The following is a 981,861-nucleotide window of genomic DNA, read 5'->3' as shown; positions in this document are numbered from 1 at the left end:
GCCATATTTCCACCTCAGCCTCCCAAGTGCTAGGATTACAGGTGCATAACTACCAATCCTGGCTAAGGTGTGTGTGTGTGTGTTTGTAGAGACGGGGTCTCACTACGTTGCCCAAGTTGGTCTTGAACTCCTGGGCTTACGTGATCTTTCTGCCTCAGCCTCCAGAATCATAGTTGTGAGCCACCATGCTGGGGCTGAAAACCTTTTACAGAAGAAAGAAAAGTGATGACATGAAAAATGGTATGTCTGTTGGACAGAGCTCAGTAATATGACCTATGAAAAATAAATATATTTAAAGCAGACAAGAGAAACACCTGAGAGAAAAATAATTCCTAGGATAATAGAATAAAGCTTCTTGTTGATTTCTTAATCTAAGTTTGTCAATTAAGAGTTTTCTCTACTCCAGACTAAGCTTTTATCATCACTTTTTCGTATTCATGTGTCCACATCTTAAAAAATGTTATTTTCATTACTGTGAAACAAAGCCTCCTGAGTTGGACTATTGCGTGAGAGGGAAGGAAAGTATATTTTGAGTTTAGTATTCTTGCATTCATGCTAACATTATTTAACCCATCCTAGAGCAGCTTCTTACTTTTCCATTTCCTAATCTGTTTGATAATTTTTTAAGCCACAGCAAAATTATGAGTCCTAAAGAGGAAAGAGAGTGGAAGAAAATATTTTTAAATTATATCTTTGGTAAGGGAATTATATACAAATAATAAAGTACTCTTCTAATGCCACAACAATGAAAAGACAGCTCTATTGAAAAATGGGCAAATGACTTGAATAGACATTTCTTCAAAGAAGATATAGAAATAGGCAATATAAAATATGTTATCCAGTAAAAAATACATATCAAAACCAGTATAAGATAGCTTTTCCTACCCATTATGATTGTGATAATAAAAAAGACATGACAACAAGTATTGGTGAGAGAGTGGAAAAACTGAAGCCCTTATACATTGCTGGTGGGAATGCAAAATGATACAGCTCCTACAAAAAATAGTTTGGCAGTTCCTCATAAGCTAAACCTAGGATTACCATATTCCCTAGCAATTTCACTACTAAGTGTATACCTAAAAGAAATAAAAGCATACATCTATCCAAAAACTTGTATATAAATGCACATAGCAGCGTTATTCTTAATAGACAAATTGTAGAAATAACCAGAATGTCAATTAACTGGTGAGTGGCTAAATGTATGTGGAGTAACCATACAGCGGAATATTATTCAGTCAAAAAAAGTGAAATACTGATACATACTGCAATATTGATGAATTTCAGAATCATGCTAAGGGTGCAAAGAGCTATTCATCAACCACCACACACTATATTCTTCCATTTAGTAAGCGGCTTAATGATTGCCTATGGCTAGAGTGGGGAATGGTAGAGGGTTGGGAGAAAATCAGAATGATTGCTGATGTGTATGGAATTACTTTCTGGAGTGATGAACATGCTCTAAAATTGATTGTCGTGATGGCTGCACATCCTAGAGCAGTTATGAATAGGTGAATATATTAAAAACATCTAATTGTATAATTTAAATGGATGGATTGCATGGAAGTATATGAATTATATCTTAATAAAGCTGTTTTTAAAAAGGCATATCTTAAATAGGTAGATTGATTGAAAGACAGATATAGATTAGTTTCTGGGTTTCTGATGGAGTTGAAAAAAAAGGATGAGGCTTTCTTATAGTGTTATACCAATTAAGCATAAAATTTTAAATGCTTAGTTTAATAATTCTCTTTCAAAGTGTGTTTTCACTCTTTCTAGAAAATGCATACATTTTCAATTTTCTGATAGCTTGTTGATTTGTAATTGCTTACATATAAGTAAGGAGTAGGGTCCACCATTACATATGTACATAACCTGAAATATATTTTATTGATTTGCTTCAAGAATACATTCATTACAGCTTCATTTCAAGATCCAAACAACTTTGCGTACTTCTCACCTGTCAGTTCCAAATCTCCAGCTGCCTCCAGAACATTTTAATTTTACTATTTTAATTCTATAATCCTAAACTACATAAATCTATGTGTCATAACTTAGTGTTCCCACTTAGATTCTATTTCATAGTAAGTTCTGTTGTACTCCAAGGTAGTTACCTCCTGAGACCCTACCCATCAATAATAGAGCCTGCCTCCCAAACCATGGTAGAGGGGTTAGATATATGCAAATTCTATCAACTATCTGCCTATCCCAAATCATCCACCAGGAACCATAGATTCTCTCTTGACAACTATCCTAGTTTCCTACTATGCTCTGGGCAATATCTGAACTCCAGTCCAGTTTGGGATTCTCCATTTAATAGCTGCATGATGTCGGAACATCACTTACGCTCCCTGAGTCTCAGTGAACTGGAGAATAGAAAGTGTCATTTCTTCTCTTCCATCCTAACAGAGCTGTTATGAAGACCAATGAACATAGCAGCAGTTTATGGGCCACCATTTTAAAAAAATTAAATGAATTTTTAACAAAAGTTATTACATGTGACATTTAATCATTTTACCTAGTAAGTACTTTAAAAATTTATTCTTTCTTTAACAAAAAATATAGCCACATAGATTAATAGGGAATTTGAACCAGGATAACAAATACAAGAAAGGGGTAATGAGGTTTAAGAATAATTTACAAGAAAACCCATATGAGTAGCAAGGGCACAGTTCTCAAATGTGTCACTATTGTGTCACTGAGAAAGGTAGAAAGATTTTCTAACTAATCTCTATGAAATCTATACTTATAGTTATCAAATATAATATTTTACACTTATATAGTACATATTCTATGCTACCCTGTATTCTAAGTGTTTTGCATGCATTACATACATTTCACCCTCTATCACCAAGTCATCCTTTAGTTAAGTAATTTAATCATGATGGGTGGAGAATAATGAGCTAAGAGTTTGAAAGAATATATAAAAATAATGTTTGAGGGAAATCATATACATTTTAAAAGATTATTATGTTTTTAAAGTGTAACCCAACTTTTCAGAGAATATTTCATTTTTAGACTATCATATACTACATTTTAATAATAGGTTACTACTTGAACTATGTAATGCATAGGTAGTCATATGGTATGCATTATACACATAACATAGTTCATACAGAGCTTTTTACCACTGCTAATTCTCAGCTATGCCTTTCTCCATTAAATATATTTGTTTACGTATTCTAAAAAGAAGGAGGAGAATTGTTGGTCATCCCCTCCAATCTTGTTTAGTACTTATGCTGAAATGTGGCTTATCTATCAATTAAGTTTGGTCCAGTATTTGAGCTGCTAGTTTCAACTTAATTCCCTCATTTGTTCCCCTTTTATTCAAGCAAACTGCCATTTAATTTATGGCTCCTTTTCCTTCCCTCTAGCCTAAGCTTCTTAGAAAATAAATGAGGCTATAAGTCCTCATTTAGCCTTTCTTAGTCCTGTGGATTCTGGCTGAGGATTTGAGTCTCGTCAGTCATTCACCACGCTATGCCTTAGGTCACTGTGCTCTCCTTATTTGGCTCTTTCAATTTTCTCTTTGTAGAAACCTGTAAAGATGTTTTTATAGAAATTTCAATATTATAGCAGCTACACATATTTTGAATCAGAATAATTTTCTTTGAACACCATGGAATGCAAGCTCACTGGCAACCTTGAGATCACTTGGAAAATAACCGGGGATGGAGGAGAGGTTCTTAAGCCACCCCTTAGTTGTCATTAGTCTGCTCAATTTGGAGAGTATGTTCATGGGCCATTGTGCATTGGCTGGATGCATATGTTGAGCAATGGGGACAACATGTAATTTTTTTCACTTGCCACAATTTTATTTATTTATTTTAATTTTTTCTTTGAGATGGAGTTTTACTCTTGTCACCCAGGCTGGAGGGCAGTGGTGCAATCTCGGCTCACTGCAACCTCTGTCACCCTAGTTCAAGCAATTCTCCCGCCTCAGTCTCCCAAGTAGCTGGGATTAAAGGTGTACACCACCATGCCCAGCTAATTTTTGTATTTTTAGTAGAGGCGGGCTTTCACCATATTGACGAGGCTGATCTCGAACTCCTGACCTCAGGTGATCTGCCCGCCTCAGCTTCCCAAAGTTCTGGGATTACGGGTGTGAGCCACCACACCGGGCCCACTTGGCACAGTTTTGAGTTGAGGTAAATATTAATCTACGTTTTGTTTAAATTCCTGTGGACAGACAGAGAAAATGTATAATGTTAGAATTCTTAGCTAACAAGGGATACTGCCAAATGATAAAATATTAATTCTATTACTTTGTATGCAGATATGTGAGAACTAGAAGCAATTACCCTGACTCTAATTGCTTCATAGATGAATACAATTATGATGTTACACTCATTCTGTCTGTATTCGCAGTATAAAATAACATCCACATAAGACAGTCAGAAATTTCATTTAAAAGTAAACCTTACCAATGTGAAATATATTAAGGCAATAAACCAAGAGATTAAACTTTCATAAACAGTAAGAGCTCATTGTTTTGTAAATGAGTGTATAATAATATCTTTGCAGCTCAAATGAAACCATAAAACTGACTGGGGGCCTCACTTTTTTCAGCAAACTTTTGATTTATCTTTTTAATCTGTTCTTAGCATTGTATAGCAATTAAACACTGGAAATGGGCTTTACACTTCTTGCCACATTGCTCTTCTCCCATTTCACTTCTGTCATTTCTTTTATAATGACAAGCAATTTAGAGGAACAAGAAACAATTAAAATATAAGTAGCTCCTGCTGTTACAGGTGTTCTCCACTAATGAATAAAAATGACTGGGATTATAGAAAGTTGAGATTTAAGGAAAGATCTCTTTTGGGCATTAGAAGATTTAAAGATTTGTGGACAAATTCAGAAGGTAAGCACAGATTCCCAAGACATAATTATATCAGGGCAATTTGATGAAGTCTGAGTTAGTTGTTGAAAGTACCTTATGCGGAGGCTGGCCAAATGAAATTGTCAGTAGTTTTAATGGGCATCAGAAATGTGTGATGTGCCTGACCCAGAGTTACAGATTCAGACAAAATGGCATGAAGCCAATAACTTACATTCCAGCAAGTTTCTGGTTGATTGTGACACCACTGATCCAGGGACCATACTTTGAGAACCACTGGTCTAACAGAGGCCAATGACTTGTGCATTCTTTCTGTCCACTTCCTCTTGAAAAACACTCAATGCTTGACAGAAGCACTTCAAGGCTGTGACGGTTTGACGCTGGTGTGTGGTAGACTCCTATAGGGTAGTAGTAGATAGTAGTAGACTCACTTGCGATAAATAAATTCACAGATAATCAAATGTCTTACAAAAGGTTATATACTTGAACATACTGGAAACCCAAGACTCTTTCCCTTCTAATTCAGTGCTATGCTGTCTTCAGTAATCCATGTCCACGACAAAGAAGTTTCTGGGACGTTGGTCACTCTCCTAAAGGCAACAGTTTAAGGAATTATAATTTTGTTTTAAATTATGAGTCTGACTTAATAAAGAACAGATGGGTGACTTAGACAACATGGTACTTATGCAATTAAGTAGACCACTTAGACTTTACTTTCCTGAGTCACCCCAGTGTCTATATAATACAAAGGGGGCCAAACAATTTCTTGGTTATAAAACCTCAGTTCTAAATGTTGACATTTTATTCAGCAAAGACTAGATTCATTTAGGTTAATGAGATAGTTATGACTATACACTATATAGCTCTATGTGTAAGTTGTAAAAACAACTTTACAAATTGGAACATTTTCATTGTATTCTGAATATTACACAAAATATATTTCTTGTAAAGATGACACATGTAAAGATCATATATGCTCTTGTAAAGAGCCTTATCTAAAGACTCCAAGTGCTAACTTAACAGTTTCCAGTATATACAATAGTTTCCAGTATAACAGGTATACACAAAGGGAAAGGGAAAAAATGTCATGTAAATTGTAAAAATTAGCCTCAACTTTAAGTTAAGTAGATAATAACTCCTCTCTCTGTATGATATGATTTCAGCCAACGTCTTCTATCCTCAACATTTCTCTTCCAAATAATCTGTTAGATAACTAAGTTTGCTTTAATGTGAGCTGAAATATTTCATTCAATTTTTGAAGTTTTAGTTCCTGTCAAAAAATACGAATGCCAGCCACTATGACAGACTTCGAACTTACATATTCTTAATACGAAGTGTATGTAATTAAACAGAGAACTCCTGTGGAAAGCAAGTTTATTCCAGAAAGTGTGAGTGAGGATGAATTCACTCTACAGATAGTTACTGAGTACCTACTGTGTTTCAGATACTCTTTTCTGTGAGCTTGAGCTAAATCAGAACAAAACCGACAAACCAAAGATCATGACCCTTATTTTAAGCTTCCTGTTTGGGGAGCATGTGTAGAGATAAGCAGTAAACAGCAAGGTAGTTGTAGGGAGCTGAGAATAGAAGCAAGGAGATAGCTAGGAAACCTAGATGTAAGGCAGGTGAGAGATGATGACGGGTCCATCAGAGAGGTGCCTGTGGACTTAGTGAAGGGTGGTTGAATTCTACACATGTTTTGAAGGTATCAACAACAGGATTTATCAATGCATAGAACAGGTGCTGTGAGAGCAAGAGAATAGGAGGGAAAGTGAAGACAAAAGAAAGTAGAAATATATTCATTTAAAAAGGACAACAGATTGTATTGATTTACTTTAGGTCCTGCAACTCTTTGAAAAACTATCAGTCTTGTAACTACCTGGCAAATCCGCCTCTCCCTTCTTTCCACTCCTCATATCTAAATACATTGGATTCTCAGCCAAGTCAGATGGCTACCTTCCTTGCCCTGCAAATTAAGGATAGAGTTCCCAGGGTCAGTGACCATATGCATTTCCATTTCTAATATTGTGAATCAGGATGAAGAGAAGTTTACAAAATGTGATTAGTGAGTAAGTTTTCTTAATTTCAGTTAAGACTTTCTTTAAATTCAGTTTGCATAATGAAATGCTCTTATTTCAAATCTTAGGACTTTAAGGGCCATGGTATGAAATGTGGATGTCTGGCTCTCACCGACTCTAGGGTATAATTTAAAATACAGTGGCAGTGATATCTGTAATTCATAAGCAAGACACCCTTCCTCCCTAAATGAGGTACCTGTGGCAGCCACTTCTCGTCCCCCATCAAAATTTCTCTAGTTGTTTCTGCCTGAATCTGGAATATTTGCACATACGTGCCCACTACCACTTCTCCATTTCTGCCCTGCTCTACGGCCTCTATTGCCAGTTACAAGCCCCGTGCAGGAGGCAACTGACAGCTGCCAGCACTGTCCACTCACTCTGTAGGAATGCTGCTTGGCTGCCTGAATTCTGTTTGCTGGTGTTCGCAGTAGTCTCTACTTTCTAGGAAGTACCTGGAGTTGTATTCTCTTGGTCTTTACTGCAGTGGGGCCTACCGTGTGTGTGTTTAGTTGGGATCTTTAACTTAGAAGCCCACTTTTGTACCTGGCCCCAGAGAAGTTTCAAGTAAATAAGAACTGCTCAACTTTAATTTATATCCCTTGCTCTTTCTGGACCTCAGATCTCTTCCATGGGGAAAGACTCAGCATAGACACTAAACTGGTCTCTGAGTTCCTTGCTTTTCTCAGACACCCATCCAAAAAATCTTTGTTCTTAAAGAAAGCTCCCCGACCCCTCCTTCCCTATGCCTATTGTCTCAGGCTGGTGGCCCACCAGTGTTTTAATCATACACAATTTAATTCTGAATCTCTGTTACGCTTAGCTGACACTCACAGGACATGTCTAATTTTGTCTTAAGAAAGAAAAATAACTTTGTTAACTTTGTTGTAGAAACAGCTTCAGACGATTTGGAAAGCATTTAAGAGTCAATAGCTACATTGAGTCCATTTCACCATATTCTCATCTGGACACTGTTCTGTCTGTCACTTTTCTAGATGAAATGGAGCTGTCCCCATTGTTGTGTTGTAGGTCATCTTAGATTTCTACACAAACCCAGATGGGATAATAGAGGTTCAAGCACGTGATGACTGGAAATAGACTTGAAATGGTTTCAGTCCTGACTTTGAAGTTGCTTTTGTTCAAACGTGACTATTGTTTGTTTTTTAGGAGGCCCATTGACCGTATGGCTGCTTTGAAATTCAGATGAAAGGGATGACATTTTCTTGTGGGAGAGCTAAACTAGTTGATAAATTGTTATTGTGCTACCTTTCAGGGGATGGCCCGTAATTAAACCACAAAAAAAGGGCATTAAAGAAATGTGATAGATCTGATTCACCTCTTAAAAGTAAAGAAATTCAAAATTAATGCCCAAAATCCAAAGCTAAGTGTGCAATATTAAGTGTTGTGGAATATTTTGCTCTTGGGGAAAACATTAGCTGATGCCTGGATCTGCAAAATATCACAGCAGGATATATAACAAAAGCCAGGATTTGCTTTAAGTTTTTATTCATCTTATATAGATACATATGTATATTTTCTTACTTACATACTTTTGATAAGAAGAAGGGTTTATAACCAGTTTGCTTAATGTTGTTTTATCTTCACATATCTGAACCTGACTGCATGGTCATATTCAAACCATTTCAGAAGAAATGCTTCCTCTTTCCATGAGCAGTGATTTATGTATTTGATTTTGAAGTCAACAACTGTGTAGCACTTAACGCCAAATCAAATGCAACATCAAATTACCTTGAATTCATTTAAGTGAATTTGCAGATTTATGGCGGATGGGCACAGATTCAGGAAACTGGGGAAAGGACAGTCACCCCAGATGATTGTACAGAAGGAAAATGAAGTAAATATCTGGCAATTAATTACTTAAGAGGTTAAGGTCTGTTTTTGAAAAGAGTCAGGAGCAATTTATTCCACAATCAATTTGCAAGCACCCAGAGTGTAACAAAGTGGCAGGGAACATGGACTGCTCAAAAACAAGCCATGCCCAACAAAACTAATTTCCCTCGTTGACAGAGTGATTGATCTTATAGACTGAAAGATCCACTGGTTACAGCCCAGTTTGATCTTCACATCATTGTCAATGCTATTTCACACGGAGTGGTCATTGACAAGCTTGCAAAAAATGGCTTGGGTAGAATCATAATCAGGTAGCTATTGAACTGGTTAAGAAAATGTTCTTAGATTTGGTCAGTAAATAGTGTGAGGACAAGGCTTTGCTTACTTAGACATTCCCCACAAGCTTGACTGTGGATCAGAATTTTTTTTTTCTTTCTAACAAATGGTTTCATGAGAGAATGCAAAGCGTATTCATGGAGATTGAGGCAGAGTCAGCTTTTTTAGAGCCTCTTTGCCAGAATTTCTGCAAAGAAGATTGAGAATGCAAAGTGATTTTAACTAATTAAAATTATGATCTAAATTAATTGGGAAGGAATTGCTGTGTGATTAATGCTAAAAAATATGTGTAAGAAAACAAAAAGAAACTATTAAATCCCATACATGCAAAATGTGAAAATAAAACTGCTGTGTGCACATCAGTATGAACTACTTTCCCTGCCTCATATTGCATCTCTACCCTGCAACCGCACTTCCTGTTATAAGAGAAAGATACGAGGCATATCTGAGCTGACCTTGGCACCAACATGTATCAACAATGTCATTTGATTACCGAGAAGGGAAAGCCATTTTATATATTCAGTGAAGTAGTGTTATATTTAGGTCTCAGCCACTGAACGACCATAAAGAGGGAGTTCTGGGCCGGGCGCTTTGTCTTATACTGTAATCCCAGCACTTTGGGAGGCCTAGGCGTATGGATCACAAGGTCAGGAGTTTGAGACCAGCCTGGCCAACATGCTGATATGGGATCTACTAAAAATACGAAAATTAGCTGGGCGTGGTGGTGGGGACCTGTAGTCCCAGCTACTCAGGAGGATGAGGCAGGAGAATTGCTTGAACCCAGGAGGCAGAGGTTGCAGTGAGCCGAGGTCATGCCAATGCATTCCAGCCTGGGTGACAGAGCAAGACTCAGTCTTGGAAAAAAAAAAAAAAAAGGAAGATCTGATAATTACATACTAGCCCACGTATAGGGGAGGGTGTTTGATCAACTCAAAAGAGAGTGAAGGATATACAGTTTTTAGAAGAAAATGTTAAATTTCCCTTAAATTATTTTTCTGATCCAAGATATCACATAACACATTCCATCTACTTTTGTTACCAAATGCAATTTTTTGACTTCTCTTAATAAAGATACTTCAGAAGACCCCATTTAACTGATATCCTGAGAAAAGTAATGTTTATCTTTTTTATGCCAAGATACATTCTAAATGGATAATAATGACCAAGGGTGTTTGTTATTAGCAAGTGTGTCATTCTTGAGAAACCAATAATAACTGGTAATTATAGAGTGCTTACTATGTGCTGTGCCACACACTCCCCTAATTGCTTCATGTATATCATGTCATTCTCACAACACTCTGTCAGGAAGGGACTATTATTGTTTGCATTTTAGAGATGAGAAAACTTAGGTCAAGAGTACTGGTATATGCCTATCTCTCAACTTTTGATAAAACCAAGAGAATCAGGATTGTCAGTAATTGTCAATAATGCATCATTCCACTTGTGTTGTGATATGTACATAGTCGTATTCAGAGGCTGTGTTTGGGCATCCATCTTTCCTCTTATACAAGACTGCTTTAGATATTTAGCACTACTGTGAGCTGACATTTCCACTGCACGGGGAAAGTAGTATATACTTTGGTAGTTCCTGTATCTCAGTAAAAGATAATCATTTTAAGTTCATAAAATGTATATTACCAGATAAATGAAAAAATTGAGTGATTCACAAGGTCAAGAGTTTGAGATCAGCCTGATAAACATGGTGAAACCCTATCTCTACTAAAACTACAAAAAGTAGTGGCGCATGGTGGCAGATGCATGTAATCCCAGCTACTCAGGAAGCTGAGGTAGGAGAATTGCTTAAACCTGGAGGTGGAGGTTGCAGTGAGCTGAGATCATGCCACTGTACTTCAGCCTGGGCAACAGAGCGAGACTCTGTCTCAAAAAAAAAAAAAGGAATGATTATTCTAAAAGTTTTTAAAAGTAAACATCTTTAAAGGAATTTAATTAACATTTTCTAATTTTGCATAACTTCTGGGGATAATTTAATCTCGGATTTATTTGTAATAAGAATTTGCTGTAGATTTTTTTCCAGCTGCAATATTGAAATGAAATAGCAAAAGAACCCTGCTAAATATTCATCTTAAAGATACAATTGATTATAATTGTTTTATTTTAAAAGCCTCATTTAATTAGTAAAAAATAGTAAGGATAATTATTTGTTATTGATTTAAGAATATCTTGAGGAAAAGGGGATGACCATGATATTTAAAATAAAGAAAGTATTGGTAACCACAAAGTTCTCTTTTAATGAAGGATTATTTAGATGTTAAATGACTTTTTACAATTTAGGTATGTATCATATATAAATTTGATTTTCTCACTTTACAAGATAATATAGTTTATCAAGTGTATGTCTTCTTTGAAAAAAATGAACAAAACTTTTATACTACCTTGAAAAAGGAGCCTTAATCATTTAAGAAACAAATTAAGTATAAAGATGATCATATATGTATCATCAATATCATGTGCAGTGGTATATAATTATTAATGTTCTTTAGATTTTAATGTTTTATCTCTTATAATAGTTTTGCCAGTGGTATCTTATTGGTGACTAACACATTCTAGGTGTGTTCTTAATATGAAACTGCTTTGGGTTTTTCTTTTCCATTTTCTTATTAGGAGGTATCTGCAGGCTCGTATGTGGCAGAAGGTAATTTTAAATAACGAGAAGATAGTGGACAGGAGAAACACGTGGAAACTTTTGTTGAGGATTGCTCATTGCTATTTGAGGAATCGCTTTTATTCCTGGTCCTTCACTTCATATTTATACAAGGTTTATTTTAGATTTATGCCATTAACAAATATCATTTGACATATTTCTAGAAAAACATTAAGCAGATATCCACAAAGTATTTTTAAAAGCACATGTTTTAATTGTTGATTTTTATTTTCATTAGATATTTATTTGTAATAAAATCTCTAATCTTTTCAAATTTATATTTAAGGATCACCATACCAGCATTTATACTAAATCATTGGTATTTTCAACATGGTCAGCCTTGATTTGTCTTTTGAGTACATTAGGTATGACTTAAGCAAAATTAAAATTATTGGCCAAGAGGGTTTTTTCACATGAACTAAAATAGTGTTATTCCCAACTTTTCCTGTTGGTACTTTGGAACTGTAGGCTTTGGGGGCTTTGGGGACCCACTTAATTTGACATCTTTGGCACACTGAACCAGAACCTGGCTTGGAAAGATACAAAAACTACTTTGGCAAATGATCTGTCAAGTGACCCATGAACAAAAGCGAGATTGGGTTGCCCTTTGAAATAAACCTATTTGAATTTTATTATCTCCACAGCACCTTGTGTCTCTAATCTTGTGAAAGGTTAGAATTCTATCCATCAGAGCAAGATTAGAGTGCTGGTTGATGTCTGCTCTTGATGATAACTGAATGCAGCAGTTGGCGCTGGAAGAGGGAGATTCATTACCATCAGCAGTTCAGAAACAGAGGGGAGAGATGGGCACAGAGGGAGTCACATTTACAACATAAGCTGCCTATTCCCAGGTCAAGGTATTTAAAAGAGAACAAAACAAAACCAAAAAACAAAAGACTGCTGTTTGGGCAAAGCTTTGCTGAGATTTTTAAATAAGTTACCTCCCCAAAAGCGGAGCTGTATGAAGGCTATATTTTGCAGAAATTACCAGTTTTGAATATTTAGATATCTTCTTGTAAACCATGCTGCTTGCTAATGGGTGGCTTTTATGACACTCATCAGAGGAAAAAATAAGAATGATATTATATCACTATATAATGTACAACTAATAACAACAAAAAATATAGAACATCCACTAAAGTGTGAAATAATAAGCCTGTGGCATGAATTTTTTTTTTCAAAATTACTGAATTCTGAACTGAATGTCCTTTGGGGGGACTTTTGTGAATGATCCATATAATTCGGGAATTGAAATATAAACAATTTGAAATTTGTAAAATATGTAACTGTATCAAAGTAAGCATATTCCTATCTAGAACTGAATATAATTTTAACATGATGAAAAACAACCTGCATACATTCAACCCTGTACAATTTCAAATAGGTACTGGCAGTCACTAATTGATATTTTATCAAATGATTAAAGATGATCGTTTTTTGTTTCTTGCATTCCAAATGACAATGTTATGAAAGTAAAATAGCCTTCCAAGAACATGAAATTAATGAATTTGACATTTTTCTTTGAGGACTATACTGTAAATAACTGACAAAATCCATTTAATCAATGTTAAGCAAATTAGATTGACATTAAATTTATTCCTTTTCATTTAGGTCTTACACAATAATACTTTGTCTCATTATGTAACTATATCAGGGTATCTATTGTTTGTTTATTCATCAAAAGTATATTCATTACCTTTGAATTAAGACATCTGTGATAGATTTAAAGACTAAAATGATTTCTAAGACATGGCTTGGGGACCTGAGCCATCTGCAACTCCTGACATCAATAAGCACCAAGTGTATGGTAAGGGACAAAGGTGGTTAAAAGGTGACTTAATTTTCTTTTTTTTAATTTTTTATTTTTTATCCTTTTTTTTATGCTTCATTTTTTTGAGATGGAGTCTCGCTCTGTCACCCAGGCTGGAGTGCAGTGGCGCCATCGCGGGTCACTGCAAGCTCCGCCTCCTGGGTTCACGCCATTCTCCTGCCTCAGCCTCCTGAGTAGCTGGGACCACAGGCGCCTGCCACCATGCTCGGCTAATTTTTTGTATTTTTAGTAGAGACAGGGTTTCACTGTGTTAGCCAGGATGGTCTCGATCTCCTGACCTTGTGATCCACCCGCCTCAACCTCCAAAAGTACTGGGATTACAGGCGCCCGGCATAAGCGGTGTCTTAACTTTCTTTACTTTGGTTATTGTTTTCAAATTGTTTGTAGAAACATTCATAGAATTACACAGTTAATCATCTTATTCATCAGATCCGCACCAAAAGCTCTGTAGAGAAAATGAGCAACGACTTTCAATTCATAGAATCATTTAAATCTAAGATTGATTTTTTTTCTTTAGTTTGGTCTGACATCTGTAATAATGAACAATGAAATTTTATTGTCTCCTGATTACATCAATTTGGGAAATCCTTTCTCTGCCAAGAAGTAGATAGAAATTATCTATATTTTAAAAAGCATTCTTTAGAATACCAAAACTGCAGATGATCATATTATCAATTAATAATTACCAAACCATACTGGGGACTATTATTTTATAGCCAGCATGCTGTGCTTTAGAGACTTCTTGTTACTTCTTCTGTTTATTAAATCCTTTTTACTAATCAGTATTAATTTACTATATTTAGAGTGAAGAGACCCAAATTCTATTCCACTCTATGTTGTTACATTCTGTGATTTTGAGTAAATGACTTGTTTACCTTCTGCCCTCTTTATGGTTTTTTTTTTTTTTTTTTGGCTTGATTATTAGATTCTCTATGATAGATTTATTAGACAAAATACTTCCTATATTTTTAGATCTTTTAAGTTAAATAATATTTCTTTTTTAACTATGAAAATAATTTATTGCCATCTACTTAAATTTTCCATGCCTCTGTTTCCTCAAATGTTAATTTTGAAGAATAAGCAATGTACAGAGAGAAAACGAAACACAAACTATATTCTTCAACCAATAGTAAATCGTTATTATGTATTTTCTTTTGATTTTTCTTCTTAGGCATATTTACAAATTATTTACAAAACTGAGATTGTACTGGATTTATACTGTTACATCTTTTATTTCTATCTTAGCATACCATTATGGTATTATATTTTATATTAAAGGTGGATTTCATGTGAATCTGGTGAAGCTTATCTTTCAGGTACCTTCCCATTAATAGACCCTTTCGAAAGCTCTGTACCCAATTGTGCCTACTCGTAATTGTGTATAATATTTGTTAAAGGGAGTCCTATAAATTGCATCAGCATCAATCCTCATAGAATCTGGGTCTATCACTGTAGGCACTAAACCTGGAGGAAGGCTGCCTGGATTTGAAATCCCAGCTCCATCACCTTGGAAGTTACGTAAATTTGCTGTGCCTCTGTTTCCCTAAATGTAAGACAATGATAATAACAACTACCTCATAGGGTTGTTGACAAAATGAAATCAGTTCATGTAAGACTCCCTTGGAATAGTAGCTGACTGATAGTGTTTGGTGTTAGCTTTCAAATATTCTTTAAAAATAATTGTAAACATAAGTTAATATTTTGCAGTGTAGATTTATCCTTCTTGGGAGATTTTCAAATCCTTTCTCATTTTAGCTGATATAAATAATAATGGGATGGATATCTTTGTACACAAATATTTCACCTTACCTTTGTAATTGAACTATTTCCTTCTATTAGTGTTATTTTCTACTGACACATCCTTCATGTCACTATTTATTAAAAAAATACTTTGGCAATAAATATCAAAGAAGTTAAAACTTTTGTTTTTAAAAATATAAGTAGTTTAGACTGGGTGCAGTGGCTCACGCCTGTAATCCTAACACTCTGAGAGACTGAGGTAGGCAGATGGCTTGAGCTCAGGAGTTCCAGATCAGCGTGGGTAATTCAGTAAAATACTATCTCTGCAAAAAAGACAAAAAATTAGCCCAGTGTGGTGGCGTGCACCTGTAGTCCCAGCTACCCAGGAGGCTGAGGTGGGAGGATCCTGGCAGCCCCTGGAGGGGGAGGTTGCACAGAGCCGAGATGGTGCCACTGCACTTCAGCCTGGGTGACAGAGTGAGACCCTGTCTCAAACAATAATATCGATAGATAGATAGATAGATAGATAGATAGATAGATAGATAGATAGATAGAAATTTATTAAAATTATACCTATAATATCTATTATAGGTATACTTTATTAATTATACCTATATTTATAATACATAAATATATAAGTATATATAAAATAAAAATATAAATTATATACTTATATATTGTAGATATATTTATTTATATAGTATATATAATTTTATATGTTAATATAAATCATATATATTTATTATGCATCTTATATATAATTTATATATTATATATAATAATTTATATATAGACACACACATAGTTTAAAACAACTCAGAAATGAAGGTGGGATGTAGTAGAATATACAAAAATATTACTTTTCAATTTCTTTTTTTAAACTTTCATAATGTTCTACTTATTTGCTCTTATTTAGACATCTGTGGAACAAGGTAAATTTTTTTATTCTGTGAATTTTTATATTTTCAGTATTGCCAGTTTTAGATGGACCAGAAACATATAACCTAAAAACTTAGCTTTAAATTAAGATGTAGTATTTTCACAAAATGTTTATATCTAATTATGCTTTTACAACAGCATTTCTCAATACCTTCAGTTTTTGTTGTCTGTGTTGGGTGCTTAAATGCACCCTAGGTGGGCTGTGGCTGGCATTCCTTTTCCCCGGTCCTTAATTAGCTGGGGGATTATCAAGCCCTGCTCTTTCCTCTTCCCATGCTATACCCATCCTTCCGTCTTCGGGGGGAGAAGCCCATTGTCCTGTAATTGATGTAGGCAGAGGGAGAGTTGAGAGACAGTGCTGGGTGCTGATAAATGGAAAAGAAATGGAGGAGAAAGGAAAAGATTCAGCACAGTCTTGTCCTCAGAAGCACTGCTCGTGTTCCTCACATACTCCTGATACTCTTTAATCAATGAAACTCTCTCCTCTCAAGATTGCAAATACTGGCTGTCTACAGGGAGTAAAGAGAGAAGGGAAAGGAAATGAAGGAAAGAATAGAATTGGGGGTTTTGATGATGTATAAAGTGGCTCCATCCCCATTTCTCCTTCCACTGCCCATGGAACTACCATCATACATCAACTAAAATGAAAGTGTTGGAGAACGAAGAGCTGCAGTGATTCTCAATCTCGGCTGCACACTGGGATCACCTGGGGAGCTTGAAGACATACTGGTACCTGGATCCCGCTCCCAAAGAAAATGAATGCAGCCTGGGCATCAAGATTTTTAAAAGTGATTTTAATGGGCACCCTGGGTTGAAAACCGCTGAACTGTGTGAAGAAGGAAGGCAAAAGTAAACTCCATTTGCCTGTTCCTCTTTAGTCTCCTTAGAGCCTACACAATCTCTTGTTCCAACAGCCCCAGGTCCTTATCACTGGCTTTTAGCAACAAACTAGCTTTGGGTTCATATCCCAGATTTGATCCTTGGTGGTTTGTTGTTGGAGAAGTTTTTCCATCTTCTGGCCCAACAAATGTTTAGGTGAAGAAGGAACAGGAGCTGGGGAAAGAACTGGGTTTGTGAACAGAACAATATATATTGTTAAAACTACCATTATGATTTTGAAACCTCATTGCCTCTTACAGTTGAGAAAAAAATAAGCTGGAAATGATTTTAAGTTACCTTTAATACAGTTCTATACTTTAGGTGCATAAAGGATTAAACAGGCTGTGGTTAATGTCATTTCTGAAAGAAAAATGGAAGCAGATTTGCGGGCCAGGCCCAAAGGCCGTTGTCTTTAGACCAATGCTAGGAAACTGCAATGATGAAAGTGAACTGCGAAAGCATCTCAGCTTTTAATTTTATATTCAGAGCTTAGGGTGAGATAGAAATGCAGTCCACAGGCTCAAAGCTGTTGTTTGCTTTTAGCAGCAACCATCAGCACATTTCGAACTTAATTCATGATTCTGGGAATTAATAGTTTATCTATACCACCATGAGAACATAAATGGCCTAATCAGTCTTTCTTACTTTAAAAGATATCTTTGGGAGAAATAACCTACCAAGAAATAAAACATTTATCAATCTAATGTGTAAAAGATCACTAAGTACAGAAAAAGTTTAACCTTGTGAAATGTGGATTCAAGTCAACATTTCTACAAACTGCTTTATTGCTTCAAATCTCCTTATATCAACCAATTACATAGTGTTGCTTTTCGGGAAACTTTCATTTTTGCAACTGAATTACACACTTGATTCTGAAAAATCTGGCATTTGGTCTCTTCAGCTGACTTTAATGGTATTAAATTGAAGTACTTTGGTGTAAGGTATTGATTCTTTTTAATGAACATTCATGGCTGTAAACTGATGACTTTTCATTAAAATTTCTTCATGGAAAAGTTTATTAGATTAGACACATTGGAAAAACATAAACTGGTGATGTAAAATTGACCTGAATAATGCATTAAAATGCCTTATTATATTCTTGATTTACTTGACTTATTGGATAGGGGTATTGCTCTAGAACTCCTGTTTCTACTTACATATAATTTAAGTAAATTTAATTTTTAATGTTTACGAGTTTCCAATACACATTGAGAGTAATATAATACAAAGTAATCCTTGGGTTAAATATTGTGAACATTTTTTGAACTACATATTATAGTATTTTTAACAGCCAGTTTACTTAAGATTTTCTGAAAATAATTCTCCTTGTTTTGGGATGAACATTGTATCTTGTTGCAGGGCCTTTGATAGTTTTTGTAAGATGTTAAAAGACAGTTTACATTTCTATTTTTATTAATTGTCATGAATGGAAAGTTTAAAAAAAGGAAATTGTAATAACAATAGTTTTTCTTAACCCAGTATGAAAGTAGGCTTTTTCTTTTTAATCCTTCTTTTTCATTTCTATACTCTTTTAAATGTCAGAGTTACTGTGAGATTTTTTTAAGTCCCCTGGGACTCATTAGACTACAGCCTTAGAAAAATTTAGGAGTGTCTCACTTTAAAATCACTAAATTCACCTGAATCCTCCAAATCATTTACATGATTTAAGGAGTTACTTTTAGATTTTAGCTACCGTGCAAAGGAATATAAAGAGATGAGTGCGTTGTGGCGTTTTCAGAGCACATTTTAACATATAAAAATAATGAAAGAAAAGGAACTTTTATTCTAGTGTTTATGAGAGAGTTAACAGACTAATAATTACACTGTGTTCCTGACTACAAGAATTTAAAGGCATGATATGTTTTGTTGGATTAATTTATCTTTGAATGTCTCACTTAAGATTTTGACCTGCCCTGCTAAGGATTGGCAAAAGTGTTAGTAAAGGACTAGATATTAAATACTTTTGTCATTTTATACCACATAAAGTCTCTGTGATATATCATGTTTTGTGGTTGATTTTCTTCTTTGTTTGTATTCAAACACAGAAAAATGTGAAAACCATTCTTAGCTCACAGGACTTACAATAGGTTGCTGACCAGAAGCAATCCCTTCTTGAAACTGTTATGGTATTTCCTAAAGTATTTTCTCTGAAACATTTGTTTTCAAGCTATTTAATAATGTTGTAGGGATAAGGCTCCTGAAGAGGAAGTAGGCCTGGAAAATACTCATATAGGAAAGGTAGGCAGATTCTCTGCTGGGGACATTCAGTACTAGAGGCATTGTCCTGGGTGCTGAACCTCTCCAACCTCTCCAGGGGCCTGGGATGCACATCAGGCTCACATTCTTTTCCCAGGCCGGTCAAATGTACCTAGAGAAGCACAAATTTAGGACATTGGGATTTTTAAGTCTTGCAATTATAATCATTTGTAACCACAGCACTAAACTGTAAATAACATCCTTTATTAGAACTCCATTTTGGAAGTGGAAACACATATCTTTTCTGTATTGTTTTTGGACAATCACATCTCACAGTAGATGTACTCTGTGATCAGCTTTTTTTCTTCTTCCTCAGTTTCTCTAATTTGTCTTTCCATTGAGATTGCTGAACAAAGTCAGGGCCCCCTATCTATGAGTCTCCCTGGTTGAAACAAATAACATTGCCAGCTCTTATTTTAAGGACACTCATTCCCTTAAAGGATAACTGTTACAGAGAATTTTAAGAAAATGTTAAGATTTACAACTGAATTACTTATTTAAGTATATTATCTAATATGAAAATATGATTTCTATGTAACTTGTCAGGGATATGTGAATGTATTCACCTATATGTATAATTGTTACATATATATACATATATACATAATATGTATACACATAATATGATATACATAAAATACATAATATTTTACATAAAATACATATGATATATGTAAAATGATTTACACAATATTGTCTGTGTATACACATATATGTATATACATATTATTATGAATTATGATTTACACAATATGTTCTGTGTGTACAAATATCATAAAATGAGGCACCATTTTGGTCAAACATTTTAACCATCCTTTTGTATGCCAGTCACTGTTCTATACACTGTAGTGATAATCCCAGGTTCTGTGTTTGATTTTCTTCTAGTGGAAGCCCCTACTTTGAGGGGAAAATATACCAATCCCAGAGGTTCAAGCATGCTCTCCAGGCTCAGTTATCTGCATTAACTAATTAGTATTAATGGGACAATAATCACACGTGAAAATCATTATTTTATTACACTTCAAGTTCTGGGGTGCATGTATGGGACATGCAGGTTTGTTCCATAGGTATACATATGCCATGGTGGTTTCCTGCACCCATCGACCCATCACCTACATTAGGTATTTCTCCTAATACTATCCCTCCCCTAGACCCCCACCCCACGATAAGCCCCAGTGTGTGATATTACTCTCCCTGTGTCCATGTGTTCTCATTGTACAACTCCCACTTATGAGTGTGAACATGCAGTGTTTGGTTTTCTGTTCTTGTGTTAGTTTGTTGAGAATGATGGTTTCCAGCTTCATCCATGTCCTGCAAAGAACATGAACTCATCCTTTTGTATGGCTGCATAGTATTCCATGGTGTGTATGTGCCACATATTCATTATTAGTATTATTATTATTTTCTTTGAGATGGAGTCTCGCTCTGTCACCCAGGTTGGAGTGCAGTGGCATGATCTCAGCTGACTGCAACCTCTGCCTCCTGGGTTCAAGCAATTCTCTTACCTTAGCCTCCCAAGTAGCTGGGACTACAGGCGCCCACCACCACACCAGGCTAATTTTTTGTATTTTTAGTAGAGACAGGTTTTCACCGTGTTAGCCAGGATGGTCTCGAATCTCCTGACCTCGTGATCCACCCGCCTTGGCCTTTCAAAATGCTGGGATTACAGGCTTGAGCCACTGCACCTGGCCGAAAATTATTTTCATAAATAATTTAGGTATGACTTTAGAATGCATTTTGCAATTTATATTTAAATATGAATTTATCCACTGTCCTAGGAGTTTATAATGCTTCCCATTAATTATTCATATCATGGTCTGAAAATCTGACTAAGGATAAACTACAATGCCACCCTGCTGTCCTGTTCTTTCCTAGAACTATTTCTTGTCTGTCATCGTTTTGGAGCTCTGGGTTGCATTCTGGTTCTGTTGGTCTAGGGCAACTCACTTAACATTTTAAGCCTCAGCTTTCTCGTCCTCAAATTAGATCAACTAATAACTGATTGCCATGCAAGTATGTAAAGCCTGTAATAAAATATCTGATGCCCACTGGAAATCAGGCAACATCTTAGGTACTATCTCTGGTTTTACTTAAAATTAGCATCATTCACTGTTTCAAATCCACTTTTTGTCTCCAGTTAAAGAGTGGTGTCTTTACTTTTCTCCTAAAATATAACAAAGACAAATGGAAATGATGGAGATGTTCTATTGCCACATTACTGGCATTTTTAATTAGTTTGTGTATATGGAGGGGAGGGACATTTACTTGAGGGTTAAAAATTTGGTTCTAATAGCCTCTCAAACAGGAAAGATGTGAATTCCTACTGTGAGATCACTTTGAAATTATATAGGCTTCTATTAAGTCCTAGGAATAATTAGTTGAATAAATAATAATACTTATAATAAACTTAATTTATAAAAGCATACACACACACACACATTCAGAGCAAAAGAAAGTGTGAATTATGAGATGCAGAAGTGGCAAATCCCAAAGGAATTACTGCTTAAAGCAATATTGTCTTTTAATAATCACAGATTTTTATTTCTCCCTTTTTAGATAAACTGTAATTTTAAAAATATCTTTATATAACTTCAACCTCAAAATCTAAAAAGTGCATTCAAAGAATCAGCTTTTTACACACAAAAAAATGCAAGTGATGTTTAAGAAAAAAAATACTGAGACAATATTATCTATTGGAAATAGTTCTTTTCATTTTTCCCTTATGTAACTGCTCTTTAAAAAAAACTGTATGAATGAGGAAATAAAGGATGCCATAGTCTTGCTTATTAAAAACAACACAGCAAAGCTTCAATGTGAGTTTATTCAATACAGCAGATTATTTATTGAGTGGAAGAAGGCTTTCTGTGTGAGACTGCAATGTGTGAGACTCGAAAGTGGTTTGGGAGTTAACTCTAATGTAACATGCTGGGCATTGCTTAAATGTAGTATGTGAGTGAATGTGAGTGCAATCAGCTTGGTGAGAAAATGCACTATGAAGTCATGTCCCAGCAGGGATAGAACAGCAGAAGCAATCATTAAGCCAGGCAAAGAATGGCTCAGGACAGGCAGAGTTTGGAGAGAACGTCAAGCTCTGGCAGAGCGATATTGATAGCCAACATTTTTTTTTTTAAACAAAGGCACAATATTTTATGCACAGGTACACATGAACTTGGAGCATGGGAGGTTATACATGAATATTATATGTGTATGAATATATGAGAATTTGCAAGATGACAAGAGGGCAAATCAGTTATGTCCTGTTCTAAGATGTGATTTGTGGTATCTTTCTTTCTCTGAGGTGGGCCCACAAAATCATCACTATCAAAGAGAAGTCCAAAACCAATGGAATCAGTATGTATTTCACTGGATGGTCATGTTCATCCATCGATCTATTCGTTCATTCACTATTCACCACGTTTTAAGGCACTATCATGTGACAGGCACCATACATGGAAATGGCAGTATTGACCACTGAGAATCTTACTGTGAATACAACCCGTATTTCAGTTCCTTCTATTTAAGACACAGCACCTCAAAGTTGTGTTACAAATAAATCATGGGGTTGATGAGATGAGGTCTAGAAATAGAAAAAATATTCTCTGAATGTTTTTAATTTTCTATTTGTAGACCTTAGAATCTATCAGTAGAAGGGTGGCTCTCAGCAGGTGGGGGTAAGGAAGGGAGTAAGAGTGGTCTCATCCCCAAGAGGACATTTGATAATGTTCGATGACATTTTGGTTGTGACTACTGAGAGAAGGATGTGCCACCGGCATCTAAAAGGTAGAGTAGAGGCCAGGCATGCTACTTTATAATTTACAATATACAGCACAGTGCTCCCCAAACCCCTGTCCAAGGAAAGAATTATCCAGCTCAAAATGTTCACAGTGCTGAAGCTGACACCTGAGATAGACTAGGATCATCTACTGCTCAATAACACACAAGCTACAGCTTGCAAAGGACACCGCCTCATGTGGCAAGGACAGACATCCTGAGCATTGTCCATCTTTACTGCTACTTACTTTCAAGGTCCCAGCCCCTGGGAAGTGGGAAGAGATAGGCCATTTGGGACCATGTTTTCCCTCCCCCACAGTCTGATGCACAAGAGTATAAATGGCACTGTGGGTGTGCCTTCATTAATGCTTTTCATTAATTCAGCATTTTCCTGCAGATTATATCAGGCTATTACATAAGGAAGATGCTTTTTGAAAGGAGAAATGATTTCAAAAGATATGTCTGAAAGCTGACATATGTATGTGGAATGAGAAAGAATACTCCTCATTTCACCTTGAGAAATGCAGGAAGAGAGGCAGGCTAGGAAGTTTATTGAGTGTCTGTGGATCACAACCCTTATAGGATGTCAGCTTTCATCTTTTATTTTTTTATTTTATAATTTTCATTGTTATTATTATTATTTTGGGGGGGGGGGATGGATCTTGCTTTGTCCCCCAGACTGAAGTGCAGCAGCAGGATCTCGGCTCACTGCAACCTCCACTTCCTGGGTTCAGGTGATTCTCCTGCCTCAGCCTCCTGAGAAGCTGGGAGCTACAGATGCCTGCCACCATGCCCGGCTAACTTTTGTATTTTTAGTACAGACAGGGTTTCAGCATGTTTTCCAGGCTGGTCTCAAACCCCTGACCTCAGGTGATCTGCCCACCTCGACCTCCCAAAGTGCTGGGATTACAGGCCTGAGCCACTGCACCTGGCTGGATGTCAGCTTTCAGAACCAGTTTATCCTCCATGTCAGCGCCTCCTATGGAATATTCCTTACCCACAATTTGGCTGAGCTGACCAAACTGATTTAGCATACTGTTGTTGAGGAAGAGTAGAAATAAAGAGATTAGCAGAGAACTATACAAACGTACACCCTTGCATGCACATGTGTGTATTTCCGGGTTTAAGGAAGGAAACAGCATACCTGCTTCCCACAGTAGGACAAGTGCTATCATCTCGACTGACTAATGACCAAAGCTTTTCACTCCTTGGGTTCCGAAAGGATATAGATACACACCACCATGCTGCAACATTCATTTTAAACAAGCTTTTAATAGGAAATGTCTCTGAGAGCATGAAAAAAGAAGAGGAAAAAGATGTTATACAGTACTTAATCTAATCCCGTACCTAATCCAGCACAGAACGTGTTTATCTATGTAGTATTAATAAGACATTTCTGAGTTGAATGGGACCAGTTTTTGTTGTGTGATGTAGACTGTAGAGAGCCTCTCGTCTGCCTTTTTCCTCTTTCTGTGCTTCCCTTTGTCCCTCTGTGCCATCTTACCTTTCAGTCCATTTATTTGGGGGCTTCATTTGGAGTCTTTCTCAGTTATCCTTAGGGCACCTCTTGGCTCCTTGGGGTTGGTTTCTGCCCCTTAAGAGATCTCTCCAAGTGATCAGGCCACATCACACAGACTTTCTTTTTCATTTTCCAACAGTGGTGGTTTTTATCTACAAGACTGTTCTCCCACTTGAGACAGTCTGCCCTGAAGCAAACAGATGTTTACATTGAGATCTCTCCTCTAGATGAATAAAATCATCCCAGAGGCTAATGCTGGCTAGGAAAGGTTTTTTGTGCACCTATGAAGCGTAACTGAGCCCTAAGCAACCACCTTTGATGTATATTTTGTGATTGGGGAAGAAGGAAAAATCAAATAGCGTTTCTTTCTGCCAAACTGTTTTTTGCAGATAAAAATTTTTGTTGACTGAAGACTTTATCCAATGTGTGCTTTGCCCTCTTCCATTAAAACGAGTTCAGTTGAGATTGCTTTTTCTTATATTGTCCTTGAATTTTGTTCTCTCTGATGTTGCTTGCACATGATACTTCATCAGTAAAATGGATCACATAACTGTCTTCTAAATCTCCATCTTGTTTGGTTTGCTGAGAAACAATTTTCATCCAAGCATAAAGTAATTTGTTCAAAGAGTCAGACTTCAAAAGGTGGAAGTCTACAGTCATGCTGAAAATGAAATGAGAACCCTTATTTTTGGAGGACATTAGCTTTGCCTCAGTACCTTGGATCTCCATTATTCATAAGATCTTAGATCAATGTACCTTAAGGTAGCAACATTTATCATAATTGGCTGATACATTAGCGTCTTTCAATACCAAATATTAACTTTGACTATGAGATCAGTAAACCATATAATGATTTTCAACAAGAAATAATAATAACTTGACTTTGAGGATCAGTGAAGCTAATATCAAACTTTTGAGACAATGACATACTCTTAGACAACCATGTAAGCTTGGAATCTATGGAAATGTTTCTTGAGCCACATTTATTGAAATGTGATAACTTGGTTTCTATACTGAATCATAAATACTAATTTAAACGTAAGAAAAACCACAAGACACAGTGACCACTCACTTTCAAAGTGGGCATGGCTCAATATTTGGAGTTCTCATATCAGGAGAAGAAGAAGAAGAAGAAGAAGAAGGAGGAGGAGGAGGAGGAGGAGGAGGAGGAGGAGGAGGAGGAGGAGGAGGAGGAGGAGGAGGAGGAGGAGGAGGAGGAGGAGGAGGAGGAGGGGAGGAGGAGGGGAGGGAGGAGGAGGAGGAGGAGGAAGAAGAAGAAGAAGAAGAAGAAGGGAAGAGGAAGAGGAAGAGAAGAAGAAGAAGAAGAAGAAGAAGAAGAAGAAGAAGAAGAAGAAGAAGAAGAAGAAGAAGAAGAAGAAGAAGAAGAAAAAAATATCTAGGGAGGTGTTACATTCAGTAAAAGAGAAAATGCCATTTTTATCCCTAACACACAAGACTTTGGAGAGCAATGAGTATCAGAGAAATTTTTTTCTTCTCTTTCTCTTTTTTTAAAGCTCTTTGCAAATCCAGACCACACTATTGATTACTGACTATTCATTGCTGAAGGCAGTACTCTGTATTCAATAAATTAAGCTTTAATTCCCAAGTCCAACAAAATAATTGACCTCAAAAAGAAGATAAATGAATAGGCTGTCCAGAGCTCATGATTAGAATCCACTTTCCAGTCTCATTATATTAGTATTTCTCAATTCAGTGATTTTTCCATTCTTTTTTATCTTCTTTCACAATCTGTTATGCCTTCCACCCTGTTCCTGTATCAGCAAGGTCAAGCTCCTTTCATTCTGAAGGTTTAACTTATGATATTCTCATACTTTTATATTAGTAATTTAATATACTTTCCATTTTAGGACAAACTAGATAACTAGTATTTTTGAAAAAAGTATGAAATGCTCTTGATTTCCTAAAATCATAAGTAACATCAGCATACAGCATATATAAGTATTTTGATAAATTTATGCTTCCCAATTTTGCGAATTTTCCCCTATCTGCTTCAACAGTCATTTTCTTTACCAAATCCTTAAAGATTCAGAGAGATTTAATAATATTTACCTTTATTTTACATTTAGTAAAAATAAAAATAAAAACCATTTGGTGACGTGAACAAAATTACACAGTATTTATAATCCCACAGTTTTTGCTGCCACTGTAGCAACAGAATTTGTATTTTTTTAAATATATATATATATATATTTCATAGAAAGGAGGTAAACAAATGAAAAGTACTTTCATTGATGCTTTGGTCTGGTTTAAAAACAAATATAAAGTAGTTATCATTATTACAGACACCATTTAATTATCAAGACAATGGTTTGATTGTATATTAATCAGAACTGAAGTGGCTAAACCAAGCACTTCTTCAGCCAACTTTTAAGAATACACAAGTAGCTTCCATGGAATTAATGGAGAGGTGTTCATCACTATTTCCTTTCTGTATCTTAGGAGAGAATACCCAGAACCCCAGAAAGGAGCAGAGTCCTTTTTAAAAATTCCTGGAGCTTTTGAAGTATGCAGAACTTGATTTGTCCCTGCATTTCTGAGAGGGGGCATAATTTCAGGGAATAAAAGGGGACTACGAAGAGGTAAAGCAGAATCATTTTGCTCTTAGGAACTTAGATTGATAACCTCAGGAGCATTATCTTTCCTTAGCTCTTTCCCCACCCCAATTTACAATCTCTAAATGAGATAAAACTTCAGCTTGCTCTACCCAAGCTTATTTGTGCAAAAGGATAGGTGCCCTACACACACAAAGTGTGTCTTGAGGGAGCCTAGCATGAGGGCCAGTGAAGCTAATGATACCCAATGGCTTTAATTTATGTCTTATTTTTTTGCATCCTGTAAGTGATCCCAGTAACATTCAAGCGCTGTTGCAAAGTGGAAGATTTGAATTATTGATGTGCATTTTTTAATTTAGAACCTCACAACCAGAAAGTCCAACTGTCAATATTTTATTCAAGTTCTGTAACATGATGGTTTATATTTGTAATGATGATCCAAGATACTTTATGGCTTTCTGACTCATTATGGCCACCTAAATTATGCTCATTATAGCTTTATTATGAAATGAATTTAATTGCATTATGAATATCTGAACATTGCTAATTGATTGCTATATATGGAAACTAGAAAGAGTCTAAAATATGACATTAATTTGAACATCTCATTTGTGGAGTATTTCAAATAAAAGCAATTTAATGGAATTTAGTGTTAGGACAAATTTATAAATAAACTGAAGCAAATGTGTTTATCATTATGTAAACAACAATACTCTGCACATTATATTTACAGCAGATTTTGATTTGAGTTTGTATCAAACCGTAGGATTATTTAAGATTTAACAAGAAATGGTAAAAGAATGGAGCTATTTTGGAAGAGGATTACATGGTAGACTCCTAATGTTAATGGAAATCATGGGGTATTCTGTTTTGAGTCATACAGGATCATAGATGGAGGTCAAATCCCATTGAGAATATGATTTTTATCTGTCCATTAACACCATAATCACAGAATATGTTTTTCCATGAAAATGTCAATTAAAAGCAGTTGTACTTAAGGTAAGTAGGTGCCTTGGGCTTTCTAGATTTCATGAATTTATGACTTCTTTCTGTTTTATCTGCAGAATTTTTCCGAGAGCTCCTGGAGAATGCAGAAAAGTCACTAAATGATATGTTTGTACGGACCTATGGCATGCTGTACATGCAGAATTCGGAAGTCTTTCAGGACCTCTTCACAGAGCTGAAAAGATACTACACTGGCGGTAATGTGAATCTGGAAGAAATGCTCAATGACTTTTGGGCTCGGCTCCTGGAACGAATGTTTCAGCTGATAAACCCTCAGTATCACTTCAGTGAAGACTACCTGGAATGCGTGAGCAAATACACTGACCAGCTCAAGCCATTTGGAGACGTGCCCCGGAAACTGAAGATTCAGGTCACCCGCGCCTTCATTGCTGCCAGGACCTTTGTCCAGGGGCTGACTGTGGGCAGAGAAGTTGCAAACCGAGTTTCCAAGGTAATTGAAAATGTGTTGTCTTTCTAGTTGGTCTTCCTTGTTTACTCTTTTTTAAAACCAATGTTTACAAAAAAAAAAAAAAATCAAGGTAAAATTTCTTAATTGGTGGTCCTTGCTCTTAGAGAAATCAGCTAAATATCAAAGTATAATTCTGGCTTTCTTTTCCTTGCTTTGTGTGAGAAAAGACAGGATTTTAAACCTTTCTATGTGGTTGGAAAATTAATGTTAATACTTGTCAACAGTAAAGCAGAGAAGCTTTAGTATCAATAGTGCAAAAGCAGGTGCGTTGCAACTATGATCATTTGGTATTTCTGATGAGGGTTTTAAGGATGATAAATACTCATGAAACAATCCATTTAGAGGTTATAATCCTCTAGGGAGTCAAGATGACAGTCTTCATGGACCTGCGAGTAGAGACAAGTTATTGTTCAGGACATCAGCACCTGGCACTTCTTCTTTATCATCATGTGTCAATGTGGCCTAATTCCTTCATGGTAAAAGAAGAGCCCTTTGCTGACACCTGTATTACTGGATTAGGAAGCACTAATGAATACCAAGTATAGATTCTTGCAGAGAATTTCTTTTGTTACCTCTTATCTTTGTAATTTCATACCATGCATTGCCTTGGGCTTATGAATAAGATCAATCATGAATCTACTTTTGGGTCTTTATTGAGGATAACATCTCTATACCTTGGATGTAAGGGATAATTCTACATTCCACTACTTAAACATTGAATATTTCCTGTGTAGGGGATGTCTGCTTTTGTTTAAGTTCTTTCTTGACATTTAAGGCACTTGTGAGGTCAGTCCTACAAATAAAATGAAAGATAATTACTTAAAGAAGTAAAGTTAAAAATAATACGTAACAGGAATCTGGTATTATGTCACTCAAAGAAGGTATATTTGTACAAGGGTTATTCCCAAACACTACTTTTCTATTGCAGGGCTGTGCGAAAGAGCCACATTATTTTTTTTAACTATTGGTACTGTCCTGTAATGCTTCTTTTTTTTTGACACGTTGATCTCCTCAATATTTACATCCTAGCATAAAGATTGTGTATACCCTTAAAAATGTTTCTCTATTGCACTGTCAATAAAATCCATAATAGCCCATTTTCAATTGTTAATTTCCTAAACATTTATTTGAGCATACAGACAGGTTATTTGCAGGAAGGCACTGAAGGAAATAATTACAAGGGCTTATTTAACAATATAAAGGGCATGTGATTCTAATGTTTAAAATAATATCTTTACATTGAATCTCAACAATGTTTTAGATACCAAAGAAACTAGAGCCCCAAAAAGGAATTTATAAGGAATTAGCTAAGTAGAATAGCAAGAGGAAATATATCACCTGAGGACTGTCAGTAAAATATGAATAAGTATAGAAAATGAATATGCATTCCATATTTCCTTGAGTAGATGCAGTTTGTTGTAAAATAAGTGTAAATTAATTTAATAAGTTAAACTCAATAATAGGCTTAGTTACAGAGGCTGCAAGCTGAAGCTTTTGATTTTGTTGAAGGATGAAACATGTAGCCAGCCTTTGAGAAATATGAATTTAAGAAATTCAAAGTATGGATGGATATATTCCTGATTATGTGTATTTATTCTAATTGAGTGTTAATAAGGTTCAGATGTGTGTATTATGATCTGGCAAGTTTCCAGTGAGATAACAGAATATTTTCTAGCAAAGTGTCTACAAAGCCATGGGGGAGGCTGCTGCTGGCTCTCCCTCCTGCTTTTCACAGAGTGGCATTCACAACTGCCCAGAGATGGTGTCTCCCCTTGGTCACTCTCTGACTGTCTCAACTGAAGTCTTTGTTGACCAAAGTCTAACATGCTCTTCCTTCTAGGGAAGGATGACCTCATGAGCCAACCATCAGTAGAGTATGACCTTTTTCTCTAGAAGTGGTGAGAAATGCATCTTCTAACACTGTATTATCTCTGCCACTGATCCCTTCAGGACCAACAATCCCTAGTCAGTTAAAATTATAAGCCCCATCTGACATTTGGGCACTGCCTTTTGGAGATGGGTAGACAGATAGAAGGATGGATAGATAGATAGATAGATAGATAGATAGATAGATAGATAGATAGATAGACGATAGAGAGAGAGAGAGAGAGAGAGATAGATAGATAGATAGATAGATAGATAGATAGATAGATAGATAGATAGATAGATAGATGATAGATAGATAGATAGATAGATAGATAGATAGATAGATAGATAGATAGATAGATAGATAGATAGATGATAGAGATAGATAGATAGATAGATAGATAGATAGATAGATAGATAGATAGATAGATAGATAGATAGATGATAGAGATAGATAGATAAATAGATAGATAGATAGATAGATAGATAGATAGATAGATGATAGAGATAGATAGATAGATAGATAGATAGATAGATAGATAGATAGATAGATAGATAGATAGATAGATAGATAGATATGGTGTATGTATATATAGACTTGGTTTGAAAGAAGTTGAGAAATGTTTTTGCAAATAATTTATGTCTCAGGAATTTGAGTATTTTACCAATGAACTTCCTTACCTATGATTACAAGATGGTCTAGAGCTGACTAAACTAGCAATTTGTGATCTACTGATACTATGATGATTTTCAGCACCCAAAGTGTTTTTGTAATAAGAATAAAGAATCACAAAGACTAAATATACTAAAAAGAGAAGCAAGAATTGTGTTTGAGGTTTAAGCCCTTCATAAACCTGAAGCCTCTTTATGGTCTATTAATTGAGTGATTCAGAGTTGGAGAAATGATGACAGAAGAGCAGAATTCCCAAATGGAGATCAGCAAACTGGCTTGTCTCCTGCATCCTGATTTGGGTAATTTTTTTTTTTTTTTCTCTTCAGTTTCTCTCTACACTTATGGTGACTTCTTAATCTTGAAAGACATCATGAATATCTTCTAATTAATTGCTTTGACTGGAAAATTTACCTCTTTGGCAGAACACAGCAGTTTGACACAAATGTTTTGACATAATGTTCAGAACATTATTGGGAAATTTCTTACCAGAAAAATGGAGGTCTAAATTGTAAGCATCAACAGAATTATTTTTAAAACTTCTGCTTGCCATCTTATGAATGCAAACACTGTCTTCTTCTAGCCTTCAGATGGGGCCAGTTTATTTTAAGTAACTATTACTCAAGGTCTGACCGCAGAAGCACTATGTGATTCTGTAGTGAATATATGTGGGCAGTCACCCAGGATTCATTTTCTGTGTGAGTGACTGTTTTGAGCACGTCAAGTGTTAATGAGAGGTGGAATATCAGGAAGCTCCATGCTTTGCTGGTGGAATTATCAATTGATATGCTCACTTTAGATTATAATCTGAAAATACCTGTTTTGCTGAAGATGCACATATTCTAAAACTTCAATTTCATCTGGATAAACTGTTACACGTGCATACAATTAGACATATAGAAGAATTTTTGTAGCAGCATCTTTTAGAGTGATATAGAAAGTAGAAACGTCACAAATGGCCCATCTACCTAAATGGTGATCTCTTCACCTTATGAAATTTTCCAGAGCAGAGAAAGTGCTCATGAAACGAGTCACAGACACCTCATTGTGAGAGATAAACATCAAGTCACCTAAAATACATACATTTGTATAAAGTTCAAAAATGTAAAACTAAGCAATACGTTATTTGGGAAAAAAATATATGTAGTAAAACTCCAAAGAAATTTCAAAGAGTGATAAAAGGAAAATCAGATGGTGGTTACCTCTGGAGATGCAGTTTGGAGGTAAGATGAAGGAGGGATACATAGAGATTTTTAAGTTATCAATAACATACTATTTCTTAAGCCAGGTGCTTGAGGAGTGTGTGTGTGTGCGCGTGTGCGTGCACGCGCATGTATGTGCATGCATGCATACATGCATGTATTGTGTAAAGCTTTTTAATGAAATAAATTAAGATGTAGAAAGACTTTACCATTGTCCATGTCTTTTTCTACCTGTGTAACTACAATTGAGTCCCTGAGCTACCCTCAGTTGTTTGTAGTACTAACTACTGTTTATGGACCTGCTAACAAGTCAGTTTCCATGTTCCATATTGTGCTACGGGATGTCAGAAAGGCATGAAAGGCAGAGCTCTAAAATGAAGAAAAAATAAATTTTGATAATGTAGTCACCTTGACAGAATGGATTTGGACTATTTTTAGCACTGTCCCTTTATTAAAATACCACCCTTATTCCCTTATCTTCCACCACTAGTGAGTGGAAACATGGATACCGGCAGTCACTCGAAGGCTTGTGAAACATTGTGAGGAAGAGAGAGGGCTTCATAAAGAGATATTAACAGATTGTCTGCTTAAACTAGTCTTTATTTATTAGAAAGGCAAATGTGGAAATGACTATAGTGTCTTCACTAGTCCATCATGATGCCATTTACACTAAGAAGGCATGATTTTTATATGTTTTTCTTTAATAAAAGTGACTTCTGGCATGGCATGGTGTCTCATGCTTGTAATTCTAGCACTTGAGGAGGCAGAGGCAGGTAGATAGCTTGAGCTCAAGAGTTCAAGACCCAGCCTAGGCAACATGGTGAAATCCCATCTCAACAAAAAAAATAGAAAAATTAGCCAGGCATGGTGGCATGCACCTGTAGTTCCAGCTATTCGAGAGGCTGCAGTGTGACAGTGGCTTGAGCCCAGGAGGCAGAGGTTGTAGTGAGCTGAGATCGTGCCAGTGCACTTCAGCCTGGGCAACAGAGCCAGATCCTGTCTCAAAAAAAGTGACTTCTGGCCAGGCGCATGGCTCACACCTGCAACTTGAGCACTGTGGGAGGCCAAGACAGGCACATTACCTGAGGTCAGGAGTTCAAGACCAGCCTGACCAACATGGAGAAGCCCTGTCTCTGCTGAAAATACAAAATTAGCCAGGTGTGGTGGCACATGCCTGTAATCCCAGCTACTTGGGAGGCTGAGGCAGGAGAATTGCTTGAACCTGGGAGGCAGAGGTTGCAGTGAGCCAGGATCACGCCATTGCACTCCAGCCTTGGCAACAAGAGCAAAACTCCATCTCCAAAAGAAAAAAAAGTGACTTCTATGAGTAAAAGCTGTAAATTATGTCAGGAGCAATCATTTCCACTTTGCAAGTCATCTCATTGATTTATTACAGATAAATAGGGGAGGTAGTAGAGCTGGGATCCATATAACTTGAACTATTGACAAATACTGTCATCTATTTCTCTATCCATCTATCTATCAAAAATCTTTCTTCCTGTGAGTCATGACTTTGAAAAGTCTGGCTTTTAGTCTTTAGTAAGACCAGAATATTTTCATCAACAGATACCCACCTATGTCTGCTACATAGACTGATGTTTTTGCTCAAAGAGCCTTTTTAAGTGGTTCATTCCCAACTAAACAGCTTTGCATTAACAATGTGTGCCTAGAAAGCAACAGACAAAGTCAACTTTCAATAAATGTGGTTGATGCACTGTAAGGAAAAATGGTATCATCAAATTTAATGCAACAGAGGCTATGAAATGCCTCTGAAGTATTCTCTGATAACAATGGAAAACCATTCTGAAGAATCTACCATGGATGCAATTTACAAGAAAAATTGTTTTCTATTTAAGTGTTTGCTTTTGAGAAAGAATTGAGAATACAAAGATCACCTGTTGTCGTTATCACCTGAATTATTGATTTTGTTCCTTCTGTGGTGGTTTTTGGATTGGAGTTAATTTTGGGGGGGCATTCCAGAAATGAACACAATCACAAAAAGGCCACAGGTGAATGAAAGTTTTTTTGTAGTTCATGTGTGATTTGCATATCACCAACATATAAATGTTTGTGGGCAAAGGATAGTAACATTTAGCTAGAGAAAGAAGAATCAGAATCAGATGAAATGTCAGAGACTGTACACATTTAAAGAGCGTTCCGAAAACAAAGACAAATGACAAGAACCAGCAAAGCATGCCCTCCTGAAAGTAAAGGGAGGGAGAATTCAAGAAATAGACTAATCAATAGCATCAACTGTGGCAGATAGTTAAGTAGAAAGGGCAGAGAAAACAGACCTTAGGATCTGGCCATTAGGATGTTACTGACTTTAGCAAGTGCAGGTTGACTTGAGTGGTTTAATTGGTTGAGAAGTTAACTCTTCTTCCCCTACACATTCTAGAACAAGGTATGCAAATCTTGGTTCATGGACTGGTGCACGTTCATAAATAGGCTGTTACTGTTTTGCAACAAGATACGTACAAAAATTGAAAGTTAAAAAAATTCTTTACTGCAATTTCACATTGCTCTGACACCATCAGTGGGACTTTTCCTGGGATGTTGAATTTGCATGGTGAGTCTCCTATGTGTGAGCAGCATATGAGTTGTACTCCATGGGATCAGGCATCAGGTCATGATATATTGGTTTTTAATTCTGTTTATGCAGTGTATTGCATTTATTCTGTTTATGTGGTGTATCACATTTATTGTGAATGTGAACTGTGACTTATCAAAGTTTACACTGTTGTGTAAACTTTGTGCAGCAGTCACATCATCATCACTTACACATGTACAAGTGAGGCAAGGTGTGTGATACCATGGGCCCAACTTGAAAGTTTGAAGGATTTCTCTTTTATTGTCCTGTCTTCAGAGATTCAATGTCATGAGGACGTTCCCTGTTGCAATATCAGTGCACTATAGAAGTTTATGAGCCAAGATCTTGCATATGTTAAAACATCCCTGCATCCCTGGTATGAAACCCACTTGATCATGGTGGGTTATCTTTTTGATATGTTGTTGAATTCGGTTAGCTAGTATTTTGTTAAGGATTTTAGCATCTATGTTCATCAAGGATATTGGTCTGTAGTTTTCTTTTTGGGTTGTGTCCTTTCCTGGTTTTGGTGTTATGGTGATGCTGGCTTCATAGGATGAATTAGGGAGGGTTCCTTCTTTCTCTATCTCGTGGAACAGTGTCAAAAGGATTGATACCAATTCTTCTTTGATGTCTGTAGAATTCTGCTATGAATCCATCCGGTCCTGTACATTTTTTTTGTGGGTAATTTTTAAATTACCATTTCAATCTCACTACTTGTTATTGAACCTGGTTCTTTGAAAAGATAAATAAAATTGATAGACTATTAGCAAGATTAATCAATAAGAGGGAAAATCCAAATAACCACACTAAGAAATGAAACAGGAGATACTACAGCTAACACCACTGAAATACAAAAGATCATTCAAGGCTACTATGAACACATTTATGCACATAAACTAGAAAACCTAGAAGAGATGAATAAATTCCTGGAAAATTACAACCCTCTTAGCTTAAATCGGGAAGAATTAGATACCCTGAACAGGTCATGGTATATTGGGAAAAATCCATCAACCAGAGATTGTTCAGATAATTTGAACCCCAAACAGATAACTTGAAATGTACTAATTCTAGAATAATGCTAAAAACAGGAAAATAATGAACATATTTTGGTTGATTTTGTTGATATGTTTGGGTTTTACCGTTCCTGTGTTCAGCTCCTCTTTACCTGTTTTTGTACCTTCCTACCCTAGCAGTTTTTCCCTAGGGTATATTCTGGGCATTTACAACCGTGATGAGCTTTCAGAAAACCCATCATGATTGGCATGTCTACTGTTTGCCTATCCCCCTCAAATACAAGAACTTCCCTGGGGCCGTGGAAAATGTATACTACAAGCAGACGAGACGTCTTTGTTACTAATAGGGAACATTCACGAGTGAAATATGCCAATTAAGGTACAGCACAAATGAAAAAGACCCAAGGATAAAACTCCAGTGCTATAACTCAGAGAATGCTGCTTGTAAAACAGCTTTACGAAGGAAAACGAACCTGATGTTTATCCCAGTCTCAATGCTGCTCATTTTTGGACATTTATCTCTGAATGCAGTTATGCTCTTCCTACGAGAAGGTTCTGTGAAACAAGGTTTGCACAGCAGGCACACCATAATCACTTACACATGTACAAGTGAGGAGAGTAGGCAAGGTGTGTGATACCATGGGCCCAACTTGAAAGTTTGGAGGATTTCTCTTTTATTGTCCCATCTTCAGAGATTCAATGTTACAAGGACATTCCCTGGTGCAATATCAGTGCACTATAGAGGTTTATGAGCCAAGATACACATCAAAAAGAATTTTAATAAAGCTTGACAGATATATTGCCTTAATAGTGCTGACATAGTGAAGTGGGACTTATGTAGGGAGCATGACATCCTAACATTTTTAAAAATGAGATATTAGGTCATACAGATATTTGTAAGAAAGGGGGGGGGTACATTATTACATTTTATAGATTTCCTCCATTGTTATCTTTCTCATTGCAAGCAAGGGTTATTCCCTTGCATCTATTTGCTTTATACCTCTTTGTCTAGATGAGTGATATTCAGCACAAACACAATGGATCAATCCCAGATACTTAGAATATAGTAATCATACCAAACAATGTTGAAACTCTGCATTTTTGGGGTCTAAATCAAATAACCAAGAGTGAAAATGGACAGTTCAGAGTGTCAGTAATAGGATAATGGTGACTCTAACATTCAGATGTAAGTAAAACTATAGCCGAAATCTATAGATCCTGCAAGTTAACATCAAATGACACTTAAGTGGCTTGCATACACAGAATTTTTTAATTCCGTTTTGCCCTTGCAGGAACATGCTGCATGTCAAAAATGCCACTGTCATATTTAATACTGAACAGAGAACAGTGGATTTTATATGGAAATTTTAACCTTTTCAGATCGTAGTATCTGAAGAAGTGAGGAAAATCTACTTTTCTATGTTAATTTTGTATAGAATTTTGGCAATCAAAAAGTACATTCAGTGAATATTTTAAACTTTCATAAATACATTAATTATGGAAACATTATGCATACTATTTTTATAGTAGGTACAAATACAAGTCTTTTCACACAGAAATATATTCATTTATAAATAATGGGTGTTAAAATTTTCATTTGCTCTTGGCTTTCTAAAAACACATTCTCTTACTAAAAATGTATCAAGACATAAGGAAATATTTATTTCATTGTTTTTGAATGAAAATGGACAACATTTAGTAAGAAGTACTCAATTTTATAGTGCTTTAAAAATTAGCAGAGAACCAAGCACTTTGCAGAAGTCTTTGTTCTTTCCATCTTAGAATTTTGTTGCACAAATCAAAGACTCGGCCAAGGAGAATTCAACTGTACTTGCAATAAAGCGTTTTATTGGAAAGACGAACCTTGCAATATTCTATTACATTGGTAGAGAGAGGATAACTATATAAAATATTTATGCCCCATTTTCCATAAAATATCAAAAATATCTATTTGGAATGGAGAAAAAAGTACCCTGACATTTTTGGCTAGGATGGAAGATAGAATCCAGATTGAAAGTCCTTTTTATTTGTGCAGGTTTTTTCTTCAGTGTTAATGTGATAGTACTTTCCCAACTATGGTCTGTTATACTAAATGTTTAACAAATTTTAAAACCTTTCACTCCCGGCTGTTCAAGACTTCCCTATTGATTGCTTGTGTTTGTCACTTGGGTTGTGATTTTGCAGTAGAGAACTGGAGAAATGAAATAATATTATGACTCATCCTAGCCAAATGGACGTTTATTTCCTTCAAATTACTGAGAAAGTTTAAATTGTTGCTCCAGCTTAAATCACCAGGATATTTATTTTTTGTTGGTGGTAAGAACAATAATTTTATGTATCTTCATATATTTTTTTTCTTATCCTAAAATCAATATGTGTGTTCATCTGAATTTTTTTGAAGAAGCAGAAAAGTACAAAGAAGAAAATAAAATAATTCTAAATTTGACATACCAACAGATAATTAAATGTCAAAAGTTTGTATTTCCAGTGTATCTGTAATATCATTTTATATTGCCAAATTATGTGAGATGTTTGATATTAAATTCTACTTTCATCATTTTAACATCACATGCATTTCCCCACCTTGTTGACACTTTTCTTTTTTTTTAGTACTCCTATATCTTAAAATTTTTCTTTTACAACCTAAGAGATTTGTCTGCTGCCAATATATCTGGGTATCTCTTACAAAAAAATAATTCCCTAAACAGCCTTACCTAGAAAAGAAAACAGTTGGCTCGCATCGTTCGTTTGCGTGTGTGGGTATACATATGTGTGCATGTCTAGCCTGACTCGCTTTTCACTCTGAATTCCGAGGTGCATGGGAGCTCCATGGCTCTCTTATTTAACTGCTGGAATTTACTGATCAATTTGTACCTACTCCATATAGTTCCATAACTTGGAAAGTTTTCATTCAAAAGGGAAAAGAAAGGGTGGGTATATAAAGGGGAGGTAAGGAATGAGGCTGACAAAAAATGTTTGGTAGAAATCCATGAACAGTACTTTCCATTGGGCCCCAAATCTGAATCTATGTCAGATTAAAAACTGGTGGACCTTGGTCCAAACTGGCCCAGTTATATAAAAAACATAATTTATTTGGCATGAACTCTTTAAGATTTCGAGCAATGATTTTAAGTTGGGCGGATTGACGTAAAATATGGGTTTCTACAGTTTCTTGGAAGATACAACAACCCTGAGTCGGCAATTGCATAGCAAAGATTAGCTGGAGTTAGTGTTTAGACTGAGCTTTTTTTGCCTTAGCATCCATGTTCAGTTTAACGCATGTCTGAACACTGCTGGAGTTGGCCTGATCCTGAATTCAGTGTTAGTTGCCATTTAGCTTGGTGCTCAGCTCTTTTGTTCATAAAAAATAAATATTTTTCTGTACCTATTTTTTAACCAAAAGTGAAAACGTGTAATCCAAATAAGCCATGTGTCAAGAAAAATAGTGCTTAAAAAATAATGCTATTTTTTTTTTTTGTTTTGGAAGTACACAATGTTAAATATTTAAAATACAAATAGCATCTATGGTTAAAGAACTCACTCAGTGAACTTCACTCACAGTTATTGTTCATCTCCCTAGCCTATGAACTTGCAAAGTCTCCTTTAAGCTTTATATTGGCCATCATTTGGTGTAAATACTCTCTTTTTCTTTTTTTTAGACAGAGTCTCGCTCTGTTGCCAGGCTGGAGTGCAATGCCACGATCTCAGCTCACTGCAACCTCCACCTCCTGTGTTCAAGAGATTCTCCTGCCTCAGCCTCCTGAGTAGCTGGGACTATAGGCATGCACCACCATACCCAGCTAATTTTTGTACTTTTAGTAGAGATGGGGTTTCACCATGTTGGCCAGAATGGTCTCGATCTCTTGACCTCATGATCTGCCCATCTCAGCCTCCCAAAGTGTTGGAATTACAGGCATGAGCCATCACGCCTGGCTGGTAAACACTATTTCTTAGTTAAATGAAAGTAAACCAAAAGCTAAGAAAACTCTACTATTTCTGATGTTGGGACCAGGGAAGAATCCCCCCTTCAATTAATGCCCTCAAAAACATCCTCGTAATATATACAACTAGACACTGAAGTCAAAGTGTACGAAAATTTATAGCAAGCACAGGCTAAGAATTGTTCCTATTTTATGTCATTGTAACATCGTCACCATTATGAAAATTCTCTTTCTGTTTAATGTGATGCAAGCTAACAAATGATTACTTGCCAGCCACTATGCTGTTCTTTTTGCACCTTGCCATTTAGCCCTTACATTAAACCTAGGAGATAGATATGGTTATCATTCCACTTAGTAGATAAGAAACCTAAAGCAGAATGACGCAGACCCTGTGCTATAATATTCCACACTGCTTCACACACAGTTGAAGTTTTTGTCTTTAAACACATCGACCTAATATAAAACTCCTTGGTCTACGGCAGTGCTCTTCGACAGGAATATGATTTGAGCCATGTATGTAATTTAAAATTTTCAGGCTGGGCACGGTGGCTCACACCTGTAATCCCAGCACTTTGGGAGGCCGAGGCAGGTGGATCACCTGAGGTCAGGAGTTTGAGGCCAGCCTGGCCAACGTGGTGAAACCTGTCTCTACTTAAAGTACAAAACAATTAGCTAGGCATGGTGGTGGGCACCTGTAATCCCAGCTACTCAGGAGGCTGAGGCAGAAGAATCACTTGAACTGGGGAGACAGAGGTTGCAGTGAGCTGAGATCACGCCGTTACACTCCAGCCTAAAATTTTGGTGTGTGTTTTGCGCTTAGAGCACATTTGGAGTTGGACTAGCCACATTTCACATGCTGAAAAACAGCTTGTGGCTATAGCTAAGGAATTAGTGTGGAGATAATGTTTTAATACATTATTCTCCTATTTAAGATAAGAAAGTTTAAAATATCTCCCTAGGAAGCCAAACTCTTGTGGATGATTATTCATACACTTTCTGATTATTTCATGATTATTCATACACAAGGAAAATGGAGAAATATTCTGTATTTTCATAATGCATTTTTGTCTGTGATTGGAACTGTAACATAAATAACATAGACACTTTATTGAGGGATTTGTTCTTGCCATTGCCTCAAAGGCCCTACAAGTGTAATGGCTGCGAGGAAGGTTGCAAGTCATCATGGATGAACTACTCTGTGATTTTCAATCTGCTCTGGGGAAGTGAAGGAGACGCATTATACAGGAGTTGGCAAGTGTCCGTGGATGTTAGTATCAGCAGTAAACAAAATAAATAAATGCCCAATTATGACCATGGGAAGGGGCTCTCTGAGATGTTTAACTCTTTAAAAATAGTCGTAATACTCATAAAACTGGCCCATCACTGGGTTAAATGACTCAAAACCACATGACTCATTTGCGTTCAAATAGATTTGAGGGTATTTCACAATCTTTGGGTAAAGAAGGTTCTTTTCAGGTAACAGCTCTGAAGCGTTGGTTCTATTTGATTTGTCATTAAACATTTTAGAATATAACTTTTAAAAAAATATGAAATTACAATTTTAGTGAATTATTACTTGGGTGCATATGGTGATACACTAAGTAAGTTAACCAAATTGACATTCCTTGTCCCAAAATGCCTGGAACGAGCTTCTCATGAGATGGGTTGTATTTAGTAATTCCTATTAATTTTTAAGTGTGCATTATGGAACTGATACTTTCATCGCCATGCTGCAAATTGTGATTTGTAATTGGGTTTCCTTTTGTAATATAGAGAGTCAGATCAACCTGGCAGAAGTATATGGCTCTGTGGCAGCAACCATGTTCTGAATACACACAACTTTCTCCTGGGCTCAAAGTATCATGGTGCTAAAGAGCTGAGTTTGGGCTTATTTTGTAATTCTATTTGTTAAATTAATTTAGAATATGCAAATGGATTTATTGTGAGATTTAAAGTCCTTTCCCTCAAGGGAGCCCAGAATATTAGTTTAGCAGTTTTTTGGACACAACATTAACTCAATTTCAGGGGCCAGCCAATATAATGTCAGCATCCCATAATCTTAGCTGCACAGTGTCATTTTCTCTCTATTTTTCACTTCTGAGTCAAAAATCTTTTTGAGAGATTACAAGTATGTCAGAGTATTTCCAACAGAGAGAAAGTTTGTAGATAGCTTCTATCTGCAGCCTCAAATTCTTACTTTTTCTTTATTCCAGCATCTACGGTTTGCCCTTTCTCTTGGGTACTCAGAAACCCTACCAACTACTGAAAATTGAGTTTAGAAATTTCAAGCAACACAATCACTTTGTAACTTTCCTTTTGTGTTGCGTTCTTTCTGTGTTGCTTCCTGTCTATATTTCTCCCTTTCCCATGCCTTGGTTTCTGCTGAAATCTACCATCTTGATGACTCCAAGAATAGGCTGTTGCCACCTTAAGATAACCCTCCCAGTCATTACGCTGTGTACCTTCTTTTGGGCATCCTAAGAATATCTTCATCAAATACCACTTTGATGAGGGTACTGTCCTGTTTACAAGTCCTGACAGTATATTACTTATCCATTCCTTTAAAAAATCTGGGGTATTTACTAAGTCCTTGACTCTCTGCTAGGCATGGACTTGAAATGTCATATCCCTATCCTCAAGAGATTGACAAGTCTGAAGTCGGCAGCCTTGCCTTCAGGTCTTCCATCTCTTAACTCACCTTGTTGCCTAGTATCATTAGCCCCAACTCAATAACCAATTTCTCAAGCAAATGTGTCTTGCCCACCGTTCCCGGCAACCAGTATAATTTTTATGAGAGTTTCTCTGCCATTTTCCTTACTCATCGTACCTTCCTCTCCCCTTTCTTTCAAACCCAGCTCGCTTACCTCCCTCAAAACTTGCTAAAATCCACTCACCACCACATCTTGTGTATCCAGGAAGCTCCTTACGGTTGAACCAGTCTTTTACTCACCCTCTTTTCAGAACCCCTGTACTAAGATTTCAGCATGTCTGTTGCCTCAGAATTTTCACATTGTTCCATACAGTGGGCCTCCCCAACCTGAAGATTGTAAACTAGTGCTCAAGAAAAGAACATGCCTTCCATCCCTAACATTCCTCAGAGCAAGAACTATTGCAATTTGGATATAGTAGACATTCAATAAATATTACTTCTATTATATTACTTTTTTCTTTCTTTCAGTCACACCATGTTGGGATGAAGACAGGTAATAGTCATATGTGTTAAACATCTCCCACTTTATTGTAAATAGTGCCCTGAATACTTGATGGTTTTGGAAAAGGATGTAATATAGGTCTTTCTAAAACCGTGCTTTCTCACAAAAGAGATAAAATTAAATACTCATGGCATGTGGTTACCCAACAGAGTGGTAGCTTCTTTTTAGGTTTTTTGGAACATCCAGCTCGACAGACATTGTAGATGAATGAAAGATGAATGACTGAATATAGGCTGAGAAGGCACATCTCCCTCTAGCTCTCACCTAGATGTAGTTGCAGCTCGAGATCTGCTGAAGAGTGATGAATCTTTGTACTCAGACTTCCAAAACACCTTTATCTATACTGTCTACCTATACATAGATAAAGATATCTATACTGTTTCCACAGTTAATGGAACAAGTCTTCTTTCCCTCAGATTTTCCCTTCATGTCTTAGAATTCAGCTCATCTTTCCAGAGGCTTGTTGACTTATTTATTGCAATTTAGTTTGGTAAATTATTAGTGGGGGGGAAGTGTATACCAGTGGTTTCATAGTCTTCACACGTGAACATTGTACGTTTCCCTAGGTGTGGGTAAACAGAAGAGAAAGATGTACCAAAATGCTAAAATGATGGGAACCTTTTTACAATGAATTATTAGAATTATTAAGGAGAAAGGAAAGAAATAAAGGGAGAAGCAACGGAAAGAAATAAAGGGAGAAGCAACTAATCTCTTTTGTAAAGTGCTCACATTGCACATTTACAATTAAGCTGTTCTGATTTCTGTAATTAAAATAATTTCCTCTGAGAGGTCTTAATCATTCATGCCCATGAGTAAAAAAAGGCTGTTGTCATGAATGAACGATTAAAAGGAAGATCTTATTCAGATGCATTAGTTCCTATGAGAAATCTTTGAAAACAAACCACGCATGAAAAAGACAATCAGTGGGTTTGGCCAGGGTAATTTTGGCAATCTGTAGAAAACACCATTGCATGTGTTTATTCATCCCTTCATTCAGCAGTATTTATTGAACACCAACTCTTTGGCAGGTGCAGTGGGTGCGATGGTAAATAACACCTAGCCCAGCCTTAGAATTCCCGTTCTAAAGTGGATCTCAGACAAACGAGTAGTAGAGGTCAATGAGGGCTAAGATAGGTATTCATGAATCATAATAACTCGGGTGACCATTGATACAAGCTCAACCTATGGGGACCCTTTGGCCTTAGACCATTTTATTTTGCCAGTCACAAATTTTGTATCAACAGAAGCATAAATTCTAATGAAGATATGAAAATTCACTGTTTATTGAGACAATAAAACTCCATAAGCAACTAGTTAATATTCATTGACTAGTCACAAAGTATATGCAACCGCTGCTGGAGATAGTTAACTGTAATTATATATGTATGTAATATAAATACATGTTAATATCATGACCATAATATGAAAATAGTATAGGAGAAAATGTAAAGAGAGGAGAAACTTGATGTAATCCAAAGCTCATTAGACCAGAAATAGGAGATACCTGGAATTGAATTCTTAGTTTGACCCTAATTAGTTGTCTGAATAACTTAAGTTCTTTGCTCTTCGATGAAGTGAGGAGATTAGACCACATGAAATGCTTTTTGGGAATGAAATTCCCAATGTGGCGGTTATTGAAGTCTTAGACATATGACTGAGAAACTGAAGTATAGATTCAGGACTGCACCTTTGAGCATTTAGATCTGCCTGGGAAGGGGTTGGCCAAGTAATGCACTAGCAGTTAATTTTAAAGTTGTAGGCTGTACTTCATTGTATGTGTGTTTGAATATGGCTTGGGAATCTAACTGCGTCTGATTGTCATCCTTGTAATTGGGCTTAATTCTAATTCTGGGGTAACACAGCTTAATATTATAATAACAGGATTTTTTAAAAAATCACTTCAAATTCCAAAGACAGTGTTGAGCAGCTGGATACTTGTATACCTAATGGATCTCCATGGCCTCCTAGAATTCAACGTGTTTTGCTGGCAGAGCCAGACATCTACATCTACTATACTATGTTTTTGTACATAATTCATAATTTTAATTTTGGCACTCATGATGTATTTGGTGTTAAATACACATTACTGCCAGAGATAATGGATGTCCTCCTAAGGAAATGGCATTTGCAATGTTCTCTATTGCATCTCACATTTGATTGGCATGTGTATCCTAGAAAAGTTGGCATAGCACTTTGTTAGAGGGCACAGTGCCATCTAACAGTCGGGGAGGAATACAGGCTGAAAAGTGATCACAAATGAAGTCAGCTAGGAGTGTTCAGGAATGAAGATTTGGCTCACTGCAGTAGAAGGAAATAAGTACTCTTATGAAAATCTTCTTTTATATGAAAGTTTCTACCGACTATAACCTTTAAATATATCTCAGGAAGATTGGAAGGCACTTTTGCTAACTTGGAAGAATTATGTTTAAAATTTAATTGTATAATAATGTTGAAAAACAGCATTATGTTTGTATTTACTGTACAGTTTGTTAAATCAATATGCAGGTGAGTCTAGTATATCAAATCACATAGTCAACAGGCTTTTGTTTACTGAGTAAAATGAGTAGAGGATTATATCCTTCTGCCACTTGTTACTTAGTGAAATTCTCCAGTTACTGAGATTCTGTTATCTCATCTTCAAAGTGGGGATAATAGGAAGTGGAAATGATGTACTTACCTGAAGTTTTTATGATGGTTGTGTGAGACAAAAATATGATAAAAGTGTTTTGTAAGCAATAGCAGATTGCTAAGACTAAGAATAGTCTATAATATCAAAGTTTTACATAGAAGTGAAAAAAGCAAAATGTATTCCAAAGTAGTTGACGACAAAAGCCTATGACAGAAATATCAAATTTAAACACTGTAATATTCTGTATTATAAATATGATGATGCTAATTATGGAATACTATACTGGTTCTGAGGAATAGGCTCTCTTTATGTCTACTCTAGTCTCATTACATTGCAGTAGGCATTGGCAAACAAAGGAACACACATGGAAGTCATCTCAGTTTTTCTTCATTTCTAAAGTTTATACGTATGTGCACAATGTCTTTTGGAAGCACATACTTTGTAGACTGCACATAAGATACACATGGGGTTTAATCAATAAAGTTCAGCAGACATCACATTCCTATTCTGTTCTTTGTATTCTCTCCAAAGTCTCATTAAGGCTACAGTCAATGATAAGATTTTTGTTGTAGATGATCAATTAAGGCCGAAATAAGCACTCCAAATAATTTCGTGATTTCTACTGGAAATTTTAAGGACTTAGTAATTTGTGGCACAATATGTCTAAAATAAATACCACCAGCTCTTCCTAAATTAGAGTCATGCAGTATAAAGTTAAAAGTAAAAACTTTCTGATTAATTATTTATCTCTCTCTCTCCAATTAATAGTGGAAAACCACTGAAAAGAGACTTTTTCCCCACAAACTCTCAATTCTTGTACACGTGGTTTTATTATTGATTGTACATGGGAACTGACTGTGATTCTGTTACTTGAACTTTTATTGTTCCTTGAGTGTTGACTTCAAAATTACATTTCTTCTCTGTTGGATCTTCTGAATGGCTATGATCCAGTTTCCAATCTAGATGGATATTCCATCCTCTCTCTTATTGGCCAGTATTATTCCCAGAAGGGAACTGTCTTTTGTGCTTATTAAAGTTTATTTTGTACAAAAGTTTATGCCCCTTATCTTGGTATTTAATCAGTATTTTAATGTTAAGCAGGCAACATATGTATCCATTTCAAGGGGATAAAATGGTAATTAAAAATCCAGTGTAAAAATAATTACAAATATTTCTGGGGAAATATAGAAGAAATGTTATGAACATTGTTCTATGTTTGCTATTTCCTCTTCTGACGTTGTCATTAGTAATGAAAATAAGTTTTATTTAAAAACCAAAACATGGCCAAGGAATACTCTAATTAAATGGTGGGGATAGTTTTAAAAATTCAGCCAGGCTCCGGTAGTATAATTCAAGTAGGTTAGGTAACATCTATTTGTCTTTCCCTGCTTCTTGCCTATATGTAATCTTTTCTTCTTGGTACAATGCATTGGTGTGAACAAGGGCTTAGCACCACTATGGCAAAGGAACCATTGGATTTATAAATAAGGTAAAACAATCAGTTTATTGTCATTTTACCATTCTCCTCAACAATTTCATTATCTTTTCAAAAACCCAGTAGAGGTTAAAGTATATAACTGACTCACTGGGTAAAGCTTGTAAAATCATTTGCAAGTCTTTAATCAAATTTTTACATTCAGGATAAATTGTTCTAATAGACCGTTCTATAAAATGCCTTAATTACTGTATTTTCACTCCTAAAACCTTCAATTGAGATGGAATAAAAAATATGAATTTTAAAATTTGACTATATTTAACACCTGTAGACAATTTGTGTCTTATCCTTGTGTTAGTCAATCCCCTTTTAAACTCACATGGTGGCAATAATTGTGTCTTTTTGAAGTAGTATAGTTGATCAAACTCAAACTGCCTTCCCCAGGTAATGATACACGTTAATGTGTTTTCTGAATTTCTTTACTGATGCTCCAGAAAGGAAGACAAGTTCATTTTTATAATTTGATTTTTAATATTAGAGTTATTGTTGTCCTCGTGAGAATATTTAAGTACTATATATTAACACTATTAAAATTCACAAAGCTACTCAAGTCAATGAAACACAGTAACATGTTCGCAGGGACAAGATAAAATGACTGTAACTCTTGTCAGATGTCGGAATTGCTGTAGCCTTTTCCATAAATCATGGTGGGAGTATCATTATCATACGTGATTAATGACACTTCACATCGTGCATCTGATTACAACCACAAAACAAAGAAAATAAAGAGGAAATCACTCAGGAACACCTTCTGTGCAAAGGTTGGGGTGTTTCTTTCAAATTACCATAATTTGCTTACTCAACAAGTCTATTAAACACAATTCATTGGAACCCACAGAGACCTAACAGAGATTTTCCTGATGATATTCAGATATCTTTCACAAACACTGAGTGAGCAGTCTGGGGAACAGCAGTCATCTTTTTTCCTTCATCCCATTTCTTGTTTGGAAATCTCTGAATCCCTATTTATTGATCCAAGTCACCTTACATTGAAAAACGATTTTTTTCACAATAGTAGTATTTGATTTATTTAAAGATAACCTTAAACCTCATGATTCTGCAAAATGTTAGGGTTTTTTTTCCCCAAAACTCTACTTTTTAGTTCTCTGTTCTCAAATCACACTTGTTTCTTAATAGAATGAACTTACATGTTGTATTTTCATTTAGAATATGTTGTTAGATTTTCACTGGTGATCCACTGAAATCACAAGTGAAGATTTTCTTTGAAATACATGTTAAAATTATTTTAATACAAAACGTATTTTATAAAGTTGAGATATCTTCTGATTTTAAGAAGCATCTATATATATGGAATAACATGTTTTAATTATAGACTACAGAGTATTCTTACTCATTAATCAACTAACTAATCCATCAATATATTCTGCTTGATAACACGTTATTTGTATCACTTTTTGTTATTTTTAGAAATTTACAACAATGAACTTTCTTTTATTGAATAGTCTATCCTTAAGATACCTAATTTACTTTCCCACCTAAAAGAATCTAAGTAAGATTTTTTAAAAAGAATAGACATTCTTTTTCAGAGCAGTTTTAGGTCCACAGCAAAATTGAGTGGAAGGTCCAGAGATTTCCCACATAACCTTTCCCCTCCTGCCTGCACCCCCCCCCCCACCCCCACCTCATGCACAACCTCCCCTGGTATCAATGTCCCCACCATAGTGGCACATATGTTATGACTGATGAACCTCATTGACACTTCATTATCAAAAAGGACCATAGTTTACATTAGGTTCACTCTTGGTGGTGTACATTTTGTAGGTTTGGAAAAACATCTAATGACATGTATCCACTTTTACAGTATCCTGCAGAATAATGCTGCCCTGAAAACTCTCTGTGTCCCACCTGTTTATCTCTCCATCCTTACTAATCCCTGGCAATAACTGATATTTGTATTGTCTCTATCATTTTTGCTTTTGCAAAATGGCATGTCGTTGGGAATCCTACAGTATGTAGCCTTTTCAGATTAGCTTCTTTCACTTAGCCATATGTTTGTAAGGTTTCTCCAGTCTCTTCATGGCCTGGTAGCTTATTTCCTTTTAAGGTTCGATAATATTCCATTATCTGGATATAACACAATTTTATTTCTCCATTCATCTACTGAAGGATATCTTGGTTGCTTCCAAGTTTTGGCAATTATGAATAAAGCTCTCATAAATATCTTCATGGAGGTTTTTGTGTGGATATAAGTTTTCAGCTCCTTTGGGAAAATATCAAGGAGCAAGAATGCAGGATAGTATTTATAGTTTTGGGAGAAACTGACAAACTGTCTTCCAAAAGTGGCTATACCATTTTTCATTCCCACCAGCAGTGAATGGGAGTTTTTGTTGCTCTACATTCTCACCCGCATTTGGTGTTGTCAATGTTCTGGATTTTGGTCATTCTAATAGGTGTGTAGTGTATCTCATTGTTGTTTTCCTTTGCATTTCCCTGGTGACATATGATGTGGAGCATCTTTTCATATGCTCATTTGCCATTTGTTTGCATAGTTACCATTTGTATGCCGTTTGTATGTCAGCGAGGTGTCTAAGTCTTTAGACCATTTTTTGATTGTTGTTTTCTTATTGTTGATTTTAATTATTCTTTCTATATTTTGGATAACAGTCTTTTATCAGATATGTCTTCTGCAAATATTTTCTCCCATTCCGTGGCTTCTCTTTTCATTCTCTTGACAGTGTCTTTCACAGAGCAGTTTTTAATTTTGATAAAGTCCAGTTTATTGATTCTTTCATGGATCATGCCTTTGGTGTTTGTTCCTCAGATGCATGTGAATTGGAGAGAGAGTATATATCAGCACTCTTGCACTGTCATCTCAGTTCTTTCCTTCAGGCTCAAGAGGCTACAACACAGCCTCCTACAAACCGTGCTTCCCAAAATAGTCTTATTTGGGTGAAAATTGCCTTCCCTATGGGTCTACTCAACAGCAGCTGAAAGTTGAGAGTTAAGCAGAATATCGTGACTCCCAACTGATGTCAAGTGGGTTGAGGATAAGGCAGGATGTCCAAAGAATGTTTAAGTCCTCTGGACATTGACAATCAGCAAATATTAATGGAGCACTTATCTTTTATCCGGTGCTGTGGTAGGCAGAGTGTACTGAGAGGTCCAGAAGGCATGGATCCTCACTACAAAAATCTCAGAATAAGAGACAAAGGAACATAGACAAATGAGAAATTTGTAGGGAAATGTGTGTAGGAAAAGTATTTGCACAGTTTACTCCAAAGCATAAGTAAGAAACTGTGTCTTAACGGTGCAGTGGGTAGTTGGTGGACAGGCTTCAGAAGAACCTAAATATCCTGATGCCTGAGTTAATTTTACAAACATATAGATACTTTCAAGGTGGACGATGTGTAGAACATCGTTCTATGCAGATGGGACTGTGATGGACATGTTTGAGGTGGCTATAGCTTCAATTAAAATAAATTAGTACCTTGGAGAAACAAACCAGGATTGGATTGTGAGTCAGAACTTCGATCATGGATCCTCTTGCTGACCTCCAGACCTGGTTCATTGTGCCTCCATTTAAGAAACATGGTTAAATAGGCAAAGCCAAATTTCTTGTGGATGTAATAAAATCAGAAGTCAAAGAAAAATAGCAGTAACTACCATTTCTCATTACCACTGTCTGGTGCCTATTTCTTGATGTAGATTCTTATTCAACATTTCCTATATTAAAATGGCAATACAATACAATATTTACAGTCACATATCACTTATTTAGTACCAAATGGATGAAATGTACTTTGTCACTAACATCACTTGAAGACATTTTTCCCACTGGTCACTATTAGAGGGGGTATACAATTCATCCTTATTGGAAAAAGAAAAATAGATCACAATAAATTGCAAACACATCAGGGAGTTTACTCCTAAGCATCAGGAGAGAATCAAAGAAAGTTTTTGTATAGAAGGAAGGCGGCAGAATGCAAGAATCACTCTGTGGGAGATGACAAATCATAAAAATATCAGAGGTGTTGCAAAAGATTTGGAAATGGTCAGCTATGTCAACCCATTGTGAATTTTATAGGTAGCTCAAGTTTTGTACAGATGTTATCCAGAATAATTTGATCAGGTCCTGGCTTGTTTGGAGAATAATAAAACAGTGCCTTTGTCAGCATGTGCAAGTGATATAACAACGGTTTATTTTTATTCCTTGAGAACTGGAAATTTTCTTTGTCTCTGAATAAAAAGAATAAGGTCAGAGATTCAGCCCACTTTCAGGTCTTTGGAATATATACAAAGTAAGGTAGAAAAAAAAAAGAAACTTTAAATGGAAATCTATTTAAAATATTGAGAATATCATATGTTATTTATAGGACTATTGGTAACTGTTACTTTGCTTTCTGAACACATTGTTTTCAACAAATGCGTTAAAGCAAAGGGCTAGTACTACTAAGGGCTAGAGAAAGTGGAATGGGAGAACTGACCTTTAAGTTACTAATAATTTTTCCAAATAGAGAAAATGTACACGTACGCCCAGAATAAAGAACAACACAGAAATATCAGTGCCAAACCATGTAGTACAGACTGTACATAATATATACGGTCAAAGAGAGGAATAATCTTTGTGGACCATAGATAATGGGGAAGAGGAGAGAACTGAATTCTACCATTAGTATTTATTTTCTTTTTTCACTTTGAGAGTGGATCAACTGCTGCTAACATATATTAATTACACATTACAATTCAAATTCTACCATATAACAAAAAATCTACAACTACCCTTTAAAATAATTTATTTTAAATAATATTAATTATAATGTAAATGCATGGGTTGTCTACCACTTAACTGTTTGACTGGTTAGTTGCTATTGATATTTTTCAGTGCTGAAAGTGCTTTTTATTCCCAAACCTTTATTCGTGCAATTAAGTCTTTTTTGATGTGGTCAAGTTAATCCCAATTACTATCTGTTGTTTTGTTAATAACATAATATTTCTACACTGTTGTTATGTTATTAATAGAGCTTGTATAAATAAATAATGACTAATTGATTATGTTTTTATGTGGGGTCTATTGGTTATGAAATTTTAGTTTGCCCTTTTAGGTCCCATACATAATTTGGCATCAACACCTTATTATTGCAATTTGGCATCAACACCCCTTATTATTGAAAACAAGTAGAAAATTTAAAACCTATCTCCAATGGAAGCTGGAAGTCTGGATGAGATCACCAAGGAAATGAGTGCATGTAGGGAAGAGTAGAGATCCAAGAACTCCAGCTTCAGAAAACTCAAAGAAATGGACAAATCAGCAAAGAGGATCGAGAAAAAGAACCAATGAGATAGAAAGGACACCATGAAAACATGACGTTCTAGAATTCAAGTGAAAAAACCTGTAGGGCGGAGGAGGGAAGGAGGAAAAGCAAGTAACAGTTTGCAAATGAGTCAATGTAAACTGAGGCTGAGAATGGCCTATCAAATTAGCCATGCAGAGCTCATCCGTGGTATCGACCAGCAGTGTTGTTGGAGTAGTGGGGGTGAAAGTCTAAGTGGCTTTAGGGAAGAATAGGAGGAGAGTCACTGTGGGCAGCAAATATTAACAAGACTTTTGAGGTATTTTGTTATAAAAAGGGAAGGGAGACATTGAATCTAACTTCAAAGTAGAATCAAGGGAAAGAGGATCATTATCTGATACTACTACTAATAATTATTATTATGTTAAGATGGAAGAAATGAGAATTTGTATTGTGCTAATGGGAGTCAACACAGAGAAAACATTGTAATAAACACTTCATTAACTTAGGTAATCTCTTTAACATCTCTGTGGGGTCTATACTATTATATCTTCAATTTAATAGAAGCAGTAAGGTTACATAACTAGCATGTGGGCAATCTGGTATTTTATTCTTGGCAATATTGTCCGGTCTTAGGTCTTAAGCACTTTCTCTTAAACAGTATCTATCTTTTAAAAATGCACACACACTTATACCAGCTAAATTATAGTGTATCCACATAACATTTTCTTTAGGAAGTTTCTTAGTGATGTGTCTACTTGTTATTTAATTTTCATTTATTTTACTGAAAAATAAACTACTCAGTGTTATAGTGGTTGATACAAGTTCTCATCCATTTCTCAAATGAATATAACTGCTTTATTACCAAGAAATGATTTTATAATCTGTAAATATTCATTTGACAGTTTTTATCTTGAATTGGCTTAAAGTAAAAGAAAGGAAGATTTGGTTTTAAACTGAGAAAAAACTTGGGTGATTTTTGTCTTAATTTACAGATAAAACTTTCTTTTGTAGTAGTTCTGATTTTACCATTGTCTATCATTTTGACCAAGAGAAAGATAGCACGTAGAATTACGCATCAGTAGTTTTCCCTTTGTACATATCTTTTTTGGGGAGAGCGGAGAGCACAATTCAACTCTTAACAACCATGTAAGCATTTTATGTGGGTTTTGATTTCTGTGAGCTGGATTGGGAACCGTAGAAGGCATCTAAAGAGTTCAGTAGCCTCATGACTGACTGACTCATGCCCTTCCACTCAGTCTCCTGACCACCCTGGAAATATGTGAACTTGGAGAAAATGCTACAGCAACTAATAAATCAGTGGGTTCCCACTCATCTTAGAATAAAACACAAGGCCCCTTAACATGGCCGCAAGGATCTCAGTTGTACCATCTCAGTCACAATACTGGGACCTTCTGTGCCAGCACATCTGGCTGTATTTTATTTCTTTACATGATCAGTCTTCCTACTTCCTCTTACCTTAGGGTGTTAGCCTGTGCCATTTGTCCGCCCTCTTCCTTCCCCTCAACTCTTAGCAGACATTTACTCATTCTTTAGACACTAGCACCAGCATTGCCTACTCATGGAGTCATCTTGGGCCACCCTAAATCAAATTCTTTCTTCAGAGGTTCTCAAGCCAAAATTTACTTCTTTTAATTATATCACATTGCAGTTTTGTACTTGGTGTGTGTGGCTATGTGGTTGACATATACTTCTCATAGACCCTTAAAATAGGGACCATGTATCTCCAAGGCCTTATTAGCGCCAGGCCCACAGTAGATATTAAATACTGTCATGCATTTTTTTTTAAACAGGAGGTACATTAAATTGTTGGATTCATTACTTCCACTCTCTCAAATGTGAGAAATAAAAAGCTCATTTTCATCTTTTCTTTGAAGTAGGGTAGTTTTTGCTGGATATAATTTCAGTTTACTCATAGACCTAAATTTGGTGTTTAGCAATCTTTTACACAACTTTATGTGGGTGACAATGTGTCAGAATGAAGAACTTTGAAATTTCTGTGCAGAATGTCTCAGCATCATCCATCCTTGGAAGTAATGATGCTCTTGGGGGCTTTTTCTATATGATATTCTTATGTTTGCCTTACAATATTTTCCCAGACTTCAAGGTGGAAGTGGGATAGGCATTCCACATTAACTTGTGTATGTGTTATACAAAAAACCGTAAATTAGAATAATGAAGACTCTTGATCCTTAACTATCTTTATAGCTCGCCAGAATCTGTCACAACTAATTCTATTGCACAAAATAACTATTATATAACAGTAATTTTGAATCTCATCTTTTCTTAGTTGCTCTCACTATAACAAAATGAAAATATAATAACTCACTAAGTCATTTTTATCGTTAAAAGGGTGGGCTCAGGGAACAGGCATTCTGGGTTTGCATGCAGGACTTGGAACTTCTACCTTCTAGTTGGGGACTGTGTTGCAGTTACATAACAGCTTTGTGTCTTGGAGGGTTTTTATGTGTAAAATTGGAATACTAATACTACCTTGTAGGATCGTTTTGAGGATTAACAGAGTAGATCCATGTAAACCTCTTAGAACATTGTCCATAATACACATTAAAAATACTAGCTGTTATTCATAATAATATTATTATTACAACTTGTGAGAACTTTTTCTATTTCACAGTAGTGAAAAACAAAAAAGAACTCTTTTGTATAAATTTCATGAAGGTTTGTTGAGCACTTATTGTATGCCAGACAGTGCATGTTTTGTGAATATAAGTGAATAAGACATTCATTTCAAAATGTAGGCAAGAATATGTATAATTTTGGACAGTGTGAATTTAGCGAAATCTTCAAGTACCTGGAGTTGTATATGTTAAAAAAAAAAAAGAAAATATTCATCTCTAACTTTTAACTACAGAAAAATATTATAAACCCTGATTTTATCCAAAAACCCATGAGAAGACAGCCACTAAATGTTGATAGGAGGGACAAATAACAGGAAGCTCAGAGCCTAATTCTCTCCCAACAAAATGTTTCGAGCTTTCATTTTAAGCCCATTTCTGGCACCTGGTATGATTTGCCCTGGAAAGGTTTTGCTTTTATTGCAGCTGGTTTGCTCTGTGCTGTCTTTTGATGAATTTCATTATCTCACGTTGTCTCTTTAATTTTACATTGGTATATGAGCACAAAGTAGAGAACTATTGGAAAACAGTGAAAAGAACTCTGGTCTAAAATCAGCCCTTGCCTGACTGTGACAGCACCCTCTGACCTCTTTACTGGTGGAGTTACTTCATCTTTCTGGACCTTAGTTTACATTTTCTGTGAAACAAAAAGGTTGTATTAGGTGATCTAAAGTGTTGGAAGGTTGTGCTTGCCTCTCTGCGCATCACTGTGCCCTGTCAGTAAGGTAAGGAGACCTGCCTGCCCTGACCTGCTGCTAGGATTTCATGAGTCACCATGTCTGGAAGTGCCTGGGACATGACAAACCCTCTCTCTATCAGTGTTGTTTTTCATGGAATGACACTAAACCCACTTAGGAGTTCTTGTGGGTGATTATAGAAGTTTCTGTGCAATTTGGTTTTCAGAAATGACAGCACAGTAAAAGCAATGTGCTCTAGTGCCTAGGAAGTTCACCAAGATTGAATGAAGAGCAAATGTAATTCTATCAGTGCTGAAGTTTTCTTAAGTTCTCTCCCACAGTAACAGCTAAATGCCAATTCTAAAGTATTTAGGAAGGCAGTGTCATAGAGTTTTCAGCACTCACATTAAAGTTTAGCTGACTTCTGGGGAAAATAAGCCAGCCTGAGAATGGACTTTCCTCCATGCAGGGGAGATATTGCCAATTCTCTACTGCTCCATGAGTTAATATTTAGGGGGTTACATCGGGGGCTACCAGAGTGGAAAGGCCTTTAAGTATTGCATCTGATTCAGCCAGCAAGTTGAGTCACAAAGTGGATTACATAAAAGGAGGAGGAGGAGTTTGTGGTGCATGTGTCCCAGAAAAGATTTAATTCATCTCAAAATCTCAATTCTGAAGATAAATACTGCCCTAATATGCATCCCTGGAAACCATATATATACAACCCCCATCACATATAAGAAAGTAACTATAAAGAAAATAGTGTAAGCCTAAATATTTTGGACAAATGGGCTTAGTTGCCACTGTATATAAAGGGGCAAATCCCATCACGAAACTTCCAGAGTAATATCCCCATTGACAGTTATTATTCCCTATGTAGCCACTGTAGTATATTCTGTTTGTTTCTCTGCTTTCTTTCCCTATGAGGTTTATGGCCTTCCAAAGTATGTGCCATTTGTTTTATCATTTTTTCTCTCTTTCTCTGGTGAGACCCACTCTTTTGATAACATCTTTTAAGATACAGAAAAGAGTGATAGCTTTTTCAACTCTGTATTCTCACTCATAACACTGTATCTGGCCCAAAGAATGAATCCTCACATGCTGTGTGACCTATAGTGAAGAAAATATAGGAACAAGGATATGGCCCTTCCAGTTTTGGCCTCTCCTTGTTTATTTTAATCAAGGTGATATATGTGCTGTAAAAACAAATACCCAAAGCTACAAGACTGACTAGAGATAACCAAATAGTAAGCTTTTCTTTTCAAATTAATGTAGTGTAGACACAGATCATCAAACTGCAGCCTGAAGACCAGAGCCATCCTGCGTTCTGTTTTTGTAAAGAACATTTTATTTGAACATTGTCACACCTATTTATTTTCGTATTAGCCACGACTTCTGTCTCCCTACAGAGTTGGGTAGCTTCAACAGAGACCATATGGCCTACAAAGTCAAAAATATTTACTATCACGTTCTTTACAATTCATGTTCACCAATTTCTGTTGTAGACTATTTATAAGTAGAAAATGAAATAATTATCATTTCTCTTAGTAATTTGTTAAATCCAAAGAAAACATGTTTTTATGTTAGAGTTAGCCAAAGGCCTTATGTTTTTTCAGACTTTTAATATTCTCTAAGCATATTCTTCATACATTATGTGTTAGTGAAAACAGTAAACTGATTAGGCTCGATTTATGGTAAATGAAAATCTACCGTTATAGCTAAAGTCACGTCCATCACTGGACAGTCATAAATATACAACTCCACTTCTCTTCTGTAGTTTACCCTGATGTAAATTGTACTCCACCTGGTATTTATGACCTACAGTTTCCCAATACCAGAGTGCAGTTTATGAGACAAATGAGTCTAGTCCTCCACTGTCATTCTTAGATTGACAGAGTCCTATATTAAACAGGGATCAACTATATATGATGTGCATTTGTGTTGCAAAAAGATACAGCAGTCTGCTGGATTTATCAGGAACGTTTTGGGAAATAAACATCCATGCCCTGGGTAAATAAAAGATGAAATCAGTACTAGTCAAAAAAGTCTTAAAATATGACTGTTCTGTTTCTAAAATGTTTTTCCATCTTGCCTTTGTAGGGAACACTCTTAAAATGCATTGCTCCCTGATAATGAGCTCAATTTAATGAGTAAACTTTCCTTAATTTTCCCTTGTATTTTGGATATACCATAATCCTGCCTAATTTCAAATTAGATACAATGGCAGATACTTAGGCATTGTGAATAAAAATGCCCACCTTATAATAACCAAATTAATATTTGAATACTTAATTTTATGTAATTATGTACTAGTTAAGTATAAGGTGATAACTGCCTTTCTCCTGCTTCTTGATGTGTGAAAGCTCTGCTCAAATCCTCCCTCTACTGAGCAATCGTCCCAAACAAACCCAGTGCTGCTGCAACTGCTGTTGCACTAAATGATTGTTCTACACAGTTAACGCCGCACGTTATACTTCCCATGAATATGTGACACATCATTTAAACCTGACTTCTACCAGTGTAAAATGCTGATAGCATACATTACTGCCTGGTACCCGCCTTGTGTCATTTCTCTGTAGGCTTCCCCATGCCACCTCTCAGCCATATGAAATGATTCTTATGGAAGGAGATCTAACCCTGTGCTTATTTCTTTTAGACTCCAGAGGATCTAACAGGGCAGTAATAAAAGCTACTATTTATTGACCACTTGCTCTGTGCCAGGTATTTGTTATCTCATTTTCTCTTCACAATGACCTTATAAGATAGCTACTTTCTTTATAGTGTCATTCTAGTTTTACAGACGGTAAACCTGAGGCACAACCAGGGTAAGCTAGTTGCATAAGGTCACAAAGCTAGCAAGAGGTAAAGCTAGAATTTGGCCTCTATGGGCTGAACCAAATAGAGAACTCTAATGACTGCACCACACTGTAGGTGTCCAGGGGACAAATCCTTTGTTGACAGGGTCACAAATGATGCATAGAGATGGCTTTTGCAGTGTAAAAACTGATGACTTAAGTTATCCAAATTTTGTGTAAAGGTAATCAAAATATACATTTCAAAATACACTCAGAAATAGGTTCATTTGTTTATGTTAAATGTATTAAAAAGAGCTTAGGACATTAAGTTCCTCCATGAATGGGCATTTCATCAGAATTGGATTGCAGTGGGTGACACCATAAAAAAGTAAAATCAGTCAGGGAGATGTTTTAGAAGATATGATTTGTAAAAGTTCCTTTGAGGCCCTTAGACTAGGCAGTAAATGTACTGGCCCCAAATCCTTCTCCTCTCCAGTTGGAAGATAAAATTGCTATTATAATCATGGGTCACTTCAAGTTCAATGGAACTTACTCTCTGGGGAAAAAAAAATGGCCAAATAAAAAGCAAGTTTTCTATCTATTGTCAATGATAAACGTCTGACCTACTTCAAGATCCTTTTGCCAGGGTTCAACTCATTTCTATGCAGCCAGGCCCAACATGCCAATAATGATGGAGAGCGTGAGACACCAAAGGATTCTGCGGATTGTCACTTCTGCTCTGCAGACAGACAGCACTTCGTTTAAGTGGCTTTCCAGATATTTCACTGTGGATCTGATGGAAGGATTTAGTTTAAAGCCAGAGGTTGTAACCTTTTGTCTGTGAGATGGAGCCTTTGACCAAAGGTGTAGCACAGAAACTGCCACCCTGTGTCATCCGTATTATGCAGCCAGCTTTGCAAGACTCCACTGAATTTCACATATTTATCTTCTATCATCAAGGCACATGATAATAAAGGTATTGATTCTCACGCACTGCAATTTTCTTTTCAACTAATTCAACATGTTTTCATTGCCTGTGGGAAAGAGAGCTAATTCAAAGACAGGAGTCCATTAATTTTAGAAATGTAAGGCAAAAGAAGAACTGATGGATAATTTTGGAAAATTGTCCTGTCCTCTGCTTACTGCTACCATAATACCTTCAACTCCTGGTGACTGGATTGAGATATTATTTTAGGTCAATTTAGATAGGTGAGATTCTCTGAGGTCACATGATTTGAATCAAACCAAAAGCCATAGACCAAAATTGGGTAAGTGCCATGCGGAAACAGAGGGCATGAGTCCATGCTTAAGGGTACTGATGAGCAGAGGCAGAGTCCTTGACGCCAGAATCAATGGCCTGATGTGTCCAAAAGGAAAGAGTGGTGAACTCTGCAAGCTTTGAAAAGCAGCTAAGCGGTGGGATGATTCATTGTAGCATTCTTCTAAAGAGTGAGTGCCTATATGCCTTTTTGAAAGTAATGTTATTTACAGCCAACAACTAGAAACAACCTAACTATCCCTCAGTAGGAGACTGCGTAAACAATTGTAGTGTAGCCATACAAAGGAATACTACTGAACAGGAAAAAGGAACACAAAGCTGATACATAAATTGACATGGATGAATCTCAGAGATATACAGAGCTGAAGTGTCCAGAAACATGTATCTTTATAACAGAATGATTTATATTTCTTTAGGTATATATTCAGTAATGGGCGTATGTTCACTGCAATGCTGTTCACAATAGCAAAGACATGGAATCAACCTAAATTTCCATCAGTGATAGACTGAAAAAAGAAAGCGTAGTATACATATATACCATGGAATACTGTGCACCCTAAAAAAAGAACAAAGATCATGTCATTTGCAGGGACATGGTTGGAGCTGGAGGCCATTATCTTTAGCAAACTAACACGGGAACAGAAAACCAAGTAACGCATGTTCTGACTTATAAGTGGAAGCTAAATGATGAGAACACGGACACATAGAGGGAAACAACACACAATGGGGACTTTTGGAGTGTAAAGGGTGGGAGTAGGGAGAGAATTAGGAAAAATCATTAATGGGTACCAGGCTAAATACCTGGGTGATGCAATAATCTATATCACAAACCCCCATGATATATGTTTACCTATGTAACAAACCTGCACGTGTACCCCTGAACTTAAAACAAAAGTTTTTTTTAAAAAAATGGTTAGTCAAAAAATAAACATTTCTAAAAATATGTAATGTAAATAATTGTTAGCAAAAATTAAAGTTCAGAACCAAAGGAACATCTTTTGTATTACTCCTTTACTTGAAGTGCAAAACCAAAGTTTCTCTAGCCTAGCAGAAAACACCTCAGTGCTTGCCCAGGGCCAGTGGTTGGGGTAGGAGATGACTGAAATGTATATCTCAGTATGTTGATTTTTTTTTAAGTGAGGCTATTTCCAAAAATTTCCTTTACATGGAATAATTCCAAGATATACCCAATTCATGAAACAAGGTTGCTTATATTATGGTGAAATGTCTTTGGGCATCAGTGTTATGTGTTGCATTTTGTTCTAGAAAACGCTTTGTAGAAAACTTGAAGCATTTTATAGTTAGCTTAATAAACCCTGTTTGTTCCTTTGAAGTCTCCCTGACATTGAGGTAGGGCATGACAGCCTGTGTGTGAGCTGACAAGTCTGCGGACTGGAGTTTGACATTGGACTTTGCCACTATTTAGCTATGGGATGTTGGACAAGCTACTGAACATCTTCAAACCTTAGTTTCCTTATCTCTAAAATAGGGTTATTATTAAAACCCTCTTCATAATTCATTGAAAAGAGTAAATTAGAATGATTATAAAGCCCTCAGAACCATGTGTATCCTGTAATAAGCTCCCGCAAAAGGCTAGTCATTCCATTTGTATAAACTCTGCTTGGAAACCCTTGCCAACATGCCCCTAATGGAGGGAATCAACACTCCGTCTATTACAGCCTTAACCACTGACATCACTGGTAACCTATTTGCTTCTCCTGCTCCATTATGAGCTTTTCAAGATGATTAACTCTGGATCCTTTTCATCTCTCTATTCCCAGAACCTAGCACCACAACTTTTATAGAGTTCACTCTCCATCAGTGCAGAAACTTCATTCTTCAAGCTTAAATAATCAACATTTATTTCACTCTCACGCTTTTCTTCAGAATGAGCTGCAACAGAATCCATGCCCTGTTGTGGGACCCAGCTCTAAAGCCTGTATGGACCTGAAGGATTACACAAGGGCAGCAGGGGTTACACAGAGACGAGCTAACATATTTTTACGTCTCTCCTCTTCGCATTAGAAACATGAAAACCAGATTGAAGTCCCTGATATTACTCTGGAGAATGCCCGGGTAAACCTTGCATGGATTTTTTGTGGAGTAGGATCAAGTGAAGAATGTTTCCACACTTGAGAGTGACTTCACAAATGCTGAAAGTTTGGTACATAATATTTTTGGGTTAGACCACAGTGCTCCTTCCCATGGTGCCCGCTTGTCATATTCATAAACGTGGACTTCATTTACTAGCTTTTGTCCTCTGCCAAACCTCATCCCATGCTTTTTCAGTAATGTTAGCTAGGATGTCTGCACACTTGAATATTTAGGATTAGACCCTCAATCCCAATAGCCTATATTACAAATTTTAAGATTTCTGTTTATATAGTTTTATCTCCTTATGCTTCTTTTATTAAGTTAATAATTCAGTTAATGATTATGATAGGTACATAATAAAATTATAAAATAAGTTAATTTTGCTTACAGCATTGCTTAACTTAAATGTACAATTTCACATAGAAATTTTTGATAACATGTTCCTTTCCTCATGAGTGATATTTTAGCTTTGGATACTTATGGAGAAAAGGAAGGAGTTAACTGGGATACAGGATTTATGTAAAGGTCTCTCTTTCCCTCTCTTTCACTGCCAAAAGGACAAAGAAATCCCTAGGCAAATATTTGGTACTACCTAGAAGTGTTTATCTCACCAAGGTGTTGCTGAAGGGCACTTTGCATACTATTAATATTATTTGAGAGAGGAGCAGACAAACCAAACCAAACAGAATCCAAGACAAAGAAAATGGATTGATGTAAGATTTTAACCTGACTGAACCCTCTTCTGAATATATCTAAGTGGTATCTCCTTGGCCAACAACAACAACAACATTAAATGCAAATATTTCTCTCTATTCCCTTTCCCTTTTTCACAACCCACAGATACTGTTGGCTGCAGGTAGGAGGAGAGAAGTTGTGAACTGCTTTTATACCTTATGTGTTCTCAACTGAGTAAGGCAGTCTTCATGCACCATTTTAAAACTTAATTTTTGGTTGGGGTACAAGATCTTGAACAATTCCGCTCCTTTTAATATACCCGTGCCATAAGTGATGTAGCAAAATACATTGAAAGTGATAATCCCTTTGATACTGGACACCATCTGCTTCAAGTCCCTTTCTTTTTACAACCCACAGTTGGAAAATGTTTCACACATCCCTACTCATTGCCAGTTGATTGGCTGATTCTCCAGTTTAACTTCAAAAGGGAGAAACAGGTTCAAATCAGTACAGAACACTGATGACCTTTGAGAAAATGATTTCCCTCAGTTGGAGCTTAGATAGAGCAGAGATGTGGCATTTGTTTACAGTTCAACTAACCTGTCCAGTTTTCTCAGCAGTGGTAGACTTCTATCTGGCACGGTCCATCTGCCACCCCACAAGGCTGTCATAGCTAAGAAGGAGAGGTATGAAACACAAAAATCCTCTGCTCACATGATAGTATCAGGAATCAGTCATACGATATAGAACAAAGATCCGGTGATTTCTTTCCTTGGTGCTACTGTCAAATGTTACTTCTAAAATGCAAATGCTTCTTAAGGAGTTCACTTAAAATGGCATTGCAGTCACTCCAGAATCCATGCCTGGCCTTACATCCCTATGTTTTCTTAGAAACTTGACATATTAATATATTCATGGATGTCCCTGCATCTGAATATTTCAAATACAGGGCAATTTAAAGAGGTGAACCAATAATTTTCCTAGCATGTTTCTTAACTGAGGGGTATTTTCTGCATACGTAATGCTACATTCTCTCTAAATATGTTCTTTCCAGTGAATGGTATGGCTTTATAATTTTTCAGTACAACAGAGGAATGAAAGAGATAAGGAAATGAACACATTTTTCCTGGTATACTCCATAGCTAGTTTTAAAAGAATGTTTTTAAAAAGAGGACCATTGCGATGAAAGGAGCACAGTAACCTGAGGCTGAAGATAGCAATTTTGATCTCAGCTCAGCCTCACCTGAGCCTTACTTGACTTTAGACAAGTCACTTATATGATGTTTCTCAAGATAAAAGTGTTGGGAAGATTCAGGATTTGAATCCTTAACTGCCTGCCAAGTGAAGCACCCTGACTTTCTAAGGTTTTAGGACACCACTATCTTCGTTATCTCTTGTTCCTTCTATTTTCACATAGCCTCAAGTTGTCTTGACTATAACCCAAAGATGATACTACTTTTCTGTTACATTGTTGTAAGAATTAAATGAGATCTTGTCTGTCAAGTACTGAGCAATTAGTGTGGCTCACAGACATGTCTTGATACATGAAGGCGCTCATGATTCTTCTTGTGTTATTTTTTATGAGGATGCATACTGCAAATACAAAGTACTGCTACTATTTTTCCAACCACAATTGCCTTGTGCTCTACTGACATTAGTATATTTCCTACATAAATATGCTGGAGAATATGAATTTGGCTAGTTTTTATTATAAAATAGTCTGTTTTTCTAGTTATATATTGCTGCATAACCAGGTACCCCAAAAACTTACTGTTGTGGGCTGAATTGTGTAACCCCAAAATTCATATGTTGAAGCCCTAACTCTAATGTCTCAGGATGTGACTGTATCTGGAGAGAGGGCCTTCAAAGAGGTAACTAAAATAGAGGTGTCAGGGTTAGCCCTAATCCAGTATGACTGGTGTATTTATAAAAGAGATTAGGATACACACACACACAGGGAGAGAGAGAAAACTGTGTGAACCTACACGGAGAAGACGACAATCTACAAGCCAAACTAAGAGGCCTCAAAATGAAACCAACTCTGCTGACACCTTGATCTTGAACTTCTAGCCACCAGAATTTTGTGGAAAGAAATTTATGTTGTTTAAGCTACCCAGTCTGTAGCATTTTGTTATGGCAGCCTTAGCAAACTAATACAAAATCAATATCTATCTTTCTCATGAATTTTCCGTTTGAGCAGGGCCCACAGGGATAGCTGGGTTCTGCTTCACTCAGTGTCTTCACCTGCTACAGCTCAATAGCAGGGGGTTGGAGTCATCCGAGGCCCAGCCACTCACACATCTGGGTGGTGACTCTGGTGGTTGCCTGGGCCTTTGGCAGATCTGTCGGCCATAAGACCTGCATGTGGCCTGTGTTTCCATACTGTGTGGTGCCCGGTTCCAAGGGCCCCCAAATGAGAGTGAGGCAGAAACTCTACCACCTTTTCTAACCCAGCTATAGAAGACATGTAGCGTCAATTCTGCCACATTCTACTCATCAGAAGCAAGTCATAGTAGCCAGCGCAAATCAAGGAAAGATCAATTAGTCTCTAATGTTTACATTTTAAAACATCTAGAATTGTTAAATAAAAATATTCTAACTCAAATAAATTAATTTTATGTTATTAAGTGTTAACACATTTAAAATTAGACCATCCACGTACTTTTTAATGGAATATCTATGGTGGTTTTTTTCTTTTTAAATCAGTCTCACTCTATCACTGCCAGAGTGCAGTGATGCAGTCACCGCTTGCTGAAGCCTCAGACTCCCTGGGCTCAAGCGATCCTCCCACCTGAGCCTCCAGAGCAGCTGACTACAGGCACACACCACCATGCCCAGCTAATTTTTGTTTTTTTAGAGATAGGGTTTTGCCATGTTGCCCAGGCTGGTCTTGAACTCCTGGGCTCAATTGATCCTCCTGCCTCTGCCTTCCAAAGTGCTGAGATTACAGGTTTGAGTCACCACACATGTCCTTTATGATTACTTATTTGGATTTACTCCGATATTTTAAAATATTTAATTCAGCTATTCATCTTTTTTTAAGTGAAAGCAGGACAGTTAAAAATTTTTTCACTATTACTTTGAGGTTAGGTTTTGTATGACATCACTATCCTTTAGCAGTGGTATACGATGCCTCTAAAATGAGGAAGAGGCAGGGAATAACGGGAGGCACAAGGTATAGCCAACAACACATGCTCTAGCATGAGACAGACTCTGTCTGCATCTTTCTGAATTCTGACTTTGTCACTTACAACTTGTCTGACATTTGGCAAATTATTTAAATACCAGAGCTCCAAGTTTTTCAACTACCGAGTGGGGTGACTAACACCTACCTCAAGGGGGTGCTGTGAGGATTAAATAAGATATTATTTGTAAAGTTCCTAGCTTTGATCTTAGCCTGTTAATTATACTCCCCTTAGCTCTTTAAGGTAATACAACACAGATCAAAATGTCACGCTTCGAGTATATTAAACTGTAATGACTTCATAGAGGATGATAATCAGTTGTCCCTAAAATAACCTGTTTGATCTGTGCTCATCGTCTTTTCCTAAAGTGTTTGCATGACACCAGACTAAACATCACACTGGGATTTCACAATAACACTTCACTATAGAGTAAATTTTGATATCAGACACATTTTGCCTTTTTTCCAAAGCCTCTCATGTATCAAAACAGATTGGAAGTCAGGTGTTAAAGCACATCTTCAGTGAGTTCCACTTTTTAGTCCAAGAAGAATGTACAAGTTTATAGTATTTTTCCCTTGTAGAGACTACTGGTTTTACTTATTGTAAGTCAACACTAACAGTACAAGGAAGTGAAATATCCTTTTAATTTCTAAATGAGAATCAGTTTGAGTGAAGGAAAGCAGAAACACAAAATTATGGTGATGGAAATTCAAATGTTAGACTTTTTTTTTCCACTTGTATACTTGAAATTTTACCCCCAGTGTATTAATGAACACTTTGCATTTCATTTTCACTGCATTTATTTTTTGATTAATGTAGTTTCTATTTTTCTAGATAAGAGGCACAAAAGAAATAAATAAAACAATTTTCAGACTGATTGCTAATTTATATGAATTCATGTATTCAAATTTATGATCTTTGAATCAAATAGAAGTGCTCAATGCTGTTTTTCAAATCTCTGACATTATTTCCATAAAAGCCTTTTTGAAATATCAAAAGAGATTATTTGTCATTGAGGAAATTTCAATAGTACCCTGATGCTTCCTGAAGATATTCTGAAGTATGTGAGAACAGAAAGCCATTTGGAAGTTAAAATTTACCAGTAAAAAACATTTATGAACAGAAACACCCAAATGGATTTTTCATAGCTTTTTAGTATTTGTCAAACTGTGATACAATGGTTAATCCAAAGATCTGTTTTTATAATTAAGAATAACAACTTTATAGTAAAGAACAGTTTACTCTGTAACCTGTATTCTCATAAAGTAATGCATCCATTTCTTATAACTGCTGTAACAAATTACTGCAAGTATGGATTAAAACAACACAGATTTATCCTATTACAGTTGTGGAGGTCAGAAGTCCAAAATGGGCCTTACTAGGCAAAAATCGTGTTCTCAGTGCTGCGTTTCTTTCTGGAGGCTCTAGGGGACAATCCATTTGTTGGCCCCGTCCAGCTGCTGGAGGACGTCAGCAGTCCTTGTCTAGTGCCTTTTTCTCCCATCTTTGCCACCAGCTTCCATCATTTAAGCATTCTTCTAATTACATTGGGCCCACCAATGTAATCCCACATAATGTCCTCATCTCAGGATCCTTAATTGTTTCACCTCTGCAAAATCCTTTTGGCCATGCAACACAACCTACTAACAGATTCCAATGACTAAGATATGGACATCCAGAAAAATGGGGGTGCATAGTTCTGCCTACCGCAGTAGCCACTTAGAAATGATTTGTGTTTGTTTCCAAAAATACCTTCTTAATTAATTTTTAAAATACAGAAAAAATATGCCATCGAATTTCAGATTTATTTTTCAAAATCTGAAACTTAAGTTTGTGCTAAAAACTCTCCACCCCTTCTCAAAACCCTAAAGGCTGGCGTAGATTCAACAAAAGCTGCAAAATTGTAGCTTCATGTAAAACAATAATACAACAAAATGTAGCAGAAAATCCAACCATTTGCTAAACATGTACCCTTTAACTACCTTTTTTTTTTTTTTTAGAGAAAATGACATTTTGTGATTTTTTTTTTAATAAATGAGGGAGGTCATATGGTCACCCACTTATGTAAACAGTCACTGAACTGTTTACTGTACACATTGCTATTTGCCACAGGATTTTCTGTTAGAAAGCTTAAACATTGCAAAATTCTTTCTAATTCTAATTTACAAACTACTGGCAGTTAATGCACTACATTTTAATTCTGTTTAACATTGCCTCTTTTTGGTGGGAGGAGTGACTAGCAGCTCATCTCTGTTATAGTCAGAGAAGCGATTTTCCTTGGACTAGAGAAGAGATCTGTCCTGACTTTGGAACAGAACGGAACAGAACAGTGGTTCTCAACTGGGGAGATTTTATATTTCACAATATCTGGAAACCTTGTTATATGTTCCAACCTGAGGGGTACTATTGGCATCATTTGGGTAGAGGCCACAGGGATGCTACAAGGCATCCTACTGTGCACAGGACAGCGCCTCTGACAAATAATCATCTGGCCCCACCTGTCAATAGTGGCACACTTATGAGACCTTGATGCAGACCGATCTGGAGCTTGAGATGAAAAAAGAATCTGTCAATATTTCATTAGCATAATGAATACAGACTATTATTTTAAACCAGAGTCTATCTGAAGCCTTTTCAGATTTCATCTGTTCATGAAACCAGTTCCTACCTCAGGCATCCCTAATTCTAGTAAGGCGTCACTATCCATGAAGTGTTAATAAAAAAGAACCCAGAGGCACCTTTGATTCCTCTTTCTCTCATTGTGCATGCTCTGACACGTTTGCCTTCAGAATCTATCCTCAATGTGAACATTCCCACCTCCACTGCTCCACCCTACTCGCAGCCATCATCATGTCTTGCCTGGATTCTGCAGTAGCCTCCTACCTAGTCTCCCTGCAGCCTTTCTTGCTTTTGGCAATGCACTGTCCGGCAGCCAGATTGTAAAAAGCTTTTATTATAGGTTCAGGGATACTTGTGCAGGTTAGTTATATAAGGTAAACTCGTGTCACAGGGGCTTGTTGTACAGATTATTATATCACCAGGTACTAAGTCTAGTACCCAATAGTTATTTTTCCTGATCCTCTCCCTCCTCCCGTCTGCTACCCTCAAGCAGGTTCCATTGTTGTTCCTTTATTTGCGTTCATGTGTTTTATCATTTAGCTCCTACTTTTAAATGAGAACATGCGCTATTTGGTTTTATGTTCCTCATTTATCTACTAAGGACAGTGGCCTCCAGCTCCATCCACGTTCCTGCAAAGGACATGACCTTGTTCTTTTTTATGGCTGCATAGCATTCCATGGTGTATATGTACCATATTTTCTTTATCCAATCTGCCACTGATGGACGTTTAGGTTGATTCCATGTCTTTGCTACCGTGAATACTGTAGTAGTCAGATTTTAAAGTTAGCATCAGGTCATGTCATTGTATCTCAGGGCTTCTCATTGCAAATAGAAAGGGATCCACACTTCTTACCAGGGCATACCAGGTCCCACCTCATGGAGCCCCACATAACTCTATATTCTTACCAGTAGTGACTCTGTCTGTCCGACTGGATAGACTCTTCTTCTGTAGGTCTCGTGGACACACTAAACTTGTTCCTGACACAAGCTCTTGTCCTTGCTGTTGTTCCCACCTGGAATGCTCCACATCTCCTCCTTCATATCTCCTAGTACCTGGTGTTCTCAGATCATTTCAGTAGCATCCTGTGACATGACCTTATCCTAGTTACATCTCCTCTACCATTTTATTTTCTCCTTAGAATTTGCCATTATCTAAAATCGTCACATATAATCTTGTGCTTATCTTAACATACTTCACTCCCTCTACCCTGACTCACACACCTAGGAGGGAAGAGATTTAGGTCTACGTTGCCACTGCATCTCTTGCATAATATTAGAGACTATAGTAAGTTCTCGAAAGAGAGAAAGAGAGAGAGAATAAATGAGTTAGTTGATAAATTGATTCAATTGATAGTGTTGGGCTTTTTTCCATGCTAAGGATTCTAGAGTGCATCAGAATAAAGCAGAGTTTTCAAGTTTGGTGAAGGCCCCTCAAGTATTCAGAGATACTTGCATATGGGGCCTCAATTTCCATTTTGTTTCCCAAGACCACTCTGCAAAACTATCCTGGCCTGCCATCTACTTTTCTCTTTTTTCTCTTTCCAACACCGAATTCTACTTCTGTTTATCCCCAAAATAAGGCTTTGTTTTAGATGACTCTTCTCAGAAGGATCTCAACAGAAGTTTTCACTTCGCTGTTGCAATTAGGTTTGATGATAACCATCACAATCTTCTTAATAACTTTTTTTAAAAGAACCTTATCTTGTCTCAGTTACAAAAGCAATATATGGTGTGATCAATTCAAATGATCCAGAGGTGTGTAAAATTGTAATCAATAGTCTCTACCAGCCCACCTGCTTTAATTACCATCCATACCATGTACAAAGGTAAGATGTGTCAGGTCCCTGAGGAAAGGGAATGTGTTTTTCTTGTTTGATACTGTGTTTTTGTTCTGAGAGAAGTGCTGGGTCTTTTAGTAAATATCCATAGCATGAATGAGGTAATATAGAAAGAAAGCACTTAGCTTAGTATGTGACACCTGGCAGGTGCCCAATAAATGATTCATATGGCATGGGAGAGATATTCAAGTTAATCATCTGCCTCTTGCCAGTAATGAGGCCATCTGGGGAACCCACTAGAGGAACCAACATGGAGAAAGAAACAAGCTTCAGGGAACAGAGGGCCAGTTCCTTCCCCAGACAGAGATTCAATGGCAGTACTGAATGGGTCTTGTGAGGAAGGCTGGTGTCAAAATTAATAACATCTTTATAACAAGGCTCAGGCATTTAATTAAAATGAATTTAACACCAAAGCTAGTCTGCAGTATTAAGGCGCCACAGGCAAAAGCTGACCAGTAGTTGGACCCAGCCAGTGATAAGAGTCAGCATGCAAGTGCTGCTTACAGGGACCTTAGAAATCAAACAAATAGCTTGCCTCAGCTGGAATTAGTAAGAATTATACTAGGAATAGGTATGATATTTGTAAGTTTCTAAAAAGTGCCTATTTGCACTCTTTTTGTGCATTGCTTAAAACTGAAGAATGGAGGATTCATTATATTGTTAATTTTTAGGAAAGCCATGATTATGCACACAAAAAAAATGACTATAAACTTGATATCTGAATTTAGGGGGAAAAACCTAACTTTTGTCCTGAGCAACTCTAAATCAAATAATACTCTTTTGCTTATTTAAAATAATAAAGCTGCAGATAATAGGCTACTAAAAACTAACATTTGAAGGTAACTTCTTTGTGATAAGCACACACATCACTGTTTCATGACCTGGTTTCTCTGTGTGAAAGACATATGGTCTAGATTATAGAGGGCACGAAATACTTTTTGCTGCCTAAAAATGAGAGTTTCAGAATGAGTTAATACTTATTTCTCTTACCTATCTAAAAATTTCTTTTTAATATTTTTAAATTGCTGTTAGAATCTGATAGTTGCCCAAAGGTAATTTTAAAACACTTCTTTCATTTTAGTCCAACCTGTTTATTTCCTTTCTTGTCTTGAAAGAAAAGGGATTCTTTCTTCTAGAATTATCCAGGAAGAAATTTTTTTCTCTTGTTTTTAATTTTTAATATATTTTCAAAAGTGAAATCTGGCAACCATTTTGCTCTTATACTAAATGCAAAATGAAGGGCTCATTTAATATTGCACATGGTTTTCACAAGTTCATCCTGGATATGTTGCACAGGTATGTAAGCCTCCAGTACTCAGGTTATACATCTCCAAACACTCGTAATACATTCCTCTTATTGGAGATCATTTCCAACAAAGTCTAAAATGTTGGTATATTTGGACATTGCCAGAAACTCTGTAGTTAAAATGAAGGTAACATCATCCTAACTTCAATATGACAAATTGTAGGAATGGATGTATCTCCCTGAGGGAAATATAACACTTTATAAATTTGATTCCATAGGCAGTAGAAATATATCAACTAAGTAAAATGGCTATGGATTGAATATATTACTAGCACTAAAATTTAAGTATAAATTGCTGATCGACACATTTAATTAGACGAAGAAGAATTTATTATACTACTACATATGGATATGGCCTATTTTACAGTTAACCCTTGTAACATGATCTGATGAATTCCTGTAATCAGTGAATTGAATCCCAAAGTAAAAGGCATGTACCTAGAACATAAGTTGTTATCCATGGGTATTTTGGGAGGCATTATTTATAAATCCACTGCAAATATTTTCTAATTACCCCTTTAAAATTTTTTAGACATTTAAAAATAAACATTTTAATTTAAAAAATCTAATACACAACACAAATGAGGAATAACTTCACATAAATTTCAAATGTATTCCTCCTTCACATTCCTATTTCAATGATGTTGTGAATTTTACACAGATACTATATTGTTTTTTAGCTTCATAAGTTGGTGTATGATAGACTCGTAAATCCCTAAGTCTGTGTTAAGGAATACAACCCGTTAGTCTGTATAAATCAACAAATGCTTGCTTTATCGAGTTTGTCTTTAATGGTTCATAACAATCAGTATTTCAAAGATAAAGATCCATTTTATGTAATCACTAGGAGTTCTAACTTTGTTAGAAGAGCTGGAAATTTAGGGTTTGTGATAGTGGAGATAATCAATGCCCTTTCTTTCATGTATAGATTCCCTGTAGTTGATTACATTGGTGGAGACATAATAGCATGGGGTGTTGATACTCATAAATGACTCTGGGAGGCTTGAGGAACTGTGATAGCATTAATAAACAGAAAAGTCAGAGGGTGGAGCTAGTGTCAGAGGGAACACTGTAAATTTGGTTTGAAAAGCGGTAAATTTTAAAGTTATCTAGTAGGGACATGAAAATGTGCGAGTTTATCTTCAGGACAGTATTGATGCTGAAAAAATAAGTTGTTATTTGCCTTTTTATAAAAGTGGTGATTGTGAGAATTTTGGGTTGAATGAGTTTACAGAGAGGGATGGGGAGATAGAAGAAAAGAGGCGCAGTACTGTGGTTTGAATGTTTATGTTCCCTCTAAAATTAATATTGAAACTTAATCACCAGTACAATAGTATTAAAAGGTGGGGCCTTTAGGGGGTAATTAGGCTGTGAGGGTTCTGTGTCTGGAATTGGTGGGTTCTTGGTCTCGCTGACTTCAAGCATGAAGCCGCAGACCCTTGTAGTGAGTGTTACAGTTCTTAAAGATGGTGTGTCCGGAGTTTGTTCCTTCAGATGTTCAGATGTGTCCACAGTTTCTTCCTCCCGGTGGGTTCATGGTCTCGCTGGCTTCAGGAGTGAACCCACTGGCTTCAGGAGTGAAGCTGCAGACCTTCCCAGTGAGTGTTACAACTCATAAAGCCCATGTGGACCCAAAGAGTGAGCGGCAGCAAGATTTATTGTAAAGAGCAAAAGAACAAAGCTTCCACAGTGTGGAAGGGGACCTGAGCGGGTTGCCGCTGGCTAGCTGGGGCAGCCTGCTTTTAGTCCTTTATCTGACCCCACCCACACCCTGCTGATTGGTCCATTTTACAGAGAGCTGATTGGTCCATTTACAAAACTTGAGCTAGACACAGAGTGCTGATTGTGCATTTACAATACTTTAGCTAGACACAAAAGTTCTCCAAGTCCCCAGTAGATTAGCTAGACACAGAGCACTGTTTGGTGCATTTACAAACCTTGAGCTAGACACAGGGTGCCGATCTGTGCGTTTAAAAACCTTGAGCTAGACATAAAAGTTCTCCAAGTCCCCAGGGGACTCAGGAGCCCAGCTGGCTTAAAGCCTAGTGGATCCCACAGGGGCCGGGCTGCAGCTCAACCAGTCCCGTGTCTGGCACCCGCACTCCTGCGCTCCTCAGTCCTTGGGCGGTAGATGGGACCAGGTGCCGCAGAGCACGGGGCGGCACCCATCCGGGAGGCTCCCCGCTGCGCGGGAGCCGGGGGACGGGGGGATGGGTGCTCAGGCATGGCAGGCTGCAGGTCCCAAGCCCTGCTCCATGGGGAGGTGGCTGAGGCCAGGTGATAGGGCGCAAGTGGTGGCGGTGCTGGGGGACCAGGCGCACCCTCCACAACTGCTGGCACAGGTACTAAGCCCCTCACTGCCCTGGGCCGGCGCCGCCCGCTGGCTGCTCGGAGTGTGGGGCCCGCCCAGCCTGTGCCCACTCAGAATTCGCCCTGGCCCAGGAGTGCTGTGTAGCCCCTGTTCCCGCCCACCTCTCCCTCCACACCTCCGCACAGGCAGAGGGAGCCGACTCTGGCCTCGGCCAGCCCAGACAGGGGCTCCCACAGTGCAGTGTTGGGCTGAAGGGCTCCTCAAGCTCGGCCACAGTGGACCTCGAGGCTGAGAAGGTGCTGAGAGCTAGCTAGGGCTGCTAGCACGTTATCACCTCTCAATTCCACCTTCATGGATGAGATTATAAAGCTTGAGGGAATGAATTCGGTCCCTGTAGGTTCTGCTCTTCCACCAAGTGAGGACGCAGTATTCATTCTCTCTTACCCTTCAGACTCTTTTTTTTTTTTTTTTTTTTTTTTTTTTTTTTTTTTTTTTTTTTTTTAGAGGGAGTCTCGCACTGTCACCCAGGCTGGAGTGCAGTGACACCATCTTGGCTCACTGCAACAACCTCCACTTCCTGGGCTCAAGTGCTTCTCCTGCCTCAGCCTCCCTAGTAGATGGGATTACAGGCGCATGTCACCACACCGGGCTAATTTTATATTTTTAGTAGAGATGGGGTTTCACCATGTTGGCCAGGCTGGTCTCAAACTCCTGACCTCAAGTGATCCACACACTTCGGCCTCCCAAAGTGTTGGGATTACAGGCATGAGTCACTGCTCCTGGCCTAACCTTCAGACTCTTGTGCTATGTGAAGACAGAGCCTTCAAGGCATCATCTTGGAAGCCGAGACTGGGGCCCTCGCCAGACACTGAACCTGCTGGTATTTTGAACTTGGACTACCCAGCTCTTTGAACGTGAGAAATGATTTTTCATTGTTTATAAATTACCCTGTCGGTAGTATTTTGTTATATCAGCACAAATCGACCAAGAGAGGCAGGGATACAGTTTTGGGTAAAGATATATTTAGAAGAGCAAGAATTAGGAAAAGCGAAAACAGTGGTCAAAGGAGAGAAGGAAGAAACAAGAAAGCAACTGCAGAGCAGACAAGTGATAAGAGTTTCTCAAAAGTGGGAGCCAGAAGAGTAGTCAAAAAAGCAAGAAAGATGAGAATTATGTGTATCCTTCAACCATAAAAAGGAAGGAATTTCAAAAAGGAAGAGGTCAACAGTATAAAAATCCAAGGCTCTTTAACCCTCAAATTCTTGTCAATTCTTGGTATAACAAGTCCAGCATCCTTCCTGCTATTTTGCTGCTCTTTGCTTGTTAGCCACAACCTTAAGAATCCTGAAACAATCTTTTGGATTTAATCTAATGGTGATGCAAGTTCATTTCTTACCTTGATGGTGGAAATAGAATGTGAGTAGAGCTGTTGTGGGGTGCAGTGGTGATAAAGCCTGTCTCTTTTTCCCTTTGGATTTTCATTTCCTTAGGTTTTATTTAAGTCATTGCCAGGACCCTAGAAAGCAATTTAAATGTAATTATTTCTTTGTAATGATAGGTGCTTGCAATTAATAGTGGACAAAAGAATTGTGTTGAAAAAGACTTGCAGATGTAATGAGTAGCCTTCTTTCCCTGCTTCTTAACACATGCTATCTAGGCACATTGGTAATAAACACCTAAATTATATTGGAAGCTAATTTTCCACATTTAAATGGCATAATATAATTTAGGGCCATTGTAGGCTTAAAAACGTTAGGCTTGACATTTTTCCAAGAAGCCTTGGTTTGTTTTACTGGAGAGTGATTACTTGGAATCAAGATCTGGACTCTAGGTGTATTCATTGCTAATGTGGTGTCACTGCTGCTAGGCCCTCTCTGTGGACAGAGCTAGGAAATGTGTGAGTGTTTAGTCACCCATGCATACATAATACTTGCAATTATCTCTGTATCCATCCGTGTTTGTATAAGCATATAGTTCAATATATATATGAAAATAAACATGAGTTCATACTGTCTGAAGCTAATCCAATATCCTAGTGTTCATTCTAGTCTCAATGCCTTGCTTATTTGCAGTTTTGTAACTTTCTCTGAGAGGGAGAAACCTGGCTTCTGTGATCTGCCATTTATTATTTTATTTGTTCAACCCTAGGGCACATACAATGTAATTTCAGAATTGTTAACTTGTGACTCTGTGAGAAACAAATTTACCAACGAGCGTATGGTCCTTAGGTATAGTTCTTTTGTCTGTAGCCTTATAGTTTTCAGTCAAAACATGGTTTCCCGATATTTTTTTTTTCTTACTTTCTCCTCCCTCCCTCCTTTCTTGTATTTTCTCTTCTTTCTTTTCTTTTGTTTCATGGTTTTTAATTTATTTTTGTTTATTTTTATTTTTTGTTTTTGTTTTGTTTTATTTTTGTTTTGTGTTTTTTGACAGGGTCTCACTCTTTCGCCAAAGCTGGAGTGCAGTGGCATGATCTCAACTCACTGCAGCCTTGACCTTCCAGTCTCAAGGGGCCTCAGCCTCCCGAGTCACTGGAAATACAGGCACGTGCCACTGCACCCAGTTAATTTTTGTATTTTGTGTAGAGACAGGGTTTCTCCATGTTGTCCAGGCTGGTCTCAAACTCCTGGGCTCAAATGACCCACCCCTCAGGCTCCCAAAGTGCTGGGATTAAAGGCATGAACCACCGCACCTGGGCATTTTTCCAAAGTTTAAATCACCTCCCAATCCCTTCAGTTTGTTTATATCATACATTAGTAACACTGTTAGATTTGTATGTTAGACTTTGTTCCAGTCTAGAATCCCTTGGTATCCTGGTTGATTTTTTTTTTAAATTATATACATTAGACATCATTTTGTGTGATGTAAAGTTCATGCATTTTGACAAATGCATAGAGTTATGTAAACACCACCCCAGTTTCAAACAAAACATTTTTAAAAGACCTGTATTTGAAATTTATATAAAGAGATTTAGATTGTAAAAATACGAAATAGAAATGAAAGCCCTGTTCTGTCTTAAACTAAACTACGTGTTTGGCTCAATTGGCATATACCAGATCTTTCTGGACACCTACAGTGAATTACCGTAAACCTCATGGAGGAGGTAGCCTTGGACTGACTCACTGAGAGTGGAATTTTAGTCTGTAATTTTTATTTTCAGTCATTTATTGCAGTATAGGCAAACTTCTAAGAAATGTCCCTTATATTATTATGTCAATCTTACAAGAAGTTTTTGATTTTATTTCCAGGGCCTTGAATCTCTCGTATTTTCTTTTTTTCTCCTGCTTCCTTAAATAAAATCCAAATTCCCCAGAGAATTTTGTAAAATTCCCAATCTTACTGCAGCTTCATCTTCTGTCTTTCTGGTCCTCTCTGTTCAATATGCACTGCTCAGTTTCCAAACCTGACAACTTTTTGTCTGGTAGCAAAAATAATGCATGATCAATAGTAAAATTGTAGAAAGAGTAGATCAGGGTAACCAGGCACCCAGAGATAAATGACTGGATGTCTAGAAGGAAACTTGCTGGATCAAAGGGTATGCAAGTTTTTACAGCTTTTACATCACCAAATTGCCCTGCAGAATGGCTCTATTAATTTACACTCTGCCAGCATAGTTAATGGGCTGTAGTGTAATTGTCTGTTTATCTATCTGTTTTCCTCATTAGGGTATAAGCTCTTCAAGGACTTTTTAATCTCTCAATGCCCAGCATCTAACATTTAGCCTGTTAGAGTAGGCATTCATTAACCCACTTCCCTTTCCCACCTCTAAATTCTTTGAAGCCCCAAACAAGTGAAGTAAGATCATAGAATATATGCATGAATGATAAGGTATGGAAAGCAGCAAAATATTCCAGAATTTTTCACTAAAAGTTAGCACACACATAAGCTCTTGTAACATTTCACGTCTTTGTTTAAAGTCTAACATACAAAATGCAGTATTCATTGAAGGTTGCTTTAGATAACCCTATGGCACGTGTTGTTCAAGTTAATTTAGCATTGAACACTGAAGTACTATAAATGTATGGGTATGGATGGATGGATGTTTTGAATAAATATCTTCCAAAATCCAACCATATTTGTAAATGACATTTCAGTAACTTCCTTCGGGGTGAAAATTTTGAGAGCATTTTACTAAATCACTTTAAAATATTATATAAGATTATAGTTTTGTTTCTGGGACAAAAATAAATAAATCTCTAAAAATCCTCAAAGAATGCATCTACTTTGAATGTGAAATCTTTAGTAAAGTTATGAAGTAAATATTGTAATGCTTTTTTTTTTTAAGAACGAGAGCTTATAAAGATAACGATCCATGATAGTTTGCTTAAACATGACTAGAACAATTATCTATGATTTGAAGAAATGCATTACGGTAAGGATACAAAGATTTAATAAGATGAACAACAATTGATAAACCCTTATTCTACATGCTGTACAAAAATGATGGGCATATGAAGAGATAAGTTAAAATATGGTAAGACGACTGCTATGATAGAGATTAAAAATAAAATTCTATGGGGAAAAGAGGAAACAGTTCGCCTTAGAATGATTTCATGTGTCAAGGTCCAGTTGAGATGTCATTTCCATTTCAAACATTTTTCTAATGATCCCTACTGGGAATGATGCTCATAACTACATGAGTAATTTAGCTGCACCTTTTCTTACATGAAAAACATTTATTGAGTATGTGCCATGTGCCAAATACATAGCCGTGGACAGATACTTCAAGCTGACAAAAAACTTCAGTGTCCTTTGTTACAGATTTTCTATGTAACAATTTAAGTTTAGCCTATGGTTTATCAGTATTTACATATATTTTATGTGTTCATGAATAACATTGAAAATATGGATTGTTTTTGTTTTATACTGTGCTTAATAAATATATTTTGAATTAATAAATAATTGATTAGTAGTGAATTTAGATATTCAGTTATTCATAGAGAGCCAAGTTATGTTATTTACAAAACAATGAATCTAAGCCACAGTCACCTGATAGTCAAAAAATATTTGGCAAAACCATAGTTGGGTCAAAATTAGAAGATGAACAAAATGATAAGAAGGACGAAAATGGTTAAGAAATAAAGAAGAAAACAAAGAATCTCATCAAAAAGTAGGCTAAGGACAGGAATAGACAATTCTCAAAAGAAGATACACAAATGGCCAATAAACATAAGAAAAAACACTCGATATCACTAATGATTAGAGAAATGCAAATTAAAATCACAATGTGATACCACCTTACTCTTGACAATACTGAATTATGGCAAATATTATCAAGAATGGCCATTATCAAAAATTAAAAAGAAATAGATGTTGGCATGGATGCGATGAAAAGGGAATACTTCTACACTGCTGGTGGGAATGTAAACTATTTATATATTTTTTTTAATATATATGTATATATACACATACACACACACACGCATACACACACACACACTATGGAATACTACTCAGCCCTCAAAAAGAATGAATTACTGGCATTCACAGCCACCTGGATGGGATTGGAGACTATTACTCTAAGTGAAGTAACTCAGGAATGGAAAACCAAACATCATATGTTCTCACCAATATGTGAGAGCTAAGCAATGAGGATGCAAAGACATCAAAGTGGGTTCAGTGTCTACAAATTGGGTTCAGTACATACTGCTTGGGTGATGGGTGCACCAAAATCTAACACATCACCACTAAAGAACTTACTCATGTAACCAAAAACCAAAAACCACCTGTTTCCCAAAAACGTATGGAAATAAAGAAAATAGTTGAAGAAAAATTTTTATTTCTTAACAGTATCACTAGGAATAGGAACATAGACCTAAACTGTGTCTCTGCAATGTACTCTTTATTCATTTTTGGCCAACTCTGTGTAATAAAGAAAATGTTGTTTTTAGTGCTGTTTTTAATGAAGGTTTGCCTTCCCAAGTAAGGCATGCATTAGGCTTAATTTAAGCTTCTTCATTGGTATGGTGTAGCAAGTTGTCAGTCCATGACTGATATAATCCAAATTAATCTCTTCAATAGCACTTTTATTATATGGGCACTGGAATAGTAGAATAGGAATGGTAGTTTAGTACTATTTGAATTTCTTTTTTCTTTCAAAGATAGGTTCTTGCTGTGTTGTGTATGCTGGAGTGCAGTGGCATGATCATAGCACACTCTTACTTTTGGGCTCAAGTAATCCTCTCAAGTAACTGAGACTACAGCAGGAGCCACCACGCCTGGCTAATTGGCTAATTTGTTTGTTTGTTTGTTTGGAGAAACAGCATCTTGCTATGTTGCCCTTGAACATAGGGCTGGGCTTGAACTTCTGGACTCAAGCAATACTCCTGCCTTGGCCTCCCAAAGTGCTAAGATTGCAATCATGAGCCACTGTGCCTGGCCAGCATCTTTAAAAGAGTGAAATAACAGTAAATATGAAGCACCATCAGATTCTTTTAAGGGACATGAAAAAAGTACAAAAGTGTTTAATTGGACTAGTAAGGAAATAAGATGGATAGGTAACAGTAAGTAAAATAGAGGAAACCAAAACAAAACAAAACAAAATGTGACGCACTAAAAGTGCTTGAAGAGAGATGAGATTTATGCCAGGGATGCAGCTGGTTGGTATATTCACAGTCAATTTGCTTTTAGTCATGGGAAAATATAGATAAGGCACTGTGTTTTATTTCAGTTAGGAGAACATATAGAAGGCTTTGCATAGTTATTTTAATTTGAATGTTATTGAAATAGTTCTGTGTGCATTCTTACAAAATGAATAAAATATTGGATTTAACTATAAAAATTATGGCTATGCCAAAGTTTTGGGGTTTTAAATTGGTGAAAATATTCACAACTGTCATTATCAACACATTTTATTATAAAAATTTCTCTGGATTTTAGAATGTGGTCTTGTTTTGGACTTCAAAATGTGTGGTTGGAATAATTGGAAGGCTAGAATGGCAAGATTACATTGTTGAAAAGGCCCCAAAAATCCAAGCTAGGATACTAGGAACTTAGAAAGAGCTTTAAAAATCAGTGGTGGTATGTGTAGGATTGCCACAGTTTGATTATTCCTGGAGAAAAGATGTTGAGTGGCTGTCCCCAGTGCAGATCCCAATGGCTGTTTCCCACTCTGTTAAGTCTTGCAGCATAAAAGCCATTTGGAGGTACCAGGGTTAAGGCAAAAAAAGAAGAAAAAATTATTCTGACCTTGAAAATTTTGGCTATATTGAAGCATTTTGTAGTCTCTGTCCTTTTACCTCTTGTTCTGAATGATGGCTAGCAGAACAGGGGTAAAGTACATTACCCATTCATATTGAAACTGACCTCTCCTTCATTGCATAATGTCTATGTGACTTTTGGCCTCTTTTAACATTGATGGACAGGCGTGCAATATTTGTAGATAGTTTGATGTTCTTACGTTGCCATTTTGAGCATCTGTCTTTTTTTTTCTTATTTTTAATCCTAAAATGATATTACTAATAAAATTTGAAATAGTGTATGTTTGATTCTCAAACTTCAGTTTTAGTCAGTCCATTCTGTTAACTGAGAGAAAGAAATTGTATGATTGATTATAATTGTTTTGTTTTGTTTGATGTGGAATACATGCTTCTAACTGGACCTATGTGTAAATATTTTTTATACTATTGAATCACATTCTAAGTTAATTTCCTATAAAAATTTGTATACATACACATGGTACATGCATGATTCACTTTTTTTGTTTAACTCAATGATAATAAGAATGCATGTTTCCAAAGTGGAAGAGTCCAAATGTTTAGACACTGAATTATATGTTTAGAATTCAGAAACCACAGAAAATATATTCTAAACATATGCAGTCATATTTTTAAATATGACGAACACAACAAAGATACATGCATAATCTGAAATTTATTTAATTTCAAAAAGTCATTTGAGTCATTAAAGGTAATTATATTTTTATTTTTAACGTATCAATAAAATGAGAAGAGACTACCAAAGTAATAGGGAACAATAATGACTGAAATTTAGCTTGAATAAATATAGCCAAAAGTGATCTCAAACATGACAATTGATTGTCATGTAGCTTTGGAACTTAAGTATACATCTAAAAAGTAATTTTAATACTTATTAATCAAATTGTTATTTAATTAATAAGAAATTCGAAAATTGAAGACTGAAAGTTACTGAACACAGAGATAACACCCACTAGAATTATTCATGACTGAATTTGAGATGATTCTCTCTTATGTGCTATATGGTATTTGCTTTGGAACATCTCACTGATACTGATACCTCTTATCAGTGAAGATAGCTGCATTGACCTTAGAAGTAAAGAGACAATTTGGGGGAAATTATAGTAACACTTCAGTGATCCCTCTAAATACATCTTTCACTGTAACAAAAGAGCCTCTGTGGGAAATTAGTGACTTCATGCCATGATTTCTGAATCATGATACAATCTTACTGAATTTATGAAGGATGAGGTCAGAAAACCAGACATAACTTCTAGGCTTAGTAATCAGTTTGGATTTCTCATTGTGTAGACAAAACAAAAATGCAGTTGATTCCAGAGGTAGCAAAATTTTCTATCTAAAACTAAAAATATAATGGGCCCGTAAATGAACATAACTAGATCTAACCACCAAATGGCATCAGGACATTCTGACTATGGGTTGTGGCTCATGGCCGGCAGTCCATCTGGGGACCACTCCATAGCCTAAGTCACATGACCTGTGTAAAGCAGCTGACAGAAAAGCAAAACCAAGAATGCCTTACATTTTATGAATAAATACTAGGAAGTCCTTTTTGTTTTCCTGTGCTTTGGTTGGTTTTAGGTATTTCAAAATCTGTTAAACAGGTGAGGCTGACTAGGGAAGCCAACAAATATAGTTTGTGATTTTGGACAGCTGCGTTTACAAGTTGAGGGCACTTTCTTTGATCAGCTTCCAATCATTTATAAAGCGAAAGATAGTATACAGTTAGCTCACTTTTATGAAGCTTGTTTTATATTACATGGGGATATCATAAAGAAGCATAGTTTTCATTACTGCTGAGTACGGCCTGTAAGATATGCAGAGCCTGAGGGTCATCATTCATTCCTATAGATATGATGCCTCTTGGCACATCTCTTAGATGAAAGTGTTTCCCTTCTGGTAATGTCCTAGGGCAATAGGACACTTTGTGTCCAGGAGATTAAAACCAACATTAACTTCTACAATATGTAGAGGACAGGTTAGTCTTGGAAAACACTTTTTAATTATCTGATCATGTGGCTAGAATATGTAGGCTGATAATTAGACTACCTTGCTATCTGAACACCAGAAATCTCCCCTGAGCCCAGGCTGAGATACAGTACTTTCTTCTCTCAGATGCTTTTGGTTATAAGTTTTTTCTTGACGTTGACAGGAACATAAAAACTACACAACATTTAATTTTTCCTTGACGAAGTGCTTATATTTTCAGAACGCATAGTCCCTAATTAGAGTAAATTACTCCTGATGGAATAAGCATTCTGCAAAAGCAGGAAAGAAACCAAATTTAATTTCCCAGTGCCATAGGGAGGTCTTGACTATTCAAAAACTGTCTCTAAATCTTAGGAACTATGCTTTCAAGGGCTAAACTAATAGAACTGAGCAGAAAATAAGCCTGATTAGCATTTTGTAAGTAATTTTGAGCACAAAAGATATATTTTCAATAATAGCCAAGATTTATCATCTACAATTGAACCCGAACACTAGCAAAAAGGAAAAAGTCAATTGAAACCATTACAATGACATCAAATAAATTATGATATTCATTTTCTTGTACACTGCTTATCACTTTTTAATTTTTAAAAAATATGGTTGATATGTCTAGATCCTAATAAGGGGAATGGGTTAGCACTGATGTGGATGGCTTATGAAACATTTATATACTTGCTGTTCACTTCTTGTTCTTCATTCATAACACAGCTTTCTCAAGGCCCTCACTTTAATACAGCTTGTCAATTGCTGCTATCTATAATCAGGAGGCTTGGAGGTACGTATAGTTTTTTCCCAAACGATTTAAACGTCTAACCTCTGGCTTTTTTCTAACGCACTATTTTGCATCCTTCCACTTGGCAAAGGGTGTTAGAAGTGATTCTAAATGTGGCTGGAAACACAGAGTACTCAGCAAATGCAATCTAATAACCATGTTATTCACCAGTTTTGGAAAGGAAACAAGTATTTTATGGAGCTATGGTTATCATTAAAGGAACAAAAAACCCTTTGGAGTAGAATTTTAATATGGGCTTTCCCCCATTTATAGCACGTACAAGATATCACTAAGACGACACTATTACGGGTGTCTGTGGTACTTCATAGTAAAGCTGAATTTGTTGAAGAGAGCAGGACTTTCGTTTTCCGTTGAGCACCTGTTCTCGTCTTGAATTTTCAATAAGCAGTCAGTGAAAAGTCAAAGGTTTCTTTTTTTCTGGCCCCATGGGGGAAGATTTGCCATTTGATAAGCACAGTCTGCTTTTCTGTCTCTACTTGGAGCTTGCTATGGCCATGTGGAGTCACTCCTCTGAACACTGATCTCTGCCTCTTGCTTTTATCTAAGGGTAATCTGCAAAGGTTTATTTCTACCAACAAACCACACATTTCACTGTTTTGAAGAAACCAGTAATGCAGTGACATTCATAAAGATGCATACCATTCCATAAAATCATTAAATCAGAAAAAAATTATATGCAGGAAAAAAAAATAGATGGCTTTTGCGGAGAAACCAAAGAATGCAGAAATCAAGATGGTTACAGTAAAACCAGTTATCACTTAGTGCCCAAAGTGTTTTCACATATGCTAGCTGTCTGTCTTACAGAATTAGGAATCCGAAGATTCCAGAGACTGTGTCCCAAATATTTGCTGTGGTTCCTGATGGTTTCTATGCCAACAGAAGATTATTGTATTGCTCTGGAACTAATCTCTTTCTTCTCCAAACCACTGGGATGCTTTACACATCTCCTTTGTGGTACTTAACTCTGTAGGTTTACTTTAGGTAATTTCTTGTAGCCATGCACAGGTTCCTTATCTTAATAGTCTATCACAGAGGAAATAAGACAGAGTAGCTCTCTTGAGGGACTTGTGCATGCCTTTGTATACCTTCAGTCACTTGTTTACTGTAATCAATCAATATTTGTTCATGGATGGGTGACTGGGTTTATGGATCCAGTTTTGAGTCAAAAACAGATTACACATAAGTTGTTACATCGAGTGCCTTTTGTTGTTATCTAAAGGGGTGCCATCATGGGATAGTTCTTAGATGAAAATTTAGGATAAGGGTTAGGGCAATGATTTGCTTTGCTCTTTAAGTTCATCTGTGTGTATGATTTCTATGCATGATATACATCAGTAATTTGTACCAGACTGCTTGAATAGCAAGCATATTACAAATGTGAATGTTGTTTTCTGTTATAAATTTTACTTAATTTTTTTTTTTTTTTTTTTTTTGCTTAGAAAGTTATATTTTTCCTGGTAGAAAAACTTCTCATTCCTTTCCTCTGCTGCATAATTCCCCACGCTTTCTGGATGTTTTTTTCCATTACTAATAATGGAGACTCAATTTCTTGAGTACTAAGATATATGTGCCATAGTTTATTATATAACTGGAAAAAAATAAAATAATGTAGAAACCTAAAATTGTTAATGGGCATTTGTTTTCTGTTAATCAAATTTATCTCATTTAACCTTCTAACACTAGCAAGACATGTCAAAAGATACAAAGGGGAGAAACAACTAAAATATGAACCTACCAGTGCAAATACAAAGGTATAATTTTTAAAAAGCTTTAAAACATAAAAAGAATATTAACAACTTTTTTAAAAAATGCATGCTCAAGTGGCTATTTGACAAGTATACTACACTTTCAGTCTTCCCTATTACTTTAATGTTCACAATGTATACTGCTATGTTCATTTTATTATTCACAGTAATACCTAAAAAAGAAATAAAAAAAAGCAAATTATGCTGATGTTCTTATGTTTAGTAGTGTTTTATGCTGTGAGTCAACTGCCAACAAATATTTTTTCTCATTTTATTTCAAACGTAGGTGAGGTTACTTTGTTTGGCTTTCATTCTGTGTATCTCTATTAACATCTGAACCTCAGGAGAAATTACCTTTAAATTGGCAGTTAGACCTTGGCCATGCAATATGCTGACTCTCCTTCTTCATAGCCCTTCATCCATCAGAGAAAGATTTGCTCAATCAAGTCCCCCCTGCAGAAATACAGCTCTGGTAACCAGCTGTTCAAGGCAATGGATTGAAACAGTTGAAAGACTCTAAGAATTTGGTCTCTATAAAATTTATTTAAAATCAATTGCTTCTTGAAAACATATATACTTTGTTCATTGACCGTTTATATACACACACACACTATGTACACACACACCATGCACACACAATATATATACACATATATAGTATGTGTATAGTGTGTGTGTGCATAGAGTGTGTGTGCATGTATACATACACATGTATATATAAATGGTCAGTGAACAAAGTATATGTTTTCAAGAAGTATACAGATGGCTTAGTATATCTGTCATACACATACTATATATGTGTGTGTGTGTATATAGTGTGTATGTGTATATATGGTGTGTGTATATTGTGTTTATAGTGTGTGTATGGGTGTATGTATAGAGTGTGTCTGTGTAGTGTATGCATGTGTGTATGTATATATATTGTCAATGAACAAAGTGTATTGTGTATGTTTTTAAGAAGTATAGAGATGGCTTAGTATAGCTGTCATACACACACATGTGCACACACACGATATATACATGCACACTATATATACACATGTACACACTATGCATACACACATATATGGTGTGTATGTATATACATATATATAATGTGTTTGTGTATACATAGTGTGTGTGTGGGACAGATATGCTAAGCCATCTCTATAATTTGAAGAAGCATATCTGTAAGTCACACTCATACTTGGTCTAGAGTGAACATAGACATGAGAAGCCCCAACAAAAGCATTCCAAAAATATTTACAGTGAAAGTTCCTACCTAACGGGTAGCAAAGAAAATGATAGTGCTTTGAAAATCAGAGTGCTATGTTCTTACATACCCTTTTATGACTTTTCTACATACTATTCCATGAGCTCATATGGATTTAATAATCAGGAAAAAAAGTAGATATTTTGTTAATATGGATCTGAAATGGGACACTGCCCACATGTGATCTCTGTGATTCTGTAAGTACTTGTTTGACTATTTTAAATTTAGTTTGCCATTTAGTTATACAAATTATTAATTAGCAGTAAAACACACAGACACCCATAATTGCAATCAATATTTTTGTGCATAACATAACATACTCTTTTATATATACAATGCCCATTATGTAATCACATGATATAGGTATAGCTATAGATACCAAGAGACAAACAGATAAATACAAAAGAATCCACTCTTCTGTAATCTATTTTCTTCACTCAACAACGTGTCATTAACCTCTTTCCATTTCTCTAAATCAGAATCTAGAATGAATGATGGCTCTTAAAATCTGTACAGAGCTTCCCTAAGGAGATGTGTTCTTCATAAGCCACTCAGCCTCTCCAGCACTCTCATAATTACGCACAAACATATTTAAACATATTTGTGATTGTTTAGGGGACATTTCTAAATATAAATTTGGAAATGCAAAGTATAAATATCAAAAATATATACGTTTTAAAAGCATTTAATGCATATTGTCATATTGCCCTTCAGCAACAGGTGAGAAATACCTGAATTTTTGCCACTAATGGCAATTAAAATTGTTTTCTTTTTTTTTTTTTTTTTTCGAGATAGAGTTTTTCTCTCATCGCCCAGGCTGGAGTGCAATGGCACAATCTCCGCTCACTGCAACCTCCACCTCCCAGGTTCAAGCAGTTCTCCTGCCTCAGCCTTCCAAATAGCTGGGATTACAGGTGCCTGCCACCATGCGCAGCTAATTTTTTGTATTTTTAGTAGAGACAATGTTTCCCCATGTTGGCCAGGCTGCCCTCAAACTCCTGACCTCAGGTGATCCGCCTCGGCCTCACAAAGTGATGGGATTTACAGGCGTGATCCACCATGCCTGGCCATTAAAATTCTTTTGATTTTTGACAGTTTATCAAAAAAGTAGCTTGATTTAATTTCCTTTTTAAAAAATCACCAGCGACGTAGAAATATCTAAAACAATCTATTAATGCCTCTTTCAGTTGTAATAGAAAATTAAGGGAATATAGGCCTGGGATTACAGACATGAGCCACGTGCCAGCCAACAAGGCTGTTATTTAACCCTCTTGTGTTCAAGCTGTCCATTCAGCATTAAATTCACCTAACATTACTGTTATTCATCTAACGTTTCTTCAGCTCACCCACAAGGATTTCCTGATACACATTATCAAATGCCATGTTGAAATCAGTTTCAGGTGGAAAAAGGATTCAACACAAAAATCAGAAAATCTGAGCTTTCGTCTCTCTTCCACTGTCACTGGCTGTTTAATTTCTCTATTGAGATTCAGTTGTCATCTCTAAAATATAAGACTTCTCTTAATTAATTTTTTCCATCATCTTTCAATTTTAGCAGCAGATCACTTCAATCTATTTTCCAAAGCCCATGATAACACTCTTCCACAGAAAAAAAAACAGTTTTCAATAACCATTATCCAAGTCCTCTCACCTTTTCCTCAAGAACACGGGTCCACGTGCAGCTCATGTAAATATCAGATGCTTTACACAGGAAGACAGACTCCATGATGGCATTCATTCGGTGCCCTAGACAGAAAGGCAAGTGCAACACATACCCTGTGGTCACTATGATGATACTACCTCTTTAGTAATAAATTGATTCATATTTTTTTGTTTCTTCTGGATGACTAAGTGATTGCTGCATATGTTTTTCCCCAGATTTCTGGATTTGGGGTGCCCTTTAGGAATTCCTGCTGGGTCTTAACTCTAGCATTCTGCTTAGTCCCAGGTCATAAATTTCAATTCTGTGAATATTACAATCTGTAGTTACTTCAGCCTGTGAAAGAATTTTAAAAGAGAAGTTCTACGCTTGTTTGTACTATTGGCTTCCTCATGGGATTAAGGTGTATATGGCCTTCCAAGGTGATGGTATATACAGGGCACTTATTTTGCTGAATCATTAACCTTTTATTTTGTAAGCTATTTATACTTGAAGGTCATACATCTCATTATGTTCATCAAACTACTTATTTTCTACATATGCATTGCAAACTAAAAAAAAAATATGAGCATGTAAGAAAAATAAATGTATGCTATGTATTTATGGATAGCTGGGTGAAACGATTTTGTTCACAGTTGAAGTAATGCTGTTCCATGCTTTATTTAATATTGACTCATAGCTCCAACTTTGCTTGGTCATTGACTCTTATTCAGAGAAGATTCCTGGTTGTGGTTTCCCCCAAGCCTGAGCACCTTAACTAATAGATTTGTAGCTGTTAATCAAATTCATTGCAGTTTCATAGGTTGGGAAAGGAAAATGGCCATTAAAGGTCACCAATTTATATTAATGCAATAGGATTTGGGAATACACATAAAAATTCAAATTGAACCCCTGTTTTTTTTTAAACTAATATATAAAATGATGTGTTATCTTGGTTTTTCATTTGAACTCCCAGTTTTTGATTTATGATAATATTATTCTGAAATACCTATTTCTCAACCATTTTTTGAGTAATATTTTAAAGGTACTGAGTGCATGTAGAGTAGTTTATAACCTTCCTAATGTTGAGAGAAAGCCACTTTCTCTTTTTAAGGTGTATCCTCCCACAACAACGTCATATATATATATATATATATATATATATATATACACACACACACACACACATATCTGTTCACACAAGAGTTTTTAGTATGAACCCTGCATGAATTTGAGGCTGTGCTGGGCAATCATCTGTCAGGATTTATGAGGTAAATAAGTTAGAGAAATAGAGGCACATTAAAAACATAATGGTTCCTCTGGGAGTCACTTCATTCTGGCTATCAATGTGGTTAGACAAAATAACTCTTTTTTTTTTAATATCATTACTGTTTATTTGTATGTTTTGGTTATAATAATTCTGTTCATTTTAGCCAAATATTTATACCAGCATGCTAAACATACATTGTATTTTGCCATCATTAATTTTCTACCCAAACGTTATTTTCTCTATAACATACTTTTTAAACTCCTACTTTATTTTTTCTATTTTATTTTTATTAACACATTCATAGCTGTGCAATACATGTTAGATGAATTCAATTGTTAAACAAAGATGGCAGAATGAGACCTAGTGCAATGGCTCATGGCTGTGATCGCAGCACTTTGGGAGGCCAAGGTGGGTGGATCACTTGAGGTCTGGAGTTCGAGACCAGCCTGGCCAACATGGTGAAACCTCATCTCTACTAAAAATACAAAAATTAGCTGGGCATGGTGCATGCCTGTAATCCTAGCAACTCAGAAGGCTGAGGCAAGAGGATCACTTGAACCTGGATGACAGAGGTTGCAGTGAGCCGAGATTTTACCACTGCCCTTCAGCCTGGGCAAGGGAGTGAGATGCTGTCCCCCCCACCCCCACCCCCAAAAAAAAGCATGGCAGAATGAAAGCTCCATGTGGGCAGGGATTTTTCTCTGTTTTGTTAACTCGTATATCCTTGGCACTTTTAAGAGTGCCTGGTACATATTACACACTCAATAAATATGTGTTTAATGAATGAAAAAATAAAAATATAGACAAAATAACTCTTTAAATTAAATGGAAGCCTTGCTTGGGAACTGATTCAAGTAAAAAGAGGAGCAACAGAAAATATGTTTTAATTTTTAGTATTTTTCTTCCTTTGATATTTCTTCACACCCCGTCTCACCATCATCTATTTTAAGGCAAGTGCATTTATATAAACCTCAATATTTTTCAGTGTTGTTTAAATCCGACAATATCTTGTTTTTGTTATTTTAATGAAGCCAAATAATGAATCAGAACATTACATGCCACTTAAAGATAATGTTATGGAAAAGTAACCTGCTATTGCTATTCCGTAGGAAATAATTCTCTCTTACAACATAACCACCTACAGGTATGATCTGATGGATGGATTCAGGTTTGATTTTTGTGCCCAAACTTTTAAAATCTTACCAGAATCTTTAAGAGATAGAGACTAGAATGATGGTTACCAGAGGCTGAGAAGAGCAACAGGGATTGGGGAATACAGCGGGGTTGGTTAAAGGGTACAAAAGTCCAGTTAGATAGAATAGAATGAATATAATCCAGTATTTGGTAGCTTAATAGGATGACTGTAGTTAGCAATAACTTAGTGTATATTTAAAAATAACTACAGGTGTGGAATTGGAGCATTCCTAACACAAAGAAATGATGCATGCTTGAGGTGATAGCTACCCTAATTGTCCTGATGTGATCATTACACATAGTATGCTTGTATCAAAACATCACATTTACCGCCATAAATACGAACAGCTATTACGTGGCCATAAAAATTAACTATGATATGCTTTAAGACAGCTTTCAGGGAAGGAAATATTTCCCATTAAACTTATGAAACACATTTCCCCCTCAATAGACATGGAAAAATATTCTACAGTGGAAAAAAATATTTAAGCCATACAGACTCTTTTTTTCACCTCTAAGTCCTTATAGAAATAATCCCCCATATAAGTTGAGTTTTTAGTAAGACATAAGAAACCACATTTTTAACCTCCAAAATTCTTTTAGATTCAGATCATTCCTGACTTGTTTGTGAAATCAAATGACTAGTATAAACTTCAACAAGCAAGAAGGGAAAAATGATAGTCTCCCCAAACTTTCAAAAATTGATTTTTGTCCACAAATGGATAAAAGATGTGTAGCAGAAAATGTAGTTTGATATGTAAATGTTATTTTTCAGAATGAGGATAATGATTACCTATACACAAAATTATCATTTAAGTTGAATTTTAAATAAGGCAGACCAATATATTAATATTTTTTCTTTTAAATTTTGTTGAGTTGATTTTGAAAGAAACAAAATATGTATTTCCTGTTATAGCCTCTTACTCACACATCAGGTTCATTTCATGTGACTATCACCTGGCTCAGCTATCTTTTTAAGTCAACAGAAAAACTGAGAATTTACCATGAATCCTGGAAACACCAAGAGAAACAAAATAAAAAATAGAGAGATGTAAAACATCTGTAGATGTCTGCCTCTACGTCAAACTTTTATTTACAGCTCATACTCCACTATTGAGAACTCAGAGTGAGGCTGGATAGAATGTGGGTTTAAACCTCATTATGCTTTTTTTTTTTTTTTTTTTAACATTTTCTATTGTAAATGATCATTTTCTCAAGTATTTGCTGTGTGGGTGTGTGTGTTTTTTCAGCCAATTTTTTTTTTATTTAAAAAAATAAAAAGCATGACTAGGAGCTTAAAAAATAAAGTGGACCTCACAAAGTCAGAGAGATTGGTGGTTACCAGAGGCCATGAAAGGTGGCAGGGAGGAGAGTGATGAGGAAAGATTGATTAATGGTTTATTTAAATAAACAGTTAAATAGAAGATAGAAGACCTGGTACTCAATAGATCAGTAAGGTGACTGTAGTTAGTATTCACTGATTACACATTTCAAAATAGTTAGGAAAGAATAATTCAAGTGTGTGTGTGTGTGTGTGTGTGTGTGTGTGTTTTAGCAGAAAGAGAAGATAAGTGTCTAAGGTGTTGGAGAGTCCAGTTACTCTGATTCGATTATGTGTATGTATCAAATTATCACATGTGCCACAAAATGTGTGTATCAATAATAAAGAACAATCAAATGAAACATTCAATATCTTTAAAAAGCCCACAAAAATTTAAAATGTAATTACAGCATATACCAGTTAATAAATGACTTAAAAAACTAGCCTCTTCATATTCACCATATAATTTTACATAAATGTTTCTCTTAAATATTGAAAGCATATATCTATGTGCCCCAGATATATGACATACCTTCTTAAATGGTGGCACATCTAGCATAGGCCCCTTCAACATTGAAAACAATTTGCTATAAGACACTAGTCTTCTGTTCCCCCCATCTGTTAAAAATCACCCACCAGGAGTGAGAGACTTAGTTGTCAGATGATTATATGTGGTACATAAGTGATATCCTCAAAAAGTGCCTAATAGGTTACCTTGTCAAAAATTCGCTCATTCTCTTTTTAACGTATTTATTAGTTCACGTATTTCACTACACTTTCCCAATTTCCTACATCTATCCTCGCGTTGCTTTCAGTCATATCATCTAAAGCTTTAGTGTACTTATCACAAAAATGTGAGGAATATAAGAAGCATAAATAGCAAGATGGCAGCTGGGGGAGGTTGTTCTGCCATCAGAAAATATTGTTTATTAATTTACTGTAATTAAAAAACTACAGTTGAGCCATCAGACTGTCTTTCTTGATCTCTACAATTGAAGCAATTATGTGAATATTTGGAGATTAGTGACTGGCTTATTGGATCATATGGTCATATTAATGGTTCTAATAATGATCTAAGTTTGAGTTCAGAGTGTCCATTTATTCATTCGGCTATCACTGTCCTTATTGGTCATCGTGTTGACACCATAATGGCACAGTAAATACAGCACTGAGGAAAGCAACACAGTTCCTGCCTCTATGGGCTTACATTCTAGAATAAATAGACATAAGCAAATACTGATGAATGTAATCATTTTTGGACAGGAAAATGCCATGCCATAGGGAAATATGTAAGAGTCAGGAAGCCACGGTTGCCTTGGTGATGTTTACTTGAAGGCCACATGGATGAAACTGTGCACGAAGCCTATTGTTGTTTAAAGCATGAAATGGAATCTAGTCCTGTACCTAAGCAGATTAATCAGCAGACTGTAACATTTGATGTAGGGGACTCTGAAGCCAGCAACGTATCAAACCAATTTCTAAAGCTTATATAATTTTTCCAAGTAACCATATTGTGTTTGTTTTTTGTTGTTGTTAAGGCGGTTAAATCTGTTGTCTAAATATTATCTGAGGGACATTTTCCTCAGCTAAAAACCAATGAAATTGACTAAGTTGTGAAGAAATATGGCCAAGTTTTATGTAAGAAAGAGTGGGATTAGGCAGGACAGATGTCACAGAACACGGCTTAGGAAGGACAAGCCCAGGTGAGCCCCAGGAAGAGGAAAGCAAGCATTGCTTGGAGTGAAAGTTTCTGCAGTGAACACTACATTTTAACATTTCTCAACACAGCAGATTTGGGATATATATATATATATTTGGGATAAATATACATAGTTTTGCTTTTAATACCTATCTCCTAGTTTATCAACACCGGTGTTTCCCAGATGTAAAAATGTGCTTTAATGACTTATGTGCTTTAATGACTTCTGGGCAGCCACTCAGATTCATTCTTCACTGTCAGTCATTCGACCATTTAATCATTCTTTCTTTCATTCAACACATAATCTTGAGCCTTAAATATTCACTGTTGTTAGTGCTGTGCAAAAAGCACTTCATAGGGTCCCTAACATGGAGCTTGCCAACTGGTAGACAAATAAGATGTATTTGACAAGGGAGTTAAGTAATTGTATAAGTCAGTTAAAAAAGAGTAACTCAAATTTAGTGGCTAAGATCAGTGGTAGTTGGAGTGGTCAAAAACCAAAGTGGAACCAGAGCGAAACTTAAGCAGAGTCTTGAAGGATGGGTAAGAAGAGATAGTTGGATGAAGGAAAAAAAAATAGGAAATTCCATAGAGGGAGAGACATTTGTAGTGAAACTTGAGTCTGGTATAGCCAGGAAGCGGGGACATCAACAATATGGTATATATTACCTGGAATATGTTAGATGTTTAATGAAAGAATGAATTAATGCGTATACATACAGAGGAACTGGAAGAAAATTTGGAAAGGGAAATGGTTGGCAGTACAATTTTCATGAAGAAGCACTCATAAACAACATGATTGACAGAGATCTATACCATAATAAAAAGGCCTGAAGAGGTTATTTCACGTTTGATCCAAAACAACCAGTTTTCATCTGCCATCAATTTTATTTGTGTCTGTCAAGGCCTTTGAGGAAAAATCGTATTATTTATCTAGCAAATATAAATATTAGGACAACATATTTTAATTAAGGAATGTTGATCAGGCAATTGTGCTTTAAAAACATGTTTCCAATTATGTGGAAGTTACAGGTTAATCAAGTAGTTTGGAAAATAATAAATTAGATAATTATGCAGGTTAAATCATATTGTCAGTCTCTCCCAGCCACACTAATGCACCACTTTTGCTTCTGAAAATGGTTTGTGGACTCAAACAAAATTTCTCAGTTTCATCCTTCACCTGTGAGTCTGAGATAGCTGATGAAATTTGTGTCCTAAATCTCTCTTCATTTTGCCGGACTATCTGTATGATTTAAGCACTTGCTTGTTTTTTTAAGTGACTTAAGAAACTTCAGCATTCACGTAAAAATTATTATTCCATTAACTCTCAGATCTAAAGAGAATGAATGGCTTCATGAATCATAATTAAGTCTTCTAGTTTAGGGCATATAAAAAAAGCCAAACACTCAATTGGCTTCTTCCATATCTAGTTGATTTGCTTTAGTGATTCATTTTTCATCTTCCTCACAATTAGACTCAAATATCTGGGCTGACTTTCTAAATTTGAGTCTCTAAGGTTGTAAATTCTGTAGCCATAGAACAAAAGTGACATGGAAACACAAGGTAACACAATTGCATCTTTGAATGAAAACATATATATGTTGTTTGGGCCCTGTTACCATTTTATAACTCTTACGTAAAGAAATCACCAAATGTTTAAAAAATAGAATGCTGATGAATCTTTTCTTCTTCCCTAACCTTTATGTTTTTCTGCTGCAGTTTTATCTCAGTAAGAGTTATGGTCATAACTTACTTATTCAGAAGTAATATGCTTGTTTTCATCACAAAGATTTTCTTAACAGAAAGTTTCTTTACATAATATTTGGAAAAATTTGAATACTCTATGAAGGAGAATGCAATAGAGGTATGAGTACAGAAAATTATCATGAGCAAATTAAGATGAGTGTGAAAACTAAATAAAATTTTTAAAAATTAACTGTAAGCTAGTTTGCAGTTAGCAAAGCATCAGAGAAGAATCTCTGTGGAGAAACTGTAAATATTATTTTAAGGGAAGGAAGTCCCATATGACACGGTTGTTTTTTGTTCAATAAGGCCCAGCTGTTCTATCCAGTTATTTGTCATAGCTAATGGAAAAAGCTCATTCTGATCATTTTCTAAAATCCCTACTCTAACTACGTACTCACAAAAGTAAAGAAATATACTTTCCTGAAATAGAGGTCTGTGCAGACTTTTTTATATTCATATTTGCAATTTTAAAAATGATGATCAATTGACTAAATGCCCAACAAAGATTTAGACATTGTTAATAAGGATCTCAATATATATACTGATTTCTCTGCTTAGAAGTTCATCTTTCAAATTATGCAAAAAAAATACTCTACTGCAGAAAAATTAATACTAGTATTGTTTCTTTGTGAAATATGGCAAGCAAAATAAAACAAAAATCCATGTATTTCTAAATATTATACTTTTATTCTTATGGCCACACCTCACTACTTTTTTTGTGTGATCTGAAATGACTTTCATAATGTTATGAAAGGTTATTAAGGGGCAGAAACTGGAACAAAAACCTTGAGAAGACTCCCATTTAGAAAATATTTTTCAGTATTTTTTAATACTGATTTTGTTCTGAAACCAATTGCTTAAAAATTCTGAATCAACAGGATGTTTTTCAGTCGGGTAGAGTGCAGACCCCTTTAACAGATCAGAAAAGACATAACTCTTTAAAAACTTTTTAAAGGCTGGGCACGGTGGCTCTCGCCTGTAATCCCAGCACTTTGGGAGGCCAAGGTGGATGGATCATGAGGTCAGAAATTTGAGAGCAGACTGACCAACATGGTAAAAACCCGTCTCTACTAAAAATACAAAAATTAGCCAGGCGTGCTGGCGTGTGCCTGTAATCCCAGCTACTCAGGAGACTGAGGCAGGAGGATCACTTGAACCCAGAAGGTGGAGGTTGCAGTGAGCTGAGATCACGCCACTGCACTCCAGCCTGGGCCACAGAGTGAGATTCCATTTAAAAAACAAAACAAAACAAAAAAACTTTTAAAATGTTTTCATTGACACATAATAATTATACATATGTATGGAGTACAGTGTGTTTTGATACATGTATATATTGTGTAAAAATCAAATCAGGTCAATTTAGCGTGTCTATAAATTATACATTTATAATTTCCTTGTGTGGAGAACATTCAAAATTCTCTCTTTTAACTATTTTAAAACATACAATTATGGTATCATTATCCATAGTCATCCTACTGTGTAACAGAACACTGGAACTTATCCCTCCTGTCTAACTGTAACTCTGCACCCATGGACCATTCTGTCCCCGTTCCCCTTCCCCTCTCCCCTCCTCAGCCTCTGTTCTATTCTACTTCATGAGAACAACTTCCTTAGATGCCACATATGAGTGAGATCATGTGACATTTGTCTTTCTGTGCCTGGTTTATTTCATTTAACATAATGTCCTCTAAGTTCATCCATGTTTCTGTAGATAACAGGATTTCACCCATTTTTAATGGCTGAATGGTGTCTCATTGTGTATATATACCATGTCTTCTTTACTCATTCATCCATTGGTGGACAGACACTTAGGTTGATTCCCTATCTTGACTATTGTGAATAGTGTCGCAATAAACATGGAGGTACAGATATCTCTCACACTGATTGTCCTTCCTTTGAATCTATAGCCAGTAAGTGGGATTGCTGAATCATATGGTAATTCTATTTTTAATTATTTGAGGAAACTTCATCCCATTTTCTATAATGGATGTACTAATTTATATTCCCACTAACAGTTTCCCTTTCTCCACATCTCCACCAGCACTTCTTAATCTTGTCTTTTTGAGAACAGTCAACCCAACAGGTGTAAGATAGCATTTCACAGTGGTGTTCATTTGCATTTTGCTGATGATTAGTGATGATGCACATTTGTTCATAAAACCGTTGTCCATTTGTGTGTCTTCTTTTGAGAAATATCTTTCTGGGTCTTCGCTCATTTTTAAATTGGATTATTTGGGTTTTTTTGCTGTTGAGTTGATAATGCAGACATAAATCCATGCACTTATAGCCTGCTGGTTTTCGACAAAAGTGCCAAGAACATACAATGGAAAAAGGACAGTGTGTTCAATAAATTGTGCTGCAAAAACTGGATATTCACATAACTAGACCTCTATCTCTCACCATATACAAAAATCAACTCATAATGGATTAAAGACTTAAATATAAGATGTGAAACAATAAAATTGCTAGAAGAAAACACAGGGGAAATGAACATGACATTGGTCTGGGCAAGGGTTTTGTTTTGGTTTTTGTTTTTGTTTTTGTTTTGAATACAGACCCCAAAAGCATAGGCAACAAAAGCAAAAGGAGATAAATGGAATTACAATCATCAAAGTAAGACATAACCCTTTGCCTGTTCTTTTTCAACAGCCTAAACAGGTTCCATTTTCTCTTCACTTCCTACAGTAACCTCATGGTTTGCATGAATATTGTTGCTTTTACTTGATCTTTATAACCAGTAATTTTCCTCCTTCAGTTTTTCCAAATCTTTCTTTCCTCATATTCTTACCTTGCTGCAGAACTTTCAAAGATATCCATCCAACTTCTTGTAGCAGGGTCAACTGCAAATTGTTTCTACTTTTCTTAATGCTCTTACATTTGAAAATGTGTTTTGCATATTTTTTCCATATCTTTGCTCAGACTATATATTGTAGCATAAACTTTAAGAGCATGAAAGATCTGTGTTTAAATTCCTATTCTTCCACAGGACAAATGACTTAACAGTCATTTAACAGCCTCTGCTGCTTATCTGTAAAAGTGGAAATTATTAATACAAACAATATGTTGTGGGGACTCATGCAGATGATGCATATAAAGTCCTTAGGACAGAGGCTGGGGCCTAAGAAGTTTTTCTCAAGTAGTAGCTTCTATATGCCCTCTAGTCTTCCTACCCCACCCCAACTGTTTTTAAAATCCTACTCATCTTTCAAAACAAGTTCATTTCCCACATTCTCTGTGACCCTTTATGTGATCAGTTATTAGTGCCACTCATTTGGCTTGTATGTTGTCTCTCCCTGTGTGTAGTATCATCCCCCCAGTGAAATCACAAAGAAGAACATGTCCTGTCCTTTAACACTGTGTCTTGCACATTTTGTGTTGATTAATAGATTAAAGTGATACTTGTCATAACAGTTTTTCAGGGTTGTCCAAGCAGAGAATATGGATGACAACAGGCTGCCCAAACAGCTGTTACAGGATGAGGTTAAGTGCAGTGACCACAGGAGGTTTATACAAACTACCTCAGAAAATGGAGCACAGCAACAGAATGCTGGGCGCTCACCATGTCTGGCAGATTACAGTGCTGTGCAGCAAGCAGAAATGGGACATCTCATTTTAAACAAAGACTTTGGGTAGATTATGAGGTTCAAGAGCAGAACTGTAGACAGAAACAAGCCTTACTTACAAATAGCAACCGCAGCTGCAAAGGAAAAGATCCATCTTTATGAGAACCTATTGTAGGAAGGCATGCAGGTTACAAATCCATTTTTAGTGACATTTACACCCCCAAAGAGCTCTGGCATTAGTAATGTTATCATCCGCTAGGGTTATAATATAGTGTGCAATGATAGCCTGTTATGATCTGTCACAACTGGAAAAACTAAGTTTTATTTTTAGAGCGGTCCAGTAAAAATGTTACACTCTCTGGGAGCACCAGCCTGGGCGATATAGAAAAACCCATCTCTAGAAAAAATACAAAAATTAACCCAGCATGTTGGTGCATGCCTATTGTCCTAAATACTAGGGAGGCTGAACTGGAAGGATCACAAGCCAGGGAGGTTGAGGCTGCACTGAGCCATGAGTGTGCCACTGCACTCCAGCCTGGGTGACAGAGTGAGACTCTGTCTCAAAAACAAAATTAAATATAACTGTTATCTCTGCTTTTACATTTATGTTAGCTTTTCTCAGCATTCTTTTTTTTTTTTTTTTTTTTTTTTTTTTTTTTTTTTTTTTTTGAAGGGGGATGCTTTCCAGATTGAGGAAAATTTTTTTTGTTTTTTCCCTCTTATTCATTGTAGAATAAGTAGGGATGATTAATTATTTAGAAACTGCATCGTACGGTGGGGAAAAAAGCACCTTAATGCTGAAATTCAGAGGGAATTGGATTCAAATCATAGCTTTGTTTCTTACTCTGTATTCTTGGTAAACCTCTCTGTGAATCCTCACAGGAAGTTTTCAGTGCTATGTGAAAAATGCTCAGAATTATACCTAACCTATATGAGGCACTCAAGAAAGGTAGCTATTATTATATGTAACTAATAAGAAATTGGGTAATTTTGCAGCCAGTCATATTGTTTAAAAGGCTGGCACAAGTTACAATTTCCTGTAATTGTCTTAGAAACCACAGCTTTCTAAATAGGAATGGGTATGCTTTCAGGTCAAGTACCTTATTTGTTCAACTTGCATCTATCTGATTCTCCATGATATAGTTGGCTGATCAGAACGGTCACGAGGATAGAAGCTAATTTAATGAATAAATATGTTTTGGAATTTGGTTTTACAACACCAGAGTCTTGCAAAAAAAATGCAAATAAATTGTTTCCTCTCTTTGGGATTAGGTGAGAATAACCCAATTTGAAGGATCAGGTTTTAATAACCTAATGAATGAATCCTGCTAGGAGTGCTGAATTTCATGTTTGGTCAAGACTGACAATGACGAAATAAGCAGAAAAAGCCCAGGCAAAGAGAAAAATAAATAGTGAAAGCCTGAGATAAAGTATCAAGAAGGTCTATGAACAATATCACCCATGGACAGTGGTGTTACAAGTCATGGTTTATTTGTCTGACAGGATATCTGAAAATTAAAAATCAATGAATCTTAGAGTAAATACTGACTTTGAGTTATCTGTGACATGTTTCATTAGAAATCTTTGGTTGGAAGCAACAGAAACCAAATTTGTTCACTTCAGCAGGCAAAAGGGGAATGTATTTTAAGGATACAGGGGTGTCTCACAGAACCTCAGTGCAACAGGGCAGTCTGGCTCCTGGACCCACAAAAAGTTTGTCTTTCTCTCTCTCTCTGTAGGTCATCTTCATCTTTTCACTCTTGGTTTTGACAAATCATCTTCATTAGTTACTCAGTTCATCTACTAAAAAAAGGTCATAGCTCTAGATTTTGCATCTTCTCTTGCCAAGAGACCAGCCCTCACTATAATTGAAACCTTCCAGTCCCAATTCCAAACTCTCAGAGATGAAACCCCAAAATGTTCGCTGCATATACTGAGCAGCTTATTGTCTTTGGGAATCAAATGATAATGCTGAAATAAATGCTCATGACAGTGTCTTACAAAGAGTCATTCATTTTCAAGCATGTTACCCAATGGTCCAAAATCCAATGCTCATTGAGATATCACTAAGATTATCATTATACATGACACAAAACTTTCTATTGATAATATCATTTTGTATTGAATATTGTGTTATCAGATACTTAAGGCAACTGAGTCATCATCTTGATGTCTTTATACGGAAAAGGATTCAGATTAAATTCAGAGGTAAGAAATAGAAAATGTAGAGGGAGAGGAGGGGTATTCAAATAACTTTTATAGCTCTAAGCTACTCAAATGTGAACACAAAAGTGGATAAAACTCTGAATGAAAAAGATGAAGGATTCTTTGGTAACTTTAACAAACTCAGATATGAACACAAAGGTAGATAAAACTCTGAATGAAAAAGATGAAGGATTCTTTGGTAGCTTTTACAAACTCAAAGAGCTGAGCCTAACAAGGAATTTGTTTTGTTAACTAGTTGATACATATACATTATCTCCACTCCCCTTTTAGTCACTAATGTGTTTTGAATGCTGTCAAAAAATTATATTCAAAGATGTAAACATGTGGACATAAGAGCTAGAGTTAACTTTTCAAATTGTGTCACAGTGTTCTGATGAGACTAAAGATAGGAGAAACTTAGTAAAAAGAAATAATTCGTTTTGTAAGAAAATAAAAATCTACAAGTTTCTTCTGGGAAATTTAGGTTTGAAATGATAAGTAAGTTCTACAATCCTTCAATTATTGAACATAAATACCTCCAAAAAGAAATGTGCCTGCAGACCTGCTATAATCCTTTTTTATGTATATCCCTTAATAATAAAATTTAACAACCAAAAATCCACTTATTATTCTAATAATCCACTGACTTAGCAATCTTGTTGACGTAATGTGGTGCAAAAATAAAATTTTCTCTTCCATTTTCAATGGGATACATTATAGTTTTATTCAGATTGTTGTCTAGTTCTAGTTTTCCACTTAACATTAAAGACACTTGACCTGTACTTCTTTTTAAGTTATTTTATTTTGAAATAATTGATAAGCTATCTGTATTCCTTAATCACTTATTTTTTAAAGTACAGTTTTGTGTCGGATTGTTTTTAATAACTGTTTACAGACATCTATGGTTGGAATCTTCCTTTATCGAATAATACTTGGATACTACTAAAATTTTTAAATTCTATTAACATTTGTAGGTGAAGAAGTGGGCAGAGATTAATAATTAGTTTAAGGATACCCAGCAAGACAGAGGTGCCACCAGACTAAGTCAGATCTCTGAAGTTGTGACTCTATTTAGTAGTTTCATCAGACTAATAAAACCAGGTAAATTTACTTGCCTTTGATAATCAGCATCAAAATTAAGAAACAATTTGCTGTTTAATCATATTAGTTATACGGTTTTTGTCTTAGTTACTGTCACTACCTATATTGTATATGTATTTATTAACGTCTTGTCTTTTCCACTAGAATGAAATTTATGCAAAGGCAAGCACCCGAGTGTCTTGTTTGCCTATCTATTGGTATGACAGGAATTCCTTCTTAAATGTAAGTTTATGGGAATTATGATGTCTTTACTGTCTTACAGAAAAAACAAAAATATACTGAAATCTTTGATAGGCGACAAGAAGTGGCTATAGAGAATAAAAATATAAATTAAAAAGAGAGAGAGAGAGTGACTCTTACGGCCCAAGAAGATTTTCCCCATAAAAATTAGCCAGTTAAAAGTTTTATCACAGCAGTTTGTAGCCACATAGATTTCTGCCTAAAGGTAAAGGCAGATTAACTGAGTATGAACAACAGTTCAACCAATAACTCAGATTAAAAGAGAAAGGAATAAATTGCAGGCTGCATAAATGTTCTCAGTATGTCAAGGTCAGATAAGAACAAGGGTCTGAATAGAGATGATTTTCAAAGTCTGTGAATAGTTGTGATACTATGTGATTAGAGCACAAATGAGTCCACCTACTGTATTTCGGAAATGACAGGTCATGTTCTGACTAAACTGCAGAATTCCCAGATGATTTGGTATATAAATCTCCCAAAGCCAGTGCAAAATCAAGCAACTAGAGTGGCAGGGGTTTCCCTTTGTGTTTGTAGCATTTACACTTGTTTGTGTTTGCGGTAATACTACAATGATGATGACTTAGATGGTGATCCTAATTCTCTCCTTCCAAGACCTTGTCAGTGGCTGATAGGTGGGGGAAGGAGTAACAAATGCTGCCTCAAAGTTGACTTACCTAACTCATTTTCTTGTATGGCTGGCTCCAGAGAATGTGACCCTCTCAGAAATTCTCTCCTGCTATTCTCAGGCTTTATTCTTCCATTTCTTTCTACTCCAGCTTTCTTACTGTTTCTTGAACAATTCAACCTTTTCCTGCCTTGCCTTTGTGATTCCTAGTCCCATCGCCTGAGATGTTCTCTTTGCTGAGACCACTAGCTGGCCCATTCCATCTTGTCCTCCTGGTATCTGCTTAAATATCACCTGGCTAGAGGAGCCTTCCTGATGCTGCTATATAAGATAGATGACCCACTCCCTTCTCATCACTCTCTAACCTCTTCTCTTGCTTGGGTGTTTGTCTTAGCAATTGTCTTTACCTATATTGTATATATATTTATTAACTTTCTGTCTTTTATGCTAGAGTAAAAGTTATGCAAAGGCAAGCACCTGAGTGTCTTGTTTACCTATTTCCAGAGCCCATAACTGTGCCTAGCATACAATCAATATTTTCCAAATAAATGAGTGATCCTTGTGGTTTTGGCAAAATATACAGGTACGGATAACTTCAAGTTCTCTAGGAGCCCTCTGCAAAGTAAATGCTTGAATCATACAAAAACACACTCTATTCAAAGTAAAACATAAAGTATAATATTGATCATGATCAGGAAGCCTATTATGGAAAGTTTAGCCAGGATGAGTTATATCATTTTCATGAAATATTATATAAACTCGTTAAGTGAAGAAAATAAGAAAAAGATGAAGAACAAAATGAAAGGCAGGATATAGCACTGCACATATTAGTATCACACACACATACATAAATGGTAACTATTAAAAAAAAAGAAAAATCTCAAGGGAAATTACTCTAGAAAAAGACATGCGAAAACTGTGAGTAACAAATGGGAATTTCCAGCCAAGCCAGTTATCGGAATAAAAGTTCATTGTTATCCTTCTATCTGATCAAGCCCTGTTTGAAGTGGCTGACCCTCTAGAGGAGGTCCTAGTTATTGACACCAGCCCCTTTGATTTGACCCATGATTGGGTGCTCAGATATATTGAATGGAAGCAGAAGGATTTTAGGAAAAAAAAAATCGTAAAGTCAAATTTCTTAACCTTTGGTTTAGAAGCAACTATAAAGTTACTTTCACACTGTCATTCTGATGCTTTCCAGTTTTCACTTTCCAAAAAAATATTTTTGGATTTATATATAATTTCTCTCCCTCCTCTTCTTTCTCCCTCCCTGCCTCCCTCCTCTGCTCTCAGGTTCTACCCAATCAACAATGTAGATTCCTCCACCTCCCCGCTCCTACCCACCCCAGGGCCAGGGTACAGTAGCTTTTGTTGAACTTTCTGTGGGTTAGTTTTGAGAGGAATTCAGGGAAATAATCAATGACAAAACTCTAAGAATTTATAGCTCGTGTGTGTGTGTGTGTGTGTGTGTGTGTGTGTGTGTGTGTCTTTGTGGGTGTGTGATATGGTTTGACTGTGTTCCCACCCAAATCTAATCTTGAATTGTAGCTCCCACAATTCCCATGTGTCGTGGGAGGGACCTGGTGGGAGGTAATTGAATCATGGGGGTGGGTGTTTCCTATGCTGTTCTTGTGATAGTGAAGAAGTCTCACAAGATCTGATGGTTTTATAAAGGGGAGTTTCCCTGCACAAGCTCTCTTTCTCTTGCCCACCACCATGTGAGAAGTCCCTTTGCTTTTCCTTCATCTTCTGCCGTGATTGTGAAGCCTCCCCAGCCACATGGAGTTGTGAGTCCACTAAACCTCTTTCCTTTATAAATTACCTAGCCTCAGGTATATCTTTATTAGCAGCATGAGAATTAACACAATGTGTGTGTGTGTGTGTGTGTGTGTGTGTGTGTGTGTGTGTGTGTGTATTTTGAGATTTATTGCAGTGGAGGGAGTGATTGAGGGATAGATCCAGTGAAATGTTTACCTCACCTCTAGGGGAATCACCTGGGATATTTTTGTCCATGGCTTATCACCACTGGCCCAGATACTAGATTGGCCTCATTGACTAATTCAATGTGGTGGTCCAAAACAGCCCAGTCAATGGAAGATATAAAATACCTCAAAGTTCTAGAATATGTATGAAACATCAAGACGGGGAGGGATTCAGCCTCCCAAAAGCCTTGCCCTCCACCCTTAACCGTTAAATACGTCACCAACCCTGACAGTATCAGTAAATTCTAATGAATTATTCAGAATACTTATTTGTTCTCAGGTAAGATAAGCTCGGTTTCACAGACAGTATGGAAGCCCCAAAGGAACCCCTATAGTACCATAGATCACAGTTCTCATAACCGAGAGCAATATATCAATTACCAGCTGCTGCAATTCAGCCCTGTGCTGTAACCTAAAATACTGCGTGTACTTAGACCTGGCTTTCTTTGACAGCAGAATCCAATATTGTCTCTGAGAGATGATTTAATAGAGAGTATGAAGATGCTCTATTTCAAACTCAAATATCTTTTTAACTTTTAATGAAAGGTATAAAGAAGTGGTAGATGGGAAATCTTAATTAAATTCTATACAAAGAGGAACAGAGTTTAGAGAGGCATTCACAGGCAAAGTCATAATGATCAGAAAAGAGATCTGATGGAATTTCTTTACTAGAGATTCTATTTGTCAACCTCAGGTCTCATATATGTATCTGCCAGATCTAACAAGATCCACATGAGATAGCCACACCTTAAGAAAATGGAAGAACTGACCAAGGAAAGAGATTCAGTCACAATTGAGTGTCCACAGAAACTTTATAGAACATAGCTACCATGAATAGAGATAATTGACTGTGTGTGTGTGTGTGTGTGTGTGTGTGTGTGTGTGTGTGTGTCTATTTCCTTAAATCTTTTTCCTTGGTCAATCACAAGATATGTAATCATAATTACAAGGATGTGAGGCATGATATTGAGATATCAACAGTGACAACAGCAGCCTAGAAGCACTGCCTGGCAGTGTTTGGAAAACTTCCTGCTAAGGCTTGAAGGATGCCATGCAACTCAACCAAAAAAAAGGAAAGGGTAGACATGGGCTTAGTTATTACAAAGTTCTAGATTCAGATCAAGATTTACTAACTATTTGACCTTGGGCATATTGCTTAACCATTACGACTGTTTCCCCACTTGTAAAATGGAAGTCATAACATGTATCTTTCAGTGTTGTTATAAAAATTCAATGAGGAGCTTGTAAGTTAATGGAGTAAATATCTGCCTTATTAACTGGTTGGTTAATGATAGAAGCGATATAAGTGGTTACTTATATTAACTAATAGGTTTGGGTCACATGAGAACAGTATGCAGAAAGGCATAGTGATGTGAAGTGTAATGTACAAGTGATTTCATACAGCTGAGTGCAGAGAGTAGTTGAGGGAGTGATGGGAGATATTACAGGAAGAGAAACATCATCCAAGTCACAGAGACTAAGACTTAGCCTGTGACACTAAGCATGAGAGCTTTATCCTGTAGTACAGAGAGAGCCCATGAAGGATTTGTTTGTTAATTACAATGGGATCATTCTTAGGCTTGCATTAAAACTCATTCTGAAAATATATGGGTATATGAAAATATTCTAACACTATTCTTTACCATATCAGAAGCACTTTTCCTCCAATTAGTTCAAACTAGTGATATTTTGCTTGGAATGTTTATAGCCAAGCATTTACACATTGGTTTCTTTCAAAATTACTTTCTTTCCAGCTCTAAATACTCTCGTGATTCCAGAAGATAAAATACAGTTAATGGCCTTTTCTGTTTTCTCCAAAAACATATTTTTAATTCTTGTTAATGATAGGGTGTATTAGTTTCCTACAGCTGCTGTACCAAGTTATCACAAATTGGGTGGCTCAAAACAAGACAAATTCTATTCTTCTGCAGTTCTAGAGGCCAGAAGTCCGAAATAAAATGTTGGCAGGGCTGTTTGCTTCTGGAGGCGCTGACGGAGAATCTAAGTCCCTATCTGCTGGTGACGTTGGGTAATCCTTGCCTTTCTTTGGCTTTGTAGCTGTATCACTTTAATCTCTACCTCAGTCCTCATAGAACCTTCTTCCCCATGTGTCTCTGTGTCTATTCTTCTCCTTTCTCCTATAAGGACACCAGTCATTGTATGACCTCATTCTGAGATCCTTAATTTATTGACTTCAGCAAAGACCTTCCGTCTAAGTAAAGTCATGTTCACAGATGTCAGGGGTTTAGGACTTGGACATATCATTTTGGGGGACACTATTCAACCTACATAGAGAATGAATTAAAACATGATTAAGAATCTCTTATTACATGTTTCAGTTATCCTGCTGTATGTCTGCTGTATGTCTCTGCTCTGTTGAAAAGGCCAAAGGCGAGGAATGTGCTAGAAGATGGTGTTTGTTGAACAGCCCTTGGTCTCACTCCCTTTGCATAGAGGCCTTGGCTTTATTATGCCCCACAAGGGAAAAGATTAGCTTCACCTGAGAAAGGATGTTGGTGGTCCCTTCTATGCAAAATACAGCAAGAGAACCACATCCTTTACAAATCCTGGGCCAATTTGAGAACACCTTCACTCTCACGATGTTGGTTTTTTGTTTTTTGTTTTTTTCTATAATGTTTTTGGAACTCCACCTTTAAATTTAGCCATTTTCTCTCATAGCTTTGCTTTTTGTCTGGAAATAGGAATTCCAATTTCTGCTACGGAAGGTTTCCAGTATTTCCTCTTTAACAAAATTTCATGTGGGAATTAAATTATTGTGCATTTTCTTCTTTCCTCTGTTTTTCTTTTCTTTCTTTTTTTTTTTTTTTTTGGAATGTATAAGGTAGAGTTATTATTTTTACACTGGTAAAGGAGGGTAATGGCAACAACCGTTGGTCGTTCAGATGACTCACTATTGAAGGATTAACACTCATTTTGGAGCTTCAAGATGTTTTAAGTATGGACTGAGTACCCTACCTCCTCCTCCCAGGTAGAAGAGACAAACAAACAAAAATTTAGTTGACTGCTGACAGGGTTCACTCCACTGTTTCTCCATTGTCTACTTTAAGCTCCCCAAACATTCCATTTCTAGATTTTTTTTCTTTATTCTATGAATACCAGTTGGCTGTGTTGTCCAGTTTTACACTTAATCTCACTGTTTTATTTTATTATTGATGTATATTGTAAGTAAAATTTGTATCCTTTCTCATAAACTCTTAAACTTCTGAAGATCAGAAATGGCATTGATCTTTTAAGTAAATTTATTCTTACTACACTCTGTGGGAGCTATTCACGAAGCTTTTATGGAATCCATTGAAGATGCAAATTTATTTGAAATTTTCTCATCAGTCTTATTCCCAAATAAAGCATTGACCTCTGTGTTATTAGAATGCCATTTTATAACATCTGCTAATTAGGATCAGGCCTCTCCTTTATTTATTCTACTTAACTAATAAACAGCAAGAAGAGTATAGTTATCCAGGAGAGGAGGAAATAAACGGGGTGTAAATGAGTAAACATTCAATGCTGGAAAAGTCAGATAAGAGAAAAAAATTAAGGACTGGGAGAATTTATGAGATTAGAGGAGAAATTTCATAACTCAATAGAGAAAGTCAGCTGTGTTCACCCTATACTGAAGCAATGTGTTAATAATTCAAAAATTTGAAATTTTCAAGATGCTTTTTAACCACAAAGAACTTGGATCCCCCAACCTCAATTTCCAAGCATATTCTCAGTATTGAACATTTTCACTTAAATCTCTTTTTGATCTTCCAAACGCAGTATGTCACAAACTGAAATAATCTTCCCTTTCAATGCAGACCTTCCTGATGATGTTGGTAAAGGTACTCTATATTTTCTTCGCCTCCCATGCTTTCAATCTTGGAATTTCCCTGGGCTGTTCTCTCTCTTTCTCTGCCAAACTAGTGAAGAGTCATTAGCTGTCATTTATTGACCTTCAGATCTTATGTCTCTAGAATTTTCTATAAGCTATTTTGTTTAATTCTTGTGATAACCCTATGTAGTACATACTAATATCCCCAGAGAAGTTGTGAAACTCACCCAGAGCATAAGTGGTGCTATAAATGTACCAAAAGTGCCTTTCAGAGAATGAACATTGTGGGACACTGGATGAAGGCCATGATAGGTACTCTTTTCCCTGTACACATTAGCATTTATCACACCTTCACTGCCTTGCCAGCCCCCCTGTGCCATTTACCAAAACATGCTTTGTCATCAAATCATTATCTAAAACTGAAGGGTCGAAAAACAGTGCAATGAAACCTATTATTTTATTTACTATGAATGAGAACACTATTTATATTTACGTAGTGGCAGTGTTCCATTGGAAAAAATTCTCTGTGACTCAGTATCAGGAATGGCTGTATTCAGAGCAACCAGCTGGATCTTATTTAATGGATATCATGAATCCTATTGCTCATCATGCTTCTTCCTGTTTTGTCTGTTGGGAATCTCAGAACCACCTCTTTGACCTGAATCTAAGAGTTGACTTGTACCCAATGGCATACCTTCTGAGGTTCCCTTACCACCTTCTTCTTTTTCTCTTGGCTGCTCCCCCCACATAAGCCGTATTGCTCTCTTTTTCTGAATTTGAATGGAGGACCTCACTGCACAGATTGGATTTAGCTTTGTGAGTGGCTGCAGAGGAGCCAGAAGCATCCTGGAGGTGCCGGGAAAAGAGCTCCCCTTAGGTGAGCCATGACACGGGTGACTAGAAGAAGCCAGGCCAAGATGCCGTCTCACTGCTGTCTTCTGTGGACCTCTCCAGGAAATGTTTTCCCTGGGAGTCCTTCCCTAGAAGCCCAGCATCACGGTGAGTAGGCAAGCCTTCAGAGGGACCTGCTCAGCCTCTTGGTGGCTCACTTTGACACCGTAGTCAGTGCAGTGATGTGTCACATCACATTCTTTGCTTACTTCTGTGTCTCATTTCTCCTTGATTCCTCAGTCTCCTTGCTTCGGGTTATCTCTCTGAAATAAAATGTTAGCACCTTGATCCATGTTTCAGGCTCTGCTTCCTGGAAGACTTGGACTAAGACAAATGTAAAAGTGTTTGTTACAGGCATAAATCTGCACTTCTTGCTGCTTTTTGGTTGGTGGCTTGATGTTAAGGGTAGTAGTGACCACCTTTTTTGATCACTGAATTGGAGCTACATTGCCAAGAGTTTGTGTTTGGCAGAAACTTTCCTTCATATGCCTTTCTCAAGAGAAAACTGACAGTAAGTGTAATTCCAGTGTCATCCCCCAAACTCCAACATTGTGACCCTTATGAAATCATTGGTACTGTAGGAATGCCAGAAAACACAAAAGAGCAACTGCCTGTAGCCTGCTGTTAATATAGTTGAAATAACTTGTCAGACTTCCACTATGAAAGCAGATTTTTTTTTTCTGCTGGCAGAAACTAGAAGAGGTGCCATAAAATCAGAAATAAGCTGTGAAATGCACTTTAAGTTAATACGAAACTGTGTTGTTCTATTGACCTAGCACTCTGAAAAACAAGCAGTGTTGTCTTTTGAAGGATCATAAAACTGCAATGAGGATTTCTTTGTGGCATGGGGGAGAGGAGGGGTGGGTTTATTTTATTATTATTATTTTGTTGCAAAATGAAAGAGACAGTTCTCTGTGACCTCAGTCAGAAATAAATCTTAAAACAGAATGTTAGTGATTTTGATGGTATTTCCATCTTAGCCATCCTAACCATAAACTAGTTGCAGCTTTATGTGTATCATAAGCTCCCTTTTTGCCCCAAATATGTTTTCCTTGTAGTTTTTCTAATTATTTTCTTCCATAATAAGTTAACAAGACATCTCTTTCATAAACAAATGTGTGTGTTTGACATAAGAAAGGCTTTACTTTCATCTCAGAGGACTCTTTTTGGTCAAAGCAGAATAAGGCTTTGTACTGAGTCTTCTTCCCAAAGACTATTTTAATTTTATTACTTTTTTAATATTCAAAAACAAGTCATGGCAGGGGAATAATCAGCTCATTTTTAAGTGAGGCCAATTTTTCTTCTTATTTCTCATTCACTCTTATGAAAACTCAGTCAGAAATTGAAAAGAAAGAAGTTAGAGACTATCTACAAAGCAACATAGAGCAGCCGCAGCGTGGAAAAACCGAGCACTATTTTTTTCAAGTTTCAAATCCTGCCACACACACACACAAAAAGCATTGTATGGAGTTCTATTTTCATGAATTATAAGTCTTTTGGATGCACCATGAAATCTAATATAAGCTGGTAAAGAGAATTCACCTTGACCTTGTCTCCTAAGGTACCATTTTGAGGAGAGACTGCTGAGCTTAGTGAAGAAATGATGGGATGGGGAGGTCTGTTCAGGCCTGAGGGCATTTGGAGCAAAGAGAACCTGAGAGAGTTGTTAGTTCTGACTCCGTGACCCTGTGATTAGACTTTGTTTCAGACCCACACATTGAAAGCTTGAGAAGCAGTGAGTCTGGCTTTGGAGTGAAAGGTCTGGGTGCGACCCCAGCCACATGACAACCCTGGGACATGTCACATCATAAATCTGCCTAAGTATCAATTTTCTCAGCTGTTAAAAAACAAAAATATTCTGCCGGGCGCGGTGGCTCACACCTGTAATCCCAGCACTTTGGGAGGCCGAGGTGGGCAGATCACAAGGTCAGGAGTTCGAGACCAGCGTGTCCAATATGGTGAAACCCCGTCTCTACTAAAAATAGAAAAATTAGCTGGGCGTTGTGGCACATGCCTATAGTCCCAGCTACTTGGGAGGCTGAGGCGGAAGAATTGCCTGAACCCGGGAAGCAGAGGTTGCGGTGAGCTGAGATTGTGCCACTGGACTTCAGCCTGAGCGACGGAGGCTCCATCTCAAAAAAAAAAAAAAGAAAAAAATTCACACTAACTCATGATGCACTTGGAGATTGACAAGATGACTAGTGTAGCTGATAGGCCATCATAAGTTCATAGGATGCTGGTGGATATTTTGTCTTATTTTTTATCAGTGTATTTTCAGCACCTAATATGTAGCGTGACTTCAAGATTTATTTATCAAATATTTTAAAGGACTTAGGATTACCCTGGACTGACCTATGTGCCAGGCAATCTTCTATTATTACTGGGAATATTCAAGCACTATTTTGTTCAGCATTTGATTAGTTTCTTAGGGATGATCAAAGAGGGCAGTTTTAAAACTCCTTCAGAGCTAGCTCAAAGTCACTGCTAGCAATTAAAAGAAGGCTAAAAAAGAAAAATTGGGACACTGATCCTCTTTATTCTCCTGGACATTAAAACGTGCCTCAACTTGTATCCTCCAATGTCCCACGTTAAAGTTTAGCTGATAAGAGAGAGTTCCAGTGCTAAAACACAATTTGGAAGTTTCTCATCTCAACCACATCCATGTTGTACCAACTGATGACCCTCTCAGAAACAACACCCTCAGTTTTTGGATGTCTGTAGTGTTCAGCTCTGTCAACAGGGCTTAAGAAGGGACTCTAGCCCCTGAGAACATCTGGAGAATCTGGACACCATCTCCATTAACCTGATTCAGTAGCTGTTCCCATCACACATATCTATTTCAAAATCTGCATTGGGAGAGGGACCATCTTTCAACTGCTCCAAGTTATGGTCCATTTGCCAACCATTAGTAAAAGAAAGTGCTTGTCTTCATGAATCCTGAAGTATACACACTCAGTGGTCTGTGATATGGTTTGGATATATATCCCATCCAAATCTCAAGCTGAAATGTGATTCCCAGTGTTGGAGATGAAAACTGATGGGAGGTGATTGGATGATGGGACAGATCCTTCATGAATGGCTTAGCACCATCCCCTGGTGACAAGTGAGTTCTTGGTCAGTTAGTTCACGTGAGATCTGGTTGTCTAAAAGAGTCTGGTACCTCCTCCCTCTCTCTCTTCCCTTGCTCTTGCCATGTGGCCTTTCGTCATGACTGTAAACTCCCTGAGATCTGACCGGAAGCTGAGCACATGTTGGTGCCACGTCTGTACAACCTGCAGAGCCGTGAACCATTAAACCTCTTTGCTTTATAAATTACTCAGTCTCAGATATTTCTTTATAGCAGCACAAGAAAGACCTAACGCAGTCTGTTGTTAAGGAAGGATGGGATTAGGCACCTCTATGGCCATCCTAGCCAAGCGCCTTTTCAATCTATAAAAAACACTGTTTCTATGGCACTGCTGACAGCTTCATTCAGTAAATTAGGAGATGGTTCACTAATGTGGGTCTTACCACATTACACCATGTTCCTAAATCTCCTTTAAAATTATAAAGTTTTCTTTGGCCTGCCTCCTTTCATAAAAATGTCAGACACGTCAGATTCTTCAGACATTTGTTTGGAGTAAAGAGTATCAGAATCTAGGAAATGGGTCTCTGAAAGGAATCATTAATGAATGCTTTGATTAATGAATCTGGAAGTTTAGAAGTGATAGCAAAAAAACTGTCCTTGCCTTATTTTTTATACTATAAACTTAAAATGCTGATATTCCTGTGTCCATGTTTAACTTTGCTGCACTTGGTTATGTTTCTTCTCATTTCTGTTTTCCATGTTCAGATTTTGTTTTTCATGACCACAGGTCAGGAATAAAAGGGAAAAGAAAATAGAAGGCCAATGAAGATGTAGCTTATTATTAAGAGTCAGTGACTTGGGCTCTTTTCTTGCTGTGCAGAGACTTATTTAGAAGCCTCTAACCTAGACGCACACTCACTGCGCAAGCTTCCTTTCTTTGTCTCCTCTGTTTCCTTTTTCAGCATTTATGCCCTGTTGCATCTCTCTCTACAGATTTTACAACCCAGCCTCTCCCATAATCATCTACAGTTAACATTCCCTCTGTGGTCCCTGGTAACTTCCTACTCATCCACCCACTGACCTTTCCTTAGCCTTTGTCCTCCTTGACCCTTCCTTAGTTTTAACTACTCCCTAATTTCTTCAAGTCTAATCTTTGCTTGGTTTTTATCTCACAGTTATGTCCTCATTCTTCAGCAATCACTCTAATTCTTTTCTGTCTCTCTTTTTTACTTGTTTCTGTTCTATTTTCATGCCTTCAAATGAGAGCATCCCCCAAGGTCCTGTCCACTTTTCTCTCCATTCTTTCCCTCTGTAGTCTCATCCAGTTTCTGTGGCTTTAACTGTCATCTTCCTATAAATGACTCACCTTACCCTAAATTACATCCTCATTTCTAACCTCTCTTTAGCTTCATTCTAATATTCTGAATTTCACAATAGAAATGTCTACTTGAAGTTTTCCCTAATATCTCAAGTTTAACAAGTTCAAAACTGAACTCATTATATTTCCCCTCTACTGTTCTTCCTTCTGAATTTGGATTTCTTTTAATGAGTCCCCATCCTCTAAGAAGCCTTGAATCACCTCTGATTCAATCAGCCTTGTTTTTCACTCTCTGTTTGTAGTCCAGGGCCATTCTAACAACGTCTTCACAGTCTCACTTACTAATCCTCCTTCATCTTCCCCAGTGCCAGCCCCCTAGTTCAAGCTCCTATTCCCTCACTAGTCCTCCTGTCAATTTTCTCTGCTCTCCACTGCATTCTGTCCACCGCTATCTATATCAATCTTCCTTACAGACCTAAGTGCTTGTGGCAATCCCTTGCTCTGAAATCTTCAGTGTTTTTTTCTTCTCACCTAACAAAGTAGAAACTCTTTCATTAGCCTTAGGTCCCTCCATGTTCTCCATCCAACTATAGTTAAAGACTCTTGTGGTCTTTAATTATCAATAGTTTCCAATGCTGCCCACAATGCAAATACAACACCATAAGCCATTCTCCAAGGATGCCCTCCCTTTTGCTTAACACTGAACTTCTGCTCATCAGTTGTCTCTATTAGTCCTGCCAGAAAACCCTAGTTCTCCACCTATTTACATTTTTTAAAAGTCACTCTAGTCATGTTGAAATGGCAGAGTTCCCTGACCCCCCTTACAGGACATGTGAAAGGGGTATGGCTCAAACTCTTAAGGGAGGATGAACATGCAGACAGATGCAGGAGTCAGGCCAAGTGCTTTTCAGCCCCACAGTAGTATCTAGGGGTGGATGCTGTAACTCCTGAAGCCCCAGTGGGCATGTTACAGTGCTCTTTTAGCTCTGCTGTCTGCTGACAGCTTAAGTGTTAACCAGCTCAGTGCCCTCTTGGCACCCAGGTTCTTGTCCGACATCCAGGAAGAATCGGGTCTCACAGACAAAATGGAAGATAGTAAATGTAGGGGATTTTATTGCCAGGTGGAGGCTCTCAGCTGGATGAATGGGGAGCTAGAAAGGGGATGGAGTGGGAAGATGACCCTCCCCTGGATTTCAGCCATACTGTGGCCGATCTTCTCTCTGACCTTCCCCAGCCGAATTCCTCTCAATATTCAGATCCTCCTCTTCTCTCCTTCTCTGTTGCACTGCTCTTCTGTTCCTCTGCTCTTCTGCTTGTCAGCTCATGGAGTCTGGGGCTTGGGATTTATATGGGTACAGGATACAGGGACGTGGTAGGCCAACAGTGTTTGGTTTCACACCCAAACACTTGGGTGCGAAAACAAGCATGCCTGTTTTCATTTAGAGCCATTTACATTACCAGGTTTCCAGGCTTGGGGTGTGAAAACAGGAATGCCTGTTCCCATTTAGGGCCACAGGTTTCCAGGCTTGAGGGTGGAGCCTTTGCTGGGGAACTGCCCTCTTCTGACCAGTATTTCCCTGTCTCCTGTCTATATCAATATGCTAAGTGCCTATGGGAGAAAAAAAAAAATCTTCCTTGAGGGATATAAAATACTCAATAGATACTTGTTACATAGAATTCAAATGAATACAATTGGCCTAAGAAAATATTTTGAACTTGCATGTTGAATCACATCAGAGGGATCAAGAAAGAAAAAGCAAAAGAAAAAAAATGAAGAAGAAAGAGGGCTCGTGATAGTGAAAGGGTGTGGGAAAGAGATGGAGTATTAACTTTTATTTGATGAATATGAAATTTCATCCTTAGCATCTTGGCCCAATAAACAAATGCCTCCTTGATTCTATCTCATTAGGGAGGCTACCATGGAAAGAACTCTCCCTAGTGGTTTCAGAGTGTCACAAAAGGCTGTGTGTCCTCTTAATAACGGAAACAAACATAAATAGCAAGATTCAAATAAGCGTATGGAGTGAGCTATCTGTTGTTGAATTTAGTACTTGAGGAGTTAAGATTATGAAAGAAAAGGACAGTAGTTCCTTCTTCATATTAAATAATTATACCACATATCTCAATCAGGATTTATCAAACTTGACACTGTTATCATTTTGGGGGAGATAATTGTGGGGGGATTCCCTGTGCCTTGTAAGGTGTTCAGCTATGTTCCTAGTCTCTACCCACCAGATACCAGTAACAGCCTTACTCCTTTTCCTCCCAGCTATGCCAAATAAAAATGTCTCTAGACATTGTGAGATGTCCCCTGGGTAGCAAAATCTAAATTTACATAAAGATACATATGGCTAAAATGCATATAATTTTCCTGAAGCAGTGAATACAACCATGCTAACATATTTTCCCATGGAAAAGCAACTGACTCTTTTTTGGGTTCTCATTCCAAAACTCCTCCTGTTTATATTCCTTTGGGCTAAGCTTCTAATCAATTTGTATTCTGTAAAATTATGCATAATTCTCTGACATCCATAATAGTTGATGGCTATGAAACAGACAAGACTCGCAGACACCATTCAAAACCACCTCTTCTAATGAATATACAAATACGGAAGGAAAGAACTCAATGATCCAAACTGTGATAACTCTTGATTGGGGTCTGGTGAACAATTCAGCCATAAACATCTTCTTGTTATGACAGACCAGACAGATGCAAAGAAAAAAAAAGACATCATGCTAAAAGACATGACTAGAACTAGGTTTCCTTTTGAACAGCCTCTCACATTAACTGTTCTGTGTACCAGAAGCTTCTTTTTTGTTGTGTTTTCATTTTGCCTTTATGCAAACACAATACCAGGCTACAAATGCACTTAATCATTTTCAATGGTAGTAGCGTTATCATTTGTAATACTCTCCTAAGGGGTAGAATGAATCTAAAATATGAAATAAATTTCACGTAGAGTCATAGACAGGCAGTAATTGTTCTGGAAAAGGGGCAGTTGTTTCCTCCTCATATCCACCTGCTGAGTGACAGATGATTTGGTGACTGGGTAAAACTTTGATTCTCATTTTACAAAATCCCGATCTTACAGGTTACCAAAATCCCTTGGAGAGGTTACTACTTTTGTTCAGTTACAGAAAAATAAAGCAAAAAAAAAAAAAAAAAAATTTAACTACCATTCTAGGTACCTGTCTATTTTTTAAAACAATCAATAGCCACCTTCCCCAGTCTTAGCAGACATAATACCTTTTCTCGTAGCAGACAAATTTCTAGAATTTGAGTCTTAATTTGCTCTTTTTGCATAACTTACCCAAAGAAACCAATCTCAGTTTTGATTAAGGCAATAAAATACGTTTTCACTATTCAGATAAAAGATTTGTTGAAATAACCCGTGGTAGAATGGTCAGTGGCAGCTGTGCTAGTCTGGAAGGTAAGGTTGTTACATGTACTTTACACAATTACTGTCAGTATTGGTTATGTGTCAAAGTTATTTAAACTCAACTTCCTTATTTAGCATGTATTTATTACAGAGCAAGGCTAATTTATTACTCATGATCTATCCTCCTTAGTTATTATTCAGCTTCTTATTTGTGTATAAAGTGATGTAGCTTCAAATTTGCGAATCCATACAAAGTGACATTGTGCAGTGCAACAGCAGTGTGCCTGAGGCCTCATTTCATTTTCTACTTTCTGCATTGCTGATTAGTCTACTGGCAACTTTCTAAATTACAGGGTCTGTGAACTCCTAAGTTATGATGGTTCTTTGGATGTTAATTATCCCCATTCATATATCGTCTTTATTATACATTTGATATACAGTGTATGGCTATCCTTTGTATTCTGAGAGAATGCCACTAATGGCAATTCCCAGCTCTGTGGCTGCTGGTGCCAAAAACAGTGGTATGTGCCTGGTAGCCCCTCTGTCACATGCCCAGGACATTCAGGAGTGGACAGCACACAGCCTGCATGGAGCTATTACAATTGTCTGCATTTTCTCCTCCATCAAAGCCACCAAGTTTATGGTGTTTTAACAAACATTTTATGCTAAGGAAAAGGAAACCAAATGCTTTTTTCCCCCTTCAAGTTCTATTATGGATTTAGGCGGGGGGGGGGGGGGGGTGGGAAGCATTATTGTAAATCCTGAACCTGACTTCGATTCTTCTTTCAACTCTCTATTCATTAAAAAGGAAGCAATTGATACCAGTTTCTTTTGAATTCAGGGTTCAGGATAACAGCTTTTATTCTTAAGTATAAATACCTTCTTTGACTCTGGTTAATTGATACATTAGAGTGATGGTTTTCTTTTATCTTTTTCTTTCTTTTTTTTGATAACAAATTACCCAAAAAGTAGAATAAGGATACCTATACTTTTCCTTCTGAATTGAGTCACATTTGTTAAGTTATAATGTCCAGGTTGTTTTATGTTAATTTACTTTTTAATTGACACCAAAAATTTGTATACATGTGTCATATACATATTTTGAAATGTATATGTACTATGAAATGGCTACGTTGAGCTCACTAATATACTATTACATCACAGTGGCCAGTTTGGATTACTTTAAGAGGTCTGTGAAAAACACGAAAAGAGTTTGAAGTAGAGAAACAAAGATGTAAAAGCCAACATATTTAAAAGGTTATCATTTATTACACATTTATTACGCACAGCACAGTGCTAGTGTGCATTTTACCTACTTTGTCTCATACTAACCCTCCCAACAAACATATAAGTTAGGCATCATTACCCCCCATTTTATAAGGGCAGGAACTGAAGATCATTGAGATTTACAAACTCACTGAAAGCCATAGTTTTAAGCAGCAGAGTTGAAATTCAAATTGAGGTCAGAGGTCTCCTTAACTCCAAAGCCTTTTCTATTTTTTTTTTAATCCTAGTGTAAAGAAATGCAGATGATGATTTAAGAATGACCTTTAAATATAAAATGTGTTATTTTGTAAAAGTCTGCAACTATATATTCTTTTTATTCCTGGGAATAGAAGAAGAGAGATAAAAAGAATGAATCTATTTGTACCATGAAAAATTTGAGTTGGTTATAAGAAGTACTTTCTTGATAAAAGTTGTATGTAAAACTGGCCTTCCCTTGAAATGGAGAAGTCCAAAAAGAATAGATTCCACATTGGGCCTTAAATTGTAGCATAAATCCACATTTACCAGTATTTAGGGCAGAGATAAAAGCCTAATCTAGTAATCTATTGCTGTGTAACAAACTGTCCCAAAACTCTGTGACATAAGACAACAACCATAATATTCTGTGACATAAGACAACAACCAAAAATATTCTGTCCACAGGCTGTCCTATGTGATGCGCTGTACGAAATAGATAAATGTTTCTAAAGTACGTGAGAAGTGAACTATCTCACTCTTATGCTTATGATTCTCTGTGCCTGGAATTTGGGCATTGTACAGCTGTGAAGACTTGTCTTTACTTCCTCATGTCTGAGGCCTCAGCCAGGGTGGCTTGAATGTCTGGAGAAGGGCAGAATGGCTCAGTTGAGGTACTGTTTCTAGGGCTTCTTTCTGGCTGTTGGCTGAGTTCCTTGGATCGTCTCCACATGCTGTCTTTGGGGACTGAAATGGGCAAGATGGTTTCCTTACTCACGTGTTCGTCCTCTCAGCTGAGATGGCTGGACCAGTTGAAAGATGCCAGTCATCTCTTACTCTTTCTCTAGTTCTTTGCATAGCCTCACCATGTGGGTATCTTGGACATCTTCACAGCATGTAGATATCGGAGTAGTTGAACTTGTTACATAGTGACTGACTGCCAGCAAGCATTCCAATAGAGCAAGGTGGAAGCCTTACTGATTCCAGTAACCTAGTCTCAGTAGTCACACAGTGTCATTTCCATTACATTCTTTTGGTCACACAGATGAGCCCAGATGCAGTGCGAAAGGGGCCTAGATAGGGAAAACATGGCTTATTGCAGGCTATTTTTGGAGACCAGATACAACAAACCACATAGAGTTCTAGGGCTGAAAGATAAACAAGTAGCTGGTTAAATATGCTCTACACATAAACCATTTATCTAAGGGAGAAAAAAGAATATGCTAGAAATAGACAAATAGTCTTCTTGGCCACCAAGGACAGTTTTGTATATGGATTAAAGGTAATGTGCCCCCATAATGTTCTGACGTCTCCCTAGGCAGGAAAAATGTCAGAAGTCTCAAGCGAATTACATATTAATAATTTGTATTTTCCCATATATATGGGTAAAAATTGCTTAGGTCTATAACTTGTAGCTTTCAATTTGCATCTTCATTGCACCGAGGGAAGGCTGCTGTGTGACACATATGTTTGACTATCCTAGCTGAAAACAAAGTAGTCTGGGTTTAATTCTATTGGCAAGAGACCAGCTTTTCATAATTTTAGCCTAGTGAATTGTTATGGGCTATAATTCAAATGTAATGATCTGACTCATTGAAATGATAAGATCCCAGCTTTAGGCAGGTATATTGTTTCTCCTCCTAAGAAAGTCAATTATTTTAGACATCGGGTACCCCTCAACTTTTCTTTGAATAGAAGACAGATATTGTTAACAGGTCCTAGTTAGGGCAAATGTTTGAGTCATCAGAGCTTATGCGAACATGTGTAGTTCTGTATTTGAATCTAGTGAGCCCATTGCTAATGATGGCGTACAGTTCAGAGATTTCACTGTTGGCAAAGACCATATGTTCCCCTAGCAGTTTCCTGTGTGATGTTCTATTTACTGTATATTCAGCTGAGGATCTGAACAGCTTCACCTGGAGCAAAATATTCTGTCCACAGGCTGTTCTATGTGATGTGCTCTATGAAATAGATAAATGTTTCTGAAGTAAGTGAGAAGTGAACTGTCTCACTAAGACAGCCTTGAATGAAGTAACTTTGCTGCTGAGATACAGTATCTTAGCCTGTCTGTGGAGACTAGGAGAGAATTTCATTGAGTCTCAAAATAAACAAAACAAATGAAAAGCTAAGACTAATTTTAAAGTTAACCAAACGTCTTCTGTGAAAAGATAAAGGCTACGAATAATGACTTTGTTTTCTTCTATTTATTCATGGTCACGAAGGATATATTTTCCTTCCTTAATAGCATCTTGCTGTCAAATCTCTTGAGGTTAACTTGGTTATAGAGTCTTTTACTTGAAAAGGAGAGTAGTTAAATCTGACCAATTTAATTAATCAGAAAATATGGAAACAACAGGACAGGTTCCCATAGTGGTTTGCTTCCTTATCCCTCTGTTTTGACCATTCAAGACCAAAGATATGCAGAGTTCAATGGAGGTAGTGGTTAAGAGAACACATCCTTAAAAAGTATTCATCAGGGTGAGATTCTGGATCTACTGCATAGTAAAATACAAGTTTGCCAAGTTACTTAATCTCTCTTAACTTCAGTTCCTCCTTTGTGGAAAAAAAAAAAAAAAAGAATGGGGGCATGATAACAGCATTATATACTTCCTTAGATAGCTGTGAAGATTAAATGGTATGATTCATTCAAGAATTTAACACAATTCCTGTTATAAAAGCACTGAATAAGAATGAGCTCCTATTAAAACCATTAGCATATTTTTTCTTACTTATAAATGAACTGTGAGTCTTATTATTCAAACTTATAATTACTAGACTAAACTGAAAATTGAGAGGATGAAAGTCAGAATCCAGGTGTGTCATAAAGTAAATTATGTTAGAGTATTTTGAGATGATACAGGTCTGATTTTTTTTTCCCCATAATAAAAAAGTATGGGCAATTAGTGGGATTCGTCTCCTTTATCGATTTCCTGCACACTCTTACAGTTAAAGATCTGACTTTCACTTTCCCTGTGGAATCAGCAGCACAAATTCCAGTGGTGGCCAGTTCAATTTCATGCCACTACAGAGTAAACTTAGGATAAACTGGATAATGGGGGTATAGGTGGATAAGCATCAAGATTACCACAACTGTATACCCTGAATAATTAACCTGTATTGTAAAATAAAATGTTGTTTCTTGGTTTTCTTGAAAGAGCAATGTGAGAATGAAATTATTTATTTTCAACTACAATCCATGTCTTAGGGTTTTTTGAGTTGTTTTAATGAAAATGTATGTAAAGCATAGCTCTTTCTATGTAGCTTATATAGCAATTCATATGTAAAATGTAGCTATCCTTTTCAGTTATAGCAACATAATACAATATTTACAGAGATGCGGTAGGATGAAACGTTATGTTTCAAGTAGTTCATGAGCTTAGAAGACAATGGTTTAGGTTTAAACACTCTTAGCCACAGAAGTTAGGAAAATAAGGGGAAAAGACCTTCAAACCTTCATGTGCTTCCGACTGACAAGGCCTCTAAATAACTGGAGTTGCCCCAAACAGTGCATTTTCATCCTTCACTTAACTGAAGCCAGTAGATACTCATTTTCTAGAACTTGGTTCTGAGACATCACTAAGGTCCAGAGAAAGATTATTCTGTACCAGTCACAACGAGGTAGACAGGTGATAAATAAGAAATGGAGATTCATTTTGCCTCTGACTGTTTCATTTTGCCTGATTGTTTCAAAAAGGGTTCTCTTCATTGAAATATCCCGAGAGAGGGCTTTCTATTTGATCCCTGTGTGTTACACACATACACACACACATCTATATAGTAGGTGTGTGTGTATATGTAGGAAAAAATGGATATTTAAAGTACAAGTACTAGAAACAGTAGAATGTGTTTCCACCTTATCCGGGGTGTTACCTTTTCAGTGCCAGCAAAGCTTTCACGAGGGAGAGAACACTGTATTCTGTGGAGTGTGCTTGTCATTGACAATCTCATCACCCCTGGATACTTCAAAAAGTTATGTCAGATCTTCACTGTCTATAAGGGTTTGCTTTCATGATTCAGATCTGGCCCTTTCACTGCTTGCCTTTCAGGTCAAAAGCCGGAAAGTCAGCCTCTCCAGAAGTCTGATTAGCACTTGAACTTCAGGAGATTTATGGCCACAAGGCTTGATTTTTAAAGCAGTTTTATCCAAGTACAGATCATTTATTCTGTGGTATTTATCTTCCACATTTTCCATACATTTTGTGCCAAAAATATACAACTTAGCTTTTATTTTTTGTTGTTGTTGAGAGTACATTTATTTGAGAATGTTAATGCCATCATCCTCAAGTGGATTATATCATCAGCTTAATCAGTTTAATGTGAATTTTTTAAAAATCTCTAACATTTTATACAAAATTAGAGAATCCTGACAATATATACGAATTGTGTTCTGAGTTTATGACCTCTATTTTAAAACTTGGGATCTACTATTTCCCCTACATTTATTATGTCTATTATAAAACAAGCAGTATTCGCAAGTATGGAAATTACAATGGGAATTAGACCTTCTTGCCCTGAAGGAGTTCAGGGTCTAGTTCAGCACTGTCCCATAGAAATATAATGTATGTTGAAATGTCTAATAGTCCCATTAAACAAAGTAAAAAAAATTAATTTAAATAATGTATTTTTAATTCAATGCATTTAAAGGAAAGAAGGAAGGAAGGAAGGAGAAAGAAAAGAAAAGAAAATTTAAACAAAAAAGGTATAGTTCAACAAGTATGGCACAATCTTGATCACTGTCAAATACTGAAGGTAAATATACAGAGATTCATTGTACCACTTTCTCCTTTTGTTGATGTTTTCAAACTTTTTTTAATTAAAAAAAATAATATTTTTTTAAATGCCAAGACAAAACGCACACTACTTCTTGAACCCAGAGATTCTATTCGAATTCATTTGGGAAAGTTCCTAGGGACTAGAGCATCGCTATTTTTAAAAGCTACTGGGATCGTTCTATTATATAGCCACTGTTAACAGGTATAAGCAGGTACTGATGCTGACAGGACAGGAGTCTGGAGAGGAAGGTTTTTAAAGGTTATTGGAAACCAAAGGTTTTTTTTTTTTTTTTTTTTTTGGAGGCAGAGTTTTACTCTGTCGCCCATGCTGGAGTGCAGTGGTGCGATCTCAGCTCACTGCAGCCTCTGCCTCCCAGGTTCAAGTTATTCTCCTGCCTCAGCCTCCCGAGTAGTGGGGACTACAGGCACCTGCCACCACACCCGGCTAATTTTGTATTTTTTTTTATTTTTAGGGGTTTCACCATGTTGGCCAGGCTAGTGTCAAACTCCTGACTTCAAATTATCCACCCACCTTGGCCTCCCAATGTTCTGGGATTACAGGGATGTGCCATTGCACCCAGCCTGAAAACAAGGTTTTTATTATTATTTATTTATTTATTTATTTATTTATTTATTTATTTATTTGAGACGGAGTCTCGCTCTGTCACCCAGGCTGGAGTGCAGTGGCGAGATCTCCGATTGCTACAAGCTCCGCCTCCCGGGTTCACGCCATTTTCCTGCCTCAGCCTCCCGGGTAGCTGGGACCACAGGCGCCAGCCACCACGCCCTGCCCATTTTTTGTATTGTTAGTAGAGACGGGGTTACACCGTGTTAGCCAGGATAGTCTTGATCACCTGGTCTCGTGATCCGCCCCCCCCCCCGCCCCGGCCTCCCAAAGTGCTGGGATTACAGGCATGAGCCGCCGCGCCCTGCCCCAAGGGTTTTACAATACAGTACAGTATGACTGTACACACATATTACCAAAAAAACCACTCTAGCGGGGCATGGAGAATAGGTGACTGACGGGCAAATTGAAAGCAGGAAAGTCACTCCAGGAGACTGAGAAGAAATGATAGAGTCTGAACTCACACAAGGAATGGAAAGATTTAAGATGGGCACAGAGTATATGTATTAGTCCATTTGTGGACTACTATAAAGAAATTCCTGAGACTGGGTAATTTATAAAGAAAAGTGGTTTAATTGGTTCACAATTCTATGGGCTACACAGGAAGCGTGATGCTGGCATCTGGTTGGCTTCTGGGGAGGCCTCAGGAAACTTTACAATAGTGGTGGAAGGTGAAGGGAAAGCAAGCAGATCTTATACAGCTGGAGCAATGTGCATGGAGAGGTGCTACACACTCTTAAAACAACCAGATCTCGCAAGCACTCACTCAGTATCACTAGGGCAGCACCAAGGGTATGGTGCTAACTCATTCATGAGAACTCAGTTCCAATGATCAAGTCACCTCCAACCAGGCCCCACCTCTAACATGGGGGATTACAATTCAGTATGAGATTTGATGAGGACACAAATCCAAACCATATCATAATAACTAGCTATGAGGTAGAACATAATGAAATTGTTCAGATTTGCAGTGAAGGTGGAAGACTGGTGATCAGAAACCAGAGGAAAGAGATTTTCATGACAACTGGATTTGGGCAATTGGATAAAGGGATGGAGGTAACATTCATTAAAATAGCGAATACAGGCAGATTTTCAGGGAGCACAGAAGGAAGGCATGGATTCAGTTCTGAATAGCATAGTTAGAGGCCACAGGGGGGAAAAAATGTAAAAGATCAGAAGGCGGCCCGGCGTAGTGGCTCACGCCTGTAATCCCGGCACTTTGAGAGGCCGAGACGGGTGGATCACCTGAGGTCAGGAGTTCGAGATCAGCCTGACCAACATGGTGAAACTGCGTCTCTACTAAAAATACAAAAATTAGCCAGATGTGGTGGTGGGCGCCTGTAATCCCAGCTACTTCAGGAGGCTGAGGCAGAAGAGTCGCTTGAACCTGAGAAGCAGAGGTTGCAGTGAGTCAAGATCACAGCCACTGCATTCCAGTCTGGGCAACAGAGCAAGACTCTGTCTCAGAAAAAAGAGAAAGAAAGAAAAGAAAAAAAGATCAGGAGGTATTCGGAGTAACCAGACACTGTGCTCCATGGTTTCTTCTGTGCTGTCTCCGGAATCTTCACTGTAGCCCTCTGAGGCAGCTTCTATAATTATGTCCATCTGATTTAAAGTAGTTGAGTATATTGCTCAGGAGCACACAGCTAGTAGGTGCGGGATCGAGGACGTGGAGCTACAGCTGTCCAACTCCAAAGCCTTAATCATCATGTTATAGAACCATCATAAACATACTTCTGATAAAAATACCTTTGCATAATGAGAACATTTATATTGAATATGATATTACTTCAAGGATTTATTCATGACTTTGTCAGTATTTTAATTGTCTGGCAAACAGGACACATAGGTCAGATTAATCTGCTGCTTAATCATAATGCTAAAAAGAGTGCTGATTGCAAGCCTAAATTTTGTTACTTAGATTTTTTTCAAAGAAATTTTGTGCAGATGGATTTTCCCAAAAGTTTAAAAATGAATAGGCTAGTCAAAATAATTAGCACCAGTGGTAACACAGCTGCTTAAGGACACTGGTCTGCAGTGAAAGAATATTTATTCTATTTTCTCTCTCCAAATCTCCAAGAATCTCTATTCCAGATTGATGTGGAAATCACCAGAATCCTCTCCTCCGGTGTCACTAACAATTGAGATAAAAAAGGAAGATTATCTTTAGCATTACTTTTTTACAAGTATTTTTCTATACCTGGAAATGGATGTCTGTTTCCAGATGCCCTCCCAAAAGAGTGTTATCTATGTTCTACATCTTGAAGTAGTCAAAATTAAATAAATATTGTATTATACCTGAGTGTTGGGAAAATAAGTGAAACATCTCATGGTGGGTGGGAAAAACCCAGATTTTGCAGTAAAATGGCCCTAGTTTAAATCTTTGTTCCACCCTTCCTGGCTCTGGGACCATGGGCCCAGTTACTTAAAGTTTCTGGTTTGCAGTCACCTAATCATGGATGTAGGAATAAGAAATCCTGACAGAACTGTGATGAAATTTGGCCACACCCTGTATTTATTTTCTAGTGCCGCTATAACAAATGACCATAAACTTAAACTAATGGCTTAAAACAACCCAAATGTATTTTCTTTGAGTTTAGGTCAGAAGTCCAAAATGAGTCTTACTGGGCTAAAGTCAAGGTGTTAAGAGGGCTGTTTTTTTGTTTTTTTGTTTTTGTTTTTGGTTTTGTTCTTTGTTTTTTCTGGAGTTTCTAAAGGAAAATTGGTTTTCTTGCCTTTCACAGCTTCTGGAGGCCACTTACAATCCTTGGCTCATGGCCCCTTCCTCTCATCACTCTTTCCTCTTGCTTCTGTTGTCATATCTCATACTAGAAGGCACTCAGTGCACTTTTGTACATGGTACAGTGAGGCAGTTAATATAAAGCAGTGGTTCTCAGCCAGAGATGATTTTGTTTCCCAGGGGCCATGTCGAAATCTCTGGAGACATTTTTGGGTTGTGCTTTACACCTTTGAATGATGAGGTCCTACTGCATCTACTTAGTAGAGGCCAAGAATTCTGCTAAACATTCGCCAATGCTGGGATAGACTCCTACAACAGAGAATTACCCACCACTAAGTGATAGTAGTTACAAGGTTGAGAAACTCCAGCATAAATGTTAGGATTACTCACCCCAGAATCCAACGGCCTAGCTTTAAACCGGGTTCCACTGCTCATTAAAGTGGCCTCAGAAAGGTAATACCATCTTTCTGGGCCTCAGAGTTTGTTTTGCTTCCATTTGTTTATTCATCTGGAAATAGGAATAATAATAGTAACTATCATATCGGACTATTGTGAGGATTAAATGAGATAATGTATATAAATCCCTTAGAAGAATGGTTGGCATATATTCAGTACTGTTAGTTCTTGTTAGTACTGTTATTGTCACTCAGCAAATAATAATTAATTTTGTCTGTGCCTTTCTAAATGCCTTTCAAAATATAAACTTTCTTAGTGTTTTCTAAGTAGAGTACGTTTAAATCCAAGAGTAGACCAAATTATTTTACCAACCATTGTTTAGAAAATCAAGAATTTTGCAGAATTTTAATGCCAGCTAATGAGACGTCTAAACCCCAGCCTCCTCCATGGATTCTGTCTTCTTTCATAAAATTTCACTTGGACCTCAGAAAAGGGCTTTCAAGGAAACAGCTTCGCATCCCACACACGTGTCTCAGGTAATCAAACAATGGCAACACGACTTAGCTCAATGCACTTCTAGCTATCATAATATTCCCTGTGACTTTGGTGGATACACGTAAATTAACAAGCTATTCAAGTCACTAGTTTTGCCGTAGTGAGATGTATTTTTTTTTTTTTTTTTTTTTTTTGTGAACACACTGGTGTGGTTTTTAGAAAATGTATATGCAAGGCTATGCTATATAATATATAATATATAATAACCTTATGCTATTCAATTTGATAACCATTTGCCACAGGTAGCTATTGATCATTTGAAATATGGCTGTTTTGAATGGAGGTGGGCTGCTAAGTATAAGTTATAGGCCAAATTCTGAAGACTTAGTATGGAATAAAGAATATAAGGTATCAGGCCAGGCGTGGTGGCTCACGCCTGTAATCCCAGCACTGTGGGAGGCCGAGGTAGGTGGATCACGAGGCCAGGAGATTGAGACCATCCTGGCTAACACAGTGAAACCCCATCTCTACTAAAAATACAAAAAATGAGCCGGGCGTGGTGGCGGGCGCCTGTAGTGCCAGCTACTTGGGAGGCTGAGGCAGGAGAATGGCGTGAGCCCAGGAGGCGAAGCTTGCAGTGAGCCCAGATCGCGCCCCTGCACTCCAGTGTGGGCAACAGAGCGAGACTCCATCTCAAAAAAAAAAAAAAAAAAAGAATATAAGGTATCTCAATATTTTTCTATGACTACATAGTGAAATGATGATATTTTGGATTTATCGGGTTGGATAAAAGGTATTATTAAAATCAAAGTCACCTATTTTTTTCCTCTCCTTTCATTTTCATTTACTGAGGTAAAATCCCCATAACAAAAACTGACCACTTGACACTGTGCAATTCTATGGCATTCAGTACATTTTCAGTGTTGCAACCACCACCTCTACCTAGTCTGAAAGATTTTCATTGCCACAACAGGAAACTGCATTTCATTGAGCAGTCACTCCCCTTCCCCTTATCCCATCCAGCCTGAAACAAAGTTCAGTCTGCTTTCTGTCTTTTTTAATTTCCATCATCTGAATGTTTCATATAAATTTATTCATACAATATGTGACCTTTATGTTTGACTTTGTTCGCTGAGCTTCATATTTTTTTACATTTATATTGTAGCACATATCAGTACTTCATTCTTCTTTATGGGTGAATAATATTGCAACATATGGACATACCACATTCGTTGGTGGACATCTGCAGTGTTTTTACCTTTTAGTTGTTAATACAGCCTCTATGAACACTTGTGTACATGTGTTGTTGCTGTTTTTTTAATTTTAGATTTGGGTGGTACATTTGCATGTTTGTTACATGGGAATATTACATAATGGTAAGGATTGAACTGCAAGAATACCCATCACCCCAATATTGAACATTGTACCCAAAAGATAATTTTTCAACCCTTAGCCCCCTCTCATCCTCCCCACTTTTGGAGTCCCCATTGTCTGTTCTTTCCATCTTTATATAGGTACTCATTTTTTAATTCTCACTTATAAATGAGAACATGATATATTTGATTTTCTGTTACTCAATTTACTTGAGATAATGGCCATCAGCTCCATCAGTGTTGCTCAAAGGACATGCTTTTATTCTTTTTTATGGCTGCATAATATTCCATGGTGTATATGTACCACATTTTCTTTATTAATCAATCATCATGGACACTTAGGTCGGTTCTATGGCTTTGCTACTGTGAATAGTGCTGTGATGAACATATGAGTGCAGGAAATTTCACCTATTTCTTTTTAATTTTTTAATATGAAGCTATTATAAAGTTTAAAAGTACATATGCAATGCACATTATATTTCTATTGGAGAGCACTATTTTTTTTTTTTTTTTTTTTTTGAGACAGAGTCTCGCTCTGTCGCCCAAACTGGAGTGCAGTGGCCGAATCTCAGCTCACTGCAATCTCCGCCTTTCGGGTTCATGCCATTCTCCTGCCTCAGCCTCCCGAGTAGCTGGGACTATAGGCGCCCGCCACCTCGCCCGGCTAGTTTTTTGTATTTTTTTAGTAGAGACGGGGTTTCACCGAGTTAGCCAGGATGGTCTCGATCTCCTGACCTTGTGATCCGCCCGTCTCGGCCTCCCAAAGTGCTGGGATTACAGGCTTGAGCCACCGCGCCCGGCCGGAGAGCACTATTCTAAACTTTGTTCTGTTTTGACATTCTGAGGCAGACTGTGAACCAGCCTGTCCTAAATGAGCAGAGCATGCCAACATACATGAGAAGAATTACAAAGAAATGAATATAAAGAGATTTCAGATCCCTCGGGCAGTGTTTGTCAAAGGTAGTTCTTGGACCATCTGCTTCAGTCACTTGTGGTGCTTGTGAAGAATGCAGATTCCTGGGTTCCATTCCAGCTGTAACTATGCAGAGTCTCTGTGCCCAGGACTCTGGATTTAGCTTCCCTCTTGATATTTATTTGCATTAAATTTTGAGAATCAATGATAAATTTAACAATATTAAAGGAATAAAAAAGATCAGACAACAATGATACACAGACGCAAACAACAGTAAAATACCTAATGTAATATACATGCTATCACTCACCACTACACATAAGAACCAAAGCATTGGGCATCAGTGAGTGTTATGTTTGGATTGTAGAAAAACAGTATCATTCAATGTTGCAATATCATTCGCTTCCATATTATGTCATAATACTTGGTAGCTTTCTGAAATGACAAGTCATTTTATTCAGAAGATAAAATGGAATTTAGCCATCTCTATGTTTACCCTATGTTATCCATATACCAATCTGCAAGAAAATATTAGTTATATGTTAGTGGAAAATGCCAGTTGTGAAGTGTCCCTTTGAAAATATAAATTTTCTTGTGGGAAGGGGAATATGTGTGTGCGTGTGTGTGTGTAAACATACACATCTGTATGCATACACATATATATGCATATGTGTATATATTTCTTTATTATTGAATTAGCTAAATAAACTCCATGTTAGAAATTCAAAGAAATCATTTGTGTGGTAAATAACGTTGCTTATTACTGAGATACTATGATTATAGCAGTTTTATGAAATTTTAATTACATTATGCACCTACTCAAATATTGATTCTGAACATTAATTGAGTTACTTGAGAAACATTTCATGGAATGGGAAATAAAAATAAAATGGCTTATTTACTTATCCCAATGCATTAAAGATGAAACTCAGTAGGGAAACTCATAAGAAAAAATGAGAGCCTTACTCAGAAGTCTCATTCAATAGAAACCACGGGTGTGTTTTCAGAATCTGTAAATTATCTTCAGTGATAGAATAACACGTAGTTATGCTGACAAGACAATGCTTAAATTGCAGTATGTATGACCTAATGTATGTTATGGCCTGCTACTTCTTGCAGCTTCCTAAGTTTAGAAACCCATCAGATATTTTGTGGTTACTAGGTGGACGAAATGCCTCTTAATTCCTTTCAAAGCCAGTGCTGTTTGTCAAGTCCAGCAACCGATAGAAAGAATGGGCAATAAGGTAGTGAGAAAGCAGAAGAAGCAGAGAGAAAGGAAGGCATTTGCCTTGGTTAGCCAGAGACTGACACTGAATTGATGTGACAGCTCCACACTGTGCTATTGCATATGTTTTCTGTCCCAGTGATTTCTTTCCTGTTACAAATTACATGGGATGATGACTTAGCTAAAACCTAGATGTCAAATTGTTGTACACTTCATATATACTTATTTTTAAATTATTCTCCAAAATATCCAAGATTCAAGTTAGTAGCCCAGGCTGAAATGAAAATTTCAAGGGATGGCCAAGTGTTCATTTTATACAAGAACAGCCTTTAAACAAGCACAGTCAGCTGTATAGTGGCAATAGACTTTTGTCAGTTTTCAAATTAGTCATATCATTAGACACACGGGGAAATGTCTTCTGGGACATAACTGGGACATCTCTGAATTAGCTCTGTATTTATCTACAGTCGGAAATTATAACCTTAAAAATACATTCAGAGAAGTTTCCACCTACATTTAGTACTTTCAAAAGTTGAGAAATCTTTGTATATTATTACTTCTTATTTTATTTTTATTTTTATTTTTATTTTTATTTTTATTTTTATTTTTTTGAGATGGAGTCCTGTTCTGTTGCCCGAGCTGGAGTGCAGTGGCTTGATCTTGGCTCACTGCAACCTCTGCCTTCCGGATTCAAGCGATTTTCCTGCCTCATCCTCTTGAGCATCTGGGATGACAGGCATGTGCCACTGTGCCTGGCTAATTTTTGTTTTGTTAGTAGAGATGGGGTTTCACCATGTTGGTCAGGCTGGTCTGGAGCTCCTGACCTCAAGTGATCCTTCCACCTTGGCCTCCCAAAGTGCCGGGATTACAGGCATGAGCACCGTGCCTGGCTATTACTACCTTTTAGTGTAACTTCTAAGAAAGAGTAATTGATAGAAATACTTCCAGCAATCAGTACTAAACAATTTCCAATAAATCACTTTTAATTTTCAAATACATAATTGCCTTACTTAAAAAAGAAATTATAATACTCTTAATTCGTTTGACCCCTAATTAGTTGACCAAAAATACCTCTTATGATCTTAATATTGGGAAGCAACTCTTTAAGACAGTTTTCTTGGCAATGCAAGTTTATTCTAAATGCTGATGAATACTGTAATACCTTCTAAAAATTAGTAGCAAGCATAGCCAATTTTTCCTGATAATAGTCAAACAAAACTCTGGAACAAAAGCAAACCTAATATGATGCTGAATTCACAAATGAATTCATTTTTAAATGTTAGTTAACTCTAGTCCATAAATAATGTACTTAAGCATTAAAGCCTAAAATATTACTTAAATTCAACTAGTTTCATTTCAGTTTAACTTGAACTTCAATGATTCTTTATTAATTTGTAGAAGTAAGGTTGAAATGCTAGAGTGGGCTATTTCATCAATTAATGTTCATAGATTGTTAAGGCTTTAGAGACCCTACCATGTTATTCTAACAATTAATTGTTTAAAACATCAAATATATTGGGATAGCTGAGAAATGGTATGAAGAATATAAAATTTCAATGCCAAGATGTTTCAGACACAATAAAAAGACACAAATAAAAGAGAGAAATTTAGAAAGACATCAGAAAATTGAATGACAAAGAAAATCTTCCTTGATGTTCTAAGAGCTTTTGGAGGTTATAAAGGTGACAGATTCTAAATTAGAAGCATTCAACTCACACATTAAAAGAATTGGAACAGGATTTTCTTGCAGGAAAAGAAGAAACATCAGGACTTATGAAAAGAGATCTTGCTGTTGAGTCCTCACCAAGTTGTAATTAAAAATGAAGGTGCAGGGCTGGATGCAGTGGCTCACGCCTGTAATCCCATCACTTTGGGAGGCTGAGGTAGGCAGATCATGAAGTCAAGAGATGGACACCATCCAGGCCAACATGGTGAAACCCTGTCTCTACTAAAAATACAAAAATTGGCTACGCATGGTGACACATGCCTGTAGTCTCAACTACTTGGGAGACTGAGGCAGGAAAATTGCTTGAACCCGGGAGGTGGAGGTTGCAGTGAGCCGAGATCATGCCATTGGACTCCGGCCTGGTGATGGACGGAGACTCTGTCTCCAAAAAAAAAAAAAAAAAAAAAAAAAGGAGCAGTTGAACATGTCTGAAAACATTAGATTCTGTATGTATTGGACATGCCTGAATAGTTTTAATTGTCAAAAAAGAGAAATTCTTCTTTAATGTTTTGAGAAAAATATTTGCCAAATGTATATTGGGAATAAGTTAAAAAAATGTAAAATTATTTAATATAAAACTAGAATTTCGGCTTCCTGTATTGTATCTCACTTGTTTACATTTACATAGGAGAAGAAAATGCCTTCTTTATTCAAAGAAAGGCTTAGAGTTACGTTTTTTTTTCCCCCAGTTATTTATCTTAGTTCATATTAGCTGAAATGATGGATGAGCCACAGAAAAGCAAGAATACTAAAATTTTTTGAGATGGAGTCACACTATGTTGCCCAGGCTGGTCTTGAGCTCCTCAGCTCAAAGAATCCTACTATTTCAGTCTCCTGAAGTGCTAGGATTACAGGCATGAGTCACTGCGCCCAACCAGAACACCAGCATTTTAAGGGCACTAAACACTCTTTCTTTTTTTTAAATGACTGTTTAATGAGCAAATATATACTGCTAAATGTGTTATACACATTATCATATTTAATCTTCACAAGATCTAGAAGCTTTTTTTACAGAGAGAGAAACCAAGGCACAGAGGCAAAAAGTTACATAATAGAACTCAGGTAGATAAATGTCATAGCTGTGAATGCTATATGTCTGAATGCTAATTCTAATTTTCTTTTTTATGTAGATTAGGTTATATGCATAACATTATGAAAAATAGTTGAAGAAAGTAAGTCTTTAATCCTTACTCTGAGCTCCCAAACCACTTTATTTCAACCTGTTTTGACCCTTATTTTCTACCTTGCATCATTATTTGCACACTTTTCTCACATCCTTGTTATTCTTTAAAATTCTCCTTAGTAATTAGTAGTTTCTTGACTTTGTTCCTTTTAATGCATCTGTTTTTAATTTAATAGAAGCCATTACTTTTTTATAACTATGAAAATTAGGGCTATTAAGTTGCCTTCACAATGCTGTCTAGAATTTTGTAAAGTTTGTAAAAGAGAAGACCTCTTCTTTGTAACCTCTACAGAGAAGGTACTAGATCTAGTGTGGCAGAAAGGATGGAAGGATGGATGGATGGATGGATGGATGGATGGATGGATGGATGGACTGAATGGATGGGTGGATATCAGACATAATGAATCACATCTCAACTGATTAAGGCCTCTAGGTATAAATACCAGGTACAAGAAATAAATGGCATGAAAAAGGAGTGAGTGAAGGAACTGTTACAGATTTAAAGAGACCCAGTAGATACACCAAACAACTGGAATGTGTGAACGTTGTTTGTATCCTGATTTGAACAGGTGAACTGTAAAAGTATACTTACGGGAAAAAGGATAATTAATGAGAATATTGGGAGTTTGTTTTAACTTTTAGGTAGAATAAAAGTGTTGTGAGTTATGTTTTTTAAAGAGTCCTTATCTCATCGACACACTAAAATATTTATGGAGGAAATAAGAAGATGCCTGAGATTTGCTTTAAAGTAATTGATCATGGCGGGAGGGGTGGCGAATAGGAAAACATGAATGGCTTTATATTAATAATTGCTGAGCTGAATGATAGCTGTACGTTCTCCCTTTTTTCTCTAGATGTTTGTAATTTTCTAAAATCACAAGTAAAAAAAAAAAGTTTTTGGCACATAATTGGTATTGCATTAACAATTTCTTTCCTTCTCATAAAACTTAATCATTAAATATGGGCAACAGGCTTTAGAAGATGTGCTGCAACATAAATGTCTGTCATACTTCTTATGATGAACCCATTGAGTATTTAAGACAGGCTGTAGGAAACTTCTGTTCTATCCAATAGTAAAAAACCCTTGAGCAGCAATATAAAATAGAAATCACCACCTTTAAATTGAATTGTGTGATGAGTAAATAGAAACTGAAGAGCATATTTTAAAGAACACTGGCTAGTAGATGCAGCAGATTTTTTTTCTCATTAGTAAAATGCTGGGCCTGGTACAAGTGACTGATTATATGAGGTGATCTATGACATCCCTTATAACTCAAAAATTCACTGATATTTCATATCCACTAGCCCTCCATATAAATTCATCAGAGGATGGCAATTGTGGCATGTGATTAAGCAGCAAGCCAATTGCATGACATGTTGACAGTGGCAGTGTAGTACGTACTGCTCCCAAGATAAACTTTGACACACTAGTCACTAGGGGATTTTATTTATATTTTCAAAACCTTGTATAAAACATAGAATAGTCAACTGACTTGTGAAGCAGTCAAGATATCAACTTCTTCCACATGAATGAACCAAGGCACACATTTGTGCAGATTCTTTGACCGTCCTTAGAGAGACATGATATGCCAATCATCCTAACACTAATAAGACTATCCAAGAACTAGTATACTTATCAAAATAGATACTTATATAGACTTATTTTGTAGGACATTGTCTCAAGTCTCCAGAGCATTATCCTAGAGAGAAGGCATTATATCCTTAGCTTGGTAGTATCCAGCACCTGAAAACATAGATTTAAATTAGTCTTTTAAAATATACATAACTTTCCTATGGTGCAAAATGAAGGTAATATCAATTTTGACTCTTGTTATTTGTAGAGTTAGAGGTACCTGGTATACAGAAACCTGTCACACAACACCAACTGTGTTGGTCCAGCCTTATGCAGGGAAGGTATTCCAGTACTACATAAGAAAAATTTTATCTAAACATGAACCTGATCTAATACCCTGATTCATGGTAGTAGAAAACATTTCACACAGAGTAACTATGCTAAATGAATTAGTTATCTATTACTTCATAACAAATTACTTTGAAACTTAGCAGCTTAAAGCAACACACATCTATTTTCTCAAGGGTTCGGTGAGTCAGGAATCTGGGTAAAAGTTAGCTTCGAGCCTTGCCTCAGGACATCTCACAGCAAAGCAGTCAAGGTGTCATCTAGGTCACAAGGATCTACTGTGGTAGGATCTGCTTCCAACCTCACTTCCGGGTTGTTGGCAGAACTCCGTTCCTCATGGGCTCTTGTACTGAGGGCCTCAAGTTCTCATCAGCTGTGGATTGGAGGCCTCCTGTAGTTTCTTATCACAAGAGCTTCTCTATAGGGCAGTTCAGAATACATCAGGTACCTTCCACAGAGCAAGTGAGCAAGAGAAGGTGAGCAAAAGAGAAACCACAGCTTCGTGGATTTTTTGTTTTTGCTTTTGCTTTTTTCTGAGCCAAGGTCTCGCTCTGTCACCCAGGCTGGAGTGCAGTGGTACAAACATGGCTCACCGCAGACTCGACCTCCCAGGCTCTGGTGATCCTCCCACCTCAGCCTCCTGAGTAGTTGGGACTACAGGCGCCTGCCACCATGCCTGGCTAATTTTTTACAGAGAGAAGGTTTTGCCATGTTGACCAGGTTGGTCTCGAACTCCTGGGCTCAAGCGATCCACCCACCTCGGCCTCCCAAAGGAGTGGGAATACAGGTGTGAGCCACCACACCTGGCCCACAGTGTCTTTTAATCTGATCATGAAAGTGGCATTCCATCACTTTTGCCATAGTCTATTCATTAGAAGCCAGTCCAGCTCATTCTCAAGAGGAGGGATTACACAGGGAGGGGAACCAGTGTCAGAAGGTGCAGATCTTTAGGGGTCTACATACTGCCAACTACACTAATAGTATATTCAAACTTCTTGACAAATGTTACATTAAATTAGCAGTATAGGGATATAACTAGATTCAGATGCTAACAGAAGGCTATTCTGTGTTGCTCAGATTTTTCTCTTGTTCATTCGGCTCCCCCAGTTGGGATTGCCTTGCTCCATTCCATTTGTCCAATGTGCACAAATATCTACCCCTCTTTCCAAACTCAACTCAAGCATATGGCCTCTATGAGATGGAGCTGACCTCTTTGCCTTCATGGTACCCCCATAACACTCTGCTGCAGGCTTTTCAATAGCACTTTATTGCACATATCCTCAGTGTCTCTCCATTCAACTAACAGATTGTAAGCACCTCAAGGCAAGGACAATCATTAGATACTGTTTCATGAATGAATTATACATTATCTCTCAATTGCTCTTCAATTCTATGTACAGTATACTGAATTATAGTATAGTATACTATGTATACTATACCTAATCCCATCCTAGAGGGGGAGTAGGGTCTAAAGTGCATAAATAAGGTGATAACTGCTTAGAGTCAAAATCAAAATGTCTTAACCCAGTGAGATGCATACCCAAGAGAAGACTCTCAAAACCAACAACACACCGATGACAGAACTAGAAATGTATATCCCTCATCTCACTCTCACTCTGGTGCTTAACTTTATTAAGTGGAATCACTTGCATCCCAATTCTGGAGTCCCTTATAGGATTGACTGAGGTCTCATTGCAGCCATACATTGCAGCAGTTCAGCTCTGCCCTCTGCTCAATCTCATTTATCTACTGTCTCACACCCCAATAAACCTTATACGCACAATTTCTGCCTCACAGTCTGTTTCAAACAACAAACAAAGAAATCCAATGTGAAGATGCCTACTTGCTCTCAAACACAAGTTTCAAAATCCTTTTTAAATTTTCTTCACCCTCCTGGATCTCTTTAGTCCTGTTTCTCACTACCTGTTCTACTCTCCTACACTAAAAAAGCAAAAGCCCTGAGAAATGGGCAGGCACTCACTCTTTCTAAGGATGATTTAGAGGGAATAGCTGAGGACAAGCTGGGAAGGAGGCAAGGCTCTAATCTCTTCTCTGTTAATAATTGCTGTTTCTGTCATAGTACTATGGTTTGATTAAAATGTATTTTATGAATGGTGCGTGATTTTTTTTCCCTCAAAATGGCAGAGTCAGTCACAGATCCCACACCTGAACTCTCCCATCACTCAGCATCCCCTCTCTAGGGGGTTCTCTGAAGCACCTGCTAGTGCTACGTGCTTCTCCAATAGCCAGGCAGTCCAGTGGCAGTTTACTGGGTGAAATGCCTTTTTATAAAGGGCTTCTATAATTGCAGTCAAGTCTATATAAGCTGAAACAAATTCCAGTTTCTTCTAGCACCTTAGTAATTTGAAGAAAGACCTAAACGTAAGATACCTACCTGTTATTTTGCTTGTTTTACAGCCACTAGGCAGTTAGAAAAGAAATCCCAGTCACATGTATACTCCATCTATAAAAAGGTTTTATAAATATGATGTTTACCTTGTTCTTATATTTCAAGGAATTTGTTAGTTGCAATATATCCTGCTGTTTATCATATTTGTTTACTCATGGTTATATTCTTTGCATGTTTGATTATGGGCACATCTTCAGCAGGGCTGAATAGTAGGTGTATTGGAATTGGGAGTATTCCTGTAGAAAGGGTTTGTGTTGGCCTCCACCAGTCTCCTCAAAGTTATCATTGACGGGGACACTTATATGTTAATTTCTTGGCATGTGTGTTGGGGTGGGGAGGAGATTTTCCTTTGACCACATAAGCGATGTAAATTTGCGTCCCAAACTCAGGTGCGAGAAGAACCAAGACTATTATTTTCAGGGGAATCAGGCTTGTTTGTCTTTTCCTATTCAGAGACTAGGTCTCCCCTGTGCCAGTGGGTTGATTTTTTTTTTTTCTAATCCATATTTCACAGAGTATAAGTCCAGTGGTGTGCTAGTAAATGTTTAACAACCAACCCTTTGAATACGAAAGTATGTATATATGTCCAAACTTAGGTTTATTATAAATCTTACTGACCCAAAGGATTATATAGTACACCTGTTACTACTAATAATATAATGTAAAATACTCTATTTGCAGTTTAATATAGTCGATTGATTGTCATAGAATGTATTTGTGGATGTAAAAGGAGACTTTACCCAACTGAGAATTCAGAGCTTCTGGTTGCAAGGGAGTCAGCCATCATCGCTTGTATTTGGCAGAGTCAAAGTCAGGCAGGGCAGAAGGAGAGCTTTATAATTAAAAAATGGTGGGAAGCACAGGAATGCTCCAACTGGAAGTTGTTGGCAAGGGGAAGTGCAGGCAGGCTAACTAGAATCAGGACACCTTACATGGTGAGATTGGACAGTGTATTTTGGCTTTCCCTGGTTCCTCCTGAATTGGAAGCAGAGACAACTAAAAAAAAAAAGATAGGGAAGCTGAAAGACATTGACCAAGTTCTGACTGTTTTGCTGCAGAGGTTGCAGTTTGACTTCCTGGACTCCCTGTTGCAGAAGTTGTGGATGAGAGTTCTATTGTCATATATGACTTGGCCACTGCCCATTTGTATATTTAGTCCCACATTTTCACTGATTGTTGCTGAACTCTTATATCTGTAGCCTGTCTGTGGTTGTAATTGACAAATGAATGTAGTTCCAACATGAGTGTTGGTTGATATTTTTGTTTTTGTTAATGGGTAGCAACAAGATGTTGAAATTTCGTTTGTTCACCAATGATGTCAGTCACTACTGAATTGCATAATAGATTTCAAAATACTCAACTTTTTTTCTTTGCTACTCACAATATAACTACAGACATGCCACACATTAAAGTGAATCTGCATTAGTAACAACATTCCCATCATTTTCTTAAGTCCATGTAATCAAAACAATTAATGAAGTCTTGTAGCATTTGCTGATCTCCACAGTATAATAATTCTATCATGACCAATTTCTAGCTAACAGTGTGACATTAATGAACATGAAGTTGGGAAGCAATGTGCAAAAGAATAATAGCATTATGTAATATTTCCACTATAGAGATACAATTCACACAGACAGGCTCAAAAACGTAGGTAATGGTAAAGTGTAACAAATAATTGGGAAGTCCTAAGTTTTGAGCATTTATTAGTTTATTTTTGGAGACATGAGGTCTTGCTGTGTTGCCCAGACTGGTCTTGAACTCCTGGGCTCAAGCAATCCTCCTGCCTTGGCCTCCAAAAGTGCTGAGATTACAGACATGAGCCACTGCTGTCACCCCAAACTTTACTTTTAATATGACTTATTTAATTCAAAATTTACCTAATTTTAAATAATGACTCTATTTAACAACAAGCTTACAAAATTCATGAAAATTTAACAATTGGTATAAAGTGGTATAAGGACACACAGTTTACATCCATAAATAAATTCTTAATGCCTCAGTCTTCTGGTTTTTGAGAATTTGAGTATGAATTTTTATTCCACTTCACACGGGCCAAGGCCTCATCTCTTTTCCTAGAGAGACTGTTAAAATCCCAAACTCTTAAATACTAGACTATCAACCCCGAGCTCATCCATTCTGCTGGGAAGCTAGGGCATCAGTCTGAGTGCTGGCTTTTAGTTTCAACTTGGGTTTTGGCTCCTGTGTATTTTCCTTACTTTTTTCCAGCTTATTACGCGTTTAAGTGAGTGTTTCTAAAACACTCACCTAGTACTTCTAAGTGTTTTCTCATGGGGAGGTTTTAAGATATCTGGTCATAATATTAGAATGAAAGGGTCCTGTCTTGTGTTAGCACTCTGTAGAAATTTCTGACCTTGAATCTGACTCTGTATAAAGAAGTTTTCCTGACTTTCAAAATTCAGCTTTTTAAGACTTGGTAATAACCAAGTTCAGTTTGTTTTATGCATGAAAACTTGTGGTTCTTCAATGATTCTTATACTTTTTGACCTTCAAGAAGTATGCTTTGATTGCAAAAAAAGAGGACTAGTCCTTCCTAGATGTGCCAGCAGTAAGAAGCATGCTGTTAAGTGCAGGGTTGCCTGCTGGATGCTTGATGTATGAGTCTTCAATGTGTAGATTTCAGAAGATGTGTGAAGGCAAGACAGTGGCACATTCTTCCAAACTACAGCATGAAAGAGTTGCTCCCTAACTTAGAACATTCACATAAATCCATGAAAGAAAATGTGATAAACTGAAGTAGGACAAACCATCCATAGGACAAAAAACAAAGAGGTGAATGGTAATGTTTCACTGACTTCTGAAATAGTCCTCTAACTATACAAACAAACAAGATGAAACCAGAGTTTACTGTGAAAAACAGTTGATGGATAGATACGCAACATACAACATGCAATTTTAAAATTTACCAACATGAGCAGCAATATGTTGACCTAAAAAAAATTGAAAGATGCCTGAATTGAATGATGCCTAATTTCCCAAAGTTGCTGTGCCATGTAAAAGGCTGTAGAGGAGGAAGTACACATATTAATAAACACAATCAAAGACATATATGGGAATTAACACTGCTTTACATCAAGATTGACTCCCTATACAAAAGTGGTTTCTTTTTTTTTTTTCCTCTTTAACCCCTTTTTTTTTTTTTTTTTTTTTTTTGCCACCACAATCAAAAGTTTCTGTTACAGTACTGGCTCTGTTATTTTTATAGATTGTGGAAACCCTGGTAAATTCTTTTGAGAATTAGCTGGCTCTTAAAAGAATCTCTTTGTTTCAGCAGAAAATATAGTCTGAGCACGTAAGCCTCCGTGATAGAAGGGCAGATGCTCCTGTGGCTGTTTTTCACTTTTCTTTTTTTTTTTTTTTTTTTTGAGACGGAGTCTGGCTCTGTCGCCCAAGCTGGAGTGCGGTGGCCGGATCTCAGCTCACTGCAAGCTCCGCCTCCCAGGTTCACGCCATTCTCCTGCCTCCGCCTCCCAAGTAGCTGGGACTACAGGCGCCCGCCTCGTCGCCCGGCTAGTTTTTTTTTTTTGTATTCTTTAGTAGAGACGGGGTTTCACCGTGTTAGCCAGGATGGTCTCGATCTCCTGACCTTGTGATCCGCCCGTCTCGGCCTCCCAAAGTGCTGGGATTACAGGCTTGAGCCACCGCGCCCGGCCTGTTTTTCACTTTTCAATTTCCCTTTTTGTTTTTCAATTTAAGTGACATACTTAATTTTACTACCCTCATTATTTGGAAATATTATTATATCCTGTGTTGTAACTTGCAGGATACTCTTCCAATAATAATGTATTTCCCATAAATTTAAATTAAGAAACAATAAAGTTACTCATCAGTTACGTAATTTTAACTTGTCCAGTCCAGAATTAGCTTTGTCTTGGAGTGGTAACAACAGACACTTTTCTCCTTACCAAAATAAGTATTTAACTGTCAACCGTGTATTAAAAGAGCCCTCCATTAAATGATTATATTCCTCCTGTCGTATTTTCTCCAATTCAAATACATATTCATGTAGTATAAATTTCATTTTGTGCAGGAATGACAGCCAGTTGTGTCAGGCTAGATTGATTTGATTGATTTGCTTAACAAATGTTTTCTTTCAGAAGATCCAATTATTCTTATAGGCCATCTTGGGGAATGCACACTTGTTCTACAGCTTGATTCCTAGTTGTGGATTCATTTAATCATGTTTCACTATAAATTCATGAACTGTAGATAGTGGTGTCCAGGCAACTTTTTCTTAAATTATTAATAGATACATCCAATGTTAGGTATGGGTTTAAATTGTTGTCCCTGATACAAAGTATGTTTTATAGCAGAAATATGATTGAATGCATAATTTATTTAAGGTTTAGCAAAGATGCAGGAGGTGTTCCTTTCCAAATGCAAACACTCTGAAAATACTGCTAGATAAGTAAACACTGTGCTTTAAGAGAGAGTGTGTGAGGCAATAAATGTCATCCCCAACTCAGATAAACACTAAAATTATATTTATGTGATGATGGAGATGTTTTTGTGGCATCTAAGCACCTTTAAAACACAGCCAGGATTATTGATGAATATGCCCTTTACAGTCGCTTTGGTTTGCTTGTTTTTGGTCTGCTTTGTAGTGATCTTTGACAGATAAAATTGTTTTTCCATTAATCCCCCTTCATTGCAATGTTTTTAAATCCCCATATGTTCTGATATTTCCAAAACAGTGAGTTGAGATATAAAACTTATCTGAGGAGATGACAGGGTTTTCCTCTTCATTTTCAACTGACATTTATTATTGATTGGGTACTTACCTCTTCTCCCAACTTTGGGAACCTTCCGCATTATTGGGAACCTCCTACATTTCCAGTGGTAAAGGCACTCTCCCTGGCTCAAATTTAAGACCTCCAAAATAGTCCTTACTTTTTTTTCATTTCGAAAAATGTTTGTTTTCTTAATCAATGAAAGATTTCAATAATATTCTGAGAAATTTTCTTAGTGCCTATAACCTGCAATTTAGATAGTGAAGCAATTTATGACTATCCACTTACGTTCTGTTTTGCCTGGCACAGACAATGACATTTCTCCTTGCAGGAGTGAATAGGTTTTGTGTTGGTTTGTGCTCATGGTGATAGTGAATCTCTGTGCGTGTGTTTAATTATGGTTGATAGTCCAACAAGAAATAACCAAATGAATACAGCTCTGATATTCAAGTGGCATAAAATCTGAGATTTTCGAGGACCCCCACGTTCACAATAAATATATATATTATACATGAGAACAGATCAACAAAGTTGAATTGAAATGGACGTGTTCCCCTTTAACCTGACTTAATCATTAGTCACAGGACATCCCGTACCAGCCTGGCAGCTTGGTATATTTGAGCTGGGTTCTACAAAATAAAAATGTCTAAGAAAGTATAATAGAGGTCACCAGGTGGAGGGAGAGGGCAATGGGGAATTGTTTTCATTATTTTTTAAATATATATATATATGTTTTTTGTTTTTTGTTTTTGAGACTGAGTCTCATTCTGTCACCCAGGCTGGAGAGCAGTGGTGCAAACATGGCTCACTGCAACCTCCACCTCTGGGCTCCCATGATCCTCTCACGTCAGCTTCCCAAGTGGCTGGAACTACAACTGTGTGCCACCACTCCTGGCTGATTTTTGTATGTTTTGCAGAACCAGGTGTTTTGCTGTGTTATCCAGTCTGGTCTCCAACTCCTGAGCTCAAGTGGTCCACCCGCCTTGGCCTCCCAAAGTGGATTACAGACATGAGCTGCTGCACCCAGCCTGCTTTTTAATGAATACAGAATTTCTGTCTGGAATGATGAAAATTTTCTGAAAATATTAGAGGTGATGGTGGCATAACCTTGTGATTGCACTTAATGCCATTGAATTGTACACCTAAAAATAGTTCAAATGGCAAATTTTATGTCATATATATTTTACCATGATAAAAATTAAGTAAATAAGTGGATGTATTTAAATGTCCAAATTTCACTAAAAATTGAAGAACAACAACAAACAGGAAATACTGAAAACATTAAAAGCCTAACTGCCAAGACTCTGCCTTATTTATGATATTAACTAGTGATATTTATATCTAACTTTTAGGAGAAAGGGTACCTGTTAGTCTATTTCACTGAAAGCATAAACAAGTATAAAAGCTAAAGGAATATGCTATTTTTTTCACCTACGAGGCATCTAGAGTTATAAAGGATACCTTTTTAAGAATTCTGCAGGTCCTTCTGACCAGTATATTTAGATGTCTAGACCTCAAAATTACTAGTGATGAGGATGATAAATTATGATACATTTATGCTAATCCCACTTGTCCTTAAGGGTCACAATGGCTCCATCTGCTTCTTTGTCTCCCAGTATTTTCCCTAACCTAGCGATTAAGTGATGATAGCAGAGGGTCATTCTGTTCACTTTGATTCATCTGCAGACATCTGTATTTTCATGATTCTGGTTTTTTCGTGGTTTCATATGTGACCTTCTCTTGCCCTTGACAGAGTTGGTTGTGCATTCACAAATGAGTCTGAGGCCAGGAAAAAAGTTTTTTATTGTCAAAGCTCTTAGGTGATGGACATTCATAAAGCAGAAACCACAAGTTCTAAAAAGCAATTTGTGTCCTTCATGGTGACCGGGAAGAGTTACATATCATTTCCTTCCACCCTGGCAGACACTGCGCTAGACATCTCTCCTCTTTAGAAGAATTTGCCCATCTTGGTAGTCTGAGGTAGCAAAGGATGAATTTGGAAAGGTCATGTTGTTTTTCCAATCTGTAACAAAAACTTTCACAAATAATATTTTACCTTGTATTACATACAAGATACAGTCAAGTAAAATTCTGAATGTAACTTACATTTCTCAGGAAGATTATTTAGGTAGTAAGATTAGGTCTATGTTCTTTCATGCCTCCCCCGCCGCCCACCAGCCTTTTACCTTCCTGGAAAATTATTTTCATCTCCAGTAAAAGGTGACATGTTACTTCCTGCTTGATGCCTTCCTCACCTTGCTCAGATCAGCTTAATCTGTTCAACTTACCAAGCAAGCATAATTATTATTATGTGATTTTAGTTCTGTTATTCTCTTCAGCTTTTGGAGCCCTCTAGAGCAGGTCTGTGGCCTAACTCAATTATGCCATCTTCCTGATTCTATGCCAATGTCATTTTTGCTTCAGTTCTCCAGTAAATCTTTCATTCTTGAATGAATGAATACATGATGAATGAATGAATGAATGCTTAACCATATAAAAAATATCCAGGCCTATACGTTTTATTTATTTTTCTGTTTCTATTTTGCTAATAACCAATAATGGCTTTGGAGTCCGAGAAGGGTTCAGTTTTAATTTCTATCACTTAGAAGCAGTTTCACTTTGGGATAAATTACCCAACCCCTCTCAGCCTCAGTTTCTTCATCTGTATAGTAATGATTATAATAATGATGACAAAAAGATGGAAGTCAGGTGATTAACGTTAGGTAATAATCTCTCGACTAGAATTAATAGCGGCAGCAAAAATAGACATAAGCAAAATCTTGAATGTTTTTTATAAGAGACCTTTCACCAGAGAAATAACAGCCAGGAAGTTTCCTGGAGGTCATTAGAAACAAGGGATGAAACAGTGAACATGTTTCGTAGGCATTCTTCAACCTAAACTAAATGGGTTCTGTTTTAAAGGTTTGTTTCTGAGCCAATTGCCTTAGAGCTCAGAAATACATTCTTTCATACAAACAACATGCTAGTTGATGGCTCTGTTCTTAGCACAGCCTACAAAGTGTAGGTACCTTAGAAGATGCAGTAAATAAAGAATTAATAGTACCATTTCATTTATCATACCAACATCTTTCTAGAGGGCAGTGTATTCTGTGTTCATAATTTAAACTTCTAGGAACATAGGAAACATCTGGAGGGAGGAAGTTAGAGAAGAAAATGTGGCAATTAAACAGATCCAGAAAATAGAACTTATTGAAATCAGGTAAAAAAATTAAAATTAAATTTAAAAATAGGCTTGTATACCCATTTTCAAGATAATAATCAAAATTAACCAAAAATCTCAAAAATGAAACTTTAGGGAATATATTATATGGGAAAAAACTGTATGAATATTATTATTAAAAAGAACTAAATTAATATCCTGAGTTGATATATAGGATCCCAGCATTGTGAAAAATGTGTATAACTTCTTGAGTTTTATTTTCTTTATAGGAAAATGAGAACAATAATACTGGAAATAGTTGCCAAGAAGAATTATAATGCCCAAAGTTATTAGGAATGTCTTTCCTATATTATTTATCTTTTACTTTTGAACTCCAGCATTAGCTTGCATTCAAACACTTATATGTGTGTGTATGTATACATTCATGTATGTATGCATGTATGTGTCTGTATATATATGTATGTATATCTATGTGTGTATAAATATATATAGTATGTGTGTGTTTGTGCATATATATATCCACCTGTGTGTATGTATATGTGTGTGCATATGTGTGTGTGCGATGTGTGTGTATGTATGTGTATGGAGATATATGTATACACACACACACACACACACACACACACACACATATATAGTCCTTGAAACTTTGGTTAAAAGCATCTCTATTATTCAGTTTTTTCTTCTTATAGAATTCTCAAACTTTTCATATATTTTTCTTAAGCTGCTTCTTGCTCCCTGTCTCATCTTGCCCACGCTTAGATGCTGTCAGATCATTCATTTTGCTAGCTTCCATTCATTTTGTTGTCTTCACTCTGTCTGTGCCACCTTCCCTCGTGGTTTTGGATTTTCAGAACTTTTGCTGAGATGTCTTCACCTTTCTTTTCTTCCATGGTCTCCCTAAAACCCATCTGCCACTGTGATTATGTTTCTACTTCTATTGAACATTCTCGCTTTAAGGTTTTATGGAGCTTTTAAAATCCTTCTTTGAATGTTAGTTTTTCTTTTCTTTCCCCTTTTGACTCTTCAAATTGTCATCTTTATCATCCTGAATGGTTGCTTCCTACTTTCCCCTTCAGACTGGGGTTTTCAGTCCATCTTTAGTGGATTATTTAGTCTCAACTTATTTCATTTTTATTCGTTATTGTCCTGGTTTCATTTTTATTCATTATTGTCCTGGTGTCAGAATTGCCTCTCCATAAATAAGCCCTATTTCTCCTTTTGTAGAACAGTTTGTTTTTCTGTATTTGTTTCTCCACATCTTGTTCATTCTAGCAACTTTCTTTTTTTTTTTCTCTCATTTGACTTTTCTTCCAACATTTGAAATCGAACATCAATTTATTTTATAAGTATTTCTTTTGAATTGTCATGCAATATTCTAAACTCAAATCATAAAGTCAGAGAATTTTAGAGGTAGATGGAACCATAAGTATCACCTTGGTCAGACTGTATGTATTACCAAGAAGGAAAGTAACTGGAAAACGTCTTCTCAATGCCCAGCTCATAAGTGTTATCTTCCCCCTGCACCCCAATGAAACTTTAGGTTGAGTCATATTCTGTATTGATTATCAGTTCTACCTGTATAATATTGACTTTTTTCTCTTCAAAAATAGACTTATATATAGCATATATGGTTATCTGTAATTGCAGTAAATGATACATCACATAAAATTCACCGTTTTAAAGTGTACAATTCACTGACATCTGGTGCATTTATCATGTTGAGCAACCATCACTCTTATCTAATTCCAGAACATTTTTATCCCAAAAAGAAGCTCCTTGCCCAAGAAATCACTCCCTAGTCCTCCCTCACCCCTACCTCCTGGAAACCACCATTCTGCTTTCTGTCTCTAAGCATTCTGGATCTTTCTTCTAAATGGAATCATATAATATGTGGCCTATTGTATCTGGCTTCTTCCAACACATATAGTTTTATAATCTGCTATGTACAACTTGCTATGTATGGTTATATAACCTGAAAACATACATATATATCAAAAGTGTATATATAATTTTTGAAAAATAGTCTTCTACATACACAGTGCATTTTTTTTCTTTCTTTCTTTCTTTTTTTTTTTTCTTTGTTGTTGTTTTTTGTTTTTTTTTTTTTTTTAGACAAGGTCTCCTCTGTTACCCAGGCTGGAGTGTAGTGGCACAATCTTAGCTCCATGCAACCTCTGCCTTCTAGGCTCAAGCGATCCTCCCACCTCAGCCTCCTGAATAGCTGAGAGTAAATTAGTGTGCACCACCACACCCAGCTAATTTTTGTATTTTTTGTAGAGACGGGGTTTCACCATGTGTCCCAGGCTCACAATGCCTTTGTATATTCCCAAGTTTTACATGCTTTGTTTTTACCCGTGCAAGTACTGTGACATTTTTCCTACAACTCAAATAACTTTCCTGGTTTTGAGTTTAATTCATGGATCACAAAGAGAAGCATGTCCCAGTTGTCATGTGGAAAACTTGCCTGCCTGTCAACAGACCTGCATGGGAAGCTCGCAGCAGACACTCAGTCCCACTTGACAAACATTCTTCATTCATTCTGGTTTTTGGCCTGCAGTCTCTAAGTAAATATAAGATATAGACTGATAGGAAGCTCTCCAAAACTTCTCACTTACCCCAAGTTTAGTAACTCTATGTATGTCCACAACCAAAGGCCGTCTCCTTCAATACCCACCATCTTCTAGCATAGTGGAAACAAAGTTATTTGTCACACTTATGTTCTTGAGTTGTCCCCATGGCAACCACTTTATTTTTCCATCTTGGTTGCCTCTTCGCTCCACCAATGATGTCTGCCCACTTTTGCAGACTTCTGCCTTAAAGTCCTGCACCACTGTCCTCTTTAACAGTGGAGGAAGGCCCCTTCTGTGCCACTGACCAAGGGATGAATGGTGGCAGGTCACACTTATTTTTATCCCTGCCCTACCCTTTATTGTCTTTTTTGTTACTTCCACCACCACACCTTTCAACATCTTCTGGCCAGTGAAGTACAGAAGGAAGTTGGTTATTTGGGCATAACTCTTGAATGAACACACACACACACACACACACACACATATACCTGCCAAACACAAATTTGTTAATTTTCAGTAATGATACAGTCTAGATCTATATGAAGGAAGCAGACTTTCCCCAAATGCATTACCATCTGCAGACAGCATCAGCTTCAAAGAACACAGAGTTCAATATTCATTATTATGCAGATTGGTATCAATCACACATGCTCATTAACAAACAACAAAGTTTACCTTCTGCCACCAAGAGTGTGCCCAAGAAACTACCTACAGGAAAAAGAGTCATCTACTCATTGCTTTTCTGCCCTTAGCACAGAATCACATTTCTAGGCAACACTATACTACTTTTTGTGAGCAGAAGATGATTATACGAGCATCTCCTACACAAGTAAGAGCTGTTCACAGGAATGCTGAGATGCTGGAGGACGCTATTCTAGTAACATGTTCTTTGGATTCATCCCTATTTTAATCAACAGAGTCTTCACAATATTATTTTGTGTGGGGTAACTGTTTTACTCTTGCAAAGCAATAAAGCTTACTTTAAAAGAATTTAACAGATTTTTTTCTGTTAAATTAAATTCTTTAAAAGAATTTAACAGATTTTTAAAGAAAAAAAAAAAACTGCTTTAATCTTTTAACCTTCTTTCTTCTTTTTCTGCACCTTTATCCTGACAGAGAAGTTAGCACTAATTAATCTATTTTTTCCTCCCTCTCTTTTTTCCCCTGTGTGTGTCTTTCCTGCCTTTGTCTACCCCAGTGAATTTGTTCAGCGTTTTGGCTGACTCCTTCAGCTAACTACAGCTTTGCTACTACAGCCACCACTACTACAGCCATTCCTATCTCATCCTGGATGGTTGACAGAGATGAAAACATCTTGGTAAAGCAAATATACAGCTCGCCTTTCACTGGCTCTCCAGGTCTCCCGTGTCTTTGGTTGACCGCCTGTAACTGCTATGAAACCCCACCCTTTTTCTTCTCTCACTCTCTCCACTGTGGCCCTGATAGCTTCTTTCACATTTGCAAACACAGTTGTCAGACTCTTGTGACAATTCTGCAGGCAAGGTACAAGTACATAACATATGATACATAATGATTATCTTTTATCTTGGTGGATTACTGATTGAAAAGATTGGGCTTGAGAACCCTGGTCTCCTACTTCCAAATATGATTCTTTTTCTTTCCTATTGCTAGCAATATGGTGATATTTATCATGTCAAAGTTAAAACTCCTCAGACTGTGTTACCACAGAAATCCACATTAAATACAAGCTATGACTACTTGTTTCCCTGGGCCAAAAGTCAGGAAGGATTTTCTCCAAAACAGAATTGTGGAATATTTGAGGATTAGTATGTGCAGGCACAGCCTGCTCTTTCCACTTTCGGCCCCAATCCTAAATGGAGATGACACCATCAATTAATCAAACAACACATATTTATTCAGCACATACCCTTCACTAAATGGAATTAAAGCCAAAAGAGCCACATTTTTCAAATGATGTGAAAGACAAAAATATCTCTTTGTTCAACCGGGCATGTTTGTTCTAAACAGATGGCTAGGCACCCGCTCCTATTTATCTGCATTTCATTGACTTTCTTTCCAAATGCATACTCTGCAGCCACAGCCTCCTTTGGAAATTTCCCTTATTTTAAAATGGTTACAGAAAATCCTTCCACCACTTTGTTCTTTTCAGAATGACTCGTCTAGAATCTAGATAAAAACAGCCGCGAACAGGAGACAACTCTAAAACTATTACATGAATTACTGTATTTTCTTTCAAGGAATATCTATTGATATGGTATTCCCAAATTAGCCTAGGATCTAAACCCATTTGTAGGCAACCTGTGAAGGACAAAATGTCTGGGTCCTCAAGCATTAAGAATTGTAAATGGGATGAGAACAGCGGGTCTTCAGTGTTATTGCCCTAGTACATAACTATTTAGCTAGCTTATTATATGATCTGTAATAGTAAATAGCCATAAACTGTTTACTATTTAAATATTAATAGAAATAAATTATTTTTATGCTGCCCTCTGATGCTTTTATTGTTATTTTTAATTTCCAGTTATATTTTAGATATAGGGGGTACACGTACAGGTTTGTGACGTGGGTGTATTATATGCAGGTCATGAGCATAGTACCAAATAAGTAGTGTTAGAACCCATGCTCCCTTCCTGTCCTCCCCCTCTACTGGTCAGCAGTGTCTTTTTTTCCCATATTTATGTCCGTGTGTGTCCAATGTTTGGCTCCCTCTTACAAGTGAGAACATGAGGTATTTGGCTTTCTGTTCCTGCATTAGTTGGCTTTGGATTATGGGCTCCAGGCTCCATCCATGTTGCCGCAAAGGACATTATCTCATTTTTTTAATCACTTCATAGTATTCCATGGTATATATGTACCACAGTTTCTTTATTCAATTTGCCATAGATGGGCACCTAGGTTGATTTGATGTCTTTGCTTTTGTGATAGTATGGTGATTAACATATGAGTGCAATATCTTTTTGGAATTATGATCTATTTTCCTTTGATTATACACCCAGTCATGAAATTGGTATGTCAAATAGTAGCTATGTTTTATGTTCTTTGAGAAATCTCCAAACTGCTTTCCACAGGGGTTGAACTAATTTACATTCCCAACAGTAGTGTATAAGCATTCCCTTATCTGTGCAGCCTCAATTATATTTGAGTCTTTAATAATAGCCGTTCTGACCAGTGTAAGATGGCATCTCATTGTGTTTTTGATTTGCATTTCTCTGATAATTGTGATGATGAGCATTTTTTCATATGTTTGTTGGCTGCTTGTATGTCTTCTTTTGAAAAGTGTCTGTTCATGTCCTTTGCCTAATTTTTAATAGGGTTATTTGATTTTTTTTGTTTTGATTTGTTTAAGTTCCTTATACAGTCTGGATACTAGACCTTTGTCTGATGCATACTTTACAAATATTTTCTCCCATTCTGTAGGATGTCTGTTTACTCTGTTGGTAGTTTTATCTGGCTATCCAGAAGCTCTTTAATTTAGTTAGATCTTACTTGTCAATGTTTGTTTTTGTTGCCATTGCTTTGGGGGACTAGTCAAAAATTCTTTGCCAGGGTCAATGTCAAGAAGACTATTTTCTAGGTTTTCTTCTAAGATTTTTATAGTTTCAGGTCTTACATTTAAATCTGTGATCTATCTTGAGTTAATTTTTGTATATGGTGAAAGGTAAGAGTCCAGTTTTTGCACATCGCTAGCCAGTTATCCCAGAACCATTTATTGAGCAGGGAGTACTTTCCCCATTGCTCGTTTCTGTTGGCCTTGTCAATGATCAGATGGTTATAGATGTTTGGCTTTATTTCTGAGCTTTCTATTCTGTCTCATTGGTCTATATGTCTGTTTTTACCAGTACCAGCTGTTTTGTTCACTATGTAGCCTTATAGCATAGTTCAAATTTGAGTAGTGTGGTGCCTCTGGCTTTGTTCTTTTTGCTTGGGGTTGCTTTGGCTATTTGGGCTCTTTTTTGGTTCCATATGAATTTTAGAATTTTTTTTTTCTAATTCTGTAAAGAATTATGTTGGTAGTTTTATATTTAATCCGTAAATTGTTTTGGGCACTGAGGCCATTTTCATAATATTGGTTCTTTCTATCCATGAGCATAGAATGTTCTTCCATGTATTTGTGTTGTCTCAGATTTCCATGTTATCATTCTCTTTGTAGAAATCTTTCACTTCTTTGGTTAGCTGTATTTCAAAGTAACTCAGTTTCTTTGTGGCTATTATAAATGGGATTGTATTCTTGATTTTATTCTCAGCCTGGACATTATTGGTATATAGAAATGATACTGACTTTTGTACATTGATTTTGTATCCTGAAATCTGATTAAAATTATTTATCAGTTCTAGTAGCCTTTTGACAGCATCTTTAAGGTTTTCAGCTTTTCTAGGTATAAAATCATATTGTCAGCCAAAAGAGATAATTTGACTTTTTTTTCCTATTTGTATGGTTGTTTTTTTTGTTTGTTCGTTTGTTTTCTGAGACAAAGTCTCACTCTGTCTCTCAGGCTGGAGTGCAGTGGTGCAATCTCGACTCACTGCAACCTCTGCCTCCCAAGTTCAAGCGATTCGCCTGCCTCATCCTCCCAAGTAGCTGGGATTATAGGCATGCGTCACCATGCTCAGCTAATTTTTGTATTTCTGGTAGAGATGTGGTTTCACTATGTTAACCAGGCTGGTCTCGAGCTCGTCACCTCAGGTGATCTGCCTGTCTCGACCTCCCAAAGTGCTGTGATTACAGACGTGAGTCACCATGCCCAGCCTATTTGTATGATTTTTATTGTTTCTTCGTACCTGATTGTTCTGGGAAGCACTTCTAGTACTATGTCGAATAAGAGTAGTGCATAAATAAACTACTGAGCTAGTTTATCATCTGATCTAATATTCAGAAATAAATGCTCCTACCTTTGGATTCCTTTAACGTATAAAGCTATCTCTGGACCCTCTTAGTCTATGCTAACTCACCTTAGTTGAGTAGGTGGCCTGTCACTATCCTGATGGACTACATCTCAGGGGTCAGCCAGAATCCTTCTTAGGAGCCAGGCACTATTCTAATTATTTTATAGATATTAACTCATTTACTCTTCACAATAACCCTATGACCCAGTCTTATCTTTATTTTAGAAATGAGGAAACTAAAGCATACAAATTTTAACTAAACTGCTCATGCAGTTAGTAAGTATCAAAGCTGGGGTTTAATTCCAGATAATCCAATTTCCTTTCTGCCTCTAAAATGCCTTGTGTGTTACAGATTTTGCTTCTGCCTTTCTTATATTATCTACTCTCATGAGGGAAAGAACGGCAAGTAATCTCCCACACTCTGAGGCATGTTTCTCTGTAGACTCCACATCTTCTCGGGAGGGAGTAAGAAGGTGGGAAAAATAAATCACTGATCTCTTCAACTTTGAGCAACATGTCCTCCTTGCTGGTATTTCCTCAAGCTGTAGACGGTGGACTTTCTCCTCTTGTGGGCTCCTGTGGCCCCTAGTCTTTCTAGAGAAAAACTATATTAATATGGTAGATAGTCATGGACGAAATATACACCAAAACATTTTTACAAATTGAGCACTCAGTTACTGATTTGAACAAGTCTTCCAGGGTAGGTTTGACTCTCTCATCTATATCATTCCCTGGAATCCTGCCCATAACCCATCACAGTCACTGATCTCCATAGGCAGCAGTGTGTTTTGCAATTGCAGAAAACCTCTCAATTCCTTCAACACCACAATCAGAAAGTCCTATGACTTAGGACTTAGTCCTCTGCTAAAATGTTCATAGGATGGAAGATGGAAGAAGCATGGCAGAAGGGAGTTACCAGAGAGTGAGGGGTATGGGCAGGAATGAACGCAACAAAAATGGCAGCCAGGATGCTGAGGTGTATAAGGTTCTCTTGTAGCTTGTCACTCCTTGGGGAGCATCTCTAAATATTTAAAAATACTAAAACACTTCACACATTGGAGCCCAAGTTTTTTTCTCTCTCATTTGGTTTTCTTCAGTAGCCTTAGACTCCTAGGTCTCTGTGATGCTGAAGCCATTGCTGTATTCATGTGGATTGTTTGACATCATGCAGAAAAATATAACCAGTTTGTTGCTGGATTTTTGTTTGTTTGTTTTTTGTTTTTTGTTTTTTTGAGACGGAGTCTTGCTCTGTCTCCCAGGCTGGAGTGCAGTGGCATGATCTCAGCTCACTGCAAGCTCCGCCTCCCGGGTTCACACCATTCTCCTGCCTCAGCCTCCCGAGTAGCTGGGACTACAGGCGCCCACCAGCACGTCCGGCTAAATTGTTTGTACTTTTAGTAGAAACGGGGTTTCACCGTGTTAGCCAGGATGGTCTTGATCTCCTGACCTCGTGATCTGCCCGCCTCGGCCTCCCAAAGTGCTGGGATGACAGGCGTGAGCCACCGCGCCCAGCCTATTGCTGGAATTTTTAATCTTCCCAACTGGTTGGTTGTTTCGCATCCTGTTGGGTGTCACTAGATGCCATTTAAAACAGATTACTTAAATCTAAATTTTAAGAGGAAATTTTAGAATCTAAAATGAGAACCTATAAATATCTCTTGAGTCTAAACTGGCTGGTCAAACTATAAAATAAACCTGTAATAAAATTCTGCACATGGAGCAACTAATCTCTACATTTAAATAACTATGGCATTTACCTCTAGCCAGGTGTTTGAAAAGTAAATAATGCAAAGCAGTGATTGAGATAAAATATGACTTTATGTGAAAAACAGTATTTTCACCTTCCTCTTTTTATATTCAAGTTAAAAGTAGCCCACTGAACTTTTAAAAGTTGAAATATATTTCCGAAAGAAAAAAGATTCATTATTTATTGTTATGTTGTTGACATACCAGAGTAACACAGAATAGCTTTTGAAATGCATAGACCATCACAATTACTTTTAGTGATGAAGAGAAACATTAACATGCATTGATTTGGCCATGATGTCCCATACATTGCTCGTCATTAGTAAATGGTTTAAAGATAGAAGCGATGATGAACTTCTACTAAAATTTCAGCGGAGACTTGAAAGTTTAGTTTGATTGCAATGCAGCCAACTTCGTATGTTTTGGTGCTATTTTAAGTTGAAATTTCTCCCCTCCTTTTTTGTAACAATAAATTTAAATAGTAGAGGTTTTAGGCAATTGCCAAGGTGTTTATTTGTTCAGTTAGCCATTTCTACTAAAATCTTTGAGCCATACTAGCCTCACCTACCTTGGAGCTAATATTAAGAGCAGCTGTAGTTGGTTGCTCTTTATTAAGACTCTCCTATTCATGAGGCTGTTCACCAAACATGTTCAACACACATAAATCATTCCTAGTCCTCACAACAGCCCATTCGGGTCGATATTATCATCTTCATTTAACAATTGAAGAAACAAGTTCAGAAAAGTTAAGATCACATGGCTGGTGAGTATTTGAACCATATTGCTTGCCTGATAAAATGTAGTCCATTATTATAAGTCCCACATAACATGGTTGTAAATTCCATTTCAACTAAAATAGTAGCAGGGCTGACAGTCCAACTTCAGCAAAGTTCCTGTATACCATATTTCATCTTGAATAAGTAATAGCATCTTTTTAACCCTTAATCATCTGATAAGGTTCTTTTGTTGAAATTAATTCTTGATAAGAATGGTCTTATGAAAGGATACAGAAAGACAGATGTTGTGAAAGTTACCTCAGATCATTTAATTCACTAATAGTAGTTAGCAAAAAAAAAAATATTTTCTTTCTCTAACCTGGATTCTGTCTTGCTCATACTACTCCCAGTTCCTTACCCAGGGCTCTCACATTCTAAGCAGCCTTGAAATATCTGCCAACAGGCTGAATGCAGAAATGAATTAGTGCTTGAAGGAATAAACACATAAGTAAGCAACAATACCTATATATGTGTTAGTTATTCTTAAAGTTCTATTATTTGATGACATGGATCAACATGTCCTTTGAAACTTGAATCCAAGTGGCAAAACCTAGAATAACAAGTTAGTCTATTATACAGATGCTGTTTCTGTCACCCCAAGAAATACTATAAAGTGGTTTCGATGTATTATTATAAATTAAATATGATCACTTTTTTGCTCTTTGGACAGAAAATGACTAAAAGATGAAAGTGTGTAAGCACACACAGTGGTGTCTGATAAACTTTTGTTGGATTGAGTGGAATATTTCACAGCAATGACAATAGGTACTTGTAACCAAACTCTCAAATATTGTGTGACAATTCTTCTGATTACCTCTATGTCATCATTAATTAAGATTTCTTGAAGCAAAATCCATTATGGAGAATTCATAATACCTTTTGTATCTGAATTTTAATGGCATTTTTTTTTTTATGTGAAGCTACCAGTCTCCTAAACTGTGTAGCATTTTTTAATGTTCTTTACTTTCTGCTTGGGTATTACTTTTACAACTGAATAATTGGCTATTTTTCTTGTAGATTTGTTCCCAATCCTCTAGATTTTCCAAGATCACTATGAGTATTTATTAAGTAAGCAAAATCATGAACTGTGGAGAAAAGTGCTTTTACAAAAGGGTTTTCATGGTCTTGATGACGTTCCATTTTTTTTTCTGGAATGATCACACATATTTTAGCTACTGAACAAAATCTGCAAAGAAACTCTTTTACTTATTTGTGATTACCCAATAAAATAGAAATGTGCAATGGTATAGGCTCTGATGGGAAAATTTTGTAAACACCAGGTGGAGAGGACACACAGGTAATGCAAACATCTTCCACATTTTCAAATGTCAGCTGTTCTCAAGAGAGGAAGCTTAAATAAACATCATTTATAGTCTTAGCAGATGTTATCGATGCATAACACTTTAATTGTAGTTTTCCAATATCAGTGCTGTTAATAACAGTTCAGAGAAGATCTGAGTGCTTTGATTTTAATCAGTGGTCATTTAAAAAATAGCTCTGCCGAATGGTGTATGTTCGTCTTTGAATCATCTCCGTTAGACAGATGGTATCTTTGGAATTGTTGTGACATTTCATTGTTGCTGGTGGCTGATGACTCATTGTAGGAAAATCCTTGTGTACACAATACGTGAAAATAAGATTGTTTGGTGTTCTTTCCTACAGCTAATTTTCAAACGGAATTTCAACAGATGTGACAATTTTACCAAGATGTTGTCAAAATAAGAGCAACCCACTGACAAATGAAATCTGGCTCATGTTCAGCCCGTTGGTACCATTCCGGTTTGTTTCAAGTGTCAGGAGACTTTGTATCAATGTCAGCCCTGATAACCTGATCATTTCAGATGGCACACTGTCAATTTTTTCATCCTTCCTAATGACTCACTTTGCAATCGAGATGCAACACTTCCTGGTTTTTCTTTTCTTCCACCTCCCTCCGCTCACATATTACCAAAGAAACAATGTTTGTAACTGATCTTTAGTTGTTTGGAAATAAAATGAGATCATCTACTAGAAAGACTTTTAGAGGTCATGGAGAAAGATGATCCATGATGAAGGAACTCACAGGTTCCTAAGGAATTTCAGGTTTAGCTGTGCATGTTAGACTGATAACCTTGCATAGTTAAAAATGTAACTCCTAAGACAATTCAGAGTCATCGCATCCTTGACTAATGTGATAGAACTAACCCTGAGAAAATGAGGCCCACACATGGTGATATCATGCATTAGTTTAAGTGTAAAAAAAGGCCATAAAAGGAGCCCATTATTATCAATGGCAACTGGATGAGCAATAATGTTAAAATACTGGGTTTCATTACAGTGAGCTGACACAACAGAATATTCAGAATCACTTAAAGTAGCCCAGCACAAAAGTCTTTAATGATGTATCATCTCCTAGGAGGGCTAATCAGAAACAGATAAAAGAGGGGAGACAATAACCCTTGTGCCCAGTAAATCCTATTTTAAAAGAATAATGGGATCAAGGTGTAATTTTTGTTTCTAAGAAGTGGATAGTGTGTATGGTAAAATGTTGTAACTGTGTTTTCTCTGAATAGCATATTTTATTTCTGACCAGCCTTCCAGAACTATCCAGAGGGCAAAAGTGTGACTGAAAGCAATACAATGAAAATTCTGTTGTTTCTCCTATTTCTGAAGTGACTGGTGTTGTAATCATATCACATTATTCACCTACTAGAAAGAGAAAATAGCCTAAAGTTTTCCATTTCCATTATGGCTCCAGTAATTCTCATTCTGTTCCACTGACTTCTACGTGGGAATAAAAGATGTTATAGCATTCCACACACTGTGGAAAATAGCTTACACTCAAAGCCCTTATCAAGAGAAGAAAGTTTCAATACCGTTGCTACCATATAAAAAGAGACAGCAGTCATTTAAAAAAAATACTTTTCATTTCATATTTAATAATTATCTCCTTAATTATTATGTTTTTGTAAATATATAGTTAGTAAGTATTTGGAAAACACTATGAGGTTTTTTTTTTTTATTTGTTTGTTTTTTGTTGTTGTTTTTCGCAAGGAAAGTTTGGTAGTTTAAAAATAACCACGAATACTTTGCAATTCATTCGGTCAAGAGGAGGAAAGTGTTTCTCTCTCTTTTGTTTGGGTTGACCTTGGACCTCGCTTTGACCAGCAGGATATGGTAGATGTGATGCCATGGGACTTCTGAGCTGAGGACTTGAGAAAGCTTGTGGCTTCTTTCTCTCTCACCCTCTTAAAACTGGGTCACCAAAAGGTAAACTGAACAGGCCTGCTGGCGAGGCCGGTAGAGAAGAACTGAGGTGTCCTCACTGCCAGTTCGTTATCTGCCAGATATGTGTAGACAGCCTACTTAGAATATGGAGCCCTTGTCAAGACACCAGATGACAGCAGCCTCATAGGTGACCTCAGAGGAAAGCAGCAGAAAAACTGACCAGCTGAGCCCAGCCAAAATCACCAACTCCTGGAATTATGAATGAATACGAGATGACTGTTTGCAGCCACATTTTGTGACAATATTTTGGGCAGGAAAATATTCTGAAAAAGTACAGTGAAAAATCAGATCTGGCCTGGCCAGCCCTATTTCCACAGCCCAGCACATCTATCAGCCCAATCTCCCCTGCTATGACAACAGGCCCGTTATGAAAGGAAAGAGCACCATGATCTTCTGACCTCAACTCTGTGCTGTCATGTCTCCTGAGGAAAATTATTCCACTTAGGTCATAGACTGACTTAAATTACAAGCTGAGGGATCTCCTCCTGGGGCACCTTTGCTTGTATGATCCACCTTAATGCCAAATGATTCTGTCCTTTTTAGTGTCACTGGTTGCAGGCAAACCTGCTTAACTCAAATAAACTTGACATAATAGGAATAAGAATGTAACCATTGTGCAGCAAGCCAGTGATAGAACAGATCCTCTAAGATTGGAGTGGGTCTCCATCTCCTGCACTTGCCTAAAACAATATAAAAAAGTGAGCCAAGGTATATGTGTGTGACTGTATATTTCCTTTACAGGGTAGACTTTTCTTTTGCTTCATATGGGCTACCAGCCCTCTGCTTTTGAGCACACCTCTGATGGGTAACTCACTTATGCTTTTGATCTTCTGTGTATACTTTGCTGTGTTTGTTTCCTGGAACAAGAGCTAACAAAAGTATAAGCAACTTTACCCCAGCCAAAGTCACCAACTTGGACAGTCTTTGTTGCCTAACCTAGAACAGATATTAAATTATTTAGGAGCAAAGGAGCCTTTACTATCAGTTTTGTTTCCTTCTTCTTTTTTTTTTTTTTAATTTGAGATGTGGTCTCATTGTCACCCAGGCTGGAGTATAGTGGCATGATCATGGCTCAATTGCAGCCTCAACCTCCTGGACTCAAACAATCCTCCCACCTCAGCCTTCCAAGTAGCTGGGACTACGGGCACGTGCCACTATGCCTGGCTAACTTTGTAAAATTTTTTTGCAGTGATGGGGTCTTGCTATGTTGCCCAGGCTCATCTCAAACTCCTAGGCTAAAGCAGTCCTCCTGTCTAGACCTCTCAAAGTGCTGAGACTATAGGTGTGAGCCACTGCACCTGACATGTTTCATTATTTTTTAAAAGTTTAGACTGAAGGTGATGTCACAGATTTTAACAGTCTCTCCCTAACCAAAATTTGGATGGTAAGGCAGAAGGAAGTGTGAGAAAGGGAAACTTGAGGGAAGGTCTCCAAATGCAGAAAAGGATGATGATGAAAAATATTCACACATGTGGTGGTTTTGCTACTTTTTTCTCCATTTCATTTACACAAGCATTTGTTGAGCAACTGCAGTGTGACAGTGACTTTGCTGAGTACTAAGGGGACTGAGATGAGTAAAGTGTGACATTTTCAGTCAGAAGTTTACAATCCACTGGTGAAGACAGACAATATAAGTGAATAATTATAATTCAGTGCTACATATACTATGATTAAAGTATTTGCCATGATGTACAGAAGTAGTAGTTTCAATTTTGAATAATGAGAGAAAAGAACAGGCGCAACCTCTAAAAACTACTGTTTCCCAGCACCAAATATGCTTACATGTTGGAAATGATTTGTTTGCCATACCTACATGCTCATGCTTGCTTAAAAAGACTGAAAATGCTGCGTATCTCTTTTTATTTACCATCCTCAAGCACACAAAGAAACTCAATAAATATTTGTGATTCCTGGTGCAACTAATGTTTCTGCTTCCCCTCACCTTCCTGAGTTATGCACCTGTAAAACGTCTTTCTGCTGTTCATTCTGCACTGTGCCTGTCATCGTTTGGACATAGGAAGACTTCTATCTGATTATAACCAAGTGAGATATGATGAATATTTGAAGAAAATTCTGGAGAAATCACTTAATGCATTAAATTGATTTTTCAGAAAAATAACGAATGACATGTGTTCTAAATTTTCTTATTCTCTTTACCAATGAGAATGCATTGTAAGCTCTCAGAACATAGATATCATAACTTATTACTACCTCAAAGACTACACACATCGTAACCCTTTAATAACTGTTGGTAAATTGACTGAATAGATCTTCTATAAACATAATCTAATAGGTAATCCCCTGGGCATTGACTCAGTAAAATTAAATGTCATCTTTTCAGGCCTTTCTAGAAATGCTTATGAACATATGAGTAAAAACAAAGAATTAGAAGCTCTCATTTTAAGATAAAATTTGTAACTGAGTGTTTTCCTTTAATTCCCTTGAACTCAGATCTTTCAAAAGAACTTCAATATAAGGCATAGCTTTACTTTCTGGTGTACTTAGTAAAACGCTCATTGTAAGAAGAAATGAAAGTATGTACCCAATTGATATGGAAGAAAGAGTAGTCCTTCAAGAGTGTCGGGCATTAATAAAACCAAAAATTATTAGAAAATAATTGCTTAATATATTTAAAATTTAATTTTAAAGAAAAATATAAAGTGTCGATGATTAAAGGTCTTTAAAATTTTAAACTTCTGTAGCTTTATCCAAAGGCATTTCTACAATCACTTAATTCTGTTTCTAAGTAATTGGCTAACAAAATTAGCTTTAAAAAGTTTTTAATATTCACAAATCAGTTCACTTGTATTATACTCGTTTTTTTCTTTAATGGAATGCATTCTGTTAATATAAGACAATATTCAGAGAGTGCTTTCTTATTTGTAGCAAAATCCTATTCTGAAGAAGCACATTCTTACACATTGGTACAAGCCACCTGAAATCAAAGACTTAGAGAAAAGTCACTTTTAATCCAATTAAAATAGCCATACACTTTCATATCCTTTTTAAACAAAATTTCAAATTAAAAACCCTTATAGGTTTCCTTAGACTGGCTATGGAATACATAAAAGTGATTCCATTAGATCCTATTCTAATGCACAGGGATTATGAAAATTTTCATAGATCTCTTCTTAGTCCCATTTAATAGGAAATATATATTACATACATATTTATGGAAATAACAAATTAGAGTTTACTGTATGCTGTACTGTCAAGGATCAATGTAGAACTATTTGGAATGACATGGGAACTAAGAGGCTTGAGAAATTTTTGATGCTTGACATTGGTATAATATTTGACTTTATTTCCCCAGTCTCTCAGTATTTCTAGATTCCACCAAGATCCAGTCATCTTCTGAAGATAATGGTTTCTTACTAGGCAAAAACCCTTGGGATGTCTTGATGCTAAATATTTGGAAGATGCTCAGAAGCATGAAGAATAATCTAGCACCAAGCGAAGAGATAATAAAAATGTGGTACACACTGTAGTCATCTTGCCAACTATGTTCTACTTCTCCCCAGTTTTATGGCAGCTGGGTAGTTTGAAAGGGGTTGATATCAACTGTGGGTTGATACTAACTGTATTGGTTCTATCAGCAAAGCCCATTCAGTTCAGCATAGAAAAATGCAGAGAGATATGAAGGGGCTTTAGTAAAAGGTTCCCTTTTGTCCTGCAGCGAGAGCTACTAGAAAAGACCCTCACTATCCCTGGGAGTAGAGAAGGAAACCTAGGATCCCAACTGTGCTTAGCATCATGTAGAAAACTTAAGATGAAGTGTACCCCAGGATGCCTAAGCAGACAGAGAAAATGCATCCAGTTCCTTGGTGATATCATTGAACTGCAAACCCAAGCAACCATGAAGCAATCCTTACCGCTGCAACTCCCTGTTACTCTGTGCTCCATTGTGCAGTTGAAGGCCTCCTGGCTAATACCATTAACAAACTAAGACTTTTTTTACACTCTTCAAGATTGAGGTTAAATATACATATAAAATATACTATCTTTACCCATTTTTAGTGTATACTTCAATGGTCATAAATACATTTACATCCTTTTAATTTTTCCTTCATCCTTCCCTCCCCTCTATTCTTCCCGGCCTCTGGTAGCCACCATTCTACTCTCTATCCTTATGAGATCCATCTTTTTAGCTCCCACATGTGAATGACAGCATGTGGTATTTGGCTTCCTCTGCCTGGTTTATTTCATTTAACATAATGGCCTCAAGTTCCATCCATGTTACTGCAAATGACAGGATTTCATTTCTTACGGCTGAATAGTATTCCATTGTTTATGTGTACCACACATCACCAGGTGTAATTATGTTCATTCTCCAGCTGAGTTTAAGGGACTTGCTGAAATTCTGTATGGTCTGTGGCCGTACCATGCTGAATGTGTCCAATCTCATCTGAAGTTCTGTAGAGTGATTGAACCACATGTTGCAGCACAATTAAAAAAATAAAAATCTTAAGAGCCCTCTTAATATTTACTCTTTTGAATTTTTCCATAGAGTGTGTACCTAAACTAAATCTCTACGAATGACGATAAACTGGTGATCCTTGCAGCAGGGCTATTTTGTAGCCTGTATACTCGTGATTAACCTGTCATGAAGAAAATTTGGGGTGCCATAAATCAGCTCTACTTAAGGAATGAGTATGCATAGACAAACAAACCCTGACTAACAAAAATTGAGAAGTAGCATTTTTATCCCATGTTAAAAGAAGGCTGTAGACAGCGAGCGGTAATTCAGAGTTGCTCACTGAAAGAAGTGCTTTTTCTGTTCTTCCTGAGGTGGCCAACTGCATCTAAGATGTAATTATGCTTCTTACTGTTTATGTTTTTCCCCAGACTTACACCTCTGTCCTAGCAGAACATTATCAGCTGGGCCAGAAGACCCTTCCATGCCCACTGTTGCTGCTGCTGGAAATCTAAGGTTAAATGAGTAAGGAGACACCAATGATATGACACTGTGTTAGACCATGGAACCTCCGGTCACTCATGTTTATCACCCCATTAATTAGGTGCTAATTGCAAAAGCTCCTTAAAAGTAGTTTTCTGCCTTACTCAGTGCCCTGACAACCCAATATTAGGATGAAACTCACATCAACACCAATGCCCCAGAGACACAGGCCTAATATTTGTACTGTTCAGGTTACAGAGTTTAGCCTCAAAGGAAAGATGTGCAGAAGCTCAAGTTTTTATAGCAGGGTTAATGCCCTCATTATATATTCAACATGCTTTTAAAAAGACAAGATACAACGTGACAAAATTATCTTTCCTACAAGGACTTGCATTTTGATAGTTATCTATTAATGTTATCCAGAATAAGTCATGTAATTTAAAAAAAAAATGCTACTCAAAAGCAAATTAGATTTCTCATAAGACAACTTCTTTTAAAACATTTTTGCTATTTCAGTAATAAATTATACCACACTGAGGATCAGTTTCATGAGGACATTCAACTTTAATAAATCACGTATTTCTGCCTGGTTTTGTTCAAAACAAATTATTTCATTTCCTTAAAGCCAAGGCACTCACTCTTTTACTTTACATGACTCAGACATGGCTGGACATATTACAGAAATCTTCTAAAATAATTCATTATTGAATATGTAATTTATTGGTAAAATAACTAGAGAATACTTATATTCTCTATATAATAGAAATGTGAAGGAAAGAACTATGTGTGGTGAACTTTGGAAGTTTCTTTTACCAATCTAAAATATTTTATTTTCCCTGAAAAACCGTAGTCTAAGCTCAGGCCAATAAATTACAAATAAAATTTTGAAATACAACTTGTTAAGGGATTGCCAGTCATCTTGTTACACTCAATACATATTGCTGAATGCCATCAAAAAATTAATTGATCATGGTTTTTATTTTGCACTTGGAACAAAAGGAAACTCTCCCACATTAGTGATAAAAATCCATTGAAAATACATCTGTTGACTATAGATCAATGTGATGCTACAGACTGTCTTTTCCTTTAAGGAAAGTGTAACTTAAGATGGATAATGCCTGCAACTCAGAAGGATAAAACACATGTAGCCAGTATGGCTTTTGTCTTTTCCTCGTCAAGCTTACCCTTAGTGACAGGCTTGCAGAAGAGAGAAGCTAGAAACAAGAAAGGCCAGAGCCAGAAGAAACCACTGAACTTTGGTACTGCTCCTTCCCCGCAACCCCAAAGAATGATCACCAGCTCTAATGACCATGCCCCAAATTTCTTATCTTCAATTTTGACAGCGAAGATGACTTGACAAAGCTAGGCTTATGCTGGACAGCAGGAGTATCCAACCTCAGGCTAGTGGCAGCATGGGGATTGGGAAGCTCAGCCTGGTTGCATGACCCTGATGTGCAGAACAGATCCATCCCTTAGGCAGAGAAGGCTGACAAAATCAGACGGGATGTCTGGAGTCCAGCCTGGACTGTAGAACCCTGGTCCTGGCCTACAAATGAAGCCACACAAAGGCTTGGTCCAATCCCATACATTAAGCAAATGAAGCCTGGCAGCAAAATGGTAAACCCTCCCCAAGCACACTTCATTTTGGATTGGCAAGATTTATTTGCCACCCGCTATCAAATGACTGAGCTGCTCACTAAAACTGGTTTATTGGCTCAGGGCAAAGCCTGGTAGATTAAAGTCTTCAGTGACTGCCATCGAGCAATCGTAAGAAAAAGAACAGGGATTGACAGCCCTTGCGTATATAGATTTTTCATTTGGCATTATTTAGTTTCTTTGGGGATGCTGTGTATGTCCCTAGAGATCTTTATAAATAGAATATTCATTAGTAAGAAATGAGTAAGGGGAAATCAATCATTTCTGGAGATGTTTTGTATCCTAACGTGCTTTCAGGTTCCCCCCCCCCCCCGCCACCATGTAGACTTTTCCATTGCTGTGTGTTGGAATGTGCAAACCTTCATGAGGTAATGTCTCTAAGAGCATGAATCCAGAGTAGACAGTTACTGTGAGTTCTCTCTTCTACTTTATGAAGCTACTGAAAGCCCATGTTTGAAAAATAAAAGACTTTAGGAAGTTGTGTCCTACTGCATCATTTTCCTTCTAAATTAGAGTAAGGTATTCGAAATCTTGTGATGAGCCAAGAAAGGATAATAGGCCCCTTGACCCCAGTGAGATGCGAATTCCAGGTGCTTGGCTGGAATCATTCACTAGCTAAAGGAGTCTTCCAAAAAGCCTTGCATTTGTATCTCAGCAAAATGGAAAATTTCTGTAGATTGTGAAACATGGTCTCTCTCTCTCTCTCTCTCTCTCTCTCTCTCTCTCTCTCTCTCTCTCTCTCTCTCTCTCTCTCTCTCTCTTTCTCTCTGACTCTCTCTCCCTCTCTCAGTCAAATCTTCTAAGTGGAAGTCCACAATGTCAAGATTCTACTGCACTACAGGTATACATTGCTTAATGACAGGAATACCTTCTGAGAATGTGTCATTAGGTGATTTTGTCCTTGTGTAAACATCGTAGAGTGTGTTTACATTTACTCAAACCTAGATGGTATAGCCTACTACACACCTAGGCTACGTGGTATAACTTATTGCTCTTTGGCTACAAACCTGTACAGCATGTGGCTGTACTGAATAGTGTAGGCATTTGTAACACAGTGGTATTTGTGTATCTAAACATGCCTAAACTTCAAAGGTAAAAATATGGTGTTAAAATCTTATGGGACTGCCATAATATATGCAGCCCATCATTGACCAAAACGTCCTTAGGCTGCACATGAACGTATTTCCATTATCATATTTGGTCTGCAATTTAAGTAAATTACTTCCAAGTGACAACAGGGTTAGAACTTTCTAGTCTTAATAATCAGATGCCCCTTGATAAGGTTAATTAAGCCAAAAAAAAGGCATGATCTCTCACCTAACTCTGATTTATATAAAAAAAAAAAAAAAGAGAGAGAGAGAGAGAAAGATAAGGGTTTTGTTTTGTGGTGAGACAACAAAGCATAGTCACTGTAGAATAAATTAAAATAATGTGTTTATTAAAAAGTTTGATGAAAATGGTAATATCTCTAAAGATTTGAGTGCCTTTCTCACTAATATTTACCCCATTTTAGTTATTTTATACCAAAGTTTCTTAACTGAGGACATAAAAGATCAACTTTTAGAGAGATGATTGATCCTCCCGTCCAAAAGTACGGATGCATGTTTTACTGAGAAGGTCCTATACTTTTTAGGAGGTTCTCAAAGGGGTACATGATCTAAAAAAGACAAAGAACTAGATTTGAAATGACTTTCCTGCCCTGTCTGCCCCTCCTCGCAAAAGTAGTTTCAGACAGAGTAGTACCTTTCTTTCAACTCAGCTCTCCCTGAAACTTTTTAGGCATCTAGGTCAGGTTTGTCACTTGGCTCTGGAGTAGTCTAGCTTTCAGAGGAGCTTTTCTTCTAATTGCTTAAACATCGTTTTCTACTTTAGCTCCAAGGTCCTTGGCAGGCTCGTGGTTACCCAAGAGAAGTGAAACTTTCCCCAGTGCCTTCTTTTGGCAGGTCTCCCTGCCCCAACACACAGACAGTTTCTCTGAATTCCTGGTAATATACAAGCGTTACGCAGCAGCATGATGCCTTGAGAATTTTTGGTCCCTAGGCATTGTTAGTTTCATTAACATTTTTCTAAGGTCTTTCTGTGATTAAAAAATAATACCCACTTCTTACCTGCTACAAAAAACCTGGAATACAGAGAAAAGGTCAAAATAATATAACTGTTTATCCAGAAATGCAGAAATGATGACTTTCAAGGATTTTTTCTTTTCATAATATCTTGCACACTACTATAATGTTATGTATACTTCCAGAATGTATTCACTTATTATCTATCGTTACACATATTAATGTCAATGATGATCTGTGTAACAAATCTTAATAATTAAGTTTTAAGCAAAACACAAAATATCTAGGTGGCACTGTATAAAGTTTTATCCTCAGTATGGAACTTGGGCTATTTTATTTTTAATAGAAAAGATAATCCACTTCCTGCAACTAATAGGATATTTGATTTTTTTTCTTGAATAGAAGTATAGTATTACTCAGTAATACATAACTTTCTTAAAGGAAAACTATGTTTGAATAGGATGCATGGAAATGTTTCCTTTTACTCCATTTCCTTTTTTTTTTTTTTTTTTTTTTTTTTTTTTTTTTTTTTTTTGCCACATCCTATTTGGAATCTAAGCTATTATTAGACATTTACTATATTCTAAGGAATTCACATGCATTTTTCTCCTTTATTTTATGCAAAATCCTGTGATGTAAACGTTGCTTTTATCCTCACTTTATAGAAGAAGAAACTAAGACTTAGGGGAAATATCTTATCCAAGGTCGGAAAGGCAGGAGGCAGAGTCAGGCACGTCCAGCTCTCTAACTTGGAAGCTCATGCTCTTACCTACAATGCTAGTGATTCCAAAGTGTGGTCCCTGGACCAGCAGCGTCAGCATTGCCTAGGAATTGGTAGAAATGAAAACTCTCCTGGACATGTTGAATTGGAATAGGGCCCGATTATCATTACTTTAACAAGTCCGCCAGTTGTCTCTGATGCATGCAAAACTATAAGGATCACTTCTTTCTAATAAACTGCCTCCAAATTTTAAAAGGTAACTGATACAAAAATTTTTTACATCTCTATTTTTTAAAAAGAAATTATATTAAACTCTTGCCAAAGGAGTATTATGTTAGGGTTTTATTGCTTAATCTTTCAGAATTTTACTTTGGGGATTTCTTGAATTTTATGCATTAGAGATCATAATAATTGAAGTGAAATTGAGGGGTGGAGCATGGTGAGTGAAAGTATGGAAGCACTTCCATACTTTCTTCAGGTTATTCATGAATGATGACCTGGGTTACAATTCAAGTGAACAGATGACTACAAAACAGATGCTGTTATGCAATTCAGACTTGCTGATTGTCAAGAGAAATGAAAATTATTTTAAAAACAGGTCCAATTTTTAAGACATATTTTTTAAATAAATGAGTTCTTTATTGAAAACTGCAGCAGCTTCACAATCTTAGTTCTGTTGACCCGATGCAGATTTTGTTCCCCAAGACCTGCTGTCCTGATCCTGGCTTATATGTTTCATTTTTCCCCTTTACTCTGCATGTGACTGCTGATGCAGAGAAACCCATACATTTAGAATGCCATTTACATATTTCTCAAGTCCAGGGCATTTTGGTGTTAAATGTATTAGAGTTTTAAAAACGTAGGCGTGATTAGGTGTAATTTAATATAAATACGGCCAGCCTCAGTGTCCCTGGGTAGCCAAAACGCAATTTTTTAAATTAGTATTTGAAAGGGAAGGCCTCCCATAGCCATCATAATCGTATTTTCAGTGTATTTTTATTCCTTTCCAGATCTGACTGTCTTAAAATTTAATTACTGTTAGCAAGACCTTTATGGGAAGAATAGAAATATTCTTGTAATAGTGTTAGCATATTAAATGTAATTTTCAGGTGGTCCTCCTAGGATTCCAGCACTCCTCCACTGAGCCAATTTAGCTGCCTTTTTTCTGCCCTGACAGTTCACATGCATCCAACTCAGAAATAGATTCTTTCCCTGTCTCCTCTGATGCTTTTGGAACTTTGTTGCCCTAGTATATTAGTGTGTTCATTCATTTGTGATGAACCTATCAAATCTGATATGCATTTTAATGCTGTTCATATGCGTAATACTAAACATACTAATTATAGCCCTTCTATGTCTTAAGGTAGACTTTTATTAGTTTGTTGTTGTTATTTATCTTTAAACCCTGTTAATCATTTTTAATTTAATAGAGGAGGTTTTGAAAAAGAAATCAAACATTGCTAGATAAGGACATAAAGGAAAAATATACATTTTTGCCTAAAAACCAAGGACCAATGACCAAAGAATTAATACGAGTGCCTAAAAAAATGTAATTGCGGCCAAATTTTAAAAGAAATATGTAAAGGGATGTTACAGCTGCAGTCTGAAGAAATTTGAGAGATTGCTTCTTAAACTGCAGTCACTTGTCTGGGACAACGTAGGAGACAAGTGACTGCAATTTAAGAAGCAATCTCTCGAATTTCTTGCTGTGACTAGAAGCTCAGGGCACCCCCCTCCCTTGGTGGGCCATCTCAGTTCTGGTAGGAGCAGCTGATTCTCATTGGCTCAAGTACTCTTAGGCAGCTTGTGGCACTTCTGACAGGAGAAGGACAGCCACCTGCAGGCTTTTGCTTGCCCCAAGAGGTTATTTGTCAGCCTGTATGCTCCTAATTACTTAGAATTAACATATCCATATTTCTATGCTTGGTCTTGATTGGGACGTTTATTCCCCAAATCAGAAACAGCGTAAGAATATAAACAAGTGGTACTTCACATTTTAATTATCTCTAATAGCATTTCTTCCTTTTTCTTGTAACAAATATAGAGCATTCTGTTAAATTATAATAAGTGACAGCTCCTAGCCTGCAGTTGGTGGGATTTAAATTTCTACTTTCGAAAACTGACACCCATAGATTTCAGCAGAGCTAAGTGCCTGCTTTTAGTGCTCAGAGTTCAAATTGTTTTCATTATTCAGTTTTTAGCCTTTCCTTAAAAGCGAAGCTGTGCCCAAAACTTGCTGACTGCTAACTCAGGACTAGACCACCTTTTCATTCCATTATTTTAAAAACATGACAGTAAATAATCCAAGGGGTCAAGTTCATTGCTGCATTTGGTTTCCTGTCAGAGAAAGAAACAGAGAGACAATCAAATGGGTTTCATTGCCAGATGACAGAATCAGCTAATGAATTTCCAGTTATCATTGCATTTATGCTTTATTATTTAAATTTTCAGAAGTGTGTGCTGTCATTTCAAGCCAAATTGGTTTTCTGTGATTTGCCAAGATGGCAAGGGGTGTGTGTGTGCATGTGTGTGTCTGTGTGTATCTTTCTTTGTGGTTATTTCATTATATGTGCTGCTTTTTTCCTCTTGATTCATAACAGAACTTGTTGGAGACAGCCAATACATGATATTAGCATGTTTAATGTAACAATCTCTTGAAGTGAATGATTTGTGGTTCAGAATGGAAGAGAAATTCATAGCTAGACATATGCACATCCTTCCTGCCTTCTGCTTCAGCCTGACTTTCTCAGCATTGGTACATACCCTTGTCCTTCCTAAGGACTGCTGTGACTTCTTTGATTTGTAGACAATTCCCTGAAATTGCAATAGGATACGTACTAAAAAGAAAGTCCATAGCTGTGAAAAAGAAGCATTACAAAATATACACAATTTACTGTTTGCTTTCTCCATGCATAATTAGTAAAATAGAAGGAAAGTAAAGAATGGAGAGCTTTGATTACTGTCTAAAATATCTTATGCTGAAGAGAAATAGCCATAGAGTTGCTTTCAGATGACCTTAACACAGAGAGACTATTCTGGATTATCCAAGTGAACTCGATGTAATCACAGGAGTCCTTAAAAATGGAAGAAGATGGTAGACAAGAAGGTCAGATGGTGTTATGTGAGAAAAACTTCAACTTTATTTGGTTTTGAAGATGGAGGAAGTGGTCATCAGCCAAGGAGTGCAGGCAGCTTCTAGAAGCTGAAAAAACAATGAAGCGGATTCTCCACTAAAGCCTCCAGAGAGGAAGGCAGCTCTGCTGATACCTTGGTTTTAGCCCATTGAGATCTATGTTGGACTTCTTATCTCCAGATGAGATAGGTAATAAATTTGTTTTGCTTTATGCTACTGAAAAATGAATAGCCGAGATTTTATATATTCAGGAAGAACACCAGAACTTACCCATTTTAAGTAAGGAGAGGACATATTAAGTGGATTTGTTTTCCATTTTAGTAGTTCTCAATACAGAATTTTGAAACACGGTCTCCAAATATAATCAATACTGAGACAGGGATATACATAGGAAGATATACAAATGTATGAATATATGCATCTACATATACATATTACACACATACACACACACATATACACATGTATACATACATATTGTGTTTCTTCTCCTTCTTAGTCAATTTGTACTCTTCCTCCAGTAGCATCTTAGGTCTCATCCTTCAATGTGAGGTTTTTTTCCATGATTCTAGTCTACAAGATGCACTCCCTTCTCTCAACTGATGTTTTTCCTATAACCTCAAATAATTCATAATCTCTCCTACAAAGGTAAGACTTCTTATGTATTTAAAATGCAGCTAAAATCACTTTGTGTGTTTAATTTCTACATATTACTGACTCCCTCACCAGATCATAAGTACTTTGAATACACAAACTAGTATTTCATTTCTTTATTTTGAATGGTTATAGTCAATACAGTGCCCTATGAATAATTGTGTTTAATACTGACACCATATTGATGAGAAGATGGACAGATTTCCTTTGTGAACTGGGAGATAAATCTAGAATACTACAAACGATACAGAATGTTACAGGAAGTACCCAAAACATACCAGCATTGAAATTGCAGATTAATGAATGGCAATTCTAGGGCAGCACTATCCAATAGAACTTTCTGAGATGAGGGAAATATTCTGTATCTATACTCTTCAATATGGTACTCACCAGCCACATGTAGCTATTGAGCATGGGGTATGAATTTATTACTTTAATATGTCTACATATAAATACAGAAATTGAAAGTAAGCATTTAGAAGCTTTACAGCCACTTGATACTGACATAGCATTCAAATGTGGAGTCAGTGAACTCACCTCATTAAACAAGGTACTTTGAGTATTATTAAACCTGCTCAATATCATCTGGCATATAGCAGTAGGGCCAAATATTGGTCCTTGGAAAATTGGAAAATTTGTAATAGCTGTCCTCGTATAGGATAGCTACAGATAGTTTAAAAAGTCCATGTATAGAGAACTAGAAATCAGAGGCCAAAAATATAGCCTATTCACCATAAATCAGCCAAGTTTTGTAGACCAGACCTTTCAGAAAGATATGATTTAAAAATACAAGCACTCTTATAAACTATAAACTCCAGTCTTCTCAATTTACAAATTAAAAAGAACAAGTACTAAGAAGGATGTGACATACTCAGCTACTTATATCAGAGCTTGAAGAACTTTCATTCTGGCTGTCAGGCAAGCTGTTTTTCCACTATGCTAAATGGATTTGGACCAAGAGAGATCTTACGATTCCCTCCCACATCAAATGGAAATCTGAGAACATTACTTCAACACTTCCATAAAATCCACCATACAGTCAGCTTGTGCCTGTACCAACTGAGGCTTTTCTCCCCTTTTTAATGTGTTGTCACGTGATGAATTTTAAAAAAAAATCAATGCAAACAAGGTTTCCACATGGCTCAGTGCACATGGAAAAATGAATCAATGAAAACCACCCTTATACTAAACTTTTAGATTTGAACAAGGTATTGATTAGTTTTCTTTGTTTTGCTGAGCCATAAAAGGATGCTTTGTATATTTATTTCTGTCTTTGAAGTGTTCCTAGATAGTGGGCAAAAATGGTAATAAATTGGTAACAACTTATGACTTCCTAAAAGGAGCACAGAAAGAATCCAGCAAAGCAGTATTCTTTGTATTGGAAATAGGGCAGGGCTTAGTATTGAATGTGTAAGGGATGGCATTGGCACTCCAGCCAGATCTCCTTTATAAGCAGGTGCTTTCAATTCCCAGCCACACCTTTCTCTGAAAGATTACCTTGGGCCACAGGAGCTATCTGGCATATGAAGTTATACCTCTTTTCCTTCCCCTCTTTCCAGGAGGTAGGGGCATTCTGCTGCCAAGAATGGACTGATCAGGAGTTTCAGATCTCCTGTGTCTTTTGTGTGTTTGGATATGGGGGTACAAATATCTGGCCCCTTTGCCCAGAGGCAAGATTTACTGTGTGGTGCTCTGGAGCTCCTCCTTATAGGATAAGGCTGAAACCCTGTCTGTGCTGGCCCTATCCCTTTCCTTTTTCTTCTTCCTCTCACTTACTTGCAGATTTCTCCTAAGAGCACACCCTCAATAAATCACTTGCACAAGAATCCCCATCTCAGGGCTCTATTTTTAGAGAATGTGACCGACAACAGTGTATGCCAACTGAAGACCTTAAAAAACTATTTTTCTATGACCTCAAATATTTTGTCCTCTGGCTTGATTCACGTTCAGAATATTTAATTATCTTATTCTTCAAAAGGAGAAAACTAAGCGATATCTGAATTTTTAGATGCTTTTGAAAAGACTCTTATCTCCTAAGTTTGGACTCCTTATTATCTTTGATCACTGATTTCAGAGCAAAACTTCTGCTCTATTATAGAACGTGTAGCTATTTCTGAGCATGTGTTAATTGCTATTTCTTATATGATGAGCCCATTGTAAAAGTTTTTTTTGCAAGAACTTAAGAAATTTCAAGTACATAAGTTATGTCTTATGCAAATACAAAGTACTTCATAGTTTTAAATCTATGGAAAGTTTTAATTATGTTATTTGGTGAAAGAGTTAATCAAATGTTTGCCCTTTGGGGGCATGCAAGGGAGCCTGCTTTATTAAAATATGATAAATAAAAACTTGTATGAAATAACAAACTTGAGAAAATATAATTTTCAATTTTATATTCAAATCATATCAGTGGCTCGGAAAATGGAATTTATTAGGAAAAACGCTATAGCTGTTTCCATAATTTTCTGGTGCTGAAACATGAGGAAAATCTGGCTGCTCATTACTATATCCTGGTTTAACATTGCTTTCAAATGCTCATTCACCAGCCTAAGCTTTCTTCTTTCCTCTATCTCTGTGGAGTTCTCATAAAATATGCACTTAAGCTAATGTAAAAATAACACATTCTCCCATTACGCTCCAAATCATTTCACAGTCTCATGTGTTTGTTAATAAATTCAGTTGTCAGTCATCTCCTTTGGTAGCTATTTCCATTAGAGATTTAGCTACCATTTACTAGTGGTAGAGTCCCTAAAATTCCAGTCACTATCTTCAATAATGTTTTATTTCTCTTTATTTTATTCATCCATGTGACCCAATTTCTTATTTCATCAAGAAATATCTAATAAATGATGTCTTTTTTCCTCTATTTCTTCCTGAAATCATAATAGCACTGCAGAACCTCTTCTTAGTTTGCAGAATTCCCAGAATAAAATTCTGTGGAATGCTCACTTTGGGTATATACCACTGAACAAGAAATTTTCTATGGTGTTGAATAAGAGCAGAATCATTTGTGATCATTTTTAACTTTCATTCTGTGCTGATGGGGCCTATGGTCTTTCTAATATCGAAACAGAACAAGACTTTCCCACAGAGAAAATATGAAATATACACTTTGTGGATGATAAAACAAATATTTATTGTTAGCTAACGTGATTCAAAAAATGCAGTCTCTACATTCAAATGGATCATCAGAACAGAGAAGACAAAAAGACATAAGCAATCCTAATACAATGTGATTAGTTCCAGATGTCTGGACAGGATTCTCTGGAAGCAGAGAGGTGACGAAAACTTGCCCATTTGCTGTTTGGAAGAGACTGAGGGAAAGGTCACGGAAGATTACTAGTTGAAGTGGTTTGTATACTTTAATTGAAAAGGGCAGTTTTAAAGATAACAACCCTAAATTATTTAATTCCCACGTCTATCCTTACACTACTTAGGTATCTCTCTGTCAAGAATCAAACTTGTTCGAATTTTTTTTCCTCTCTTCTAACTACTTCTCTTCCATATCCACCAACTTACTAAGGATTAGGTAAAATCTACTACTGAGAGGAAACCCAAAAATAACAATGGCTTAAATAAGATGGAACAGATTTTCCCAGCTGGTGGGTCATAAAATGAACTGTTCATCAGAATCTGTAACACTAGCTTTTCCGTCAGCATTGCCTCCCCTGCCAAATGGTGTTGAGTTGGGTTTGTACAAAGACAGTCCTTTCTGTTTCTAGGGTCAGACTGCAGCTCTACTTCCCATGGCTATACTCAAAAGATTATAAGATGGGCCATTCAGAATGTTTATACCTATATTTGGGAAATCTAATTCCTACTAAAGTCTAAAGAGATCTATGTCAGTTCTAGGTGCTCTCTTTTGATGGGCTGGATTTGGCAAATGTACATTCTAATCTGGGTTGAGGCTGGGGTTTTTGTCGTTGAAAAGGAAATAAAATCTGGGGCCTTTTGCAAACTTTGACCAGAGTTTATGAGGGAATAAATATATATTTATAAGCAATGATTATGCATTAGCTGATGTTCAGAAAATTAAGAGAAGAGCAGAAAGGACTTTCACACAAAAGAAAAACTTGTGCAAAAACTGAACCTTGAGAATGTACACGTTAATCATTGTAAATGCAAATTCCCAGTGCAAAGAGGAAAAATCAACTTTGGACAATATTTATTACCATAAATATGGATGTTTTTCTCCTGATCACCAAACTGGATCGTATATGTAATGTAGTTGATTCTGAGGGTTGATGATTGAGTGATCAGCTTTCTGGTATGTTGGAGAAATCATGCATTTAAAACATAACACTGAGTTTATTAAATTCGTAGTATTTTTTTACATTATTTTTTAGAGATGGGGTGTTACTGTGTTGATCAAGCTGGAGTGCAATGGTGCTATCACAGCTTACTGCAGCCTCCATCTCCTGGGCTCAAGTGATCCTCCCACATCATCCTCCTGAGTAGCTGAGACTGCAGGCATAACCCCACTCCTACTGTAAGTTTATAGTTTAATTAGTAGCAAAGGCATTCATAGGCCCTTAAAATTACAAAGCGATATATAATTGTTAAACAAGAAAAAGGAGAGATAGACAGACAGACAGAGAACTATTCAAACCTCCAAACTTCCAATGTTGAACACCTCTGGATGTTTGTGGATACTGTAAGTTTTTCACCTTTTTGTTAAATAAAAAGCAAAAATCACTAACGAGGAAGATATTTCCAAAGAGTTATGGACTGATTAGAAATCTAGAGAGTAGCTGATTCTTGCCTCATATGAACTAGAACAACTTTGAGGAACTAACACTGAATACAGTTTTTCCTGAAATCACATGCCTGTTTTTTCATAAGAGAACAATTAAAGAAAAAAATTGAAAAGAAAAAAAATGGTAGTTTGCATCATTCTTTTGGAATTTTGAGAGTTGAATATATTTATTTGTTTGTTTGTTTATTTATTTATTTATTTATTTATTTTTGCTAAAGAGTTGTCAGAAGACACTGTCCATTTTTTCAAACACTGGAGCCTCCTGCAGCTCAAAATTATGCTGGCCTCCTGTGGCTCCCAGGATTCTGCTTGATCTTAGCTGTCCTGTTTTGATTCAGTAGCTCCCAGAACAATCCCAAATGCACATCATCACAGGGCTCTGAAAGTGCCATAATTAATGAGGAGGTGGGTGCTATTTTTCTTTCTCTACATGTTTTGACATTATTCTGGGCATGGTTTGATGCATGAAGTAGGCTTTACATAAATAGTGAAAAAGCTGTTTTAGTTTATTGTCACTCAGTTTTTATCCTTGTAATAAAACAGTAATGCAGAATGAATGGCTCAAAACTGAAATGAAATGAGGGTGGCAAAGTAAAATAGTATCACAAAGGCTAGAAAATTCATTCACTTGGCATGACGTAATTATTAAACATTTTACAGAAGCTTCTTTTTGCGGTGAAGAAATAGTCAAATTCAACTGTATCATAAGACTTTCCTTAGATGACACGTAAAGATACATGTGCCAAAAGTATGATCTATGTAAGTAAAGACTCTGAGCAGAGAAATTAAACATGTAGCTTTTATTTTTGTTAAAGGATCCTCAAAGAGAATTTCACTGAAGCTAGGTGAATGTAACATAGGAGAAAAAGTATTTCTAAACATGTGCAAACTAAAAGGCGTACTTAGGAATTTCTAAACATGTGCAAGTATTTCTAAACATGTGCAAACTAAAAGGCGTACTTAGGAATCATCTGTACAAACTAAAGCAAAAAATCTAAGGTTTTCATCTTTGTATCATTATTTGAACATATAAATATTTTTAATGGGAGGAAGCTATCTTAGATAACTGGCTCTGAATTCATTGGAATAATTATATATAGTTTTAAAAAGGGTTTCTTCATTTGAATAACTGAACTAACAATAAGTGAATCAAAACAAAACGTATTTTTCTTATGTAAACCAAGCCCTGCAGTGAGCAGTACGGAGCTGATATGGTAGCTCTGTAATCAGTGTAACCCAGGCTCTGTCTTACTGCTCTGCCATCCCGTAATGTGACTACCGATGGGCCAGGTGTTTGAGTGAGCTTGTCCATCACATCTTTCCAGCCAGAAGTAAAAAAAGACACCAAAAGGAGGTTGTCCAGCCTGGGCCACAAAGCGACACCACGTTGCTCTACAAAAATTAAAAAAAAAATAAAAAATAAAATAAAAAAAAAAAAAAAGCGAGGTGTGGTAACACATACCTATAGTCTCAGCTACTCAGGAAGGTCAGATGGGAGGATCCACTGAACCCAGGAATTCCAGGGCGCAGTGAGCCATAATTGCTCCACTGCACTCCATCCTGCGTGGCGAAGCAAGATTTGGTCTCAAAAATAAAAATAAAAATAACAAAGGAGGTTGCCCTTACCTTTAAATGCGCTTCTCAGAAATTGCATACTCACTTTCTGCTTATATAGAATCTGGAACGCAGACAGCCATGCCAGGGTACGGGAAATGTGTCTCTCCTCTGAGTAGCCCAGGGCCAAACTAAAAATCAGGGCTTCTATTACAAAGAAAGAATGGAGTTAGAAAGTGAGGACTGCCCATTCTCTATGTCTCAGTTACTGTTGTTTCTTTTTCCCCAGTTGTGGTATTTTCCCCTTTTATGCAAATGACTGAATGTATTTTAGTTTTATAAATAATAATAATACTTCTGTTACCAGATAGACACAGATCCTCATACAGTAAAAACATGAAATGATCCATTACTCAACCCAGTTTCACTTTAAAAAACAAAAATTTAAATGTTTTGTGATATAGTTTGAAGGATAATATTCTTTCTGTCTTTTATTTACTTATACCTAGAGTTTTGTCAGAATTTAAGGCACATAACAACCTCTCTGACTTTCATAGTTACTCACTCTATTTACTTATTCATTCTTTTATTTATCATTTAATGATATCTACTAAATTTGAGACACTCTCTTAGACATTAAGCTCTGTGATCTTACAGATAGTTCCTCAAATACATTTCAAGGCCAATGAAGGATATTAACAAAAATTAAAGCTTGTGTGATAATTTCATTGGAAAGTTTAATCTAAACAAAGATGAAGCAGGGTCAGTGCAACCCTTAGGGTTGTTATGCAGAAGATGAGAAAAAAGAAAAAGAGGAAATAAAATAAAGATATTTCGGTAACTTTGGAATAACAGGAGTTCAGATGTATTTCAGAATAGGGCCAAGAGAAGAAAAGTAAAGGCTGTATATTATCAACTTCCATTATCTACTTGTTTAAACAACTATTACACTTTGAATATTTTCCCTCTTATTAATAGTACTGGAACCAATGAATTGTGGAAAAATACAAAGAAGAGTATAAAGAATAAAATGATTACTATTCACCATTCTCTTACCCAGGAGAAAACCACTAACTACTGTTAATATTTTGTTATGTGTTATTTTAGTATTTTACATGCATTTACCCTTGTGCGTATTTTAGGAGTTAATATTTTACATGCTGTTTTGCAAGTCAACTATTCTTTTTGCAAATTATTCTTATGTTTTGCAAGTAACATAAGAAAATTCTGAAAATACAGTACTGATATTTTTGTCTTACAAAGCGTTACTTAATGATTGCATTATATTTTACATATGTCCATTTCATAATTAATTGAGCTCCGTATTGGAGAAACTGGGTATCATTGTGTCTAGAATGCATGATGCCATTTTTACTTTAAGTGATTTTAAATCAAACTTAACCCTCAGTTTTTTTCATTTGTGAAATCGGCTAATACCCTCTCTCATGAGAATATGATAAGGATCAAAAGCAGTGCCTAATGCATAATAAAGACTCAATATCTACTAACAAATTTCTTTGGGCATAAGAATGTTTTTATTTTTGTGTTATCCTAAACAACTCATTGGACCAGAACATTGTTGGATAAGGTGAAAACTTTCATTGTGTTCAATTATACATCTATACATCTATTTATTCAAGGAATATTTATTAAACATGTATTGTTTGCCAGATAATTTTAAATTTTACAGTAAGCCTCTTGTGCACTTAATAAGAACCAGTTATTAAAGTTTTGACTAAAATTTTTAACTGCAATTATAATGATGTCAACTAGTCAAATAAATGTTGTTTAACACATCCAGTAAAGATTCTATGAAAGGATCAGATTCTAGAAAATGTGAAATAATTTTAAACTTGACTGTGACTATGAAAATATTCTTTCTACAGATATTTCCTAATATTCAAATTCTTGTTTTGATCATTTAGATGACTTAAGTGTCACTTTCCTATGTGTGTCAGGGCAAAATGCAGTGGAGTAAAAGTGTCACTTTCAAAGCTATTTCTACACGATTACAGTGCTTTGGAGCTTAGACACTGTGCCCCATTCTTTTACTACTCCTAATCATCTGTTTGAAAGCTCTGTCAAGAGAAAGGAATCAATATAGTACATTTATTCTTTGCTTTATTGTTATTGTTTTTTGCATAAAGAGATAGGTTCCTTAGAAAATCTGCAAATGTCTGATCAGATCTCCAGGGTAGAATGTTTAATAATGAATAAAATGACTTCAGGGTGGAGGTTTCATCTACAAAGGGTCAAACACCTCCTTGCCTCTTGTTCTGCTACCTTGCCTAACCTCTCCCACACTGCAGAGGGGTCTTTCTGAATCTCACATCCCTCCATGACTCTCTTTGGAGGATCCCATCTGATACTCCTTCTTCGCTAACTCTCTAGCTGATTCCAAAACGTGACTTGGCCTCAGAATTACCACGGGTGGTTTTTAAAGACACAGATCCCCAGACTCCTGCCAGAAACATTGAATCACAGTCATCATGTGTGGGGCTTGGGAATTGTTATTTCTAAAAAGTTTTCTAGGTGATTTTGATGTGGTACAAAGACTTAACATTTGTAAAGTCTTGGGCTATTGTCAGGGCCTGTGATCCTGACAGGTCTTCAGGCTATTGTCATGGCCTGAAAACTGCCTCCTTCATCTGTTGCTATCCCCAGACCCTTTGTACCACCTGCATGCCACCCTTAGTAATGAAAAATGGCACTTCTCCAGTGTACCTTTCGGATAGGACTTCTACTATATAGAGAAGCACTATATGAGTTAATATACTTAATGTATTACATTAAATGATTCTTATAATCTATTTTGGCTAAGATAACAAAGTAGCCTAAACAGCTAGGAGGCTGGGAACAAGATCAAGGTGCTAGCACATTGCGTCTAGTGAAGGCTTTCTTCCATTTTAATAGATGGATTCTTTTTTCTGTGTCCTCATATGGTGGAAGGGGGAGCAAGCTATTTCTGGGGTCTCTTTTACAAGGGCACTAATCCCACTCATGAGATCCCCACCCCCATGACCTAATTGTCTCCCAAAGGCTCTACCTCCTAATATTAAGACCATTAAATTGAAGATTAGGTTTTAATATGGGGATTATAGGGGACACAAACATTCAGCCTATGGCAATAACATGTATACAATGTGTTAGAATCATGTCTGATGCATAGGGAAACATAAAGAATGTTAATGCTAAAATATGTTAAAGGTAAAAATAAATTGATAAAGATGGACAGAAAGATAGATAGATAGATAATAGATCAATAATACATGTATTATTTTAGTTAATCCTCATAGCAACCCTGTGAAGTACATACCATTATTTTCCCCATTTTATAGAGTAGGAAACTAAAATCCTGTTCATACAATTGGAAAAAAAGTGTAATCTAATGCTGGATATTTGTAATTCCTTAAATGTCTAATGCCTTCTGTTACCTGGGCGATAAAGGTGAGAAATTCATGTGATGCCTTCTCTCTCCTAACTCCCTGACAAGTGTCTTTCTATGTAGTCCCTATTCACACCTCATAGGTTGTACATAACTGTTTTATATGTCGGAATGACCCATAGTCATTTCTTGAGTGCAGGGACCATGTGTTATTGATAAATACGTTGCCGAAACCTCTATTGAGTCTGATACAGCGTTTGTGTTGAGTTATTGTCACATAATAAAAGGAGCAACTACTCTCAAAGCCACCGCTGCTCACCTGCTGGTAATTCCAGCCCCAGGCATAGAACCTCAAGAAGAACTCATGACAGAGCAAGCAGATTCTCCAGCACTAGCCTCAGCCATTCATAATGACTTTCTAGAACACAGTTTTTAAAAGGATTCTGAGATAAAATCTGGGCTCAGTGCCAAAAAACTGTATCACCCACCTAACCTATGGTGTGCAGATGGGGGGAGATGAAGATATACGTGCTATGCAACTGCCGTCCGTCTATGGTTAGTCTTTGAAAAGCAGCAAAAATGTCAGACTGGCATTTCAATTACTTCAGACAGAGCAACCTATGGTGATCATTAAATTGAATATTGGTCTTTCTTTAGGCTGTATTTATGAGGAGGCTTGGTTAAAGTAGAATCCAATACTCTGATTTAGTCAAAGTTCCTTTGATATTTGGTGCCAGTCCTAAATGAAGTGGAATTTGAAGAATGCAAGTACAAAGAGTCAGTTTTCCACAGAACTATATATATATATATATATATATATATATAGAGAGAGAGAGAGAGAGAGAGAGAGAGTGTGTTTTCCACAGAAATATATATATAATATATATATATATTTTTAGTATACAATATGTAAACAAATGGTGTGAAAAAGTACAGGTGTAAATAAATGTAAGGCACACCTTTGAAAGGCACACACACATGACATGAATTTTTATATCATGGAAATGTACATTTTTGGTTTAAAATACACCAGGAAAAATGTGCAATGACACTGTTATTGACAAAATATGATAATATGTTTTATGCTCAAATGAATTCTAGCACTCATTTCATTAAAGAAGAACAAATTTGGATTATGTTATTCAGATCAAAACATAATTCTGCCCTCATGATATTGAAAGGACAGTAATGTCTGCCTTATTTTTTTTTTAATTTGCTTTGTCCTCTGCCCTTCATGTGCAGTGGAATTTGATATTTACACAGGAGCAAAGAAAGAAAAGTGCTATTTTTTGATGAAACACTGTGACTTTCAGGGCCTGCATGTGTGTGAATTAGGCCAAGCTTTTAGGGACACATCTAGGATAATGTCTCATGAGGATAAAATGTACAGTTGGGAGAAAAACATAGGATGTGAAATTTTGTGTCATGTCACAGAAGTACTATTTGCATATCTTTCATAAGTGGAGATGTGGCCTATGGTAACATCTTGTCAGTAAAGAAACCATAAATGGGCTTGGCACAGTGGCTCACACCTGTAGCCCCTGCGCTATGGGAGGCTGAAGTAGGAGGATTGCTTGAGGCCAAGAGATCCAGACAAGCCTGGAAAACATAGCAAGACCCATCTCTACAATAAATTTTTTTTTTTTTTAATTAGCCAAGTATGGTTGTGCATGCCTATTCCTAGCTACTTGGGAAGCTGAGGTGGGAGGATTCCCTGAGCCCAGGAATTTGAGGCTACAGTAAGCTATGATCATGTCACTACACTCCAGCCTCCATGATAGATCAAGACCCTGTCAAAAGAGAGGGAGAAAAAAAAGAAAGAAAGGGAGAGGGGAGAGAGAGAGAGAGAGAGAGAGAGAGAGAGAGAGAGAGAGAGAGAGAGAGAACACTAAATAGGGAGGAAGAAGGAAGGAAGGAAGGAGGAAGAAGGAAGGAAGGAAGGAAGGAAGGAAGGAAGGAAGGAAGGAAGGAAGGAAGGAAAGAAGTTAGTTCTCAGTGCATGAGCATTTGTTATATTTTACTGATATTTTAAAAAAGCTTATTACTTCATTGATTTTTTTCTTCTTTACTGAAATCAGAATGGACACAATAGAAAGATGAACACATTTCATTGTGCATTCTCATCTGACTGACTAAGCATCCTTAAGAACTCAGAATAGAACAGTGAAAAAATTCCAGATCACTATCACATTTCAGAATAAAAGGGAATTATATGATGAAATTATTAGAAAATATTTTAATTTTATTCACCCAGTTTAAGAAATATTACTTAGGAAGAAAAAATAGACATTATTCTCCTGCTTTCTTCTAGAACAAATAACTCTAGAATACAAAGTTTATTATGTATGAGGTCACTGTACTTTATTTCTAATATCCTTAACTATTAATAAAGCATCATAACCATTGTTTTATCTACCACACTATTTTATCCTTTGTTTGAGAGTAGATGTTCAACAGATAAATTATTTTACAACTTTATGAAGCTTCTTCCAATTGTATATCAACAACTTTTTCCTTCCTTTTGAATTCCAAGCATGTCTTCTTAATTTCTATTCACACTTGATTTATAGGAAGATCCATAAAGTATTTTTTTTTTGCAGTTCTGTAGTGGTAGTCAGGTTTTAGGGGCTGTTTCCAAGGATATGAGGTAATTGTCAAGGTACACAACTGTAGCCATCAGAGCACTTTTCACCACACAGGAAGTAGTAAAGAAGGAAGAGAAGGGTGATTACTGAGATGTGTTCTCAAGTTCTGTCAAGTGAAATTGCTTGGATAAATCACCGTTACCCATCACTTATGGGATAATGGATGCCTTAGTATGTGTAATGATATAACATCACTCTTTATAAATATTAAACTTAGAGTTGACATGTTTTTTAATTTCATAAGTCTGAAGATTTTAAAAACATTCTCTCTGTACCTAAGTCCTAGAGCTAGCTTTGTGTATTTCCATAAAACTATATATACATACATGTGGCATATACATAAACATGTAATAATACATCATATTTATATAGTTTATATAGACACATCTTTATGGTATCTTTACACATATACCCCACTTATACATGCATAGTTTACATAATTTATATATGTATAGTTTATATGCATGTACATGTGTTTTTATGAATAGATTCATAAGTAAATGTATTTTTAGTTTACAGGGATATGTGTGTATATGTGTGTGTGTATGTGTGTGTGTGTTTTATATTTTTTATAGATCCTGCATTAGATCAACATACTTAATTTTATGTTTTATTTTTGTATTTAAGATAATGTTCATTATTAAAATTAGAATCTACTATATAAACAAGTTGAGAAAGAATGTACCTTTTCAGTGAAATAGAAGGGTAGAGCTGGTTCTTTCACATAGAGGTATAGCTTGTTTGATTAGGTCAATGTAATTAATTACTTTTTTGTAGAGTCAGGACTTTTTATATAACTTTACATAATATTCTACTTTTGGTTCTATATCCATCAAAGCGATTAGAGAAGTTTGTTGATTTCATATCCTAACAGAGTATTTTCCTTGCTTTTATTTTAGACCGATGGTTGCACTCAAGGTTAATTCAAGATATCAGGAAGGTGTGACTGTGACAATATTTAGTGATGACAGGGGCAAATTAATGCAAGATCAGTGGTCTGGATATTGATTCTTATCATGAGATCTTGGTGAAATGAAGTCATTATTTAATTAGACTTTTAGTTATACTAATAAATGATTCCCAGAATAGACTGTCCTTAGCTCTGATGTTAGCAGTTCCATCATCAGTTATAAATTTAAAAGGACAGTGTATAGAAAATGTAGAGAAATGTTAGAATAGACGCATAGGAAAATTGTAAGTGTTAAGCTTCGTTTTCTGTGCAAGGAACACAAGTAGTTTGTTTCTAAACTCATCATTTCTCAGATCTCCTTGGTTAATATTAGCAGGCCTCGTTGAGAATTGTAGAAAATTACCATGAAGATGATCACATCTGATTTCTTTTATGGTGGAAAATACTTAGTAAAGTTAACTCTGGTTTTGGAGCAATTTCAGTAAGCCCTTAGAACTAGGAAATGGTAGTTGATTAGATTTTTTCCCTACTCATAGCTTTCAAATGCTAAGACTGAAGACTAATAATGAAATTTCTCACCTGCATTATGGCATAGAAAACAAGTCCTGTGTATCTGTACAGCTACTTTTGCTATGTAAATAGATGTATTTGCATTCGATTCTTTTGTCATACCTATTTTTTAAAGTAATTAAAAGAAATTCTAACTCATGAACATTCTTATTTTTTCTTCTTTTTTTTTTTTTTCCTGAGATGGAGTCTTGCTCTGTCGCCCAGGCTGAGAGTGCGGTGGCGCAATCTCGGCTCACTGTAACCTCCGCCTCCTGGGTTCAAGTGATTCTCCTGCCTCAGGCTCCCGAGTAGTTGGGATTACAGGCATGCACCTCCCGGGTAATTTTTATGTATTTTTACTACAAACGGAGTTTCACCATGTGGGCCAAGCTGGTCTCAAACTCCTGACCTCAAGTGATCCACCCACCTCAGCCTCCCAAAGTGCTGGGATTACAGGTGTGAATCAGTGTACCCAGACTCTTATTTTTTCAAAATAAACTATTTTCTCCTTTACTCATGAAGTATAAAAGTAAACATCTCATCTATTGAAATTTCTGGTTCAAATTTCATTTGCTTCTAAATCACTATTCCTATGCATTCTGTGAATTAGTGCTATGAAAATTTAGTTGGACACATATTTCTAAAATAATTCCTACTGTCCTTAAATCTAATTTAGCTATTACATGATTACTATAGTTTTATGAGGGAAAATTTATTTTGGCTAAGTTGCCAACATTTTAAAAATAACGCACTGTACAAAAAAGTACAAGAAAACCCCATATTGTATGTGGGAATATTAATTTTTTTCTAAATATTGAGTAAATTCAAAGTAGATAAGTCACTTTATTTTGTTTCTCAGGTATCAAATGATGTGTTCTTTCTTTATTTTAATTAAAAGGCCACAGCAGCTTAGTACAGTGAAAACAAAATACTTATATTTACAAGTTATTGAAAAACTGAAGAAGGCTTTTATTTTAAGAATACTCACAGGAGAGAGGATTTTTCAAGTTAATATAAATGAATTATAATTTTTTCATAGAATAATGCAAGGATCACACTTGTGTTTTCCTGTTTACAAATTTAAAATTTCCATTTAAGTAAGGGCGTGAATCCAATCTATGCAACTGTTTACTCTTGGTAAGGTTTATTGCTATGTCATAACCTCTTGCCCTGGGAATATAATTACATCTATAGGAATATTTTACCATTACAAAATTACAATATTGCCTCATAGTTTTAATCTCAACTAATGAGTTTAATATTTCTGAATAGATTTTGTTCTTCAGAAATTATAACATTGTGGATTGATTTTTTGTCCATATAGAGCACATTTTTGGTTTTGCCCTGTTCATTCAATTCCCATTTATTTTCCCAAAACCAGGTCAGGAATTATTGCTCATTGCTTATTCTAAAAGAGAGACTTTGATCCTGTTTTCCTTCTTTCTTTAAGGCAGAGGAGATGGAAATTAGGATATGTTCCATTAATAGCCCCACAAGCCAGGAAAGCACGGGTGAAAGCCTTGCAGCTGTGACTGAAGACAGTAGTTCTGTAAGACTGACTCCAGTGTTGTCTATTGCTGGTCTTTGAGTTCAAAGAAGAGAGTTTTTCTCACTTGTTTAGCTGTTTTTTGTTTCCCTAAACTTTCCTACAGGTTCATAGTTTTGGTGCAATATCCAGAACCATTTTTAAATGGGCACTCTTATTCATTTATTTCTTCATCTAATAAACTTTTATCAAACATATACTGTAAGTCAGTTTCTCCACTGTATGCTGAGAATTCATAGTCTGTGCCCAGGCAAAACTAACATTTTAGTGGTTCTGTAGGGTAGGTCTACTTTTGCAAAGGTAAATAACCTGTGGGCTTTCAGCAGAAATGTCTTCTATATACCTGTTTTTGCCTGATTTCAGTTTGTTAGAACATGAGGTTGATATAATTTTTACTTACCAATTTTTAAAGTATTGCCATGATACACAAAATCATGGCCCCTGCATACCTTTCCTGTTTTGTCACTCACCTGGCATCTTTCACATAGCACCCAGTACTTCAACTTTTTTTTTTTTTTTTTTTTTTCTGTTGATTCTGAGTCTCGCTCTGTCCCCCAGGCTGGAGTGCAGTGCCACAACCTTGGCTCAGTACAACTTCTGCCTCCCGAGTTCAAGCAATTCTCCTGGCACAGCCTCCCGAGTAGCTGGGATTGCAGGTGTGCACCACCACGCTCAGCTAATTTTTGTATTTTTAGTAGAGACAGCATTTTTCCATGTTGTCCAGGCTGGTCTCGATCTTCTGACTTAAGTGATCCATCCACCTTGGCCTCCCAAAGTGCTGGGATAACAGGCATGAGTCACCGCACCTGACAGCAACTATTCTTAATCACTTGCATTTTCCATCAAGTTCTGTTGCCTCAGATCATCTGACCTTTCCCATACATGAAGTATGACTAACTTGATATATGTTAATATCAAGTTGTTAAATTGTTCTAGGTACCAGTGAACTTAAACTTCAGTAATGGTATCAGAAACTTATCACATAATCATACAAATATATTTTCAATTATAGTTACATAATGATAGTATAAGAATTCAAAATATTTTTCTCTGAAAAATATTTTATAAAGATACTTTCTGAATATGATTCATAAACCTCATAAAAATTACCTTGACAGTGGCACTGGGGATAGTAAGTGAATGTTTTTCTTGGGATTCATAATTCTACCCTAGCAGAGCAAATCTTAGGTAAAAATTGCCCCTTTGGAAACCTAGTGTGTGCCTATATTGTAGTCATTCCCAGGAAAGATGAGTGAAAAAGCAAATGAATGTGTTCCATTATGTTGAGATATCCTGAGAAAAATTGGATTGTTTTCAGAAGATAGTTAAGGAATAATTTTAATTTTATAATTTCCAATGTGGTAATTTTAATCAATACACTGAAATTATCACTTGTTATTTTTCTGCCATTTTTTACTGGAACCATTTTTATTTGAAATCTGACACCTTTCCACAATCCCTTTGAAGATGTAGTACACAAGTGAATAGTCTACCATTAAAACTGTAATTTCCTTTAAAAATTCTTGGAATAGTAGAATGGTGATTGTGTAATTAAAATTTCAAGGTACACAAAGAGCCTACTACAGAAAACACACTAAGACTGAATTATGAATGCAGGCCCCTTTGGGAAAAGCTTCTGATCATTTCAGCTACTTCATTGTGTGGTTTGAGTATTTACTCTGCAGAAAAGATCATTCCTTTATGTCACACACTGTCCTTCAGATTATCAAACTTGGTTTCAATACAACTTTTCGAACGGTGTAATGGCCCTCCTTTGTAGGCAAGTACAGTGACATTCTAACATTGAGGCTTCGAATCCTTAGGTGCATGGACCCAGGAGAATATTTTTCTCAGTGGTTAGTGCTTTCTTGTCTACACTCACCTCTACTTTTTCAAAACATTTAATAGTTGAAAAAAGCAAACTGCTCTGCTTATTAACTAAAACCACTCCAGGTCACAGTAGGAAGCCAATGTTATAGACAAAATAATGTTTCAGAATTCTGTAAAGTCCATGGCAACTGGTCTGAGAGGACAACTTAAAATAATAAAAGAGCATTCAAAGATCCATGAGCTCATTTGGAAGCATGCTTTTACTCTTGAAATTGCATTTCTTTTTCTATGGTATTTACTGAGGTGGAAGTTTGTAGACTTGTCACTTTTCACAAAAATAGTTATACGTATAGAATTGGGATTATAGGACTTCTAAATTAGAAGAAAATAACCTGGTTTCTGATCTTGGACTTGGCCACTAACTTTTGAGTGAAATCATCTATCTGTTGGCAAACCACAATTACCTCATGAGTAAAAGAATGGAATTGCCTTAGAGATGCGGTGTTTAAGCTATAATCAACAGACACCTACTTCTTAGCAGAGGATCAAGGTCAAGTAGCTTCACAAGGGTGCTCCAAATTCCTATACCCGTGTTATCCTGAACTCCTCCATTTTTCCCCTCTTTTTAAAAAGTTCTCCTTTTAAGTAACATCTTTTAGCAGTAGGTTTTGATGGATGAATAAGTGAATGAATTAATGTTTTTATTGTGTCTTAAATGCCATAGAAGACATCATTTTGAGTTACATCTGTGCCTTTCATGTACAAAAGAGGCTAGAGTGTATTTGCTACTCTCCTATTTTATGTATTAAATTCAACCAAGTTCTTCTCTTTGGTAGTATTACTAGAAGAAATTGGACTTTCCTCCAAGCATCTTACCCCATTGGCTATGCAGCTACTTTACTCAATTAGTCCCAACATAAAATAATGACTTGGTTGGGGGAAACTGAGGGCTGCTCTACTCTTCGTATCCAGAGCCCTAAGGCTATGGTAGAAGACCTCCTCTCCAAACCAAAAGAAGAAGGGTCTTTACCTCTTTTCTTATCCATTATCACATTAGCGTAAAAAGACATAACGTGTGTGTGTGTGTGTGTGTGTGTGTGTGCATGCACACGTGTGTATGAAACTTAGGAATCTACCAAGATTGCAATAATTTTGATGAAAGAAGGTGGGGCAATATCGTGACTTTTTAGCAATATAGTAGTGAAGAAAGAGGCGATAATTAAAATGAGTTGTTATAGATATTTCCATGTTTCCTTTATACAGGGTAAATGTTCCGTAAATGTTGCTGATAAATGAGAGATTCTAAATGAGGAGACTGCAAGGGTCCTGCTGCGTTAGCAATACATGAAGTTAAACATAAGGGAAAATCAAGAGAATCAGAGTTGAGACATGGTTACAATGATGAATCCTTCCCTTTCTTATCTCCCAAATTTTCGTCTCAAGTTCTGTGTTAGACTTTAACATACTTCCTGGCCATGTTGATTTCAGGTGTGACCACATGACTTGCTCTAGCCAATGACTGTGAGTAACGTGATCACAAATTTTGAGGAGTATTCCAAAGCACTGATTTATAGAGTTTTCTGATTTCTGTAGTGTAAATCATCTTGAAATGATGTGACGTCACTGAACTTGTAATTTGAAAGAGATATGCAGTAGCATGCTATTGAATATTATTTCCATCATACAGATACAACAGATGTAAATAACCTTAAGACCATAGATGACAATAAAATATAGTAAACTAAGAGTTGGTGAGTTTTAAGTATTCATTTTTAATGAAATTTCCTTGCTTGTAAGTTTATATAATTTAATTGTTATTAATGGCCATCTTTAACCACTTGCTCATCAAATTTATAAAAATTCAACATTGGTTCTTGCAAACCAATATGCAGAAACTCCAGCACACCACTAATTAAGCAAAAGGGAGCCCAGTTCCTTCCAGCAAAAGCTTTAAGGTAAAGCTTATGGTTCTCCTTGGCTTCTCTACTTCCCTCTGTCATAGCTGAATTGTTCCAGAAAGAAGCTGTTACTGTCAGATGTGGTCTCAGAGTAAGGAGAGAATGGAACAGATTGAGAGCTAGAAATAAAACTTTTTGTTGTAAGTCAATGAAATTTTGAGGTCGATAGTTACTATTGTATAACTCTGGCTAGACTGAGTAAAAACTCTAACTTATAAGATTTTTTTAAAAATTTCAATTAATTTTAATTGAAAAAAATGTATACATTATATACAGTATGATGTTTTGAAATATATATCTGTGTGTGTGTATATATATATATAATGGAATGACTAAATCAAGCTAATTAACATATGCATTATCTCACATATCTATGTTTTTTTGTGGCAAGAACACTTAAAATCTACTGTTAGTGATTTTCAAGAATATTATTAACTATAGTCACTATGTTGTATAATAGATCTCATGAGCTTATTCCTCCTATCTCACAGAAATTTTGTATCTCTCAACCAACACTTCAACTCCCAACACTGCTGGTAACCATCATTCTACTTTCTGCTTCTATGAGTTTGAATTTTTTTTATTATAGTTTAAGTTCTGGGGTACATGTGCAGAACGTGCAGTTTTGTTACATAGGTATACACGTGCCATGGTGGTTTGCTGCACCCATCAACCCGTCACCTACATTAGGTATTTCTCCTAATGCTATCCCTCCCCTAGCCCCCCACCCCTTGACAGGCCCCGGTGTGTGATGGTTCCCTCCCTGTGTCTAAGTATTCTCCTTGTTAAACTCCCATTTATGAGTGAGAATCTGCAGTGTTTGGTTTTCTGTTCTTGTGATAGTTTGCTGAGAATGGTGGTTTCCAGCTTCATCCATGTCCCTGCAAAGGACGTGAATTCATCTTTTTTTATGGCTGCATGGTATTCCATGGCATATATGTGCCACATTTTCTTTATTCAGTCTATCATTGATGGGCATTTGGATTGGTTCCAAGTCTTTGCTAGTGTGAATAGTGACACAGTAAACATATGTGTGTGCATGTCTTTATAGTAGAATGATTTCATACATAAGTGAGATCACAGGTAGTTGTGTTTTGTGCCTGGGTTATTTCACTTACCAGTGTTCTCCAGATTCATCTATGTCGTTGCAAATGGCAAGATTTTCTACGTTTTAAAGGCTGAATAGTATTCCATTGTGTCTATCTACCACATTTTTTGCTCATCAGTTGATGGGCACTTAGGTTGACTTCATATCTTGGCTATTGCAAATAATAAGGGAGTACAGACATCTCTTATAAGATATTTTTAATCACCATGATTCCTCTCATAGAGGGATTCTGTTAGAGATTTTCCTACAAGGTTGAGTAAGTCATATATCCTGGGGTCTAAGAAAATAAATAACAAAACCAAACATTTATACTTCTTGGCATATATTGAAAGCAAGGCAATAAAGTTTCATTTTCTCACAAAATACCTATCAATTTGATTTTTTCATTATTTGGCAATTTGTCCTAAATTCTAATTTATACTTGATTCACAAAGAATTTGGGAACCTGCAAATACTGGTGGTGCTTAGAGTACTTGCTCTGCAATGATTTTGCTTGGATATTTTATACATCCCTGTGTCTGTGCTTTTCCTTGTTTGTTTCTCTTCTTCTGGAATACCCTGTCAGACATCCCTATCTTTATGGCTCCTACCCACTCTTCCCTGAAACCCCAACTAAACATGTAGATAGTATGTTCCATGAACTGAAATATCCCAGTCACTGTCCTCACTACTCTATTTGTAGCACCTGACAAATACTTTGTATTCAATTATGTTCATTAAATAACTTACTGAAAATAAACCACCTTTGAAATCCATTTATACTCTGACATGTGTGTTGTTATATTTCTTATTCTATATTACATTCAGAGGACTTGTGTCTGTGTGCTAGCATAAACTAAGACGCCTGGAGACCAGCATCACTGCCATCTTTCTGTACAAAACCATGGCAATGCTTAGAACTCATAGCAGGAACTTTTGAAATATATATTTTTATTTGAACATCTTCTATAGCTTCTCTATATAGCAATGAAGTGTCTCTTCATGAATGTAAATTTTATCCAAAGTTAGACAGTTGGAACTAGGGGCTTAGAAATGGCAGAAAGACTAAAAATAGGTGCTGATGATGGAGTATTGCCATAAATTATCTACAAAATAGACCTGGTAGAAACTTAAAAAGGCACATAAATTCAGTTATTATTAAAAAGGTAATCACCTTGCATTTACATAGCACTTTGCAGCTAAATGAATTTCAAAGAAATTTGCCAAACAGTTTTACAAAGGATCATTCGGCTGAGTCACAAAGTGTCTTCTGGTGTGGGACTCAACAGCTGTTCACAATGCACACCAAGACGCCAACGAGCTGGCTTACTGATCTCAGCAGAAGGGGATTTACTAAGGAGCACCTGCTGGAGCTTGCATAGTTTTTGGGGGATGCTTAGCGTTACTTGGTTCTGGGATTTCTTCTCCCTCAAGTAAATGCCACCATTTCTGAGAAAACATGGCGCAGAGCTTTTTACCTCTTATAAAAAGGCCTTAAAACAGCCATATTACCTAACTTAAAAGACAAAATAGGCAGAGTAATTGATTTAGTACCCAGAAGATAACCTAAGTCATTACAATTCAAACAGCAAACATTTATTGAACACCTTAGGCAAGTTACTTATACTCTCTAAGCCTCAGTTTCCTTACTTGTAAAGCTCTTTTCTCAGACGTTACTATGAGGATTACATGAGGACTGAATGTAAAATATTTATCAGATGGCATGCCGCATGTTAAATTTACCTAGCATTATTTTTATTATCTCTAATTCAGTATCTTACATGTCATTATGTTGATTAAAACTAGAAAATTACATTTTTAAAGATTTTTAAAAATGTTTATTTCATTTTTGTAATTTTAAATATCTTGAACAATGCCTTTAGGTTTGTAAAAAATGAATGATAGGTAAATTGTTAAAAATCAATCTAATGAAACGATGTATACACTAAATTCTTATATGAATATAGGCCTTATTGATATTGTGCATAGAATTACAGCTGAAATCTAGTGATTATGAATTATGATTATATTTAAACAAGTTTAAATAAATAGCATACCCAATCTCTAAATTGTTGTACAATTTTTTTTTAATACTTTAAGTTCTAGGGTACATGTGCACAACATGCAGGTTTGTTACATATGTATACATGTGCCATGTTGATGTGCTGCACCCATTAACTCATCATTTACATTAGGTATATCTCCTAATGCTATCCCTCCCTCCTCCCCGCTCCCCACAATAGGACCCGGTGTGTAATGTTCCCCTTCCTGTGTCCAAGTGATCTCATTGTTCAATTCCCACCTGAGTGAGAACATGCGGTATTTGGTTTTCTGTTCTTGAGATAGTTTGCTGAGAATGATGGTTTCCAGGTGCATCCATGTCCCTACAAAGGACACAAACTCATCCTTTTTTCTGGCTGCATAGTATTCCATGGTGTATATGTGCCACATTTTCTTAATCCAGTCTGTCACTGATGGACATTTGGGTTGATTCCAAGTCTTTGCTATTGTGAATAGTGCCGCAATAAACATACGTGTGCATGTGTCTTTATAGGAGCGTGACATAATCCTTTGAGTATATACCCAGTAATGGGATGGCTGGGTCAAGTGGTATTTCTAGTTCTAGATCCTTGAGGAATTGCCACACTGTTTTCCACAATGGTTGAACTAGTTTACAGTCCCACCAACAGTGTAAAAGTTTTCCTATTTCTCCACATCCTCTCCAGCACCTGTTGTTTCTGATTTTTTAATCATTGACATTCTAACTGCTATGAGATGGTATCTCATTGTGGTTTTGATTTGCCTTTCTCTGATGGCGAGTGATGATGAGCATTTTTTCATGTGTCTGTTGGCTGTATGAATGTCTTCTTTTGAGAAGTGCCTGTTCATATCCTTTGCCCACTTTTTGATGGGGTTGTTTGTTTTTTTCCTGTAAATTTGATTGAGTTCTTTATAAGTTCTGGATATTAGCTCTTTGTCAGATGAGTAGATTGCAAAAATTTTCTCCCATTCTATAGGTTGCCTGTTCACTCTGATGGTAGTTTCTTTTGCTGTGCAGAAGCTCTTTAGTTTAATTAGATCCCATTTGTCAATTTTGGCTTTTGTTGCCGTTGCTTTTGGTGTTTTAGACATGAAGTCCTTGCCCTTGCCTATGTCCTGAATGGTATTACCTAGGTTTTCCTTTAGGGTTTTTATGGTTTTAGGTCTAACATTTAAGTCTCTAATCCATCTTGAATTAATTTTCGTATAAGGAGTAAGGAAAGGATCCAGTTTCAGCTTTCTACTTATGGCTAGCCAATTTTCCCAGCACCATTTATTAAATAGGGAATCCTTTCCCCATTTCTTGTTTTTCTCAAGTTTGTCAAAGATCAGATGGCTGTAGATGTGTGGTAATATTTCTGAGGGCTCTTTTCTGTTCCATTGGTCTATATCTCTGTTTTGGTACTGGTACCATGCTGTTTTGGTTACTGTACTTGTAGTATAGTTTGAAGTCAGGTAGCATAATGCCTCCAGCTTTGTTCTATTGGCTTAGGATTGTCTTGGCAATGCAGGCTCTTTTTTGTTTCCATATGAACTTTAAAGCAGTTTTTTCCAATTCTGTGAAGAAAGTCATTGGTAGCTTAATGGGGATGGCATTGAATCTAAAAATTACCTTGGGCAGTATGGCCATTTTCACAATATTGATTCTTCCTATCCATGAGCATGGTATGTTCTTCCATTTGTTTGTGTCCTCTTTTATTTCATTGAGCAGTGGTTTGTAGTTCTCCTTGAAGAGGTCCTTTCCATCCCTTGTAAGTTGGATTCCTAGGTATTTTATTCTCTTTGAAGCAATTGTGAATGGAAGTTCATTCATGATTTGGCTCTCTGTTTGTTACTGGTGTATAAGAATGCTTGTGATTTTTGCACATTGATTTTGTATCCTGAGACTTTGCTAAAGTTCCTTATCAGCTTAAGGAGATTTTGAGCTGAGAAAATGGGGTTTTCTAAATATACAATCATGTCATCTGCAAACAGGGACAATTTGACTTCTTCTTTTCCTAACCGAATACCCTTGATTTCTTTCTCTTGCCTGATTGCCCTAGCCAGAACTTCCAACACTATGTTGAATAGGAGTGGTGAGAGAGGGCATCCCTATCTTGTGCCAGTTTTCAAAGGGAATGTTTCCAGTTTTTGCCCATTCAGTATGATATTGGCTGTGAGTTTGTCATAAATAGCTCTTATTATTTTGAGATACGTTCCATCAATACCGAATTTATTGAGCGTTTTTAGCATGAAGGGCTGTTGAGTTTTGTCAAAGGCCTTTTCTACATCTATTGAAATAATCATGTGGGTTTTGTCTTTGGTTCTGTTTATATGCTGGATTACATTTATTGATTTGCGTATGTTGAACCAGCCTTGCATCCCAGGGATGAAGCCCACTTGATCATGGTGGATAAACTTTTTGATGTGCTGCTGGATTCGGTTTGCCAGTATTTTATTGAGGATTTTTGCATCGATGTTCATCAGGGATATTGGTCTAAAATTCTCTTTTTCTGTTGTGTCTCTGTCAGGCTTTGGTATCAGTATGATGTTGGCTTCTTAAAATGAGTTAGGGAGGATTCCCTCGTTTTCTATTGATTGGAATAGTTTCAGAAGGAATGGTACCAACTCCTCCTTGTACTTCTGGTAGAATTTGGCTGTGAATCTGTCTGGTCCTGGACTTTTTTTGGTTGGTAGGCTATTAACTATTGCCTCAATAGACTGCTATTGGTCTATTCAGAGATTCAACTTCTTCCTGGCTTAGTCTTGGGAAAGTGTAAGTGTCCAGGAAATTTTCCATTTCTTCTAGGTTTTCTAGTTTATTTGCGTAGAGGTGTTTATAGTTGTTGCGCATTTTATGGCACAATGAAAAGTACCCCAAGAAAATCAAAACAGGACCAAAATAGATTGGTGAATTCACAAGTTACATGTTACATACATGAATGAAAATACGGTTCATTTCATTGAAATCTGTAATGTATTGAGTCAAAGTAAAAGAACCATCAAAAAGAATCTGTACCAGATGGAGTTAAACAGTCATGGAAGATTTTGTTCAAGACTATTGCAATGGGAGAGAGAGACCATTGCAGTACAGGGAAAAAAATAAACTCAACTCCACTGAAACAAAAGGCTGGAGAGGTTTTAGCATTGGAGTGAACTATTGGAAAAGTGCTGGAGAAGATTAAGAGGGAGGTTGGTCAATGTGATTAAGCCACATGTGTTTGCTAATTGGTGCTTGTTAAAGTTACACTCCTACCCTCACATAGAGACTGGACAATAGGGGCCCTATCTTATTGATTATTTTTCAAACAATTGGCTCCCAGTTCCTTGAGAATAATATTTTTGAGTTGTAAAGGTGAAAAGAGGCTTGCAGAAGATTTACATCTCAAAGAGGCAGAGAAAGAATTTACAACTTTTCTAAGGTAAATGCACTACGAAAAGAGAAGTCACAGCCTGTAGTTAGAAAGAAACCTGTCTAAAATTTAGTCAAGCAGAAGGGGCCATGGGGGTGCTGCCGTGTTGGTCAATACCCCCATGAAACTTGGTCAGCTTAATTTTCCGGAATTGTGTTAACACAGTTAAATGGATCAAAACCTATTAGTCAAGAATATTTCGTTAGTTTTTCTATGCCTACTGATCATGCAGCTGGGAGAAAGAACATAACAGATAAATGTATTGGCATAAGTTATTAGATTATCTCAATATTGACCTAGATTTATCTTAATTTATTCTAGAAATTAATCCACTTTTTCTTTGCCAGAACATTTCCTTATTACACATGAATTATCAATATATTAGAGAGACACACTTAAAGTAGGGATATAAAAGCAAAGGGAATTACAGCATTAAATGTTTGATTGAAATTAAATGTCAGGAATCCTGAATTATGTTGACAGTTCCACGTTTCAGTGTATATTCAGAAGGTGAAAAAAAGATCTCACTGTCTTGAAATATGTAAAATGTTAAAATTTTAGCAAAAGATTTTTGCCTATAATTAGTGGCAGCCCTGAAGGGAGCACAAAGATCTCAAAAGAAGTTAGTAGAGTTTGACCCTAAGTTATCTCAGTTGAGTTGAAAATATCCTACTGAAGCCTGAAAAAGGGAAAGGGCCAATTACAAAGTACTTTAATTTCTCCGAAATGGCTTTTGCAAAGCACTAATGAAAAATCCTTTTCTATGGACTTTTGATAGGCTCCTGCTATTGTTCAGATTCAGACAGTTAAAATAAATCAAGAGTCACACAGTCATCTTGAAAGAGGCAAAAATTGACCAAGGAAAAGTGAATAATTCGCATCTAACTGTGAATGAAAATAGTCTGAAGGCACAGCTAACTAAACCACGTGCTCCTTTTCCAGTGTCATGGTCAATAACAAGTCTCAGGTAGGAGCGTGGCGTGTGCTTTCTCCAATGTTGACAACTCCAGTCAATAAAGTATAATTGGAACCTGCCAAGAAGGTAGTGTGTCAAAGGTGTAGTTAAGCAGAAACTTAGATGCTGAACTGTTTGTGTAAAAATTGAGCACATAGTCTAATTATAAGTTTAAGAACTTAAAAAAGTTTGAACATTGTAAATCAGCCCTGTGAATGATGCACGCTGCTGGAACATGACAGCTGCATCAATAGAGCTCAGTCAGAATAGAGGAAGAAGTGTCAAAATCACAAGAGGAGCACTACTCTTAGCAAATAATTAAAGGGAGGATTGAGAGAGATGGGCTGTGTGTCTTTGAGTGGGATAAGCAAAAAGGTTAAAATATCATTTTAATTTATTTCCTTAAAAGACACACAAGTGAAAAACAAGACCTTTTTTGTTAAGTCAATAAATAGGAGTTTGATTACCTTATGCTTGTTAGGCATTTTGATCTACCATCATACAGCCTACTATTTAAACTTTCTTGACACTCGGGAAAAGATTCTATGATATTACAAACAGAATGGAGGTAATATACACAGTCCACTTTACTGTTGATTGGATAAGTAGAGTGTGGAGTAAAAGTTCAATCAGTTCTAATGACCGTAGACATTTTGGTAATTATAATTGCCCCTCAATGTGACTCCAAATTCAGAGACTTCAAGAGGCTCACTGCATGCCTTTCTCTGGCAGTCTCACTTTTGAAATGGAAAAGAAGGTTATATCTGCATATCTGAGCTCTGCCCTGCTCTGAGAACCATTGATTTCAATGGTAGATGTGTCATTCAAAAACTATATTTTACTGCTAATAGTACATAATCAAAGATACAGAGAAATTAATGAACTGGTTTCTTAGTAGAATAAAATAAAGTATTGCTTAGGATCACCTTCACACATGTAACTTAGCATTTCATTGGCAAAATTGCATTACTCATTCCAGTACTTCCATAGAGTAATCTCGATTTTCCTCAGCATCGTTTTGTTGTTAGATTGAACCATGGTCTATTGTGAATCCTGCTTTGGAGAGGAAATTTTTTTCTATACCACAAATTAATTTGACATGTATTCATGTAGAGAAAGCAAAAAGTAAGTTGTTTGCATATTTTTCTTTTATTTGCATCTTGATCCATTTCAGGAAATTAAAGAGATAATCACGTGGTATACTAGATAGACAGTATCAAGGACCAACTTACTGGATGATACTTAACAATGTCTGAATGCTGTGATGTGACCCAGCCAGGCACCACTCCAGTACAAGCCCTCCATCCCATCTTTTTGTTTGTTTGTTTGTTTGCATTTGTAACAACTTAATAATTTATATGTCCCATTATGATTTTAGTGGAATGTTTTAAAGCCAAGGCATAATTCACTGCAAAGATAAACTTGAAAAAGCAAACAAACTTTCGAATAGTATGTTATGACCTAGACAAAACAGATTATCAACTAGTAATACTCATAATTAGCACATGCAACACAATGAGAAATTAAGGCCTGTGCTATGTACTCTTAAGTATTGTCAGACATAGATATCCTTAAATGTTCTATCAATTGCATTCCTTTCTGCACATACACTATTTTAAACAAGAAAACAATTGTCTTTCCTCCAGATTCTCATGTTTACCGGTGCAAAACGGTGCAATCTCAGTAAAAATGGTTTATTACGATGTTATTTTAGAAAGGCTTAGTCCTCAAACTGTCAAAAATGTACTTAAAAAATGTCCAAATCATGAGAATGATCAACTTCAGTGACTTCCTCTGAATCCAACTTGGCTTCTCCATGTCCTTCCTGTGACTCATCAAGAGAGGCCAAGGCCTCATTTGTGTCACTTGTAAAAGTTTCTCGTGATGTGTCATCATCTTCTTGAAAATTTAGACTTTTAATAGCTTGTTTCATCTTTTTTCCCAACACTTGTCTTCTCCTCTTCCTAGCAACTTTTTTATTTTCATATTCCTTTTGGTTTTCAATGTAGAAAATGTCCTTAATTTGTTCCTCGCTGATACTAGGAATATTTTTCAAGAGATTCAGAAAAACTCCCCCTGGTGTTCTTCTTCGACTACCATTCATTATAAAGAGACCACCATTTTGTTCAACTTCAGCAGTTTCCATCAGAAGTTCAATTGCCTTTTTGTTCCCAGTAATCCTCACTACTCGAGCTATCAGGTCTTTCTTTGGTTCCTGTAACCTGAATGAAATTTCATCAGCCACTTTCTCTTGAGAATCTTCCTCTGTGATCTGACGTCGACCTTTATAGTTCATTTCTGGTCTGTTCCCCAGCCTGTCTTTGACAGGTCGTTTCCTTTTGAGATGACCTCGCCCATTTTCCTCTTCCTTTGATCCCATTTTTTTGCCGCCGTGCATATATTCATCTAGTTCCTTGTCTAGATCTTTTGTGTGTTCTTGAGATTCCCTCCTAAGTTTCTTAGCAAGCAAATAATCGTAGGTCTCGGATTGTCTGCTTCTGTCAATAGTGCCCTCCATTCCCAAGATACCAGGTTCAGTGGCCACTGCATCTTGATTCTGTTCCTGCAGCACAGCACCCCGTATGTTGTTAATCTTCTTTCCTCCAGCAACAGGTGGTTTCTGACTGCTCTGGCCAAACGGAAAAGGCTCTGGTTTGGGAGGAGGGTTAAAACATTTCTGTCGTTTGCATTTCCAAAGACAGCTATCATCATCTGAATCAGAAAATCTCTCTTCACTTGAATCCACACTTTCAACAGCTCAATCATGTGATACATGGAGTTGCCGTATTCTGGAAGGCCCTCATAGCACTGTCGCCACCTACCACTTTCGGCAATTGCAGCGGCCTGTCGCTGGGTGCAACCCTCATGTCGGAATCCGAGTCGGAAAGCTGCCCATCTTCCATGTCGCCGACCTCCAACACCATCTTCCCGCAGTGCCCCTCCATCCCATTTTCATGTCTGAAAATTCAAGGGCTGGATTGGCAAACTGACAAACAGCACTTGGAGCATATTGGAGAATGTAGATGTTTTAATTAGACTTAATTAATTCTTTTAATGTTAAAGAACACAAACCTTATAATGAAATGACTGGTTTTTAATGCTTTTTTCAAAATTATTTACTGTTTCCTTTTACCAGATTTATCAGTAAAGAAAACCCAACGTCAAGTTTTCAATGAAAACTCTGTATGTACAGTTTGACTTCTTACTATGTCACAATGTAAAATCAGACTTAAGATTTGTTGCAATGCGTGATGACCTGTAGCTCTTTAAATCTGAATAGACTGCCAGACACAGTGGCTCATACCTGTAATCCCAGCATTTTGGGGGGCCGAGGCAGGCAGATCGCTTGAAGTCAGGAGTTTGAGACCATCCTGGCCAACATGGTGAAACACCCTCTCTACTAAAAATACAAAAATTAGCTGGGCGTGGTGGTGGGTACCTGAAATCCCAGCTACTTGGGAGGCTGAGGCAGGAGAATCGCTTAAACCCCAGGGGGAGGGGGAGGTTGCAATGAGCCAAGATTGAACCACTGCACTCCAGCCTGGGTGACAGAGAGAGACTCCATCCCCCACCCCCCTAAAAAACCTGAATAGACATCAGGCCCACATGGACTAATAACTCCTTGAGTCTAATTAGAAAGACAGAATAAATTGGGATTTAAGGAGGTATGGGAAATGACATTGGAATTTCAACAACATGAAACTGATTTTTCTTAAGATTAATCTGTATACATAATATATTCTTCCCCTGAGTTTTAGAAAGCTAATTTGTAGAACTACATCCCAGTTTGTTTGGATTTTATTATGTCAATTGATATCATAGTTTTCCAGGCCTCCATTGATAATCCCTGTAGAGAGTTCTGCAATAATCTGCATAAAAAAGTAGCCTCTTTGAAATCCAGACATTTCTTGAATTCTAGACTCGTTGTCCAGGCTAAGTACTTATTCAAGTCTTTCAGCCTCTCTCTTCTTTAAAAGGTATAACACAGGGTCCCTATATGCTGGCTCTTTCCAAGTTTGGAAACTTGCATGTAGTGACATTGTATGAAGAAAAAACATATCAGGAGACATGAGCTGTTTCTTTAGTTGCACAACTACTGATCCGTCACATGACATCAACAAGCCACTTTAGTTCCTAGGGCTCAATTTTCTCATGCCTTGATTCTGTACTTTTTGCAGTGAGACTGTATTCTAAAGTGTTGCCCAAAATATGCAGCTGCAAAAATGAGCCCTAGAATATTAAACATGTTTATTATTTTATTCCCATCCCGTTTCATCTGGCTTATCTCCTTCTGCCTCTTCTGATGCCATTTTCTCAAGGAAAACTGCGTATTTTCTCAAGATATATCATTTTCTGAGGGCATGATTTATTTCTGATAAGTGTCTAAATTAGATCAGTTATTTTTTCAATAATCTTTAATACTCTGTGCTTTAAAAAAAGACTTATTATGCTGAGTACTTTGATTTAGAAATGCAAAGGATATTGAAACTCTTTCTTTCCTAAGGGTAAAAATGATATTAAACACCCACTTGTTTATGGGCTCTAGTTAATAGCTACAGTAAATGAACATGACAGATAGGAACAAATTTCAGTGTTTTAACATTTTTATATAAGCAAAGTTGGCATGTTAAGCCAGAATCCCCATTAAACTATTCCATGTCACACACATACTCCTCAAAAACAAAAATGTGTGTTTATTTGAGTATATTCAAATGATGCTTTTCCATGGAAGGGCCATGTATGCAAAGTGACCCCCAAATCCTGAAGGAGCTAAGGAACCAAAGAAGGAGGCAGACAGATTCAGTTTGTCGATATTGGGTGATGTATTGAGGGAACTTAAAGACAGAACCGTGGCCTTGGATAGCAGTAAGACAGGCAGATCCCCACACTGCTACTCCTCAGACCCAAGGCTTAGACAGCTCCAGGAAAGCAGATGTGCTCTTCAGCAAGACAATTAAAGGCAACCTTCCAGAACAGACAAAAATGTGGTGTGTGTCATAGCCTGTACTTTGTATGACATCATCAAGGTTGCTTTGGTCTTAACGTCAGTTGAAGTAAACGTTAATAAAGTAAAAACCAGGAGGCAGTCATGAGGCTAATCAGAAGTCAACATGGCAGATTAGCATTCAAAGTGGAGTCACTTTTGCCTTCACTGGTGCTGACATTGAAATGGGTCAAACCACCGAGTTTTGTTCTAGGCACCACCAGTTACAACTTGCATGACTTTGGACAAGGTATGGCCTTTCTCATTTCCATTTCCAGAGATGAAATGGATCTCAAGGGGCATTTTAAGGAGTAGTTTCAAGTTTTAAAGGAGATTAAATTTATTAAAGTTTTTCAAGAACTGCAAAGTACTGTATAAAGAACTATTACTGTTTGTGTTTATGTCAGTAATTGGACTTATTTATTCTTTATGTTGGCATGAGAAATTTTCCTTCTCTTGTTTTCCATTTTCTGGGAAAAAAATAAAAATAAACAAAACACCTTCCTTGAATCTTAGTTCCCTCCTTAGTCTGTGTGCTATTTCTCTGCATAACTTGCAAACTAATTTTTAAAGCAATAGACTTCAAATATTAATTTAAAATTCTCCAAAATGATCTCCTAAATCTTAGATCCAGTCACCTTCCTTCAAATTCCTGAAATCCACCTCATGTCATCTCACACGAGCGGTTATAACACTCTTGAAGTTCCTCCCCTGACTTTCATTAATCTGAAACTAAGTACTCAGATCACTCATTCATTCATTCAAACACTCATCCATCCAGTGATTCAACACATGTTTATTTATCCTTTACTGTGGTTAGGCACTGTTGGGAAGCACTAGAAATAAAGCAGTGAACAGTGAACACAGCAGGAGAAATCCCTGCCCTCATGGAGCTTATAGTCCATGTGGGAGACAGAGAGTAAACACATAGATATTGATAGATATTGCGTGACTAGCATTCTTACATGCTGCCTATGGGTGACACACTGTTGCTGCTGCTGACCATGGACAACATCTGGATGGTAATACCAAGAGAAGAGCCCTCGGGAATGCATTAAGTCTCACTGTCCCCTCTTCTTTCCTACTGCCCTAAAGTGAACATTATGTGTTATTTGGTCTTTGTCATCCTTTGGCCCCTTTAAGTCTTTTTAGCAGTTTATTTTTTTAATTAAAAACAATTTCCATGGCTAGATTAAATCATTACGACCTATCAGTATGCTTATGACCTCTGTTTGAGAAACTGGACTTCTAGTCCATTGTGAGTACTAGCTCTTTACACTGTGGTTTCATTTGTGGTAAATGTTGCCAATAACTTATGTATAAGTTGTCTATTTTTTATTGTTTCCAGGGACATTTTTCTATATGTGAATCTAACATACATTTTATGGAAAAAATTCAGATAATATATGCATAAAAATCACTTAAAAAAAGAAAGAAAATTTATTGATAATACCATCCCCCCAAACAAAGCATCTATTTTTATTTTTCTAGACTCACTTTATGTATTTGTCAATATTCATTCCAAAATATCATAAATATTTTTTCTAGTCCTGGTAAATTATAACAGCATTCAATTTCTTGCTCCTCTGTTCTGCCTTCCACATTTTAACAGGAATTTTCTTCTCAAACGCAGCACATTTTCACATCTCTCACACATGCTCACATGGTCACAATCATCCTGAAGCCTTCAATGACTCTGAAGTCTTCAATGACTTTGTAATTGCACAGAAAACATTGAGAATCTGTCTCTTCAAGAAGTAACCAAAATTAGAATTACAGGCAGAGATCCAGTACAATCATCTTCATATTTTTTGTTTATGTCCTCCCTAAAATAAATTTGAAACTCTGTATACACTCCTCAACATTTGTACGTTATCTAAAATTTTTATCATAAGTTTAAATAGATGCCAGTAATCCCAGCACTTTGGGAGGTTGAGGTGGGTGGATCACTTGAGGTTGGGAGTTTGACACCAACCTAGCCAACATGACTGGTGAAACCCTGTCTCTATTAAAAATACAAAAATTAGCCGGGTGTGGTGGTGCACACCTGTAGTGCCAGGTACTCGGGAAGCTGAGGCAGGAGAATCGCTTGAACCCAGGAAGCAGAGGTTGCAGTGAGCCGAGATCATGCCGCTGAACTCCAGCCTGGGTGACAGAGCGAGACTAGGCCTCTAAATAAATGAATAAATAAATAATTGCAAAGGATGCATTTGGTGCCACATTGTAAATATTGACAGTTAAAACAACATTACATTGCTCTTATAAACACTTCCAATGAACTAAATTTCTCTTCAATTTGCAATCCATTATTATCCATTTAAAAAGACATAAGCAAGTTTTTCTTTAATGGTTGTTTTCCTTTTTCCTGAACTTGTATTTCCATTATAGTTCCCCTACAGAAATTTATGCTAATATAATACAAATTTATACTTTGAAAAATTTAATAACCACTCTATCATTTCTGCAAACAAACACATGTGTATAATTAAATTAATTTTTGTTTAATTTCCATAATTGTAAGGCTCCAAGTGCTAAGATATTCCTTCAGATTGAGTTATCATTACAATTATTATTGATATTAAATGGATCAAAACTATGAAACTAAATTTTTTGATAATTAAAACTTAAGAGTAAAGTTTTGTTACAAATTCTTTCCTTAATGAAAGTGTAGGATTTTCCCCCTAATAGGTGAATAAATCTTTGGGTGAATATTACTTATGGACAGAGTCCTACTCCTTTTTGTGTGTATACGGTATGTATTGAAACACATTATTCAAATAAATGGGTTGCTTGGAATAAATGGAATATCGTTATAGGAAAGTCACTCAATTCATTGAACATCTTCCAAACTGTAAGTCAAAAATAGTATAGTAGCAGTCCTGCTTGCAAAGGATCTTGGATATTAGAATAATTTGTTTCTCTCCATGCATAATCATGTTTTTGAATTGTTCCTAGCATCCCACTCCAATTTCTGGTCCTTAGCTACTTAAATGCTGGCATTATGCACCATGTGACATTTAGGATAGATGAGAATAATGTCCTTTTTGTGACTTGTAAGAAGTTGGCAGTGAAATAGATGACCTTGACAGTGGACTCAGTCTTAGATCAATTTTAGGAAATAATTCACCTAAGATGAAGAAATTACCTCTGTACATGTCCCCCTAAGAAAAGCCTCCCGTGTCCTGCTTAAGGCCATAGCCTTAGATAATAGGAGAACAGAACTATATGTCTATATTTAAAAACTGGATAGTGGCCTGAGGTCTACCACCTGTGGGCAGAGAGTGGAAATGGGACTCAGGAAGGCTCTCCAGAGAGTCATGTATGTTTAATGAAGTTTGATATAGAAGAAAGTACCATTTTTCCAGTACAGGTCTGCATGATCTTGCTGCTGAGGCTCAGCACATATTACTCAACTATTCATGACCAAAAGCATAGGAATTCAGTTGGCATTGCTTTTGGAGTTGTTATTACATATTCTGACCGGAAATTTCAGAAAAAATAAAGCTCTATAGATTATAGTCTCCTTGATTCATTTTCCCCGGAGCACAGTAAACAGACAGCGTTTGAATCATTTAAAATACCTTCAAAGCCTGCAAAACCAAATCCAAATTGAACATGAAATAATCTATGCTTATATATGAGAGAAAATGTATTTTCTGTTAGTCAAGTACATTATGCTAACATGGCCCTCCTGATGAAGTCTGGGGAAAAAAATGTTGAAAAAGTAAATGCCAATGAAAATTATAAACTCCTCGTAAAACTTCCTCCAAAAAGGACTTGAAAATATTAATTTAATTGTTCTTCCTAAATGTGATAAGTATATTTAATATTCCTTTACTTTAGACAGACATTAACATCAGAAGGCCAACGGTAATGAAAATGCTGACTAAAAGACTGTAAAATCCCATTTATACTGTATTGAAGCTTTTCTGTATTAACAAAGTGGTATTTCTGTAGAAGGTGAATTAACTCTTTCAACTTGCAGGCGTTTAATTTAGTATCCTGAAAGACACACTTTATAATATGCAAAATGTTTAATTACCAAAGGACTCTACTTAGGTGGGTGAGGGGATAATTTCTTTGGTGTTAGCACTTTTATGGCAATATGCAATAAACTCGTTGATTTTGTTACTAGATTTCTATACCATCTGAACTATTTAACATTGTGTCTGTGCACAGCAAAGTTCTTGGGAATATCCATAAATTATATTTTTTAGTAATTATACGAATTACTCCCTACATAAGGCAATGTAGGGAGTATCCTGAGAACTCAGTAAAATTATGCTTAATATTTTTATTTAAGCTTTGACCTAAAACTTAATCAGTGGCTTTATATAATTCTTTTTAGATGCAGAAATCAATGGTGGATGATGTTCCTAGAATTGTCACTGTGAATTGAAATAAGTCTACTAGGATTTTTCATAGGAAAATGGGATCATGGATGATATATCCTTAACATGGTCTCATTGGCTACAGTAGAAATGGACAAGAGCATCATATCTGAAACACCTACAAAGGATATTAAAGTTTTCTAAAATGTTTTTGTGCCAAATAAGTCATCAATAACATAAAATCACATCTATTGAGATACTATCATGATATGCTAAAAAGCATTCTCATTTAACTTCAGAATTTTTTCCTTTTCACTAAAGGAGAAAAGCATCAGTGCCATGGAATTCAGGGGGATTTTTTCAGGGAAAAAATTTTAGTGAAGTTGGAAGGGATGTCAGGAAAAATGTAGTCACTTTTTGTATTTCATTATTCTTTTAAGTAATTACTGTAAGTAACACTGCTTTCCTCCATATCACATGTTTTATAATTTACAAATGAGACTGGTGTCAAACCCCTTCCAAAACTAATGATTTGTTCAAGCAACCATGCATTATTTGGGGGAACTATATTTTATGTTGCCTTGACACAAGAAAATTAGGAACATTATTTTTGTATCAACCTGCTACAAATTGCCCCCGTGATTTATTTTAGGAAAATGTGCTTTTGTTGGTATATTCTCTCCTCTCTCACCCATCCCAAGAACTCTTGGAATACTGAAAATACTGAAAGGCACCACATGCCCAGTAATCCTACGTAAACTTTTATTATGCTGTTCTTGGAATATGTTTACCTAATATAAAAATAAAGACACGTTAAATCAGTCAAGAGTCCAAGGATACTGAATTCCTCCATGTTCCCAATATTCCACTTTGAGTTTCTTTCCCTGTTCTCCTGGCATTTGCAGCAGTGGGAATTCCCTATGGTGTGCTTCCCACTAGCCTGTTATTCATGAAATCAGTTCTGCACTAGCTGTGTTTTACAGCCATTCATTCAAACAAATTCTTACCTGTTATTCTTCTGCTGTAAATCTTGCTCCCTCGTAACTTTGAAATTCACCATTCATTTTCATTATAGCACCTCAAGTAGTGCCAGCACATGATGATAAACATTAAATATTTTTTGAATGAACTTGAAATAAATTCAGTCATAGCGATCTATTCCATTAAAACTGGAAAAGAGGGAATAAAAATATTTTTTCTTGATGCAGTGCTGTCTCTTTTTCCCCTCTCAAAGACCACCATCTTACTTGTCTTTGTCCTTTAATTTTATTATTTTTGAAGGGTAGAGACATCGCTGGCCTCTCTAGAAGGATCTCTACCCAATCAGATTCTTCATGCCCATGGAAGTTTCCAAGTAATGTTCCCTTCTTTGCTAATGACAGTCCATGGCTTAGTTGTCAGCCAACTGATTAGAGCATCACCAAACTAGTGTATAATCTCCCCTAAACAGATATTTCTCTTTTTTTTTTCTTCTTCTTCTTTTTTTTTTTTTTTTTTTTTTTTTTTTTTTTTTTTTTTTTTGAGACGGAGTCTCGCTCTGTCACCCGGGCTGGAGTGCAGTGGCCGGATCTCAGCTCACTGCAAGCTCCGCCTCCCTAGGTTCATGCCATTCTCCTGCCTCAGCCTCCCGAGTAGCTGGGACTACAGGCGCCCGCCACCTCTCCTGGCTAGTTTTTTTGTATTTTTTTAGTAGAGACGGGGTTTCACCGTGTTAGCCAGGATGGTCTCGATCTCCTGACCTCGTGATCCGCCCGTCTCGGCCTCCCAAAGTGCTGGGATTACAGGCTTGAGCCACCGCGCCCGGCCTTTTTTTTTCTTCTTTGAGGCTTTTCAGAAAAGGTCCATGCTAGTACTTTGCAGAGTGAAGTTGAGAATGGGCATTATTCATGGAATCCTGCTGTTGCTTTGAGCCAGGAAGACTTTCTCATAGGGCTCATCAGGAATTAGAATCACTGATGTGAATCCATATGTGTGCTAACAACTAGGTGGTCCATAAACTAGATAGCATTAATGTAACTGACAGGAAGCCATCATTGTGCATAGAGTGGCGATTGATTAATCGATCGATCAATCAATAAACAATACTAGCACAAATTTGATATTTATGTTTTGTACATCCAGAATTACCAAAACACCATAATATGTTGTGTCTGTCCATGATCCTGTGTGTATAGGGCATATTTTAACATTATTCACCTCTTACCATATGCCAGCTACTTATACTAGGTGTTTAAAGCTGTACATGTTCCTGAGAGAGTGATTGATTAGGTTTTATATTCTTGAAAATGGCACATCCCCTTACTTTAAAGGCAGATTGTGTGTATTTCAAAGCAGATCCATTATAAGTATGTAAATATTCCTGTACAGAGGCTAGAAATTCATAGCTTTTACCAAAGTGGATTCTCACTTCAGTGACTCATATTTAAACTCACTGCTAAAATGTTTCTTCTAAATGAAGTAATATTTAAGCTATAATTTCTAGCTGAGGAAGACAACTATTTCCTGATGAGACACTTAGGGATCTTGTTTTACATTCTGCGTGCACATACTGAAAATTCACATTTGAGTAAAGTTCGGAGTGTCAAGCACACTACCCAAATAAAAGGCAAATCCTCATAATGGTACAGCAAGGTAAAATTTAAATGATGTGTTCAACTGGGTAAACACATTAGAAAGCTGTCCGAAATATGTATTTAACTAGTAGAAAGAGCTATTTTATTCTAATGAATGAAAAATATACATTCTTGTGTGTGCATTTGTGTGTGTGTGTGTGTGTATATATATATATGCCTGTGTATACTTTAAATGCTAAATTTGGAAATATTCATCTTTCAAATGATTGATAACATACCTTTACTAACTTCTATGGCAGTTTTATTTAATTGTTTTTGTTTTTTGCTTTTTTTTTTTTTTTTTTCTGAGATGGAGTTTTGCTCTTGTTGCCCAGGCTGGAGTGCTATGGCACCATCTCAGCTCACCACAACCTCCACCTCCCGGGTTGAGGCGATCATCCTGCCTCAGCCTCCCGAGTAGCTGAGATTACAGGCATGTGCCACCACACCTGGCTAATTTTGTATTTGTAGTGGAGACGGGGTTTCTCCATATTGGTCAGGCTGGTCTCGAATGCCTGACCTCAGGTGATCTGCCCAGCTTGGCCTCCCAAAGTGCTGGGATTACAGGCATGAGCCACTGCACCTGGCCTTATGTTTTCAGGAATGAAATTAAATGTAGAAACTGAATCTATGTGACACTGAATTTGTAACATATGCTGACAAGTACTAACATAGGACTGGCAGGAACAGACACAGACCTTAAATAACCTTATTTCCTATGTCCTGCTTTTGTTGTGTAAGTGTTCCACAGCATTGATGTTACTTAAACTTGGCTTTGGAAATTCTGCGGTTATAGTTATTAGATATGCAAATTATGTCTATTCCTTTTATCCCAGACTCAGAAAGTTCTGTCATTTTATGGCTTGCAAATGCTTCATAAGCCTCGTGCTTTTCCGGGGAGGTTCCTAGTTAATAAGTAAATTAAATTTTTAAAAATAGGCTGAATATTTTATCACAGTGGCATTATAAACATTTGTCATCCATGTAGGGAACATTTTTCCTTCAGGCTCTGATTTGCAATTCGTAATTATTTCCTGTCTTATCCTTGTTCTCTCTCAATGGTACAAGATGGAGAAAAGATAGTTTTAGAGTATACACATTTTAATCAATATTCAAATGGAATTAGAAGGCCCCAAGGTTTTCTGTGTGTGTGCATGGAAATTCATCTCCACCAATCACCATTAGCAACAGTTGAAATAATAGGTGACTTCTCAAGAGAGACGGTATGAAAATATCATTCAGGTCATGCACGTTGAGCTAATTTTGGCATCATGTAATTCAGTGTTGATATTATTTAGATAGTTTCTTTTTTGGTATAACTACATGGGTAAATACAGCCTCTAGTTAGTGTTAAAGAATTGTGTCTTTAGCGCTGAAATCCCTTCACACTCAAATATGGCAGTAGGAATTCATTTGCTGGAGGAACTGTTCTTTCTCTTTTTAAACAGCTTTATCAAGATACATTTTATGTAACATAAGAGTTCACCCGCCGGGCACGGTGGCTCAAGCCTGTAATCCCAGCACTTTGGGAGGCCGAGACGGGCGGATCACGAGGTCAGGAGATCGAAACCATCCTGGCTAACACGGTGAAACCCCGACTCTACTAAAAAATACAAAAAAGTAGCCGGGCGACTCGGCAGGGGCCTGTAGACCTAGCTACTCGGGAGGCTGAGGCGGGAGAATGGCGCGAACCCGGGAGGCGGAGCTTGCAGTGAGCTGAGATCCAGCCACTGCACTCCAGCCTGGGCGGCAGAGCGAGACTCCGTCTCAAAAAAAAAAAAAAAAAAAGAAAAAAAGGTTCACCCATTTGTAGAGGCCAGGTTTTTAGTATATTTACAGTGTTAGCAAGCACCACTGTTCCCATAATCTAATTATGGAACATTTTTGTCACACAAAAAGAAAACTTAGGCCCATCAGCAGTCATTCTCCAGCCCCCACACCTGCTTCCATCACTCCCTTGCCCTGTGCGCTGACAACCGCTAACCTACTTTCTGTCTCTATGGATTTGCCTATTCTGGACATTTTATATAAATGGAATCATACAATATGTGGTCTGTGAGTGGCTTCTGTCATTTAGCATAATGTTTTCAAAGTTTATCCATGATGCAGTATGTATCAGAATTTTATTCCTTTTAATTGGTGAATAATATTTTGCTATATAGATATACCACATTCTGTTTAATCATTCATCAGTTGGGGAATTTTTGGATTATTTCCAGTTTGGAGGTACTATGAAGGATGCTATAAACATTTGTGTAAAACGTTTTGGGTGGTGTATATTTTCATTTCTCTTGAGTATGTAACTAAAAGTAGAATTGCTGGATCACATGGTAGTTTTATGTTTAATCTTTTGAGGAACTACCAAACTGTTTTTCCAATGTGGCTGTACTGTTATACATCCCCATTAGCAACATATAAATGTTTGAATGTCTTCACATGTGCACCTACACTGGTTATTATCTTTTTTATTATTGTCATCTTAATGGTACGAAGTAGTATAATATTTTGATTTGCATTTCTCTAATAATTAATGATGTTAAGCATATTTTGTTGAATCTGTTAGCCGTTTGCATTTCTTCTTTGGAAAAGTGTCTACTCAAGTCTTTTGCCTGTTCTTTAATAGGGTTGTTTGTCTTTTTGTTGTGGGGTTGTGTATATGCTGGATACTAGACTCTTATCAGATGTATGATTTACAAATATTTTCTCCTATCTGTTGGTTATCATTTTACTTTCCTGACAGTGTCTTTTGATACACAAAAGTTTTCATTTTTATGCATTTTTATGAAGTCCTATTTATTTTTTCTTTGGGTGTCATACTAAGAATTCATTCTTAAATCCGAGATCATCAAGATTTACCCCATATGTTTCTTTCATTTGCTCTTACATTTAGGTCATAGATTCATTTAGAGTTAGTTTTTGTAGATGGTATGAGGTAGGGTAGGATCCAACTGCAGTTTTTTGCATGCAGGTATCCAGTTGACCCAATATGAGTTGGTGAGGATATTATCCTTTCCTCATTGAATGGTCTTTGCACGCTTGTTGAAAATCAATTGGCCATAAATGTGTGGGTTCATTTCTGGTGTCTCAGTTCTGTTTCACTGATCTGTATGTCTATTCTTGCACCAGTACCACTGTGTCATTGTTGCTGTTTTACAAAAAATGCATAATGCTCTTACATTTTTTTGACAGTACATTATCGTTAACTGTCTGCACATTGTCATGCAGCACTTCTCTAGAATATTTCCATCTTGCATGACTAAAACTCTATATCCATTGAATAGCAACTCCCATTTTCTTCTCCCTCTATCCCGTTAACCATCATTCTGCTCTCTGCTTCCATATGTTTGTCTACTCTAGATACCTCATATAAGTAGAATCATGCAGTATCTGTCTTTTTGTGACTGGCTTATTTTATATAGCATAATGCCCTCAAGGTTCATTCATGATGTAGCATATGATAGAATTGCTTTCTTTTTTAAAGCCAAATAATATTCCATTTATTATAAACCATATTTTTTCTCATTCATTCTTTGATGGACATTTAAGTTGTTTGTACCTCTTAGCTATTGTGAATAATGTTTCAGTAAATGAGAATCTAATGCCTCCACTGATCTGACAGGAGATGGAGCTCACACAGTAACAATTGAAGCATTGTTTTCCATGTTCTCTCTTTGAGAGCCTGTTTTCAATTTTTGGGGATAAATATCCAGAAGTGGCATTGCTAGGTAGTACTACATATTAGTTACTTTAGCTTTGGAGTACATTTGAAATCAGGAAATGTGAGTCTTCCGACTTAGCTCTTCTTTTTCAAGATTGTTTGACTGGGCATTTGCAATTTTATGTGAACTTGAGGGAAAGCTGTTAGAATTTTGACAGAGATTGCAATGAATCTATAAATTGCTTTAAGTAGTATTGCTATTTTAATAAAATGTGTCTTCTAGTCCATAAACATGGGATGCCTTTCCATTGAATTAAGTCATTTATAATTTCCTACATCGATGTTCTGTAGTTTTCCATGTAAAATTCTATCACTTCTTAGTTGATTTATTCCTAGGTATTTTTAAGATGCTAATGAAACTTATCTTAATTTTTTTTTTTTTTTTTTTTTTTTTTTTTTGAGCTGGAGTTTCACTCTTTTTGCCCGAGCAGGAGTGCAATGGTGCTATCTCAGCTCACTGCAACCTCCGCCTCTGGGGTTCAAACGATTGTCCTCCCTCAACCTCCTGAGTACCTGGGATTACAGGCTCCCGCCACCACGCCCAGCTAATGTTTGTATTTTTAGTAGAGATGGGGTTTCACCATGTTGGCCAGGCTGGTCTCAAACTCCTGACCTCGTGATCCACCTGCCTCGGCCTCCCAAAGTGCTGGAATTACAGGCGTAAGCCACTGCGCCTGGCCAGTTTTCTTAATTTTCTTTTCATGTTGTTCATTGCTACTGTATAGAAAGCCAACACATTTTTGTGTGGTTAATCTTGTACCCTGTAACTTTGCTGGATTTATTTATTAGCTCCAGCAGGTTTTTTTGTGGATTCTTTGGGATTTCCTATATATACTGTATTAGTCCATTTTTATACTGCCATGAAGTAGTATGACTGGGTAATTTATAAAGGAAAGAGGTTTAATGGACTCACAGTTCCACTTGGCTGAGGAGGCCTCACAATCATAGCAGAAGGCAGAGGAGAAGCAGAGGTACATCTTACATGGTGGCGGGCAAGAGAGCTTGTTCAGGGAACTCCCACTTATAAAACCATCCAATCTTGTGAGATTTATTCACTACCACGAGAACAGTATGGGGAAAATCATCCCCATGATTCAAAATTATCTCCTTGTAGGCCCGCCCCTGATATGTGAGGAGTTTTACAATTCAAGGTGAGATCTGGGTGGGGACACAGCCAAACCATATGTTATAGGATCACGTAATCTGTGAGTAGAGACAGTTTTTATAGTTTTTATTGTTGTTGTTGTTTTGTTTTTGTTTTTTGAGACAGTCTCACCCTGTCACCCAGGCTGGAGTCCAGTGGCATGACCTTGGCTCACTGTAACCTCTGCCTCCCCGGTTCAGGCAATTCTCTACCTCAGCCTCCCGAGTAGCTGGGATTATAGGTGCCCACCACCATGCCTGGCACATTTTTGTGTTTTTAGTAGAGACAGGGTTTCACCATCTTGGCTAGGCTGCTCTTGAACTCCCAACCTCGTGATCCACCTACCTAGGCCTTCCAAAGTGAAGTAGAGATAGTTGTAAGCCTTTCTCTTGAGTTTAGATACTTTATTTTTCTTGCTGAATGACTGTGGCTATAATTTTGAATACAATGTTAAATAGCAGTGGTGAAAGCAAGCTTCCTTGTCCTTATCTTAGAGAGAACTCTTTCAGTCTTACATCATTGACTATGATGTTAGCTGTGAGATTTCATAAATGCACATTATCATGCTCAGAGAATTCTCTTCTATTCCTACTTTTCTGTATATTGTTATCGTAAAAGTGTGGTGGATTTCATTAAATTTCTTTTCTGCATAATTCAGATGATTGTGTGTATTTTTCCTTCATTCTATAACTAGGCACGTATTATATTGACAGAGTTTCTTATGTTGAATCAACCTTAACTTTCTGGGAGAAATCTCAGTGGTTAGTGTGTCTTATAATCCCCTTTTTTTTTTTTTTTTTTTTTTTTTTGAGATGAAGTCTCACTCTGTTACCTAGGCTGGAGTGCAGTGGCGTGATCTTGGCTCACTGCAACTTCCGCCTCCGAGGTTCAAGCAATTCTGCCTCAGCCTCGCAAGTACTGTACCTACAGGCATGTGCCATCACACTGGCTAACTTTTTTTAAATTTTTATTAGAGATGAGGTTTCACCATGTTGGCCAGGCTGATCTTGAACTTCTGACCTCAGGTGATCCTCCTGTCTCGGTCTCCCAAAATGCTGGGATTACAGGCATGAGCCACTGCACCAGGCTATATAATCCTTTTAATATGCTCTTGGATTCGCTTTGATAGTGTTTTGTTAAAGACTTTTTTTAATCAACATATATAAGGGGTATTGGTCTATAGCAGGAGTCCCCAATCCCCGGGCCATGGACTTTGTCTGGCTTTGGTATCAGGTAATGCCGGCCTGTCAGAATGAGTTAGGAAGTATTACCTCATCTTCTGTTTTTTGGAAGAATTTAAGAAGGATTTTTCTTCCTTCTTCTTTAATGTTTGGTGGAATTTACAAGTCAAGCCATCTGGTCCAGAGTTTTTCTTTGTTCAGAGGTGTTTTATTACTGACTCCATGTCTTTACTTGTTATAGGTCTATTCATGTTTTTTTATTTCTTCATGATTCAATCTTGGTAGGGTGTATGTTTCCAGGGATTTTTTGTATCAAGGTTGTATAATTTGTGGGTGTATATATTATATGACCACAAACTGGGTGACTGAAAACAACAGAAATTATTTCATAGTTTAGGAGTTTAGAAGTCTGAAATCAGAATGTCAGAAGCCAAGAAGTCAGAACTCAGGTTGTCAGGTGGTTCTTTCTGGATGCTTGGAGGGAAAGACCATCCCATGCCTCTCTCCCAGCTTCTGCTGGGTGGTTGCCAGTAATCCTTCCTATTCTTTGCTTATCAATGCATTGCTCCAGTCACTGCCTCAATCTTCATATCACCTTCTTCTTTGTGTCTCTGGGTGTCCTTTTCTGTCTCTTACAGGGACACTTTCGCTGGATTTAGGGCTTATCTGAATCAAGTGTGATCTTATCTAGATCCTTACGTTATTTACGTTGGCAAAGACCCTATTTCCAAATAAAGTCTCATTTGTAGGCTCTGGATGGACATGCATTTTGTCAGGATGCTATTTAACCCACCACAGTATACAATTGTTCATAGCATTTTTATATAATCGTCTTTGTCTCTGTAAGATTGAGAGTAATGTTCCTTCTTTCATTTCTGATTTTAGTTACTTTTTCTTTTCTCTCTTTGATAGTCAGCCTAGCTAAAAATTGGTCAATTTTGTTGATCTTTTCAAAGAACCAGTTGTTGGTTCCATTGACTTTCTCTGCTGTTTCTCTATTTGCTTTTTTGTTTATCTCCACTCTAATTTTTACTATTTCTTTTCTTCTGCTAGCTTTGGGCTTAGTTTTCTCCTTTTTTTTTTTTTTTTTCTAGTTCCTTAAGGTATAAAGGGAGGTTATTGATTTGAAATCTTTCTTCTCTTTTAATGTAGGCATTTATGGCTATAAGTTTTGGCATGTTGCGTTTTCATTTTCATTCATCTAAGTATTTTCTATTTTCCCTAGTGATTTATTCCTTAACCCATTGTTTGTATGAAAGGTATGTGGTTTAATTTTCACATCCTTGTGAATTTTTCATTTTTCCCTCTAATATTGATTTCTAGCTTCATTCCATTGTGGTCAGAGAATATACTTTGTATGATTGCAGTCTTTTCAAATTTAAGACTTGAAAATTAGCAATGCTTTTTCGACTGAAATTTATCAGTCTCTTTCTTGACTAAGCACTCTTCTGGTTGCTGTATGTGTTTATTAGATTCCGGTGTTCTGAAAAGTTGATTCTGTCATGTCATTTTTTTTTTTTTTTTTTTGCTAATTTTGCTGTTTTCTTCAGTGGCGGGACTAATTCTTGGCACTGTGTCTGCTGCTTGTGTGACATCACTCATCTTCTGTGCTTATCTTACAGACCTCTGTTACATGGCTTCCTTCAGGAGCCCTCCCTGTCTAGTCTGGCTTCTCAGTCCTGAGCTAATTTTCCTTTTATGAGTTCCCTTTACATTGCGTCTCCCCAAGATAATAATTATTTCCCTGAAATGACTGAACATGAACATATTCTGGGCATCCCAATAATGGCACAAGATTTCTTCCTTCATCCCAGCAAATGGATGAATGAAAGTTGCACAAATGAATAAAGATGAAATAAATTCAATTTCCCATGAGCTTACTTCAAAACCTATTTATGGGTTACTATTAAAGAATTATAATCAAAAATACTTAACACAAAAGATACTTTACATGTAATTTAATCATTCTTTAGGATCTGGTGATATAATAAGATTATGAGTAAAGTCAAAAGATCATAATCACAAGAGTCATCTTAAATGACATATTATGACTCATTATGACTGTTATGAGTCATCATTTAATATGACTGTACATTAGAAACTGTGGAAGAAGGCCTCAACTCTTGCCCAAAAGGACATTTAGAATTTCTTAGCTGAATGTTTTATTTACATTAATTTATTTACCTTTCGAGCGCAGAAGATAGATATGTTTATTTGATTATTTTGGTTATATGATTTTCATAGAAACCTCACCTACTAGGTATATGTTCATTGTGTGTATATATGGACTTTTAACTTTCACATATTGTCTTGCTTATTTAATATTTTAAGGAACAGTCACATGTTACATTGGCTACTGTTAGGAATAGCTAATATGAGCCTGAATGCTGGTCCAGATATAGAAATCTTCAGTGTATTAGAGACCTGAAATGAAATGTTATTGCATGGCTAAGAACACGTTATACCTCAAATCCCATGTAGAAAACATAAGAATTACTTGCTATAACATTTTGACATACATGGCTAGCCGGGTAGATAAGTCTTTGTCCTACCTGACAATACAGCTTTATTAAGGGTTATTTTTGTATTCCTTGTTATGTTTCAATGTGTTGCACTTTAACCTTAAAAAATAAAAAAATCAGTGAGTTTCCAAACTAAGAACTCAATGATTTTTGTTATTTTATTTACTTTTTGTTTATTTTACAAGGATCCTTGGTTATAAATTTTACTATATTTTCAAAACTGGTAAACTATAATATCAATTACAAAATAATAATGTATGTCAATCATTATACACAAACAGAAATTTTAAGAAGGACTAAATCCAAGATGCCATTAATTCATATCACAATCTTACTTAGTTGGCTCACAAATTTGTGTCTATCTTTTCATGAGTGGGAAAATAAAATTGGAACCATTGACGATTTTCTTGTTTCCCAACTAATATTGTAAATTCTTGACAAAAGATTATTATTTTTAAAATAAATTTTATTGTTTATATTTAAGGTATATATCATGATGTTTAATATATGTGGACATAGTAAAATTGTTACTGTAGTGGAACAAATTAATATACCCGTCATCTTATATAGTCACTTGTTCCCTTTCAGAGAGCAGCTATAACCTTTTTCTTTAGCAAAAGTCCTGAATACAATACGCTAGTGTTAACTATAGTCTTCATTTTGTACGAGATCTTTCAAATTGTTCATCCTACATAATTGTTACTTTTCATCCTTGACTTATATTTCCCCATTTCCTGCCCCAATCCTAACTCTTGTAACCACCGCTTATTTTATTCTCTATCTCTATGTAATTGACCCTTTTTTTCCCCAGACGCCACATATATTTGAAATCATGCGATATTTTTTTTCTGTGTCTGGCTTTTTTCACTTAGGATAATGTCCTACATGCCCATTCATGTTGTGGCAGATGGCAGGAACTCCTTTTTTTAAGATCAAATAATATTTTATTGTGCATATATACCAGCTTCTTTATCCCTTCTTCCCATGATGCATACCTATGTTATTTTCATAATCTTGGCTATTGTGAGTAAAGCTGCAATAAACATGGAAGTGCAGATATCTTTACAAGGTGGTGATTTCATTTCCTTTGGGTATATATAACCAGAAAAGGGATTACTGGACTTTATACTGGTTTTATTTTAGTTTCTTTAGGAACCTCCATATTGTTTTCTTTTTTTTTTTTTTTTTTTATACTTTAAGTTCTAGGGTACATGTGCATAACGTGCAGGTTTGTTACATATGTATACTTGTGCCATGTTGGTGTGCTGCACCCATCAACTCGTCAGCACCCATCAATTCATCATTTATATCATGTATAACTCCCAATGCAATCCCTCCCCCCTCCCCCCTCCCCATGATAGGCCCCGATCTGTGATGTTCCCCTTCCCGAGTCCAAGTGATGTCATTGTTCCGTTCCCACCTATGAGTGAGAACATGCGGTGTTTGGTTTTCTCTTCTTGTGATAGTTTGCTAAGAATGATGGTTTCCAGCTGCATCCATGTCCCTACAAAGGATGCAAACTCATCCTTTTTTATGGCTGCATAATATTCCGTGGTGTATATGTGCCACATTTTCTTAATCCAGTCTGTCACAGATGGACATTTGGGTTGATTCCAAGTCTTTGCTATTGTGAATAGTGCCGCAATAAACATATGTGTGCATGTGTCTTTATAGCAGCGTGATTTATAATCCTTTGGGTATATACCCAGTAGTGGGATGGCTGGGTCATATGGTACTTCTTCTACTTCTAGATCCTTGAGGAATCGCCATACTGTTTTCCATAATAGTTGAACGAGTTTACAATCCCACCAACAGTGTAAAAGTGTTCCTATTTCTCCACATCATCTCCAGCACCTGTTGTTTCCTGACTTTTTAATGATTGCCATTCTAACTGGTGTGAGATGGTATCTCATTGTGGTTTTGATTTGCATCTCTCTGATGGCCAGTGATGATGAGCATTTTTTCATGTGTCTGTTGGCTGTATGAATGTCTTCTTTTGAGAAATGTCTGTTCATATCCTTTGCCCACTTTTTGATGGGGTTGTTTGTTTTTTTCTTGTAAATTTGTTTGAGTTCTTTGTAGATTCTGGATATTAGCCCTTTTTCAGATGAGTAGATTACAAAAATTTTCTCCCATTCTGTAGGTTGCCTGTTCACTCTGATGGTAGTTTCTTTTGCTGTGCAGAAGCTCTTTAGTTTAATGAGATCCCATTTGTCAATTTTTGCTTTTGCTGCCATTGCTTTTGGTGTTTTAGACATGAAGTCCTTGCCCATGCCTATGTCCTGAGTGGTACTACCTAGATTTTCTTCTAGGGTTTTTATGGTATTAGGTCTAACATTTAAGTCTCTAATCCATCTTGAATTAATTTTCATATAAGTAGTAGGGAAAGGATCCAGTTTCAGCTTTCTACTTATGGCTAGCCAATTTTCCCAGCACCATTTATTAAATAGGGGGTCCTTTCCCCATTTCTTGTTTCTCTCAGGTTTGTCAAAGATCAGATGGCTGTAGATGTGTGGTATTATTTCTGAGGACTCTGTTCTATTCCATTGGTCTATATCTCTGTTTTGGTACCAGTACCATGCTGTTTTGGTTACTGTAGCCTTGTAATATAGTTTGAAGTCAGGTAGCGTGATGCCTCCAGCTTTGTTCTATTGGCTTAGGATTGTCTTGGCCATGCGGGCTCTTTTTTGGTTCCATATGAACTTTAAAGCCGTTTTTTCCAGTTCTGTGAAGAAACTCATTGGTAGCTTGATGGGGATGGCATTGAATCTATAAATAACCTTGGGCAGTATGGCCATTTTCACAATATTGATTCTTCCTATCCATGAGCATGGTATGTTCTTCCATTTGTTAGTGTCCTCTTTGATTTCACTGAGCAGTGGTTTGTAGTTCTCCTTGAAGAGGTCCTTTACATCCCTTGTAAGTTGGATTCCTAGGTATTTTATTCTCTTTGAAGCAATTGTGAATGGAAGTTCATTCATGATTTGGCTCTCTGTTTGTCTGTTACTGGTGTATAAGAATGCTTGTGATTTTTGCACATTAATTTTGTATCCTGAGACTTTGCTGAAGTTGCTTATCAGCTTAAGGAGATTTTGGGCTGAGACAATGGGGTTTTCTAAATATACAATCATGTCATCTGCAAACAGGGACAATTTGACTTCTTCTTTTCCTAACTGGATACCCTTGATTTCTTTCTCTTGCCTGATTGCCCTAGCCAGAACTTCCAACACTATGTTGAATAGGAGTGGTGAGAGAGGGCATCCCTGTCTTGTGCCAGTTTTCAAAGGGAATTTTTCCAGTTTTTGCCCATTCAGTATGATATTGGCTGTGGGTTTGTCATGAATAGCTCTTATTATTTTGGGGTACATTCCATCAATACCGAATTTATTGAGCGTTTTTAGCATGAAGGGCTGTTGAATTTTGTCAAAAGCCTTTTCTGCATCTATTGAGATAATCATGTGGTTCTTGTCTTTGGTTCTGTTTATATGCTGGATTACATTTATTGATTTGCGAATGTTGAACCAGCCTTGCATCCCAGGGATGAAGCCCACTTGATCATGGTGGATAAGCTTTATGATGTGCTGCTGAATCCGGTTTGCCAGTATTTTATTGAGGATTTTTGCATCCATGTTCATCAGGGATATTGGTCTAAAATTTTCTTTTTTTGTTGTGTCTCTGCCAGGCTTTGGTATCAGGATGATGTTGGCCTCATAAAAAGAGTTAGGGAGGTTTCCCTCTTTTTCAATTGATTGGAATAGTTTCAGAAGGAATGGTACCAGCTCCTCTTTGTACCTCTGGTAGAATTCAGCTGTGAATCCATCTGGTCCTGGACTTTTTTTGGTTAGTAGGCTATTAATTATTGCCTCAATTTCAGAGCCTGCTATTGGCCTATTCAGGGATTCAACTTCTTCCTGGTTTAGTCTTGGAAGAGTGTAAGTGTCCAGGAAATTATACATTTCTTCTAGATTTTCTAGTTGATTTGTGTAGAGGTGTTTATAGTATTCTCTGATGGTAGTTTGTATTTCTGTGGGGTCGGTGGTGATATCCCCTTTATCATTTTTTATTGCATCTATTTGATTCTTCTCTCTTTTCTTCTTTATTAGTCTTGCTAGCGGTCTGTCAATTTTGTTGATTTTGTCAAAAAACCAACTCCTGGATTCATTGATTTTTTGGAGGGTTTTTTGTGTCTCTGTCTCCTTCAGTTCTGCTCTGATCTTAGTTATTTCTTGCCTTCTGCTAGCTTTTGAATGTGTTTGCTCTTGCTTCTCCAGTTCTTTTAATTGTGATGTTAGAGTGTCAATTTTAGATCTTTCCAGCTTTCTCTTGTGGGCATTTAGTGCTATAAATTTCCCTCTACACACTACTTTAAATGTTTCCCAGAGATTCTGGTCTGTTGTATCTTTGTTCTCATTGGTTTCAAAGAACATCTTTATTTCTGCCTTCATTTCGTTACGTACCCAGTAGTCATTCAGGAGCAGGTTGTTCAGTTTCCATGTAGTTGAGCGGTTTTGATTGAGTTTCTTAGTCCTGAGTTCTAGTTTGATTGCACTATGGTCTGAGAGACAGTTTGTTATAATTTCTATTCTTGTACATTTGCTGAGGAGTGCTTTACTTCTAATTATGTGGTCAATTTTGGAATAAGTGCGATGTGGTGCTGAGAAGAATGTATATTCTGTTGATTTGGGGTGGAGAGTTCTATAGATGTCTATTAGGTCCACTTGGTGCAGAGATGAGTTCAATTCCTGGATATCCTTGTTAACTTTCTGTCTCGTTGATCTGTCTAATGTTGACAATGGAGTGTTGAAGTCTCCCATTATTATTGTATGGGAGTCTAAGTCTCTTTGTAAGTCTCCAAGGACTTGCTTTATGAATCTGGGTGCTCCTGTATTGGGTGCATATATATTTAGGAGAGTTAGCTCTTCCTGTTGAATTGATCCCTTTACCATTATGTAATGGCCTTCTTTGTCTCTTTTGATCTTTGATGGTTTAAAGTCTATTTTATCAAAGACTAGGATTGCAACCCCTGCTTTTTTTTGTTCTCCATTTGCTTGGTAGATCTTCCTCCATCCCTTTATTTTGAGCCTATGTATGTCTCTGTATGTGAGATGGGTCTCCTGAATACAGCAGACTGATGGGTCTTGACTCTTTATCCAGTTTGCCAGTCTGTGTCTTTTAATTGGAGCATTTAGTCCATTAACATTTAAGGTTAATATGGTTATGTGTGAACTTGATCCTGCCATTATGGTATTAACTGGTTATTTTGCTTGTTAGTTGATGCAGTTTCTTCCTAGCCTCGATGGTCTTTACATTTTGGCATGTTTTTGCAATGGCTGGTACCGGTTGTTCCTTTCCATGTTTAGGGCTTCCTTCAGGGTCTCTTGTAAGGCAGGCCTGGTGGTGACAAAATCTCTAAGCATTTGCTTATCTGTAAAGGATTTTATTTCTCCTTCACTTATAAAACTTAGTTTGGCTGGATATGAAATTCTGGGTTTAAAATTCTTTTCTTTAAGAATGTTGAATAGTGGCCCCCACTCTCTTCTGGCTTGTAGAGTTTCTGCCGAGAGGTCTGCTGTTAGCCTGATGGGCTTCCCTTTGTGGGTAACCCGACCTTTCTCTCTGGCTGCCCTTAAGATTTTTTCCTTCATTTCAACTTTGGTGAATCTGGCAATTATGTGTCTTGGAGTTGCTCTTCTGGAGGAGTATCTTTGTGGCGTTCTCTGTATTTCCTGAATTTGAATGTTGGCCTGCCCTACTAGGTTGGGGAAGTTCTCCTGGATGATATCCTGAAGAGTGTTTTCCCACTTGGTTCCATTTTCCCCCTCACTTTCAGGCACCCCAATCAGACGTAGATTTGGTCTTTTTACATAATCCCATACTTCTTGCAGGCTTTGTTCATTTCTTTTTCTTCTTTTTTCTTTTGGTTTCTCTTCTTGCTTCATTTCGTTCATTTGATCCTCAATCGCTGATACTCTTTCTTCCAGTTGATCGAGTCGGTTACTGAAGCTTGTGCATTTGTCACGTATTTCTCGTGTCATGGTTTTCATCTCTGTCATTTCATTTATGACCTTCTCTGCATTAATTATTCTAGCTATCAATTCTTCCACTCTTTTTTCAAGATTTTTAGTTTCTTTGCGCTGGGTACGTAATTCCTCCTTTAGCTCTGAGAAGTTTGATGGACTGAAGCCTTCTTCTCTCATCTCATCAAAGTCATTCTCTGACGAGCTTTGATCCGTTGCTGGCGATGAGCTGCTCTCCTTTGCAGGGGGAGATGCGCTCTTATTTTTTGAATTTCCAGCTTTTCTGCCCTGCTTTTTCCCCATCTTTGTGGTTTTATCTCCCTCTGGTCTTTGATGATGGTGACGTACTGATGGCGTTTTGGTAAAGGTGTTCTTCCTGTTTGATAGTTTTCCTTCTAATAGTCAGGACCCTCAGCTGTAGGTCTGTTGGAGATTGTTTGAGGTCCACTCCAGACCCTGTTTGCCTGGGTATCAGCAGCAGAGGTTGCAGAAGATAGAATATTGCTGAACAGCGAGTGTACCTGTCTGATTCTTACTTTGGAAGCCTCCTCTCAGGGGTGTACTCCACCCTGTGAGGTGTGGGGTGTCAGACTGCCCCTAGTGGGTGATGTCTCCCAGTTAGGCTACTTAGGGTTCAGGGACCCACTTGAGCAGGCAGTCTGTCCCTTCTCAGATCTCAACCTCCGTGTTGGAAGATCCACTGCTCTCTTCAAAGCTGTCAGACAGAGTCATTTGCGTCTGCAGAGGCCTCTGCTGCTTCCCCTGTTGTTTTTTAGCTGTGCCCTGTCCCCAGAGGTGGTGTCTACAGAGACAGGCAGGTTTCCTTGAGCTGCTGTGAGCTCCACCCAGTTCGAGCTTCCCAGCGGCTTTGTTTACCTACTTAAGCCTCAGCAATGGCGGGCGCCCCTCCCATAACCTCACTGCTGCCTTGCGGTTAGATCGCAGACTGCTTTGCTAGCAATGAGGGAGGCTCCGTGGCCGTGGGACCCTCCCGGCCAGGTGTGGGTATAATCTCCTGGTGTACCCGTTTGCTTAACGCGCAGTATTGGGGTGGGAATTACCCAGTTTTCCAGGTGTTGTGTGTCTCAGTTCGCCTGGCTAGGAAAAGGGATTCCCTTCCCCCTTGCGCTTCCCAGGTGAGGCAATGCCTCGCCCTGCTTCAGCTCTCGCTGGTCGGGCTACAGAAGCTGACCAGCACCAATTGTCTGGCACTCCCTAGTGAGATGACCCCAGTACCTCAGTTGAAAATGCAGAAATCACCGGTCTTCTGTGTTGCTCGCGCTGGGAGTTGGAGACTGGAGCTGTTCCTATTCCCATATTGTTTTCTATAATGACCACATCAATCTCTTTTCTCACCAAAAATGTACAAGGGTTCCCTTTTCTCCACATCCTTGCCAACACTTGTTATCTTCAGCTTTTATCCTAACACGTGTGAGATGGCATCTTATAGTGCGTATCTCTGATTACTAATGATGTTGGGAACCTTTTCATGTTCCTGTTGGCCATTTTTATGTCATCTTTGGAGAAATGTCTACTTAAGCCCTTGACAAAAGATTATGAACAGCGTGTAAAACTTAAGTGAGAGCTCAAATAAGTACAAAAAAGAATGTCATCATCATCAGCTTATTCTTTTACCCAAGTTTATTTCCCAGTTTACTATGAATATCTGGAAAGTTACAGCTACATTCTTTAAAAAATAAACAAAAATCTACATTACCAACTAAAAAAATTAATCTCAGCTTTTTATTTCTAAAGAGGTATTGCGTTCTTTATTGTTGCTAAAAGAATACATTTTTTTCAGTAATTTTTTTCTTATGGTCCATAAATTTACAAATAGTCCACATAAGCATTCTCAGCTTGAGGTATTATTCTATTTTAAATTTTAAATATGAGTATTTAGAACTCATTCTTTATTTTGGTTTTGCTAAACATATAGACTTAGCTAATATTTCAGAGGTTTTTTTTTTAATGGTGGATGTTTTACACAGACCAGTTGGTGGGTCATTTTGGATCATTGACATCTACTCAGACTTAAATACTGGTATAAATATTGTCCAGAGGAAACTCATGATAAAATTAAAAGTACACGATGCACCCATGGAAAGGCTAAAATAGTGACGGCCACGTACACTGTAAAAATTTGGATAAAACTGGAGGTCTCACATATTGCTGGTAGAAATGTAAAATGTTACAAACCAGCTGGAAACAGTTTAGCAATTTCTTACAAAACTAAACATACTCTTACCACCATATGATCCAGCAATCGTACTCTTGGGCACTTCTTTCAGAGAAATGAAAATTTATATTCCTACAAAAACCTGTACATAAATAGCACCTTTATTCCTAATAAGAAAGTACTGGAAACAACACAGATATCCTTCAGTGGGTGATTAGTTAAATAAATTCTGATACATCCAAATAATGGAATACTACTCAGCAATAAAAAGAGATGAACGATTAATATATGTAACAAGTTGGATGGACCTTGAGGGCATTATGCTCAGAAAAAAAAAAGTCAAGCTCAAAAGGTTACGTATTGTATGGTTTTATTTATATGACATTCTTGAAATGACAAAATTATAGAGTTGGAAAATAGATGAGTGATTGTCAGGTGATAGGGACATTAGATGAGGCAAAGGTAGCAAAAAGGAGTTCTTTTATGGTGATAGAACAGTTCTGTATGTTGATTGTGGTGGCGGTGGTTCCACAAATGAATACATGATATAAAATAGCATAGAACTGTACACACACACACACACACACACAGAAATGAATACAGGTTCATAAACTCTAAAATCTGAATGAGGTCTACAGACTAGTTAATAGCAATGTACTAATGTCACTTTCCTCATTTTTATATTATACCACAGCTATATAAAATGTCGCTATTGAGGCAAGTTGAAGGAAGGATACACAGGAGTTTATTATTTTTAAAACCATTTTTGGGTGTATATTAATTTCAAAATGAAAAAAATTTTAGAGTATCTATTGTGCAATTATAAAACACTGTGAAAAATAGAGATGTCTCCTCACACAATTGGCATTTAAAGCAACATTTTCAGAAGCTTACTTTTAAAAGTCTTCAGTTTGAAGTGATGATTTTTATTTTAATTCAAGCATGCAGTTGTGTAAGCTCAAAAGATGTGATTTGTGAACATGAAAGCTTCAACTCTGATCCCCTGTGCTCCATTTTCTTCTTCTTCAACCGCCCTTTATTTGACCAGGAAGGATGTCATTTCCAGAAGTACTCGGAGACCCACATTTAACTTGAACAACATTGTTCTTTCAGATTATTAAGGCTGTTCAATTTTCTCTGTTGGTTGCTACCCCGAGTTGGAGACTCTTCTGAAATGTCAGACTGAGAAAATAGTACTGGTTCCAACACAATGAAAAAAAAAAAAAGGAAAAGCTTTGGAATGAATGCAATCAATAGCCTTTGAAAACAAAGTTAAAAAGCAACAATTGAATGCTAAGATGTATAAAACCATCTTGTTCTTTTTTTAATTTGAATATCAATGTGGCCAAGAAATGGGGAAGCACAATGGAGTGTTTGATTCAATAAGCACTTAGCAAATACCCAAGTCATCATTGTAATACCTTATATGATGTGCATGCTGTGCATAGCACAAAGTTATAAAATGCATAGCAGTGAAAGTTATAAAAATGGATGGCACAGTCCATGCCGTCCAAGAGATCTCAAATTTATGTCACCAATATTGGCAAATGCTCCAGGTTCTAATACCAGAACACTGAGTGAGAAGCACAGCATCATATAATACCAATGGTGAGAAAACAAAACCCAACAGAATCAAAAGTAGAAATACTTTAGTTAGCCCAAGTGAAAATTGGGTAGTCTCTGGAGAAAAGCATCAGTCAGGAGAGAGATTGCAAGGCTATAGAAAATAAAATCCTGTGGTAAAGGTTTGCAAGATAGTAACCACACCCAGTAAGTTTGCAAGATAGCAACCATGCCAATAAGGAAAATGTGTACGAATTTTAAGTTTCACATTAATATTGTCTGAGGAATGCAAAATTGTTTTTCCTGTTTTTTTTTTAATTTTTTTTATTTTTATTTTTTTGGTGAATGGCTTGGGATACATGTAGATAAAGGAAAATTTCGAAACAGTGCTGCTCAGTTACGGGTAAAACTTGGCACTATCTCCCATCCAAGTACTAACCAGGCCCAACCCTCCTTAGCTTCCAAGATCAGGTGAGATTGGGTGCATTCAGCATGGTATGGCCTTAAACAAATTTGGCTCTGTCCAAAAAATTGCCTGTCTGGAGATGACATAATGGCACTAATATGTCCTTAAAAGAAAAGTCAAAAGACTCCTCACCTTTTCCCCCATTTATTGTTTCTGTTTTGTTGTTGGAAAATGAGCTTTAGAATTAATCGATAAGACACCATTCTATGAATACCTTTTTAAAGAAAGGCCAATTATATTTTACTTCACTTATTTGACTTAGAGTATTTTACTCACTGACTTTCTATTGTTGATCATGCTGATTCTATTTTATTCAAGCCAGTATTAAATTACCAGGAAAAGTAAAAATTAAAAAGATATTAGTCTGGGATAAAAAAATTAAAGGATATTACTTTGGCATGAAAAATGAGGTAGGTTAATGGATGGGTAGAAAGATGGATAGATGTGTGAAAAAGCAAATGTAGAAAAATTGTACAATCTAGGAAATGTGGCTGTGAACTATAAAAGTCTTTCACCTATTCTGCATGTTTGAAAACTTTCATAAAATTCTTGAAAGAAAATGCAAAAAAACTCAAAACGACAACTAGAAATTTTAGTGCCTAAATACATACACAGCTTTATTTCCTAAAATAATTTTTTAGTGATTTTGTCAACATACTGGGTAAAATTAAGAAAATGTTACAGAAACCAAAGGCTTGCATTAAAAATCTCAAAATTGATTCTAAGTAAGGGATAGAATCATAGAGAAATAGCTATAATAATTTAAAGTATCCATTTATGTGGAAATATTTCTTGTTGTTCCATCAATACACTGGTGTTATGTTTCTTCAGCATCGGAATGTTCTTGTTACCTGTGAGCTCAAGTCCACCACTCTCCAAGAGGGCCAAATGATACAAATTAGATTTGTTTCCCTCAGATCTAGAATGCAAGTACAGCAATGTATAGTTACTTGACTAAAACATCAAAGTGATGCGGAACCAACCAAATGAATATGGCAAAAATTTTTACTTCTAGTCACGAAAAAGAGTAGTTTTCTGTATTTGTTTTCTAATTTTGGTCACTACTATCTTATATTAGTTCATTCTCACACACTACTATAACGAACTGCCCGAACTATAATTTTTAAAGGAAAGAAGTTTAATTGACGCACAGTTCAGCATGGCTGTAGAGTTCTCAAGAAATTACAGTCATGGCAGAAGGGGAAGCAAACACATCCTTTGTCACATGGTGGCAGCAAGGAGAAGTGCCAAGCAAAAGGGGGAAACGCCCCCTGTGAAACCATCAGATCTGGTGAGAACTCACTCACTATCACGAGGATAGCAGGATGAGAGTAACTGACCCCATGATTCACTTCCCATGATGTGGGGATTATGGGAACTACAATTCAAGATGAGATTTGGGTGGGGACCATATCATGTCTTAAATATTCCTTCCTCTTGAAGTCAAATTAGAATTTTTAATGAGTCTACAAAAAGCCCTTATTGGTTTAGAATCGATTAATTGAAGAGCACTGATTTTCTGATCCAGGGCAAATAGCATTTCATTGTCAGTGGATACGTAGCTCCTCTGAACTACTGCAAGGATTGCTTCTCACATTTAACACTGGTCCTTGAAATTTTCCAGAAGTGCAAAAGCTGCAGATGCCCAAAGATGGTACCTTGGCAGTTCCATTGCTTCTAAGCAGGCCTGGATCTCAAAGATCTCAGACAAGTTGATATTGATCTTTGAAGAAAAGTTATGTACAAAGGAAATATAGATATATTTATACCTCCTTTAGAGACAGGGTCAAATAGCCAGTTGGAAAATTTTCTAAAGGTGTCACATTAAACTTTAACAATACCTACATTTTTATGGGGCTTTTAACTTTGCAAATTTCTTTCACATGCATTATCTCATTCCCTGTTCTATGGCAATGAAACAGTGTCTAGGCTTTAGGGCTGAATTACAATGACATCGATATGAAAATGTTGACAGGGATGTGCAAAAAAGTTATTACCATGCCACGCAGAAGATTTCAACAGGAATTGACTGGATGCAAGATCAGTAATTACAAAGGTTAAGCTTCTGCTCTAATGCTGTGGTTTATCACTGCTATTTTGTCTTTTTTAAAAAAGAAGAAAATGCCTTATTTCTTTTTTTCCTCCTTTCATCCTTCTTATTTTCTATTTTCTTTTTCTTTGCAATAAATCTGCAGGTCAGCCCAACCCCAGGGTGCATCCGTGCCCTTATGAAGATGCTGTACTGCCCATATTGTCGGGGGCTTCCCACTGTGAGGCCCTGCAACAACTACTGTCTCAACGTCATGAAGGGCTGCTTGGCAAATCAGGCTGACCTCGACACAGAGTGGAATCTGTTTATAGGTAAGAAGTGTTTAAATGGATCCGAGAACAGAGACGGGACAACAGCAAGTGTTTATGGGGCTTGATGGGTGGGTCAGAAGTTGTCAGAAACCAGACACGGTGGTTCACATCTGTAATCCCAACACTTTGGGAGGCCAATGCAGATGGATTGCTTGAGCCCAGGAGTTTGAGGCCAGTCTGGGCAACATAATGAGACTCCCATCTTTACACAAAACAAAAAAATAAGCTGGGCATGGTAGCACACACCTATGGTCCCAGCTGTCTAGGAGACAGAGGTGAGAGGATTGCTTGAGCTTCGGAGGTCGAGGCTATAGTGAGCTGTAATTGCGCCACTGCACTCCAGCCTGGGTGACAGAGTGGGACCCTGTCTCAAAAAAATAAAATAAAATGTTATGATGATTTTTAGAGACTAGGATGATTTTTAAAACCATGTTTAGCAAATTATAAACATTATTTTACATTTTCCTTATGTTTTTCCTTATATTATATGGGACAGTCCTGTTAAAGATTGTGCTACCCAGCTATATTGAGCTAACTGTTCTCTCTGAAGAAAACAAAAGTAAGCTTGTTGAAGTTACATACACTCCCGTGAGAAAGGACGCTTTAGAAAAGAATCTTGTAAAAAACAGTCCACTGTATTATTTCTTTGTCATTTGTATTACTTCAACATAGCCACACGTATTAGTAAACAACTTTTTCCTTGAACTCCTAGAATGAAAATAGATCAATATTATGGCTAAAATATGCAAATTTTCTATCTCATTCTGTGGAAAAGAAGGCTTTAAGCACACAGGCATGAAACAGCCTTCCAGTCCCTAGAAGGCAGGAGGCCGGGAGGTGGGGAGAATGAAGGGGAAGGTTTGTGAATCAAGGCTCTGTTCTTGGGTTGCAGAAATTATTCAAAGGGTTGCATGGCCCAAAGATAGTTCCCAAATTGCCATCCAAGGATAAAAGGACAAATTTTATAGGCAGACTTCTCCCAGGAAAATACACAGGCCTTGAAAGAGTAAATGTGTTTTCTTCCCCTCTGTCAGATAGCCTTCAAATAAAAGTACTTTCAGTTGCATTTACTGCAATTACACGGTGACAAGCAGAGTGGTGAAAATAGCAGTGGCATTTGTCAGCCTCTGAGGGCCTTCGTCATTTATGCAAACCTCTAAAGGAGCATGCACGAGTAAAGTGTTCTGACAACTAAGATTTGCGTAGGATAGAAAAAAAGATGTTAGAATTCAGAGAAACTGAAGCTCACTGTACAAAGATGTGCTTAGGTTACAGGCCTCAGCTCTGACAATGAAACCCATAAGCTAATTCACCATTTTGCTTAGGAAGGCCAGAGGAAATTGTTTTGAGCAAAAAAAAAAAAAAAAAAAAAAGAAAGAAAAGAAAAGAAAAAGAAAAAGATTTTACAGTGAATAGATTCAAATGGAAATCATCTAACAAAACCTTAGAATTATTTCAGAAAGAATAAATTGAAGTGCTGTTACCTCTCCCAACAGTGGGAGGATAAAATCTGTTTGTATGATCATGAGTTACTTTATCTGAAAAATGAAGGAATTTTTAAAAGTTGATCATTAAGGGATCCTTCTGACACAAAATGACATGATTCTTTACTAAGATTTTTGTTCTTTGCTGAAATTGTGGAAGGGGTATGAATTTTTAAAAATAAACTTGATCTTAGAAGATCTAGATTTTTTTAGCAAAGACAGAATACCCAAATAATGCTGATAAAAAGGTACACTCGTCAGAAAATCTAAAAAGATTTGCTTATTTTAAAGTCAGGTTAAACCTCATAGCATCACTTGGAGTCATATAGTCATCCATATTTTGGGTTGCAACTACGCTAATACCTAGCACAGTTCAGTTGACTTCAGTCAACCTGCAAGTTATTGAAGAAGATGGGCATGTGGATTTTGTTGCTTAGAGCAGGACATGATTAAGAATCAGAATATAGGCTTTTCAACTTGTAAGAGCAACAGTGACTTCTTAATTTGCTTTTTGTCCTCAGTGCTTACTGGCTGTTTTAACCGAAAACAAATCCTTATACTTTCGATCAATTGGGTTTCCTAGATACCGATTTGATATGAAATTGAATGTCTGGAAAATCATTGGATTCAAAAATGAAAGTTTGAACCCACTATGTGTTGCTGGATGTACTTTAATGAAAAGCAAGCGTGATGGTTCGTCCTATGTGAATGTATTTCATACCCTTTCTTCCTGTCTCTCTCTCTCTTTTTTTTTTTTTTTTTTTTTTTTTTCTTTTTGAGACGGAGTCTCACTCTGTCGCCCAGGCTGCAGTGCAGTGGTGCGATCTTGGCTCACTGCAAGCTCCGCCTCCCGGGTTCAGCCATTCTCCTGCCTCAGCCTACTGAGTAGCTGGGACTACAGGTGCCTGCCACCACGTCCAGCTAATTTTTTGTATTGTTAGTAGAGACGGGGTTTCACCGTGTTGGCCAGGATGGTCTTGATTTCCTGACCTCGTGATCTGCCCGCCTCGGCCTCCCAAAGTGCTGGGATTACAGGCATGAGCCACCGTGCCTGGCACCCCCCATCTCTTTTTCTATTAGTCCTAGATGTCTCTGAGAAAATTCTTCCAGTTTTCCTTCTTTGGTTTGTGCTATGGCATTGAGAATTGACCACCAACATAGACTTATGGAGAAAAATGTGTTCTTGCTAATACTTGTCTGGGTGTGAAGTGTTAGTTCACAAATTTATGGCATGAATTAGTCAAATGTGCCAACTCCATTTTCCACACAGATACATCTCAGATGACAGTGTTACAATGTTCATAAATGCAGCAGCAAAGATCAGTGAGCAAATCGGTAATCCAACAAAAATTATATATAATAGCCCTCTCTCTGGATAGCACCTGCAGCCCATCACCTCGGGCTTCTGGCATCTCTTCATCAAAACCTTCACTCCTGTTGCTGTCAATTGCATGTGCCTTCCCTGCCAGCCACACAAATGACCCAGTTTATATATTTTATAGATGTTTTTCTTTAATTATGAAGTGCCTATCTAAAATGTTAACAGTGGTATGCAATCGACCGTCAATAAAAACAAGAGTCAAATTGGGGGCACATCCTCCCAGTCTTTACAATGTCACAAATTAATTGAAAGTGATTAGTGACTGTTTAGAATTCAGTCGGTGTCTGGATCATGTCAAAAGAAAGTGAAGTGTTTTAAACATTCCAGTGAAAACCTCTGTAGTATTCCAACCACTACTGAAGTTCTGTAATTGGGATGTGTGTGTGTGTTCTTTGAAAACATCAGGAGTCTATTTAGGATGCATTTTCATAGTCCTCCTCCAGGAATTTTAACTCAGTTCCCTGCACAGAGGAAATGCTCAAAAGATTCTTACCAAGTAACTGTTATAAGAAAAAGAAACTCCATTTTTACATGAAGAACTTTTCTTTGAAAACTTCCTTACAGCATTGAAAAAATGCACCTAGACCTATTTTAGAGTACTTAAAAATCCTCATCAGCCTCAGGCCCCCCTCCTTCACTTACTTTGTGATAAGTAGTGTATGGGGTTCCCCAGGATAAAGCACAACCCAGATTCCACTTGCTGCGTCCAGATGAATGGTGTATTACATAGCACCCCTGAGCTAGGCAGGACCAGAAGAAACAGGAGAGTGGCTTTTAGCCTATTCTCACTATTAGAAACTATGCAACACGGTAGGAGAAAACCCTGATTTAAGGCATTAACAGTCTCTGCTCAGGCACTTATCCAGAAACTGTTTGTGGGCAGAACTTGCTTCAGTAATTTCCTGTGGTTATTTTGAGTGTTTGGCATTGTTATCAACACTCCATAGATAAGAATTGTTCTATTTCACAAGAGGCCATGTTGCAGATTACAACTGGCTCATGAACACAAAAGTCAAGGCTGAAGTACATTTATATAGCTATAATAAATCTTACATCTACTTTAGAATTGAGGATGTGTGGGACAGCCTCCTGCAAACATCTGGTACCTTCTAAGATTTTATAGACTATGAGAACCAGAGAGAGATTTCTAAAAGATGTTACCAGTGAGGAGAGGCAAAGTTTGATGAGACGAAGGCAGGGATTCTGTATTATCACATACTACTTTTTATCCCTAAATGTTATAGAATGCTTCTAACAGCAAGTATAAAAGTGAGACCTGAGTGTTTTTGTCCCAATTATGTAACCTAATTTTTTAGGCTACCCCAGTTAGCAAAGACCCTAATAATCCAACTCACTATATTGGGTGAGCTAGGCATATACATTTTTTGCCCTTAGGAAATTTAACATAGTTAAAATAATTATAGTAGACTATGACAAAGTGTTAGGTTAATGGAAGCATGGGATGCTAAGCCTTTACTTGGCTGGGGGACTTAACTTAGTCTGGGGCAGGGGGTTAGAGAAGCCCTGCTTTGTCAATTATAGAATAAAAAGCAAATAAGATCGTATTGTATTGGCATTGTCAAACATAATTGATGTTACATAGCCACAGCATGTATAATTGTTACACCATAGCCCTCAGACAGTTTCCGTTTCCCGTGTCACTCTCAATAGGTTTAGCATGATTTGTCAGTGGTTCTTAAATGCTCGTTTGTTTTACTTTTGACACTTTCTATTATCAGGTCTCACCTCCCCACTACCATGACTTGAACTGATGAGATTTGTGTTATTTTTCATTAGACAAAAGTTGAGTTATCTTGACTTAGATGCCCTCCAAAGGGCGTTATGCGGGAAGCCAGCAAAGCAGCTAGTATTTTTAAATTTAAGCCTTGGGCACTTATAGACCAGATACACCAGTGATATAAAACTTTCTGGACTTCTTCGTTTCAAACTTGCCAATTATTCAGTTGTCAGGCAGCCCAAAGACTGAAAACTGGCATACGAGTGTCGAACATGTCGTGCCCAAGGTGGGCACGACATCTGTGGCAGACCAAGAGACCCTGCAGTAGGCACTATTCACTGATTCTCTCATGTATACATTAGTCCAACACGTGTTTACTAAGTGCCTACTGTAGACTTTGCTTTGGTTTAGGCATGGGGATGGAATTGAGAACAGAAAAGACCCCTGTTTACTGAGAACAGTACTCAGTATATGTTCTTTGAATGGAATAAATGGACCCAACTGTACAGAGAAATGGAAGGGAATATTCTAAGAGGCCATGCTATTTTACTTTGTAATTCTATTCTTTTAATGGAAGTATGACTAATTGAGTAATTTAAAAATCACATATCCCTGTTGTTAATGGACTCATGAGTGCAGGGATGGCAGAAACAAATCAGATACTGTACCTGATTCTTTCATTGTGACAGCTGCTATCAAGTTGTAAATAAGAGCCAGCTGCAAGGAAGCTGTGTTAGGTCAGTCCAATGACTAGTGTCATGTAATAAATGGCTACTTGGTGGTGCACAAATGACTTTCTTGGAAACTACAAGAGTTGTCAATTCTCATGGTAATTTGTGCATTCGTAACTTTGTGTTTGGGAAAATGTTGCTAGGTAAGTCTTATTGGATATTAGATAATAAACATTTATTGTTTCTACTGAGGAAACTCAGATTTTCTTTTATAAAATGTACAAGACTGTGTTATGTTGCATTTCACGAGATAAAATAGGCAGAATGAACAATTTCAAGCATTTGTGTAAGATACTGTTCTTTCAAAGACCTTCTCAAGCATAAAAGTCCATAATATAAATCTGACAAGAAACTCTTTTAGTTACAAATAATTCTATAATAAATATTATATGACACCGGCTGATATTCCTGAAATACCATGTTACAAAAACCTCTAGACTCTAAACGTAGAAAATGATTTCCTTTAAACCAAAGAAAAAGAAAAACCCAAGAGCTGTATATAGCAGCAAACTTTCAAGGCTTCTTCATCTCTACTTTATGTAATACAAGAGCCTATTTAATAATACAGTCCAGAAATGCAACCCTGAAATTGAGGAACAAAGCCAAAGCAATTATTTTAAAATCTGTTCTGTTAGCTAGAGGACTCGCATTTGCCCTGTGCATTCCTGAAAGCACCAGGAAAGACTTTTGTAAAAAAACAAAGAACACTGTTTTCTGTCAGGTGAAATCTAACACCATCCAACCCTCTGTCTTTCTTTTATAGTCAATGACTCAGTATTTCTCATTTCTTGTGGACATTTATCATATGTTGTGTTCTCATGTAATGCTGGCAGAATGCATAAACAGTACTAAATACTTGCTGAAAAAAAGAAAAGAAAGAGAAAGAAAGAGAGAGAGAGAGAAAAGAAAGAGAAAGAAAGGAAGGAAGGAAGGAAGGAGGGAGGGAGGGAGGGAGGGAGGGAGGGAAGGAAAGAAAAGAGAAAGAAAGAAAGGAAGGAAGGAAGGAAGGAAGGAAGGAAGGAAGGAAAGGAAAGGAAAGGAAAGGAAAGGAAAGGAAAGAAAGAAAAGAAAGAGAGAGAAAGAAAGGAAAGAAAGAAAGAAAGAGAGAGAAAAAGGAAGGAAGGAAGGAAGGAAGGAAGGAAGGAAGGAAGGAAGGAAGGAAGGAAGGAAGGAAGGAAGGAAGGAAGGAAGGAAGGAAGGAAGGAAGGGAAAGAAAGAAAAAGAAAGAAAACAGTTGGCTGGCACCCAACAGCCTGTTACTGGCTACATTTGCTATCAATTACCTAAGTTTAGAAAACGGTTTACTCTGAACTCTGTATATGTGAAAGTGTTTTTATGTTATACAATAGGGTTAATGCCTTAAGGTTCAGCAGTTATCGAGACAGGCATTTCTTAACCTCTGAACACTTACTAATGTTGATCTTGAGGCAACAACTCAAAGGATTCACAGAACCACAATTTCTATTTTGACTCAAGCAATTTTCCCATGGATCAAAGGAGGTAACATACATCAGACCTAAAATTGCTGGATATAATAGTCAAGTCGTCATTCTAGGGGATGTGTGTGTGGGTGTGTGTATTTCCTTTATGCCCAATTCCAACTTTTGTTCATCCATTTATTTCTAGTTCCTGTACACCCAACTTCTATGCAATTAATAATTGTAATTGTTCCATTTCTTATTTACTGATTACTGTAAATGATATTGTCTAATCGAGATTTTCAAGATGAGATTTATGGTACAAAATAATACGGCACAAACCAGTGGTCTGAAATGAGGCATACCTATTGGGCAACTAAAATTCATTAGGAAGCAAAATGTTTCATGTATAATAGGAAGTTTACTAAATATATATATATATATTTAGTATAGATTAAAATATATATAATATAATAGGAAGTTTACTAAAGTACCTCTTATGCCTTATCAAGCTTTCTAATTTCTACGAGAACCAACAACAGAAGAATTTAGTTGACAAAGGGAAAGCAGAGCACATTAAAACTATTCAAGGTGGCTAGAGAATGTGCCTTTGAATTTGGAATTTTGCATTTTGATTTTAGTTTACTCTTCAATATATTTTATAGAGAGAGTTTAATTTACTTATATATAAAACGTACTTGTTTTTAGTAATTGACATTTGACTTTAATAACATGTTACAGTTTTCAGTGTCATGTTTTCAACTTCAAGCTATGACACAGGTACCTGACTTTTGTCATGCCAAAAGAAAATATTTGATGATTCTTTACAGTGGAATTAAATCTATTCCAAAAGGCCCAGAAACCCAGGCAAAAATCTTAACACTCTGCACATTAGCCCAATGACATTCTTAGCTGTTCCAATTTTAGGAGATAAAAGGAACATGTGATAGAAGTAATTATTGTGATATAGAACTAGAAAATAAGGAACACAGAGCTAAGTAACTGGATCGTTAAAGAAAACATCAAACCACATAGCTATTCACAAATAGCAAAGTTGTAACAAGTCCCACGGCCACCATAACCAGAGCCCTTCATGTGGTGACCAATTTAATAGAATGAAGGAAGGCAGTTTACCTCCTGAGACATTTAGATCACTTTAGAAGTCTCAAGATTAGCAGCGAAAAGTGAAAATTCTTATTTTAACCCAAATAATAAATGAACACATCTTTGTGCAATATGGCAGCATTTTATTAAAATATTTTAATTATAGAAGTGTTCAATGATGGCACTTAGACTTCTTTTCCCACAAATATAATATTTACTTTGAATATGTGTGTGTGGATATATATATTTCGGTTGCTCTAAAACCTCCTTTAATTCATAATTATCTCAAAAGCAGAACTGCTAATCATGTCTTTACATTTGAGTCACTTTTGAAATGAGTTTTCTTTTTCCTCAGGGTTGTTTCTTTAACAGTTATAAAGAGACTTCTGTAATCTCTTCATCTGACTGTCTTTGTGACTTGTTTATTGTGAACAACTCTCGAAGGAACCAGGGGTGGAAACCAGGTTAGAAGAGATGGCCTCAGTGACTTATTTTGGTGGTTAAATAGATCTTTTCCTTTTGTTCCTCTAAAGAGGGAATGGGTAGAGAAGTATTAATGGAAGTAATTTAAGCTTTTGGGAACCTTCGTGGTATATGAAAACTTGTGCTTGTAACTCATTTAAAAATATTGTGTCCATAGATACTTGGTCAGATAGCAAGAAGAGAATTTAAATTAAAATAGAGCATGAAATATGCCTTGTCCTTCAAATAACAGCTTATATATAAATCCCACATGAAAAAAGATATGTCCTCAATTTTTTTCTTTGCATAGATTTAAATAATTTGCTACGCTAAGAATTTCCTTTATTGTAACCTCTGAAGACATGAAAATTAGAGAGAAATGAAAAGTAAGTAGTTGAATAGATGGCATTACCCCAAGCAGGGATATGTCTGGATGCATCACATTTTTATTATTTAAGAGGCAGGAATCTTCTAGAAAGATAACACCGATAATTATATGTCAAATGAAGCTGTCAATATTCACCACTAAAATCTCAATGCTCAGGAAATTGGCTGATTTGATAAAGGGCCTAATAATTCCCCTGGGTAAAATGAATAAGTCTGCACATGTGAGAAAGTTTTGGAAGTAACAATGGCTACCCGTTTGGTCGCCAGAGCTGGTACACTTTTCAGACTGAATGAATCCCAGCAGTGACCCTCTCCTACCTCAGCGCTACATTTATCTTTCTGATTGTTTCACACCAGCTTGGAGAGATTAGTTATCTCACAGGAAGCAAAATCTGTCTTTTCTACGTGAGTTCTTCGGGAGAAGGGTATTCTCAAAATCCACCACAATCGTTCAGCTAAACAGCTCTTTGTAGCCCTTGGTATTATCCCTGGTATATGTGTCTCCTGGTTCTTTAAATTTAGTGCCTTTAGTTATTGTTAGATCAGTTTCCTGTCTTTAAAATAGTTGAGTGTTCCAGTCTTCTGAGTTGAACGTACATAGAAATGTATTCTGTAGTCCAAAGCCTATGGCTATGACTCAACCAGATGAGAAAACTAAAATCATCAATAGTCCTAAGAGGACTTCAGGAATAATTTTGCAATTATTACACAGCACTTGGAGGATGAGGATCAGGCATAGGAGCTTACTTATAAAAAGGAGTCTGCACTAAATGAAACACATAGGTCCATTCATTAGCCAGCCTTGCAGTATTTTTCAAGTAAATCCCTGTGGCTGAATTTAAAATGTTCAGCAAGTTCTTGGTGACTCAGTTTAACATGTGCCTAATACCACACTTTATTAATTAAACATCCAGATATGCACTTCCCGAGTTTGTCCCGGAGAGAATGTTTAAATGTATCTTGCTACTCACTTGCAACCATAATATCTAAATTATAAAATTAAGCGAGAGTTATAAGAAATTTTATTCTTCTATTTCTATGGTTCTGGATCTCATTAGGAGAACATTATGTAAATAGAAATAATACCTAATAGTATTTATTGAGCACTTACTTTATACCAGACAATATTGTGATTACTTTAAACTTTTAATCCTAAAACAACTTTATTAATTAGTTAATATTATGATCTCCATTTCACAGATGGGAAAACTGAAACCAGAGAATTTCAGTGACCTGTTCAAGGTCATACAACTTGTAAGTTGCAATTCAAGGTTTTTGCTTCAGTATCTGGGTTATTAATCACTTTACCAATGAACTCCTACCGAGCATTTAGGATGTAACTGTTAGTCTATGGCTATAAGGATTGATAAGCTATATTGGGAGAAATTGAGAATCTGATATTGCCAGCACTGTCTAATAGAATTTTCTGTGATGATGGAAATGTTCTATGTCTGTGATACCAACATAGTCGCCACTAGTCACATGTGGTGGTTGAACGCTTGACATATGTCTAGTAAGACTGATCAACTCAATTTTTCATTTTATTTAATTTTAATTAATGTAAATGTAGTTGCATGTGGCTGTTGACAATGTGGCTAGTGTGCTTTAATAACTAAATTTTTTTATTTTGTTGACTTATTTTTTTCCAGTTTTATTGAGGTAGAAATAAATGACAAATAAAATTTGTATATATTTAAGGTATACAATGTGATGAGTTGATATACATATACATTGTGAAGTAATTACCACAATCAAGCTATTTTAATTAAATTTCAATCACTATATGTAGCTACTGGCTACTCTATTGGACAGGTAGGCTTAGACAATTAAAACATCTATGATTTGCTTGACATGGCTCAACCTCTGAATATATTTCATTTTCCTGACAAAAACTTTATTGGATGGTTTCTTTTTGCTTAGATCTAGACTAGGCACATACATGGTAAACACACCAAAAATAAAAACCACATAACCTGGACCTGAGATCTGAGAAATTATCATTTTCCAAAGAGATTAGATGTGTGCTTTCAAAGTGAACGCTGGTTAAATGAAGAAGACATAAGTAAGAGCACCAGTCCTTGAGTCACTGCATGAGTTTGAATCCTGACTCCACCATTTATAATCAGTGTGACTTGGGGACCATAATTTTGCCTGCATAAATCTCAGTTTTCTCATCCAGCAACTGGAGATAATAGTACCTACCTCTTAGCATTGTGAGGATTAAACTAGATAATTCATGTAAATCACCAAGGGATAAGGCGCATTCACAGAGCACTGAGGGCAGAAGCAATGTGGGCTCCTGTGCAGGTGAATAACCTGTGAAGGTATGAACAGAAAGTAGAAAGGAGGAAGCAAGAGAGTAAGCAAGCAAGTAGGAAAACATCAAGACACTTGTAACATGTTACATGTTACATGTTAAGAAACATGTAAGCCAAACACATAACAAAGGCAAGCTGGAAACCAATGGAGAATTATCAGTTAGTTGTTAATCAGTCAGAACTGAAGTGACAAGAGTAGAAATGCACTTCATCAAGCAAGCTGCTTCTTATCCCTGTTTCTGGATTTGCCTTAGTTCCTGAGATACAGGACCCATCCCAGCAGAGATGGCCTTGCCCCTGCTCAAATGAATAAGTGCTTGGTGACACCAGGAGGGAAAACAATGGTAGGAAGGTAGGAATACGTATGATGTGCTTTGGAGCTTTTGAGGAAACCAGCTCAGCTGGAATAGACTTACTTGCTGTTGTGTACGGGGAGGTAAGGTTAGGTGGAATTGAACTGTGGAGGTTTTAGAAGTCAAGCCAAATGCTTGACCTTCTTTTGTCTTGTAGGCAATGACAAGGCACAGGGCTTTTTTATGCAGGGAGTGTCAGGATCTAAGTAGTAATCTGGCAGCTAAGTAAAATATGGATTCAGATGGATAAGGCTTGTGATAGTAAGACTAGATAGGTCATCTAAGTGTGGCACAAAAGAAGAAAGGGAGACACCAATAATGGTAGAGTTGGACATAAAAATTTATAGGACTCCGGGTCGAAATAGAGATGACTAAAAGAAGAGGGGAAAGAAAGAAATACATCAGATATGACTGAGATAAGTGCCTGAGAGAAAGACAGTGCTGTTAGCAAACAGGAAGCTAGTGCGGGGAATGGCAAACATGGATTTATTCTATCTGTTTAGGTCTTGTTGGATTTGAGAAACAGTGGGACCAAAAGTGGAAACACCCAATTGAATACTGAAAATAGTGGTGTTCTATATTCCTGGAACAAGAGCTGGGATGTCACGAACCATTGGAGGGTTTTCACAGCCCAGGTGTGGCCAACTTAATCAACTCTGACAGTTTGTAGCCAGAATTCCCCATCTTGGGCTCCACACAGGTGCCTGCATTTTTCTTCCCTGTGAAATCATATTGCCTTTACCCCTAAATGTTAAACATTCGACAGCCTGCTAATCACTGTGTACTCTAAGAATGAGCCTTTGTCTATATGCTCCAACCTCTTTAATTAAATGCAGCTAGAATGTTAACGGTGCCAATATGAGAATGCTTAACATAATGATTTAAGAGAGTCATGCCTCAATTGCTCCCCAAAATATGTTTTTAGACTCAGAAACCCTTTAATAATTACATTTATCATGCACTTTGACATTTCATAATTGCAGTCGGTTCAAGAGGAAATTGATTTTCTATTGGTTTTGACTTTTTGCAATCCTCAATGCACGAAATCTAGAATTAGGTTCTTCTGACCATTAGCAAGTTCTAGATTATAAGCTGAAGAATGAAAGTTGTTAATTTTACAAAAACCTTCCCCAAAAGGCATTCATTTCCTTCACTGGCAAGAATATCATGATCACAAAGCAGCCCCTTGCTTCATTGCATGTCCTCTGGCATGATTATCACCAACGAAAACATACTATGTAAGGACCAAGGTAATTATTCATTGGTTTCTGGACATTGAGTCCCCAAGGAACAACACAAATATACATGATGCAGCTTTTGCAATGAAACATTTGAGAGAGCAGTGACTTTTTTTGAATCCCATATTGCCAAGTAACTGATTTAAAAATGCCCTAGAGTATAAATTATTTCCCCAAGCCTCCATAGTGACTTTTGTTGAATGCCTTCTGCTTAGCCCATTAAAGGTGAAAGCCATGAAATATTATTTGATTTGTAACACAAGAAAATGCCCTAAAACCACCTGTCCCTCTTTGGAAAGCTGCCAGAACAAAGTGAGAGGAAAGGTCAAGCCTGAGAACAATGATTTCAGGTTGCAGCATGTGGCCATATCAAAAGCTGAGCCTATAGGCTGCATTCAGTCTTCCAGTTTCTTCATAGAGGATTTACATTTATTTTTTATGACCCATATGGGAGTCTTGGGTTTTGAGATCAAAATTTCAAACAGTTTAATAGTGGCCATGCAACATTAAAAAAAATTGACAATGAATTGTGTTGAATGGTTACTACGTGTCCTTACTACATTTCCTTTGAATTCGATTTGGAGAAGTTATTTCAGGATTCATTTAATTTACATGTGGAATTGATAGATATTAAAATCCATTTCTTCTAAGTGTCTCACGATTGAAAAACATTATTTTAATTCTGTTGTGCCATGCATTGATTCCTATGCATTTTGATCTGTGATCACTGGACATCAGTTTGCTTGTGAATTACCATTGAAGGTATGAACATCACAAACTTGCTACATCAACCTGTAAAATGTAAGAAAAGTTTAACTTAGAGTTACATCTGGACATTTATAAGATGCAGACATTGATAGCTTGAAAGCAACATGATAAAGTATATGCCTCATTCAGCAAATCAATTACAGGATGAAAGTCAAATTATTTAATCTGAAACTTCTTAATTCAGCAGAGGAACAGCCACTTGGGAGCTATGATGGCAGTTTATAAAAGTGTCTGTGATCCTTCTTGATAAATCTGTATCCATTTACACAGAGAAGTCATAGTAATCTGTACTAATTGAGAGAGCAAGGATGCAAACACCAAATTATTGCCTTCTAGAAGGCATTAGGGGACTTACTATTTTTTTTTATTATTATACTTTAAGTTCTAGGGTACATGTGCACAACATGCAGGTTTGTTACATATGTATACATGTGCCATGTTGGTGTGCTGTACCCATTGACTCATCATTTACATTAGGTATATCTCCTAATGCTATCCCTTCCCCCTCCCCACGATAGGATGCAGTGTGTGATGTTCCCCTTCCTGTGTCCAGGTGATCTCATTGTTCATTTCCCACCTATGAGTGAGAACATGTGGTATTTGATTTTCTGTTCTTGAGATAGTTTGCTGAGAATGATGGTTTCCAGCTGCATCCATGTCCCTACAAAGGACATGAACTCATCCTTTTTTATGGCTGCATAGTATTCCATGGTGTATATGCGCCACATTTTCTTAATCCAGTCTGTCACTGATGGACATTTGAGTTGATTCCAAGTCTTTGCTATTGCAAATAGTGCTGCAATAAACATGCGTGTGCATGTGTCTTTATAGCAGCATGACTTATAATCCTTTGGGTATATCCCCAGTAATGGGATGGCTGGGTCAAATGGTATTTCTAGTTCTAGATCCTTAAGGAATTGCCTTAAGGCTGTTTTCCACAATCGTTGAACTAGTTTACAGTCTAGGGGACTTATTTTTAAATTTAAGTTTGACTTTTTATTGGCTACCTATTGTCTGTCAGGTAATACCACATGTGATCTTTTTATGCTTCCAGAAATAAGAATGAGCTTTAATTAGTATATCATTTTTGCTTAAAGTGTTTCTCTATTTAATTTAGAAATCTTAACATTCTCCTGAACATACAGAATCTTTTCTGAAGATCACTTAAAATGAGACTTTATCTGAATGAAGAAAATTTAAAATTAGAAAATTCTTACTTACCAGGGGTTTAATATATATGCATTAAACTTGACATATAAGCTTTATATCCCAGGGACTTTGGTAAAGAAGTAGCTTTACCAAATGTTATTCTTTAGTCTCTATCTTCCTAAAGTCAAATTATTTTTTAGCGTTTATTTTGAAATGATTTTCAACTTACAAAAAAGTTGCAAAAGTAGTACAAAATTTACATATACCTATCACTCACTTTATTCTAATGTTAACAACATACATACGTAACTGTATGATATGGTTCGGATTTGTGTCCCCACCCAAATCTCATGCTCAATTATAATCCCCAGTGTTGGAGGTGGGACCTGGTTGGAGGTGATTTGATCATGTTGACAGTTTCCCGTGAATGTTTAACATCATCACCCTTGCTGTTGTCATCATGATAGTGAGTTAATGAGTGAGTGAGTGAGTGAGTTATTCTGATATCTGATTGTTTAAAAGTATGTGGCACCTCCCCCTTCCCTCTCTTCCTCCTACTCTAGCCATGTAAAATATGCCTGCTTTCCCTTTGCCTTCCACCATGATTGTAAGTTTCCTGAGGCCTCCCCAGAAGCAGAAGCTGCCGTGCTTCCTGTACACCCTGCAGAACTGTGAGCCAATTAAACCTCATTTCTTTATAAATTATGGCATTTCTTTATAGCAATGTAAGAACTTACTAATACACCATACTACAACAATAAGACCAATAAATTGGTATAATACTATTAACTAAATTGCATACCTCATTTTAATATCACTAGTTAATCCCCTATCTTTTTCATGTGTCAGGATCCAATCCAGGATTCCATGTGCCTGTAGATGTTATGTTTCCTTAGTCTTCTCTGATCTGTGAAACTTTCTCAACTTTCCTTATCTCTTAGGACCTTGACACTATTGATGAACACTAATCAGTTACTTTTGTAAAATATTTCTTGATTTGGGTTTGTCTGATATTTTCTAGTGTCTGCTGGTATTTTTCACTGTAGAATTACTATATTTTATCCCATTATTGGTGATACATTTTTTAAAGAAAGTGTTTGAAGTCTATGCTAATATCCTGTTTCTCCTCAACCTTTCACCTATGATATTAGCATCCATCAAAGGATTTTGCCTGTAGCAGCTATTACTGTAGTATTTGCATACTGGTGATTTTATATTTCCTTTTTTCCCTCTTTATATATTAATTGGAATTCTTCCTCCAAAAAAGTGGATCTTTTTTCTCTCCCAACTACTTATTTGTTTAGTTATGTATTTATATCAGTATGAGCTCATGGTCATTCATTATATTCTGTGGGTATAATCCAATAATGTCATTATTTATTTTGTTGCTCAAATTGTTCCAGATTTGTACATTGGGAGCTCCTTACTTTGGGGTCCTATATCCTTCTAATATGGTCCCCATCATCTTTGAAGCAATTACTCATTTTTACCATTACAAGATATACCAGGATCATTTTGTATTTTTCCTGCATCAGTCCTAAAATCGACCTGTTCTCCAGGGAGCACCAGTTCCTTTTGTTGGAGAATGGTGTTAGACACCAAGGTCTGGGCACTAGATGTGCTCAGTGCTACTGGAGTGTCATTGCTATGCAGTCCTGTCTCCAAAATATGCCAGGAAATATATGTATGTGTGCTATTCCATATAAACTGACAATTTTTATTTACTTATTTATCAAATATATGACTAACATTGATTTTGAAGAATTTCACTTACAAAAATGTTTCAAAAATAGTACCAAATTTGCACATACCTGTTACTCACCTGATCCTAATGTTAACAACATGCATACATAACCATACTACAATAATAAAATCAGGAAATTAACATTGCTATAATACTATTAACTAAACTATATACCTCATTTTATAGGTATATTTTGTGTGTATATGTATATGTATATGTCTGTCTGTGAGTTCATACTGATGCCAGCTAAACACCACAAAGTTCATTCTAGCCTTCTCTTTCCTTATTTGTGCAACATCTTTCTCCAACAATGAGAAATCTGGTTTTCATTATCTCCAATATATTAACATATTTGTTAAAGACATAAGTTGAAGTTGCTAACCCAAACCCCTTTAAGAAATATATTGACCAGCTAGAGCGCAGTATTTCTGTACAGTTTGTTTTGCCTTTAGGTTTGTGGTATCCAGTCAAAATAGTCTTTCAAAGTTACTTAGGTTAATTATTTTCTTAGTTACTTAGGTTAGTAATCTTCTTGAATGTTGTTACATTCATTGGTAATAGAATTAAGTTTCCTTGTTACTGTTAGGATTTTATGTTAAGTTCTCCTACATCTTGGTTTATTTTCATCATTTCTTTATTTTGGAGTAGGATATGAAGGATTACTGTAGTTCTAAGTGTCAAAACTATACAAAAGTTATGTATTTAGCTATGTCCCCCCACCTTTATCCATACTAACTTAGGACCATAATACTCTTCTTTCTCTCCTTTTCCCACCCACTCCCTGTAGGTTGATCAATCTCTTTAGTTTGTGGTTTATCTTTCCTGTACCTCTTTTGCACGTATAAGTGGATATGTGTGTATTTAATTCTATCTTCTTTTATCTTACAAGAAGGGTAGCATACTATTGATATTATTTTATACTTTTTTGTTTTCACTTAAATTTATGCCTACTGTTCCACTGTTGGAATGCTAATCATGTAGGAGTTATTTCTATCCTACCGCTCAAGGTCATCGCCAAGGTCTGCTTGCAAAAATTCAAAAAAATTGCACCATCGGGCATAAATGGGTTAATTGTAGAAATTATTCCAGATCAGTTCATAGAGATCTCCATATTACTAATAGCTGTGTAGTACTTCATTGTTGAATGCACCTTGGTTAATCAGTATTGTTTCCAATATTTTGCTATAAGAAATACGCTACAATGATTGACTTAGTGAATGTGTATTTTTGTATTGTTAAGGATGTATCTTCAGAATAGATTCCTAGAATTGGGATTTTTGAGTCAAAAGATAAGTACATAGGTGGTTTTGTTAAGTGTTATCAAATTTTCCTCTGGAAGACTTGTATCAATTTGCATTCCTACCAGCTACTTATAAGAGTCCATATTTCCCCAGAATCTCATAAGACAAGGTGATGTGAGATTTTTAGAGTTTTTCAGATAAGAAATGGTATCAAGATCTTTTTAGTTTAATTTTTCCACCTATTCATTTTGATATTATTTAACTGAACAAATTAACACCCTTTTTTTTTTTTAACATGCCATGAGTATCATATAAAGGATTTTTAAAAACTGGAATATTCTTGCTAATATAACTAAGAAAACTTCATAATGGGCTAACTATAAGAGTGAGGTGTATATTTATGAATAGCCTCTGTTACTACAGCAGATAAGTATAGGTACGTTTATTTTTAAATAATATTTTTTAATGTTAGGGAAACATTTTCCTTGTTTCCTAAACTTCCATGATGTATCTGGACTCCATCACAATTGTCTTCCTGTTACAGAATTCTGAGAAATAAGTAGGAGCATATGAAGAGGTCTGTAATTACAGCAATTATGGAAAAGTAATTTACTGATTGTATAAATTGAACAGATTTCAAATCGAGTAGATAGACCATGAAAAGCAAGTAGGATATTGAAAATAAATATTTTGGGAGCCAGGAAATTGCTTGTTAAATTCACAGACAAAATGTCAATATTTTGCTAACATTTGTATAATTTAGTTTCTTAGTACCTAAAACCGTACTTTTTTTTTAATTTAAAAAAATTCAAATAGATGCTAAGATGATCTTCCTCTTGTCCACCTGGCAGTATGAAACACTGACATAGAAAAACTTTTGTTTTGTGATCAGTGAATTAAAATACAGCAAGACAAAGTGACTTGCAGAATTATTTCTACATCGAGAAAAAGGTAGAATCCATTAGGGAATGAACCTTGTTGAAAATATTTAAAACAGGTAAGGAGCTGGATATAAAGAAAGGACACAGACTTTGGTTCTAGGCAAAAATAAGGTGTGGCCGTAACTCAGCCACTTGTTAGCAATATAGAAACCAGAGGCTTCCGGCATTCATGGATTTAAAAAGAAAAAAAAAAAAGGCCTACCATGACACACACTCTCTACCATTGCCATACCCACATCTGCTCAAGCAAAACCTTCTGTTGGCCCTGTAAGTTTCAGAAGAGAATGTCCATAATAGTTAATAATATTAATAACAATAAATTATTCTCATGCATTATTCTATTGAACCACCAAAACAGTCCTAACAGAAAGGTGTGATTATTGTCCCCATTTCACAGAAGAGGAAACTGAGTCTCAGAGAGTCTGAGATCATGCCACTAGTAAGTGGCAGAGCCAAGAAACAATGCTAGATTTGGCTCATACAAAGTCCATGCTTTAACTCAGAGACTACACTCCCCACCAGCTCTATCTTCCACTCAGCAGACTGCCAAGAAAAAATAGATTTACTGTGAAACAGAGACTGGAGTAACTGATCTCCATGTCCCACCCACAGCAATAACCATGAACTTGCTTTTTGTTGGTTCTTGATTTTTTTAGAATTACATTTATAAAATGTTGTACATAGGGCACTCATTCTTTCAACTTGGTTCTAAAATGTTTCCCTGAATGATAGTGCTAAAGCCTGGGCCACATTGCTTTGAACGTTTGTAGAATTGCTTTTGCCGAATATACTCTGAAGTGTCACCAGCAGTCAACACTATGGAGTCTTACAAGAAGACCTCACTACTGAACTTGAGCTCACTATTGAACTTATTGTGTGGACATGCCCTGGAGAGGAGAAAGAACTTCACTGTACCACCCAGGATTCCCTTTGAAGGGCTCAGAACAGAGCCAGGAAAATCTAGTTCCCAAGCAACTAGTTTGACTAAATTTAATGGAAAATGTAATTTTCATAAACAGTCATTTTCCCCTCATTGACCAATATGACTGTCAGAGTGGCTCACCTTTATTTCTTATAACATGAAATTCTTATTGTTATACCTTATTCCCGGAGTCATCTCATTTTCTACTTTTCTGCATTTCTCTTTTATTTATGTTGTTTTCCTGTGTGTGTGTCTATATGTCATTTAAGTTCAGTTTTCAATGAGGTTACATTTAAATAAACCTGCTCCACATGTCCTTGGACAAGTTGCTTAAGATTTCTGAATCTTGCCTTATTAGTTAAAAGGTACTGCCTTTCTTAGTTGTTAGAACTAGAAGTAGTGTGTGTAAAATGTACAATATAAACTTGCAATGAATACTAACTATAGTTCGCCACTACTGCGAAGTTGGAGGATTATACTCCTTTAAAATAAGTTTAAAGGTGAGGAAAGAACTTTAAGTCTATAGTGGTTTTTAGGAATTCTGAATTATATTATCATTACTCTATTTGAATAGAATGAATCATTGCAAAAGTCTAATCAGGAAGCCAAGTACTAGTTTCTCTACTTCAGAGTACCAAACAGGTCCCCTTTAGTATGTCACTGAATATTTTTAAATGTGCTGTTATTCTCAAATAATGTTAAAGGACAGTAACATCAGGAAAACAGCACCAATAATTGCTAAAACCCACAAATTTCCAAATGACAACCAATTAAATATTACTAAGACATTTGAATATGCTGCTCTTTCCAATGCTCTGAGACGGGGTGAGTGGAAGAAAGGGGAATGTCAGCCTTTACTCAAAGCTGGTTGCTGAATACACTGAGTAGAGAATAAATTCATGATCTCAAAATCATCAGTGACAACCTTATTCTTTCAGTATCCACCTGTTTTCATTCCCAGGAAGGGACAAGAAATCAGTTAATGTTGCATTCCCTGATCTTTCTTCTTTCTCCTACAAAAAAACAAGAAGTATGGAAGGAAAAAAAAAAAAAGATCAAGGATCTTAATGATCCAGTTAAAGCAAATAATGTACAGTAGTTTCTGGAATCATGCATATTGAAATATCTCCACTCGGATTTGCAAATTACTCTTGGCACATGCCAAAGTAGAAACTACAAATATTCATTGTAATAAAGAAAAATGGTTTTCAAGGTGAAAATGGTCTTTGCCAAACAGATTTAACCAGTCTAACTTAAAAGGCTCTTTAAATTACCAAAACCAGAGCAGTAAAATATCAACACTACGCATTTATATAACATTTTGTTTAGTGACATTTCTTCATTGAATTCTCAACTACTCTAGAAACTAACCGAGCCTGTGAATTTGAGTGTTTGGCCAAATCTCACAGCATCTGACTCCAAATTTGCAGTTGATAGATAATCCTCAAATTTAGTTAATGCGTTTCTGAAATAAACATTTATTTCACAGATTTATTTCACACACAAAGGGAAGCAACACTTGAGAAAGATTTGAAATAATTTTCTCTGAGAAAAGTTGGCAATTAAAAAAAATTAACTCATGGTAAAAAAATCCGGGAAGAAATGGCAAAGTTAATTTGGTTAGCGTCATCTATAGAAAGAAAAGAAAGATACAAGAGCTCTGAGGAAAACATATAGGCTATGAATGAGTGGGAAAATGAAAAGATGCTTAGCCTTTTCACACCTTCAGGCATAAGAATACATGAAGGGCCCATGACAAGGAAAACAGATAGTATTGAGTGTAAGAGCGAAGGGTTATAAATATATTTTTGCAGTCTTGGGAGCAGCCATAAGGATGACATGGTAATGTCAAAAAGAGCAGTTAATTAAGAAATGGCATTGATTTTCCCATACTACTAGAGGCACAGAAATTAGAAACCAGGATAAATGAAGTTGGTGTTGGATGACATAGTAAAAGCCTGACTTGCAAATTAAAAAAAAAAAAAAGAAGAAGAGAAATAGTTGAGGATGAGCAGTGAGTGCCATTTGCTTCTTTGTTGTGAAATATTCACGCTTGAGCTTCAACGCTAATTTGTTAATTCATTGAAGCTTCCTTAGCCATTTCCTCTACACCTAGCACTGGATTAGCTGCTATGGGGTTAAGAAAAAAAAAATGAAGAGACAGAAATCCTACACTCAGGGACCTCAGAACTTAGTAGGGGACAAGAAAAACATTGTCATTTTGGTCTGGTCCCAGGAGGCAATGTCTAGGAGTGCAGCAGATTGCAGGGGTGGGCAGATGGTAGTAGGGAGACTTGATTCCCTTCTGACTTAGTTCTCACTGCTTTTTTCTATCACCTTCCCACCATGGACGCCATGACCCTTGCATTGCCCTGGAATGGTATTCTTGTTCAGTGTTTATCTGAACCTACTTCTGGATGCTATTTCCTCCTATGTATTTATGTTCTCTGCTCCCCTTTGGCCATTGTATCTATGAAGAAGGCATTGTCACCAGGTGCCATGGCTCACCCCTGTAATCCCGGCATTTTGGGAGGCTGAGACAGGAGGATCACTTGAACCCAGGAATTTGAGACCAGCCTGGTCAACATGGCAAGACTCTATCTCCATGAAAACAATTTAAAAATCAGCTAAGCGTGACAGCCTGTGTCTGTAATCTCAGCTCTTGAAGGCTGAAGTGGGAGGATCCTTGAGCTCAGGGAGCTGAGGCTGCAGTGAGACATGATTGCATCACTGCACTGCAGCCTAGGTGACAGAGGGAGATCTTATCTCAAAAAAAAAAAAAAAAAAAAAAAAAAGGCATTTTCCCTGTGGTCACTATCTCCTCTCTCCTTCCCAACCCCCCACTGACCCTAGCAGTGTTCTCCACATCATGGACTGACCGATTCATAATTATGAGCAATGATTTACTGATTGAAGAGTGGCTTCTATGGATTGAGGACGTTGAAGATACACTGGTCGTAACAAATAATTTGCCTTGGATACCTGAGACCTGGTTGAGCAAATAAGACTGTGAAATCAGAAGATATGAGATGGGCTTCCTAAGACCTCCTCACTGTTCCTCAAACCCTCCAGGCATCATCACACCTCAGAGCCCTCACACTTGCTGTTCCCCGCTCCTGCACTGCTCTTGCTGCAGAAATTTACATGGCACTTCCCGTCATTCCATTGAGATTTCACTCAAAATGCACCTTCTTAGTGACTCTTTCCCCTGTTACTTCATATAAAATATCTTTTTTTTTTTTTTTTTTTTTTTTTTTTTGAGACGGAATCTGGCTCTGTCGCCCAGGCTGAAGTGCAGTGGCCGGATCTCAGCTCACTGCAAGCTCCGCCTCCCGGGTTTACGCCATTCTCCTGCCTTAGCCTCCCGAGTAGCTGGGACTACAGGCGCCCGCCACCTCTCCCGGCTAGTTTTTTGTATTTTTTAGTAGAGACGGGGTTTCACCGTGTTAGCCAGGATGGTCTCGATCTCCTGACCTCGTGATCCGCCTGTCTCGGCCTCCCAAAGTGCTGGGCATATAAAATTTTAATCATCCTCCCCACCACCGTTTATTAAGGAGCTCCTCTCTTTAATTTATCACAGTGTGCTTTACCTATCTGTTTGTTTGGGTGTTGATGTGGTTTGGCTGGGTCGCCACCCAAAATTCATCTTCAACTGTAGTTCCCATAATCCCCACGTGTCGTGGGAGGGCCCAGGTGGAGATAATTGAATCATGGGGGCAATTCCCTCATACTGTTCTGATGCTAGTGAATATGTCTCAGGAGATCTGATGGTTTTATAAGGGGTTTCGCCATTCGATTGGTTCTCTCTCATTCTCTCTTGTCTGCCACCATGTAAGATGTGCCTTTCACCTTCACCATGATTGTGAGGCCTCCCCAGCCACATGGAACTGTGAGTCCATTAAACCTCTTTTTCTTTATAAATTATCCAGTCTCAGGTATGTCTTTATCAGCAGTGTGAAACCAAATACAGGTATTTTTTGTCTATCTCTTGAACTAGGGGTTTGGTCTGTTTTGTTTTGCCATATTCTCAGTAACAATTCCTGGAACGTAGTAGATGCTGTGTAAATATTTGTTGAATAAATTACTGAATAACAGAGTGCTGTTAGCTTCTGCTTTCTCCTCTGTATTGTGGATTTAATAACACTTCCCCACCTATCTCACCAATTTTTGTGAAAATCAAATGGAATTGTGAGAGTATGGGTGTGTTTTGAAAACTTTATCGTGCTTCCCATGATATTAATAGTAGTAGTACTGTCCTTATTATACATTACTCAACATCATTATAATCTTCCAGCATTACTGACATCCTAGAAGGCTTCCAACTGTTCGACTGTGCTGTTCTAGAATATACCGCCATCTCATCGTGAGACTGTCACCAGCAAAAGCTAGCCTGCTAAGCAGGCACATAGAATGTGCACCAGTAGAAGTTATTGCTAGACCCAGACTTCTGGGTGAACTCCTGGCACCAGCGCTAAGATGCCAGGTTGACCTTCAGAGAGCAAAATGATTTTTCTACTCTCCTTATCTCTTTAGGGAGATAGGCCAGGAGAAGTAGCAGAACTTTGCCAATCCTCTTACTGAGAGGGTAAAACAGGCTTCCTGACAGCTCTTGTTATGTTATTACAGTTCAGCCTGGTTCCTGGTTCCTGGGTCCCTCTGCCAGTGAAGTCACTCCTTCAGTGCCTACCAGAAAGAGGCAATTTGCAACTAGCACCATAAATGGCATTTGTAATCTAGCTAGTAGTGTCGTAAGTGCATCCTATTGGTCATGAGTGGAATCAGGGCAATCTAATGTCCCTGCCAGATAATACACTTTAGGAATATGATTAGCATTGTCTTCATTGACAGATGGCAAAAGATTCTGACTTCCATCACATGTATAAGTTCCGACCCTAACAAGTTGTATATGAACCTAATTTCTCAAAGATTTTTCAAGGTCTTAGAGCTCTGTAATGGAATATTACTAGATTGATTGCTCTGCCTTAATAATTAGAAAGTCTTAATAAGCTGCTTACCCTTGATAAATAGGATTGTTGAAACTTCCTTGCTTCTGGTGGGCTAATAAGGTTGAAGTGTCAAGTTTCCAATGCATTATAATCTTAGCACAACAGGATCCTTTAAACCTATCCATCATCTGCCCTTAAAATCCACTACAGTCACATCTTACTTTAAACAGCCTATCTTGCACACTCATTTTTTTTAAGTTAAGGTGCTACTTTAACAGCTTGACAGGCTGTTTTGCATTATGCGGTACATATGATTTTAAACTTCACTTATCCACAAGCTTCCATATGCATCTAAGGCATATACTCTTGTTGCTTTTTGGATTTTCTCTTTGGCAATTACTCAGCTTGGTTTGTGTTTCCCAAGATACAGAGCACTTTATCAAAGTATGTATTTGTTTCCAAATTCCATATTGCTGGATGTGTTCAAAACGTATCCATTAAGTATAATAGCATACATAATGGAAAGTGTAAGGATATATTCTGGACAAAAGAGTACATAATAATTACACAAAATTAAAGGACTCTGGTTAAAGGATATAATTGTTTCTTTTATATATATAAAAAAGGATAACAATCTTGCACAGATTATGTGGCACTTTCAACATGACTTCAAAGAGATTTTTGCCTTACTCTTTAGTTTCACTGCATAGAATTTTGGGTTAGACGTGATACAAACTATAGAGACACCTTTCTAGTGAATTTTAGAAATTTTAAAAACATTTATATTTCTTATTAAAGATAGTAAAGCATCATTAAATATATGGAAGGGTTTTGATTCAGCAATATTCAGTAAATATCTAGAGTACCTGCTAGATATTCTACCACATAAGGATGTGGGAATACCACGGAGTGTCTCCATGTAAGGTAGTGGAAATAAAAACATAAATAAGACATGGCCTCTGTTATACAGAGTTCCCAGTCTGGTGGGAAGAAAGATGCATAAACAGTTAAAGAGAGCATCATGTTAATCAGTCTGTAGTCTGGCTGCATATGTTGAAAATGCTATAGCAAAACAGATGACTGTGATTAGTGTTAGCTAGATAAGGTCAAGGAAGGCTTTCCTTAGGAAGTAGTATCTGAACTGGGTCTTAAAATGTGAAAGGAAATTGATCAGGGATTTGGGCCAGGTCATGCATTATAAGCAGAGAGGACAGCAAGAGCAAAGAAATGGTGCAATGAAGGTACTTAGTTTGTCTAAAAAATGGTCTAACTAAACCAAGGCATGTAGAGGTGGGTTGGTAGGGAAGGAAAAGGAAAAGGGGTGAAAATGCCTAACTGTATCATTATTGAAAGTTTGGTTGGGGCCAGGTTATGAACTGCTTCATATGCTATGCTGTGGAGTTGATATATTTATGCTTTGGAGATTCATCTTCATGTTGTAGGACAAGGAAACCATTTATTTTATTTCAAACTGATGCACCTCCTTTGAAACTTCTCTAAAGATTTCAATTCCTCTATACTCCTCTCAATGTTACATCCCTCCGTTTATGCTTTACATCGTTTAACGATGAAGTCTGTACCAATTTGTACACGGTGTTTTTGTTTCATTTGTTTCATTTTTCCCTAATGTCCTCTTCCAAACTTAATTTTAAGCTTCTTGAGGGCCTGCCTTAGCCAGGCAATTAATTTTGTGTCCCTTAATCTCAATCAAACTAAGGTCAGGAGCCCCTTATTAAAGGTTCTCTGTTAAAGCTATACCCCTTGGGACTCTGGCTTACTGGACTCTCAGGAAGTCCCTTAGGAAAGTTTCCCTTTCTGCACTGCCTTTGCCCACCCTCACCACCATGGGACCACTACTGTGGGACTCCATTCTCTCTCACGTGGCGTCTTACAAATACAACCACCGTAGGCAGCTGTCACATCGTCTCTCATTTTCTTAAGCTCAGCTTCTACCAAATAAGCATGTCAGAAAGTGTTTTAGGGGAGCTAACATCAGTGACTTCATTTTTGAAGAGAATGACTGTCATGGGTAATTGACAGAATTACTGCATCTTAGCCATAGAAGCACTGGAAATTGTGCAGAAGCTAAATGGTTTTTGCCGCTCAATATAGTTAAACTCTGGAATGACTTTGGGGGGATATGTGATGAAAGTACTGTGTTTTTCTTTAACCCTGGCTACTGAACTGGAATTCTGGAGGGTTGCTGGCATTTTTTCAAAGCTCTGTAGGCAATTTGAATAAATAACCAGAACTAAAACTCTGGAGTAGACAGTTAGACCAACTTTTGAAATGTAACAGGGACTAGGGTTGTCACCTTCCACATAAAATCATGAGCTTTTGGGGACTAAAAGCCCAAAGGTAGTAATTGTCAAAATTATATTTTAAAATTTTCACCTAATTCTTTTAGGTGTTACCCAATAAATTCACAATAGAGTGTGAAGGTAGAAATAGATGCTGCAGTGAACTATGATAGTTCCTTAAATCTGACCCCCTGTCCAATTAACTGACAACAATCCCACTTACCCAACATAACTATAGCCACCCCCTCTTTCACTTTCAAAAGTATTCCTGTTTGGGTGGCAAATGCTAAACTCATCCCATCTCTGTGTAACTCCAGGTCTGTAACCGCCCATTTTCTGGGTAGTTCATACTTAGTGAAACAATTAGATATTTCTTTTCCAGGATGATTAGAAGGAAAGAAAAACAAAATAGTTTCCTGTGTTAAATTAGTAAATCAATACAGATAATATTCTTACTTCAGAGATATAGATACTTATATTTAGAAAAGCTACCTAGTTTAACCAGGTATTATAGTACATCTGTTTTTAAAAGATATTAGCTGAAATGGATGGTCGAGCTGAAAAAAGAGTGCTTCAGAAAAGCAAATTTGGACAGGCATGTATTGGTGGAAAAGGTGCTGAATGAGAGGAACGGGAATACTCTGCTAATAATAAAAAGGATTAAAAGTCCTAGAAGTCACCTTTCTTAGTTTCTTCTAATGCTTTGTTCACCAGATGGCATTCTGAGTCCTAATATAAGCTGCTCAGATCCTATGATCAAAGAAGAGGGGACTCTAAACAGAGGAAGTAAATCTTACTAGCTCTGGAAAAGAATACCCGCCCCGCCATTCCTATTTAAAACTTGACTTTTTGGTTAATGCATCAGCCCATGTGCTTGTGGTTAGGGCCGGTGTCATGGAGGATGGCTGATTGTCACTCACAAAGCCGAGCCTCTGTGTCAGCAGAGCTGAGATGTGAACCTGAACAGTGGTAAATTCATTTAGATCAGTGGAGTCACCTGGAGTGCCTGTTAAACCACAGAGCGCTGGACTCCGCTGCCAGGGTTTCTAATTCAGTAGCTCTGGTGTAGGGAATGTGTGTTTCTAACAAGTCCCCAAGTGCTGCTGATGCTGCTGATACTGGGCCACACTTTGGATAACCACTGATCCAAATAATCCCACCTTTTGACACCTCCTGACAGCCAGCCCCCGGCCTCCTTAGAGCCTCAAGGTCAGCCTTTCCCTCTTTTTGAAAACTCAGAAATCATCTTACCTACCTTCAAGCCTGCCTTTCAGAAAAGAGAGTTCAGAAGAGGTCATCTAATCCACATGGCTCTTAAAGCCAATTATGCCATTATTTGTTTGCACTTTATAAGGATGCATTTACCGAGTGTGTTAGGAGACCTGTGGGAAATTCACTGAATTTCTTATATTAATCTGTCAGTGTAAATCACGGGGGAGTGATTTCGACTTTAAAGCAAGTACTTCTTGTATGCTCTGTCTTAGAGAGCTTAGAGAGCTGTGGACTGATCTGAGTTTCAAACCCGAATTAATCTTACTCTCTGCACACCTGCACTCACACACACACATATCCACACCTAAAAAACTCCACATTCCAAATACACAAAACACATTTGAAAAATGACTAGAAGTAATAATTACCATGTGTCTCAGAAGGTTTGTATGACTAGATTCATATGCCAGCTTTATTCTCATCCTGTGTTTGAATGTTGTCGTCTAACAGGGAGGGAAGCTGGTTTTCGGATTGTGACTGTTAGGCCCCCACTTAGGTGAGAGAAAATCGGGCTCAGCGAAGACTCTGAGGGAGCTGAGAATCAGCCCTGGTGAAAGTATGAGGGTCTGTTTTTTAATTAAACACTGGGTGAAGCAGTTATGTACTTTAAATGTATGTTACAATTCTACAATTGCAAGAGTGGCAAGAATGATATTGCCAACAGTGGTCACTAGCAAAGAAAGGAGGGGAAAGAAAAGGTAATCATCTAGAGTAGGACTGGCCAAAAATCCTACTCACCAAAAGCTTAGAGCAAATCACTACAGAAAGAACAACAAATTTAAAGTTTAAATGTAAATCTATTATAATAAAATGAAATGTTATTATTTTACCAGATTTTTTTTAGGTCTTCTGACCCAAGGCTGGTTAGAGTACTTGAAAAGAATAGTTTATAGTTTGAAGAGAAATGTGTCATTTAACTGAATAAACTGTAAGTAAACCAAATTAATGGGTGTACATTTTAGCAAAGAACCTTTATCACTTGGAGTCTTAGCAGTAATTGTTGGATGTAGTCAAATAAAGTTTTTGCAACCTGGAATTTACTGATTCTCCAATAAGCCCAACCCAGTAGATTTAACTAGTTTGGAATCATGGATTCCTTTGGGAAGTCTTTGAAAGATAAGTGCCCTTTTCCAAAAAAACAAAAAGTAAAAAAATAGACAAAGCTACACAGATACAGAATTTTGAGAATATGGCGGGTGTCCCTGGATGTTTTGAAACCTACTATGTGGTTCCACTTGAGGATCCTGTCCACAATTACAAGCAGGGAGGCTGATCTTGAAGGTAGCTGTCCTAACTTCTGTCTGATCATAGCACCAGCATCAAACAGGCCTCTGACTCATCCAAGACCCAGCCCCTCTTAGCTTCCTCATCAGCTAAAACGAAGAGCTGGACCAGAGGACTGGTTTAGTCCTTACTGTATCTCCAAGTGTGTGATTTGTCAGTCGTCTGTGATAAATCCTGAAGGCTGGTTCTTTTCCTTTTACTTGTTTCTTCTTTCCCACAGCCATTTCTAGAGTTTTGGGCACACATGTCTTATAACACTCTCCAACCCCTTTTTTGATTAATTTAGGAAAAATCTCTCCCCTATTATTCCCCCCCCCCCCCCCCAGCATTTCACCACCTTCTTCTTTTTCTTTAAGGTCTAACTTCTGATATTAATCATTTAAAGGGAAGAGGAAAAATATTTTTGAATGAGTATATAGTCCTATAAACCATATTAGTGAGTTACTCAAGGATTAATAAAACTGAATAAATAATTAAGAAATTATGCAAGCAAATTCAGTACACATGGAGAATGTCACTTTGAAAACATGTTAAGGAATGGTCATCTTCCCTTACAGACTAGGCCTTGGAAAGCAATAGTTTGTCCCTGTTGAGTCAACTCTGAGGCTCTGGGTAGGACTGGGAGCTAGAGAATAAAGTCAGTGTCTGAGAATCTGGAAGACACCTATCAGATAAGATAAACAAATCTCTTATAATTATCCTCATGAGTGGTAGATGTATATTTAATTACTGAAAAATTCAGTAGAGATACTAATGATCAATAATGGAAAAACCATTACTCCAAAGATAATTTCTCCCACAACACCTAAATCCAATCTGAGGGGTCATGGAGTTAAAATATAAAGCATGTCTTCCAAATCAGCAATTATTTTCACTTTCATGCAACAATGACGTTATTCTTCATAAGACAGAATCATCAAAAGAGGAGTGGCTGTAAGCCTGTTCTGTATGTCATTAACATTACCTGAAATTTCAGTAACGAGAAAAGCGTGCTTATAGTTATCTATAAATCAGCTGATATATATCTATAAATCAGCTGATTTTGTTGCATTTTTCTATCATGACCACTCATATTTACATCAATGGCATGGTTTATTGAAACGAAGCTATTTAATATTGACTTGTAAGGGTTTTTTTTTTTTTAATCTATTCTCTTTTGCCTTTTGCACATCACATATTCAGAATGTGTGTTTGCCATTTGAAAAATAAACTCCATGTTACCTAGTGAATGAAATTTAGGGGTTGGTTATGTTCAACTTATTAGCCCTGTGGTTAACAGAGAAGAATTGGAAGAAAGTATATCATATTTGGGAAATACGAGTGAAATACCAGACTATTGTTGCTTACAAGTGTACTCTAATCATATGCAGATTGTTTAAAATCACTTCTTCAAATTAGTTCTATTCAGGAGTGAAAACGCTCAGATTATTGAAACTTTAATTTTATCTGAAGATAATTGTCCAGTGTTCACTGAGACTATTGTTACAGTCACAAAATATTTGAAAATCTCAGTGTTTGCTGTTGCAGTACTAACGAGGATTATGTTTTCCCATTTCATTAGTTTGTTTAAAATGGCAAGTAGCATAAGGTGAAAGAATTGAATACAGCAAAGGGAATAAAAATCTCTATTTCTTTTAACTATACTTTATTGTTCTCCATTACTGGGAAATAAAAGAGAGGAAGTACCTTCAAGAAAGGACATATATGCACTGGAAACCACCGTTGTGAAATATGTACCATAATTATACTGTTTTACGCATCTGTACTTTACTGAGGGGGTTTAAATAAGTGCTTGAATTTGTGACCTTCAAAAGAAGCAGACTTACTGGATGAAAGAGAGTTGACAGAAACCAAGTGCTTCTAAGAGAGCACATGGTCTTAATCGAAAAAAGGCCAGCAGAAATTAAACAGGACAGCTGATAAAAGACAGAAGATCATTTAGATGTATAGATTTAAAAAGGAAACATGCTGTATTCAAACTCACTATAGATTCATCTTGAGAATAAATTAATTTCATAACTGTACTCATTATCTGAAACATACCCCCAGAGATTCTGGTCATTACCCCAAAACCCTGTAAGGGAAGTTTAATTTATATCATAAGCAATTCAAAGGAATGTCTTAGTAAGAGTCCCACTAATTCTTAAAGAGCTGGGAAATAAACCTAGACTACTATTACAGAAAACATTTGCCTTGATGGAAACAAGAGCCTAATGCTCAGGACTTCCCCAAAATTCCATTTACCTGGTTTTAGAAAATCAGCAATAGTACTTAATTGTTATGTATACTTATTTGATTTTATAAGCTTGAGAATGGAATGTTGGGACATACATATTTACAGTAGGGAAATCAAGATGATTCCTGGCCTTCTATTTTTTCCGTCTGCCAATGGAGAGACCTAGTCCAGTGCCAATGTTCACTTACCTTTCAATTGCTTATTTGCTAGCTAAGGATTATTCATGCATTCATGCATTCATTTATTCATGCATTCATCCATTCAAATATAACTTTGGTGTGCTTGAACTGACCTAAGCTAATTTGGCCGTTAAGCAATTGTCAGGATCTTTTGGTAGCTCCCAGAAGTTCTTTTGGTGTTTATTAAGACACATCCCACACCATAGCCCCCTAGGTGGTTACAATGAAAGCCAAACCCAGACCAAGTTTGGACAAACTACATTTACTAGCAAATAGGAATAAAAGCATCAAAGCCTGTTTTTATAAGCCTGGGGCAGTTCCTCTCTGCCCTCAGAAGATTTCAATGGTTTCTTGTATGAATGGCTCACTCCAGGTATAGAGAGCAGTAACTGGTGAAAGCAGACTAGCTACTGTCATTGAATGATGAGTTTCCTTCTCATGCATCTCCTTTTATTTTGGATGTTAGGGCAAAAGTTTGGTAGGTGAAGCCACACATCTAGATTCAGATAAGTTAGAATCAGATATGTTAGGTTCCAATAAGTTAGAATAAATGTAGACAAGTCCCTGAATGCTTGCTACTCAACAATTTCTTCATCATTCTTTCAATCATGATGGTATTATCCAAAGTTTATGTTCTAAGTGTTTTTAGAATTCTTTTTCCTGTTAAATAGAAATTTCCATAGTTAACTTTTTTTTTTTTTTTTATACTTTAAGTTCTAGGGTACATGTGCATAACGTGCAGGTTTGTTACATATGTATACTTGTGCCATGTTGGTGTGCTGCACCCATCAACTCGTCAGCACCCATCAATTCATCATTTATATCATGTATAACTCCCCAATGCAATCCCTCCCCCCTCCCCCCTCCCCGTGATAGGCCCCAGTGTGTGACGTTCCCCTTCCCGAGTCCAAGTGATCTCATTGTTCAGTTCCCACCTATGAGTGAGAACATGCGGTGTTTGGTTTTCTCTTCTTGTGATAGTTTGCTAAGAATGATGGTTTCCAGCTGCATCCATGTCCCTACAAAGGACGCAAACTCATCCTTTTTTATGGCTGCATAGTATTCCATGAGGCAAGAGCAAACACATTCAAAGGCTAGCAGAAGGCAAGAGAGGTGTTTTTAGAATTTTAACCACAAAGGTTAGCTAGCATTCTTGGCTCAACCCTAGTGTTTTCTTGATTAAAGGTTACAAAATGAAAACCAAAAAAAAAAGAGCTTTACATTGTATTTATAGAGGTTTTTTGTTTGTTTGTTTGTTTGTTTGTTTTTTGAAGGCAAAATCTCTTGCTCAGCTTAACTTTGAAGGCTAAGCTCAGGATTAGGCATTAACATGTTGTTCATGTTGTTCACTTACACAAATACACTTGCAGCCAGGAAAGCATTTTTCTTTTTTTTCTTTTTTTTTTTTTTTTTCTTTCAGTAATCAGATGCTGTTGTTTAGGCAAAAATAACAATTGCTGGGTGTGAATTAATGTGTATTGTTCCCAAGCTTGTGCATCTCTTGAAGGAGTGCCTGCATGGAAGGAAATGTTTTCTCTCACTTTCCCTTTCTGCTATCTTTCCCCAACACTTACCCTCCTGCAGCTCCTCATTCTCATCTTCTTGGCTGAGCCACAGAAGTGCTATTTGTAACACCCACAGTCAGCCTGGAGGTGCAAACAGGGAGCAGGAGAAAGAGATTCAAGGACAGGAATGGGTTTAAAACCCATGAACATGAATGTGGTCTGGTTTCTCCTTAGTTTTTTAGTCTGTTTGGTTTGCTATAACAAAAATGCCATTTATGGGTAGCTTACACACAACAGACATTGACTTTTCACTGTTCTGGAGGCCGGTAAGTCCAAGATCAAGGTGCTAGGAGATTTGGTGTCTTGTGAAGGCCCACTTCTTGCTTTATATAAAGATGGACATCTTTTTTGCCATATCCTCACATAGTGGAAGGGAGAGCAAGTTCTCTGGGGCCTCTTTCATAAAGGAGTGCTAATCCCATTCATGAGGGCTCCTCTTTCATGACCTAGTCCTCCCAAAGGCCCCACCTCCTCATACCATTGCTTTGGGGTTTCATTTTCAGTATCTGAATTTTGGGAGGACATAAACATCCAGTCTACAGCAGCCTCTTTCCCTACTCCCAGCTGCTAAACATCTGCCATCCTTCAGGCCAGACACAATACTCATGCATCTCTACTGTTAGTTCTCTGACCACCTCTTCTCACATATAATCTTCTCTTTTTGGTTTTCAAATTTATTATACAGAGAAAAACAATTTCAGCCTTCTAATGATCATTTTAAAAAATGTGGAGGTGGAAAGAACACCCTTATGTCTCCCAATACTGTGATTTTAACCTAACAAATAATGCTGAAATGTACCTACTTAAAATTGCAATCTGCCCTGACTCCAATCACCTGTACCATACTCTGCTGTTTCTTTTATCCATAGTACATATCCTCTCCAGTCTACATGATTTACTTATTCTTTCTTTGGAATTTTTATTATCTCCCACCCCTGCTGAAATATAAGCTCCATGAGTGGGAGGATCTTTGTTGTGTTCCCTGATAAATTCCAGGTGCCTAAAACAGTGACTGGCAGGCACATAATAGGTGTTCAGGAAATACACGCTGAATTGAATTAAAGAGAGTTCCTAAATTAGTTTCAAATCCTCTCTTAATTGTTCATTTCACTTGCCGCTTAGGCCATTTAAGGTCTGAGAAATTGCAGTGGTCTCTAAGAAATCCCCATACCCTAAAAGGATGATAAAATATGTACTTTAGTCGTAGGTAGTTTCACTACAAACATTCCATTGTGTTTGAGCTTCCAGAAGAACTCAAAAGCCAACAAGAAAGGTGCAAAAATAAATCCCAAGTTGTATCTGAAAACTACCTTTCATAATTAAGGTTTTAGAGGTCATCACTCAATCAAGTATAATCCTGCATTAGTATTAAAGCCTAATATTTAGGAGTAATAATAGAGTCAAGTGTCTTCCTGGGAGTGCATTAATATCAGACAAACTTTTTTAATTTGCCAAACCATCTGATTAAAATTATTAAGTAGCTCTCTTTTGCAAGGTGCTGTTGAAAGTAATTGTACATGCAACACTCACAGAGTATTTTTTTCATCTTGTAAAAGGATAATTTGCTAAACTTGATTAAAAATCAGACATAGAACTAGATATATCTGACATTGTCACATATACTATTGAGCAACTTTAATCAAATTCAGCATTATTATCTTTTTATTTGCTTTTACTCTGCCTGCAGGTATAATAAAATGAAAATATGTAAGCAATGGAGCATATTTATAATACTAGTCTGTGTGCCAGGTGGGTTGTAAAATAAATGTAATTGTTTTCAAAGATTGAACCAGATTAGCATGGATTAACACATTCATTTTGAAATCCATGGCAGGAAGTATTCTAAACATGCCTTCAAACAGCCCTTGTTACTCTGTTTGTATCCCATCTTAGTACTACGAAATCACTGCCCCATAAACAGGGAGCATTTTAACTGTTTATTTTCATATGAAAGAAACACAATTTATTAAACAAGACAAGAAAGCAGTTGTCTGCCATATTGAAGGCCAGATTTGCAGTGATTTGCACTCTAGCTTTCAGCAGATGAACAACAGTGACAGACATGGAAGCCAGAGTTGTGGCTGCAATAAATATTCATAACTGCTCCTGCTCAGGGAGCAAAGGGAGGGGTCTGAATTTGCAGCACATGGTTAGCAGAGGATGAATCAGGACTAGACTGTCCAACACACACAGGCATGGAAGCCCTGAGCAATGCAAGGCTGAAATTCCTCACCGAGAAGGAGCGCTGTGTTACTGGGTGATTTTGCAGTACCCTTGACTAATGGGAGGTGAAATCTTTCAGATATGCCCTGCTGATGCCATTATCCCTCCTCTCTAACCTTAAAATAAACCTGCTTGAGAAAGTGTATTGTTGATGTATGGCATCCAGCAGGGGAGAGTCAGCCCTGGGGGGAAAAAAAAGAAAAAACGTAGTTTCTGATGCACTTCAAGACCGAAGGCCCACTACAAGAAACCTACCCAATTGTGAAAGAAATTAGTCTTTGGTGAATTATGCTCAGTGAAGCTGAAAGAAATGTGTACTATACAGTTTGTCTGGACGATGCTGGGTACTGGCAAATCTCGGTTCTCTTACTCCAGTCCTAAGGATCTCTTTATTTTACATTGAAAGAGGCTGTAATTCATTTCTATATTTAATGCAGGGATCTTGCCTGCTAGGAAATTTAGCATCACTCATGGAAGAAATCTCAGTCAGATTTCCCAAACAACTGGTGAGTGTTCTAAACTAATATTTCTTTTTTTGTTTGTTTGTTTTGTCCACTAGGAAACTTACACTAGCAAAATTTGTGTCCCAGATTATTTAGTAACTATGTAAGATCTTACCCTCTACACTTCTTTTTTCTGTTTATTTATTTATTTATTTAGAGACAGAGTCTTACTCTGTCACCTGGGCTGGAGAGCAGTGGCACAATCTTGGCTAACTGCAACTTCTGCCTCCGGTTTCAAGCAATTCTCCTGCCTAAGCCTCTTGAGTAGCTGTGATGACAGGCATGTGACACCATGCCTGGCTTATTTCTGTATTTTTAGTAGAGACCGGGTTTCATCATGTTAGCCAAGCTGGTCTCTAACTCCTGACTTTAAGTGATCCACCTGCCTCGGCCTCCCAAAGTGCTGGGATTATAGGCATGAACCACTGCGCCTGGCCTTACCCTCTACCTGTCTATGTCCTATTTCCTCTCCGTTTTCATCCTAATATCTTACCATTGTTTCTTTAGCTTGATTTTTAAATCTTCATTATGTATATATTTTTAAATAAGGCTAAATTGTTTATGGAAGGCACACATTCTCCAACACATATATTGACTAATGAAACTGTAAATCATATGAAAAACTGGCTAAAATTGAGGAAGTTTGCGTTATTAAGCAGAGGATATTTAATCTTCTGTCGGTCAGAATCATAGATATTCAAACATCACTCGGTACCTTATATATAGAGAGGGAGACAGATACCAAACATTTCTGAAATCTTTAACTGGATAAATACCCTACAGTGACTGACTAATATCTAAGTAATTTAGTGGGGTGAAATACTACCAATTTTACAAGAGAAATAATGCATGGGGATGTTTTCCAGATGCTGTGCACGGGGTCAGGTGTCATTCTCCTGGACGTTGGGTCACTGTGTGAGGTTTGGCCCACTGGTGGCTGACCTGTTTGTTTTTCAGTGGTGTAATTGGTCACTCTAGAGATGAATACTTAGAAAGCATTAGCTTTTAGACTTTCACTGAATCTTCCAGCTTGCCAGAACAATTGTGAGTGAGACATCTCTTCAAGAATGAAATCATTTCCCCCTGCCCAGCTGCCATGAGACACTCATATGTTCAACAAATGTAAAACATGCTTGACTCTGCCTGAGGAAGTAGATTTTGCAGTGCCAGGCTTTGTTTGGGAATCCCTTTGTGATCCAAACAGAGAATTCTTCAACCAATTATTCGGATGTTGCTGCAAGGGAGGGCTGTTAGGTTTTACTATGTAGCTCTGCTTAGCTGTGGTGTAGAATGCTAGAGAGTGAAAACAACAGATTCTATTGCCTCAGACTGCTAACGTAGGAATTTTTAAAAATCTGATTATGAAATACTATTCTCAGGATAAATCACTTTGTTAGTGCTTTGTTCTATGCTTGGTTTCGTTTGTTTGTTTGTATTTTCGTCTACATTGAGTCTTCTCACAGTGTCCAATGGAGAAGACGATGAAGTAATATATTCAAAAACAGATAAAATAGCCTAAGTTTGTCCTCTCTCAAAACCCAAGCCTTCCTAGCTCATCTTTCATGCTAGGAGAACTGATTACTCACATCAGGAAAACACTGATTCAGTACTACAAGCAAAGAGGGGTGACTCTGAAATTGTTTTCTCCAGAGTTGTTGGCTAGACTAATACAAAATATGGATAAAGGAGACTTCACATATCAGCATTATATTCAGTTTGTTTATATCATTATCTCATTTGCCTCTAATTCTTTCAAAAAAAAAAAAAAAAAGATGCCACCACCAATTTTTTTGGAGCTTTCATGGTTGGAAGATTTTCTTAAGGGTTAGACCTAACGCCATGCACCAGGGAGAGCTGAGTATATTAGTTGGATAACGTGCATCATAAAGCATATGCCACCACCCTTGTCTTGCTCAGAGGAGAGTGAGCTGTCTAGTTAGTATGGTTAGTACGTAGATGAGAATCAAGACACCCTGGTCTCAGTCTCAGCTTTCACTCTTACTGTGTCACCTCAGCTGCATAATGTAGCTTCTCTGGGTCGTGTTTATCACATATGTAAGTGAGGAGGTGGTACTAAATTATCTCCAAAGTGTTTCTAAGCTCAAGCTGGCTATTATATTCACATTTCAGTTCGTCTATCTCAAACATACTTACCTTGATTAATTAGTCTTTTAGAAGAATGGAATAAAAATTACAAGCTTTTCCTTCTCATTTAATCCCCATTTTCCTCTATCACCATTTCTCCATCCCATTTTCATTTCAACACTCTTGAAAAAGGCACTACCCTCCCAACTGGGATACCAGCTGCATAGCTCGAAGTGGGTACAGCATGGGGCTGGCCCAGGGAAGAGTTTTAATTTTGGACAGAGAAAGAAAACTTGTATTAAATAAAGCCCCCAGTTGCCCATTATGTGTCTTAACAGGGAAACTTGTTCTTGTGCTTATGACCAGGACTCGTCTTGAGTTTCCAAAATGGCCATGATCATGTTTATTTCAAAGCCATAAAGCAAAGTCCCCAAGGCCTGCCTGCCTGCCTCACCAGAACCTTTGAATGCAGTCATTCTCTGCTTATGTTTTTTGGAACCCACAGTTAGCACTGGATTAAAATCACCCCTTTTTAGCATATGCATCTTGCAAGATTTGTCTACTCTTGCCTGAATCCCTGACACAAACCAAATTGTGGATTATCTTCAAATAGACATTGTCATAATTGATTAATCCTTCTTTAAACCTCCCAAGTACTCTTGGCATCTTCTCAAATGCTCTCATTCTGCTATGTATTTTTCTTTTAAATTAATCTTTACAAGTAAGTATTGTTTACTTCTTATTTACCTCGTAATATTTAAACATGGTTGTGAGACTTCACAGAAAAAGGATCAGAGAATTTTAGCATTTTCATAAACACCTAAGTATATGTGGATTAAGTGACACCAATCTTTAGAAATATGACAACTTTTGATCTTTACACCCATTTTTTTGTGATGCGTCACCTCAGTAGTAAATCCTCACACGGCTTTGAAGATGATACACTAGCAAAACGCATGGCATATGCTTTGCCCATTAATCTTTCCTCTGCCAATTTGCAATGGAAAAGGATAAGCATCAGCCAACTTTTACAGTAAGGAAACCAAGGCAGTGTGATCAGTCCCAGGCTAATAGGTCAAAGGAGAATGGAGTTAAAAATGAATGCCGGGCGCTCAGTGCTCACTCTATGATGAGAGTATGCTGCAGAGCCCTGAGATGAAATCCACAGGCACAGTTAACTGACCTTTAGGAAGTTTGATGGCCCAGTGGGAGGTCTTGCGTGGTATTCCTGTATTTATTACAAAGAACAGCTGAAATGTCATTATTACACAACAGAAATAATGCAAAATTAAATGCATTTTCTGCAGTCGACAACATTAAATAGTGCTGTGATTTTACTCTTCTCATATTTTCTAACACTGCTCTATAAATTTCTTAACATTCAAGTACAGAATATGATAGGTAGAACCTCTGAATTTTGACTACCTAGCAAAGGTTAGTGCTTCACTTGACTCAGGAAACCAAAATTATGGTTCTGGTTCTAATGCTTACCAGGCCCCTAGCCTTGGGCAAATGACCTAATCTGATTACACCCCACCATCTTTCTCTGTATAATTAAGTAGTGATGTGTAGCATCTTGAGATCTGATAATTTATTCATTCAGTATCTACTGAGTGCCCATTAGAAGACAGGCAGGCACTGTTAGAAATGAGAATGAGCTCGGCTGTGTATCCTTCAGTCTTCCAGACAGCCTGAATGACTCACTCAAGTAACACTTCCATCTCTGTGAATCAGCAAAGAGTTAAACCAAGTTGAATGCTTGAGATATTTCATTAGGTCTTTTGAAGCATAGTTCCCTGTTATTTCTTAACCTTTTTATTTGCTCTTAATCTTATTTCCTACACATGATCGAGTTTGGTTTCTCAGATGGTGCTCAGTGAATTAAAATAGACAGTATAAATTAATTTTGTGAATAAAATTTTATGAGACACTACATCAAATACTTCAGTAAAATCAAGATATATTTTTATACCCATTGTAGATATTCATGGTCTAATCTTGTAATTATATTTTTTTAAATTGGATTTGTACAGTCTTATTATCCAGTTATTCACCCTATGCTGTTCATAGGTACAGCTATGTTCCTTAATGTTGGTTCATTGTATTTACTAGAAAGGATAATGTCAGAAGGAATTTTCATGATGGTTCTACTTTCTCTACTGTAAATATATGACTCATGTATACTTTTTCAATATTATTTCTTTAGATTAAAAAAACAGACGATCATATATACAGTGTTTCCCCAGTGCAGAAGATTGGGTGCTAGTAAGCCATCATTTTGTACATTGTGTATCATTTTGTACATCGATGTACTTACCTTTAGCATTCAACTGGTAATAAAAGGAACATTTTTAAGTGTAACTCAATCTAAAGCTAACGTTGTCCTCACTAAGCCAGTTCTCCATGCTCTAAGGAGATTGTGAGACCCAGAGAAGAAGCCTAAGGTGCATATGACCAAGTCAGTATTTTCTCATAAAAAGTTTTGAGTGTCTACCCTTTGCTTGGCATTGTAAACTCTGAGAATCCACAGGTGTATATGACACATCCCTTTCTTCAAGGAACACACAACTTTATTTAACTACCAACCACTTTCCCTTTATAAGGTAGGTATAAAAGCTAAGTATCTGAATATAAGTATTAATTCTCTTTCTGAGAAAGCTACCTGAGAGAGATGCTTGATAACTTTAACTCAGTTCCACTTGGCAACCTTGCATGGAATGCAACTGGGTAGTTTGAATATTTTCTATGAATATGTATTGGTGCATCTTTGTGATTACCAAAACATTACATTTTTTAACTTTCAAGGTATTTTTGAACTGTTATGTAAATTAAGGCATAAGCACTTTTAGGTAATAAGTAAGTTTAGGTCACTAGACCTTCTTTGTGGCTAATGAGGAATATACTACATAACTGTAAGATTCTTCTTAATTGAAAAATGTCTCCTACTCAAATTCCAAAGTTATCAGGGACTGAACTCAATATTGGGGTAAATGTGGAATCTATAATAACTGCTTATGTATCAGATTGAAGCTTGAATAACTTATTCATACATCATAAAATTTGGGATTAGAAGTTTAACTCACTCCTTTATTTTACTGCTGAAGAAAAAGAGATCTATAGAAGCAAAGATATTTGATCAAGATACGTGAAAGAACTGAAGCTACAATCCACATCTCCCATTCCACATCTGATATTCTTTTTATTATGCCGTATTCTGCTACAAAAATTAAGGATGGTCATGACACATAGGCCTCTCTCTCTCTCTCTCTCTGTGTGTGTGTGTGTGCGCGCGCGCGCACGTGTGTGTGTGTGTGTGTCTATGTATAGAGAGGCAATGTGGGGTGTGCTTAATATTCATTGAAGTCCATGGGAGATAGAGATAGATGATAGAATAGATTGATAGATAGATAGATATAAATAGACAGATAGATAGATAGGAAAGAGGGAGAAAAGAGATATTTGTGTTCCTATCCATATATTCTGGCAATCATTAGCATATGAGACAAATAATCTGTGTATGGCTAAAAAATGTGAGTAGAGAGTATGTTTATGTGTTTGCAACAGCAGATATGAATCAGTACCACCTTAGTGGTCAAATGGATAGGGTGGAAGCAGAACTCATACAATCCTCTGGTTTTCTGGCCTTAGCAAAAGATAGGGATACTAATGAATATGCTTAAATGTAGAGAACAAAGATGATCTAAGTTCACCTCAGATTCACCATTGTGTTCAATTTTATGTAGGAAAGATGGACTCCTCGGTGGTGCTTCTTTAATTATTCTTAAAAGATGTACATTGATAAACAAAATTAAATAACATACCATTATTTTTTAAAGCTCTGGATATGTCTGTATTAGTTGGTTTTCATGCTGCTAATAAAGACATACTCGAGACTGGGCAATGTACAAAAGAAAGAGGTTTAATGGACTTACAGTTCCACATGGCAGGGGAGGCCTCACAATCATGGTGGAAGGCAAGGAGGAGCAAGTCACATCTTTCATGGATAGCAGCAGGCAAAGGGAGAGAGAGTTTGTGTAGGGAAACTCCAGTTTTTAAAACCATCAGATCTCGTGAGACTTATTCACTATCACATGAACACCATGGGAAAGACCTGCCTCCCTGATTGAATTGCTTCCTACCAGGTTCCTCCCATGACATGTGGGAAATGTGGGAGTTAAAATTCAAGATGAGATTTGGGTGAGACACAGCCAAACCATATCATTCCACCTCTGGCTCCTCTCAACTCTTATGTCCTCACATTTCAAAACCAACCGTGCCTTTCCAGCAGTCCCCCAAAGTCTTAACTCATTTCAGCATTAATTCAGAAGTCCACAGCCCAAAGTCTCATCTGAGACAAGGCAAGTTCCTCCTGCGTGTGAGCCTAGAAAATCAAAAGCGAGTTAGTTACTTCCTAGATACAATGGGAGTATAAGCATTGGTTAAATACAGCCGTTCCAAATGGGAGAAATTGGCCAAAACTAAAGGGCTACAGGCCCCATGCAAGTCTGAAATCCAGCAAAGAAGTCAAATCTTAAAGCTCCAAAATGATCTCCTTTGACTCTATGTGTCACATCCAGGTCACACTGATGGAAGAGGTGGGCTCCCATGGTCTTGGGCAGCTCCACCCCTGTGGTTTTGCAGGGTACAACCTCCCTCCTGGCTCCCTTCATGGGCTAGCGTTGAGTGCTTGCAGCTTTTCCAGGTGCACAGTGCAAGCTGTCAGTAGATCTACCATTCCGGGATCTGGAGGACAGTGGCCCTTTTCTCACAGCTCCACTAGGCAGTGTCCCAGTAGGGACTCTGTATGGGGGCTCTAACCCCACATTTCCCTTCTGCACTGCCCTAGCAGAGGTTCTGCCTGAGGGACCCGCCCCTGTGGCAAACTTCTGCCTGGGCATCCAGGCGTTTCCATACATCTGAAATCTAGGTGGAAGTTCCCAAACCCCTATCCTTGACTTCTGTGCACTTGCAGGCTCAACACCATGTGGAAGCTGTCAAGGCTTGGGGCTTACCCTCTCTGAAGCCACAGCCAGAGCTGTACCTTGGTCCCTTTTAGTCATGGCTGGAGCAGTTAGGACACAGGGCACCAAGTCCCTAGGCTGCACACAACATGGGGACCCTGGACCTGGCCCATAAAACCATTTTTTCTCTAAAACCTTTGGGCCTGTGATGGGAGGGGCTGCATCAAAGTTCTCTGACATACCCTAGAGAAATTTTCCCCATTGTCTTGGTGATTAACATTCACCTCCTCATTACTTAGGCAAATTTCTGCAGCCAGCTTGAATTTCGCCTCAGAAAATGGGATTTTCTTTTTTAGTGCATTGTCAGACTGCAAAGTTTTCAAACTTTGATGCTGTTTCCCTTTTAACACGGAATGCCTTTCACAGCACCCAAGTCACCTCTTGAATGCTTTGCTGCTTAGATATTTCTTCTGCCAGATACCCTAAATCCTCTCTCTCAAGTTCAAAGTTCCACAGATCTATAGGGCAGGGGCAAAATGCTGCCAGTCTTTTTGCTAAAACAACAAAAGTCACCTTTGCTCTAGTTCCCAACAAGTTTCTCATCTCCATCTGAGACCACCTCAGCCTGGATTTCATTGTCCATATCATTATCAGCATTTTGGTCAAAGCCATTCAACAAGTCTCTAGGGCGTTCCAAACTTTCCCACGTTTTACTCTCTTCTTCTCAGCCCTCCAAACTGTTCCAATCTCTGCCTGTTACCCAGTTCCAAAGTCGCTTCCACATTTTTGGGTATATTTTTAGCAGCACCCCACTCTACTGGTACCAATTTACTGTATTACTTTGTTTTCAGGCTGCTGGTAAAGACATATCTGAAACTGGGCAATTTACAAAGGAAAGCAGTTTAATTCACTTACAGTTCCACATGGCTGCAGAGGCCTCACAATCATGGTGGAAGGCAAGGAGGAACAAGTTACATCTTACGTGGATGGAGACAGGCAAAGAGAGACAGAGCTTGTGTAGGGAAACTCCAGTTTTTAAAACCATCAGATCTCATGAGACTTATTCACTATAATGAAAACAGCACAGGAAAGACCCACCTCCATGACTGAATTACCTCCCACCAGGTTCCTCCTATGACACGTAGGAACTGTAGGAGATACAATTCAAGATGAGATTTGGGTGGGGACACAGACAAACCTTATCAATGTCTAAATGCAGAGAACTCAGAGGATATACAGTCTTTATCCTTTGTCACTTTGTTTTTTGCTGCTTAAAAATAGTATTCTACTAGATGGAGAATATGTGAATTAAAATATTGATTGTAACTGTTTACTAAAAAAGAATAATTGTCCTTTTGAGATGGAAATGGGTCTGGGAACTATGCTACGTCAGGTACCATGGAAGCATTTAAATATATTTTCCCGGAAGAGCGGACTAGAAAGAGAAACTATGAGATAATTCAGTGTTGAATACTTAAAGTCTATCCTTTCTAGAGTTACTCTATGAGAACATTATGGAAAGACATATTTTGAATCAACACAAGGAATAGTTTTCTAACCTTTTAAGACTTGTCTGAAAGTAGTGTGTTGCTAATGAGGCAGGGCTCTCTACTCCTAAAAGTTTCTAATGGAGGTGACACCTTTTCTGGGTGATTCTGCAGGAATTGTTTAAAGCAGGTGGTCTCTAGTGCTTCTCAACAATGAGTCTATAACTCTGCTAAGACATCACTGAGCAATTATACCAATAAGAATTCAAAGGAAATCTAAAAACAGAGGTGGTGTTTGGTTTAATTGATCCAGTAGAATAATTGTGGCTTCCCAGAGTGCTGTGTTGAAAAGGATCCTGAGGTCACCTCTGGGCTCAGTATGATTGAGGATTGTAATTGATTAATGGTGCTATACAGGGAAAGAAGTGAAGGAATAATTTCATTCTGATACACGTGCCTTGCATGTGCCATCTTGACCTTAAAAGATAAAGAGAAAAGTCTTCTCTCCATTTTCCAGTATTTGATTATTCATTATAGTCCTTTGTTCTTTATGCACCTAAGCATATTTGGTTAACTCAGTTTTGAAATTTCAGTGATGAATAGTCTTTCGTGTAGAGGGTTTTTAAAATTAACTGAAAATTATACATTTATAACTTAGAATAAAGCATGTGGTGTATATTATAGTATCTTTTAGGATGACATGATTTGATTAAAGATTATAATGAACAATCAGAGGATTTAACTAATCCAAATTGGCCATTTAAATTATTGAAAATCTATCTGTCTTCATGTTTTGGGAAGCTTTGTGTCTGACTTCCACATGCCCTTTGTTCTTTTTAAAGTTTGCCTGGCTTAAAGGAAATTATTCAGTACAGAGCTCAATTACAAATGTGCTTTGACAATCAGGAGGCTGTATCTGTGGTTTTATCTGGAACTTCAGCAGAGGTGATAAAGAAGTTCCATGGCCTGGAATATAAATTCATGCATCTGCAAAACAGCAATGCCTTTCCTTAGTGTAAAACTTCAGAGAAGACAAAATTTCTGAGTGCTTCTGGTTCAGAAAAGCAGCAATACTTACAGGAATTTTTTTCCTACTCTGATCTTGTCTTAAAAAATATGCAATGAAGTTCACGTAAATTTTTTGTTGTGCAGCCACAATAAAAAGTTACAAATAAAAAAGTGGTAGCTAACAGTATTTTGCCTTTTGCCAAACATACAAGTGTCATAGGACACCCAAAGTGTAATGACCTTGAGAAAAGTATAGGGCTTGAATTTTCATACAGATGGACTTTCCTAAATGATTTTTTGCCATAATACACACAGTTAAGCATTTATTCAGCATCAATCACAACTAATGTTTTTTACTACCATCTATTTCCCCTTCTAAATAAGTTTATTTTAATCATGCTCTTTAGTGAATTATTTTCCTCTGAAGACGTTGTACAGACAAACTAATAAACTAAAGAGAACCTAAAAACTGAGGAGTCACTGATTTGAATTTTTAAAAAAGTTACCATCTAATTGTGCAACTGATAGTTTACATGTGTCTATTTTGAACATTTTGTATATAACCTATGCACAATTATCCTAAAATGAATATTTAATGAAGATGGAAAACTATAACACAAATGTTTCAAAGTGTAACATCTTTTGCTTTTTGGATAACTGCTTTTTGGATGGAATGATAAAGCCCTGTGTTTTTGTTTGCTTGTTTCTTTGTTTTTGAGACAGAGTCTCACTCTGTCTTCCAGGCTGGAGTGCAGTGGCATGATCTCAACTCACTGAACCTCTGCCTCCTGGGTTCAAGCAATTCTTCTGCCTCAGTCTGCCGAGTAGCTGCGACTACAGGCACGTGCTGCTACGTCCGGCTAATTTTTATATTCTTAGTAGAGATGGGGTTTCAGCATGTTGGCCAGGATGGTCTTGATCTCCTGACCTCATGATCTGACCACCTCGGCCTCCTCTCCCAAAGTGCTGGGATTAGAGGTGTAAGCCACTGCACCCGGCTGCCCCTAGTATATTGACTTATTCTCTACCTTTTAAAGCACTAGAAAAGCAACAATGAATGTTACAATGGCACCAGTTTCTGTTCTGAAGATATTTGCAGTCTGTAGGAGTAAGACAGATGAGTCAAATAGCAATGACAGGGCAATGTGGCATGTGATTAATGTACATTGGGGTCCATAGGATGTTGTCTAATCCAGACTAGAGAGGTGATGCCCAGGGCCTTGCGTGAGAGTGGCACTTGGACAATACATGGGAGCAAGATGAAGGGTGAGTAAGGTCAGGAGAGTAGAAGGCATGCTAGAGAAAGAAAGAACACGTGCAAGAGTCCTGAAATGAAAGAATACTCAGCCCCATTCAAGAAATTGCAGTTAGAAGAAAAAAAGAGTATCTTTATGTTAGAGAGAGGAAGAGAGTCATGTCTACACCTAATCATTTTCCGACTCACACACAAACTCTCCAGACAGCCCTCTCCCTCCTCGACGTCTGCATTGAATGGCCAAAAATAAGAGTGCCAGCCCTGCACTAAAAGAAGTAGTTTAGTAATGATTCCGAAGTAAAGCAGTGGTTTGATTCTGATCCAGGAATACCATCGTTATTACTCTCTCCCGAAGTATTCACAGATGAAAGCAGTACAGTCATGAAATGTGCAAGCTTCTTTACATAAGCTTCTTTTGTAAAAAATGGTTCCTTTGATCCCATCTCACAATCTACTTAAAATAAAATACTTTCAAGATTTTGCAGTGACAGACCTCAGCACAAAAACGGAGCTACCATAATGCCAGCAAGAATATAAAATTTTTTAAGGGGCTGCTGGATATATTTCCATTGGCCTGTACTTAGCTCTAGGGGTAGTACTGGACATAAGCACAAATAATTTGCCATTTTAACATCCTTCCTCTGCAGCAGGAGATCTTTCCCAACATGAACCTCGGGTTACAGAAGAGAGTCATTGGGGATAAAGGTGTCAGATTACATGGAAATTCTGGTGGTGAGACCTATTTCACAGGTCCAAATATCAGGTGGTTCTATGTGTTCATCCTGTGGTCTTTCTCTCCTGGACCACTAGGAGACCAAAGGACCCTCTAAGATGAGCCTTTAAATAATCTTGAATTTTTAAAAACTAAAATAATAGTAATAATCTTGAATTTCTCACTAGAGGTTTGTTTCACTTTTAACAAAAATAAAAATGACATAAATGATGCTTGGGAAAATAAGACGTCACAGTCAACCATCCAAACTGCACTAGGTCCCATCTCTTTGCCACTTAGGAAATGGCACTATTAGGAAGAATAAATACAATAATGTCATTTAAGAATGAAGGTGAAGCCATGAGTTACTATGTAAGAGAAATCTTTGCATCTGGCAGAGTTGCTGTTGTTTTAGGAATCAGTGTGTATTAGAAAACCATATATTAGCTGTGCATATTTTCCCAGAAGTACAAATCCCTTCGGTCCAATAGTAAATACTGAGCAGGAAAACATCATACTTTATTTGACAAAAATCTTCAATAGCCTCCATGCATTTTTTTTTTCAGAATAGCAGTCATCATGGGAAAGTACAGATTAAATAATTCATATTCAATAGCTCAGTAAAAAAAATTACTTTTCAAAATGGGGGCAAATATGTTTGCTCATTCCTCTGTTCCAAGAGCATATGTGGTGTAAAATTTTCGGAAGACTATTATGTGCACTATAGACAAGGTTATGTTTTAAACATTACAATGAAGGTTTAAAGATGATTTTCAACAGATTTCAGAAATCACATTGGATTTAAACTACTTGAACCCCTTCTGCTAACTTACAGCTCTCAGAAATTCCTCCCCTTCAGGATGCCTCTTCTCGATATTATACCACTTGAATTTTATCACCCTTCAGGGTTTGTTCCTACACTAGCAAATATGTTTTGTGTACCCATGACCTCAGATAGAAAAGTCACCAATGGTTGTCCTTTGATGCACAATGTTGAAGATGGGAAGCACAGCAGACAATTACACCAAATCACCTGACTTTCAGTACCTCAACACCAGCTGCCTCCCTAATATTTTGGAAGCAATTTGGTAGGGGTCTCTTGGAATTTGGTCACCAAAATGACTACATTTCTGCCTTCATAGGAAGAGATCTACATAACTATGACTGAAACAAAAGTTTTATCTCCCCGTCATTTTTGTATTCTTTCCTTAGTTAAATGTTGATTATATCACAGTGAGTCTGGTGTAACATATGAATATGATACAGTGAATTAACATCAGGGAAAATGGAAATTTTATAGCCTCTTTCTAGAACTGAGGTGGTTATATACATTTTTTATCTGGGCAACAAATAAAGTGGCTGGCCTATCAGATGTTTTTACTCCTAGACCTTAAACTTTTTTTATGCTCATTATGATTAGAAATTTGTATAAACCCGTAAGTTATAACACGTGGGAGAAATATCTTTGTATTTATCATGTGATAGTAGCTATACACAATCATCTGCATTAATGGTGTGTGAAGTTGTAACCAATTTATGAATATAACAATACAGTAATCTTTAAAACATAATTAGAGTCTTCAAACTTTAGCATGGTAAGTGTGTGTGTGTATGTGTGTGCGCATGTGTATCAACTTTACTGAGATGACACTGATATATAAAACACTGCATGTTTAATGAACACGTTACCCTTGATGAGTTTGCACGTATGCATACACCCATGATACCATAACGCAATCAAGGTAATAAACATTCATCACCCCCCAAAATTTCCTTGTGTCCCTTTGTGTTTTATTTTTTGCAACCTTGTGTGTATGTGTGTGCTAAGAATATTTTACATGAGATCTACCCACTTAATAAATTTTAAGTGCACATTACCATGCTGTTAATTGTAGGCGATATATTGTACAGCAGCTCTTAAGAACTTACTTATCATGCGAAACTGAAACTTTAAACCCATTGAAGAACAGCTCCCCAATTTATTCTTACCATAGACCTTGGCAACTGCCATTTATTCTATTCTCTGCTTTTTGACTATTTCAGGATACCTCCTGTCAGTGGAATGATGCAATCAGTATTTGTCCTTCTATGCCTGGCTTATTTCACTTAGCATAATGTCGTCAAGGTTTATGACAAGGTTTATTTTTATGACAGGATTTCCTTCTTTCTAATGCTGAATAATATTCCACTGACTGTATATACTACATCTCTTTATCCATCAGTCCATGGACATTGGGGTTGTTATCTTGGCTCTTGTGACTACTGCTATAATGCACATGAGACTGCAGATACCTCTTTGCAGTCTTGTTTTATCAATTCTTTTGGACATATACCTGGAATTGGTGTTGCTGAATTATATGTTAGTTCCATTTAAATATTTTGAGGAACCTCTTTACTGCTTTTCATAGTAGCTGTAATATTTTACATTCTCACCAACAGAGTGCAGGGGTTCCAATTTCTCCACTTCCTGTCCAACACTTATTATCTTTTTTTTTTTTAATAATGACTATCCTAGCAGGTGTGAGGTGATAATTTACTGTGCTTTCATTACATTTTCCTGATGACTAGTGATATTGAGCATCATTTTATTTACCTGTTGACCAGTTATATGTCTTCTTTGGAGAAATGTCCATTAATGTCCTTTGCCCATTTTTAAATAAGGTTATTTGTCTTTTTCCTATTGACATGTGATTGTTCCTTATATACATTTGATATTATCTATCTATCTTACTATCTATATCAGACAAAAGATTTGCAAATGTTTTCTCCTATTATGTAGGTTGTCTCTTCACTCTACTCACTGTTTTCTTTGCTGCACAAGAACTTTGAGTTTGATGTAGTTCCACTCCATTTTTGCTCTTATTGCCTGTGCTTTGGGTTTGACATCCAAAAAATGTATTGCTAATACCTATGTCAAAAAGCTTTTCCTGTGTGTTTGCTCCTAGTTGTTTTAAAGTTTCAGGTCTTATGTTTAAGTGTTTAATCAATTTTGGGTGGGATTTTATATACAGTATAAGATACAGGCCTAATTTCATTCTTTTTAATGTGAATGTCCAGTTTTCCCAACACCACTTGAAGAGACTATCTTTTCTCTACTGTGTATTTTTGGCACCTTTTTTGAAGATAAGTTAATCATATACATGTGGTTTTATTTCTGGCATGTCTATTCTGTTCCATTGGTCTATATGTCTGTCTTTATGCCAGTGTCATACTGTTGTAATTACTGTAGCTTTCTAATATATTTTAAAGTCAGGAATTGTGATGCCTCCAGCTTTGTTCTTTTTCCTCAAGATTGCTCTGGTGCTTCTGGGTTTTTTGTGGCTTTATATGAATTTTAGGATTTTTTTTTTTTTTTTTTTTTTTTTTTTTTTTTTTTTTTTTTTTTTGAGACGGAGTCTCACTCTGTCGCCTGGGCTGGAGTACAGTGGCACAATCTTGGCTCACTGCAAGCTCCACCTCCCGGGTTCATGCCATTCTCCCTGCCTCAGCCTCCCAAGTAGCTGGGACTACAGGCACCCGCCACCACACCTGGCTAATTTTTTGTATTTTTAGTAGAGACGGAGTTTCACCATGTTAGCCAGGATGGTCTTGATCTCCTGAAGGTGATCCACCCGCTTTGGCCTCCCAAAGTGCTGGGATTACAGGCATGAGATGCTGCACCTGGCCAGAATTTTTATTCTATTTATGCCATTGGGATTTTGATGGGGATAACGTTGAATCTGTAGATCAGTTTGGGTACTATGGACATTTTAACAGTATTAAGTTTGCTAATCTATGAACACAGGATATTTTTCCATTTAGTTGGGTCTTCTTTAATTTCTTTCATCAACATTTTGCAGTTTTCAGTGTACAAGTTTTTCAACTCTTTGGTTAATGTATTCCTGAGTATTTTATTTTTTTGATGCTATTGTTGATGGGATTACTTCTTAATGTTTTTTCAGATAGCTCATTGTTAATGTATAGAAACATGACTATTTTTTTAATGTTGATTTTGTATTCTGCAACTTTACTGAATTTGTTTGTTAATTTCAACAGTTTTTGGTGGAGTTTTTAGAGTTTTCTATATATAAAATCATGTCTTTTGCATATAGAGACAATTTACATTTTTCCTTTCCAATTGGAAGCCTTTTATTTATTTATTTATTTTTCTTGTTTAATTGCTCTGGCTAAGACTTCCAGTGCTGTGTTTAAGATAAGTAATAAGAGCATTCCTGCCTTGTTCCTGATCTCAGAGGAAAAGCTTTCAGCTTCTCATCTTTCAGTATGATGTTAGCTATAGGCTTGTTATATATGGCTTTTATTATGGTGAGGTACATTTCTTCGATACCCAGTTTATTGCGCATTTTTCATTATCAAAGGGCATTAAATTTTGTCAAATGCCTTTTCTGCATTTATGGAGATGATGATATGCTTTTTATCCTTCATCTCCTTAATGTAGTATTTCATATTTATTGTTTTGTATATATTGGACCATCCTTGCATCCCAGGGATAAATCCCACTTGATCATGGTACATATTTTTAATGTGCTATTGAATTTGGTTATCTAGTATTTCCCTGAGGATTTTTTTCATCTATGTTTATCAGGGACCCAAAAGACATATACAGAACATTCTACCCAACAGTCACAGAATACACATTCTTTCTAAGTGCATGTGGAACATTCTTCAAGATGGATCACGTGTTAGGCTACAAAGCAAGTCTTAACAAATTTGAGAAGATTGCAATCATGTCAATTATCTTTTCTGAACACAACGGTATAAAAGTAGAAATCAATGACAGGAGGCAGATTGGAAAATTCACAAATATGTGGAAATTTAATAATACATTTTTGAACAACCAATGGGACAAAGAAGAAATCAAAAGGGAAATCCAAAAATATCTTGAAACTGTGAGAATAGTAGTACAACAGAGCAAAACATATGGGATACAACAAAATTAATACTGTAAGAGAAGTTTATAGCAATAAACATGTACATTAAAAAGGAGAATGATCTCAAAAAACCTAATTTTCTACCTCAAGAAAGTAGAAAAAGAACAAACTAAGCCCAAAGTTAGCAGAAGGAAGGACACAATAAAGATTAGAGTAGAAATAAACAAAATAGAGATTGGAAAAATAATCTAACAATTAACAAAACTAAGAGTTGGTTTTTTGAAAAGGTGAAATTGACAAACTAAGAAAAGGTAGACTAAGATAAAAAGAGAGAAGCAGCAAATAAATAAAATTAAAAATGAAAGAAGAGACATTAAAAATTGATGCTGCAGACATACTAAGAATCATTGCACTACAGTGAACAATTACACACCAACAAATGGGATGTCCTAGAAAGAAAATGAATAAATTTCTGGATACATACAACCTGCCAATACTGAAACATGAACTAAAACAAAATCTAAACAGAACACTAACAAGTAACAAGACTGACACAGTAATAAAAAACCTCTCAACAAAGAAAAGTTCATGACCAGATGGCCTCATTGGTGAATTCTACTGAACATTTAAGGAAGAATTAATGCCAGTCCTTCTCAAACTCTTTAAGAAATTTTGGGCCGGGCGCGGTGGCTCAAGCCTGTAATCCCAGCACTTTGGGAGGCCGAGACGGGCGGATCACGAGGTCAGGAGATCGAGACCATCCTGGCTAACACAGTGAAACCCCGTCTCTACTAAAAATACAAAAACTAGCCGGGTGAGGTGGCGGGCGCCTGTAGTCCCAGCTACTCGGGAGGCTGAGGCGGGAGAATGGCGCAAACCCGGGAGGCGGAGCTTGCAGTGAGCTGAGATCCGGCCACTGCACTCCAGTCCGGGCGACAGAGCGAGACTCCGCCTCAAAAAAAAAAAAAAAAGAAAAAAAGAAAAAAAGAAATTTTGAAGAGAAAGGAATCTTTCCAAACTCATTTTGTGAGCCCAGCATTACCCTGATACCAAAGCCAAACAAAAACACTACAAGAAAAAAAAAACATTATAGGTAAGTATATTTTTACACCTTACCCATATCCATGGGTTCTGTATCTGTGAATGCAACCAACTGGGGATTGAAAACACTTTTTAAAAATAACAAGAAAAATATACAAATAAAAAACAGTACAATATAACAACTATTTACATAGCATTTACATTGTAGGGTAGAGATGATTTAAAGTATGGGGAGGATGTGCATAGACTGTACGCAAATATATATGAAGGATTTGAGAATTGGCGGATATTGATGTCTCACGGGTCCTAGAACCAGTCCCGCAAGGATACAGAGGAAGGACTGTACATATAAAATTTTCCCAGGAACATTTTGCTATAAGGCTGCATGAGATAGAACTGCCAATTAAATTCTGTTATCCTTTCCATTTCAGAAGTAAACACAGTGATATTTCAGAGATGTCTAACAAGGTAGTTTAAAGTGTGAGGTAAATATAAAGACAGGGCCATGCTGTTATTTAGCAGTGCTAATAGATCCATATTGAAGGTGTTTTTCATATCTATCAATGTTTGTAGAGTCACTGGGATCTCTGCAGATGATGTATTTGAGTTTGTTGAGGACAGGTATTTCACCCATGGTGAGCTTAATGCAAAAATGTTTCTGCAAGGTTGCTTTACACTTTAATATTTCTAACTAATAGGACATTTCAAGTGTATGTCCCATGGTTGTACATACGCGGGAACCTATATTCCTCCTGACAGCCTACATTTCAAAAATTGTGAGTAACATAGGCACTACTTCCACAGAGTTCCATAACCATTGTAAAATCTGTCTCCATCATTGCTCGTCACATTGCTGTGCAATTATTTCTTTGTGTCTGTTTCCTGCATTAGACTTTTAAGCTACCTGGATGACAGGGTCCAGTAGTATTTACCATTCCTTCCCCAGCTCACATCACATTGCCTGACACATAAAAGTGCTGCAACAAATATTTGCTAATTAAATAAATTACATGGTTGACACATTTGGTATCCAGACTGTTGAGAGAGCACAATGTCCTGATGCTTTTTGTTATTTTAATGAGTCATAAGAAATGCCATAAACGATACCATTTGTTCTACACTTTCCCTCTTTCTGGGACAACATAATGCAATTATTTACAAGAATCCCAAAGAGATTTCATTTCTCATAGAAAAGAAAACCAGAGACCAGTCATTTGAAATTCATCATCCCAAGATTCAATTTTAGAAGAGCCCAATTCCCCAACCCCTAGGTGAAACTTTTTAAGAAAAACAGACTGCCTTAGTGTCTGGAAATTTAGGGTTTGTGAATCTCAGCTGCTAGACTGCCTAAAACATTTATTTCTTTTGCGACATCACCTTATCAATGAAATTTAAAAGCTGAGAATTTGAAGAAAAAGCTGACAAGTAATTTTAATTATATTTGGGGAAAATTGCATTATTAGAGTACATAACACAGAGAAATCTACTCCAAGCTATTAATCTGGAAAAATCATTTAAAGGCATTAGGATTATTATTCATTACCTTAGTAAACCCCAGTGGTAATAGGAAGAATTATAATCAGTTTAATAATTTTTTTCATTTTAAGGGCATGTTTAATTACTTGGGCAACTATAAAAAATGTCATAGACTGGGTAGCTTAAACAACAGACATTTATTTCTCACAGTTCTGCAGGCTGGCAAATTCAAGATTAAGGTGCCGGCTGACTTAGTTCCTGGTGAGGGCTCTTCCTGACTTGACAATGGTCACCCTGCTATGTCCTCACATTAGGAAGAGAGAGCAGCTTCTCTCTCTCTTCTTACAAAGCCACTAATCCCACCATGATGGCCTCCTTATGACTTCATCTAACCTTAATTTCTTTCCCAAAACTTGATCTCCAACCCCAATCATATTGGTGGGTTGAGCTTCAACATATGAATTTTTGAACGATACAAATCAGTTCATACCAAAGGGAAAATATTTCACCATTTTAGTTGTGTTTAGCTCATCAATGCCAAAGATGTTCTCTTAGAGCCTTCTGATGAACCTCATTGGTAGGAGCTAGCAACGTAACAGAATGTTTAGGACGCTAACAAGTTCTAATGGAAGAAAAGACCATGGTGTCTGTGGTAGCTGCTGGGGAAAAGTGTTAATGTGGAGGATTCTGGGCACAGTCTCAAGCAATAGGCTTATCACCAGGTATTGCTGCTCATGCTGGCTAACTATAAAAGACTCATTAAGAAGTAAAAGAAATACCTCCAACTTCATAATAGTTGTATCAGCCAACCATTCAATTCATTTCTAAAACTGTTGTATTATGTTTATCAAACTATTTTTCCAGCAGTGTTACTACTACCATTTAATTGTCAATGATCCTAAATTATCTTTTTACCAACTCTCTGGAACTCAAAGACATATTTTCTCTTCAGTTACTCTCCCACTGGTTTGTCATGAACACTGAAATTCCCATATTTAATGTCTCTCTTTAACACAAAGGAGTATAACAACAATGGCTTTGTTAACTTGTTAAGAGAATGCATTGAACTACTACTATCCATAAAATACTACTACTCAGAATTACAAGAAATGGACACAGGAGAGAGAAGTTTAAATGGGAAAAGGATCTGAAGGACAGTTCAGAATTAAGTGGCACCTCATTGCAAGCAGGAGTTCTACAAAAGCTCTCCATATGTAGACAAAGTTGACATTGGAAAGGAAGAAGCTGGAAGTCCTGGAAAACAATGAGGCTAAAAGGAATGACTCAGGTTGCAAAGCCCAATTATATATATTTAATTATCATGCTAGGTCCAGGCACTGTGCAATAAATATGGTTGCTAAATAACCTCTTATTATGCACAAACTGGACCCATAGCTCCCAATTATATTGCACAGATCCTATCTACCTTTTGAATCTCCTTCCCAACTACTCCATGTCTATGCCTTCTACTACTTTCCTTTTTTTTTTTTTTTTTTTCTTTTGTGAGACGGAGTCCCCCTCTGTCACCCAGGCTGGAGTGCAGTAGCATGATCTCGGCTCACTACAACCTCCACCTCCCGGGTTCAAGCAATTCTCCTCTCTCAACCTCCCAAGTAGCTGGGACTACAAGCGCCCACCACCACACCTGGCTAATTTTTATATTTTTAGTAGAGACAGGGTTTCAGTATATTGGTCAGGCTGTTCTTGAACTTCTGACCTCAGGTGATCTGCCTGCCTTGACCTCCCTAATTCCTGGGACTACACACATGAGCCACCACGCTTGGCCTACTTTCCCTTTTTAAAAATCTCTTAACAAAAACCAATGAGACTTGCATATCCTTACTCTCCTACAACCAACATGTCTTCATGTCCTCAAATTCACACTTTACTCTCCAACCCCTCTGTGTCTACTCAAAATCAGAATTAAGACTTCCTACCTGGGTTCCTTCTCTTCAATAGTTTCCCTATTTCAGGCCCCAGACGCACTTCCCTGAAAATACCTTGCACTCATGTTATCAATCCAAACTTATTTCTTTCCACTCTCCAAAACATTAACTTTACAAGGTGGCCAGTTTCCTCACTATCCCTTGTGTTTCCCCTTTAGAAAGGATAAGGTCTTCCGCTTTTCCTCTCTAAAGATCTTATCCTCTCTAAACTTAACCAACCCTTCAGATAGTGACATCTCGAGTGTTGTTAGAGAATTCAAAGAAATAACCTCACCACCCACATTCCGCAGGGCCCAGGGTTCCAGTGGCCCTCAATCGACTCTCCCCTCTTCTGCCCCACTCCATGCCTTTTCTCACCCTTTACACTCACTGACTGTGTTGCTCATGAATTATTTCCTAGCATCCTCAATTTTTTTTCCCTAGATTCTTTTGATATGTAGTAGTAGAGGATGTATCCTCTGTGAAACTTCTCCCAGATCCTCAGCAAATCCTGCAACATTTCATCTGTAGACCCATCCTGTAAGCAGTCATGGACATGCAGTTTATCATCAATTATTCTCTAGTAATTCTATGAATTCTGGGCCAGTCTTTCCACCCAGAATGTAGTATTCTAAATGCTGGATCCTCTGTTTCTTCTAGAACTTAGCACAGAGTAGAATGCTTAGTATTGACCATGGCATATCTATCTGATTCACGAATTGAGTCATGATCTGTCAGAGATTTTCCCATAGGTCCCTGCTGGAATGTCCCCTGCTCAGAGGGACTTCTCTGACCTATCACTCTGCACTTTTATCCTGCTCAAGGGTTGTTTTTTTTTTTTTTTAAACCGAGTCTTGCTCTGTCGCCCAGGCTGGAGTGCAGTGGCACAATCTCAGCTCACTGCAAGCTTCGCCTCCCGGGTTCACGCCATTCTCCTGCCTCAGCCTCCCAAGTAGCTGGGACTGCAGGTGCCCACCACCACGCCTGGCTAATTTTGTGTATTTTTAATAGAGATGGGGTTTCACTGTGTTAGCCAAGATGGTCTTGATCTCCTGACCTCGTGGTCTGCCCTCCTCAGCCTCCCAAATGCTGGGATTACAGGCGTGAGCCACCACGCCCAGCCAGGTTTCTTTTTTAATAGCACTTATCTCTACTTTGCTATATGTGAATTATTTGTTTATTTTTTACTGTCTGTCCCATTCCCATAAAAATGCAAGTTTCATGAGGTCAGGCACTTTGTCTTTATCACTGCTATAGCCCTGAAGACCAGAGGAGTGCCTAGCACGTGATAGACATTGATCAAGTGTTGAAAGAATGAGTGAATCTGTTCAAGATTCAGTTTTCTGATAGACAATAAACAGTTTTGATTTTGACTCAAGTCCTAGTTCAAGCACATAAGTGTAGATGTCATATATCACTAAGATTAATAAAGGACTAGTATTAATAAACGCTTATGTGACAGCTTTAATAGGAAGACAGGATATCCCCCCATAACAAGGGAAATCTTAATGAGTAACTGAGTCCTGTCCTCTTACTTTTCTGATAAAACACAGGACCCAGAGATGAATGTCTTTCTACCAATCTTTGTCTACTGACATAAGAATAAACAGAGCACAGGGCTATGTAATGCTTGTCAGTTACCTAAAACAAGAATTTAACAAGAGAAAGTGGAATAAAGAGTAATTTAAACCATTTTATCCAAACAAAAATGGCTTTCACATTCATTGCCAATGACTTGAACCTCATATTACTATGTAATGGCTATAGTCCTTCCATCTCCCAGGAAGCTAAGGTTTATAAAGTGTGCATCTTAACAAAATTATTTCATGTCAGTATTTAGTTATCATTGTGAATGAAAATACGTGTAGCACTTTTAGAGAGTTGCATCCAAGGCCAAAAACTGAATCATCATTAGAAAACCTGCTGAATCCAAATTCTTTCTCTATGTGCTTCTCCCTTCTACACAGGGTTTCAGTTCCTTGCCTAGTAATGCAACTTCATTATGTATATTCTATTTGAGAAAGGAGGAAATGGATAGGAAAACTTTTACTTAGCTATGATTCATGATAGAAATCAATTGAAATTCATATGAACCATTATCACAAGAATATGAATTTATATCCCCAGGTGGACAGTTATGCAAGTGGGATTTATATGCAAATGAATTCAAATGTCAGTTAAATGCTTCATATTAGGGTAAGCAGTATTTGTGACAAAGAAACTTAATACTCTTAGAACTTCTTTCAACAATATGTGGAGGCAATTTGTTTGTTTGTTTTGCATGTCCTGAGTTGAAAGGGAATTGAGAATTCTCTTTTCCAGACCTTGGGAATCTTATTTTCCCTTCTTAAGTTGATAAAGTTTAAGTCTAGAGAGTTTAGTTAACTTGCTCAAGATCACAAAGCTTATTTGGTAGCAGAAGAAAAGCTGGAAATCAAATATTATGCTTTTTGTGCAGTGCTGAGTCACTTGAAGATGCTATGTTGAAAATCAATCTTGAAGGATAGGTAACACCACAAAGAGGCAGAGAAGTTGGAAATCTCATGGCAGGATTATAGGCAGTTAGAAGAATGGTTTGGCTCAGGTGAGGTGAGAGTTTATGTCAAAAGTAAAATTGGAAAGAGATAACTATATCATGAATCTTATACTTTTATCTAGCAATGGTACAATTCATGTATAAAAAGAGCTTGTGGCTGGGCGTGGTGGCTCACACCTGTAATCCCAGCACTTTGGGAGGCCAAGGCAGGCAGATCACGAGGTCGGAATTCGAGACCAGTCTGGCCAACATGGTGAAACCCTGTCTCTACTGAAAATACAAAAACTGACCAGGCGTGGTGGCATGCACCTGTAATCCCAGCTACTCAGGAGGCTGAAGCAGGAGAATTGCTTGAACCCGGGAGGTAGAGGTTGCAGTGAGCCGAGATCGTGCTACTGCATGCCAGCCTGGGTGACAGAGCGAGATTCCATCTCAAAAAAAAAAAAAAAGAAAGAAAAAGAAAAAGAATTTGTCTGTCTTGGCCTTGTTTTTGCTTTTGAGCAGGAAATGTCATGAGCAAAGCAGTGTTTTGGATGACCCAACTAGCATTGTCAGTTTTTGTTGAGTAAGACAAGGTATAACAAGGAAGGTGAGAGATGGGTTAGGAGACTACCTGCAGCAGTCTCTTTGGGATATAACAAGAGTCTATGTACAAATAATAGTATCTCGCATTTTTATGACCTTATTTTTTTCAAACAACTTAACTTCTTACAAATATGATTATATTTAATCCTCACAAACCTGTGAGAAATGCGGGAGTAATCATAGCCACTGTATGAGATACAGAAAGCAGCAGCCTCAAGAAAATAGGTAACTTGTTCTCAATGCTAATCTGGAGCAGTTGAACTGAGAGTTAGATCTTTAATTTATGTCTGAAAATCCAGTGCCCTTCTCACTATATATGTTGCTCTTCATTCCCTTAAATAATTATATAATGGAAATATTTATGTAAAAAAAAAAATACACTGAGTTTTCATTAGTTACCCATCTGTTAGACTTTAATTTATATAATATATAGTCAACTTACTCCTTAACACTCAAAGAGTGACTTCTCCTAATGGATTATTGAAGAAGAGAATATTCCTTCTGTTCTGTAAAGACACTGAATATTCATGTTCCTTTCTGGTTTTTTTTCTTTTTTTCTTCCCTTTTTGATTTTATTCTTTTTTTGTTTCTAGGTTAGAGATTCAAATAGAACTTTTTCTGCTTCTGTGAATTTTTAAAATTGGTTTATACATTTGACAAAGCTACTTACATGCATTTTGTATTGAAAAAAAAAGGTTTAGAAAAGAGGATTACATAAAGATTCTCACACTGCATGCAGCCAACAGCATTTGTGAAGCACTGTTTTTCAGAGCTCTGTCTTGAGTGCTGCTAAAGCAGGTGACAAAATGGCTCGAGTAAGAGTGAAATGGGTTCACCTCCCCCAGGAACAGGCTGAGAGAGCCTGTGGCTAAAATGAGATCAGATGAGGGAAATGAAATACTATCTGGACCTTCCAGCATTGCACACCCCAGCCATAGCACCCCAAGGACTGGGGAGAGGCAGATCACATTCAAATTAATTTTCTACGTGACTGAAAAAAAAACTGTAGAAATGTGCATGGTTTCCTAAGTAAATATGGGTCTTATAAATTATAAGTGGAAGCGCATGACTTAGTGAATAGAGCTCTAGAAACCAGGAACAGAAGTCTTGTTCCTAGTTCTTTCACCACTTCCCAACACAGCATTAATGATGTGGCTCTGTTTCCTTAAGTTGAATATGGCAGGTCCTCAGGCTATCTTAAGAGACATGATTGATTGTAAATCAGATAACTGTATTTTAACACTGATTGTATAAAATGTAACAACATCACTAGAAAACCAAAAAGTCTTCGTTTTTAAATAATCTTTTTTAAAAGCTTTTTCAGGATAAAAGAAGGAAAAGGAACTATTTTTAATAAAACACAATTTTTCTCGTGAAGAATTCTGAATAAAAGGACATGTGTCTTTATTTGGCAGACTATCTTATTAGTGGTTCAAAAGTAAAACTGGTAGTCGCCTTGCCTTAAAAACTGGCTACTTTAGTTTTTTCGGGAAGCATAATGTTATGTGAGGTGCTGTGAAAAATTAGAGAAACTATGACTTTTAATTATTAACTAATTAGACAAAGAGGTAAGATTTGGTTAAGGAAAAGCTCTCAGTGGTGCTTTATGAAATATCGTGAAGAAAGCTCCAATCCCACTTTATTTCATAGATTTAAATGGGATTTTGATGGTGTTCATACATGCTCCCTGCTGGGGAAAGCCGCTGAATGAACAGATCTAAGAAATTCTGCCTTTCATATTTGGAGATATGCCAAGAATCAGGGCAGAGACTTGCAAGCCGTTATAAGCATCAAAGCTTATGTGAGCTGGGAAACAGACCAGAATTAGGACATGTAAAACAACACCAGGGTGATTAAGTCACCTCTAAGGTGTAAAATGAAAGCCACGCCTTAAAACAGGAGCAAATCAGAACCAAGAATCTAGTTCTTAACCAATGCAAAGTGGAGAACAGAAGCATTACCCCACCAATTCAAGTATCATTGTTTGATCAGCTACTTGAAACAAAGGAATACAGACTGATGTTTATTAGGATCCCGGTATGTGTCAGGCACTGTTACCTCATCCACAGAATCTCATCAAGTGTGGACAGCAATCCTAACAGGTTATTGATAAAGATAATGACTGCTCAAGAGAGATTTAGTAACCTGCCAAAAGTCATTTAGTTAATAAACCATAAAATCAGATCCTGTATGACCTCAGAGCTAATGGTTCTTCATTACCTACTGCCTTTCAGTGGGGAAAAGTGAATACATAAGACACGTTCCACAGTTCTGGATTTAATTATGTAACGACCTCATAGTCATCTTTGAGCTTAGCTTGCTTTGGAGTCCAGCACTACTTTGAGTCATGGATCCTGTGAGCCTGAGAGCCTGATAAGATCTTTTGTATCCTTTGGAGAAGCACTGAGCAGCCATCATTTCTTTGTGGACATGGGTACCAGCCTACAGAATTCTACCGTGTAGGGTATGTTGGTCTCCATTCTTCTCTGGCTTTTAAACCTTTTGAAACTACTGTTATGCGCATTTTACTAATGCTGGCAGACCTCTTGCTGAGGCATAGATGTTTATAAGTTCCTCTGTGAGTTATTTTGCTGTACAAGGACAGAACCAATTTCATAACAGTTCAGAAATCCAAATACCAGAGGCTAGCAGGAACCTAAGTCTGTATTTCTCCTAGGAGTGCTAGTTCAATATTCACTAATTCAGTGTTCCTAGTGACTTTACACAACACAACAATGACAATGAAAGACAATTGACTTGCATAATTCACAGCCTGACACATGGTAAATGCCAGGACAATGGCAGCTATAATGCTTATAAGGAATTATAATAATTTAATTATTCTTGCACAGTCTTTGCATGGCCATATTAAGTTTTAAGGGTGTTCACAGAAACATCCTTAAGGAGAAAAAGTGGAGCCAGGCATGGTGGCTCACACCCATAATCCTAGCATTTTGGGAGGCCAAGGCAGGAGGATCACTTGAGGCCAAGAGTGTGACAAGCAGCCTGGACAACATAGAAAGACCCTGTCTCTATATAAAAAAGAAAAAGAGAGATGGAAGGAAGGAAGGAAGGAAGGAAGGAAGGAAGGAAGGAAGGAAGGAAGGAAGGAAGGAAGGAAGGAAGGGAGGGAGGGAGGGAGGGAGGGAGGGAGGGAGGGAGGGAGGGAGGGAGGGAGGGAGGGAGGGAGGGAGGGAGGGAAGGAAATAAATTTAACTCTATTGGCTACCGTAGCCTCTTCTCTCTATTAGCAGCAGCCAAACAAAAACCAGTCCTGATTCAATCAGGATTTCATGTTAAATATCACTATTAGTGCTGTCTTCTTATAATTTCAGTATGCTTTTAGACTCTAACAGAGTATAGCAGGATGTTGGAAAATAAAATTTGGGGACAAAAGTCCAGAAAGCTCTATTCATTGACTTTACACAATTATGTGATGGTTTCAGTGATCTCGGGACTTGATTAGGTATTAAGCATTTTTAACTGCCTGGAGGTCACTGATATAAAATCTCTATTTGACATATAATTGATTTGGTCAGAATTGATGAGATTATCGGGCATATTCAGTCTTGCCAGTGAAATGAAGAACTGGAAGCATACTAGGTGCAGGCTTAATCGGTTTTACGCAGCTGTGTTCGAGTACTTAATAAAGGACATGAAAGTTGGCACCAGGAAGATTCTCTGAGATACTCTTCCAATTCAATTGATTTAGAGCATGATTAAAAGCCCTTTGTACAGTAATCCAGGAGCTGCTGTATGCTAATGACTGTGCTCTTAAAGCCCATGGGTAAGAGGATGTGAAAATGATCACCACGCCTCTTGCAGACTCTGCACTGTGACTGGGCTGATAAGCCTGAGAGAGAGAGATGGATTAGGTCAGAGTCTCTACCAAGGAAACCCTCAATCCAGCCAAATACTTTCAATGACATTGCAGAAAAGAGAGAGATGTTTGTGATTTTGGTCATGCAAGGCTTCTCATAATCTTTTGGCTGTGCAATTTTCAGCCTAGGAAATCAGATAGAAAGGATTCTTACATCCTTTAGGAGGCTGGCAGCCTTGATATCAGCACCGTGGCTTCTGGCTTAAAAGCTGGGGCTCTTCTGAGATACCTGGACAAAACCTGTGTAATACACATATTTTCTTCCTAAAGCACATCACAGCTTTCTCGAGCTTAGGAACACTACATAGCACTTTACCGTATATTTGGGTGAAATTGCAAAAAAAAAAAAAAAAAATGCACACAAATGTGAGAAACATGGCACTAACTGTGAAAAGGACACTTGTTAACATTATGAGAGCTGAAACAAGAAAATAGAACTTCACTTTGTTCAACCTAAACTGAGAATGTATCCATTGTGTGACTCAGATTTTTTTCTCCACTCTACACAGGTGCATGTCCCTGAATAACTGCAAGTATTGAGTTGGGAATTAAAAATAAATTTTAGCAAGCAGGCAAATTTGCAAACACAGAATCTTTAAATGAGGTTGACTGTGTTTAAAAAAATAGAGACCACATGTTAGGTATACCTCAAGACCAGCACCCATAACCATATAGCCAAAACTAAGTCATCCTGATTTTCCTGAAATGCTAACCTTAATCGTAAATGAAACAAAACGTAAGCTATATGTGTTAGTCCATTTTCATACTGCTATGAAAAAAGACCCAAGACTGGGTAATTTTTAAAGAAAAAGAGGTTTAATGGACTCACAGTTCCACATGGCTGGGAAGGCCTCACAATTGTGGCAGTAAGGCAAAGGAGGAGCAAAGGCACATCTTACATGGTGGCAGGCAAGAGAATGTGTGCAGGGGAACCACCCTTTATAAAACCATCAGATCTCGTGAGACTTACTATCAAGAGAACAGCATGGGAGAACCCACCCCTGTGATTTAGTTACCTCCCACTGGGTCCCTCCCATGACATGTGGGGATTATGGGAGCTACATTTTAAGATGAGATTTGGGTGGGGAGACAGCCAAACTATATCATTGTACGTTTCTATTAGCATGAGACAGTGAAATGAAATCAATCAGCTATAGACAAGTCAGCTTAAACGGCTCTGCTTGCATTAAAAAGAATGTTGATGTGTAATAGCTGATCATGTAAACAGTCAAAATACTCTCTCCTTCATGCTTTATAAACTGGGCTGTCACTGCTGTGAGTGGGGCTTCTTACCACCTATAGTTTCAGGTCTCCTGATTTGCAAACTGTTCTTTTGTATAAACTAGTACAGATTTTTAATTTGATCTCATTTTATTTTTAATAACTGTTTTTAACAAGCATTACTTAATACATCAACTTCACAAAATGGATATTATTATGATGATCTCCATTTTATGGATAAGTTTGGGTGGGTGAGGAAATTGATCAAGCCCACATAGTAAGTGGAAGAACCAAGATTAAGACCCCAGCTGTCTCTGTAACCTATTTAGCACACAATTACTCTATCACTGTCACTCCTCACCTGTTAATATATGGCAATGTTTGAAATGATTAGATCATGTGGCATTAGATGTGGAAAGTTAGAACTGTTCATGGCTCTTTATAGGATCTCAAAATGGAAAGTGAAAGCCAATTCATGTTGCTTTGGGAGACTCTCTGCATTTTAGAGGCTTCCTACTAAGTCATAAAGTGTCAGTCAATGGGTGCTAATGTGTTTCTATCATTTCATCAAGATTCATCTATTCACTGCAGTGTAGCTAGAATCCACTTTTTGCAATGCTATGAAATACTGAACAAGAATAAATATAGAAATGTTTTATCAAATATAATACTTTTGTTTGCAAGTTGATTGAGAAAGTAATAATATCATCTACTTACCAGTTTATGAAAATGGTAAAAATGTAAAGAGAGAAATTCAAACTAGAAAAGCCACTCCAGGGGCCCTTGGATTCTTACCATTTCTGTACCAGGATATAAACATGCAGCTTGGAACTTCAGTTTTATTTAACTGAAACAAAGAAAACCAAGAGGATTCTTATCTTGTTCATATTCCTCTTCTTAAATGGCTTCAGCTACCTTGTGGAAATAGACTATGCCTTCCACTAATCTCATTCTACTTTTGCAAAGAAATCAATAAAGTATTTCAAAATTATAACAAAGATAATATTTTGATTCACTTTTGGGTAACAAAGCAGGCAGATATCTGTGGAGTTCTGCGAGAAACCACACAACAAAGTTTGTATTAGAAATATAATCAGATGTAGCCAGCCCAAGTCGACAAGCAATTAATTTTGCTTCTTAGACCTCTGGAGCCAGTGATCCATGAATTGGTATTCACTAGGTGGTTATTTAAATCTAATCTTTAAAACTTGGTGCAGTCCCTACCCATTAAAATATGAAAGATGATGATGACCAGGAGATACGGGTGTCTGGGATCATCAGTTTCAACTTGAATTATAGAGTTACTAAAATGAAAAGAACACAGGAGTCATAACCCCTTTTAATTCCTTTCCTCACTATGGTAACTGGTGAGGAAAAACTCACAAAACCTGAGATCAAATTCTGTGTGTGTGTGTGTGTGTGTGTGTGTGTGTGCGCGTGTGTGTGTATTTAAAGGCAGCCCAAATATATTTTATTTTCCAGCTTTATTGAGGTATAATTGACAAAAATTATATATATATATATATTTTTGCGGTATAAAATGTGATGTTTTGAGATGCGTATACAATGTGAAATGATTTTCGTGATTAAGGCAATTCACACATCCATCACCTCACATAGTTACCTGTGTGTGTTTGTGGGGCGGGGGTGGGGGCTGTTGGTGAGAACATTTAAGATATACTGTCTTAGCAGATTTCAAGTATACAATAGATTATTATTAACTATAGTCACCATGCTCTATATTGGAGCTCCAGAAATTATTCGCCTAGCATAACTGAAACTTTGTACCATTTGACTAAGCTCTCCCCATTTTCCCCACCCACTCGCCCCTGCCAACCACCATTCCATTCTCTGCTTCTGTGAGTTGGACTTCTTAAGATTCCCACATAAGTGAGATCATGCAGTATTTGTCTCTCTGTGCTTGGCTTATTTCACTTAATGTACTCTAAATTCATCTATATTGTTGCAAATAACAGAATTTCATTCTCTTTTAATGCTACGTAATATTCCATTGTGTGTATATACCACATTTTCTTTATCCGTTCATCTGTTGATGGATACTTAGATTGATTCCATCTTTTGGCTATTGTGAATAGTGCTTTAATGAACATGGGTAATACAGATATTTTTTGGAGATACTGATCTTTCCTTTAGATATAGACCTAGAACTAGGATTGCTAGACCATATGCTAGTTCTATTTTTAAGTTTTGGGGAACCTCCACACTGTTCTCTACAGTGGCTACACTATTTTGCATTTCTACCAATGGTGTAGAAGAGTTTCCTTTTCTCCACATCCTTGCCAACCTCATCTTTTGTCTTTCTGATAATAGCCATTCTGTCAGGTATGAGGTGATATCTCATACCTGTTTTGATTTGCATTTGTCTGATGATTAGTGATGTTGAACATTTTTTGTATACCTTTTGACAATTTGTATGTCTTCTTTTGAGAAATGTCCATTTTTTGCCCATTTTTAATTGGATTATTTGTTTTCTGGCTGAGTTAAGTTCCTTATATATTCGGGATAGGAATCCCTTATTAGATAAATGGTTTACAAATATTTTGTCCATTTCTTATATTGCCTTTTCACTCAATTGATTATTTCCTGAAGTGCAGAAAGTCTTTAGTGTGATGTACTTCCATTTGTCTATTTTTACTTTTGTTTCCTCATCTTTTTGTGTCATATTCAAGAAATCATTGCCAATATCAATGTCAAAAAGTTTTTTTCTTCTTTTTTCTTCTAATAGTTTTATAGTTTCAGGTCTTACATTTAAGTATTTAATTCATTTTTGAATTGATTTTTATATTGTGTGAGATAGTGGTCCAATTTCATTCTGCACATAGATATCCAGTTTTTCTAACACCATTTATTGAAGATACTTTCCTTTTCCCATTGTGTATTCTTGCCATGTTTTTGGAAGGTTAATTGACCTTAAAAGTGAGGATTTGTTTCTGGCCCTTATTCTGTTCTGTTGGTTTTCATATCTGTTTTTGTGCTAGTACCATGCTCTTTTGATTACTGTAACTCAGTAGTTTATTTTGAAATCCAGTAGTGCAATGCCTCCAGCTTTGTTCTTGCTCAAGATTGCTTTAGCTAAACTGAGTCTTTTATGTTTTCATATAAATTTTAGGACTGTCTTTTCTATTTCTGTATATAAATGTCATGGGAATTTTGATAGGGATTGCATTGAATCTGTAGATCACTTTGGGTAGTAGGGACATTTTAACATATATTTTTATGGCCGGGCGCAGTGGCTCACGCCTGTAATCCCAGCACTTTGGGAGGCTGAGGTGGGCGGATCACAAGGTCAGGAGATCGAGTCCCTCCTGGCTAACCCGGTGAAGCCCTGTCTCTACTAAAAATACAAAAAACTACCTGGGTGAGGTGGCAGGCGCCTGTAGTCCCAGCTACTGGGGAGGCTGAGGCAGGAGAATGGTGTGAACCCGGGAGGCAGAGCTTGCAGTGAGCTGAGATCCGGCCACTACACTCCAGCCTGGGTGACAGGGCGAGACTCCGTCTCAAAAAAAAAAAAAAAACATATATTTTTAATTCTAAGTGACTCTAAAGAATGACCACTTGCTTTCAGGATGCAGGAGTTACGTGAATTTATTGTTTGATGACCTGATGGCAGAAGTTGTAAAGTGAGACCATCTGGATCTGATCAGCACATCTAATCATAGGGAGAGCTCACTGACTATTCAGTGTACATGCAGAGTTCCTATGAAGTTTAAGATGATATAGCATAGACAAAAGCACAAGAAAATTGGCCCTGCAATCTAAATGTATTCATTTGAAAATGCAGTATTTCAATTAAATTTGAAAGAGAGTCCTATTACTGCTGAAAAATAATTAAGGAAAATAAATTCAGCAACAGGACTGTGCCTTTTTCAAAATGAATTTGTTTATCTTGGTGCCAAGTTTATATGAGGGCATCAGTCAAATTTACAGTGACACTGGAGTTAGTCACAGAGCTTGAGGGTGTTACTTTTGTTTTGTCTTTTTAAAAAATGAAACAGCTGAAGTCTTTCTTCCTACTTAGAATCTTCATAGAGTAATTGTACAGCTTTAACAGGGTATAGACAGGAGAGCAATAGTGCTAGATAAACAAATGATAGGTCTCTCAGAGTTCGAAAGCTTAGTCAGGTAACTTTAAACAAAAGTGTATTCATATCTGGGTACCAGTGAAGGAAGGTCTGTAACGGAAATTACTGGTACCTCTTGCTTTTCCTATTAGCCCAGCAGTACCACAAATCCTTCTAAATACAAAGGTAAAATATTATATATAAAACCTAGACATGGTTTGCTTCAAACTGATGAGTCATGAAAGAAAGATTCAGACATGTCTTCCCATTGGTGATGCCATTTCCCACTGCCTGTTACCAGGAATGTTTTCCATGCATTTTTTTCCAAATTTGCCTCGATATGTGAACACTGCTTTATAAAAGGAAAATTACAGTAAGATGTACTGTTACTTCTTATTAGCTCAGCTTTATGATTGTATTGTAATTATTGGTTTAGTTTTTAAGCAATTGTGAACCAGAAAGTTCATGAAGTAATCAGAGCTCTGTGTCACTCTTGCAGATTACTTTTTCCTTCTTTTAACTGTCACTTAAATATTTTATATGTATGCTTTCTAGTGCAATCATTTAATGAAGAATCATAGAATGCTTACTATGTAACTTTGCTAAATTTAGAAAATAAAACACAGAACACACAAATTTAAATTTCAGATAAATAATAGATAATTTTTAGTATAAATAGGTCATAAATATTGCAATATTAAATAATTCTTCATTTGCTATGCAAAATACAAATTTAACTTGGCATCCTCCATTGTATCTGGCAATCATATTATCTACAGGAAAAGAATCTTCCTAGGAGCTCAGAGGCATACAAATAAAAGTTTGATTTGTGTACTACCTTGAAATAAATATGTCTATAGAGTAAGATAGAAAGTAATAATAATTCCCCAAGGTATATATAGGTAAAATCAAAGGACCCAAAGAGAAAGAAGTATTTGGAAAGGAATGCATTGAAATCAGTGAGTTTTTAAAATTTTGCTAAGATATAGTATATAAAAAAGAGTAGTGGGAAGTAAAGATGAGGTTGGGAATTATACGAGGCCCAGAGATTTGAAATTGATTCTCTAGATAAGTGTCTTTTGATAGGAAAATAATGGGAACCAGTAATGCAAATCACAGATGTAATTTATAATTTTCTAGCAACCACATTAAGAAATGTAAAAGAAGTAAGTGAAATTAATTGTAATAATATGTTTTATTCAACTCAACATATCCAAAATTTTGTCATTTCCACATATAATATATATAAATCAATATAAAAATTATTGATGCAGTATTTCTTTTTTTAGTAACTATTCAAAATCTGCTGTGTATTTTACACTTTCAGGGTATTTTAATTTGGACCAGCCACATTTGAAGTGATCAGTAGTCACACGTGGCTACTGACTGACTTGTTGAATGGCACAGCTCTTGAGAGTAAGGATCTGCTCATCGTTTGTTAACCAAAGAGTCATGGGATCAGAGTGGAGCTTCAGATTTGCCATAGTATTACATGAGGTAGATGGAGAGGGGAGAAACTGGGCAGAGAGAGAACATTTAATAGGCTATTCCAATAATGTATTAAATTGAAAGAAAACTCGACCTATTATGGTAAATAGAAAAGGGGATCAGGGACGTACAGATAGGGATGATATTTACTAATGCTTATGATATACACTATTTTACTCTCAGGCCTGTGTGGATAGAAGTAGAAAACAGAGGAGGCATTGTTTCTGATAACTAAGAATGCCACCCAAATGTAGAAAGCCACACAGCTGTCAAAAGATATTCAAAATGCATACATTAATATGTAGGGGAAATAAGCAAAAGTTTTGCTGGAAAGGATTCTTCCTCTAATTTTTCACTTTTTCCCAGTTTCTGGAGCTAAACACAGAAAGATTAGTTTTAATAGAACAGAAATGTCTTAAACTTGGTTTTTACTGACAACCTAAAATACAGAATTCTACTTTAAAATACAGAATTCTACTTTAAAATACAGAATTCTATTTTATGGGAATTTGTAAACTGAGAAAAACAATTTTTAGTATTACAGGAGCAGAGAAGGGACTACATTACTGAACCTGCCATGGAATTAGAAATTTAAATATATCTCAGGACGCTTTTTTTTTTTTTTCTTTTTTTGGCTGGAAAAATATTTCCATGTGAGTTGTTAGGAAATTAATATTCTAGCTACAATGCTTCATACACATACCTTTTAATAATGGACCTGCCCTTTGCCGGGCTCCTGTGTATAAACCAATATATTTGAGAGGAGCTTTATTGTTTCAGAGTCTTTCTCATCCATTATCACAGATGATTTTTTCCCAATAACTCCTGAGACACAGCATTGTTGCCTACCTTTTTTAGATGAGAAATGAGACTGAGAGGAGAAGTAACTTGTCCTAAATCACAGAGCTCATGGTCCAGGTGAGAAATAAAAATCCCAGACATTTGTATCCAAGTCTTAATCTTTGGTAGTACACCATAACAGATGAGAGGACTAATAAATTGTGAGTTAGCCATGTCTCTAGTTACAGGCAAACAGAATATTCACCTAGATATAGCCATGTCTCTAGTTACAAGCAAGCAGAATATTCACCTGGATTTAAACAGCCAAGAGCAAATGAATTTTTAAATGTTAGACATGAAGAAGAACAAGTGCGAGTGTGTGGGAGAAAAAACCAGAAGGAAGTGAATTGGTGAGACCATTTTCCTTTAAACCTGGCTTTTGCAACAGTGAGTCTATAATATGACTGTGGCATGATACTAATCATAATATTCATTGTCACTAGTAAGATGCTGAAGAATGAGAATAAAATATAGGACAATTTTTTAAATGTCAATATAAAGAGAAGAATATTTTAAACTAAAAAAGCTATAAAGTTAGCATCTATTGAACTATTAATAATAATAGATTATTATACTTAATATTATATATACTTAATATTATTATACTTAATAATCTATTAATAAGTATAATAGATTGTTATATATAATATATAATTATATAATATATATTTCATATATAGATAATATACTTTATATTTCCTCTGGTAAATCATTTTTTAGAAAATGTTTTAGATTTCATATGAATGGAACACATGGAAATGTAAAGCTATCAACTCAGAAAAATGTAGTTCTCACAGTGATTCATTTGATATTGTTAATACCTATTCCTAGCACAATGCCCAACACACAGTAAGGGATCGAGTTTATCTAGCATCATTAACATTTTGGGTAAAGGAAATGCCAAATTAGGTAATTCATGTGTGTGAAAGTAGTTTAAAAACAATAAAACAATGTATGAATAAAGGTGTTGTTAAAATGAAGCAAGTGATTATTTAATAGATATAGAGTTTCAAATTTGCAATATGAAAAAGTTCTGGAGAACTGTCTCACAACAATGTGCATATACTTAACACTACTGAACCATACACTTTAAAATAGTTAAGATAGTAGATTTTATCTTACGTGTTTTTTTATCACAATAAAGAGAAATGCAACACAGCTGGGGATAAATTGTTAGGGATTTGGTTATAAACCATGTTACTGATTAACATATTATCAGTTATCCTTTCCTCCAGTAGCCGTCACATTTACACTAAAGTATCTTGCTCTTTTCTTCCACAGTTATTTTAATTTGAGACAATCAGCTGTCACAGACCTGTTGACTACTACAACGGTTCTATTTGCAGTCATTAAAAATATTGAAAAGAAAACAGAATCATCGCTCTGTAAATAGAAAACCACACCAGGAAATTGCTGTCATTCAAAAAACACTGCTAATATCAGAAATAACTAAAAGCACTGACACTAATTCTCAGGCTCTGAGAAAAAATGTAGGTAGATGAGAGCTCATGATCCAAGTCAGAAATAAAAACCCCAGGCATTTGTATGAACTCATGAAAATCAGACATGCTGCTCATTAAGAAATGTAATATGGAAACTCTTCATTGCGATTTAATTCTATTTTTAATGCATTTCATAGGATTCTTGTTTCATAGCTTTGGCTGTACAAGGCCAGGTAGTTTAATATAAACTGAAAAAGAGTCAGATGTTTTACCTATAGGATGTCAAGCAGTTAGACATTTCAGAAACAAATCATTGATTAATTGATATTTGACCCGTGTAGACCAATCCTGTTACTTTCCTTAGCCTATCTAGACAATTGTAAAACAATGTGTGAAGAGAAAGAAGCAATATAAATTGCTAGGTACATAGTTTCTTTAATATTAATAAATTTTAAGAGTATTTGTCAAAATCAATATCATCCTTTTCTTTTGCAGTCTACCAGAGCTCTTGTAAGATGAAATGCAGACAAGAGCATGCCAGGGACCTAGCTTGTTGGGAAGCTTCTGATTCTCCATTAAATAGGTCCATGTACACCACAACTGGACTTCACATTGGTCTCCTTTCATATGTTGGATTGTTTCTTTAGTGTATGCACCTGAGCCTGAGGAGTTTATAAATGATCTTCTGAATAGGAAAAAATGGGCGATTCAACTTTCTTATGCTGTAGTCTGATTTCCTAAGGGGCAGGTATTTAATCTTGCTGAAGTGTCCTGATGCACATTATTTGACTAAATGAGCAAGCAAAATATTTGACAGGACAATAAGAGTAATATATATATATATTATTTCTTGACATTTTGCACTGATTTGGGAATAAATCTGCAATTTTCTGCTCAATATAGTCAGTATGCATATCATATGGGGCTAGACCCATAGAAATAAATTTATGTACCCATGATCCTAAGAGAAGTCTGAAGCCCTTAGCAGTCTACATGAATGCATGATGACTGCAGTAAAATATATTTATCCCACAAGTTAGGAGAGAATTGATTACTCTAGAGAGCTAAAGCCATAACTAATTCACAGAGACTCTTTCTTATGACGAAGATAAATATTCCGTGTCATTCCGACCCATAAAATATACTGTTTTTATAACAGACTCATTGTAATAATTCATCTTAAATGTCTTATGGACATATTTTCTTAGGATTTCCAAATAGGAATCATTTGACATTCTTGTTTGCAAAATAACTTTAGGGATTCAAAATAGTAAGTAGCTTTAAGTAACATTGTTATGTTTGCTTCAGAAATAAAGAGATATAATGTATACAAGATGTAAATTTTCCCTCCTTGATATTTATCAAAAATATCTTATTGGTGCACATTAATGGGTATTTCACATTTTCATGGGTATTCATGGGTATTTTTGCGTATTATGGCTTGCTTCAGAAACTGAAGGTGTATATAGGAGACTCTATTTGCAAATGAACAAATAGGCAATAAGCTAATCACCCAGTGTGACATTTTACTTTGGGTAAAAATTACTTCCTATTTCTTCTCATCTACTGCTGTGCCAATTTGAAACTAGGTTTTTATTAAAAGGTAAAGGTATTTGCTTACTTTTATAAATGCATTGACACTTTTTTGAATCCACTATAAAAGTTTACCGTTTTGTCTTTTTTTATTGGAAGGTTGATGGCAGATAGGTGTACACCGAGGATCTTGGGACCAGGCTTTTATGAACGGGTTACAACACACCCTTTTTCTTATGGTTGATGTAAATTATCAGGTGGCTTAGAACATATTTTTGTCTTGTATATTATGTTTAATGTTGGTAAGAAGGAAAGATAAATTAAAGTATGATTTTCAATGGCCTGAGTTAGAAATATGGGTGTTGATATTTTCTTAGACTTGTGGACTTCACGTATGCTTAGCATGCATTAGAATTAAAACAAACTGCAGATACTTGAGGGCAGAGAGTGGGAGAAGGGAGAGGAGCTGGAAAGATAGCTATTGGCGACTGCGCTTAATACCTTGGTGATAAACTAGTCTGTACATGAGTACGTGGGTTTACCTATGTAACAAACCTTCACATGTACCCCTGAACCTAAAATAATTTTAATAAGGAACTGCAGATATTCATTGATGTAATGTTCCATATTTACAGATGAAGATGATCAGACTTAAACAGGTTAAGTTGCCCAAAGTCACAGAGATAATTCAACATAAATGAAGAAGAAAGCTAAGCAAATCGAGTTTTTATTCTTTTTGTTTATTTGAGGGAAATGGGGTAGCAAAGGAAAAAATCGAAGTAGCTGTATGAAATTTTTGAATACTTAGAATTTCTTCACATTTCAGTGTTTAATACATTAATCTAAAGGGGCAAACATGCTATTTTCCTTTATCTGAATGAAGCCAAGATTGTTATAATGTCCAGAAATATAAAGAAAAGGACTGGAAGATAGGTATTAGGTTCTGCATGGCTAGATTTGGGGTCACTTCAACAAAGACTGTCATTTTAAAAGTCTCAGCCCACATCTCCCAGTCCTAGAACCCTGCAGAGCTTCCTGTGGTTTTGCCTTTGGAGTTCCGTGTTTGGGTGGTCACCTTCAGGCTAGGTGGAGTTCCGTGTTTGGGTGGTCAGCCTGTGATTCCTAGCCTGGTGCTCCAGGTCTCATTTCTCTCAGCCCTTCTCTCCCTTTACTCTTGCTTCTCTTTCTTTCTGCCCATGCAGTGCAGCAGCTTTCCCTAGGGCCTATTTACCAGCCTTCCGTTTTAAACTATACATTATTTGTTCTCAGTTCAAGGGCAGCAGATCTTGTCCACATCCCTGTGGAAGAGCCTAATAAGCTCAGGTGCAGCGCAGCTCAACATTGGGAACAACAGTAAATGTTTGCACCATTAAAGGTACTGAAATGTTCCATGTTATCAACAGCAGCCTTTCAGTTATACTCGCCTGAAAAATGAAGCCTCTCTGAAAATCACCACTTGAACTTATGTCCATGGACTTTGATCACCTGTAGCCCCATCTTTAAGCCATCTGCAGTCCAGTATCTGTGTTGGATGTGATTTCATCTCAGTAGAGAGCAGTTTAGCACCTTATTTTGTCATGTATAGAACTCTAGTATATTAAACAAATAATAAAAGTGGAACTCGCTCATAAATGCTTTAGATATTCTCATTATATGAAAGGTCTTATAGTAACAGATAATTTTGTTCAACATCTACTGTGTTTTGAATAATGCAGGGAAAGAATGCTTCCTTAATTTTGGACTGATGATGAATGTATCTGTGAGTGAAAAAGCAATAATAAAAGGTCGGTCCTGGATTCTTCTCTATGCCATCTCTAAAATGTAAATGTTTGTTGATTAAATGCATCTTAATAGCACATTTGGGAACCAAAAAAAAAAAAACCCAGAAAATATTTATTTTCATGAGTCATGTGCTCATATTCCAAATGCAGGATAGAAAGTTCATGGGAAGACTCAAATATTGCTGTTTACCTTTATCATGCAAAACTCTGTGAGTTGTTTTTTCTTCATTTATTAATGCAAAAACACTGAGTTAGAAAAGAGACAATGGAATGAGCAATTATCAAATGGTTTCTGCAAAACGCATTTAAAATCTACTTTTTAAAAATGATTCTTTTGAAGCATATTAAAAAGTACACACAATAAATATATTATTGTGCCATTATATAATAATGATGCCATTATACTAGTGGCTCCACTCACTATATGAACTGGCAACAGGGAATAAAAATTTATCTTGGTGCTTCTCATCTTTTTCTTTTCTGGTAATTCGAAGTCACTTGGGGTTGTTATTCTTTAATAAATAGTCTAGGTAGGCAGCCAGGACTCTCCCAAAGCTGTGTTTAGATAGGAAGAACACATGTTACTGACAAAAGTGTCAAGTGAGTTAATTAAACCAGTCTTGGACCTTTCCATCCCTATTCTATAATCCTCCCCTGGGTGCTCAGCCCTGTAACCTTATGTGGCTCTCCAGGTGCCTACTTTTAAGACCTTCCCCCAAACCCACTCTTCTGATGCAAACGTTCCTTCCCAAGGCTTTCTGTGGTCCCTTAACCAACATGAGCCTCTCTTCTGACCCATTGTTTTTTTTTTTAATTTCATCCTGGACCTAGCTAAAACTAAGCCTTGTTAATAAGCCAGGGATGAGTTCCGGCATTATGCATCCTCAGTAAGACATAAATGTACATTAGGAAGCAGCCTTATGATTTCTATCTTATAATATTTATGCATGCTTTGTGTATTTAGGAAAAAAAGATGATAATATAAGATGCTACGATGATATTCCCAGTATAAAACGATATATTTCAGGTGACAGAAAGTAGAGTTATGTTTTCCTTTTTAAATGCAAATAGAATATTAAAATGAGAGTCAGAGGACCTGAGCCCTACTCTCAGCCCTGCCACTAACACGCCTTTTAATCCCATGCAACTTAATTAGTTATGTATCTCCCACAAGATTTTTAATTTCTTTTTTTTATTATTATACTCTAAGTTCTAGGGTTTATGTGCACAACGTGCAGGTTTGTTACATATGTATACGTGTGCCACGTTGGTGTGCTGCACCCATTAACTCGTCATTTACATTAGGTATTTATCCTAATGCTATCCCTTCCCCCCTCCCCTACCCCCCACAGGCCTCGGTCTGTGATGTTCCCCTTCCTGTGTCCAAGTGTTCTCATTGTTCAATTCCCACCTATGAGTGAGAACATATGGTGTTTGGTTTTCTGTCCTTGTGATAGTTGGCTCAGAATGATGGTTTCCAGCTTCATCCATGTCCTACAAAGGAGATGAACTCATCCTTTTTTATGGCTGCATAGTATTCCATGGTATATATGTGCCACATTTTCTTAATCCAGTCTATCATTGATGGATATTTGGGTTGGTTGCAAGTCTTTGCTATTGTGAATAGTGCCGAAATAAACATACGTGTGCATGTGTTTTTATAGTAGCATGATTTATAATCCTTTGGGTATATACCCAGTAATAGGATCACTGGGCCAAATGGTATTTCTAGTTCTAGATCCTTGAGGAATCACCATACTGTCTTCCACAATGGTTGAACTAGTTTACACTCCCATCAGCAGTGTAAAAGTGTTCCTATTTCTCCACATCCTCTCCAGCACCTGTTGTTTCATGACTTTTTAATGATCGCCATTCTAACTGGTGTGAGATGGTATCTCATTGTGGTTTTTGATTTGCATTTCTCTGATGGCCAGTGATAATGAGCATTTTTTCATGTGTCTGTTGGCTATATGAATGTCTTCTTTTGAGAAATGTCTGTTCATATACTTTGCCCACTTTTTGATGGGGTTGTTTGTTTTTTTCTTGTAAATTTGTTTGAGTTCTTTGTAGATTCTGTATATTAGCCCTTTGTCAGATGGGTAGATTGCAAACATCTTCTCCCATTCTGTAGGTTGCCTGTTCACTCTGATGGTAGTTTCTTTTGCTGTGCAGAAGCTCTTTAGTTTAATTAAATCCCATTTGTCTATTTTGGCTTTTGTTGCCGTTGCTTTTGGTGTTTTAGACATGAAGTCCTTGCCCATGCCTGTGTCCTGAATGGTATTGCTTAGGTTTTCTTCTAGGCTTTTTATGGTTTTAGGTCTAACAGTTAAGTCTTTAATCCATCTTGAATTAATTTTTGTACAAGGTGTAAGGAAGGGATCCAGTTACAGCTTTCTACATATGGCTAGCCAGTTTTCCCAGCACCATTTATTAAATAGGGAATCCTTTCCCCATTTTTTGTTTTTGTCATGTTTGTCAAAGATCAGATGGTTGTAGATGTGTGGTATTATTTCTGAGGCCTCTGTTCTGTTCCATTGGTCTATGTCTCTGTTTTGGTACCAGTACCATGCTGTTTTGGTAACTGTAACCTTGATAAACTAGGTATTGATGGGATGTATCTCAAAATAATAACAGCTATTTATGACAGACCTACAGCCAATATTATACTGAATGGGCAAAAACTGAAAGCATTCCCTTTGAAAACTGGCACAAGACAGGGATGCCCTCTCTCACCACTCCTATTCAACATAGTGTTGGAAGTTCTGGCCACAGTAATCAGGCAGGAGAAAGAAATATAGGGTATCAGTTAAGAAAAGAGGAAAATTGTCCCTGTTTGCAGATGACATGATTGTATATTTAGAAAACCCCATCATCTCAGCCCAAAATCTCCTTAAGCTGATAAGCAACTTCAGCAAAGTCTCAAGATACAAAATCAATGTGCAAAAATCAAAAGCATTTCTATACACCAATAATAGACAAACAGAGAGCCAAGTCATGAGTGAACTCTCATTCACAATTACTACAAAGAGAATAAAATACCTAGGAATCCAATTTACAAGGGATGTGAAGGACCTCTTCAAGGAGAACTACAAACCACTGCTCAATGAAATAAAAGAGGACACAAACAAATGGAAGAACATACCATGCTCATGGATAGGAAAAATCAATATCGTGAAAATGGCCATACTGCCCAAGGTAATTTATAGATTCAATGCCATCCCCATCAAACTACCAACAACTTTCTTTACAGAATTGGAAAAAACTGCTTTAAAGTTCATAGAACCGAGTAAGAGACCGCATTGCCAAGACGATCCTAAGCCAAAAGAACAAAGCTGGAGGCGGCACGCTACCTGACTTCAAAGATTTTTAATTTCTTGAGGGTAGAACTGAAGCATATAATCCCAGTACTGTGGGAAGCTGAGGCAAGAGGATTACTTGAGCCCAGGAGTTCAAGACCAGCCTAGGCAACATAGCAAGACCCCGTATCTACAAAAAATAAAAATAAATTTAAAAATTATCTGGATATAGTTTGTTGTACCTGTAGTCCCAGCAACTCAGGGGTCTGAGGTGGGAGGATTGCTTGAGCCCAAGAGTTTGAGGCTGCAGTGAGCCATGATAGAGCCACTGTACTCCAGCCTGAGCAATAGAGCAAGACCCTGTTCCAAATAAAAGGATAGAATTGATGTTCATTCATATTTATCTCCCACAGTGATTAGCACAATTCCATTTACATAATAGATCCTCAGTATACAGATATCTCCCATGATTTTCAAGCAAATGGAGAATTAAGGGTGGACCTTAGGAGAGAAGTCAAAGCCAAAAACATAGGTTTTTGTGTTATCAGCATGGAGGTATAACCTCAAGACCTTTGAATGGACAGGCTGAAGGAAGGTGAGAGAGAGCATATGGGAAGCGAAGACATTAAATGCAAGAACTTTGGAGCCACAAAAGTTTAGGGCGTGGTTGGAAGAAGAAAAGAAAATTAATTAGATTTTAAAGCACAACAGTTAAATAGAAAGCAAAGCAAGTTAGTACAATATGTAGAAGGCAAGAGAGGAGATCACTTAGAATGGTGAATCTTTACCAGGACAGTTTTGCCCCCGAGGAACATTCAGCAATGTCTGGAAACAGAAACACAACACAGTGGGTGTTAATGAATCTTGTAGGTAGGGGCCAGGGATGCTGCTAGGCATCCTACATTAAAAAGGGTAGCTTTCCATGACCAAGAATTATCCACCTGAAGATGTCAATAGCACCAAGTTTGAGAAATCACAATGTGTAAGGTCGTGATCAACAGTGTTAGATGCCCTGAGAATCTGAGAAAAGGTCACATTATTTGGTAATAAGTGATGACTTTTTTAAAAACAAGTTTCTCTGCGTTGTGAAAGGATAAGGTTGGTGAAAGTGGATCGTGAGACAGAGTTTAAAAGACATGATGATTTCTGAGAAGTTGGAAAATAAAGTGGAAGGGAAGCAAAGATTATTTTGTTTCTAAGAATCAAAGAGACTTGACCCTCTTTCTATATTAAGAAGAAGAGTTAAGAGAGTGAGGGAAGTGAGGAAGGATGGGAAGGAGAGAGAGAGGGAAAGAGATTAAAAGTGTGAAAAAGAGATGAGCAATGCATATTATTTCCTTATAATAATAAGGAAAGTAAAGGTTAAGAATGCAAAGAAGAGTTGGGGCAAGATTGTTTTGAGGATGAAGAAGGAAGAAAGGGATAGGTAAATGAATGGAATTTTAAAATGCAGACATACTGGAGAAGTTCACAAAACATGACCTTTCTCAGTGAAGTAGTAAAGTATAAATGGTCGAGATTAAAAGAGGGGAGCTTGGCAACTGGAAAACAAATTGATAGCAGTCTTCCTGGAAGATGAGTAAGGAATAGGCTGGTGATGACTGAAAGTTTTATGGAATGAAGTTGAAAACTCAGCTGACTTTGGAAAGCATAAGTAGTGGGTTCAGTCATCACATTTAAAGTGGCTCCTTTAGAAATGTCTAGTAGATGAAAGAAAAGCAAAGCAAACACGGATGTTCAGCTGGACTAAGGGTGAGGAGCTGGCAAGACCCAACTGTGGTATCAGATCAAGGGCATGAAAGGAGCAAAAAATGACACAGTTGAAAGGGTGCACCGTGTTTTGGGGCTGGGTCATGAAGACTCTCAGCTCAGAGGAAGGGAAGCTGATAAACTGGGGAAGGGAGGGACTGAAGAAGTGAAAATCTTGCAGAGGGCAAATAGCTGGTCCAATTTTAGGTGATGAGGAGGATAAAGGTGTTTCACTGTGGGGAACCTTCTGCAGTAAAGCAGCATAAAACTTGCCAGAAAGAAAAAATGTCATTTTTCTAGAGTCTCTGTTTTTAAAGTTAGGAACTGTCCCTGCTTTCAGGCAGCTTAAAGGAAAAATATTCTATGAGTTATTTCTACATTTGCTGGCCTGGGTTGATCATTTTCTTCAGATATTCACAAATCTATAATATGTAGGCAATCCATTCTTTTTGGCCTCAAATATACATTTAGTCCAGAATCTATACTTCACTCTACTCCTTACTAGATAAATAACCTCAGGCAAGACATTTCACCAAATCTTTTTTTTTTTTCATCTGCAAGATGGGACTCGTGAGTTCTAGCTTCGAAGGCTGTCCTGAGGATAAATCATGTATAACTATAAAATATGTTAGGTTTAAAATTAGCAAGAATAAACAAAGAATCCCATCAAACAACGGGCTAAGGACACGAATAGACAATTCTCAAAAGAAGATACACGAATGACCAACAAGCATGTGGAAAAATGCTCAACATCACTAATGATCAGGAAAATGCAAATCAAAACCACAATGTGATACAACCTTACTCCTGCAAGAATGGCCATAATCAAATTTTTTTTTAAAACAATTAGATGTTGGCATGGATGCAGTGAAAAGGGAACAATGTACTCTGCTTGTGGGAATGTAAACTAGTACAGTCACTATGGAAAACAGTGTGGAGATTCCTTAAATAATTAAAAGTAAACTACCACTTGATCCAGCAATCTCACTTCTGGGTATCTACCCAGAGAAAAATAAGTCATTATCCACAAAAGATACTTGCAATGCATGTTTATAGCAGCACAATTTGCAATTGCAAAAATGTGGAACCAGCCCAAATGCCCATCAATCAACGTGTGGATGAAGAAACTGTGGTGTATATATATATACATATGGAATACTACTCAGCCATAAAAAAGGAATGAATTAATAGCATTCACAGCAACCTGGATGAGATTGCAGACTATTATCCTAAGTGAAGTAACTCAGGAATGGAAAACCAAACATCATATGTTCTCACTCATAAGTAGGAGCTAAACTATGAGGATGCAAGGGCATAAGAATGAAACAATGGACTTTGGGGACTCAGGGAAAAAGGGAAGGGGATGAGGGTTAAAAGATTACAAATTGGGTTCATGTATACTGCTCGGGTAACGGGTACACTGAAATCTCACAAATCACCACTAAGGAACTTATGTAACCAAATGCCACCTATTCCCCAAAAACCTATGGAAATAAGAAATTTTTAAAAAATACATTAGGTACCAAGTGCAGTGGCTGATGTTTTTAATCCCAGCACTTTGGGATGCCAAAGCAGTTGGATCAACTGACGTCAGGAGTTCGAGACTAAAAATATAAAAAATTAGCTGGGCATGCTGGTCCATGCCTGTAATCCCAGCTGCTCAGGAGACTGAGACAGGAGAATCACTTGAGCCTGGGAGGTGGAGGTTGCAGTGAGCCAAGATGGTGCCACTGCATTCCAACCTGAGCAACAAGAGCGAGACTCCATCTCAAAACAAACAAAAAATGTTAGGTTTTTAATAATTTTAAAAATTCATATTTTTCTTTTCTCATCTGTACTAGTGGCCTCACTGGTGGCCCATCTTCTGCCTGACTTATCACCTCTTATTCTTCATCCAGCAGAAAATCCTATTCTGCCCGAGTTTTATTTTTCAAGTAAGATCACTCTTATTATGTTTTCGCATTCTTTAATCTACAGTGTTTCTCCTCTGAACACTGAATGTAAAAGCTTTACATCCCCTTAGGAAAATTGCTTAACTATGTGAAATTCTGATTTCCCCTCACATGGCTTTGCAGGATCTTTGCAACAGCAGAGATCATGTGCATAAAGGGCCTAGCGTTGGCCTGAATGTTGTCATGAATGAGTGCCCAGTGGATGGGTACTATGACAGCAGTGATTTTACAAGGATGACAGAATTCTTGTAACAATCCCAAAACCTCATTTCCCCAAGCATAGCTTTAACATTATTGGATTCTTGATAATCTATCACTTGTTATTATGATTGTGAGTAATCATAAACTGATTTATGGTTTCAATCAGCTTTTTCTGGTCCTCACTAGATGGTAAACTTCTTAAGACAGAAACTAGGTTTAAATTCTAACCTATATTTCAAGACTATTTTAGTCTACAATGAAGATTCAATGAATACTTATCCTAAAGTATGGCATGACAGACAGCATCATACCATGTAGATATTAATGAGAAGAAAAATAAACTTCTTAGGTAATTGTGTAATTCAGTAAGCAAAAACGCTACTATTTATGGAAATAGAGTCTGCAATTCAATTATAAGAGTCTTTTCGAATGTGGTCAGTACTGTGCCTACAAACCATAATTTGTGTGTATTATGGACAAAAATTCATCATAATTCTAATAGAATGGTTTTAAATCCAAGTCAGCTTGGAGTATTTATACAGCTTGTATTTACTTTTGCTAAAATAATTGAGTTTGTAACAATTATAAGGCTACCCAGATCTCTTTAGTGATGAGTATTGATTTTTACACTCAGAAGCTTTCCCTCATTAAAAATAAAGTGTTCTAGTCATTGTGGCTCCATCAACAGAACTTAGTGTCATTGTTACAGTAATCATGAGCTTGATGATATATTGGGACCTCTTTAAGGCTTCAGTTGTAACATAATGATTTGCAAAGCTTTCAAAAGTTAATTATCTTCTGTGTCCCAAATAGAAACAATTGTCTCATCACCCTGGACTAAAAACAAACAAACAAACAAACAAAAAACTGTAGTAAAAGGCAACGGTCACCTTATGAAGAGCATCTGCAGAAGTCTTAATGGCTTGTCTGTAATCCAGAGTTCAGTGGGACACGAGCATAGAAAATTATTCAAACATTTGGGGTGACAAATATCTGAGTAAATGTGAAATCATTGTCAAAGAATAGTGGAAGATGAGATCGAGAAGGGCCAGGTTATAGAAAACCATGACTTCCAGGAGAAGCATGTAGAATTATGGAGTACTCAGTAGAGAACACAAATGGTTCCTAAACAGGGGACTAATACCTTAATTTAGAAAAACTGTTCTGCCTATTACAGTAAGTAAAGTAGAGGGTGGAGGACTGTGTGAAGTGGAAAAATGGGGCTGAAGGGAGATCTTGAGGCAAGTAGAACAGTAGGAGAAAGATTTGATAGATGCCTGGCACAAATTCATAAGGGAGTGATCTTTTAAGACTGATTGGAGAAGGGGTTAGAAAATAATGGAGAGGGGATTTTGGACGTGTATGTGTCTATGTTTGGTGAGTGATCACATGTAAGGCAGGGAAGGCTGGAGTCAAAGAAAACGTTGAGGCTTGCAGTTTGGGTAATGTTTAAATAATTAATGGAATTAGTTAAATGAAAAATAGATCATTTAATAGTAACTGATGTTATAAAAGATTTAGATATGTAGACGTGAAAATACTAGCAGAAAAACCAAATAGAAATATTCATCAGAGAATTAAGCTATATATTATTCTACAGTACATTTCTCTTTGTGAAAATGTCCAAGAGTTTTTGTTTGTTTTATTTATTTTTACCATGGAATTACTGGCTCATAAGATATGACATTTTCAATTTTATTTGGTAGTGCTGACTCACTCTCTGAAGCAGTTGTACAAATATAAATTTCCCTTAGCTCTTTATGAGTTTTACTTCTCCAATGCTTCTTGTTATTTACATTTTGAACATTGTGCTAACAGCATCTCTTATTAGATAGCATTTCCCTGGTTGCTAATAAGAATGAGCATCCTTTTCATATGTTAATAGTAACTCAGAGTCCCTGTTCTCTGAATATCCTGTTCATATTCTTTGCCCCTTTTTTCTATTGTATTTTGTTTTTCTTGTTGTTATTATAGATGTTCTTTATATAATATGATGCTACTCCTTTGCAAGTATCTTTTTCCCGTCTGTCTCTTTTAATTTCACATATGTTCCTCTGTTTCTGAAATATAAATTTGATTATATTGCTTAGGTAAGGGGAGGGAGAGCATTAGGACAAACACCTAATGCAAGCAGGGCTTAAAACCTAGATGATGGGTTGACAGGTGTAGCAAACCACCATGGCACATGTATTACTATGTAACAAACCTACACATTCAGCACATGTATTCCAGACCTTAAAGTAAAAATAATAATAGTAATAATTAACTTCTTAATTTAAAAAAATTCTATTTACTTGTGGACATTTTATCCTACAAGATTCACCCAATATGTTAGTCCTCCTGTGAATTATTCTCTGATTTCTTATGTGAAAGATCTGTCTTTCCTTTCTTGTTTCTTATATACTTTGTACTCTATAATATAGAATCGTTATAGTACCTCTGATGATTAATTGTATTGGTTTATTTACATGACAATCTAGATTGTAAACTCCTTGATGGTTTTCTTCACCTTAGTACTCCCAGAAGCTGGCCCAGGGTCCGCGATAGAATGGGTATTCAGTAATTGCTTTTTGATGTGAATTCTCTTTGAAAAATGAAGATACCATTTACACTGACTTCTGAGAGATTTTCACCTTTTTGAAGCCATGGAGACTATCTCTCTCACTCATACTCATATTCCACTATGATGTCAATCCTCATATAAGAGATGCTGAATTAACATAACCATGATCTCAAGCTAATCAGCACACTTGAACCACTGTTTTTCTTTACTCTTCCCAAGAAAAGTAAACATCATAAAGAAAACAATTTTCATCTATACATCTTTAAAATTGTCGTTAAAAGATAAATATCACATTCACTAGGCATTTGCTGTAACTTTTAGAAAAAAATGAAAATGTTGATTACAAACTTTGATAGTGCCATGTTTTTTAATGAAGATGATTAAAATAACTTCGAGAAATAACTCCAAAGTAATTTAATAAGTTTCCACTCAAAATGTATTTGAGATTCAAATATATGCCTAGAGGGCTACGAATTCACAAAAATATATAGTTATTTCATTTGCTAAAGTACAGTTCTTCAAATTCTTAACAGTCCACCGCCTTCCTTGTAATGTGCTTGGGTGACCTAATTTGTTGGCAGCCTTCCCTAAGATGTGGTGGTGAGGTTGATCTTTGGAATTTGCACACACACTTATTAACCAGATGCAGGTGGTCAAATAACAGCTACCAGACTGACTCACTTTGAACTCCTTAAAACTTATGTTACACACTTTGGGTCCAAGTTCCCTTTCCATAGCATCATCTTAATGCCTGCAGGACAGTGACAGCCTAAAAAATTGCATAGTCTTTTCTTTTAGAATTTGCTTCCAAGCTTTCTTATCTTTGCTTTGCTGCATATTTTTAAGGTGTTATTTTTTTGTTAAGCATCAGAGCTATATTAAGTATGACTGGCACATCTTTTATGTGGCTCTGTAGCATCACAGATGATAGTTTTTGGAGCTGACAGTCTTCTTATTAAAAGTGCCATTTTCTTTTCTTTTTATTTTTGTCTGTAGATACAGATTACCGAAAGAAAGGACTTTTCTTTTCTTTTTTTTTTTGTTTTTTTTTTGTTTTTTTTTTCAGTTAAACTACTGCTACCTAATACCTAATTTTTATTGAGGATAGCACATGCAAAAATGGACTTTAATGCTCTGCTAGCTCCTCCTGGCTGTGGTGTTTAGAGTTGGGCCTATTAATTAGTTACCCACACTCACAGAGGATTCCATTAGATTCTTAATTCTCTCTGGCAACTCTTAGAGCCTGTCACAAAGTGTTTTTTGAAAGAAAGTGTACTCTTTTCACATAATTTCATTAAGAACTTTTTCTCAGGCCTTGGAATACATTGGCAATCTCAAATAAAGTTCAAAGAACACCATTCTGGTAGAGCAGGTCACTTTTCTAATTTTAACCTAAAATCTTTATAAACTCCATGTGACAGACTTTTCAGCCATAAAATGTTACCCATTGTCTGTGTTCTATGTGTAAAAAGCACAAGTGGGAATGCTCCAGTCCACATTTGAGAGCTGCTGAGTCTTGAATTTTTATTTTTAAATGGACTCTCAGGAGCCAAAAAAAAAAGTCGAGTTAATCATACTCTCAGTTCCTAGCTCATTATTATCATCCATTCCTGCAAGTCTTGTTTCATTTCCTTCTTCTTACCTGGTACTCCTATTTCCTAGCAACCCTCATTCACTCTAATGACTTTGATGAATGTCCTTAAATATGTGTGCACCTTGTACAATATGCAGCATTGTGAAGTTTCCATGTTTTCAAGGATAATAAGCTTTCCAGTGTCAGTAACCTTGTTTGCTATTACTTGAGCAAACCACAGCTTTGGCTGATGCATAAAATATGTAAATGAAGGAGCCATAGGATGTTAGGGAAAATATTCAAATCCAGCCAACTAGGAAGTGATTTCATGTTTGTGAGACGTTTAGACAGTGCTAGGTGGCCTTTATTAAACAGTGACTATAGGCTGGGTGTGGTGGCTCACCCCTACAATCCCAGCACTTTGGGAGCCTGAGGTAGGTGGATCACTTGAGGACAGGAGTTCGTGACCAGCCTGGCCAACATGGTGAAACCCTGTCTCTACTAAAAATACAAAAAGTAGCCGCACGTTGTGGCACGTGCCTGTAGTCCCAGCTACTCAGAAGGCTGAGGCACGAGAATCACTTGAACCTGGGAGGCAGAGGTTGCAGTGAGATCTTGCCACTGCACTCCAGCCTGAGTGACAGAACAAGACTCTGTCTAAAAACAAAAAACAAAAAGCAGTGACTATGACCCATTCACCCATTCATAGAACTAAGGTTTTTACCTTAGCTTTACAAAAAAAAAAAAAAAAAAAAAAAAGCAAGATGGTGTTCTAATTCCCAATTTCTAAAGAAAAAAAAAAAAAAAAAAAAAAAAAACAGTCTAAGAAAGGTAAAGTGACCAGCCAAATGGCACACACCTAAATTTTGGTTCTGGGATTAGATCCAGGTGTGTAGTCTTCTCTCTCAAAAATGGAATGTTTCTTGTCTTTGGAAACTCCAAGGACAAAAAGATGTCTTAAAGAGATTGGGAAAGATTTCATTGAGAAAGGATCATATGGCCTTGGCATTGAAGAATAGAGCTAATTTGATTAGACTGGTAGGAAAAATGCTTATTGTAAGGAAGCGGGCAGGGGTATCTTCAACAGACAGGAAACAGTTTCCCTTGGCTGAGCTGCAGAGATGACCATTAGAAAGTGGGAAAGGCAGACTGAACCTAAATCATTAGGCATTATCTATTAGGCTGGGAAGTTTGGTTCTGTCTAAAAAATACAGAATTTTATCTTGTACGATAGCTTAGGATAGTGGGTGGGGTTGGGAGTAAATTTATCCCTCAGGTGTACATATAGAAGTGTAAGCTATGACATACAACAACTAACCAGCTACATTACCATTGAAGCTTATATATTCCTATCTGGTTTCAAATTTTACACACCCAAGGTGAAAAAGATAAGACCAAGAACCAAAATAATCAGAAGAGAAAATATTGAAAATAATAGTTACTGAGGTCTTGTTAGAAGCCAGGCTGAATGCTTTTCCATGTATTGTCTCAATTAATCTTCATAATAATTCTAAATGGTAGTATTGTTTTTTTCCCATTTTGCAGATTTAGAAAATGACACGTAAAAGTAAGATGGCTGACTCAGAGTCAAAAAGCTAGTTCCTGGCCACAGGCCATGAAAACCAATGTGTGTCTGATTTTCAGCCATTAAACTCTACTGTCTCCAATAAGTAAATGGTTAAATATGTGATAAGAGCCAACTAGTTTAAACTCAAGGCAGTGTTGGGAATATTTTATCTGATTTCAACTGAGAAAATAGAAAGTGGACAAGTGCTCTCCAAGGAAACCAGACCATAAGTTTATAGAATGAAATCATCACTTTGAAGGATGTACTTCATCCTCTCCAAGTACTTAGGCAGATAGACCCGTACATTTTAATACAGTCATGTGGCTGCGAATGTCCTCCAGAGGGCCATTTAGCTATCTCCTTTTTGCACCTAAAGGTTTTGTAAAGATTTGAAACGCATTGGTAATGAGGTTTATGTCAGAGGCAAGGGGTGGGAGGGGAGGTCAAAGCTTTAGTATTACGTGGGTTCAACTGTTACAAAGGAGATGGTCCCAGCTGAATTTTTTCAGCAAGGGGAAATAAATCTCTTCAAACAAAGGGACTGCTTTTTCTTTCATTCAACCTGATTCCTCTGCCTCTGGGCTAGTCTTTCATCTTATGTAGTCACAGATAACAGACTCATTGACTCTTCCTCAGGTCCCAAACCAACTAGTCAGGGGCAGAATTTGGTGATCTGTAATCCAGATAGAAGAGATGTGAGGATTTTGTTTACGTGTACACTGGTAGCTCATAGAAAACTGTGTATTCTAGAGGAGAAATTCCTGGCCCAGTAATTGGAATTCCTAAGTTCTCAACACAAACCTGCGAACATTTCTATGTGGATGATTGATAAAGAATATTTATACCATTTCTAGTTTCTTAAACTCTAAAAATTAGATATGTTAACTTTATACAGTATGTGTAGTCCTATTTATAAATCACATTATAGTAAATAAGAATATTTTTTCAGTTTACAAAAATAGCTTAATATTTATAGAAATCCTATGGTGATTCTTTTCACTCTCTAAATTAGTTAATTTTATGTATCAAGATTTCTTAATGAGGGGCCTGTATTGCCCCTTACCTATTTCATGGAAATATTTTAAGGACTCAAGGTTTAGAAACCCCTAATTTTCTGAGATTGATATGAAAATGTGGGATAATTATAAATAATAAGTATCAGCATTAAGTGCTGTAGTAATTTAGTAATAATTTAGTAATTTAGTTATAAATTAGACATTTTAACAAATTGTGTATACTGGGGAGAGAAGACAAATAGTTAACTAAATAGTTCCTGGATGCTGGGAATTTCATGTATCTTAACTCGTTTAATCTATACAACACCCCCATTTACTGTGTCAGTGCACATGAATGAAATGCCTACTACATTCTGGAAGTTGCACTCGATATTGGGGTTACAGTGGTGAATGAGACAGATACAGCCTCCAAACTCAGGAAGCTAAAGAACCAGAGAAAATTAAAGAAGTCCCAATGGTCATATGTAAAGGTGCACAAAGGGTTGGGAGGGGACAGGGGACCTTACATATTAACATTTCAGTCTGAGCCCCTGAATACATTGAGCTCAGAATCCATGTGCATAAAAGGTGGGCAGGCTTTATAGTTAATAAATATGACCAGGTATGGCTGTCCAAAGCCCGTGGTTTCTTTCCTGTCATATTATCCTGCCTCCTTACAATAATTGATCGTTTCCCAGAAGATATCTTTCCATTTTAAGCATTGAAACAAGTATGCCTTGAATAAGCAAGTGTTCACATGAGCTCTTACGTTTGTATTCTACGATAGAGAATGAACTCATGGTCTTTTCTATTTCCATCTTCCCTGACGATGATTCTGTCGCTACAGTTGCCTAGACACTGCCTTCAAGGATATGTGAGTGAAGATGATAGCAATTAAAAGGAATAATGGTTTTAATGGTTTTCAAACAGCAATTGTTCTAACACGCTGCTGCCCAGGTTAGGTGAGCATGTTAACATCAACTTCTTTGTCAACCTTCAAGGCACTGGCATAATGAGTTGATATCTTATTGTTATTATTATTTTAATGAAAATGAGACGTAACAGAGTTTGGGGTTCTTTTCCCCCCCAAATACATTACTATGTTTCTGAAGCCCATGAGATTACTTGAGCATTGGAGTAGTTCAATTACCCTTGCAGTGCACTAAGGAGCAGCAACGTTAATATCTTATTAATTCCATAACAGTCATTGTTCCTTACTTGGTATCCAACATAGCTGCACAAGCATTCTGCCTAATAATAAGGCTGCATTCTTCCCCCAAATGATTTATAATGCACAGGGAAATGACTCATTATGTACTCCACCTCACCAACTCTGCTTTTAGCACCAGACACATAGTGTGGCTTGGTCAGAGAAACCCAGGGCTTAATTATAATTCCAAAGGTGTTGTATCCTGAATAATAATTCTATGTCATTAACAAATGGAAATCCCAGGCAATTATTTGAGTAGGTGAATAATATCAAGGGTAGATGTTATACACAACTTTTATTATTCCTGAAGAAGAAATGTCACTCGGAATTTGGCTTCTATCATTGATCATAATTACCACTTACAACATAGGGCTTAGAGAACAATTACTTAAATCACACATGCTCATAAAGAATCATGGGAAAAGGAAGCAGAGGTGACCAAGGCCAATCAAGTCATCCTGTTTATTCGAGTCGTTCATTTGTTGGCTCAGAACATATTTACCAAACACTCGCTCTATGCCATGTTCAGTGTTAGGACCTGCAGACAAGAAGAGAACAAAGTAAGCATTAGAGAAAGGAAAGAAGACTTAAACTTCAGCAGCCTCCGTGGACCACACGGCCAATTCTCAGTTCTGCATATAGGATGCCCCATTTTAGGCCAGCTTCCCATTTATTGCAATTACTCTTTGGGGCAAATGAATAACACAAATGCATCTGGTTTTTCATAGGTGAAGATGATTTCTCAATATAGTTGTGGAGGTTATTGGCATATGAGTAGGAACATGCTTGGAAAATTATTTTCCTGAGGACATGTAATTTGGAAACATCAAAAACTTTTTGAAATGAAGGTTGTAATGTTTGAGATATGTTTCTGCTTTAACATATTCAAAATGATTTCTGAAGTCCATACAAAAGGAAGATTTTAATGTAAAATTGCCTATTATTAGATATTAAAATTATTGAATATGGAAGAAATATGAAGAAGAATAGCGACTGATGTGGTTTGCCTGTGTCCCTATCCAAATCTCATCTTGAATTGTAGTTCTCATAATCCCCACGTGTCGTGGGAGGAACCCAGTGGGAGATAATTGAATCACAGGGGCGGTTTCCCACATGCTGCTGTTCTCATGATAGTGAGTGAGTTCTCACAAGATCTGATGGGTTTTTTTTTTTTTTTTGAGACGGAGTCTCGCTCTGTCACCCGGGCTGGAGTGCAGTGGCCGGATCTCAGCTCACTGCAAGCTCCGCCTCCCGGGTTTACACCATTCTCCTGCCTCAGCCTCCGGAGTAGCTGGGACTACAGGCGCCCGCCACCTCGCCCGGCTAGTTTTTTTTTTGTTTTTGTTTTTGTTTTTTTTTTTATTTTTAGTAGAGACGGGGTTTCACCATGTTAGCCAGGATGGTCTCGATCTCCTGACCTTGTGATCCGCCCGTCTCGGCCTCCCAAAGTGCTGGGATTACAGGCTTGAGCCACTGCGCCCGGCCGATCTGATGGTTTTATAAAGGCTTTTCCCCTTTGCTTGGCAGTTCTCCCTCCTGCTGACATATGAAAATTGATGTGTTTGCTTCCCCTCCTGCCATGATTTTAACTTTCCTGAGGTCTCCCCAGCCCTACAGCACTGTGAATCAATTAAACCTCATTCCTTTATAAATTACCCAGTCTCGGGAAGTTCTTTATAGCAGCATGAGAATAAACTAATACAGAGACGATCGGGAGAGCCTTAGACATTGTCAGATCTTCACTTTTGCCATTTCCAAAATCATCTCATGTGGATATATGGTGTTTCTCCTTCTCTTTTTCTATTTGCCCTTCATTGTTCTTTTCTTGTTTCTCATGTCTTGTGTCCCTGTTCAGGAAAACTCATACTTTCTCTTTTAGTCAAGGTTTTCATTGTTTTTTGAAGTTTATTCTCCCTTCTTTAGCTATAGCCACCTTTCTTGAACTAGTTTAAGTTCCTGCCTTGATTTCCTTCAGTGATGAGCAAATTTCCTGTCTCTAAGGGAGTTCAACAGAGTCAGGCTCCCGTATGTTGTTCTAGCGGAAAGAGAAACCTATTATATGCCAAAGAAACACTTCCCGCGCTTTACTTCTGCTTCAGAGAGTGTCTCGGGGCATAAGCGGGCTCCTCGACTAAAGCGCCAATAAGAAGTATCCATCAGCATCACAGCCATAACTCAAATCGAGATATTCAAATTCCTGGCTTTATATACATATATGTGTGTATATATGTATGTATATGTGTGTGTGTATGTACACTTGCATATATGTATATATACATTTAAAATGACAATATATATGTGTGTGCATATATGTATAAAATCAGAATTCTTGTTAATATCCTCCTACATTCACTCATCTATTCAATAATATTACTGAGCACCTACTATATGCAAGGCACTACTCCAGGTCATTGGTATCTAATGCACAAAACAAAGCCTGAGCTCTGTCGGAGCTTACATTCTGGAGGAAAAAAAGGGACAACAATGAAGTAAAAAGTAAAAGATGCAGTACGTCAGTTGGTGATAAGTGTTCGGAAGACAAATAAAGCAGAGGAGGGAGCCTAGGAGGGCCAAAGGAGGGGTAGGAGACGTTTGCTCCTTTAAATAGGGAAGGAGCAAACGGGGTCAGGGAAGGCTTCACTGATAAGGTGACCTTTGAGCAGACAATTGAAGGCGGTGAAGGAGCAGAGGGAGGGGCCCATAGGGCAGGGGATGTGGGGGAATAGCATTACAGGCAGGAGAAACAGCAGCTGCAAAGCCCGGAGGCAGTACTGTATTTGGCTTTGCCCAGACCCAGGAAGGAATCATTTCTCCAAATTACACAACTTGGCAGAGGGCAGTGGGCAGGAGAAGCACCATACACAGAAAACACTGTGACTAGTACCCCCTGGAGTTGTACAGTGGGTCTGCCCTTGCGAGGACACCAGTGTTGCTTGAGTAGAGGGAAGGGAGCCAGATCTCAGAGGGCCTTGTAGACCTGTGTAAGGACTTTGTTTTACTCAGCAGTGTGCTAGTAAATGTTTAGCAACTAGTTCTTGGGGGAATGAAGGGGAAGAGATTTGACTTTGATTTATAGCATTTGTCAATTGCTATAGTGGAAACAGTGGCACCAGGGCTGAGACTGAGCAGGACATTGCTGAATGTGGAACTGGGAAGGGAAGTGCAGCGGTACCAACACTCATGTAGTGTTTCTTACATATAGATAAAATAGATGTAAATAACTGTATGAGCATAGATAATAAAGTGTAATAATCAGGAAGGGATGAGTTTTGAGAATGAGTTACCTATGTTTGAAATATAATTTATATAATTATATGTTTATATAATTTAATTTTTAAGAATGACTGTGTTGCAAAATTTCTCAAAATTTGTCAGCTCTCTTGAGCTGGTATGAGCTGGCTTCAGCACACCACTGGTTTTCCTCAGAGTGAGGGCTCATAAGCAGTAGAGATACGTCACCAGACTTTGTAGAAGGATCGCTGTGCTGTACTGAGAACAGGTGATAGGTGGTCAAAGGCAGGAGCAGGGAGGCCAGTGAGGAGGTTTTCCAAAACCTTTAGGACTCAGCAGAAAACATTTGGACAAACGCTGCGCCTGCCATGGTTTCCCTCCCAAGTAGCTTAAGAGCATGAGAGTATGATCCTGGCCTTCGTCACGTACCTTCATTCCTCTATTCTTAAAGGCCACGTTTCTTCTCAGTTAATGTTTCTGAAATCAGGATTAAATTGGGATGCATCTAAGAACTGATCATGTATACTTAATACATATGGTTTCTTTTTTTTTTTCCCCCTGAAAAGCTGGTATGAAATCAATGTGGGTTTAGCAACTGATAGTATTTTACAACTGAGAAAACATTCTGTTTTGCTTTTTGAACCACAGAATTGATCGTAGTATTGTTTGTGCCCCCACAATTGAATAAAACTGATAAAGCCTTTGGAATATAAATATAGACTTTATAAATAAAGCCTGAGGAAATTGAGAGTGTTTTAATAGGAAAGATAAACACTGAGATGTGGGGAAAGGTATAAGAGGAATCAATGAATCAAGCATTCAGGGGAGCCTGTGAGTTCTTCTCTGATTAAGTAAGACAGACAGCCATCTAGGGATGTGATTTAAGGAGTGCTACCTCTCTTTCCCAGCAGCCTGCAAAGCCAGATTATATTCCCACTAGTTCAATTCTTTGGGCTTCAAGCATTGTCTCCAGGTGATCTCTGTTAAAATGTCTGAGAGTGACCCAGGAGGCATGGCACATTCACAGAGACCATCAAAACAATTAATGGGAGGGCAGCACCCAGAGGAAATGAGGCTGGAAAATGTTAATGGAGAGTCAGCGCTGGGTACAGATCTAGTGCAGTCTTTCAAAGCCGAGTCATAACTCAACCTCTTTCAACAGGTCCTTTTGACTTCAGCAAGCTTCTACCACCATGTGCTGCTGGGGTGCCATACCTCTACCCCACCACTTCCCTCCATCATAATGACTGCTTATCTTCATTCTTGTGCTCCCAGAGTGGGCCCTGTAGCAGCACAGGAATAAAGACGGTTGGCATTAGTTTTACACAAAACCACAGATTAATTCTACCTTTATTCTTTTCTCTCTAGTCAAGGATAATTACTTTTGTATATTATCCTATGGCACTTTGCAGTTTTTATAATGTCACATCCAAATCTCAGTTTATTGAATAACTCGAAACACAAAAGTCATTCAATAAAAATGTTTTTCAAGCAGTAATTATGCCTTAGGAAGAGAAGTTTCATTTCTATAACTGGTAAAAATAATTTGACATGAATATAATGGACATTGGATGATTATGGTCCTTGAAATTAGGATACACAGCAATACTTAACGATGTATTATCTGTTAAGCATTATCAATTTAGATGAGGTCTGGAAGCCAACATGATGGTGAACCCAAACAAAACATAGACACAGAGATATTTATAACTATCCAGTTATTAGTTTAGTCATCCAGATGATTTTTTAAAGATTATCATCCATACCTCTTCTTAATCTAGTTGTACATTGCACCTCTCCAGGGCCTGGGGATTTCTGTTGACTCAGCATTGTTCATGTTCAAGATTCTTCACACTCAGTAATACAGGAGTCGTTGGGCCACTGTACTCTTCCTACCCAACCACCCGTTCCATGCTTCAACACAACCGTTCTGATATGAGTCATATCTGTATCTACTAGGATTCAGTCTAAGATTTCATTTGGAAAAAAGAGCCTTGGTACTACCATTAAACAATTTTAAAACTACTGGTCTAGTTGACAGGGCATCCTAAAAGATGGACCAGGTCTGAATGGAATAGTGCTTGGAGGGGTAAGAAATAATGTGAAAGGTCCTTCTTACAGGATTATTATATATCAATAAAAAACAGTTTTCTATTTTTAAGGGGCATAAAAATGAAAGCCACAATTTTGTTTTAAATATAGAGAATACACCGGATTTTTTGGAAACTACTGTGTGCTGTGTTTTGTGTTGGGCACTTTGCGGGCTTTTCTCATTTAATCCTCTACGACATCTCATTTGACTTCATTTTATGGAGCAGGAAAATTAGATATTCAGATTGTTCTGCCTACATCTAAAGTCAGGTCCAGTCTTACTGCGTTTCAGACTCTTAGAACCGCTGACATTTACTCAATATTTTAAAGTGTGTATTATAAATAACTGTCTCCCTGAGGTGTGTGAGGTTGGCTTTGCCCAAAGTTAGTAATTAGGTTGGATGACCAGTCCTACAACTCTAGCCTGTTGGCCAACTTTCCTATTTGATCTGGGACTCGTTACAGGGCAGTTTTGGCGTGGGTGAGAAAGGAGATGAGAAATAGATGAAACCACACTGCAGGATTAAACCTGAAATGTTATTTGGTGGAAAAAGTATTCCCAGGCTAAACTCTAGTTCTTTCATTCACTACTCTACACACGTCGTAAATCAGCCAGAAGAGAGCTATTTCCATATTTTAAATTGCTGCAAAAATATCTCCGACTTCCTCATTTTGCAGATAAAGCTTCAACATTATATGAAGCAGTGTATGTTGAATTTTAATGCTCACTTCAAAAATCATACTTACTCACTTTGTGTGTTTTTGATGCTCTTCTGACATACAACCATGACCTAATTTGTTTGCAGCACATGTTTACTTCTGTAGTGGTTTATTATTAAAATGTTTCTAAGCTTCTGTCTTAGCTATTTAGAAAGCTAAAGAAAGAATCCCTGTTGCCTTTGAATAATGTATTGGTCCTTGCTAATATCTTACTGAAATAGCTCAAACCCAGTTTAAAAATGCATTTCACAATATTTTAGCCATTCTGATATATGAGTCATATTATAAATGTCATAAATCTTTTAAAAAAAACTTTAAAAAACTGTGAGACATAGACAAAATACTATTAGTAAATATTGAAGTATCAATATTTGAAGACATTACAGAAATATGCTTTAAAAATATCCACAATGACAAAAATATATAAGCTAGAAAATCCTTAAATTAAGTCTGAGCTATAAAATGTAGAGCCATATTAAATGTCACTTTGCTTTCAATTTGAAGGAAAAAATTAAGAAACCAAAACACTCTTTTAAATACAAACACTTCCCCAAAAAATATTTAACTCTTAATCATGTTAATATATATTTTAATTCCTCTTATGAAACAGGTGTATCAAACATAGTTGATTACTGGATATGTGAACTTAATTCATATACCTTGTTCTTTAATAGTCATCTCTTGTTGCATAAGGCATCTTATTTCTCTCTATTCCTAGTCTTGGTTACTAAGATATAGTGGTATAAATATCATCATGAGATAACATCTTATTTATCATTTTTCAGAAACCAAGAGTTAAAAGCTTCCCAAAATGTCACAAATCTTTGAGCTCTTAAGCAACCGTGTGTGTGTGTGTGTGTGTGTGTATATGTATGCATGCACGCATATGTTTGTATTTGAAAAAGGAGTAGGAGGGGGAGATAGCTATAATGCATGTTGTGATTTATTGGATGCTAATCTTGGGAACACAAGATTACATTTCAAAGGTCAGGTTTACAGTCATGAAAAACAAAGATTCTGCATGTTTGATACTAATGAGCCCTGTTTATCCAGTGTGTGGAGTAAGACAAATATTAGATTAAATGTAAATCACAGAATGTTCTTATTATAGCTAGAAGCCTCTCTGGGAGCAGATGTGCTAATAGTGAATAGAACACTGCTATAAAATGTTTTCCTGAATTACTGAAGTAAATAAAATACACTAATGAAAATGGGGAGGGGGAATCATTTATAAAATTAAAATTCATTTTAATCTGTAAAAGCACAATTAGGAGAGTCTACTACCTTTAAAGATGTGACTTTATAGCCCCATATATTCCTTTGAAAAATAAAGTCCTTCCTAAAACCATAATTTCTAAGTCCATAGGTTTACTTAGGTATTCTTTAAGCATTTCATTTTTACAACATGACTCTTGATTGACACCCCATTACTTACATGCCATTCAAGGTGTTCTCAGTTTCCCATTTCCTATTTTTTCCTTTTAGTTTTGTGAATTGTGTGCATCTTGGTCATTGGGCTCATTTATTCATTCAACAAATGTTTCCGAAAAGCCCATCATGCATTAAGTCGAAGCTCTGCTTGGCACCTGTGATGCAAAGATAATCAAGTCATGATTCCTGCCTTCAGTGAACTCATCATATGAAAACAAAGGAAGAAGTGAGTCCATGTGGACAAATCAGAGAAGGCTTTACGGTCTTGGAGAACAGGATTTTCTAGGCAGTAAAGGGGATGAAAAAGCACACAGTAGGGGATAGGGGAGAGGTAAACATTGACATTTGGGAGGAGGTATAGAGTAAAAGGGGGAAACAGGTCAAGAGAAGGCTAGTGAGGCAGAAAGAAGGTACATTGGGAATGCCCTCTCACTCACATCCAAGAGTTTGAACCTCATTTCACAGCAATCTCAGAGTCCCTGAAAAGTTTTTAAGAATTCAATTTGTGGAGGCAGAGATTGAAAGCAAGGACACAAGTCAGACTTTTCTAACTGTCTCTTTAAAGATAATATGAATAATATAAACACTCAACTCATCTTCTTCCAAAGCCTATAATTTTTCCATTTCTCCCCAAATGGAATGGTGAGAAGGAACACTAGAGGTGGAACTAACTCATCAGGAGAAACTGTACTTTGCCAGGCAATTTGTGTGATACACTGAAAAACAAGCAAGAAAACAAATAAACAGAAAAGGTAAAATATTAAAAAAAAAAAAACACACAGGCCATTCATAAATTAGGAGAGAATCTCTACTAACAGTATTTTCTGTATTTTTCCACTTAGCCTTAAATATGAGAGTGGAGCTAAGAGCCACCTATGTGCCTCTGATAAGTAAATTACTTTTACAAGACACTGTATCTGTGCTCTTTCTATATGTGTGTACCACTTTTTCTGTGTAAAATATAGTTATGTAAAATTCTATTTTATGAACCAATAATAGCAACATATAAACAAAACAGGTGTATTTTATGACAATGTCTTGTAGGAAACATATCATTTGTATCTCAAAAAAAGGAACCTGCCTTAACAGAAATTCCTTCTCTAGAATCTAGATGCTTTAAGTGTCAGAAATAGCTCATCTTGTGATCCTATGAAAGGTGCCATGTGCATTTTTTTTTTCCCAGACTGAGGTTTCTATCTATATCATGATATGTTCAGTTCAGTGAGAAGCATTCAATTTATCACCAAATACTACTGCTTTTAGGGAAAAGGGCTTTTAAAAATATAGTTATTCATTTTGAAGAATTCTCTCTTTCTGAAAACCACTAGAAAGTCAAATAATCTTATCTTTCAGGTCAACTTCATAGCCCTGGAAATCCTAGGAGCAAACCACCCAGGGAGAGACCTGCACTGCTGGCCCCGCCAGCCTGATTCTGAACACTGACTCATGTTATGTCTCTCAGATGTTGTCGAATTTTAAAGGCCAATTTCTTGTCTTTTTTTTTTTTCGTATACAAAATAGTTTAATGAAGTCAGCAAATAAATGAGCGTGGAGCACTGCTGTGTACCCACCAAACCTTAAAAGTTTCATTATCAACTCCAGACCTTTCTTACACATAATAAGCTTCATTAAATACTTGTTGAAAAATATGCATTTGTAAAAAATAAGCAACTTAAAAACCATTTCTGTGCAAGAGTATATCTTACATGATGAATATCAGTAACATCTCATGTAAATATATCTCCATGTAAAGGAATATATACACTATTTTATGTGTATGGAAAATTTTAAACAACTAAAGAAAAATACAAGGAGGGGATCATGGTAACAACCAAGGTGAGATTAGGACTACTCAAATAAAGCAATACCAGCTGGGCACCAGTGGCTCACGCCTGTAATCCCAACACTTTGGGAGAGGCAGAGGTAGGAGGATCACTTCAGGGCAGGAGTGGGAGCCCAGCCAAGGCAACATAGCAAGATCCCCTCTCTACCAAAAAAATATTGAAAGTTAGTTGGGTGCAGTGGCACTTGCCTGTATTCTCAACTATTCAGGAGGCTGAGGTGGGAGAATCACTTGAGCTCAGGAGTTTGAGGCTGCAGTGAGCTCTGATCATGCCACTGCACTCCAGCCTGAGTGACAGAGCAAGACCCTGCTGCAAAAAAATAAAAAAATAAAGCAATACTAGCATACATTTATCATGCCTGAGGCTGATTTCAAATGTGTACTTACTAGTACAAGTCTTTTTTAAAAAGCCAATATGAAAGTGGCTTTTAGTGACTTTCTATCAGGAGAAAGTTGAACTGCCAATTTGTTTTCAAAGAGTTGAGGTCCTCCAAAATTAATTTCTGGTTTATCAAATTATTTCCATGCATCCTAGGCACTTAATGTCATCTTCTCATCAATTAATAGAAGAGTAAAAATATGAGGAGTAATAAGTAACGGGGGTAATAGGAGGAGTACAGAAAATCAAATATTATTACCGGTTTCCTTCATTTCTTCCTTAATGTTTTTGGACCTGTACACTTTTTCTGTGTATATTGATAACATAAGAAGTTGGCTGAGCTTACTTCTCTCTTGAGGTACAAGTATTCACAGTTAAATCCTTGTTTTTCTAAGGAAAGTTGTGTTGTTCTGAAAATTGCCTTCAGGCAGCCGTTAGCTAGGGAGTAAATATCTATTTGCAGTATTTTATAGAAATGTTTTTGGTTATATAGATTAGAAGTGAAAATCTATAAGATTTTATTCATTTTTGATTTTTTAAGAAAAATATGTATCTACTAGTCATTTTTCAATATGGTAACTTTTCTTCCTACTCTAAATCTGGGCCTAGGATGTGACAACTGAACTGAACATTGAAAATTCAGAAACTCCAACATGTATCATTGCATAATCACCCTGTATTGTTCACTCTTAAAAGTGGTTTGAATCTATGAAGGAGAGTTTGCATCCACGTACATTGTTGATGTAGTTTGGATATTTGTCCCTGCCCAAATCGCATGTTGAATTGTAATCCCCAATGCTGGAGGTGGGGCTTGGTGGGAAGTGTTTGGATCGTGGGAGCAGATCCCTCATGGCTTGGTGCTGGTCTTGTGATAGTGCGTTTTTGTGAGATCTGGTCATTTGAAAGCACCTCCCCTCCCACTCTCTCTCTTGCTCCTACTTTCGCCATGTGACGTACCTGCTCCCCCTTTGCCTTCCACTGTGATTGGAAGCTTCCTGAGGCCTCCCCAGAGGCAGATGTCATTATGCTTCCTGTAAAGCCTGCAAAACTGTGAGCCAATCAAACCTCTTTTCTTGTCAATCACCCGTCTTGGGTGTTTCTTTACAACAATGCAAGAACTACCTAATACAGTGGTAAAAATCTCAAAGCCTAGAATCTTGTGCATCTGGACCAGCCCTGGTCATTGCCAATTACAAATGGGAAGACAATATTCTGCTAAATTATTGCTGCTTCAATTGTAAAAGCAAGAAGAGTGCCAGGGCACTGCTACTCAGGTGGCCACATGTGGATGAGATCGCCACGGGTGACTGGTTTAGTGTTACCAGGTTAGAAAATTGGTGTCACTTTTAAATTCATTTTTAGAGTAAGATGGGGGAATAATCATTTCTAGCTCCTGAATGTTCCTATCTGCTATCCAAGGCATATCAAGGTGTCTAGAAAGCCAAATTAGGAATTAGAAGGTGCTTAATAAGGAAAGGCTTAAGCAAAGGGAGTTAGATTGCTTTGTAGACAATGTTATACGGTCCACAGTCATGATTATTTCTGCTTCCCTACAGGGAATAGTAATCTATTTTATATCGTGATGTATTCTTTCCAACACTTATTATCAGCACTTAATTCTCAAATATTAGAATTTGTCTTCCCTTAGATTTTAAAATCAATGTGTTTATTTAGAAGGAAACACTTTAGACTTTTGATGAAAATTGAGGAAAGATTTATTTTACCAGTAACACTCATCATCTTTTGGGTGGGTCATTAACTAACTTAAGATTATGGTCTGGAGGAAAGTAGGAAAATTTTAATAATGACTCCACAGACAGCTGACTAAATAATGATCACTTGCAAGCTGATTTGGTGTAGTTGTGTACTTTTTATACACAGCACAATAGATCACTGTATCTGTCAGGATAAGCTAGTTGTGCGTGATAATAGACAACTTCAAAATCTCAGTGGGCTTGAAACAATGAAGTTTCTTTTCTTTCTGGCATTACATGCCTAATATGAGTCAGGTGGGGATGCTACACTTGTGTCCTCACTTTGGATCCAAGGCCACATAGCAGTTGCTGTGTGGAATTTTACCAGTCATTCTGACTGCAGGAAAGACAGAACTCTGCCTGGTCTTAATGGGCAATTAAATACTCTGGCTTGGAAGTGACAGAATGTTACAACTCGCTGGCCAGGACAATTTACTTGGCCCTGTCTAACCACAAGAGACCCAGAAATTGCAAGGCTGCCATGTGACCAGAAATGAAGAGAACTGGAAAGATCTGGCAAAGAGCACTGTGAGCCTCCTAATCATTTGTGTGAGTTTGCCATCACCCCTTATGTGAGCATATCTCTCTTCAGAAGGACGGAGAATCACAAGTGTGTCAAACAATGTCAATTACTACCATGATCATTTATTTTAGATCCCATTCTTCCTCCATAATTACTTTTTTCCAACACCCACGTTACTCAAATACAAAAACCACTATCTCTAAGCATTTTTCTGAAATTCATCTTAACTTCTTTGTTTCAACAACAATAAAAAAGGCTCAGAGTACAGTCTTTCTGATAAATTTTAAAATTTCATGATTACACTGTGAAGTTATTAAATTGTAGCATTTATAGTATTCAGTTATGTATATTTATAATGTGTGTTTAGCATTTTTTAAAACATGCTGTAGTTACTCAGTATTTGCAACAACCAATATAAATTGAAATAATGAGAAATCTTGGGATTATCCTAAACCACCACTTGAATGGAAACTGTAATGGACGAACCGTAAGCTGTGCTGGACAACTGCTGCTTGCTCTCAGATCTCTTCCTCTCATTTCCTCTACTCGCCTCTCTGTAGCAGGAAATTACATTTCCCAGGGTCCCTTGTTCTTTAGCTTCTGGGTCAGTTAAGTCAATCAAGGGACTTATGGAAGACCTGTCCCAAGGAGAGAAGCTGGAATATTTTTTCCTCCTCACTCCATTTTCTTTCCAAGTCTCCAGCGGTAGCAGCAGCAGTAGCAGCAGTAGCAACTGTATTTACCCTGTGGTTCTGCCTCCCACTCTTCTGTGACCCAATCCCCCATCAGAGACTTTGGCTTGTGTTTTTGGGTAATAGCTCCTCCTGTTATCCCATAAGCCCTAGCAGAGTGAGTGGCTTCCTTTGGTAATGTCTGGGTCATTGTTCTATCTTCTGTTTGGTTTCTCAGCTCTTCTGTGCCCTGTGTAACTATTTCCCTGTATTAAATACTTTCTGTTTGAAAACCACTCTGAACCTGGAGTGGTTTCTGGTTTTCTGGCTAGATCTTGACTAATAGAATAGCCCACTGTGAAACTGAAAGATTCTTTGAAAGGTTATGTTGATTCAAAGGCCACATAAGCAATTTTCTTTTTAAAATGAATGAGGTCAGTAGGATAAATGAAAAGTATAATGAACCAGGCAGGGTCTATATGTTACACCGAAGATCATATTACACAAATATGTTTATATTCATACCATTTTGCAGATGTTTTAAAATGTAGGATATACCTTTTTTCCATGTAAATATGAAAGTTCTGTTTCATGATGGAATCAGAATCATTGCACTGATGGAACAAGATGTATTTAATGCTCTCATTGATTAATGTTTAGGATCTGTTGGACTTTTGAGTACTATAAATAAAACTGAGATGAATACACATGCAATATTTTAAGGATTTAAAGTTTCTTTTTTCTTTTTTCAATAGAAGCTACTTCTAACCATTTTACTGTCCAAATTAACTTTTTCTGTATCACAACTAACCCTGTCCACCAGGCCTCCTAGCTTTTTTATTTTATCTTAGCTTCCTCAGTCAGTCAGGCAATTGATAGGATCCAAAAGGTACAGTTGTTATCTTTTATACTCTTAAGTATCTACAGTGAGGCAAAGGGAAATAAATCATAATTCAGAAAGAAAAGTACAAGAGCAAGTAAGTGTTAATGTCACAGCACCATGTTTTAGTTTTATAAATAAAAAATGTATTTAGTTTACTTAGCATATGCAAAAACCCAGCCTAAACCAGCATTCTGATTACAGAAGAGAACTTCAGGATTGTCAAGAGGAAAGGAGAATGGGACCAAGGCTTCCAATTTTTAATTTTGAAAGTAGAGTAGGAAACCTCTTTGGAAACTCTATTTAGTTACTATTAATATGAAGTCAAGTAACACACAGGCAGCTCATCTCAGAGAATCTCAAAAGTGCAAGACTCTGACAGCTCCTTTTTCTGCAGAGAAAATGACCATGAAGTCATTCTGCTTTATTAAGAGTCCTCATGGGAGTAGAGAAAAGTTTTAATAAGCTTATAGCTACTCTGACAGTGGAGTAGTAAATACTAAGCATTACTTCATAGGAATGAGTAAGTATAACACCTTCACAGGCTGTTTTTATAACATGGACTGTTAAGTGCTTGAGAAATAATTTGTTTGTTTTTGCAGCTCATAGTTTAATGTCATGAAGCAGTACTGAGTTGAATAACTAGACAAGAAACTCTTTAGTTATGGGGAATTATATTCTAAATTAATGAATTGCAAATTGTAAGCCAATCCAACTCCTATAAATATTATGAGGAAAGAAGTAGCAGTCTTACCTACACAAATTTTCAAGGCAAAGTTATTCTGTGATGAGAAAAAGATTTAGAGCATAATTAAGGTGCCTAAAATATAAGTACTTAAGAAGAAACTTACCATATGTTTAAAATTATCCAGGACTGCATTTATGATCTGTGATAAGTATATATTTTCTGGAATGCCGAAAATCTCTTTAAAGGTTTTCTGTTTTATTTTTATGGCTTTATTGTGCACTTCACCTCTAGCAATTTACAATGGGCTTTAAAAATTCAAAAAATAAAATAAAGATTTTCATTCTGTGCCTGTGATAGTTATCTCACTGTACGTAGAAAATACTAACTCATTGGTAAAAATACAAATAACTTAAAATGACAGATTTAATAAACCACATTCTGGGAACATTTTGTTAACACAGCTCTATTATACCAAATACAGAGCTTTTTTCAAGTTTGAATGTCAATTAATTTGGGAAATGATGGTCTTGAGAATCATCTTTAATTTCTGTATATATGAGATCATTAAGAAAAATATGTAATCTTAATGGGTCATTTTTTTTTCAAAAACTGACTTGAGAGTTCAAAAACAGAGATGACACGATAAATAGGGAAAGAAGCCGTGAGTCTGATGTTAAAAATCTTGAAACCTGGCTTCATCCCATAATAATTATATAACCCTGGCCAAGCTATGAACATTGGTGACTCTGTTTATTCATCTATCAAAGACGTAAAATAACATATAACTTGCCTTCTTCAAATGGTGGGCCTAAGGATGAGAGTAGCTAATACAAATGAAAGGGTTTTAGGCCGGGCGCGGTGGCTCAAGCCTGTAATCCCAGCACTTTGGGAGGCCGAGACGGGCGGATCACGAGGTCAGGAGATCGAGACCATCCTGGCTAATACGGTGAAACCCCGTCTCTACTAAAAAATACAAAAAAACTAGCCGGGCGAGGTGGCGGGCGCCTGTAGTCCCAGCTACTCCAGAGGCTGAGGCAGGAGAATGGCGTGAACCCGGGGGGCGGAGCTTGCAGTGAGCTGAGATCCGGCCATTGCACTCCAGCCTGGGTGACAGAGCGAGACTCCGTCTCAAAAAAAAAAAAAAAAAAAAAAAAAGGGTTTTAAAAATAATTTATGTGGTTACAAAAATGCTCTACAAGAAAAGAAAAATAAAGGATTTCATAGTCAAATAGTTTAAGAAATCTAGATTATTGTGCACATGAGGCAGAGAGAGAAATGATGACAGATTTCTCAGACACTTCAGTAAAGAGAGAATAGATTCTGCCTGTTACCTTATTTGACCTTGGAACCTTCCCTGGCTCCATTTCCTGTCACACATCTGTAGAACGCTGGTGGAGAAAGGTGATTCCAGAGCGCACGGAGGCCATGATGATTTTTCAATTAGAGTGTTGAAGAGTGAGGCACAGAAGACTCAATGGAGCAAAGCTACCACAGAATTGATGGCACTAATAACTTTTTGAGGGTGATTCTAGCTGAGTGTTTCTGCTTGTTTCTTATAAATGTATTTGGTGCAGGATCAGTGTAGTTACATTTCCCTGAAACTATTTCTTACACACGATGACCTCAGCAGGGTTGGGGTCTAAACACCAAAGGAATGCACATGCCTTCCTCAGATTTTGCCTCTCCATTTTGAATGTGTGTGAGTCTTGAAAATCCTTGTTATTGGGACCTTTCTGACCCCTGACCACAGCCTTGAGGTCTAAGACGCTGCAGCCTCATGGAACAGGGCATTTTCTCTACCTGTGGACTTGTTTTCTATATTCCTGAAGTGAAGAAAATAAAGAAACCTCAAGATCTCTTCCTTATTCAAAAATATGGACCAAATAATAGTACAGCATTCCCTCCCCAGCCTCCTGGGGCTTTTAAAGTTGCCCTCACCTCCCTCATCTAAATTAGTCCTTAAAGACTAGAGCATTATCTCCAAGAAACCCTATGAAAGGCATAGCATTACGTGGCGAAGGCCATTTTATCTCTCTCCTAGGTATTGATTAGTTTCTCAGATTAGATCACGGTCACGGAGTCAGATGCTGAAATAGAATAAACTCTTAGGACCCACCAAATACCTCCTCAGGACCCAGCCCATGGATAGACTTCCTAAAGTTAAAAGGCCATTTCAGAGTTAGTCTAGCATTGAATACGTATAGTAGACAGTACACATTAGAAGACAATTGCGGAAAAGTAAAAAATTATAAGGCTCCAGATATGTTAATGTTTTGTTTTTTAGTATTTTATCAGATTTTGATGTTCCTGTATGGCCATTGTAAAATGTACTGACGACTTGAAAGCATGTCTAGCTTCTGAAATATTATTCCTATAGAATGTTCATTCTCATTCTGGGATCTGAAGAGCAGTCTTTTCTGTCATTCATTCAGAAGATAGTTATTGAGTATTTACAATGGTCAGGCGCTGGACTAAGAAAAAAGATGGAAACAAGAATTAGACAATGACTATATGACTCTGTCTTGATTGCCACGTTTGTGAACCAGCAAGTACATGCCCACCATACAGATACTAACCAGTTTAAAATAAAAAAAACCTTAAGTGCTTTAAAAGCACATGGCTCTAAATAAAATAAAATTGTAACTCTTAAAATGTATGGTGTGAAATAGCAAATTATAAAAAGCACAGCCAAAATATCATGACTTAAAAACTTCACACTTAAAAACTAAAAAACCAAATTAAAAAATCAGAACAAACAGGGAATGTATTCATTTTATATTATACAAGATATCTTGGCAGAACTTTTAACCGAAGACCTCTGTTTCCCTTTGCAAAATAAAATTAAAATAGAGAGCATAGGGTAAATAAGAGCACTGAGAAATTCAGCTTTCCAGGTATGATTTCACCATCCAGGGCTTTCCTTTTTTTTTCACATTGAGGGTATGTACCGTTCCCTGAATGTAATTTGGAAGTAGAGAGGATGAGAAAGTGAATTTAGTATGCCTAAAAAGAACACAACAGCAGTTTTTTTTTTTTTTTTTTTTTGTCTCAGCTGAATGTTAAACTCATTAAAAGAACAAGAAACATTTCATGGATTACTGATAACAGTACCTCTGTCATAGACAGGAGGCCAGATTTGAGCCATAAATGGAGCCGTTGTGTGCAATAACAAAGGTGAGATATTCATCCTCAAAACTGATCCACCTCCTGCCAAAGACAGGTACACATAATGAATACACAAAAACAGCCTAGTTTTTTTCAGAGAGCTACACTAAAAAACAAGTTATTAGGACATTAATCATCAGTTGAAAACAACATTCCAGAAGAAAACTTCACAATCAACAAAAATATGTGTACTGCTGATATGCTTGCAAAGCTCAACACACCCTACAATGAGGTTAAACGCTAATATTTCTGAAACTAATCTCTGATTTCTTTTTCATTATCATAAAGGCAGTGACAAATTGGAAACAGTTGAATTCATATTCTTACCTTTGAATGCTGAATTACTAAATTTAGTTAAAGGCTGTGAGCATTAGACAGAGTCTTAATGATTGGGCATTCTGACCACTTCAGCCCATGAATGGGGAACAGGGGCCTAGAAAACCTAACTAATGGCAGTGCCAGAAGATAACACAGACCCCTGCTCCAAGTTCAGCATTATCTCCTGTACACTGTACTATTCTGTCTCTCGACCCAAATAGATCCTAGGAAGGACCACATTTCCAGAGTCTGGCAACTGCCTGGAAATTTAGATTCCCCCAGAAGAATGTGTCCCTCTCATGCTAAATGCCTCAGTTTTGCCTATTAAAGTGTTTTATTTATTCTTTAGAACCCTTTATGCTCATAAACATGCCCATTAGTTTTACAAATTGCCACATTACTCATAAATGAGTTGTCCTCCTAATATAGCACATAACTTCTTGTAGCATTTTATTGGACCATTTATAATAAAATTATGCAATGTGTTAAATAACCCTTAGAGAAAAAACGTATTCATCATCTCAGCAAAGACCTAAGTATTGCATTTTTTCTAAGGTCTCTGTAGGGAATCGATATTCAGAATATCATATTATTCCTCTAAGAAGACTTTTGGGTTTCTATTTGGGGTCACTTCTCTCATCCTTTTCACTAGATTTCCTGTAAAAGTCTAAGTCACCTGTAATGGTCTTATTTTCACAATCTAAAGACAAATGATTTACTTCTTCTAAATCACATAAGATCTATTTGTTGTTTAAGTTAGCAATTAAAGTTCAGCATCAAAGCCTGAAATCACCTCTTCTCCTTGTCACCCACTTGTAACAGAAACACTGCCACTAACACATGTGACCTTCAAAATAGCAGTTGCCTCTCATAAAATCTAACAGTGTTTTCTTCAGAAATAAGGACTATGAAGCCACAGACTTCAGGTCCCTTTGAGACTCATTGACATAGTACGTATCTAGCTGAAACCAAGGGTGCCCTAATCACAGGACACCTACAAAATTTCCTTTCTTTCTCTGTGACATTTACAGACATGGGCTACCAGGAGCTGTATTACAGATTAGCTTTATCTAATGTAAGCTAGTATGCAAAAGAAAATAAAAACTAAGGCAGACTGAATTAATTATATCTGAGATTTGACTTACACATTAGATGATTAAATATGTGCATTTGAAAAAAGTCCCTGAAGGTAATCTTGTTACTTTAAATAATTGTCCAGGGCCTTTTGGCTAAAGTGACTTTCCCCATGTAGCTTGCTTGTGTTATCTTAATTTTTCAGCAGTCTTAATTTTGCATTTTCTTTATGGCTCTACTTTCAATTTAATTCAGAAGGATTTATTGAGAGCAAAATCGGCAAAGAACAGTGCTAGAACCTGCAGGGAATGGAAAGTTGAAAAGACATGACCCACCTACCCTTCAGGGTTGTCTCTGTCATGTAGGACATAAATCCACATGGCTAATGCATCAGCCATTACACCAATAACTCCAGTCCAAATCCAGATTACCAGTACTTATTTTTATTATAAAGGGAATTTATCGAATCACTACTGAATTAGCAAGAATCAATACATTGGGAAAAAGAAGCCCTTGCTTGCAGCATAGCATGAAAATAAGACAAACAGCTAATTTCCAATGCAGGGTGGTAAGCACTGAGCCACTACTGGCCAGGGGTGCCACAGAAGCCCAGGAAAGGAGCTTAGGGCCTTCAGAAATAGTTGATTTTTGAATTAGATCCTAAAAAATTACAGGTTAGCTGGACAAAGAAGTTAAGCAGCTTCCAGGCAGAAGAATAGCACCTCTCAGCCTGCGGATCTTCCTATTTTTTTGACTATCATTGAGAAATCAAATTTCAAAAATTATTTAGGAAATGGATAAAAGGTAACCAAATTGTACTGTCATTTACAAAAAAGCAATTACTTTCATGATTTCTTAAAGCAAAGGATTAACACCAAAATATAGAAAAGGGAATAATCTTAGAATAAAGGACAATTCTTTAACTTGAATAAGCTTAGCATTTTCTTTTTTTTTTTTCGTTTGACTTCACTGGCAATCCTTTTCATACTGGACCGACTTCTGTGAACTACTGGTTGGAATATAGAGTCTTTGGGGGAGCTGCAAGCAGTTCCTAGAGAATACAGTACAAGAGAGCGGCAATAAAAGGCCAGGCTGGAAGGGTGTGCGTGGTCTGGATATGAAGGGCGTTGAGTGCTGTGTTACATTTGTTCTTTTTAATTCTAAATTCAGTGTGGAGTGATTGAAGGAATTTTAAAAGGGAATGCGCCATGAGATTGTGTTTCAGAATGATCATTAGGACAACAGTTTAGGAAATTAAGAAAAGACCAACTTTGCAGATAGGGAGAAAATAGGAAGCGATTAACAGATTCGAAGTAAAAAATCGTAGTGGCCATAGTGGATGAGTAAAGATGGTAGATGGATAGACATTTGGGAGATTTAAGGAGTTTAAGGATCAATAAGACTCAATGATTGATTGGATTTGGGGGCAAAGGAGAAAAGACAAGAATAATGGAAGATACCCTAAATTTCTGGCTTTCATAATAAAATTAATAGGTGGCAATGTCACAATTCTTTCTAGTTGAACAATTGAAGGAGAGCTGAGGAGTGAGAGAAATTTGATTTTAGATCGCTTGTACTTGACATAGCTGTAGGACATGTTGGAGATGATATCTAGCAATTGAAGACATGATTCCAGGGTTTGGGGAAAAGATCTTGGCTAGAGAAATACATTCAGAAGCCAGTAGAGGGGTGATCATTGAAGCCAAAGGAGTGGATAAGCTGTGTGGAAAGAATCTATTATTGATGAGAACAGGGCCCACGGTGAAATTTTGTCCAGCTGGGACATGTAGAAAATAAGCAGGGGATTTGTAACAATTGCTGCAATTGCTATAATTCAAGCAGAGTGCAGTGAGGATACAGAGAGGTGAGAGACTCTCAAAGTGATAGGGTCTGAGCTGAGCCTTAAGGAGTGGGATCTGGAACAGGCAACTAAAAGCAAGAAAGACTTTCCAGAGAGAGACAAGGGAAAATGTTTAATTTTTTTTTAACCTAAAACAGTAGTGCTAGGGGACTTGTTAAGAGCACAGACTGAGAGAAGGGAGCTGGAGGAGTCACATCAAATTTTTAATTTAATAAACTTAGGATGGGCTAGAAATTGCATGTCTAATAAGTTTCTAGGTGATAATGATGTAGTTGGTCCCTGGACGACATTTTGAGAAATACTTTCCATTTAAAAACAAATAAGAAACAAACAAAATCCCCCTTTCCATATTTAAGAGGCGTTCTTGAGACCTAATTGTACAGTGTTTGCTAAACATTTACATGTACAGGTTGAGCATCCCAAATATGAAAATCTGAAATATGAAATGCTCCAAAATCAGAAACATTTTGAGTACCAACATAACATTCAAAGGAAATGCTTATTGGAGCATTTTGGATTTCAGGTTTTCGGATTAGGGATGCTCAAGCAGTAAGTATAATGCAAATATTCCAAAATCCAAAAAACTCCAAAATCTGAAATACTTCTGATTCTAAGCACTTCAGATAAGGGATATTCAACCTGTATTTGTCCTGTCTATAGAAACTTTAATAATCACCTCACAACCACTTGCCTTTATTGTGGTAGCTGAAATGGATCCTATCAAGGCGATGGGAAGTTAGATCATACCCCGCCTGTCTGCAATGTACCAGATTGCTGAACCAAATTGTTTCGTTTATCTTTATGTCTCAAAGAACTTCCATTCCTGTAATCATTCCAGTCGTCTTTACAGTTATGATGCTTCATAAATTCCACCTCTTAGCATGTTCCAGGAAAGGCATAAATTTTGACCTGAGTGGAATGGTTTGCTTTGTCTTCTTTGAGACACTTTCAAGTACCTTCTTCATCTTTTCAGCCACAAAATGCAAAATGTTCTTGTCAAGATAGTAAAGCTCATCTGCCATTTTTATGTTTATTGATCTTACCATGTGAAATTTTACTATAAGCTTAAACCTAATTAAGGTATCGTTATTTTCTGGAAGGGCTGAAAACTTGCACTACAGGTCGCCCAGCCAGATGCCAGCCTGTAACTGTGACAATAGCAACAAGAATGGCAGAAGCTCTCCTGTACCCAATAATGTGTGTTATTAGGGGCCGCAGAGATGAAAGACATGTTTCCTGTTCTGAATTAAGTCTCCGTCTAGGGCATGGGCAGGCAACCAGATAACTTACCACATACTGGGATAAGGAATGTGATTATGGTAAGGGAATAGATAGCAGGGGCGCCTATCCCATTTAGTGAAGAGATCCAGGCAGACAGGTTCCAGGAGATGACGCTGGAGCTGACTTTTGAAGATATGGTATGAGCTAGCTGGAGAAAAAAAAAAAAAAAAAGCATGATACATTTGCTGGAGAGAGTGATAGAGAGGAGATAAGGCTAGGATCGGATGGTGAGGGACCCGCAAAACCTGTAGACTAGATAAGACTGAATCCACATTATGATATGACTCACAGGCAGCCAGCAATGGTATTTTGTTTGGGTGATAGGTAGCCCAAAAGCCCTCATATACACTATGCATGTAACAAAATTCTTCTTATACCCCATACATTTATGCAAAGAAAAATACACAACAGTAGTTCAGAAAGGAACTACAAAGAACATACAGGCATTTGTTCTGTATGTTCAAATAACTACAGCATTTGGCCTGTATCAATATCCAGTTCCCCCCACCTTAGGAATTGGAGACCTGTCAGGCAAATGAAGCTAAATAAATATCTCCAGATTGGGGCTCCTTGGATCTCTCATTTCTTCTATCATCTTGCTTCTACCACATCTGCCAAGTATCTTGTAGATCTAGTGCAAATCCATCTAAAGACTTGGCTTTATTGTGGTAGCTGAAATGGATCCTATCAAGGCGGTGGGAAGTTAGACAGTACCCCGCCTGTCTGCAACTGCTCAGACATCAAGCTTTAACCATGGTCCTCGTCAGTGCTATTTTCTGTACTCTGGCTGCCGCTTGGCTCATTTTCTATTGGACAGAGTTAGGTAACGCTGGTATATGATGAGGTTCAATCTCCTCTGACGACGTTCTGCAAACACAGCTTCTACCGGCTAGAGAGACCCCTGCCTGTTTCCTTGTCATATCTGATCACTCCACCAGCTGTAGCTTCCTGGGGCTGCAGTTTAACAACGTTGTTTTCTGATTATTGTTCACATTGACACATAGTAAGAACTACTGATTTTTTTCTATGGAAATGTTTATTTTTTATTTGACCCCTTCCTGGAACCCTCAGGAGAATGTAAAAGAGAATTTATATTTTGATGCAGTATATCATCATGAGAAAATTGTTTTTCTTTTTTTTTTTTTAAATAAGCCGATTCAGGTTTATATTTTTCTTTTCCTTTTATCAAATTTTCTTTGAATGTTAAGAGTCTATTATACCATATAGTATATTACTTCAAGGAATTCAGGAAATAAAAGACAGGCCAAGAAGCAAGTGCAGTACAAACCTTTGAGTGGGACCCATGTGAATGGTATTTACATAACATAAGATAGTACCGCAGGGATTGGCAGTTCCTCTGTGTTCATTAGCATGTTATGCTACTTCAATTCGCATTTAGTTTTAATTTGAACTAGTAAATGTTAATTCTCTCACAATACACTAAACTAGTTTGTATTTGGCACTGGAGGCCTGGATAACCAAAGTTGCATATGCCATGTTTAAAATATGTTTAGAATTGGAACCAGTAGTAAATTGTTCGTGAAAAAAAAAAAATTATGAAACTCCCATTTGTCTTCCATGAACTGTGTTCAGGGAACTGTTGGAAGAAATCACAAGCAATGACTCAGTTAATCCTCACAAAAATAGCTGGGAACTGTAATGTCCCTATCTTACAGATGAGGAAACTGAAATTCAGAGAAAATAAGAATGATGGAGCAGAGCAGGGATTGAAATTCAGACCCAAAGGCACTGTCTTCGACAATTTTATTCAGAAATGTGGCTCCTTTAACTAGATGGCTGTCTTCCAGGTCATTGTAAACCTCCAGAGGGGAGGATAGAATTAGGCGGAACTCCAAGCTGGCATTGTGGTTTGAGGCTACCAGGAGCAACTTTCATTTCTTTGGATTTTGCTTTCATAAACCACAGCCGTTTTCAAATCTGCCAGTGCCACCTTTGCACATTGTCAAGGGAAAGGACAAATAACAAAGCCAGGAAAAAATATTTCAAATGATGTAAATAGATGGAGGCATGTGTTAACACGAAAAATAAGCAAACAAAACAAAAACAGACAAACAAAAAACCTCTTTAAGATATGTTAAAGAGGCTTACTCTGAGCCAGTAGGAAGGACCCTGGCCTGTGGAAACACAGTCTGAAGAGGTCCCGAGAAATTGTGCCCGACGTGGGTGAGTTACAGTTTGGTGGGAGACGGGAGTGCAGGCAAAGATATAAATCAATACATGGAAGGCATGCATTGGTATCACCCAAAAAGGTGAGATATCTTGAAGCGGGGGCTTATAGGTGGATTCAGAGATTCTTTAATTTGCAATTGGTTAAAGTTTGCTTTGTCTAGAAATTTGGAATCAGCAAAATAGAATGCTTAATATAAGGAAGTCTGTTAACCAATACACTGAGACAGAGTGCCTTGTAAGGGAGTGTGGCTTAACTCTTGTCTGGCATGGCGTTAGGTCCTGTTTATAACTCGGTCTCTTAGTGTCACGAAGAGTCCATTTGGTTAGTCTGATGATCTCTATTTTAACATTAATGCTGGTCAGTTGTGCCTAAACTCCAAAAGGAGGTATCATGAGGCATGTCCCACCTCTCTTTCCATCACCACCACCGACTTCGTTTTTCAGGTTTCTCTGGGGCCCCCTTGACCAAGAGGGCTCTGTTCAGTTGGTGGGGAGCTTCAGATTTTAAGTTTACAAATATCTATTTAATAATTGAAAAATTAAAACAGAGAAAAGTGACAATAACTTACCCTCTCAAACATGTAAAATGGAGAAAAGAATCAGAATTTTTTTAACAATGATCTGTTCACTAAGACTCAGATTCATTGAGAATATGCACTGAATAACCAAAGGAATAGATGCTAAATGCACTCACTGGATAAAGGGGAAGAACCAAACACTCTCTTTCTAGCATGTTGCTCATTCTGGTGCATGTTTTAAATTGCAGTTGGAGAATTCTCATTAGAAACTGTTTATTTCCCTCTACTTCCCTCCCTTGTTGGTGTGACCACATGGATGAAAGCTGACCTTTTCTTTTTTTCTCTATGTATGTGTGATTCTGTATCCTCTTTTTGAAATCTTATTGAGTAGCCTATTGCCTATACTATCATTCAAAGTTAAATGTTCTAGAACGTGTTGCTTTTGCTCTTTTCTGGTCAACCCTCATGGGAATTTAGAATCTGTCCATGTGCCATGTGAAGATGCATTTAAAAGAATACACACTTATATACACATGTGTAATTGACTGTTGAGGATTTTTTAAAAAATACAAAACTTATAATTTTCCTTTGGCCTTGTATAATGATAAGAGAGAAAATCCACAAGTTCAGAGGGAGATTTCAAAGTGATGTATCAAAATAGATGACATGATTTATAGGTAATTTTAATTTAATAGGAAAGTCAGATAGCTTCTCAACATACACATACATACATCTTTTGATGACTATAAAAATAGTATATGTTCTAGTAAACCTTTTGGAGGATTCTGAAAAGTGTGATTAAAACTTTATCCATAATCTCACAACTCAGTTATCGCCACTTAATACTTTAGGATTTTCCTTTTTTTAAAAAAGTTATTTTGCTTTAAACAGCTAACCCAACTTATGTTTAAATGGAGAAAAGAACTTTTTAGCTAAATGTAGCTGAATGGATTTCAAAACAAAACAAAGCAAAACAGCCTTCTTTGAGTTATTGAGATCGGGTGTTGTCTTGCTTTTCCTCCCATACTTAGCTTACAGAATATTATCTATATATAATATAGATAGATAGATATAAAATATAGTATTTCCCCAGTCATAACTTAATGTCTATTCCCAAAAAATGTATATATATAGAGAGAGATAGAGAGGAACATTCTGGTCACCGATGGCTACCTTTTTTTTGTTTGTTTGTTTTTGAGACTGAGTCTCTCTCTGTTGTCAGTAAGGCTAGAGTGCAGTACACGATCTTGGCTTACTGCAACCTCTGCTTCCTGGGTTCAAGCAATTCTCCCACCTCAGCCTCCCAAGTAGCTGGGACTACAGGCATGTGCTATCACGCCCAGCTAATTTTTGTATTTTTAGTAGAGACAGGTTTCACCATGTTGGCCAGGATGGTCTCAAACTCCTGACCTCGTGATCCACCCACCTTGGCCTCCCAAAGTGCTAGGATTACAGGCGTGAGCCACCGTGCCCAGCCAGATGGCTATCTTTTAATGGAAAAAAAGATATATAAAAAACAACAAAATATAATTAGTATTTCTCATTTGTTTATTTTCAAGATTAGGTGAGATTGCCTCCCTTTGTAGTACTTTGTAGGAAGTTTAGCTATGTTATTTTTCATTGGACTTTTTATTACCACCAAAAAGAGAAAAGGTTTTAGTGTGAGAGAATTATTAATGGGTTTTATTTCAGTTTTAATTCAGACTTATGTCAAGGTTTTGACAGGGAGTATTTCTATATAGGTAGTGTTATTTTTCCAATGTATTTGATTTCTGGAATCTAGATTTTTAATATGATAGCCAAAAATCATATTAAATTTTTTGTCACTCTTTAGAATCATGACATTCTTTTCAGATACCTGATTATAGCTTTTTATTACAAAATCAGAAAGTGCAGAAAGATGCCATTTATGTGGTCCCCATTCCAGCCTGAAAGAAAGAGAGTATAAAGGGATAGCTGGCTGGGCACAGTGGCTCATGCCTATAATCCCAGCACTTTGGAGGCTGAGGTAGGTGGATCGCTTGAGCCCAGGAGTTTGATATGAGACTGGGCAACATGGCAAAACCCTATCTTTACAAAAAAATACAAAAATTAGCCAGGCATGCACCTGTAGTCCCAGCTACTTGGGAGGCTAAGATGGGAGAATTGCTTGAGCCTGGAAAGTCAAGGCTGCAGTGAGGCATGATCACTCCACTGCAGTCCAGCCTGGGTGACAGTGAGATCATCTCAAAAATTAATAAATAAATAAAAACATAGGCCAGGCGCGGTGGCTCACACCTGTAATCCCAGCACTTTGGGAGGCCGAGATGGGCGGATCACGAGGTCAGGAGACCGAGACCATCCTGGCTAACACGGTGAAACTCCGTCTCTACTAAAAAATACAAAAAACTAGCCGGGCGAGGTGGCGGGCACCTGTAGTCCCAGCTACTCGGGAGGCTGAGGCAGGAGAATGGCGTAAACCCGGGAGGCGGAGTTTGCAGTGAGCTGAGATCCGGCCACTGCACTCCAGCCTGGGCTACAGAGTGAGACTTCGTCTCAAAATAAATAAATAAATAAACAAACAAATAAATAAAACTATAGCAATTGAAAGTAAGGCTCACTTGATCTGGACATCAGTGATTGTCACGTGGTTTCAACACATTATAGCTTTATAGGCATGTATTTTGTTTTCACTGAAGCAGAGTTGTTAAACGTTTGATTTTGTCCTAATGGTGAAAAGAAGATGTTTCCTGAAGGAGATAGGATTGCATTATCATTACAAATGTATCCAGCCTCTGTCGCACACTCTTTTTTAATAGGGCTGTTGCCCTATATGCAAATATGTAAGAAAAAGACTGAGAGTCACCCAGCCACAAGCAAGTACCTGTAACCAGAGAGGGCAGAGTCTGTAACATCAGAGTTGATATGGAGACTATATTTGTTTTTTAATAATGGAGTGTGAACAGTCATTATCTTTTCCCAATTCATGACCCCAAAATATATGCCATCTGGATTTACTTCCCTGAATGGTCCATGATGGCTGCTGTCCATTCATACAACTTAGCCTCTACTCTTTGCCTCTTAGGTGCTTTTAACACACACACACACACACACACACACACACACCAGAAATGGAACACCCATTTTTCAAGAGTAATAATGCCAATCTTATCTCTTCAGTTCTTAGTTCCTTTGTAGGAGAAATCATTCTTTGGGAGTGTGTGTGTGTGTGTGTGTGTGTGTGTGTGTGTGTGTGTGTGTGTGTGTAAGACAAAGAGAGAGAGTGATATCTGTGTGCAAACACTAGTTTAACTAAAGGATATACTTTTATTTTACAAAGACTTGTCTAAAATACCTGTTCCTGGCACGCAAACAAAAATAGATAATTTGTTCTTTTATTCTTCAATCTATTTCATTTAGTGTAATTCAGAGTGATCTTTGAGGATAGAAAGATAATGCTCAACTGAAGTTAATATTCTTACTGCAGGGAATAAGAATAAAGAATTTTAACAGTTCTTAAAATAGGGAGCAGAGTATTAGAATACCTGCTTTTTATGAAAAACTTTACACATTTAAATTTATGTAATGAAAATCTTCAGGAATCAGACCCTAGGTAAACAGGGGAATCAATTATTTGTATTACTAAAGTTATTAACAAAACTTTGGAGACCTTATTGTTTATGGGCAAAAGCATAAAGTTTGAAATATTGATTAGAGAGTAAATTATTTAGGAGTCCTAGATTTTATTTTTTCTTGCTTACTGCCTAGAGCAATGCCTAGCACCTAGCAAACACTCAACAAATATTTATTAAATGACTGGATGGATTGGTAGATGGATGGACGGATGGATTAAGAATGGATGGATGGATGGATAAAATATATTAAAATCTATACTTGGCCATTTACCTAACATTCTATATCAAGCACTTTCTACATGGTAAGGCTCGTTATTGCATTTGTTGTCATTATTTTTTACATTAGCATAATGTTTTGACTTTATTGAAGCATATCAATTTAGGGTTACATTATATCCTCATCCATTAGGCCCTTTCCAGTAGACCAATGGTAAAGTGTCCACATAATTTTATTTTAGAATAAATAGGAATGTCAGCAGTCATATAGCCAGCTACTTCAATGTGTTAAAATATTTGTTTGGGAATTAAAAACCAAAGAGATTAACTGATTTGTTTAAAGCCTCATACATGTAACCCCAGAATCTAAAATAAAAGTTGAAAAAAAAATGGTAGCATGAGAAGTGTAAGCTTTGTATATATGAGAAGTTATGGCCAGATGATTCTATATTAAGTAATTTAATCGTTAATTCAGTAAACTCTTATGATGTGTTCCCATAGATGTGTGAACTTTTCCAAGTATGGGGGAATTCAAAGATGAGTGGGCCCCAAGCTCTAGGAGATACTGATTAAAGGAGTCATACTTACAAATAAGTAAATACGTAATTTAACAGAAGGGAACATGTGTTATGGTGGATGTGTAAACAAAAGGTTGAGTGAACATGAAGCATTAAGCAACTAAGCCAATCTGGAGGTTTGGGTAGAGAAAATCAGTATTAAGCTGCAACTGGACAGGTAAGAGGAGGATTCAATGGACTTCTCTGTGTCTGCAATGAAAGACATCTGAGCTAACATTTTATTTGGAACCAATTAAATGCTCATAAAAGGATCAGACAAATAATTTAAATGAGCAAGTAACCAATGACAGTCATTCAAAACTGCATAAGCGTATGCAAGAATGCATGTTTTCTGATATTTCTGCTTTGTGGAAACTCGCAGTGTGATCCATAATCATGTCACACGCTGTTTTCACCTTTGATACTGTGAGATCCTTGAAGGTGGAGTCTTCATGTTATCCACCTTTGTATCCTGAACACTCAGCAGGGTGCCTGGTACATTGTAGATGTGCAATATATGTTGTTCTGAATTGACTTACACCCACCAACCACTATATTAAAAATAGAAAATCAAAGAAAAAAAAACAAGTTGTGTGATTTCCTCTAGACACAGTTGTAATTTACTATCTAGGACAGTCTCACCAATCAAGCATTTATCTCCAGACCTTGAGAGGATAATTTACCTTCAACAATTATTATTAATACCTTTTGCCAACTTGGGACTATGGCAAAATTGAACTTAAGAAAAATGCCTCTCTTTTTTCATCCTTGAACCAATTATAGCGTTCAAAAAACAATCTTTCTCAGGTTTCCAGATAACAGTGTTTTTCAAATCTCAGGTTGCAAACATTGAATCATTTTATCAATAATGTGCAAGATAGAGACATGTCCAAGGTTACTGAAGCAGGATCATAAATCAACTCCTTGATGACATACCTCACAAGATTTAGAAAGAGAGATCATGTAACACTTTGCAGATGGAAAGTCCCATACCAGTTGTTGTGTATCAAAATGATACCAAAAAGCAATTTCTTAGAAATATATTAATTACATTATTGACCAGATCCAAAAGCATTTAGATAACTTGAGGATAAAATGAGTGTTGATAATTATTTTAACATACATTTTAGCAAAGTACTTGCATGTTTTAATTTGCCGAATAAAGAAATAGATTTATATATTTCCACTGTTAACAGAAAAGCAATAAAATACTGCAAGGGAATTTCTCATTTGTTCTTGAAATCTGCTTCCAATGTTCATTTCGCTCCCACTAAAAGCAGGTTATTATCTTGGATTTCCTAAAATCAGTGTATGCTTTAAAAGTGAATATTGAGAATTGTGGGTATTACTAAATTTAAAATACAAAATGACCAATGCCAGATGACCCTGACTGAAATAAACTAGAAAAGTGAAATGATTATAAAAATCATTTGCAGGTCAAAAATTAATTTCCCCCTCTTCTTAAATCCTTCATTTTCCTATCTCCTGATTCTGTCTTTCCTAGCTCAACTCTCCCTATTTTCTTAATTATTTGCACATAGAAAGATTTTGCTTTTCCTGTCACCTCTGTAACATGCATGCTCATGGGTACTCCAAACACCTTGCTTGATAATTTCAGCTCAGCACCATCATTACAGGATGTTAGGCTCTATAGCCTGGGTCAAATCTCAGGGCTACCACTCCCTAGCTGAGTGAGTTTTAGCAAGTTATCTCAATGCTCTAAGCCTCCATTTTCTCATAAATAAAGTATGAGTTCTAGCATTGTTTTGAAGGTTAAGTAAGGTGATACATATACCATGCTTACCAAACTTAAGCATAAACTGTTTTTGTTCACATGATTAACCAATACCTCTTCCTTCTGGTTTAGTGCAAAAAGTGTGGCACACTGAACTGACACTGGACCAAAGATTAGATCACTTACCCTGAGACCCTGGTTCTATGACCCTGGGCAAGTCATTTATTCCAGAACTCCAGTGTCTCATCCATAAGCTGGCAGGCACAGGCAACATTACATGAAAGAGCCCTTCCAGAACCACAATTCTGTGTTCTAAGTGAATACGTGCTCCACATTTTCACTCATAACATTCTTGTGGATCACTGGAACTGTACTCATTTATCTTAAAAATCATACAAGATATAGGAAGAAAAAGTGAACCCATGAAACCTGGTCATGTGGTCAGAGCCAAAGAGAATCCAATTTGATGTAAAGTTATTTTACTCAAGTGCTCTGTGGCAGCGATTCTGCTGAGGTAGAGTATTTGAACAGAGCACCTTGAGACCAATGTCACAGAAAATATTCCAGCAAATAATTAATGGTGTGTGTATATATATTGCCAGCCACTCTGCTGGAGCCCAGCAGTCTCTCAGAGGAGATTAGTGGTCCTTACCCATGTGTCCAACCATTTCAATACATGCTTTTCTCAATGATCATTATCCTGAAATAAATCCAAATTAAATTTTATGAACCAGGATTGAAATTATGTGCCTTCGGTATTGAGCCTTCTAATAGCAGTTATTTTTATTGAAGTATTAAAGCAATTGACTAGAGTCATCTTGGAAGCACTGCTTTCATATTTCAAATATGGTTAGGAGGCTGTCAGCACATATTACCAGGGATTGGAGATATTTGCTTATTAAATGATTTTTACCAGGAAAAACTCATTACAGGAAACATCTTGTTTACAAGGGTGTCCTGGGGATAGCAAATGAAAAGAAACATGTTACATTGAATTATAGAAGTAAAATAAGCTGATTCAGCTAATAGAGTCAATGGAAATATAATATATTATTTTGCAAGTCAAAGACAACTGTAATTTAATTTAACTGACAGATTTCTACTGTAGGATGTAAACATTAGATAAAAATATTTACTTGAAACTGTAGCAACCATTACATGTTATTTTGACGCTCTAGGCCTCTATATCCAATGATTTTTCAAACATTATTATTATTATTATTATTATTATTAGTTGTTTTGCCCATACAAAGAGAAAATAAAGCAGAAGCACTAATGATGTTTGATGGTGGGAAGGATAGAGGAGAGGTTAAGAAAACAAGTTTTCAATGAGATTAGTTCTGAGTTTAATCCCTGGCTATGTGGACTTTGGGTAGGGATTTAACCTCTTGGAGTTTCAATGACCTCATCTATAAAATGGAGATAAAATATATCTAATGGTTACTGTGGAGTCAATGGAGATGATATATGAGTGAAACTTAGCATGATGCCTAACACACACAGAAAAAAAAATTGAGTAAATGGAAATTTCACTACTTCTAACCATTCAGTTTATGCTTTCAGATCTTAGGACTTGGACCTGGCTTACAGATCCTGGAATTTGCAAAACACCTTCCCTTTTTCATGGTGTCTTTTCTACATGCCTGATTTCTTACATTTTTTATGGCAGCTGAAATAGCGTTTTAGTCACCTTCATGTGCCTTCCTCCCCAAATCCATGGACAGTGTAGGTACTGAAAACATTTGGGTGGATGAATGGAAGAAAACAAAACGAACAAAGAGAGCCCCAAAGTCCCCCAAGAGGACACAACAGAGATACCCACTGCAAAGCAGGCATCTGGGAATGCCAGCTCAGATGGCCTGCTTGTGCCCAGGAAAAGCTGTGAGAAAAGATATTATTGGCACCAGAAAAGTCTTACTAATGGCAATAAAGACAGAACTGGGGTCCAAGGCATTCTGTCAGTGTAATGGTGTTCACATATACCTTGTGTGCCTTTAGAACATAACTTAGGTGCGATAGTATGAACTGCTATGGTTCAAACCTTGTAGAGCATTGAACATCCATGCAGAACAGTTAGAAGAAGAGGGACTTCTGGTGCAACAGAGCCCACAATGAGGGTCAGAATGTCATGAGTAAGTCATCATATTTGGAATCATGCTGTTTCCTAATAAGAGGATCAAGCCCTGTTAAGTCTGAGCCTCGATTTTTACTCAGAATCCTAGAGAAAAATGCTTAATCAGAGACTAACAAGGTCTTAGCCTCCTTGACCCATAGAGAAGAAATACAAGAAGGGTAGGCACATCCCAGCTGGCCAAACCTGCAGAAGCAGTCACCCCCTCCCACTGTACCTTGTAGTTTGACCGTGGCACTTTGCACACTTCGCATATTCTACCTCCTCTTTGACTTTTCTGAGGGTGTTTTCTGTCCACACTAGACTGAATCTCTGAGACTGGAATGGCATCTTCATCATTTTTCTGGTGTCGCGTCACTCAGCATGCTGCCCTATTCCCTGTCGTCTCATGAAAAAAGAGGTATAGGTCAGGATAACAGGAAGTACATGGAGATTGGAGTCCCAGACACTCTGTATCATGAACTTCCTTCCCAATCCTCCCAACCAAGCCCTTCTTGGTGCCCCTTATCTCACAGAACAGTGCCATCTGCCTCTAAGTAGCTCAAGTATTAAAGGTGGACGCATCCAGGTGCCCTCTTCCCTTCCTACACAAATCCAGCCAATCACTTCCAGTCAATCATGTTCCCTTAGCATCTCTGAAACTGGTCCGCTTAATTCCATTTGCCATTTGCCTAATTTACACCACCATCATTTCTTGCCTGTATTATTGCAGCAAGGACTGACCTCCTTGTCCCTCCTTGTCCTTCTAGCCCACTCTTCAATTTGCAGCTAGCGTGATCATTTGTTGTCACAAATCTGACCATCTTTCTCCTTAGTTAGCTTTGAAGGAGAGTGTGTCTTCCAAACCCCTTCTTGTTCTGACTCCTGCTGACCTTCCAGCTTCATTTCTCACCTCAACCTACCTCCTTTCCCAGACGTACTGAGATATTCTTAGTTCCTTAAATGCAATATACTTTTCTCATTTGATGTCTTTTATCCTCTCCACCTGCAACATTTTTCCCTCTCTGCTCTCTGTCCTCTTTCTTTTTCTTTTTCTCCCTTCTCATAGGAAGCATTCTTTGACAACCACACTCCTAATAAATGTGCTTTAGCTGCTGCTCTTAAAACTACACTTTGGGACCAGCGTGGATTAGGGATTTTTTCCCTAGAAGAAGAGATGTCTAAGTTGAAACAAAAGAATGCGTAGGATCAAATGAAGCAGATAGAGATCTGCAGTTATATATGTGTACATATATATACACACATATATACATATATATATATGTATATATACACACACACACACATACTGAATGAGTAAATAAGCAAATGAATGAAGACAATTTGACAAGAAGCATCTGTAAAGCACATCACTGAGACCTTGGTGTTCTGTTGGTAGCTTCTCTTTCTGGAGGCATAAGGTAAAACCGCCCAAATATAAATTTCTCTCATAGTTTGCTCCCTCTCCAGAAAGCTCTGAGTATTTTGAAATATATTCTTATAAGAACTCATTTTATAACATAAGGAAACTAAAGCTGCCTGGCCTTATGAATGGAGCCACATAGTTATAGATAAGTCAGACACCAATATAAAGAGCATTTCCATGAAATGAGGTAGAGGCAGTTGTGGAATCCAAGCTTACTGAATGGTCTAATGCTGACTTTTTTACACCTAGAAAACCTTTGTGAAAATGAAATATATCAAGAAATGAGGACATTTAAGGAAGGCAGGCTGCAGAAATATATATATCAAAAAGCTGAAAGAATTGGATGAGCTATTCTCTATGAAAACCACATTTTTATCATAACCGGAATAGATCTCTTATAAACTGAATGATAGAGAAATGTTAAGACCTTTTATATCTGTCCCCCCGACACTCCACTGAGAGCTATCCTATTGTTATGTTTTCCAAATCCCTCTGTGGCTTCTCTTGTGAGCAGGACACTACAGAAGCTGATGTGCGAAGGGCCCTGATAAACCAGAATGTTTTTCCCATACAATAAATTCAAATGGTTACTTGAGCTCAACAGGGTTTTCTCTGGTGTTTGAAAGCAAAAATAGAAGGATCCACCAAACACTGCAAGTCATGGAAACTACAGACAAATTGGATGAGTTGGGGGCCTTATGATGGCAGAGAGATGCCTTTATCCCAGGCAATGGTGCGCAGGCAGACAAATACGCTACAGCAGCTCGGAGACATTTCCAGAGCCTTCCTTGGAAAGGCATCCCTAAACAACCTAAGTCTGTAGAGGTGGATAATGGTGTATGCATTATGAGTGTGCACACAAAGGAGAATGTCTGTTATCCTTAGTGCAGAGTAAGCGACATAAAGTCTAGTGGAAATAAAAATATATACATTTAATTGTATGGCATAACTTATTGGCTATAGACATTCCCTTTCACTTCTTTCTTTCTTTTTTTTTTTTTTTTTTTTTTTTTTTTTTTTTTTTTTTTTTGAGGCGGAGTCTCGCTCTGTCGCCCGGACTGGAGTGCACTGGCCGGATCTCAGCTCACTGCAAGCTCCGCCTCCCGGGTTTACGCCATTCTCCTGCCTCAGCCTCCCGAATAGCTGGGACTACAGGCTCCCGCCACCTCGCCCGGCTAGTTTTTGTATTTTTAGTAGAGACGGGGTTTCACCGTGTTAGCCAGGATGGTCTCGATCTCCTGACCTCGTGATCCGCCCGTCTCGGCCTCCCAAAGTGCTGGGATTACAGGCTTGAGCCACCGCGCCCGGCCCACTTCTTTCTTTTTTCATTTTTTCTTTCTTTTTTATTGACCCTCTTTTCCTCTATTCAGTGTGGAAGGATAAGCACTGAACAGAGCCATACTAAAGCAATCTACAAGGACTTGTTTCAAATTCAAAAATTGGGTGACCCAAGGCTCTAAAGTCTGTCAGATGAATTTGAATAATGCAGGTATTGACACTCTATGGCAGCCCCAAATGTGGCAGAGGTAATGAGTTTTGGAAGCTCCCCTGAGCCTCAGGCAGAATTACAATGTCAGTCAAGTTTATTTCCTTCCCAGCCTCCTTTTCTTTACCCACAGATGGATTAGCTTTAGTTGGATGTCCAAAGTTCTTGATGTACTATAAAGAAGTAAAAAGTGGATTGGATTTGGAGACATACAACATGAGTTTGAACCCAATCCAGTCAATCATTGCTTGGGTGATCTTGGGTAATTCACTTAAATTTGCTGCTTCTCAATCTCTTAACCTATAGATTTAAAAGTCATTCATTTATTCATCAAACAAATAGTTCTGAAGGCTTAGTACATGCCGGGTATTAGAACTGTATTTTTTATAATCTTTTAAAAATGTCATCTACCCCAAGAGTAAGTAGGTAAAATGTAAAGTATAATAGGAAGAGCATTACTGAGATGAAGTTAAGTGAGATAAAGTATCCAATCCTTACTTACTTCACAGTTAACACTTAAGGCATATTGCTACATCCTTAAGCCTACTTTTAAAAAGTGTCATTGTATTCCCCTTATAAGAATTAAACCTCCCATCTCTTCGGTGCTGCAACTCTCATTAAGGTATCAATCCGATTACCTAAGTAAAGAACAGAAATTTACCCTAAGGGAAATTTATGCTCCCATAAATAACTTACTATTTTTAAACAGGAGCTTTTTAGCTCTAATGGAAGTCGGTTCAAGGCAACCAATAATTACTAAGCACCTACTATGTTTTAAGTCCTGTGGAAGATGTAATCCCTACCTTCATGACTTTTGAAATCTATATGATTTGTAAACATCATGTATCAATCCATTAAAATTTAAAAAGCTAAATTTTTAAAGCAACAAAAGTTTTAAATGACTGATATGACAAAGGATACTATAGGACCCTATGTAATTTCCAGTAAGTTATGTGTTGTGCAACCATCACTGGAATAAGCGTTGAAAGAAAGGAGAAATCATTTTCTTGGCGGAAAATATTAGGGAGGCACAGGAGAGTTTAATGGATGTTGCCACCTAAGCAACCCACCCAGCTGTAGATTGCCCCACTTCTTTCATTAATACCCTCATATAGCTCTTCATGTAAGTCAAATTCCATTCACCAGTTCTCTTCTCACTTCATAAATTTTTTTCAACATCCTTAGCTTAGCAAAACAAAGATCATCACTGTTACCAATTATATAAATACTTAAAAGGCCAAAGCAAAGCTCAATCTTAACAAATAAGAGAATTATGAATCTATGAACTTGGAGGGAATCTTGTAGGTAAACACAAAGTATGATAAATAGCAACAAGTCTTTATGAAGCACATTAACATAAAATGACTTATTTGATCCCCTCACCAACTCTGAAAATGGGAAAGGGCGAAGAAAGGTCACTTTTCCACGACCCTCAGCTGGTAGCTAGTGGATATGGCATCCCCCCAATGCTTGGGTCCTATCTACCATTTAAAAATGTCATGTAGGAGAATAACTTGCTATGCTCTTTCTTAGAAATTGAGGGTCACAAAAAGGTATAGTAAGTATTAGTACAGGAGTTAAATCTGGACTAGGTTCTTACTACTCAAAGTGTGGCCCACAAACTAGCAGCATCCGCATTACTTGGGAGCTTGTGAAAACACAAACAATTGGCCCCATCCCAGAATTCCTGAACCAGAAGCAGCAGTTTAACAAGATCTCCAGGTGATTCTTATGTGCAATAAATCTGAGAAGCACTAGCATGGGTAATTTCTACATCTCTGAGTTGGATACAACACAACTCATAGAATTGTGCAAATAATGTAATATAGAAGAAAACACTTTTTGTATGAAAAAATACTAAGACTTCATAAAATAACAATTATTATTCTAATGTATAGTAACCCAATCATTCATATAAGCATTTTGTCCTACAGTTGGATATAAATAAGACAAATAGCTGGAACTCTTGGGAACTAGAAGGTAATCAACTAGACTTAGTTCAGGTATAATATTTATCCCAGACGAGATTATAAATTTATATTAAGATGCCAATTTTGAAAATATCCCACAATGCAGATTGTATTTTTACAGCTACTCTGCTCTTCAGGATTATTTTAAACAGTGTTGTTTTTAGGCCAGTAAGAAATACCAATTATAACATATTGTAACCGACTAAAATATGCCTTTTAAAATTGTAGATTCTCTTCCATGTTTTTTTTTTTTTTTTCTCCTTCACATTTACATGGCAAAAGGTTTGTATCTTGAAGATCTAAAACAAAAGGACACAGAAGTTAGCAAGAGCAGTGTGCAGCCCAAAGCCTGGAGTGCTAACCCTTCATTCAGTGCTCCTTCCTCCCCTCCACTGGGGCTAACAACTTGGCTAACATGTACCATGTGACTGCAACCGAACCTGCAATGGCATGCTTTGGTATTTTCACAGAGAGCAAGGCTATCGGCCTTGGAATCAAAAGACCTTGGCCAAAGTCCCAGCTTTGCTCATTTTAAACTTGGGTCTCACAGATCTTTGGCCCTTCCCACCTCAATTTCACAACCTGAGAAATGGGCACCAGAAACAATGGTATTAAGAAATAGAAGGGAAATTTTAAACTCTGCCTTTGAAGGTGTTCTGTAAAGGCCTTTGGTTTTCTCCCGAGATTTTAAAAGATTATGCCTATACTGATTATCAAACCCAAACTATTTTCCCATTCTTTTAAAGTATGTATCTTCTGTACCTGACATGATTTTGTTCAGTAAGCTTTCTGCAGATATTCAAAAAACTACCCCCCAAAAGCGCTGAGTATTTTTCTCCCTGTGTTCTCCTTCTCAGCCAACTTTGTGGCTCCTCTGCCCTTTCCTGTCCCTTGAGCGCTGGTGTCCCCAGGGCTTTGCATTGGCCCTTTAGTCCGGCTCCCTGGGGGTACCCCTCTAACTTATGCCTTCTAACTACCAAGAGTTTCCACTCTGCATCTGCAGGTCAAACATCTCTCCTGATGCCACTCCCACAAATCCACCTACCTACAAGGCATTTTGGTGGTACCCTATAGTCACCCCAAAACATGTCAGAAACTGAGCTCACCCTCTCATCCCACAACCCTGCTCCTCCTTCTTTTCTCTAGTTTTCTATTAATGACTTCACCATTCTCCTAATGACCCAAGCCACAAACGAGTTATCGTCTGGATTCTTCTCTCTCCTACACCTTTTAAATACCATTGAGCAAACACGCTGCAGGTTTTACCATGTAAATATCTCAAATTACTCTATACCTTTTCCACAGCTTCCATTCAGGCTTTTGTTAATTTTCACATGAACAATGACTACCTTTCTCTCTGCCTCCAGCCTTGCCTTCTCCTAAAATTGTAAAAAACCTAAAACTAATCTTCATGTTTTATCACATGTAGATCCCCAAACCCAAAACATTTAATTCAGTGCGGAGGGGGAGAGAATTTGCCTTTAACAACTGTGCTCCTGGGGCACTAATACAGGTCAGACCAGGAGAACTGACCTAGTCTGTTCTCTACCATAAAAGGAAAACTCTTCTGATACACAAATCTGTTTAATCATGCCACTTCCCTGCTTTTAACTCTTCAGTGACTCCTATTTCCATTTCGGATAAAGTCCAAAGTCCTTGACGTGACCGTTTGCCACCTGTCCTCTGCCTCCCTTTCGAGACTTGTCATCTGCCACACTCCCACCCATACATGCAATTGTGAGTGAGTGTTGCCTGCACAGGAACAAGAGGGGTAGAGAGAAAGAGGCAAGAGAGGGATCTAGTACTGACTGAGAACACACTTCACATTCACTCATTTGATCCTCACAGGTGCTACCATCTCCATTCGAAGGATGAGGAAAGATGCCCAAAGAAGTAGGGTAGCATGCCTGGGCTTCGGAGGCAGTGACAGAATCGAGACTAAACCCAAGATGATCCAACATCAAATACCTTTGGCTTTTCCGTATCTCTGCCATAAGACATACTTCAGAAAAACGGGATATGTCAAATTATATATTACACCAATTATGGCCAAATGAAACAGGGTAGACTTAAGTAAGATAAGAAGAAACCTGGCAAGTCCTAGCATTGCTGCAGACTGCTGAAAAACCAGAGAACAGATCAGGAGAACAGTAGTCGCAATGTAAAGATACTTTTAAAGCAGATCCATCAGAAAGATCATGAATGTCAGAGAATAAGTTATAGATCTGAAAATGGTTATGAATATGGATATAGGTATAGATATACATACAAATACAAAGATATAGATATAGATATAATATAGACTAGATATATAGATACTGCAAATGCCAAACATGTGATCCAACAGGTACACCTATAGAGTGAGAACAACTGCAATGTTGCAGTGTCTACCCAACCACACCCAGACCCAAATGTGATAGTACTGTTAGGCACACCTCACTGACAAAAATTCAGGATCTTTTCTGTTGCTGCAGAGTCTTCTCTGAATACTTTGTGAGGCTGCTCAAATCATATTTGCTCCAGGACAAATCAGTACAGGGCTCAGTGTCATGCCAACTAATTTGAATAAAACAATAAGTGTGCCTATTTATATTCAGACCCATGCCCAGGAGCTCCCAGAGGTGTGATAAAGTGTTGCTTTTGAAACAGACATAAAATATACATAGTTCTCATTTAAGCTACTGCATATTTTTCTGGTGCCTCTCACAGCTATATTGATAGCCATGGTTCTAAGTAATTAGATGCGTGCTGGGGAAAGGAACTAAGTGTTAACATTTTATATCCTCAGGTTGGTGAGGTTTTTTTCCAGGGCTAATTAAGTCAGTGTAATTCAATTCAGTTTTGAAAACATACCTATCCTGATTGCCCACTATGTGCAAGGAGCTGTGTTAGAAGCTATGGGGCACACGTGGATATAAGGTGGTCAGAAAGGCTGATGAGTGTAGTGGTTAAGCAAACGAGAAAGATCCTGGGGCCAAGACTTCTAAATCTGAAGCTCCATTCTGCCCCTCTCTATATGTATGGCTTTGGGCAAGGTGGTTTGACCTGCCTGGGCCTTAGCATTCTCATCTCTATTAAAGGGAATGTGTCCCTTGTTCATAAGGCTGAAAGGACTAAAGAAGTTACTGCCTATAAAACTGTTATTATAATTCCAACCCTCAAGCCATTTATTTTCTAGTGAGAGAGAAAAAGCTCAAAGGAAGGTAAAAATGGTCATTGCTTTTGGAACCTGGAGAATAAAGAGAAGGAACACCTCCAACTGGAGGCTGAATCAGAGAAGCCTTCGTGACAAGAGCCAAAGCCCAGGTGGGCTTGAAAGGATGGAGAGTGGGAGTAGAAATAGTCATGGAAGGAGACTCTAGGTGCAGAGAATGGGAGAAGTAAAGGCCCAGGGTGTATTCTCACAATGGTGGGCAGTGGAGACTGGCAGGAGCATAGAGGTATAAAGGAAACCAGGAAATAACTATGGCTGGAAAACCAAGTCGAAGCCCCATTGCAGAAGCTTCGGTGCCTTGCTAAATATTCCCAATAACAGAGGGCATTGAAGGACTTATAGGAAGAGGCTGGTATGACTCGTGCTATGACTTGGGAAGTTCCCCTTAATGGCAGTGTCCACACTACACTGGAGGAATGAAAACTGGAAGGCAGGAAGACAGTAGGCAGTAGGTATCACATCAGCCACGTGAGACATCAGTGAGCTTTGACTGGTTCAGTGATAGTTGAAAGAGGAAAGAGGTGTGAAAGAAGTTGCAGAATTGGGCCATGATTGCATGTGCACAGAGCAGGAAAGGGGGAGTCAAGGATAACTGAGAACTCAACATGGGGAGGCTGTGAAGATGAAAATTACCACGGACTAAGAGAGAGAACACAGAGTACCCATAATATGTAAGTCTAACAGCCATTCCCCACCGACCTGCCAATGCTGAGTTTACTGCCAAATCTTAAAGGCAGACAGCCATTTGGCCAATGGTCAGTAAGCCCAATTTCCTGCCAGATATTAGGGCCTGCTTAAGAGTTTGCCTCATAGTGTTTGAGAAATGATATGCAACCTCTCCATGGAACATGCATTTTGTAATAACAAAATTATCAAGAGCCTTTTCAGTGCTACAAATGAGATACTAGCTGTGAATCAATGTTCAAAAAAAACTTAATAAATTGTTTCAGTTGTTACTAGGAAGGATATTTCTGGAGTGTCAATTAGACACAATTATAGTTTGACTTGAATAATTACCCTTTCTTGTACATATTTTGATGATGCTTTAAAAAAAAAAAAATAAAAAAAATAAAACAGACTAATCCGAGAAGAAAAAGATGATAGCTCACATGCCATTAACTCCTTTAAAGAGAACACAATTCATAAATGAAATGCCTAATTTAAAAGCAATTTAGAAAAACATTCCCAAGGATAAGCATTCAAAATCCAGCCTAACTTTCAGCAAACAGAAAGGAAGGACAGGAGGAGGCAAAAGAGAATGAGTAACATGGGAAAAGAGAAACAGAAAATGAGAGCAAGTAATTAGGAGGTAATTAGAAGATTTAGGAGAGAATAAGAAGAAAAATAAGAAAGAGGGAGTGAAGATCAACTTGGAAAGTGGTAAAATTTTACCACTTCATATCTCAACTTAGTAGTGGCAGGTGAGATGTTAGTAAAGATCATACAAGTAGTTAGGTCTGGGTTCACAGCTCAGCGCATCCATTTGCTACTACATTCTTGGGCCTCTCCATTGACATGTGTGTAAAACAAGGATAATTACAACACGTAGAATATGGTGGCTTTTAGTAATACTCATCTTTAAGATGCATCTTATCTTTACCACTATCCCCCAATATTAATTCACCCTACTCTGTTCCATCCAGATGTTCCCTAACCCAGTACCACAACCCTTTCTCACTCCCACCTGTAGGTATGTGCTAGTGCTTTCCTCCCACCTGGCATCTATAATATATCTTGGGAGACATCTATGCAGATATACACATACCTAGGCAAAGATGATAAATGGAAACAAAATGTAAGAGTCTGTGTCTTGGAGTCAGATGATCTGGATAGGAATTCCACATCAACTACTTACTAGCCATGAGACATTGGTCACATTGCTCATTCTTTCTGAGCCTCAGATTCCTCACTTGTTGAAAAAGCGGTGGGCAGTAAAGATTAGTGGGAGCATAGAGGTGCAAAGGAAACCAGTGTATTCATCCATTTTCACACCACTGATAAAGACATACCCAAGACTGGGTAGTTTATAAAGAAAAAGAGGTTTAATGGATTTACAGTTCCATGTGGTTGGGGAGGCTTCACAATCATGGCAGAAGGCAAAATGCAAATCTTACATAGCAGCAGGCAAGAGAGAATGAGAACCAAGTGAAAGGGGAAACCCCTTATTAAACCATCAGATCTCATGAGACTTATTCATTACTACGAGAACTGTATGGAGGAAACTGCCCTCATGATTCAATTATCTCCCACCAAGTCCCTCCCACAACACATGGGAATCATGGGAGCTACAATTCAAGATGAGATTTGGGTGGGGACACAGCCAAACCATATCAACCAGTAAACAACTAAGGCTAGAAAATCAGGTTGAAGCTCCATTATGGAAGCATATGTGAGAATTACCCTGCCAATATATACTTATATGCCTAAGACAAGGTCTGTGCTCAATAAATGGTCAGTAGTACTAATTAAAAGGTAACTAATAATATATTCTAGGTCCTGGGAGAAATCGTCTCAAGCAAATCCTCCCTATACTAATGTCACCATTCTCTAAGACTTGCTATGCTTGTTACATTATCATCAACTATTAATTTAGCCTGTGCTGTCTTATGTCTTATCCACTGGCCTACCCATTTTGGTGCTTTATGACAGTGTATGTAGGCAATATATATTTAAATAATAATTCTGGTCATGTTTTATGTACAGTAATCCCCCTTTATTTGAGGTTTTGTTTTCTGCAGTTTCACTTTCTTATAGCCAACCATGGTCTGAAAATATTACATACAATAAGATATTTTGAGAGGGCGAGACAGAAATCACATTCACATAACTTTTGTTAAAGTATATTGTTGTAATTGTTCTATTTTATTATTAGTTACTGCTGTTAATCACTTACTATACCTAATTTATGCATTAAACCTTACCATAGCTGTGTATATACAAGAAAAAACATAGTATACATAGGATTTGGTGCTCTCTGCAGTTTCAGGCATCCACCAGGGGTCTTACGATGTATCTCCCCTGTGGATAAGGAGAGATTACTCTATGTATCTTATGGTCTTATGTCCTATATAAGTTACAGATAGGAAGTAAAGTATTTACAAGCACCAGAGGCAGCTACATAATTTTTGAGGGCCAATTCAAAATGAAAATGTAGAGCCCTTGTTCAACAATTATTAGGATTGTGAAGATGGCAACCACAGGATACTAAAGTGTGGAGCCCTTCCATGCATGGGTTGCAGGCGCATGAAACCAGCTCTGGTAAACACAGCGCCTGGTGAAGTGTTAGATATGTAATTAGCTTTCAGTAAACACTTAATGCTTCACTAATGAAAACACGCATAACCCGTTTTAGATGAAATCTTCACAGCCCCTCTAAGCCTCTTAGTCTGGATTCTCCAAATACTAAACATAGCCTTTTTTTCTTAATTTTGTTCATTTATACATGGGATTCAAAATAACTAACCTAGAAGCAAAACAAATTTGTCATAATTTTTTTTTAATTTTGGAACACCACTTCAAAGTTTTATTTTCACAAATAATTATAACAAAAAATATCTTCCCAGATGACTCAATTGGCATTCTTAACTTTTTACCCTTAAGTCCTCTCTATTCTAGGGAGACCAGTACTGTGATAAATCATATTTCATTCTCTGCCAGAAAGTATTGATTAATTTTACCAAGCCAGTGCCTGCCCCCACAGAGCTGTGTCCTGAAAATTATGCCCTTTGGGTTTATAATAGCAGCTGATGATGAGTTAAGATGTTTGTTTAAGGTGTTGGCCTCAGTAAATCATTTTTCATTAAATGCAAATATTCTCACCTCTACCACACATTTTGTAAGCTTCCTTACTCTTGCACACATAAGGCTCTTATACTTTTCTTTTTTCAAATCAGGATTCGAAGAGCAGAGAGAAAAATCTAACAAATGAAGCAGATGCATTAACAACCATTTTCTCATCTGTTTGCTCTTCCTTCAAAGATAGTAGTGTTTAAAAATCCCTTTAGGCTTCAGTTTATTTCTGATCTTTGTGTTTTCAGTCACTAACAGAGGTAGATTGGCATATGTCCTTGGTGTTCATAGACACAGTTCAAGTTTCCTACTTTTGCCGTATACAGTTAAGGGGTCTAATGTGCTGTGGCCATTGACATGTCATATTGGCATGTTGACATATACTTTTCACAAGATTTGGTTTTCTCAGTAATTGTCATTCACCTTCCTGAGCACCTGTGTACCAGAGCTCGCCAGATTCATCATTTAGTTAGGCCATCTGGAGTTGAACTGTGATGAAGTCTTATGCAGTAGACAAGAAGACATGTAAAGAGTATGGCTGTTCATCAGAAAACAGTAGTACTGTCTAAGGAGCCATGCACAAAACTAGGGTGTCAGATAGAATGTTCGGCACTTCAGTTTAAAAAAACCAGCTCAAACTAGCTTTCATAATTGTATTAGTCCATTTTCACACTGCTGATAAACACATACCTGAGACTGGGTAATTTATACGGAAAAAGAGGTTTAATGGACTCACAGTTCCACATGGCTGGGGAGGCCTCACAATCATGATGAAGGCAAGGAGGAGCAAAGGCATGTCTTACATGGCAGCAGGCAAGAGAAGAATGGGAGCCAAGCAAAAGGGGAAACCCCTCATAAAACCATCACATCTCATAAGACTTATTCACTACCATGAGAACGGTACGGGGGAAACCACCCCCACAATTCAATTATCTCCCACCAGCTCCCTGTCACAACACATGGGAATTATGGGAGCTATAATTCAAGATGAGATTTGGATGGGGACACAGCCAAACCATATCAATAATGAAAGAAATTTATTGCCTCTCAAAACTGAGCAGTCAAGACAGAAAGTAAGCAGCTGGTGAAGCTGGATTCAGTGGCTCAGCAATGTCACCCGGAACCGGTCACTCCACCTCTGCTCTGCTTTGTGTGAGGTGGTCTTTCCCTGAGACTGGCCACGCTGGGTTGCAAGCTGGCTGCCAGCAGTAACTGAGGCTAGTTGCTTCCTCAGTCATGTCCAGAAGGAAAGACAGTCTTGTTAAATTGCTCCTTGAGACCCAATCAGCTGCTTTGCAAAGATCCCTCGGCAAATGTTTCTTCTCATCTTTCTGTCTCAGAATGGGACTTTGCCCAGCCCTATGACACACTCAGTGGCTGGGGCTTGAGTGTGCTGGCTGGCTCACAACAGTGAGGGCTACCCTGGCACCTGAAGAATCAGTGTCACCCAAGCTGCTCTGCCTGGAAATCCAGGGTTCTGTTAGTAAGTGAAAGGAGGGAATGGGGAGGAGATGACCGCCATTTTTAGTTTCTCTTTTTAGTCACCTATTTGGATGTTAGGAAACTTAAGAATTTAGGAATTTGGGTCAAATGTTTTTCTCCTAAATCTGTTATATATATTCTTTCTTCTGCATTTTCAGTTAGACAACTGGACACTGAGCATATATATGTTGTGATTCTTAATTTGTTCAGGAAACAGTTCATTTTATGAATAGTTTAAGTAAGTTAAATTCAGTATTAAAACCACTCATATTTAATTTTCTTTAACGACAGCATGGACATGGACAATAAGGGTTACATGTGGGGGTACAGAGACCAGAGTTGTCCAAGAAATAGCCTCTTTCACCTTTGGTTGTTTCTCTCAGGATAGAAATAACTGACCACGAAGCTTACTTCTGGAGTGACAATTTTTTAAAACCTTTTCTTCCAAATAAAAAATTAATTTAAGATGATCGGAATCATTATATTTCTCACCATCTATTTATGACTTAACTAAAGCTACTGTATATAAAATATTGTGCCAGTATTGATGGGAGACATCAGTTTTCTTTTGTGTTAACTTTTTTTTGTTAATTTTTATTATGGGAATTTCTAATATCATATGCAAAAATAGGTGGAACAGTATCTGGCGAACTCCTATTTTCTTATTATCCTGTTTTGATAGTTATCTACAGTCATGCTGGCCAGTTTTGTTTCATCTCCATCCCCCTACTTCCTTCCACCTCCACCTAGGATTTTTTTCAAGCAAGTCTCAGACGTCATATCATTTTTCCCCTAAATTCTCATGTATGTATCTCCAAGGAATAGAAAAAGACAATAACCAAAATGCCATCATCGCATCTTTAAAACATTTTTAAAAATAATCCCTTAGTCTAATCCACAGTAAGTGTTCAAATTTTATGGGATGTATTTTTAAAAGGTAAATTTATTCCCTATTCTTGACTTGATAATCTAGTTCAGATGGATGAGAATTACATTCACAAAAGGATTAGAAAAGTTATATTCCAATCAAGCACTAGATTACCAAGTAGCAATGCACTGCTCTGCCAGGTCACTGAAGGGCTGAGTGGTTCAAGAGAGCCCTTGGAGAAAATGATGGCAGGACTACAATGCAACTTCACACTGAGCCTTGGAAAGGCATTGCATAATCTTAATTTTCTTAAAACTGGAGGCAGGATTTAGGACACTTGGAAAGGCATTGCATAATCTTAGTTTTCTTAAAACTAAAGACAGGAGTTAGGACAATCAGATACAGTATAGATGACTAGATAAAAATGAGAATAAATATGCAGTGTGTAGAGGGTGTTAGGAGAGTGATCTGACCTGTGATTGAGTGTGGAGCAATTACAGTGCTTAAATTTGCAAGAAAGATTTTAACTCTTATCTGTGAGATGCCACATAAAAAGCAGAGAAGCAAGGAAGAAAAATAAAGCACTTACAAGATGTTAGATCACTGACCACCTGGTTGGAGCCTTAGCTTCATCACATACCAACATGTGAACTCGAACAAACAGCTTGACAACTTTGAATACTCATTTTATCTTATCTATAAAACTGTATCTATTGAAATAATGTCATTAGTCCTGTATTACTTACATAGCACATTCCCAGTAATAAGCTACTTAATATTGGGATACAACTTTGTACTTTGCACATCACTTCCAGATTAATCACCTTGATTTTTTTTTCTTTATGCCCGGTAAGGTAGCTCTCAATGTCCCAATTTCCAAATGAGAAAACTTAGGCCTCAAGCATGATTGGTCACTGTCACATACGAGTTGTAATTGAAAGGTATTGTTATTGTTGTTCTTGTATGATTAAGCAAAAAGTCCAGAGAAAAGCAAAATACTGACATACATCTCTGGATAGAAGACTTTCTACAATGTGAAAGTGTAACAAGCAATAAAGAACCACATGAAAGTCACATCCAGTTAAATTTTCTGATTTAGGGTCTTAAATTGGCTATTAGTGCAAAATAAATCTCATAGTTCTTATACTGAGATCTTCCTCTTCCTGGGATAATAATTGGGATGATTTCTACAGTGATAGAGAGGATAACAGGGATAGAAGAACTTAAAGAATCGAAGAACTTAAAGAATCTCATCATAACTGTTATCTCTCACTCTACTGCCTATAGACAGGGCAAAATTCCTCCAAATGAGAAGTGAAAATAAATTGATTTTTTAACAAAATAAACTAACTAGGGATTTCTGGAAACATAATGAAGCAGAGAATTTGGTAGCATTTAATAATTCTATTTTAATATAGATAGGATTTAGAGTTTAAATAAATTAATACCATTGCCATTCTGTTCTTCAAAGTTGTTTTCATGAAAACTAATACAAGCACTATGCAACAGAGTGTGGAGATTCCTTAAAGAACTAAAAGTAGAACTATGATTCAATCTGGCATCCCCACTCCTGGGTATCTTCCCAGAGGAAAATAAGTCATTATACAAAAAAGGTAACTGCACATATATGTTTGTAACAGCACAATTCACAATTGCAAAAATATGGAACCAGCCCAAATGCCTGTCAGTCAATGAGTAGATAAAGAAATTGTGGTGTGTGTGTGTGTGTGTGTGTGTGTGTGTGTGTGTGTGTGTATAATGGAATACTATTAAGCCATAAAAAGGAATGAATATGGCATTTGCAGCAACCCGAATGGCATTGGAGACTACTATTCTAAGTGAAGTAACTCAGGAATGGAAAACCAAACATACTATGTTCTCACTTGTAAGTGGGAGCTAAGCTATGAGGATGCAAAAGCATAAGAATGACACAATGGACTTTGGGGACTCGGGGGAAATGGTGGGGGGAAGTGAGGGATAAAAGACTATAAATTGAGTTCAGTGTATACCACTCAGGTGATGGGTGCACCAAAATCCCACAAATCACCACTAAAGAACTTACTTATGTAACCAAATACCACCTATTCCCCCAAAAACCTATGGAAAGAAAAAAAAATTTTAAATTATATCCATGAATCCTTTTAGGTCTTGCTAGGTTTGCTATAGTGCTACAAAGCTAGCATTTATCACTATTTTTTACAAAACTAAACTCCAATTATTTGTACTTTAACAATAGTTTCTTTGACCAAAATTATATATTAGATCAGAATAATATGATCCTGTTGCAGGGATATAATAGCTACTTTTTTGATCAAATCATCTTCTATTCTTATTTTCTTCCATAGGGTATAATTGACCTCCTAATAGTAAATTTACAAATACATATTTTATGTATATGAATTTATTTAGTTATGTATACAGAAGAGCTTTCAGGAAGAAAATATTTCATGTATTCCTAAGTATAAGCTTTAAAAAGTAGGGGCATGTTAAATTTCTTCTACTAATTGATTCTTGGCTACTTCATACTCTACGACCTATGCAAGCAAAATTGATGTGAATGTGAGACCTACCTATTGATAATGGGATCCCTGCCTGACTCCTAACACTGGATAATGGAGGAACCCTTGGTTATTGTCATCCCATGTCGAACTTTGTGATTTCATACTTCATAATGCAAGAGTATTACTTTAAAATGCATTAAACTTCTAAAGATAGCAAATAGCCTTTGGATAATGCATTTTAAATAGACTCTAAATTCAGAATTTTAAAAAATGTTCATATTGTAAGACATCATAGTAGCTCTTATATCGCATCCTGTTGCAATGCCCTACTCTCTTTTCCTAGGCTTTGCCTTCCTCCTCAGGAGATAGCCTGTCACTGTAAACCCATTCATGTTGCAACCCGAGCCTGACTTCCACTATCCATAATAGGCCTGCGCCTCATCCTTTTTCATTTTTAGAAGTCATCCCTCTGTCAGTAGAGCTGATTGGGTATTGTTTAATATGTAGAGGTCTTATAAATAGCTTTCCTGGCTAAAAATTGAACATAGAGATTTCAAATCAGCCCCCTCCCCCTGCACCACACATTATAGCTATCTGTTTTGTAATCTTTTTTATTAGAGAAGATGACAGCACATCCTGACATAAATCATCACTCATATTAATACAATACATATTTTAATCTCCTCAGAAACATTAAGCTGTAGTACACTTGTGTGAAAGAATGCTGACATCCAAAGGACTGATAATAAATATTTGAAACCTGAAAACATTTAGTTTTAAATTTTCATTAAATATGTATTTAGTCCAAATACATTAAAATTCCATATCCAAGTTTAAGAACTTAATTATGAATTACCTACAATGATCAAAGTTAGTTTGGTAAAGTTGATTTCTCAGCTTCAAGTGCTAAATGGAATAAAATGAGCATGGACTTAATAGAATAATAAATTAAATAATCATCCATTTGGAAGTTGCTGTCTACTTCTTAATAAAATCTAGATTTCATCTCTTTATCAAGTGTTATGTAAAATTAGACTCTAGATGTTTTTTCCATTCATATTATCAGCCAGCCAAATTTTAGATGGTACATAGTTAATAATGTTATGGAAGTTTGAAGTCTTTCCAAATTTGGTCCATTTAATTTCTGACAACTTATGGTCCAAAGTATTTAGAATAAAGAATAGAAATATTTGGAATATTGCCTGGTTGCTTATAGGAGAAAAGCTGTTCTTGTGTAGTCATAACAGTGTAAGGGGGTGAACAGAGAGAGAGAGCGCCAAGAGGACGTGTCCCAAGTCAAGGTCCCTCTGAATGAAATTTCTGATTTTATTTTAGCTAAATGATTAAAGATGGACAAGAAGATTCTTCAAAATCTCCTTCTTTCACCCTACCTCATTATGTTTAAATGATCATCTAAGAAATTACAGATACTGTATTTAAATTCATGAGAACTAGATATAGGCACTTTTAAACAATGTCTTCATTTTTCAAGCTACATTACAGCAAGGAGAATGAAAAGGAATGTGGAATAGGGAAGAGTTGACGATAAAAGAGTGTATGGAAGGAGAAGGGTAGGAATTTTCTAGACAAACAAATGTGGAGGGAAGGGAGAGTGTTCCAGGCAGAAGGAACAGCATATGCAAATCACAGGAATGTGAGAAGGGCTGGAAGATTTGAGGAGCTGCAAGGCTTGCTGGAGCAAAATAGCGGATATAAGGGAAGAGGATGGTAACAGAAGGCTATCCGTCATATTTAAAGGGCTTTGTAAACTACAGGGGAGTTCTATATCTTAAGTCCTGTAAAAAGGAAATACCCATTCAAAAATTTGAGTGAGGAAATTGACCAATAATAGTAATGCCAATTGCTTATTCTGTACCTTTTATTTTACTGTCGATTCTTATCTATTCCATAACAGTTTTATTTATTCTCACTATGTCATAGGTTACACATAAAGTGCTTGCATAATATTTAGCTATGATAAGTGTTTGTACATAAATTATCTTCCAACTTACAGCAACTTGCAAGATAGGCATTATCGTCACTGGTTGTCATAGGATGTTCAGAAGAGTTAAGTGATTTGACCAAGACAACTTAGCCAGTAAATGACAGAGCCAAACATTGCACTGGGGTCTCTCTGGCTCCAAAACCTGCCCTCTTTACATTCTATGACAATGTCATTCTTGCATTCTATAAACATATATTGTGCCCCTTCTGTGATACTGGGGCTGGATGGAATCTTACCACTCTCTGCTATCTCGGAGATCCTATTTGGCTGTCTTTAGGTCAGCATGCTCACACATAGATTTGTTGGCTATTAAAGCAGGGTGAAGACAGCTTGAGGGAAACATTCCAGAGTGGGGGTGGAGCCAGTAATGTTGGGGGCCAGGGAGGAGACCATAAATGAAACAAAATCATCATTCCCCAAATAACATTTTTATGTCTTCCAAGTAGTGCTAAGTTCCCAGCATATTCTGGACCTACATAATAAGTAAATCCTTTTGGACCAGAGCCACATTATGACTTTCATAGGCCCTGGGCACTTTTGCCTTCATGGGCACCTTCCTCCATGAAGGAAAAAAGTATATATATTTATTTATTCTATTTTATCTACATATTTATTTATATTAACAAATATATTTATTTATAAGTCCATATATTATAAAGACATATTTATATATGCATTTATATATTTATAAATATATAAAATATATATAATTATATTTTACAACTGAATTGGAGTAAAGGCAAATATAATCTAGATGGGATTCATGATTATACATTAATTATTATATTCTTTTTTATTCTGATTTTAAAAGATGAAAGTGAAAACACTTTTGTGGGCCCTGGGTGCTGTGGGTAAGTAGGCCCTGGTGAAGACTGGAGTGTTATCTGTCTCTATATGGTAAAATAATGCAAAGTTAATGCCGGAAGGCATTACCCTCCGTGGACGTAGGGACAGAAGTTGGACCAGAGTAACTTCCACTTATGACAACAGTTTCATAAGAGGCTTAGGCAAGTGGGAGCCGCTATTAAGGAAGGCAGACTTTAAATTATTACACAATTTAGTTGTAGTTTTGGCTTTCACGAAGACTTCAGCAAGTTTAACTTTTTGACAAGCATATTTACTACAAGATAGGAGGCAACTTTTGCAATATCACTTTTAAAAGAAAAGCAACAGCTTTCAAGAAATGATTTCCTGTGTTGATGCAGTTGCAGTAATTTTCAATATCTCATTTGTGGTGCAGAAAAATGAAATACCTCAGCCTCGGAAAATGAACGCAGAGTGAGATCACGAATTGATCTGGGCAGGAAAGAGGCAGGCAAAGGGCTTTAAATACTTTAAAATACTCTGCACCTCCAAAACACTGTCACTCTGAAATTACACTAGTCAGGGGTGGTATTTAGAACGCCAAAAGACATACAAGAGATGGAGAAAGACAGTACTAAAATCTTGAAATACTAGAACTCAGAGGGTTAACTTCTGGAAGATTAAAAGGGTAGTTATTGTGTCTCTGATGAATACTTAATAGGGCCAGAAAACATGCAGAACCAGATATAAACAGATGCAAAGAGCATAGAGATGTGACCGACTCTTCCACCACAAATTACAAAGGCACATTAGAAAGCACTGGTACAAAGGAACGCCATCCCTTGCAGGATCCTGAGAAACACGCCATTGGGAGAGGAGTTGATTGGGCTAAGGGTCCTGGTTTTTGAGTCAGAGTCACACTCTCTGGAGATCCACAGAGAACGTCACAGAGAGAACACGTGGCTGCAGGAGCCTTATGTGCTGAGCCCAGTTTGATGTTGCTGGGGATTCCTACTTCATCCAGCATCTTCCTACTTTCTCAGTTCCAGAGAAAATGAAAAACAAAAAAAATGAACTTTTGCTGTAAAGTGAAGGGAAATTGGATGAGAAGTGAAGACTTGCAGGCGGAACCTCTGGGGATGAACTTTCACCTGTCACTGTTTCAAGTTATTTTTGTGGCACAGAGTTGATTAAAAGAGCTTTCCTTTGGCACTGCTACTGTTGGAGGCAAGAAAAGGAAATGCTAATTTCTGGAAACTAGAGTTGCTGCCCCCAAAAGAACAAGAAATAATGAGTGCTCTGAAAGAAAACACAGACAGGCATGTGGTCCTCAACCAGAAAGCAGTAACACACCAGCAATGACAACAGCAGTAACTGAAATCCTAGCCTCTTTTTCTGATGCCAAGGAAGAGCAGATAAAAATCAACCTATGTTCCTTGGATGGAAATCAAATTCTCATGCTTGATGGTTTTCACCGCTAATTTCATTGAAATGGCCCCATGCTAACTTGGGCTTTCTGAATGTATTCATGCCGGTAACTCAGCCTCTGAAGGGTGCCGGAGGGACTGAGCTGGTTGGGCTGAGTGATGAGTTTGTGAGGTGGCTGCTGGCTGCCTGGCAGTCTCAGAGCCGAGTGGCCGCTGTGTGCTGGCCATTGGGGAGAGATTCTGATGGTGACTGATACTGAGAGAGTGATTAAATCTGTTTGGAAAGTTAGCCAGAAGACAGAGAAATTGAAAAGGGAATGTAGTTCATTCCTTTTGGGCGCTGACTTTTCCCCATAAGTATTAACTCTTCGCTATCCCCAAAATCAGACTGGATTTTCACCTTTTCAGATTAGAAACTCATGGAAAATGCCTGACTAAAAACTATCTAAGTGTTTGCAAATGCTGAAGAGAATGGGAGTAAAGCCATGAGAGTTTTCAGGAAATTGAATTTGCTTAGGTAGATTGTAACAACTCTCTTGTGAGGGCATTTGAGCCATCACGTTTAATTTGGGCCATTTAACAAAGATCCTGGGAGTGGAGAATTGAAAAGGGTGGGACTTACAGGCTTTCTCTGGGATTGTGTTGTTTTCTACCTACTCCATGTCCAGAGCGCAAGGAAATAAATCTAGGATGTTCTTAATGTCTGGAGGCTCAGTTTCTTAAGACATTGGTTCTTTAGTTGCTTATTTGTGTAGTCCCTGTGAAAATAAGTGTGCCTTTTTAATTTAACTGAGTGTTATTTCATTGTCTTTGATTCTTTTCACCTGGGTATGGTTGGGTTTGCAGAATCCCAAGTGTACAACTTGTTAGCCTCTTTGGTCGTGCAGAAAAGCTGTTCACCACCATTGGGACCTAGCAGTACTGATTCTGCTACTGATGGTCTCAAAATCAATAAGACTGAATTTCTCATCCTATAGCAAATTTACCCTTACTCATACAACCATTGAAAACACAGCCAGGGCAACATAGATTTTAGACCTACTTTTTATGGTATGTTGATGTCATTTATTTTACCTGTGTTTTCTGGATGTTCTCAAATGAAACATTAGGAGACTTTTCGGGAAAAACAGAAAGCTGTTACATTTTGACTATGAGAACACCTGGGAAGAGTAAGGGTGCATAAGCGAAGCAGCTTTTTAAGTGCTTCAGTAAAAGTAAGGGAACTAATTTGTCACACTGCATGACATTCAAAAGAACAAATGCCTCCTAGACTAAAATGCTAAGGAAGGGAACTCTAGGGAGAATGGAAAATTCCAAAGTATATTCATGATAGGAGATGCCTGAATTGTAAAAAGGGATTTTGCTAGGGGGTAGAACCAAGACATTTGTCCTTTCCATGCATTTAATTGTTACCAGCTTGAGTTTCTTGAGGCCCTAGTTTATCATCTCAGATTTCCTAACACTTTTCATGGCATGTAGCTACAGATTAGTATGAAAAGCACAACTGTGTGCTTCAGTGATTCTTCAAATGACAGTGATCTGGAAGGAAGGAATCCCCTCTGTTACACCAAAGTGCAAAAACCATGAAACTCCAAAGTCCTGAGGCAGAAGCTCCTTATGGAAAGTGTACTAGCTGTACAGGAGTGAAGACCATAAGCGATTTTGTTAAGTGCTGAAAACGTGGAATTGATGAGCATTCTCAATTTTTTTTTAGGAGGCCAGGTATTTGGGTGAATAGTTTGGAAAGACAATGAGCATTGTTTAAATGCCCCCCAAATTGCACACACAGAGTCCTAACAGCAGCAACCTGCTGTCAGGCACAGGGGCAATGATTAAAGAAGTTTTTGTTAGATTGTAGTGTCATGGAATCATTATAATCAAATCTACCTGAGGAACATACCCACCAGAAGACAAAATAAAAAAGATACCACTGAAATCTTTTTTGTTTCCCAAATAAAAATGAATATCTCATAGATTCCATTTGGTGAGAAGGGAGATGATTTGAGAGATTATCTCAATAGTACGTATTAACTACTCTAACAAGATGACCGAGTGATCATATTCAGTACATTGCTAAATTTCTCTATCTGTAAAATATGATTAATAGCTTATCATTCATGGTAATGTTTAAAGATAATGAAAAAATAATAATCACAAAATGTTTTCAGATACTCTAAAGCAGAGGTCAGCAAAGTATAGCCATCAGCTAAATTCTGCCTGATACTTGTTTTGGTAAATAAAGTTTTACTGAAACACAGCCATACTTATTCATTAACATATTGTCTACAGGTCCTTTCCCAAGAGCTGAGTACTTGTGACATAGAACATGTGTCCCACAAAACTGAAAATGTTGCTATCTGGCTCTTTACATTGAAATGTCAATAAATCCTGCTCTTAGGAAAAGCAATTTTAGTTTTAGAAGCTGAACAAATGGACTTATGCACACTCTTACATAAATGACCAAATTACATGCATTTCTAAGCCTCTTAACATATATATATAGGCCTATGGAGCTCTTAATCAAGGCATGAGAGACAATATGTTCAGGCAAAAAGGCTTGAACTGAGTGAAGTTCAGATAGAAACTGCCAATGACTGTTCCTGGGCAATGGTCTGATAGAAGCTGTCAACTTATAGTATCTATAAGGGGTACACATGAGTACGGAGCGGTGGTTGAGAAGGACTTGGCCTTGGTTAGAGGATAAGCTCTCATTAGCCAACAGTGAGATGTGTTAACTAGAAAAGCAAGTTCTTAGACTGCACCAATATCTTGAATGAGGAAAGGGATACTTCAGCTTCATTCTGTGCAGGTCAGTCCACAACTAGAAGACTCTGTTCAGTTTTGTGCCCCCACATTTTTAAGGAATGAAAGATTGTTGAAGCTCATGGAGACTGATGAGAGTGACCAGGTCTGGCTGTGGACTTGAAACTACACTATGTAAAGAATGGCACAAGAAATTGCTATGTTTGACTCAAGAAAAGAAGGCTCAGGGGTACACACAAGCTGTGTTCAAATGTTTGAAGAGCTTACTATTCAGTGTAGCTCTTTGGTACAGTTGGAACCAAGGATAAGATAGCTTCATGGTTAGGGTGTGTACAGACAGAGCTGGTGGTCACAGGAGTTTAGAATGTTGTGGAGATGATTCAAGTATCAGTTGGGTGGTTGGATTGGTGACTTCGAGAATTCCTTCAAACCCTAAAATATTTGATTCTGTGAAAAAGATGACCTCAAGGGAGCACTTCACAAGTGTTTTCCAAGCTGATTCATTCCCAGGCATGTTGGTATAAAGGAGAAGTAGTGATTTTCCAGTTCTAGAAATATAAATATTTAGGTTTCAGTGTACGCCCAAGCTAGCACACCTCAAGGTGGAGCCCCAACTCAAGTTAAGATTTTGAGAGCATCATTAGCTCCAATCACTTATTTTTCTATTTGAACTGAAATTTAAAAGCATGTTTTGATTCCCCATCTAAATATCCTGCTTCTTCTATACAGCTGTTGATAAGCTGAGGGAAACTTGGAAAGCTCATGTACTTTCTGTTGCTCTCCTCTTCTATCTGTAACAAATGTTTAGTAGTTTTCCAATTACTACAGCAATGTTAAGAGGATCTGTGGTAACATAATTGCAAAGTGCTCAGGAATTCTTTAAAGGAAGCAGGCTTAATCTTTGATTATCATCTTGACTACCAACTATGGCAATAGCCTACTCCATTGATATCTTCTTATTGCTTTTCATTTTTGCTAATAGAAGAGGCTACTAGTTACATATGATTTTAGCTCTCTGGAAATAAGTGACAAGAAATGAATAAATCATGTACTACTGTAGGTTGGCGGGCAGGGCACAAGATTACTAAATTATGCACCATGAAAAAGAGAAAGCTATAAAGAAATCAATCTTTGGCAAAGCTTGAATAATCCATCCAATATAATTCAAATGCATGGGTTAGGGACCCTCTGTATAAGAGTTCTCATAACCTAGTTAGGTTGGTAATTAGGACACGGACAACCAAAAGGGGAAAAAATAAGAATGTTGAACAGCAGGCAAGTGAATTTTAGAATAATGAAGAAATATCAAATAGGGTAAATCAATGGAGTTAGAGGACACAATGGGGAAATGAAAAACGTTCAAAGATAAATTAATGTAGGCCCAAGGGTTATGCAAGCAATTTACTATAAATATACTAGGGAAAAGAGACAGATGTAGGTGAACAAGGAAGCACAAAATTGGTAATACATTGTTATAAGTAAGAAATGGCATAAAACAAATGGTGTGGCAAAGCAGAAGGTCAGTGAACAAGAAAGAAAAGCATGTAAGGAAAAATACAGACATTCTTTTGTAGATGACATGCTATTTAGCAAAAGTTTGTGCTCTTTCACAAGCACTGTAAACATCCTTATAAATGTCATGTAAAGTAAATTTGGCCAGCCTCATGAAAACTGAGCCTCAACTTCTTCCAAAGTCACAGAAAGCAGCAGGTTTTTACCTTTCAAGCATATATGGAGAGTTTCAGCCAATATGCCCATTTAAAGGACAGAAAATTCATGGTTCCATTAATTGTTTAATTTACCTATAAAAAAGTAAAGTGCACTAATCTCGTGTGTGCAGCTCAATTAACTTTTATGTATGAGTACAGGTTCCTGTAGCTATCTCTGAGATCAAGATTCAGAGCGTCTCCAGGATCCCTCAAGGCTGCCTTGTGTCTTTCTTGGTGTGTCTCCCAAATATAACCACTCTTCAGATTCCTAACACCATCAATTTTGCCTGTTCTGGAACTTCATATAAATGAAATTATATAGTATGTACATTTTTCTGTCTGTCTTCTTTCTCTCAACATCATATCCATGAGATTCATCTCATGTTCTTGCCTGTACCAGCAGTCTATTATTAGTCATTGCCTCTATTGCAGGACTGGCAAACTTTTTCTATAAAGGGTCAGGTGGTAAATATTTTAGGCTTTGTGGATAATATGATCTCTGTTGCAACTACACAATTCCGCCTTTGTAGCACAAAAGGAGCCATCCACAATATGTCAATGATTGAGTATAGCAGCTGTGTTCCAACAAATGTTATTTACTAGGATTTAGCCTTTGGACCATACTTTGCCAATTCCTACTCTATGGTGTTCTGTTGTATGAATACGTTACTATTTATCCATTTTCTTGTTGAGGAACATTTGGAGTGTTTTCGTCGTTTGCTAAAAAGACTGGGGGTTATGGTATTATGGTATTACCGGGTCATGGAATTGGTATTCTGATTGGGTTTAATAAACACTGTCAAACAGCTTTCCAAAGTAGTCGAACCAATTTATACTCCCACCAATAGAGTATGAGAGTCCTAGATGTTCTGCTTCTTTGCCAATATTTAGTATAGCTGGTCTTTTTAATTTTAATTATTCTGGATCTGGCTAAGGGATTCTCTCTATGGTTTTAATTTATATTTCCTTAATAAGCATGATATTAAGCATCTTTCATATATATAAGCATATGTACATATATGTAAAAGTATATCTATCTTTTATATAAATATATACATATGTGTACATGTAAGTATATATATTTATATAAAAGATGTTTATACTTTATTTGTATACATATACACACACACATATATATATTCCCAAAAGGGAGTATCCAAATGGGCCATATATATATATAGAGAGAGAGAGAGAGAGAGAGAGAGAGAGAGCATGTCCAATGGTGAATTTTTTAATTCACCACTTTTAAATGAGCTATTCATTTTATTATTGATTTGCAGAGGTTCCTTATGTATCTTGAAAATAAATAAGCTCCTTATATATACTGTGCATATCTCCTCCCAGTTAATATTTCATTCTTAAGGCAAGATAAGCAGTTAATCTCATAATTTTTTTTCAATAAGATGCTTTCACTTCATCAGTGAAGTCAGCACTGAGTGGGTTGCAGCATTAACTAGAACATAAGAACATCTCAGAAGTTCAGGAGCCTGTGGAAAGATCAGTACATTCGAAGATGTGAAAGAGGATCCCTTCTCTCCTGAGACTATGGTGATCTTTTATGCCTCTAAAGGGAGGCAGAGCACCAGGTTCTTGAAGGAACAGTAACCTTCAGGGAGGAAGGCAAAAGGGACTAATAGACATAGCAGAACTGATATTTGGAACTACACCCCCAAAGCAAAGCCTTTCCTAACTCATTCACCATTCCAACTTCCCTGTACCAAGCATGGAGGGAAATGAGTGACCTTGATGTTGTTATTTATAATCTTCTTTTCAAAAAGAAGCCAATCCACATGAACCTCTTTTTTTTTTTTTTTTTTTTTTTTTTGAGGCGGAGTCTCGCTCTGTCGCCCGAGCTGGAGTGCAGTGGCCGGATCTCAGCTCACTGCAAGCTCCGCCTCCCGGGTTTACGCCATTCTCCTGCCTCAGCCTCCCGAGTAGCTGGGACTACAGGCGCCCGCCACCTCGCCCGGCTAGTTTTCGTATTTTTAGTAGAGACGGGGTTTCACCGTGTTAGCCAGGATGGTCTCGATCTCCTCACCTCGTGATCCGCCCGTCTCGGCCTCCCAAAGTGCTGGGATTACAGGCTTGAGCCACCGCGCCCGGCCGAACCTCATTTTTAAATGCCTGGCAGATACCCTGGAACAAGCCAAGAATGTTTTTCAGAATTCTATGTTCTGTGCTACACGTTCGCTCTTTAGCTATGTATTCTCCTTCTATTAAGTTATTGCAACATAAAGGTGATTAATTAAGATGAGAAGCAGACATTGCTAAAACAGGAAGAAAAGCAAAAAAGAAATAAATGTTTTCTCAGAACCCACAAAGGAGAACAGATGTCAGCAGAAGCAGATGTATGCTTCTCCCGGGTGAAAGAAAGAATTCTTAATGCAATCAGAATCCCGGTAACATAAGTAACCAAGAAAGTAGAACATCCACAACTTCGCAGAACTTCCTCATGTGATGTTATGCATCCATAAGTACTACCCTAAGCGCACAAACTACCAATGACAAATGCTTTAAAACTATTTTTAAAAGAGAGAAAAATGAGAATAAACTAGCGAATGCAAGGTTACGTGTATCCTCTTTTTAGAATTAGAAACCCATTCAGAAGATTTGCCTTGAGGAAGAAGTTATCAATTCTGTATCCTATGTAACTCAATCAGCTAAATGGCTAATGTCTGCTCCTGACCCACATGTGACAGGATGAATGTTTAACTCCTTCCCAAATTTCAACATGTAAGAGAACACGATGTAAATTGTTTAGGTAGACATCTTGAGAAAAGTGACTGAATGAAATAACCAAAGTGTTTTCTTCTAAACCATAATATCAGGATAAAAACATTAGAAAATGTAAAACTTCTATGTATCAACTACCAAGATAAAGATACTGGGAAAATATTTGCAGCAAATATGACTCTTAAAAGCCTGATACCTTAGTTATATAAAAAGTTCCTATATATTGATTTTTCACAATGAACACTTTAACAGACAAGTTTTCAACAATTTTGAACTAACAATTTAGGAAAAAAATATAGAGAGTTAGCAAACATCAAAGTAATGTTAAACTTACTAGTTTGGGAAAATAACAAGATATACCAATTGTCACCAGTTAAATTAGTAAACAGTTTTGAAATAAATAATACACATGGTGGTGGCCTGATAAAGATGAAATATACACAAGCAATTACATATATTTGGACTATACATCATATAAGGCCTTTGGGAAGCATTAAGAATATTAATAATATTTATATGTTTTAACATAGCATTTTTAGTTATTTCAATATAATCTCCAGAAATAATCATATAAGTTGGCAATATTTTTAAATAGGTCATAATTTCCAATGACAAAATAATGATAATAAACCACATGACCAAGTATAAATACATTTTAATCATTGTCATCTTTCTCTGAATAAATATCTGTCCTTAATTTAAAAAAATAATTTTTATATTCTATCTGTCCAAAATTTCATATGTTCTTTTCTTCCAAATCTCTGTCTTTTGGTCTCTTAGTTTGAAATTTTCTAAAAGCATGTATCATTCTCTTTCAGTTGTCTTTAATTTCTTTTTTTTTTTTTTTTTTTTTTTGAGACGTCTGTTGCCCAGGCTGGAGTGCAATGGTATGATCTCAACTCACTGCAACCTCCGCCTCCTGGATTCAAGCAGTTCTCCTACCTCAGCCTCCCAAGTAGCTGAGACTACAGGTGCCCACCACTATGCTCGGCTAATTTTTGTATTTTTGTAGAGATGGGGTTTCACTATATTGGCCAGGCTGTTCTTGAACTCCTGTCCTTGTGATCCGCCCATCTCGGCCTCCTAAAGTGCTGGGATTACAGGCATGAGCCATCACGCCTGGCTGGTCTTTAAATAGTTTATCTTGTCCTCCTATCTCTCATTATCATTCAACTGTAGAGGCATAATAATATAAAGTGTGGCAAATCCATTCAATGAGAAGTGACTATAAATTGTATGCAAACCATAAAAAATGATTATGTGTAATATTAAACAGCAATTTCAACAATATCATTAAATGCCTACGCAAAGAAAAAGAAGCTAAAAGGAAATACACTAGACTATACCCAATTACTGTATTTTACTCATGGCACAGTGGGTTTTGCTTTTCTTTCTTGCTTTGAATATTCAAAACTTTTCACATTTCCTTTAATAGGATGTACTTTTTCCAGAATGAAAATGCAAATCATTAAAGTAATTGTTCTCTTCTTCAAAAGATCACTGTACTCACAACCTCTTTTAAGATTTATTTTTTTTAAAGAGTGTCTGGTTTCCTTCCCAACATCTCTGAACAGCAGTTCTCAGAGTCCCACTATTTATATTCATTCTTTTGTTGCATTGCAGCCAAGCAAACTTTTGGTCTGTGCAGCAGCAGAAAGGATGAAAGCAGATGAGATGATAAATCTAAATGGTTGGATGGATGAGTCCTCCTGCCTTGTTAGGAGGTATGGGCACCCAGTACATCAGCTCAGCAATTTTCAGATAGCAAGCACTTGGCTGGAGCTCAGTCCTCCTGCTTGTTTGCTACTCAGTTCCCCCTTTCTTGATCTTGAAGCCTGTTACAGGATGCACGCAGTCTAGACTTTTATCTCATTCCTGTTTCAGGCTTTGAATCTGGCTCAGATCATTTTGTTTCTATGGAAACCCCATGGTTGGCAGGCACAAATGACCTTGTCCTGATCGTGTATTCATCATCTCCAGTATCCTCACCCTCCTGCACATCTTTGCTCTTGAAGTGAGAAGTAGGTTTTAAAGCCAACGGAGGTTCTATTATTGACATCCTTCTAAGATGCGTCTTCTTCAGGTGTCGAATGACGCTGCATTTGTCTGTGCACCATCTCCTCAGAAATATCCTCTTGTGTCTTATTGGCATTTACTTGGAGATAGAGAGGGTGGATGGAAAGGTGAAATCTAAAAGGGCAGATGTTTACCCGTGATCACATAGCTCCTAGGTAGCAGGAAAACAAATTTACTCAGTTTCCTGACTCACAGGGGTTCCTGATTGCCTGCTTTATGTTTTTTTTTTTTTTCAATGATTCTCTATCACTGGTTGTATATATGTAATTATTAAAAATCTGTTTAACTTAGTTCATGTTTTTCTAGGAGATGCTCATCTCCGATAAATCTCAAAAAGTTAAAAAACAAATAAAAGTGATACCTACTCTAATTACAACCTATTCATTGAAAATAAATGGAAAAGCGAATTTAACTGCTGTTCACAAGCTTTTTGACAGGCTTTTTCTAAAAGTGACTATTTCTGTAGTTAGCTGAGAAAGCACAACAGGAGGAAAATTTTGCTTTTGATTACAAGTCTTTCCTGAGAGGTAATACCACTAGGAAATTCTCTTTTTTTCTATGTATTTTTCTTACCTTCTAACCAGGCCACTACTCTTGGGGTAATAATATGTCTGCAGGAAAATGGAAAATATGACCAGAAGATAAGATTATTTCACTCAATAGATATTTACAGGAACCTATCATGTCGCTATTTGTATTCAAAGAAAAAAAATGCCTGATGCCAAGGTGCTTACCATCCTAATAGGAAGGCATGTAAATGAAATAGTGAGATGAGTGACCAGGTACCACCGTGTGCAGGATTTGGTAAAGGCACAGGGAGAGGAAGATGTGGACATACCTACAGGATGGGACTCCCTACCCGAAGGCTGGAAAGGGAGTAGAGAGGGTGCAAGGTGGAAGATGACACTGCAGAGGCCTCATTGAAAAGAGTATTATTTGAAAGATAAGGGAGAACCATGGAGGGCTTTACACAGACGTGTCCTATGACCGCGACATTGGAAGTAGTTCTTAGTTCCTGAGTTCATCTGATGCTAAATTGCACGTGAACACTAACTCCTTAAGACATACGTTCTTTGGTTTGAGACCTTACCACATGTTTGGATCATGCTCTTCTGAATTGATAAACAGGCTGTTTAGTAGTGTCCATTTATATTTGATACCCTGCTTCAAATATGGCAATTTGATCAACTGAATGCAGTCTTTGAAGCCACAATAAATGTATTTTTTGCCTAAGTAGATAATGAAAATAGCAAGAGAAATCAATGAATGAAACCACTATTTGGAGGCATCCTTGTCGTATTAAAATATAAGATGTTTGGAGTGAGCTACATGCAGAGGGAGTGACTGTTCACTAAAGAGATAATGTGATAAGTGGCCTTCTTCTCCCTTAGCAATCAATGTTTATTTGTCCTTAGCAATTTTCTTAATTTTCTTCTGGGCATACATTTCTCCTTCAAAATAAAATAATCTACTGGAAATGAAGTTGATCAATAGGCAAGTCAGAGGATTTTTTTTGAAAATCTTGAAATTAATTGGGACAAGTTATTAAGGTGGAATAGATATCCTTATTGTAAATGTATGTATCATCTGAATTCAAAGTAACAGGTTTCCTGTGCATACGTGTGTGTAAGAGAGACATAGAGAGAGAGACTGAGAGAGAGAGAGACTGAAACAAGGATGCTTTCATGTATTACAGCAATGGTTCTCAATTTATCAAGCATCAGAAGCAGCGATTGGGCTTGTTAAAGCAACAGTTGCTGGACCCATCCCCAGAATTTTTACTTCAGTAGATCTGAGACAAAACCTGCACTTTGGCATTAGTTGATCCAGGAACCACATTTTGAGATCTACTCTACCAGAGAGCTCTGGACTCATCAATCGTATTTCCCCCTTATACCAGGTAGCCACGATGCTCTTACCAGCATGCAGGAGTGGACTCGTAAAACATCAATAGTTACATTCGCCATTCTTTGTACACTCCTCCCCTTTTGAAATCCCTAATAAAAACTTGCTGGTTTTGCGGCTCAGGGTCACCATCATGGTCCTACCAATATGTGATGACACCCCCAGAGGCCCAGCTGTAAAATTTCTCTCTTTGTACTCTTTCTGTTTATTTCTCAGACCAGCCGACACTCAGGGAAAATAGAAAAGAACCTATGTTGAAATATTGGGGGCTGGTTGCCCTGATATAGTTGGATGCAATATTTCTTGTTAATTTGTGAAGATTTTATTTATTTTTCACAAAGAATCAAAAATTTAGAGCTAAGAACGATTTGAAACAGTATCTGACTTAATCTATTATCTATGAAAGAAGATAGGCCCCAACAAATTAATTTATTTCATTAAGGTCCCATAGACACTTACTGGTGATGCCAGGAGCAAAATGTGTCTGTCTCTGAACTCCCTGACCACACAGTCTTTGCACTTTGCCACCTGGCTTTTGCAACTTTCAATTCCAGAGTCATTAATAAATCTGTTAGTTATTATACAATTTAGGGTGCTTCATATCAGTGAGACAATTGTTTAAATTCATCTGCCACATTTTTGACATGGTTGTAAATGAAAATTAGCCACCAGTACCTGTTATTTTTTTTTATTTTTTTATTTTTTATTTTTTATTTTTTTTGAGACAGAGTCTCGCTCTATCGCCCAGGCTGGAGTGCAGTGGCCGGATCTCAGCTCACTGCAAGCTCCGCCTCCCGGGTTTACACCATTCTCCTGCCTCAGCCTCCCGAGTAGCTGGGACTACAGGCGACCGCCACCTCGCCCGGCTAGTTTTTTGTATTTTTTAGTAGAGACGGGGTTTCACGGTGTTAGCCAGGATGGTCTCGATCTCCTGACCTTGTGATCCGCCCATCTCGGCCTCCCAAAGTGCTGGGATTACAGGCTTGAGCCACCGCGCCCGGCCATCAGTACCTGTTATTTATTGAGCACTCACTAAGTGCCTGGTGCTATACTTCACATCCATTAGTCCTAGTTCATCTTTAACTAGCTCTGAGGAACAGGTCACACATAGTTCTTACTTTTCTGATGAAGAAACTGAGACTCAGAGAGGTTGCATGGCTTAGTCCAATTCATGCAACTAGGAAGTGACATTAGGAGGTCAAGCATAAGTTGGGAGATAGCTGAGCCATGCAATATAGACCCAGTAGTCAGCTCCTCCTCTCCCAAATGAGAGTTGACTAAGGTATATGCCTTGGTTGTGTGGTAACAAGGCAGACCCTTAGGCAAAGAATAACCAGGCAGATTTCACTTGCTGAAACAGGGATACAGTGGAGTAACTTCCGTCTCAGATTTTTTTTTTTTTTTTTTTTAGATAAATGTTCAAGTCACTGGAATCAGGTTATGAAGTCAGAAACTGATTTGCATAAAGGCTGATATGATGGTTAATGATCTGAGTGTGACCTAAGAGCTGGACTGTTTTCCCAGGGCAGGTCAGGGCATCAGGTAGAGTTCAGGTGTTTCCAGGTGTTGGGACTATAGGATGGTGGCAAGAACATGGACATTGTTCCTGAGTTTTGCTAGGTATGGAGCTGACCTTTTGTGCTTCTGTAAGGAGAACATTATATGTTTCTGTTTTAAAACTGTAGATAATTGCACCATGATGTGTTTTCTGAGAGGGGAAGTTGGGTGAACATTATAACTTGGCTATCTCACAATTGAGAGTAATAGTAGACCACTGCTGTGTAATTTTTTTTCCTAAACCTTGAAGAAAAGTGGAAGTAAAAAGAGGAAGTTTAGAAAAGGAATAAACTATCTTGCAAGCAGATAAAGTCCAAAATGACCACACAGATAAAGTCCACACACAGTTTTTATTATTTACTTTTTTAATTATGGCAGATATATTTAATACTATTTTCCATTTTCACCATTTTATTTACGTATGTATTTATTTTTGAGCCAGGGTCTCACTCTGTCACCCAGGCTCAGTCAGTGGCACAATCAGGGTTCACTGCAGCCTCAACCCCTTCAGGTTCAAATGATCCTCCCACCTCAGCCTCCCAAGTAGCTGGGACTACAGGTGTGTGCCACCATGCTCAGCTATTTTTCTTTTTATTTTTTGTAGAGATAAGGTCTCACGGTGTTGCCCAGGCTGATTTCAAACTCCTGGGCTCACACAATCCTTCTGCCTCAGCCTCCCAAAGTGCTGAGATTACAGGCGTGAGCCACTGCACCCAGACTTCACCATTTTTAAATGCACAATGCAATAGCATTAATTATGTTAACAATTTTGTGCAACCATTACCTCTATCTGTTCCAAAATGTTTCATTAACCCAAACAGAAACTCTGTACCCATTAAGCAATAATTTGTCTTTCTTACTTACCTCCAACCCCTGGTAATCTCTGTTCTATTTTCTGTCTCTGAATTTGCCTATTCTGGGTACCCCATATAAGTGGAATCATGCAATATTTGTCCTTTTGTATCATGCTTTTTTCACTTAGCAAAATGTTCTCAAGGTCTGTCCGCATCGTAAAATGTATCAGAACTTCATTCCTTTTTAGAGCTGTATAATTTTTCATTGTATATATGTAATATATACCACATTTTGTTTATTAATTCATCTGTTGATGAAGCCTGGAGCTGTTTCTACCTTTTAGTTATTGAGAATAATGCTACTGTGAACATTGGTATGCAAGTATCTGGCTGAGTCCCTGCTTTCAATGCTTTGGGGTACATACCTAGGAGTGAAATTGCTGGGTCGTATGGTAATTTTATGTTTAACTTTTCATGAAACCACCACACAGTTTTCCACAGTGACTGTATCATCATATACTCCCACCGGAAATCTACGAGAGTTTCAATTTATCCACACCTTTTCCAACAGTAGTTGTTTCCTAGGATTTTTCCCTGCATTATAGCTATTCTAGCAGGTCCACATACACTGTCTTCAGCATGTTAAGTTGAAGACACCAAAGCATATGTCTAGTCTCTTAGTTGGTATTTGGGGAGATTATTTTTACTCAAACCAGGGGGAAGGGAAGAACAAGGGTTGAAGAATGTGATTCATAGACCAGGGTAACAAAATAAGAAACCCAGAAATAAAGCAACACACTTACAACTATCTGATCATCGCCAAGGCTGACAAAAACAAGCAATGGAGAAAAGATTCCCTATTCAATAAATGGTACTGTGATAGTTGGCTAGGCATATGCAGAAGAAAGAAACTTTCATTCTGCATATGGCTAGCCAACAACCATTACCTTTCACCATATACAGAAAGGAACCCAAGATGGATTAAAGATTTAATGGTTTTTTTATGCAACCATAAAAAACACAGATGGAGGTGGAGGACATAATCCAAAGACCTCACACTCTAAAAATCCTAGAAGAAAACCTAGGAAATATCGTTCTCAACATCAACCTTAACTAAGAATTTTTGGCTAAATCTCCCAAAGCAATTGCAACAGAAACAAAAATTGATGAGTGGGACCTAATTAAACTTTAGAGCTTCTGCACAGCAAAAAAAAACAAAGAAAAAAAAAACCTACTAAAGTAAATAGACAACCTACAGACTGAGAGAAAATATTCTCAAACTATGCACCCAACAAAGGTCTAATATCCAGAATCTAGAAGAAGCTTAAACAAATCAATAAGCAAAAACAAATAACCCCATTAAAAAATGGGCAAAGGACATAACAGATACTTCTCAAAAGAAGACGTACATACAACCAACAGACTTATGAAAAAAATGCTCATAATCACTAATCATCAAAGAAACGCAGATCAAAACCACAGTGAGATAGTATCTCACACCAGTCAGGAATGACCATTGTTAAAAAGCCAAAAACAACAGATGCTGATTGGGCTGCAGAGAAAAGGAAGCATTTACACACTGTTAGTGGGAATGTAAATTGTTTCAGCCTCTGTGGAAAGCAGTTTGGAGTTTTCCCAAAAAACTTAAAACAGAACTACCACTTGACCCAGCAATTCGATTACTGGGTATCCACCCAAAGTAAAATAGATCATTGTATCAAAAAGATGCATGCACTCATATGTCCTTTCCTGCACTATTCATAATAGCAAATACATAGGATCAACCTACTTGCTCATCAGTGATGGATTGGATAAAGAAGGTGTGGTACATATATATACCATGAAATATTATGCAACCATAAAAAAGAATAAAATCATGTCCTTTGTAGCAACACAGATGGAGGTGGAGGACATAATCCAAATGAATTAACACAGGAAGAAAAAAATCAAATGCCACATGTTCTCACTTATAAGTGGGAGCTAAACATTGAGCACCCGTGGATATAAACCTGGGAACAGTAAACACTGTCAACTACCAGAATGGGGAAGGAGGAATGGGGATAGGGTCAAAAAACTACCTATTGGATACTATGCTTACTACCTGGGTGCAGTATGCCCATGTGACAAACTTGCACGTGGACTCCTAAATAAAAGTTTGAAAAAAAGAAAAAAAAGAAGCCATTGGCCATCTATAAAATCAACCAACCATAAAATAACATTCTGAATTACCTGCCATGGGGCTCAAAGTCCTTTAGGTATCATCCTTTCATTACACACATTAGGGTTATCACCATAGTGTAATGGAAAGTCTACAAACTTTTGAATCAGGTAGCTTTATGACATAGGCAACGTGTTCATAGACAACATTATTTTCTCTGTGTGTCATCTTGAAATTCATATATATATATATATTCCTAAATATTGGTTTTCTCATTTATATAGCCATTGGGAATAATAAAACAATTTACCTCATTGAAAAACATTTTCAATGTGAGAATGCAAAGATATCATCAATGTAAAAAAAAAGAATGTGGTCATTAGTCGCAGTCTATGAAGAGATCTTCTATCACACCAAGAATCTCTTGTGTTTAGAAACATAATTTGGTCATCTTGGCATCCTCAGCATGGAGCTCAGTGCTGAAGATGAAGTATTCAACTATGAGAAATTGAAAGTTGAAGAGTTTATTTTAAAAAAAGGTTTTTAGCACTTTGGGAGGCCAAGGCGGGCAGATCATGAGGTCAGGAGATCGAGACCATGCTGGCTAACATGATGAAACCCTGTGTCCTAAAAATACAAAAAAATTAGCCAGGCGTGGTGGCAGGCGCCTGTAGTCCCAGCTACTTGGGAGGCTGAGGTGGGAGAATGGTGTGAACCCAGGAGGCTGAGCTTGCAGTGAGCCGAGATCGCGCTACTGCACTCCAGCCTGGGTGACAGAGCAAGACTCCGTCTACAAAAAAAAAGTTTTCTTACTGAGAAATTAAGTTAAGATATATGTTCACCTAGACCTTTCCAGAAGAAAACTGAAGAGAGGTAAAGTGTAGTCTAACTCACAAATGTAAATAGAGAAACATGATGCATATTTACTCGGCAATCTTTTCATATGAGATCATATTATTGGAATAGGAGTTTACCAATTGGAGTTCAGCATGATTTTTCTTGCACAAAACACAAAGCGATAACTGTAATTTCCACCTTTAGCTTTTGAAAAAATAAAATAACTTGATACTTGCAAACCAACAAGAGCAGAGTCCCATTTTCCCCCCCTTTCTCTTTACCAACATTTTCCAGCCATTCTACTTCACCCAGTCTTTCCAAAGTACTTAATTTTTTTTCTAAATTGATATGCAATGTATTGCTCAGTTTTACAAATAACGTAAGAAGGTTTGGGGCACCATAAGAGATTCTTTGAAACCATAAAATTCAACCCCTGGCTACTGATGTTGGCGGGGGATTAGAGAGTAGCCTACCAGCCTCAAGTGGTCAAAATGACACGGACATTCTCACAGGTATTTTAAAGAAAAACATGACAAGTTGGCTATATTTATGCATGCATAATGATTTTTATAGAATTCTATCTCGATAAAAACATAATTTAGTAGATTAAATATGCTCTCTTCTTTGAACAAGCTTTGGGAGACCAAGCTGCTGGTAGAATTATACCAGAGTTAGGATACTGCCCTCTGTGTACACCCAAATAGCAGGCCAAAATTCCAATAGAAAATGAGCATGCTTAGCTATGTTTCTGTAGTATGGAACTTATGAAGTTTCAGTTCTTGATTTCTCATATGAATCAGAGCTCTCTCTCTCCTTTCCAGTGTGACCCAGTTGTATTTTGAATAGGCAGATGGTTTGAAGGAAAATTCCAGATTATTAGCATTTGCATTGGAGCTTGGCAATCACCTTTATGAACCTGTTTTTGGAATAGCAGCTTGGAAGACCCCGGAGTCAATCTCCTTTTCTTTCAGATGAAAACTGACAAGAGGGAAAGAGTCCAGGAAGAAAGTTTCTATTCTCGGTGCCTTGGGCAACATGTGTACCCTCCCTCAAAAGAAGGCTTGGAGCAAAATGAACACTTAACAGGAAACTGAGGCTCATATGTTTTATGCAGTGAATCACTGGCATAACTGGAATTCTAACTTCGAAATTTTATTTCCAAATTTGACTGGCTCCACTCCTTATACATCAAATTGATCAGAGCAGAAATTACAGATTCAAATTTATGGTAGAACTAAGAAAAAGCAGAACGATGAATCAAAAGGTAAGAGGTCACATAACTCAATTTGTTTTAGCATAAAGCATTCATGAATTTTACTGGCACCTCAACTAAAATGATATTCCTTTAAAATAGTATCACTTGATTATAAACATCTTGTTTTCAAAATGGAGCATATAATCCACCGTCCCCCAAATTTCTAGACTAATTCAAACATAAGAGTTGATCTTAATATGGATTTAGGTATTCAACAAATACTTACAGAGCGTCCACTATTGGGCAAACATTGTTCTAGGTGCTGGAGTTACAACAATGAACAAATAGGCAAAACCTTTGCCCCCATGAGGCTTAGAGTCCAGTGGGAAGGAAAAGACCAAAAATAAGATAAGAAAACTTTATGGAAATATGTAAACATACATAAGTATGTCTATATAATACATTGTGATATACCTAGTAAGATATACACAGTTTTCAGAGAAAAACATGACTAACTTATTTGTGCCTTACCTTGTGATACAGAATTAGAATATTATCCATACTGAATCCCTGGGCCCAGCCCTGACCACTGTCTCTGCCATTTTATGGGGTGCATTATCTCTGCGGAGCTAAGTAATTGCTAGATCCACACTGGAGGCTGTGTGGGTAGAGAAGTGACACACTAGTTAACATGGTGAGAAATTAATGCAAATTAATTCTCCACCCTCCCAGACACTGCTCCCACTTTCTCGCCCTTCTCCATCCCCCTGCCAGTTCTCAGATAAAAGTATGAATATTACAAATGATGTTCACTTCATGTCTCAGTGACCTAGAAAGGAATATGTGCAGTAAGGCACAGCAGTGCTTTAATGACGCTGAGCCCAAAAGCAAGGCAGTGACACAAAGAGGGGAGTGGTGTCACTAAGAGGAAGGCCCAAGCACTTTTCCGTTCTACACCTCTTCCCAGGAGACAGGTGAGTAAAGGCAGCACAGGGTCACTGGGATAGCCTGAAGCTTGACCACAGGCACCAGTGCCTTTCCTCTTGGCTGGTACCATCTGTATAGGGGAATAGAAGATTTTTATCATAACAAAGGATATCTCAATGGAGTCAATTAGCCCAGCATGCCTCAGAGAGTTCTGTGATGTGAGTGGTCACTTCTTTGAACTAAAGTTGAATAAAGAAAAAAAGAAAGTGAAATCATTTCAGTTACAAAGAACCTAGCACTGCATTCTATAAGGTTTCATCATTCAGATGAGGAAGGAGAGGGGAGCCATGGTGGATGCTGTGAGGTGTCACCAGATCGCTTTGTGGGACTATATCCATCCCCCACCCTCCAGCTGTTCTGAGGATTGCTGCTCACCTCTGTCCCCTTCTTTAGGTACCTCTGTATCTGGAGGCACTTGTACCTCACCCCATCCCATAGCTGGTGACCAATTTGTTATCAGAGCTCCTTAATACTAAAGAAAGAGAGACAGACTCAAGCTGCTAAAGAGCTTTCCTCAAAGTCTCACAGTCTGGTCAGTCGTCAAAGCGGTCTCCTGACTTCAAATCCATCCTCTCTCCCCTCAATCGTATAGTTGCTGTATTCTCTTCTTCTGCTATGGAGAAACAGCCCCAGTTTGCCACTGAATAATAAGCGTCCCCACCATTTCCTTTCCGCATGGTTGTTATAGGGGTTCCTAATATGTGTTGCTAAGGCTTCACCTTATATCACTCAGAAGCTCTATCCTGTGGCTTCCTCCAGAGACATTGTCCATGAAAAAATGGGTAGAAATTCAGGAAACTGCTTACTTCAATTTCTCAGGTGGTGGTGGATGTTTTCTTCCTTATTCTTTGTTTTCTGCTTGGTAAGTCTGTGTGTAGGTGGTTTAATTGTGCTGAATAGACTCTTTCTTTCCTCTGTACAAAATGGGCTTTGAGGGTGGACAGGAGGAGGAAGAGAAAGATGTGAGTTTCACACAAGAGCGGAGGGATCCTTAGCCTGTCAACTGAGGCGGGAGGAATGTGTATTCCTGAGTGGTGCCTCCTCCCTTTCAAGCCTGGAAAGAGAAGAGGAGAGGGAGGCGTGCTCCCCACCCTGGGATGTTCCCTTTACTGCTACCATTTATTGCTTTACTGGATGTCATGAAGATTGCAAGATGGACGGAATTTATTTGGATAAAAAGCAGTGGATGTTGGATATAAGTAAATTAGCAACAGATGATAGATTCTGAACATAGGAAACCTCTAGATTGTTATATCAATCTACACATTCCTTGCAATGTCAAGGAAGGAGTAAATTTTCCAGATAAATTAAACAATTAAAAGAGTATCAAAACTTAAAAAAAATCATTCCATTTTGTGGAGATCTTTCCATGATCTAACATCTCTTCTCATTAAAATGAATGCAGAGCCAGGCCCAGTGGCTCACACCTGTAATCCCCACACTCTGGGAGACCAAGACGGGGGAATCACAAGGTCAGGAGATCAAGACCATCCTGGCTAACATGGTGAAACCCCATCTCTATTAAAAATACAAAAATTAGCCAGGCATGGTGGTGGGTGCCTGTAATCCCAGCTACTCAGGAGGCTGAGGCAGAATTGCTTGAACCCAGGAGGCGGAGGTTGCAGTGAGCCGAGATCGTGCCATTGCACTCCAGCCAGAGAGCAAGACTCTGAAAAAATAAAAATAGGGAGGGATTGCATTGGGAGTTATACCTGATGTAAAGGACGAGTTGATGGGTGCTGACGAGTTGATGGGTGCAGCACACCAACATGGCACAAGTATACATATGTAACAAACCTGCACGTTATGCACATGTACCCTAGAACTTAAAGTATAATAAAAAATAAATAAATAAAAATAAAAATAAAAAGTATGTGGAAGAAAATTTTACTTTTTCCTAGTGAAATGACATCCACATTATGATCATCTCATATGTGTTGTCTATTGAAAATACAGCAGCATTCTCCAGGCTGCTGAGGTATATGATCTACTGCCTGGCATACCAAATGGTCCATCACTTTAGTTGATGACAAAGAAAGACTAAGAAATTGCTCCAGATTAAGGGACACTGAGGACACATGGCAATGAAATAGAATACAGGATCCTATTCTTGATCCTGGGCTAAAGAAAATGCTATAAAGGATTTGACTGGATCAGTTGACAAAGTTGGAATTCAGACAGTAGGGTACATAAAAGTATTGTATCAATGTTCAATTTACTATAGTTAATAACTGCACTATGGGTGTGTAAGAGTTTATCCTGGTTCCCAGGAAATACACCCTGAAGTATTCCGGAGTAAAAGACCACAGTGTGTGTAACTAATTCTCAAATAGTGAGAATTATCTCAAAAGTTACATATATTAACATATGAGTATCAGCGTATGTATATTCTCATATATATACTCTCACATATTATTCTCCATTTGTATAAGTGATACATATTAGTATAAAAGTGATACATATTAGTACATAAGTAGTAAGGTGCACACCATCTCTCTCACATATATATGTAAGAGAGAGAGAGAGTGACAGCAAGCTGCAGAAACAAATGAGGCAAAATGTTAACAATATTTTGGATAAAGAGTATACAAATGTTTTTGTATCATTCTTATAAATTTTCTATGAGTTTTGTATTATTTCCCAAAGAGGGAAACAAAAGAGCTTTCTTTACCATGCCACAATGAAGTAACAAGACTGGATTTTACCTGCGGCACCTAAGAAGCTCTCTCATTTTTTATACATATGTATGATATTGCATCCTCACTGATAGACTTGAGCATTTCATAAGAAATGAGTTGATGCTAGAAAGGCTAGGTGAATACTGCCAATGTTAAAGCTGAATATAAATCTTCTTGGTGTTCCATGAGAGTCTGAGACTCCATTTTATGGGAGTTTTGGCAGCATGGGCTTGCTAAGTGTGGCTCAGGGATTACTGGCTTTAAATGACTTGAGCCAGTGTCAAGTTTGAGTTGAAGGCATTGGCAAGGTGTGGAATAAATACAAATGGGGATAGTAGAGGATCTTTGGAGAGATGAGACGGTGAACATACACTGCACGGCATCAGGACAGTGAGCAATGTCCTTGGAGATGACCTCTTTTTCCAATATGTCATCATTTGGATAAAGCTTAGATTAAAGCAGGAAACAAGAAATATCTTAAGCTGGAAAAAAAAAAAAATAGTAGAGGCAAGTTCGAAGGAAGTAAAAAAATTGAGACTTATCTTTCCATTTATATCAATCCAATCCTCCCAGCCCCAGCCTTTCCCGTCTCTTCTATTAATGACTGGGGCAGAGGATCTTCCCATGGGGAGCTCCTTTTCTGAGCTGGAGATGTTGAATTTCATCTCCAAGGGGAACTGGTGAAGGTAACAAATAGAGTGGCTATGGAAAGCATTAGAGAGCCAAACCCAGATAATAGCACAATGATGCTCATATGAACTAAGTTTCCTGGTGTACAGAGCAGAAGCTTGTGTGCTGGATTCATATGAAAAATATCCTCTTATACTTGAAGAGAAGACCTCTCATTAGCACAAAAATGAAACCTAGCCTCATATTTCACTCCTACCTTCATCTCTCACAATTCACAATTTTATGATTTTTATTTTTAAAAAAGTTAGTTTATAGGAAAATGCCCACTTGGTCATCAAATAATTTATCTTCTGTAGCATTTACTTACCTCAGCATGCTGCAATATTTTACACAGAGGTGGCTTAAATCCACTGCTGAAATGCAGGCACCTCTGGAAGAAAAAAAAATGTGTTAACAGATAAATGGCTCCCTACTTCATGCTAGTTAATCTTTGCAGCAAATAACAGAACGATCTATAAAGTATAGAAAGATGTTGAGTAGTTGGAACTTTACTCTCTGAGCTGGCATTTTGCCACATTGGGGATAAAGCCTCAGGTCTTCCTGAAAGCACCATGGGATCCGTAATAGCCCAGAGTGTGTGGCTCCTCATTTTTACATGTCATCAGAAAGATGGAATGCCAAGGGTGTGTCTGGGGTCCGGGTTAGTACTAGCTCAAGGGAAAGGGTACCACGTAGTCAATCACTTCCCGCATAAGCCAGATCTCCCCTAAAGATTAGTCAACATGCCAGTAAAATATGAGCCTGCATTTTCCATGCTATGAGGAGCTTAAGACAAGCAGGCTAAATGTTTGTGATGTTGACATGTGTTGGGGTGTTGTGATGTATGTACATTTGTATGCAGAGAAAGAGCCTGCCTTAGCCGTTGTTAGGTACTGGCCAAAACCGCTTCATGGGAAAGGGCAACTGAGAGAATGTGAAGGGCTGGCTGGTCAACACCATAGAGAACATGACTGTGCACCTCAGTTGCGCCCTCTGCTGGGGACTCAGTTTTTATATCAGGCAATGGAGTGGTGGGTGAGCCCCAGTTTGTTGGTACAGGTCCATAGTAGAGACATGCAGAGACTAAAGTTCAGTGGAGGGCATCAGTTTGCTGAAACCTGTGTTTATAGACACATGATGGTTTAGTGTGAGGTGACCCAGGGAATTTGTGGAATCCAAAAATGAAACCTTATTTTTGGGGATCAGAACAGTTAGACTAAGAGCTCTAAGGAAAAACATTCTAAGAAATATACTTCACTGTGAGACTCGTGTGTGCGTGTGTGTGTGTGTGTGTGTGTGTGTGTATTTCAACGTATATCTGTTTTATCCAACTCCAAAACTCTTGTGAATTCAGTCTTCTTTGCCACAATTAGAAAGGAAACTGTAATTTGAAGGGTTTGTTAGCAGATCAGCTACTGTTTCCTAATATTTTTTATAGTTTCTAATGACCGGAATGCCACCCAGGAGGCCTTTATAGTGGAGCTATGTCACCATAGGAGCCGTCCTAAGTGAATGTTACTTAATCACAGCCACCAAAGATGAAAAATGTAGTATTTCCTAAGAAAGCTGATGAGGCTGTAATTTTCAAATGCCACTAATGTAATGTGGAGTGGGAGGGGGCTGCCATTTCTGACCTCTCTTTTTTATCCTCTGCTTTGAATGGTTTTGGCAAAAATGAAAATTTCTAAATGGCACTCATAATAACAGAACTTGAGGCAAAGGGATACTCTTCGAGTGTGTTGTAGCATACGAAAACAGAACCTGGTGAGCACGCAGCATGACAGAAGGGTTCGCAGTGTTGCTTGGGGTATAGGAGAAATGTCCATGTGCAAAGTGCTGTTACCCAGTGGGCTAGCCCGACTACAAAGATAAAAAAATTTTTAACATGCTTATTCAAAATCACTGACATAAAGACACTGGAATGCATATGATCATTGTTGTCATGCAGTGAAAGTCCTTTCCATCTAGACCCCTTATCTCTTTCATGGTTTTCAGCAGCTGACTTTGGCTTTTGTCCACAGCTGAACAGGTCCTCTCTCTGCTTTTAATAGTGAGGTTGAACTTTTGGCTGAATTCCGGATGTGGGCTTTCACATTAATTCTGTGTTCTGTAGTTCATCCACTATGTTTTATGCTGGGGGTAAGTCTGCAGTAGCTGCAGTCATTGTGGAGCTTATGATATAGTGGGAAAAACAGGTACTGAAGATGAAATGACAAGTGTGATTACTTTGATGTGTGGGAAATTTAGGGTAAACGGGCATGTGTAAGGACAGGTTGCTAATCTCATTTGGGAAGTATTACACATCATTGCATATACAGTTATATAGATTTAAATATACTTGTAGCATATGTACAGTATATGTATACTCATACATGTACATATGTGTATACATACATGTACATATTTATTTATTAAAGTTGCCTGATTTAGCCAACAAAAGTATAGGATATCCAGTTAAATTTGAATTTCAGATAAACTAGTAGTTTTTGAGGATAGGTAAATGCCATATGATATCTGGACATAATTACAATAGGGAGAGTGGTGTTTATCTGAAATTCAGACTTAACGGAGTGTCCTGCATTTTTTTCTGGCAACTCTGATGTATGCATATGTGTGTGTGTCTGTATGTTTTTGCATATGTGTCTATACGTTGTGTTAATGGCATTTGCAGAAACCTAGATGGGATTGTAGACTATTATTCCAAGGGAAGTAACTCAGGAATGGAGAACCAAACATTCTAGGTTCTCACTCATAAGGGGGGGCTAAGCTATGAGGATGCAAAGGCACAAGAATGATACAATGGACTTTGGAGACTTCGGGGCAAAGGGTGGGAAGGGGGTGAGGGATAAAAAACTACAAATTGGATTTACTGTATACTGCTTGGGTGATGTGTTCACCAAAATCTCACAAATCACCAGTAAAGAACTTAGTTATGTAACCAAATATGACCTGTTCCCCAAAAACTTATGAAAATAAAAATTTTAAAGATGAAAAAAAAGAATACTTTAACTGAACCATTGAGGATCAGAGATGCTCGTAGTTCTGAAACTCTATACAGAAGCATGTGTTGTGTATCTGTATGTGTGAGTGTGAGTATCTGTAGATAAGTATGTTTATATGAGTATGTATTTATGTGTGTATGTACCCCTCCCACACACACACACATAACCAAGGACAAATCTAAGAGAGTGGATTATGAGAAGTATTATAAAAAGTATCTAGAAGTAAGGCCTGTGGAAGTGAGCACTGAAGTTTTATTCTTTTCAAAATAAGCCTGTTTTCATACCTTCTTTGTGACTGCTTTTCTATTTAAGTCTCTTTTGAACAGAGAGTGGTAAGTACTGGTGTCCCCACGTCCAGGTACAAGCACTTGATCTGCAGACGTCAAAGAAGCTAAAGCATCCCTGGTCTCCTTTGCTTCCTTCCCTGTTCTTCCAGCAGTTTCTTCCTAGTTAGGGCTTGGATAAGCCCTCTCCCCTCAACCAACCCCAGTAAGAAGCCATTGTGGGCATGGAAATTGGTTTGAAAATCCAAGGACATCACTTGGATTATAAGAATACTTTAATGCAACCATTGAGGACCAGAGATGCTTGCAGTTATGAAACTCTATACAGAAGCATGTATTATGGTTTTAAATAATACAATTGATTTTCTTCAAATCATATGCCATATCTAAACAGTTGATTTTCTGTACATAGGAGTCAGCTTGTACATGCATGTTCACATTATTGTTCTAGCTGACTTTGGGATTGTTCCTTAACACACAGATCCTCTGCTTCCTCATTCATAAAACAGAGTTGCTAAAGTTTATGCCCCATAGGACTGTCATGAGGATTAAATGAGATAATGCAGATAAAGAACTCAGTGCAATACCTGGAAGATGTAGTAAGAGCTATACGACTTAGGGGTGTGCAAACGTGGCTCCTGCCATGCAGCCTCTAATGCATCAACCACTGTCTCAGAAGTCAATTCAGACATTTCTCACATGTTCCGAGAAACATGGGGAAGAGTCCATACCAAGGTACTCACTCACATAAAGTTTGGGGGTAACTAAGGTTCAGCTTTGGAAGACAAAGGGGAACCCACAGTACCATAGTTCAAAGAAGACTCAGCAGGAATAAGTGTGGGCTTTCCTGAGATGTGGCCCAAAGCCAAAACCATGCCTGCTCAGAATGTTTGCTCAGTGTGCTGGGAGCATCTCGGGGCTATGAGAACAAATTTCTCTTTGATACTGACATATTAAAATAGATATCCCTCAATGTTCTTTGTAGTCAAAAGATAGACAGCCTTTGAGACACTTGTCACTAGTGAAATAGATTTTGTCATTATCAGAGGAAGCCAGGCCATACTGCATACCACAGTTAACTTGAATTACCTTTCAAGTTTTATTTTTTCTTAATTAGGGCTTACAGCACAAGAATATCTCTTACAAGGGGGAGGATTTTTTTAACTACGAAATTTTTTAAAAATTTTTGTTTTGGCTGCAAAAAAAACCAAGCTGTACATTTTTGTTTTCAAAGCCATCCTCCTTTTGAAAACCACAAAGCCAAGTGCATGCTATATAAAGATGTTATATTGTACCTTAACTTCTTGTTAACTGTCATTAACCTGTGACTTCCAAGCAAGAAATTAAAGTTTTGAAACGGTCTTCTAGTGAAATATGTCCAAAAGCAACAATAGAAAATATCGTTTTAAGATGCCAGGTGGTTTCAGACTCTCAACGCTGACCTTTTACCTTCAAGGCTATGTCTTGCATTACATCCACTTCTCCTTAAGGCTACAGTAAACCTGTCAAGTCAGATTGCTGTTTGAATTGAAACTAACGGGAACAAGCGGAAGAGTTTTACCCAAGTGATTAGTGGATTTCAGACTGCTTGTCAAAACCACTTGGTGTTATGAGAGCTGGCATAACCCCATAAGGCGTTTCTTAAACATGCCTTTATTTGGTTCATTTTCAATTTCTTCCTGTAATTGCCACACAAGCATATTTGACAGAAGAGGAACTTCAATTTCATGTTTGGAACTTTAACCTGAATTAAATGCAAAGTAGGAAATGCAAATATTTTTAAAAGAGACACTTATACTGGCTGTTATATTGGCTAATTTGTTTATGGATTTAGTCAGATGCATGGTAATACATCCGATCAATGATGGAATTTTCATATCTCTGATGGAATAAAAATATTTGTTGACTTCTACCATTCTACAACCAATGATGTCAAAATGTGGGGTTTGATACCCTTTTCTTTGGGCCTCATGTATGAATCTACAGGGAGAAAGGAAATTACCAAGGCTGCTAGGACTGGGGGAAGATGGAATGGGGTGAAGTAATAGGAGATTTGGGGCCAGTTCCATGGAATACTGTCATCTCTGAGAAACTCTACAGTATTGAGAAAATCCCACCTCATCTATAAATTTGCTAGGGCTCTTCCTCATATCTAGACCTTAGTCAAAACCTGCATACTTTAACATACCCTCCACTCCCTGCCAAGCATCATCAAGTTCTCACCTTTAAGAAGGGGAGCTGTAACGGAATTAGCCTGCTAGGGCTGCTGTAACAAAATACCACAAACTTGGTGGCTTAAACAACTGACATTTATTTCATTTCGAGAGACTAGAAGTCCAAGATCAAGGTTCTGACCAATTCAGTTTCTGGGAAGGATTCGCCACCTGACTTGTAGACAGTGGCCTTCTCTCTGTGTCCTCACATGGCAGAGAGAGAGTGAGCTCTCTGGTGTCTCTTCCTGTAAGAGTGCTAGCCCTATTGGATTAGGAACCCACCCTTATGACTTCATGTAACCTTAATGGCCTCCCTGAAGACCCTATCTCCAAATACAGTGAGACTGAGAATTAGAGCTTCAACGTGTGCCTCTTTAGGGGGATACAATTCAGCCCGTAACAATAACTAAGAACAAAAGATAGTATCTGTATTTTGGCAACTTACTATTATGCGTCTACTCTGTAAATGTTTTTCTGTCACCCACAACAAATATACATTTAGCATCAAAACAGTGAATAAACAATTTTACCAAGAAATGTAAAAATGTAGCAGTGTTAAAAAAAGCTCTATGCCCTGAAGGCCAAGTATTTGTAGCTGATGTTTAGCATGTTAAATGTTGACTTGTTTTTAGAATGCTGCTTTTTATGCAGATATCTTTGCAAGACAAATAATGTTTTGATTTTAATTGTACCCTATAAAATACTAATCATTGTTATATAGCATGACATCTAGCACTGATCAAATTATAGTTCTCAAAATATAATAAATACAAACAGGTGTTTCAGCTGTTAAGTACTTTTTTTCTGTTGCCATAATTAAAAAGAAATTTCATCCTAGATTTAACAGCTTAGACTCACAACCTAGAAGATGGTGGTTACAGGTTGTATATAATGAAAAGGTAATAAAAACTCAGGTGAAAGTCCTAATGCAGGTGGATTGAAAATCGATTGAAAAGCAGATAAGAGCTCTAATTCAGCCTCTCTGAGCCTTAGATTTCTTTTTATGAATAAATAACTTGGGCTAGGCAATCTTTTAGGGCCATTACAGGAACAAACTAGGAAGATAATTTGGTAAAATCAGTAAACAGATCTCACTTGGAAAAAAAGTAGTGAAAATGAGTCAAATTTCAAGTTATGTTAGTGGCAAACAGTCTTTGGATTGTAAGATTATGAACAAGCCTCCCACGTGAAATTATATAAGCTGGATTTTAGAAGATATTTTATATGAAAAACAAAATCTCAGTCTATGTCCATTCTGCCAGATGAAATAAACTTGGTGACCCCATCCAGCCTTTTTCCATCTCTAATTGCAATGCATCTGTAATTGAAAAATGTCTTTAGGGAAGTGTACTGTTGAACAGCCTTCTGCCTGAACAACATCATCCTAACACACATCTCATAAGAGATTTCACTGCTCTGACAAGTTACACATCCTAAGTGAAAAACCACAGTGATGATATTGCTGTTTGCTCAACCCCCTGCCGGAGCTGGGATTCACACCCTGAAGCTATATTTCATGAGTGAATTCAGATTAATTCTTTGTTCTCTTTCCGTCGTATGGCACAGCTGCCTTCAAATTCACCACCACCAACAGACAGAGGACTTCCTCGAGATAATGACCCACAGGAAATTTCTTTCATGAATCAGATAAGCCACTAGAACCAATCCACGATGGAGAGTTTAGGGCAGTGGCATGCCAGGTTGGCATTATAATCTCATTTGCCACATGTTTGTTGAAAAGCCTTTGTGCTGGAAACTATATTAGGCATTTGGGAAGGGGTAACCACATTATGCACTTCATCCCATGTTTGTGAAGAACTTTTCTAGACCTAATATCCTAGCTAAAATCTGCCTTATCTTTCCTTCACGACAGAGAGAAAGGATGGGAAAGTCAAAATATAAGTATATTACTGAGTCATCGACTCTTTTTATTAGTTAATTTGCTAAATTGACCTTGACTCAGCTTCTCTGGATTAGGGTTAAAATGCCTTGTCATCATTTTTGGATCTCTGCATCCTCGAATTGCATGGCAGAATAAAAAGAGGTAGACTAGACTGTATAACCAGCTGCTTTCACTTCCCCATCTTTAGTCATACAATTCGTAAGAGCTTCAGTTTCCTCATCTGTAAATTTGGAACAATAACAGCCACTCCACAGAGTGATAATGAGGTTTCTGATAGGCAAGATAACGCGGTGCTTTGGCTTGCATCCTGGTCTACCACTTGTTAACTGTTTGTCTTGCTTCCTGCTCTACCACTTGTTAACTGTTTGGCTTGCATCCTGCTCTACCACTTGTTAACTGTTTGGCTTGCATCCTGCTCTACCACGTGTTAACTGTTTGACTTGCTTCCTGCTCTACCACTTGTTAACTGGGAGACTCTGCTGTGTTTCCTCATCTGTAAAACAGGGATGATTTTTTTAAAACAGTTCTTTTTCATAGAGCTGTTCAAGGATTTAATGGGTAGACAATATATGTGAAGTATTCTGAACAGTGTTCGGTTCATGGCAAGCCCTCAATAAATGCTACCTCTTATTGATTGATAGGATGCACCTGCGTGCTCAATTAATGTTCCCTTCCTCTTCTCTTTTTCTCCTTTATTTGCCCTCCTTGACCACACACGGAAACTGGAAGGCAGAGTTTATCTTGTATTAAAAATATTCCAGGTCAGGCGTGGTGGCTCACGTCTGTAATCCAGTACTTTGGGAGGCTGGGGCGGGTGGCTCACCTGAGGTCAGGAGTTCCAGACCAGCCTGACCAATGTGGTGAAACCCCGTCTTTACTAAACATACAAATTTAGCTGGGTGTGGTGGTGAATGTCTGTAATCCCAGTTACTCGAGAGGCTGAGGCAGGAGAATCACTTGAACCCTGGAGGCGGAGGTTGCAGTGAGCTGAGATTGCGCCGTTACACTCCAGCCTGGGCAACAAGAGCAAAACTCTGTCCAAAAAAAAAAAAAAATCCCACGTTTCCAGGAGCCTTCCTCTGAACACTGTTCAGGAGATGCTCACTGGAAACTTCAAATTCATGGACAGCTAAAGCGTTGGAAAAGAATTTCTAAAATAATAAAGATACAAACTTACAAAGCTGAGTGGCCTCGGGCAAGTCCCTCAATCTCTCTGTTCTTTCCATGTTAAGCTATAAAATCAAGGAACTGGAATACATTATCTCTGGAATCTGTTTCAACCACAATAACACTGAAGTCTATCATTGTCAATGAGTAACAAATGTGTGCCTAAGTCCATTAACTCAGCTGGTGAAAGTATAGCACTGGGACTAAAGCTAACATTATGATATAAGCTGGCTTACTTCAAGGTATTTTAAGTCTGTCTCTAACACCAGCCAAGTGACTGGCATTTGTAAGCTGTGGGTGCTCTATAGAGCAGATGAGGATATTTAACAATGGATTATTTTCAAATCTGTTAGCAACTCAGAGTTCATGGCCTATTGCCAATGGGTGTGGAGCTTCATTTTCAACATACGCAGGACAGTAAATCTTCATATTGTAGAGAAGACTGTGTTGGAAGAAGAGACTTGGAAGGGTAGTCTGTCTTCTTTGTATTCAGTTCAACTAGCTGAAGTCTATTTTAATGGTGTCTCTATTCAAATAAAACTGTGATGGTGGAGAAAAGAGAGGCTAAGCAACATGGTAGGAATAAAAAAAGAGACTTTAAGTAGGGACATGATAGTTTGCATGGTTGGAGAAAAATTAACTCAATAGATGATTGAGTTGGCAGATTCGCTAATGTCCTACAGCATTCTTTGTAGAGGTGTAGGAGATTATTTGCATTGACTGGAACTGAAGAATAACAAAGTTGAAATGGTTTTTGAGGTATTTATTGTGTCAGTGACAAATGCCAAAATTAACTCAGCAGCCGCATTGGGTTTGAACTACATGGTGGTAATGTCAGAGGAGAGTGGAGTCCAAGTGGGATGACCAGGGCCTCAGTAAAGCCTGGAGTCTCAGTAATGGCAGGAAACAGGCAGCGCAAAAAGCAGCAGCACTTGGCACTTGACTGATTCTGTTGCAGGACCTAACAAAGTGATTAACATCAAATAAATGAAGATGCTCCTTGGAAAACTGTAACATTATCGGGGACTGTCAGGGAGGTTGCATGAAGTTAGCACACTGAAATGTGCCCCTCCTGGTTCACTTCCTCAGACAGAATGTTCTGGCTCTGAGTTTCACTATCAGGTGTGATTTGATCTCCAGGCCTCTCACAGGGACAGAGATATCAAGAAGTCAGGGGGTCTGACAGTGATGCATTAGGCGATAGGATGCAGAGGCTGATTATGATGCAGGTGACAGAAATGAATCGCCTACTGAATATGCTGACACTGGCGCTGCAGGAGGAGACAGAGCCAGCGCTCTTGCGATGTCAACAATGAAAAACAGGAAGACAACCCTGCCTGGAATCGTATGTTCCTGAAAGTGGGATGCTTAATGTTAGAGGTAACTTGACGATCCAAGCCACCATTATCCAGAAAACAGGACACACACCAAAAAAATATATATCTTAACACCTTTGGGGAATACGATTTATATATTGCCGCCTCTTTATCACTTTTTAGATCTTATTGGTTATAAATTATGATAAGATTAACAAATATATGTCATGACCACCTAAATACTTGCATTTGGAAGTGTATAATAAGCATCAGCTAATCAATGGAATCATCATTAAAATGTCTACATGGCAGCCGGGCATGGTGGCTCACACCTGTAATCCCAGCACTTTGGGAGGCCAAGGCAGGCCGATCACAAGGTCAAGAGTTTGAGACCAGCCTGGCCAATATGGTGAAACCCTGTCTCTATTAAAAATAAAAAAGTGGCCAGGCATGGTGGCAGGTGACTGTAGTCCCAGCTACTCAGGAGGCTGAGGCAGGAAAATCGCTTCAACCTGGGAGGTGGAGGTTGCAGTGAGCCGAGATTGTGGCACTGCACTCCAGCCCAGGCAACAGAGTGAGTCTCCATCTCAAAAAATAAAAAAGATGCCTACATGGCAATTGCTAAATAGGAGAAAACCCTTGATAATTCTCTGAATAGTGGACTCTGAAATGGTGATAGTTTCACCACTCCCCTAGCATTTATATATTGCCATGTAGCTCTAGTTTTCTTCAAATGAATTAACGTCCTGTCTTTACTCCTCAAATGGATCGTAAATTCCTGCAAAACAGGGGCCATTCTAACTTAAAATCCTTTGTAAATTCTCAGTGTTTCCAGCCCACAATCCTTTGCATGTGTTAGCATATCAAGAACTAAATGAAGTCATATTGATATATAATTTCACTAGATAAAAAGATGTATAAATTCTCTAAGATGCTTGTGGTACTCTGTTCTCATGCTGCTGATAAAGACATACCTGAGACTGGGTTATTTATAAAGAAAAGGAGGTTTAATGGACTCACAGTTCCATGTGACTGGGGAGGCCTCACAATCATGGTGGAAGGTGAAAGGCACGTCTTATATGGCAGCAGGCAAGAGAGAATGAGAGACACGTGAAAGGGGCTTCCCCTTATAAAACCATCAGATCTAGTGAGACTTATTCACCACCATGAGAACAGTATGGGGGAAACCACCCTCCATGATTCGATTATCTCCCACCGGGCCCCTCCTACAACACGTGGGAATGATGGTAGCTGCAATTCAAGATGAGATTGGGTGGAGAGACAGCCAAACCATATCAGTGCAAGAAAAAGTATGGGTTGTTTAGATAAGGAAATGCTGGAGCCTTGAGAAATGTTTGATGTCAGTAACTGGGGAAGTGGGTTAGGTGATGCAGACAGCTGTTAAGAATGGCCCTTCAGAGGGATGGAATGGTATTTAGGAAGGTGAAGTCAGCAGAGCCCAGGAGTAGGTGAGGAGGAGCCTGGTAAGGCCAAAAGTGAGAGGGCCCTTCAAAGGCCCTAAGAACATGGGCCATTTTCTAATGCAATAGGAAATCAAAATAAAAGTCTCTATGAAAGGTAGAAAATTTAATCCTGTTTTCAACACCTCTGTGCTGACAGCATTAGAGAAAAATCACCAGATTCCTTGATCAGATTATTCTTTTTGAGCAATTGTAATTTCAAATGCCCCAAAGGTGATAGATTAAAAAGGGTTTATAGTTTTATAAATATAAGACTCACTTATATTTTATTATTTCACTTATAGTGAGCCTTATATTTATAAAAGTATAAAACCTTTTTAATGTATCACTTTTGGGGCATTTGAAATTACAGTTGCTCAAAGTAGGACCTATGTTTATAGAACTGGAATTTGTACTGTTACCTTTAAAAAAAAATACTGACCCAGGTTTTACTAGACTCTATTTATCCTGTAAAATCAAAGAAAATAAACATGAAAAATTCAGAAGAAAAATTTGTATATATAATTATTGTGAGTAAAATCACTGAACGAATACATTTATATTGGTTCTGGAAAGTAATGAGAAGCTTTACACAATTACATTATCTCAAATCATGACTTCCTGTTGTTTTTCAGAGTTTGTAAAAAAATAAATGATGTGTCATATTTAATCTTCTTTGTCCTTAGATTCACCATAATAAATATTAAGGTAGTGCATTTATTATAGGACTTTTCACTTGAAAGACAATACCCATTAATTTTAAACCTTATGTTGACAGTCCCTCCAACACAGTATTAGAATACTTCTGTCTCTATTCTACATTATGTTTATTGAGACTGGGGAGGCTAACATCACAATTACTTTCAATCTCAGGAATCAGGATTTTCTTTACTTCGAAAATTCTCAACTATTGTTAAATCTGTACATTTCTTCTCTGCTATCTTCTCCATTGTTTCTTCTGGGAGTTCTATCAAATATATGTTGGAGCTTCCCAATCCTTACTCCGTGTCTGATAACTATTATTTCATATTTTGTATTGCTTCATCTCTATGGCTTTTTTATTTTTCTTGTTTTATAGTTTTTCTGTCACTGGTGTATCTGGAACCAGAGAAGATATGAATTCACTCAGCCATTTTCACCAAAAGTCTCAGCAAAACTACTATATGTTTACCTATTTCATGTGTTTAAACATATAACCTTGAAGGAATATCAAATAAATTTACACTTCCCAAGGCACTGAAGAACATCATTGCTTTGGGTTTTTTTTTTTTTTTTTTTTTTTTTCCTTTTCTCCTTTTCTAGAAAGGGATAGATTTAAACAACATCTCAAATAAAAAAGAGGACAAAGAGACTAAAAGCAAAACTTAGGCAAATCCTTCTATATACAAAATTCCAGATTTCTGTAATACATAAATACTTTAAGCTGATAAACAAAAAGCGTAGCTACTCAGTTTAAACCAAAAACAAGTGTGGATAAAAGGTACCTCATCCTCCAGAGAATCAGGGCAGTGCCTAAGAATTATGTGCATTCCACACGATGGGAAATGAATATATTCTCCACATTTTAGAGCTTTAAGGTGTGACTGCTTTAGTATGCCAGCCAACGCCTACAAAAGTGTGACAACAAAATGCATAAATCAATAAACCATCTCTCTATATACCACATACTTAATCCATTTTGAAGTGGGAGTATTTCACTGTAATAAAAATACAGAGGCATTTTCTTCAATCACTATTCTAATTAGTTCAGGCTTACCTTCTTTTATGGCTTTGTGAAATATCACTAACACATACAGTAGTTATGGAAACAATACATCCCATAGATTTGAACTTATAAAAGCCTGGCATGTGAAATTTGTTTCTCAGACAAATGTGAAATTCAGTACCTTTGCTGGTTGAACCACATGAGCGGGTTGGAAAAGAAGGTGTTTAAAATTCTGTCACTAGAATTAATCATGTTCCAATTTTATATCCTTCATTTCTATAAGCAACCTTGAGAACCCAGTCAGCCTTGTTCAGCCTTATGTGTTCAATGTGTATATTCAATGAATCTTTCTTTAGTAAACATTTATCTCTTAGAAAACACTTTTCTTGATTTATGAGCCACAACATAATAAACTAAGAAAACAGAAGGCATAAATTAAAAATTCAAATCTGACATAGTTTAAATTCAATATTCTTAACCCTGGATCAATCAATATAATAATCTTTTTCATAATAAGAATGAATATTTGGTGACCACAAATAATAGGAAGACAAATGTAATGTTAGATATAGAAACATTTTATTGTGTGCCACACGTATCTGTTGCCTGTGAAAATACGTGCTTCCTTGATCTTTATCTGCATTTGGTTTATTCTTTTGAGCTTCTATTTGGTTCTCTAACTTTACCTACATCCTTTCTTAGTCACTGCTAATCAGATTCCAACCAACAGGAGTACGGAAAAATCAAGGGACTTGAGGTTGCCCTTGAGGTCTCCAGGCATGTGTCTTTGTATTTGTGAACTTCTAGCCCATCTTATTACAGCAAATCTCAAATAGTCATTATGTTTCTTGTGTGTTTTTGCAACCAGTATTGACATGAGTCAACTTAGAGTTTGTCTGTTTATTTGATGTTCATCTTGTTTAAGAAAATAAGAAGCAAAAGCACCAAGATACCTATTTGTTAAGTAAGCTTTCCTCTACAAGGTTAGAGCTGGTGAAGGATCCTAGAAAAATTTCCAGGTCTCTTTTTATTTCTCCCCTCACCAAAGCACAACTAGAGCAGCTTGGGAAAGTTTATGTCCTGCCTTGCAAAGCAGAGATGTACCTGAACAAATTTCAATCTATTCCACAAGGAGTTTGTGATTGTTCTTTCAGATGGCATCTTCTAAGTCTCATCTTAAGTTTGCCATTTAGCTCTCCATGCTTTGTGACTTCATTTTCTTTTTTGAGAGCAGGGAGAATACGTTCACTTTTCTGTCATTAAAGATTATTTCAACTGTAAATGATAAATGACTTTCAGGATCCTGAATATAAAGAGCTATATGAAAACATGGCTGAACTAAACCATGAGTTATCTGGAACACTGGCTCTCAACTGGGACTGATTTTGCCCATCAGAGATATTTGGCAGTGCCTGGAGACATTAGTGATCATCACATTTGTGTGTCAGTGCTGCTGGCATCTAGTTGGTAGGGACCAAACATGCTATAAAACCTCCAAGGCAAAGGACAGAGCAGACAAAGACTCATCAGGCCCCAAATTTCAATAGGGCCGAGGTTGAGAAACCCTGACCTAGAGTTTGTCAAGAACATTTCACAATCCGAATCTTAAGCCTTTTTACGCTCCCTGGGAATTTATATTTATAAAATAAGAGGAAACTGAATCATACAAATAGAAAAGCTTGATCAGGAAAATAGTGCTTGGATATGCTTTTCTATGAGAAGAAATAGATGAGAAGTGAATGAGAATATTCCATTCTTTTGTTGTTCTTGTTTGTGTCTCTTTTTTCTTTCTCATTCTCTCTGTGTCTCTCTAGTGGATGCTGTGAAAAATGTGTCCCACATTCTCGCTACATGCTGCAGACCACATTATTTAATAACAGGAGTCTGAGCAGCCGTCTTCAGTAATGTTCGTTTAATTTTCTATTAAGATTAGTGTATTACTTATGGAGGGTTTTTCTAATATTATATTTCATGATGCTTGGACACGTTGAGGCTTTGCTAATCCTGGAGAGACTACCTCTCCCATGGCTAGCTAATTCCTAAAAATAGTAAATAAAAGCCAGGCACGGTGGCTCACATCTGTAATCCTAGTGCGTTGGGAAGCTGAGGCAAGCAGATTGCTTGAGTTCAGGAGTTGGGGACCAACCTGGGCAACATGGCAAGAGCCCATCTCTACAAAGCATGGAAATATTAGCTAGGTGTAGTGGAATGCACCTGTAGTCCAGCTACTCAGCAGGTTGTGGTGGGAAGATCACTTGAGCCCAGAAGGCAGAGGTTGCAATGAGCTGAGATTATGCCACTGCATTCCAACCTGGGTGACAGCGTGAGACCTGGTTTCAAAAAAGAAAACAAAAACAAGATAGTAAACAATTTGCCTGTGTATTTGCCTTTCATATGCAAGCCAACCAGTCCAGAACCCATACTTCCAATCACCCCCTTTATCTAACTCTTACCAAGCCAATATTCCTTTGCCCTAAATCATCTCATGACCAGGTAACAGATGACTAGAGACACCGCTAGAACTCACTGATGTGATTCAAATTACCCAACCCTAAGCTTGCTCACTGTACTTACCCTAGCTATCTTGTCCGTTCTTCCTCAGAAAAATCACAATATAGGCTTTTGCCCAGGCTTTTTCCTCGTCTTTCCTGCCTCCCTGAGAGCCCTGGTGCTTACCCATGTGGCCCTATCTGAGATACCTGTTCCTAGAGATCTATGCTCCTTGCTTCGTGACATTAAGGGCCATGTCTGCATGCATTACCATACCGCACTGAGACAAATCCTGGGTACATTTAAAAACAGTTAGCAACCTTGGGGATTAAAATGAAAGCAAAAATCTTAACAAACCCATACTTCCGATCTTCCCACCAGCCGTCTGAAGTAAATTTAATCATTCCCATTTTACAAGGGAGAAACTGAGGTTCATAGGCTGTTAAGTGTCTTGTCCTAAGGTATATGAGTAGTAAATGATTCCAACTTGTATCTGTTAAACTCCAAGATACAGTCACTTCTATCAAGTGGCCTATGACAAGTGGCATTTGGCTTACTCACAAGGCAATAGATATGATCTCCAAAGAATAGAATGTATGTGCTCCATAATTAATGCTTCTTTCATTTCCTAGAATCAACACGCTTTTTTTCCCCTTGTTTGATGACCATCAGCAGAACTTAGTTACAGAATAACTGATGTGGGAATGCAGAACTTAGTTACAGAATAACTGATGTGGGAATATACATGATTGTGGGGAAGGGGCACAGGGCTGGGAATTTGGTGGCTTGGGTTGGGGTTCCAGCTTCCCTGCTGACCAATTACATATCCCTGGGCAAATTGTTGTTCTCTTAGGGGTTTTAACTTACTCTTCTGTAAACAGAAAGCCTGAATTATGTTGGTGCAAAAGTAATTGTGAATTTTGCCATTGAAGTAATGGCAAAACCCGCAATTACTTTTGCACCAACCTTACATTATTTTTACAATTTATTATTTGAACGATCCCATTTGAGATAAATCACAAGCACCTCTGACACCCAAAGTGTTATAGAGAAGGTAAAATTTATGACACGTCTCTCCAATCCATAGAGATTAGTAGGTTTTTACATACTGGTTCATTTATCTGCCATGTAGTAGGAGGATATTCATTGTAGGTTGCATTCATTTATTCAATAAGCATTTATTGAGGAACTGCTTGGTGCCAGTTAATTGGTGTGAGAAAGACATCATTCTTGCCTATACAAATAATTTCAAATATTTCTGCAAAAGGCTATAACAAACATTTTTACAAAGCGTGTTTTTGGGTAAATCACCTAATGGCTTAAAACCTCAGTTTCTTCATGTCCGAAGTGGGCATAAGAAGTGCCTATTTCAGAGTGTTGTTGACAACTAAATAAGGCAAAGCATATAAAGCAGTTAGTGTATCAGTAAGCACTCCATCATGTTAGCCCTTATTATAGTTATCAGAAAGAGGAACAGCTGGCTGCCAAGATTAGTTATGGAAAACTTTTGGAAGGAGATGATATTTGATGTACATCTTTAAAAAATAAATAGAAATTCAAGGTGGAAAAGAAAGGAGAAAGAACTCCACGCAGGGAGGCCAGTGTGCACAGAGCACTGAGAGGTGGCCGTATAGAAACCAAAGTGCAGGGACTTGCCCCTTTTGTTCTTTCTCCTTTTCCTTTTGGTTTTGGGCCAGACACAGGGGCTCACACCTGTAATCCCAACATGATGGGAAGCCAAGGCAGGAGGATCACTTCAGTCTGAGACAAACCTGGGCAGGAAAGCAAGACTCCCATCTCCAAAAAAAAAAAAAAAAAAAAAAAAAAAAAAAAAAAAAAAGCTGGACCTGGTGATGCTCCCAGCTAGGATCAATAGATCGCTTGAGCCCAGGAATTCAAGGCTGCAGTGAGCTGTGATTTCACTGCTGCACTCTAGCCTGGGAGATGGAGCAAGACCCTGTCTCTTAAAAAAACAAACAGACAAAAAACTATTTTTATTGCTTAAGATAACATCATAATTGATATATAATATATACTCATTATATATATTGTTTGTATTTAATTTGTCTATTATGTTTAAAGGTGTAGAATAGATATGTGTAATATTTTATTAATATTTCTCCTTTCTCATCCGTACACCACTTGTCAAATATCCCAAGATAAATGATTTTCTTTAGGATTCCCTGGCCTCTGCAGACAGTGTTTTTCTTAATCTCATTTTTTCTCAAGAAGGAAGAAAAGGCAATAATGTGACTCATGTTGTTTGTTCCCTTCCAGGGCTTTATTCTCCAGTCTTGTGGCTGCCTGTAGCACTTGGTTTGGTTGTTAGAGTGAGCATTATTTAGGCATGGTTTGTAACGGTTCCCTGGAGCTATTTGTGGAAGAGCTTATGTAATAAAATACATAATTATGAACTTGTTAAAAGGGACATTATTTACTCATTTGTCCAACATGGCTCCTTTCAGTCTACCTCGTAAGTAAGTCTATATTTAGTCAGTGTCATATTGATCTGCAACCAGAGTACACTTTAATGCTCCTGCAGAAATAAGCCATAAAAAAAATAGCTTGATAAGAAAAATTCACTGCGGGTCTCATCTCATTTGAAAATAGCAGAAGAAGAAAAATTATACTTTCTTTTCCATTGTTTTGCCTATTTATAAGACAACAGAAAAATGAACTCTAATACACAGTTCTGATAATATCACTGTAGAGAATCTTTTTATAAATTTCATGCATTTTATGAAATCTAGTGTTAGAAAAATAAATGACAAATGATTACCTAATTGTTGAATCTGTGTGTGACCTTAAATGAGTGTCCATTGTACTATTTTTTCTGTATGTTTAATTTTTTATGTTTATTAATTAATTTATTTATTTATTTATTGAGAAAAGGTCCTGCTCTGTCAACCAGGCTGGAAAGCAGTGGCACGAACACAGCTCACTACAGTCTCTCAACATCCGGGGCCCAAGCTATCTTCCTGCCTCAGCCTCCTGAGTAGCTGGGACCACAGGCACATGCCACCACGCTGGGCTAATTTTTTAATTTTTTGTAGAGACTGGATCTTGCCATGATTCACAGGCTGGTCTCAAACTACTGGTCTCAAGCAATCCACCCTCCTTAGTCTCCCAAAGTGCTGGGATTACAGGCATGAGCCACCATGCCTGGCTGTATGTTTAATTTTTTTTTTTTTCTTTTTTTTTGAGACAGACTCTCACTCTGTCACCCAGGCTGGAGTATAGTGACACAATCTCAGCTCACTGCCGCCTCTGCCTCCCGGGTTCATGCAATTCTCCTGCCTCAGCCTCCCAAGTAGCTGGGATTACAGGCGCCTGCCACCAGGCCCAGCTAATTTTTGAAATTTTAGTAGACATAGAGTTTCACCATGTTGGCCAAGCTGGTTTCAAACTCCTAACCTCAGGTGATACACCCTCCTCGGCCTCCGAAAGTGCTGGGATTACAGGCATAAGTCACCATGCCTGGCCCAACCTTTTTTATAATTAAAAGTTTAACTTTGTAAATAACTGTTCCTCAGCACTGCCCATAATTTAGGCAAATACTACCTAGAATTAGCTAATTTTAGGTAGAAGAATATGTCATATATACATGAAATTGTATTAGAACAGGAGGTAAAAGTCCGAGTAAACTAGAAACTAGAATTTGTTTAAAACACAGAGTTAAACACTGTGAGAGCAGAAATTATTTTATAACCACCAATAGTACAAAGCTAAGCTTTCATCTTAAAGTTGTATGTTTGTGTGTGAAATCATGCAGAGAATTACTTTAGTACTTAAAGAAAATAAAAACATTATGAATCAACGTTTATTTATTTGGTACTTAAAATCTAAATACCTTAGCACAAGTGGAAAAGCTCCAACTTACAAATACCAGGGCATAAAACAAATCCTACGTTACAGTTTTAAAATGTTTTACAGCTTATTACTGTTTTATTCATTGAGTCAGAAATTTCCGCGTGAGTATGGGAGTTTATACTTGTAAATCAGAAACCTTCACAGTTAATATTTTCACTCTATGGAGGAACCACTTTTGTCTGTGTGGGAGTGTTGGTCTACTGTAGCTGAAACAGACAAGACTAGATCAGTGGAGACATTAAGTGTGGCTGAAAATACCACTGATGCTCAACTTTCCTTCCTATCTGGTACTTATATTCAAAACTGTCATTTGGCTCATGGGTTTGGGTTTTTGTTTTGGGGTTTTGTTTTTTGTTTGTTTTATTTTCTGCACAGCCTAGAAATATTAGTAATCTTGCTGCTTCTGTGCCCTGAAATAATTCTTTAGTTGCCTAAAATAACAAATGAATCTTTTGGGAAGAGCTTATTTATGTAGCAAGATACCGATTAGGGTATTTATTGGATACAATAACTAAGATTAAGTGCTTGAAGAATTATGTATCAGGAACTTTTCAACCTTGACGCCATCCAAAAATACTATGTCAATATAAGAACTTAAAGAAAAATGCATTTGCCTTTTGTCTCATAGCCTAGAAAGCAAAGGTTATTTTTGTCAATTATGAGTAATAAAAAATAAGTTTATTTAAGGCATATATTTACATTTGGAGTGAGAGGATGATAAGAGGAGTCTTTTGGAGGGACTAAGTTAGCTAGAAAAAACTCTGTGCTACTGATAGCATCTGTGCAGTGGACAGAGGAATTAGTATCATTACCAATTTACAGACAAGACAATTAAATGAGAGAAAGCTTACGTGGTCTGTCCAAAGTTAAAGAGTTAGTAACTTGTGGAACCAGTATTCATCTTAAGCTTTGGCTTAAAGACCACAAACTCAGAATCAGTCATTTTCATGACCGTATTATATACCAACAGAGTTCCTGAAAAAGCCAATGCAATTTCCAGAGAGCAATTTACAACGGGGAGAAGAGTGTAGCCCAATATGACACATAAATCTGTGAAACATTGGATGTGTAAGAAATTTATCAATATGCTCTTTATATTTTACACCTAGGAGATGTGCACGAATTCTTGGTTAAGGGGGCTAATTAACGATGCCTTGAAGTGAACATTAAATTCTCTCCTACACACATCTCGTTGTCTAAAAAAATCAATGAAGACTTTATTAGCACCCAATTCTGTAACCTGGGAAGATGGGTTTTGCCTGAGGACTAAACATGGAAGGAAACCCATTTTCCTATTTGTAAAAATTGACATTAATATCATAGGCCTGTTAGTCCCATACTGAGATGTACCAGCAAATGAACTTATTTTTTTTAGCATCTCAATCTTTATTTTGAACAAGTCATGATTTCTTTTCTTTCGTCAATATGTATGAGAAATTTGACGTGCTATGGTAGTCTCTGACAGCTAAAGCAATCAACCCCTAGCCAAGAGTACTTAGCTGTTTTCTTAGTTGAAATGCTCACTGATATGTGGATCTAGGAAAGTCACTTCATTTCTCTGAAGAGTACTTAGCTCTTTTCTTTGTTGAAATGCTGATATGTGGATCTAGGAAAGTCACTTCATTTCTCTGAAGCTCATTAGTTTTCAGGGTAACATCTGTAATACTTACCACATACCAATATTATTATCATCGTTGTTAATTATGTGAAGTAAATAATTTCCCAACTGTTTTAAGCATTAGCTAAAGGACACGGAATCACTGGGGGCATGTAACATTTAAAATTACTAGGTGTCTAAAGTTGTTTAAAACCAGGAAAAAATATATAGTTCTATTTGCACTTAACTATTTAAAGTGTATCTACTGCTTGTCACCCATGTCTTACCTTGTGCATTGATGTCAGCCATATTTTTCAAGATATTTAAATAGCTTAGAAGTCCTTCAAGTAATCATAATAAGCTAACACATTTTGAGGAAATATGTACTGATTGCATGATATATATATATATATATCATTTCAGTGAATCCTCACACACTTTACAAACTGGACTATCATTATCTCCATATTAGAGGTGTGGAAATCAAGGCACAGTTATGTTAACTATTAAGTCAATGTCAAAACTACTAGGGCCGGGCGCAGTGGCTCACACCTTTCATCCCAGCACTTTGGGAGGCCAAGGCGGGCGGATCACGAGGTCAGGAATTTGAGACCAACCTGGCCAACATGGTGAAACCCTGTCTCTACTAAAAATACAAAAATTAGCCGAGTGTGATGACAGGCGCCTGTAATCCCAGCTACTCGGGAGACTGAGGCAGCAGAATCGCTTGAACCCAGAAGGCAGAGGTTACAGTGAGCTGAGATCATGCCACTGCACTCCAACCTGGGTGACATAGTAAGACTCTGTCTAAAATTAAAAAAAAAAAAAAAAAATACGGCATGGCTAAGGTCAATAAAAATAACAAAAATAATCATTATAATTATATGTGATCATTCACAGTTGGGCAGTATAAACAGTGTCTTGTAAAATTTTGAAGAAAATCAAGAATTCTATGCACGTTTCTGTCAGTTAGCTTTTGCTACATAACAAAGTACTCCAAACAAAGTGGCTTAGAAAAAAACTAACAATTTATTTGTTCGTAATTTTTGAGATCAGCTATTTGGACTTACATCAGCTGGGTGGTTCTTCTAGTCCCCACTGTGCTCGCTCATACTCCTGTGGGTAGCTCTCGGGTTGGCAGAGGGCCACCGATCTAGAATGATCTCACCTGGGACAGGACTTGCCTCGGTTCCATGTGTTTTGTCACCCTCCAGCATCCCAGCCCCGGCTCTCCACATGATGGTGGCAAGGTTAGATTGAGCGGAAGCTGTGGAGGTCTCTTGAGACCCACATTTGGAATTAGGTAACATCACTTCCACCACTTCCATTGGCTAAATCCATTCACAGGTCCATCCCAGCCTCCAGAAGTAAAGAAATAGATTTTACTTATTGGCAGAGATGCTGCAAATTACATTGTAAGGATCATGGTACCGTGAGGGAAGAATGGTGGCCATTTTTGACAGACTAAATCAACCAACTTTAGCCGTGAAATATTTTTAAAGAGTTATATGGCAATATACATTTTCTGAAAATCTATTTTGTTCTATTCACAGAGGTTAGCGTGGTATGTTAAGTATTCTTTAATTGCACAAATATCTGTGATTAGAAAAGCCAAAAATATTGTCAGTCTCTTAGGATTTGAGTTTTGGACTGAAGTTATCTGTGAATAAAGATAATCCTGCAGTAATAATTTCATATTTGATTTATGTTTCTCTATAAAGTTACCTCAGGCATTATCCCTGTTAAAGCAGATTTAATAGAACTTCAGTTGTTCTGTTCCAAATGCTTGTACATATGTGGAGAATTCCCCTGTAGAGTTGTACTGACTCTCTCACCAAGGGATGTTCGTTCTTTTGTGGGTTTGTTCTAATTGTGTCATTCACTGTATTACCATTAATTAGCAAATTCATCTTTCAACTTCATTCCCATGGGACAGAATCAGTCAGGCTTGGGTAGGTAGGGAATTTAATTAATATATCAACAAATTGAATTTTTTATTAGGTACTTTAGTTTTACCTTTTTTTATCTTGGTATTATATATTAGAAATCTTATTTGAACTGAAGTTACCTAAAGTTGTTTTTATTAGGTAGACCAAGAATCCAGCTATTTCTCCCCAAAACACTACATGAAATAAAATGTGCCATCAATGTTCCTTTTGGGTTCTTCTCAAGTTGGCCCTCTATCTATTTACATGGACTGGAGATTTTATTTTCAGATTTAACCTTCCCATATTGAGGGAAGAACTGTTTTATAGTAAATTTATCAATAGTTGATTATATAAACAACCACTATTCATGGGTTAAGAACAAAGGGCATCAGTGTGTGAGAATTCAATTCAATAGCACTAATCTCAAATGCAATTAATGCTCTCATTCTTTATGTGCCCTTTGGTAGTCTGTTCTCCCAAGGAATTTATTGAAACTAGATACACTTAATTAAACTGTTTTCAGCACTTGGGCTAAGACAGAATTTAAGGTGTGACATTTCACTTAAAGAAAAAGGAAGAAGCCTATTCTGAACAACTTTTTTAAAATTTCAACCTGGCCCCTTTTCTTAAAGATGTGCAAAATTTTAGGTAGTGGAAAATATTTGTCAAATGTTCTTTCTTCTCGAACTCCTACTTGTTCACACATACACACACTCACACATGCACACACAGCACACTCATTACTTCTAAAGTTTCCTCACTGTATTGATGAAAAGTTTGCAGAGTATGAACTATTATGCAAAGTAAGCAGATTAGTGCAGTGAATTGGAGTGGTATTTTAGGTTGATAAAAATCAGTTCTACTCCCAGCTCCTAACTGGCTGCTTTTTTTTTCTTGTGAAAATAAAGGGCTTCTCAACATCACCAATCAGTTCTACAATCATCTGCTTCTATGAATTCTGGAGTCTGATTTTTGTCATGGGCTTTATCTGTCCAGGTTTCCCAATTCACATAACTGTGAGCAGACAGATTTGCCCTCAAATAATATTTCCTTATGTATAATTTTTTCTATATGCTATGTAAATGTATAATATACATACGAGGCAAAAGGAAACAAAATGTGAAAACAATGTTCAGTGACCCTATAACTTGCACAATAGCATATTTGACATATTGCAATATTCTGACATATGTCTAGATATATTTAACAATAAATATGTCCTGACATATTTACATGGAGGGATCCAAGCTTTCAATAAGAATTACCAGGACTTTAAAGTTACAAAACTTACCCCAAATTTATTACATTTCATTACATTGAAGGGAAAAAAAAATCTATTCTCAAGAATTTTTGTCTCTTTTTTATGGAAAAACATCCCCTTTTTGAACAAATATATATTTATTTTTATATTACATTTTGTGCACAAATTTTATTTTTATTTTGCTTTTAAACCTAGACTTAACCCTGAAAACATCAAAAGGAAAAGGGGTACATTTAACTTCATTAATAGTAATATATAAAATAACCATCAATATTTCCATAATAACCCAAAAAGTGTTATCACCTTACCACACTGATATGAGGCTGTGTATTTCAAATATGTTTTTTAGAGTAAACTTTTGACGTTAGTTCCTATTCTTTGTCAAAAAAGACAAACATATCAGATATGAATCTGCAGGAGGAGTGAAAAAGGGTCGAATCTTTTCCAAATGTATCTAAATGCATGTTAAAGTCACTCTTTTATCTTTGTAAGTGCCTGCACTGCATTCCTCATCGTATTCATTTCTCTCTAAGCAAGCTAAGAAATCTTTTGTTTTGTTCTCCTCTTCAAGAGTGTTGACTTCTCCTAAGGTATCAGGTAAGAATAATACATCATTACCTCCACTGTGACATGGTTATTATTTTACTTTCCCCTTTAACACAGAAGGAAACTGAGGAAGAACATGATTTGAATCTAAGTCATAAACCTCAGATCTCGTTGGGATTTTGTTGGTTGGTTTGTTTTGTATTACACCATGAAATACATACAAGAAAGTACTTCACATTGTGCAAAGTACTATATATATATCAACAGTTATTATTATAAATTTTGAAAAGTTCTCTACATTCTTACTAATTCCTAGTCTCTTGTCTTAACTTTTTAAATTAATCAAATTGGTATGAGAATCCCAGTCTAAGAGTAAATGTGACATATAGAAGAGTTCCAAGGGGTGTTCAGGCCCCTCAGCTGGCAGGGAAGAGCAGCATCTGGTCTTTGAAAGTTGGTTATTCACTTTCACATCCTCTGTTCCTCCAGCTGGTCTCTGGAGCTGGCTCATCCACACATAGTGGTCAGAACCCTAGGACTCCACTTCAAAAAGCCTCAGTTCATAAACTATGATAAGATCAGCCTTTACTCCACTCCAGCCCAAACAGTCTATACACTTTAACGGGGAGAATAAATGTTTCAAGTCTTCTCTTTTGTTATAATTGAAGGTCACTTCATAAGGAGCCAGGGATGTCTCCTCTGAGAAACACAACCTTATGTAGAAGCTGAAGAATTTGGATTTAAAGTCAGAAGATCTGGGTCTCAAACCAGCTTTGTCAAACTACTTAAACTCTCTAAGCCTCAGTTTTCTCATCTACGAAATGGAGATATCAGTGTGTACCCTGCAGTGTCCCTGTGCACATTAGAGATACCAGATATTAAAGTCACCCCCTATATAATAGAGACTACCATCGTCACCTTTTGCAAATCCAGAATCTGAGTTTAAATTTTTCTGTTGAATGCAGTGTTCCGCATTTTGTACAATGATGAGACAGAATAACAAGTGGGAAACCAATGAGGTCCCAATGTCAGTAAGTACAGAATTCAAATTAGCCAACACTGTATTTTATTTTTTTAGTATCATCTACACCAACACTTTTGTAAACATGAACATGTTGTTATGTTCTATAGTGTTCAAAACTTATACCTCTTTCTGAGCCTTAAATCAATAACCTCAGGCATTTTTGTATGGAATGTTGTCTCTTTATATCCCATTTCAAAATGGCAGGAGATTAAAACAGGAAGTCAACAGATAATAATGAATGGGAATCTATATGCTAATTGCAGCCCATGGTGAATGCTGGAATGCATCTTTCTTTGAGAGGACATGCCAGCATCCCATTCATCTATATGGCCCCAGTGACCATTGAGTGATGTAACTACTACAATGGCCCTATTAGTTACTCTGTCTCATCATTGTGCAGGAATTTTGAACACTGCATTCAATGGAAAAATTCAAGCTCAAACTATGAAAAACTGCTATCATCCCCTTCAACAGAACAAAGCATGTTGACTGTATCCTGTGAAACATTAAAAAGAAGCATAAATAAAGCAAGTAGGATCAGTGGTTAGGAGCACAGGCTTCAGCATCAAGGAGATACCAGTTCTGATATTAGCTCTGCCATTAACTTACGTTCTATCCCAGAAATGACTGAATCTCTCAAGCCCTTCATTTTCTTATCTGTATAAGGGACATGATACAACTTACCTTGTGGTGTTGTGAAGAGTAAAAGACATATTTGTTAGCGCTGGGCACAATAGCACTTCACCAGTATGAGTGGTTATCAGTGGTTGCTATTTAAATATGGGATAATATTCCTTTCTCACTCTGTAATTTAAACACAAGCATGTGGTAATGGTTCTATATTGAATTTTAACTGATTTATATTCTATCAGAGAACATGATAGACACATAAAATGCTCTTATTTCGGGCTGCTGAGATTCCTGAAACTACTATTTCGTAAGTGAAACTCCAGTGAACTGCAATTGCTTGATACGATCAAGCAACCCTTCTGACTATGAGAGCCCTTTTCCTCCTGTAAAACGGAAGAAGTTAGGCATTTTAAGGCAGACAGCATAGCTGCAAGATAATTTAAAAGATGGGTAGTTGGTTCTGCTCCTTTACTTCATACAAACCAAAAATCAAACTGTCCATTCACATTGTACCCGATGCCCACTTTGGATAAATGATACAGAAGCAACTGCTTGAAGCTGAATCTTTCATGAGGTGGAAGAGGTAAAGATGACAGGATTTGTTTGGGGCTATCAAGACACCACTTCTTTGACAAAGACGTGTTGAATCCCAGTGCACCCTGTTATTCTACAGCTACAGCTCTCTGCTCTAAGGTGAGCCCGAATCTACTTGTTAAATTGTTTTGTACAGAGTTTGCAACTCTTTCTTTCTGATGTGGGCCTTGCAAAAGTTGTGTCCTTTTGGTGACCCTCCTGTACCCCCAGGCTTCTGCACCTGCTGCAGCCCTTGGTAACAACATAGCTTGGCATAAGTTCTACATCTAGAAGCTCAGTGTGCCAGAGGCAAAGATTTTCCTGAGAGACCTTTGGTTCCCCAGCCTTTACAGCAGTGGCTCTCAAACTTTAATTTGCATAAGAATCACCTTGGGGTACTCTTTAAAAATGCAGATTCCATGGCATTCTCAACCTATTCCAAATCAGTTGGTCCAGGGTAGAATCCTGGACTTTGTATTTTTTATAAGCATCATAGTTTATTCTGATGAAGGTGGTTATTCTGGAAGACATCTGGAGAAACACTGTGGTATTTTTAAAAGTACTGATTTCTAAAATATGTGATCATTTAAAAAATGACATGATATAGATGATAAATACCCTCATAGCCTGAACTGATTCACATATGCTAACATGTGTCAGAAGCATTACTGTGTATTGGTGTCTTTAACTTCCTTTTCCTAGTATGTTTGGGGGTGATAGAGTAGCAACAACAAGGGCAATAGCTTGCCCTTTAAAAGAGTTGACTGCTTTTCAAGCAGAGCTATAGATATTATACTGACAGTAAAAACTCAGGCTTTGGAGAATTGATGAGAGCATTTTCTAGTTATCTGACCCTGATCCGCTCTTTCCTCATTTACAAAATGGTGATGAGGACTTCCTGACTATCAAGGGCCTGTCCCTGGACCCTGGCACTTTTTAGGTAGTCAGTGCTAGTACCCGCACGATTAGTAGGGACAGTTACAAGAGGCACTGCCTCTGTACCAGACACTAGGGGCTCTTTACCACCCAACCTTTCCCCATCATTCTGTGCTTGGCATGCTTCGAAACATATTGATCCGGGAAGTTCTTCACATTATCTGAACTCACAAACTTTTACTTGAAACACTAGCTATTAGAACATAATTTCTAATATAAAAGGAAGACACACCAAGCTGGTGCTCATTACAGTTATGTTGTCAAGCAAATGGGCTCACTGCCCTGATGTGCACAGAAGCCAATACTATGTGACATCAGCTTTTAAGAAAATAAAGGCTTTGTTAGCAAAATTGGTCAGCAAGGAGACAGGAGCAGACAAAAATCTGCCTCCCCCGTTTTGGGGTCTGGATTCGGAAGGCAAGAGAAAGAAATGTTGGCTTGGCAGGATCTGATTGGAAGACTTTAAATTTTACCATTTGCAGAAAGGTATGTTGAGGCAGATTTTAGACCCTGATCTTCTGGGCCAGTGGATCCCTGGCTTCCGAAAGAGTTTGTCATTCAGGTTCTGATGATGTCCCAGTGTTATTGGTTCTAAAAGGAGGACTCATTGGTTTCAGGTGTTTAATTAGAGGTGAACATTTTTTCCATTGCACATGCCTGAACCACATGACTTCCAGTTTGGGGCTCTGTAATACCTAAAAGATAACTCAACATTTTGTTATTAACAGAGTAGGTCCATTTTACAGCTAGATTTCTGTACCAATGAGGCAAAGCCACAAAAGGAAGAGTTCAATCACTTCGCGACAGTCAGATGAATTTCCCCTACCTGTTCTGGAGATGACAGGTGAAAAACTATCATCAAACAGGCCTAGCACAACCCCTCTTCCCTGGACACAAGACCAAGAAAACACTGGCTTTTTCTCACTTACATTCCAACTCCTCTTCATTCCAAACTACCCGAGCACCATCACCCTTCATTCTAGGAGTCCAGCTTGTTCAAATCGTCTGTATTGCTTGCTAGAATGAGAAGTGTATGATTCAGGTACCAGATCTGAAGAGGGCAGGATTAGCATTCTTCCGAGGAGGTTCAGGATGGAAATTATATTTGTATTCATTGAAAACCAAAGCACTTAGGACCCAAAGTGTTGTGTTCCACAAGAAGGTGACTTTAGCCTAAATTTTTATTATGTGTATAAGAACAAAGTGGCTTTAGCCTACAATTTTTCTCAAAACAAGTATTATCTGGTGACTACCATTTCTATAGGTGTTTCTCTGTGTGACCCCCATGGAAATGTCTTGTTTTTAAAAGACCTATATCCATAAATAGCTAAATGACTTGACCTGATGAGTGGGATCATATAATATTCACCACTTAAATGGTCTTGACTTTGTGTAAAGATTGATTCCTGAATATTTTCCCAGAAGTAAACCAATTATTTTAAAATAAGTGATATGTCAGTCTTCTAATGGAACTAATAAGCCAATGAAACTAATAAACTGCCCTAACTAGGCCGGGCGCGGTGGCTCACGCCTGTAATCCCAGCACTTTGCAAGGCCAAGGCGGGCAGATCACGGGGTCAGGAGATTGAGACCAACCTGGCTAACACGGTGAAACCCCGTCTCTACTAAAAATACAAAACAATTAGCCGGGTGCGGTGGCGGGCGCCTGTAGTCCCAGCTATTCGGGAGGCTGAGGCAGGAGAATGGTGTGAACCCAGGAGGCAGAGCTTGCAGTGAGCCGAGATCCGGCCACTGTGCTCCAGCCTGGGCAACAGAGTGAGACTCTGTCTCAAAATAAATAAATAAATAAATAAATAAATAAATAAATAAATAAATAAATAAACAATTAAATAAATAAATAATTTTAAACACTGCCCTAACTAAAAGTATCAAAATTTACCTTCTTGCAACCATGAGGGAAAAAAGCATCTCTAAGCCAACTTATTTTTCATGGAAATTGACATTTAAATCAGAAATCACTTTGCAATGCTTAGACCTCATGTAAAAGGCATTACCTGAGATTAAGGGTTAGCACATTCACATTATGTTCACACCTTGTTCTGTTAACATGTATATACTGCAGTGTGATCACTTTTCAGTTTTACTTTTACACTAACTTTATATGACAGAATCATGTTTGAATCCTGTATGTTTGACTTGGAACTCTTTTTTGCCTTCACTGAAGATTTCTGCAAAGCAGATTGTTAAATTCTGAGTGTATTTTTCTGGAAAAAAAATTAGAGTTTTTTGGTGCAGACTAACAAGACTTAAGATATTGTGATTAACAAGAGGAAAGCTCCTGAAATAAAGCTCGAAGGCACAAATTTAAATTGGGTAATAGTCAAGGGTATGATTAAAAACTTGCTCATTTGCATTAATTAAACAGCCTTTGAATATCATTAGTTTATATCAGGAATTAACCCTACAGTTTATCAATCAGAAGCAATCAAATTTAGAAGTCAAGAACTTCCTAGTTCTTGACCATGTGTTTTCCTTATCTAGTGATAGGGTCTGTTTCTTGTTTTTCTGTCCCTGTTTTTCTGCCCCATTCTAGTTGCTTAATCTATTCATATCCAGGTTTTTGTCACAAACAAAATGGGGATATTAATTCTCATCCATTACCATTAAGATTAATGAACAAGTGAAAGGCTTGGAGACTTGTCATGAGCCTCATTCATGTTTTGAATCAAATGTGTTCTTTTCAAAATAAATTGAGTGATAAAAGATTGTTCATAAATGTTATAGGAGTTTGGAGTTGTGCAGTTTATAATACAAATCTAGATCTCTAAAACATTGGATCTCAGGAAAATATTTGGAGAGAAGTCTCAGATTCGATCTTGTAGGAAGCAAAAGTCCAAGGAGTTGGTGTAAGGAAGGGCTTTCGTATCTTTGCCTCTGGAGAACATGTCACTAATCCTAGAGACACATTAGGGAATGACTGGGCTGGCCACTATTTTAAGTCAGTTCAAGTTTTCTGACAGCTGTAGCGGGGTATTATTTACTCTTCCTTACCTGCATTGATGACTCAAGACTAGGATGATCCTTAGCATTGGAAGGGCAGCCCTCTGGTTAGACTCATCCAAGAAAATCTAATAGAATGGGCCAAGGAAATTCTAGATGAATGTCTCACCTGTGCCTGGATCTCTTTATTCAATAGATATTATGTAACTAGACTATGAATTAAAATCAAGAAGTATCTAACAGAGAAAGGTTTCAAATAAGACATTTTCTAACAGTCCTTCATTTCATCTCCTTAATTCTCTGGCTGAAGGTCCAGTTCATTCTGAGCTCGTATCAGTGTCAGCTGCATTCTCACCTGGCATCAGTGCAGCAATGCCTCACCATCTTAGTTGCTGCCACTGACGCTTTGTTTAACCCAGGTTAAAGCTCCCATCTTCTATCAAATTTAGAGATAGTCCCTCTAACTGATTAACTCTTCTTTACTGGGTATGCTAGGAAACCATTAAAATGAAGTAAATGTGGGAACCTTTTAAAGAGGAATGCTTATAATTTTCTTTTCTCGTTTACCCAGTAATTCCCAAATCCTATTTTTGAAAATGACCACAAAGCTCCATGAAGTGTTTTTTAATAGTTTTTAACATGAAAAAAGAAGAAGTATATATGTTTGTGTCCATGAATACCTAATTGCCTTTGATTCTCTGTCTCATATGTTATGTGAACTCTGGACAAACTGAAAGGATATCCTATTCTATTAAAAACATTATAGATACTCCATCAATTGGGTAAAAATTCTACTTCATGATGAAATAATATGAAGACGCAGAGAATGAAACTGACTTTCCTTGCTGTCATTATAATCCAGGACACTCACTTTTCTTATTTAATCTACACACTAGACACATTGCTGTGAGTTCGATGTCATTGTGTTCATTTTACAGGACATAAAATTGAGTCTCACAAAAGATAACTTACCTAAAGTCACATAGCTACCTAGTTATGGAACTTGGATTTGAAACCAGATTTTTCTGGCACTGCTATTCCTTTGCTATGCTGCCAAGATGTTTTTTCCTCCCTGCGTAGCTCCGTGATGATAAAAAATGCAACCATCATTTGTTAAATATCTACCGTACACCTCACACCCATTATCATATAAATCCTCCCCACATTAGAACACAGTTACTGTCATTATCATTTTACACATGAGGAAACTCAGGCTCAGATGAGTGGGGTAGCTTCAACAAGCTGAAAAGTACCACAGTAAGGATGCAATCCCCAGTACAGTCGATCCTCATTATTCATGGATTCTCTATTTGCAAATTCACCTACTCACTAAAATGTACTTGTAACCCCAAAATCTGTATTTGCAGAGCTTTAACAGTCATCTGCTGACTTGCACAGAGCAATGCGAGACATGCATGTTTCAGCTGAGGTTGAACAAGGCAGAGTTCTGCCTTCTTGTTGCTGTCACACTGTCAACAAGTGTCCTTTTTTGTGGTCTATTTAGTGCCATTGTTTCTGCATTTATGTGTTTTTGTGATAATGGCACTGTTTAAAATGGTCCGTAAGTGTAGGGCTGAAGTGCTGTCTCGTGTTCCTAAGTACAACAAGGTTGTGATATGCTGTGTGCAGAAAACATGTGTGTTAGATAAGCTTCATTCAGGCATGAGTTATAGTGCTGTTGGCTGAGTTAATTGAAATTAATTATATAGACAGAGTCTTTATTTTTATCTCAAATATACAAGGGGACTTCAAAAAGTACATGGAAATAGAATTTAAAATAAAAATATAAAATATAAACTTTATTTCTCAATATAAGTTCCATCAGGCCAAGACACTTTTGTAACTGATGATACCAGTCATTTAGTCCATCCCTAATAAACTGGGGGTTCAGGGAATTAAACCATGTCGATGCATTTTTTTTTTTTTTTACATTATTAAGTGAAGAAAAATGGGTACCCTTTAAAGATTGTTTCAGATTAGGAAACAGAGAGGTCAGAAAGACCCAAATCAGAGCTGTAAGGTGGATAGATACCTAATAATTTCCCTTGCAAAACTGCCCTTGTTTGATGATAGGAATGAGCAGAAACATTGTCCTGGTGGGGAAGGACTCTCTGGTGAAGGTTTTAGGGCATTTTTTTCTGCCAAAACTTGGCTAACTTCCTCAAAACACTCTCATAATAAGCAGATGTTATCATTCTTTGGTCCTCCAGAAAGTCAGCAAGCAAAATGCCTTGAGCATCCCTAAGAACTGTTGCACAACCTTTTCTCTTGACCAGTCCAACTTTGCTGAGACTGAACAACTGCCACCTCTCGGTAGCCATTGCTTTGATTGTGCTTTGTCTTCAGAAACATACTGGTAAAGCCATGCTTCATCTCCTGTTACAGCTTTTCAGAGAAGTGCTTTCAGGATCCTGATCACACTTGTTTACATTTTCCATAGAAAGTTCTGCTCTGGTCTGCAGCTCATCTGGACACAATGATTTTGGCACCCAGGGAGTGTGGGAAGTTTGTCCAACTTTAATTTTTCAGTTAGAATTGTGTAAGCTGCACCAGTTGAGATGTCTAGGATATCAGCTGTTCTTTGCCTGTTAATTGTTGGCCCTCCTCTATTAGGGCATGAAGAGGGCAAGATTAATTTTTTTCCTCAAAAATCCTTGTAGATGGTCTGCTATTGAGAGCTTCATCAACTCATCTTATGTCTTCTTAAAAACCAGTTATGCATTTTTAAACTGCTGATTTCTTTGGAGTATTATCCCTAAAAATGTTTTGTGAAACATCAGATATTTCACCCTTCTTCCACCCAAGCTTTACCATAAGTTTGATATTTGTTCTTGCTTCAATGTTAGTTACTGTGATACGGGCTTTTTCAAACTGATGTGTTATCCCTCTTAGTGCCTCAAACTAGATCCTATTCAGACATATTATAAGAAGTTAGTACAAGTTTATTTTGGTGCAAAAAAATTTTGAAATCCATGCATAGTGTTTAATAATATGTATTTCCATGAACATTTTGAAGACCCCTTGTATATAACAATATATAGTCTTTAGAGAATATAGATATATGTAAGGTGTGTGTGTGTGTGTATGTATATATATACACACACACACACTGTATAGTCTTTAAATGGAACTACACATAAAACAAGGCTATGTATTAATCAGCTGGTGAAAACGTGACCAGAGACTTGCAGGAACCAAAATCTGTATTTCCTCTGGGACCAATGCATTGTTCAGTATTCACTAATCCAGTGTTCGCAGTGACCTTACAGGACCTATTACCATACATAAGAATTGGCTGTATTTGTGTTTCCAGTTTGCAAGTTCTTCTACCATCCGTTGTCTGGCCTTACATACATTCTGTGAATTCATAATGTTTTTTGAATTTGTGTGATGCACCTTTGGTTTTAATTTATATTCAGATTTCCTATGGGTGACCGTTCCCTCTCCCTGTCCCTCCAGTAACCACCACCACTCACTCAAACGTGACACCACACTGCCACTCTGCATTTTTGCTGAGATGACCAACAAATTCTTACCATCATTATGAGGGAAACACAACAGAGCACACAGCAAAGCAAACTCATCAAATATTTACTTAAATTGATTTAGCTTAGAGCAAGTTTATATACATAAATAATTTGTACTTAGTGAGAGTCAGATTCAGAAATGAAGATGCAAAATGTGAGACAAAAAGAAGTGCCGGGGGCAGGGACGGGGAGAGATTGGTCAGCGGGCCCAGAGTTACAGTTAGATAGGAGGATTAAGTCCTGGTGCTCTGCTGCACATTAGGGTGGCTACAGCTAACAATGTTGTATTTTTCAAAATAGCTAGAAGAGAGGATTTTGAATGTTTGAATTTCCACAAAGAAACGATAAGTGCTTAAGGTGATGGATACACTGAATACCCTGATTTGATCATTACACCATGTGAACATGTATTAAAACATTACACTGTATCCCATACATGCAATTTTAAAAAAAAGGTGCCTGAGGCTCTTTTCTAAGCATCTTCATTCAGCTATTGAATTCATACTTGGGTCTAAAGAAACAAAGGCATACATCACAGTAGCCCCCTCTTACCGCAAAACAGTTTCTTACCTTCACCGCGAGCCTTCTGAAATCTAGCTCTTTCTCTGAGGGAGATCACTTCTCTTCTGCACATTTCTTTTCTGAGAAAAACAAGAAGTAAATCAGCAAGGATGATACCCTCAACATTGGCAAGGATGCTGAAGAAGCAGGAAGCCTAAAGGGTTGTACCATCCATGCCTCCTGGAGTCACTCAGTTACTAGAGTTTTGTGAAAACAATGGCTTGTCTCCAGCCTGCGTGGCCCAAGGAAAGATGCCGTGAACCAGCAATCCCAAGACATGGGCTCCAGCCTGGCTTTACAAGTCGCTGATTATTCTCGGCAAGTCACTGTACTTCTCAGAATCAAACTTCTTCAGCTGTAAAATGGTGGCATTATCTGCCTGTCTACCTCCAGAGATTGTGGTAATTAGAGGAGATACTAACAACTCCCTGTGTAGTGGATTTTGTAGTTAACAAAGCATTATTCATATAAATTATCTCATGTGATGCTCACATCTGCATTGCCAGTTAAATATAATTATAATTGTTGCCATTCTGTGAGAAAGTCCTTTCAAACAGAATGCTACTGAACAAATCCTTCTACTATCAAAGGAAATCAAAGTTTTGAAGGGAGCAAAAAGAAGAGTGTTAGTATGTGTAATCGATGTAATCCTTACTTCACATGAAGGAAAAAAATCACTTAAAAAATTAATACCAAAGACACTATTGTCTCTTTTAAATTAAGTGGATTATTGCACAAGGTCCAAGCCAAGGATACTAGGCCTGAAGTTCAGGTCACACTCTGACCATTAGGACATTCACCTGGGTACCAGGATTTATTCTAAATTGCACAAAGTTGCCCTACAGGCCAGTGGGGGAGTAAGCTAATGGCTCAAGAAAGAATTATTACTGTAACAGCCATGAGATGCATATAAAGTTTGTGTTCCCCACTCTATAATGTGATCTTTGTGTTTTAAAAATGATTTTGTTCTTACTTCAATCTGGATAGTCTAGGTGATGCAGCAGTAACAAACAACCCCGAGGTCTTGGTGGCATATCAGAACAAAGGTTTATTTCTCACTCGAGCTACCTGTCCATCCATGCTGGCTCTTGCTGACTCCATATCTGCTAATCTAGAACCCAGGCTGATGACGTAGACACCATCTTGAACACTGCCAATCACCAAGGTAGAAAGAAAACAATGAAAGAGCTCCGGAGAGTCTCATACCAGTGAGAAAAAGCACTGGGCTGGAATTGACACACAGTATTTCACTCTCAATTCCTCAGCAGCCCAACTGCAAGGAGTGAGGAAATACAGTCCAGCAACATGCCTGCAAGTGAAGAGAACCAGAAATATTTTGCAGGTAGCACATAGAAGATGGGAAAGCGTCTTAGGAGTTTTTTCTTACTATAAGCTCATTAATTGTTCCATGGGACAAGATTGCCATAACAGCCAATGCCAACTTAAGCTACATTGATAGAAACACAAACTCTAGAACCAAGGAGGAGACAGTTCTGTTTCTAATGCCTGCTGCACACACACTTATGTAGAGTAATCCTTTAGAGACTGACCTCCTCTGAGAGAATGCAGCATTCTTGGTCCTGTGACACCACTGAAATGCTATGAAAAAATGAGGAGGTCTCTTATGATTTGGGGACACTGGACATGTTCTTTATGTATTTTTCACCCTTAACACAAATACATGTATTTATTATTTTTCATTAAGTATGTCAAGAAAAATTGAAACCTGACAAAGAAGAAGATGTTTTTTCACAGCAGGGGCCTCATCTGAAAAATAACTATTTCTAGAAATGATATTCTAGAGATTGTATTTTAGAAATCTCATGCCTTTACATGAGATTTCTTTCTTGTCTTCAGCTAAAATGACAGACTTAAAATATAATAAGGCAGAAGGAGTGTGATATAGCCTTGGTGTCTAAACAGGGGAGACTGGTTCCCAGCAGGTGAAGATATCCCAGAGTAAAACATCCTGGAAAATGAAGAAGCTTTTATTTTCACCATACACGTACACATAGGCCTAAAGGATATTCTCCACTCCTAGAAAGACTGATGGCCTGAAGCCATCCCATCCTCCAGTGGGATTTGTTGAATGCCCTCTCCAATACACATATATCCTCTTTGGTTTTTTAAAAAAAGTCTAGACAGATGAGTTTAAAATGAGATTTTTCAAAGTGCTGTTAACAAGTGTGGGAGGAGTAACCAGGCAGATATAAATGCTGGCCAAGGGGATTACTTACACAGAATGTGCTGAAAATGAGGAGTGTTTCAAGAATTGTTTCCCTGCTGTATTGCTGGAATGCTAAAGTCTAAATATGGTAATGTGAAACACTATCATATCTGGTGGGAACCCGAATATGCTTTACTTTACAGTCCCACAGGGGAAAAATATTTTGGCAGTTGGATGAGAATCTGGGAGAATGAAGATTCACGCTGACATCAGTCAGAATTATGCTCATGAAATGATATTCATCTCAAACACAAGTGTGTATGATACATTGTTATTTAACATACATTTAATTATTCCTTTCATTAACTTTTCCTAATTGTTTCTAAGTATTATTTGCCTTTGGTGGAATAATCTTCTTCTTTTATGGTCTCAGAAAGGCGGGATAGGGAATAATTTGATCAGGTGTAAGCTTATTTTCCAACACACACGCAAAACCTTGGAGGGCCTAGTTATCAACAGCTATTTTATGTAGAAATATCATGAGAATATTTATTGGTGTTTGTTTCAATTTTGGCATCCAACCATTAATATTTTAATTTCCATTTTGCAGTAGCTGTATTAAGTATAATAACCACTTGAAATGTGTAGCCTGAATAGGAAAGAAACTACAGAAGCCAAGGAGTATTTTAATTACAAACTCTACTTCAGGAAAAATGCCAGCAACAAGAGTATGGTTGTGCAAGTATCTAGGGTAGGGTAGACTGCTGCATGAAAAACGTTTGCAGCTGGGTAATCTCCCCCTGCTCAATAACACAAGGTTAGAAGGATAGCCTCATTGACTTACAAACAACCAGACCTGTGCAACCTTGCAGTTCCACTGCCACGTGAAAAGCAGAGATAAAAAGAGTGCTGGGATAATCCAGGTTAAAAGACATGAATAAAAAAGATGACAGTAACTCACAGACAGAAAAGCATGGCTCTTCATCCCAACTCACTTGAAAATCAGCACTTTCACAGAAGGCCTCCAAGACTGGACAGGATCTGTTTCAGGATACATTTGGTGACAGATATTCTGTGACCTTTTGTGTGAGAGAGAAGATGCCCAAGTTACTATCACAGGGAAATGAACGGGAAGCCAGGGACAGTGTGGTGCCAGGAAAAGAACTTGAGATTTGGAGTTGGGCAGACTTAGAATTGTGGGCTGATTTTACCACTGAGTGGCTTGACGATTTGGGGCAGGTTATTTAGTTTGTCTGAACCTCCATTTTTTTAATGGTAAAACCATATTTTTTCCTCATGGGATCACCGGAAGATTTAAACGAGTTACCATGTGTAAAAACGGAAAGTATTCAGTACCTTCCCTTCCTTCTCTAGAGAAAAGAAAATCTGGAGCTGCTCTTCTCATTTAATGTGTGAGAAAATTAGTGCCTAGAAATGCCCAAATCTTGCTCCAGGTCACATGGCTGGATTCTCTGTGCCCAGGGGAGGGCTTTCCCATGACCTTCACCCACCCCCACAAAGAAATGGGAGAAGAACAGATCTAACTGGGACAATCTGAGGACTCTCCCCACCATTGGTGTTAGGAGTATGGACTTGATCACTGGCCATGAACAGTCCCATCAGTCCCATCCTTGACTCCTGACGCGTGTGCCAGAGACACTCTCCTCACACTCTAGCATTCTCCAAGTGATACCTGGACCATCAATCCAGGAGCCACTACTGATCATCTAATCCAAGAGGGGGATCTCCTCAGAACAAAGCCCATCAGTCTGAGTAGCTGGGCATCCCTTGGCTAGCTACTTAAATTCCCTTGACCTAAATGATCAGACTCATCTCAGAGGACTGTTGAGAGTGTTGCAAATAATATACCTGAAAGTGTTCAGCATACAGCCTAGCATGTAAATGCATAGCAGATAATAAATGATTACTATTTTTGGAACTTTCACCATTATTGGAAATGACAGTAAGAATAGGTAACATGTATGAGTGTACTCTGTGCCAGACATTATAATAAGCATCTTCCATTTCAATTTTTCCCACAAGGCAATGAGGAAGGTGTTATTTACTCATTTTTCAGGGGAAGAGTCTGAAGCCAGAAAGGGTCAGCCTTGGGGGAAGGGAGACAGGAAGATTCTTCTGGACATTGCCTGGCACATAAGGTAGCATGTAGATACTTTAAAAAGAATGTACAGAAGCCTAGCTGTGTCTCCATAGCCATGTTGTTAGGACTTTGGGTGAATTGTTCACTGCTAGACCCCTAGAGCCTAGCATGAGGTTTGGTGTATAGTAGATGTTTCGCAAAGTTTCGTTAATCTGTTGAGTGAGCAAATAATAAATATTGCCATGTTCACATCATTATGTTGACCCATCACACAATCCCAGGGACCCTTGGGCCGGTGTAGTCAATCATTAGGGCTGTTTGTAGAGACAGCTCCCTACTGTGAAGCCAAGGAGAATCCAGCCATGAAGAAAGGAAATATTACTAAGCAGAAAATTAAAAACAATCCAATTGGCTGTTGGCCTTGGCACTGTTTCTGAAGAAGCAAGTTCAGAAACATTTGGCAGTCCGTGTCATTGCCTCTCATAAACCCCAAGAATAAGGAAGGCATCAGAAATAAATTTATTTTCTGATTAATTATCTATAGAAAGGTTTTGCCCACCAACAAGATACAAAGGGCAACTTAAAAGGCATGAGGTTATTAAAAATTAATGCTAAATGTTGTTATCAGAGAGTTTGCTTATTTTGTTGTTATTAAAAATTCACACAGATTGGGTAAAACATTTTCAGCCTGAAAGAGATCTCCGAAAGTGGCTTTCTAATCATTAAAGTGCAAGCTAAGCAGAGTCATAGTAAATGATCTTTTCCTCTGATCAGTCTTTCCTAGTCTTGGGATCAGAAAAATAAATATCAGAGGAAAAATAGACTTTATTTAATAAAATAAAATAGAAACAAAAGACCTGGCTATTAAAATGAAAAAAAAAAAAAAAAAAGTCTGCTTGTGTCTATGTGAATAACTGAACTTTCGTTTTAATAAAAACTTTTGAAAAGGTTTTTGACTCTTTTATTCTGATCAAAAAAAAAAAAAGACAAGAAAAATCCCAAAGGGCCAAATGGCAACTCTATTTATCTGTTGTAAACTAACAAGAGCCAACCATGTTGAGAGAGCAAGATAGGAGAAGTGTTAGCTGTGGTGAACAGAGAATCCTTTAAAACAACACCGAAAAATCTATTTTCTAAGAAAGCAAAGATCTCTTTTGCAGGCATGTTTCTCTACCAAGATATAGCAATAGCTTCTTTAAAATCTACTTCTCATGTACTGACTAACCCATTCATTCCTAAAAAGTACTCCTTTCATATGACCATGTGTAGCTTAGTTCTCACTTTAAATTTAAACAAGAACTAACAGTACTCCAAGCTATTTGCTTTCTTTCAGTGTAACCCACTCCTTAAGGAAAGGAGCAGGAGAAACGTCCTGCAATGCCATGGCATGTGTGCACACCCCAGAACATGGAGCGGTGCTTTTATGGGCGCCTGCCATGTCACACACTGGCACCGACGGGAATAGTAACAACACACCCTGCTTTGAGACAGTGGTTGCTTTAGATTTTTATACAACTTGTTTAAATAGAGGAAATATAAATTTTTACCAAAGCAATTGCCCTCCTTCAGGAGGTGGTTTTTTTTTTTTCGGGAGTGGGGGAGTGGAGGCAGGGTGTCAAAGAATGTTTAGTTCAGTACCTTTTCTAGAAGCCAGTAGAGCTAAATCTATAACTTTCCTATTTTACATATTTGGTAATTAAAAACCAAGTGTGAAAAGCTTATGGTTTTTATGCAAAGATGACATATTTTTTTAGATTCTGTAATGGCCCATAAATTTACATTAATGATCACCTGTTCCAGAAGCCTTGGAAACAGGAGGCTGGAAGAACATCCGTGAGTTTTTATGTGTCTCAGATACCTGACTCTGGGCCAAGGTGCAGGCCTTGGAGAAGTAGAAAGGACTCGAATGACTGACTGATTGTTAACATTTTTGGCCAAAAGAATAGATCAAGCACCAGTATGTGTAACCAGGTAATGTAATCATGGTTGATGTAAGTATCACATTTTAAATCCTGTAGGAATTCACAGTAGTTCAGGTTTTATGACTTCTTTTTTTTTTTTTTTTTTTTTTTTTTTTTTTAGCAGGACCAGAAAATATGGAAATGACTTGCACGGGAGGTCAGACTGGCTTAATTAGTGTTTCCTTTCAAAGTTCTGTGAGATACAAATATGCAGCACAATGTACCCATCACTGTCTTCTTAAAAACTTGTAGGGAAACAAAAATATGAGAAATTGCATCATATTTAAGAGTGCTAGAGGAACTGACTCTATAAAGGAAATTTTTTGGGATAGAGAGAATTATGTAAAGCCCAGCTCTAATGTAGATCTAAAAACAAACAAACAACAACAACAACAACGGGCCTAAGAGGTGCTAAAAAAATCGGGAGCCATTAATCTGATTGTCAATAAAGAAGTAACTCATAAGCAAATAGCTCCTAATTTATCTCTTTTCTATGTTTAACCTCTTAAATACCATCCCTCATTATCTGCACTTCCACTTTTTTGGTTTCAGTTACCCACAGCCAACTACTGCTTGAAAATATTAAATGGAAAATTCCAGAAATAAACAATGCATAGGTTCCCCACTGTTCTGAATATCGCAATGAAATCTGGCACCTTCCCATTCAGTCCCTCCAGGGACATGAATCTTCTCTTTGCCCAGTGTCTCCACACTGTCTTCTCTCCCCTGGCATGAGTCACTTGGTAGCCACCTTGGTTTTCGGATTCGTTGCTTTGGTGTTGAGGTGCTTATGTTCAAGGAACCCTTATATTGTTGTATTTTATTCTTAGTTCTTTTTTGTTAATCTCTTACTGTGCCGAATTTATATATTATACTTTCTCATAGTTACATACGTACAGAAAAAAACATAGCATATCTAGGATTTGGTACTATCCACAGTTTCAGGCAGCCACTGAGGGTCTTGGAACATACCCCCCAGGGCTAAGGGGGGACTACTGTACCAGTGTTTCTTCTAGCAGAGGACTAAATTTTAGAGCAACTTGAAGCACTGGCGTTTGAAGTACGAGAAACAGTCAGGGCGAGGTGTTTATTTGTAGGGCAGTAACTCTGCTAGATCAAAACCATGGCCTGCATAATCTTATTTAGTCACAGCTCATTTCCCCTGCAATGCTGGGAGACAGATGAGATATCTGGGGAAACTGAGTCTCAGATAGGTAATTCAGAGCCTAAATGCTAAAGCCAGTATTTAACCTTAGTGTAGAAATCATCCCATTTATCCTTCTGAAGCTTGTGAGAAAAGGGTAAAGACCTACTGTGTGAGAAAGGGTAAAGACCTACTGTGAACTCACAAGTATTCCATGTTTACAGGTGTAAATAAATTCATTTTTATTGTATCTGTTGTATTAACACTAGGGTATTAATAGGCACAAAATTCACATGGAATCAGACACCAGACTACCTCATGATCACTGGAAGATGTTTCTTTTCTACATGTAATACTGAAGCTAAAAATTAGTTTCTGCTACTGAAAATATGTTGTTGTTGAACTAAAGGAGGCTGTTCTTTTTTTTTGGCAATATCACTTTAATGTAACCCAAGAACTTAAAAAACCAAGTTAATATTGTCTTGTCATTCTGATATGTCAAGATAGTTAGATCTCTTTCAAGAACTTCTTGGACCCTTAAAGCTTGTTTTATGAATCATGGAATAAAAATTCTGCAATTGACCTATTAACTCTTTTATTCCAGTGTTTCAGGAAGTTTCTCTCCCTCCCAGGAATTAACAAGTCATCAACCAGAGGCAATAGAAATAAGGATTTTGTGGACAAAACTGTGTGTTTTAAAAGTCAGCATATGCTACAACATAGATAAATCTTGAGGGCATTGTGCTAAGTGATATAAGCAAATCACAAAAAGACAAATACTGCATAATTTCACTTATATGAGTTATCTAACATAGTCAAACTCATAAAAACAGAGAGTCAAATGGTAGTTGCCAGGAGCTTGGGGAAAAGGGAAATGAGTTGTTCAGTGCATAGAGCCTTTCAGTCATGCAAGATGGAAAGTTCTAGAGATCTGCTGTACAGCAATGTGCATAGAGTTAACAAGGCTGTACTGTATGCTTAAAATTGTTAAGGGAGTAAATTTGCATTAGATATTTTTCATCACAATAAACTGAAGAAAGAAAGACAGCTTGATAAATCCTGAGGATAGCTGGGCACACCTTCTGAGAACAATATTGAACTGGAGATCAAAGAGTGAGCTATAAAGCACTGCACTCCAGTAGTTCTGATATTTCAAGACCATTTTGAACTCAAATCAGGTATAGTGAACCAAGGGAAGAATTGTTTAACAGTCTCTGGGAGCGTCTCTCACAGTTCAACAGGACATTTCAGAATATCCATTCCACAAGCATTCTCAAAAAAAAACAAAAAAAAAGTACTAACTTGATTTGTTGCTAAATGCCTACCGTCCTCATTGAGCTGCCTTACTTTACCAGGGCCGATTGATCCCTCAGGCTCTGCAGTGTTCCTAGGGAACCTTGATAAAGCATTTTTACCTTGAGCCACAGGGGACATACAAATGAGAAACACTAATTTCTATTTGCAAGAAACTCTGATTAGCAAATGAGGTAGTAGAGTACATGTGTATATTTCCTGATTATTCTCTACCCTATGCCAAAAAAATTTCCAGAACACCAAGACTCAAAAACTTAAATGTACATATTCAAGCTCTCTGAAAAATGTTATACAGCATCCTACCTCCTAATGATTCTTTGAAAATCTACACTGGACCTTCAACTCTTTGGGTAAAATGGAATCCTTGGGAGAAAGCAGTGATAGTGGTACACAATCATATTAAAACATGTAGAACCAGTCAATTCGTTAGAGATTTGAGATGTTAATAAGATCAGAGATTCACTGAGAATATTGAAGCTAGAAGACACTTTTGAGGTCACCTTGTCCAATGTCTCCATTAAACAGGTGAGGAAACTGAGACCCTGAGAACTCTTCTTGTCCAGTAGTAATAGCAACTAAAGAAGGGATTAATTTCTGCAAAAGTGTTTACATTAGCTCAACTGTGGTAGCCCCTGGCTGCTTCTTATTAAACTATTAGTTTGGCTTAAAATTGTTCTTGGTTCCTGTTTATGGGTGAGTTTAATAACTGCTATCTGCAGTAATAAGAGATATAATAATGTTTATCTTCTTATTTCCTCTGAGGATCTTGGAATGTGTTTCATCATTAATTAAAGAATCCTCTGGGTCCCCCTATTAGATAAATATTATTAGCCCCATTTATAAAGAAAATGAAATTCGGAGAGATTAGTTGACAGAGCAGCAGCATACCCTGAGTTAATGTTTACAGTGGATGTTCTATAAACCTGTAATCAGCAGAAACTTTGTGATTTCCTCTGCAAGTATTTTAGTCCTTGAACTAAAACTCAGAAGTCGATATTGAGCTATTGCTTTGGACAAGAAACATGTTAAGAGATAGGAACTATGTATTAAGACTAGGGGGCTTCCAGGTGTATGAGACAGTGCCTGTTTTCAGAGCATGTAGAGACACCAAGACAATTGCATAAAAAGCTAAAATATCGGGTAAAAATCTGTATTCTAAAAGAAATTCTATGTGAGTTTGAAGGGAGTAAGAATATAAACCAAGGTGAGGAGATCAGGGAAAACTTTAAAATGAAAGTAACTTTGAGCTGGTTATTTAAAGATACAAAATATACCAGTGGTTAGATTTTGGGGCATTCTTTCATTCATTCTACAAGTATTTCCTTTATTTTCACTTACTCCTTCTGTAATTATTTCCTGAGCACATACTACAGGGTCTCGTCTAAACTCTGAAGTAGAAAAAGCAAGATAGAGAAGGCAAGAATGGAGACAGAGTTCCTCTAACAGCCTTGCTTTCCCCCAGGTATATGCAGAGAAAAGCAGAAACCTTCTTTTTTTCTCCTGAAAATGTTGGGCATGTAAATAGCCTCAGGCATGTCAAACACTAGTGAAAAATGAAACTTGACAAGAAGGTTGGAAGCACCTTGTTCTCAAGCCTTTAAAGGCAAGGAGTCAAGTCATATTGCTCCAAGAGTAATAAACAGGAGGTTAAAAGGACAGGAAACCAGATGCAAGAAGTTGGTGGTTGGCTTTGCTGCCTGGGTAGCAGGAGGAGAACTTGTTCCATTATCAGCTGCAGAGGGGGTAAGACAAGAAGTGAGATGAGGTAGAAAAAGACTACAGAAACTTGGTAGAGAGAAGAGCACTAGGAAAAAGAACCTAATGAATGAAACAAGGCTTTTTAAGTGCCTGTTTTTTCTTCCTTTCCCCTTTCTTCTCCCTTCCTTCCCCCTTTCTTTTCTCTCTCCTTCCCTTCCTTTCTTCCTTCTCCCCTTCCTTCCATTCTTCCCACCTGTAAATACTTATTGAGTGCCTTCTTTATGACAACTACACCTGTGAAAAACAGCAGATCATAGACAACAAATAAACAGATAAATAATTAACACATTCAATAGTGGTAAGGTCTCTTTGTAGGTGGGTGGCAGCTTGGACTGGATAGGTAGCAAGGAATTTTCTGAGAAGGTGATAGCTAAGTGAAATGTAAATGACAAGGAGACATTCATTGAACAAGGAGATGAAAAGCATTTGCCCTTCACAGAGAAACCATATGGTGGAGAGGCCCCAATGTGGGGGCAACTAGGAGTGTCTCCATAACAGAATGAAGGCTGGTGTGGTGAACTAGAGTAGAAAAAGTAGAGTGTGAGTAAAAAAAGGTAGGTGGGCTGGATTGTGCAGGGTTTGTAAGCCAGTGGGATTTGTAAGCCAGGGTTATAATGCGAAGCCATTGGAGGGTTTCAAGCAGTGGTATGAACATGACCTGATTTACATTTCTAAAATAGCACTCTGGATGTTGCAGAATAATGAGGAAAAATGAAAACTGAGGAGCTGAGAAGAGATGCTCTTGCAGTATTCCAGGCAAGAGATTATGCTGGCTCGAACTAAGAAGGTAATTGTAGTGATGAAGAGAAGTGAACAGATGCAAGATAGTTTTTGGAGGAGGACTTAGTAGAACTGGAAGAGAAATTTCCTGTGAAGGTTGAGGAGAGCAATGAGGTAGATAAAGGCGCCATTTACCAAGATGGGGGAAGACTGTGGGAGGATCTTTGGGGGATAGAAATGAAGATTCCTTTTTTGGCCATTTTAACTTGGAGATAGCTTTTAGATGTCCTTCTATTAATGTCAAGTGGGCATTGGATAAAGAGTTCTGGAGTTCGAGGAGAGATCACAAGTAGAAATCTGGACTGGGGAATCATTAGCATAAAGACTATATTTAAGGTCAGGGGTCTGGATGAGATCCCCTCAGAGAGCTAGAAGAGATAATGAGGTCAAGGACAGAGCCCTTGTGTGCTCCACATTCTGAATTTGGTTAGAGGCTGGAGAAAAAAGTAGACAGCACATGAGACCAGAGGTGGAGGAAACACAGGATACATGGTCACCATTGTCTTAATAGAGAGAAGGACACAGTGGGGTTTCACCACGAGGACTAAGAGACTAAAGTTACTCCATTGGAGGGCATGTTGGCCACTACAGAATTCACATGGAGGACTCGGACACAGGATAAGTCCCTGAATGTAACAATTATAAGAAGTCTTTTGAGAAAGCAGTTCAATCATATGCTGAATTTTGAAGCCAGGTTTTAGGAAACTTTGGGAAAAAGCACTGTGTGAGAAAGTAGAAGCAAAAGATAGAAGCCAGGGTCTCCCAGAGTTTGGGGCTGACACATGGCAGTGAGGGTGATCCCCACTTAAGGAGAGATGGGCTGAGAAAGGATTAGACTAAAACATGCTTGTAGAGCTGAAGAAAGGAGATTGGGAGAATCTCAGTATAGATAAAACTGGCGATGACAGATAAATGTAGATTGCTGAGAAGCTGGGAGGGGACGCTGTGGAACAAGGCTGGAAAGCAGAACACAATTTAAAAGGTGGGAAAATGCATTTTGCACAGATCATTCATTATGCTATAGTATAGCCTGTGTTTGGCTAAAATAAAGATTGTTTTCACACATTTTACTGCTCTTAAGTTAATAACGTGAATACAACTCAAAACATTTATCACACACCAGATTTTACTAGCTTACAATGTAAGTGGTGGAAGATCTGGGAACAGATTTCAGAATAATTTCATGCCTAGATTCTTCCTCTACCTGGGTCCGCATTTAGGGGGTCCTTCTTGGTTTAATTGTCTCCAACTGATGATCAAGTAAGCAAACTGATTGCAGTTGGATTTGATGGCAGAGCCGCATCGTGAAAAAAACATCATGTTGGAATCTAAGCTATGAAGGGAAAGGTACTAGACAACCCACAGTGTGTCATTGTCACGAGCAAATGAGAATTCGTTTACTCTCTACTCCCACACATGTGGTTAAATAATTTGTACTTAAGCATAACTGTTTTTCTGTGACAACTGGAATAGACACCATCATTGTTGAGAATAATCAAGTCAAGGAAAAATGTAGAGCACCACATATAGATAATTCTTGGAATGATTTTAGTGGGAAATAGAGGACTTTTAAAACTTGTTTAATTCTCATTTTAGATACATTTTAGGGCAAACATTTCAGGTATAGAAAATAAATGCTTCAAAGCATTCTCTGCATTAGAGTCATTATTGATGAAGTCATTATGTGAATTATGAATTTATTCTTGTGAAAAGATAGTTTCCTGGCAATCACACCTCCAAGTTAGCAAAGGCCAAAGTTAAGTGTTGCCTTGCTACTTTAAGCCAGTTGTTTGGGAATTCTATACAATATGTAGAAGCAAAAAGCTAAACATTTTAAGGTATTAAGGTGAGAGCGTTTAACTCTCAATCCGCTCAGCTTCCCTCTTGGAAGATCAACTCTATTCACCTTTCAATGTCATTTGTGGGGAGATGTGTTGTGCAAAGGAGACCCCTGGGACCAATGGACCCAGTTTTCCTTAGGAAGTGATGCTCACATACTTAAAGTAAAACAGCACTGAATGGAAAATCAATCTTGAAGGCTGAGAGTGAAGCTGAGAGCTTCAAGTTGACTCTAGGTATTTGAAGGTGTTCATAGAAAGGGGCCAGCTAATAGCAGAGAAGCATATTTTTGTAAACTGCAGTAAGATGGACCCTCTGGGATCATGAATTACAAAAAACTTTTTTGTAACAAAAAACAAAAAAACTCCTGCCATGCTGAAGGGTACAGAACTCAGCTAGCAGAAACTGGGCTGGATTTCACCCCCGCTCACCTTTGCACAGTACATGAACAGCACAATCATAGGCAATTGCTCTGGGGCTGACTCTGAGCTCCTCTGGGGAAAGAAGAATGCTGCCTCCTCAGAATTAAACACATAGTAGATGATTACTTTATCAATTTTGTGGAACTTGGCATCCTCTAGACACATATTCATAATCAGATAAATATTTTTTACCCAAGAGGGCCTCCTTGTCTCCTTCTGGAGAAACTCAATGGCCTTAAGGTCTAAAGCCATAAGGAGAAAAGGAGTGGTCATGGATTAATTCATTCATTTAAAAAATAATGATCGAGTGCCAGTTTTTTGCCTGCACAGTTGTAGAAGTTGGAGAAACAATAACAGCAACAATGAAAGCAAATCCTTATCCTCTTGGAGTATATATTCCAGTGCTGGGAGACAGAAAGTAAATAAAATAAACAAGTCATACAGGTAGTATTTCAGAGAGTGATGAATGCACCAGAGGGGAACAGTGTAGTGAACAGCCTAAGAGTGTGGAGGCACAGCAGTAAGACCAGTCCTGCAGGTGCCATATGAACATGAAGGAAGAGTAGAAGGTGGAATTAGAGAGGAAGCAGGTCTTTTAGGTACCCACAGGAATGGTTTTCCTCTAGGCCAGCTGGCAAGCTCCTGAGGATATATTGCACACGGGAAGGACTTGACTAGATTGACGTCACATTCTTACTTTAGAGCTGAGTCCACCATACTTGGGAAGTGGCAGAATGAACAATGATGGTACTTGAGCTTCATGTTTGGGTGTCCCCAAAATTCATATTAATCCCCCATGGGATGGTATTAGAAGGTAGAGCTTTTGAGATATAATTACGTTTAGATGTGGTCATGAGGGTGGAGCCCCCAGGATGGGACTGGTGTCCTTAAAAGAGATTAGAGTGCAATCTCTTGATCATGTAAGGATACAGAAAGAAGACAGCTGCCTACAAGCCAGGGAAAGGTCCTCAGCAGACAGGAGATCTACCAGCACCTTGATCTCAGACTTCCCAGCCTCTAGAACCACGATAAACAAACATTTGTGATTCAAGCCACCTACTTTATGGTATTCTATTCTAGCAGCCTGAACTGACTAAGACACTAGGGCTTGGAAACTGATTGTCAGCTTTTTCTGGAATCTGAAAATTGGATTGCATGGCTTTCTGGCATACCATTTTGGTCTTAAGGAAGTTCTGCCTCCATAAAACTGATCATCTTTGGGACTCATTATACGTATTTTCACATTTGTAGTGTGTATATAATCTAGATGAGTTTTCAGATGCCACTTATCTGTGAGCAGAAAAAATGGTAATCTTGTCATTGTCACAGGGCAGAGATGGTGACAGCAGGTTCTGCCTTTTTGTAAATGTCTGGAATTAGCCATCAAAGAGGGCCAGAGACTGGTTGTACCCAGAAGCTAAAACAGAAAAAGGAGGGGGTTAGGTGGCCTTGTCTCTACTCTACGTGTATTAACTTCCAAAGAGTAAAAGAAGTATGACCAGGCAATGTGAAGAAAACCCTTTTAGATCCCTTTTCAGTGTAAGACAAATTTTGGCTTTATCTATACCCCTAAATGTGAATGAGTGACTTGAAATGTTAATCACAAATTCTGGACAACCCAGATATAATTTCCTGACCCCTAAGTCTTTGCCTCCTGAATTTCAAAAAGAAGTCAGACCATTCATTTTCAGCAGCTTTAATGTGATACACACTGGCTCCTGTGTTTAGGGATTATAGTGGGTTGGATTCCTTCCCAAAAGTCAAGACTAAAATGAGTGAACTCTGGAAGGAGTTAATTACAAGTGATCATTTTATGGGGCCGTGATTCATATAACACAATTTCATTTGACACGAGGAGAAAGAACTCTGAAAGACTGGTTGGAAGATTTAATAGCAATACTTCACACAGTCTGTTGGGTTTGTAGTATGTAAGTTTCCAAGAAGCTACACAAAATCCTATTGGTTTGTGTCACATACCTTTATTTTACTTTAGAAGGACTCATAATCCATGCTAACTAAATTTAGAAAAAAAAGTACCACATTGTGGAATGCCCATGCACATTTCAACTACATGAATTTTAATTGTCAGAGGATTATTTATCCAAGGGAATTGATCTCCATATACAACTGACAAGTGTCATGACTATTAATGATGGAATGACATCTTTGGAAAGCCCTGCCTTCATCTCTTCCAGGGATACTTTATCTTGTATCTCCATATCAATTTCTGTGGTTAGAACCTTTATGCTAAATTGAAAGCAAATCACATGAAAATAAAATTAGAATGACTGATACTAATTTAAAATAAAACAACCCTGTTTTTCAGTTTCAATAGGCCTTACATCTACAAATCTAACTGCCACCAAATTTTAAAATTATGTACATCCTCAGGGAAAACTAAGGACTGGCAGTGAATTGGAACAAGACTGTATACTGTAACACTTCAAAATCATTGCTTTCAGAAAAAAAATCACAGAGGCTTTTAATATTCATAAAGATAGAAACAGGTGTTTGAACAGAACTTGAGCCACCTGTGACAGGAGCACAATCGGTTTGTCTGAAAGGGTCTTCATTTTCCCTGTCACTCACTGGCAGGACTGGGAACATCAAAACAGTTACACTCCTGAGCTTTCACTACCTGTTTCAAAGGATTACACTTGACCTCTCTAATTTTCCCCGATCATTAAACTCTGTCCTCCCCCTTTTAAAACTGCATGATTTTGTTAGAAAATCAAAGCAGGCAGAAGAATACATTAGTGCTCAATCCTCATGGACTCGGTGCTGACCTCATTGCTTTTTATGTCTACCAGTAGACCACACAAACTATTTTTGGTTCATCATTTATCCTATGCAGACAGATAGCTGCTAGTCCACCTCAGAACACCATTTAACCAGATGAGGGTAAGTAATAAACTGTATCTTAGATGTAAAGGCTGTGCCACATAGGCTGGATGGGATGCTTTCTCATTTGCTGCCTCAGTTTGTTCTCCCTTTGCAGAGAGGTAAAGCTGCCCCAGCTACTTGGGAAGCTAAGAATGTGACTTCCATGACTGAACCTTATGATTAATTTTTAAAAAGTAAAAGCACTTATTATTTTGTCCTCGAAAAAGGAAAGACAAGATAAATGTTTAAGGAACTACTTAGGTAATTGTAGGTAACTTTACACATTATTATTTTATTCCTTATTTCCTCTTCTTGCATATTTGGGCAAGTTATAGATCTATTGTGTGCCAGGGGCAAAGAGGAAGAACACAAGTGATTTATCTGTGCTGTGCCACGTCAGAGTATCTAAAAACCACATTTGATCATTTTGGGGGCTGGCACATAACTCCAAAAGCTTAATTATGTCTGCATTATTTTGATAAGAAGTGGCTTTAGGAAAACAATAGGAAGACATTGTCACTGGTTGGCTCCTGTGTGACCTGTGTCAAGGATCATACATGTCTAGCTTCAGTTTCACCATCTGTGAAGTTAAGGATTTGGGCACTATCTCAAGGTTTCCATCTCGAACTAAATGTCTATCACACAATAGATCTATAACTTGACCAAATATGCAAGGAGAGGAAATAAGGAAGAAAATACTAACATGCGAAGTTACCTGTGATGTCCTAAGAAATTCCTTAAACATTTGTTTTGTCTTTCTTTTTTTGAAAGGACAAAATAATAAGTGGTTTTACTTTTTTAAAAAATAGTCATTAGGTTCAATCATAGAAGTCACATCCATTTATACGAGAGATGAGTATAAAGAGAATAAAAGATAAAGCTTTAGGGCATTGAAGTCACTGACAGTTTTAAGTGAAGACAGAGTAACCATGTGATTTTTTAAATATGAAATTTTACCCTTTTGCTGAAAAGAGCAGAATGTGAGAGGGGGATGTAGGGAATGTGGGAAATACACTTAGTCATGGAATTATTAGGATCATATTTGTAGAAGTCTTGCAAGTCATATTTTTATTTATATTTATGTATTTTTCATTTATTTATTTATTTATTTATTTTGAGACAGTCTCGCTCTATCACCCAGGCTGGAGTGCAGTGGTGCCATCTCGGCTCACTGCAAGCTCTGCCTCCCCGGTTCACGCTATTCTCCCGCCTCAGCCTCCCAAGTAGCCGGGACTACATGCGCCTGCCACCATGCCTGGCCAATTTTTTGCATTTTCAGTAGAAACGGGGTTTCACCATGTTAGCCAGGATGGTCTCGATCTCCTAACCTTGTGATCCGCCCGCGTCGGCCTCCCAAAGTGCTGGGATTACAGGCGTAAACCACTGCACCCGGCCTTATTTATTTTTAAATTGTATTTTGTATATTTAAAATATACAGCATGATGTTATACGATACATAGAGTAAAATGGTTACTGTATAGTGGAACAAATAAACACAACTACCATCTCACATCTTCACTTATTCCCTGCCCACCCCATGGTATGTGCAGACATAGTCTGCCCATTTAGCAAACATTCTGAATATACTGTGATTTACTGTGGTCTTCACATTGTACATTAGATCTTTTGACTTGTTCATCCTACTTATTTGCTACTTTGTATCCTTTGACCTATATCTCCCCACTTCCTCTTCCCAGCCCAACCCTGTTAACTAGTGTTTTATTCTCTATGTCTATGTATTTGACCTTTGTTTATTTATTTTTTAGATGGTACATATAAATGAGATTATGCAGCCTGGTGTGGAGACTCATGCTTGTAATTCCAGTGCTTTGGGAGCTGGAGGTGGTAGAATCTCATGAGTCTAGGAGTTTGAGACCAAACTGGGTAACATAGCAAGACTCCACTCTATATAAAATTAAAAATTTTTTTAAACTAGCCAGGTAAGGTAGCACATTCCTGTAGTCCCAGCTACTTGGGAAGCTAAGGCAGAAGGATTGCTGGAGCCCAGGAGTTAGAGGTGGCAGTGAGCTGTGGTCATGCTACTGCACTCCAGCCTGGGTAAGAGAGTAAGACCCTCCCTGTCTCTAAAAAATAAAAAAATAAAAAGTGAGATCATACAATAATTTTCTTTCTATATCTGGCTTATTTTGTTTAATATAATGTCTTCTAGATCAATCCGTGTTGTGGCAAATGGCAAGATCTCCTGTTTTAAGACTGAATAATATTTGTGTGTGTGTGTGTGTGTGTGTGTGTGTGTGTGTGTGTGTGACAGTTTCTTTACCCATTCATCCACTGATGGACACCTAGCATGTTTCCATATCTTGGCTGTTCTAAATAATGCTGTAGTGAACATGGGATTGCAGATTCCCTGCAAGGTTGCACCTTTGTGAGGTGATTATTTTATTTATATGCAGAAGAGGACTTGCTGGAACATATGATAATTCTATTTTAATTTTTTTAGGACCTCCATATTGTTTCCTTAAAATGGCTGCACCAATCTACATTCCTACTAACAGTGGACAAGGGTTTCCTTTTCTTCACACCCTTGACAACACTTGTCTTTTTTATAGTAGACATTCTAACAGGTATGAGATGGTATCTCATAGCAGTTTTTGTTTTCATTTCCCTGATGATTAGAGATGTTGTGCATCTTTTTATGTGTCTGATGGCCATTTTTATGTCAAATCTGTAGAAATATGTATTCAAGTCCTTTGCCTGTTTTTCCATGGAGTTTATATTTTCTTGTTACTGAATTGTATTGGCTCTTTATAAATCTTGGCTATTAGCCCTTATCTAATATATGGTTTGTAAATGTTTTTTCTCAACCTGTAGGTTGCCTTTTCATTTTGATTGTGTTCTTTACAGCGTATAAGGTTTTTAGTTTGATGCAGTCCCATATATTTATTTTTGCTTTTGTATCCTAAGATTTTAGTGTGATAGTCAAGACATCATTGCCAAGGCCAGTGTCAAGGAGATTTTTCCCTGTGTTTTGTTCTAGGAGTTTTATTGTTTGAGATCTTACATTTCAGTCTTTTATTAATTCCAAGTTGATTTTGATGCATGGCATAAGACAAGGGTCCAATTTCCTTCTTTGGTATGTATAAATCGTTTTCCCAGTATCATTTATCAAGGAGACTCTACTTTCTCCATTGTGTCTTTTTGGTGCCCTTGTTGAAAAGTTGTTGATTATATATGTTTAAATTTATTTCTGGTCTCACTATTCTCTTCCATTGGTCTATGTGTCTGTTTTCATGCCAGTGCCATACTGTTTTCATTACTATAGCTTTGTAGTATAATTTAAAATCAGGAGGAAGTGTGATGCCTTCCACTTTGGGTTTTTTCTTCTCTTTCTCAGAATTGTTGTGATTATTTAGGGTCTTTTGTGGTTCTATATGAATTTTAGGATTGTTTTTTCTATTTCTTTGAAGAATGTCATTGGGATTTTGATAGAGATTATATTGCTTTAAGCAGTATGGAGATTTTGACAATATTACTTATTCCAATCCATGAGCATGGAATATCTTTTCATTTATTTGTGTCCTCTTCAATTTATTTCATCAATGTTTTATAGGGTTTAATGTACAGGTATTTTACCTCCTTGGTTAAATTTATTCCTAAGATATTTTTATACTGCCATAAATGGGATTTTTTTAAAATTTACTTTCCAGCTATGTCATTGTTTGTGTATTAAAATGTCATAGATTTTCATTTTTATTTTAAATCTTACAACTGGACTGAATTAATGGATTAGATGCAATAGTTGTTTGGTGGAGTCTTTAGGTTTTTCTACATATAGGATCACATTATCTGCAGATACAAATCATTGTACTTGTTCCTTCCTGATTTAGATTTCATTTCTTTCTCTTGTCTCTTTGCTCTTCATAGTACTTCTGGGACTATGTTGAATGGAATTGGCTAAAGCAGGCATCCTGACCTTGTACCTGCTCTTAGAGGAAAGGCTTTCAGTTTCTCCCCCTCGATTATGACGTTAGCTGTAGATTTTGCATAAATGGGTCTTTATAATGTCAATGAAGTTTTCTTCTATACCTAAACTGTTAAGAATTATTATCAAGAAAGAATGTTGAACTTTGTTAAATATTTTTCTATGTCAATTGATACGATCAAGTGGTTTTTGTCATTCAGTCTGTTAATGCAATGTATAACATTGATTGATTTGCATATATTAAGCCAGCCTTACATGTCTGGGGTAAATCCTACTTAATCATGATGTATAATCATTTTGATGTGTTGTGGAATTCAATTTCCTAATTTGTAATGAGAATTTTTCTATCAATGCTCATCAGAGATATTGGTTTGATGTTTTCTTTTCTTTCTTTCTTTTCTTCTTTTTTTAAAGAGATGGGGGACTCGCTGTTTTGCCCAGGCTAGAGTGCAGTGGCTGTTCACAGGTACAAACACAGTGCATTGCAGCCTTAAACTTTTGGGCTCAAGCAATCCTCCCACCTCAGCCCCCCAAGTAGCTGAGGCTACAGGTACATGCCACCGCACCCAGATTTGTAATTTTCTTTTCTTATGGTGTCTTTGTCTGAGTTAGGTATCCAGGTGACGCTGGCCTCAAAAAGTGTGCTAGGAAACATTCCCTCCAGCTCTATTTCTGAAAACATGTGGGAAGTACATTTGTCATGGAATTATTAGGATCATAGTTGTAGCCTTAAAAGTCATGTCTTTACAAGCCATTGGTAATGAAATTTGCGTTTTCCCTCAAAAACTTTTCAATCAGCTCCCAATTCAATTTGCCTGTGACACTGATTTCTCTGTCCTCACCTCCTGTTCTGACAGCAACATCTATGTTTGGATGAATGCTTCCAAATTTGGTTAAATTATTTGGAGAGATTTTTAAAGTACTTAAGAAATTTACTTTGACTTGACATTTGAATTAGAGATGAGATAATATAAAAATTTAAAGTAACCAACATCATGGAACCTTATGTCCTGATTTCACTAGCCTTCTTTTTCCCTGTGTAATATGGTCAATGAAAAAAAAAAAAACCTCAAATCTTATCATTCTTATTATGCATTTAAAATTTCCCATAAATATCACCCAAGAACCTGAATGACAAAAATAAGTATGCAATGCCTTCTCAAATAATACACAAAATGACCTTCATATAGGACCCTCTAGTCGCCAAAACAATTTCCATACAACTGCTGATATCCCCATGAGCATTTCTGGCTTAAAGAGAGACAGAGAGAGACAGACAGAGAGAGAGAGAAAGAGAGAGATAGGTTTATAAATTATTTTGACTCAAAACCCCCAAAGTGGAAACATGCTCACACACATCGCCAGCCTGTTACTTAGAAACTAGCACCTCAGGACATAGGGATATTGAAGTACCATTGAATCCACTTTCCTCAGCTACCACCTGTGAATTATGGCTGGCAGCAGGAGTTTTATGATACTATTGTAAAAGTAATGTACCTCTTAAATGGCAATTTACTAAGTTGCTGATGAAATGCATTGCAAATATGTTAGTTTCAGGGTGGTTAGGAAAATTAACCGCTGCATATTTTCCATATTGTCATATATGCCAACGTGCTGAGAGAATCAGGAGCAGCTTTCTGGGAAAGCCGTTTAAATGTAACGTATGGCCAGTTAGTCACTTGGTTAGAACATGAGGTTGATGAGGCCAAAGCTTTAGGGAAATCACCTGAGGCTGTTCTTTTAAAAGTAGTCACAGCAACTGTATCCCAAAACCCTATAAAATTTTCCCTTAACCTCACACTTTTCATTGTGCTTCCTATCTAATTTTCTATCCTATCGATTTGGTCCCATACCCTGCTCCTCAGCATAGGCTGATAACAATAGAGTGTAATCGCACATCATTAGACCTCAGATTACATTTTGAAGCGATCCTCTATAAATCTTGAGTCACAAAACCATCATACAAAAGAGAGACTCAAAGGGATAGGTGAATGAGTATAAACTTGGAAACTGGTGTTTCAGTAAGTTTGTACTGGCTCATCCTGGACAAAGATCTGTGCTTATTTATATGACCCCTAGATTTTCACAATTTAAAAGCTGTTTAGATTCATCATTTCATCTAACCAACACAAAACCCCTCTGAAAAGAGGAGGATGTTATTCTCCAACTGTTATGGAGGAAAAAGCAAAAACTAATCAAGTGATTTGTTCAAAATCATCCAGCTAGTGAGGAATGGAGTTAGAATTTGAACTCCTCATACCAACCCCATCATGGAAACCAGGCTTTGACCACAATACAGTTCCCCTGAAGTGAATGAGCAGACTAAAACAAACAGAACTAGTGTAAGTGACCTGCAGAACACTTAAAACAGGACAACGTTTGACAAGCTTGATGGCCCAATGATTTGAATCGCTTCTCTAAACAGTGTTAGAGCACGGATAGGAGGTAAGTTGCAATTTGCACCTCAAGGATGCTAAGGCTGCATCCCAAGTTAGTACAAAAGAGTGCAGTGATAAAATCGAGATGTCCGCCATGGACACAGGAAATATCTAGTGGCAGCACATACTTGCTCTTCCTATGCTAAAGAATCTGTCATTTTATAAAACATACTTGGGTTTTATGATGAGAAGCAACATAGATCAATGAGTCGACAAGCCTTTGTTAAGCATTAATAAATGCCAAGCACTGTATTAAGCACTGTGGATGAACACCAAGGAGTTTAAGAGAAAGTCTTTGCGTATATAATTTACAATTCAATCTGGGAAATAAATTGAATGTGCAGCAAACACTTTAATTTTAATCTTGTGATGCTGATTGTAAACACAAGGCAGATTCATAAAATCTTTATGAATTTGTGAATTCATAAAGATTCACAAATCACACAACAGGAGTCCATCTTTGTGAAATGTAACATCTTTTGAAGGGAATATCAAGGGATCAAATACAGTTGTGGAAAAGGCCTTAATAGAATGTCAGTGAAGTTTGAGTGCTGTGTTTTCTTACATTGATTTCACACCATGTGGAAATATTTTATCAATGGTCAATTACAGCCCAAGAGGGGTTAAATATTTTGAATCACTACTATATCTGCTTATCTGAAATTATGCTCACATGCATGTCTGTAGCAATTATCTTAACTCGACAATTGTGATGTTAGTTGTAATTAGAATGGACAAGAAGTAAATAATGAAAGCTCCCCAAATATATTTTGCTCCCAATAGAAGTAGAAAAAGTAAAACTGCAAGTGAAACTACCAGTTTCCTGAAGGAGACTTGATTACAACTCCCCTGTGAGAAAAATAATGGAAAGGCTGGGTTTTCTTTCAAAATAATCTGGGAATAGGGAAGTTGGATACGGAGAGGTGGCAGTGGGGTTGTAGATAAAACAAGATTGCCCATGAGTGGGTAATTGATTAAGCTGGGTGAAGGTACATGACAATTCATTATACTGCTGGCTCAACTTTTGTGTGTATTTGAAATTTGTCATAAAATTGTTTCTTAAATTCCTCTTAAAGGCGCAAGAGCAATTTAAAGTTTCAGACATAGAGGGGATTTTCAATATTGATGCAGAAGGAAAAGAAGAAAATATTTAAAACCATGATAAGTAAATAGGGGAGATAGAATTGCCTGACCGAGAAGTATAGAACATGTTCAAATTAATAGCAAAGACATGGAAATAACCCAAATGCCCATCAATCATAGACTGGGTAAAGAAAATGTGGTACATATACACCATGGAATACTATGCAGCCATAAAAAGGAATGAGATCATGTCTTTGCAGAAACATGGATGAAACTGGAAGCCACCATCCTCAGCAAACTAACGCAGGAACAGAAAACCAAACACCGCATGTTCTCATTCATAAGTGGGAGTTGAACAATTAGAGCACATGGATATAAGGAGGCAAACAACACACACCAGGGCCAGTCAGGGGGTGGGGGGCAAAGGGAGGGAGAGCATTAGGACAAATACTTAATGTATGCAAGGACAGGTTGATAGGTGCAGCAAACGACCATGGCACACGTATACCTATGTAACAAACCTGCACGTTCTGCACTTGTATCCTGGAACTTAAAGTAAAAAAAAAAAAAAAAGGACTGATTAGTTTGCCAGCAGAATTGAGAAAGACTATACAAAGCCTCTAAAACCCAGAACTTGTGGGTTTGAAAAGTGAAATTGTTTTTCACCTTATTATTGTATCAGTCTCAGGACAAAGACTAAATTAAGGGTATCATTGTCACGTCCTTTGTTACAACTTTTGCAAATAACTGAAGTGGTGCCTTGCTGTTCTTTTCAGCTGAATAAAGTGTTCCTAGAAAGCTAAAAGACAAAAAAAAATTGTTGCAGAATTTGGATGAAGGGAAAAATCAGAGCTAAGGGATGCTATCTTTTTTTTTTTTTTTTTTTTTTTTGCCACCAATTGTCTCATGGATGTGCATTTATCATTGATTTGGTGCAACAGGCTCTTTTGGATGGTATAATTTCTCATCTGTCTCCTGCTGCAAAATCCATTGCCTATGCCTGTATCCAGGTCTACATCACAGCTGTGAAACATTAATCTCAGGGACACATTCTTCCATCCCTGGCCTGGCTGATGCATGCTGTCTAGTTAGTTTCCCAGTAGGCTTCTGGCTTCTTTCCCGATGTTCTCCTGGCACAGCTAACAACTGTGGAACTCTTGTCATTCTTGAGATGGGACTGCTGTAGTGCTCCTTGGGTGGCCTTCAATGTCCTGTACTTATTTCCTCTCACTTCCCTGATCCTAAGAGGGATTTGTCACTCAGGTGTCTGGAATCAAGGCTCTTCTGTGACTTTGTTATATTAAACCTTGGATTAGAAGCAAAACTGTTCATCATACAACTTTTGTGAATGTGTCCTTTATGGGTCCTTTGCAGAGCCCTGCACACTGACTGATAAATAGTTTATTAATTATAATATTGAGTAATAAGATTGTTCAACAACCAGATCATGCATAAAAGTCTAATTTCTTGGCCCTGGTGATGTCTGTTTTTGTTAGGCTGGTTCTGATATTTATTTTGTGGTGATTACGCAATAAAAGGAGATTTTATTATGTGCCCCCATGCTGGTTAAACCTTCACGAAAGCTAAATTAATAGGAAGCTATATATGTCAGATAATGGAGATTTCAATACTGAAATTGATGGCAAAATAAGACGCAAGTTGTAGAGTACTAGTTTTTGCTGCTCTCCCCTGTACCCACCACCAACACCAACAACAAAAGTTATCTCAGTGTGTTTTATCTTTAGTATTAGGATAGCTTATATGTTTATAAGTTGAATGACAGAATTTCAAGAAATTTTAAAAATGCAGACTTTCTTTTGCCCCAGAACAACCACAGGGCTGTAAGTCCAAAAGCCATAAATGATAGGGCAAGTGTAAATGGACCATGATGAGAGGAGAAATGCAACTAAAATGGATAGAAATGGGACTCAAGGATATGATATGCTCTCTAGTAACCCCAAACCTGCTGTTTCCAGTGAAAGATAATTAGAGTTTTCCGGGATGGGCGGGGGGCGGGGGTGGCTGCAAAAGGGGCATCCAGAATTTAAAAAAAAAAAAAAAAAAAAAAGCAGTTTTCTGAAGGAAAAGCTTCGGTGAAGTTTAGACTGGTATCAGGAATGATAAGAGGTCAAGAAGCCGAAGGGAATTCAGCAGTTCTTTCTGTGTAAGCTGGACTAACTCCATCCTGTGAATCTCCAGAGGTATGTAGAGAGTATATGTATGAAATAATGCATTATATCTGCACACAGTGTATGTTCAACATATAATCTTTTCCACACTTACAGAAAATTACTTTCCGAAGCTCACTAAATGAGAAGGGTTACAAGAGATAAGACGGTGGTCTGTGTGCCCAAGGCAGCTGCTGGGGAAAGAAGGGTGTTATTTAAAATGATTGTAAGTGACTGTCTTCCTAGATTGTACATTGTGCGCCCTTCTGCAGTTGATTCTCTGCAACTTAGGTAGTCAAAGGCAATACTGACGCTGAGAAGTGCCCTGTAATAATACTGCATTTATCTCAACAGTTCTTTTTTTAAAATGTAATAAGAGAGGAGTTTCATGAATATAAACAAAACTATCATGATGTCAAAATAATACTTTGTGCACCCATGAGTTGAGAAAATAACAGAATAAAGAAGCCGTTTTCGGCCGGGCGCGGTGGCTCAAGCCTGTAATCCCAGCACTTTGGGAGGCCGAGACGGGCGGATCACGAGGTCAGGAGATCGAGACCATCCTGGCTAACACGGTGAAACCCCGTCTCTACTAAAAAAGTACAAAAAACTAGCCGGGCAAGGTGGCGGGCGCCTGTAGTCCCAGCTACTTGGGAGGCTGAGGCAGGAGAATGGCATAAACCCGGGAGGCGGAGCTTGCAGTGAGCTGAGATCCGGCCACTGCACTCCAGCCTGGGTGACAGAGCGAGACTCCGTCTCAAAGAAAAAAAAAAAATAAGAAGAAGCCGTTTTGCTTTTTATGATGTGGGAGTCTTTGTGAGCTTCCCTGTTCCCAAGATGAATCTGTAATCTTGGTACAAACTGCTGAGTGGATATATTTTCGATCATAGGAAACTTCTCTTATGTATATGGAGAGTCATGGGAGTCTATTATGTCTGGTTAGTCATTTCCCCCCTCCAATCTTCACTACAAAAGAAACCCAAGACTAGATCAGGGCTTGTGATGATGGCAAAATGATACCTTACTCTTTAAGTGCTGCATTTGATCAACACGTGTCATTAATCTCTCCTTCCTGTTTGTGACAGTAAATGATGGAACACTTTATCAATTATTTTTTCAATTAGATTGATGTATGTACATTCCTTGCATTTTAAAGGTCATTAATTTTCACATTAGTCTCTTAGGTTGGTAGCACACAGATTGATGTATTGATGATTTAGTCTTTCATTGATCCTATATCATCTTTAGCACCATGAGTCATGAGTGGTGTTTCCTTCCCAACCATGACACAAAGAGTGAAAATGCATTAATATTTACAAAGAAGTAAAGAACCTAGCTCTTGTCCCTTGTAGAGCATTTTAATGGTTCTGGATTAAAATGATTATAAAACGTATTGAGTCATATACTTAAAGTGCCTTTGGCATGTACTGGCCTTTCTTCCTGAGCTGTAGGTAATATCTATAGCATCCAATAAAAAATTGCCAAAAAGCCTGTGACCTTCCATTTGCAGTGATGCTTCCAAGTAATTAAGGACTTTGTGAAGTTATTTTCAAAGTGCTTTTTTGAAGAAATGTTTCCTTAGTCATCTGGATTGAGATTTTGTTTGCCTCTACCTTTGATGTATCATACCCTGTTGAATTACTCAGTGTGGGTCAAAGTAACATTAAACTTCTTACAAATGCAATATTCCAAAGATATCCCAGCATTTTACTTTATCTCCATCCACAGAATAAACCACACACACCTTATCTGTGCCACAAATGCACTTAATATAATGATAATAAAAGTTTAATAACCTTAAGAAGCAGTTGATTGATGTCATTGATCACTCTAGAATGATTGGGAGTAACAGAAACATAATGCTGAATTTAAAAACTGCTATACTAAGCCACTGAATGTTTTACTAAAGAAAAAAATGCAATTTTTTTTTTTTTTTGGCCCAGAAAGTACAAAATTCTTAGCTCAAATTTTAAAATGAAAAAGAGTATAGTCAAATATGTAATATAATAAATATGGGTTCCAAACACTGCTCATCAGTGATTTACTCTGAAAATCACATTTTAACCTTCTGTAGTCTCATCTGCAACATGAGCTTACCCTGAATCATCACAAAAGCTCCTTATGTGCCAAGTTTTTACATATAAATATTAGCAAATCATTTAGAACATCTGGAAAGCATTTGAAACGAAGAGGTGTTACCAAAGGAGTCAACAGTAATTTTCATCAGTGTTTGAGAAGCCCGAAAAATTCCTATCCCAGTTGAAAATCTAGTGCTATGCAGAACAGGTAGTAAATGTTATCAGTTCAAGTTAGAAATTATTTTATTAGCAGTTGTTAGAATCCCAACCATGTCCAAGCTGAAAAATAGGGAAGCAATTGATCCTGTTAGTGCAAAACTAAGACTGGCTAGGAGTTTACAATGCAGTGGAGAAAAGGACTTATAATCAAAGAACATCATAATAATCAAAGCTTACGTCTGTGATCAAACCAAATCATGTAGATTTCTCTCCTTAAAAAGAATAAAAAGACAACTTTTGTTTCATTAAAGATACCGGCCTCTTTTATAGACCCTTAAGCTTATAATCCATCTTAAATCCCATTTTGGAAATGACATACAGTGTACAATCAAGTTCAAAGTTTTACCGCTATAGAAACAGGGAGGATAAAGTCATAGAGAAGAGAAGCCATGTGTGGAAGGACTTGTGGGATGGTTTGACAACTTCTTGAAATACTTGGTTTCAGCATCCCTCTATCTTTTTGTTCCTCTCTCTAAATTGTTCCTCCTCTTTTTCTATCTAAGGGACATGATCCTTAGCCTTCTGCCCTTTTCCTTATCATCTGCTCTGGGGCCTCATCAATCCTCATAACTTCAGCTCCAGCCAGAGCAAGGACAGCAGTGGAGCAGAAAGGTTAGGAGTATTAGGACAGAAGCCTCATGAGCCAGGAGGGCTCTACAGACTTGGAAGAACTAATCAGGAAACGGACTGAGACCTGGGCATCAGTTTGTATTTAATATAAGAAATGAATGCCCTGGATCACAGAGGGAATCAACTTGTGAGGCCATTTGGTCAAAGAAGGGGTGGAAGGTGTGTTTGACCCTAGAGCCTTGCTACTCAAAGTGCGATCCCTGGACTGGCAGCACCCACATCCACATTGCTTGAGAATCTGCAGGAAATGCAGAATCACAGGTCCCATCGCAGATCACCTAAATCAAAACTTGCAACAGATTGATATATGCATATAAAAGGTTGAGAAGCATTGGCCAAAATCAAAGTGGAAAAATAAAGTCAGTAAAGATAGAGAGGTGTAGACTCCGCATCTACTGGATCGTGCCTGAAATAATTATCACACTGGATTTTGGATCTCAGACGTAAAACTTGACGTTTTCTTCCAACTCTGATGGTAGCCAAGAAGGAGCAAATATTGTGGAGTGTGGGCCAAGTCAGGGAAGATTTAGTTCCTGTAACAGGCCAGCAGAGTTCAAGTGGTAGAGAAGATTTGTGTGTCAGTGTAGCATGCACTAAATTCTGAAAAGTGCACCGGAGCAGAATGAGGGAACCCTGGAAAGACAACCAGAGAGTGTTCATGTTTTTCCTGGGTGCGTTAGATGCATTAAAGAGAAATACAGTGAGAGCAATGATTTAGAAAGAAGCATCTTGCCACAGGACTCCAGGAACAGACCAAGAGCAGGGAGACTGGGCAGAGGAGGTTTACATTTTGCTAATTTCATCCCTGTACTTTTGTCAGTGTCATTTCAATGTATGGCATGGCCCAGCTGCTACTGTCCTCCCATCTCCATCATCACTATCCTCCAAGGTCCAGCTTAGGCACTACATTCTCCAGGACATCTTTCCTAGTGACATAAACTCGTATCAGCCGCACTGTGAAGTCCTGTAGCTCTTAGATTCTATTTTACAGGATTTAATCTCAAGGGTCTTAACATAGAGACTGTGGATTGGGAAGGGAACTGACAGGGCTGCACAATCCTAATTCCCATCTCCTCCCTAAATCCTGCCAGAGACAGAGATCTTGATGACTCACCAAGCACCCCATTACAGGTGGAAGGGGCTGTAATTGTTAAGAAAGAAAGTTCTTTTTTAGACTGAACAAAATTTCTTTTTTCCTTTGTGTCAATCACATACTAAAAAGCACCAGGATAGCACAGCGATCTGCCTTTCATCTGTTTCTCTTTCATAGATTCTGTTGAGTCTGCAAGTTGAAAGTGTTTTAGGCTTTCTTTTCTGATCTGAGAGAACTCAAGCATTCTCCTTGCTATAAAAGCTCATTTAACAAGTGTTTCTTTTGACATATAGCTACTATGAGAGTTTAGGGAGACCCTAACTGCTGTGTTCTCTTTTTAGTTTTTAGATTAGCTTACGATTTTACAGCTCCAGTATCACCCTGCCCTGCAGAGAGTTTAGGGCAGTAACATCAGGGGTAGCCTGAATGACAAAAAATCAACACATAACATGGAAGATCACATAAATGCAAAAGGCACTTTAGAAACAAAATTTTCCTAGGCCCAAAGCACACAGAACAGGGAGCTATGTCCTAATCAAAGTTATTTACATATATGAAGAACAGCAAATCTGTCAATCCAGAGCAGAAGTGGGTAGCTCAGATATTAGATGAAATGAGAGTCTCCTGGGTACCTGTTAATTTCGCAGTGCTTGTCCATACTTTGTCCAGGGACAAGGCACTGTGGTCACAAACTCGCCCTGGCCCTGGTGCACCTGTTAGCCCTCTCTTAGAAATACTTAGAACCTGAATCCCACAAACATTTCTATCAGACAACGAGGCTCACCCCCTAGTATTCCCTCATCACCAAATCACCCTGAAGAATAGACCAAAACAAGCCTCTAGATCTGCAGGCTGAGGAACACACAGACTCTTGAACACAGTGACTTGACCAGTGCAGGGTCCCCTGTGAGGCCAGCCAGCTGGCTTCTCCTCGTAGACATCAGCCTCTCTCAACTTCCTACAGAGTTCTCATATTTCACCTGCAGTTTCCAAACCACAAAAGATACCCAATCTAGTTAGCTCCCATTTATTGAGTGGCAGACATAGGGCTAAATGTTGCAGACACATCATTTTATTGTATTACTACAACTGCCCTAGCAAAAGAGACTATTAACCCCATTTTAATACTTAGTCAAAAACAGGAAAAGATAGACTAACAAGAGACACACAGCAAAGAGTGGGTAGAGTGTGACTTGAACACGCCCATGCATATAACCACTACACTTCCTTCCTTAGCATTAAGTACAAATATTAAATAAATACAAAACATTGCACGAGGCAGAGAATCCCAATATAGTTGAGTTATTGCCAAGAATATGAAAGTGAATACTTTTCAGAAGGGTAGACACATGATAAAACTGTAAAATATTGAAAGACAAAAAACTTTGCCCACCAAGATTAACATAGGAGATCGTATACAAAGCCATAGCTGTTTTTAGAATTTTTTTTGACAGTTAAGTGTCATAGTTAGCAAATACTTGTTTTCCAGAACATGTCTTTACACCCAGCATGTAATAATTGATGCAGGTGAGCCCCCCAGAGGATTGACTGCACTTTTCTGACCACGGAACAACTCCCCGGGGCCAAGAAACATTTGGTTGGAATCAGAAACGATTGGCACTGATTTATTGGGCATTATTAAACATGTGCTCCTTGGCCATAGCTATCATTTCACTCTCCAGGTGAAATAAATTTAAGTGAAGCATAAGAATTCAAAGTTGAATTACCTTGTGCTACCTTAAGTAATATATTTCACACCAAAAGAAGACTCTATTTGGGTTTTGATCAATTAAAACATACACCAATAATTGCAAACTTAAATATAATGTTGCTTTTTCTATCCAGTTTTTTCTGTTGTTCCCACAAAGATTTTCAGCATATTCTTCTTGCCTCTTTGTTTACATTTTATTTCTAACTTTGTTAGTATAGAGGTATCTTCACGCATTCAGCAAACATCTATGGCCTCACTGCCTTTTTCCAAACATGACAAAGGCTTAGAGGCACAACACTGAACTAGTCTATGTCCATTCATAGACACAGGCTGGTTTCAGTTGCAATAATAATTTCTCTAGAGTAAACAAGATAATGGAGACAAAGTGATATTAACGTTGATTATTTCTGAGGCTCCACAATGTCATAGAAGACTCAGGCTTCTCTCATCTTTCTGTTCTGGTGTCCTCAGGCTAGGTTACCATCATATCTGCAAAATGATTGTTGCTTCTCGAGGCATCAAACAGAGATGTAACAGGGGTGAGACTGGAAACCTTTCCCAGAAGCCCCTACCACACTGGAAACTTTTCCCAGAAGCTCCTAGCACACTGGAAACCTTTCCCAGAAATCCCTTTCATTCTGGAAACCTTTCCCAGAAGCCCCCTTCTCATTGGAAACTTTCAGCAAAGCCCCTACCACACTGGAAACCTTTCCCAGAAACCCCAAGCAAACATTACTTTATGTGTCATTGGCCAGACAGCTACACGTCTGCCCCTAAACCAGTAACCCATAAGGAGAATGAGATTTCCACGATAGACTTAGACTAACCAGAATGTATCTGAGCTGAAGTGTATATGGTTATTGGAACAAATCAGGATTCCATTAACATGATAGATGAGGGAAATGATTATTGAGTGGGCTGGTAGTCTCTAAGGTGATCCAGTTAGATAACCCTAGGCTGGGCTGCTTACGTGCTAGCGTTAGTTGGTTTAGCACTATCTTTTTTAAAAAACTAGCTTTCATTGTACTTTTCAAAAATATTTTAACGATTTTTAAGTGTACGATTCAGTGGCATTAAGAATACTCACTATGTTGTGTAAATCACCCCTATCCAATTTCACAATTTTTCATCACCCCAACAGAAACTCTGTGCCCATTAAAAATAACTCCCCATTTCCTTGTTCCCCTTCCTTTTGGTACCTGGCAATGGCCATTCTATTTCCTATCTTTATGAATCTGCGTATTCTAATTACCTCACTTAACTGGAATCACATAGTATTTGTCCTTTTGTGTCCTGCTTATTTCACTTAGCAAAATGTTCTCAAGGTTTATTCATGTTCTAGCATGTGACATAATCTTATGACTTTTTTATGGCTGAATGATAATACTGTATTTTGTGTATACACACACACACGATATTTTGTTTATCATTAATCTACCAATGGACGTTGTGTTCTATTTCTTGGCTCTTGTGAATGATGTTACTGTGTACATGGGTATACAGTATCTATTTAAGTTCCTTTTATTAGTACTATCTTTAATCTCACTGAAACTTAGGGACAAATGGGACAAGTGTTGCAGATGCTTTATAAGTGATAAAGCATCTGTAAAGTACTGAATATAGAGCACATCACAGGTACTTCAGAAGTGACACCTGTTGCCATGGTCTGGTCTTTATTGCTGTTTTGTTTGTTATTGTTGGAACACAGAAGCAGAGCTCAAAAAAGGGATTCCTAGCTCAGCCCGAGGATTCAGAAGTATGTGAGCTGTGCTTTGAAGATCCGTTAAGGATAGTATGTATATCAGTTTGCTAGGGCTGCCATATCAAAGTACCACAGACTGGAGTGGCTTAAACAACCGAAATGTATTTTCTCACAGTTCGGTAGTCTGCAAGCCCAAGATTAAGGTGTCAGTAGGGTTGGTTTCTTCTGAAACCAACCTTGGCTTATAGATGGCCATCTTCTCCCTGTGTCTTTCTGTGGTTTTCCTTCTGTGTGTGTCTGCATCCTAATCTCTTCTTCTTATAAGGACATCAGTTGTAACGGATTAGGGCCCATCCATATGACCACACTTTACTTTAATCAGCCCTTTGAAGACTCTGTCTCCTAAGATAACCATATTCTGAGGTGCTGGAAGTTAGGACTTCGGCATATGAATCCGCAGGGAGAAAAGAGGAAACCCAACACAGCCCACAGCCACGTCATAGGGCCTGGTGACTACTGATCTTTTGAAGGAGTTGCCAGCAGTCTAAATGACTGAAGAGAAGGGGTCAGATCAGATCTGAGTTTTCTACCTATCAGTCGGGAGCATGGTGGAGGCTGGGTTGAAGGGAGGAAAAGTAGAACACTAGAAACAAGTTGAAGGGTTATGATTATTGTTCAGCTATCATCATATGATTCAGGCTAGAACTAAAATAGTGGGTGTATGGGAAAAAAAGTTGGAAAGCAACAGCTTAGTGTTAGATTGGTTATGAAAATAAGGAAAAGGGACTGGGCACAGTGGCTCACGTCTGTAAGCCTAGCACTTTGGGAGGCCGAGGCGGGTGGATCACCTGAGTTCAGGAGTTTGAAACCAGCCTGGCCAACATGGCGAAACCCCATCTCTACTAAAAATACAAAAATTAGCTGGGTGTGGTGACGGGCGCCTATAATCCCAGCTACCTTGAGAGGCTGAGGCAGAAGAATCACGTGAACCCAGGGGGCGGAGGTTGCAGTGAGCCCAGACCATGCCACTTCATTCCAGCCTTGGCAAAAGAGTGAAACTTGCCTGCAAATAGGGCATAAGCGGTAGGTTTTCAAGTTATTTCTAAATTGAAGATATTTGCACATGTTCAAATGCCTAAGGGAAACAGTGTGACTGAAGGAACAAGGTCCCCTGCAGAGGGAGGAGAGGAAGTGGGATCTATAAGCAGCTGAGGCAAAGAAGTCTTGGGAGGCGTTTTAATGTCCCCTATTTTTTCTGTGAAATAGAGAACAAATTCATCGGCTGAAATGTTTCAGCACAGAGTTGAGCATATGGTATTTGCTCAACAGATGTTTGTTTTATTTAATTATTGGTGGAAGTATATGGTATTTGGATTTTGAATGAGCATAGGAGGTCCAGAGGCAAGAGTGAGCTGGGCAGCGGGTCTACACTGATGCCAGGGGTCCACATGCAAGATCCTGACTTGTCTAGTTCAGTCTGGGCATGGGGATTTTTAAAAGTCTCTAAGTGATTCTCATTGTAGTCAAGAGTGATTCACCGATCCAGGGGCCAGGTGCAGTGGCTCACGCCTGTAATCCCAGCACTTTGGGAGGCCAAGGTAAGTGAATCACCTGAGGCCAGCAGTTCAAGACCAGCCCGGCCAACATGGCGAAACCCCGTCTCTACTGAAAATACAAAAATTTGCTGGGCATGGTAGTGCACACCTGTAGTCACAGCTACTTGGGAGGCTGAGGCAGGAGAATCACTTGTACCCGGGAGGCGAAGTTTGCAGTGAGACGAGATTGTGCCACTGCACTCCAGCATGGGCGACCAAGTGAGACTCCGTCTCAAAAAAAAAAAAAGAATGAATCACTGGTCTAAAGGTAAACTTGAAACATGCTTAGAGTAAGGAAAGGCTACTTTTTAATGAGCTAACAGAGGTGGTCTAGGGAAGAAATTGTTACCTATAATAATGTAAAATAGGATTTGATCACATTTTATCTCTTTTTCATTTCCCCCAAATTATCAAATTCTGTTTATGTAAAACAGAGAGCAAAAGACAAATAATTACAAAGCGTTGGAGAGTAATAACAAAGCATTGTGTAATATACCAGACATTAACAATGAAAATTGCCCATCTCCCTGCCTAAGTATATGGCCATTGAAAGAACATATAAAAAGGAAATAAAAATAACTTTCACTTAGTGCCAATCACATGCCAAGCATTGGATTTGCTTCCTTCATATGTTGTCTCATTTAACCTTCTCAACAACCCACTTTACGGATTTCTAAACTAAGACTCAGAAAGTAGCCTCGTTTGTAAACAAGAGAAAGGGCAGGGTCCTGGAGTTTCAGAAGACTTGGAGAAGAGCTAGGAAGCCCAGGATCAGAGGAATTCACTAGTTTCTCCCTCTCAGTAGATAAAAGCCTTAGTAAGTAATCAGAAGATAGGAATATGACTTCCATTTGCAGATGTAAATATTTAACGTACTGTACATTTGTTTAACACCTGCTACACAATTCACCCTCTGTTGACTTAGACATTTCATTATTCTAGAATGACCTTTGCCCTTTAGCATAACACGAATCCATTAAAAGGAATGGTGACAGAAACTCAAAAGGGTTGTGTGAAGATCGTGATGGTTTTTATACCCCTGTGCCTCTGCTTTCAATCAATTTTTCTCTTCTATCCCAGTAACATGTTTATCCAAGCCAAATAAAAGGGAAGAGAAAACGGCTCTTCCCTCTCATTTTTGCTAGCATGTCAAAATAATAAATAGGTTAATCCTAGTAGTCATTTTGACTTAGGACATCTTAGGCACACACTGCCCTTTGGGAGTGCAGAAGCATTCCCAGGTTACTATTGAAGAGTTCCAGCTCTTAGCCAGAAAAGAAAATCTACTTTTCCCTTTTTCCTTTACTTGTGTGAAGTCAGTGTTCTAGGAAGTATTGAACCTTGTCTGAGAAGAAACCCTGCAAGGCAGCTCTGAAATTTACAGCCTGGCAGCAAGCTTTTAAAAATGCACCAGGCAATCTAGAGTAAGCTTTTATTGTAATAAAAGACACAGGTGGAAGATGAATCGTCACTGCCATTGATTTTGACACCACCAGAGAACTGTGTCATGCATGTAGCATGTACGTGTCACTGTCATTTGCAATTGAGTCTGTGGCTGCTGCCACTATTGTCTCCCATGGCAACCTGCCATCATCCTAGGACCTCCATCAATAGGCATTGGGGTCTGGTGGACAGAAGACTGGGCAGAGACCTAGAGTTTAGTCATTGATCTCCCACATACCCTGGTTCCAACATCTGCAGTGAAGAGATATCATCAATTCCTGCCTCTCTACGTAGCCCCTTGTTGATGTGACAAAGGATCTAACACGTTAGGCAAACCAAGGCTTCTATTGCATTCTATGTTTGGCTAATTTATTTCTTAATGGGTTAAGAGTGAAATAATTACAAGCAGTTAGATATTCATGTATTGAATCTCTTTGGTCTGCATGCAGCCTGTGCTAAGGAATAAATAAATAAAGATATGACAAGCTCAGAAGTTTGTTCCTTACATCTAATCAAAATCCTGGAGTTGGAAGTAGGTCTTTACCCTTCCTGTGAAACCTCCATCTATGCATTTGCTATGCCCACAAGGATCTGAAGTCCTCTCATCCTTTCTTTTAGCATATATTTGTGGTTGAAAATATGTATTTGCTATGCATTAGATGTTGTTCTGTTCACTAGAACGGTAAAAGATAATTTTTAGTACGTAGCTTCCAAGAGCTCAAAGTCTAGCAGGAGAAGTACATTAGAAAGCAGGTCATTATGCCAGCATGTATAAGAGGCAGGCATAGAGATAAGTACTGTGGGAGCTGAGAGGAAGAAGCTCTTAGCAATTCTCCAAATCCATGGTAAAATTTAAAAAGAGATATTTGAGATTAATCCATTACATGGCAACTCGTGTAGTAGTTCATTTTTATGCTGCTGATACAGTCATACCCGAGACAGGGTAATTTATAAAGAAAAAGAGGTTTAATAGACTCACAGTTCCACATGGATGGAGAGGCCTCACAATCATGGCAGAAGGTGAAAGACACATCTAACATGGCAGCAGGCAAGAGATAATGAGAACCAAGTGAAAAGGAAAATTCTTAATAAAGCCATCAGATCTCGTAAGGCTTATTCACTATCACAAGTACAGTGTGGGGGAAACCGCCCCCATGATTCAGTTATCTCCCACTGGGTCCCACCCACAACACGTGGGAATTATGGGAGCTACAACTCAAGATGAGATTTTGGAGGGGACACAGCCAGACCATATCAACTTGTTACTTTAGGAAGATCCTAATGTGACACACATGAAAACAGGAGAATCCAGTGGTTAGATAACTGGTGTGTAATATGAAAAGGCAGTGTATTAGGGTTCTCTAGAGGGAAAGAACTAATAGGATAAATTTATATATAAAGGGGACTTCATTAAGTATTAAACTCACATGATCACAAGTTCCCACAATAAGCCATCTGTAAGCTGAGTAACAAAGAAGCCAGTTCGAGTCCCAAAGCTGAAGAACTTGGAGTCTGATGTTTGAGAGCAGGAAGCATCCAGCATGGGAGAAAGATGTGGACTGGGCAGCTAAGCCAGTCTAGTCTTTTGAACTTCTGCCTGCTTTTATTCTGGCCATGCTGGCAGCTGATTAGGTTGTGTCCCACCCAGATTAAGGGTGGGTTGGCCTTTCCCAGTCCACTGACTCACATGTTACTCTCTTTTGGCAACACCCTCACAGACACACCCAGGATCAATACTTTGCATCCTTCAATCCAATCAAGTTGACACTCATTATTAACCATCACAGGGAGGAAGGTGAAAGCGAGAATGGAGAGAAAGCAAGAAGTATAAAGGGTAAGGTAAGTGGGTAAAACTTGCAGAGAAGGAAAACGGAGGAGCAGGAAGTGATTGAGCTAAATAGGTATGGGGCCAAATTACAAGAAAAGGGCTGTCAGAATATATCACATGTTGCTTAATTTGTGCCACATATGATTTTGTAAATTAGATTTATGTAAGTATATGCCATCCACATACATGATTTATATTATCCATTTGTTTTGTTGGCATTATTCCCAAGAATGCTGAAGAACGTATCAGCAGAATTGGAAAAAGAGTTTCTAGGCAATGGTCACTCCTTTTTCATCATAAATCTGCACTAGAGCCCAACTGTCTTCTCTAAACCAGGACATGGATATTCAGCTACTCACTGGGTGTCTAACCTGTTACTATTTTCCCTTGGAACTTGACCTCTCATCCCCTGCGGTTGTTACACTTTTCCCTGTCTCGTTTTTCTTTTCTTTTCTTTTTTTTTTTCTTTTTTTTTTTTTTTTTTGGAGACAGAGTCTCGCTCTGCCGCCGGGGCTGGAGTGCAGTGGCACCATCTTAGCTCACTGCAAGCTCCGCCTCCCGGGTTCACGCCATTCTTCTGCCTCAGCCTCCCGAGTAGCTGGGACTACAGGCGCCCGCCACCACGCCCAGCCAATTTTTTGTATTTTTAGTAGAGATGGGGTTTCACCGTTTTACCTAGGATGGTCTTGTTCTCCCGACCTCGTGATCCGCCCACCTCGGCCTCCCAAAGTGCTGGGATTACAGGCTTGAGCCACTGCGCCCGGCCGTCTCCCTGTTTTTTCTTACTGCTGTTCTCTTTGTCGAATATTCCAACTTACATGCTTCCCCACCCTCCCTCAGTCTTTCTTCTCTACTTAGCTGACTTCTAGCAATTCTAGCAAACTTCAAAAACCCAGCCCCAGTTATCTCTGCTCCCCTTTCCCTGCCCAGACGAAGTTAAATGCTCTTTCTTCAAGGTTTCATTGCACTTGGTACATGTTTCCTATTTAGCCCTCATCACATTGAATGATAATTGCAAGTGTTGCTTGTCTGTCTTTCCTGAAGTCTGGTACCAAGTACAGAGTCCTATACATCACAGGTACTCAGCATATGTTGACTGATCAAATGAATGAGTACAGAAAATGATAATGCACTTTTAACTGTCAATGAAGTCAAGAGTTGAGAATCTTTAGTTCTGCTGAGTCTTTCATTGATCTTCAACGACTTAGTCCTTCAAAAGTTATACTAACATGAAGGGTTAAGTGTCTGGCCCATATATTTTTAATCCCAAAGGTGCTATTATGAGCATTACATTTTTTATAATATTTTAAATCTGCTAAATTTTTAAAACTATGATGATGTTATTAGCCTTTAAAAATAATGACTCTTAAAGCCCGTTTTTTCTCACCAACAACAAAAATGGAAGTCCAGACCCAGTCTTTTTGTGGCCTAGGTGTATGGGGCCAGGGATGCAGCAGATGACTTAGGAGAAATGGGGAAGAGATTGGTTGTCCAGTCAATATAATTTTGTAATAAAGTTGAGAAAGTGTTGGTTTCTGAGACACTGGGTTTGGTTTATTGACATGGAAATGGTAAACTATAAGGGTTAGCTTGGAAGTGTATGGAATAGAGTTAGTAAATACAGTACAATCTAATGCAAGTTTAGAAGAACAAATATATTTTTTCTGGATTGAAATGTTTTAAATATTCTTAAGACTTATACATAACAAATATATGTGAAGGAAAAGAGATGGATGTATAATATGCATGCGGTAGACACATCTTTCTGCCAAGAGTCAGAATGGGTTTATTCCATAAAGAACCACTAGCCTTTCTCAATAGTCTGGTATCCGTATAGTTGTTAGTCTTAGGGTTCTGAAACAATTCCAGCTAAGTAATTTTATTCTGCCTGCTTAAATTTCCCTACCTTGCCACTCGACACAGAATTCTTCTTCATTTCTTGCCCCATCTGAAGTGTGACTCCATCCTGAAAAACAGCTTCATGCACTACTCTAAAGGTGACTGCTTTGCTGTGATGAGTGAGGCAATTTTGTTATGTTAAGTGCTTTGGGGAAAAAAGCACTTATACTGCTCCCGTAGAAACGCAAGCTAATATTACTCAATGAGCCTTCCTTTCAGCTCTTGTGCAGTGTGGCATTTTCAAAATGAAGAGGCCTTCCCCCATTGCAGTTTATTTATGTGATATATTCAGAATGGACCTATTTCCTAAAGGCATCTGGGGATATGTGTAGAAGAAATATGAAAGAAACAAAAATTAAATACAGATGAAGTTAAACAGGTAACAGTGGAGAGGCTAGTGGGTTTGCTAAACTGCAACTTCAAACTTAGTTCTGAAATTCTGAATGATTAAGAAGAGTGGAAAATAATTACACAAGGTATCTTCCAGCACATCTGCCATCTTGCTAAGGTCTAAATTGCAAATGATGTTTTGTAGTTCCAAGAGGTACTTAGGGTAGGCAAATGTGTCCATACTAACTACAGAATTCAGAGCTTCATAGACTTTAGAATAAAACAGTTTTTGCATATTTATTGCATATTATTACATGCAGCATTTAAAAGACAGCCACATTTTTGAAAAGTGTAGCAGCCAACACATTGATTATACATAGATATGATTCCTTTCTAGAACACATCAGCATGCTTTTTCTTTAAAATTAATCCCTTTCATTGTCTTTTAGTAGCCCCAAATTATCTATTCCCTTTCTTAGAATAATTTTTTAACCTGTTTTTAAGATACATGTTTGCTTTGAAAAAGTGGTATTATTGATCTTTAAATACTCAAAGGTGTCTTAAGGTTAATTCAAGAGTATTAGCAAAAATAACCTTACCTAAGTCTCTTGAAACTAGGTGAGGACATAGATAGGAAGGCACTGTAAATCAGTTTTTGGAGTGTTGACTCTATCATCAAATAGTAGATATTCTGATTTTTTTTTCTATTTCATTCCTAAGTGAGGAGACATTTTCTCCATCCTTTTGTCTGAAAACCTTGCATAGGTACATAAAGAAACTAAGAGGAAATATTTCAGAAAACATCAAGGCCTGTGACATGGGATGCTTTATTTGATGAAGACAACAAAGATTTCCCTCACTGAAGAACATCTCTCATATTTCATAACTCTTATTGTAATGTTGTGACAAATTCTGGAAGCATTTCCTGGCCTTTCACATTGCCTTTGGAGTATGAACATTTTAACGTACTTATTAGTGTTTAGAAGCAGAGATGTTAATGGTTGAAAGCTTGGATGCCAGGGTCTTATGGTCTGGGAGGGCATCCAATTCTGTTCTCAGTACAGAACCTCTCACTCCATTAAGCTTGTTTTATTTTTATTTTTTTCAAAATGAGCCTAAGAATAACATCTACATCTTAGAATCAAGAAGATTAAATGAGATACTGCATGTACGACTTCCTACAGGTACATAGGAAGTGAATGTTAACAGGTGGCCCTTCAACAACTGAGCCACACATTCGCTTTTGAATCTGGATAATGACTATGTGATTGTGATGAACCTGTATATATCTATGCGCTCGTCTTTTATTATTGTCTCCTCAAAATGTCTGTAGTCATTAACACAATGCCACGCACAGCTAGATAATGCTGTCCCCATGGTTAAAGTCCTGCTTCACTGGCATTGTGGTTTCAGGATGGATCCATGGGCCTGTGACCCAATTTCCTGTGATATTAATGTCTTCCTATTCCTTCTTCAAAGCCTACCTTTTACACCAATTTTTCTTTGCTTTAACATTATTTTGAGAGGAAACAGTCTTAAGAATGAAGCTAAAAGTAAAGGTCAAGTATTTTTCTGGCAGAGCACAAATCTCTGCAGTCCTTCTGTCTTTTTAATCAGCTACCGCAGTGCACATCCTCCTAACCCACACAGCTTGTGTTTGCTTCCGTGGACTGCATCCCTATAGCTTTTCTTCGTCTCCACCACCCGCATCTTTCACTCTGACACTGAACACCTCTGTCCACTTTTGTCCCCAACCTGAACCTAAGTCTGGGATCAGTTTGCCTCTGCCCACTTTCTCTTTGGTCTATCTGGACACCTGCCCAATACCCCTGACCTGATTGACCCCAGGTGCTTTACTGCGCTCCCTCCTGGTTGACCAAACTAGTCATAGCTTCATATGATTTAGGAACTAGAAAGTCCATGTGATATCTACAAATCCAAGCATTTAGTTTAACAGATGGGAATTCGCAAGCTCAATGTCAGATGTTGATATTGTGGTGCAGGCAGGACTACAGCCTGTGTCTCCTTATGCACTTAAACCCCTTTATGACTGCATGGGGGAAACAAATGATCTGTTTTAAAATCTGAAAGTTTAAATCTACAAATAGAATGTCTGCTTGAATGTGTTTTTCAAGTGTAGGAAATATATTACATTGTGGAATCAGAGCTATATTTTTTGCCTTCATTTATCTCTCTATAAGAATTCTATACTAAAGTATATGTTTGAATTTTTATGTTTATTAATAAAATGTGTTTACTATACTTTGTTCTTAAATGAATAAATAAGTGTCAATTTAAAGAAATTTAAAGTAGATAATCAGAAATAGGGACAAATCTGAGATAAGGAGTATATTTTATAATAGTGCAAAATCAGGTAAGCATCTGTAAAACCAACAATAAGACAATTGTTACAGAGGTGATAGTGCATTGCTGACAGTGAATATCATTCAGCCAGTAAAAAGGATGCTTTCATAGAACAATGAGGGGGATGTCTAAGTAGATGCTATTGAATGGAAAACAATGGGTAAACATTGCATACATAGCCTGATCCTAATATTATGCCTATTAAAGTAAACATCTGAAAGGAAGTATCACAAAATATTATCTCTAATTATCTCTGTCTTGGTTAGTCACGGATGAATTTTATTCTCCTCCTCGTCTTCTTTTTCCAAATTTTGTATAACAGACACATACAAAGGAAACATTTGAAGTTCTAAAAGTCAAATAAAAATGTAGTTATGCCTTTCTGAAAAACAAATAAATTACTTTTCACTTTATCGCTAGGGGGAAATGTTATTTCTCCGATCATGTGCATCTTTTAAGACCAGAATACACCACTGCATTCTCAAAATCAGCAAGGCTACTTTTCCATGGGAAGTTCTGAAAGAGTCCGAACACTAAGAGAAGTGTCAGAAGGAGAAAGTATGTGCTCACAGCTTTCAAGATGAGGGCTGCTGGCTGCAGTTCCCAGGGGCACTTGTTTGTTGAATGCAGCCTCATAAAGGACCAGGGACAAAGAAGTATAATTTGAATTCCCTGGAGCAGGTAGTGATTCCCCTGCCTCACTCTAACACGCGCGCGCGCGCACATACACACTCCATCATGCCCACCTCTCTGAGACTCTCAAGGTCTCCTTGGCTAGAATGACAAGTCCAGGCAAATTCACTAATGTTATTTTTCACCTGTCCTTAATAGGACCTTCCCTAGCCTTTACAACCTTGAGCCTTGGGCGAGTTATTTCACTTCTAGGGTCTTAGTTTCCCCAACCATTAAAGAGGATAATGGTAGTTCCTACTTCCTTGTAGTGTTGGGAAGATAAAACTAATCTCAATGCCTTAAAGGGATTAGAACAGTACCAAGCCCATTGAAAATACTACATGACAAAAGATGTGTCTCTCTCATCTTCTGCTTCTCTCTCCATCCCCCTCACTTTCTCTCTCTCTGTCTCCCCCTCCCTTTTTCTCTCTCTCCTTCCTCATCTGGAAGGTGATCTTTATCTTCACCATGCAGCATTTTGCTGATAACTTTAAACAAGATTCAAAGGCAGAAGAAATAACAAAAGTCATCTTGCCATTTCATGGGGTAAATCAGAGATGAGATGAAGTCATTCACTTCCCAAAATGAGTTTTTTTGTTTTTTAAAACAATCCACCTTTTTCTTTGGTGACCCATGATTACAGGATATATTGTGTTTTTTGTTTGTGTGTTTGTTTTGTTTGGTTTTCATTTTGGTTTACCTGGCATTGAGTAACAAAATAATAAAAATATGTATCTTTGTAATAATACCAGTATGCGCAGAAGTAGGACAAAAGGGCTCCCATTGCTTACTGAATTGCTCGCTAATCACTCTCTTTGGATTCAGTGGGGAATTCCACAACACACCTAACTTTTCATTTATTTATTTTTTATTGGTTCTGGGAGAGGTTTGTGATTCATTCCATGTAGGTTGCAAGCCCTTGTACTACACGAACAAATGGTCTCTGAGACGATTTGGTTTATTAACTTTTACGGCAAAGGAGGGAGAAATAGAAGAATTGCTTAACTGCAATAGGCTCGTGAAAAGTTTAGACTTTTGTAGTTCAATGACACTGTGAGATATTTTAACTGGTCCTGTTTCTTGATGATATATGGACTGATTGTAGAGAAGGAGGCAGCATGATGGAGTAGAAAGATACCTGGCCAAAAGACAGAGACTCGGGCCATGTCTTTTGTCTTTTCAACCCACCCCCAATATTTCCACATAGGTTCTTTCTATTTTCCATAAGTATCAGCCGGCTGAGAAATAAAGAGAAAGAGTACAAAGAGAAGAATTTTACAGCTGGGCCTCTGGGGGTGACCTCACATATCGATAGGACCGTGATGCCCACCTAAGCTGCAAAACCAGCAAGTTTTTATTAAGCATTTCAAAAGGGGAGGGGTGTAAGAATAGGGAGTAGGTCACAAAGATCACATGCTTCAAAGGGCAAAAAAGAGAACAAAGATCACATGCTTCTGAGCAAACAGGACAAGGGCAAAATCAGAAACTCCTGATAAGGGTCCAACAGAGATCACAAGGCAAAGGGCAAAAGCAAAGATCACAAGGCAAAGGGCAAATCAGAATTACTGATAAGGGTCTATGTTCAGCAATGCACATATTGTCTTGGTAAACATCTTAAACAACAGAAAACATGGTTTGAGAGCAGAGAACTGGTCTGACCTCAAATTTACCAGGGTGGGGTTTTTCCCCACCCTGGTAAGCCTGAGGGTACTGCAGAAGACCAGGGTGTATTTCAGTCCTTATCTCAACCGTGTAAGACAAACACTCCCAAAGCAACCATTTATAGACCTCCCCCCAGCAACGCATTCCTTCCCCAGGGCATTAATTATTAATATTCCTTGCTAGGACAAGAATTTAGTGATATCTTCCCTACTTGCATATCCATTTGTAGGCTCTCTGCAACAACAAAAACATGATTCTCTTCTGCCCCACCCCGCAGGTAGTCAGACCTTATGGTTGTCTTCCCCTGTTCCCTGTAAATCGCTGCTATTCTGTTCTTTTTCAAGGTGCACTGATTTCATATTGTTCAAACACACGTTTTACAATCAATTTGTACAGTTAACACAGATATTGCAGTGGTCCTGAGGTGACGTATGTCCTCAACTTACAAAGGTAACAGGATTAAGAGATTAAAGTAAGACAGGTGTAAGAAATTATAAGAGTATTATTTGGGAACTGATAAATGTCCATGAAATCTTCACAATTTATGTTCCTCTGCTCAGCTCCAGCCGGTCCCTCTGTTCAGGGTCCCTGACTTTCCGCAACAATGGTCACAGCTCTGCCACACATGCCCAGCCTCATCACCAGGCTCCTCATGTCCCTGGGACTCAGTGTCTTTCTTCACACATAAAGAGGGTGAACTGGACACAGACCTGTCTCAGTAAGGTTTTGTCATTTCAGGGATGATGATAAGTCGTATCTTCCATATAAACTTCATGGGAAAATAAAAGGAACTTTCCCATTCATAAAGAAATAACAATCTTAATACAATAATAAGCATTTGTTGTGCTGCCTGCCTGGTGTTGCATTTAACCCAAAGTAGGAAGAGTCTCCCTGATAGCAGAGATGAATCCCAGAACTAACAAAGGTTAAGTAAGTTGCCCTAGGTCACAGAGCCTGTGACTGGTGGCACCAAGCCTCGAGGCCTGACACACATCTTATAATCATGCCTCTCTCCATGCCGCCTCTCTGGGGGAGTGAAAAGACCATTCAAACTGTTAAGGATTCAAAGTAACTCAAGTGAAATGTGCAAGTTAATAAAGATGAAGGAGCAATGTGAATGCTTTTATAGCTTTGTGAAGAATAATTCAGGATCGCAGTACCCATGTAGAAATAACAGAGTCACTATGAGAGACTTAAAGAGAAGCTTAATTGCAGCAAAGAAAGAATGAAAAAAATCTGAGATAGGACAAAAAATGCTTTGTCTCTATCATCTGTGCTTTCTCCTTCAATATTCTCTTGTAAAATGGGTAAAACGGTGAAATCAGCACTTGGAATTTAGTAAGTAAATAAGATACTGGGTAAGCATGTTGATGCTATTTGTGCAATTTAGGCACGTGGTATACCAGATGGAGTGAGAACAGACACTAGGGCTACTGCTCCATGAGCTGCTGTTTACATTTAATGAGTTGCTTTGGGTTGGTCCAAATTAATCCACTAGCTACGAAAACACTGTGGGAGGCACTAGAAACACACACACAGTTCTCTCAGAAAGATCTTTAAGAACTCTTTACCCCTTAAATTCTGTGATTTGTCATTAAGGCAAGGAATGATAGGTTGACGTGAGTTATTTGAACATTCCAAGCTACAAATGACATAAAAACTTATTCCTATGAAGAATCAGCAGTAAAAATTTAAATAAAGAGTTGTGATTGGTAGTATATACTTTGATGTCCATCAAATTCATGATTTACAAGGCCTACTTTTCCTGGCTTATGATGTAACTAAACATCTCAAAGATATAATATAGCAATGAGATGATGCTTACATGAATATATTATGTTTTTATGAAATACAATGCATCATTCTCCTAAAAAGAAGCCAATGTTGGAAAATGAATCCTGTAGATTCTAATTTCTGCACTGTGCGAGGACTACTGTTGAATTATTTTCCACCACAATTTGCATTTTCTTTTGCAGTGTTGTAGCAAAATAAGCCTCTTTGTTTGCACTGGTTTCAGAATTAATTTAGTTTGTATATTTGTTCTCTCCTCCTCTCCCTGGATTTGGTTTCAAATTAAACAGTTGTTTTCATTAAATTCTCTTTTATTTGGCCTTAGTTCTTTGGTTACTGTCATTATTCTGGATGGCTGTCCCTGTTTTATTTTTGAATCTGATATCTGTACACTGTTTTAAATTGCATTTAATTGGTTAACTTCCATTTTCTATTGTTTACCTCATTCTGGATACTATGATTTCTGTAACTACATCTGATTCCTGTCATGGTGTGATCTTTTTGTGTGAACCTAAACACCATACAGGGTTGGCAGAATGAGAAAAAGACAATCAACAATTTGATGTTTACTGAATGTGGACAAATTACAAGGAAGAAACAAAAATGACATTCATCACAGAGATTGTCTTGAAAGTTAATGACAAACTTAGAGTCTTGAAAAGCAGCAGGAACTCCCTTGTTTGGTAAAGCCAAAAATATCAGCATCTTTTTTTTTTTTTTAGCTTAACCTAGAAATAACCTCTGACAGAAGCAAAAGCAGCCACACTTTTCAATTTCAAGCTAAAGGAACTAAAAAGTTATTTCTACCTAATAAAAAAGTACAATAAGATTCTGAATTCCCACAGAAACTCTTCATCGACGTTATAACACATCAAAAGCCACCAAGGGGCCATTTATCCTGTAGACCAGTGCTAATAAAGTTTTGTGGGCATTTGTGATGGTGTTCATGGCAAGGGAGTAGAGATAGGGAGTTTTAGCACAGAGGACAAGGTAGCAAGTTAGTTTTTATAAACTTTCTGGAAGAAAATACAGAAAGATTTTTAAAATTTATTCCAATGATTCTTTTAACAAATGTTTAATAACACCTCTTAGGATCCAAGTATTGTTCTAGAGGTTGGAACTACAGCAATAACCAAAACAAACAAAATCCTTGCCTTTTTAAACATTCCATAATATTTGGAAAACAGGAACAATAACAACAATAATAAGTCAGCAGGTGATCATTACTATGAAGAATCAAGCAATGGGAAGAGTGACTAGGAGTTGTAGGGTTGTTAGAGAAAGCTTTCCTGAGACAGGGCATTTGAGTAGAGACCTGAAGAAAATAAGAAAATGAGTTATGTCTACATCTAGAGGGAGAATATTCCAGGAAGAAGGCCCTGGAACAGTAGAGTATCTGGACTGCATTTAATGAGGCCAGTGAGTGAAAATATAAATGGTAATAGATTAAGTCATGGAGGTGACCTTAGAAAGGAGAAGACCTGTGTAAGTGTGCACAAGACTGAGGGAATGTAAACAAATGATTGGTAAATTTAACTATAAAAATTCAAAAATTTCTGCATAGCAAAATCCACCAGGAATGAAGAGAAAAATAAACAATAACTAAAGGAAAATATTGGTAATTCATGAAACAAAAGGATTGGTTGTTTTGATTGTTTTAAAAAGAAACTTTTTTATGTCAAAATGAAAACAAATCCAACAGTAAAATAAATAGACAAAGAAGAGGAAGACACAAAGCACTGGAAACAAATAGCTTTTAAACTTATTAAAAGATGTCTAACCTACCCTATAATGAGGGAAATTCAGGGTAGAACCACACTGAGATGCCAGTTTCTTACTATATCAGATGGACAAAGATCCAAACGTTTGATCTTAACATGTCAACGTTTGAGACTTCAAGAATCAGATATTGTCATGTATTGCTGGTGAGAATATAAACAAGTACAGCCTTTATGAAGAGAACTTTGGCAAAACCATCAAAATTTTATGAGCCCATATCTTTGATCCAGCAGTTTCACTTCCTAAGACTTTATCCAACAGATTTATTTGTACATAGGTTGAATTATGTACAAGAGTATTCACTGCAGCATTATTTGTAATAGCAGAAAACCCTAGGACATGTTGAGTAGTGAAAAATGAATGAGAAGCCAAGAGTGGAGTCTGATTATTGATCTCTTTGTAAACTTGAACCCTTGAAAGTTCTTGATTAGGTAGAATGATAATAAGGCTGTGTTTAGAAAAATGTGTCTGACATTGGTTTCAGGATGGATTGTGTGTTGGGAAGAGCTCCAAGTTCAATGTCATTTAAAGAGTTCTGTTTGAGCTGAAAGGGGAGAATCCTTGTTTAGGGGGAGAGGTGCCAGGGTGATATTAGGTAAGGCTGGTGAGGTAGGTAGGGACCAGTGTATGAAGGGCCTTTCTCATTTTTATTTTTATTTTATTTTACTTTAAGTTTCAGGATACATATACAGAACGTGCAGGTGTGTTACACAGGTATATGTGTGCCATGGTGGTTTGCCGCACCTATTTACCCATCCTCTAAGTTCCCACCCCTTTCCCCCTCAACAGGCCCTGGTGTGCGTTGTTCACCTTCCTGTGTCCATGTGTTCTCATTGTTCAACTCACACCTATGAGTGAAAACATGCGGAGTTTGGTTTTCTGCTCCTGTGTTAGTTTGCTGAGGATGATGGCTTCCAGTTTCATCCATGTCCCTGCAAAGGACATGATCTCATTCCTTTTTATGACTGCATAGTATTACGTGGTGTATATGTACAACATTTTCTTTATCCAGTCTATCATTAATGGGCATTTGGGTTGGTTCCATGTCTTTGCTATTGTAAACAGTGATGCAATAAATGTACATGTGCATGTGTCCTTACAGTAGAATGATATTCCTTTGGGTATATACCCAGTAATGGCATTGCTGAGTAAATTGGTATTTCTGGCTCTAGATCCTTGAGGAATTGCCATACTGTCTTCCAAAATGGTTGAACTAATTTACATTTCCACCAACAGTGTAAAAGCCTTCCTATTTCCCCACAGTCTCACCAGCATCTGTTGTTTTTTGACTTTTGAATAATTGTCATTCTGACTGGCATGAGATGGTATCTCCTTGTGGTTTTGATTTGTGTTTCTGTAATGATCAGTGATGTTGAGCTTTTTTACATATGTTTGTTGGCCACATAAATTTCTTTTGAAAAGTGTCTGTTCATATCCTTTGCTGACTTTTTGATAGTTTTTTTTTTTTCTTGTACATTTTTTAAGTTCCTTGTAGACTTTGGCTATTAGACCTTTGTCAGATGGATAGATTGGAAAAATTTTCTCCCATTCTGTCATTTGCTTGTTCACTCTGATGATAGTTTCTTTTGCTGTGCAGAAGCTCTTTAGTTTAATTAGATCCCATTTGTAAATTTTGGCTTTTGTTGCAATTGCTTTTGGCATTTTCATCATGAAGTCTTTGCCCGTGACTATGTCCTGAATGGTATTGCCTAGATTTTCTTCGGGGGTTTTTATAGTTTTGAGTCTTACATTTAAGTCTTTAATCCTTCTTGAGTTAATTTTTATATAAGGTGTAAGGAAGGGGTCCAGTTTCAGTTTTCTGCATGTGACTCGCCAGTTTTTCCAGCACCATTTGTTAAATAAGAAATCCTTTCCCCATTGCTTGTTTTTGTCAGGTTTGTCAAAGATCAGATAGTTGTAGATGTGTGGTGTTATTTCTGAGTTCTCTGTTCTGTTCCATTGGTCTATATGTCTGTTTTGGTACCAGTACCATGCTGTTTTCATTACTGTCACCTTGTACTAGTTTAAACTCAGGTAGCATGATGCCTCCAGCTTTGTTCTTTGTCTTGGCTATATGGGTCTTCTTTGATTCCATATGTAATCTAAAGTAGTTTTTCCTAATTTTGTGAAGAATGTCAATGGCAGTTTGATGCAAATAGCATTGACTCTATAAATTAATGTAGGCAATATGGCCATTTTCATGATATTGATTCTTCCTATCCATGAGGATGGAATGTTTTTCCATCTGTTTGTGTCCTCTCTTATTTCCTTGAACAGTGGTTTGTAGTTCTCCTTGACGAGGTCCTTCACATCCCTTATTAGCTGTATTCCTAGGTATTTTATTCTCTTTGTAGCAGTTATCAGTGGGAGTTCATTCATGATTCAGCAGTCTGCTTGTCTATTGTTGGTATAAAGGAATGCTTGTGATTTTTTCACATTGATTTTGTATACTGAGACTTTGCTGAAGTTGCTTATCAGCTTAAGGAGTTTTTGGGCTGAGATGATGGGCTTTTCTAAATATAGAATCATGTCCTCTGCAAACAGAGACAATTTGACTTCCTCTCTTCCTATTCAAATATGCTTTATTTCTTTCTCTTGCCTAATTGCCCAGAACTTCCAATACTATGTTGAATACGAGTGATGAGAGAGGGCATCCTTGTCTTGTACCAGTTTTCAAAGGGAATGCTTCCAGCTTTTGCCCACTCAATATGATATTGGCTGTGTGTTTGTCATAAATAGCTCTTGTTATTTTGAGATATGTTCCATTAATACCTAGTTTATTGAGAGTTTTTAACATGAAAGGATGTTGAATTTTATCAAAGACCTTCTACATTTATGGAAATAGTCATGTGGTTTTTGCCTTTGGTTCTATTGATGTGATGGATTACATATATGGATTTGTATATGTTGAACCAACCTTGCATCCCAGGGATGAAGCTGACTTGATTGTGGTGGATACGTTTTTTTATATGCTACTGGATTCAGTTTCCCGGAATTTTATTGAGGATTTTCACATCGATGTTCATCAGGGATATTGGCCTGAAGTTTTCCTTTTTTGTTGTGTTTTTTGCCAGGTTTTGGTATCAGTATGATGCTGGCTTCATAAAATGAGTTAGGGAGGAGTCCCTCCTTTTCAATTGTTTGGAGTAGTTTCAGAAAGAATGCTACCAGCTCCTCTATGTACCTCTGGTAGAATTCGGCTGTGAATCTTTCTGGTCCTGGGCTTTTTTTGGTTGGTAGGCTATTAATTACTGCCTCAATGTCAGAACTTGTTATTGGTTTATTCAGAGATTCACCGTATTCCTGGTTTAGTCTTAGGAGGGTGTATATGTCCAGGAAGTTATCAATTTCTTATATATTTTCTAATTTCTTTGCATAGAGGTGTTTATATTATTCTCTGATGGTAGTTTGTATTTCTGTGGGGTCAGTGGTGATATCCCCTTTATCATTTTTTATTGTGTCTATTTTATTCTTCTCTTTTCTTTTTTATTAGCCTAGCTACCAGTCTATCTATCTTGTTGATCTAAAAAAAGAAAAAAAAAAAAAAGCTCCTGGATTCATTGATTTTTTGGATTCGTTGATGTTTTGGAAGGTTTTTTGTGTCTCTGTCTCCTTCAATTCTGCTCTGATCTTAATTATTTCTTGTCTTTTGCTAGCCTTTGGATTAGTTTGCTCTTGCTTCTCTAGTTCTTTTAATTGTGATGTTAGGGTATCGATTTGAGATCTTTCTAGCTTTCTGATGTGGGCATTTAGTGCTATAAATTTCCCTCTTAACACTGCTTTAGCTGTGTCCCAGAGATTCTCGTATGTTGTCTCTTTGTTCTTATTGGTTTCAAAGAACTTCTTGATTTCTGCCTTAATTTCATCATTAAGGAGTCATTCAGGAGCAGGTTGTTCCATTTCCATGTAATTGTGTGGTTTTGAGTGAGTCTGTTAATCCTGAGTTCTAATTTGATTGCGCTGTAGTCTAAGAGACTGTTAATGATTTCAGTTCCTTTCCATTTGCTGAGGAGTGTTTTACTTCCAATTATGTGATCAATTTTAGAATAAGTGTCATGTGACACTGAGAAGAATGTATACTCTGTTGATTTGGGGTGAAGAGTTCTGTAGATGTCTATTTGGTCCACTTGACGCAGGCTGAGTTCAAGTCCTGAATATCCTTGTTAATTTTCTATCTCATTGATCTGTCTAATATTGACAGTGGGGTGTTAAAGTCTCCCCCTATTATTGTGTGGGAGTCTAAGTCTCTTTGTAGGTCTCTAAGAACTTGTTTTATAAATCTGGGTGCTCCTTTATTAGGTGCATTTATATTTGGGATAGTTAGCTCTTCTTGTTAAATTGATCCCTTTACCATTATGTAATGCCCTTCTTTGCCTTTTTTTATCTTTGTTGGTTTAAAGCCTGTTTTGTCAGAGGCTAGGATTGCAATGCCTTGCTTTTTTTTTTTTTTTTTTTTTTTTTTTTTGCTTTCTATTTGCTTGGTAAATTTTACTCCATCCTTTTATTTTGAACCTATGTGTGTCTTTGTACGTGAGATGGGTCTCCTGAATACAGCACACCGATGGGTCTTGACTCTTTATCCAATTTGATGAAGGGCCTTTCTTATGCCAGACTAAGAGGGTCAGACTTTATGCCTTTAGAGTGGGGAAGTGGCCCAATCAAATTCACATTTTTAAAAGACAGCTCTGCTGGCAATGTCAGAGAAGAGATTAGAGAGCAACAAAGCCAGAAATAATTTTTAAAATCAGAAACAAAAATGTTTTAATACTCCAAAAAGGGCTGGGACCTTCTGCCTGGGTAATTTGTAGTCCCAAGTTGGCCCTCTTTCCAAGTCATTCAGATCCTGACTGCCTGCTGTGGTTATGTATTCCTTAGTCTCCACTAGCTGTGCTCTCTTTCTAGCCTCTCCGGAAACACATTCCAGCCCAAGATCTCACAAGCATTTTAATTCATTGAGTTGGGTGAAAGCAAAGGATTTGTGTATTCAGCGTGCCTGTCTCCAACACGCCACAGGAGACAGCAGTGCCCCTAATTACATTCATGCCATGGGCATTAATCAGCCTATATATAAACACATGCAGCCATGTTTTTCTTTTTCTTTTTCTTTTAATGAATATCTGGGTGCCAATGAGTGAATTTACCACAGTACTTTTTAAGTGACTTGCTTTTTTAAAATTCTTTGGTATGCTTCTCAGTGGGGAAAATATCTCAGTTAAGCTAAAACACACATGCAGCAGATCGGTAAGAGTAGGTGAGAATTGCTTCTAAAGAAAAGAGAAAAATTGGGTGCCATGGAATTCTGATACAACAATAAGGTAGATTGTGCTTACAGATTTCCTTTTTCAAAGAGTTGATCATTAAGGACAAATTTAGATGACTTAATGAGAACATTGAAATGACACATTCAAATACCCCCCAAAAGAAAGAAAGTTGTTTTTTGTTTTTTTTATTATTATTATACTTTAAGTTCTAGGGTACATGTGCACAACGTGCAGGTTTGTTACATATGTATACATGTGCCATGTTGGTGTGCTGCACCTGTTAACTCGTCATTTACATTAGGTATATCTCCTAATGCTATCCCTACCCCCTACCCCCGCCCACGATAGGACCCGGTGTGTGATGATCCCCTTCCTGTGTCCAAGTGATCTCATTGTTCAATTCCCACCTATGAGTGAGAACATGCGGTATTTGGTTTTCTGTTCCCTTAGTCCTCTAGACCCAAGGACCTAGAGGTATTACCATGTCTTTGCTTTCCTTTTTGAAGCCTGTCTTGATTATTTTTTTTTATTATACTTTAAGTTCCAGGGTACATGTGCACAATGTGCAGGTTTGTTACATATGTATACATGTGCTATGTTGGTGTGCTGCACCCATTAACTCGTCATTTACATTAGGTATATCTCCTAATGCTATCTCTCCACCCTTCCCCCTCCCCACAATAGGCCCCAGTGTGTGATGTTCCCCTTCCTGTGTCCAACTGATCTCATTGTTCGATTCCCACCTAAGAGTGAGAACATGTGGTGTTTGGTTTTCTGTTCTCGTGATAGTTTGCTGAGAATGATGGTTTCCAGGTGCATCCATGTCCCTACAAAGGACACAAACTCATCCTTTTTTCTGGCTGCATAGTATTCCATGGTGTATATGTGCCACATTTTCTTAATCCAGTCTGTCACTGATGGACATTTGGGTTGATTCCAAGTCTTTGCTATTGTGAATAGTGCCACAATAAACATACGTGTGCATGTGTCTTTATAGCAGCATGACTTATAACCCTTTGGGTATATCCCCAGTAATGGGATGGCTGGGTCAAATGGTATTTCTAGTTCAAGATCCTTGAGGAATCGCCACACTGTCTTCCACAATGGTTGAACTAGTATACAGTCCCACCAACAGTGTAAAAGTGTTCCTATTTCTCCACATCCTCTCCAACACCTGTTGTTTCCTGATTTTTTTATGACTGCCATTCTAACTGGTGTGAGATGGTATCTCATTGTGGTTTTGATTAGCATTTCTCTAATGGCAAGTGATGATGAGCATTTTTTCCTGTGTCTGTTGGCTGTATGAATGTCTTCTTTTGAGAAGTATCTGTTCATATCCTCTGCCCACTTTTTGATGGGGTTGTTTTTTTCTTGTAAATTTGATTGAATTCTTTATAGGTTCTGGATATTAGCCCTTTGTCAGATGAGTAGATTGCAAAAATTTTCTCCCATTCTGTAGGTTGCCTGTTCACTCTCATGGTAGTTTCTTTTGCTGTGCAGAAGCTCTTTAGTTTAATTAGATCCCATTTGTCAATTTTGGCTTTTGTTGCCATTGCTTGTGGTGTTTTAGACATGAAGTCCTTGCCCATGCCTATGTCCTCAATGGTATTCCCTAGGTTTTCTTCTAGGGTTTTTATGGTTTTAGGTCTAACATTTAAGTCTCTAATCCATCTTGAATTAATTTTCATATAAGGAGTAAGGAAAGGATCCAGTTTCAGCTTTCTGCTTATGGCTAGCCAATTTTCCCAGCACCACTTATTAAATAGGGAATCCTTTCCCCGTTTCTTGTTTTTTTCAGGTTTGTTAAAGATCAGATGGCTGTAGATGTGTGGTATTATTTCTGAGGGCTCTGTTCTGTTCCATTGGTCTATATCTCTGTTTTGATACCAGTGCCATATGGTTTTGGTTACTGTAGCCTTGTAGTATAGTTTAAAGTCAGGTAGCATGATGCCTCCAGCTTTGTTCTTTTGGCTTCGGATTGTCTTGGCAATGCAGGGTCTTTTTTGGTTCCATATGAACTTTAAAGCAATTTTTTCCAATTCTGTGAAGAAAGTCAGTAGTAGCTTAATGGGAATGGCATTGAATCTATAAATTACCTTGGGCAGTATGGCCATTTTCACAATATTGATTCTTCCTATCCATGAGCATGGTATGTTCTTCCATTTGTTTGTGTCCTCTTTGATTTCACTGAGCAGTGGTTTGTAGTTCTCCTTGAAGAGGTCCTTTACATCCCTTGTAAGTTGGATTCCTAGGTATTTTATTCTCTTTGAAACTATTGTGAATGGGAGTTCATTCATGATTTGGCTCTCTGTTTGTCTGTTACTGGTGTATAAGAATGCTTGTGATTTTTGCACATTGATTTTGTATCCTGAGACTTTGCTGAAGTTGCTTATCAGCTTAAGGAGATTTTGGGCTGAGACAATGGGGTTTTCTAAATATACAATCATGTCATCTGCAAACAGGGACAATTTGAGTTGTTCTTTTCCTAACTGAATACCCTTGATTTCTTTCTCTTGCCTGATTGCCCTGGCCAGAACTTCCAACACTTTGTTGAATAGGAGTGGTAAGAGAGCACATCCCTGTCTTGTGCCAGTTTTCAAAGGGAATTTTTCCAATTTTTGCCCATTCAGTATGATATTGGCTATGGGTTTGTCATAAATAGCTGTTATCTTTTTGAGATACGTTCCATCAATACCGAATTTATTGAGAGTTTTTAGCATGAAGGGCTGTTGAATTTTGTCAAAGGCCTTTTCTGCATCTATTGAGATAATCATGTGGTTTTTGTCTTTGGTTCTGTTTATATGCTGGATTACGTTTATTGATTTGTGTATGTTGAACCAGCCTTGCATCCCAGGGATGAAGCCCACTTGATCATGGTGTATAAGCTTTTTGATGTGCTGCTGGATTCGGTTTGCCAGTATTTTATTGAGGATTTTTGCATCGATGTTCATCAGGGATCTTGGTCTAAAGTTCTCTTTTTTTGTTGTATCTCTGTCAGGCTTTGGTATCAGGATGGTGTTGGCCTCGTAAAATGAGTTAGGGAGGATTCCCTCTTTTTCTATTGATGGGAATAGTTTCAGAAGGAATGGTACCAACTCCTCCTTGTACCTCTAGTAGAATTCGGCTGTTTTTTTTTTTTTTTTTTTTTTTTAATTTTAATATGCTTCATCTATGTCACTTCAAAAAGATTCTAAACTCCATGAAGGCAGCACCATGGACAGCTTCTGTGCCCCTACCAATTTATAGTGACCCTCTTTGGCACTTAACAAATAGTTACTAGATTAAGTTGAGCTTATTTGAATTGAATTTTCAAGGTTTTTTCTACCTAGGAGAATCTTAAAAACATATCTTTTTTGTAAATTTTTTAAATTTTACTTTAAGTTCCAAGACACATGTGCAGAATGTACAGGTTTGTTATGTAGGTATACATGTGCCTTGGTGGTTTGCTGCACCGATCAACCTGTCATCTAGGTTTTAAGCTCCACATGCATTAGGTATTTGTCCTAATGCTCTCCCTCCCCTTCCCTCTTACCCCTCGACAGGCTCCAGTGTGTGTTCTCCTCCCTGTGTCCATGTGTTCTCATTGAAGATCGTATCATTCTTAAAAAATGAGTTTATCTTCTTGCTTTGTCTAAAACACTTTGAAAATCATTATGTTCTAGGTTAAAGTCAGTGGCATTCAGGAAAACCATTTCTGATTTTAAGTCTCTTTTTCTCAAGATGCAAATTGAAAGTGTATGTATAGTCATATTGAGTCACACTTAAGATTTATATTGTAGGGGAACATAAACATTCAGGATTCTCCTTACTAAAAACAGCAGTAAGATAGTTTTTAATCCAATGCCATCCAGACATAGCAGATAATGACTAGTTCCCTGTGACAAGAGACTTCATTCTTCATGAAGTCAATACTTAGACAAAAATGAGAGTTGTTTCCTTCTTCCAAACCTACTCTATATCTCTCTCACATCCCAAGGGGAATATGGTTCCTCACCTGAGGCTAGCTGGTGTGCCTTTGGTGTACCATAATGCCTTGTAGAAGTTAAAGCAAATTCTCTGTTCCCTTCTGGACAACATTTTATTTTTTCTTGACCATCTCAATGTTTGTAATCAGCGGGGACATCATAAATGCTAAATCTGTCAAATATTAATTGACTAGAATTCTGAACATTTAGGTCCTGTCAAACAAAAATGGGAAAATATCTGAGTAGTTTATAAATATTGTCATTTGGCTGTTCCAGTTTCCTCTTACCACAAAACAAATTATCCTCAAATTTAGCAGGTTAAAAATAACAATCCTACTATTATAAATCAGTGTACTGTGTGTATTAGTCCATTCTCATGCTGTTATAAAGAACTGCTTGAGACTGGGTGACTTATAAAGGAAAGAGATTTAATTGATTCACAGTTCTGTATGGCTGGGGAGGCCTCAGGAAACTTACAGTCATGGCAGAAGGGGAAGCAAACATGTCCTTCTTCACATGGCACCGGTAAGGAGAAGTATGAGCAAAGGGGAGGAAAAACCCCTTATAAAGCCATCAGATCTCATGAGAACTCACTCACTGTCATGAGAACAGCATAACTGCACCCATGATTCAATTATCTCCCACTAGGTCTCTCCCACGACACATGGAGTTTATGGGAACTACAATTCAGGATGAGATGTGGGTGGGGACACAGCCAAAGCATATCACTGTACACCAGATATTCAGGCAAGGCTCAACTAGTTGATTATTCTGCTCCATGTGATGTTGACTGGGGTCACCAAGTGGTAATCAGCTGGCAGATGGTCTGGTCTGGAAGGTTCAAGATGGCTTTGCTCATATGTCTGGCAGCTTGGCAAGATGGAGATCTAGGCTCAACTGGGACTGTCATCTGGAATCCCTACACATGCCCCCTCCAGCACTGTGATCTCAGAGTAGAGTCTTGTAAGAGACAGAAAGTGGTCTCTTAAATACTAGCACTGGAAACTGGCAGAGTGTCACTTCAACCACATGCTATCAGTCATAGGAGTCACTGAGCCAATCCAAATTCAGAGGACAGGACATAAACCCCACCTCTCAGTGAAAAGAGTGTCAAAGATATTGCAGTCATCTTTAATTGGCAAAGAAGCACATCATGAGAAAATAATGCAGCTTTGTATCTTTCACTAATGAACTCATCCATCAAAAGGCAGCTATTATCAAAAGATTAATTTAACATGCAAAAGAGCACCAGCTATGCATCTTAAAGTCATCCATGTGCCTTTTACTCCCTTATTCATCATAGCAATTGCTGTCAATACTTCCACCAAAATATCTTACAAATTGGTCCTTTCCTTTCCCCTTACAGTGCCTGGAGGTGGTGACTTATAAAAGCTAAGCTTTGTTAGGAGCTAATTTTGTGCTGGTCATTGTACTAAATAACTTTACAAGCACGATCTCGTTTCATTGTGCCTACCACTAGTATGAGGCATATATTGTCATAATCTCCGTTGCATAGTTTAAGAAAATGGGACTTTGTGAACTAAATGACTTGTACATTATCTCCCAGGCATTTAGTGGAGGAGTCTAGATTGAAACCTGGGCACCTGACTCCACAGTCTTCATTCCTAACCAGAAACCCCATGCTTACACAAATAGAGGGCCTTGGCCCAGAGGCGCGGCTTTACCCGCATCCTGGCTCCTTGCCTTTGGTTGGGCACCTCTGGTGGAGCTGCTACATGCCCCCCACCAACCCTAGACTAACACAGAGTCAGTGTCTCTCTATGTACATCCACACTTCATGCTGATATATATCAGTTATTTCTAATATATCTAAATTTTATTCTCCAGATAAAAATTACATACTGCTTTAGGGAGGCAACAGTCTTCTTTAAGGAGAAACAAAACAGGCAACACAGGACATGTAAGCAGAAAGGATCCGCTGATCATTAGCTGACATACTGTAACTGTCCTGATTTAATTGGCAAGAGAAAACAGCTCCAAGAGCAGAGTTAAAAATAATATTCCCAATATTTCAAAATATAAGTGGCACAGAGATAATTAAGACAGCCCAGGAAGGCAGCCTCTGGAGTAAGTTATGCTATGTTGTGACTTAACTGGTTTCAGAGAAGCTTACCAACTACTGCCTTGATGTCACCAAGTTATTTTGTGTTTTCTTCACTTTGAGCTGAGAGAGAGGCTGAGGTGTCATGTCCTGAGGCTTGGCTTTCCTCAGCCCCAAGGTGGGAAGGAGGTTCTCCTCCAGGGAGCTTGACTGATGGTGACAGGCTTGCCTGGCAGGTGGGAAGCAAAGCAGTCAAGCACAGATGCACGTGGCTGCTCAGTGGGCCATGCAGACCCTCTCTCCACCTGGGGCCTGGGGTCAAAGAAGAGCCACCATTCACTTTGAGGTCTTTTCCAAGTCCCAGGGCGGACAGCTCTGACCTTCCACTGCTTTGTCACCTCATCATGTGTTTGAACTTGGCCTCTACAGGCAGTAGCTATGAACCTGACCTTTTACAGTGGCCTCAAAAACTTTGGAGGAGTTTTCTGAAAAGCTGCTTTTCCTTGCATGTCATGAATATTTAGAACAAAATAGGGAACTGGGGATGGGGGTGATTATATCATGTGAATACAAATATGTTTGTTTTTTAAATTTTTTTCTACTTTTAGACATCATGTTATTTGTGTAGATTTATCTGGCCTTCTATCAGGTAGCTTTTTTTCACAAACAACTCTGTCATCAGAAAAATATAAGCCCAAAAACACACTATTAATGCCCTTTGTCAGTCTTCCTCCTATTCTTCACAGAAACCTATGTATCATTATAGTCAGTGCATCCACATTATTTTATCTAGCTGTTTCACATACAATTTTTTCTGAGCTTTTCTAAGAATTTGAACAATTTGTGTGTTTTTTAGTAAAAGGAATCCAGTATTTCAATGTATTTGCATACATTCACACTGTTTAATGATTTATCAAAAGGTATTTTGATTAGTAAGAACTACTGAAATTAATCAATATAATAGTCATTAGTGTTCTTATTATTGTGGGTAATTAAAAAAACATGAAGTCTACCCTTAGCAAATTTTTAAGCTTGCAAAAGGTCTCACTAAGGATGATCCCGAAGTTTTGAGCCAATGTATACTGGCTTTGGAGTCCTCAAAGGAGAATCTAATTTTATTTCATGTTTTTACTTATATTGTGTTTTTAAAAAATTAGTAATGGCATAAACCAGATAAGAAACAACATAAAGCAGCATATTCTGACTAGTGGTCTACATTAAAAGAAAAATAAATAGGGCCTACTTATATCAAAAATGTATTATCTTAGTTTATATAACAAGGCAAATTAATTGAGATAATGAATAGAAATATAGGAACTGGTAGTTTGGGCAAATGGGGCCATTTAGTTTTATGTTGAATAGTGCTGGGTCATCAATAGGATTGCCTTTTCCCAAGGCCAAGAAGGCACCTGCTTAGGAAAGGGTTACCTTGAGCACTTTTATTGTGGCTGGGGGAAATGAGTTTGCAGGCCTCAGAACCTGCAAGCTTAGTACCATGGTCAGGGTTCAGTGTGGAACAGAAACGTTGAAATCACCAAAGGGAAACTTCCCCACTTTATGATACAAATCAAACAGCTTCTCACCTTACCTATAGAAGATAAGTTCTACTAAAGGTGAGAGTGTTTTAATTTAAACAAGAAGAGAACCTGCTCAGAGATGATTTCAACCCCATAACTTTGAACTGTGACTCTATGTTAAGTCCTTATGATCCAACCCAAAAACTTGTCCTTTTTCCCCCAGGCCACAGTAACTTTCAGACTTTGAATATAACTGATATCTTCAACAGAAAACTAAATACTTCCAAGCAATACTGCGTTCATTTCAGTTCAGTGTAATTTCATCAACTTTTTTGAGAGCTTATAATGTGGTGGGTACCATAGTAGGCCTTGAATATACAAAACCAAATCAGAGAAGCTCCCCTGTCCCCCAAAAGATATCAAAGTGCAAATGCTGAAAGGAATGCTGAGTAGTGTGATCACATCCAGACAGATCTATACATCTTGAGAGACCCAGAAATGCTTCACACAGGTAGATATGCTTCAATTGGGTCTTGACTTTTGTGCATCCAAATTCACAAATCAGCACTTCTTCCCTCATATTCTCAGTTTTCCCCAGACTCCAGAAGAAGAGAAGCGAGACCTCCTTTTCTAAATGCAGCTGATCCCTGACCTAATACTCTTTTTACTTCATGTGGAATCAGTAGATATATTTAACATTCTGCATTTGGACTAATTGTCTTATTTTCAGCCCTGGTTCTAGACATATAAAATAATTTTGAATCTTCAAACAAAATACAATCATTAAGATTCAGTCATCTATTTCATTTTGTACTATAATGAAAGCAAATTTAAAAACGTGAATGCACGGTTATTTTTCATCCAGTTCTTTTAACAATGTTTAAACACAGGTTGGGAACCTGGAGCTCCCAGTTTGCAAATAAATCATGTTCCTGTATTTTAACAGATGCAATGCTCTTGGTGGCAGAGCGACTGGAGGGGCCATTCAACATTGAGTCGGTCATGGACCCAATAGATGTCAAGATTTCTGAAGCCATTATGAACATGCAAGAAAACAGCATGCAGGTGTCTGCCAAGGTATTTGCATTAGTAATGTATCTGCCAATACATGGACGTTACACAGGTGCGGTAACCTAAAAACGAAGTAACTAGATATGTCGGCTGGGCTTATAAATTCTAATATGCTGTCAGTGAGCTTTTCCTGTTGAGCCACAAATTTGCTACTTCATTAAAAATGTCTAACAAAATGGCATTGAGAAGGAAAGCAATTTTTTAGCTTGCAACTACTCAATCACGAAGAAATTATGGGCTGCCAAAAAGTTTCAGAGAGCCCCAAGTATGTTGACTAATCCCTCACATTTGTGAGCAATTTGGGGGGAATTTTCTTTTTAATGTTTGAAATGTCTGCACACCCTCGCCCTGTTCTGTCTCTAGCAACTTCTAATTATATCTTCGGCTGTGCAGACCAGGCACATGTTCTATATTTTCAATTGTAAATAATTAAACATCCCATCTGACTTCCTTTTAAGACTATGGTGTAACTTTCATTAACGAATCTTCAGGGGAAAATGCTCCTTTGTATGAAGTCAAGCACACATGAAAAGAACAAAAGTAGCACATTTTCATAAATCATAGGAGACAGAGCTCCTGGGTTTGCAGCTGCACAACACAAATGCCAGGTGCACAATTTTTTTTGTTTCCATACAGTTGAAGATAAACAGGACCCACCTTAAGCAAAATTGAGAAATTTGCAGTGGGTCTCCTGCCTCTTCCTTCACCAACCTTTTTCTCCCATAGTGATGCCTGCACAATGCCCTTCTGTTCTCTTGACTAGTCTCCCTTTCATGAAACACTAACCAAATCTGTATCAGTCCTTTAAACCTGGTGACTGAGTGATTGCATTTTAATTGAAAGTCATTTACACTAAAATATGTCAGGCAAAGAGTTGCATGATTAGCTTTCTTTAATATTTAAAATCCTTTGTGAAAGAGATTTCAAATATAATCATGCAGGAGGGGACATGCAGGTAGTAGGAAGACCTTGCAGAGCAGAAAAAAGAGCCACGGATTCCTACTAGGTCTCCTTGGCTAAGCATGAGTCAAACTAGATTTTGGCTTTTCAGGGTGAACTGGTAGGATGAAGGAGAGGAAAGAATCTGGCCTGGGTCCCTTTTTCTCCCTGGGAGATTGGATGAGCTAGAGTTTCATAGGCCTTTTGGGGGGTTTTAATGAGCTCAGGGTAGCCTGTATAAAGGAGGATGCTCCAAATTACCATCACCTGTTGGGGAAATAGCATGTTTGGGGTTTGCACGAAAGGCCATTTTCTTTCTTTCCTGTGGAAAAATAGCAATCATCCATTCCTCTCAAATCTGTGCCTAGAAACCAATTAATGTTATTTTGAGAGGCATGGTATCCCATTGGTCCTCAAGTAATCAGGTGCTAAGATTGTTAATGTTAAAAACAGCTCTAGAGAATAGGACAGGAGAAACACATGGACAAAATTATCTGCAGTTTGAGACCATCACAACTTCTTAGAAGTAGGTGTCTGTTTCCATTGGTGCATGTGCATACATTTTCCAAGTAAAGTATTCTTTTTTACCCTTTTCATTCCATTCATTCATTCATTCATTCAGCAAATATTTATTGAGAATCCATGTGGCAGACATGGTTTTGTCCTGGGGATAGGAGGGAACAAGGCACCATTTCTGCCCTAAGCTTACTTTCTAAGAGGAGAGACAGACACTGAACAGATCAGAAATTATATGAATTAATTAACATAACATAGCACCACACAATAATAAGTAACAGGAAGAAACTTCTCCTTCCCCAGGGCCTGGACATATTTGAACAGGAAGTTTCTATCATTGATTATATATTTGTTTCAAGGATCCTCAGTTTCTCTAAAAGCGACAGCTTCCTCACTGGTCTCCTGGCTTCCACTCTGGAACCCCCTCCAATTTGTTCTTCATCCAGTAACCTAAGTATTTCTACAAGTATATCAACAAGTATATCAACAAGGTCATGCACCACACCCACCTCCTTCCATGTCCCCAGTCCCCCACTGTGCCTTTCTTTTGTACTTAGAATGGAATAAACTTCTTTTGTACTTAGAATGGAATAAAACTCCTGCAAGCTCTTGCATTATCTGGCCCCTGCCTACCTTCTAACCTTGTTTAATACCACTAGCCCTTTTGTTTACTTATTCAGCCACATGGTCTGTCTCTCAGTTCCTTGAGTATACTTGCAGCTTCTCTCTTCTGTAATGTTTTTCACTCCTCTCACCTTTCAGTAGGTCCGTCTTGCAATTCTCTATCACAGAAATCTGTCACAGCATCTATTATATATGTATTTGTTTGATATTCTTTTCCCTACCAGTGTTCTCCTGACTGCACTCACTGAAACTCCATGAGTGGCTGGAATCCCAGCTGTGTAGCTAGAACATAGCCCAGCACTTGGCACATAGGAAGTGTAGGCAGATGCTTGTTGAATACATAATAAAGAAAAAAAGCAAATGCACCGGTGAGTGAGCTGCAAACAACTGTTAAGACATGGACCCATTTCAAGCAAAGAAACCATGCCTTCTCAATCCAACAGAGCTTAAAGGTAAAAAAGAAAAAGAAAAAAGAAACCGCTTCTGTAATAGTTACGCTATTTATCCTCAACCAGTTTGTATTGAGTCTGCTGCGTGGCTGGTCATTTCACTCCCGCACCCTGCTTTCTTTGTGGAGTTACATTTCTTCACTTAAAACTAAAAGAGCTCCTTTTTTAGGAGAGTTGGCCTGTTCACACAGAGAGATGACTGGGAGGCCAGCTTCAAGTTTAAAAAATGTTATTTCTGAGAGCATCATCTACGTATATTAAATCCAATGTCTGAAATCACTCCCACAAAGGTTTGTAGTGTAACAAGTCAGGGTAACTAATGTCACTCACCGCCATACAAATTGATGGAGTTGTGGCATAGTGTGGAGGTTAGACAGTTAGATGTTCCTCCTTTACATTGCTACTGGTTCCCTATGTCCATCCAAACCTAGAAAAATAAATAAATCTTTAATAAAAGGAACACAGGAGCAGATATCAGGGGACCTGGATTTTAGGTATGTCTAGTTTACTCACTGATACCACAAAGACAAATGTTAAGTTCCTAATATATACTCAGTGTTGAAATGTCCCTTAGTGCTCCATCCTCATCTATAAAATGTCTAGATTAGAAGAAATAATATGGTTTTATGGAATAACTTTGCAAATCAAAATGGTACTTCTCAAGTTGGGGTTCATGGTGTTCTAGGGACCCCCACGACCATTGTGAGTAGTCTGAGAAATCAGAACTATTCCTTATGATAAAACAAACAGGATTTGCCTTTCCCCAGGGCTATATTGACACTTGTAATGATGGCACAAAAACAATGCTAGCAGTTTAGTATGAATCAATTCAGTGGCATAAAAAAAGTTTCATTTAAGAAATCTTTAATGAAGTCATAAAAATCATTAATTTAAAAGAAGAGGCAAGGTGTGGTGGCTCTCACCTGTAACCCAGCATTTTGGGAGGCCGAGGCAGAAGGATCACTTGAGTCCAAGAGTTCAAAAGCAGGCTAGACAGCAAGAGAGACTTCCATCTCTACAGAAAATAAAAATTAGCACAGTGTGGTGGTATGAGCCTGTAGTCCCAGCTTCTTGGGAGGCTGAGGTAGAAGAATCACTTGAGCCAGAGAGGTCGAGGCTACAGTGAGCTATGATTATGCCACTGCACTCCAGCCTGGGCGACAGGATGAGACCCTGGCTCTAGAAAGGGAAAAAAAAAAAGGAAAGAAAAAAAGAAATTGGCCCAGTTCAAAGAATGGGCTAACTAAATGATTATCTTCTTTAAATTTATTTTTATTTGTCAAATAAAATTGCATATACATGTGATGTTAAAAGATTGTTTTGAAATATGTATACATTGTGAAATGGTTAAATCAAGCTAATTAACAAATGCATTATACCTCACAGATTTATCATTTTTTGTAGTGAGAACACTTAAAATCTACTCTCTCAGCAATTTTCAAGTATAAAATACATTGTTATTAACTACAGTTTAGGTCAAGTATTCTATTAAAAATTCTTTAAGAGATCAGATGGACTGTATTACTAGAATGTAAATCAGACATTTTTGTGAAAATTTTCCAACTACATTATTACAGTATTGCTGTTAATAAACAATATGCTTCAATATGATACATATCTTTGTAAGAAATGTTAAAATCAAGAGTAGAAATAATATAGGGAGGCCGGGCATGGTGGTTCACACCTGTAATTCTAGCACTTTAGGAGGCCCGGATGGGCAGATCACCAGAGGTCAGGAGTTTGAGACCAGCCTAGACAATACGGTGAAACCCTGTCTCTACTAAAACTACAAAAATTAGCCGAGCATGGTGGTGCACACCTGTTAATCCCAGCTACTCAGGAGACTGAGGCAGGAGAATCTCTTGAACCCTAGGAGGCAAAGGTTGCAGTGAGGCAAGATTGCACCACTGCACTGTAGCCTAGGCAAGAGAGCAAGACTCCATCGAAAGGAAGGAAGGAAGGAAGGAAGGAAGGAAGGAGGGAGGGAGGGAGGGAGGGAGGAGAAGGAAGGAAGGAAGGAAGGAAGGAAGGAAGGAAGGAAGGAAGGAAGGAAGGAAGGAAGGAAGGAAGGAAGGAAGGAAGAAGGAAGGAAGGAAGGAAGGAAGGATAATATAGGGCATGTAGGAGTCCACTCACATGAGAGGACACAGGACCAAGGGTCAAAAAAATGGAAGAAACAAAATAGTGTGTCTGGTAGGGCTGGCACCGAGAAAAGAGGATGCAAGGAATTAAGGAAGAGGAGAGGAAGAAGAGAACAACAAGACTCTTCAGGAAAGAGGGAAAGGAAGCCAGGAGCCTAATGTGGAAGACAGAGTTAAGGAAGAACTAAAGCCAGCTTTAAATATCATGGAGAGGTAAAGGTGGTTGGAATTTAGACAAATTCCATGGGAAACACCAACAGGATTTGCTGGTGGAACAGATGTATTCTGAAAAGAGATTTTATTTCATCAAGGGAATGGAATTTACTTTTAAATTTAGAAATACATAGTTTCATTTACCATATAAGCCACATCCATGAAATTATAATAACATGAAGTAGAGTCTAAAATCTATATTCTAGCTAAGAACTGGGTGGTTGAATTTATCTTTTTTTTTTTTTTTTCAAAGAAACCCTAGGACACTATTGATAAACAGTCTCGTCACATTTGAAGTTCTGGATTTCCAGACTGAGGCTGAGTATTTACATAACCAGAAATATGGTTAACTTCTGAGAGGCAAGCTCCAGGTGAGGCCAGAAGCTAGCTCCTAATTGGGGCCAGACATCCTGAGGGTTGTAAAGTTTAGAAATTAAAATAACTTTTTCCTCTAGAATATGATTGGCAACTTCTCCTTTGGAAATCATTTATTTTATTAAAGCAGTTACTATTAGAAGTCATTCCCAGAGCCTCTTTCAGGAACGCAACAATATTTCTAACTGCCAACTCGTATTTCTTGAGTGCTTATTGCCAGGGACAATACTAATTGCTTTACATGGTTTCTATTGTGTAATATTTATAATAGTGCTTGTGATGAGATAGCGCTCCCTATTTTGCAAAGACAGAAACGTTATTTTTCAAGACAGAAAAGTTAGGTAACTTACCAAGGTTTCATGGTGCAAAGGGTAGAAGAGCATCTGATTCCAAAGCACATCTCGCTAATCGATGCATAACCCTAACCCTAACCCTGACCCTAACCCTAACCCTAATGATGTCAGTGCCTACTGAGTCGATCTCACACAAGGGCAAGGTTCAGTAAATATTTACTGAATAGATTAAGTATTAGGAGAAAGTTATACAGCCAAAGGTAGCAAAGCCAGGAGGACCCAAGCTCCCTCTTTCTGACTGATTCCTTTTACAGCTACGCCTAGTACTTCCACGTGATAAATTCTAGTTAAATATTTCTCTTATCCAACCCTGTCATTCATTGCTTCCAACCTCTCCTAGAGTTTTAATAGTACACAATATAAAATTCTTTTTTCTCTCTTATGTATCTGAAGGCCAAAGGTGAACACACCACAGTTTCAGATGGGATATCTCTTTCCCCAAACTCTCATCATACCTAGGAGAAGGAATAGCTAATCTTTTTCTGCCTAATAATTGAGATCATGAATAAGTGGGACTTACAGACCAAAAGAAAGATTTATTCTCACCACGTATGTTCATGCTCCAGTCTTGTCTCTGATCTGTTTTTATAGGGACTGTCAGATCCATTTTCTCTCCTTTTTAGCCCACAAGGAAGCTATTAGGGAGGAAGCACATTGAGGTCATTTCCAAAAAATACATTGGCTATGTCCAGTTGTATAACCAAGTTAGAATCTTTTGGTAATAACATGACACTTATTTCAAACTCCATTTGTATACCTTTTGTACAATATTATATGTACATATACATTTTTAAAGACCAGGGGCAAGAGCATATTAAAACTTTCCCAATTTCCTTTTGAGGACAGAATCTCCTAGTAACAGTGACAACCATGGTTACCATTGGTTGAACACCTGCTGTATCCTTTCAACGAACACTCTGCCAAGTACCAGGCACAAGGAATACAATACAGAATGCTATAGTCTGGCTCTGTGTCCCCACCCAAATGTCATCTCTGAATGGTAATCCCCATAACCCCCACATGCCAAGGGAGGGAACTGGCAGGAGGGGATTGGATCATGAGGGCAGTTTTCCCCATGCTGTTCTCATAATAGTGAGCGAGTTTTCCCAAGATCCAATGGTTACATAAGTGTTTGACAGTTCCTGCTTCACACACTCTGTCTCACCCACCGCCATGTAAGACACACTTGCTTCTCCTTCTGTCATGATTTTAAATTTCTGGAGGCCTCCCCAGCCATGGGGAACTGTGAGTCAATTAAACCTCTTTTCTTTATAAATTACCCAGTCTTGGGCAGTTCTTGATAGCAGTATGAAAATGGACTGATACAGAGGACAAGGCAGAGTCCTTCCTCTGGTGACATCTTGGTCTTTCTAGATGCCTTCTGTATTTATTTCAACTCCTCACGGCACTCCTGTAAAGAACATTCATTTCTTTGTTATACAGGTAGAAATGTTAAGTCTAGAGATATTAAGTAGTAAGCCTGAGGTCATGTAACAAATAAGTGGCGAGTAAGCCTGAGGTCATGTAACAAACAAGTGGCAGAACGGGGATTGCAGCCCAGGTCTGTCAGATTCAAAGAGAAAGACTTTCCCAGCATGCCATGCTGTTTCCCCAGTAATTACCCTCCCACCAGCACCACATAGACTTCAGCCTTTGAGGATCCAGCGATCTAAGGGAGGATTGCTGCCCACAGCGTACTATAGGGAACCTATTGATAGGAAACGTAGTTGGTAGTGCTTCAAGCCCCAACCAAGCTTACTACATTCATCAATTTCAATCTTTGTCAAAGGCACGGAAGAGCCTTCATTATTCCACCATCTTCCACCAGCACAGTTACCCAACAGTTCAGAACTTTGTAGATTTGTGGAAATTCCCCAAGGGAAGGGAGAAAAAACCTGAATCTCTGCCTTTGAATTTCAGATGTGTTGATAACTTTCTTCCTATCCTATCAGGGAAGATGAAACTGATCTCACTATATATCATTTAACTATATTCGGAATAATTTCAAACCTAATCTAGGAAAAGATTGGTTTGTCAGAGGTAATCTAAATTAAGAAGGAAGACTTATTACATTCCAGTTGAAACCATCCATTCAATTAATTCTTACTACCGACGAGGGTAGAACCCATTAAAGATGAGCAGGACAGCCTTCAGGTACTTAATTTTCTCTAGACAGTTTTTCCCAATCTACAGCACAAATGAAGATGAAAAAAAAAAAAAAAAAAAAAAAACCTTAAGAGAACAGAACAGAGAATGTAATCACTTCTGTCTCCAGCTATTGGGGCTTAGTTTCCTCATCTGTAAAAGCAGGGGTTAATTTAATGTCCCCTGCCTGCTCTAATAGTTTATAGTTTTATGAACATGATCACCTTGCTGATTATTACAGGTTTCTTTTTCCCGCATCCAGATCTTTCTTTTTTCTCTAGATCTTTTTCCTTTCAAAATGTTCAGGGATAAATAATACCTTGGAAATTTCAGATGGAGAGAATATCTTCTCTCAGATATCAGGATTAGTTTAGAATTTAGTTCAAATAAATATATTTTTATTCCAGTAGCATTTATCTTTTTTTTCCTTTGAGCTCCTGTATTAGCATACCTGTTGTAAGGCAGTGAGCATATTATTCCTTTTGTTATGGTTATTTTTATACTTACTTTCTCCTGCCCAGGATTATAAATTATTTGAGGACAAGAGTTACATCTTATTCATTCTAACATTCCGCAAAGAGTCTTCCTAACACATTGTTTTACACATGGAAGAAACAATACATTGTGCTGAGTTGAATTCAGAACATGAAAATATAATGCCAGAGAGACTTCCAGCGATAAGGAATAGAAAATACCTTAAAGTGTACTTGAAGTTAGTCTAGTATTCTTTAGAATAGCATAGCAGTTACCAGATCAGATTTTGACACGAGACTGACATGGGATCTAGTTGTTCTGTGTTGTGTGATTTGGAGCAAATTTTTTATCTGTCTAAATTAACTCACATTGAAAATGAGAACGACTATAGTACCTATTCATAAGGTTGTTTGAGAGCACAATGATATAACCCATGTAAAATATTTAGCATGGAATAAGTCAAATCAAAACCACTCCTAAAGGCTAAGCATTTTCATTGTTATTATTAAAAATATCTATGGTACCTAAACTCTAAAGAGCATTGACTTATTTGTCTTGTCTCACCTATGATACTCTGTGGCGTTGTTTTTAGCATCTAAGATCAGAAGATCAGACTTGCAATGCACACCCCTGCATTTAAACCCACTAATGTATGGTGTTATTTTTGATGGAGGGAATCATTTAGAAAGGGAGATGGATCTCTAAATAAATGTCTATGAACAAGGCTTTTATGAGAAAGCAGGGTCAAGGGAAGGGGTGGTGCTGGAGACTGTGTCAGCAATCCAACTCTAGTTTGTGCTGTTGGCCACACCAACGCCTCCATAGCAAAGAGCTTTAGAGGAATTTCCATGTAATAATAATTTCCACATTATTCTTACATTGAGGGGAAAATTGGTCTGCTCCATTGACAGGTGGTTTGGTCCCTTCTGCCTGATTTCTGAGAAAAAAGTGAATGGCCATGCTATTTATAAAGCTTTATATTCTATTTCTACGTCTTTAGTTTTGTTTTTTAAAGGAAAAGAGCATGTTCTCAATGATTTCTAGATTCACAGTATCTTCTCTTTTGAAATTCTGTTTGTATTCTGCCTATCAGTTCCAACTTACAGCACTCCACCGAGAAACAGTGATCTTGAAACATCGTTTATTCTTCGATGTCTTCATCACCTAGCACACAGAAAATTGGGGTTTGTTCTATTCCTGCTTGTAATATTGCTGGATAACAGGGTCAGATTTTTCAGATGCTAGATACAGGGCAGAGGGAGGAAGGAAGCACACCTTTTCTTATAAAGTAAAAGGAAGGTTTGAAAAAATGCTTATGATGCATTTATGTGATATGCATCCAGAGCAAACTAGTTTTAACTTTCCTTGCATGTAAAAGGGATAAAACAAAAATGTTCTCCTTTTGATGATAAAGTAAAACTCCTTTATCTCTAATCTTTAGAGATTTATCTAAAGATTTGCTTTCACTGTAACTTCAGGGCCAAAAGATGAGAAGATTACATTTAATGTAGCCTACTCAAGAATAAATGATGGAAACACAATTCAGCTTTAACACTCAGTGTGTATTCTTAGGAACAAGAGAAGGTGCTCTCCTGGTCTCCTGAAAAAAAATCTCCTTCCAACTTCTTCCTTCTTAAGAGAAGAGCACCTGCCATGGAACTGTGCTTCTTGTGGGCAGTGAAGTATTTATTGTGTTAGAGAAATTTCAGTGACCTCTGCCCAGTCTCGTAAATATACCTCCTTATCCCAGCTCTTAGCACTTTCCTTCTATGTGGTGATATGCAATCTGGTTTGGTTCTGATCGAGTCATTGCCTCAGCCAGCCTACATTTAAACATGTGAAGGAGCCACATCTGTTGGGGAAACATGCTCATTTGTAGTGTTTCCCCATTTCTTTGGTGTAATTACTCCCTCCTGCGGATTTCAGACTACCCACATGATGTCACTGAACACAGAGTAGCACACCCTGATGTAAAATTTCCACCTTACAGATATGACTGACACGATTAACCTCAAGAGCATAGATAATAGTAAATTATTTAAAAAGTAATGAGCTTTTAGTGTAATTATTACCTTTGTTATTAATATAATTTATATAACTAAGTTTATACAACTTAACTTTTGATAATCAATGTGTTTGTTAAGCACATTATTAATAATAAACATTATCAATTAATAATAAACATATCATTAAACACAGTTGCTACTGACTTATGAAATTCCTAAAAATTTAACATGGAGTTTCATGGGCCAGTAAGATCCAGGTCCAGCATACCACTGCTTTTCTAGGAAGATTTCTCAGATGCTCCAGCCTGGGTGAGTTGCCCCTGCGGGTGTTCCATCACACTTGTTACATTCTATAATAATTGCCTGATTTCTTGTCCAGACCCTCTTGGGAGTAGTGACATGTCCAACTGGCATATCCCCAGCCCTTATGTTTGTGATACTCAGCAAATGTTTGTTGAATCATGGGTGGAAGGAATGGTAGAGCCCGTCTGATGTAAATTACATGTTTACTTATATTCTGCAAAGTGATCTTATAGAACTGCTTTAAACCTTACAAGCAAAGGGCATATGAAATAACAATCATTTAGTCAGGCCAAGAGGATTAGGGCTTTTTTCCTCTCCACACTCAAAAATTTGCCTTGTAAAGTTCCTTGTAACTCCTCCTTCCTCACCATTTGGGAGGAAATATCAAGGTGTTTTGCTGCCTGAGAAATGCAAATCCTTCAGGGAAAAATGTCTTCTCATGCAATGCAAATGAAAAGAATTTCTTTTATTGTAGAAAAGATTTTAAGAAATATGCAATACCTCGGACAGATACTCTGGAACCAAGCTGTGTGAGCATCAGGAGTAAATTTTTTAAACCTTAAAACTGATACAGTAGCTGACTTTTTAAAATTGAGGCCAATGAAAAGTGGACAAAACTAAAACTGATGGCTTGACTTGGTTCAGTAGAACCCAAAATTCTCCTAACAGAGTGCTGAACCCATCCAGGGACACAGAGTTTGCCAGAGAACTTGGCCTGGGGACCATTATAATCAATCTTTAAGGAAAGAAAAGCATGAATCAGGGAGCAAAGAAAAAAGAGAAAAGCAAAATGAGAGGAAAGGGAAGAAAAAAGATGACTAGAAAAGAGATTATTCTAAGATCTAAGGATGAATAACTGTTTTGTTAGAAGGTAACCCATAAAGAAAATTACCACAGAAATGTTTTTTTTAAAAAATTGACATTTAAAATGCTTTTATAGTGAGTATAATAATTTCATATTTAAAGAAAAAGTTATCATCAAGATGTTTTAAGTTTATATTCAGGAAAACACTTTTGAGGCTATTAGATGAATGCTGTTAGAAACCCCCTCAAAGTGTGTGAAATGAATTTCTAAGGTGCCAGTTATCTTACGTAATGGTATAATGTAGCTCTTTTTGCTACTACTTTTAATGAAATGTTTTTTAAAATACTGCAACTAATTCTGATTTGTTCCCTAATGATATGTGAATGCTCCCAGGCACACACATTTCAGTCAGCACTCCCACTTTGAGAAAGGCCCCAGCTCTGTGCTTAACCTAGACCATCGTTGACAAGGATAGGATACAACTGCTGCAATGTACAGGTGCCGCTGTTTATCATTTTGACAGATTGGTGATACCAGGAAGGGCAGCTCTGTGAAGAGCCCAAGTTGTCTGCCACTTTGCCGTAAGCAATGGCCATTGCCTGAGCTCTGAGCCCAGCTGTCTCCAGCACCCACGGCTCTGACAGCTCTCCCATGGGCCAGTCAGGAAGCCAATCTAACTATTTTGTGTGCAAGGTGCCTCCTAACTGGCTTATCAAGCTCCCTGAGTAGCTATTGTCAAGTGATCAAGAAACAGTATTTTGGGTCTCGTTATCACTTTAAACAAAGTTGTCCATTTGGCTTTGCTTTAATTCAGCCCAGTAAATGTGGTAAAGGAAATATCAAATAATTTATTTTACATGGATATGTGATTCATTCCTTCAGTCTGAGGAAGAAATGTTCAACCTTGATTTTGAAGAGATAATTGATCATTTGAGATATATATAAAACACACAGCATATAAAATACATAGCACAGTGCATATAAAACACATAGCACAGTGAAGTGTCTGTCCTATCATAGACACTTGATAAGTGTTCATTGTCTTTCCTTTCCTATCTTTTCTTTCTCATTATAGAAATCTGCATGCTAATTGCCTTCAATAAATGTTTGCAAAAGGGGAAGATTATGACTAAAAATTTTATTTCTTCATAATCTTTCATTCACAATTTTTTTTAAACACATGTCATGTGCTGGGAACTCCTAAGATACTGGGATACAGTAATGAACAAAATGTATGAAACCCTATTCATCATAGAGCTTAAATTATATGTGTAATTCTGTATATTCCTTAGATTTGATTTATTACCCATTATTATTCTATTTAATTACAGATTACTTAGTTAAAATAAGGCACCTGATACCTCATGTTTTCAGTGTATTCTTCTATGCATCATATCATTCTATCTTCCCAACAGCTTTGAGAATTGGGGAGAACATTGTTACCCCAAGGTCACACAAGTATTAGGGGAAAGATTAACATTAACACTCCAAACTTTTAGACTTGTGTTTGTGACCTTTTACAATGTTCTGAATGTATGTGTCTCTCCAAATTTCATATACTGAAATCCTAACCCCTAAGGTGATGGTATTTGGAGGTGGAGGCTTTGAGAGGTGATTAGGACATCTGGGTGAAGCCCTCATGAGTTGGATTCGTGCCCCTTCAGAAGAGGCCTGCAGGAGCCTGTTAGTCCTTTTTGCCCTTCTGCCATGTGCAGACACAGCAAGAAGGTGCCATCTACAAAGCAGAGGGCCCTCACCAGACACTAAATCTGTTGGCACCTTGATCTTGGACTTCACAGCCTCTATAATTGTAAGAAATAAATTTCTGTTGTTTATAAATTACCTAGTGTAAAGCATTTTGTTATAGCCACCAGAATACACTGGTAACACCTACTGGTTACTCCACAGCCATTTCTTGTGAAAATAATGGCTGCACTTGGACAAATATATGGTATCCAGACTAATGAAGATATGATAGCTTCTAGTTCCTTGAATACAAATGGAATAGATTTGAATTTCCCAAGTAGTAATCTAATAGTTCATTCATTGACACTGTAATATAAATTAGAATCTCATAGGTAAATAAAACATTACTTACCCTCAAAACATCAAATCTAATTAAATCCAGGTAACATTAACTGTTACCTGGATTTAATACAAAAGATTAGAGTTCTGTTTGCAAATTTCAATATTTGCCTATACGAGAATAGCAGCACCATTCCTCCATTATAGACACCTGCTGAGTAGAAAGTGAGAAGACAGAATTTTTAAAAAACACAGGAGCCGAGACAGGATTTACCTGCAGCCACTGCTTCTCACGTTGCCAGTAATGACTTTTTTTAATGTATAATCAAGCTGCAAAAGACAATGAAGAAGATAAAGAAGACAAAGAGATAAAAGTATAAAGCTACATGTGCCTCCGAAAGAGTGGCACCTTAGTTTATTTTAAGAGAAATATGTTAAGATGCCCTACAATTTTTAAAGGAAAAATACTTTTATTTAGAAATCTAAGACACAGCACTTAAACCTTTTATCACCACACCTCCGTCTCCTCCCCATCCCTCCAGAATTATAAAGTCTCTCCTTTCAGCCCTTTCTATCCTAACGTCAGCTTCTTTAATCTCAGAATGCTAACAGACTTCTGAGACATTATCTTAGTAATCCTCTCAAGAGAGAGGATTCATGAGCCAGATAGCTTCCTAAAATCCACAGGTTTTGCAAGTCAGCGAGGTGGAAGGAGAATTCCTTTGTATATCTGTAGCATCTGTCTACATTGAGGCTTCCAAATACTTTCCCGAATTATCTAATTATCGCTTTCAACATCCCTTGGAGAGAAGCAGGCAGGGGTCAGGAGGTGATAATACCGATTCTATTTCTTAAAGGGGTAGAGCAAATGATTTGTACCACAATAAGTTGGCTTATCCTGAAGCGATAACCTCTAAAAACTTCTGTTCTGTTGTAAAAAGAAGCCCTTTAGTGTCTTAAAATAGCATTCTTCTCTGGAATTAAAAGCAGAGGAGGGTGGAACAGCTTCACAAATACCTCTAAGTAAATGCAGTTCTTTCTGAATCACGTCGCTCCTTGGCAGGTTACAACCACCTTCACAATATATCTCAGGGTGAGTTCTTTGGAACACCAGTCTTACGAGAACCCCAGTAGGAAACCATGGTCAAATAGTTTTGGGAAACACTACCAATGTCATTCTCTCTTTCATTGAGTCTGACCACGTGTTAGCATGATGGAACCCTTGTGAGGGTACCTAATTTAACTTTGATAGGTGCAATCTATGACTTATGTAACCACCGTTTGCCCCTGAAAATAACATTTTGTGGAAAACATTTAAGAGACATCCACTAGCAGGCTGTGCTTGGCATGCACCTGTGGTCCCAGCTACTCCGGAGGCTGAGGCAGGAGGATGGCCTGGACCCAGGAGATTGAGGCTGCAGTGTGTGGTGTTTGTGCCATTGCTCTCCAGTCTGGGCAACAGAGTGAGACCCAGTCTCTAAAAAAAAAAAAAGGAAAATATTTTTAAAAGGTTAAAAAAAAAAAAGAAAAAGAAAAAGAAACATCAGCCCAGACATTTTTTCTTCCAATTTTATGTAGAAAGCAAAACTTCTGGAAAATACAGATTATGGCATGATAAAATTAACTAATTATCAGGCATGTACTTTTCCAGACACATGGTTCTGTTTTTCTGCCTTACATATTGTACTTTATCATCATAGTGTGTCTGTGTGGTAAATAATATTGTTATTCCCATTTGACAGAGGAGGAAACTGAGGCTCAGAGAGGACCCTGTAAATGTTGGCATGGCAACAGGCTGTCCTCAGCCCCATCCATCTGCCCACCTGTATATACTTGTCCTTGGTAAATGCAATCAGTTTCAGGACTTTAAGTACCATCTTTAAGCTGATGATCCAAATCTCCATCTCTAGCCATAGTCAATTGATCTACTGACTCTCATTGAACCCACGGCCCTTTCTATCACAGTATTATTTCTCAATTTTTTTTCCCTTATTCAAAATGTAAAATGTTGGAATACCCAAGCCACTGAGGAAAAGGCTCACTGCTCTTTTATACTAACCTAGCCATGGCCCTCATCAGCCACAAAACTGTGCCTAACTATACTGCTGCTAAACTCAGAAAATTGAGACGGTCCAAATTTTCTGCCTAAAAGTTTCCTTTGTCACCCACCCCATGACCCTCATATTTTAAAAATACGTTTTCAGGCTAACAGATGGCTTGCTGTCTTAGTCTGCTCAGGCTGCTATAACAAAATGCCATGAACTGGGTGGCTTATAAAAAACAGAAATTTATTTGTCACATGTCTGGAGGCTGGGAAGTCTAAGATTAAGACTTCAGCAAATTTGATGTCTGGTGAGGACCTGCATGGTGTTTTATAGATCATGGCACCTTCCCACTGTGTCCTCACATGAGACAAGGGGGCGCTGTCTGGATCCTTTGTTGTTGTTTTTAATAAGGGCACTAATCCTATTCTTGAGGGTAGAGCCTAAGCACCTCCCAAAGGACCTACCTCCTAATGCCATCACATCTGTGATTAGATTTCAACTTCCGAATTCTTGGAGGACACAGATATTCAGACTATAGCACATGTATTAAACATCAAATTGTTAATTTTTACTTTGTAAGTCATCTCAGTTATATGATAGATATATGTTGTTTAAGGTATACTCAGTATGAGACTAATACAAAGGTTTTTTATCATTTCTAAGCAAAAACAACTGCAAAGTACTCCTTTGTAAACAGTTCTCATTAGGTTTTGTAAAATTCTGAAAAATAGCTCTTGATCCCTGTAGGCTGGGAACTTCCCTAACCGGGGGTCCTTGTTCCCAGAGCTCCCAAGATGGCGGCAAGCCTCTCGTTCGCGGACTTGGGGTCTTCGCCTCACGGATTCCAAGGAATGGAATCTTGGGCCATGCAGTGAGTGTTACAGCTCTATTAGTAGCCGGGGATCACAGAAGAGACGGGTGGGGTGGAACTCAGCTACTAGTGTTTCGCTCAGTTAGGACGAACCCGGGCACTTTGCCGTGCAGGAACAATGGCAAGGCTTTAGGAGGTCGGGAACAGCAATGGGCACCTGGCTGGATCAGGAGCACAGCGGACACGCTGCAGGATGCGGAGGGATGGAAGTCAGCGGCGGGTCTGCAACAGCGGCAAACAGCAGCCGTGGACGGCGAGCGAAAGCTCAGCTGGAGTCCTAACAAACACGTACCACAGGAGTGTGCAGTTGCAAGATTTAATAGAGTGAAAACAGAGCTGCCATACAACGGGAGGGGACCCAAAGAGGGTAGCCCGTTGCCAGCTGGAATGCCTGGATTTATATTCAGGTGATAGATGATTGGCTATTTCTTTACCTCCAATTATATTTCTTTACCTCCTGTTTTTGCCTAATTAGCATTTTAAGCTCTCTTTACTACCTGATTGGTTGGGTGTGAGCTAAGTTGCAAGCCTGGTGTTTAAAGGTGAATGGGGTCACTTTCCCAGCTAGGCTTAGGGATTCTTAGTCGGCAGAGGAAGTCCAGATAGTCCTGCCTCTCACTTCCACACTAAAGGGTTTGTTTTATGGCACTTCTGTTTTTCTAAGGGTATGATAGGATCTCTGTTTAGGGGCTTCCAAGATGTGAGGTTGTTGTGACAGACTGTCATGTAGGTCTCCACCTGATTATGTGGCCAGGTGTTGTTTCCAAAGTAATTACAAGTCAGTGTTTTCCGCAGTTTTGGTCACAGACCCCGTGATTTCTGCATGGAAGCTATCTTCAACATCCAAACCTGACCTAAATAACGGAAACTACTAGGCTATATTAACTAACCTATGTTCTGTAATAATTAACATCCTCCAAAAAAAAAAAAAATCGAGCAAACGTAGTTTTTCCATTATGAGGAAATATCTCCCTAGAACACTAATATTCTTTCAGGGCATTCCTGTTTCTTTGATTTAACTTAACCCAGTGAGCCAGATTTTTCCCAAAGGGTGAATTTAAAAGGTCCTTTAACTCTTTCAGTACCTGGCTTAATGAACTCTCAGCAAGGCCATTAGTATTGTTTCGCCTTAGGCTTTACATTTTTTAAAAGTCAGCTGTCACTTCCAAAGCAATCCAGAATAGCACACTCAACAGATCCCTGGAGCTTTGCAAATGTTAATGCCCTCCATCAGCACCGACCTTGCCAGGGGGAAGTGATTTAGGCACTAGGGAGAAAAGGGCCCACTATCTTTATCACACCGGTTTACACCATCAGCTTCAGAAATTGTGTGAGAGAAGAAGAATCAATAATGTGTTAAGACCAATCTTGAGGAATGCCAAGACAAAGTACCGGCGCTCTGCAAAATGCTGAGTTGAAGGAGAACTCTTGAATGCAACAAAAGAAAAATTAGCTGTAGTGGTAAAACAAAATGAATTGTGTCTCAAGACGGAATTTGTCATTGTGAATGGCACTCAAGAGCTCTCTGCGTACTTCAGTGGAATCACATAATATGCATGATGAAAAATGCTTATTTTGGAGTTAACGCAGAATGGAATAACAAAACTGGAACGAATGCATTGCAAATATACTACATGCAAGTTAAGATCAGCTCATGTAAATAACCCCAAAAAGTTTACTGAAGGAAAAGCATCCAGAAGAATCATCTGCTATGGAGAAATGGAAGAAATAGAATAAAGTTAAACTTCATCAAAGTTTCCTTAAAATGTTACTGCATTTCCTGTAATTCTAGTAAAGGTATTATCTCTTGATAACCAGCACAGAATGTAAAGCTTCTAAAAACAGCAAAGGAAGATGAATTCCACACCACCCTGAGTGAAATCACTGTGGAAAAGAACCAGCAGCTCAGTCCCTAAGATCATTACAATAAAATGTTTGATTTCCCATTGCAATCTTAATTGTGACATGAACAGCTGTCAACAACAAAATTAGAGGAAGCTGTCGTTATATGGATTTCATCCACATTTGCTTGTCCTATTTCTATACCACTGCTCAAGAGAGTGTTTTTAAAGAATTCTTCCAGTGGAGATTTTCGTAACTCAAAGAGGAGTCACTGAAATTATTTGGCTTTATATTCTATACAATGAAATATATTTGTCATGATAACAGGAATCCCAAACGGATGTTTATGGAATGCCACATTCAAGTGTGTAAAAGTGAGACACAATTCACTTAATCCTGAAGTCATTCTGTGGAGTAACTATTGCAATCCCTATTTTTAGTACAGTTGATTCTCTTTATTGTAGTTGTGTTCTATAAAGTCACTGCAAACATTGACTTAGCAAATACTGAACCGTTGCGGCAATGAGAAATACAGAGTTAGGTTCCTGCAAGCCACTGGCCACAACAGTTTCATCAATCAATCAATACGTAAACTTGTGTTATGTGTGTTTCTGTGAAAAGACACCTTATTTAATATATAGATGATTCATTAACATTGAACTCATAGCACTATATCACTCAGGCTTGAAGGAAGTTTATCTAACCTACATATTTTTGCCATGAGACGCATTACACATCTTATGGTGAGGAACGCTTGACAGTAGTTCAGCCCGATGCTTGGGGACCATTGTAAACATTGAAATCAACAATAAAAAGCACAAAAATGTGAAAAACATTGTACTAACTAGACCACAAAGAGAACACTTGTTTCCAATCTGAGAGCTGAAATAAGGAGAGTGTCTTCTCCAACCTCAGCTAGGAACATGATGCAAATTTTTTGGCACTGTGTCTCTTATGTCCATGAGAGTACTGTGAGTATTCATTTTGGGGTTACAAATAAATTTTAGTGCGTAAGCAAATTTGCAAATATGAATCTACCAATAAAAAAATTTACTGTGTATGCTGAAACTGTGAGTCAGGGAATACAGTTGATCACTCTCTATCTGTCTGGGTAATTCTTTCTGTTATATTAGTGGTTATACTTGTTTACATTTCAAAATTAGAGTGTATTGGAGGTAAAAGTTTCATGAGAAATGTAGACACCATTGCATTGCACATTTCTGCCTCGTGAATTTAGGAGAAAACTCACTGTATAACTTTCTTTACTTTTCACTGGTTCTTCCAGGTCTTTCAGGGATGTGGTCAGCCCAAACCTGCTCCAGCTCTCAGATCTGCCCGCTCAGCTCCTGAAAATTTTAATACACGTTTCAGGCCCTACAATCCTGAGGAAAGACCGACAACCGCTGCAGGCACAAGCTTGGACCGGCTGGTGAGTATTCTCAAACTGATAACAATGGTGGATGCTTTGTTTTACCAAGGTCATTCTTTGAAACTCCTAGGAGATTCTGAAAAAGTTTGTTATAAGAGTCATCTCATTCTTATATCTGCTTCTGTTCTTAATTCAAATATTGAAAAGTAATGGGATCTTTCTTTTGGGTCATGTATTGGATTATTTAAGAAATCTATTAATCCATTAAGAAACTATTAACACATGTGTGCAGTGACAAAATTTTCAACTTCTTATTTCTCATGAAATATTAATTTGAAAACTAAGTTGCCAGTTCTTCCAGAGATATAATTGCAATAGCAGATTTCTTACTCATCTGCTTCAGTTCTTTTCTGAAAATGGTTATTTATTCAATTATGATATCATGCAATTTTATTATGACTTCTTATTTGCAAAGTTTTCTGTTTGAAAGACCTTGCCCGGAAACCCCAAATCAATGTTACTATCATTTTTTTTTTCTTTTTTATGTGTCTTTAAAAAGTTGGAATCCTTAGAATAAGTCACTCTTTGAGCTGTTTTTTTTAGATGTGTGTCAGGGGACTCAGTGATATCCATCATCAAAGCAGTTTATAATACTTGGAAAATACAACCATAAACATAGTAAATACAATTTTTAAATGTGTTTTAAAGGCCACATTTTGCTATAAAAAATAAAAGCTCATAATTTTAAAGAAATACTGCCTGATTATTATTAATTCAATTTCTTCCATTTATAGTACTATAAACACTTTATATACCTGCAATTGTTAGTGCTGTTAATGTTGCTTTGCCAATTATCTTGATGTAAAATTAACAGATAAAATCCTTAATGTCATAAAGCACTTGAACCACATCTGACTGTGTCATATAAACTCAGATCTCAAAGACTGCCAGTTATGAAAATAATTTTATTAGTCACTGTTATAAATTACTTTATGATTTTAGTTAATATCCTTCTATAGTGTGGAACTCATAAGATTAAATTTGTTGAATTTGGCCTCAAAGTGAGTATATCTCAGCATTTCTCTCTATAAAAATCAAATGTGCTTACAACCTAAAGGCCTATCCATGAAGTATCAAAATAAAGGGGTAACTAACCATTATATTTTGTTATAAATTTATTGCCATTTGTTAGCAAATAAAGCCTTCTCTCTAGTGTAGATATTTGTAGTTGCTGCAACCTTCTACTTTACCTTGCTTATATCTATTCTTTTTTTTCCCTTGAGACAGGGCCTCACTCTGTTGCCCAGGCTGGAGTGCAGTGGCATGATCACGGCTCACTGCAAACTTGACCTGCTGGGCTCAAGTGGTCCTCCAACCTTAGCCTCCTGAGTAGCTGAGATGACAGGCATACACCACCATGCCTGACTTTTTATTTTTTTGTAGAGGCATGGTTTTGCCATGTTGTCCAGGCTGGTCTCGAATTCTTGATCTCAAGCAATCCACCTGCCTCGGCCTCCCAAAGTGCTGGGATTACAGGCGTGAGCCAACACGCCTAGCGGCTTACATCTATTCTCTGTTGCAGTTTCAGGAAAAGTTTAAAAATAGTCACCATTTTTCTTTTAAACAACCAATTAAATTCCACCAAATAACTAGTCAAACTGCTTTAAAGAAATGATGGTTTTCATTAGATTATGTTGTTTAAATTTTACTTTACAAATTGCATTGTATATCAAGATCTTTCTAACCAGAGGACAAATGGTGAGTATGGGTTTGGTCCCTTTTTTCCCATTTTCTTTGGCTCTAATTTAGTTATTGGGACAATTCAGTCTACTCTGAATTTTTATAAAATCTAATTCAAGAACAGGAGTACAATGTGAGATGAATAAGTTCTAAAGATCCGAGGTACAACATTGTGGCTGCAGCTAACAATAGCGTATTGTTCACTTAAAAAAAAAACTCTGTTAAGAGGGTAGATGTCATGTTGAGTGTCCTTACCACAATAAAATAAAAGAAAAAGTTTTAAAAGAACTGGGGTACATTACGCACTTAGTTAAAATTGCACTGAATTTGAACAATGTAATGATATGTATGGCAACTAATTAATTTTTTCCCTTTGAAACATAGAAGCAGTTTTCCCTCATCCCCAGGAGAAATAAACACACACCCTTAAACAGGGGAAGTAGAGCAAGAAAAATATGTTTCTAAAGACAATATTTTTGCAGCTTAGCATAAACTAAGTAAAGCTTCAACACTTGGAGAATTTTCTCTGGTGTTTAAAATCTGATGGACATGAAAATTGAGATTTGAACCTTTTATAAAGGAACTTTGTTGGTAATGTTCAAAATGCTCTAGATATAAGGGTCTTGAGAGTATAGACAAGTAGCAAACAGAATGAAAATCTTCTACCTTTTGCACCCCTGAAAAATATATTTTATCAACCTTTTTCTGAAAATGATTGGTAATGGTTAAATGTACAATCACAAGTAAAAGCCAAGGACCAGACTCCATGCCTAAGTATTTAAATCAATAAGCCAATTGTATTCTAAAACATTCTCAGACAGCATGTAGCATTTACTTCCTCAAAGGTGTGGCTTCAGGCTTTGTAAGTGAAAATTGCAGTTTTATTTTTTTATTAAATTAAATTCTGATCCCTTCCCAAATGGTAAGAATTAGTGACGTGTAATTCACAGTCAGCCATAAGCCCACTTTGCTCAGCTCCTGAGAACAAGGCGCTGTTTCCACATCAAACGGAGCTATATCAAGGTTATTCTTGAGAGACACGAGTTAGGTCCAAAGCTAATAACAGAGTCTCGCAGCCATTGGCTCCCCTGAGGCCTTCTTCCTTTGGGGGTTCCAATATAGCTCTGAATAGTGGAAAGTCGGGGCAGTTATCCTTGGCAGACCGCAGTACAACAGTCAAACATGCTCATCTTCAAGAAGGATGCACTGCAAAACTATCCAGATGGGTCTGTCATCCATTACAGCCTATTTAGGCTGTTTATAAACAAGGCTCATATTACCTACTCCTGTTTCAATTTTTCCCAGAAAAGATGTTTCCTGAATATTTATAAGAAGCATGTGTCTGAGAAAAGGAGGATAATTGGAAAAGATTTCCCTTCATTTCTTGAAGTGTTTCAGCAGAAAAATGCTTCAAAGGACAATATCAGAACACTACTCCAATCACCCCACCTGTTTTGCCAAAATGAAAATAACTATAAAGCACTTGGAGAGTTACTTCTTAGTGCCATTTAAATTAGTACCTGTGGTAATAACTTTGGGATCTGTTGGTAAATTTTCTTATATCAGTTATTCTAAAGCTAATTTTTAATGTGAACTGGTAATTATGGGGTTCGTTTTAAAAATAAAACTAACAACCCCAAACTGAGTAAACTGCTGCTAAACCTTATATAAAATGATTGAAAACAAAACTCTGTCTTTAAAAATGCACCAGTTCCATCATTTAACATCTTATTATATTTGTAAGGAACTTATAAATTCTTTTGTATCACTAGGGAACATTTCCATTTGCTCCTCTAAAGTTATGTAGGCATAAGAAGCAGTTGAGGTAGTCAGAAGCTTTCAGACATGCTACCCTAAAGTGGTTTTTGTTATCCAAGAATGAGTGAATGTATTTTTATAAATTCAGCTGCTGACGCAAAGCCAACTCATCTAAGACTATCACAGTCCCTAATGCCAACAGCCATGATTTGTTGAGGATACTAATGTTATCAGCTGCGGTAATTCAGTTAACAGAGTCATCCTACCATCATGTTGCTTTCTTGTCACCAACAAACTCCCCTTAGAAGCCCCTCTATCCCAGCTGACTATTAATGACTTTCAATCAAACAGGCCAGAGATTATTGTTTGCACTCAGGAAGAGACTGGTCATGTTCCTTTATTCTTAAATGTATACTCTGCAAATTCTCTTACATAATTTGATGTGAAACTATAATTTTTTAAAAGGTGGTTCCAATTCACTGGAAATGTCAAGTATAAAAATAAATCAGCACAAAATAGCTCGATTTTTAAGATCTGAGCATCAAAAGGTATTTCAAATTAGCCTCCGTAAAACTCAATTAGTTGTACAGCTCAGAAAATTAGAGCACAACGTGTTCTACAGCTCACAGACGCACTTGGACAGGGAGTGTCAGTTACTTTATTCCAGCTGATTCATTAGAGTAAAAATGGACTGTGCATGGTGTATCTTAGAGGAATATGTTTTATAAAAGTAAGTTAAAAAAAATAAAAGCCAGGTTTGGAAGTTAACAAGTTGGTGATGATTTAGACCCGTAAATCTCCAGTAAGTATTCAACACTGTACCGTGGATGTGGATTTCTCAAATATCCTACTGGTCATTCAGAGGGAATTTGGGATGGGGGTGGGTGGAATGCCAACCTACAAAGCTAAACTTTGTGCCTGTGCTGTGCTATTATGTATAGAATAATCTCTTTTTCTTTTTCCTTTAAATTTGTTTTCCTCTTGCTTCCCAGAGGACTGTGTGGCGGACTATGCAGCATAGTGTAAGCATTGGTCTTCTTCTTCCTCTCATCCCCATTTGTCTTTGTACAGTCATTCCTGAGAAATTCCCCCACCACTGTCCCTTTCCAAATTATCTGGAGTGGACTGAATACTGCACATGGCCAACTTGTTTTGTCGTTTCTTCTCTGCTTGCAATTTATGGTTAACAACCATTTTCATATTCTTCTCCAATGGCCAAGTTTTCAATGTAATCTTGGTGGAAGATGAGCTCATCGAATGGCTGATTTAAATTCTGTCCCAATGTTCAGACAATGTGTAGTCTGCCTGGAAAACTAGCTCTTCCCTGTTAGAATATATTGGCCTTTTTCTTGTGCTAATAAGAACATACCAACATCAGCCCTCATGCGTAAGGTGCTAAGGTTTCCATTAGCTGAGACATAGACAATTTAAGGAATTAAAAAATAGATTGTTTGCTTTTCATTTTTTTCTTGAATTTCCTGATTTCTTTCAGAGTATTCAGAGCATTTGGAGAGGGAGCATTGGATATTTTTTACTTGAAAGCTTACCCCCACTATGGGACTGAGGACAAGAACACTCAGGTTATCTTACTTGACTATATTAACCAAAATAGTCAGTTATCTAATCTGGTTTCCGCAATACCACTGCATGCTAATAACACTTTTTATTTTTTTGAGATGGAATCTTGCTCCCTCCACCTCCTGGGTTCAAGTGATTCTCCTGCCTTGGCCTCCCGAGTAGCTGGGATTACAGGTGCACACCACCACAACCAGATAATTTTTGTATTCTTAGTATAGACGGAGTTTCACCATGTTTGCCAGGCTGGTCTCCAACTCCTGGTCTCAAGTGATCCATCCACCTGGGCCTCCCAGAGTGCTGGGATTACAGGCGAGAGCCACTGTGCCCAGCCCTGATAACACTTCTTAAAGACATGCACCCTACATGGTATCACGGACTGAGGCGGGAATGTGACTCTCACCTGAGGGGTACATATTTATTTGTGCAGCGCACCTGTGATATCATAGTGCTAACTATTTGGCCTTAAATCCAGGCAGTGATAACACAATGTCTAAAATCCCTTCTTTGAAATCATGCTTTTAAAAAGAAATTGTCCCCTGAGTAGTATCCCCGTTCATTATTCCTGAGGCCATGTGCCCATATCCATATTTCTTGAGACCAGGGTAATTTGGGTGAAGTAAGAAAATTAGGAGGTAAATCTGGAATAGGAACACTGCAGAAAGGAAGACCTTGAGAAGGGGACAGGGAAGACAAATAGCTCAAGGGCTCCTGACACTAAGAGGGAAATGGGAGGGGAAAACGTCATGGGTGGGACAAGTCAGGGTTCTGTTTGATTGGTCCCACTGATAACTCGAGTGGCTTCAGTTAAGTCAGTAGTATCTGTCCTTTCCAACACATTCTCTTGGGAGTTCCAGGTTTTCCTGTAGCTGGTCCAGTTCGGTTTCCTCATCTAATGGTTATCATGACCCTTGTAGCTTTCCCCAAGGATTATCACTTCCTTGAACATACTGGAATGAATACATATCATAACATCCCAGTGTCTGCTGGACTTTCCTACTTGTTTCTATAACCTTATCTAGGCCAAAACAAACAAACAACACAAAAACCAGATGTCTGTTTTATATATGAGTCTTCCAAACATACACTGTAACTTTTGAAATTCATCAGTAGGTCATTGGTGACAAACATGTTGTTAATATTATTACATATATATTTAAGCACTTACAAAAGATCATCAAGATATGCAACTTTTTTAATTGTTCTGAAACGAAATGGACAAAGCAACTGACATTCTGGCATCATTTCCTGCCTGATGGTTAGTACGAGTTTCAGTAAAATGCTGGTGATAAAAATGTTCTTCCATGCCTCTTTGGGGCCATTTTGGTGCAATTTAGAAACTCTTGGTTATAAGGAATCAGGAAACTGTCTGTTGTTCATTTTCAATTGCCATGGCATTTCACTGTCACCTCAAAGGATTCTGCACCCAGCTAAATCCACTAGTTTGCATTTCAAAAGGATGTCAGGCTGTGTTTAAGAAACTGCTTTATTATCTAGACCTTCAGCCACTGTGTTTAGGTGAAACTGATATTTCCCAGCTTTCACCCCAACACAGACACACACAGAGACACACACATGCACACAGACACACACACACACACACACACACACACACATGCACTCACCCTCAGTCTTCGCTTGGCCCTGAACAAAAAAACTAAAACCTCAATAACAACAGTAAGCCAGATTCTCCACTTTAATTAGTTTTCTAAAGATAAATGGGTCAAGGCCAGATTGGCTTTCAGCCTCTGCTGCAGCTGAATAAATTATGTCCCATTCACCCCAGCAAACAAATGGCTACTGCTTCATCCACTTCAGGTTGTGAACGGCTTGGTCTTGCCTGAACCTGCTTTATCTATTTGCTGTGAAACCCCACTGAGACACCCCAGTTTCATTTTCAATGAACCCTTGGTAATAACAGCAGCAAAATGTAGTGAGCTTACAAAGCAGGGAGAAAATTAAAAAACGTTAAAACCAGACCACCCAACTTATTCTGTCTCGGTTTCTGCTCTTCTCCGGGCAGCATCACCAGCATGTGGTAGGAGGGAGAGTCGCCTGTCACAGGCTTCTTTCCATTTAGGAGGCTGTGGTTAATAAGCCCAAGGCGGGAACATCATAAGACACACATATAAAATGATGGCTTATCTCCAGGATATTCTGCTTATTCCACGTACTGGAAGGATGCACGAATCTAATTCAATGGTATGCACTGTTGGAAACCTGGATGGAACTCCTGACCTTACGTGGATTTTTTCAGCTCATACCCAATGGGCAGTGAACTATTTTTGCATCCCCAGGAAGCTATTCTTTTGGGCATGTGGAGGAATAGTGAAAATAGAAGGCACATAGACCTCTCTTTCAGTCCAGGCAAAGTTGTGTTTAATTGCACAGGGCTGTATACCCTGGGGAGAAGGAAGAGTACACTCACTCTAGCTACGTTACTCCCTGGGAGATACTAAAACCCAGTCCGCATCACTGCTTTAGGACATGTTCAGAGAATCATATGGATTCTGACAACAAAATAATGTTACGCCACATGTTTTGGAAGGGGAACAATTTTGCACAACTTATATTAAGTGTGAGTTATATTAAATCATGTTGGGGGCAATTTATTAACAAAATCCTTTTCAACTCTGGATTAAACTCTCCTTTATCCTCAGAAACACTTAAGCAAGAGCTTTGGTGATCTCTGTATCATAAAAAATGAAATGTTACACTTTCAGAACCAAAATAGGGCTATTACAGATTTTGTATCTATTTTATGACATGTTGATATGCTTATTTTCTGCTTCGGGCTTTAAAATTTCTTTCAAGAATTCCTAGACTTCAGCTAAACCCAAATTGATGCATTCTATAGGTATCAATCTATCAATACATGTATTGATTGAGTTCTTCTCTGTTGCATAGCACTTAGTAAAACTAGCTGCTATGTACAATCTACATTATAGCATGTTGTTAGTGCTGGTGTCATCAAAAGGCAAGTGACTAGAAAAGACATTACTTTCCAAGTCAGTTAGACACACTATGTCTTCTCCAGAGAACAGTACATAGTATAGAGGCTCATGGAATATTAATATTAGCATACAGTAAATAGGAGTTTGATTTTGCAACCTCAGATTGACTATACCAGAAAGAATGTGTAGAAGGTATATTAACAAACAAATAATCATTGGCCAAATATGCAAATTAAAAACATTAAACATCTGTAGCATCCTTAATATAGGCCATGTCTAATAGCTCATTTTCCCTTCTTAAGCCAGAACTTTCTGCCCATATCTTGAACAAATTAAACAGAAGCTTTGTTGTCAGTTACGAACTAGTCAGATGCAAAAGTCCATCTGCACACTCATTCACAGTAACTGTCCTTTATCCTGCTATGTAATTGATGTTTTGGTGGATTGATTATGGAAGTCTGGATAGACAAGCCACACTAAACTTTACCTTTAAAAATATTTGTTCATGAGACTCGTCAGTTGACATAGAATCTTTTATTAAATTATTGAATAAATTAAAGAAACTTTTCCTTGTCATGGAAAATCTGTAACAATATTTTCTCTTAGCATCTGAGATATTTGCACCACAACTCCCAAATGTGATGTTCATGCTTATGAGAGATAGAGCCGAAGAAATGGGATATTTCATAAATACCAGTTTTGATGTATTTGCTGTATGATCAATCAGCTTCTAACAGACTCTGGGGCCTATGGAATACATTTGAAAGCCCTGGGAATTTGGCTATTCCCATAACATACTCGGACACTCTTTACTGCTAGCAATAAACCTCAGGCATAAACACTGTAGAGAAAAAAAACAGATGAAAAGGAACCCGTCTAAGTAAAAATTGACTTCCCTTCATAACTGTTAAAGGTAGAACGCTATCTGCAATACACAATAATTTTATTACTAAGTTCATTCACAGTCATTATGGTCAAAGGCTCTGACTTCATGGGTATTTTCTTATACCCATAACATTGGCTGAGCTATCGAAAAACAAAAAGTCAGGTTGATAGTAAATGAATGAACCACCACCAGCAGCAGCTCCATTATATTGCTGGCTAACACATAATTTGTGGGAAGTTGGTTTGTGTAATATCTGTAGAAGCTTTTCCAATGCTGTATTGATCCAGATGGGCCAGGTCAGGCAAAGCCACACCTATAAACAATCCCCAAAATAGCTCACAACAACACAAGTTTATTTCTTTTGCCCAGTGTTCGTTCTGCATTGGCTGTGAGTCAGCTACATGTGGTCATCACCCTTACTCCAGCACCCGATGACAGAGCAGCCATTATCTGGAGGTTCACCTGTCACAGTGGCAGGGGAAATGGAGAATGTGGCAGAGGTGGCTGTTCATGTCTCTACCTGGAAGGGTCACATCATACTGATCACATCTCATTGGCCAAAGCAAGTCACATGATCAAACCATCAGGAAGTCAGGGTCATATGTTCCTATGTGCCTCACATAGAGAGAGAAAAAGGACATGTTAGTGAACAGTAACATTATTGACTACAAACACTATGATGAAGGCAAGATTTTTAAATTGGTAAAACTCCATGTCATTACTCTCTCCAACCCTAAGACAAACCTTACATGAAAAGGAACAGAAAAATCAGCCTTTCCTTTATTCACCATATTTATTGTGCACTAACATGAACCATGTGTGGGTGACTAGACCATAATCAAAGAACTCACAACACTTTAGGGCAAACTTGTCCAACCCACAGCCCATGGGCCACATGTGGCCCAGGATGGCTTTGAATGCGGCCCAACACAAATTCGTAAACGTTCTGAAAACATGATGAGATATTTTGCATTTTGTTTTTAGTTCATCAGCCGTCTTTAGTGTTAGTATATCTTATGTGTGTCCCAAGACAATTCTTCTTCTTCCAAAAAGTGGCCCAGGGAAGCCAAAGATTGGACACCCTGCTTTAGGGGATGACAGGCAAAAATAACTATAATTTACATCCAACCATGCTCTTGTAAAGATTGCCCTGCGCATGAACCGACTCTTCTACGGTCTTTTGAAAGAACTAACTTTTTTTAAAAAAATGTTGGAATCCTAGGAGAAATCTAAGTCCTCATTAGAGAGGGGGCATCTACATTGTCCTACAAAACCATTATCCTTTTTCAGTCAGGTTGATTTTCAGCAGTGGATGCCAATGGAGCTTACCTGAACTTTGAGTTCAGTCATCGTTCAACCAGAGCAAAGGATCCCACCCCAAATCTGAAGGCACTGTCTCAGAGGAGGATACAGAAGTTGTTGCCAAGAAATAGGAGAAAAGTGGCAATAAAGAAACAGAATGAGTAAAAACTTTTTAGTACTGGCATCTGGATGTCTCTCAGATCCAGACAATATGTATTTTAAATGAGGCTTTGATATTGCACATTATGAGTGCTGCTCTTGTATGACTTCATGTCATGTTTGCTTAGGCAAAGCAATTTTTCTGCTCTTCCTTCTGGGCCAAACTGGCTGGAGCCAATCAAATTGTTCTCCCTTTCTGTCTCTTTCATACATCATCATTTAAAATCACCAAGAATTCACGTTCTGGAACCTGCTGTTGTCTTCTTGTACAATATCAGTTGATTTCTGAACGGCCTTCTTCGAAGGACAACAGTTTTTACAGGTTAATCAAGGAAATTGCACTGGCTGATAGCAACAGCAAACTTATCCATGGCAAAGATAGTCTCAGGAATGTACGTGTCATTGGCTTCTGCGTGGAATTATTGGCAAAACTGTAGAACTTTGATTCAGCTGGAAGAAAAATAAGAATACAAATTCTTACATTATTTATGCATAATGAGGTAGGAAACCAATGACTTTGTAAATTTTATTCTAAGGGATTTTGACCTCAGAAAACTCCCCAAAGCAGCCAGCATTCATTTCCATGAAAAACACTCATCTCTGTACTTGAAAAAGCAAAGCATTTCCTTTGCTTGCTCTTTGCAGTTCCTTGAATGCTAGAAAAAAAGGGTAAATACAAAGCGTCTAGAAGAGGTCTAAGAAGAAAACATAGAGGCAGCAAACTGGCCTAATTGATCTACTCACATAAAATCCAAAAACCCAGAGGCTATCTTTAGTGCAAGACATGTCTGCACAAAAATGTTTCCAGTTACTCAGGAAAATCAAATCTTCTTTATGCAAAATGTCTTCAAGGAACAAGAAGTATTTCATTAGGTTTTTAATGGTGAGGGCTCAAGTAAAAGGATCCTCATGCTCTCTTTTGTCAATTTTTTTTTTTTAAGAAAATGAATAAAATTAAAAGCTCTTTACAGTATAATCATTTTTTAAAGTTTCCTTTCTCCATGATTTTGGAGGATAAGAAGTAAAATGAATATTTAGGATTTTTTTTAAGAAGCTGACTTGGAATAATTTGGATCGCAGTATGACAATGAAGGGTATAGTGTATGTGAGTGTGAGAGTGTGTGCGTGTGTATGTATGTGAGTATGAGAGTGTGTGTATGTGTGTGTGCGCATGTGTGTCTTTTTTAATTACTCTCCACTCTTTGTGCCCAGTAACAATAGATGGACAACTCAGAGATTGTTACAGTTATTTACCAAATTGTAGCCAAAGAGTGCTATTTTTATATAAATGTTTGCGATTCATCGCTACTTTTTAAAATTCAGGAACACTCAGTTGTGAACAAAATGTGACAAGCAGCTTCCAATACCTCCTAATGCCACACATAAGATGCCACTGCTCTCTGCTTCATGGAAGAGTAGAGGGAAGAAGATAAGAGGATCTTTTCCAGAACATGCCCCAAATCTGATGTATTTTTGCTGAGTTTTGTTTTATCTGTTTGCTCTATCAATTAGGGCTGAAAGAGAGATTTTCACTGTGCAAGTAGTGCACTTTTTGTTTTGTTTTGCAGTAGCCCCCCTTTATCCATAGAGGCTATGTTCTAAGACCCCCGGTGCATGCCTGAAACCACCCAGGGTACCAAATCCTATATATACTGTGTTTTCCTATGCATACATACCTATGATAAAGTTTAATTTATAAATTAGGCACAGGGAGAAATTAACAATAACTAATAATAAAATAGGACAGTTATAACACACTGTAATAAAAGTTATTGAAAATCCTCTCTCTCTCTCTAAATATTTTATTGTGTTATACTCACCCTTCTTGCAATTAAGAAGAGGTAGAGCAGGATAGCATGAGATTTCATCACACTACTCAGAATGGTGCACAGTGTAAAACTTGTGAATGGTTTGTTTCTAGAATTGTCCATTTAATATTTTTGAACTGCAGTTGAAACCGCAGAAAGCTGTGGTTTCAGTTACTCATGGTCAACTGCAGTCCGAAAATATTAAATGGAAAATTCTAGAAATAATTTTTTGTGGATGATGTATATATTTCACGTCTATATTTATAGTTAAAACTTACCTTTCTTTTGAATTGAGCTTTCATCAGTATATATAATGATTTCCTTTCTCTACTGTTTTCTGCCTTAAAGTCTCTTTCTTTCCAATATTAATGTAGTTACACCAAATTGTTAAAAATATTTAACAGAAATATCTTTTTTCATTTTACTTTCAACCTTTCTGAACACTTATGTTTTAAATGTGTCTCTTATAAACATCACATAGCTAGATTTATTTTAAAATCCAGAATAACAATCTTTTTATTTCAATCTTTTTGTTCAATTGGAACAGTTAGTTCACCTAAATGTACTAGAAATATTTATATTTATTTCTTCCATCTCATTTTGTGATTTCTATTTGTCTCATCTTTTTAGTCTTATTTTTCTTCTTTCTTGTGGGTCAATTGAGGATATTTTCTTACTTCACTCTGTTTCTTTTAGTGTTTGGAATCAAATACTGTAGTTTTTATTATTCTAATAATTACCCTTGAAATTTTAACATGCATCCTGACTTATCAAAGTCCACATTTAATTAAAACATCAATACCTTTTCGTTTTCTGTAACAACACAAGAGGACCTTAGAATACCTTGACTCTGATAATTCTCCTCCCAATTTATATGCTGTTATTATGAGATAATTTAGTTCTGTCTTATGTGTGTGTGTTTCACACAAAACAAAAGTTAAGAGTGTTATTACCATTTTATACTGGAACTTTTTTTTTTTTTTTTTTTGAGACGGAGTCTCGCTCTGTTGCCCAGGCTGGAGTGCAGTGACCGGATCTCAGCTCACTGCAAGCTCCGCCTCCCGGGTTTACGCCATTCTCCTGCCTCAGCCTCCCGAGTAGCTGGGACTACAGGCGCCCGCCACGTCGCCCAGCTAGTTTTTTGTATTTTTTAGTAGAGACAGGGTTTCACCGGGTTAGCCAGGATGGTCTCGATCTCCTGACCTCGTGATCCGCCCGTCTCGGCCTCCCAAAGTGCTGGGATCACAGGCTTGAGCCACCGCGCCGGGCCTATACTGGAACTTTTAATATAGAATCAACTACATTTCACCACTTTCTTAGGTTATCATTCCTTTTGCATAAAACCATCCATCGGAGTGACTTCTTTGGTCTGGAATACATATTATAAGGTTTCCTTTACTGAGAGTTTTATTTGCAAATGTCTTTTCACCCTCATTCTTGAAAGACATTTATGCTGAATTGTAATTCTAGGTCAACAGTTATTTTCTCCAGGTGCACTGATGCTTATATTTCACTGTATCCTGGTTTCTGCTGTTGCTGTTAAGAAGTTTGCTATCAGTTCTCCCTTTTAAGTAATCTGTATTTTCTTTCAAACTGCTTTTAGGGTCCTCTTTGTTGTTATGTAATTTTGTCATAATGTATAGGTATAGATTTCTTTTTTTATTAATTTTGCTTAGGATGTATTGGGCTTCCTGAATTTCATGACTGGTTTCTTTGACTATTCTGGAAAATTCTAAGTCATTATGTCTTCAAATATTGCTTCACCCTCTTTCACTCTCTTCCTCTACTCATCCAATAACTGATTGGACATGTGAGACTGTCTCACTCCATCCTTCATGTCTCTTAACCTTTCTTTGTCTCTTGCCACATTCAGAATAATGTATTTAGCTGATAATAATGTATTTAATTCTCAGTTGATTTAGTCTCTCAGGTTTATTAACAGCTAAATAAAATACTTTATTTGCCATTAAACCCATCCAGTTAGTTTTTAACTTAGTGGTTTTATTTTTCATTTCTAATACTTAATGAATGAATTTTCAGATATGCTTGGTCCTGTGTTCAGTAGTATCTGCCTCCTCATCACATTTCTAAATTCTACCTTTTCCATTTTAAACGTGTTTATTTTATACTTTGTGTCTGATACTTCTAATATCTGAAGAGTTTGCTGGTCTCATCTGGTATTTCTGCAGTTTCTTACAAATGGTGCTTTATTTCCTTATAGATGCTATGTTTTCTTTGTTTCTGTTGTGTTTTTATTGTGTGTGTGAGTTTATATTCCTTGGAAATTAATCAATAGAAAGTCTGGGTGGCCTGTGTTGAAGGGTATTTCTATTTCATCTTATCCTAAGGATTTTTCCCTTGGGAACCCTGGCTGTATGTGGTGGAGTAGTGATACTGGCTCATCACATTAGGGAAGCCCTGTATTTTACTCTCCTCTCCTTGCCCACCCTGCAAATGTAAGGCCATCAAGGTTTAAGGTCATCTGGATCTAGGGAATGTCCTTTGGACCAAATCCATTCTCAATACTCTTGTTTTCTTTTCTGGGTGCCCATTTTCACTTAGTTTGGGGCCTTTGAAAGTTTGCTACTTTCTTACCAACTCGTTGACTCCTACATGCTCTATTTCATGTCACAGTATTAGCTGATTTTAGGAAATGTGCAGGAAAATACAAATGTAGGCATACACAAGGTAACTTCCTTCACCAACTCTGAGTTGATTGTTTTTTAAACTTTTATTTTAGATTCAGGGGTACACATTGCAGGTTTGTTATATAGGTAAATGGCATGTCACAAAGGTTTGGTGTACAGATTATTTCACCAAGCAGATAATAAGCCTAGTAGCTAATAGGTAGTGTTTTTATCTTCACCTTCCTCCATGTCGCCCCGTCAAGTAGACCCTGGTGTCTTTTGTTCCCCTCTTTTGTTTCCATGTGTTTTCATCATTTAGTGCCCACTTATAAGTGAGAACATGTAGTATTTGATTTTCTGTTCCTGTGTTAGGATGGGAACAGATAGTGGCCTCCAGTTGTATCCATGTTGCTGCAAAATATATTACTTCATTTTTTATGGCTGTGCAGTATTTCATGGTGTATATGTACCACATTTTCTTTATCCAGTCTACCACTGATGGACATTAGGTTGATTCCATGCCTTTGCTATTAGGAATTTGGCTGCGATGAACATACATGTGCATGTGTCTTTATGGTAGAATGATTTGTATTCCTTTGGGTACATACCCAGTAATGGGATTGCTGGGTCAAATGGTAATTCTGCTTTGAATTCTTTGAGAAATTGCCACACTGCTTTTCATAATGGCTAAACAAATTTACACTCCCACCTGCCATGGATTAGCATCCGCTTTTCTTCACAACTTTGCCAGCATCTTTTGACTTGGTGGAGCATCATACCATTTTAGAGCAGAGCATTGGAGCAGTTATTTTTTGAGTTCTCTGTTTCTGATAAATATTCTTGGAAGCCCTATTTAACTGGGCCATGTGGTAGTTGGTACTATTGGTTAATATTGTTCCAGGTTCAGTCCTAAACTTCCAGTCCACAAAGGCAATAGCCCATCTTAGCACCCCCAGCGCTCCCTAGGCCTGAGCCTATGGACCCCAGGCACTACGTAGTTTCACTCCAATACCGAGGCTCTTGGTGCTGCAAACTTCTCCAGAACCCTTGCTGTTGGACTTCTTTCATGAATTATTTTCACTAAAAGATGTCACCTATATCCACAAACACTGACCTTCAGAGAGGCAAACTCAGGTACATCCTTCATTTTGTCTCCTTGCTGGCACCTAGAAAGATTCTCCTTCATACATTACTTACCAACTGATATGGTTTGGCTGTGTCCCCACCCAAATTTCATCTTGGATTGTAGCTCCCATAATTCCCACGTGTTGTGGGAGGGACCCGGTGGGAGATAATTGAATCATAGGGGCGGTTTCCCCCATACTGTTCTTGAGACTGTGAGTAAGTCTCATGAGATCTGATAGTTTTGTCAGAGGTTTCCCCTTTTGCTTGGCTCACATTCTCTCTTGTCTGCCACCATGTAAGACGTGTCTTTCACCTTCCACCATGATTGTGAGGTCTCCCCAGTCACGTGGAACTGTGAGTCCATTAAGCCTCTTTTTCTTTATAAATTACCCAGTCTCAGTTATGTCTTTATCAGCAGTGCGAAAACAGACTAATAGACCTACCCAGACCAATCAGGCAGAGAAGAGGGACCAGGACTAGACAAATCCCTGGAATGCCTGGGGCAGGGAAAGTCTTTACAGGACACCTTTCGTGGGCAGCGTGTCTTATACAACTACTTAATCAGTTGTTATTGTGGAATATTATGCTCCAGACTATGGTGATTACTGTTTTCAACCCAGTTAAAATACGCCTTTTATGGGATTTCCTTTATAATAATAGCAATAATAATAATAAAAGATTTTTAAGTAAATAAAAATAGAAAGTAAAAAATAAGAAAACAAAAATAAAGTGTGCATTCTGTTTTTCTTAAGAGAAAAAAAAAGCACTTTTTAGATGGAGATACAAAATTGGCCACATTTGTGGCAGCCTCAGGTGCTAGCCTCAGGGTTGGTCACACAGTGTGGTTCTCCTGTGGGCTGCAGAACCAGAGTGGACTAAACTCTGAAATTGGCAGTTTCTCCTGCAGACCACCCAGAAGTCTGTCCAGGCCAAAACTCTGGACCTGATGGGCTAGTGAAACATCTAATATATACCAGCGAGATAGACTGGTCTGGCACACATGTGTATTTTGTTTCATTTATTTATTCATGCATTTATTCCCTGCCTCAGACAGACAGAGAGCAAGCGCAGGTAGAGAGGGAAAAGAGCAGCCTCATTAAACCTGCATCCGTGTGGTCCAAATGAGGATGATGGGATTGCGAAAGAAGCCAGCTCCACACAGTCTAGGGATGTGACTCCCTTAACTTCCTCTTCTCATCCCTTCCAACCCGTGAGTGGAGCCCGCCCCAGCCCAGCAGATGCACAGCCCCTTTTAATTTGCACATGGCGCAGCATAAATGCCAAATTCAAAGCTTTGCAAAGCACACAAGCCAAGTTCAAACTCCTGACTATGTGATTGTGTGCTAATTACCAAATCTCATCTCACTTTCAGATCTGTAAAATGTTGTTTGTAATGATGATAGAAGCCAGTGTGCATAAAGCTCCTAGCTCAGCCACTGTCTGTACTCAGCCTCAATATTCTTAACACCAGTGATAGTAATAGCAATAACAATCATAGATTAAGCTTAGCTGTTATTCTTATTAATCATATTAATAAATACAAAGTCAAATGCCACATATTCTCACCTCTCAGTGGGAGCTGAATAATGTGTGCATGTGGACATAGAGTGTGGACTAATAGGCACTGGAGGGAAAGGGTAGGAGGGTGGGAGGGGTGTCAAGGGATGAGAATGTAATGGGTACAATACGATGTACAATATTCATGGCATAATTACACTAAAAACCCAGATTTCATCACTATGCAATATATTCATGTAACAAGATTGCACTTGAACCCTCAACTTAAACAAATAAAAAATCTCAAGAACATTTAAGTACAAAGATTTAAATTATTCGATAGGATTTCAAGTAGATTTTTTAGAAGATTTTGCATTTATTCAATGACTCTTCAACTCAAAGCCTGTAGGTAAACACCCTTGCCCCAGCCCTAGTCTTTACAGGAAGTGGCTGATATGGCTTCATGCTGCAGCATTTAAGATGAGCTAAAGCTACTAAATAAAGCTTTTCTCGGCACATTTAGGACTAGTCGCTGAGGACTAGAAGAGAACTGCAAGCTAATGCTGGCTTCCGGCATTGTTGTCGAATAAAGTTAACACCGGAGCTTCTCTCCAAGTTACAGCCACATAGCAAGATGACAAGGAAAAGTCCCAGGGTGAACATTTGGGAAGCTGATAAGAGATTCAAGTTATATGAAGGTATTCGGGAAGGATGCAGCTAAATGGTGGATGAAAATAACCTAGAGGAATGATGGCATACAGAGAGGCAGGGGACCCATGGCCTCTCCAGTGACGCATTTCTGAGAGCAGCATACATGCCTGTGGCCTCATGTCACCACCGGGGAACGCCTCTGAAAGCCTAAAAAAAAAAAAAAATTCAAGCCAGACAAGGTAGAAATACTGGTAGAGGACATGAAAAACCCTAAATAGGTGATTGAATTGAATGTGAAGGTGAACAGCATTTGAAATAGCCTTTTTTAAAAAAACTCCCTTGAAGGTGAACACAGGGACAAGTTACCAACTGTAATTGAACTGTAAAATGATCAGCTCTTTGAGAGTAGGTTTGACTATGGGCAATGACAGCCACAAGAAGAATCTTGCAGCTATTTTTATCTTCCCTCATCTTGACACTTCCCCTTTTAAAAGAATAAGAGAAACAGAGGCACAAAGTTAAGACTTATGGCACAAACATAGCAGATAAGAGGCACAGAGACGAGGACCGAGAAACCAGAACAAGACCTGGGTTTTGTTTTTTTAATTTCTGTTCTAGATTTATGTCCACCCATTGTCCTATCTCAGAAAATGCAGCGTAGTTCTAGATGGAAGCAGAATTTGCTTGGCAGCCTGTAGTATTCACCAAATACCAGTAAGGATACGCCACGTTCGTGACGTGTGTGAGGACAGACAAAGGGTTTTCACATCCTATATCTCATTTGTAAAGCTTGAAACAACTGGAACCAGTAATTTGATGTTTCTCTTGAAGAGACTCCCAGGGCTGAATGTTCTGTTCCCAGGGGCCTAACGTTAGAATCCTCTTGGTGTCTGTGATGTTTCTACTGCCATCGAAGGTCAAACAAGAGGTGAAGGGGCCTTTTAGGGGTTTACTATTTTGTCTCTTCTTTGTCGTCCACAGTACTTTCATAAGCTCCTCTGGGGAAAAGAAAAGGGAAGGAAGGGAGGAGAGGAGGGAGAGAGGGAGAAAGAAGGAAGGGGAGAAGAGAAGAAAGAAAAAAGATATGTTCCTTTCTGACACCAGAACTATTTTTAGTGCCCAGAGCAACTTCACAGAATTCTGTGATGAAGCCTGGAGAAGAACACGGCTCACTCATTTGTGCTCACTCCAAGGGGAGTAAAGAAAGGAACTTGGTGAAAGGCAGGGCAGAGGCAGTCAGTCTGGATGCCAGTAACTATTGTGTGTTCCCAGAACATCAAATCAACGATGTACCTGAGTTTGCTTTTCATTAAATCACTGTTATATTCTCAAAGACTGCTACCACGGGAATTTGGGCTTCAAGCTCCTCATTTTGTAAGCGCTTCCTACATACTAATAGTATAATACCAAGATACCAAGTGAATTATTTTTGGTTGAACTGATGATTAGGAGTAAAGGCTATGGCTCCATTGGTTTAAAACAGTAAGAAGCTTTCAACACAAGTTATTTAAAAGGCTCATGAGAATTGTAAAAAAGCCCCTCCAGGATTACTGGCTTTTTGTTAAAATCCCTATTACATATTATTGTCTTCTGGGTTCAAATAATTGCATTTTCTTGGACTGAGGTCAGCCCCTTTCCAACCCTTCTGATCCGTGTGGCCCAAAGAGCTCTTTGGTTTACCATGTTTGGCTTTGAGCTGGCTCAGGCCAAGTCTAAAAGCAAGATAGCTTGTTTGGGTAAGCAAAGCAAGACGACAATGAGACGACAGTGAGACCAGAGTCTGATCCCTAGAAGCTCTGACCATGACCTCCTTCCCTCAAAGACGCTCCCTCGTGGTGGTCACATGGGGAACCCAGTAAGAGAGCATCGAGCCTGGCATGCAGATTGGCCATTACTACCAGGGACAATCAATTCCAAACATTTCCAGACATTTGGTCTACATTCAGGGATGCTTAGAGTTGGAAGGGATGTTCGCATCCATCTCCATGCCCTCACTTTACCAGTGAGAACACTAGAATCCAGAAAGATGAAATAACTGAAATCACTTTGGCTGTGTTTAATTATATTTTCTTCCACTAAGATAAGGAATTTTTGGTGTGCTTGTGCACACACACACACACACACACACACACAGGCATATAAATTCCAAAATAGAGAATTATCTTACCTTATTTATCTTCCCTCATCTTGACTCCTCTCCTCTTAAAGTAATAGGAGAAACAGAGGCACAAAGTTAAGATTTATGGCACAAGGACAGCAGATCAGAAGCACAGAGATAAGGAGCCAGAACAAGACCTAGGTTTTTTATTTCTGGAACAGAAATAAAATTATTTCACAAAATTATAATCACAAATTAAAAAAGTAGAATCAGACTCCTTGGATCCACTGTCCACTTTCACAAACATGATGGATCCTTTTTTTCTGATAGACTTTATTTTTTTAGAGCAGTTCTAGGTTCACAGCAAAAGTCTGCCCCCACAGAAATACAGCCTCCCCAGCTATCACAAGATGGTCGATTTGTTACCATCAGTAAACCTACATGGACTATCCTTTTCATCCAAACTCATTTAAAATTAGCTGTCCAGAGGAATTCTATGGCCTACATGTTGTCACTTTGTAGTGAAAACACAGAAAATGTGCTGGAAACTTTAGTGAGTCCTTGAACCTTTCCTCTTTTAGTTAAACGGCAGGAAGGAACGCAGGTGAGTGAAAGTAAAGGAGATTTCGAGGAGTCTTTTCAGCTTGCAAACACAGGCGCTCTGTGAGGAAGGAAAACTCAGTCAGAGTCACTTGTTTCCTCCTCCTATGAGACCATCTATTATAGAAATGCAAGCGTGGGAAAAGGAGGGTCTACCTCCAGTTCCCCCAGTGATAGTTTATCAACAATAACGTTCTCAAGGGACTTTGACAGCTAAATATGTTGGTAGTTTAGCGTCTACCAGCACCAACATGAGACAGAAAATATTCTCAGGATATTTTTGGGACTCCCATATTCCAAGGCATAGAGAGGGGAATTTGTTATCTTTTTCTCCACATGCATGATTTCATGCATAATTTTAAAAATAAGGGCCACTGCCTCCTGCTGGAACCTGGCTATTCACGTAGCTGTAACAGTTTTACTAGTCGTGTGTTTGTGGAAGCGCTTTTTCTCCTCTGTGTCAGCAAACTGCATGGCGGATGGGACTTGGAGACTTGGAATTTCATGGAGATGATTAATTACAGAGCATCTCATTGCAGATGCTTTTCTCTTCTCCCTTTTCTGTGCCTTTTGCATCTCTTTCCCAGCTCTTCTCTTCTGTCTCCTCTGCACTCACCATGTCCCCCATCGCTACCTCACAGCCGTGGCTTCTCTCAGGAAATGCTAGGCCACAACACAAGAAAAACGGTGTTTTCATATCACGGTTCATTTACTGCAGTCAGGGTAAAAAAACAAAAGCAAAACATTCTAAAAATGCCAAGCACTTGGAGGAATGTCTACTCACGAAACTGACACTTTACTCTGATCCCAGTCCCCTTTTCAAGAGTTTCACTTTTACAGTAACACTGAGGTAGTCACATTGACTGAAAATACAGATTCAAAATGAGTGAGTTGGAGTATTTTTGTGAGAGGTTTTGCGTGTTTGTTTTTTCACTTTATTAACAGGAAGTGTGATACCCAGTAAAAAACTATCACCACGTCTGATAAAATGGAATCTAAGTGCAAATAGTTTCACCTAGTTTTCTCCTTCCTTGAACAGCTTCAGTGCCTCCTTTTCTTAGAGCAGGAGTTTAGCTGAGAGATTTCCTAGGAGAAGAAACAGGGCCACATTGCACACCTGGAGATGGTAAAACTGCCTTCTTCATCCAAGCATGCTTCCTCACCCTTAGCCCTGATTTTGTTGGGAGAGAAAATAGGAAAGGGCAATCTTTCCTGCTTCCTGGGGATTGCCTACAAAGCTAATAGTAGAGAAGGATCTGTGGTCATTGTCTCAAAGGATTCCTCTGCACATTAGACCAGCATTCAGAATATGTGGGACTCAGATCATTTACATGAGAAACTTATTAAAATACTGATTCCCAAGGGCCAACCCAGGGCCACACTAAGTCAGCCACGGGGAGACAGGGGACAGCAAATCTGTATTTTTAACAAGTTCATTCACCTGTGGTCCTGATAGATACCGCCACACATGCTAAGTGGACTGCCACTGCCTTTGAGAACCTAACTTTCTGAACCTTATGTTAGTCACTGCACTGAGTATTTCAGGGAAAGGAAAGGGGGCTCATTCCAGTCCGTTGCTCCACATCCGCTAGGGAAGTGGGCAGCCTGCTGTGGGAGGAGATGCTGGCTGGGGAGCCGGGAGCCCTGGCTCTAGTCCCACTGCGGCCCCTGCATCACTGTGTGACCTTGGACAGGTCACTGCCTGTCACTGAGCCTTTGTTTGCTCATCGTTAAAATGAGGGGTGAACTGCAGAAGCCCTGCAGTCCCTTTGAGCGACAGGACCGTAAGCTTCTGTGTGAATGTGAAATGTGTTTGCTGTGAGCCCTCTGAGCATTGACCAATGGGTCCCCATGAACTCTGGAGCTCCTGAGGAAGAACCCCGGGGGACTGAAATAGAGTTGGTGAGACGCTTCCCACCGTCACTGGAACTCTCAGCTTTATTTCCCTTTAGAAAGAGCTGGTTAATATATATCTTTTAGGGTAAGATTTGTATTTCATTCTTGCCCAAAATGGAGCCAGAGAGGGACAAAATAAAGAAACAAAAATGTCCTTAAGAATATCCAAAAAGAACAGAAGTGCGGAAAAATGATGCTTAAAATGTAAGCTCCTGAAAACATTTGGCAAAACGCTGGGGTCTCCCTGCATGTTCAACGTTAGGAATTTTCACATGAGCTCACAGTGTTCCCAGGGCCCACCGCACCCTGGGCCCCTCACATCCTCCACCTCGAAGGATGTCGTTCCCAGCAGCGGATCTGTGCCTCACAGTACCGTCTGCAGCTGCCATTTGCTTAGTCTGGGAGACGTCCAATTCCTCCCTCAAGAGAGAATCACGCTTTCATTTTCCCTTTGAGGTAGCATGTCCCAAATTACACAGCCAAGGTCTTCATCCCAGGGGGGGAGGTTTATTCTCCACAGGATCTGCAGACAGTGAGAAAATGTATCTGATCTTGAAAACTGTGGTTGAACAATTGTGTAAATGTAATTGAAATTCATGTTTTTCCAGATGAAAATGGACCTCCATTCACAACATTAGATTGAACGCGTTTAGGAGACTCAGAAAATCTCGGGTTGTCTGATAATTTCCCAGTATTGCTTTTCTTCTTCTCCTCCTCCTCCTCCTCGTCTTCTCTTACCTTGGTCCTATTTGGGACAAAAAAAAAAAAAAAAAAAAAAAAAATCCCTGGGTCAGTAATTTTACCCATTCCCATAAATATGACTTTTTGAACCTCCCAAGAGGCAGAATGGAAGCCAAATGTGATTACTCAGCCTCTAAAGTTTCATCATGTGGTGATTCATCAAAGGAGCTCAAGGTACTGCGCATTGCGGAACTTGAATATGCCTTCCAAGAGGCTCCTACCATGTTGCTTTCATGAAGAAACAATGATCCTTGAAAGGGAATTTCACACTGGGACAGAGCGACTGTGCTGCCTGCTTTCTCTGTGTTCCCTCGATCAGGACTGATAGCTCCCTGAATAAGTTTAATCCCACCTTTCCTTGTCTTCTCTCTCTCACTTTAGCATTTCTTCTGGAAACGATGCAATCCTTGCCTATGTTATGCCTGCCTAGTAATATTTTTTAGAATCATTTTCAAAGATCATGGGGCCATCAAAATTTTTATCCTGTTTAAAGTCCCCGCTTGGCCACTGGCCAAGTGACCTTGGGCGAGTCAGTTAATTTCTCTGAGCCTCTAACTCAGCAATTCTCGATCTTAACTGTACGTGAAATTTACCTGGGGAACGTTAATAAATATGGATGCCTGGGCCTCGTCTTTAGAGATGTTGATCTATTTGGCTTGGGACTGACCCAGCATCTGTATTTAGAAAGCTTCCTAGGCATGTCCTTGGTGTGCAGCCAAGGTTGCTAGCCACTTCCCCAAGTCCTTGTTTATCAAAATGCGATTCTTAAACTGGCAGCATCAGTATCACCTGGACACCTGTTAAAAATGAGGAGTCGCAGGTCCCACCCCAGGCCTGCAGCAGCAGAATCTGCATTTCAACAAGATCCCAGATGATCCGTAGGCACATCATGCTAAGAGAAGCACGGCTCAAATCCTTGTCTGGTAAAGGTGGATGATGATAGTCAATATGCAATGAGCTCTGTGCTCCATGCTTTTCCCCGTGTAATCTCAGAAAGGTACAGAGGAGAAACTGCATATTCACCTATATATCTCTGGAGACCTTAGCCTATTTCAAACCACTCTGGTTACAAGATCTGGTGGGTTTGTTGGGTCGGTTGCTGTCCTTTTATGTGGTTTTCTTAAGAGGCTGGTCATTACATTGATATAGCTGTACAAGACTGTTCTATGAGTTTAGTATCTTCCTCTGATCTCAGAAATTGGGCCTCCCTCCAATTATTTAAAAAATGTGCCTCCTTCTTCTATCACATTTTAGATTGATTTGGGGGGTTCTACATCAACTCTAACTGGCAGACTTAAGAAACTGTATGCAATGGTTTTTAGGATGGGGACTAGTAAAATAGGTAACCAGATGCTGTATGAGTTGGGGTCAGCTAGTCAGACAAGTTTCTTTGCAGCAATCAGCAAACTATGACCCACGGGCCAAGCCACCTATTTTAATATATAGAGCTTTATTGGAACACAGCCCTGCTCATTCATTTAGATATTGTCTAATGCTGTACTGACAGTACAATAGCAGCACTTATTCATTGTGATAGAGACACTATGGCCTGCAAAGCCTAAGACAATACTACCTATCCTTTCAGAGAGGAAGTTTGCCCATCCCTGGTGTAGAGCAACCCCTAAATGAGGCCGGGGTTGAGTGTTTGCTGACCATCTGAGCCCATATTTTTAGTTGGTTCCATAGTCCAGTGTACGCCCCTAATCCCAGGCAGATTTTTAGCAGCCGTGTGGTTACATGGAGCCAGGCAGAGGGCCCAGAAGTGATCTATCTGCATTGTAGGCACAGATAAGAACAAAGAGAGGTTCATCCTTGTCCATGGACAGCAGCAGTTTTCTGTCAAGTTGTTGGAACTCAAGTTGCCTGAGTGTCCACCTAAAATGGTCCCTTTATCAATTAATGCCTTTCTAAATAGTATGAGAAAGGGTCCTAGTGTGAACATTGTGAGTCAAACCTGGGAACACAAAGATTTTTAGGCAAGATGGAAAGCAAGGATCACTACTTAGGAAAAGTGAAAGGTAAATTAATTTGATTACCAGTCTTTTTCAAGCAAGAGACTTCTCTCTCAGGGTAAGTTTTAAGCACTTGGAATATAGATATTAAGCCAATTTTGGATTATATCAAAGAGTTCGTAAACTAAGAGCATGTGATCTTCTCTCTCTTTTTTTGTTCTCATCAATAAGGGATGGAGAAATCTAGAGTCATGTAAGATTTTATCTCTGTTCTCCATCTGAGACTCAGTCATTGCAAACTATGAGACAGTAATGCTTTGTGCAACAGGAATTAAAGAAGGGAGAGGTGGATAAGGGTAGGCTGAAAGGATCTCCCCAAACAGGTTCTGGAAACTGGACTTTCCTTTTACTATTATCTGATATTTTAAAATTTATTTTTTCTTTTATAATTCTTTTGGGCCCCTTTTCTCATCCTTTTCTGGCTTTGGTTTCTTCCAGTAAGTGCTTATGAGGCCAAGAAGTTGGTCATTGAGGGCTTTAACAAGGCCCATGGATGGCAGCTGAATGAAGCTGAACTGTAGTAATTAGCATCACCTAATCTTATTCAAATGGTACTTCTAGATCTGCAATGGTGATAAATCGTGAAAGTTCCAAGTAGGGGGAATAAAAGAACAAAAAAAAAAAGATACTAGCAGTCTTGGGTCTGACAGATTGTTCACATTATATTCTTGCAAGTTTTTATCAAAATGGAAAATGTGAAGTCTTTGCCTAATCTCTCTGTACATAGTTTTTGTTGCCAGTTTATTCTCTGTGGTGTGGGGCTGGCTCAGCTGTTGGTCTCTGGCATGGAGATACCAAAATGCAGCTAATCTGCCTTATGAGCAGAGCTCAAAACATGTGATTTAAAATCTTATGATAGCTGCATAGAAATAATGATGCCCTTGTGTCGAATTCTTGCAAGAAGTAGATTATTTTTCGAAAAGGTTTTTGTTTCCTTGTAATGTTCTGGAATTTTTTATAAACAAAATCAGTTTGGTGGTTTTGACTGAATTGACCAGTAATGATTTTTGCTATGAGCGAATTTGATGTCAGGAGATTGCAAGAGAAGTAACAGATGTGAGGATCTCTGTTTACAAGAAAGACACTTTCCTCTTTGGCCACTGCCTGTGAGTTATGAGAGAGGTTAACATTTTCTTTTCTCTGTATGTTTACATGAAGTTTCTGGAAATCATTGTGAGGATTCTGTACATGACAAGATTTTCCCAGGGGCGATAGATGAGGGATTTAGAGATGAAATTGGTCTGTGCATCAGGGATGGGAAAGGATTCCAGGGTCTTCATCTGCTTTATGAATTAATATCGGTGTACATTACCCTCTTAATATCGGTATACATTACCCTCTTAATGTAGTGCTGAGCCACGAAGTCTTGTGAGCCACCGAAGTTAGCTGTAAGATACTCAGGGCCTCTCTTAATGTTTTACTACAAATTTCTTCCACTTCATGTCTAACTTTGAAGTTTTAGGTAAAGATAGTTTCTCGACTCCTATTTTGCCCTTTTCCAGATTATGAATTAGATGCAGTCATGGCTATAAATCTCGCTAATGGCCATTGCTGTACGGCATCTTACGGCCAGCATCTGAGTGTGCAAGCTCTCTGTGCTAATCCTGGGATTCCAGTCAGCCATAAAAACAGCGGCTTAAGAAAGTTTGCATTTTTCCCCTCTTGTCAAGCTAAAATAAACCCAATTTTAGAAGATGTACAGTTCCTATCCCTTCCTAGTGAATCCCAAAAGGAAATCAGTGCATCAGTGCATTGTCCTTTAGTTGCACTTCGTACATTTTCCTGAGAACTTGTGGCCAAAGTAGTAAATGAAATGTGTAAGACATTGGGCAGTTTGCAATGCACTTCAACTCATCTGTCTTAATCCCTGCAATAACCCTAAGAGTAGGGCATTCTGTCTCTTACTAATCAGGAAACTGAAGTCCATGGAAGCTGAGTATGTTTCCCTGGGATTGCACAGCTAAGTAGCACAGGTAGGATTCAAGTTCAGATCCTCTGACTCCAACTACCATTCCTTATCCACTGCAACAGGCTGCTCATGTGTAGGGGAGCATGCAGTGAAGATAGCCAGTGAAGCCAAGTCCAAATGCATAATGGAGAAGCCTGTGCAACTGTTAGGATAGTGGGAAAGGAGAATGGGTATACAGGGAGCAGAGAAGGAGATAGAAAGGTCATTTTAAAAAAAGGAAATCACAACTTCAAGTCAAGCCCCTTATAGAAGAGCTCACCCTCTTTCTGTTTTCTGATACTCCCCACATTGCCTTTATCAAGATTTGGAAAGATTTATTGAAACTCGGAAGGTATAGGGTATCTTCTATAGTTCCTCTATATTGTTTTTATTACCTATAAAGAGCCAGAGAGTAATATGTTAGGCTTTGCAACCCAATGGTCTCTGTCACAGTCACTCAACTCTGACATTCTATCATGAACACAGCCATAGACATACATAAACACATGAGCATGGCTGTGCTTCACTAACATTTATTTACAAAGAAGCAGCCAGCTGGAGACCACCATTTGCTGGCCCCTGCCTTAAAACAGTGACTTCCAACCTCAGCTGTACATTACAACCACCTGGGGAACATCAGAAAATAACAGTGTGCCCTGGGTCTTCCCTACAATAACCAAATCTTTCTAAAGTAGAGTGCAGGTATCAGCATAGATGTTTAAAGCATGCCATGAAATGTTAGTGTGAAAGTAAAATGACGGACCACTATCCTAGATTCTGAAACAGTGGCCTTCAAATTATGGTTCCTGGGACAACAGCATCAGCATTCCCTGGCAACTTGTTAGACATTGAGTTCTCAAGCCCCATTCCAGACCTACAGAATCTGAAACTCCGAGTGGGGCCCGGAAACTGTGTTAACAAGCCCTTCAGGTGGTGCCAAAGCACAACCAGGTTTGAGAAGCACAGGTCTGGGACCTAGAGAATAAGCATTCAGCCCCAGAGCACTCACTTGAGTGTCTTCCTGAGCACATCGGGTGTAATGTTCTAGAGCCAGCCCTGGACCTTCCATCGGAAATCCAGCGTTAAGCTCTGCCCTTTACTTCCCCTCCCTAAGCCCCAGAGTCTTCATCTATAAAAAGAGTAATATTAATATTTGTACCTAATTTATAGCTAATTGATGGTGACTGGATGATTAAAGGTATGTGAAGGCAGTCAAACTATTAGACACCATGCAAATGCAACTGTTTATTAATACTGTGATTGTAACTGACCCTTCAGAGGTAGAAGTACATGCAGTTATTATCCATGGGCTTGGTCCATGACTCTCAGTCCAGGAGTGTGCTGTGGCCCAAAGGGTTACTACTAAGCATAATCTAGAAAGTACTGAAGAGTGAGTTGTCTTATCCTTACCAAAACCATAGTGGTTCTGCCCCCTGGAGGGCAACAACGCTGTAAAGGGAAGAAAACAGGACCAGAAAGAAGTCCCTATGGAGATAAGGTGATAGAGAGGATACTACCATAGGAAAGCAGGAAAAAGCCCTTCGAATTAAGGTGGATAGGATATGCTGAATGTCCGCAAACCCTTACAGCAAGTGGACAATGTAAACCGTGTACCCTCCTGGGATCTTTTTCCAGGAGTCTCCAAGCCACACTGGGTGGTACACCTTGATATATAATCCTTGCCAATAAGTAGTATCAGTTACAATCACAAACATATTCAAAAAGGTCTAGAGACCTTTATGAATAACACACATAATGTGTTCCTTAGACAATCTGGGACACTTCAGAGGCAACTTTACAGTCTTTTAGGTTTGACATCTAATAGGATAAATAGTTGACATAAAATGTCCCTTAAACGCTGTTTTAGAATATACAACCCTGAAAGAATCAGGACCTAACAGTGGGGTGATTCTTGAGTTCTTGTGAGACGAAAACCAAGACACTTTGCAAGCTATCTGTTGTTTTATACGTGTGTGGATTTGAACTGAATGTTTCTGAAATAAAGACCCTTTGGGAATCAACTATCTTATAGAGACTCCAGAGTTATTATCTGAACTTAAGGGAGAACATCCGTGCCAAAATCAGCACCATCTGTTAAATTCCCGCATCGTTCTCTTCCTATCTTACTGAAAGACCCTGCTCTCTTCACTGTTGTGATTTTTTTTTTCCTCCTTGTTTGGTCATCCGCAGCATAAAGGGTGCAGAGAGGAGAGTCAGAGAGAAGTGTGTCAATCTTTACTTGGACAGAAGCCCAGGAAGTGTTAGTTGGACATTTTCTTATGTAGATTGGATAGTCATTTTTGTGAGTAAAATGCCCTGCAAAGCATCTTGCTGGTAGATGCTGGGAAAATGTTGAGGCAGGTTAAAATGAGCCATGACACACTAGAGCTGCAGGTGTAGCATTTAGAGTCCAGTGAGGGAGGATTACCTCCTGTTGTTCTCCTGCTAGCTTTGCTGAAATTGTTTAATCCCAAAGGATAAATCCAGGCTGCTTTTCTCAGGGCCGTATAACTGCCTTAGTACATAGAGCTGTTGAAATATGAACCAAGCAGGGTGTGAACTAGCTCAAAATATGCTGATTTCCAGATGTTCTTTGATTCCCTCAAACACTGATTGCCCCCAAAGACCATCCTGAGTTGTGGATGCCAGTGATTTCTCATGTTCCTTTCCATGATCAAGGCAATAATTTTAAAGCCCCGTAGTCTTCTCATTAGCCTGTGTCTGGGTCTTGTCTAGGTCATATTTTACTTCTCAGTATGAAAATTGCAGAGTCTCACTGGATTGCACTGTAAAATATCTGCACATCAGTAGCGGTTTTTTAATTTGTTGCTCTTCCCAGGATGGAGAATCTTTCAGAAATATGAATGAAGGGTTGGTGCTCAATATAGTGACCTTCTATGAAAGAGAGGTCGTGGAATATCTGCTTTCTCTGCAACAACAACAAAAAAAGTAAAAACAAAGAAAGTAAATGTGAGCATGTTTTAGGCAAAGTAATCAAAATCCAAAATCATTGAATTTATGTTTACAGAAGGAAAAAAATCATTTGTGAAGCAGACTTACCACTCACACTATTATTACGTTCCAAAACTTCATTCTCTTAAGAATTAAAAAAATATATAAATCCAGAGTGTGAATACATTGGGGATCACAGATGCTAATGCTTCTAGGAGGTTCTTTTGAATTTGTTTTATGATATCTTAGTAAAATAAAGGCTCATAGAAACCCTTAGAAGTGGTGGGTTAAATATCTACCACTGGAAAGGAGATACCACAAGGAGGAAAGAATTTTTACACCTCCTTCTACTTTCACCCTGTTCAGAAACAAATCTGCGGCCACCAACCTCAGCATCCCCTGAGCCTTTGAACCAACACATGTGCCCTCATTTCTTATGCGGAGAAATGATACAGAACTCTTTAGAGAGAACTCTTCAAAAGACCCGGATTTTGGTTCACATGGCAGCTCTGACTCATTGGCAGGGATTTTCATGTATTGAAGCCTCAATATTCTCATCTGTAGGATGCAGTAAATAGCGCCTGATGAGGAAAGGTCCATCGTCAAATAAAACTGTAAATTTTATTTCATCTAAATTCACATCCTGGTTAGGGGTGAGGGCAGAGTCAGGATGAGCTGCCAGGGCTGGTAACAAAGATAGTACATTTAATTCATGATACACATTTTTTTTTCTTTTGTTTTTCTTCTTTGAGGTGGAGTCTCCCTCTTTCGCCGAGGCTGGAGTGCAGTGGCTCAGTCTCGGCTCACCACAACCTCCATCTCCTGGGTTCAAGCAATTCTCCTGCCTCAGCCTCCCAAGTAGCCAGGATTACAGGTGTGTGCCACCACACCTGGCTAATTTTTGTATTTTAGGCAGAGACGGGGTTTCACCATGTTGGCCAGGCTGGTCTCAATCTCCCGACCTTGAGTGATCCACCTGTCTTGGCCTCCCAAAGTGCTGGGATTACAGGCGTAATTCATGATATACTTAAAAGGGTAGTTAGCTGTGTTTTTCAAATTAATCAGATCTACATTTAAATAATAATATCCAATGGGAGAAGACACAGAAAGCCCTCAGAACTAGGCCTAGTACACAGTGAGGCATCTGTGAACATTCACACCCATTTTCCTTCCTCTTCACGCCTGTGCCATCTGCCAAGTCGTCCATCTCATGAAACACCTAAGGCATTCCGTGACCTTCGAGGGCACACGATAAGTCTGGATGAAGGTGATTCGCGCACATTAAGACTTTCTGCCCTAGTGATTGCTGCTGCCTCCTTTCACTTGTTTACCTGTTGTCTCTGCATTTCAGTCGATTTCTTTTCATGAGCATTGCGATTGAGGTTCTTCCTTAGCAATGATCATTTTAAAAAACAGAAATCACACTTAGACGGTAAAATCTCACTTTTGGGCCACAGATGTGGGAGATAATCACAGCCTCTTCCAGGGATTACTAATAAGTCAATTCCTAGTAATCTCCAGGGATTACTAATTACCAGAGATTCCTAATCTGCTTCTGGGTGTGACTGACACCAGAGAGTTTGGGGGAACCCACAAACATCACCCAATGCAAACAGGGACTGAGAACCCACTGCTCCAGGAGCAGAGGTGGCGAATCCTGCTTGCCAGCACCATCTCTGCAGAGAGCAGAAACTCCTGGCTCCCTCTGCTTGCCTCCCTCTACGCCAAGTGACATCCTTGAGTTCACGCCACTCCTGCAGAGAGTTACTGCATCTACCAGATTCAATAATTATGCCATATTTGGTCCTGAGATTTTCTGACCAGCCATGGTCCATTTTTCCCAAGGGCTCCATCATGACAGCATTCCATTGAGGGCAAGTGTGCTCTGAGAAACCGTACTGGTGATGGCCAGCCTCTGCCGAGACCTAACCATCTGCCGTGAATGAATATATTCATTCATTTAATCCAGATAACAGTCCTGAATTTTACAGATGAGGAAATGGAGTCTGAGTGGCCAGAAGAAATTTCATGAATTTTAGAAGTCCATAGTAAACCCATGTAAAATGCCTTGAGGAGAGCCCAGCCAGGAACTGGTTTCTCTGGCACACACTCGAGGCTGAATTAGGGACTGAGTCATGGTGGGAGATGGCTAATGTTTTGGAAATGGCCCTAATATCAAGCTGTCAGCTTTCTATCTTTTCATTGCCCATAGCTGGAGAAGGGAGTGAGGCCATGATCTCTGTCTGAAATGAGGCATTGTGCTCTAGCCATTGACCTAGCTGGGTAAACGCTGAATAAGTTAGTTAAAGGCTATTACCATGGGTTCAGTGTGAAGGAGTGTTATTTTAGGAGTTTTCTTTTTTTTTTTTTTTTTTTTAAGAGACAGGGTCTTGCTCTGTCACCCAGGCTAGAGTGAAGTGGTGCAAACACGGCTCAGTGCAGCCTTAACCTCCCGGGCTCAAGCAGTCCTCCGGCGTCAGCCCCCCAAGTAGCTAAGACTACAGGTGTGTGCCACCACACCCAATTTTTATATTTTTATAGAGACAGAGTTTTGCTGTGTTGTCCAGGCTGGTCTTGAACTCCTGAGCTCAGCAACTTGCCCGCCTCCGCCTCCCGAAGTGATGGGATTACAGGCGTGAGCCATTGCACACTGCCTATTTTAGGAGTTTTCTTTACCAATCACTCCCTTCTTAATACTCGCTGTCATTCATAAGTTACATGATGTAACTTATCTCTTTGACTACTCACTCGGGGCCTGTGATAGTCAGGGATAAAGCCTCAGGAGATTTACCGCTAAAGAGAAAATAAGTTGAATGTGAATATTTTGCAACTCAGGGTCAGTGTTATATTGGAACTCTGAGAACAGGAATGCATGAAAAGATCAAAAGGGTGGAGGAGGATGATCTTTGTAGGTCAAAGTAGTAAAATAAAAGTGAGCTGAAATGGAGTGAAATAGTAGTACTTTGGCTCTAAATTTTCTAAGAAGAATGATCTATGGAAACTAATAGCTGCACAGTTTTTTAAGTTTGCAACCTGCATACTTTCCTTTTCTTTCTTTCTTTCTTTCTTTTTTTTTTTTTTTTTTTTTGATGGAGTTTTGCTCTTTTTGCCCAGGCTGGAGTGCAATGGCACAGTCTCGGCTTACCTCAACCTCCACCTCCCAGGTTCAAGCAATTCTCCTGCTTCAGCCTCCCAAGTACCTGGGATTATAGGCATGTGCCACCACACCCGGCTAATTTTGTATTTTTAGTAAAGACGGGGTTTCTCCGTGTTGGTCAGGCTGGTCTCAAACTCCCGATCTCAGGTGATCCGCCTGCCTCACCCTCCCAAAGTGCTGGGATTACAGGCATGAGCCACCGCACCGGCCTAATTTCTACGTTTGCTAAAAGATATAAATCATGAGAAAATTCTCATTTCTCCAGAAGGTGGTACCCACTCAGTTGCTTGTAGGTATCATAAAGGTAAAGAATGGTTAAATGGCAACTGGGAGAAACTTAAAACTCATGATAATAGCAGGACTGGGATTTGGGGAAAAATATTTTCTTTGTGGAGTAGTCATGCATTACTGGAAAATAATCCACCACTAAGTATGGATGTTGCTTGTTACCTGTGTAACTCCTCCAAAGAACATTCCCAAAGATTAAGAAAATATATATATATCTACCAATTATCAAGAATTAGAAAATAAAAAAACCCAAAGGAAAGCCATGGAGCTACATTGAGGTCATTCCATTCCCACAGCTCTGTTTGTGCAAATTAAAAGACCAAAATTCTAGAGGCAACACAAAGTTATTTGGCCTTGGGGAGATCCTTCTTCTTTAAAGGCTGTAAAATTACATTCATCCTGAACACCTGCAAAGGTGTGTATATATTGTGATAGATACATGTGTATACATGATGTGTAACTATAGAGGTCACTATGTATATAAAACCAAAGAAGGGTTCTGTATAAATAAGACTTTAAATAGTGTCATGGTACTTAAATGGAACCACTGTACAAGATTCTTAAGTTTCAATTATAAATATTAACAGTTTAATAAATGGAGACAAAGAACACTCTGGTTTCTTTTTGTTCACAATGAAAAATGAGAAAAGGATTATCCAGAGTGCAAATATTTGCTACAGAGGAACATTTAATACATGTCTGTATAAAAGGTTTTAATATATGCCCCTTGCTAACATTACTAAATCCTATTTAAAGTATTTAGTACATCAAATAGTCTTTAGTATCTCTGGCCTCATTATTCAGAAACATCTGGAAGGCAATAGAAAAAAAGGTAACACTGGCGTTATCTTCTATTGTTACCTCTTGCTTCTTAGGTATTAATTTGTAAAATGAGGGGAAAATCCTTTCCAAATGCACAGGTTATCATTATTGAATGACAAAATAAAATAATAGCTGATAGCTAATATTTGTTGAGTATTGACTCTCTCCTAGGCACTTGGATACTTAGATACTAACAAGTTCTGTAATTAACTTCATTGGGCAGATGAAAAAAAAAACGTATTTGAAGTCTCCTTCTCAACTCAGGTTAGCAGTAGTTTGCTTTTGCCTCTTAGCTTGTTCCCTAATGATGCTCTAAATATCATGTTAAAAATTGTTACTATAGGCTGGGTGTGGTGGGTCACACTTGTAATCCCAACACTCTGGGAGGCCAAAGCAGGTGGATAACTTGAGGCCAGGACTTTGAGACCAGCCTGGCCAACATGGTGAAACCCCGTCTCTATTAAAAATACAAAAAAAAAAAAAATTAGCCAGGTGTGGTGGTGCGCACCTGTAATTCCAGCTAAGTGGAGTCTGAGGCAGGAGAATTGCTTAACCCAGAAGATGGAGGTTGCCATGAGCCGAGATTGCACCATTGTACACCAGCCTGGGCAACAAAAGCAAAAGTCCATCTCAAAAAAAAAAAAAAAGATTGTTACTATGCTAAACAATATATCATCAAGATGAACCTTATATTTTTATTGGATTCAGTCTAATATTTTCAAACAAAATGGCAGCTCATTTTTTAAAATTCAAAGGAACATATCTTTTGTAACTTGAATACATCTCAAGCAATTTGGAAAATGGATAAGGATTACAGTGACATATGATTTCCCCGAGTAAGGTTTCGGTTCACAGACCAGCAATTAATGAATGATATTAATAATGCATTAGGACTGACAATAGAAATCGTTTTATCCCTCACATTATAAAACTGAGTCAAGGGTAAATAAGTTATGTAATGTAGGAAATATCTGGGAATTAGTAACAAGACACTGATAATTTGGGGAGAGTTAAAGGTGTACCATAAAACAGTGTTTCTCAAAGTAGGGTTCCCATAATATCACTGCATCGGAATCACTCAAATACTGTTAAAATGCAGATCATGGGTGCCACCACAGGGATTCTACATTAACATCTGCCTTTTAAAATAAACATCCCAGGTGCTTTTTCTCACTATGAGAAAGCACTTTGAGGAACTAGTATTTATTTCATTCCAGTAGCTGAAAATATACTTTTTGGTTATTTAATAGAAAGCACTTCTGTGGGTTGAATTGCATTCCCCAAAAAAGTAATGTTGAAGTCCTAACTTCCACTACGTGCGAATGAGACCTTAACTGAGAATAGGGCCTTTGTAGATGTAACCAAGTTCAGATGAGGTCGCATAGGAATAGGATGAGCCTTGAATTCAATGACTGGCTTCCTAATAAGAAAGGAATTTGGACACAGAGACCCAGAGGAGACACATATAGAGGAAGAACACCATGTAAAGACAGAGGCAGAGATAGCGGTGATGCAGCCCTCAGTCAGAGGATGCCCAGGAGCCACCAGATGTTAGGAAAGAGCAGTGCACAGATCCTCCCTCTGAACCTCCAGAAGGAACCGACCTGGCCAATACCCTCAGACTCCAGGCATCCAGAAGTGTGAGAGAATACATTTCTGTTGCTTTAAGTCACCCTGTTGTGGGAAACTACACAGGCACAAAGCTAAGAACTGGAATCACACGGGGAGGTTCTTTCTGCATCTATCACTCCCTGGTGCACTTTCTTCTCTGGCCCTCAGTGTTGGGAACTTTATCAGGAGGTTGCCTCCTGCACTTCGGGGTCCCCTGTGCTTCTCCCTCCTGTCTCCCCTTTGAGCCCATCCTCAGTCCTAGACTGTCTCGCCATCTCCCTGTTCAATACTTCAAAGAGCAGCTGTCCAGGGTTACAGTTGATTTTGCCTGCCACACTCCCAAAAGAGATTTGAGGGATTTCCTGATTCACTGGATGGCCAATGTCACCCTGAAGTATGAGGTTTTTTAAAAATTAAACTTGAAAACATATCTGAAAATCTCATACCCTGCCAGAACTGATTAAAAGTGAGAAAGGCAGAGAATAAAGTAACACAGAAGTGATCCTTGTCATTTTTGCCAGATTACATTTCCCCCATGTAGCAACGAGGTGTCTGTCACTCCAGGATCATCCACTTCGAGGGCAGGCCGAGTGAAGGTCATTTTGGTTTTTATTGATTCTATGGCTCTGGCATTACTCATAAGGATTTACTGTATTTAACCCACCAGGAGAAGCCCTGAACTATAAATGACTTTCCTTTTGCCAGGAGAGCCTGCCATATCATAAGTGACACCGGCTACGTGGGTTCCTTCACAGCCATCTCTAATGAAGCCCGCAGCCTTTGCCTCTGCACAAAAGCACACGGCCTCTCATTTCATGGAGCTGATCCCTTCTTTGGCTCTAAAGCAGCATGAGGTTGTTTAGCTTACTAAGTAGGGTAATCCAGATACAGGGAGAGATGAAGAACCGAGTGCATAGACTCATGCTGTTCATTTCACGTCAGCATCCTCCATGACCAAAACTGGGAATCAGAAAATGAAAGTTGAAGAGCATGAAATAGGGAAAGCAGAAAATTAAGGCTAGGATTATTAAGGCTTATGAAGTGATCTCGCATGTGTTACAAGGGGCTCAGGACACAACAGAGGCACAGGAAATATATTTGCTGAAGAATAAGGGAATGAATCAACTTTGAGAGCTTGTTTAAAACTTATTATTATTATTAACTTTTTTTAGAGGCAGGGTCTTGCTCTGTGGCCCAGCCTGGAGTTCAGTGGTACAATCACAGCTCATTGCAGCCTCAACTTCCCCAGGCTCAGGTGATCCTCCCACCTCAGCCTCCTGAGTACCTGGGACTACAGACGTGTGTCATCAGGTCCAGCTAATTTTTGTATTTTTTGTAGAGACCAGGTCTCACTATGTTGCCCAGGCTGGTCTCGAACTCCTGGGCTCAAGTGATCCTCCCTCCTCGGCCTCCCAAAGTTTTGGGATTACAGGTGGGAGCCACTGCGCCCAGCCCATCATTATTCTTTTAACTAAAAACTTTTCATCCTCAGAAAAGAATTAAGGATGTGTTAAACACAGAATTAATGTTTGTTGAGGGTGTTCTCACAACCAATAATTTGTGGACCCAGGACTAAAATGGGCTCAGAGGCAAAAAGAAAGAAATCAACAATATTGATCTTATCTTTATGGAAAATTTTGATATTTTATTTATCACATAAGCAAATGCTTCCCATGCCTCCCGGGCCCTGCCCTGTGTGAACCTTTAGAAATGTAAAGGATGTTCTGTTACGGGGAGAATGTGAACATTCAGGTTTGAATTAACAATGAATTTGGAAGGAAAAGCCCCTTGGAACCAAGGAAACAGTCTCCCACATGAGCTTGAAATGAAACAACGATCTTCATGAAGCAGTGTCGGTCTCACAGGAGGGATGATTTTCAATTCACAGACTTTTCTTTTCCCCGAATCTGGAAATTTGAAAGTTTGCCAGACTCATGAATGCTTGTTTGCCCCTTCGTGCACACAAAAGCATCCCAAAGCTTCATGACTCTGATAATTTAACTCTTCATGACTGGTCATTGCCCCAAAATGAGTCAAGGACATGTCTGCAGAGCATATCAGAGCAACAGACCGAATCCCTTCCCAGGAGTATCTCCAGCCCCCGCTAACAGAGAGCATTTATTGTTTGCACACTATTTTTAGTATTCGGTCACTGACACTGTCTGCAACTGTTACTTAACCCTTTCTTTGTCGATATGCTCTGTCACTAACAGGCAACTCTGTCTCTATAAGAATAAAAATTACACTTTGAAAATATTCTACTAGTGGAAGCCCATGGTACTTATTCAGTATATTCTGGATTAATCCATGAATTAACTGTAAATTCCTCTGCTTTAGCTTTTCTCTTTGTCAAATTAAATTGGTTCCCATTTGATCCTAAGCTCTCAGAACATTCCAAGAAATTTCCTTTTTTGGAAAAATATGGGCTCCTAGCAGTCAAGTGTGACTGGGATATGAAAATAATATATTCTTAAATTACCACTACTATTATTACATTTATAAAACAAATCTATTGACTGGTCTATATTTATAGAATCTCAAACATTTGAAGTATATCATAAAATTCACTCTGTTTCTCAATTTATAATCTGCTGGCAAAAAGCACTTAGTCAAATTATTTCAGATTTGTCAGCCGATAATGTCTCAGAAGACACCTGCAGGTCAATATTTTTCCATCTTTCTTAACCTGACACCAAGTAATATATATTATATAATATATATAAATATGTACTATATAATACATATTAAATATTTATCTAATATATATTTTTTGCCCTGTAATAGTATCGAATACAGGGCTGTGCTCCCTACTTTAAGGAAACTGAGATCCAAAATCTGATTTTGGCGGGGGGAAAAAGAAAAAGTCATACTTGCTTTGCAAAAGAATTTAATTTAAATAGCAAGCTCCCTCTGAGTACTTAAAATATGATTCAATTTACCAAATCGTTACTAGTGCATGGCAGGGAATGTCCTGTTCATCTGCTTTTATTTAAGGCTCCTCAGATCTAAGAACACGAACACGAAAGAACATGCCCATTGCAGAGTTACGATCCTTCTCTAAAAGGGGCATAGTGCCATCTACATGCTTAATGAGAAACACATGGATCTAAGTTTGCTAGAGGCTCAGACAGACCTAGTTCTGGGGATCAAGAGGTACAGTCTAGGAAAGCTATTCAGCTGTCTTGAGAACATCCACCTGTCAGGGCTGGCTCCTGGACATATGTGACAGGTTGTTGTTATTGTCGGTATCGTTATTATTTTTGCTAAAGAGCACTGTAGCTTCCTAGGATTGCTACAACAAAGTACCACACACTGGGTGGCTTCATACAACAGAAATGTATTGTCTCAGTTCTGAAGCCTACAAGTCTGAAATCAAAGTATTGGCAGAAGCATGCACCTCTTGAAGGATCTAGGGGAGAGTCTATTTCAGGCCTTCTCTAAACTTCTTGTGTTGCCAACAACCCCGGGAAATCCTTGGCTTGCAGCTGTAGCACTTGAGCCTCTGTCTTCCTCATCACATGGCATTTCCCTGCATGTTTGTGTCTGTGGTCTTCTCTTATAAGGACACCAGTCACAGTAGGTTAAGATCCCACTTTACTCTGGTATGATCCCATCTTAACTAAGTACCTCTGCAAAGATGTTATTTCCCACCTTCCATACAGAGGTTCCTGGGATTAGGACTTCCAGGTAACATTGTAGGAAACATAATTCAGCCCATAGCAGGCATTTATGAATTTGTAGACTGTGGAGGATGGGGGGAGTGTGAGTTCTTAATCTCATTACATGTTGAATGCTGCACTATGTAAGATTCCTCTGATGGGAACCAGCATCTTGCTTCACGATGTTCCACTCATGTGGATGGGTGTTCTAAAAGAATCACTGGCCGGGCATGGTGGCTCGTGCCTGTAATCCCACCACATTGGGAGGCCAAGGTGGGTGAATCACAAGGTCAGGAGTTTGAGACCAGCCTGGCCAACATGGTGAAACCCCGTCTCTACTAAAAATACAAAAAAATAGCTGGGCGTAGTGACGGGCACCTGTAATCCCAGGTACTCAGGAGGCTGAGGCAGGGAATTGCTTGAACCTGGGAGGCGGAGGTCACAGTGAGCCAAGATCGTGCCACTGCACTCAAGCCGGGGCAAGAGAGCAAGACTCTGTCAAAAAAAAGAAAGAAAGAAAAAAAAAATCACTGCAATACCTGTGTCACCCTTTGGCGTGGGAGGTAGGACACCGTGGAGACAGAGGGAGGTCCTGACTGGAGAGTGAAGGAGGGATGAGACTAAGCATGAAAACAAAAACGAAGAGAGCCGACCTGGCAAGTAAGAAGTAAAGAGAGTGACACTTCCAGAGATGACTGTAAGCTTTGTCTCTCACTGCTCAACATCCTACACTTTCATCTAGTTCATTATTGTCCACATCAGCCTTTCCACTCACAGCATAACACTAACAGAGATGAACAGAAAGAAGCATCCTGAGTATAAGTTTCCTTTTCCCTCTTCAATACCTAGTTTGTTTACATTACATTGGAGGTGAGCTCAAGGAACTGGGAGGTGATGTTATATTTGAGCATTTCAGAGACACTATTCAAGGAGTTCCTGAACACTGCTATCTGAACTGTAATGATCACGGTCTCTTGTTCTTCCCATACCCAGGATGGTTCTTCTGAACCACCCAGATCATGTTCTTTCCATACCCAAAATGGTCTTTTGGAAGTCCTGCTGATTTTTTATTGGAAATAAATAAAGTGATAAAGTCCAAAGCCTCTGCAACTTCATGTAGGAAAGATGATCAAAAAGAAACAATTGTCCTGAAAGCTCCCCTAGTTTTCAAATATAACTTACTTTTCAGGACTATGTGCTTTGATGGAGTATGATATACCTGACAGACAGATTCTTGGTCAGCATAATTTCCTTTCAGAAGTTACCCAGCCAAATATCATGACTGATAATTTCATACTAAAACAGAAATTGAATTTTTCTTTGAGGTGAAAATGAATCCACTAGTATTTTTTAAATCACCTATAGACAGAAATTGACTTGACATAATGTTATATGATATTTTTAATAATTTAGGAATATGAATGAGGCCATTGGAAATTAAGGTCTTTCCTTTCATTTTCCTTACTCACTATGATTTATTCAAAAGTGATGAAAAGGCACCTTGTTATCAAACATAAGTGTAGAGATTTGGATGAGGACTTCTTATCAAAATAAAGCTACACCAAAAACTTCAGTGGAAGTATATACTCCACATTTAATCAAGCTACTTCCTTGCATAACAACCATGTTTGGTATACTTTGGGTGAAACCTGAAGAGGCCCGTTAAATGGTTCAGTTGTTCACCAAAGAGGGTGGTTACCCGAAGTGTGAGAGGCAGGCATTATGAAAAGCATGCAGACGGCATCTATCTCCCATTACTGCCCAGGCCGATGAGGTTCTATGCAGCCATTCATCTGATTCCAGTCATTGCCAAGTGCCATGAAGGGCATTACTGCATCATAAAATATAGCGTGGAATTAGACATCGTCCTAATTTGTAACTTCCTCTGGTTGGTTGAATGGGTTTCTTTTAGCCTATAAGGGCCTTAGGATTCTCCTACACTTCTACCAAAATGAGCTTTCTAAAAAGAGTATATGGTATAATATCCTCTTATGGAAGGTATACTCTTATGAAGTAATGTCACAGTATATGTCATTGACCCTTTAGCCATTCAGCTGTCCCCACTACCTTCCCCTGCATAACATACTTCATGACACAAATCTTTCACTACAGCTAATGTGATCTTCTAGACCAGCACTTCTCCAACATCAGAGTTTTTGCAAATCACCTAAAGATCTTGTTCAAATGTAGGTTCTAGGTTAGGAGGCCTGAGGTGGGGACCGAGATTTTGCCTTTCTGACAAACTCCCAGATAAGGCCAATGCTGCTAATTTCCTTGAGTGGGAAGGATCTGGGAAACTCCCCTATGTATTCCTGTTCCTATATCTTTGTTCACGTTCTTCCTTCAACCTGGAATGTCTTCCCTTTCTTCCTAGGTTTTATACTCATCCGTAGAAATCCTGCCTTAGTAGCTACTCCTTGAAGTGGTCTAGGATGGGGCTTTCTATATCACAAATGCTTCCTCCTCTGAACTCTTATAGCACACAGTGGCTGGACCACCCTCTGACACTGCTCATTTTATCTTTCGCTACTTTCTCATGCATACATCTGGAATCCCCAATCAAATGTTTAGCCCCTTGAGGACAATCTCATTATGTTCACTCCTGGCCTTTCCCTTAAATCTCAGATTTGCAATTCCAACCACCTGCTGCCTTATTAGAATTCAAATTCAACAAAGCGAAAATGAAACACCCTACCTTCCTCCTCAGAAAATGTGTTCAGTCTCAGGTACTCCCTTCTCAGAGAGTTGCATTTATTTATTTTACAAATACCTGTTTGTTTTAACAAATACATGTGCCTATGATGGACCAGGCACATGGTGATGAATGGAGCAGATGTGTTTTCATGATGCTTGTCTGAAACCTGTGGAACCTCGAAAAGCCCCAGTCACCTACAACTTAAAAGCTGTGCACTCCTCCTGGAGGTTCAGTCTCCCAAGGTAGAAACCGCTGGGTCATCACCGAGTTCACCTTCTAACTTACCTTCCACAACCATCCATTGTGTTATAAATTTCTATCTGTGCTGCCACAGAAATGCATCTCCTACATGAGCACTCCTTTCTTTCCCATTTCTCTTGCCACTGTCCTATAAATGTTCCCATCCTCTCTGGTTCTAGCAATGGCACTTGTCTCCTTACTCCCTACTCATCCCTTTGGTTTCAGCTTCTTCATCTCCAACTTTCTTTGACACCAACTCTGAAGTTGTCATTCTCCAGACACATCCATCTCATCAAGGCACTTACGGACTTACAAAGACAGATGGATCCACATTGCCTGTAGAATTAAACTCCACTTTCATAGCATCAAGTTCAACGTCCCTATAATCTATCCTCCACGGACTTTTCCAGCTTCCCATCCCCACACACTATCCCCTGTGTCTACTTGTGCTGGAGCAAACATGTGCTAGTCTCCAAATGGCTCTGCTCTTTGAAGGCTCCTTGCCTTTGGTCAACCTAGAAAGCCTCTCCTAATTCTCCAACTGTCAAAATACAGCAGTTCCTCAAGGTTCAACTCAAAAGCCACCTCATCCAAGAAACCTTCCTCTGCCATAAGAACCACTTCCATGACATTTCCTTTGTAACTGTGTCACACGCCCTTTGTCACACAGTCTTGGGTGATTCTTAACTCTATATCTATCTGTCTTTAACTTAACTCTATATCTATCTGTCTCCACTAGGTGTTAAGGCTATGTTTATCTAACCCACTCGGTAGCTAACAAAATTTTCTGAAATCCAAGGGAAGATGTTCCCAACAATTCGAGTTTATTGACTGGGATGGTGGAATTGTACTTCTTTGATTCCTCGATGCTGAGCACAAAATCCTACCCTCGGAAGATGTGCAAAGAAAAATAAGAGAGAGATATATATATATATATACACACACACACACACACACACATACATATATACATATATATAGTGTGTGTGTGTGTGTGTGTGTAAACCTTTCATCTTCGGTATCTTTGAAATAGGCTCTTTCCAACTTTATACAGCCTGATGATTACATCCCATTGTGCCCCTGTCAGTAGAAGTCCTTCCCCTCAGAGCCAATTGCCAAGGCAGGGTTTTTCAATCTTGGTCACATGTTAGAATCATTTGGAGAGTTTCAAAAAATCTCAGTGCTCAGTCTGCACCCCAGATGGACTAACTTCATCAGAGTCTCTGTGGTCCAGACTTAGGCATCAGTATGTTTAAAGCTGCTCAGATGATTCCAATATGCAGCCAAGGGTCAAAACTACTGTGCAGGAGAATATTTCAATTTCAGACTCAGTCGTAGGAATATACAAAGCAGCAGCCATAGCACATAGGACAATTTTAAGGGGACTCCTCTGACCCCAGACATCTCTCTTGGTTGCCCATTGTGGTACCCACAATGAGAAAAAAGAATTCTCTTTTGATTATAGTATTATCTCCAGAAGGCATTGTTAAATACATACAGAAATATATGAGATATGAATATATCTAATATGATACTCATGTGTATATGTATCATATTATATATGCAAATATGTTCCCTGGAAGGAGTAATCGATTCATCTTCCAGCTGTGTGCAGAATGAGCAGCAAATTCCCTTTTGTGAAAGATGAGAGCCTGGAAAGGAAGGTCTGGAGCACACAGATGGCATTAGGGCATCCTCCCATTCTGTTCTGAGAAGCTGGAGAGTACAGTGGGAATATCTGATATCTCAATAGAACGTAAGGGGTTGAGAAGGAAAGAGAGGCACAGTCAAGGAAACTGGCACTGGGAGAGGACTTCCAGCGACAAACTTGGCCTCCTCAGGTTGGCCAGGGCTGACCCTGCCCTGAATCTCTGAAGTTTATAAACTTTGACTTTTAAAACTTGATTACTGGGTAGGGGAAGGGGAAGATTTTAAATGAGTGGGTAAGAAAATACCCAAGACCTGAGGGAATAAAGTCTCAGCTATACTGAACTTCCTGAGCCTCGAAAGCAATACTGAAAGGTTTCCTAAATAAAAAGGTTAGCAGCATCCAAAAGAAACTAAGGAGAAGGAACCTCGTAAAAATAAAAAGTCATGAGAAAAAGTATATATAGGTGGCAATTTTCCCCCAAGCTTACAAAAAACACCACCTGGGGACAGAGAACCACGGTAATCCCTCTATACTCTGCTGCCTAATGAGAATTTCTGAAAGCAAGGTACACCTAGAGTGAGTCCCCATGAGGTAGTAATTTATGAAGCTGCCCCTACACCATGCTGATTCCGAAATAGACTGGTTTTCTAGTGTACCAGAGCCTTTTGTAGAAAAACAAAGCAATAGGAAAGAACTTGAATAATGGAGGCCTCCACAGAGATGAGATGACACATCGGGGTCTGTGATTACACCTCAGATTCACTCAACCACAACCTTCTCTGAGAAGCCTACTTCCTTATTCTCATAAACTAAGCCGGGCAGTAATCATCCTTTGCCTTGATAGGAAGATCTGCTAATTACCCACAGCTCCAGAGGAATGCAAATCTGTGGCTATGTCATGGATCTGATCTTCCTTCTATGACCTTAACCCCCCACCCTAACTCCTTCTGTCTCGGATTTAAACAAATTCACTAGACATGAAACAGAAAGAGGCTGTTACTTAAGGGAATCAGATCCTTGGAGCATATACTCCTGAATATCCCTTATGGGTTTGAGTCAGCACTGATGTCTCACAGACATTCCAGATGACTTCAAGGAGGCAAGGGCAGACTGGTAATTAAACCACACCAATCAGGAAGGCTTAGAAATAGAGAACAAAGGGCAAGGAGAGGAGAGAGAAGAAGGCAAAAAAAAAAAAAAAAAAAAAAAAAAAAAAAAAAAAAAAAAGAAGAAGAAGAAAGAAAAGAAAAGAAAATGGAACAAAGAGGCAGGAAACCAGAGTCCTGGAAATGCTTTTTCACACATCCTACCCACTCCTCTCTGTCTGTGTTAACGAAGCTCCTGGAAAGAGATGTGTGCTCGCCTCTGTATAAAGCAGTGAGGCACAGAAAGAATGGTGCGAGCCGAGGCCAACCAGGTCTCAGGTCTGCGTGAGCTGGTGGAGCTAGACTCAAGTCAGTGCAGGAGGAAGGCAGTGTAGGAACAGGGCTGACGAGAGTGGGACTGGGCTCTCTTCCAGGCTCTGAGGCTCACCTCCCTTAATCCCAAATGCTACAACCTCATGGGGCTGTATGTCTTCTCTGTGCCCCTGCTGGTTCACTCTCCTCTCTTCTCCAGCCTGCCCATTGCTGGAGGGCTGAGGATATGAATTGCATCCCTGGGCTCCCACGTGTTCTGACTCCAGTTAACCTTGGCCACTGGGAGGCACTGAAGGAGCTCCTAGAGGAGAGTGAGGCCCTGGCATTCATTCTTGGGGCTTCCTCACTGTGAGGTTGCTTCAGACTAGCTGAGCACCTCAACGGAAGGTCACGATTCCCCTCTGCTGGCTTGTCCAGAGCTGTTTCCCTCCCCCATACTTCAGTCCTTCAGGCCTTAGGGTGGTAACTTTGCTCCATATTACTCACCTCAGGCTCTGCACTATTCCTTATGGCTTTTCTACACTCTGCTGTCACTTGTATTTCAACTACCTTATTGAACAATCCTTAATTATTGCCCAAGTTGACTTGTGCTGTCAGTTTCATTCTGAGACCCAACTGATCTAGCCCACAAACCCAAGATAGACCAGAATTATGTCTGTATTCTTCCATGGTGGGGCAACCTTCAAGGTGGCTAAGCTACTGGGGCATTCACCTGTGTGTAAAACTGTCTAGAGAGAAGTGGCTACTGGTGGAATCTGCTTAGTACCTGGAGAACTGCATGTCCTTTAGTGAAGGAAAACACAAGTGCTTTTCTCTTGGTCTAAAGTCACTTTACAGCTCATGGTGAGTAGCAGTGGTCTCTGCAGTGCACCAAGAGATGTAACTGACAGTAACATGCATGTCAGGGAGGGATTCCCTTCCCTCCTCAGTGCTAAGGAGAGAAAAAGAAGTAGATATGACTTACAAGGAAGGAAAAGGAGGGAGACATGAGTTTGGCCCTGTGTCACCTTCCGTCACAGAGCGCGACCTTCTTCTGCTGAACCGCCCAGCAATGGGAACATGCTGTGCATGGCATCGAAGTTCAAGACCACCGACAAGCAAAAATGGGTATGACTTTGCATTTACTGCCTGGAAACCCATTTCATCATTTAATCCAAAACCTAATGTTTTTGGAATTCAATGTTTAAAAAAATCATGAGTGTTTGATGTGACATGAGATTGCTTTATCCTCTCTCCTCCCCAGTTCCTCATGAAAATGAGATGCTGCACCTCATTTGGGGATTTGGGAGAGAAAATAAAATAAAACAATCTGGATCTAGGTCAGCAGAAAGCCTGTTTGTTCAGTGTAAAGAGGCCTCTCCTCTAATTAACACTTTCCTGAGAAAAAAAAGAATGAAAGTCGTGTGCGAGGAGCATATATATATATGTATGTATATATATATATATATACACACACACACATTCCTCTTTAAATGGCACCATTTCAGATTCAGTAAAATAGCACTTACCCTTCAAATTGGAATAGTGATCACACATACTGAAAATTAAAATTCCGGAAAGCCTCAATGCTGAAAATTTCATCCAGTCACCTGACAGAGGTAATTAAATTTCTTGGACTATTAATTAGTATTTATTAAATTATGGAACTAAAGCTTTAACTCTGCCACTCTTGCTTCAAGAATTAAGAAGTTACGGAGAAAGAGCGATGACCAAGGTGTCAGCTTGCTGAGTCTTCCAAAAAGTGGTACTCAGACCTTTATCCAACTCATGCCACCAATCCAATGATTCTGAAGAATAAAAAATTCCACCTCTAGTGCAAATCTAGAATAGCATGAAATGTGCTTTCTTTCCTTTTTAATTGTGCAAACACTGTGGCCATGTAATAACATGCACAATGAATTTGCACCCATGGCCACATGTGCTTGATAAAGGCAACATCATGGTTCTTTGCAACGGTGAACATTTTCTCTTACAGATGCTTAACTTCCGAGGCATCTTGTACAGAATAACATATTCAAAAGCCTGTTCTTTTCCCACATGCTCATCTAGTCAAACTTCTCTTCTCCAAGGAATGAATAAGTTCTGATGGAGTCCACGTCAGTCTTTATGTCAGATTATTTCTGAAAATGTTGGGGCTCTCTCCATAATCCAGCAGTCAACTGAGAGAGTATCTATTGAGTGTCTACCATGTATGCAACACTCAGCTCACTGTTAAAAAAGATACAAAAAGAATAAGATACTGTTCTTTCCCAGGGGCATCAAGATGTTTTACAGAGATAATCTATATCCAAATGAAACAGGAAACAAACCAAATGCATGAGATACTGGTAAAATAAAGTGCTCAATTGTGTGATAGGATGATCAAAATAAATTTCACTTTCAGGAGTGCCTTCCAGCTCCAACACTTTCCAGTGCTATGTGTAACATAAAAAATAGCCAAAGAATTCAACTACAGGTTCTGGAAGGTGTGTTTTCATCAAGAACATGCCCTTAGCACAGTCCCTGCTATTCGGTAAGCTCTAGGCAAATGCCGAATGAATGGATAAGCAAATGAGTGCAAAATGAAAAGAATGCCGACAGCAGAATGAATTGGCATTATCCGGGAAAGCTTCAGACCTGAGACTGCTCTTAAACTAAGCTGCAAGGCAGAGGTTATAAATTGTCAGCCATCAGTGTTAATCTATTTATACAGATGTGTTTCGTTCAGCCCATGCTGTCATGATGATGGTGGGGGGATGACGGACGGTGATGATGATGATCATGATGAAGACAAGGATGGAGGTGGAGAGAGAATTTAAAAGCCAGGAGATTCCATGTTCAAATCCATATAGTTCTATTGTAAAAGAAACTCTACCTCTCCTGGCTCCTGTGTTCATGTGGCATGATGCCAAGGCCAGTGGCTTTTTTTCTTTTTTTCTTTTTCAGACAGAGTCTCACTCTTATTGCCCAAGCTGGAGTCCAGTGGTATGATCTCAGCTCACTGCAACCTCTGCCTCCCAGGTTGAAGTGATTCTCCTGCCTCAGCTTCCCAAGTAGCTGGGATTACAGACACCCACCACCACGCCTGGCAAATTTTTATATTTTTAGTAGAGACAGGGTTTCACCATGTTGGTCAGGCTGGTCTCGAACTCCTGACCTCATATGATCCTCCTGCCTCGGCTTCCCAAAGTGCTGGGATTACAGGCATGAGCCAGTGTGCCCAGCCGTGGCTCTTCTCTTTGGCCAATGTCCTCCAGGTGTGCACCATGTTCCACCCTCTCAGTTGTCTCCCCAACCAAGGCCAAGTGTCAGTTACCTTTTATTTTCATGTGTGCACTATTGCTTTCTTCTGGAAGAGAAAATAATCCCCATACACATCGTACCAAAGTGTAAAAATGCAAAAGTAGTCCATGAGGGAGTCATGTTTCAAGGGAAAAGTGAGAGACTATGTCTTGTGAAAATGAATGAGGAAATAATGAAATTGTATGCTATTAATATCAATCTAAATGTGTCTATGAAAAGAACAGATATTGCTTCCCTACATTATCACCTGCTACCTTCTCAGTGAGGCCTTCCATGAGCATCCACCTCCACACATGCTTCCAATCCCCTCCTCCACTTTAGTTTTCACTTTAGCACATGCCATGTATGTTTTTATTGTATAATTCTGTTTAAACTTAAAGTTCTGGGATACATGTGCAGCACATGCAGGTTTGTTACATAGGTAAACGTGTGCCATGGTGGTTTGCTGCTGCACCCATCAACCCATCACCTAGGTATTAAACCCCGCATGCATTAACTATTTATCCTGCACAGTATTAGCTGCATAGTATTCCATGCTGTATATGTACCACATTTTCTTTATCCTGTCCATCCTTGATGGGCATTTGGGTTGATTCCATGTCTTTACTATTGTAAATAATGTTGTAATGAACATACGCGTGCATGTATCTTTATAACAGAATGATATATATTCCTTTGGGTGTGTATCCAGTAATAGGATTGCTGGGTCAAATGGTATTTCTGGTTCTAGGTCTTTGAGGAATCACCACACTGTCTTCCACAATGCCATATATTTTACTGGTTTATCTCATTTGTTGTTGGAATCCTGTAATGCAAATGTAGGCTCCATGAAGGAAGGAGTTTTTGCCCTCTTTTGTTCACTACTTCATCCCTGGTACCTAGGAGAGTGCCCGAAAAAGAGTAGATGTTTGATGAATGAACAAACAAACTCAGCCCGCTTCTCTAATTTGCTTTATCTGCATGATCTGCCTGAAAGGATGAAGAAGCTGTGGACAGGCTAAGAGAAGAGACATCACTGCTGGTGGAGGAAGTTACTTCTCAGAAGTAGCATAAGCAAAGGCTTGAGCTGGCAGGGAGCACATGGAGGGGGAACAGGGCTCTGAAAGAAGTAGAGCCTAATTAAAATGAAAAATGTAGCCGGGCATGGTGGCATGCATCTGTAATCCAAGCTACTTGGAAGGTTAGGGCGGGAGGGTTGTTTGAGCCCAGGAGTTCAGAGCTGCAATGAGCTAGGATTGCACCACTGGACTCTGGCCTGGACAACAGAGTGAGACCCTGTCTCAGAAAAAGAAAAGGTAAAAATGAAACAATGCATTTAAAATGGAAAATGTGTCATGGAGTTGCCAGTTAGGAATCCGTGATAGATGTGAACAAGACACCACTTGTCTGTCCCCTGTCATCAATCCAGACCATTGCCCACCCCACCTGGCTTTCACAGTGCCATACCTGTGTATCCTTCTGGACCCCAGCTGGGCTGTTCTAGCACCCTTCACCCTTCATTGATTCTCCAGAAAAAAATACTAAACTGCTCACAGTAGACTATGAAACCCTGTAGAATCTACTGGCCCACTTCTCTGGCCCCGACTCCTGCCTCTCCAACGTATGCACTGTACCTTTCAGTTGTACCAAACTAACTACTTTCCAAAGCCTTAGTGGGCTTGGTCCACATGAGCCTTTGAACATGGGCTCCATCTGATTGGGAGCCTCAACACCAGTTCATTCTTCAAGATCAGCTCAGAGAGACCCCTGTGGGAGCTTCTCCCTAGAGCCCCTACTTGGCAGACTCAGGACCCCTGCTCTCTACCTCTGGACCATCTGATGCTCCGCAGGTAATACTTATCCATCAGAAGCTGCATGCATCCCCTGTGAGATACAGTGTGAACACACATTCTGCCTTTAGTTAGTCCTCTAACTAAAGGCATCTGCGGCACTCTTGGCCAACTGATGGTACCCAGGCCTTGAGAATGCCTCCCTCACTCCTTGAACCCTCCCTAGACATTGACTGGATTTCTCATTAAGTGGTCACAGCCCTAAGGTACTACCACGAGTTGGGGGACACACGTTAAGAGTGTGAATGCCCAGACTGCAGGTCTAGTACCTGTGTCTGTACTGAGAATAGCACCATGTGTCTATTCTCATTGGTCCTGATTTAACCCGTTATACCCTATCCCCTTTACTGTGGTTTAAGTGCGCTTACCTTTTCCCATTTGATCTCAGTTTAATCAACTTTGGGTCACTGGTTTCTGCTCTTGAAAAAAACCTACTCTACACTCAGCTTCTATCCTTCTCTACTCAATTCTTGTCAATGTTGACATCACATTGTACTACTGTCAGTTTTTATGTCTATGTCTCCGCAGAAGAGAAAGCTCCTTGAAAGTAGAAACAATGTCCTTTTCATCTCTGTAGCCCCAATACCTAATGCAGTATCTTGCACAGAGAAAACCCTTCATGAATGTTTGTTGACTGAATGCATGAACACACGCAACAATACAGCCATTGCCATTGGTCTTTAAGAGAAAGGACCATGGCACTTTGGGAGGCCGAGGAGGGTGAATCACCTGAGGTCAGGAGTTCAAGACCAGCCTGACCAGTGTGGTGAAACCCCCTCTGTACTAAAAATACAAAAAATTAGCCAGATGTGGTGGTGTGCACCTGTAGTTCCAGCTACTTGGGAGGCTGAGACAGGAGAATCACTTGAACCTGGGAAGCAGAGGTAGCAGTGAGCTGAGACTGTGCCACTGCCCTCCAGCCTGGGTGACAGAGCAAGACTCCATCAAAAAAGAAAGAGGAAGAAAGAAAGAAAGAAAGAAAGAAAGAAAGAAAGAAAGAAAGAAAGAAAGAAAGAAAGAAAGAGAAGAGAGAGAGAGAGAGAGAGAAAGGAGGGAAGGAGGGAGGGAGGGAGGGAAAGAAAGAAGAGAGAAAGAGAAAGAAAGAAAGAAAAGAAAGAGAAAAAAGAGAAAGACCATTTAATTCATGGCAGCAGTACTACATATTCAAAAAATTAAGTAAAGAAAATAAAGACAGATTTTTTTTTAATTACTGCAATTAGATTCATTGACCATGAGAACCTGACCTATAGGCTTAGAAGAAGTGAAAAGATGGATATGAAAAGCTAGACTAAATCTGAAAATTAAAAGACTTTTCAGAGAAAGAAAACAAGTGAAGTCACAGGGTTGAGCTTGCCCTGGAGAGATCACACTGTCTACTCTTTAACTCCATGGGTCTGAGTTTTCAGATTTCCCGTGTATCAGGACGAGTTGCGGGATGCAAGTTTAAGAGTGCCAATCTCCAGACTGCAGGTCTAGTACCTGTGTCTGTACTGAGAGCACGTTGTGTGAACACCTCGGCATGGCAACCCTAGGACCACCTATGCCTTCACCATTTTCGATCAGGGAAAAGCTCTTTCCCTGGTAAAGATGACTACAGAGTTTCCGTGATTTCCCAGGATACTCAGCATGTTTTTCCTGAAATCCTCTTTTTCATCATGTTTTAGGAAAGCCTGTTCTAATGGCTTTGTTTAAAAAAAAAAAAAAAAAAAAAAAAAAAACTTTTTAAAATGTCAAGCAAAAGAGATTTCTAAGTGCCTCTTCTTGTTGTGGAGTCACCTTTTCGGAGCAATAATAGTAAAACCAAGTTCTGGACATAAGTTCTAGCTCCTTTGAAGTTTGTCTTCTCGACCATATAAATAATGGAGAAGGGGTACTTAGTGGCATATCTCATTTAGGCACTTGGATAAATGATACCCCACGTTCAGTTATCTTTGTAAAAACCTTTGAAAAACCCTCCTACCTTTATGAGGACAGAAGAAGCAATTGAAAATGCACTAGGTCTTTTTTAAATATTCGTAATTTGGCTTGAAAAAAAGGTCGGTTTTCCACATAGGAAATAATTTGAAGAAATAAGAAAATGAAAACTGTTTTCAAAAGGCTGCTTAACTTTCCTTTAATTATACTAAAAAGAATGAAGAGAATGAAGCATATTGGAATTTGTGATTTATGGATCACCATGGCATAGTAGTATAAAAATTCAGAAGTAACTTATAATGAGAAAAATACAAAAAATCAAATCAGTGAATTTTGTATTTATTAACCTAGGGGAAAAATTGAGAGGTTAGGTTTCCATTGTGTTCAGAAAGACTGACAGTGTAACCTCATATGCCAGCATGATAATTATACCATGACTTTCCAATGCATCAGGAATAAAACATAACGCTCTTCAAAGAAGGAATAGAAAAGCAACCTAACATTGAGGCTAACTTGACACAAATCATTCTAATTATTTACGTTCAGAACTCCTTTTGCTGAGACCTTTTTTTTTTTTTTTTTTTGAAGAGATAAAGGCTATTCTCTAAGTACCACTGCTTAGCTACCAAATCTATTAACAGAAAGCCCCTGGCGTTTGATCTTTAAGATTCCAGTGTGCTTCCAGTACTGTTTTTATACTTATCTGCAATAAAAAGGTGATTCCTCCAAGTGCTTTGGATTTGGTTGAATCAGATTTACTGTCTGGCTTCTCAACCTTATTCCCAAGTACAATGTAATAGGAAAATGCAAAGCCCTATCAAGTCCCCATGGGTTCCTATGGCAAGGTGGTGAAAATTTTGTTTTCTTTACTACTTTTCATTTCATAAGAGAAATAGTCTCAAGGAGAGGATTTCTAATACAATGTTGTTAGATACAGACCATTAAATATGTGGGGCTGGCTTTCCAGCCTACATATGTAGCCCTATGGGAAAGCTCTCCCTTTGTCATGGAAACCCAGGGGAGGAGTTGGTCTGTGCTGTTTTATGAATAAAATATCCAGAAAGGGAACTCTTTTTCCATTTTCAAGCCAGGAGGAGTTTTTAGGACTTTCATTTTTTCACACTTGCCTGTTAGAGAAATGGCATAGGTTTTATGGTATTGTGCATCTAGAATGTTCTTAGCACCACCTGAAAATTATTATTTCCGCTGAGAGTTAAGATAGATGATAGACAATTGATCAATGATAGATGATTGATGATTGATTGATTGATTGATTGACTGATTGATTCAGGGACAGTATAACCCACTGTTATACATAACCAGAAGCATAATTGGGCAAATAGCATTTGATTCATCTGTCTTTGGACTTCCTAAGGGAAGATGGGCTGATTTAAAATGTTATCCTGAAAAATGTGTAGTCTTATATTTGTTTGGAGGGCTCTAGCCACAGGCATTGTTAGAAATGGCCTAGAAAATTAGGAAAGGCTACTCAAACCATAGCAGCATTAGAAAAAGGCCAAGAATCAGGACATTGTTTGTAGGGCTGCTAGAATCACAATGGTGTTGGAGAAGGTCTAGAACATTAGCATGGACTGATAATTCAGGGAAGAGTACAAAGATTTCCAGAGTGCTATCCTCCTCCCCGCAAATATATTTTCCATCTTTTTTGAAATGAGTGGGACCTACCAACAGGCACAGGGCTTTTCAACTGCATTAATACTCTCCAGTTCACCAGTTCTGTTGCAATGGTTAATTTGAGACTGCAGGCTCTGGGGCCCCACTGCCAAGGCTCAAAATCAGGCCCTACTACTTGTACTGTGTGATCAAGGCCAAGTGACTTCACTCTTCACTTCCTCAGTGTCTTCACTGTTTGTGTGAGGTTGTGATGATTAAGCAAGAGATAGGAGTGATGGGTTTAGCATGGGGCCAGCCACTTAGTGAGGATTTGATGACATCTCACTAAACAAAAAAGTCACCATAGAAATGCAATTCTCAGTTATGGCATCTGTAAAGTTGAGACATCAACAGCTACCTTTCAGCATTTTTTACAAATTGGAGGCAATTATGGATTTAGTTGCTGAGCGTCTAATAGGTAATGGTAGCCATCACTGTTGTTATCATAATTTTTATCAGCACCTGTCTCACTCCTCGTTGTACAGGTCAGGAAAACCCAACTAGATCATAGCTTCTTGAAGACAAGCAGGCTTCATGGGATACTACCTGCATAGTTGCACAAGGCCCAGTGTTTAGAAGTACCTGACGCTCTGTAAATGCCACGTTCAAATTCCTAATAATATTTAAACAGGGAGCCCTGCATTTTCATTTTGCACTGGGCTCTACAAATTATGTAGCTGATCCTGAGAACAGGGACTGTTTCTAACTTGGTTTTATAAACTTAGTCTGCCAGGCACAGTTCTTTATACACAGTATGTTTGCATTAGATGTTTCTCGAAGTGAATGGGCATTGCCACTAATTAATAATAACTGAACATGAAATTCATTTATTTAATGCCCAGTTTCAGAAATCCAGGCAGGCTCCTCCAGAGCTTATAAAGTCCTTTTGCGGACAGACCTTTGGCCTGTGACAAAGGATCAGTAGTGACAATAATCATTCCAAGTAATTTTGTAAATGTAGAAATGGATTATTTGCAAGATCTACTGCATAAATTCAGACAGGAAGGTTGGTTACATGTTTAAAATTATTGCTTGGAACAGATTAAAGGGTGCAAAAAATGTTAGCAAAATCACTTGGGAAAGATGGTTTCTAATGTTTTTAATACTGGCACAGTTAGTAACTGACTTTAAATCCTTCCTTGATGAACATAAAAAGACATTTCAAGGGAAAGGAAATAAATTGTAATGCCATTAACCATCATACATTGTAGGAGTACCTATTATAAAAAATCCTTTCTAAGTTTTACTGTTCTGGATCTAAGCTTATTTCATAGAAATAAAGAATTAAATATTACACTTGATTTCATTTTGGAATATTAATGAGATTGAAATAAGTTTTAAATTTTCCTTTGACTCATTAAGCTGGAAAGTCAAAGTGCTAAAAATATATACTTTTGCTTCAAAATAGACTGAAATGGATACAAAGAATTTTGTGTCATAGGGAATCTAACTTAGAGTAAAAGGACCTATCGGGAGAAATTTGAAGCAATTGTAATACAGAATTTGGCTATTATACATAAACATATGTCTATATTCATCATGTAGCTTTACTTGTCAAAAAATATCTTAAAACTTGTACAGTCAGAAAAAGTATCAATAACATAAAATTTCACAGCCCCCTTTTAGAACTGTGGCCTTAACATTTTGTAGGGAAATAAAGCTTTGGTTAACCTTGGCTCTGGTAGACCTCATTAAAATAACAGCCTGTCAGTTTCAAGTTTAAAATAACAGGGTTTTCAGTTTTATATGCAGTGGAACAATCCACAGTTTTATTCTCGGGGATAAGACTGGTAAGGGGGGGGGGGGGGTGAAAGGTGGACAAAGATTGGACAACACTGCCATCTGGTGGTCATAGTGAAGGTGGTCTCTAAAGGCCCGCAGATGAGGCTGGACCACCTTGAAGGAAAAGATGTCAGGCTGCTTTAAGCAAGTCATTGTATCGACTTTTTGATAGCCTTTTGCCTTTGAAATGTAGGTACATGCCCACAGCCTAGAAGCAATTTATAATCTCAAAATTACAGTAAATCAATAATGAACTCAGCTCTTTGGTAATCTGTAATCCCTGCATATCCATGACTTGATAAAATTAATTTTCAAGAGAATGAAATCTTGTGAAAAGAATTAGATTCAACAAAAACCTTTTTAAATTTTACTTTAAGTTCTGGGACACATGTGCAGAACCTGCAGGTTTGTTACATAGGTATACATGTGCCATGGTGGTTTGCTGCACCCATCAACCCATCATCTAGGTTTTAAGCCCCACGTGCATTAGGTATTTGTCCTAATGCTCTCCTTTCCCTTGCTCCCCAACCCCCGACAGGCCCTGGTGTGTGATGTTGCCCTTCCTGTGTCCATGTGTTCTCACTAGATTCAACCAAAACTTTAAAAATATTTTCCTTTATTACAACCACCACATATCTGGTCTTATTGCATGAGTATCTTGTGAGAAATTCATCAAACTGATGATATATGATTTGTGTACTTTTCTGGATGATTATTAAACTTTGGTAAAAATAGATAAATACGAGCCAAAAAAAAATCTGTTCATAGGCAAAATGTTGATGGACATCACAAAGCTGAATGGAACATGTTCCCATTTATATAAACTGAAGCAATTGTAGACATAGGCTGGATTCAAACAGACCTCTACTGTAACCTAACTTCGATTCAGTTCTTTCCTGCTGTACTTGGGACAGTTGACTGTGGGTATGGAGTAGGGGCAGGAGAGTGAGGTCAGAGAAAAAGGATAAAAATGAGGTCTGTTGTTTTGAAATGCAACCTACTCAAAAAGTTCAGAAGAAGATACTGAACACTCTAATGTTAAGCTAATAGCCTGCCTTTAGCTCATTCAGACAACAACCCCTAGCCTAGGAATCACCCTCAACCCCTCTCAGTAGCAACTGGCCCCCTCTCCTGACGTGCTGAGGAAGGACGTTAGACCGTGCTCTCAGTACGGTAGCCAGCAGCCACACAAGGCTGTTGACCACTAGGGATGTGCTGTAGACAGAACTGAAATGTGCTCTAAGTGAAAAACCCACAACAGATTTTGAAACCTGTGCCATCTAACGTGGCAGCTACTAGCCATGTGTGACTATTGAGCAATGGAGATGTCCGGTGGAATGAATTGAGATGGACTATAAGTATAAAATACAAACTGGTCTTTAAAGACTTAGTACCAGAAAAGAATAAAGAACATACAATATCTCTTTTAAATGTTTCGTGTTTACTATATATTGAAACAATGTTTTGAATAAGTTGTGTTCAACAAAACTTGTTGAATGTTATACATTGAAATTAGCTTCAACTTACTTTTTTTTCAATGTGGCAACTAGAAAATGTAAAAAGACACCCGTAGCTCCTTTGTGGCTCACATTATGTTTCTGTTGGATATTGCTGCCTTTAGGCTCTCATTGCTTCTTCGAACAGGATGGCCATTTTGCCATTTTACAGGTTGTTTTCTCTCCCACTGGAGCTGAAGTGGGCTGCCTATGACACCACTGCAGCTTGTAGGAGACTAAGAGGACCTATTTAGGTTATTGGATGCTTATGATGCAAAGGTGAAAGACAAGCAAAGTTATGTCACTTGGGTCTAATCATAAGAGGAGTCAATGGTACTCCCTGGTTGGTGCCCCATGGGGTAAATTGGATCTGTAAGCGAACCAGATGGCTCTCAGGAACAGGTAATTTACCTCACAGGGGTAAGAACTTGATTTGCAAGAAAGAATGCAGTTTAGTCCCCCAGTGCCATATGTCCCCATGGTGACATTTGTACTCATTAAGTACTTCCAGTTCCAAATGCCCTAGCAATGTATGAACTTAAGTTTCCACTTTCTCCCTTATTGTAAAATATTGATTTTACTTCTCACACCCTACAACCCTTAAACGTGTGAGCCATTTTTAATGCTCATTTGTGTGTATATATCTTTCCTCCACTGGGTAGTTAATTGAAGGCAGGACCATGTCCTTTAAATCGCTGTATGCCCAGGACCTTAAAAAGGCCCAGTACATTGTAGATACGAATCAAGTGTGTGTGCCTGCCTGTGTGCAGATGTGTGTGGGGATGGGGGTGTTTAGTTGGACTGTTCATAAATAGACCCTAAACAACCAGTTATCTGTAATATAGGGAAGCTTACAAGGAAGATGCCCTTCCCTATGTCAATAATTTATTTTGCAAGTAAGGCCATGTACAATTGACACTTCATTTACAATTTCATTTGAAGACCCAGAATTTGAACTTGCCCTTCTGCCTACTCTGCCAATTGTTCATTTGTTCATTCGCTATCTATTGAGTACAACCAAAAACCAGGCACTGTGCTAGGCGACGGGACACACATCTGCTAGGAAGTGGTGAACATAAAGGACAGAGGCCCTGCCCCTATGTCCCCTCAAGCTGGGAGGGAGGCCCACACCCATGATGAATGGGCAAATCTCTATGGTAGGTAAAACCGAAGGGATCTTTGTGAGCACATATTCTGGGGAGGTCCTAAGTTGAAACCCATAGGAATTCTTTCAACTAAATTATCCTCTTCTCTCCAATGTACAGACTCTGCGCTTGAGTAAAAGTTCATAGGCAGCCTTGGGTGCAGTCGTTTACATTCTTAGAGGTATTTACTAGTGTCTCATCCCTTAGGCTGAAATCTTTGGTATTTGAACTTGAACCAGTTCCCAGTTAAACCCAGGAAGAAAAAAGGCAGATCATTGAATTATAGCATAAATGTAACATAAGAAATTTAAAAGTAGCATTTATTATGCACCACACAATGCAAGTCTATATAGTTAAGTATAAATCAACTCATACATGCCCAAGAGACATTTATATGCTTTTGGTTGCCTATTCCATTGAAGATTTATGGCAACCCGTCTGTACCCTAAATGGCTTTAGAATTTAGATAAATCTGATTTCCACCTACCACTTGCTGAATACTTTCCTATGCTGCATCTAAATTACTTTTCCAATGTGTGCACATCTTTGTGGGTACTCTTGCTGTTGGACGAAATAATGTTTGCAGTATCTCACTTAAGATAAGTAAGATATCATGCTCAATGACACCACTCTTGGGTGAGCAAAAGGTGTTTCCTGTTTCCCGGTAAGTTCCAAATGTCTGCAGGCTTCAGAGAAAGAGACCAGAATGCACGTCTATTTCTCAGTTTTGGTGTGGAAGAATAAAGCCACCGAACTGCTGGAATTAAATAACGAACTCTAAAATATTCAGGAATGCCTAAACTTGAAGTGAAATGCTTTGCGATGCCTCCTCCCCCTTTTTTAATTAGCAGACTTACTTGTCCTGGATTTCATTCCCTAAAGATGAAATTTCAATATTTTCAGAGTACCTTCAGGTAGCTATGAGCTTAACGAAATCACTGTGTTATGCCAATCACAGGTAGAAATAGAGATGGAAATTCTGTATGGGTTTCCTAAGTATATCAAAGGCCCTATGAAGGGGTTGTACATTTGAAATAAGAGTTGGCAAAGAATCTGAATTTTTCAGCAAAACTAAGTGTTCAAACATTAAACTTTTTTCACATTAGCAAAATTGGGCTATTAAATAATTGGAGTGCTCTCTGGCAGTTTTCCAAATCAGGGCTAATTTCCAGGTTAGTCCTATACAAAGGGGTCAATCCTATGCCACTAGCATCATCTTGTTAGCTATATCAGGAAATTCAGGAAATATGGAGGAAATTTGCCTTTCAAACCACAAAGAACCTCCAAAAGGTTTCATTCCATAATGATGATAGAATAGATGATGGTAGGAGCAGAGGTCAGATTTAAAATAAAATATCCAAAATGCTTCAAGGTGCCTTATATAACTGCTAGAAATACTGAATTCATTCTCTTCTTTTGAAAGTGCACCTGAGATCTTCCGATCCAGCATTATGAAGACTGCATATCTAATGACCTAATTTAGAATCAGCACTTGTCACAATCCATGCTCTAAATCATGGCAAGTTCCCTGGGGATGTCTGCCTCTATACAGCAAAACTAATGCCTGAAAAAAGATAGAGGCCAAAGTTAGCCACCAAGGAGGATACAGCTGTTCTCCAAACCAGAGAGCAAGAGAGCAGATGGGACAGACCTTTGCTCAGAAATGAATCCAAAGGAGCATTTGCCAAGGGCTAGGCAGAGAAAAATAGAATCCACTCTCCGAATTTGAAACCAGGTAGCGCTTGCAAAGGAACAAAGCCAGGCAAGAGAGAAAAGTTGAGGGCTCAGTCTCAATGCCAAGTGAGGAGAAAGAATAAGAATGTGTTTCTGCTGTGTACTCAAGCCCTGTCCATAAAGACCCAGAAGTGCCTAGCAAGGGGAGATGACTTGGCTTAGGTCAAAACAGCAAATCCTAAGTCCTTCTTCATTTATATCTGTCATTAGAAACATTTAAATAGAGTCTAGATGAGCCTGTCAAGAATGCTCTGGAAGCATCGGACGGACCGTGAGAGCTCTCCTAAACCTCTAAATTCCATGATTCAGCAATAAAACTACTCCTTGATCACTGCTATTTTTCAGTCTTGAAAAGTAAATAGTGCCACATTTTAGGTACCTTGGTGCAAAGTAGTACTTTGACTTGGTCTGGCTTCCCAAGGAACAAATGAATTCTTGTGTTTTTCTTTTCACTACTGAATTCAATAGATATTAGTTTAATGTGAGACTGTGTCATCTCTCAAGGACGTGTAGGATGCACTCACGTACCTAAAATGTAATGCCATAGGGAGTGAGGTACACTCAGGACATTAGGTACAAACACGAAGATTTGAAAGTTTTTGTTGTTTTCTTAAAATCTGCTGCGAAAATCTAACCTGAACAGCAGTAGGAAGATATTTCTGATGTCTCCCACATTTATCCCAATTTGAGGACCAGCATTTTGCCTGAAAAGGACCCCATCAGTGTTTTCAGGAGAATGCATGCCCTTAATATGGTATGATCAGCTAGCCAAGAAATTACAAGCCTAAAACCAGACAGGATTACTCAGACTGAACTTTTCAAGCCATTGCCAGTTCTCTACAAAACTCAACAAAACTAAGCATTGTGTTTTCAAACCTTCAAAGATTCACTTCTTACTTAAAAAAAAATTTTTTTTATATCCTTCTTAGTCTTTCCTATGAAACGTGTGTTTGTCACCTTGGGAGTAATGTTAAAAGTACTGTCCGGGAGCCATGGCTCACACCTGTAATCCCAGCACTTTGGGAGGCTGAGGTGGGTGGATCATGAGGTCAAGAGATCAAGACCATCCTGGCCAATGTGGTGAAACCCCATCTCTAGTGAAACTACAAAAATTAGCTGGGCATGGTGGCACATGTCTGTAGTCCCAGCTACTCGGGAGACTGAGGCAGGAGAGTGGCGTGAACCCGGGAGGTGGGGGTTGCAGTGACCCGAGATTGCACCACTGAGCTCCAGCCTGGCGACAGAACAAGACTCTGTCTCAAAAAAATAAAAACAAAGAAATAAAAAAGTACCACACCACTGCGAAAATATATGTCATGTGGAAACAGACTAGAAGTTATCATTGGACTCCCTGGAAACACATGATAGAGCCCAAAATGTCGGAGTGGTTTTAGGTTGCATAGTGTCTTGAGGACTCTGTAAAGTGCTGGGTGTAACATATGGTCAAAGTCAGCTTTAGGGTCACTGACAAACTGCATTCCCCATAACCCTGCTATCATCCCCAAGACTTATCTAGAAGTTTCCTAAAAGAAAACATGTTATTAGTACAAGCAATTTCTCCACCAAGCATTACAAAAACTACCCAAACATTATATTATAGAGGGGCCAATCTGAGACGTGAAAAATGACACCAAAGAGTTTCTTTTTTTTTTTTTTTTTTTTTTTTTTTTGAGACGGAGTCTCGCTCTGTCGCCCGGGCTGGAGTGCAGTGGCCGGATCTCAGCTCACTGCAAGCTCCGCCTCCCGGGTTTACGCCATTCTCCTGCCTCAGCCTCCCCAGTAGCTGGGACTACAGGCGCCTGCCACCTCGCCCGGCTCGTTTTTTGTATTTTTTAGTAGAGACGGGGTTTCACAGTGTTGGCCAGGATGGTCTCGATCTCCTGACCTCGTGATCCGCCCATCTTGGCCTCCCAAAGTGCTAGGATTACAGGCTTGAGCCACTGCGCCCGGCAAAGAGTTTCATAAATTCAGAATAAATGGAAAACTGATGTTCTAGTGAAGACAGTGCTAAAAGCCATTATCAGAAGATATGGATTACTTGCTCTAAGAATGTGAGGGAGGGAGATTGTGTTTATAGATATGTGGCCACATCAGAAAAAATAATATTCTATCTGAGACTTAGGAACTATAAATGCTGTCCTCCAGAGTGCATGTGTTTCCCGAGGGAGTGAGAGAAGCTGTGAACAGGTACATTCACAGACCTTGTTTGATTACCGAAGGAGTATGCATGACTTGAATTCTGATGCGGGCTCACACGGTGAATCAAATGACTTGGTGCTGTCAGAAAAGACCATTCTTCTCTACAGTAAAGTTAGATGAGGTCACTGTCTCCAAAACCGGATTATATTAAACTCTTAGGTTGCAAAAATTGTTTTGTGTATGGTGACTTTCTCTTGACCAAGGAAAATGGCCTTGTCTCTGAGCAAAAACTAGCCTGCCTTCATTTCTTTAAACAGATTGTTTTCCAAAGCTTACCAATGACCTCCAGCCTATAAAATATTCACATTGGTTTTTTTCCTTCAATATTTATTATTTAGAGAGTAGTCCTTTAAATATTCATCATATTTTTCTAAAGATATGGTATATATTATTTACATCTGGTTACATTATGTTGTCATCGTGATGAAATGGGCACATCGAAACTTTCTGACGTCAGGAACAAACAGGGTGTTGGGCCAGGTGCACGAACATGTAGCCAGTGAGGTGGGTTTGCATCCAGGGATGGTTGAGGGAAAACGCCAGGTGGCCTTCTCACAGTGACTGCTCTGGAAAGATCCAGAGGAAATAAAGGGTCCAGGGTAGATGGACCTGGGACCTCCTGTGGTTGGGTAGACAGCCATGGGCTGAAGGAGAAAGTCAAATATGTCTCATCAGAGAATTCACATGGGATACAAAAGCAATAATGGAGTTCACAAACACAACAACTCAGAATTCAACAGGTCACCTGCTTAGAAAACCGAAGGGAAGGTGCTGGAATGTGTTTATGAGGATTGCAAAGACCCTTTAAGCTGGGATTTTTTCCATTTCTAGTTAAATTCTCATGCTTTTTCCGTAAGCCAAGATTGTTTTTGAGGTCCCCCCGGTGTCCATCTTACCTGTGTACATTACAACTAGAATGACATTTAAGACAACAGGAGTCTGAAATGCTCATTAGAAGACTGAGGGGCTCATCTGAGATCTCTCTCTTCCTCTGGGGGTAATCAGGTGAAGGAAAGTGAGTTTTGGTGTTTTGGTGGGTTTTTTTTCCCCCCCTAAAAACCTGAACGAATTTGTCCATGCCTCCTTTACTCTCTAAAGTTACATTTGGAAAGCAGTTGCTGGCAGGTAATCAATCATTTTTGAAATCTTACTTCCCTTAGCAGATCATCAGCAATGCTGTTCGTGTATTTATTCATTTGACAAATATTTATTAAGCACTGGTACACACAAAGCTCTGTTTACTGAGTCTCTGGCTGTGGAGCAGTTATTCCCTTGGAGCCAAGAAAGTACAGCTGTTCTTTAGCAAATGAGTAGCTGAAGATCAGAGTGGTGGCTAAAAGCCATTGCTTCTACATGGACAAAATCATCCTGTTCTTGGAGGTTAAAACTTGGGAGGCTGTAATGCATTATTTTTGTTTTTGATCCCTGGATGAAAATTATTAATTATTCTGCTTCCTAATCTTTCCCAGGACAAGAGTTCAGCAACCACAAAAGAACAAATAGCAGCGAAGCCTTATTTGCTTGAGAAGGAATATGGTGGTGTTCCCTGGAAGGGAATTTCCAGACAAATTAATATGTGCTCCCACAGCCCTTTGCTTAGCTAGGACTATAATGCTTGTTCCGCATCAGTAACCCCCGCTAGACAGTGCTACAAACCCTTCAAGGATAGCAACTGTGTACAAGTCATATTTTGTATTCCCAGAGTCTACTGTAAAACCTGTCTTATAAAAGGCATGTTAGAAGGGTTTAATGAAGGAATACTAGCCACAAAAGCCTTTTTTCTTATTTAACCAATGTTTTGGAACTTTTTCTAAACTGTACTACATTTTCTTGTCTCATTAAACAGATTTCATTGAATGTTATTGAATTTTTACTTGCTAAGTCACTGATTTAAAATATATGGTATGAGTCCCTGTGCTGTAGACTGGCAATCTGCAAATATTTTTGGTCTTGCACCTCTATCAGCAAAATATTCTGGATGATAGACAACCAGAATACCTATAAATATTTATACATAAATTGTAATATAAGCACTACCGAATTAACACATTCTGTACCTGATGAAATTTACATAAAAACAGAAAGTTTTGAAAGATGAGAAAAATATATTCTTTTTTATTTCTATTTTGTAATGTTCCAGATGTATCAAGAATAAGAGGAATATTATGCCTGCCATTGTATTGTTTACTTGTGCTTGCTTTGTTTGAAATGAAAGAAATCCAAAGTTTCTTTTCAAAAGCTATTTAAATCCTATTCCATTAATTAAAACTAATTAATCTAATCCATGAATGCCTTAGCCAGTACATATGCTGGATCAATAAATGCCTTAGCCAGTACATATGCTGCATCAATACACCAGCAGCAAGTTAATGGTGGTTGAGGTGCCACTGCTGCCCCTCCCCACTATGAAAGTCTTACTCTGTCCTTGGGGTAATTGAGAAATGGCCATCCCTGTATGGACTGGTTGAAATATCAATCTCTAGATTAAATATTAGGAAAGCTTAATTCCTCTTGTATTTTTATACTTAAAAATAGAAATAGGAATTCTAATCCTGAATCACACTGTATGTCTTGCATACCCCCAGAGATGCACACACACTCCTGCCACCAACCCAACACACATACTTCAAAAACCAAGGTTATCCACTATGGTCATAGTAGGCCTAGTGGTTAAGAGTAATGATTGCAGAATTTGCATTTGAATTTGAATCTCATCTCCATCATTAACTAGATGTGTGGCAAGTTTTTTAGCCTTTCTAAGGCCTGTTTCCTTTTTGTATAAGGGCGTAATGATACTTATTTAGCACCGTCAGAGTTGTGACGATCGAATGTGCGTGAGGGCCTCAGCTCAATGAAAGCTCACAGTTAATCCCCATTTCTTTGAGTCAAATACTGCCCTCTGCTGAACCCAGGAAGGCTCTTAAAAGCCATGAGCCCTATCCACAAAGTCTTATCTCTTTCCCAACTTTTCATTATTTGTAACTTTTTCAGTATTGAAATGGTGGGGAAAAGATAGTAAAATGAACATCCATATAACCCTCATACAGATTCAATAATGGTTGACTGTTTTACTATTTTCAAGTAAGTAAAAGATGCAGTGACACGTTATCCCTAAGTATCTCAGCGTGAATCTCCTAAAAGCAAGCACAGTCTCCTATACAGCCATGACATCATGATCACACTTAAGAAAATTAGCAGTTATTCAATGATATCAACTACTATGTATTCTACATTCAAAATTATCAAAGCTCTTACTTACAGCTGGGTCCCTACCTCCAAATCCAGGGGTCAGTTTCTCTTCCTTCCTTCCTTTTCCTTCCTTCCTTCTTTCCTTCCTTTCCTCCTTCCTTCCTTCCTTCCTCTTTTTTTTCTTCTCTTTCTTTCTCTGTCTTTGTTTCTTGCTTGCTTACTTTCTTGCTTTCTTCTTTCACCTGCCCTGTTTTGAAGCATTAAAGGCCAGTTGTCTTATATAATATCTCATCACTAGATGTGTCTGATTATTTATGGTGTTACTTAGTTTTTTCCTCTATTGCCAGTATTTCCTTTAAACTGATTTTTTTAAGTTAGAAACTTGATGGGATTCAGGTGAAATATTTGGAGCAAGATTACTTCTTAGGTAAATTTGTCATAGAAGAGGACTTAGATAGTTCTTTCTGCTCGTTGACTTTGCTCATCTCTTTGTTTTTAGCAATCATTCCACCTTGTCGCCTTCCTCCCTCTTTAGCCTAATTTTACAGTACTGTAATGGTAGGTATGAGAAGGGCGCCCTCTCTTCCTAATAGAGTCAAGTGTTCATGGGCCTTTTGACTCTTAAACTAGGAGTGTTTATCTCTGCTGACATTAGGAGTTGCAATTATCAGAACTCAGAATCAACTTCAGATAAATCCTAAGAGAGGGCTAATGTTTTCCCTATGGACCCCAACAGTATATGTTTGGATCGGATTCCAGAGACATAACAGGAGTTGTTGTTTAACTTCCAGAATCTATCAAATAGCACAGATGAAAAAAGTAATACTTAAATATTACTGGGATTACTAATATTACAGCATTACTGAAACAATATTGGAGCGATGGTAAATACCGTTCACTAGTATTGGCAAGAGTTCATTTTTCCTAGAATAGCCCATTCAGGAATCAGAGAAAGGAAATTGTTACAAATTTTGGATGTTATCCCAAGTCTTTGTTCCCATCTGGTGTGTTATTAATGAATTAGGGCTCACTGTCATTGTCAGTAATATATTTGTACTAAGAGTGCTTGTTAACAGAAAGCTTAATTCACAGTTGTGTACACTTAAGTTTCCAGGAAAAAAAAAAAAAACACCTCATGTCTGGAGCTACAGCAGAGCAGTTACATATATTATTCAGAAATATCAATAACTAAAATGAGAAAAATATTTCTAAATTATGTGCAAATTGAAAGGCCTTCCTGATACTGAAAAATAAACTGCAATCATTCAGACATAAATGAATCAAAGGCATGTTCTTTTCCAGTGGCTAATAGTGTCCATGTTTTCAGCCATCTGCCTCGCCGTCACCGTCTGCAGGTGAGTTGGCCAGTGTTTCCGTGCAGAATGTTAAAGCAGCATTTACATTTCTCACTGCTCCTTTGATGTTATCTCCTTCAACTGCACAATGAAAACGTACAGCTACCAAAATGCCAGAGGGAACATACTCTGATTATAAATGTGCTGCGTTGAACAATGAGAGGAAACCCACATCCCCGTGATGGGCTCCTCACTTAGCCAAATACAATCCCACAGTTGTCTCCCACCCCTTTTGGGAGAATGAACACACAGTATTGTGACCCCAGCTAATTTGTGTTAACCATAGTCTATGACCTTGTAATAGAATGGGACAATTCAATCCATTGTCTTCACCAACATTTATTGAGCACCTATTGTGTGCTTAGACCTGTGTGACCAACTCATCCTGGTTTACCTGGGATGTTCCCATTTTAATGCTGAAAACTCATCACCCTGGAATCCCCTAAGTTGTGGCAAATTTGGATGATTAGTCGCTTGATCCATACTGGACACTGTGGATAAAGATAAATTACAACCCTACTTCTGCCAACAAGAAGCATGTTGTCTAAAGGAGAATCAGAAAAATAAGCCAATTATTAGAGTTTCAAGTGGTCAGTACTTAGAATCATCAGGAGGGAACTGGGCATTGCAGAAAGCTGAATCTCAATCTAACCTGGGACCCGAGAATGCACTCCGAAGGAGACAGCGTTTGAGAATGATTTAAAGAATGAGCAGTGCAACATCCACCATTAAATTCTGCACATACTGAAAGGAGACACCTGTGGGACGGCATGTGACTTTGTTCTTTCTCTGAGTCTCAAAATCTGTGTATCTGGTTTAGATTCCCATAACCTGGAGGTAGGATTGTAGTGCAAAATAAGCAGAAAGAGAGTGCTCATTCTTAGTTTGTTTTATTATGGGAAAGAATAAACCTGACAGTATTTCAGACCTAAAGGTGGTGGTCATTTTCTGAACCAGATGTAAATATATAACATGTATTTCTTTCTCTGAGGATTGTCTTGACAAGAGTGAGAATGGGTGGTCTTGTGGGGACGCCTTCAGTGGAGGTTAGGGCACCAAAGTGACACTACGCAGAACAAATACAATGTGAGGAATTGGTTTTCACGTGGTTTATTTTGGAAAAAAAAAAAATAGTCAAACTTACGGAAAGTTGCATTTGTTTTGAAAAATTTTATACTCTTCATTATGTTTACCAGATATTAAAAAGTTGTCACATGTACCTTTTCTCTTTTTGTTTATACATCTGTATATTTATTGTTATTCTTGATTATTACTGAGCTGTTGTAGAGCAAGTTGTGGAAATTATACTCCTTTCATTTTAAACCCTCAAGCGTGTATCTCCCGAGAGTACAGCATTCTCCTGTGTTACCACAGTATGATTTTATATTCAGGAAATTTAACACTAACATAATGCTATTACCTAATAGAGAACCAGCATACAAATTTTGCCCACTATCACAATAATGTCTTTTATTGGCAATTATCCTTCCGACCTAGCATTTAGTCCAGAGCCCTCTGCCTGCATTTAGCTATCATGTCTCTTATTCTTAATCTGGAAGGACTCTTCAGCTTTGTCTTGTCTTTTATGATGGACATTGTTGATGATTAGAGGCCAGCTGGTTTTCAGAATGCCCCCTCAGTCTCGGTTTATCTGGTGTGTTCCCATGATTAGGTTCAAATTATGAATTTGGGGCGGCCTGAGTGACGTGTCTGTCTTGGCACATCACATCAGGGGGAACACATGACCAATTTGTCCCCTTGCTTGATCATTCGGTGAAGGTGGCAGCCTGCCAAGTTTCCACACTGTAAAATTACTAGTTTTCCATTTGTAATTAATAAGCAACTGTGTTACTAGGTACTTTGAGATTCTGTAAATATCCCATTCCCCATCAAATGTTGACTCAACGCTTCTTTGCATCTGTATTTGTTTGCTAAGGCCATCATAACAAAGTACCACAAACTGAGTTGCTTAAAACAGCAGACATTTACTGTCCCACAGTTCTGGGGCTGGAAGTCTGAAATCAAGGTGTCGGCCGGGTTGGTTCCTTCTGAGGGCTGAGAGGAAAGGATCCGTTCTAAGCCTCTCTCCTTGGCTTGTAAATAAGCATCTTCTTCCTGTGTCTCTTCATATTATCTTTCCTCTGTGCTTGTCTCTGTGCTCAAATTTCCCCTTTTTGTAAGCACACATCATATTGAGTGAGGGCCCACCCACGTGACTTCACTTTAACTTATTTATCTCTGTAATGACCCTATCTCAGAGTAAAGTCACATTCTGAGGTACCAAGGGTTAGAAACTTAACATGTTAAAGGGAGGAAAAGAATTCAATTCATAACAGATCCATTCCAGCCATCTCTGGACTTTCCCAATGTTCATTATGAAGCCAAAATGAAATTAAATTCCTCTCCCTACCCTTTCTGCAAGTGAAAAGTCAGTGTTCAGCCTGAAGACACTTAAGATGCTGGCACTAAGCTTTTCCCGGCCATCCATCCACAGGGCTGTGAATTTTACACTTACCCATATTAGAATGACTTCTCTTTCAGTTCTAGAGATTTTTCAGAGGGTTTGGTTTATTGCTTACCACCCATGTGTTGCTCTAAGGGCCTGTCATTTGCACTACAGCAGAAGTACCAGCAGCTGAATTAGTGGCAATATTTATTTTTTGCAGAAACAAGGAGTCCATTGGGAAAAGTATTTATCTCTTGGTGCATTTGTTTCGGTACGGTTGCCTGACATGCAAGCAAATGAATTCTAGAGACTATACTTGGGGTGTCCACAATAGGGACTCTCAGCACGAGAGGGACCCCAAGCCAGGCGCGATGCTTCATAAGTTTGTAATTCAAAGGATTGAAGGACAGAAAAGATGGAAAACAAAAAGCCAATTACCTGAGAACTGTCGGCTAGAGGAGGACTGAGGGAGAGGAAAGGAGGCTTTCCCAGGCCATAAACTCTGCAGTGTAGTGTCTCTCTCTTAAAACGGTTAGAGTTCCTGCTGGTCACATCACAGGTTCTATAACCTTCGCCTGTGTACGTCCTTGTGTAGAAATGGGCAAATCCTGAGCAGAATACTCACTTGCTTTCCTTGGTTTCTTGATCAGGTCACAGACATAAAAGAGAAATTGAAGCTCTCTAAAAAGGTCTGGTCGGCGTTACCCTACACCATCTGCAAGGACGAGAGCGTGACAGCGGGCACATCTAATGAGGAGGAATGCTGGAACGGGCACAGCAAAGCCAGGTGAGAGTGACTCGATGTGTGCATGGATGGGGGCACAGCACACCCAGCCTTGGAAGACTCTCCTGGCACAACTCTGCAGACCTGTTTATGCAAAAAGCAACAGAGGGTGGAGGGACAAGTCATCACTTAGCAACAGCTGTTGGGAGTGACAGGTTTGATGGGCACCTGGGAGCACTTACTCTCAAGGTGCCATTAAGCGTGGAATCCTTGTTCAGAACGCCTTGCCTCTGGATGAGGACAGAGGAACGGTGGCAGATGCCAGGTTTCAGACACCCTGAGATCACAAAGAGCCCTTTTATGTTCACTTAATGGCTTTAAGATACTGAAGCTATTTTTATCCATAGTTAAATTTCCAGGGCTCTTTTTTTTTCCATCACAAGTTAAACAGGAAATGAAAATTCAAGTGGTTTTTTTTCCACCCTAGTTGGAAAAAAAATTGAAGTATTCATTGGCAAGGTAACAGAAAATGTCTGAGGGACACTGAGAAACGGTTCTAATAGGTGACACACTTTGGGAAGTCCCATCGGAACCTCCTGACAAGAGACAGCAGTTTTCATCATTCTCCTCTGCTGACCAGTGCTGTGGGGACTTGATATGGAATTTCTGAATTTTTTGATTCAGCCCAAAAATGGGCTTGGCCTGGATTTTCATAAGGTGGAGAGGCTGGATGGGAGGACTGTTTGGGAGTTGGCAGGCAGGGCAGGACACAAGGACAGGAATCTGCCAAAGCCCTCAGCAATGGGGTTGCAGGTGGATAAAGCAGCTGGTAAATTGGACTCAAGGAATCTTTGAGGATTGACTAGTGGGTGGAGATGCTAAGAGGGGAATCTGTTCTGGGGCTTTATTGAGCAGTTTCAAGCATATGAAGCAGCTGTGATCAAAAGGAAACAAGAAGGTATGTGGTTGGTCAGGAGCAGTGGCTCACGCCTGTAATCCCAACACTTTGGGAGGCTGAGGTGGGAAGATAGCTTTAGCCCAAGAGTTTGAAACCAGCCTGAGCAACACTGTGAGACCCTGTCTCTACAAAAATAAATCTAATCTGTGGCTACTAATATAAAGTGCATGGCTATTATGTTGAGAAGAAACTGCAGAAGTTAAGCAGGAGGTGCAAGGGAGGTGCATATTAGGTGTTTCTTACGCTGCTGAGTTGCATTTTTTAGCATCTATTGCTGTACTAGTCCATTCTCATACTGCTATAAAGAACTTCCCTGAGACTGGGTAATTTAGAAAGGAAAGAGGCTTGATTGACCCACAGTTCCGTATAGCTGGGGAGGCCTCAGGAAACTTACAATCATGGCAGAAGACAAAGGGGAAGCAGGTACCTTCCTCACAAGGTGGCAGGAGAGGGAAGTGCAAGTAAAGGGGGAAGAGTCCCTTATAAAAGCACCAAATCTCATGAGAACTCACTCACTATCATGAGAACAGCATGGGGGAAACCACTCCCATGATCCAAGGTCCTGTTCTCAACACGTAGGGATTATGGGGATTCCAATTCAAGATGGGAATTGGTGGGGACACACAGCCAAACCGTACCAGTTGCTAATGTTATTATTAACCATATCAGGAAGAGTTTAGCAAGGTGAAAGCAAGATACCTACGAAAAGAGCTCTAACCATTTCAAAATGCTCCAAATATCAATATCAAATCATAGATCATGAGAAAGAAATTAGTTACGATATTAACAACATGCCGCTAAAAAATACTTAGCATTTTGCCAGTGTCTGGCTTTTTAGCTAGGAGACCTTTGGCCAGAAAATTCAGCTATGAATTAACAGCTTCTAGTTTGTATTTTCCCGATGACGGTACAGAAAGACACTGTGAAGGATAGCCAGATGGCCTAATGAATAAAATGCTTGGTTTTTTGAGCTTCTCTGTTTCCCATCTGTGTTTACCTTTAAGCCTTGGCTAACATGAAGCCTGGGTTTTGAACTGCTATTCCCACAGATCGTCACACAGGTTGCTGATATGAGTCCATAGGCAATTTCTTACAAAAGGAAATATTTTTAAAAGGCCATGGGTGAGGTTAGGGGAAGAGACTAAACGCCACCAAGAATATGAATGGGGAAGATAAAGACCACTGAAGTTAGAGCTGGAGGAGATCAGGATGGTTCAGACAAGTTCCTCATTGTGCAGATGAGGAACCCAGACAGGGTAAACAATTAGTCCACTGTTAACCAACTAACAAGGGTGAAAGCTGGGAATCTCCCAAATCCTAGCCCAGTATTTCTTTTATGGCAATACTCTACCTCTTAAACAAACAACAGCTAAATACTGTCCTCTCCAAGTCAGGAGAACAAATGAGACAGATCCTAAGCTCTATAAAAGCTTGAGTGGTTCTACAGCATTCATTGAGTCAGTCCACCAGGCCATCAGCAATATGATTAAGTACTCCCTGTGTCCCAGGCTCTGTGCAAGGCCCTATAGATTAAGTGCTCCAAGGTGACAATGGGAGGACAAGGCGGGTGGATCACCTGAGGTCAGGAGTTCAAGACCAGCCTAGCCAACAGAGTGAAACCCCGTCTCTACTAAAGATACAAAAATTAGCCGGGTGTGGTGGCACATGCCTGTAGTTCCAGCTAATGGGGAAGCTGAGGCAGGAGAATCGCTTGAACCCAGGAGGAGAAGGTTGCAGTGAGCCAAGATCGTGCCACTGCACTCCAGCCTGGGTGACAGAGTGAGACTCCATCTCAAAAAAAACCAAGATGGCAATGGGATCAATACATGAGAAGATACAGTGACTGGGGTGAGCCCAGTGAACCTAGGAACATCAGTACCCTACTGCTAGACTGCAGGTTTAGGAAGGGACCACACTGGTAGAGAAATGCCTGGATCAGTCCTCGGGAACAAGATTTAAATTTTATCCTGAGATCAATGGGAAGCCATTGGAAGATTTTATGCAGGTGGGGAAAATGATCAAGTTTAATGCAATGAAATCACTTGTAGGAATAGTCCAGAATTTAGTCCAATAAAATATATCTTTTATTATGTATAAGTATATTATTAAAAGAAGAAGCTGTCAAATATTTGTGATTCAAATTATGTACCCATTGAACAATTACAATTACATGGTTTCCTTTAGTTTTTTTTTTTTAAATTATTCCACTAGCAGGGAATCCTAATATTATATTTTTATATACTGGCATAGTAAATAGATCACCAGTAAAGACTTGCTGAATTAAATGTAATTGAAGCTTTCTTCTTATCCAAATATTAATTAATCTAGAAAAACATTGGAGAAATTTTTCACTTGAAGAAATTTACTAAAGTATTTTGTAAGTGTAAGAATCCATTCATAATGCAGATAATAACATATTTTTTCACACTTTTGAATTATGAGTTTTAAGATGACAGGCCTTTTTAATTGTTTAGGAATGGTTGTTAAAAAAGAAAAGAAAAGAAAAAGAAAGAAAAGTTACTCTTATAATCTATGCGAAATAAAAGAGACTAGAAACTTTATTTGTAGAAAATCTGGTCAGATACAATGACTCACACCTGTAATCCCAACACTTGAGAAGCTGAGGCAGGAGGATCACTTGAGCTCAAGAGTTTAAGACTAGCTTGGGCAGCCTGTAATCCTAGCACTTTGGGAGACCGAGGCGGGTGAATCACGAGGTCAGGAGATCGAGACCATCCTGGCTAACATGATGAAACCCCGACTCTACCAAAAAAAAATACAAAAAATTAGCCGGGCATGGTGGTGGGCACCTGTAGTCCCAGATACTCGGGGGCGCTGAGGCAGGAGAATGGCATGAACCTGGGAGGCGGAGTTTGCAGTGAGCCGAGATCAAGCCACTGCACTCCAGCCTGGGCGAGAGAGCAAGACTCCGTCTCAAAAAAAAAAAAAAAGAAAGAAAGAAAGAAAGACTAGCCTGGGCAACACGGTGAGACCCTATCTCTACAGAAAATAACCCTGTCTCTGGGCATGGTGGCAGGCGCCTATAATCTTAGCTACTCAGGAGGTTGAGGCAGGAGGATCACTTGAGCCCAGGAATTTGAGGTTGCAGTAAGCTATTATTGTGCCACTGTACTCCAACCTGAGCAACAGAGTGAGATTCTATCTCTAAAAAATAAAAATAAAAAATAAGAAGAAATATTTTTTTTAATCCATCAAGTATTAATAGATATGAAGCAGAGAGGCTTATTAGAACTGATAGAGATTGTCATGCCTGAAGTTTATAAACTCAAGCCTGTGCGATAGTTCTCCAATAAACTAGACATTTCTTCCTGTCTTTCTGTTTTATCTATCAGACTCCTTCGGCCACATTTTTCTGTTTGTACCCGCTCATGCAGCCTTTTGTCCTATCTTAGTGTTTGCTCAGGCTTGTCTTCCATCACCCTTATTTTTCCTGATTACTTTCTGAACCTTGCTCCGTAGCTCTCTACTGTACTTCCTTGATTCAGAAACATACTTATTTCAAATTTTAACGTTTCTGACATCAAAGTGACTCTTACGGTAGATATTTCCATTTACTCCAGTGATTATCTTATTTTTTAAAAAGCTGTTATTAAGTAATGGCACCAGTTGAAATTGATGATGACTTCAAATAGAACAGGATACACAGAGCGATGGCTGCTGTGGCAGTCTGCAGGGTGCAATCTGCAGTGGGGAGACTGTGGTTAAGGGTGTGTAAGCAGTGGCTCCCCTAAGGTTTGAATCCACTTTCATCCCGCAGCTCCCCCAAGTCACTCCACCCTCACCCATCTCTGACAGATCTCTCTCTGCCTCTGTAGCTAAACAGGTCTGGAACAGGAGGTGGGGTAAGAGGAGACTCTACCTTTTGATGGGAGGAAATTGCAGGTGTGCCCAATCACAGTGACCCTATCAGCATTTAAATCTTCATTCTGAAAACAAGAATGGGTTAAACAAAGTGGTTAAGGGAGTGTCTTCCCTGCTTCCTCTTTCCTTGCCAACTTCCTGGGACAATGTGAAGATCAATGAGATAATCTCAATAAAAATAGTTTGTAGTCCTGAAACAGTGCTTCTCAAACTTTAGGGTGCAGGCTAAACTCTTGGAGATCTTATTGAAATGCAGATTCTGATTCAGTAAGTGCTATGGATTGAATGTTTCTGTCCCCCAAAAATTCATAGTTGAAATCCTCACCCCTTGTGCAATCATCTTTGGTGGTGGGGTCTTTGGGAGATAATTAGGTCTTGAGGGTGGAGCCCTCATTAATGGGATTACTACCCTTGTAAGAGGAGACATGAGAGAGGTTCTCTCTCTGTCTCTCTCTCTCTGTCTCTGTCTCTCTCTGTCTCTCTCTCTCTCTCTCTGCCATGTGAGAACACAACAAGAAGACAGCCATCAGCAAACCAGGAAGAGAGCCCTCATCAGACACAGGATATGCCAGCACCTTGGTCTTGAACACCATGATCCCAAGAATTGTGAGAAATAAATGTGCATTGTTTAAACTGCCAGTCTGCAGGATTTTTGTCATAGAACCCCAAGCCGAGACAGTCAGTCTGGGGTAGAACGTGAGTGAGATTCAGCATTTCTAACAAGCTTTTAGGTGATGCAGTTATTGTTGGTCCAGGGACCACACTTGAAGCAGCAAGGCTTGAAGGCAGGATTGCCAGATCCAGCACATAAAGACAACAGACAACAAATAGAACACACTTATATTAGAAAAAAGGATTCATTGTTTACCTGAAATTCACATTTAATTGGCAACCATGTGTTTTATCTGGTGTTTCAGATGTCCCTATTAACATGTAAGATATTACCTTTTTCAGTCCACACCCAAGCCTCAGGGAGCATGTTGCGATTTTGGGAGTTTTTTTCTTCACTGATACCCTTAATGTTTCCTTTAATGGGGCTTTTCTTATAATAAAAATAACAACAGCAATATGAGCTAGGAGTTCACATGGTTCAACTGTAACATCACCCACTAATGATAGCCAGGTTATGGACAAGGTTGAAGTCTTCTCAACAATGAATTGCATAGGCTTCACATGTGCATCAGGAGAGAATTTTAAGTTAGAAATTTTAAGCCTTCACAATACAGGATATCATCCACACAAACCCCTAGTCTTTAATAGTGTCATTGTGATGCGTGGCAAGAATGAATATTTTGCATTCTTGGTCAGTATTTGATTCAATTAGTGTCTTACCTCAAAAAATACCATAGATAAAATAGCCTAATCAACAGAAATGTATTTCTCATAATTCTAGAGGCTGGGAAGTCCAAGATCAGCGTGCCAGCAGATTGGGTTCTCTTCCTGGCTTATTATAGACAATAATAATAACAGTAAGCCTCCTTACTGTATCTTTAGAGAGACAGAGAGAGTCCTAGTTCCTTTCTCTTATAAGGGCACTAGTATGAGAAATCATCTACCCTCATGATCTCATTCAACCCTAATTACCTCCCAGTGGCCCTACCTCCCAGTACCATCACACTGGGGATTAGGGCTTCAACATGTGAATTTTGATGGCACACAGACATTGTTTTCAGAATCACATCCTACTTATCACAAGAGCTAACAAAGGATTTTTCTTAGAGTTCCTGGCAGTGTCTGTCACTTGAGAAAGACAGCCTAGTCATCTTCAGTGGCCAGCAGGAAAGTGAGTTTGCAAGTGTAACTTCTACTTCTTCCGTTTTTCACTTACCTAAGCAACTTCTCAGGGGTAAATGTGAGAAGACACAGCAACATTCTCACTCAACTCAGACAAATAGGAACTGAAAGGAAGCTAGTAAGTTACAGAGGAAAATCAATAATAATCTAGAAGGCCAAAGGGAAAAAAATTAAAGACTCATGGTGCAGGTTACAAATCTAGGCCTCCCAAAGTTCCTGGGGTGAACTGCGAGACCCTAGGAGGACATTTGCAGTCATCATTCATCCCTGAGAAGGTCGTTCTGGGCAGTCGGTGGCCGGAATGAGCTGTCTGTACAGAAGCTAGAAAAGAATGATTAGATAGGAGGCAGGAAAGCATAGGCTTGGAAGGAAGTAAAACTTTTATGTGGTTAGCATATACAGGTTAGAACTTTGTCAAGCAGCAGCAAAAGAAAAAATAAAGCCCTAATGGTGTTCAAATAGGCCCTTACCTTTTTGCTCATAAAGAGGCAGATTCTTTCTTTTTTAGAACATAGCCGTATTAAACTGCATCACCTCTAACTTCCTGTAGCATTGTTTTCCTTCACACAGACCCTTTTTCCAAACCCAGAGGGATTAAAAAGAAAAGGAAAGTATGGCAGACAGTGAGACAGGGTAGGAAAAATGAAAGACTTGGTCTGAGAGCCAAGTCCCACCGGCACACTTGTTATCTGATAGGACATAAATTATTTCAGAATCTTCAGAGGTCTTGAGTCAGTCATTTCCAGACTCCTCCCTCTCCCACATAAAACTGGTGAAACAGCTTTCCGATGTTGCTCCTTGTAAGGCAGTGTTGAGCTGTCACTGTGTCCTTTCTTTAAAATGCTTTCTGGGAGGAGGCTATCAAGGAGCTGGCTGAGGGACAAAATTAATTGGACCCATTGGAAACATGACTTTTGCAGGGAGCCTCTGCTGTTTTTCAAGGCACCTGATCTTGACAGAAATATTGTGTCCCCAAGGAAATCTGTCCCAAGGCCAGGAGGTAAACACAGTAAATTGTAAGAAATAGGAAAAGTAGAAAAATCTAGAAAATAGATCAGTCACTCACCACAGAGTGTGGATTGACTAACCAATAAAAACAGCAAGTCATGACTGGGTAAGTCTAAACAGATGGAAGGAGATGGGATGATGCATGATGATGGCAAATCTGTCAAAGATAGTGACTTGGCAGTCTTGAGGACAGTATTGTTTTAACCTAATTGTGGAGTGTGACCCAAAGCACTCTAGCTGCATTTTAAAGAACTGTAAAATATCCAATATATACCAAGCCAAACACCTTGGAAAAGTGGGTGTATTCGTTCATTCTCACACTGCTATAAAGAAATAACTGAGACTGAGTAATTTATAAAGAAAAGAGGTTTAATTGGCTCACAGTTCCACAGGCTGTATAGGAAGCATGGCTGGGGAGCCCTTAGGAAACTTACAACCATGTTGGAAGGCAAAGGGAAAGCAGGCATGTCTTACATGGCTGGAGCAGGAGGAAGAGAGGGAAGGGGGTGGAGCCATACACTTTTAAACAGCCAGCCCTCGTGAAAACTCTATCATGAGAACAGAACCAAAGGAGAACCCCCCCCCCCCCCATGAGCCAATCACCTTCCACCATTACCCACCTCCAACATTGGAGATTAAAATTTGACATGAGATTTGAACACAAATCCAAACCATATCAGTGGGAATTCTGTCTTAGGAAAGAACTGGCTACTGTCAAGCCAGGCGTTCTAAAATGCCCACTTCCCTTCTTCAGACAAGCTTGAAGAGACAGGACCCCATAAAGACTTCCTGACTGTCCCGGCAGGGAGGAAGCTGTGTGAACCTCTTGCAAATGGGAAAAAAAAAAAAAAAGAAAAAAGAAAAAATGTTAGGCAGAGCTGGCCGCAAATAGGAAGAAGGGAGCATGTTGCTTGTTCACAACTCGTCATTCCTGAAAACTGGCTCATGGGTCTTTTTTTGCTTTCTGCTCTGTACTTTGCAAACTGCAGGTCTACTAAGAAAGAATGGGTTGGGGGAGTTCCTGCCAATGAATTAAGAGGCCAAGTCAAAGAATTTCACTCCTGCTTACTACTGCAATCAAAGAGCTATGTGTTCTCCAAAAGTATCCCCAAACCATTTCCTGCCTCACATTCTCCAACTGGAAAAGAGCCACAGCAAATTCTTCTTCTGAACATGAATTCAGGCTTTAAAACTTCAGATTCTGCTACTGTCAGCCACTCATAAGAAATTAATTTGGCAATTTGGGGAACCATGTTAACAACTTAATTTTCATAAGAGTACATTAAAATTGCATAGCAAATAATTATATAAAGTAGCTAAATGACTTGTCCATGGTCACACTGCTGGATCCCAGAGAGATCACAGGTGACCCAGTCATACATAGCCCTTAGGTGCTGGACCATATCTCAACGTCAGATCTCATGAAGTCCCTAGTGCCTCAGACAACCCTAGCTTAACGGTCTTCAAGAATTTATAAGTACACTTAAAGCAGAAGGTCACAGTTTGCGTTGAATAATCCAACTTTCCATCCAAGAAAAATGTAAGGAAAAAAAGTAATTCTTATTAAGAACTTTAGTACAGTTATAACTAAAACTTGAATTTTTAACATTGTGGTGAAATATACCAAACATAAAAACATAAACCATTGTACAATGGATAGTTTTGTGGCATTAAGTGCAGTCACATGGTTGTGCAACCATCACCACCATCCATCCACAGACCTTTTTTATCTTCATAAACTGAAACTCTGTACCCGTTAAACATAAATTCCCTCCCCTCTATCCCAGGCCCTGCTGACCACCATTCTATTTTCTGTCTCTCTGAACTTGCCTATTCCAGGTACCTCATATAAGTGGAATCATAAAATATTTGTCCTTTGTGACTGTCTTATTTCACTTACTATAATGTCCTCAAGGGTCATCTATGTGGTATCACATGTCAGAATGTTTTTCCTTTTTAAGGTTGAATTATATTTCCACTGTATGTGTATACCACATTTTATTTCTCCATTCATCCATAAGTGGACACCTGTCACCTTTTGGTTATTATGAATAATGGTACTGTGAACAGAGGTATACAAATATCTGCTCAAGTCCTTACCTTTCATTCTTTGGGATATCCCAAAGATATCTGTATACTTCTCTTCACAGTACTATTATTCATATACATAATAATGAGATTGAAAGCCAATAGGTCTCAGAAGGTACTAGCAAGGAAGGTTAGCCCGGTGGTGTCATGAATCCAAGTAGCAGCTGTAATAATAATATATTTATTATTCATACATATAATAATGGTACTGTGAACATTGGTTCTTGGTACTTTGGGTGTATATATATGCGATTGCTGGATTGTATGGTAATTCTTTTTTTTTTTTTTTTTTTTTTTTTGAAACGGAGTTTAGCTCTTGCTGCCCAGGCTGGAGTGCAATGGCTGCAATCTTGGCTCACCACAACCTCCGCTTCCCAGGTTCAAGCGATTCCCCTGTCTCAGCCTCCTGAGTAGCTGGGATTATAGGCATGTGCCACCAGGCCCAGCTAATTTGATATTTTTAGTAGAGACGGGGGTTTCTGCATGTTGGTCAGGCTGGTCTTGAACTCCCGACCTCAGATGATCCACCCTCCTCGGCCTCCCAAAGTGCTGGGATTATAGGCATGAGCCACCGCACCTGGCCCTGTTTTTAATTTTTGGAGGAACTGCTTTACTATTTCCTACAGCAACTACACCATTTCACATTCCCAAGAGCAGTGCACAGGATTCCAATTTCTCCACACCTTTACCAACATTTGTTATTTTTTGTTTGTTTATTTTAAATTATAGTCATCCTAATATGTGGGAAGTTTAAAACTTAGATTTTTAAGAAATCTTCTAGAAGAGGTTGCTGGTACCATAGGCTTTCGGTCCCTTATTTGAGACCCTTGAAACCACATGTGTTTCAGAATCCACAACTTTGTAGATTTCAGAAAAAGACCATAGTGAATATGTTATATATTACATCATGCTTCCAGAGGGGTCTGGGGCTGCAATCCACAATCAAACATATTAGTATTTCTGCAGCAAAATGTATTAAAATTCACACTGAGATACATGAGGACTATAATTCACCTTGTTTCGGATGAGATGAAGTTTTGCTAAAAAAGCAGATGGAGGAAAATTTGGGGGGTCTTGAATTTTGGCACTGCACATAGAGATTTACATCTACTTAGATGAGTAAAACTCTTAAACCTGCTTAACATTAATGAATAGGTAGCTGCTTAGAATTTAAAATTGCTATAAAGATGTATATTGAGTGGAGCTCATTTGTGGCAACAAACTACTGAAATTGCTTTCATTTTACCCTTCTCATTGTGCCTTGAGGCAGTAACAGTCAGAGGAAGAATCGTGCACCAGAGAAGAAGCCCAGGCCGGCACCCAAGCTCCCCATTTCTCCCCATTCCTCCCCATTCCTGCCTTAGCTCCTACTTGAATTCATGACACCCCCACTAAGCACCACCGGGCTAACCTTCCTTGCTAGTGCCTCACTTCTCAGATCTACTGGCTTTCAAATTTTATTAAATCTTGAGAGTCATGTGACCTATTCCCCCACTATGCAGTGCCTTACATCAAAACAGCTACCAGCATTAACGTGATGATGAGAAATACTAAGCACATGCACATATCAACAGGGTCTTTCTGGAAGCATTGGTTAAACTGTCAGGAGTGATGTTGAATGTTGAGAATAGCGGAGGCTGTGGTTGGCTGCTGGGAAACTTCTGTGGGGATGGTTGTGTTTAATATCTCTCAGATGACAAGAACTGTCAACTCTACCCACAGGACTGGATGTATCAACCCTCTCACCCCCCAAATTTCCATAGGACTCTTCCACCCTAATCAGTTCTAATGTTTGGATGTAGTCAAGGACGCCGACATTTACGATATGCAGTGAGATGCAAAGAAAAATAATTCTGTAAAAGTGCCAAAGATTCAGTTCCTTGCCATACTCTTGCAGAACAGAAGGCAACCCAAATGAGGAAGCTGTGCTTGGCTGTTCATGGATGCCACCCACTTGCCCAGGGCAGGCTGCATTGGCAAACCATGACATCCCTGCTCAACTCTCCAGGTTGTCCTCACTGCTGGCTTCTCCCAAGGCTAAGGTAAACGTGCATCCACAGCCTTGGAACCTAGGCTCTCTTTGCCAAGATTCTCCTTCTATGTCTCCCAGGGATATGATGGTGCAAAAACAGGATGCTGTCATGTCAAAAAGCTGTGCAAAAATCCAATAAAAGGAATAACATTGTGGGCTCAAAGAGGAATCTATTCTTGCAGGACAGGAGTGTTATGTAAAGAAACCAAATGTGAGAGGGGCAAGAAATAAATGGGCTCATGAGGTCCTCATGCTGAGTGGGGCTTTCACAGACCCTTTGGGTCGTACAACGGACATCTATAGATTTAGATTCAGGACTTACCTCTAGAGTGACAAAATGACCATTTTTATTTTCAGCTGTTTTAGGTTTAAGTTTTCACAGTGTCTCCAAAGTCACCCTTTGAATACACCAAAAGGAGAAAAGGCTCTTGAGGACACGGATGCACTGTTACTTGTTTTTATTGTAAGCAGCTGAGCATCAGTAGGCACAGTTAGAGGCTGGGTTTACTTGGCAGTCTCTTATTGTTCCTGGATGTTCAGACTCCCAGAGGTAGCATGCCCAAGTAAGCTATTGCAGTGAGCTTCTGATATATGAGTCTCGGCTAACCATGCAGTGCACACAGCATCTGAAAGAAACGAAGCTCGCCTCTGACTCAGCATAGGTACAGCTGCAGGAGTCATCTCCCAAAATGTAGAGGAGCAACACCAGAATCGACCATCACCTCTCAGCTCTGGTGTCAGCAAAAGATGGGCTACACCTGCTATTGTTTATTCCAATAGGCTGTAACAATTAGATAGAGCTCACGGATCCTAGCTCATATAATTGCCTGTCAGTAATAGTCAATCCAATGGCATATTTTCGAAATTACATCAGGAAAACAGTCTCAGGAACAAACAGGAATTTATTTACATACCAGATATATTAAAACGCAGGACAGAAGTTATGCTTGATGGCAAAAGAAAGAGATATGAGTCCGCGGCTTTTAAAATTTTCTATGAGGCCATTTTTTAGAGCAGTAAATAGTTGGACCTTCATGGAAAAGAAATTACAATGCACTCCGTGTGTTTTATTATTCATTATTTAGTGAGCATTGTGAAGTCGATTTTGTTCAAGATATGGATGAAGACATGGAGCTTATTCAAGGGACCTCTGATTTAAAATGAGTAAACCATTTCATATACAAATACATCAAGCATAAGATTCAATACCTGAAACATAGCTTAAATACCAAAGTTTCTCTGTGTAGTTCTTCTTTTGGAGGTTGATAGATAGAGCTTTTGGTTTCCAGAACTTGGAAAATCACTTGCAGGAAGGGAAGAATTGCAAGCATATGGATATTATACAAGAATATGTAAATAGGAATAATAAAATAGAGGAAAAGATGTTTTTTGAGCTTTCAAGCAACAACAGTAGAGCAAGTAAAAAAATAACAGTAATGGCAATTAGGTAGGGCTGTCCCGGGCCTGTAGAGGGCCAGAGTTGATGTCCTGATTCCCCGTCAGACCCAATCTTCATCCCTCCACTGTGGCCCTGGCCCTGGAGGACCCCTACAAGCTGTATCATCTGGGCTCCCTTGCCCATCAGCTTCCAGTTGGTTCAGCCAATGGGAGGCAGCAGCTGGAGGTCAAGAGGAGGGACTACAGGGGTCAGGGCCTCCTCCCCCGGCCCCCTTGCTGATAGATGTTGGTTTGGCAGTTGCCGTGTCATTGGGTGCCTCTCTGTGGTATCAGTTCTTGTTCATTCAACCAAAAACTTCTTCCCCTTATCCCCGGGGGCCCCCTCTCCTGTGGCCAGCCCCGGGGCGCTTCACCTCTCTGGGCTGGTTTCCTTTAACTTGTTCTACCTTTATAAATAGCATCTTCTTTAAACTCTCTTTGTCACCCCTTTGAGTGTGCCATCTGTTTCTTACCAAGACACAAACAAACATAGCACCTTAGTAGGAATTAGAAAAAGGCACCCAGATGGGTGCATGGGGGTTCATTATGTTATTGTCTCTACTTTTATATGTATTGAAGTTTTCTAAAATAAAAAGAGTACCAAAAAGAAAAGAAAAAGGCACCCCTTTTGGTGGATGGTGCCCTGCAGGGGTGTAGCTTAGCTGTGGTCTGGATTTCAGGACCAACTCACTCCTGCAGCTTCGAGGGGTGAGTTTGTGCAGCACACGAAATGCCCAACCAAACCTGGCAGCCTGACAAAAGGGTGGTCAGATCCCTGAAAGCTGGGAAATATCTTGAAGAGAAAGTGAGGATAGGCCTGGGTCTTTAAGGGTATTTGGGACTTAAATGGAAAATTTCACTATGCAAGGAAAACCTGTAGGACAGCAAGGCATAGGATGGCTACAGGGAGTCAACTCTATAAGACAAGGAGGGTCCCTGGAGAGAGTATGAGAAAGTAGAAGTGGGTGGAGACCCTTTGATTGCTGAGCTATAACATGTGAATTCTAGTTGATGATCCTTCAGGCAGTTTGGGGCAGTATTTGGGCACTGGGGCTCCAGAGCTAGACTGGGTGTAAGTCATGGTTTTGCCAGCTATTAGCTCTGTGACTTTGCACATTTGCTTATTCTCACAAAGCCTCAGTTTTCTGTTTCATCAAACAAGGATAAAATAGTCCTCATCTCCTAGATTTGCTGTTGGGCTGAATTTAAAGATGTGTGTCAAATGTTTACTGCAGTGCCTGGTAGTTATTGAACATTAGCTACCATCCTCAAAAGTTTTTAAAGAGAAGCGTGCGAATAGGAACAGCTCCAGTCTCCAACTCCCAGCGCGAGCGACACAGAAGACCAGTGATTTCTGCATTTTCAACTGAGGTACTGGGGTCATCTCACTAGGGAGTGCCGGACATTCGGTGCTGGTCAGCTGCTGCAGCCTGACCAGCGAGAGCTGAAGCAGGGCGAGGCATCGCCTCACCTGGAAGCCAAGGGGGAAGGGAATCCGTTTTCCTAGCCAGGGGAACTGAGACACACAACACCTGGAAAATCGGGTGACTCCCACCCCAATACTGCGCTTTAAGCAGACAGGCACACCAGGAGAATATATCCCACACCTGGCCGGGAGGGTCCCACGCCCACGGAGCCTCCCTCACTGCTAACACAGCAGTCTGCCACGATCTATCCGCAAGGCAGCAGCGAGGCTGGGGGAGGGGCGCCTGCCATTGCTGAGGCTTAAGTAGGTAAACAAAGCCGCTGGGAAGCTCGAACTGGGTGGAGCTCACAGCAGCTCAAGGAAGCCTGCCTGTCTCTGTAGTCTCCACCTCTGGGGACAGCGCACAGCTGAAGACCAACAGGGGAAGCAGCGGGGGCCGGTGCAGACGCAAACGACTCTGTCTGACAGCTTTGGGGAGAGCCGTGGATCTCCCAACGCGGAGGTTGAGATCTGAGAATGGACAGACTGCCTGCTCAGGTGGGTCCCTGACCCCTGAGTAGCCTAGCTGGGAGACATCCCCGACTAGGGGCAGTCTGACACCCCACACCTCACAGGGTGGAGTACACCCCTGAGAGGAAACTTCCAAAGGAAGAATCAGACAGGTACACTCGCTGTTCAGCAATATTCTATCTTCGGCAACCTCTGCTGCTGATACCCAGGCAAACAGGGTCTGGAGTGGACCTCAAGCAATCTCCAACAGACCAACAGACAGTCCTTCTGACTGTCAGTAGGAAAACTATCAAACAGGAAGGACACCTATACCAAAACCCCATCAGTACGTCACCATCATCAAAGACCAGAGACAGATAAAACCACAAAGATGGGGAAGAAGCAGGGCAGAAAAGCTGGAAATTCAAAAAATAAGAGCGCATCTCCCCCTGCAAAGGAGCGCAGCCCATCGCCAGCAACGGATCAAAGCTGGTCAGAGAATGACTTTGACGAGATGAGAGAAGAAGGCTTCAGTCCATCAAACTTCTCAGAGCTAAAGGAGGAATTACGTACCCAGCGCAAAGAAACTAAAAATCTTGAAAAAAGAGTGGAAGAATTGACAGCTAGACTAATTAATGCAGAGAAGATCATAAACGAAATGACAGAGATGAAAACCATGACACAAGAAATACGTGACAAATGCACAAGCTTCAGTAACTGACTCGATCAACTGGAAGAAAGAGTATCAGCGATTGAGGATCAAATGAATGAAATGAAGCTAGAAGAGAAACCAAAAGAAAAAAGAAGAAAAAGAAATGAACAAAGCCTGCAAGAAGTATGGGATTATGTAAAAAGACCAAATCTACGTCTGATTGGGGTGCCTGAAAGTGAGGGGGAAAATGGAACCAAGTTGGAAAACACTCTTTAGGATATCATCCAGGAGAACTTCCCCAACCTAGTAGGGCAGGCCAACATTCAAATTCAGGAAATACAGAGAATGCCACAAAGATACTCCTCCAGAAGAGCAACTCCAAGACACATAATTGCCAGATTCACCAAAGTTGAAATGAAGGAAAAAATCTTAAGGGCAGCCAGAGAGAAAGGTCGGGTTACCCACAAAGGGAAGCCCATCAGACTAACAGCAGATCTCTCGGCAGAAACTCTACAAGCCAGAAGAGAGTGGGGGCCAATATTCAACGTTCTTAAAGAAAAGAATTTTAAACCCAGAATTTCATATCCAGCCAAACTAAGTTTCATAAGTGAAGGAGAAATAAAATCCTTTACAGATAAGCAAATGCTTAGAGATTTTGTCACCACCAGGCCTGCCTTACAAGAGACCCTGAAGGAAGCCCTAAACATGGAAAGGAACAACCGGTACCAGCCATTGCAAAAACATGCCAAAATGTAAAGACCATCGAGGCTAGGAAGAAACTGCATCAACTAACGAGCAAAATAACCAGTTAATATCATAATGACAGGATCAAGTTCACACATAACAATATTAACCTTAAATGTAAATGGACTAAATGCTCCAATTAAAAGACACAGACTGGCAAACTGGATAAAGAGTCAAGACCCATCAGTCTGCTGTATTCAGTAGACCCATCTCACATGCAGAGACATACATAGGCTCAAAATAAAGGGATGGAGGAAGATCTACCAAGCAAATGGAGAACAAAAAAAAGCAGGGATTGCAATCCTAGTCTCTGATAAAACAGACTTTAAACCATCAAAGATCAAAAGAGACAAAGAAGGCCATTACATAATGGTAAAGGGATCAATTCAACAGGAAGAGCTAACCCTCCTAAATATATATGCACCCAATACAGGAGCACCCAGATTCATAAAGCAAGTCCTTAGAGACTTACAAAGAGACTTAGACTCCCATACAATAATAATGGGAGACTTCAACACTCCACTGTCAACATTAGACAGATCAACGAGACAGAAAGTTAACAAGGATATCCAGGAATTGAACTCATCTCTGCACCAAGCGAACCTAATAGACATCTATAGAACTCTCCACCCCAAATCAACAGAATATACATTCTTCTCAGCACCACATCGCACTTATTCCAAAATTGACCACATAATTGGAAGTAAAGCACTCCTCAGCAAATGTAAAACAACAGAAATTATAACAAACTGTCTCTCAGACCACAGTGCAATCAAACTAGAACTCAGGACTAAGAAACTCAATCCAAACTGCTCAACTACATGGAAACTGAACAACCTGCTCCTGAATGACTACTGGGTACATAACGAAATGAAAGCAGAAATAAAGATGTTCTTTGAAACCAATGAGAACAAAGATACAACATACCAGAATCTCTGGGACACATTTAAAGCAGTGTGTAGAGGGAAATTTATAGCACTAAATGCCCACAAGAGAAAGCAGGAAAGATCTAAAATGGACACTCTAACATCACAATTAAAAGAACTAGAGAGGCAAGAGCAAACACATTCAAAAGCTAGCAGAAGGCAAGAAATAACTAAGATCAGAGCAGAACTGAAGGAGATAGAGACACAAAAAACCCTCCAAAAAATCAATGAATCCAGGAGTTGGTTTTTTGAAAAGATCAACAAAATTGACAGACCACTAGCAAGACTAATAAAGAAGAAAAGAGAGAGGAATCAAATAGACACAATAAAAAATGATAAAGGGTATATCACCACCGACCCCACAGAAATACAAACAACCATCAGAGAATACTATCAACGCCTTTACGCAAATCAACTAGAAAATCTAGAAGAAATGGATAATTTCCTGGACACTTACACTCTCCCAAGACTAAACCAGGAAGAAGTTGAATCCCTGAATAGACCAATAGCAGGCTCTGAAATTGAGGCAACAATTAATAGCCTACCCACCAAAAAAAGTCCAGGACCAGATGGATTCACAGCTGAATTCTACCAGAGGTACAAGGAGGAGCTGGTACCATTCCTTCTGAAAGTATTCCAATCAATAGAAAAAGAGGGAATCCTCCCTAACTCATTATATGAGGCCAACATCATCCTGATACCAAAGCCTGGCAGAGACACAACAAAAAAAGAGAATTTTAGACCAATATCCCTGATGAACATGGATGCAAAAATTCTCAATAAAATACTGGCAAACCGGATTCAGCAGCACATCAAAAAGCTTATCCACCATGATCAAGTGGGCTTCATCCCTGGGATGCAAGGCTGGTTCAACATTCGCAAATCAATAAACGTAATCCAGCATATAAACAGAACCAAAGACAAGAACCACATGATTATCTCAATAGATGCAGAAAAGGCTTTTGACAAAATTCAACAGCCCTTCATGCTAAAAACGCTCAATAAATTCGGTATTGGTGGAACGTACCTCAAAATAATAAGAGCTATTTATGACACACCCACAGCTAATATCATTCTGAATGGGCAAAAACTGGAAAAATTCCCTTTGAAAACTGGCACAAGACAGGGATGCCCTCTCTCGCCACTCCTATTCAACATAGTGTTGGAAGTTCTGGCTAGGGCAATCAGGCAAGAGAAAGAAATCAAGGGTATCCAGTTAGGAAAAGAAGAAGTCAAATTGTCCCTGTTTGCAAATGACATGATTGTATATTTAGAAAACCCCATTGTCTCAGCCCAAAATCTCCTTAAGCTGATAAGCAACTTCAGCAAAGTCTTAGGATACAAAATTAATGTGCAAAAATCACAAGCATTCTTATACACCAGTAACAGACAAGCAGAGAGCCAAATCAGGAATGAACTTCCATTCACAATTGCTTCAAAGAGAATAAAATACCTAGGAATCCAGCTTACAAGGGATGTAAAGGACCTCTTCAAGGAGAACTACAAACCACTGCTCAGTGAAATCAAAGAGGACACAAACAAATGGAAGAACATACCATGCTCATGGATAGGAAGAATCAATATCGTGAAAATGGCCATACTGCCCAAGGTTATTTATAGATTCAATGCCATCCCCATCAAGCTACCAATGACTTTCTTCACAGAATTGGAAAAAACTGCTTTAAAGTTCATATGGAACCAAAAAAGAGCCCGCATTGCCAAGACAATCCTAAGTCAAAAGGACAAAGCTGGAGGCGTCACGCTACCTGACTTCAAACTATACTACAAGGCTACAGTAACCAAAACAGCATGGTACTGGTACCAAAACAGAGCTATAGACCAATGGAACAGAACAGAGTCCTCAGAAATAATACCACACATCTACAACCATCTGATCTTTGACAAACCTGAGAGAAACAAGAAATGGGGAAAGGATTCCCTATTTAATAAATGGTGCTGGGAAAATTGGCTAGCCATAAGTAGAAAGCTGAAACTGGATCCTTTCCTTACCCCTTATACGAAGATTAATTCAAGATGGATTAGAGACTTAAATGTTAGACCTAATACCATAAAAACCCTAGAAGAAAATCTAGGTAGTACCATTCAGGACATAGGCATGGGCAAGGACTTCATGTCTAAAACACCAAAAGCAACGGCAGCAAAAGCCAAAATTGACAAATGGGATCTAATTAAACTAAAGAGCTTTTGCACAGCAAGAGAAACTACCATCAGAGTGAACAGGCAACCTACAGAATGGGAGAAAATTTTTGCAACCTACTCATCTGACAAAGGGCTAATATCCAGAATCTACAAAGAACTCAAACAAATATACAAGAAAAAAACAAACAACCCCATCAAAAAGTGGGCAAAGGATATGAACAGACATTTCTCAAAAGAAGACATTCATACAGCCAACAGACACATGAAAAAATGCTCGTCATCACTGGCCATCAGAGAAATGCAAATCAAAACCACAATGAGATACCATCTCACACCAGTTAGAATGGCAATCATTAAGAAGTCAGGAAACAACAGTTGTTGGAGAGGATGTGGAGAAATAGGAACACTTTTACACTGTTGGTGGGATTGTAAACTAGTTCAACCATTATGGAAAACAGTATGGCAATTCCTCAAGGATCTAGAACTAGATGTACCATATGACCCAGCCATCCCACTACTGGGTATATACCCAAAGGATTATAAATTATTCTACTACAAAGACACATGCACACGTATGTTTATTGCGGCACTATTCACAATAGCAAAGACTTGGAATCAACCCAAATGTCCATCTGTGACAGACTGGATTAAGAAAATGTGGCACATATACACCATGGAATACTACGCAGCCATAAAAAAGGATGAGTTTGTGTCCTTTGTAGGGACATGGATGCAGCTGGAAACCATCATTCTTAGCAAACTATCACAAGAAGAGAAAACCAAACACCGCATGTTCTCACTCATAGGTGGGAACTGAACAATGAGATCACTTGGACTCGGGAAGGGGAACATCACACACTGGGGCCTATCATGGGGAGGGGGGAGGAGGGAGGGAATGCACTGGGGAGTTATACATGATATAAATGATGAATTGATGGGTGCTGACGAGTTGATGGGTGCAGCACACCAACATGGCATAAGTATACATATGTAACAAACCTGCACGTTATGCACATGTACCCTAGAACTTAAAGTATAATTAAAAAAAAAAAAAAAGAGAGAAGCGTGATATGATGAAAGCAATATTTTTTAAAAATTAATCATACAGCATGTGCAGGATGCTCTAGAGAGGAAAGAAGGGTGTGGGGGGGTCACTTTGAGGCTGCAGGGGGTGTCTCTCCAGTGAGAGAAATGGGAAATGGGAAAATAGAAGCAGGTATAAGAAGCTCTGTGAGAAGAAGAGGAAGAGGACTGGAAGATGGACAGATGGTGAGAGTAAGGAGTCAGAGAGGGCCCCAAGTACATTTCCAAGATCTTTAGCCTCCACTTATATAAATACCCCTAGGCAGCTTAAGCAGCTCACATTGAAGGACTGACAATTTTGACATTTTGATACAAGTAAAAGAAAAGTGAAACTTGGAATCATTTGATGATTTTACCCTTCTGTTTTACTGAACATTGGTAAATCTACCTAATTAAACCCAAGATTCTACTACAAAATAAAAACCCTAATAGACACCTCAATCATTCCAGTAACCACTGCTTACTTCTGAAATGTCCCCAAAGCAGGTTTTTCATATCCAGAATTTCTTCTGATTAAGATCTGAGATAGTGCCTCTGAAGTTAAGAATGGGCATCCTCACAGGAAACTCTCTCGGATCATACGTAATGTATAAGCCCCGTTCTGACTACCAATATTAGCAGCACTGAGGAAGCTATCGAATCCTTGACCTAAGCTAACATTTGGGATGGACAGAGGAAAGAGTCATTAATGTGAAGCAGTAGTGATGTGGTTTGGCTCTCTCCCCTCCCAAATCCGATCTTGAATTTAGTTCCACAATCTGCAAGTGTCGTGGGAGGGAAATGGTGGGAGGTAATTGAATCATGGAGGTAATTGAATCATGGAGGCTATTACCCCAGGCTGCTGCTCTCATGATAGTGAGTTCTCACAAGATCTGATGGTTTTTTAAGGGGTTTTCCCCCTTTTGCTTGGCACTTCTCTTGCCTGCCACCATGTAAGATGTGCCTTTGCTCCTCCTCTACCTTCCACCATGATTGTGAGGTCTCTCCAGCTATGTGGAACTGTAAGTCTATTAAACCTCTTTTTCTTTCTAAATTACCCAGTCTCAGGTATGTATGTTTCAGTGTGAGAACAGACTAATACAAGTGGTTTCTCATAGGTCCCCAGTTTCGCATTTATTTGTAGGCAAACCTACGTAAGGATTCAGTGCCATTTAAAAAAACTAGTCTGAGGCTATTTTAGCCACATCTTCGTCTGAAAAAAATGTGTTCCGTGTTTTCACTATTTAACATTTTTTTCCAGGAACCAGATCCAGTTTTTGCCAGGTGTCTTGGCCAACTGTCAGAGACAGTCGTCTGGTTTTGCATGGCAGCATCTGGTTTTATGGTTTCTGTGGCATCTCCCTAAGCTGTTCTCTCCCTCTCTGCCTTGCAGATACTTGCCTGAGATCATGAATGATGGGCTCACCAACCAGATCAACAATCCCGAGGTGGACGTGGACATCACTCGGCCCGACACTTTCATCAGACAGCAGATTATGGCTCTCCGTGTGATGACCAACAAACTGAAAAACGCCTACAATGGCAATGATGTCAATTTCCAGGACACAAGTAAGAAAATCCTTCCCAGCACCAGAAACTTCCAGAGTAAAAAATGGTTTTAGAAGATGACGCCCTGACTTTCTTCAAGAGCAATATGCCCTTTTAATTTTTTCTCAGTCTTCCTCAGGCTGTGATGCTTGTTATAGTGTTGTGGACAGAGAGCTCTGATCCACAAAACATAGGATACGAATAAAATAATAAATTCCACAACACAAGTAATAATTGCAATGTATTACATTCAGCCATACCAAAGCTGAAATTGAGTTTCATCTACCAGTTGATTCATTAATGACAATACAGCAAAATAATTTTTCACTTTCTCCTGTCCTCATCAATATTCACATCTGACCCAAACTTCTGCCCTATTCCCACCAAAAGAAGAAGGCTCAGCAGATTGCTTAGACAAGCTTGAGCTAGAATCCCTTATTCTTTATTCATTAGAGTCTCTACAAATTACTCTACTTCTTGAGTCTCAGGTTCCTCTTCTATAGAATGGGAAGCATCCCTGCTTCAGAGGCTTTTAGAAGCCTTATTCGAGGAGCTATGATAGTGTCCGGCGGGTAGTGAGCAGGTTCAGCTACATCATTTCCCTCTCTATCCAGCTATGCACACACACAACCCATAGACATTTATATCTGAAATATTGAGAGAAATTGTAAAATTCTAGTGCAATATTACACATGACTATTTCATTAAGGATCAAAGAAGCATCAAAAATGATTTGGAAGACTATTAAGTGAACATTGACATGAAACTATACATGGGTTTTGTCTGAGTGGTTTCAAGATGAATAACTACAAAAAAAAAGTTTTCTGTCATTGTTGTTTGTTGCTTTTTAAAAATATTACCCTTACAAAGAGAGTTCCCAGGACAAGGATTCTTGAACATAAGATGTGAAGTTGCCAGTGATTCTGTAATTTGGTTACTGAATCATAAGATGATGCTTGTGTGCTTGAATTAATGAGACAGAAAGGAATAAGTTATAGATAGAAGACCTCAAGTCATATCAGTCATAGTCATCAGCCTACCAAGTTATCCCCTGCAGAAAATTTTTGTGCTTCATTCCATTTTAAAGAACTCAAAAAAATAATTTTCTAAACAGAATAATTACCAACCCAATGGACGTTATTGCCATAAAATTCCTCAAAATAATCCCATTATCTCTCCTCCTTTTACTAAACCCCTCCTTTCCTCTTCAGAAGAGAACATTACACAGGTTTTAGCCATTGTTGTTTCACCTTGTTAGCACATAGCCTTACACCTCTCATTTTATCCATTGTCTTCTCCATTAAATAAAATGCTCTATTATCTAGAGAGTGGCTATTGGAATGAATAATTCAAGATACATAAGAATTAGTTGGCTTGGGTTTGTTGCTTCTCTCTCCTCTCTGACCTAAAGAGGTTATACATATATCAAGCTGTAAAGCCCAGGGAATGGCCAGGAGGCAGAAGTCTTACTGCATTTCCCCTCAAAAGAAAATAAAATCAACAATTAAGAGGATCCCTGAGTTCTAACCCAAGCACCAAATGTGCCCCCTCTATTTTAAGCTAGTGTCTGTCATACAAACCATTATCGCATTTTATAACCATCAGCATCCTTATTGCTTTGGACATTTTTTTAAATTACTCATCCCATCCCTTAATATTTGCATTTGTGATTCCTTTTCAGACAGAGATGGGACCATTATTTTTTCCAGCCAAAATCTCTTGTCATATTTGCTTCCCACATTTTTTAATATTCTAAATCATTTTAATAATATCTCTGTAAAGGTTGTATTACTTCTTGTTCATGACACCCATGTTCAGAACAATTTCCTTAGCAATTCTGATATCTCTGAATTTAATTAACGGGAATTTTCTCCCTTGTAAAGGCCACTAAAGATAAATCAGAGAAAATGTTAAAAACCTAGTATAGTGTATTGAAGTGATCTTATCTGGTATTTAGATGTCCCATTAAAAAAGGAAACTGTGCTCATTTCTCTCATTGTGTCTTTCTCATTTAAGAAGACATTAAAAGAGTCCCTACATTGCCCCAACTTTACCTAAGTAGCATCCAGCAGCTAAACCTGGCCCTGGTTTGTCAGGAGCAGCTCAATAGGGCATCACCATTTCAGACTAGCAGGGAGGAGTTTAGGGATATTGGTTGGAAATCATTGAGCAAGTGAGAGAAATAGCTAATGTCCTTACAAAGCTTCCAGTTTCCTGAGCCCTTCCAGGTACATGATTTCTCATAACAGATAGATGTTATTACTATCATTTTTATAGGGGAGGAAACAGAGCCTCAGTAAGTCTAACTGGCTTACCCTGTGCATTTAAATAACAACTGTCAGGGTACATTCCAGGTCTCCTGTGCTGTAGAAACCATGTTTTTTCCATCAGGCATCACTGGCAGCACTGGGTTTGGTGTCCTCGAGCACTCTTCACACATTCTCTCCAAGGTCAACGTTGTCATCTGTATTTGTTTAGGTGAGGAAACTGCAAAAGTTGAGTAACTGCCCAAAGCACATTTATTTATTCAGCAAGTATTTGTTGAGCACTTGCTGTATGCCAGGGGCCACTGAAGGCTTTAGAGGTACAGAAATGAACAGGATTTACCAAATCTCTACCCTCTCAAAGATTGTGTCCTTAGTTTACATTCTTGAAAAGGAGATAAACAGTAAGCAAGTGAACAGGCACATAAATAATACATCTCCAAGCGGTAATAAGTACTTTCATTAAGCTAGTAATTGGCAGCCTGATCTGGGCCAGGTTTGAGTGACAGGGTTTGCCAAATAAGAAGGAATCAAGCCCGTGAGAAGTGGGAATAGGGAAGAAAGCAAGTTGGGCAGGAAGGGACGATGCCACCCTGGGTCGACATACTCTGTGGGTACCTGGGCCTTGGTTTCAAGCAGAGAATGGCCAACTGTTTCTGTCAAGGGCCATATATTAAATCTGTTCATCTTTGAGGGCCGCATCATCTCTGCCAGCACTACCCCACACTGCTGGTCTAACATGATAATACGTTTGTGAACAGGGGGAGTTGGATTCTAAAAAACTTTCATATATGGACACTGAAATGTGAATTTCACATACACTTTTTACATGTCATAAAGTAGTATTCTTCACTTGATTTTTTTCAAACACTTGAAACTATAAACACCACCAGGTACAGTGGAACATGCCTACAGTCCCAGCTACTTGGGAGGCTAAGGCAGGAAGGTCACTTAGGCCCAGGAGTTTGGGGCTGCAGTGAGTTATGGGCAACATAACTGGGCCTGGGCAACAGAGCCAGACCCTATCATTCATAGATAGATAGACAGATAGATAGATAGATAGATAGATAGATAGATAGATAGATAGATAATAGACTTTATGGATATCTATAAAATAAATTTTTTATGTAAATAAACCATTTTGGAGTTACGGACCATACAAAAGCAAGCAGCAGGTCATAGTTTGTCAACTCCTGATTTAAGGAGAGAAGCTGGCTGGGACAGAGTCCATCCTTGCTCACAGGAGAACACAGGTGGGGAAAAGGTGGCCAAAAGTTATATTTATAGAGACCTCTCACTACTATTGCTGCTGATCCTCTCATTTCCTATGTGTAGAACTTGTTTTCCTCTTCTATATTTTTCTTTTTAAAATCCATTAAAAAGCATGGTATCTTCCTAGAGCAATGGCTCTGCATATAAAAAGAGCAAAGAATGGAATTTCTTAAACTTAAGTACTGGCCACAAGTAATGTCTTTCTAAGGCCAACATGGTAGGTGTGGCCTCCCCTTGAGTCTGGGGTTCACACATTCCTTGGGTTGCATAACTCGGGTATCAATTGACACTGTTCTTCAAACACCTACTTCTGTACAGTCCACCCACTCGTCACACCCCTGCCTATTAAAAACAGTCCTGTTGGGTAGGGTGGGGGACCATGGATGGGAAGATTCGGCCTCCCACCACCATGCCCCATATCTGCTGAGCTCTTTGTTTCCACTCTTTCCCGATTGCTGGTTGTATTAGTCCATTTTCATACTGCTGTAAAGAACTGCCCGAGACTGGGTAGTTGATAAAGGAAAGCGGTTAATTGACTCACAGTTCAGCGTAGCTGAGGAGGCCTCAGGAAAATTACAATCATGACGGAAGGCGAAGGGAAAGCAAGGCACTTTCTTCACAAGTTGGCAGGAAAGAGAAGTGCCATGGGGGAAGAGCCCCTTATAAAACTGTCAGATCTCGTGAGAACTCAATCACTATCACGAGAACAGGATGGGGGAACCACCCCCATGGTTGAATTATCTCCACCTGGCCTCTCCCCTGACACGTGGGGATTATGGAGATTACAGTTCAAGATGAGATGTGGGTGGGGCCACAAAGCCTAAGCAGATCAGTGATCTAACTTTCTGTTTCAATCTTTCCACACTAGGTGATGAATCCAGCGGCTCGGGGAGTGGCAGTGGGTGCATGGATGATGTGTGTCCCACGGAGTTTGAGTTTGTCACCACAGAGGCCCCCCCAGTGGATCCTGACCGGAGAGAGGTGGACTCTTCTGCAGCCCAGCGTGGCCACTCCCTGCTCTCCTGGTGTCTCACCGGCGTTGTCCTGGCACTGCAGAGACTGAGCAGATAATCTTGGGTTTTTTGTCAGATGAAACTGCATTTTAGCTATTTGAATGGCCAACTCACTTCTTTTCTTACACTCTTGGACAATGGACCATGCCACAAAAACTTACCATTTTCTATGAGAAGAGAGCAGTACTACAATCTGCCTCCCTTTTTGTTTTCCCAAAGAGTACCGGGTGCCAGACTGAACTGCTTCCTCCTTCCTTCAGCTATCTGTGGGGACCTTGTTTATTCTAGAGAGAATTCTTACTCAAATCTTTCGTACCAGGAGATTTTCTTACCTTCATTTGCTTTTATGCTGCAGAAGTAAAGGAATCTCACGTTGTGAGGGTTTTTTTTTTGTCATTTACAATAAAAAAGGAAGAAAGAAAATAATTTTCCTTGTAAAATCAGGCCAAACCCCAAGACAGCTGCATTTTCAACAAAAAAGCAAACAAAGAAAAATAAATGAACTTTAACGCTGTAAGTTCAGCATTGACAGCCAACTCAATGTAAGCTTTTTTGTGACAAATCCGGGTTTACACAATGCTTATGGGGAAAGAGCTTAAAGTTTGTTCTAAATGTAGTGAAAATGCACTGTTGTCTTGGAGGTATCATCTTGCACTCTAAACAAACAACACCAAATTAATCTGGAGGTACTGATACTAAATTTGGAATCCCGTCTTTAATATGAGAACAAAAATTACCACAACTCAGCACCTCTCTCTCACCCTGCCCAATTTCAATTTAGTAATGGCACCATTTTTTCTTAATTCCCTTAATGTCTGTCCACTGTATCCAATTGGCACAGATTTTCCCCTTCATCTTCAATTACTAGTAGATACCCCCATCAATTCACCTTCCTCAAGAGTCTCAACTGAAAATAATCTTTAATGATACAATCTCAGCTTTTGCCACAGGTTTGACATTAACTAGACATTTCTGCCCCTGTGCTCATTACCCTCCCAAAACAATAGCTTTTTTAATGAATCGATACACAATTAGATCCATTCCTGAGTTTTCATTTTTAACTATTTACTTTGTGTCAGTTGGGTTCTGCATCACAAGGGCATTCTCTTACAAATAACTCACAACAGAAAAAAAAGTCAAGACAAAAAATATATATATATATAGTATTGACATGGAGATTTCTTTCACTTTTTTAGTCTTAGTATGATCATCTATTTTTATATCTATATATCTATAAATCACAGATTTTAACTTCTTAATTCCAAGCTCAGGGTTGACACACCTTTGTAAGAAAATGTTTTGTCAACCAGCTCTTCTTGTTTTGTGCTGCTCAAAGAAGGGATTCCTCAGTGATCTGTGAGCACCAAGAATCAAGAAAGAGAACTTTTTACGTATCTAACTGTCCATTTATGAAAAGTTTGCCAGGGCACACCCTTCTGCATGAGTGTGCTTCAGCCTGGGTGCTCCAGACTACACCAAACTCATGGGATGAGCCGTGGGTGTGCAGGGCTTTACTGGTGATGGAAACTGTGTGTGTAAAGAATGTTATTCATGAAAAACCATTGCTTTCATGTAAAATACCTTCGCCCTAGGACTCCTGCCTGGCACTTGGATACGTGATCTAACTCAATAGGCCAGTTTAGAGCCACAGCCTAACCTGTTCACCAAGTATGCCAAAGCCAGGCCCTATGCTCCCCCTGACAGAAAGAAGCAAAATAAACCAAACTGGGGCTTTATGAATACAGTTGACTATCCATATGTTTCTTGGTTTTTATGATGCATCTGGAGTAGGAAAAAGTAATGTTTCAAGACACCATAGTATGCCAGTCACATTTTAATTAACTCATCGACAGTATTGACACGTAAATGGTATTTTTCAATCTCTGTTCTCATCAAAATTAAAATTAGTTATTGATTTAGCCATCACATTTAAGTAGAACACATGTGGCACAATAGTATTAAGTATATTTGAGCACTTTTGCAAGACAGAAAGTATTTACAAGCATCTATTGCTACTTTATGCCTAATGAAATATAAAATGTAGGATGATGAGAGACTTTGTGGCATTCTTTCATTTAAAACTTTATGAAATTAACAATCTAGTTCACCATTATCTACTTGTAGAAAACCATCCATTTCACTGCCCACATTCTGGCTTCCTACCACGAATTCCACGTAAGACTTCTCTATGGAGGACCGGTCATTTGTGTTGCTCATTTCATTCTGTGTTCAGAAGTCAGTATTGTCTTTCTCCAATAATTAAGGTGCAATACAAACTAAATCAACCTTGATTTTCCAGACTATTTGAATAACAACTTGTCTTTATGGCTTTAAACTCCAAGTCTTTCCTTTTTAAAAGATTTCTGCATTCTCTTTTATGAAAAAGATCAGGATGCCTTGTTTTCCCTGTGCTTTCAGCCCCAAAAGGTTTTGTGCATGTGTATGAATACACATAATATTAATGAATGTGAACCCATGTTCTATACGCACTAAACACACAGATAATATATAAACGCCTGCTTCATTAGTTTCAACACCTTCATTATCAATATGATTCATATTGATGAGATATAGTGACGCATAATGAGCCAGGCAGAGAGCTGAAACGATATCAGTTAATGATGTCACAGTGTTAGCACCCTGCATGGATGTAGTCAAAATATCATTCAAGTTGTACTTCCTAGTGTTTATCATCATACTACTATGTCATATGATTTTCAGACTAATTTAACACGAGAAATGTTTTGGCCCTAAAGGATTTCGTTTAACCTGGTTACCCTATTTCAGTAAGTATTTTGGAATTCAACCCTCAAATTAATTTTTCTCATTTCAGCATATTGATAGGGGATGCAATGAGGCTTCATTATTTTTTATGACCTGCCCCTCATTTGCTCTGATGTTCCCTAAATTCTGTAATCATATCATAACTTTTGTTATGAATAGAGAGGAATGGGCTCACTGAAATCTGACACTAGAAATTGGTGGGTGATGCTCATAACTGCAAACACTTAGCTTATTGAAGTGCCTCTATTTACATGTTCTTTAGTTATAATATGTATTTTTCTAACAGAAATACACGTCTGTAATTGGTATATATTATACTTTGTATGTGTCACAACAAAAGCTAAACAGAGGCTAAAGTCTTTAGCAGAGAAGAATGAATTACAAATTTACCAATAAGAGCTCTGTTTATGGTTCTGTATTGAAGGACAACCATGACAACCTTCTGTCACTTTCACGAAGGCCAAGTTGGTGCTTTGATTATACCCATCGTAGAACGTTAGCACTAGAAATCTGACTCCCTTACAATGACTTACCTAGATAGCATTAAGTAACTTGTATCACCTGCTTTAAATGTAAGGGATAGAAAATACTATTTTGTCTACACTGTTAAACACTATTATTCATTGATAAGTAGTAATAATTATAAAAGTAACATTCTTTAAAGCAAACACATTGAAAATATTATTACAGGCAGAACCCTGATTTTTAATTTATATTCCCTGCTGCAGACATTAGCCTTCTTTAATTCTTTTGCCATTACACACGTTTTGGCTACAGACTGAACACCAACTAAAGTCCCTAAGGAGGAAAAAAACTTCACATATTCCTGAGATGTGATTCTTTTATTACTTCTTTTTGCAAAGCTAATTATCAAGTGATTTGATTAAACGTAGAAGCATTAGCAATTGCAAGTTTTACCCAAAACTTGCAGAAATTTAGACACATTTCCATTTACTTACTAACAGACCTGATTTTTATTTAAAAACACAATTTAGCTTTGCTAACAGAAGAGTAAAGGAAACCGTAACTTATAAATTTGCAATGTGTTCCTTCTTGTTAGAGACATTAGTCAGTGTTTAGTTTTAGACCAACTTACACAAACGGAGTATTGATTTGTACACATTCTGGAGACTTGCTACATCATGGTTTGCTACGGCACGGACTCAGCTTAGCATGGGGACATTTTGAACTTCATTCAAAGTTGAGTGGTTACGGAACCTTTGACATTGCCTTGTAATGAGGTACTTCCACGAAAAGACCCCTAACAATGGCATAATAGTGAGGTCTCTCTGCATATGCATACTATATATGCAGGATAAATGTGTGCACCAATCAAACCTAAAATTTTATGTGACTGTCAAATGAATATTATTTGGGTTAAGACTTTTCATTTCTGATTTGGATAGAAAATTGCTATTAATCTTGTATTAAAATAGTTTTTAAAAATCTACCAGTGCCCTTTCTGCATTTTCTTAATTATTGTCATAAATTTCAGAGCCATGGAACTTTTTGGGTTTGAGACATTTTTAGAAGGTTCAATATTAAAAAACAACAACAAACCCCATATAGTAAAACAGTGCCACTCACCTAAATACACTCAGCATCTGAAATCAGGAACTATTTGAATTTTAGAACATTTAGAGCTTCCCAAATGTGTATGGAAAATACTGTAGCTCTATTCTTTTGTACTGATTTCTTCTCAGAGGAGAAATTTAGTGACTTGAAAACTGATGTCAATACTTTATAAATGAGGTCAAAAAATAAGATCAAATGTGAAAAGACTAATAATTTCCCAATTTAGCCAATTGCATTGATTTTTATACTTCTGAAATGTTCCCATCCTCTCAGGCATGCTAAATATTGTATAACCTGCTAAAGATTTATTTCACAAATATTTATTGAACTCTTATTATGTACAAACCTTGCTCTAGGGGATATATCACTGGCTGTGAAAAACCAGTTGAAAATTATTCATTCCTTAATGCAGTTAACCATAACTATTACAGATAAATAATTTATTTCAAGAATGATCTTATAAATAAAGGAACTCATACAAATAAAGGTACCAAGAATACAGCATGTAACTGTAAGAAATACTGTGATTTAGCTCACATTATTATTATTTTGGTTTGTATTGAGAAAAGTGACTATTATAAAACAATTAAGGGATGTTAGGATAATTTCATCTACAAAATCAAAATGTAACAAATTTTATTTGGAAGTAACAGAAACCAGTTTATTGGGAAGGAAAAACATCCAAGTGGTTTTAGAAAAATAAATGAAACCAGACACTTTTATCAGGTAACAACAATATTTATTTTAATTTGCTCTTTGGATAAGCGGACAGGGATATAGTTAAAGTATATGCACAAATGTGGTAACAAAATTACATTGATTTAAAAAATCCAACTTGTAACATAGTGGCAATGAGGGATAAAGTGTTTCTATATCTTGAGAGCTAGAAGATGCAGCCACAAATTTAAGTCTGTTTAAATAGACGTTGACAACTGATATAGTGCAGACACATTTCCATTCCATAGACACATTTATTTGCTGGTGTAAACATGTGGCCAAACATATTTTGCTGGCTCATAAATAGGGCATGCAGCAAAGCCAGGAGGAATTAGATGCCTGCCTTTATAACCTGCTTAAGGAGCACAGGCTTATGTACACCTTGAAGCATAAAGCAAAACAAGAAACTGGGAAAATGGGACTTTTACCCTGTGAATGTTCAAGTTTGGAGAGAAGGAGAAAGAAGGATTGCAAACTGGATTCAAGAAAGCAGAAGAATATTTACCTTGAATAAAGCCACCTTCCCTTCAATAAGAACAAGCATCTGTGGATTTTTTTAATTAGAAAAAAAATTACTGCCCTCAGCAATTATTCACTTTTTCAAAAGATATATAATGAGAAATCATCCCATGCCAAACACGGTTCTGGGTGCAAGAGCAAGACACTAAAATTTCCCTCCCTTTAGTGAGGAAGAGACAGACAACATGTAAGCCAATAAATGAACACGAAGATTCAGAAAGTGAAAGGCACCATGAAGGAATGAAACAGGAAATGGGATAGCGACCAGGAAGGAAACTCTCCTTTAGGCTAATGGTCCAGGAGAGCCTGGGGTGATGAAGCTATGATGAATGACAGGGAAAGAGACACCATGAGCAGACCCAGGGATAGAAATTTCCAGGTAGAGAAAGTGCAAATGCAGAGATCTCAGTTCGGGAATGACCCGTACTTCAGCGAACACGACTGCAGTGAGGTTCTGAGCAGTGAGATGGTTGAAGAGCTGACTTTGGGAATTATCCACTTTTTTTCAAAAGATAGATAATGAGAAATTATCCCATGCCAAACCTGGTCCTGGGTGCAAGAGCAAGACGCTAAAGTTGGGGCAGCCATGTTAAGCTTAATGGCCAAAGCTAAGGTCTTATCCCCTGGTGAAGCCAGAGCCCCACTGGGACACAGCAGCCCGGCTGGTCGCACTAACATTTTTTGGGGGGACTGGGGGGGGCTCGGGGGGAGTGGGGACAGAGTCTCGCTCAGTCACCCAGGCTGGAGTGCGGTGGCGCCGTCTGGGCTCACTGCAAGCTCCGCCTCCGGGGTTCAAGCGATTCTCCTGCCTCAGCCTCCCGAGTAGGAGTAGCTGGGACTACAGGCACCCGTCACCACGCCCGGCTAATGTTTTGTATTTTTAATAGAGACGGAGTTTCAGCATGTTGGCCAGGCTGCTCTCGAATTCCTGACCTCGTGATCCGCCTGCCTCAGCCTTCCAAAGTGCTGGGATTACAGGCGTAAGCCACCATACCCAGCCTTATTTCATCTTTATAGCATCTCTATGATATAAACATAATAATGCCCATTTTACACTGAATAAAATGAGACACAGTGAAATTAATAACTCACCCAATCACACTAAGAAGGTCATGATATGAACCCGGATCTGTAAGAACTGGACAGAAAAATGAAGGTATTAATATATAAGAATAAGTTTGCTTTTGTTGTTACAAATTCAATTCAATTATCCAAGCGTGCTCTGAGTATTGACAACAAGTGTGCAAACTGGCAACAAGTTTCCATTAGCATAAAGGATATATGTGAAATTTTAATTCTGAGATGGAGTTGCTTTGTGTCTTCAACTTTTTTCAAAATTAAAATCCTGAGTAAATAATTGACTGGGGATTCTGGGTTCTTATGTAGTTTGCACTTACAGCCACCCTGAAGCAAAGCATGATCCCTAAGACAGAAACACGCATCAAGCCCACTTCCCCTTGTTTGTCAACTCGGCTTAGAAATCATAGTCACAGGAAGCAGATTGGATATCAAATTCACAAGGCTTAGCCCAACTTCCAGTGACTCTCCCATATATTAGCTGTCTGTAATTTAACTATTCTGATGGTCGAGTGGACCTAAAATATAAATCAAAACAGCTCAACAATTACCCAACTCAGATAACTAGTTTGGCTGCTTTGTAGACTAAACTGACTGTTAAAACATGTTATAAAGTATCATGACGTTGAACACCCAGCCCAATCAAAGTCCTAGTGAGGGCTTTCTTAGTTAGAATAAAGACTGCAGCATAGGGACCGCCTGTGCCTTTCATATTCCGGGATTTAAAGCTACTTACACTGTTGATTTCCAACTCATGCTTGCTTGAAAGGCATGGGCCATTGCCGTCCTTACCTGAGAGAGTCAGGGGTATTGAGCACAGGTTGTGTCCTTCTTAAAAAGTTTCTCTAGACGAGGAGTCCCCAGCCTTTTTGACACCGGGGACCAGTTTCATGGAAGACAATCTTTCCATGAACCAGGATCAGAGAGGTAATGGTTTCAGGAAGATTCAAGTGCATTACATTTATTGTGGACTTTCTTTCTATTGTTATTACATTGTAATATATAATGAAATAATTATACAACTCACCATAATGTAGAATCTGGGAGCCCTGAGTTTGTTTTCCTCCAAGGAGACAGTCCCATCTGGGGGTGATGGGAGACAGTGACAGAGCATCAGGCATTAGATTCTCGCAAGGTGTGTGCAACCTAAATCCCTCACTTGTGCAGTTCACAATAGGTTTGTGCTCCTGTGAGAATCTAATGCCACCGCTGATCTGACAGAAGGCAGAGCTCAGGTGGTAATGCTCACTCCCCTGCCACTCACCTCCTGCTGTGTGGCCCGGTTCCTAACAGGCCACGGACTAGTACCAGTCTGTGGCCAGTGGGTTGAGGACCCCTGCGCTAGACATTTCACAAAGGTGACGATCACATTAGGGAAAGGTTTGTTACAAAGCTCTGTTTATTTCTGTTTATTGATAAAACATGCCTTATATTTGCATAAAGCATTTCATGCTGAAGGGAACTTTCAAATTCTTTTTCTTTCATAATCTTCACTATATCTCCATGAAATAGGCAGGAGCTACTGTCCCTATGGTACAGATCAGAGAAGCTACACAGTGGAGCCAAGATCTTCTCATCTTGTTTTTGCTTATTCTCTCCCTTTCTTCTTCTCTCCCTTACTCCCAGCCCACCCAAACTGTAAGGACTTGAATGTAAATCATTCTTGTTCCTACCAACCTCTTACTAGGCTGTGGAACCAGCCCAGTAGTTCAGCTGCAGGGACCCAGGCCCCAGTTCTCAAGCTGAGCCTGGTAGAATGATACCCCAACAGTCTTCTGATTCATCTCCGCTTCTGAATCATATATTGTGAGCTATTATATACTGAGTTTCCGTGTGTGAAAGAAACTAGAAGTCCCAAAATTATATTAAGCCCAAGAAATTTCACTCAGTTTTATGAAAATCTTGTTAGTGACACAGGAATGACTGTATTGGTTTTTGTTTATTTGAACTGTTGCGTATGAATTAGTGCATGAAGGCTATTTTTAGACAGCCGAAAGTAAGCCTAGGTTCTGTGACTGGGCTTGTGTTTGAACTTGAGGGGTTTTCTGAATGGAAAAGGAAAAGCTGTACATTGAGTAATGCATTATTGGACAGAGAGCACGAGCCAGGAGAAATCGGCAAGCAAAAGGGCTTTCTCTAGGGAAGGAGAACAGAGATTCCCCCACATCTGAAATCTTCCTTCCTCTGGGGCAAGCCTTTGATCTTTCCCCTGTTTGGACCTCATGAACAAGGAGGGAGTGCCGTGGAATGGCACGGGGGGAAGCAAAATTTAAAAAGAGGGGAAAACCAAAATCCAGTACTACTGACACATGTGATAAGTTTCCCAAACCTCTACTGTAAAAGTCTCCTGTCATAGAAAGGGAAGGTTCTCTACAGATAATATATAATAATGGTACTTAATGAAAAACTTAAAAAGAAATCACATAGGAACTCTGGTGTGTTGAACGAATACTCTCCACTCACCATATGTAAATAAAAAGTCCATATGTCCCAAATTGTCTCAGACAGTCCCCATTATGTCTGCTGTCCCAGTATCATTATTAACAGCACCTCTTTCACTCTCCACGGTGTCCTTGACTTGAATGATAAATTATATGGTCACTCTAAGTATAAATAATGGCTATTCACATGATCAATTTACACTCTAATGTATATGACACCTAATAATTTTTCAAAACTCCCACCCAGCTGAAGAAAGTAACAGGTAATGTTATTCACCAGTGATTTACCTATTTAAATCTCCCTGCCTACTTGTTATATTGAAAAACATCTGGAATCAGAATCAGGAATCCAAAAACAACTTAGACATTGCCAAGTACGCTAGATAACCCCAGTTCACAAGTGCCCAGCTCTAAACGCCAGCATGCTTTCATCTCAAAGTAAGCCACACTTGAAACTTGATCCCAGGTGGTTGACCCCTTCTGCTATTCAGCAATTTTGCTGGATATGTCAGTGAACAAAACCACCGAAAATGGGTGCCACCCCAGAAGTTGTATTTTGGTTCCATTTGCTACTGCTAGAGGGTTGTAATTTGAGGCTTGTTTTCCTTACCTGCCAATCTTAGCAGTCCCACAACAGCTTCAGCTAAATTGTTCTAAGTTGTTGATAAGTTGAAAATGCTCTGCTAACATTTTCTTTTGGTTTTGACTCACATCTAGGATCAATTTCTTGAGCCCTGTTTCTGGGTTGGCCATCCATACCACAGGACACATGATATTTACATCAAGTAGTACCAATAATTTCTTTACATTTAATCGCACTAAATGTAACCCCTCCCCTTTCTCTCCCACTCAAATGAGCATACCAGAATGCAAGGAAGTGATGGGTGTGCAATTACCATAAAACTCATAATGAATCCACTCCCACTTACAGAAAGTCATTCACATATTTTACTAATTCAGTTATTACTCCTCATAAACTACATGCAATACTTTCCAATTGATTCCTACATTGGATTTATGAGATCTTTGTGCTGTTCCACTTAACATCTGAGAGGATGTGTTCCAAAGAGAACAAAGTGTGATATAAAAACTGCTACCTACTGATACCCGACATATAAAAAGGTACCTCTTAGATTGACAGCTACTGGAAAAAAGGAACTTACCCTTTGATTAAATCACTCAGCCCTTCAAAGGATACTCCAGGCTTGCTTTTGCAAGATTGCCTATTCCTAAAGGTATTCTTTAAAGATCAGTTGGGCACAAATGTGTACACTTGTATTGTCTACAGGGTAGAAACAAAGATTTCTACTAGAATTTAAAATATTACCCCAAATTTTTAAAATCTAGCCAAAGATCTAAATGCAATTCATTTATTATTGTGCCCTGTACTATGGTATATGTTTGGAAAAATATATAATTGATCAAAACATACTCTCTCTGCTCAAGGAGAAAATAACAGCACCTACCAAAAAGTAATAACAAAAGCAACACTAGTAATAAGAATGGCTAGGAACTATTCCAAGCCCTTGCCATGTATTAATTAATCTTATTCTAAAAATAAAACATTCTAAAAAAAAAAAAAATAGCAGGTACTATTGCTGTCCTAATTAGACAGGTAAGGAAATTGAAGTACAGATAAGTTAAATGACTACCTCAAGGTCCCACACAGCTAGAAATTAGCAGATCTAAAAATGCTGACGTTGCCAAAGCTGAAAATACACCATGGTTACCTGAAGAGGTGCACACTGTTCGGAATGAATAGAGACAAGTATTCCCTGCTCTGCAGCAGCATAAAGGAAGGAGAGAGGTTACCTTTTGGAAATAATGATCTAGTGTGGGCTCTACTGCAAACAAAGTGCATGAAAAATAGTCAATGATCGTCTCATTTTTATGCATGCTGTTACTCTGTCAAGATTTTTTAAATTGTGTTTCCTGTATGTACCCTGGGGTCTGGGGAGAATGCATAGTTCTGGGAGGATATACATAAAGCCATATGTATATGCACATAAATATACATGGGTTAGAATAATTGATCAAATAGAGACCTGGTTCCCACTCCCACTCCATGCTCCAAAGGAACAAACAAGGCGAAACACTGAGTAGCAAAGTTCTTGTTCAATCTTAAGGTCCTGAAAATATTAAGAGAAACCACAATGGCTTTGTACTGACTGTTTATGAGATCATCTAACCTCTGGACTGAATTACAGCTTATAATCATACTCTCTCTCCTTATTACCCTGTGTACAGCACTCCATTATCTGCAACACTGTCAGAAAATACCTTCCCAGCTGCTGAATTACCCTAATCACAATTTGTTTTCTTACCCAGCCCTGCTCTGGGTTGTGAGGCTCAGGGAAGCAGCAGAGGGGAGTGGAGAGTACTGATGTTCCGGTGACAATGAGAAGATACTTGACATTTCCTCCACGCCCTCAGCCAGCACGGTTGCCATTCACTCTCCACTTTGCCCTAAGCCTTTATTAACCCAGTATGGAATATGGCAATTTCCTAAGCCATGGTCATTAAAGTAAATACCATTTCTCCCCATAAGGCCCCCTTTAGCTGCTGTGTTCTTCGTGCTTGTTTAGCTCATGATATTTCATGCCAAATATTTTAGAGACAGTGTTCAGAAATTACCAAGCAGCTAGACTGTGAAATGTGATGTTCCCATCCATCGGGAAAAGGAGTCAGACCGCAGGGATATTGTGTTTTGTATTTGCTTTACATTCATTATACATTTCTTGCTGAGCCTGCTTTTCCACAAATATTGAAGACTGAGCTGACTAATGACTCTCTATTAACATCAACTCATGTTGGTGATTATGCATCTTTGGGAAGTACTTAATAAATACTATTAAAAGATTTTGCTTTACAGCGATGGCAATCATGCCAGATGTGATATTGTGTTATTAGACAAAGGCAATCTTGAAAAGCTTTCAAGGTAACATTTAAAAAGCAATCCTTTATTAGGTTGCCTAGCAAGATGCCCCATAAGCACTTAAAACCCGTAAGACAGTTGAGCTCAGATAAAGAATGTGTTACCAGATGGAGAGAGTAATTACCCTGTCCCCGAACTCTAATTGTATTTACCCTGCCTTTTGCCTATGAAGTTGACAATACAATATCTGGCTTTTCAACTGGAGCATACCATTTCATATTTCCTGCTGGTACACATATATTAATGAATGGGTGCTTTTATTAACAAAAGTGTAAGACAAGAATATTTCAGTCATGCTGTTACACCTACTGCCTGATATAGATCATAAAGGACAAGAATAAAATTTAATTTGCAGTAAGTCTTTGGAGCTACAGTAATAGTTGCCCAGGAGTTCTTTGTCAGAGCATCTTGGCTTTTCATTAAGTACTCAGCCACTAAATTTTTTTCAATTCTGGCAGAAGCAGCCAGGGAACATTTTGGGAGCCCTATAAAAGGCACTCTCCTAATCTTCAAATCATTGGAAAGACTCTTTAGCATCTGTTAAAATATTTTTTCCTTCTAATCTGCCTGAAACTAATAGGGAGAAAATTCTGAGACATTTCTTAATTAGGCAGTAAAAAATGGTGACGGGTGGTCTGCACTGACTTAATCACAGTTGTAAAGCATGAAAAAGGGAAAAGAGTTAAGTACCCCTAAATCCTCAGGCATATGACTTCCCCATGAATGTGCCTTATTGCTATTAGTAAGAAGTCTTTCCTCAGTTTGAATTAGGGAGAGCCAAATGATGTGAAAAAAAAAACCTCAAACTCAAGAAAGAGTGAAAGCTGTGAGTGATGCAGGAAAAACAAACAAACAAAAAAAAAAGAGTGATGCAGGAAAAACAAAAAAACAAACAAAAAACAAACAAACAAACAAAAAAACCACCCAGTAAAGCAAATTTCTCCCTTTAGCAAGAGGGGAGAAAAGAGTGATGAAGGTGCCAGTGCTAGGGCAAAGGGCTCTTGCTTCTGTGCAGTTATTACTTAGCCTAGTAGCTTCTGAGTGTGGCTTGCAGCATTGCCTCCTTGACCAAGCAGGTAATGAAACTGCAGCAACTGCAAAGTATGAGGCAACAACGAAGGCACTGGCTGCGACTAAGCAGCATGAGCCAGCTCCACCTAAAGGGATTCCTGTGAATTCCAAGGCATTCATTCAGCACACAGCTAGTAAAGAAAACAGGTCTGAGAGCAAAAATCTCCTTCCCCAAAACCAGTTTGTAACCCCTTTCTTAAAATCACCATGAACACGAATACCTAAACCCTCAATCTACTTGCTAATCCCCATTTTCAAACTAGGACTTAGAGTCCCTCCAAACTACTTACTAGCAAATCCTAAGAGTTTAACAGATAAGCATCTCAGGTAAACATTCTATCTATTCAGACCATTGACCCAGGAGTTTTTTCCTGCTGTGTTTATTAAAACCCAAGACAAAAGGGAAGAATTAATTCTGGAATAGTCTTTTATACTGTTGTATACACTTCTCACATCTGTGAAAAATTTATCCATGTCTTAGTTTGCATAATTGTATTGAATGATCTGTTAAGAAGTGTTATAACAGCAAAAACAACAAAAAAATGCTCATTTGTTCTGCCATAATAATTGTCCATTTTATCTGAAGATGATCAGAATATGCCACCCCAAATATGCCACTTTCACATAAGAATTATTTTGAGCTGAAGACAATTGAGAAACATCAGACATAAGAGGAATTCTCCCTCCTCCCCATTTTTGCCTAAAAGTAGGGCATGAATTTTCCATTGTAAAGGTGACACAAATTTTTATTTGTAAAGGTGTTCACATCTTCCTTACTAGAAAGAGGAGAAAGCTGTTATTTGCATAACAATCTTACCAAACACCTCTTATCTACTATACATTTTTAGTCACCTTCCCACAATTTACCTCCCCTAGGAGCCCCAATCCCCCTTTCCTTTATCTGGGTCTCCACAATTTATCATCCTCTGTTAGGATGGTATATAAGCTCTCAACTCTAACCACACCTCTGAGTTACTCATCATTGAGTTCTCCCTCATGTCCTACATATTCCATGTGTAAATAGACTCTGGTTTTTTTTTTTCTTCTTTTAACCTGTCTTTTATCAGTTTAATTCACAGGCCTAGCACTAAACCTAAGATGATAGAGGAAAAGTTTGTAACTCCTTTCTTATTCTTAGAAGAATTATATGAAATAAGTATGCCATACTACCAACTCACTTCAAGTTATTTATCATTTCACTTTCATTTGATATTTTCCTCCACAAAGAGGCCAAAATCTGGTAGTTTGAAAGACTTCATTAAGTATAGGAATTAAATATAGTACTGCTGTTTTTGTAATTCATTACTTGTAGATTTCATACTTGCTAATTCACCTACTCATTAAAATTCATTTTCACAGTGATTTGCAGACATGTGTATGCACAGAGCAGTGACAAATTTAAGTCATTTGATGCCCACATTCTAGCTGAGGTTCAACAAGGTGATGCTCTGCCTTCTCATTTCAACTCTCATACTAAAACTAGTGTTCTTTTCACAGTCCATTTAGTGCCATCTTTTTCTCAATTTTGTGCTGTTGATTTTGCTGTTTACAATGTCCCCCACCAAATGTGGTGCTGCAGTGCTGCGTAGTGTTCCTAAAGCTGAGGAGTCCGTGAGCTGTCTCACAGAGAAAATGCACATGTTAGACAGGCTTCATTCAGGCATGTTACAGTGTTTGTGGTGGCAAGTTGAAAGTTAATGAATCAACAATATAAATTATATATGTTAAATAAGATGTCTTTAAACAGAAACACAATTAAATAGTTGTATGTTGATCAGTTGATTAAAATGTTATGACCAGAGGGTTTTAGGAACCCCGTATTTCCCCCTAGGGGCAATGACTCAGTCTTCTCTACAATTATAGAGCATAACTTCCATAATGAGAATCAACTTTCATCAAAATTGTTTATTTCATGTGCTTCCCTACTCAGTTGACTCTAACCAAAACTGATACCAGTTGCAATAGTCTTGATGTTAAGTCATATCCATTTTAATGGAGATGTCTTCTCCAGTTTTCTCTTTGGCATTTTAGAGTATAGTTTTTTCAACAAGTCTTTTGATCTCAACCACAACTAGACCTCTGTAACACAATGTTTCCCTCTATATATGTGGCTTTCTGATGTCAATGGATGATTTCACCAGCTTTAGACCTGCTCATAACCCTGAGGACTGAGAAAATTAATATCTTGGTGTGCCTTAACTCCATTCTAAGGAGTGAGAGGAAGTGACATGAGCTATATCCAAAGGAATACTAGGAAGCCTTCTTCTAGACTTTCAATGGTCTGGGAATTCCACTGATGTCACATATGCCTTTGTAGAATACGGGGAATTTAACTCTGATCTCAGCCAGCCCCCCCAGCAGGCACAGCTACATAATTTACCCGACCCACTGAAAATGAAAACATGGGATGCCTTATGTAGGAAAAAAGTACAGTTATAGGTGCTAAAATATAAACCTTTTTCCTTTCTTCTATGGTCTCTCTTCCTCAATTTGCCATGGCACCTTTTTTTTAACTTGCTATTTAATGCTGTTCTAAGAAAATTAAAATATTAGCACACACTTTATTGTTCATTTTCTAATTGAGCACTGCCAGTTTTAAATGAAGATATATATGCATTTAACAGAAATCCCTGAAATTACACAATCCATATTTCATAGTTTGTACGTACATATGTATTTTGTTCTTACCAAATCAGTGAAAACACTGCACAAAACTAATGAGTTTTTATTTCATTTCTTGATACTCACAGATTCTACCAACATGCTCTATCTTTAGCCTACTGATCAGGAAGGAAGAAGTGAAAGGAAAAATAACTATGGGATTTTTTATTTTTTTTTCTTTTATTTTTATGTCATTTTCAGGGTAAATGGTTGACTAATACAGAAGTAATACAAGTGAGGAAACATATGATAAGTTTCCTTAGTCATTTGTCTTACTTAGAATTTTCTTCTTATTGCATTTGAAGCAAATTCTCATTCAAATAGAAACATGGTCCCTCTGTGTGTCAGCACCCCCACTTAGTCATAGCTGTGACATGTTTACTAATACTAACTTTGAGTCTCACTGAACTCCCACACATCATAGGTTCCCTGGAGTTTTGTGCTCATGGGACATTACAAATGCTACAATTGAAAGAGGTGACAAGGAACAGCAGACACGTATATTTTGCACCTATACTCTGCTCACATAAATGTTGCATTGTCCCATCATATTTTACATACAAAGTACAAGTTCAAAGATAAAATTATCAAGAATTTCAAGATAATGACAATGGAGCATTGAAGCAAGCCCAGGGCCCTTCTGAGCATGAGACCCTGTGAAACTGTACAAGTAACACACCAATGAAGCTGGCCCTGGTACCCAGCCCAGACTGGGCCATGCATCTGGAACCCATATGTGGCTTCTAGAATTACTTATGGAAAATACTCACTAACCTAGAAAGGGTAATCTTGAAATAAGGAACTACTTCCCAGAGAATAATAAGCCCTTGCAATAGTGAATGTGGTCATTCAGCCTGGATTGGTCCCAGTTATCAAAAAGGAAGCTCTGGACCTAGAACTAGCTGAGCAAATTGCAGGAAGTCACTTAAAAAGGCACTGAGATGATCTCATGTTAAAAAAAAAAAAAAAGAAATCTGAAATCTGGATCTGAGTGAGATGCCACACAGATCAGCTCAGCTCTGAAAAATACATACATCTTTAGAAAAAGATGAGCATCAGCAGGTGTTTCAAAATCAATGGTGCCTGTAGGAAATGATTTGAAGAAAAGAGAGGATTTCCAGTGTATAAAGTGAAAAACTGCTCAAAGCAGAAAGATTGAAGTTGGGTCACGGTGATAAACAGAACAAGAGAAGGAGGAAGGAAAAGAGCCTGTTTTAGAAGCAGCCACACACGTACCTTTGACAATGAGGGAGGATAGGAGATTTCATGTGAGGTGCTGTTATTTGAACTCTGTAGGTGAGGATGAGTGTTTAAACTTGAGAAAATGAGAGGAAGCAATTTCCAGAAACTGTGAGTGCAGGTAGTGAGAGAAGAACAATCAAATGGAGGATAATGCTGGTGGAAGGCTCTGAAAGGTAGATGGAAGGGTAAGAAAGCAGAGGCCAGACATGGTTATTAATTGATGGTTTGGCTTTGCAGATTTGATTGTCCTTCCAAAATCATTTGTCCTTTTAAAATTTGAAATGGATTGCTACACATAGTTGTGTCTTGTGGCAAACAGACTCTAAGGTGGTCCCTATGGTTCCTGCCTCCAGTTTCATGCCCCTGTGTGGTCCCTTCCACTTGAGTGTGCATGGCACCTGTCACTTACTTCTAACTGTATCAGTCCATTATCACACTGCTATGAAGAAGTACCTGAGACTGGGTAATTTATAAAGAAAAGAAGTTTAATTGACTCATAGTTCTGCATGGCTGGGGAGCCCTCAGGAAACTTATAATCATGGTGGACGGCACCTCTTCACAGGGTGGCAGAAGAGAGAACGAGTGCAAGCAGAGGAAATGCCAGATGCTTATAAAATCATCAGCTCTCATGAGACTCACTCATTATCACGAGAACAGTATGGGGGAAACTGCTCCCTTGATGAAGTTGCCTTCATCTGATCCCACCCTTGACATGAGGCTATTGTGGACATTATAATTCAAGGTGAGATTTGGGTGGGGACACAGAGCCAAAACATATCAGGGAAGAATGCCTCAAGTGAAACCATATCACTAACCAATAGAAAATAGCAAAGGTAAAAGCACGTACATGAGGTATGTGAATTATGAAATTATGTTATATAAGATTGTGATACTTATCTTGCCAAAAGTTGCTCCCCCTTGCTAGCTTTAAAGAAACAATAAAAAATGTTGGTAAGGCCCAGTAGCATCCAGATGACAACCAGCAAGTAACTGAGGCCTTCAGTCAAACAGGCCACTGGAACTGAATGCGGCCAATAACCATGTGAGCTGGGAAGCAGACCCTTCCCCAGTTCAGCCTCTGATGAGACATCAGCCCTGGTTGCTGCCTTCATTGCAGCCTTGTGAGACCCTGGGCAGAAAATCCAGCTATTCTGTGCCTGGATTCCAGGCCCACAGAAACTATGAGATAATAAATGTTTTTTGTTTTGCACCTTCAAGTTTTTGTCCATTTGTTATGCAGCATCAATAACCAACACATGTGTACAGGACTTTATATAAAGTTGAAGTTGACTTTTGGGTCATCTAACTTTCCTCCTCATTTTGCCTTTTCTTCAAACCCTGCTTTCTTTCCCTGAAGGCATAATAAAGTCCTAAATCAAGAGTCTAGTAAGAACCCACCACATCTTTCATTAATGCTTGAAACATAATCATAATATCTTTCAGAGTTTTTAAAAAATTATATGATAGTGTATGAAGGGGAAGGAGAGGTTCTGTTAAATATTTTCAGGTGCAAAATGGAGGAGACAACTCATTTCTGTATACAGATTGAGTAACCCTTATTCAAAATGCTTGGGGTCAGGAGCCAGGGCTCACACCTGTAATTCCAGCACTCTGGGAGGTTGAGGCAGGAGGACCACTTGAACTCAGGAGTTCAAAACCAGCCTGGGCAACATAGCAAGACCTCATCTCTACTAAAAATAAAAAATAAAAAAATAGCCAGGCATGGTGGTGTGTACCTTTAGTCCCAGCTACTCAGGAGGCTAAGGTGGGAGGATCACTTGGGCACAAAAAGTTGAGGCAGAAATGGGCAATGATTGTGCCATTGCACTCCAGCCTGGGTGACAGAGTGAGACCCTGTCCCAAATAAAAGAAAAAAAGAAGAAAAGAAAAAAAGCTTGGGACAAGAAGTGTTTCCAATTCCAGATATTTTCTAATTTTGGAAAATTTGCATATACATAATGAGATATCTCATGGCGGGGACCTAAGTCTAAACATGATACTCATTTATATTTCACAGACACCTTAAACACATAGTCTGTATGTCCAATAATAATTTTATACAATATGTTTAATATTTTTGTACATGAAACAAACTGTGTGTACACTGAACCATTGTATCACCATTTGTGGGTGTGCTTGCATAGGAGGATCTGGGTATGTTCAGAAAAGACATTGCAGCTGAAGGGGGATGGGAGGGTCTTTTTCCTTGGGTTTGCTAAACAAACTATGTGTTGTGCACCTGCATTTTGGCTGCAACCTGTCACATGAGGTCAGGTGTGGAATTGTCCACTGGTAGCGTCATGTAAGCACTCAAAAGGTTTCAGATTTTGGAGTATTTCAAATTTCAGATTTTTAGATTTGGGATGCTCAACCTGTTTAAAGCATTCAAGTTGTGTAGTGCCTTTATACCTTAAGAATATGTTTCTGTTTTCACACTAGGACTAATTAAATTCTTATAATTGAGGGCTAAACAGTAGAGACTGTCCTTTATTCAAAAGTAATATAACGGTTCCCAAAAGCTAAGGAGAACTAAGCTTACTTTTGATCTCATGCTTTTCCCTACACTCCTTGAAGCCAAGGCTAGCAAGACCTCATCTCTACTGAAAATTTAAAAATTAGCTGGGCATGCTGGTGTGCGTCCAGCTAATAATACTGTCACATATTAAAACCACTTTTGTCTTCCCACTCTCTGAATCCGAAAACAAGCAAAAACGCTTTACTCCATCTTTGTGGTTTTTTGGTTCACAATAAATTACCAAACGGTGAATGAAGAGACTGCCCAAGGTTATCAATGTTCCTTCTGTAATGACATAATGACATGACCAACTATATGTCACGTGCAAGAAATTTCCCTACCAATGAGTACGTGTGCTTCCTGGAAGGAGGCTCTATGCTGATTATAGAAGGTGATGCAATCCTAGGTTTAATTTATCTGCTAAGAAAATCAAAGCTAGATTCAGTGTCCAACTCCATAACTAAACTGTGTTAGGAACAAAGTATTATTGATTCCTGTGTTCCTTCTGCTTTGTTGTTGTCAATTTGTTGTTTTTAATTATTCTCTGTTTTCCATTTTATTGACCTCTGTCAGCCAAAGCTTCTGAGGATAAGTAAGGCAAAAATTGCATGGAAACAAAATGGTCCTCCGTTCCTTTTTATCATCAAAAATCATGAACTTCAGATTCACAAACATTTGTTCAGATTCAGTGAATGATCGCTGAACTCTTTCTACATGCCAACAACTCTTTTAGTATTTTCATACATGTTACTCACTCAATCCTTGCTTAGAAAAGGAATTTAGACTCAGATCTCTACCTTTTAGTTCTGTGTTCTGCGTTCTTTCTGTTCTATTATGGAGTTTCTCCTTGTAAGCTTGATGGGGTCTTGAAGATCATTTAATTCCAACACCTCCTTCCCCAATTTTACCGATGGACAAAATAAAGCACCGAGAGGTCACATTGCTTTACCCAAGATCCAGCTGCTAGCCACTGGAAAACTTGGGATTAGATGTCCCCAGTCTCCTGTCTCTGGGCCCACAATGTTGGCTCTCCCCAAGCTCTTTGTCTTTCCCTCCTCCTTGCCATTTAATCCTTTCCATTTTCCTGACATCCAGGACCATGTTGTTGATTTCATTAACTCTATCTTAACAATTTGGTGATCACTTCTGGCAGATGAGTTCCCAAACTAGTAGTTCCAGCTCTGGACTTGCTCTGGGGTGCCAATTTGCATCTTTAATTTCCTAAAGTTCACTGAATAAAATAATTTAAATGGTTATTATATATTTATTCAATTATCCAAATAATATATAATATAATAAGTGATTTCTACGTGCCAGGCAGTGTTCTGGGCACTGTATTCATGATGCTTACTTTATATGTGGGAGACAGATAATAAACAATATGAATAAGGAAAGCGATAGGATGTTAGATAATGTTAAGTGTTAAAGGGAAAAACAAATCAGAGACAGGGATATGAAGTGCCAAAGTGGGGAGCTGAAATTGTACACAGGGTGGTCAGGAAAGATCCCACCAAGAAGGTAGCTTTTGGGTAAAAGCATGAGAGAAGTAAGAGAGCAAGCATGCCCGTGTCAGGGAGAAAAGCATTCCAGAGAGAGGGAACAGTATGTGCAAAGGCCCTGAGACACAACACGCTATTGAGGAACAGATAAGAAACCGGCATGACTGGCATGGAGTGAGCAAGACAGTGGGAGTTGTAGGAATGGATTCAGAAAGGGAAAAAGAGAGGTCGATCACATGGGTCTTTTAAGTCATTGTAAGGTTTTGACTTTCCCTTGAGTGAGGGGGGGCATGGGCTGGGGGGTTTTATTTTATTTTATTTTATTTTTTGAGATGGAGTCTCGCTGTGTCGCCTGGGCTGGAGTGCAGTGGCCGGATCTCAGCTCACTGCAAGCTCCGCTGCCTCCCGGGTTCACGCCATTCTCTCGCCTCAGCCTCCTAAGTAGCTGGGACTACAGGCGCCTGCCACCTCGCCCGGCTAGTTTTTTTTGTATTTTTTAGTAGAGACGGAGTTTCACCGTGTTAGCCAGGATAGTCTCGATCTCCTGACCTTGTGATCCACCCGTCTCGGCCTCCCAAAGTGCTGGGATTACAGGCTTGAGCCACCGCGCCCGGCCTGCCTGGGGGGTTTTAATGGGGAGTGACAGAATGACTTCTGCTGCTGAGGGAGGCTGTGTGAGGACAAGGGCAGAGGGAGGACCTGCTTAGGAGGTAATTACAGTTGTCCAGAAGAGAGGTGATGGGGGCTTGGAGATGTAAGAGGTGATCCCCATATAGGGCTACATAAAGGCAGAACTGACTAGACTTACTCATGGTGTAGACATGGAATGTGAGGAAAAGAGAGAAGCCCGACATTAGCTTGACCAGTGGACGGATGGAGTTGCCATTCAGTGAAATGGGACAATGTAGAATTGGGAGTGGACTACCTAGGGCTCAGCTTTGGACATGTTAGGTGTAAACTGTCCTTTAGACACCCCAGCAGGAAGGTAGAGCAGCAAGTTGAGTATATGGAGCACTCCTTAGCACCATTCTCTAACGTTTTTCTCTAAAGAATTTTTCAGCATATTGCATATTATGTAGTTTACTTGTTTGTGTGTTGTCTGTCTCACCCCTCCTCCTGAGCCCAGTGGAGTGTAAAGAAATCATTTTTTGTTTTTTGTTTTTTTCTGTTTCGTTCATTACTTTATATCCTAAGCTTCTAGAATAGTGTCTGACACATGATCAATGCTCAAAACATAAATGTTTCACACTTGAATGGTGTAAAATCTGTTGATCTTTTACTTTATAATTCCTAATGTGGTGTGATCCTTAGAAACAGTCTTTCCTATCCTCACATTACAAACATATCGACTTATATTCTCTTCTAGTACTCTCATAATTTTCTTTCTTACATTTAAATTTTAATCCATCTGTGATTTATTTTGGTGAAAGGAATAAAGTTAGGAGGCCAGCTTTATAATTTTTTAAATGGCTAGCCATTTATCCAAGCTCCATTTATTAGACAATCTGACGTCTTCTTATTGAAAATCTGGTAAGATTTAGTTCTTATTCTGATATAAATATGAGCTAGTAATAAAAACCATTTTTTATGCCTCCTTTGCCATGACACTTATGCCCCAAAGCAGAGGCATATATGTACCATATAAAGTGGTTAACTATAGATCACTAACTAAATTACCCACTAACACAGTGAATAACAGTAGTGAATAACAGTGTCTTTTCACTTTTCTGTAACCAACAATTATTTCCTTCTGATTAGAAAATTGGGAGAAGGAAGAGGGACAGGCAGGAACAGAAGGAGTCACAAAATTTCCTACGGTCTATATAGGGACAAGCTTAGGTGATCTAATATCACTTCTGTTTATGTTGAACAAGATTTTCTTAAAAAGCAAATAAGAAGCTAGGAACAACAACAACAAAAAAAGATACCTCTTTACCTCCATCTTCCACCTCTGTAGAATATTTTCATTTTAATTGAAAACGAAAGATGGAAAAAAATGGTGTAAATAATCCATCAGAAAAAAAACCATGGAGTAGTCAAAGAAATTTTGCTAGAAAGTCAATAACCAATTATGTACAGAATTCAGAGGGTTATAACAATCTTAGAAGAGATTCAGGATCCAAAATTTGGGCTGACTTATAAAACCAGATGCTCCATTAAAGACTGGATTTATTTTGTTGTGTGGGTTGATTTCTTTTTCTTTGCTCCAAAGAGAAAGACACCGGGACATCACCTGGGGCATCCTAAGGAAGGTGAGTCCCTGAACCTGGGTCCCTTTGGGAGTGGATGGAGGGTCCCATGAAAAATCTTGTTTGGGGCTGGGTGCGGCGGCTCACGCCTGTAATCCCAGCACTTTGGGAGGCTGAAGCGAGTGGATCACTTGAGGTCAGGAGTTCCAGACCAGCCTGGCCAACATGGAGAAACCCCGTCACTACTAAAAGTACAAAAATTAGCCAGGTGCAGTGGTGGGGTGCTTGTACTTGTAGCTACTTGGGAGACTGAGGCAGGAGAATTGCTTGAACCTGGGAGGCAGAGGCTGCAGTGAGCCAAGATCATGCCACTGCATGCCAGCCTGGGCAACAGAGCGAGATTCTGTTTCAAAAAAAAAAAAAATCCTGTTTTGCCTCTCTTGGAAATAAGAACAGGCAATGCCATTGACCCATAAAAGAAGTATAATCAAGCATTTTGAGTTCTAAGATTTGTAAAGGAAAAAGCTCCCGGGCCCAAAGAGAAAACACACCCCTTTCTCTGCAGGAAAGGGATCAGTTTGTTCAGGAGGAAGAGGTGCCAAACCCTGGGGTAACTGGTACCTTGGGAAAGGCCTGAATGTGGCACTGAAAGAGTTGAACTCAACAGCTGCCACCAGAGGAGGCCACACCTTGCACGCTGGAACAGTCCAGCACTCCTGAGAAGGCGGCAGTAGACAAATGAGTGAACAGTGCATGATCCTTGCAGTACAGAGTGGACCAGCGTCACCTGCTGAACTGTTAACAGCCAGTTTTCAAAATCCACACCATGGGCTAATGAGAAATAACAGCAAGAGGAGATGAATAAATCACCAGTGCTTCCTTCCTAGGGGTGGAAATCAGACTGAGGACTACATAAGCCTCAGGCAATTTTGAGTAATCAAGAGGGGAAAGCTCAGAAAGATATTCTGGATTTCCCACTAATATACCAAGCTGGTCACATAGCAATTAACTGGAAAAAAAGAGATGTAATCATATCTGGACCCCTACTATCTCAGTCATGCCTGTTACTTTCTGGGGGGAAAAAAAAGTCTTTTTAATCAGGGTTAGGAATATGATTTTCATTTGTTAAGTATTGAATTCGTAATAGTGATGAGGGGTAAAAGAGCCAAATTAGATCTGCCTTTGTTTCTTTAAATTTTGTTCAGGAAGTGTATAATCTCCAGTGGGGGCAGGGGGAGATGTATAATAGCTTATTTCCTTTGTTTAAATAAACAGACATTATTTTTATGTTTTAGGGCCTAATGAAAAAAAAATAGTTCAGATTAGGATTCCAGGTTAAAATTAGCCTTGGCCAAACAGCATGTATCTGAGAGCAGCGGATTCTAATGTTAATCACAGTGAATATCCAAAGAAGTTGGAAATAAAAATTCAACAATAAATATGTATTTTCAGAGAGTTTAAAATACTTACAAAAATTCCTAATTACACCTCACCATTATGATGTAATTTCTGAGGATATATACTTTAGGACTTTGTTCTATTTGTGATTCTTTGAGATAGTCTCATACTCTATGTTTTCCACAGAGGTTGAACTAATTTACATTTCCACCAGCAGTGTATAAGCATTCTCTTTTTTCCACAACCAAGCCAACAGTGTTGTTGTGTGGCCTTTTAATAATAGCCATTCTGCTGTAGTCCCAGCACTTTGGGAGGCCAAGGCAGGCGGAACACTTGAGGTCAGGAGTTCAAGACCAGCCTGGCCAACATGGTGAAACCCCTTTTCTACTAAAAGAAAAAAAAAATTAGCTGGTTGTGGTGGGGAGCACCTGTAAAACCAGCTACTCAGGAGGCTGAGGAAGGAGAATTGCTTGAACCTGGGAGGTGGAGGTTGCGATGAGCTGAGGTTGTACCACTGTACTCCACCCTGGGTGACAGAGCAAGACTCCATCTTGGAAAAAAATATATAAATATAAATATAAATATATATCCATTCTGATTAGTGTAAGGTGATATCTTAGTATGCTTTTAATTTGCATTTCTCTAATGATTAGTGACATTGAGCATTTTTTCCTGTGTTTGTTGGCTACTTGCATTTCTTTTATAAATGTTGCTATTATTTGTAAAATCTTTTTGGAATATCTGGTAGGTAAATCCAGTGCAGCAGGTTAAATTTCATGGATCAAGACAAGAAATCCTGGCTTCAGGACTCAAATATAGGCTCTTCAGAGTAGGTAAAGAGAGTTGAAAAGCTAAGTGGGACTTAGCTGTGTAAGCTCATTGCTCTTTCATTCATGGCAGAAGAACCCATGTGATTTTTTGATGCGCAGGTGGGTCACTGAGGTACAGATGGTTCCAGCTGGCATCAAGATCTCTTACCACTGAGTGAGAAATGAAGAAAAGGAAGAGAGTGACAGAGAGGGAAGCACTTCAAGGAGATCCAACCATCCTGCTAAGCCCCAAAGGGCACCATTGCCTTTTCTACTTGGTGGAGAGAGAACTGGAATGTAAATGGTGTGTGAAATGTTAAATGTGAGTGAACTTTAAGCAATTGACACGGTGCTTCTGCTTCATTACCGATTCCGATTTCATTTTTTCTGTTAGTGAAGCCAGAGAAAATGTTCCCAGTTTCCAGTTCTTTCTAAGAGATCAACAACTTTAATGGCAGGCTCAGGTTGGACTTACCACAGGCATACTTTGGATAATCAGAGCCTCCCCTTTTCTTGGTATGCCTCCTGGGCTTAGCTTCGGGGTGGGAGAGAGGCAGAAGGGTTTGGGTGATTGGCAGGAAAAGAGCTGACTAGCTCCTCACTGCTCAACCCGGAGCTTGAGCTATTTACTGCCTTACAAAACAGGCAAGAGAAAGGAAGAGTCTTCTCTCCGCTCAGCATGTGTCTAAATCCTTGGAGGCTTTGATTTAGAATGTTAACCTTCCAGAGGTCATTTATTTGTCTTTGTATATTTGGTTGTCTTTCACACATTGGACTGTTGTAGTATAACATATTCTTCCAGAAATTACGCACTGACACTTTTAGCCTGCCTTATAAATTGCACATTGGATTTGCTTATATCGTTGAACCAAGAAAAATTGTGAGCTATGCTGTGCTATGTGTCGCCTGTCAGGTGACAGCTCAGTTTCAACAGAATTGTTGGGTTTTTCTCTCCTTCAGTATTTGTGCACCTATTTGAATATTTAATTTAATGTTTACCCCTTAATATTTTAGAAAAGTGAATGCCAAATAAAGCAAAAAAAAAAAAAGAGAGAGAGAGAGAAGGATTAATACTAGTGATAAATTTCACAAATAACACATGTGAGACAAAGATGGAAACCAAGTTGGGCTAGATTTAACTTCATTGGAATGCAAGGTGGTTATCTATGGATTTAATTGTGAAGAAAAAGAATAGAAAATTGTGAAGAAAAAAATAGAACTACTATTCAACCCAGCAATCTCACTACTCACCATCTACCCAAAGGAAAAGAAAGCCTATAAAAAAAAAGACACCTGCACTCAGATGTTTATCACAGCACTATTCACAATAGCAAAGTCATGGAACTAACTAAGTGTCCACCAGTGGTGAGTCCGATAAAGAAAAGGTGGTACATAGCCAGGTGTGGTGGCTCACACCTGTAATCCCAGCACTTTGGGAGGCCAAGGCGGGTGGATCACAAGGTCAGGAGATCAAGACCATCCTGGCTAACACGGTGAAACCCCGTCGCTACTAAAAGTACAAAAACAATAACAACAAAAAATTAGCCAGGTGTGGTGGCAGGTACCTGTAGTCTCAGCTACTCGGGAGGCTGAGGCAGGAGAATGGCATAATCCCAGGAGGCAGAGCTTGCAGTGAGCCTAGATCATGCCACTGCACTCCAATCTGGGTGACACAATGAGACCCTGTCTTGAAAAAAAAAAGAAAAAGAAAAAGAAAAGAAAAGGTGGTACATACACACCATGGAATACTATGCAGCCATAAAAAAAACAATGAAGCATGTCCTTTGCAGCAATATGGGTGGAACTGGAGACTATTATCCTAAGTGAACTCAGAAGCAGAAGATCAAATATCATATATTCTCACTTATAAGTAGGAGCTAAACAGTGGGCACACATGGACATGAAGAAGGGGATAATTGATACTGGGAATCCAAAAGCAGGGAGAGTGCAAGGGGAGGGAGGGTTGAAAAGTTACCCATTGGGTACAGTGTTCAACATCTGGGTGATGGGTACACTAGAAGTCCAGTCCTCACCATTACACATGTAATATTCATGTAACAAACAAGCATGTGTAACCCCAGATCTAAAACTTCAAAAAAAACCTAAATATTATTGAGCAACTTCTCTGTTTCAAGCTGAATCCCAAAATTCAAATGTTAAAGTCCCAACCCCCGGGACCTCAGAAAGGAACCATATTTGGAGCCAGGGCCTTTCAAGAGGAGAGTACATTAAATGAGGCTGTTAGGATGGGTCCTAATCCAACTGGCCAGGGCCCTTTTGAGAAGAGGAAAGCTGGACACACAAAAAGACACCAGGCATGTGCAGATGCGCAGAGGAAAGATGGAAGAGGCAGCAAAAACGTGACTACCTGAAAGCTAAGAAGAAAGGCCTCAGGAGAAACCAACCCTACCGACACTTTGATCTTGGATTTCCAGCCTCCAAACTGTGAGAAATACATTTCCATTGTTTAAACCACCCCATCTAATGACAGGCACTGTTCTGAAGAATTTATGTAGATCAACTCAATTCATTCTAACGACAGCCTCTGTGTGTGTGTAAATGGAACAAGAGGGGCATCAACATCCTTCTGCAGACAGGGAAACTAAAGTGCAGAGCAGTTAGAAAGTACAAGTTAAAGAAAAATTACATGCTGAATAAATGACTGAGCTAGAATTTAAATGCCCGTTCTCTGTCTGCCTCCAGAGGCCATGCTCAACCACTACAAGCTCCTGTTTCTATATATTGCTGGCATCCTTCACTATGAATTGCTACATCACTCCGTTTCTTACAATCTTTAAAGAACAAAGAAAAAACTTTTTTTACTCACTTAAAAACATGGAACATGGTGTCTAGAAATAAACAAGCAAGCAAGCCAATGTTTCTGTTTCCTTATTTTCTTTTTAAATTCCCTGAAGATGAGTTCATTAGTTAAGATTCTTTATCTTGTAAGAGAAACCCCCAACTCAAACTGGTCTAAATTAATTTTTTTTTAAGTGGCCACTTCTAAATTAAACTTTTAAAAAAGTTTTAAAGAGTTTACCTGCTATAAGCTCTCTAGCAGGTAAGATGGCTGCTACATTTCCAGCCCTCACATCTTCACATCATGTGACTCAGGGATGAGACCTGGTCTTCGGGCTTCATTTCTCAGAAGCCTCAGCAAAAGCGCCTTTCCATTATTTGGCTTTCAGTTTCACATTCATGGCTGAGACACCACGGCCAAGGGTCTGGAATAGAGTAATTGGTTTAAGACAGTTAGGTTCCCATCCAAATCACAGAGCTGATGGTCTCAGGATGGAGATGGAAGGAACTTTCCAAAGCCTTGTTGGAGGTTGCCAGAGGCTGGTGGGAGGAGGCATGGGGAGGGAGTTACCATTTAATGAGTACTGTTAAAGTGAACTAAATGTGGCCTGAGAAGGACCCCATACTTCTATATTTGGGTCCTTGCGGACAAACCTAACCTAGCTTAATAGGAAGAGGAGATTGAAAACCTAGTTTAGGAGTATGCAGCCTGTAACAATAGCTGAGTATTGGCCAATTCCAGTGGCCATACTTCAACCACTCATAGACTGCTGAGTGTTCAAACTGGGTTCACATAAGGCAAACGCCAACCTGGTACCAATCCAGCTGTCTCTGTACCTCGCTTCCAATCTTTGTACATCGCTCTCCTTTTTTCGTCTATAATTTTTTTCTGACCATGAGGCACCCCTGGAGTCTTTTTGAATCTGCTGTGAATCTGGGGGCTGCCGATTCACGAATGGTTAATTCTTCTTTTTGCTCAATTAAATTCCATCAAATGTAATTTGTCTGAAGTTTTCTTTTAACAGTACAGAGTTCTATTTGGGACGATGAAAAAGTTCTGGAAACATGGTGGTAACGGTTGTACAATATTGTAAACGTGCTGAATGTCATTCCATTGTACACTTTAAAAAGGTTCAGATGGGAAATTTTATGTTACATTTCTCTTACCACACACAAAAAATAATAATAATAATAAATGAAAAGGAAAGGGAAAAAGAAAAAACTCTCTCCTAACATGTTTCACTTCTACGTCGGCTGAGGCCTGTTCGTATTTTATTCCCAAAGTTCCTCTTTGCCATTGAAAATATCCCTTGCGAACCCTCCCTGACCACAGACTCAGTGCTCGCGTCTACAGAGAAAATTACGCCAGAGTGTATTGAAACTAACTTGTCACTGGGCTCAGGAAAGACGATGTTATTCATGGGAGCCCAAAACCCTTATTCCAGAGATTTCATACAGGGAGGCCAAGTCACTTACTGGTGGTTCAAATAGAAAAAAATAAAGTGGGCTTTTTGATATTAATATTTCCTGGTGGCATTTTTAGAGTTCATAGGAAAGGAACAAGTTCTAGTCGGGGAAGCTGACAGACATAAACAGGGAAGGAGCTGCCGCACCTAGAGGAGGATTTGTTTTCTCCTGGGACTGTGTATAGTTAAGCACACACCCAGAAGCCTGGGCAAATCCAGGGAGCAGCAGGGGGGTTACCTGCTGACAAGTACCACAAAGGTGAGCGGATTGCCCTGTGACAAAAGCCACTCAATTGCATCATCTATCCAGCAAGGGGAAACCAGCTCAAAGGCAGCCATCTAGTTGCAAGGTGAGTTCACTGTAATCGCATGTTGTGAGTGGCTGTTGCTTAAAAACAATGAATTTACACCCATTACTCCCAGCGTCAACTTCAGAATGATTTTATCACGCCCGCTTTTGTGCAGCTAAGCTGCAAAATATGCGCTGTGACAGACTGAAGCAGATAAAGAACAAATTTGCATGTTACTGGGTTTCAAGAGTCCTTTGATTGTTGGAGAGGCCTAGATAATGCTGTCAAGAGCTCAGCAGACTGAGCGGCAGCCCAGACGAGACGCACCAGATCTGCACTCGGTGTAGCTGACAGCAAACGATTTAGAGTCAGCACGGAATCAAAGCGTTGGAAATATCTCAAGTAAAAATGTTAAAAACACAAAGAAGACTGCATCTTGATAAGAGGACATCAGTGAGGAGAGATATGCACAGAAAGTGAGAAGACGACCTTGAGTTTATAAAAATGCTACGCGTCTCGGAATTGTAAAATGCCTAAAATGTAAAGAAAATGGGCCGCTCAAATCAGACTTCAAGCTAGGAAAGCCTGAAAGTTGTGCGCTTGCCACAGCTGAAGAAGAGGAAAAGAAGCAATAGCTAACTGCACGGATTATTATAGAGATTACATTTCTGTTTTCAAGACCAGTCATTTGCTTGTACAAATGAGCCTAATGACTTAAAGCACCAACACACATACTTTCTGCTGTGCACACCTCCTTGATGTGAAATGCAAGACTCAAAATACAAAAATAATTTTAGGAAGGAAAAACTGATTAGTGGCAATCATCAAGACAAATCTTGCTATTTGAAAAAACAAAAATACGACATGAAACCTTAAGTAGTATTATTAAATAATAATATCAGGGTGGGGCACGGTGGCTCACACCTATATTTCCAGCACTTTGTGAGGTCCAGGCAAATGGATCTCTTGAGGTCGGGAGTTGGAGACCAGCCTGGCCAACATGGCAAAACCCCATCTCTACTTAAAGTACAAAAATTAGCGTGGCATAGTGGTGTACACCTGTAGTCCCAGCTACTCAGTAGGCTGAAGCTGGAGAATCGCTCAAACCCAGGAGGCGGAGGCTGCAGTGAGTCAAGATCTCACCATTGCACTCCAGCCTGGGCAACAGAGCGAGACTCCGTCTCAAAAAAATAAAAAATAAAAATAAAATAATAATAATACATTTGCTGCATTGGAAAAAAGGTCTTCAGCAAAGTATGCTATATAACGTATCAATAGGGAGTAAGCTAATGGTTCTTCTCAAGGAAAGACTGCATCTTCTGTCAGCATTTGTTGTGTTTCAAATCAAACTCCAGTTTCTTCACTTATGTTTTTCCTTTTCCTTTCTTTCCATAAAATCAGTGACTATCACCAGGTCTGTAATCTTCTTCCAGAGAGAACCACCAGAAAAGAACAGCAGGTAGACATAGCTGGAAAATCGAAGCCCCAATTTTCTGACAAAGAAAACTAGCCAGAATAAGCAAATAAATTACATGTGCACATGTTTCTCTTTAATCTTTACCTGTGTATTTCCCTAGAGGGGAAAGGTTTATAAAAACTAGAAAGAGGCCATGTTTCCTTTATCATTTGAATTTACCCATCACCTAATATAATCCGCCATGGGCTCCTAGTTTTGAAAAGCAAATTTTCCACAACAAAGGATATCTTCAGACACTGCTCACACCCACACCTCAGTTCAAATATTTATATATAGTTTCAATACATGGATCCAACATTTGTTTTAAATACTTTCCCCAAATTTTCTTGATGACAGTTTTTAATACAAAAAGTACGTTCCCCCAATTTCCAGCTGCAATGTGATCATATAAACAATATTTAACTAAATTATATTCTGTGTGTGTTTGCCAAGCCTAAAAGCGTTTTTGCTCAGTGGCCTGAAATGTTCCTCCAAACTTTTCTGGCTTACTGGTAAACATTTAACATTTCAAAATAGATTAAAAGGGGAGTTGTGAGAGCCTATGTAGGAAACTGTTTCTTTCTAAATATTGGGCTTTATCTGTTCTGATTTCTGAATTCATGGCAAATCTTCCAGCCTTTTTTTCCACTCTGGGTAGGCAATCAACCACGGTAGAGGAAAATAGCTGTAAGAACTTTACTACATTGTGCAATTTTCTAATAAAACACAAGAGGGCAGGTTTTGCTTTATTGTAAGCCTAATTCCACTCCACTAGTAATCAAGATTGGTCATTGGGCTAATTGCAAATTCAGAAACCCTCAATAACATACAAAGTGAAGGAGTAATCAGGGTGCATAACTCTGGCAGTGAAATTTGTTGTTTTAATAAAGAAGGCCAAGCTCAAGCATCTCTACTTAGCATTATTTACAACCAGTACAATTATTCTTGGGAGGCACTGTGATGGTTTTAGTTTGCTTATAAACTGCCAAAAGAGCAGAAAATGACTAACAGAATGACCAAATTCAGTCATATTAGATTTAAGAAGTCTGACTAAAGTTGATGTGGCAAATAACATAAGTGGGTTAATGGCTTCTACCAAACAGATGCAGCTGTGGTGAACATTTATACAGAGCATGCAAGTATTGAATAGGAACCTTGTTTTCAGAAAACTCTAACTTATAGTTCACAATATTCTTGCATATGGTTTTTAAGATTTCATTTAATGACCTGCCAAAGCAGAATTAAATTCATAAGGTTGTTTTTCAGCTTGAACTGCTGTTACGGCTTAAGTCAAAGTATTGTCATCTTTGGAGAGTTTCTAAAGCAATTGCTGCTTGAGTCCAGCGGTGTGAGACAGGCATTGGTTTGCCTGACTAAATAATTTGCCAACTAACTCCTTTCACTGAAACAAAGCTTTTAGGATATCAGACAGTGGAGGATCCTAAAATGGCATATGTGAGGACTTAGAGGAGAGGTACGTGGAAATCTTAGCTTTCTATCCTAGTCCCTAAAAGTGGTAGAATTAAGGCCTACCAAGAGTAGGAAGAAGATGCATCTAGAAAGAAAATCCACCTGAAGAGTGTCTCCTTGTGTTAGGTTGCAAAGAGTGTAATTCCATCTAGCATATGTGCAATTCAAAATCCGAAGGATAGGTTGTATGGTAACTTCAAGGCAGGGATCTTATGTTTTATCCAGTACATCTTAAAACAGATGTCAGAAGCTCTGAATGAAACGTTCTACTTTGAGATTAGTTTATTCACTCATGTATTCATTCAAAGAATATTTATAAAGTACTCAGGATAAGTAAGGCACTATAGAAATAGGAAGAGCTTCAACCTCAGATTTTGCCATTGCATTACAGAAAGTAATTACCTCCCACTAGGGGTGAATTGGTTCATTTATGCACATATATCAACCACCAACATTCTCTGAGTACTTAAGGCAAGGTGCTTTGATATAATGACTGTGTAGCTGTACAGAGGGGTGTACAACCTGACCTTTAACTTCAGGTCTAGATGTGGAAGCAAACCTCACATAACCATTGCCACATTGGTTCTCACTTTCTTCTTCTGGGGGTCTCCAACAAATTGACCCATCTTGAAGGCTTACCTGGGGGATCACCAAGTTAGCTGCTGCAGGACCTCTCTTCCCTGGTCAGTCACTTGAAGTAGCCGCCTGCTTCCACCCCAGGATTAGTCACTAGACTGTGGGGATATCAAAAGTAACTTCACCTGGGGAAAGGCTGGCTCTCCTTTTCCTACCTGTTCAATACAGATTCAGAAAATAGCAATTGTTTGGAAACTCACCAGAAAATAGCATATCAGTTTAAGAGATTACTTTTCAGACTGAGGTTATTATGCATTTTACATGTATATATACTTCAATATACATGTTGAGTGCCCAAAAGATGGGAATTGATGCACACAAATTAAAAAACAATAATCCTCAAAAGATAAACAATAATCTGTAAAACAACATTTATTTTTCGTTTCCTTTTTAGTAAGTTTTCTACTTCTTAATAATGTGAGATTAAAACGAGTCACTAAAAGTATTATAATTAACAATGTTAAATCGTAAGCAAGATACAAAGGTCAATTTTAGAATTAGAAAGGAATTTAATGCACAAAGGAAACATGTTATTGCATTTTACCCCATTTCTGAATGTTAGGTTTACAAAAAGCATTTCTATTAAAATCATATATGCAGTTTTTCTAATACTGAAGATATAAGCATAAAGTGATCTGGTCATTTTTCTTCAAGGTTGAATTCTTTCCCCTATCATTGAGAAATATAGCCCACAGTATTTGGTGACATTTTCTGAGTTTATTTGCATGATATTCAATGTAAGTAAATACCAACATTTTATTCTGTTGGTTTATCCTACCTTAATATTTGTTAAAACGTGCTCATAATTGATTTATTGTAAGGTCAGAAAATGTTAGAAAATTGTTTTTCTCTTATATGAACTACAAAATCAGGAAATTCTCTCAGGAAGACATTATAAAACATAATAGTTATAAAAAGTTGCCCACACTATAGATAAAAGTAGCTAAGTATAACTGATTACTATTTTTTTCTACCTAAGATAGATCTTGCTTTAACCAAATCTTATGAGAATATGAGAATTCTGATATACCCGACAGATAAGCTAGAGGTGGTTATTTGCTTTATGAAATTATTCATAATAGTTCACCTATAAAAAGCAGTTTTTCCTGGTGCTTTTAATATATAATTGATTCATACATAACTTTTCCGAAATATATATACCATGCACAATTATATCTTCATTTTAACAAATTTCTCTTTTTGTTTAAAACCAAGATTTAAAAATGTGTTCCCCAACTATCCTGAGTTCAGAGCATAAACATTCCAGAGTGGAGCTTGTGAAAGATACAGTGCTGTACTTTCCATGAATTTGTTAACAGCAGGAATTGAGAGTTATACATGTGGTTGAAGCTAAAAAGCCCAAGCAGGGCTTTACCCCCATGAAGGACTCCGGGCTATCTTGATCTTCACCACTGAGCCTGCTCTCAGATGCACCTGTAACTTTATGAGATTCAAACTCAAATTCAGTTCCAGCTGGGCTTTGTCCACTTCTCTGGCTTTAGCAGTCCTATTGCAGTGGAAAAACTGGTTTTTGGTGAGTCTTGCACTCTCTAGTCCCCCTTTATGTAGAAGGCAGCTCCAGGGACCTCTTAACACCCATTCTTTACAGACATTCGTTCCAGTAGAGAGGGATCCCCGACAGACAAACCACACCCTAGAACTTCAGTCCCACTCCTGATGCACAGAAACCAGATATGAGCAGACGAAATGTGTGTGGAAATCTCAAGAGCCATGAACTTCTCTGAAGTGGGGTCCATCATGATAAGTCTGAACATCGTAGTAAAGATTGCCTCATTCTTATTTCTCATGATCTGATGATTGCATGGCAGAATATAACCACTTAATTCTGAATTGCCATGTTTTGTACAGATGGTTTGCTTTCAAATAAGGCTTAATTGGTCAGCATTCGTAAGTAACTGTGAGTATACTGCAACATCAATGAATCTAACATCAATGCTTAAAAATAAGCCAAGTGCATTATGTGGAAATAATTTTTCATCTGAGGCTACCTAGTAAAGAAATTGGTTCAGGATCAGCCAAAGAGACCTCAGACTAACAGGACTCAGGTCAAATTGTCTCGTGTTCAGGTTTATAGCCTCGCCAGCCTTCAGTCAGCCTTTCTTGGAAAGAGTAATTCTGTATTTGTTATAGGTTTACAGTAGTATATCAACAAACCAGGAAGCTCTATAATTGTATTATCTTCTCTATTTATCACTATAGAATCAATGTGTATCTAGCTATTGAATCCTGTAATATAGGTCTACTGTTTAAAACTGCAGATTTTAAGTAAAATCTGTAAAATCTAATTTACACAATAGAGCGGAATTGAACCTTCATTTAGTCATTTTCTGTCCTGTAAAGAAAACAAGGCTTATTCTCATCTTCTAAGCTGGAGAGGAAAAAGATAGAGGAAAGAAGAAAATGAAGCCCAAGGAAGATAATCAGGAGGGTGCCTAGAAGCAGAGATGTTTATAGCTAAAAGGGATCTTGGAGATTCATCTAGCACCTACCACCTCTCACCTCCATGCCATTACCAATAAAGACACTGGGGCTAAGAAAGATTGATGCATGGTCTTGGCCAGGTCTCAAATTGCACTGATCTGCAAATTTAAATGACTCCCCTGGATCAGTGTTTTGGGACTTTTTGTTTTTTTAAATGCTTTCAGAAAAGGAGGAGGCTTAATCAATATGGGGGATTATTATCAGATATCACAAACTGTCAGGCCTACCTTTATTTGAAGATAGAGGTAGCCTCAAGCACTTTAGTTTGGGTTTGTTAAACAAGCAAGCAAACTGGAAACTACAGCTAAGCATCTTCTGAATGAGATCGTCATCACTATAGAAGAACCTATGTCAAAGATCTTCAACTCAAGAAGGAACAGTGAGGATTAGTTCCTTTATTGTTAGGGTCAGAACTATGGGTTGGCCAGCCTCTTCTCTTAAGTAAGTCATGAGCACCCTAGGCTTCTTCCGTGTATCTCTTGCTGCTTAAATGTGTCTCCATTAGGGGTGTATATCCTTTTCGAAGTCTTCTATATTGAAGAAAAGCCAGCAGCACAAAAAGACCAACCAAAGCCACCAGTGTTCCCATGACCACTGAGAGGGTTGTGGGCCAACTTGGAGTTTCTTCAACTGAAACTAAAGCAGAAGAGAAGGGTCTGCAGTCAGCATTTTCATCAGCTGAATACTTTCAGAAGAGAAAAAGAGCAAGCGCACTTGGCTTTCACATGCTTTTTTGTTAATAAAGCAAAACTACTCTTGCTAGACTAAAATTTATCTTCTCCTTTCTCACCATTTATCATATCCACAATTGTTTTTCTTGGGGAAGTCGGAAATGGCATCCCATTACTTAAATACAGCTTATTGCATTTTAAAAATTTGTTACAATAAATGCTTATGCGGAAGAAACCCTCTAAGGAGGAATGTAACTACTTTTGTGAGTTAGAAACTCATTTGTAAAAGTGCATGCTAAAATGGCATCTGGGGAGCTGCAAAATATACAACCCTCGGGTAGAGAAATTCTGCTGTTGTCTCTACCTTTTTTATAGAATGATAAGCCTATGAGAGGGATCAGACTGGCTATTATACTAGGAGACATTCAATAAACAAGCAGATGATATTTATACCCATTTGAATAGTTGTGAATAAAATGTCAATCTCCCACATGATAAATCCAATCTTCTACTCAAATATATTTTATAAGCACTCTTCCACAAAATTGGTGAATTTCATTTTTGGGGTTTTTTGTTTGTTTTGTTTTGTTTTAAGATGGAGTCTCGCTCTGTCACTCAGGCTGGAGTGCAGTGACGTGATCTCGGCTCACTGCAACCTCTGCCTCCCGGGTTCAAGCGATTCTCCTGCCTCAACCTCCCGAGTCGCTGGGATTACAGGCACCCGCCACCATGCTTAGCTAATTTTTGTATTTTTAGTAGAGACAGGGTTTCACCACACTGGCCAGGCTGGCCTCAAACTCCTGACTGCAGGTGATCCACCTGCTTCAGCCTCCCAAAGTGCTGGGATTACAGGTGTGAGCCACTGTGCCTGGCCAAATTTCATTTTTAATATGCGTATGCCTATTTGTCATTTATTTTAAAAAGTATATTCTCTTTGGCCAACTGTTCTTAATTTCAGCTCTTCTGAATTTTTCTATAGCTTACACTCACCTAAATATAAGATTCTCTTTCTAGTCCTTTTTCTGCAATCCCGCGGGAGGTCCTGACCTGTCCTGATGGGATTCCTCCAAGAGGGTTTTGATCTGTCTCCTCCCGCTTCAATCCGGCAGCACCTATTGCCGACTTCATCTTCTTAAAACACAGATATTTTGATTCTGCCATTTCTTTGTTCAAGACCCAAAAATGGTTGCCTTTTGCTTTTGTCCAAATCATCTGGCTAGTTTTTTAAAAAATTATGTTTTAGAAATTATGGTAACATACATGTAACATAAATTTGACCACCTTGAAAATAGTAAGTGTTGCTGAGGCTGTAGAGAAATTGGAATCCTTGTGCATTGCTGGTGGGAATGTAAAACGGTGCAGCCACTGTGGAAAACAGTATGGGGATTCCTCAAAAAAATGGAACAAAGAATTACCCTATGACCCAGCAATTACACTTCCGGGTATAGCTGAAAGAACTGAAAGCAAGGTCTAGCAGAGATATGCAGTGCAGTGGCATTACGTACATTCACATTGTTGTGCGACCATCAGCACCATCCATTCTCAGAACCTTTTCATCTTGTAAAACTGATACATTGTGCCCACCAAACAGTAACTCCCTATTCTCCCCTCCCAACCCCTGGTAACCAGGGGTCTCTGTGAATTTGACTATCTCATAGTCTCATATAAGTGGAGTCATGCAGTATTTGTTTTTATGTCTGGCTTATTAAACTTAGCTTAACGTCCTCAAGGTTCATCCATGTTGTGGCATATATCAGAATCTCCTTCCTTTTTGAGGCTAAATAATATTCCATTGTATGTATATGCCACCTTTTGTCTATTCATTCATCTACTGATGGACACTTGGGCTGCTTCTACTTTTTGGCTATTGTAAATGATGCTGCTATGAACATGGGTGTGCAAGTATCTCTGCTAGACCTTGCTTTCCGTTCTTTTGGGTATACCCGGAAGTGTAATTGCTACGTCATAGGGTAATTCCTTGTTCCATTTTTCTGAGCAATCCCCATACTGTTTTCCATAGTGGCTGCACCATTTTACATTCCCACCAGCAATGCACAAGGATTCCAATTTCTCTACAGCCTCGGCAACACTTACTATTTTCTATTTTTTTGATAGCAGTCATCCCAATGCGTATGAGGTGGTATCTTATTGGAGTTTCTGCCTGGCATCTAAGGCCCTCTGTACCTAGGCTCTTTCATAAATTTGAACTTGATTTGAGGTAACCCTCTGCCCGAGCATCCCACTACAACCAGGCTTGAAAGACTCAGGTCAAAGAGGGAGAGATTGAGCTCTGAAATCATCTTGATTGTTTTCTAGGCTGAGACTTTGGGTAGATACACTGTACAGGGACCAGCTGGATTTAGAGATTATTCCTTGACGCAGGCCTGTTTACTTCATTGGTTAGAAATTTGAAACAACCATAGAGAGGCTTTTTATTAATCCAACTAATTCAGAGAGAATTGTCAAGTCAGGTGTAGAAGTAGATAGTTCCTTTAATAAGATCTATTGAAAACTTTCAGTTTTCTAAAACAAGAGTCAGCTCATTAGTCCCTTTCTGATGTTTAGTTGATAGTTTAAAGGCTCGTTTTGCTAAATACACATATGCTAGAAAGATGGTCAATAAACCTAACTAGACCTGAAAGCTTCAGTTAAAGTTCTTGGTTTACATTAAAAAGAAAGCAAGCAAGCTAGCTCCTTTAGAAGATGAATGAATCACCCATTTAGAAGTTGTGTTAGTTACCTGGCAAATTAATGGCATAGCTGTAGCCAAGTTGGTCTGCGGTTAAAAAGAGTTCTTCATTCGTCACTGGAGGGAAGAAAGGAACCATGTTGTACATCCGATTGTGACCAATAGGGGCCAGCTCCTGAGGCCAGGCATCTGCAGGAGGATTAAATCTTTTCATCCACTCATCAAAGATGGCGTCAGTAAAGGAATGAAGAACCTGCAAGACAGTTGAACACAGCATTTAACATGAATCAGTCTGTTTCGATCACGCCAACCTGACTGGAGCTTTCTCTAAAGTGGAATAACTTCTTCTTGACATGGGATCTTCTGTATACCCATGTGTGGAATACTGCCTTCTGTATAGCACCGTGAGGAAGCCCAAATCAACTCATACAGAGTGACCATGATGGTGAGGTTCAAGATTTCAGGAAGAAAAACAGTGAAGTTTTCAACGATGTATGAACCTCTCTCTCCAAGCAGGATGATAAACCGCTTTGTCAAAGGTGCAAATGAAAGTTCATGTTGGATTTAACATTGGTTGCAGATTGAACGTTGGAGGCCTTGAACATATATGTGTTAACTGTGAAATTCAGAGAAAAGCAAGTATGGTAAGATACATGTTCTAGTATTGAGATGATTTGGTTTAATAGGAGAGAAAGAAAAAGTTGCGTTTACAGGTTGAGTGTCTGAAATTTGAAAATTTAAAATCTAAAATCCCCCCAAACCTGAAACTTTTTGAGTGCCAACATGACACTTGAAGGAAATGCTCATTGGAGCATTTTTGGATTTTTTGAATTTGGGATGCTCAACTGGTATAATGCAAGTATTCCAAACTCTGAAAAAATTCAAAATCCCAAACACTTCTGGTCCCAAACAGTTCAGATAAGTGATACTCAATCAGTATCAATATTATAATATAAAGGAACAGTAAATTTTTCTCACCAGGAATACTCTTCTGTCTACTCATTTCATAACCTCTCACTTGAATTCTTGCTGTTATGCCAGCAAAAGGAAGTCTAGAAATGTAATGTACAAAGTGCTCATTTACATTTTCTCAAGGAAGCCATTAAAGTCCTTTTAAAATAGAGCAATTACTATATGTTTTGAAATATTAAGAGCAAAATTTCCACATTGATAGCCCTGATTTTGTAACATGATACAAGTTTGAGAGTTCGGTCCCATCGTGGTGGTTAGAGTTCCTCACTCCTTCCTGGATGTAAGTTCAAGGAGCTCAGGGGCAGTGTCTTTTTTTCATTCCCCACCCCCGGATCCCCAGAGCTTGTCACCCCAGGGTATCTCACGTGGAGAAAGGGAGGTACTTATTTCAGGAAATACTTATTCAATGTATTCATTCCTCCATTCATCACTGTACCCTGTACCTCATTTATAGCACTGATCAAATGATACTATAACTTGTTATTTATGTATCTATGTCCCCTAACAAGATCCTAACTCCTTAAGCTCTAAGATAAGGACTTTTCACCTTTGAAATCTCAGGCTTCGCATACAACCTGGACGGAGTCAATGTTTACTAAGTATGTATTGGCTAATGACAGTGTCATGCAGCTTTATTTACGTAAACAGTTTGTGCAAATAAACAGAGTGTCTAGGGATATACAAAAATATATTTTCCAAAGAAGGCCACACAATGTTTCTTGACTAACATGCTTTTCTAGAATCTTGCCACTCCTTCATTGAAGGTTGGCTTCAACTGGCCTTTCCTTGAAACTTGGTGAGTTTCTGACTCTTTTATAACCAATAAAATGCAGCAGAAGTGACATTTTGTGACTTTCAAGGTTAAATCATAAAGTGTATTGCAGGTCCTATCTTGTGCCTGAGCCCTGAACCATCAAATAAACAGTCCAGCTGTCCTGAGGCAGCCATGCCGTAAGGAAGCCCAAACCAACTCACATAGAGTGGCCATGATGGGGAGGCTCAAGATTTCAGGAAGAAAAACAGATGGCGGCCCAGTCCACAGCTACTCCAACACCTATCACCATCTGACTGCAACTGCACTGAAAGATGCTAAGCTAGAACTGCCTAGTCAAGCCCTTCCAAAATTCCTGACCCACAGGAATGGTAAGAAATGAAATGGTCACCTTCAAGCCATTGAGTATTTGGGTAATCTGTTATGCAGAAATGGATAAGGACAACAAAGGAAAAAGCCTGAGCAGAGCCTCACAGGCCCATGGTTACCAGCATGTGTAGGGAAGGGAGTTCCTTGGTCCCCTTCTCTCTCTTTCTCTCTCTCTCTTTTTTTTCTTAAGACACAAAATTCAATAGAAATTTTGTTTGTAGTTCTTATATTCTCAGTGTGAGCTGAATTGGGACCTGCTGCCCCATGCAGAAGTGGCCCATTCCTGGAGGCAGGGGAGAAAGGGAGGGGTGAAATGGGAAGAGCCCTATTCTTCCTCAGCATTGGGAGGCTAGAGACGCCGCCCCTTTCTCCTGGGTTCCACGAAGGAGAACAGATGGAATGCCAGGTCTGAGACTTCTCCTCCACACTGCTGCCTCCTGGGTAGGAGGGGAGCTAAGAGATCCAGACAGAGAATGAGAAGGCAGAGGTGGTGAAAGGGGGGTAGTGATGTGGCTTGAGATGAATAAAACACAGCCTGTGGAGCTGATGATCCAGGATCACAGAGGTCTGTAAACCTCAACAGTGGACACCAATAACATGGCATTGGGAAGGTAGGGAGGTATTATCTTATATTATTAGGCACCTAGCACACAGCACCTTTCTTGTAGGAAATTGTTATTCAATGGTTGTTATCACTATGAGTATACCATCAGTACTATTATTATTTTAACTTGGAACAAGGACTTATGGAAGAGGAACGAAGGAATTTGCATTTTGCCGGTGGGTGGCGCCTGCAAGCACCTCTGAAATCACACACACTATGTACATATAGCCAACGAGGAACTTGGCATTTAGGAATGCATGTGGCACATGCCTAGTGCTTTTTGATAAGTAAATTAGTGAATATTTATTAGTGTTTGCTCAATTACCCATAATGACATATTGAAACCTCAAAACAGCCTGATTTGGTGAATATTATTTGTTTGCTCAGGCTGCTGTAACAAAGTACTACAGACTGGGTGGCTTAGACACCAGGCATTTGTCTTACAGTTAGAGACAGTGTCTCACTTCTAGGCAGCTGGAAGTCCAACACCAAGATGTCAGTGGGGCTGGTTCCTTCTAAGCACGGTGAGGGAACATCTGTTCCAGATCTCACTCCTACCTTCTCGGGCCTTGCTGACAATCTTTGGCATTCCTTGCCTTGTAGATCTCCATCTTCATCCTCATGTAGTGTTCTCCCTGTGTGCAGGTGCCTACATCCAAATTTTCCCTTTTTATAGGGACACCACTCACTCTAGATTAGGGACCTACCCTACTCCAGTGTGACATTTTATGTTAATAAACTACACCTGCAACTATCCTATTTCCAAACAACGTGACATTCTGAGTTATTAGCTATTAGGAATTTGACATATGAATTTTGCAGGTGACAATTCAACCCCTAACAGTATTATCCTGTTTTATAGATGGGGAATAAAAGGCACAAAAGTGTTAAGTGACTTGCCTAAGGGCATACAGCTAATATATGGTAGAGTAAGAATTTGAACGCAGGAAGTCTGGTTCTAAAGTGAGAGTTCTTAATCCACATACTCTACTTCCTCTACACCAGCAGTCCCCAGCCTTTTTGACACCAGGGACTGGTTTTCAAGGAAGACAATTTTCATGGACCAGGGGGTGGTGGATGGGAAGGGAGAGGGTTTTAGGATGAAACTGTTCCACCTTGGATCATCAGGCATTAGTTAGATTCTCATAAGGAGTGTGCAACCTAGAGCCCTCTCAGGTGCAGTTCATGATAGGGTTTGCATTCTTATGAGAATCGAATGCTGCTGATCTGACAGGAGGCGGAGCTCAAGCGATAATGCTCGATTGCCTACCATTCACCTGCTGTGCAGCCCAGTTCCTAAGAGGCCACAGACCAGTATGGGCCCGTGCCTGCTTGACACCACCACACTGTAGTACAACCTTCAGGACCACCTAGAATAAGAAAAATCGATCTTGAAGGTGTATTCTCAAATCTTAACACTGCAGAAAGAGTATAGTTTGACCTATGAATCCTAAACCAATCATGAACTTTTAGATAGCGCCTAAGTTCAAGTCAGGGATCAAATCGTGATGATAGAAAGAGACAAGAGACTATCAGAACATAAGGAAGATGCAGATGATGCAGATTCAGTGCTGTAAGAAGCAAATAACTTATAGAAAGCATCAGAATTCACCAAGGGAAAAATGTAAATAATAAAGGAGAAGACAAGATTCTAAGGCAATTAATAATCTGGAGAGATAAAAAAAGGGGGGAGAAATAATGAGTAACTGAAATTGTAGCTTTCAGGAGGGCTATAAAACGTACAATAAATGTTCTAGTACGGCTGCACACAGTGGCTCATGCTTGTAATCCCAGCACTTTGGGAAGCTGAGGCAAGAGGATCACATGAGAGGCCAGGAGTTTGAGATCAGCCCCGGCAACAGAGTGAGACCCTATTTCTACAAAAATTTAAAAATTAGCTAGGCATGGTAGTATGTGCCTGTGGTCCCGGCTACCTGAGGCTGACGTGGGAGGATCACTTGAGCCCTGGAAGTCAAGGCTGCAGCGAGCTGTGATTGTACTACCGCACTCCAGCCTGAGTGATAGAGCGAGATACTGTCTCAACAACAACAATAACAACAACAAAAACAAAGCTCTAGTAAGAACAATATACAGAGCACCCAAATTATAGAATGTAATTTTTTTGAAAAGACTGATATGCACTGAGAAAATGCAAAGAATCCAATGAACAAAATGCTGCAAGCAATAACATATCTGCAACCTAAAAAGAGAAGTAGTACAATCTACGGAATAAGTAGTTTTGTTAAAATTGTAGGCATTATTCCTCAATAAGATCCGTTGAATTGCTCTTGAGAAACTAATTGTATCTTTGTTAAATACAAGTTAAAAATGAGCTCAGTTTATATCTCTGTAAAAGGTCAAATGTCATTTGCGGGTAGGAAGCAAAAGCAGAAGTTAAGTAAAGTGTATCATTGGGCCGGGCATGGTGGTCTATGCCTGTAATCCCAGCACTTTGTGAGACCAAGGTGGGAGGATCACCTGAGGTCAGGAGTTTGAGACCAGCCTAGCCAATATGGTGAAACCCCATTTCTACTAAAAATACAAAACATTAGCTGGGCATGGTGGTGTGCACCTGTGATCCCAGCTATTCGGGAGGCTGAGGCAGGAGAATCACTTGAACTCAGGAGGCAGAGGCTGCAATGAGCCAAGATGGCGGCACTGCACTCCAGCCTGGATGACAGAGCGAGACTCCAACTCAAAACATAAATAAATAATACATAAATTTGTATCATTGGTGCCTTTCATCTGCTCGAGGGCTACATGGCTATGTTTTGGTATTAGAAATTGAGTACTTCAGAAATGAGGTTCCAAATTTTGGCATATAAACCTACCCTATCTTGTTCCAACAAAATGAGGATAGGTACAGAAAATGAAAAAAAAAAAAAACAGTAAATTTCAAAGTAGAGGCCATATTGAAAAAAAAAAATGTGATTACATGGGCTTTCAAGGTAAAGATTTTTATGTAACCTGTGCAGAAGAAAGTAATCAACCAAAAAATATTGTACCTGCAGGATACAGAAAATAAAATACAAGAAAGTGTGCATTCTTTTTTCAAGACCATTGGAGGTTAAAGTTACTATCAAAGGGCCTTAGCTTAAATGACTATAAATTCGGATTCCCACCACATAGATGAAATAAGAAGTTTCTGCATCTGGAGAAAGGGACCATGGAAATATGAGGCCGGCTGGGGGAAAGATGTGTGTACATCATTAAAGACCAGCACACTATAGTTTTCACTACTTGAGTTCATGTGTTACTGCCCAGAAGGCATCCTTTGTCATCAGACTGGATCCTACTGTGGTGACATGCTATTGCTCTGGTTCTCTGAGAGTCAGAACTAAGTGACAATTCAAATGTGATCACTTAAAAGCCACATGACAGATGTAAGCACACATAGGTCCATATGGGAACTCTAATTTAAAACTTAAAGTAGAAGGCATACATTAAAAAGTTGGTTTGGAATTTTTAAATGAGAGAATTCCTAATGGCAACTCCTAAAAAACATATTTCATCATGTTTGTTATTTTAGGGAAATATCTATTTTTGTCTTGTTCTACCAAGGATTTGAAAACAAATATAACTGGGATGTTGGTTTCACATTGCCCTAACTAGGCCATATGTAGTAGGCATGAAATAGTTAAACAACACCAAGCCTCTATTTAATTAACTAAGCTCTGCCACAAGGAGGAGGGTACTACACAGAGAGAATATTTCAGTGACGAGAAACAATCTCCTATGGACTCAATGTGTTCCTCTCCTCCCAACAAATTCATATTTTGAAATCCTAACCCCCAGGGTGATGGTAATAGGAAATGGGGCCTTTGGGAAATAATTAAGCCATGAGGATGGGGTTCTCATGAATGGAATTAGTGCCCTTACCAAAGAGACCCAGGGAGCTCCTTCTCCCTTTCAACCATTTGAGGACAAGCAAGAAAATGGCCGTTATGAGCCAGGAAGAAGTTCCTCACCACACACTGAATCTGCTAGTGCCTTGATCTTCAACTTCTCAGCCTCCAGAACTGTGAGAAATAAATGTTGTTTAGGCCACTCAGTCTCTGGAATTTTTGTTTTGGCAGCCTGAATGGACACAATCATGGAAGGAAAAAAAAAAAAGATATTGGAGCAATAATAGCATCTTCCAGGCTGGGCGCGGCAAGGATGGTGCTAAAATTTTCTCTCCCTATATCTCCCCACCCATTCTTTTATAGCACCCTGAGCAGGCAAAACAGAAAGTATTTCTCAGGTATTTTGGAGGAGTTATATCAGGAACACATCCCCCCACACAGACTTGTATAATAGCCTTGTATACTATATGTGTGTAAAAATGTACAAAATATACATTGTATACAAGCTCTAACAGCATGCATACAAAAAAAAAAAATCAAGAGAATTAGAAATGCCAATTCCAAACCCTTTAGGAAAAAAAGCTTGTTCTTCAAGAATTAAACTCTGAACAGATGCAGAGGACTACAGGAAGATTCTGCTAGCTCAACTTTAAAAGAAGTGACCAGTTCAACATGCATATAAGCTGACATTACAGGTTGGAGAAACAGAACCAAGGTGATGCTAGAAGAGATTCTAGATAGAGACAAAGCTACCTCTCAGGCCATTCTTGGCTACCTAATCATGAAAACTCTAGGAGAGAGGAACTCAACTCAATGCTAGAACCATCTTAGATTTGTATGTAAGTTGTGGTTTGTCATTATATTCATACTTTATCAAGAATGAATTGAATGTAATTCATAGGTTTAGTTCTTCTCAATAGAGTATGCATTTATCCTTATAAAGTCTAGAGTTGAAGACAACCCATTCAGGTAACACTTACCACCTGTAAGATTAAAGAAAACAAGCCAGCCCCCAGCCTAGCCCGTAGAAATCCTGCCACCCTGGGGAGCCAGAGAGGGGTCCAGCCACCCTCTCTGATACCTCAGCTCTTACAAAACTCATCAAGATGTTATGCTACTTAGGAGGTAGTAACTGTGCACCTGCTATTTAAAAACTAGTATTAAATAAGGAAATGTGACATTTAAAAAGCATAAATACATCCTCACAATAAAAGCAATGACTCTATCATTTCAAAAGCCGTGCAAAATTATTCACATCTGCCCTTCACCAATTCGTGTTAATTCCTATTAATATGACCTAACGGGACTTAATATCCTCAGCTATAATGAATGCAATTGTGAAGAGACTGAGTTAAGAATTGTCTAAACTGACAAAAGGCAAAATGGTAGTTGAAAGATTGAACACGGGGAGATTTTTTAATAGGAAACTTTTCTTATAAATCTCTGCTCAGCCACTTACTGGTTGATGTGACCTTGACACATTTCTTAGCCTCTCTAAACTTTATTTTCCCTGTGTTTAAAACAAGAAGAGTAGTTTACTATATAGGGATTTGTTCATTTAAGAGGTGAGCTTTGCATGACATCTCACATAGGAGCTGTCACAGAATAGATTTACAATAATAAGACACTGTCCTCACAAATATGTACAGAACTAAGTGTCAGGTACTGTTCTAGAGGTTGAATATGTTTTCAGTGATCATATTCTTTTTCCATAAACTAATAAAACCTACAAAATACAACTTTACATAACCAGATTATTAGGTTTTCCGGGAAAATAAAATATTGAAAGAGAATGTTGTATTTTGTTACTCACACAGAGAACAAATTACTTTCATTAATTCTGACGTTTTTGGATCTTTAGGGTTATTTTTTTCTTTTTCCAGAAGTCATGATCACAAACAAAAGTTATGAACAGACAGATCACAGAAAAGGAGGTGCAAACTGATTTTTTTTTTTTTTTTTTTTGAATGTCTGAAAAGATGCTGGACTTCACTTTTTTTTTTTTTTTTTTTTTTTTTTTTTTTTTTTTTGAGACGGAGTCTCGCTCTGTCGCCCAGGCTGGAGTGCGGTGGCCGGATCTCGGCTCACTGCAAGCTCTGCCTCCCGGGTTTACGCCATTCTCCTGCCTCAGCCTCCCGAGTAGCTGGGACTACAGGCGCCGGCCACCTCGCCCAGCTAGTTTTTTTGTATTTTTTAGTAGAGACGGGGTTTCACTGTGTTAGCCAGGATGGTCTCGATCTCCTGACCTCGTGATCCGCCCGCCTTGGCCTCCCAAAGTGCTGGGATTACAGGCTTGAGCCACCGCGCCCGGCCACTTTTTTTTTTTTTTTTTTTTTTAACAGAGTTTTGCTCTTGTCACTCAAGCTGGAGTGCAATGGCGTGATCTTGGCTCACTGCAACCTCCACCTCCTAGGTTCAAGTGATTCTCCTGCCTCTGCCTCCCAAGTAGCTGGGACTACAGGTGCCCAACACCACACCCGGCTAATTTTTGTATTTTTATTAGAGACAAGGTTTCACTATGTTGGCCAGGCTGGTCTTAAACTCCTGACCTCAGGTTATCCACCTGCCTCGGCCTCCCAAAGTGCTGGGATTACAGGTGTGAGCCACTGCGTCTGGCCTGGCCTTCACTTATAAGAAGAGAAATGCAAATTAAAACTTGCTAAAATGCCCTTTCACCTATCAGGTTGACAAAGATGAAAAAGCGTGATGACACAGGGACAAAGAGCATAATGAGAGGGAATGATGGGGGAACTGTGGCTCTGACACATAGGTGAAACACAGGTATTAGGAGAGAGTATTGTCCAACCTTCTAGAGGCAATTCTGTAACATTTATCAAATTTCAAATGCATTTTTTTACCCTTTAAGCCAGGGATTCTATTCTCTTTACTTAGCTTACATGTTCAAGGACGTTTGTTGTAGCATTGTAAAGTAAAAGATTAGAAATCACCTAAATGTCCATCCATAGAAAATAGTTTAAAATCTTAAATTTAAAATTAAAATAATACATTTCAGGATAAATCCATGTAACAGAATACTATACAGCTATACAAAAAGGAATAAGAACGCCCTTTGGAACTGAAATGATTTGGAATAATTTTTTTTTAAAAAAGTGGGGGGAAGGCAAAGGGACACAGGGGTCTATAATATGCTACCATGTGGATAAATATATAAACATATTTGTGTATTTATAAAATATATCTGGAAAATTAGAAAAAAATGGTATTGTTTGCTAGAAGGTGGTAGTGATAATATGGACTTCATTTTATACATTTTATATTTTGAAACTTCTGTGTGCACTAAGATTTTAAGACGAAAAAGTTTAGAAAACCATGCAACGACTTTAAATAAATTAAGTGATAATGGGATATCATATGTAATAGGTGCCTTATACAGATGGTCCTCTGTATCCAATTATAAGTAATCCAGACATGATTTAGAGTATACAGAAGGATGTGTGTACCTTATATGCAAATATTATGCCATTTTATATAAGTGACTTCAGTAGCCACAGATTTTGGTACCCATGGTGGGGGGTCCTGGAACTAATCCCCTCAAGATATTGAGGGATGACTATAATTGCAACTGCATAAAACATATGAGAAGATGAAAAGAAATAAGCAAAAACATTGAGATGGAATTACAGGCATTTAAAAACTTTTTTCACCAACATTTCTGTAATTATAAATAATATAAAAATCATAAAACCACTAAAAATAAAAATTTCACATAAAACAATGTTATTTTAATTTTTTAAAATATTAGTCTAATTATGATTTTTCTTATTTAAAGTAAAGCGAAATGGATATATCTTTAAATGCTTCACTCTTGGGAAGAAAAAAGCAATGACCTATTGATATGGTTTGGCTGTGTCCCCACCCAAATCTCATCTTGAATTGTAGCTCCCACAGTTCCCACACATTGTGGGAGGGACCCAGTGGGATGTAATTGAATCATGGGGGTGGGTCTTTCTTATGCTCTTCTCATGATAGTGAATAAGTCTCATGAGAACTGATGGTTTTACAAATGAGAATTTTCCTGCACAAGTTCTCTCTTGTCTGCCACCATGTAAGATGTGCCTTTCGCCTTCCACCATGATCGTGAGGCCTCCCCAGCCACGTGGAACTGTAAGCACATTAAACCTCTTTTTCTCTATAAATTACTCCGCCTCGGGTATGTCTTTATCAGCAGCATGAAAACAGACTGATACACCTATCCTTTTTTTATATTTCAACTAAACTCACTCTAACACAGAATTATTTATACCTGTAATTGTGAGCTTTTGATTTCACTAACTTTGTTGTAGCCTAGAAGAGCAGACTCAGAAGGGCTCTTACAGGGTTAACTTAGGGTAGTCCATCAGCTATGTGTGGTTCAGAAATTCATTTTCTCCTGCTGCATATTTCTAAATTAATGAACCTATTTTATACACTGATGAGTAATAAGACTATTGTATGTTGTATTCCATTTAGAATGTCAATGTACAAGGTGGAAAACAGGCATGAGCTGTTTAGTATTTATCATGGAACCTATGGACCCCCCCAGTCACTGAGGAACTGAAGGAACTTAGAACTCACCAAATATACTTTCTAAAAGGATAACATCCAAGTATACTCTTAAGAATAGTATCTTTAGGAATTGGAAGGAAATTACCACTATGTAACATAGTTTCTTTCTTGGCATTTAAATAAGTTTACAGTCTGTTGGTTTCCTTTTTTTTTTTTTTTTTCTTTTCTGGATTATATCTAAATTTAATATTGAAGACAGCACTTAGCATTTCTCTGGCCTAATCTTATTTTCCATGATAAATGTGTGCATTTGCCTCAATTACCTTAGGAATTACTAGAAATTGCTTTGGAGTTTTTCCTGCACTTTAATGTTCTGCCTTCTTTTCTCATTATTGTGATCACATACAATTTTGTAGCTCTATTGCTTGAAGAGATTTCACAAAAAATAATTTTAATAAATGTCATGTGCAATATATTTGCATGAATTGCCTCGTGAATTTGAAATTCCAGAAGCTATAACTCTGTTAACTGAAATGCTTTAACCTGGATCTCAATATGTGAAAAATCATTTAAAGCTGAATTGGCTTCAGCATAAAACTCTTTGAAAATAGCCTGAAGTAATTGTGAGTTCTGGAGCTAGTACCAAAACATTATTCATTCTATGCCTTTAACGAAAGGCTGTGGCTTTTTGCTTATTTGTATATTACACATACTACTAAAGAAAATAAAATTTTAACATTAAGTACATTAAAAGCAACGAAGACAAAGATGATTAAATGTCTTATATCTCTGAACCATGTTAAGTCACGGGATTTCTCATCCATTAAGTTACAATGTGAGCTTCCCCCCTAAAGCAGAAGGAGAAATATGACTAAAGGGATATCCCTACTACAGGCCAGCTATGGTGGCTCACCCAGTGCTTTGGGAGGCCAAGGTGGGAGGATTGCTTGAGGCTAGGAGTTCTGAGACCAGCCTAGGCAACACTAGTAAGACTTCATCTCTACAAAAATAAAAAGTAAAAAAAAAAAAAAAAGCTGGGCATAGTGGTACGTGGCTATAGTCCTAGCTTCTTGGGAGGCTGAGGCAGGAGGATCACTTGAGCCCAGAAGTTCGAGGCTCCAGTGAGCTATGATCACGCCACTGCATTTCAGCCTGGGCAACAGAGAGAGACTGTCTCTTAAAAAGAGAGAGAGAGAGAGGGAGGGAGAGAGAGAGATTCCTACTATCCTTACTACAAACTAATACAAAGAAGAGCAGTGAATCCTTTACACCACAGGTTGATAAATTAAAGCCTGAGGGCCTAACAGAGCCTACAACCTATTTTTGTAAATAAAGTTTCATTGCAACACCACATTCATTTGTTTATGCATGATCTATGGCTGATTTCATGCTACAGGGGCAGAATTCAGTAGTTACAACAGAGAACATCTGGCTCCAAAGCCCAAAATATTTGCTACCTGGCTATTTACAGAAAAATGTTGCCAATTTCCGTCCACTGGGTGGGCTTGCTCAAAAGAAGGAGATAAGGTTTAGCAATCCTGGAGACTTGGGATGCAGAAAATCAAATTACTAGCATCACTTTTAATAGGAGAGAAAGAGTTGGGGTATAATCCTTAATTTATCAGAGGATTCTGCTATTCTACTTATAACATATTGGAGTACTGGATAAGGAGTACTGTGACATTTTTTCTTATGAATATGAATTGTGTGTATAAATTGTACAGTTGACAGTGTATGCTTTAATAAATACTTAGAGATGTATAGTATAGATAAATAGATGTGCGGATGTATGGCTGAGAAAGCAGACACCAGAAATGCTTGGCAAAAGCTATGGCTGAGACGATAGCCAGAAAAAATGATCTGAACCATCAAGTTAGAATCATCGAACAAGGCAGGCATTCTAGAGAAAAGCAAAAATCGCTGTGGCGGCGTCACAGATAAGCCCCCATCTTGTTAAATAAGCCCCCACCTTGTTAGACCATTAATTCAGACTTCTGACAACCCCTTCATTTATTGCTACTATGCAAATATGAGGAAAGAAACATGTTTTCAAAGGAAAGAACAACTCTACCAACTAATTCCGTCTCAGGATTTCTTGAAGCTCACCTGACTATGTTTTTAACCTCTCTAGGAGCCCCAGAAAGCTACTTCACACCCATCAGGCGAGCTTAGAGTCACTGAAGGCTATACCTTCACTCTCCCTCTTCATAGCTCCTTTTTTTTGTACCCTGGGTTGAGTAACACTAATAATCACCTGTGAAATACTTCTGACTTTGTGCTTATTAGTAAAACGTCTTAGGGCATGACTGCTTTGGAGAACAAGATAAGAAATCTTAATTAAGGTTTGAAAATCTAAACCTAACATATGGTTCTCTAATTCTGACCATTATAAAACACGTTATTATTTTTATGATAACATTTGTATTGTACTTGACAGGCTCTAGACCGGTTTCCTATTGTCCTAATCTACTAAGAATCACTTCACTGAGTACAACATTTTCACCACTGATCGGGTTGAGACCCACACGTTGCAGAGTGGGAAACAGAAGCTCCATGTGGTTCAATTACATTCCCAAGATTGCCCTGGTCTGTATCAAGTAAAACTGATTGACTTGTAATCAGTCATGAAGCCTCCCAAAAGTCTAGAAAAACAAACTTCCAGCTGGGTGCGGTGGCTCACGCCTATAATCTCAGCACTTTGAGAGGCCGAGGCCAGAGGATCACTTGAGGTCAGGAGTTCAAGACCAGCCTGGCCAACATGGTGAAACCTTGACTCTACTCAAAATACAAAAATTAGCCAGGTGCAGTGGCACGTGCCTGTAATGCCAGCTACTTGGGAGGCTGAGGCAGGAGAATCACTTGAACCTGGGAGGCGGAGGTTGTAGTGAGCCAAAATCACACCACTGCATTCCAGCCTGGGCAACAGAGTGAGACTCCATCTCAAAAAGAAAAAAGAAAAGAAAAACAAACTTCTATAAACTGATGGTTTGACGATGCATTATAAATGCTATATACAGACTGAATTGTGTTCCCCCAAAATCCATATGTTGAAGCCCTAACCTACAATGTGACTGTATTTGGAGACAGAGCCTAGAAAGAGGTCATTAAGGTTTAATGAGGTCAGAATAGTAGGGCCCTGGATTAGTGTTATCGTAAAAAGAGGCATCAGAGAGTTTATGCTCTTTCTCCCTCCGCTATGTGAGGACGCAGCTAGAAGGCTCAGGAAGAGCGTCTTCACCAGGAACCAAATCAGCTGGCACCTTGGTCTCAGACCTCCTGGCCTCTAGAACTGTGGGATATAAATTTCTGTTGCTTAAGTCATCCAGTCTGTGGTCTTTCGTTATGGCAGCCTGAGCAGACTAAGACACATTGCTAAGATTAACATTAAGGCAAGGAAAATTCTGGAAAAAAAAAACAGAGAGTCTCTGGATACCATACAATCTAACTGAATAACAAGATAAACTCAAAATACTCGCAAAATAAGAAAGGAGGTGAAATTTCTTCTTGTAATTGCTCCAAAACTATCTATTCAAGACATGTAACTCAGAAGACACACAGACAGGGTTAAAATAGATGATGGTGAGTTTAGTATCCGTAAAGCAGAAGCACTGTTGGGGATTGGCTACTGAAACATGAATGTTTATGTTGTCTAAATCTCTTACGACAACTTGAGTGACCTATACTTAGAAAAGCAGTCCCTAACATTCAAGAGCTGGCCTGGCACGATCAACGAGGCCTTGATGTCCCCCTATCAGACATTAACAATTTCATAGAACATCGACAGCAGACAAGGCCACTCTGAATATATTATATTTTGAGTTTATATTGTTATTCAGTTAGACTGTATGGTATCCAAAGACTCTCTGGTTTTTTTCCAGAATTTTCCTCGCCTTAATGTTAATCTTAGCAATGTGTCTTAGTCTGCTCAGGCTGCCATAACAAAAGACCACAGATGGGATGGCTTAAGCAACAGAAATTTATATGCCACAGTTGTAGAGGCCAGGAGGTCTGAAGACCAAAGTGCCAGCTGATTTGGTTCCTGGTGAAGACGCTCTTCCTGAGCCTTCTAGCTGCAGTCCTCACATAGTAACCATGACGGATCAGGACAGAAACAAGAAAACCCCATAATATCTGAGCACAGACAAATTATGAACATTGTCCAAGACACAAAAGGCATGACATCCCCTTTCCTGGCTAATATGAGCATCTGCTGCTGTTTTACCAATTATGGCTTTAACCTCAGTCTAGTCTGCCCCATATACACATATAATTACTCTATCAAGACACCCAATCATAGAATCAGGAAGCATACCCCTGCTTCCTGACAACATCCGATTCAGAGCAGAGCTTCCAAAAGTCCTCCCCAAATCACCTGGCACAAGCCCAAATCCTTTCTGTCTTTTCCAGCACCCACTGGCTGAGACTCTCCACAGTCCTCCATTCTCTCCCTGCAAGGAATAACAGACCAATGTATTCAACTACACTGTATTCCTAGAGGTCACAGACTGGAGAGCATTGACTAGGGCAGCTGAACAATGTGGCCCTGACTTGTTCTTCCTCATTTTGTTTGTCTTAGAAAAGTTCACCAGGGGATGAACATACTCTAAAAACTAAAGGCTGGGCCCAGTGGCTCATATCTGTAATCCCAGCACTTTGGGAGGCTGAGGCGGGCAGATCAGGAGGTCAGGAGTTCGAGACCAGCCTGGCCAATATGGTAAAACCTTGTCTCTAGTAAATATACAAAACTTAACCGGGCATGGTGGTGTGCACCTGTAGTCCCAACTACTTGGGAGGCTGAGGCAGAAGAATCACTTGAACCCGGGAGGCAGAGGTTGCAGTGAGCCGAGATAGCGCCACTGCACTCCAGCCTGGGCAATGGAGCAAGACTCTGTCTCAAAAAACAAACAAACAAAAACACTAAAAAAGTTCAGAAATGTAAAATTTACAATCTTATTGTTAAGTTTTGTTCAGTTTGTTTTTGTTTTTGAAACAGGGTCTCACCCTGTTGCCCAGGCTGGGGTGCAGTGGCACGATCATGGCTCACTGCAGCCTCAACCTCCCAGGCTCAAGTGATCCTCCCACCACAGCCCCCCAAGTAGCTGAGACCACAGGTGCATGCTACCATGTCCAGCTAATTTATAAAGTTTTCTGGTAGAGAAAAGGTCTCACAATGTTGCCCAGGCTGGTCTCGAACTCCTCAGCCTCCCAAGGTGCTGAGATTATAGTCATGAGCCACCATGCCTGGCAGTTTTCTTCTTTTGTTTTAAAGTGAGACAGAAATTAAACTGATATACCAAAGGAGTTCATCACACTGAAATTTAAACAACTGTGAGGCTCCCGCACAGTCAACAGCAATCCTGTTTACTGTCTGCATTATTACACGTCAGAAGTATGAATCAGATTAATAAATTAAATTGCCTCAAATGTGAGTTTTTGTATTAATGCCGTTGGTGAAGGCATTTGTCATTTTTTGCTTATATTAGCCAGGAAAGGGGATGTCATGCATCTTGTGACTTGGACAATATTCGTAATTTGTCTGTGCTCAGACACGGTTATGGAGTTATCTTATTTTTGTCCTGATCCATCACGGGCACAGAGTGGCCTCGTCTGCTGTCGATGTTCTACTGAGATTGTTTATGTCCAACAGGGGACATCAAGACCTGGTTGATAGCACCAGGCCAGCTCTTGGATGTCAGGGGCTGCTTTTCTTCTTTCTCAAGTAAAGCTCACTCAAGTTGGCATAGGAGGTTTAAATGTCCAGCATGCCCTCTCCATTCTCCTCCCCTTTTCTGGCTAACAGAACCTCTCTTTCCTACAGGTAACACATTGAAGGTGGATTGTGTGGACTAATGGACCTCAACAACACTCATTTAGCCAATGAAAAATCATTTATTATTATGCTAATTTATGAATTCACCAGTGGAATTATAAACTCTTGCCTAAGATCATCCAAAAGTGAATCATCCCTGAAGCATGGGTTCTGATTAGGGCCTTCAAATGCTACCTAACCATCTCTATGGTATAGATGGACATTAATTTACATTTGCACACATCACGTTGTTCACACAGAGAATAAAACACTGCCAAATCTTAATTGTATGGAAAAAAATAAATCTGACATATTATCTAGAAAATTTTCATGCATTCTGAGTCTTTGACATACCACAAAAATGGGATCATTGGCAGCTGAATGTGGCAAAGCGTTTGTCCCGTTCAAGAAGGAATGAACCAAATTATGAAGGCTCATCACTCTAGAATCCAGAGTCCCATCGGCTTTATCAAACCCTTCCAAGGCATTCCTGGGAGAAACAAGTATATCAGTGACAACAGACAAAGACTGATAAAGGTCTCTTTTTTGTTGTTTTCAGCCTAGATGATAGTTTTCTAATTTGAGATTGGGTAGGTATATGGGAAGCTCTGTCATAACAAATTCACCAAGAATTAGGCCCAAACTTTAACGATAATCCTCTGTAAGGCGAGATAACTCCTAATCAATGCTATTTCTGAATTATATCTCTTTTGTGTACTGTGTGACAACCTTCATACCTGTCTCTCATACCCTTGGAGAGCAGGCTCTGTGCTTTCTTCAGATATTCATTGCCAGGGTTCAGTACCATGCCCAGCACATGATTGCGATCAATATTTTATTTAACATTTAATCTGATATTTATATTTCTCAACCAAATAGACCTTCAGCTTGACTGAAGGTCCAGGTACTCAATAGGCTGAGATAGGAGGATCACTTGAGCCCAGGAGTTTGAGGTTACAGTTAGCCATGATTGTGCCACTGCATTCTACCCTGGGTGACACAGCAAGACCCTGGTTCTACAGAAAAAGAAAAAAAAATTTCTACCACCATAAAAAGACTTTAAAAATTATGAAATACATTTATAAATAAGATTTTAAACAAAGATGGGTCCAAAAAGGGGGTGGTAGATAGATTAAAGATCTTCTCCAAAACTGGATTCTCTCTCCCTCTCTTACCTGTGTTTAAAGACAATTTGTATGGGACCGGGGCAGGGTAGGCTGAACTCACATGAAGAGGTTCTGTTAAGTGTAGCATGGCTCAGAGTCTGCTGGGGTTGGACACAGCCTTCAGAGTAGTGTCAAAGGTGGGGGAAGGATAACATTTAAGGTTGCTTTGAAAAGGAGGATGAATTAATTTTTCATTGTGACAAAAGTGCTATTAAAATAGATTGCATTTCCTATATGTTTGAGTTAGGGGAGTTGTTCTCAAAATGCAGTGCTCAGAACACCTTAACTAGCATTGTTTGGGATTTGCTTAGAAAGGCAAATTGTTAAGATACAGCCTATACCTACTGAATCAGAAACTCTGGGAGCAGGGCATGAAATATGTTTTTCTTTAGTGATTTTGAGATGTGCTTAAATTCTAGGCCCGCCTCTACAGGTACATACCACCACACGTGGCTACTTTTTAATATTTTTTTGTAGAGACAGGGTTTTGCTGTGTTGCCCAGGTGGTCTCAAACTCCTGGACTCAAGCAGTCCTCCCTCATTGGTCTCCCAAAGAACTAGTATTACAGGCATGAGCACCATGCCCAACCTGTGGTGGAAGATTAATAGTGGTCTTTAAATGTTAAGTATTGTAATGTCATTGCTATGCTATGATTTGAGTTGAATTTAGTCTGCAATACTCCTCTGAGATCTCAGACCCCACTATTAAGGTGTATGGCTGATAAATTTCTAATATCAACATTTTTAAAAATAAGAAAGAAAAGAGAAAGGGCATGGGCCTTGAAAAAACACTATATTTAATGAAGTATCCTGGTTCTGAAGACTGGACCTATTAATGTACAGCAATTAGAAATACAAAAGATGGTTTTGAACAGCTAAGTTAGAAGGTATTAAAACCACATTGTCAGTCATAGTAGATGGGTAAAGACTTTCCTCACACCAACCCCTTGCTAACTTCTCTTACTAAGCCTCTCTCCATCACTTAGCTTCGTAGGCAACCCCCAAAACCTGGGTTTCCTTCCAGTTCATTACAACCAGATGCATGAAAACCTGTACTGTACATGCAGGTCCAGCAGAGCTAAGAGCACCCACCTGAAACTGAAGGTAGAGTTCTGGAAGAAGGGAGGATTGTCAAACTTCTGGAGAGACAGGCAATCTCGTATGTTTTTTAAGGTTGGCAATTTCACACTATTTCTTCCCATTTGATTTCTTCTCAGCAAACCTTCATAGGTTCCATTGCACAAGGTGACCCGGTGGTTGTAGTCCTCCAAGCTAAGATTTGTAATAAGATATAAAATAATATGTCTTGGCTGGGTGCGGTAGCTCACGTCTGTAATCCTACCACTTTGGGAGGCTAAAGCAGGTGGATCCCGTGAGGCCAGGAGTTCGAGACCAGCTTGGCCAATATGGCAAAGCCCTGACTCTACTAAAAATACAAAAATCAGCTGAGTGTGGTGATGTGTGCCTGTCGTCCCAACTACTCAGGAGGCTGAGGCAGAAGAATCGCTTGAACCCAGGAGACGGAGGCTGCAGTGAGCAGAGGTCATGTCACTGCCCTCCAGCCTTGGTGACAGAGTGAGACTCTGTCTCAAGAAGAAAACAAAAACAAAAACAAAAAGTAATATGTCTTAACTTGTGGATGGTATTATAAATTTGCGCCAAGCAAACCAATCAGGGTCACAGTCATGGTAAAATTTTATTACAATTACTTTACCAGAGTTAACAATACGTGGTAAAAAGTACTATACCTGAAAGCCATTATGGGTTGAGAAATTCCAAAAATGTAGATGTACAAAATATGGACATGGGTATAAATATGAATAATCATTACCATTCTGTTGGAAAGACAGTGAGAGGGTTTACAAGGCAAAATGACTCCTATTGTGTGCATTTGAATCTTGAGTAACTGAAGGGAGAATAGGATGGTTCATATTATGCTGAGCAAACCAGTTTTGGCAGAAGTGACATGTAAAATTACGAAAGTATTTTAGGCAAATTGAAGGCAAACAGGGGAAGTCAGAGTAAAAGCAGATGAAAGTACACAAAGGGGAGATATTAGAAGAAACGCTGCATTGGAAAACGTGCCAAGGTAGTAGAGTATCGATAGTTATGTGCTCAGCACGGGCTGAGAAGTTCCCATGTCCATAAGACATTATATCCTACATGCCTGCTGTGGCCTGGATTCCACCATCAGAATAGTGTTTCTTTCTTTCTATTTATTTTTTTCTTTTTTATTTAGAGATAGGGTCTCACTCTGTTGTACAGGCTAGAGTGCAGTGGCAAGATCACAGCTGACTGCAGCCTTGAACTCCTGGGCTCAAGCAATCCTCCCACCTCAGCCTCCCTAGTAGCTGGGACTACAGGTGCACATCACCACAACTGGCCAATTTTTGTGTTTTATTTTTGTGTTTTTGAGACAGAGTCTCACTCTGTAGCCCAGGCTGGAGTGCAATGGCACACTGCAACCTCTGCCTCCTGTAGTTCAAGCAATTCTCCTGCCTCAGCCTCCTGAGTAGCTGGGACTACAGGCTCATACCACCATGCCCAGCTAATTTTTGTATTTTAAGTAGAGACAGGGTTTCACCATGTTGGTCAGGCTGGTCTCAAACTCCTGACCTCAGATGTTCCTCACACCTCGGCCTCCCAAAGTGCTTAGATTATAGGCGTGAGCCACCGCGCCCAGCTGGGCTAACTTTTTAAACTTTTTGTAGAGACAGGGTTTAACTACATTGCCCAGGCTTGTCTTGAAGTCTTGGCCTCAAGCAACCCTCACACCTTGGTCTCCCAAAGGGCAGACCATTATTTCACTGGTAGAGATAAAAATTTAAAGATGTTATTGTGAGGGTTTTCATGATTAGGTGTAGGACTGAGTATGTGAGAATAGAATCAGCACATCCACAGGGATGAAAGAGGCCAGGACCTAAACCCTAAGCTAAAAAAGGTCTCCAAGGGCTCCCAGGCAGCATTTCCCAAAGTGGATTCCAATGGGATGCCCCGTGAAGTAAGAGCTCCAGGGTCAGCTAAGGTTAGGCTCCTCTTGAAAAAGCCTAACACATTTATCTATGGAAGGCTTGAAGACATTCTAAAAATGTAAAAACCTTTTAAATTCAGCCTTCTGTAAATTTACTTGATGACAGAAATCTCTTTTCACTTACCATCCTCTACTATCCCAAGGTACGGTGGGAAACAGCGCTTGATGGAATTAAGCTCAGTCACGGAAAGAGCACTGATGATGTCCCTACTCGTGGAGCACTGTTCTGAGCACCGGAGGAGATGCACAGGATGTGGAAGACGAAGTCCCTGCTAGCTGGGCCTGGGCCCCTCAAAACGCGTACCTGCTCAGGCTCAGGGTGTTGGCAGTGAAGCCTGGGGGCAGGGGAAGCCTGAGCTCTGTGCCCTAGAGCAGTCTAAGGATCTGGGAGGAAAGTAGAGCAGTGGGGTTTAAAACACGGGGATTCTGAGGCTAGACGTGGTGGTTCAGGCCTGTAATCCCAGCACTTTGGGAGGCCAAGGCAGGCAGATTACATGAGGTCAGGAGATCGAGACCATCCTGGCCAACATGGTGAAACCCCATCTCTACTAAAAATACAAAAATTAGCCAGGCATGGTGGCGCAAACCTGTAATCCCAGCTACTCAAGAGGCTGAGGCAGGAGAATCGAGTCAGAGGTTGCAGTGAGCCAAGATCACACCACTGCACTCCAGCCTGGTGACAGAGTGAGACCCTGTTTCAAAATAAAGAGGCACGGGGTGGGGGGGACATGGATTTTGGAGGGAAAAAATGAATAAAGGAAGGTGAAGAGCCTCTTGGGAAATTTTTTGCTGTAATGTGTTCCAGGACAGAGAAACAAATTCAAGGAGTCTTTGAGGACAGAACTCTTCATGGGCTGCACGCCAGGCCACTGACCTGTGTGTGAAGTCTTTAGCATGTCAGAGACCATCCTTCCCTGGCTGTCCCCAAGCCCCTGTCCTCCTCAACTCACCAGCATCCCATGGCTCAGCCATATCAGGCTGTTTCCAGAGAATTATCTAACTTCACGAATGATGCTCCCTCTACCAAGGACTCACCCACTGCCCTCCCACACTCCCCTCACCCTCCTCTACACCTGACTAAGGCCTGTGCCCCTTCCATTCTCAGAACCACCATCTCTGCCTCTTTGGGACTTGCCCAGACTCTCTTCTTGTCTTTGTGTATACATCTATTACAGTGCTTCTCACACTCAATTGTAATTTACTTACAAGAAATCTATCTTTGTTAATACAAGACAATATTCAAAAGGGAGGTTTTATTTCGCTCATCTTTGTATTCTTGGCAGTAACTACATCACGTAGGATATGGTGGTGCTTAGCAAATGTTGACTGAATGCAAGAACTACTCATAATTTGATTAGGTTGGTGTAAAAGTAATTGCAGTTTTCGCTGTTACTTCTAATGGCAAAAACCGCAATTACATTTGCACTAACCTGATAAAACGAACCTGACTTCAAAATGAATGATGACCAAGCATAATCAATTCGCAAATGTGATTTTGATATATCTATTCTTTTAATTAAAGAGCTTAGAATTTTTGAAATCCCACCTCCCATAGGAAAACTGTTTTCAGAAACATGTAAATAGGATACCACATGCCTAAGAAACAGAACTATAAAGTGACTTCTCCATGTCTCAGACATCAGAAAAGACTGTCTCTGGACACCATTGCAGGTATACGAGCCATTACCTATCACAGACAGTTTCCCAGCTGGAGAATCTTGAGTTCTGACTAATCAGAGTCGGATCGTCTGGTCTCGCTGCTCCAAACAGCTGGTCTGTACACACATCACACTCGTTCCTCCCAGTGGCAAAGTTCCAGTAGGGCAAAGCAAAAGACTCATTGCCAATGAGTCGCTAAAAGCAAAGGGCAGGACTAGTCATTTAATCCATGCCATCAGATACAACAAGAAAGCATACAAGGCAAAGACTGATATGTATCTCAACCAAATGTCTAACAAGACTAAGAGTACCAGATGGATAAATGAATGAAGAAACTGTGACATAAATCAGTGTGTGTATATTATATACACACAAAATACATATTATATATTATATATATAATCAGTGTGTGTATATTATATATATAATATACATATATATACTGTATACAATGGAATATTATTCAGCCTTTTAAAAGGAGATCCTGCCATTTGCAACAACATAGACGAATATAGAAGACATTATGCCAAGTGAAATAAGCCAGACACAGAAAGGAAAACACTGTATGATCTCACTTATATGTGGGATCTAAAGAAAATTAAAAAAAAGAAAAAGAAACAATGAATACATAGAAAGAGAGTTACATAGTAGTTACAAGGGACTGGGAGAAATGGGAAGACGTAGACTGAAAGGTGCAAAGTTGCAGTTATGTAGGATAAATAAGTCTAGAGGTCTGAAACTATAGTTAAGGTTGTATTGTGTACTGGTAATTTGCCAAGAGAGCAGACCTTAGGTACTCCTACCACACACACACAAAAAGAGATATTTCTATGTGATGCTGAGTATATTAACTTGCTTTAGTGCACTAATCACTTACCTTATATGAACATCAAGATAAGTATATCAAAACTCACATTGTATGGCTTAAATATATACAATAAATTTTTTTTTAATTAAAAGTACTAAATGCATAGTTTTGACCTACCTGGAGATCTCTTTCCAGACACAACAAATGGTACCGGTGCCAGGTAACAAAAGCAGGTCCTTGATGTGAGAAATCTATGGCCTTGTAGGGGCGTCCTGGTCCTGAAACAATTGGGAAACATATTAGAGATGACAGAATAGAATTTTTTAAATGTTAAATCTTACCTAGGCTGTATCTACAGAGCCAATAAGTCCATGATGTTTTATAGTAGTAAGAAAAAATTTGTTATTTCTCTCTCCAAAAGCAACAGCAATGACATGAATTTCAGAAGTAACTAGTACTTTTAGGATAAATCCTCCTTTATCTGTCAAAAGGTTGATTTCTAGCAGAGATCCAGGAAATTCAGGTGACTTTCAGCCCCTGATACATATTTAATTTGTAAGCAACAATCCATTCAGGTGAAATAAACTATCCAAAAGAATAGATCATTAAGACCTAAATGAATTATATTTTTAAAAGGCATTTGCTAACCTATGTTTCACAAAGGTATAAATTTAAAAGGGAGGGATTAATAATATCGTCACTTCTACTGCACTTAGTCCTAATGCAGTATTTATGTAACCAAAAAGAACTTTCACGTATTTTGCCTCACCCATCAATCTGTTATAACTACTAGCTGACAAGCATGCTCACTGAGACCAGAAGAGAGAAAAATACATTCAAGCCATTTAGGCTGGACACTGGAACTGCCAATTTTAGTGAAAAGCTCTGGACGATTTAATGACCTCCTTACTACCTGGTCCATCCTTCTTCCCTTTTTTATAACAGCTTTGATGGTTATGTAGACACTTTAGCTAACTTTAGTTCTTGTTCAAAATACCTATAATAACTTCAGAGAGTTGAACAGACATGAATATAAATTTAATTCCCAGCTATGACCAGAAACTATCATTTTCTTTTCCTCTTGAGAGACTACCCTCTCATAAAGCAAAAATTCCTCAGAGTGATGACAGGAAAACTATAAAGGTTTATAGCCAAAAGAGCCTCCTTATCTATCGATAAAGAAAGACAGATGCTTACCTGTAAGGCAAGTTTTAAAAGACTCACACTGAGAAAAGCACTGCTGTCCCTGATGTTGGCTACACAGCCCTGTTTCACGTTTAATCCAGAGCAAGGTTTCAAATTCGCAGAACCCAACCACAAGAGGGTATCAAGTGAATGGAAACAAGTGATGAGCAGAGGGATGAACGTGTCCAAATCAGAATCTCACTCTTCAAAGTGAGCTTGATGTCTTCATTCATCCTGACCCCAATGAAGGACCCCAAAAATGGGGACAGGTGCATGTACAGCCATGCATTCAAGGACTGCTATGAGAAGAATGTAGGAGGGGGTCAAGCCCTCCTAGAATACATTGGTGTCTGTGGCTTTCCTTTAAGGACAAAGCTGAACCTACTTGATCCATGACGTTTATAACAGACAACCACCTCATTCCAAGTCCTATCCAGGCCCCAATTTTTAAGACCTGGAAGGCCAGGTCACCAATTTCTCAAGCATCCAACATGACTGTGTTGCAAATAGCTAAGCAGCAGAAACTCTACATTGCTGTGGCTAAGCTTGTACTTTTCCTTGACAATACAGCTCCAAGAAACCGGGGGGTTCTGGACCATGCAGGAGTACCATAAATGATTATCTGAATGTCAATCATGTGATAGACTGCCTAAAATCCACCCGAAGTTGATCTATCATGTGAGTTTAACAAGATACCCACTTCCAACATGCGCACTCTAATTCCACCCAAAGAAGCTTCATGTGCCTTGGCACATGTTCAGTTAATTCCTCTAATTTGGAGAAAAGGTCAGAGAGGGCGTCCATGGCCAGATTTGCAAATATTTTCTTCTGAAATCAAAAGGAATTCACTTCCACTTCACCAACTCATGCTTTTGATGATTAACAGCTTCAGAGAGAAGAGTTAACACTTTGAACCAAGAAGATACAGTAGAGGAGAGGACATTTAAAGTGTCTGCAGCCAATGTGCAGGAAGAAACTACGTCTTTCTAACTCCAGGCAGTATTTGATAATTCTATGACTTTTATAAACCTAAGGCTGCCTTGAGGTTGCTCTCTTGTTAATTAACTTGCATGAAATTACTTCCCACCGCCATACCCTCAACCCAAACAAAATCTATAATAATATACCTTCAGCCAAGGAAAAAACCCACCTAATAATGTATCTCTAACAGAATAATAATGCAGCCACACAAAAAAATCATAAACACTGCAGTTGGCAAACTGCGGCTGGGTCCCATTGGGCCCAAGCAGGCCCAGCCAGTGTTGCGTGGTGATCACGTAGTCGGGGTGTAGGCTCTTCTTCGCGAGATCTAAGGCACTCAAGAACTGCTCTCTCTCCTGAGGACTCAAAGAATGGATGTTCTGCCGAATCACTGGCGGTTTCTTCCGATCGCAGTTGGGGCCCGTCCAGCCAAACTTGCAGTCTCCACAATTATAGCCGGCAAAGTTTCCTAGTTCACAAAACAGAAAGATGGAAAGGGAAGTGGGTTTCTGTCGTTTGGAAGAAATTTCTGAATTTGTACTCTGAAATTTGAATGGAAGTGAAGATGAAGGCGCTTACACAAAGGCAAAGAAAGTCCATTTTCCTCCCGTGGTCTTCTCTTAAATGTTTCTATCTCCAAGTGGACTAAGCACTAGAGACTTTCCTAGACACATTCCCAGCAACTAAACAGGACATGAAATACGTTGTATACTGCAATGAGCTAAACTGTGTTACCCCAAGTCCTAGCCCCAGTATACCTATGTGACTATATTTGGAGATAGTGCCTTTAAAGAGGTAATTAAGGGTAAATGAGGTCCTTAGAGTAGGCCCTAATCCAATATGACTGGTGTCCTCAAAAGAAGAGGAAATTTGGACACAGTTTTGGAAGGAAAACCACATGAAGACACAGGGAGAAGACAGCGATCTGCAAGCCAAGGACAGAGGCCTCAGAGGAAACCAGCTCCCTGATCTCAGCCATCCAGCCTCCAGAACTGTGGGAGGGTGAATGTCAGTGTTTAAGCTGCCTAGTCTATGGGACTTTGTTATGGCAGCACTAGCAGACTCATGCACACACTCCTTCCTCCCAGGATCGCAGAGGTGTCTCCTGTGCCCGCTTCACGCCCACAAAAAGGGATGACACAGAACAGTTCTTTGATTTAGAGAAGGAAGAAAATACACAGCAAGCTAAAGATGAAACCAAAATAAATACATGGCTGGGCCCAGTGGCTCACTGCCTGTAATCTCAGCACTTTGGGAGGCCAAGGCGGGCAGATCACTTGAGGTCTGGAGTTCGAGACCAGACTGGCCGACATGGTGAAACCTCATCTCTACTAAAAGTACAAAAAGTAGCCACGCATGGTGATACATGCCCGTAATCCCAGCTACTACAGAGGCTGAGGCAGGAGAATGGCTTGAACCTGGGAGGTGGAGGTTGCAGTGAGCCGAGATCATGCCATTGCACTCCAGCCTGGGTGACAGAGCAAGACTCTGTCAAAAGAAAAAAGAAAAGAAAGAGACACAGAGAGAGACAGAGAGAGAGAGAGAGAGAGAGAGAGAGAAAGGAAAGAAAGGAAGAAAGAAAAGAAAGAGAAAGAAAGGAAGGAAGGAAGGAAGGAAGGAAGGAAGGAAGGGAGGGAGGGAGGGAGGGAGGGAGGGAGGGAGGGAGGGAGGGAGGGAGGGAGGGAAGAAAGAAAAGGAAGAAAGAAAGAAAAGGAAGGAAGGAAGGAAAGATGGAAGGAAGGAAGGAAAATACATGAAGTAGCTGATTTCCAGGAATTTAGAAGAAATCTCATATTTAAAAAGCTGGCTTATTTCACAAATTTAACAGCATTAAGACAAAATCAGCCGAAGCTGGCAAGTCCTAAAGGTGAATCAGCAGCCATGATGTCAGGAAGTGTGTACCACCGCGGGATTTCTGTCAGCTGCACAAAGCTCCCTGCTTTCTCAAAGTCCAGGGAAGGAGGACAGCACTAATAAGATCAAGCTCTGGGCATCTCTGATCAGCATCTCAAGTTTACATCCTTGTAGCTTGCCCCAGACTTTTCCCTTCTTAGCCTTCCAACTTATTGCATTGGGTATGACCAACACTTCACTCCTTAGGTTAGAGGGTAAAATTTGAATATCATTAGAGCAAAAGGCTGAAACAAAAGGGGATAATAATGCTTATCTCCCAGAAGATTAAAGGGATTATGTAAAGCATTTAAAGAGGGTGAACAGCTCACTTACTCCTCCTCCTCTACCTCATGCCCTAGGCCTATTTGCTTGCTTTTCCTTCTTCCTGGCACACTTTTCCCTCACTGTCTGCCTAAACTCCTCTTTACCCGCCTGACCCATTTCTCCTTTAAGCTTCACATTGGTGGTCTCTAAGGTCATTCTTGATTCCACAGGTCGGGGTTCAGGTCGGTTACTTGCTTGCACCTCATACATCCCCTTTCTTCACATTTATTTACACTGATTGTAAACATCTCTACACTTGTTTCAGCTCCAGGCGGCTGGAAGGCTGTGAACTCACTGCCTAGGCCTGTGCTTAGCCTTGTTCTAAACAAACATGCGTTGAGTGAATAAGTTGAGTGACTATCGAGCATGTATGTAGCAGACGATGCCACATACATTTTCTCTCCCTGTTCTGTGGGTTTGCAAAAAAAGCAGCCCTATAAACAACTTTGGTAAACTACAAGTAGCAAAATAGAGGTAAGTAAAAAGTACTATGACCATAGGGGAAGGAGGGTTATTTGAATCTCTCAAGGAAAGGAAAATTTTCCAATAGCATGAAAACGAAATGATTAACAGCATTCTGTAAAGAAAATGCACAGGCTTCCTTTTCTATAGTGGATTTTTTTCATGGTTAAAGAAAATTTCCTTAAAATGTAAGTAGGGAGAATTTTTTCTAATTGTATCGGTTGAGTTTTTTGTTTTTTATAATATATTTTATATCCCACCTTTTACATAGTTCAATTATCTGTATTTTTCTGTTACAGCACTCTATGAGAACATAAGTAAAAATATTGAAAAAAAGGAAAAATTCTACTCTTCCCAAGACTAAAAATCATGTTTTTGAATAGTTTAATGTTAAAATGTATGTTGATTCCTGGAGATAATTAAATACAAATTATTTATTTAACAAATACTTATGAAGCGGCTTCTATCTCATCAGATGCTACGCAAGATGCTTCAAGTTTTATGGACCTTGAAGTCTGTTTTCCCTGGGGCAACCTGACTAAAACTCTATGTTTTAAAAACAGATTTGATTCAAACATATCACCTACTCTGGCAGTATAGGAATGGAACATTGTTTTGAGAACTGAGTGAACAAAATGATGTGTCTAAAGAAGAGTAGCTACCCAGATTAAAACTCAGTCAAATTTCCAGCTTGTGATCTATAGCTGATTGGAGGTAAATGTCTAGTCACCTCTCTACCGTAGAAGAGTAATTCTGTGCTTCATCATGCTGAGAAATTTGGATGATGATAATGTCGCTAGAGGTTCACTGATTGTAACCCTGGTTTGCATAAGTTGCTAGTGGAAGACTGCAGAGTGTGGGGGAGAAGGCAGATGGGAATCTTTTGTACTTTCTCCCAAATTTCGATGTGAACCCAAAACTGATCTAAAATAATAAAGTCTCAATATTTAGAAATATTAATAAATAACACATCTAAATTTAATAATAATAATTTAATACATTCTTGCATTTAAAGGCATAACACTTGTTTTTGAGTTGGGGGTCTGATTGTTGAAATTGAGTAATTCATAATTTATGCCATGAGTTGGAGGACTACTCTATTTTCTTTGTCATGATTCTTTGTAGTTGGCAGAAACAAAATAATTGACTCATGTATTTATTTAATAATTTATTGAACACCTATCTAAAAGGTATCCAGCACTACACATGCACTGACAGTGAAGGAGGTGTGAGTGTGTGGGGACAGGGGGTAGATAAATCTTTGTAGTTTTGACTCAGTTTTGCTGTGAACCTAAAACTGCTCTAAAGTCTATTAAAAAATACAACAATTTAACATGTCTTCCTTTATGCTACCATAGCTTTTATGTTATAAAAAACAAGCACATTAATGTGGAGCACTTAGAACTACATCTGGTATATAGTGAGTTAAATATATATATATTTTTTTATTTATATATTATAAATATACATATTTATTATATAGAGAGAGAGAGAAAGTGGGGTTTTGTGTGTGTGTGTGTGTGTTTTGGTATTTTTTGGTCAAGATAGAGCCTCACTCTGTTGCCCAGGCTGGAGGGCAGTGACGCGATCTCAGCTCACTGCAACCCCTACCTCCTGGGTTCAAGCGATTCTCCTGCCTCAGCCTCCCTAGTAGCTGGGATTACAGGTGCACGCCACTACGCCTGGCTAATTTTTGTATTTTTAGTAGAGACGGGGTTTCACCATGTTGGCCAGGCTGATCTTGAACTCCTGTCCTCGGGTGATCTGCCTGCCTTGGCCTCCCAAAGTGCTGAGATTATAGGCGTGAGCCACCGCGCCTTACTGTGAGTTCTATGTTAAGCGTTATTATTACTAGTATTATTAGAAACCACTTATCAAATAGTACAGCAATTGTTTGTCTTCATATCTATCTTACATATCACTATACTGTGCACATCTTAAGAATCACGTCAGTTTTTCCCCCCCTCTGTATCTGAAGGGCCTAATTGATGCTAAATAAATGTCGGTTGGGTAGGTGGTGAAAGAATCAATGGATAATTGAAAAAAAGGGATCAGACACTAGTGGATACAAACACAGATGGCCTCTGACTTATGATGGTTCAATTTAAATTTTTCAACTTTAGGATGGTGCAAAATCAATATGCATTCAGTAGAAACTCTACTTCAAATATCCATGGAACCATTTTGGTTTTCACCTTCAGTACAGTATTTGATAAATTACATGAGATATTCAACTCCTTATTATAAAATAGGCCTTGTGTGAGATGCTTTTTCCTAACTGTAGGCTAATGTTAGTGTTCTGAGCGTATTTAAAGTAGGTTATGCTAAGCTACGATGTTCATAGGTTAGGTGTATTCAATGCATTTTTGACTTAATGGTATTTTCAACTTATGATGGATTATTGGGATGTAACCCCATCATAAGTCAGGAAGCATCTGTATAAATGAGGCAGAATACCTTAGTCTAGCGGAAATGAAGGACATGTACACAATGGCATTTCAACACAAGTCAAACTGTGGGAAAAGTGAATACAGAGAAATAAATCAAGCTCCATTGGATGACAAATGATGAAATGATTAATCTTGATTCAGAAAATCAGAGATGCTTCACAACTATAGTGAACAAGAAACTTTAACATAACCAGAGTTGCCTCCAAAAGGCAATATATAAGTTCTAATAAGAAAGTTTTCAACACCTGTGAAAAGAATGGGAGGGGGGAAAAAAAGAAAGCTTGTGTCTGTTTTGGAGCTCATTTATGACCCAGAAATGTATTCGATTAAAACATTCCTTTTCCAAGATGTCTCAGAGAAATTCTTCCAAAGCTCTGCAGTCGGGTCCCTTTCATTTCTGAGTTTACAGACCTGACCTGAAGAATTTATTGAAATGCTGGAGGTGACTGAAAAATGTAACAACATGAAAGTCTAGCAGACGAAATGTTTATTTCTTTAATTTAGATTTCCTAGTAGTATCTTCCATCAATTTAACATAAGTTAGTTTTTCTCTTCTTAATCTACCAATGCAAAAAAATATAAGAAGAGAAGCATTTTAGAAAGAACTGTGTTATCTTACTGGGAAACAGAGAGAAAAGAAAAAAAATGATTCCTAGATAATATCAATCTATCGATCACTGAGTATGTTCTTGAGTGAAAATTAAATTTAAAGAGTCAAAGTCTTATGCTTACAAAGGACTAGGATAAAAATGGAAAAAGAGTGTGATCATCTAAACACCACACATTCCTACGTGAACTGCATCAGCTCAACCTCAGAAAGCCATTAGACTAAATAAGCTTGAAGCCCACCAATTAGTGAATTTACAAGGAACTCTAAATAGCCTATTCCTTTTAATTAGAGATTCTATTATTTTAATAACAATACTTTATACTTACATAGGTCCTTTCATCTACAGAACTCAAAAGGATTTTACAAGTGTGGTTTCATCATTATCCCCATTTCAGAGATTGGAAAATGGAGGCAATTAGTCACTTGTACAAACAAGAAGTTCACTGTCAACTGTTCAAAAACTATTTGGTGTACAAGTTTCTCAGAAGCCAAAAGACATAGCCGCAAATGGCATATTCTCATAAAGCCAACTGGCAGGTAAGCCTTATAAGGTGAACAGCAAATTCACAGTCTCCTGCAATTCAGCTCTTCCTGACAATTAAGCTCAGTGGCTTTTTTGTTTCAATTTCTCCCTACAGAGACTATGGAGAAACTCTCTACAGAGAATTTCACCATAGAATTTAGAGTTTTAAAAAACAAATCCCAGAACCTGTATGTGTTTCTACTTATTAGGCTGAAATTACTTTACCAGCTTCATGATTATGGAAACTATGAGGTGTTTATTTTCCAAAGAATTCGCAATATTTGGGGTCATCAATAGTCTGTTACAAGGTACTAATCTACATCTCTTCCTTGAGAAATTTTGGATCATCCAGGAGTGACCCAGTGACTCCATTCACAAAAGAGTCATCAGGCTACTGTAGACGAAGTTCTTTGGGAGGCTCAGGATCAAGTTTCAATTCCAAAGATTGCCCCATAAAAAAGCTACCCTAGGAAGGCTAGCAACTTACTCTTTGGGGGAGAATTAATTGAAGGACATGTGTCCTGCTTTGGGACACACGGCACATCACAGAATGGTATTTACGACATACACAAAATAACTTCCCAGCTCAGTCATGAAGGACTTAGTCTCGTACCCTGAGATTCAAAGAAAAAGACCATCTAGCAAGATAAGTAGAGCCATCCAAAGTTGGTGTCACAATACAGTGGAATATTATTCAGCCTTTAAAAAGAAAAAAATTCTACCATTTGCGACAACATGGATGGACCTGGAAGACATTTGTGCTAAGTGAAATAAGTCAGTCTCAGAAGGACAAACTCTGCATGATTCCTCTGATATGAGGCATCTAAAGTAGCCAAACATACAGAAGTACACGACAGAATTGTGATTACCAGGGGATGGGGGAGGGGTGATGGGGAGTTGTAAAGTTATAATGATACAAGATGAGCAAGTTCCAGAGATTTGCTGTACAATATAGTGTCTATAGTTAACAATAAGGCATTCAGCACTTACAAATGTGTTAAGAGGGCAGATCTCATGTTAACTGTTCTTACCACAAAAGCAAAACATAAACAAAAACAAAGAACCACGAGGAACCTTTGGAGATGATGGATATGTTTATTATCTTGATTGTGGAGATGGCCACACAACTGTATAGGTATGTCCAGATACCAAATTGTGCACATTAATTATGTGCAGTGTTCTGTGTACCAATTATGCCTCAATAAAACTGAGAAACATTAAAAGCCTAGTAATTGAATTTATAGATACAGCAAATCTTAAGTTACCTTTAAAAAAATGTAGGTGTGGAAAGAGTTCTGTTCCTGATGAATCTGGACTGAGGAGATAGTGAAGGGAGGTGAGCCACAGCCTGGGCCAGGCCTGGCCTTGACAATGGCTGGAGAGGCAGACCATCTCCCTGGAGGAAGCCCTGCTTCTTTGGACTGGCTTAGGCACATAGGATTTCCTTACAGCCTGAACTTAAAGGACAGGCCCTATTTCTGGCCCAATGCCTTTTTAGAGCAGGGGATCCTCCTTTTTTTTTTTTTTTTTTTTTTCATTTTGAAAGTAGGTCTCCATGATCCTACGTTCCTGTTACTTCTAGAGCAATATTTATAAACATTTCCTCAGCAAAGGGAAATAGCAATGATTCCTTCTATTCTACTATCCTCTATTCTTTCTATCCCTACCTAAAACAAACAAACAAGCAAAAAACTCGCTAGCCAGGGCAAAAATATAAAGAAGCTGGTAACAAAAAGAGTTAACGGTTATATGTGACTTCCTAAAGTCCTCTACCTCAGAATTCTATGCAATGCAGATTTACAGCTTTTGAAAGTGTTGGCACTTTCTTTTTTTTTTTTAAGACGCAGTCTTGCTCTGTTGTTGCCCAGGGTGGAGTGCAATGGCGCGATTTCAGCTCACTGCAACCTCCACCTCCCGGGTTCAAGTGATTCTCCTGTCTCAGCCTCCTGAGTAGCTGGGATTACTGGTGTCCACCGCCATGCCTGGCTAATTTTTGCATTTTTAGTAGAGACAGGGTTTCACCATGTTGGCCAGGCTGGTCTTGAACTCCTGACCTTCAATGATTCACCCGTCTTGGCCTCCCAAAGTGCTGAGATTACAGGTGTGAGCCGCTGTGCCTGGCCAGCACTTTTTCATTGATCGACATAGAAATAATTGTTCTAGAAGTATTTTGGGGTTTTGAACAAAAAAGTTACTGTGTTAGTGTGGTTTTCAGTCACGCTAACCACACCAGCAACCTGCTCCTCATTCGTCTAAAAACCATGATAATTTTGAGAGGTCTATAGAAGCAAATGCTTAAATAACTTAGAAAAACTGAGTAATATATATCCAATAGGTTATTGAAATTTTTGCCATGATTAATATCCAAAACTAGGACTTACGTATTCTTCTGAATGACAGAATTAAAAATATTACTACAAAATGATTATAAAGCCAGATTTTTTTTTTTTTTTTTTTTAGACAGATCTCACTTTGTTGCCCAGGCTGGAGTGCAGTGGCACGATTTCGGCTCACTGCAACCTCTGCCTCCTGGGTTCAAGTGATTCTCCTGTCTCGGCCTCCAGAGTAGCTGGGATTATAGGTGCCCACCACCACTCCTGGCTAATTTTTGTATTTTTAGTAGAGACAAGGTTTCACCATGTTGGCCAGGCTGGTCTCAAACTCCTGACCTCAAAGTGACCCACCTACTTCGGCCTCCCAAAGTGCTGGGATGACAGGCGTGAGCCACTGTAACCAGCCTAAAGCTAGAACTTTTAATGTGAAAAAAGAAATCTAATGTCTGGGCACTCATGGACATAAAGATGGCAACAACAGGCACTGGAAACTGCTAGAGAGGGGAGGCGGGGGCAAAGGTTGAGAAACTACCTACTGGGTGCTCCACACACTACCTGGGTGACGGGATCAATCATACCTCAAACCCCAGCACCATGCAATATACCTATGTCAGAAACCTGCACATGTACCCCCTGGATCTAAAATAAACTTGAAAGTTAAAATGAAAAAACAATCGAATGTCATTCCTACACCAACATCACAGGCCTTTGGATGTTCCGTTTCCGTTAGTAATACCTATTCAACCCCTTATGAAGCTCAATGACCTACATCCGCCTATGTTCCAGCATCCTGCGAGAACAGAAGTAAAAAGTGTTTTTAAAAGGAAAAAGTCTTCTGCAACCACCCAGCCTAAAACAGTGTCCAAGGGCTTTGCTGAGGTTGCTACTTGTGTTTTTTGTATTTCAGTGGCCCCCTGCCAGGCTTTGAGTGTTTAACCCCGAAGGGCATGGCTGCTGGAAACTGGAGATGGGAAAGACTGAGGAGGATTTGAAAAAGCCCCAAAGAGCTAGAGGAATGAGAAATGCACAGAGATGTCAAAGCAACAGGTAATGAGAGAGACCAGAGTCTAAAGGAAGGACACTGAGCAAATTTTGTGATGTCCAGTTCAAGTCCAGAGAAAAGTGACAAAAAGCCATTGTTATCTAATAACGACCCTCCCTGCCATAGCTCCTTGAGAAAGCTCCGTCTTGCCATCCCTCGAAAATTTTGTCAAAGTTCCAACCCAGTCATAAGTTTTAATGAGAAACATGCACTCTGCTGAGGTCAGGAGTTCGGGACCAGCCCGGCCAACATGGTGAAACCCCATCTCAAAATACAAAAATTAGCCAGGCATGATGGTGGGTGCCTGTAATCCCAGCTATTTGGGAGGCTGAAGCAGGAGAATTACTTGAACCTGGGAGGTGGAGGTTGCAGTGAGCCGAGACAGCACCATTGCACTCCAGCCTGGGTGACAAACCGAGACTCCGTCTCCAAAAAAAAAAAAAAAAAAAAAAAAAACTGTTCAAATCATGAGAAATGTTGAGACCAGAACACCTGCCTTTGACTCCTGTCTTCTACATGCTTGCCTCACCCATCCCTTTTCAACAAGTGCAAACCCATTTCAGGAGAGGGCACCGAATCCATCTTGAAAGGACTTGCTCCGAGTTTCAAAGCTCAGTCTTTTAAGCTCTTAAATTCCCCTTCCAACAAACAAGCCAATAGTATGTTGGCATGCATTCATATAAGCAGGCTTGGCCCACGCCATATTTATTTAGTCTTCATAATTAGATGTACTAGAGGGTGTGAAGAATAAACCAGCACATCAGGCTTATTGAATATGCTTCCAACCAAAACCATCATTGGTTTGCCTTTCAAAGTCTAATCTAAGAGTCTCTGTCAAGAGTCTCATCTTTTCCTTAGGAGGAGCTCTTTTCCCAGCTCTGGCCCTCCCCACCAAGCTCGGAGCATGGGCCTCACCTGTGCACTTGCAGGTCCGGTGGAAGAATTTTCTTGGCCACTGCTCACGGTCATCCTGGTTTCGTAGGATGTAGGGACCACTCCAGGGCCTTGTGTCGGCTCGCACCTCTGTGCACTGTCCCCGGCCTTGCTGAGAGCCACAGACATCGGCCAACTCTGCACCCAGGCGTGGGCAGCACTCCTTATTCACCAGGCTGTCCACCGTCATGCAGACTCGGGGGAACTGAGCCTGGGCTCCTGGCAGGATTTTGCAGTCCAAGCAACTGAGCAGAAGCCCCCACCAAAGGGGGCTCATGGCTTTATAATTGGGAGAGCTCTCTCTCTCTCTCTTACTTTCTTTGTCTCTATCCCACTTTTCTCCTTATCTTCCACTCTTTCAGTCTTTTTTCTTTTCAGTATATTTTCTTTTTCTTTGCATTCTATTCCTCTCCTTAAAAAAATAACCACAAGAATCACAGAGGTTACATGTGTGCACGTGTGTACATGAACATGCACACACGATTTTACGTGATTCAAACAACTAACAGATTTAATTTCCTTAGAAGCGCCTCTAACAACCAAATTTAATGAGGGTAGCGCTTCTCGCCATCTTCCTCCGTTAAATCAGGCTCCTGTCTAATTGAGTTAATTTACAGAGGACCCAGTCACACTACTTATTATGCTGGTATTTCCAAACCCTCTCCCTCCCTCCTTAGCTCTTGACTTTAATTGCCCTGAACTCAGTTCAAAAGCCAAACACTGGGCTGCTTTTATTCTCTCTGGCTTGCCAAGCCACGGGGCCTTGTGGGCTTGTGTAAGGGCTGGGAGAAGGCTTCATTAGGGGGATTAGTATTAGAGAAACCCTCATCATTAGCACATGACCCAAAGTGCACAATAAAGGAGATCATTTCTGGCTTTGTTTCAGGAGGGCAAAAGCATCTTCTTTATCTGGGCTTATGTGCTCCAGCCAAACTTGTGACCTCAGACATCCTGGGGAGTCAATAGATGCAGTGAGCTCTTCGTCAAAGACCCTTTACAGACAAGCTCACTTTGCTAACTACAATGCACTCATGGCTGCTTTCTGACATGTGTGCAAAAAAGACCATAATAGGGGGTCATGCAACTTCAAAAACAAAGAAACATTTATTTAGAACCAGGGTACGAGGAATTGCTTTGTTTCACAATTGGGAATCCTCTTCCCTCCAAATAATAACTTACTCTTCTCCTATTCAGCACATCTATGCAGCAATATTTTTTTTTTAAATTACGTGAAGTAGCATGCCACCAGAAACTCACAATTGTCATTATCTGATTGTATGGAAGGCACTGGAACCATCTGGAATGAAGACTTGCAAGCAAATCTTTTTGATTAGACTAAAGTGAAGCATGACCGAACTTCAGTCTAGAAAGCAATGCCTCCTGGTGCTTCTGGGGAATGGTCAGGTCAGCAACAGTGGCCACCTGTCAGAGTATCCTTTTATTTTTTCACAGTGGAAACAGGACTGTCTTTGCACCTGTTTCATGGTGGAAAGAGGACTTGGTGCCACAAGGATGCGAAACGGCTTCAGCTAGTTTCTAAGAATATACTTGAATGTAAAGACACATATTCTTACATTTCAAAGCAAATTCCTAAGGTGAAAACAATCATAAAGGTATTCCCACCCCCTGTCCCTCTGTGCCACCCCTTGATGTTAAGTTGCTATGACTAATTAAATGGCAGTTCTTATGTCTGGCTCTACACCAATATCAGCCTGTACCACAGCCCTACTGAATCAGAATCTCTGAGGATGTTCCAGATACCAACCAGCCTTTGTTAGAAAGTATCTAGGCAATTCTAATGCGCAGCCAGAGTTGAGAATCACTGAATCAGAATACAGCAGAGCGCCAAAGGAAATACTGCAATAGCATCAGCTAAAAGAGACCATGTGTAATAGTTTCCTGAGGTTTCTGTAACAAATGACCACAAACTGGATGACTGAAAACAACAGAAATCTATTTTCTCACTGTTCTGAAGGCCAGAAGTCTGAAATGAAGGTGTTGGCCGGACTGGCATGTGTCAGCCAGGCGGCTGCACTCTCCCTGGAGACTCTAGGCTAGAATCCTCCTTGCCTCTTCAAGCTTCTGGCAGCTGCTGTCAATCCTTGGCTTGAAACTGCAGCTCCAATGTCTGCCACAGCCCCATGGTCTTCTCCCCATCTGTCCATGTTTTTCCTCCATGTCTGTTTCTCATAAGGACTTTTACTGGATATAGAGCCCACTCAGATAATCCAGGATGATCTCATCTCAAGATTCTTCACTCAATTACATCTGCAAAGAAGACTCTTTTTTCCAAATAAAGTCACATTCACAGGTTCTGGGACATGGATATATCTTTTGGGGAAGTCAACATTCAACCTAACACATCATGGGTGGAAAGAAACTTGGGGTCCTAAAATCGCAAAATCGCAAGGGTTTTTGAAACCTTTATTTTGGAGCTCATTCATTCCTTCCATGTGTATTTATGCACTGACACTTCATGCCAGCACTGCGACACTTGGGAATTTTCTTCTATGTTTTTGTGAAGCCTTGGGTCTCCATAAATGTTAAGATAAAATTTCTTGGATGTTAAAACTGATGGAGTCAATAATTCTCATGTCAGAATGCCCCAGGTCTAAGTCCTAGGATCTCTTTTCTTTCATTTCCACGCTTGCTCGATAACTCAGCTAGTCTGAGGCCTTAAATGCAGGCTATCGTGACTTTCCAAAATTACAACTCTGACTTTGACCTCAGTTGTGAGCACCAGACTCATATTATTTAACTTCCTACTGGACCTCTCTACTTGAAGGTTTACATATTTCTCACCCACGTTGAGAACTTTTGCTCTCTCCTCCCAAATGTGTTCTCCATTGGTCTTCTCTATCTCCACAAAGAGCATCACCACAACCCTACAAGTCATCTTTGAGTCCTCTTTCCCACTTCTGCATGTGTGCTTTCCAATGCACTTCAAGTAAAATCTAAGGTACTTTGCATGTGCTACTCAAAGTGTGGCCAACAGATCCGTGAATAGTGTGTTCCTGGTTTACATCAACATAAGAACAATGAGAACAGAAATTGAAAGTCAACACTGGGAAATTTTCACAGCAATTTGACATATGCCTGAATGTTATGCCAATGTCAAATTGCACTTGTCACCATCTAAAGTTATCTGACTTATTGGTTAGGTGGCTGAAAGTTTGTCTCATCTACTGGGCTATAAGTTCATTAACTCTGCTGTGTGTTTCCAACATGTGCAACAGTATTTGGCAAATAGAGGCTACTTGATAAATAGTTGATGAATAAATATTCCCAATTCAACATTTTATGTTCATCAAAAGGGCCTCATTATTATAGTGACTGGTTTTATACAAATTAAATGCTTTTATTTTGAATATATAAAACACATTTAGACTAATAATGACCACTATTACGCTGGGGGTTTCATGCTAGGTTTTGTGAAACTGCTGCAAATGTTTGAAAACCACCAACCTGACATCACTATGACCCATGAACTCCCTCCTCAGTATTTCCAACAAAACATCACTAGTGAGGAGGTTCTCACAACATTTCAGCAACAGTTCTAAGGGCGAGGAAATTCTTCCTTTTAAATAAGTTTTTGGCCTGGTACAGTGGCTCGTGCCTTGTAGTTCCAACATTTTGGGAGGCCAAGGCAGGCAGATCACATGAGCCCAGGAGGTTGAGATCAGCCTGCGCAACATGGTGAAACCCCATGTCTACTAAAAACACAAAAATTAGCTGGGCATGGTGGCATGGTGGCACCTGTAGTCCCATCTAGTAGGGAGGCTGAGGCGGGAGGATTTCTTGAGTCCAGGAGGTTGAGGCTACAGTGAGCCATGATTGCACCACTGCACTCCAGCCTGCACAAAAGAGCAAGACCCTGTCTCAAATAAATTTAAAAAAAAAATAAGTTTTTGACATTAAGTATCATTTCAACTAAATTTAAATGTAAATATATAATTATAAATGTTAAATAAAATTTCTTTCCCCATTGCTTTCATCAAAAGCCTATGGTAACCCAGTTGGGCTCCCTAGAATAGGTACAGTACATTTTCCACAGGTGTTTCTCCCTTTTTTTTTTTCAGACTAAATATTCTCCATTCCTTTCCATTTTCTTTCATATGACTTAGTTTGTTTTTTGTTTTTGAGACAGAGTCTCGCTGTGTCACCCAGGCTGGAGCGCAGTGGCACGATCTCGGCTCACTGTAAACTCCGCCTCCCAGTTCAAGCGATTCTCCCGCCTCTGCCTCTCGAGTACCTGGACTACAGGCACCCACCACCACACCTGCCTAATTTTTGTATTTTCAGTAGAGATGAGGTTTCACCATGTTGGCCAGGCTGGTCTCAAACCCCTGACCTCAGGTGATCCTCCCACCTCAGCCTCCCAAAATGTTGGGAGTTTACAGGTGTGAGCCACAGTGCCCGGCCCATATGACTTAGTTTTAAATGTCCCCATCAGCCTGGTCTTTTTTATGGACAACACAGGTCATGATTTGACCTCTGAATGCAGGTTTCCCATAACTTAATTCAACGTTCCTGCTACAATCTAAGCAAAGATAACTGAAAAAGAATTACCTTGTAAGCTTTGCTAGACAGTCACATCACCTCATCAATTTTGTCTACATCCACTCAGGGTAACTCATGCTGCAGTTAAGACCTCAAAATGTCATTTGGCTTATGAAAGAAATGTTTACTTCTTATGCAGCCTGCACATCCACCATGTGTCTGTCAGCTGTGACTGTGCTGTACACTGTATTCACTCCAGGACTCAAAGTGAAGCAGCATCTTTTCATTCCTTTCATTCTGCTAATTTTGCATCAAAGTAGAGGTCAGTGATGGACCACTACTTGGAAGAGGTCCACCTCACTCACGTCTGCTCCCACCCCATTGGCAAAAAGCAAGTCCATAGACAAGACAGCTGCCCTCAAAGACAGGGGTTCTGTGAGGATGGCCCCTTTAGGGAGAGTCAAGAAGTATTTTATTTTTACTGCATTTGAAATCAACTTAAAGCCCTATGTCATTTTCATATAGCTTTCACGTGGCTGCCTTAAAGTCAGATGCCTCTCCTATCCCCATCTCCTCTTCTATTCGTATGGAATTGCCTTTTGAGGTCTGCATTAGTTTGCTTTAGCTTCCATAACAAAATGCCACAGAGTAGATGGCTTAAACAACAGAATCTTACTTGCCCACAGTTCCGGAGACTGAAAGTTCACGATCAAGGCGTAGGCAGGGTTGGATTCTTCTGTCAAGGCCTCTGTCAAGGCCTCGACTTGCAGAGAGCTTCCCTATTGCTGCCCCGTGCCACGGTCTTTCCTCTCTGCACATGCACTTCTGGTGCCTTCTTGTGTGTCTAAATTTCCTTTTTCTAATATGAACACTGGTCAGATTAGATTGAGGCCCATCCTGACAACTTCATTTTTAACTTAATCTCCTCTGTAAAGGCCCTATTGCCAAATACAGTTATATTCTTGGGTGCTGCAAGTTGAGACTTGAACGTAGGAATTTTTGGGAGGACCCAGCTCAGCTCCTAACAGGTTGTAAATGAAAGGGTTTATTTCACCTCTGTTCAAAGTTGTCATATTAAATGGGTATAAGCAACAGGATTTCTTTCATTCCTGCCTTTGTCCTAACTACACATTTGGTTGGCCCGTCTTTATTGTCTTCATATCCCAGTTCATTGATGAAAATGACCAATGTCAAGGTCCATGGCAGGACTTGAGACATGTCACCAAACAAAAGGGTCTCACTCTGGCATTCTGCTGGGTGGCGGGGGCGGGGTGGGGCAGGGGGACAGAAGAGGAACTTCAGGGGGATCTTTGAACATCCTGAAATTGTGTGGAAAATTTAGCATGGGTCTTTTTCTGTCAAGAAGATTGATAGATTTTGTTAGCTTCTCAGATGGATTCACAACACTGCCCTTGAGACTTTAGCACAGGTAGAACCTTGGAGGGCTCTGTGAGAGAACTTAGAGACTCTGGGCATCGTCGGTGTTTCCAAAGGATGCCATGGCCATTAACCACCAGTCTGTTTGTTCACAATGGAGGCACCTATATAGCTCACTGCCTTTCTCCTAGAATGGCAGAGCCCCTGAGCTTTCCTGTATTCACCTGGGCTTGGAAGAAAAGCCTTAAATACTTAAAGGAAAAGGCTTAAATGAAGCTGCAACTCCATCAGCCTTGCACAAATACAGTGTCTGGCACATAGGAAGCACTTATCAAAATATTTGTTGAGTAAATGAACCATCATCTATACTATCCTCCCCAAATTCACAATCATTCCTAAAAAAGGCAGGTCACTATTTCATGGAAACACCCACTTCGAGGTCCCATACCTTGAAGGAGAGCAGAGAAAACAAAATGGGACAGGAAGTAATAATACTAATGCTTGATAGGTGAGAAAGGGCTAAAAGTATTGATTATTTAGCCAGGAGAATTGCTAAGGAGTGACAATGATTTTCAAAAAGATAAAGAGATTTACTTTGGATTTGGAAGGATAGGGCTACAGGTGATCTATATGTTGTTAAGTGCTCAATGTCATTGGGTTTGTGGTCTTTTTTAGTTCCTATGTGTTGCTTGATTGCATGATTTTAAAAGTAAGAAAGCAGCCTAATGTATTAAGTCCCTACTATGCTCCTGGCACTAAGCTAAGGGTGAGTATGTAATGCTTCTAGTTATTTATTCACTGTTTATTATCCTCATTTTACGGAAGAGGAAACAGAGCCTGCCAGACCTCGGGTAACAAGCCCTGTGACAGAGCTGTGTTTTCCTGACTCCAAAGTTGTGGTCTTTTCACCATGTCGAGTTGTCAAACTCATCATCTTCTCTGGGGAAGTCAACACAGTGCTTCATACTAAGGGACTGATGGAAACTTACAATCTCTTATCTCCCACTCCATGCCAGATACTACGCTAAGCTTGCTTTCCTTACCCTTTGTTATCTCATTTAAATTCCAAGAAACTGCTGCTTAAAATGTTAGTATTTCTAATTTAAGTGAATTGATTTAACATTGCTACCCTAGATGGAAGCCCTAAGCACATCAGAATAGAATTAAGAAGTCCTCATTCTGATGGGGGAGATTGATTAAAGTTGAGAATAAGGGTTGGGCTCTTCCTAGCCTTGCAATAACTAAATTACCTTTTAGTATTAAGCCATCAGCCTGCATTAGGGCATGATTTGGAAAAACATCTTGTGAAACTTATAAGGTATTTTTAATATCATCAAACACATTTCCTAGTGTCATTTTATGGGGATCCAGGGAGAGATTTCTTGCAGGCTTCAGGATCCAGGAAGGCTGTACTTCCTCATAGAAACCAGTTTATCCAGGACTGTTGGACCATGTGAATCTTAGGATGGTATTTCTTTCTTTACCTTGGCCAGTTATGAAGCTTAGAGCCAAATTTGCAGCCCCCACATCAAGCAACTGATTCATGCAGTAGCTACTTTAATATTTTCCTTCCCTTATGTTCCTGGGTTCTGGGATTCTTATTTTATCCTTTTGCAAATTTATGTATTTCTCCAGCTTGTCTCGAATCCGTTGAGAAATGAGACAGACAGACACACACACACACACACACACACACACACATTTCTGTATAAGTGCAAAGGTAATAAACACCCAGCCAAGTTGTTGTTGACAAAACAGGGCTTAGAGAAGAGTTGGAGAAGAATCCCTAAAAAGTTGGTATAAGTGAATACAGATCTAAGGACATAAGCTAAGAAGATCTCAGATCATAAGTATGACTGTAACTAAACATTGCTTTATTTGCAAAAGAGAAAGTCTTTGTTAGAAACCGAATAGCAGAATTCAAGAGGGGATATCTCATGGGTGTATTGAGACCATTGGTTATCAATGGAAGCCATCGAATCAAGGACTATTATAAGGAATGTTCTGAAACCCAGTAAAGAGAGGCAGCTGTGTATCATAGAGCTTAATAGTCTGAGAGTAGAAAAGTGCCTTATTAGAAAGCAATTCATTTTACTACCTCTTTTTACAGCTGAGGCAAGACTAAGTGAAAAGGGATGTTCTGCATACTTTCATTTTGCATGCCAGTACCTAGCACCAACTTGCACATAAGAAGGACTCAATGTATGTTCATGACATACTGAATTAGATACCTTAGAGAATTTGTGAGTGAATGATACAGGGTAGACATGCATGACTTTGGAACTAGGATGCCAGCCTATGGCTTCCTATGCCAGTCTGTGTGTTCAAAGGAGGAAGAAATGGCTCAAAGCCTGGGAAGCAATTGAAGAAAACGGTAGATTTGTTAGAGCCATGGCTAACATTAATACAGATAAAACATATGCATCTTTCTGCTTGCCAACGAGTCGCCTGCTCTTTTCTGCTGTGCCTCTGAATGTGAAAATCCTCCCCGTTTTTTAGTTCCCTGCTCATCTTCCCTGTCTGATGCTTTTTGATCTATTCTTTGCTGCCTCATCATAGGGAAAAGAGATTATTTTTTTTCCCTGTGACCAAGTTGTTTCCTAAATGCTGGACATCTGTCCTGATAAGGGTTTTGCTTTCTACATCTAAGAGCCTTTTTTCTTCTTGGTGGTATGAATTGTTCTTCAGAGGAACTAAGGGTTAGAAATAGGATGTGTGGTCTGTTATTTCAGTTGAGTGGATTTTTTTCATCTTGAATGCACTTTTGTAGTTCATCCTTAAGTCTGTGTTTATACAACAAACACTTTTTAGTTTCAGATTTTGCATCATTTATCTCTATATTCATCTTAGTTCTTTGTTATGCACACTGTGCCCTCTAATTCTTATTTTATCATTTTGTTTTTTATGCTTCATTCTGGTACATGAGTATTCAATTTGGATTTTTATGTGTACCCTTATAATTTAATGACTGATTTAGGTAAGCAAGAGCTACTCCTTCTTCAAAATACAGTTCTCTGGGAGGGAATTACTCTCTTCCTGCTCAATTCTGATCAAATCCAGAAAATACCACCTACACATTTGTGAGAGGTTGTATGGGCTGAAAAAATATACGTATTTTTAGACAACTTTAGTACTAACAGATCTACCAGGGTTTATAGATGTACAATTTAGATTTGCAGGGTCTAGAAGGATTTCCAAAATATATTGGCTGCCAGGCATGGTGGCTCACACCTGTAATCTCAGCACTTTGGGAGGCTGAAGCAGGAGGATCACTTGAGTTCAGGCGTTTGAGACCAGCCTGGGCAATATGGGGTAACCTATTTCTACAAAAAATACAAAAATTAGCCAGGCGTGGTGGTGCACGCCTATAGTCTCAGCTACTCAGGAAAGCTGAGATGGGAGAATAGCTTGAGCCCAAGAGGCAGAGGTTGCAATGAGCTAAGATTGCACCACTGGATTCCAGCCTGGGTGATACAGCCAGATCTTCTTGTCTAATATATACACACACACACACACACACACACACACACATACACATATATATATGCAAACACACACACATATATATATAGTCAAGAGAAAAACATAAGGTATATAGCTATAAACTATGTTTATGCTAACATGTACATGTGAGGGAGTAGGGGCAGGGAGTATATCTGCATCTGTGACTTGTCTGTGTCTATCTGCCCATCTCTGTGTGGCAATGTATAGAATAAACACAAGAAACTGGTTGAGTGCTGTCCCTGGGAATGGGCCTAATGGGGTAAGGAACAGGAGAGGAAAGAACAATTATTTTCATTCTATACTTTTCTACATTTTGAATTTTGAACCATGCACATATAGTACTTAGTTTAAAAAATTTGTTAATAAAAAATTCAAGCTAAAACAATTTAGGATGATGAGTACTTGTGAGGATGACATTACATAAAGGAGGAATTTCCTGGAAGTACTAAAAAGAGTATAACCCAAAATCCCAGCAAGTTACTTTGTGAATAAGGACAAACAGTAGAAGTTTATACGGAGAGGCAAGAAACTTACCAGTTCTATGACCCTGGACAAGTGGTTATTCTCTCTCAGCCTCAGATTCCTCATCTGTAAACCTAAGATGAAGATATCTACTTAATAAGGTATAATTTTAAGGATTAAATATGGCATTGGATATAAATTGCCTAGCAGAATCTGGCACACAGTAGGTACTCAGCACATTTTTATTATTTCCATTAAACAATGCCACAAATTTATACACAGGCAAACCATTGGTCTGACTCATTATATTATTTGTTTATGTGTTTGAAAAATTACCACCCTCTTAATCAATAGCCCGTATGACCTCTATTTCAATGGACAGCCAGGAAAGGCTAAAGGATCCTGCCAGAGTACTGAAAAATCCTCTCCAGTGAGAAAATGTTGATTCTAGGAATGATTAATACACACACACACACACACACACACACACACACACTCATATACATATCTAAACATCTAAGTATAAGTACTTTTAATATTTTTTTCTGGAAACTTAAGTATTTATAACTCTAACACATAGAAGATATTCTTGTCCGTAATGCAATATTACTACCCAGAAATGAAGTTAACTGTTTTCTTCTTAGATTCCACTTAATTAGTCAAATGATGATATGCTATGTTTACAGCTATGCTATTCTGTTAGCCTTGGAACTTAGGAATCTCCATCACTAATTATGACAAATACATGTGGAGACAAGGTTTAAAGAAGCCACAGAGAATGAATAAACCAGATAGGAGCCCTCTTATTAATTTCAAGAGCTGCCAAAAATAAATGCTATTATTAAAAATAAGGAAAAATATATTTTTCAAAAATGTCTTGACCTGAATCTGGTACTTTTACACCAAGTTCATTACTTCATCATTGCTGTCAGAAACCAACTAACCAAGGCCAGGTGCAGTGGCTCATGCCTGTAATCCCAGCACTTTGGAAGGCCGAGGTGAGTGGATCAGCTGAGGTCAGGAGTTTCAGACCAGCCTGACCAACATGGTGTAACCCTGTCTCTACTAAAAATACAAAAATTAGGTGGGCATGGTGGTGCACGCCTGTAGTCCCAGTCACTCAGGAGGCTGAGGCAGGAGCATTGCTTAAACCCGGCAGGTGGAGGTTGCAGTGAGCCAAGATTGTGCCACTGCACTCCAGTCTGGGCGACAGAGTGACACTCGGTCTTAAAAAAAAAAAAAAAAAAAAAAACATGGTGTCTGTGTCTGTTTTACATCCGCTTTGAAAATGGCTCCTCTCATTGAATCTCATCTGCACTCATTCAGTTACTTTTCACGGACCACATGTGCATATACACACACACACACAGACCTAAAAAAGAAAAAAAAACCTCCAAACTTTCATTTCATAAGCAATAGAAAAGACATATGTACTTACAAATCATAGCAGACAGCTGCGTAGTAAATGTAAATTTTGTTGTAATGAATTTTTCATTTCTAAGAAGGATTCTAGTATAAGAAGGAAGACACACTGAAAAGTAGTAGAAAACAAGATAATTTCTTAGAGGTTTTGGTTTACCTTCAGTTAGAAGTTTATAATATGTAATATTTTTGTAGTCATAAGATCTATTGAATTTAGGAAAGTTAAGTATTTATGCCATGAAATGGATTTTACCTTGAGCACCAATGATTAAAAGGCCAGGTTGGAGCTCAGCAGAAGAGTATGTAATAATGGAGGGGTGAGCAACCTTCTTGTGGAAACATTCAGTCCTTGCCGAAGACCCGAGGGAATACAAAGATGTCAGTGAACAAGAAAAGTCAGGGTGCTTTTAGGGACTGGGAACCATAGAGGGTAAAGAGGTCAAGAGTAAAGCTTCCACAAACTGAGTGGCTCAAACAATAAAAATTTATCATCTCACAGTCCTGACACCTCCAAGATCGAGGTGTCAGCAGAGCCATGCTCCCTTTGAAGGTGATGGGGCAGATCTTTCCCAGGCCTCTTTCCCAGCTTCTGGTAGTTCCTTGGCTTGTAATATAGAACTCCAATCTTCACATGATGTTCTTCTTGTGTTCAAGGCTCTGGGTCTGAATTTCCCCTTTTGTGAGGACACCAATAGATTAGATTAGGGGCCCATCCTACTCCAGTAATGACCTCATCTTAACTAATTATACCTGCAATGACCCTACTCTTAAATAAGGTCACATTCTGGGTTACTCAGGGTTTGGACTTCAGCATATAAATTTGAGAGGGACACAATTCAAACCATAACAGATAACAAATGGTGAAACTGGCATCAAAACTCAAATCCTCATTCTCTTTTTACAACCAAGACATGCTGAACACATCCTCAAACTTTTGGGTTTAGAAGGAGAGTTGGTATAGGTAATGTTGTTGTGGAAGAGAAACTGAAGAGAAGTAAGGGGGTCATCATCACAAGACTTAGCTGCTTTCTGGTGACATGAAGAATTCTGCTAATTCTGCTGAATCTCATTGAAGTGCCAAACTGGGTATAGGGGAGTCTACTTCTGCAAGGGTTAGCATTTGTCAATCAGTACCGGAGATCCTCTTAGAATTCTACAGTTAGTCCTATGCATGGTCTCTGGGAACCATATTATCTCATAAATTTTAGATCTGGATGAGAAGTTAAAGATCATTGAGACCAATACTCTCAAGTAAGAAAACCAAAGCCCACCCGGAGTTTAGAATAACTCATTCAAGACCATAGAGCCTCGGCATCCTGATTCATAGTGCAGTGCTCTTTTCTCTCACTGGACAACCAGGGGTGAGTAAAATAGGAGATCTCTCTTATCTGTTATGGACACATTTTTCTCCCCCTACCTTTGTCTCAAGCATCTCATGTGTAAAACTCACTCTTAGCTCATCGTTCTCCCAACTCAACAATAAAGGCAAATACATAGAAAGTGCTCAGTATTTATTAAATGAACTTACTAATGACAGCAGAGAAGCAGCGAGCCTTAAGGATAAACTCTTCAACTGAAATATCCAGGTTGCGTCTTGACTCACATGCCCCTCCCTCTCTACACAGGAGTCCACAGAGCTCTTTTGCTTCTTTTAAGTTGAAGGTGGTTGTGTCTTCTCCTCATAGATGTTTCCTCTGAACTGAGCTCGAGGTTCCCAGAATGGCAGCAGCTTCTCTTCTTGCAGGAGATGTGGACACCTCTTTGTGCTCCAGGGCAACATGACTGGCTATGCCTGGGGGCTGCGCTCCCTGCCTTCTGTTAATATTTATATCCAATGTCTAACACAGTGCCTAGCACAAGTAACTGAATGACAGACAATGACTATTACTCGGACTACAGGATCCAAGTCAGTTGGGGATGGGAACTTAACTTGCTAATATCTTCCAAATCAAACCCCCAAATGTGAGGTTTAATATACATTTTTTTTCACATTTATAAGAAACACATTCATTTTAGAAAAACTGAAGAACACAAAGATGTAAAGAAAAGAAAATGTAAATCACTCATAATCTCACTATCAAGAAATTATTCTAATTAATCTTTGGGTGTTTATCATTCCAGATGAAAATATTCATTCCTTCAATAGCTTTTTAAAACCTAATTGGAATTATAGTATATGTATTTTCATAGTCTACATTGACCCCCCGATTGAAGTACATATTGAAAATGCTTTTTCCAAATTTGCAGCTGTCAAAGTACAGAGGAAGGAAGTCTGAAATCTTTTCTCAATCAAAACACGGCAGTCATAGAGAATGGCAGCACCCAAGGCATCCATTGTGCTTGGAAGGTTCATTGTATCCGATGGTGAAAGTGCTTCACATCTGTGCTCAAGACAAGAGAGATTCTTTTGCAACGTGACCCTGAAGAAAAGAACACTGTGGGCTATTTTCAGATCTAATATACTTTGTAAGATGTTTTTTGATAATAGGGCACATCTCTGACTCCACATTTTTAGCCACCATCCTGAGGAGACTTGCCAGCTTCTCAAAGTTTACACTTCTACAGGATCCAAGGGAAATACCTGCCCCCATGACTTATGCTGAGTGAAAAAAAACCCTGACAAAAATAGTACATATATGATTTTATTTATATAAAATTCTATAAAATGCAAGCTTACCTCAAGTGATAGAAAGCAGATGAGTGTTGGCCAGACAGGGTGGCAGGTAGAGCTGTGAGAAAGGAATTTCCAAGGCATATGAGGACTATGACAGATAAACATTCATTACCTTTAGTGTGATGATGGTTTCACTGATGAATTCTTAGGTGAAAAGTCATCCAATGACAGGCTTAACATATGTGCAGTATATTATACATCAGTTATACCTCAGTCAAGTTATGGCGACATGCACAAAATGACATGGACAGAATAAAAAGTATATTGCTAAGTAAAATAAGTCAGTCTGAAGGGGTTACATACAATAAGATTCCAACGACACAACATCCTGGGAACATCAAAAGTATGGAGGCTGTAAAAAGATCAGTGGTTGCCAGAGGCTTATAGGGAGGGAGGAAAAGATAAACAAGTGGAATGCAGCGGGTTTTTAGGGCATGAAACTATTCTGTGTGATACTGTAACCGTGAATGCATGTCATTACACATTTGTCAAATCCCGCAGAATGCACAACACAAAAAATGAACCCTCATGTAAACTATGGGCCTAAGTTAATGATTATATAAACAGTGGAAACAGTGGGGCCATAAGAGGCTATATGGGAACTCTTTCTCCTTTCGGCTCAATTTTTGTAAAGCTAAAACTGCTCTAAAGAATAAAGGCTATTAATTTTTTTAATGTTTAGAGATGCCAACAACTATAAAATTAGGAGATTCCACCTAAAAGTCTAGATCTCAAGCTCATCCCAAAAGACAAGAAGCTCCAGAAACCCTGCGTTAAGCCTACTCGTGGCTACCCAGGATCTCACAGCTAGTGCTCCTCGTCCCCATACCTTGCCACCTGGCCCTGCAGGCCTCACAGCTTTTAACATCTGCCTTCTGTGCTTGGCCTCCCCGATCCTGGCTCCTGGCCAGAGCCCAGGAAACAGTTTCCTTAGAGGGGCGCTTTGATTCCTTTGTCACTATTCCCAAATCTGCATCCTTTCATCAGTTTGGGCTCCTTAAGTCTATTTTAGGTGTAATGGGCCTCACTGATTTCACTAGGGGTTCTCTGAGACTAGTTTCTCCTCTCTCTTCAGGGATTTCCCAGGCAGGGAACGCCTAATTGATATTATTTGCTGATCTCCTCTTCCTTCACTCAGTTTTGTCTTGTTCCTGCTGTATACCCATTCTCCTTGCAGCAGCAAAATTAGGAAGCCAGTGTGTGGAATTTTGTTTAACCCTTTACTCTCTAGCCTCCTGCAGGTCTTCCCTAGCACTAAGCTCTCATTTACTCTGAAAACTTTCTATAATACAACGAAGGAATGATTCACTGCATCATAGAAGGCTTTTAAAGTGTTAAAGAAACCGAAGAAGAAAGTCACTAATCATTACTCCTTCACTCAGAGATAACTACAGCTTACGTGTTGATATTTATACATTCAATCTTTATTCTGTGCATATACATAATTAAAACAAAATGATCATATTACATTCTTTGTTATGATTTTTTTCCATTTAACAATACATTATGCATATTTTTCTAATATGATTTTGAAGGGTTATAGAATTCTCATTGGATAATAATTATGATGTCATAATTGATTTAATTTCGCTGTTTTTGAATATTTAGTGTTATTTACAGCTTGTCACTTGTATTAATAATTCTGCAACAAATATCCTTGTCAATTAATCTTTGCCCTCCTCTATGATATTTTCCATGAGTTAAATTCCAAGAAGCAGACTGTTCAACTACATGCTTATTTATTTTTTCCTTTTTTTTTAAACAGGGCCTGGCTCTGTCACTCAGGCTCGAGTGCAGTGGTGCAATCTTGGCTCACCACAACCTCTGCCTGCCAGGCTCAAGCCATCCTCCCAACTCAGCCTCCTGAGTAGTTGGAAATACAGGCATGTGCCACCACACCTGGCTAATTTTTGTATATTTTGTGGAGACAGGGTTTCACCATGATGCCTGGGATGGTTTCAAACTCCTGAGCTCAAGTAAGCCACTCAGCTTGGCCTCTCAAAGTGCTGGGATTAGAGGTGTGTGCCACCACAACCGGCCTTACAAGCTTATTTTTAATGCTTTTGTTATATGTTCCCAAATTGCCCTCCAGAAAGAATGTACCCACTTCTACTCCCAAAAGCAGAGGGCCCAAGACATAATTTCATATTTAAGCCAAAACTTCAAATAAAAAATATGTTCCACGTATCATCAAAGTTTAAATTTTAGTGAGTGTGGGAGCACTTGTCAAAACGTAAGATGCAAAAACTCAAAGAGAAAAGAGGAATAAAACATGATGCCTTTTTGGAAGATGTCATGATACTAATATTACAATATTTCTGTTAAAATATTACTTTTTCCCCCTCTCTCCAATTGTATTAATCATTCCACAATTGTGGAGGATGTACTATCTCAAAAGGAGAGGGAGACATGGTTTCACTATAGAAGCTTTTTGGAATAATAAGAAGTTGAACACAATAACTTCATATTTCAACTATGAGGGTTTTCTTTTAAATCTGGTTATAAATAATTTGATATGGCACCCCCTTAGAATTCATGAAGGGATGAGTCTGCAGGTCTAGTGAAGCTGCATGGTAAGTCTGTTGCCTAAAAGTCTACAGAGCAGGCTCTTCCCAGAAAGGAACGACATGCCTGCATGCCTCTGATCACTGCCAGTTGACTCTTCTCTGCCTTTCCCTGCCCTATTCATTGTGCCATCCATATTCACTTATTGTCAACAACATGCTGATGTTACCCAGCCCCTTCTTCTGACCGTATTCTCAACCGTATAAAGCGTGATCCGGCTTAATCAACTCAGAGATTAAGAGCTGTAGTCTCTACTTGTTTTTGGAATGGATTCTGGCATTATTTATTTCTATCTTTATTTTTGTTTTTGAGATGGAATCTCACTCTGTCACCAGGGCTAGAGTACAGCGCCATGATCTTGGCTCACTGCAACCTCCGCCTCCTGGGTTCAAGTGATTCTCCTGCCTCAGCCTGCTAAATAGCTGGGATTACAGCCACGCACCACCACACCCAGCTAATTTTTGTATTTTTAGTAGAGACAGGATTTCACCATGTTGGCCAGGCTGGTCTCCAACTCCTGGCCTCAAGTGATCCACCCACCTCGGCCTCCCAAAATGCTGGGATTACAGGCATGAGCCACCACACCTGGCCGGTTTCTGGCATTATTAACATTTTCACTCGTCTCAAAGAACTCACAGTGGCATGTACAGACTTGGTTGATCTTCAAGCATGGGCTGGTGGTAAGGGACATAATTTGGATATGCTAAGGCATAGAAAAATGAGACGTGAAGGAAGATATTTATGTGTGGTATAGTTTGCATTTAATAGGTTGAGCATCCCTTTTTAACTGCTAAAGCACTAGAACTGTAACATGCCCAACCTGCATGTTCACCATGGGAAACTGCACAACAGCAGGCTGCAACATGCTCCTAGATACCAGGACTTCAGAGCACAGTGGATAATCAGCTTCTGCAGGCTCTGGAAAGAGTGTCTAGTGGGCTGTGAATACACCTGGAGCAGAGGAGAGAGAGGAAAGCTATAGGCCTCAGCGCTCCTTGCTGTGCCCACACAAGTGCTGGACCTCCTTCAAGACTCACAGGGAACACATTAAGAGTTGAGCTAAATTGTGTCTTATAAATGTTCTTCAGTCTAGCCTCTGGGAAATCTGTGTTGGTTAATTTTATGTGTCAACTTGACTGGACACCCAGACATCTGGTTAAACATTTTTCTAGATGTTTCTGTGAGGGTATTTTCTGGATGAAATTAACATTTAAATGGGTAGACCTTAAGTAAAGCAGACTGTTATTCATAATGCAGGTGGGCCTCATCCAATCAGATGAAGGCCTGAATAGATCAAAGAATGACCTCCCCTGAGCAAGAGGGAGTTCTGCCAGCAGACTGCTTTCAGACTTGAATGGTAACTCTTCCCTGGGTCTCCAGCCCTACCAGGCTACTCTGCAGATCTTGGACTTGCCAGCCCCCATAATCAAGTGATCCAATTCTTTAAAATAAGTCTGTCTCTCCAGCTATAAATAACAGTTAACTCTTGAACAACATGGGGTTAGAAGCGCCAACTCCCCATGAAGTCAAAAATCCAAGTATAGCTTTGAACTCCCCCAAAACTTAACTACTAATAACCTACGACTGACTGGAAGATGTACCAATAACATAGTCAATGAACACATATTTTATATGTATTATGCACTTTATTCTTATAATAAAGCAAACTACAGAAAATTTTACTTAAAAATCATAAGGAAGAGAAATATATCTACTATTCATCAAGTGGAAGTGGGTCGTCATAAAGGTCTTCATCCTCATCTTCACATTGAGTAAGCTGAGGAGGAGGAGGAAGAGGAGGGGTTGGTCTTGTTGTCTCAGGGGTGGCAGAGGTGGAGGATGTAGAGGGGATGGAAGGGGAGGTAGGAGAGGCAGGCATGCTCCATGTAACTTTGAAAAAAACTCCGTGTACAAATGGACCCATGCAGTTCAAACCCATGTTGTTCAGGTGTCACCTATATATATGTGTGTGTGTGCACATATGCATGCACATATACATCTTACTGGTTCAGTTTCCCTGGAATACCTTAATATGTCTACTCTGCACTTTTCAGTGGAGGATATTCTCAAATGCAAAGAACAAGCTACCTTTTGGAGGCCTAAGTAAGAGCTGCTGTCCTCAGGGAGCAAACTTAGAATTGAGGACAACAGCCAGACAGAATCCTAAACCTCTACTCCCTCAGGAAGGGAACAATCTTGGATGAGTGAGATACCCAAAGTTGGTGTGTCAAGAGTTGCATGTGGATAAAATATGTGAGGAACCCACTAGATGAAGCACCCTGCCTACTCCACCAGTGAGGGAAAACAGGTAAACCAAGCATAATGAGAGGTACTTTACAGATTTTCTCCTCAATCCCACAGTTAAAATTGTCAAAGAAGTGAACAAATAAATTAGAGCTGAGCAGAAAATCTTTAGGAGCTGCTATGGACTGAATATTTGCATCCCCTCTCCCTGCTCCAGATTCATTCTGATGCCCTAATCCCATTGGGATGGCATTAGGAGGTGGAGCCTTTGGGAAATGATAAGGTCCAAGGGTAGAGCCCTCATGAATGGGGTCAGTGCCCTAAAAAGAAGAGGCCAGAGAGAGAACTTCCCTCTATAAACCAGGAAGAGGGCCTTCGCCAGGAACCTGACCCAGCTAGCACCCTGATCTCAACTTCCAGCCTCCAGACAGAAATGAGAAATCAACGCTTGTTGTTGAAGCGACCCAGTTTACAGTAATTTGTTACAGCAGCCTGAACTATGACAGGAGCTGTGTACATTTGCGAGGTGAAGCCAGCTGGACTTCCTGGGTCGAGTGGGGAATTGGAGAACTTTTCTGTCTAGCTAGAGGATTGTAAATGTATCAATCAGCACTCTAAAAACGCATCAATCATTGCTGTGTCTAGCTAAAGGATTGTAAATGTGCCAGGCAGCACTCTGTAAAATGGACCAATCAGCAGGATGTGGGTAGGGCCAAATAAGGGAATATAAGCTGGCCACCCCAGCCAGAGGTGGCCCCCCATTCGGGTCCCCTTCCACACTGTGGAACCTTTGTTCTTTCACTCTTCACAATAAATCTTGCTGTTGCTCACTCTTTGGGTCCACACCACCTTTAAGAGCTATAACACTCACTGCAGAGGTCTGCGGCTTTATTCTTGAAGTCAGCGAGACCACGAACCCACCAGAAGGAAGAAACTCTGGACATACCATCTTTAAGAGCTGTAACACTCACGGCGAAGGTCCGCGGCTTCAATTTTTGAAGTCAGTGAGACCAAGAACCCACCGGAAGGAACCAACTCCAGACACACATTTAGCTCCCCGATTAAAACTTAGCATAAACATTTAGCATAAAGAAGACTAAAAGCATAAAGATATGTGCTCCCATTCCCAAAGCAATAAAAGGACCAAAGGAGTGTGCATGAAAGTGTGAGAGTGTGTGTGCGCACGTGCACGCGTTCCCTCCAAAGCACCAAGCAGTGGCTGTTGATGGCAGTATAAAATAATTTTCTCTTCAGGATGTTCAAAAGCAAAGCTGGCAGCATGAATTAGATGGCCTAATTTTAAACGTACAAAACACCTCTAGTCCTCTAGTTCTTAATGAACAAACAAAGTGCACCATCAGTGACCTAGACACCATTTCAGTTTTACACTGGAAGCAATAAGTGAAGTTAGGAATGAGTTGAGTCCCAGAGCTAGCCTCAAGTCCAAGCCATGGAGAATATTAAACTGACCTCTCCTCATGACTCTGGCCAACCCTGTGTTCCAGTCCTTCACCCTCTCCACAAGAGAGGGCTGTGCCCCCACCACGCTCTGACCCAAAGCACAGCTGGCCTTCCCTCTTCTCAGCTTGAGGTTATAAACTAACAAATATTATATATATATATTTAAGGCATATATGAAGTTTTAGTATACATATATGTTGTGAAATGATAATCAAGCTAATTAACATACCTATAACATATAGTTACCTTTTTTGTGTGTGAGACAACAATTAAGATCTATTCTTTGGGCAAATTTCAAGTACACAATAGAGTATAGTTAAGTATGGTCACCGGGCTATACACTAGATCTCCAGAGCTTGTTCATCCTACACATCTGAAGCTTTGTACTCTTTCATCAACATCTCCCCGTTTCCCTCACTTCCCATCCCTGACAACAACCCGTATTAGTCTGTTCTCATGCTGCTGACAAAGACATAGCTGAGAGTGGGTAATTTATAAAGAAAAAGAGGTTTAATGAACTCACAGTTCCACGTGGTTGCAAAGGCCTCACGATCACGGCGGAAGGCAAGAGTGAAAATGAGAGCCAACCAACAGGGGAAGCCCCTTAGAAAATCATCAGATCTCGTGAGATTTATTCACTACCACGAGAAAAGTACGGTAGAAACCCCTCCCATGATTCAATTATTTCCCACCTGGTCCCTCCCACAACATGTGGGAATTATGGAGCTACAAGTCAAAATGAGATTTGGGTGGGGACACAACCAAACCGTATCACTACCATTCTGCTCTCTACTTCTAAGAGTTTGATGTTTTTAGATCCCATATATAAGCAAGATCATGCAGATGTTGTCTGTCTATGCCTGGCTTATCTCACTTAGCATAGTGTCATCCAGAGTCATCCATCCTGTTGCAAATGACAGAATCTTCTTGCTTTTTAAAGATGAATAATATTCCATTGTGTACCACATTTTCTTTGTCCATTCAACTGTTTATGGACACTTAGATTGGTTTCCTTTTCTTGGCTATTAGAATAATGCTGCAGTAAACATTGCTCTTCACTTTCTACATATATTTTCATTTAAAAAAATCATTCAGATAGGCGAACGGAACAAAAGCAGAATAGCACAATGCACCACTCTGTGACAACCCCATTAACATTTGGTGACAATCTTTCCAGACTTGTCTACCACTGCCATCCTCACACCGTGATTTTTAGTTTCTTTTTTTTTTCTAAATAATTGTTCTTTTATAGGTTCTAAAAGAATTTGGCACTTTGGGAGGCCGAGGAGTGTGGATCACAAGGTCAGGAGATCAAGACCATCCTGGTTAACATGATGAAACCCCGTCTCTACTAAAAATACAAAAAAGAATTAGCCGGGCGTGGTGGCGGGTGCCTGTAGTCCCAGCTACTCAGGAGGCTGAGGCAGGAAAATGGCGTGAACCCGCGAGGCGGAGCTTGCAGTGAGCAGAGATCATGCCACTGCACTCCAGCCTGGGTGATAGAGCAAGACTCCGTCTCAAAATTCATTAATTAAAAATAAATAAAAGAATTTGGACATGTTCCTCTCTCTGAGCCTTTATTTTCATTGTTTATAAAAAGTGGATGGTGTTCATAGTACCTCTCTCTGATCAGTCTGTTGGAAAAATTAAATAAGTTAGTGCCTCTAGTACATAAAAAGTTAAGTTGTCCTTTCTACTCGCCATCTGTTCCTCCTTTCTACTTTCCTTCCTTTTATATTTATGCCTTGAACAAATGTTTACTAAGCACCTGCTGTATGCCTGACCCTGCACTAGTCACCAGGCTGACAAGGAGGGGGAAGAAGACAGCCATGGATCCTGCAGTCACGGTACTTATGCAGAGAGAGAGAGAGAGAGGGAGAGAGGGAGAGAGGGGGAGAGGGAGAGAGGGAGAGAGGGGGAGAGGGGGAGAGGGGGAGAGGGGGAGAGGGGGAGGGAGAGAGAGAGAGAGAGAGAGAGAGAGAGAGAGAGAGAGAGAGAGAGAGAGAGAGAGAGAGAGAGAGAGAAGAGGAGGGGCGGCTTGCAGGAACTCATGGCAAGACCACCAAACCTGAGAGAGTGAGGGAGGGTGTCCCAAGCAGAGGGCACAGCATTACAAAAGCCAAATCATCAGAATGTGTCTCACTGGGTACAAGAAAGGAAGAGTTCATGAGGGACAAAGCTGCAGAATGAGTAGAGACCATGTCAGGAAAGTCCTCATGTTTCAGCTTAAGGAAGCTGAAGGCAGCCCAAAGTTCACTATCTTTTGAGTATTATCGTCTCCCTCACTCTGCCCTTGCTGGGTCTCCCACTGTTTCCATAGCCTCAGTCCCCACTTCTGAGGCTCTGCTGAGGGCGTCTTCACTGTTCCACAGCCCTCCCTGCTGTCCCCCTCCTCCCAGGAAGTTTGCCCCTTTCCCTCACCATCATGTTCTTCTGTTGCCTCTGCCATTTCCAGTTGACTCTGTGGTGGAGCAGGACACGTACCTTCCTCCAGCAGGGACTGCCATAGTTCTCAGCTCACTTTCCCAGCCAGACTCTTTGGGAGAGTGGCCTGAGCTCCTAGCCTCCACCTGCTCTTTTTCCATTTACTCCTTAACCTACTGCACCTGCGTTCAGTCATCAGCCCTCAACACTCAGTTGAGAGGAGCTGGTGAACTCGTTGTGATTACACCCAGCAGGCACCTGGCCAGTCCTTAGCTTGCTTGGCCTCTTCATAGCTTTATGACCCCCTTCTCTCCTTTCTTGGTTCACCCCTTTCCCTTGGCTTCGAGGTACCTCATTCTCCTTGTGTCCTCCTTTTTTTCTTCGTATTCCTCAGCCATCTTTATAAATCTTTCTCGTCTGCTAGCCCTTCAACGTGTGACTGTCCTTTCCTCACTGCACTCTCTCCAAAATCTGTATCTTTAGCCCACATCTGCTCATGCAGACAAATCTTCTGACTTCCAGCCACTGTAAGCCTGCCACCCCAGGTCCCCACCTTACTGTGACTCAGTGAGGCTTCCCAAAGCCAGCCTTATTGCAGGGAAAACCTGGTTTAACTAGCAAAGAGGCGAATTATAAAATATTGTGAGAAACATCGTGGTGGTTTAAATAATGTCTGCCAAAATGATGTCCTCGAGTCCTAAGCCCTGGGACCTGTGAATGTCACTTTATTTGGAAATAAAGTCTTTGAAAATATAGTTAGGCTGGGTGCGGTAGCTCATGCCTATAATCCCAGCACTTTGGGAGGCCAAGGGGGCAAGGATTGCTTGAGTCCAGGAGTTCAAGGCCAGCCTGGGAAACATAGCAAAAACCCCATCTCTACTAAAAATACAAAAAAAAAAAAAAAAATTAGCTGGGCATGGTGGTGCATGCCTGTAGTCCCAGCTACTCAGGAAGCTGAGGTAGGAGGGTCACCTGAGCCTGGGAGGTCGAGGCTGCAGTGAGCCAAGATCACGCCACTGTACTGTAGCTAGGGTGACAGAGACCCCATCTCAAAAAAAGAAAGGAAGGGGAGCGGAGGGGAGGCAAGGGAAAAGTTAAGGATCTTAAAATGATACAGTACTGGATTTAGGGTGGGCACAAAATCTGACTGGTGTCCTCATAAGACAGTAGGCCTCAGAAAACTGGAGCGACACAAGGAAGAAGGCCATGTGAAGACAAAGGCAGAGATTGGAATGATACTGTCACAAGCCAAAGACTGCCTGAAGCTGCCAGAAGCTGGAAGAGAGGACGGGTTCTCCCCTAGAACCTCTGGGGACAGCATGGCCCCACCTATATCTTGATTTCAGACTTCTGGCCTCCACAATGGTGACAGAATAAATTCCTGTTGTTTTAAGTCACCCAATTTATGGTAATTTGTGACAGCAGCCCTAGAAAAGTAATACAGGTATGTACCCATTATTCTCTTTTTAAAAATTGCTCATGCAGTTTTCAAGTGGGGGTCCTGGCTTTCATAACTATTAGAGTTATTGATGAACTACTGTTTGTTTTTTACCTGTAAAATGAATGGTGTTGGTTGTGCATAAGTGAAGTAAACATTTTCTTTCTCTCTTGTTTATGTTGTTGCTTGGTGAACTCATTTATCAAAGTGAAGGCAAAAATAAACATTAGTCCATCTTAATCCAAAGTCAAATTTGCAAGATGTGGAATTAATAAGATGCTGCTGAAAAGTGGTGTAAACCTTGCTCTTTTTAAAGACTGTGATTCTTGTGTTTGGCTAATGTAATTAATCTTCAGCTAAAGTCATCCGTTCCAAATTTACACTCATTTTCAATGCTTCAATATGTTTGCAAAGCAGCATTCTGCTTCTGTGTACCGCAGGTGGATTCTCGTTACCTGTTAGCCTTGGTAGAGCTTCTCAACTGAGGCTGTGCACAACTGTGGTGGTGCTGGGGCTTTCGCAGTTTTTTGTTTTTTGGGGTTTTTTGGTTTTTTGTTTGTTTGTTTGTTTGTTGTTGTTTTTTTCTTGAGATGGAGTTTCACTCTTGTTGCTCAGGCTGGAGTGCAGTGTGCAGTCTCAGCTCACTGCAACCTCCACCTCCCGGGTTCAAGCGATTCTCCTGCCTCAGCCTCCTGAGTAGCAGGGATTACAGGTGCCCACCACCATGCCCGGGTAATTTTTTGTATTTTTAGTAGAGATGGGGTTTCATTTTGTTGACCAGGCTAGTCTCAAACTCCTGACCTCAGGTGATCCACCCACCTTGGCCTTTCAAAGTGCTGGGATTACAGGCATGAGCCACCGCGTCTGGCCAGCATTTGTTTTTGATCTGGGGGGATACTTGCTACTGGCATTCAATGGGCAGGTGGCAGAGTTGTCCCACCCAAAATGCCCATAAGCAACCCTCTGAAAAATATCGCTCAGGATTTCCAATGCAACATTTGTGACTTGCCAAGGTGATGCCATTTATTATTAGGTGTGCGAAAAATAATGAGAACTGACTTGTATTGGCTTCTTCTCTTTGTATTCAAGGCACCTTCTGCATAACTCCCTTCTACCTCTTCTCATCGGACTGCGTGCATTCGCATGTTCACCTTCCTCTGGTCTGTGTGTGACATCAGAACAGAGACGGCACTTCATTTGTCTTTGTATCCCCAGCAGCATTTCAGCAACAGAGTGGATGCTCAGTTAGGCTTGATGACTGAAAACAAACAAAAGCCTGGTACACCAAAAAAGGTTAGAAAATGTTCACAAGAACGAATTGTCTCTTTTGTCACAGAAATACTCTTTGTTATCCTGAAGGCCCTGGTTTGGTCTTGGGGAAAGAACACCAGATCTGCTATCCTGGTCTAGGGTTCTTGACACGTGCATTTTATCATTATCTTACTAGGTCTTAGATTTTTCATCTGGAAAATAAAGGGAATTAGGGCTTGGTCTGCATTATTCTAAGGTCTCTTCCAGCTTCAAAAATTCCACTTCTTTGTTAGATAAAGATAATATTACCTCAAGATTAGACACCATAGTTCTATTGCCAAGTGCAGGCTATTTCTAGATTTTCTACTAATCCTCTAACATAAGTCATTATCTTATTTAATGTCAGAGTCTAGATTTGGCGGAACGTCCATTTGTAGAAGCTACATTTTAGAAACAAATGTACCTAGCTTGCGAATGTAAGCCATGTGGTCATGTGTTATCCTGGTTTCCATGGGAGCATATTTTCCTTTTCAGCCATGGAGGAAGTCAGGGAGGATATCAAGAGCTATTCTACGTAATCAGAGTTGAAAGAAAGTGAGTATGGCACAAAAGTGGGGAGAAGAGAAAATGGCAAACATGGTGGGACATCACTTTGTGAGCTGGTACAAAAAACGTTGGTTTCCATCTCGCTAGCCAAACCTATTGTCTTCTCAGCTTGAACAATTTGATAAAGCAAGCTGCCTTGTGGAAGAGACCCACGTGGCAAGAGACTGAGAGCAGTCTTCAACCAACAGCCAGCAAGTAACTAAGGCCCTCAGTCCAGCAATCCACAAGGAACCAAATCTTAGAAACATCCATGTGAGCTTGGAAGTGAATTATCTCCAGCTGAGCCTTAAGATGACTACAGCCCAGCTGACTTGACTGCAGCTTGTTAGAAATGCGGGAGTAGAGAACCAGCTAAGCCCTGCCTGGATTCCTGATCCACAGAAACTGTGAGATAATACATGTATTTTAAGCTGCTAAATTTGGGGGTAATTTGTTGCACAGCAATATATAACTAAGATATTTGATATTGAGAAATCACATATAGTTTGTTATCTGCTACCACAGATATCTAAACACCAGTGACTATCTTATGTTTCTCCCTCTGGCGTTTACTTAATTGCTTAAAACTCCATCTGGTCACCAGCACCTAGCTCTTTGTTTCTAAATACCATTCTCCATTCAAACAAACTAGGGCTCTTGGGGAAATGGTTGATTCCAGGGTTGGGCCAGAAAAAGGCAAAAGCAGAGCCTGAAACATTTTTTGATGCAACAAAGTAAGGAGTGCTCCCTAAAATGATGAAGCAAGTCAAAAGGATACAGAAACCAACTTGAAGAGCCCCCAGTGGTAAAATCTCAAACAATGTGAATAAGAATTTAAATAATAATTGTAATAGATTATAACCCATAGAACAAAATAAATAATTATGAGTTCATACTTATATAAATAAACACATGAAAAAAATAAATATGTGAGAAGGGACAGCAGAATTTAATTAGTAAATATAGAAAGAATGATGCAAATAGAAAGTAACTATTAGACAAATTCCACAGTACCATTTTGGATTACATTGTTGCATGACAAAAGAGTGTATTTACATAGTCTCAAAATATCTTCTTATATTTATTGCTTATAAAGAAAAAATAATTTTTTAAAGTGGGGAAATCTGTAAGATACCACCTTAAGCTAGCGATCAAATTTAGCATCACCAGTGATAAGATGTAACACATCAGCATCATGTACATCCTGTTATTCACTAAGAAGGGCACAGTATCACTTTGGCAGTGTTCTTGTCAAAAATGTTTAGCTTCACTCTATTAACATTTATTTTAAAAATCAGGCTGATGCACATCGAGAGTTTTTACTATTATCTTACGCCAGTGAGCTCTTTGAGTCTTGGTTTCTTTATGTGGAAAATAAGGCTGTTGGACTGGCCAGTATTCTTCAAAAGTATTCAAGTCATAAAGACAAAGACTAAGAACTGCACAGATCAAGGAGACTATGGAGACACAACTACATGACACGTTTCATCAGAAAAGGGACATTAGAAGGAAAACTGGCAAAGCTCAAGTAAGATCTCTGGATGAGGAATTATCATTGTATCAATGTTAATTTCCTACCTTTGATAATTGTACTAGGGTTATGTAAAGTATTGACATAAGGAAAAGCTGGGGGTAAAAAGTAAAGAGAAAGTCTCACTACTCTTTTTTGGAACTTTTCTACAAGTCTAAAGTTATTTCAAAATAAAAAGTTTAATAATAAAAAACATCTGGTATTCTAAGAGGACATTCTGGTGGCCTTTCAGTCTCACACCACAAGCAAATAGGTGCAACACCTTTGATGTGGGCTACAAAAGAGTCCCTCCTTGACAGACATTAATCAACCCACATCAAAGAACAGCCTGCTTTTGAACAACAAGGTGGAGTTTGCATTTCTGGTATATTGACTATTTTTTATCTAAACTCTTAGTCTTAATTAATCACTTCTAACTTTATAGAGTCAAGAGTCTACAGGTTTTAATCTCTATCCTTCATTCATGATAGAAGAAATTGCTCATCCAAATCTTTAGCCAAGATAAAAATGTGCACATGAAAGGCCCCTATATACTGCTCTTTAGTCACATTTTTATAAGTTTATAAGTTTTATAAGTTTACATTGTTTACTATGACATACATAATCATACGTACATAATCAGTTATTTGCAAAGATCATAGCATGCTTCATTTTATGATGCTGTTAGTAAAAAGTGATAACTAGTAATTATTATGTATTATGTTGGTGGTAGAAACTGTCTGTCATTGCCCTAATTATTTGTCATAATAACTAACATTTTATTCCTATTACATAGGAAGCACTGAGCAGACCACTTTATAGATTATTTCTTTTATTCCTTCAATAACACTATGAGGTAGGCACAGATGAGTCTGCAAACATATATTCGCTAGTAATATCTGACATCAGAGAAAGAGCTAGGCGGGTTACACTGGACCCCAGGAAAGGTCTGTGCTGGAGAAATGGCTGAGTTGTCACGGCAACAGCCACTATTTGATCAATTTCCTTCTATTTATGTCTTTCAAATCCGTTTACTCTGTTAGCACTAGGGGAAGGGGAGTAGGTGTTGAGGGAAGGAGGAAGAGAGGAAAGAAAGAAAGAAGGAAAAAAATTCTCAAATTGTCTGAAGAGTCTCAACCTTGTCATAAAAATATAACTTTCAGTTTGATGTGTTTAAAATTAGAGAAGTTTCCAATTGGAGGAGAAAGACTCAGGAGGAACATGAAAGACAGTTTTTAAAATGTGAAGGGCTGTTCTGGGAAAGGGGGATTCGAATTGTTGCGTGTGATCTGAGAAAGAAGAATGGGGCCAATGGGTGGAAGTTTACACAGGCACATTTTAGCTCATTATAAAGAAACACTTTCTAACCAGATAGTCCAATTACAGGAGATGCTGCCTCAGGACTTGCTGAGCTCTTGGTCCCATGAGTGCTACTGAGGAGGCTGGATGACCAACTCTCAGAGAAGAAGAATAAAAACAGGGAATTGGTACTTAAATTAAATGACTTTGAAAGTCTCTTCTAGTCAGGATGCTCTGTGAGAAATTCTGAGGCTTTGCTTTGCCACTGAATCAGACCCTACCGAGAGAGGTCAGTTTCCAACTCCTTCCTCCATGGTGTCTTAGCTCTGGGCTACCTATTATGTTGAGTTGAGAGAAGCAAACTGAATGGGTATTTGGAGATAAGAGGCTGACTCACACAACCAATGCATTGCTGTCAGTCTTTCAGAGCTGACAGAGACCCGTATGAGATCTAAAATTTGGAAGACTCTTAACTTTGTGAACTTTTCTTCTTTTTCTGTAAGTGGGAGGCCATGCAGTATGGTGGATAGGATGTCAGCTGTGGAGAGCCTGCCTGGGTACAAATCCTGGGTCCCCATCTCCTGGCTGTGGCAGTCACTGGTGCTGTTCTCTCAAATATTTCCATATATTTTCTCCTGGGAAGAACCGACATCTCCCCCACACCACCACCCCCTCCCCTGACACACACAGAGGAGTGTGACCATGTGACCCATTCTGGCCAGTAAAATAAAAGAGGTAAAACCAGTGTGTGATTTTCAGCCTGGCCCCAAAGTGGACAATGTGGAGCAAAGCTCCCTGACAACCATAATGGACATGCGGCATGAGTGAGAAATAAATCCTTGTCTTAAGCCACTTCGATTTCAGGAGTGTTATCTCAGCATAACTTAGCCTACCCTGACTGATACATGGGCTCTGGGTCAGTTACTTGACATTGCTAAATCTCAGACTTCTTATACATAAAATAGAATCATAATAGCACCCATCTTCTAGGACTGCTGTGAGAATCAAGTGAGAGAGTTAATGCCTACAAAGTCTTAACACGGTGCCTGGCTTATAAGTGAGTGCTCAAAAATGTTATCTACTACGATCACTATACCATAAGCTCCACTGGGTCAGGAATCATGTGCCTCACACTCAATAGCAATTTGTGGCTATTGACCAGGCACTCAATAGCAATTTGTTGAAGAATCAAATTAAGTCATTCTTGACAAGGAGCATCAATGACACCTACCACACTATTGCTAATCTGATGAATGATATTCAGTTGTAATCTTACTCATGGCAGCATCCTCCTTGAAACTCCCCCTTTGTTTCTAAGATAGTCCTCCCGGCTGATTTCCTCCTAGATCTCTGGCCTCTCCTCAATCCCTTTTCCAGTTCCTCTTTCTACTCCCTTACTATCAAGGGCATTCTCCAGAGTTATGTCTTTGGCCCTCTTCACATCAGAGTCACTGGATGGCTCTACAAAGTCTTAATGCCCAGGTCCTACCTGCAGGTATCCTGATATAATTGGACTAGGGTGCATCATGGTCAGGATATTTAAACTGCCCCCCTTCCACCAAGTGATCATCTTGTGTAGCCAAAGTGGAGAGTTAATGCCCTGCACCTGAACTGTCCACCACAATGACCAAATAAGACAATTAAGCATTTGCATTGTGGTGAGTCCAAACTGAGGTGTGCTGTTAGTGTAAAATACATACAAGGTTTCAAAGACTTCTATGAAGAAAAGCATGTGAAGTTGACTCATTCTTAATTTTCATACTGAGCACATGTTGAAACAATGATACTTTGGATGTAGTGGGTTAAATATATTACTCAAATTAATTTTACCTTTTTTTTTTTTTTTTTTTTTTTTTTTTACTTTCTGATGTGGTTATCAGGAAATTTTAAATTACATATGTGGCTTATGTTATATTTCTAGTAGACAGAGCTGCTTTAGACACTCCTGCTGTGTGGTGCCATCTTTCTCATGGCTTTTGCCACCGTACATTGTGATGCACAAATATGCTTCTCCAGCACCTACTTCTTTTTGAGCTCCAAGTTCACGCATCCAACCCAAACACACATCTTCCACAAAATTGGCTCTTCCTCCTCCTAGTGCTGCCTGTGGAGCATCAACATCTACTTGTTCACCAGACAAGAGCCTGCAATTCCTTCCACTTCTCCACATTTTCCCCCGACCATATGGACCACTTCCTGTGCATTCTACTTCCTAAATATCTCCCAAAACTCTGCATTGGTCTTCATTCCCACTGTTTCTGTCCTCACTGGCTTTCAGTGGTCTGTCTTTCCTCTAATTTATTGTAGACACCTAGCAAGAGATGGATCATTTCAAAATGCAAATCTCCTCTGTTTAAAAATGCTTTCATGGCACCAATGGACTTGAGGATAAAATCTAAAGTCCTAACAATGTCTATGAGGCCTTTCCTGATAAGGTGCTTACCTTTCTCTCCCCCATTCCCACCTGAGAAATGGGGGCTGCCCTACCCCTCCAGCTACATTGAACTGCTGATTCCTCCAATACACGCTGCTCTCTCAGGACCCTGGATCTTTGCACAAATTGCTCCCTTCCTGGAAGGCTCTTCCTGTTCCCCTGCACCTACACAACTTACTTTCTTTCTCTCTCTCTCTCTCTCTCTTTTTTTTTTTTTTTTTTCTTGAGATGGAGTCTTACCATCACCCAGGCTGCAGTGCAGTGGCATGATCTTGGCTTACTGCAACCTCCACCTCCTGGGTTCATGTGATTCTTGTACCTCAGCCTCCCAAGTAGCTGGGACTACAGGCATGTGCCACCACACCTGGCTAATTTGTGTATTTTTTGTAGAGACAGGGTTTCACCATGTTGGCCAGGCTAGTCTGAAACTCCCGACCTCAAGTGATCCACCTGCCTCGGCCTCCCAAAGTGCTAGGATTACAGGTGTGAGCCACCGTGCCCAGCCTCATAACTTTCATCATTCAGGACTCCCAGCTTGCTCTCCACGAAAACCTCCCCAGCCACCCCTCCCTCAGACTAAAGAAGAAACTCTTTCTCACCCCACTCCATATTCTCATACCATAGGTGTATTGTCTGCTCCCACTATACACCTCAATGCCCAGCACTGTCTCTGTGTGTGTGTGTGTGTGTGTGTGTGTGTGTGTGTGTGTGTGTTTTAAGAGATGGAGGTCTTGCTGTGTCACTCAGGCTGGAGAGCAATGGTGCAATCATAGCTCACTGCAGCCTCCAATTCTGGGGCTCAAACAATACTTCCACCTCAACCTCCTGAGTAGCTGGGACCACAAGTGCATGACACCACGCCTGGCTTTTTATTGCCCTTTTACTTTATCTACTCCCACTAGACCATAAGGCTTTTAAAGGCGGTAGCCCTTCCTGATTTGCCTTTGTATCCCCAGTGCCTCACCCAGTACTGGATACAGCATAATAATAACAACAGCGGCCGGGCGCGGTGGCTCAAGCCTGTAATCCCAGCACTTTGGGAGGCCGAGACGGGCGGATCACGAGGTCAGGAGATTGAGACCATCCTGGCTAACACGGTGAAACCCCGTCTCTACTAAAAAAAATACAAAAAACTAGCTGGGCGAGGTGGCGGGCACCTGTAGTCCCAGCTACTTGGGAGGCTGAGGCAGGAGAATGGCGTGAACCTGGGAGGCGAAGCTTGCAGTGAGCTGAGATCCGGCCACTGCACTCCAGCCTAGGCGACAGAGCGAGACTCCGTCTCAAAAAAAAAAAAAATAATAATAATAATAATAATAACAGCAACAATAATAACAACGTTAATAATAGCAGCAGGGATTGAGCAGTTACTACATGTCAGAAACTGCTCTCTGCTCACATGGATTGCCTCTTTTAATAATAACTTTATAGAAGTACATTGAGATAATAAAACTTGAGCATGGCCTAGGACTGTACTAAACACCACAAGATACACTAAGGAGCAGGTTCTCTAATCTGAAGAAATCGGAAATGTCATCAAGTAACAAAAATAGTGCACAATTCTTTCAGGCAAAACTACCACCCAGCGAAAGACATTCAGATAACTTCTAATTTATTAAAGGAAGAGTTGCTCTTGCCATTTAAAAATAAAAATATGTCAACAGGAATTATAATTATTATGAACAGTTGAAAAGCCAGAAGTGAGAAAAAACTACAAACTATTTAGTGAAACACATAATATGGCATGACTTTGTTCACCAAAACATTGACTAAGTATGGAGTGTTTCTATTCAGTCTTAAGTAATCCCTGTTAGTTCATCAATTCAAAAAATCTATGTAATATTTATAATACAACATGCCAATGAATAGGCTTCTCATATATATACATATATGTGTGTGTATATATATATACACACATGCACACACCCCTATGTGTATTTATGTGAAAATACACAGGAGCTAGAAAAGAAACACATGAAAGATTTAAAACAACAAAGCCAAACTAAGTATTCAGACCCATTAGAACTTCAGAGTAGGAAGAGATTAATGAGGATCATTGTAGCCAGGGGAGCCTTCATACAGGTAACAAGATTTGAAGAGGAAGCTGTGGAAGGCTGAATATACAGAAGGTAGAAAGAAGGGCTTTCTAGGCAGCAGAAATAGCGTGAGCAAAAGTATGAGTGAGGCCATGAACATTTTCAGAGAACATGCCATTGTGTTAAGTCAAAGTCTCACTCATGTCTTTAAAGACACAAAGGGCTGGTTTCTTCATTTCTCCTGATTCATGTCTGTGCTTTTGTGTCACTTATGATGCTGGGTGAAAGAAGGTGCCTCTCTGATGTGTGCTAGTCATTCCCAAGGCGACAGCTCTGTCAGAGATAAAAATAAGGAAGCATCCTTTTTTATCTCCTTTGAGATGCTAACAGGCGACTTTCCAGATCGCATTCCAGTCTACAGTTGGGTAGCAGATTTGTATACTGGTTCCACCTGGGCATATAAATGACTCTGTCCACTCAGAGTGCATTGTAAAGCACAAGAATTTATTGTGTGGACAGGTAACTATGGTCTGTTACAGTTTTATTGGTGTCTGTGGAATAATCCTGAGCTTAGAGTAAATTTTAGCACACCAAGCAATTTATATAACAACCAACCTCCAATTATCTAATTTTCAGAAACAGTATGTGAAATGATGGGCAGCATTTGTTAGGCACTTACTATACCTCTGAGATTTGGCAGGGAATGTTCTGTCACAGGGAGACAAAACAAGCAGGGAGCAGCCAGAGTCCACATACTAGGGCTAGGCAGGCTCTAAAGACTCTACTCGGTTCCCAGAGAGTCAGGCTGGGAGACGGCCTTTAGATAAAGATAGATACTGCCAGGCATGGTGGGTCATGCCTGGAATCCCAGCACTTTGGGAGGCCAAGGTGGGTGGATCACTTGAGGTCAGGAGTTCGAGACTAGCCTGACCAACATGGTGAAATCCCATCTCTACTAAAATACAAAAATTAGCCAGGCATGGTGGTGGGCGCCTGTATTCTCAGCTATTGAGGGAGGCTGAGGCAAGAGAATTGCTTAAACCCAGGAGGCAGAAGTTGCAGTGAGCCAAGATTGTGCCATTGCACTCCAGTCTAGGCAACTGGAGTGAAACTCTGTCTCAAAAAAATAAAAAAAATAAAAAAGATAGTTACCTATCTCTTTTCTTGATTTAGATGTAAAAGGTCAGGGATTGGAGATGGGGCAGCCAGAATACTGAGACTAGGATCATGGGCTGTGCATTTGCGCTTTCCATAGATGGAAAGCAAAAGCCAACGACACTTAGCTCTGAGTAGAAGACCTAGCTGCCTACTGTGCCGGGAACATCGCCACTTCCATCCTAATGAAATACGGAAAGAGTGCAGATGTGACGTCATAACAACAGTACAAGGAAGGGGAGGTGGCAAAATACGAATTTCCTCACAGAGGAAGGGGAGGTGGCCAAACCACCAAAACAGGGGGTGGGTATCGATGAGGTTCACTACATCTGACTTCAAGCAGCCTTTCTGAACCCTGTCCTCTGTTTCCCTGCCTGCCCTGAGAGGCTGTACTGACCATTGCAGAGTCTGAGAGGAGTAAGCAAAGTTAGCAGCTAGTAAGCAAAGCGAGCAGCCTTGGCTGGGCTGAGCGACAGGAAGGTTGTGTGTGTTCAGAGGCTGCTGCAGCACAGGGTAAGACGTGTGGCCCAGACTCCAGGGCAGTGTCAGAAGAGGCTTCACTTACATGCAAAAGCTAAACAGGAGTTAACCAGGCAGAGTGGGGAGCACATGGGCAAAGGGACCAGCAAGAAGAAAGGCAGGGATGTGAGAAAGGCTGGGCCTTTCGGTTCCCTCAATACGGCTGCCGGGCAGGGTGGGAAGGGGGAAGACAAAAGATGGACGTGGAGACCTAGCCTTGCATGGCAGGCAAAGGAGCCTGCAAATTAGACTGGAGACAGTGAGGCGCTGGGCAGATGTAGCATAATTAGAGCTGTATTTTAGAAAGACTACTCTGATGACAGGATGGAAAAAGTTAACTAGGTTTGTTAGGGACTGAATGTTTGTACCCCCTACTTCTTGACCAAATGCATATGCTGAAAATTCTAAACCCCAATGTGATGGTATTAGCAGGTGAGGCCTTTGTGAGATAATTAGGTCATGAGGGTAGAGCCCTCATGAATAGGATTCGTGCCCTTAGAAAAGAGACTGCAGAGAAATCTCTAGCCTTCTCTCTGCCTTGTGAGGACACAACCAGAAGATGGCAGTCTTTGAACCAGGAAGAGGACCCTGGGCAGAACCCAACCATGTTGGCATCTTGATCTTGGACTTCCAGCCTCCAGAACTATAAGAAATAAATGTCTGTTGTTGATAAGCCTCCTGGTCTATGATACTCGGCTGTAGCAGCCCCAGCTGACTAAGACAGAGTTCAAGGGGGATACAGAAGGCAGAAAAATTAGTAAGGAAACTGCTGCAGTAATCCAAGTACTAAATAAACAAGGTTCTAAAACAAATTGGCAACAGTGGGGAATGAAGAGGATGGGATAGATTCAAACTGCAACAAGGAGGTACAAAAGAATACACAGAATTTGGAAACCACTGGATGTGGAAGGTGAGGAACAGGAGAAGTAAAGTAAACCCCATGGTTAAGGCTTAGCTAACTGAGTAGCTGGTAATGCCACTTACCAAATACTGAATCAGTACTTGTCAGTGCTAAGCTGCTATATGTATTCCAAGCATGATGGGTTCTAATACAAGGAAGTAGAGGCTCACAAAACCTCAAGGAGGGCTTGGAGTGGTTTTCAGAAGTGCTACAGCTGCTGTTCAGAAAAAGAGAAGCTTCTTTGAATCTTAAGAACTTCTAGAAAGCTTGGACCTCAGCTTAGAGCAGCAATGCAGGTCATCTACAAGAAGCCACTGCAGCTGTCTACACTGCCTACAGCACTGCAGCAGATACTCACCTGGGAGTTCAGCTAGAGAATGGAAAGTTGAGTTGGGGTAGGCGATGTGATCTCCAAGGAAGATGTTTGATACACACATCCAGATAACAAGGGAGAGTTCTGAACTAGAAGGACAGATTTGAGAGTCATGGGGCTTAAAAATGGAATCACCCAGAGAGAACATAGGCAGAAAAGTGAGAAAGAACAGGACAGTATCCACAGGAGTCCAAATAAGACAATGATAAGCAGCAACTCAAGCTTCTTGATGCTGCCCCACCTCCACCCCCACCTACCCTCTAACTTTAGGAGCTCCTTTGTCTCATGGTGAGAAGCCAGATTCAGGTGGTCCCAGTGCAAGCCCTCAGCCTCATGTTCTCTAGCGCATGACCAGGGCTATATATGGAAGAGGTGGCATATGGATTGAGTGTGCCTGGCAGATACTGTAAGCCTGAATTTGCTCCAAGTAGGAAAAGATGATGGCCAAGTGCAGGTGGGTAGGGAGGAAAACTTCTGGCAGAATCAAGGCTTTAGGAGGAAAGATACAAATCAGGTAGGCTATTTTCTACATTAAATTTCAATCCTTGCTATAACTGCTGCCCAGAAGAGAAGTATGTCTGGTGAAAATCACATGGTTCAAGCTAAGTGAAATAAACAATTTTTCTTTGTGCTAAAGATTTCATGGTTTTTCTCATTTGCAATGGGGGAAAAAAACTTTTTAAGAGAATAAATCATTAAGAGATAACCTGCTATGGTTTTGGACATTTGTCCCATCCAAAACTCATGTTGAAATTTAATCCCCAATGTGACATTACTGAAAGGGAGGGTCTTTAAGAGGTGATCAGGTCATGAGAGTTCTGCCTTCATGAATGGATTAATTCATGTATGAATGAATGGATTCATGGGTTATCATGGGAATGAGACTGGTGGCTTTATAAGAAGAGGAACAGATACTTGAGTCCACCCGCCCTCACCATGTGATGTCCTGTGCCAGCTTGGGCCTCTGCAGTGAGTTCCCACCACCAAGAAGGTCCTTACCAAATGTAGCCTCTCAACCTTGGACTTCTCAGCCCCTACAACTGTAAAAAATAAATTCCTTTTCTTTACAAATTACTGAGTTTCAGGTATTCTGTTATAAGCAACAGAAAATAGACTAAGACACAACCACATTTCCTAACCAAGTAAGTTACAAGATTGTTCAAGGAAAGTCAAAACCAATTTCGAAAGTGTGTTCTATGAAACAAGTTTGTACAAAGATACATTATTGCAAATAATGCACCTCAAGGCATACTAATTATGTAGTTTCTAACATTTCCCCCCAAATATGGTCATTTCCTAAATATAAGAGGGTAAGTGAAGTAAGGGATTGAGGAGAATTATATAGGTTAGAAATGATTTTCTGGCAATTTCTCTTCCACCCTTTTTATTTATTCCACCCAACAACATCTTTTCATTTCTGTCTACTAACATCTAATCACTTTTACTCACTATCCAAAGACTGACAATTAACCTCAACAATTTTTGCCATTTTCCAATGAGGGTTCAAGGTTCATGTTGACACTCACCCAATATCCTGGACCTTCATCTTCTTGACTTCATTTCTAGTGAATTACTCCTTTTCTCTACCTCAGATATCAACCTCATGGTCTCATTCTTGACTTTCATCACCCGAAACTGTGTCATTTTCAAAAATGAGACTTGTAAAATTTATAACATGTAAATATCCACCTCTGTGACCACACCCTCACATCCTTCCAGTTCCCTTGCTCAAGCATTCTGTAACAGGCTGAATAATGATACCCAAAGACAGCAAGTCCTAAGTCCTGTAAACGTTGCCTTATATGGCAAAGACTTTGGATATTCAATTAAATTCTGGATCTTGAGATGGGGAGAGTATCCTTGGATTATCCCAGTGGGCCCTAGATGAAATCACAAGTGTCCTTAAATGAGATATGCAGAGAGAGATTTAACACGGACAGAAGACAGAAGTCAATGTGAACACAGAGGCAAAGATTGGAATGATGCAACCACAAGCCAAAGAACGCTAGTAGCAAAATAAATTGACTAATTAATTAAATTTAAAAATTTTAAAAAGAATGCTGATAGCCACCAGAAGTTAGAAGAGGCAAGGAATGAATTCTCCCTAGTAGAGCCTCAAAGAAAAGCATGGTCCCCATTGATTTCACCCCATTGAAGATGATTTCAGGGCCAGGCACAGTGGCTCACACCTCAAATTCCAGCACTTTGAGCAGCCGAGGTGGGAGGATCACTTGAGTCCAGAAGTTCAAGACTGGTCTGGGCAATAAAAGAAAAGAGAAAAGGAAGGAAGGAAGGAAGGAAGGAAGGAAGGAAGGAAGGAAGGAAGGAAGGAAGGAAGGAAGGAAGGAAGGAAGGGGAAAAGAAAGAAAAGAAAAAAGAAAAAGAAAAGAGGGAGAGAGGGAAGGAGGGAGGGAGGAAGGGAGGGAGGGGAGGGGAGGGGAGGGGAGTGGAGGGGAGGAAAGGATTAAAGAATGACTTCTGTTGTAGTTTGTTATAGCAGCCACGGAAAACTAACGCATACTTGTGCTGCAAGCATTCAGTTCCACAACTCATCTGCTTTCTTGCTGCCCTCTTCTCCTACTTGACTTCACTTCCTTTCTTATCCATCCTAAGTTCCATTGTCCATCATTACTATGTTGCAAATATTCATAATTCCCTTGCTCCTCCCTCTTCACTGTCACCAGTGAGCCCAACCATTGGTCGTCTTTGTGTCAGCAACTGGCAACAAAGTGTTGTTTAAAAAAACAATTATACAACCAGGAAGATTGATACCACCCAAAACTGACATCTGGGAACCTCAGCTGAACCCTCCACACTGCTTACCCTCAGCCATGTTCTAGACTATATGTATATCGCTGTCAACTCAACATGGGAGTCACAGAGGCACTTTAAATTCAATGTATCCAAAACTTTTCTCATGATCTCACTCTCCAAACCTACTTCTCCATGTTCCACAGCTCAGAAAATGGCCCTAATACTGTCCAGTTATTCATGTCAGAATCCTTGACATTTTTCTTCCCTCATCCCTTGACCAATCCATCATCAAATTCTGTTGATTTTAGTGCCTCAAAGTTTCTTAAACCTGTTCACATTTCTCCACTTTTTACCAATGTAATGTTCAATTCACTGTCATCAATTGTCTGAGCTGGGACAATAGCCTCTGTACACATCTCTGCATCCATTCTTGCTTTCCTCCTGTTGGTTCATTTGTCATGAGCAGAGTTACTGTTTAAAATACAAGTTTAATCATTTTGACTCTCTGCTTAAAATTGAGTATCTGAATAGATTCCAGTTCTTCATAGACATCCCAAATCCTTATCATGGACTCCAGCCCTGTTTCATGATTTGGCCTCTTCTCTCTTTGGCCTCATTTTGATTTGTGCTTCCCCTTCATCCCTTTAAGCTGCAGCCTTGCTGGCCTTATCTCAATTCTAGAATGCACCAAGTTCTTTCCAGCTCCAGGACCGTTGTCTACACTCTTCTATTTGGATGGAATGTTCTTTCTTCCTTGCCCCACCCACCATTGCCCCCTCCACCTAACCTGGTTATTTCTTATTCCTCCTTTAAATTCCAGCACAAATGTCACCTTCTCATGGAAATCTCTACCACCTCCCTGTCTAGGTCACATCTGCTAATGATATCCTCCTAAGGCCCTCCTATACTTCACCTTTATGGCACATACCCAAGTGAAATTGTGAACTACTTGGGTAGTTATTTGATTCATTTAATGTATCTTATTTTCCTAGGTTGTAATTTCTATAAGGTCTGGAGCCTTGTCTATCTCATTCCTGGTGACTCTCCAGCACCTAGAACAGTGCTTGGGCCCTAGTAGGCAGGTAAGTGCTTATTCAATTTTGGATAGAATGGAAAACTTAGGAGCTTGGGACTTATAAAAGATGAGCAAGACCTGGTTTTGTACCCAAGGAGTTTGCATTTGGATACTCGTTCAAATCTCATTTCATCTAACCCCATATCAGAAGAAAGAAATGACTGTTTATCAAGAAGCATATTGAGATGAGTACCTAAGCAATTTAAAAAGGGTTATTTCAGCATGGCCACTGTAAAATTATGTGGGGTTTACACTGCACAAGGAAACAGTGCCAGGAGGTGGGTTAGGGGCTTCAATCCAACAATGCTCAGCTTTCCCAGCTACACATCAGTAGGGACTGCATCTGCTGAAGATGTCCTTTTCCTTTTTCTTTTTAATTTTTTTATTATACTTTAAGTTCTAGGGTACATGTGCACAATGTGCAGGTTCGTTACATATGTATACATGTGCCCTGTTGGTGTGCTGCACCCGTTAACTCGTCATTTACATTAGGAATATCTCCTAAAGCTATCCCTCCCCACTTCCCCCCACCCCACGACAGGCCCCACTGTGTGATGTTCCCCTTCCTGTGTCCAAGTGTTCTCATTGTTCAGTTCCCACCTATGAGTGAGAACATGCGGTGTTTCGTTTTCTGTTCTTGTGATAGTTTGCTGAGAATGACGGTTTCCAGCTGCATCCATGTCCCTACAAAGGACATGAACTCATCCTTTTTTGTGGCTGCATAGTACTCCATGGTGTATATGTGCCACATTTTCTTAATCCAATCTGTCATTGATGGACATTTGGGTTGGTTCCAAGTCTTTGCTATCATGGATAGTGCCACAATAAACATATGTGTGCATGTGTCTTTATAGCAGCATGATTTATAATCCTTTGGATATATACCCAGTAATGGGATGGCTGGGTCAAATGGTATTTCTAGTTCTAGATCCTTGAGGAATCACCACACTGTCTTCCACAATGGTTGAACTAGTTTACAGTCCCAACAACAGTGTAAAAGTGTTCCTATTTCTCCACATCCTCTCCAACACTTGTTGTTTCCTGACTTTTTAATGATCCTCATTCTAACTGGTATGAGATGGTATTTCATTGTGGTTTTGATTTACATTTCTCTGATGGTAAGTGATGATGAGCATTTTTTCATGTGTCTGTTGGCTGCATAAATGTCTTCTTTTGAGAATTGTCTGTTCATATGCTTTGCCCACTTTTTGATGGGGTTGTTTGTTTTTTTCTTGTAAATTTGTTTGAGTTCTTTGTAGGTTGTGGATATTAGCCCTTTGTCAGATGAGTAGATTGCAAAAATTTTCTCCCATTCTGTAGGTTGCCTGTTCACCCTGCTGTTAGTTTCTTTTGCTGGACAGAAGCTCTTTAGTTTAATTAGATCCCATTTGTCAATTTTGGCTTTTGTTGCCATTGCTTTTGGTGTTTTAGACATGAAGTCCTTGCCCATGCCTATGTCCTGAATGGTATTGCCTAGTTTTTATTCTAGGGTTTTTATGGTTTTAGGTCCTTTTTCTAACTTGCGCAAAGGTATGGTAGAGGCCAGTGGTTGCCTTGATTCACATTCCAAACATGTGGGTCCTGGGTGATTTTGGTGGTGCTTAAAGAAATGCACTAGCCTAAAATTCAGACAGGTAGTAGTAGAACCCAGAAAAAGCCCCAGGTTTGAGAGATGTCCATTATTCTACTATTATGCTACTCAAACAGTTAACTATGAGGGAGAACTGATGAGAAGGTCTAAATACATATTGAGTTCTAAGGTGGCAATTAAGGACATCTAATAGAATCTGTAAGTGGTCCCTATCTGACTTTAAGATGTCTCTCCGAGGTCAAGAAGGGTCAAACAGAGCCGCAAAACACAGATCTTGCTATTTAACATTCTCAATAATCTCAGTGTTAGCCCCTCAATAGCTTTCAGATATTATACCATTTGCTGCAAAATTAAAATTAGAGTCAATACGAGTACTCAGTATGCAAAACAATTCAAGGCTCTATTTCAGCATGAAGTTCCATTTAAGCCGTAGGAATAAAAAGAAAAGACAACCCTTTGTTCTCTTTATTTCACAATCCTGCAAATGGCCTCTTAGTCAAAATAGCTCCTCTAATCTTTAAGTTTTAATTAGCTGCCCACAATTCATGAAATATCAGGAATTAAAATGCTGATACCTCATTCTCCTGAGAAATGGCACACAATTAACCTCTTTTTTCTGGTCAAAGGCAGAAATTGAGAAAGGGTAATGACAAAATTAATCTATTCTGATGGCAAGGCCTGCCATTGGGCTGGAAAACAGCATCCGACCCTGCGTCGAAGGAGAAAGCGATCTCCAGTATGTCAAGGAGCCTCAGATCAGTTGTGGCTTTTGTATTCATGGTGAGTTCTGTCACAAAACATGTGAACCACAAATATCTTACAAAAATATTAAATGATTCCCCAGGAAGAATCAACCTAGCCTGCCTTCCTTTCTCTCTAAAAAAAGCTATATAGAGAGGCTTTAAATGGTCAGAAGCTCCGGCTTTCTAGCAAGGTGGGTAGAGAAAAAAAGGGACTAAGAAACTCCCACCTTCCTGGCACGATCCCCAGATCAAAACATACGCTGGGCAGTAGTAAAGTCAGATGGAGTTTCTGGGACCAAGTTTATACCTTTCTATAATAATTAGTCCCCAGAAAATATAGATTCTGCTTTTATTCTGTAATGGTAAATCACATGGTAAATATTTAAGCAGAATTAGCCATATCCATTTAAACTCAGTTGAAAGCTCATAGGACAGAATAGAGCCCAGTACTGAGAAGGTAAAGATATTTCAATGGAGGCTGTCAGTGAAGACAAAGGTAGACCTAAGTAGCCCAATATTTAGAAGGTAAAGATGTTTCAACAGTGGTTCTCAATGAAGACACAGGCAGACCTGGGTAATAGGATGGAGGCTGTGGAGTCCATCTGCCTGGTTTCAAATGCCAGCTTGGAAACTTACTAGTTGTGTGATCTAGGACAACTTGCTTAACCCCTCTGAGTTTCTGCTACATATCTCTAAAACAGGGACAAAAATCTGTGTTGTAAGGATAAGAGAGAATGTGTATAACATGCTTAGCTCAGTACCTGGTACTTCATGAGTGCTTGTTAAAGTTAGCTACTATTATTTTCAATAGAGGAACCTAAATATTTTTAATGAGTTTAAAGAAAGAAGGATACATTTTCATATTAAGAACCCTATAGTGGCCGGGCAAGGTGGCTCACGCCTGTATTCCCAGCACTTTGGGAGGCCGAAGTGGGCGGATCACTTGAAGTCAGGAGTTCAAGACCAGCCTGCCAATGGAGTGAACCCCCGTTTCTGCTAAAAATACAAAAACTAGCCAGGTGTGGTGGCACATGCCTGTAGTCCCAGCTACTCGAGAGGCTGAGGCAGGAGAATCGGTCGAAGCTGGAAAGTGGATGTTGCAGTGAGCCAAGATCACACCATTGCACTCCAGCCTGAGCAACAGAGCAAGACTCTGTTTAAAAAAAAAAAAAAAAAAAAAAAAAAAAAAAAAAAAAAACACTTTAGTAATTTCAATTGTTGCTTTTGTTGTTGTTGTTAACAGCTTTATTAAGATATAATTCACAAACCATAAGATTCACTCATTTTATAATTCACAAACCATAAGATTCACTCATTTTAAGCATACAATTTGATGGCTTTTAGTATGTTCAAAGAGTTGTGCAACCATCACCACAATTTTAGAACATTTGTATTATTATAAAAAGAAGCCCTGTACCTAATACCTAACATGTCCCAATCCCTCCGTTCTTCCTAGCCATAAACTTTCTGTGTCTATCGATTTACCTGTTCTGGACATTTCATATCAATGAACCCATATAATACATAGTCTCTTAGGACGAGCTTTTTTCACTTAGCCCAGTGTCGTCAAGTCTCACCCATGTTGTAGCATGTATCAAGACTTATTGCTTTTATTGATGAATTATATCCTATTGTATGGTGTGATCATTAATACTGTCAACTTGATTGTATTGAAGGATGCAAAGTATTGATCCTAGGGGTGTCTGTGAGGGTGCTGCCAAAGGAGATTAACATTTGAGTCACTGGGCTGGGAAAGGCAGACCCACCCTTAATCTGACTGAGAACAATCTAATCAGCTGCCAGCATGGCTAGAATATAAGCAGGCAGAAAAATGTGAAAGGAGAGACTGGCCTAGCCTCCCAGCCTATATCTTTCTCCCATGCTGGGTGCTTCTTACCCTCGAACATCAGACTCCAAGTTCTTCAGTTTTGGAACTCAGACTGGCTCTCTTTGCTCCTCAGCCTGCAGACGGCCTATTGTAGGACCTTGTGATTATGTGAGTTAATACCAAATTCCCCTCAATATTATATATATATAAATTAAATTCTGTCCCTCTAGAGAACCCTAATAAATATGGGTATAGTACATTTTGCTTAACCATTGCTATTATTTTTGGATTAATTTTGAATTCGATGCTAAGTTATAAAAAAACAGTAAGATGTAGTCCCAACTTTCACCCCTGTGGAGCTGCTTTGACGCCTACAGGGTATGTTGACATACACAATTTCATTTGAACACCATAAATCCTCCCCTTAGGAAGATTCACAGTGCCTTCTTACCTTTCCCTGGGGTGTGGACTTCAATTGTCCTACATGCCCCTCTCCTGTGGTATATAAGCCCTGAGTCTGGGGGGTAGTAGTACCGCTATCCACCATCTAGTCTTGCGGTTACCTGAGTCACAGACATGGCCTTTGTACGTAAGTCCCTATTCAATGTTTCTGTCTAAGAAACAATCTCTTTCTTTGGCCTCTCAGCTTTCTCAGACTTTGGGATAGGTTTGCACAGACCTGCTCACCGTGGAACAGTGTTCTGACTTCATATCTCCCTGGCTAAATCTCTACTCAAGGTTTTACAACTACGCCATTCCTAAGTAGCACCATTCTGATCAGAGACACCCTTGCCCTGCCCTAATGGGGGAGAAATGAGACTCTTGTCCTGTATTTACACCCCCAGGTAAGCCCCCAACACTTTTCTTAAAATGTATACAATAACGTGCTTAAATTTCCCTGCTCTCTGGACTGGAAAGAAATGACCTAAAATTCTGAGGACTCCTTTTTTTTTTTTTTTTTTTTTACCATTTTGCATTTCCCCCAAGCCCAAATCCAAGTAATTTGCTAACAATAACCATGCTTGCACCCAGCTGAGTGCAAACGTATATATGACATCTGGAAACTACTTTAGGAGAGGAAGAAGAAAAAAGGGATTTGCAGTTCATCTGTGAACTTGAATTCAGCAAAATGAGCTAATACCTCCCCTTTTATATCAGGACAAGATGATCTCCATCCAAACTGTTTTATTCCAAAAAAAGCTTTGGTTGCAACTTAAGCCCATCTATGACCGGGGCGTAGAATATAACAATACATTCTAGGTAGCTCCACTTCTCTCAGAAGCTGTGGTAAACCCAAAGCAAGCTCCTGACAGGTGCAGGAAACTCAGTGGGCTGTGGCACCTTCAGAATGGCTGAAGAATGAAAAGCAGCACTGACAAGGATGCCAGGGAGCAGGCTGTAGTTACCACCTTATGTCTGCTCAAGATGCCCTGCATGTGGCTACAGGGCCTCCTGGGCCCAGGACAGCCTATGACCATTGCCACAGGCCGCCTGCCTATAGCCATCCTGGGCCAGCCAGACCCTCCCTGGCGGTAATCCCCTCTGCCACTGGCCTGGAGACCCTTTAGATAGACGGGCTCAGAGTCCTGTGCGAGGAGGTGGGAAAGTGTGAGCAGAGCCAGTGATCAGGTGCTGGCTGCTTTGTGATTCTCCTTCCGTGAAAAGAGAGATTTTGTTGCATTTTGTGCTCACGTGCAGAGGGGCTTGCTGTCTTCCCCCAGAATTAATAGGGTCTTTTCTTGGTTCAGCCTTAGGGGTTGTTTCTGGATAACCCCAGTAGGATTTTGTTGTGGGTTGAATTGTGCCCTCGTGCCCCCAAATTGCAGATGTTGAAGTCCTAAGTCCCAGTACCTAAGAATGTGACCCTCCTTAGAAATAGGGTTTCAAATGTAACCAGTTAAGATGAGGTCACGAGGGTGGGCCCTAATCCAATATGATCAGTACCCATTCTATTAATCAAAGGGGAAGTTTGGATACAGATATGAACACAGAGAGAATACCATGTGAAGATGAAGACCGATCAGGTAATGCGTCTACACTCCAAGAAACACCAAAGCTTGCTAGGAAACCAGCAAAAGACAGGGAACAGATTCTTCCTGACATCCCTGAGAAGAAACCGGCCCCTGAGATCTTGGTCTTAGACTTTGAGCCTCTAGCACTGTGAGGTGATACATTTCTTTTCTGGTTTTTGTTTGTTTGTTTGTTTGTTTTGAGATGGAGTTTCCCTCTTGTTGCCCAAGCTAGAGTGCAATGGCGCAGTCTCGGCTCACTGCAACTTCCATCTCCTGGGTTCAAGTGATTCTTCTGCTTCAGCCTCCCAAGTAGCTGGGATTACAGGCACGCACCACCATGCCTGGCTAAGTTTTTGTATTTTTAGTAGAGATGGGTTTCACCACGTTGGTCAGGATGGTTTCAAACTCCTGACCTCAGGTGATCCGCCTGCCTCAGCCTCCCAACGTGCTGGAATTACAGGCCTGAGGCACCGCGCCTGGCCAAGGTGATACATTTCTGATGTTTAGGCCAATCGGTTTATGGTACTTTGTTATGGCAGCCCTGGCAAACAAATACAGGCTCCATCCCTTGGTGTAGGAATTACTTCCCACCTTTCTTCTGTCTTTCCCTCACATCACAGAGACACCCTGTCTCCTTCATTGCAGCCTTATCACAGGGGGAGGGGGTGCTCCCTTTGCCTTTGTAGGAGTTTGTGCCTCAGTGGATTGTGTCATATTAAACGCAACTCTTGAGGCCTCTGCACAGCTAAGATTACTGAAAAGATTTTCTTTTAATAAATTTTCTCAGCTGTGCATGGTGGCTCGTGCCTATAACCCCAGCCCTGTGGGAGGCCAAGGTAGGAAGGGGAAGATCGCTTTAGTCCAGTAGTTTGATACCAGCCCGGGCAACATAGTGAGACTCTGTCTCTACAAAAAGTAAAAAATTAGCCAGGCATGGTGGTGCCATGAATCTTTCTACTAGGAGTTTGCGTCTGCTAGATAACCACACAAATGTTTGGTTTGGCTGCATAAACATGTTGCTTCTGTAAACTGCTCTTCATTTGAGCTCGAAGGCCATGATGATTATAGCTACAAATTGGTCAGCACTACTTCATTCAAAGTTCAATTTGATGAAGACACTGAATTCTGGCCACATGTGCTGTCTTTAGGGCTTTTGACTCACGGGGCATGATTATCTATAGCAAGCTGACATAACTGTGGGGCATATGGCTCCTGGGTCCCAACTGTGAGTGCTATCATGGCAACAGCCAAATCAGCACTTACTGTATGCCCACTCATTTGGTTAACACACATTTACTGAGTCAGTACTGGAGTCAGGCCCTGTGGGATGCCCTGGAGCTGCAGTGATGAATAATGCACAATTCCTGTCTTTGAGCAATTGAGAACCAGATTAAAGACATTAAAAAGCCAGCACAAAGAATTTCCTGGCTGGGCCCGATGGCTCAAGCCTGTAATCCAAGCACTTTGGGAGGCCAAGGCGGGTGGATCATGAGGTCAGGAGATCAACACCATCCTGGCTAACACTGTGAAACCCTGTCTCTACTAAAAATACAAAAAGAAATTAGCCGGGCGTGGTGGTGGGTGCCTGTAGTCCCAGCTACTCCAGAGGCTGAGGCAGGAGAATGGTGTGAACCTGAACCTGAGAGGCGGAGCTTGCAGTGAGCAGAGATAGCGCCACTGCACTCCAGCCTGGGCAACAGAGCGAGACTCCATCTCAAAAAAAAAAAAAGAATTTCCCAAACTGTGTTTGAGTAACACAGATATTCTAAGATATTAAAAGACAATTCCGAGGCCAAGGTGAGAGGATCGCTTGAGTCGAGTTCAAGACCAGCCTGGGCAACATAGCAAGACCCCTTTCTCTACAAAACATTAAAAAATTAGCTGGGCACAGTGGCATGCACTTGTAGCTACTCAGGAGGCTGAGGTGGGAGGATTGCTTGAGGCTAGGAGTTCAAGGTTGCAGTGAGCTATGATTGCACCACTGCTCTCTGGCCCAGGTTAACAGAGCAAGACCTAGTCTTAAAAATAAATAATTAGGGGCACTTCCAAGATGGCCAAATAGGAACAGCTCCAGTCTGCAGCTCCCAGCAAGACTGATGCAAAAAAACGGGTAATTTCTGCATTTCCAACTGAGGTACCTGGTCTATCTCATTGGGACTGGTTGGACAGTGGCTGCAGCCCACGGAGGGCAGGCTGAAGCATGGCGGGCATTGCCTCACCTGGGAAGCACAAGGGGCAGGGGATTTCCCCTTCCTAGCCAAGGGAAGCCGTGACAGACTGTACTTGGAGAAACGGTACACTTCTGACCAAATACTGCACTTTTCCCACAGTCTTAGCAACCCGCAGACCAGAAGATACCCTCCCATGCCTGGCTTGGTGGGTGCCACGCCCATGGAGCCTTGCCCACTGCTAGCACAGCAGTCTGAGATCCACCTGCAACACTGCAGCTTGACTGGGGGAGGGGCGTCTGCCATTGCTGAGGCTTGAGTAGCTCACAGTGTAAACAAAGAGGCCAGGAAGCACGAACTGGGTGGAGCCCACTGCAGCTCAGCAAGGCCTACTGCCTCTATGGATTCCACGTCTGCGGGGAGGGCATAGTAGAACAAAACGCAGCAAACAGCTTCTGCAGACTTAAATGTCCCTGTCTTACAGCTCTGAAGACAGCAGTGGTTCTCTCAGCATGGCGTTCAAGCTCCAAGAACAGAAAGACTGGCTCCTCAAGCAGGTCCCTGACCCCTCTGTAGCCTGACTGGGAAACACCTCCCAGTAGGGGCCGAAAGACACCTCAAGCAGGTGGGTGCCCCTCTGGGACAAAACTTCCAGAGGAAGGATCAGGCAGCAATATTTGCTGTTCTGCAGCCTCCGCTGGTGATACCCAGGCAAACAGAGTCTGGAATGGACCTCCAGCAAACTCCAACAGCCCTGCAGCTTAGGGGTCTGACTGTTAGAAGGAAAACTAACAAACAGAAAGGAATAGTATCAACATCAACAAAAAGGACATCCACAACAAAACCCCATCTGTAGGTCACCAACATCAAAGACCAAAGGTACATAAAACCACAAAGATGGGGAGAAACCGAGCAGAAAAGCTGAAAATTCCAAAAAACAGAGTGCTCTTCTCGTCCAAAGGATCACAGCTCCTTGCCAGCAAGGAAACAAAACTAGACAAAGAATGAATTTGACAAGGTGACAGAAGTAGGCTTCAGAAGGTCGGTAATAACAAACTTCTCCGAGCTAAAGGAGCATGTTCTAACCCACCACAAAGAAGCTAAAAACCATGAAAAAGGGTTTGAATGGCTAACTAGAATAAACAGTGTAGAGAAGACCAAAAATGAGATGATGAAGCTGAAAACCAAGGCATGAGAAGTTCATGACGCATGCACAAGCTTGAGTAGCCGATTCAATCAAGTGGAAGAAAGGATATCAGTGATTGAAGATCAAATTAATGAAATCAAGTGAGAAGACAAGATTAGAGAAAAAAGAGTGAAAAGAAACAAACAAAGCCTCCAAGAAATATGGGTCTATGTGGAAAGACCAAATCTACATTTGACTGGTGTACCTGAAAGTAACAGGGAGAATGGAACCAAGCTGGAAAACACTTCTCAGGATATCATCCAGGAGAACTTCCCTAACCTAGCAAAGCAGGCCAACATTCAAATTCAGGAAATAAAGAGAACACCACAAAGATACTCCTTGAGAAGAGCAACCCCAAGACACATAATTGTCAGATTCACCAAGGTTGAAATGAAGGAAAAAATGTTAAGGGCAGCCAGAGAGAAAGGTCAGGTTACTCACAAAGGGAAGCCCATCAGACTAACAGTGGATCTCTCGGCAGAAACCCTACAAGGCAGAAGAGAGTGGGGGCCAATATTCAACATTCTTAGAGAAAACAATTTTCAACCCAGAATCTCATATCCAGCCAAACTAAGCTTCACAACTAAAGGAGAAATAAAACCCTTTACAAATAAGCAAATGCTGAGAGATTTTGTCACCACCAGACCTGCCTTAACAAGAGCTCCTGAAGGAAGCACTAAACATGGAAAGGAACAATGAGTACCAGCCACTACAAAAACAGGGCAAATTGTAAAGACTATCGACACTATGAAGAAACTGCATCAATTAATGGGCAAAATAACCAGCTATCATCATAATGACAGGATCAAATTTACACATAACAATGTTAACCTTAAATGTAAAGGGGCTAAATTCTCCAATTAAAAGACACAGACTGGCAAATTGGATAAAGAGTCAAGACCCATCACTCTGCTGTATTCAGGAGACCCATCTCACATGCAGAGACACACATAGGCTCAAAATAAAGGGATGGAGGAAGATCTACCAAGCAAATGGAAAGCAAGAAAAAGCAGGGTTTGCAATCCTAGTCTCTGATAAAACAGACTTTAAACCAACAAACATCAAAAGAGACAAAGAAGGCCACTACATAATGGCAAAGGGATCAATTCACCAAGAAGAGCTAACTATCCTAAATATATATGCACCCAATACAGGAGCACCCAGATTCATAAACCAAGTCCTTAGAGACCTACAAAGAGACTTAGACTCCCATACAATAATAATAGGAGACTTTAACACTCCACTGTCAATATTAGACAGATCAATGAGACAGAATGTTAACAAGGATATCCAGGACTTGAACTCAGCTCTGGACCAAGTGGACCTAATAGACATCTACGGAACTCTACACCCCAATCAACAGAATATACATTCTTCTCAGCACCACATTGCACTTATTCTAAAATTGACCACATAATTGGTAGTAAAACACTCCTCAGCAAATGTAAAAGAACAGAAATCACAACAAACTGTCTCTCAGACCACAGGGCAATCAAATTAGGATTAATAAACTCACTCAAAACTGCACAACTGCATGAAAACTGAACAACCTGCTTCTGAATGACTACTGGGTAAATAACAAAATGAAGGCAGAAATAAAGATGTTCTTTGAAACCAATGAGAACAAAGAAACAACATACCAGAATCTCTGAGACACATTTAAAGCAGTGTGTAGGGGAAAATTTATAGCACTAAATGCCTACAAGAGAAAGCAGGAAAGATCTAAAATCAACACCCTAACATCACAATTAAAAGAACTAGAGAAGCAAGAGAAAACAAAGTCAAAAGCTAGCAGAAGGCAAGAAATAACTAAGATCAGAGCAGAACTGAAGGAGATAGAGACACAAAAACCCTTCAAAAATTCAATGAATCCAGGAGCTGGTTTTTTGAAAAGATCAACAAAACTGATAGACTGCTAGCAAGATTAATAAAGAAGAAAAGAGAGAAGAATCAAGTAGATGCAATAAAAATGATAAAGGGGATATCACCACAGAAATACAAACTACCATCAGAGAATACTATAAACATCTCTACGCAAATAAACTGGAAAATCTAGAAAAAATGGATAAATTCCTAGACACATACAGCCTCCCAAGACTAAACCAGGAAGAAGCTGAATCTCTGAATAGACCAATAACAGGTTCTGAAATGGAGGCAATAATTAATAGCCTACCAACCAAAAAAAGTCCAGGACCAGATGGATTCACAGCTGAATTCTACCAGAGGTGCAAAGAGGAGCTGGTAGCATTCCTTCTGAAACTATTCCAATCAATAGAAAAAGAGGGAATCCTCCCTAACTCATTTTATGAGGCTAGCATCATCCTGATACCAAAGACTGGTAAGACACCACAAAAAAAGAGAATTTTAGGCCAATATCCGTGAGGAACATCGATGCAAAAATCCTCAATAAAATACTGGCAAACCGAATCCAGCAGCACATCAAAAAGCTTATCCACCACGATCAAGTTGGCTTCATCCCTGGGATGCAAGTCTGGTTCAACATATGCAGATCAATAAACGTAATCCATCACATAAACAGAACCAATGATAAAAACCACATGATTATCTCAATAGATGCAGAAAAGGCCTTCAACAAAATTCAGCAGCCCTTCATGCTAAAAACTCTCAATAAACTAGGTATTGATGGAGCTATTTATGACAAACCCACAGCCAATATCATACGGAATGGGTAAAAACTGGAAGCATTCCCTTTGAAAACCGGCACAAGACAAGGATGCCCTCTTTCACCACTCCTATTCAACATAGTGTTGGAAGTTCTGGCTAGGGCAATCAGGCAAGAGAAATAAATAAAGGGTATTCAATTAGGAAAACAGGAAGTTAAACTGTCTCTGTTTGCAGATGACATGATTGTATGTTTAGAAAACCCCATTGTCTCAGCCCAAAATCTCCTTAAGCTGACAAGCAACTTCAGCAAAGTCTCAATATACAAAATCAATGTGCAAAAATCACAAGCATTCTTATACACCAATAATAGACAAACAAAGAGCCAAGTCATAAGTGAACTCCCATTCACAATTACTACAAAGAGAATAAAATACCTAGGAATCCAACTTACAAGGGATGTGAAGAACCTCTTCAAGGAGAACTACAAACCACTGCTCAACAAAAGAAAAGAGGACACAAACAAATGGAAGAACATTCTATGCTCATAGATAGGAAGAATCAATATTGTGAAAATGGCCATGCTGCCCAGGGTAATTTATAGATTCAATGCTATCCCCATCAAGCTACCATGGACTTTCTTCACAGAATTGGAAAAAACAACTTTAAAGTTCATATAGAACCAAAAAAGAGCCCACATCCTTTCATGTATATACACTTTGAGTGTAGGTTGACTGAGCAAAGGTGTTACATTTACTACACCTGTGATGCATCCTCTATGATTTCCAATGGAACAAGATCAAGACAATTGTTACAAAACAAGTTGGCTGTAGCCTCTGTCTACATTCACAATTTTTCCCATATATATATTATTCATAGATATATAATTATATATTAAATATAAATTTATATAATAAATTAAATAATCTATTAATTTATCTCTATTAGTCACCCCATTGTGTCCAAATCTCTTACTTTTACAAAGAGAAAGTAATCAAGTAAGTTTCCCTTGAAATCAAACCCTGATGTCTCCTCAAAGGGAGAACTGCTAAGCTTTCAGGTCAAGTTGAATGGAACATACAATGAGTCAGGGGGCTGAGCCCTCATTACAGCTAAATGATGTGTTTGAGCTGATAATTTCATTTTATTAAGTTTTTCCAAGGCATTCAACTTAATTTTCTTAGACCACCAATTATTTATTTGTCTTTTGCTTTTCACACTTATATAGTAATAAGTACAACTGGCACAAACAGATGTGGGAACAAGAGCAGTTTTTGGCCAAGTATACAAGTCAACTACTGGGAGCAGAAGCCTGCTGGGATACTAGAGAGTGGCCATGGGCTTTCAGTGGACCCTGATCCTAAGTCGGTTTGTTCGAAAGAAAAAATGGAAAGCACAGGCTAATCAAGTTTCTGCTCTACTGCCATCAGCTGCTCTGGGCAGGGAGCGAGCTCTTCAAAGAACAATCTGAAGCAACATCTGAAAGTTGCTAAAGTACCTGCTAGGGAGGGTGGGTCTAGCTAACTTAAACACTGTTTTTTGAATGCAGGAGGAAAATTTGAAGGCAAAAGATAATTTCACCAACATCACACATGAGAGTTACTATTAGCTGTAACATCTATCTTTCCCCAGTGCCATCCAAATAAATGTAGTTGGTTTGTTTTAGAGACAAGGTCTTGCTATGTGACCCAGGCTGGTCTCAAGCTGTTAGGTTCAAGTGATCCTCCCACTTCAGTCTCCCAAATAGCTGGGATTACAGGCAAGTGCCACTGCACCTGGCCCAAATAAATGTTGAATAAATATTCTGCAAACATCACTTTGAAGGTACTGCAGCCCACTTGATTAGGCTGCCTGGAATGTTCAAACATCTGGCCTTACTTAAGAAATTTGTTTTTAGCTTGTTAATATATATAATTTAGAACATATACTATATACCTGTTTTCATGCAGACTATTTTATATGTCCACATGTCCTCAGTGGTATGTACCACAGAGTTTCAGGGTATATGGCATGTTTGACTAAATGATGGAAGAGGTTCAAGACTAGTCAGCTGCATGAGTTGAATTGCAAAGGAACATTAGGCCTTTGGCTAAATAAGGAAGAAGCATTATTGCTATAAGTATCAGGGCAATAATATGGAGAAATGATATGGAAATAGTGTCTGTCACTCCACTCAGCCCAATGGAATGAGGCTCTGCCAGAAACTGAAGGATAGTTTTCATTCAAATCTGTCAGATAAGGATGCTTCAAGAGCTACCAGCAGCTCTCCTATGCAGATATGCAGAGCACAACACTCAGCACCCCTGTAGGCATTAATGTAGGTAGTGCCTGGTACTACCTCATAGGCAGAACCCATAAGGCCAAGCAAGAAATGAGGGAAGCTGGTAGACCAGAAGTCCAATTGTGATGCTAGCAATCTGAGATTTATTTGTGAAAATACATGCAACATTCCTGGGCAGGTGCAAATGGGAATCTTTCTAGTTGCAGAGGTCCTCAATAAATAGTTGGAGCAAAAGCCAGAAAATTCTGAGCTATGGCCAGTACTGTGATTTCATCTATACCCTCAGGTTGGTAGGGCACAGTGAATTGCAAACAAACACTATTAATATATTGGTGCTTGTATATGGTGTAGCCCCTCCTAGGTTGCCCTCTTCCAGGAAGAATGCCTCCTGCCACTCATAGAGGCTCTATGGTTAACTAAAGTCAATCTAGCTCCTCATCAGGCATCTTAAAGAGATGTTCGCAGGAAATAGCCTAACCCCTAACACCACAGAAAAGAGTGCTTGTACTTCCAAATGATCTCAAGAACTAGCTCAGAAGCCAGTAAATGACACAAAATCTTTCCAGATTTAGAAACATTTAGCCCCTTATTTAAGGCCCAGGAGACAAAAGGATGTGTTCAGAAATGTGGCTGCAACCAGGAGCCAATGGTCGATACAGTCTAGGACTCAAGGTTGATAGGTCTGACCCTCAAGGATGCCATGTACCAATCGTGGACCCTGATCACAAGGATGCCATGTGATGATTTAACATTGACATTGGACAGAGTAATATTCTGGGAGCAGCCAGGGCCTGTAATACCTCCAAGAAGCTCCTCTTCAAAGGGGACCTCCCAAACATCCCTGCTAAAGACCAACCCAGTGTAACCTAGTGATGCAGTTTGAATGTTTGTTCCCTCCAAATATCATGTTTAAATGTGGTGCCCAGTGTTGGAGGTGGGGCCTGCTGGGAGGTGTTTGTGTCGTGGGGTGGATCCCTCATGAATGGGTTGGTGCCCTCCCCATGGTCATGAGTTAATCCTCATTCTATGAGTTCACGTGGGAGCTGGTTGTTAAAAAGGGTCTGATACATCCTCCTCTCTCGCTCCCTCTCCCACTATGTGACACATCTGCCTCTGCGTCACCCTCTGCCATGAATAAAAGCTTTGTGGCCGGGTGTGGTGACTCACACTTGTAATCCCAGAACTTTGGGAGGCCAAGATGGGTGGATCACCTGAGGTCAGGAGTTCAAGACCAGCCTGGCCAACATCGTGAAACCCCTTCTCTACTAAAAATACAAAAATTAGCAGAGGTGTAGTTGTGGGAGCTTGTAATCCCAGCTACTCGGGAGACTGAGGCAGGAGAATTGCTTGAACCCGGGAGGCAGAGGTTGCAGTGAGCCAAGATTGCACCTCTGCACTCCAACCTGGGCAACAGAGCGAGACTCCATCTCAAAAAAAAAAAAAAGCTTCCTGACACTTCACCAGAAGCTGAACAGGTGTGGGTGCCATGTTTATACAGCCTGCAGAACCATGAGCCAAATAAATCTCTTTTCTTTATAAATTTCCCAGTGTCAGGTGTTCCTTTATAGCAATGCAAAAACAAGCTAACATACCTGGTAACTGTGTAAGAATAACTGAATTGGTAATTGGTGGATCAAGTAAAATGTTTTCATTATTAGGACATGTCTCTATTTGTGCTAGACTGTTAGTTTCTTTATATTTCTCTGAACACATAATATTTAGTTCAATCTCTCAGTTACTTCTGGAAGGTTTTCCAAATCCCATTTCTCTAGAAAGTTCTTTAAACCTTCCATTTAAAAATAGCAGTCAGAATATCTAGTAACTTGAAAGATGGGGAGAATCCTGTTGTTGCTAAGGTATTTTTTGAATGTCAGCCACTTAATGTGTGACTATAACCCTGGTTCATAGGATTACAACCTAAATTAACCCAAGTTAGCTTCCTGGCAGATGGCTGTTCCTAAACTGCCTCAACTTGTCTCTGTCTCTGTTAGACTAAGACAATCCCATGATCTTTTTGAAGCACTAACAGAGAGTTATACCTTCGTGCTCTCCTGTGCTGCCATGTTGAAGAAGATGTAGAGCCTTTTTTATTGTTTTCTACAAATTATGCAATTGAGAAAAAAATGCAGAGAAATAAAAAAGAAAACACTGAAAATCATCCATAATCTTAAATTAACCATACAACCTTTTTAGTCCTGAAATAGTTGCTTACTGTTAAATCAATAGATGTTAACAAGCAATTCTTGAGAATCTCAAATGTTTCTGGCACAGGGCTAGGTGATATAAGATGTGGAAAAGGAATAAGAACCTCAGTGCAGGCTCTCAGAAGAGTTGATTCTCATGTTAGGAAATATAATAAAAACAAGTACAGCCATTATGATGCAGTGGTGGGCCACCACTGGCAGGATGAAAAAAGAGGAGATGTATTATTATTCATTCAACAAAAATGCATTGAGCACCTACTGAGTTTTCTGCTAGTCGTGTGAATCCTGACCTTAAGGAGATAATAGCAGCCAGTCAGAAAATCAGACTAATAAAATATACAACCATAAAATGATATCCAGATTATTGTGTGGATAAGGTATAGGGAGTACAGGATGGACGCAACAGCTAAGTTTTCTTGGGCAGCCAAGATGAGATGATGCTGAAAGTGACTCCTGAAAGAAGGGAGGAGCTTGTAGAGAGTGCTTACTGAGCCTGCAGGACCTGCCTGACCACACGCCAAGCACTCTTCATGAATTATCTCACTTAATTCTCACACCAGCCCGATAAAATAAGGATTTTTATTTTTCTCCATTTTACAGACAGGGAGACTGAAACCAAGAAGAGTTATGGAACTTCTGGATATTACACAGGCAGGGGGTGAGCCTGGAGCTCTGGCCCAGGCAGTCTGCCTCCAGCGGCTGTGCTTCCCACCACCCCTCCCAGCCAAGCCGTATGTATACACATAGCCCCAATACCTTGGTATTAGCCTTCTCCCCTGCCTCCTGCTATACCACATTTCCCCCTCTTCATCTGTTGTAGTGAAAAAAGCAAATGGATTTGGTGCATTATCCGTCTTTGCTACAATATAAGAGTTCAAGGGTATAAACCATAGACCATTGTGATGAACCCTGAACTTGGATTTTTAGGTTCGTTCAGGTTATGGGCTGTCCAGTGCCCATCACAAATACAATTGAGCACTCAGACTGAAAAAGAATGAAGTTGCATTCAGGCTCTCTTGTTGCAGTTTCTCTCTTTGCCTGGGATGAAGATCATTTTCAGAAGCTTCCCCATCCTAACATGTTAGATCAACTGTCTGGGCTACTCAGCTGCTTCTCCTCCCTCACTCTCAGGATTTGTCTGCTTCTACCCAGGAGGTTTGGCTCTCCCTGTTGTCCTTGCCCCTTTCCTTTTGTTCTGAGAGCCCAGCACTACTCTAGCCTCTAGGGGTATCAGCCCACACCCCTGCAGCTATTCCAGGTCACACAACCTCCTTCAGTCCCAACCACCACCAGGCGACACATTAACACCTGCATTTCCAAAGAACTCCAATAGACATTTATGACCTTTTACAAAATTCTTAGCCCCCGGCTTTTTTACTAGAATACGAAAATTCTTCTTCCTGAAATCAAACCCACCTTTTGAGGGGCAGTAGAATTTTGCCATGAGGAAGAACACACACGTTCAACACAGAGAATGAAAGCTGGGACAGGATCACATGCCCAGAGCATAGCAGACTGCAAGCTCTCAGGATGGTCAGAGTGGAAAGAGCTGGATATTAGTTTAAACCATGGAAAACTTTTCATGAAGACTCAAAACCTGAGAGAACTTGAAAGATGAATATGAATTAAGGTGACGTTAAGGGAATAAGATATGAAATAAACAGGCATCTGAGTGCATTTTTCTATGAGCAATTTACCAACCTATTATTAGAAAATGCTTAAAAGAGGAATGTTTCTTCTATGTACACCTGGATTTCATTCCTGCATACTCAAAGCTAAACGTGCACAACAAATCAGCTCTTCCTTTTGTAAAAGAAATAAAACCAAATTTTTCTGGTTTTATTTATTTTACAAATAACAGAATTATTGTTCGTAAAATATTATAAAATAATTGTTCCTGGGATACGAGATCAGACCATTCAAATAGAGATATAATTTATGGCTTTAATATTAAATTACTTTCCAATATTATCTTTAGAATTTGAATCAATTAGGGAACATAAACATGATTGCTATTGGGTGAGGCTGCCTCTGAATACAAAATATGGTTTAAAAGCTCAGTTCAGGTTTAGAATCGGTGAGAAAAAAAAAAGAAGAAGAAAGGAAAAGTATGGTGTTGGCAGCATTAAAAGGAGAAGTAATGTGCATCTTTAGGTGAAAGCTTTACAATGGTGTGCATAATAATGACACTGTTTGTTTTAAATGTGATATATATGTATATATGTGCTATATATACATATATATGTGATATATATACATATATAATGTGATGTATATCACATATATATATATAAATGTGTGCACAGACATACAACAATAACTTATGAACAGATATACTAACAGCCAGTAACAAAGTTTGCCTCTGCAGAGGGGAACTTAGAGCTAAAGGAAAGACTGTTTTTCGTTGTATATTTCCTTTTCTGATTGAATTTTCCACCATGTACCTCAATTATCAATTCTAAAAAAAAAATTATTTAATATAAAACATTGTTTCAAATTTCCAGCTTTAAAATGTGAGAATAGATTCTCTGAGGTGGAAGAAAGAGATTGAAAAAGAAGATAGGATGAGAAGGAAGATAGAAAGGACAAATTGTGGAATAGATGCTCTGCTCTGGGCACTAAGGGTTGCAGAAAGAGAATAAACCTTTGTTCACATTGTCCACGTGTTAGAAAGACGTATTCCTTGGGCCATTTAAAACACCACCTGAAAAGTAGAATCAATAATTACAGATGCTTTGTAAAGATGAGAAAGACTGTGGGAGGATCAAATTTCAAATAGAGCTAAAACATGTAAGGAACTCAAAGAACTCAATAGCAAAAAAGCACATAATCTGATTTTAATATGGGCAAAAGATGTGAATAGACATTTCTCAGAAAAAGACAAATGCATGGCCAACAGGTACATGAAAAAAAGCTCAACATCACTAATCATCCAAGAAATTGCAAATCAAAACCCAATGAGATATGATCTTATCCCAGTTAAAATGTCTTTTATCAAAAAGACAGATGCTGGTGAGGATGTGGAGAAAGGAGAACTCTCGTACACTGTTGGTGGGAATGTAAATTAGTACAACCATCGTGGAGGACGCTATGAAGGGTCCTCAAACAACAACAACAACAACAAAAAATGGAATATCATATGGTCCTGCAATCCCACTGCTAGATAAATATCCAAAAGAATGGAAATCAGTATATCTAATAGATGTCTGCACTCCCATGCTTATTGCAGCATTATTCACAATAGCTAAAATACAGACTCAATGTAAGAGTCCATCAACAGATGAATAGATAAAGCAAATGTGGTACTTACACACTATTCAGCCATAAAAAAGGATGAGATCCTGTCATTTGCAACAACGTGGGTGGAACTGCAGGACATTATGTTAAGTGAAATATCACAGGCACGGAAAGACAAAGAACCCATGTTTGTACTCATATGTGGGAGCTAAAAAATTGATTCCATGGCGATAAAGAGTAGATTGATGGTTTCCTAAGGCTCAGAAGAGTAGCAGGGAGGTGGAAATAAAGAAGTGTTGTCTAATGGGCACAAAAATACAGTTAGATAGTAGGAATAAGATCTAGTGTTCAGGCCGGATGCAGTGGCTCACGCCTGTAATTCCAGCACTTTGGGAGGCTGCGGCAGGTGGATCACCTGAGGTCAGGAGTTCGAGACCAGCTGACCAACATGCTGAAAGCACACCTCTACTAAAAATACAAAAAACTAGCCTGGCGAGGTGGCGGGCGCCTGTAGTCCCAGCTACTTGGGAGGCTGAGACAGGAGAATGGTGGAAACCCGGGAGGTGGAGCTTGCAGTGAGCTGAGATCCGGCCACTGCACTCCAGCCTGGGCGACAGAGCGAGACTCCATCTCAAAAAAAAACAAAAAACAAAAAAAAAAACAAAAATTAGCTGGACGTGGCAGTGGGCACCTGTAATTCCAGCTACTCGGGAGACTGAGGCAGGAGAATCACTTGAACCCGAGAGGCAGAGGTTGCAGTGAGCCAAGATCATGCCATTGCACTCCAGCCTGGGTGACGGGAGCGAAACTCTGTCTCAAAAAAAAGAAAAAAAAAAAGATCTACTGTTTGGTAGCATTATAAGGTGACTATAGTTAACAATAATTTATCGTATAGGTTTGTGCAAAAGTAATTGTGGGTTTTGCAATTTTAAAACCACGATTACTTCTGCACCAACCTAATATATTTTGAAGCAATTAGAGGAGTGGATTTGGAATGTTCCCAACACAAAGAAATGATACATGTTTGAGGTGATGGATACCCCAACTACCCTGATTTGATCATTACACTTTGTACGCTTGTGTCAAAACATCACATGTACCCCATAAATACGTATGGCTATTATGTATCCATAAAAAAAGTTTTTAATTCAAAGAGACCCACACAAACGTGGAGGCAAGGGGCTCTGCGCTGGCTACGCACAGGGGTCATGGAAGGGACTGCAGAGGCAGGACCATGGATTTTAGGAAAACATCAGTCCCATCATTTGCCTTCATACAGGTGTGTATATAGTACCTCAATACCCGTTTCTTAGGTCATTTTATGGAGTCTACTTGCCTATCAAATTTCCCTCCAGGTAATCATGAAACTGACATGAAAGAGACTGGCAGCATGTATGCTTCCCTTTTACCAGGACACATCATTTAAATGTCTGTGTTACCATACAAGCACTTCAAACATTAGCATGTCTCCACACCGACCAAGAATTCTCGGGTATTCCATCTCTTTTTTTGAGACAGGGTCTCACTGTGTTGCCCAGGCTGGAGTGCAGTGGTGCAATATCAGCTAATTGTAGCCTCCACCTCCTGGATTCAAGCAATTCTCCTGCTTCCGCCTCCCAAGTAGCTGGGACTACATGTGCGCACCACCACACCCAGCTAACTTTTGTATTGTTTTAGTTGAGTCAGGGTTTCACCATGTTGGCCAAGCTGGTCTCAAAGTCCTGACCTCAAGTGATCTGCCCGCCTTGGCCTCCCAAAGTGCTGGGATTACAGGTGTAAGGGATTACAGGGCCACCGCACCTGGCCCGTTCCATCTTTAAATGCCTATTCCCTTCACACAAGGCCACTGAGGATGGAATGGCAATTTTCTTTTCTTAATTATCATCACATACTGCCTCCTGCTTCATAGGTTCAATTCCCCACCTTTCCATTTGCCTGAGGCTCAATCAAAGGTCTCTGATTTTCACTTTTCTAACACTGAGTCTATCTTTAAGCAGATGTTTTGTTCTGGAACCAGCTCTGTGAAAAGCATTTTGGAAAACAAAAAGTTATTTACTTGCATGAAAGTTAAACAAGGGTGTCCAGGCTTTCAAAAGTCTAGCTTCAACACCAAACAAAAATAAACAGGAAACCCTGAAATAAACCCAAAAAACCAAAACACACCCACGTTCACACACAAGAGTACCAATGTTGCCAAGTTCACAATTTCTCTGTTCATGGTGGGAAAACAGCAATTTTGTCACAGTAGCTTATTTACAAAGGACGTTTTCATAATTAGCTTTGAACTGGTCACTGAAAAAATTCTTTGACATAGAATAAATAACTTTCAGGAAAGTCTCACAGCTTCATTTATTATGGGGCCTCTAACCGGACAGGGTGATCCTGTTGGGGGTTTCTTTTGGTTTATCTCAGGATGCCAAGTGCTTTCCATTTTTGCCTGACTAGGGCACATGATTATGATGTGCACACGAACTCATCACAGCCACAGGGACAGATGCTGGTTTTGCTTCTAGTCATACTTTAGTGTTAAGAGATAACGAGGTAATAGAATTCATCCAGTGAGGCCACCACCCTTTTTGTCTCTACCCCTGTACACACCTCATGCCAATCCACCCTATTCCTTCTCGAACCATCAGCAGCAGCAAGCACAAAGAAAAAACAACTCAGAAGATTTTTCAAACATGCCAAAAGTTGGCTAGCAGTCCTGTTTGAACACAGATATGGCTATTGGACAGCAGTTGTCTAGCTCACCCAATCTTGGATGGATACTTTCCTGTAACACAACTAGGTCAAATGATCTAATCACCCTGACCGAATGGTTCCTGTCTTTCTCTAACTAGAAATCTCTCCTGCCTTTATCTAAGTGCATTCCTTCTTGTGGTATCTTCCTAGAAATTATCTACTACTGAAAAAATAGTAATTTGAAAATAGTAACCATCATTCTCAGCAAACTATTGCAAGAACAGAAAACCAAATACTACATGTTCTCATAGGTGGGAATTGAACAATGAGATCACTTGGACACAGGGAGGGGAACATCACATACCGGGTCCTATTGTGGGGAGTGGAGGGGGGATCAGGGATAGCATTGGGAGATACACCTAATGCAAATGACGAGTTAATGGGTGCAGCACACCAACATGGCACATGCATACATATGTAACAAACCTGCACGTTGTGCACATGTACCCTAGAACTTAAAGTATAATTTTAAAAATTCAAAAAATAATAATAATAATCAAATTACCCTTAGCTTCTTTTCTCTCGGCAAATCTAGTTCATATCCATTTATTGTTGTTTTTTAAAATGAATCTCTCTGCTAATCATGTTGTTATTCTTTCTTAACCCTTTCCTTTTGAGTTAATCAAAACTGAACAAAATGGCCAGGTGCGGTGGCTCACGCCTGTAATCCCAGCACTTTGGGAGGCCAAGGAAGGTGGATCACCTGAGGTCAGGAGTTTGAGACCATCCTGACCAACATGGTGAAACCCCATCACTACTAAAAATACAAAAATTAGCCAGGCGTGGTGGTGGGTACCTGTGATCTCGGCTACTCAGGAGACTGAGGCAGGAGAATCAGTTTAACCCGGGAGGCGGAGGTTGCAGTGAGCTGAGATCACACCACTGCACTCTGGCCTGGGCAACAGAGCAAGACTCTGTCTCAAAAAAAAAAAAAAAAAAAAAGGCTCTATATGGATCTCATTAATGCAATGTATGAAAGAAGAACTAATACTTTATACTTAGAGCTCATGTTTCATTTTAGTACATCTCAGAATTATGCTGATTTTTCACAACAGCATTCCTAGTAGCATGTATTTTTTTCTATTTATTTGTATTCAATTATGCCTCCTATCTCAAAGGATTATTGACGAGTTTAATGCGATTGTGTATGAAAAGTGCTTATCAGAATGCCCGGCACATAGAGGACACTCCATAAATGGTGACTGTCATTATTCATTATTTTTGATTCTTTGGACTAGAGAGTCAGTGAAATATGTGGGGAAAGAGAGTTTGCTCAAGATGCACTGTAGGAAATATTTAGGTACTAAATAGCAAAATATTTGTGCTCCCTGCTTTAAGACAACTCATTATAGGAACACTGGAATTTACAGAGCTAATGTGTGCATTTGGTGTCTGAGATGAAGAGCTTTTCCCTTGCTCAGACTGTCCAGCTTCATTTGCAGGGCTGTCTGCGGGCCCTCGCCTAAGCAGGGACTGCAGACGATCCTCCAAGATAATCCATTAGAAAAGGAAGCTAAGCCGGGCGCGGTGGCTCAAGCCTGTAATCCCAGCACTTTGGGAGGCCGAGACGGGCGGGTCACGAGGTCAGGAGATCGAGACCATCCTGGCTAACACGGTGAAACCCCATCTCTAATAAAAAATACAAAAAAAAACTTGCCGGGCGAGGTGGCGGGCGCCTGTAGTCCCAGCTACTCAGAGGCTGAGGCAGGAGAATGGCATAAACCCGGGAGGCGGAGCTTGCAGTGAGCTGAGAACCAGCCACTGCACTCCAGCCTGGGCGACAGAGCGAGACTCCGTTTCAAAAAAAAAAAAAAAAAAAAAAAAAAAAAAAAAAAAAAAAAAGAAAAGGAAGCTAAACAATGTAATCCATTGTGACACTACATATGAAGGATGATTGTACAGGAACTGTATATTCCTGGAACCTGTAACAAATCCACACAGAAGTTTTATTTCTGGCCAAGGACTCAACATCAAATAAATCTGAGATATGACAAATAGTATAACAAAAGAAAACATAAACCACCATCCATTTAAAAGAGGATAAGTATGATCCAAGACTAATGAAATGAGCATTAATGTATGTACACACTGATTACACAAAAGGCCTTAATGAATTATTAAATACTCATCTGGTTTTATTATGTATAAAAATTATAGCAGCTTCACTATATCACAGTTCCAACCTAAAATGAATATAGTATCTAAAACAATTAAGAAATAAACATTTGCTCAGCAATACGTTTGTGTGTCATTTTAGAAACTCCCCAGACAAGGCATATGTCCCAGGTTTCTTTCTAAAAAGCTTTCCAAGGAAATTTGAGAAAAGATGCCTTTCTGCTCCCACCCCGATAAATTGCCTGAAGCAAGAGGAGACATTCACAACCTTTCTGCTGACAAAATAGCCGGGCTGAGCATTAACGCTTATAAATGTTTAATGATGATGGTGTTCTTTCCCACTGAAAGCATTTCTTTTCTAAAGGAAGGGGTGACCCTATTCTCCCAGCCTTCACCCTTTATAGCCTCCTAAGTTATAAAGTGTGATCATGGCATCAGTTGGGTTCCCAGGAGACACCTGATGTTCAATCTTTCTCAGCCTTCACTCTTGGGAAGTGACAGTGTTTGACATCTATTAGAGCACATCACACTTCAGAAGATAATAAAAATGATCAGATCACATTTTTAAACTTTTGCTCTTCAGGTAAAATAGATATTATAAAATTGAATATCCAAATAGGCCATGGTCAGACCATACATAAAAACAGAACTGTGACCATAACCTGCCCAGGAAACCAACCCCTTATCTACAATTTTCAGTCCAGCAAGCCCCTCTGCTAACGCCAGACTTTCAAGAAGTCTGGGAAATAACAATCTGGGAAGCTAAACAATAACTTTTGTAATAATTAATCCCAAACAGCCAGGAATTGATCAATAACTGACAGCTTTCCTCATTTTTGTCCTCACTTCCAACTTAGGACCAACCACAAAAGACTCCTTAAATAATCACATGGCTGCCGGTTCTCAGCCAACTCCAGCTTCCCAGACCAACACCCTCCAATCGGGGTACACCTGAAGCCATACCTTGTGTCTGCTGTAAAGCTCTTCCACTCCCCTGCCTGCCTTTGAGTCTCTCCCAAATGCCAGTGATGGTGGCTGACTCCCTTGCTATAGCAAGCTCTGAATAAACTGCCTTTGCTTTCTCACGTGGTGGTCTTCCTTTATTTCATATATATAACCGGTGTGTGTATTTTTTTAATGCTGCCCACCTGCTTCCTGATCACTCCTCCCTGCCACAAGTCCTGAAAAGCCTTCTCAGCCAAAAAATAGAGGCCTGCCTAACTCCCCCACTTCACCCTCCCCTCCTCACGCTTCTAATGACAGGGATTCTCTCCTTGACAAATGCTAGCCAGGGTTCTCTGAGCCCCCTTCTAGACCAGGCCTCAACCCCCTCAGAGTGCCTGCTTGAGAAAGCCCAAGACTGCCAAAAAAATTCTATGCACCATCTGATGAAAGGCTCCTGGCACTTTCTCAGAGCACTTACTAAAAAGGACTTACAATTGTGACTCCTTCCTCTGTCCCTTTGAGATGGCTGTGTATCTCCTACAAAGGCAATCAAGGACCTAAAAACCATTCCTTTACAATGTAATCATCATGAAGGATAAAGTCAGTGTCTCCCAGTCTCTGGAAGGACAGAATCCGAACTTTGATCATTGCCAGCTAGCAGACACAGCTGCCTAATCAGCATTTACATGCGTCAATCCTTTGTCAGTTTTCACCTTCCTGACTCTGCTGAAGTCCCACTGGTTTCTCTCCCTTATCCTTCATTGTCCCTTCAAAATGCCCAGTCACCTCTGTACAAATTAAAGTTGAGTTCAGTTCACTCTGGACCCTCTTCCCTATTGCAATAGTACATTATGATTACCATCTGTCCTTACCACGTTACATAGTGTCTGGTTTATCTTTGGTACTAACCAGGTGTGCGCCTCCATCCTTCCCCCACCCACACCAATAGCCAGTAGCTGGTCTTACTGTTTCAATAGGGAGCTAGTCAGGCACGAGCAGGGCAGGAGAGCCCCTCTCCCCACCAAGGAATGTCAGGAGACCAACAGGTGATGGGCAGGTGGTTGTTACACTGTTTCTCTAAAATAGTAATTGGTCGCAGCCAGCACTAGGGAAAGGCAGGCTCCAAACAGAAAAAACCTGAAACTGGTCATCAGTTTCCTGGTAAGATCTCAGGAGTTGGGCGAGTAGGCTGAAGCATGCGCACTAAGAGGCAAAATGGCGGCTTTTAACTGGTACATGACGTTCTAGGAACATTCAGCTGGTAAAGGAAGAATGCCTCAAGTGAGCATGGGTACAACGCCAGTAAACACACTCTGCATGCCCCCCTCCCGTGCACTAGCAGGCCACTGTGCATGCGACAGCCCACCCCAAGGGAAGAATTAGGGAAGAAGAGATGCAAGACCCTGGAAATGCCAATGTATTAAACCCTACGTCAAAGGTCAAACAGGGCTCTTGATCTCTCGAGTGGCCCACTTAGCCCTCTTCCAAGTGTACTTTACTTCCTTTCATTCCTGCTTCTAAACTTTTTTTTTTTTTTTTTTTTTTTTTTTTTTTTTTTTTAAGAGATGGAGTCTCACTCGTGTCGCCCAGGCTGGAGTGCAGTGGCATAATCTCAGCTCACAGCAACTTCCGCCTCCCGGGTTCAATGGATTCTCCTGCCTCAGCCTCCCAAGTAGCTGGTATTATAGGCTTGCACCACCACGCCCAGCTCATTTTTGTATTTTTAGTAGAGATGGGGTTTCACCATGTTGGCCAGGCTGGTCTCAAACTCCTGACCTCAAGTGATCCGCCTGCCTCGGACTCCCAAAGTGCTGGGATTACAGGCATGAGCCACCGTGCCTGACCCTGCTCTAAACTTTTTTAAAACTTTCACTCCCACTGTAAAACTTGCGTTCATCTCTCACTCTGCCATATGCCCCTCAGTCGAATTCTTTCTTCTGAGGAGGCAAGAATTGAGATTGCTGCAGACCCGCACAGATTCACCATCGCTAACATTATCTTGGGCAGAGTGCTCAGACCTCAGGTTGTCTGAAATGAAAGTCACTGTCACCCCAGAACCTGCATCCTTTCCCTACTCTTTAGAAATGTGATAGCTGATGGCACTCCTGTTAAATCTTTCCCTACCTAAGAAATCTGGACCAGGCACTCTGGCTCATGCCTGTAATCCTAGCCCTTTGGGAGGCCAAGGCAGGTGGATTACTTGAGGTCAGAAGTTCAAGACTAGCCTGACCAACATAGCGAAAACCCATCTCCACTAAAAATACAGAAATTGACTGGGCATGGTGGTGGGTGCCTGTAATTCCAGCAACTCGGGAGGATGAGGCAGGAGACTCCCTTGAACCAGGAACACCACTGCACTCCAGCCTGGGCGTCAGAGTGAGACTCCGTCTCAAAAAAATAAATAAATAAATAAAACAAAACAACAACTACTACTACTCTCTCTATATAAAAATATATAGTATATATAATATACACTACATATAGCATATATACTACATATTTATATATATATATTTTATATGTATATAAATATCTTCTCTGGGTGAGGACCCACTGCTCCATAGAGCCTTTTCTGGTGAGCCAGATAAAAACTTTTATTTCCCTCATACAAGTACCTGTATGTTTATTCACACCTTTCTTATGTATCTCAACAACTTTTCACTTATGGTAACATTTAGGAGGTAGCAAGGTTAGCTGCCTAACAAACATAGCTTATGTTTAATTCTTGCAACCCTGCAAAGGCTGTTATGTGTAAAATGGGGATAATAATATGTACTTCATAAAGTTGTTATGAAGAGCAAATAATGCTGGCTCGTAGTGGGAGGTTAGGAATTAACGTCCAATTAGAGAATGAATGAATAAAGGAGAACACACAGTAGTTCATAAATATGAGTTTCCCTTCCCCCTCAAAACAGCAGAACCAGAAAATAAGCAAGACCCTAATGCATACATCTCACAATTGTCCTTCATCTGCTGTCCAGCAACCTGCCACCGCACTAAACTGACTATTCTATTTTCCAACGACACAAATATATATTTCTTACTTTTAAAATTTAGATCTACATCCCTGCAACTTCTCCCCTTGGGTCTTGGTTCAGTTCCCACCAGTCATACAAGATAACATCAGGCTTCTGGGCCTCTATTTTCTTGACTGTACGACACCAGTTTGGCCTTGAGGTGGGCTCCCACAGGTAGCCGGGAAGTTGATGCCCCTGCATACCCACGCCCACCCACACGTGAAAACAAAAAATCTCAGAAATAGTAATTTCGAGCACGTGTCAAAGTTGTATTTCAAGTGTGAAAAAGACAGCAAAAGGAAAAAGCTGGTTCACAGCAACAGTCTTGGGAAAGCAAGGGCTCTTTTAGAAATAGAAAGGAACGTCTAGAGCCGTGGCTTGTTTAAACACCCGCTGCCGGGCCCCACCGCCAGAGCTGCCTATCCAGGGCCGAGAACGTGCATTTCTAAGTAGTTCTCAGGCGGTGCTGATGCTGCGTATCTGGGGACCGCACTTTGAGAACCACCAGTGCAGACCCTGGCTAACGTTCTTTAGTCTGATGCGTCGGGGAGCTGTAAAGCTGCCATCCTTCACCGCTGGGCAAGTAACCTGGTGGCACCACCACAGGGCCAGACCCAGGGCGGGCCTCCATGCGCCTTTAACCAGAAATAACCAGCACTGGGTTCCGTTCACCTGCAACGCCAGGTGGGGGCCATCTGACAACGCAGCAGTTTTGCTTTTTATTCAAAGTCGGATACTTAGAAGGAATGCGATGAACTTGGGATGAAGGTGTTTTGCTGGCCCCGTGGACAGACCAGACCTCCTCCCATTGGAGCCTCGGTTGTCACACCAGCCCCCCAGGGGGCGCGCGGCCCGTCTCGCCACCGCGGCCTGGGTCGTTCGCGTCTCTGGGCGCCAAGGGTGGCTCTGGGTCCCGGCCCCAGATTCCGCGGCGCGCAGGCGCGGCAGCTTCTCCGCACGCCTCCAGGAAACGGCCCGGAAGCGGTTGTGCGAGGGGATCCTGCTCCTAGGGGTGGCTGGGAACGACTGTTTCATTCCTCGTTCACCCTTCAAGTCTCAGTTTTTGCTTGGGCTTGAAGGAATGGGCCAGGGTATCGTGGACTGAGAGTCTTACAAAATTTGAGTTCTTGAAGTCAGGATTTAAAAGTAGCTGCCGAAACCCGGGATCGAACCAGGGACCTTTAGATCTTCAGTCTAACGCTCTCCCAACTGAGCTATTTCGGCACGCTTGTAACTGTCTCCGGAGTAAACTATCACTGAGAGCTTTGCGTCCAATTGTCATGCTTGTCTTTTCTTGGTGATCATTTACAGCATTTCTTCCTTGTCCTGTTAAACGGTGTCGTCGGAATTCTTCCTCCTCACTGCTTCCACGCTGCCACTAGGCGCACTGCACACACGCCTTACTTTTTCTTAGATCGCTCTCGGCGCGCGCAGCCGGCACAGCCCAGGAGCTGAGGCCGGGTCCCCATGGCGGCTCCTCGGGATGCTGGTTCAGTCCTCCTGGGGCTGGTCCCGGCGAGATCCGGAGCAGCGGAGTCGCCTCGGCGAGCTCTTGCCCAGGCCTGGTAGCCCCTTCCCGTCGATCCGCCCCTGCCTATGACTGTGCACGTTTGTCTCCTTGCTTTCCGAAAAGTTCCAGGCCCCAGGTGAGGAGCCGTGTAGGCCCAATACGATTGGATGTACGGGGCAGGTATCGTTAGACTGGCCTCTGGAGAGGAGTTTGCAGCCGGGGAAATGTCCACCTTCATCATCACCTGTTTGCATGGAGCCTGACAGGCAAATAAATGCTTAGTGAGCTCACTAACGATGATTATTCAGTCAATGCTAGTTCCCACACGAGTCAACAAATGTTTCTGAAGAACCCACTACGTGCCAGGGGCAGACATTCTTTACTTCCCAAACATCTTACTTTTTCCATTTTTAATTTTTGTCTCCAATTAAATTGTAATCTCTCAAGGCAGGGATCTTACCCTGCTCTTTAGAGTTTTGCATTTAAGTGGAAGCTTCACAGCCAATTTGGATGGATGGATAGATAGGATAGATGGATGGATGGATGGATGGATGGATGGATGGATGGATGGATGGATGGGTGGCTGGCTGGCTTCAAATGCCAAAGAGAAAAAATACAAAATTAGAAATGTTTGCAATCTCTATTTTCTCCGCCAAGCCTCCTCCCTTACAAGAAAGAGAGTTTCTGGGTTCCTTTATTGTGCCAAATCCAAAAAAGAGCTGAGGCGTTGATGGTATAGTGGTTAGCATAGCTGCCTTTTAAATTCAAAAAAACCGAAGAGCTTCCGATTTAACAGAAGTCAGCAGCTAAGGATGAGAGAGAGACCAAAGAGAACTTGGGGCTGGACCGCGTTCAGAGAAGGGTTTGGGGAGCTTGGAGTGGAAGAGGGAGAAATTTTGGGCAGCCGCCCTGTGAGGATCGTACATCTGAAAAGAGATGGGAAAAGAGGCCTTTAACAGGCTTTCTTGTGTGTTCTGAATGTAGCTACCTTTCCCATTCTCCTCAAAACACTGCAGGCAAGACGAATTATTTTCAACGACTCTTGGGCTGCCGGCTGGCTACTCCTTACTGGATTGAATCATGAGATAGCTCAGCTTCTTAAATTTTACAAAAGTTGTGTCTTTGGGTTAAAATCAAATCTAGGAAGTCTCAAAATATATGTTAGAGAGTGATGGGATAACACATCTACGGGCTGTGACATGGTGTTAATGTCTAGCTTTCTTGTCTTCTAGTCACACCTGCAAACCAGCCGCTTCATGCATTGTCACCTAGGAAATCAAATCCTGGGTAACTAGGAAAGTGGCAGATAAGTTCGATGGGATAGTCTGGGCTGGGGATGGGTAGCAAAGGTCCGAGCAGGATCAAATGGAAAATGGAGGAACAGGGTAAGAGAGAGAGGAGAAGGAAGAGTGCAACCAAGAAACATTGTTTTGTGATTTAATGTAATGAGATCCCTTGGCAAATTGTGAGATAATAGACACTACATTGTCATAGTGATCATTTGTTTAGTAAAAGTTGATTTTAGAAAGGAAGTGTTGTGAGAGATGTCATGGATAAGCTGGGTGTCCAGGACAGTCTTTGTTTATATATGTTGTCCCAGAACTCTCAGTGGTAGTAGCCTTTTTACTGTTAAACAGTTAAAAGTAAGGTCGGGCGCAGTGGCTCATGCCTGTAATCTCAGCACTTTGGGAGGCCTAGGCAGGTGGATCACTTGAGGTTAGGAGTTCAAGACCAGCCTGGCTAACACAGTAAAACCCCGTCTCTACTAAAAATACAAAAATTAGCCGGGCATGGTGGTGCGCACCCGTAATCCCAGCTACCTGGGAGGCTGAGGCAGGAGAATCAATTGAACCTGGGAGGTGGAGGTTGCAGTGAGCTGAGATTGCGCCACTGCACTCCAGCCTGGGCGACAGAGTGAGACTTTCTGTCTCAAAACAAAACAACAACAAAAATAGTTAAAAGTGTTTTGGAATGACTGGAAGATAAATAAACAATGTGATCACCTACTTGATAAACTTTGTGAAAGCCTCAGCTTGATGTTCTCCAGGTTTCTCCCCAGGTTTTCCCCCAGGTTTTCCTGTTAGTGAAAAGATCTTCAACATCAACCCAATATTTATTGTTGCTGTTTTACAAAGGAGACTGAAAGTTTCTGGGACTTAGTGCCATGGTTCCAAAACTGCAGTGAAGAGCCCTGGGTGGCTGCAGTGAATCCACAGGGCACTGAAGAATATTTTACATTTTGAGAGTAACATAAGGATGCTTGGCATCTGTGGAACACTATGCAAACTACTCAGTAGTTCATTGTTTCGGCAAGAGATTACATTTCTATCAATGATGTCATCTCTTTCAGCATGATAAAAAGTACCCATGAATCAACAGGGAATATGAAATTAGGGTTGAGATGTCCAATCTGTTTCCAAGCTTAAGAAATTATACACTGTCCAGGATACACACATCCCACCAGTAAGTTAGCTAGTTAACTGTGGCAAGAATGAAATTAGGGAGTCTCTCTGAGCCTACTCTGGCTTGGGAGGCTGCCCTTAAAAAAAAAAAAAGGAATGACATGAAAATGTAACTTTTCTTTCAATTATATGTACAATATTTTTGAAGTAGCTACGAAGTTGTTGGACATAAATCCTTATTAAGTTGTTTGGACCTGAGTACTTAATAAAAGAAATTGTTCGGCATTTCTTTTGGCCTGGGGACATTGGAAAAAATTACCGAGATAGTAAGAGCTGTCTGTGAACAGAGAAAGTGAATAAAAATTATTATGAGTTTGGGGAAAACCTTGCTTTACTCAGCAAGATTGCAGTGGCAAGAAGAACTGTCAGAACATCGAAGAAGACCAAGCGCCACAGGCTAAATAAAGTGAAGCGAAAATCTGTGCAGGCACATCATAGTAAGAAGAGACAGGTGATAAAGAAGTTGGCATTCAAAATGAGGATAAAGATGTTTAAGAAGACTCTGTGTTGAAAAGAAACTGTGTAAGCTACAGTCCTGTTTTCCAAATGAGCTCGCGGATTTTGGCCAACTCCAGTCTAATTACCTATGATTAAAAAAAACCAACTAATTATGAGAACTAACTAGCAGATCTGAGAATAATAAAACTAAAGAGAGTATGTTGCGTATAGTTAAAACAGCTAATAAATTTTTGTGGGTTTTTTTTTTGTTGTTGTTTGTTTGTTTTGAGGCGGGAGTCTTGCTCCATTTATTGCCCAGGCTGGTCTTGAACTCCTGGGCTCAAGGGATCTTCCCAGGTAGCTGGGATTACAGACACGCACAACTGTGCCCCGCTTCTGATAAAATTTTAAATGGCTGTTAATTAATCTCTCCTTCAGTTTGCTCCTTGGGATTCCACAGTGCACATGCATACACACACACACACACACACACACACATATTTTTGGGGGCTTGTGATTTTAATCAATATTTCTCAAAAGTATTTTTTAAATGACGAGGGTATGTCAAAAGGACCTGGGAACCAGTTTGAAGGGGTTCCTACTGGCCAACACTGGGACAATCTGAGCATCAAAATAAATAAGAATATTAATGAATTATTTATCCTTTGAATAAAATAGAAGTCCTTTAGTACAATAATTGTGTGTGGTGGATGCAGGGGAGGAATTGAGGACTCACAGCTGAATGAATTATGCAGACTGACAAATTTGGAGGTAGTAGTAGCACTGGACATCACCATTTCCCAAACATCATAGTAAAGATTGATTCAGTCAAGAATCATCAATGGAGGATAAATCTAAGGGGGGACAGTTAAACGAGGAGCAGGATCATTGCATAGCCTCAAAGTATTTCTCCACAGATTGCTTAAACTGCATGGTGGAGAAAACAGACAATGCCATGATCCAGTCATCAAAATTAGCATCACCAATGTAGGACATTCGGTTATCATGTGCCTTCTATCGTGATGCCCTGTAAAAGACACAACACACACAGTGTTCCAGGCAGGGAAGCAGAACCTAAGTTTAATCATGGAGCAGCATTATACAAACCCCAAGTAAAGGTCATCCTAGTGAATAAATGGCCTGTATTATTCAAAACTGTTAAGTCACGAAAGCAAAGAAAAGCTGAGGAACTGTTCCATATGCAAGGAGGTGAAAGAAACACAACAACTCAATGCAATGTGTAATCCCAGACTGGTTCCTATTCTGGGGAGGAAATGCTTTAAAGGGTGTTATTGGGACAACTAATGAAATTGGAGCATGAGCTGCAGATTAGATGAGAGTGTTTTATCAATGTGAAATTTCCTGAAGTTGGCAACCATAGTTAGGTAAGAAATATCCTTGTTTCAGGAAGTATATACTGAACTATTAAGGGATGAGAGACAATCCACTCTCAAATAGATTCTGAAAATAAATGATAGTATGCATACATATGATTATATATGTAAACATATAGACACATGCATGTGTATATGTGAAAAGAATATAAAAAATAGAAACAAATATTAAAATTTGGTGTATCTGAGTAAAAGGTATATGGAACTCTTCTGTATCATTTTACAACTTTTCTAAAAATTTGAAACTCAGACCAAGCACAGTGACTCACACCTACAATCCTAACATTTTGGGAGACCGAGACTGGAGGATCGTTTGAGCCAAGGAGTTTGAAGCCAGCCTGGGCAACAACTCTGTTTCTACAAAAAAAAAAAAAAAAAAAAAAAAAAAAAAAAAATTGGGCCGGGCGAGGTGGCTCAGGTCTGTAATCCCAGCATTTTGGGAGGCCAAGGCAGGTGGATCACTTGAGGTCAGGAGTTCAAGACCAGCATGGCCAACATGGTGAAACCCCATCTCTACTAAAAATACAAAAATTAGGCAGGCATAGTGGCACCTGGCCTGTAATCCCAGCTACTTAGGAGGCTGAGGCAAGAGAATCGCTTGATTTCAGGAAGCAGAGGTTACAGTGAGCTGAGATCATGCCACTGCATTCCAGCCTGGGCAACAGAGAGAGACTCTGTCGTAAAACAAAACAAAATTTAAAAAATTAACCGGGTGTGGTGGTACACACCTGTGATCCTAGCTACTTGACTTTAATGGGTGAGGAAGGAGAATCGCTTGAGCCTGGGAGGGTGAGGCTACAGTGAGCTGTGATCATGTGATCACACCATGCACTCCAACCTGGGTGACACGGTGAGACCCTGTCTTAAAAAAAAAGAAAAAAGAAAAAAAAAAAAACCCTCGGATTTGTTTTTAAAATAAAATAAATAAATAAGAAACGTTTCGTGGTCTTCTTGAGCCAAGACAATTTCAATTAGAATCATACTATAGCTAAGAGCTGGAAGAGAATTTAGCATTTATTTTGCCTGACCACAAATTTTACACTACTGCTTCGGAGGCACTAATAAGTAACTTGCTTGAGATTACTGTATGGGTCTTCTTGGGCTGCTATAACAAAATACCATAGATTGGGTGGCTTAAGCAGCAGAAATTTATTTTTTCACATTTTGGAAACTGGGAAGTCCAAGATCAAGGCTTTGGAGGACTGGGTTCCTGGTGAGGGCTGTCTTCCTGGCTTGCCGAGGCCACCGTCTCTGTGTGCCCACATAACCTTTCCTCCGTGTGTGTATGTATGTGGAGAGAGAAGGCTTCCACATCTCACAAGGCCATCAGTCCTATCAGATTAGAAACCCACGCTTACAACCTCTTTAGCCTTCATTACCTCCCGAAAACGCTATATCCAAATACAGTCACATTGGGGTTAGGTTGTCAACATATTAATTTTGGGGGGATATATTTTTTAGTCCACAGCAGTTACACAAACTGATATAGCGCTGACTGCTGACCCAGAGAGCATATTCTTTACCTTGCACCAAATGCTCTTAATATTTTTCATAAAGACTCTGTTTCAATGAAAAATTGGCATGAGAATCAAAAACCCAAACTTGAATCTAGGGTTAGGGACCAGTTTTTTCCTGCAGATGCTTTTTTATGGGCATGGTATGCTTTTTGAAGGAAGTTGTTTGATGGATACAAAGCGATTTCTCCGAAGTTATATATTAAAGTTGTAACTTACGGGAGAAGTATTTTAAAAAATTAACAGATCGCAAAGATCATCAGTGTGCTGAAGTGATTCAAAAGAAGTTAATTTATTTAAAGCCATTAAACCACAAGTCCATAAAGACCTTATTGTTTTTTGTTTTTGTTGAATCACATACATCAATATCAAGCCTCTGGGTATACTTACCAGGCCAGAAACAATTAAGTAAATTATACTCAGAACGACCTACCAAGCTTTTCATATGTTCTAATCCAATCCTCCCACATCCATCAAGCAAACGCCTAGCTAATCATGTGGATTTTGCACAATACCCTACAGGCCAGAAAACTTGGATTCTAGAACTTGAGTTTCAGAGGCTTGGATGCTCTTTAAATACTTCTTAGCTTAATTGCTTGTCTCTGCCTTTTGATGAAGTGGGCCAGACTCCCAACTACATTTCAGTCCCCATCTCCTCATCTTCCCACCCTACCCTTATTCAACCATGAAGGATAAGGCCTGATTATTCACCTAGAGAAATCAAATGAAATAAATTTAACACACGAGTTTCCTAAATCCCTTAATAATTCAAAAAAAAAAAAAAAAATCAGAGAGCCTAAATCAGCCAGTCTCTTCCTTTAACCCACTGAGGTACACAGCTGATGTTCAATGACCAGGGGCTCAGAAAATGAGGCCACGACTCGGAGAAGCCTGTGCACTTTGGTCCTGTTTTCCTTTCAACCTCCTGGGGGCTTCATATTCTTGACTTTTGTAGGGACTTGTCACTCACCAAAATGGTATAAAGATTAAACTGAAGACATTTGAGATACAACAGATGCAGCAAGAAGACTTTTCTGAGCTTCTATTGCCTGAGGAAAGGCACAGCCTTCCAAGAAGGAAGCTGCCATAGTCCTCTGTCTCTGGGGGAATTTCCAGCAAGGAAGGAGACTATTAGCACTGGGATACGAAACTGCATAAACAAACATTATCACAGACTGTCCTACCTTCCATTGTTTCCCTAAAGCCATTTGTCTCTCCTAAAAGCTCATATATCTCCCACAGAAGTCCTCTCTCTCCCTCTTTCCCCCTCTTAAGCAAGTATATAAACCCTTATCCGTAGCTATTCAGCCAGCCTTTTCATTTGAATGTTCCCACATGCGTGTGAGTTAAAATTTTTCTCCCATTAATCTGTCTATTTTCAGTTAATTCACAACCCCTACCACTGCCCACTGAACCCTAAAGGCAAAGGGGAAATCTTTCCAACACTTTCCGTCACTTTCATCCACTTCTCTAGTTGTGTTTATTTATTATTTATTTATTTGTATCCCTTAACTCCATCTCCTCTCACTGGCCTATTCCTCACACCCCTCACTTTTTTTTTTTTTTTTTTTTTCTTTTTTGAGATGGAATTTCCCTCTTGTGGCCCAGGATGGAGTGCAATGGCACGATCTCAGCTCACTGCAACCTCCACCTCCTGGGTTCAAGCGATTCTCCTGTCTCAGCCTCCCGGGTAGCTGGGATTACAGGCACCCACCACCATGCCCAGCTAATTTTTGTATTTTGAGTAGAGATGGGGTTTCACTATGTTGGCCAGGCTGGTCTCAAACTCCTGACCTCAGGTGATCCACTCACCTCGGCCTCCCAAAGTGCTGGGATTACAGGCATGAGCCACTGTGCCCAACCCACACCCCTCACTTTTACTCAGAAATGTAGTGTTTAGTATAAAAGTCTTGGAGTCAAGGCAGCTCTTCTCCACCCTTCCTCCCTATCTTCATTGCACACACAGGCCAGGATTTTTCTAAAGGACTTTAGTGTATGGGCAGGAGAGGGTGACAGGAGGGGATAGTGGAGTTTTGCTGCTTTCTGTGGTCAGGCCTCAGGCAGGACTCTAAGGGAAGCCTCACTGAACCCACTGTCCTCAGTCCTTCTGTGGTTGGAGTGGTCAGGGCACATGTCCAGGACTCTTCCAATTAGTGAGATAGAAAGCAGGACCCTAGTCCAAGATTCTACCACTCAGCTCTCTAGCCTATTCTCCTCATTTGCAGTTGGAAAAGTTGACTCCGATTTTCCCAGTCACACAAGCTTACATACAATTCAGAAGGGAATAAAACTGCAACCCAACCCTCTCGTTCGACATGTGTTTCCCATTGATGCCTGATTCTTTCTTGACAGGCAGGAAGGAATCTATCAAACCACAGGCCAAAGAACCCTATTCAGACACCACATTTTACCCTCATGACAATAATTACCTAGATAGTTGGATAAGGAGAAATGCTTCAGTTTGGGAATGATTGATGCTTCCTTACTTGCCGCCCCCCCAAAAAAATGCAAGAAATAAAATTCAAGTGCTGTTCTTTGTCCTAATAAGAAATATACAAGGATATTCAATCATATTGGTGCTTGTGTAATATTTACAAAATGTAAGGGACAATGCCTGTACCCCATGTGTGAATCAATGAAATACCAGAGAGGTTAATGACTCCCAATGTGACCCAGTTATCTGGTGACAGAGGTAAGACTAGAACTTAGGTCTCAGGCCCCAGGTCAGAGTTGTTATACTTGTTTATGCTTGTTTCTCCCTTTTAAGACCAACCTTATCAGAACAGAAGTTTGCTTTAATTTATGGTAACATATACTTTAGGGATATTAAGTTTCAAGGCAAATGGTCTTTCCGGATTTACTCAGTGCTGAATCTTGCTGCTTACACTAAACTGGCGCATTCCCTGAGCCCATGAAGAATTTCTATGCCAATCTTGTGAGATAGGAGAATAGGCTCTGAAGGCAGGGAACATAGGCCAATTCACGCTGACTTCTTAGAAATAAATCAAAAGGAAAACCCCAATTTTCCACTTCCAAGTAACAAAAGGACCAGAGACTACTTCCTCTGCAACCCCCTCTTTTCTGCGTGGCAGATGAAAAACTGAAGAAAGTACTTTTGATGGTCCTTTCCCGCAACCAATAGGGTTGGTCGCAGGCCAAGTCTTCATTTGCATAGGAGTATAACGTTATAACTTCACTTTAGCCTCTGATTGGTCACTTTCCACAACCAATCATAAGTTTGCATAGGGTGTAACTTTGTAACTGCTTCAGCCTCTGATTGGTCCCTTCTTGCAACTAATCAGACTGATCACAGACCACTGCTTTACTTACATAGGGCGTACACTAAGTAACCAATGGGAAACCTCTAAACGGTATTTAAATCCCAGAAAATTCTGTAATCGTTGGCTCCCACCCTGTGGAGTGAACTTTTGTTTTCAATAAATCTCTACGTTTGCTTCTTCATTCTTTTCTTACTTTGTGCGTTTTGTCCAATCCTTTGTTCAAGACGTCAAGAACCTGGACATCCTCTGCTGTTAACACTTGTTTTGAGACTCTTGAGGCCTAATTACTTTCAATTAAAAATCTGGGGCCCAGAAAGGGACATGCTAGGAACCATCTATACTTCAGTGTAAACAGAGGTCTTTCCACCCTTCTTTGGGTGGGTCTTTTGATACACTGTAATGTAATATGCATAGCATTACCTATGAAGATTTCTTGCTAAAAATGTTCGATCTGAAACTACTTAAGCCTCCAGGTAGACCTAACTTTCAGTTTACATGAAATTGAGAAAATGGAGAAACGAGTTAGATGACACCATGAAGAAATAACCAGATACATCTAGAATATGAGGCATTCTCTAAGACATCTCGCCTGCTGGTGTATTCAAAAATGTCAGTGCCATGAAGAAAAAAAAGACCACATCAAAAAGATACAGAGACAGCTCTATGTTTAACAGACTGAAAATACATTACCAAAAGTAATACGTGAACCTTTATTGAATACTGCTATGAAAAAAACAAAAAACAAAAAAAGCTGTAGATAAGATAATTTTGGGGGAACATGGAGAAATTAGAATATGTATATTAGGTATTAGAGAATAAAATATATGACTTCATTCTCTTAAGTATAAAAATAATATGGTCATTAGGTAGGAGTATGCTATTGGTTCAGAATATTTGTGCTAAAGTATTTAGAAGTGAAGTGTCATGACATCTATAACTTATTTTCAAACACACACACATTCCCACATACATACACACAAAAACTTCAATATGACAAATGTTAACAATTATTAAATTCAGAGAAAGATATCTTTCAATTTTTCTGTACGTTTTAAATTTTTAATAATAAAAATTTTTAAAAAGTAGTCTTGTCTTACAGATTCTAGAAATTTTTGGATTTCAATCCTATTTTCCATTAAAGACCGAAGAACTTTCCTTCTTAGTAATAGGAGTTTAGGCATGGAAAGGTGATAAGCGATACATTTTGTGAAAATGAAAGGAACCCTTCCCCAAATCCACAAACGGCCTAAGTAGCCTCTTTATATCTTTATTGCTAAGGCTTGTCTTGCACATACCAAGATCATATTTTTAATTCTCAAGTCGGGATATGTGGTCTGGCAAATGGTTTTTTTTTTCTTGCTTCTGCTTTTACACATATGAAAGCCTTTAAAAAAAGCATACAGATCAAAACATTTGTAGATATAATTTTTTGTTTAATAATGAATCATCTTTATTTAAAAATCACATAAATGAAATCATGCTGTTTCAAGGATTTCAAATATACAGTTTCCATGTCTTGTAGTCAACTCCAATGTGATTTACAGCAAAATCTTTAACTTTACAAGGTCAGCTTAATAATCTACCATAATGTATGTGAGGATAAAAATGTCTTCCTTGTCTTTTATTTTTAACTTTTAATTTCCTTTTTGAATCAGGCTTTGAGTTGTGACCTTCACAATTACTAAGGAAAATCAGATTGCAGTAATTAGAATACTGTAGTATTTAGATGATGTAGTACATCATCTAAAACTATGGTTTGATTAGTCCATTAACTTAAGCAACCACAATTTCAACTCCTGAGAAATTTAAACCGATTTAATTTAAGCTATGTGGTACACTATTCCCTTTTTATGATTGCTGAAATACCTGCAGAATAAGTCAGAGGTAGCATACTTATTTAGAATATTACAAGAGCAAAAGAAAACCCTGCAGAGCAGCAAATCAATTTAAGAGAAATGTGCATTTTCTAAATGTTAACACACGGAGCTTTCATTTGACATCTACTATCCAAATAGCTAAAATGACCACTTTCCTTTAGAAATTTTTCTTCTGGGCAAAGAAACCTTGCTTTATATTTTCACTTAAGTTTATTTAATTAAAAAAATGTGAAGGGCAGCGCTCCGGAGCCATTACATTTTTAACATTTTCTGGAAATAGAAATTTTTTCAAGAGCCTATTTGGCTTATTTTAGGTACAATTTCTCATCTCTGTAATTTCCATTCAGCCTTATAACCTAAAAAACGTGCTTTCCCTCCTCTCCTATCCCTACAGTTAATTCTCACAACAATCTTCATTAAGAAAGCAATGTTTTCATTCCAAGTCAACAGATGAGGGACTAGGCAAAGTACAGAGCTGTTACTAGACATGCAATTGGAGAGCTTTCCAGAACAGGCATACCTTGGAGATATTGTGGGTTCGGTTCCAGACCACTGTCATAAGGTGAATATTGCAATAAAGGGAGTCACAGAAATATTTTAGTTTCCCAGTACATATAAGCTATGTTTACATGATACTGTAGTCTATTAAGTGTGCAATAGCATTATGCCTAAAAACTGAATGTACGTATCTTAATGAAAATATTTTATTGCTAAAAAATGCTAACAATCATCTGAGCCTTTAGTGAGTCATACTGGAAGGTCTGGCCTTGATGTCGATTTGGTAAATCGATTTGATAAATCTGACTGCTGATTTATCAGTGGTTGCTGAAGACTGAGGTGGCTTAAAATAAGACAACAATGAAGTTTGCTACATTGACTCTCTTTTGTGAAAAATTTCTCCACAGCAGGCCATGCCGTTTGATTGCATTTACCCATAGTACAGCTTCTTTCAAAATTAGAGTCAATACTCTCAAACCCTGCTGCTGTTTTATCAACTAAGTTCATGTAATATTCTAAACCCTTTGCTGTCATTTCAGCAACGCTCACAGCATTTTCACCAGGAGTAGTTTCCATCTCAAGAAACCACTTTTTTTTTTTACTCATCCATAAAAAGCAACTACTCATCCACTGAAGTTTGATCATGAGATTGAAGCAATTCAATCACACCTTCAGGCTCCACTTCTAAATCTCATTCTCTTGCTATTTCCACCACATCTGCAGTTACTTACTTCCTCCACTGAAGTCCTGAATCCCTCAAAGTCATCCATGAGGGTTGGGATCCACTTCTTTCAAACTCCTGTTAATACATTTTGACCTTCTCCCATGAATCATGAATGTTCTTAATGAAATTTAGAATGGTGAACTCTTTTCAGGTTTTCAATTCACTTTGCCCATATCCCTCAGAGGAATCACTCTCGATGGCAGCTATAGCCTTACAAAATTTATTTTATTTTATTTATTTATTTTTTTTTGAGACGGAGTCTCGCTCTGTCGCCGGGGCTGGACTGCAGTGGCCGGATCTCAGCTCACTGCAAGCTCCGCCTCCCGGGTTCACGCCATTCTCCTGCCTCAGCCTCCTGAGTAGCTGGGACTACAGGCGCCCGCCACCTCGCCCGGCTAGTTTTTTGTATTTTTTTTAGTAGAGACGGGGTTTCACTGTGTTAGCCAGGATGGTCTCGACCTCCTGACCTCGTGATCCGCCCGTCTCGGCCTCCCAAAGTGCTGGGATTACAGGCTTGAGCCACCGCGCCCGGCCACAAAATTTATTTCTTAAATAATAAGACTTGAAAGTCAAAATTAGTCCTTAACCCATGAGGTACAGAATGGAAGTTCTGTTGGCAGGCATGAAAACATTAATATCCTTGTGCATCTATATCAGTCTTCTTGGGTAACTAGGTGTCTTGTCAATGAGCAATAATATTTTGAAAGAAATCTTTCAGTCATCTAGGCTTTGTTGTATAATTTCTACAGCACAGTCAGAGTAGATTTAGCATAATTCTTAAGGGCCTTAGGATTTTCAGAATGGTCAATGAGTATTGGCTTCAACTTACAGTCACCAGCTGCATTAGACCCCATTAAGAGAGTCCTCTGAAACTCTGAAGTCAGGCATTGACTTCTCTAACACTGAAAGTCCTAGATATCTCCCTTTTTTTTTTTTTTTTTGACAGTTTCGCTCTTATTGCCCAGGTTGGAGTGCAATGGTGTGATCTCGGCTTACTGCAATCTCTGCCTCCCGGGTTCAGGCAATTCTCCTGCCTCAGCCTCCCAAGTAGCTGGGATTACAGGTGCCTGCCACCAAACCCAGCTAATTTTTTGTATTTTTAGTAGAGACAGGGTTTCACTCTGTTGGCCAGGCTGGTCTTGAACTCCTGACAGCCGAATCACCCACCCTGGCCTCCCAAAGTGTTGGGATTACAGGCGTGAGCCACTGCACCCGGCCCAGATGGCATCTTCTAATAGAAGGCTGTATTGTTTACATTGAAAATCTGTTGTTTAGTGTAGCCACTCTCATCAGTGACCTTAGCCAGATCTTCTGGATAATGTGCCGCAACTTCTTCACCAGCCCTTGCTGCTCACCAAGCACTTATGTTACAGAAACAGTTTCTTTCCTTGAGTCTCATGAACCAATCTCTACTAGCTTCCAACTTTTCTTCTGCAGCTTTCTCACCTCTCTCAGCTTTCACAGGATTGAAGAGTTGGGCCTGGCTCTGGATTAGGCTTTGACTTAAAAGAAATGTTGTGGGGCGGGCGCGGTGGCTCACGCCTGTAATTCCAGCACATTGGGAGGCTGAGGCACATGGATCACTTGAAGTCAAGAGTTAGAGACCAGCCTAACTCTTGGTCTCTCTTGGTGAAACCCTGTCTCTACCAAAAATACAAAAATTAGCCAGGCGTGGTGGCAGATGCCTGCAATCCCAGCTACTTGGGAGGCTGAGGCAGGAGAATTGCTTGAACCCGGGAGGCAGAGGTTGCAGTGGGCCAAAATCATGCCACTGCACTCCAGCCTGGGTGACAGAATGAAACTCCATCTACAAAGGGGAAAAAAAAAAAAAATGTGGATGGTTTGATCTTCTCTCCAGAAAACTCAAATTTTCTTCACATTAGCAATAAGGCTGTTTTGCTTTCCTATCATTCATGTGTTCACTAGAGCATCTCTGTTAATTTCCTTCAAGAACTTTCCCTTTGCATTCACGACTTGGCTAACTGGTACAAGAGGCTTAGCTTTTGGTCTTTCTCGACTTTTAAAATGACTTCCACACTAAGCTCGATCATTTCTAGCTTTTGATTTAAAGTGACAGATGTATAACTCTTTACTTGAACACTTAGAGGTCATTGTACAGTTTTTTGTTTGTCTTTTAGAGAAAGAGTCTTGCTCTGTCACCCAGGCTGGAGCGCAGTGGCACGGTTTCGGCTCACTGCAACCTCTGCCTCTTGGGTTCAAGCAACTCTCATGCCTCAGCCTCCCAAGTAGCTGGAATTACATGAGCGCCATCGCACCGAGCTAATTTTTTTTTCCTGAGATGGAGTTTTTACTCTTGTCACCCAGGCTGGAGTGCAGTGGCATGATCTCGGCTCACTGCAACCTCCGTCTCCCGGGTTCAAGCGATTCTCCTGCCTCAGCCTCCCAAATAGCTAGGATTATAGGCACCCACCATGACACCCAGCTAATTTTTGCATTTTGAGTAGAGACGGGATTTCACCATGTTGACCAGGCTAGTCTCAAACTTCTGACCTCAGGTGATCCATCTGCCTTGGCCTCCCAAGTGCTGGGATTACAGGTGTGAGCCACTGTGCCCAGCTCATTGTAGGGTTATTAACTGGACTAATTTCAGTATTGTCTCAGGGGATAGGAAGACCCAAAAAGAGGGAGAGAGATGGGAGAAAGGCCCATCAGTGGAGCAGACTAACACATAACATTTATCAATTAAGTTGGCCATCTTATATGGGCATGATATGTGGTGTCGCCAAACAATTATACTAGTAACATCAAAGATCACTGATCACAGACCACCATAATATATATAAAAATAATGAAAAAGTTTGAAATGTTGTAAGAATTGCCAAAATGTGACAAAGAAGTAAGCACATGCAGTTGGAAAAATGGCACTGATAGACTTGCTCGACTCAGAGTTGCCGCAGATCTTGAATTTATACAAAACATAATTATCTGCGAAGCACAATAACGTGAAGCACAATAAAATGAGATATGCCTGTCGTTTGGAGCCAAGGGAAAAAGATGAAGAACTATAATTGCTTCTTTTGCTCTTCAAAATTGACTTAAGTAGAGATAATACAAAGGGGCTTCCACTTCCTAAATTTGGGATAGAAAGGTTACATTGGTAAAATATAACATTTTTCATCGCTGAGTAACACTATTTAAGAGTATGCCAATTAAAACATAGTAAGTTTAGCTATAAAACACAACAGTATTAAAAATACTATTAAAGGCCGGGCGCGGTGGCTCAAGCCTGTAATCCCAGCACTTTGGGAGGTCAAGACGGGCGGATCACAAGGTCAGGAGATCGAGACCATCCTGGCTAACACAGTGAAACCCCGTCTCTACTAAAAAAAAACACACAAAAAAACTAGCCGGGCGAGGAGGCGGGCGCCTGTAGTCCCAGCTACTCAGGAGGCTGAGGCAGGAGAATGGCGTGAACCCGGGAGGCGGAGCTTGCAGTGAGCTGAGATCCGGCCACTGCACTCCAGCCTGGGCGACAGAGCAAGACTCTGTCTCAAAAAAAAAAAAAAAAAAAAAAAAAAAAAATACTATTAAAGCAAAGGAAGGATCCTAGAACAATTATTCAAGGATAGAAGTTCCTATAAAGAAGCACCAAAGTGAGAATTAAAGATCAACCTTCCTAAACAATAACAAAATATAAGTGAAATCAGATATAAGACTTGCAAAACTGGTTCACCTCTTTCTTAAAGTGTGAGATTTGAGCAAGAAAGTAAGCTTTATGTAGTCAAATGGTGTTTGACTACAAATGGTGAAAATGCAAGAGATTCTGCCTGGGATGAGGAGGGAGGGGGAAATGTGCATGTGAGGAGGAAGAAGGAAAGAGAGGCAGAGAGAAATTGAGAGACAGACAGACAGTGGCAAAAACTCAGCTCTTTAAAAGACCTGAAAATGAATAGAGATGCTGAGTGTCCAGGTCTGCTCTTTAAAAAACCTGGAAATGAATAGAGATGCTGAGTGTCCAGGGAGGTGATTACACCCCCAGGAGCTCCACGTTTAGTGGAACATACACACCTATAAACAACACACACACCTATAAACAAATTGTATGAGTACAGTGTGATGATAATATAGAGGGCAGAACTTCAACATCTGCAGGTGAGGTCAAAGAGAGGCTCAAGCTAGCTAAAGATTCTAGAAGTGCAATAAAACAATTTTTGCATCTTTCGTACTGGCAAAAATGAAAGATCTATTAATACCCATGGCTTCCTAGAGGGCAGGAATTTCATCTATATCTTTCAAATTTTAAGTGCATGTGCTCTTTGGACCCAGATATACCAAATCTAGGCATTAATCCTTCAGAAATACACTCTCTTGTGTACACACAGCTGTATATTGAGATGGTCAATGCAGCATTTTTTCAGCAGTTGTAAGAGTATAAATTCATGACCTTCAAACGTGGCTGTACCTTCACTGGGCCGTGGTGGAGCTGCTGTTCTCATTTTCCTCTGACACACTACAAAACTCACTTCTCTCCTGTTGCCTCCCCTAATTTCAGGAAGAAAATTGAGGCCATGGTGAATTCCCTCACCTCCCTCCCCAAAAGTCACTGTATCCAATCTCATCTCAACTCCTGTCATTACGGATCCAGAAAGATGAGATCAACCCTATCCCAAAGCGAGTCTTTCCCTAGGGAGTCCATCTCCACGGACACTGTACTCCATTAATTATGCACTCCTGAATATGATTTCTCTTTCTTCGTCTATTGCTCATCTCTTAAAGTGTGAGATTTGAGCAAGAAAGTGAGCTTTATGTAGTCAAAAGGTGTCTGACTACAAATGGTGAAATGCTGACTACAAATGGCTTATAATCATACAGAAGTCCATTCTGTGCTAAAAACAAAATAAAGCAGCTTCTGAAGACCTTTCCTTAAGCCTGTGCCTTCCTTAGGGCTGGCCCTATCTTGACTCTTCTCAGCTCCTTGAAAGACTAAACTCCATTTTTCCATCCCTTGATTCTTAATTACTACTCAATCTTCATAATCCAGAGGCTATCTGCCTCTCCCCACACTAGAAAATTTGCCTGCATATTGCCAAAAACCAGCGGACACTTCTTGGTCTTTGCCTCACTGAACTTCAGCTGGCCATCTGTTGGTTATTGAATGTCTCTCCCTTTTGCTTTGGTGGCGTTATTTCTTCCTTTCTTCCACTCTCTGACTATTCCCTTTTTTTTTTTTTCTTTTTAAGACAGAGTCTTGCCTTGTTGCCCAGGCTGGAGTGCAATGGCGCAATCTTGGCTCATTGCAACCTCTGCCTCCCAGGTTCACACAATTCTCCTGCCTCAGCCTCCTGAGTAGCTGGGATTACAGGTGCCCACCACTATGCCCAGCTACTTTTTGTATTTTTAGCAGACAGGGTTTCACCATGTTGGCCAGGCTGTTCTCAAACTGCTGACCTCATGATCCGCCCACGCTGACCTCCCAAAGTGCTGGGATTACAGGCGTGAGCCATCATGCCCCACCCATTCCTTCTTTTTTATTTCAAATTTGATTGATTGATGGATTGATTTTTAAGGCTAGTCAAGTGAAGCAGTGGGAGTAATTTTTTTTTTTTTTTTTGAGTTGCAGTTTCACTCTTGTTGCCCAGGCTGGAGTCCAATGGTGCGATCTCGGCTCACTGCAACCTCCGCCTCCTGGGTTCAAGCAATTCTCCTGCCTCAGTCTCCCAAGTAGCTGGGATTACAGGCATGCACCGCTACACCCAGCTAATTTTTGTATATATATATTTTTTTAGTAGAGACAGGGTTTCTCCATGTTGGTCAGGCTGCTCTTGAACTCCCTACCTCAGGTGATCCGCCCGCCTCAGCCTTCCAAAGTGCTGGAATTATGGGCGTGAGCCACCGCACCTGGCTTGTAATTTTGTTTTTTAACAATTCCTTCCTAATTTCCTTGGGCTGCTTGCCTGCAACTTACATATTAGTGTTTCTTATGGCTTGTGTGTAAATCATTCCACCCACCATCAACCCTGTCATTCTGTATACTTTCCTTGGGGGAATTTAATCCACTTTCAGATGTTAATAGTCACTTAACTCCCAAACATGTGTCTCTAGATCTTGAGCCCTGACCACCAATCTGAGCTTCGGATTCTCATACTTGACTGTTCACCACGTATCTCCACTTAACATGTTCCACAGGCCCTTGAAGCTCAACATCTCCCCAAGCTCGATGTCTCCTAACTGTAATCCACCATTCTCCACTCTTTCCAGTTCAACACTGAAAACCTTAAAATACCACTCACGTCAAAAAACAGCACCTCCAATGTGTCATCAATCAGTAAGTTTTTAAATCTAAAACGCTCTCACGTCTGTCCCAGACTTGCCCTGTTTACGGTGCTGTGCTTTAGGCCTTATCATCGCCAGCCTGGTTTACGGCAACAGCTTCATAACTTCAATCCCTGCAGGAACTCATTTCTGTCTTCCTTAAATTCATCTTCCATGCTATTGCCAGAAAAAGCTATCCAAAACGTAATTCTGCAGTCAATAAAAATGGCAAAAGATCTCATACGTAAAAACGTTCATGATATACTGCTGCATGAAAAAAAAACAGGCTGCACAACAGTATGTCCATTATGATCCTCTACTTGGTTTTTAAAATGTATGTATATATGCACAAAAAATTAAATGACATACATCAAAATATTAACAGGAATTATCTTCCAGTGTTAGATTATGGGTGATTTTCTTTTACTGATTAGTTTTCCAAGTTTTCTGTAATAAGCACATTATTTTTGAAACTAGGAAAAAGATAAATCCTACAAATCTAACCATGTCAATTTCTTCCTTAAAATCCAGAATTAGCTCTTGGCTGGTAGGATAAAGTCCAAGCATCTTACCATGGCAGACAAGGCCCTCCGTGAACTGGCTACCACATTCCTCTCCAGCCTCACCTCCCCATCTCACATTATGGAAGAGTGGCTTTCAAACATTAGGGGGCTTCTGAATTACTGGGCCCCACTCTCAGGGTTTCTGATTCTGTAAGTCTGGGAATTTGTATTTCTAACAAGTTCCCAGGTGATGTGAATCCTGGCTGTCCAGGGCCACATTTAAAAAAATTATTATTATGGCAAAATATACATAATGTAAAAGTCATGTTCAACCACTTTTAAGTGTAGAGTTCAGGGGCATTAGGTAGACTCAATGTTGTACAGCCATCACCATTATCTGGTTTCAGGACTTTTTTCATCATCCAAACAGAAACTCTGTACACATTAAAAAATATCTGTTCCTTCCCTTCTCCCTCAAACCACTGGTAAACCTCTGATACTGTATCAATTTGCCTACTCCAGGGACCTCATTTAAGTGGAACCATAACACTTTTGTCCTTTCGTGCCTTCAAGGGTTATCCATGTTGCAGCATGTGTCAGAATTCCACTCCTTTTTCAGGCCGAATAATATTCCATTGTAGAAGCCATTTTGTTTTATCCATTTATCTGCTGATGGACATTGTGTTGTTTCCACCTTCTGGCTACTGTGAATACTACTGCCATGAGCATTGGTGTGCAGGCATCTTAGTCTCTGCCTTCAATTATTTGGATATATCCCTAGAAATGGAATTGCTGGATCATATTACAATTCTATGTTTAACTTTTTGAGGAACCACCATATTGTTTTCCAGAGGCTGCATCATTTCACTTTGCCACCAGCAATGCACCAGGGTCCCAATTTCTCTACATCTTCACTGACACTGTGTTTTTAAAAAATAATAGCCATCCTGATGGGTGTCAGGTGATATCTCATTATAGTTTTGATTTCCTTAATGAAATGAAGACACATTTTGAGAATGACTATGCTAGAGTAAAACTGATGGCCTGTTGTTTCCTGAACACACAGCACTATTTAAAACTTCATGCTTTCACTCTGATGATCCCTCTGCCTGGAATCATCCTCAGTCTCCTCACTAACTCCCATTCAATAAGTCACAGTTCAAATGTCATCTCCAGTGAGCCTTCTAGGAACCTCCAGATTGGGTGAGCTGACCTCACAGAACCCGGCAGCAACTGGGGCAATGGAAGGTGGAGGTAAGGGAGGTAGGGGAAGGTAAGGCATTGGATAAAAAGCAAGTGGTGTGGCCAGGCGCGATGGCTCATGCCTGTAATCTCAGCACTTTGGGAGGTGGGCGGATCACGAGGTCAAGAGATCGAGAGCATCCTGGCTAACACAGTGAAACCCCCATCTCTACTAAAAATACAAAAAATTAGCTGGGTGTGGTGGCACATGCCTGTAGTCCCAGCTACTTGGGAGGCTGAGGCAAGAGAACCCGGGAGGCAGAGGTTGCGGTGAGCCAAGATTGCACCACTGCACTCCAGCCTGGGTGATAAGTGAGACTCTGTCTCACAAACAAACAAAACCAAGTGGTTTGGCTGAAAGTCTGTATCGAGAGCAATTAAACTCCAAGACCTCGTCCTCCCCTACAAATGGCAATTATCAAGGTCTACCATCTGGATTTCCCTTTAAGAAAAAGCTTGCCATTCAGCTGACAAGAGTGCAGTTAGCCAGCAGCTTCCACGTGCAATGCCTTCAGGATCCACCTGGCCGTTTCTAAGTAGTCCCTGGCCAATGGCTGAGCACAACAGGGAACCCAGCCATTTCTGCCCAGGTGGGACTTTTTTCAGGAGATTTTGCTCTGCAGATCCCTACTGAGCTGGATGAGATTCTGAGGCTCACTCTGCCAACCCTCTTCCTCACCCCTTCCTTTTCACAGCTGTCTGATATCCTTTAAAACCCAGCTGTCTGATCTATGCTGCAGCCTGAAGATTTCTTCTTTTGTATTTTTCAGAAGCATTAACTCCCCATCCTATCAATAAACTGCTAGCACCTCTACTTTGGCCTCAGCCCTACTTCCCAGAGGACCCAAACGACACAGTCACTTCTAAGAGTGGTCTAACAAAACAGTTGATAAGATGGGTTTAGACTGGATCACTTTCTGCCTGGCTGGTCATAAGAATACCATCCTGGGTGAGACAGGGACATAAATAGTCCCTAGCATAAGGTAGCGACGTAGTTGCTAAAACTTTCATAGTGGTGACTCGGGGGAATGTTCCTGGGAAGGGGACCACCCTGCCCCGCTTACTGCAACAATCCAGGCACTTGAAAAGCTCAGGAGAACAAGTCTTACAAGGGCAGTGGAATTGTTGGTCTTTAATAAGTTGTACTGATGCCCTCCAGATGGGTAATAAAAAGCTAAGAACAAGAAATAAGTGACAACTAAGTGTGAGGGCCTTATCATGAGGTGGGAGAACAGAAGAAGCCCAAGACCAAACTCAGGATTTAATAGTTTAAAAGCTGCAGACGTCTTTAAAGGAATCCACTCGGACAATCTCATCCTTGTGTCAGAGTCCTAGATTTTCCCAGCCAGTGCCCTAACCTTGGCTGAAGCAAACTTAACAAACCTGCCTCAGCTGGGCCACTGCCCTGGCTGAGATAGTAAATCAAAACCAAAATCACAGCTGGGAGCAGTGATCACATGAGAACTATCACGAAGACAGTGTCAAGAAGCCATGAGGGATTCACCCCCATGACCCAACACTTTAGAATCAAGGCTGAGGCAGGAGGACCACTTGGGTCCCGGAGTTCGAGACCAGCCTGGGCAACACAGTGAGACTCCCCACCAACCCCCGTCTCAGTTTAAAACACAAAATCACATCTTGGAGGAGGTGAAGATGATGCCACCCTGGAAGATCTCAAGGATGCAGAGAAGCCCCCACCAAAGCTCCATTTAATTCACCAATGTGGCCACTGCTGGAACTGGGTAGATCCTGGTGAATTACTGCAATCAAGGCCAGCTCAATTAAGGAGCGGCTCTGCTGTAAAGAAATACCTGTGATTGGGTAATTTACAAGAAAAGAGGTTTAATTGGCTCACAGTTCTGCAGGCTGTACAATCATGGGGCTGACATTCTTTGGCTTCTGGGGAGGCCTCAGGGCGCTTTTACCCATGGCGGAAGGCAAATTGGGAGCAGGCACATTACACAGTAAAAGCAGGAGCAAGAGAGAGAGGCAGTGGCGGGGGGTGGGGGGTGGGGGGCGGGAGTAGGTGTCACACACTTTTAAACAACCAGATCTCACAAGGACTTACTATCTCGAAGACAATGTCAAGCATGAGGGGTTCTCCTCCATGACCCAAACACCTCCCACCAGGCCCCATCTGCAGCACTAGGGATTACAATTCAACATGAGATTTGGGCGGGGACAAATATCCAAACTTATATACCAGGTTCCGATGGCAAACTTACATACCAGCTGCTGTGCTCAAGTGGCATCGTCTTGGCTGAAGTGGATTAGAAGGCCTCTGGAACATAGTATCCAGCCACTGATTTGCTGAATGTGTTCTTTTCTACCTCAACCATGAACGATCAGAAACTGGCAGCATTTGCAGTATCACCTTAGGGCTATGTAAGTAAGTTCTGCTCTCCTAAGAGACTCAGGTCTCCTGAACATCCTGTAGAATGTCACAGTGATCTATCACATTGATGGCGTCATGCTGATCAGGCAGAATGAGCAAAGGTGGCTGGCACCCTGATGGCTTTGATAATTCACATTCACCCCAGAAGGTGGGAGATAAAACCTGATGAAGATTCAAGGACTTGTGATTTCAGTAACATTTTTAGGAGTCAAACAATCAAGGTGTGCCAGGACATGCCCTCCAAGTTGAAGTCAAACTGCTTTATCTTATATCCCCCTTCTCAAAGAAGGAAACACAGAGCCTGGCTTTGGGTTCTGGAGGGAAGACATTCCACACTTAGGGATACTGCTCCAACTTATGTACTGAATGACAGAAAAGGCTGCCAGCTTTGAGGGGTCTGGGGCGGGAAAGAGGTCTTGCAGCAGGTCCAAGCTGGGGTGCAAGCATTCCTGCCACTTGGGCTATATGATGTGGTAAACCCTATGGTGCTGGTGGTGTCAGTGGTAGAGACAGATGTAGTGTGGGTTTTATGGTGAGCCCCAGTGGAGAATAACTATGCAGGTCCCATGGTTACACCTGGGAAACACCATTTCAGGCTCAGTGGAGAATCATTCCTTTGTAAAATAAATTACTGTGCCATGGCAGACCCAGAATGCTTGACCACAGGACACCAAATGACCATGCATCTAGAACTGCCCATATGTGCTAAGTGCACTTGGACCCACTGTTAAGGGCTGAAATGTGTCTCCCCCAAATTCTTATGTTGAAGTACTAACCCCTGGTACCTCAGAAAGTGACTATACGTGGAAACACAGTATTTAAAGAGGTATGTTAAAATGAGATCTTTAAAACACACCCTAATCCAATATGACTGGTGTCCTTATAAGAAGAAAAAATTTAGTCACAGAGTAAAGATCATGTGAGGACAGATGATGGCCATCTGCAAGCCAAGAGAGGCCTCAGAAGAAACCAACCCTGCCAACGCCTTGATCCTGACCTTGGTCTTCTAGCTTCCAGATCTGTGAGAAAATTAATTTCCGTTGTAGAAGCTACCCAGTCTCTGATATTCTGTTACGGCAGTTCTAGCAGAGTAATGTGCCCACCCACTCTGAGTCAGGTGGAGCCAGCAGCAGTCCATTGGAAGATGGAAACGGCACATCTGGGATTAAGCATGAGCAGAATGGGAGAGCACAAGTAAGTTGTAAGAGCAGGTAGGCCAGACTCCCATGTCACCACCTTAGTTCTTTATACCTGTGGCCATACAGAGGGTCCCATACAACCAACTGAAAGGAGAAGAAAAGTTGATCTTAGTTTACAGATGGATTGGCCTGTTATGTGGGTGCGAGCCAAAAATGGAGGGTGGTTGCCTGAAAGCCATGCAGGGGTGGCCTTAAAAAGAATGTGGAAAAAAGAAAACCTTTCCAAGAAAAAAGCTTTGAGTAGTATACCTGTTCATGCACTATGTATGGTAGTGACCTGTGGTGAGAATATACATTTAGTCATGAGCAGTAGCCTGGCTAGCTACTTTGGGACTTAGAAGAAAAAAGTCTAGAGGAGCAGGAAACAAGGAAGTAAAGGCTGGAGAAACATGGATAGGCCTATCTATGGGAGAGGGCGGCGAGTGTGAAGATCTGTGTATTCCATGTTAACACTCACTAGAAAGCAACCACCATAGCAAGAGGCACTGAACCACCCAGTAGATAAAATGACTTGGTCAGTTAACTTTAGCCAGCTTTCATCATCAGCCACCCCAGAACTACCATGATGGGCACCTGAATGGAACAGGCCTCACTGTACAGATGGTCCCTACTCTTGGGACCCACAGCATGAATTCTCACTTACCACGGCCAATGCAGCTACTGCCACCTATGAATATCCAACCTGCTGGCAATAGAGACAAATATTGAGCCCCCAATGTGGCACTATTCTTCAAGGAAACCTACCAGCTACCTGGTGGGACATGAGCTCCACTGGGCCCTTTCCACTGTGAAAGGGCCAATAGCTGATTCTCACAATAGACATTTTCTCCACATGGGTTTGCCTTTCTGCCTGCACAGCCTGCCCAATTTTGCTTCCTCCCTCTTTTACCATTATAATCATTACTTTCTCTCAGCATTTGCTTCCTGCAAAACTCAACTGACACACTTGTCTTCCCTCTCTTTCTCTCCTGAAAGGTGAAATTGGAGAAACTGAAGAGAAGAGGGATGGACTTGGGGATCCCTAAGCACAGTGAGAAGCTGGTATTTAAGGGTATTTTTAAAGTGTAAGACTTTCTAATGAGGAATTATGATGCCTCCATACCAAAATCTGCACTCTTAATAGAGGGGGTCACCCAGCTTATTTTCCCTTTCTCAACCCAATAGCCAATCAGTCACTTTTTCAAGTCATCTTAAAGTCTTTAGGGCAAAGAAGGATTAAAAATACATAATCAAATTTTTTTTAATTTTTCTACAGCAAAATAAAAACATATTATTTTAAAAAGCAATATTCTACATTAAATACATTAAGATATTGACAATTTTATAAATAAAATCATTTTAAACAGTAAATACATGATAAATTTCTGATATAAGGTTTTACATAGGTTAATTGTGAAAATATAAAAACTTTACATCCTTCTCTTAAAAAGCATTCAACGTAATCAATTTTACAAAATTATCAAAAGTTAAAAAGTGCTAGATATGCTTTTATTTTGTTCCATTACTAAGGCAATGATAGCATATCAGATCTTAAAAAAAGAAAAGGTGAATTAGGATATAAGACTCATCCTATATTGCATAAAAACGAACATTTCAGAGACTTTCTTAGGCGCTGGGAAAGGCTGGGAAGCTGACTGAGCTCAAAACCAGCGAAGGTTGCCATCTGCCTAGCACCATTACCCCTCATGGTTGTCGGAACCAGGAGGACTTCTTCCTGGCTACCCGTAGGGAGAGTCTTCCACACCTATTATTTCCTAGTTTCCAGGAGAAAGGGTTTCAGAAAGAATTTTGACATTTAAATTCTATGCCAGTACTGAAACTCTCCCAAAGATTGAGGCATTCTGCATTTGAATATTATACAAAAAGTCATGAATCTAATTTCAAATGAAAAGAGAGCACTTCATTTGGTCACTTAATTTCATACCACTTGTAGAGGTAGGATAATTTTCTTCTTTGACAACTGTCTTGACTATATAAACGGTGATTATACCGGAAAGGGTTCTAATGCCTTTTCCGCATTCTTCCAGTTGTGAAAATTCTCTCTGTACCATTCAACTCATAGGAAAAAACAAAAGACAAAAAAAGAAAAAACTAAACATCAGTTAACCAACATTTACTGAGTTCCTGCTAGCTAAGTCTTGCCCATCAGCTAAGCAGCAGACAAGGGCTGCCTAATGATGTAAACAATTTGATTTTGAACTTAACAATGAAGTCAATCAGAAGACATTTAAATCACCTAAAAAATTTATAATTAAAAATCAATGATTTTTTTTCTTTTTAACTTCAAAAGTCATGCAATACTGAACTTGTTGGTATAAATATTTAAGACATTCTGATATTAAGGAATTTGGGGTGTGGGAAATAAGTCATCTGCTCTGATTATAAGATTATTTTATATAAAAAAGTATAATACAGTGTTTGGTCATATAAATATGATAACACTGCATCAGAGTCACAATGAGTTGATGTGAACTTTCTTGCATTTTTTTTTTTTTTTAAGAGAATGGGGTCTCGTCACCCAGGCCAGAGTATAGTGGTGTGATCGTAGCTCACTATAGGCCCAAACTCCTGGCCTCAAGAGATCCACCTACCTCACCCTCCTAAATTGCCAGGACTATAGGCATGTGCCACCATGTCCTGCTGATTTTCTTTTACTTTTTGTAGAGACAGGGTCGTGCCATATTTCCCAGGCTGGTCTTGAACTCCTGGCCTCAAGTGATCCTCCCACTTTGGTCTCCAAAGTGCTGGGATTACGGATGTGAGCCACTGTGCCCAGCACCTTTCTTCCAGTAATATGTTAAATTATTTTATATTGCTATACTATCAGTAAAAGCTTTTTTAGTTTAAAGAAACCTGATAGTTTTAAATTGTTTTTTGATTTTTCGTATTTGACTTAAGTATTTTGTATTTCAAGCTATGAATCAAAACTTTTTTTTTACATCTGGGTAGATCTTTTCTCATGAATACATTTCTAAATAGAGCTTTAATATATATACACAGACTTTATAAGCACTTATTTTAATAGATTTTTCTGCACATACTAAATGTATTACCTTTGTTGGTTTCAATATAAAAAGCCTCAAGATACAAAAAAGACTGCAGCTCTATTTCACGAACTCTAAGATGCTACTGACGGATCATTATTTTACATACATGTAAAAAAGAAAAAAGCTACAATAATAAATACAAGACACTAGTGATTACAAAAAGACATACCTTTTAGGAGTGTGAAGAAAGTGAAAAAATATGTACCTCAGAATAAACAATATAGGTGTTTGATTAATGCTAACAAGATATGGCAAGATTGATCAGAAGTTGGTTTATAAAATTCAAGATGCTTAGGAAACACAGGACTATTACCAGAAATATATGAAATGTGGCAATCTGAAAAGTACAAATGATTCAACATAGTATTCCACTGGTTTGTATAATGTTCTGGAAATAAGTTGTTTTTCCTTTACATTTTCCTGACTTGACCCCAAAATGATTAATTGATAACTTACTCGTTTTCTTTATTCCTTCTTTCCAAGGCACTTTAGGTCTCCAGCCCAAGCCATGTATTTTTTCTGACTTCATTGGATATCTCATGTCATTGGTAGGTCTTGGAAAACAAAACAAATTTAAAATGATATTGTAGATATGTATTTACAAATGTAGATACTAGGAGATTGTGTTTATGCACCACAACCCAATTTTTCTCTTGACAAAAAATTCCCAATAGGTTTTCTGCAGAAAGTTTGTAAAATCAAGTATATATTAAAAAAAAAAAAAGTCATCCATAATGCCAGGTCCCTAACTTTCTCTGTGTCTTATCTTCTTCTTTCAGCCACGATCTAAATATAAGTGAAATACCTGACACATAAAAAAAACTCAACAAATGTACAATGAATGAATAAACAAATACACAAAACCTTATTAGGACTCATATGCGAGGCTGTGGGTCAGGTATTTAATATACATTATAAATAAATGTTAAAATACTTTCATAAGAAAGATGTTATTATCAGCTGGGCGTAGTGGCTCACGCCTGTAACCCTAGCACTTTGGGAGGCCGAGGTGGGCGGACCACGAGGTTGAGATCAAGACAATCCTGGCCAACATGGTGCAACCCCGTCTCTACTGAAAATACAAAAATTATCTGGGCATGGTGTCATGAGTCTGTAGTCCCAGCTACTCGGGAGGCTGAGGCAGGAGAACGGTGTGAACCTGGGAAGGTGGAGGTTGCAGTGAGCCAAGATTGCACCACTGCAGTACAGCCTGGCGACAGAGTGAGACTCCGTCTCAAAAAAAAAAAAAGAGAGAGATGTTATTATCCCTATTTCACACTGGAGGTTTGAAACCTCAGACTTGGAAAGGGTCAATAATTTTTTACGTCACATAGCTAGTAAGTAATAATGCTATACTTAATCTGTATGGTACTTATGATTATGAAAAAAATGTTTTACCAGAAAATTCAAAAGAGATAAACTAGTTATTGGTCAAGTCCACATATTTTATAATTTTAAAGGTACCTAAGATTTCACAACCTTTCCCCAATGTTTTAACTTGTTACTCACCTATCATTAACATAATCAACCCAATTTTCCATTTCAGACTCTGAATTGGTTTCTTTGATCTGTCAAAATGGAGAAGGCTTTTGAGTCAAATTATAAAATGAGATCAGAGAATAACAATGGTATTTAATGGCTGATTAAAAAGAAAACAACTGCTTCATAGCGGGGAAGACAGCTAAAATGAACATCATTTTAGTAACACTTTCTATACTTTATACAAATTCCATCTGAAGCTCAGATATACACATTGGATTTTGGTTATTATTCAGTCCCTCTTTCTATTAAACGAATTTATAATTGATGTCCCCTAATATATACGGATATTCATAACTACTGATGTAATTATTTTATATGTCACTGTTATTTATTTTAAGACACAATTTTCTATTTCTAAAAATGCGTTATGTCTTACAATTAGGGACTGTACATTTAATGAATTATTTTTTCCTGAAAAGCTGTTACTAAATAGGTGATAAAACTTAAATTAAGACACATATGGTACACATAATCCATTTCATTTTCGACTTGCTTACTTTTAAATTAAGTAAACTGTATGCTTCTGATTTTGACTAAATTAATGGTTACTGCCACTAACAATTTTGAAAATACCACCCTTTTAAAATAGATACATACCAGTTGTATTAGTTCTTTGGCAAGCTGGACAACTGACATTTCAAAATTGGTTCCGATGTTATAAATTTCACCTGGTTTCCCTTTTTTGAGGACAGTGAGAAATGCTTCTACAACATCAGTAGCATAAAGGAAGTTTCTTGTTTGAAGCCCTGACCCATGAATGCAACTAAAGAGATTAAATGAAGTGAAATCATGAAGTGTAAAAAGGTAAAGTTTCCTAAAGCATTGACTGGGTACTACAACTCCAGAGAAGCCACTTCCCATGGGGATCCCAGCATCTTTTACTGAAAATACACATTCTCATAGCTTTTCTAAATTTTGTTCATATTTCTTAAACAATTTCCAAACCTCCTGAGGGTACTTAGTAGGAAAGTGGCAAACATATTAGTGACCCCTGTGAAATGTGTATTCAATTTTATACCATAAGTTCATTTTAAAGAAATATCTACTAAATAAGTTCTTTGAGAAAGTAAAATTATATAAAAATAGATTTCAAATGTTAATGCTATAATTCAAAGTTCTATAATAGATTATTAAGATTTGAAATTATCTCAAGTAAATTACAAAAATAAGATACAGATTATTTTAAAAACTATTACACTGGAGAAATGATTCTTAAATTTGGTGGGACATTAAATTTTGTGGCCTTTAAGACTTTATGATATTCAAGAAAGTGTCACCAAATACTCTAACACACCAGAAAAGCATATGGGTAAAAAGGTAATAATAACATACCATTTCCTGTTGTGCTGTAGCAAAGATATAAATTTTGGAATAACCTAAAAGAATATTTAAATATCATTTCAGACTGGAAATTTACTCATTAGTAAGAATCTGAACTCATACCAAGATTAAAAGATTATTAAGAAATATACATATGGATTGCTTCTAATTCTTTTTATCAGTTCATTTTAAAACCTACTATAATATTTGATAAGTAAAAGAACTCTTAGTTTGCTATTTCATGAAGACAGGTTACTTGAAGATAAAATGATCTAAATAGTGGAAAAATGCAGAAAAAGTCTTCATCAGACAGTTGGTCTCATCATAAGGCTCACCTTTGTGCTGACTTCATAAAGGCAGACATTTGTATCTTACTTATTGGATTATATATAGCACCTACGCATTAATTGCTTGAGGAATTTATAGAAAGTAAATTCCAGTGCTCTTGGATTCAAAGAAAAATTAAGCAAAGTAAATATTAATACCTGCAGGTCATGACATGGCCCTTTCCTTTGGGCAAACAGATCAATGCAACCAGTTGGGAAGCAAGAAAACCCAGCCAGGCACCGTGGCTCATGCCTGTAATCCCAGCACTTTGGGGGGCCGAGGCATGCGGATCACGAGGTCAGGAGATTGAGACTATCCTGGCTACCACAGTGAAACCCCATCTCTACTAAAAATACAAAAACTTAGCTGGGCATGGTGGCGGGTGCCTGTAGTCCCAGCTACTTGGGAGGCTGAGGTAGGAGAATGGCATGAACCCGGGAGGCGGAGCTTGCAGTGAACCGAGATCACGCCACTGCGCTCCAGTCTGGGTGACAGAGGAAAAACTCAGTCTCCAAATTTAGGCCAAGTGGCCAAAGTTATGTGAAATCAGACTTGATGATACAGAACCAACCGCACAGGCATTTTCAGCCTCTAAACTAAATGTTTTTATTCATTACTTGTAGTACTTTCTGGAAGATATTCATGCCTACACCATAAAGATAAGTTGAGGCACAGTTAGCCAGCTGACACTAAGACAGTTAATGTATACAAGCTTCTTGCATCACTAGCTAGCTAGCTTTTGACTTTCTGTATACCCTGATATACTGGTCTGACTGCAAACAGGGAGTCAACTACAACATGTCACTAGTGGTAGAAGTATACTACAATGCTTTAAAGTCTTTAAAAGTACAAGGTATTTTCACATATATCATTCTCATTGGATCCTTCAAAATCTCTGCCAAGTGGTGAAGCCAGCTGGTGAGTGTCAGCCAGCTTGAGACTTAAAACTCATCTTCAATCTCTAAGTCTGAAGGAATCTGCAAGAGGTGTTATACAGCATATAAAATTACATAAAATTTACAACATATTATTTTGACAAATAACTGAAAAGAGGTTATTTCAAATAATGAGAAGTTACAATCACTGAACAACACCATGAATTAAGAAGTAAAGTTTACCTTTTCTGGATATTGATGTGGTCCATAAACATTACTGCTTCTTGTGATAACAACTGGAAACTTAAAAGAATATTCAACATTAAGGCTTTTGAAAAGGTCTAATAATGATGACTATTTTAAAGACGAGCAGAATTTCAAAATATGGGCACCGTTGCCTAAATAATTCTACACACCTTAAGGTCAAAGGGAAGAGATTTTTTTCTAACGTAAGGTTTCTAGAAAGGAGAGAACAGGATTCAGTTAAAGGCAGAGGTTCCAAAAAAATGAAGAGGAACATTCTTTTATTAGTACAAGAAGATGAGCACAGATGGCACAGGTTTATAAGTCTGATTGATAGCAAAACACTGAAGAACTTTCCAGCTGATTATTTTAAAGACCACCTCAACGACTCTAAATTGGCTTTCTTCATTGTACCAATCCCTACAAATAAAAAGAGCTACTATGAAAGTGAAAAGGACCGATGCCACCAGAACCCAAATGGTGAGAGAATCTTTAGGAATTCCAAGGCTTGCCTCTCTGACCCACACCCTAAAAACTCACCAAGAGCAGTGGGAAGCCAAATGTAGGAGATTCAAGGTGAGAATTCATATGGGGTAAGGCTCCCATACTGACACTGTCAGAGCCACCAGGGGCAAGTCTACTTCCCATTCATGAGGAGCCACGAAAGCCAAATCATGCAGAGAGAAGCACACGGCAGAAAGGGGATCTGTCCTCCCTCTGTCTTCCTCCACTCACAGGACTCCAACCTCATTCTGACTCTAGCTGTAACACTCTACCTATTACCGAAATAGAAAAACAATGTATATTCAAGTTATTCCTTTAATGATGAACTGAATAAGAAGAGGTCGGTCCTATTTTGTCCACACAATAGAGGAAATTAGTTTTTAAAATTCCGTAATATGTAAATTTTCTCAATCTATGCCTCCTACTCTAAGCATGCTGCTAAAAGCTGACTTGGGCTGGGCGTGGCTCACGCCTGTAATCCTAGCACTCTGGGAGGTCGAGGTGGGCGGATCACTTGAGGTCAGGAGTTCGAGACCAGCCTGAGTGCCAGATCGAGACTGTCCCCGAAGAATAAACAGAAAACTTAAAAATCTTTAGGAAAAAAAAAAAAAAAAGCCCACTTGGAGTTTTAACACTTAAGTCCAAAGGAAAATGTTTCAAGAGTTTCTGCAATCAGGTCTTACCTTATATCGTTCCCAGTAAGACTGTACAAAACATTCAGCAGCTGCTTTAGATGATGCGTAAGGATTTGTAGGTTGTTTGGGTGAAGATTCATCGAATTCCTAATTTTAAAAATACATATTTTAAAAAGTATGCATATTTTAAGTATAAAAATCAGAGCATATGTTAAAACTTGAAATGTCAATCACCAAATTTTAAAAGCCACTTCTTAAATCCTATGTGCCTGGTGTTTTCCCAAGGACATGTAGTAACTTCTTTAATGTGCACAACAATCCTATACAGCAGAGAGAGAGAACGGCAAGTTAAGGGCCCTGAGACAGAAGCGTGTCCAAAGGAATTGCAGGAAGGCTGATATGAGGGGAGAGACCATGGGAGAGGAGGTCAGAGAGCTAGAGGAAGGCCAAAACCTTGAAGGCCACTGTAAAACAATGACTGATTTTTGAGCAGAGTAATGCCAGGTCTGACTTACATTTTAAAAATCACTCTGGTTACTGTGTCAGATCTGATGTAGGGTGGCAGGGTGCATGAACAAAGAAGTTTACCTGATAACAACTGCAGAGAATTGAAAAACAGTTACTTCTTGGAAGCAGAATTAAGAACTGAGAAGTGGTCAAGGTCTACTTTTTCTCACTGTCAGTCTTTTCGGACTATTTGATTTTCACTGTGTATGTGTCTTGGTAAAATAAGTAAATTCATAAATAATAAAATGAGGTCACTGCAGACACCAACTATAAAAATTATAGATTGGACAATGGAGTTTCCTTTGCATAAAAAGTACAATATTTATGCATGATTTATTTAAAAAAATAGATTCTAAGGCTGGACACAGTGGCTCACATCTATAATCCCAACACTTTGGGAGGCCGAGGCAGGCGGAGCACCTGAAGTCGGGAGTTCGAGACCAGCCTGACCAACATGGAGAAACCCCATCTCTACTAAAAATACAAAATTAGCCGAGCATGGTGGCGCATGCCTGTAATCCCAGCTACTTGGGAGGCTGAGGCAGGAGAATCACTTGAACCCAGGAGGTGGAGGTTGCGGTGAGCCAAGATTGCACCATTGCACTCCAGCCTGGGCAACAAGAGCACAACTCCCATCTCAAAAAGAAAAAAAAAAAGATTTTGGTTTTTACAAGAATTTTACAGTCTCCTTGACATTCCAATATGACTGAAAGGGAAAGATGAACAGGTAGTATGCTGCAGTGTAACTTATGCTTTGGTCCATGGAATGACATTCATCATATGTGTAAGAGTGGGACAAAAAGGTGAGATCTGCAATTCTCTTGCAAAATTACAAATAAATCTACCTAAAGAGATTTCTGGGGCATGAAAAAATAAATAAATAAGTCTCTACCAAGACTAGGCTGTTGTTCCCCATTTGGGGCGGTATCACTTGATCTGAACAGAGGAGACAATGCAATAACATTCTGTGATGGTTAACACGGTCAACTTGATTGGATTGAAGGATACAAAGTATTGATCCTAGGTGTGTCTGTGAGGGTGTTGTCAAGGGAGATTAACATTTGAGTTAGTGGGCTGGGAAAGGCAGAGCCACCCTCAATCTGAGTGGGCACCATCTAAGCAGCTGCCAGTGTGGCTAGAATATAAAGCAGATAGAAAAACATGAATAGACTACACTGGCCTAGCCTCCCAGCCTACATCTTTCTCCCATGCTGTATGCTTCCTGCCCTTGAACATTTGACTCCAAGTTCTTCAACTGTGGGACTCAGACTAGCTCTCCTTGCTCCTCAGCTTGCAGATGGCCTGTTGTGGGACCTTGTGATCGTGTGAGTTAATACTTAATAAATATCCCTTTATATATCTGTCTATCAGTTCTGTCCCTCTACAGAATCCTAAAACACTTTGAAGAGTGCTACAAGTGTATATAATTTGAGGATGAAAAAAGCCCAGTGTAGGTTTAATAAAACTGTATCATGGTACATGGTTAAGTAGATAAAATATACATTTTCTAAGCTCACCTTATCAAGACTGCCACCATATACTTCATCTGTGCTGACGTAAATAAACTTCTCCACTCTGGCTTCATGAGCAGCACTTACCAAAACGTGAGTGCCATAAACATTAACATAGGTAAACTCAAAGGCACGTACGAATGAAAGATCTAAAAAAAAAAAAGAGTGAAAAGCTAAAACAAGTCTACCCAACGGATAGAACAAATGCCAAATGATGGACTCAGGTTTAAGGAGGGTACTATTCATGGCTCTTCATTTACCACAGCTGCAACAGTTATAGTAATAACATACACAGGCAGTGATATTTATGATTTCTTTAAACCTAAATTACATAGTACATGCAAATTCTTAGAACCCAGAAAACTATCAGTGTTAAATTTGCAGGAAAGGTTTTTATTCTATAATGAAGAAAATTTAAAAATAATACACCGAAATTTAAAGTGTTCTTAAATTTAAAAAATTATGAATTACAGGGCTAGGCTTTTTAAGATCAATCTGTTACTGCTGAAAGCAATAAATGTTGAATGAGTTATTTAAAAATAAATTCACCTTAAAAGAACTGAACCTCTATAACCAGGAAATGGAAGGAACTTCCTTAATGATGAATCACAATCCAGAAGCAATAATGGAAGAGACGGATAAATTTGATCATATAAAAATTTTGCATGGTTAAAAAACTAAAAACAAATTAAAAAGACAAAAATAACAAACTGGGAAAAACCATGTGAAATGACAGAGATAAAGGGTTAAGTATCGTCAACTTATAAAGAACTTTAAATAAATAAGAACAATCCTACAGTAAAACAGGTAGGAGACATAAACAGTTTAGATGAAGAAATACAAATGGGTCCTTAAGATTATGATGATCAACCTCATGTACAATAAAAAAAACACAAATTTAAAACTCAGAGATACCACTTCTTATCAGACTGGCAAAAATTCAAAAATTTGACAAATCACTTAGTTGTTGAGGCTGTTAGGCAAAAGACACTTTGTACACTGACAATGACGATGTAAAATGTTTCCAATCCCTAAGGAAGGAAACTTGGAAATATCCAGTCAAATTACATAGGCATTTCCCTCTAATCCAGAGTTATAGGCTAAACTGTGTTCTCCCCATAATTCATCTTAAGGCCCAACCTCTTCCCCCAGAACCTCAGAATGTGACTATATTTGGAGATAGGGCTCTTAAGGAGGTGATTAAGTGAAAATCAGGTCTTTAGGATGGGTCCTAATCCAATCTACCTGGTGTCCTTAAAAGAAGAAATGTGGACTGTGTGTGTGTTCTGGAATAAAGTAAATGAGTAATTAGGGTGGTGCTGTTGAGAACCAAGGTGTTCAAGGTAAGGAAAAGATGATATAAATGAAAGACTGATGAATTTAAACAAAAACTCTGAATCTAAATTGGACATTTCAGTATAAACCCATGTCACCTTTAATCTTAAGTAAATAGGCGAATAATATTCCCTAGTTTTGTTAACTGAAAAAGCCTTGAAACAATGTCCAATCAGTTAATAAGCACTCCCAGGGCCCAGATTGTGGCCTCTAAACACCATTTCCCACCAAAAGGAACAATGGCTCCTGAGACAAAGAGCTGATTCCAGATCTTGGGGGAAAAAACATTGAAGATAAAACTGAAACATCCTATCAAACCAGAAAGTTAGATGGCTGTCAAAGACCGCTAAGGTCATGTCAAAAAGGACTCAGGCAGCAACTAGAAGAGCCTCTCAATGGCTAATGGTGAGTCATTTTGAACATAAATAAGAAAAATAACTGCAAGTGATTAAAACAAAAAAAAAAATCAAATGTGTTAAAATCTACAAATTCATAACAATACTAAAAAAAAGAAAAAAGAAAAAGGAGGATACTTGGAAACCAACTCATTATAGTAAAATCTACTAAATAAATAAAAATAATCAGGTATTTAACCTGGCTTTTCTATAACAATTAAATATCAAGGTAAGCACATAATTTATAAGGAAAACTTTTTTTTTCTCTCTCTCTCTCTTTGCAGCCAGCAAGAAATCAAACTCTTAAGAATAAAAGATAAGGAAAAAATACATATGAAAATCTGTGGGATTCAGATAAAGCAGTATTTAGAAGTAAATTCATAGTCCAAAATGTATACATTAGAGAAAAGGTGAAAATTAATAAGCTAAATATATCACCAAGATTAGAAAAAAGAATAGAAAGTAAGCCTAAACAAAGCACAGGCTGGAGTGTAGTGGCGCAATCTCAGTTCACTGCAAACTCTGCCTCCCACGTTCAAGTGATTCTTGTGCCTCAGCCTCCCGAGTAGCTGGGGTAACAGGTGCCCGCTACCACGCCCAGCTAATGTTTTTGTATTTTAGAGACGGGGTTTCACCATGTTGGCTAGGCTGGTCTTGAACTCCTGACCTCAGGTAATCCACCCATCTCAGCCTCCCAAAGTGTTGGGATTACAGGCATGAGCCACTGCGCCTGGCTGGAAAACTTGTTTTTATGTAGATATTCCAGGTATAAATGAAGAATGACATAATTAGAGTATTATTTTGTAAACCCCTAATATAATGACTACTGACTATATAAAATAGTAATAATGACATCTAGTGGGAATAAAAAAACAAAATAAAATAAGATCAATTTAAAATTCCAGGCTGGACATGGTGGCTAATGCCTGTAATCCCAGCACTTTGGGAGGCCCAGGTGGACGGATCACCTGAGGTCAGGAGTTTGAGACCAGTCTGGCCAATATGGCAAAACCCCATCTCTACTAAAAATACAAAAAATAATCCGGGCGTGGTGGCACATGCCTGTAATCCCAGCTACCTGGGAGGCTGAGGCAGGAGAACTGCTTGAACCTGGAAGGCAGAGGTTGCAGTGAGCTGAGACCACAACACTGCGCTCCAGCCTGGGTGACAGAACGAGACTCTGCCTAAAAAAACAAAACAAAACAAAACAAAAACAGATAAAAACAGAGTTAAAAATAGCTAAAAATGGAGTTGGAAATTAAATGGGAAGAGGACAAAGGTTTTGATGAACTTTACACTTTGATAAGCTAATTACACATCTGTAATTTGTAGGGTAACCACTCCAAGAGTACCAACAGAACATATAATTTCCAAACTAGTAGAGGGAGAAAAAGAGAATAAGAAAAATTCCTCAGTCAAGTCCTTAAAAAAAGCAAGCAAGAATTTTTTTAAAATAAACAATTTTTTACAAAGGAAGAATTCTTTTTTTTTAAAAAAAAGTAAGCAGCAACCAAGGAAGCAGAACAGGTGAGAAAAGAAAGCATACAGTAAGATGGTAGGAATAAATCCAAATATAGCAACAAACTAAACACTGAGGGTAAATATCAAGGATGGTCAGAATGGGTTTTAAAAAAATCAAAATACAAATACATGTTGTTTACAAGACATGCAGCTAACCCATAAAACTAGAGAAATAAAAAGATGGAAAAAGTATCATGAAAATACTAAACAAAAAGGAAGTAATACAGCTATATTAATGTCAAACAAAATAGATTTTAAAGCAGTACACATCACCAGAGGAAAGAGATCATCTCATAAGGATAAAAGGTTCAATTCACCAGAAATACGCAAGAGATTTAAAGAGTATCATTAACCAACTTAACCTAATGGATGTGTAAAGAACAATGAACCCAATGTTTGCAAATTAACATTCTTTTCAATACATACACAAGTTACAGAAAGTGACCATATACTGAGCCAAAAAGCAAGTTGTAGCATAAAGGACTGCAATCATAGAGTATGTTATCTAATCATATACAATTAAGCTAGAATTCAATAAGAAAAAGAAAACCCATACATGTTTGGAAATTAAGACATACATGTCTAAGTAACCCATGGATTAAAGAAGAAATCAAATTCTTTTTTTCTTTTTTGAGACAAGGTCTCATTCTATTGCCCAGGCTGGAATGCAGGGGTGCAATCTCAGCTCACTGCAACCTCACCTCTTGGGTTCAAGTGATCTCACCTCAGCCTCCCAAGTAGCTGGGACTACAGGCACACACCATCATGCCGGGTTTTATTTTTTATTATTATTTTTTTATAGAGACAGGGTCTCACCATGTTGCCCAGGCTGGTCTGGAACTCCTGGGCTCAAGTGATTCGCCTGCCTTGGGCTCTCAAAGTGCTAGGATTACAGGTGTTAGCCACCGCAGCCAGCAAGAAATCAAACTCTTAAGAATAAAAGATAAGGAAAAAATACATATGAAAATCTGTGGGATTCAGATAAAGCAGTATTTAGAAGTAAATTCATAGTCTAAAATGTATACATTAGAGAAAAGGTGAAAATTAATAAGCTAAATATATCACCAAGATTAGAAAAAAGAATAGAAAGTAAGCCTAAACAAAGCATAAATAATGAAATAATAAAGGTGAGACCAGAAATTCATTATATAGAAAACAAACCATGCATAAGAAAAGATCAACAATGTCAAAGATTGTTTTTTTGGAACAGCAATGTCAAATGTCAAATGTTTTTTGGAACAACAGGGTGGGAGGTTTGCTTTGCTGTTATAAAGAATTATTATAAAGCTACAGTAATTAAGATGGTGTGATAATAGTATAAGCATAGACAAAGACCAACAGAATTGAACAGAGCTGAGAAATAGAAGCATACATATAAAAACATTTGACCCATGACAAAAGAGACAATGAGGAAGAGTCAAGTCTTTTCAATAAATGATTTTGAGTCAAATTGATATGGATATGGGGAAGAAATCTAAATGTAAAAGGAAAAACAGTAACTTTTAAGAAAAGAATTATAAGACAACATGTCCATGACCTTGGAAGTGGGAAACAAGTTCTTAATCAAGACAGAAAGAGCACTAACCCTAAAGAAAAAGGTACAGATAATTTAACCCACATTTAAAATTAAGAACTTTCCCTAATAATAAGACACCATTAAAAATGGGAAAAGGCTGGGCGTGGTGGCTCACGCCTGTAAATCCCAGCACTTTGGGAGGCTGAGGTGGGTGGATCACCTGAGTAGGGTGGATCATCTGAGGTTGGGAGTTCGAGACCAGCCTGGCCAATGTGGAGAAACCCCATTTCTACCAAAAATACAAAATTAGCCAGGTGTGGTGGTGCATGCCTGTAATCCCAGCTACTCGGGTGGCTGAGGCAAGAGAATCACTTGAATCCGGGAGGCAGAGGTTGCAGTAAGCCGAGATCGTGCCATTGCACTCCAGCCTGGGCAATGAGTGAGACTCGGTCTCAAAAAAAAAAAACACACACACAGAATGTAGCTGCAAAAGGCTTGAATCCAAAATATATAAAATCTGTAAGGAAAAAACTGACAACTTAATACGAAATGGTCACGAAACTTAAATAGAAATTTTCCAAAGAGGATATCCTAATAAGAAAGAGAGGGAGAATAGTCCAATAAACAAATGAAAAGGTTTTTAACTTCATCAGGGAAACTAAAACCACAAAACTGACACAGCAAGTGTTGGCAAATATCTCATAAATTGCTGGTAGAAGTGCACAACTGCTTTTATCATTAACCAAGTAGAAGGATTTGCTTTAACAGACATGAAATCATTGTATTCGTCAATATAGTGCGTATCAGACAGGCAGAGACAAACAAATGAAGAGAGACAGAGATACAAAAATAAACTTGATATGACAGAGGGTAGAAACTGGTAAACTTTTCAATAAATGGTACAGGAATAATTGGTATTCACATGGAAAAACATGAAATTGGTGTTATAGAAGAATTAATTTCAGATGGATTACAAATCTAATTGTAAAAGACAAAACTATAAAGCTTTGAAAAGATAATATAGAAAAATATATCTTCATGACCTCAGGGTAGGAGAGAATTTAAGAACTGAAAAAGCAGTAAGCATAAAGGAAAAAACACACATTCACTACACTGACATTGAAAACATCTGTTCATCAAAACACACTATCAAAAAAGTGAGAAGATAGGCCATACAGAGCAGAAGGCATCTGTAACATACAGAATGACAAAGAACTAGTGTCCTGAATATATAAAAACTCTACTTGCCATTCTTTCTCATTGAAACTTCTCTTTCAATAAGAAAAAGGTAAACAATCCCATTTTAAAATGGACAAAAGATTGCAACAGCATTTCACAAAGGAGAAATCCAAATTATAAAAAACCATATGAAAAGTACTTAATCTTATTAGTAATCAGGGAAAATACAAATTAGAAACATGAGACACCACTACACAGCACTGAAATTGGCAAAAATGGAAAGACTGACAAAACTAAGCTTTGATGAGATCTGGAGCAACAGTAAGTCACACACTTCTGGAGGAGTGGAAGTTGGTATAATTACTTTGGAACATGGTTTGACATTATCTCAACATGAAGTATGCAGATCTTACGATCTCAGTTATATAGCCAAATGTAATGTATATTTATGTATCATGATACATGTTCAAGGTAGTAGTGTTCAAAGTTGCTCCAAAGTGTAAAGAACCCAAATGGCCATTAAGAATAAAGTATATTAAGTAAACTACGATGTATACATATATATTTTTTAGACTGGAATGACACTGAAAACAAACTATATCTATATCCGACTCCATGGATGAATCTACACGGATTCTGAAAAAACAAAAAAAACTCTACGTCATTATATATATATTTATATATAAATATATATATGTATATATATACACAACAGCAAAAGTGTAGAGAAAAGCAAAGGAAATTGTAACTTTAAATCTGGTAATAGGTAGCAGTAGTACTTACTACTGAAGAGGATTCAGCAACATTCTGCCTTTTGTTCAGGTGATAGGTACATGGGTGCTCACATTATCATTATTTGACTGTATTTCTAAACGCTTTCAAATATATTTCATAATAAAACTATCAAATTATTAGAAAATATCTAAAATTCACAAAATGATATAAATAATGTTCATCTGCATACCCACAACAAAATTTAAGAAAAACAACGTAAAAAATACAGTTGACGGCCCATCTCCCCATTGCTCCCCTTTACTATCTTGAATTGGTTCAACTCCAGTTTTCAGACAGCATTCAAGGTTATATTTCACTAACACAGCCTTGCAATGCTAATAAAAGTATCTAAAAAGTGCTGAGTTTATTGATGACACAGTGGCTGTTTTTCTAGTACAGTATGGTATATCCTCTTTCAAATATAAGTATTATTAAGTACGTGGGTGGGGGCAGGGGGGCGCAGGCTGGGAGAGAACTGCCAATCATAACTGTAACATAAAACAATGCTTACCTACATGTGTTTGCGCAGCAAAATGTAGTACTATATCTATTTTCTCTGTTTCAAAAAGCAGTTTCACAAAGTGAGAATCACATATGTCACCCTATATGAAAAAGCAAACATGAAAGGGTTAGGTTTCATTGAGCACTCTCATTCATAACCATTTTTACTATAACATCCCCCTACCTCCCACCTCCCTGTTTAATAGAGAATGTTTTGAAAATTCAACTAAGTGCTCAAACAAGTATACCAATGATGTATTTCTCCAGCATCTTAGGATATTAGATATTCAATTCAAATTATTTTTCCAAATAATATTTTAATGAGCACCAACAACTACTAAGTACCATGCTAGTGTTGTCCACAACATTTTTGCCAACCCAAGGCCACTATATTAAGAGAAAACCTTTTTTAGCATTTTTTTAAACACCCTTTGAGATAACCATTATTAAAATATATCTTAGGCAGGGTGCGGTGGCTCACGCCTCTAATCCCAGCACTTTGGGAAGTTGAGACGGGCGGATCACTTGAGGTCCAGAGTTTGAGACCAGTCTGGCCAACACGGTGAAACTCCGTCTCTACTAAAAATATGAAAATTAGCTAGGCATGGTAGCGGGTGCCTGTAATCCCAGCTAGTAGGGAGGCTGAAGCAGGAGAATTGCTTGAACCGAGGAGGCAGGGGTCACAGTGAGCCGAGATCATGCCACTGCACTCCAGCCTGGGCGAGAGAGCAAGACTCTGTCTCAAAAAAATACAGTGTAACAACTGGAATGACATTTTGAAACACATTTTATCACAATTAAGTAAAATTATGGTACTTCTAACGTTTATATGTACATTTAATTCTTCTAAAAATATGTATTCTGGACAATTCGTCAATAGCTGAAGAAAATGCTTTCATACAGAATTATGAAATGGTTGTTAGTATATTCTTTAAGTTTTGTAGTTAAAAAGAGAGTTTATAGCATAACTTTAAAAAAACATATATCATAAGTTAAATAGTTTCATTTGACAATAACATTTCCCTTTGCAAATTAATGAACTGGTCCTATGGTTTATACTTTGGATTTGTCTAAAAATGAGACTTCCAGAGTTAATCAACCTTCATAGGGAAAGACTAGGGAGGAACTAAAATACGAACCATGTAAATTCAGTCAGCTACTGGTAGATCTGCTAAGGTACCAAAAATCACATGTAGCTTTGTATGTGTTGTCAATCAAAAGTAGTATCCTCTAGAGCACATGGTACTTTTGGAAATTAACTATCTGACCTTTTAAAAGGCCTTTAATTAGTGTTCCTTTCAAGCTCATATTACACAGGTTTGTAAAGTACAAAGATACTATAATCCCTGCATGACTAAAGAGTCACAGTACAATTACATGAAAATGTTCATACCTGTATAAATTTGTAGTTCTGTTTGTTAGAAATGGTTTCAAGATTCTTCAAGCTTGCACAGTAATCCAACTTGTAAGAAGAGAGCACAGAAGGGGCAATACAAAAAGTGACATTAGCTTTTCCAATCAAATACCAATTTATTTTAGACTATAGATGTTAATGGTTATAATACAAGAACATGTCCTCTTAAAGTGTGTTTGCTCCCTGGTTTTATACTCTTTTTTTTTTTTTTTTTTTTTTTTGACACTGAGTCTCGCTCTGTCGCCCAGGCTGGAGTGCAGTGGCGTGATCTCTGCTCACCGCAAACTCCGCCTCCCAGGTTCATGCCATTCTTCTGCCTCAGCCTCCGGAGTAGCTGGGACTACCGGCACCAGCCACCATGGCCCAGCTAATTTTTTGTATTTTGTAGTAAAAGCAGGGTTTCACCGTGTTAGCCAGGATGGTCTCGATCTCCTGACCTCGTAATCCGTCTGCCCCAGCCTCCCAAAGTGCTGGGATTACAGGCGTGAGCCACCATGCTGGGCTGTTTTTACACATTTTAAGTTTCTGATATCTTAAAAGTAAAAAACAAGTAATTTTGTTACCTTTTCAAAGTACCAAAAAACAAAACAAAAACCTTTTCATAAATCTCTACTTTAAAAAATGTTCCTGGCTGGGGGTGGTGGCTCATGCCTGCAATCCCAGCACTTTGGGGGACTGAGGCAGGCGGATCACAAGGTCAAGAGATCAAGACCATCCTGGCCAACATGGTGAAACCCCATCTCTACCAAAAGTACAAAATTTAGCTGGGCTTGGTGACGCGCCTGTAATCCCAGCTACTCAGGAGGCTGAGGCAGGAGAGTCGCTTGAACCCGGGAGGTGGAGGTTGCAGTGAGCTGAGATGGCGTCACTGCAACCCAGCCTGGCGACAGAACAAGACTCCATCTCAAACAAACACACAAAAAAATGTTCCTGCCAAAATTTGCCTGTAGCCACTGGTGGCTAGAAAAGTTTACCACTTCTTACAGAAAAGGAATTAGTGATTGAAAATAATTACACCTGTGTTACACATATTAGAATTCGTTATACCTATTCCTCAAACTGTTGGTATATTGGTGATATAGAAAAAAATTCCTGTCCATAATAGCAAGTCAGGCAAAGCTTCATAAGAGTTAAGAGTTATTCTTATGATGGATGTCCCAATTACCCTGATTTGATCATTACACATTGTATACATGTATCAAAACATCACCATATGCCCCCTAGCAAGTACAGCTAAGATATGTCAATTAAAAAATAGACAAAAAATCCGATTAAGGCTTATAATCACCAACCTGCCTTATAAATTTTTCTTATAGTTTTTTTGAATGAAAATCCAAAAAGTCCATTTGCAAAGTCGCAACTGAAAAAACAAACCAAAACTTTACTTTGTGGACCACCATAAGAAATGCAAGTTTCAAAAACTGACAAATAAGATTAAATACAGCATAAGCACATTACAATATAGAGCCTCTAAATTGCTAAAATGACTAAATAAAAAATTAAAATATCAGCATGACAGGATTCTAGTACTTTTAAAAAACATAAATTGAAATGTAATTTCAGTGCATGAAGCTCATTTTTATAAAACTCACCTTGTCTAGATTTATGATCATATAGTTTGGATAATCTTCCACTAAAGAGACAATCATATGTGATGCACTATTTAAAAAAAAGTATATCTTGTTAGTGAAAAATCTTAACTTCCCTAAATTCTTGAATATTTTCCTAAGATGTTGAGTATTAGGAAAATACTCAAAGATAACTTTAATTTTTTCTAAAATAACAGAAAACAATATAACTACACTAAATATACACACACGCAAACTTTTTACCAAACTTCTCAACAGTATCTATAAACAAAAGTTTTATATTCCATTTAGACTATGTAGAAGAGAGAATGCACTGGTTCTGGGTATAGGGAAAAAAAGTCAGTTTAACCAAATGATGCCATCCATGTATGCACAAGTGTGGAGTAAAGTGGAACGATAAACAGGAGCCAGTAAGCACAACTGTACATGCCTTTTCAGGAACTGCAGATATAAGTATGTAAAAATTAAATTACTATGAGCATAGTCAGTTGTCTATATTTAATAGTAACTTCTGCAATTGCTATTTCTTGGTATAAGATTTTGGTAATGTTAAACTAGAATCCTCAGGAGGGTTCTAGACTGAACCCAGGATTCCTAGGCTAGTAACAGCTGAAACCATCCTGAGTTGGATATCCACTGTGGGTCCTGAGCTTCAGAGGACCCTAAAGGGGAATCAGAGGCATATCTCAGTGAAATGATCTACCAGATTTACCATATATACTTAAAATGTTGGGCTTCCAGGAAAGGGCAGCCCTTGACCAAATTATGAACTTGGAGTTTGTAGTCGGCATTCCTTTCACAGCACTATGTCGCCCCCTTCCTGGACCTGCACTCTCACACAAGTATTACCCTTTCATGCCCATAGTCCTCTTTCTCATTAAGTGAAACCTGCCAGCCTGATGCTGTCCCCCAAGTGACTTGTCAGATTAGAAGGGGTGATTTAATGTGCAAATGGCCATAAACAGGAATCCTTACATTCCCTTTTCTTCCACTAGACACAGAGTTCCTTGAGGGGAGGATGGGAGAGTTCTTGTTTATTACTCTTGCATTCATCCATTCCACAATTACTAAAGACTTATATAGAATGGGCCAGGCATTCTTCCAGGTGCTGAGTGAACAGTAGTCTCTGTCCTTATCATGTTTGCATTTTAGAGTAGGGATACAAACAATAAACAAGCAGACACAAATCCGCAATATAATTGCAGGTAGAGGTAAGTGTGCTGGTTGGGAAAGAGGCTATTTTAGATATGGTGGTCAGGTAAGAACTCTCTGAGGAGGTGGTATCTGGATAAAAACCGGAATTGAGTGATGCAAACAGCCTAACGAAAGGGGAAGCAAGTGCAAAGGCCTCAAGATAGAAGCGTGTGTCTTGGTGTGTTCCAAGAACTGTAACAGTTCGCACAGCAGGTACAGAAAAGCAGATTACGTTGCAAAAGTAGGGCGTGGGCTCTTGAGTTTTCTAGATATGGTAGAGTTTGGGCTTTATTCTAAGTGTGGCAGGAACCACTGAAGTAATCCTGCTCCTAACATGACCTGATTAAGAAACACTGACTTGTATGTGAGCAACAGGCTTTAAAGGAACATGCGTGGACACAGTTATGGCCAACCAAGAGGCTACAGCAGCAGTCTAGGCAAAAGATGACGGTAAACATGGGCTAGGGTGGAAAGGGGAAAGAGTGGTGGGAAGTGGTAGCCGTAAGGATATACTTTGGAAGTAGAGGGCTTGCTGATCGAATGTGGGTCTGAGGAAGAAAAGGGTGTCAACAGTGGATTTGTAAATGTTTGGATGTCCTATTATAAACCTCAGATCGTTTTTGGGGTGCCTATGTGTACAGGGCCCATCGTGGGGTAGGGGTGCTCTAGGCTGGGGATGGGAAGCAGTCGGTGAGCAACTTAGGGTAACTTGTACGCACTCAAGGAGTGACGTGGTGAGCACCTAGGGCCACAGAAGGGCGAGAGTAACACAGGTTTGGAAGAGGCGTTTTAAAGAAGTCACAGTTTCAAAGGAACCACTTCTTTGCAGGCCAGGGAGAGAAAAGCTGGTCTAGGTCGTGCATTAGGACCCTCCCATCAGAATAAGGACCCCTCAAAGCTGGACCTAAATTGCCTAGGGCAAGCAGAGCTGCGGGAAAAGGTAGGGGTTTCTGGGGAGCCACTGCTTGGCCATTACCTACATGAAACCAGCACCGCCGGTCACCAGGACCCGCTTCGCAAAGCCGCCGGGAGGACCCCACGGTTCCTCCCAACCCGCTGCCGACATCTCCCAGCTCAGCAATGCCTAGTACCGTAAAGCGTATGGTCTGAAAAGCGCAGAGAAGTTCTGCCGCGACCTTTTGCGACGCGCCTCACTCGCGGGACACGTTAACAGGGTGGCCAGCGGCAGCTTCCGGAGATTGCTCTGTGGCCAATTTCTCCCCGCCCACTAGCGGGCTGGGCGGGGCCGCGCTCACCACCGCGCAGGCGGGGCTCCTTTCCCCCATTGCCTGGTCAGCCAGGTGTAAGTAGGGTCGCCGGTATGGTGGGGGTATGGAACATTTTTCCCGGAAATGCCGCCACTATGGATCAGATTTATGAATGAGTACCTCCTTTCATTCTTGTACTACAGCCATATCTAGAGGTTACCTATCAGTTGAGCTGAGAAAAGGGAGTTGTTGCAGATGGAGATGGGAGGTTGCAATTTCAAAATGATTTTTTTTTAGCCGGTCGGGGACAGGGTCTCCCTATGTTACCCAGGCTGGAGTGCAGTGGCGCGATCACGGCTCACTGCAGCGTCGACCAATGGGGCTCAAGCAATCCTCCCACCTCAGCCTCCTGAGTAGCTAGGAATACAGTCGTGCGCCACCACGCCCGCCTAATTTTTGGTAGAGATGGGTTTTGCCCAGTTGCCCAGGCTGGTCTCGAGCTTCTGGGATCCAGACAATCTCCCTCAGCCTCCCAAGGTCCTGGGATTACAGGCGTGAGCCACCGTGCCTGGCCTGCAAAATGATCTTTTGCTGTTGTTAATATTATTACAGGCCGGGCGCGGTGGCTTACACCTGTAATCCCAGCACTTTGGGAGGCCGAGGTGGGCGGATCACCTGAGGTCAGGAGTTCGAGACCAGCTTGGCCAACATGGTGAAACCCTGTCTCTACTAAAAATACAAAAATTAGCCGGGCGTGATGGCAGGTCGGGAGGCTGAGGCAGGAGAATCGCTTGAACCTGGAAGGCAGGGGTTGCAGTGAGCCAAGACTTCACCATTACGCTCCAGCCTAGGCAACAAGAGCAAAACTCCGTCTCAAAAAATAATATTATTGTTACAGACAGTGCAGAAGGCTTGCAATCATGATAATGATATTCCCTAGGTCCTACCCTGATATATTATCCTATTCTCCCCTTTCCTCACTCTGCCCCAGCCTCCCCACCCTCCTTGCTCTTCATTGAATGTGCCAGGCATGCTACTTCCCCGGGACCTGGATGGCCTTTCCCCAGATGTCTGCCTAGTTTTTACCCTTACTTCCGTTTTCAGCTTGAATGACCACCACAATTAAAATAGAGAGCTCTGCCCAAACCTGCCGAATCATCTTACCCTTCTTTATTTTTCTTCCTAGCACTCAACATTTACATTGATGTAACTGCCCTCTGTTTAGTGTTCCATGGGGTCAGGGGGTTTGTTTTGTTTTCTGCTGTTATCGCATGTCCTTAGAGACTTGGTACAGAATAAATGACCATTAAATATTGTTGAATAGATAAATAAATATCTTTTTTTCCCCAACATAATGTTTGGCAAAGCTGAAAACGAATGGAAACGTCCAGTACAGGCATATATGTGGAAGTATCACGTCACAACCTTTTTGTGGGGCAAAGTGGTAATATATACGAAAATTTCAAATGTTCATATTCTATGACCCCCCCCCCGAATTCCATGATGTATAATGTAGATAATTGTTCATTGTTGTATTGCTTGCAATAATGAAACACTGGAAATAATCTAAATGTGTATAATGTCTTCTAACTTTTAAAACGCAGTAGACTGTTTTATAGTCTTTAAAAAGAAGGCACCAACATGGAATGAAGACCAAAATATACTGCAGTCGATACGTACAGTTTTTTTCTGACCAGACTCCTCCCCCCACCATCCTTTATGATCTCCCCAAGTTGACCCAGGCAGGCCACAGAATGGAATCTGGCTGACTCTAGGCCAACTGAAGCCTCTTCTTGGGATTTAGAATTCGACTAAGGTGCTAGTATAGTCTGGTTACTCTACTTGAACTCTGAGGTTCTACAAAGCTGGAACTTTTTGGTGGCCATGTTCTTTCAAAGTAACGAGGAGCCCAAAAGCCTGTCTTCACAGTGAGAAAAACCAAGTTGATTGAGAAGAAAGAAAAGATAGGAGAGGCCTAACAGCATTCAAGGCCTATGTTATGATTTTTCTTCAGGACCAATTTTATTCCTTTCCTTGGTTTGAGGCCTAACAGCATTCAAGGCCTATGTTATGATTTTTCTTCAGGACCAATTTTATTCCTTTCCTTGGTTTACAAATACCACATATTTTTGTGGTATTTGTGACTTACTTGAAAAGATTCACCCTAAACTCTTAAAATAAGTTAACTTTGGGGATGAGATATGGGCAGGGAAAGGAGGAAATGGGGAGTTTAATTTTTACTTTATATACTTTTGTTTTCTTGAGACAGACTCTCGCTCTGTTGCCCAGCCTGGAGTGCAGTGCCATGATCTTGGCTCACTGCACCCTCTGCCTCCCAGGTTCAAGCGATTCTCCCATCTCAGCCTCCAAGTAGGTGGGATTACAGGTGCATGCTACCACACCTAGCTAGTTTTTGTATTTTTAGTAGAGATGAGTTTTCACCACGTTGGCCAGGCTGGTCTTGAACTCCTGACCTCAGGTGATCCACCCACCTCACTTCCCGAAGTGTTGGGATTACAGGCGTGAGCCACCGCACCCAGCCCACTTTATATATTTTTGACTGTGAATTTTTTTCTGAGACACATGGATTACTTTTATAATAAAGAACCCTTGCAGTTTTTTTTTAATCCCAAAATATTAATACTTCCAGCATATTCAGCCAGAAATACTGAAAATGCTGGGTATATGGTAGGAGGTGGTCCCTCAATATTTTTTTTTTTCTAAATGGTGAAGTCTGTTATGAGAGCTTGCTTATATGTTATAGAAGCTTGTTGTTAAATGAAAATCATTTATATACATTTATTCATGAAATAATTTTGAGTTCCTGCTTTTGTTACCTGTGGAGGGTCTTGACTGTAAGTTGTCCAGGTTCTTGGCATTTTGAACAAAGAATTGGACAAAAGGCAAAGCAAAGCAAGGAAAGAATGACGCAAAAAAGAACGAAAGCAGAAATTTATTGAAAATGAAAGTACATGGCCAGGCGCCGTGGCTCACACCTGTAATCCCAGCACTTTGGGAGGCCGAGACGGGAGGATCTCTTGAGGTCAGGAGTTGGAGATCAGCCTGGTCGACATAGTGAAACCCGGTCTCTACTAAAAATCCAAAATTAGCCGGGTGTGGTGGCGAGCACCTGTAATCCCAGCTGGAGGCTGAGGCAGGAGAATCACTTGAACCTGGGAGGCGGAGGTTGCAGTGAGCCGAGGTTGTGCCACTGCACTCCAGCCTGGGCGACAGAACGAGACTCTGTCTCAAAAAAAGAAAATGAAAGTACACTCCACAGTATGGGAGCCTCCTGAGCAGCGCAGCAGGACCTGAATACATAATCATCTTGGATCCAAATACCCTCTAGAGGTTTCCCACTGGCCACTTGGAGCTCACCTCATGTAAATGAAGTGGTGGCCCCCAATAGGTCTGATTCCTTGCGGTGGGGGGGATGGGGGGGAATAATGAAAGTCAAGAAGCCAGAGAACCTAGGAGGGAAAAATCGACTGGAGATGCCAAGAGAAGTCATGCGTTAAACTGTGGTCTTGCGGACCTAAGTGTCTTTGAGGCATTAAATCGGACACGTCCTGTTGGTTATACAGGCGCCGAGGAAGAAAAGCTGCGTAAGAACACGATTTTTTCTTTGCGGGAGAGTTTTCCTCTCTCGACCAGAGACAGTCCTGTCCTGTGTTATCTTAAGTTTTTTCCGAATCTCACATGCTCCTCGAAAGCCACGCGGACTCGTGCCAGCGCGCCCGCGCATGCTCAGTAGCAAGACGTGCTAGGCGATGAGGGAGATGAGTTTTCCATAACCTGAAGCAACATCCTCCTGATTCCTCATTAAAGAAAAAGGCGGGAACTAGTCAAAAGCCGGGGAGTGATGGGACGCTCGGATCTGCGCGTCCCGCCCATTTCGGCCTCTGATTGGTGAATGTCTTTGGCTCGTGGCAGAGGAGCCCGCCTCATTGGTTCTCAGGCTCCAGAGCCGCAGGTCTCCAGCGCCGACCCCGCCTCCCCCAGCTGCCTACGTGGGGCGGGCAGCCGCGGGTAGTTGGGTGCCGAGGCGTCGGTGCGGAGCGGGAGACGGGCATGGGGGGGCTGCGGCTGCTGGCGGTGGCCCTCACGTGCTGCTGGTGGCCGCAGGGTAGCCAGGGTAAGACCCTGCGGGGCAGCTTCAGCAGCACCGCGGCCCAGGACGCCCAGGGCCAGCGCATCGGCCACTTCGAGTTCCATGGTAGGTCTGGGGGCGGGGAGAGGGATGAAGGCGCCCTGGCCCATCCCGCCGGCGGGGTCCGCGGGCCGCTCCTCCCCGGCCCCTCCCCGCCACGTTGGGCGAGGCTGGCGACTTCACCAGCCTCACCTGGACCTCCTGCGTCGCCGCAGCTGCCGGTAATAGTGGGATGCATTCCTTGCCAACCCCGCTGGTGCGGCTTCCCAGCCCAAGGCAGCGGCCTCTCGCCACCAGTGATCGTGTTCCGCACCTGAAAGCCGGTTTCCATTTCCCCCACCCTCCCCTTGCAAGCGAATGTGCAAATGACTGGTCGGCCGCATCTTTCCAGATCCTTCCCCCAAAGAAGCACGTTTGCTCCTTCCTGTCTCGACCGCACTCTATACACTGACGTATGGGAGAATTTAAGGCTAGGAACTTAAATTTCCTTTTTTTTTTTTTTTTTAAGACCAATTTGCTGAGACCTGCTTGCAGCAGAGTGGTTTTGGAAACCAAGTAAAACACTTGATAATGTAGTTGTCATATTGAACAGTTTGGTTAATTGGCTACTAGTGCAATAGATTTACTGTGGGCAGTAAGGCCTAGAACTAAGCTGATGAAAATGCATGTAAGTAGCGCCCTGGAAGCTCCCTACTTTGTGTTCTGTGTGGCTCTTCTGAAATCAGAGCTGCATTTGATTATTACCTTTTGATCTTCCTCAGATGTCAGTAATTATTCCTTCAATAAATGAATTTGCAATTCTAATTTTGGTCTCATTTGCACCCTCACAATTTAAGTGTTTTTCTTGGTACTGTTAATTTGACTAGTGCTGTATTTCAAATAATTATTTGCCTGGACGACATTAGGAACTTTGATTTGTACAGTCTTAAGCATTAGAAGATGCAACGTTGAACATCAGAATATTGACCTAGAAAATGTTCTTAAGAGAAGATAATAGAAACTAGGAACTACTTTGGTGAGAAAAGGAATTTAAAGTATTGGGAAATTACAGAATTGACGGAATAAAGGGAAGGGATCCTGATTTTTTTTTTTTTTTTTTTTTGAAGTTTTTAAGATACCTAAGAAAAGGAGTTTCAGCAACCCGGTTTTACATAATCCAATGTAGAATATATTTTGGGTGAATGAAGAAGAAACACTAGAAACAATTTTATTATTTTTTGGTCACATTTTGAGTTTCTCAATCAATGGACTGTAACCATACTTTTGAGTATTGACAGCCACTGTCTTAAATGGCACAATGTGGACAGTGTTGGAAAATCTGGGATGTGTAGAAGACATGGGTTATTACTTAGGACCAGCAGAGAGACTTGGACGACCTCATAGTTCATGATGATCATCTGGTAAATGTGGAGGAGAAAAATGTACTAAATTCGGATTTCTCAAGACAGATTGGGGATAAGGTGTTTCAAGTACATTCATTCTCTTTCATATGTATAAAATCATATATAGTTACTACCAATTTTCATGAATCCCAATTCAGTAAAATAATAATGCAAAAACTATACTGAAATAATGAACTGTAACTCAGAATGCAATTTACAGTGTTAATTGGGCCTCAGAGTCACTTTTAAAACTGTTCAAAATATGTAATCAATTTATGTAAGAGATTTGCACATTATTTGATATATATACTGTATATTTAAATATATTTAAAATGTTTGATAAAAGTGGTAATTAGAGTAACAAAAGCATAGAAAAAAAAATTTCCAGGAGAACAGAAGATCTTAAAATGAAAAATGGTCTCCTGTCTTAGCTCTTTTCACCCAGAATCCCTTTCCCTAGAGGCACTAACTTACTGCCATTTCTGTTCTGGGCCTTAAATGTAATTGGTGTGTGCAACCAGTTTCATTCTGTATTCATCTTACAACATATATTATTCTGAAAGTTCTTTTTTTTAAAAAAGAATCCAGACTCGGTGGGTAGCTCATGCCTGTAATCCCAGCACTTTGGGAGGCTGAGGCGGGCGGATCACCTGAGGTCAGGAGTTAAAGACCAGCCTGGTCATCATGGTGAAACCCCGTCTCTACAAAAATAGAAAAATTAGTCGGGCATGATGGCAGGTGTCTGTAATCCCAGCTACTTGGGAGGCTGAGGTAGGAGAATCGCTTGAACCGGGGAGATGGAGGTTGCAGTGAGCTGAGATCGTGCCATTGCACTCCATCCTGGGCAATAGAGCGAGACTTTGTCTCAAAAAATTAAAAAAAAAAAAAAAAAAAAAAAGACCAACCTGGCCAACATGGTGAAACCCTGTCTCTACTAAAAATACAAAAATTAGCTGGATGTGGTGATGCCGGGTGTGGTGGCACATGCCTGTAATCCCAGCTACTCCTACTTAGGAAGCTGAGGCAGGAGAATCGCTTGAACCTGGGAGGTAGAGATTGCAGTGAGCGGAGGTTGCACCACTGCACTCCAGCCTGAGTGACAGAGTAACACTGGCTCAAAAAAGAGTGTTGTTCTGTCACCCAGACTGGAGCGCAGTGGTATAATCAAAGCTTACTGCAGTCTCAGATTCCCAGGCTAAAACGATCCTCCCATCTCAGCCTTCCGAGTAGCTGAGACTACAGGCTCAGCCACCAAGCCCAGATAATTTTTTTTTTTTTTTTTTAATAGCAACAGGATCTCACTTTGTTTTCCAGGCTGGTCTCAAACTCTTGGACTGGTGATCCTCCCACCTTGGCCTCCTAAAGTGCTGGGATTATGGGTGTGGCCACTGTGCCCAGCCCTTGAAAGTTCTTTTGTAAAAGTCATACATACCAAATTTTGTTTGTACATTTAAACTTTCCTGCTATTAGCTATGTTTATTTTTTATATTAAGAGTATAATTAGGCCGGGCGCGGTGGCTCAAGCCTGTAATCCCAGCACTTTGGGAGGCCGAGACGGGCGGATCACGAGGTCAGGAGATCGAGACCATCCTGGCTAATACGGTGAAACCCTGTCTCTACTTAAAAATACAAAAAACTAGCCGGGCGACGAGGCGGGCGCCTGTAGTCCCAGCTACTCGGGAGGCTGAGGCAGGAGAATGGCGTAAACCCGGGAGGCGGAGCTTGCAGTGAGCTGAGATCCGGCCACTGCACTCCAGCCTGGGTGGCAGAGCAAGACTCCGTCTCAAAAAAAAAAAAAAAAAAAGAGTATAATTAAACATTAACAGCTATGTCATTGAAAAACAAACTTTGGTGGGACTTTTTAAAATTTTTTTTTATTTTTTTCTTCTTTTATTATTATACTTTAAGTTCTAGGGTACATGTGCACAACCTGCAGATTTGTTACATATGTATATATGTGCCATGTTGGTGTGCTGCACCCATTAACTTGTCATTTACATTGGGTATATCTCCTAATGCTATGCCTCCCCTCTCCCCTCACCCCACGACAGGCCCCGGTGTGTGATGTTCCCCACCCTGTGTCCAAGTGTTCTCGTTGTGCAATTCCCACCTATGAGTGAGAACATGTGGTGTTTGGTTTTCTGTCCTTGTGATAGTTTGCTCAGAATGATGGTTTCCAGCTTCATCTATGTCCCTACAAAGGACATGAACTCATCCTTTTTTTATGGCTGCATAGTATTCCATGGTGCATATGTGCCACATTTTCTTAATCCAGTCTATCATTGATAGACATATGGGTTGGTTCCAAGTCGTTGCTATTGTGAACAGTGCTGCAATAAACATGTGTGCTTGTGTCTTTATAGCAGCATGATTTATAATCCTTTGGGTATATACTCAGTAATGGGATGGCTGGTATTTCTAGTTCTAGATCCTTGAGGAATTGCCACAGTCTTCCACAATGGTTGAACTAGTTTACAGTCCTGGTGGGACATTTCTATAGATTATGAATAAAATGTAAAACAAGTGGTTGTAAAGTGAGGCAAAAATTGTAATACAGTGAATTGTCCAAATACCCTAGATATTTGCTGTTTATTGAGTGAAATATTATCAGTTATCAGCTGAATTTCAAGGAAATACCACACGTTCATTTGAATAATCTCTTGCTTCTAAATGTGGTGTTCATTCTGATGTGATTTACCTAGTTAAGTGAGATTTAAGAAGAATTGTGCTTTTTAAATTTCCATTTTGGTAAGTGGAAGTGTTGAGTTGTCCTCATGTCTCAGTTTCATATAAGACCAAACTAGTTGATAATTTTTGTTTTAATGTCAAGGTGACCATGCTCTTCTGTGTGTCAGAATCAACAACATAGCAGTAGCTGTTGGAAAAGAAGCTAAACTCTACCTGTTCCAAGCCCAGGAATGGCTAAAGCTACAGCAAAGCAGTCCTGGTTATAGCTGTAGTGAAAAATTATCCAAAGCTCAGTTGACAAGTGAGTATATCCTTTTTTCTTTGATCATTAGATATAGTTTTTTTCCTCCTAATGTTGAAATACAGTACCATATGTACATATGTTACATCCCACGGTGATGATACTTTGTCTAGTACATTTTAAGCTGAGTTTTAACAATGCCTTTCCCTTCTTTATCATTTTTGAAAAATGAAAATCCAGATAATTTATATAGGAGTCCTTTCTTTCATTCAGACTCTTTACAGTTTGCATACTTTATGCCAATATGGAAAATATATTTTGACCCAGTGGCAGCATGGAATGAATGATAACATTTGTTGAATGCTCATTATCTGCCAGCACTGAGCTAAATGCCAAACATGTATTATCTTAGTTAATTGGATAATTTAGCTCGAGTGATGCTGTTTCCCGACATGTCATTTGAACATGAGACTTAGTTACATGGTGATAAAATATGTCACTTTGACAGCTAGGCACGGTGGCTCATGCCTGTAATCTCAGCACTTGGGGAGGCCAAGGTGGGCGGGTCACCTGAGGTTGGGAGCTTGAGACCAGCCTGGCCAACATAGTGAAACCCCGTCTCTACTGAAAATACAAAACAAAATTAGACAGGTGTGGTGGCACACGCCTGTAATCCCAGCTACTTGGCACGCTGAGGCATGAGAATTGCTTGAACCTGGGAGGCAGAGGTTGCAGTGAGCCGAGATCGCACCACTGCACTCCAGCCTGGGTGACAGAGTGAGACTTTGCCTCAGAAAAAAAAAAAAAGTCTCTTTGAGATGTACCAGCACCACATCATTTGTATACTTCTGGGTTTGCCTCTAGAGAGGCTGTACTTTTTAAATCCTAATCTAGTGACTTAAATCCGTGATCCCATTCATTCTCATCAGCATTGTCCTGTGCATTAGGGTGCTAGCCATCCAGAGTGAGTGAAAATTTTTTTAATATGGAAATGAAGAACATGTGCCATTGTTTCCATTTTGCACCTTGCAAGTTAATTAGGTGTAGGAGACATTAGAAATTTGAAGCATCCATGAGGAAAAATGGGAATTATTCTTCCCTCTTTCCCATTATTATTCAGGGACTCATCCATATATGGAACATGGTAGTCTCCTCTTAGCCTAGTCTAGCGGAAGATTGATTTCTAAACATCCAGTCTTTATCTTATCAGCTGTCTGATTCCCTCATAAGGCAACTAGTTAGAACAGTGAACAAAGCAGAGGTCCCCAATCCTTGCCACCCATTGTGGGGATCTTTAATGTAGATTTGTGAGATGACATTGTGAGAAGATAGTATCCTGGAGATGAATGATTGGATTCAACTATAAAAGAGACAATTACATACAATTATTTACTTTGACCCTGAAATCAAAACTTACCTGGGAAATATATGCAGATTCTCATGATTAGTTATCTCTTCCTTTCTCTGCCAATTTGCTCATCTAAGTGTTCCACGTATGTATGAAACGTCGTGTCCTTCAGTTCCCAATTCCTCTGGTGTCTAAACTGAACTCACCATCTTCCCCATCCAGACCTGGTCCTCTTCTGGTGTTCCCTATTTTAAGAACTGGCACCACCCGCCATCCAGTAAACAGTTGAGAAACCAAGGTGTCTTCTAATACTCCCCTCTTTGACCTTTCTACCTCCCCATCCATCAGTTAAGTCTTGAGGTTTTACTTTTAAATATCTCTTGAATTCATCTTGCCTTTGCTATTTCAGCAGTCTCCTACCTGGCTATTCTATAGCCATGCTGGTCCCCCTTCTGTAACTAGATCTTTCTAAATAGCAGATATGGTTATGTTACAGTCACTTCCTCAGCACACCCTTAAAATAAATGGTTTCCCTTAACCTGACCAGCAAAGCCGTTTCCCTGAACCTGACCAGGCCTCCTTAACCTGACCAGCAAAGCCTTTGTAGACTGGCTGCTGCTTACCTCTCCATTTTATATTTTATCTCAGGGCATTGCCCCACTCACTGCATTTTATTTCAGTGCTACCCTGAGCCTTTGCATAAACTTTTTCCTCTTCAGCCTCCCCGCTGGCTCCTCCCTCGATTAAGTTAACACCTAAGTTTTTATAGCCTCTTGTTTTCCTACGTAGCACTTACTATAGTTACCACTTTCCATTATATTTATTTGTTATAAAATCAGTCAATGAGAGCAGTAGGGCTCTTTCGGTATGTTCATTCACTGAGTGCTTCCATTGTTTCATGTACTATGCTAGGTACTGGTGATAGATTAGTGACCAAAATGTTTTTAAGGCTGGTGGAGGTTACCAGAATGAATCAGATCAATGTGAATAAATGTAAAATTGCTATTTTGATAAGTACTATGAATACCAATTATATGGCACTATGAGAATGAGAATTTATCATTCCCTGGTGCTTACGTAAGTTTTTACTAAGTATTTGTAGAATGAATAGTCGTAGACCTTAGTGCTTAAGGGCTTTTTTTAGGTAGGTTTTTTGCTTTTTGCGTTTGACATCTCAAAGACTTTTTCTGTCTCCAATAAAAACTTATTAGGCAGTTTTAAGCTTTCAGCTATAGAAATATTGATTTGTTCTCTTGCGTCACATAGTCAGTATTATACTGTATACTTTATACACTTAAAAACATCATTTCTGTATGAGTCATATTCCTGTATTCCCAGAACTTCTGTATGCAGGGAGACAGTGTGGTGCAATGGGAAGACCACAAAACTGAGAATCACTGCTAGTGATTTAGAACAAGAACTCATTATCTTTGAACTTCATTTTACTTATCTGTACAATAAGCAAGTTGGACTAGGTTTCCCTAAGGTTCATGATAGTTCCAAAATGCTGCCATTCTCATTGTAACTGTTAAGGGTGGAGTTACTTATCTATAGGACCACAACTTAATAAAACCTTCTGCGGTTGTTTCTTTATTTTCTCTTTCTTTTCCCTGTTCTGTTGAGTGCAGAGGTATTCTTTGGAATTGTGGAATGGAAGATATCAGGAAACAGGAATTTTAGAGGAGTGAAGGTTGTTTTGTCAAATTTTGGGGCCCAAAATAAATTTAATACTGATTTCTACGTATATATACTTCACCAGTTTTTTTTCCAATAACAAAATCCAAATCTGAAGTCTCTTTTATATGTTAGTTGTCATATTTATGGTATGTTATTTAGGAGCTTAGATACATTTAAACAAAAAAGCATATCCTTAAATTCATGATGTAATAGTAACACATATTTAAGAATAATTCCTTATAGCAAGTGCTTTTCTTAGCTATTAATGAGACTTAAGAGTTAACAGCCTTTCACCTATTTGGTAATGAACTCAGTAACTCTGCCCAGCTCCTACGTAAAACCCTGCCACTGCTGTGTGCTATGAAAGGACTAGCAGATTTGACAAATCTCAATGTTGAATGTTGCTTGACTCTCCCAAATTAATGTTTGAAAAATTATTTTTCAATCATCTCTTTGTTCTGTCATAAAAATCTGACTTAAATAATACTAAAAACTACTTTGTAGATTTTTAAAGCAATCAAACAAGACATTTAAAAGCACTGAAAATGATGAGTTTATATATTTCTATCTAAACAAGGAGATTCGGAGGAATTTTCTATCAAATTATAGGAGCTGAATACAATATTGTATAGAAAACATTTCAGTGTTGTCTTTTTACATGTTATGCATATGATTCCTTTTGTAGTTTGGTATATTTTGTAAATCATTTAAAGGTGTTAGTATTTTATTGTGTGTTTTGGTTAACAGTATTCATTTCCTTTTATAATATGATTGGACAATTAGCTATTCAGCACCATTCTCAGCAGTTCAAGTTTTGTTAATATTTGAGGTACTAATTACACCAGCATAGAATATGCATGCTGTGCTGTAGTCTTTTGTCTCGGAAACAATGAACACACGGTTTTGTCAAGAGGCTTGTTTCCCAGGCTTGCTGAAAAGACAGCAAGACAAAAACTAAAGGCCAGTATCACTTTATGAAGCACACTTTTATTTCTGCTTGAAGTAAATCCACATAATTTAAAATGAAACATCAAAAGCATATTGGTAAAAGTGTGGTTTTTAAATATTTTATCTAAGAGAAAAAGTGCAAAGGATAAAAACAGCAACACAGCAGAGCCTTTATATAATGAGGTCCGGATTATATAATTGCAAATTGCATATTTAAACAGTCTTATTTCTGAATCATTTATTGAGCATTTATTAAATTCTTACTAAAAGTCTTCCAATATTTAACAGAAACTAGAGTCATTGCTACATTTTTCCGGAAGCTCTATGGTTTTTGTTTGTTTGTTTGTTTTTAAAAAAGGTAGTTTAAATGTCAGCTAACTTACAGTAGCCAAAAAAGCAATGTCATAATGGTGTTAATCAAATCCTCTTGTTCAATTTAACTACCAATGAATGAAATTCCCAGTTGTACAGTCCAAGTCCTCAAAATTCAAATCCTGACTACATCTGTATCTCATTCATAAAGACAACCTATAAATAACATTTTTCCAACTTTCCACTAGAAAAATTTCCCAACACACAGAAAAGATGAAATTATAATACAACCAGCATCTGTATATCCTCTGCTTAGACTCAATAATTGTTAATATTTTATTAAATTTGCTTTATGTCTATATGTATGTGATTTTTGTTTTAATTGAACCTTGTGAAAATAAGCAGCAGGTATCACAGTTTGCCCCTCCATACCTAAGCATACAGCTTCTAAGAGTAAAGAAATTCATCTGTTTAACTGTCATACACCTAAGAAAATTAATAATTTTATAATGTCCTCTGAAATCTATTCCATACACAAATTTCGGGTTACCTCAAGAAATGTCTTTTATTTATTAAAAAAAAATCTACAATTCAGAAAGAGATTAAGACTAATTTGTCCTTAAATATTGACATGTTATGGAGGCAAACTAGGTTGGGAATTGGGCCCATCATAATACTGTTTTAAAAATACTTTGTGTAGAATCATGCTCTTTACATAACATTCCATATGCTTTTCCTTTGCCCCTCACAAGAACTCTGAGCTAACAGGGAAGGTATCTTTATTTTACTATTGAAGAAACAAATTTAGAGAGGTTGTAAATTTATTTGCTGAGTCACAAGGCCAAGACTCACTCTTCTAACTCTACTCTTTTCGTTACACTCAGAACTTGAGACACTCCTCTCCTACGCAGTTTCATGTTAGTGTTAGTCAGTGCCTCTTAGGTCAGGTCATATTCAGAAACTGCAGTTACTTTGGCACCAACCTAATAGTTTTAGATCCAGAAAGAATCTTAGACATCATTTTGTGTGTCTCAGAAGGGAGTGCCATTGGCATTTTAGGGGAAAAATTCTTCGCATGAGGTTCAACACAGCCCCCCTCCAAGTATCTAACCAGCTATTGTGACAAAAAACGATCCCCTCATATTTTCAGAGGCCCTGGATGAAAGGAGATTACCCTGGATTGAGAACCACTTACTAATATAACCACCATGTTTTAAAGAAAGGAAAAGCAAAATTGACATTTAGCAACTGCTCTGTGACATACCATGCTAGGTGACTCATGTAACTTAGTGCTTACATCAGCTCTTTGCTGTAGGTAGTATCTTCATTTTACAGATGAAGAAAATGAGTGTCATTGCTTATGTAACTTACCCAAGGTCACACAACAGGTAAGTATTGAAGCCAGGATTGAAACATACATCTGAATGATGCCACACACCCCCACCCCTGACTATATCATACTACTTCATAGGGACCTGATCCAGTATAATAACTTCTACATTTCTGTAATTTCTGTTTTTTCTGCTTTTTGTACCCTTTTAAAGAACAACCAATCAGAAAAAGATTTTGGAAAATCTTTTGAAAATACAGAGTTTTCCGAGACGGGCGGATCACGAGGTCAGGAGATCAAGACCATCCTGGCTAACATGGTGAAACCCCATCTCTACTAAAAAATACAAAAAACTAGCCGGGCGAGGTGGCAGGCGCCTGTAGTCCCAGCTACTCGGGAGGCTGAGGCAGGAGAATGGCATAAACCCGGGAGGCGGAGCTTGCAGTGAGCTGAGATCCGGCCACTGCACTCCAGCCTGGGCGACAGAGCGAGACTCCGTCTCAAAAAAAAAAAAAAAAAAAAAAAAAAGAAAATACAGAGTTTTTAGATATAATGATTTCGTAAGTTGAATGCTCCATTTTAAATTTAACTCAAGTAGTCTTCAAAAATGTCACTGTGATTGTTGCACAGCGTTGTGGATGTGCTTAATGCCATAGACTATACACTTAAAAATGATTAAAATGATACATTTAGCATTGTGTATATTTTACCACAATAATTTTTTTGAATGTCATTAACCCACCTGGAAACTGTGAAAATATCGAAAATTAAAATTCAAAATTTCAGCTGTCGAGACCAAGATGGTGGCGAGACTCAGCGCCTTCCTCAAGAATGCCTGGGCCAAGAAGCTGGTGCTGGTCGTGTCCTTCATCATCAGGAGCCTAGTTGTAATTCTGCCCCCACTCAGCCCCTACACCAAGTACTTCATCATGATCAACGAGGTCACGCCCTACCACTACCCAATGCCCATCCGCAATGATGGGAACATGCCCGATGTGCCCAGCCACCCCCAGGATCCCCAGAGCCCCAGCTTGGAGTGGCTGAAGAAACTGAGCACCTCCACTCACAGAAGAGGCCCCTCCCGTGGCTCCCAATACGAATGTGAGAACCAGAAAAAAAGAAATTCAGAGTTTCAGTGAAGCCATTCTACTCGTGGTGTTTTATAGTCATACTTTTATAGTGATTCCTTGGTTAAAAACATCATTTTTATCTCCTTTGCAGATAAATTCTGATTTATTCTGTAAATATCTGGTTTACAAGCCTTATTCCAAATACTTCTCAAGGTCTTGGATTTCTGAGGCAATAAAAATTAAACAAAAGAGTGTCCTAACCTCAAATTGATTATATGATAAAATAATGGAACACATTTGAGAGTTTTGTTACGAAAGGTGTTGTTTTCTTTCTCTTTAAAGTGACCATGAACCAGACTGAACATAATCTGACAGTGTCCCAGATTCCATCTCCACAAACGTGGCATGTGTTTTATGCAGACAAGTATACGTGCCAAGATGACAAGGAGAATTCTCAGGTGGAAGATATCCCATTTGAAATGGTGTTACTAAACCCAGATGCCGAAGGGAATCCATTTGATCATTTTAGTGCTGGAGAATCTGGTAAGAATATGTATTTGAATATATCCTAAATTCTGGAAAAGATTTATGCACAAATATATTCATGTTGTATTTTTAAAATAAAAAAAATGAAAGCAACCTATATGTCCAAAAGTAGAGAAATGGTTAAATGAATCTTCTTATAGCATTTTGATAGCCATAGTACTAATTTTTAAAAGTGGAGTATTATTTGAGTGTAGTAAAACCTGCAGAGAATAAAACAGAAGTACAAAACTATTAACAGATTATTTTGATACTCTGAGTTGGTAGAGTTGTGTAGTTTTTGTTTGTTTGCTTGTTTGGGCTCCTGACAGGAAATTATTTGTGAAGTTTTTAGTTTCCTCTATAATTCTAAATATTTTTGTTTTTATGATAACTTTGCATTATTTTTATAAACAGAAAAATGGTAATAAATTGAACAATTTCAGTTGTTAACTCAATGATTAAATGAGATTAGAAACTGAACTGCTTTGTATGGTTAACGCTTTACTAGGTTGTTTGAACAGATTTAGGGATTGCCTTCATTGAAGCTTACAACAATTTAGGGATGATCAGAGTCTATAATACTTACCAGAATCAGATTTACTCATATAAAATATTTCATCAAAATGTTAGGTAACTATGTCCTGGCCTACTGAGGTAAGATTCCTAGCCCCAGCAGAAGTGAATGACTTCTTATGATCATGATAAACATACTATGAAGTATAACTGATTTGTAAATTAACATGTAGGAGTAAGGATTTGTACGCCATCTGTCAAAGAAAAGCGTTAATGGTTTACCTCTTCATGAGTTCGTTGGCTGTTTGAAAAAGTCAATCTGCTTAAGAGAAAAATTTAATTCCATTGTATCCTGTTGACCATAGAGTGGGGTGGGTGGAGGTGAGGCAGGAGTGAGGCCACATTAGCTTAAACCGATTGTTTAGTTCAAAGTGAAAATTCGTCACAGCTAAAAAAGCAACTTGAGATTTGTGACAGTAGATCACAAATAATGTTTTAAGGGATAAACTTTTTAAAAATATCCTTTGTTTGGGAAAAATGTATATCTAGTGACAGAATGGCGTGCTAATTTTTTTTTTATTTCTATTTTTTAGAGATGGGGTCTCACCATGTTGCCCAGATTGTCTCAAACTACTGGGTTCAAGTGATCCTCCCACCTTGGCCTCCCAAGGTGTTGGGATTGCAGGTGTGAGCCGCTGCACCTGGCCCTAAATGTTTTAAAGTGGTTAATTTTAAAGTTCTTTCTGTGAAAGAAATGACATAGTGTAAACTACTCAAGTTGTTTCTGAATGCAAATGAATGTAAAGGTTAAATTTCATTAATGATACCTTTGACTAGTATAGATCATTATTGGAAGTTAATTTAGTCCTTCCATTTCCTTAATCTTTGTAAAAGATGCCAACATTTTTCTGTATTTTGGAAGGGCATTGATGGAACCCAGGTCTACTAAGAGCATTGAATGGATGGTTGGACTGAATTGCTCTTCAGGTCCTTTTTTTTTTTTTTTTTTTAATTTAATTTTTTGAAACGGAGCCTTGCTCTGTCACCCAGGCTGGAGCGCAATGGTGCAGTCTCGGCCCACTGCAACCTCTGCCTCCCGGGTTCAAGCGATTCTCCTGCCTCAGCCTCCTGAGTAGCTGGGACTACAGGCGCCCACCACTACACCTGTCTAATTTTTGTATTTTTAGTAGAGACGAGGTTTCACCATGTTGACCAGAACTCCTGACCTCAGGCCAAGGCAGGCTTGCCTTGGCCTCCCAAAAGTGCTGGGATTACAGGCATGAGCCACCGCACGCAGCCTTCCAGTCCTTTTTAACTGTAAGACTTTGTTATTTCACGTGACACTTGTTTTTAGGACTGGTCAAGGCTCACTAGGAAGTAATGTTCTGCTGCAGTTGCTGCATGTGCAAACCCTGCTGCCTCTAGTGGAGTCCAGATGAATTAGCACTTCCTCTCCTGCCTTCCAGGCTGTAGCCCTTTGGCTCAAAAGGTGGTTTTATGTATTGAGTGGATCCATGAGACTTTTCTGGATCCTAATATGCTTTTACTTGCCTCCTTATCCAGGCCTCCATTTTTGGTCTTTTTCTTTATCACCAATTTGGGCATGTAAACTTTTATCCCAGGCTATAAAGTGATCACATTTGTGTCCTGTGCCATGCTTGGAGCACTGAATGCCAGTCATACCTTGCCTTGTCCTGAACCTTGCCTGTATCTTCCAGTGTTTTCCTCAACATCTTGAGTTGTGGCAACCTTTTCTTTATGATCCATACTAACCATTGTGATTCAGTTCTTAGTTCTGACTCCTTCTCACCTACCTTTTCCTGATTTTGTGACTGATTTTGATTCTATGCTTACTCTTGTGTCTAAAAGCTGTCTTATACTACAATGGGTAAGTTACATTGAGTATGTCAGCAACAATATTTAAACAAGGGGCAAAACCTCACTATAATTGTATGTATTTTCATTAAGCATGACATTCTATGCAAGGCTAACCTGCGGAAATTAATCATTAAAAAGTGCTAGAAGTACCCAAAAGCATCCAGCCTTGTTTTGTGGCTTCCTCTAAACATCACATCATTTTATTGATTAAAATACCTAAAAACTTTTGTGAATAACTCTACATTGAAGTATCAGTGAGTGGTTTTTAACCCATCACTGTATGCATCTAGTTTAAGGTTATGAGGTTTAAAACAAAAATTCAGATATTCACACCCAGAGACTCAGATAGATTTGGTTTGGAGTGGAAGCCAGTTAAAGCTGTAAAGTTGATTCTTATGTACAGAACCACTGATCTAAAAGTCCGTATTTCACATTGTTTTAGTCATGTGTTTTAAAATAGAGCCTTAAGAGGGATTCTTCCTACTTTGTAGCCTCAGGTATGGAATTTGTTTACAGGGAAAATCTTCAATTCATTTTAGAAACTTCTGCTAGTTTGTCTAATTATCTGCTCCAAGTAGGAAAAATTGATTTGCTATGCTTTTTACAGAAAATTGATTATTACCGCATGTCTCAGAGGTTTGAATTAGAATAACCTGGTGCTAATAGTTGCAATTAATGTTACATGTTATTCTGGTTAAATTTTGTAATTTGTTCTCTTTCAAACCAATTATGTATTTTCTATCTACCAGACTTTGGTTAATCCTCTATTTTGCAGAGTTGGTCTAGATTAAACAAAGTAAGGCAAGTGTGATGCCACTTGACAAAGTACTAAATAGGATTATAATACTTTAAGGTAAAATAAAATAAAACTGCTTCTTTAAAATATTAGAATCCTTGTTAACTATGTTTGTATCTAATTAGAGACCAAGAAGTACCCAGAATCCTGAGAGCCTTTTTACCTAAAGGCATGTAGACTGGTTTTCACTGGAATAATACTACAGGCTCTGCTACATCTGCCATCTCACTGTTTTTAAAATTCTAGCAGCTATGTTCATTCTTTAGTGTTATCCCTTTTTTCCTCCATGTCCCAAAAGACGATGGGTTGGATCTTCCATGTAGCTTCAGTAATGTGTTACTGCTAACATGTTGGAATGTTTTTGGCTTAAAGTAACAGAAAACCCTCATGCAAGTGGTGTAGACAGTAATGAAATGAATTATCTTATGCAACAAGAAGTTTTGAGGCTTCTCCAGGGTGGTTTATTTAGCATCTGTCTACCCTGCTGTCCTCAGACTATCAGTGTTCTTAAGCTAGCTGCCTCAAGTTCAAAGTTAGCTGTGGCAGTTCTGAGCATCATGTCTAGATGATTGCAATATTCAGTATCACTTTTTAGGAGGAAGGAAATTTTTCCCAGAAGCTTCCTATCACATTTCCTTTTTCAGAACTGGGTCATAGCATCATAAGAGAAATGTAAGTTGACATGAAAGAAAGAAAATAAAAGTAGACAAATATGTCAGAAGGGTTAGGTTTACCTCCTACTGGTAATGGTATGGGAATTTCTGATTGATTTAGACTAATCAGGATATATCTTGACACACTTGAGTGTGGGAGACCACTGGGGCTCTGAGACAAGGATCATGGGTAGGCGGGAATGTCTGTTCCAGGTGCTGCCCCAGAACCCAAGGACCCTTTCCCCCTAGGCTCTCCTCCTTTCTGATGTACCGTCATTTAGCTGGGGCCGAATTTATTGAAGCTGTCCTCTAAGTTTTCTTGCTACTTTATTTTGCCAGTGCTGCTTCCTTTAAGCTTGCCTTAAACCTTACACATTCCCTTACAAGTGTTCACCACCTGTTGTACGCTCATTAAGAGTATTTTTCTTCTTTAGTGTATACTCTTTTAGTGTATATTAACTCTTAAGTATAATGAGATTTGACAATTAGTACCCACCTGTTTTAAAATTAGGTTTTAATTTCAAACTGAACAAGCAAAGTGAACACAAATTGAGTTTAATTTCAAAGTGAACAAACAATTTTTGCTTGTGGCAAAACAAAAAATTGGTAGCTGAAGAGAGGAAAAAAACAGACTTTTTTTTTTTTTAAGAGGGAGTCTCGTTCTGTCCCCTAGGCTGGACATTGTCCCCCCTAGTACATTGGCGCCATCTCGGCTCACTTGCAACCTCTGCCTCCCAGGTTCAAGCGATTCTCCTAGCTGGGATTACAGGCATGTGCCACCATGCCTGGCTGATTTTTTGTATTTTTTTTTTTTTTAGTAGAGACGGGGTTTCACCGCGTTAGCCGGGATGGCCTCAGTCTTCTGATCTTGTGATCCACCCACCTCAGCCTCCCAAAGTGCTGGGATTACAGGTCTGAGCCATTGCGCCTGACCAAAAAAACAGACTTTTTTAAAGAGATGATTTGTTTAAAAGAACATTGAGTGCAGAGCTAGCATTTTATCTTTTAAGTATTTTATGGAAAGGTTCAAGGTAAGAATCATCTAAAATTCAGTGAATAAAGTGTGGGCATGACCCAGTTCAATTTATTTAATATGTTATGTCAATGAAATAATTTTTGTGTTCATTATAATGGTTAGCTTTTGCTGGAAGATTATTAACTGAATAATCCTAAAACATTTTGTACTGTAACGTATATCTTATTTTCCAGAGTCCCTTCCTTCTACATTATTCCGATTCCTCAGTAAATAGTCTGAGGATTTTCTTTTCATGGTAGAGTTGTAACTTAGTGGAGTCGGAAACTTTATCCTGTAAGTCAGAAACTTTAAAGATATTCTGTAAAATATTGTAAATAAATAAAACTTTAAATTGAATGCCATGTTTATTTCTTTAATACAAAGAAGGAAAGATAAAAACTAAGATTCAAAACACAGGATAGCATAAGGAACTTTACTGTCCCACAGTTGTTATAATATATTTAGCATTTGTATTTTCTGTCTTGTTCCAGTACTATAACCCCAGGATTATGTTGCCATTATTTCTAAGGCTGGAGTGCTTTTCTATGTAAGGAGTTTAAAAGGAAAATATGCTATTTTACTTGATCTTCCCTTCCTGAAGTCTAAACATGCTTTTTCACCTGCACTAGAAAAGTTAACTCCACATTTATATTCATAGAGCAGGAGAGACACCCAGTGGCAGAAATACTTTTTGCTGCTTTTTCCCCCCTAACCAGGCCAAAAGCATGATGAGCTACTTATTGATTCTTATGATTTGTGTCTTCTGATTGCTTTTACAAAATTATTTTTCACATATTAGAAATATTTTCTTTTCTGACTGTTAATTGGAGTTTACCCAAATGGGAAACTAGTTCACCATTCGAATGAAAGTTCATCCATAGACTTAATTAAGACAGCTCTATTCACACCACGGTTAGAGCAGTCTGGTGTTAGATAGAATGTAAAAGTCTTAGTATTAGGGACTGTCTTGACACATAACCAAGTAAATGTTAGCCATTAAACTGAAAGCTAGCCTGGTGCTTTATTATAAAACTTTTCTGAAATTTCTGAAAAATGGAGACTCAGTCAAAAGATTTCAAGTTAACACAGAAAAAGTGACATTTATAATAAGGTTACATGAAAACTATACTAAAAAGCTGCTAGTAGGCACTAGAGGCTGCTGTAATGACTGGTTTCATTTTTTATAAAGTCTGCACATTCTTTGTTCTTTGCCAGCCATCTCTCTTTCCTCACTTATTTCTACTCCCTCAAAACTTTGGTTTTTATCATGGGTCGGTTTGATTCCTCCGGCCTGTTCCAACATCAGCTCCTTTCAATTTCAATTTCTGTGGCCTCTTTTCTTTCTGCTTTATAGTTTGATCTACTAAGAGAAGATGATTAGCCTAACTTAAAATTGTTATGTTGTTGGCCTCTTGCATTGGTAGCCATTTGGTTAGCTGTTACAATTTTCAGCCAATCCTGGCATGGAGTTGCATGATCTCCACAGGATTTTTTTTTTCTTTTTTCTTTTCTTTTTTTTTTTTTTTTTTGGCAAGAGCTGCAGACAGTTCATCTCAGAAGAGATCTCTGGACATGACAGATATTTTGAAGGTTTGTCCAAATAGAAATTCAAGGTATTGGGACATTCCCGAGCTGTGGTTCTCATGTGTTAGCTATATCAGAATCATGCTTAGGGCTTACTAAAGCACAGATTACTGGGCTCTAGTCAAGAGTTTCTGATTCAGTAGATCAAAAACTGGATGGAACTCAAGAATTTGCATTTATAACAAGTTCCCTGGTGTTGCTGCTGGGCAAGAGAACACGCTTTGAGATACATTGTCAGGGTATTTTAAACTATTATTGACTGAGCTAATCTATTTCTAAACTTTTTACAAAATAAATTCACTTTGGGGGTAAAACGTATATTTAACTGAATGCTAAAATCACTATTTTCATTTACTGTTTTCAAACAAAACTGTGATTTTATGATGAGTCTTTGGGTTTCCTTGACCATTATGCTTTCTTACAGATTGACCTTAACTAGTTTGGTTTAATCTGCTTTCTTGTAGTTAAAATTTTGCCCCAAGGCACAAAAACGTTCAAGTTTTAATAGTTTTTTTTTTCTCTTACAAAGGTGAATGCTATGACTCCAGTTAAAAAACAAGTTCTAGAAATATACTGACAGGGAGATTTGAAAGCAACCCAATACGATAACTGGCTTTGTTTTACTGAAGCAAACTCCCTTTCTTCTCTTCACAGGGTTACATGAGTTCTTTTTCCTCCTAGTCCTAGTGTACTTTGTGATTGCTTGCATTTATGCTCAATCATTGTGGCAGGCTATTAAGAAAGGAGGACCCATGCACATGATTTTAAAGGTTCTGACAACTGCCTTGCTGTTACAAGCTGGTTCAGCTTTAGCTAATTACATTCATTTCTCCAGGTAACTCAAAACCACTAAAACTGTGTTCATCATTACATCTAATTAATCCTAATTAGTCCACCAAAATTATGCTTGCTTTGATTATGAACAGTTTTTTTCACATTTGTCATTTACACTAATCTTCTTCAATTCCTCAGTTACTCCAAAGATGGAATAGGGGTACCATTTATGGGAAGTTTGGCAGAATGTGAGTATCTTTCTGAGCATTTTTAAAAAGCTTTTAGACTTGCTATCTGCTTTTTTAAAAAAACTATTTCTTGTCATAGTATAAATTTTCTGTCAAAAATTGTTTAGAAATCAGCTTGACTGAGAACAGGATTACGGTTTAAGTTCCCATATGTCCTGCTTAGTTTCTTCTTAATAATAGGTAATGTGTACAGATCCTCATTGTTTTTTTGTTTGTTTGAGGCAGAGTTTTACTCTGTAGCCCAGGCTGGAGTGCAGTGGTGCAGTCATGGCTCACTGCAGCCTCAAACTCCTAGGCTCAGGTGATCCTCCTGCCTCAGCCTCCCCAGTAGCTGGGAGTACAGGCACATACCATCATGCCTGGCTGATTTTTAAATTTCCTTTTCTGTAGATGGGGTCTCACTGTGTTGCCCAGGCTGGCCTTATACTCTTGGGCTTAAGGGATCCATCTGCCTTGGCCTCCCAAAGTCCTGGAATTACAGGCATGAGTCACCACACTCTGCCTCTTCATTGTTTTTAGGCATATTTATATACATTCTCTCATCTTATCCTCAATAGAAGAGTAGGTCTGCATATCCTTATTTTGCAGATAAAGGATCTGGGCTTAGTGATGTGAAACATATTTCCAAATGTCAATCAGCTATTGAGTGGTAGAGACTAGACTCAGACCTAAATTTTCTTACCTCAAAGCTGAAGGTTTAATTCCATTAAATTCCTGTTTTAATTCCATTCTCTGTTATACTGACTCTTTTCTATTTCTGACCCAAAGCCTAAAACTCACATCAAAATACACTATGAAGAAAAGTAATAGGCTTTCTTAAAATATCATTAAATACTACCTCATAAAATAAATATATATGGAACTTGAAGCATTTATAGATTTTTGTTGTTTTCTTGTAGTGTTGACGTGGATACAGGTGGTTTTTCTATTTGAAGTAGCAGGCTTCCCCTGCAGTGTAGGTGATGGCCACCTGGTGGCACATCACACTAATGTATGAAGCTTCTCATTTGTCTTCAGGATTCTGAAAGTAAAGCCAATGTTTGGATGCTATGGGAGCTATGCATTTCATTGTATTGTTTCTTGTTAATAGTTTTAGAAAATACTCTTTACTTTATAGTTCAGCCATCCAAAAAAAATAACTCAGAAATGAAGGTACATTCTCCACATTGCAGAAATCATATTTAGAATTTAACAAGCAGTGAGTTATAGAGAACAAGATTATGTAGTTAGAAAAGCTAAGAAAAATGGGAAATGAAGAGAGTTAAGGTTGGACTTACTGGACATATGGTATGGGCATATATATGTATTTTTAAATAGTATTGCTGCTGTTTTAACTATTTTTATAAATATATACAAAATTTATGACAATTTTTAAATCTTTAGAATTATTACACGCGAATATCTCTTAATGAATTTCCTTAGCTTCTCTTTGAAAATGGCTGTCTTTTTGTGGTTAAAAAAAAAAAAAAAAAGATGTTCTCATCATAACGCAAAAAGCACTCAATTTTTTTATATTGTGAAAACTTGGTTGACATTGGTTTTCATGTCTCATTAGTTCTTGACATCGCTTCCCAAATTCAGATGTTATACTTGCTTTTGAGTCTATGCATGGGTTGGACGATAGTCAGAATGAAGAAGTCGCAAAGCAGACCTCTGCAGTGGGATTCTACGCCTGCATCCACTGGCATTGCGGTGGTCATCGTCATGACACAGGTGAGTGCTGATACTCTGTTTCTCTTAGTAATCCTCAGAAATGCAAACTGGAGCATGCCTCAGTTCAGAATTGAAACCTGGGACCCATGAGGAATTTGTGTCATTTTTTTTTTCTTGAAATGTCTGAGCTTCTACAATTTGTGTCATTTAAAGTATGAATTTGAAGAGCGTTAGATCAAATAATCTTAATTATCTGGATGCTACTATATGTAGACTGCAGAATTTAATTATAATTTATCTGAATTTGAGCTTCCTATCAGCTTATTTAAGCACCATATGTTTAATACTAGGTTAGAGTCTTATTTCCTACTTAATAATAGCTTTCTTTCATATTTCTCTAGCACATGGTAAGTACTTAACATTGAATGAGTGATTCAGTGAATTTGAGATTTATCCATTGTCAATCTCTAGGATTGGCTACTTTGTACATAAAAGAATTCAGGTGATTATCTAAGATTAATTAAAAGGCAAAATATAGACTAAAAAAGAATGGGATCTTGTTTTTGAAAGCAAATGTAAAAACAAAACCGGTCTTAAAATAAAGGTCCTGCATGCCTTTTTCTTTTCGTCTGTATTAATAGTATTGACATTCTAAGATACCCATATGCCTGTGTTCCATGGATTTGTAAAAATTAAGAAGAAAGGTATAAAAATAAAATTTTACTAAGTTTTTGATGAGCATTAGCTATAGATGAAAATGAACTATATACTTAGGCTCTGTAAAGGACATTATAATGTAAGTTTAATGCATTAAATAAATTGAAAAATGTATTAGTGAAGGATGGGGCCAGTGCTTTATTCATCTTTCTATCCCTAGTATTTATTTAATATAGTAGGTTTTGAGTGGAATAGGAGTATTGAATTTACATGAATGATTTGGGAAAGAGACCATATCACAGGTGGTGATATTTAGAAAGGAGATAGTGCCAGGAAAGGGGATGATGAGAAAGAATTGAATTAGAAGAATTGATTAAAATAAAGTTAAGATTCTACCAACTTAATGTTTTTGAGCCAGGACTTATGGAGAGTAGTGTCAATGTCAGGTTAAATTCTCACTTTTTATTTCTTTTTAAAAATTACATTTTTATTATTTCATTGTAATTTTAATTTACTGTCATAGACAAATATAAGTTGAGAACTAAGATGATATTACACTAGAGTTTATATGAGAATTTATGAAGAATACATTAAACATAGCTCTGGTCTTCAGCAACAACCCAGACAAGGCAGATCAGACAGGCAGTCAGAGACTATACAAATACGTACATATTTTATACAGATCACATATTAGCATATGTATATGAAAACAGGGAAGTTTGAATATGTAAAAATATGAACTATGGGCTGTGGTAGCTCTGTGGTAGCACTTCTGTGTTGCAAAAGTGAAGTTTAGAAATGTAGGTTAAGAAATCAGATGGGAGACTGGGCGCGGTGGCTCACGCCTGTAATCCCAACACTTTGGGAGGCCAAGGTGGGCAGATCACCTGAGGTCAGGAATTTGAGACCAGCCTGGCCAACATGGTGAAACCCCATCTCTACTAAAAATACAAAAACTAGCCGGTATATGCCTGTGATCCCAGCTACTCCGGAGGCTAAGGCAGGAGAATCACTTGAACTTGGGAGGTGGAGGTTGCAGTGAGCTGAGATCGTGCCACTGCACTCCAGCCTGGGCAACAGAGTGAGACTTTGTCTAAAAAAAAAAAAAGAGAAATCAGATGGGTATAATTTGGTGGTTTGGAAGAATAACACTTTCAGTAACAGAGCAAATATTGAGCCCAAGAAGGAATTTCACATATTATAGTGACAAAGGAGTTTACCTAACAAGAATGGTAGCAGGAGTAAAATTAGTGTAGAGGATGTGAGAAGGAGGAAAGCAAGAGGTTGCTGATAAACCCCATAAAACCTAATAATTGGATTTGATATTGAGTTTTGATGTATTCTAAAAGTTCTTGAAAGTCACCAAAGACTCAATTCTGAGTGAGGGCTGGCTGACTTGACAAAGGAAAGAAGTGCAGAGAGCTGCAGACATGTGTTGCAATGGTTAAAATATTAGAGTAAGTTAAGTGATTGATGTTTAGTAAAGATGGAGGCAACATGGACACTAATTTATTTTGAATAGTAATAAACAGAATAGCTTAATGAGGAACTAGCTGAGCTTTTTACTGTTAGCAACATGGGAGAAAGGGTCAGTAAACAGTGATGAATAACAGTGCCCTGAGGATTTATAGTGAATAATGAAAATATGCTGTCCTTTACTAAAGGATGTTACCGTGAAAATGAATAAAGTCTGAAATCAACAATTCTGACTTTTTAATTTCTGAGTTGCACAAAAAACACTGAAATGTTTGAAAGTTACCCTGAGATAGCCAGTTTGAATGCAGAACGGTTTACATTCAATGATGTTGTTGAAGTAAAAAGGAAATGGATGTAGAAGAAAGTTTGTTCTTTTAACCTTTTCAGTTCGTTTTCATCCTTAGAGATGATCTTATTTGAATCATGACAGCAATAGAATTTTTTTTTTTTCCTGTTTTTTTGAGATGGAGTTTCACTCTTATTGCCCAGGCTGGAGTGCAATGGCACAATCTCAGCTCACTGCAACTTCCACCTCCTGGGTTCAAGTGATTCTCCTGCCTCGGCCTCCTGAGTAGCTGGGATTACAGGCGCCCACCACCACGCCCAGCTAATTTTTTGTATTTTTAGTAGAGACGGGGTTTCATAATGTCCAGGCTGGTCTCAAATTCCTGACCTCAGGTGATCTGTACGCCTTGGCCTCCCAAAGTGCTGGGATTACAGGTGTGAGCCACCACTCCCAGCAGCAATAGAATTTTAAAAAAATCTCTTAACTGTGGTCTCACTTCATAAAAATTCGTTTTTTCTATCTTAGGGTATTAGAGTGATGAAAAGAGTGTACTTTATTCATTAACAACCTCTATGGTCTGATAGGAATGTTTATATAACATTTAAAGGGATGTTTATTAAAGAGTTGAAAAAAATATTTAATTAGGTATAATCTTTTTTTTCCTAAACGTAATATCGTTTTTCTTTTGCAGAGTGTTTTGCTACTTTGGGAACAGTTTGAAGATACCAGTCATCATAGCTACCATTCACACCACAACTTAGCAGGGATCCTGCTAATCATTCTAAGAATTTGCCTAGCATTGTCATTAGGCTGTGGACTCTATCAGATCATCACAGTGGAGAGAAGTACGCTCAAAAGGGAGTTCTACTTCACATTTGCCAAAGTATGGGTTTGGAAAGAAAATGGTTTATTCTGATTATCCATTTCATTCTGGTTTCTTTGGGAAGTTAATAAACAACTACATGCTAACTTTTATTAAACTTCTGGGCCGAGCACGGTGGCTCACTCCTGTAATCCCAGTGCTTTGGGAGGCTGAGACAGACGGATCGCTTGAGCCCCCAAGTTGGAAACCAGCCTGGGCAACATAGATCCCATCTCTACAAAAAATTAATATTAGCCAGGCTTTGTGGCGAGCACCTGTTGTCTCAGCTACTCGAGAGGCTGAGATGGGAGAATTGCTTGAGCCTGTGGGTTGAAGGCTTCAGTGAGCCAAGATTGGGCCATTGCACTCCAGCCTGGGTGACAGGGCGAGACCTTGTTTTTTGTTTTTTGTAAAAAAATAAACCTGTTATGTGACAGCACTACCATAAGTTCTCTATGTGGTTCAACTCATTTAACCTTAGCAACTTACGTGATGTAGGTATTATCCCCATTTTACAAGACCTGTGAGACAGTACTTTCCCTATACTCTTTGCAGGTCAGTTTTGCCTGGTTCATATTTTCATCAATAGGGATTTTGCATTTTTTTCTGTAATATCATAATTTTAAATTTTTAAAATCAAATATGCTTTGGATTTCTCAAGTTATTAATTGACTATAAACTGTTATTCTCAGAGTTATACAATGTTTTATAACAGACTGTTAGGAGCTATCCTTCAGCATAAGCAGCTGGAGCCAGGAGGCTGAGTTCATATTTCAGACAACCTCACTCCATCCACATGAGATCCTGTCACTTTATTCCTCCTTTCTTGTCCTTCTTCTGCTAGTGAGATCTAAAAGCAAATTCGGCTTTTTTCTATACAGGAGAAGGGTTAGAGCAGTAACATTATAGAACCCTCCCTCCCTAGAAGGTTTCTTTTTTCTGTCAGATTGAGAGAATCCGTACCCCTTCATTTTAGCACCTCAAACCAGCATTCTGATCAGACTGATTCTGTTCAGTCAGCCTACCTTGTCCAGAGTTATTGACCGTTATTCTAAGGCAGCTATGGAAGGAGAGCCAGATTCCTGCTTTATTGCTAGTGTTGAGCATTGCAAAGCTGCTGCTGCAGCCCTAGGAACCAACTTCAGGCTTCTGAGCACAAGACAAGAAGATGTCATCCTGCTTTTCAGTTTTTCACGGGGACAGTAGTGCTTATTGTTTGATAAGTTAATATATATTTGAGGTGTTTAGGCATTACTTTTTTTATTTTGCTTTTTATCATTGTTGCTGTTGTTTTTGAGACAGAGTCTCGCTCTATCGTCCAGGCTGGAGTGCAGTGGCGCCATCTCGGCTCACTGCAAGCTCTGCCTCCCGGGTTCATGCCGTTCTCCTGCCTCAGCCTCCCAAGTAGCTGGGACTATAGGTGCGTGCCGCCACGCCCGGCTAAGTTTTTGTATTTTTAGTAGAGATGGGGTTTCACTGTGTTAGCCAGGATGGTCTCGATCTCCTGACGTTGTGAACCTTCTTCCTTGGCCTCCCAAAGTGCTGGGATTACAGGCGTGAGCCACCATACCCAGCCTCTTATTTTGCTTTATGCTTAAAGCAGTGCAAATTTTAAAGTATTTTATGTTTTAATTTAACTTTCTGAATAGGGTCAAACATCCAAAAGTAAGGAGTAGCAAAAAGTTATTCTCATCTCCTCACACAATTGCTGCTATTAGTTCTTAATTTATCCTTCTAGAGAGTTTTAAGTATATATGCCTATATATATTTCCCTTCATTTTTATACAAATAGTAACATACGAAACGTTTTTCTATATCTTGTTTTTTTCTCCCTGTATCTTCAATGTACCAAACATTTCAACAGCTACTATTTATTAACTTATTTTTTTATTTCAAATTTAATTTTGGAAAAGAGAATACATTGCCATGGTTCAAGGAAAAATAGAAAAATATTTGAAAAGTATAAACAGTTACCCATTCTTACCTGCCCAGCTCCCCCTCTTCTGTTCTACCCCTCAAACAGATAGCAACTATTAATGTTTTTTGTGTATTTTTACAGAATTTCTTTGTGTATCAGCATGCAAATATGAATGTACATTCTTTTTTCTTTTTACAGGAATATTACACATTTGTGCCTTGATTTTGTTACTTAATAATTTGTTATATTAATAATTTGTAGTATATCAAAATGTGTATGCAACAGATTTATAAACATAAGATTATAAGTACTCCAAAAATACTCATTTGGTTAGAAACAAAATATGAATGTCACAGCAACAGTAAATTTATTTCTACATTTTATTGCAAGCTCTACTCTAAAGGCCTGTTGAGGTTAATCAGGACCTAAATATGCTAGTAACATTTTTTATATGGTACATTCTGAAAAAAAAAAAATACACAGCTGTACTTACTTCACTTTTTCATTTGTTTCAGGGCTGTATCTTGTGGTTTTTATGCCATCCGGTTCTTGCATGCATTTCTGTCATTTTTAGCGACTACCAAAGAGACAAGGTAAGAAATATACATGATGAAACTAGTTTTTTTTAATGAAAATATTGTCTTAATTGGGAGAATATTTAAATAGGAGGGGCCTGTTTATTTTTTAAGACATTTTCTGGGTTATTTAAAACTTTGAAACAAAGTAGTAAACCAGTAAGTAGATAAATTTAAAGTTTAAAATATTTTTAAAATATTTATAAGCAAAATGGTGGAAATAGCTTTTCTTGATTCTATTTTAGCTTATTTTAGAAACGACAATAGAGAATTTTAAAATAGAAATTTTGTTTTATAAATTAGATAATTTATAATACATCTTTTAAAAAATTTTTTGTTACATAATAGTAAAAATCAAGATTTGTAAAAATCAGTCTAGTTGCTTTAACAGACTACAAACCAGAGTGCCATGCTGAAGTATGATGCATTTTGATTGTGTTGATAACCACCTTCTTAGGTGAATGGCTCCATCATTTCAAAATAGAGGCCAGGAGCCCTTTACAAGCAATGCAGTATGTGCCTGAATGCACAAATGTTTATTGAGCCTGAGGTATTTACAAAGGGTGAATAGATAGGACAGTAGTCTACAAAAACAGAGAAGCAACTTGAGAATTTTTGAAAGGGCTTTTAGAGGACTCTTTAAAGTTCAGGTAGGAGCATGCTTTATTTCTATTACTAAATTAGCTAGGAACCTGATTTTTCTTATTTACTGAAACGCTTGTCTGTAGTGCATACCCTTGGGAGAGAATGGTTTAGCAAGTTATTCTTTTGTGCCTTACTTTTTCATCTACAAAATAACTGTTAAAGGGATTTTTTATCCTTAAACAATTAGAGCATTAGTCAGAAATTTTTTTTGATAAAATGTACCTATGGTAAAGATGAAAGATAGAATATTGTATTTATATAAAAAGCATATATAGATTCATGAGAAATTGAATATTATTTCTCTGTTTCTGCATGCAGCAAAAGCATTCCTTTCTTTTTCTTTTCAGGTTATTACAATAGGTGTTATCCTTTGCCAGTCTGTTTCCATGGTTATTCTCTACAGACTCTTTCTATCTCACAGTCTATATTGGGAAGTTTCTTCACTTTCTTCAGTAACACTACCACTGACCATATCATCTGGACACAAAAGTCGCCCTCATTTCTGATACTTGATATTTGTTGAGAGGAAAAGTGAATTGGTTTAAAAGAGTGCAATAAGGATCCAAATACAGTTACTTTTTTTTCATACATTTAGTATGAAAACTTGAACAGCGAAAGCAGAGCACGTTATTTATATAACTGCATTTAAGCAGTACCAAGACTGAAAAAAAGGTAATAAATGAAATGTTTTGAAATATACTTAAACAACAAACTTTGAAGAAAGTGTTGTTATAAAATGATTGAAGCAATTTCTATATGGAAATAAATGTGAAAAATAACTATATGCTATTTTGGTAAAATATTCACCACTTATAATGCCTCATCTTAATAGCTAACTCAGGTTTAATAGTCTTATAAAAAGTAATCAGTTAAATGATTACTTGCTTATAAATACCTAAACTAGTCCAGTTATGAAATCAGTGTAATACATTGATTTTAAAAACTGCTGCTTTTCATGCTTTAAGGAAATGCATTTCATATTTGAGTTTAAAGGAACTGAAATTACTTCAGGAAATGAATATAAAATATGTTCTCAGTTAAATATCTAAGCTTTTGTTTATTTGTGGGTGGAGTTATTCTCCAATTTTTTTCTGCTATTTTTGGCTCTAGTTCAGGTTTTAGCTTGATTAGCAAAGGTTCTTGACAAACAGTTTATGAAAAAATAAAATTTAAATACATTACACGGGTTGTAAAGACAAAGGATTTTAAAATCTGAGCACTTAGGTGAAGGGACAAGCAGGTTTATGTGGTTAAAAAGAAAGAAGGGAAAAGGTACTATGTGATACGGTACTGAAATTTTGATCCCAATAGAATTCATTTCTCTTACATTGAATCCCCAATCATAATTAAGCCGTATACACAGATTAAATTAACAGAAGCATTTCATATAAATGTTGGTTTCAGTCATCAACTACCCATGAATTCCTGCCCAAGGATACTTAATCAGGATTAAATTTTCTATGAATAATTGAAAAACAAAACACTCACTGGATTTGTTATAATCCGTGTTGGCACTGGATTGTAAGTAGTTGCCATCTTGAATCCTTTGTAATAAAGCCATATGTGTGCGTGTGTGTGTGTGTGTGTGTGTGTGTGTGTGTGTGTGTGTGTGTGATGCCCCAGTATTGAGTATGCTAGCTAAAAATATATCAAGTGCCTGATTAAAGAATTGCTAAATGGTTGTCGATAATCGCTGTATAAAATGAGTATTACCATTAATGGTCACTGATTGGAAATTATTCTGTTGCTGTTTGTCAAGCTGTTCAGGCCTTTTCCTTTTTACTTCTGGCTTATTTTAAAAATACTTTTTATCTACTTACTGTATGTTTAAGCAAGAAACAGTGCACTGATCTGGTAGTTAAATTTTTCAGTTAAATAGTTAAAATAATGTAGTGCAACTGAAAAATATCCATGGCTTTGTTTTTGCTTTTTCCCTTGTACCTAGTCTCATTGGAAATGACTAGTATTCTGCCTCATTTTCAGGGCAGAATATGTGTTTGTGACCCAAAGTGACAAAGTTACAAAATTCAACCTGCTCACTAAATCATATCTCTTTTAGTTCTTTGTAAATCATTTAGTAAATTAGAGCTACAGGTTAAGACTAGAAAGTCTGAGTTACGTTTTAGGTATACATGATCGTCTGAGTGGTCATAACCTTTTCTTTTATCATGACTCCCTAATAACCCCAGCTATTGTCTGTTGTGTTCAGCTGAGATGCAAAAAAGAAAGTAAGCAAAGAAGAAAAAGGTGAAGCTTTTTCATAAATTTTGTGAACTTGCCAAAAGGGGAAGGGAAAAATCTTTGTGTTATTTCACTCAAAGAACATAAGTAACTGCAATTAACATATATGAAATTTATTAGTCTGCTTGCATTTATGAAACTAACCAGTTTTTTAAACTTTAATTCTTAAATTTGTGGTTGGAATTGCTGATAATTTATTTTGTTATTCAAGAGCCGTTGTTAAGCGGAGGAAAGTAGTTGTTAATAAATGTATAAAACTGTTCTTGACTAGTAATCAGGGACAGAATTTATAGTTCATAAGTCATGACACAGTGTCCCCTCTTTTTCTGAATGTTTACACAGAGATTCATCACTGCAGATTACAGAAGTGTATACTGCAACCTCTAATTAAAGATAAAAATCTTTTCTACTTTTCTTTGTCAGATAATGCTTTTTTATGTGTTTTTATGTTTTTGGAAAGAAGATAAATGGTTCATGCAGAGCTTTATTAAGAAGCATTTCTTTTCTTCCCTTAAAAAATAGATGTTTATTTTTATTGATGTATGTATAATAAGATGGGTGCCTACTGTGATGCATTTTACCAAGCATTTTACCTTAATTATTACTAATCTCTGTTGTAATAACCAAACTCCCATTTAACTGAGTATAAGGGAGAATAAATGATTTCTCAAAGGTCACCAAACTATTTAGTTTTTCCATTTTACCTTCATGATTTAAGGAACACGTATTAGCTGTGTTTTAGTGAGAATGAATTGCTATCCATCATAATTTTCACTGTTGATTTGAATGTTAAAACTAGAATTGTGCTAAAATCAGAACATGAGCTTGAATATCTGTAAGACCTCAGCACACTTCAGTATTTGAACCTGGCTTTTAGCTAGACAGTATTACTAGCAGGAGAGTTAACCTAGGCAGAAGAGCTTGCTTTAGGGTAATTATTTATGATCTCCAGTAAAGTCAGTCACATCTGATGAACATAGGAGATACACAAATCTGAGATCATCTCTAAAATAATGAGACTAGAACCTATCTATCAACATGAACATGGGCTCCTTCAGCATGTTTTTTCTAGGAGACTGCACGTTCTTTGGAATTTGGAAATCTGGAATTATCTGTGAAACATTTTCTTAAATAGCTTCTGTGGTATCAAATCATTGAAGTTGTTTTTTGTTTGTTTTGAGAATTGATATGATTGTTAGAAGTAGCCAGATCTGAAGAGGTAATACCGTTTTTTATTCCAATGTGTATTTGTGAATTGAGACTAAAATAATGAGATTGGTTTTCCTCTGTGATCTGAAAGTAGTGTGGTAGAAGCACCGTAGCTTGATCTCTTGCAATAGCTCTCTAAGTAATACTATGACCTCCACACTTGGGCAGCCTTCTGCACAGCTCCAGGGGCATCATATGTGTTGTGCTGTAGGAGTGCCATGAAGCCTGGAGGGGGAGGAAAGAAGTGGTCCTGCCCACTAGGGCCATTCTCCACAATGTAGCCAAAACAATCTCTTAAAAATGGAAATAATCTGGATGATGAGCATACAGAAATTCTTTGTGCTAATCTTACAACTTTTTTGTAAGTTTGAAATTATTTCAAAAAGTTTAAAAATCATATAAATCAGATCAAACTACTACTTCCCTGACAAAAACCCTCCATGTGCCTCTCATTGCACTTAGGAAAAGAAGTCCTCGCTCATTACTATGTTCTGCAAGGCCCATATGATCTGGTTATCTCTTAATTTGTACCACTCTTACACACATATCCCAACCTCATTGTCCTTCATCAAAAAAAGATCTAGCTTATATCACAGCCTCAGATACTTGGCACTAGCCATCTTCTCTGCCGGGGACATTCTCTTCCAAATCTTGGCATGGTTGGATGGCTGAATCCTCATCCTTCAGGTTCTCAGCTCAGATGTCTTTGAGAGAACTCACATCATCTGTAGTGGATTTATATGGTACAGTTTAGTCAACCTGGAGATAGGTTCCACAGAATTCTCTTCCATGCATAATTTCAGGACAATGTAGGCCATGAGAAATGTTTGATACAAGATATAGAAGGCAGAAGTAAAGTAGCAGCCAGATCTGGATTCTTTTTATAAGTGGAAGGACCAGACAAGGCACAAGGCACTGTTGCAGCTTATCCACATTATTGCTTATCTGTTGGCTTATCTTGGCCTGTGGGACAACAGCCAGGCCCACAGGAACACCAGTTCCTGCTGGAACGCCTCCTTCAGCTTCTCTGGCTCCTGGGCCAGGTGTGCCCTTTACTCTGATAAAGGGTGCCAGCTTCTGCTGGACAACTCCATCATTCACACTGGAGGATTGGAGGCAGTGAGAGACCTGTATGGCTTCCCGTCCATCCTCACAAGTTCCACTCAATTCCCACAGGTTCTACTCATCCTAGCAAGTTCCTTGCTTACCCCATTTCCCTTCTCTTCCCTTTTCAACTGCCAGGCACAAAAGAAACCGCCTCCTATAATCCTTATAATAAGTCCCTTATTTTGAATATTAAGATAGGTATGTGTGTTAGATCCTAGTGATTCTTTTCTGATCAGACCCTGATTAACATGCAGTCCTATCTAATGCTATTCCCCCATCCTAGTTCTATCATATCATCCCTTTTTTTGTTTCTTGTACTTAGCTGGTTTATCTTTGTCATCTCTCAAATTAGAATATAAATTTTAAGTGAGTTTGTCTCTATTGTTCATTGCTGTATGCCTAATACTAGGACACTCCCTGGTACATACTAGATGCTCAAAAATATTTTTGAGTGAATGAATGAAGGCAATGCTGAAAAGTTCCAAATCTGTGCTTACTAGTGTAGTATTAATTATATAATAGAAGCGCCCATAGTGACTTCAGTAATGCCTTGCCTATTCTTTATTCAATTGTATGGAACTTGGTAGTGTGTAAAAATCTTGACTAGTCAAGTAGTTGTTATAAAACATCAATTATGAGAGTATTTCTCAAGTTCTCACAGAGGCAGTTTCTCTTTATTTTATGTAGTCCTGTAATAGGACCATGTGTCTGGTTTCTTGGCCTACCACAACTAGAAGCACTAATTTAAAAGAGAAATTTCTAGTCAGCTAGAGGAGGGAATGTTGACAGTAGTCAGAAGCAGCTAGGAAAAGATAGGAAAACTAGAAATGATAATAACACTCAAACTGCAGCAGCCTGGGGTCATGTAGTGTAGGTGAAATCAAGCCCTGTGTTGTGTATCTCAGTAGACTCTTAAGAGATTTGTTGTTCAATATATTCATGACAGTGACTGATCGTAATCAAGAAGATATTAAGTTATAAATTATGTTCAGTAGCCTCTAAAAAGTATGCGAAAACCTTGTAATGTTTTCTTCTTGTTAAACAGGTAATATACACATTGTACAAAAATCAGAAAGTTGAAAAAGGTGGGAAAAAGAAGTTCTCTCATTCATTTCCCTTTCCTGGATCCAATCTCTGTTACCATTTATCTTTCTAGAAATGGCCCCATGCACATATAAACATATATGAAACACAAATTTTAGCATACCATTCAGAATTTTGCACATTCAGCAATTTATTCTGTAGTCCTACCTACAGTTGTCCCATTTTTTTCACCGATTGCATAGAACTCCATTATATGGATGTACTTTGATTTTTGCAGAGAACCAGTTCTGTTACTGCACATTGCTGGTTTCCAGTCTTTTGCTAATACAGACAAGGCTGAAATTAAGACTGTAATCAAGTATTTGCCAAGGCTTCCTCCCCTGCTCCCAAAATGCCTCCACTCCAGGTTCTAGGTCTAGATCCTTGGGATTTTCTAGGTGATAGAAGTATCTTTGTTATTCATAGTAAGCTCTCTGATAGTTATTCTAACAAGATGACTCAGATAGGGGCTGGCCACACCAGAAGACCAACCATCGGATTAGAGGGTTGGAGTTTAGAGTTGTATGATATTAGCCCAACATCTGAGGTGGAGAGAGGGGTTAGAGATTGAGTTCAGCTTTGTATAGAGATTGAGTCAATCAATCATGCCTGTAATGAAACCCCGAGAGAAGCTCTGGTCAGTAACACTCAAGTGAACTTTCCCAGTCGGCAATACTCTGGTGTGTTCTAGGAGGGTGACATGTCCCCAAGAACACAGAAACTGTATTCGGGATTCCCTACTCCTTGCTCTATATATGTCTTCTTTTGGCTGTTCTGATCTGTATCCTTTTGCTATAATAAACTATAATTGTATGCATAGCACTTTGCTGAGTTCTGTGAGTTGTTCTATTTAATTATCTAACCTGAAGGTATTGTGGGAACCCCTGAACTTGCAGCCAGTTGGTCAGAAGTAATGATGGCCCTGAGAATGCCCAAAGTTGCTAGTTTCTGAAGTGAGGGCAGTCATATGGAGGACTGGGCCCTTAACCTGTGAAGTTTGGCTTAACTTTAGGCAGTTCGTGTCACAAGCCATTGCAAATATCCTGATTATCCATGCAAAACAAAAACACTTAACAGAAAATTATCCCTTAACCAGAGAGTACAACGTAATTTTCTGTTAAATGTTTTTGTTTTCCATGGATTGTACTAGATACCAATCTGATAAATAACTTTTATTCATTATAGTTTTAATTTGCATTTCTGTTATTAATTTATATGTTTTAAAACCATTTTCTTTCCAGTTCTATGATCTGTTAACATATTTTTCCCACTTTTCTATTGGTTTGGTTGTCTTTTTCTTACTGATTTATTAAAACTCTTTATAACAGAAATTGGTCATTGGTGATATGAGTTTAAACTGTGTTTCTCAATTTGTCATTTTTCTTTTTCCTTTTTTAATGGTATCTTTTTCTTGTAGATTTTCTTAATGCAGGTGGAATTATCAGTCTTTTATTTTTTTTCTTCTGTGTTCTACCTGTTTCACAGGTAGAAAAGCCTTAGCTCTTTGAGATTATGTGTAAATGCCTTGTATTTTCATCTAGTGGTTTTATGGATTTATTTTTTATGTTTAAGTTTTTTCATCCACCTGGAATTTATTTTGCTGTTAAAATATGAACTAGAGATCCAACTTAATTTTTTTCAGATAGTTGCTCACTTACTGCGATATCATATGTTATATAATCCATCTTTTATTTACTGATTTGTTGCTAATTGATTTCTGGACTTTTAAGGCTATCTGATGAACTGTTGATCTGGTACCACACTGTTTCAATTATTGTAGTCTTAAAATTGCTGTACTCTCTGGTAGGGATAATTTTCTGTTAAATGTTTTTGTTTTTTATAATTTTCCAATTAGTCTTGCTCATTTTTTATATAAACTTTGAAATCAATTTTTCTGATTTTTAAAAGAAGAACGTCCGGTTTAGTATTCTTAGTGGAATGAATTAAATTTCCATAGCAATTTAGGGAAATTTGACTTTCTTAACATGTTGAGTCTTGAACCCACAGGTGGTAGCATGCCATTGACTCCTCAGCCAAGCGTATTATCAATATCAACTGTCTGAAACTGGGTTTTCCCATAGTGATCCAAGAAACTAGTATGAAATGCCTTTTTGATTTTTTAATACTTATAATTAGATACATGTATAATACATATTATATATACTTATTTATTAAGTAATCAGAAGTATGTGTTTCTCAATCACCTTTTAAAGACTTCTTTATATAGCTCTTGTACATTTCTTGATACTCATGAATATGTTAGTGTTTTCTTTCATTATATATTGCATATGGCTTTTGTTTTATGCATGAAAACTGTTGATTTCTGTATTCTAATTTTGTTCCCAGTCACCTAACTGAATTCTTCTAACAGTTATAATAAATTTCTGGTTGGTTCTCTTGTGTTTTCTAGGTAAACAACCATATTATCTGCAAACAATCATCATTTTTATCTTTTCTATTCCATTTTTTACCTCTAATTGTTGCCCCTTCAACTTAAAAATGAAAACTCCAAAGCAAGCAGAAACAAGGAAATAATAAAGAGCAGGTATCAATGAATTTGATTACAGAAAAGCCATAGAGAAAAATTAACAAAACCAAAAGCTCATTCTTTGAAAAGATTAGTAAAATTTACAACCTTATAGCAAGACTGACAAAAGAAAAAAGACACAAATTACTAATATCAGGAATAAAAGGAGATACCAGACTGCAGACATTAACAGAACAGTAAGAAAATACTACAAAAAAAAATTCTCTACTAGCATAAATATGGCAATTTAGATGAAATAACCAATTTTCTGAAGACTATATGGCAAGAACTATAAAAGGTCTGAGATTTTACCATACTTACAAGCTAACTAGTTAAAACTGTTACAGCAAGCACCATGAGCTTCATGTTGGTTTACACTGGTTATCATATATCTGAAGTTTATGGACGCAATACAGGCAGGACTACATGAATATTCCACATTCAGTGGATTTGTGTTGCACCAAAGGGACACTGAACCTAGACAGTTTATCACCTTTATAACTGGCTCTTTGTCAAGGTGGAAACATTTCCTCATCCTGCTCACTATATATACAACCTTGAGACATGGCCTAGATAAAAGAGTAGTTAGAGCCTTTTATTCTTGGTCTACCCATTAGGAACATGCAGGGATGCAAAAGAATGGTGGATTGCCTCTCCCAACATCACAAACTACCAAAACCCACTCAAGAAATAAATATCCCAAATAGTCCTATAACTGTTAAAGAAATTAAACTCATTTAAACAACTTTTGAAATAGAAATCTCTAGTCACAGATGGTTTCATGGGTAAATTCCACCAAACATTAAAAGAAATAACACTGATTCTACCCAATCTATTCCAGAAAAATAGAAGAGGTGGGAGCGTACGGTGCAAAGGCAAGTTTGTGAAGAAAGGAATGCATTTGATGCTTTTGCAACAAATGATGTTGAAACTATGGGACATCCATATGCAAAATAAATGAGCCTCAACCTAATTCTCTCACCTTGTATTAGTCCGTTTTAAAGACATACCCGAGACTGGGTAATTTATAACGAAAAAGAGGGTGTGTGTGTTTTGAGATGGATTCTTGCTCTGTCATCCAGGCTGGAGTGCAATGCCATGATCTCAGCTCACTGCAACCTCTGCCTCCTGGGTTCAAGTGATTCTCCTGCCTCAGTCTCCCAAGTAGCTGGGACTACAGGCGTGTGCCACCACGCCCAACTAATTTTTGTATTTTTAGTAGAGACGGAGTTTCACCATGTTGGCCAGACTGGTCTCGATCTCTTGACCTCGTGATCTGCCCACCTCACCTCCCAAAGTGCTAGGATTACAGGCATGAGCCACCGCGCCCAGCCAGTGAAAAAGAGATTTAATGGACCTACAATTCCATGTGGCTGAGGAGGCTTCACGATCATGGCGGAAAGCAGAAGGCATGTCTTACATGGCAGCAGACAAGAGAATGAGAGCCAAGTGAAATGGGATTCCCTTTATAAAACCATCAGCTCTTGTGAGACCTATTCAATACCAGGAGGACAGTATAAGGGAAACCACCCCCATGATTCAGTTAGCTCCCACTGGTCCCTCCCACAACATGTGGGAATTATGGGAGCTACAATTCAAGATGAGATTTGGGTGGGGACACAGCCAAACCATATCACACCTCATACAAATATTAACATAAAATGAATCATAGATCTAAAAGTAAAACATAAAACTATAAAATTTTTAGAACACAGGAGAAAGTCTTTGTGATGAGGTTATGCAAAGAATTCTTAGACACCTTAAACATAATCCACAGAAGATAAAAAATGGCAAATTTGACTTCAAAATGAAAAACGTTCTGCAAAAGACACTGTCAAGAGAATGAATAGACAGGCAATAGTTTGGGAGAATATTTGTGAATACGATAAAGTTTAATAAAGGATTCCATGTAAAGAATGTGTAAAGAACTCTTAAAACTCTATAGTGAGAAGACAACCCAATTAAAAAATGAGCCAAAATCTTGAACAGACATTTCACCAAACAGAATATACAGTTGGCAAATTAACACATGAGAAGATACTCAATATAATTAGTCATTAGGGAAATGCAAATTAAAAGGATGGAGAGATACCACTACACATATATTAAAATAGCTAAAACAAAAATAGTGAAATTACCAAGTCCTGGCAAGGATGTGTAGCAACTGGCACTCTGCTGCATTGCTTGTGGGAATGCAAAACAGGAGAGCCATTCTGAAAAACAATTTTGCAGTTTCTTATAAAGTTAAATTACCATATGACCCTGCAATTCCACTCCTTGTTATTAACCCTAGAGAAATGAATGGCTCATACAAAAACCTGTGCATAGTGTTTTAGTAGCTCTATTCATAATTATAAAAAACTGTTAATGACCCAGATGTCCTTAATTGATAAAGTATGATGTATCCCTACAAAGGAATACTGTTAGTAATGAAAGGAAACTATTGATTCACACAACTTGTATGAGAATCCAAGGCCTTATGTTGGATGAAAGAAGCTAGTCTTAAAAAGTTACATGTTATTGTATGATTCAACTTAGATGGCATTCTTACACAGACAAAGCTACAGTAATGGGGAAAAGATCAGTGGTTGCCAGGAGTTACAGGTGAGGGCAGGGTATGAGTACAAAGGGGTAACACCAAATTTGACTTCAAAATGATGGAGGTGAGGGAGGGAGGGAGATGATGAAACTGCTCTTTATCTTGATGGTGTAGTGGTTCTCTTAGTCTAGATGTGTGTTAAAATTCAAAGAATTGTACATCAAATAAGTCAGTTTTACAGTATCGTGTTTTTTAAATAAAAAGTGAATGTTGGATGTTTAATGCCTTTTCATCATCCAAGAATACGATGACATAATTATTCTCTTTTGTTCTATTAATATGGTGAGCTGTAGTAATAGATTTCCTGATGTAGAACCATCATTCAATACATTTTAGGCCGGGTGCGGTGGCTCAAGCCTGTAATCCCAGCACTTTGGGAGGCCGAGACGGGCGGATCACGAGGTCAGGAGATCGAGACCATCTGGCTAACATGGTGAAACCCCATCTCTACTAAAAACTACAAAAAACTAGCCGGGCGAGGTGGCGGCGCCTGTAGTCCCAGCTACCCAGGAGGCTGAGGCAGGAGAATGGCGTGAACTCGGGAGGCAGAGCTTGCAGTGAGCTGAGATCCGGCCACAGCACTCCAGCTTGGGTGACAGAGCGAGACTCCGTCTCAAGAAAAAAAAAAAAAAAAAAAAAAAATACATTTTGGGAAGTTTTATCCCAAATTGATGGGATTTTTTTTAAAAAGGCTGGATGCGCTGGCTCACACCTGAATCCCAGAACTTTGGGAGGCCAAGGCGGGTGGATCACTTGATGTCAGGAGTTCAAAACCAGCCTGGCCAACATGGTGAAAACCCGTCTCTACTAAAAATTCAAAAATTAGCCGGGAATGGTGGCATGTGGCTGTAATCTGTAATTCCAGCTACTTGGGAGGCTGAGGCAGGAAAATCACTCGAACCCAGGAGGCAGAGGTTGCAGTGAGCTGAGATCGTGCCACTGCACTCCTGCCTGGGCGACAGAGCAACACTCTGTTTAAAAAAAAAAATTTGGGTACTTAATAGCGTATAAACTCTAGCAGTATGAAGAATGAGAACATTCAGATTCACTCTCAAGTCATATCTGTTTGCTCTGAAAAGTCTATTTAAAATCAGCTGTATTTTTTTGTTGTTGTTTGTTTTTGAGACAAGAGTCTTGCTCTGTTGCCCAGGCTGGAGTGCAGTGGTACAATCTCAGCTCACTGCAACTTCCGCCTCCTGGGTTCAGGCAATTCTCCTGCTTCAGCCTCCCAAGTAGCTGGGATTATAGGCTCCCACCACCATGCCCTGCTAATTTTTGTAATTTTAGTAGAGATGAGGTTTCACCATGTTGGCCAGGCTGGTCTCAAACTCCCGAACTCAAGTGATTCACCCGCCTCAGCCTCCCAAAGTGCTGGGATTACAGGCATAAGCCACCACACCTGACCAGTTGTACTGTTTCCATTTTTGCTTTATACATCACTTATATTTCAGGTTTATTGCCACTAGGTGCTTTAGAATATGGCTGGTTAGGTATAAATGATGTTGAAACCTTCCACAATTAGAAGGTATTATGATATACTGGAAAAGAGCGTGGCCTTCGTGGCAAGACCTGAATTCAAATCCTGGCTCTGCCATTTTTCAACAATTTTCTCATTTGTAATCTGGTTCAGAGCAAACAGTGACTCTTTTAGTACAGAAATATGTCCTACAAGATAGAGTGAGAAGTGGCCAAATCTGAGAGATGAGTTATTAGGAGCTCATGGGATTGTTGTAAAGATTATATATGGTGCTTGTTTCCACTTAGTGCAATGCTCATTGTTTATAGACCTGAAGGTTGTGTGTAAAATTTGCAGTGAGCCTGATGTTCTTCTTAATCTCTCTGTTCGTGGAGATAATATTTAAATGTCCATGAGATGAAATGTTTGTTTTAAACAATCATACATATGTGGTTAGAACAGCAAGTAGGTGTGTTTGGGATATGTTCAAGATTCTATCTAATTCACACATGACTGCATTCCAACTTACTCCCACACAAAATAAACTTTTAAATCTCTTGCCTAGCCTGTGAGCCTTACAGATCTTTCCGAAGATTAGTTTTTAAGACTTACTCAGAAGTCAAAGTTTGTAAAGGCTTTTTTTTTTTTTTTTTTTTTTTTTTTTTTGTGGCGAGGGGGCCTGGGGAAGTAAGAGACGGATTGTTTCAGTGCAAAGTGGTTTCTTTCTGAATACACCACAAATTGCTCTAACTTATGTTCCTCATCAAATTAGTAGACTATGTTTTATTTCATTTTGTAAAGACAGCAGCTTTTGTGGAAATAAATAATACCTGATAGTTGTTAAATTTTAATATTTCCAAACCAACAATCCTTTTAAATCCCTGTGAATTAAATCTTTGATTGTTCTTCAAAGAATATAGAGTGGTTCATAGAGTTAACCTGAGAATTCAAGATGGAAAACATCCTGGCAGAGGAAGGTTGGGTTTTAAACACATAGTAAAAATTGCAGATTATGGCTTCTATCTAGATTTTAAGGTCATAGGTCTTTCACCTTTTAAAATGTGAATTCCCTTCCAGAGAGCAACATTTCCCTGTCTGTTCTTCAACTTCCAGGAACCCCTCTCTCAGATCTGGCCACTCCTTACTCTATACAGTGAGAACTCTTCAGTGTGCTAAAAGAATCACGGAGACCAGGCGCGGTGACTCACGCCTGTAATCCCAGCACTTTGGGAGGCAGAGGCGGGCGGATCACAAGGTCAGGAGATCGAGACCATCCTGGCTAACACAGTGAAACCCTGTCTCTACTAAAAAATAGAAAAAATTAGCCGGGCGTGGTGGCGGGCACCTGTAGTCCCAGCTACCCGGGAGGCTGAGGCAGGAGAATGGTGTGAACCTGGGAGGCGGAGCTTGCAGTGAGCCGAGATTGTGCTACTGCACTCCAGCCTGGGCGACTGAGCGAGACTCCATCTCAAAAAAAAAAAAAAAAAGGAATCACCATTTGCTCCAAACCAGATGTTTCCCTTCAGGGCTCTGCTTTAGGTCGGTAAGGCAATATTTCCTGCCTTTGTCTCCTCCGTATTTTTCATACTTCTCTTTATCATAATGTTGTTTTGGTTTTTCTGATTCTTGATGATACACCACTGTCAGCTCAAGCTTATGCTGAATTTCAACAGCTGTGACATGTCTAAACTGCATTATCTTGAAAGCGTTGGCTCTAGTGAAAACTAGAAAGGAGCCAAATTAATAAAACAAAACATTTCAAAGGGTTCCTATGGATACATCCTGAAACTAGGAAGTACACACTGAGTTGAGTTGACTCACTCAGCCTGTAATAGCCTCTTCTACACTGCTGCATCATTTGTGTACACACTGTATAATACATGCTTGAGGAGAATTGGATCATCTGATGATTGCAATCATCACTAAAGGTGCACTTTTTGCCTATGAAATCCATTCTTAAATGGGTTATTGTGTTTGAAGTGATTTATTACAATCTTTAGAGATAAAATATAAATACCATACTAGGGGTGTGGGAAACCGAGGTACAAAATGATATGTTTTATGTAGGGGAGTAATCAGAAAATAATGAGTATGCATTCTAATAAGGGTAAAGTCACTAGAGCAGATTGAAAAGACTTCCTTTTATTGCAAGTTGAACCTGTGCAGAGCTGGACTCAGGCAGTAATAACATGATGCTACATTCCTTTGCATCTGGTTTTATGAGATCTCTATGTGTCCAGTGTGACTTTCCTCTTTATATATTCATGTTTTAGTTTTAATATATCTGCTTTGAGTTTGATTTTTTTTTTTTTTAAGGAGATTCTGGGCAGGAATGTAAACACTGCTGTACAGCCCCTGGGTTATAAGTGGTAGGGCAGAGAGAGTGGCCGTGGAGGAGTCAGAAAGGGAGGAATAGATTCTGAAGTGAAGATTATTTTTTATTTGAAAAGGAAATGCTTTTTATCTCCATATATATAATGACTTTTTTCTGGGTTATTTGCCTATGCTTGGCCTTTTCTGTTAGCTCTTCATCTTTTTCTTTACACTTTCTAAGAACTGTGCCTACAATGCATATTGAAAATATTTTTCCTGCTTTGTGATTTGCTTTTCAGTTTTTTTATATAATTGCTTTGGCATACAGAAATGTAAAGTTTTCATGTCATCAAGTATGTGAGTATTTTCCTCTGGGGTTCCTGTGTTTGGTTTTCTTCAGTGCCTGAGATTCCATCTTCACTGGCATCTGGATACGCTAATGCCGTGGCTTCAATTGTTACAATCAATCTTTAATCTACTTGGAATTTATTTTTATATAAAACAATAGTTCTCATCCAGGCTATGCATTAGAATCATATGAGAAAAAAAATATTCTTACCTAGATTCCATCCCAGACTAATTCATCAAGAATCTCTGAGGGTGGGTGTGGTCACTGTATTATTTCTGAATTTCTGCAGGTGACTTGAGATGTACAACCAGACTCAAGAACTACTGTGTAAAGGGTCAGGTAGGGATCCAACATTTTCTTTTTCTAAATTGTTCCAATCCATCCTGCAAAGACATTTTTAAAGAATACTGATGTACAAATTGTCATGATAAAGTAAATGTTGTTAAAAAAAGGAAAACTTCCTATATGCCAATATTCTCCAATTCCAACTTTGCACTACTTTATATACTATTATATAAGAACTGAAAAAATACAACCAAATCTTGATGATTATCTCAGGGTGGTAGAATTTAGATTTTCTTATTTATCCTTTTCTTCATTTTCCAAGTACTCTACAAAGATCATGTTTTACTCTTTGTAATGAGAAAAATTGTAAAATAACTTTTAATATTTAAAAATCAAAGATTAATATCTAGTTATTTATTTATTTAGAAATGGAGTTTTGCTCTTGTTGCCCAGGCTGGAGTGCAATGGTGAAATCTCAGCTCACTGCAACCTACGCCTCCCAGGTTCAAGTGATTCTCCTGCCTCAGCCTCCCAAGTAGCTGGTATTACATGTGTGCACCACTACACCTGGCTAATTTTGTATTTTTAATAGAGACAGGGTTTCACCATGTTGGTCAGGCTGGCCCCAAACTCCTGACCTCAGGTGATCTACCCGCTTCAGCCTCCCAAAGTACTGGGATTACAGGTATGAGCCACCGTGCCTGGCCTACTTTTATTTTTTCTTTTCTAGTGATTTTTTTAAAAATGTACATGGAAGAGTACTTTGACAGCCCTAGCATCTTCCCTAAGTGCTAGAGTGCAGCAAGGGGATGTGAAACATTTTATCCTAAACATTTGACTATTTTGATCAGAGCAGAGTGGCAATTCTTAAAATCTTAGGTCTGGGCCGGGCGCAGTGGCTCTTGCCTGTAATCCCAGCACTTGGGGCGGCCGAGGCAGGCAGATTACGAGGTCAGGAGTTCAAGACCAGCCTGGCCAATATGGTGGAACCCTGTCTCTACTAAAAATACAAAAATTAGCCAGGCGTGGTGGCGTGCACCTGTAGTCCCAGCTACTCCGGAGGGTGAGGCAGAAGAATCACTTGAACCCAGGCAGCGGAGGTTGCAGTGAGCCGAGATCATACCACTGCAGTCCAGCCTGGATGGCAGAGTGAGACTCTGTCTTTAAAAAAAAAGAAAAAAATCTTAGATCTGAAAAGGAGTCTTAGAGATTCTATTAAAATAATCACCTTATTTTACTGACCAGGAATCTAAAGCCTCCAGGGATAAACATTTGCTAAAGAATATGTGGTCACATAGAAGTAGAACCAAGACCAGAACAGGCAAAACTGATCTATGGTGATAGAAATAAGAAGAGTAAGAGCTGATTAGAAGGGGACACAAGAGAACTTTCTGGGGTGCTAGAAATATTCTTATTTTGATTTGATATTGGTTACATGGATGTATATACTTAGCAAAATTCACCAAAATGTACACTTAAGATCCATGCATTTTACTCTATGTAAATTTTACCTAAAAAAATTTTTTTAAAGATGCCATTGTAATCACAGCTATGAAGGGAGCTAACAAATAAAGTTGTTCCACATAAGATGGGGGCTTAACTAACTAGGCACAAGGCATAGAAGCAAAATTTACATTGGACTTAAAATCCAATGACGAAGTTATAGAGTAGATTTTACTCTATAAGACCTGAATATGTTAAATGGAAGCATTACATGGAAGAACTGGAAATTTATTATTTTGTTTTACTTAGTCTAGCTAGGCTAAACTCAGTGGAATGTTAGATTAAATTGGATTTTAATATTTTGAGAGGACTATTGAAGAGAGTAGAAGACAATTAGCTAAAACAATGTGAAGTAGATCCTATGAGGAAATGTAAAATGGCAGATAGTTACAAGGGTTAAAGAAAAGGCTGAGGGGACTTATTAAAAACAAAAATGTGAATGAGGCTGGGCTAGGTGGCTCATACCTGTAATCCCAGCACTTTGGAAGGCTGGGGTGGGAGGATCGCTTGAGCCCAGGAGTTCAAGACCAGACTGGCAACATAGTGAGACTCCATCTCTACGAATATATATATATATATACATACACACACACACACACACACGTACACTAGTATAGTCTATACTAGTATACACTAGTGATATACTGTATCACTAGTCTATAGCTTAGTCATTGGATTTTAAGTCCAATGTGAATTTTGCTTCTATGCTTCGTGCCTAGTTAGTTAAGCCCCCATCTTATGTGGAACAATTTCATTTGTCAGCCCCCTTCATAGCTGTGATTATAATGCTATCTTTAAGAAGTATTTTTGGGTAAAATTTACATAGAGTAAAATGCATGGATATTAAGTATACATTTTGGTGAATTTTGATAGATGTATACATCCATGTAAGCAACATCATATATATATCTGGGCATGGTGGTAAGCGCCTGGGTTCCAGCTACTCAGGAGGCTGAGGTGAGAGGATCACTTGAGCCCAGAGCTGCTCTGAGCTATGATATCACCCCACTGCACTCCAGCCTGAGCAACAGAGCAAGACTTTGATTCTTTTTTTTTTTTTTTTTAAGTAAATGAAGGGGAAGTGTATGATGTGGAGGACATAGCTCTTTTATATTTCACAGATAACAGAATTATACGCAATAATTCAAAACTACAGTAAAAGCAATTTAGGTTAGACTTTTAGAAAGAACTTAGTGATTGCGCACGCTCCCCGCTGCCAAAAGTCAGTCGCCACAGTCCAATGCTGGTGGTGCTGCCTGGAAGCAAAGGAAAGGACAACTGGCCACTGAGAGCCTCTCTCAGCCCTGAGTTGGGGACCACAGGACATCTGAGAGTATTCGTTAATGGACTCCATGAAAGGAAAACTCAAAGTCAATACACATCCTCATCCATTTTGGCTCTCATCAGCTATTGAAAGAAGGAAGCTGTTTGTTAATTTTTAAGAAAACGATTAATAAGAATCCCCTGGCTTTTGATCTTCAGGGCTCAACTTAGGTACGAGCTCCTCTGGGAAGCCTCTCTGGCTCCCCTGGCTCCCAGGTGGGTTAGATACCCTTCCCTTATGCTCCTGTGGTTCTCGCCTTGCCATACTGCACTTCAATTTTCCACCTTCTTCCTCTTCTCTACACTTTGAACTCCTTGAGGGCAAGAACTGTATCACTAGTCTATTCTCAAAACTTAGCAGGAAGACTAACACATAATAGGTACTCAATAGATATTTGTTGAAAGATGACCACTAGCCTAAATAAGTTTGCTAATGGGAAAAATGACTTCCTAATGACTACCTGCAGCACTTTGAGAGGCTGAGGTGGGAGGATTGCTTAAGCCCAGGAGTTTTTGAGACCAGCCTGAGCAACATAGTGAGATCCCGTCTCACCAAAAAATATGAAAATTAGCTGGGCGAATATGAAGTATACAAAAATTTAAAAAATTTAGTCCCAGCTGTTTGGGAGACTGAGGCGGGAGGATCACCTGAGCCCAGGAGGTCGAGGCTGCAATGATCCATGATCATACCATTGTACTCCACTCTGGGTGACAGAGACCCTGTCTCAAAAGAAAAGAGAAGTATTTTTTCGTTTTAATTGAAAATTCCTTTTTTCTCATACTCCATTGTAAAACTAAATACATAGGAAAATTAGAGGAATTTAATAGGGGAAGATTAGAAAGTATAATCAAGCAAAGAATATTATAAGCAAAAAACAGAAAAACCTATCCCTACTAGCTAGACACCACTGTTAATAAATTTGTGTATATTCTTGAAGATTTTTCCCCTTACAGTTAAGTATAATATAAATATCATGCACATATTAAATGGATAATTCTATAATATTATTTCATCATGTTCAGGATATATTAATTTTTAGCACCAGTTAAAATGCCTGAACACTATTCCACTGTGTGAAATAACTTATTTAATGAATCCCTAGACATGTGGATTTTCCATTTTTATAAACAATGCTAAATCATTTCTTAAAGATTTGTAAAGGCAAGTAGCCTTTTTCATCAAAGGGGAAGGTACCATAACAGAAATGCATCTTCACTAAAAGTTCAACTAGACTGGAGTGGACCTGTTTTATCGGGCTCTCCATCTGGCATGTGGGAGGCACTAGGTGAGTTTTATAGGACAGCAAAGGAGAGAAAGGGCAGGATTCCATGATAGTAGCCTTCCCCCTCTATAGTGAAATTCACTTCTTATTCAATTCTGGGTTTCTATTTCATGCCCAAATTAACTTTTTTACTTTGCAGTTAATTTATTCATAGCACAAATGTAATAGTATTTCTGCTGTCAATTTTAGTTTGTTTTAATTTCCTTCCTACTTGTAGTGTTTTCATGGTTTATCTTTATCAGCAATATTAGTTTATGATCTCAGTTCATTGTACCTTTTAAACTTTACATAGCACATTGTACAATGCCAAGCATTTGTGGAAGTTTCATAAACAGCATGTGATGATGTTATTGAGTTCCTACTATATCTTCTTTCATTCGTGAAGTTTTACTCACTGCCTGCTATGTCCCAAGGGGTGTGTTAGAGTAGAGGTGAAGATACAAAGGAATGAGAAAGGGGATGGAGGCTCTGTCCTCAGGAAGCTCTTACAGGCAACAGATAGGCATGGAATCAGATACAGGCATTACAGTGAGCAAGTACCAGAGGAGTTCTGCACACAGTTTAATGGAAAGACTGGAGAAAGCAACTGCGGGGTTTTGATGGTGGACAGGAAGGGCTTCATGGTGATGAAAGGGAAGGTGAAGATATTGGAATCTTGAAGAATGAACCAGGAAGTTTACCAGAAGGCCCAAGGAAGGAAGGGCATTCCAAGCAAACTAAATGACCCATGCAAAGCAGAGGTTTGAATGAGCTTATTTGGGGAAATGCATGTTGTTTGGTAAGTCCAGAGGGCAAGGTACAATTTGGAGAGTACCAGAAGAGGCTAGCAAGGTGGCCAATCAAAAAGCCTTTTGAATAACAGACTAAGGAATACAAATTTTATTCATGTATTTATGTGTTTATTTTTGAGATAGGGTTTCACTCTGTCACCCAGGCTGGAGTGCAGTGCTGCAATCTTGGCTCACAGCAGTCTCTACCTCCTGGGTTCAAGTGATTCTTGTGCTTCAGCCTCTGGAGTAGCTGGGACTTTAGGTGCCTGCCACCATACCTGGCTAATTTTTGTGTTTTTGGTAAAGACAAGGTTTCACCATGTTGGCCAGGCTGGTCTTGAACTCCTGGGCTCAAGCCATCCGCCTGCCTCGGCCTCCGAAAGTGCTGAGATTACAGGCATAAGCCACCCTGCCTGGCCTATTTATTTCTTATTTACTTATTTATTTTTGAGGCAGGATCTCGCTCTGTTACCCAGGTAAAAGTGCTGTGGCACAATCATAACTCACTATAGCTTCAACCTCCCGGGCTCATACGAGCTTCCCACCTCATTTAAAAAAAATTTTTGTGGAGATGAGGTCTCACTATGTTGTGTAGGCTGCTCTCGAACTCCTGGGCTCAGGTGAGCTGCGTCCTCTGCCCTGGGTCTTACAAAGATTCAATAAAGATGTCAGAGTGGCTGTGTTCTTTTCTGCAGCCCATAATGTTCTTCCAAGCCTGTGTGGTTGATAGCAGAATTCAGTCCCTGTTCTCTTACTGGCTGTCAGCCACAGCCACTCTTAGTATCTAGAGGCTGCTCCCAGTTCCTTACCATGTGGCCCTCTCACAGGTCCTCTCTCAGCATAGCAGTTCACTTCTTCAGGGGCGGCAGGAGGATCTCTCTGACTTGTAGAGTTTAATTTATTTCTAGGCCCTCTTTAAAGGGCTCACCTGATTACATCAGGCCCACCCAGGCTTAGCATTCTTTTGATTAACTCAAGGCCAGCCGGGGAGGAACTTGACTTGAATGACATCTGCACGATCCCTTCACTTTTGCCATGTGGGGTATCACTGGAGGGCTCTTTCATCACATCCATGGTCCTGCTTATGCTCAAAAGTGTGGGTCCCTGGGGGGTTCTTAGAATTCTGCCTACCACAGAGTGTGTCATGAATTAAAACAGAAAGTACATGAAGAAGGGCAATTTCATTGGGGTTAAATATTAAGTTTTGTCTTCAAATGAATATTGTTTGAACTATCTGTGTCATGTGGTACAGAATACTGTATTTGGTGACTTTCTACATAGTACCTATGGCACACATTTTGTGTCAGCTCAAATCCTACAAAATCATCTTCCTGATCACCGTAGTCACCCAATGGAACAAAAGTAGTAATTGCATGGATGACAAGAGCATCTTAAAACGTCTTTGCATCATTACAATCTTAATGTAAACATTTCATCTTATATGTTTTTACTTGACTTATAGTTTCGTGTCTATGACACACATATACACACACATCTTGAAATAATATAAAATTATTTCACATTATATATTTGCCTATAGGTAGTATGAGATATTCTTGTGAAAGGTATATATACAAAATGCTTCTTTTACATATTTTACCAACAGTATACATTTATTCCCCAATACTAATGGATTCTCTGGCTTCAGGACAGAAACTAAAACACATTCTTTCTTATGCTTTGAATTTGAAGAAAAAGTGTCTTTATAATGATATGTTATTATGTACTTCTACAGAGTGTAATCTCATGCAGTAAAATATAGTTTATGTGATGCCTGATACTACACAGTTGATGCTGGTGAATATTGCCATATTTACATTTACAGCACGTGGTTTGGCATTTTATAGGAAAAGCCTGTGTTCAAGCTACACAATTGCCCTACAAAGGTTAAAACAGTTGCCAAATGAGAGGCGGCACTGCCTGAAGCCTTTGAGACACTCTTTAACTACAAGAACAACATCAAACAAGATGGTGGATGGCTTCATTAGCAGCCTGTTTGAATAGCATTTTCTCACTTTGAGATAAAAATGTTCTGAAGAGTTTGTTTAGGTCTACTAATGAATATTTCATCCCAGATGGAGAAAGCACACAGGGGAATATTGCACAAACAACCAGTCGATGAACTTGCTCACCCTTTGTGTTCAAGTGGTGTGTGTATCTGAAGAGGATGGGGCTGCATATTTGATGGCACCGACTCTTTTCAAACATGGTTTTGCTGTTGTCATTTAGCTTTGCTTGCCTTGTGAAACAACTGAATTCTCACTCACATTCTAGGAGCATAGGACATTGTTGAGAAATTAAATCAGTATGTATTGAGCAAACATCTAATTTTAGGATTTTTAAAACTCTCTCTCCTAAAGACCTCTATTAGGCTGAAACTTTACATGGAATACAAAATTAAAACATTTACAAATAAGTTTGTTTTGCTGTGTGGTATAATGATTTAAATTTATGAGTTAAAAAAAAAAAAATCTTTGAAGTGTATCAGCCCTTACATGTTCACAAGATCTGGAGGATCAGGGCCCTCATTTGCATTTTTGTATTTTCTTTAGCTCAAAATAGATTTGATTAAAAAACAAAATTTGGCACAAGATTAATCCATAATAGGATTTTATTGCTGCTGTTATTTTTTTAAAAACAATGTTATGCTTTGAGGTGCGATTAGCTCATAAGTACAGCAGCTACTTTTCAGATATGTCTCATTTCATTTTCTTTAGTATTCACCCGTTGGCTTCCACATTTGTGGAATGGTGTTGGAAGTATACAATTTAGCTCACTTTCCTTTCTTCTACCCAGAAACACAAAATTTAGCACCAGTTTCTTTAGCCAGATTGTGACAAATGAGTCCTCATAGTTACTAGGTATGATGTGTAATATATTTGAAAAGCTAACAGGTTTGCCAACAAGTACATCCAGTAGATATTAGAGTTGTAAGAAATTTAAAGTTAATGGCTGAAATGCTAGAAATGAGTTGCCCACCTTGCTTCAGGAATACATATAGTACAAGGGCCAGATTTTGCTCTATTAGACAGCTATGTAAGTAAAGATTATAGAAATCAGAACATTTACTGTAGGATGTTTAACAATGTCCTACTTGGAACATTGTTCTTTTTCTTACAATCTATTTTGCTTGGAAAAGTTGAGATCAGAATGACTGTTGGCTTACTTTTCCATAAATAACCTATTGAATTTTTCCTTTGATATGACTTTTGATTTTGAAATGTTCACTTTGTTTCTTGTAGCATTTTGGCTACTTTTTATTTTATTTTATTTATTTATTTATTTATTTTTTGAGACAGGGTCTCACTCTGTTGCCCAGGCTGGAGTGCAGTGGCACAATCTCGGCTCACTGCAACCTCCGCCTCCCGGGTTCAAGCGATTCTTCTGCCTCAGCCTTCTGAGTAGCTGGGATTACAGGCATGTGCCACCATGCCCGGCTAATTTTTGTATTTTTAGTAGAGATAGGGTTTCACTATGTTGGCCAGGCTGGTCTCGAACTCCTGACCTCAAGTGATCCACCTGTCTCGGCCTCCCAAAGTGCTGGGATTACAGACATGAGCCACCACACCTGGCCATGGCCACATTTTTTTTTTTTTTTTTAACCTACAGCACCTGGTATTCCCAGACGATCTCCCATCCAAGTACTAATCAAGCCTGCTAACCTTCATTCAGGGTGCATTCAGGGTGGCATGGTATGGTATGGCTATAATTTAATATTTCTTGAGCACAAGCTGAGAATTAAACAAGGTCAAGACTGGAAAGTAAACTCAGTCCTTGGATTTATGATCCAAATTAAGCATGTACTTCAAAGACAAGTTGTTAAAACCTATAGTAAATATATAGAACTCATTAACTGAAAAAGCTGTGTCAGCATGTTTATGTATTGGTTATACCTGTGAGTAATATACATGCTTAGCCTTCTACATACTCATCCCTTATGTTTTTTATATATGTATGTGCATATGTATGTATGTATATGTTTATGCACATACACACATGTAGATATGTATATACATATGTACACAAATAAGATAAAGGATAAGTATGTAGAGATCTAGGCAAGTGTATAGTTCACATACTTTAAAGTCACAACAGTTTGTCTTGGTGGAGAGAACACGCATGGACACTGGCCTTTTATAGTCAAGGATCTCTCCAGTTTTATCAACTAATGGTGTGACTTTGGACGAGTTGTTCAATTTCTATATTTCTTATGAAGAGAGAAGTGAGAAGAGCCTACTTGGGAAGCACCATTCAAGCATTTAATCCTAGATTGGTATTTAATCCTAACTCCCCACTAACCTGCTAGTTAGGGTTGATAATATCTTTGTCTTACGGGAAGCAACTGAATGTTTGGGCCTGTCTTTTCACATGATGATGCCATTGTAAGCCATCACTAAGCTCTCTTACAAGACACTTTTTAAAATGCAAGACTAGATAACTTTTCTGATTTAGTATCACATGTTTTACGTGAACAAAACATGGAGTGTTTAAACAAAGCAAGCTGGATGACTATTCAAAAGTCAAAAATCATTTTTTGGACTTTCAGACCCCAAACTGGAAAATACTAACTTAACCAACATTACAGATTACTAACACTACTACAAAAGACATGAAATGTTTTGAACTACTTAGATATAAAATATTATAATTTAAAATTTTCTTTAGGAAAATAATCCTGTGTTTATGATACTTTTCTTTGAGTGAGTTTAATTAGAACTGTGAGAAAAAATGAAACATTGCCAATTAAATTTATTAGTAAGAATGATCAACTACTAAAGTTTTTAAACTAAATATTAAATGTTTTGAGAACCACCATTCTTTTTTTTTTTTTTTTTTTTTTTGAGACGGAGTCTCGCTCTGTCACCCAGGCTGGAGTGCGGTGGTGCGATCTCAGCTCACTGCAAGCTCTGCTTCCGGGGTTCACGCCATTCTCCTGCCTCAGCCTCCCGAGTAGCCGGGACTACAGGCACCCGCCACCGTGCCCGGCTAATTTTTGTATTTTTAGTAGAGAAGGGGTTTCACCGTGTTAGCCAGGGTGGTCTCGATCTCCCAACCTCATGATCAGCCCGTCTCGGCCTCCCAAAGTGCTGGGATTACAGGCGTGAGCCACCGCGCCCGGCGAGAAGGACCATTCTTAACAAGGAAAAATAAACTTACCAATAAAAGACAGCCAAGACTGAGTAAAACCCTGTAGCTCTGAATTTAAAATAGAAGTATTGCTATGAACTCTACATGTAGTGTATTTTTAATATGTATACTTTCCTAGTGCCGTCCACTGCAAAAACCAAGAAACAATGGTGAGCCTAGTAACAGTGAGCACCTCTAGCACCCAAGATGCCAACTGTGTGTATCACAGGTTTGGGGCAGGAAATTTTAAGATGATGCCAGAAAATCTTGTCAAACCAGAAAGAAAGGACATAATCAAAGATTACTGGGATCTTGTCTAATGGACTTAGGGGTCAGTTTGAAAAGGCTCCCAATAACCAAAGATGCGAGAGCTTCAGCATCAGTAAAAATAGTAACTGCTTCCACTGGATAAACAATAATACAGAAAAAGAAGGAATGAAGGACAAGAATTGTAACTGCAATGAATTGAAATGCATCAAACATGATTACATACATTAGTTCATAATAATACCGAAAAATGATCATCACTGAAGGAAATCAAATCATAATTTTGAAGATTGATAAAGTGAAAAAAAATCAAATGTTTACCATGTCTTCCCTGTACAAACTGTACTAGTTAATGAGCAGACCTTACTCTTTATACAAGTATTTCTGCTAATAAATAAAGAAGGGGTGGACAAGAAACTATTCCTGTTTTGCAACTCCAAATAATGAATGGATCTGTGCATTGAGCATCAATGCCTGCTAACATCACAAAAATAACCAAAGATCACGTGCTTTTTGATACAAGGATACAACCACCCAACAAAGTGGACTTGTCAAAGAATACAGCCTGAACTTGATCAAGTCTCCAGATCCGATGTTCAATTTCCTGGAAAAACAGAAGACAAAGGAACAGGATAGACTTATCACAAGATGCGATCAACAAAATGCAGAAGAAGAGAAACTCTACAGGACAAAACAATGTAGATTGTTCAATTTAAAAAAATTACAAAGAAAAAAGAAATGGAAGATGACTAACTACAGAAAAACAAAATAAAACAATACTCAACAGACATATCAACTAGACCAAAAAAAAAAAAAAAAAAAGAAAAGAAAAAGTGTCCCTTATTTGAATCTTGCTTTTAAAAAACTACCAAAACACCTGGATGTGGAGGCTCACGCCTGTAATCCCAGCACTTTGACCTCACTTGAGGTCAGGAGTTTGAGACCAGCCTGGCCAACATGGTGAAATCCTGTCTCTGCTAAAAATACAGAAATTAGCCAGACGTGGTGGGGCATGCTTATAGTCCCAGGTACTCCAGAGGCTGAGGCAGGAGAATCGCTTGAACCCGGGAGGCGGAGGTAGCAGTGAGCCAAGACTGTGCTACTGCACTCCAGCCTGGGCGACAGAGTGAGACCCTGTCTCAAAAACAAAAACAACAACAAAAAACAAAAAACCCTACCAAAACAACTTTTTGACATAAAAGAGATAATTGGAAATTTCAATTCTAGGTATTTTCTGATGTTAAGGAATTGTGGCTTGGTTTGTTTGTTTGTTTGTTTGTTTTTAGACAGACTCTTACTCTATCGCCCAGGCTGAAGTGCAGCAGTTTGATCTTGGCTCACTGAAACCTCCACCTCCCAGATTCAAGTGATTCTCCTGCTTCGGCCTCCTGAGTAGCTGGGACTACAGGCAAGTGCGGTCACACCTGGCTAACTTTTGTATTTTTAGTAGAGAATGGGTTTTACCCTGTTGGCCAGGCTGATCTCAAACTCCCAACCTCAGGTGATCCGCTCTCCTCAGCCTGAGAAAGTGCTGGGATTACAGGCGTGAGCGACCATGCCCAGCCAGGAATTGTGGCTTTTAAAAAGTGTAAGAATGATATTGTGGGTTTCTTAAGAGTGTCACTTTTGGAGCTACATACTGAAATATGTATGGATGGATGCCATTATGAAATGATGATGCATGGATATTTGCTTCAACTTAATTCACAGGGTAGGGATAATCAATGGAAGCGTAGATGGGGAAGAACTACCAAGGGTTAATATCTGCTAGAGCTAGTTGATAAATACATGGGGCTTTGCTGTTCTACTCTGTCTACTATTATAGATTAAAAATTCTCTGCAATCATTTTATAAAAAATATATTAAATGGCTAACAGAAACTGAGAGGATTTTTTCCTTTCAAAGAAAATAATCCATAAACAGATTTTTCAGGAAGCACAAATATAAGAGTTTATGGATTTTTTTCTCTTTTATTTTTACTTTTTTTGACTCCTGAAGCTATGACTGAAGGCACTTAAAACCTTTTATTGTATAATACTTTATATAGAAACAATAATACCCCTACACAACATATTGTTTCATTTTTCATGGTTTTGAGCTTTGTAAAAATGGTGTTATACTGGATGTGACTTCTTCAGTCAGGTTTTCAAGATACATTTTGTTGTTGTGTGTCTCTGTAGTTCTTTCATTTTTCACCACTGTATAGTATTTTATTTGTGTGAATATACTACAAGTTGAGCATCCCTAATCCAAAAACCCAAAATCCCAAATGCTCCAAAATCCAAAACTTTTGTGTGCCAATGTGACACCACAAGTAAAAAATTCCACACTGGGCCTCATGTGACAGGTTGCAGTCAAAACAAAGGCCACACATATAATTTATTCAGTGTCCCCAAGGGAAAAAGACCCTCCCACCCTCTTTCAGCTGCGATGTACATTTTTAACGCACGCTGAAATTCCCCCATGCAAACACATCCACAAAGGGTAATAAAATGGTATATGTGCAGGTGGATGCTCCACTGGCAGGTTCCCCATGATACCCCACAAGGGGCCAAGACCTATGGGCATCACTTACTCTGTTTTTGTTTTGTTTTGTTTTATTTTATTTTATTTTATTTTATTTTTTTCAAGGCAGAGTTTCATTCTTGTTGCCCAGGCTGGAGTGCAATGGCGCAATCTCAGCTCACTGCAACCTCCGCCTCCTAGGTTCAAATAATTCTCCTGCCTCAGCCTCCTGAGTAGCTGAGATTAGCGGCATGTACTACGATGCCCAGCTGATTTTTTATTTTTAGTAGAGATGGGATTCTCCATGTTGGTCAGGCTGGTCTTGAACTCCTGACCTCAGGTGATCTGCCCTCCTTGGCCTCCCAAAGTGCTGGGATTACAGGTGTGAGCCACCATGCCCGGCCTGTTTTTTAACTTATTCTCTGCTCTACAGTGTGAAGATATTGTTGAAAGTGCTAAAAATAAAAATAAAAATAAAATAAAAAATAAAATATAAAAGGCCTGCAGATGTCCCTCTGGGTGACAGTGATAAGAAAATGCATTTATGTTTATCTGTAGCACAGACTGTCAAGATGTTGGAGAAACTAGACAGCTGTGTAAGTGAGAAGCATCTTACAGGAGAGTATGATATTGGAGTGACTACCATATAGGACCTGAAGAAACAGAAGGATGAACTGTTGAAAGTTCTATGTTGAAAGTGATGAACAGAAATTGAAAAATCAAGAAATGCTGCATAAAACTAAAAATGAAGATCTTGATGGTGTATTGAAAGTGTGGATCTGTCTGCATGATGGTAGACACATGCCACTTATTGGTATGCTGATCATGAAACAAGCAAACATCTATCATGATGAACTGAAAATTGAAGGGATTTGTGAATATTCAACAGGCTGGTTGCAGGTACTTAAGAGAAGACATAGCATTAAATGTTTAAATATTTCTGGTGATAAATCATCTGCTGCTGATGAAGCAGCAAATATATTCATTGATGCATGGGCTAGGTATTGTGGCTCCAGATTCCAGAACTTTGGGAGGCCTGTAATTCCAGAACTTTGGGAGGCCAAGGTGGGAAGATTGCTTGAGCCTAGGAGTTCGAGACCAGCCTAGGCAACATGGCAAGAACCTGTCTCTATAAAAATTAATTTTAAAAAATCAGCTGGGCATGGTGGCATGCACCCATCTTCTTAGCTAACTGGAAGGCTGTGTTGGGAGGATCACTTGAGCCCAGAGGGCTGAGGCTGCAGCGAGCTGTATTCATGCCAATGTACTCCAGCCTGGATGACAGAGTGAGAAATAAATAAAAAATAATAAGTAATAATAAATAAAAAATAAGAAATTCATTGTTGGGTTTGCCAGGATCATCACTGATGAAAACCTGATGCTGAACAAGTCTATAATGCTGATGAAACATCACTGTTTCAATTTTATTGCCCCAGAAAGAGACTGACTACAGCTGATGAGACAGCCCTTACAGGATTAAGAAGGCCAAGGACAGAACAAATGTGCTGGGATGTGTTAATGCAGCAGGCATGCATAAATGTAAACTTGCTGTGATAGTAAAATACTTGCATCCTTGCTGTTTTCAAGGAGTGAATTTCTTACCAGTCCACTAGTATGATTACAGAAAGGTATGAGTCACCAGGGACGTATTTTGTTTGTTTGTTTGTTTGTTCATTTCACAAACATTTTTTACCAGTAGCTTGTGCTCACTGCAGGGAGGCTGGACTGGGTGATGACTGCAAGACTTTGTTGTTCCTTGACAAATAATCTCATTCTCCAACTGAAATTCTCAGAAATAATGTCGGTGCCATGTACTTTCCCCCATATGTGACTTCATTAATTCAGCCATGAAACCAGGGTATGCTTAGGTGAATGAGGAGTAAATATAAAAACACTTTATTGAATAGCAAGCTAGGAGCAGTGAAAAGAAGTGGGTGTGGAAGATTTTCAAAAGGAGTTTAGTGTGAAGGATGCTGTATATACTGTTGCCAATGCATGGAACACAGTAGCTGAAGACACAGCTGTGCATGTCTGGCGCGGTCTCTGGCTTGTGACTATGTTCGGTGCTGATGATAAAGATGTTGGATATTCTTGTACACTTATGAAAACAATTCTCTAAGACATACACTGAGGGGTGGGACCACTGGGTCACAGATGACACATATATTCAACCTTACAAGATAATCCCCAACTATTTTCTACAGTGGTTCTACCAAATTTTACCCCAACCATCAATTTACAGATTTTTTGTTGCTTTGTAAGTATTTGTCATATTTTTCTGTAAAGAAATGGAAGTGGCCTAGAATGACAAAGATACTTTATATAGGTGCCTTTTAGAGTTCGTTTTTAAGGACTTCTTCAGGATGATCTCATTCCTACTCACACGTGAGTACATCATTTGTTTGCTGTGCAATAGTACTTACATAGCTATTACGTATCTATTTATATTGTTATTTAGTTTTTCAAGTGTTTGTCTTTTCCTCTCCAACTAGATCAAAAACTACATGAGGGCCAGGAGACAGGTATGGTCATTTTTGCCTACCCAGCATCTGTTCTCTTCTTTTGGTAACAGCACCTCAATTTCCCTTTAGAGAATCACCTCTAACCACTCTCTCAATCCATAGTCTCAATGGGGTTCACTCCCCTCCCCATCCCCAAAGGTGCATGTCTATTCTAAGCACAGGTCAGCAGGGACACATGACTTAGGTTGTGCCTAAGGTCTGCCCAATGAGACTCAATTTTGCAACTTTTGTTGGAAATTTTGGGAAAGTTTCATTTTGATTTTTTATTCTGTGGCTTCTGAACCAATAGGATGTATGCTTAGAGGTGCTGAAGGTCATCATGCAACTGCATGAAACAGACCTGCCTAAGACTGAATTCAATGCAGAAGAAAGAAGCACCAAATGGGGGAAGAGACTGATTTCTGGATCCAGCTGTGCCAGGAGCCAGTGAAAGCCCCTGGCTTTCAGTTACATAAGCCAATGAGAAAGTCTCTCTGTTCTCACTCCAAGTCCTGACTTATGTATAATTTATTCAAAAAGTTTGTTTGTTTGGTTGGTTGGTTGGTTGTCTTTCAAGAAGAAGTCTCACTCTGTCACCCAGGCTGGAGTGCAGTGGCGTGATCTGGGCTCGCTGTAACCTCTGCCTCCCAGGTTCAAGCGATTCTCCTGCCTCAGCCTCCCAGGTAGCTGGGATTACAGGTATCTGCCACCATGCCCTGCTAATTTTTGTATTTTTTTTAGTGGCGATGGGATTTCACCTTGTTGGCCAGGCATGTCTCAAACTCCCGGGCTTCCCACCTTGGCCTCCCAAAATGCTGGAATAACAGGCATGAATCACTGCATGTGGCCTCAAAAAGTATTTATTACCCACCCATGCTAGGGTTAAAGATACAGCAATGAACATGTTCTATGAATGTTTGTTTTGATTTCTATTTGAATGATCTTGCTATTGTGAAATTATAGGTTTAGCCTCTAATAATTTTTAATGTAGACACTTATAAGTAAACAACTTTCAAGCTTCCTCAAGAAGCAGTTGGTAAACATGTTTGTTCAATATGTTAAAATATTAAACCAATGCTCTTATATTCTTATACTCAGCACTCTTACAGAATATAAATAAGAAATAGTCCCTATTTTAGAATGGCTTATGATATCATCTAATGGGAAAGATAGCACAATTGGAGGGAGGAAAACCCTCAGGCTTCTAAAACTGATAACGCACACACAAGTGCAATACATAGTTCTGAGAGAGAGAGAGAGAGAATGAACAGGCATGTGTGTATATCCCAAGAACATTCTGAACTGGGTAGATGTCCACAGCTAGGTGAAATAATAAAGGAGAAAGGCTGGAGTAGATCTTGATTTTGTGGGAAGTGAAGCTTATACAATTTATATGAGGGTCCTCTTTAAGAAAACAATACAAAGTTAGGCATAAGGTCTTAGCTGGTGCAAGCAAGGCCCTGAAGCTTAAGATTTGTTAGCTTCAGGGTTGATCTGCCTACGCAGGAGAGGTCTGAGTGTGTGCAAAATCCTAAGTGGTGGTTCAAGGAAGTACAAACAGGTTTAACTAGGGTGGGAAAGGAAAGCTAGCAGATAGAGGAAATGACAATTACATTACTAACAGATTGATTGAAAAGGCTGGTCATTTTATGGGTCCTAAAAGCTAAGGAGATAAAGTTTCATGATTATGTAATTGGGAACTAGAGCAGATTTCAAGAGGAAAAGTTGCATGGTTAGGGAAAAATTTCTTGCCACTGGATTTAAGATTAATTAATACATAAATAAAAGTAGGTACTAGGGCTCCTAGAGATATTTGTAGCAAAAAATGATGATTTTGTGGACCAGGATGGAGACTGCAGAAACTGAAAGGAAGGAAATGAAGTCATGTCCAAGTGATTTTGAAGGAAATAGTCTAAATATGTGGAAGAAAACGGGACTGAAAGGTCTGCAAGTTTTCAAGGCTGAAGTGCAGAGGCTGGCAGTGGATTCATTTTGATGTTACTTTTCCCTAACATCCTAAGCTTCTTACGGGTCAGGATTTAGGGTTTTAGGATTATTTTGCACTGTTTTTTTGTAGAGGCACATTTCGTACATATCTAATATTCTTCTCTAATATTCCAGCAATGTAAGAAATCTTGATACTGTTTCCATGTGAGCTATTAAGGGGGAAAACTGTATAGCCTCTGCCATGATGAGTGGAAGTGCTAGATTGCAAATATACATACTCCAGAAGAAGAATGTGACTGGGAACATGGTCAAAGGAAAGGAAGTTAGCCTTTGGGTTTGGGAATTTCTCCCTGTCTCCATGTTCTTAGCTTAAAATATTCAGATGACTTCAGCTCAGTTACAGCCTCCCTTGAGTGTCCACAGGGGCCTTGAAGGAAGCAGAAGAGAGTTCATCTCACCTGTAAACACTGAAGGAAGTGGATGGCCCACCCTTTGTATGCAGAGCAAAGAAAAAGGATTAAACACTGGCGTGGCAACGATGACCAGGCATTTTCATGGAGGTTACACTTGAAAAATATATAGGGTTTTTCAATCATTTAAAGATAATTCTATCCTAAAGGATTGAAATAATCCAGTTTGGGCCAAACCTTAACAAGACATAGACCATTTCTATGATTTACTCATTTTCCCTTCAGAAACTCCAATCTACCACCAGCAATATTGAAATGATAGAGTGCGTTGCAGCCCGCTCTTCACTGCTGCCAGCGATGAAAGTGTGAACGTGGGAAACCTGAGTTTATTCATCAGTTTTAAGAAAACCCTCAAGATATAAAGCTGGCTCTGTGGGAAGCTTTAGTCTGATTGCTCTAAGAGCAATAACCACTGTCTAGGAGCAAAAAGGAGGAATTTAATGGAAGTTTAGTTCAATTCTAAATGATCTGACTTTGGTTTTATCTGCAGTTTCTTTGCTATGAACTTATAAACAAACCAAGAGGGCAGTTTTGGAAAGGAGAGTATTCACAAATCATAGTAACAAGAATCAGACCACTAGGGGGGATCGTTAAGCCATTTTGTGCAAAAAGAATGACTCTTAACTTTTGAAAATGACTGCAGTTTCATTATTTTAAATCGTCATTAGTCAACTTTAAGCAGGCACAGCACACCAGAACTGGAATTCAATCTTTGTGAGCAAACTCGTATCTCCACCTAAAGCGATCAAATGCCTGTAAACATCCCTTTCTTGTTTTAATTGCGAAAGGATTAATGTGGGCTTTGAAGTAATAGCTGTTCCCACTACCTGCTTCCAGAAGCAGCTGTTCCCACAGCATCACGGCAGGTGCAGCCCAGAAGCTGGGCCCTGCCCTTATCATGTAGCGGGCGGTATATTTGCAGAGTCCAACGTGTGTTCAGTCCTGAATTAGCCAACTTTGTTATCTAAATTCTCCTAAACCCAAAGCCTAACAAGAAAATAGCAAAGAGTAATTCCCCCATAATAATTACAGAGGGATGGGGATCAGGGAGGATGTGAGAGGCCGGACTAAATGAAGCTTTTTTTTTTTTTTTTTTTTTTTTTTTAGACAAAGAGGCAAAACTCTAGATTAAAAAAAAAAAAAATGAGACAGGTTGAAATGCACATGTAGAGATTGTTTAAACAGAACTCCAGTGTTTTCAGAATTACTTCTCCAGCGGATCAGATATCTTGCTTGCCCTACGTTAATAATCATTTTCAAATCAGTAGCTAGAAGTCGGCTCCTTCAGCAGTCCCAAGGCTTGGTGTCAGTGCAGAGGCTCTGTGTGGGAAGCAGCAGAAAGCAGTCTGTTTGGAAAACGGAGAGGAGGAACTGGGGGCACATCTCGGAAACTCCCGATTGTTTCAGTCATTAAACACTGATATTTAATTTGAGCTTCGTAATCCAGGACACTATTATTTGGTCCCAAGCAAAAAGCGGGGAGCGGGGGGGGAAGAAAATGAAATGAGTATAATAAAAGAGCAAGGAGGAACCAGCTGCTTTGGGCAAAGAAGGGCAATAAAAGGAATCTTTATAACTGCCGAATGGTGGAATAGGCTTTTTTCTCCCCGCCAAGGAGAATGTCAAATTCTGTCCCCCTTTTTTCCCCTCTTAAAGCGTGCTAAAAGGAAAATTCTTCACAGAATCTTAAAGAACTTTTTTGACACAACAGCTGCAAAATCTATTTTCTAAACAAAGATTTATACATATTTATATGAGCTTAATCCAGATTTTTTTTAATAAATCATCCTCAGAACTGCAGAGGTAAACTATATGTAAATACCTCAAGTAATAGGCTTGTAGTGCAAATCACATCATTTTATCTTCAATTTTGCATTCGTTTTTCTGGCTTAAAGGTGCATCAGAGATATGCATTTTAGCATATTCAGAACACGGGGCGTGAAATTAAATGTTTGACAGAGTGAGAAAAATATACAGACTTTGGAGATGCCTTAAAAATAGTAATTTATGCAGATCTAGAGGAGTGAAATCATTTGCAATGGAGTGACCCTCTCTCCAGGAATTTTGTGCACAGTGTTCTTCCCTAATCTCCCGCTGTATCTTCATTTTTCATTGAACTAGCCAGTTTTCTGCGAAGCCGTCTTGTAGATAAGGGGAGTGCTAAAGAAGAAGAAAGAGGACGCTCGGTGAGGCCGTTTCCATTGCACTTTTACCCAAGGCAATGGGCAGAATTTAACGGATTCCTTCCAACATATGTTTTTGCCAGATAAGTAAACAGTGTGTGTCGGAAATGAAAAAGCATTTGCAATTTAATGACATTACAGCTCTCAGCTTAGGCTGGCGTGCTGCGAGGCGAAAAGCAGAAAAAGAGAGGAGAGTAGAAAGAGAAAAAGAACAAAGTTCATCTTCCCTTTTGTGCATTTTTATCAAGGAAAATATTACTTCTTTCCCCCTCTTGTTCTCTTTTTCTTTTTCGTCTTTTGGCTTTTTTGTCTCACTCATTTACATTTTTTTTCTTTCCTGCCTTTCTGTCCTCTGTTCACTTTTACCTTTTTCTTATATTGCCACTGACTCATTTCTTTTTTTCTCTCCATTGTGTCTCCTTATTAATCTATTTTGGCCATTCAGTTTTACCTTATAAGAAGCTGTTTATCCCACAATGTATCTTTTTTTCTGTGTTGTACTCCTAGTGCTATAGCTCATAGTCAACAGGATTGTCAAAGGGATTATAACGTTTCATTTGAAAGCACTACAAATCTGCTCTCTTGCTTTCCGTACCTTCCCCCACTTCCTCTGATACTTGTCATTTTATTTCACATTCATCGTGGTCTTTAGTTTCACCCCAGACATCACAGTACCCTGATATCTAACCACTGATACTCACTGTCTTTGCATTGTATGTTGGCACTGCAAGGTTCTAGAAACTTAACCTTAAAATGGCAGAACCATTCTCTTCCACCCTTAGTCAAGTTCGGACTGGTATGGACAGTGAACATACCAATGGGTCAGAATTGGTCCTTCCAGTGGCTCACGGTCCGGACAGGGTGTCGTGTAGTTGATACTTATAATGAGTCATCGTCCAATAGAAAATGAGCCCCCAAAACTGCTGCTGAGTTTGCTGTTACTTTTCCTGTTAAATATGGTGAGAGAGTGATTACTGATACTACAATGTGTATATATGAGTTTTGTAATGGTTTGCTTGAGTATACATGTGTGTGTTTGTACATGTGTATGAATTAGACTACGTGACAGTGTGCATAGCTGTGCTGAGTTATTTAAGGCAGTGTAGGTCTGTGAATACAGGCATATAGAAAGACATGATTATCTTTCAGCTTTGATTCTACCCTAAGTTCCAGAAGTAAAAGTTGAATGGAAAACCAGTATTTTCTCCCCACTCGGGTCCATAGCATTTTTATTTTAGGATTATTTTGACTGCTACTTTTACAGGCAGGGATAAGATTTTCCACCAGATCTCCCTTTTGTGACAGACTAGTTAGATGACCAGGCAACCCCATTTGGGAGCAAGGAATGCCTCTCAGTCATTTTTGCTGCCTTGAGTTGCCAGTCTGTCAATCTAAGCAGTTCCTGAACAAATAACTTTTAACATAAAGATTAGGATTCATCATTGCCTTTTTATTTTTACAAAACAAGCTGACATATTTTCAATATTGTTATCACAAACATTTGAATATTAGTACCCAGATTTTTAACATAAATCTCATTCTAAGTATATACTTGTAAGGTGCGTGTTAGATCTTAAGGTTAACCTGCAGGTTGAGCATAATTGAAAGGACCATAATCAAATGGAAAGTCCTATCACAGAAGTACTGTACAGACTTTAAAAAGATGCTTAAATAAAATGCTCTTGTCTAAAGACATGTGCATGTTTTTACCATAAAATTACATCTTCCGCATCTTCCAGATCCGGCACTTGGTAAGTAAAAAGAAAATCTATTTGGACATGAGGATGTAAAGTAGCTGGAGGTGGTAATTTAATCAACCAAGGATATATTTCAATGTTTTTCTGGTCTTCTAGGCATTAGCACTTTAAATTCATTATGTCGGTTTGACAGATATATGCAGCCTTAAGGATCTAAAAATGAAATCCTAGAAGTATAGCCTGCTAGAGGATATATATTGAACTTAAGAGATTAAAATGGTATAACCATTGCAACAGAATGGAACATATCGCGTTTCTCATTTTTTTCCCACTAAGCATGAGTATTTTGCAGATGTAAAATACGGTCTTGTCTAATTATAAACCTGGCTGAAGAGCCAGAGCTTTCTAACTTTTATTACTGATGAAGTGGATATTAGAAAGAAATGTTGGCTTCATATGGAGGCTGAAGATGAAGAAGTCTTCCGTTTGGGATTTTCTATATCAATTTATTAAGGAAAATAGTACAAGTGGTTACATGCAGCCTACTGTAAGAGGCAAGCACATTGCATGCTTCTCCTGTTTAAGGCAAATAACAAAAGAGCCAAATTATAAAGCAGGTCTTAACGTAACTGGGACGTTAAATCTACTATATCATTATGCCAATTTAGTAACGTTAATGATCTGTAATATTAATTCATCATCCTGGAAAATGGGGAAGGGTTACCATAATTAACTATATTAAACCACAATTAAAAAGTCATCCAAGCTGTTGTAAAGATTCTAGTGATGATAAGGGTGTTCGTTATATTATAAACCTTTCTGACCATGTACATTTGGTCCATAAGACTTTGTTACAAACAGCCGCTCACTTCGAATTCAGATAAGTCAAAAGAGCAGCCACCCACGGAGGCAGTGGCACCGACTAGACGCCTTATCAGCCATTTCCATCGCCAACTGCGGTTTAACACTTTCTTACAGGGAGAATCGGCTTTGAAAGAGGTACAACCTTTTAGCATATCTACTTTAATTCCTCACAGGGAAGCAAAACCAGGCTGTCTAGTGAAATTCACATCTGTCAGGCAGACTATCTACTCCCCTAAGATTAGGGTCATCTTTGAAAGTCACATTTCAAACTAGCACAAAATGAACATTTTGATGTTTCTAAATGGAGATCCTATAACGTCTAAGCCTAAACCCAAGTTGCCTATCATCAGATATCTGATAAGCTCTTAATTCTCCTCCCTACCCATTTGAAGTCTCTATTGTGGATGAGAGTCTTTAAGTTACAGACAATGTCAGGAGAAAAGATAAATGGAACCATGCATGGGGTGAGATGCGGCCAAGATGACAACCCATTTAACTTTCCCGTCCAGAGGATTCCCTTTGTCTTTGACAGGACAGATCAGCTGGTGATAAAGCACTATTTCCTCTTTCACTAGGAAATATGATAAACTCCAACTTTGCCTTACACCCACTGTTGTTATCCTTGCCATTAATGATCATGAGTTCCTCCTCCCTAAAGCAACATTTAGTATGCTGCTACCTCTATGCATAAACCACCCCTGAAGTGCATCTATAATCAGTGACTGTCATTGCTGTGGTAAGCTGAGTGACAGAGGAAGAAACGGGGATAAGTTGCACACACTTGCAGCTGGAATTAGTTTATGGCAACTGACAAAAAAAAAAAAACAACACATCACCAGCTTGTTTTGAATAGGGTACTCAGGATTTATATATGCAGAGATTCATAAAGGATTCTCGTGTCTGTTGGTGTGGCCTGTTTCTTTGGCTATTAAGCCTAAAGCCCCCTTGAAAACACCAAAATACACCTGACACAGCTTTGCTCAGCACTTGATAAAGATGTCCGATGAGGAAGAAGTTGCAGCAAATCCCTTAGCAGATTGTTTCCCCACACTATGAGCCTTTCTATGATATAATGATATGTCCCAAAAGAGCCAAATTATAAAACAGGCACAAGTACACATACGCTCAATGCTGATTTGTGCAGCATGTCCCATGCCAGAAAAGTCTTGCCAACAGCATCAACGTGCTATCCTAGTGACAGGGGCAAATCATTTGTCAATCTCAGCCTTACTGATTCAAGTAGTGACACGAGGTAGCTCATTCCAACTTCCTCACTCAGCAGAAAACAGCAACTTGTTCTCAGAGAAAAATGTCTGCTCATGTGAGTACCCAGGGAGCCATTTCAAACATCCAGCCAAAAAAGAGTTACTTCCCTTGAGGGAATGCTGGAAGCTTCATGACTGTTGCCCAAAGAGAAGCCCCTTCAAATGTGGTACTGGATAGGGAAACAGCAGTTACTGCTTCTCAGAGGAAAGGAGTCTCTCTTCCAATAGTCATTGCCAGAAGGAAAGCAAGTCTTACATGACCTCTTGGAAACACAAAGTCTACCAAACCAAGCCCACCTTCATCCCCACCCTTTAGAGCAATCACCATCAAGAAATCTGATTTACCCTTCCTCTGCAATAATGTGTAACCAAATGGAGGTGAAAAGACAGTTTTCTAGACAGGTTTACAAAAATCCTAGCACTGACCCAGCCAAGATGAAACAAAGAGGGTCTTGCCAAATCTTCATCCACAGATGTACATGGGTCCAGTTGGATCTTCTATCTTTCGAGGACATATTGAAGAATAAAAAGGAGCCATATTTCGGGTACATTTCAGAGACTCTCAAGACACTTTGCACACTCTGTGAGCTGAAATTCTTGTGAAAACATGTTAAAGAAGTAGTTCCACTACTGATTGCCATTGGTGTGTTCATATTCACACAAAAACACACAAATGTGTGTGTTATGAAGCACTTTGTAAGATCCTTGCTCTGAAAAGGCAAAAGACAGTCTCTCACCCCTGCCGTTAGGCATTTCTGAGTGTGGCTAGTGTCCCAGGCCTTGCCGCTCCACTTAGAAAGGTTCTTCCTCTATACTTATATGGCTACTTCTCAGTGTTCATGTTCCTTTTAGTTCATTTATGCCTTTGTTTGGTAAACCTTCTACAAGGACCAACAAATTACTCAAAGGCAAAGGCCTTGCTCCCTATTTTCTTTGTAACACTGTTCACACAGTGACTCCCCCATGTCTCTGAGTGAGTGAAGAGGAAGTTATACAGGGAAAGGGGAGCACAGAGATGTGCTGCCTAGTAAGAGTTTCTCTAAGTTTTTCCATTTCCTGTAATTAGTGCATTGATATATCCACAAATCCTGCACATGACCACTGTGTAGGAGTTAATGTCACATTTATTGACAAGCACCTGTTAAGTCAATGGAACATACAGGGTGCAGGCATGGATGAGGGCCTGAAGATCTTACTCTGGAGTATGAGACAGAGCTACTTCTTTCCCTGTCTCGGGTATGCATGAACACATCACATCAGGGCTTTCAGTGTTCAGGGGCGACTGGTACATAGGTCTGAGAAGGAATTTAGGGGTCATTGTCTACTTCTCTCATGAGGAGACTGAGACAGAAAAGGATGCAGTGGCTCATGCCTGTAATCCCAACACATTGGGAGTCTGAGGTAGGACAATTACTTGAGCCCAAGAGTTTGAGACCAGCCTGGGCAACATAGGGAGACCTTGTCTCTAAAAATAAAAGAAAAATTAGCTGGGTATAGTGGCAGATGCTTGTAGTCCCCACCTACTGGGGAGACTAAGGCGGGAAGACCGCTTGAACCCAGGAGGCCAAGACTGCAGTGAGCCAGGGTTGTACCACTGCACTCCAACCTGGGCAACAGAGCAAGACCCTGTCTCAATTAAAAAAGAAAAGAAAAGAAAAAGAAAAAAAGAAAAGTTAAATATCTGCCCAAAGCCAAAGCCATCAGTTATCTGGGGAAACCAGGAAGCCAGAGCTCCTGCTTCCTACCTAATCTTTTGTCCCTTTTCACTGCATAACTAAGCAATCTATCTTTCTAGGGAATGTTGATTTGTCAAAATCAGGCTACTACTAGCTTTTGAAATGGGTCCTTTCACCTTTTGATCATTGATTTTTGGTTAGTGGGTCAGGAGAGTGAGTTGTAATTGGCTGCCCCGTGACTGTCTGCTGAAACAGCATCTTGTGTCATATCATCTAGTATAAAACTTGTCCTCCTGCGACTGCATAGATTAAGATGCTTTTGGACTCAAACATAGACTCCTTAGTAATCAAAACTGAGGTTAAGAGAATAGTACCAGCTTAGCATGATTTGACTCTTTTTGTTTGTTTGTTTTAACCCAGAGGTTTTCCATTATTGTGCAGTTGCCCAGTATGGGTTGATTTGTGATATGGTTTGGCTGTGTCCCCACCCAAATGTCATCTTGAATTGTAGTTCCCATAATTCCCACGTGTTGTGGGAGGGACCTAATTGAATCATGGGGGTAATTTCCCCCATATTCTTCTCGTGGTAGTGAATAAGTCTCACGAGATCTGATGGTTTCATAAGGGGTTTCCCCTTTGGCTGGGCTCTCATTCTGTCTTGCCTGCCACTATATAAGACATGACTTTTGCCTTCCGCCATGATTCTGAGGCCTCCCCAGCCGTGTGAAACTGTGAGTTCATCAAACCTCTTTTTCTGTATAAATTACCCAGTCTTGGGTATGTCGTTATCAGCAGCATGAAAATGGAATAATACAAACTGTCTTCCCCAAAAAGATGTTGAAGTCCTGACCCCTAGTACCTGTTAATGTGACCTATTTGGAAGTCGGGTGTTTGCAGGGGATCAAGTTAAGATGAGGTTGTTAGGGTGGTCCCTCGCCCAATATGACTGTGTCGTTTTTATAAAAAGGAGAAAACATGCATAGAGGGAAGATGATGTGAAGCGACACAGGGAGAAGGTCATGTGAAGACAGAGGATTTGTGGATGACTGAATGAATGAAGAAAGGAAAGTCTTATTGAGAAATATTCCATGTTTAACTTTCCAGCTAATGTACTTGCTGGGCTAGCTAGTGATTTAAACAGATTTACAAAGAAAAACAGAATTCCTTAGGAAGTTAGTGAAATTTTCACAGAATATGTTAAGAGTAGTGTTGTAGTGCTCTAGGTCATGCAGTATGTAATCAATCATGTGTTTATAAGAATTATATATTAATCGTAGTTTTGTCTAATTTAAATAATTTTGCTAATGTATCTACTGTTTAGTTCTAGGTAGAATTCTGAATAGAAAGTTTATTAATTAGCTCCAATTCAGTTGTTAAAAATGGTCAAACTGAAACAACCAGCATTTCTATTTATTAATTGAAGAATGAGCTACTCAAAATTTATCCCATACAGACCCACCTAGTACATGATAAAATGTCTTATCATAACATGCAGTAATTGTTTTAAAAAATAGTTGTAATATTTTATAAAGAATGCTAGGCAGGCGCCGTGGCTCATGCTTGTAATCCCAGCACTTTGGGAGGCCGAGGAGGGGAAATTGCTTGAGCTCAGCAGTTCAGCACCAGCCAAGGCAACATGGGGAGATCTCGTCTCTACAAAAAATTAAAAATTAGCTGGACATGGTATTGCACACCTGTAGTTCCAGCTACTTGGGATGCTGAGGTGGGAGGATTGCTTGAACCCAGGAAGTTGAGGCTGCAGGTTGTACTGAGGTGGTACCACTGCACTCCAGCCTGGACAACAGTGTCTCAAAAACCCTGAAAGAATACTAGACTCTTTCTCAGCTGTAAAGAACTAAGCAACCAAACTGGCTAATATTTTTAGAGAAAATAATAACTTGAGAATCATATACACAAAAACAGAAGATTTTTTTTCATATTGCTTATAGCTCTAGCAATATGAGTAGTTTCTAGTTAAGAATCCAGTATCAAATTCTGACTGATTTGTGGGGGAGCGACATGTTCTACTTAAGTGATCCATTACTAAATGTTGGATCACAGTCGTTGCTCTGAGAACAATTTCAGAACAGTCAGATATGAAATAAAGAGGATGATTGAACAACAGTTTAGATGGGATATTGGCATTAGTTTACTAGAGAATGGTTCAGTTTCACCTCTTTTTAGCTTTGCAACTATGTGACTAGAGTTATAATCCAGATATTATTAAACAGTTGTAATAGTACATACTTTCCCCCTTTTTTAATAAAGTCAAAACCAACTGTCAGATACATAACACTCTCAAATCTAGTCCATTTTTACAGAATAATGGCCTTGTCATTGATTCTACTCTATTTTATAGCATTTAACTAAAACCACAAGCTTATACAGTGAAAGATAGAAATGTATGTATCTAAAAAATCTCAAAACACCTTTACTTCAATTCTCTTGTTTTTAGCTATCAGCCTCTATTTAATCTAATACTTTAAGGGAATATTAGTAAAGAAAAATTGTTGATACATGTCATATAATAATTGCTGAAGTTATTTGTTTACTATTCTGTATAGTTTTCATTTATATATATGTAACAGCTGATGGTACTTATACTTGGCAGTAGGTACAGCAATATATACTATTAAGATTAGATTATGTTCAGGCCACAATCTGCTGTGTATATGCAAAATCCCAAGCCTGTTCTTTTATTTTCCATTATTATGCTTTAAATGTGGTGCAAAGGCAATGTTTTTCCAAACATTCATACAAAAAGCAAATCACAGTAAAATGCGGTGATAGTATGGCTTTTATTCACTGGCAATCTGATTCAAAAGTCCAATACAAACTTGAAAAAATTGCATCTACTTACTTAGCAAAAGTTGTCTAATTTCTTGTATATTGCTTTCTTCCCATTTTATAAAAACAATTTTGGAGTCTTTAGCATCTTTTAGCTAATCGTGAAATGATCTCTGGACAGAAAAAAATTTAACCACAAATAGAGGCAAAAACATCTTCAAGACAACATGTTCGTTTTCACATTTTTTAAGTAGACAGTTTGGCTTTTTATAAAATAACCTCAAAGCAAATTATCATACCTTGTGATATTGGTCATGACAGTGGTCTGCCCCTCCCAAACACACTGACGGGTGGCCTGGCATCTCAGGAACGCCGACAAGGCCTGGCCTGACAGTTTCTGAGTTTGTGTCTTTGTCATGAAAATAAACCACATTTTGCACAAGTTCTAAGTAGCAGAAGATAAATAGGAGCTAACCTTCAGCAATTGTGGGCAACCTGAAAGACATGTCCTTTGAACTTCGCATTGTAACTTTTAACATCCACTTTTTTTTTTTTTTTTTTTTTAGTTAGTATGTCCAAGAGTAAAATTAGGTAAAACACTTGACAGAGCTTGTCCAAGAAAGTTGAGTACCATTGACTTAAGTGTTTTTTTTTAAAAATCAATAGCTGAGATGTCTGCCTATGTCAGATGTAAGAAACTCAGAGGAAGTGTGTGTGTGTGTGTGTGTGTGTGTGTGTGTGTGTGAGAGAGAGAGAGAGAGAGAGAGAGAGAGAGAGAGAGAGACAGACAGAAAGTAGAGAGAGATGAGAGAGAGATCAACTTTCTATATGTACCCATCTACATTTAGCAGATAAGTAATTGGAGATAATTCTTGAATCCCATGGGGAGGATAGTTTTCTTTGCAAACTATCAGATAAATTTAATGTGACTGGTGATATTGTTTTTGCTGAAATGGAATGACTGCTTGCAACATGAATACATGCTGTCTTCTCTTTTTTAACAGTTTTTTTTTAAATTAGCAGTGCATTCACACAGTTCAAAAATAAACAAGCAATATATGATGTATAATGAAGTCTTGTTTCTGTTTCTCTCCAGTCTATTCCCAACCCCTCTTCCATGCTTCTTTTATTTTCTTCCAGAGTTTTGAAGGCTTTCTTTATATTTGAAAACTATCCTATCAGCATTTTTGAAAATACACACGGATAAAAAGAAATTTGAAAGAAATTGTTAGTAATACAAAGTTAATTTCCTGTTTCACAATGTATTTGACTAGCTCTAGTATTTTTACTCTGAAGTTAGGGTTCTTCATTAAAATATTTAAAATTATAAGCACGTCTGTGTGAACTCAAAAGAATTTTTTTTTCAAGGAAAAGTGAAATGAATCAAGTTGGGGTGGTTTTGTTTGGAAAGTTTTGAAGTGGGATTTCCTCACTAGGTGGCGCTCCTGTGCCTAGAGGTCATAAAGAGGGTTGCCCGGCCATCTGCAGGTGCACAGTTCACCAATTAGCACGCAGCTGCTGTGGAGACCTCCAGCGTCACACAAAGAGCAAGGCCTCCATATTTTCTCCTCTCTAAAGAATGGTTGTTCCACTCATATCTCTGGTCTGTGCTATATATGCCCTTCCAAGGGGAGGGAAATTATCACAGTTACCTCTTTAGCCTGGAAGATACGTTGTGCAAGGTATCCAGGCAAGAAAGGGCAACTGTTATTTTGACCTGGGGAGAAAACCTTGGGAAGATTGAACTTTTAAAATAAAGACGTTGCCTACAGCACATGAGTGATTTAGAAGATGCCTTTATCCTTTCTCTGAAGACCGTAGTGTTCATCCAATAGCAAAAAGCTTTTAAACATGCTTTGTTGTATTATCTTTCTTAGGCAATAACATGGCCTCTCATCTGATTCTCACAACCCTCATGTGCCAAGTAGACCATTACGGGTGTGCATTCAATAATAATCAACACAGGTGGGCCTTTTCATTTGGCCATCAGCCCTGTCAAAAAGTCAAGAAGATTAAAAATTTTAAACCAAAATAGAGGAAGGTTGGAAATACACTAATTTTCATTTGATATATTTGATCTTGCAACACTTAATTTTTCATGCACCAATTGTAGGTGAGACATTTATTGCGCACCTACTCTATGCCTGGCACTAAGCTGCTTGACATGGATGCAACGATGCATTAGACTAAATTTGTGTTTCAAGCCTGATGGGAAAAGGAACTTCTATTCAGAATTCTCTTAGTTAAACTCCCATCCTTACTGAAGAAATTACTCCAACTCAACTCTGTATGTTTTTATGTACCATGTTTCTCCATTTTCTTTCATCTGTATCAATATTTTCTTCAACTTTACCACTTTTAGGGCAACTTTGAACTCAGATTACTTCCTTCAGTAACATACTGTAATATATTAATACTTTGTAATTCATATGTATCTATATGTCACCTTAACCTAAAGACAACCTCAAGTCATGTGAATGTGAGTTCAGTGGCTCCAAACGAATCTGAGTTTTTAAAAATGATGTCTTTTGGGTGTCTTGCACACATAGTGTGACCTAAGATCTCATTGGCTGAAATACTGTTTTAATGTTTTACTGGGAGAAACAAAGCAAAACCTGTTGCAGAGGACCCTTTGGGAAAGACGATATAAGCAGGTTGGAGAGCATCAGCTAGTTCTTGGGGACCCCTCAGATGACAGCTGCGCAGTAGGGACATTGATAACATGAGAAGACCTCTAGCTGGTGCCCAGGGGCATGGCAACTGTAGATATGATTGTTTGTACCTCTGACTTCCAGAGACAATGCCAAAGCACACGTGGCCCAGATTCCTGTTTCCCAGTGGGGGAAAATGTGTTTTAAGATAAAAAAAAAAAAAAAAAAAAAAAAAGGAAAGGAAAGGAAAGGAAAGGAGAAGGAAAAAAAAAAAAAAAAAATCCAGCACCTCTAGCCACTGGATGTTGCTTTCTTATGAAGTCTTTTTCCTAATGATTCTTCCCCAGTAAGAGGGAGGAAAGTGAAGAAAGGAGGCATTCTGCATGCAAATGACCCTAAGGAAGATTCTTACTCCCATGATCAGAGCACATGAGATTATGGGTGCCTGATCTCAGGACACCATGAGGACCAGGAGAGCACTTAAATCCTGCAGGATCTTAGAGATGCAGGGATACAGTGAGTTGAAGTGCACTATAAGGGCCAAGGCCCTTGAAGTGAAATGCACTCTTGGCCAGCACAGAGAAGGGAAGACACTAGCTGGTTTGGTTTTGTTCTTAAGCCACTAAATCCTCTTCAATTTGAGGTACCTATGTCTAATCAGAACCAAAAGACAAAAGAGAGTCATGACAGCCGTCTGATGTTTCTTCTCCATCCTGGTGTTGTATGCCTTACTCCAGTGTGGGTCTAGCATAAATGCAAAGAGGGCAGAGCTACACATTTCTGAACATTTAAATGGAAATGATAACTTAGTAACACAATTGTGCCCACTTTCCCTTTAACCTCTATACTATTCTACAGCTGTGCTCAAGGGTTTTCTCCATTGTATTCCATAGTCCTTAGGAGTGTAGGGTAGTGCAATCTTTCCCAACAAATGATTTTCCCCAGCACTTCTCCTTCTTTAATTATATTTCTTTGGGATTGGCTGAATTCTGAGCATGCACTCACCAAATAAATTCCCTTTATAATATAGCATTCCAATTGCCCATATCAGTTGTCCCAAATACAAAGAATCACAATGGACACATTACAACAGTTATTTTCTTTGGCTATCAAACCCCAAACATCATATAACCAGATCACATCATAATTGTAATTTATTGGGATGGTTGTCAGGGTGTGGTAGCGGTGATTATAATGACAGGGAGATATAAAGATGTATCTGATCTCAAGACACACAGTTTAGTAGGCAGAAAACACAAGTACTTCAAAAACTAAATAATGACAGACTGTGGTAAAGAACACTGAGTATTCTGGGAGCTCTAAGGAGGATACAGTTGCCCAGGGAATAAGCCTCGCAAAAGGCAGAAGGAGTTCACATGGGCCTCAAGGAATAAACGCAAATCTCAGCAGACCTGGAGAAACCATTCCACGTGGGTGAATGGTGTGGTTAGACTGGTTTTCACGGAGTCTGCGAAAACTATGGGGAAATAGTGGGCAGTAAGCTGGAAATGTGGATTGAGGCCAGATAGTGGAAGGAAACTAAGGCGCTTGGACTTTATCCTGGTGGTAATGAAGAGATAATGAAGATTTTTAATTAAGGGTTTGGCATGATTAAATGGTGTTTTAGGGAGATTACTGTGGCAGCAGTGAATTGGAGGGGGAGAAACAAGCAAGCGATTAGTTAGGATGCTATTATAATCATCCAGGCTTGAAGCGGCAGGGGTCTGGAGGCAATGGGAATAGAAAGGAAGGGTGGGGTGTGAGAGATAGTGCAAGGGAATGCCCAGCAAGCCTTGGGGACTCATGGCTATGCAGGACAAAAGAAAAGAAGGCAGCAGAGAGAGGTGGTGCGAGAGACAGTGAGGGGAATCAGGTGAAGGCCAGTTGTGGGGAAAGGGGGAGATTGGAGCTGAGAGCTAGCTGGGCTTTGGGATGACTTCTAGACATCCATGTTCAAATGTCCAGCAGGTGGGTAGAGATGCAAGACCAAGGCTTCGGAGAATGGCCAGGCACGAGACCTAGACCTCTCTTTTCTCTAAGTCAATCTGACCTCTTTCCAGAGAAAGAATTGAAATTCAGTGGCTGAGCAATTAGAATACAATGTGTGTATTTTAGAATATGTCCTTACATATCAACAGGAAAGAGGAATCCAGGTCATTCTTTGAATATTTTAAATTTCTGGAGAATGACTTTTTAATGAATCACCCAAATATTTCAGGTGAGTGTTTTTTAAAGCCAAATTTCCCAGATAATATTCCCAAATATTTAAATTTCTTCCTTGAGGGAAGCTCAGCCTTAGTGTCTAATGGAGTTCGATTACAGAGTCATTTCCATGTTGAATATGGTGGAGATGGTGCTATCTCCACAGCGCTCTGTGACTGCTGTGCAACTCCAGATGAATGGTACAAGAGTCCTCCTAATCCTCGTAGGCCCTCTGTCTAATTCCCTTATGCAAATTAAAAAGAGAGTTTCCAGATTTCATTTATCAGGAAATTGCATTCTTCTAGCAGAAGGAATCAGCAAGAAGAAGCCCACACGTCTTTAGTGTCTGCCACATAACCAGTGGCTCACGGCCACTTGGAATCCCACTAGACTAAATGCTAACTGGCACGTCCCTTCAAAAAGTGGAATGTTATGGATCAAAATGTGACGTGGTGAAAATAAAACAGCTTTGGACTTAAATAATAAATAAATAAATAAATAAATAAATTAATAAAACAGAAAGCACCCCTGGGTGTACAGATTTAGCTGCCAAAAACCTCCCCACATGACTCAGATCTTCGTGGACATTGTTTGAATTCCACTACGAAATTCAAGAAACCAAACAAGTCAGTGAAATGAGCTAGTATCTGAACATCAAGGGAAAAACTTTTTTTTGAAACCTGAAAACCGAATGCTGGTAAATGGTTTGCCTCCAAACACAGAAGAAAGATTATTCCTCTTAATTCACATATTACTGAAATGTGAATTGCTGAAAGTACAAGCCTTTCAGTAATGCTTGTACTTACACGAGACTTACAAGTGGGTATTTGGAACTCCATGGTGTTTTAAATGTGGAAGTCATCTATGCAGTTAGGCGCTCCATGGTCCTTTTCCTTTCAATGTGGGGGTTTCAAGAGCAGGATCCACGTCTGCCATGGAAACTGTAACCTCCATGTCTGATTATCATTTGGCCACAAGTGTCTTAAAATTTTGTTCATTGTAGCTGATTTCATCAGCAGAGTTTATAGCTGTCTTCCAGAGTTAAGCTCCACTGGCTGCTCCAGGAGACTTTGTCAGCACTTTGAGCCATTTCTAGTTGGATTGGCGGGAGCTCATGTGAGTTTTGCTCCTATAGAAGAGAGCTTTGAACTAAAGCTGGAGCTCAACTCTCCAGGACCCCACTGGGAAACCTGGAAAATACTGACATCTTCTGGGCACACCAGAAGAATCTGCCTGTCTTCTCACCCCCAGCACCTCCTTACCCTAGAAGCATGTGGATTGAGCAAATATCCAAAATTTCAATCCTATGCATTAAACTGAAGCAATTAACAAAGAATCCCACTAGAAATCCTACTTTATTTGTGATCCAAACTTGTAGTTGCGTCATCAAAAAGTTCACCAAACAACCCAGCCAGACTGGATCAAGATGGGGAGGAACTCCTTCCTGCTCCACCCTTCATAAGATAATAGGTTATCAGGAGAGCCTTTTTTTGAATACAGAGTGATGAGATTACACAACGCTTAAGGGCCCTCCCTACCCTGCCATCCTGTCTTTTGATTACGATTAATACATTTCCACATTGTGCTCAGTTCATGAATCTGCCACTCAACTAAAACGCTGTCCCTCATCTCCCCCAGTGATGTCCTCAACACTTGATTTTGGGAAGCACTTATCATAAATAACTGCTGGAAACTCTTAAGTCTCAAAAATAAGGATGAAACCACACATACACACACACACACACACACACACAGTCTCTCTCTAAGTTTTAACCAAGTTGAACCCACATTTTCTGATCTACTAAGATTTAACTGTCTCATATTAAATAATAATGTTTTAATTTTGGTATTAAAGTACTTACACCTGTATATGTTATAGCTTGCCAATAGCCATTTCTAAGCAACACACAAGAAAGAAGATAGGTGCGGTGGCTCACACCTGTAATCCCAGCACTTTGGGAGGCCGAGGCTGGCAGATCACTTGAGGTCAGGAGTTTGAGACCAACCTGGCCAACATGGGCGAAACCCCGTCTCCACTAGAAATACAAAAATTAGCCTGGCATGGTGGCACACACCTGTAATCCCAGCTACTCAGGAGGCTGAGGCAGGAGAACCGCTTGAACCCAGGAGGTGGATATTGCAGTGAGCCAAGATCACACCACTGCACTCCACTCTGAGTGACAGAGTAAGACTTTGACAAGAAAAAAAAAAAAAAAAAAAGAAAGAAAGAAAGAAAGAAGAGAAAAGAAAAGAAAGAAGATATTATGTCAAGAAATCTAATCTTGGTCAATTCATGGTAACCAAAGTTGATATTTTGGCCTTAGTTTTCTTCCAGCAAAGAAAGACAAAGGTCAAAAAATAATCTTTCTGCAGTCCTTCTTGGTTGAAAGCACCTTCTGAATTTCTCTCTTATTAATATGTTGCCCTTTATTATGTGTCAGAAATAGAAATGGTAGAGGGCTGGAATGTGATCTTGATATACGACTGTATGCTCTTTCTACTAACTGCTGAATTATTATCATTTTACAAAAATTACATCTGAAAGAGAGGAATATGTGTTTAAATTGCATGGTTTCCAATGAATAACCTTTGCTAAAGTGATTAGTAGTCTCTCCAAGCAATGAGCTTGAAAATACTCATTCCCAAAGATCTGTAATCCTTTCATTCTACCTCTGCCGTTGTCACACGCTGAACAGAAAACACAAGGAGAAAGTCGACAATACATGGAAAGCATTCTGCTTTTCTGGGTTTCAGGACGGAAGGGGCTGGTGGGGAAGGGAAAACAAAAACAACGACCAACGAGTAACTCTGGGGAGAAAAGCAGTGGAGGATGGGGTGAGATGAAGACACCGTTGAACACTTAAATTAACATGAGTTAATTCCTTAGTGGTGCCTCTATACATTTTTTGGTTTGTTTTTGGGCTGTGTGTGTGTGTGTGTGTGTGTGTGTGTGTGTTTGAGACGGAGTCTTGCTCTGTCGCCCAGGCTGGCGTGCAGTGCTGCGATCTTGGCTCACTGCAGCTTCCACCTCCCAAGTTCAAGCGATTTGCTCCTGCCTCAGCCTCCCTAGTAGCTGGCATTACAGGCAGGTGCCACCATGCCTGGCTAATTTTTGTATTTTTAGTAGAGACAGGGTTTCAACATGTTGGCCAGGTTGGTCTTGAACTCCTGGCTTCAAGTGATCTGCCCACCTCGTCTTCCCAAAGTGCTGGGATTACAGGCATGACCCACCAACCTGGCTACCTGTATACATTAATTGCATGGTTGCCACTCCTTAAGAACATTTAACTTCAGGAAGTGACTTAGGCACTGGGAAGAACAGGCCACAATATTTCATGCAATGCAGCAAAAACAAATGACCTCAGACTCAGGAACTCTGAGACCACATTTTAAAGCTTGTGCTGCTTGGAGGGAAAAGAAATTGCTTCTCCGGGGAGGACGGTGGCAGGGAGTGGCTGGCTGGCTCCTCACCCATTCCCACTCACCTTGTGAGGACATCTTAGAAAGGCCAGGCTGGCAGTCCCCAGGCACAACCTATTTGCACGTGAAGGTGACTTTATGTCAGTGCTGTGAGGTAGACTTTCTTTTGTTTTGTTTCTGGTCAGACTAAAGACAAGGATGACTTTAATGTCTGCTCAGAATCCCTGGGAAGGCTTTGGAGGCAGCTTTTTGCCAGCTTTTGTATAAGATGACTTGAAGATGAGGTCTAACAGAACGTGGGTGGATTTCAAATGGTTCTGAAAATCCGCTCACATTCCGCCTTGTAACATTTAACAGCAGACCCCATTAGGCTGTCTGTTCTCCCTGTGTTCCAGGAGGAGCCTTCCTTGGATCTGAGACAGAATAGCCACCCTACATGTTCCTTTCTCTTGCCCCTCTGGTCTTTAATTCTAACCAAGTCTGTGCCAAGTGGGTGGAGAAGGGCAGAAAGTTATCATGGTTAAGATCAGGGACTCTGAAGACTAACTGCCTGGGTTCAAACCTTGGCTCTAACACCTATGGTTGTGTTACTTTAGTCTAGGGACTTAACTTTCTGTGCCTCAGTTTGCCCATTCATGAAACAGACTCATTCATTCATTTGTTCATTTTTACAGACATTTCTTGAGTGCTGTACATGGTGGGGTGATAAGACACACAAAGTCTCTGCTCTCAAGGAGTTTCCATGAGAGTGGGGAGAAAGGCAATATGTAGGCAAATTAGGATGTGTCAGGCAGTGGTAAGTGCAAAGAAAAGAAATAAAATAAGTTGATGTGGTAGAGTGAAGAGATGGCTGCTCAACAGAGGCCTCTGAGGGGGCAAGATCGACAAGGAGTCAGCCATGGAAAGGTCATGGAGAAGAGCATTCCAGGCAGAAGGAACAGCAAGCGTGAACCCCGAGGCAGAACAAGCTTCACATGTTCAAATCAGAGACAGGCCAGTGTGGCTGGACCATTGTGGCCAAGCAGGAGAGGGGATAAAGTCAGCCGGGAGGAGACTGTAGTGTTTGGTGGGCAAGGGCATTTTATTCTGGATACAATGGCAGTCCTTGAAACATTGTAAGCAAGAGAAGGATGTGATCTGATTTGCCTTGACTGTGTAGTGTGGGGAATGGATTGGGGCAGGGCAAGAATGGGGGCAGAGAGACTGTTCAGATACTGCTGCAGTGACCAGGTAAGTGACCAGGTAAGAGGGGAGTTTAGCTGGAGAGAAGTGGCTAGAAGCTGGCTGTACTTGGGAGGAAGAGGCAAGAGCACTTGTTATTGGAGATACGGAGAAAGAGATTAAAAGAATGGATAACTCCTAGAATTTTGGCCTGAGCAACCAAATACTGTAGATGATAGAATCATTCACAAAAATGAGAGGGACAGGGCAAGAGCAGGTGCAAGAGTAGGTGAGAATGAATGAAAGGTTCTGTTTGGGACATGATGCTTGAGGTGCATATTAGATGTGCAGGTAAAGAGAGATGTCAGGCAGAGCATGGGTTCAATGAGACTGAGTTCTGGGAAAACGTTAGGGCTGGTGACTTGAGAACTGCAGGAATACATGTGACATTTAAAGCTGTAGGATGGAATGAGGTCAGCTGGGCGGGGATGCAGAGGAAGAAGATTAGGAGACATAGTAGAGGTTGAGGGGAGCAGGCAAAGCAGCCACAGAGACTGAGTAGGACAGATGGAGAGGCAGGAGGAAAAACAGAAGGGTGTGGTGCCATCTAAGCCAAGGAAAGAGTTTCAGGAAGGAGGGAGCGTGGCCTGTGTGGAAGGCTGCAGAGAGCTGAGCAACGCAAGGATTTGCCAGTTTGAGGTTGACTGTGATCCTGAGAGCAGCCTCCGTGGAGCCATGAGATCGTTGGCCTCAAGCAAAGGCAAATTCAGGCTTTGTGGGAGCTGAAGTCTCTACAGCTTTCTTATTTCAAAAAAAGTAATACACTCAGGGAAAAGAGAACATGAAAACAACATAAAAATAAAAATACATAGGTTAAAATACTTTTAAAATTAAAAAAACCCACCATACAAAAATCTTGTGTGAATACAAATACTTAATAGATTACAAAGTCTAAATACACAATTAATGCAAAATCCTGTGTGAATGCAAATATTTATTTAGATTACAAAGTATTTATTTAGATTACAGAGATTACAAAATAAATTATAAACTTTTAAAGTCTGACAAATGTGGCCGGGTGCCGTAGCTCACACCTGTAATCCCAGCACTTTGGGAGGCTGAGGTGGGCAGATCACTGGAGTACAGGAGTTCGAGACCAGCCTTGCCAACATGGTGAAACCCCATCTCTACTAAAAAATACAAAAATTAGCCAGGTGTGGTGGTGTGAGCCTGTAGTCCCAGCTACTTAGGAGGCTGAGGTGGGAGAATTGCTTGATCCCAGGAGGTGGAGGTTGCAGTGAGCTGAGATTGCACCATTGCACTCCAGCCTGGATGACAGAGTGAGACCCTGTCTCAAAAATAAATAAATAGATAAGTAATAAAAAGTCTGAAAGTTCTACATACAACAAAATACAGAAAAATAGGCTAACTGAGGCAGCTCACGCCTGTAATCCCAGCACTTTGGGAGGCTGAGGTGAGAGGATCACTTGAGCCCAGGAGTTCAAGACCAGCCTGGACAACATAGCAAGATACTGTCTCTACAAAAAGAAATTAAAAATTAGTTGTACATGGGAACACACACCTGTCATCCCAGCTACTCTGGGGGCTGAGGTGAAAAGATGCTTGAGCCCAGGTGTTCAAAGGTGCAGCAAACCATGATATGCCACTGCACTCCAGCCTGGTGTCAGAGCAAGACCCTGTTTTGGAAAACAAACAAAGAAACAAATAAACAGAAAAATATTATTTATATTCATTGACTGCCGGAAGCACCATTATAATTTTTTTCTATTTTCGTCTGTATTTTTGATCATTCTTTTTTGACAATGACTTTATCATATTTTCTATCAAAAAAACAAAGATGGCCGGGTGCGGTGGCTCACGCCTGTAATCCCAGCACTTTGGGAGGCCGAGGCAAGCAGATCATGAGGTCAGGAAATCGAGACCATCCTGGCTAACACGGTGAAACCCCGTCTCTACTAAAAATACAAAAAAAATTAGCCAGGCGTGGTGGTGGGCGCCTGTAGTCCCAGCTACTCGGGAGGCTGAGGCAGGAGAATGGCGTAAACCCGGGAGGTGGAGCTTGCAGTGAGCCAAGATCGCGCCACTGCACTCCAGCCTGGGTGACAGAGTGAGACTCCTCAAAAAAAACAAAAACAAAAACAAAAACAAACAAACAAACAAACAAAAACAAAGATAATTTTATCTTGCCTCTAGCATGGATGCTAGAAATTTGCATTTTTATTATCAACAGTTTAGAAAAGTTTGTTTCAGCTTCACAATTTGACTAGGTGATGCAAATTTTTAGAATAATAGACAAATTTGGGAAACTCTCTATAAAGTTTTTTTTTTAACAGAAGAACTCTAAGAAAGCAAGGTATTTCAAATTTTCTTGAGTAGTGACCGGTCTTAAATATTTGAATTGATTGATTCCATTAGAATTGAATTAAGTAGTTGTTGATTCCCTCATTATAGTGATGGCACATATAAAACGTGATTTTACATACAATAATATTTATTATTTGTAGAGCACATTTATACCCCACAATTACAGAAATTCTAATATATTCTATTTTTGTTTGATTCCTATAATAAACAATGCTAAGTTTATATGATTAATATTTTAATGTTTTATTTATTAAATTATTTATTTATTTATTGAGACAGGGTCTCATTATGTCACCCAGGCACAATCACGACTTACTGCAGCCTCTATCTCCCAAGCAAAAGTGATTCTCCCACCTCAGCCTCCTGAATAGCTGGGACCACAGATGTGTGCCACCACATCCGGCTATTTGTTTAATTTTTTGTAGAGACAAGGTCTCACTATGTTGCCCAGGCTGGTCTTGAACTCCTGAGCTCAAGCGATCCTCCCACCACGGCTTCCCAAAGTGCTGGGATTACAGGTGTGAGCCACCCTGCCCACAAGCAATGATACATTTAAAATCAATATGTTGCATTATCAAGCTAAGAACTTACATTTAGGCAGTAAGAACTGACTTCTTCTCCCTTAACCATTTCATGCCTGACTATGTGGAAAAAATTTCCAGAGACTAGCTTCTGGCTTCACACATCTAAAGTTGTTTCCCAAAGTTATCATGGCCTCATACTTTTATCTAATGACTCAAGTCAAGTCAGAAGTGTGAGAATCCCTGGAAGTCATTTCTACTTAGATGGGTTACATTAATTACACCCAAATGTATACCCATGTGAAAATACATTCCACTAATGGCAGACTAAATGTATCCCCCGACTTCTATTTAGCTGGATCCCCCAAATGCCCTCAGTCACTCCAAGGCTGTCTGACACAAGGGAAGTGTGACAGAAGGAAAGAGACTGTAGTCTTAACCAATTATGGTTAAAATATCTCGCTTTCATCTATTTTACCAAAAAAAAAAAAAAAAGTTCATGTGAGACCATTGCCTGCCAGCCACTCTTCCCTTTCTCCCAGGGCCTTGGAAGTTCCGTGCAGGAGAGGGGCCCTGAAGTTCATTGGCCTTAGAGGGATTCCAAGTTTCCTTGTGTAGGCTGTGCACCAAGCAACTCCCAGAGGCACCCTTTATATGATGCATAACTTGCACAGCCATTTGTGGTAGCCCTGTGTAATGGGAAGCAGAGAAATAGGGCATTAGCTGGAGGACGTGAGGTCAAAGGCAAGTTTTATATTAGAATGACATTAAACGTATTTGACAACTTGCAGGGCATGAGTATTGACTAATCAAAATGGACACTCACTCAAAAGAATGGACACTGAGGTCTCAGGCCATATTGGTGTGAAGTCGTTGACTCCCGGGCATGGTTTGGAGATGTGAAACAGCAGAGAGTGTTCCAAAACATTTGGAAATGAAACAATAGAAAAGATAGAAACCGGTGATGATATAGGGGAGGGAATAATGTTAAGTCAAAGTCTTCCGGAAGGCAAGAAGGCATCGGATCCAGAGGGTAGGTGAAGAGGTTGGCCTTAAATGATTGCAAGACACTTTCCGCTTTGTAACAGGAGCAAGTGTGAAACAGGGGTCTGCGTATCCAGGGGAAGATCCTCTCTCCATGGGCAGCTTAACTGGGGATTATCCGAAGCAGCAAGCCACGGGGTTATGACATATAGACTCCTTGTTTTGTAATCCAAGAGCTTGTACAAGGGAATATATTTGAAATGATTGATTATTTCATTGGTATGACGGTTAATTTTGTGTGTCAATTTTCCTAGGCTAACGTACCCAGTTGTTTAACCAAACACTAATGTAGGTGTTGTTATGAAGGTATTTTGTAGATGTGATGTTAACATCTACAATCAGTTGATTTTAAGTACAGGAGACTACCCTTGATAATGCAGATGGGACTCATCCAATCATCTGAGGGACTTAAGAGGAAAAACTGAAGTCTGGAAGCAGAGTTTCTTTTTTCCAGGAAACTTCAGTATACATGTACATGTACATATACATATATATACACATATACATATACATATACATGGAGACAGAGAGAGCAAGAGGGAGGGAGAGAGAGAGAGAGAGAGACTTTCGCTCTTGTTGCTCAGGCTGGAATGCAATGGCACAATCTCAGCTCACAGAAACTTTTGCTTCCCAGATTCAAGCAAACTTCCTGCCTCAGCCTCCCGAGTAGCTGGGACTACAGTTGTGCGCCACCACGCTCAGCTAATTTTTGTATTTTTAGTAGACACGGGGTTTCACCATGTTGGCCAGGTTGGTCTTGAATGCCTGACCTCAAGTGATCCACCTGCCTTGGCCTCCCAAAGTGTTGGGATTACAGGCGTGAGCCACTGTGCCCGACCTATAAATATATATTTTATACATGACTAGAATTCTCTGCAGCCACAGGTGGAATGTCAAGTACTGCTTGTTAGTAGGAGTATAGAAATCGAACTCCTCCCCAGTACCACCTAGAGGCTCAACTGGAGAGGCTAAACCAGTTAGGCTCAACCAAAATCTCTGAAATGTGATAAAAATCAAAGATAGGAAGAGTCTTCTTTGCTATTCTATTATATCAGGGTTTCTCAAGCTCGCACTATTGACATTTGGAGCCAGGTAGTTTTTGGGCTTCTTTTGTTTTTTCTTTGTTTTTGGTTGGGATCTGAATCGTACATTGCAGGATGTTTAGCAGCCTCCTGTCCTCTACCCACTATATGCCAGGAGACAATCAAAAGCATCTCCAGACATTGACAAATGTTCCCCTGGGGGCCAAAACTGTCCCATTACACTAAGTGTGTGTGATACTTAGGGTCGATCTTTTTCTGTCGTGAATCTGTGATCCAGAATTATTTGCATTTATCCCAGGAGATGTTTTGGTTTTTGTGCATTGACCAAGGCTTGACTTTAATGTCTATGAGAAGTTATGCAGGGATGAAGATGTCATGACATCCCCTCACCCTCCTTGCACCCCACTTCTGACGAAGTTCCTATCCCTGCAGCCAGAGACTTCAGAACACTGAAAACCTCAACTCTTGGGAGGCAATACTCCCCAGGACCCATTATGTCCACAGAAACCTGAAGAGTGAGGAGGATTTTGAGTGCGAAAGCTCTTAACTAACGGATTGTTAGAACTGAGTTGTGAAAGTTGAAGTAATCAGTTTATATTTTAAATGACAAAAGCAGGTATTATTTTAGGCAGAGAGTATATTTAGCAAACTTGTTGCTTCAAGAAGTTGGTGGAAGTTGAAAATAAAATTAATTGTAAGAAAGTAGAATTAATTGTAAGAATTGTTTATGGATGGGAGTGGTGGCTCATGACTGCAATCCCAGCACTTAGGAAAGCCAAGACAGGAGGATTACTTGAGGCCAAGATTTTGAGACCAGCCCTGGGCAACAGAGCAAGACCCCATCTCTACTAAAAAAATACAAAAAGTAAGCTGGGTGCCGTTGTGCATGCCTACAGTTCCAGATACTTGAGAGACTGAAGTGGGAGGATTGTTTGGGCCCAGAAGTTTGAGGCTGCAGTGAGCTGTGATCACACCAATGCACTCCAGCCTGAACGACAGAGCTAGACCTGTCTCTTGGGGAAAAAAAAAGAAAAAGAATTTTTTTTTAACAAATGTATGACTAATAATAAGACAAAAAGGGTGATACGAACATTTGGGAGGAGTATCTCAAAACTTTCTGACATATAAGAGGCAACTGCATGCAACTCACACACCACAGTGAGATACCACTTCACACTCACTAGTGTGGAAGAACTAGCTAGAATCAACCAAACTGAAAATAACAACTGTTGGAAAGGATGTGGAGAAATGGGAACCTTCATAGATTACTGGTACAAATGTATAATGGTGCAGCCACTGCAGAAAAGAGTTTGGCAGTTCTTTAAAATTCTAAACATAGAATTACCATATGACCCAACAATTCCACTCCTAAGTATATACCTTAACCAAAATCATTGAAAACATATGTCCACACAAAAACTTGTACACAAGTGTTCACAGAAGCATTATTCACAATAGCCAAAAAATAGACACACCCAAATGTTCATTAACTCTGATGAATACAAAACAAAATGAGGTATATCCATACAATGGAATATTATCCAGGTATAGAAAGGAATACACACTACAACAGGGATGAACCTTGAAAGCCTTATGCTAAGTGAAATTAACCAGACACAAAAGGCTACGTTTTGTATGATTCCATTTATATGGAATGTACAAAATAGGCAAATCCACAGAAACAGAAAGTAGATTAGTGGTTGCAGGTGCTGAGGGCAGGGGATAGAATTAAGACTGATTGCTAATAGGTACAGGGTTTCTTTTTGAGGCAATGGAAATGTTCTGGAATTAGATAATGGTAATGGTTGTGCTATTTCATGATTATGCTAAAAACTAACTTAATAATCCACTCAAGTGAATTGTGCCCTTTAAAATGGTGAATTTTATGCTGTGTGAATTGTATCTCAACTTTTTTTTAAAAAAGGCAACATCAGAATCCTAGAATTGGAAGAGTCCCCTGAGAATTGTGGGGTCCAAACTTCAAGTCTGGTAGCTGAGAAATTTTAAGTGTATTTTCCAAGAAATTATCTTTAAAAATAAATTTGAGCCGGGCGCGGTGGCTCAAGCCTGTAATCCCAGCACTTTGGGAGGCCGAGATGGGCGGATCACGAGGTCAGGAGATCGAGACCATCCTGGCTAACACGGTGAAACCCTGTCTCTACTAAAAATACAAAAAACTAGCCGGGCAAGGTGGCGGGCGCCTGTAGTCCCAGCTACTCCGGAGGCTGAGGCAGGAGAATGCTGTAAACCCGGGAGACGGAGCTTGCAGTGAGCTGAGATCCGGCCACTGCACTCCAGCCTGGGAGACAGACCCAGACTCCGTCTCAAAAAAATAAAAAATAAAAATAAAAATAAAAAATAAAAAAAATTAAAAAAAAAAATTTGAAGCAGGTTTCTATTTTGCTTAGAACCTAAGGAGACTTGAGAAGGACAGCTGGCATTAAAAATCTTATGAGCCCCAGGACAGGGTGGTACAGACCATATCTGTAGTAGCCAGGTCAACATAGTGAGACCCCTTCTCTACATAAAATTAAAAAGAAAAATTAGCTGAGCATGGTGGCACATGCCTATAGTCCCAGCTACTCCACAGGCTGAGGAGGAAAGATCGCTTGAGCCCAGGACGTCAAAGCTACAGTGAGCCCTGATTGCGCCACTGTACTCCAGCGTAAGTGACAGAGAGAGACCCTATCTCAAAACAAACGAACAAGCACACAAAACCCCAGACCATATCTGTAGATTCATCATTTAAATAAACAAATATTGGCTGGGCACAATGGATCATGCCTATAATTCTAGCACTTTGGGAGGCCAAGGTGGGCAGATCACTTGAGGCCAGAAGTTTGAGACCAGCCTGGTAAACATGGTGAAACGCCTTCTCTACTGAAAATACAAAATTAGCTGGGTGTGGTGGCATGTGCCTGTGATCCCAGCTACTCACCAGGCTGAGGCATGAGAATCTAGAATCACTTGAACTCAGGAGGTAGAGGCTGCAGTGAGCCGAGATTGCACCACTGCACTCCAGTCTGGGTGACAGAGTAAGACTCTGTCTCAAAATAAATGAATAAACAAATGAACAAACAAATATTTACTGAGGGCCTACTCTGTGCAAGGCACTTTTCTAGGTGCAGGGGATTCATCAGGAACTCAACAGACAAAAAAAAAAAAAAAAAAAAAAAGCCCTGGCTCCATGGAATTTAACCTCTAATATAAGTCCTTCCTAGATAGTACTTTTTAAAAGCTGTGTTGTCAGACTAGTGCACATTTAGAAATCAAAACCAGTTTTCATAAGGAATGGTTGAATAAACTGAGCATTTTCACCTTTAGAAAGAGAAGATTGAGAGGGAACATGATAACTGGCTTCAAAAGCTGTTTGGAATGGAGAGTCGTTTCATTCTCCACTGCTCCCAACAGCAGAGCTCGCATTAAAGGGTAAACGTTACAGAGAGGTGGATTTGGGCTTCCATAAAAGGAAGACCGAAAATTCACATTATTGTGTGTCTACTCAGTAGCAAGCATTCTCTGGGTATTTTCACCTGTCTTATCTCATTCGGTCCTCACAACATTCCTACAAGGTGCAACAATTAGCCCTATTTTTAAAGAAGAGAAAATGGAGGCTTAGCAAGGTTATGTAACTACCTTAGGGTCACACACCTCCTCAACGGTCAAGGCAACAGTCAGACCTTGCCTTCGCAGACTCTAGACTTCACACTCCTGACACTGTGCCAGTCGTGCTGTCTTTCCAATATTAATGCTTCCCAAAATGTGCACACTTGTGGAGGGGAAGCCTGCTTGGGATGTAAAGGTACACTGGGAACCCAAAGTTTCTTTGCAGAAATACTTTATTTGACACTTCATGAAGTACTTTCACACTGTAATATTTCATCTGGCTCACTGGCAACTCAAAGAATAGGATTAAAGAAGTAAAATGATATTATTAATAATTCATAGGTTGTGTGGATCCAATGAGATGATGTATGTGCAGAATCTAGCGTATCACATCAGCGGTAGTTAGCAAATACTTCTGAGACTCTGCTTTGTGCCAGGTACTGTGATGTGACCCCAGCCTGGTCTTCATGGAACTTACAGTTTTGTCTGATAAGGAAGAGGCACTTCATAAGATGTGAGGTCCAACCCATTTCTCCCACCCCTAAGCCAACATTTCCTCTATGTGGGGCAAGTTCTGTTCCTCATTGAATACTCATGTATTCAATCATCCAGCAAAAGTTTACTGAGTGCCAGTTACGATGGCTCATGCCTGTAATCCCAGCACTTTGGGAGGCTGAGGTGGACAGATCATCTGAGGTCAGAAATTCGAGACCAGCCTGGCCAATGTGGCGAAACCCTGTCTCTACTAAAAATACAAATATTAGTCTGGCATGGTGGTGGCAGCCTGTAATCCCAGCTACTTGGGAGGCTGAGGCAGGAAAATCACTTGAACCCAGGAGGTGGAGGTTGCAGTGAGCCAAGATTGTGCCACTGCACTCGAGTCTGGGCAACAGAGCAAGACCCCATCTCAAAAAAAAAAAAAAAAAAAAGTTTACTGGGTGCCTTCTGTGTGCCAGGCACTGCTCTAGGAACTGGAGATAAAGCAGTGAACAAAATGGACAAAAATCTCTACTTTTGTGGTGCTTGCTTTGGTGATTACAATAAACGATTATAGATAAAATGTATGTTATGTTTGAAAGTGAAAAATGCTATGAAGAATGAGAAAGCTTGGAAAGGAAGTAGGGAATCCTGGGGATTTTGGAGGTTGAAATTTTCAGAAGGCGTTAGGAAGGGCCTCACTGTGAAGGCAACATGTCAGCATTGACTTTGAACAGATGGGGTGGTGAGCCATGCAGACACTGGGGAAAGCGAACTTGAGGCCAAGAAGTACAAATGTGGGGAAGGGAGGGTGTGCTTGGTCTTTGAGCAGCAGCAAGAAGGGCAGCAGGGAGATGAGGCCAGAAAATAAAAAAAGAAAAAGGGAATCCTACTTACCTTCCAGTGTAGGGCATGTGGGCATTGTGAAGATGTGGATTTGTACTGAGTAAGATGAGAAGTCATTGCAGGTCTGCCTGCTGTGTTGGAAATAGGAAGGGGAACAAGTATGCAGTGGGGACACCAGTTTGGGAGGCTGCTGCAGACAGAAATCATTTCCTAAAGTGTCCATGCCCTGATCCCTGAAACTTGTGAATATGTTACATTCCATGACCAAAGGCGCCTTGCAGATGTAGTCAAAGTTATGGATTTGAAAATAGGGAGATTGTCCTGACTTGCTGAAATGGGTCCAATTTCAACTTCCCAAATCCCCAAGAGCTTTTAAAAGCAGAGAGTTTTCTCTGGCAGAAGGAAGAGTCTAAGAGACATAAAGCATGAGAGAGACTTGATTTTCTCTTGTTGAAGGGGGCCACATGGAAACCACTAGAAGGAGCTGAATGTTGCCAGCAATCTAAAGGAAACTGGAAGTAGGTTCTCCCAGGAGCCTCCAGATAAGAGCCCAAGTCAGTCTGTGAGACTCAGCACAAGTCCTAGGCAAGCCCCCCTGGCTTCTGACCTATAGAACTGTGAGACAATTAAGGGGTATTGCTTTAAGTTGCTAAATGTGTGATAGTTTGTTAGGGCAGCAATAGAAAATAAACACAGAGGTCGTTGCGATATTTGAGGTGGGTTTGCATAATGGTTTGGATCTTGGACATATTTTGAAGCTAGATTCCAGAGCATTTCCTACTGGGTAGAATGTAGGTTGTTAGGGAAAGAGAGGAGTCCACAATGACGCCAAGGTTTTTGCCCTGAGCAGCTGAAAGGATGAAGGTGCCCTTTGCTGAGGTGAGAAGGATTATGGAAGAAACAAATCTGGGTGGGAATATCAGGAGTTTTTTGTTCCATATATATAAAATTTGAGGCGCCTATAAAACATCCAAGTGGAAATATCTAGGAGGAAGTTGAATAGATAAGTCTAGATATCAGGGGAGAGGTCTAGACCAGAGAAATAAATTTGACAATTATGAGCATGTAGAATTTTTTTTTTTTAAATGGAGTCTCACTCTGTCACCAGGCTGGAGTGCAGTGGCACCATCTCAGCTCACTGCAACCTCTGCCTCCTGGGTTCAAGCGATTCTCCTGCCTCAGCCTCCTGAGTAGCTGGGACTATAGGCATGTACCACCATGCCCAGTTAATTTTTGTATTTTTAGTAGAGACAGAGTTTCACCATGTTGGCCAGGCTGGTCTTGAACTCCTGACCTCAAGTGATCTGCCCACCTCGGCCTCCCAAAGGGCTGGGATTACAGACGTTAGCCACCTTGCCTCATCATGAAGATTATTTTTAAAGCCATGAGACTATATTATTGTGGTAAGCAGAATTCTGACATAACTTCCAATGATACTGTCCTTCTATAATCTCCTCCCCTCGACTATGGGTGAAATCTGTGAATTATCATATAACTCCTGGAATTATATTATAGCATATGGCAAAAGGGATTTTGCAGGTACAATTAAGGTTATCGTATTAGTCAGCTTGGGCTATCACAACAAAATATCACAAACTGGGTGACTTAAACAATAGAAATTTATTTCCTTGCAGTTCTGGAGACTGGCAGTCTGAGATCAGGGTGGCAGTATGGCCAGGTTCTGATGAGGGCTCTCTTCCTGGCTTGCAGATGGCCACCTTCTCACTGTGTCCTCTCACAGCAAAGAGAAAAAGAGAGGGCAAGCTCTCCAGCATCAATTTTAAAAGGGCATCACTCCCATAATGAAAGCTTCATCTTCATGACCTCATCTAACTTCAGTTTCCTCCCAGAGGCCCCATCTCCAATAACCATCACATGGGGGATCGGGGCTTCGATATACGACACATTCAGTTCCTAACAGCTACTAATATGTTGATTTCTGAGTTAATGAAAGGAAATAATCCAAATGGATCTAACTTAATTCCAAAGGTCCTTACATCTGGCTGCAGGGAGTAGAGACAAAAGAAGAGAGAAATTTGAAGCACAAGGGATCACATGCACAAGAAATCTTCCATTGCTGGCTTTAAGGTTGGAGAACAGGGGCCAACCTCAAATGTAAGAATGTGGGTGGCCTCTAGGAGCTGAGAGCAGCTCCCACCTGACAGCTGGCAGGAAGTTGGGGCCTCAGTCCTACAATCTCAAGGAACTGAATTCTGCCTGAATGAGCTTGAAAGCACATTCTTCCCCTGAGCCTCCAGGTAAGAGCTCAGCCTGGCCAACCCCTTGACTTCAGCTTTTGGGACCCTGAGCAGAGGACCTAATCACACCATACCTGGACTTCCGACCTGCAGATCTAAGAACTAAAAGTCAGTGTAGCTACTACATTTGTAGTTATTCATTATGCAGTAATAAAAAACTGATACAATCTCCAAGGGAATGAGTGTAGACAGAGATGAGGAGAGGCCCGTGGGCTAAGCCCTGGGCATCCTAATGTTTAAAGCTAATGAAAAGAGGAGTAACCAAAAGAAAAAACAAAAAGCTAGTAAGGAGAGAACAGGATGGTAGGAGGAAAGATGATATACTGTGATGTCCTGGAGACCAACTGAAGAAAGTGTTTCTGGAAGAAGAAAGTAATCGTGTATGTTAAAGATTACTGATAGGTCAAGCTGGATGTTTCTGTTTTATAGATAGGAAAACAAAAACTCTAGGAGGACAAATTATTTGTCCAAGGTAACATAAATGAACATTTGTAGAACCTGATCTTCTGGCTTCTGGTTTTGTTCTCATTCATTCACACCATATTGTCTTCACCAATACGATATTTTATTTGATTTTTCATTAAATTGAATCTAGTTGAGAACAAGATATTTTGGCTTCTATTTGTACGTTTATTTGCTGATATGGTTTGGCTGTGTCCCCACCCAAATCTCATTTTGAATTGTAGCTCCCATAATTCCCATGTGTTGTGGGAGGGACCTGGTGGGAGATAAATGAATCATGAGGGCGGTTTTCCCCATACTGTTCTTGTGGTAGTGAAGTCTCATGAGATCTGATGGTTTTATAAGGAGAAACTCCTTTTGCTTGGATATCATTTGCTCTTTGCCTGCTGCCATGTAAGACGTGCCTTTCGCCTTCCATCATGATTGTGAGGCCTCCCCAGCCACATGGGTATGTCTTTATCAGCAGCATGAAAACAGATTAATGCATTGACCAAGACAAATCAACATGAAAGTTTACTACAGCATGAAAACACTGAAATTATCTGACTGTGGGGCTTACTGGACACTCCTTTCTCAGGTTTGAACAATGGTTGTCAATCCTGGGTGTGTACCAGAATCATCAGGGGAATATTTTAGAAATATGGGTGCCTGAGTGCTAGTCTTACAAAATTCTAATTCAGTAGACCTTGAGAGAGCCTTGAGTGTCTACGATGGTTAAAAAGCTCACATTGATTCTGATGCTTTGCAGAGCTGGGGGAAAAAAAAGCTCTAGCATGTTTTTTGTAATGTGAGTCTAGAGAAAAAGGAAAAAATATCTCATGGGAGAGCCTCCCTACCTAGCTCTTGATTTTGGGGGCAAGAGTGAGTGAATTCTGGGTTTTATGAAAAATAGAGGAAAGTAAGAATTAATTGTTGACATGAAGGAATTCCCCAGGCACCCTTTATATAGATTTGAATCTATCTGTTCACCAAAGTGTTGGAGCAGTGTCTTTATATTGTAAAGCGAATAAATGATTTTCTAGGGTTTAGAAGAAGCAGGTGAGATGTTCCCAATCTTCCTTTCTTTTTCTTGGCACACAAGTAAATTATATTTCCCAGCATTCATTGCAATTAGGTTGGTGTATTGTCCAGAGGAATATGGGCTGGAATAAAGCCTACCATTTCCAGGCTTAGCATTAAATGCCCTGCAAGAGCCATGGGCTATCACTGCCTGTCAATCAGATCCAGAAAACCCTAGGTGGTGGCCTAGCAACAAAACAAAACAAGTCTAGATCCTGACTCACTGCTTAGAGAGGAACCACATGTTTTGCCTTGGACTATGGCATGCATGAAAAGTAAACTTTTAATGTGTCAAGTCACTGAGATTTGGGGTAATTTGTCATTGTAGCTCACAATAATTATCCCAACTAATACAGGTTCCTCTTGTATTGTGTTTTCAATGATCTCCTTCCTTTACCTCCTTATATGCCCAACAAGATATGGACAAGAAAGACAAGACATGAGCCCAGAGGATTTATGACTTAATCAGGTATTTGAATGCTAAGATTTCAGCTTCTTTGAATAGATCTTGCATTTAGATTTGAGTTGACTGAAAAGTGCCTAGTGAGTGTGTAGTAATGTCAGAAGAGAAGAGACAGCTTGGAATGATTAAAGTTAGAAGTGTTTCCACTTGTCTGCAGGTCCAGAAGTTCCAGAAAATACCTTAACACAGACAGAATAAATTATTACAAATATTTATTGAGAGTCAGAGTCTGGGCCGGGCGCGGTGGCTCAAGCCTGTAATCCCAGCACTTTGGGAGGCCGAGACAGGTGGATCACGAGGTCAGGAGATCGAGACCATCCTGGCTAACACGGTGAAACCCCGTCTCTACTAAAAAAATACAAAAAACTAGCCGGGCGAGGTGGCGGGTGCCTGTAGTCCCAGCTACTCGGGAGGCTGAGGCAGGAGAATGGCGTAAACCCGGGAGGCGGAGCTTGCAGTGAGCTGAGATCCGGCCACTGCACTCCAGCCTGGGCAACAGAGTGAGACTCCATCTCAAAAAAAAAAAAAAAAAAAAAAAAAAAAAAAAAAAAAAAAAGAGAGTCAGAGTCTGAACTAGGCACTGAGGAAAGGGGAAGGTGCTATCCCGATATACAAAGGCAAACAAGACACCTCTGTTTTTCAAACAATTGTGCTGATATTGACAAATATACAGAATCACTAAATCCAATTAAGCTAATAGGTGCTTAATAGAACAGAAACAGCAACAAAATACAATTTAAAAAATAGAAGGATAAGAAAAATCCTAAATGGCTTCAAAAGTTGATGGGGTAGCCAGGCAAAATAGTTTGAAGCTGTAGTCCCAGCTATTCAGGAGGCCGAGGCAGGAGGATTGCCTTCTGGCCAGGAATGCGAGTCCAGCCTGGACAACATAGAAAGACCCCATCTCTAAAAAAATAAGTTATGGAGAATGTGAGACTTGGGCAGAACTTTGAAAGGTGTATAAGACTTTGGGAATGGGCATGGGGGACACAGGTAGGAGAATTACAACACAAGTTCCAGAAAGGGACTCATTTAGTGTGATGTGTATATAAGGATGAATGCAGGTATGTGTGTGGGGAGAGTGGATATAAGATTGGAAAGACAGAAGGAAAAGCTAGAGCTACAGTTCATCAGTCGCTCCTCCTTCTCCTTCTTCTTTAGTACAGGCACAGACAACAAGAAACTCTTCAGTGCCCTACAGAAGGCCAGTTTCAAGTCCTATGGTGTTGTTATGAACATTCCAGAAATCCTTAGCAGCAATGGGACTGCTGAATTCAGAGAGAAGATACATATTTAGCTTATTGCAGCCTCAAACTCCTGGGCTCAAGCAATCCTCCAGCCTTGGCTTCCCAAAGTACTAGGCTTACAGGTGTGAGCCACCAAGCCTGGCTGTAATGTTTGTTTGTATGTTTTTGTTTTTGTTTTGTTTTGACTGAGGGTGTTTATCAGTGGATGTTTATCTATGAAGGTGGTCAGTAGTGCAGTTCACCAAATAGTTCTGGCTCTCTGCCTTCTGGACACATGGTAGGATTATTATTCTGTGCCCTCTTTGAGGTTTGGTGTGGCCATAAGACCTACTTCGGCCAATGAAATATGAGCAGAAGTGATGAGTATTGCTTTTGGTGAGAAATTTTAAGAGCTAGCATATGACTGTTAGGCTGTATTCCCCTGTTCAGGTAGTCAGAGAAGCATGTATTAAGATGGAATCTCCACCAGCCGGGATGAGCACAGCCCTTGCTGGAGTAAAAAATAAACTTTTTATATTAAGTCATTGAAATCTGGGGCTTATGTGTTTTTGCAGCTTACCCTTGCTTATAGTGACAAATAAATATTGCTAGTTATAATGATACATGATTGACAGTATATTGATTTCCAACTGAAACTGTTATAATAATATCAGAAAACAATTGCAGCTTGCCTGAAGATTGGAGACTATTAAGTGAGTTCCTATCTTTCTTTCTCCTCCTCCATTTTTATTTTGTAGAGACAAGGTCTCCCTATGTTGCCTAGGCTGTTCTCAGACTCCTGGGCTCAAGTGATCCTCCTGCCTTGGCATCCCAAAATGCTGGGATTGTAGGCATGAGCCACCACACCCAGCTGAATTCCTATCTTTCTGGATAAAACTCAATAAAGGGTTGGAGAGGAGTGGAACCAGGAAAGGAGAACAGCAAAGAGCATCCAGTGAGGCAGTGGAAAGACTGAGGGTGGAGCCCTCAAAACCAAGTAAAGGTCACGGGAGACCATGATCAACTCTGTCAAATGCTGCTGATAGATCAAGTTAGATGAGAACTGACCATTCAATTTAGCAACAGGGGAGTCACTGGGGACCTCGATCAGAGCAAGTTTTGGTGAAGTGGTGTTGGGGAGGGAAGGCAAACCCTAACTGGAGGGATTTCAAGAGAAAAGAGAAAACAGGGAAATAGGGAATATAGACATGTTTTCTTTTTAAGGAATTCATTGTAAAAAGGAAGAGAGCAGAGAAAAAATGAGGTCATGAGAGTTTTTTGTTCTGGTTTTTTGTTTGTTTGTTTTCAGAGAGGGTCTCACTCTTAACCATGCTGGAGTGCAGTGGCAGGGATCTTGGCTCACTGCAGCCTCAACCTTCTGGACCCAAACCATCCTCCTGCCTTACTGCCTCAGCCTCCTATGTAGCTAGGACTACAGGCATACACCACCAACACCCAACTAATTTTCTATTTTTTTATAGAGATGAAGTCTTTCTGTGCTGCCCAGACTGGTCTTGAACTCCTGGGCTGCAGCAATCCTCCCACCTCAGCCTCCCAAGGTGCTGGGATTATAAGCATGAGCCACCACTCTTGACCAAGAGGTTTTTTTAAAAAGAGGAAATAACAATTTTTTTATGCTGACAAAAATGATTCAGTAGGGAAGAAAAAGTTTGGTTTCTTTCTTTCTCTTTTCTTTCTTTTTTTTAAAGAGATGGGGTCTTGCTATGTTGCCTAGGCTACAGTGCTATGGCTAGTTACAGCTGCAATCCTACTACTTATCAGTGCAGGAGTTTTGACTTGCTCCATTTCCAACCTGTGCCAGTTCACCCCTCCTTAGGCAACCTGGTGGTCCCTGTCCACCAGGAGGTCAACATATTGATGCTGAACTTACTGTCGTCCTTGACTACGTCACACAGTATATTTGCTACCTCTTGCTGTCTAACAAGTCACTCCAAAACTTAATGGCTTAAAACAACAGAAACAGATTATCTTATGGTTTCAGTGGGTTTTGAATCCAGGGGGCCTTGCTGGTGAGTACCTTCTAGCTCAGGGTCTCTTCCAAAGCTGCAATCAAGGTGCCAGCTGGGGCTGTATTCATCTCAAGGCTTGATTGGGTGACTTTTTCACTTAACTGCTGACAGGCCTCGAGTCTTTGCTGTCCTTTGGCCAGATACATCAGCTCTTGCCATGTGGGCCTTTCCATGGAGCAGCTTGCTTCCCTTAGAACAAGAGCTGAGAAAGAGACAGAGAGGGTTTGGGGGGCGGGGTGTGGGAGCAGAAGTCACCATCTGAGAAGGGAAATCACTTGGTCATATTCAATTTGTTAGCAGCAAGTCCAGCTTACACTCAAGTGGAGGAGTTTACACAAAGGCATGAATACCAGGAGGTGGGGATTGAAGTCATCTTAGAGGCTGCCTAACAAAGAAGGAATGAGATCTAGTGTGCAGTGGAGAGGCTGGCCCTTCCTGGGAGCAGGGATTGTTCCTCAGCAGCACAGGAGAGAAGGCAGCGTCTATGGGTACACAGAGCCTAGTAGGTGAGCAGCTGTGTGGGTGGAAGTGAAGGTATTTGCTCATTGGCACCAGGTACCTTGGAAAATGGCAGGAGACAGCATTAGTAACCAAGGTTCACTGTCCTTTGTTGCTCTACTGTACCCTGCGACATAGCCAGAAGGATTCTAAATCCAGCAAAACACAGCTCTCCACCCTGAAATACTTAACAAGGAAGCATTTAAGGTATTACACCAGGGTTTAGCAACACATTCACTTCCCTGGACTAAGAAAAATGCCAGAAGGCCCGCAGGGAACTATAACCAGGAGAAGGAAAATGAGGAGGAGAGATGGGGAGAGAAGAAAAGGTGAGGCATCGTCTGGGGAATCTGCTTACCACTGGGTTTTCCTGCCTGGCTTTCACTCACTTTTTGAAAGTCACGTTAAGCCAGAAGCCTTGACTTAGAACACTTGTGGTTCAAGAGAAAAAGACTTGTTGATGGTTTGTTTTGCTAAGAGAGAAAAGTGAGACAAAGTTTTTTTTCCCCTTTACTCACCGTGTCCCCCAACCTGTCTGTCTGCAGTCATGATAGGATGGATTTTCAGCCTGGAGGGGCATTCCAGAAACAGCACATTATCAATAAGTTTGTGTTTTGATTTGCAAGGATGTCAGGGAACTTATTACGTGGCTAAAATTGTGGAAGGGTATTTCCTTTCATCTATAGTAAAGGGTAGCAAGGTTAAAGGGGTTAGGTTCTGGGGGCAGGTAGACGTCTGGAAGTTCTACTAGTTACTTGATGTGTGACCTTGGGAAAGCGCCTCCTTATCTATACATTGGAAATACTAGTCGGGGAAATTACAGATAAGCCTGAGAAAGCGGCATCTAGGGGGCGCCATTCATACAAAATACAAGGAGAAGGATGCCTCCTGGCCTGGTGTGTCGGAGAGGCTCATCTGGCACAAAATTAGGAACTTAGGAAAAGCAGTTATTAGGGGCTCATTGGCATCCCCAAATGACTGAGGTTGTCTATCTTGGTATCGCATAGATAAAATTTCTCCCAGATGGGCTTTGTTTAGCTCTGCACCTCCATCTTTCAGTACAGGACGCCAAATGTCTTGTAGCCCACTCCTGACCTTCTTATGAAACAGCATTTCCCCAGCAGAACGGTCTTCGTCTTCTCCTTCACCAGTAGACCCAAACCTCCTCCGAGGCTTGCCCTGCGGTTCTAGAATTGTCAACCTCTGTTCTTCCTGCAAAGAGAAAAGCTCCCAGCCACAGACTAGGGCAGACCTTATGTCCAATAAATGTGATCTGGATGTGGGAAGGCAGCCCAGGACCTGGGCTGGGGCGCGTGGGTCAATAGATGTCCCAAGCCAACACGATTTTCCAGGGAACAGTTTTTAAGAAAAGCCTTGGGCCTTGGGATCTGGGTTGGGTCCTGGGCTTGGTCTCGTCCCCAGCACTTGAGCAGACAAACCCCGCTCCTTATCTCACTGGTCGCTTTTGGGTGAACTCGGACAAATGCTAGGGACAGGGGAGGGGCGGCAAGCTCCAAGTAGCGCTTTCGCCCGGGATGGGAGCTTATCCCACCAACTTAATGACTGGCACGATGCGTGTCTTTTGCGAAGCGCTTCCCACCTCCCCAGCGCTGCTTCACTCCCGGCACCGCCCGGAGCGCGCAGTCCTGGGGATGCTGAGAAACCGACTACTTAGACTCGTGGTGTGGGCGGAGGTGGCAGCCCAGGGTGGGACGTGGGGCCTTGGTCTTGCAGAGCAGGAGTCTGCAGGCTTGAGGAAGGCCTTAAGGCCCACGGAAGCCTCATCCCGCCAAGCCTTCGCCTCCTTGCTGAGGCTCTGAGCTGCGCTGCGGCTGGTGGGCACCCGATTGCGCCCCGGCCCAGACCGGTCACTCAGTGTGTGCATATGAGAGCGGAGAGACAGAGACCTGCAGGCCATGGGCGGGGGCGGGGGCTTGGGCGGGGGCGGAGGGTAAAGCTGCCGAGGCCTACACGTACACTTAGCTTTGTAGCTTCTCGTAGGTTCCAAAGACGAAGACACGGTGGCTTCAGGGAGACAAGTCGCAAGGGCTACTTTTCCAAGCGGGAGATGGTGAAGTCTTTGGACGTGTAGTGAGTGGGAAGGTGATGATCCCCGCAGCAGCCTTTAGGCCCGCAGACTTCAGAAAACAAACGCTTCTGTGGGCGCCGTGTACTACTCCCCGGAATCCGTGGCTCCACACATTCTTTCCCGCTGGGGGGCCAGGATCTCCATCCCGCGCATCCCTGGACACATTTAGGGTCGCCTTTGTTTCGCGCAGTGATTCAAGTTGGGTAACCCTTGCCCAGCACTTGGGGAATGGGGAGAATCTCCCCCACCCCCAGCCTCCCGCACCCCAGGTTCCCCAAATCTGAATCTCTATCCTAGAGTGGAGGCAGCTTCTAGAAAGCAAAGGAACGGTGTCCAAAGACCCCGGAGAGTGAGTGCGCGCAGATCCCTGCAGCCTGAGGTACGCTTGGGCACCCAGGGTAGGGTATGTGTGCGCGGGTCGGGGCGCGCACGGAGACCGCGCTGGCTTAGGCGGATCCACAGTCCCGCCCGCATCGGGAACCAGCCGCTTCGCAGTTCCGGCTCCCGGCACCCCAGAGAGGTTCAGGGAGCGGTGAGCGCAGCCGCCGCGCGCTCATGTTTATTCACGCGGCCTTGAGCAGCCGAGTTCCAATCCATATTAATCAACCGCTCGACCTACTCAAGTCTAAGTTTACGGGAGAAAACCTAGTCCCCGAAAAGGAAGAACAGCAATCCGAGCTCTGGAAGCACAGGGAAGCCTTGGTCTGGGGTAAAGCAGTTGGCGCCTTTGTCCCGCCAGCCCCTTCTCCAACCAGCCCAAAGTTGGCCGGCTGTTTGAGAAGGAGGGTAAGGGCGATGATCTGAGGAGGGCTTATTGATGCCCCCAGGCACTCGCCTCACCATTGGAGCTGGGAACAAGATCCTGAGGTCTTCGAAAGGGTCTACCAGGGGCAGATTCCATTTCCCGGGAAGAAAAGAGTCCCACACTTGTACCGAGCCCCCTTCTAAAATCCTATCAGGATTATGATTTATTTTTTATTAAATAAGCCCCCACGACTTAAGTTTCAGGGTGCACAAAATCTGCTTTCCACCGTGGGTCTGCAGGGGTTAAATTCGCGGGGAGGAGGGGGGGAGAGGCTGGCCCTAATTTCAGACACTCTTCTTTCTAATGTGGCTCCAGCCCCAGAGGGAGGGTTCGCTGGGACTGGAGGCTGGGTTGTCCTCCAAGACCCTCTCTCCCTTCCAGATCCCTCTATTCCGTGCAGATCCTGCCAGAGCCTGCGTGATCATCGCCTCCCCCACTCCTCCTTCCCCGACCTGGCCAGTCTCTTCTCTCAGGGAGGAACTTTGCGGAGGGGTCAGGGTTGGGGGCCCCTGGGTCCTCCGCCGTCTCCTGATCTTCCGCCAGTCCCTCCACTCCTCCGCCCTGGGCGTGCCTTACGCAGGTGAACCTGAAGGTGCGTCTGCGATGCTGCTGTTCCATTCTCGTTCTCGTAGATTCTTCTTCTATCCTCTCTCTTTGCCTTCCGTTTCGCCCAGCACCCACTTTTCCTACGCTGCTCTGCAGAAGTTCTCTATTTTCTGTCTCAGGCTCTCCGTGCGTCCTTTCACTCGTCTTCACCCGGCCAGTCTATGCAGGCAGAGTAAGGCCGTGTAGGCGACCATTCGGATAATCCAATTTGAAAGAAACCCCCTTACAAAAAACCAGCTAAGCGGGAGGGGCGAGGGAGAGCGCTCGCGCGAATGTTTGTTGTGCAGAATTCCCCTATGTTTGTGCGCAGTCCCAACCCCACGCAGTCTCCCCTGGATCCTGGTGCGCTCCCGCATTGTGATGACTTCCAAATCTGGGGTTTACCACGTGGTGACAAATAAACAGGGGTACACTCCAAACCCACTGGATGACTATGTGTGCGCGCGCGCGAAGGAGCTTTTGTACATGCAATACCCTCAGGGCAGAAAGGGCTAAAGTCTCCCCTGAACTCTGGGACAGTACCTGAGGGGGACTCTGGGGAGGACAAGCTGGCTTCCCAGGAGGCACTGCAGAGTGATGACAAATCCACCTACAGGTGGTGACAACTCTAGGAAGCCCCCCTCACCTCCTGAGTTCCGGAGAGCCCCTTTAAAGGTAGTCCGTCTTCTGCAGACACTCCTCTCCACTCCCGACCTTATGAAAGTGCGGCCCCAGTGGAGACGATCAATCTGAAAAGCTTCACTCTGTCTCTGTTATCCTAGGTTGTGCCTTTCCTTTAGGGAGTTCAAGCTTTCTGCAAATGGCTAATTACCTTAGGGTGATCCCAAAATAAAATGGTAGGGGTGGGCTAGAGAAGCGTGTGCTCAAGTGAAATCGACAACTAGTAATGTCGTCCCTTGAAAAGCGTCTGAAGACGTCCTGGTAATTTCCCGTAAGAAATCTGGTTTTACTGGTGGATCTCCATAGAATTCTTTGCCTAGAGGCTGGAAATGAGTAATAGGCCGTGTGTCTCCAAGGCCTGGGCTAATGTGATACATACTTTCAAGAAGAGCAACAGGGTGTTTACAATTAGTACCTAAATTTCTTATGTTGGGAAAAAAAAAAAAAAAAATCCCGAAATAACCCCTCCCCCAATCAAGCACGAAGCTCAAAGGAGGTAGAAATCAGGTGGAGACATTTTCCAAAGGAATTAAAGAGCCAACGCCGATTTTATTTCCCCCAGTCAAGCGTGAGTGATGGGGTGGCAGCGCAAAGGCGAAGGAGTCCATCGGACAAAGCTTGCAGAGAGAGTCAGTGGCCTGGAGGCAAGGGTGGCGGGGTTGGGGGTGGGGGTCACAAAAGTAGAGCAACTGAGCTCGCTGCCTAGCCGTGCCACTTCCCTGCTCTGCGCGGAGGCTATCTTCGAAGGCCCGGAGACACCTTGACCCTGGAAACCCAATCCAGCAGGTCCCTGCCTCCCCACAAATATCCCTCGCCCCAAATCGCTGTGCGTTTTGTCTCCTCAAAGTGACTCCCAATGAATTTATTCAGATAGAGTTCTTCGGAAGTTTTTCAGATTTTTCAATTTGAAGAATTTGCATGTTTTAAGTGAAGCTGAAACCGCGAAGGCTCAGGTTACACTTTAAAATATGCAAGGCTTCCGTGCGGCCCCGACACTTGGTAAGGCTCAATTGTTTCTTAAGAAAAGAAAAAAACATTGCTTTGAGAATTTGGGGTGCCTCCCCACTTTGGCACAATTCAGAGCTTCATTCCCGCCGGCCGTCCAGGAGGTCGACAGAGTGGCTGGCCAGAGCTACCTCTCAGTCCCCCGCGCATTCGCAGGGACGTGTCAGCTGGGCAGGCTATAATTTGCATTTTTCCATTAAGTTAGGAGCAGCGCTGATAACGACTGGAAGTTCGACGGCTGGGTGGGCCCCGCGACCCGGAGGCCTGGCAAGCAACCATCGGAAATAAAGCAATTGATGTCGTTGGCGGCAAAGGCCTCTATGGACGCCTCCAGGGCAGCGCAGGGAACCAAAGGGCATCCCAGATCTCCGCGGGTTCGCGCCTTGCCTCGTGGGGGACAGGAGGTTCTCTGTCCCATAAGGTTCAGTCAAAGACAAGGAGCCGGGAGGGGAACAGGGCAGGAGTCAAAGGGAGAAACCTGAAAGAGGCAAACTTGAAATATATCCTAATTCTTTAAGGGGGTGGGTTATGTGTTTCTTTGCAACCTCACAGCCTCACCATCCTCGGCTTTGGAGTGGATTTGGCAGTGAGGACAAGGATGGAACACCAGTAGGGCAGTAGTTACTTCTCTCTTGTTTATTCTTCTCTTTTCCAGCAGCCCAGATAGGCTGAAGGCAAAACTCTCAGCAAGCGGGGAAGCGACCATCCCGCGTGGACCTTTCTCCCAGGGGTGGGTTGATGAAAAAAGAAAGTCCTCCCGGGGAAGCCCCTAGGTAACCTCCAGCCCCTACCTTTATTAGGAGGCCCGAGTTTCCCCCATTAAACTTATATTCATTCATTCATTCATTCATTCATTCATTCATTCATTCATTCCACGACTATTCACTGAGCACCTACCATGTGCCAGACACAGTATTAGACTCTCGAAAACGCGGCATAAGTGGAAACTAGGCCCTAAAGCCAGAGCCTCAGGACTGGCTCCCCGGAATGTTTGAAGATCATCGCGTATCTTGGAATTGCCAGGCTCGCTGCTCCACAGATTCCAGCGCGGGACAAGTGGACACAAGAAAACATAACTTCCATAACTTTTACTACTTCTTTCCTTTTTTCTTTTTTCAAGTAGCAAAGGACCATTAATTAGAAGAATAATTACTGCTACCCTATATTATCCCAACCTGTTCAATTTCTATCTGCTGCAGACAATGCTAATAATGGCAATTATTGCTTCTATAAACATCCCGAGGCAGCACTGTTCCCCCCGCAGTGTGTGTGTGTGTGTGTGTGTGTGTTTAAAGAATATATATAAAAAGTTCCCCGACTCATTTGCATAGCTTCATCTTTACCTTTTCCCATTCAGCCCTTGCAAAAGCATATCTATTCAAAGCCCTTGCAAAAAGCATATCTATTCAAAGGGCATTTAGTCCATTTCTTTCTTGGCCGGTAAACCTATTCATCAATTGTTCTGCCTTGTAGATCGCATTCTAATGCTAATCTAGCGTGTTAAATATCTTTTTGTTCCCCTTTCACCGTTTTGTCATTCAGTTTATCCAGTTTTGGTCACCCATTTTATTTATTTATGCGCCTGCTCCTATTCAGGGGCTCATGTATTTTTTATTATGTTGTTTCACTGTCACGCAGTGTCAACTTAGTCTATTCAATGGGGGCTACTTGAAGGCCGGAGGGACAAAGCGTGTACACATTGCACTGCTATTCATTCCGGCCAGCTGGATCGGCTGAAAAAAAAACCTTGTGAAAAGAAACGCCTCACAATGGACACAGAAGAAGTGCACAATGCTAACAGTTTTCCAAATACCACTGATTGGTTTCTTCACAATGAGGAGAAAGCCGCCGCTTTTTCTTAGCTCCACTTCAACAAACAACACTCTCACAAAACCTCCCAACCCTGCGTTTTGTTCTCGGACAAAACCTCCTCGACTGTCTAAACGCTCCCACTGAAGGACAAAAAAAAAAGAAAGAAAGAAAAAAAAGGATAAAAAAAGCTCTTTTCACCATTTCCCCTTTTTCCCCCCTGCAAGAGAGAAAAAAGAAAAGGGAGGGGGGGAATTGTCAGTGCATTAATAATATCAGTCTTTTAAAAGAAGAGGGCTGACCTTTGAGATGCACTGGGCTGAGGGAGAAAGAAAGGGGGAGAGATTAATAAAGTTTGGACGGCTCCCTCGGCCTCCGCTGGGCCGCGGGCGCAAGAAAGACGCGGACCCTCGAGAAGGACCAGTTGCGGGAACTTCGCTCGCCTGGAGGACGCGGCTGCCCAGGCGGCCGGGAGCGCCCGCGCCTAGCCGCGCTCTGATTGGCTGGCGCGACGGTCCCTATCTGCTCCCGGGAGAGTGGAATATTTTCTCCATCTTCTTCGCCCCGAGCCTGGGGGTGAGAGGGAGATCCGCGGTGCTTTCTCCTATCTTCTTAGGGGAGGGGGAGGAGAAAATTGTCAAGGGAAGTAACAATCGCGGCCAGCTCCCCTGGTCTCCCAAAGCCACCCCCTCGCGTGACAGCGTCCCCAGCACCAGTTCTTACTGCTTATACAGCGCAATTCCACCTGTTTGCACAAAGCCCGAAGCAACATGCCTGGCCCCTTGGATACGAGGCTTGCTTAAAGTTTTGGGGCAACGGTGAACACCAAAGAAATTGCATCATGGCTTTTTAAAAAAACCTTGAAAAGAAACGAAAATAGAAGAATAAAAGGAAGGGAAAGAAGAAAGATGGAAGAAAGGAAGGAGAGAGAAGGAAAGAAAAATGGAGAAACAGGGAGAGAGATGGAGACAGATAAATAGATGGAGATAGAGATCGTGAACCAGCAGCAGCTCTCTGCCCAGTCACAGCTCTGCATTTGTGGGCCACTTTCAGACTCTTACACCACCCACCCCCCGGCCTTTCTCTACTCTCTCTTGCCCCAGAGCCGCTCCCCCTGCTCCAACCTCTTACTTCTGCACAGTCTAACTTGGCAGGAGGCTCTCTGCAGGCGCAAAACTCGCCAACTTGTTAGCAAGATCACTAGAGTCAGAATGGGTGATAAACGAGTCTGTGGGGCCTGTGGAGGTCCTCAAACAGCCGCACAATCTGTCGGCGATGTGACCCCGGTGCTCACCCCCGGCATCCTCACCCCTCCTCTTACCCATCTTTCCAGTTCTCTTCTCATTCATCAACAACTCCGGAGCGTTTCTCCCAGAAAACGCTGATCTTTGGGAAAAGAGGAGGGGGCGGAGGGGGCGGGGAATCTTCAGGCAGAGGAGGCGGCCGAGCTGGAAGGCTCAGGGTGGTAACTAAGATTTAGGGCTGGGGTGATTTCCAGCGAGCCGCAGGAAGTTCCGTGTTGAGAAGGGATGGGCTGCTACAAAAGGGAAAGACGAAGCCTTGAAAGGATTTAATTAACCGTGTCAGGGATAATTACCCCTGGACAGTCCAAATTAGTTTTGCATAATCGCTCAGAACCATATGAATTAACTTATAATATTGCAAAGAGCTCGGGGAATAACAGGAGAGGGATCATTTTAATTAGTGAATCAGGGTCAAACCAGCAGAACCTATTTCTCACATTTCCAAAACTTTTCATGGTTCTTAAAATATTATTCCGTTGGGGGAAAACAATCACTTTAAAGACTTGGAGTTTAAAGACTTGGAGCTGCACTTTAAAGACGTGCAGCTCCAGAGATGGTCTCAATGGGAAAACTGGTTTAAGACTTGTATATAGTAGCTTGAGAATTTCTATTTTGGTTGGGGGGGGGCGTGGCGAGCTCTTCCTATAGTTATTTTTTTTTCTGACAGTCTGTTATGATTTTTCAAACTTTCCTCTAGTAGAAACTTGTCTAGCCCTAGACATCCAACCCTCTCCATTTGAATGTTATACTTCTATTTTAATGCGATTAGCATAACAAAATTAAGTCCTAAAGAGGCCAAAAGTTGTACTTTGTCATTAGTAGTGATTATCCTTCCAAATAAAACCTTAAGGTGTAAACAAGGAATACCCCAAAGATAGGAGAACAAATTACACTGATTTAAGTGGTGGGGCTCTTCAACTAACAAGATAAAGTGGTCAAGCAACTTTCCCCTCTTAAAATGTTACTAGAAACTGCTGAAATGCTTTGAAAGGTCTGGATGTTTTCAATGGGCTCTGTTCTATTGGTTCATGAATGCCTTTTTTTTGTTGTTGTTGAAGCTAATACAACGACTTGGGCTGTTTTTTTAAAATCTTCTTTCCTACTCACGATTAAAAATGTGATAAATCAGGTTTTCGGCTCTGAATAACAATGGCTTGATTTAGATTTCCTAGTAAATCTATTCAAAAGTGAAACAAAGGGTGCTTTTGGAGGATACCTTACACTTCACCTGGACCAGGCACGTAAGGGCAATTCAGATACAAATCTTGTTAGGAACTCAACAAGAAATAGAAGATTTTTCTCTTTTCCCTGGTTCAGGCTTTATTTAAACTCTTTGTTCAAAAAAAATGAACAGAGTGATAGTCGGATTCTAATTTACAGATATACCTTAGACGTCTAATATTAAATTAGAAGATCACACAAGAAAATCATTTACACTTAAAGGTTAAAACCATATTTAAAATTTTAAAAACTTTATATTACATAAAGCCAAAACGAAACTAAATACATGTTAGCCAACTTCATTCACAAACATTAGTCAAAATATATACATTTAAAAAGAAACAAAAAAGCTAATAATTCAAGGTTTCTTTTTTCTAAAAGTGTTTTATCGTAATTTGCAAATGAATTGCAGGTGATCTAAAAAATAAGCCAATTGAGGAGGGAAATCCAAAACACATTAAACCAGCTCAACTTGGGAGAGAAATGCTAGCTGAAAATGAGAGACATCTGTTGAAACAATTCTGTGCTTTTTCTTCAGTTTTGCTAAATAATAAATATATAATTACCAGACAAAAAAGTCTGATTTAATCTTCGATAAAATTGCGATTCTGAAATAGTTTCGCAATTTTTAAAAGTTAACTTTGATATTCGCTCCAAATGTTTTTGAGTCTAAAACCGACTCAAACTTAGGGCAACGAAAATAACACATTTTCCAAGCCTCAATGTTTTCACTGACATATACACATTTACAATCTTAAGGTGAACTCAGCCATAAGGGGAAAATAGGAACAGTGCCTTTTTTCTTTTTTGTAAACTGTGTCAGAAATCCAAGCGAGTGGACTCAGGGAGACTTCTAGTAGTTGGTTGTTTGTTTAGGAAGAAAATCCAATTGACAACTTTCATCTCACAAATATTTCTTGCTTGCGTTTCTTGCTCTTGAGAAAGAGCTCTTGCTCTGATTTGCATATGGCGTGATAAACAAAAGAAACTGTGATCATCTCACACAAAAGGCCAGATTCGAGCCGGTCACTGGTCAAGAATGGATCCGGTCTGGGAGTTCTGCTTGAGAGAACAGAGGATCTGCAAAGTTCAAATAGTACAAACAGGGAGGCAAGGCTGCTCAGAGCCATCCCACTCCCAGAAACGAATGACACAAGCAGCTTTTCCCATGTGCCAGCCATTTCAGACCTCACATTTGAACAGAGTGCATGCAACACGGACCGGGAAGGGGTTGGGGGTTGGGGGGCTGAGAGGCGAGGAAGGAGAATGAGAAACAAAAACAAAACCGACCATGAAACTTCCAACAAAACTGGGAAAGGCCAACATGTCTAAAAGTTACTCCCCCACCTCCGTGGGTCAAAACGCAACAGGTTCCGAAGTGCAAAGCAAACACCAACTGCTGCCGGACACAACCGCTCGCTTTCGAGTTGGCTGCCGAAGTGCAGGTCTGAAATGATCCTGCGAATTCACAGGCCCGCTCACCCGCGCCCTCGCGCGCTCGGCCACTCCTGCCCCGCCTGGCCTGTCTGCCTCTGCCTGGCACCTATACATTCTATGTACATACAAACCGGGTCCCCGGTCGCGGGAGGGCGCACGGGGAGGCCGCAGCGCTCGTACCTATACATATGTACATGTGTGCACACCGGTCCTCGCGAGGCGGCCCCGCGGGGTCATAGCGCGGCAGCGTAGGCCGCGGGGTAGGGGTCCAGCTGGGGCTTGCCCATGCCCGGCAGCAGGATGTAGGCGAGCGGCGGTTGCAGCCCGGGGCTGGGCCACGCGCTGCAGTTGCACGGGATCATGTAGCCTGGGTTGCCCGGGCTGGGGTGCGAGTGCGTGTGCCCCCCGGCGGCCGCGGCCGCCGCTGCAGCCGCCGCCGCCGCGCCGTGGAAGGCGCCCGCGCCCGCTGTCGGGTAACCCAGCGACGACGCGTACGGGAGGCCGGACGAGGACGACGAGATCTCTGCCATCTTGGAGCCCAGGTCCAGCAGCGAGTAGGGGCTGCCCGCAGCGGCGGCGGCGGCAGCAGCGGCGGCGGCGGCGGCCGACTGCGGGAAGAAGACGCGCGCGGCGGCGGCGGCCGCGGCCGCGGCCGCCTTCTCGGGATTGGCTAGCAGCGACTCCGGCACCAGGCCGCCGCCCGCCCCCGCGTGCAGCCCGGCGCCCGCCTTGAGCGCAGGGTGCTCGGCGTCTGCCACGCCGCCCAGGCCGTAGGGCACCGGGAAGGCGAACTTGTCCTTCTTGAGCAGCGTCTTGGGCTTGCGCCGCGGCCGGTACTTGTAGTCGGGGTGCTCCTTCATGTGCATGGCACGCAGACGCTTGGCCTCGTCGATGAACGGCCGCTTCTCCGACTCGGTGAGCAGTTTCCACTCGGCGCCCAAGCGCTTGCTGATCTCCGAGTTGTGCATCTTGGGGTTCTCCTGGGCCATCTTGCGCCGCTGAGCCCGCGACCACACCATGAAGGCGTTCATGGGCCGCTTGACGTGGTCCACTGGCTTGGACATGCTCTCGCCCTGCCGCGGCTGCAGCCCGCCGCCGCCCGGGCCCTCGCCCTCGGCCGGGAGGAAATCAATGTTGGCCGCCCGCGGGGACCCGCTCGGCCGGCCGGGACTCGCCGCGCCCCACGTCGCGCCCCGGCGTCGCTCCCGGCCCGGAGGAGGAGGCTGGAGGACCAGCCCAGGGCCACGCCGCGCCCCGGGCCACCCTGGTGTCTCCGTCCGAGCGCTCGGGCAGGTTGTCTCTGGGACACTCTAACTTCTCTGCGGTGCCCCCTCCCCGCGGCGACAGTTGGCCCTTTACGTTCTTTGGGTCCTTCGTCTCCAGTGGCGTTTGCTGGTGAGCTCCTGCAGGTAGCGGCGGCCGGGCAGAGCGCTCCTCCTCCTCGGTCGTTCTCTCTTAAATGCAAAGCGTCCCCCAAAGTTGCGTCGCGGAGACTCCACCAAGTTGAGCCGAGGAGCCCGCCGCCGCGTGCTGCCAAGTGCCAAAGGGGGCTCTTAGCGGCTGGAGTGTTTGGGTTCTCCTCGGTGACTTTCTCATTTGACAGAAGCAGATGGGGGTGGGGAAGGCGGGGAGGTGGCCCTGGAGGAGGAAGAGGAGGGGGAGGCGGAGGAGTGTCCAGGCGTGCCACGAGAACGCAGAGCGCAGCAATGGATATAAGTACAAATACAGCAGCACCAGCCTGTCTTCTAGGCTCCGGGCAGGGTGCGCCGATGGGAAACCCCCAATCGGCTGGCTGGTTTTTTTTTGTTTTGTTTTGTTTGTTTTGTTTGTTTTTTTTTTTTTTTGCAGGGGGGGAGCTGTCCCCCCAGCACCTGCCTCTCGAGTGTTCCTCTCCCGCTGCTGGACTGACGGGTGGGGCGAGGAAGGAGGGTGGATAAGGCTTGAGCAAGCGTGGGTCGCCCGGCCTCAGAGGAAATTCTCCCGGCTCGCCGAGGAGCCGCGTCCGACCGTCCCCCGGGCCATTCCAGCTCCGCTCGCTCCTAGCCCCTTCAGACGCGCCTGCCGACTTAGGGCTCCCGGAGCTCGCCGGCCGCGGAGGGCAGCGCAGCCTCCACGCGGCGCCGCAGGCCTGGCACCGGCCGCGTCCCCGCCTCGCTCTTCTCGGCAGCCGCCTGGCACTTGCAACTAACTTCGCCCAAGTTTCCTGCGCCGCGGCGCTCCTCTCGGCGCGCTCCTGGGAGCGTGCGCCCGCGAGTCCGCGGCGTCCGGGGCCCCTCTGTCTTCGCCGCTGCGGCCAGAGCCGAGCCGGCGCAGGGGCGGAGGTGCTGGAGGAGAGTTAAGGAAAACGCGCCATCACCTCAGTTCGCAGGTCTGCGCTGGGGGCAGCTCCCGCTCTCCCCACTTCCGCGGCGCAGAGGGGCCCTGCCCAGCCCAGGCCGCCCTCTGCACCGGCTCAGGTGAGTGTGGCTACCTGCGTGTGCACGCGCCCGGAGCCGGCACTGGGTGTGCATGTCCAGCCGCGGCTGTGTGTGTATATCTGGGGGCCTGCGGAGGAGGTGGAGCCCGGGACTCCGGGAGGGAGGAGGGATCAGCGGAGCCGCCTCCCGCTCCCACACCCCCAGGACCTCGAATTAACAGATCCCCTCCGTCCCCCGCCCCTTCTCAATCCTCCTCCTCCCACTCCTTTTCACTTGAGAGCAGGTTTAGGCGAGTGGAGAGTCCGGAGCGCGCCGCGGAGTCTGCGCACTGTTTGGCGTTGGCAACCCCTGGTGTCATCCGGCTACCCAGGCCGGCCCGGGGCGCAGTTGCCCTGGTTGCGGCCCTGGGAGCCTCGCCGGGAGGAAGAAGACGGCAGGCACGAGTAGGAGAGCCTCTCCAACTACGGAGGAAGAGGGTTAAGCTTGGGGAAGGGGAGACACCCTTGAAAATGTTTGAGGCTGTTTCTAGCGAGAAAGTGCTCATTTTCCTTGGAGGTCCAGGTGTTGCTTGCAACAGATGCTTTTCGCATTTTCTTGCACTGGTGATGCACTCAGTCAGAGGTAGTGGGGTGAAAAATAGCTCAGGAGGGAATAAGGACACTCTCGGCAACCTTTCCGAAAAAGAGCTAGCCCAGGCTGAGAGTATGCATCCTTGACTGACTGTTCAGGTCTTTAAAAATTCTGTTTTGTTTGTTTGTCTTTTGTTGTGATCCTGGTCGCCAGAACCATCTATATGCTGATCTCTTTAAGGTACAGTTAACTTACAGTGTCTCACATGCACAACTAAGGTGAAGGTGTTTAAAATCAATCAGTGTAAGTAGTTTCCCTGGAAGAGAGAAGTAAAACGTACCAATCACTCAATGCTGGAATATTTTTATGCTAAGCATAATTTCCTTCTTTAGTAGTTAGAGCAGTTTTTTAAAAAAAATAGTTGACACGATTTTCAGTATTTTCCTGAAATACTGAAAATCGTGTTTCAATACTGAAAATACTGAAAAATGTTTCAGTATTTTCCTCACTTCTTGGTATGCTGCAGCACACTTAGAACATGATCTGTCTGGAGGTTTTATTCACATGGTGGCCTGCCCTTCAGGGAGAACTTGCTTGCCTTCTTTCTTTGGCAGTTTGGATTTGACCTAGCCCTGTGGTATGTGCAAGTAGGAACATCTACAAACGGTTAACTCTTTAAATCTTCCTATGATTTATGTTCAGTTCATTCAGATACACACACAGACACAAAAGCTTTGATTGTAATTATGAACGTGAATTAAAACTGTTTCAGGTCATCAGATTTATTTAAAAGTTAGGCTTGTTTTGTCATTTTAATAAAAGAATAGTGACTTAAAAATTACAGTCGTGATAACAGAACTGTGAACAGCAGTGGCATGTGGTTTGTGTTTTTCTGAAGATGTCATATTGACAAATGCTTATTTTGTATCAGTTATGCCCTTGCATTGTTAAAACAATTGGACTGATTTCTCCAGAACCATATTCCTTTACAGGCTCTGTAAAGACACTCTTGTCATTCACAGACTCTGGAGCAATGTGAAAACACTAGCATGTGTAATTACATAGACTGGAATATTATACTGTTTTGTGATAATAAACTACAAAATTATCATCCCTGAGCTTTTCACCTACTGATGTGTATAATAGGTTTGAGACAAAAATACTATACACTGGCACACAAAGAACATATGTATATATAGGGCACAAGACATGAAAGCTGTTATTCACTAAATATTGTGAATAAAATTAAATCTAGTCGTGAAAATTATTTTGACACATAAAAAGGGAGGATTGTGAAAATGTGTTTTGTATGAGTGAGTTAAGTGATTTTATACTCTTCAAATTTAAGTTTAAAAATCTACTGCAATAAATTATTACGTTAGAAGGAAATGTTTGTATATATGATTGAAATGTATGCTCATATGTGCAATATCTTATAGGAATAATATATGTAAAGTTCCTTGGATATAGTTTTTCCAGTATACACTTATTGTCTGTCTAGTGATATTAAAATGAGCCAAATTTGAATACTCTCAAGTCCAAGAATGTTGAACTGTGGGAAACAAAGGTGTCAGAAGAAGAAAATGACTATTTGTGTGTTTGTCTCTTCACCAAATGAATCTTCCCACATTTCAAAACAGGAAAGATTTGGTTTCAGTTTTTGGCTTCTAGGAGATCAATATTCTTGGCCTAACCCTTCACAACCAAGGAAACAGCCCTCATAATCATCCATGCATTAAAGAAAGGCAACGTGGCATTGCTGTTATGAATCAACCTTCACACCTCTTGCCTGAATCTGGTTGAGCTTTTAACAAAGTAAATTTTCAAGCCATTTTTATTCATATGTACCAAAATGTAAATTCACTTTTAATTTCCTCCTATCTTGTGTTTGAATTGATAGGCGCATATTTTTATTCTTGCTCAGTTTTGTCCTAAAGATGAAAAAAAATCCCAGTGTATAGGAAATGGAATAGTCTGTGTGAGTGAATAGTGAAGGAAAATACATTGAAAGAGAATTGGTAAGTTTGATGGGCTTTATTTTGTCACCTCTTGATTGTAAACACCTAAAGAACAGTATAATTTGATCAGTATAATTCGTGTGGGTCTGTATTTCCCTTGTGGCCACGGTGATATCGGTGATCACAAATGTATCTAATCAGAAACTGAGTGACACTCCCTCCAAAAAAAGTTGTGGAATTTTTTTGTGTAAATTCAGTTTTCTCTTTTCTCCCTTCAGTTCTCCCCAGAAATTAGTCTCTTTTCAATTCTAAAACTTTCACTAGGAGGCAGCAATGAGATTGTTGGGGAATAAAAAATACCTTGGCAACACGACAGGCTGGCTGGCTTGCTTTCTCTTCCACAAGGGAGGGGAGAATACTTGGGTCCCAATGTGAACAGAATCGTTTTCCCCCATCATTTCATCCTCCTCTCTCTCACTGGATTTTCACCCAGGTGGCTCACTGTCACATTTTTCTAGAACCATAGGGATGATAAAGCAAAGCAGCAAGCCAATGGGGTAATGAGAGGTGACTAGATGGAAGTGATGGGCAGTGAAGGTGATGCCTTCAAAGTGCAGAGGCCGAATAATCATTCATGCACACTGAGAGCTGGCAGCTGTTGTTAGAGAATGTTGGGGATCTGTTCTTAAGCAAGTGCAGTGAAAGAATTCAGAAGCTTTCATACCTGCATAGAGAGGTGATATAGCCTGTTTGTCCTGTTGAGAAGGAAATGAGAAGACTGTGACAACAGCCAACCCTGAGGCTTTTGTCACAGTTCTGTGGTCTCACTCCTATTAGCCCCCAAAAGGGGGAAAATCCCAAACACATGATCTCCATAAAGCCCGAGAGACAAGAGCTGTTTGAGGTCAACACTCATCATGGAAAGCAACGACTGTCAGAGTGGCCCTTCACCAGTGCCTGCTAATTTTTTATCCTTTTGAGATTTCTGTCCTTTTATTCTCAGTGTTCCTGCCACACTTAAACCTCTGTTCCTGCCACACTTAAACCTCTGCATCGTGTTAACTATTTTTTTAAAAAAAAAACTAACTACTAAAGAAACTGGGAATATACAGATCAATCATGGAGAACACCTTTCCTCATGTCTCCTGAGCAGGGCTCAAGCAGGCTGACATTTTCAAAAGGAGCCTTACCTAGAGGATAGAGCGGGAAAAACAATGTCAAAAACAGTTCCTTCTTGCCCTCCCCTCCTAAAAAAAAACCTCAGAGAAAAAAGACAATACAAATAATTCAAAACAGACAACTTCACAAAGTACCTATGTCAAATCCCAAGAATCCTATAAAAGCGTAATTTTCTTAGGATAAGAGTCTTTTTTGTTTTGTAAGTGAGAGGGCGCTAGTCTTGAACAAGACTAGAAATGAATGAGGAAGGTTGGACAGTGAGGGTGTCATTGGCCTGTGTAATGAAAACTTCCAGCCTTCTGTAGCTATTACATGAGGAGACTGGCTTTTGGTAGGGTGGGGTTCTCCTTGTGAATTTCATCACCAACCATGCCCCCGTTTATTTTGAGAAAGAACAAACCTGAGAAAGGGGGTTCTCTTAAATATCCCAGCAGGGTGGTAGAAAGCTTCTGGCTTTACAGAGGTCACTCTGTCCCCTCTTCCAGCTTCTGGATTGCCCAGCCCTGTGCTTTCCTCCCACTCAGATTCAGGTTCCTATCTAAGGACGGGTCTGCTTTAGAGCTCAATTGCTGAGCGGCTCTGCTTCTTAAAAGAATAAAAAAATACATAGCTATCAGTTATTGAGTTCTTAAAATACCACACCTTTTGCACACATTATTCTATTTAACTTTTAGGAAAACCTTATGATGTAAGCATTACCATCTCCAATTTGCAGACTGGGGAATGAAGCCTTAGAGGAGATGAGTAAGTAACTTGCCTAAAGTCACACAACCATAAGAGGAAGAATTGGGATTTGAACTAAGCTGATGTTTTTAACCCCCAGCACTTAGAGTCCCAATAGAAGGCTCAGCCTCTTTCCAGCTCAGATTCTCAATTCTATCTATTTCCCCAAGCTTTCTGTGACTCACTCAGTGCCCACTCCCTCTGTGAGGGAGTAGCCCAGTGGCAATCCCTCCAATAAGGCATTCCAACCCCACATCAACGTCACCCCAAAAAGAAGAAGCAGTTTCTCCAAGTCCCATCCCTGCTGTTCTGGGGCCAGGCCTCCCCTTGCTCACGTAGCCCTCAGCACAGATTTGGTGTCAGCTGCAATCCACTATCACTTACTCCCTAGACCTCCCACTGCAAACACTGAACAATTGCTTGCCCTGAATAAACCCAATCTCTACCCTTTCTCTGATAGCCAAAGGCTGCTCCAACAATGTTATCTAATCTCAGTCTTTATTTTCTCCCAACCCTAGTTGTCCAGCCTTTCCCTCCCTTTCTACCTTTCTTTTGTGAACCCCAAGTACACAAAATCAGTTTAATCACAGTTTGTGACTCATGATACACTCTCATAATTGGTCCATCAATGGCCTAGTTTTCTTTAGTTAGTTATATTTAATAATTTAACAAGTGCCTTTATGAGTCCACTACTCAGAATAAAACCTGCCAATAAACCTATGTATCTAACTAAACGATCTCTCCAGTAAACTCTGCACTCGCCTTGCCCAACCCAATGTAGCTATTTTCATTCCATTGATTTTTATACAGTTTTTCATCTAGATGTATGCTTTAAAAATATGTTTTTAGTTTATTATGTTTTTAACATGGAAGTTTTCATAAGTTAAATTTTTTGTATGTAATCTTTATTGTCTATCTTTTGTATATAATCTTTATCGTATAACTTTGGATTCATCAATGTTACTGCATGTCACTGTAGTTTATTCATTTAGCTGCTACTAATATTTGATTGTGTAAATATACCACAGTTTATTGCTTACTGTCCTGTTGATGAGCATGTGAGTTGTCTTCAGTTTTTAACCATTGTGAACTGACTGCTATATGCATTCTTGTTTGTGTCTACTGTTGGACATGCATACAGGTGAAAAGCTGTAAAAATGGGAAACCTGCCTAGTGCTGTACCCTTTTTCCAAGTAGATCCCTTTGAGTTTCTGTTCATTTTTGATTTTTTTTTCTAGGCATTCAGAGGTTTTTATATTTTTGTCCTAAGTTTTTTATTTATAGGAGGGTTGGTCTTATAGGAGCCATTTCTGTGTTACCAGCATCCATCTGAAATTGATTTTTATGTATAGTATGAGGTTTGACATTTTTTCCATACGGATAGTCAATTTTTTAGAACCATCAATATTAAAAATTGCATTTTTATACCGCTCATGTGTGCTACCTTTGCCCTAAATAAAATTGATGTAAGTTGGTTTCTGAGCTATTTTGCTTTATGTTTAAATTTTTTCTATTTTTGCCCCATATTGCACTATCTTAATTCTGATAAGGAGCAAGTCCTCCCATCATTTTCATCTTATTCAAAAGTATCTTGGCTATTCTTGACCTTTGCATTTCTATATACATCTTAGAACAGATTGTCAGGTTCCAAATACACACACTCTCTCTCTCTCGCTCGCTCTCTCTCTCTCTTTCTCTCTCTCTCTTGAAACAAGGTCTTGGTCTGTGGCCTGGGATGGAGTGCTGGGGCATAATCATGACTCATTGAAGCTTTGACCTCCCAGGCTCAAGTATCCTCCCATCTCAGCTTCCCAAGTAGCTAGAACCACAGGTGTGTCCCATTATGTCCACTAATTTTTTATTTTTTTGTAGAGATAGAGTCTCTCTATGTTGCCTAGGCTAGCCTCGAATTCTGGGGGTCAAGAGATCCTCCCACCTCAGCCTTCCAAAGTACTGGGATTACAGGTGTGAACCACCATTCCTGGACCCAAATATTCTTTAAAAACGGATTTTTTTTTTTTTTTTAGACGGAGTCTCGCTCTGTCGCCCAGGCTGGAGTGCAGTGGCGAGATATTGGCTCGCTACAATCTCTGCCTCCTGGGTTCAAGCAATTCCCTGCCTCAGCCTCCTGAGTACCTGGGATTACAGGCACCCACCACCACTCCAGCTAATTTTTTTTTGTATTTTTAGTAGAGACGGGGTTTTCATCATCTTGGCCAGGCTGGTCTTGAACTCCTGACCTCGTGATCCACCTGTCTCGGCCTCCCAAAGTGCTCGGATTACAGGCGTGATCATTTTTTAAGAAACTTTTAAATTAAGACTGCTATAAATCTCTAGGTTGATTTAGGGAGAATTGACATCTTCACATTGTTAACACTTCTAATTCATGAATTTAGTATCCTATTAATTTCATTGCTCTGCGAGGCGTGGTGGCTCACGCCTATAATCCCAGCACTTTGGGAGGCCGAGGCGGGTGAATCACGAGGTCAGGAGTTAGAGACCAGCCTGGCTAACATGGTGAAACCTCATCTCTACTAAAAATACAAAAATTAGCCTTGCATGGTGGAGCACACCTGTAATCCCAGCTACTCGGGAGGCTGAGGCAGGAAAATCGCTTGAACTCGGGAGGTGAAGGTTGCAGTGAGCTGAGATCATGCCATTGCACTTTAGCCTGGGCAACAGAGTGAGACTCCATCTCAAAAGAAAAAAAAAAAAATTCCATTGTTCTTTCTTTTTTTTTTTTTTTTTTTTTGAGACGGAGTCTCGCTCTGTCGCCCAGGCTGGAGTGCAGTGGCTGGATCTCAGCTCACTGCAAGCTCCGCCTCCCGGGTTTAGGCCATTCTCCTGCCTCAGCCTCCGGAGTAGCTGGGACTACAGGCGCCAGCCACCTCGCCCAGCTAGTTTTTTGTATTTTTAGTAGAGGCGGGGTTTCACCGTGTTAGCCAGGATGGTCTCGATCTCCTGACCTCGTGATCCGCCCATCTCGGCCTCCCAAAGTGCTGGGATTACAGGCTTGAGCCACCGCGCCCGGCTCCGTTGTTCTTTCATTTCTCTCAGTAATACAGTTTTCTGGTAAAATTCTTACACATTTATAATTCCTAGGTTTTCAAAGTATTTTTGATACTACTACAAATTACATATCTTTAAGATGATATCTTTTTAGATTTATTTTGTTTTTTTGAGATGGAGTCTCACTCTGTCACCCAGGCTGGAATGCTAGGCTCACTGCAGCCTCCGCCTCCTGGTTTCCAGAGATTCTCCTGCCTCAGCCTCTGGAGTAGCTGGGACTACAGGTGCCGGCTGCCATGACCTGCTAATCTTTGTATTTTTAGTAGAGATGGGGTTTCACCACTGTAGCCAGGCTGGTCTCAAACTCCTGGCCTCAAGTGATCTGCCCATCTCAGCCTCCCAAAGTGCTGAAATTACAGGTGTGAGCCATAGCGCCATGCCAAGATGATATCTTTTTTTAAAAGATAGTGTCTTTTCAAGAATTTTATTTTCTGTTTGTTGCTGGTATATAGAAATACAATTAATTTTTGTATTCTGACTTTATAAGTAGCTATCTTGTGAAACCATTTTATTTTATTTTTTATTTTTTGTTGTTTTGAGACAGGGTCTTACTCTGTCACCCAGGCTGGACTGCAGTGGCCTGATCTCGGCTGCCTGCAACTTTCACCTCCTGGATTCAAATGATTCTCATGCCTCACCCTCCCGAGTAGCTGGGACTATAGGTGTGTGCCACTAGGCTCTGCTAATTTTTTGTATTTTTGGTAGAGATGGGGTTTCACCATGTTGCCCAGGCTGGTCTCAAACTCCTGGGCTCAGGCAATCCACCCATCCATCTTGCTCTCCCAAAGTGCTGGGATTGCAGGCGTGAGCCACCACACCCGTCCCCAGACCATTTTTACTTCAAATAATTTATTTGTAGTTTTTTTTTTTTTTGAGATTTTCTATGTACAAAATCATATCATCTGTGAATATGGAGAGTGTTCTATCTTCCTTTCCCATTCTTAAATTTTTAAAAATTTTTCTTGCCTTACTGCACTGTCTAGATTCTTCAGTTTGTTGCTGAACAGAATTCGTGATGGTAGGTGTCTTTGTCTTTTTCCTGATCAACATATGACATAGCTGGGGGTCACCTTACTCTTTTCAGAGCTTAACCTAGTCCAGCCCTGGTCCCACTGCCACTCAATCACATACATCTATGCATCTTCCTGGAATTATGCTTGGTTATGCTTTTCTTAGTTTAGAGAGTTGACTAAACAAGTCATCCAGTCTTTATCTCTAGAACAAGAACTCCACCTGGCTTAGTCCACGAACTCCGAACACTAAAGGAGTAACTCCTTGCTTAGTTCCTCCATCAGCTTAGCATAGATTTTTGCCAGATATAATTGCTCAGCACTTGCCTGGTTATGGTATTAGGCTATTTGCCTCAGCTTGGTTTTATGCTGCTGTGCTATCTGCATCTCACATTAGGAAACATGGCCTCCGTACCTGCACCATTAGGCACAAACTCCAGAGTCCGTGTCGCTGGGCCAGTTTTCTGTAGTTTCTTCCACTACTTCTGGAGCACGTGACTGCTTGGTTCAGCCTCAGTGCCTAGTGTCTTGAAAACAAGCCAAGACCCGCAATCATTGCACATGCTCCAAACATTTTAAATGGGACATTTGTTTTACCCAACAGCATAGTGTTCCCTTTCTCTAGAGGCAGGGTAAAAGAACCCATGAGCAAGCAAATGCCATAACTCCTCCTAATTTTTGTAACTGGAATGTAATAAGAGGACACAAGACAGGAATCCTGAAGTATTTAAGAACAGTGATTACTCTGATAGCAATCTGCACGTAATCATCCCAGCTGCCTGAAAAGTTAAATCATGACCTCAGTGGACTTATCACCCCCTGGTATTTGTAGAGCCACATTGTAATTTAGTGCTTTGTTTGTGCACTAAAGTGTTTCTATATACTAACTTCCTAGTTGACGTGTCCTTTTGTTCATTATCAGCCGCCAATTTCACATTCCAGTCGGTTGTCAGGAGTGGCTAGACTCTCTGATCATAGGCAAGCCTGCAGCACTGCTTTTCCATACACTTTAAAAATAGTATTTGATGTTTATGCATGTATATTGTCTACCAGCAAGTATATCTATTGCTGTCAAACAAAGCCCTGGATTTGATTTTTTTTTTTTAATTGTCTTTATTTACTTGAGGCCAAAGGGGGCATTCATTGTATCACAAGGCTGGCTTTTTAGCAAAATTCTGACCTTACTATAAGGACACGTGGCAGTGAGTTAAGGGACTAGCAACAACCTGACAGGAAAATACTATCTGATGGATCTGTTAGTAGTAATACGGAGTTGCTTTTTCTTCTTTTTTTTTTTTTTTTTTTTTTTTTTTTTTTTGAGACGGAGTCTCGCTCTGTCGCCCGGGCTGGAGTGCAGTGGCCAGTTCTCAGCTCACTGCAAGCTCCACCTCCCGGGTTTATGCCATTCTCCTGCCTCAGCCTCCGAGTAGCTGGGACTACAGGCGCCCGCCACCTCGCCCGGCTAGTTTTTTGTATTTTTTAGTAGAGACGGGGTTTCACTGTGTTAGCCAGGATGGTCTCGATCTCCTGACCTCGTGATCCGCCCGTCTCGGCCTCCCAAAGTGCTGGGATTACAGGCTTGAGCCACCGTGCCCGGCGCTTTTTCTTTTCTTTTCTTTTCTTTTTTTTTTGAGACAGGGCCTTACTCTGTCACCCAGGCTGGAATGCAGTGGTGCAATCTCAGCTCACTGTAGCACTGACCTCCCAGGCTCAGGTGATCCTCCTTCCTTAGCCTCCCAAGTAGCTGGGACCACAGGTGTAGGCCACCACACCCAGCTAATTTTTGTATTTTTTGTAGAGATGGAGTTTCACCATGTTGCTTAGGCTCGTCTTAAACTCCTGAGCCCAAGGAATCTGCTTGCCTCAGCCTCCCAAAGTGCTGGTATTACAGGAGTGAGCCACCACGTCCAGGCTGGAATTGCCTTTTCTATTAACCTTTTCTGACACAACTTCAAGAGACTGAGTTGACTAGTTTCTGCTTCTTCATATGCTGGATCACCTATTATTCTAGTGCCAGTACGTCTTGGTTACAATTGTTAACTCATATGTGTTTCCTTACTTAACTTTAAACACCCCAAGGGCAGGGACCATATCTTACTGATCTTTGTATCTCAGTACCTAGCAAACCTCCTGGCACAAAATAGGCACTCAATAAATTGTTGATGAATGAACAAATGCATCAACTACATGCTCTGAGTCTGTTTGTGCACAGCCAAGGAGAAAGGAGAGGTTCAGGACTTAACCTCGTGATTCAGACATAGGATTATTAAGCTAACCTTAATTAATTAATTAATCTTAATGAAGTCTAGAGTAGTGCTGGAAATGAAATGACTTAAACAATGTTTCTGATACCCACAAGTAATGCTCCCATGTTGTTGCCTCCTATCATCAGTATAGTTCAAGTATAATCTGCCCTACCTCCCCTCTTCTACCAAACAGTTTGGTCATTATATAAGTCCTTAATTTTAAGTTGCTATTAAGGATATCTGTAACAAAGGCAACAGCTTTTAAGTTTCCACTATAGAAATTGTTCAGTCTTGCTGGGCATGGTGGCTCATGCCTATAATCCCAGCATGTTGGAAGGCTGAGGCAGGCAGATCACCTGAGGTCAGGAGTTCAAGACCAGCCTGGCCTACATGGTGAGACCCCTGTCTCTACTAAAAATACAAAAATTAGCTAGGTGTGGTGGCAGGTGCTTGTAATCCCAGCTATGCAGGAGGCTGGAACAGGAGAATTGCTTAAACCCAGGAGGTGGAGGTTGCAATGAGCTGAGATTGCGCCATTGCACTCCAGCCTGGGTGACAAGAGTGAAACTCTATCTCCAAAAAAAAAAAATAATAATAATAACAAACATAATAATAAAAGAAATTGTTCAATCTCTGTATTTATTTATTTGTTTGCTTATTGAGATGATGGAGTCTCGCTGTGTTGCTAGGCTGCAGTGCAGTGGTGCGATCTTGGCTCACTGCAACCTCCGCCTCCCCGGTTCGAGTGATTCTTCTCCCTCAGCCTCTGGAATAGCTGGAACTATAGGCGTGTGCCTCCACACCCAGCTAATTTTTGTAGTTTTAGTAGAGATAGGGTTTCACCATGTTGGCCAGGATGATCTCGATCTCTTGACCTCACGGTCTGCCCGCCTTGGCCTCCCAAAGTGCTGGGATTATAGGCATGATCCATCACACCAGGCCAATCTCTGTTTTAAAATGTACCTTGACTATAAAATGAAAATTTATCAGAGTAAATTAAAATATGCTTTTGTATTTTAATAAAATGACTGGAATAGCAATGTGACTGGTGACTGTACATTTTCATGGGATACTTTTTAAAAATTACATTTTTTTTTCCTTTACATGCTGTTACTGTGAATAATATAACTTCTACTCTGAATTCTATGGACCTGCGGTGATGGAGCTTAGGGAGCTCTCAGGTGTCCTCATTATTTTTGTTATGACAGCCTAGGATGACTATTAGAGCTCAATTTCCAAAAGCTCCATTTGATTCACAAAAGAGGGGCTTGGGAAGAGGGCAGGTGATGGAGGACTTAAAGATTTTGTTTTGATCTTCTGTTATGGATTGAATTGTATCCCCTCTAAAGTCATATGTTGGAACCCTAGAGTGGCTGTACTTGGAGATGAGACCTTTAAGGAAGTAACTAAGGTTAAATGGGGTCAAAACAGTGAGGCCCTGGTCCAATAAGATTAGTGTCCTTAGAAGAGGAGACACCAGACAGCTGAAGTGCTCACTCTCTCTGTCTCTCTCCATGTGTGTGTGTATGTGTGTGTGCATGCGTGTATGTGTGTATGTCCCCACTCAGAGGAAAAGCCATGAGGACAAAGCAGCCATCTTCAAGCCAGGAGGAGAGCTCTCACCAGAAATCAAACCCTGTGATACCTTGATCTTGTACTTCTGGCCTCCAGAACTGTGAGAAAATATATTTCTGTTGTTTAAACCCTATAGTCTGTGGTATGTAGCAGCCTGGGCTAAATATTACAAACTTCTATGGTGTTTGAAGTTTTCCATCAAAAATTTGTTTTTATGTTACTTTTGTCAAAAAAAAAAAAAAAAAAAGCTAATAAATGTAACTCCCACCCACTGATAATTTAGCCCCTCCTCACCTCCAAAATGAAGCTTTTCATTCTGGAGCAGGTATTATCCTCAAATTTTGCTGGCTCCATTTATAAACACAGAATAGTGTAGTGGCATAAACTGTGAGAACTGGTGATGCTTTAATCTTTTGTCTTAGACAAACAGAGGTCTGGGATGCTGGGCTGGGACTGAGGTGCTCTAGATGGGAAGCTGAGGCAGGGATCTTCGAGACAGAACTATGCTTGGGTGAACTCTGCATTGCACGGGGTGAGATCAAAGAGGGAGAATTTGTAGGGGGTGGGTCAAGAAAACTACCATGAGCATTCATTCACACTATACTACTTTTAAAGAATCAGTCTACAAGGAGTTGGAATGACAGGCTGATGCTTAACTGGGTGAATTGTTGATTTTGTGTTACTGTAGCAATTTAATTTATTGTAGAAATTACTGAAAGCAGCAGAAATTACTGAATGCTCAATGGCTACAGACTTTGTGGTAGATTAAAGATTGAGGCAAATTCTTTGTTGTTTCTTCATTGAGAGGTGAAGTGTAATAACTCACTTGAATCTGGGTTGCCCTAAGTGACTTGTTTGATCAAGATGACACTGCAACAGGTTGTCATATGGGACTTCTGAGTCTCAGTTGTAAGAAGCTTTGCAGTTTCTAACTAGGTCTCTTCATCTCTGGGAGTCTTGGGCTGCCATGGGAAAATTTCAACTATTCTAAAAGTACCTGTTTAGAGAGGCTTCTGATATACAGTACCTGTTTATTCAAGCCTTCTAGCCATTCCTGCCAAGGTGCCAGACACAAAAGTGATGCTGTTTTAGATCCTCCAAAGAGCTCATCCACCAGCAGAATACCATCAAATGATCTTTGTTGTGCTATGTGGGACAGAAGAATCACCCTGCTGAGCCCTGCCCATATACCATACCTGTAAAATAAGGAGGTATAGTAAAATATTTGTAATATTAAGCCATTAAGTTTTGGCATAGTTTGTTATGCAGCAACCAATAACGAGAACAGAGTTATTACAATTAACAAAACAAACCAGTCTACTAGTTTGCAAGTTGATTCTGTTGAAGGCTCCTTAGTTCTTTTTAACCCTGAGGAGCCAGATTTAATACCAAGTAAACGGAGAAAACATACAGTTTGTAAAGCATGTAGGAGGAGACTTTCTCTTGATACAAGAATAATTGCTCAACAGTTGGAGAAATTCTGTAGGTGACACCCCACCCCTTATAAAATTATACAGTTTTGGGTGGGGAGGATCAGGGACAAGTTAGCCAGGAACCCCTCAGCGTGGCTGGGACTCTGTTGTAATCTCTCCTGGTTCCCAGTAATGGCTCATATTTTTTAATCCTGAAAAAAATTAGCCTTTTGTTCATCACTGCCTAGATAGAAACAAACTCTCTTTTCCAGATTTTCTGGGAGTAGCCAGTCAGGCACAAACTTTTACTTTCCTCAAAGAGAGACAAATTTTCTCTGATCACATATATCATTTTTCATGTGTATGATTGATTATAGCTTAAGGGAAATTTTTTTAAAAAAGAAATGGTCCAAATCTGAAGTATTAGACTATTATAATTAAAAACAAAAACACACAGAAATATAATATTTTATACTCCTTGGTAATATTTGTCTATTGTTGAGGGGATTCTGGAGTCACTTAACATAGTCCTAGTTTTAGAGGCTATGTTCAAGACTACATCCCTTTTTCTTTTCAGGCTCATAATTTCTAATTTTTAAAGTTTTGAAATATACATGGATAAATTATCTTCATTAGACTGAGAAAGTAGAATGTTTTTACATGAGGGCCAATTACACATCTAGTAATGATAGTATTTAAAAGAAGAGTAGAAGCAGAAGACATTGCTAGAGGACACAAAGTTTTACTGAAAAATTAACATATAATAACATATTTCAGTGATGTTTATTTGGTGGGGTTCCATCTACTTTGCTTTAGGCATGGGCTTTTTGCTTTCATCTCTTTTAGGGAATATGTTGCTTAAGGAAAATATTAGTAATGTCTGCAGAGCTGGGTTAATAAATTCCATTGCTGACTGGACTCCTTACTTAATCTGATAAATCAGTGGTTTTGTGGTTTCTGAAATCAGCAGAGCCCATCAATTAAAATACATATTGCAATTAATGTTTTTAATTATAAACACTCCAAATAAAACATTATCAGAGAGAATAAGTAATATATGCTGAGAAGGCAGTACACTATACAGAACAGCACAATATAAGGAACACTAAACTGGAAATCAAACATTCTGTGTCTGAGTTCCACCTTTGCTTGATGCTAGTTGCCAGCTTAACTTCTGGAGTCCTAGTCTTCCCATATGTAAACTAGTAGTAATAAAACATCTTCAGGCTAATGCACAAGAACATGATGATTAGAATAAAATGAGGCAATGCAAGTAAATGATAAAATGCTATTTCTTTTATTTTTTGTTTTGTTTTGAGATGGAGTCTTGCTCTGTCACCCAGGCTGGAGTGCAGTGGCACCATCTCAGCTCACTGCAAGCTCCGCCTGCCGGGTTCATGCCATTCTCCTGCCTCAGCCTCCCCAGTAGCTGGGACTACAGGTGCCTGCCACCACGCCCACTTTTTTTTTTTTTGTATTTTTAGTAGAGACGGGGGCTTCACCATGTTAGCCAGGATGGTCTAGATCTCCTGACCTTGTGATCCACCCACCTCGGCCTCCCCAAGTGCTGGGATTACAGGCGTGAGCCACCGTGCCCGGCCAAAATGCTATTTCTTAAACTGGCCAAAACAAGACTAGAGACGGAGATGTCTCCAGTTTACCTGGGACAGTGGGGTCAGATAGCTGGACATTAGGATTAGTGAGGAGAAACCTCTTTCAGTTGAGTTGGCTAGAACTGTTAATGTTATTTTATCCCCATAGGATGTTTGTTTTTAAGGTGTGTTATAAGACTTGTTTTCTTTGCCTCCTCCACATTTATTTTGATTCTCAACACCCTTCTCTTTTACTTGTTCAGTCGACTATATGCCTGGGAATGGAATTGCTACATCATACACTAACTCTATGTTTAATCTTTTGATGAACTTGTCGTCTGTAAAATGAAAATAATATCTGTCTTAGGGATGCCTTCTCTCACCCTGCCTACTGGAAGTTCTGGTCAGGGCAATCAGGCAAGAGAAATAAATAAAGGGTATTTGATTAGGAAAACAGGAAGTCAAATTGTCCCTGTTTTCAGATGACATGACTGTATATTTAGAAAACTCCATCGTCTCAGCCCAATCTCCTTAGGCTGATAAGCAACTTCAGCAAAGTCTCAGGATACAAAATCAATGTGCAAAAATCACAAGCATTCCTATACACCAATAACAGACAGAGAGCCAAATCATGAGTGAATTCCCATTCACAGTTGCTACAAAGAGAATAAAATACCTAGGAATCCAACTTACAAAGGATGTAAAGGACCTCTTCAAGGAGAACTACAAACCACTGCTCAACAAAATAAAAGAGAACACAAACAAATGGAAGAACATTCCATACTCATGGATAGGAAGAATCAATATCGTGAAAATGGCCATACTTCCCAAGGTAATTTACAGATTCAATGCCATCCCCATCAAGCTACCAATGACTTTCTTCACAGCATTGGAAAAAACCACTTTAAAGTTCATATGGAACCAAAAAAGAGCCCACATTGCCAAGACAATCCCAAGCCAAAAGAACAAAGCTGGAGGCATCACGCTACCTGACTTCAAACTGTACTACAAGGCTACAGTAACCAAAACAGCATGGTACTGGTACCAAAACAGAGAGATAGACCAATGGAACAGAACAGAGGCCTCAGAAATAATACCACATATCTACAACCATCTGATCTTTGACAAACCTGACAAAAACAAGAAATGGGGAAAGGTTTCCCTATTTAATAAATGGTGCTGGGAAAACTGGCTAGCCATATGTAGAAAGCTGAAACTGGATCCCTTCCTTACACCTTAAACAAAAATTAATTCAAGGTGGATTAAAGACTTAAACATTAGACCTAAAACCATAAAAACCCTAGAAGAAAACCTAGGCAATACCATTCAAGGCATAGGCATGGGCAAGGACTTCATATCTAAAACACCAAAAGCAATGGCAACAAAAGCCAAAATAGACAAATGGGATCTAATTAAACTAAAGAGCTTCTGCACAGCAAAAGAAACTACCATCAGAGTGAACAGGCAACCTACAGAAGGGAGAAAATTTTTGCAATCTACCTATCTGACAAAGGGCTAATATCCAGAGTCTACAAAGAACTTAAACAAATTTACAAGAAAAAAACAACCCCATCAAAAAGTGGGCAAAGGATATGAACAGATACTTCTCAAAAGAAGACATTTATGCAGCCAACAGACACATAAAAAAATGCTTATCATCACTGGTCATCAGAGAAATGCATCAAAACCACAATGAGATACCATCTCACACCAGTTAGAATCATTAAAAAGTCAGGAAACAACAGATGCTGGAGAGGATGTGGACAAATAGGAATGCTTTTACACTGTTGGTGGGGGTGTAAACTAGTTCAACCATTGTGGAAGACAGTGTGGTGATTCCTCAAGGATATAGAAGTAGAAATACCATTTGACCCAGCAATCCCATTAATGGGTATATACCCAAAGAATTATAAATCATGCTGCTATAAAGACACATGCACATGTATGTTTATTGTGGCACTATTCACAATAGCAAAAATTTGGAACCAACCCAAATGTCCATCAATGATAGACTGGATTAAGAAAATGTGGCACATATACACCATGGATTACTATGCAGTCATTTAAAAAAATGAGTTGATGTCCTTTGCAGAGACATGGATGCAGCTGGAAACCATCATTCTGAGCAAACTATCACAAGGACAGAAAACCAAACACCGCATGTTCTCACTCATAGGTGGGAATTGAACAATGAGAACACTTGGACACAGGGCAGGGAACATCACACACGGAGGCCTGTGGGGTGGGGGGCAGGGAGAGGGATAGCATTAGGAGAAATACCTAATGTAAATAACAAGTAGGGTGCAGCAAAGCAACATGGCACATGTATACCTATGTAACAAACCTGCACATTGTGCACATGTACCCTAGAACTTAAAGTATTAAAAAAAAAAAAAAAACATGTCTTAGCTAACTGCTTAGTTGTTTTTCCATAGGTGTGTCAATGTAAAGTTCTATCAGTAGTGTACGAAGATTCCGATTTTTCCACACATTCACTGCATTAGAGTACTCCTGAGAAATAGAACCAATAGGATACACATACACACCACACACACACACACCGATTATGGGAATGGGTTTATATGATTATGAAGGCTGAGAAGCCTCACAACCTGTCATCAGCAAGCTGGAGAACCAGGAAAGCCACTGGTATAATTCAGCCTGAGTCTGAAGGTCTGAGAACCCGGGCAGCCGATGACGATGGAAGTCTTGGTCCGAGTCCAAAGGCCTGAGAAGGGGATTGGGAGGTGATAATATAAGCCCCACTCCAAGTTCAAAGGCCTGAGAACCAGGAGCACTCACAGGCGGGAGAAGATGGATGTCCCAGCTCAAACAGAGAATGAATTTGCCCCCTTTTCATTGCCATTTTGTTCTATTATAATATAGTACAATAACAGAAAGTTCTATTGTAATAGAGTATTATAATAATATAGTGGTAGTAGTATTATATAGTATTATAATAGAACGTTATATTATAATATAGTATTTGGGCCCTCAACAGATTGGATGATGCCTGCCCTCACTGGTGGGGGTCATCTTCCTTCCTCAGTCTACTGATTCAAATGCTAATCTCTTCCAGAGATACCCTCACAGACACACCCAGAAATGATGCTTTACCAACTATCTGACCATCCCTTAGCCCAGTCAACTTGACGCATAAAGTTAACCATCACACTCACTAGTATTTATTATTATGTATCTTTGTTTTTATGATAATCCTAGTTGGTGTAAAACGGTATCTCATTGTGACTTTTTATTTGCATTTACATGATAGTTAATGATGTTAAGCTTTATCTTGTGTTTCTGACCATTTGTATGCCTTTGGAGAAATGCTTATTCAGAGTTTTTGTTCATTTTTAATTGGGCTATTTGTCTTTTTATTAAGTTGTAAGAGTTCTTTGAAATAGGTTAAGTGTGAATTTCCCAACTTCGTTCTTATTCAAGATTGTTTTGGCTGTTTGGGATCACTTCCATATTGCTTTATGATCAGCTTGTTCATATCTATAAAAAACCAGCTGGGATTTTAATATGCATTGTGTTGACTCTGTAGCTCAATTTGGACAGTAGATCAATTATTACTTGTGTAGACTGATTATTCTGTTGGTTAATTTTCCATGTCAGCTTGGATAGTGCTTTGAATGGGATTAATGTTGAAATTGTTGAACTCTGGGTGAAGCAGATTGCCCTTCATCATGTGGGTGGGCCTCACTCAATCTGATGAAAGCTGGGATAGAACAAAAAGATTAGCCTCCTTGTGCAAGAGGAAAATTCTCCAGCAGACTGTCCTTGGACTTCATCTGCTCCATTGGCTTTTCTGGGTCTCCAATCTGACAGGCCACACTGCAGATTTTGAGTGAAATATGGCCACACCCCAGCTTTCATAATCATGTGAATCAATTCCTTTTAGTAAATTCTGTCTCTCTCTCTCTCTATCATCTATCTATCTCTATCTATCTATCTATCTATCTATCTATCTATCTATCTATCTATCTATCTATCTATCAATCATCTATCTATCTATCTATCTGGCTGTGTATACACTCACATCTATATATATATATACACACACACACACACACACATACACACACACACACATCCTATTATTTCTGTTTCTCTGGAGAACCCTAACACACTAATTCACTGTCTTCATTTGTTATAGGTTTACTCCAATTTTCTATTTTTTCTTAAACTTGTTTGAGTAGTTTGCACTTCATAGGACTTTTTTTCATTTCCTGTAAGTTATCTAATTTGTTAGCACACACTTGTTTATAATATTTCCTTATAATTGTTTTAAGGAAATACTTATAATTCCTTTTAAGGGACTACTATAAACAATTGCATGCCAATAAAATGGATTATAAAATCCTTTAATAATCCATTACTCTCATTAGGTTGGCAGTTATGCCTCTCTTCTATTCCTGATTTTAGTAATTTTAGTCTTCTCTGCTTTTTTTCCTAACCTAGGAGATATAAATTCAAGTAGTTCTGAATACATGCTCCATTGTCTTCTTTTTGTCCCTTGGTCAGTTTAGATAAAAATTTGAGTTATGTTGATCTTTCTAAAGAGCTAACTTCTGGTTTTATTGGTATTCTCTATTGTGTTCTAGTCTCTATTTCACTAATTTCTGCTCAGATATTCATTTTTTTCTTATTATTGCTTTAGTATTAGGTTGCTTTCCTTTTTCTGGAGTCTTAAGGTGGAAAGTTACATTATTTATTTGGGATCTTCTTTTTTCTTAATATAGGCATTTACAGCCAGAAATTTCCCTCTAAGCACTGTTTTAACTGTAAGCAATATTTTGGAATGTCCTGTTTTAATTTTTATGCATTATAGAGTATACTCTAATTTCCTTTTCAAATTTATATTTGGGAGTGTGTTTAAATTCCACATATTTGTGAATTTCCCAAATTTCCTTCTGTTATTATTTCAAATTTCACTTTATTATGGTCTGAGAACAGACTTTGGATGAAACACACTTTGTATGATTGTAACTTTTAAAATTTGTTGTGGCTTGTTTTGTGACCTAATATATGATTTACCCTGAAGAATGTTCCATATGCACTTGAGATGAATGTGTATTCTGTTGTTATGAGTGGAATGTTCTATACATATCGGTTAGGTCTGGTTAGTTTACAGTGTTGTTCATATTTTATATTTCTTTATTGATCTTCTAATTGTTCTACCCATTACTGAAAGTGGTATATTGAAGTATCCAAATACGATTGTTGAATTGTCTATCTCTCCTTTCAATACTGTCAGTTTTTGCTTATATTTTGGGGGACCTGTTATGGGGAACATGTGTATTTATAATAGTTATGTCTTCCTGATGGATTGACTCTTTCATCATTATAAAATGTCTGTCTTTAATGCTAGTGACTTTTTTTTGCTTTGAAGTCTATTTTGTCTGATATTGATATAGTCACTCCAGCTTTCTTATTGTTGTTCTTTTCATGATGTATCTTTTTCAATCCCTTTACTCTCTATGTATGTGAATCTTTAGGTGTAAAGTATGTCTCTTATATACAGCATATAGTTGGATCATTAAAAAATTCAATCTAATAATCTCTGCATTTTTGTTGGATCATTTAACTCATTCACATTAATACTATGTTTTGTTGTACCATGAGAAAAGGAATTTTTTTTTTAAAAGGGAAGACAGGGAGAATTTTAGCCCTTATTCTTTTTATTATTTATTTGTTTATTTATTTAGAGACAGCATCTGGCTCTGTCACCCTGGCTAGAGTGCAGTGGTTTAATCATAGCTCACTGCAGCTTTGAACTCCTGGGCTCAAACAAATACTATTAATACTATCAATATACTTGTATTTATGCCAGCCAATTTACTTTTTATTTTCTATATGTCTCATATCTTTTCTCTTTCTGTATTCCTCCTTAGCTACTTTCTTTGGCATTAAATGAATATTTTGTAATGTAGCATTTTAATTTCTTAATACATTTTTCATTATATTTAAAATTATTTTAGTGATAGTGCTAGAGCATACCATATACATCTTAATGTATCAGAATTGACTTCAGATTATATCAATTTAATTTCAGTGAGATATAAAAACATTACTTCTCTATAACTCCATTTTCTCTTTCCCTTTGTCATGCTATTGTTGTTGTACATATTATACCTATATGTGTGACAAACCAAAGAATACATTGTTATAGTTATAACAATGTATCATTATTACTATAACAATGTATTGTTGCATTTGTATAACTGTAAAGAAGCTAAAAGACAAAAGGGGAACAAGTACATATTTTTGGAATTTATTGTTTTAACCTTCTTATGTATCATTTCTTGTTCCTTTGTCCCTGTGGACCTGAGTTCCCATCTGATGTAATCACCTTAGTGCAATACAGCTTTGCTCCACTTGCCTCTTTTGTGCCATTATTGTCAAATATATTACATTTCTATATGTCATAGACCTAAAAATAAAATTATGTACATATTGTTTTATACAATAACTTTTTAATTCAATTAGGAGGAGAAAGGAAAAGAAATATACATTGATACTGTCTTTATATTTGCATTATTACCTTCACTAGTGCTCTTTGTTTCTTGATGTGGATTCGAATTCCTCTCTGGGATCACTTGCTCTCATCCCAAATAAATCCCTTTATAGCTTTTGTAAGATCTATCTGCTTGCAACAAATTCTCTCAGTTTTTATTTACCTGAGAATGCCTTATTTAATGCTCATTTTTGAAAGATATTTTTGCTCAAGGTAAGATTCTTGGTTGACAAGTCTTTTTTCTTTCAGCACTTTCAATATGTCATTCCACTGCTATCAGCCTCCATTGTTTCCAATAAGAAGTTGACTATTAATCTTATTGGGTTTCTTTATATATAAGAAGTGATTTTCCTCTTGCACTTTCAAAATTTTCTTTGTTTTTCAACATTTTTAATATGATGTGTCTCGGTGTGGATATCTTTATTGCTACCTTAAGTAAGTTCATCAAGCTTCTTGTGTGTGTAAACTGGTGCTTTAAACCAAATTTAGAAGGTTTACAGCAATTATTTCTTATAATTAATTACAGCACAACTATTTTTGTATTCTTTTCTCCCTCTTCTCTGCTGTTACATTCATTACTCATATATTGGTGAGCTTAATAATGTCCCACATTTCTCTAAGACTCTGTTTATTTTTCTTTATTCACTTTGCCCTATTCTTCAGATGGTATAATCTCTATCAATCTATGTTAAAGTTCTCTGATTCTCTCAGAGTGACCAAATCTATTGTTGAGACCCTCTAATAAGTTTTTCATTTTAGTTACTGTACTTTTGAACTCCAGAATTTTTATTTTTAAAAAATAATTTCTGGGCCAGGCACGATGGCTCACACCTGTAATCCCAGCACTTTGGGAGGCCTAGGCGGATGGATCAGGAGGTCAGGAGATAGAGACCATCCTGGCTAACATGGTGAAACCCCGTATCTACTAAAAATATTAAAAAAATTTTCCGGGCGTGGTAGCAGGTGCCTATAGTCCCAGCTACTTGGGAGGCTGAGGCAGGAGAATGGCGTGAACCTGGGAGGTGGAGCTTGCAGTGAGCCAAGATCGTGCCACTGCACTCCAGCCTGGATGATAGTGCGAGACTCTGTCTCAAATAATAATAATAATTTCTATTTATTATTAATTTTCCTCTCAATAATGAGTAATTGTCATCATATTCTATTTTACTCCTTTCAGCAGATTCTTTGAACATATTTGTAAGAGCTGCTTTAAAGTTTGCTAAGTCTGACATCTGGGCCCTCTCACAGGCAATTTCTGTTGTCTGCTTCCCACACCCCGGGTATGGGTTATAGTTTCCTGTTTCTATGTCTTATAATTTGAAAACAGCTCATTTTAGATAACTTATTGTAGCAACTTTGGATACTGTTTCTTCATGCCCTCTTTGGTTTTCTCATCTTGTGTTTCTCAGAGTGGAACCTGGAGTGGGGGCAAGGGCTGTCATGATTCCAATATTCTCGCCCTGCTGGATCTAGGGTAGAGCCTCCATCCTATGAGTGGTGGCTGGTGGAACAAGAGAATCTCCAGTCTCTTTGCTATGCTCACTTAGAATTTAGCCTCTGCAAATGAAGGTGAGATAGAAGGAGATGAGAAGTGTGGGGGACCTGCCCCTCCTGAAGAGACACCGTAACCCTTGACCAGGGGCTGGGATAGAGAGAATCCTGTAATCTTGGCCATATCACATGGAATAGAGCTTGTGCCAAAATGTGCTGACAGAGGGGAGAGAGGGAGTAGGTTGTGGTTCAAGTACCACCACCTCTTGCTGCTTTTACCAAGATGTAGTAAATCTTTCTTTCTCTTTCTTTTTCTTTCTTTCTTTTTTTCTTCTCTTTCTTCTTTCTTTTCTTTCTTTCTTTCTTTCTTTTTCTTTCTTTTTCTTTCTTTCTTTCTTTCTTTCTTTCTCTTTCTTTCTTTTCTTTCTTTTTTTCTTTCTTTCTTTCTTTCTCTCTTTCTCTCTCTCTCCTCCTTCCTTCCTTCTTTCCTTCCCTCCCTCCCTCCCTCCCTCCCTTCCTTCCTTCCTTCCTTCCTTCCTTCCTTCCTTCCTTCCTTCCTTCTTTCATCTTGCTCTGTTGCTCAGGCTGGAGTGCAATGGTGTGACCACAGCTCACTGCAGCCTCGAACTCCTGGGCTCAAGCGATCCTCTCACCTTAGCCTCCTGAGCAGCTGGGATTACACAGATATGCCCCTATGCACTGCTAATTAAAAAAAAAAAAAATTGTATGTGTGGAAATGAGGTTTCACTACATTGACTAGGCTGGTCTCAAACTTCTGAGCTCAAGCAATCCTCCTACCTCAGCCTCCCAAACTGCTGGGATTACAGGTGTGTACATCTCATGCCTAGCCCTGTAGTAGATTTTCTTGAATAAATGTTTTTCCATTTGCTGTATGCTCTTAGGATAACTTGTGGGGGCTTTCAATTATTATGTGTTTTAAATAATTTTTAACTAGTTGTTTTACTGGGAAGAAAAAACTTTCTAGAGTAGTCTTGTTAGTTCTATTGATCCAAATACAATGCAAATAAAATGAAGGCTCTGGGTGTGATCTCACAGTTGTTATTCAGCTTTTATTTATCTTGAGGTTGTGTGCCAATTGGGATGGGACTAAGAAAAGGAGGTGTATATGTGTAAATCTACCACTACTGCTGAGTAAATTAACTCAAACATTTTCCATTAATGAGGAAAGAGATTAGATAAATAGTAAATAAAAGAGCAAACAATTCCCATGGCACGGAAAAATACAGGGAGGAAATAAAGATCTTATTATACAAGACAGGAAATTCTGCTTAAAGACTAAAAATAATATGATTGAATGTACTGAGAATTAACTTAAGAAGGAATATATGTCTGTGAAAAGTTGACATATAATTTATAAATGCTACAAGAGCCCAAATTATTATTTGATGTAATTATTTTCTTGGAGCTGGTATAATTTATCAATGCCCTTGGAATTATATGGAATCCTCACAGATAATATTTCAAAATCAGGGTTAGATGTTAGATCTACCTCTGCTATCATTCTTTTACTCATTTATTCATTATGTGTAAAGCATATTGTAACTGCAAGGAAGTATATGACTTTTTCTGGACAAACTAACTTTTAATTCACAAAACAAAAAGATTGGAACTCCAGAATATTTTTTTCCAGCTCTAAAATCCTAAGTGGCAGAGTAGAGGTAATTATTATTTCATTAATTCAACAAATATTTGTAGGCATGAAACACTGTGTTAGGGATGTGGGTATTTTAGACATAATTACTGCCTTATTGAAAGTAATGGACATTTAAATAAATAATAAGAAGATTGATGGCTTCAAGAAAGGGAAGCATAGAGTGCTATGTGGATATGTCAGGATTTTCTAACCAACCCTGGTGAGAACCAACCCTGGCATTTCAGGGAAGGCTTTCCTAAGGAAGTGAAATTGATGCTCATCTTAGTCTGTTCCTGTTACTACAACAAAATACCACAGACTGGATAATTTATAAATAATATAAATTTATTTCTGAAAGTTTGGGAGGCTGGGAAGTCCAAAACCACCATGTGGGCTAGACTAGTCTCGAACTCCTGACCTCAAATGATCCACCTGCCTCGGCCTCCCAAAGTGCTGGGATTACAGGCGTGAGCCACCGCACCCAGCCTCCCATCTTTTAATTTACCTGTAAAACTTGGTCTTAGTCAGCTTGGACTGCTATAACAAATTACCAGTTCTAGAGGCTGGGAAGTCAAGATCAAGAAATCAAAGCAACAGCAAATGTGCTATCTGGTGAATGCTCATTCTTCTGGTTTATAAATGGCATCTTCTAGCTGTGTTCCCACATGGTGGAAAAGGCAAACAGGCTTCTGTCAGGCCTCTTTTATAAGGATGCTAATCTCATTCATGAAGGCTTCACTCTAATTGGTCACCTTCCAAAAGGCCCCACCTCTTGATACTGTCACACTGGGGATTAGGTTTCAACATGAATCTGGGGTGACCCAAACATTCAGACCATAGCTGCCCTCTTCTGGGTTCAGACTGCCATTTTCTTGTTGTAGCCTCACATGGTGGGAAGAGTGCTAGAGACCTCTCTAGGGTTCCTTTTAAATGGGCATTAGTCCCATTTATGAGGATTCCACCCTCATGACCTAAATTATCTCCCAAAGGCTGCACCTCCTAATACTACTGCATTGGCATTAGGATTTTGCTACATGAAATTTTTTGATTGATATATGCATTTTGGAAGAACACATTCATTCCGTCCACATGAAGCCTCTTATTGCTGGAACATAACAAGGACTACCAGTTGCCAAAGAAGTCTGGGAAATGAAATTTGCAAAGTCTCAGTTCCAGCAATATAGGCAGAATATGGAAGGGTAGTTTAGAGATGAAACACATGAAGTAAAGGACAGACTTATTAGGGGACTATATTGCTGGCAGCCTTGCTACTCCAGGACTCATAGCCCTCTCTTCTTCCTGCAGCCCTCCCCTCCCTCTAACCTGAGGTAGCTCCGTTCTGCCCTTGGCCTTTCTTTTCTTTTCCTTTTAAAATTTTACTGTAAATAGACAAATTATAATTATATGTATTTACAGAGTACAAAGCAATATTATGATATATGTATACACTGTGGAATGATTAAGTCAGGCTAGTGAACATACCCATCATCTCAAATACTTCTCATTTTTTTGTGGTGAGAATGTTTGAAATGTACTCTTTTAGCAATTTTGAAATATACAATACATTATTATTCACTGTAGTCACCACTGCCCCTGGCTTTTCAAAGTCTCTCTAATCCTTCTCCAACTCTATCTCTCATCTTGATCATCTACAATAAATGATGATGTCCATTAGAACTAGAGCCTGAATCATTAATAAGCAAAAGATTAGTTTTGATCTCCTTGAGGACAGATCTCCAAGCAGGTGAGGTTAAATGTTTGCATTCTATCCTTATGAAGAAGAGAAAAAGAAAGAAAACAAAGAGGTTACCTTCTATAACAAAGCAAAACAGCCAACTGTGACCACAATCATAATACTGACTGTGGTAGTCTCAATAAGGACCCCGATGATATCCACAGCCGAATCCCTGGAATCTGCAGGGGTGTTACCTTACCTGGCCAAAGGGGCTTTGCAGGGGTGATTAAGTTAAGGACTCTGAGATGGGGGGATTATTCTAGATTCTCTCAGTAAACCCAATATCATCTAAGGGTTCTTTATGAAAAAATTGGGAGAGTCAGAGTCAGGGACGATGTGACCACAGAAGTCTGGGTTATGTGAGACCGAGTCAGGGAATGCTGGTGGTCTCTAGAAGCTGAAGAGGTCGGGAGACAGACTCTTCCCTAGAACCTCCAGAAGGAATGCTGCCCTGCCAACACTTTGACGTCAGCTTAGCGAGTCAAACTTTGAACTTCTGACCTCCAGAATGGTAAACTAATACACTTGTGCAGTTCTAATCCACCATGTTTATGGCAGTTTGTTACAGCAGTAGTAAGAAACTTATATGCTGACCACAGCTGAGCCTCAGGTTCTGTACTGGAAGCTGAGCAAGCACCGGCTGCCTTTGATTCACTCGACAATTCTATGAGGTTTAAGGTATGATTCTCATTTCACAGATGAAAACAACGAGACTCAGAGAACATTGAATAGACTTCCTAGACTGCCTAAGCAGTGTGGTCAGTATGGATGCCGCTGGCACATGGAGGCCACCAGGAAGCCTGTGCTTCTAACCATCATGAGAACTGCCTCCACCTGGATCCTGGCAACCAGCCCCGGGAATAAGTCCTCCACATATCCTTTAAGGATTACAAAAGGTAAACCATTCTAATTATGTATACGTATTTACATATTGGCAATTAAAGCAATGAAGTGCTAAAAATAGGCTGAAATGCACCTTGAAATTTTGTTTATGTTAATTTCTTGAGGACCTTTCTGAAAAAACAATTGTTGCAGAAGTAAATTTCAAACAGAGTGGATTAACCTATAAATTCAGAATCAATGGAATCAAAAGTTTAATTCCATTTTTATATACAGACATGTTACTTAAGAATACAAGTCTAAGCAGAATATTATTACTTTAAAATTTATAGGAGATGAAATCTTCGTATCAACCAGGAGACTGGTAGAGTTTTTGAGGATTACAGGCTTAAAAACAAAACAAAACCTTACTTTTAAAAAATTTATATACTCATTTATTTAATAGATATGTACTGAATCTGTTATATTCAGGGCACTGTTCCAAATTTTTAGAACCTTATGTCTCCTAAGAAACAATTCACATTCACAAATGGCTACAATATAAGGTATTATGTAAGAAGTTTTTTAAAAAAGGAGTATAAAGTAGGTGCGTTACTATTTTAGAGAAGTGGCTAGGTTTATGACCAGACTATTCAAGAAAAGCAGAATGGCTATTGTCTGTTCACAAGTTAGATCACTTTCTGTTCTCTTCTGTCATTCCTCTGCATCTCAGGCCTTAGAAAACAAGGAGCTTCGTTTTCCTGAATCCTTTGCTAGCAAGATTTTAGGTTAGACTCTGTCAATGACAGGAACTTACACAAAATTCACAGGTAAAAGAAACACAAAGCCATGTTATTGTTCCTTCAATAGTAGCAAGCTATGGGGTGAGCTACAGTATAGTTGAGGCAAAACCATACTTCTTAATCCAAAAGTTTCTAGGTATGCTTAGAAAACTAATAAATACTAATAAGAAAACAAATATTAATGGATCATAAGCTTATGTTCCAAAATTAGTACAAGATGCAAGAGTTTGAGATCTGTGACAGGGATACAAACTTAACCTACTCTACAACAAAGGTGTACATAAAAAATATAGTTTCTCTGAGGCAGAAGTAGTGCTTAAGGCCAAGAGTTCAGGGTTACAGTGAGCTGTTGTCATGCCACTGCACTCTAGCCTGGGCAACAGAGCAAGACCATATATATATATGGTCTTATGTGTATGTGTATATATATGTACACACACACACACACATATATCTATTCTCTCTCCCTCTCTCTGTGTGTGTATACACACACACACAGACACATATATATGGTTCCTGTATTTTGAGTTTTGTTTTTGTTTTTGGTTTTTTTTTTTGAGACAGAGTCTTGCTCTGTTGCCCAAGCTGGAGTGCAGCAATGCAATCTCAACTCACTGCAACCTCCACTTTCTCGGCTCAAGTGATTCTCATGCCTCAGCCTCCCAAGTAGCTGGGATTACAGGCATGCACCACCATGCCCAGCTAATTTGTGTATTTTTAGTAGAGACAGGGTTTCATCATGTTGACCAGGCTAGTCTCAAACTCCTGACCTCAGGTGATCCACCCGCCTCGAACTCTCAGAGTGCTAGGATTACTGGCATGAGCCACCACTTCCAGCCCAAGGTTTCTGTATTTTCTTGAAAATCTATCTAGTTTTCCTAATGAGCTCTCACCTCCTAGGATGTCTAATCCAATTTAGACATCTGTCTGAACTAATAATTTAAACAACTCCTTTAGATAATGCTCAGTCTTCTGAGATAAATGCATAATGTTTCTTCCACCCCTCTTCCTGCTTTCTCTGCTTCCCTGTAGAGGCATCTGGGCTCAGAGGTTAAAGTCTTATGAGGAGGGGTCTGGAAGCCTAGAGCGATGATTAGCAGACATGGGGCCGACTCATCTCGCCTTCTCTCTGCAAGGATTTAGGATGGCCTGCCAGAGTCCCTAGTGTGGAACTCCCACTAAGCTGATGGTGTATTTGAATTTGATATGGAGAAATTAAAAGATTGTCAGGAGCCACTCATCTACTAAACATAGAACATGACCGTGATCTGCAGAGCCCCCAGTTCTTCTCCACTACCTTCTTTCCCACCATCATAGACATATGACTATTTTATTCCAATGTGTACTCTATATGTCCACCTTCGCTTTTATAGCCAGCATCTATTTCTGATGCAGTTAGTATTCATTATTTTATTTTGAGAAGTTTTCCTTCTTTTTCATGAACTTTTCCTTCGATTACAGGTGGTGACATTATCCAGCAAAGTAATGAATCAACATAACAGCTGGGATGTTTGACTTTCACACACTGGCTTTCATTAGGCAAAACATTATTGATCAAGTGACTCTCATGTATATAATATATATGTGCTGTCTGGAGTATACATATAAAACATACCTGAGCTTCTTTATTTACAGGGAGTCAAAAAGGGGATCAAGGAAGTGCAATTAAAAAGAGTATTTCTTTTCATAACTCTCTTCTTTACCGTCTCTTCATATGTTTCTGGTATGTTTGGGCAAAGGGTTTTAATCTGCATCCAAGGAAGGGCAGTGCTGTTGAAAGCTGATGAAATGATGTTTGTTTCAACTTCATTCAGTTATGGGGGGACGATTAAAAAAAGAGGCCGGGCACCGTTGCTCACGCCTGTAATCCCAGCATTTTGGGAGGCCAAGGCGAGTGGATCACCTGAGATCAGGAGTTCGAGATCAGCTTGGCTAACAGGGTAAAACCCCGTTTCTACTAAAAATATGAAAAATTAGCTGGGCATGGTGATGCCACCTGTAAACGTAACTACTTGGGAGGCTGAGACAGGAGAATTGCTTGAACCTGGGAGGCGGAGGTTACAGTGAGCCAGGATTGCACCATTGCACTCCAGCTTGGGCAACAAGGGTGAAACTCCATCACAAATAAGAAAGAGAGAGAGAAAGAGAGAGGAAGGAAGGAAGGAGGGAAGGAAGGAAGGAAGGAAGGAAGGAAGGAAGGAAGGAAGGAAGGAAGGAAGGAAGGAAGGAAGGAAATAAAGGAGGGTTAAAAAGAAAAAAGAGGAGTGTCTAAAGAGACTATGGATAAATAATGAGAAAACCAATGGAGATGACTATGTGCAACAGAATCTTAGGAAGAGGAACTCAAAGCTCACTAACAAAAGCTTATGAATTGTGAATATTGGGCTTGAGTAAAAGGCAATTCTTGCTAAAATCACAACAGGCTTCTCTTTATTTTATTCTCCTATTTTTAAGTCCCAGTGTATTCATCAGCTCAACTTTTCATAATTCTGTTTTTAAAAAGTCAAATAATATTTTTATTGGTTACAAGGTCATTTTGTTTCATAGATACTATTTTATAAATGTAACCTTGATTCTTTTATTATTGTTATCCACATCCAAAAATAAAACAAAATTTTAAAAGGTGACTTTTTGCTGTTTCACATGACACTCAGGCATCTTAACCCTTTGTTAGACAAACACACATATACACACAGATCTGAATGCCTGTGCAAATCATTTTCACCCTTGCTGACATTAAGAACTTGTTCTTGCACTGTTTTTAAATACTTAGGTCATTATTCATAAATCTTCTCCTCTTTAGATATAATTCATGATTCTTTTTTATGTAAAAGTTAAATAATACTTTATATAAATTATAAGTTAGATTTGAATGCTTTAAACTGAACCAATACTATAAAGTTCAGTTATGCTATTTTTGAGCTATTCATAAAGCCAGTTTTCAATACCCTTGTGTTATAGAAGGATTAAATTATAGCTTTGCAGTAGATTAGGTTTCTTTGTATTACTGTATTTACACATCTGGTTGGTCTATTATGCATTTTTTTCTATATTATCTTATAAACTGATTAGGATATAACTCTTTCTCTATTGTGTTCATAAGAGCCCATCATAGTATGGATTTAAGAAGCAAAATTAAATACCCAGTATCTCTGGCTTAGAAAATCATTGGTTCTCAATTGCTGCATTGTAATTCTGTGTATAGATTTACCCACCTACACTGGGCTTTAAAAAGAAAATGCAATTAAAGATGTAGAAAGCTGTGAACAAGGAATTATATTCTACCAATAGTAATGAGTAAACTTTCCCCATTCCTGACCCTAAAGACCATATTTGAGCTTCACTGTAGAAAGACTTGGATGATACTCTTATGTTTTAATATAATACGTAATATATAAGAATGTTCACAGATCAGTTGGCATTTCTTTTGGCTGTAAGAAGCTGAGCCTTTGTGTCCTAAAATTATAGGTATATAATCCTCAAATGTGCTGTGTGGCCAAAGCAAAACAACAAAACAAAATAAAAAATAAAATAAAAAAGTTGAGCATGCTCCTTTTGTTTGTTGAAGACTCAATATGCATTATGAAAGCAAAATGTTTAGTATTTTACTAAATGATAAAGTGTCATTGAAGTGATAACAGCCTTCAGCACTTAGCAGTTTCTGGCTTTCATGTTTAAGGAAAACAGACTAGATGAACTGGTTCAAGTCAGCTCAAGGTGATGAGGCTTTGAAACTCCCTTGCAGTTTTGAGGAGCTGGCTATAGTCTGCTGAAAATAGTGTGTATGCCAGTCGAGAACTGCAAACTGGGAAGAAATGGGCACTGGTGAAGGTTTTGGTATGTAGGAAAATATGTCTGGAAATTGTCCTGATTTGTAAAGTCTGGTAACATTTTTATTTGGAAACAATGAGAAGTGAGAGTTTAAAATGCTGGTTTCTGGTGTCCCTCCTCTGCACCGCTATTCCCTTGTGATTACTGCTCTACTCACCCCTCTTTTCTGTTAATCTGTGAACTCCCCAGGGGCAAGGACTCCGTTTATATAGCACAGTGACAGTGACTGGCTCAGTGTCAGGCACTTACTAGGTGCTTAAAATATGTTTGTTGAATGAAATGAGTGAATGCATGAGTATGACAGGCTTGGCTCAAAATATTCTCTTTCCTTCCTTCCTTCCCTCCTTCCTTCCTTCCTTCCTTCCTTCCTTCCTTCCTTCCTTCCTTCCTTCCTTCCTTCCTTCCTTCCCTCCCTCCCTCCTTCCTTCCTTCCTTCCTTCCTTCCTTCCTTCGTTCCTTCTTTCCTTTCTTTCTTTTTCTTTCTTTCCTTTCTCTCTTTCTCTTTCCCTTCTTTCCTTCCTTCCTTCTCTCTTTTTCTCTCTCTCTCTCCCTTCCTCCCTTCCTCCCTCCCTCCCTCCCTCCCTCCCTCCCTCCCTCTCTCTCTCTCTCTCTCTCTCTCTCTCTTTCTTTTCTTTCTTTCTTTCTTTCTTTCTTTCTTTCTTTCTTTCTTTCTTTCTTTCTTTCTTTCTTTCTTTCTTTCTTTTTCTTTTTCTTTCTTTCTTTCCTTCCTTCCTTCCTTCCTTCCTTCCTTTCTCTCTCTCCCTTTCTTTCTTTCTTCCTTCCTTCCTCCCTCCCTCCCTCCCTCCCCCCTTCCTTCCTTCTTCCCTCCCTCCTCCCTTCCCTTCCCTTCCCTTCCCTTCCTTCTTCTTTCTTTTTCTTTTTTGCAGGGTCTCACTCTGTCACCCAGGCTGGAGTGCAATGGCACGATCGATCTTGGCTCACCACAGCCTCTGCCTCCCGGGTTCAAGTTCTCCTCCCACCTCAGTCTCCTGAGTAGCTGGGACTACAGGTGCTCATCACCATGCCTGGATAATTTTTATATTTTTTGGTAGAGGTGAAGTTTCATCATATTGCCCAGGCTGGTCTCAAACTCCTGGGCTCAAGAAATCTGCCTGCCTTGGCCTCCCAAAGTCCTGGGATTACAGGCGTGGGCCACCATGCCTGGCCAGGCCTGATATATTCTTTTACTCCCATCTATGAGTTCCATGGATCAAGCCTTTCACTGTGCCCCACACATCATGAATACACATAACTTTGTTGCCTACTTAGCTGAGAGGAGTATCCTGGAAGCATTCAGATTTGGGATTTGTAGTCCAGAAAATTAAAGTGACCCCACTTATATTTAACACACTTTTGTTTTCCATCACCTCAAATATTTAAATATAATTATTCCAAAGGCCTTATTTTTGACCATATCTCATGTACACTTATATTCTTAGAAAGGAAATGTCAGGGCTGAAATGGTGCCTATGTTACCTCTTATTGCTTTTTTTTTGGCTTCATGGAGAATCTGGAATATTATCATTCTTGTTGAGAAGTGTAAAAGAAGGACTGCAGATTTAGTAATAAATGACATATTATTTTCTTTCTTCTCAGCCTTCCCAGTTTCTCCTCTCTCCCTCATTTTTTTTCCCATAACCTTCCTTCCCACCGTATCTCTTGTCAGCCTTTGACTGCAAGAGCTACTCTACCTATGAAAACATGCATTGGACCGTGACCTGTACGGTTCCCGGAATTGTTCTCAGGGTGAAAAACCTTCATGGGTATTAGAAACAATTAACGTTTCCATTTACCACTAGACCCAAAGCTTTATGAGCAGCAAAGATGTAAATGTATTTTAACCTTAAATCTAAAGTATAATTTCTGTGTGTGGGAAACCAGCAGTAGCAGACTAGTGTGATTGGGAGATACATTTCAATTAATTCTTCTACCAACACCATATCTCTTCTGCATCAGAACCTTTTATAGTGTTAAAATTAACAATTATGCAGCCGATGGCTGGTTAAATCCACCAGGGGACCGGGAGAGAGCCTCAGATAACACGATACGTATAAATCATTCAGGAGAACAATTCATGAAAGAAAAGTTATCTGTGTTTGGGATGACATTGGAAGAGCTAAATAGGAGTCAATTTGAAGAAGGGACATTTAGTCCCATTGTCCAGCTTGCCTTTTCCTTTTTAAAAAATTGTGTCATAATATACATTTTTAAAATTAATTATCCATTAGCAGCAAGATAAACGTCTCTTCTTGTGCTAAGGAAATAGTGGCCTCAGTGGTGAAAGATTATTTCACATGAGTAGCACTCATAAAGAGAGCTGTTCCCAGATAAGGTGGCAACTGTTCTTTGAAGAAGCACAATGAAGGGTGACAGGCAAGCCCATGTTGACCAAATGGAATGGAAGACCTGCAGATTTCAGTCCGCTGATTAGTTACATAAGAGAGATTCAGATCAGGAATGACATTTCACCGAACCACATAGACAGCAAAGTAGTAAATACTTTAGAATATAACAACCCATGAAACTGCATCCTAGAGAGTATCAAAACTATTTTCAGGGTTCTCCGACACCGGAATGTTTTGGAAGCACCTCTAGAAGTAGTTTTTCATGCTTAAATCTTCAGTTACCATAAAAATTTATATCCCAGGGTTTTTAATAAATGTATTGTTTTTGATGCATGGATAATATATATGCATTCATGCATTCTCTGACAAACTGGATTTTAATAGGATCAGTTGCCAAATACTAGTCTTGCAAGTGATCTGTTTTATTAAATTTTTTATTTAATTTCATCTTTAATACATTTTATTTCATTGATCCTTTTAAGAATCATATCCAGGGGGAGCATGATGGCTCACGGCTGTAATTCCAGCTACTCCGGAGACTGAGATGGGATTGCACGAACCCAGGAGTTCGAAGCTGCAGTGATCTATGATTATGCCACTGCACTACAGCCTGGGTGACAGAGCGAGACCCTATCTCAAAAGAAAAAAAAATCGTATCTCTGTGGTCTTGATTCATCTTTTTGACTACAGGTTTTGAATTTTAAACTTCACTCATAGTTAACAAAAATATTAAACTTGCAGTTTTCATGCATGGAATAATAACCAAGCTAAATGCTTTATTAAACACTGGAGGTGACTCAATTGTTATATAACTTTCATTTATTTTAAATAACCTATTTTCTTCCCCACACTTGCACATTCTCCTACTAACGTGCAGAAGAAATAAAAATCATGAAAGAAGAAAAAAAATATGAGTTTCTGACATGGTTCAATAATTATGTCACAGTTTGGTGATGTTTTTGCAATTGTTCTTTAATGAGGTATGAATTACAGTTGCCTTCATACTCATTTGCATTCAAAATACTTGGATAAAACTTATGGCCTTCTTTTTGTAGTTCATTTCATTGGGCCTAAAAATGTTTATGACACACAGTTTTTAAATTGTGAGCACACACACTTGGCTTAGCACATATTAATTATTTCATTCTGGCATTTTGTTCTTTAGGAAGACATAAATGTTTGCGATCAAATGTTGACAATCAATAATGGTGCAAAGATGTCAGCAATTAGTGCAACGTTTTCATTAAAATGTAGAAAATAACAGATAAGATAGGGACATAACGCTCACCAGAGCAGACGCCGTGAAGCCACTAACAGTGTGTCCCATAGGAGAGAATCAACAGAAACAGAGAGGGTATGAATCCAGAAAGTTCTGTAACAGAAACTATGACCTAATCAGGCCTTATAATTCTCCCCATCAACTTTTTAGTGAAGAGAAACTGTAAGTAAACATTGGAATGTTTAGATACTAATATATGTTTTATATATTAAATATATATAGACATAAAATACTTTTTATGTGATAACATGTCTTTTGTCCTTGCATATACTGTAGTTTGAGTCATTTGTTATCAAGGAACCATTTTGCTGTTTTTAGAATTGCAGGGTTAAGAACCCCTCCAGGATTTGCCACAGAAGGATGATTAGGCTGGGTAGACCCAGCTGGAGTAGTTCCTCCTCTGCCAGACCCAGCCTCCTCCACATGAGTCTTTCTGGTCTTTTATACTGTATTCAATATGTTTTCCTTTTAAATCTAGATATAATTTACATGCCATAAAGCTCACCATTTTCACATCTACCATTGAGTGGGTTTTGTGTATTCCCAGAATTGTGCAGCCACCATTACTATCTAATTCCAGAATACTTTCTTCACCCCAGAAAGAAATCTGTACCTGTTAACAGTCACTCCCTGTTCCCCCTCCCTCCAGCCCAGACAAATGCTAATCGATTTTCTGTCCTCATGGATTTGGCTATTGTGAACATTTTACACAAATGGAATCATACAGTATGTGGCTTTTTGTGTTTGGCTTCCTTCACTATGTGCTATTCTCTCTGCTCCAAAGTAGATGCAGATAGGATGGAAGAAAACTTTTCTGTTCTCATGGGGGTTAGAAGATTGCAGGACAAGCAGGCTAAGTAAATATGTGCTGTACACTGTATGGGCAACACATTTTTCCTCTTGATCTGTCTCCAGTTCCTCTGCTGTACAATTTATAAATACAAAGTAATGGCCCCATTATGTGGTTGCCAGGGTGACATTACCTGCACAAACCAGAACTAGGCTAAGACGATAAAAGGCTCTCATCTTTACACTTTATGCTCAAGTTTTGCCTTCAACCTTTTTTTTTTTTTTTTTTTTTGAGACAGTCTCGCTCTGTTGCCCAGGCTGGAGTGCAGTGGCTCGATCTAGGTTCACTGCAAACTCTGCCCCCCAGGCTCAAGTGATTCTCCTGCCTCAGCCTCCTGAGTAGCTGGAATTACAGACGCTCGCCACTATGCCCGGCTGATTTTTGTATTTTTAGTAAAGATGGGGTTTCACTATGTTGGCCAGCCTGGTATCCAACTTCTGACTTCAAGTGATCCGCCCACCTCGGCCTCCCAAAGTGCTGGGATTACAGGCATAAGCCACCATGCCCGTCCTATTTCTTAATTAAGGGTCAAGAGAACATAAACACCGATGATGGATTCATGGGTCACTATTTTTTTTTTTTTTTTTGAGACGGAGTCTCGCTTTGTGGCCTAGGCTGGAGTGCGGTGGCATGATCTCGGCCCATTGCAAGCTCAGCCTCCCGGGTTCTCGCCATTCTCCTGCCTCAGCCTCCTGAGTAGCTGGGACTACAGGCGCCCGCCACCACGCCCGGCTAATTTTGTGTATTTTTAGTAGAGACGGGGTTTCACCGTGTTAGCCAGGATGGTCTGGATCTCCTGACCTCGTGATCCGCCCGCCTTGGCCCTGAAAAATGCTGAGATTATAGGCGTGAGCCACTGCGCCTGGCCTCATGGGTCACTTTTAAGTTGCCTTGAATACGATGGGCAGGGTTGCCTCACTTCCCTCTTGAGAGGTTAGTTTTTCATCCATTCGTGGAGTAAGATGCTGTGATGTTAGCTACCAACACTAGCACACATTACATACAGCCCATTGCCCTAGAGTGCAGCCTGTTGTAGGATATGAAAGGCAATATTCTGGTAGTCTAGAATTAAAAATTGTCTCTTAAAAATTCACATAACAACAAAAAATTCATTTTCTCTTAGCTCCTTTAATATATTCTGGGATCATGTTTTATAACCCAAATCAATAAGATTTCTTTACTCATAAAAGTTGTAAACATTCTCTGTGGAAACTTGAAAACTAAATCATACAGAAGAAATAAGAATCACCTATGAGCCTGCCACCTAGAATAAACTCATAGTTTGTTTTTGTGTACAAAAAATTTCATTTCTTTTAAATTCAAAAAAAAGTATTGAATGTCTGTTATGACCTAGGGGGAAATCAGTGGAGGATAAGAACAAATCTTTGGCAATTTAAAAAAATTATGATCACACAGGTTATAAGGTTTGTATTGCCTGCATAAGCATTGCAGTGAGTCTACTTTCCCGTATTTTGAAATATTCTTTTAAAAACATGAATTTTAATACCTGCATATGATTGGGCTATAATTTCCAAATTGTGATCATTTATGTTGTTTTCCATTTTTTATTATTAAAAATAATGCTGTCAAAAATAAGTTGAATAAACTTGTATATAAAATTTTCAAAATCATAAATTTTCCAAAAATAATAATTTATAATTATTCAATAATAAATTAATAATTAATCCTTAGAACAGATTGATTAGAGAATTACTAAGTCAAGTATATCTTTATCTTAAGCATATTTATACACATTGCTAAATTACCTACAAAATTATACCAACTTATACTCATAACCAACTTTGAGAGTATTCACTTCTCTATTTATTCAAAAACACTGCTATTATAATTGTAAATATTTTTAGCTAACTTTGTAGGCAAATATCCTATCTTTAATTATTGGCAAAGTTGAAGATTTTCATGTTTGTTAGCCATTTGCATGTATTATGTATGATTTGACTATTCTTGTCTTTGCCCATTTTTTATGTTGAGTGTCTTTTATTGATTGATAAGTACTCTTTATATATCAAATCATCTGTCAGATATGACTCAACTATTCTTCTACTTTGTTTTTTGCCTTTAAATGAATTATGGCTTTAAAAATATATATAGGAGTTTTGAATGTTTTCGTAAGTTTCATTTGTTAATATTTTTCTTCATGGCTTTCTGCCTTTGATTTCATGCTTGAATGTCTTTCTCCAATGTAAAGTAAAAGAAATTCAACTATTTTTCTTCTAGTTGCTATGTTTATTTTTATATTTAAATCTTTAATCTCTTTGAAATTTATTTTGGCATATAACAATGTAGATATTCAACTTTACTTTTTCTCCAATAGCTATGTAATTGTCTCATTTACTAAGTAAATCTTCCTTTTGTAAGTGATTTATGACGTCTTTATAAAACACTACATTTCTACCTGAACTAGAATAATTCAGTTACTTTCATTCATGGATACGCTAAAATCCTGTGTGTTTTGCTATTCTTGTCAATTATTCCAGGAACAGCCATCCACAAGTCTTACTATGAAAAATAGAGTAAAATTGGTGTCTCCAGATTTGAAACAAATCTGTGAACATTTTTTAGGTGCTCAAAATAAACTCTTATTAAATCACTGGTGTTTTTTCAGCTTTGTTTGTTACAGCAGAAGGCATTCTCTTTTTCTTTTTTTTTTTTTCCCCCTTTTCAACTTTTATTTTAGGTCCAGGGGGTACATGTGCAGATTTGTTACATGAATAAGTTGCATGTTGCTGGAGACTGGCATACAAATAATGTCGTCACCCAGGTCATGAGCATGGTACTTGACAGGTAGTTTTTCAACTCTCACCCTCCTCCCTCTCTTCACCCTCAAGTAGGCCCTGGTGTCTATTGCTCTCCCCTTTGTGTCCATGTATACTCAACGTTTAGCTCTCACTTATAAGTGAGAACATGCAATATTTGGTTCCTGTGCTAATTCGCTCAAGATAATGGCCTCTAGCTGCATCTATGTTGCTGCAAGGGCACAATTTTTTTCCTTTTTATAGCTACATAGTATACCATGGTGTACTGCATTTTTTTTATCCAGTCCATTGTTGATGGGCATCTACGTTGATTCCATGTCTTTGCTATTATAGATAGTGCTAAAATGAACATATGAATGCATGTATCTCTTTGGTAGAATGATTTATATTCCTTTGGGTGTATACTCAGTAATGGGATTGCCAGGTTGAATGGTAGTTCTGAGTCCTTTGAGAAATCTCAAAAATGCTTTCCACAGTGGCTGAACTAATTTACATTCCCACCAGCAATGTGTAAGAGTTCTCTTTTCTCTGCAGCCTCCCAAACATCTGTTAATAGCCATTCTGACTAGTGGGAGATGGTATCTCATTGTGGTTTTGATTTGCATTTCTCTAATTATTAGTAATGTTGAGCATTTTCCCTATGCTTTTTGGCAATATGTATGTCTTCTTTTGAAAAGAGTCTGTTCATATCCTTTGCCCATTTTTTAATGGGGTTGTTTTTCACTTGTTGATCTGTGCCTTACACATTCTGGATATTAGGCCTTTATCAGATGCATAGTTTACAAATATTTTCTCCTACAGATTGTCTGTTTACTTTGTTGTTGTAACTGCTTTTGGAGACTGTCACGAAATCTTTGCAAAGGCTTGTCTAGAATGGTATTTCCTAGGTTTTCTTCTAGGGTTTGTATAGTTTGAGGTCTTACATTTAAGTATTCATCTATCTTAAGTTGATTTGTATATACAGTGAAAGGAAGGGGTCCAGTTTCAATCTTCTGTGGCTGACTAGCCAGTTATCCCAGGACCATTTATTGAATAGGAAGTCCTTTTCTCATTGCTTGTTATTGTCAACTTTGTTGAAGATCAGATAGTTGTAAATGTGAAGCTTTATTTCTGGGTTCTCTAACCTGTTTTATTGGTCTATGTGTCTGTTTTTGTATGATGCTTTTTATTGTTGTTGTTGTTTGTTTCTTTGTTTTGGTTACCATAGCCTTGTAGTACAGTTTGAAGTTGGATAATATGATACCCCCAGATTTGTTCTTTTTGCTTAGGATTGCTTTAGCTGTTCACGCTCTTTGTTGGTTCCATGTGAATTTTATTTATACTTATTTATTTTTTTCCCCTCTGGAACATTCAAATTCACTGTTCCAAAGTTTAATTAAAAACACAATTTACAAATATTTAATATCTTCTGAAAAGTACTTCTAAGTTAAGAATGAAAAAGTATATAATAATATATAATCAAATACCAACTCCCACCAGGTCTACACTCAGCAACATCCATCTTTTTAGGTTCTTCAAGATCTTCTGTTAAATCTACAAAGTTGGCCGGGCGTGGTGGCTCAAGCCTGTAATCCCAGCACTTTGGGAGGCCGAGACGGGCGGATCACGAGGTCAGGAGATCGAGACCATCCTGGCTAACACAGTGAAACCCCGTGTCTACTAAAAAAAAATACAAAAAAACTAGCCGGGCGAGGTGGCGGGCGCCTGTAGTCCCAGCTACTCTGGAGGCTGAGGCAGGAGAATGGCGGAAACCCGGGAGGCGGAGCTTGCAGTGAGCTGAGATCCGGCCACTGCACTCCAGCCCGGGCGGCAGAGCAAGACTCCGTCTCAAAAAAAAAAAAAAAAAAAAGAAAAATAAATAAATAAATAAATCTACAAAGTTGTTTTCCATGATGGGGAAAAGAATGGAAATCCCCACTGCTTTTTGAAATTCATACATGCTTACAATATCACCTGGAGTTACTTGCTGTGCAGGTTTTTAAGATTATTGGTCACTTGTTCAGCGAGATGCATTTCTCTGCAGGAGGCACCCAAGAGACAGATCATACTGGGAGGGGGTCTGGTGCTCAAATACTCATTCTGGGCTTCCTGAAGCTCCCTGGTGGCCTCATCAAGTTTCTTCTGAATACTTCAGGTTCTTCAGAGTCAAAAACTTCAACTGGAACGCCAACGTTTACTACTTTCAGTGCTGTGAGCCTGTCTTGAGTATGGGGGTCCAAACGCCCTGCTGGTTCTAGTTCTATAATCTCCATTTCTTTTGCTGCGTCAAGTGTCCTAGTATGGCCTTCATCTTCAGGCGATGACATCTCCAACTCTTATAGGGTCCTGAAATTCCCTCCTTTTGTTAAAACATCCAGTAAACTATCTGCCATCACATATGGATAGTCTTGGTATGTGGCCCAAAACTCATGGATGCTGAAATCAGTTGGAAGATCAGAGTCTTCCCCATGGGTTGGATATATTAAATCAGAATCATCCTTGCTGATATTTCCAAACGTGGAGTCATAACATGGTGCATAAGAACTGTAGGGTCCATAATTCAAATCTCACACTTCTACAATGAGATCCACAGGATGGAGAAGTCCCAACGTTGTTGTTCCATCTGGTTTTCTTCTTTCAAATTCGCACTGACTGTTCACAAGCTGTCTGGTCAGCTTTCCTCCAGATTCCTTCACGATTTGGTCAAGCTGCTCCTGCTCTCTCTCTGAATTATTGCTTTTAAACTTATCTTCAAGCACATCTTTGTCTACATTTTAATTTTCTTTGCCGGGACTCTTGAAGGCTTGTGCTTTGGCATCTCCAGAGTCTCCCTCTCTCTCGACCAGCAACCTCCATCCTCCCCACTCTGCCTCCATCCTCCCCAGTCTGTTCTATCTTTCTGCTTTCGAGTTTCTTGCAAGTCATCCATGAAGTCTATACTCTGCTTCAGGCTCTGAATTCTTTCCTGGCTAAGAATTGTCATCCCTGAGTGCAACAGCTTCTTTGCAGCTGTATAGTAAATGCTCTCTGGTTTGTTGTAAATCATGGCATTAGTGCACATTAGTTTGAAGTTATCCTTTAGTTCTATCGACTGGTAGTCATTGTTCTTGACCTTTGCTTTCATAGTACTAAAATCCTTGGGTGTTTAATGATCATGGAGTAGCCAGGAGCAATAAAATCAGTCACAGAAAATGAAAAGAAAGCACTTGGGTCTTTTCTCTGCAATTGTCTCATCAGTTGATTCAAAGTTTCTTGAAGGGGTGTCTGTTCTACTTCTTGTTTGGCTAAAGAGCTTGTGAGAGGATCTCACAGGGGCATGACACTGGAGGTCTTTTTCTGCCTCATTCTCCACAAGGTCTCAATCCCACTTCTTTTTATCCTCCTTAACTCTTCTCTGTTTTGTCTCTTTATCTTCCCCTGGAACCTGTTTCTCTCCTTTCTTTCTCTTTTTCCGCGTTCTGTCCTTGAGTTTGTCATGATCTTACTTGCCTTCGAAGAGGCTGGAGTCGTGCCCTGAGCTGCCTGTGGAGAGTTCAGTGACTTCGTTCCCTCCTACTTTGAGGACCAGCCTCAAGGGCTTCTATACATACTCCTCATAGAAGTGTTTTTTTGACTTGGCGCTCCTTGTGCATCTTGCCCATGTCCTACCGACCCCGGTGCCCGCCCCCAGAGCCAAGACCAGGCCCGCAGCACAGCTTCTGGTCCAGGCCAGGCCAGCGGAGGGCAGGAGCAGCCCGCAGAGGCCCCATGCGAATTTAAGAATAGTTTTTTTCTAATTCTGTGAAAAACGCTGTTGGTAATTTCATAGGAAATAGCACTGAATCTGTAAATTGCTTTGGGCAGTATGACCATAGCAACATTGATTCTTCTTATTCATGAGCATGGAATGTTTTTCCATTTGTTTTTGTTGTCTCTGATTTCTTTCAGCCGTGTTTTATAACTCTTGTTGGAGAGATTGTTCACCTCTGTGATTAGCTGTATTCCTAGGTATTTTATTCTTTTTGTGGCTCTTGTGAATAGAATTGTATTCTTTATTATTATTATTATTATACACCATCCTTCTGCAGCATAGAATTGCATTTTTGATTTGGTCCTCAGTGTGGATGTTTTTGATGTGTAGAAATACTACTGATATTTGTGTGTTGATTTTGTATCCTGAAATTTTACTGAAGTTGTTTATCAATTCTAGGAGGCTTTGGGCAGAAGCCATGGGGATTTCTAGGTATAGAATCATATTGTCTATGAAGAGAGATCATTCAACTTACTCTTTTCCTATTTGGATTCCTTTTATTTCTTCCTCTTGCCTGGTTGCTTTGGCTAGGACTTCCAGTATTATATTGAATAGGAGTCATGAGAGTGAGGATCCTTCTCTTATTTCAGTTCTCAGGGAGAATGCTTCCAGTTTTTGCCTGTTCAGTATGATGTTGGCTGTGGGTTTGTCATAGATGACTCTTACTATTTTGAGTTATGTTCCTTCATTTCTTAGGTTGAATGTTTTCAACATGAAGAGATGCTGTATTTTATCAAAAGTCTTTTCTGCATCTATTGAGATGGTCATGTGGTTTTTGTTTTTAGTTCTGTTTCTGTAATTAATCACATTTATTGATTTGCATATGTTGAACCAACCTTGTATGGCAGGGATAAAGCCTACTCAATCACGGTGAATTAGCTTTTTGATAGGTTGCTGGATTCACTTTGCTTGTATTGTGTTGAAGATTTTTTGTGTCTGTGTTCACCAGGATATTGACCTGAAGTTTTCTTTTTTTGTCATGTCTCTGCCAGGTTTTGGTATCAGGATGATGCTGGCCCCATAGAATGAGTTAGGGAGGCTTCCCTCCTCCTCGGTGTTTTGGAATAATTTCAGTAGGATTGGTACAAGCTCTTCTTTATATGTCTGATATAATTCAGCTGTGAATTTGTGTGGTCCAGAGCTTTTTTGGGTTGGCAGGTTTTTTATTACAGATTCAATTTCAGAACTCATTATTGGTCTGTTCAGGATTTCAAATTCTTCTTGGTTGAATCATGAGAGGTTGTATGTATCCAAGAATTTACCCATTACTTCTGAGTTTTCTAGACTGTGTGCATAGAGGTGTTCATAATAGTCTCTGAGGGTTTTTGTATTTTTGTGGAGTTGGTGGTAATGTCACCTTTGTGATTTCTGATTGTGTTTATTTGGATCTTCTCTCTTTTTTTCTTTATTAATCTAGGTAATGGTCTATCAATCTTATTTATTCTTTCAAAGAAGTAACTTTTAGTTTCATTGATTTTTTTGTATGAAATTTCATTCATTTTAGCTCCGATTTTGGTTATTTCTTTTCTTCTGCTAGTTTTGCAGTTGGTTTGCTCTTGAAAACTGTGAACTTTTTAAAGATCCTTTTGTGTGTGTCTGATACAGAATAATGCATGCCTGTGGACCCGTGAACACCTGGGCCCCACATAAGCTTCCCTCCATGTGCCTTTGGGATCTCAGTTCCAGGCATCCTTTGGGCTATGTTCAGACATCTTGTAGACCTTAGTAGTGAGGCTATGATATCCAGGAGCACATTCTGTTTTCAACAGAAAATAATAATTCAGCTCAGTTCTTGAGTTGTGTAGTCTTCAGTTAAATGATTTCCTTTATTATTTGATTTCAACATTTACTACATTTCAGAATTTCTTTTACTTTTGTAAAAACCATTCTCAAGAATGTCTCCATTGCTCGACCTCACTCCAGACATTATTTTATGTAACCCCCTTTTCTCTCTGAAACCCATCCCAACCTCTTTCTTTTCAGTTTGTTTTCTTCTACATGCGCAGAGACTAGATCCCTTGAAAGCTTCCCTTGCCATTAAAGTCCTTTGACAATTTATTAAGATGTAAGTTTAAAATTTTATCTAGTTAGTATATTGAGTGAACAGTTTTCTAGGTCTCTGATAAATTTTTAAACTTATAAGAAATTGGGTTTAGCTGTTATCATGAAATAATATATGCAGATATTTAGTACATTGCATGGTATTTGTCACATAGTAGGCACCCCCAAAATGTGAGGTTCCTTCCTGCATTTCCTGTATTACAATATATCTGTGTCTCCCCATGAGATATACATTTCTCATTGGCAGAGACTACCACCTGCCTTTCAAGCTCTAGCTCCTAGCATAAGACTTGCTACAGAGCCAGTCTTAGATAACGATTTCATGATTAGACACCTGAAAGAAAGGATAATTAACAAATGCATAATATGATTAAAAAAGTAGCATATTATACACCCCAGTTTTTCAACCTCAATTACTATCTGTCAAAAAATTTTGCTAATTCTGCTTGCCTACTTTCATTTTTTTGTAGTTATGATCCAGACTCTTAATATATAATGTAATTGTACTAATGTTTACATTAGGTTTCTCTTCTCTTTGAGTTCTGCAGACTTATCTCTAGCTATTATACATAACTTTTACATAATATTAATATTAAGATATGATTTACAATGTACTCTCTTCTTAACATTATTCATTTTACCATATTTTGTGGTTTCATAGAGCTTTCAAATTTATTTTTGCCTCCTCTTTCCTTTCCTCCTCCTCTTTCTCTTTCTTCCTTTACAATCCGGAAGTCTTCTTCTTCTTCTTCTTTTTTTTCTTTCACCTGTTATACCATGAATTCCATTAATAGACTCCAGCAGCTCGGGCTCCTTTTCACTGGTTCTCACAGAGTGTGCTTCTCTGGGTGGAACAGGCTGCAGCTTCAGGTTTCTCTTTAGCTTCACTCTTTATTCTGATGATTTTCCTACACACACTTTCAGGAAGTCATCTTGGCTCTTAGAGTGTTTAATATACCCAATATGCATATTAATTCTCTTGGTAAGAATCTTGCCCTTAACTTGCTTGTTTACAATGATGCCAATAGCATGCTAGGTAACTTTGTAGACTCTTTTAGTTTTGCCATGGTGACATTTGTGGGGCATTTCTTTTTGGACAGTGCCCATTCCCTTGGTGTCTACATTATCGCCTTCCTTGTAGATATGCATTTATGTGGCCAAAGGTACAAATCCGTTTTCTCAAAGGCCTAGGGGACCTCAGCAGTTGCCTGTCTTCTTTCCTCTGTGTTCGTCATTTTATCAAATTACTGGAAGCTGGGAGTTGAGGCCAAAAGGTACTTTCCTCTTCTTAAAAGTAACCTGAGTGTTGTATCTCTTCTTGCCTAGAATTGTGCTATTTCCTGTATTCTTCTTCTTTTGGGACTCGAATTCCAACCATTAGACTTGCTTCTTGTTTTCTTTGGCTTTTACCTTTATTGATGTCTCCTTTCCTTCCCCCTTTTCCCCATCTCCTTTGCTTCTCTTTCTTTCCCTTCATTTTTCTTCCTTTTTTTGGGGAAACTTCAAGGTTCTCTCTTTTAAGGAAATATTTATTTACCTTCTATCTGTTGTTTTTGGATCACGCCAAACCATCATTTGAGTTTTGTTTTCTCTCATGTTCCCTCCTGAAATCCATCCTGTCAATCCTCCCTGACATTCCACCCCTCACAACCTCATCTCATTCTCTTCTCCCTGTGCCCTTCTCTTACACTCAGAAAAGTTCTGTGCACTTTTTGCGGCATGTTACCCGTTTTGGTTTTTTCTTATGTGTTTTCATTCTGAGCCCTTAGAGCTGGCCCAGCAAACCTGCCTGGGCTTAGCAGTACACCTGTGTCCTTTTTTATTACAAAGAGCAGACACATCTCCATAAGCAAGACATTCTCACAGAGGAATGTGTGTGTGTCGGGGGGATGTGTGTGTGTTTCTGTATCAACTTTAATCTTTTGCTGACTCAAAAAGTCAAACCAAGTTAAAGAAAATCATAAAACAGCCCAAAACTGACAGGTTTTGAACAGTGATATTCCCTCTTTCACGTCTATATATTTCCTTATTCCAATAAAATGTTTACTGTTATTTTTACTGAAACTAGCACTGCAACAAAAATATCTTTTTATTACTGTACTGTACACTTTAAAATGGCTAAGATGGTCAATTGAGTATTTTTAATTTAATTTATTTATTTATTTATTTTTGAGACAGGGTCTCACTCTGTCACCCAGACTGGAGTGCAGTGGTGTCAACACAGCTCACTGCAGTCTTGACCTCCCAGACTGAAGTGTTCCTCCCGCCTCAGCTTCCTGAGTAGCTGGGACTACAGGTGTGCACCATCACGCCCAGCTATTTTTTTTTTTTTTTAATTTGAGTAGAGATGAGGTCTCACTATGTTGCCCATGCTGGTCTCCAACTCCTGAGCTCAAGTGATCCTCCTGCCTCAGCCTCCCAAAGTGCTAGGATTACAGGCATGAGCCAGCACTCCTGACCTTCAATTGAGTATTATGTGCTTTCTACCACACGAAAAAAATTTTAATTGAGGTCACAATGTTTTCCATCTCCATAGGTATGTTCTTAAGAAGAATGAATTGCATTCTGAATCATTAGGAATGTTTTCCAAAAGCACTTATCTTTTTCTCTTAATACTGCATCCAAAATAAATGTTTTTTCCCCTAATAATATGAATCACCCACTAAACTCTTTGCTTCCTAAGATTTGAATTGTAAAGGTTCTTGTATGAAGAAAAAGCTCAATAAGTGTTTGTCGGATGAATGGGTAAATCTTAATTTATCTCATGCCAGTTGTAATAATAATTAATATCTTCATCACCACTACTGTTACATCATATTTACTGCAACAGCTAACATGTATTGGCACTTGCTATGTGCCAGGGAATAATCCTTCAGAGATATTATCTAATCATAGCAACTGTATGTAACTTTGTTTCTCTTTAAAATAACTTAATTTGGATTTCAAGATCTCATTCTATCAAGGTTATAGCTGCTTTTATCTCAGACACTTCTGGGTTGTTTTTGGGTTTGTTTCTGGGTTGTTTTTCTAAGTTTCAGGGTAGTGACAGACACTTTTTTTTAACCAGTATAACTGCCCCCACCCCAACTCCTTTATTTACAGACGCTTTTTACCATGTTGTGCAGTGAAGTGTCAGCTGACTATTCCTTTTCTTTGCCTTCTTTCCAGCTGGGGTAACCAGTTCTGGCCAGTGAGACATAAGAAGAAGTCAGCCGAAAATTTCTAGCAAAGCTTTTGATTTCAGATGGCTTGATGCTAGCTCCTCCCTCCCTCTTCTTTTTTCCTGCTTTGATCTCAGATGTGATGCCTGGAGCTGGGGCAGCAATCTTATGACCATGCAGGAAAAGCCAAAAATTACAAACACATTGTTGAACTATAGAACCAATAGAACCAATTTGTGTAACCATCTGTTTTTTGGACATCTTATTATGTGAGAGAAATAAAGGTCTCTTTCTAAAGTCATTAGAATTGTCTTTTATGCTACTTGCAGTTGAATGTATTCTGAAGTAATACATGAGAGTCATAGAGTGCCATGGGTGTGATGGTTCTATTTTGTATTAGGGTCACAATTATCCCGTCTGGTCCTTCATTACCATTCCACACAGGTCATCACTGAGGTGTCTTGTACGGAATGACTGTTGTGAGCCCTGCAACTTTCTATTCTAGATCTTCACTATGATGGTGTTGATGGCAAGGGTCCCATCTATTTCTGTGCCACTCAGGGATACGAGGATATTTTCAAGGCTGGCTGTGGCTCTGTGGTGGACTATTACAATGATGGCTCTGATTTAACCACACCTTAAGGTATTCATGCCTTATATACTCCTCCCCACATTGACTCTAGACTTGGTCTCATGACTTACTTTGGCTGATGGGTCATTAGCAAACAGGGCAAGCAGAGGCTCAATAAGGTGCTGTACATTGGGACTGGTCTGCTTGGAATGTTCCCAGCCACCATAGTATGCGAAACCCAAGCCCTACAGTGAAGCCAGTAGAAGAAAACTGAGGCACTCCAGTTGACTCCCAACTAAGCAACCAGCCAACCACTACCAGCAACTGCCACCTATGCAAGTAGGCCATCTTGGGTAGTCCAGCCTAGTTGAGCCTCCAAATGACTCCAGCCTCAGGTGAACCATGTGGAGCAGGCATCTGAGCCCAGGTAATTCACAGAATCATAAGAGGTAATAAAATGCCCGATGACTTAAGCCACTAAGGTCTGGGGTAGTTTGTTTCACAGTAATAGGTAACAGGAAAAGCCCTCTTCTTCTTAGTTACAAAATGATTTAGAGAGTCACCGTGTTATAATGAATAGTACAGCTATATAATTATTAAAATAGATAAGTATTTACTTTTGCATTTTTGCTGCAAGTTCTATATATATATATATATTTTGTGCATATGAAACACAAGAAGCCTGATACATTGATAAGCCATTTATCAATGTATCAATACATTTTCTATTCTATTCTAGTTAGCATTTATATAGTGCTCATTCTCACAGAATATAGGGGCTTTACAATATTATTATTTAGCATTTATATAACACTTTTTGCCTTCAGTGTATACCACAAATGATTTTACTTTAAAATCATTTAAATTTTAAAAGTACTTTAAAATCATTTAAATTTTAAAATTATTTCATAACTCTTTTTGTGGAGGAGGAAATATATAACCCATATTGGGCCCAAATATATGTTCCCTGAGCATGTGTATTTGTTGACTGTATGGAGGACTAGGTCCAAGGCAATGAGTACAAATGGAGCAACAATATCATTGTAACAAAGACCATACCAGAAAATCTGTATATATGTGTGTGTTTGTGTGTGTGTGTATTAAAATGAGTCCTGGCCACTTGCTCCCTTCAAGCAATATTTGATACAAATATCCTAGAAGCCATAAATGTGTTTGAAAAACAATTCCAGCCAGAGCCAATGCGCTGTGGTAGACCAGAGTAAAAACTCTGGAGTGAGACAGACGGACAAGGTCTTCAGCCTCTCTGATGATCAGCTTTTTCATTCATAAAATGAGTACGTGTTTCCTAGGGTGGTTGTGAAGTGTAAAGTGTATTAGTCTGTTTTCACGCTGCTAATAAAGACATACCTGAGACTGGGCAATTTACAAAAAAAAGAAGTTTAATTGGACTTACAGTTCCACGTGGCTGGGGAAGTTCTGGAGATGAAATGTTATATAAACAGTGCTAGTCAGTTATAATCAGCCATAACAAAGCCCTATGTTTTGTGACCAAGAGAACTGACAAAGGCAACGTGACCAACTCAGCATCCAATAAAACAGCATTTATTAATTGCAGAAACAAAAAAGTGGAGGGGGCTAGTATTTAGGACACCTGAGGCAAAATGCAAGGAAATGGTGAATGGCATGAAAATGTTGAGAATGTAGGGTAAATGCTGGATCAAAAGAACTGAAAAATTGCCCTCTCAGAGTTATGCTGGCATTAAATAAGAACTAATTATATTTTACAATTATAGCCAAATTCAGACTTGGAAAAAGAAAAACCCACTGGTATATAAGACCTAAAGAATAATATCTGGCCGGGGTGGTGGCTCACACCTGTAATGTCAGCACTTTGGGAGGCCAAGGCGGGTGGATCACCTGAGGCCAGGAGTTCGAGACCAGCCTGGCCAACACAGTGAGACCCTGTCTTTACTAAAAATGCAAAAATTAGCTGGGCATGGTGGCACGTGCCTGTAGTCCCAGTTACTCGGGAGGCTGAGGCAGGAGAATCGCTTGAACCTGGGAGACGGAGGTTGCAGTGAGCTGAGATCACGCCACTGCACCCCAGCGTGGGTGACAAAGCAAGACACCATCTCAAATAATAATAATAATAATATCTGTGGCAGGTACAGAAACATATAAAATTCTTAATACCGTTTCTACCAGGTCAGTCTGCTGCTAAAAGCTCTCAGTGCTCCCACTGCTGAGCTAACCCACACTCCCAGAACCTGTCCTAAAGCACTCATCCTGCTTCCTCCAAAGGTTGCCATTCCCCCCACTTGAACCAATTTCCAAAAGGGCAAAATCATGGCCCATTTCTGCTCAGAGCTCCTTCCTGCCTCTTTATTAAGATCTGTGCCACCACCTTGAAGAAATGTCCTCTCCTCATTTCAGCCTTTACATTTCATACTATCAAGCATATCGGAAATCACATTCTCCACTATTACTTGGTTCTGCAAATATTTATGGACTGCCTAGTAGGTACTTGGACTTCTCTAGACTCTGGGGACACAGCAGTGAAAGGACAGACAGAAATCCTTCAATGAGGAAGTGGTGAGGGAGACATCCAATGAATAGATAGCTAATATCCATGAAGCATTTCCCTCTCTCTCCTGTGTTAGTTTCCCAAGGCTGCTGCAACCAATTACCAAAAACTGGGTGACTTAAAACAACAGAAATATATTCTTTCGGCCAGGAGACGTGGCTCACGCCTGTAATCCCAGCACTTTGGGAGGCTGAGGTGGGCAAATCACCTGAGGTCAGGAGTTCGAGACCAGCCTGGCCAACACGGTGAAACCTTGTCTCTACTAAAAATACAAAAATTAGCTGGTGGTGGCACGCGCCTGTAATCCCAGCTACTCGGGAGGCTGAGGCAGGAGAATTGCTTGAACCTGGGAGGCGGAGGTTGCAGTGAGCTGAGATCATGCCACTGCACCCTGCTGTCTCTGGGAGGATCCTTCCTCGCCTCCTGCAGTTTCTATGGGCTGCAGGCTGTCCTGGAGGCAATATCACTCCAGTCTGCCTCGGTGGTCACACTGCCTGCTCCTCTTCTGCCTGAGTGTCTGTGTGGAGTCTCCCTCTGACTCTCCCTCTCATAAGGACACTTGTCATTGGATTAATACCCAGCCAGATAATCCAGGATGATCTCATTTCAAGATTCTTAATTAACTCTGCAAAGACCTTTTTGTTTTGTCCCCCAAATCAGGTCGCAATGCCAAGTTCCAGGGATTTGAAGTAGATATCTTGGAGGGGACCATTTTTTGACCTACCACATCCCCAGACTCTATGTAGGTAGAGGAAGTTTCCAATTTTTTTTGAAAATACCCAATTCACTTATTTTTATTTTTTGAAAAATCATATTCTGTTTTGTCCATGGCCAGTTATGGATTGTTTTTAATATCCTTCTTGCTTTTTCTCTGTCCCCTGCCCCGACCCCCATCACCCACGTGTAACCAGCAGCAGCTCCTTTCAGCTCTTCCTTCAAGATACATCTCAAATGGATTTTTTTTGTCTTTCTCCACTGCTTCCACTCTGGTCTCAACAGCACTGGTTTTTACCCAGATTCTTGCTGTAGCCTCCTCTATATCCTCCCTGACTCACCTGTCCCTCACAGCAGCCAGAGTGGAAGCTGTTCAAGAGCAGACCAGAGCCCTGGTGAGGTCTCTCTGCCTAACGCCCCCATACAGCGCACATGATGAAAGGATAATGTATTTGTGGTTCCTAGGTTTACTGGCTGTCTCCTCGCTCAGCGTTGGAACGTAGGTGCCATCAGAGCATTTTGCGTGTGTGTGTGAGAAAAAGTTAAGATGGACATCAGAAACATAGAATTTAAAACGAACTTTGCAGGTAACTCTGGGGATCTGAACCAAAGCAGGCATTCCAGCACCGTCTCCATCTACTCCTATTAGAAGGATCACCCCAGGACATGGCAAGATTCTTACTCAGCCAGGACGTCCTCAATTAGGGTTAGAGCATTGAATCTCCTTAGGCGGAAAGGGGATCAACACCTTTTGGAATCATTTCCACAGGGGCCAAATCAGAAATTTCTGGCTGGCCTTAAATCAACCTAAAATTACATAGTCCTTTTATCTGAATCTTCACGCACTCAAATTTTACTCTAATTCGGTCGGTCCTAAATTGTGGCTTCCAGAGCAGAGCCATTAGCATCACCTGGGAACTCCTTAGAAATGCAAATTTTGAGGTTCTGCCCCAGATCTACTGCTTCTGGCTTTGGGGTGGAGCCAAGGTGTCTGTGGTAGAACAAACCCTCTAGGTGTTTCTGATTCTTAATAAGTTTGAGAACCACCGCTCTAAGCGATTTAAATGGCTTTAATCACTCTCATTTGTGTTAAGCTTGTTTCTCGATCCCATCTTTGTTATTTTAGAGTTAGGTAGCCTCCCACTATGTCTATCCTATTTCTTTTTCTAATGGAAACCTCTTGAAAAAATGTTTTTCACATATTTACATTACATAGAAGAAAACTAGCTATATGCCAAGGTGTTGTCTGTGATAATGTAATTTAGGTGATCTTTACTTTTTTAAAAAAAATGTAGAAAAATTTAATAGTACTGTGTTGTAAAAAAAATATATTGGTTGGGCTTGGTGGTTCACGTCTGTAATCCCGGCACTTTGGGAGGCCAGGAAGGTGGGTCACTTGAGCCCCAGAGTTCAAGACCAGCCTGGGCAAAGTGGCGGGACCCCATCTCTACAAAAGATACAAAATAATTGGATGGGCGTGATGGAGCACACCTGTAGTCCCAGCTACTCAGGAGGCTGAGCTGGGAGAATCACCTGAGCCCAGGGAGGTTGAGGCTGCAGTGAGCCGTGATTGTGCCACTGCATTCCAGCCTGAACAACAGAGTAAGACCTTGTATCAAAAAGGAAAAAAAAGTTATTATTCTCTGCATCACCAAGTAGTTGATCTGAAGGAGCTCTTTTCTTGAGCTTCCACAGAGCATTCTTTCTTTCTTGAAAATTATATTACTTTTAAGAAAGTATATGAAAAAGGTGGAAACTCAAATTCGTGTGATATAAAGAGCTTTTTAAAAAATGAATTGGTGGTGCTGGGGCCTGAGGTAGCCATTCAAGAAACTTAAAGTTGGATTCTTACAATGTAGATCATGAAAAACGCTGAAGATCTAAGTGTCAATACCGAAGACATGGAAGTGCTATAAAAAATGTGGAAATTCCTTTATAAACTTGAAGTAGGAAAGGTCTTTCTAATTATGACTCAAATGTCAGAGCCACTCTAAAGAGATTCCTAATTTTAACTTCATTTAAAAAACCCAAACCTACTATTTGATGTGACTACCACATATCACCATACAAATAATAAACTGAAAAAAATAGAATTTGCAATTAACCAAAGGATAATTTCCCGACTTTAAATAAACAAGAATCCATGATCCATTAGAAAAATAAGGCAAAGGACCTGAACAAAAAAGAAATACAAATGGTTCTTAAATAGGTGAAAAAATATTTATCTACCTTATGTAAGAAAAATATGAATAAAACTTTGCTAAAAGCCATTTTTAATTTATAAGATTAGACTCAACAAATCAGTTGGGCAACACACACGTTGGCAAGGATGTGGAAAACAGATGCTCACAAGCATTACTGAGGAGAGTGTAAAATAGTGTCACTGCTATGGAGGACAATTTGGCAATCATCAAAATGAAAAATACCCTTTGAACTGCAAACCCCTTTCTACATATTTATCCTACAAAGACACCTGCAAACTTTAAAAATTGAGGTATATACAAGATTCTTCATGGCGGCATTATTTTGGTAATAGTCAAAAAGAAGAAACAAATACAGTAAAACATCCACACAGTGGACTGCTATGCAGCTGTGACAATAAATGAGGAAGTTTTATGCATGTACTCTTATGGAAATATCACTGGGATAAAGGAACTGAAAAGAACAAAGTGCAAAGCAGTGTCTGTAATGTTTTGTGTAAGAAAGGGGAAAGGATAACAACATGCTTTCATATTTGCTTATATCTGCAAAAAGAACTCGGGAAGAATGCAGAGGAAACTAAATGAGTAGTTGTTCATAGAGAAGTGGAAGAGATGAAAATCAGAGTAGAGGTGACGACGCAGGGCAAGTGAGCCCTCAAATTGCGACTTAGCCCGGGAAGATCCGTGGCTTCCCCCAGGAAAGAATTCAAGGGCAAGCCAGTGGCATTAGCAACTTTTATTGAACCACCAGTGTACAGCAGCAGAAGTACTGCTCCCTGCAGTGTAGGCCTACCCCACAGGCAGTGTGCCCAAAATGGCTGCTCAGAGGCAGTGCTGCAGTCATATTTATACCCACTTTTAATTATGTGCAAACTAAGGGGCAGATTATGCAGACATTTCTAGGAAAATGATGGTAACATCTGGGTTGTTGGGTTGTTGCCATGGAAAGGGGTGGTAACTTCCGGTTGTTGCCATGGCAATGGTAAACTGACATGGCACACTGGTAGGTGTGTCTTATGGAAAGGTGCTTCCAGCTCCTCCCTGTTTTAGTTAGTCTTCAGTTGGTCCGGTGTCTGGGCCCTGCCTCTAAAGTTGATTGAGTGCTGCCTCCTGAGTCACGTCCTGCTTCCACCCTCATAAGACTTCTCAATGTTTGCCCTGTTAAAGCATTTTGATATTTAAATCGTACAAATGCATAACTCTTCAAACAAAATCCAACAAATAACTTTTCTAAAGAAAAATATATTATTTTTTATAATTCTAAGAGTAACACCTACTTATGGAACATTTTAAAAGAACAGGGATATAAAAAACAATCTTTCATAATCCCCTTTCTAGAAATAATCACTGTAAAGATTCTGGCATATTTCCTTTCAATCTCCTAAGCAGATCTCCATAAATATTTGTGTCTATACTTACAAAGTTGGCATCACACTTCTGTACTTTGCAGTTAACACTTGAGATAATTTTACAAGCATTTTATCATGTCATTTAAAACTCTTAATAATCATAATCTTAAAATTCATTTTTCAAAAAATGTTAACAGTAAAGTCCATTCTTCCTAACTATTGATTTAAAAAATTCATTCCTAATTAACTGTAGCCTTAAGGTTTCCCTCAGGTTTCCCAAACAGGGCACACGCAGGACAATGCCTTCAGGACATCTTTGCCAGAGCTCCCTCAGCCGTGCTGAACTGCTGTTTTGCCACATTAACAGGGGGTGCCATGGGAACCACTCTAGAGGGTTTGTTAAGAGGACAGGAACTCAGAAGGCATATTCATGGAATACACAATTCCTGAACTTCATCAATGCCCATGACTGTTGTCGTTGTTGAGTGACACAGTGCTGGGATATTTCACTACAGGCATACCTCAAAGATATTGTGGGTTCCATGCCAGACCACCACAATAAAGTTAATCTCTCAATAAAGTGAGTCACCCAAATATTTTCGTATCCCAGTGCATATGAATGTTATGTTTACACTATACTATAATCTATTAAGTGTACAGTGGCATTATGTCTGAAACAACAATGAACATATTTTAATTTTATAATAATTTATTGCTATAAAATGCTAATGGTCATCACCATCTGAGCCTTCAGTGAGTGATAATCTTTTTGCTAGTGGAGGATTTTGCCTCCATGTTGATGGACAATGACTCATCAGGGGGTGGTTGCTGAAGGTTGGGGTGACTGTGGCAATTTCTTAAAATGAAAAAAAAAATGAGGTTTGCCACATCAAATGAGTCTTCCTTTCATGAAAGATTTCTCTGTAGTATGCAATGCTGTTTGATAGCATTTTACCCACAGTTGAACTTCTTTAAATATTGGAGTCAATGTTCTCAAGTCCTGCCGTTGCTTTATCAACAACATTCGTATAATATTTAAATCCTTTGTTGTCATTTTAACAATACTCACAGGATCTTCATCAGGAGTAGATTCCCTCTCAAGTAAACACTTTCTTTGCTCATTCATAAGAAGCACCTCCTCATCCACTCAAGTTTTATCATGAGACTGAAGCAATACGACTGCCTCTTCAGGCTCCCATTTCTAATTCTGCTTCTCTTGCTATTTCCACTACACGTGTAGTGACTTCCTCCACTGAAGGCTTGAACCCCTCAAAGTCATCCATGAGGGCTGGAATCAGCTTCTTCCAAATTCCTGTCAATATTGATATTTTGACCTCCTCCCATGAATTGTGACTGTTTTTAATGGCATGTAGAATAGTGAATCCTTTCCAGAAGGTTTTCAATTAACTTTGCCCAGGTCCATTAGGGGAATGGCCACCTATGGCAGCTACAGCCTTACAAAATGTATTTCTTAAGTAATAACACTTGAAAGTCAAAATACTCCTCGATCCATGGGCTGCAGGATGGATGTTGCATTAGCAGATGTATTAGTCAGTTCTCACATTGCTTTAAAGAAATACTTGAGACTGGGTATTTTATACATAAAAGAGGTTTAATTGGCTCGGGGTTCTGCAGGCTGTACAGGAAACATGATGCTGGCATCTGCATGACTTGGAGAGGCCTCAGGAAACTTACAATAATGGCAGAAGGTGAAGGGGGAGAGAGGGGTCTCACATGGCAGCAGCAGCAAGAGCAAAGGGAAAGGTGTCACACACTTTTAAACAACAAGATCCCATGAGGACTCACTCACTGTCACCAGAACAGCACGAAGGGGATGGCGCCAAACCATTCACGAGAAACATCTCCATGATCCAATCACCTTGCATCAGGCTCCACTTCCAACACTGGGGATTACAGTTCAACATGAGATATGGGTGGGGACACGGATCCAAACCACCTCAACAGGCATGAAAACAAAACGAATTTCTTTGTACATCTCCATCAGATCTCATAGGTGATCTGGTATATTGTCAATCAGCAGTAATGTTTGGAAAAAGCAATGTTTTTCTGAGCAGTAGTTCTCAATAGTGGGCGTAACATATTAAGTAAACCATGTCTTAAACAAATGTGCTGTCATCTGGACTTTATTGTCCCCTTTTCAAGCACAAGGAGAGTAGATTTAGTGTCATTCCTAAGGACCCTAGGATTTTCAGAATGGTAATGAGCATCGGCTTCAACTTAAAGTCTCCAGCCGCATTAGCCCCTAGCAAGAGAGTCAGCCTCTCCTTTGAGGTTTTAAAGCCAAGCATTGTCTTCTCTCTAGGTAAGAAAGTCCTAGATGGCATCTTCTTCCAATCCAAGGCTGTTTTGTCTCCGTTGAAAATTTGTTAGTATAGCTACCTTCATCAATGATCGTAGCTAGATCTTCTGGATAGCTTGTTGCGGCTTCCCCATCAGCACTCGCTGCTTCACTTTGCACTTTTATGTTATGGAGAAAACTTTATTACTTAAACCTAACAAGCCAACTCTGCCAGCTGTCAGTTTTTCTTCTGCAGCCTCCTTACCTTTCTCAGCCTTCACTGATTGAAGCTTAATTATTTCTAGCTTTTGACTTAAAGTGGGAGACTTGTACCCCTTCCTTTCACCTGAACACTTAAAGGTCATTGTAGGGGCTATTAATTGGCCTAATTTTAATATCACTGTGTCTCAGGGAAATAGGGAGGCCCAAGGAGAGGGGGAGAGATGGGGAAACAGGCGGTCAGTGGAGCAGTCAGAACAAAAACATTTATCAATTAAGTTCATTGTCTTATATAGGTGTAGCTCATGGCACCCCAAAACAATCACAATAGTAACATCAAAGATCACTGCTCTCAGATCACCAAAACAGATATAGTAATAATTAAAATGTTTGAAATATTTCAAACTTTGAAATTTGAATATTGTGAGAATTACCAAAATGTGACACAGAGACACAAAGTGAGCACATATACACAAAGTGAGCGATATATTTGCTCAACGCAGGATTGACACGAACCTTCAATTTGTAAAAACGCTGTAGTATCAAATGTTTGCATTGCTGGTAAAACTTGGA

At 38.9% G+C, this 981,861-nt stretch overlaps 5 protein-coding genes, 1 non-coding gene and 3 pseudogenes across 17 annotated transcripts; 3 read left to right on the top strand and 6 right to left on the bottom strand.

The window, feature by feature from the left end:
* Window positions 1-28,331: 28,331 nt before the first annotated feature.
* GPC6 (glypican 6) lies at window positions 28,332-619,160 on the top strand. The gene is made up of 7 exons (XM_030922398.1): window positions 28,332-28,725; window positions 233,160-233,325; window positions 497,913-498,043; window positions 517,449-517,592; window positions 588,098-588,234; window positions 610,223-610,398; window positions 614,782-619,160. Exons 1-7 carry the CDS (start codon window positions 28,381-28,383, stop codon window positions 614,982-614,984), a joined length of 1,302 nt encoding a protein of 433 aa, XP_030778258.1. The 5' UTR covers window positions 28,332-28,380; the 3' UTR covers window positions 614,985-619,160.
* Window positions 201,996-203,174, bottom strand: LOC104658576 (annotated as a pseudogene). The gene has a single exon (XR_004054738.1). The product of XR_004054738.1 is annotated as a phosphorylated adapter RNA export protein pseudogene (transcript).
* Window positions 619,161-648,829: 29,669 nt separating the features above from the next.
* Window positions 648,830-691,308, bottom strand: DCT (dopachrome tautomerase). 2 transcript variants are annotated; one of them, XM_010358899.2, is made up of 10 exons: window positions 690,597-690,891; window positions 680,214-680,513; window positions 678,056-678,156; window positions 677,099-677,265; window positions 673,473-673,652; window positions 671,569-671,704; window positions 663,797-663,847; window positions 656,570-656,617; window positions 654,389-654,590; window positions 648,830-651,613 (listed from the first exon to the last, which is right to left on the bottom strand). In XM_010358899.2, the coding sequence occupies exons 1-10, from the start codon at window positions 690,889-690,891 to the stop codon at window positions 651,435-651,437; spliced, it is 1,659 nt and encodes a 552-aa protein (XP_010357201.2). In that variant the 3' UTR covers window positions 648,830-651,434. The 2 variants fall into 2 exon arrangements, with proteins under 2 accessions (XP_010357201.2, XP_010357202.2); XM_010358900.2 differs by lacking the exons at window positions 656,570-656,617; window positions 663,797-663,847 and having other exon boundaries at window positions 690,597-691,308.
* Window positions 691,309-760,416: 69,108 nt separating this feature from the next.
* On the bottom strand, window positions 760,417-760,489 carry TRNAF-GAA. Its single transcript has one exon. It is a non-coding gene; the product is annotated as a tRNA-Phe (tRNA).
* Window positions 760,490-785,800: 25,311 nt separating this feature from the next.
* Window positions 785,801-807,695, bottom strand: TGDS (TDP-glucose 4,6-dehydratase). Of its 7 annotated transcripts, none has more exons than XM_030922159.1 (13): window positions 807,485-807,672; window positions 805,314-805,380; window positions 803,701-803,769; window positions 802,318-802,408; window positions 795,093-795,235; window positions 793,117-793,215; window positions 792,103-792,144; window positions 791,930-791,989; window positions 790,497-790,540; window positions 789,762-789,927; window positions 789,132-789,190; window positions 788,079-788,176; window positions 785,801-786,644 (listed from the first exon to the last, which is right to left on the bottom strand). In XM_030922159.1, the coding sequence occupies exons 1-13, from the start codon at window positions 807,568-807,570 to the stop codon at window positions 786,577-786,579; spliced, it is 1,092 nt and encodes a 363-aa protein (XP_030778019.1). In that variant the 5' UTR covers window positions 807,571-807,672; the 3' UTR covers window positions 785,801-786,576. The 7 variants fall into 7 exon arrangements, with proteins under 7 accessions (XP_030778019.1, XP_030778018.1, XP_010357204.1 ...); XM_030922158.1 differs by having other exon boundaries at window positions 785,801-786,630; XM_030922160.1 differs by having other exon boundaries at window positions 786,497-786,666.
* Window positions 807,696-811,461: 3,766 nt separating this feature from the next.
* On the top strand, window positions 811,462-865,666 carry GPR180 (G protein-coupled receptor 180). Of its 4 annotated transcripts, none has more exons than XR_004054679.1 (10): window positions 811,727-811,928; window positions 816,075-816,233; window positions 823,201-823,401; window positions 830,477-830,657; window positions 830,795-830,844; window positions 832,400-832,557; window positions 835,608-835,761; window positions 838,212-838,289; window positions 854,090-854,139; window positions 865,645-865,666. XR_004054679.1 is itself a non-coding variant. In XM_030922154.1 (10 exons), exons 1-9 carry the CDS (start codon window positions 811,784-811,786, stop codon window positions 854,096-854,098), a joined length of 1,173 nt encoding a protein of 390 aa, XP_030778014.1. In that variant the 5' UTR covers window positions 811,727-811,783; the 3' UTR covers window positions 854,099-854,139; window positions 865,645-865,659. The 4 variants fall into 4 exon arrangements, 3 of the variants coding, with proteins under 3 accessions (XP_010357206.1, XP_030778014.1, XP_030778015.1); XM_030922154.1 differs by having other exon boundaries at window positions 835,608-835,799; window positions 865,645-865,659; XM_010358904.2 differs by lacking the exons at window positions 854,090-854,139; window positions 865,645-865,666 and adding an exon at window positions 839,264-845,378 and having other exon boundaries at window positions 811,462-811,928; window positions 835,608-835,799.
* On the top strand, window positions 822,583-822,927 carry LOC115894605 (annotated as a pseudogene).
* A 53,537-nt stretch (window positions 865,667-919,203) lies between the features above and the next one.
* Window positions 919,204-923,073, bottom strand: SOX21 (SRY-box transcription factor 21). Its single transcript, XM_030922156.1, has 2 exons — window positions 920,722-923,073; window positions 919,204-920,163 (listed from the first exon to the last, which is right to left on the bottom strand). Exon 1 carries the CDS (start codon window positions 921,603-921,605, stop codon window positions 920,775-920,777), a length of 831 nt encoding a protein of 276 aa, XP_030778016.1. The 5' UTR covers window positions 921,606-923,073; the 3' UTR covers window positions 919,204-920,163; window positions 920,722-920,774.
* Window positions 923,074-960,799: 37,726 nt separating this feature from the next.
* Window positions 960,800-966,019, bottom strand: LOC104658813 (annotated as a pseudogene).
* Window positions 966,020-981,861: the final 15,842 nt, after the last annotated feature.

This window comes from Rhinopithecus roxellana, chromosome 18 (assembly GCF_007565055.1).
Source record: "Rhinopithecus roxellana isolate Shanxi Qingling chromosome 18, ASM756505v1, whole genome shotgun sequence".
Classification (NCBI taxonomy): domain Eukaryota; kingdom Metazoa; phylum Chordata; class Mammalia; order Primates; family Cercopithecidae; genus Rhinopithecus; species Rhinopithecus roxellana.
This window is presented reverse-complemented; position numbering and strand designations above follow the sequence as displayed.

Excerpts from the sequence above, each read along its gene's own strand:
- DCT (XM_010358899.2), bottom strand. The coding sequence starts at position 690,891 with ATGAGCCCCCTTTGGTGGGGGCTTCTGCTCAGTTGCTTGGACTGCAAA. Across the intron at positions 677,266-678,055 it reads GTCTGGAAAGAGATCTCCAG|CGACTCATTGGCAATGAGTC; the intron begins GTAGGTCAAAAC and ends CTTTGCTTTTAG. Across the intron at positions 671,705-673,472 it reads AACTCTACCTTCAGTTTCAG|GAATGCCTTGGAAGGGTTTG; the intron begins GTGGGTGCTCTT and ends TGTTTCTCCCAG.
- GPC6 (XM_030922398.1), top strand. The coding sequence starts at position 28,381 with ATGTTTGTACGGACCTATGGCATGCTGTACATGCAGAATTCGGAAGTC. Across the intron at positions 233,326-497,912 it reads AGAGTGGAATCTGTTTATAG|ATGCAATGCTCTTGGTGGCA; the intron begins GTAAGAAGTGTT and ends GTATTTTAACAG. Across the intron at positions 588,235-610,222 it reads AACGGGCACAGCAAAGCCAG|ATACTTGCCTGAGATCATGA; the intron begins GTGAGAGTGACT and ends TCTGCCTTGCAG.
- GPR180 (XM_010358904.2), top strand. The coding sequence starts at position 811,784 with ATGGGGGGGCTGCGGCTGCTGGCGGTGGCCCTCACGTGCTGCTGGTGG. Across the intron at positions 811,929-816,074 it reads CGGCCACTTCGAGTTCCATG|GTGACCATGCTCTTCTGTGT; the intron begins GTAGGTCTGGGG and ends TTTAATGTCAAG. Across the intron at positions 823,402-830,476 it reads TTTTAGTGCTGGAGAATCTG|GGTTACATGAGTTCTTTTTC; the intron begins GTAAGAATATGT and ends TTCTCTTCACAG.
- TGDS (XM_030922157.1), bottom strand. The coding sequence starts at position 807,570 with ATGTCGGCAGCGGGTTGGGAGGAACCGTGGGGTCCTCCCGGCGGCTTT. Across the intron at positions 793,216-795,092 it reads ATGGTGGCAGTCTTGATAAG|GAATTCGATGAATCTTCACC; the intron begins GTGAGCTTAGAA and ends TTTTAAAATTAG. Across the intron at positions 790,541-791,929 it reads CACATCAATATCCAGAAAAG|GTTATTCCAAAATTTATATC; the intron begins GTAAACTTTACT and ends ATATTCTTTTAG.
- SOX21 (XM_030922156.1), bottom strand. The coding sequence starts at position 921,605 with ATGTCCAAGCCAGTGGACCACGTCAAGCGGCCCATGAACGCCTTCATG.